The following is a 1,079,465-nucleotide window of genomic DNA, read 5'->3' as shown; positions in this document are numbered from 1 at the left end:
GATGGTAATCAATACGAAATGAAGTCCAAGAGTGGCTTAATAGACCCGAATTACTGGAACGAGAAAAACAATGACACGAGTCTCGGGCCGCTCCCGGTCCAGTTAGGGCTATTTTTTGGTACTTCACACTTTACATTGTACATAGATGAGTTATGATACTGTATATTATCTGGTGGTTTCATGAAATACTATACAGTAACAAATGAATGAACTGAGTGAGGCAGCGGATAATGCATCCCATTTGCGGCCAGTGCACTTACTCTGCATGTAATAGTTCGGTTAGGCTGCGCAGTACAAAAGTACCTCAGCTCCACCCCGAGCGAATGAAGCCCAAGCCCCTCTCCCCCCCAAGTTGACTTTCAGACTTACGGAGATCTCTCCCAGCATCCCGTACCGTTGGCGATCATGACACTGACAGTGCACCTGGAGGGGCCCCTCTCTCATCTCCATCGTCTCCATCCTTTTGTTTCTTCTGATTTGCCCGGGGAAGCCAGGGGTCGTGCGCCCGCCGCAGCTCGCCGCAAAGAGAAGTCGACAGATTCCTTGGCCGCTGCTCAAGTTGCCTGGTGATCCATTCTTCATTACTGTCTCTTTTTTCATTTTTCATTTTATTTATTTTATTTTTAAATATTATTTCCATTTTATCTTTCGAATTTAATTTGGATTATATTTTTAATTGCTTTCATTTGGCTCTATCTGTATTTCGTTTCTCTCTTCTTCTTCTTCTTCTTCTTCTTCTTCTTTTCCCTTCTTCGACTGTCATTCCCACTCCTCCATGGCAAAAAGATGGACTCCTATCCCCCGCCAGCGTCCATCACTCTCTCACCACAATCTCCCAATCCAGCTCCTCCAAATTCAAATGTGAATACCAAGTCTTCCATCTTCCGACCCCGTCGATCCGATGACTGGCACGAATATCGCGAGATTATCGAGCAACTCTATCGCAATGACCAGCTTAAACTTCGTGATGTGAAACGTATCATGGAACGTGATTATAAATTTCAGGCATCGTATGTTGATTGGCTTCATTCTACTTCTATTTGATCTTTGTTTTTCTCTCCTTTCTCAATTCCGGTCGTTATCTCCAAATCAACTTGAGCTTCAAGTTGATTCTGATATTCCCTTCTCTCTCCCCCCCTCCTCTGAATACATAGCAGACCAGAACCGATCTCTGCAGATCTCAAATTAACGATGCCCAGAGAAAAACAATATAAAGATCGCCTTGCCGCTTGGCATGTTCGCAAGAATATAAAGGCCAAAGAAGTTCATCTGATGATTCGAAAACAACAAAAACGTGCCGCCCGCGGTAAACAGACGGCTTTCAGGGTGAATGGTCAAGAAGTCGACAATAAACGAATTGCCCGGTTTCAACGTCGTTATGGCGACACATGGGATGAAGAGAAAGATAAAGATATCCAGCAGATGAGCCCAGAGCCAGGTACGCGAGTCATCAGCTTATCAGCCCATCAACCCACAGCCTATTGAAGCTGCATAACGCATACTGTATAGCGGATTCTAATATCAAACAGCAACACCATCCGACATGTCTTGCTATACTCCAGAACCAGCAGATGAAGGAGCCACGCCTGTCTCACCACCAGAGATTCAATCTCCATCCCGAGAGACTCCGTACCCTCTATCATATGGTATGTTCCGTAATATCGTGAGGCAGTATCTGCCGAAACCCCACTGATTGAAATAGACCCTAACCATATCGACTCTATTCCCGACCTTATAATAGACGACGACTCACCATTCCCAATGAGCATGCATCATAACCCATCCAGAAGAACATATCATCATCCACCAACCGAACCTTTAGTCCATCCAGTCCATCCACAATCTCAACATCAACATCAGCATCACCACCCGCATGTACAACATCCTCATGCACATCATCCGCATCCACATCATCCACAGCCTCATCTTCCACATCCACATGCACATGCACACCTCCCACATCCTCAACACATAATGTCCACGACAGCAGGATCAGTGGGTCCCGTTCAATCATTATCTCCCGGTGTCCCAATTCTAGCTCCAATGTCCGCATCTTCGCATCGAGAATATTTGGCGCAAACGGGTATGGTTCCGTCTTCGACAAATTCAGTTCCTCATAATAATGATTGGGGTGCTCTTGATAATTTTCAGACTCATCTTGAAATGCTGAATACTAAACTTAACGAGTCGATGTCGAAATGGAATAGGGATCAAGATCCTAATGAGCATTTGAATCAACCTCATCCTGAAGGAACGGGGTTGTAAATCAAATCAGTCTCCCCTTACCCTTCCCTTTCTTCTATTTACACTTTTTTTCTCCATTTTTTTTTCTCTCTTCTCCCTGTGCTGTGTAACTGGTTTACCTCTTTCACATTTGATTGTTCTTGTTCATTGAGCCACCGTTCTTCATGTTTCCTCCTCACCCCTCAAGCGTTCAACTCCTCTTGCTTTCACATATTCTTGCTCATCATTTTCATCGATTCCTATTCTTATTCCTGTTCCTGTCCCTTGTTTCCACGTATACATGCATCAGTCAGGGAGAGCGAGCGAGCGAGAGAAAAAAAATCCATAGCAAGGCGTTTCCTTCATGAGGCTGTTTTGTTTTCCGGGATGATTAGATTGGGCCTTTTTTTTATTCGCTTCTTTGTTCATATATTATTACACTCGCGCTCACACTCACACTGATGGCTTCACATAACCACTGCATTTTAAGATGTTTCTGATAGATCAGGACGGGACAGGTCTCTGATGATTCATACTGCCAGATACCCAATGCAACATGATCGGAATTTGAATATTTTTATATTGAGTCCAGGCTTATGGTTTTATCTAGCAATGCTGCTATGACTACAGTTGGCTCTTCCGCTACCGTCCACGTCCACGGTTCACGGTCTACATCCACCCTTGAATTTCAACCCAAGTTGATATTATACCCCCTACCTCCTATCCCCATCCCGGATAAAATGAATCCCACAACCGAAACCACAACGTCGGGTTCAAGTTCAACATATATGATCGAGTCAGAGTCAACACCAGCACTCAACACTCAACAATAATTGAACGAAACCAGAATACCCTCTGAAACCTGACGGATGAAGAAGCAAAGACCACTACTAGTGGTGTTATATCATATACGATCTTCAAGAAATAATGTATTACCGCCATCAAAACGCCACAAAACGCTACACAGAAGAAGCATAGTCATAAATAACATCATGGTCAATGCAATATCATTCCTATCACTCGGAAGAGTATTACAAAGCGGACTCGAATAGTTGGTAACTAGCCGGGATCAGAATTGAGGGATGGCCATCCAGTATGCAATGTCGTAGGGACTCAGATACACTATGTTGTATACGAATAGGATTCGATTTCCGAGGTCCTAGATACGGGGAAACCGGATTTCCATTTCTCCTGTCTCGATAGGAAATGTATCTTACGAGGATCTCTACGGTTGTCGCCGTGCATTTCCAAATAGCTATCTATCATTCTAGATCGGTAGATATTCTAGCTTGCAAGTACCATGATAATCCGATACATTTTTTCATAAGTTTTTCAAAGTTACTGATCATCTATTGCGGACGTGTCCTACGGTCTTAACGGGGACCTCGCGAAAACCTCTCGCTTCCATGAGGTGTCTGGCTTTGACAAGGAGTGAAATTGGTAGTTCTCTTTACATGTACATATTTATCGGAGGGGACTTGTTTAGGTCAATCTAGACGCTAACGAAACTCCTATCACCCCCTGGAATAAAGACTTTCTCGGAGCCGATACCCAGAATCGATTACAAGATTTCGATATGTTCGAATATTTATTGGGTCATACTTGAAATATACCAGGTGATTATAACTGGAGGACCTTGGTTGATAATTTATAGAAAAGTCACCTTGGAGCCACAATGTGTGTATGGCCTAGTTTTATGACGAGTGTTCGATGGGTAGCCAGTATAATCTGGTTCGGAGCCTTGCCAAGGTGATTCTCATCCTCGACTACATTCTGGGAAATTCCAAGCCAGCTACCAACGGGCCTTGATTTCCTGCTGCTCACCACGACCTTGTAGTTGTCTTGGTCCTTGGGCTATACTGTAGCTATTATTCAGCTGTGTCTCAATAAATCTTCCTTTTAAGAGTGTTATGAGTTCGCTATAAAGTCCGTATTGCATTTGAATTTTAAGGTAACAAACAAGGGTCAGTCGATCTTTACAGATTGGAATTATACAAAGTTACGTCATTGCGTGCACTTTGCCAGGAGAAGCCCTTGGCGGCTTGGACGAAGATATTCCAAATAACAGGTGTGAACCGGAATTCTCCGAGCTGTTCAATCTCGCCAAGAACAATCATTTGGTGCTTGCCTGTACAAAAAGTGCGATCTGCAGAGCCATCATATATGGATTGGAGTTCGGAGCTCAAAATACGAGTTCCGAACTCGACCCATGATATTCTGTACATTGGTCCCCTGACATATCTTTACGTTTGTCTTCCGGTCCTCTCTCGACCTCTCGTTTGAAACCAGATGATAATTACGACGTAGTTGTACTTTTCTAGGCTAAATAACCCATCGATGAGAGGAGAACATCTTGATTGTTCTTACTTATTTATCGGTATCCTTGTCAGGGTGCCTGTACATTGACATTCAGAGCCGCGGGTCTTTACGAGTCAACTCAGTTATCATCCTGCCCCTAGACCTGTGTATATCCTTGCTCGATAAAAGAATGCGAAGGGCCTCGCGAAGATTCCCCTTCCCAAAGAATCTTATTTCGATATTTGGACCCTGTCTCCCGTGTTTACTCCATGATAGATAACTAGGCCCCACACCAAGACAATACACCAAGCCACGAGTTAGGGCAAGTAGTGCATGTACATACACTCTGGAAGTCCCGCAAATGGTTTATTTACTAATTATAGGCCAGTTGTAAATATTATGAAAAATTGGCCCCGACGAGCATGGTTATTCCAAGACCTCGTTTGCACTAGGTCTGTTGATATAATGCAGCCAAGCTGGCCGTGGCCCGACAATCACTACCTAGTGACCACAGACATACCTATGTCTGTGATCAGCTCTCCAATTTATATGATGGGGGCCATTTCTATCATGACGATATGTAGTGTAGTGCAATGGCAGGATTCAAGATATAAATACCTTCGACAGACACTTCCACAAACTCCTCATCATCTCAAAGATCATTCAGTCAACCTTTGACTGTTTGAAACAGTCCTATCAAATATCAATTTCCAACACAGCTCTTTTTGAAACAAGTTCAATCTCCCACTTAAGAAAAGCACACACAAATACTGAAAATGCGCTTGCAACTCGCAACAACACTCCTGCTCCCTGTCCTCAGCGCAACCCCAGCCCTCGCCGGGCAGGAGGTGTTAGCAGTCTGGAGCGGCTCAACCTTCAGCACAGTCGGCGATTCAGGCGAGCACGTCTTCGACGCCGGCTTCTCGTTGATTGGAAAAAACGGCGAGGCAATCTACAACGAAGCCAATCCGGATGGGTACAAAGCTTGTATCTTCGCGGGCCAGGAGTTCCAGCTCGAAGGCGGATGTCTCGGTGGGGCATGGTACTCATTCCGGTGCCAGGCAAATCAGATTGGTATACCGCAGCAATGCGAGGTGATGGGGCCTGATGGGAAAAGTGTTGGGACCGGGGACGGTGATGATAGTACGGACTTTTTCGGACTGGGTATTTCGATGACGGGCATTTGTCGAGTGAAGTTTGAGTTGGTGGATGGGATTGACTGTGGTGAGGACTCTGGGGACCTGGTGCCGCATGATACGGCTTGGGGTGGGTTCTAGGCAATGGAAGACCTCCGGTATCTACTCAGTCTTAAGTCATAACATAGGCTGGCTGCCACGACGTGAGGAGCAATACAGCCGACTGGAGGACTTCGAGGAACAGACAGATTATGTACATAACCAGAGAGAGCCGATACAATGAACATTTTCTGGAGTATTTATCCGCTATCTATCGTGCAGTACTGAATGGAATAAAAGGTCTATCATTCTAGGGGAACATTCATAGGCTGCAAGGTGCATGACCATTCTGCTAGTATCCTGAATACAGTATATCCTTTCTATAATGGATCTTGAAATGCAGCACTCCAATATCATAGAGTTTTTTCGTCGTACCAAACAAAAAGCCAGGACCAATGTATAAGACACCAGAATTGATATATTTACAGCCGTTTTATTCTTTTTCGGTCTGCACAAGTACCTCATGCGGAAACTTTCAGGATTCCACAACTTTTAGAACGAAATAACATATCCTGAGTAGGAATTCTCCCTGATCATATTCAAATATTCTCCCGAAGGCTGTAATTGAAACAATGTATACAAAGAAATCATCTGGCCGTGAACTATTCTAGATATTGTAGAAAAATATTGGCTAAATACCGCTTATCCAATATATTATGTCTTAGTCTTATCAGGGGATAAAGAAAGGAGCAATATATTTGTGTCCAGAAAAGAAACACTTTTCAAACTTCTCTGTATTGAATACGCTGTCTAGCCTTGGAACGATATTGGCAGGACCGTTGATTGCTGAAGGAAGACAACATACGTGCTTTACCCAACCAGAGAGATGAAATACGCAGGAATCCGATTGGATACGCAATTATTTACGGGTCATTTTGTGGAGTCCTGCTCACTTGCTATGCCTGGAAGTGCGGCAGGAGATCGATGAGTAAATTTTGATAAATTGAGCCGTGGATTATGTTGTACTAGGCTATTGCCGTCAATCTGATCTGAGTCAACTGGCTGTGTTTAGTCAATATCCTGAAGTTCTTAAAAGTATCCATAACACGGCACCGACGCACTGAATTACCTATTTAGTACGTTCCCCTCAATTGAACACCGATCACAGTAAATAGGATTGGACTATTGGTATCATCTCAGAATAGAAAGCGAAAGAATTCGAGCGGGTCCAAAGAATTTCAAGTATATATACATGGCCATTTTCGCCCGGGAGTAAGTAGAGACCTTTCCATTATCTACAACAATCGATATATCCTCAATTTCAATCAAATCTAACTTATTACCTAATAATAGGTATATTTTCTCCATGGCCCCAATTTCGAATGAAGGCTTCCTATGGACTCCCAACAGGAGTAAAACCGGCCTTGAAACAGACGCTGTTCAAACAAGCTCACCATTCATCCACGACACCTACGATGTGACAATTATAGGAGCCGGATTCGCCGGTCTAATAGCAGCACGAGAATTAAGTCAAAAGACATAATTTGAAAGTGCTACTACTAGAGGCTAGAGATCGCATCGAAGGTCAGACGTGGACAGCGAAAGTTTTAAATGAAGAATTGGAGATGGGTAGGACTTGGGTTCATTGGAATCAGCCTCATTTATATAATGAGTTTCGTCGATATGGGTTACATGTTCATTTGAAAACTTCTGCTGGTACAGTTGCGCCGGTTAAGGCAGATGTTTAAACGTGGAAAGGCATTGACCTGTGAGATATCTATTGAAAGGGCGGGTGATCTTTTGGAGCGTATTGCTCGATTATTCTTTACGGTTGATGGGAAGACTAGTCGTGAGCTTATGTCGTATCCTCACGATCCCTTCAAGGAACCAGCTTTTTGGTTGAAATATGATCATTTATCTGTTGAAGACCGATTGAATAGTCCTGATGGGGTTTCGAGTTGGGAGAAAGATCCGTCCGAATCGAATGTGAATACTTTTTGGTAGTGCTTCTGGAAACGATATTGTCTTCACTGAAGCACTCCGTTGGTATGCATTGGGTGGATATAGCATGGCTGGGGTATTTGAATTAGCTGAAGTATATAAGATTGGAAATGGTGGTATGACTTCCTTTGTGCGCGCAATTTTAACCGATTATACTGGGGATATGCTCTTTGAAACTTCTGTTAAAGAAGTTACTCAGAGTAATTTGGGAGTTGGTGTTGCTACAACATTTGGTCAACTCGTCAAGGCTAAATACGTGATTTCTACTATTCCTTTGTATGATCGTGTTGCACTTCGATTTTCCACTTTATATTGATTTCCAAGCTAATTTTCACCGGGTCCACCAGGAATTGCCTCGCCGATGTGATATTCAATGGACCTGTATCTTCAATTCGACAGTCCCCATTCAAAAAGGGACATATCAACAAGGGAACGAAGATCCATTTCAAGCTTGAAGAAGAGGAGCCAGGATGGTTCGGCACTGCTCATTCTCAAGACTCTGCGTATGTCTTTGCGTTCTCCGATCATAATGGTACTTGGAGATCAGAATCGGATACATGGTGTATTGGATTTCGATACAATGGAACTTGGAACGATAAGGAGAATCACCATCGAATTATCGACCACTTCAGAAAGGATATACACCCTACTGCTGATGTTGAAGCTTACTTGACTCATGATTGGGCAAACGATCCTTACGCGAAAGGGGCATGGGCATGTTGGGGACCTGGATGTGCGTCGAAATTATCTTCAGGAATTACAGAGATCCGAGGGGAGAGTGATATTTGCGAATGCTGATTGGGCTGATGGATGGAGAGGTTTTGTTGATGGGACCATTGAGCAGGGTCAGCAAGCAGCTCAGCGTGTTGTTGCGGCTCTTAAATCTGATGTTGATATATTACGACCGTAGATTTAATTTGATGAGAAAACTTAGGACTTCATTGTGGTGTCATGCTCAATGGCAAGGTCTACCGAGGAACTCGGGTTACTAGAAGATATTGAAGAATGATGAGAATCATATGCACGTGCATTGCACTACTAAATTTAATACATCATGGAAATCGCTAAGCCCAATCCCATACAGGTATCGAAAAAAAGAAGAAAAAGAAAAAAAGGGATGGCGAAAAGTACGATGGCGAGAAGTGAGCAAGCCCCAAAGGAGCGGGAATATCATCGTCCGCTTGTAATCCATCGCATCGAATAAAAGTAGATCGATCTAGTTTTGTTGACTAGAATCGAATCTCACTGAATCAGATGATGGCGTAATTCAAAAAAAAAAATCCGAACACCATAGAAAAAGAGAAAGAGAAAAGGGAAGGGATTGTAAATGTCTGCAGTTTTCATCCCTCGTGCAAATCAATCCAGTCTAATCATCTATGATTCACGAATAGAAAGTACTCTTTTGGAAACTCTCGGGCGAAATATCTCCCATTTTGCCTTTCAGCTCGGGAGGCTGGTCCTTCAAGGCAGAAAGACTCTTAGTTCGATCAGCACCAGTATCTTTTATCGTACTAGCACCGTCGGTAATAGCTTGCTGAGCCGGACGACGCTGAATAGTCTCCAAGTAAGGACCGGGAAGATATCCAACGCCTCCATCACGTGCACGGCAACGCCACCACTCAGAAGCATTTCCCATGGGATCAGACTTGCTGAGAACAGCGACAATATCGCCCTTCTTCACGGCCAAGTCGATACCATTGCTCTCCTGAGTCTCTGGAGAGTAATCGTACAGGACACGGCAGAAGTCGAGCTTAGTGGGGTCCAGCGCGGCGGACTGGGGCTCGCCGTTAGGACCGACGAGCTGTTGTCGGCGGCGAGCCTCTTCTTCTTGTGAGCGGGCAAGGGCTTTAATGAGCTTGCCCATTAGGTAGGGGAGACCGAAGATGGCAATGAGGAAGACGAAGAAGGGTTTCTTTGAAGGTTTGGCTGGGGCGGGGGAACCATCGGGGAGAGTGGCGGGGGAGGAGCGTCCACCCATGAAAGATGCGAAAGCAGCGGGGGTGAGGGCAGTGGCATCGGCTGGAGGTGGTCGACCTGTGAGTTTGGCGATGAGAGTGCGGAACCATCGAATGATGGTGAAAATACCCAGGGCCGAGCCGAGGGTGTTACGCAGGTTGCCGAACTGTTCTGCGACCGATACCATTGCTGAGACAGTTAGTATATTTACTTTTTAACACTCAAACGTATACAGTAAAATGGAGACTCGCTGGAAGGTTTAGACTCGGACTCGCCGAGGCTGGTATTGACTTACCGAAGAATGAACTGTGAGTGGCCATGTACGTGCTCTCCAACATCTGAGCAAAGCCACCAAAGGCCCCGACGATACTTTCAATCATCTGGAAGGTCGCTTGTGTACTTTGACCAAAGGAGTTGGTCAGGCTATTGGGGTCATTGGGATCCTGCCCAGGCATACCCCCATACATCCCTCCCATACCACCCATTCCACCGTACATGCTGCCATACCCGCCATAACCACCGTACATGGAGCCCATGCCTCCCATCGAGCCGAATCGAGAATATGGAGAGGAATAACCGCCCATGGTGCCCATGCCGCCGTACCCGCCGTATGGACTGGAGCCGAAGCGTGAGGCACCGTAAGGGGAGTAGTTAGAGGCAGTATTATTGACGACGGAGTTGAGGGTATTTGGACGAGAGGGGAGATCGGGGGCGGAGGTGGTTGAGGTTGAAGTTGCGGGGTTGGTGGAGGTCATAGTGGTGGTTGAAGCAGCTGGGCTGCTGGTTGATGGGGCTAAAGCGTTTCCTGAAGTTGTTAGTTATCAACAGTCAGAGGCGATCGCGATGAAGAGAGTAATCGGTGACGGTGACGCAGAGGCCACAAGTCATAATCATAGTCAGGATAAAGAGACTCACCAGTTGCAGCACCTGCTCTCTCCCACGGTTTAGGTGGCGACACCGACGCCATGATAGATTAGCAAGATTGCATGGGAGACTAGAGGTGTACAGTATTGTAAAGAGGAGTTGAGAGAAGAAGTGGAGATGGGAAAGAAATGGAGAAACGCTGGAGACGGGGAAGATTCGATCGCATGTGGCCGGCAGTGGAGAAGCCGAGGTCGGCGAGTCCCGCAGTCTGATATTTACGCACATTAGTATATGTACATAGGAGATACATTTGTTATTTTAAAGTATGTACCTGTGGGTTATACATGATATTGTATTTATTCTATTTTAATTAAATTTCATTTCGTATAGTATATATTCTAAGTAGTATACTTGCTGTTTTTGTCTTGATCAGATTCTGTGTGATGACTAATCGGTGGCAACGGTCTGCTTTCCGAGGCCGACGGGAAAGCATCCGAGGTAAATGTATCAAAGATATACAGTAGTGAGTGGTGAGTGTTGAAGTATATGTGTGAGAGAGAAAATTTAAGAGTAGATTCAAATAATCTATCCTCACTGTCTAGTGTACACCAAATAATGCCAAACGCCGAGAGTCGCTATTTACAAATGCAATTCAGGGTATTAAGATATCTCAACATCTCAAAGCTCCCCTTGATGTGGCTGAGGATCAGAAACTTGATGCGGATCTTGAGGTGCCCGTAAAGTCCATTGTCGAGGAGGAACCGGCATACCCAGCCAGAAAGCCCAGAGACGCCTCAATTCAAGAGACCCAAGATGATATCTAGAATATTGTTAGCAGAAGCACCAGCAGAAAACCGAAGGCACGGGTTAAGACATGGGGTATACATACAGGGTTCGCGGGAGATCGATCCAGGCCCGCATCACATATAACGTTGTATCACGCACAATCATCCACTCTGTTTTGATATCGTCGAGGGTAGACGCGTCTGGATCACGAGGTGGTCGAACCCATGGGTATCGATCACCGGGGGCCGGTTCTTCGCGTCCGTAGTAATATTCTACATTCTCCGACTCATAATATAAGACACCACTTCCGTCATGTCTCAGTTTGGCATCTTTAGGATCATTCGAGATATGCTGCATCTTCGCTGCCTTGGGCGTAGAAGGTGCTGCGAAGTGTTGAGGGAATGCGTTATCATTACCCGCTTTCAGAGCTTCTTGGAAACTGCGTGCCGCGGCGAGACTGTGGGAAATACGACCAAGCGTATTGATTAAGGCGACAAGTTCTGTTCGGCGGAGAGGCGGGTTCTCGCCATTCTTTGTCTCGTCGTATTCGAATAGTACTTTCAAAGCAGTTCCGTACCCGTTTACCTGGAGTTTGCCCCAGAGTCGACACTTATCGCAACCAACACAGTCCATCAATCGACTGACGTTACGGAAGCGGTTGCGGAAATCCTCTTTTAATCCGTGGGCGCTGGGATCCTGGAACATCAGGTTCTCGTCGAAAATTTGAGGAGGACGGGAGAGGATCTCGGTGAGCTCGTTGACTCGCTGCTTGGTATCGAGTTGTTGACTTGGATCGCTGGTACAGAAGGTATAGTTTTGCAAGTGCTTGCGAAGCTTGGCGACAGCACGCGAGACTAGCGCGTAATTGAAGTACATGTTGGAGATACGCTCCGGATGCGCATGCAACCGTTCCTTGAAGCATTGCATATTGGGTTGCCATTTGCCGGTTGTTTGGTTGAGGTAATCCCAGCAAAGATGAGTAGAGATGGAAGCGTGCATACCGCTAATAAGACGGTGAAAGACTCGCTTTTCCAAACATTCATTGTCAAGTGGAAGTCCATCCAATCGTTGCGACTCCTTTTGTAGGACATTACGGAAATCCGAAAATGCTTGTAGTCCGCCCATTGGGGCGTTCAGTGATTGCTCGGCCAGCTCCTCGGCCTCGGGTTTCATGAAGCAGTTTTCACGGTAGATCGCGTTCCAAACCTGATGCGCACCTTCGCCGGAGTATCCAGTAAATCGCTCCGGGTTGTCGACCAGACTCACGTAGTCACCTTTACCAGCGGATCCTTCGTCTTCGGGAACGCAAAAGTCACGCTCGTCGCATTCATCGTCGTACTCCACAACACAACTCTCGCCAACACCCTCACCTAATGTTCCCTGGAGTGGACGTTCCTTGGGTCGCTCAGCTTGAACTTTGCGAGGAGGGTGTTTCGCCTTGGGACCTTCTAATTTGCTCAGTTCCTCGGCCCGCCACGTCAGCGGGATGTCTTCTTCGGATTCAATAGTATTGACGGAGCAAGCGATGTTTCCACACATGCTATTCGCATCTGACCAGAAGGGACATTCTTTATTGAAGAGGTTCAGACGATAGTAGGAGAAAAAGTCGGTTTCTTGCGTAATTGATTGAAGTAAGGTGTACACTTCGTCGTTGAGAGAGTTGATAGTACCGTAGGAGACACACGCGTCGGAAACCATTGCTAACGGGTCAATCTGAAAAAGAAGGTTTGAACATCAGTTTGCTGAACAAGTCGAGTATCAAAAGACGGGCGAGAGTGAACTTACCGCGCATTTCTGCGAGTCGAGAGTAGAGTCATGATCGTCGGCGTGGGCGAGACTCGCCAGGGCAAAGACTGCCGCGTAGAGCAGCCTAGCAGCTCCGCGCATCTTACCAGTCCGGCAGCTGTACAGTCGATGAGTCTAGTAAGAGGCGGTGGAATCGAAGGCGTGTAAGGATGACCGTGGTGGAAGTTGCGGCGAGGAGGATCGAATATTGCAGATTGAAGATTGCAAGGTGGCGCAAAAGTTGGAGACACTCCACAGTTTGTAAAAGCAGATCAAGCCACGTCACACAAAGACAGCAATACGCGGAACAAGTCTAATAGAAAATGTCAAATTGCAAATTTGATACGTTTAAAAAGTTCAGGAATTCCAAGTATGAAATAACCCAGTTCAATTAATAAAGAGAAAAAAGTGGCCAGTCTGGCCTCGGTGGCGATCGGCCGATCGCCAAGAAATGATGGGCTGACAAATGTATACTTTGCATTATTCCACATGAAGGTATACAGGAGTTATGAAGGAGTGTTTCATATCTATGCTAGTAATATTAAGTATATATGTAGTTTAGGTACTCACAGGAGAGTCAGAATACAGTCAGCTGTATCGATAAGTGTACATAGTCTGTTGTGGTATCACATTGTGGCGTCGGATTTATTAATGCTTGGTCGGATATAAAAATCAGATAAACAAACTACCAACAACAGCAGCTCTGCCAGAACAACTCTTGTAACTGAGAATTGCTATTACTAGTATTTCACCTGCACATCAATACTAAGTATAGTAATTCATTACTGGCACAACTTGAATTGAACCACTTGAGATACCAACCTCGGAAAAAGTGATCAGATAAACATCGTATGACATGGCAGAAGGCTCTCCAATAAAAAAAACCAAAGTCTAAGCGAGTAGTTTAAGACCTGTCAATCAAGCCCCGGAGATACTCTGCTAATGGCCTGACACAATCAGGGAGAACTCAGACTACAAAAAGAACCCCCCTATTTAGGGCACGGATCGCCTATCAAAAGCAATTACCATGCCAGGCCTAGATATGATACATCTCATGATATCTCATGCTTCAATGTTATCAACACTAAGGCTGTAAAATCCTGTATGCACGGTCATTCAATAACCACGGTGTAACCACAATCAACGTGCTGGCGATCACCCTGATGCAGCCAGCGGAGCTGCAACCCCCACACAATGCAGCGCGGGGAGGATCTCCACAGCAAGGAGGAATAACTGTGTGATATATGCTCGGACGGATTATCTGCTCGAACGGATTATCTGCTAGCTCGAACTAGCAGCAAACCAATAACGCATCTTTGAATACTTATAGGAATATGGTTATTCAAATATATTCAGTGTTGTCATTCGAAGGAAGTGTTGTGGTAAAGCTCATATTGTATCCAACAAATGTAAAGTATAAGCACAAATAACCACTTCAAGTGGATATTTTGAGTAGCAAGTTGCTACTCATCAATACCAAAGGAGCGTATCTGTGGATTGTATAAAGATCAAACCTGTGGACATTCAGATATTCAGGGACACAAAGTTCCATATTCCTTCAACGGCGATGCTTGTTTGTTACAGAGCCTTAGAAGGTCCAGTGACAATTGAATACTACACTACTACTAGTGATTGTACTAACACCAATCCTATAATTAGCGAAAAATGATTCATTTATCCAAGATAGTACTTGTAAAGACATGGAGTACTAGCAGACTACCTTGGAAGAAGAATGTACAAAATCTCGGTTCAGGGCTCCGAGCTCCGATCCCGAAAATACCCCACGTTTCACGCCATCATGGACACTTGGAAGAATCACGTCAGTTCATCTTCCACTTATGCTAAGTGGATTTCTCCTTTTAAGGGAAAACTAGTACCGACATAGGCATAACATGCGATCAATCGCTCTTATAAATTGCCGGCGGAAGAATATCGTGCTATTCATCATATCCACCGTCCTCAATAACCCCGCCCATTTACACTTGTCTCCAAATACCTTTTCAACCACTGGCTACTATATACAACCCAACTATCTAAATCTCATTTGAAAATGCCTTCTCAGACCGACTACCTTCCCACACTAGACCACCTCGTCATCCTGGTATCTAATACTACCCTGGAGAATCTGAACAACCACCTTCAAGATCTGTTTACCATCGCACCGGGAGGCCAACACGCAAATGGACTTACCTGGAACAAACTAGTCCTCTTCCAAGACGGAGTTTATCTAGAATTCATCGCATTCTACGATACGGTTGACCCCGAAGCGAGAAGAAAACATCGCTGGGGAAATCTACCAGAGAACACCATCATCGATTGGGCATTCACGTATCCACCAAACAACGATTTCAATATCATCAGACAACACGTGGCTGAATCAGTAACTGGTATTTCATACGATGAGCCAGCGGCTTGGAGTCGGAAGAGAGATGACGGTGTGATACTTGAATGGACACTTAGCACACCGAATGCATCGGCTGGTGGTGAGATACAGCAGGGTTCTGTACCGTTTTGGTGTCTTGATACGACGCCTCGATCATTGCGTGTTCCATATAAGGAGATGCCTTGGCTGGTTGAACATTCGTCTGGTGTGCGGGGTGTTTCTTCGTTGGCATTGAATGTTGATTCGAGTGAGATCGCCCGTTTGTCGACGGTCTATGGGGCGATAAGCGGAACGTCATCAAATGAGAGGGAATTGAGCTATAAGGTGCCAGAGGGTGTAGGGTTGGGCTCTATATCTCTGGAAGAAGGCTCTGCGAATAAGTCCATTTCCTTGACGTTGAGTGGACCTGCACCGACGCGGATTGAACTGTTGCCTGGACTTGTAGTCAATATTGAGAAGTAATTTATATTCTCTTGACGCTTTGGTGTTTATATCGACTCGATAAGTCCTTAGGGAAATCTTTACCCCTGGAGCTAGCTTGGCCAGAAGATATTCACTATCAGGTCAATATTTTTTAGCTGGTATTTCTATGTTAACTTCACCAAGGATTTGGTCGTAGTTTGGTACAGGATTGTTCTAGAAATTGGAGACTCCTAGGAAATAATTTGTCTGATAGTATTGAAGATATAGCAAGATATAGCAAAGGTACAGTCCACAAATAAAAAGCTATTGGCACGAGCCTATGCTCATACTGGCTGTGGACCGCCAGTCAAAGACCAGATCGAAGCGACTTGGCCTGTCTGGAGGACGATGTAAGCCTCATTCACATCCTCTCCCATGAATCAAGCACTTCTCCTTAGTACAGCATTGTACTATAGCTGCCATACTTTGATCATCCCCATCAGGACCATCAACTTCACCCAATTGATCCCAAACCCCTTCAACCCTCTTTCGTTTCGCAGGATTGACCCCCGAAGACTCACCCCTTCCCCTCTCTGTCACAGAAGACGAATCAGAAGCCCTCCTATTAAAAAAAGCCTGACCTAAAGGCTTGAAATAAAGACTTGCAAGATATTGCAGATAAAAAGGAGAACTACTTTCAAGTTCTTCCTTTTCCGCCTGGAAAATATCTTCTAAATCTTTATCAGACCAAACTTGTCCCCTTCTCTTATTGCAACATAGACATCCAGGTGTACAATGTCCACTTATTCCATTCCGAGGTAAATCCTTCGCTCGTTTCTCACAACATCCACAGCTCCGACCACAACATCCCCCACGATCAGTACAATTTCGAACAAGTGGTCTTCGTAAATACCATTCCGATTCATCTCGAAGATCATCGTATAATTTTCGAAGAGTACATTCTGGCATAGAAGCTTCTTTAAGGTAAAGAGTTGCTTCGGTCATTGAATATCTGACAGAGATGTATTCTTCATTGATGATGTAGGAGACTCCAGCTCTGTATGATTTAGGGTAAGACCCCTGACTTGATAGGTGTAATTTTTGAGCAAATTCCGAATTAGCCCACTCTTTGAATTGGGCGAATGTTCGGAACATGTACTCTGCGAGAATAAGTTCACTTAGAAATTTTGAGGGACAGATGTATTCTTGGCCATTGTGATGATAGCTGAATTGTTGGTTGAATTGTCCGCTTTCAGTCGAGTGCCATTTCATGAAGGAATCGGAGTGTTTGTCTGTCATTTTGCGGATGTCCATTTCAGAGTCCGCCATTCTGGAAGCTTTTTTTTTGTTGGGATATTGTGATTTGTACGAGGATGAGAGATGCGAGTGAGTATGAATTCTCGAGAAAATATCTTGCATCTATTAAGTTTGTGCCCCGCAAACATGGAGGCATCATGATGATATGAAAGAAATACTTTGGTTGCCGCTTAATAACAGTACCTAATATACCACTACCAATTCATTTATTCTCATGATTGGTTTTATTGTTAAACCTATTTTGTTGTATATGGATATATCATCTCAACATGACGGGCCGTTACAGTAGATCGTGCGCTAATGGGTACCTTTCCTCAAAGGGAATAGCAGAGTAGACTAGTTTGCAGTGATTGTATACAAGAGGTGTATATTTTAATTACGGATTATTACATTGTTGATTATACACTTGCAAACTGCTGTCATTGGACAAAAAGATGAAACCATGATAATCAATAGTCTAGATACAAACAAAACCCAACCGCCTATAAACCACTGAGCAAGTCGCGACTCGGGCAAAAGTCAAACCAAATAATCAGATAAAAGAAAAAGATAATCCAAAAAGACTAGACTAAACCAAAGTAATCAGAACGTTTTAATCCCAACTCCATCCGACTCCTGGTATCTCATACAATCATTATCCAGGTCCGCGGAAACCAAAAGAAAAAGAAAAAAAAAGGTGTCATGCCATCATTTGACTCATACTCATGGGTCGATTCATCCATGCACAATCTTACGCCGTACTCCGGCGCATTTTGTTTCGCTTCAAACTAAGTTTTCTCTTTAGACTAGCGAAAGGATTGAGAAGAGGGCGGTTGTAGAATGGATCATTCTTGAAGTCTTCGTCAGTGAATTTCTAAACGATGAATCAATTAGTTTCGTTGTCTTGCATCCTCATAGCTTGTTGATTTACTCTTAACATACCTGACCAGGAAGACGCATAAAGTTGCCATAATCATTCATCATATTGGAACCCTCTTCATAGGAATAAGTCTGACCCTCTCGATCTGTTGTTCCGGGTGGGTAATGCGCAGTACCGTCTAAAGGACGGTGCGAATTCAAACAATCGATAATTTTATCACGTGGTGTAGCGCGAAGAGCTTCCTCGTTTGATTCCCGGACTGCTTCGAGTGGACTGCGCTGGCTGACTCTGTTTCGCTCCGGACAAACTGCGTCGTAGGGACCTTCGTGGTGATAAGAGTAGGCTGTCACATTGTCGAGTTGGTCGATTATATCGGGATTGACGAGCTGCGATGTCCGTGGGTAACGAGGCCGACGACAGGATTGTGAACTGCGCGAGTTGAGGGAACCTGTGCTGGATCGCTTGCGCTCGTTGTCACGGGGGGTGATCACGAGGATCGCAGGTTCGTGGCCGCTCCCACCATGAGTCGGAGAGGGAGATTGGGGTTGAGCGGCGGTTGTAAGTGTAGTTTGGTGGGGTTGGAGAGGGAGAGGTGAAGTGGGCGTAGGGGTTGTTACTGCTGAAGTTGGAGTAACTGGAGCGGCGGGATGAGGTTGTCGGGGAGGGAGTATAGGTATAGTCGTAGGAGCTGGTGGTATAGTTGGAGGGGTGGTGGGGGTGGTGACGCGAGGCCACGATATAGTCGACGGCCATGGGGATACAAGTATATAGTTGTGTTGTCAGGTGAGTAGGGGTGAAGGAGTAGGGGTAGAGTATAAGATGGGAGAAAAGGAAGTAGGGATGGAAAAAGTAGAAGTAGAAAAGAGAAGCAGCTTCTGGTATGACGTGGGATATTCTTACATAGTATTCAGGCACACTTCTACAGTTCATCCTCTTAGTTACTACTATATGTATGTACACTGTATGTATTAAAGGGTCGACCACGACTGACTACTCCATGTACACGCGCGTCAGATCCTCATTAGACCCTCGATAGACCCGAGAGACCCGATCGGCCCCATCTGGCTTGTCTGGGATGATTTGTGGTTTGACTATTCGGAATTGTAGGGTCCACTTGTATACTCCAGGGCTCCATCTGTATACTCCACTACGATCGGCAGGTGATATCATGGGGCAAATACTGATGTCAGTCTCTTTTAGATAGTATAGTTCTTTACATATGACAGTATGAACTACGACTGTATAATTTATAATTTATAATTACTTAACTACAGTATAAGCTTGGTTCTAGATATGTATACTTAACTACAGATGTATACTGCATAACTTGTACCGAGTGAAAATTCTACCGTTGCATCCCGCCCTTCCGACTTCCACTCTTTTCTCTTCCACTATATACCCTGGATCCTAGGTACAGTACAGGATTTCCTCGGATTCAACTGGAAATGAACTACTCATCTCATCCCTCACGCAAACTCTGTTCCTTGACTTTCTCCGTGGAACCCGCATTTAAGCTCACCGACCAGGATCGAGAACCACATATACGAACTAACCCTGGTGACGCAAGGCAGGGGTATCCCTCGTTGGAGATCAGTCTAGACTAATCTTCCTCTTCTTGTGTTCGTTAGTACCAAGGTTCTTTTCACGCAAGGTTACTAGCGAGAAAGACTCTATTCACTACCACGGCGTTGCTTTTTCTCTTCTCCATGATCGCCCTTGCATGCACATGCTCATCCGTCGATCCATTGAACTACTGAATCAAGACAGCGGACTATGAGTGATAGGTGATGAGTGATGACTCTTGACAGCTGACTTGACAGCTAAAATAACTGTACACAGACTCAGATTGTCCGCATTCCAGCTCGCGTCCCGTTCTAAATTCCTGAGACTGTTCGGGTGGCCATCAATCTGTCGATCTCAGCTCGGTCAGATCTCCATCTCCATCACATGGCCTGCTGCATTGGCAATATGTCGTGTCAGGTGAGTCAGATCAGATCAGTCAAGTCATCACCTCAGAATATTGATCGAGAATCGCATTGAAATGTGTTGGATGAATGTTGCACATTTGAAATATATACCTCTATAAGCGTGGGGTATCGATGAAGGACTTACGTATTCCCCGGCTTATCAGAATGTATCCCATCCTCAATTTCACAAACATAGTTCATAGACATCAGAATACTAGTACTACCTGTATTGGATGGTATCCAACTTCTTAATCCAAAATTATTAAAAATGAATATCTCGTATAACCTCATCCTACTACATACCCAAGTAGTACACTATGTACTCCGCTCTCTCCGCCTTCTCCAACTTCTCCAAATCATCCCAAATCACACCCACTTCAGCTTCAACTCACCTCGACTCACCTCACCCTCATGTCCCTGGTGCAATACTCCGACTCCGATTCCAACTCAGAACCATCTCCCCCACGCAAAAAGATTGCCCGCCCAGCACAAGCAGATCTCCCCCCCCACTCCCCGCATCTTTCCACTCTCTCTACGCCTCCTCTACACGCGTCAGTACAAAAGACGATCCCTCCCTCCACGCCGGCCGAAAACGCGCCATTCCACACGTCGAGGGCAATTGGCCCTCGCATCTATATTTAGAATGTATGCTCCAAGTTTCACTGTCCACCCTCATTCAGTTGGGCCGTGGGCGTGGGTTGATGATGTCTTGCTAATCATTATTTACTGCAGGGGTCCCGGGCAAGGAGGAGCTTCGCCTCCTTACAGATCTGATTCAGGCAGCCGACCCTGTCGCTTCGAATTCTATCTCACACGATGAACCCAACACCACCAATACCAACGCCAATGCATACAAAACCGCAAATGCAAATGACCCCGCCTCCATACACAGCCTCCTACACACCGACCTAGGCGCCCAATTACCCCTCCACATCAGTCTTTCCAGACCTGTCATTCTACGCACCGAACAGCGCGCTCCATTCAGCGAGACTTTCGCCGAGGCCGTAAATAGTTCGAACATTCCCTCGTACGTTCAAAAAACTCCGCTCCGCCTCTGCCAAGATCTCTAGTATCAAGGCAGTCACATTCTATTTGGATCGCATGGTAACTGCATGACTAACTTGGCATGACACAGCTTCCACGTCTCCCCACAAACCTTAAAATGGGTCTCCAACTATGAGAAAACGCGCTGGTTCTTAGTCCTACGCGTCTCGAGACCGAAATACAATAACTTAAATCGACTGCTGAATCTATGTAATTCTGTCTTACATCGTTTCGGTCAACCGCCTCTCTATGCGAAATTGGATGAAAATCAGAATGGGATTGAAGACCTTGCATTTACATATGCATTGAACTCGGACTCGGACTCGAACTCAAAGTCGGGGGTGCGGCCCGTGCCTGTGCCTGTGCCTGTGCTCGAGTCCGAGTCATCGCCAGCACCAGTAAACGGTGCCGATAATAATGGGGATTTCTCTTCCTGTTTCCATATATCGATTGCCTGGCGTTTGAAAGCGCCTGATTCCGCGGAAGTGGAACGGGTGCAAAGGGTTGGTTTGGATAAGGTTCGGGCTATTGATATCCCCTTTCATTGTGTCAAAGCGAAGATTGGGAACTATGTCGACACCTTTGAACTTCCGGCGAGGGCATAGGTGGTAAGTTGTTCCAAAGCCCGGGAGTAAACGACTCGCTTTCGAAGTCGATACTGCACTCCCTTGCCTTGTCCCATATTTGCTACTACTGTACGGTGCCCCTAGACTCATTGTCTATTTATAGATTTACCCTAGTACGATGGAATAAAATCGACCGATGGTATGGGGTTCGGTGGCTATAGTTATGTGGAGCGGTAGATTGCGTGACTGGTCTTGTCATCTCTCTATATGATGACTGCGAGGCATGCTATCAGGGTCAACGATTCATTTTCCATACTGTATTTTATAACCCGGGGTCTCATACCGCCATTTGGCGGCTCATTGGCTCCTACTGGCCCACGAGATAACCCTATTTTGCACATATTACAATCTCTGACGGCGTAGTCTTCCGTCTTACCTCTAGCGAAGCAAAGCAAGTGGTTAAAACTTTGTACCTGTTCAAAGCACTGTATTACCTTGCCTAAGAATTGACTATTTATCCATGAATGGGTATGATACCGGGGATTATCCCAAGAGCTGAAGCGGACATAATCCAGCCTGAAGCTCAAACGGGATGACACCCTGAATATCACGCAATGTCTTCAAAGCGTTGTCAACAAAATGCACTGCAACTTCTCTCAGAGCCTTGTCATTGGAAGGAGTTTGATGCTGCCCTTCTTCCTCATTCTCCTCATCTTCCTCGTCGTCCAGACAAGTCAAGAATCCTCTGATGAGAAGTGTAATTTTTTCACCCGCCTCTATGGAGATACTGCGATCACACATGGCGACCAGGGTTTGTTTGATCTGGTCCGCATCCTTCGTATAAATCCCCGAAGGATCCTTTCTCAACCCGAGAGATTCGAACGACGCGATGAAACTTTAGATAGACTTGGTGGCTCAGATACGGTTAATAAGCTCCCCGAAGTTAAAATCTCCATCATACATACTACAAGGCTGTAGGCATCATGGGCCATGGAATATTCCTTCTCGGCCTCAAAATTGACGTTCAGGATGCTGGTAGATCTTCTGCTGAATTGTTGTTTCGCCTTTGAAGAAGGAAACACTTCGTTCTACTTGACAAGCATATTGCCAGCCAGTGAGAACAGGGTGAACAGGGGTAAAAATATCCGCTGCAATATATTGCTCTTCCAATATACAATGGCTGGTGAATAGAAATCCGCGGATACAAGACCAGTCTGCTATTGTTGAAAATCGTTTTTTATTTTATCAGTCGATCCAAAATATACTATAAGATAGTGTTCTGTTGTCGAGTGTGTGGGCCATCGCTGAGAGCTCCGCGGAATATGGATTTTGCTCTGTTCCCATATCCAATGTGACGGAGAAGACCTTCATTCTTACTTTCCGATAGTGACCAGTTTATCCCGTACTGAGCTGCTGAACTCGATTTGCATTGACCCGCCTCAAACAGTCGATGTCTGGGAAATGTGCTCATCCTCAGTTTGCAAGCGTGCTTCCAATGGTCCCAGTGTAGACAGATTGATAGTTTCCAGCCATTCCATGTCGATGTTTTCAGCGCGTCCGCTACGTGTGGTCCAAAAGACATGAAGGTCTTTGGATTAACAGATGTTTCCTCCATGTTGTTCATTTTCATTATATAGAAGTGGAGCTCGAGGATTTGATTACAAAGAATCTATCTACAGCTACATCGCTTGCACCGTATTGTAAGACTGGAGCGAATACGATGCTACAGGATACGAGAACCCGGATACGGAAAGATGGTGATTCAGTGGACCTGCACAGTCACATGGAATGCCCAATAAACAAACCTGTTCATTCACCAGGGACTTTGCAACTTCAGGGGCCATCGAGTGAAATTTTTATAGAAAAATTCGTTAGAAGAATTCGGATGATTCTTCAAGCAGCTCCCGCAGAGACCACCGATGTTCATCACATACAGCTTTAGTAAGATTTTCTGGCACATGAGGTCGCCATCTGCTTTGAAGTACTATAAAATATATGATGAAATTAACTTATAATGCTCAGTGAGGGCTTTCGTCCTTTTTATCCCAGGTAACCCCACGAGACACTTCATCAGTTGGTCTGGCTCCCGCCGAGCCGCTTGTCATGATATTCTCAGGATAGTGATTCTTATCATTCCGTTGTTCCTCTTTGTCCGCATGTGCTATAGTAGATGGTTTCGGAGTTTTTTCTACGAGAAGTATTCGTTAGCGCAGGTCGTAGATAAATGGAGAGTTGTTCCTGACCCTTGACTTTATCTAGGAAAGTGTGACGATGATGATTAGACTGTTCTTCGGACATGATGGAGCTGTATGTTGTTTCTGTAGTCCGTAGGAAACACTCAATCTGGACGGAGTATTCATATTTAATCTCTGACAAGTGTCATATTACATGACCACCAGGGACGGTTGTGGTCTTGTTTTCTTTATGTGGCGATATATGACGTGTATTCAACTTGAGCTAACCCCCCGAGTCTGAGACAATTTTATCTATATATTCTTTTCTCCCACTAGAAACGTAATGTTGCAGTTTTAATCGTTGCAATCTAATCACATCGCAGTCTCTTTTGCCTATCATGTCCTTTTTCAGCCCAGCGTGATATATGAAATACCCCACGAAACCGAAGCGACTTTCACGTTCGCCATATGAAAATGGCACAAGCCTGTATAGAGTTTCTGCCAATAGTGTAGAGGCATTGAAACAAGTTCGAAATGTTAAGGATACTTGTTGCTGTTATCTTGAAGCGGTAAACCCCAGAAAGTACTAACTGTGTACAGTAGTAGACTAGTGTATGACTTCATATTTTGATCAAGCAAAGGTAACTACGTGACTTATGTAGATAATACGTAAGCAAAGTACTATTCGTTGACCAAAACCGAATATCTATAAAGGAGCCTGCGTCACTCTTGTATCTCTTGATATTGTATCATATCTAATTATACGCAGCTTAATATGTCGGGCCAAACATCACAATACAGTCAAAAACACAAGGTGGCGGTGATCGGGTCGGGGAATTGGTAGGCATGCAGCCCTGCAGATACATACACTTGTATACTCATACCTTTACATCGAAATAGGGGGGTCAACGGTCGCGAAAATACTTGCGGAGAATGTTGCAGAGAATTCCAAACTCTTTGACTTCATCGTACCGATGTGGGTTTTCGAGGAAGATGTGGACGTCCCAGATGACCCTGCACTACGAGAGACACTAGGTGATCAACCAGTGAAACTATCGCATGCCATCAATAAAGCTCATCAGAACATTAAATATCTTCCTGGCACACGGCTACCTGATAATTTAATCGCGGATTCGAACCTCCAGGACGTGGTCAAGGGGGCCACCATTCTTGTGTTCAACCTTCCTCACCAATTCCTATCAAAGACTTTAGACCAGATCAAAGGCTGTCACAGACCCTACGCCCGCGGCATTTCCTGTATCAAAGGTGTTGATGTGGCTGACGGAACAGTTACCCTATACTCGGAGATGGTTGTGGAAAAACTTCAAATTTATTGCGGAGCGTTGTCTGGCGCGAATATTGCTCCAGAGGTTGCTGCAGAGCACTTTTGCGAGACCACAATCGGATACGACACTCCTCCCATGGACTACAAAGAGCGCGATGGCTCTGCGCGCGAAAACTTAATCAAAATCGATGAACAGCGTCAGAGCGATAGCAAGCCAACACATGTCACACTTTCACCTTTGCCCAAGGAATATCCTCCTGTGGAGCCGTCTTTACTTCAAAATCTCTTCGAACGACCATACTTCCAAGTCAATGTCGTAAAGGATGTCGCCGGGGTAGCGCTGGGAGGTGCTCTGAAGAACATAGTAGCCTTGGCCGCGGGCTTCGTAGCTGGCAAAGACTGGGGGGAGAATACCAAAGCAGCTATGTTACGCATTGGTATTCTCGAGATGATAGAGTTTGGACGAACCTGGTTCCCAAAATCTGTGGATGAGAGAACATTTACCGAGGAAAGCGCCGGGTTGGCCGATTTGATCTCATCTTGCAACGCGGGTCGGAACTATCGGTTTGCGCTAAAATCGATCAAGGAGAATGTCCCTCTTGAGGAGCTCGAGAAAACAGAAATGGGGGGACAAAAGTTACAAGGCGCTTCAACTGCTAGGGCAGTTCATGAGTTTCTGGCCAAGGAGAATAAGCTCGATAAATATCCTCTGTTCAATGCTGTTTTTGGTGGGTGTATCAACTTGACATCTACAGATGGATGAATGCTAATTTGTAATCGAACAGAGATTCTTGAAAATAATACTTCCGTCGAGAAGCTCCCCGGCTTGATGAATAAATCTCGCAGGTCTAAGAGTGCTAGTAATCTATGAATTCGAGGCGGTAGTAGCAAAAGGATCATATAAGAAACAAATTGAAGATTTTTCGCAATCCATGACCGTAACCGAAAGGTATATTGTCATTTAAAGGAGGTAAAGCGATGTAGTATCAATGCTACCTTTCCAGTTCGAATTGAGCTCAGCTCTCATCCCGAACACTATTCCGCCTCACCCCAGCTGACGGAACCAATCCTATTTTCTTGATTGCCATGTACGGAACGAACCAGCTCGCGGCGAGAAAAGATTCCATGCTTCTTGAATTTAAAGCGTTGTAGCCGAGGCAGTGAAATCTTGAAGATACAGCAGTTCTGGCAGTGTCGGACTGATCGGTCTTCACCTCAAGAGATTCGAGACCTGAAGGGGCACGACCCAGCGTAGATACGTTGCGCTAGATCTTAAGGCTAAACTAGATAGTAAAACATCTTCCAAGCCTAGATTTTTTTTAAAGGAAAAAAAAAAACAGCAAAAGAAACTCCTCGATCGACATTAGGGAAACTACTGGATTTGTTTCGATTCTCGGGGTACTAGTATAGGTTGGAGAATGGCAATTTTTGAACTACCTGTGTCTAGAAACGGCGCCGGGGGAATACGTGGGAGAAACATTCACTTTTTTTTCTTTTTTCATTGTTTGACTCAATTTCAGTTATTTTGCAGTTGTCTTTCCATTAGACAATTGATTTGATTTCTTTCTTGGGAGACGTTGGATCCTGCATCTGCAGCCGACGTCATGCTCCACGCAACGCAAGCATATGTTTGTTGGAAGAAAACATCACAACCTGTCTGGATGATCTCCAATAACGTCATCCACTCCTTTATATGTCACGATATTCACCCTTTTTTGCACTGAGCTAGTTAGCTACTAAAAGTTTTCGCCGGGCTCTCTTTTTACTTCATATTTCACCCCTCATTTACCTCGAGTCTTTCGAATTGATGGCCCTTAGCGCATTTCTGCTCTGCTTATCATGAATCTCATATTGTCTCTTTTCTCAATATGGTATTTCACCATTCAGAAGTTCTTCGCGTGGATATTTGGACCGTCGAGCTCCCCACTGAAATCCTTCAACAAGAACCTACCAAAAAAGAAAATCGCCATTATAGGTGCCGGCCTGACGGGTGTATCCTCAGCGGCGCATTGTATGGGCCATGGATTTGAGGTGCACTTATTCGAGGCACGCGGCAAAGAGAAAGGTCTGGGGGGGGATCTGGAGTGTGAGTGCGAGAAAGCCACCAATCTGTCTGACTACAGTCACTGACAATCTACAGCGCGTCAACTCGACATCCGCATTGCAGATCCACAGTATCATGTATCGCTTTCACCCGACCGTACAATACAAACACGCTTATCCCACTCAACACGAAATTCGCGATCAAATTGTCGATCTGTGGAAACGCTACAACCTGGAGGAGCGCACAGAATTTGGAACACCAGTTACCTCTGTTAAAAAGGCAAAATCATCCGGCAAGTGGGTTATCAATGATCATCCCGAGAAATATGGAAGCTTTGACGGCGTGATTGCAGCCGTTGGTGTATGTGGAGATCCCCAAATGCCCACTTTACCGGACCAAAATCAATTCAAGGGGACCATCTGCCACTCATCGAATCTTGATGGCAAGGACATCAAAGGAAAGAAGGCTCTTATCATCGGAGGTGGCGCAAGCGCTATTGAAGCGCTGGAATTTGCAGTTTCTTCCGGAGCCTCCGAAATTGACGTCCTTTCGAGGTCAGACAAATGGATCATCCCACGCAATATTTTGGTACAATCCTTACTGGCTATGAACATTTGGGGAGAAGAGGTCTCTGTTTCATGGTTACCAGAATGGTTACTACGCAAATTTTTCTATAGAGATCTAGAAGATATTGCTCCCGAAAGTGGTCTATTCACGACAACTCCAATGGCTAATTCAGATCTATTTAATCTTATACGAGAGGGAAAGGCCCGCTGGTTGCGTGGTGATATTCAGAGCGTCAAAGAAAATGGCATACTTTTCAATCACAGATCTGGAAATACCCCTAAGGGAGGACCTGGTCGCGAGAAGCTTGTTGAAGGTGATATAATTATCCTGGCGACCGGTTTCAAACGACCAACACTCTCATTTCTTCCCGAGGACTCGTTTGAAGATAACTACTCTCCTCCAGATTGGTATCTTCAAGTATTTCCACCAAAACACCTAAACATCTGCGCCAACAACAGCACCTATGTTAACGCTATCGGAACAGTCGGCAATATTCATATTGGCATTTATACACGATTTCTGCTCATGTTTCTTACGGACCCGCTCACCCAGCCAACAGAAGGACGTATGAAGACCTGGATTGATTTTACTCGTTGGATGAAGCAGGGAGCGCCGCCTAGAGCGTTCGATTTCTTTACATACACGGAGTTGATATATTGGTTTGTGTTTATCATCTTGGTCAACCCCTTCCGTTGGAAATGGGCACTTTTTATTCTTTTCGGCATCGGACAGATGCTTCCTCTGGAGGTTGTCAAGGAGGAAGCAGCCTTCCGAGAAAAATTGCAGCATCAGCATGATCATTAAAGTAAAGCTTGTCAGGAAAGCTGGAATAGTGAACAGAATCAAACAGTTCTCTCTCGGAACTGCCACATCGATCTAGCTACTACGGATTTTCAAAATGGTTCTAGAGGCTATACAAGGAGATTGCAGCACGTTATAACATTCCCTGCTCAACATTACAAGACCCTGTGAGCGGCTAGCAATTTCATTCGTAGAGACTCGCCCATAATCATAAATTGACGTAGACTGATGAGAATGCTCTTGTTGGATGGATACATTACCAATATCTTAAGACGGCATCAAGGCTATAAATTGTGAGATAGATGGCTTATATCCTACTTCAGGAGCGTGAATAATCCGTCGGACCCTCTTATTCTCTACTAGACCCGTGAATCCTGGATGGGTACCCAATGGGTCCCCATGGGTAGCCCATCGATGGGTTATGGCGCGGACTTGATGTCCATGGGTATCCCATTCTCTATTTTTTCTGGATTAGATTAGTATAGAATAAAAGTCTAACAAATTAGTAATTTTTTAGCAATCTATGTAACTTTTTTAAATATTTATATCTGTGTTGTATATTGATACGATGGTATCACACCACCATTTTAACGTATATTTCTACTAAAACTTTTTCTTTTATGAATCAAGCAAAATCTTCTAATTTCCACTTGAAATTTTGAAAATATTCAGATTTACAAAGTCTTGACAAAAATTCATAATTTACATGAAAATTTATGAAATCATGGGCCCCCATGGGTTGTTAGTAAAACCCATGGACGATTGGCATTGGGCTGATGGCGCTATTTTACTACCCATGGGTACCAGTTTGCACCTGTCTAAATCGATGTAAACTGCGATGGAAATGCGAATATGCCAAATACTAGGGCTTGGGAGTTCCTTGAGAATCTGGCAATCTGTAATACGTGCCAGTCTGAGAAGAAACAAGTGTATTACATACTCGATACTAAGCTTCGAAATTTGATGAATAGAACTAATTGAACAAAGATAATGTCTGGCTGCACGTGATGCAGCTTAGCCGAAAAGGGAATGCAATCAGGACAAAAGTACTACAGTAGGACAGAAACTTGAATTATACGAACAGGCCTCTTTCCTTCATTTATTCATAGATCACGATTCCTGTATACATGCTCAGCGAGATACTACGATATGGCGATGACAAGAAGTCATTTAGCCAATACCTTTAGTTAGTTACAGTACCAGGCACAGACCCTGCTTTCTCCATTCTATATGCAGTCGGATTTATATTAGAAGCGGCATTTCTCTGCAAAGTTCCCCATTGCAAATTCAGGGGTTGTCACGGTTTAGACTATAACACTGCCCATGGCCAATGAAGGGTCTAGTACGAACGAAGACTTTTCTTGATCCAATTGAAGAAGTAGCAACGCGACAAACACCATGACTGCGTCAGCCAAAAATGAGTGATATAAGTGAACATCTTGGTCTGTCATCGGTAACATTGCAGTATTTGTTTGCTATTTAATTCAAACATGGTGGCGCATCTTGATGACGTGTTCTTTGCACAGATATTTCTATAATTTCTGAGATGAGTTTTTCGAAAGACATTCCCCTGCTTTTCGCCGAAGCTGGTAGCGGCGAATGCTCTGGGAGCAGCCCAGCAATAGGATTGACCTATAAAATACAAATATAAGTTTCCTGCGTTTGATATGATAGAGGTAAGACCTTATACCCACTTCTAACACATTCGGGCTTGACCCTGGTTTGTCCGAATCAAACCGAATGTCGACACGCCCACAATCACGGCAGTTGAGTACTTTCCAAGCATCCAACGCTACCTGGCACGTAGCTTTGATTTGAGGCTCATCCATATCATGCGAATCGTTATAAATTAACATTTTGTTACTTCGATTGGATTTGTTAAGTCGGCATGCAAAGTTTGGCATCGGATCGGAGTGATAATCATTATTGGTGCCGTCAATTGAGTTCTCTTGCCATATATGTTCTCTTATGCCTATCACTCTACTCTGCGCGCCGGTACCCATTATGCTGACTGTGAATTCCCGACCCGATAGAAACGATTCGACGAGAATATCTTGATCTGGAAATTGGTGCCTTAACTTTTGAATTGCCGGTTTCAATTCTGCCAATCCGTTCACTTTATTGTCTTTTTCAATCCCTTTCGAAGATCCTTCTGTGGCAAGCTTAACGAATAAGGGGTAAGGTGGCAAGGCCTTCTCAAATTTAGAGGTGTCTGCCACTCCCTCCGACGGGTGAATCACTGCAAAAGATGCATTGGGGATATGATGTCGATCTAAGGTTATCTGGTGCCTTTGAAATTACTATAACGAATTGAAAACATAGATATTTTCGATGGTACCTTAGTGAACGACTTGTTCTGGCATAACGCCATTGTCGCAGCATCGCTGAATGTGAAGGGAATTCGATATGCTTCCAGCAGTGCAGGAACCTGCGACTCCCTTGCTGGTCCAAAAAATCCTTGGGCCATATTGAATACCAGATCCCAATCCTTATATCCTCCTACTGCTAGTAGCTGAACTAGAGATTGGATCCCAGGTACCAGCGTGACAGAATAGCCAAGATGCTGGAGTGCAGTCAAGACAGCCTCTATTTCACCGTCATGTGTAAGGGCTGCGCACTGCTCTTCTGAAAATCCGGAGTCGAGGTATGCCGATCTTTGCTCGGAGATCAAAGCTATGTTGAGAGATGATTTCTGCGCTTCGCCCATGGTTTGACTGAGACTTGTTGACAATATAAACTGAATGGCAGGTTAGATAGTATCTTGATGGATAAAAATGAGTATCAGGACCCAGGGCGATCGTAGAAATAGGAATTTCTGACACGAAATTCAATTATTTCATGTCATCTAAGAAAATTCATTAATAACCTGTCTTAAGATTGTTGGAATATCTGTATAAACGTCATTTTAAATGAAATACCCGCTTCCGTCATTTGCAGTATCTACGCCACAGAAATGGTAAATGATGTCACGAAATTAATGCCAAATAAAATTACCAGTACCTAACGCAGTTCAACCCGCTAATTGTATTATTTATTAAAGTCTAAACTGTTCACTGACTTCAGCTTCTCCTCGGACTAGTACTATGTGACATTAGGTACGCTATTAGATGAAGATTCTTGTTAGTATTGCTTTTTAGACAATATTTGTCTTGCATACATCATCATTCTATTGTTTTCACCCTAGTGGCCCAATATATTCGAGAAAAAAGTATCCAAACCAGCTGTGTCCGCTAAGCTGCCTAACCATGCGACATGCTGATCCGGTCGACATAGGATCAGACACCCCGGGCCTCTCTCATCAATCCCATATCCTGTATAAACTTGATTCTGATTGTCGGTGAATGTTCTCCAGTAGTCCCAACCCAGAGTATCATCAAAAGGACGGAAAAGCTCTGGAAGATCTGGCAATTCGGCTGCCGTTCTGGAACTTGGTTGTATCAGAAGCAATTCCATTATCGGGGGATCACACGAAGAACGCTTTTGTTGAAAATCAGCTAAATGCGGTTGGTTGCTGAAGCTTTCCGAAAACTGATACAAAGCTTTCATTCTCCCTGTTTGGTGTAAACCGCCCGGAAACACAAGCAACCGCCATACTCCATCACTCTTAAGGATCTGCATCATGTGTACAAGGACCCCATCACACTGATAGTATAAAGGGAAAGACGGTAAACGCATACCGAGCTTGAGATTTTTCGCAATCTTTAGAGCACCAGCTATCCCATTGTCCGCAATTAAAATGCTACTGGAATATGTTATGTCGGTACCAGCCATAAAGCCGGCATATTGATCGCGGATTTTATAGATCTCGTCTGGCTTATCCTCCTTTTTCTCGTATGCTTCGACAAGACAGGTATCTAACGTCATAAGTTGCTTGGCAACTGGGCGTCGCTCGGAATTATATGTTTCCAGAATACTCGGGTCAAGACGGCCGATAATGACTTCTCCCAGTTTCCATAGAAGATTGTATGTATCTTGGATAGATACATTCATTCCTTGTCCTCCCATTGGCGAGTGAGTATGTGCAGCATCACCCGCAAGAAAAACGCTTAGAGAAAGTAAGCAGACAGTCTGCATTCTTTGGTGATCTTCCACTTACCGCTCTTGAGGCCTATATTGTCCAGCTAAGCGTCGACCTATCTAATTTCTGCTTAGCATAGTTTCTGTCAATAATCGCACATACTTACTTTATACATGGACCACCAGTCACAGTATCTATATGTCAGATTATAAGGTTTCATCATGTTCTTAGCTATTTCCAATATTGCTTCCGGGGAGTGTTCAGGATATTGTGCCGATGTTTCTTCTAACTCTCGAAGGTGAATGTAGAATCGGACCAGTCTATTCTCTCTCGGTACCGTCATAATACTTCCGTGAGGCTGACATTTAATTGAGCAGGAACGACGAACATCGGCTAAACATAAGGTCAGTTGCAGGGTACCTGCTGTAGGGAGGAAAACCAACGGAAGTCAGTTATTGGAACTATATCTAGAACACCCCAAGTGGAATCTTCTGATACTGTATCGGCCACGACTCCCAGTTCGTTTCTGGCCCAGCTTTGTGCGCCATCGCATGCGACAAGATAGCGTGCATTTATGATTTCTTTCTCTCCAAGACCTATATTGTTAAACAAGTTGCTGAGAATGATTATTTAAGCCCGGAAATCAACATACCAAGCCCTTCGAGAGACCTTACACCCACAATCACCGGGAACCTCTGGTAGTCTTCACCAGCATCAGACAAAAATCTCAATGATTCAGCTATTGTATTCCACTCGACGTGAATTTTTCCCTTGTTTTCCAAGTAGTCAATGAATACTTGCTCCACGGCCCCTTGATTTATCAAAATTTGACTAAATCCTGGGCCTTCCTTGGTGCAGGTTTCATATTTCTTGACTCGGTTAATGTTCCCCGTTCTAGTATTGGTTGTCTAACAAGTCAGTGGCGGATTCACAATCACAGCAGTATTTATATTTACCCAATGGCACGAGTCAGGGTTGCGGACACCTTGCTTCACGATAGAGTCTGCAATTCCAAAGCCTTCTAGTATCTCCAAAGTCCGGGCTTGTAAACCATCAGCGTGTCCTTTTTTAGTCCGACCGTCTTTCTGGTCAAGGATACGAGTTGACATGTTGTATTGAGCTGCCCAACATGCCGCTGTGAGCCCTGCAGGCCCTGCCCCAACAATTAACAAATCAACGTAAGAGTTCGATGAACACATTATGATAGATGTAGCAAATGCCTTTTAACATTTTGATTGAGGAACAAGCCCCAGCTTTGTACCAACGGACTCTTCGCATAAGCTTTACGAGATTATGTCATCATGAACAAATTCGTGAACCTGAGCCTGAACTTCATTTGCATTCAACCTGACTAGGAAAAAGCTTCCGTATGCGTAGAACATTTGCTGTGTAAAATGACTACAATCCTGATTCGATTCGTCATTTCATCACGTATCCCTTCAACTCTGCCGATGCCCCTTTACGCTGACTCATTCCTTCGATTGTCCTCGAGCATCCACTCCCAGGACGTCCAAGAACATAGAAAAAGCATATAAAGGATGGCGTGCATGATGTGTCGTACTATTCTTACACAAGTTGGTTTGCAGAACCGATTTTATTTGGAGTATTATACTTGCATGATAGGAGATGAGATACATGACACAATACAAAACCAATAGTACCATGCTGTAAAGTTGATGGCCATTGAAAATATACGGGAAATCTGAGCCTGTTTCTAGGGTTAGGGTTTTAATCAAACTGCCATCTCAATTTTGGCAGTACCATGTGAATATTAATGCTCATTCTCAATCAACTCATCTAGATATTAGAAGTTGACCCTCATCCTATTTGAGCAATATTATTTCCGGCAGTATGCAAAGACTTTGGATAGACATGGATGATCATCGTCCCGTAACGCGCGAATGACTCCAAATCTAGCCCCTTTCCAATTCTGAGCTTATCGATGACATGATACGCAGTGACGAACCATCATAACTGAGACGGCACGGCCGTTGGCTGTAACAAGAGCACCATTTCGAGAATCTCTTCTAATATAAAGGTGTTTGGCAGCGTCAAAGCACCGATAATAAAAGGCGGATGATCCCGTCTATCACTTCAACCATGCTCAAGGCTTCGTGCGATCACTTGATTGAAAAGCCTGCCTGCCTTATGTCTGGAAGAGATGGTGGTTTTTCTGCGAGACAAATTCGTTCTACGAATAGATCTCCGAATACGAGTAACAATAATCAGAATCCCGAGAAATATTCTGTTTATGATCGAAAAAAAATAATAATTATCAGTATATTCAACTCGTGATTCAGCGCTCACAGAAACAAAGTATTTTCGCTGAATACAGTTATTATAAATTCACAATTCAAATTCCTATGCCTGGGCATCGATGAGGATTTTGCAGTGACCATCACGATGATCAATCAACTCCCGGAAGCCTTTCTCCACTGCATCTTCTAGCTTTATTCTTGCAGTGATCATCTTATCAGTGTTGAGTTGCCCTAGGTGGCCGTTAGCAAAGTCATACACCAAGCTTGGAGTACGAAGTTATGCATCAGCTCACCGTCGCTCAGAGCTTCAATCACACTGAGGAATGACTGCTCGTCGTAAAGCGCAGCTCCCATGTAATTGATCTCGCTGTATGTGATATCATTAACAGCAAGTGACGGTTTCTTCTCCCAAACAGCAATATTCACAATCGTCCCATGAACACGACAAGCTCCAATTATCCCATTCAGAGCAATCTCCACCCCAGCGGAATCGAATATAACGTCTGCACCTCGTTTATGCGTCAGTTTCAATATTTCTGCAGGTATATCGCAGTTTTTTGGATCTAAAATGTGCGTTGCACCGAGCTCCTTGGCAAGCTGTTTTCGATTCTCCATCAGCTCCACGAGAATTATATTCTGCGCTCCTCGCAATTTGAGAACTTGGATCACACCGATCCCGATGGGTCCTCCGCCTAATACAATTGCCGTGTCATTGGGCTTGAACGGAGATAACTTGACTGCATGCCAAGCCACTGCCAGTGGTTCCACGAGTGCACCGGCTTCCATGGACACATCATCAGGCAATGCATAGAAGTGCTCTGAGGGTGCTACAATGAAACGAGACATTCCACCACCGTATCCTTGTAGATCCCAATTATCAGCAATATCCCTTTGGAGGGATTTTCCGTGGGGAAGATATGACTTACCGCTAAGGCCGATAAATCTGATATTCTCGCAGCAATGTCTATTACCACCTTTGCAGGCAGGACATTTCCCGTCATATATCGTTGGCCGAACGACTGCTCGTTGTCCCTTGAAAAGACCCTTAACATTTTCTCCTACTTCGTCTATAATACCGCTGAATTCGTGTCCTAGTGTGGCGGGTGATTCTTTTCCGTTCATGGCATAGGCTTTCTTCGACACTAAAATCGGCCCGGACATGTATTCATGCAAGTCTTTGTCATTTTTTCACACGTAAGCTGTCATTCTGAAGAAAAGATCTAGTCAAACATACCACTTCCACAGATTCCAACGAAAGCCGGTTTCATCTATAAAATATTCGAACAGTAGAGTTAAGACCTTAGAATTTCTTTTTGCTTTTCATTTCATAATTAAGTACCTTGACTTCATCCTTCCCACAGAGTGGTTCTTCCACTTCATCCACGCGGATGTCCCCGCAATTGTGAAAGCGAACAGCAGTCATTTTATCGTTGCTGATGAGAATTGAAATAAATTGATGGTTCTTTATTACTCTGCCTCATGTATAAATGAAAGTCATCATAAAATGACAGATTGATCCGAGCTTTAAGTTAAAAGTGTAGAGAGAATTTCTGATGCAGTGATATGTTATCTATTTGAATCTCTAGAAAGAAAGTCACTGGAGTAGAATTATCTTGGCTTAAGTCATATTTTGTATTAACTAACCACAGCTAACAGAAATGGCCAATAGCACTAACGATATAAACAGGAACACAAATTCATCTTTACGGTTCAAGGTATCTTGTTGAAAACAACTGATGACTTCACTCGGAATATACGCGTGACTCTCGACGACGTCATTTTCTACACTTGGATCTCGGAACAGAGCTCAAAGCACAATTTGGCCACTTGAAAGATATGCTCCGTAAAATCATATATTAATATAGCCGGCATAATTGTTGACAAATTTTCAACAAGTTACTGTGTCTAAGCACGCTAAGAAACAAGTATCGCTCCACTAAATTGTAAATATCTCCACAATACCTTGAAACATTAGACGCGAAGAATATCCAACCAGTAACCATCGACTTCTTGGTACAGATGAATAACGAAAAGTAATATTTTGCATATGCTGAGCTGAAATAATGGGGAAAGAAGATTGCCAACTTTCGATACTAAGGTTTCACCGGAGACATTTTGTATGTCAAACAAAATATGCAGGAGGTTCTTTCAAAAATCCGGAAGATCAATAAAACTATTGAATAGCTTCTCAGGATTTTTCAAAGATATAAATCTATCGAACAGATTCCAATGAGATATAAGGTTTATGTTACGCCAATGATTTGGATAGCAAAGTCCAATAATCGGAAAGAGTTTGATATGTATATCTTGAAATTCAACGCGTGGTGATGGGGTTTGGCATGATAAAATGATCTACAATATTGCTGTATTACCTTACATGTATATAGAAAATTCTAGAGGCAACGAGAGACTTGCGGGGTTTGTGGAATCCTTTTCCGCTGTGATATCAGCCGACTATTCTCGGAAATGGCAGAACATCATATTTTCAACATTCCATGTAGTTTAAACCATATTTATTCAAACAGAGCAGCTAGCTGACCGGTACATTATGAGGAGGCGACTTCTTTTAACTACTGTGAGAAGAACGTCAACAATATGAACAATATGATCTCGTCGAGTCTACATAGGCGGTAGTCTTTCAACGAACCGTGTTTTCCCTGTAGACGCTCTGCCCACCAATTTCACAGGGGTCAATTTGAATATTCGAATTTTGATTTCAGATAATGCATATGATGTTTCATCTACAAAACATGTTTTAGAAATTTGACCAATCATGTCTAGGTTTTGAAACTTGTCTGAAATACGTAAACCAACGCCAACTATCCCATTTGGGGAGACACTTGGCTCAGGTCGGTTACGTCACTTTTCTATCATCGCGGACAAACAAAGCTAATCTATTACCATTAATCTACCAAGGCAATTGGTAATAAGTTAGTTGGAGCATGGCTAGGACAATGCTTGTCGATTTTACTTGATTTTTCTGTAGTTCATATCTGAAAGGGGGATCCTAAGACCGCTACCAGCATGGTTGAGATCCACATGATGGCGTGCAATTCCAATGATCGATGAAACGCAATTTGAAGGGAAGATAAACAACCTTTTGCTGCAACGTTATTCAACAATGAACTATTACAGGCCGTTCAGTTAACTATTATCCCGTATTCCTCAAAAATATAGAGCAGCCTTGAAGCCTTGAAAGGTCGTTAGCATTTATGGTTTCAAGAAATCTTCAGAGTGTATTCTCACAGCGTATTCTAGATAATTCTTCTATTGATTATGTCTTAAAATAATACTGCAATAATTTCGGCGCCAAGTCTACCATAAGTTGAAGTTGATCAGAAAAATATCAAACAATCGTATTAGATGCACTATTCACGTCCAAGTAAAATGAGATTCTCAAATCTATCCTGTCTGGTTTTACAATTTGTTCCAATATGTTTTGATTGGGCTTATCTCCAGCTGGTATGTGGTTCCAAACTTTTACTGCATAGTTTCTATAGAAAATTTATTGAAGATAAAGTGAATTAGAAACTTGTCTGTCGGTGATTGATACAAAACCATCACACTAAATAGTTTTTTGACACATTGATTATCCGGCACCTTGTTCCGCGAGTATCAAAATTCCCCATGCTATGATAAATGATGGTTCAATCAAGTTATCTGGAATACTTATTTGAGATATTGTAATGGTTATTGAAACAATTCATGGAGTATCTCTATATACAAAGACATACATAAGCGACAGGTACGAAGGGGATTTTTGTTTATAGTAATGCGGAACCATCTGTGATTTGACGAAGAATCTTATCGCGGGTAGCAGGGGCTAGATGTATTGAAAAGCCTCATTTGCAAAAGAGAAATCTTTTGCTCGACAATTATACATTATAGATGGAAGTAAACTCCTTATACGAGATGTTACATCCTTGTAAAAATCCATGTCCAAGTTTATAGCATTGTCAACTTGTTCTTAATGTCTATGAAGACAGGAGAAACGACGCATATTTTCAATCCAGAAACTATGTCCTCTCTATTCCTCCGGGCGACTGGGTGCCTGGCCACCTTTTCCGCCAGCTTCTCTAGCTCACCGTCAATCCGTCAAATGCGGTATGGGATTGGTTGGCTCTCGGTGGCCCATCTGTAAGTTGCGGTCCTTGTCGCAGGGTCCGTAACAATATAGTTATACTGAATATGCTTTGAATATGTTTTGAATATGTTATGTATATAATATAGATATGTGTCTGATATAGTAACTTACTGAATATGATTGTTATACCATATTCAGCAGGGAGATGCGCAGAGTGGTTCGATGCAGTTGAAATGTGGAGAAACAGTCTGGGGCAACAGCCCCCCCGCGATGGCCACGCCTCGGCAACTTTATCATTTCGAGGAATTCAAACGAGTCTCCACTACAGACCCCACTTCCAACTCTCTTCCTTGCTGAAATGTCAGTTCTCCCAGTGTCTTGCATGCTTCGAAGTTTCCGGTAAATGGCCGTCATGCCAACATCTCGTGTTGGAGGGCAAAAACGGACTGGTCGAAATGGCCAACGGTCACGCAAAGGCTGGTGAGTCCCTGCTCGATATAACGCAGAAGGCACGACATGGGGCATGGCATTGACAACCTTAAGTCCGGAATGCCGTGCCCGTAGAATCAAATGTGATGAGACCCAGCCGGAATGTGCTCAGTGCGTCAGAGGTGGGCGTGTTTGTCGGATTATCGACGGTCTCTTTCGGTCCCATCAAGTTTTCATCCCGAGGGAGACGGCATCCCGGGCCGAAAGGCCTCCAAAGCGACAGTCTTCAGGGCCCCAGATTCCAGTTCCTCAGACTCATCCGGAGGACACTCTCGAATCATCAGTGTCGGGTATGGCTCTATTCTTGTCCGTGACAAGCTGATGTTGACTATTTTTTTTTGGCGAATTCTAGCCATTACTCCTGGTGATGTCAACCCCGCTGTCGATGGCCCTCGACCATCTAAATCTCCCAGAAATACGGCATTATTGACGTCGCCGGCGATCCCACCAGTAAATTCAAGAGGATCAATTTCCATAGACCGCCTGCTGACGCAGTCCTCACGGTCAGAAAGACCCCATGAGGCAATCGGGACGCCGTCAGTACAGTCCTTGCCATCCACCAAACAAGATCATTCTACAGGTCTGATCATCTCACAAAATTCCTCAACAGTGACTAGTCGGGCTTCCTTACGCGTATCTGCAATTCCATTCAGCATACCAGAGGAAAACAATCAAGATCGTGCTGAGATAGGGTTCTTTCTGCGGCACTTTGCAGATGGTGGTGGACAATGGATGGACATTTGCACTGGCCAAAGATCCTACTTCAGCCAATATATTGTCCAACTCGCGAGTCAGAGCCCACTTCTCCGTTATTCAGCATGTGCTCTAGCCGCAAAGCAGATTGGCCAGATGCAATCTCATTCACAAATGACACATACCACACCTCGATCGAAAATGACAGCCTCCTGTATTCTTCGACCAAATATGGACTTCATATGGTATGGCGCGAAATACTACGAAAAGGCCATCCTATTGATGGCCCACCATATCTCCCACTATTCTCCCACCAATAAAAGTCAAAGTCATCTTTCTCCCGACGAGATCTACCGGTCTCCTGATAGCGAACACAGTCATCTCGACGATCACGAAAACATGTCGTCGGCGTTCCGAGTCCTCTCTGCCTGCATATTATGCTCATACGAGGACTTAAATGCAACAATGCGAGCTTGGACAGGCCACTTGGACGGAATCAATAAACTACTTAGTCCGCATCTCTCTTCTGTTAATTTCTGCTGCATTCCTCAGCCAATGAGGGCTTTGGAGGTGTCGTTCTGGTACTTTACACTGAACGATATGCTTAACAGCTGTGAGTGAAACTCTTGCATTGAATGCGTTCTTTCTAACGTGAAATCGTTAGTCACAATACGCCAGCCATGTCGCGTAGACGTTGACGACATCGCGCTGTGGCAAAAAATGGGCCTCCAACTCGACAGTTCCGGGCGTTTAGCACCGGATCTCATTGAGGAGGCCCATCAGGAGCTTATATTCTTTAAAGCTCTCATCCGTCTCCTCTGCAAACTAGTAACGCATGATTGCGGAAACACTCCCCAATGGGCACATATCAGCATGGAATTTGACCAATGGTACGAAATCCTACCACCGGAATACCTCGCACCCATCTCTCAAACTCTTCCGCCCAACCAAAACGACAGCGAATACCTTCTTCCGGAAACCTGGTTTGGGTCCGAAACTTGTGCTATTGCTATGGCCCTCTATCATATGGCTAGAATTCTTTTACTAGTAAATCAACCACAGGAAAGATTTCTTGCCGCACAATCACAGAAGCGCGATTTGTTAGGGACATACAACACCCTTCAACGGAACATCAGTCGCCACGCAATGGAAATTCTTCCCATTGCATACGGTATGTCCAGTACCATTGTACAAAAATATATGCTACAGCCACTCTACGTCGCTGGCCGATGCTTGTCGAGCTGGAATGAAAGGCAAATTGTTATTGAACGACTCAGACACATTGAAGGCACCCTGGGATTGGCTACTGAATATCGTGTCAAATGCCTTGCAGAAGAATGGAGGGTTCCGTATGAATCACTGGCGCCGCGGCATCAGACGGGTGCCCTTATTGGTAACATATTATAACGATGCAACATGCACTAAATATGCTGCCCAACACTTCACATTCAATATTTGTATCAATTATTGATAGCACCAAACATATTAGGTAGAACCATGAAAGAAGCTTGAGTCAAGACTCTTTAATTTTCTGTCTTTGGGGCATTAATCCAAGCGGGCTGGCTGCTGCAAAACACATGGTCTGTCGATCAATTACAACATTAGATCGAAACAACCACATTGATTTAAAGTACTATATTATAGTATCCTATTTTCAATAATATTATTCGCCAATATTGAATATGCATAACGCAGAAATACCCTCGTGGTTAGGATATGGAGCGTTTCATCAATATTCTGGTTCAAGTACACATGGGGGGGTTTCGATTGGGCGTATACAAACGGCTCTAAACCTCTCACATAACTCTGCATTTGCTTCCCAATTGAAAAATTCAAGATTATTTCATGGATACATTCTATATATTTCACACTGGTTTTGTGTATACGTGTGATTGTATACCTAAGTTCACTAACGACCCTTTTTATCCCAGTTGAGGGCACGCGCTATTCCTGATTAGGATGGCGCTAGAATTTTTATCCCTGAGTCTCGTAGGAAAAAAAGGCAGTTCTCGTCAGAAACCGTGTCACAGACTCTTCTGAGATTGATCATCATGTGGTTTAATGCTACTTTACTGGTCTTGATTACCTTCGCACTTGCAGTGGCGGATACTTCGGTTATATCGCTGTTCCTCATTGATCTCAACGAGACCCCACAATCACTTGTCGGATCCATCATGGCAGAGGTAAGTTTTGATCTAAAGTAGTTACTGATAATCTGCAACCAAATTCTTAAGTCTTACTCTAGGAGAATAATACAACTACCTATAGCATCAACTGCGCCAAGACCGTAGATGCCAGCGATTGTGCATATTTTCCGGGCTTGCTGTACACTGCAGGACCTACAACAGTTGAATATGCGTTGAACCCTCCCTATGACCAGTATGTGATGTTTTAAAGAACTGAAGTTCATGTCGAGTCGCATGCTGATATATTCTTGACCCGACCAGATTTGGTACACCGATCTGCTCTGTGGATGGAACTACTTCTGCCATTTGTACCATTGTGGTGTCGGTGACTGGCGACATCACACCCTACCATGAAACCAGGGCCTTGAACAAAGATATGATTATCTCAACGCGTGTAACTATCACTGCTGGTCCAACTCGGTCCGGAACTGGTGCTTCGGTTAAAACCGTGGAATCCTCTCAAGACCACCAACGCTGGGGACTTTGAATGCCTCAGGCGCACTAGCGAGATCTGTTTCATGGCCACATTTCCTGAAAATGTTTTGGGCGGGAAAGATATAACCAGTTCAAGTTTCACTATCGAAAAGCCATACAGCATAAGCAATGGATTGTTTGAATAAGCTTTTATACTTCTCACCTTTAAATTCTCAGTCATTAGTTGGTATAATTACAGACACAAGTAGATTCGAATCCAGATTGAGAGTATTTTTACAATTTTCGCTGAGTCAGATTCTAGAGCAGATACTGTTGTGGAATCCAGTAATTATTGTAATATCAACAAATTGTTACGCACCCTGCAAGGCGAGGGGCCGCAATCTACAAATAGGTTATTGAGAGCCAATCAATCTACAATTACTACGACCATCCGCAGATCATGTGCAAGTACACCACGAAAAACCATGGCCATTCCATCAGGGCCGGACGATATACTATAACTAGTCAGCTCCAGAGGGAAAACTATAAAAAATCCTGACTGTGAAGGTCTAAGGCCAGGTTTAATTTCAACAAGGCGTTGCCTGCAAACTGTTATTGTCAAACTTGAAAAATGTAAATACAGTGGCCGACGCGATTTGGATACGGTGTGGCTTCGGTGCCACGTTGTTCTGTTCCGACGGCATCTGGGGTAAAAGGTAAACACGACGACAAGGTTACGTGGTACATATGACCCTATATCGGGTTCTGACCCGTTACATGCCAGAACGCACAAAAGATAGAGATTTTTTTAACGAGATTTTATTGGATAGCGATATCGGACAGCAATATCTGGATAATATGGTTAAACTCTGCACAAATACAGAGTATGTAATATACTATCCAGATCTGTATCCATTGAAGAATTGTTGTCCAGTCTGCTCTCTGTCTATATCAGCGTAAATATTTGTACAACAATATCTACGCAGTTATACTAACTATCGCAGAATTGCAATACAAAGACAAATGAAACGTATCCTACATTGTCGACAACAATTTTTGGATGGCCCACTACATCAACAACGCTATAGCAATGGAAAATGTATATACCGACAGATACATTGTAATTTTGCCCAATTTTGCTATCTTTGTGCAGATATTTACTGTGACAAAAAAGAATGGAATAGTCATTGTAAAACACATTCGAAGGAACTGCACGCTCGATGTGGTTGGTCAACAAAGGAAAAGACCCCGATGAAAGAATTCAACAATGGTTGGTCAATTCAACACTTCTCGATCACATCGAGAGCCATTTTGACACATTAAAAACTTCAACTACCTATATTTGTCCACAACCGTACTGCTAGGAAAATGACTCTTTGGGCTTTCGTCGCCATTTTTTCGACATACATCCAATTAGAGAACCACGTTACTATTGTGTCAGACGAAAATGAAAGTGGCAAGAGGAACCGGATCTCGAGGTTTAAACAGAGGCTCCCCGGGATAACTGTTCTTCTGCATATATCCAAGGAAACCCTGCATCAGGAGACAACGATAGTCTAATAAGCTTTGAAGTAAAAAGCGCTTTTGACATGGAAAGACTCATGGAAGAATCTACGTGTTTCGATAATCATCAGGCGAGGTGCAGGGAAAACGCAGGTGACATATGGGCAACAGAGACGCATTACACAGTCGAAAATGCTTTTTACCCGTTAGGTCTAGTTTTACCCGTTAGGTCTAGCCAGCAGTAGGGGCCTCAGTGGCATGCGGCGGAGTAACATGCCATCAAGTCATAAATGTGTATATACAACTAGGCACCCGGTTCAACCTTTTTTCCTCGCATTATGCCGGGATGGTCACACAGCATAACCACAAAAGCAAGGGGAGCTAAATAGACCATGTTTTCGTTCGTTGCCATGAAACATTGCTTGACACTTGTATGTTTATTCACATGTAATTTAGGTGTATGAGATACGCACACATGTTATAGGCCTTACGCCACAGAACAGCTTGTGTAGCTAGCATCCTTCCCTTACATTTGATACGGGCATTAGGTAGAAGTAATTTCAATTTAGTGAGTCATATCCAATCTATCAAGTGTCGTAATCTCTAAGGAGAGATACTTGTTGTCCTAATTGATCCAAGGATATTTGCTCATACCACAGTGGTCCACCTAGGCTTTCCTCTTGCGGATTTTATTAGTCTCATTCAAGAAGGCGGACAGCCACCGATATCTTTTTGCGAAAGAGGTAAAGAAATGCAAGCTTTGAAAGTAAGTATGTCATAGATTTGTTCAAAGGGAATTCCGTTACGATTAATAAATGCTTATTTCTCTTTGACTGCGTAGTAGCTAGTGCGCCTTATGATGATCTAAAAACCCAAGGTGGCAATTAATTTTAATGTCGCATTATTTCCGACGGCTCAACACGGAGCTGGAAAACAGAATTTAGTCCCAAACAAGAACTCTTGGGTACCAAATCTGAATCGCATTCATTCGGAGCAACATCGAGCATGCCTGGATTCAGTGATTGGATGAGTCTTCCGTCATAGACAACTTCTAAAGCCAACACGAATTCCTCACCTTATTCTCCTCCATTGCTCCAGATTTCCGTTTTCCGGCGATTAATGACCAGTGTTACAGTCGAACTTATGTCCATGTTACTGTAAATTAAGTTTGTTGTCAGAACTGTCCGGGACACGTATTCACATTGCAAAGAGTCAATACTACTAATGCCAAAAGTTCTTCAAGGTAAATTTTAGAATCAATGATGCGTCTAGCTCGCCAATAACAGCGCTCTTTACACAGAGAACTATCCCTAATGTCCATGATGCTTTGATCTGACTTGTGCGGTGATATCTTTGGTTGGCTTATATCTTCAATACGTCTCTCCTTATCTGAAGCTTAAAAACTCCGATTACATCATGTGGGAGAGCGAAACATGATTGGTTACGTTTCGGCCTTAACTTTCCAATCTTCAGAGGTACCGAAGATTTAGTTGCGAATGGATTCAACGACTTCTTAGCTGTAACCTGATATATGAAATCTAGCTGTCTATAAATTGCTATTCACTCTCTATGTGTTCCCAAAAACTACATTCACTCTGATCATCTAATACGAAGACCAGGAAAAAAAATATCTCAAAAGGTAGACAAAGCCCCTACAAAAACTACCAGAGAGACTACTAACAGATTTGAATTTAAGACAATGAAGCTTCTCACCCTTCTAGCTGTTCCACTTGCAGCAACTCTCGTGCAAGGCCAAGGCGGCAATCCCCCTCACCTACAAGGCGGCGGCGGCGGTGGCGGCGGCGGCGGCGGCGCTCAACCAACATGCAGTAATTGTTCGACACAAAAAGTCTGTGATAGCTGTGTCACTACCGAAGTACCTCATACGTCTATTATCCCAGCCCAGACCCATTCCTGGACTCAAACCGAAGTCAACTGTCAAGCAGTACCTACAACCTCGACATGTTCTACGCCATTGCCTTAATTCCAAGATATCCAGCTCGCCCTATTTCCTGTACTGTGCCAAAAGTATTTAGGAAGCTCAGGAGTGCTGAGAAAGTGGGTCTCTTGTAACGAGTAGCCTTGGCATGGGTTTTCTCCTGGCAAAAGGTTTTCCCCTTGCTGCAACAAGAATTTGGAGGCTATGGTAATTTTAATACAAAGTCATCTTAATGTAAACACATAATTACCGTTCTAAAGAATTGTGGAGTCTAAGGTTTCGTAGGAATCTCGGTACGGGACGAACCCGCAAGTGGGTACCCGCTACCCGCACCGCAGAAAGAGGGTTCTGTTCAACTGCTTAACTACACGCCCCACAATTTGGGGATTGTGTACAATAGCTAGATACCCGTGAGTATCAAGAGAGTACCCTAATACCCTCTCTTACCCTCGTTTTCGCCAAATTGAATAATTTTGGCCAAAGACTCAGTATATTCGCATTGTTTGACTAAAAGACTTGGTATTTTGACCTTTTTTGCCAAAGGGATAGAGTATACTCCCCTTACACGCGGGCTACCCTAGGGGTACCCGCATGCGGGCTAGGGTATCAAAGTGCTACCCTCACTTGCAAATTGAGGGTTGCGTTTGGTAGGTCTTCTCAAAACCTGCGAGTATACTGCAATCCAGTCTTATTAATACCGTCAAAAACCACTACATGCGTTTTCGGATCTGTACGAAATGCTTGACTAAACAGATTTTGTATTTATCATATATAAATAAATACAGGGTAGAAATACGCAAATAGTGGAAATATATTAGGTAATGCGATATATTTGCCAGTGAAGCTAGTTTCGAGACAAGCTGTCACTAGCTATCGAAGTATACTATACTATGATCCATGTTTATTAGAGATGTGCATCAAATGCATTTGGTTTTCTAAATAACATTAACTATTTCAAGTTTTAGAAATGAAACAGGGGATTAACTGAACGCGACGTATAGTAGCTAGATATGCCTGTTGTCTACACTACTATAGTAACAATCTATCTCGTTCTGTCAGCATGAGGCGGGACCCCGTCTCATGGTCCACCTGTTGTCCAGGCCTAACTGGATCCTGGACTCCAGTAATATTTCTTCATCATTACCCTAGTCTCATCGTCATATAAGATGAGCATGTGATCTTCGTTGCATAACGGGTTCCAACTAATTCTCCTGGGAATCCGTGGATAGCTCAAATTTAATTTAGACAACTGGATGGCATTTCTTCCTTCCGTTTTCATGAACGGGTTGCAGTTGTCTATATGTCTATCGGTCATAGCCGGCCAGGGTGGATTAGAGAGGGTGTAAGAATCACTGGTTGCGCATCCAATTCTAGTGTATCTGCATTATAAATATAGGGCACCACAAGGCATTCTCTACGCACATTTCCTTGGATAGCTCTTTTGGATCCAACTTGGAAGTTTTGTTTCATTTGTGAATTTCCATCGGGTATTACGATGCTTCGATCGGTCATTTGCGCTTTCGGCGTGTTTACCCTTACGCTAGCCACACAGCCACCATTCGGTGTTACACTGGCTGCCCAGGATTGTGGGCTCATACCTGGTAATAGCCAGGCGAGCTACGACGGTATCTGCCCACCTGGAGGCGCATCAGATCCCGTTATCCAGTTGGACGGGGGTGCACAGTTCAAATACAAATGTGATGAATGGGCGACCATAGATAACATGAAAAGCGACTGCGCCTCTACGATCGAAGACTGTGCAAAGAAGTGTGCATCTGAGCCAAACTGCTTATTAAGTTCGTGGTATGCTGAGGACAAACAATGTTACCTCATCGACCATAAACGGATTGATGGTGGCTATGCAGAAGGTAACCACAGCAATTATGTTTTACTGGAAAAAGTGCCAGGCAGCAGTATCCTGGACCCACCTGGACCTCCGATATTAAATACTAAAAATCTCTGTGCGAATGATGATGGAGACGGAACTGAGTTCTTTCTCCGTACTCCCAACAATCAACAGACGAAATGGCGAGTTTATTGCAACCACAGGGCGACTCCGATCGAGTGGAATGAGCTTGGGGTTATGAACGCCACTACTACTCCTTATGACACTCTTCTTGCGCACCGGCACTGGGACGCCGGCTATCGGGCCTTTGTTTGGAAAGATATTGATTTCTCTTATCGGCATGCCACCGTCTATAATCTCCCTGATTCTTTTATCAGCACAACTTTGGATCGATTTTTCCTTCAGCCCAAGAAGGGCTCCCGGGAACACGTTATTGCCCGTATTGATGATACTGCATTGAAGTTCACAAATCCCAGCCGTTGACGCCAGTCTAAGGAGTTACTTCTTCTCTTTTCCTATATTTGGCAGGAAAAATGAGAAAGATTTTTGTATGCAAATGTGGAGAGAAAAAGATATAATCGCTTTTTGAGGATTGTCCTTGGAGGTTGAAGCTCTACTCCTTTTCCCGAGTACATTATATTATCAAATTGTGTCTGTCTCCCCGATGTTCTATCAACGCAGTTCGATCTCCATAATTTGGTTTCATCTGAGGAACTTCGGATTTGTGACTACTGAGAAATCAGGTCTAGCTCCTTTATTCAAACCGCATGCTTTCTGTTCGTAGTCATCGTGTTTGCTTACGTAGGAAATTCGTAGCGATGAGTCTGACATTCAATTACAAATTCAACAGTTGGAACATTCTCAACTAATCCTATATACTGGTATGAAGAATTTGCAGTCCTGTTTGTTTGACACGAAAAGTAGAAAATATTCATAGCTAAGGCTTGGCTTACTTTGAGGCTTTGTGATACTGCCAGTCATTCTGAGAAATGGCTTTAGTATCAATATTAAGAACTGCCATTTATGATTCAATCTTTATTAGAGCCATAACATAGTTTCCTTGAAATACATTTAGGTCTGGATATAACCTACTGCGTATCCTGGCAACATTCAATTCAACTGTTTCTTGAGCATCGCGGAATTGTGCCTGGACTATCTATCTACAATATTGCGCACCTGAAGATATACTTGCTAATGTAACACAAGCCAGAAACATTGCAGTTTACCTCAGTCTGATGAAGCTACAGTCCCCGGTTATAGAGCTGCGTTATTTTCCACTACTCTGATGTAATATGAATGGAAGTTTACGCAAACATACTTCCTTGGTACTTAATTCTTTCGCCCATACTTAGGGGTTCAAGGGATTAACAGATCTAGATTCGCATTTTAGTCGCTGAAGCCCCTTCTACGTTGCATTTGACACTTCTGAATCGTCATACATCCCAAAGGCCATGCCACAAAGTGACAGTACGATATAGCATTGGTATCATTCAAGCTCTGCAAACGGTTAGGTTTAGCTTTGTCGCCGTTCGAGCTTTTGTCATGATCCGAGACTGAAACATCACGTTTGAGCACGGAATGTTGCCGCTCTCAAGCTATATAAGCAGCACCCACGGCCTGGTTTTTTCAGCATACCAATTCTTTATTAAATCACAATATACCATCCAGAAAGAATAAATTTTCTTTACTTCCATTATTTCATCTAAGATGGATGTCAACGCCCCCAAGTTCAGAGGGCCTGCTACAGCAGCAGCAATCTCCGAATGGTTTACCAAGTGTGAGGCTGCCTTCCGTCGTTATGAAAATCTCAAACCAGGGACACTTGTGGATTCTGAAAAGATAGCAATTGCCGGTGGCGTTATCGCCGATGACGAGGAAATGTTGGACGAAACCTGTAAGGGTTTATTGAGTTGGTATAATTGGAACGCGACTGTCCTTGAAAATGATACCTGGGATACTTTCCGGGACGAAGTCAAAGATCAACTCCTGGGAACTACCTGGCGTCTCACAGTCCTGAAGCAGTTCTTCACCTACTGCCAGGATGATATCATAGAGGCATACTTCAAACAGTTCTGGGACCTGCGCAACAGTATGAGACGAAGCAGCCAGCTCCCCAATGTCGATGAACAGGTTTACAACTGCCTCCTATTGTTTCGTACTTCACCTGAGATCTATGAGCCGTTCTTGGAAGATTTGATCAGTGCGGAAAAACTTTTTACCATGAAGGAGCTCGAGCTCCGCCGGATGCTCAAGAAATATGAGACTCCAACTGCCAAAGTTCCACCGTGTGTATATCCAATTATCCTGTTTGGCAATTTGATGCTAACATATTCTGTACAGCTTGCACTACAGCCAACTGACTGCTGCCGATATTCCTTATCTCTTGGGCAAATTGTGGGGTAACAATGGCCCCAATTATGGGTTCCAGGGGGGGCTACGAAACGGGCGGTACAGACCCCCTTGGAAGCTATCCTGATCACCCCCGCGAGCTAGGTCGTTTGACTAGGCTCGATATTTGGGGTGATACCAACCAAGGAATAGTCCAAAGGTTTGGTTTAACCTTTTCCAACTATAGTTCTATACTATATCAGGGATCGGGCAATCACAATTCGCATAAATTCACGTTAGATCTGGATAAAGACGACTATATTCAGAGCGCGACATTCTCCAGGTATATTTACTATGGACGCGTCTCTTATGTCCATGTCAAAACTGCCAAAGGCAAAGAGGTCGAATTTGGTACCAGAAGGGACGAGAACAAAACCTTTACAGCTCCTAGGGGATACTGTATTGTGGGGTTTCAATTTTTGTGGGGAAGGTACCATACGCTCAACAGAGTTAATTGGTACACTAATCGAAAAGTCGGAGCGATTTACGGTCCTATCCTACAGTAAATGCCTGTTCTGCTGCTGCAGGCCATTTACGGGTATACAGAAAAATTTTGAGTTCGAAACAAATTCGCTTGACTAGTTTACTGCCATACTTTTTGATAATAAGAAAATCTTTAACCCTTTCCGCCTTTTTGCTCAAGGGAACCTCAGTGTAGCATGAATCGATCAGTTCCCGTATCTGACATAATTCTGACATTGGTCTGGTAGATAATTTAGAGTCCATCAGCTGCCCATTTTCTTTCTTTCTGGCCCATCAACAAAAAATTCTCCACGATCGATTTTACTCTCGAGGGGCTGGACATTATTACGTCTATGACTTGTATGAGTAATCTGCTCATTAACTAGTGTTGCCATACTGAGGAATATACTTCGTTGGTTCGACATAGCAGGCGTGAATTCCGACGGTCGTTTCAAATTTTTGGCCTATGAATGCGCTTGCAAATGAGCCTTCTGTGGAGCCCATTGTCATAGAATAATTCAATGATCCTGTGAATGAAGTTCTTTGGATGAGAACTTTCGTAGCCGCCGATTTGAGCAGTCTAGTGGCAGCTCAAGGCCTAATTTCTTACTATTGCCTCTCCGGAAACGGCCATTTGATCAAGTATCAAGGGAAGATACGACTGGTACAAGTTATAATATAATCCCCTCAAGTCATGATGCATAGACTGGGATTAATTGCAAAATACTATTGCAAAGACCAATCATTGCGTTACACCCGCTTAAATCTTCATGAATCCCTCAAGCCATATTAAGCTGAGAAATCATCGAAAACTTTCGGGTCTTCTGTGCGCGAAGACAATTCCCTTCTGTACAATCAATCCCCAGATATGTCCAAGACGAGATCTATCGCTGCAGCTGCAGTGGGCGGTATGGTTGGTGCTGGGTTGTCTCAGCTGTATCCAGGACCCAGCAAGGACTCAGCACCGAACACATTCCCTATTCAATCCAAATCTTTGCCATCGCCCAGTCTCATTATACTACCCAGCAAACTCGACAACGGTTCTGCTCAAGGAAAAAATACCTTGGTCTCTAAACTAGTGGAGCCAAGCGGTGTCTTAAAGTACGGCAATCCTGGTCCTGTCAACGATGAACTAAAGGAATCCTCCTTATACGGCGCATATGACCGTCGTACCCGAAATCCCTCTTGGGTAGCAGAGCATATGACCCGTGAATCTGTATCCGCAGTTAGTGGAGAGCGCAGAAATAACTTCAGACAGGACACATCTATTCCTGTCAATTTCCGTGCCAAAGTATCGGACTACAGTAACACAGAGTATGACCGCGGTCACCAGGTTCCAGCCAACCCAGCGAGGTGGTCGCAAGAAGCAGTGGATGGAACCTTCAAGATGTCAAATATGTGTCCACAGATTGGTGTTGGATTCAACCGTCATTATTGGGCGTACTTTGAAGACTTCTGCAAGAATCTTACAAACAGATATCCATCTGTCCGAGTGATAACTGGCCCTTTGTACCTTCCTCACAGGGGAGAAGATGGGAAATGGCGTGTCAGTTATGAAGTTATCGGTCAAGAGAAGAGTACTGGGTCTCCGCCTAATGTTGCGGTGCCTACTCATTTTTATAAGATCATATTTGGAGAAGAAGATAATGATAAAGAGCAAGTTGGGAAAAAGGTGGCTGTTGGGGCATTTGTTTTACCAAATGCGGTGATTAAGAACGATAAAGATCTGACAGATTTTGAGGTCGAGCTTGATGTAATAGAGCGTGCCAGTGGGCTTGAATTTGCACAGGATCTGAAATCGAGCCATCGGAGACGTCTCTGTGAGGAGATCAAATGTGATATTAAGGTCAAGGATTTCAATGATGCCATAGAAGAGGTCACTGATCTAGCAGCTGAAGCTAAGCTTTGAGACATTCCAAGATGAGTTGACCTCTGAATACAGCTATCAAAAATGGCGAAAAGCGGCGTGAAAGCTTGAAAACTCAGCAATATACTTTTGATCTGCGATTTCTACATGGATTATAGTTACATTTGACCATCTCACTACGGCTCGGTTATCCCATTTTTGTCTTTCTCATCTTCAGCAAAGGACACTAAACACAACCAAAAAAATACAACAGCAGGGATTCAGTATGGTAAGTTTAGGTGGCTTGCTGGTTTATCAACTAGAGATTAAAATCTTGTTCCGTACACTAGATTCTGTGGAGAGTGGATATCACCTTACCTTACACTGGTTATTTTCTCTATTCTCTGGCGATGAAAAAAATTGGCAACATCCAAAAAGGCTTTGAGCGATAACTGGAATTTGATCACTCAAAATCCTGTATCTTAGGGAAAGAATGGCTATGCATAAGATCTGCAATTGCTTTACTGTATTCATAAAGATGGAGGCTATGCGCAGATGCCAAGAGACCGATCATTTCAAGGAGAGACTTCGACCCAATGATACTTAAAACAAACTCAGCTGAAAGGGTTCAGTGCAGTGATCGTTCAACAGAGTATGGTTCTCACCCCGGCTCACCCTATTCTCACCCGGGCGGCACCCACCGCACTACTTGCTGTGTTGTAGCCACACGCCGGCAGGTTAGTAGTATGGTGGGTGACCACATGCGAATCCCTGCTGTTGTATGTTTTTGTACTTGTCCTTTTTTTTGCTTCTATGTATTTCTTGATGAACCAGCAAGGGCGAGTGGAATTTCCTTCCAAGTTCGCGCAATTGAAGCAAGATCTGCTGGAGCTGTAGAAGCAACGAACAGCACGCTCCATGTTGTGCCCATATGCAGGCGAGGAGCTGCGGTGGCATCACAAGGAGGTGAATGAATAGAATGACGAGGAATCGTAAGTCATAAAGGTAGTTGTGTTGTCTTAGCGCCTGCAGCATTACGCTACCCCGAAAACCCCACTACATATACAAGTGCATATTCTCGCATGACTTCTTGGAAACATTTAGTGAGTCTTGCCTCTCATGGTTCCGTGAATGCCTTCCAGGTCGCTATACAAACGCCATTCATAGTCCAAGCTTGGATCATTGAATCGAGCCTGTGCATCCAGAGTGGCTATCTGGGCCATGTCCTCAAGCTGCAACTCAAAATCCGCTTCCAAGTTTTCTTCAATTTGCCAATCAACAACACTCTTGGGAATGACTGAACGACCGCTGTTGATACACCACGCAAGTACCACCTGTACGGGACTTTTGCCATATTTCTGACCAATATCCTTCAAAATTGGCTGGTCAATAATCCGCATCATATGTGCAATCTGTTTTGACCATCCAGTCTGTCGATAAAAGTCGTTTTTATTACCCAACGGACTGAACTGAACGACATGAATCCCTTTTGCTCGTAAACATTCGTTAAAATCTTTTTGTTGTAGATAAGGATGAGCTTCCATTTGATGGACAGCCGGGACCTAATAATCAATCAGCTTGTCGTATTATGGTATCTGGTAGTATTACTAACCGTAGAAGTCTCTCTGAGGAGAGTTTCAATTTCGTCCTTGCTAAAATTTGATACTCCAATAGCTTTCGCTTTGCCAGTGCTGGTCAATTTTTCCATTGCTCTCCAAGTTTCCACATATGTCGTTTCACCCAAAATCATTCTGCCATCGGCATCCCGAGGAAACCGATCCGATCCGCGTTTGGAAGTGCACGGATAATGCACCAGCAAAAGATCGACATAAGGGGTATCCAGATCTCGTAAAGAATCATCCAAAGCGCGCTCCACATCATCGGGATGATAATCGTCGCACCATAGTTTCTTACCGAGGAAAATATCTTCGCGGGGAACTCAGCTCTTTTTGATTCCTTTTCCAACTTCCTTTTCAACGTCATAGACCCGAGCTGACAGTCTCTCCCTGAGACTCGGAATCTTGAAATATTCCGAACCTAATTGCGGGATTTTCGCACCGGTGTTTAGTTTGTACGAAGTTGCACGAGTGGTTAGACTGCGTGAAAGGGGTTGTCGAGATGAAATCGACGCGCGAAACATTGGCATTCGGGTTGCTCTGGCTGTAAGAGAAGCCATTATGGAATACTTGCAGGCTTGCTTGCTGATTTTGTGAAGCTCACTAGTATGCGCACGTCTGTTTGCATTTGTGGTTTCTCGCAGTCTATTGTTTTCTCTCTGGCGTTCCAACACTTTCTTGACAAGGCTTTTTATCCAGGTTACCCAATATGAGTCAGAAAGAACGACAAGTCAATGGTGAGATATCCCCAGGTTGTGGCACCCCAGCGCGGTTAATTGTCCCCTCCCCGGCAAAGAAATGTGGAGCTGTGGACTCTGATTATCTTCAAGTGGGACTGTCGACGCGGTGGGCAGGGACACGAGACGGGGTCCGATTGCCAAAAGCCCCCGCGAGACGGAAGGCTCGCCTCTTGATAGGGCCGAATCCGATCTTCTGATCAATCCGTCTGTATATATGGCAGTACAAACTGATAATCTGTTTTCTGTTTGACAAGAATACAGATCCGAATATCATTTCCCATGAATAGAATATATTTCTATACTTGCTGTGGAATACGGTAAATTAGAAATTGTTAAAATACTGTTGAAGACTGGTGCAGATTACACTGTTCTATCCGCTGATAGAAGAATCAGTAAGAGAAAAAGTTGTCAGCGCAGGTGGCTGAATATATAGAATTTACCGAGATCCGCGAGGTCATACTCAGTCTCTTCCAGGATTACTCTTGCTAAATATCTATCAACACAAGCGTCTTCCTCATCTCTACCATGAGGATCTCCTTCTGGTCGCCGGCCTTGCTGGCCATTTCAGCCTCTGCGAAATTGATCAACACCGGTAGATATTCTCCTACCCAAACCAAATACGGGTCGTCTCTCGGTCAGTACTAACAATGCAATAGAAACCAATCCCTACCTCGACGGATACACAGATTTCCTAGCCAAACGATCAAACCTTGTCAAACATTCACGGTCGAAACAGGATTCTAATCTAATTTCAGCCGCAACAACAGCCGATATCGTCAACCTGAATGTACATCTCGCTCGGCTACATCTGTCTAGAGCGCAATGGGACCTCCCGTGCAGTACACCGAATGAAATATATGGATCTGCCGAACAAAAACACAAGCATATTTTTCGAGAACAGAATCCCCAATCTCGGCGGACCGATCGTTCTGTACGAAGAGACAGAAATACCCAAAGATATGAGAGCCGGAGTATTCAAGAAATTCAGTATTCTAAAATCCAGGAATCAGTATAGTACTAGAATCCAATATATTTCGGACTGCACAACTATATTCATTATCAGCCGGAAGGGTTTGTACACTGTACATTTCGTTTGTGGATCCTGGAATGGATGGAAGATAGACAAACACAGGACAAGTTGTTTCACTCTACTGTTATTGATATATTGAAAGATGGCTGGATGATTCCATTGAGCATAAGTATATCAAGCTCTATATTACTTGCCCCGCAGCGGCCTGAAACAATGTGGCTGAGGGCTATACAGACCGGTGGAAGACAGTTCGAAGACGGTTGGGGAGATTATACCCACCTTGAAGAAGCAAGACCAGTGGAGGGAAATCACATACGTGGAACTGGACAATGATGGTTATAGACTTGTCGAAAGAGATTCAGCAGCTGGGAAGAATATATTTCCAAGTATGGCTCGAGGTATAGATCGGATGGACAGGCGAGGGCGACGGGAATACTGCGGGTTGAGGACCACCTTACCCCGTACCACATGGATCAACGGTAGGAGCATGAGGTAACAAGGAGGACTGTGTGTATCTAAACTGCGGCAGGGGCGTGATTTTGGTCTTGAGATGCTAATCAAAACTGGTGACCATTTTGGTTAGGTTATCAGTTAACCGTGGTTTTTGCGATTGCTGCCGCAGTCTAATTCAGAGTATAGAACCAGAGATAGCAATCAAATTGTCCTCTTTACTTATCGTTAAGAAACTTAAATATCTCTATTATAAAGAACAAATACCCAAAACTGTATTGATGGGGTTTAGGTTTTTCTATGGCAGAGCGGATCATGATTGTAAAGCAATAAAGTCGAGTAAACAAATGCTGAAAAACAGATACTCTGCAAGATTAAACTATGGATTTGCTTGACCTCCTAGAAGCGACCGTAGACAAAGCAGTTATCATCGGAGGGCGTGAAACAAAGAAAGAGTCATATTCTAGATCAGCCGGAACATGAAAGATAAACAATTAGGATGCTCATAGAGCAGTTCCGAGAACACTCCAGGAATACTCTGGATTGCTCAGGGAGCAGCTCAGGGCAGCGAGGGGACTAACCCAGCTGGGCTCCGAGAGCTGATCGTTCCCCGAGGCGGCAGTGTTACCGTTACCATTATCAAAGAATAAAAGTCCAGCATAGCACATACTATACTGTATATACTACAGAAGAAAAGCATACTTCCACAGCTATTGCAAGTTACTGAACATTCCACCATCGGCCAACAGTCCTGTCGCATTTACATAGCGACTCATCTCTTCACAAGCTAAAAAAACTGCAGGGCCTGCCATATCTTCTGGATCACCGATTCGACCGAGAGGTATACGCGCCTCAAGAGCGGCTTTTTTGGTGGGATTTTTCATATCATGATCAGCCAACTGAGTAGCAATGGTTCCAGGCATCAGGGCATTGCATCGGATTTTCTCCTTTCCAAGTGAAATAGCCATGGACTGCATCATGGACAAGATTGCGGCTTTTGTGGGGGTGTAATGGGTTTGTAAACCACCGCCGACCAAGGCGCTGACAGAGGAAATACCAATGATAGAACCGCCGTGCCCTTGTTTCACCATCTGGCGAGCGGCAGCCTGGCAAGAATAGAAACAGCCCTTTACATTGACATCCAAACTATGATCAAGAAGAGATGGCTCGATTCTGAATCATTAGGTCAGCGTCACTAACTCTTGATAGTAAAAGAAGATGAAAAGCTTCGATCCTATCCTTTACATTCCACTTACTTGAGAAACTCTGCTTGTTTAAACACACCCGCATTAGCGACAAATATGTCCAATTTGCCCCATTGGGACACGGCTTTTTCAACCAACTTGGAGCCTGTGTGCGGGTTTGTCACGTCGCCGGATAATGCCAGAATATCACCCGCTTGAATACCCTTGCTTTTGATCGCTTTGACCTCTTCAAGAAGACTATGGCGATGATTGTCATCCTGAGGCATACCTAAATGATTCACAGCGACATTGCATCCTTGCGTGATATATGCCAAAACAATCGCGCGACCGATTCCGGTAGTGCCACCAGTGATAGCTGCAGTTTTGCCTTTGAGGAGATTCCAGGCGGGAAGTGCAGCCATTGTAATTCTAGTTATAGCTAAATCAGAAGTGAAACGGTCCAATGATTTAAAGATTGGAGAAAAGCAAGATTCTGTTGTGTTGAGGAGCTTCTAAAAATGGTGGCTCGGGGCTTTCCCAAATTAATTTGGAGCTGGAACGACTTTCCACCCCCTCCTTTAGCCTGTGGTCTTGCAATGATCTTTTGGTTTCGATGGACCCAATGGCAACACGGACAGTGGATCATCTTGTGTCGTCTCGGGACTCAGGCCATGCAAACCCCAATTATTGTCTTCGTCTCGGTTGGTCCCCGACTCGAGACCGGCGAAGTGGGGAAAACGGTTGCAACTATATTAGTTATTTCGAAGAGAAACTTGGAGGTTCCGTTATCTAGATGTTTATAAAAAGGCATTTGCCCTTTTCTTCGTCAATTGGCCTTTTTTCCAATATCCCTCTTGTCAAATTACTGTTCCTGCTTTGTCTTCTTCATACGCAACTCGTTCCGAAATGGCTCCATCTATGATATCCGACCAGCTGGCTACCGACCAGGCACAGAATACACCTCAAACCCAAGTTGGTCTTGGTGGAAAGATCATTGCTAGTATGCAAATTAGGAGATTTTATGTTTGCTTGGAACTATCTGGCTGATATCGAAATTCCTTAGTTACCGGTGCCAACCGCGGCATCGGTCTTGGTATCGCCGAGTGTTGTCTTTCCAATGGCGCTGCCAAGGTGTATTCCATTGATATTGGGGAGACGGGGGAGGACTTCGCTGCTTTATCCAAGCGATACACCGGCAGGCTTTTTGCTGTCACCGCTAACGTAACTGATGAATCCACTATAACCACTGCGATCGATAAAATCATTGAGGAAGCTGGTGCTCTACATGGAATGGTAGTGAACGCTGGACGCACACACCATAAAGCTGCTCTTGATTTCACCAAAGAGGATATCGAGAACTTGTTTAATGTCAACCTCTTCGGAGCTTTCTATACCGCACGCGCCGCCGCTCGTGCATTCATCAAACTCGGAATCAAAGGATCTATTGTCTTTACAGCATCAATGGCGTCATATCGCCCCAACAAAGTACTGTTACTCAATTTCTGAGATGTTTTGGACAATAACTAACTTGAAATTCCAGCGCGTTCCCTCCACCCCATACGGTGCCTCGAAAGCAGGTGTGCGCAATATGACTCACACTCTAGCAATGGAATGGGCACAGTACGGAATTCGTGTGAACAGTGTATCTCCTGGATTAGTCAAGACTGCCATGACATATTGGGTTCCCCAGCAGCCGGATTGGGAACAGCAGCTCAAGTATTACGGTGGTTTCCCTAGATTGGCTGAAGTACAGGAGCTTGGCGGTGCTTATGTGTACCTCCTCAGTGAGGCCGCCAGCTATACTACCTCTATTGACATTCCGGTGAACGGCGTGATTGGCAGTGAGTGATCCGACTTTATGACTTGTGAAATTTATATGCTGACACATTAAGTTTGCTAAGCGACTTGCGATCAAGGAAAGCTGACGGCGCTTGAAATTCTTTTATTGTTTAAATAAGATTACCATGGACGGATCTCTATTGACCAAAATACCGTTGCTACAACGGTAGTTATACCGAAATTTGATTAAATAACGTATTCCATCAAAGCCGGATTTTATACATTTCTTTGCCGTATTCTCTAAAATATGTTATTTGCTAAAATTACAATATTCAATAGCTACTGTAAATCTTATTTTAGCTACAATACAATATAAACTGTGAAATAATATACTGTGAACAACAAAGTATTATACAACGCGCAAAGTACCATACAATGCCTAAAGCACCACACAATGCGTGAAACAATACATGAAACAAAGCCTAGATGCCAGTGTTAGCAGAGATGGAATAAATAGAAAAGGGAGAGGAAGAAAAAGATAGAAGGGGGGGAGAGATAGATGAATATATATATATAAGACAGAAGCTGTTACTATTCTAGTAGAATATTATCCGTGAATCTAAATACCGATAACTACTATAGAATACTGTTAAGATATCATACTATATAAATGCCGTATTATAAACAAAATATCGGTGTGGTACAACAATTATTGGATAGAATATTCTGACTTGCAAACAACTAAATACTATCAAAATCCTAAATAATGTCAAAATACTATGTGAATACTATATAAACACCAAAAAAAGATAACATACCATTCAGATATTGGACATACACCGTAATCCAAACAGTATTCTCACCCAATACTGTTATAGTTACGGTATATTCGAATACTAGAATTCTGACATGGTAGACCTGGTACAATAGATGATTACCTATATTGAGTATTAAGTTGAATGTTCTTACCCGGTCCTTGATCCCTCGCATAATCTACTTAATTTGGACTTATATATAAATCATCATGAACAAGCAATATAGTTCGACACCATAACTTTCCTTTTGGGTTAAATTTGCAATACGCTATAGAATCTTGATAAATTTTGTCACCTATCACGGGTTCGTCTGTATGGAAGGTAGGCGTTTTCCTGGACTTGTCGGTTTGACTCACTTGAAAGGACTTTGAAAAGCCTGAGCATGTATTACTTGGACTAGGAAAGTTCAGGTAATGGACTACATATCCTCTACCTTGCTAAAAACTTATAGTCGATCCCAAATGGCTGAATTGAGAAAGAATGCAAGTAATCTGAGTATGCTTTATGGTACAGAAAGCAAATCCGGAGTAAATTCTTTCCTAATAGCTAGAGACCGTCTCATAATGCTCTGTCTTGGCATCCCATGCTTTCTCAGCATCCAGGAGTACACTCCCGAAGAGTTCCAGGAGATTATGAGCGTCAATGCCAACGGTGCATTCTATACCGTACAGGCCGCTGCAAGAATTAAAAGCAGCAAGGTTTCGGCGATATCGCCTTCACAGCATCTGTCAGCGCGTCACTTGTGAATACGCCCCAACGACAGGCTGCAGTACGTCTCTGTCTTCTCCGTTTCTTCTGTATACAATAGCAGGGAAATCTCTATTCCGTGTTTCACATTTTTTACGGACTTCATTAAGTATAATGCATCGAAAGCTGGGATCTTACAGCTTGCCAGATCGCTTGCAGTGGAATGGGGGAATTTCTGCTGAGTCAACTGTATATCACCGGGCTATACTCAAACAAAAATTATGGAATACGCGTCTAAGGATATGCTCGATAACTGGCTCAATCAAATTCCAGCCCGCCGATTTGCTTCGCCTTATGAGCTTAAAGGGGTAAGGAATTACATAACACCATTTCAAGGCTTCAAGATTGAAATTGTGCTAATATAATTCATACTAGGCTTACCTTTTCTGTGCTTCAGATGCATCCAGTTATATGACGGGATCCAATCTGGTCATTGACGGTGGGTTCGCTCTCTCGTGAAAAATATTTCAATCTAGATGAACTGAGATAACCATTAAGCCTATACATTATTCTTTGTAAAAGCCTCTGGTAGATAAAACAAGCTTGATGAAGCCTCCTTAATTTAGGTAGATACTCGAATTTGAAAGTTTCGACGCTAAGAAAAGAAAAATAAAATGTAAAGCCTCGGGTAACAGATAGTGGATTAACAGATTCGATTTCGTAAACTTCTAGGAGAAAAAGTAGAAAATCTCAAGAGAGAATGAAGAAGATGCCTCAGTGGGCCCTCTGGCACTCTTCAGCAAACTAGGGCATCACCTGGTCAGCTGACTAGCACCCGCGACCATAGCCCATTACAGAAATACAATCTACTTTTATAGAATTTGCATATATTCTTCTACATTTTTCTCTTTGAGAATTATTCAATTCTCCTATAGTATCCCCCGGCTAATTGACTGATGATTTCAATCTTACTTTTCAATTAGAATTTTCCGTGTCAAACATTTGGTCCCTGTATTTATAAGACTACAAATCTTCCATCACACAACACCGATTTGATCAACCAAGCACTTCGATTGGTATACCTCCCGGTAGGAAACGGGATATTCCGTTTCTACTCTTATTGCGAACATTTTGAGATGGTAGAAAAAGTGGAGAAGAAACGGCAGAAACAACAGTAGATTTAGACTAATGTTATAGCACTGCACTCATCATCCAGACCAGGTGTATACAATCTGTATGGCTAAGACTATCCTACGCTAGATAAATTCATAGCCCAAGTAGCAAAGAGCTGGTGTGGCCAGCACAAGGGATGGTCTATTTAGCCGCACTCATTTAAGAGGGTATCCCATTAAGCCCTTTTACCGTCTTTTGCGCTAAATCAAGCTTTGACATATTTATATTGTTTGACACAAGATGTGTCTCATGTCTTGGTGTTTTGCCTTTTATGGCAAATCCTAGCGCCGAATGGGTGTGAGACTATTCTCTTTGCCCGCACGGGTTATTTAAAGCTATCCGTATGCGATTTAGGGTATCAAAGTGCTACAATCACCCGCAAAATTCAGGGTTGCGGATGGGGTTTTCACAAGACTCGCGGGCATGTTGCAGTCTAAGTACTTCAAATCCTGAGACAGTTGTAAAGGTGAAATGTTTTTCAGTCCTACCGTGAGAATAGTTGTTGATCAGAAACTTACTCAAAGACTCTTCGCTTTTTTTTTCTTACGACGCTGCAAATTGTAAAGTTGATTAAACAGAACATTTGGAAAAGAAAACCCTACGGAGAGAAAAAAAAATAATGTACACAGAATTTGTATGTTAGACTTTGGCGTTGATCTGTATCATGCCACTATCCCTTCATGCCTTGCCTGCTGACCCGCAGATCTCCATCCATTTGATGGTCAGATCTGTGACCTTCTGAATACCTTCCTCAATAAGCTGAGTGTGCGGCATTTTTCCCGCGTTTTCCTGTAGATGGTCATAGTAGTCATCTAAAACCAGTCGGTTTACGTTGATTTTGGTAACACCGGCGGCCACGCAGCATTTCATCAGCTCTGGCGAAAATCCGTTTGTGCCGTGAAGAGCCAAATTGATTCTGCCTTTGGCTTGGATACGTATGTTTTCGAATCTGAAAATGCAAAGGTTATTAATGTTATTTCTGAAATACCGCGAATTCGAACTCGCCTTTCGAAATCAAGTTGTGGGCCACGGAGGCCATATTCACCGTGAATATTTCCAAAAGCAGGGGCAAGAACATCCACACCCGTGTCAACAAACTCATCTACTTCTTCAGCGGTCGTCATGCATGCTTCTAATCCCGCAGTGTCCATAACTCCATCTTCTCCTCCTTCGATACGACCAGGCTCGGCCTCAGTAACCGTTTCGCGTTCGTTGCAATATTGTACCAATTCGCGGGTCATTTTCAAATTAATTTCTTTTTCGTAATGCGACATATCGACCATAATACTATCGAATGCAAGATCTGCTGCACGTTTTATGATAGACTCTGACTGCGCATGGTCGAGATGGATACTGATTGGTACATTTGCACGTTTGGCGGCGTCGGCAGCCGCACGTACCAGCAATCCATCGGTGGCCTCAATAGCCCAAGGGAAAAATTGAATAATAAGTGGCGATTGGGCAGTCTCTGCAGCTCGGACAAGACCCAGAATTTGTTCGATGTTGTAGGCGATCGCGGCGATTACGCCGTAACGGCCGATTTCGGCCTCGTGAAGAATACGCTTATGGCAATTGGAGTCTTTCCAGGACATTGTGGCCGTAAAGTAGAAAATCTATTGACAGATCCTAGAACAGTGTGCTCATAGATTGTGTCATGACCGCGTTTATAAGTGTGTCCAGTCAACTTATCTAGAAAAGTGCGGACCTGTGAGCAAGATAGCCTTCGAGTGGGGCGAGATGACCCCGAGACGGGGATATTAACGTCCCACTACTACGTTGCCAAGGCATCAAAACTGGGTTTTTCCAGTCGAAAGCTTCTTGCTGAAGCCCTTTTCAGAACCTCACCTCGGTGACTTCTATTTCTTCGTCCCTGGCCTCGTCTCCAATGGCAGTGAACGTTCCCCAAAACTCCTTGCTCTTGAGCACTTCCAATCGCTGATTAGAATTCATCATGCCCACAATCTCTGGAAATTATTTCCACACCCATGATCAACGCTTCTTAGCAATTGTTGGTCCGTCCCCCGCGGTACAGCTTCTTGCAGAGCATCAGGATTATGCCTTCGCTCACGAGGCTGGAGTCTTCTTTCCCGACACCAACACCCTCTACATCACAAGCAACCGATGTATCAGTCAAGACAACCAGCAGAAGGTTCACGTTACTCGGGTTGACCTGAATCACAATCCAGTGACATACGAAGAGGTTCTGACTGATATCCCCATGGCCAATGGAGGTATTAATTACGGTCAAGATAATGTTCTCTTCTGTGCACAGGGATCTATGACTGAACCAAGCGGATTATACCGGATGTCTACATCTTCATACAAGGCTCAGCTCTTGAAAGGTGACTTTTTCGGTCGACCATTTAATTCTGTCAATGATGTAGTGGTGCACACAGATGGGTCGATCTGGTTCACAGATCCTATTTATGGCTTTGAACAGGGTTACCGGCCACCGCCATCCCTGCCTAGTCAAGTATACCGATGGTGTCCCACTGATGGAAATATACGAGCTATGGCCGATGGCTTTGGGAGACCAAATGGTATCTGTTTCTCTCCAGATGAAAAGACCGTTTACATTACGGATACGGATCGAGTTCATGGTGATGGGAATATCAATAATCAGCGAGTATCTTCAATGTAAGGACCAAGTCCCTATAGCCTGGCACTCTTTTATTTCTACATGGTTAGCTAATCTTGAACCTAAAATAGCTATGCCTTCGATATTACTAAATATCATGGAGAGCCATTACTTACCAATAGGCGCCTCTTTGCTTTTGCAGACCACGGAATTCCCGATGGAATTAAATGTGACCTCGAAGGGAATGTTTATAGTGGCTGTGGGGATGGTATTAATGTATGGTCTCCAGGAGGCGTTCTCTTAGGGAAGATCCTCATTCATGGCGGTGTTGCGAACTTTTGCTTTGGGAGAAACGGCGAAATATTTGCACTGAATGAGCACCGGTTGTGGCGAGTCCAATTAAGAGGCCACGTAAAGGGAGCATTGCTCGGACTTAAGATTTGTTGAATCAAATGAACCAAATATACAAATTAGTGAAATCAAAGCCTTCTACTTTGAAATAGATCCTCCGGGCAATCTCCTGGCAGTTCTCTTTTTGGCTGGCTCACAGTCTTCCCAAAACTGCTGTAGCTCCTCACCCAAAGATCGGACTGGCCATCCAGTCCGCTCGCGGTAGGCTTCCAGGAGTTCTAACACAGCCTCTCGGTCACGTTTCTCCTGAGTAAACATCCCAGCTATCCTTTAATCAGCTCTATGTCTAAGAGAGTAAGGATCTTATTGAGCATCTTACCAATGAACAAAGCTTGCGATGACATTAGGCTGGATGGGTTATCTTTCAATGTCACAGCGATACGACATATGTTCTCCACGCAGCACTTAATTATGCCTTGTCGCGCCAGATAGTTCTCTATGCCTCCCAGACTTGGTTCATTGGCACATAATAGAATATGTGACACATGAAAGAATTGAACCGCCACGGCTGCATTCATGTCAGTCTTTCCCAGCGATTATAATATAGAGTCTGCGTTCATCCATACCAAATTCAGGAGGGCGGATTGAAATGGGTTGAAAATATGAGATGCTTTGGTGTGGAATGAACGGCAAAGGGGAGAACTCAATAGTTAAATGTAGTTCCCAGTCGTCCAGAATTTCGCGAAGACGAGCTACCTCATCAATTCGATGGCTGATGTTTGTTTCAGTCCCACCTTCAGCAATATAGCTAATCACTTTGGAAGTGTTGTATATTGAACGCATAGCAAGTTCGTGTGGTGATAATGCAGAAAGAGGCTTCTGTGGTACCCAGAAAGTGAGGGTTTTGCGTTTCTCGCGGAAAGCCGCCCAGATATCCTGGCAAAGCCACGCCCACCAAACGGCTGAATGAAGCCCTCCAGACTCTCCATGGATAACCTGGGATCGTTGTATCAAAAATACTCCTTCTAAATGTCTCTCCCAGTCATTGGTGGAATTGTCGAGCATTTCGTAAGCGGAAATGATTAATGTAGTTGCAAGCAGCTCCAAGCTTGTTTTGTAATCAGAGTATTGCATGGCCTTTTGAACATAGTGGAGGGTCTGGTAGTAGTATTGGAGTGCCGATTCTTTACTGGATATACTGCAATCCCCAAGGTGAGGGTTCAACGCCAGGTGTCGGCATGCAAGAGCGAGGATTGCATTCATCAGTCCTGCATTGTAAATCTGGAAAATATACATGAGTCTTCTGACAGTTACACTTGGATCCTTTTGGCGCACTGGAAAGATCAACTTACGGCCAAATGTGAGACAAATGTAGAAAATTGAGCTGTGGGATCAAAAAGATCAATCTGTAGAGGTATAAGGTATCGTAAGCCAAAAATGTCCATGTCTCAGGTATGACAGTTTTCATATACCCAGGAGCTCACTCCGGTTACAAAATGCTCAAATAATTTTGACTCGGCCGGCAGAAGCTCGATTGGAAACCGCGACTGCCAAATTTGCTCTTCTCGAGTTGGATCGACTTCCGAAACTTCAAGAGGAGCTGGATCTTGATTTGCGTAAGTGGAAGATGCGCAGTCTAGGACCTGAGTTGCGTGTTGCAGCGAGCTCAGTTGAATCTGTTCATCAGAACCATGGTCAAGCGGATGATTTTGATTCGCCAAAGATATATGAGCAGTTGACAGTTGTGGATTGTCTCTGACAATATCATTCGCTAATAGTCCAAACCATTTTATTGCTGCAAATGATGCATGAGATGGTGAAGAGATATTTTGAAACGTTATCGGGCTGTGGCTCAAAGCGAGTTGACCCCCTGTCAGCTGGTTAAATTGGACAGGTGGAGAGGGATTGGCTTCCGCTTCATCGCTAGGCCAGGCACAGTCAGTCACCTCACGTAGTGATGGGCAACTGTTTCCCGCCACAGATGTGGTTTGTTGGCCTGTTAACTGGGGAACACCTGTACTGATACCCTCGTTCGAAGCGGCAACATTGTCACTGCGTCGACGAAAGTTACCATATTCACAAACATTGCCCTTTTTGGCACACGCGCCGCAAATTGGCTTGACCTCGTCACACTTCAGGTGCCGTTTCCGGCATGTTATGCTATATTCATCACGTTATGTAAAGCACATATACACTACACAGCAGACGCAAGCGACTCACCATCCATTAGTTGTTCGCAGACCGCGACCGCGGGACTTTCGTATGCGTGGTCTCCTGTAGGGCGATTGCGAATGCATCGTGACGGCGGTATCGGACCAAGCCAAACTGGAGTTCCGACTGGAGTTCCGGTGATCAAGAGCTGAGTCCATCCTCGCTTCGGCCTCGTCTCGGGAGCGGGGAAGGGCAATCAAGTCTCGTGATCAGAACGTCTGAATTGGCTCGACGTAATCCTGCGGACTAACTACATCTACAAGTCACTCTGCGCTAGGCAATATTGAGATCCGCCTTTGGCAGTACCTCGGAATAACTCCATGCTATTCACTCACTTGAATGTAATGCACTCCTGCAAGCAGCCCGTCTCGGGGGTCGTGTTTTATGGTTGTGGCGGGGAAGAGCGGGGCCCCGATTTTCGTCTCCCGGGTATCAACATGGAGGAATAAGTAGGGCGTGATGGTCTGCAAAATCTGGGGTAGGAGAATATATATTTGCATTACCTTCCACGCACAATATGTCCAAGTTTAGAAAGCCATATTTTGGCCTTCGGGGCGGGTGGCTTACTTTCTGGATTACGTTGGCCTGTGGTGCTGATATGACCCTCTACGGCTATGACCAGGTATGTTGATTGGCAACTTCTTTAGAAATTCGCAGGATTCAACGATTTTTCCAGGGTGTCTTCAGTGGAGTTGTAATTTCACAGGACTTTCTTCGACTGCATCACCTTGAAGGACCATCTAAAACAACTCTGCTCGGCACAGTCGCCGCCATTTATGATGTTGGCTGCTTTCTCGGATCGATTTTCGCCTACTGGCTGGGTGAGCGTCTAGGCCGCAGAAACGCCGTCTTGCTAGGAACAACCATCATGTCAATTGGTGCACTTCTTCAGACCTCCTCCTACAGCCTGGGCCAAATGCTAGCAGGTCGAATCATCGCGGGAATTGGCAATGGTACGCAAGCACTTTCAAGCTTGAAGACACATGGTTTAACTTCCGTGCATATCCAGGCCTCAATACATCAACCGCACCAATTTGGCAGGTTGAAACATCGAAAGCTGAATTACGAGGGAAATTAGTTATTCTAGAAAATGTATTAGTACTCGTGGGCTTTTCTCTTGCCAATTGGCTCAATTATGGCTTCTCCTTTGCCAATGGTCCCGTTTCGTGGCGATTCCCTTTGGCTTTCCAATTCTTCTTCATAATAATTCTAATTTTCACAGTTCCATGGCTACCCGAATCTCCGAGGTAGGAAGCTATATCCTGGCATTGAAAGTTTACTTACTCCGTGGCAGATGGCTTGTTGCCCATGGTCGCGCAAACCTGGCCGTACAAACCATCGCTGATCTGGAGGACAAAAATCTCAATGATCCTTTTGTCCAGCTCCAAATGAGCGACATTGAATATAGTGTGGAGTACGAGCAAGCAAATAGTGTCAGCTTCAGCGACATTCTGCATGGGCGGGCTCACGAAAAGTCGGGTACAAAGACAGCTCGTCGTCTCATTCTCGGCATGGGTGCTCAGGCAATGCAGCAATTCTCAGGAATCAATGTGACATCCTACTATCTGCCGACGGTATTAACCAAGTCCGTTGGGCTAGACGAGACAATGTCGAGACTACTCACGGCATGTAATAGTGTTCAGTATTTATTTTTCTCCATGATCGGTATCCCTTGTGTCGAGAGATACGGTCGTCGGATGCTTATGATGTTCGGTGCAGCAGGAATGTGTTTCTGCTACATCTTTATTACGTCGCTCATCAAATACAATGAGTTACCCGATTATGCTCATCGACAGGAAGTGGCTTCTGCATCTGTGGCCTTTTTCTTCCTGTACTATGTGTTTTTCGGGATCGGCATGCAAGGTGTGCCATGGTGTATGTTGAATCCCCTACCTTCCCCCTTCTAGAGTATTTCATGCTTATATACATTGCAGTGTACCCCACTGAGATCAATTCTCTCACGATGCGGACAAAAGGCGCTGCTCTGGGAGCCGCTACAAATTGGATTTTCAATTTCATGGTTGTTGAAATCACTCCGATCGGAATTCAGAATCTCGGGTGGCGCTTTTATATCGTTTGGATCGCTCTGAATGCGGCTATCGTGCCCGTGATCTATGTCTTTTATCCGGAGACTACTGGTCGCACCTTAGAAGATATGGATGACTACTATCGTGGCAATCCTCCTCTCTTTGCTTGCCTTGACAAGGAAGGAATCTCCAGCAAGCGTCCCAGGAGATACACAGCTCGAGATGAACACGGCGTTCGGGCCAAAGAAGGAGGCGAGGCTGTAGAACACCTAGAAAATACGTGAGATATCGAGGATTTACCTGGGAGTATTTCCTATTTAAACTGTCATATCGTCAATGTTTACCCTGGGGTGTCCTTCGAAGCATCAGGCATAACTCCGAATCTCGTCCTGTACTTGCTATTACTCGCGTTGATAAATTTTGCAATATTCAAGCCTTCTATTCAAGTCAAATAAGTTTATACGGAATTTGGTCATTTTTGAACCATCTCCACAGGAAAGCAATCAAGATTTTATAAACCCAAATTCGCTTCATAAAATGAATATTCGAAGGCCAACTGTTCAGCATTAATTTCTAACAGCAGGCTTATGCCGGACTTTTTGTTGCGCAAGACCATCTTCTGAGCGTCACCTATATGACCAAGCTAGCAGACCCTGCAGTGTTTTTTGCCGGCTGCTCTAACCATATCCTTTAAGATTAGCGAATATGTCATCAATTTAAGACGATGGTCCATTAGTTACCGGTTACGGGCCGTGTCCACAAATTCCCGTCTCGGGGCCTTCTCCACGATTTCCCCACTGATTCATATCCCTCTGAACTTACCTACTTTGGTCTTTGAATAGGCCGCATGCATGTAGTCATTCCTTTTCCTGAACTGCATATCAGCGGCTTGATCTTTCAAAATAAATTTCGATTTCTGAATATTTGGTCTACTCAAGCATCTCTCATGTTCGCAGGTTACAAGTTTGTAAAATCGTCTTCTAGTCCATCATGGGTAGCACAGGTCTCTTTGATCTCCCCGTTTCAATGTGAGCGCTAGGTTAGTGGTATTTCCTGATAGGCTGCTATTAGAAAGCATTGGGCTAAAATAGGGTACGAGACTATAGAGTATAGCGAGGCTCGAAAGTTCAGCGTGGTTGAGAAGGCCTTTCCAGAAATTCGTGAGCACTAGATCTTGGTGACGAATGAGGATAACGCTTGAAGATATCACATTTAATACTTTGCGCGGATTAAAGTGAAGGCTTTTGGTGTGTGTGGTACAGACCTGCATATCTACGATGGCGAATTTGGAGCTCAGGTGGGTCAAGCCACAATCCTCATTCTTGATATTACTGACAACGAAGCGTACTTCCCTCTTGTCCCTGGCCATGAGACTGTAGGTGAGGTTGCAGCATTCAGCAAAGAAGTTCACGGTTTCAAGGTTGGAGATCGCGTCGTGGCAGACAACTCCGAGCTGTGTAGACACTGCTACTACTGTCGCCGTGGTAAGGAGCTCTTCTGCGAGAATTTCATTGCCCACGGTGACATGGTCGATGGAGGCTTTGCAGGATATGCTAAATACCTTGCATACCGCGTGTTCAAGTTTAACAATCTGTCTGATGTGGACGCGACGCTGTTGGAACCTGCAGCCTGTGCGGCACGTGGACTGGACAGGATCGCCCCCAAGATGTGATCAAGTGTGCTTTTGTTCGGTGCAGGACCAACAGGTCTGATATTGGCACAACTTCTTCGTCAAAATTGCGGCTGTCACACTGTAATTACTGCGCCGGCCGGCTTGAAGATGGAGCTTGCCAAGTCTCTTGACGCGGCTGATGAGTACGTGGAGCTCCCGCGTGAGGCAAAAGCTGCAGCTCCTAGGTTGGGGAAGGTCCGAACGCAGAACCCATATGCATTTGACATTGTTGTGGAAGCAACTGGCAGCGCTAAGATGCTGGAGGATGCCATAAATTTTGTGACAAAGGGTGGCAAGTTGGTCGTATATGGTGTCTACGGCGATGAAGACCATGTTTCGTTATCGCCCAACAAGATTTTCAAAGACGAAATCAGTGTGATAGGCTCCTTCAGTCAGACCTATAAATTTCCGGCTGCTATCGATTGTTTTGGTCAGTATTGATCTACCCTTCTTAAGGCTGATATGCTAATGGAGAATGTTCCAAGCAGACAAACGACAATTTAAGGTTGAGGGAATCGTTAACAAGACATTCAAGCTCGAGGAATGGCAAGCGTGCCTTGATGCTATGAAGAATAAGTCTGTGGTTGAAGCCGCAATTGTGTCCGACTAGAAAACTCAAGGCAAGATGTTGGAATACCAAGGCAGAAGCGAAGACTTCTGCTCCAAATTTATCGATTTTAGAAAAAGTAGAGTTTTCCAGGCACCACACACCGTTTAAGTGCGGTTTGAACAGGTCTACCTGGCTGTCCCAATGTATATAAATGGTTGCACCTCCAACAGACAATGAAAGTGCAGTCAGGGATTAGGCTCTTAGACTAGTCCACCGCGGCAGAGCTTCAAGGCCGGACTGGAGGTTTAACATGCCTTTCGGTACACGTACACAGTCAACATTAAGTCATTTTGGAACTACTGCATATATCTTCATGGGAAAAAGCATTGACCATTCTATCTGGCGAGATTTTCACGCTGCACTTGAGTCTTTACATTAGCATTGTGGGAGTGTAGAGAAAAAGGAGTGGTTTCCAGTGCGTTTCGGCCTGCTACGGAGATTACCTGTCGACCTGGTAATTATGCAATCCACATTTCTCTTGCTATTCGAAACGAATCCATGCAATTATATAATTTGGAGAACGGAGGCTATACTCTCGTAGCTGTAGTAACATATTCACTTGACATATAGCCCTTCTAATGAAATCAAACAGCTGTTGGAGTAAAATTGAATGAGTCGTTCTCTTCGATCAGAAAGCCATGTCGAAGTACGTATCTTTGTCTCCAAACACCTCAAGATAAGCCAAATAATCCGCCAAGATGGAAACAAATACGACATCAAGCTAATCTGGTACAAACTGATTTCTCAAGCAGCTGTTGACTTGATCTTCTCCAAATTCTCCAAATATCGGTAAACATCAACAAAGGATGTCAGCCATCTTTCTTCCCTGTCGTCACATGGCTCAAGAGGACGAGGATAGGTCGGTCTCTTGTAACAAAGAGATGGCATGACATTATGAACAGCGAAATACGCGTCATTGTTGTCCTCAGACGAGGATGTGTTTTTCGTTCGAAACACGTCTCCTTTCTCGTCGGTCAGAGGGGGGGTTGACTGTCTTGATGTTTTGTATTGGAAAGAAAGGCACATCCGTGAAATAAAAAGGCATTCCTTCCATTAGGAAACCAATCTGGTCCTTGACTGATTGTGAGTGCGAGGTCTGGGGACTTTGCTCCTCATCACTCAGCAGGCGGCTTTCTTTGCCGGAGGATAGTCCATGTTTCTCCAGATTGCGAAGCAGTTCTACCAATGCCGAATCATATGGTATCATTGGGAAAAAATCGTAGCTAAAATGCTCGTTTGGTGTAAAAGACCTCCAATTCCGGCTCTTGGTTTTATCGGCTGTCTTTCGCATTCGATTCACAACATGCGCAAGGTTCGCCCGTCGCTTCTGCTCCGGGTCCAAAGTGCGCTTCAGCAAATCAGGATTATTTTCTAACATATTCGCAGCAAAGTAAAGTTGATCAGTGGATCGCTGAATCATTCGCGTCTTTGCATGCTTAACGGCCGAAATACATCGCTCTAGCTCCTCCACCGTTTCGCAAAGGCGAGGGTTAGGCACGCCGTTTGGGTAAACCGAACGATCGACATAGCGATCTAGTGGTGTCGTTAGGAATTGCTCCAATAAAAGTGCCTTGACCGGGCTTTTTATGTCTCTGGCAATGTCACTGGAGGTCCAACGACGTAGACCATCGAATGTTATCGCCTGAGCATTACTCGCGAGAAGCCCTCCGCGAGGTCGATAAATCGATCCATCTTGTTGAGCAAAAAAGTCCAACTGCGCATGCAGACTGATTAAAGACTTGATAAAATTTTTCGTTTGCAAAATTTTCTTCTCATTGTCCCCCAATATTATTTTGTAATGGGGATGTGATTTTATGAGCTCCACCACAGTTGGATCATCGTACCAGAGCAGCTTGAGGACATCGTAGACGAGTAAGTCACCAATAATCTGATGGGCTAGTTCAACAGGCAATTTTGCCAAGCCAATGACTAGGTCGTTGAATTTCGGCATTTTCTAAGTCCTTCCGAGTTGAAGAAAATAAAGATCCAAATTCGCATGATACGTGGCAGAGCCTCCTTGAAATATTCTAACCCTAAAAGCCCAGCCTCGTACCCCGCTGATTTGGGGGCGAATTTCTACTTTGAGTCATACACTAGTTCTGTGGAGCCAGTTATACGGGCAATTGTTTGCTTCTACTCCGTATGAAGATCCACACTCAAGTAGCCCCCAGCCGGGAATTTAAATTGATCGGTCGCCACTATCACAAGTTTGTTTCTTTGCTATCAGCCGTATTGAACGCGTTTCATCTTCTCAAATCTAGGCCAGCCACAAAGATGGATGAGCTTCCTGAGTTTCTTCCGAACGTACAGTTTGGGATCAATCATGCTGCGGCTCTCGCTGAGCAACTTAAACTAGACCAAACCAGATGCAAAGAATGCCGTACACCCAGCAGACTAGTGCTGGTTTTACCCAAGCGAAAAACATCTGCGTCACTACTTGATGCTGTCGCCTGGCACATCACACCACACAAAGATGTGCCTCCGGCTCTACGATGGGCTAGATGCGAAGCAATCATTGAAAGCATTACTGCATATTGGAATGGACTTGGTTCCTACGCGCATGGCCATGTGTCATGGGCAATTCCACAAACCCACGAGCTTGACGCGACCCTCAAAGTACTACGATATCTCGAGTCGAGGTCATGCGTGTCTCATATTACGCAGAGAAGCTCTTTCAACGATGTTGTTAATGCAGTGAAGTCGCACCAAGGCATGAATAGTGTCATGCGCAATGACTTCCACGAAGAGGCCGAGGCACGCCTGAAACAAAGGGCTGGGACGACACCAGCTAAGCCCCGATGCTATATGTGTTGTCGAATGCGCTCCAGCGTTGGTACTCATGATCTGTATCCTTCGCTTTGTATTGATTGTGGAGACTTTAATCTGAGCTCGTCAAACCAATCGCTGCCGGCGAAACTAAGACTTTCCAGGAAACACGCACTTGTCACCGGTGGTCGAATCAACCTGGGATACCACACAGCTCTGAGGTTACTTAGATGTGGTGCCTATGTCATTGTTTCTTCACGATACCCAGCCGATGCAGCAAGTCGATATTCCCAAGAAAATGACTTCAAAACATGGGAGTCAAGGCTCAAAATCATCGGAGCTGATTTTCGGACAGCCAAAGACGCATTTCGGCTCGTTCATATAGTCAAGGAACTTTTGCACTCGTGGGGTAGTGATCTGGGAAGAGGACAATCAGAGCGCACGCTGGATATTTTAATCAACAATGCCGCCCAAACTTTGACAGATCCTCTCAGGGCGGAGGCCAGGGCGATATCTCGCGAGGAGCAGTTGAGAGATGATCCACATACTCAAACATTGATCGCTGGACAGTCTGGGTACGAGTATAGGCCAATGATCCGAGGGGGGATGCATGCGTCCTGGATCCCGAGCATCGAAGATGATACCAAGAACCTAAAAATTGAGAATGAATCCAGAAGAGCAGAGGGAAAAATGATATCAAAGGGATTACACACGGACAACACCGAAGACTCAGGCAAATCTTCCTGGGTCCAATCTCTAAACGAGATTCCCTACGAGGATCTCATCAGCGCACATTCCGTCAACGCATTTGTCCCTCTAATATTATGCCGGGAACTCCTCCCATATATGGGTTCGTCTCCGGAAAATCTATACAGTTACTTGCAAGACCGAGTACAGGGCTACATAGTCAATGTCTCTTCGCGCGAGGGTATTTTCGAAGACGTTTCTGACTCGCGTAGCAAGGCCGGATACCATGTACATACCAATATGTCCAAAGCTGCCATTAACATGATAACGGAGACCGAGGCTGGGGCTGCATGGGAGTCGCGCCGTGTGGCGATGAATACAGTTGACCCGGGATATATGAGCGCGGCGCCGGACTGTCAGCCTCAGGGTGGTTGTCCGATTGGATTTGAAGATGGTGCTGCCCGAGTATTGTGGCCTATTGTCGTTGGAGAATATGGTCGCCCTGTTAAGGGCAAGTTCCTCAAGCATTTCCAAGAGGGTTCGTCAATAATTCGTTGATGGTAAATACATCATCATCATTGCGAATCTAGAGGAGTTTACAACTGGAAAACTTTTTGAAATGCTCTGTCATATAACCTCAAGCAGAATGCAAAGTAGCTACTCAAATAGACAAAAGAAAATCGGGGATACTATATGATGCAGACTTCGATAATGCTAGCTAGAATGAGTGTGGGAGCACATATTAATGATTCAATTAATGGAATTGTGGTGCTATCAGTGAAAACGGTGATACCTGTAACAACACTCGTCTATTGCACCGATTGCGGCTACAGAGAGCCGTACACCCACGCTCAAGTTCAGGAAGAGCAAAAACAAAAACATACAACAGCAGGGATTCGCATGTGGTCACCCACCATACTACTAACCTGCCGGCGTGTGGCTAAAGTACAGTTAGTAGTCAGGTGGGTGCCGCCCGGGTGAGAATAGTGAGCGGCACTTTGGCGTCGCGCGATTCGGGTGATTAGGGTGAGTGCGTTATATTTGGGGTGAGAATGGGGTGAGGACAGATGATCTATAATTGGGCTAAAGCCTCCCTTGAAACGCTAGGTCTCTTGGCATCTGCACACAGCTCTCGCTGAACTGGCCAATTTTGTTATACTTTGTCCTGTTCTCACAACTTCCTTCCTTGGAATTTTCAAGGACTACGTCTTGATATCGGCATATTCATCATTCCATTAATTTACCGACCTCTTTTTTCTTGACAGGCCAAAACCACTCGTTCTGCTAGGAGAGAACTACTCGGTGCTTGATTGACTTGTCGAGTTTACCGCGCGCCCCTGGAAAGACAACTTAGCCGAGTGTTGTTCCATCCAATATGGCTGAGAACACCCAATCTCATCCAGAGTAATCAGTGCCGGCACAGAACACCAGTCCTGAAATACTCCCTCGCTGAAAGCAACTCACTCATGATGCCTATACTATTGGATGGATGTGCGCCCTTCCAAAGGAACAAACCGCAGCCACAGCCATGCTAGACGAAGAGCACGAACCTCTTGAGAAGCCTCGCAATGACCATGATGCATATACCCTTGGCTCAATATATGGCCACAACATCGTCATAGCCTGCCTACCCAATGTGAGACCAGCCAGCCAGAGATCTCGTCTTAAGAAATCTTTAAAAGCAAGGACAGAGTCGCCCTAGTAATAAGAATCGCTGTGCATATCAGATCTGCAATCACTTTACTGTATTCATAAAAATGGAGACTATGTACAGATGTCAAGAGACCGATCGTTTCAAGGGGAAACCTTGGCCCAATGATATTTAAAGCACACTCAGCTGAAAGGGGGTCAGTGCCTTGGTCGCTCAACAGAGTACGATTCTCACCCCATTCTCACCCTGTCTATTGCGCATTCAAGCTAATCACCCGAGTCGCGCGAAGCTAAAGCGGCGCTCACCCTATTCTCACCCGGGCGGCACCCACTGCACTACTTGCTGTTTTCTAGCCACATACCGGCAGGTTAGTAGTATGGTGGGTGACCACATGCGAATCCCTGCTGTTGTATGTTTTTTTTCATATTTTTGCTTTTTATGGGGCATCTGTTGCTGTATGGTGGTGGTGGTGGTGATGGTTGAATTTGTTATTGTTTATGTGCTATTCTCAGAATCTTATCTGAAGGGCAATAGTTCCAGGGAGACTAGTACGCTATTTGCACGCCGAGGAACTAACCATTGAACAGGAATAGCGCAGTAGATCAAGGCCTTCATTACGACACAGGAGGGAACCTTTTTATTGTATAGTATCTTATCTTGTGCCGCAGTTTCCAAGAAGGTATGATTACTCTGAAAGCAAAGATCATATCTCAATATTTTGCTTCCCTTCAGAGCTATTGCCACAAGGAATCCTTTACTGATAGTCGAACCACTAGGCGCCATTGTAGTGCAATCCACTAATCCTCTGGACTATATGTAGATGCTGTATAGTTATAGACACAAGATTTTTGTTTGAGCACTTGCCTTTCCTGACAATAGAACTTCCCATCTCCCGCCTCTGTTCTCCGTTTCTCCCATCTTCAGCTTCATTCCTCTCATTTTTCATCTATCCTCCGGTCTAATTCCTTTCCCCCATCCTTCTTTCTCCCCATCCGACAAAACGGCTTTTCACCTCTTTTTCTACTTCGATTGTCAATAGCATGCGTATATAACTGATGGTTTCTACGTATGCTGGGATCTTGGAAGAGAGGATTCTTCAAGGGACTGCTAATAGATATTAAAATATCATATTTTCAGAAGAGACCATATTCTAATGGATACTAAATAAATGCAGTCAACGAAAGTATACCGTATTCTAAATTTCCCGGCGGGCGCCATGGCATGGTAGTGTAAGCTACAGACTCAAACTGGGTGGCTACCGATATGCAGTAGGCCACCTACTACGTTCTGGCTTGTATCGATGAAGGGTATGGGGGCTCGAATGCTCTAGCGCATTACACGCAAGATTGCCCCTGTCATCGAATGTTTATCAAGTACATAGGTCACACACAAACATGAAACATCCATGTTTTATAGTAGCTCGAACCCAGCAGTCAGCTATGACTACAAATGACCGTAAATTATAAAGAACTTTGTCTAGTACCAGTAACAGATACTGATCCTTTTACCTACTATTAACAAAACACACGCTTTAATATCAAGTTGAAGCGAGTTTGCCTCATTCTTTCCTCGGATACCTTGTTGGTCAATTAGTAGGAGCTAAGTAGATGAGTTACTTAACTAGCATGTAGTATTATAATGTGACGATAATACATATATTGATGTTGCAGCTAAAGTGATAGGTTTAAAAAATAAATTGAACAGCAACCTGGCAGAGCTTCATAAGATTTAGCAAAAAAGGCCTCGAAGCAAAAACACATTCGGTCAAAGGTATACCACACTATGGATATAAAGCAACATGGTAGGCTTCGGAGTCCGATCCCACCCAGGCCGACATCGTTTGCAGCTCCGTAGCTTTGAGCAGAAAAAAAAAACCCATCATGCGGGCACAGATCCTGGTGTGCTTCTCATTTTACGAGGGGACAGTGATCTTCGCGCTTGTCGACCAATGGACTTGAGCCATTCCCGTCCCCTGTGACGCACCTCTCGGTCTTCGCACATCCGCTGTTTTTGGAATGCCTTGACGTTTTCCATAAGCTCTTTGATAGCATCGCAAATCTCAGCCAGCTCATACTTCGGCTTATCAGACTCAATCAATGCCGCCACCAGGTAAGATAATGGTCGGCCAAAAGGCGGGCCTTGTAGTGGGAGACGAGGCAAGTCGAAGGCATCTTCGAGTGTCGTAGCTATCGCTAACCACCTCTTGCTGAATTCAGGTTCGGGGATTTTCTTCTCGATCGCTTTCAACCAAATACCGTTGTGCCACATGATGCACATTTCATTTCCTGGCTTCGAAAGTTTGAATGTCTCGAGAAGGTAGTCTGCAAGAAGTGCCGCCTCCCATCGAAACCGAATAGTAGCCTCCAACATCTCCATATCTTCAAGGTCCAAGCCTTTATAGAAGCGGAACAAACGACTACTCAAGGATATGTGGTCACTTCGGTTCCAATCTCCTGGACAGGTATCGTGGAAGGTCTTTGCCATCTCTTTAAGTCTTCTGTGGGCTATGTGATCCGTCATGGTGTCGAGCATACTCTGGTCACCTTCAGTTCGTACCCCACCCGTTCGGCTGAAACCTGCGGTCTTGAAATGGATATTATGAGGGTCGGTGTTCATATTGTCTCTCAAATCCGCGGGTCCTGTATAAGGGTAAGATTCCAATTTAGCCCACTGTTCTCGAAAATGGGCCAGCGGTACTCCTGTTCTGCCAGTCCAAGAATACTCCCAATCATCATTCTGGGCACTGAAGCTGAAATTCTGGAATTCCGCAAGTCGGGTGACCGAGTTTTGACAAGTATCCAAAACTGATTGACAGAATGCGTTGTATGTGAGAGTTTGATGTTCGGTCGGCGTATCTGGCTGGAGGGTACTTTCGTTACTTGCGTCGCTAAGTTCGTAGGCGTCTAGTAGAGGACTTGTAGCGCTGGATAAAGTTTCGATCATTGTACTCGCAAATATAGACCCACAGGAACGTCCAATACTTGCGGATACGCCCCAGGCAATAGAAATGCCACGTTCGAGATCAGGAAAATGACTGGCAGCTGTCAGTGCAGTGGTGTTTAGGTCTGGAGTAACCGCCCACCCTCCGGAGAAGCAAGCCGTAGTTACCAGGGTAATACGCGCAGCTGGCTCAAGAACCGCCTTCAAGGCAAGTATACTCAGACCCTTCCGTCGCTCACCGTCATCGAGGAGAAGATGATGATTCGGCAGACCGTGACAGAAAACCAGAAGGAGGAGTGGGGCGTTGGTTTTCTTCGCCAACTCCGATGCTCGTTTGGCCTCAGAGATAAACCTTTCGATCATTCCAGATGAGCGGACCACAGTAACATCGGTCAGTTTCTTCTGGCGTAGTAGTTCGTCATCAAGGCAGACTTTGCGTTCCTCGTACGGGTTGCCATGTAAATATGGCCCGTATTTCTCCACGAGTCGGTTGGGATCAGCTGCTGTAAGCCACGTTTGTTCCTTGCCATGGCCTTTCAGAAGGTAATTGAACGCATAGAAATCGGAGATGAACCATCCGTCATCTTTGATGCCTGCACTGGCAACCGTTGGATGGGTTGCCGCGAGAACAATGGTGTCTCTGTATATACACGGCAGTGTTGAGGACGTAAATGTTGACAGTAACCGTGCTGGGGATTTCATGTGGCCTCCCTTAACGAGAGCCTCTTTCTCCACCGGGGCCGCCATAATGTAGGTAGGCTGTGGGCTTTGATGTCTGGGAGGTTGGATTCAACGTAAGTAGGCTGCGGGCTTTGGTATCTGTGAGATTGGAATCAATGAAGGAATGAGTTTTGAATCCCAACCTGGAGAATTGTTGTGTCTACCATGGTATAGTGCTGTAAATCGCGCTAAGCCTAAACGGGCCCATTTTCTACCGCGCTGTACCATGGTTTGGTGTAGACACTTATGATATGTTATGTAGCGCCGCCTTCAGCTATCACTACACCTGCCACTACATAGATGGTCAATGTGGTGCGCAAGCTAAGAAGGTGATATTCGTAAGCTACCGAAGAGAACTAGATACACCTCCTTTGTGGCTATGTGACACACAGACACTGAACCTTCCGTTGTGGTGCCACAATCTGCCCTGGCTTGTTAATACAGCGACCATGGTAAACGATGCAAATGTAAGCGTCAACCGACGAACATTGCCCAACAAGCAAATCATAGCTATCCTAGTCTTTCCTGGCCAGCTCCACTCGAACATGCTCATCTACCGTTCCGGTCACTCCAGTGACCTTCTGACGCTGAGCAGCAGATCGGCTGGCATATCAATGTTTATTGTTTGTAATATACCGGCAACAATTCCATACACGAGACTCTTCCAGTTGTAGCGTTGACTGTCCGTCATGCTTTCCAGTAGTTGTCGTGGATTTCCAGTAGGCGCCGTACCTCAGCAAGATCCTCTTGTCCGTCTACGTTTTGCGGCTTCGGGGCGAAGAAAAAAAAAAGTAGTCTTTCATCAATGAATGTATTATTTTGAAGTAATGGAGTCTTCGGGCGCGCATCCTCCTTGCGTTGTTGTCTTTTGGAAGGTGACGAATCGTCACTGACGATTCGGCGACCTTGGGTGGAAATGACGCATTCTTCAATGTAGATTTGTTAAGTGTCAAACGTAGTAGTCTCTGGGTGAGCGGACTGCTTCTGCACTACTCTCGACAGGGGAGGGTGCAAGTAAGTGACGTTTAGGTATTCTGTAGCTCACTCAGGTTCCGCGAATCTAGATTACTGCTTGGCGCTATAAAATGAATATAAAATTTAAAAATCGATATATATATGTTCCTCCATGCCAGAATTCTATGATTTTGACATACGGTATCCACAACAGTATTTGTGACAAATACCGTTGTGATTTTCGTATATCTGTAGTATTTAGTTATCTGCACCATTTTTTGATGGCCATTATTTATGGCCACTGCGATCATTTCCATTACTACTATCTAGAATATACTGTTGAAATATTGTATTTGGACAGTATTCAGAATTGTGATAGTATTCTGGTAGTATTTTAGCAGTATTTCAATATCGAATTTCGTGCCTTCCTCAAACATATATTTCTGCATATGCCTTCCTCAAAATATATATTTCGCATGCTGTATGCTAACATCTTCCATCTTCCATCCTTCCACCCTTCAATTTTCCACCCTTCAATATATGTTGTTTGGATATTCTACTAATGCCTTGCATTCAATAGTACTAATAGTTTCAAGAATACTAAGTAGATCTATAGTGCTTTGTTGATTTGGTATGCCATCTCTAGCGTGTGTTTTCAATAGTTTTGATACAAAAATCGATATCTATTTTGGTCTTAGTAAAATTCTTCCATATCGGAAAAATTCCGATCGATTTTGTATGGTGCAAAATATTGTAAAATCAGTACCCAAAAATACAGTAGCAAAAATAAGCATTCTACTGAATACCGAATTTGGTATCAAATACCGCATCTATCAGTGTGCCCGACCGATTTGGGCAGAAACGGTATTTAGATAAAATACGGTTGTGGATACGGTATTTTCAGCATAGTAGATCCCGGCATGGTATTCTATTTTAAGATTGTAATAGAAATTTAACAAATAAAAAATTATTATTGAACCAAATTTAGTTCGATTATAAACCCGATTTGATATTTTTCTTTACTGAAACTTTTTTTTGTTCAGGAATTCTGAATAATCTATCAGCAGAATTTATTTCACCTGTACAATAATAGATCACAAAGTTGAAAAAAATTCAGAATAGGCATCAATATATTTACTTTTTATCCAAATAATTTTGATTTATAAAATTTCATTATTTTGTAATCTGAAAAAATTGATACAATATACATTGTTTTCGAAACATTCCGGTATACATAAGATAACCACTAAATATCTAATCAGATTGAACGATACCCCACTGTGGAGTCTCCACAAATGACGATCAGTGGGTCACTAACGAGAATGCAGCCGGGGCGAAGAATATAGTTGAAAGCTTCGCAGCCAATATAAACCTTTAAAGGGAAAGTCTTGTTTTGTTTGCAGCATTCAGTATTGATGCCTATGTCCTATCAGCCACGCTGGGGCTTTCCTCTATATTTGGTATGAGTCATCTCCCATAACAATAATCATATGAGAATATTGGGGGCCAAAGGATTTTTGCTGCATAGCAATCACCCTGGTGGGCTTGAAGTCCCACATTATACCCGTGGACCGCGTGGGTACCCTCTGCCCACACCGCATATAGAGACTTGTGGTCAACAGCTTTGATATCCGCCGCTGAAAAAGCGTACTCTATGAGTCTCTTTCTCGCTACATTACCTATTTTGGACGAAAAATTTAGTATTTTGAACAATTCAACTCAGCCAAGAAGTTTGACAATCTTTCTTTTTTGCCAATTCTTGGTAAGAGGGTACCTGGGGTAACCGCAGGAGGATAAGGGCGCACCAAAGTTTCAACAAAACTCGAACAACGTGCTTTCTGCGAGAGGTTCCTAACCACATAGTGGTATTTGAATTAAAAATCGCCATTTCTCTGTTTCCTTCCGCCGAGCAAATTTGAAGAGCTGTGCTGACTCGTGTGAAAAAGAATAAACGGATGACTACTGAAGCCCCCACGCCGGATCGAACTACGGAATTCAGCATAGTGTCTGTGATCAAGAATCATTGGAAACTACAAGTGCTGAGCACATACCACTACCGTATAAGGGCCTATTTAGCCAGAGCTTTTGGTTTCGCAGAATCCTGGGCGCTAGGTGGCCACATACCATATCTGTTGTATGTTTTTGTATTTTGCCCAGTTTTTTGTCTCCCATGGCTGGGGTTGATTGCGTCTTTGCTTGGTCACAATGCCGAATATTAAGTTGACTGGGTCGGAAAAAATAAGGCGATTTACGTTACTATTTCGAATGTAGTCAATATACAAATCAAACGTAGTTTATGTTCTAATTGGGCTTCATCTCCGAAACTATGATATTAAACATTCATTTGTACAGAATTTCTATGTGTTGGTGTCGCAGATATATCATATGAGCCCCAGCTTTCCCTCCATCTACAGAGACCTTCCTTCTTACATGTCATACATGATACATTTGATCTCTGCATTTCCCTTGGACCACAAACAATCTTTTCCAAGACTCGCAAGTGACTCGACAGAAGATTTCAAAAGATTCAAGACGACAGAGGGGTAGATGTAGGCTTGGGAGTCAGAGCAACGAATGGGGCATGCTAGAGAGGAGACCGAGGGGTTCGAAGAAGAAAATTGGTCTGAAGCGCTCGCTCTAGCATCAACATGGTAGATATATACACGATGCAGCTATCATGCCACTATATGAGAAATCATGTTCACCTCACCATACTACCTGGGTAGGTAGTAACTCGAGGACACTGTGGTGATTCGAAGTATCAGGTAACACATAATTCAATTGGCGTAAATGCAAGCATCGATGGTAATTACGTGCACGCGAGTAGACATTTTATTACCTCTAAGACCGCTCTTTCTGCTTCCAATCGTGCGACTGTATTGATGTTCTGCTCTTCTTTGATGGGATTAATGGTAGATTAGATAGTAGAATGAACCATGGTAACGTCATAGCGTGATATTATTTTCTTCTTATAATTCGGGACAGTGAGTGTAGCGCAGCCTACAAGAGGAAGCGAAAGAGAGAAGAGATGGTCTTCATTCGGTAGAATAGCTACGGACTAAGAAGGCTGTAGATCATCGCCTTGCCGCGTTGATGTAAACTACCGACCTAACCATGATGTCGTATGACATGTGCCCCCGCCCAAAAGACGGCGTCCTCGTCGTCACAACAAATGTAAGGATATGTCACTTTCGCTGACGGATGTCTTCGCGGGCAAGATCGGTCACCTTGCGCCAGTGATTGATGACAGCTTCCCGTTGGCTCAAGACAGATGGTGACAGCAACCCGGTTCCTCTTGCTCCAATGCTCTTGCAATCTCGGCGCACGCGAAAGCTTTCCAATCCATCTTGCTGTCGTCGGTCATGTCCCGCCAGTATTGATCATGAACTTCCAGTAGGCGCGCTGTGCTGTTTCTTTGACCGAAGTTTGCGGCGTGCACAATGTTTCTCATGACATCGTCTGTCGACTAGGGGCTTCCAGCTGATACGATTTTACTACTATTGACAACCATTCCAATACTATAACATACTATAAAATACAGTATTCACGACGGTATTTTGTCTAACTCCCGTTGTATAACCGCGTGTTTATCGGCGTGGTATCTCCCGAAAAGAATTCACAGACTAGACTTCATCGTTCTTTATCCTATTCTTATCCGGAAACTATATTTCTACTTAACCCTAAATGAACTCCTGGATATTACATACGACCATAGGGTGTGGAGAACAGGGCTTCCCGTCCGCTCAGCCGTACTTAAGCCACACGCCGGCAGGTTAGTAGTATGGTGGGTGACCACATGCGAATCCCTGCTGTTGTATGTTTTTCTATTTTGCATTAAATTTTTTTTTTTTTAATTTACGCGCGGGTGAATTCCGTGAGATTATTCTGAGCTGCTGTGACATTCCTCGATGAAGGGCCCGCCTGAGGGAGGTTAAGGAGCCTGTCGCTTGTCATGTGTTGAGCGAGTGTTAGGTATCTTATGAAGAGAAATTAACACGCAGCTATCTTCATCTTATAAGGCTATATAATTGATCTGATCTCGGTGATTTCAGCTTGTTTAGTTGATATTTTGAAATTTACTTGGTAGATTCTTTAATGACACTACCGTTAACAGGTGCAGGAAGAGGAACAGAAATAAGAAGCAAAGGGCACGAGCAGAAACACAAAAGAATCAATCTTCGTACCATTCTTCATTCCACCCCTTCTCCCCTTGGTATTGGTCCCCTACCAGCACATCATCCCTCATGGGAACCGGACATCAGTGGCATTCGAGACTTTCTTGATGTCATGGAATACATCAAAAATATTGGTGAAGTAGGCCACATTCGATCGATCAGCAGCACCGAAGAACAAACTCACCACTTCTCCATTCTCCCGATAGACGAGGGGACCAGAATCCCCCATCTCGCAAATCTGTTTGCCGGCCTTCAATATAATGATGTCAGTCCATGTAGAGACCACCTTGTAACCGAGTCTACTTCCAGGATCTCTCTCATGAAGCAAACTCATTTCCTGTAGTCCAGGTCATCTGCCGCGGGTCTCTCCTGTTGTGCGGCCCGTTTTCAAGAGGATCTCACCAGCTTCGATGACATCTTTCGATTTCGGGAGTTCAAAGATGTTAGAAGGCTGTCCGCATATGAGAAAGGCTTGTTGATCCCGCCGAGAGCTTTGTCTTTGGGAAGCCGATCCTCTTTGATACATACCAGCGCCCAGTCCATCATCCACCTCTTGTGTGTTTGGATGGGGCGATCAGAACACGATTCAAACCACTCCCGCAGAAGACAGATACGAGCACATTGTCTTGTCTATTCAGGAAGAGCTCCAAGATTTTCTTCTGTCTCTCCAAGGTCTAGATAGAGTTCAACCGGTTCTTGTACTGTCTCTCAACACACGGGGGCATGAAGTCACCACTGCCCTGTTTGATGACCTCGGCAAGTTTATGCATTCTCTCAAACTCGGGTGTGCGGAATGAGTTTAATCTAGAATCGAAATGTAGATCGTATGCCGAGGGTTGTTCTACCTTCAGAAGGTCTGCGGCCGAACTATCCTGAGGAGAGACTGGGCTATAAACCCAATTGGAATACCGCTGAGATACCCCAGGGAAACTTTTCAGGGCTTTCCTGTCATTCCCCGGTGAATGAATGCAACGAAAGCAGGTAAGTCCGAATGGTTGCCAGCTAAGCTGGTCCACACTAACACAGGCCAAATATTGCATTCTCGTTCGATGGTATGACAGATGCCGACACAGGCACAACTGTAAATCTGTATGGCGGCTGGCCGTCATCTCTGGAAGCTCGTAGACGAATCTTGAGGTTCGATAGACAGCAGAAGGGGCATAGGCTCCAGTCTTACAAAAGACAGACAATCACAGAAGCTGTGCTGACAGAGCCATAGGCGGTAATTACTGAGTATGTTTCCCGCCGAATCCTAACTGTAAGCCAGGCCTTGTATCATGAAACTCCGGAAATTGGCGGTGCTGATGGTCAATGAGCAAACCACCATATTACCAGCCGGGAGCCAGGCTTTATGGGCGCTCTGGCTTCGACTTTTTTACAGAAATAGAGGATGGGGAGAAGATGGAGATAAATGGTAAATGGGTGAAGGAGCTACCTGCCTGCCTGCCTGCCACACGAGGTGGCGGTGAATGGCTAAGCATATAAAATGAATTCACTACTGTAGCTGATCTGGCCAAACACAAAAGAAAGGAATAATTCACCAACAATATCTCCTCAATGACAGAGAAAACAAACCCCAAAGGAAAAAGAAGCAAAAACGAAAACATACAACAGCAGGGATTCGCATGTGGTCACCCACCATACTACTAACCTGCCGGCGTGTGGCTTAAGTACGGCTGAGCGGACGGGAAGCCCTGTTCTCCACACCCTATGGTCGTATGTACTATCCAGCTGTTGAGTTAGGGTAATATCACAACTCTTGGGAAACATACAGTATAGATTCTCGCCGAGTCCGTCGAAGATGGTCAATTGTACGCTCTCTGCCGTGGCATAGACTACCAGACACAGGACACAGCATATACGCATACATATCCGTGCACGTGAGCGGGACTGTATGCACTGTCCTTTCTGTGTCGTACCCCTGTATTCAAAAGTCACAGAGACCAAGATCATAATGAGATCTATTCGACTTCGACTGGATCTAAATTTCCCGAACTTGCAAGATAAACTTCATGTGGGGACGGTGAATACCGTTCCCACTCCATACCACCAAACCAATCAGGTAATTTCACTTATCTTCCATTGCCGGTATTTGCGGGGGAAATCCGGGGTTATCGTTTGTCATCTAATATGATGTAGATAAACTTGCGTGGTTACTTTCTATTAAAGCGTCTGATGGCACTGCAACGAGAAAGAGAACGTTGCATTCTTCAATCTGATACAGCTCCTTTGAATATAATTAAGAGATATCTTCGTCGAAGTTAGAAAAATGAATCACGCAGACAAAAAGTTCACCTCGGACGAGGCAGATGATAGACTTTCCCTTGCTGAAGGTCAAACGCAATATCGACCTAGCTTCATAGATGACGGAGATGAGCCTATGAAAGATGCAATGGCGGACCCCTCTTGACAAGATCCATTTATGGGCGAGGAGGGATCTCAAGTCCAGTATAAAAGCATGAAATGGTGGTACGTGACCTCCATATAACAATCATGAAACCTCGACTCTGATCATAGATACAGGCACTGCCTGATTTGCAGGTATTGAGTAACCAAAAAGATTGATCGAAAAAAAAAAACTAACTGAAACTTAGTGATGATTGCGCAGTCAATTTCTTTAGGAGTTCTTTCTCTTCCATCATCGATGGCAACTTTAGGAATTGTCCCGTAAGCCTGCATATCCTTCGAAATTTTCAGATGCTCACTATCAGACTCAGTGGCTGTGTTATCATTCTCGGTATTGGTATATTGACAACGTATACGGGCTATGTACTTGGGCAGTTTAAACTGCAATACCCCCATATCCACAACATGTCCGATGCAGCAGGGCTTCTATTTGGAGACATGGGACGTGAAGTCGTTACTGCTGCTCAAATTATCTTCTTCGTTTTCTTGATGGGGGCTCATATATTAACTTTCTCGATCATTATGAATACCCTAACTGGCCATGGTGCTTGCACTATTATATTTTGCCTCGCAGGTGCTATTCTATGTTTTGTGTTGACACTTTCTAGACGCTTGGAAGAAGTATCATATTTAGGGATTATCTGTGAGAGGATCAGGTCTCCCTTATGACTCAAGCTAACACAGAACTCACTAGCATCTCTATCGATATTTATTGCCGTAGTGATAACAATGATAGCTATCGGTATCGAGGTACCTGATCCGAAAGCCTACGCTATCAACCATCCGACATTGGCCTCCGGCTTTTCGGCGTCACTCAATATAGTTGTCTCTTTTTCCGGTCATTTGTCATATTTCAGCTTTCAATCGGAGCTGGCTGAACCAAAAAATTTCACGAAGGCACTGGTCACTCTCCAGCTGACCAGTATACTGCTATATCTTGTACCTGCACTTGTGATATATCGATATGCCGGCGCAAGCGTAAAGAGCCCCGCTCTTCTAAGAACCAGTTCATCTGTAGCAAAGGTCTCTTTTGGCATAGCGGTCGGTACAATTGTCATCGCAGGCGTTATTATTGCACATATCGGGGCAAAGACGATCTATGTCCGGTTGTTCCGCGGAACAAGCAGGATGAACGAAAGATCGTTCATATCTAACGGAACTTGGGTCCTTATTGTCCTGTGCTTATGGACAGTTGCATGGATAATTGCAAATTCTATTCCTGTTTTCAATGATCTCCTGAACTTACTCGCTGCGGCGTTTGCCAGCTGGTTCTCATTTGGATTCGAAGCTTTATTTTGGTTTCATATGAATAAAAAGAGACTAAATTCCCCATGGCAATTTGCGTTAGCGGGACTCAATATACTCTTAATCTTGCTTACTTGTCTGATGGTGAGTCAATTTCATTTTGAACAAATTGCGGGAAAAAAAAAAAACTGAATTTTTTAGTGTGGAATGGGTCTTTGGGCGACGGGGAAGTCGATCGCGGTCAGCGCGAGGAGTGCTCACAAGGCTTTTTCTTGCGCAGACAATAGATAGTGCATACTGGATCTATATGCGTTATGTAAGCAATCCCTTTGATGAGCGTCGAGTGCTACCAGTCATTACATTGACATGTCACTGGGCAGCTGAATACGAAAGAAGCTCGGTAATGATATACTGGCTTGCGAACCTATTCTGTCGTCTTACAGGTGGCTATTATTACGAATGGGGGTATTCAAGATTAAAAACTGGATCATATACATTCTTTATATTCAGACAACGTCTTAAATATTATCCCTCGTATGTAGTGGCTCCTCTAGCTCAAGCCTATCTTCTTGTGAATTCTTTGACGGTTCACAAACTTGATAGAGAAGTAGCCATTTGTTCACAAGGCCCATCTCCGTCCCCACTGTGAGAACGGATTTGGAGCCATCTATTACCGTGCCTTGTCATCACTCAATACAAGCATATGCTCGTGTATATACTTCAATTGAATCTGTTATTCCTATCTCGTGGCCTCCGATCTGAGACGAGCTCAAAACTAGAACCTTACAAGGACCGTAAGATCTAGGTGGCTTCATGGTAGATAGAGACACATCATAGACCTTAAAGGGACCCAAGTTCACCCAAAAAATGAGAGTCGTGGAGAGACCCGGAGAGGGATTCAGGTTGATGAGCCAAGTTCTCATCCATGATAAAACCGGGATATTGCATCAAGCTTAGACAAGCCAGACGGCTCTCTGTGGCCTGTGTGTCATCTTCATGTAGCTGGGCTAAATGTTCTGTCGGTATCCGGCCCTCAGACCCATGAATTGTCGCGAGAACTGCGTTATTTGTGCTCATCTGGCATGAATCCATCAGATCCCACAAAATAGATGATATATATGCTGGCAGGCAACGCTGGTCTAAAATTCCCGGGGTTTGTTTTGCCAGGGTTAGAGGCTGGTCGAGGACAGTAGCCTAGAGTTTTATGTTAGTAGACTTCAAAGCCTTTCGTCCTCCTGTCTTGTAGAGATATCACTTTTTATCAAATTGCGGCCAGCGACTTGCAATATCGCGTAAAAACGTGCGGATTGGTCGAGGTCTGATAGAGCTCTTTCTGCAATATGTGAATCACTTGCCAATGAAAATATTTAGACAGTGATTGCTGGCTTGTCGCATCTGGCAACTAGCAAAAATGGACCAAGGTTTAGGATTTGGTATAAACAGCTTGCATTTCGTGTTGAGGAACTTTGCGGACAGGGCGTAGACAGATATTTTGAACAAAATTTTGGCTTTACTAGCTACTGGAACCGTCGCATCTCCTTTAAGCAGACAAGAATGATTCACAACGAAAAGAGCAAAAACAAAAACATACAACAGCAGGGATTCGCATGTGGTCACCCACCATACTACTGAAACGGGATAGGATGCTCGAGGCAGCACGGTCGGTACGTGCAGGCCGAATGGGGCAGAAGGATGAGGGCAAACAACACCCCCAAACAGGGCTATCTGCTAGCACTCTCTCAAATAGGTTGGAACTCGTGTAATTGATCTCAGTGTGTGTTGTTAAAGATGCTATCTAAATGAACGTATATAAGCTCCCGTCCAGATTAGGCCAGTTTCCTTACATAATCCCTATGCTGGTGGGCAGGCCGATACTCCCCACTACACTACTTAACAAACAAAGGTTTTATAACTAACTCTGTACAGTACGTATTATTGGAACTGTGGTCTACTATATCCGGTTAGCGCCGTAACCTACAGCCCCGGAACTTCTTGCACCATCGCCCTGACAGAGGAGCCGCACTCGCCCTGTCGAACCCTGCCAAACTTCCCGTGCCTCCCTGTGGGATAAACTGATCGCAGAAGTGGTTTATTTCCCCACGAAAACAAGCTGAGCGACTAAAAAGTCAGCACACAACAAGCATAATACTGGTTTGATAGAGATTTCTGCTTAAGTGTGACTCAGCATGCCTAGGAATGCCTGTGCAGAGTGTAGGTGAGCGGTCCGCCCATCCTCATCCCGATTACAACTTGCCCTTTTACTGACCGCATATCGAGGTCACGGAAGATAAAATGCTCCCCTACCGAGTCTGGCCAGCGATGTCAGCAATGTGCCGCTCGGAATTTGGTCTGCTCCTATATGCCTCCGTCTGGGTACCTTCCCTCACATCATGAGAGACCGCCCTCACATTTCCCTATCAATCAGGTGATCTCACCATCACCTCCGATTTTGGAAGATTCAAATTCTGCATTTCGGGCGTCCCAGAATCAGGGATTCGTCTTGCCAACTACTCACACAGGTCTGGATCTAGGTACGGGGAGCCCATCAGAGGTGCTCCGTGAGACTGAGTTTGCGCAGACATTGCTCTTGTTGTATTTCAGCAACTTTGATGATATTCATATCATGTTTGACCAGACTTCCTTTCTGCAGCAATTTGCGCTTGGATGTATCCCGAAGACACAGCTATTTGCTATGATGGCTTTAGGCATCCGGTCCGTATGACTTATCTTCTTGGGCGTCGCTTACGTCGCCTCTACCTCCCCACTGACATTCCTCGAGCTATTCGCATGCCAGTTTTAATCAGCCGTCTTTGCGACCTCACTGGGGCGAGCCCTTGTTTCACGAATCCCGACGCCTACTAAAGGAAGAATTCGATCATCCATCGGTAGCCACTGCTCAGACATATGTTCTGCTTGCAACCTACCATCTCACATTTGGAGGGACAAGGAAGGCATGGATGTATATAGGTAAACATGGCCCACTTGTTCACCTTGTCAGCTATCGTGGAACTGTCCAAACGATTTAACTGTTACTTGCAAGGCTTCGCTCGGAACATAGTCAGCTTGTTCAAACTGGGATCTCGGCATAACGGCGTGAATACCCCCGCAGATGAGATTGTGCGCCGTCTGGTGGTCACCATTGCCCTTATGGAGAATCTTTTCACACCTTCCATAAACATTGAACGCGGCCTCTCGCCGATGGCATTAGAGCTCAGCGGCGAACCAAATAGAGCGATAAACCCAAAGAGCGTTTGTGGTGTCGCGGAACCAGGACAGACACTTTCAATTATGGATGAAATAATGCACCTCTCTGATATACATTATCAAGTTCGGCGAAATTTGCAGACAAAGCCGGCGTTGTCACCCCGACAGGATTTCTCAGGAACCTTGCAAAAGTGGCAGGACAATCTACCCAGCAACCTTAAGCTGGCGCCGGAAAATTTCGAATACCATAAAGAGAAATTTTCCTTGCGACGCTATGCATTCATGCACCTGCTTCAGCTGCATATACAACAGTTACTTGTGTTTGAACAATTACAATGGCCTCCAGTTATACACAGCGCATTTACAAGGAACACGTCAACGGCCAAAGCATGTGACCAAGCGTCTGGCATCGCAAGCATTGTGAACTTGCTTTGGCATACAGCACAGATGGATATTCACAATGCCAGCTTTGGACAAATTGTGACAACTGCCCAGGTTATCCATGTACATCGGCTCCTATCCACCACAGATGCAAACACAATCGCTTCAACGCAATCTGAGATAATTACATTGCAGGACTGCCTAGTGCGGGTCAAAGGCCATTGTCGCCTTTTCAACTGGGTTGTAGGTTGTCTATTTGAAATAAAATCGCTTCACGCGCGTTCTCAACCTCAACTGACATGAGCTGACCACCCTTCTTTAGGCTGGGCAGTTAGAGTGGTTTATGCATATATGTACCCAGCGTGATTTCTGGACAGATGAGGGGGCCTGGCGGTCAGTGATCTATGACCAGTTGATGACTCTTGGTACAAGTTTTGAGCGACTGGATATTGAGACAGGTGGTAAGTGCTTCCCTGAACCAACTACTTTGCATGCTGGCAGAGTGTGACACTTTCGCAATAAGGTCATGTGGGAAGGATGGAAAGACTAGCCAACTTCCAAACATATTCTCAGCAAAGAGCACACCAGGCTCCTCAAATCCTTTTACCTGGCTTTATACCACAGCCTCTGAATTTATGATCCGATGCGAATGGCTACGTATGAGGGATGTTCTGGACGGTCATAGCTTGGCAAACATGTTGTAAAATCAAATCTAATGTTTTTGCAAGGGCCCTCTCACCTAGACGTCCCCGACTGGAAACCGCCATTGCGCTGACTAGAGGCCCTTCCAAACGAGGGGCTTTGGAACAGTGAAATTCACTGATCCCACAATGTCTTGACAAGACATACCTAACTGCACCTTATATTCACCGATGTCCGCTGCCCAGGAGTCCCTTTTAACGTCGAAGTAACTGATGCTGTATTTATCAAATGTTACCTGCACCTCTCGACTTTCGCCGGAAGGAATATACACCTTTTGGAACTCCTTCAATTCTTTGATGGGGCGATTGCACCCATCAGCGCCTGCCCCGGCCGGAAATTGCACATAATATTGCAGAATAGCCGCGCCATCCCGAGATCCGACATTTTTTGCATCGCAAGTGATCTCCACTGTCATGTCCGATAACGAAAAGACTACACGTGTGGCCCGAAGACCTGTGACTTCAAACTGTGTGTACGAGAGACCGAAGCCGAATGGGAAAAGTGGTGCCGGGCTCTCAGGGCGATCGTAATATCGGTACCCCACATCCAGTCTCTCTTCGTAACGAACGACATTATCCTCATCACACGGGAAGTTGTGAATGGTGGGGTTGTCACTGTCCCTGTGCGCCCAGGAGAACGGCAGCCGTCCACTGGGGCAGACTTCACCACTGAGGAGTCGAGCCAATGAATGCCCGCATTCTTGTCCAGGGAACCAGGCTTGTATTAGGGCGGGTACTTGATCAACAATTGTACTGAGGTTGACAGGACCCCCGCTAAAGTTGACAACAATTGTCCGGGCATTGGAAGCCACCAAGGCCTGGATCTGTTCGTACTGCGAACACGTCAGGTCCATTGAGTTGCGATCAAAACCCTCCGACTCAATTTCGCTTGTTGTGCCGACGCACACCACAGCGTAATCGGCTCGTTCCGCTGATTTGCAGGCCTCGTTAATTCGCTGTTGCTCGTCCACGAACTCTTGAAACCGGAGACTCGACCCCTGGAACATCCGGCCGTACAAGGGCTTGCCGTGGAGAATTTCCTGGTCTGCGCTCCACGATTCAAGGACGAGGGTGTAGAGCCTTCCGGCCTCCATGAAAGCAGTGAAGCGTCGTTCCAGTTGCGATTTGAAGAAGTAGAACGATTCTGGAGAAAGGTTCGTCTCCTGTTCTCTCTTGAAAACGCATTTTCCGTCGATGTAACAGTTGGCTGGCCCAGTGGAAATGACAGAAAGCAGATGCTCTCCGCTTGAGGATGGACAGACATCGTAAGTCATCCGAGTGCAGTAAACCTGTTCCAGATACGTGGGCCACTTTTCCTTTATCATATATTCCGGTAGCTTCCTCCTTTCCTCTAAAGCTAGGTTGTCTCCGATAGTGTGTCCGTTGAACCACTCGACCTTCACTGGCTCGGGCATCCTTGCCTTTGAGGTCGTATCATATATGAGAGCGGCATCGGCATGGGGGAGGGCACCATACACAGGAACCCCCCGGGCACACGTCAACTTCATACCCAGCTGCCTTGAGCCCTTCTGCCGGGCTGACGGCATGGATGGCATCCACACGGGCACTTCCTCCACCACCTAAAGCGGCGTGTAGCGCATGATAACCCACCACTGTTACTCTTGATCCCTTTGGTAAAGGCAGCACATCACCGTCGTTCTTCAACACTACCATGCCAGCGGCACTCGCATCACGGATGAACAAATCACGGTCAGTATCGCTTGCACATCGTTCTGGCGCTTCCTCTGGGTTTTCAAATCGGCCTAATGCTCGTGCGAGCTCGAGGACGCGTCTAGCTGAGGCGTTGATGGTCTCGGCGCTGACTTCACCGTTTTCGACAGCCTGCATAAGCTTTTCTCCGCGCCATTTTGTTGGCCCTGGCATCTCCAGATCTACGCCTGCATTCAGGCATTGGGCAGTGGAGTAGACCCCCATCCAGTCTGACACCACCAAGTTTCGGAACCCCCATTCCCCGCGGAGAATGCCGTTTAGAAGCCTATCGCTATCCGCGACATAGGTACCGTTGACGCGGTTATAACTGGTGAATTACCGTAAGCCGGGCGCGTCCATACGTAAGCTCATGGGGTGTGGCCTAAATCACTAACCTTGTCATAAAGCACCAGGGGTTGGAATGCTTCATCACGAGCTGAAAGGGTAGCAGATACAACTCCCGCAGCGTTTGTTCATCCACTTCAGCTGTGAGAATCTTGCGATTATTCTCGGTCTCGTTTGCGACGAAGTGTTTTGGCGTGGCTGCTATACCCTCGGACTGGCAGCCTGTGAACCTCAAAATTAGATCTGGATCCCCTGCAAGACAAGGACATGTTGGTACGGACTAAAGCTCCGCTCACCCAAGAGACGCACCATTGATGAAAGCAGCTCCAAGCACCCCTAGTACAAACGGATCTTCCGAGTATGTTTCATAATTTCGACCACCTACAAAACCCAAACGTCAGCTCTACTGAAACTAGATTATACACATCGACGATCGAGGTACGGGCGAGTACATACCTCGGGGTGAACGGATTACATTCAGTGTCGGGGCTAGCAGAACATTCGCTGCTTTTGTCTTTGCCTCTCGTGCGATTTCTTGTCCCGTGCGGAAAAGGAGTTCCCTATCGAAGCTGGCTCCCATGGAGGTACCGCAAGGAAAACAAGCTGCCTTGATCCCGCTGACATAGCTTTCACCACGTGCTCCATTTGGTCCATCAGTAGCCTAGCATGCCGATGATATGTTAGGCCGTCCGGCTTTTACTTTTGTCATGGGCTTTGATATTTTCTATCTCACCTTGATATGCGGAATGGTGAAGCCATCTCGCTGAATGGCGGGTGTGCGCCACCAGTCTGTTGCGCTTAGAAGGGAGATCTTCTCCTCGCGCGTAAGTTGGCGCAACAGGAGATCAATATCGACATTAGGACGCATGGAGCCCATCATGAAACGAGAAATTGGCCTGGTTATGTGTATTCGTAAATGGGGATGTGTTGGAAAATGAAAAGTGGTTTTCCCTCCCTTCTCTTTCGCTTCCCCTTTTGCTCTGCGGGTAGTAATCAGTTCGAACGAGCGTGGCGAGTCATGCGCGAGGACCAGCTAGGATGGTTGGCTGTTTCATTCCCGTAAGTAGATTCAATTACGATTTTCCTGCATGGAATTGGGGGGGGGGATGCTGATTTGTGCATGGCTTCTTGAGAGAGTGAGTACCGAACCGGAACCCGGACGGCTATGATAGTTGAGTGGTCTCGGCGACCCTTTCCGCGTCCCAAGTCGCGGGCTAGTGGGAACTTTTGCACGCTTGGCCTTCCTAAGGAACTTTCGTCGAGAATATTGTAGTTCTCTTCTCGGAGTATCTGTACGCTGATTGGAACAAAGAGGGTGGAGCTCCGAAGCATCCGGGCGGCATTTGTTCTGATTGGGAGCCCACCCGAAACCCGCCTCTCGTTCAACAGATCCTCGCAGGCTCGGCATCCCAGGAAGAACTGCTTGGAAATGGAAACCCTTAAGATGGGGCGCGGGAATTATCCGGTTCAATGAGATGGAAACTAGACGGCTGGGTTTCGTCGTGTCAAGATGGATACAATGGGCCAGATCCGCGAAGTAGTTGTCCACTCCCCACACTCCACACACTCTCGCAATTTAGGTTTTGTGGGGAACCACCGAATATCCCTCCATGTAGTCCTCCTTCTCTGATACTCAGATTTTGAATTCCTCATGGTCACGTACACTGCCTGTACACAACCTCGCCACTACGGTGCTGGCCTTCCATCACTATAAATATGCTCGCGGGTCCTCTCCTCCTCTCTCTCCTACCACTCGCTCCTCTTGAGTGATTCATCAGATCTCTACTCAACTCTTGTGCCTTTCCACCTTGACCATTCCGAGCAATCAGACCTCTTGCGGAATCTCTCGCGGCATTGATCTTCATTATGGCTCACATTGAGCCAAAGCAAACTGAAGCATGTCTGGTCGAAGACGTCAAGGAGGCCCGAGATGTCCTTGACGTTGATGCCCGGCTGCAAGATCTCGCAAGAAAGTCTCCGCCGTTTTATCGCAAAAGGAATCTCACTACCATGTACCTGTTGATGGTTCCTGGGTGCTTGGTTCCGGCCGTCACACTCGGCTTCGATGGTGCCATGATGAACGGTCTACAGGCTATATCAACTTGGAATACATGTATGAGGCTAACTGCCAACCTTCGATCGGATTCCATTTTCCCCTCTTCCGTCGAAGAGGATTATTGCTGCAGATATTGACTTTCTGCCACTCCAGATTTTCAACATCCGTCTGGTGCACTTCTAGGTGTACTGACTGCCATCCTCTCTCTGGGTGCCATCTGTGGCACCCCATTCATCAGCATGGTCGGTGACCGCTGGGGTCGCCGCATGGGCATTATATTTGGCTCAACCATTATGGCCATCGGTGGGATCATCCAGGGGTCTTCTGTGCACAGTGGGTCATATATAAATGATTTCCGTCCATACTTCGGCTTGTATTGACCGTTCCATCCGGATAGTTGCTATGTTTCTTGTCTCTCGATTTTTGATAGGGTTCGGACTCGTCTTCGCTAACGCATGTGCCCCGATTCTCATCGGTGAACTATCCCATCCTAAGGATCGCCAGGTGACCACCTCGTTGTATCAAACAAGTTGGTACGCCGGAGCCACGCTTGCCGCTTGGACAACCTTCGGAACATTCCAAATCCCTACTCAGTGGGCATGGCGTATTCCATCTCTCCTTCAGGCGGCACCGGCCCTAGTTCAGATAGTTGGCGTCTGGTTCGTTCCCGAGTCGCCGCGTTGGCTCGTCGCTGTGGGCCGAGGCGAAGAGGCCAAGGCAATCCTCACAAAATATCACGCTGAGGGTGAGGAAAACGACGAGTTAGTCGAACTCGAGTACTTTGAGATGAAACGCGTGATTGAGGCAGATCTAGCGGCCAATAAAATGACATGGCGCGCCTTGGTGTCGTCTCCCGGACATCGTCGGCGCTTGCTGTTAGTCGTCATGCTTGGGGTATTCTCTCAGTGGTCAGGGAATGGGCTTGTGTCGTTCGTATTCTCCTTCTGTCTTTTTTTACCCCTGCAATGTCCCACCACGAAACTTACAAGTTGCATCTCTATTGACCAGATACTACCTTGTCCGAGTCCTCAAAACAGTCGGTATTGCCGATTACAAGACTGAGAATACTCTTAACGGCTGCCTTATGATCTGGAGCTGGATCACCTCCGTGACATCCGCGTTTTTGGCTGCACGCATCCGTCGGCGTACACAATTCTTGATCTCCACCAGCGGCATGCTAGCGGTCTTCGCAGCCCAGACTCTCTGTGCCGGCCTCTTTAATACTCAGAACAACAAGGCAGCAGGACTGGCAGTTATCGCAATGCTTTTCCTCTTCTACATTTTCTACAACCTTGGCTTCAATGCGCTGCTATACTCATATCCCGTCGAATTTTTACCATACCCGATTCGCGCGAAGGGGTTCTCCGTGTTGATGTTCGTTGGGAAAGCTTCCAATTTCGTAAATGCGATGGTAAACCCTATCGGACTTGCGGCTATTGGATGGAAGTTCTATTTTGTGTATGTGGCCTGGTTGGTGGTTGAGGTTTCGTCAGTTTTCTTCTTTTTCGTCGAGACTAAAGGCCCAAGCCTTGAGGCAATTGCAAGGCAATTTGATAATCTCTGATTGGCCTGGGTTCTAGTCCATGACGCTGGAAGGAAAGCACCATAGCGGATGGGAGAAGCTGGGGATCTCAATATCAAGTCAGCTTTCTAATGTTCTCTTTGTCCGCCCAGCTATTTGTGCACGTTTAACGTGAATTCACGATCATATATTATCGTTCACTTTTCTCAATATCGTTGCTGAGTCGGTAGCGTTTTGCTGTGGGTATACGCAAGTTGCCCATAATGAGCTTTTCCTTCCAGCCCTTCAAATTGGGGCCTGTCCAATTCCCATAGGCCCGCCTCACATGAGCTGTACCATACCTGGCGGTTTCCGGAGGGCGGAAATTACGCAGCAGAAAAATTCAGATATCTAGAAGCTTGGAAGGAGGAAATCACACAGAATTTGTGGCATGCTGCATCCGACGAATACACCTCCGAAACCATTTCACGGAATGCGACATGGCGTCTTGATTCAACATTTTTCTGATCTCCTTGCAGAGTTTTTTAAGTACTTCTGTTCGGAATCTGTACCAATAAGTGAGCCAGCCATCAACTCGCCGATGGGAACATCTGGATTTGGCAAAACGGCAAAGAGATATGCCCAGCGCTCTCTTCCGTCACGTGTATGGCCGTTTTTGCATTGCCTGTAGCCACATATTGGCTCTCCATATCTTGTAGTTGGGACTGTTGTAAGTGAGGTGCCATCCCCGGGTTCATCAAAGTTGCCATCTCTCACCATAAGCGACCAACAATGTATTTGTCTTGTTGGATGAGATCCGTCAGCTCATTGTTTATGGTGTCCACAACGCTCCGAAACGAGAAGAATTTGGTCACAGTTCCTCATGGGTTTCGTCTCTTTGTTAAGAAATCCTCACATCTGCCATCTTCACCATCAATTTCGTTCTAGCCGCTGGTGACATGATTCGAAACCAAATGCCATTCGTCTCATTACTTAGGCACCTGCGTGGATATACTGTGCCCATAAGTGAGGTCGCTCCAGATTCTGGTACCGTACTTGCGACACTGCAGCATGTAGCGCTGCAGGGACAGCTAGCTCTGTCTCCAGCCTTGATACTACCGTTCGTCAGAAGGTCTTGGTAGAACAGCTTTGCAACCTGAGCGCTGATGGCGTCGCTAGATGGCCACATCGAAGCCACCGTATGGCGAAACCCAGCAACCTGGAAGCTGCTCGCCAGGTGCAGCGACTCGTCGGCCAGGTCAGATATCTTGATCTCTGCTGTCGAGCACGCTGAGAGATAGTTAGCTTCTCAACAAGATACCTGTAGATAGAGGTTTAGGATATGAACTTACAAGTAGTCCTGGCGCAATTCTTCGCGGATACTACAGCACTGCTGTTCATCGAGACCCCAAAAGTAGTCCTGAGACGGAGGCTCTCCCGGAACTTTCTCCCAGACAATCGAGATTTCATATCCACCGGGGACGATTTCGTTATCTCCCTGCGTTCCTCCTCGATAACCTAGGAGTTGGGGAACGACAGGACATGCCAGGTGCTTCAGTATCTTGAATGCCGCCAGCTCCCTATTCGGCTTTTGCGGATTGCCCGGCTAGCTCGAATACTAGAGGGGGCAGATTAGAAGCCACAGACAAGGATTTGACAATAAATTCGCATAAATGCAAGCTTGTTCGGGTCGTCCTTTGGGAGGCAGAGAAACTTTGCGGCGGCGAATCCTGGCTTATGGCCATCGTTGATATCCTGCTGTGTCATGAAAAAGGACAGCTCTTCGAGCTTTTGGTGATAATCCATGTCCGAGATGGCAAATGATGGTCAGGCTTAGCCTCAGTAGTGATCTCAGTGCCTTCAGGGACCCAGAAAGAGGAACTTTGGGCGCTATGCATTTTGTTGTGTCTGAAAGCGTTAGAGAGGAACCTTTTGTGAGAAGGAAGCAGGGTACGACTATCGAGACGATTGAGAGAGATAAGAAACAGAAAAAGTTGAGTCCGAAGAAGGTTCAGAAGCTGCCCGACGCAAGAGTAGACTACGGTACCGTATGGAACTTGATTGACCTGAATGAGACTCTCAGTAAGACTTTTGTTTGGATCACCATAAGTTAAGTGATGAGTTGGTCGAGGTTAAAGCGGTGGGTGTTGCTATGTTGAGGTGCTGCGCGAGTAAACTCATGCATCAAGGCTTACTAGTGTAGTGGGGAGTATCGGCCTGCCCACCAGTATAGGGATTATGTAAGGAAGTTGGCCTAATTTGGAAGGGAGCCTTATATACAATTATTTAGATAGCATCTTTAGCATCACCCAGAGTCAATTACAAGAGTTCCAGCCTATTCGAGAGAGTGCCAGCAGTTAGCCCTAGTTGGGGTGTTGTTTACCCTCATCCTTCTGCCTCATTCGACCTGCACGTACCGACCGTGCTGCCTCGAGCATCCTATCCCGTTTCACTAGGTGGCTGTTTAGGGAAATACGAGTCTTCAACTGATAGCCAGGGCCAAGTTCAGCGCTAGCATGGCCGGTATGTATGAGCCTGCTCTGATTCCAGCCCAGGTGATGCATAGCAAGTCAAGGTTGCGAAAACTGAAATTATCAATGTAAATGAGCGATCAGAAATCAAACACTTTCCCTGGATTCATCAACCAAAGGGGATCTAGTGATAATTTGATGGCCCGCATAACAGAGATGCTCCCCTCGCCCACCTCTTTCTCCAAAAAATCTTTCTTTCCTAGGCCAATACCATGCTCGCCCTAGAAATTGCGTATCAGTAACCACAGTAGCCGACTAGAAGTGTGAAATACTCACTGTGCAAGTGCCCTCCATTTCAATTGCACGATAAACCATTTCGTGAACACAATTTCCCACCTTATCGCGTTCTTTGGCACCATCAAACAGGATAGTCTCATGAAAATTGCCGTCACCAACATGTCCAAGCATACTGCCGAACAACCCCAGTTGCTCAAGGTCTTTCTTCGATATCTCTGTACTCCCTGTTAAATAAAGTATACATTATATTCGATGTCATCCCTGAGACAGACTTACCAACTAGATCTGGAAGTCGAGATATAGGAACAGCCACATCGGTAGACCAGACCTCATGCCCAGATTCTCTCATGCACAACATGCTCCACAGAGCTTCCTTCCGAGCTGCCCAAAGAATTTGTTGCTTTACTTTATCTTTTTCCACTTCAAAATTACCTCCCTTATTTTGGGAAACGATCTCGCGGACGCCATCAATGTTATCTTGGACTCCTACTTTTGTGCCACTGAATTTGAAGAAAAGAGTGGGTAATTTTTTCCACTCCCTACCAGTGGCCCCCATTTTGTTGATGACATCCATCTGAACATCGTCCAAGATCTCCACAGCTCCCACGGGTATACCCTGGCGGATAACTTGGGTAGCTGCATTCGCGGCATCTCGCATTGTCGGGAACGTTGTGACAGCTACTCCAGTCTCCTCGGGTAAGCGAGCTAGTTTCAAAGTAGCCTCAGTGACGAATCCAAGTGTTCCTTCAGAGCCAGTGAAAAGGCCATTCAAATTATATCCGGCTGAGGACTTCCTAAATTTTTGTTAGCCGATCATCTCGTATAAAGGGCTGAGTCAACTTACCGCGGTCTTTGTCGAGTTTTGATGATTTTCCCATCCGCGAGAACGACCGTAAGGTTGATGACCCAGTCTTTCATTGTTCCATACCGTACAGCGTTTGTACCACTTATTTTCAAAGACCATTAGTTCCTAGATATTCTCTATCAAGAGTGGCGATGGCCTTATGCTGAATGGCTTACCTGCAATTGGTGGCAATCATGCCTCCGATTTTCGCCTAAATTTTTGGCAAATTCAGAGAAGAATCCGATTTCCGTGGGCTGCTCAGAATCTTACCGGAGGGCCAGGATCAACTGGGAAAAATAATCCACTGTCTTTGATAGTCTCATTGAGCTCCATCCAGGAGACTGAGGGCTGTACAACGACGTCCATACTGCACAGGTCAGCACTTCTGTTTGACTTCCAATAAGATTGGATAAACTGAACAAACTCTTCAGGGTGAAAAGCAACAATGTTGCCCATATTGAGGAAATCGACACTTATTCCCCCAAATGGCGTAGAGACATTACCTTCCACACTTGACCCACCGGAATATGGAACTAGCCGTGATAATCAGCATATCGGAAGATTCAAAGTAGTATGCTGATACTCACTCATAGGTACATGATATCTATGGCAAATTCTCGCGATTGTAGCAACCTGTTCTGTCGACTTTGGGAAGACAACGGCCACAGGAAGACGCTCGATATTAATAGAAGACCATTCAGAATAGCCGTGAATTCTCAAGTCTTCGTCATCAGTGCTAATACTGTCTTCTCCAAGCTCATGCTGAATTTCTTTAATGGCCTGTTTATAGACGTGTTAATAATTGAAACCATTGATTTAGGCTGATAGACGTACCTGTTTCATTTCTTCCAGTGAAGCATACTGTGGTTGGGCGCAGCTTATCTCAGGACCTGATTTTGCATTGCTATACATCAAAAACCCCGTGGTAGCCGATGCAAATGCAGCGACTGTGAGTGATTTTAGCCATCCGGCTGACTTGGGGTGAGGTTTCGATGCTCCATGCGAGTACAGACGACTTGAAGCACCAGCTAGAATTGATGAAGAACGCTGAAGCCTTTGCCTCTTTGCGACTGCCAGAAATTGCCGTTGAGGCTTGGCTATGGGCGAAAATCGTAGCATATTGATAAACTCTACTTGAGATAGCACCGGCCTCGGATTATACAAATTGAAAATAAACTGATATTGGCCTTATTTATTTTCCTTGGTGGAAGTTGAGGACAGAGAGGCAATACTTCCTCTTAATTCCGAGACAGTTGCGCGATCGGGTATTACCCGAAGTGTTTTCCCTTCTCGTTGCCGACCATCTGCCGTGCTGTGTCGCGAAGACTTGGGCAAAACTCATTTCCCCTAGCTGCTGGTATTAATTTGAGAAGGGAGCCATTCTCGGGAAATACCCGTTCAATACTCAATTCCTTCATTTTAAGGAAAATGAAGCTATATAATGGGACAGGATTCTACAATATGAGGGTTGAAAGATCAATTCTCGGAAAGCGCTTTGTGACTATACATATAGCAAAAATGTAAGCCTAGGACTTCGTGTGAGTGGGTTTCCTTTACTAAATATGCTGCAGGTACACCGCATCTTATGCCTTCTTCGAGGCATTATGGGAGTTGGGAGTCCGGAATTGCTTTGTCAATTTGGGCTCTGATCACCCCAGTATCATGGAAGCAATGGCCAAGGGGTTAAGAGAGAAGCCAGACGCATTTCCTCGGGTTTTTACCTGTCCCAATGAAATGGTGGCCTTGTCAATGGCTGATGGCTACGCGCGAGTCACAAACAAGCCTCAGTGTGTCATCATTCATGTAGATGTTGGCACTTCCGGGCTTGGCGCTGCAATCCACAATGCCTCAATCGGACGGGCGCCTGTATTAATCTTTGCGGGACTATCTCCATTCACCATGGAGGGGGAGCTTAGAGGATCTCGCACTGAGTTCATGTGAGTAGCCATGGCATCTTTGTGCTGAGTGTTATGAAATTGATCAGATATCACTAGTCACTGGCTTCAGGATGTTCCGGACCAGAAGCAAATCGTGGCGCAGTACTGTCGATACGTTGGGGAGATCAAGACCGGGAAAAACATTAAGCAGATGGTTGGCCGCGCTCTACAAATGGCCACGAGCGATCCAAAAGGTCCGGTCTACCTGATGGGAGCCCGCGAGGTCATGGAAGAAGACATTCAGCCTTATGCTATCAACCCTGAGCATTGGAGGCCCTGTGAGCCGGCCGCCCTCCCAGAGTTGCACGTGAAACTCATTGCGGATTCTCTTGTCCAAGCCAAGGAGCCGCTTGTTATTACTGGTTATAGCGGCCGGAATCACGAGTCTGTGGAAGTGTTGACCGGCCTCGCAAATACAGTCCCAGGTCTCCGTGTACTAGATACTGGTGCCTGCGATATGTGCTTTCCAGCAGACCACCCAAGCTGGCTGAGTATGCGATATGGATCAGATCCCAGCATTGAAACTGCTGATCTAATCCTTCTCGTCGACTGTGATGTCCCCTGGATTCCTACTCAGTGCCGACCACAGGAAACAGCCACAGTTATCCATATTGATATTGACCCGCTCAAGAAAATTATGCCGTTATTCTATCTGCCCGCCGCCCGCAGATACACAGCCGATGCTACTACAGCCTTGACACAGATTGTTTCGTTCATTCATTCTTCAGCCGATTTACAAGAAGCCTTGGAATTGCCAGTTCACCAGGAGCGGCTACACTCGCGCCAGGAAAAATACCAGAGATTCATAAAAAGCCTTGATGACAAGTGCATCCTCCCGCCAGATACTACTTCTTTCAATACCTCATTCTTATGCCAGAAGTTGAGGGAGCTTGTACCTAGTGATACCGTATTTGCCGTTGAAGCGGTCACCAACACAACTCTGATTGCTGACCAGCTCCGTGCCACTCTTCCAGGCCAGTGGATCAACTGTGGAGGAGGCGGTCTTGGATGGAGCGGAGGTGGTGCCTTGGGAATCAAATTGGCTGTCGACACGGCGAATCCGGACCAGAAGCCATTGGTTGTTCAAATTGTGGGTGATGGGACATTCATGTTCAGTGTTCCATCAAGCGTGTATTGGATTTCCAACCGATACCAGATCCCGATCCTCACGATCGTACTCAATAACCAAGGTGAGATCTTAGCCGAAATTATACTCACGTCCGCCGGGATTGCGCCATCTAATGTGTGTTCTATTGCAGGGTGGAATGCGCCTCGACGCTCCATGCTACTGGTTCATCCAGATGGACACGGGTCGAAGATTGATAACAGGGAATTGAACATTTCATTCGACCCCAGCCCAGATTATTCTGGCATTGCGAGAGCTGCAAGCGATGGAAATATATATGCAGCCCGGGTGAAAGACAGTGCTGAGTTAGAACGAGTCCTAAAAGAGGCTATTGAGGTGGTCCGCGGGGGGACGTCAGCTGTGATCGATGCGCATGTTGCGTAAAGTGCGTTAACTTCTCACGAAGCTGAAATAACAAGACACTTTCAAAAGGAATGAAGATCGTTTTCAAATGCGGCATTCTTGTCTTATGAATATCTCATAATGTTTGTTAACGTAAGTGTTAAGCGACGACCCTAAACCATCTAGATTTTAAAGATACAAGAATCAAGATTAACGCTGAAATACACTACCGCCTGTGAGTATAAAGGCCCGCTAATGACCAGTCTGACCATGCAATGACTAGCCTGAAGTAGTACATAGATTTAGGAGGGAATTGCTAAAACGACGATACGCGATTGCAAATTCTACGATACGCCCCTTATTCCGGTTTAGCGTAGTAATAGTATTACTATTCTAGAGTAGGGTCAGGTTATAACCCCGACAAATTTCAAAATTATCTTACATAGTAATCACTAGTTGTATTAGTGCTATCTAGAAAGACATCTGGAAAGACATCTGGAAAGAGCTTTTAAAAAGTAGTGATTAAAGCATGTCTTAGTAGTCCGTTTCTCTAGTTTCTAGAGGGCATCCTAATTAGAAGATAGTAATACAGTTACTGCGCTAAACCCTGAAATGGAGGTATCGTGTGATTAGCAGTCGTGTATCGTCGCAATTCCCTATTGGGAAGATTAATCTTTTCTTGATAATGCAGTTGAGTTTAGCTTTTCGAACAAATGAACACTTGACCAATAAAAATCGACATCTGCTTGGCGTCGGGTAATTCCCGATAGTCGCTGGTTGCCACCTGTGGCCGCGCTTACAAGAGAAGGGACTTTCCCGAGCGGATCAGATGCATCGAAAGTGCTCCCGCAATATACTGCATGGCTCAATATTTCGTCCATTTCATGACAATTGAACATGATTCGCACGTCAGACACCAGTGTATGTGAATCCCCTTAGCCCGTCTCGGTTTACCTTGGTCTCCTCAAGCCGACGTACTTCATATTCCCTTTCCTGTGACTATACAGGCGCATTCTCATCCTTCTGCAAAACAGGGATCATCTCCAAAGCGAAGGCGCGTTGCCCTAGCGTGTCAGAATTGCCGAGATCGCAAGATACGATGTGATGGTGCAAGGCCGATATGTGGTACTTGCCAAAAGCGGGGTCTTACAGATCAGCTATGCGAGTATCTAGTGATTACGGACACGGCCAAATATCAGACAGAAAGAGCGTCAGTGCCCTCGAGGTTTTTAACAGACTCAGAATCAATTTCTTAGGCTATTCCAGATACATCGATTCACTACGTGCCCATATCAATGAATTGAGGGGCACTCCTGAGCAACAATCCGATTCGCCTTGTCAGATAGGTGATACACCTCTCAGTCAGGAATCGGGAGTACATCCTGCGAGTAAAACGCTGCCGATGTCTCTTGGTGCTATGGGGACAGCTGTACCAAGTACACCAGACGAGTCAAGCCACGACCAGTACTATGGACGGTCATCTCTCGTGTCCCTGGTTCATCAATGCGCTCAAAATTCACCCGGACACCAGTCCACGCAGTCCCAGAAACAGCCTACTGTACGGAGCAGTCAAACCTCTTCGTCTTATCAGTTCTCCACCAGTGGTTCACCTTCCACAAAGATGGCCACGATGCTTTCGGACGACTTTTCGCTTCCACCCAGGCAACAAGCGGACTGGCTATTAGAGGTCTATTTCACTAATAACCACATCTTCTACCCATGGGTACACAAGGAGAGTTTTATGGCCACATATGAAAGTATGTGGGCTAGCCAGGCTAATGATCCATATAGATCTCTGCCCGACGTAGGCCTCGGCGGTCGTAATTGTCCAGCTCCTGTATTTCATTGCGCTTTAAACGCAATATTTGCCATCGCCTGTGAATTTTCCAATATGGAACCCCATGATAAGCGAAACACCTCGCTAATGTTTTACGAACGGATGAAAAGTTTGATAAACATTGATATTCTCGACAGTGGAAGCCTGGCCCATGTTCAGGCGCTTCTGCTATTGGTGGTATATTTACAATGTACGCCATACCCCAGAAGGTGTTGGAATGTGATTGGAATGGCACATCGAATGGCGGTGGGCCTTGGATTACAGAACCGTCGCCAGTTCAACAGTCTGAGTGCCCTAGAGAAAGAAATGCGTTGGCGAGCATGGTGTGCCTGTGTGCAAATGGATATGTATGGCTCTACCTAGTCCCTTTTCTGCATCGACATTGACTTAATTTTTGTAGAATCATCAGCATGACAATGGGACGCCCACCCATGACACAGAATTTTTCGCGAGTCCCATTACCCTCTCCCGTCGATGATAGGTACCTTTCTGTTGGCAGACAAGGAGCTGCGCAACCTGAGGGAACCGTATCAACCAATCAGTTCTTGCACGAAAATATGAAACTCATTGGAATTCTTTGGAGAATTCTCTTGACAGTCTATCACAGCGAAGACGAAAGTCAAAGAGAAGAGGAATCATCACCGATACCTGAAAACGACTTCAAGGCCATCATGGCGATAGACAAATCACTCGAAGACTTTGAGTCTTCACTACCCCTGTCTTTGCATGGATATCGCCAAATCCCCCCAACTCAGACCGCACCTTCCGTCGTCAATCCAACGTGCTCCGTGCTAGGTAATTTTTCGACAAACCCTGCATATCAAAATATTGACCTTTTCTCTAGATATCTCCATTTGAAATTGCTCCTATACCGCCCCACCTTTAGCACGTATTGCTCAGCCGCTATCTCGAAATCAAATCAACCGCAGTCGGACTCCTGGTCAAATTTGTATCAACAGAATGCGGCTGTGAGATGCGTGAGAGCTGCGTGTGATCTCATTCATTCACTGTCAAAAGCCACGATTGAAGATGCAACAGGTGCCTGGTGGTACGGAGTATTTTGTTCGTACTTTCAAGCCCTTTTGTTTTCTGATGGCTGAAGGCGGAATGCTAACGGATCGTTTAGACTTAATAAGTGCTGGCATTGTGCTTGTGCTTGCTGAGTCCAGCGGTGCAAATTTCAGTGATATAACCTTGGATCAACAAGAAAACTCCTGGAAGGAATGCCTCGAGACACTGGACCGCATGGTTGACGTGCATCCGTCCGGCAGAGATTATTATATTGCTTTATATGATCTCCGAAAAAGCTATACTACGCAACAAGCTCACCGTAAGATATTTATATTCCAATTTCCCTTTTCTCACATATCATCTATATCCTCAATTGGTCGATTTCTGATTATCCGCATAGGGCCTGATCAATATCAGGCAAACCAATTGCCTCCAGACACCCTGGGGAATAATGAAGTCAATCAGATTCTCCCCAGCATGTGGGACACCGACGATGCGGAATGCAATGCATTGGGTCCGTTTTTCAGGAATTGGGACGCGGGCCTCGGCGATATCATGCTTCCTGCTCAGGTTCTGCAAGACCTAGACGAAGGATTGTTATTACCTAGCCTTTTTTAGAGATTATATTGACCGACGATTTTCTCTGCTTTCAATGGTGGTAGAGATGCAAACTTCCTACTCATCGGCTTTTTCCCACGTTAGCAACACTATCTATTGTCATGCGATCTCCTTAGATGAGTCAACCTTATATACAATATTATAGCTATCACCAATGGCAATAACAAAACCACAGAATACCGAACCTCAGAGAAATACTGTGATAGGGGTAGCTTTAGCAGTGCCGATGCCCCCATGAACAGAGCAAGGGGCCAATTCAGGGTCGTCAAGATGATCAGATGGTGAAAGCACTGGTATGAATTTCTCCAATGTTGCATTTTCGCCTCCGGAGAATTGTAAATGATGGGTTGTGGCCGGATGTAGACAGTAGTGACCGTGAGAAGCAGAGACGATGACTCGGGAGACTTGGAGACTTAAAAAAACTCACGGCATTTTTTCAAAATGGAGAGTCTGATCTTTTCGATTAAAAGTACTTGAACAACTCCACATTCCGGGCAAGTGCAAAAATGGGACCAAAATACCGACATCATAACGGGAAGCCTAATCCTGGTTATCCACCAGAATAGTGTGCTGTCTATAGCAGGTGGATACTCTCCAACCTGCCTGGTAAACTTGCTTCCATCCCCCACATTTATAGTCGCGGGTACTTCCCGAGCTATTAACCATCTGTTCCCGAGCCCCCCGAAAATACCTTCCCCGTAGCGCCAATGGGGCTATATCTGCTCTCCCCGCGATTTTGAACGATAATACATGAGTACATGAGCGGGGTCAGTGTGGGGTAGGCATTATTATCGTGGTATCAATTCTGGGGTAAATCAACACGGGGCAGCAGCCAATTGAGTACACCTCATTCATACTCGGCAGTGAGCACCGGCAACTGAAAAGGTGGCTTTAAGTACAGTCGGGAACAGGGAATCGACAAACGCATCGTCACGACTGCTGTCTAGCCAGACGCTAGCTTGGAAGCTGTCCATAAATACGAGAGACATTTGTACAAATTTGAAGAAATCAACCGGCATCCAGAAAGGCTGCTGCTCCTCTTTATTTGATTTTGTGACCTTTGGGTTATACACGGCTTACTTGATATCGGATCCTAGAAAAGATGGATTTGGGCAACAAGCTGGAATTGAAACATATCCATGTCGATGATATTGGGGCAGGGGACTCTTCGGTCATTTACACCGCTGCCGAAGAGCTGAAGGTGGTTCGAAAGTGCGACTTGCGCGTCGTGCCAGTTCTGATGCTTCTCTATCTTCTCGCCTTTCTTGACCGCATTAACATTGGTAATGCACGTTTGCAAGGGCTTGAGCATGATCTGAAGATGAAAGGCGGACAGTATAACTATGCGCTCTTTATTTTTTTCATACCTTATATTCTTTGCGAGGTTCCGTGCAACCTGATCATGACGAAGCTAGCTCCATCCACATGGATTAGTGGAATTATGGTGGCTTGGGGTATGTTTTATTTCCTCGTTATCTTTAACTTGAAAATTTTAATCATATAATCATACTGATCTATAAAGGTTGCGTAACCATTGGCCAGGGCTTTGTCCAAAGCTGGTCTGCCTTAATGGCTTGCCGCTTCTTGCTCGGGTTATTTGAGGGCGGATTCCTGCCAGGTATGTAATTCTCAATCGAGACGAGGCGCTCACTCACAAAATGACAGGCTGCGTTTATCTGATTTCGATGTACTACAAACGCTTCGAGCTCCAGAGGCGCCTGACACTCTTTTTCACTGCTAGTATTCTATCAGGGGCAGTAAGCGGGGTAAGTTGTTCGTCTGCAAGATTTTCAAGCAATCTCATTCTCATACGTGGATTCAGCTACTGGCATATGGAATGTCTTATATGCAGGGCGTTCGTGGGTATTCGTCCTGGCGGTGGATATTTATTCTCGAAGGGATCGCCACCGTAGCCATTGCGCTCGTTGCAAAATTGCTGATTGTGGATTGGCCTGGAAAAGCTCGGTTTTTGAGCGAGCGAGAACGTACGATTCTTCTTGCACGTCTGAGATCCGACAAGCAATCTTTCGGCATGGATCGCCTGGACCAGGCCGCCATACGCAGAATACTCAGCGACAAAAAGATTTACTTAGGGTGTGTGGCTCAAAAGCACATAAAGCATTTTTACTGACATATTGATAGTACGATCATGTATCTGGGTAGTTTGAATACGGGATATGCGACTTCATTTTTCACACCTTCTATCCTTCGAGATATGGGATGGACGTCTTTGATGGCGCAAGTGATGAGTATCCCGATCTATGTTGTGGCGGCAATTTTGACGCTTTGCACAGCCATTCTCAGTGATAGACTGAAGCACCGTTTCAGTTTTGTCCTGTTAGGATGCAGTCTCGCTACGGTAGGCTATGTCATCTTACTTGCACAGCGGTCGGTTCCCGTTGGTGTGAAGTACTTCGCACTTTTCGCTATCACTGGTGGTGGCTACATCGCTCAACCTATTATCATAGGATGGTTGAGTAATAACATGAGCGGGCATTATAAGCAGGCTGTGGCGTCTGCAATCCAAATTGGCTTCGGAAACTGCGGTGGCTTTGTTGCGAGCAACATATTTTTGTCCTCTGAGGCACCGTTTTATCAGACAGGGTATGGCACTAGTTTGAGCTTGATTTGGCTGTGTGTGATAGCATCTGTCATATTCGTTTTGCTTCTGTGGCAAGAAAATAAGCGGAGGGATCAAGGAGCGCGTGACCATCGGATGACGCTCGATCCAGATGAAGTACAAAATCTGGGTGATGATCATCCTGCATTCCGATTCACATACTAGTATACTTGTTTGAGATAATAATCGTTTTTGTCAAGAGCCAAGCAGATTGAGAGGAATCCATGAATATACCCGGTCACAGATCACAATTACCTTTTATCAATACTTTTTGCAGTTCGATAAGTTAACAGGCTTGCCGTCTTCTATCAAGTTCGAACTGCTGAGCTTTGATTAAGAGGAAACAATGACAGATTCCGAGGGCTGCTACATCCGCGGAGCCGTGGATAAATTTCCAACAAAGCATTTGTTGGAGTTACATTGCCCAATGATCCATTGATGATGTGATGTCACCAAGACCTGCATCTCTCATTAATCCTGCGTATGACATTGCCATTAACTAAATTACGCTATTGGCCACCGTCCTCATGCTTGTTCCAATTCCTTCGAGTTTTCGAGGTGGCTTTTATTGAGCACCGTGTTTGAATCAAAGCTAGATGACTTTTGCGAGTAAGCTGGGTCTGAGAAAAACTGTTTGAAAGACCAGCGAGAGTATCAAGAAATCAGGAGCAGCAAGGAGGCAGATTTTTTTCAGCTTCCTCCTTATACTCGAGGTTTTCTTTGTTTGTGTGATAAAGTACAGTACCCTCCTTGTACATTGCAAACAAAGAAATGACCATAGAGACCCACGGTGGCTCCATCTCGCAGTCCTCGACTGGTTCGTTAGCATACCATCTATATTTATCGAGGAGTCCCTAAACTGTTATGGAAATGAGATGAATCTAAGTATCATTCCTCTAAGCTCACACCGGACCTGGAGGTCGCATCCATCTCGGACGCGCCAATAAGGTCTAAGAATTTTCGCTTTGGCTATCCAAGACCTGCACATGACATGATCGGCTTTCAGGTCTGTTGTTGAAAAAGCCCCTTACGAAACATGTGTAATTCTTATGCCCGTATCCCGTTGCAATAGGACGGGCTCCTAGTTCCGCTCACAAGTACTCTGTACAGTCCAACTCACTGCAATTTCTCCCTGGGTCCGTATCATTCTAGTCAAAAGAAAATCACAGATTCAGAATGCAGACTGGCCGAAAGAAGAGCGACTCCTGATGATATTAATGAGAGAAATCAAGATACTTGAATTCACATTCTCAGTTCCGTCCAGCAAATTGTTCACTTCTCGGCGTCGAGATAGCACTACGTCTGCTCGTATACTGCGGCTGTAAACTGGTAAGGCAAAAAGGGTGACATTTTATTTAGTCTCAACTCCAGATGGAAAGGCTCTTCGTACAATTTAGACACGGATTCTGTAATCAGTTCGTGTTGTTCACGCGCAGGCTCTTTCTCTCTGATAATTATTGTAATGCGTAAACTCCTCCATGAGTTCTTCCATGTCAAACATGCTTGTGCCTTCAAAGCTCTGTAGGCCATCACACTCCTCTGGTGTGGAAAATATATGGCTATCTGCAGGAACGTAACTAGCCTGGGAAACCTTGATTTCAAGATCGAGTTCCGGTTCCTCCTGTCACTTTCTTTTTCGTTTGATACAAGTGGAACGAGGCTCTTCAATGGAGTGGGCGTGGAAGAAATGGTGACGAAGTCCCGAGATGTCATAATAGTCCCTTTTCTGGCAGCATGGATTTGGACAGATGTGGATGTGGACAGATGAATGTAGTTGAAGCTTTCAAAATGTCAAAATGATTGTCGATATGATTGAGAAGTGTTGACTTGACCAGCCATTGTTGAAATCTCTTATCCGGTTCTTTCCCTTCATTGTCCAAACAGAATGGACAGAAGCCAGGTGCAATAAGGGTATAACAGAGTGTTAAACTATTATATCGAGGATATAGTTCATTCAGATATATTTGGCAATGGTTCTTCTATTCTTCTTCACCGCAGCAGATATTTGCACAAAGATAGCAGAATTGAACAAAATTATGCTTTATCCGCCGGTGTGTACATTTCTCATTGTTATAGCACTGTTGATACTGTAAACTAATTCAAAGATTGTTTCTGATACTGTAGAATGTATCACGCTTATCTTTGCTCTTTGCATTGCAATACCACAATGATCAATACAACAGTATAGAAATTGATAGCAAAAATTTACTCTGGCATAGATATAGAACAGAATGGACAGCAATTCTTCACTGGATAAAGTTCTGGATAGTATATCATGCGCTCTGTGGATATACAGAATTTGACTATATTATTCAGATATTGTTGTCCGATGGCGCTATCCAATATAGCTTCTTTGAAAAATATTTCTCGAAATCTTGTGTATTCTGAAAAATATTTATTGAATATTTGGAATAGAAATATTTTATTATGCTCGTTGAATTTATTTCCAGATATATAGTTGTTATAGGCAGAATCCCACCAATCTTATATAAAATTCTTTTTCCAATCTTGGAAAATCAAAATTGTATCTAGCTTCCAACCTAGATGCAGTTTAATATATTAGAGGCTGATCCGATATCTGAGATATCAAGAGATAGTTTTTCTGGTTTATTATTTTGATTTTGTCTGTATTCTCAAATATATCGATAGAAACTGCATCCAATTTTATTGAGATATTGGGATCTCCATAGTGAGTTATATTTTGTTCTATATTTCGGTATTTATAATCTGGCTCCAAGTCATAGATAAGAATCTGAATATACAATGATTTTAGTATAGATTGGTATTTGATATAGATATTATAATTCTGATAGTCAAAAATCTGGCTATAAATAACTTCCAAAATCTTGACTGAATAGCATTAGTAAAAGATAGTAGACTTCAAGTAGAAAGCACGTATAATCAATACAATTCACAACATTCGCACAAATTCTATATATATACAGCTGGTCTTTGAAGCACTCGCGCTGAATCAAATTTGTAAAATTATACTGCAGAGAAAAGAATATCATTTGTGGAAAAAGAACCATCCGGAATTACTATTCTAAAAAAAGGAAATTCTCTTTTTCCTTCATTTTATTCAAATACATACAATTCTCTTTCTTTCGGAGATCTTACTGCCAGAATTTCTTCTGCTGTTCTGGATCTCTTGAAAGTACTATCGGCGACAATATATACTATGATCCAGAATACAAAGTTGAATCCGAGGATCGGATGACGGTTGGAACTATGGAAAGAAAAATCCGTCGACAATCTATGCTATCGATTCCCAGTTGGTAATTGGGAAATCTCTCGAAAACTCTACCCACATGTCAAGTTGGCAGTATCACAACCGCGGACATCTCAGGATCCTCAGAAAAAATTGGGCTAGACAGCTATTCAATGGCTCAGGATATGCGATCGCAGTTGGTTATTTGGCAGACGCTATAGAAATGGCCTCGAAATCGAGGAATCTCAAAATAGTAATATCCGATATGGATGATGAGGACGTCCTTCGGAGCACTCACAGACTAGCTCTGACGTATAGAAAACAAGAATGGTGGGACAAAGCCGAGAAGCTTCAGATAGAGGTGATGGAGAAATACAAGGGCAAGCCTAGCGATGAGGACTCCGATATTGACACAAAATACGGCATGCGTTTGCTAAGGAGTATGGACTCTCTGGTATTGAATGATATGATCTCATGGCCAGGGCCGGTTGCTGGAGGCAGAGAAACTCTGCAAAGAAGCCATGGAGATGGGCGAGACCAAGCTCAGCAACGACGATCCTGAAATACCGTCAACCAAGAATAATCTGACAAGTATATACAGAAGCGAGGCCGGATGGAGGAATCTGAGATGCTGCCAATTGAAATACTGGAAATGTACAAGCACAAAGAAAGGAGACCTTCCTCGACTACTTGGCTGGATGTATAATCTGGCTGTAGTGTATTCAGACCAGGAACGGTGGGATGAGGTCGAGAAAATACATCGACATATGTTCGAGACACGCAAGACCAGGCTTGGTCATAATCATCCTGATACACTTCAGAGTATGGGAAAATGTTGAGCAACTAGGGCACATGTTCTAGTCAGACTCTATATATACTCCCAGCACACCCAGTCAACACTCAGCGTCTTTATCTAGCAGACTATCTTCATTATATGAATGAATGTGATCGATTCATGTCCAGTTCCTGTAACTTCTTCGAACAGAAACCGCTCCCTTAATTGTAGCGCTTGAATCTGAAGTTCACCATTCCTTAAAACATACCACTCAACAACTACTCAGCAGGAATACAACATGAATACTACAGTATTTAATGGAAGCAGTCAAAGTAAATGACCTTTTGAAATCTACAACGAAGAAAAGTAGAAAAAGAAAATCATTTGATTGTAAAAGAAAATTTCAAAACAAGAATAAAAGCATCAAGGGTCGTGATCCCGTTTCCCATTTCCCATAATAGCAAAACAAGGCATGGTCAACATTAAATGTAAAAGTGAACTTTTCTTCAATTCAACTTTACATTTAGTCAACCTCCTCCATAGCGGACTCAGCGGTAGTCTCAGCAGCAGGAGTCTCCTCAGCAGCCTTCTCCTCAGAGGTCTCAGCATCCTCATCGATGTTCAGACCCAGAGAGACGAGCTTGTGGATACGCTCAGCGAAGGAGGCAGGCTCCTCGATGGTGAAACCGGAGACAAGCAGGGAGGTCTCGAAGAGAAGCTGGGTGATGGACTTGACGGTGCGGTCGTTCTCGCCGTCAGCCTCGACCTTGTTCTTGAGCTCCTTGATGATGGGGGACTTGGGGGAGATCTCGAAGGTCTTCTTGGAGGACATGTAGGAGGACATGGAGGTGTCACGGAGGGCCTGGGCCTTCATGATACGCTCCATGTTAGCGGACCAACCGAATTGGCCGGTACGGATGGCGCAAGGAGCACCCATCAGCTTGTGGGAGACGACGACCTTCTCGACCTTGTCGCCGAGAACGTTCTTCAGGGCCTTGGCGAGCTCCTCGTACTCCTTCTCCTCCTTCTCGCGCTCGGCCTTCTCCTCCTCGGTCTCCTCGAGCTCGAAGTCCTTGGTGATGTCGACCAGCTTCTTGCCGTCGAACTCCTTCAGCTGAGTGAAGGCGTACTCATCAATGGGGTCAACCAGGTACAGGACCTCAAAGTTCTTCTGCTTGAGGGTGTCCAGGAAGGGAGACTGAGCGACGGCCTTGATGGACTCGCCGGTGATGTAGTACATGTTCTTCTGGTGCTCGGGCATGCGGGTGACGTAGTCGGCGAGGGAGGTGGCCTCGTCGCCGGACTTGGTGGACTGGTAGCGGAGGAGCTTGGCCAGGGTAGGGCGGTTCTGGGCGTCCTCGTGGATACCAAGCTTGATGTTCTTGCTGAAGGCGGAGTAGAACTTGTCGAACTGCTCACGGTCCTCGGCGATCTCAGTGAAGAGCTCAAGGGTCTTCTTGACAATGTTCTTCTTGATGACCTTCATGATCTTGTTCTGCTGAAGGGTCTCACGGGACAGGTTGAGGGGAAGGTCCTCAGAGTCGACAACACCCTTGATGAAGCCGAGCCACTCGGGGATGAGGTCGGTAGCATCGTCAGTGATGAAGACACGGCGGACGTACAGCTTGATGTTGTTCTTGGTCTTCTTGGTCTCGAACAGGTCGAAGGGAGCACGCTTGGGAACGAACAGGATGGCGCGGAACTCTAGCTGACCCTCAACGGAGAAGTGCTTGACACCCAGGTGGTCCTCCCAGTCGTTGGAGAGGGACTTGTAGAAGGAGGCGTACTCCTCGGTGGTGATGTCAGCGGGGTTGCGAGTCCAGATGGGCTTGGTCTTGTTGAGCTCCTCCTCCTCGATCTTGGACTCCTTGACGGTCTTGGTCTTCTTCTCCTTCTTCTCCTCATCCTCATCGACCTCCTCGACCTTGGGCTTCTTCTCCTCGTCCTCCTCCTTGGACTCCTCAGCCTCCTCATCGGGGACCTCCTTCTCGGTCTCCTTCAGGACGTGCAGGTAGATGGGGTAGGAGATGAACTCGGAGTGCTTGCGGACAACCTCCTTGATGCGAGCCTCGTTGAGGTAGTCCATCTGCTCATCCTTCAGGTGGAGGATGATCTTGGAACCGCGACCGAGCTGCTCGCCCTCGGTGTCCTGAGTCAGGGTGAAAGTACCACCAGCGGCGGACTCCCAAACGTACTGCTCATCATCGTTGTGCTTGGAGACGAAGGTAACCTTGTCGGCAACCAGGTAGGCGGAGTAGAAACCAACACCGAACTGACCGATCATGGAGATATCAGCACCAGCGGACAGAGCCTCCATGAACTGCTTGGTACCGGAGCGGGCAATTGTACCCAGGTTGTTGATGAGATCCTACAATTGATTAGCATTAACGCTCCTCGTGAGAAATGATGGTGACTGTGAAAACTTACAGCCTTGGTCATACCGATACCGGTATCACGGATGGTGAGGGTCTTGTTCTCCTTATCGGGGATGATGTCGATGCGGAGATCCTTGTTGGAGTCGAGCTTGGAGGGGTCGGACAGGGACTCATAGCGAATCTTGTCCAGAGCATCGGAGGCGTTGGAGATCAGCTCACGCAGGAAGATCTCCTTGTTGGAGTAGACAGTGTTAATGATCAGCGAGAGCAGCTGAGAGATCTCAGCCTGGAACTCGAAGGTCTCGGGCATGATGGCGGTGAATTCTAAAATACGGTTAGAATAATGTTTTCAATCAATTCGATGATACATCTCAAAACCAAGACCCTCGAGCCTCTCTGTCATTCACTTTTCAACTCTTCTTCGACTCACTTCACTTCGATTCCGACACCGGATTAGAAAAAGTGGAGAAGAGGAGAAGAAGAAAGTGACAGTGAGAGTCGATGATGGTCGAAAGAATGATGGATGAGGGAGTGTTCCACGTACAAGAAAGAAGCTAAAGAAAGAAAACGAGATTGAAATAAAAGAGGAAGAAGAACTGACTGGAGAATATCACCAGAGCAGAATGGAGGGGAGGTGGGGAGATGAAGAAGAAGAAGAGCGGGAAGCTTTTTGTGTTTCCAAAAATTTCTGGTGGGTTTCCACGGCGATCCAGCAACTTCCACCGCTGCTCAGGCAACTTTTTGCCCCCAAACAAGGTTGACTTTCTAGAGGGTTCTTACATACTGAGAAATTGCTTTTTTTGGAATTTCTGCTTGGTTCTTTATTGAATTACCCACTTTTTATTTTCTTTGATTTTAGACTATTTTCTTGGGGGAAGCTTTGAGTCTTCTTTGGCAGAGACTGGGGAGAGCTTGTGGGTGCCTGAGGCATATATATCTAGAATCTTCGAGATACAGTTCGATTGGAGATGCAGACAGCCAGACAGCAGGGATTGAACAGCAGGGGGTTGTCTAGACAATCAAAGAGGACAGAGGACAACATAGAGCTAAGGCTAGGCAGGGGGAGATATTGCACGACATAGTACTAGATGAAAGGCATGGATAGTCGAATAACTACTAACACTACTATCTAGCATGCATCTGTATGAAGACCAACCCTGTAATGACAAAATACAGGGGAAGACAGCAAGTAAAAAAGCAACCATAGAGAGAAGCATAGAAAGATAGAAGGATAAACAGATGTAGAACAATGAAAAGATCCGGGACCGAATGGCACGACACCTCAAAACCCTGGAGCTTGCTATGCTAAATATAATATGCGATATAGGCCTGGTGGAACACACAGGTCATGGCAAAAAAAATAAAAATAAACGAGAAGGTGTCAAAAGGGGGAAAGGAGACAGGGAAAATGTAGAGTCGTGATCATGAGGTTGGACAGCCAACTGTCAGACCAAAGGACAAGCGATGTGGAAGAGCGAGATAAAAGAATCTGAAACAAAAATGGCACAAGACATGATTCACGATAAAAGAGATAGAAACACAATTGCCCAGACTGGGAAGGGAAAGAGAAAAACAACTTTTTCCAACCAACCCGGACCCAACCGCTAATATGCACTGTGACAGAAGAAAAGGACGAGCCGAGTCACATAACATAACACATAGTCATTAAAACCAGAGGCAAAAAACATGGGAAGAATGATAAGAGATCACAAAATGTCGGATTAATACAGAGCCTTGAAAATCATCCCGAGGGGCGAGGTAGGGGAGGAAACGTTAAATTGGTGGAGGGAGGAGAGGATAGGGAAGAGAGGAAAGTCATGGCTTAAGCAGCCTGGGCCTGGCTCCGGCCCTTGTTGGCAGCGACGTTACCACCACGGCCACGGGGAGCAAAGCCTCCACGACCCTCACGCTGGAAACCTCCACGGCCCTGGCTACCAGCACGGTCTCCACGGCCACGACCAGCAGGACCACGGCCAGCACCACCGTTGCTGCCGTAGGCACCGCCACGAGGACGACGCTCCTCAAGGACGATCTGCTCACCGTTAACCTGGTGGGGGTTGGCATTGACGGCAGCAGAGTAGCCTGAGGGTTCAGCAAACTCAACGAAAGCGCAGTTCTAGGAGACAGTGTTAATGAGGGTCCAAAAGAGAGGAGGGAAGGATGAGATGAAAATGCATACCTTTTGGCGGCTGACGTCGAGGTAGCTGACCTTGCCGAAACGAGACAGAGTCTGCTTGAGAGCATTGGCGTCAATCTTATCAGTGACGTTCTTGATATAGCCCAGAGTGGTTTGTTGCTCGCCGGCACGGGACTGGGTCTTCTTGTGGTCGGAACCGGCGGTCTGCCAGCCATCAGCAGGGGCAGACTCTTGAGAACGAGCCTCCGCTGCAGGGGCTGTGGAAGCAGCTGCGGGAGCGGCCTGAGGAGCAGGGGCAGCAGCTTTAGGAGCAGCCGGAGCGGCGGCGGCGGCGACAGTGGGGGCAGCCGGAGCGGCAGCGGCGCCAACCTTGGAGGCAATGGAGGCCCAAGACTTGGGGACGGCTGGGGCAGCGGCAACAGGCTCCTTCTCAACGGGAGCCTGCTTCTCGGCGACAGGAGAGGGCTCAGGAGTCAAAGGCTTCTCCTGCACAACCTCGGGGACAACAGCAGGAACGGGAGCCTCATCCTCCTCGGGAAGGGTGCCGTTGGTCTGAGGGGCAGCCTCAGCGGGCTTCTCGGCCTCGCCATTGGTCTCCTGCTCAAGCTTCTCGTCAACCTTGTTGACCGCAGTCTCGTCATTCACCTGGGCATCCTCGACGGCGGGGGTCGGGGCAGGCTCGGCCACTTTGGGAGCCTCAACAGCCGGGGCAGCCTCAGCCTCCTCAATGATCTCATCCTCCTCTTCCACCAGATAACGGAAGATGTCGTTCAGCACGTAGTAGCCGTTGGGCTGCTGAGCCAGAACAAAGGTCTGGATGAACTTGCGAGAAGGCTCAGACTTGTTGGAGATCTCACCGATGACGGTAACCAGGATATTATCAAAGGAAGCCTGGGAGTCAACGTTGAGAACGCGGACCTTGCAGTCCTGGAAGTCGAGCTGCTTGATCTTATCGTTGATGGCCTATCGTGAATAACATTATTAGCGCTGGACATTGCTGCGCGAGGGAAGTAGCTCGAAGTGGCTCACCTTGGTACCAATGGCGACGGGAACAGACTCGGCCTCGGTGCCAAAGACCAACTGGGATCGGCGAGAGTAGAACAGGTGCAGCTTGTCAGGGTTGCGGCTCATGGTAGTGTAGTACTGCTCAACGAAGAACCAGCCCACCTCATCCTTAGGGATGTCGCTCTTTTGCTCGGTAGTCGGGGTGGCGGTGGTAGGGGTGGAGGACTGGGCCGGCTGGAAGTTGGCCGCAGTGTTCATGGTGGCATGGGCATGGTTGAAGGACTCAGGGTAGGCGTGCTGAGCAGGGAAGTTACCGTTGAGAGGAGCTTGGGTCATGTCGGCCATAGTGATAAGAGGGGTTCTTTTTTCCCGTTTTATGGAAAATGAAGTCGAATGAAAGTAACCGAGGGTACTGGATGAGAATGTCGCCCGAGGAGAGAAGAAAGAAAAAAGACTCTTCAAGAATAGACCTTGAAAATGCCTAAAAGAGTTTGACAGAGAAAGTTTTTTGGAATATTTTTCGCTTGATTCAACTATAGATCTGTCAGTTCATATTATCTCCACACACAGTTCAGCCGGAGTGGCCAGAACTCACAATGCGAAAATTGACCAAGCACCAATGCAAGAATTGAGAGTAGCAAAAGGAACGGAAGAAGAGAAAGCGCTGAGTCGAAGTCGCAAGTATACTCTTTAAGAAGATGCAGAGAGTGTCCACAAAATATAGATGGAAGGTGGAGTGGAATTTACTGGAAAAGACTCTTGTGCGGATGAGATCACAGTCGGTGGGAAGATGGGATAGTGTCGAGGAAGAGGTTGGAAATGCGGAAGATGAATCAGATGGTCGTGTGTGAACCAGGTGGAAGGTCGAAAAGGAAGCAGAAGAGCGAATCGAAGTTGTTGGAGGAGAAGAATTCACTTTGAAGAAAAAGCAGCTTCGTCGACTGCGACTCCGTGCGGGTTTGCGTGGGCTTGGCACGGTTCACCGCCTGGCAGAATTAGACAGCGCAGCAGCACCACAGAAGAGCAGAATGATATCAAAGAAATAGAGATATTATTGGTATCCAATGTTGGTGTGAGGACTCAAAAGGAGGAGAGGATCAATGACAATAAATGGCGAGGTTCGGTCTGCACTTTCATGTATGCATTCATACTATGCAGCTAAGACTAGGCAGAAGACGACGGCTATACGTTCTTATCTCTACAAGTAGCAATAGAGAAGACGGTATCAAAGATTTTCGGTTTCAAATAGTAGATAATTGGCAAAACACAAGAATCATGCAAGACTTTATTCATCAAATGAAAACGCCCTAAGAAAAGAGAGAAAAGAAAATCTGAAAAGAAAAGGGGGGTATGATGAGACATGAACCTGACAGGAATGTAACAAAAAGCGATCGTATCATAGAGACCTCGTAAAAGGCCCCGCTGAGTTGAGCGAAGAGAAAAGATAATCAAAGATTCGAACAGACATAGACAAAGCGAGGCAAGACGTGACAGTAAGTAGACAGTCATCGCAGAGAGCAAAAGCCTGCTCTTAGACTTATAGGTTGCAAGTCGGTCATTGATAGGCTGCTACTCCAGGACCAGATACCCCGGAATTAAGAAGCCGTACCGGCCGTCTTTTCACTAAGAGAAGGCTTGCGCATCACTGCATCTTGACTTGTCATCCGTCGACCAAGGGCGCGCTCAACCTTAGCACCAAGGGCCAGTTTATTCAAGTTATCGGATTTCTCAGCCGTGGGCACAAACCGTTGTGCTTGGAGGGGTTTGTTTTCGAGACGCTCGAGACCATCGCCGAGATGAGTGATGTCGCGGATTCTGGGATCGCCGGAGGGTAGACTTCCATTTGTGCGCTCGGAATTTGCCAGCGAAGGACTGCCACTGATTGTGGAGAAGCGCTTAGAGTTGCGGTTCTAATAGATATAGTGTTAGTACAATCATCGACATCGACATAAATGAATCAAGTGGTTCTGGTTCTAGTTTTGTGATATGCGCGTGGGGAGGGGAGGATCATCGTGACTTGATTTTTTGAAATGCGCGTCAAAGAGGGTGATGATATAGTGAGTCAAAGGGTAGATTTCACGTACCGAGTTGGTCATGATGGGCCGCTCTGAGTCGAGAGAAGGTTGGCGAGCCATTTTCTTTGCTCGATGCTGGGAAGAGAGGTGGTGGGCGAGTATTTAGAAATGGGGTGAGTAGTCGAATGGGGAATTCCTACAGCCGGAGGGGGGGGTGGATTAGCACGGGATCCTCGGTCCAATCAATCCAGTGCAGAAGAGTGGAATCGCATGGTCTGTTTCTCTAGGAGCAATTTGGGTAGACATACACTGAGATCGTATGGTGTTCAAGATTTAAGTTGGTGGTATTGGTGTTGGGGGAAGGATCCTTGGAGGGGTTGATCTTATACGGAGTCAAACCCAGCTGAAAGAAAGAGTGAAAACACACACACAAGACCACGCGAAAGCGGGACTGAGACAGATCGAGCCAATGCAGAGACGGTTGGGTATTTTTGAAGAAAGACGACTCAGGAGGTCGAAACGGAGTGGGTCAAGACGGCGGTGGGGGAAAAGGAGTGCGGATCTTCGTCGGTCAGAGGGAAGCAGAGTAGTGGAGTAGCGAGTATTGTAAATCAGGAATGTAGAATAATGAGTTGAGGTGTCTAATGATGATGTACAGTGTGCATCAGGTAGTAGTTGAGATGATATATGCAATAAAGTCGAGGTATCAAGTGTATTGATGAGTATACTATTGTCTAAGAGTATAAAAATGCACGACAGAAGTGGCTGGTGGGACTTTGCCACGTGCGATCAGCCAAGTGAGGTCATTCTATAATTTATGATATATTGATATATGTGATATAATATTATATTATATACAGTATAATATGTATATATATATATATGTATTATACTACATTTTATTTGGGGTATTGATTTAATTGAGAGAATTGTATATTAAATTATACCGTAGAGTATATCTTGTATAGACAGTTGTACTATGTGAGTATGCAGATTGTAGCAACTGAATTGTGAGCGAGTCGGTCTTGGCACGCCCGCACATTCTTCACTCGCCGCCATTCACAACTCAACCTCGTCCAACCATGCCGAAACCAAAGTCCCTTCTAAAAGACTTCAAACCGAAGAAAAAGGCTGCCAAGCAGGTACGTACAAACAGAAGAAGAGATGATTATTTCATTTATTCATCTTTCTTTCTCTTTTATTCACCATATCTCTGTTTTGTATCATTTTGATGTCCCCCCACGCTGCCGGCCCGGTATCAATATCATACTATACATGTAGCTTCAAACTACCACAAATACCCTATAACTGTCCCTTTTTACTCTCTTCCCTCAATTATATCCGTTGATATCTACTACAATATTGTAGTGCTCATCCACTTCATTTCACCACAACCCAACACAACACAACACACCACACCACATCAAAGACTTATGCTAACATACGCCAGTCAACTCCGGTCACGGCCGATGACTTTCTCGCTGGTATGAATACATGATATCCCGCTGCCACTTTATCGACATATCGAACTCAACTAAGTGATATATCCAGCCGGCGTCGAACTAGAAGAAGCTGGCGAAAAATGGCGAGCTGGAGATGCAGCCAAGTCCATGCGTTTCTTCATGCGCGCTATTACCAATTACGATGATGGATTGCAGAAACATCCTACTGCTTTCGACTTAGCTTACAACAAGTACGTTCTTTCTATCTGACTACATTTCCATTTACAGAAATTTTCTTAATTTTTCTGGGGGGAGTTTTTTTTTTTCTTTGAACGTGATGAGTACAGCGCGCTAACACAATTTCAGAGCACGAGTCCAATATGCAATCACTCAACACCCCAAATTAGCCGCTCAACTACCGGCTCCACAAACAGAAATCCTCCAAGTAGCTCTCCAATCACACCGAGACGCTCTATCACTGGATCAAGATAACGCCGACGTTCTCTTCAACAGTGGACAGGTTCTAACGAGTCTTGCCGAGGCAATCGCAGATACCAAGCATCCGGGTGAAGAGCAGTTGATGCAGGCTAGTACATATCTGCAAGAAGCGATTGAATTATTTCAACGATGTTTGGTATTGCAGGAAATGAAGTACACGGAACTGCAGGAAGAGATGGAGCAGATGGATTTGCCTGAACAGGAAGAACAACCTCAAGCTCCGCAACCGCAGCCACAGCCACAACCCGCAGAACAAATTACTGAGTCCGAGGACGATCCCCCAGGAACACTGGGCTGCAATTGTCGAGCCTGTCACTAAAAATACACTCGTCGATACGGCTGTCGCCCAGTTGGACACCTTGACTGCACTATGCAATCTACTCACCTCTAACCCTGCTGCCGGTGGCGTCGGTTGGGTGCAGGAGTATTCGTCCGAATTAATTCAAACCCGACTCCCCGCCTATGTAGAAGGCTCGGACAGACAGTACGAGGCAGCGCTATCAAGGGCAAAACTCATCTGTGCAATTCACGAGGTCCTCTACCGAGGTGGCCACACAGATGTCCAAACGTACCAGCAGGAAGTTGGCCAGGCGTTCGGGGCAGATCTGGACGTCTCGGCGGATCCAGAGGGACTTTGCCATAAAGCAGATGCACTGACATCCCTGAATGCCGCATTTGCCGAGGTACCCCCACACGAGGACCCTGAGACTCTAGAGCTCTCAATTACCGCACGATGGCAATCACTTTCAGCTGCATTGGACGCACTGACAGCAGCGAGTAAGTTGCCCAATGCCGAAAACTTGCCTAAAATCCATCTCGCGAGAGGAGATGCGGAGATGCAGCGATGGAGACTTGGACGGCAACCATGGAATCATGCAATGGCCAAACAAAACGGTGCCACACTCTTGCGTAATGCACAGACTTATTACCGTGGAGCTGCAGCGCTAGCTCGTCGTGACGGGGCTGTCATTGAAGAGCGCGATGGGTCGTGTAAGGAGGCTATTGCTTCTGCAATGGAAGGTCAAAATACCAAATTGCAGGATCTCAAGATGAAATCTCTTGATCAAGTCATCACCGTCGCGACGGAGATGGTGGAGGATGGAATGGTTGAAGCCACCGAAATGAGCGCTTTAATCTCATAACCCGAGTTCATAGTTAGAATGAAACTTTACAACCTTTCAAAGCGAGATTTCCATGCTAGTATCAAAGACCCGAACGGTTGTTCATTTCTTCGTCCATCTGTATCGCATCTTCACGGGTATGGTTTTCCTGAGTAAATTGTCTCGACGCAGATGCAGCACCCTCCACATCAGAAACAACAGACTCAAGGTGAGAAAGAAGCTTTTCGATCTCTAACCGCTGCGCCTGCACCGTTTTCGCGAGTTCCGCGTTCTGCGCATGCGTTGCTTCAAGCTTGTTGTCCAGTGTTGACTGTACTTCTTTTAGGTAAGGGGTAAGATGTGCTTTGTAAAGCTCGTCGGCGCCAAGGGTATGCGGACTGGATGATGTTAGCTTGTCTCAAAAAGCAGCAGATCTAAACATGGAATTAAACGTACGCTTCGCCCTGTTTACCACTATCACCACTCGCTTCTTTCCTCTCTCTTGCTTCAGAAACAAGTCGATCAAGTTCATTCAAATGCTCAACTGCCTCCCTCTCTTCAACAATTTCCTCAAACTCCGCCTTGGCACTCTCCTCCAGTTTCGCATTTAATTGCCTCCAAACATTCTCTAGACTGGCTGGTACATGTCGCGCCGGTGTCGGGAAGCAGCTTGCGAAGTTCGAGTACGAATTTGCTTTCAGTGTGCGTGCTAGCGCTTGCTCGAATACTTGGTGAAGACGCGATGCGCGGGGACCGAGGGGAGGGGTTGTCGAAGGTTGGTTAGGATGGTTGTTTGGTGGCATGATGGTATACCCTGGCCGTAATTGTCTTTTCTTCGTGATATTGGGCTTGGATACGAATGCAGTCTGCGTTGAATTGTCTTGGAGTGTTGTTGTTGTTTCTTCAGGAATTTGGGCTTTACTGGTACCGCGACGCGATGGTCACGTGAAATATTCAGTGTAGAAAGATTGTATGCACGATTTTTTGGAGGCATTTACTAATTGTCATTTTGGAATTATTAATTGGAATGATTACTTTTAATTATTTAAATTAACCTGCATTTTCCTTTAATTCTGAGCCAAACGATGTGCTCGTGGGACTATCTCCATTTGACTGCAGATTGAGTATATCAGCAATGTCACATAGCGTATTTTTCAATTAGTTCGAATATAAATACAAGATATCATATTAAAGCAGAGATAACAATAACAGAATAACTCTGAGTAAAATATGGTCAAGAAAGACTACTTTGAGAAGCCTTTCGCTGCGCAGATAAGCACTTGAAATCCTTCCAAATAATTTTAAACGCAGGCCATGATATAGAAACATAAATCAAACTATTCCAAAACCCCTGCAACGGAAGAACAAGACTCGAAACAAAATTCAATCCGAAAGAAAACTCAGCTGGCCGAGCAAAAGAGACTACCCTATTCAATGTCGAAGGAACCTAGCACCAATTAGTCAAGAGCCTCTCGTCTAGTTACTAGTTACGTATATCAATCGCAGACTCACCCACGTCACAAGCAATGCAATGAAAAATAACATTGCATATTTCGTGTAGGCCCAGGTAGCAGTATTGTTTTCTCCAGATGTTGTCCGTCGAGAATGTGCCTCCAACCGATCAACGTGCGAGACATGTCCGTTTTGAATAATTCCCGAATCCGGCCGTGAATTAAACAATCGACCCGAAGTATCTGGAGTCATTTCTCCCTGAAAGGTATCCGTTGGATCAGACATACTTCCCCCTTGTATAGTCACCGAGTATGGCGTGAAGCTAGGTGGGGAATGATGACCTTGCTGAGCCATGGAGCTACTTGCAGCATCGCTGAGCGGCAGAGATAAACGTTCCGGCTCCGAGTAGGCGATGTCACTGGTTACCTTAATACCGCTCATTTTGACAAGAGGAGAATTTCCCGAATCAACATGCCCGGAACCAAACGAGTCCATGTTCCCGATATTTCGTAATTGACGTCGTTTCTGATAAATGACTGATCCGGCACGAATATAAATTGCGAAGGTGAGTATGATGACTAGCCAAACAGGTCCATAGAATATAGCTATTCGAAGCCAATCCCATGGTTTTGATATCCAGCACCATAACTGCAGGAAGTATGTAAGATTAGCCACGTGAAAGGATGAAGGGGTGGAAAATTCGGTACACTTACAATAGCAGAACCATATATTCGGCCTAGTGCATCTGATTCAATGAAGAAGTAGGTGAATGCTGGAATGAAAGGTAGACCGTAGCAGAAGAGAAAATACTTCCACTCCAAACGACGTAGTTGTTCTGAATCATATTTGTAGAAGAATGTAAGGTAGACATTACAAGCCATGGCGAATGTCCAAAGAGCATCAGCAGGCATAAACCTAAGTTTACAATCTTGGTCACTATCCAGGTACCCCGAGTAATGAGTACTCTCAACAGAGCTGGCAATGCTCACCATTGAATCAAAAATGCCTGAAACTGACATAATGGACTTCCAACGCCGGCACGTATACCATCTTGTGATATCAAAGTCGCTATATTGGTCATGAGATTCCCCCACGAAGCATAAAACACAAGACGATTAATCGGTTTCCGAAATGATCTCGATCCAATAAATGTAGCCACAATCACAAATGTCCCGACAAGCGAGATAGTAGAGCAAACGCGTTCAGCGACTGAAATGGCGAGTTTCTGCTCTGCTGAGGGTGAGCCCATGGTTGGTTTGGAATTACCCTCAGGCGTCTCTGTGAGCGAGTTGTATGTACCATCAGTCTCGATGTACAGAATATCAATTCAGAGTGACCCTTTGTAGTGAGTGAGTGTAGAGACCGAGCTGAGAATCGTAGTGTGATAAACTTGATGTATCGTGATGCTCGTTTCATGGGTGAGGATATATGACTTTCCTGTGCTGATATCCTCGGAGGCCTGAAGAATCTCCGTCAGACAGCTCTGAGCTATGAGCTCATCATACAGGAGGTACTCGTCGAGTATACGACTCAGTGAAAATCAGTACAATCAGCGCACACAGTAACCACAGACCCATTATATCAATACATCTATTCTGCTTTCTTGAGTTGAGAACGACAGGGTCATATCCCTCGAACAAATAAAGAATAATCATATCCGCGAAACACAAAAGATGAAAATATGAACGATCCTTTGAAAAACACCGTATTAGCCCCCCCGCCCCCTCGATATCTCTCCTTTTTGACGGGGTCTTCTGACCATCTCTTTTATGCGGGGTTCGGTCTTTCTTCTTTTCTTTCTATCCTTGCAATCCCGATTGGCCTTATATGATTTCCTTGGTTCTCCAATCGTGATAGACTGCACCGTTTTCTTTTTCCATGGATCATCCCCGGTAACTTCATCCAGTCCAATATTTACGAAAGTAATTACTGGTGAGGATCGGGCTTGGGGGCGATATTTGCTTCGGGTTTTTAAATTGTAAGTTTAGCTTGGGCTCGGAATGAAAGGCCCGGGATTTTTCATGAAGATGTCGATTCCCGTGTGTGACTCAGTCTGATGCGAATCATTTCTTTGAATCCGTCTTTTTTTTTTTTGCGTCTTTGCATTCTGTTGGGATTCAAATAGTTTCTGTGGTACAGAAAGGACGTTCTGTTTAATCTCCCCGAAAGAAAATGAGGTATTGGGAGATCAAGACTGGTTCGAGTCCTGGGGGGATTTCTGGTACGAAGCTAAGCTATGCGGATTGCTTGTTGGTGGCTTGGGAAGGTTTGGACTACGAGTAGTTTGAAGGTGGCTGGGGGCTCTTTAACAAAGGGCTTTGTGAGATTGATGCTTATGTCGGAGTAGTTAGGCTGGATTTGAAATTTGAGGTTTGGAATATTCGCAGTGGGTTGGGTATAGAATGGAGATGGGAGCTTGGTTACTCTTTTACGTATTGTTTCAATGTACGGGTAGTCGAATAGAATATGGCATGCCAATTGATATTGGGTAGAAGAGTAATCCAAGCGACTTGGAGGGTATGGGAGAAGTTTTCCACTTGGACAACGTTGATACAGAGCGAAGTGCAATTTCCAACAGATACCCTCTGGTGTAAAGCCGTTGGCTCCAAGAGAGAACCAAAACCAAAAGTTATTAGAAACCGACAAAAAAAAAGAAACATGAGACATTGCAAAAAAGGAATGAAGAACAATCAAAGAGATTTCATTATCGGGTATAACGCCGAGTTCACCTTGCGATAGTCTAATCGTCATCTCGTCACGCAGTTATTTTTCCATCCCTCAAGAGATAATCCTAGTACGCAGACTGAGGAGGAATCATACCGCCATAAGCACCGGCCATCTGTTGTTGTTGCTGCTGCTGCAATTGAGCTTGAAGTTGAGGCAAATCGTGGAACCAGGGATGTTGAAGGGCGTCAGCGGCGCTAATACGCATTTCTGGACGAAGTTGGAGCATTCGGTTAAGCAGGTCTAATCCGAGCGGATCAATCTGGGGTAGAATGAGGCCCAGATCTTGCGTCGCGTAAACATGGAACGTCGGCTTATATTCCGGGAGTTGCGAGATCCCGGGCCAAGAGCGTTCCGACGGCGTTCCCATCAATCGGAAGATTTTCAACAATTGGTCTTCGTTGGTGGTTCCGGGGAACAGAGGTCGACCTGTATACATTTCGGCCATGATACAGCCAGCAGACCAGATGTCGATACTGGTATTATAGGTGCGAGAACCGAGGAGAACGTCTGGAGCTCGATACCATAATGTGACGACTTCGTTGGAGAAAGTATTGACGGGGATACCGAATGCTCGGGCAAGACCGAAATCACCCAATTTGAGTTGACCCTTCTTGTTGATGAGGAGATTCTGAGGTTTCAAGTCACGGTGGAGAACCCTATTCTCGTGACAAAATGCGATGCCCTTGAGGAGCTGGTGCATGAAGGATTTGATTGTAGGGGGATCGAGTTGTCCTCGATCTCCGCGAGTGTCCATATATCTCTTCAAGTCCTTGTCCATAAATTCAAAGACTAGCATGAGTTTGTTCTCGGTGTGGATGACATCGTAGAGGGAGACGATGCTTTCGTGTTTCAGCTCTTTCATGAGGGAGATCTCTCGGATGGCGGTTGAGGGCGTTCCTTCTTCGGAATCGAGGTGGATTTCTTTCAGGGCGACCATTTCACCCGTCTGGCGATTGCGCCCTTTGAAGACCTGATATTGTCAGCGAGGAATGAGATGCGCGGCAATGCAGCACGGCAACAAGCCAGCACACCGGCAGGGCCAGCAGGGCCAACAGGGCCAGCGCAGGAGTACGACCAGTGTCGGGCAGTCGAAGGTGATCGTGATCAGGAAGGAAGGAAACATACAGTGGCATAAGTGCCTTCGCCGAGCTATATATGGAAACGATGTCAGTTGCGGGATGGTAGATCGGTGAGTAAAGGGTATGACCTTTTCCAGTTGCTGGAACGAGCTGGGTTGTTGGGCTTTGTCCATGATCGGTTGTGAACGTTTGACCGGAGCTGGAGGATTTGAGAAGAGAAAGGAAGTGGGCGAGACGAGGGATGAAGGGTGGAGGACAGTAGAAACCCTGAGGCGCTCCATGATGAAGGAAAGCCCCGCGAAGTGGAGAATTGCGATGGGCGATTACATACTCTTCACTATGTACAATCTGAATATACTATGTACACTACAGAATAATCAATTATATTCACTATACTTATATTACAATAGTTTTGTGCGATATGCGTATATTGATATTTTTTTTTATATAATATATTGTAACATAATTACTATACTATCACTACCGAGCTATACTATTCAATTGAGATACTACCCCCGCAGAATAGCCTGTGCGGGATGACTGCAGCGTACATCAGAAGAGTTCGACTCGACCGATCCAAACAGAACAGCTTCATTTCTCACGCCACCAACATTAATAATCCCAATGGGCATGCCCCGTTTGTGTGCTCGTTCCACTAAGCGCCAGGCTGAATACGTGGCCAAACTACTACCGAGTACCAGGAGACGCCCTGCATCGTCGATCGCCTCTTCAGCCGCCGTCTTCACAGTAGGATCAATATTCTCCCCAAACATAATCACAGCAGGTTTCAATATCCCAGCATTTGAAGTATCCATCCAGGCACCATCTTGCTCAACTTCCACTCGGGCTTTGGTCCCATCTTTCAAAGTGGGAGGATTCTCAAGACAAATCTCACAGGAAGGATAGCGGAAGGTGGAATAAGGTGCTTCGGCCAGATCGACATCACCATCTGGATTCAACTTCAACCCTTTCCGCCGTTGTTCGTCCGGATTATCCGTATCCAAAGCCCCCCTGTTCAACCATCCGAGCGAGAAACTCCGCCCATGCCGGGTTCAATTTTTCCAGCGATGCTTGGAATTTCTCTCGGGGAAATTGATTGCGGCAACTGGTACAGACGACGGATCGTAGATATCCGTGTAATTCCAAGGTAGATAGATCCGGATGCGCAAGGGAATGGAAAGAATCAACATTCTGCGTCACTACAGAACTAATATACCCTTTCCTTCCGAGATCTCGAATAGCTTCATGAGTTGCATTAGGTCGAGCCTTTACAAGACCGGGCCATCCGACAAAACTTCGAGCCCAATATCGTTTCCGCGATTCATGATGCGATACGAATTCATGGAAGTAAATGGGTCGATAGGATTTATTCCGACGATATGTCCCTTGTTCTCCGCGATAATCAGATAGACCCGATGCGACGGAGATTCCGGCACCGGTCAAGAGGATCGTTTGGGATTGTCCTCCTACATCGATACCTCGAAGGTGCGGAGATGGAGGAGCAGCAAAGAAGTGGTGGACTGCATCAATTGCACCCGAAACTGATCTTGCAGATGGAGGAAATATAATAGCAGGAGGTAATGGACCCGTAAAGGGGATTCGAATCGCAGGCGTCGTCATTGAAGACGCAACATTTCATCGCGAGTTTCTTGGCGGAGGTGACGTTGTTCTGTCTTGGCGATTTACCCGATTATTCCGATTACTCATTTTCAGCATTAGTAGCAGTTATTATTAGAGTATATTATATTATTATTCTATGTGTAATATACTATAAATTAGAGTATGGAGTAGTATAGAGTATAGAATAAAGTATAGTAATTAATGCAATATCATAGGCTGATCTATACTTAACTATACTGTATATACATAGTTAACTACAATGTGGTATACTGACTATGTAAGACCACCCGCTTCACTGATTCCCGATTACATGATTCACACCTTCTCCCCTCCCTCTCCTCCAATTCTCTCCAATTCTCATTCTATTCCATTCCAATTTCAGTTCCAATTCCAGTTTGATATAATTCACCCCTCTAACACTAGTCCCATGGTTTCAAACTAATTCAGCCCCTCCCCTCCGTGCTCGCGTGCCTCGTCCTAAATTTAAGGGCCGTGATGCCGCTGACGCAGCCTTTGCGGTGCAGGCTTCGTCCCTCCCTCCACTCTCTCTTCAAAGCCTCCAGTCTCCGTGGATCTGCACGACGTGTACTCACTTCCTCCGCTCCTTTAAGAATCCCCAATTCATCACATCTCTCTTATGTTCGATCTCCTTCGCGTCTTCCCATAACTTCCCTCCCAATGTCACAATCCAGGGGCCATGCTGGTCACAGCCACTCTCACGGCCATGGTCATGGTCATGGCCATCACCATCATCACCACGATAACGTCTACTTGACTTCCACAAATAAAAATGATGCCGGGGTACGCATTACTCGCATTGGTTTGGTCGCCAATTTGGCCATGGCTATTGGTAAATTTATTGGTGGTTATGTCTTTCATTCCCAAGCTTTGATTGCGGACGCCTATCACGCCCTCACCGATCTCGTCTCTGATTTCTTAACCCTTGGAACGGTCGCCTGGTCTATTAAACCGCCTAGTGAACGATTTCCTAATGGTTATGGAAAGGTTGAGAGTATCGGGGCGTTGGGTGTTAGTGGTCTCCTCCTTTGTGGTGGTGTGTTTATGGGGTTGAATGCAGGACAGGTCCTGCTCGCTCAGTTCTATCCAGATGTCGCGGAAACCGTGGCTCATTCAGGGATCCTCGGTCATGGTCATGGTCACTCACATAGTCATGGTCTCGAGGTCTTGGGTCCTAATATTCATGCGGCCTGGTTGGCGGCCGGATCAATCGTTATTAAGGAGTGGCTATATCATGCTAGTAAGTTTCACCTGAGTCAGCCCTGTGAATACACACACTAACGACGAATCAAATAGCTATGAAAGTTGCCGAAGAACGTAAATCTTCCGTCCTCGCTTCCAACGCGGTTCACCACCGAATCGATTCCCTGACCAGTATCGTCGCGCTCTTCACAATTGGCGGAAGCTATGTCTTTCAAGATGCCACCTGGCTGGATCCGGTTGGCGGACTTTTGATCTCCCTGATGGTGATCAAGGCCGGTTGGGGTAATACCATTACATCGCTCTTGGAATTAGCAGATACAACCGTGGACGAGGATGTCAAGGAGAACGTTCAAAAGGCCGCCGTGAAAGCATTGAATCAACTCGCTGAAGGGGAACAAGTGGTCATTCGTGATGTTCAGGGTATGAAATCTGGACAAAATTACCTGATGGATGTCGAGGTTGCTGTGCCTGGAGCGTGGGCCCTTGATCGATCTCGAATTGTTGAGGAAACTGTTCGCAAGGCGATTGGTGATAAAGTTCGCGGTGTCAAGCGTGTTAAATTCCGCTTTGTTCCTATTGAGAAGCCTGAACTTACTTTCCAAGAGGAATTTATTACTCAAGATACTGAGGCTAGTCCTGAGTCTGAATCCCTTGATGATCATGATCATGACCATGATCATGACCATGAACATGAACATGAACATGAACATACACACGCCACTACCTCTGGCTCCAAGCAGAATGATACTACTGCTACCAGGAGAAGGTAATATAAGGCGAGATGTGATGCACAAAGGTTAGGAGTATGGGTTTATATTGATACCCTGGGCAGAGCAGTGTGTATCTGTATTTGTATAGACGAGCTGATAGAGCAATACATTGACAGTATACAATATCTCGGTTAGACAGCATCCTTTTGCATATGCACATGTATATGTTATGTCTGCCACTTTATAGGCAATCAATGCAGCCTGCATACTTGGTCATTCTTTTATTGTTCCAACATCTATACTGTGACAGATTTGTCCACACTGGCCTTTTTTTAAGTAGACTGAAGGTAGTTATACTAGATTCTCAAGACTCCACACTCTATTCTTGAGTAACACTCTATACATACAGCATTGCAGTATCTAGTACTAGTAACTTAATGTATTCCTATGATATATCTACACTATTTACACTCTTTTAATGTGTTCTTCAATGTTTCCCTGCAAATTTGTAGATATCACGGTGGCTTAGTCAGCACTCTTACAGCAGAATCGGTCAAATGAATCATTTCTACTGCGTTGAAGTGAAAAAGAGAAGTATATTAAGTATCTCCTGACTGTCTGTTAATTTTTTACCTTTTTTTAAAAAAAAAAAAATATTATTCATAACTAGTAATCTACTATAACATTGTGTAGACGATAGAATCAAACTGCTGTAATTCTTCCATCACGCAGCACCTTGCCCTATTGGGACACACTCAAAATTCCCTCGAGTCTGTCAATTCTAATTCTCTTCTCTTTCTACTGTACAATATTCATACACTTCATAAAATTCACCCTCTTCATTTTTCTTTCCATTCCAGTCTATTTGATTAAGATTACTGCGTCATTTGTCCAAACGAGAGCGGAGCCACGGGCAATCCCCGATTTGATGTGTTCCTCCACCGAAAAACAATTTTGAACCCAACACACATCCTTCCCCTCCGTCATCTGCACCTCTCCACGTCCACGCTCTGAAGGGAGTTTGGCTGGTCGAAGATGGAAGATCAGGTATGTTATAACTATTCCTCCTTTCTACTTTCTGACTTCAAGAAAAAAAAATATATTTCCATCCACCTCTATCGATCCCTTTGTCAACCCCCTCCCCCACTGCCCCTCTCCGATCCTCCGACTCGACGCAGAAAAAACGGCGCATTGACACATTGCCCACTTCTAGGTAGCAAATGCAATTGAGATTGCCTGGAATCCCCTCTCCGACCAAGCCCTAAAGTCGCAAGCATTCGATTATCTGAACCAACTCCGCTCCGATCCCTCCGGATGGCAGGTCTGTTTGAGCCTCTTCATCAAATCTCCCCCACAACCTGAGATCGTACGACACACGAGTTTAGAAATTGTCAACAGTGCTGCTCAAGCAGGTGTGATCGATTTAGCCTCCTTGGTCATTGTCAAGGATGGCTTGTTGTCATATCTAAGACAGGTCTACGGTCCTGATGGCACTGCTGCCCCCGATGCACCCTACATTCAGAACAAAATTGCACAGACCATCACTTTCCTCTTTTCTGCTCTCTACGCCAACGGTTGGGAATCCTGCTTCGACGATCTCTTGAGCCTTACCTACAAATCTGCCTCCAGCTCCACTCGCGATAATCCACTCGGAATTGTGTTTTACCTTCGAGTTGTGAATTCGATCCATGAGGAAATCGGTGATGTACTGGTCTCACGGTCTCGAGGGGAGCAGGATAAGGCGAACAGTTTGAAGGACTTGATTCGGGAACGGGACATGCAGAAAATTGCCAGTTCATGGCAGGAGATTCTCTCGGCATGGCAAGATGGCGAGGATGTCGTTGTCGAGATGTGTCTGAAAGCAGTTGGAAGTTGGGTCAGTTGGATCGATATTAGCCTTGTTGTGAACCAGACTATGCTCGATTTATTGTTCCAATTGCTTGGACGAGCGAAGAAGCAGGAATTACGTGATGGGGAACGCCGAGTGCGTGATGCTGCTGTGGACGTCTTTACTGAGATCATTGGCAAGAAAATGAAGCCAACCGACAAGATCGAGATGATTGATTTCTTGAAACTCAATCTGATTGTCACCGAACTTTCAAACAGCCCACCCTTGCACCAGAATCGATCAACCCCCGAATACGATACTGACCTGGCGGAAACCGTGGCGAAACTTGTCAATATCACCGTTCTGGATATCATTCGTGTATTAGAAGCCGATGCTGGCCCGGTCAAGGAGAAAGCAGACAATCTTCTGCAGGAATTCGTGCCCCATATGCTTCGTTACTTTTCCGATGAATACGATGAAGTTTGCTCGACTGTCATTCCCTGCGTCAATGATATGCTCACCTACATCCGCAAGCTCAACAAATCCAATCCATCCTATGAGGCCGGAAATGCCGAACTTCTCCGTGGTTTCTTGACAGCTATTATAGCAAAGACTCGCTACGACGAGACATCAGACTGGGGTAGTGAAGACGACCAAACAGATGAGGCGGAATTTCAAGAACTGCGCAAGAGGCTGGGCGTTTTACAGCAAATCATTGCCACAGCTCACGAAGAGCTCTATATAACTGTGATTGCACAGTCGGTAGAAAACACATTTGCCAGTCTGCGCGCATCCCAAGGCCAGATTGATTGGCGTGACCTAGAACTTGCCCTACATGAGATGTTCTTGTTCGGCGATTTGGCTGTCAAGGGCGGTGGTATCTATCAGAAGAATGCCCCTGCTGGACCCGCTGCTGTCAAGTTGATTGACATGATGCTTCGCATGGTCGAGTGTGAGATTCAATTTTTCACTCACCCGGCCACTCAGCTTCAGTACATGGAAATTTGCGTCCGTTACAGCGTTTTCTTCCAACATCATCAGCACCTCATTCCTGTTGTCCTCGAGAGCTTCCTCAAACTTGTGCATCACCCTAATCGCAAGGTCAAAACACGTTCCTGGTATCTTTTCCAGCGATTAGTCAAGCAGCTGCGAGCGCTCATCGGCAATGTGGCTCAGACTGTCGTTGAAGCCCTGCTCAAACTGTTGGTTATCAAAGCGGAAATTCCTTCGGAAACCGATGATGGCGACGAGATGTCATCTGAAGACCATGAAAGCTCTGCGGACGCAGTCTTCAATAGCCAACTCTACCTCTTCGAAGCTGTTGGTATCATTTGTTCCACTCAGGGCGTACCCGCAGACAAGCAGGTTCTTTATGCACAGGCTGTGTTGCAACCAATCTTCACCGATATGGAACAAACCATTGCAGCAGCTAAGAACAACGATGAGCGCGCACTTCTTCAAATCCATCACGACATTATGGCCTTGGGTACTCTCGCCCGTGGCTTCTCCGATTGGACTCCTGGCACTCACACACCCGCTCATATGCCCGCGCCCGAGGTTTCAGAGGCTTTCTCCCAAGTTGCCGAAGCAACATTGGTTGCTCTTGAGTCACTGAAGAGCTCATTCAATATCCGGACGGCTGCTCGATTCGCATTTTCCCGCTATATCGGTGTCCAAGGATCTCGCATTCTGCCACAACTACCCCGCTGGATCGATGGTCTCATGACTGAAACTTCGTCACGGGATGAGATGGCTCTGTTCTTGCGCCTTTTAGACCAAGTTATCTTTGGCTTTAAGGGTGAAATATATACCATTTTGGATACCCTTCTCTCTCCGTTCCTGCAGCGTGTTTTCTCTGGTATTGCGGATCCAACGACAGGTACCGATGATGAGATTCAGCTTGCGGAACTCAAGCGTGAGTATTTGAACTTTTTGTTGGCGGTTCTCAATAATGATCTGGGTGCTGTCATTATCAGCGAGAGTAAGTATATATTATATCTAATTTTTTATCAAATCAAGAATTAAAGCGCTAACTATCTCAAGGAAATCAAACTCTCTTCGAAACTGTCATCACTACCCTCGAACACTTCGCCAAGGACATCGACGATCCCACAACTGCCAAAATGGCTTTCTCCGTGCTGTGCAAGATGGGTATCTCTTGGGGTGGTCCCGATATCGCCCCAGCTGCCTCCACCAATGGCTCGACCCAGGCTGCACTCCCGGGCTTTGGTGGCTTCATGATTTCCAGATTCTCACCTTTGTGCTGGGCACTTCCTGCGAACCCATCCTTCAATTCGAAGGATGCTCAGGCTAAGCAGGTCCTTGCAGAGGCAGGTAGCTTGCAACGAACTATCTACTCTAAGACCGGTACAGAGTATACGGATTATCTACGAAACAATGAGCTTCCTGGTATGGGTATGGGTGGAGATCTTATTGACGAGTTTTTGACGGCATTGAGTCAGTTGGATGTCCGAGGATTCCGACAATTCTTCCCAGTATGTTTATGTCTCCTATTCAAAATTATTCGTCTTGCATTTTCCAGACTAACATTTTCCAGTCCTTCATCCAACGTCTCAGCGCATAATCACCTACCTCCACCACTTCCTCTTCCCCCTTTCCTTCTTCAACGACCTTTATTCTCCTTCTGGTTTTTAGATTCCCCAATGTCATATTGTTGTTTGATGAGAAAAAAAAAGAACGAGGAGACGTGTATCCTCACTCGGATCTGTGACATGATGTGATTTATTTCCCAGTCCGAAATTCATGACATTTATATTCATCTGAGCCTGACACCCTTTCCCTTCCTGCCATGGCATAAGCAAAAGCACCAGCAAAAGCAAAAGCAAAAGCAAAATACTTTTGGGGAAAGCGATCTCGAAGAATTTCAGCATGCTCCTCAGGATATTCCCTTGAGTACATAGCGATCGACGATTCATTTATATTCCCACTCACCCTGGATGTTCTGCATGGGCGTTCGAGTTATCGTTCATACTATTCAGCGGAAAAGTGCATATTTTTTTGTTCGCTGGATTTTTTTTTCAGGTAGGCTTAGATAGATGAATGAACTGCTTACGATTGCATTTCATTTCGTTAAAGTAGGATCATTGTTTGAGACTGTAGAGTGTAGAATGGTCTATTTCATTTGTAATGTTTTGAGAATAAGATAAATAAAGAGTTCTCACGATCAATTCCGATGCCCTAATTCACATATCAATCCAACCCAAACTGAATACATCTACTCATTTAACTCACACAATCACATACTCATGATAATATACTCAAAATATACCTACCTGCAAGATTAACCTCCATTTAGCGCATGCAACCCACCACTTAAGCACTCGGGATCACCTCGGGACTAATCTCGGGGTATTTGCATATTCTCCACATCGGCTTCACCGATGAAACCGGAAACAGAAATGATATAAAAGGCACATTGCCCCGCCCCCGCCGAGGGGTTACTTTAAACAATCTTCATCTTCATCTTCATCTACAATCCATTCATTCAGACATTAACTTGCTGAATATCATCTGCCCATCATGGTCTACACAATCGTCGTCCGTACGTTTTACCTCTGCTTCTCCACAGTTATACCAATGACAGATAACTAATATAATACACTATTATCTGATACAGACATGCGCGCCAAGCCGGATCAAGAATCAATCTCAAAACTTCACGCCAAACTCCTCGAGGCATCGGCCGTTTACTCAAAGGATAAGGAGACACTCTCCTGGTTCGTCATGCAATCCGTTCATGATCCGCAGGATTTCACTATTGTCGAGAGATATCTTCAGGAATCGTCGCAAGAGTATCATTTGAACAATCCTTACTGGAAGACTTTTGATCCTTATGTTATTCCGCTTTTGGAGAAGGATATGGATTTGCGGAGGTTTGAGGAGTTGGTTGAGAAATAGGTGGATAAATGAGAATTGTGAATATTGTGGATAAATGAGAATTGTGAATGTGAATGTGAAATGTGTCTTCTGTATTGTCATGTTTCTAGGTCTTGGTTTTTTTATGATTATTATGGTGTGGTAGTTGTATATTGTAGTCTTTCAACTAAAGATGATTAGGGTTATCAGAGTATATTCAGTAATAGTATTGATGATAGCTAGAGGCATGTTGAGGATGATATCTCGCGATTCATTTTAATCTAGCCACTTGACTACCTAAAAACTTCTCAGGAAAAATGCAACATAAATGAAACACCTCAACGATAATGTAACGCCACGTAATGGGGAATTTAGCAAAAAATAATGAGAACAGACAAGACAAAAGACAGAAAGGAATACCACCAGAATAAAAGATACCAGCAATCCCAAACCAAAATGGTTTTTGAAGTCGTATATCACAAACAATCGTGCACATAAAGATATTAGTCTCAAAATCATCGAGAATCAGTCACATTCATCAAACCATTCATCTCCTCATAGCACATCAGAGATCAGTCGAATTTGATCACCGCTCAAGACTACCGTACAGATAATCCAAATGCAAATCCGATAGACTTCGAGGTGGAAGTCCCCAAGTTCGAGCAAGCCAAAGTGCCAACCCTCCAACAACTCCAACACTACCAACAATCTGGACAAGGGCCCAGCTCCTTCGTCCAAGATCATCAATCCATCCCACTATACCCAGTGGATCATGGTGACTCATAGAAACTGGATAGTCGGCAGGATATCGAATAGCATGTAACGCGGGATTCTGCTCACCAGGTGGCATTCGAAGTCCGCAAAATCCAGACGTTTTTGAAATTGGAACTAGGGACCCGTCAATCACGCATTCGCTTAATCTCTCTGTTAACCAGATGGCTCGGTCACCACGGGCTAGAGAGGCATATCGATCTCGTTCATTTTGTAGACTTCGTTGTAAATCTGTTGCCCAGTGAGCTAGTCTTATCTGAGCCATGGACTCTTCGTGTCGAGTATAGTCTGAAAGTCGTGCCATTGTATAGCTGGGTGGTGATGGTTCCGCAATGGAGGCGAAGGATGAATTCAATGATTCGCCTGGGATAGCTCGCCAGTATGATCTATCCATCGAACTTCCAGAGAATCCAGAAGAGAGAGGAGCCGTTGGTGGTGGTACAGCAGAGAACTCGCCGCGCCTCGAGACTAGCTTCTTAGCAGCTGAATGACGCATCCAAGCGAGATGTTCCCTGTCGAATAATTTTTGCACCAGGTTTTCTAACTCCGATGTAACTAATGGTTGGACGTAGTCTGGGCTCATTAATGTACTTGCATCCATAACATCCAAGTCTGTGGTCTTCGCTGAGGACACTGTATATGGCGGTTGAGGGTCAAGCCCTTCCAGTCCCTCTGGCGGTGCTCCGAACAAAAAGGGTTTGATACCAGCACTGTGAGCCTCTTGGTGGAATCGAACTTTGGTCATTTCAATTTGCTCCGATGAGAGTGTATCGGCCTTGGCCACAACCGGAATGACATTGCTAAGCTCGCACAATTTTCGAATACACTCGATGTCCTTTGAAAGTGTAGCTGCAGCTAATTAGCCGGAGGAGTTTCACTGGAATAAAGCAAAACGTACCATTTGATACAAGATAAATAATAGCATCCACTTGGGACCCTCCGTTTCCTGCCAGTAAATTCTGCATATCTACACCTTGGCTATTCAAAGCAGTCGTAGCCCGGTGAAATTGCTGACGCATATACTGCAAAATGGCATCCGTCTGTCCAGCTCGACTCAACGAAACAGCCGGCGTGTCAACAAAACAAAGGTTTCGCTCAAGAACAATCTCCCCGATACTTTTTCGACGTCGAAGGACCCGCGAATCTTCAAGATCTGACCACCAAGCCGGATATGGTTTTGTACTAGCGTAGATCTCGTTGACGGCGGTGGTTCCGCGAGTGGGGACTGATCCAGAGTGGGGACGTGATGAACGCCGTCGTTCAAGGGCAGTTGTTTCAGAAGCGAGAGAATCAACGTGTACGATATCTTCGCATGTCTGAACTATAGATTTGATGAGTGAAGTTTTGCCAGATCCTATATGATTTAATGTCAGCGGGGCAAGTTCCTCGCCAAGTTACGTATTCTAAAAGGATCAGCTGACCTGAAGCTCCAGCAACCAGTATTTTGAACCGTCCCATGGCTTTTCCCCGCTCAGTAAATGGCCGTCTGCTAGGCATTTTGATACTTGGCATGATAAGCTGAGGAGCACCGCTAAGTCCCAGGCGCATAGAAGACCCAGGCCTTTCATCCTCGTCTCCCGAGTCAATCGCTTGGCTGTTTAACTCGTCGGCGATAGAAATGTCATCTAGTGGTCGGAGAGAATGGTTTGAAATCGACTTAGGACTACTCGGCAGGGAGGGTGCATCATCGGGGTTGAGCGGAGTTAACGGACGAGAGACCGTATCAGAAACGACAGATGGTATAGGTGCATCACGCACATCTAATGCAGATGGCTTCAGTGGTGACCTGCGATCTGATGTCTGTTCTTTATGTTTATCTTTGAGCCTCGGTGAGGGGCTGGTGGGTTGGCTTTGGTCTTCGAACTCTTTATCGCCAGGAAATAGACGAGGTGAATTTGTGGACATTCCCGATTTGGATAGCGTTTCACTCATGCTCTGTACTCCATACATGCTATCTTTTGTGTCACTGGGTTCATCTAGGGGTTGACTGGTTTCTGAATCGGAGACATCCGAAGTGCGGGATAGGAAGAATGTTGCGGGGGAAGCAGTGTCGCGTGGGTCCAGGGACGAAGGGGGGGTGATCGAAGGAAGACTTTTGGGGGAATAGTGGTATATCTGGGGTGGGACGCATGGTGGAATCATTGATGAGGTGATATCTGGAGAGAGTTGAGTTAAGTGGGAGACATTCTTTATCAAAGCTGTAAATTGCGGGGAGGGGAAGATCATGTCATCCAATTGCGTATGTAAGCTATCACGCGGTGAGCGCGGTATCAACATGCCATTCAAAAGATCATGTTGAACATGAGATTGCTTAAATTGGTGGATACCTCTGCGGTTATCTCATCATTTGGCATATTATGATGTAGCAGCGAGTGGTACAATGTTCAATATCTATATACATTTCACGGTGGGGCGTGCTTTATCACTTCTTATCGCGGGCAAAGTTGTGTATAATAGGATATAGTTACTTATAGTCTATTAGCAACCAATGAATAGCAGTGCCATCAATAATATGATATTATACTATGGATTTGTGTCTATATTAGATCTCTTTTTGCTACAGTCCATCACCGAATCGCTCATCTTCTGCTCGTCTTGTGTTCATCATGCATTTATTCAGTAGTTCTGGGACTAACCCCTGTATACTTCAGAATACTTTCAGCCGTAGGTCTGTATAACATTAAATCTTCCAATTATTCATCAACTGGCAAGATGGCCGAGCGGTCTAAGGCGCACGGTTCAGGTTTACCTGATCCTCAGAGATCTTTAATAGATTTCCGTGTCTCGAAAGGGGCGTGGGTTCGAATCCCACTCTTGTCATTTCTTTTTTTGTGTTTTTACATCTCCCCTCTAGGAGAGTGACTGGGCATGTACTAGGTCAAAATTTCTATTTTTCACATGCGGATTGATCATTATGTCGACTCATTCGTAGAGCTGATTGATGGATGTAGACATGTTAGCTCGGTGTAATTTTGTACTCAAATAACGATGATCACACATATAACATGTATAGAGGCATCTTGTTTGCCCTTTAGGGTTTCCCCGTCTTTGCAGCATAATGACAACTTATGGCAGCCGCGTTCCTATGCAGAAAGATCAATCAACCAACTACTTAAACAGCAGGTCGTCATTTGTCAACTCATCAAGTTGAAACATTCGACACCTCCAACATGTCTGACAATCAACGTCCATCATTGGATCCGCCTACTGCACAGGCTAAGCATGTAACCCTTCTGGTAGGAGAACGCCTATTCATTACAGCCCGTCAAATACTCGAGCGTGAGAGCTGCTTCTGCACCTCCTTGTTCTCTGGACGATGAGATAGCGCCCTACTTCCGGATGGCTCATACTTTGTCGATGCTGATCCCGGTTTATTTGAACACATTCTACGCGACGTGGTATATTTCCAATATTTCATGACGTCCAGGAAGGACATGATCACTTGTTATATCTTGCGCTATTGGAGGGGGCGAGGTACCTTCAGATTATCCGACTTCAGGATTGGCTTGAGAATAGGCGGTATCTCTCTGCATTGACTGTGAGGGTATCGGTGGTAGAGCTCGATCCGGTGGTAGACAATACTTTTACCGGGGAAACGGGCGACTCTGTTTCTGCTGATTGGACTTACTGGGCTGGGCGGGAGACGAGAAGCATATATGTCTGTCCTAGGGGAATACCTGTTCACAGAGAAGAACCTGGTGATTGTGGGTGGAAGCGCAAAAAGGCACGAGCGAGGACAGTGTACAATTGTGACAAAGAATTGGTCGCGAGGGTATTGCAAGTGAGGACAGAGACGGAATTAGATACACGGGTCTGCCTGGTTCATCCACGAGGAACTTAGATGAGCGCCAATATGGGGCTTCTCTTCATTGTCCTTGGGTTTCAGGTTCGAGATGGACGATATGTGATTAAAGCACGGCGCATCATTGGCTGTGGTGGAAAGTGTTGGTGTATACTGTTGGGAAATCTTTTTTGGAAAAACATCCAATGCAGACAAGACAACAGTGTATGAAAGACAACAATCTAACTTGTTGAGGATAATCTTTAGTGCTCTATAAGGGAACTTCCAAGTCAGTGGGAACTTGTGCTGGGGTAAGAATACAGTACTTACTCATATCATGATACGTAGTGCGTCAATTTTAGTCTAGGGTTTTCTCCTCGTTTGAGGATATACTTTCGCGAGGGTCACTGCGGTGCCCCAGTAGACATGACTACCTTGTAATAAGCCTACCAATTTGCCTGTATAGTATGCGTGAAGCAACGCGTACCTCCATTCGCTTGAGAATCTCACCTGGGAATCTTCATATCTATTTCATGTGTCTGCCGTGTCATTCCAAATCATTGGAAATATATTATACTCCCCTGTTCCTCGGGTATGCTTTCAATATCCAGAACCGCACCATCATATCAGCCGGCAACCTCAACTTATCATGACACGCCGGGATATGTTGTTGGTAGGGCTAATTACCGGACACTAGATCTGCCCCTGTAAGCTGCTGTGGTACGAACATGGTTTTCACAGATTTGATAGCTAGGCAAGACAAAGTATATTTGATATAGAGATAATGCGTTGTATGGTACCCAGTATAACTATGGAACCACCCATCCCTTCCGATGGCTATTATATATATCAGAACTAACCAAAGCATAACAAACTAGAAAAAGGTGCTTAACAACACCCTTGAAAAAATAAATAACAAGAAGTCCCCTCTATAATGCTCCACATCGAACCCTTAAAAAGAACCCCATCAAAATAATTCCCACCAGATACAGCACTCAATGTGCATAGAATATCAAACATGTGCTTCGAATCGTCCAACTTCATTGAATGAGATTGAGAATGCAAACTTTCGGACTACATTTCATCCAATTGGCAAGATGGCCGAGTTGGTCCAAGGCGTCAGGTTAAGGTCTACCTTAACATCAATTCCTGATCTCCGCAAGGGGGCGTGGGTTCGAATCCCACTCTTGTCATTTCTTTTTGTTTTTTCCCTTCGTTACAGATCAACTGAGTAGATAGCTGTTCCTTTTATCGAATCAACTGGTTTTTTTTTTTTTTGTTGGGTTTATGTCCCAGGTTCTCCCAGGGCCCTTGAGATTCACACAATTATTTAGTACTAGTAAGTACATCTACGATGACGAGAAACTCATTAACAGATTCAATATACTACAATGCTGACCAACATAAATATGCGGCCCTATGTACAAGTGGAATAATCGACATCAAGGCGAGCCCGATAAAGATAGCGTAACAATATATATAAGAAAGAAAAGCAATCTATAGCTTGGCACGAGGAGCAGACTCCTCCTCCAGAGCCTGGGCGTAGAGTTGGTCCAGAAGTTGACGGTAAGCCTTGGTGGTAGGAGGACGCTTCAATTTGAGACTAGAAAGAGATTAGTAAACACCCAATGGAAAAATATCGGTTTGAGTAGGGGGATGTGGACTTACGTTGGGGTCAGGAGGTTGTTCTCAACGGTAAAAGGTTCAAGTTTCAAAGAGACGTTCTTGACGCGCTCGTATCCGGCTAATTTGTGCTTCTTCGCAACGCGCTCGAGATCACGCAGGACGGCTCGGCGGATTTTGTCGTCGGAGAGAGTGGCCTTGATAGCTTCAAGGTCTGTCGGTTCGATCGTCTTGCCGAGAACCTTGGAGGCGAAAGGAGCGTACATATCCGGTGCAACGCCGAAGATACCAACCAGGAAGGTCTGGACACTGTCGCCATGGACGTAGGCCTGACCGAAGTAGCCAAGCTCCGAAAGGATGACACCCTCCAGTCGCTCGGGGGAGATGTACTCACCCTGAGCAAGCTTCAGCACGTTCTTGCGTCGGTCAATGATGATGAAGCGGCCCATCTCATCGACCTGGCAAACGTCTCCGGTACGGAACCAGCCGTCCTCGGTCATGGCCTTGGAGGTTTCCTCGGGATTCTTGAAGTACTCGGTGAACATGTTGTTACCACGCAGGAGGAGCTCACCGCGAGGGTAGGGCTTGTCCTCCACGGAGTATTCCATGTCTGGGAGAGAGACCAAGCAGGCCTCTACGCAAGGTGCAAGACGACCGCAGTTGCCGGAAGACAGGTCATCATTAGACTGTGCGGTACCGCAGGCATAAGACTCTGTCAAGCCATAGCCCTGGAGAACATCGGTACCAGTTGCGACACGCAGGAAGTTGTGCAGAGTCGGGTCCAGAGGAGCCGAGCCCGAAACCATATATCTAGCTCGCTCCAGACCAAGAGCAGCGGCAACCTTCTTGGCCCAGATACGGTCGTAAAGAGCGTGGTGGATGGAGGCCTTGGAGGGATCTGGGTTCTTAAGGTTGGCAGTCTTAGTAGCAACAATGTGGCGAGACAGAGCGCCCTTGAAGCCTGGTTGCTCAACAGTGGCAGCACGGATAGCAGTACCGAAACGGCTGTACAGACGAGGAACAGACATGAAACCAGTTGGCTTGAGAAGTTTCAGATCGTCGACAAGCTCCATGATGTTACCGTGGAAATAACCAATACGAGCACCGCCCCAGAAAGCTGTGTGTTCAGCCAGACGAGCATAGATATGAGCCAGAGGGAGATACGAGCACATAGTGTCACCACGGGCCTGACCAATTGTGACCAGACCGGCAGAAGTAGCAGCAACAGCGTTGCCATGGGTCAGAACAACACCCTTAGGAGGACCAGTAGTACCGGATGTATAGTTGATAGTAACAATATCAGAGGGCGAAGGAGCGTTGTATCCGCGCTTGGATGCCTCGCCGAGAGCCTCAACCTCGCTGATGGTATAGATAGAAACGTCAAGACCAGCCGCGATGGACTCGAGTAAAGCGCGCTTCGAGTGACCGTCTTGCTCACCGGCATCCAGGGGATCCAGACTGACGATCATTTTCAGGCCAGGCATAGAAGACTTCAACTTAAGGAGAGTTGGGATATGAGGAAGGGAGGTAACGACGCAGCTAAGCTCAGCGTGGTTAATGATGTACTCGGTAGCATCTGGAGCCAAAACGTCGTAGATGGAGACGGAGTAGAGACCTTGCGACATGCAAGCCAAATCTAGAATAACGTTAGACATCTGATCAAAAGAATAAATGATGTGAGGAAAAAGGTACCAGTGATCTGCCACTCCGGACGGTTTTGGCACCAAAGACCAACACCGTACTGGCCGGGACGGTGTACATTGTGCTTCTGGTGAAGCTCAACTAGACCAGCACCAAAGTTCGCGCGTCTCTTTTGCACCTGCTCATAGGTAATCCATTGATATTGATCGAAGCTCTTGGTAGCGGGGTTGTACGAGCGCCAGCCGAGGCAGTGGTTCTTAGGTTGGCGGTTGGCAGTTGACTCGAACATATCGTGGGCAGTCACAACCTAAAGACGAAACTAAGAGTTAGCAAGATGCTCTTCCGAGATATCCGTAAGCCGAGGTATACACATACCTGAGGATCAAGAGTCTTCAGAAGCTCCTTTTGGTAGTTCCATGCTCGGTAAACTCGGCTACGTCCAGACTGTTCAGTGCCTGGAATACCAACGGAGTAAGGAACGCCTTTTGGCGGGGGCTGCTTAAGCTCCTCTGCCTTGGCGAGATGAGCGGGCAACTGTGAGAAAAACATAATGACGGTCTATCTGAATAAGAGGTGGAAATGTCAGTCACAGTAACCACATATATAAGAGTCTGTCTGATCTTGCTGACTACATAAGATCCAACCCCAACCTATAACCTATGAGGGGAAGAGGAGGTGAACAAGATACTCACAGGAAGAGCGAAACGCTTGCCGGCGCGAAAGAGACAACCAGAAGAGAAAAGGAGAGAGAAAGGGAGAGTGTGTGGGGGAGGGAGGGAAGGGGGGGGAAATTAGAGGAAAGTCTGGAGTAAAAAGAAAATCCGGAGAGCGCGACCTTTTTCGGTCAAAACCCCAGCTGTGACGGTCGAAGCGCCAAAGTACCTCGGCTCGTTTTTGAAAAGGGTACTTTGTGATTTGGTGAGAACTCCATAGTTTAGACAAGTACCGAGTGGGTCCGCCACCCCTGGGGATTGATTCTGCACGATGTCATCCGCCACATGCCGATTCACATGGAAGAAATTACGGAGTACTGTACTATGTACTAACTATTACATATGCTGAAGTAGTTAATTCAGCTGGATAAGAACGTGAGAAAGTTTAATACCATAAGAAGTATGCTATTCGTGATTGCTGCAAGAATATATCAACAAATAGAGTATATTTGATATCAGCAAATGATAAATATGTGGTAATAAGTAGTGATGTTTATATGATACAAATAGGGAAACATTGCAACGCCATGCCAGATGCCGAGAAACAAGAATTATCAAAATATACGCTCTAAAAGCACAACTAACCACTGATCCAGTGCCAAACCTTACCATACCACGTGGTAGGCTCGGTGGTCTCCCAAGTCTCGTTGTCAAAGGTAGTTCGGCCAGTGTCAAGGTCGGCCTCAATAGACTTGACGAACTTGGGCCGGAAAATAGCCCAATGACCGAGGTAAAGCACCACGAACAAAATCAGACTGAGATAGTTGATGAAGAAGTCCTTCACCTTGAAGTGGGGAATGAACGCGGTGAAACCCTGCGTGAGGATAATCAGGACGTTAAAGAACAGTCCGTACCACGAGAACCAGGGTTGCCAGATAGCCTTATAAGGCAGAATGTCGCGAGACATGTTGCGCACCTTGAGGGCCCGTTGGAAGGCTAGATGGCAAGCGTTCAATGAGCACCAGGTGATGAAGCCAGCTACACCAGAGATCTGAAGAAGCCAGTTGAAGACATCGGCACCCGCATTCGAAACGTTAAGGAAACCGAGAAGACCGAACATAGCAGTGAAACCAACAGCATAGTAAGGCACACCACCCTTAGAAGTCTTCCTCATAAATCGAGGCGCGAATCCCTCCTGAGCCAAGCCGACAATAATACGACTGCCACTATAAACGTTCGAGTTCGCCGCCGACAGGACGACGGTCAAGAGGACGGCGTTGATGATATCCGGGAGAACACCGACACCGGCAAGACGAGCCGCAATCACGAATGGAGAGGCATTGGCATTCTGAGCAGACGCTCCACTACCGTCACCAGCAACCATGTTAGGATCATTAGAGGGCACAACAATCCCGATGAAGAAGATGGTTAAGACGAAGAAGAAGATAATGCGGTAAAACGTCTTTCGGATAGCGGAGGGAACGGTTTTGCGAGGGTTCTCTGTTTCACCAGCAGCGATACCGACCAATTCAGTACCCTGATAAGAGAAACCAGCCTTGATCAAAACAGACCAAAATCCGACGAATTTGGCAACAGAGTCAGACGCATTAACCTGGTATAAATCGGGGGTTGTGAAAGGACCAGGATGCACCCAGTAGCGGAAACCCAGATAACCCTGATCACCCACACCGGCATTGACACAGATAGCGAAGATCATAAATCCAATCACAGTAATGATCTTGATACTGGAGAACCAAAATTCGATCTCACCATAGAACCCAACAGGCATCAAGTTAAAAACGATAATAACCACCCAAAAGACAGCGATAAATATAGCGATTGGGATATCCGAGTTCCAAAATTGAATAATTAATCCGGTAGCCGTTAGTTCCAGGGCAAATGTCGAAGCCCAGGAGAACCAATAAATCCAACCCATTGAGAAACCCAAACTAGGATGAATCAATCGTGCCGCATATGTTGTGAATGAACCGGGGATAGGAATATAAGTCGCGATCTCTCCGAGAGCTGTCATGACCGAATAGACAATTGTTCCGACAAAGATGAAAGCGATCAGGGCACCGACAGGACCAGCATTAGCGATGGCCGAACCACTACCGATAAAAAGACCAGTTCCAATAGTACCACCTAAACAGCGATGAGTGTAAGCTCAAAAAGAAAAAAAAAAATTCTGCCTCCACGCGCTATGTCACTCGCATGGTATATCAAGCTCACTCACCAATAGCAATCATCTGTAAATGTCTACTCTTCAACTTCCGCTTCAATTCCGGCAACGGATTCGACTCACGGCTAGCGCCGTACTTTTCATAATCGACATCATCATAGGCATTGACATTGACGGGGTATTCCTGTGGCTGGGAGTCCATAATTGGACCCTCGGACACCATCTTCGTCTTATCAGACCAGGGTGCGTTGGTGACCTCGTCCTTAGCCATACCTGACTCTAGCCAAGCCAGTATGAGAGGGAGACAAGTAACAGTAACAGCAACAGCAATGAGAAGGGAAAGAAGAGAAGAAGGCTCTGACTGCGCGGCGCGCACTCCTAAATTGTCTCCACTTCAACCAGCTTGGATCCTATCGCACGGGTGCCTCCGAGGGCTTCGTGTGGAGACACGCGACTGGACAGTATGTACACCACTGTAAGTGTATGTGATATGTATCCACGAATGAATGCAGCGTGGAGAAAGAGAATGTAAAAGTGGAAATTTTATGTAAAAAGAGACATCGAAGAAGAAAGATGGTCGCTTTTAGACGTTTCGGGGAACGCCCCCAGATCTGATCTTATATATACTACATAGTACTATCTTTTGTCCTATGGATGTATCAGAGCAGAGTTTTCCGAGATACCACGTTTGAACCAAGTGGGCCACAGAAAATTCCTTCCGGTGGCGAATTACAGAGCCGCCATCCAGTGGGAGTTGTTCGAGATAAGCATGATCTGTTTGATTGTATGTATGTATGTATAACTGAGTTATCACTAATTTTGTTTTTCTCATCTACTATAAATGTCTTTGGCTGTCTTCGTGAGGGATCGTGCGGGAGGGAATGAACTAAGCGTCGCCCGATGTGACTCTGCATGAGCCACTGCCGATCGCGGTCAACCCCACTGACTCATAGATTTAGAATCTGTGTAATAGTATATATTTGTGAATCTACATCTGTAGTAAAAAATAAAATTAAATATATTATATTCAACTATGTATACTATATACTTGTCTCTAGTTATACTGTATACATAGTATATACTGATTCCACTGAGCAGCTCTAATTAAGATTAGTCATTTGCACCTGCCCGAATCGGCGAGCCGATTCCGGTTCGGGTGGGGCGATAAGCAACCACGTTGGAAATTGTTATGACAAGACTAATGTATAGTATAGTTAAGTATATTATACTATACGGAGAATACAATTATAAAGATTGATGGTATAGTATATAGTATAGTCAGATATAAAGACTGGGTTGAAATCATGCGATATTATATCAAGATAATATAATAGACCAAGTACCACTCACTCAATTTGTATACAACCGCAACAATACTCCTACTTCATATGATCACAAATAATAACTAAAGAAATAACAGAAACAGACATGACCGGGTATCGAACTAATCAAGCAGATCATAGATCAAACCAAATGTTTCAAACATCCTTAAACTCCCAAATGCGCACCATGAGGCGTCTTTTGCGCACTCTCCCCCGTATGCCGATGATGCAAAAGATCAACAATAGCGAAATAACTTGTCACAACAAACAGCACCCTAAACAACAGTAACCAATAATCAACAACTGCACCATCCACCATTGATAACGATGACAAATACTAGTAGGAAGCGGGGAGAGAACTCACCACTCAAATGACCCAAAAACAGTAACAGCCTGTAAAGCCCGACAAGTACTATAATGACACCATCTGGGCGGGGGTAACTCCGCACCTAACGCAATGAACCCCGCAAACCAGAAAATCATAGTAATGACCTCGACGGCAGGGATCACGAAACGGTGGGCGAGTTTTGGGAAGAATATCGGGGCGGCGCCTAAGTAGGGGACTGCGATGAAGGAGGTCCAGCATCCTAGGAATAATAGGTAGTTTACTGTGTCGGAGATGGACCATGAATCGTAGAATGTGCTTATCACTGTGTTATGTTAGTTTAAACTGTATAGTGTACATAGCTGTGTCGTTGAAATTGTGGGGTAGCTGTGCTGTGCTGTGCTGTGTGTAGCTGTGGTTGGACGTACCGTAAGCGGTTAGGGCAAGGACGATTAGGCCGAAGATGATTTGGACGATGCGTATTGCTTGGATCCAGGGAATCATGGTGTAGTATGTGGGTGATGTGTATGCAAGCGGGTAAGATGTATTCAGTGGTGGTATTGTGGTGTTGTTGTGGAGTTTTAGGTGGTGATGCTGGAGAAGAAGCTAAATAATTTGAAGGATCTGTGAATGGAGCTGGTATATAAAGTGGGCTAAGTTGGTCAGCCACCGTCGTCGAAGTCGCGTCATCGGTGACACTTGGCAGTCAGCTGGTTTTGTGATAGCCTAGGGCTGATGGCTGATGGCTTATAGGGCTGATGGGTACAGGAGGGTCTTTGGTATTTGTGGGTATTTATCTAGTTTTGAAGATGTAGAAAGAGTAGTGTAGAGTAGAGTAGACCGGACTATGTAGATTATTGCCAGAGAATGATCTCTAGGTATAGTCTACCTCCTACACTGAGTACAGTCGTTTTCGAAATCAATTTGACCCCGAATTCATTCGACTTGAATCTTGGAAAATAAATACGAGATACGCTAATCTGTTTAGTTTCACCGCTTTGTTAGTTGGGCAGAAAAGTGAGTGGTAATGGCTGTACCAAATTGTCAATATACTGTAATAAAATAGTAATGATACATCGAAACCCGTAGAATTGCCTGGTAGATCTGTTCTCCGTTTTCCCATCAGTCCTAGTCGTGGATTGCCATTTCTCTCTCTCTTTCTTTTCGTATGCAGTGTAGTTTTATGTATCACTGTACATTCGCCAGTTATTATGCAGAAGACTGTGTTTATGCTGTATAAAGCTAATTCTGGTAGGGAAGGATGTTTACTTTTTTTTTTTCTGTGGAACTTATTCTTTGCGAAGTATCTTATTCGTGGGTTCGTTGCCACTCCCGAATCTAATATGGGTTATTCCGTAAACTAATATAAATGTTCCAAGGATCTTGATTATTTTTAGAATGCAGCAGACACAACTGTGCTAATACTACGCCGGCTTCCTCAACTATCTTGGAGTAGTTTCAAGATATATTCTTGTGATAATTGTAAGCAAGGAAGTGCTCAGTTTCCCATCGCTTAATATATCCTTACGAAGTTCTGCTGTCCCAGGCGTCTGTATCTTTAAATAGTTACTACATTGAAAAGTCCAGAGGTGTGAAAACCATGATAGGTTTTCAGTCTTCGGCTACTCCAGTAATAAGAATCTGCTTTCAAAGTACCCCAGTTACAGGGCTAGTAATCGAAAGAATTTCAAGGAAAAGAGCTCATACTTGAAGTTGGATACAGGCTCCCAGTATTCCTGGGGTACGATGCTACTGACTACCCGCTGATTTAGGTTGCTAGGCACAGCTATGATGTTGTACAGTTTTATATCTTGCAATACTCTCTTACTTTAAAAATTGCAGCGATCTGCCACCCTGGTCACATTTGAGACGGAATAGTGATAATTATTCAGATTTTTACAGCAAGCATTAAATATGGTATAGAACAAAACAATTTTCTTTTTCCTTACTTTTTCTAGTTTGTCACTGTCTCACAGGACCTCATGAATAATCTCATTGAGAAGCACGCTTTGTTGGACGCGACTCCTTTCACTCCCCCTGTCGCTCATCTCCTATGTATGGACAAGAACTATACTGATGTATGCTATTTGAGATCCCTCTCAAAAACTCATTTGAAATACATTCGACTAACAATAATCACCAGACATTGGTCTACAATATTGAAGGTCTGGTGCCGAGCTGCGCGAGCCAAATCGCTGATTCAAAGAAGAAGCTCTTGGAGGCTTACAAGTTGGCCACGGATACGTACGAATATTAAATGCAAAAACATCCTTTATCGTCATATTTGGGATACTTTGGCCTGCTTTACCAGTTGTATGAGAAATAATAACATTGAATTGAAGCATCACATTCTGAAATTTATCTCAAACTCCGTTTCATACCAGGACTACTGGTATCAGTAGAAATGGGTCGTGGCTCACTACAAAGCATGAATGATAGACATCGCTGCAGTCTTGGGTAGTAGTTATCCATTATACTACGTGGCTATCGTTTCGCTGCCCTATTGAAGCAGCGTATTGTTCAACTGTTTGATCATCCACGCCGCAAGAAAAAAAAGGGTTGTGTTTAACCGCTTTGATATCCTCGGGTTTGAAAGGATGTCCTATCACCCTTTAGCTTTGAGGCCAACCTGGCCTCAAAAATAGAGCGAGCCTCATAGTGAGGAGAAGGAGCAGTGATATTATTTGCTCATACAAGTGCAGGGTATTTGAGGTAACTAATGTAAATGAGCCTGTAAGTAGTCGTCGTCCACGCGCGTCGTGTCGCGCTCAGTGAAACACATCACTTTTTTGCCCGCCATATTTGACAAGGGCTTGTATCAAAGTGATAGAGTGTTATTTAAAACTAATGCTTAATCTTCGAATACAATTTCCTATATTTTCAACTATAACTTATTTTACCTACTAACTAATTATTGTTAGTCTATAGATCTATTAGTTATGGTGTTTATGACTCCCTACAAATCTGTAGATTCTGTAAAATCTTCTTTTTTTTACACACTGATATCGAACTTGAATTAAAGAAAAGACAATACCTATACTACGATATCGGGCTTATTGAAAAATTGTCCGCAAGTCGTTGCGGATACTGATAATGGTCTTGGCTTGCTACATTCAGTTTGTTCAGCCATTTCAGATGTGCGGAAAGAACCGCTCTCGATCATATCACGGACGAAAGCAAGTTTTTGAAGGTGAGAGTCTTGGAGCTATATAGCTCGCATTAGGAACGGTAAATAGAAAGCGGTTGTACATAAAGTTCCTAAGTATTATGCAGGGACCGGGGGGTGGGGGGGGGGAAGAGGTGATTCTGTGTTCTGCTAATTTCGTGTAAAATACACCACTGAAGGTACTGAATACGTATTGTAAAATACATTGACTATTTGTAGAAGGCGGTCTAAGTCGAGGTGTCCCAAATAGCATTCAATCATAATCCGCATATCCAGGATCCATTTTGCAGAAATCCAGTCGAAAGAGTTCGATGTCCAACTAATTTCGAAAATTACTGTACTGCATACTGACAGAACAATGTAGATGTTCACATTCACATCTTTGCTGCCTATTGAGTCTTGGCGACATGTGAAGTGTGGCGTTAACAGGAATGGTGGATACAATATTATTTTGGACTGGAGTACATATATTTAGTTACTGGTTGCTATTATTAATATTCAGAATGGGGTACATCGTACCTGGTTCGTTTTGGTATAACGGGCGCTTAGATGGTGATTGATAGCCATTTCATTGCATATAGTATATACTGTATGGATCAGGCTACGTTGGGCTGAGGGTATTTGTTCCTGGTGATGCAGGCAGACTAGAGGTAACTAGCACACCGCAAATCAACAAACGGGGTATTTCATTGACCTCGTGTTCCCCCCCCGATGAACAAAAGAAATGTGAAATTAATGGTAGAGTATTTTCTCTATGGAATTATCGTAAATAAGTTGTTATAGCTTCTGCGATTGTATATATAGATCGTCAGAATTGCCAAGTATGGAAGTGGAATAAGATAATTGAAAACACTTTCTATTTCAAATCTTTACAAAGTATATTATGTCTAAAGAAAGACGAACCAGTGTATTGCTAGTACCTGCGCTGCCAATATGTGTACATAATCATAGTAATATAATAACTAATATTTGCATCTGATCGAATATACTCAAAAATCACGCCATCACACCCCCTCTTCCCCGCCTGTTCTTTAAGTAGCCCCCCCCCTCTGTACTCTCTGGCATATAAACTATTTACTCACAATACTCAATTCTATAACAGACTGAACCAATCTCCTCATCTTCCTCACTACATCCTCACTTCCATCAAAAATCCTCACAATGTCTAACCCAAACCTCCACTTCGACACTCTCCAGTTACACGCTGGGTAAGTCACTCTTCAAGCTCCTCAACCATCTGGCTGTATGGGTATACACTTAAACTAACAATAGAACCATATACACCAAAGCCACTCACCAGACCCAACAACAAACTCTCGCGCAGTCCCAATCTACGCAACAACATCCTACACCTTCAACGACTCATCCCACGGAGCTCGCCTCTTCAGTCTAAAAGAATTCGGCAACATCTACTCCCGAATCATGAATCCAACCGTCGATGTCTTCGAAAAACGAATCGCAGCTTTAGAAGGTGGTGTTGCTGCCGTCGCTGCAGCATCAGGTCAAGCCGCGCAATTCATGACGATTTCTGCACTCGCTCATGTCGGTGATAATATCGTTTCGACGAGTAATTTGTATGGGGGAACGTATAATCAATTCAAGGTTTTGTTGCCGCGCTTGGGAATTCAGACTAAGTTTGTTAATGGGGATGATCCCGCTGATATTGAGGAGGCGATTGATGAGAGGACTAAGGCGGTTTATGTGGAGAGTATTGGGAATCCGAGATATAATGTTCCTGATTTGGAGAGGATTGTGGAAGTTGCTCATCGGCATGGTGTTCCTGTTGTTGTATGTTTTCTTCTCCCCCCCCCCCCCCCCACAGGCGATTCCTGATTATCTATGCTGGGTGAAAATGACTGATTTGATTCTAGGTTGATAATACATTTGGAGCAGGAGGTTATTTCATTCGACCCATTGATCATGGCGCAGATATCGTCGTTCACAGCGCTACAAAATGGATAGGAGGTCATGGAACGACTATCGGTGGTGTAATCGTTGATAGTGGAAAGTTCAACTGGGGCGAAAATGCCTCACGATTCCCTCAATTCATTGAACCATCGGAGGGATATCATGGGTTGAAATTCTGGGAAACGTTCGGGTCACTTGCTTTTGCGATTCGAGTTCGTGTCGAGACTTTGAGGGATGTTGGTGCTGCGTTGAATCCATTCGCGGCTCAACAGTTACTTCTTGGATTGGAGACACTTAGTTTGAGATGTGAGCGGCATGCTAGTAATGCGCTTGCTTTGGCGAAGTGGTTGAAGGGTAATGAGTATGTTAGTTGGGTTTCGTATCCTGGGTTGGAGGATCATCCTTCGTATGAATTGGCGAAGAAGTATCTTCCTCGCGGATTTGGAGGGGTTTTATCGGTTGGGATTAAGGGGGGTGCTGAGGCTGGGAGTCAGGTTGTTGATGGATTTAAATTGATCTCGAATTTGGCTAAGTATGTTTATCTCCTTTGTTGGTTTTGTATCTGTGTCCAGTGCTGACTTCATATTAGTGTTGGTGATTCTAAGACATTGGCTATTCATCCATGGTCTACTACTCATGAGCAACTTACGGATCAGGAACGTAAGGATTCAGGTGTGACTGAAGATGCGATTCGTATCTCTGTTGGAACGGAGCATATTGATGATATTATTGCCGACTTTGAGCAGTCTTTCAAGGCTTCTCAGGCTGCTTTGCCGGATCGTACTTGAACTGACTTGAGGGTCAGTTGGGATGATATAGGAAGTAATGGTATTTAGTGCATGATATATTCTTGTAGCTACGCAGTCAGTGAATTAATGAATGAACTGTCGTCATACAAGGTTCTTCCTTACATTCGAAGTGTAATTGTAAACTAGAAACTATACTGTAGAACAGCAGCAAATACCTCAGCATGGCGCAGGAGTGAATAACTATAGTTCATACCCAGAACGATACTCGATATTGAGCAGCAGAATGATTTCTTAGAATTTTATCATCTTACAAGAGCTCGTCCTATAATGGTCGCTTCATTATGTCGCCTACTGGCCGCAATGAGACTATGCAGGTTGTTACACGGGTGCAGTAGAAGAGTGAAAAGAAAGAGAAAAGAGCAAAGAAACAACAACAACAAAAACAAAAACAACAGGGAAAGAAACAAATACAAAAAGAAAATGCCTCCCCCCCTTTTTTCCGAAAAGATGAATCGAGATCCTGCCAACCCGTCAAAACGCCAGTAGGTTTCCTTCAGATTTAGCTGAAGGCTCCAGATGCAACAAGTATGGTAAGAAAACATGGGTGTGAAGGTTGAATGGTCGAGAATAAGAAAGAAAAGAAAAGACCTTATCTTGATTGCCTTGGCTTAGTTGCCTTGGCCTGGTGGAGGCGGTTGAGTGCTGGGCATTCCACCAGATTGAGCTCCACCCATCATAAAACCAGGTGGGAGCATAGGCATGCTGGCGAAGTTGAATCCATACGCAGGGACCGCAGGTGGGACGGCCGGATTATTGACGTTTGGCATTTCTTGCTCACCTTGATAACCGCCAAAGCCATCACGGTCCCTCCGACCACCACCGCCTGCTCCACCGAAGCGATCGGGTTGAGTTCGAGAGGATACTGGACCACGCTTACCGCCAGTGTCGGTGGCAATACGTCGGCTGATTGCTTTCGAGGAGACACCAGCGCCTATTTCAATATCAGGTTCTTCAACAACCATACCGGGCTCGATAGCTCGGCCTCCTGTTCCTCCATATTCGGCATTGAGCATCCACTTTCGATCAGCCTCGGTAAGGCGATCAATAGGAATAATACTGATTCCGGTTTGATAGTCGCTGCAGTCACGAGGACCGTAACCAACACCCCACCGAGTTCGCAATTGCATTTCGCCTTGGCGGTAGGATTCCATACCATCACGAGCACTGATTGCGTCGGGGCGGCTGATCATTTTGATAAAGGCATGGCGTTTATCGATGTTGACGATGCAGGTCTGGACCCGTCCAAACCTGTTGAAAAGATCGCGCAATTGAGACTCGGGAATAGTGACACCACCAACAAAGAGTGTTCGGCTCAGAACCTTGATGTTGTTCTGACCAATGGAGTAGTCCCATTCGACTAGCTTAGGACCAGGGGGTGGAAGGTTGGGATCCTTGCGTTGGGGCGAAGGAGAGCGACGTCTCCGGCCAGGCGGGCTGCGTTGGCGATAATCGTTGCCACGTCGACCACCACGGCCATCACGCATGTCACCCCGACGCCCGGGGGAATCGGCATGGTATTCATCGTAAACGGGGCTGTTGCGACGACGGGGAGGAGAGGTGTCGCGGCGGCGGTCCCAACCAGGAGAGCGAGAACGACGGCGATATCCGGAGGGGGAGCGATTGTAGTCACGCTCTCTGTCGCGATCATCACGGCCTTGAGAGTCGCCATGACCCCAACCACCTGGACCTTGTCCGGGCATAGGAGGGAAACCAGGCATCTGGCCAGGAATAGCGCCACCGCCAGGCATAGTGTTGGTCATGCTGATAATCTGTAGCGCGGTAGCCCATTGATCCTGAGGAATACCCTGTGCAGCCAGCATTTGAAGAAGTTGAAGTTGTTGGGAGAGAGCATTACCATCACCCATAGGAGGTGCGGCAGCAGCTTGCGGAAGCATTGCAGCCAAAGGGTTCTGGGCTGACGAAAGTGGGTTGGGAGTCTGGCTCTGGCTTTGTGGCTGAGGAATACCTGGGTTCTGTCCCATGCCACCGAGAGCTGCGAAAGGGTTCGCCATAGCGCTAGGAGCGCCGTATGGGTTGGGAGCAGACTGCGTGGGGTCTGCAGAAGATACAGGCGGAGGGACTGCAGCAGGAGGAGGGTTCAACGCAGCAAGAGGATTGGCTGGTGCTGGGGCGGCAGGGGCAGCAGGAGCAGCAGTGTTCTGCTTGGCCATGTCAGCCAGTGCCTTTAAGATACTCGAGGTATCCGGGGCGGCGGCGCCGCCGTTAGGAGGTTGAGCTTGAGATTGCATTGATGTAGCTCCGAGAGGGTTGAGACCTGGGGCAGGAGAACCCTCGGGAGTGGTTGATTCCACGGCTATAAGCAAGACAAACATGTCAGGTACGAGTGGTCGAACAGTGAATGTTGAGTGAAGAGATTCAGGGACTTACGCTGCTGAGGAGCATTCAACTTCTCGCGGAATGACGTGAGCATCGGAGCTGGGAATGTATAGCCTCGCTCCCAGATATCAATAAGCTTCTTGATCTTTTCCTATAAATGGAAAACGCACATACGTGAGTCATACGGTTCATGAACAAGAGGGGAAATTAGAAAATAGAAGAGAACGAGCCGCAAATAGTGAGATATAGCCATTCATAAGGCCTATTATCACCATAGCCCAATATGAGGTTCAACTTTGGGGATGGGATGCAGATTTGGATGCATATTTTCATGAATACGGCCGTTACAATTGGCCCCCAAATTGATTGCCCCGCCCGCGGGGAATGAATATAGATGCATGTCTAGCGTACCTTTTGATCTTGAGGAGAGTTGTTTATGATATCACCCATGAGTACAGGTAAGAGTTCGGTGACACGATTGACACCTGCGGCAAAAGTCCCATCAGGTGCCGAGCTTCCAGGAGGTTGACCGGCCTTGCGTGCAGCTTCTACCCATTGCCGGGTTACAGAGTCTACGACATAGAGGACTCCCAACTTATGGGTGCCTGGTGCCTTCTTGAAATGTGTGTAGATCTTTTGGATGAGAACCGATTCATTCTAAATGAAGGGATTAGTAGGCGGAAACGGAGATGACTGTTACAGTGTCTGACAAAGATTCTTACCTGAACATTTGCAGTGCAGAGAGTAGTGATGCTGTGAATTTTGGATCCCGATACACCAGGAGGCTTGAGAGCCAGCATGGATTGGAGATAGTTCTCCAGCTCTGCTACGGCCGAGGACATGATGAGGCGAATGCAGAGATGAACTCTGACGATGCGCACTCTAAGGAGAAGAAGAGGAAGGAGGAGGAGGAAGAGAAGAAGTGCAAGCGAGAAGAAAAAGAAAAGTGAAGAGTGAAATGAAGTTCAAAAGTGGAAAGAGGCAAGGTGAGCAACAAAACTGGAAGGAACGACTCGAAGTGCCCGACTACTTTTCGACCTCAAAAAAGTTGAGATGGGAGAAATTATAGTATAGTCCACTCTCTTCAAGACAGTACACAGTTGTCTCGAATATAGAGTTCTTTGTTTTGTTTTGTTTATAGCGGGCCGTGACTCTTTCACTACAGCACGAGCGTATTCACGGTCGAAACCAGAGAACTGCCGCCTACAGCTGGGAATACAGCCTAGCGTGTATTTGGGGGATAATCCAGGAAGTTGGGCTTGCCTGGGCCGCGAGTACGAGAGAGAGTACGAGAGAGTACAACCTATAGGCGCACAGCCGTGAGATCCAGAAATCAAGACAAGGAGACGGATTTACAGGGTAGAAGAGAATCCGAGATGATGGCGGAAGGGGGGGGGGAGGTGGATGGTTGAAAGGAGGAAGGAGGTGGCAGGGGAGGTCGTTTGGGAAGGCGCGATGGTGAGAACTCTGCGGGCGCTAGCTGCTTTGAGCACAGTCACCTGATTATCTACTGTCATCATGTGAAACAGCATTGCCATGTGCAAACAGTGTAAACAAAGGGAAAAAAAATTAAACTTCACTTCTGGTCTTTCTCCCCCACTGAAACTCAACCCTCGTTCCCCCGGCTACGGGGCACACACTCTCAAGTCTCAGACCAGAGTGGATATCCCGGCAGGATGGGGCCGATTCTGCAGTGTCTGTTCCGTACACTGCACTCCTAGGTAAGTGGTTCCTTGACTCTTCCGCATTGGTTTAGAGTAAGCTGGCAGACCCGTTCTGCCCCTTCCTGCCGCCCGTGAAGCTCCCGATCTCGGTGAACCATTTCAGCAATCTGCCGGTTATTAACGGGGAGATATCTACATACAGTCAACGCATGGCGTCAGCCAGCAAGGGAATGTTTCGTGATCTGTTCACATCAGAAATTTCCATATCTAGTCCGTGGTAGGTAGACATACATACTCCATGGGGTCAGAGTGGTGCCCAGACCGAGGCATTAGGACAAACACTCCTCCGTGCGCGATGCCGAGGGCTATCCACTCGGGCATCCGGATGGACTGCGGATAGCACTACGGGAGATGGCGACTTGCCGACGTCATTGTATACTGGCATGTGTACCGGTAGACAGCAGTACTTAGCTATGTAACTAACTACAGGACAGCATCTTCTATATATTATACAAAAAGTATAGTATGGTGACGCTGGAACAACCCTAATCAGATCAACTTAATCTGGTATATAGATATGGAGTCATGAACAAGCCCCAATATTAGTCCTTCTCCATTCTTCCGAAATCTAGTTCGTATCTCTACGGGACAAGTATACCACTTTGCTACTCCACGAGTGTATTTCTGCTGAGCGGAACTGGTCGGACCACAGCGATCTGCCGGCAGACCGAAAGCCGTACTCGGCGTTACCGTTGGGAGCGTTAATTACGCAGATCAATTGCCTGTCGACCCCCAGTTGGTCAATACTGTATTTACCGGCTGTTACAGCCACCTGAAAAATCCAGGGAGCTCCGGATATTTCTTTTCTTCTTTTTCTTTCCTTTCTCCCCCCCTGTGTCCAAACCTTCTCACCTTCTTTCTTCCCCATCTATAATTCCCTTTTTCTTTTTTTCACATACAGTCGTCATGGCTTCCATTCGCATTGGTACCTCCGCTCTGCGGTCCTCTGTCGCGAAGCCCGTGCAGACCGCCGCCCTGAACGGCGCGCGCTGCTACTCTTCCGCCAAGGCTAAGGTATGTAGAAGTTTCGCGTCAAGTTTTAAAGCTTCAATTGAAGATACTAATTCATCTCGATAGTCCCTCAAGGAGACTTTCGCCGACGGTCTGCCTGCTGAGATTGAGAAGGTTAAGAAGCTCCGCAAGTACGTTTTCCCGCACGCCTCACATCACTCTATTACCCCCATGCAATTTATGAACAGCATCACTGACGCAATTCCAGGGAGTATGGCAACAAGGTCATCGGTGAGGTCACCCTCGACCAGGCCTACGGTGGTGCCCGTGGTATCAAGTCCCTCGTCTGGGAGGTAAGTCAGATTTGTGGTCTCGTATCTGGATGATCATCGCGCTAACAATTTTTTTCTAGGGTTCCGTCCTTGACTCCGAGGAGGGTATCCGTTTCCGTGGCCGCACCGTAAGTTGATTTTTTTGTTACAGAAAAAATCACAGCCTATGAAATTGGCTAACTCATTTTTCTATGATTTAGATCCCCAAGATCCAGAAGCTCCTCCCCAAGGCCCCCGGTGGCCAGGAGCCCCTTCCTGAGGGTCTCTTCTGGCTTCTGCTGACTGGCGAGATCCCCTCCGAGCAGCAGGTCCGCGACCTGTCCGCTGAGTGGGCTGCTCGCTCCGACGTCCCCAAGTTCATTGAGGAGCTCATCGACCGCTGCCCCAGCACCCTCCACCCCATGGCTCAGTTCTCCCTGGCTGTGACCGCTCTCGAGCACGAGTCTGCCTTCGCCAAGGCCTACGCCAAGGGTATCAACAAGAAGGACTACTGGAGCTACACCTTCGAGGACTCCATGGACCTGATCGCCAAGCTGCCCACCATCGCCGCTAAGATCTACCGTAACGTCTTCAAGGACGGCAAGGTCGCTGCCATCCAGAAGGACAAGGATTACTCCTTCAACTTGGCCAACCAGCTTGGCTTCGCCGGCAACAACGACTTCGTTGAGCTGATGCGTCTGTACCTGACCATCCACTCCGACCACGAGGGTGGTAACGTCAGTGCCCACACCACCCACCTGGTCGGTAGTGCTCTGAGCTCCCCCATGCTCTCCCTGTCCGCCGGTCTCCAGGGTCTGGCTGGTCCCCTGCACGGTCTGGCTAACCAGGAGGTTCTGAACTGGCTCACCGAGATGAAGAAGGCCGTCGGCAACGACCTCAGCGACAAGTCGATCACCGACTACCTGTGGTCCACCCTGAACGCTGGCCGTGTCGTCCCCGGTTACGGACACGCTGTTCTCCGCAAGACTGACCCCCGTTACGTCTCCCAGCGCGAGTTCGCTCTGCGCATGCTGCCCGATGACCCCATGTTCAAGCTGGTCAGCCAGGTCTACAAGATCGCCCCCGGTGTTCTGACCGAGCACGGCAAGACCAAGAACCCCTTCCCCAACGTTGATGCTCACTCCGGTGTCCTCCTCCAGTACTACGGTCTGACCGAGGCTAACTACTACACCGTCCTGTTCGGTGTGTCCCGTGCTCTGGGTGTTCTGCCCCAGCTGATCATCGACCGTGCTCTTGGCATGCCCATTGAGCGCCCCAAGTCCTTCAGCACTGAGGCCTACGCCAAGCTGGTCGGTGCTAAGCTTTAAAATGTGCATCCGCACGCCGTATAATTCTTGAAATTTCGGGAGAGGAGGATTTGAGCTAGACTTGTATTATTTCTTCTATCTTTTTTTATGTATCGTTTTCATGTTGTATGATATAGGACTTGACCGGTTCGAGCGGGCCTTGTAACAGCACTTCCTCCAACATGATTCGCAGTATCACTTTCAGTAATTTTAATTGTCTGTGTTCTTTATCCGTAGTCAGAACTGTATAGATATATTATCATATCTATCAGGTATATACATAGTAACTTTGCATGTACTGTACATAGTGTACTATCATACTATCCAATAGTATGCATAGTATGTACTGCATGCAGATATGAATGGTCTGACGGCTACTCAGGTAAAATGGAGCACGTGGATGAATTGTTGGGAGGCTCAACCGCTTCTCACCGACCCACTCAAAAATAAACAACAGTAGTATACATTATGTGTATACTACTGTGTAAGTGTAGAGTAGAGAATAGAGATGGAATATAGAGTATTTATACATGGTATGGCTATATCGGAGTATTCAATAATTGCCGACTCCGGACCTTTCGGCTATTGAATTTACTCGTCGTAGCAACCCTACATAGTACACTGCATGGAATTGGTATGGGAGGTACCCAGTACCCGCCGGCATGAGTGGATCATCGGAGCAGTCCAGGTACCAAATACTCCCCACAGTACTGTAGTACTGTACTAAGTACTCCCCTGCAGTCTACAGCACTTCTTCTCCGCCCCAGCTGACTGTCCCATTTCCCTCCCCTATAAGACACTTTGGTCTTTTTCCTTTTTCCTTTTTCGCTCATTACACTCTCCTCCACTTCCTCCGAGTATTTCTACTCTACTTTCCATTCTTCTCTCCCTCTTTTCTCTTCCCTTTTAAAAAGGCGACGAAGCCCCCCTATATCCCTTGGTCAGGGCCCCTTTCAGCGAAACTCCCCAGTCTAGAGATGTCTACCGCGACGAACCAGGCCGCCGCGCCTCAGCTCGAGAAGAAGCCCGTCAAGTTCAGTAACCTGCTTCTGGGTGCTGGATTGAACATGTTCGAGGTCACCTCGTTGGGACAGGTATGTTACTATCTATCCTGGTGAATTGAAGGGGGTGTACTTGGGATCGATCTTCTGGTCAACGTGCTAACAATTGACAGCCGTTGGAAGTGATCAAGACAACCATGGCCGCCAACCGGGGCGATAGCTTCGCCGGTGCTATGGGTCGGATTTGGGGCCGTGGCGGCATCCTCGGTTGTATGTGATGATTACCCTTTGCTTTCCTTTCCCTTTCTTACTTCCCTTACACCTCCCCCCCCCCCAATTTCCTCCGATGTACGCTCCTACCTAGTGTGGGGGTGGACAATCAACATCCCGAAACCCAATCATCTTTCATGTGAACCCAATCCACTAACCCGAATACCCGACCCGTCTTAGATTACCAAGGACTCATTCCGTGGGCCTGGATTGAGGCATCCACCAAGGGTGCAGTCCTCCTGTTCGTCGCCTCCGAGGCCGAGTACCAGGCCCGCCGCCTGGGTGCCAATGACTTCGTCGGTGGTATCAGTGGTGGTATGGCTGGTGGTGTTGCCCAGGCTTACGCTACCATGGGCTTCTGCACTTGCATGAAGACTGTCGAGATCACAAAGCACAAGATGGCCGCTCAGGGTGTGAAGCCCCCCCGGTACCTTTGAGACTTTCATGGATATCTACCGTAAGGAAGGTATCCGTGGTATTAACCGTGGTGTCAATGCCGTGGCTATTCGTCAGACTACTAACTGGGGCTCCCGCTTCGGTCTGTCGCGTCTGGCTGAGTCTGCTATCCGTAAGACTACTGGTAAGGAGGATGGTCAGAAGCTCTCTGGCTTTGAGAAGATCTTGGCTTCCAGTCTGGGTGGTGGTCTGTCTGCTTGGAACCAGCCTATTGAGGTTATCCGTGTCGAGATGCAGAGCAAGACTGAGGACCCTAACCGTCCCAAGAACTTGACTGTTGGCAAGACCTTCAAGTACATCTATGACAACAATGGTATCCGCGGTCTCTACCGTGGTGTTGCTCCCCGTATTGGTCTGGGTATCTGGCAGACTGTCTGCATGGTTGCTCTTGGTGATATGTACGTTTTCCCCCTTTCCAGTACATTTCCATGTGAAACCTCGGAACTAATCCCTTTTCCTACAGGGCTAAGGAAGCTGTCGAGAAGCTGACTGGCGAAGCTGTCACCGCTAAGCACTAGAGAAGGTTTGAGATACCCTTCTATCATGCAGCGCCTGACGAGCGGAGGAGTAAATGTTCCACATACACATTCTTAATTCATCTGCACTACAAGCAGATCCGATACCCTTTTGAATTACATTCGTTCGTGATACAGGGAATCTCCCCAATGTGTCTGGACCATTCGTCTAAGCTGTTTTTTATTTCCTTGTATGATCTATAAACGTCTTTTTATTTCCATTTCCAATCCAAATAGAATCAAATCAAAGGAAATCAATCTATCAATTCCAATTCGTCCCGGAGTAATGCGTATACTGTAGTACTGTGATTAAATTGGATAGTTCCGATCGGACTGTTCCGTCTCCATCGCATCCCCATAGTTCTATAATGTACGTACTCCGTAATATTCTAGTTTGAAGTGGAAGTGGGCTACTATTCTATTCATCCGATTTCGGACTTTTCATCGGTTATCGGCCATTTAGTTGCGACATCGTCACTATATTCTTGAATTTAATCTTATTTACAATGGGAGTATTTACTAGAAATACAATAGGTAATTTAATAGAATGCAGTCTGACATCACTGATTGGGTATTTAATTTTCGTGGGAGGACCTCGGTTATATCAAGTGTTACTACGGAGGAATGGAGTTGTTTTAATCAGAGTTGTTTTGTATATTTGGTTTTACTTACGACTAGTAGCCTTTGTTTTGTTTTGTTTGAATCGTTTGCCTTAAGAGTATCACATGTGATGTATGGTATAGTTAACTAATTTTTTTTTGTTAGGTAATTGGTTATTGGAGGATATGTGATGGTTTTTATAGAAGTGTAGTTGTTGATGCTTCCATGTGCCCTTTGACTCAATGATATTCTGTCGAGAGGAGCTTAAATAGTTATCAACCTCTTTTGCTTCAATTTGGTATATATGTCTGATGCATTCTATTAGGATGCTGATATACTTGATATCTAGGATCTTTGCTTTCTGGTTCGACATCTTACTAATTGGTGGACTAGACTCGGTAGGCCTAGATACTACATATATTTTTGTAGTTCATCCTATGAGTGCCTTCTAATTAACTACTACTACTACTACTACTACTACTACTAGTAGGACATGCGACATTAGGCATCGGGAATATTTTCAATTTGAATTTGGAGGTGAGTCTTGTCTCTATATACTGTATGGTATTAGTGCGAGACCTCAATGCCCCCTCGTCCACGGACATGAGCACATAATTTGATTGGTATAACTTGAATATCGGTTTCTTGTTCAGGTTCAGTAATCTTGATACTTGCGGAACCACCTGGAAACACTCGATGGCCCTCACTATAAGGATCAAAATTCCGCGCAGTGGATGACGGACAATGGAAGGAGCATACGGGACTACGTTACGCTGCTTGCTAGTCAAATAAGGTACAATTGTATTACAGTCAACTACACCCCTGAAAACAAAGGAGATATTGGCAATGAATCTAGGCACAAGTGGTCACATCAAATCCAACGAGGAAACACGCTTTTCCCTCGATCTAGGGTTGTATGGTATACAAAGGGTTTAAACGGTCAGGCCAAGGTCCTCGGCGTAAGGAAGCTGGAAGACATCACCGACGCTGACGAGAGTGGCCTTACCGGAGAGGAAGGAGGTGGCGGCCTGGGAAGGTTAAAGTTAGTAATAATTACACATAAGAGAGAAGGGAGTGAGTAGAGTAATAGTAAAACTTACCTCCTTAACCTGCTGCTCAGTAACGTTCTCGACGGCCTGGGCGATCTCGGCGATCTGGTAAGGCTTGCTGCCGTGAACCAGACCGGAGCCGGTAGCCTCAAGACCAGTGTCAAGAGTCTGGAGAGACTCCAGAGCACGGAACTTGGCCAGGGCAATGGCCTTCTTGATGTCCTCGCTGGCGACCTCGCCGGCGGCGGCCTTCTTCAGAGCGTCGACGACGTTCTTGCTGGCAGTGCCAACCTGCTCGGCCTTGCCGGAAAGGGTGACAGTGAAGAGGCCAGCGTCGGAGTAGGCGTGGTTCTTGGTGGAGATGTTGAGCTGGGAGAAGTCCTTGGTGGCTTGGGACAGAAGGGAGAAGCCAGGAGTCCACTTGATGGTGGACTCGCCGCCCAGCAGGGCAGCCAGGACGGAAGCCTCGGCCTTGAAGCCAGCGGTACCAAAGGCGCTGGATCCGGGGAAGGCAATCACAACAGCGTTGCCGGCCTTGGAGGGAATGCGCTGCTCACCACCGAAATACTGGGTGGCAACGGTGGGCTGGACCTTGTACTGGCCGGATGAGGTACCGGTGGGGAGATCCTTGAAGAATTGGCCAACCCACTTGGAGACATCGGCAGAGTTGGGGCCAGTAGCGACGAGAGCGACGTTGGACTTGGCGTAGGCATCCTGGGCGAACTGAGCCAGAGCATCACCGGAGACGTACTTCTCATAAGGGGTGCTCTGGGAAGGAGTCTGGGCGGAGCCCAGGCCGCGGTGGAAGGCAACGCCGTGAGCGGCATCGATGGCAATGTTCTCGGGGTTGGAGAAGACGGCCTGCTGCTTGTACTTGAGCAGATCGCTGACAACCTCCTTCAGTTCGTAGTCTGTATATGAAAAACGACGTTTTGTTAGTGGATCCCGTAACCAATATATATGTATCCTCCCTCATCCATTGCCTCGTCCACTCTCTGTCATAAATGTAGATTCACTCACCGGCGAACTTGGTCTGGCTAGCAACCTCAGCCAGCAGCTCTGTGAAGTATGGGAGGTCACCCGAGAGGAACTTGGCGCGGAGGACGACATTTTCGCGCGAGTGTGACGAGGAGATCTCGCCGCCCAGCAGCTCGACCTCACGAGTGATCCGCAGAGCGGAGCGCTTGAGTGTGGACTATCGAGTAACGTAGTTAGTACGATGAATTGAACGATGTTGATCAATGGTTGACCGCGGGGGACCGAGGACGGACCTTGAAGGCAAACTTCTCGAGGGCATCGGAGAAACCAGGGAAGGGCTGGTAACGGGAACCGGCCTTAGCCACCAGGGCCAGGGTGCCAGTAGCACCGCCGACCTCACGGTTGGCGACCTTTACACCGGCAGCCTCGGAGACGTCGTACTGGAAGGTCGGGTTGGCAGCAGAGGCCATGGCCCGACGGCCGCTGGAGAGCGCACGCGGCGCATTTCGGCAGAGGGAGGACCGCGACAGCATTGTGCGCCGGGGTCAGTGGAGGAAGAAGGAAAAAAATATCAGGAACCCACTTGGGTTTGAGAGGGTGGGGAGGCAATTGAGGGGAGGGGATGAGGGAGAGATGAAGTCGACGGGTATCCTGAAGCTTTTCGTTGACCCGGGGCGGTTTGATTACTCGAGCTGTGATTGGCCAGAAAGACGAGTCGGACGGAACCGGAGATACTTTGTCACGGTAGTATACATGTATACAGTGTACTATTGTATATATTAGAATTATATACAATTAGTATAAGATAACTATAATTGGATCCTATATTCCATTTGTATGCTGGTATCATTCAAGTCTACCCTAAAAAGACAGGAAGAATATTGTTAATTGAGGAATCAAGAACGTACTCTATACGATAGTACTAACTAGTCAATGTCTATACTGCATAGTGCATCTGCATGTTGCATATTCTATACTCTGGGCATATTGTAATAATTCATTTATGGATGAATACTATTATTTTTACTACTTCTGATAATCTCAAATATATTTACATTCTCAATTATGCTGATAATTGCATCTCAGGGTATACTGGAATGGCATATCAGATCAGCTGATCTCCCACGTGACTGATAAGGAAAAAAGTGCCCGCCATTGAACAACCGCAGCTTGCGCCTACATTCCACGCCTTATGAATTTGTTGCGGTGATCTTCAACTACTTCTTGCGAGCCTGCGAGAATTGGAGGCTGGCAGGCCTTCATAATCCATCATGATGATGTCTCAGGTTCGGCTGAAATCCACCCGGAATATCTTTTGATCAGCATTGACGCATAGCTATAGCACGCCACGGAGCTCTGCACTCTACTCATTGAGGATAATTTTGGAGAGCTTTTCGGGGTAAGTGGTTACTTAGCCAGACTTGTTTGCGATAGCGCAAATCTGGAAGCACTAGTCGCGACGGCAAAGTCCATGCTAAAATGACCGACAGCGCATTTTCTCAACTTTACAGCGATACGAGCGACTCTCTTTCCCTCGATTGAAATTCTATTCTCGACTTTCTGATCGTCAACTTCGTCATGGTCTTGTTGCTATGATTCAGCACCATCTTGTTTACCACTTTACTTCGATCGACGATGGAAATACATACTACGAAGCGAATCCCCAGGCGGCATACTACCTCGTGCGCTCTGGAAAAATCCTCCAATTGGTAGAAGAGAGATTGGGTGAATATGCTGCCAAAGTCATGCAAACAATCATGTACCTTGGTCATGCGTCAATTCGACATCTTTCAGAACTCCCAGAACTAAAGACTGTCGGAGCGCCTGCTCCACCACCAGTAGTGAATGGAGTTAAACAAGAAGAGGATGAGACGGAGAATGATGGAATGGAATTACAAGAAGACGTTCCTCCTGAAACTAACGTGGACGAAATGCCCGAAGCGAGACCAGCACCTTTCAACTCTACAATGAAGGCTCTTGCGTCTCATGGGTACATCCTTCGAGTCCGAGAAGCTTTTTTCCAGAGTCCCTCGGATAACTATCTGGATGCTAAAAAGGCTGTCTCCGGAAGATCTGATATCAAGCAGATGAAAGGGAAAAAACAGGAAGAAGCGATTGAAGTAATGACGAAAGAACTGATGGACGAACGCTGCGACTTCGATCTCTCAGAAAAGTTCATGTACAATGGACTCCCCAGAGGAGTGAAAAGGAAAATGACGAGCAATGGCAACTCGGCACCAAACAAACATGCTCGAACAGAGACCAATGGAATCAATGGAAATCATGCGGATGATGAGGACGACGAAGAGAATGACTGGTCTGAAGACGAAGATGGATTCGATAATATTCCCATGGAGGTATGCATTTCACATCCTACAATTCCCAAAGAAATCAATCTAACCTCCCGTAGTCTGGACTAGTTGTCCGAGTTAACTACGAAAAGCTCGACGTAGCTCTCCGAATGACCCGCTTCGTCGAGCTAGCAGAACAAGATGCGCCTCCAGCAACCGCCGAAGTCTACGAAACACTCCTCCGCCGCATCGAATACGCCACCCCACGCTGCCGAGACGAACAAGGCAAAGATATCCCCCGCGAAGGAGAAGAAGGCGAAACATTCTCCATCCCAATCGAATCCATGAAAATCGTCCACGACCTCGATCCAGACCTAGATCTAACCGGTGCAATCGGTCCAGTAGACCCCGTCACTACCCCGATCAACCAACGCGGCAAACGACCATTGGAAAATGGCGTCAACGGCGTGAATGGTACACACGATGAAGAAGAAGAAGATCGAAATTCCATCTTCAATCGAATGACAGAAGTCAATCAGCATCTCTCCCTCCTCTCTTCCCCACCTTATAATCTCGTCAGTTCCAATGCCAGAGAGGGAGTCAAATGGTTCGTTCCATTCCGAGCTCTCGCAAAGAAACTTCGGCATTTGGAGCTGGAGAGAATGATCGAGTCTCGATATGGTGACGTTGCACTACGCGTTGTCCGCGTCTTACAAGCCAAGGGCAAATTAGACGAGAAACGTCTTGGAGAAATCAGTCTTCTTCCCATGAAAGATCTTCGTCAGACTCTCGCTGCAATGCAGAAAGGTGGATTCGTTGATCTTCAAGAAGTCCCCAAAGATGCACAGCGACAGCCGTCTAAGACTATATTTCTATGGTATTATGATGCGGACCGGGTTTGTAGTAGTATTTTGGAAGATACGTACAAAGCGATGTCGAGGACTTTACAGCGGATTAAGACGGAGAGGGAAAGATCCAAGGACTTTTTGGAGAAGACTGAGCGGACGGATGTTAAAGGGCATGAGGAGGATTATTTGACGGATGTTGAATTGGAGGAGTTACAGAGATGGAGGGATTTGGAGGCTTTGTTGCTTACTGAGGTGGTGAGGTTGGATGATATGGTTGCTGTGTTTAGAGATTATTGAGATTGAGGATCATTGCATTGTTTATGAGCGACGAATTGATTGTGTTTGCTATGAATTGAGTTGTACTGTAGGTGTCGATGTAGTGTAGTATAGCATAGTAATGGGCTATCAATTACACGGGTGTAATTGTAGCGACTACAATGTGATAGAAGTGTATATCAAGACATTCAAAGGAAAAAAAAATCTATATGTATAGTTCAAGAATTCCAAAAAAAAAATAAGAGAATAGCAGGGCAGAACAGAGCAAGAAAAGATCAAACCACCACACAACACCAACGCTACTAAACCGTCCAACCCAAAGAAAATCATCACGCCTTGGCAAACAAATCATCGTGAGAGATGAGATTAACAAAAACTTGTGATTGCACTGGAAGAAAGGAAATGACCAGCTCAATTCAAAATCGAAGAAAAATTGCAGAATAACCTCCCAGCCCCGAAATAAGTGAGAATCCCATTTTGATATACAGTTGAGGATTACGAAGAACCCTTTGTTTCGTCTGGACTTGTGCCATTAGTTGAAGGCTCTGCTGTCGTAGCAGAAGTAGTAGTAGTAGTAGCAGCAGCAGTAGGTGCAGAAGTATCGGAAGGACCAGCAAGTTTGGCTTCAGCAGCAGCGAGTTTCGTGGTGGTTTGCTCAAGAGTCATTTTCAAAGCTTTGATATAGTCGATTGCCATTTCCACGGCACTGGCTTTGCTGATAGCTTGATTGGCGGGTTTCTCTTTTTCTTTGTCACTGGGTTTGACGCCTGATAAAGCAGCTTCCTTTGCCTGTTTGGCCTGGACAAATTCCGGGGGAATTAATCCTTCGATCTCCTTGAGCGCGCTGTTGATACGATTTCGACGACCTTGCTCGGCTAGTTTGTGGTTTGTGCGCTTCGAACTCAAATTCTCTGCGAGTGTTTCAGGATATGAAACTCCAGATGGTAATGTTCCGTCCAGAATGTGTTGGTAGTTGGACTTGGATGCAAGGTAGATTGCATCTTGGGCCATACCTGAGAAAGGGAACAATTAATTAGTACCCAGTATGATTGAAAGGAAGGTTAATTCACTCACTGTCGCTACCACGCATCATTGGTTGGATGCTGGGACTGATTTTGGGACGGAGTTGGGGACTCGCGTGTGTGGAACTCACACTGGGGCGTTTCCGACTAGAGATCGACGATTTGGATGGATCTGATCGTTTAGGTAAAGGTCCACTGGGCGATGGCATCGCCATTGTTCGAGGACTGATAGCGACAGATCCAGGTGTTCGATCCGTCGCAGCAGATCGAGGCTCTAAAGATGGAGTCAAATTGGCGGAGATTGCCGGGCTTGGCGCACTTGTACGAATACTGGTCTCAATGCGGTTCACCTTCGGACGGGGTTGTATGGCCGGCGCCGCAGCCTCCGGCAGGGAGATATCCTCCATGATTTCGTCATGTGCCTCCAACTGAGCCTCGCCAAATTGCCCTGAATAATCAATGGCATGTTGCGAGCGTTGAATTCGCATCAAGGTTGCTGGCGTGGCGGCAGTTCCAGGAGACTGAGGCTGAGACGGATGCGCAGCGATGACCGGGGATTTTCGGGGTGCTGGTAGTGCTGGAGGGGGCATCAGAGGTTCTGATAGAGGTTCGGGAGAAACTGAATCCTGGCCAGACCCCTCTGTACTGCTCACTTGCAGAGAGCGCACATCATTGTTTTGTGGTTTGTTCAACTCCTGCGTCAAGCTATTGTAGAACTCCTCTGAGTTGGGTGTTGGCTTCCCCTTGCCGCGCTGTGTCTGCGGCCGAATTGATGGGGATTGCTTCACCTTATTCCGGCCAGGGAGTCGTGATGTGGCAGCTGTCGACCCGCGACGGCGATTGGTCTTGCGAATGATACCGGGTGATGGCGGTGCCGAGGCACCAGGAAGGAAGTTGACCTCCGCACTAGTCGGAACAAAGCCCACGTCTGATACCTGGCGAGCATGATATGAATAAGTGTTATTAGAGCTACTGTGGTTTTGTGCTTCCAGAGCAGGTGAAGTGAGAGGAGTGAAGTATTCCCCTGGTATCGTATACTCCGGCAATCGAAATTGGTTCTCCAGTGGAGTCATGGCTGGTGAAACAAGTGGAGTGTACAATGCCTATAAAAAAGTGGGTGATTAGAATGAGAGGAGCCATTTGAAACCAACGATCATATGCTGAGGGTTCATACCTGTTCTTCATTGATACGCGAGTAGCGATCATACATCTCGGAGTGCTCATCTCGGTGAGAGTACCGGGCAGCATTTCCATGTAATTCCATACTGTTTGGGGTCGGTGGGATCATCTGTTGTCCCTGCATAAAAGAATGACTCGTCGACGGTTGTGAAGTATCCTGAGCACAAAATCCCGGGGTCATGCTGGGAGTTGAGTATGGGATCGACCCGGAATGGGCATGTGACTGCGGCTGTGACTGTGCCTGCGAAAAGGAGCCATGAGGGTTGAAGTCCATCCCTAGCCCTTCCATTGATGGGAAAGAGTGCGCTTGCGAGTCCGAGGACATCTCTGGAGCAGTGGTCGTTGCAATAGCGGTGGGAGGGACAAGGGCATGTTGTTGCTGCAGCTGGGACTGCGTCTGTGCTGGCCCGTGCCCCTCGAGATCGGAGAAGTGCATGTTAAACTCCAGGAAATTGGAGAACTCGTCTTCCCCAGGAGCAATGAGAGGATTCTCCTGCAGTTGTTCAGACCACGACATGGTGGGTTGTTGTTCCATCGCTGATAACCTCTTTTTTTGCTTTTTTTCCCCCTCTATCTCTCCCTCTCTCTCTTTTTCTCTCTCGCTCTTAGTCTGCCCTCTCAAAAAAACCAATCGGTGGGGGCGGGGCAAGATGCCTTGGCAGAGAAAGATTGGAGGGTAACAAACCTCGCACGAGGGCAAAGAAGAAAAGGAAAAAGAGAGAGTCACGGCGATGTCAGGGGAGAAGAGGGGGCTGAACCAGAAAAAGCGACGAACTCAACGAGGTGGAGAGACTCTCGGGCGGAGACGGTTGCGATTACCGGCTGCGCTAAATGCGCTTACACTGTGTATATTGTAGTATATTATAGTGTAGCACATTATATGATGAACATATATATTATAATATATAATAATATAGTAGAATAATGAGACAGAATATACTACACTGATATATCTTAATAATGTCTCGAATTTGAATCCCCAGTCACTGTTCTCCGTAAACCCACACAATCCACTGTGGAGGCAAATTCGAGTCTTGCCCTTCTTGGCACTCTCTAAACTGCACCCAATTTGTTAACCCCGTCTAAACCGCGTCTATCAGCTTCATCTCAGCTTCCTCTTTTCCTCCCCTCTCTCCTCTCTCTCTGTCTCCTTCCTCTCGCTGACCACTCCCACCACCACAATGCTACTCCTTATTTTCACACTGCTAGTTAATCTAGCAGCTGCTTCTTTAACAATCAATATCCCCCCCATCAACACACCTCCCGAATCCGAACGTTCTCCCCGCAACAACTCATGCCACCCTCACCACCTCGAACCAGGAACATATCCTATCAGCTTCTCTAACACGCTCCTCAACTCTGGTCTTCCGAAACATTCCATCCGGTCATCCCGAGTCATATCTGTTAGATATTCGCTCAAGTGAATATGTCTTCGCCCCTTATCGCGTGGACGTTGCGGCCGACGGGTCCATCCTTGGAGTTTGGGAGACTTTCCGTGGGAATCCGTGGGATAACCGTGGAGCAGAGAAATATGTGGTTGACGTTGCGAATAAACGCACTGTCAATGTCATTGTTGAGGCGAAGGTGTTGGGTCGAAAGAATTTCTATGAGGAACGTGCTAAATGTGAGTGACTTTACTACTGCTACGCTACTGGGATTCGAATTACAACCGGCGGAAGAGAATAAATATTAATCATTACTTTCACCTTTTAGTCTCCCCTCTCAGCCTTGTCAAGAACCCCATGATCCTACTTGCTATCGTCGCCCTGGTCTTCACTCTCGGCATGCCGAAACTCATGGAAAATAGTACGTACTTTGCCTACTCTGATTTTTCACCCATCTTCTTTCTTCAGGTGCTAATTAAATCAGTGGATCCCGAAATGCGCGCCGAATTCGAGCAGCAACAACGCGCTTCGCCGATCTCGGGTGCTGGTAGTGCGATGGCTGGTGGTGGGTTTGATTTGGCTGGTTGGATGGCCGGTACTGCGCCTAGTCCTATGGCCAATGCGGAGGGTGCTACAGGTGCTACAGGTCGGGAAGCTGGTGGAAATGCACGAAGACGTGCGTAGGTGTAAGCAGTTTATAGCGAGTTTGGTTTACTGCTTGATGTATGTATAGTAGAGTGATTCGATTGGAATTATTTCGCTCATATCCCATAGATTCATAATACATCAATGACTGTGCAACTGAGGGAAAAAAAGAAGACAGCAACGACAGAAATGCAAGTAATATCAAAAGAACCCAGAATTCTTCTGTTCCGATTTCGAAACATGTTTACGCCGAAGGATAAGACCTGATATCCATGAAACACGGCACAGCTCAACTAGAGCGATTAGAAACGAGTAGTGCGAGCAGCTTGAGCTGCATGTGTAGCGTACCCTGAGCAAAACATAGAAGGAAGGAAGAAAAAAAAAATGAGGCAATGCATCTAGAAATCATCGCCGCCACCGAAATCACCACCACCATCATCATACCCATCAGCATATCCCTCATTATAGTCATTGTGATCATCAAGAGCATTCTCAAGCATCATTCCACCTAACAATCCACCACCAACACCTAGTGCAGCCGCACCAGCCGTCCCCATACCTCCTCCCGTTCTCCGCGGTGGTTGTTGATAGTATCCACCCGGTGGTGGTCCTCCATACCCTCCATATCCCGGTTGAGGATATCCATACCCAGGTTGTTGACCATACCCAGGCTGCTGAGGATACCCACCATAGTAACCACCCGGTGGACCCTGTTGCTGCGGGTACCCATATTGTTGTTGCGGTCGAGAACTCGAGCTCGAGCTCTTCCCCATAAGTTTACTGAGGAAGCCACCCTTACTCCGCTTCTGCTCGGGCATGGGACTTGCGCTTTGCGACGGGTTTGGTCCGGCTGCGTAGGGCGGGGTATTGGATTGGGACTGTCCGGGATTACTGTAGTAATCTGATGCGGCGCCGGGAGGACCGGAATTGCCGACTCCTCTGCTATTTGCGCGGGCGTCTTCCTCGGCTTGGAGCTTTGCGGCTAGACGAGCGTCTTCGTCTATGCTTGGGCTTGGGGCTGGGGCTGGGTTTGCGTTTGCGGGGTTGTAGGGGTTATTTGAGGACATTTGTTTTTTATCGTCGGTTGGGAGGGTGGAGGGGTTGGCTGGGCCGGATTGATCGTATGCTGGGAGTTCCGAGGGTGGAGGACCAGGTGGAGGGGCGGTTGGTGGTTGAGGGTGTTCCCATTGTGATTTTCCGGTTGCGAGATTTACGTAGAACCTTTTTATTCTTAGTATTGAGGGTTTTATGCTTGGTTCGAGGGCCAGGATATCTCTTACCAGGCATTGTATCGATCATCAAATTGCGCTTTCCAGCCGTCTGGGACTGTAGGCGGGGGAGGACCCGGGGGCGGGGCAAAGGATGATGACATCGGGGGGATGAGGTAAATGTGCTAAAGAGATGGATTGTCGAAGGAAGCTTGATAAGACCAAACTAGTTATGTAAATTTTGTCTCGGGCGAAGGAAGTGGGAGGGAAGATGAAAGATGGTGAGTGCTTGAAGTGGGAAGAGATGGAAGTCTAAAGTCGGCAGTAGATTGTGGCTTGGCGATGACTCCAGTGTGGCAGTGCGGTTTCCAGAATCTGCCATTTAGTGTATTCAAGTATTAAAAGTAGTAAATGTATTTAAATTATTATAGTTGCCTATTGGATAGTATTATTTTACATTTATTTACCTGCTGTTATTGGCTGCAATACGTAGCCAATGTACTTTTGCCACTGATGTTGTACAATCCATTATGTATGTACGTGCCCTACATAGTTAATTAGTATAAGTTTAACTCAATATACAACGGAGATGTCTCCTTGGGCCAATTCTACAATATCATCCCAGGACTGAGGTTTATTTATCTGAAGTTCTGTAGAAGGACTAAATCTAGAATCTAGCGTACACTGTTCGGACTAAGACTTCCTTGTACAATACTCAAATGTTGATTAGAAGAGTACTAAGGGATCACAGAGCAGCATTATCATGTATCCATGAATAAGAATGAAAGCACGAAGAAAATATTGATAAGTCTGCAAGCAATATGAATATAACACATAAAAAGGAACAAATGAAGTATCGAGAACAATCCCATCACACAAGAACGCTGTACATACGCCTACCGCAACAAACAGTAACACATTCCTCATTTGGGGATATTCGCATCAACATACCCACTATTCGGCCACCAGTAGTCTTCTTCGAATCCAACAGATCTACATGCAGTACTAGTAGATGAAGTTTTTCCTTCTAATACAAGCCCTTCTGTTTCAGAAGTCAAGTCAATAATACCTGACTCAACTGATGTATCCATTGTTAAATCAATGATCTTGAGGTTGGGGTTAGAATCAATGGTTAGGTCAATGGCTTCTCCATCGATCTTGGTGATTATCGGCTTCATTTTCCTTTTAAGGATAGCCCTCGCTCTGTTACTGGGATTCGGATTCTTGAAACTTGATGAAAGCCGTGCCGTGATGGTGTGTGCGTTATCTGGTTTTTTGACCCTTTGGCTGTGACAACCGTCCTGTCGCTTTGGTCTGATGTACTGTGCGCGAGCATGGGCGACCTCGAAATATCTTTCGAGATTCATTTTTGCATCGTTGTCTAGTCCCCGTCGATTTTTCACAGGTGGTCCATAGAACTGTCGTAGCTTGTATTCCTTCAATAGTGGGACATTTCGAAGGTCTTGTCTCTCTCCATCAATAGGTCCTCGAGCCCAGGTTGCGTATGGCCCAGAGTAGTGTGGTCCTTGAACAGGTCCAAATACTGGGTGCATAACTAACTGATTTGAGGCAAGAAGTTCGTTCGCAAAAGACGTGGCCTGGAAGGGTTGGTTCTCATCGGGAATCGGGGCATGGAAGAATTCCATTGCTGCTGGCTCAGGATCAGAACAGGGTCCGGATGAGAGGATGTGAATTCCTCCACCAGATGTACCGAGTAGGAGATGGGATTTATCATCTGAGAAAAGTCCACTGGTGATCGCATCGTCGAACCGTGCAGTGTGCTCTATGAGGACATCCTCGGGGGAGCGTCGAATATCCCACTGGCTTAGAACCCCATCTGAACTACCAGTGAAGAACTCGTCAATTGATGTACCCCAAAGTGCAACACTCACACCATAATCGACACATTCCATAGGGTATTCGTCACTGATTTGGTGAAGAGAAGGATTATGTGATAGCTTGTGAAGCAGTTTGTCTGGATTCCGTTCATCCCAAACATATGTACTTCCATCCGTACAGCTAGCTGTGACATAAGATCCTCTTGGGCAAAATGTCACCTCATTCATGTCAAGGGCCGGGCAAGGAAATCGGCTTGTGACCACTGGGATATCACTCGACATATCGTAGATCTGCACAACAGAGCGAATATCGCGAGGAACAGTCATCCCCAAGCTTGAGCTTGCTGTTGCAAATTGATCCACACAAGGATGCCATTTGATGTCGAATATGTGCTGCGAGTCAGGAATAACTTTCCGGCTGGATATGAATGATTGTTCGATGCTCCAGAGTTGGAGGTGACCACGACGGGAGATCGTAAATGGATCCTCAATTTCCTCTGCCATCCCACCAGCTAAAATATGTCCTGTCTTAGCTGTTTGGCCCCATTGAAGGCATGTTGGAATGAGATTGATGTTTTTCTTGTGAGATGCTCTTTGAATGGACAACTCATTATGAATGGGAATGTCTGAAACATCCCAAAGATGGAATGATCTGGTAGCGGTTGCAAGTAATCCCGGCTCATAATTTGAAAGCTCCATTGCCACCACCTTGGAATCATGCCTCAAGGTCTCGATACAGGTCGCACCTTGCTCGATATGGGGATCCCAGATCTTGACTGTCCGGTCATAGCTCGCAGTGAAGAGCCTCTGCTTGGTCCACTGAGAATCAGAGACAGTAGCGAAACGCCGAGATTGACCGGTTACTGATGTATTTTGATCAGTCCGAGGTAGATAATGACCAGGAAGTTCCGATAAAGTATTATGTACAAGATCGCCGAGGATCAGGTTGTTTCCTCGATTGAAGTCGTCGTCATAAGTGATTGCTCCGGCCGCGAATTTTGTTCCATCGGGTGACCAGGAAAGACTCATGACATCGTCCGAGGCACCTTTCCACCATCTCCATGATTTGAGATTCGAGGGTTTCTTGGAAAAATTCGCATTGGTCGATCCCCCGCCCTGGAGCTCTCGGAGCAATCCTCGAGCAATTCGTTGGTTGAGTAGATTAGAGGTTTTAATACAAGGACTTTTCACAGGCGATAGAGAATTTGACGATCTCAAGGCATATTGTCGACGTAGCTGTGGTGCCTTTACTCTGGTATCGTCATATACCTCGAGTGTTGTATGATCCATATTGGTGGACTACCTGTCACCATCAGATATAGATATCAGCAATCAGTAAAGTAGCAGACCATGTTTCGAGTTTGCTCTTACCTCGACTCTGTTAAGAATGAGTATCAAATGTGAATCTCAATCATGAACACCGGTAGTACATACATACGAATGGCTGTGTCGACGGTGCAGAGTAGAAGAGGCGAAGATTGAACGAGCTTCAATTGACCAGCAGGCTGGCAAGACCAAATAGGAAGGAACGACCATTGACATACCTCGATCGCAGCTTCCTCATTCACCATTGAATATCAGAACGGTATTTTACAAAAATGACGATACACAAATACAGGAATATTCCTAGTAGCTACCGGCACATCAAAAAGATATTCAAAAGTCGGAATTTCAAATTCGTTGGGGAGAGGGAATATGTAAATAAAGAAGAAAAGTATATGTACAATTTGACAAAGTAAACATCATCTAGTGGGGATCATGGCCCTCACGATCCCTATTTCGAGGCGAGCCCTAATTTGTAGTAAGCTATGCTTCCAGAGTAGCACATTTGATCTCATCTTCTTGAATGAGAAAGCAAGTGTTCTGCATGCTTTTGTATAAGTTGGTGGTGGAGTGTCAAGTTCGGTGTCCTGGTATTATATAAAGGCCAAGTCCATAAACGATGATCATCCACGGGATGCATTGTAGAAGGTATCTACTTGCGGATAGCACCTCGCTTGCGCATAGCCACCATCGTGTCATAAAGGACATCCTTGAAGGCGAAGAGGAAGGCAGCGGTAATGGCACTTTGGGTGACCTTAGGGCCGATACCTAGTAAACAGTGTTAGTAGATGAATTAAGAACTTCAGAGATCCACCTTCATATGGCAACATACCCTTGTAAAGTCCCTTCCAACCCTCCTCATTAATAATCCGCTTCAGACTACCGTTCAAGCTCTCCTTAGGACCATCCTTGCTAGCCATATGCATGCGGCTCTTGATCGTGATATAAGGATATGTGATGCTAGTCGCGAGGATTTTACCCAATGCACCGAGGTAAAATGCATCCTTGGGCGTCATTCGTCGACGACGCTCGACGATATTCTTCAACTGTTCAAAGATAGTATATTGGAGAATGGGGTTGATGACTAACACCAACGCCGGAAGGACACCGGCAAATAGAGCCTTAGGACCCTCAGTACGGAGTAACTCCATCAATGTACTGATGGTAGATGCCTTGGGCTTCTTAGGGGCTCCGGGGAGACCCTGTTCCTCGGCATCGGACTTGCGAGCAGTCATGCGCGTGTTAATGACCCAAATCGGGTTGGTGATTAGGACCGTTGCGCTACCTGCGATAGCACCTGCGATCATGGATTCGATGGTTGTGAGTTTCTTCGAGGCACGGCCGGATTGGGTGGCTGCTTTTTCGAACGTTGATCGAGTCCATTCGTACCAGTAGTAATAGACGAAATTGGTGACGCTGATTCCGAAAAGCGCGGATTCAAGTCCGGAGTATAGGCCGGAAATACCCTCTCGCTGAACAATACGACGGACTGCATCGAGAGTGGTGGAGTGTGCGCGTTTCGACTCGACTTGGGCTCGTGTCGATAGAGTGATCAGAGGGTATCTGTCGGGGAAGAGTGGATCTCAGTATTCGTTTTCCCACGGGGAACAACTCATGAACGTGGGGTAGGGAGGCGTACGTTAGAACCATTGACAGAATTCCACCACCGGCACCGGCCAGAGCGTGCGCGATGTTATCGCTTTGCTGGACGGCCGTGGATGGCGCTGGCTTCTGATCACGTTGTTGAGAAGACATGGTAGTTAAGGTATGTCGATGATGGGGATGGAGATGGAATGAGTTGCGAGCGTGAAGAACACGAAACGAGGACACTTGAAAGGTTATGGAAATATCAAGCAAGAATACCAAGGGGTAGTAAAGGAGCGAATAAGTTGAAAGGAGGTAGAAAGTTAGTCTAATCAGGAGAAAAGGGCGCGAGAATGATTCGGCTTGGGGAAGGATGAGGGAAGTTCATGACGTTTTGCCGAGTGGTTGTGCCTCGGCTTCGGTCCACCTCCACAAGTTTGCATTCCGAAATACCGTGAAGGTAGTGGAATTTATCGATAATTATTCCCCTTCCACATGGAAAAGGAACTTTTAGCTAAATTTGGAAGCTCCACTGGGTATCTTTTTGTAGTAGTTGGAATATCATGCTAGGAGAAGGCGGTTGATTGTCGCATATAGGGACTGGGCCCCCCCGAATCGTGCATGTGATCCCTGGGATCAACTCCTATAGTCAAGACCTTGCATATACAACCCGTGGCCTTGTGAGAATAGTATACTATGTAGTCTTTTATAGGGATATAAAGGACTTATATCTATAGATTTATACCTACTGATCCCCAAGGGAAAGTAGATAGTGGGAAGTATAAGAGCAATGGGAAATCCCTAAGAAACAACATTCGTCGCCATTAATTCATTCAGAAGAGATGAATCCAACCTACAAGACAAAAGAAAAACAAAGTAAAATAAGAGAATAAGGAAAATAAAATGAAATAAGGGGGAGGAAAAGAAACGGGAAGAAAGGGGAGACAACACAGAGAATGGAGGATCAAAACAGATGCGGCCAGGGAAGAGAAAACACCGGCGGTAATCACGAAGCAAATCGAAGAACGACAGAACGCAGGGCCGTCTAAAGCACAGGAAGTGAGAAGAAAGGAAGAGCTCTCCGGTGGCACTCCGCGAAACGAATGGCAAGCCTCGCCTAGTCCTCGGTCGTCTGAGCATACCGACTGTCCAACGGTATGACAAGTCTGGCTGCCGATGAGATACCACGCTGCTTGGAAAATCCTCATCCATGATGTAACATTGCGCCCAAATGGAAACACCGCACTGCACAGGGTCATATCGTCTTAGCAGCAGCCGCCTGCGGATCCGGACTGGACGCCCTGGCCTTGGCCAACCTGCACAGTAGGCTTGTTGTTAACGGTGGTTGTGCCCATACGCTCCTTAATCTGTCGTGCCATAGTCAAGAAGGCTTGCTCAACATTGGATGCGTTCTTAGCAGAGGTCTCGAGGAAGGGAATTCCAAGGCTGTCCGCAAACTCCTACAAAGGGGAAAAGAAAAACACATCAGTAAAAGAGGGTTCCCGTGGTCCACTTGGAAAAGAAAGTCGTCGCGAATCACGCAGGACTGTCTTTGATCGAAGTTCAAGCAACATACCTTGGCCACGGTATACTCCACAACCTTCTTGTCCTCCATATCACTCTTGTTTCCGACAAGCAGCTTGTTGACACCCTCGGTGGCGTATCGGTCGATCTCTTGGAGCCACTGCTTCACGTTGTTGAAAGAATCCATGTCGGTGACATCGTACACGACACAGATACCGTGGGCACCACGGTAGTAAGACGATGTGATGGTACGGAAACGTTCCTGGCCAGCGGTATCCCACTAGAATGCGCCTGTTAGCCAACTGATCATCTCTCACTCCGGCGACCTCTCATCTCGAAGTATAAGGGTAGATATATATCGTACAATCTGAAGCTTCACGGTCTTGCCATCGAGTTCGATAGTGCGGATTTTCTGTGATGTCGGGCGTTAGTATTTCATTTGTAGCTTCGCAAAGGAATAGTCGAGAAAGACGGCCCCCGCGGGGCCAAGAATTCAACGTACGAAGTCAACACCAATAGTCGAGATATAGCTCTCAGTGTAGGTATCATCGGCGAAACGAAGCAGCAAGCAAGACTTTCCAACACCGGAGTCACCGATGAGGAGGAGCTTGAAGAGGTAATCGTATCTATTTTTGTTAGGTAAGACTGATCGGCGACATGGGGTTGCAAGCGGGATAAGGCTAGCATGACGGAGGAATACTCTGTGAAAGGGAAAAAAAGATATGCGTGTCAGTTCAGTTGGATTTCAAGAAGAATCAGCCATCCTCAACAACTCTGGCACTGGCGATGCCAGAAGTCTGGATATTTGGGTGGCGGAGCCCGGTATGGGACACGGAGAGGGAGAAGTTCAAAATAGACGAGGGATGGGAACAAGACGACAACATACCACTCGGGGTTCATGATGATTGGGATTTAAAGTATCGGAGGAAAGATCCAAAGCACCAAGATCTCAAGTTTTGAATATAAAAAGGACCGAAAGATGGAGGATGTTAGGGTGGAGGGGACTGAATGATGAACGCCTGAAATGATAGGAGGTGCAGGCGGCCAAGCAGACCGAAAGTGCAGTTTTGTTTCAGCGTCACCGCCTTTGGTCACGTTTGGATATCATTTGTATAGTTATAGCATTCGATCATCTTCTTTTATTCTTTTATATTTATATCTAAATTTCATTTGATTATGATTTAAGATTCTAGATGACTTGAAGATAATGTCATTCTGATGGACGTTTTGGAATGTGACTAATATGAATCATCCTCAACCCAAGCCTCACTTGTGCGTGGCAGCTGATCTCCCATGGGGCACTTCTTATGTTCATGCGTATCCGTGGGCACGCAACCATTCCAGGGCCAGAGACTCATCGCGTTCCTTGTAAGAAGCATTAGTGCGGATGTTATCTGACACAATGACAAGAGCTCGGGCATAAGCTCCAGTGTTCTTATCAGAGAAGAAGTTAGCAATGTCATCACCGATCCGGTGATCAGCAAACTTGGACAAGCCCATCCGAATGAACCGCTCGAAGACAACATTGTTGGATGAAAGACGGCCCTCCACAAAAGCCCAGTTGGTCTTGATGTACTCCCAAAGCAGATGACGCATCTTGGCATTGGCAGCCAGAGAAACAGCACCGTTATGGATATCTTGAATAGCCACCTTGTCGGAGAAGACAAAGTTCAGGTAATCTTCAACCAAAGCGGGGTCCTTGGTACGTCCCATAGCGGAGAGACAGATCTCCTTACCATCAACCGAATCAGTTCGGAGATACTCTTCCTTCACGGCTTCGTATTCTTTACGGCCACCTTCGGAGACGTTGAGGCTGAAGATGGCAGATCGAAGGTTGGTGTGGACGGCAGACTTGTCCTGACCAGTGGCCCAAAGGTCGAAACGGCGTTTAGCTTCAGCGACAGTGCTGGAACGGAAGATATTGATTAGTGAAACAGCCAGTGGACATAGCTTTGATAAGAACTTACCCAGCATGCCCGCTGTTACCAGCCATGGCAATCAGAAGTTTGCGAAGTTGAATAACAAGGTAGTCCTCATTAGGCTTGAACTCCCAGCCGATCTGCTCAGCAGCAGGGCCAGCCAGCTTCTGGGTGAACTGCTTCAAGCTGGCGGCGACAGGCTCGTTCTGAGCAAAAACAGAGCGGAGGTTACCCAAAGAAGTGGAGACCTGAGACCAAACACTATCAAAAAAAAATATCATAAGCTCTTGCGAAGGGAATGGAGGGTTTACGGAAGATCGGTGTCACTCACAGGTAGTTCTTTTCATCCTTGAAGCCCTCCAGCAGAGCCAATAGAGCTGGCGTAGTGCCCTCGCCAGAGACTGCAAGAGCAGCAGCGTCACCGAGCAATCCGATCTTATCCTCAGTACTCAATAATTCAAGGGACTGGCCCAGCTTCTCAAGGCGCGCAGGCGGGTAGTTAGTACGGTAGAATCCAGACAGGTCCTTGTTGATCTTGTAGAATCCGTCACTGCCGACACCGCCAATGTTGTCAGACTTCGCGGTAAGTGCACGAGTGTCCACACTAGCCAGTTTGTCGCCGGACTTGATACCGAGAGGAATCCACCAGGTAGTTTCGTCCTCCTCGGGCTTCGCGTCGCCAGTAGACAGGAATCGGTTCTGGCGAACGCTGATTTGACCAGGTTCTTCGGCAACAGTGACGACGGGGAATCCAATCTTGCGGATCCAAGGGTCCTGAGATAATGCAAATATTAGCCATTTACCTTCTATGGTGGTAAAAGAGCTTGAAGATGTCAATAAACTTACCATGAATGCGTGGACATCCTGTCCTGAAGCCTTGCTCAAAGCGGACCACAGATCATTTGTGGTGGCATTTCCTTCAGTTGAGAAGATACATTGTTAGCTGACGGTAATTGTGTGTCCTTATATTGATCACATACCGTAAGCATGCGACTTGAGATAATCGGCAACACCACGGAGGAATGTCTCCCGACCAAGATGAACACTCAACATGCGGATCACGGAGCTCCCCTTAAGGTAGCTGATGTGGTCAAAGATCTGATCGACCTCGAGGGCATTTCGAACGGGCACTTCGATGGGATGAGAAGCTCGCAGCGAGTCGAGATGGAATGCTTGTTGAACACCTTCAGCCTGTGGTACAATGTCAATTATGATCTTGGAAAAAAGGAATGATACCTCGATTATTGCGTACGACAAACTGGGACCAAATATTCCATTCTAGGTATTTGTTAGACACCTCCCTGTAGTTCATAAGTCAGAGAATTGCTCACCAGGGTAGAAATGATCAACAGCCAGCCAGCCAACCCAGGTGGCAAAGCCTTCATTGAGCCAAAGCTCATTCCACCAGTCCATAGTAACCAAGTTACCGAACCACTGATGAGCGAGTTCTGTAAGACCAATGTTAGATACAATGCAGCTGTCTTAAGACGAGACTTGAGTCAATCCTACCATGTGCAACGACATAGGCAATTCGGTTCTTATAACGATTGTCTGATTTTCCTTCATCGAAGAGAACGGCCGTTGTCCGATATGTCACAAGACCCCAGTTCTCCATGGCACCCATGGCCTGAGAAGAATTTAGTTATGATTGACTTGGGGGTGTGATATAATTGAGCGCTGCTACAACTTACAAACTCATGCACGGCCAGAAGATCGGCCTTGGGCAAGGGGTACTCGATTTCGAAGATCTCGGAGAAGTAGTCGACAGTGCGGTGCGCACACTCCAGAGCAAAACGAGCCTGGTCCTTCAAGCCGCGGGTGGTGTAAACTCGAACTGGGATACTCTTGCCCTGGTACTTGCGTTCGGTCATAGCCTCGACATATTCGAAGTCACCAACTGCCCAGGCGAGGAGCTATATCGATTTGATATCAGCCTTAACATTCAAGGTACCACAAACTTATTGGAACTCACGTAAGTGCTCATCACAGGAGTCTTCTCGAAAGTGACAAACTTCAAATCGGCATTGCTTCCATCCCTCTCTGACTTGATGGGCATGTTGCTAAGAGCAGTCTGACCCTTGGGAATTTCAATTTCGAAATCAAAGGTGGCCTTGAGGTTTGGCTCGTCAAAGCAGGGGAAGGCTCTCCGCGCATCGCATGACTCGAATTGAGTGCTCAGCATATAATGGAAATTGCCTTCTTTGGGCGTACCGGGGCCTGCTTCACCCACGGGGGTATACTTGGAGCGATAGAAACCGGCCATGACATTGTTCATGGTTCCGGTGAAGTTGATGGATAGAACAATCTCCGACGGCGCAAGGTCTTGAGAGAATTTCAGTGACACACGTTCTGAGGTCTTGTCATATGTGATATCGCTTGCTTTTGCCACTAGATTTCCTAAAATTGTCCAATACAAGGTCAGCTATCGGCGTAGATTTAAGAAGTAGACTGCACAATGTGCTTCACTTGAACCATACCATCTTTGCCGAGGACCTCAGCGCTCTGCACAACGATATCCTTGGAGTTCAAAACGATCTCCTTGGTTGACCGGGTCACCTTGGCATCCACTTTCACGATACCCTTGTACTCCCAAGATCCACCAAGCTGGAGGTCGAACAGCGATACATGGTAGTTGATAGGCTTGGCCCTGTGGTAATATTCGCGTTAGCCTGGACCAATAATACTCTTTCTAAGTCCCATATCTGAAGGCTTGGATTCAATCCGCTATCGTGGTTCTAGAAAACGAGCTTCATACTTGCTGAAAGCAAGTTCCTCGCCACATTCTACCATTCACGACCCATGTATTCTTCCGTAAAAAGAGCAAAAAAGCAGAACGGCGCATTCTTCCACACTTACACATCGGGGAGGGTATCTCGATCGGTGGATGCCATCATGCGAGCTTCGGCGGAGCAGTATCGAATTGGAGTAATAGCAAATTGAGGCCTGGACGTAGGAAGTGGGATTCGACGGGGTCGACGAGGGACACTCTGCAGTGAAGAAGAAGCAGAAGCAAAGGAGGATAAAGAAGAAGAAGAAGAGAAGAAAGTGGCAGAAGGACAAGCAGAAGAAGAAGAGGGGGAGGGGCGGAGAACAATTCGGTGACGAACTCCCCAAGCAGCGCGTCTCGACGCCGCAATGGATCTTCTCCCCCACATCGCGGCGTTTAGCAACACCACGGTTACCTTCGGGGATAATTCGTGAATTTGAATTACTCCGATTGAGTTAGTTGGTTGTGAATTTATTAGTTCGTGTTGGGGCTGGTTCTGAGAAAAGAACGAATTTCTGTTTTTCTCCGGAGTTCCGTCGGAGCTTGGACCTTCCGCTAATCTTGGATCTTTCAACTTCTCATCTTTCATTTCCCCCGCGCAAGGCTGGTCCCATTCCGGTATAACTTCTTTTTGAGTATGGCTGACTCTGATGAGGAATATGTGGGAGATGTGACTGAGGACGAGGATGATCTTCAGGTTTCTCGGAATGATCGGACGCGATCTGGGAAGAGGAAGCAACGCGGTGGTGCGGAATGGGAGCTTTCAAGGACATGGGAGACTTTGGTTGAAGGTGCAGATGGTACGATTAGCTCGACGGTGGAAGGCTTGTTAGAAGCGGGTAAAAGGAAGAGGTGAGGCAGTTCATGGTGGCTTCGATATAGAGCTTCAAGCTCGTGGGATCTCACTAATGCGCTTTTTAACGATAGGTTGCTGAAAGACACGACGCCTCTACAACGCGGTATTATACGACATCTAATCTTAATCTTGGACCTTTCATTGTCAATGTCTGAGAAGGATCTTCGTCCAACACGTTACCTTTTATCCCTACGATATGCGCAAGAGTTTGTGCGGGAGTTCTTTGAACAGAATCCTATCTCTCAACTTGGGGTTCTGGGGTTGAGAGATGGGTTGGCCTTTCGAGTTAGTGATATGAGTGGGAATCCTACAGAGCATATTACATCCATTCAAGCTCTAAGGACACAGGATCCGAAGGGTCTTCCGAGTTTACAGAATGGTCTGGAGATGGCCCGGGGTGCTCTTTTGTATGAGTCTTTCCTTCCTTGTCGACATACTGCTGAGAACCCGATCTGACACTGAGTAATATAGTCACACGCCTAGTCACGGCACTCGAGAAGTCCTCGTTATCTTTGGCTCGCTACTTTCATCGGACCCCGGGGACATCCATCAAACCATCAATACCTTGATTGCCGATAAAGTACGAGTTCGAATCGTCGGTCTAGCCGCGCAGGTCGCCATCTGTCGTGAACTTTGCACAAGAACCAATGGGGGAGATGAGACAGCCTACGGTGTCGCTCTCAATGAGCAACATTTCCGGGAATTGATGATGGACGTGACCACGCCTCCAGCCACGTACTCGGAAAAACGAAGTGCAAGTGCCTTGCTCATGATGGGATTCCCATCACGGACGGTAGAAGCCGATCCTTCACTCTGTGCTTGTCACTCAAAGCCTTCACGAGGCGGATATCTCTGTTCTCGTTGTGGTAGTAAAGTCTGCAGCTTACCTGCGGAGTGTCCCTCTTGCGGATTGACTTTGATTCTTTCTACCCATCTTGCCCGCTCGTATCACCATCTCTTCCCTTTAATTAACTGGGTAGAAGTTCCCTGGAGTCGTGCTTCGCAAAGTACTGCCTGCTTTGCTTGTGGTTTGCCATTTCCAGCTGTGCCCCCGGAAGATCAATGGCAAACTACCGAGTCCCACACCAAGGGAATGAGCGTGAGTAGTCGATATGAGTGCACTGCTTGTCTGAATCATTTCTGCATCGATTGCGATCTCTTTGCTCATGAGGTTGTTCATAATTGTCCCGGGTGTCAGAGTAAAAGTGTGCGGGTTTCCGAACCCCATGAATCCGAAGGAATGGATACAACGGCCTAAATGTCAGAAACGAGAGAAGAGGGAAAGTGAAAGGGCAGTACAAGTGCATATTTGGCGTCAAGGATTTATTTTATAATTCGGATATTGGGGGGGAGTTCAACCTGTACTATGTATATACCAAAATTGCATTTCAATCTACTCCGAAGAGTATCAGTTCTTATCGTGGACCTCGGCTCCATCTTATCCTCCTCTTTGCCCCACGTACACTTACAACTCCGCATCGCATCGCATCTCATCTCATTCTTACCTCCCCCCAAACAACCATGGCACAAAACGCGCAAACAGATACATTTGAGCGATTACGCTCATATGATTTCCAAAATGATCCCGAATTCGCTAATGGTCTCGCCATAATCCTGGGTCATCCCGAAACGCCCGCCTCCAACACGGAAATGAATCGGGAAGATGACCTTGTCCTCCAAGCGAAATGCTTTTTCTTCTCACGGTATCTCTCTACGTCCATTTTCTCGTTTCAGGATACAGCTTTGAGTAATTCTTGTCAATACTAATTGTCTTCAGAAAAGAAAATATCACGCCACCCGTCAATTTCACGGCCTATAAATCTTGGTTAAATTCGCCTTCAACCGCACAGGAAGAAACGTCGGCGTCAAATCCTCCTGTCGGTGGTTCGGCTACTTCTTCTGAACCTGCATATCCCTCTTCCTTTGCGCATATCGTCGAGCTCATTACGACTGGGCAACCAATTCCGGGAATACAGGAGATTCCGGATACTGTCTTGGAAGGCCACGATCTTGCTAGTGAAAAGCCTCGGCGACGAAAGCCTTGGGAAAAGGACGATGCGCCTCCGAACGCGGATGAATCTCCAGCTAGTGCTGTTTGAGATTCAATGATTTTTTTTAAGAAATACCCGTTCTTGTGTGGTACTGGGATTAGCATGCGAGGATCAGACTTGGGAAAAGATCAAAAGATGAATAGAGCTGTTATTTATAAAGATGGTGGCCTGATGTAACTGATGTAAGACACCGACCGATATCCATGGCTGGATAAAATATTTATACTAATAGACAACAAGTGTCGAATGATCTGAAATAGGTAGAGGCGACTCCAGCGAGTTCCAATAACTGTAGCACCACTGAAGACAGATAAAGTATAGGAATAACACCTCAACCATCTTAGTCAACCAAAGCTCCGGCAGAACTGATATTGAGTAGTTGTTTCGTATGCAGAGATAGAAGTCACCTTATTTGGCAGATTGTTGTCCCGAAAGGGAGAGAGGGTATTGGTATTTCAGGCGATGCCTATCACTTGAAATACCCTCTCGTAAGACGCTAGAGTGACCAAGTCAGGCGTAGTGAGCACGCCAAATGAATAGATCGGCAGGCAGGATTAGCTATCGAGATTGAATTGGATGAGATAGTCAGGCGAATAACGGAATCACAAATCTTTGATGGGGCATGTCTTTTGCTGGTGATCCTGTAGGAAGTCGGTTTGCAGGAGGTAAAAGCATTCTGGCTGGGAAATAACAAGTAAAGTACGATAGTTTGTGGTTTGATACCATTGCTTTTTTTTTAGAAATTTTCGTTTTCTTGCTTTGCTTTTGCTCTTCGATTCGCTTTTGTACTGTATTTCTGTTCTTAGGCGAAGCGCAAAGGCTGCACAGTCATCATCGATATTTTTGGCGAGTAAATAGGTCACTGGGCAGCTTTGAGGCAGTAGTGTCGTCGGTCTAGCGGTATGGCCCATAGCCTGGACTCCACTGGCCTCCGCGACTATATCGGCTTCCACTGTGGCCCGTAGAAGAAAATCGATCCTCGTTGAATTGATTGAAGCGGCCAATTTGCATGCCTGTTCCAGGACCTGGCCGAGTGGTATGGGATGGGTTACAACATAGCATTGCAACACGAGATCCGAACTTTGATCCGCGAAGGGAAACCATATGTTTGCTGTTAAGGGGAGTCAGTCATTGCTTGGGACTGGCGGCTATAGTAAAAAAAACATACCGAATGTGACCGGCTACCAGTTCTCGTTGATGAGGCGCGGAATTCATTAGTATCCATTGGATCAAGTAGTTCCCGTACTGATCACCGGCAACTTTTTATCAATTAGTTCTGATCATCAAAGAATTGGTCTAACGACTTCAGATGGACAATAGACAAACTCACTATCGATCAATGGCATACGAGGTCGATCGGTCCGGCCCGTACAAACCCGAGTGAGATAATGATCCAGAAATTCTGTTCCTCCGATCTTGAGGCATTTCTCGACAATTTTAGATGCGAACTGATCCATGCTGTATTCCACAGCGCAGTGGAGAACATGCTCGGTAGCCCGGCTCTTATCAGGTGGAGCGCCGTGCTCGCAGATATGTTGGATGCACCAATTTCCGAATTGGCCATGAGCGAGTACATCGATTTCGCCTAATACCTCTTCAATTGCGGGTCGCTGCTGGTTGTCAGCTTCATTTCGGCTCCGTTCGCAGAAGATGGATATGGGCTAGATAGGGGCTCATTACCTTCTCTTCCTCCACGCAATTCTCAAAGATATTTTGCACCACCAAACTGCCTGTTTCGCCCAAAGCAACTTCATGCCACATTCCCCGGAGTGCCTCATTGACCTTAGCCATGATCTGAGGGGGATTGCTGGTCCAGCGGAGCTCAAAGAGCTTCTGCCAAACGTGGCAAGCATAGCGGTGAATTACCGTTTCTGGGATTCTTCGTAGGAGCTCATGCACCATCATTGCTTTATACTCCTCTGGCACGCAGTCAAAGGCCTTTTGAATGACATGACAGCCGAATGGATCCATACTCAGTGTGAGTGTGTTACCTCGGATTGCATTGGCAATAGACACAACCTGGTCAGGAGTGCCATGCTCGAAGCAACGTTGAATGAGAAAGTTCCCGAATCGATTGATCATTAAGGGGTAGGCCTGGCTTACAATAGCCTCAATAATATCGAACTTTTGATCCGCTGTTCCGACTTTAAGCTTCTGCTGTAGGAATATGGACGCTTGTTGGTCATTACTGCAGACAATTTTGTCAACAATATACTTCCAATCACACGACACATTCTTATCGAGGAGGCGCCTGTAATTGAGAGGCTCGAGAGGCGACATATATGTTTGAGTTGAGCTCCCACTGGTCTAAAACGAAATTTGTTAGTTCAATACAGCTTCTGCAGTTCGCAAAACTAGCAAGAAAACACTAACAGATGGAATCGGCCAAGGATTCATCTCAGAGCTGGTAGTGGTAAATTCTGAAGCTGTTGGGGATAATGCAGTTCCTGGTTGGCGTGCGTGATAGGCGAACTGTAATAGACCAACCGATGGAATCACGCTAGATGACCTGGCTGAGGAAGAAATTGGGGATTTAGTGGTCTGTTCTCCTATTGACTCGGATGTGAAGCTGGACCAAGAGTTGGCTGGGGGCGGGAATAGAGCCCCAGCCTGGTTTGTCTGAGCAAAATATCGATTGGGTACGGGGTTTTGAATATGCATTGATGTCTGAGCATACCGAGGCTGCTCTCTTTGGAGGCGTGAGCAAAAACCATGCGGATTGCCTGGGGAGCCCAGCTGTGATGGAATGGTCCCCGGGGTATAAAACGAGAACGCAGTTGAGCCATTCCAGGTCTGGGCAGGAATCTGTCCTGAGTGATTTGCTGCGTGCTGGGCCTCGCCATAAGGCTTTTCGAAAGTTAGCTCACTTCCTGGTGCACTTAATACCGGTGCACCTGATTGGGACCAGATTCCACGAGCACGATTGTAAGCACTATTTGAGAGGGGATCAGAAATTTCGGACTGTGAGTCATCCTGAGGGCTCCAGGTATCTTGGAACTGTCCGAAAGCAGGGTTTGAAGCATTAAAAGCGCTTTGCAGGTGACTAATGGTCTGATCCGTAACATCACGACCACCAAAATCAGCTTCGGATGGAGGGCCGAGAGCTTGATCAAGCGTATGGTTGATGACGCGTGTTTGGGCCAGTTCTTGCTCCTGCGAAGCGATCTTGGAGTTCGCAGCGATAAGCTCCTGTTTGAGTCTTAGAAGCTCCGTTGACCTTTCGTCTGATATGTTGTATGTATCGGTAGCGTCCGTTGGGGCCACAGAGGGAAGCGCCTCGTTCCGCGGGCCGAGATGTGAACTACCAGTAGAGCATTCTGCATCTGTAACTGATCCAGAAAGACCTTGAGGTGCAAGCTTTGCCAGGATCCTTTCTAGTGGAGAGGGCTGGCTAGCCAGAAGTCCGATCTTCACGTGCCCCAACTTCTGCTTCTAGGGCTGTCAGACCTCCCAGTGCTTCATCACAGGAGTTGAAACAAAAACAAACCTTGCTTGAGGGAGTTTCTAGACCCTCTCCACCTGAGACTGGGGTAAACGTCAGCTTCGGTCCCTGGGGTATCTCGGAGGAGACGTGACGACTGGTCGAATGCTGATGACTCTGTGAATTTGGGTCAGAATACGTAATAGAGTAGGCGTATAGTCTCTGTCATGTCACTTACCGAAGACTCGCTTCCAATGGATACGGCTCGCATGCCAACATCAGCGGAGATGAATTTCCCTTCCTTGCCAACGCGGCCAAGGTTGGGTGGAGCGCTGAGAGTAGAGACCATCATGGCCACCGAGCAACTCGGACAAAAACAGCTAGATAGTGAAAGACGATCGAGGATTGCACTAATATATGAAAAAGGTCGTATTTAGAAGCCAGACACTTTGCAGTGTTGTTCAAGCTTGGTGGAAAGAGAAAACGCTAAGGTGGATGAATACCAGGAGAGCAGGTGAGGAGGGCAAAAGAAAACAGACGGAAGAAACTTGGGAGGAGAAACAGTAGAAGCAACTGCGGAGCGCAGAGAGTGAAATTTGACAGAAAGTACTTCTTCAAATAGGGAAGGCATGACTGGTCCTATTAAATATTACAAAGCAGGCTTTTATCTACGCCATTCTTGCAGTAAATAAGTAGACTACGTACCTTGGGAGTGTAGATATAGATCCGGTACCCTACCTGTATAAAAGAGCATCGATTACCAAAACCCAGTGTATTTCTAATAGGGGGGAATAACGAAAAGACAATTGATAGCCAATATTAGAAGAGGGGGAAAATATGTGTAAATCACGATATACTCTAGCTTGAGAAAGGAATGATACGCTCCATGGCGTACAAGGGTTCAACTCTCCCCCGTTTATATCCGACTCAGGTTTACAGGCTGGCCATTCAAGATGTAAGATTATTCGAGCTGTGCTGCTATTCCTGGAATAAAAAAGGTGTCAATGTCAGATTAGAATCTCCTAAATTAACTACATTGTGAAGTATGACCCTTTGATTGAGCGTAGTGGACATATGTTATGGGGGTGGATGTCACATAACGTAATTCACGGGCGAGTCGGCCACACGGGCGAGTCGGCCACCTAACGCGGTCGCGTCCCCATTTAATCTTCTACTACCTTCAACCACTTGCCATGCCACCAATTCGATCTCAAAAGGCTCAAAAATCTGTCGAACAAGAGGGTAGAATCCTATTAGCTGTCAAAGCTATAAAAAATAAGGAAATCTCCTCTATTCGTGAAGCTGCACGCTGCTTTGATGTGCCACGCGCTACTCTCCAGGATCGACTACGCGGTTATCAATTTCGACATGAAGCACGCGCAAATAGTCATAAATTGACCCAATATGAAGAAGAATCGCTTATTGAATGGATATTGTCTATGGATCTACGTGGAAATCCCCCCCGGCCAAGTATGGCTAAAGATATGGCCAATTTGCTACTTGCAAGCCGTGGAACAATCCCTTCTCCGACTGTCGGTATTAACTGGGTCTCAACCTTTATTAAACGTCATAAAGATATGATTGCGAGTCGGTTTAGCCGTCGATATGACTATCAGAGAGCACAATGCGAGGATCCGACCGTGATTCGGGAGTGGTTCGATAGTGTACAACGCGTGATAGTCCAATACGGTATCGCCGATGAAGATATCTTCAATTTTGATGAGACAGGCTTCGCAATGGGTCTCACCGCAACTGCGAAGGTCATCACTCGTGCGGAATATTGTGGAAAGAGATCAATGCTACAACCAGGAAATCGTGAATGGGTGACTGTGATTGAATCAATCTGTGCTCAAGGATGGGCGCTTCCTCCATATATTATCTTTAAAGGCAAAGTCTTTATCGAATCATGGTTTAATGATCTTCCAGATGGCTGGAAAATCGACAAAAGCAAAAATGGATGGACTACTGATGATATTAGTCTTAATTGGCTAAAAAATCATTTTATTCCATATATTTATGGTCGGTCAAAGGGCAAATATAGACTACTTATTCTTGATGGTCATGGCAGTCATTTAACAGCTCAATTCGACCAGATTTGCAAAGAGCATAATATTATATCGATTTGTATGCCTGCGCATTCATCACATTTGCTTCAACCACTTGATGTTGGCTGTTTTGCTTCTCTGAAACGTGCATATGGTGGACTTGTGGAAGATCTTATGCGGAAAGGTATCAGTCATATCGATAAACTTGACTTTCTTGCAGCATATCCAGATGCCCGTATTAGAGCATTTAAAGATATCTCGATACAAAATAGCTTTAAAGCTACAGGATTAATACCTTTTGATCCTATTTCTGTGCTTGCAAAGATCAATATCTATGTCAAAACACCAACACCCCCTCCTACCCGCGGAAGCAATTCTTCAGCCGACTTTATACCTATAACACCACACAACGCAAAACAGCTACGTCGGCAGGCTTCCTCGGTCAAGACACTACTTAAATATCGATCGCAAAGCCCTCCTACACCCACAAAAGCAGCGATTGATCAACTGATTAAGGGCTGTCATATGGCGATGCACAGTGCAGTGCTTTTAGCCGAGGAGAATCGGGCCCTACGTGCTGCAAATGCAAGAAAAAAGCAAAAGCGATCGAGATCGAAACGTCAAATACCCCATGACACAGCCCTAAATGCTATAGAGGCGCGTGCGTTGATACAGGCCAGCCAATATCCCGTTGAAGCTGAAGCTTCAGTCTCCACAGAGATCGCAAACCAGGCCAGCACGCACCGAATTCGGGCGCCACCAAGATGCAGTGGATGTGGAGTGATAGGGCATAAGATAAATAGATGCCCAAAGCAGTAGCTATTAATTTAATTGCGTTTTGTTGGTTATATATATAAATCAAAAATAGTAGGTGTAGTTGGGTGGCCGACTCGCCCGTGTGGCCGACTCGCCCGTGAATTACGTTATATATGTACGTATATGGTCATCCAGCCCAGCTGTATTACCCGAGAAATTCTCCAGTTCCATTTAGCCGTTTTGATAGGAATCGGACTTAGTGGTAACCTTTACGACGTACATAAGAGTAGTTACTTCTGGCAATTACGAAGTGTGGATATGTGATCACCCATGGATTGGCATGTTGTCTGGTAGATCTCAAGTTGCATCTTATGAACTACAAATCACCCGATCGGATTGATCATTTAGACTATAGATGCATGACTGACAGAGTATCAGTATATCCTAATGTTCAACTTCATCACAGCTCAAAAATAGAAATGCCCCTTACTTTGAACCAGGATGTGGATTGTTGTTGATATTGGATATAGATCGATGTCAATTTCTCGGCCACTTCCGTGGATTACATAAGGCAGTGGCGGGAGCAGCGCAAATCACCCATGGACCACACGTCTGGGGCCCAGTCGTCGTGTTTTCCCCCTCCCCCCTTTTTCCTTTACTGCTTTTTTTTCCCGATTTTATGCGGACAGGGATCATTATCGCAATTTACTGTATTTTGTGAATGATTTAATTCCTGATTTCTGTGTTTGATTCGCCCTTGACGCTCATTTGCAGGTGATTCGTCATCGCCGGACTAGTTGCGCTCACTTCGCTGTTCTGGGCCAACGTCACCTCAAGGGAAAGACTTTCCTTCCCCTGCCAACACTCCACGCGCCCTTCACTTTCTCTTTCCACCAGAATTGAATTGATTCTGAGTAAGTCGGAAGATTTCATACAGATATACTTGTGAAGTTGGAGAGCTAACTTTTGTCTAAGAATAGAACCCCCGGATTTTAGGCTTGACGGGGCCACAATGGCTACAACGACCGTGACCGGCCATGGACGCCGGTCATCTATGCGACAACCAGAGTTGCAAATACCCAATAATACTACCTCTGCGGGTCCAATAAGCAGCCCGGTCGACAAATTTCCGCCTTACGAAGAATCTCTTGACAGCGTGGGGGAACTCGGCCGGGCTAACACCAGCGCTTCTGTGAAATATGCGCCGAGTGAGAATTGGGAACCTCGGAAATCATCATTTTACTCACGGGATCATGCCAATGGGGCGCTGAGGAATTCAAAACATCGACCGCGGAAAAGTATCAGCGAAGCCATCTCAACTATCCGAACACGCAACGGCAGCGTGAGTGCCAATGCGCAAGAGCTGGCCGAGGCACTCCGGGCTCCCGTCTCATATCGACTAGTGGTATGTCTCTTTCTATAGTTTACAAGAAGAGGGTCTATTGATTTAGGGTGACACGGCTGATCCATATTCCAGACCTTGTGTGTTATTTGGTACTTTACCTCCGCTCTCACGAACACGTCCTCCAAATCCATCTTGAACGCCCTGCCAATGCCGATCACCTTAACCATAATCCAATTCGCCTTTGTATCAGTCTGGTGTCTACTGCTGGTCTATCTCTCATCATTGTTCCCGCGACTGAAGCAAACCATCCCGGTCCTCAAACATGGTATCCGGTACCCATCGCGCGAAGTCATCTCGACCGCTCTGCCCCTCGCCATTTTCCAACTTGCTGGCCATATCCTGAGTTCAATGGCTACCTCTCAAATCCCCGTTTCTTTGGTTCACACCATCAAAGGACTTTCACCATTGTTCACTGTTCTCGCCTACCGGGTACTCTTCCGAATCCGTTATGCCAGGGCTACCTACTTGTCGTTGATACCTCTTACAGCCGGAGTCATGCTTGCGTGCTCTACCGGTGTATCAACCAATTTCTTTGGCATTCTGTACGCTTTCGGTGCTGCTTTGGTTTTTGTCTCACAAAATATCTTCTCGAAAAAATTGTTCAATGAAGCTGAAAGAGCCGAGAACGATACTCAGAATCCAGCTCGACGAAAGTTAGACAAGCTGAACCTGCTTTGCTATTGCTCAGGGCTGGCGTTTTTCCTGACTTTACCCATCTGGTTTGTCAGTGAGGGGTATCCTTTGGTATCCGACTTTGTGAAGGACGGATCAATCGATCTCTCTGGAAAGAAGGGATCGTTGGACCACGGCGCGCTCATGATTGAGTTTGTTTTCAACGGCGTCTCTCATTTTGCGCAGAACATCTTGGCTTTCGTGCTTTTATCGATGGTATCCCCGGTGTCCTACTCTGTTGCATCACTAGTCAAACGCGTCTTCGTTATCGTTGTAGCGATTGTGTGGTTTGGAAGTTCCACAACCCCGATACAAGCCGTCGGAATCGGTCTTACTTTCGTGGGACTCTATCTGTACGACCGCAACAGCCATGACGACGTGGCAGACCAGCGAGCAAATGCCGATCATTTTCGCGCGCGAGAAGCCATCCTCCCCATGAATGTTCGACACTCGAGCAAACCATGGGATTCCAATGGCTATGCCTTCCCTGCTGGACGCTCTTTCGAGACTTCCGGCAACAACCTCAACAATTCCAAGAAGGAAGATGGTCCCGGACGTGTACGAGCTCGTGGTGCCAGTGTATCCCGAACTTGGCTTCCTGGCACCAAACAAGAATCGACGTGGCAACCCACCGATGCTCCGACCGCGACATAAAATAGAATTTCTCATTTCCTACGATGACCAAGGCGAAGAAAATGATGGTGTATTATATATCTCTATATATCATGGGCGTTGTGTGAACTTTTTATGCTGATGACTTTCCGGGATATGTGTTGAACCACCGTACTGTTTTTGTCATGCCGGCCCCAACATCAACAGGAACTGGGGTATGTAGGATGTATATGATCCCAATCTAAGACTCAAGCGATCAATTGTTACTTGTATTCCTATAGCAACTGTAGAAAAAATAGTGTTCCAAGGTATTTGTTTTATTTTTATTTTGTTCTATCTTTGTTTTTTCTTCGTCCGACGCATCACTTGGCGGGAAGGAAAGCGATATGTAGCTACCGTCGGTAAAGAACATTGTCATAATAGGGATACCTCATGGATAAACCCTTGACAGCTCCAGTTCGGCGCAAAGTCTGTTCTTGGGACAATGCTGCAGAGGAAACAGGGACGGTGAGACGCCTGCATCCTACAATAAATCATGCCCGTGAAATGAGATGATTTCCAGAAAAGGTTTCTAAGGGGCCGCGAGTTTTTGTCTTCGAGACCGGTGAAATAGTTATTCCGGATAGCCGAAGCCATCAACCAATCAGAGACCGTCCATTTGCGAATTTGGGTTAGTCATCCGGGCAATGGTCAGCAATTAGGTAACCCAAGCAGAATCCGACTCTGAACAACAGCTCCTTCTTCCCCGTTCCCCCTCGTCCACCCCATCTCCCCAAACCCCTCCCCCCTCCCCTTCTCATATATCTCTTCGCAATCATGCGGCCGCAGTTGTTCCGTGCGGCCGCCCGGTCTCTCCGGGTCCCCCGGACCCGGACCTTCGCGACGACCGCCCCTCGCGCCGCCGAGGTTGAACTCACCATTGGTACGCATCCCGACATCAATTGATGATTGAAATCAAGATTGGCTGACAATATGATACAGACGGAAAGAAGGTGTCAGTTGAAGGTAAGGGTTCCTCAGATACCGCACATTGGAAAAGTACTCAAACTCCGTCATAGCCGGTTCGGCTCTTATCCAGGCTTGCGAGAAGGCAGGCGCAACAATCCCCAGGTATGAATGCGATCCTATTATCAATTCTCACCAACGATATTCTTTCCAGTACTAACATTCGAATTTAGATACTGCTACCACGAGTACGTTACCGCGAAACCCTTCCCTCCGATGATATAATCCTTTTTTTTTTCACTAACATTATTCCGCGTAAAGGAAGCTGTTGATTGCTGGAAACTGTATGTTGCAGTCTATGGCCCTCGGGCGAGGGAAAGAATAGATGCTAACTGAAACCCTTAGGTCGTATGTGTCTCGTCGAAGTTGAGAAGGCCCCCAAGCCCGTGGCCTCTTGTGCCTGGCCCGTTCAGCCTGGAATGGTTGTTAAGACCGGCTCACCATTGGTACACAAGGCTCGTGAGGGTGTCATGGAATTCCTTCTCGCCAACCACCCCCTCGACTGCCCCATTTGTGATCAGGGTGGAGAGTGTGATCTTCAAGACCAGTCTATGCGTTACGGTGCTGACCGTGGCCGATTCCACGAGACCGGTGGCAAGCGTGCCGTGGAGGACAAGAACATTGGTCCCTTGGTCAAGACTTCCATGAACCGTTGCATTCACTGCACCCGTTGCGTGCGTTTCATGAACGACGTTGCCGGCGCTCCCGAGCTGGGAACCACCGGCCGTGGAAACGACATGCAGATTGGAACTTATCTGGAGCAGAACCTCAACTCTGAAATGTCCGGCAACGTTATCGATCTCTGCCCCGTCGGTGCCCTGACTTCCAAGCCATACGCCTTCCGTGCTCGTCCCTGGGAACTGAAGCACACCGAGTCAATTGATGTTCTCGACGCCCTTGGCTCCAACATCCGCATCGACAGTCGTGGCATGGAGGTGATGCGTATCACTCCCCGTCTGAACGATGACATCAACGAGGAATGGATCAACGACAAGTCTCGATTTGCTTGTGACGGTCTGAAGACTCAGCGTCTCACCACCCCCTCATCCGCCGCGAGGGCAAGTTCGTCCCCGCTACCTGGGAGCAGGCTCTCGTCGAGATCTCCTCTACCCAGCAGAAGCTTCAGCTGCAGCCCAATGAGTTCAAGGCTGTTGCCGGACACCTTGTTGACGCCGAGTCACTTGTTGCCATGAAGGACATGGCTAACAAGCTTGGCTCCGACAACCTTGCCCTTGACCAGCCCGGTGGCAGCGATCCTATTGCTCACGGTATCGACGTTCGCTCCAACTACCTGTTCAACTCCAAGATCTACGGTATTGAGGAGGCTGACGCCATTCTTCTCGTCGCTACCAACCCTCGCCACGAGGCCTCCGTCCTGAACGCCCGCATTCGCAAGCAGTACCTTCGCTCTGACCTGGAGATCGGTCTTGTTGGTGAGGAGTTCGAGAGCACCTTCGACTATGAGAACCTTGGTGCCGATGTCTCCGCCCTCAAGGCTGCTCTGTCTGGTGAGTTTGGCAAGAAGCTTGCTGGTGCTGAGCGCCCCATGATCGTGGTTGGCTCTGCTGCTGCTGAGCACCCCAATGCTAAGGCCATCTTCGAGGCTGTCGGCAGCTTCGTTGAGAAGCACGCTAGCAACTTCAACACTCCCGAGTGGCAAGGCTACAACGTCCTGCAGCGTGCTGCCTCCCGGGCTGGTGCCTACGAGGTTGGCTTCACTGCCCCTAGCCCCGAAGTTGCTCAGACCACCCCTAAGATGATGTGGTTGCTGGGTGCCGATGAGATCTCCCAGAGCGAGATCCCCAAGGATGCGTTCGTCGTCTACCAGGGTCACCACGGTGACCGGGGTGCCCAGCTTGCAGATGTTGTGCTCCCTGGTGCCGCATACACCGAGAAGTCCGGAACCTACATCAACACTGAGGGTCGTGTTCAGGTTACCCGTGCCGCCACCTCTCTGCCCGGTGCCGCTCGTGACGACTGGAAGATTCTTCGTGCCGCCAGCGAGTTCCTTGGCGTTCCTCTTCCCTATGACGATATCGAGGCTCTCCGTGACCGCATGGAGGAGATTAGCCCTGTTATGCGCCGCTACGATGTCGTCGAGCCCACTTCGCTCAGCGCTCTGAGCAAGGTGCAGCTTGCTGACCAGAACAAGGGTGCCTCAACAACCAACTCTCCCTTCAAGAAGGTCATTGAGGACTTCTTCTTTACTGATTCTATCTCGAGAAGGTTAGTATCTCGATTGCTCTGTCACTTCATTACCAAGCTCAATGCTAATATCATTCTTCAGCTCCCCCACTATGGCTCGTTGCTCGGCCGCTAAGGCTTCTGGCAACCCTGAGACCAACTTCATGGCCGCCGGAGAGATGTCTCCCCAGGCGCTCTACGGCTGAATCCCATGATCTATCCAGGCGCAAGCTTGACGATTGATTCTGTGTTTTCTCTCTAATGGTTGCAGGCGTTGTCATTTGTATCATCTTATACTTCCCTTTGATGTACCGTTCTCCTTTTTTTTCCCACTTTTCCATTTTCCCATCTGTTTTCTCTCCATCAACTTGAATACCGTTACATCCGGTTCTTTGGGGGTTGACCTCCTTCGAAAATTCTCCCGTTTCCCCGGTGTTACCAGGGAATAATCGGTCGGGGTTGACTTGTACATAAAAAGATTGAGGCCAACAAAATCTCTATCCGTTACGGAAATCAGCTACTTTTCCTAAATTAGTTGGTGTATTTTGATATCTATGGAAATGGGCTGGCTAGAGGGTAGTATTTTCTGTTGGATTCGTAGTATGCTGTCTAGTGTATCCATAACATAGTATTATGGTTACCAACTAGTGCTTATATTCATAACTACGTGAATACAAGATCAATCCACAACGCAATTTACGAAATTCATTCCTCTCTCTTGAACCTATCGACATCCATATCAAAGCTCATCATCATCCGTCTCTCCCCCAGTTTCCTCACCAGTCGGTTGAGGCGTAGGTTTCGATTTCGCTGCTGCAGGGCCCCGGCGCGTAAATGGTAATTCACGTCTAGGAGGTGGTGCCTCTTCCTTTGGAGAAGGACGCTTGAAATCCGTTCTTTGGACTGGTTCTTCTTCGGATTCGTCGTCTGTTGTTGTGTTACCGTCATGAGGAGGTGTAGATTGATGATCTTCGATTTCTTCGTCCGAATCATTTGATTCTTTGCTGGGTTTTCTGTTGTCAATTTCCATTGGTTCGAAGCCTTCTGAGTCTTCTGTGTCGCTGTTGTAACTACGTTTACTTGGACGTGTTGAGTCGTTGTCTTCGGGTTTTATGAATGAGGCTTGTATTTCTGAGACTGGGTTGATTTTAGTTTTTTTTTTTTGTGCTTCTAAAATGGTTGAAGTGGATAGTCTTACGTTTGGCTGGATCTGCGTTGGAAGATGCTAAGAGACGTTGTTGATTGCGAATCTTCAGTTTCTTTTCGTTCAGGAGTTGGGTGAAGTTTGACATCATTTGGTTCTCTTGTTGGATTTTTGCTTGGAGGAGATCTTCCAGTTGCTGGTTTAGTGTTTGAACTTTATCTTCTGCTTCTTGATATCGATTGGTTAGACTGGTGACCTGTTTTTCTAGGGTTCCGGTTCTTGCGGCTGCTGTGCCTGCCCATTCGAAAAGCTCGATTGTTTCATCGCCTTGTTTCAGGACGATTGCTCCAAGTCTTTGCTGAGGGGATGTTAGACGTGTACGAACTCATGAATAGATATGAGTAGTCTGTTGTTTTGTAACGTACTGTGATGTCTTGTACCCTTTTACGTATGGTAATGATGATCTCTCCGTCCTCTTCCGATTCTTTCACGGTAGCTGTGGCCTCAAGTCCCGATGACAAGGCTGGTTCGTCCCCAGTGATCGATTGACCCAGGATGAAACGGATGATCTGAAACCATTCCTCCTCTGAGCCTTGATAGCTCTTGGATCTTAGATCTTTCAAATTTGCTTGTTTGACTGTCTCATGGTTAAAACACCGAGCTGTATCTGATTGACTCATGAGTGGATAGGCTTACCTGAGGCAGTATAGGCACCCTCGCCCTCTGTTGCCATCAAGGTCAAATCGAGCGAGTCATCAGATTCATCAGATCGATTATTGACTAAATTCACCAATACGAAAGAGTCCTTTTCATCGGATCTATCAAAACGAAGGACCTGGGCAGATATCATGTTGGGCAGTTCCAGTTGGAGGAGGTTGACAGGAGTACAAAAGTTCCCCCCGGCAGACCCGTTTTATGTACCACAGGAAATAAACATCAACTTCTCCTGTTTCTAATTATACCATTTATTTTATTTTATATGTTCTATTTTTTTTTTAATAAATAATATAAACTAAATACAAGATAATGTTCCTCTAATTTATAATGCCATTCCACTTAATTCTTCGTAACCTGGACTACCCCCCCTAACTAATAGTCTACTCCACCGTGGACACTAAGCACGTTCCTCCTTCCCACGAGTCAGTCCAGCCACACCTCGATTACTCTTCTCTTCCTCTCTCTCTCACACTCTCTCCTCTCCCCCTTTCATCATATCCACGCCGAAGGTCAGACTCGTTCTGAAGAGAGTAAGGGAGAGAGATTGTGTATATGTGAGACACTGTGTCTACTTGGGTTCTGCTCTCCCTATTCACCAACATCCACCAGCAGTCCCACCACCCCCATTCACTCAATCTCAGTGTGCTCGCCTATAATTTCGATCTCCTTTCCCTCCTACCCTACCGAAAAAGAAGCCTGAGCTTGCCAATCGACACGGAATGACGCTCTATTCTTCCACCTTTCACCTAGTGTTTTCCTCGCAAACTTCCAGATCTGCGACTTGATCGTCGACTTTAGTGACACGCTAAACTGTTTTATGAATATCGTTTCTCCCGCCTCCCCTCCTCTCTCCAAGCCCGTGCTCCAAACATGGAGTCACTGGGATCCCAGATACGACCTGAGATGGAGGAAACAATTGAATGCTGGGATGATGACGGAGATCTCCAATTCAACGAGGGAATTCAGTTCCGCGCTGCATCAAGCACCGGTTCCATAACCAACTCCTCATTTCGGCCCTCCGGACACCGTGATTCGATCTCCTCCCGTCGGTCTGCGCGCTCGGACCTGGATTCTAATGCTGGCGATGAAGACTGGCAGGTCTTTCTACAAGATAATGACGAATTCTCGAAAGAAGAAGCGCTTGCGTCTGCGAAACACGCTGGTATCCCGATCCCAGCAGATATCCCCAGTTCAGCTCTGATAGGGGGTGCGATCAAACGTTTAAATAATCGAAAACCAAAACGAACATTTGTGGATGATTGGTCTGAAGATGTGGAACTGCCAGATCCTGATACGGTTCTTCAACTGAGAACTCCGCAAGATACCTCCTTCCCGGAAAGTCTACGACAGATAAGCTCGGCAGCCACGAGCCCTATCAAGACCACAGCATCGTCGCCTTGGCATGAAGATATCTCCACCCGTCTACAATCGGCTTTTACGGGCCTGGAGCGATATCAAGATGAGAACGACAGTCCTATCAACCAGATTGTACCAACCATCAAACCCCCAGTTCCTCGATCTCCGCCAAAGAAAGCTATGGGTGGTTCGAACACCACAAGCACCTTCAAGGATCAAGAGGAGGCAGATGATTTCGATTTTGATATTGAACTACCCCCAAACAACCAACCTCTTCAATTGTCGCATCGCAAACAGCATACTGGTGTTTCCAGTCCAACTCTTGAGGAATTCGATTTGGAATGGTCCGAGGGTAGTATTGGTGTACGAGTCGGGGGCACCACGAGAGATGGCCGCTCTGCTCCGAGCTCATCCATATCCATCGCGAGTCCCAGTGTCTCGAGTTGTCTGACGGGAGAGAGCGAGGATGATGGCCTCGATGGCATCCTGTTTCCTGAAGGGCCACTTGACTTTACCGCATCTCTTAAAAGGCGCCAGGAGATGCAGGCTACGGAAGACTTCACTAAGCCAGAGGAGACTCAAAGACTCTCGCAACAATCCGATGCGGATGACTTTTTCAGCGGGATCGAAGTTGATAGCGGCAAGGCATTCTCCTCGGGCAAATTAGCATTGAATCCTAATGTCAAATGCAAGACGGAATGGCCGGCGAGCCCAACACGCCGTCCCTCAACAACTCTGACCTTCACCAATTCAACTGGGTCTGGATCGGGATCAGGATCTTCGCCGCGTACGCGAATCCCACGTCTCTCTGGTCATGACAGAACCCATTCCACTCATCTCGAAACTGTTTCTGAGAGTGGTGCACCTTTGTCCAAGTTCAAGAGATCCCAGTCAAGACTTGGCCACTCAGCACAGTCATCAGTGTCAAGTCTTCCAGCCAATGGTACTCCTTCAACCTCCCCAACGCCAGCCACTTCAAGCAGGAGGCTTATGGCGCAGCGGCCTTCAAGGGAGCCTGCTCCAGCTGCTACCGCGGCCACACCTGGTCGTACTCTCCGAACTAAGAGATCTTTGCCATCAATTCGCGGTCTCAAGAATGCAGAATCAGGACAGCCTTCGCAACGATCACCTTCTCACTCGGATGCGTATATCCGAACATCGTTCGGTAGACCAAAAACACCAGTTGAGCGTGCCACTGCCAATGATGGCAGGCCGTCGAGTCGCAGGCCACAAGCGCCATTTATTCCTGCTGGTGCTTCTGACCGGCAATCTCACCATGCCAGCGTAAAGAGCTACAGACCCTCTCGACGTACAAACTCAGATGGCTCCGGCGATCTACTCAGTCCACAAAGCACCTTTTCTCGGCTATCACGCTCAACTCGCTCAGATGGTCACCGGCTGAGTCTGGGTGAGACTAGTACGGATACCATCTCTCCATCTGGAAAGCGTACACTCACCCGGCCGACAAAACGACGGAATTTTGGAGACGGTACTGAGTTGGAATCCTTTGATGACCTGCCAACTTCTCAAACCACTGAAAGCAAATATACCAAGAATCCCGTCGGCCGCGGTGCACCTCGATCTGTGCGAGCCAAACTCAGCCAGAGCCGCAATACACCCCCTGTCGAATCACCTCGCCAGCTCTCCACACCCCCCCTCAACCTCCAAACCCCTGACCTCGATACCCAGATTTGCCCGTGATACAAATGCATCTCGCAATGCGAGGGAACAACGTATAGCTTCCATGAATACGAGGAGCCGGGATGCAGCCCCGCTATCATCCTTCAACTCTAACTGGAAACCTCAACCCATCACCCGACTATCTCCAAATGCGGCGTCTGTTCGAAGCCGAAAGCATAAATCCGAAACTAAAATTACGACCAAACCTCATCTAATCAAGCCTATGGGATCCGGTGTCCAAGAATCAAAGTGTAAGTCACAAACCCTTGATGACGGTTGCTCAGCGAAACTCATGCCATTTGCATCTAGCCGTGCGAGGTATGCGGTACAACCCAAGCACGTACCGCTGGGAAGGAAATGAAAATCTTGTGCAGGAGTTTGATAATTCTGTAGCGTCAAGATCGCCAAAACCTGCCCCGGCTCTCATTACCAATGTGGGAGCCATGCAAAATGTGCAGACTGTTGGGGGTATGGTTTTTGACCCCCATCGTATGTGCTGGCTTCGAGCCAAGTCCAAGGATCCTGTTCCCGATGACGAAGATGATGTCTTTGCAGGGTTGGATGACTTGGAAGATAAGGTCGTTGGACGTACCTCCATGACCGCGAATGAATTGAACCTCACCACCACCGGCGATGAACCAAGTGCGGGTGAATCCTCCGATGAAGGGCCTATCACCGAAGAGTTCGATGTCGGGCCGGAGTTTATTCGGCGCCAACGGGCCGAAGAAGAGAAATGGAAGCGTAAAGTTGACAGTTGGGTGGGCTCTGACCGTGAGGATCGTGAAACCCACTGGCGATGGGCCATTCGTGACCTAGTAGCAGATGGCACGACCTAGATGGAAGGATTCCGGCCGCCTGGTGATGCACACTGTTCATCCATGCGCGAGTGTGCCTGGCTGTGGTAGAGTTTTGAATATGGATGCAACGAACTTAATGACTGGAGACGAGCGACTCTTCAATGATTTCTCTCACTCTCTCCCCCTACCCCCTTTGCTCTAACCTCCCCATTGGCCTTAATGAAACTGGTCAAACGAATTTACGGTTGGAAACTTTGTAACTATATCAGTGTGTCTGTGTTTAATAATGAGATTTATTTGAATTCTTTTTGAAGAGAAGCATACCATTTTTGTTTTTATGTTGTCGTGTTCCTTTTTAGGGCTTCGTTGGGTCATGGGAGTATCACCTTCTCTTCCCCTTTCTTTTCCTATGCTTCTTTCTCACCTGTCAAGTTTCATAATATCTCCTCTTTTCTCACCGGGTTCATACCTCGTACGGCCTCGATTGACAGGGTCTATCCATGCTGGTAGGAACTCCTCGGGGGAGTATACCGTCTTTTGTCTTCCACCACCCCCAGGCAGATCCGAAACATCTCGGACTCGGGGCATCTAACAGAGACTAGGGCTTTGTTTCCTCGTTGCCTTCTGAGTCCCAATTCTGTTTTATTTTATTTATTTTTCTCTATTTGATTGTCACTAACGCCTCTTCCCACTCGCTTTCCCCATCTTGGTGGTTTGGACGGCTCACGCTGATCGGGAAGTTACAGAGTGACACCGGGTGATAGATTGGATAACACTCGAAAAGATTGAGAGAAAGATGGCCTTTCGAAGCGCCCCCCTTTCGCTTCACGACTGGCTCCGACTGCCAACACTGCGAGGGTCCGCCGCCAAGTGCATCGAACACGGTGTCTCACCTGTTGCGGACGGGCCAAACGCATGCAATCCTGCCATCCCGCATACTGCATTGATTGCCCGTCAACGAGACCCAATCCACTTCGCCCTGGCATTGACGCCACGTCAAGGTCACGTCGACTCTTCTCTTTTTACCCGCCTTCTCTCCCTGACAGCACACGATCTTGCTTGGTGGGACAGCAGGCCTGACAAGGATGTATCGACTCGGTCCTCCGGCCCCATTCTTGCCCCAGAATCTCTTTTCTTTGCTCAGTCTTCGCGCACCCCCCTAGACCCCCGCGCATGCGCGCGCAAGACGAAGAAGACTGACGAAATTCTATGCCTTAGATGGCTGGACCGCTTGCTTCACAACCACCGATCCATGTTCCTTCCAGTACGGCTACGTGCGTGTTTGGACTTTTGCCGGAGAGAGCAAATCTCCAGTCCGTTCTTTTTGTCTTTTTTCTTTTCTTTTCTTTTTTTGATTTCCTTTGCTCTTGTTTGACGGAAGCAAACCTGCAGAAACAAAGTTCTGCAAGGAATATTTCGCCTCTTTCTGTCCGGCACAAATATTGTTCCGGCTCGATTCGGGGAGCATTCGATCATCCCCCCGGTACTCCGTACTAATCGGCGAGACCTTTTGGGAGCCGATCCTTAGGTTATGCACTTCCCCTATAGGTGGCCTCGACTGTTTCAACGTGGCTCTGGCTCTGGGTCTGGCTCTTCATGAGGCAAATTGTGGCGCCGGGCATCGAAGCAGGAATCCGTATCACCATTGCTTGGTGTGTGCTGTCGTATCAGCCTGTCTTCATCTTTCTATTTGCCTCGGCGGGTCGGAAATATTTCGACAGCGAACCCTAGTCTTTTGGTTCGATACTCGTTTCTTTTTTCCCTTGTTACCCTTTTTTGAACCTATGGAGGGCAAAAAAAAATCCAATTTTATTTTTTTTGCTGCTGGTTTGGCATGTTCATCCATGCCGATCCTCTTCCCTGTAATCTTGAATGATACCCTTTTTGGCTGTACCTGACAGAGCTCTGCTCGATTAGCCTGGCTCTATCATTTCTTTTTCCTGTGAAATATTGGCTGTTGGACTTCCAGGGATCCCCTCTGTTGATTCTGCCTCTTCTGTCTTAACATGGTCTCGTGCACTTCTGCACTTCCTTGGGCACCGGTATGTCCTGCAAGATTCGCCTGGGGGGTCCTTTGCAGGTCCTTTTTTAATACAATTGCTACCCCATTGATGCTTTCCATGGCTTTTGTTTAAATCACCTCTTGGTACCTCTCGAGGTTTCAATTTCGCAGATCTAAATCCTCGATTCTCTACTTTTACCCTTTTATCAAAGTTCACAACTATTGTATACCTTGTTTTCTTTTTTTTCTTACTCGGCTTAATACCTCTATATTCTCACTCGCTTTCCTTCTCTTCTTTCTTCCCATTGAAATACACTTCTTCTCCCGAGCCTGAATATCAAAGTTAGTCTCAAAAGCATCAATCCTTCGGACCTTGGACGATGAGCAGCTTTTCAAGACGCAATGATGGTAATGATAGCTATCTCATGAATCAACAAATGACAGTCCCGGGTACTTACAACCATCCCGAGAGTCATGATTTCAATCCTGCTGGATCTGGCTCATACCACTTCTCTCAACCATCGTTCAACCCATATGGGTCCCAGTTTGGAGCTTCTCCATATGGACAACAGCCAGGTCTCGGACAAGGAATGCAGCATTTGCAGTATGCCTCGGATCATACCATTCCTTCCATGTCCACGCCAGATGATATAAGACTTCATCATCCGTCGTCGCAATATATGACCCAACCTCGTTATGTGCAATCTCCTCGATATCTACCGCTTCGAGAAGCTTTCGAAACAGAGATTGAAAATCAGGAATCTCGTAATGAAGGGAGTATGCTATCAGAACCGGTGATACCTGTTCTAGAGGGATTCCCGGATGTTAAGGAATTCGATCAATTGATGCAGAGGTAGGATTTGAGCAGTTGTTTTCTACTTGGTTCTCTTGGTTTTGTTGCTGATAATTGTATGTCTGATAGCTATGTCGATGATCTCTCCGTGAAGAAACAGGACAAAGCCCTAATTCATGCCAAACGAGCACGTAACATTCGCACGGTTTTGAACGATCCAAAGGATACTGCAGTTGAATCCGCACAATTCCGGTATGTCGTGAATTTTTTTATATATATATCTTTTATCATTTGTGGGTGCTCTGCTAATTGAGATAGATTCTGGGTCAAGAAGATGTTCAAACTTCAGACTGTGGGCGTGGGTACAACAGAGGTATGTGCCTCTTTTTCTTTGAAGATATGAAACAATTGTTGACCAAACCAATTCCAGTGCCGTAAAATGATTTGTCACGAAGGCAAACCCGTTGCAATTCGTGAGAAATTATTCAAAATCCTCACCAAAGCTCATCAGCAATGCCAACACGGTGGACGTGATAAAACCTCCGCGCAGGTCCGACGTATCTATTCCTGGTACGTTCAAGATATACACCATAACCTCTAGTAGGGAATCCCCAGCTAACACCATTGTTGTTTTGATATATGATTAGGGTCCCAAAAGAACTGATCTCCCGATTCGTGAAGATTTGTCCAACTTGTCAAGTTCGTCGAGGAGGAGCTCGTCTTACGCCTCCGAATTCCCGTCGAGGTTCACCCCGTATGGAAATGATTTCTCGTTCTCCAAAACTTCCCTCGCCACCTATTTCTCGACGAGAATCCAATTTTGGAAGTCAGGCTGCTATGGATCGAGCACAGCCAGACTATTTCACGCACATGCATGGTCATAGTGGGTGGATGGATAGTCATCAGAATCTACAGGGACGTTCGGCGATAGGAACCGGGGTTCGTTCCTATCATAGTCCTATGGGTGGATTATCGCATTCCATTGCAGGGACTTTGGACCCTTTTGCTACTGATCTTTCGGTTCCTCCGTCGCAGTTAACTTATGCCGGAGGATATGTTTCAAGTCACGGCACTCCAACACAGAGGGATTATTGAATGGCCTGGTTACAACCGGAGGATAACCCCAATCTGATATTGATATCTGGGCTAAACGAATCGGCTACAGCGAAATATTCAAAAAGTGTAATTTGGTCACATATGTACCCAGGGAAGAGAAGAAGATGGTGAAAAGCCATCAAGCAAAAAAAAAAAATGGGAAAAAAGAAAACAAAGTCAAAAGGAACTCCCGATTGGGATTGGAAGGGAGTTAGCTCGAAATACGGGAATGTCATTAGCTGCAAGGATGCAGATACGATGTAGAATCTGAATAACAGCATAATGAAATACAATACATCTTATTATCACATTTCGCTTTTCAAAAAGGTAACTACCTAGGATGAGGTTCGGACTGAGACGAACCGATTTGCCAGTACAAGGAGTAAAGGAGGAATCAAAGAACCTTCCTCATTCAAGTTGAGATTGGAGGATTCGATAATTCGAGTACGCAAAGGGTGAAAGCATCAATTCATAAATTCAGAATCTTGTTCATCAAACACCAGCGTGGGCATATAAAAGTGGCGTGACTGGCATCTTGTCCCCTTTCATCCACCGCTAATAGTAAAGAAGCGGGCCCCGCAGGGAGAGTGAATAAAATCGATTGTAAAACAGATTGTTTTATCAAGACCTTTGACCGAGTGACAATCTGCTCAGGCCTGTTTACACAGGAAGAGAGAATTTCTTCCCTTTCAGCACTCTGTAGTACATTGTTAGCATGGATATATACCACGGGATGAGATTACCATCATCATTCAGGGTCAAAGCAAGCCGAACGTACTTGTTATAGTAGATGTAGAAGAAATCCGAGTAGAGCAAAGTCTGAATGATTCCAGCGAGGATGGGAACGGGCTGGAAGGATCGCTGGAAAGAAGCTTCGGTGAAATACCGGTACATCCAGTTGGGAATATAAAGAGCTCGGTACAGTCCCAATGCGGCGAGGTAGTGTGTAGTAATTGTATCTGCTTCACCGGTTCGTTGTAACATGAAGAGTTGAGGGAGAATGGCTACTGATTCCAGCCAAATCGAGAACGTCCAAAGGATCTAGGTATGTAAGTGCGCGAACTTGGTGATGGGCGATGGAAACGAAGGATAATAGTCTACGGACCTCGGAGAAACGGTAGTCGTGTGGGAAGAGAATGGCCAGGATGGCGCTGATTCCGAGAAGGTATTGGACCTTGAATGTATCGAGGTTTGGGTCATGAGTTGGTTTGTAGTCGTTCAGCATGAGGTAGATGATATAGCCCGAGGATCCGATGAAGAGGAGTTTGAATGTAGTCAGGTAAAGCGAGTCTGTGAAGGTCCAGAAGAGATCTAATCAATTGAGAGTTGTATCCTATTAGCGACAGACTCCAGAAACCCATGGTGGTCTAGATTTCCGGAATTCATCAACTTACCCAGGTAGCGAGTGACGAAAACCAATAGGTATAACACTTGCGACTTAAAAGATAACCCGGAACAGCTCTGCGACAAGTAATTAGTGGTGAGCGGGCGAAGGAGATGGTAGTAAAGCGTACGCTGGTCGACTTCATCTTCTGCAGAAGAATGAAGATCGATGCCAGATGAGAGAAATCGGCTGGCTAAGTCAGTAAATATATCATGAAGAGAAATTAAGAGCGACTCACCTAATAACCTGAAGATATTCATGATGTCTCGAGATCGTACTGGGGTGGGAGAATGGGAGAAGAAGGATGAAGAGGAGAAAGTAGTTGTTGACACGAAAACCAAACCAAACGGAAGGGGGACAGACTGTGCCGATCAGGTACGCGCGCGGCTCCACTTGGAATGCACATTTCATAGTATATGACACATATTATGATATATTGTTATATGTATTATATGTATAAGACTAGATAGACAGTATAGTAGTAAAAGAAAAGTGGATAATCAATGGCATTTCAGTATATAGTACATATGGTATTCCTTAACTCCATATCCTAAGTGGTTCCCCCATCATAACTAAAGAAAGATATTGGTATAATATTAAGATCAACGCCAATCTCCTGATCAAAAAAGTAGAAAAGAAAAATTAGTACAAGACTCCCTCTCCAATACTCTCGTCAGCCATACGCTGAAGATGACCCTCGGCAAGTTCACTCTTCAGCGCGCAGATCGAACTCTCACGATCAAGCCGATCCCAATCGCGAAGACCAGCTCTTCGAGATTTTTGTATCGACGTCATTTGATCCAGTAACTTCTCTTTGTCCGCTTCGAGTTGTGAAAGTCGTTTTTCGGTCGTAGCATCAACTGCACTTGGTAAAGCCCGACCTCCCGGAATGATCGAATTCAGCCCCGCAAGATAGTTGGGAGATTTCGGCGTCATCGGAGATCCAGATACTGAACTACCATGACGAGGTCCTTGATATCGGTATCCGGGGCCTCCCGGCATGGGAGGTGTGAAAGATGCCCTAGGGCCGGATGGAGCGCCATGTGAAGGCATGGGGTGTGGCCCACGACGCGGTCCTGAAGGACCACCCATCCAGGGGCCATCTCGTGATCCGGCACCATGTCGTGGACGAGTTGGTGCCGCTAGAGCAGAAGCATTGTGAGGCCCTCGATTGTGAGGAGGAGGACCCTTCAAGCCCTGGGATGGCCCGAGTGGAGGAGTCTGGGTTAGACCTAGGTTTCTTGGTTGGGTTGGGATATTTCGACTCAGACGAGGGGCCCCGGGCTGCTGCATTTGATCGAATGATTGTTTCTTGGCTAAGCGTTCTGGATCTTCTGGTCCCTTCATGTGATCAGATATGCCTGTTTCTTGTGGGTGATCACGGCGGGGAGATCTTCCTGGGGCAAGTGAAGGTCGATGAAAAGGAGACTGGTGAGCTGGTGAGCGGCTACGGCTTCGACGAGGAGGTACACCTCCACGGTCTCCATGGTGGAAAGGAGATGATCGTCTTGACGTCGTGTTAGATTCACTTGCGAGGGCGTGTGAAGGGGATGTTTGCCTGGAACGAGATGATGGCCGGTCTCTGCCTATATCGGCAGGCGGGTCCCGACGATAAGGCTGAGATGGACTTTGTGAACGAATTGAAGCCGGTTGAGGAGGTCTCGGGGATAATACGCGGCTGTTCCTGTCACCACTAGGGATGGTTGGGGTCATGCGCCGTGCTGTTCGAAAATCTTGACTTCCTGGAGAGATATCGCGGGGGCGACGCGGACTACTCCGGCCTCGTGATGCATCACCAGATTTCCCCTCACTATATGGAGACCGCGATCTCCAGGAAGGACCAGGTGGAGGCGATCTGTTCCTATCATCTCTTCTAGGAGAGAATCTTCGATGCGGAGACCGTCGTCGAACGAATGGGGCTTGGCCATAGCCTCGTGGCTGGAAGGGAGGTGTTCGTGATCGTCGGCGATACTCTATAGGTGAGCGACTTCGGGGTCGTGTAAACCCTCGATTCGGTACCCAGGTATCAGCTCGAGGACGAGATCGATTCCGTGGAGGAGAACGTCTTCGGCCGTCATAGCCTCGAGATGGTGACCGTGCAGGCCGGTCAGAGGGCCGATAGCTTTCACCTCCTCTCCGGTCGTCAAATCTATTGTTGACTATTAGTATGTGGCTGATATCAAGATTCCAGTTCAACAAACCTTCTGCGATCTCGATCCATTCCCAATAGACTAGACTTTGCAAGTTCACAAGGAGACTTTCAGTCGTTGCGGGTGAAAAGGATTCTGCCAGTTGGCGGTGAGTCTCTTCTACATGTGACACCTGTGGTGTTTTTAACGATTTGGAGTTGTATGGCTTCACGATATAAGTGTATAAAAGTATAGAATTCGCACTCCACAAGGTCGTAGTTTGAAGCTGGGTCATAGAATAAAAGTACATGTATGAATATCTAGCGCCCGTGACAATCCAAAGAGATAGAGTAAATAGAAAAAATAGAACTCTTCCAATCAACGCTTGCCTTTCCGCTCTTCTTCCTTGCGTAACCGCTTGCGGCTCTCTTGTGCAATCATATCACTGAGATCCTCTTGGAATCCCCATTGGGGCGGGTTCTGTTGTTGCCTCTGTGTCTCATACAGGTTTTGAAGATTCTCTTTATTTAATCCATCCCCGGATTGGAGAGTATCCAGGTCAACAGATACCTCAACATCTCCGGGCTTCTTTCGCTTGCGTGTTTGGTCATCTACGCCCAGAACGGGTGGTTTGCCGGACGACGAGCTGAGGTCGTACGCTCTATCACCGCCGAAGAATCCTGAGACATTCGTTTGTCGCTCAGGAATGACCTGGTAAGCACTTCTGGGGTGGACAGACTCCTCGGTCTCCGTTCCACGGTGATGTTTCCGAACATCGAATTCTCCAGAGATATTTTCCGTCGTACCAATCTCCGTCGGTACGGCTGAGGCCATGCCACTAGGTGTCTCGAGACCACTAGGGGAATGTGTTCCAGTCTCTTGTGATTCTTCGTCTTCGTCCTCCTCTTCATCCTCGTCTCCTTCCTCTTCACTTTCTTCCTCGGATTCCTCCTCTTCTTGCAATTCTCCCCAAAGATCCTTCTCAACCGGTTCTCCTTGCTGCACGTTCTGCTGAGGTTGTAGAACACCAAAGATATCACCTCCATAAAGTGGTCGGTTATGCTCATCCACAGGCGGCTTTCCGTATCCTCCTGGGTGGTAACCCCACATCGCACCGGGTGGGGGGGGCGCATTGAGACCTGGAATCTTCAAGGCAGGATAAGAAGGCGGGGGCCCATATCGCTGTTGGTTGATGAGCCATGGGGGCGGTGCACCTGGAGGCATATTGAGAGCCTCCTTCAGTTCATCACTCAATTCACCAGGATGAAGATGCTTCAGATTGGTTTCGTATTCCTTGCCTTCGTAGTAGATCTCACCGTAGCGAGTCAGTTCCGGCTTGGTCTGGAAGCGGAAGAACGCCTCATAGAGCTTTTGATAATCAATATCCAATTTTCCCATTTTCGGCTGCACTCTCTCGCGTTGTTTTTGCTTGAGAGAGGACTGTTCTTGTTTGTCTAGTGCGGCATCGCGCATTTCGGCGATTCCAGTTTCTTGAATGAACTTTGGAAGAGCGAAAGGGGCTTTTTCAACACCGCGTTTCGAGGAAAGGTACTCTCGCTTCAGAGACCAGTGGGATGGAACTGGAACCACATTTCGATGCGCTTTAAGATGAATTAAGAGTCGAGGATCTGCCGCCGAAGTGTCTGTCCATTCCACAATCTCTGGTTTATGAACCATGGCCTTCAGTTCAGCCACAGATAACTTATTCAGCTCTTTGCGCTTCTTTTTTGAGATCTTGTGCTCATTTGCTTGTTCTTCATCGGGGATTTCGTCATCGTCATCGAAGTAGATCTCTGGCTTTTCAGCCTCCTTCGTGGGGGCATCATCTCTAGCCTCGTCAAATCTATTGACGACACCCTTGTACATCTCCCATAATGGATCATCGGGCTCGGGCACAGCTACGTCTGGTCCTGCAGATGGCGCATCTTCTGAAATTGATTCGCGCGGCGGAGATGTTGTCTTGGTCTCTTGGGCATTCTCAACAGGCGCGTTGGCAGCCTAGGAAGAAGGATGTGTTAGCATCTAATCAGGCACTGGTACAGGGGCATTCTCACCTCCACCTTCTGCGCCTTCTTCCGCGCTCGCCTGAGCTGATTCTTGCTTGCCTTCATAATCAGCAATTATCCGCCCTGCGGTATTCCGTGGGGAGTTGAAAGCTGCGGGAAAAAAGCTGGGTTGAGATCGAATGGAGTCGCGCGTGGATCAGTTTCCGCCGCAAATGCCATGCTCCTACACTCACCGCCTAGCACTCTTTTTCACAAAGTGCAACAGTTTACATTGAAGGGCTTAATTAATGAATTTATGGAAGGTTCAATGGATTGATAATTCACAGGAACCATAAGGTTCTTCGGTTCTGGTCTATTGTACATGTAATAAGATGGATATGGTATGCTTCAAAGAGGAATGTGCCTATAAAGCACGAACGTAGTAAAATGAACATGAGCGCCGCCTCATCTCTCAATCGCCGCTCATCCTTGTTCGGGGACACAGGGAACAGCAAAGATGTTGGGTAGGGAGGAGTCTATGAGGGATTCGCATCGTTGGAAGATGGATTTCGTTGATGGTAGGGAATAGTTTATCTCTTCTTCTTGGCGGATTTCGATTCTGGGTAATCGTTAAGAGGTAGCTCATCTAAGTTATGATTGAAGGATCAACTCACCTGCGGCAGTTCTCTTCTTCTTAGGTCGACCCTTTCCTCGTAATTTGGCACTGTAAAGCTGAGTCAATCGAAAGTACTTCCTCGCCAGAAATGAATATGACAAACATTTGAATAGCTTCCTCTCTGTCATCTTCGGCCTCATCAAATGTCGTCAAGCCAAGGGGTTTGTATGTGTTCTGCAAGTCTCTAAATGAGACGTCTTTCTTGGGATACCATGCTGCGAGGGCTGGACCACGTAGGCGCTGTCTAAGGATCTTATTTCCGAGTCGCAGTCTTTGCGGATTGAAATTGAGGGAGAAGATACGGCATTGGGCCTGGGACAAGCAAAAGAGTCAGTAAGCAGCTGGCTGCATTGAATGAAGAAAAATATTACCTTAACCAACTCAAGAATTCGAGGTTGTGACATCTTCGCACGGCTTCATGGGCTGCGCGGCAATGAGAGGAGAGAGTCGTCGGTTTGTTCAAACGCGCGTGCTTCCGCATAAGTCATGTGACTCCCTTTTTTCGAGGTGGGCCCGCCATGTACAGACTCAGCCCGAGGCTCTCTTTCTTCTGTCGAGCAACCCTGCAATGAAATGAGTTCCAAAAGAACACTGGATTCCACCAGTGGTAAGCGTCATGGAGATAGAGAAAAGCGTCATAAGGTCTGAATCCCTTTTCTGTCAACGGTGAAAAATTGACCTGCTATCATGCTCTTTCGCCTTATCTCGCTGAACTCAATAACTAAGCATATATCGCAGACAAAGCATTCGACTGGGCCTGTACCAACAGAAACAAACACCAGCAAGAAGGATTTCTCCAAGGATCAGGACTCAAAAATTTGTCTTTCACAGTTAAGACAACATGTTAAGGAAGTCAAAAACAACGTGACTATCCTAGAAGCCGAGCCAGACCTCGCAACTGCAATTTCTATGCTCGATGCGGCATTAAACCGGAGAGAAAAGGCCGTACAGACTCATAGTGTGCAATATACTGCCAATTTATCTTCTGGGTCGGGCAAGACAGAAAAAAGCTCTGGGCCACCATCATTACCACCCATTCTAGATGATCGTCTCGAAAAAGCCGTCTTCACCCACCCTGGTCAGGATAGCAATCCTGCCGTGACTTATGACCGCCTGGAGATCCTCGGAGATGCTTATATCGAATTAATAGCAACCAAGCTGGTTTGGGACAGGTTCCCAAGTCTTCCCTCCGGCAGGATATCCCAAATACGAGAATCCCTAGTCAAGAACGAGACTCTTGCAGCTTATGCTGATGTGTATGGCTTAGCTCACAAGGCAATTGTACCTCCTGGCTATGCTGACCAGGCAAAGCGATGGATCAAAACAAAAGGTGATATTTTCGAGGCCTATGTGGCGGCGGTCATTCTTTCCGATCCCATGAATGGATATAGGAATGCAGAACAATGGCTGATTGCTCTTTGGTTGCCCAAACTTGTCGATCTGGGTCTCCAGAAATCAGATTTACATTCAAAGGAGGAATTAGCCAAGCTGGTCATGGCAAAGGGTATCAAGTTGGAATATGTCGAGGAGAAATCCGCAGTGATGCCAAAAGGTACTGGTAGTCAAACATTCTTCATCGGCGTCTATCTCACTGGCTGGGGATGGGAAAAGAAGCACCTTGGCTCAGGACAGGGACCGAGCAAGAATGCGGCTGGCGACAGGGCTGCGAAAAGTGCCCTTGCAAACACATCTCTGATTTCGCAGATTAGTCAAGCGAAAAAATCATCACTTAGTAGCAAATAGAGGCAGATTAATTTTCAGTTTCAGTATATCGCTCTAATCACAAAATCCATCATTATATCCACGATTCATCTTGAGTACAGACTAGGACATCTCAGCTTGTTAGGTAAAACACAAGATAGACACTCTAACACTTACAATAAAGTATTGCTCTTCATACGATACTATCAGAACAAAAAATGTATATAACCCATAGGAATTCTAAATAAAAGATTTCTGAACGTAAATATGGGAAGTAAAAGCTTTTATAGAGAGCAAAATATTTCCTGCCAACTTCAAGAGATTAGAGATTCAAGGGATCCCCCTTTTATCTACCAGTATAGAGCCTTCGATTTTTATTTGACAATTGAGGGTGTATGTAGATGAGAGTATTTATACTAAAAGTAAATCAAGGTAATCTACATTGACCCCATTTCCACTAGTTACTACCACTACCACTACTACTTGTTTAGGTAGCTAGCGTGGAAGACGCCAATGCATATTCCCGTCGAGCTTTAGAAACTCACCTTTAAAGTACTTCTGTTGTCCAACATTTCTGTCACGGAGCATATGGTTAGACATTGGAAGCTCTGGTTCCCACTTTCACGAAGATTCTACTGAATTTGCGGGGATGAGAGGCAACTATTGGTAATAGAACGATATATCAAACATCTCCTTTTCGTTGCGGATATAAAGAGACCAGACCAAGGCAGTAACAGAGCTCCCATTTACCTGAAGTTGATGGAACAAACCTTGCTTTTCCTGGAGACCGCGAGCAGAGCCAATCCAACAAGCCGACCTTTCTCCATGACGGCAATTTACCAAATGACATGACTTTGTGCAGCCTATGCATGACATAGGTAATGGTATTGTAGATGAAGTGGTGCTTAACGATTGTATCAATCCTTCCCAATCTTCTTTGAGCGTAAGAATAGACCAATCCTATTGGGGGTCGTCTCAACATCAGTGGAAGCTAAAGAAAAACTGTTCTTGCTCTGATAATTGAAAATGTGAGCAGAAATGTCAAAATAGGGCCAATGTACCGACATACGTAAATACTGTATCTAACAAGGGTCGATGAACTTTTGCTGCTGTTCTTGGTTCAATGATCCTATCAAACAATCAGCACGAGATCTTTGAGATAACCATACCACTCAAGGGCAGAAAGTAATACTAATTTCAGAATGGTTGAATCAGTATATACGCCTATCCAACAACCCAACCGGGCATTTGGATACTGGAAGTTGCTGCTGGCCCCATAACTTAAGCCAAATCTCTGTGGGAGAATTGAGTGAAAAATGAAATGCATACACATGGCCTTGGGATGTTCTTATAGGGGGGATTGAGCGCAACCATGAATGCAATAGCAAAAGCAAAGTATATAATTGCTAGTGGCCAGCCAACGTTTTGAAAGTAAAACAGAAGAATAGTCCGTTCTCGATAGTTTAAGCTCTAGTTTCGTACTTTTATTCAAAGCATATAGCTTATGTTCTTAGCTATTCACTGTACTCGAGATAGTTCGTATAGACTCACAACAGAAATGTGACTAATAATCATTACAGTAGCTGTGATACTCATCGATGTCTCAAATGCGTTTCCAAGGACCACGCCGACCAGTATAAGAACTTTAATGACGGAATATAGTAAAACTGCAGTAAACTTCGTAGCATAAAGCCACGAACTTTTTACCTTGCTGGAACGATCTTTGTAACGGGTAGACCCTATTGTTTGGGCTTATAAGATTACCACTCGGACAAAGGAGACCACAATATCGAAGCGAGAGCTTTGATATTCCCAAACTACATATATATAAGGTAAAGGTAACGCACGAGTATCTTGTCACAGAATTTGTCCTGTGGCAATCTTATAAATTATAAATTTGTATCCCAAACAGCAAACAAACAACAAATGCTGGAACTATTGTTAGAATATTCTTCTCAAAAAGAGATAAAATCGTATCCTCCAAAATATATCGATTCGATTATAAATAATTAGAAAAAAAATAATTGCAAGATATATTATCGAAGGGAAAATAAAATTGAAAAAAGAGAAAAAAAAATTGAAATAAATTATTAACTAAAATTTTGAATAATAAATTTGAATTTGAATATAAGAATGTATTGAACAGAAAACCTTTTTTCTATGATCCAAATATCCATAATGATTGAAAGAATTATATCTATATATATTATTTAATCAATCAATTATTATTATATTTTCTTTCTTTCTTTCTTTCTTTCAATCAATCAATCAATTATTCAGTATCTAACTCGCTATCTAATTGTTACTGCTAGACTGAAACATTCTTCCAGTTCTGCTGTTCAAACAAAATACTAGACCTGTTTGTTAGGCCGCTTATGGATGAATTTCTGAGAGAATATATATCCATAAACTGTTGCGATTTGGGCTGGTTATTTATGGGCTAGTCCAGACTGTCCAAATGTGGGTCATTTTTTAATTGGTTTATACCAGTATTTTTGGTCGTTTCAAAATTATATGATTAACTATGGCAATCACCAAAATCTGTAATAGTTACTAAGTTGTCAAGCTAGAGACCCGTGACTAGACAAGGGTATCAGATGGTAGAAACCAGATAGAATGTATTGATACATAGACTGATTCTTGAAGAGCTCAAGAATTCTGAATATGCATATGATCTTATATATATTAGGATTCGGATAGGTCTCTATATACAGATGACTCGAAAGAATTTAGGTTTCGGATCGATATCGAGTGTTTGGGATATTGTATACTTCGACTTCCGTGACAATATATTCTTTTCTTTCTAGAGATGGTCGATTTGACCATTCAACAGGATAGGAATTTAGTCAAACAATTCAAACTCGATAGTACTATATTGACCAAATATTTCTGGATTTCTTTTCCGATTTGGGTAAAACTGCACGGGGATGCAAACAAAGAAACGGATTTTTTTGATATCTTTTCTCTACAAAAATCTTATCCACAATTCTTATTTTCTTCAATTCTATTTTTTTGATAGACTCTTTATCATTTTTTCTCTGATATTTTGATTATATCAATTGCTGTTCCGGTTTCTACCACTGCTGCTGCTCCGATTTCAGCTGTTGCTGTTCCAGCTACTGCTATTGTTCCAGCTACTGCTGTTGTTCCGAATACTGCTGCTGTTTCAACTACTGCTGATCTTGTTAGTAATACTAGAAATACTGCAAGTTGTAAAAAAAAAGAAAACAGATAATATACTAGAAATAGAATCGGAAACGGTAATGAAACAGATAATGGTGGTATAGATTCTAGCAGAAATTCTGGTTCTGAGAATATTGTCAGTACTTTTCTCGATCTCTTTTTTTTGTAATCGAATTCTCTGTTCTTTTTTTGTATTCTGTATAAAATATATTGCTAAAACTGTATTTTGTATTTCTGCGGATACTGTTTTAGTGTAACGGAACTAAGGTACAAAGTAGTATTTGTTGACTAGATAAGAAAATAATGGAAGAAAAGTAGAAGATCAATTAAATCAGTAGTAAAATACAAAAACTGATTCTTGAAAGAATTTCAAACAATCAGAATTATTTGAACGAAATTATTCAGATTTCTTTTTATATGTTTTTTCCGAAAAAAAAAAAAGTATAGAATCAGAATCGTACTACAAAAATTATTAGATCTGTCAAAAGAAATAGTTTATACAGTATCGATATATTGATATTTCAGATTTTTTATCGGAAATTCTGTAACAACTATTTTTTTTCGAAATCTGTTTTTAGATATCTTTATAGAATTCGCAAAAAATTTGTATCAGAATATACAAATATTTTTTATTCCAGACCGCTTTTTTATTCTAATATTAAATAATACAATATAAATTGATTTTGTAATAATAAATTTTATTTTTTTTATCAAAAAAACAGTAGATATAAAAACCGGCAAAAATCGGTAATTCTGTCACAGGATCCCTGACAAAGGATCTGAAGAATGATATAGTGAAGCTAGGCTGCGGCATAACCGCGGGTACCCATGGCCGCCCATGGCCGCCCGCACTTGCGGGCGGCTATGGGCATTAAATCCTGTGACCGCAAGGCTTGCGGGCGGCTATAGGCATGAACTCTATGGCCGATGGGTACCCGCGGGCACCCATTCTGGTATAAATAATATAAATACGCCAAGTCTTATGATATAAAAGAATCTGCATAAATTATACAGTTTTTTTGGTATTTTTGTAGTATAGAAATGTATATAAGAAGCAGCAAAAATACAAGATTAAAGATATTGTTTATTTTTAATAGATATTAATATAATTGATATTCTAGAATACAGCATCACTTTTTTTTATAGAACTCTTTTGATCTGCAAATTTGATCTGGAAAACTCTTAATCTAGCTGATAACCCAGATCTAAACTATTTATATTATATTCTGTCTATCTCAAATCCATCTAGCAATTTTGGCCTCTTCCAAATCCTTTCTGATCGGCCCTGTATATATTTCTCAATATTGTTCTGAGATTCAGTGATACTGATTACTTGCTTGTATTGTACTATAGACTAATTTGCAGAAAAAAATTGTTTAGATAATTTATAATCTGAATTATCAGAGTTATCTGCTTTCTGTTCTTGTTTCTCATTTTTACTAATTGGATCAAGCTCAGCAAGTATAGAAATAGACTTGGCTTTCTGATTAGATAATACAGTCTCTTCAACAGAGAGTTGCTCTTTAATCAAATCAAGCTCAGTATTCTTATATTCAAACTTGGTTAAACAAAGATAAATTATTAGATCTTTGATTGTATTCTCTTTTAATTGTTCTTGACAATAATAGTATATATTGCGAATATAATTGAACAGCTGTTCAATATCAGTGTTATTTGTCGGTATAGACAGAATATTATATATAAGTGTTGCAAGAATAGAATATTCTTATTTATAATCTTTCCAGAATATCCGAGAATTATCTTTTACAAAATCTGTTATTATAATTAATATATAAATAGTATATTAAATAATTATATTTATCTTTTCTAAAATATAGAATAAACTTATTATCTGGACAATCAATCTTAGTCTACAGAGCTGTCTATAAATTATATAGCTCATCAAATTCATCTATTATTGAATAAAAAAGTCTTCCAATATCAGTCGGTTGCTTCTCTCTGTGAAATTGTTGTTGATAGCAATCAAATTTGGACTGCAGAATCTTCCAATAATAATATATTCAATCAATTCTATTTCTATCTTTATTATTATCTCTTCAGTCTGGATTATCAAAATATCGAAGTTTCTTTGATGGACAGAGAATAGTTGCAATAGTATATACTGAACTATAAAATTCACTGTCTATCTCTCTATAGTATTTACTAAGTTTTATATCTGCGGCTTCAAGTGCTGATAGTATTTTCTTTTTCCAAGAGACAGATTTGTATTGTAGTTTCTTCTTTACAAGATCAAGATAATTAAATAGTTTATTATAGATATTGAATATATAATGAATAGTTATATCTCTGGTTTTTGATAATATATTTATAAAATCAAAAAATAGTTTAGTGAGAAAAAAAAAAATACTTAATCTATCGCTATTTCTTTTGACTAAACTTGAATTATATATAGTAATAGACAATATAGTATTGATCAATATAAGATTGAAGCTTTTTTGCCCGATTCAGTATTAAAAAAATAAAGTTTCATTATATATAGATATTCTGGATAGAAACAAATTGTAACTCTATTGTTTGAATATTGAGAAAGATTTTTTGATACTGTGGACTAGCATTAATAAAGACAGCAAAATCTCGGATCTAGTATTGATATAAAAGAATAAAAATTAGTATTTCAGCTGAAAACTAAAATAAATAGTATTTCAGCTGAAGATCAGAATCAAAAGTATTTCGGCCAAAAAATAGAATCAGAGATATTTCGGCTGAAAACCAGAATAGAAGATATTTTATCTATCTTTTGAAGAGTCTCAACAATATCTGGATAGTATTAGATATTTGACTATTATAGATACTATAGAGTATCTTTCTATATAGTCTCTATTTTATTATTGATTGGATTCGCTTTCAATTTTCCAAATAGTTTTCTAAAACTCAATTGTATAATATAAGTAATATATAAAATACAGAATAGTTGATTCTTATCAAGTATTAGCAACTGATCAACTTTCTGGATAGCTATTATTATTATATTGTTGTTTGATATATTATCAGTAGTTATTGAGAGTATTCTATCTATAATATTATATTACTGAAGAATTTGGATCACAGTTTCACCAAATAAATATTATAATACAAACTCTCTAATAGCTCAAATCCAAGAAGAATTTTGCAGTAATTCCAATCTTGATCAAGAAAATATCCAATTATCACTATAAATATCTATAAAAAAGAAGATATCCAGTAATTTAGTATAATTGATAACCGATTTCTTTTTGGAAATCTATTGAATATATTTGACTGCTTTTTCTGTATATCAATATCGAGAAGATATCGGATAATATATACAAAGAATATTTCTAGATTTAATTCACTAAATTATACAGTTTGGAAGAATTTATAGAAGACCGGATAGTCAATAATTCAAAATAGAAGACAAGTAGTAAGACCGGATAGTCAATAATTCAAAATAGAAGACAAGTAGTAGTAATCAAATTCAGTATTTTTTGATGAAGAAAATAGATATTGAAATATATTTGAGACTATTGTAACTAGATAATAGTGATATTAGTAAGATTTAGTAAGAAATTGATTGACTAACTATATTTACTGAATCTTGTATTATTTGATCAATCTCTTTTCTAGTAACTTTCTGTTACTGATATTCTACTTCTTTGAAATAATAAAGAAATATAAAAATATCTAAATATTTAGTATCTAGATATATAAATATTGTTTTACAATATTTATATATAATTTTAGATTACTCTGTTCACTTATATACTATTTGCTCAAAGCTTTGCCAGATATCTGAAATCTTTTTGCTATTCCAATAAATATTGTTTCTCTTCTATTGTTTACTATATTCAGTTGTAAGCTACTATTCAACAAATTGTTTCCGAGAATCTTTTATATCGGAATAAATCTTATATAAAATCCAGATATATTGTGATATAGATCCAATATATATAAGATCTTTTGGAATATAAGCTGGTTGAGACAACAGAAAAAAGAAAATCGAATTTGAATAGATAGTTGTTTGGCTGTTTGGGAATTCTGATATTTTAGAAAAACTATCTGATAGTAAAAGATCAGAATCAATAAGAAAATCAGAGTAAAGAAATATATATAATTGAGATATTATAAACTATTCTAGCATAGAATATTATAAACAGAGTAATAAAAGAAAAGCAGAGACTTACAATTTTTTTTTCCAAATTGTAATCTTTGTGGCTGGAAACAACACAAAATCAATATATTACAAAGTGATAATTAGTATCTAATTGGTCAGATAGATAGTCAAATATAGCTATAGAATAGCTATCCATAGATACCCGCGGATACCCATTCTATAGCTGCATTATAGCTATATCGCCTATATCCTTATAAATATTATCAAGAAATTAGTGTCTTTAAATTTGAATCACTTTAAATAATTATATATAAATATTTATTTATTTATCAGTATTTAGAATATATTGATTTTTCAGTATTTTATACTATTTTTTAAATTTGCAAAATATTAATATTAAGTATTAAGAATATATATTATAGATTGTTATCAGAAATTCTTTACAAAGTCCATTATAAAAAATATATATTTTCAAGATCAGCTTAGCTTACAACTACAAATCTCAAAATTATATATCTTTATAACAGATAAAATTTATAAAAAAATGATAATTTAAATAAATAGAGACTGAAATTTATAATTACAATATAATTTCTTATAATTATCCAATAATTATAGCATAAATACTGAATTGTATTAGTAAAACTGGAATATATATTTTCAAACAACAAAAAATCAACTTATATAGGCTGTATAATTACTATATAGATAGCCAAAAATTGATAATTAAGCGAAATTTATACTAGTGCAGCTACAGTGCGGGTACCCATGGGTACCCATAGATACCCGCAAAAATTGCGGCCATGGAAATAATCTGATACCCATAACCGCGGTTATGCCGCAGCCTAAGTGAAGCTATAGAGTTTATCTCTGTCGGTGAAGCTACGGATATTTATACTTCGAATCCGATTCGACACTGCTTCTTTCTCGAAGAAGATATATAAGAAAAAGATTGAATGACTTTGCTTATATTATCCTGATTGCTTGAAGATTCTTTAAGAACCAGTCTCTTTGTATATTCTACTAAATGATTGAATTGATCTTCTGTTTTTTTTCTTCTATTATTCTCTTATTTAGTCAATAAGTGCTAGATTGTATTTTAGTACTGTTACAATTCTGATTTTTCTTTTTTGACTATTTGAGAAAAATAATAATATTCTCAATCTGTTGCAATTCTATTGCTGATTCTGAGATCTCTATTAAAACTGTATTGATAATCTAGCAGAGATTGTATTTGATTTATATTCAATCTGATTCAATCTCTGAGTCTAAGATTGAATCAGTATCTAAGATTGATACTAGAGAAACTATTTATAATAAAACAATTAGTCTGGATATCTCAATTCAAGAATAAGTAAAATAAATCAATCTTGAATCAATAGTAGAATATTTTAATAAGATTGATAAAAATAAAAATAAAGTATTCAATTTTTTTGAGTAAATTTTTAGAAAATAGAGATATCAAAAAAAAGTATTTTAGAAAATAATTGAAAACAAAAAGTATATTAGATTTTTTGAAAAAGAGTTCAAACAAAAATTGATTTTTTTATTCTATTTTGATATCAATTTGTATCTGAAATTTAATAGAATCAAGAATATTAAAATTATAAATTTTATTACTAAATTTATATAATAGAAATATAAATTCTGGATCAATAGTTTAAATATTATTTTTGAAAATAATTTTAATATTTATCAAATAGATAATATTAAAATCAATAAAATAGTATAATATCTAGATATCTATTGTCAAAATAAATAGATATTATATTATATTCAAAAATAATATAATTTGATTATAAATATATAAAAATATTTTTTAGAATAAATTCAAAATTTTATTTATAATATATAGAATTTTAAGAAAAATATTTATATTAAATATAATAAATTTTGACAAAAATTCAAAAAAAGTCTATAAAATTTTTATAATTAATTCAAAAACTATAAATACTATTTGATATTTATATTTGAGAAAAAATATATTATATAATTTTGATTTAAATTGAATCAATATTTTATTATCAGAATTGAAAACAATATATATTTAGTTTCTATTACAAAAAAATAATAGATTAATACTACTGAAAAATATTAATATTTTATAAATAAAAAGAAATAGTATCTAAAATACAAATATAATAAAAAAAATAATAATTATTATTCTAATTATTTTTGAAACTATAATCAATTAAAATATTTTTTAGATCAATCAAATCAAAAAAATAATAATTTATTCTATTTTTTGAAATAATAAAAAATCAATTATAAAATAGATTCAAATTCTTTTCAAAATAGTTATCTGTTTTCAGATTCTAGAAAAAGATTTTTCAATATTGAATACTATAATTATAGACAGAAAAATTATATATATTCAGAATATTCTAAAATTCAGCAAATCTCAAAAATTCAACAAATAAAAAATAATTTAATTATAAATCAACAAAAAAAAATAAAAAATCAGAATAGATTCTGCAGATTTAGATTTATATTTTCAAATAGAAATAATTGTATAAATTTATATTCCAATCTATATTGGAAATAATATTGAAATATATATAAATCTAAATATATATATAAAGATTGATTTGATTAGTATTGAATTTGCAAAAAAATATTAGTTTCAGAAAATAGAATTTATAGTATCTATTTTCAAAATTGTTGAAAACAAATAAATATCTATTTATAATATTTGAACTATTTCTATTATTTTTAAAGATTTAAAAAATATCAAAAAAATTATAAAATAATTCTATATTGTAATTGATAGAGGTCTAAAATTTGATAAATCTTTAATATTTTTATCTAATATAATTTTAATAAATTATTATATTATATTAATTCTATAGCAAAATTATTAATACTTCAAAAATAAATTATTTAAAATAGAGATATTTATAGTATATCAATTTAATAAAATCTATAGAAAAAAAAATCTATATATATATAATTCTTCAATTCTCAAAAAATAATCTAATATTCTCTGATAAAAATAAATATAATTCAATAATAAATTGAGATCAAATTTTTTTAGAATTTATAGAATATAAAAATATATTCTAAATATAGAATTTATAGATTATATTATCTAGAAAGAAAACAGATTATAAAATTGAGTTTCAAAAAATATTATATCTTTTTATAAATCTATATATTCTTTTTTATAAATAGAATTGAAAATTCTATAAAAATATTTTGATAAGAATCTAAAAAATAGTTAAATCAGATTTTCTATAAATTCTGCTAAAATTTTTATTTTGTTTATTCTTGAAAAAAATAAAGATTTTTGATTATATATCAATTACTGAGAATTGAACAAGATTTCTGTTAAAAACAGATATCTTTTATTTTTTATTTCAGAGATTTTTGATTATCTATTAGATATTATATTCTTTAATAAAATAGATATTTAGAATATATATTACTATATCAGAATCAACAAAAATAAAAAATAGAAAATTATATTGTATATTTATTATAGATATTATAAATATATAATTATATTATTTGATTTTATTAATATTTTAGCAATATTTTAGAACTATATCTATACAATATTTGTAGAATTATGAAATATTATTTATACTGTATATCTAGATAATATATTGATCTTTTCAAGAATCTGCAAAGAATATATAATTTATTTTCGAAAAAATATTCAAAAAACTACAGAAAATTTAATTTTTTGAATTTATTATAGATTGACAAAAGATAGTTATAAATTCACAATAAATTGAGATTATTTTGAGATAGAAACTATTTCAAATCTACTATAATATATAGATATTTCTGGATTTCTATAATTTTTATTGATAATTTATTTAAGATTATTTGTTTATTATTTTATTTTTTATTGAATTTTTGAAAGAGAATAAAAATAGAAAAAAATCAGAATTTGTATAATTGAATAAAAAAAAAATATTTTATATTCTATTTGAGATATTTACAAAAATACTACTGCTGCAATTTTTTGATTCTGCAAAATCTATTTATATAGAGATAAATATCTTTAGATTTAATATAGTAGAAATATTATTTCAATTATATAAAAAAAAATATTTAATTATATTCTGATTAAAAAAATTTATATCTACAGAATATAATTATACTATCTCAGATCAAAAATTATATATTATTATATAGTTCTTTAAATACTGACAATAATATTTTGAAAAAAATAAATATTATATTGAGATTCTTTTTGATTATAATAATTTGAAATTGTTTATACAATAATTCAAAATCAATAAAAAATAGATCAGATAGTATCTATATTTAATTCTATTTAATTTTGTTATTTTATATCAATTAAATAAGATAAATTCTGCTGATAAATTATCTCAAATTTCTAGAATCAAGAAATTCTTTTCTATTAAGAAAATATTGAAATCTTTTTGTAATTAATTCAGATTCAAAACAATAATAATTATTCAAGAATTATTTACAATTAATAAATTATTTAAGAAAAAATATAAAAAAAAATATTTTATATTCAGTAAAAACTGAAATATTAATCTATAGAGAATTATAGAATATAAATATTTGTTTTATTAATAGTTTGTTCAATAATTCAATTTATAAAAATATTGTATATATAGAATATATTTTTTATATAAATTAGATACAAAATATAGATAATAGAAATAATATTATTGATTATATAGATTATTTTTGAACTAATTCTAATAAAAATTAGACTGAAAATAATATTAATACAGAAAATATTTAAATCTTTTGTGAATCAGATATATTTTAGAATATAGAGATTAATAATATATTTATAGATTTTTATAGAATAATTATTATAGAAAATCCAGATCAGAGAAATAATATAATTATGTATAAAGAATTGAATTATATTTAATTTGTATTTTCTAGAATTGTATTGATTATAATAATAGTCAAAAATATTTTATATAAAAAAATTTTAGAAAAATTAGAAAATTTTGTTGTTTGATTATAGTTCAAAAATATTACAATTTGCAAATAAAAAATTATATTATTAAAAAACAAATATTAAAAAAATATTGACATATAAATTCAAAAGAATTACTCTATTATACTAATAAATTATATATTTCTATTGCTGGCAATTTGCGATCTCAATTAATTCAGATTTGTTATAATAATTTTTTAGCAGATTATTTCAGAAAAATTTGTATAATTGAACTATTTCAATAGAAATATTATTGGAAAAGATTTCAGAATAAAATATAAAATTATATTATATTGTATACAATCTATTAAAAAATCAAAACTCTATAGTATTGATTTTATAAATAATTGCAATTATTCTCTGTTTCTCAAAAATTTTTTATAGAATTGATAATAAATTTTATTATAGAACTATCTAAAATAGATTATCAAAAGAAAATAATTAATATTATTTTTATTATTATTAATAGATTTATAAAATATTCTCAATTTATTTCTATATTTATCATAAACAATATTGCTGAATTTATAGAATTATTTTATAATCAAATTGAATTAGAATATAGAAATCTAAAAAGAATTATATTAGATTGAGAATCTGTTTTTATCAATAAATTCTAATCAGAATTATACTATTATTCAAAAATTAAATTTCAATATTCAATTATTTTCTATCTATTTTTATAAACAAATAATATACAAATTGAATTCAATTTTTTTAAAATAGTTCAATTTGTATATAATAATACTACAAATCAAATAATTCAAGAAATTCTATTCCAAATTTTTATAGATATCAATTCAAATTTTTAATTCTGCAAAAATAGTAAAAAAATAAAAAAATTCTTAATAAAACTATAATTGTTATAACTACAAATTATATACAAAAAAATTCAGAAAGTAATATAAGAGATTCAAAAATAATATCAGAAATATTATAACAAAAAATATATTTCAAAGAAATTCCAGAAAAATAAATTGATCAAATTATTTATCAAAAATTTATATTTCAAAAATTAAATAAAAAAGTTTCTATTTCAATAAATTGATCTATTTCAAATCTGAAAATAAATCAGACTATAAATATATTGATTGTAGCTATTAGATAAATATAAAAAATTGTATAATATATTTTTTGTTTCTTTTCTAAATAAATAGAATATAAAACAAAAAATAGATAAACTACTATTATTATTAGATCTAGATAAAAATAAAGAATAGAAAATTAAAGAAATTCAAAATAAAAAACAAATATAGAAAGAATTCTATTTCTATATCAAATAGAAAAAATAATTTTTCAAATACAATATATAAAAATCAGAGATTTATATAGATAATATTTACAATATTATTTATATCTATCAAAAATAAAAAAACAAAAGAAAAATAATTATCTAAATAATTTGATTCTAAAAAAATATAAAAAAATATATCTAGAAAATAATATATTAATTCAATAGATAATTTTGAATATCTATATAATAATAGTATAATAAAATCTTGACAATTTCAACAAAATTATATTTGATTTCTATTCAATTAATATATTTTTTGTCTTTTTTAATACAATAAAAATACTAATAATAATAGTATTATTTTTTTTGAATATTCTAAAAATTATTTTTAATTAGATTTTGACTATTTTGTGATAATATCTATAAACAATTTTCAATAAATAAAATATATATAGTAAAATCTATTTTCTTTATCTTAGAGTAATAGTTCAAATAGAGAATTCTAAAATTCTCTAAAAATATAATTATTATTTTATAAAATTGTTTAATACAATTTTGATAATAAATTAAAAATAATAGAGATTCAAGAATAATTTGAATCTATTTTAATAAATAATTATAATTATATATATCTCTATAAATAATTATAGACAACAATTAGTATATCAAATAATTCTTTATATATTTATTATATTTTGAATAATTACAATTTATACAGCAATTGGAACAAAGAAAAACAATATTTAATTTATTCTTTTTTGAAAGACTTGATCTATAAAATCAAATAAATATTGCAAATCTTGGCAATATTTGTTGACTATCAATCTAGAGAAACTGAAATTAAAGATATTTCAGTATAGAGATTTATTTGAGATAAAAACAAAATCTAAAAAATCTATATAATATAATAAAATTAGCAATATAGAATAAATTGATATAGAAATCTTTTATCAGAATTAAAGAATTCTTTTCAGAATCTGAAGTAAAAAAAAGATCAGATAATATTGTTTGAATAAACTAGAATAAATTGATATTTTTATTTTAAATTGAAAAAACAGAAATAATAGAATCAATATTAATTCAAATATAATTGATAGATATAAAATACAAATTTTGAGAAAATTTATTAATATTAAAAAAATAAATAGAAATTATTGATTCAGATTCTTATTCTAGAGATTCTATATTAGAATAGCTATATCAATAAATTGAAATCTTTAACAAAGAAAAAATATTTCTCCAAATCTGTTTAGAATTGTATCAGATTATAATAAAAAAAACAGAGATAGAATAAAATAAATAATAAATATGTCACAGGATCCCTGACAAAGGATCTGAGGGATGATACAGTGAAGCTATAGAGCTTACCTCTTTCGGTGAAGCTACTGATCTTCATGCTTCATATCCGATTCGATACTGTTTCTTTCTCGAAGAAGGTATATAAGAAAAAGATTGAATGACTTTGCTTGTATTATCCTGATTGTTTGAAGATTCTTCAAGAATCAATCTCTTTGTATATTCTATTAAGTGATTGAATTGATCTTCTATTCTTTTTCTTCTATTATTTTCTTATCTAGTCAACAAGTACTAGTTTGTATTTTAGTACTGTTACAATTCTGATTCTTCTTCTTTAACTATCTGAGAAAGATAATGGTATCCTCAATCTGTCGCAATTCTACTGCTGATTCTGAAGTCTCCATAAAAACTGCGCCGATAACTCGATAGAGATTGCGCTCAATTTGTATCCGATCCGATTCTATCTCTGAGTCTGAGATTGAATCGGTATCTGAGACTGATATAGAAGAAGCTGTTCAGAATGGAACAACTAGTCTGGATATTTTGATTCGAGGATAAATAAGACAAATCAGTCTTGAATCAATAGCGGAAAATTCTAGTGAGATCAATAAAGATAAAGATAAAGTATTTGATTCTCTCAAACAAACTTTTAGAGAATAGAGATATTAGAAGAAGATACTTCAGAAGACAATTGAAAGCAAAAAGTATATTAGATTTCTTGAAAAAGAGTTTAAATAAAATTGGCTTTTTTATTCTGTTTCGGTGTTGATTTGTATCTGAAATTCAATAGAATCAAAAATATCAAGATTATGAATCTTATTATCAAATTTATATAACAAAAATACAAATTCTGGATCAACAGTCTAAATATTATTTTTGAAGATGATTCTAGTATCTATCAAATAAATAATATCAAGATCAATAAAATAGTACAATATTTAGATATCTACTACTGAAATAAATAGATATTATATTGTATTCAAAGACAATATAATTTGATCACAAATATATAGAAATATTTTTTAGAATAAATCCAAAATTTTATCTATAATATACAGAATTTTGAGAGAGATATTTGTATTGAATATAACAAATTTTGATAGAAATTTGAGAAAAATCTATAGAATTTTTATAATTGATTTGAAAATTACAAATATTATCTAATATCTATATCTAAGAAAAAATATATTGTACAATTTTGGTCTAAATTGGATCAATATTTTATTATCAGAATTGAAAACAATATATATTCAGCTTCTATTATAAAAGAATAATAGATCAATATTACTGAAAATACTAGTATTTTATAAACAAAGAAAGATAGTATCTAAAACACAAATATAATAGAAAAAATAATAACAATTATTCTAATTATTTTTGGAACTATAATCAATCAAAATATTTCTCAAATCAATCAAATCAAAAAGACAACAATTTATTCTATTCTTTGAAACAACAAAGAATTAACTATAAAATAGATTTGAATTCTTTTTGCAGTAATTATCTGTTTTCAGATTCTAGAAAGAGATTCTCCAATATTGAATACTATAATTATAGACAGAAGAATTATATATATCCAAAATATTCTAAAGCTCAGCAAATCTCAAAAATCCAATAAATAAAGAATAATTTAATTATAAATTGATAGAGAAAAAACAAAGAATTGAGATAGATTCTATAGATTTAGATTTATATTCTCAAATTACAAATTTATATTCTGATCTATATTGGAAACAATATTGAAATATATATAGATCTAGATATATATATAGAGATTGATTTGGTTAATATTGAATTTGCAAGAAAATATCAGTTTTAGAAAACAGAATTTATAGTATCTATTCTCAAAACTGTTGAAAATAAATAAATATTTATCTATAGTATTTGAACTATTTTTATTATCTTCAAAGATTCAAAAGATATTGAAAAGATTATAAAACAATTCTGTATTACAGTCAATAGAAATCTGAAATTTGACAGATCTTTAGTATTTCTATCTAATATAATTTTAATAGATTACTGTATTATATTAGTTCTATAATAGAATTATTGATGATTCGAGAATAAATTATCCAAAATAGAAATATTCATAGTATATTAGTTTGATAAAAGCTACAGAAAAAAAATCTATATATATATAATTCTTCAGCTTTCTGAGAATAATTCAGTATTTTTTGGTGAAAACAAATATAATTCAGTAACAAATTGAGATCGAATTTCTCCAGAATTTGCAGAGTATAAAAATATATTTCAAATACAGAATTTATAAATTATATTGTCTAGAAAGAAGATAGACCACAAAATTAAATTTCAAAAGAGTATTATATTTTTTTACAGATTTATATATTCTGTTTTATAGACAGAGTTGAAAACTCTATAAAAATATCTTGATAAGAATCTGAAGAATAATCGAATCAGATTCTCTATAAATTCTATTAGAGTTTTTATTTTGTTTGTTTCCAAAAAAGATAGAGATCTTTGATTATATATTAATTACCGAAGATTGAATAAGATTTCTATTAAAAACAGATACTCTTTATTTTTTATCTCAGAGATCTTTGACTATTTATTGAATACTAAATTCTTTAGTAAGATAAATATTCAAAATATATATTATTATATCAGAATTAACAAAGATAAAGAATAGAAAATTATATTTTGTATCTATTATAGATATTATAAATATATAATTATACTATTTGGTCTTATCAATATTCCAGCAATATTTTAGAGCTATATCTATATAGTATTTACAGAATTACTAGATACTATTTGTATTGTATATCTAGATAATATATTGATCTTTTCAAGAATCCGCAAAGAATATACAATTTATCTTTGAAAGATATTCGAAAAACTATAAAAGACTCAATTTTTTGCGAAGTCTGCTAAATATATATTCTACTAATCTAAGATTGAGTTTCTTGGATTTATTATAGATCGACAAAAGATAGCTATAGATCAACAATAAATTGAGATTATTTTGAGATAGAAACTATCTCGAATCTATTATAATATATAGATATTTCTGGACTTCTATAATTTTTATTGGTGATTTATTCAAGATTATTTGTTTATTATTTTATCTTTTACTGAATTTTTGAAAAAAAGTAAGAATAGAAAAAAACCAGAATTTATACAACTAAATAAGAGAGAGATAAAAATATTTTGTATTCTATTCAAGATATTTATAAAAGTATTGCTACTACAATTCTTTGATTCTGTGAGATCTATTTGTATAGAGACAGATATCTCTAGATTTGATATAGCAGAGATATTATTTCAATTGTATAAAAAGATATAGTATTCAGTTATATTCTGGTTGAAAAAGTTTATATCTATAGAATATAATTATACTATCTCAGATCAAGAACTATATATAATTGTATAGTTCTTTAAATATTGATAACAATATTTTGAAGAAAACAAATATTGTATTGAGATTCTCTCTGATTATAACAATCTGAAGTTGTTTATATAGCAGTCCAAGATCAATAGAAGTCAGATCAGATAGTATTTATATTTGATTTTGTTTGATTTTGTTATTTTGTATTGATTAGATAAAATAAATTCTGTTGATAGATTGTCTTGAATTTCTGGAATTGAGAAACTCTTTTCTGTTGAGAAGATATTAAAATCATTTTGTGATTGATTTGGATTTGAAATAATAATAATTATTTAAGAATTGTTTGTAGTTAATAGATTATTTGAAAAAGAATATAGAGAGAATATTTTATATTTAGCAAAAACTAAAATATTGATCTATAGAGAATCGCAGAATATAGATATTTGCTCTATTAGTAATTTGTTTGATGATCTGATCTATAAGAGTATTGTATATATAGAATATATTTTCTATATAAATCAGATACAAAATATAGATAACAAAAATAATATTATTGATTATATAGATTATTCTTGAACTGATTTTGATAGAAATTGGATTGGAAATAATATTGATATAGAGAGTATTCAAATCTTTTGCGAATCAGATATATCTCAGAGTATAGAATTTAATAATATATCTATAGATTCTTATAGAATAATTGCTGTAAAAGATCTAGATCAGAGAAATAATATAATTATTTATAAGAAATTGAATTGTGCTCAATTTACATTTTCTAGAATTGTATTGACTGTGATAATAGTCAAAAATATTTTATATAAAAGAATTTCAGAAAAGCTAGAAGATTTTGTTGTTTGATTATAGTTTGAAGATACTATAATTCACAAACAAAAGATTGTATTATCGAAAAACAAATATAAAGAGAAATATTGGAATATAAATCCAAAAGAATTGCTCTACTATATTGATAGATTATATATTTCTATTGTTGACAATCTACAATTTAGATTGATTCAGATCTATTATAATAATTCTTTAGTAAATTATTTTGAAAGAGTTTATATAATTGAGCTGTTTCAATAGAAATACCATTGAAAAGAATTTCAGAATAAAATATAAAACTATATTGTATTGTATACAATTTGTCAAAAAATCAAAATTCTATAGTACCAGTTTTATAGACAATTGCAATTATTTTCTATTTTTAAAAAATCTTTTGCAGAATTGATAATAGATTTTATTATAAAACTATTTAAAATAGATTACCAAAAGAAAACAATTGACACTATTTTTGTTATTGTTGATAGATTTATAAAGTATTTTTGATTTATTTCTATATCTATTATAATTAATACTACTAAATTTATAAAACTATCATATAATCAAATTGAATTAGAATATAGAAATCCAAATAGAATTATATTAGATTGAGAATCTGTTTTTATCAGTAAATTCTGATCAGAACTATATTATTATTCAAAAATTAAATTCTGATATTCAATTGTTTTCTATCTATAGACAGATAGATAGATTGAACAAATAAATCAAGTTTTGAAAAATTATTTATATTGTTTTATAGATAAACAATATACAAATTGAATTCGATTTTTTAAAACAGCTCAATTTGTATACAACAATATAGTGAATCAAACAATTCAAAAAACTCTATTCTAAGTTTTTATAGATATCAATCTAAATTTCCAATTCTATAAAAATAGCAAAAAAACAGAAATATTCTCAATGAAATTGCAGCTGTTATAACTACAAATTGTATATAAAAAGATTCAGAAAGCAATATAAAAAATCTAAAAATAGTATCAGAAATATTACAACAAAAAATATATTCCAAAAGAATTCTAGAAGAGCAAATTGGTCAAACTATCTATCAAGAATTTGTATTTTAAAGATTAGACAAAAAAGCTTTTACTCCAATAAATTGATCTATTTCAAATCTGAGAATAAATCAGATTGTAAATATATTGTCTATAGCTACTAGACAAATATAAAAGATTGTATAATATATTCTCTATCTCTTTTCTAGATAAATAGAATATAAAATAAGAAATAGATAAATCACTATTGTTATCATATCTAGATAAAAACAAAAAATAGAAGATCAAAGAAATTCGAGATAAAAAACAAATATAGAGAGAACTCTATTTCTATATCAAATAGAAGAAATAGTTTTCTGAATATAATATATAGAAATCAGAGATTTATATAGACAATATCTGCAATACTATTTATATCTATCAGAAACAAAAGAATAAAAGAAAAACAACTATCTAAACAATTCAATTCTGAAAAGAGTACAAAAAAAATATATTTAGAATACAATATATTGGTTCAGCAGATAATTTTGAATATCTATATAATAATAATGCAACAAAATCTTGACAATCTTAATAAAATTATATTTGGCTTCTATTCAATTAGTATATTTTTTGTTTTCTATAGTGCAGCAAAAATATTGATAGTAATAGTACTACTTTTCTCAAATATTTTAGAGATTGTTTCTGATTGGATTTTGATTATTCTGCAGCAATATCTGTAAATAGTTCTTGACAAACAAAATATATATAATAGAATCTATCTTTTTTATTTCAGAATAGTAATCCAAATAGAGAATTCTAAAATTCTTTAAAAATACAATTATTATTTCGCAAAATTATTCAATACAATTTCAATAGTAAATCAGAGATAATAGAGATTTGAGAGCAATCCAAATTTATTTTAATAGATAATCACAATTATATATATTTCTATAGATAATTATAAACAATAACTGATATATTAAACAATTCTTTATATATTTATTGTATTTTGAATAATTTTGACTTATATAGTAATTGAAACAAAAAAAAACAATATTTGGTTTATTCTTTTTTGAGAGACTACTGATTCATAAAGTCAAGCAAATATTGCAAATCTTGGCAATATTTGTTGGCTATCAATCTAGAGAAACCGGAATTGAAGATATTTTGGTATAGAAATTTATTCAAGACAAAAGCAAAGTCTAAGAAATCTATACAATATAACAAAGTTAGCAATATAGAACAGACTAATACAGAAATCTTCTATCGGAACTGAAAGACTCTCTCCAGAATCTAAAATAAAAAAAAGATTAGACAATACTGCTTAAATAAGCTAAAACAAATTGGTATTTTTATTTTGAATTGGAGAAACAGAAATAATAGAATTAATACTAATTCAAATATAATTGATAGATATAAAATATAAATATTGAGAAGATTTATCAGTACCAGAAGAGTGAATAGAAATTGTTAGCCCAGATTTTTGTTCTAGAAACTCTATATCAGAATAGCTATATTGATAGATTGAAATTTTTGATAAAGAAAAAATATTTCTCCAAATCTATTCAAAACTGTATCAGATTATAATAGTAGAAATAGAGATAGAATAAAATAGATAACAGATAAAAAAAGAGAACAAGAATATAAAGAAAAAAATACAAAAAAAGAAACTGAAATATAAACAAAAGATATCGCTATTCTATAAAAAAAATATATATATCTTTCCAAACAGGAAAATACAATTATTTATTTCTATCCGGAATTCTTAGTTATATAATTGTATATATTCTATTTATTTCAATATCTATATAGTTGAGACAATCTCTTTGCAAAAAGAGAATAAATCAAAATCAATTATAAACTGATTCTATTATAATCTATAAAAATTATCTATTAATTTCAATATACTATCAATATATCTGATCTTGCTGGAATCCAATCTATCTATTATTTATTTGAAGAAGCTTTAAATAGCTATTTGCTATAAATTATATTCAGAATTCTTGTACTATAAACAGTATAAGAAATCAACAGAAAGAGAATTAGAATATTGGATAAAAATCTGTTTTTTCTGCAAGATCTCGGCAAAATAGTATTGACTCTCTTCTACTTTATTGATAGTATTAACTATAAATTCAAACTGGATATAATACTACTAAATTATATAGTAAAACAAGAAAGCCAATATATATAAATAATATACTGTCTATTGAATACAAGATATAGTCTAATCGATCTAAATATTATTATGATCAAGAATCCAATCACCAGATAGCTCAGCATAATCTACTGTCTGAATTTGAGCAGTCCAATTTAAGATATCAACAAATATCTTAGTATTTCTTATTATTATAGTAGATATCTAGAATCTATTAGTCTGCGAAACAACTATAAACTGAGATCAAAAATATATTAATTTGTAAATACTGTTTTTATTTTTATTTTGACAGATATAATAGTATTTAGAATTAACTATATTGAAATAATAGTCAATATAAAATATATAGTTGTCAGAACTATTTGTCTTGTATTGAATAATCTCTCTGTTAAAATATTAAAGACAAAATAAATAGTTGTTTTGTGATATAATCAGATTTTGATTATCTATACTACTATTACTATTTGTATTTGAAATATCTCTGTCACTACTATTATAACTACCGCCATCACTGGCACTGCTATTGTTATTATTGCTGTTACCACTATTATCTCTGTCTCTATCTTCACTCTCTATCAAAACAGCAGCTGTTTGTTGTTTACTACAGACAATTTTCTGTTGTTTTGTCTGCTCTCTTTTTTTTTGATACTTCTTCTCAGCAGCAGAGATTCGTCCCAGATTTGTCTTCTATATATATTCACTACAAATATAAGACAGATTGACAGCTGTTATAGAAGTCATTGAAGTGCGATTGGATACTATAGTTGCTGGAGCAGAAATTGTTGCTGATATTGCTGCTGCAGTCTCTGTAGTTAAATAAGTTATAGAAGCCAATTCAGAAACTGCTACTGATATAGCTGTTTATCAATGAGATATTGTCGAAGATATAGATACAGATATAACAATCTCAATATAAACCGAATATACTTTGTTATGAGAACCGAGACTGGATATTTTCCAAATAATATTTTCCGGAAGTATTGGTTTTTTGCTGATTTTTTATATCTATTGTCTTTTTAAAGAAAAGATCTCTTTGAGTTTTTGCTATAAAGTCAATACAGATCTATTCTGTTTATATATAATAAAGAGAGCGAATCTGGAATAAAGAATTCATTTATACTTCTATATTATTTTTTGAAATGTCTATAGATATATCTGGGACCAGACTCTCGAAGAAAGAAGAAATAGTTGTCACAGAATCTCTGACAAAGGATCTGAGAGATAATACAGTGAAACTATAGAGTTTATCTCTTTCGGTAAAACTATTGATCTTTATACTTTGTATCCGATTCGATACCGCTTCTTTCTTGAAGAAGGCATATGAGAAAAAGATTGAATGACTTTGCTTGTGTTATTCTGATTGCTTGAAGATTCTTTAAGAATCAGTCTCTTTGTATATTCTACTAAGTGATTGAATTGATCTTCTGTTCTTCTTCTTCTATTATTCTCTCACCTAGTCAACAAGTGCTAGCTTGTACCTTAGTATTGTTACAAAATAAGAGAAAAAAATAAGAATATAAAAAAAAATATATAAAAAAAAAAGATTAAGATATAAACCAAAAAATATTACTATTCTATAGAGAAAATATATATATCTATCCAAATAGAAAAATATAATTATTTATTTTTATTCAGAATTCTCTATTATATAATTGTATATATTCTATCTATATTAATATCTATATAGTTGAAACAATCTTTTTGCAAAAAAAAAAAATCAGAATCAATTAGAAACTGATTCTATTATAATCTACAAAAATTATTTGTCAGTTTCAATATATTATCAATATATCTAATTTTGCTGGAATTTAGTCTATCTGCTATTAATCTGAAAAATTTTTGAATAGCTGTTTGCTATAAATTATATTCAGAATTCTTGTATTATAAATAATATAAAAAATTAATAAAAAGAGAATTAGAATATTGAATAAAAATCTGTTTTCTCTATAAAATCTTGACAAAATAGTACTGATTTTTTTTTATTTTATTGATAGTATCAACTATAAATCCAAATTAGATATAATATTATTGAATTATATAATAAAATAAAAATATCAATATATATAAATAATATATTGTCTATTAAATACAAAATACAGTTTAATCAATCTGAATATTATTATAGTCAAAAATTCAATTATCAGATAATTCAGTATAATCTGCTATCTGAATTCAAATAGTTCAATCTAAAATATCAATAAATATTTTAGTATTCTCTATTCTTATAATAGATATCTAGAATCTATTAGTCTACAAAATAACTACAAATCAAAATTGAAAATATATTGATTTGCAAATATTGTTTTTATTTTTATTTCGACAAATATAATAGTATTTATAATTAACTATATTGAAATAATAGTTTATACAAAATATATAATTATTAGAACTATTTGTCTTGTATTAAATAATCTCTCTATTAAAATATTAAAGATAAAATTGTCACAGGAACCTGTGTCAAATATACTTGTGCGCTACCTATACCTTATATATATGTAGTTTGGGAATATCGAAGCGAGAGCTTCGATATTGTGGTCTCTTTTGGCCGAGTGGTAATCTATAAACCCAAACAATAGAACCTACCCGTTACAAAAATAAATATTTATCTTGTAATACAATTAGATTTTGATTATCTATACTATTATTGCTACTATAACTACTATTACTATTGATACTACTATTATTATTACTATTATTATTACTATTATTATTACTATTATTATTACTATTATTATTACTATTATTATTACTATTATTATTACTATTATTATTACTATTATTATTTCTGAATATTATATTATATATATTATATAATACTATAGTATAGTATATCGGCTATAGTATTCACTACAACTGCCGATGATGATATCATTAATTGCCACTACGTGGCAATTAGGTCAGATGACCATTCTATTCACTACTATCAAATTAATATAAATAGGGCTATCACCCCTCGGCCTAGATGATCAGAACCATCTTCTCTATTTTATTTCAATCTTAACAATTTGAAAATTTCCTATTTGGGACTACTCCCCTCTGCTATTAAGACTATTAGTCATCCCTACTACTAGTCTTCACAATAGCAAACTGGATAATTGATATATTGATTGATCGATTGATTGATAATAATATAAATCAGATAAATATAAAATTTAATATCTGAATTGAAATTCTTTTTTATAATCCAAATCCCCAGAAAGTATAAGAAATATATACAGATAATAGTTCAATACTATCTGTTGTTTGAATTTGGACAATTCAATCCAGGATATCAATAAGTTAATTTAACATTTAATCAACAATGTTAAATTAACTGATTGATTAAACATTGTTGTAAAATCTGTTAATTTGTAAAGAATTATTGATCAATCAATCAATAGTTTAATTTATAAATACTTTTTTATTTTAGTTCCAGTAAGTATAACAATATTTGAAATATTTTTGTCAAAGTAATAGCCAATATAAAAATGATAATTGTCAGAATTCTTTTTCTATAATTACAAGTATATTGTTGAAATATTGAAATTAAAATCATTCTTTATTTCATAATATAATCAGATTTTGATTATTCATACTACTGTTACTATCTGTATTTAAATTGTTTCTGTTACTGTTATTACTGTTACCATAGATATTATTATTATTATTATTGCTACTACAATTTCTTTCTGTAAATAAATAAATTACAGAAAACAATTTAGAAACTGTTATCAATAAAATGATTGATTCTGCAATATATTGTTGAAAATGTAGATACAAATATAGTAAAACTATTACAAATCAAATATATTTTATTACAAACAAACCTATTTTTTTTTCAAACAACAATTTCTGGATTACCAGTTTTGTGGATTTTTAAATATCCACTTTTTTTTTGAGAAAAAACATTGGAATTTTAGTATAAAATTAATTTATATTCTACTATTCAATAATAAATTCAAAAAACTGTTGAAACAAAAAATATAGTTATATTCTGATACAAAAATTTTGAAAAATTTACAAATATATTTGAAAACAGATTCTGATAAAAAATTGTATATCAAAATTATTTAGTCTAATTTTTCTCATAAACCTAATGATTTAATATTGTAGATTCGGAAAATATCAAAAAACAGTACTGTTTTTAGATAACTATAGAATCTTTATTTAAAAAGATAGAAATTTCATTTTTTTTTTTCGAAATATGTATGTATAATAACTGTGTTGTTGACAATTTTTTTGAAACCCTTTTCTGTTTTGGTTATTATAAAATTTTTGATATAACCGTATTCAGTATTCCTGATATATTTTCCTAAATCTGAATAATTAGTATTATCTGTAGTTTGGAATAATATTATATTTTTTTTGCGGATTGATATAATCAACAATAGTTTTGACTAGACTGCGGCACAATTTTGGATTTGATCTGCGGTCTTGAAATCCCAACCAAATCCAAATCAACAAATTTGCAGTTCACCAAGACTGCCATGCAGTTATTTTACGGTTAACTGTAGCACGGCAAATATGAAAATCTTAGCTATTTTAGTAAATTTTAATGGTTTTGTTGTATAATTTTGGGCTTATCGTTCATAAAATTCCAAAACTTGGTTTATTTGCTCTTTCTGCAAGACTGTGGTTAACTGAAAAACTTCTGCGGTCTTGAACTGCTAACCAAAATCTAACCGCAAAATCGTGAGGTCTTCAAATGCTAACAAAAACCGCCGCGGTTTGGGTTAGTTTTAGGTTAACCACGGTTTTAGAATCCCTGGTTGGCTAATTGTAACAGAAAATTAATTCCGCCACAATATAGTTGATCTTTTTAAGAAAAATCGAAATTTCTAGTCTGAAAATCCAAAAATTGTATTTTTGATATTTTATAATAATAGTTTACAATAGTATTCTATTATAGATAGATTAAATTTCATTTTCATATTGTTTTCATTATAACCAATGCTGTATTATAGACAAATTATTGAACAAACTTTTGACATTCTGTAGAAATCATATCTTTCAGATTATATATAAATAGTATAAGTACTATATATTTAATAAAAATAAACATTTTCATTTGATTGTTTTCTATATTTTTCATCTTTTTTGAATGTTTATTATAAATATGAAATTTTACTATTCGGAAACATTTGCTTTATCCAGAGATTCTGATAAATGAACAAAACTACAAATAAATAATTTCGAGATGATAGATAATTTTGACTATAAATTTTGATTATAAAATTTATTATCTATATTATTACAATTTTCTAATTTTCTTTGATTTTTGGATTTTATTGTTATTGTTCCGAATTCAGCAAAAAAATCCCCTGAGTTTAATTAAATTCACTATCATCCGATTTTAATTTCGATTTTGTAATCGAATTTATTGAAGATAAAAAAATACAAACAGTATTTATTCATTTTTTCCACTATTGAATACACAAGAACATATAAAATTATATTGATTTCTTTGTCATTACAGATAACAATAACAACAACTAAATATATTGAAAACTAGAAATTTGTATTTATATATTTGACCGATTTGTTAAACTATCATTAGAAATATCTATTTATTTACTAGCTTTCTTCCGACGATATTTTAATATTTCAATTCTGAATTTAATTTCATCTTCAATATTGTTGTAATTCGAATATTTTTCATCGATACTATGATAAAATCCAGAATTTTGGAATTATCCGACTGTTGTACAGAACTAGATAGATTCCGATACCGAATATTTGCCAGATTTCAACTACATTTGGTTATATCATAGCAAAAAACCGATGGATTCCAGTTTTGTAGATAGTCTCTTGTTGAAAATCATCTCATTGTATGTGAATTTAACTAACAATAGATCTAAAAACCCAATATATATAGAGATATAGTAAAATAAATGTTGATATAAAACACTATTAAAAATAGCTATAATGTTTAATCTAGATGTTATTACTATATGTCAGTTTTTGCTCTAGATTTTGAATACATCTTTAGAAAATAAAAATACAATTATAGAACTGATTGATATATTTCTTGATATAACTACATAGTATAAAACAATTTTTTTGGAAAATAGTTCAAATAGATAGATCTGCTTATATATTTAGCGAAATATTTGAATTTCAATAAATATCCAATCTTGAATGGAATTTTTTTTTAAAAAACATAGCAAGAATAGAGAACCAATTTTGGTTTCCAAGTTAGCAATATATCAAACAATTGAAATACTAAATCTTGAATTGCAATTAGGTTTTTTTAATAGATACTAAGCAGTATAGTAAAAGGAGCAATTATATTCTATGTTGAAGCAGAGCAAAAGAAGTATATATGGGAATTTCGGAGAGAAAATCACTTTGCGTTTGAAAATTTATATGATATCAACAAGAGTATTGATTCATTCTAGAATATCCATGTCCCGGAAATCAGGAAAATCTAGAAATATTAATTACTTTGTATAGTAAATCGAAATAAATTTGATTCAATTTCCTAGTCAAACTATTCTATCAAGAAACAATATAGAAAAGTATTTGCTATCACTGAATAGAATCGAATTTGGCAGATATACAATAATCTACATATTGAAAATGAAATTGTAAAGTTATACTGTATTTTTTGATTTTCGGACAAAGAAAAAATTCCAAAAAATATCGAGAATGACATTTATCAGATAACGAAATATTTAATTTCCAAACATGATTGTAGTACATTTTGTGACCGAATCAAACCTAAAATATTTTATTCAATCAATTAACTTAGATAAGATCTCCATGTCTGCAAGTGATAACTACTTTTGAATTATAGCAGATAATACAAATTGAAATTATTAACAATGATATATTTCTAATACTAGTATATATAGTATATGGTAAATATACAATAAATATTAATGTATAGATAACTATCTATAAGAAAGTTCTGAAATTTCGGCTATAGTATCTAATCGATCAGATAGCAGCTGGATTGAACTGTTTATTTACAAAAAAATAGATATAGAATATTGATAATTCTTATTGTGAACGAGGGGACCTTTATCTCGAGGTTGGGGGCTAAATGTTGATGCCTCGGGCAACTACAGATTCAAGTTTGCAAGGGATGAGTCTGCAGGTTTATATTTCAAGGCTACTTCTTGCATTGACGAGAAGTTGAAACTATACTATGAGAAACGGTACACTGGCCTCCTAAAGAAGGATGATTACCGATGTGCTATGACGAAAAATTTCCAATTTCGCTTAGTGTAGATCGAGCAGCAATCCACATTACGTATTATGTTGTCTATTATCTTATTTTAGAGAATTTACAGAAGAACCAGGTCTCGAGACTATATAGACTATCTCCGAAACTAGCAAAATCTATATTATAGATTTTCATCAGTGAATTTAGGATTTTGAATGGTTCTGTTGTATTTTCTTTTATAAAAAAAATATCATTCTTCTATTGCGACCATTTACGATATCAATCTGAAATAGAGAATAATCTATTTGATTATAACATATAGAATCGGAACCTAGGGTTTACATGTAACGGGTAGGTTCTATTGTTTGGGTTTATAGATTACCACTCGGCCAAAAGAGACCACAATATCGAAGCTCTCGCTTCGATATTCCCAAACTACATGTATATAAGGTATAGGTAGCGCACGAGTATATTTGACACAGGATATATTCAAACAATTAGAAGGGAAATTTGATCTTTAGATATTTTAATCAATTAAGTGATTCAATTTTGCAGGAACCACTGTTATATGTCTTTGGATAACGATACTGTATATCAATTTCATGTAAACTAGACACAGAAATTGGGCAATAGATTTGGAATTAGATAATGGTAATAATGGACAAAAATCAAGTATATATAATATTGTCGAGGTTTAAAAAAGTAGATATTATATATATTAGAAAAAATAGTATTATAAAACCTACGATGAATCGAAAAATATTGGTTGGTATGATATCGATATAGAATAAAGTTTTGCTCCATTGGAACAGTATTCCTAAAAATTATCGTTTTGAGTATGGATAGAACAATGATAGAAATAAATAAAATGATTTTTTTTGGAAAGCTATAATCGAATGATACTACATATTCAGCAAATATAGAACTAAATTTACAATAGTAATTATCCAAATTGTAGAAATGTATATAGTAGATCGACTTTTAGAATTTCGATACATTGAAATTATAAAGTTATAGTTATGGTTATCAAACAATTGTATAGAACAATGTATAGAACAAAAGTTTTCAGAATCGTTTTATATATAGTATAGATATTATTGAATTTTGTATCTAAGTTTTTGATTGTTGTTCCTTTTCAATTTTATAAAGTACTGATTCTGTAATTGATTCAATTGCTATTAGATCAGTTTGTGATCTGATTCCGGAAAATACAAAAACAAAAACAGCTAATAAAGAAATTTTGATTAGAAATTTGACTGATACTAACAATACAGATAGATATAGAAATTTAAGCAGAAATAATAGATATTAAGAAAAGAAAATTAAAAGACTATTACAAAAATTTATACTGCTACAGATAATATTAATAGTACTGTTTACTAATACAGATATACAATAATGTAATTTCTGACTATCCTGGCCACCAAAAACCATTAGAAAAATTCAAAATCAAGTATTTCAAGCAATAATCATAAATTCAGCTAAATATAACAATTTTTTTATATATTGATTCTGTGGCCAATCTCTCCACTATAGCTGGATAGAGATCTGGTGTCACAGGAAATTCTGTGACAAGTATACTCGTGCGTTACCTATACCTTGTATATACGTAGTTTGGGAATATCGAAGCTCTCGCTTCGATATTGTGGTCTCTTTTGGCCGAGTGGTAATCTATACACCCAAACAATAGAAGCTACCCGTTACATCTGGTAGCTGTTTCAGCAGTCTGGTTAGACTGTTTGGTGATATAGATAGTAGTAAGATATTAAAATTTGAAAAAAGGTTTTCTGTATCAGCTGGTATTAGATCAATAGCTGTAAAACTATTCTGAAAAAGTATTTGATTGTAAAGCTTTTAGCAGTATATTAGATAGTTTTTCAAAAAATTGAATTTGTCAGTATAATTATATTCTCTATATACAAAACTGTTTTTAAAACAATTACATTTATTCTAGTACTGTAAAACAGTCAATACTTGAACCAATAAGTTTTGTATATCTATATATATAAAAAAATATTGGTTTTTGTGTAATGTTGATCAAATTGAGATAGAACATAATTCTTATATCTATCAAAATCAATAATCGAAAAAAACTGTAAATATACAAATTTGTTGATAGAATAAATAATTTTGTACTTAGCGAAAAATGATTTTGTGTACAGAGAATATAATTATTTTGATAAATTGTTCAACTAATCTGCAATACGAATTTTATTTTGAAATTATATATATATTTAATAAAGAACTATCTGGAATAATTATTTCAATAAAAGTAATCTATTTACAAGTTTCTCACTGTAATATTGATTTTTATCTATATTATTCAGTCTTTATAACTATTTTCTGTATAGATAGAACATCTATTCCAAATCCCAGTTTTATCAAAATTTTAGATATTTTCGGGCTGAATACTATCTTTAGCAATAATATGTTGTATATCAAAAAACCAATTTTGTAACAATTCCAGAATATACTGATGAGTATATTGTCTAAAAAAATATGATCAAATTTTTTATACTGATTAATAAAAACTGATAACCAATTTTTGCCAAATCTAGATAGAGAACAAGTACTATATACAGTTAATAGAATATTAACTATTTCAGGTACAGTAGCTGGTCAATAAACTGCTCTATACAATGTATAGAGATAATCCAATCGACAAATAAATTTTTTTCCAGTTAAATTATTTTATAACCAGTTATATCTTTCTGCAATAGAGAATACACTATGTAAATGTATATATATATATATATGTTTGTAGAATACTGCATTGAGCTTTGTGTACTTCTGCTGCTGCGCAAATGAATTTGATACTGCCATTTGTAGTATTATCGAGAACTAGCAAAATCTTTCTCTCTCGATTGGCCGATTTCTGTAGGGATTTAGAGCAAATTGGTGGTATGGTAGTTGATTGAAATTGGTAGTCTGATAGATTGATATGTTTCTTGATGGGGTGGCCAGAGTGGCCGGGGGCTATGGTATACAGAATATATTAAAGTTTTGTAATAGAAACAAGAAAATAGGAAATCCGTGATAATCCAGCCCAACTTCATCAATTATATGGAAATTATAATCGACAAAAAGTTGACTAAGAAACGCTATATCGACTATTTTCGCAAGAAAAAGATTCAGCTGGTTAGTATATTATTTTTTATTGAAAATACGATATAGAAAAATACTGTATTCTATCTCTGGCTGATATAGACAGCTTTATTATTTTTGCAACTAGGCACTAACTGTTTGATATAATATTTTATGGATATAGTATACTGGAATAGTATTGATAATCAGTACAAGAATATTTTCTGTTCTATACAAAACCGGATTTTTTACCGTATTGCAGATATTTTCTGTACTATTTTCCGCACTGTTTTCGAAATTTTACTGTCTGTTCAATCAGCCAGTATTATTATATATTAATATATTGAAAAATAGAAAATAAAAATAAATCAGTCAATACTGACATCTATATATATGACCGGAAATCCTGTAGTTTTATCAATATTGTTTTTTAATTGCAATAATTTGAAATATATAGTAGATTATAATTTTAATATCCGAATCTCAAATAAATTGAATTTAATGCAATATTTCTCTGATAAGTTTTTTTTTGATGATATATATTGTTCCAAATAATCAGTAAATTAACTGCATTCTACAGATAGATAGAACCAGAAAACTGATATACATAGATTTCGAATGGAAAATATATTTAATTCAGGCATTAGATTTTTCAGCAGTGGTGTTGAAGAAATTGAATAATAGTATAACTAACTAATAGTATCAATTTCTTCTAGAATATAAAGATTAAAGAAATCTAGAAAATCTGGAGATCTAGGAAATGACAATCAATTTATATAGTAAATACAAAATTTTAATCCAGTTTTTTCTCAACCAGTCTGTCTCTATTTGAAAACTGTACAAAATAGTTTGACTACTAATAAATAAAATCAAATACTGTAATAATAGCTCTAAGGAGAACCCACACGACTTCGGGTATTGGTCGTCTGTATACAAACACAACTTTTGAAGCCAATGCAGCTTTTTGACCTTTTTACTACTATTATACAGTAGCCACCAAAGAAACAAATTTAAAACTATCGAATTGTGGATCCAGATTGCTTCCAAAGCCACCAATATTGCTGCATTGATATATAAATATAATATAATACACCAGTATATTGATTGCAGATACAATTACAAGATTGTATATCACGAAGTACAGTCAACAATATACAAATATAGTTAAATAATCTACAGGAAATAGTAATTGTATACTGGTTTAATAGATTTTATTTTGTAGTTTTTTAACAGTTTGTATATTTAAGGAAAATGCCAATATAATTTGTTGCAAATCCAAATCCAAAACTGTTTCAGTAGAAAAATATATATACAACTTGAACAAAGCCTATTTCAAATTCCAGGTTTATTGGATTAAAGAGAAATTTGCTGAAAAGTCTGTACTATTTTCATCACTATTTGCAGCTTTGAATTGTTCAGATTTTTCTATTCTAAATCTATAATTGAAAATAATAAAAAGTTATTGACCAGAATTGAATATATTGCTGCAGATAGCTGAATAGCAGAACTATTCTTGTTTGTAAAAACTATACTATAATTCAAACACTGATATAAAATAGACAATTTTCTGGTGAAACAGTACTTGTATTATCTGATTCTGGATAATTAAATAATATTATAGTTATCAAAAAATTAATTTATTTCAAAAAAAATTCCTAATCTAAATAATCAATTTCATAAAAAGAAAAATTATTTTTTGATAATTATAGATTCTATTTAATATATAAGATTTTTGATTTATATAATACTATAAATATAATGAATGGTATTTATTTTTCCATTATATATTATGTATTTGAGCCAATTTTTAGAAATCTTTTTCAAACATTGATAATAGTATTTTGAACAACAAACTATATATTTGTACAATAAAATAGTAATACTGAAAATATATTGTTTTCCAGAAAAATTTCGGATATTTACTGTCAAATATCTATTTCAAAAATAATTTACAAAATAATTGTTTTTAAAATATTTAATCTGTTGTTACAAACTATTTTCAAATGTAATTTAGGTCAACATTGTATAACAATATTCTGATATTTAAAATATAGGATAGAAATAAACAATCAGATACAGTGTGGTATCTGTTATAGTAATCTACCAGTTGAAATTGCAGTTATACAGAAAATTCAATTTAAAATAGCAAGATATATTCAGATCGAAAAAATATTATTTGATTTTTTATACAATTGAATTGCATCATACACATAGATAAATTCCGAATAGCAGGATTCTAATATCTAAACTATACATTTTCATAACAATTGTCCAAAGAATCTTCAATTATACAGAAATTATTTTGCTAGACTAGCAAATATTGTATGCAATGTCACATATAATTTCTATTTCTATAGTATATATTATTCTTTTGTTAATAGTTCCAAGAAGAATCTATACTGCTTCAGATATTGGTTCTCTATATATGAACACACCTTTGAAACCGATACAACTTTTTGATTTGTATACCAATTATATATACAAAGAAACTACTTTTCCAGCAATTTAGAGATCAAAATAGATATATATATATTACTGGTTTAGATATAGTAAGAATATTATTGTTATCTGATGGCTGTGGAATCTTAAAATCAGCTGTATTTGAAGCTGTCTGTACAATTTGTTGTTCTCCAGTGTTATTTTCTGTTTTCTGGCAACCAAGAATGTTATATATAGTTTTTTGTATATATAATTATACTATATTTTAGTATTAAATTAAATGTGGAGTTTACTATTTAATTATCTATATTGTTTATATTTTTTAATAATAAGATCTTGAAATTAGCATTTAGTTATAATAAATAATATATATTGAAATTGTTTATATTGATCTATTTACCAATATTGTAGTAGGTGTACATAGTAATATAGAACTAATATTTTCTGAAATAGTAAATTTATTGTTTGACTACAGTTCTATAGTATATATACTATTTCCAAATTTGTCTTTCTAAAACAGTGATAAATTTGGTCTGTATATATTATAGATATAAAATTATATAAATCTATTTGTAAAATAATCAAAATTTTGATTGAGATATTCAAAAGATTGGATAAAACTAAATTAAGCTATCTTCAAATAAAGAAACAGATATAAAATATTTTTTTTGTACTATAAAACACTCTACAAAGAAAATATATCTAAGACTATATAAAATTATTTTCAAATAAAACAGAATATAATCATAGACTTGATTTCTTTATAAATATAAAGTTTTTGAAAAATTCAGATTTCTATTGATTTTTTCATCAAAAAATATAATTGCTTTATATAATTTATCTGCAGTATTCGTCAAAAATATAGATAGAATATTTATCTAATATTGATATATAGAACGATATTGTAGACTATATTTTCTCAATGAATTTGATAAATTTAGGTTTGGAATAATTATCATTATATATTTTTTGACTAGACTAATTATATTCTTTTATTGCCCGATATCTCTCCGAATATTGATACTCCCAATTTGAATACACAATCCAATTTCAATACAACAATTTTTGTCTTTTTTTATTTCTATCCAGTCACTCTATTGTAAAGAAAAGTAAACCAATATAATTTGGATAGTAAATTTTTATTATAAATTTTTTGTTTCCAGAATTCTATATTTGTTGTATTGTTGTTTGATTCTTTTCGATTGTCTGTCCCTCTTCTTTATTTGTATATTGTCAATTTTCTTTTTGAGAACTGTTCTGTTTTGATATATTAAAAAACCTGTACAAAAATTACAATAAAATAGTTATTTTTTGTTGTTTACAAGATCTGCAGTAAGTAATTGAAAAAGTAGTGTTTATTCATATAAAAAAAATGCTATAAGTTTAATACCTATTAAAAGTAAATTTGTAATGAAATTGATTAAAGGTTATTTTAATTCATACCATTTAGAATTAGAATCACTTTTAAGAAAAGAAAGATTACGTCGTTAGATTTAGAAAAATATCAACTAGATTAATTTTTCTATATAACAAAAATTAGATATATCAATACTAGTTTTAAATTGATATTCTATTATAGATTTTTTAATATATATTGAAAATTACTCGGTTCCAATTCAATTTGAATTATAAGAATCTATACTGCAACCTCAATCTATCAATATATAATAGATGGTTGAATCTGGTTATATTCTGTTTCTAAAGTCAGATTGATAAAAACAACAATAATATTGACAATATATAAAATAAATATTCTTGATCTATTAAATAGATTCTAATTTTATAATTTCAAATCATTCTGTTATTGGTCGCAGTACAATATAAGCAAAAATAAAAATCTATATATAAATATACAACCAATATACAAATATATCAAATTTTTATACCAATTTTGCAAAGTCGAAACTTATTCTTTAATTCAGCAGAATTGAGATCTCACTAATTTGATATATTATATTTATATATAATTCAGATACTGCGGTAGATTGTATAACTAGATAGTAGAAGAAAATTTGTATTGAAGTTGGGTTGTGTATTGAAAATTGGGAATACCAACACTCGGAATAATATAAGGTGACAATAAGATATTACAATATATCTTATGTACAACGGATCTAAACTGAAATTTTTGTTAGTAAATTTGGAATTAGATAATAGCAATGATAGAAAAAACTTGTTGATAGTAAAAAAAAAATATAATAGCTACTTTAAGAGATCTATACAGTAATGTATTGTAGAATATAGATAGAGATATTACTACTAGAAATCTCCATACAGAAATCTGTTTTCGATTTGATTTTATTATTCTAGTCTATCTAGAAAAATATATTTGCTCTTGCATCAAAATTTGATTTAATTCAGAAACTTCAAAAACAAAAACAGAGAAAGAATAAGTGAGTCAGAATTTGTTTGTTACTAACAGTATAGATATATCTGTTAGTAGATATAATATAATAATAATATTGTGATAGAGCTAGAATCAGATATTAGTACTGTTTCTTAGATAATCGAATAGCTATTCAACTATATATATATATACAACAGAATCTTTTACCCAAATAGTGTTATAGATTTGTTAGATATATTGATTGTCTATATTCTAAAAATATGAAATATAGTATTTGTTGATTTCTGGCTATTTTGATCAAGTTAGTAACAAATATATTTACGAGATAGTTGAACAAATAGTTATCAGTATAGATATTTTTCTTGTTCAAAATTCAATTAATTGTCTGTTATATATTACTTCAAATTGGTAATCTACAAATGGAAACAATATTGACTGATAGTTTCCAGTATCTCTATTGATATATACTATATATAAACTTGACAAAATAGATTTTTATATTCAATATTTATTTACGATATATCGATAGTAGCGTATGAATATATAAATATTTAGTCCTGTAAAAAATCGGTTTGGTGTTTGATCTATCTGTTTTTGTATTAACAGAAAAATATTTCAATATCGATATCAATCTGGATAAAATTCTATTTGCTATATATATAACAAAGATATACAATTAACAATAGATGTTTCTATACTCTTTATATATTTTGGATTCGATTCAGAATCGATATTTCTATATTTAATAGATTATATATTTCGATTTTGCTATAAAGATATTTCAATTTATATTAGATCTATATTTGTTTTATCAAAATGAGATCGTTTCTACTATATATATATTTTCTATGAAAAGAATATTAGCGATAATATTTACTTATTACGAAAACTAAAAATTTTTAATTGATAGTAGATTTTTAAAATATTTTATATAATTATTTTTTTATATATCAGAAAAATTATATAATCTAGTTAGTAACTTTTATTTACAAAATCTTTGTTTTCTTTTGGTATTATTTATTAGTAGTATCAATTTATCTATATATAAAATTTAATCAATTTTTGTTCAAAAATTCATATAATTTTGTTTTTTAATAATGGGAATACTAAATCCGGTTTCGATTGATAGATATTTCTATTCTAGATTAGAAATTCTTTTTATATTTTCTGATTTATAATAGAAATATAAATCTTCTACAATAATTAGACTAGTCAATAAATCTTTGAAATATATTTTTCACTATATATAAAAATAATCCGAATTGACTGTATTTATTTAGAATAAAAATATCTACTTTCAGAAAAATATATTTGATAAGATAGTAACCAAGAAATACAAAAATATTGTATTATACTATATGCTATCGAATATATATATATATACAAAAATAGTATAATATTAATACAAATATATATTTATAAACAAATTGTTTTTGTAATAAAATCAGTTTGTATAAACAATTTGATTTTAAAATACTAATTCCGGATAGAATTCAGAATATTGAAACTATTGAAAAATTATAGAAAATGGAATAGAAGTATAGAATCTCTATACTATCTATTATTATTGTATATATAGTAAATAAAAATTTTATATAGTTCAATATTGAGATTGAATTATTTTTCTATAAATACAAAAACAGCAATATATAAAATATATTAATAGCAATATATTATAAATAAATCTATATTATATCCAAATAGTCATGAATTGATCCAATTCGAAGAGAATTCGCTTGCTGAATAAATAATCTCTATAGATATATATAGAGCATTCTCTAGATTAGCAATTGTAGAAGAAATAGCTAATATCTTTTTTGCTATATACAGTAGCTATTCTTTGTCTATTGTTGGAAAGAATTGGTTATCAATTTTCATTAACTGTTGTTCTGAATTTTGTATATATTTTTTTGCGAAGATATAATTATCAAAAGGGTTTAAACAAAGATCTGAAATTGATTCAGCAGTGATTTGCAAATATATAAAATATAATTGACAAAAATAATATACAATCAGAGAATATCTATAATTTTGATAAAACAGAATTTACAATAAATTTATTGCAAATCAGAGAATTGTTATATATATTGAATACTATAGTCAGAGACTTTTTTTCTAGTCAGAAAATTGTTAATAGATTACTGTAATTGAAGCAATCTATATAGATAGCTATTTATTACTATCATATATTATTTTTAAAGATAGAATTGTCCAGATTGATTGATTTGATAAATTATCAAAAGATTGGCAATTTGAAGTTTCAAATAATAACTAGACTATTGATAAAATTGATCTATATTGACTAAAAAAGTATTTTATTCTATATATAAATATATATATAAAATCAGTTTCGGTTATTAATTTTTAATAGCTATAATAGCTTTGATATTTTAATTTGATCAAATCTATATCGAAAACAATATTATATTATTTTATATATCAGTATATTTATTCTATCTATTATAACTACTAGATATTGGCTATTTTGCAGTATTTATATATATATATATATATAGCTATTTTGTGAATAATTTTATCTGTATAGAATATAATTATATCAATAAATTTAATTTTTTAGACAACTATCAATATATATAGCTAGAAATTTTCCAATCAATCAATTCTACTATTAAAAATAATTTCACAGCAAATAATCTAGTATTATTAGATTCTAAGAGAATAATTAACAAGCTCAATATCTTGTTATAAACTCTATTACTATTTGGCAGCCGGCCAAACAGTAGATCTAGCAAATTTATACTATAAATACCAAAAGTTACTATTCAGCTATTTAAACAAACTTCTATACTAAAAAAGCTACTAAAACAACAATCAAATAGTTCTGCAAATCTATCAAAAGAAATATTAGACTACATAATCAGAGAATATATTCTAATACTATATAGCAGTATTTTACTAGCAATAAAGAATACCGATTATTACAGTCAATAAAAAGAAATACCAGAAATACAATTGGTCTACTAGATAGATATTCTGCGAAAAGAATTTAACTGTTGAAGAAGGTCTACAGTTTTCTCAACAGCTGAAATCGCTAGATAAAACTATTTAAGTAGATTTGTATATATAGAATAAACTGTCCAATCAGACAGCTGGATCGACTTTAAAAACTCTGTTTAGATATAGTAGATATAGAGAGATTGGCCATAAAATCAATATATATAAAAAATGTTATATTTAGCTAAATTTATGGATATTGATTGAAACAATTGATTATAAAGTAATCTAATAGCTATAGATTAACCACTCGGCCGAGAATTATATTACAGGAATCTGATTAGTAAATTCTATAAGCAGAATATATATAAATATTTTGGAAATATATAATCCAGTATTTTTTGTATATTTCAATTTAATATAAATCTATAGTCAAGAAATACTAAAAATCTTATATTTATAATATTAATTATGAATTCAGCTATCTTGTCACTATATTTATTGTCAAATATATATAAGACACAAAAATCCAATAGATACAGAGTTCAATATTCTTAATATATAGAGTTGATCTATCTATTGATATGTTTGTCAGTGATCTATAATATTCTTTGCGCGAAAAATCTATATAATATAGTATATATCTAGATAATTATCTAATTATCAATAGAAATTGTAAATCAGTATTAGTATTCTATTTTTGCTATTCCAAAATAGTATTGTATATATAGAGATAGATAAATAACTATATTTATTTAAGAGTCAAATCAATATTATATATTTTAGAGATATATAGAAAATAATTTGTAATTGTGTTCCAATATTTTGCATTAATTTTTATATTGTGAATATAGTAAAGTAATATCTATTTTGAGTTTGAATTTGCTATTATTGATATAGATCATAACTGTATTTGTACTATTACAATAATTTCAAATAGATTGACTGTACTCTATCACTATCTAGCTTTTATCCGAAATAGTATAAATAATATAAAAAATTCAATCACAAAAAATTAATATATTCCGAATATATATATTATTTGAAAGTCATTTCTGTAAAAGATATCAATATCTAGATATTGAGATAGAGAATTATTCTTTAAAAATATAGAATCTTTTGCTAAATATATAGATCTTATTGATATTTGATTCGATTTGATATATCTTTACAACAGACTTTTTTAGTAAATTATCTATTATAATATTGATATATTTACTAGATAATAATATTTATTTTTGGAATAGTCTAGATAGTAATTGGAGGAATATTTATAGTTAAATACAATATTTAAATACTATATAAAATAGAGCAAAAGCTTTTGCCAAAATATATATTTTGCTCTATTTATTTATATTTACTATATAAAATTTACTCTTTGTAAATATCTATTGCTATTTTTTTGGTTTGTCTTTGATTTGTAATTTAATTTTACTGTTGTTGAAAAGCAAAAATATATTGAAAAAATATTATCTAATATTATTATATATTGATTACAATTTCTATATTATAAAATTTCTGTATTACTTTTTTATACGACTAAGATTATTAAATAACTAAATAATAGAAATTATAATATTGACAGAATATTTTTAATAGAAATCTTTGTTTATTATATAGTATTAAAGATATTGATATAGAATATCAAATAAATACAAAATTTTTTGCAAAACTGTTTCTCAATTTCTAAATTGCTAAAAAATATTCTGATGGATTTATTGCTGAAATATAGAATGAATAGCCGGGGATTACCAATATAGAATATTTACTAATTATATAGCCGATTATATATTGTTTATCTATTTAAGTAATTGCTATCTAAATACGAAATTAAAGAAAGAAATCTATAGATTGGATAATTAGATATAGAATCTAGCAGATTTTATACTGTACTATATATAAAATATTCTTGCGAAATGTTATTCTATACAATTCTACAATTTAGTTATTGTCATTGCAGATATAATTGTATATTCGCTAAGTATATAGTAAATTTTTTTAGAGCTGTAAACCAATTTGTTGTATTATATTTATTTTTCCAACTGTTCACTCTATATAAAAAACTAATATACTCTAAAATAAGTTTTTATATATCCAAGCTTTATGCTATACTAATATAATAGATTGATCGGCTTTGTCCGATTAATAATGATTATTACATTTTTGGTTTCATGGACAGAAAGAATACTATCAATATTGCTAGTCTTTCAGATCTAAATAATAGTATATATATTTCTAATGATGTTTTTTCTCGATATTTACTATATTTATTATAATCTTTTTTAGTTTACTATTTATATAATAATATTCCAATCCAATCTATTAGTATTGCTACAATATTGATATATCTACTAGTAGATATAGATATTGTTAGTATTAGTGAAATCTCGAAATAAGATATTTCTATTCTTTGTTTTGGTTTTCAAATTCTCTGGAACCAGAACAGAAATATATTAAATAGTAAACTTCAATTGTAAAGTTTTTTTGTATTTGAATAGTCGAAAATAATATTTATATTGATATTGCACAACAGATTACTATTTCAATTACTAGAATGATTTTCTATTTTTCATTAGAAGCAAAATTTTGTCTCTCTTACTATTGCAATTGAAATATCTATAATCACGGTTTCTTTCTAACAAAGGATCGAGTAAATCGATAGAGAAATTCTACAAATCAAATATTTGTTCTATCTGGGATATATTATACAATATCTGAATTCCGATTCTATATATTAATATAAGATTCTCATTATATATTCTATAGATCAATTCCACAGATATTTACGATTAAAATCTAAAATTTTAATTATCCATGAATTCTGGATTATTACTGAACCAAATCTATCAATATATATTTTTCTATATTTGAATCCAAGTTCTATTTCTATATGAAATCTATTTTTACGCGGGGGGGTTTTTTATACCAAAACAACAGTATCCCGTATATATCCGTTTGCTAGCGAATAGTTTGGTTCGACTATTTTTTCTATTAAATACTATAATTGATATCTCATTATTTTCGCATAAATCTATTTATCAATCTACTATTTTTTATATTTGTGATATATATAGACCAAACTGACTATTGTTTTCAAAAATATAATTTTCGACATAATATTTTACGGAATTATTATTAGAACAGGGTTTCTATTTTTTTGAAGAATACTGATTGTAAATACTATATTTATTTAATATATATATATACTATTTACTGCAATATTGAAATAATTTTGTTTATTTCCATTATTGGTTTATTGTAGATATACATTTTTGGATTTATATTTATTCTCTAGAAAATATATAATTTGGAAATACACCAAATTGAATACCATCAAAAAAAATTCTATAAATTTAGTATAATCATTTTTGGCTTATTTTCTGTAGAAAGGAACTATTTGTATTGTTTTAGATAATATCTAAATAGTAGGAGAATGAAATTTATTAATTTGTAACTACTATTGTAGTACAAATATAATGATAGTACAATAGTACATTGATAAAGAAAAGTTTTATTACAGATATATATAGAAAAAATTATCAGATTAGCTGGTATACAAATAATAGATCTTTAAAGTAATAGAATTTGCTGTAAGAAATATACTGAATTATATAACTATTTTTTGGTATATATAAAATGATATATTTCTAAATCGTTTTTGATTCTGCTGTCAAACCAGAAATTATTAGTTCTGACAATTTTTTATAAACAATAATAATAATTATTATTATCGATTAGAAAATAGTATTTTTATTTATATTCGCTGAAGACAATATATAAACCGATTTCTATTTCGATTGCAAAAAAATCGAAAACAAAATGGTTAATGGAAATATTTAAAATAGAAATCTGACGAAATTTATAATATAGATGATGAATTTACTATTATTGACGATTAAAAGTACTGGATTAGCAAATAATAAACTGAAATATTATCAAAATTACTAAACCAAAAAATTACCAAAAAAAGATAATTATTCGAAATAGATATACTGTTATCCAGATATGAACAATCGGGATTGTTGATATAAAAAGATTCATATTATTGTAATTACTATAGATCGGAAAATTCGGTTTATTTAGTGTCTTGATAAAGAATGAAATCATGATCTAAAGAAAAGACCTCTATAGAATTATTTGGTTTTTTATACAGATAAAACAATTGTAAAACTAAAGGAAATATAAAATTTTATCTAGAATTACGTTTGAAATATATTATTTATTTAGTAAATGTAGAATTGTATTTCTAGCAACAATGATTAATGCTATTAAACTATATATAGTAGATACAATTTTTGATTTTTCGATAAATTCGAATGATATAATTATAAATTTTTGTAAATAGAATGTCATGAGAGATAATACAAATTATCGTAATATTTATAGTTGTAAAAAAGGTCTATACTGAAAATTATAATTATATATATAGTATGAATATTGTCCAATTTTATAACAAATTTTGTGATTTATAATTTTTCGAAAACTGTATCTAAAAAAGAATCAGTATTCAGATAGACAACAATATTGAATTTATAGATTATTTCTTTTTTATTGTTTTTAAATAATATTGTTAGATTCTTACCTAGAAAAATTTTTTGATTTCATAAAAGTTATACCGATCAATTTCGAAATTCAATATTGATATTAGAAATATAATATTATTTACTAGTAAATTCAATATTGTCAGTATCATTAATATTACTAATGTTATCAATATTATTGTTAGTTATAATAATATTGTCTATAATTATAATTATAATAGATATATTATAAGATATGATGTTATTCCTGGAAAGAAGATTTAAATAGAAATTTCAATATGGCCGAAAAGATAGAAGATTGCAATAGAAGAATTAATCTATTTAAGGATTTTATGTTTAGTATCGAAATATTGAAAAAATCCTTTCACAATACTATCTATAAAACAAATAATAATAGTAAAATATTTATAATATTGGTATTTATTAATCTACTAATATTCAATATGCTACAGAGTTACTATTACTAAATTATTATCCGTTGAAAATTATTTAATCAATCAAAAACTAACGAAAACTGATTTATTGATGTAGATATATAATTATTGTATTGTATTTAAGAATACTATAGTAAAGAAAATATAAAAGACAATGAACCACGAAAACAATAGTGGAAAGAAATACTGTATAGCATTTTCCTTTCTTTGATTTATCTTAATATAATAATTTTTTGACTAAAAAAATCAGAAGTTGGAATTCTTGAAATTCTGTTAGCAATCAATTTTTTCCTTTCTATCTTTGATATCAATATTGTTACAGTATCGAACAAATCAGAAATATAGCTGATCAATAGAATACTGTAGTTAGTCGATTGTTCTGGTCGAATAGAAATAGTAAAATATACGTTTTTCGATACAATTATAATGTTGAAATTATTGATATTATATCCAAAAACAGGGAAAACGTTTCTTGATATACGTTTCTTATATTTTTGAAATAATATAGTAATACTATATATGGGACAAAAATTAAAAACTTTTAATCAACTTACATCAATATCATAAATTTAATAGTAGATTTGACAAATTATGTAAAAATAAAATAAATGTATGTTCTTGACTGAGAAATTGGGAATATTCTTATTAAATAAATTTTTTCGATGATATCGTATTGCAAACTATTAATCTAGAGAATATAATATATCTGGTTCTGACTATTTTAGATATAGCTACTACTACTAAATAATATTCTATTTTAAAGATTAAATTAAATATTTCATTTCGAATTCTAATCTATACAATTTTTGTTTATAATATATATATAATTCTTCCCGGAAAACAAATTCTTTACTATATTAGAATAAAAAATTAGAAGATACAAAACATTAGATATACTGAATATTATTTATCTATATATAATAGTAATTCGTTCGGATACAAAATTAAAAAAAAAACTCTATAAATTATCAAATTAGTTATAGACTTAATTATATACTGATAAGGTCTTTTTTTTTCTATTTTTCTTTTTTTTGTATGAAATTGGAGTCTCTCTCTTCCAATTAGAGATAGCAATAATAATATAAAAATTCTTCAATTCTACAAACCATTTTATATTGAAAATAAGGAAAAAAAATTGATTCATTCGAATTCAATAAACTGGGATTCTAATTATGTAATCGAAAAATCAAAATTATTATACTACAAACCTTGCCACTATTTTTACAGTTTGCTGTATTTTCTATTTTTCTATCGCAATATTTCTATATATAGTATAATAGGTTATTGAATCTATATTAGTAAATCTATTTTTATTATTTTTAATATATCAAAGGAATTAATTTAATACTAATTGATTATTTCAAATAGTTTATTCAATAGTAACAAATTAATATCAATATTATAAAAGAATTTATATTATTAATTGTTCAACAAATAGAACAATATTGAACTGTAGATTATTTTACTCGAAAAATATTGAATACCTTATTTTAGCTATATATAAAACTACTAGTATAAAATTTTTATACAAATTTCTATTTATGTATATTCGAATTGAGTATATATTTGAATTGCGAATTCTATATTGGCAACAATTTTTTTTCTTTCTTCGAAATTAATAATTTGTTTTACTATTCGTAATATAATTCCCGCCCGAGCTGCACACCCGGTCAAACTGCGCATCCAATTTGACTACGAAATTTCAATATCGATTATCTCAACCAAAATATCTTAATTCAGCTAAATATAGTGATTTTTATATGAATTGATTCTGTGGCCAATCTTCCTATATACATTGTATATCGGCGGAGTTCTTGTAGTCAGCTGATTCGGCTGAATAGACAATTTGTTCTTTGTATGCGATTCTACTATAGATATTTCTGCTGGTAAATTCAGCTGTACAATTAGCTATAGACCCTCTTCGACGGTCAAACTCTCTTCACAGAATATATATCTAGTTGACTGATTGTGTTTCTTGACTATTTTCTAATTTACTGTGCGTAGATTTGTATTTTATAGTATTGTATAGTGAGATATAGTGGTCTTTGATAATCTGATCTAATATAAGTTTTAATAGATTTGGAGAGCTAATTGACTACTATTTTAGTAGATTTTTAAATATTGAAGTTTATTTTTATAGCTGAATAACCTAGATATTTTTGGTATAAATTGTCTAGATCTGCTGTTTGATCAACTATTTGATAATATAGATATTTATAGAGAGATATTGAATTTTGAGAATATTTATTTCTATATTGAATAATACTAGATTATTATCTGCAAAATTATTTTGAACAGTATTTGTCAATAGAATATTAGCTATCTCTTGTACTATAGCCGGTCTAGATACTATTCTATATAAATCTATAGAGAGAATCTATTCAGTAAACAAATTCTCTTCTAATTGGATCAAATTATAGCTATTTGGATATACATCGATATACATCGATATATAATTGTATATTGTATATGCGGTTGTATAGAATTGATTCAGATACACTAAATTATCTGGCTCCCGCAAAAATAGATTTGAATTGACTCCTTTGAATATTCTGTAGGGCTAATAAGATCTTGTTCTCTTGCTCGGCTGATTTAGACCGAAATTCAGAGCAGATTAGTGGTATAGCAGATGGTTGAAAAAGATAGGTGGATAGAAAGATGCAATTTTGGATTGGGTGCGCGGCTCGACCGGATGCGCAGTTCGGGCGGGAATTATGTTATTATTGAAAGATTTATTCAGCAAACTTTATTCTTTTTGATAGTACTTATATTTTTGAATAATAGATCTGTATATCAAATATCTGTACAGTTTCTGGAAACAAAAAAAAAATTCAGAATCGGAATCAGAACCAATAATTAAATATCGGTCTATATTTTTTGATCCAAAAAAATAAATATTTCTCAATATAAGTAATAGTATCTCCAATTGAATAATTTGACTGTTCAGAATTGGATTGTTAAGCAATTTGATTGCCAATAATTTTTTGGATTTCTGAAATATTACCAATTTCTATTACTATTGAATATTAGTCAAAAAACTATAATAGGAATTTGAAATTTTTTTCTATTAATAAATAAATTGTATATAAAAATATTTTACTATTGCAACTTTGGTATTTTGTTAAAAGGAAACAGACTTTTTTGAAAGATATATAAAAATTCATAAAAATCTGAAAATATCCAATTATAACAATAATTGACTATACAAATTTCAGCAATATTTCAATATTGAAAATTATCCATAATCTGAAAAAATTGGAAATATTATACAAAATAATAAGTAGATATATATTATCTAACAAATTTCTGCAATTTATTTTCTGAAAAGAAATATTTAACTATAAATTTTGTATAGCATTGGTATCTGATAAAAAAACTAAAATTTTATTTTGTATCTGTACTAGACCTCGCCAAAACCCAAGGGCATGCCCAAACCCGCTGCCCGAGCCCTAGGGCAAGGGCATAGATTTGTGCCCTTGCCCGAGTGGGTCTCGGGCATGGGCAGGGTACGGTATACTGTGCCCAAGGGCAAGGGTATGAATTTATACCCTTGCCCGAGTGGGTCACGGGCATGGGCAGGGTACGGTATACTGTGCCCAAGGGCAAGGGTATGAATTTATACCCTTGCCCGAGTGGGTCACGGGCATGGGCAGGGTACGGTATACTGTGCCCAAGGGCAAGGGTATGAATTTATACCCTTGCCCGAGTGGGTCACGGGCATGGGCAGGGTACGGTATACTGTGCCCAAGGGCAAGGATATGAATTTATACCCTTGCCCGAGTGGGTCACGGGCATGGGCAGGGTACGGCAAGCTATGCCCTAGAGCATAGGCACAAATCTATACCCTTATCCTTTTTTGCCCGAATAGATTCAGGTACAAATGCTCCAGTGGTGTCTGAGAATGTCTGAAAATGGAAATTTTATAAAATTTATTAATTTTACAATATTTTTGAGTATTTTATTGGTAATTGCAAAACAAAGTGCTTCGAGCAGAATATAATTAGAAAAGAACAAATAGTATTCAATATTAATAGAGTTTATATAAATAAACAAATAATTGATATATCAGATGATCTGGTATAGATAGCATAATATAGATAGCTAATTTGATTATCAACAATTTCATTCTTTCTCAGCTGCAATTTTAATAATTATCCAGAGTTAACAAAATTATATATCAAATATTCTATAGCAAAAACAACTATTTATTTTTATCTTCTATCTTTTATTATCTCTATTTCAATCTCAAAAAGCAATATTATCTAAAGACTATAAAGTCTATATTCAACTTGATAAAAGAATGATTAAAAACTATAGAACTCTCGCTCTATTTTCTTCTGCTTCTCAAATTTTTGTATATACTGAGTATACACTTTGTTCTACTATACAGTAATAAAATTATCTACAGCTTATTTATCTCGGTCGAATAAAATATCAAGTTTCTTTGTTATACAGCGAATATACCATTGCTCTATATCCACAAAACAAACCGAAATATAGTTGTCCAAATAGAGTTTTGAGACTGTAAAAAATACCGATAAATCTTTACTATATTTTGCAGAGATCAAACCAGAGAATATTTTTGGTATAGAAGACAAATCTTGATAGACTTTGTTTAAATCCTTAAATATATCTTCTTCAGAAATATCGAGTATATTTCTATTATTCTGCAAAACAGCAAACCAAGATAAAATATTGATTCTTTGTTTGATCGCAGAACCAGTCAATCTATATAGCAGTAGCGGTGAAGATAAATATATATCAAATGCAGCATAAATCTGTTTAGTCTAATCTGTATTGAACTTATAGATATAACTATTATTCCACTACTCTAATCGAATAGCATAAATAAAATCTGAACTGCGATTTGGAATACTGTTTCATCACTTTTGCAATTTGTTTGGATTATATATTTCCAAAAGAAGTTCAATACAATTGTCAGTATTCTTATTCTTTAGTGCAACTAATCCTTGTAGCAAATTGCTATCTCGACCGGTATCTATATAGTTAGTTATATTAATATCAATATGACAAAAAAAGATTTGCTTGCTAATCTTGATATTCTTGATATAGTAGAAATATAAAATTAGACACTATATATAATCAGATCAAAAAAAAATATAGAATATATAATAGTCTAGATCTTGCCAAATCAGCTGCTGCATTAAAGAATATTATATATTCCTTTGCCAACCAATATAGAAATGATTATCGATCTTGTAATAGTGATATTTGTAGAGAGCAAACTCTTGTTCAATCTTATCAATCAGATTATTTGAATATTGACTATTCCAATTCTCAGTCAACCAGACAAACAAATCAGGGACAACAATATTATTATTCTGCTGTATTTTGGTATACAAATTGATAGTTGATATATAAGACTGTATATACTCTCTATAATAAATATATCTGAACAATAATTTTACAGAAAGCTATTGACTATATTTCTCGAAATTGGCAATCAAAGATAGTACTTGCTTTGTCTAATAAACAAAGATTGATTGATCAAGATAGACTACATTGACAAAGAATAAAACAGTAGATATATTGTTTAGATATAGAGATTTTTCAGCCGAAAATTATCTGGTATATTCTTTGTGATATATATTCCAGTTATTCAGATATTGATAAATATCAATCAGACAATCAGTCAATTGCTAATATAATTTTTTGATTGTATATATATCCAGTATTGCGAACAGTCTCTGTATATAATTGAAACAAATAGTGGTTGGTGAAATACTATCAGATAAATAAAAGAGTTTCCGGTCTAGCTGATGCAAAACAATCTGCTGATCTTGATAGATAAAATAACTGATAGATATTGCAAACTTATTCATTTTCGATATAGGAAGATAGTATCTGCAGATACTAACTGAGATATCAAATACTGAATAAGAGAAGATATCAGATATAGAATCAGAGATCTATAAAGAATTGTGACTACTGGTCTTGGTATTCTCTATCTCAGTATCTGCTTGATTGATATTCTCTATTTCTATATCAGTTGTTTTACTGATAGTACTTTCAATAGTATAAAATCTGGTAGATATAATCACAAATACTGCAGTCAAAGCAGATAGATCAAGATTATAATCCAGATTCTGTACGCAACAAAAACTATTATTGTTAATCTATAATTTAACTGCAATCAGATTATTATACTGCAGAGGATTAAGATTTTGCCGAATAGATATATATAATAGATCAATCTGGATCATTTTTTTGTTATATCAATAACCTCGATCTATACAAAGAAAATACTGTACAATTTTATTATTAACTGCTAATATAATTATATTATAAGATAATTTAGTTGCCACTAGTTTCTGCACTTTCTGGACCAAAATTTTGGTTGTAATACAGTTGTAAAAGAAATATTAGGTATTTTCTTGGCCCTATACAGAAACTATTTTCTTCTGGTATTTGTTGATAGCAGCGAGATTCTGTATTTTGCAATCTTGGATTTTAATAGCACAAAAGAACCGCTCTCAGAAATCCTCAGATAATTCACTGTTCTGCTATAGCTGATTGATGCAAATAAATTTGTAAAGTTGATAAATAGTAGATTCAATATATTGATAATGATTGATCAATTGTTTATGGCAATCAATAGTCAAACTATAAATTTTGACTTTGTTTTGAATACTGATAGAGCTCAAGATATCAATTATCTGATCTGTATTTATAATATACTAATTTTCGATTACAAGACTGGCAGAGAATTCTGATATAATAGAATACTCTATAGTAAAAAATAATAAATACTGATATAGCTAAATATCTATTGATTCAATTATAGTAAATACTGATCTGCAAATATAAATTAGTATAGACAAAACAATCAGATTTTGCTGTTGAGAGTCTGAAGCCCGGAATTGAATCCAAATACAAAAAAACTCACAAAGAAATTTACAAAGATAGAACAAAAAAGCAGTCGAAGAATAGCTCTGCTGATACAGTCAAAGAACAGCCAAACAAAACAAAATCAAACAGTTGTATCCAATATTAGTATAAAATTCAAATTTAAAACAGAAGAAGAGATCGGATATAGATTTGCTATATAGATTATACCGTGAGCTATATACGGCGGCGAGTTATACACTGCATACTGCAAATTATACACTGCCAGATAAGACAGGAACAAGATAGAGAATAGAAAATCAGACAAACTGGCTGGATTGACAATTGAATTGACAGAAAGAAGAAAAGATATTTAAAGAAGAAGAAATTGAAAGAGTGAAAGATTTGTATATATACTCACAATATAGTCTGTTCAGGAAGACACCCCAGATAGGAAGATATCCCAGACAGCAAACAATTGAGAAACAACCGAGAAACAACCAAACAGAGAAGATACAAGAGGGAGCAGCTATTATTGTATCTGAAATATATAGCTGATACAGCTATAGCAGTATACCAATCTTAATTCAACAGCAAAGTATTCAGCTATAGACATTTTTCGGCCGAAAAATCAGTCCTATCTTTGCAGAACTCTTATTATAGCGGCTCAAAGCCAACTGACTGAATCAGCAGTTTGATATATTATTTTGACTGTTTGAAAAATAATTGCAGCAGTATATATTATCGCTGCTGGTGTCACTATCAATATTATCAATTCTGTTATTTGCTACTCGATCTTTATCAGTATTGTTGTTCTAATATAGTCTTTTTGATGCACAATTAGATAACTAAGACAGCAGTTGAATATTATAATAATCGGTATCCAAACTCTGTAAATATAAATCCGAAATATCTATCAGCTGATTGTCATTATTCTATTCATCATCACTAATATAGTTGATATTTTCTCTATCCAGCTCAAGAATATTTGCTTTATCAACCAAATCAGTAATACTATCTGCATTATCAAAATCTTTAGTGAATACAAGCTTTTGTCTATCAATATTCAATCTAATAGCACAAAAATAAAATATCTGTTCACAAATAGTAAAAGAATTCAGTGATCCCCAGCAATAATAACAAATATTGTGACAAAAATTGAATAATTGTTTTATTCCTATTTCGTTTGCAGAAATAGACAGTATACCTTGTACAACAGCTGACAAAATTGGATATTGTATTTGATAATCTTTCCAGAATTGCTGCGGGCAAGTATATATCTCCAATATCACTGAATAGTCACAGAATCAATACTAGCCCGATCAAAATAAAAATTAAAATATATATAAGAATATATATCAATGCTGCAATAGAGATCTAATTTGTTTTGCTCTAATTGTACTAGTAACAATATATTATAATCCTTGGATCTGGATATTAATAATATTACCAGATTAAATAACAGCAGCTGTTGAATCTTAGCCAAAGTTTGATTATACTGCAGATTCTGATATATATATATTTGCTGACACAAACTAGATATATATTCTAGATAATATAAATAATCTTGCCAGTCTGAATACTCTTTGAAATAGTATAGTTTGTTCTGAGACACCAGAATTGTGCTATATATATAAAGATATTCCAAATCAGATTCAGCAGTTATTTAATAATATTAGCTAAATTTGTTGCTGATATAATTTAATATATTCAATATTTTATTATACTATAGAACTCTTTTGTACTATATTCGCTTGATAAATATCTCAATATACTCAAACAATTCATTGTAAAGACAGAAAATATAGTAGATAGTAATATCTTTCAATATTGAAATAGCTTTAATATATCTATAGAATAGCTGAAATATAGTAAGCAAATAGTCTATCTAATACTATTTATTAGAGCTTAGTTTTATTGTATTCAGATTTTTCTGATCACAATATTTGTCAAAATATTTCTGCAATTGTTTGATGCAATACAATATCAAATAGATTGAATTCCACCGGATATATATATCTCAGACAGATATAAATAATCGCAGACAAGAATCTGAGAGACTGCTGTTTGTGCACTATAATTTTAGAAAAGACTCTTTATATAAACTGTTACTATTGACAAAAATAGCAAAACTATATATTTAATAGAAAAGAAAATATTAGCAATACAAATATTATTGGAAAAGATTTTTCGGCTGAAAAATATCTGACAAATAATCGCCAACAGAGCAAAATCATTGAAAACTAGATATTTTTCGGCCAAAAAACAGCTGTTTATCTTTTTCAATATAGTAGAGATTTTGATCTTTGAGCCAGTATAATTATCAATTGATGAGATAGAATCTTCTATTTGACTGTTCTTTGGCTCGGCTTTTATTTGAGCAAATATAGTATTCAAACTGAACTGAATTATATAAGCTAGACAAAATAACTGTATAAGATCAATACTATAGTTCTTTTTTATAGCTTTGATCAAAATATTGTTGTTGCTGATATTATCAAATATTACTATCACAATCCGATCTTGTATATTGTATTTTCTTAGTATCTTGTCCATCAAGATTTCTGCAAGATAGACACCGATATACTGTTTCTGCAAAAATTCAAATCCCAAAAGAATCTCTTGATACTCCCAATTAGTATTGATAAAATAAACAACAACAGCCAAAAAAGTCTAATTGAATAGCGATGTCCAGTAATCAAAACTGAGCAAGAATTTGGTATTTGGCAGCAATTTATTTAAAATCTGCTCTTGCTGATTTTTTACCAATTTTTTGAGATAGCTGCGAACTGTTTTCTCTGAAATATAATTGATAGAATAGAAAATATTTTGTGCTAGATCAATCAAATCTCTCTATATTGATTGCTCAACAATAGTGAACAGAAAAATCAAATTTGAAATAGTAGTCACTAATTGTTTTGTCCATTGATTCTTAGAATAGAAATTGAGTTGTCAGTATACAGTATACTGATAATGACTATTATTAGTAATATAATAAAAGATTTTGTGTTTGATCTTATCTGATTATTAGTTTACTTTTTAACAAAAAATGACAGTAGTACTTTTTTGGACAGACAATATATATAGTACTTCTGTTGTATATTTGATTTCTGCGACCGATAGAACAAATATACTAATATACTATTATATTTATAGCATTTGATTTTAGATTTGTCAGTCTGGAAATAAGCCACTTGGCTGAATATATTCTATATATCTGATTTTCTCTTTTTGCCATTCCATCTGATTTTTTGATTTTCTGGCTTTTTGATATATACAGTTTGCAATCACCAGTGCTCGAAATCCCTTTTGCTTTTATCTCAATATACTATTCAGTTTCCTTCTTGATTGTTCTCTAGCGATTTCAGTATCGCTGGATATCTGGATATAGATAGATTGACCGATAATATTGACAGCATTGATATTCTAGATATAGTTGTAGATATAGAGATAGATATAGAGATTGCTGCTACTATTGCTGTTGCTAATAATTCATTATATTCATTATAATCAGTTTATAAGAAGGGCAAAATATCCAAAAAGAAAGATATAACAAAATAAAGAATTTCGGGATAGAGAATCGACAATTGTTGGATATTCTGGATTTGAGAATCCGAGAAGAATAAAAATTCCAGACATTATATATTGGTTGAATATACAACAATTAACAAATAAAAGAGATAGATATTATATAGTAATATCTACTTTTGCTTAAAATTTTGTGTGAAAATAGAGATTGAATATAGCTATTGTATATATATATTTTGTATTATAAATTATATAAATATAATATATTTATACAAATTTGTGGTAATACAATTGCTATTATTTATTTAATTTATATTTTTAAAAATTTGTTCAGGATTTAGATAATTTGGGAATTGGTTGACTGAAAATGGTAATAATATTCTATATATACAATATATAGTTTCTATTTTGCTACCGGCACTATTAAATAAAATTCAATTTACAATAGAACAATATCCAAATTATCAAAAGTGGCAATACTATTCAGCTATCTAAATACAAGAGATTCAATTATAATTTTGAAATTATAATTAAATTATTATTAATAGATCAAATTGCCAATCAATCAACAATTACATTGTTGATACAGAAGAAAATTACGCTCTAAAATTTGCATTAAATTATGCTAAACCGGGCATTTTGCGGGTATAGCGCTAGGGCATGGGCAGAGCACGGCATGCCGTGCCCAAGGGCAAGGGCATGAATTTATACCCATGCCCGAGTGGGTCTCGGGCATGGGCAGGGCACGGCACGCCATGCCCTAGGGCAAGGGCATAGAAATTTGCCCTAGGGTTGGGCATCGGCGAGGTCTAATCTGTACAAACTCTAATAGTAATTGAATTTGTTGCTTTGAAAAATTGATAATATTTTAGAAAGAAATATATTTCAACTCTACCAATTTTCAATTTCTAAAATTGATCTCAAAATCAAATTCTAAAATCTGGATAGCTGAAATATTTATAGAACAATAATTTTTTGCAGTTTGGTCAGTAAATAATTAATCGAAAAAAATTCCATTGAAAAAAATTTTTCTGTATATAAAATATATACGAAATTGATGGATATTTACTATCTTCTGAATAGAAATTATTAAAGTGATTGTAAATTAGTATATTATAGTAGTTGAATCTCAATTTCAACATCTATTATTGATTTATCGAATTTATTGATATATAAAATTTCCGAGAAAAATTGTTGATAATCGAATTGATACTATATTTGAACAATATATTGTACAATTTTTAGTATATTGATGGTTTGAAAAAAAAATCAATCTTAATTTATATCCAAAAAATTTGAAAATAGATATACTTTTTTAATCCAAAGTTCTCAGAAAATTTATGTATTAATAAATTCGATAAATCAATGATTGATATTAAAATTGAGATTCAATTGAAATAATAGTCACAGAATACAGACAAAAGATCTAAGATATCGATATATCGGAACTGTATAGTCCATTTCGTTTTACAGATCAAATGATCTTCATTATACAATTCTGATTCTACACCGCTTTTCTTCGAAGAGGGTATATAAAGAGAAGAACTTCACTCAAATGATTCTGATTGCTTGAAGTTTTTTCAAGAATCAGTCTCTGTGTATTCTACTAAATAATTGAATTTATGTTCTATTCTTTTCTTCTCTATTATTCTCTTGTCTAGTCAACAAGTATTAGTTTGTATTTTAGTACCATTACAAATATACTATTTTAAAATCACTTTGATAATTTCTATTCCGAAAACAATAAATATTGATCAATTCCCAATTCTAACCAAAAAATATATACAAATACCGATAATATTTTCTATTCTAAAAGAAATTCTCTATTTTCTGTGTTTCCAACAATATTACCAATACTACTTTTTTTCAATTTATTATTCAATATATCAAAAAAAATCAATTGGGCCAGAAAATTAGTAGAAATCGAAATTATTCTTATTTTCTAGATTGATTGGAAAACTATTTAGTACTATATAGTATTTTTATCCGTAAAATAATATCAAAGAATATTTTAGACTATTACAGATTCTGCGACAAAAGACTGCAATTTATACATAGATTATCGAGAATCAATCAATCTATAGATATTTGGACATATATACAGCTAGACAGAACAAAAAAAGTAAAAACAGTTTTCTGCTAATTATTATATTCTATATTGTATTTGACAATATAAAAATTTGTACAAATATCTATATAAATATTTATTCTACTAGTCTCAATACTGTACCGAAAATAAAAAGTAATAGTATAAGTTTATATAATCAATATTGATAGATAGATACTCTGATAGATAAATTCAGTTAAATATTGTCTATTATACTATCTATTATCGATATTAGAACAGAAAAACTAAATATATATAAATAGTTCTGTATATAGATTTAGTTTTTTGCAATCAATTACAATATTGTACTTTGAATATATTTTTATTTTTATATAGTATTATTATAGTTATATTCTACAAATAAATAAAAATTTCAGATTGATCTATTTAGTATATATCAACTGATATATCTACAGAATTTTGTTTTACAGATCTGAATCTGTATAAAATTTAGTATAGTAATAGTACAATTGCAAAACAGTAAAATTGAAATATATATTAGATTTACAACAATTAGTATATAGTAATCAATTTATATTGTATAATATATTGATTGTTAACGTAATCCACGGCCGAGCTGGCCACACGGTCGAGCTGGCCACCCCAAAACACCATACTAAATGTGATTTTTCAGGTCGCTGTATATTAACAACAAGAGGTTGATTTTATTCGATTTTCAATCAGACAATATATTCAGCGTCAGAAATAGCACAGCTCAAGTACGAAATACAGTGGATGATTATTTACCAGCATTACCTAAAAATACGCTCTAACCAAGCTATGCAGATATATATCTTCATCTTGTCACTTATTTATGTACTTATAGACCTTATAAATATATTTAATATAATAAATTGAACTCAAGGATGCCCTGGGATCATATACTAAGGATCCAGTGTTGACATATGAAGTTGTAAAAATTCACATTTAGTACGGTGTTTTGGGGTGGCCAGCTCGACCGTGTGGCCAGCTCGGCCGTGGATTACGTTATATTGTTTCTATTGTAAAATAAAATATTATAATAAATATAAATAATAGCAAAAACAAAATACCAGAATCTCTGTATTTCCAAAAATATGATTTTATCAGTCTGATCCAGAATCAGATAATAAAAACAAAAAGATCAAAAATTTAACAAAATAGATGAATATTTTTATCAGTTTGTTTTCAGTATTCGAACAGTAATACAGCAGCAATACAATAGCAAAATCGAGAATTTTAAAAATTCGGTCGATCAAATATTCTTGTCTACAGTATTATATATATCCAAAATAATAAATTTTGACAGAATTTGTTCCAAATTGCAAAAGTTTCTAGTATTATCTAATGCTGATTGATTATCGAAACAAATAAATTTATCTTTTATTAGTCTATTTCCGAAGACAAATATAGAATTGGTTCGAGCTATATATCCAGAAAGATTACTAAAAAACAATTTATAATAATCAGCTATAGTATAGAATATTTTAAGTCCATATAATAATTCTAAAATTATTTCAAGAAAAAATTTGGTAATATCGATACTAAAAACAGTTGAATAAAAATTACAATCTGTCTGACAAACCGATTCAGTTTCAGTATATATTACAGAATTTATACAATAAATGATTATATTTATAAAAAAAATTATATATTGATTCTATATTATAACCATAATTTTAGACTATATATCAAGAATAAGTTTATTTATACCAACTGATGAGAATTAATAAATAAATTTTTAATATAATAGTCTGTATTGATAATCGACTATATAATCAATGAATAAATAAATAGATAGATAAATAGAATAATACAAAGAAGAAACCAAAATAATAGATATCTATTCTATTACTGTTTCCAATTACAACAATCAAAATTCAATAGAAACAGCAATTTGTACAGTCTATAATCAATAGAATTCAATACAGCAAAACTTTCTAAAGAAGTAAAAACAATACAAGGAAAATGAGTATATTTTAAATGCAATAAATTAAAATATACAATACAAAATAATTCTGGCAAATAAAATAATTTCAATAATTGTATACAATTCAGAACAGAAAAATATACAATATTATCGATATATCAAAAATACAATAATTGTATATTATACAGAATAGACAGAAAAAAAGTAGATATTCCAAAAAATAAAATATGGTAAAAAAAACACTCAATAGTTGACAATAGATATCTATCTATAATAAACAATAAATATAGTTAATCAATAATTTCAGATTGATAGTTTCAATAAAATTACAAAATAAATACAATTAATTTTGACAAGTGAAATCTGATATAGAAAATATATTTTTCAGAATATTTGAATAATATTGTTGTAGTATTGAACAAAATATATACAAATTCCAAATATAACAAAAAATTGAATTAATTTGTTAAAATATTCAATAAATTTTATTTCAAAATACAAAATTGAATTCCAGTAATTCTAAATGATATAAAATAACAACAATTTTGTCACAGGAAAATCCTGTGACAGAAATATTTGTGCGTTACCTATACCTTATATATATGTAGTTTGGGAATATCGAAGCGAGAGCTTCGATATTGTGGTCTCTTTTGGCCGAGTAGTAATCTATAAACCCAAACAATAGAACCTACCCGTTACAAATTTTAATTAATTCTCGATTTGAAAAACATGATCAATAAAAAACAATATTTATAAATTAATTTCAATATAATAGAAAATCAAAAATAAATTCAATATTGGTAGAAGTTTACTGATTCTGCAGAATCAAAAAGCAGATTTAGAAATAGAAGTATTGTAATTTAGAAATCTGAAATAGTTTTTTAGAAATTTTATAGAAAGATACTGAACAAATTATTCAAAAATTTAGATCTATAATAAATCTATAAAACAGAAAATATAGTTTCTGAAAAAAATTGTAAATCTTTTTTGGTAAATCAGTATAATAGGTACTAAGATACAAGCTAGCACTTGTTGACTAGATAAGAGAATAATGAAAGAAGAAGAATAGAAGATCAATTCAATCACTTAGTAGAATATACAAAGAGACTGATTCTTGAAGAATCTTTAAGCAATCAGAATAACACAAGCAAAATCATTCAATCTTTTTTTTATATATCTTTTTCGAGAAAGAAGCAGTGTCGAATCGGATACAAAGCATAAAGATCAGTAATTTCACTGAAAGAGGTAAACTCTATAGTTTCACTGTATTATTTTTTAGATTCTTTGTCAGAAATTCTATAACAACTATTCTCTTTTTTTTTCGCAAATCTGATTCCAGATATATCTATAGATTCTTCAAAGAATGATATAGAAATATAAATAAATTCTTTGTTCCAGATATATTCTCTCTATTATATATAGATAAAATAGATCTGTATTGATTTTGTAGCAAAAGTTTTAAAAGATTTTTTCTTCAAAGAGACAATGAATATAAAAAACTAGCAAAAAATTAGTGTTTCTGGAAAATATTGTTTGAAAAATATTTAATCTCAGTTCTTGTAATAAAATATATTCAGTTTGTATTGAGATTGTTATATCTGTATCTGTATCTCCAACAATATTTTGCCGGTAGATAGCTGTATCAGCAGCAGTTTCTGAATCGGTTTTTGTAATTTATTCAATTATAGAAATTGCAGTAGTAATATTGGTAATAGTTTCTATTTTAGTAATCACAGTATCTGATTGTATTTTAATAGTTTCTATAATAGTTGTCAATCTGTTTTGTATTTGTAGCAGATATATACAGAAAATAAATCTAAAACAATTCTCTGCTGCTGAAAAGAAATATCAAAAGAAAAAGAAATAGACAAAACAATAGAAAATTGTGTATAATAAACAATAAGTGACTACTGTTTTGACAGTAAATAAAGATAGAGATAGAGATAGTAATAATAATAGTAATAATAATAATAGTAGTATTAGTAGTAGTAATAGTTATAATAGCAGTAATAGAGATATTTTGAATACAATTAGTAATAGTAGTATAGATAATCAAAATCTAATTATATTATAAGACAAATATTTATTTTATTTTTGATATTTTAATAGAAAGATTATTTAATATAAACAAATAATTCTGATAACTATATATTTTGTATTGACTATTATTTTAATATAATTAATTCTAAATATTGTCAGATCTATCAGAATAAAAATAAAAATAATATTTGTAAATCAATATATTTTCAATTTTAGTTTATAGTTGTTTTGCAGACTAATAGATTCTAGATATCTATTATAATAATAGAGAATACTAAAATATTTGTTGATATCTTAGATTGAATTGTTTGAATTCAGATAATAGATTATATTGAGCTATCTAATAATTGAATTCTTGATTATAATAATATTTAGATTGATTGAATTGTATTTTGTATTTAATAAATAGTATACTATTTGTATATATTGATTTTCTTGTTTTATTATATAATTTGATAGTATTATATTCAATTTGAATTTATAATTAATATTGTCAATAAAATAAAAAGAATCAGTACTATTTTGTCAAGATCTTATAAAGAAAATAAATTTTTATCCAATATTCTAATTCTATTTCTGTTAATTTTTTATATTATTTATAGTATAAGAATTCTGAATACAATTTATAGTAAACAGTTATTCAAAATTCTTTTAGATTAATAGTGGATAGACTGAATTTCAGTAAAATCAGATATATTGATAGTATATTGAAGCTGGTAGATAATTTTTGTGGATTATAGTAGAATTAGTTTCTAATTGATTCTGATTTATTTTCTTTTTGCAAAGAGATTGTTTTGACTATATAAATATTAATATAGATAAAATATATACAATTATATAACAAAATTCTGAATAAAGATAAATAGATATATTTTTTCTATAGAATAACAATATCTTTTTTGTTTATATTTTAATCTTTTTTTTTTATATTCTCTTTTTTGTATTTTTATTTTTTTCTTTTATCTATTATCTATTTTATTCTATCTCTGCTTTTTTTGTTATAATTTAATATAGTTCTAAATAGATTTGAAGAAATATCTTTTCTTTGTCAAAAACTTCAATCTATTGATATAACTATTCTGATATAGAATCTTCAGAACAAGAATCTGGATCAACAATTTCTGTTTACTTTTCTGATATTGATAAATCCTTTTGAGATTTATATTTTATATTTATTAATTATATTCAAATTAGTATTGATTCTATTATTTCTATTTTTTTAGTTCAAAATAAAAATATCAATTTGTTTTAGTTTATTTAAGCAATATTATCTAGTTTTTTTTTCTATTTTGAATTCTGAAAAGAATTTCTCAATTCTGAAAAAAGATTTCTATATCAATTTATTCTATATTATTAATTTTATTGTATTATATAGATTTCTGAATATTATATTATATATATTATATAATACTATAGTATACTATATCGGCTATAGTATTCACTGCAACTACCGATAGTGATATCATTAATTGCCACTATGTGGCAATTTAGGTCAAATGACCATTCTATTCACTATCATCAAATTAACATAAATAGGGCCATCACCCCCAGCCTAGATGATTAGAACCATCTTCTCTATTTTATTTCAATCTTGACAATTTGAAAATTTCCTATTTGGGACTACTCCCCTCTGCTACTAAGACTATTAGTCATCCCTACTACTAGTCTTCACAGGTTATGAGCCCGGATTGCTACTGCTAATCTACTATTTCCTATTTAGGCAATTGTGAAGTTATATCTACAATATATATCACGATATATATAGTGTGATATAGTTTTCCAGTTGAGGAACAATCACAGTTTCTCCGATATATCTCCGCTATTTATCCGATATTCTACCGGAAGGTTGAACTTTATTTTAAAAGTTTAATCTTATCTAAAAGTTAATCTTATCTAAGGTTAAACTTATCTGAAAGTTAATCTTATCTAAGGTTAAACTTACCTGAAAGTTAATCTTATCTAAGATCAAAACTTGATACTGTCAATAACTATTATTATATATATATATAATAATATATCAGCCTAATATTATATATATCTATATATATAATATTATATCACCTTTTATATATATATATATCTCTATCGATATATATATTAATATGGCAACCCTACCTAAAATAGAGGTTACCAAATTGAGTGGCACTGACAACTATACCACTTGGGCTATTAGGGCATATGCTCTATTAGTTAAAGATGATCTAGGTTTTGATAATGTGCCAGCAAATGGTGAACTACCAGCTGATTTCAATTTGAATACAATACCGATAGCTAAAAACAAAAAGGCATTAGCTATCATAAAATTGTTATGTGAGGATAGTCCTTTATTGTATATAAAGGATGAAACAAATGCAATTAGAGCTTGGCAAACCCTAAGAGATATCTATAATCCAAAGGGTTTTACAACTGAATACCTCACATTGAAACAATTCTTTAATATTTCATTGGCCGATTACGACAGTATGGAGGCCTATCTGAATGAAATCAAGTTGCTAATCAATGATTTAATATCCAAAAATATTATACTACCTAATCAGGTTATAATAGCATGGGTATTGAACAGTTTGGATGACAATTATACTGCTTTCATTCAACATATCACACAATCATTACGTGATAATCCTGCTGCCTATACGTTTGATTCATTAGTTAAATGTTTGATTGATGAATCACGTGGCAAAGAAGTTGATACTATTAACAGTATTAACAAAAAGAATAACAACAAAAACCCTAGACCTAAAACCCTAAACCCTAAATCTTTTAGGGCTAATGGTAAATCTAGGTCAAATAGCAGAATATGGAAAAAGCAACCCTATAAAGGTAAATTTTGCCAGAACTGCCATATGACTAATCATATGACAGATCAATGCTTTTATCTATATCCTGACAAACGTCCTTCCTGGTGGAATGACAGAACAAACAATACAAACAAAACAAAATATCCAAAATCCGAGTACAGTCTCGAAAATCAGAAAAGGAACCAGGCTATCATTAATACTATATTAAATGATAGCAGTCCTACTAATAATACTGGCCAAATAGGCCAATCAGGCCAATCAGACCAATCAGGCCAATCAGGCCAATCAGGCCAAACAGATCAAACTGAGCCAGTTATACAAAATGAAAACGAATTTGATATGGATATTGACAATATGCTGCTTGATATTGATGCTGAAGTAAGCACAATCTCAAATACTAATAACAAACAAATTGATATTAATAATAACCAAATATCAGATAATTTAATCTACCAAAATGGTGATTCTATTTATAAAATTGGTCCAATCTGTCAATTTGTTATTGATACGGCTGCTACTGTATCTGTTATTAGTGATATTAACTATTTTTATGCTAAAAAACCAACAAAACAAACTGTTCGTTGGGGCAAAATGCTAAATAAACAAATCAATATAAAAGGATCAATTGCTATATTAACAAACCAAAACTTTATATATATAATACATAATGTATTATACATGCCTGAATTAGGTATGAATATATTAAGCACTACTAAATTGAATAGTATTGCTATTTTTAAAGCCAACAGTGTATCTCTATTCAGAGACACTCGTTGCACAATAAGGGGTTATAAAACAAATTTATATTATACCAATACTAAAATATTATATCCTATATCTAATAACCCTAACAATGCTATTAATACTATACCAAATAAATTATTGTTATTAGATAATAATAATAATAATAATAATATCGGTAATAATACTGATATTAAGGATTGGCATAATAAATTAGGCCATCTAGGCCCTAAGCCATTATCCTATATTATAAAATATATATATAATAAAGATATACCATATAATATACTATATAATATATTATATGATTGTGATACTTGTTTAAAAGCCAAAGCCAAACGGTATATCAACAAACAATCAAATAACAATTTGATATATAAAATAGGTGAAAGAATACACTCTGATATTGGTGGCCCAATAAATCCACTTACCTATAATCATTACAAATACTATATAACATTTGTTGATAAAACATCAAGATATTTATTTGTCAGTTTACTAAAAAGCAAAAATGATGCTTTATTAGCATTCAAAAAGATTGCCATATTAATAAAAAATCAAACTGGTGTTAATATCAAAGAATTATTTACTGACAATGGCACTGAATATATCAATAAAATGTTAAATGAATTTACTACCAAAAGGGGTATTATTCATTCAACAAGCCCTGCTTATACCAAAGAGCCAAATGGCCTAATTGAACGAATAAATCTTACTTTAATGAATAAAGTCAGGGCAATGCTGATAAATAGCAAATTACCTAGCTATTTATGGGGTGAGGCCTTACTGGCTGCTACATATATATGTAATATAACACCCCATTCAGCATTAAAATTCAAAACACCGTTTGAATTATACTATAATATAAAACCCAGTATCAATATATATAATAATATCAAAACCTGGGGTTCACTTGCTTATTACACTATTAATCAACAGATTAATAAATTGAATAATAAACAAGAATCAGCTATATTAGTGGGTTATACTCACTTTGGTCACTATAAATTATATATACCAAATAAAAGAATAACAATAATAGTAAGAGATACTACTATTATTAATAACAAATTTTATGCTGATTCAATATCAAATAACAATAACAATAATAATAATAATAATAAATCAATAAATTTAGATCTAGATATTAAATCTAGAAAATCTAAATTAATAAATCAACAACCCTATATTAAAACTAGGGCACAGGTTGATGCTAAAATTGCAAGTGATCCAAATCATCAAATTGAAATTCATATACCAAAAGATACCAATAATATTAACACTATTTATACTACTACTGATAATAGTAGTGATAATAATAATAATAACAATAATAATGATAATAGTATAAAACAATATATATATACTATATCTGATACTATTATTATTGATGACATTTGCCGGCCAATGGCTAAAAGCCCATTACCATTCATTCTAACAATAGCCAACCTTCAAGAGCCTAGCAATCTAAAAGATGCTATGAAGAGCCCTGATTGGCCATATTGGGAGAAGGCTTGTTTAGAAGAAAATACAGCCTTAGTCAATCAACATACCTGGGATATTGTTGACATACCATTCAATATTAAACCGATATCAGGCCGTTGGGTATTCAAGATGAAACCCATTATAAAGAGAATTAATAATAATAACAAAAGCTATATTACAAATAAAAATAACACTATTCGCTATAAAGCGAGATGGGTTATTCAGGGTTTCAATCAGAAATTAGGTATCGATTTCTTAGAGACCTTTTCATCAACATGCCGAACAGAAACCTGGCATATGCTATTATTAATAGCCGTTAACAAAGGGCTATATATATGGCAATATGATGTTAAAAATGCGTTTTGCCATGCTAATATTGACACTGAAATTTATACAATACTACCAATTGGCCTATACAATAACAAACAATATAACAATAAATGTGCTAAACTAAATAAAGCACTATATGGCCTAAAACAATCCCCTCGTTTATGGAATAAATATCTAAAAAATATATTAAATGCTTTACAATTTAAAGTATTTATATATGATGAAGGGATTTATATTAATTCACAAGATGGCTGTATTATAATATGCCATGTGGATGATATTTTAATATTACACAAAGATTTGGTTTATATCAAAGAATTGGCCAATCAAATATCTAATACTATTCAATTAGATGAAATTGGCCAAATTACTACCTTTCTAGGTAATGATATTAATATAAACTATAAAACCAAACAACTAACAATATCACAAATCAATTATACCAATAAAATACTAAATAAATTTATTGATAATATTAGTGATATTGATAATAACAATAATAACAATAATAACAATAATAACAATAATAACAATAATAATATTGTTATTAATAACAAATTATATAAACCAACCAATCTACCTGGCAAGCCTGGTGTTAAATACTATAAAAATATAACACAGGCCAGTAATATTGATATTAAAAACTACCAAAAACAAATTGGTTCGCTACTATATTTGGCATTAAAAACTAGACCTGATATAACATTTGCTGTTATAAATTGTGCCCGTTTTATGTCAAATCCTGATTCACATCATTTTGATGCTTTAGCCAATATTTGGTGTTATCTCTTACACCATAGCAATTATGGCATTATCTATAATTGTAGTGGTAATAATTTATATATCAAGGGCTATTGTGATGCTGATTGGGGCAATGATCTTAATAATAGAAGATCTACTACTGGCTATCTATTCAGTTTATCAAATGATCTAGGAATAACAAATCCTATATCATGGAATAGCCAATTACAAACAACAGTTGCCCTCTCAACATGTGAATCAGAATATATGGCATTGAAAGAAGCTACCAAAGAAGCTATCTATTTGAACAATATGCTAAATTATTTTAATAATATACTAAAATTAGACTATACTACTAATAGTATACCTATTATATTAGTGGATAATGAAAGTGCCAAAAAACTGGCTGAAAATCCTGAATTCCACAAACGCTCTAAGCATATTGATATTATATATCATTATACCAGAGATGCTATACAAAACAATATGATTAAAATTGTACCAATACCAACAAAAGATAATATTGCCGATATTATAACAAAAAACACTACTAAAAATGTGTTTAATTTGTTATGCCCTAAAATAATATGGCAAATATAATATTCACTATAATCTTTATATTATATTATATTTTACTATATCTATAGTATTATATTATACTATAATAAACAAATAATATAAAATAAAGATTAAGGGGGGGCTCTGAATATTATATTATATATATTATATAATACTATAGTATACTATATCGGCTATAGTATTCACTGCAACTACCGATAGTGATATCATTAATTGCCACTATGTGGCAATTTAGGTCAAATGACCATTCTATTCACTATCATCAAATTAACATAAATAGGGCCATCACCCCCGCCTAGATGATTAGAACCATCTTCTCTATTTTATTTCAATCTTAACAATTTGAAAATTTCCTATTTGGGACTACTCCCCTCTGCTATTAAGACTATTAGTCATCCCTACTACTAGTCTTCACAAGATTTCTCAAATTTTATTTTTATTTTGAATAAGTCTCTGTATTGAAATATTTTTAATTCCGGTTTATCTAGATTGATGGTCAACAAATATTGTCAAAATTTATAATATTCATTTGATTTTATAGATTAATAGTCTCTCAAAAAAGAATAAATCAAATATTGTTTTTTTTTGTCTCAATTGCTGTATAAATTATAGCTATTCAAAATATAATAAATATATAAAAAATTGTTTAATATATTGATTGTTATTTATAATTATTTATAAAAATATATATAATTGCAATTGTCTATTAAAATAGATTTAGATTGTTTTTGAATTTTTTTTATTTCTGATTTATTATTGAAGTTGTATTGAATAGTTTTATAAAATAATAATTATATTTTTGAAAAATCTTAGAATTCTCTATTTAAATTACTGCTCTGAAATAAAGAAAATAGATTTTATTATATATATTTTGTATATCAAGAATTGCTTATAGATATTGTTATAGAATAGTTAAAATCTAATTAAAAATAATTTCTGAAATATTTAAGAAAAATAATACTATTACTATTAATATTTTTGCTATATTATAAAAGACAAAAAATATATTAATTGAATAGAAATCAAATATAATTTTATTGAGACTATCAAAATTTTATTGTATTATTATTATATAGATATTCAAAATTATCTACTAAATTGATATATTGTTTTCTAAATATATTTTTTTTTTGTATTTTTTTTCGGAATTGAATTATTTAAATAATTATTTTTCTTTTGTTTTTTTGTTTTCAATAGATACAAATAGTATTGCAGATATTATTTATATAAATCTCTGATTTCTATATATTATATTCAGAAAATTATTTTTTCTATTTGATATAGAAATATAGTTCTTTTTGTATTTGTTTTTTATCTTGAATCTTTTCAATTTTCAATTTTTTGTTTTTATCTAGATCTGATAACAATAATAATTTGTCTATTTTTTATTTTATATTTTATTTATCTAGAAAAAAGATAGAGAATATATTATATAATTTTTTATATTTGTTTGATAGCTATAAATAATATATTTATAGTCTGATTTGTTTTTAGATTTGAAATAGATTAATTTATTGAAATAGAAATTTTTTTATCTGATCTTTAAAATACAAATTTTTAATAGATAATTTGATCAATTTATTTTTTTGGAATTTTTTTGAAATATATTTTTTGCTATAATATTTTTAATATTGCTTTTGAATTTTTTAAATTATTTTCTGGATTTTTTTATATATAATTTGTAATTATAATAACTATAATTCTATCAAAAATATTTCTTTTTTTCTACTATTTTTATAGGATTGAAAATTCAGATTGATATCTATAAAAATTGTGAAGACTAGTAGTAGGGATGACTAATAGTCTTAGTAGCAGAGGGGAGTAGTCCCAAATAGGAAATTTTCAAATTGTCAAGATTAAAATAAAATAGAGAAGATGATTCCATTCATTTAGGCCGGGGGGTGATAGCCCTTTTTATGTTAATTTGATGATGGTGAATAGAATGGTCATTTGACCTGAATTGCCACTATGTGGCAATTAATGATATCATCATCGGTAGTTGTAGTGAATACTATAGCCGATATACTATACTATAGTATTATATAATATAATATAATATAATATTCAGAGCCCCCCTTAATCTTTATTTTATATTATTTGTTTATTATAGTATAATATAATACTATAGATATAGTAAAATATAATATAATATAAAGATTATAGTGAATATTATATTTGCCATATTATTTTAGGGCATAACAAATTAAACACATTTTTAGTAGTGTTTTTTGTTATAATATCGGCAATATTATCTTTTGTTGGTATTGGTACAATTTTAATCATATTGTTTTGTATGGCATCTCTGGTATAATGATATATAATATCAATATGCTTAGATCGTTTGTGGAATTCAGGATTTTCAGCCAGTTTTTTGGCACTTTCATTATCCACTAATATAATAGGTATACTATTAGTAGTATAGTCTAATTTTAGTATATTATTAAAATAATTTAGCATATTGTTCAAATAGATAGCTTCTTTGGTAGCTTCTTTCAATGCCATATATTCTGATTCACATGTTGAGAGGGCAACTGTTGTTTGTAATTGGCTATTCCATGATATAGGATTTGTTATTCCTAGATCATTTGATAAACTGAATAGATAGCCAATAGTAGATCTTCTATTATTAAGATAATTGCCCCAATCAGCATCACAATAGCCCTTGATATATAAATTATCACCACTACAATTATAGATAATGCCATAATTGCGGTGGTGTAAGAGATAACACCAAATATTGGCTAAAGCATCAAAATGATGTGAATCAGGATTTGACATAAAACGGGCACAATTTATAACAGCAAATGTTATATCAGGCCTAGTTTTTAATGCCAAATATAGTAACGAACCAATTTGTTTTTGGTAGTTTTTAATATCAATATTACTGGCCTGTGTTATATTTTTATAGTATTTAACACCAGGTTTGCCAGGTAGATTGGTTGGTTTATATAATTTGTTATTAATAACAATATTATTATTGTTATTATTGTTATTATTGTTATTATCAATATCACTAATATTATCAATAAATTTATTTAGTATTTTATTGGTATAATTGATTTGTGATATTGTTAGTTGTTTGGTTTTATAGTTTATATTAATATCATTACCTAGAAAGATAGTAATTTGGCCAATTTCATCTAATTGAATAGTATTAGATATTTGATTGGCCAATTCTTTGATATAAACCAAATCTTTGTGTAATATTAAAATATCATCCACATGGCATATTATAATGCAGCCATCTTGTGGATTAATATAAATCCCTTCATCATATATAAATACTTTAAATTGTAAAGCATTTAATATATTTTTTAGATATTTATTTGTCACAGGAACCTGTGTCAAATATACTTGTGCGCTACCTATACCTTATATATATGTAGTTTGGGAATATCGAAGCGAGAGCTTCGATATTGTGGTCTCTTTTGGCCGAGTGGTAATCTATAAACCCAAACAATAGAACCTACCCGTTACATTATTCCATAAACGAGGGGATTGTTTTAGGCCATATAGTGCTTTATTTAGTTTAGCACATTTATTGTTATATTGTTTGTTATTGTATAGGCCAATTGGTAGTATTGTATAAATTTCAGTGTCAATATTAGCATGGCAAAACGCATTTTTAACATCATATTGCCATATATATAGCCCTTTGTTAACGGCTATTAATAATAGCATATGTCAGGTTTCTGTTCGGCATGTTGATGAAAAGGTCTCTAAGAAATCGATACCTAATTTCTGATTGAAACCCTGAATAACCCATCTCGCTTTATAGCGAATAGTGTTATTTTTATTTGTAATATAGCTTTTGTTATTATTATTATTATTATTATTATTAGTAGTAGTATTTTTATTGTTATTATTATTCATTCTTTTTATAATGGGTTTCATCTTGAATACCCAACGGCCTGATATCGGTTTAATATTGGGTGGTATGTCAACAATATCCCAGGTATATTGATTGACTAAGGCTGTAATTTCTTCTGAACAAGCCTTTTCCCAATATGGCCAATCAGGGCTCTTCATAGCATCTTTTAGATTGCTAGGCTCTTGAAGGTTGGCTATTGTTAGAATGAATGGTAATGGGCTTTTAGCCATTGGCCGGCAAATGTCATCAATAATAATAGTATCAGATATAGTATATATATATTGTTTTATACTATTATCATTATTATTGTTATTATTATTATCACTACTATTATCAGTAGTAGTATAAATAGTGTTAATATTATTGGTATCTTTTGGTATATGAATTTCAATTTGATGATTTGGATCACTTGCAATTTTAGCATCAATCTGTGCCCTAGTTTTAATATAGGGTTGTTGATTTATTAATTTAGATTTTCTAGATTTAATATCTAGATCTAAATTTATTGATTTATTATTATTATTATTGTTATTGTTATTTAATATTGAATCAGCATAAAATTTGTTATTAATAATAGTAGTATCTCTTACTATTATTGTTATTCTTTTATTTGGTATATATAATTTATAGTGGCCGAAGTGAATATAATCCACTAATATAGCTGATTCTTGTTTATTATTCAATTTATTAATCTGTTGATTAATAGTATAATAAGCAAGTGAGCCCCAGGTTTTAATATTATTATATATATTGATACTGGATTTTATATTATAGTATAATTCAAACAGTGTTTTGAATTTTAATGCTGAATAGGGTGTTATATTATATATATATGTAGCAGCCAGTAAGGCCTCACCCCATAAATAGCTAGGTAATTTGCTATTTATCAGCATTGTCCTGACTTTATTCATTAAAGTAAGATTTATTCGTTCAAATAGGCCATTTGGCTCTTTGGTATAAGCAGGGCTTGTTGAATGAATAATACCCCTTTTGGTAGTAAATTCATTTAACATTTTATTGATATATTCAGTGCCATTGTCAGTAAATAATTCTTTGATATTAACATCAGTTTGATTTTTTATTAATATATCAATCTTTTTGAATGCTAATAAAGCATCATTTTTGCTTTTTAGTAAACTGACAAATAAATATCTTGATGTTTTATCAACAAACGTTATATAATATTTATAATGATTATAGGTGAATAGATTTATTGGGCCACCAATATCAGAGTGTATTCTTTCACCTATTTTATATATCAAATTGTTATTTGATTGTTTGTTGATATACCGTTTGGCTTTGGCTTTTAAACAAGCATCACAATCATATAATATATTATATAGTATATTATATGGTATATCTTTATTATATATATATTTTATAATATAGGATAATGGCTTAGGGCCTAGATGGCCTAATTTATTATGCCAATCCTTAATATCAGTATTATTACCGATATTGTTATTATTATTATTATTATTATTATTATTATTATTATTATTATTATTATTATTATTATTATTATTATTATTATTATTATTATTATTATTATTATTATTATTATTATTATTATTATTATTATTATTATTATTATTATTATTATTATCTAATAACAATAATTTGTTTGGTATAGTATTAATAGCATTGTTAGGGTTATTAGATATAGGATACAATATTTTAGTATTAGTATAATATAAATTTGTTTTATAACCTCTTATTGTGCAACGAGTGTCTCTGAATAGAGATACACTGTTGGCTTTAAAAATAGCAATACTATTCAATTTAGTAGTGCTTAATATATTCATACCTAATTCAGGCATGTATAATACATTATGTATTATATATATAAAGTTTTGGTTTGTTAATATAGCAATTGATCCTTTTATATTGATTTGTTTATTTAGCATTTTGCCCCAACGAACAGTTTGTTTTGTTGGTTTTTTAGCATAAAAATAGTTAATATCACTAATAACAGACACAGTAGCAGCCGTATCAATAACAAATTGACAGATTGGACCAATTTTATAAATAGAATCACCATTTTGGTAGATTAAATTATCTGATATTTTGTTATTATTAATATCAATTTGTTTGTTATTAGTATTTGAGATTGTGCCTACTTCAGCATCAATATCAAGCAACATATTGTCAATATCCATATCAAATTCGTTTTCATTTTGAATAACTGGCTCAGTTTGATCTGATTGGCCTGATTGGCCTGGTTGGCCTGATTGGCCTATTTGGCCAGTATTATTAGTAGGACTGCTATCATTTAATATAGTATTAATGATAGCCTGGTTCCTTTTCTGATTTTCGAGACTGTACTCGGATTTTGGATATTTTGTTTTGTTTGTATTGTTTGTTCTGTTATTCCACCAGGAAGGATGTTTGTCAGGATATAGATAAAAGCATTGATCTGTCATATGATTAGTCATATGGCAATTCTGGCAAAATTTACCTTTATAGGGCTGCTTTTCCATATTCTGCTATTTGACCTGAATTTACCATTAGCCCTAAAAGATTTAGGGTTTAGGGTTTTAGGTCTAGGGTTTTTGTTGTTATTCTTTTTGTTAATACTGTTAATAGTATCAACTTCTTTGCCACGTGATTCATCAATCAAATATTTAACTAATGAATCAAAAGTATAGGCAGCAGGATTATTACGTAATGATTGTGTAATATATTGAATGAAAGCAGTATAATTGTTATCCAAACTGTTCAATACCTATGCTATTATAATCTGATTAGGTAGTATAATATTTTTGGATATTAAATCATTGATTAGCAATTTGATTTCATTCAGATAGGCCTCCATATTGTCGTAATCGGCCAATAAAATATTAAAGAATTGTTTCAATATGAGATATTCAGTTGTAAAGCCCTTTGGATTATAGATATCTCTTAGGGTTTGCCAAGACCTAATTGCATTTGTTTCATCCTTTATATACAATAAAGGACTATCCTCATATAGCAGTTTGATGATAGCTAATGTCTTTTTGTTTTTAGCTATCGGTATAGTATTCAAATTGAAATCAGCTGGTAGTTCACCGTTTGCTGGCACATTATCAAAACCTAGATCACCTTTAACTAATAGAGCATATGCCCTAATAGCCCAAGTGGTATAGTTGTCAGTGCCACTCAATTTGGTAACCTCTATTTTAGGTAGGGTTGCCATATTAATATATATATCGATAGATATATATATATATATAAAAAGGTGATATAATATTATATATATAGATATATATATATAATATTAGGCTGATATATTATTATATATATATATAATAATAGTTATTGACAGTATCAAGTTTTGATCTTAAATAAGATTAACTTTCAGATAAGTTTAACCTTAGATAAGATTAACTTTTAGATAAGATTAAACTTTAAAATAAAGTTCAACCTTCCGGTAGAATATCGGATAAATAGCGGAGATATATCGGAGAAACTGTAATTGTTCCTCAACTGGAAAACTATATCACACTATATATATCGTGATATATATTGTAGATATAACTTCACGATTGCCTAAATAGGAAATAGTAGATTAGCAGTAGCAATCCGGGCTCATAACCTGTGAAGACTAGTAGTAGGGATGACTAATAGTCTTAATAGCAGAGGGGAGTAGTCCCAAATAGGAAATTTTCAAATTGTTAAGATTGAAATAAAATAGAGAAGATGGTTCTAATCATCTAGGCCGAGGGGTGATGGCCCTATTTATATTAATTTGATGATAGTGAATAGAATGGTCATTTGACCTGAATTGCCACATAGTGGCAAGTAATGATATCATCATCGGTAGTTGTAGTGAATACTATAGCCGATATACTATACTATAGTATTATATAATATATATAATATAATATTCAGATTTTCTATATCAATAGCAATAACTGCAGAAGATTTTATCAAATTTTTTTTTGATTAAATCAAATTTGAGTACAAAAATCCAAAAAAAATTGTTTTAGATTAAGATTCTATTTTTACAAATAGATTCTAATTATAATTCTACTATTATTCAAAAATTAAATTATAATTCTCTATAATATTCTATCTTCAAATCAATAATCAAATCAAAAGATTCAATCAGATTTTGAAGAATTATCTCAGAAATTTTATTGATAAAGAATAATCGAATTGAATTTGATTTCTCAAAATAATTCAGTTTGTATATAATAATACTATTAATATATCAATCAATAAAACCTTTTTTTGTATACTATTTGAATACAATCTCAATTTCCAAATCCGAATTTCAGAGAAAATATTCAAAAAAAAGATCTTCAATATTGAAGAATAAATATTTTATTTGCAGAATATCTGCAAAAAAACTGCAAAAATTTTTTGAATTGTATAGAAAATTCAGCAGAGATTATATAACAAAAATTATAAATTGAAGAATTTCGAAATTGAATTTTTGATATCTCTCTCAACAAAAAATATCTATTTCAAAACAAAAAAGAAAAAACTGTTTTTTTGACAAATTAAATTCTTCTATATTTTTGCAAAGATTGATATATAGATATATTGTATTGTATTACTAGAAAGATATTCAAGATTATATAATATTTTTTCAATTTTTTTTTTTGAATTATAGAATAGTCAATATAAAAACAATTTATAGATATCAATATCAGAATTTGAGAACAAAGAAAAATAAAAAATAAAAAAGATTTGAGATAAAAGAATCTTTAACAAAATACTATATTACTATATTAAATAGATTGAATAGTTCTCAAAATACAACTAATAGAAATCTGCAGAATATCTCATAAATATAAAAGAGATAATATCTTTATTCAAAAGAAAATAAATCTGAAAAATTATTTTATAATAACAATAGAAATTACTAAAATTTCTTTGAAATATATCTGAATCAACAAAGAAAAGAAAAAGAAATCTATATTATCCGATTTCCAAGCAAAAATATTTGACTATAGAAAAAATAAATAGAATAAAACAAAGAAAACTACTATAGAAATAAATACTAATCTACAAATATCTCAATATTGATAGCTATAGCTATTATAGCAGAAATTAAATCAATTCTATCCAAAACCGAATTATATTGATATTCTGCAGCAATCTCCAAAAAAAAAATCTGAATAGTACTCTGCCAGAGATTATAGTCAGTATTACTGATCTGAAATTATAGAAAATTGTTAGAATAGCTAGAAAAATAAACAGAAAACAAACTGATCTCAATATTCAATTTTTTTGATATTTAATAACAAATACAATATAGCTAATCATAATATCAGAAATATTCTTAATATTGAAATATAGATTATATACAAAAAAATAAATCAAAACTATTTTATAAAATAATATCAGAAAATAAAAAGATCCGAATATAGCTATATTTTTACTTTTTATATTCTATACAGAAACAATATTTTCAGAAACTATAGTAGCAGTACTGCCAATTTTAATTTTATAGATTCAAAAAAAAATTAACTGAAACTGATAAAAATCACTATAGATTCTATATAACAATTATAATTAATCAATATCAAATCGATTCCGAATCAGAAAATATTATATCTGAAAACAAATTTTATTGTCTTTTTTGCAGAGAGAACAAATAATTGAATTTATACAATCTCAATTATATTTAATAACTGGAATAGTATTTATAGAAATACAATATACAGTTTCGGCAATATATTTTATACAGAATACAAAAAAAGAACAAAAGATTTGATTACAAAAAAAACAGAGACTGAGAACAATATTGACAATATTTCTAAAATCAGAACTTCCGCTCGGTCCTATATTATTATTATCTGTTCTATTATTGTTTCTGACTCCATCTCTAATACAATCTTAGTCTCTTGCACAAATTGCAATATCTCTAGTACTATTAGAGAGACTGACAATAACTGAAACTAGAATAGCTAAAACAGAGACAGCTGAAACAGAAACAGCTGAAACTGGAATAGCTGAGACTGAAACAGCAAAAATAACAGAAATTGGAATAGCAATCAATATAACTCGATCTCAGAGAAAAACAATAAGAGAACTAGCAGAATAAATAAAATTGAAGAAAGTAAAGATTAGATATAGAGATTTTGTAGAAAGAAAATATCAAAGAAAGTCTGTTTTTTTGTTTGGATCTTTATGCAAACTTCACCGAATCAGAAAAAAACTCCAGAAATCTTTGACCAAGATAATATCATCAAATTTGATATATTTGACAAAATTCTTGTTTGTTTGAATAATCGAATCGACCATCTCTAGAAAGAAAAGAATAAATTGTCAAGAGATTCAAAATATATAATATCTCAAGCATTCGATATCGGACCGCAATCTAAACCCTTTTGAATCACCTATATATAGAGATCTACCCGAATCCTAATATATATAAGATCATATATATATTCAGGATTTTTGAGCTCTCCAAGAATCAGTCTGTGTATCAATCCATTCTATCTGGTTTCTATTGTCCGATATCTTTGCCTAGTCACAGGTCTCTAGTCTGGCAACTTAGTAACCATTACAATATCTATTATTGAGACAAATAAATATTGTATTATATCTAAAAATAATACAATTTAATTATAAATATATAGAAATATTTTTTAGAATAAATTCAAAATTTTATTTATAATATATAGAATTTTGAGAGAAATATTTATATTAAATACAACAAATTTTAATAGAAATTTGAAAAGAATCTATAGAATTTTTATAATCAATTCGAAAATTATAAATACTATTTGATATCTATATCTGAGAAAGAATATATTATATAATTTTGATCTGAATTATAGATCAATATTACTAAGAAATATTGATATTTTATAAATAAAAAGAGACAGTATCTAAAATATAAATATAATAGAAAAATAATAATTATTATTCTAATTGTTTTCAGAATTATAATCAACTAAAATATTTCTCAAATCAATCAAATCAAAAAAACAATAATTTATTTTATTTTTTGAAATAATAAAAAATTGATTATAAAATAAATTTAAATTTCTTTTAAAATAATTATCTATTTTTAGATTCTAAAATTTTTTTTTTCAATATCAAATATTATAATTATAGACAGAAAGATTATATATATTCAAAATATTCTAAAATTCAGTAAATCTCAAAAATCCAACAAATAAAGAATAATTCAATTATAAATTGATAAAAAAAATAAAGACTTGAAATAAATTCTATAAATTTAGATTTATATTCTCAAATAGAAATAGTTGTATAAATTTATATGTCAATTTGTATTGAAAATAATATTGAGATATATATAGATCTAAATATATATATAGAGATCAATTCGATTAATATTGAATTTGCAAAAAAATATCAATTTCAGAAAACAGAATTTACAATATCTATTTTCAAAATTGTTGAAAATAAATAAATATCTATTTATAGTATTTGAACTATTTCTATTATTCTTAGAGATTCAAAAAATATCAAAAAAATTATAAAACAATTTTATATTATAGTTAATAGAGATTCAAAATTTGATAGATTTTCAATATTTTTATCTAATATAATTTTAATAAATATTATTCTTATTGAAATAGATTCTATTATATTGAATATAATTACTAAAATATTTTTATATTATTTATATTTATATTATAATCTATTAAAAATAATAGTAAATAATTAGACAATAGTTTATAAATAAATTCTGGAAAATAATCTGTAAGAAACTATAGATTTAGAGACAATTGTCAATTGTTTTTTATTTATAGATTAATAGATCAATAGAATATATAAATTAGAAAATTGAATAAATATTATATATATTTATATACTATATACAGAATAATTGAATAGATCTGTTGCCAATAGAAATAATTGCAATCAATAATTATAATATCAGATTGATAGAGATAAATCTATTTTCCTTTATATATAGCTATAATATAAATTCTATAGTAACAATTGAAGAAAATATATCAATAATAATAAATTCTGATTTTGCAGATAAAACTGATAAATCAGATTCGAGATACAATAAAATAGATACAAATTGTTATAATATTTGTATAGAATAAATAATAGAACAGTATCAATAGAATATACTAAACAATATCTATCTATAAGAAAAACAATCTAGTATAGTTAAATCTGAAGAATATTTATTCAATGAGATTATATAAGAAACTGAATTGACTATATATACAATATAAAATATTAGAGATTCTATTATTCTATATAGTAAAACTTAATATATCAGAAAATATATATCTAGTTGTCACAGAATCCCTGACAAAGGATCTTGTAACGGGTAGGTTCTATTGTTTGGGTTTATAGATTACCACTCGGCCAAAAGAGACCACAATATCGAAGCTCTCGCTTCGATATTCCCAAACTACATATATATAAGGTATAGGTAGCGCACAAGTATATTTGACACAGGTTCCTGTGACAGATCTGAAGAATAATACGGTGAAGCTATAGAGCTTATCTCTTTCGGTGAAACTACTGATCTTCATGCTTCATACCCGATTCGACACCGCTTCTTTCTCGAAGAAGACATGTGAGGAAAAGGTTGAATGACTTTGCTTGTATTATCCTGATTGCTTGAAGAGTCTTCAAGAATCAGTCTCTTTGTATATCTTACTAAGTGATTGAATTGATCTCCTGTTCTTCTTCTTCCATTATCCCCTCACCTAGTCAACAAGTGCTAGCTTGTATCTTAGTACCGTTACACTAGTATTCTATATCGATTTTGTTAGACCAGCTGTTTCAGATTTATTTTCTATACAGATTATTGATAATTCGAGATTCTCTTCGATTGAGATTGATAGCAAATTAGAGTAGCAAATAGATAAGATATTGAAAATATATACAAAATACAAAAAATATTGAATATTAGTGAAGTAGATAAATTATACAGAGTATATATAGAAATCTCTAGAGAATATAGATAAATATAATACTTTGAATGCATTTGAGATCAAATATAATAATATTTCGGTCACAAATCAGATTCTACCGAGAAGATTAGCGAAGTATATTCTATATTGAATAGATTGTTTATATCTATATAGAAGAAAGAGAATACTGTAACAGATCAGAATCTGATATAGAATTATATATATTATATAATCTTGTTGTTGTGTTTATCTTTTATTCTATATACTGTCGGAATAGAACAATATAGCACCGAAGTTATACTGTATTCAAATTGTGTCGGCTATATATCTATATTTCTTCAAGTTTGACAAAAACAGTTCGCAGGCAATGTCTTGTTGAAATTAAATCTGGCTTTAGCCCTTCACAATAACTTTATTATAAATTGATAGAACAAAATGATAAGAAACCAAAAAATTGAAATAGATTCAAACGACTCAGATTTATTTTTTTAGTAGAAATAATTATACCAATTTATATTCTGATTTGTATTGAAACCAATATCAAAATATATATAAATTTGAATATATTTAGAGAAATTGATTTGTTTAATATTGAACATGCCCAAAAATTATAATTTCAGAGAACAGAATTTATGATATTTATTTATGATTTTCATTACATACATTGATTTCAAAAATTCGAAAAAATGTTAGAAGAAATGTCAAACAATTCTGTTTTGCAGTTGGATGAAAACTTGAAATTGTAACAGTACCCTGGTGGTGGTATCTTACAATATGCTTGTGTGTTATCTATCTTCATTATATATGTAGTTTGGGAATATCGAAACAAGAATATCGATATTGTGGTCTTTTGGCCGAATGGTAATCTTATAAACTCAACAGTAGAATCTACCTGTTACTGAAATTTAATAGATTCTCGGTATCTTTATTTAATACGATCTTGGTAATTTATTATGTTATATTAATTTTTTAATAAAATTATTGATAATTTGAAAATAAGTTATATAAAATTTAAACATTTATAATAAACCAATGTAATGAAACTTGTTGAAAAACTTTTTGTATATATATAATTTTTCAACTATCTGAGAATAAGTCAATATTTTCTGATAAAATAAATATCATTCATTATTCTGAATATTATACTATACTATAGTAAATATCAGCTAGACCTGTGCAGTACCCATAGACCGCCCAGCTGGGCCGGCCCATAGACAGGATATAGACAGACTCTTCAGAAAAATCAGCCCAGCCATGGACCGCCCAGATATCCAGCGCCGGCCCAGTTGTGGGGCAAATTTAGAATCTTGGCTAAAATACATAATTTCATAAAAACTTGGCAGTAATACAGTTGTATTGATACTGATATAGTTTAATCTATATTTAAATAGAATATAGTAAATAGTTTTTTTAATAATTTATTAATAATTTGTTATAGTTAAATATATATTTTTGAAACAGAGAAAAATTACCGCATATAATAATGCAAAAATTGGACCCACCCCTGGGTCTGCTGGGCATACCCGCGGGTACCCCCGCCCATTGATGGGCGGCCCATGATGGGTAGGCCTTTCAAAAATCCGCCTATGGGCCGTCCAGTGCACAGGTCTAATATCAGCTATGGTGATTAGCACAATTACCGATAGTAATATCACTAATCGTCATATAGGATCTAATAGAATTGACTATGTGGCAATTCTTTGATTTCGAATCATTTTCAGAATACATCAAATGACGATTCTATTCACTGTCAGTAAATTAACATAAATAGAGCCATCACCTCCCGGCCTAGATGAAGTGAACCATCGTCCTTATTTTATTTCAATCTGAACAACTACTATTTTCCTATTTGGGACTACTCCCCTCTGCTACTAAGACTATCAGTCAATTCTACTACTAGTCTTCACAAATAGTTTGATCTTTACTTCTATTACAGAATTATCTGAGCGAAAATACTCAGTTCTCTTTTTAGATACTCTTTTCAAAAAAAAGCGGCATAGAATCGGGGTTGAATTATAAAGATCATTAGATTCATCAGAAAGAATAAACTATACAGTTTCAATATACGATTCTTCAGATCTTTTGTCGGGATTCTTGTAACAGTTTGATAGTGAACAGAGTCAACTATCTGAATTTTGTATATTGGCATTTTTTTGGGTTGCGGCTGGAGAGTTGAAAGAATTGCGATTTCTTTTGGCTGATACAAGAGGTGAGGAGAATTCTGTTTGGCTTGAAACTTTTATCGCGAAGATGGTGCCAGCCAGGACTTGAATACTGATACTTTGGACGAGATGTCAATTCCTATTCCTTGTTACTCGCGATGGAATTCTACGGTCTAAATTTCGTGTTCGTGAGTGTAGTTATGAAAGCTGAGAATCTCTTTTCACACTAAAATATGCGGTGTGGACAATGCAGAAATATATATTTGAGTGGATTTGTCTAAAAGTTGAAACTCCTTCACCAAGCTCGTACTTGTAATTCCTTGGTCTCATTTTCTTATTATACAAAGAAGATGATAAACATCAATTCTATCCGAAAATCAAATTGCCAAATATGTGGGGTAAATACAATATGAGGCTAAAAAACTCCAGATGCGCTGCCAAAAATAGATCTGTTTTCTATACGAGAGCCACACGGACAATCGGCAGGGTCTAACCAAATCCGAAATTGCTTGGCAGGAGCATGAAAGATCGACAAGCCACTGCAATCTCGAAAAATGTAACAAACAAGATATAATTGCTATTTTTTTTGGTACAACATGAAGAAAAATATTATTTGTTCACTTGGATCTCGTATTATGAGTTGCATTTACAATCGGTGGGGCTGTCAACCTATTTAGAGATGTAATCACGAGAGCCAAGGCCTCTAACTATAGAGGAGTCTTGATACCACCATCCATTCAGCTTCCAGTAAAACCTAAACTTCATTCTTTTACAAAAGTATCGGATTTGGCAATATATACCAGCATAGATGTCTCTGATCGTTTGCAGAAATTTCCTGGTCAGATGAACATGCAGGCTCACGGCTTGTTATCGCTCGACAAACGAAAGAATTTGATAGGAAAATTACTAGGCATGCCCATGCACTAAAACACCACTAGATCGAACCTCGGAGAGCTAGTTTTCCTTTGTTGGAATATACTCATATGTTACGGTGCCATTATCTACAGAGACGTACGGCACCAAGACGGGAGCTTTACAAACTCGCAGTTGAGCCCCTCATCCTCAATGCGGCATAATACACGGTCGATCAACATTTATTGATGCAGAATATTTTCTATGAATAGCTTCATATACAGTCATCGCTTGTCAGAAAAGGGTTCCACAAATTTGTTCTTTGCGGTCATCGTATACATCCTTGGCAGCCCCATCAACAACATTTCCTACTGCCGATCGTTCCTAATAAACTACTGCCCCCTTCAGCTGAAAGAATACGAGAGTGGGCAGACGAAGAAACTATATTCATTCGAAGCTTCACAAGAAAAATGACGCATGACAATTGAACCAGGCGACATATAAATACCTTTATATTTGTTGCCCTTTGTGTGCATCATCAATTTCTATCCCACTCAAATTCTCAAACCATCACACACTCCCAAACATCAATAACAAACTTTCTTTTCCATCCAATATCCAAAAGATCCACCAGAATGAAATTCAGCGCCACCATCATCGCCGCCCTCGTTACCGTACTGCCCATGGCCAACGCCTGGATCTTCTCCACTACTGCTGGACAATGGGATAGCGAAAACAACCGTCGCTGCACCAAAGCCTCCTCCAGCGCGGGCGAAATGATCGACTGGGAGAATGAGTGGGGTTCTGACTGTACCCTGCGTGTGTACAGTGACAGCAAGTGCCGCACTCAGATTGGTATTGCATCGAATGACTGGAATGACCACGAACTTAGCGCTGCAATGGGTAGCTTTAAGGTTTCGAGCTGCTAGTAGCACTTTATGTCTGTTGGAGGATCATTAAGGGAGGAATATGATTTGGATATTGTTTTACAGGATTTCTTGGTACTTTAATTGATCCTGTGCTTTGGTTTTATCGTGTATTTATAGGCAAGCGTGGCGGTAAAGAAGAGATGAACTCTTTAATATTACTACTGCCTTGTGTACATAAAGCCCCCAGCAAGTGAAGAACAATATGAGGTTGTCCCTTTTCAGACAAACCATAAATGAGCAAAAATCCAATCGATTCTTGATTAATATTAAAAAAAAACTTGATATTCAAGAACATTGCATGTCTTGAAATTCTGATAAAATTATTCAACGATTTACAATTAAGCCCTATAACGGAAGACCAGTCAAATTTTAATAGCTTCTGAATCTTTGCCTTTGTTTGCTACAGGATCCCCTAGAATTATGTTCATATATTCACTATAAAATATATGAGACAGTGTGATGTTGCGGGTCATGAACACCTAATGCACAAGCAGACCAGATTCATCCAATGTGCTCTAAAAACGAATACCAAAGTCAATATTAATGTACAATTGTGTGCAAAAAGCAAATATATATAAAAATGGACTTTTACTCGGCTTCTTGCATTTCCGATTCTATATGTTCAGTGAAAGGATTAATTCAGTGGATTAAATTGATTATGATCCGTATGGATTGGACAATGGATCGAGGTCTCTGATCCAATTTGGGCCTTTCAGACATCTACTAGTATACCATGTTATGCTTGAAACAAGGTATGTACGTAATAGATGGTATATCATCATTTTCTGGTATTTGTCAGCGGTTCTTTTGTAGTATGTGTCTATTCCATGGTGTAGTTAGTCACTCTGCTGGAGGGACTCCCAACAGTTATATAGACTGGATCAAGGTATCAATCAGTATATGATCGAGTCAAATATTTTGCATAGGTGAAAAAATAGATTAGGGTTTGTGTAGAGGTAACCAGGTCTGTAGCTTCATACATCCTCTTGTCTTCTGTTGCATCATTTCTTGCCGAGAGTCCATACAGTTCAATCATACGATAAGCTTAGGGTATCTTGATATGCAAGAACGGAATTCTCACCAGAGCCGGATCCCAATAAAAAATATTGAATGCTCTATTAGCAACCCCATGGCTGTGCCCAAGCCTCTCTCCACATGTGTTTCTTATGGCTAAGTCTTTCTCTACTGGAGAATAATACTACTTCTGTGAATCTTTTACATTTTCGCAGTGCCTATTGAAAATTGTACCAGAGAAATTGCGCTTTTACTGTGATGGCTAGCGCTAATCTTTAGGAGAATGATATTCTGGTCATAGTGGATGTGACACTGACATCATGATTGTCAAATCGAGATTACTCTCCGAATAATCGATATAATATCTGACTTGGGCACCAGCAGATTGGATCACTAATCTCCTTACTCTGTGTTGAGTCTTATGCTGAGATTAGAAAATGGGCTTTGTTCCTGCAAACACCGTCCATATCCGAAGAAGACTAATGGTGGTACACAGAATATAGTAGCGATGGCTGCAGTTATAATGATTGCGATATTTGAGCCAAGACCTGAATATATTTGAGTTGTGAACAAAGGTATACAACCGGAAGCGGTTCCACGCAAGAATGTCACGGCTGCTAAAACCGAAGATGCATAGATGGTGTATGCTTCGGTAATGTAGCCACTATGCGTGTATGGATTCAGAACTTGTAAAAACTGCCAGGAGAAGACCAACCATGGACACAATCCCATGGATATGGACCATTGGTGGTACAGACCAAGCAAAAATCCAGAGTCCAATAGCAGAGCTGGGGCAGCGAAAGCGAAAGTGAATATCTGATCTTCTGGGGAAGACTTTAATCTGTTTGCTTCAAAATATCGGAGTCTGCGTTGATTTCGTAAACGAAGACAAAAGCTCGTCAGAACATGCGGTATTAACACAATAAATGGCAAAGAAATAGCTTGTTTTGCTCCAGCCAAATTGCGAATAAAACAATATTAAACAACTCAATGGATATGAATAGTATATTTTTAGCAGTTGCGCTCAATAGTAAAAGAACTGTGGACGAGACTTTGAGAAACCGTACTGGCATACAAACGCTTTTTTGCGAACAAAAATGAATCCATGGAGCTCTTTTGTCGAAGAATTCCAATTCATGATGGCGATACTCCGTCCACTGTTAGGACTCAACCCAGAGCCTACATGGAATGGTGGTAACGTTCAGGCTTAGTTGGGCTTGACCCGTGGCGATGTAGCTGAGGTAGAATTTGAATGCCAACCATGGACTATCATTATTTAAGGAGAATCTGGTCTTTTACATAATTCCTGCGGAAATACCCGAACACTGCCCAATGGTTCGATGAGCGGATAAATGTTCGGCGTCACTATATATCGTCAGCTAGATAAACTAACCGCGTCATGACGATCTACCTTTTCCGGGCAGAAAATATGACTCTGAAGGGCGAATATTCCGCTCGTTTATGATATCGAGAGTAGATGGGTCTGTTTAGATTAGGGACGCATAGAACAGTGTCAAGTGGGAATTGGGATGAAAAGGGCTGGGGATGTTCGTGGGCTCAATTACATTGACGAATACACAGGACATACTTTCATTAGGTTGATAACCCGTATTTGCTAAAGCACAGTAGCGAAGCCTGCTACATGGCCTCCTAGAACCCTACCTATGTACATATACATATTGTGGTTTACTTCGTGTGCGAATGTGTGAAATCAGTTACTCTGGCTCCTCGCAATTCAAAAGCGATATGCAGTATCTCTGTACGTACATGGAAACAAAATAGTTGAACGAGTTCAGAAAACTGCCCTTATTTTATGGCGCAGCCGCGCTGGTCAACTCTCTCCCGCGCTGAATAAAATTTGTTCCTATACCGTCGATAACAGTTGTCAAAAGCCTCGAGGTAGCACGCATTTGAGTCTACTAGACTGACTGATAGTAAAAGTAGCGATTTTCAGGGTTCTTTGCAATGTCTGTTGCAATTGTACTTCTTGTCGCCCTATTTGCGACGTTTCTCATCGAGCTATATCCGGAGCATATCCCTCTGTCTGCATGCAGCGATGCCAGTATCGCTGCTGTGTGTCAGCCATGTCGACTCCGCGAGAATGGAGACTAGATGCGTGGCTTCGATCCAGATCTAACATTTCAGAAATTGAACTGGTGTGTCATAGAAGATCCTGACAGCGCTACAGATAATATTCGATATCCCAGTTGTTTCATTTTTCTTATCTTTTTTTTAATGCATGAAAATAGGAATATTTGAAACTTAATATCAATGAAAAAGCATGAATTAATTTTAAAAAATTTTGCATGATCTTGCGTCCTTTAGCAGGTGAAAAAATGACAGACATTAGAAATCTGCAATCTGCCTATGTTTCGCTATTTTAACAGGCCTAATCATCGCAAACTACATATGCCCGGTCCAGATTAACAACTTTACCACCTTTCAGCTGAGCCCAAGTCTTTCTGGCATCAAGTTCAACGTATAACTTATCATCGCCAAAAATCTTGCATTCTGTATCTTGTTGGAAGGCAACAAGCTGCGCGCTCGTCGCTTGGACGACACCATTCTTCGCGACTGCAGTTTTTCCCCAGAGCGATTTGATGGAATATTTTCTACCGTCCTCAGGAACGGCAACATTGGCATTGGCTCCAGATTGGTCGTTGGCCAATTGGATGGTCGCGGTGGATAGCTTGCCGTTGCTGGAATCAGCAAGCGTCGCAGTGGAAAGGCAGGCGAGAATGAGAGCAGTGGTTCCAGTGAGCTTCATGCTGTAGGTGGGATTGAGACTTGGCCCCTTTGATGATTCTGAGCAGAAACCGAGTATGAATACAGTTCAGATATTTTGATGAATAAAAGTTTGACTACTGATTCTCCAGGGTTTTTATAACACTCATCCCCAACACAAAGGCAGATATGGAGCTAAACAAAAGCGGTCTTTTTTGAAACTCAACTTTTCGTATTCCAGCTCTAATTTCTTTTGATACTTGGGAGAGCTGTGGCAAAAGCATGGATCTAGGTCCTTGGCTGTGCTGTCTTCGGCAATTGACCGTTAGCCATGAGGTTCGAGATCGCGATACGAGTTTACAGCAGGGTGTATCTAGATTCCTGATTCATATCATGCGTTGTGGTCGTTTATATCATTGGTGTACCCTTGCCGCGGCGATCCGAAGCGAAGCAAGCCTTGCTTTATGGCGAAAATACTGATCCCGTCCTTACCACTTGACCTTATGATATAGACATTATGACCAAACTATATACGATCTAAGAAGAGGATCCCATCCCCACGATCACCAGGTAATCTTTCTTCAAAGACGTCATCTTTGATATTCTAATAGCGGTCTCTTTTACTTCCCTAAGAATCTCCCCGGAATCAATACGGCTAAAGTGACATGATGATGATGATAATGATGATACAGTCGATAGCGAAAATTGCTTCTTTTCTCCCAAGCCTCACTCCCAAGGCTTTAGCGCAGATCATCTATTGATTGGAGTTTATTAAATTGAGGGCTAGTGTGGGGGGGTTGGTGATCTTTTTAGCAACACTCAAGATAATCTAATGAAATGTATATTAACAGGCCCCACATTGATTTTTCAAATTAAGTGGGACCCTCCGTAAGGACGGTCCGGCGGCCTAGTAAAAGCCCTATCTGTCCTATGGGCGGGCACCTTTGCGCTCACTGCAGAGCGGTCTGGCTTTTGAACTATGGGCAGTTCTTGGGTCCACCATTCTGACTGCAATCGTTTTTGCCAGGCGGGCTGTAACAGGTAGATCCTACTGTTTGGGTTTATAAGATTACCACTCGGCCAAAAGGGACCACAATATCGAAGCGAGAGCTTCGAAATTCCCAAACTACATATATAAGGAAGATAGGGAACGCACGAGCATGTTTGTTAGGGCACCACCACCAGGATACCGTTACATATAGCTTCAGAACCAAAAATAATATTTATACAAAAGATCGCAGAATAGAAATTGGTCTGAATATCTTTTGTCTAAATACTTTCCACAAACCCAGATATGTGTAAATCCGTTACATCAGCTCTAATACCAGTTAGATATACTGTCTAGGATAATGTTCTTTCTGCTGGCCAAAATAAGGGATGACTAATTTTGGCAAAGTCGCGGCTGAGAGTGAGTCTGCCAGCAAAACCCAGATTGGAACTTTGTTATATAGCTCGATGCATATGAAATACAGAAAAGATAAACCTGTTGTGTTTGCGGACTGAAACACAAACTGCATATGAATAAATTCATATCTTCTTGTAAATTTTATTTCTAACAATGTTGATCCGGAGGTTCACTGCATGTGTCGCTATATCGGGGACACTCTGAAAAGGCACTATGTTTTTACAGATAAAAGGAACATCACTCTACACTGCGCTGCTGTGTTCCTTCTACCTGATCCCACCGCTCTGGCCAGGACGAGAAGGCCACCAAATAACGAGTTTCACCCATGGAAAAACACTGACAGCTCTGAGACAAAATCTCTTGCCAGCCTGTTAACCAAATTTCGGTCTCCTTGAGAGATTTTTTCATCGCCGCTCACATTGATGTTCATTTCTCCATCCGAGGCGACCGATACATTGAAATAGAGCTGCTCGTTGGGCATGAGGGATGTGTCAAGACCGTCAACAGTGGAATTGTTGGACGATGGTAGAGTGTTGGTGAAATAATCAGGACCGAGAGGCTCATCAAGTTTATGACGCTGTAATTTCTGCGGTTTTTCGATTCCGTTCAGGTGTACCTCCTCATCTCCCCCTGAGTAAATGATATTGATGGTGGAATTTGACTTGGGTGCCAGAGCATCCAATTTATCAGTCTGTGCGAATCTTGTGAGCTGGGCCGAATGACCTTGCACAGCTTTGAGCAAATATTGCTTTGATGAGGTATCTATGTCCACAGTCAAGGGCGTCACAGTCATAGTTGGAATGCTCATGCCCGTAAGGTAGATGCTGCTCTCTCCGCCTGGCGACTCTAATGAGCGAGAAGAATGATTGAAACCGAATGTTGATGACCGCGGCCCTTCAACTGGCCAAGGGCGCGAGGATAGGCGATGATTATTGCAGCTGAAGCATATGATTTGTTGTTTATAGCATTCGAGAGAGTATTCAAAACAAGGTGGGAAAGACAATCTGCGTAGGTAATCTTGAAGTGCGGTCGCATGAGATTGTTGCTGCTGTTCACACTCTCATCTCCAGGCTGAAGAACTGGTATATTGTGCCTCGGTCAGATAATGCTTCCAGTAAGCTCTTTCAGCTTCCGGCTGCCTGATGCTGATGATCTCACGAATGCAGTGTTGCAAAGATGGGTATGCATGCAACCTCTTTTATGGATATACCAAGTTATGGACTACTAGAAGTCGGACTATACGTAACAGGGAGCCACGCATTTCTGATTAGGACGGTTCAGATTACACCCGAGACTATGCGCAATATAGCGGGATTTAGTAAAAACAAAACTTCGATGCTAATTGCGTAGAAACGGTGGGTGCTTCATTACATAAAATTGATCGACATGTAGGATAATACGAGTTTCAGCCTCGTTTGGGGTGCATTGAAGATCAAAGGCTACAGCCTCGTTCGCCCAGTCATCCATTATTACTTGTAAAGATATAAAATAACGACAACAGTTGAGATAGCTAATTTTCGGTGGTTTACTTATGAATCCTGATAGATATCTGAATACACTATTAAAGAGGAAATATCCATTACCAGTTTTGGATTAGCCTTCTTAATGGGGAAGATCAAATCAATGATTGTCGAGTCATGAAAATGACGAGTGGAGGTCTACACAGCCTTCCATATGCATAATTCAACGTAATATCCTTGAAAAGTCTAGGGACGGGGCATTCAAGGCGTACAATGATCGACAATTATGCGGGTCAATAGGTGCAAATCCCCAATGATATCCAATATCATATCCGATCGAAAGTACGACCAAGAAGTGAGAGCCTTGTTCAACAGCTATAGCCTTCTTGGCTCCTTGAAGCCTTGTAACTGTTATGAACTGTGCCTCAAAACGAGACAAGGCTGTAGGAAGAGCTGAAAAACACTGACTCGATGAAGTATGCCTTGATCACAACCTATTCCCAGACTCGAAGATATAAAGCCTTCATCAGAGTCGTGCTTCTAGTCACTAATCACACAACCTTCTCTCTCAATCAAATCTTTCCAACAATACAGCCAACCTCACCCAGTGAGTACTTCAAAAGAGTGATCCAAATACCTCATCAAATCTAACAAAGACTTAGACCCATCAAAATGAAGATGAACCTCAGCATCCTTGCCCTCGCTGCTTTCGCCAGCCACGTCTTCTCAGCAGCCACCGGCCAAAATACAGGAGCCAACTCAAACAACGTCTTAGCCCGCGACTCCCAAGCCTGCTATGACCGTGCCCCCTACGGATGCTCCGAAAAGGGCTGGTGCTGGCAGAAATGCGCCAATGGAGGAGAATGGTGCTGGTTAGCTCACGATGGAGGAAATGGCGACTGGAAGTCCTGCTCCAGCGAAAGTGAATGTAGCCCCGACAATATTGGAGACTCTGCTTGTGCCCAGGGTGGTTGCGATGCCTGTGGTTGCAGTTGCTAAGCAGATCATCTATCATATTAGATCTTCTCTGTTCATAAGAGTATATTTTCCGTGTGCTCGAACGGTTTGAAACTTCATTCCTGTATATAGGAAATGCCATTCGTTTACTCATTTTGATCATTCGGTACTTTTATGTAGAGTATGAGGTCTGCTGTTGCTAGGTTTTCTGCGAGGATGATTTCGCAGGCAATCAAGGTCAAAATTTCCCAACCAAGCTAAATCCCACCCTGCAAAGTAAGACGAGCTGCTCTTGGAATTCCTCCATTCATGTATCGGATTTCATCATTCATCGTCGAAGGCAAATTGACCACGAACAACCCGATGGCTAGGAAAAGGGCCCGCATTTTTCATGGGCCTGCCATTGTAGGTAGCATCTTTGTGCTTTTGCATGACCTTGCTCTCAAAATCGCCCTGCGTTGTCCCCAATCGACCAAGTTGGACCCGTAAGGTCATGACGGCGGAACATTTCCACGGCATCGCTTAATGTCCACTTCGTCCAGTCCTCATCAGCGTGACGTCCATACCATTCCGTTGCAAAGTTCCAAATCTGCTCAATTGGCCGAACATCTCCTTTAGGGATACCCCGAGTAGAACACCACTCGTCCACCTCGGCTTCATTGCGGAACAATAACATGACTGAACAGGTATAAATGACATTATCCCAGGCATTACGCATCGGAATTGGAAAGTGTATAACGTAGTCTTTGTCTAACAACTCCCCGTTCTCAACGTTGATAGATACTTCGTCACCGATAGCACCAAGTCTTGTATTAAGAGTTGCGTTGCCGCCAGCCAGCTGCATCACTCCCAGCGAACACCAAGCACAATTTCCCCACCATTTGTGCTCGCCTGAGGAAACGATACAGGTCGTGGGTGCTGCTGAGAATGGGTGAGCAACCCAGACCTCGTCAGAATGCGGATGAAGTACAACGCCATGGTAGTCTGCTAAATCCCGTAGACCCTTCCTTGCTGTTGATTCACTGCATTTAAAATGGGTGGCAATCTCGCTGATAGTTGGAGGTCGTTGGTTCGTAAGAAATGAGGAGATGATGGCGTGGTGCAGAGTTGAATTGTCCATGATAGCTAGCTATAGAAATTGATATATTCCAATGCTCACTATGAAGTTTCTTTCCTAATGTAAGGATATAGTGCTCTGTGTACGGGGGCCAAGAAACGCACCGGGAAGTTTATCTTTATATAGTATTATTTTCTGGTAAAGAATGGATTGCCGATGACGCGGCACGGTTGGGTGGGGCTATCAATCGAAGGGCGTGAATGACAAGCTTAGCGCGAAGAGGAAATCGGTAAATAATTTCTGATAGTTTATCAACTGTCCTCTGGGGCCAAAGAATTAAATGCATTTTCTATACTGCCAACACATCAATTATATATGTTCGTCTTACAAAAATGTGTTCTAGAATATCACCAAGCTATGTCTTTAGTTCCTCCCAGTACCATCCGCAATATAAAATCTGTTCATAATCAAGTCGACGCAATCAATAGAAGCTTAATGAACTTCTACCCAGACATATTTTCCTATCCAGCTGATTCAGGGGATATGCCTGTGAAATATGTCAAAATTGAACGCACATAGGTAACATACAGTGCTGTAACATTAGTTTGAACCACCCTCTTTTCTGCCACTCTTTTCAAGACCTTAAAGCCTGCGAATTTAATTAGAAACGCAAGGCAGTATATCTTTCAAAGCGAGAAATAACCCAAAGTGGTTAGCATGGGTTTTCATACTTGTTACTACCCTGTAATTCCTGAGCATTGAGATAATGTACCTTAGTTTCATACACGTTAAAGGACTGGTTCATACTTCACTATTCATTTTAAATCCAGTTCAAATGAGAAAGAAGGATAATATCACCATCTCCCAGGCATTGTGCTCTTAAAAGTCATACTAATCCTGTGCCCATCTATGGATGCATCCGTGCATGAGCCTGATAAGCATAAATAAAACCGAATAAAAATCTATGATTCAAGTAACAAAACCGATGATTCTACTAGATGAATTTGCCATTATCACCATTGCCTGATCCATCTTTCAATTCAATCCGTGAAGGAATCCAAAGCCTCACTCTTTCGAAACAGTATATACATCGACCTTATGGTATTCAAGAATGTAATCCAGAACACGACGAACTCAATACCTATTAAGCACAGTTTGATGATACGTGGTGTTTATTGAATCAAAACACCCAAAAAAAACCAAGAAAGCTATCCTCATTTTCAACAAAATACCTACAGTGACGAAAAAAGCGGTGAAACACCTGATTATGTTCCACAAATTGAGAGATGTGATCTCTACCGCTGTGAGCAATCGAAGACGCATCTAGAGCAGATCCTTCGCTTTGAGTATTAGATGGGATGGGAAAACGACAATACGGATGCCTCCTCAGAAGAGACACACTATTTCCAAACCATCCTTGGCATAATGCGTCTCGGCCCAGCTGAGGTACGACCTTAATTGAGTAGGATCAGACACCTGGATGGACACTGAACGACAAGCTGTGGCCCATTTTTCAACGATCTGCCAATGAATTAAAAGAGTTCATTCCTTCTAGCCAATATCCAGGACATGGCAAAGCCTGGGGGAAACAGCTTTATACGATTGAGGGTCGGGTCTATCACACTGGAGAAATAACCTGCAAACATACATCGGTTCTACAGTCGCTGGAAACGCTCAGAACTTCAGTGTTGGGGACACGGACGTGATTTCTTTTTGCTGGATTGCTACTATTCCCATGCGACGACGCGAGGTTTCTATTTCATAGTCGCACGGTTGAAATTCTCACGGCAAATTATGGCAAGATTTGAGGGGCCCTTTCACCACCACGCAATAATAAAATGAGGCAAAGTTTCGTCCTATGTATCCCGTTGTTATTTATGTTGATTAGCAAAGATCTTCAAGGTGTCTTTGTTCAATCGTGCCTACTATGCATTGTTTGGGAATTCATTGGTTTTTCAATGTAGTATCATATACTAAGTGCATATGTACCGGATAATATCTGGCATTTTTGGCTTTCCCTTTCTAGATAGGCTGAAAGATGCCATACCATTTGTCATACACACTTGATGATAAACCGAGGAAATTGTAGACTAAATGCTGGTAATAACTTGAAAGAAATAGTAAGCTTTCGCAAAGGCCATTTTGGGCTCAAAGGCCAATTATCAGGGAAATGTCTCTAAGAAGAAAGCTTTGATAGACTTTTATGCAAGAAATCCCAAAAATGGGCTTGGGAAAATGAAAGGAAAACAGCGATCTTAATCGAGGAAGTTTAACTACAAGTTTTCAGCGACGATATAGGTATTATCCCTAGTTCCAAATTTGACATACTGATAATGATTAGTAGAAACTCTTATCAACACTATCAAGCGAGTATAAAGCTATATAGTCGGTAGAGAAAGAACCGGACAGTGGGAGGAAGAATCATAGTTTACCTTACATATGAAATTTGATGGAGATGAAAGATGCGGATGGATGGATGATGATGATGATGGATGAGGCTACCTAGATTATTTTACTTAAATGGGTGCTCTGGATGACCCAGCTCTAACACTCAGCAAAAGTACCATGTACAACAGAACCCGACGGGAGAATACCTCTAAAAGAGCTAAGATTCTCCGAGTGATCTACCACTGCGATCATACGAATATAGAGTGTTTGAAGAGTCATATAAAAGTAGTCACCTCTTCTTCCCTCACAGCTCTCATATCACCTTCTTCCTCATAATATCATTTCATCTATTTCATGAGTACTAGTTATCCTACTGACGTAGCATACGTGCTTAGATAGGGAAAGTATGTTTTTTGTTTGTTCAAGGGAGATAAAATAGGTCTGAAGGGCATGTAAAGCCGATGGGGCACGCCGTCTCAAATCGCATGCCGAGGCGTAATCACCATCCTCAAACACCTCTTTGTCATGAAGGCTTTATACATTGGTATTTTTGACTTTTAGATCAAGTTATGTTTTCTGACTCTGGTTCTGCAATAACCGAGCTCCGGTCCGGGTTTGTTATCATCAGAACTCTTTATGGCCAGATAAGTCCCGATATGCTATCATGACTCCTTTCTCGATGATGAAACTCCTGTCGTCCAAACTCTTCCAGAAGCTCTATTGAAGCTGGGGATTTTGTTCCCGCGGTCTGATCGTTCTTTCTCCGAGAAGCGATGAACGTCCTGGTAGCACAGAAACATAAGCCCCCGAAGAAGAATCCAAATACCGCCGATACAAGACATGCCACCATAAAAAGTTCTGTGTTGAGCGGACCGAGAACTGGTATACCCGTCAGCCAATTTGGTTGTGTGATATACTAAGACCAATATACCTAGCCATCTCTTGTGGATTATTGGCTCCCCTGAAAGGCTTTCCTGAATGAAAATCATTGCTCCCAACTTGTAAATATCTTTATTAAATGGTCGCCGTTGACTGAGCTCAGATGGGCCTGGGAGGAAAGTTTGAGAGTTGAAACATCAAGAATAAGGCTCCCCTCCCAGCAGACTTGAAATCCAGGTGACAAACCTAGTTTGGCAGAATACCCAATCCTTCCCCCGGCAATTGCGGTTCTTCCTCCTAGCTATGTGTTGGGTCTGCAAGCCAGGTCCTTGGAAGATCCAACTATACCATGGACGATGTTTGAACAACACAGAAGGCGCGTTATGTTGGCTCAGAGGCTATGCCTGTCAATCGGGGTGGTTGTGTCTTATCGATCAACTGCTCGGATTGGGATGGAACCACTGGGGATACGCCGTCTGTGGAAATTAAATGCTAGTCATTTGGAATAAACGGCATTTCTGCCGTGTGTTTCTTGTTTGTTGCATATCATAGCCGTAGGGTATAAATTGACAGCTCTTCCATTGGAAACACTACCATAATACTATAGTATATCCCAGGAATTCTCGTGCGACACACTCCAGCTTCCCAAAAACTCTCATACCCCCATGATATTCGAAAATGTTCCGATTTCCTACACTCGCCGGGCCTGTGATGTTCGCTGTTTCTGCATTGTGTATGCACCTGCTCTCTTATCTCATTCTGATACTCTTCAACGTAGCTGACGCAACCTGGTGGAAGGCCTGTCGGTGGTTTCCTCACAAAATGGCTCTGAGCTCGATCTGAAGACAAAGACAAAAGTGGAGTGGTTGTCCTCTCAGTGAGTAGTCCCCTGTTGGCACATTGAATTCTCATCTCACCTATCCTAACGTGTGCAGCTCCGACCCCTCCACCTTCAACCTCTACCTCCTCAACAAGGATAAAATTCCCAGCGTCAATCTGAAAATTGCATCTAATCTGACCACATCTGATGATGTGTACACATTCGATAGCATTGACGTTCTTCCGGGGTAAGTTGGCTTTCCTTTACTTTCGCGTGCACCGTCAACCAGTCAACCGTATTCTATAAGCAGCCGAGGAGCTATATCTCACAATAAACTATTCCAGATCTGGTTACATCTTCAACTTCAAAGACGTCTCATCCAACAGCATACTGGCTCAGTCCAGAGAATTCAGTGTTGTCGTCCATGGAGAGAATACCACGACTTCATCGGCCACCTCTACAGCTACAGCTACAGCTGCGGTGACAAGCACTGGTAATGGGACGGGCTCAAGCACTGACGCGCAGTCTGGGGCTGCAGCCCGCACTTTTGGGCTGCCCATGGCTTTGGGTGCGATGAGTATTGTTGTTGGGATGGCGTGTGAGCTACAAGGAGTTATTTGATTGGTGTTGGGGGTACGGTTCTCGCATCAGGTGGTCGGCGATATCGTATTGTATGAGGTTAAATTATATGCCGCTTGGTCTGGTGCGTACATTCTCTAGATTTTACTGCATAAAACAGCAGAAGAAAGCAGTCCTTCAAGAGTTAAGAGTGAGGAGAGACGCCCCAAAAACCTCCGAATAAATCGATGCTAAGTTAATCGTACTGGGAACCCATAGCATCTCCCACTAGTGCGCAGACCTTATGGGCTCCTAGACTGCGGCACGGTGTTGGATTTGGTCTTGAAATGCTAACCCAAAATCTAACCGCAAAATTGTGCGGTCTTGAAATGAAGACCCAAAACCGCTGCGGTTTTTGCGGTTGCTGCCGCAGTCTACATGGAATGGTCATTGGGTGGTTCCGAATAATCACTGAGCAGCCCCGACTGGTCACTGAGCAATCAGTGAGCATCAGCCAGAAGCTCACATAACTGACTGATTTGATCACTACGTCTGAGCCAGAGCACCCTCGTAAAAGCGGCGGCAGCCAAGATAGGGATATCAACATCTGTATCTTATACAAGATGTATATAAGCTTGTATGGATAGATACTTGAATGAAATTGATAAATTTCAAACATTGAATGGACTTGGGTTAGGCTTTCTTGATCAATATAGATTCGGGTCTTCGTATAGCATACAGTGACTAGTCAGGAACGAAGCTTAGCAGGCTCCATTCCCATGCATGAATGTTTTTATGCTTAATTTGATGACATATTTGATAGGCTTCTAACTACTGTATACCAATTACTGCACGATTAATTCAAGCAAGTTCAAGTGAAAATGTTCTATTCTTTATAGACGTCTTTTGAAATGTATTAGAAGAGACTAGACAACGCTAGTATTAAGTGTGAATCTGAAGCGGGACCGAATCGAAGAGTAATGGCATAAGTACTGCCGGAGGTCGTCATTAGATCATTGAGCCTTCTTAGCACCGGCCTTGTTTTCTCTGCGGCGCTTCAGAGCATCGGGGGTGTACTCAGTGTCGAGGAGGTAGTCCCACCAGCGGAAGCTGCTGGAGTAGTTTCCGATGAACTTCTCATGGTGAAGATCGTGGTGGTCGGCACCGGCCCAGAAAGGCAGGAAGTGGTGAAGACTCCAAGGGAATTCGTAACCGCTGTGGGCATCAATGGCCTGGAACAGACGCAGGACAATCCAAATGTACATAGTGAGGATGTGAAGGTCTCCGGTGAAAGCACACCAGAGGATGGGGCAACCGACGGTACCAAAGCCCAGGAGCATCACTTCAATAGGAGACGCGTATTCGGCAGCCAGACCGAAAGGAGCGGAGTATTGGTGATGAATCTTATGGATAGCCTTGTAGAGGGGGCCCCAGTGAAGAGCACGATGCAAGAAGTAGTGCCAAGTATCCTCCATGACGAAGAAAATTGCAATCTGGTAGGCCATAGTCCAGAGGGAGGGGAAGGGGATAGAAGTCTGCAGACCACAGAATTGAGCCATTGGGTGGAACAGCCTATCAAAGAGTTAGCAATGATGGTTCCAAATTCGAGTGAAAGGGGTTGATTCAGCGCAAGACTTACCAAATTTGAGGAAGTTCAACGGTAAAGTGACTCAGGAGGACGAACTTGGCGCAGTCCCACTGTTCGCGTAGAGAAGGGATTTTGTTCTAGAAATATTGTTAGCTAGTGATCGAAATAGTTTCTTGTATTTTGTTCTTTCTGATATCACTTACGTGTTGGATTTTGTAGTTGTTGAAGAAACCCAAGGTATCAATGAAGATCCAGGGAAGGGAGCGACCAAAGTAGACGAGCTCGTGCATGGCAAAGGACATGATACCAGTAGCTAGGACATCATTCTGCATCCAGGCGTACCAGGCAGCCCACATTTTCTCGGGGATGTTGAAATCGGCATTGTATTTGGAGATTTCCTCATACGTGCCCCAGTAGGTGGTGGCGGGCAACACGGTTGAATTCCTGGAGAGTCAGTGATTGATGAAAAGAAAAAGAGGGGGGAAAGATGAAAGACAGAAAAGAAAAGAAGAAGAATGAGAAGGGGTTAGAACTCACATTGTGTTTCCCAAGTAGAGAGTCAAGTAGGTTGAATGAACGAGTTGAAGAAAAGGAAGAAAAAAGAAGGAAAAGCGGTTGCAATTATTTCCCCAAGCGATTCCAAAAGTGGCGAGACCGCGGAGCCCCTGACTCCCTGTAGTCTGCTTACGTACTGCTACATAGTACTGTAGTAGTACGGTCCGCCCATAATGAACTGAAATCTGCTGACTCACCCGAATAAGACCACTCCCAGCCGATCGACTTCCGAGCCCCACCCAGTCGGATAATGTGCTTTTCTAGGCTTTTCATTGGTTAAGATGAGCTCAGCCCACTGCGGGTTGTCTGCAGGTCTGCATGTGGCATGTTTGTTGAGTATCCGAGATCTACTGAAGTATGTAAGCCATAGTACAGTATAATGTAGGGAGTATATTTATATTTGTACATACTATAGGGGTATACTATATTGTACGATATCGTATGATCTTATCTTATTTTATTTTTCTGTTTATTATATGTAAAATATATGGGACAGATCAGTGTGTATATGTTTAATGAAGTGCAGCCTATTGTACTAGTATGTATATTCCGTCCTATCAGTATACATCCTACACGGTGCATTGCAGACTGCAAAATAAAAACTGGTTTCCTGCATTATGTAAGGTCATGTGATGACACAGCCCTCATGGATCGTCGTTTGTTCAGTTTGCTTGGTTTGTTCGGTTTACACTTCATGACCTCATTTCTCCATCTCCATTGAAGCTCCCACTTGCGAGACGCAGATTCGAGAAGATGCGCCATGTCGATAATACAGGAGTAAGCAGAGTCTTCACTCACCAATTCTCAATCATTGAATCCAGCTAATTATTTACAAGGAACGCCTGCTCGGTAAACGTGCAACTGGACCGTCTCCAACAAAAGATCCCTCCCGCCGATAATTCCAACCTCACGCTAGCCCGCGTGCCAACAGACGATGTCCCAGACAGACATCTTCGTCACCTGCGACAGGTGATCCATTCAATCTCAGTCACTTCAAAGACCCAGCCTTTACTCCCGGCAACTCGACTGGCAGACCTACTGTCAGACCCGGCCGTTGCAAACACCCTCTCCATCGCCTCGGGGCCCGCCGATACCGAGCACCATGTCCCGGATCATCTGTGGCTGATTGCTGGAAAGGCAGCTGTACAAACCTCCGGACTACTCATGCATACCCTATTAGACCAGACAATTCGCATTCACGATGAGATCGATTACTGGAATGAAGTCTTAGGGTCTGTCTGGCAAAGTGGGATATATGCTGCACAAACGTCTCCAGTACGATTATGGCATTGGACAAAGGATATCTATTCCACCACACATGCCCAGCAGTTCTCTACCGATTCTCTATCACGATCAATTGCAGCCAGGTGGGCTCGATTTTACCAAATTGCTCGACACAGTGTATCGGAGTATCCGACCTGGTTAAATATATCGGATCCAATCCGATCGTGTCGAGGAGAAGCCCGACAAAAACGAGACAAATTACTGGCCATGAAGGATATTCATACCAGTAGTCTAGGTCTCATTATGGAAGGCTGGCACTCCTTCAATACAGATACATTCACCGCGACCGAATCTGATATTCCCGGGGATCAGTGGCAAGACGTTGTGCATCGGACGGTTGCTTTAACCGAAGCTATCTTGAATCATGGTAACTCCTACATCGCTGCTCCAGAATTCGAAAAACGGGTGTTTTCTGCGATTGAGATCTCGACCACAAATCTGCAGGCACAGCATAACTCTATGTCCGCAGCACAGAATCCTCTTCAATTGATCCAGCGTCTCGTCCACATACTTCGTACTCAGCTCCCGAAGCACACTGCCGTAATTTCAACAAACATCGATCAGAACGGCCGTCCCAGTGGGATTATCCGATACTGGCTTCCGCTATCGATAATCCTCCTGTCCAGTAGTGCCTCTCTTCGCTTCCTGCTCCGTCGCCAAGACGAGATTCTCCAATGGATCATGAATATTGGCGCTACGGTGATTGATTTTGCCCAGAACTGGGTGGTTGCTCCCATTCACAAACTTATCGGGACGATCAGACATGACGAGAAAAGCGAGATTGCCATCATGAGCAAGAATAGTTTAGTCGCTGATCGGGCTAGTCTAGAGCGAATGGTGATTGATTTTGTCCGTGATCGCCCCGATACATCTCAAGGTCCGATGGCAACAGAGGATGCTACGGCAATTACAAATGCCGTGAAGGAAGGTGATTTGACTCCGGTCCTCAAAGCTTATGAGCGAGACCTGCGATCTCCGCTTAAGGGCACTGTTCGAGGAGATTTAGTTCGTGCTCTTTTGATTCAGATTCAGAAGACAAAGGTGGACGTTGAAGTGGCTATCAGTGGTATTAATGCTCTCTTGAAGAGTCAGGAGCTTGTCTTTGGGTAAGTTATATACCTCCATCTGATACTTCCTCAACAACGTACTGACATATTCCAGCTTCGTTGGACTCACGCCAGGAATCCTGGTTTCCTATGCCAGTATTCGATGGCTCTTTGGAGTCTTTGGAAGCCGCAGGGGCTTACAAAGAGGTAAACGGCAGGGAGACCTCAAACGTAGTCTACGGTATGTTCTTATCTTCTTATGGTGTGGTGTAAGCTTCACTGGGAAGCAAATCGGAAGCTGACTGCCATCTAGGAATTCCACACGGATTCTTATGTCTGCTTCAATCTCAAATGGGGTCATTTCTTTCAAAGATTCAGGTCGACTTATCTGTGAAGCCGAGGGTCTTCTCCAGAAAGTCCGGCCGATGCTGGGGGCTCGACAATATCGTGAATTCCGCGAGGATATTCAGGATCTCCTCGATGTTCAAAGCGGAGTTACCAAGCAGCTTCGGGTGGTTGAAATGATGCGATGGAACTATTGTACTTAACTCTTCTATCGAATACACATACATATATCAATATAAATATATCCTTCTATCATACTGGTGTATAAATGTAGTCATCCGCCACGAGGCAGCTTACGTAACTATCGTCATCACTCCCACCCAAAGTCACAACGTCCCATCTCCCCTCTGATTCTCCTCCTTCTGATCGTCTACTGGCTTATTCTAGTAGACTCTTTTCTGATTCTTACGCTCGACCGCAAATCAAGTGATCCGAATCCTCCATATCACCTGACGTGTGTTCGTGGGCTGGACGATCTGCGCTCTTGGCCCGAACACTCCTGATACAGAAGAGTCTCCAAAGCCACCGAACCTCTTCCACCCTACCACACCCCTCTCAACGATCCCACGACCCGCCACTGTCGATCACGAATACGTTGAACGTAATCTCGAGATCATACAACACATTCCGCTTCATCCTTTCGATTCCCAGTGGGAATTAGCCAACACTCTATCCGTCCCCTATCTCGGTCCCGTTCTCCCTTCACCTCCCTAAATACGATAAACCCAACAAAGAAATCATGGCGGGCACAAGGAATTACGATTTTCTAGTAAGCTTGCCAAAGCATTCCAGTGGAGTACTCGAAGTGGCCCTGTTGCTAATATGGGATTTTTCTGCATTTACTTTAGATCAAATTGCTGCTGATCGGCGACTCTGGCGTCGGAAAGTCATGCTGTCTTCTGCGATTCAGCGAGGATTCGTTCACCCCTTCTTTCATTACCACCATCGGAATCGACTTCAAGATCCGCACGATCGAGTTGGACGGCAAGAGAGTGAAACTACAGATCTGGGATACAGCAGGCCAGGAGCGTTTCCGCACTATCACAACAGCGTACTACCGTGGTGCAATGGGTATTCTCCTTGTCTATGATGTGACCGATGAACGATCTTTCCAAAGTAAGTGTCAGCTTGACTGGGGAATGTAGAGGTGATAGGATTAATGGATCAGGATGTCTCTACACTCCTCACAACAAGTGCTTCCCTCTACAACCAGGAATACCAGACTAACTCTCGCTCGCTCAAATAGACATCCGAACCTGGTTCTCCAATGTCGAACAACACGCCAGCGAAGGAGTTCACAAGATTCTCATCGGAAACAAGTGTGACTGGGAAGAGAAGAGGGCGGTTTCGACCGAACAAGGCCAACAGCTCGCCGATGAGCTCGGTATCCCATTCCTCGAGGTCTCCGCAAAGAACAACATCAACATCGAAAAGGCATTCTATAGCCTTGCCTCCGATATCAAGAAAGGCATGGATACTTCCAAGACTGAGCAGGGCGGTACTTCGGGCGTCAGTATAGACCAACAAGGCTCGGGTATGAATGGTAGCAACGGAGGAAAGTGTTGCTAGAGACTGTACCACTATTCTCTTCCTTTGCCTTTTTTTTCTTCTATTTCCCAAGATCGTATCTTTCCCGAATTTCCCTTTCCCGCGTGTGTCGAGTTATTTTTTCTCTTCTTCTCTTTATCCCTCTCTCCCTCTTTCTCTTTCTCTCTGACTCCCACTCACATCTCTCTCGTCCCGATTGGTCGCTTCCCATGCAGAACATATCCTTTTTCTTTACTGCAATTTCATGTGCTCAGATCTGAATGTCCGGTTTCCATGGAGAGTTGGCGCCCCATTATACTCGAGTATCATACATATCTGTCCATAGCCTGTGGCGGCATGTCTCCAATCTCCCAGATAATTTGGACTAGCCGTTAAAGTGAATATTCATATGGTTCCAATTTCTATTTAATAATCATAGTATTCAATATTCTATCTATTCTAAATATATTTGTATTATATAACTATTCTATTCTACTTAGTTAAGCCCCTCCTGCGGTGACCCGCTTTTATTTTCAGTCGATAAGATCTTCTTTCTTTCCACCCCCACTCTTTCTCTTCTTTCTGTTCTCTTTTCTCTTTTTCTATACTTCCCCACCCATTACAAGCAGATCTGAGTGATTTATGAGAAAGGGTTTGTTAGACTCTTCTATAATTGCTGCAGTCAATTCTCATTTAGAGGGAACAACTCCACTCGTTCAACTACCGCGAGTCCACGCGCAGCTCGAATTACGGTTATGGATTCTTGAACACACACAATTTCACGAATTCCCAGGATAGCAAGTACCGATATTGCGAGTCACATCCATTCATTCTTGAAGAGCATCATTATCTCGCATTTGTCCTCGCCTACCTTATCACATCATGGCTGAACTTCGCAGCTTCACAGCTCGACCCTTGTCGAAACAACCGAACCCCAAAAGTGACCACCGAGATGCCTTTCGCATATACCTATCCTCCTCCTCAATGGCTAGTCTGCGTCTTCGAGCCGGTGATCCATGCAGTCTAACACTTTCAGAAGGATCTCCGAAGACGGCTATTGCCTGGACTGCCGTGGAAAATATTCAGAATACCGTCTTTCAAACTTCGAGAACACTCCAAGATCTATACGGTATCAAAATAGGAGAAAAGATCGCTATAACAAAGTTGGACAATGGTCTGGACGAGCTTGCTTCTGTCAGTTTGGTGGATAGTTCAGACGCCGAGAGGATTGAAAAATATGGTCCGGTCCCAGTAGAGGAACGACATTTCTGGGCATGGGTTTTGGAATCCAATTTAACGAAATGCGAAGTCTTGGCCAACGGGTTGACCTTCGAACTAGATCTCAAGGGTCAGCGTCGTTCGTTCAGTGTCGTTGGACTCCAACCGCAAAATGGAGGAAGTTCGAAGAATACCATTTTCCGATTCGTACCCAAGACCACGAAAATTTCCATTGGCGCCGAGATAGACGAGCCGGAGGATACAACTTCTGAAATTTCTGTTCAACCCGGTGGATTGGGAGGACTGTCAAGACAAATCCAAGATATCAACGAGAGTTTGACGGACTTTAATATGGACCAACGGAAACTGGTTATGCCAGCATTCTACGAGAATAACCGGGGAATTCTCATCTTTGGACCGAAAGGAACCGGCAAGACCACCCTGTTACAACAGATTGAAAAGGCTGGCTGGCGCCAAGTATTCAAGATCGGTACCTCATCTTTAGGTAGGAGTGTGAGTGAAGGCGAGTCGAAACTTCGGGGCATATTTCAAGAAGCAGTCCGTGCCAAACCGAGTGTGATCATAATCGATCAACTGGAATTCGTCGCGCCAAAGCGAACCTCCTTCGAATCACAATCCATGGCATCTGTACTTTGTGAGAATTTAGATTCAATCCGGAGTGCATCTGTCCTCGTGGTTGCAGCAACTCGACATCCGAATTCAGTGGACGATTCCCTTCGAACGCCCCATCGACTAGGAACAGAAATTGAACTTCAAGTTCCAACCGCACAAGACCGTGCTGAGATTCTCCGTGCTATCCGGGGCCCGGCATCGTCTGGACTGAGCGATGCTTTTATTGATTTACTCGCTGAAAAGACTCACGGATATGTTGGTGCGGATTTATTCGCTCTCTTACAATTGATCTGTCGCAAGGCGCGTCAAAGACAAAGCCTCGAACAAGGTCTATCACTCCGAGCGCTCGAAATATCCCCATCGCCTCAAGAAGAAGAAGAGCCTGGCGTTCAGCTAGACATCCAAATGACAGATGTATTGTCCTCGCTCCAGGAGATTCGTCCAACTGCTATGCGTGAGGTATTCCTAGAAACACCAAAGGTGCGATGGACAGATATTGGCGGACAGAAAGAAATCAAAGAGCGACTCCAGAATGCCGTTGAGCGGCCTCTCAAGGTAAGAGAAGAAAGATAAACCCAATATATTGACCCCGTGCAAAGTGCCTCTTCTAATAATAAACTCTAGCACGCTCAACGAATGCAAAGATTGAACGTGAAGAGCAAAAAGGGTGTTCTTCTCTACGGACCTCCAGGTTGTTCAAAGACTCTCACCGTCAAAGCCCTAGCCACAGAAGCAGGACTAAATTTCCTCGCTGTGAAAGGAGCTGAGATCCTCAGCATGTACGTCGGCGAGTCCGAGCGATCTCTCCGAGAAATCTTCCGCAAGGCCCGGGCAGCCCGGCCTAGTATCATTTTCTTCGATGAAATCGACGCTATCGCTGGTCGACGAAGCAGTAGTTCTCAAGGAGGTGTGAATGTACTCACAACTCTACTCAACGAAATGGACGGTATCGAGGAATTACGAGGTGTACTCGTTGTCGCAGCCACGAACAAACCAGACGTTCTAGACCCAGCTCTCATGCGTCCAGGACGTTTAGACAAACTTGTTTATATTGGTCCCCCAGATCTTGAAGCCCGGAGGGAAATTTTAAAGATCTGGGCTAAGAAATCTGTTCTGAATCCAGATGTGAATTTGGATGAATTGGCTGAGAGGATGGAAGGGTATTCTGGAGCTGAGGTTGTTAGTATTTGTGAAACCGCTGGTGATGCTGCACTTGATGAAGAAGATAGGACGCAGCAAGAACAGGATGTTAAATTGGAACATTTTGAACTTGCTTTAAGTCAAGTAAAACGACAAATCACCGATGAAGTTATTCAGGAATATGAAGACTGGGCGGAGGCTCAATCTTGATTAGCATCCATTCAGCTAGTCTAATGGAAATACATCATGAATTATCACTACTTATAGTCATTCACAATCTTCAAACAATAGGAATATCACAATTACAGACTTTGTCATATATAAATTCGAGGCAGAACTAGGGCATTTCCGAATCGGGTGATATTTATGCCTGAGGCCTCAACTACCTTGACTTCGTCCTTCTTCGCTCGTCGCTCTTCGCTCCATCAACAGCTCCCATTCGCGTCTTTTCTTCGCGCAAAGCCCTGATCAATTGCAATTTACCCTCAAATCTACAGTTACAATCTAATCGCCAGGATTCAAGCTATCACTATCTTAAAGAACACCTTGATCTTCCAATCGCATCCTCCATCCATATTCATTTCAAGCTCGTGAAGCTTCTCCAAGCCCGTCGCATAAAATGCCTCCTCGCTCTCCTCGTGGTTACTCCTCCAGTCGCTCTCCTCCCACACGATCACGATCACGATCTCGATCTCCGCGCCGCTCTAGATCTCGCGACGACTCGCGCCCAAGGAGTATCAGTCGATCGCGATCACCTTCACGCGGTCGAACTCGATCTCGCAGTCGCAGTCGAGATAGCAGACGTCGTAGCTATAGTCGCTCACCCAGTCGAACACCGAGTCCATCGCGAAGTGCCAAAGTGAGTCCAGTTTTGCCGGCATGCATTATGAACAACTTACCGCGCGAATGAGTAGCTAACTGATGCGATTAATTAGATTGTGGTGGAAAAATTGACGAAGAATGTTACGGAAAATCACCTACGCGAGATATTTGGTAGCTTTGGAGATATCGAGTATCTCGATCTACCAGTGAATCGAGCTTGTATGACAACCGAATCTTAATCCCTGGTGAAACCGACGCTAATTCAAAACTCTTCTCTAGTCATGACGAATCGAGGCACAGCATACATCCTATACTACGATCCCGCAGACGCAGAGGCAGCTATCGCACACATGCACGAAGCCCAATTAGACGGTGCCATTCTGAACGTTTCAATCGTTCTTCCACGACGAACATTCTCCCGATCACCACCACCCCCGAGTCGAGGAAATGGAGGACGATCTGGGTTCCGAAGAGGGTCATATGCGAAGTCGCCTCCACGTCGAGGTCGTGGACGCGGTGGTGATCGTCATGATGTTTATCGGCCGTCATTGTCTAGGTCTCGATCTCGGTCTCGATCTCCCGTGCGAGCTCGATCATACTCACGATCTCGCTCACCTCCAAGGCGAGGAAGTGCCCGACCAAAGAGTCCACGAGGACAACGTCGTCGACGTAGTCCCAGTTACAGTAGTTATGACTCGCCGAGTCCAGACAGGAGTCGGAGTCATAATCGACATTAAAAGTTATGTTGTGGTGGAAGAATGGGATGGGAATATGTCTTTTACAAAGTGTCAACCAAGATATCATCCTTTTTCGTGCATCGGCAAGCGTGATTTGGCGGAATATCGGTCAGATTGAGGCATTATGGTATTGCCTATCCCTCCATACAAGAGGGAATATTCTTATGGGCTCACCGGCACGACACTACGCTGCCATCTTCGAGCTGGGAAGGATGAAACAAAACTAGAAAGTAACATAATGGCATTTCACATCTAGAAGAACGCACACCATCCGATATACATCTTCGCCAGATTTGCCTTATCAGTGGCCTGAATAATAAGCTCATCTACCTGACCATCGACGGAAAGTGGAATAGGCTGTTTCGACATAAAGCCCCGGAGTTTATTCCGTACATCTTCTAAAACACCCGCTGGTGTATCGGGCACATTGACATGCGTTCGTCGCTGATTCATGATTAGCGGCATTGTCTTTGAAGTATAGGACGGTCTCAAGGAATGACTTACTCGTTTTCCGATAAAGTCAGTCGTAGGATCATGCAAGAAAGTTTCCAGAATAGTCATTAATGCATCTTCATTCTGCCGTAAAAGGCGCAATGTGATTTCACAGGTTCGTCGGAAAGGTCCTAATTTCATCGAATATTAGCTAAAGATCAACATCCGGAGAACAAGAAGTAAAATCCCACCATTATATCCATAGGCACCGAATGCATCAATCATATTCTGCGTTAAACGAAATGGAACGACCTCCGGTTTGGCGAGAGTTTGGCCCTTTTTTGGTCAGATTATGCCATTATATTTCGATGGATATGAAGACGAACCTTGTCAAAGAGACAATTGAAATCAACGTGTAATATACCACCTGTTCCCTCTTCAAAGGACAAGTTCTCTCCATGTCGATCACCAAGTCTGGGGAATTCTGCAATTAGCCTTGTACATATCAATCGAGGTAAAGGGGTGGACATACCCTAGAACGTATCCAACCATCGACATCACCGCCGTAGACCGTGTATATCGCAGTCTTGCAGCGAACCAGGCTTCTGTCTCGGGAAACATTTCAATGAACCATTCATGAAGGACGGGTGGGATTCTGTCAGATCGGTCAGCAAGTTTCATATAATGACAATTAGAGAGAGACTGACTTTGCCAGGATCTTCGTGGTGAAAAGAGGTAATTTAGCCATCGACCGATCTGCGCATATCTCATCAAGATAGTGTTTGATCTCAGTATACTAACACACATGAAAATTAATATCAGCAATACTTCCTTATAATCGATCAACATCTTCCAAGGATTTTAGGATAACTCACGTTTGGCGCCGCACCCCGTTCACGAAGTAACTTGGTAACGATATCTCTCAAAGTTCGCAAATTATCAACCCACTCAATCAGACCACATTCCTCATTCAGCGGAGTAACAGCATATGTTTTGATATCTTGATTCATATTAGCCAGACAAATCAACCCGCCTTATACTAAAGGAAGCATTCACTCACACATCCGGCGTTTACTTGACTCGACATCCCGTTTCAAGAATCGATTGATCATGTTATTGAACTCCATCAAACGCTGATCCTTACGCAGGTCGTCTTTGGGTTTACACAGTGCATTGTAAATTTTCCCGTCTGAGCCCCGAATACTGATTTTCCGCGGTTGTTGTGCTGAATGTAAGATCGTTGCTTCGTCAAGGACAGCTGGAGAAGAGAACGATTAATCGAAAGTATGACATTAGAAAGGACTGACTTATAAACATACCATCTATTGTCGTTGGATCTCTGGGGAACGGTCTGAATCCCTTCAAATATTCCGAATCGTGACTGGTAGGTAGACTTGGAATTAACATAGCCTGAAATGGCACCACAAGTCGACATGGTGCCACTTTGTGATTGAATCCTAGATTGCGAGCAAGATTGACTTTGGGAACTCTTTCTTCAACACGAGCCAGGCAGAGCTGAAGAAGTTCCTCGGAGAACTTTTGACCTTGATTGATCATTCGGTGAATATCTGGAGGAGATTCTGCTTTGTGTTTGTTCGTGTATTCCTGAGTCAATTAGCTTTTTTCTTCTTCTGATATTGGGCCCTCTCACTGAACGTAGACTCACAGTTATCCGTTTCAGACACGTATATCCTCTCGATGCTCGCTCCTTATTTGATGACTTGACTACTGCAAGGACAGTCCACAGACCTTGTTGCGGGAAGCAATGGACAGCCTTGACAACGATACGGGTCAACAGGTCATGGACGGTGCTGTTGGGATGGCAAATTCGAGCCACAACTTGTGGGAGGATAGTGAATAGCTGGTAATGTCAATCAATATAGCTCATTATTCCAGGGTCGGTTTCTCTTATACGTACCAAAGCGGGCTGCAAGCGAGAGGAGATGTACTTTTTCAGTTGGGCATGCATTTCATCCAGACTCTTCTGGCGCTGAGCTTTGGTGTGTCTTTGGAATTCTCTATAAGTTCGAAAATTGATTAGCTAGGCCCTTTTGCTAGTTCTATCCAACTTACTCATTGTCTCCCCTCTTCGGATCGATTGGTTGATCAACGATAGAGGCATGTTCCAGCCAGAGTGTCAAAAGTTTCGGTAATGTCTGGAAGACATATTTACTACCGTATGTCAATGAGCGAAGGTAATTGTCAATCACGAGTTTAGTGGCCTCTCCACTCAGACTAGTTCCGATGTTAGTAAATGGACGTATAGCTTCAGGGGGTCACTCACTAAATCTGAGCCTCCTTGCCCATGGGCTTTGCCTTCTCAGAATCAAGAATTTTGTTGTAATGCTTTCCTAAGTAGTAGTGCGCTTTCTCCCATCGTGGGTACAACTTAATCGCTTCACGATATCGCTGTACAATGGCCTGGGAATGCGTCTGCCCTGCCCTGTCCGTCCATTTTGCAAGCAAAAGGTGCGCCTAGACTATTTAGCACGATGTAATGACGGAATATGTGCGCGGTACTTACTCGAGCTGTGATTAGCACGTCTTGTTGTTTCCCGCCATTGGAGAGTGATGATGCTGTTTGTGAGTTGATCGAAGACGTCACTTTGGGCTTAGGATTGTTAGCTTCATTAGCGGATATGGCTCCCTCCAAGGTTTGAATGGCTTTTCGGTGATGACCATCTTTCCAAAGGAGTCTCGCATGTTCAATGGTAGCTGATCTATCCTGTAACCTCGCTGCATGAAGCATTGAATGGTAAGCTTGGCTCGTGAAATTGCCTTTTCTCGAAAGATGAGCACTTGTAAGCCATGCAGCCGCGATGTCCGAGTTTGGGAAAGTTCCTCTGAAAAAAAAATGTTAGCTGGGACATATATCTTGAGCCGGGTGTCAACCATACGCTAGTTCCATCGTGGCTCGCCTAAGGCCAAGGAGATATTGCTTGTCTGCAAGATAACCTCCAAGTACATCCAGTCGCCGATCCAGGGCCTTGAGGAGTTCTTGATACGACCCTGGACTCTTGGCCTCTGCATTTGCTATGGATTCCACATCTGCGAGGGCATGTAATCGTAGCATATCATCATGGCAAGATTGTAGTGAGGTCACGGAGTTGGCAGTCAATGATTTTGCAACTTGGAGCCTCAGACCATTGATAATGTCTGTGAATGACCCGGTTTCAGGCTCTGTCTGGCGCAATTTCCGCAAAGCCGTACCAATTCCTACATTGAAATCGCCAGCTCCGGATTCCTGACACAGCTCAAGATAGCCTTGCAACTTATCCCATCGACTAGTGATCCACGATGCTTCGACTGCAAATGGTAAGAAACGGGTTGCTGCGGGCTTGTCTTCTTTCAACACCTCAAAGCGAGTGAGAACCGCATCTGAACAATGTTAGTAGAGGTTCCACCATTATACACGGGGTTTTGGGATATATCTACCTTGCTGTCCAGATTCCTTCAGGCAGGTGAGAAGATTCCACTGAGCTTCAACATTGTTTGAATCTTTCTCAAGCTGTAACTCATACCAGCTCTGTGCTGTTGCCCACCTTCCCGCTTTTCGATGCTCCAGAACTTGTTGATCAATATCAAGTACTGAGAGATGACTAGAGATGCCCTCAATACCATCCGGTTCATCAATTTGACTATAAATATCTTGAAGTCGCTGATACAATGACTCTGGGTTAGGCTGCTCATCCAGCTCAGCATGCGAGTTGCATTTTCTGATATACTGCTCCCAGTGGAACAGGGCCCTTGAGTAGGATTTGCACTCAACAGCACGCTTGGAGATTATCTCTGGTGGTATGGAAGCAAGCAACGACTCGACGGATTTGATCTGTGCAGAGAACTTGGCATGCAGCGGGTCTCGGCCGGATTCCCTATGAGATCGGCTCGATTGATAGGATTGATGGTTTAGACCATTCATGTGTTTCTTTTTACCCTGGAGCCATCTGGACAGGTAATCTAAGACCTCAAAAACACTCTATAAACCGGAATATTAGTACTTGCGTGAATCAATAAGGGAATATGCAGAAGAAAACTTACCTGACTGCAACTGAGGATCGTTTCTCGGAGATTACTGTTTGTGTCAGGGAGGGGATGTGAAAGAACCTTGTTGAGTTCAATTTGAAGGTCTAGCTGTTCCTGTTCTGTACCCCCAACGACTCGATTCAGGATAGCAAAGGGAAGTAGGAACGAGGAAATGGAAATGTCTTGACCCTTGACCACACGACTGCAAACAGCGAATACGATCTTTGCATTATCGCCACTCGCAGTTTCAAGAAGGTCTTGCACCAGTGTACGGAGCCACTCGCTATGTGTCATGTTGGGAGAAAACAAAGGATACTTGACTTTGGAGTTGGTGGTGACAACAGTGACCGTATATGTTGAGGTCAAAAATGGCGTCAAAGTATTACGCACACTCTCGGGTAGCTCCATCCATCGTTGTAACTTCTCATCACCCTGGATATCCCTTGTACGTTGTGATTGAGTAACTGCCACATTGAGCTGACAGAATTTGAGAAGTCCCTGCATGGCATAAGCTAGGAAGCCTTGAGCACGAGTATTCGATGCAGACAAAAATGCATCGACTAGCACATGCTGAAGGAAGAAGAGTACGAAGTCCATCGTTTCCTCCATGCGGTCAAAATTAGACAGCACCACGATATCTTTCTTCTCTTTAATGGTCTCAACGCGATTAGGGTCAAGGCAGCCAACAAGGCCTAAACAATGGGACGAAAGCAGAGTGATAGGATCTGAGGTGCTATTGAACTTCACGCAGCAATCGAGCAATGCCCTTGTCAGCTGAGCAAGTATAGGGTCGGGCTGTTCACTTAGAACCGAGACATGAAGGAACTCTTCATTCTCAGAGAGGAAAGGAGATAATTCTCTCAGGGCTTGCTCAACAACAGTGGCATTTTCACTCTGGCAGCGACGCACAAGTGCCAAAAATTGACTTCGGACATCCATCTGAGACCTCAATTCATTGATCCTTTCCTCCAAGGGATGCAACTCGGGGATGGCAGCCAATGAAGGCATCGTATTGAAAGTATCCCGGACAAGATTGGAATGGTTGGTCAGTATATGATCAATGAGTAGGTAGGCATTCTGCCGACTCTCGGCTGTCAACATTGCCCAATACCTGATCACAATAGCCAGTGTTTGGTCAATGAGCGGTTCAATATCCTCCTCACTAAGAGAGATTATGAGTGTCTTCCAGGCAGAAAACGCATGGTCGCAGAGATCCTCGATATCCAATGCGGACCGAAGACAGGCACTGACTTGAGGCAAAGCATTACTCACATGGCCTTGAGCAATGTTGATCATCTCCTCAATGGCCTTCAGGTTTCGCCTTTTTTCTGCCAATGTTTGTCTTACTTGGAAATCATTGATCGCATTCGCAAATTGAGTTATTATACCGAGGACATGCTCTTCAATGAAATGAATCAGAAGATCCGCCTTCTTAGACGAGGCTCCGTTGGTTGATTTCCGTGGAATGAACGTAGCAAGACGGTACAGAGCTTGGTGGAACTAGATCATGTTAGCATGTCACTCGCCTGGTAGTTCGAACTTGTCGAGAATGTTAAGAGAAACAGTAAAGACCTACTTTCTCCTTGTTCTGGTCTCCGGAGTTGCCAAGATTCTTGAGAAGATCACAGGCAATCAGGATTGGCTCGATCCGAACCAGCTCAGCTAATGTACGACCTCTGAATGCGGAATCTATCTCTGCCAAAAGTGACATGATCATGGCCTCTGGGTCATCGGACTGTTGAGCAAGGAGGAACGCCAAGATAGCAGCGAGGTTGTTTTTCTCAGAGCAGACATCGAACGGGGTTTCGCCTTCATTCCGACTGGCTCCAATTCTGGAGATAATATCTCGCCTCCTTGTCAACACCAGGTACGGAAGAATATGAACCTCTGTCAGCCGAAGAAAGCTATCAACTTTCATTCCCAGTAGCTCACACAACTGCTCGGCCATGTACGGACGGGATTGAAGATTCTTCACAACTGCCACCGAGAGCGTTCTCCAGTACGGTCGGAAGAGACCTGCAGGCGTCAATGAAAATTGCTGTGCAAGTTTATAAAGCTGTTTGGAGGCGTTAATATATTTGTACTCATATAAGATATCATGAAAGACAGATGCAATGAAATGCACTGTTCAGAACGCACCTCATTGTAGGCCACTGCACAAATATAAGGATTTGGGTGTCCTAGATACTCCAAGAGGCGTAAAAGAATGATGTTCTTCTCTTCGTCATCCGATACCCTAGTAAATAAATGCATAAGCACAAGCCAATGTCGGGTCCTTTCCGAAATGTTTACCTTGCGAGTCGGCACAATGTCAAAATACACGCCTCTTGTAAAGGTATATCATCCTTTTCAGAAAGATTCTTCAGCCACTCCAAAACAATGACAAAATTCGCACGGCGGATATCTTGCTGGAGATCCGGGCGTACGAACGCGGCCACTGAATTCCTATATGATCATTAGCAAAGTTGAAGGGTCGTGTGCGTCGATTTCAATTTACCCAGTCGCGATCCGGAGCTCTCGAATAGAGCTTCGAAGAGAATGAAGACAGAACTCGCCAGATGTTGATGTTGAAAGTTGCACCTGATCCAGTTGTGTTGAGTGCATCAAGATCCTTCTCAAAGCAATCATAGCGGCAATTCGAGGGCCAGGTGTACGACTTAATCGAGGAAGAATGAAGTCGAAAATAGCCCAAATGTCGGCAAATTCGGGGTTTTGTTTATCGCCTTCCGCTGCTTGTTTCTGTTCGCCATCACACACTTGACAAAACAGTATCTCTCGTGACATAACCTCAGAGCCCTTGTAAACAAGACTGCCGGTTGAAAAACAAGCTAGTTTTCCCACGGTGTCTAGAATTTCAGTCTTCTGTGGCTCGGAGAGTCTCTGGTACGATTCCCTGGAAGGGTCAGCAATGCCATGTCAGACATATTAATGAGACAATTTGGAACTCACTCGATGGCTTTCCTAACCTTTCCCACGGTCCAATCTTCCTCATGGTTCAGAATCGATGACAATTTTGTAGTGACGGATTGGAGCAGCACGTTAGAGATAGACTCAGAAGCCAAACGAGGTCTTTTTGGGGCTCGAATATTATCAGGAAGATCTTCTTCCTGGTCCAATAGCACAGGCCGTTCACTGGTCCCCGTTTGATCGATATCTATGGCGTCATCTGAGGGATTGCGCTGAATGGTAGGAGTCTGTTCTGCCTTCTTCAGCTTCAGATGGAGTGTTCGGATTGAGTTCTGGGAATGTTAGTCTATGCGAAGGTATTGAAATTTTCGAGAAGTTCTTACCACAAGACATGTCTCGATTGGCTTGTCATTTTGCTCGCCATGCTCAATTTCTACAAGGATCGGGAGGAGTAAATCTCGCGATTGCTCTTCAAATAATTTTGAGTGATCGACGGAGCAGGACACCTCATCAAGGTATTTGCTAATCTTTCCCTGCAAACTTGAAAGTCCGTGGGTGATACTAGGTTCCACAAGGTCACTGAGACACTGTAGCCAAGCTGAAGTTAAGCTCACGTCTGATAATATAGCTGATGATGTGGACTTCGAAACACTGAAGCCATAGACATGCGCCAAAAACTGAATCAGCACATTCTCCTCGCCAGGATCCAATCTCGACCCACGTTCATGCAGCCATCTGACGATGATCTTGCGGACCCGATTGAAGCCGTTCAATACCCCCGAAAGATTTTGACGCAGGTCAAGGCTTTGGCGCTTGTCAGGTACCTGAAGGGTTGCCTTTGGGCTAAATGAGTCCAGCAAATATGAAGCCAAAGCTATTGTTCGAGAGAAAGACCCAAGCTGTACAGATTTCTTCACCAATTGATGAGGCAAGGCAAGATCGTCCAAATCTACCAAAAATGACGCCATAGATCCAGGCAACGATAATTTCATAGAGAATGAACCATGCCAGCTATTTTTCAGAGATGATTCGAGCGAAAAAAGAATATCTATAGTCGGTTAGTGTGGGCCATTCGGATAGTTCCAGAAAGTATACACGGACCTGAGGTGCAAGCTCGGAGGAACGTTAGAACACTATAACTCGAAGGTGATGGCCGGACTTGCTTATATTGAATGGAAACAATTTCAACAAGCACCTGCTGTATCCGATATAAGACCGATTCAGATTGCCAGATACTAGCCAATCTGATCAGTCGAAGAATCAGCCAAGCAAACAAAGGTGCATGGGTATCCTCGCCCAAAATCAGAGGATCCGATACATCCCATAAGACTTGTGGTGCTTTTTCAACACTTGCTTGAATGATATCCAGACAATCCAGAATCTGTCCTTCGACATCCTCCTCTGGACTGGTACTATTTGGAGTTACCTCGAGTCCTGCCTTGAGAACGATACATATCAGTTTGTTGATATCTGTGATAGCTTCATCAGCACGGAGCTGACTTTGTCTATCCCCAAGTAGCTCCTGACGAAGCTGTGAGAATGTTTCTCGGGATAGTCGCTGCGCATCATTCCCTGTTGATGTCAGACGAGGGGCGAAGTGTGCCGCCAGAAGGGATGAGGCCGGCTCCGCGGGTCTTTGTCCATTAGGCAGAGTACCCTGAGCATAATCTGTATCCACTGCCATAAGGAACAAACATAGCCACGGATGATACCATGTAATCGATAATGCAGATGAAGGGGCAGAAGATGAAAAGCAGAGAGACGCGGACGCGGAGAGATATGCGATAGACACCTGAGGCATAAATTATTTCCACATGTTCGAATTTTGCAAATTTCGAGGAACAAAAGTGGTCTGCTGTTGTGCAGGGTGTTTGTTCTGATCAATTGATATGCTCTCAGCGGACTATTAATGTTCTTATCTTGTAAAATTGTGTTATTTGTAAATTTGTGGGTGTTGTCAATATTTACATAGTGGAGTTGCAAGTATAAAAATCGAATACTCGACCAGAAAAAGAAATAAATAAGCAGAGAAGTAATCGGAACATTAATTAATATTTAAAATTAAATAATCATAATCATAATATTCAATTCAACTCTCAATAACTGACCATTTGCTCCTTTTCCTACAAAATGCAGTCCAAACCAATCCACGGCGGCCCTTTTGGTTTTTTTTTTTTTGAACGGGAAACTTTCGCCGCTTCGATTTCTTCACTCACTTCCATCGCCGCATCGACAACCTCTCCAACAAGAAGAGCACTTTCATTTCTCCCACTTTCAGTATTTTCAAAATAAACCCTCATCTATCTTCCATCCCTCAGACAGCTTAAGCATTCCATCCCTGAACATATTTCGGAGAATTATGGCGGAGATTATCAACCCCGCAGACATGCTCGAAGACGAGAGACATTCCTATTTCATGAAACAAGCACTCGCAATGGTAAAATCTATCCAGAATAACCTCCTTTCTTGAAGTGTACCAAGCTAACGATACCCAGGGCGAAAGTGCTCTCTTGTGCGGAGAGACCCCAGTGGGCTGTGTCCTGGTCTACCAAGATAAGATCGTGGGATCGGGCATGAATGATACAAATCGTTCCATGAACGTACGTGATACGCCTTGTGTTGTTCGGAAAATGTATACAAAGACTAAATGGCAATACAGGGTACACGTCATGCAGAGTTCCTCGCAATCGCAGAATTCCTCCAGGTCTACCCGAAGTCTGTGCTCCAGCAGACGGACCTCTACGTCACGGTCGAGCCGTGCATTATGTGTGCTTCGGCCCTAAGACAGTACAGGATCAGAAAGGTCTACTTTGGTTGCGCTAATGATCGATTCGGGGGTACTGGAGGTGTACTCACCATTCATTCTGAGTGAGTAATACCTTTCTTTGACCTCCACCGAAGAGGAATATCCCACGGCTAACTCAACCATAGTCCCTCTATTGATCGGGGTTACCCCATACAAGGTGGAATATTTCGAGAAGATGCTATTATGCTTCTTCGTCGATTTTACATTCAAGAGAATGAGAAGGGTAAGCAAGCCGAATCATGACTAGAAAAGAACTACAAGACTGACAGAATCCAGCTCCAAACCCTCGACCAAAGAAGAATCGTGAGCTGAACACAACTTTCGAAAATGGAGATGGTTTTGTGCCTACAGCCTGAACATTCAGTTCAAAATATGCATCTCATGGGATGGCGTTTGATAATCACCCACAGCGGTTCATTAGCGATGGGGTGCCCTTGATGAAATCAAGTTTTATGGCGTTCTAGCGAGTTGTTTAGACAGGGATGGGAATTTGTATTCTTTAATTTCAAGAGCGCCTCAGAAAAAACACAAAAAAGGATATGTGTACAGAAATCGTGCAACTTCACGGGACAAGATATTTTGACGGGTTTTGACTCAATCAAGCCTTAGCCACTCGCTCAGCCTCCAACTCCCGCTCTGCTTGTTGGTAGTACTTGGCGGTATCCACACCATGCTATAAGAAAGACGTTAGAACGGTTAAAACCGAGGAACATGCTAATTGAATGCAACTCACCTGGTCGTGGTTGGCGAAGTTGGCCCAGGGGACAACGTGGATGAACAGCGAGGAGTAACGGGAGTTACGCGCAGCAACACCCTGCAGGTAAGAGGACATCTGAGAGACGCCGTAAAGAGGCTCACCCTTCTTGACCTTGTCGACCATCTCGCGCATGTCCATCTCAACTTCCCTCTTGTTCTCGGTGAATCCGTAGAAACGGTCTGTAAACAAACGTAAGTCTCCAATGCGAGTGATGAGGCGGGGAGAGAGAAGTCGAAAAGAAAAAAACGTACTGGCAGATCGCTGATACAGAACGTGAAGACCACCGACGATGCCAATTGTGGCTGCGAGACGCATAATGGGAGAGAAACCATTACGGCCGATACCCGAGGGGCTTAGTTTCTCCATGGCCCAGAACGCAAGAGGGGAGGTTGCGGCCATTCCACCAGCCAGGGCGTAGTCGGAGTTCCGAGCATATCCGAACACACGACGAATGTGTCTAACAAATTGGTGAGTATTCGATCCACAGCATGACATTCAAAGGCAGAGGGAGGGTCTTTTCATACGGGTCGGTGTCAATGACCTATCGAGAATGTTAGCTTAGTGCGCCAATGGCATGTAAAGTCAGGATCAAATCATACAGGATAGTCGGACGAAGCGACCTTGGGCGGCACAACGGCCACGGCCGTCTTAGGATCGGAAGCCATCTTCAAGATTGCGCGGAGGTGGGATTGCGGGTGCAATTGCAGAGTCAAGTTCGGAACATGGGAAGTTGGATGTTACGTAATCAGCGAGGAGGAGGAATCTAGCCTAATAAGGAATAGCGTGGATCGTGGATTACCCGCGCTGTGATTGGCTGATTGAGACGCGCCTTCCACGCGTGGAGAAGCGCGGACTTTCGACAGCAACTTGCACTTACACTTCCACTTGCATTTGAACTGCCATTCTCATTCTCATTGTCGTTGTTCTTGTCAACAGAGATCATGACTGTGTCACCAGAGCGAGCCGGATCACCGACGAATTTAGACGAACTATTCGATTATGATGTCGGTTTGGAGGATATCTTTGGAAACAACAATTCCAATGCCGATCAGACAAAGTCCAAACCACAGACCGGAGACCCGACATCATTAGGTCTGGATGAAGAGGTGAAAGTCACAAAGAAGCGTCAACCAGTAGCGAAGCTAGATGAGAACCGGTAGGGATATCACATCACTACAAAATCAGAGATTCTCACTGACCGAATCATATCAGTCTTTTATCACAAGCCGGAATTCCAAAACTACGAAAAGCAGCAAAACAGAAACTCCGATTTAAAGGGAAAGGGCATGAGGTACGATCATAAGAAAAGACTAGCAGGGGCTACCTGCAAATTGAGCTGGACTGAACTAATCCATGAGTTACTGAGCAGTTCTCCGACGCAGCCCGTCTTCTAAACTTCTACCAACTCTGGCTCGACGACTTATTTCCCCGCGCCAAATTTGCCGACGGCTTATCCATGATCGAGAAATTAGGCCACACAAAACGAATTCAAACAATGAGACGAGAATGGATTGAAGAAGAGAAGCCGAAACTATATACCGAGCCCGAAGCCGAAGCCACAATTGACTCAATCGAACTTCCCACGAGACTTTCTTCGAATCAGAATGGACCAACTAATGGACAGACGGAAGGACAAGCAGATTCAGCAGATGACCCGGAACAACTCTTCATGCCAGACCCAGAAGGAAGTGCCCAACAACCAGTCACTGCTAGCCATCCCGAGCCCGACGATGATGATCTAGAGGATCTTCTTCGGGAACAAGAAGAGGAAATGACAGGGTTTCAACAACACACATCTGAGGCTCATAAGAATAATCTGGGACCCAGGGACGACTTTGATGCTGAATACGAAGCTATGAATGAAATGGGGCTGTAATGCTAATGCCAACATATACCTAGATTAATCAACACTACTTACAATGTGCGAATAAAGTACTACTTTACCTCTACAGAACATTCCAAAAAAAAACACAGTAAAGCATTATAAAATAAATGAGGCAGGAACTTCATTATTATAGTTGACATGTCGAGCTGGATTGTAAGAATGGAGCTAATATCACATTGTGCGCAGATTTGAAGATATTCGAAACAGGGGGATGAGAAAAGTGCAGAAGAATCTCCACTGCCTTAGACATGACAGAGGCGAAAGGGCGGAGAGACAAGAAAAGAAATCGAGACATTGGTCATTTTTTACTCCGTAGCCGGACAAGTGAAAACGGAGAATTGGCCACCAGCACCAGCCCAGTTCAATTGCTTTCCACGAACAGCGGTGTTATCGATGATAGTGGCAACTTCAATGTCGTCCTGAGTGCCCTGGCCAGTTTGGTAGGTGGCCGAGAAACCCCAGGACCAAGCTTTTCCATCAGCATCAATGACCAGGGAATGGTCTGAAGCGGCGGCAATATCCTTGGCGTTGATGCCAGGAATCTGAGTTGGCTGGATCAAGATACGGGGACGACCACGCTCATCCTTGATGACAGAGTCATCAGCAAGAGTGTCAACCTTCAGTCCGCTCTGGAAGCCATCCAGACGGCCCCAGACCAAACACTTGCCATCAGCGGTGCGACCCATAGAATGGTGAGAGCCACCGCAAAGCTGAACGATATCTTTATTCGTAAGCGATTCGACGATGGTAGGGTGGACAATTGCAGCTTCATCATCACCTGCACCCTCTCGGATAGCAGTTGCGCCGAAGCTGTTTAGACCCCATGAATACACGCTACCGGTAGCAGCAATGGCGAAGGAGTGGTAGGAACCGCAACCGATGGAGACAACCTTCTTACGGATGCCGAATTCCCGAGGCTGAAGTCCATGCAACTTGTTGCGCTCCACGATTCTTCGGCCAAGCTGGTTCTGCTGACCAGATCCCCATGAGAAAACCTTGCCCTTTTCGTTCAGCGCAAGAACATGGTTGGCACCACAGGCCAGGTATGTGATCTTCTTCAGGGAGGGAATGAGGATTGGGGTCATTTGAACGCGGTGGGTTTCGTCGAAGCCAAGGATACCATCGTTGCTCTGTAAGAAAATGAATAGCAGTTAGCAATCTCTTCAACCATCAATTATGGACGGAATATCTCGGAATCACTTACTCGGAAGGTTCCCCAACCGTAAACAAGACCATCATCAGTCAAGGCAAAGCTTGCACTATCCGCAGCAGCAACTTGGACAAAAACTGTATCCTTGGGGAAGGAAGCCTCGGGGATTGCTGTAGGAGTGGATTCACGAGGATTCAAGCCACTATCTTCATCATCCGAGTCCGAGTCACTGCCAGCATCCATATCCTTGTATCCACCATCCCACTCAGTAGATCTACCCAGAGCACCTTGATCATTGACACCCCAAGTATAAATCTGATTGTCGTGAGTCAATGCCACGCAGTGCATACCACCAACAGCAACCTGCACCACGCCAACCTTGTCCGCAGCAAGAAGTTGATTGAGACGCGGTCGCTTCACATCAATCACATTCTTAGCTGTTCCCAGACCAAGCTCACCAGAGCTTCCTTCACCACAAACAAAAACATTCAAACGTGTTGTAGGGGCCTTGTTAATGACGGTCTTAGGCGCTTTAGGCTTCGGCTCACGAGGCTGAGTCGTACGAGGCTTCTTAATTTCACGAGGTTTCTTCTCTTCTTGAACCTTCTCCTCAACTTCATCAGCCTTGCGCTTCCTAGACGCGCCAGTAGTGCCGGTAGTACTAGTCTTGGTCGTCTTACGCGACTTATCAACAGTCTCCTTTTTGGTAGTCACCTTAGCAGGCTTTGTCGCGGTTTCAGTCTCCATCTTCTTAGGACGTCCCCGGCCAGGAGTAGCCTTGGTGGTAGCTTTAGATGTAGCTGTAGCTGTAGCTGTAGCTTTGGCGGCAGTAGACTTAGGCTTAGGCGCGGAAGTGGATGACTTCGCGGTCTTGGGCGCAGTGGCCTTAGTAGAGGAAGAAGCCTTAGCGGCAGGAGTGGACTTTTTCGGAGGCATTGCGCTAAGGAATGCTATAAAAGCAGAAAAGGGGGTGGGAGGATGAGGTTGATTGGAATGAGTGGAAACAAAGACGCGACAAAGCGGAAGAAAAAAAAAGGCGGAAAAAAGTAAATAACAGCGACATTCCCGCCTTACCTAAGGTACTTTATTCACTATAGATCAGGAGCAAATTAATTCACAATTGATATTTAATTGTTCATGTTTAATAAATGAGTGAATTAGTATGCATGTCATTGATTCTTATTATATTACTGTATATCTCTATTCATGTTCCCAGTCATTCAGTTCGGCTCGTGCGGCCGGATTTTACCGCACATGATGACGTTCTGCCCTAACGGCGTCCATTTTACATCACGCGGATTCAAGGCAGCATTGGGATTTCCTTCTTGGTCTAATTTGGAGTGTGGACTGACACTCACACCACCACGACCAAGATACGTGGGAGCCACAGTCACAATAATCGAGTCGATGAAGTTGGTATATTCGGGATTGAGAAGTTCACTAAGAACAGTTCCTCCACCTTCAATCATGACACTTTTGATTCCTTCAGAGGCCAGAGCTCGAAGAACGCCCTCCCAGTTTAATCGCCAATGTTGATTATACTCCACAATCCGGAGGAAATCTCCACCGTAGCCCTTGAGCATCATGAGAGTTTGTGGATTGATTTGGGCTCCGGGTGACACCACCACCCAGGGAGCTTTGCCTTTGCCTTCGACTGCTGTTCGTAGCATTCGACAATCCGGATGAACCGGCCATCGTCCTGTGGGGTCCATAACTACAGGTCGTGGCTGCCACATCCTTCCTAGTCCACCAAATCCTCCAGCTCCCTCTAGGCGACAATTGAGACCCGGGTTATCAGCAAGTACAGTACCCACGCCGATTAAGATAGCATCGTGGCGAGAACGAAGGTAATGTGTCATCAATTTGGCTTCAGGTCCAGAGAGAACGGTCTGCATGCCCGCTCGAAGAGAGATCTTCGAATCCATAGATGAGGCGTAGGATAATGTGACATGAGGAAGCTTGCGACGATCCGTATGGTTCGGGAGATAAGGCTGTAAGAAATCCAGCGAGAATTGAGGGAAAGCAAGAATATCAGGAGGTAAAGCATGGGCCGGACTCAAAGAGAACGGTTGTGTCGAGGTCATTCCGTTATTGCGCTCAGCACTTTGAGCCTTAACGATTCCATGACCCTTTTGATACTCATAACCTTCATGAGGAATGAGCTTAACCTCAGGATTTTGAATCCGCCATTTAGCAGAAACATTCCTTACATCTGTAACCGTCATAAATCGACCCCCTGCTTCCTGAAGTTTCTCCGGATCTTCTTGAAATTTAGTAAATATAGACGAAGGAAGATACCCCTTCACAGATTCTTTCCGCGCATATTCCATCAACCCCGAATTACGCTTCACTCGATCGATAAAATCAAGGTCATGAGAATGAACGCTACAGCTTCCAGGGGTTCGAGCGATAGTCACAGTTGAGTATGCGCCTTCGAAGCGAACAACCTTGATCTGAAAATTGCAAATACCCCCCCTCCCGCACACGTTTCTTTCGCGGACGTTTCCCTTCTGGTAGAGGGCGAGTCTCGGACGTACGATGTGTCGGACGTCGTAACCGACACATATAGTAATCTGTCGTGCAGTGACCCTCTTTACTGGCATTTGATCTTTGTTTCACCCATACATTGTCGATGAATGGCCAATAGGTTTCGAACTCCTCAAGACTGATCTCAATTGGATCCGTACATTCGAATAGTACCCGACGAATCCTTGAGAGATTTGGAGGATTATTAATTAAGCCACAACCTGAATGGCTTTCTGGTCTTGTAAATTCTGTCTCTTCTGGGTTTCCCGCTGTGTCGCTGGCCTCGGCTTGTTTGGCTTGTTTCTCCAGCGCGCCGGACAGGTTCATTGGTGTTGCGGGTTGTTCTGGGTGAATATCCTCTCCCATCGCTTCATGTGCAACAGGAGGTGGGATTTCGGGCTCTGGAACTGATCCTCCATCTTGAATTTGCGTTGTAGTGATCCCATCTGTGGAGGTCGTCTCATTGCCCAATTCTATTGACCATGTGCTTGGATCTGTCGCGGGGTGCTCCATTTTGCACTACAAGCTGGAGTGTACATCAAGTCGTGACACTCTGGTATAAAATTACCGGTTGGTGAGGCCGGTAATCATCGGGGTGGTGAATATAAAAAATTCCATGCGTTACAGAAAGCTTAAGAGCGCAACGGCGAAATGGAGAGATTACCCAGAGGCTTGGCACGCGCAGTGGGACCACACTCTTCTACCGGGTACGCCGAGGCAGACTCGACACATTCAACGGAATCAAATACAGTGATCTAGTACAATGGTGTAAGGGAAACTATTGGGATTTTAAAAAAATACTTATGATTCAAAATTTTTACGGTACGGGAGGGATTTGCGGTTGGCTCCTACTGTAAAGAAAATTTCCCTCTCCTACAAGGTAGCCCGCATAACAACCTCATGATCTTGATCCTCATGATCTGAACTTCGACGATTGCCACCAGTGATAGGCATAGGGATACTAAAACGGGGGTAATTGAAGTGGGAAAGTACCTTATCTCTAAGCGGTTTCTTGTCTCCCGCGGGTCGGCTATATTGGTGCTATTGACTCAAGTAGCCAGCCGTTTTATAGATCGGAATAGGCACAATATACACCCATGCCTATTTTTACGTGTGGAGAAATGGGTGCAAAGGGAATGAGAGACTTTTTCAAATGCTACGTGGTACTTGGTACTCGACGCCTTACGATGAAACTCACAGCAGGATGTTGATGCTTCATAGGATAGTATATAGATCAGGTAGAATAGCAATTGCACAATCGAAATATATATTACGAGATTCGCAGAAGTAGCACAGTTAATGGATGAATTCAGCGATACTGTCTAATTTGAATATAATACTGTCACCAGTATATATATTTCATGCTATTTAATAATGAAGATTTTATTCGAAAGATAGTCTAAAGTACTTTGTAGCAATCCCGCGAAGTACCTAATACTCTATCATGTCCTAGAATGGACGGGGTTGACCTTCTTCACTCATAAGCAGTCATATATTCAAAGCGGAAAACATTATTCATCAATCAGCACCAAGTGGTCGAGCAGTAACTCGACTAACTCATCTTCCTTGGTCTAGTGGTCATGATTTCCGCTTGTCATTAACACTGATAAGCGCGGGAGACCGGGGTTCGATTCCCCGAGGGAGAGTTCTTTTTTGCGTATTGTTTTTGCACTCCTTTACTATATATCTTTATCACCTTGTTTTTATAATCTTATATTTATACCTTTCGTTATATAACTCTGGAACGCTTTCCGAACTATATAAATCCCTTGAAACAATGTACCCTTTTATTGAAAATGCCAGCCTCGTATCAGCCTTGCTGTATTCAGATAGCCTCTCCACCAGAACCAGATAGTCCTGATAGCCTTGCTAATATCAACGAACGAGAAGCGCCTCATCAATGGCAATCTCATATCTCTCACTAAGATAAGAGAAAAAGAACAAAAGGCGGAACCACTCCGCAGATGATCGGTACCCATTCGTCGAGTCCAAAAATATACAAACTATACACTTAATGCCCCAATCGAATTAAGAGTATCACAACTGCTCCACCATAGATGCGCGGGGTTGTCCGCTCTACATGCCTATCACGAGTCATACATCCATTCCGATTCCGCATCAAAAGGTTCCACGATAAACCCCTCACGCGGGGGGGTTTATGTCCAGCCGATACAAAAGCATAATTCCTTTTTCCAAATTCTTCCACCCTAATATCTTCTTTCGACCCACTCCCAATTTCAAACCATCAAGAATCACACTACAACTACCAGATATACTACTACTTCCGAATTTCCACGGAAAGATGACAATTGAAGATTGGCAAGTCAAAGCGCAGAAAGGCAAGGACCTTTTGCATAATTCGGTACCGAAACAATGGCTTGTCCCTACCGAACAACTGCCGTCGGTTACACAGAAGAATGTGACCGACTTTCCGAGGCAGAGTGGTCTCTTAACTGAGCGTGAGATTATAATCACGGAATCATCAGCTACAGAGCTAGTCAAGGGAATGGGGAAGGGTGGATTAACTGCCGAGGAGGTTGTTGTGGCATTTCTTAAGCGCTCTGTATTGGGACATCAACTGGTAAGAACGAAATGAACTGCTTTAAGGAATGATATACTAAGTTGATTAAGTTGAACTTCGCGACTGAGTTTCTAGCCGAGGAGGCTATTGCTCGAGCTAAAGAGCTTGATGAATATTATAAAAAGACGGGAAAACTGATCGGGCCGCTGGTGAGTTGTAAAATGTGATTTTGATAATGTATCAGGCTGTTGATAAGCATGATACAGCATGGCGTGCCAATCAGTGTAAAGGAACATGTCGGGTTCAAAAACAAGACCTGTCACACTGGCTATGTCGCCTGGTTAGTTCTGTCCGCCTATTCCAAGGAAACAAAACACCACTGAACGATAATGCTGTAACAGGGTTGACAGAGTTGTCAATGAAGATGCGCATCTTCTCCAATTGCTACATAAAGCCGGTGCAGTCTTCCATGTTCGAACTAATCAGCCACAAGCTCTGATGGTATGTCTCCAACTGTTCATCACAAATTAATATCCATATTAATGCAATCACCAGCACCTGTGCTCCGAGAACAATATCACAGGAAAAACACATAACCCTTACAACCGTACCTTAACACCCGGCGGCTCTTCCGGCGGCGAAGGCGCTGCACTAGGTTTCCGCTGCTCTCCACTTGGAATCGGAACTGATATCGGTGGTTCTATCCGTGGACCAGCCGCATTCTGTGGCGGATATGGCTTCAAGCCTACTTCTATGCGGAACCCTATGGTGGGAATCCACGTCGCTGCCCTTGGTCAGGAGTCCATCCATGGCGTTGTGGGTCCAATGGGCCCTGCTTCAATTGAGGATTTGGAATTATTCCAAAAGGCTGTACTTGAACAAGAGCCATGGGAGAATGAAACTTCTCTCGTTCCTCTGCCCTGGAAGACTATTACTCCGAATCGTGATATCACAGTTGCTATCATGTGGGATGATGGGTATGTTATCCAGCTCAACACCCGATAAGCGATTGCTAATAATGGCAGTGTTGTTCGTCCACATCCTCCTGTTACCCGTGGACTCCAACTGGCGAAAGAAAAGCTCGTGGCAGCCGGTATCAAAGTTATTGACTGGGAACCATATAAACATGAAAAAGCATGGGGTATAATTGTAAGACTCCATCTTAAATAAGAAACAGAGCATATACTGACAGACTCAAAGTCCACCCTCTATTATCCCGATGCCGCCGGTCTTCAACGCCAAATGCTTCGTAAATCAGGAGAGCCAGCCCTGCCACTAAGTGAATGGGCATTTTCATATGGACCTCCAAATCCACTAACCCACCACGAAACCTGGGATCTACAATTCAAGCGTGACGTCTACCGCGACGAGTATAACGCACTCCTCAAAAGCCGAGGAGTTGACTTCATAATTTCCCCCAATTACCCCGGCGTTGCCGCCGTGATGGGTGAGTCTCATTACTGGAATTATACTGCAATCTGGAATTTACTGGATTTCCCGGCCGTGACGTTCCCATCTGGTTTGAAGGTTGATTTGAACTTGGATGCTGTGACGGAGGAATATAAGAGCTATGTTCCTCGAAATGCTGCTGATGAGAAGGAATGGAGGAGATATGAGGGCCCTGAGAGATATGAAAATGCACCTATTGCGTTACAAGTTGCTGGTCGGCACTTTAAGGACGAGGAGACACTGGCAGCGTCGAAGATCTTGGAAGAGATCATTCGGGATGGGAAGAAGGGACCCGCTATTTGAATAGTATGACTTTGAATAATGAGAGGGTGGGCTCTGTTAAGTGCCGACGAATTTTTCAAGTTAGTTACAAAGCGGACTTTATAGCAGTTGCCTTCACTGTGTAAGCAATCATCAAGTATGTCTTTTTGCTACTAATATTATCCGCCAATGTTTGGACTGCGGGATAACTTCTCTATATAAACTACATGGTATATGTTGTATAGTTTCCAAATCTCCAGTCTTATAAATTATGACAGTATTTTTCAGAAAGGGACTAGGAATTACCAGATCCTAGGGTAACTAAGACCGACATTAGAGTGTACACCTTCCAATCTAAGCACCTTCCAGGTGTATCTATATAGACGTCCCTTCCCAACAACAACAATAAACAAAGTGCCCCATCTGCTCTCTCCCACCTCTTTTTCTTTTCATTCCACATCTTAATCTGGCCTTATGCGTAGGGACCCACTAGACCTACCCAGAGACAGACAAAAAGCTACAGGTTTGCATCTCCAGAATTCCTTTTTGTGACCGTATTAAATGGAAGGACACTAACAAAGATCTAGCGGAGTGACCTATGTTCAAAGTGTATTAGATGGAGGACTTATTTATCCCGATGGTTTAACTATGTGATTGTTGAAATGAAAGTACCGGCCGTCAATGAACATACATGGAAGGGCTTTTGAAATGCAACAAGGCTTGGAAATCTTGAATGCACTTTGATTTCAACCAATCTCGGTGATACCGTGAGGGTTAGACTTGGCTGTTAGTTAGCATTTTTGTCATACAGCATACCTCGAATGCTTGAAGCACATACGTTTCATACCGAGTTTATTGAACCAAGTTACTCAGGCTAAACCTGCATGTGACGTTCGACATATCCAAGAACATACATATGGAGTTTTTGGCTTTGTGGTAGCGATTTTGATCATCCTGAGTAGTCGCGATTGGAAGAAGAAGAGAGACGACAGAGAATTACAATATAGAAGATACATTGTGAAAGGGATGCTTACATTTCGAAAGTTGTTTATACTGTTACTTTGTTTACGGTACTTAATAGACGTAATCGATACAGTATCCATACTGTAACATGAATATAAGTGTTGAATCATTGTTTTTACTACTAGAACCATTATCTTATTTTTTTTGGATAATTATTTCTACAAATTGAGGTTGAACATCTCGGTATGGATCTTCTATACTTATCCTGGTATATTCATATAAATGGATTATATCCCCGATCATTGGTACCTACTTGGATAGCTACTCTGCATTTGAACTGACATTCCATAAGATTACAATAATCTTATCCAGTGTAGACGACACATAATATCAACAATCTGATTAGATATGCTCATCTAGAATTGGAAGTATAATGATTCAAGCAAAAGAAAAGGTGATTCTTTTAATAAAAATCGTCGATTGCGCCGATCTGGTCTTTGCTACGCTGCATCGCTGCGGCGACACTACTATATTGCCAGGATGTGTTCTAGACACTGCAGAGATGCATCATAGCAAACACCAGACATTCTCCTGAGTCTACTGAGCATGAATCATGATACATTTTGGTATCGTGACTGCCATTGCTTTTATTGAACTAGAAATCTGTATCTTACGTCGTGTATGAACGAAACACGTGGGAACCTCATAAGAAATGAAAGTGAAAGAGTTTAGACCATGTCCAGCGCTATCCTAAAATTATCTCAAGAGATATTATCTCGGATTGTTCAAAGAGATCAAAAATTCCGCGAGGATACTGCGAAGTTCGTTGTGTTTTTTTTTCAAGGGGGTCAGGAACTCTGGCTGGGAGAGCATGGGCCACTAGATCAGTTAGATCTGGGTGTGAATCGACCATGGGCCTCATGATTCTTGTAGAACTTTCACTGAAGGCGGCATCAGATTGAAAGCTCTCTTGAAAGTATGTAATCATGCATCCGTCCAACTAGGTAATTGCCCGAGATACAATGTTGTTAGCCATGGAGTTGTCTGTTAACCGGGCTCTGATATGAATCCCCTGCAGGATCTCGGACTCGGACAAGGTTTGCTGGAGTGATATTTGCGAACTCATGGACGAATTATGGCGACTATGTTCTCGATAGCCTGTTGATTGCCTTGGTGTAATACATCCGTCCGATGGGGCCCGCCAGAAAGTACAACGGGATTCTTCCCCACCCCAATGATAATTCGCGCACGCTGTAAGACTGCCAAACATTACACATGCCAAAGGGACCATTAGCTTGCTTGCAATTTTGACAAGAGTGTGATGGTTTTTGACCCTGATTCACTGAAATCAATGCGAGATTGTCTCTAATTATCTACCCATTTACTAGGCGCCACTTTGCAAAAGCTAGTTCAATAGAAGTACACAACTAAGGTAGGTACTCTTCCTTCTACCGTTCTTTGTGCCACGTCTTTGAGAGAGGAATTGTAAACAGAAAATTATATATCTATTGGAACAGGCTGCTCAATCAAAACAATCATCAAATAATACTCTTGTATATCTCTGTGGTTCCAATGTAATTCGAACACGATATAGAAATGATTTGTCTCAAAGCTCCAAGACTAAGAATTTCAAAAAGCTCTTAAAAATCTACAAATTGTTCATGGATTCTAGTTCATAACCTGCACGACTTTTGACCTAACTTCATTCAACGCCTTCTCCAAACATCTCCTCTCCATACACCTGATTCAATTCATATCAACGACACAACGAATGCAACCACCCTCTTTCATAAGACCAAATGATTCATTGAGACGGCTAAGAGGTAACCGGTGCGTGATGAATTCATCGACCTTTAGCTCCCCATTGAGATAGTCGTCAACTAGACCAGGTAGTTGTGTACGACCCTTCACGCCCCCAAATGCACAGCCACGCCAAGTTCGACCGGTAACGAGTTGGAAAGCTATAATCCTTTCAGCAAGTATTCAATGCAGGAAGTGTGCGAATAAGAAACTTACGTCTTGTCTTAATCTCCTGACCCGCAGCCGCAACGCCAATAACAATACTCTCACCCCATCCCTTATGACAAGCCTCAAGGGCAGTTCGCATCACAGTGACATTACCGGTACAGTCGAATGTATAATCACACCCACCATCTGTAATATCAACCAAATGCTCTTGAAGAAGCTTGTTGCGAGGTACCTTAGTCGGATTGATAAACTCCGTAGCCCCGAATTTGCGTGCCCAGAATTCCTTCGAATCATTCAGATCAATAGCAATGATCCTTTTAGCCTTCTGCTTAACCGCTCCTTGTATGATAGACAATCCAACACATCCTGTACCGAAAACAGCGATTGTCGAACCCTCTTCTATCTTGGCCGTCACAACAGCTGCGCCGTATCCCGTTGTGATTCCACAACCAAGCAGGCAAGATCGGTCTGTATCAATTCGATCTGTGACGGCGACAACGGAGATATCTGCGAGAACGGTATACTGCGAGAACGTCGAACAGCCCATGAAGTGTAGAATATCCTTTCCACGAGCTCGGAAACGCGAAGTTCCATCAGGCATCACGCCTTTACCTTGAGTGTCGCGAATCTTGCCGCAGAGGTTTGTTTTCCCAGATCGACAGAACTTGCACTCGCCACATTCAGGAGTGCTTTTTTAGTTAGCACATGATAAGTAGAAGAAGCACCTATGTGGTATCTTCATGTTGACTCACTATAGAGCGATAACATAATCTCCAGGCTTGACATTAGTTACTCCCAGACCAACAGATTCCACGATACCAGCACCCTCGTGACCGAGAATAGATGGGAATGCGCCTTCTGGGTCAGCGCCGGAGAGGGTATATTGGTCTAATATCATAAGTATACTGCGTTTTTGTATAGGCGGTCGAATAGCATACCTGTGTGGCACACTCCAGTATGGAGGACTTTCATACGCACCTCATGTGCTTTAGGGGGCGCTACTTCGACATCTTCTAAGGATAGAGGTTCCTTCGCATTCCACGCAATCGCAGCCTTTATTTATCGAAATTAGTACGATTGTTCTCTGACTTTCTAATGTGTCCTTGATCAAGATCCTCGATGAACCGCTATCGATTCTCCTTGTCTGACTCTCGACCTCGCTTACCTTGCATGTAATTGTCTGAATGAATCACATTAGCTTCTATGTCCTCACCGGAAATCAACAAAAGCAAGAAACTTGTATACCTTTCCGACCGTACTCGCCATATTAACAATTTTGGATACTCGAATCAGGACTATAGACAGGATACAATGCACCTAATCCAGGTCGACTTGAACGTATAGCCTCAACTCGATGAATATGTAAAAGAATAAAAAGTTGCGTGTGCTTTTTCCCCGTCTAATCTAAGATGACAGCTCCCTGTCATTAGTGAGGAGTCTTCCCCCGCATGAGGGGGAAATCTGGACGATATCGGCCAATCTTCCCGAGATTTGGTGGATTTTCATGCGGAGAGATTGAGGAGAAGCTCAAGTTGGCCGTGGACAATTCAATTGTTGCTTATCTTTTCCGAGTTTTCCCGTTATCATTCGAGTATTCTTTAAATTCTTTAAATGCGGGTGGTTTGTTTTACTATATCTGGTTATGGGATGACGATTATAGATCGTGAGTCACCTCATCGAGATGTGCGGTGGAGATATTCTCCATGTTGATCGAAACTTTGGAATGAATGAATATTGATTCTTAGTCTATTCAATGCCAATTTACTGGTTGAACATCGGTCTTGATTGCTGATCGCTAGGGTTTTATAGATCACTCTTTAATCTTTCAAATTCTCGGTCACGGCCGGTGTATAGCCGTTCAAGAGTTCCCAAACTCCAGATTTTATATTGAATGCACAATTGCTGATCACCCTCAACCCACTGACAGAGATTACAATGCATCATGGGAATTTCCCAACTGAATCCTGCTTCACCACTTTCACATCCTGCAGAATACCGCCCTTCAAATCCAGTCTGCCGCTAATTCTTTTTGCGGAGGCGAAGGATCGTATAACTCACCCCGAACCTCATGATTCCTTTCCAGTTCACTCGTTTCGCGACCGACCCATTCAATTCAGTATGGTAACGGTCTAGGAACCATTGGATGTTCTTCTCGTTGCTTAATATAAGACCTTGATCGATGACGTTGGTAGAAAAGCCATATCAATCCGAGAACTAAAAGAAGTCCACAAGCACCACCGGCCACACCATCCGCAGTTGCACATTTATTTGGATCTGGCTTCGGTGCTTAGGGAGGGTCAGTTCCATGACAGAAATGAAGGAGACGAAAAAGGGAACATACTCGGAGACGTCTGCAAATTCGCTATACATAAACTCGCATTCCTTCGCACAAGACTCTCCTCACATCCATAAGAGGTATATGCCCAATTATTCTTATCGCTAATCCAAAAACCAGCCTGGTCTTTCTTACAACAGAAGTATTGAGCATGAGACCATGAATTTCACGTTGAATTGGCGCAGTCATACGGGACTGGTCCCGTATCCGTGATATGCGCATTACTTTGCTCTTTATCACCGTAGTTCACGGGTGACAGTATCCCTGGACAACATATCACACACGATACCAAGTTGTATTCGCCATCTCTGATTCGAATCATTCGCTAATCCAACAAGTTGGGTGTCCGGTTTGAATGTTCCCGGACATGGAATCGGAGGAGGGAGTGGTGGGTAGGTAGGTGGTTACGACGTGGAGTGATTCCATCAAAATATCCACGCTACGGAGTAAAAGGTAAATATCAACCTTGAGGCTGTCGGGTAGGAGCTTGAGAATATCAAAATTAAAGCGGGACTCTCGGTGCGAACCTTGTCAATGCCTTGTTAAAGTGGTTCCGAGATTGTAGATCTTTATCTGTAAAGATTAGGGATGAGGGCGTTGACCATGCGCAATTTTGATACGTTGTTGTTCCTTTCTTGCCATTTAAAGTATTTGTTGTCTTATAACGAGAAGGAAAGATTATTTTGAACAGATTAGGGACTTGTGTAGAGGGATTATGGCCTATGTCGTACTCACTATCGATCGTGGATTGACTCGGGCCTCGCACTAAAATAATTTTACGAAGAGCCTCGTTGATTAAGATTGAACACTGATATAGAAGTTTTGTGGATACTGGCAATACTTAGTTAGCGCATCATATCAAAGCTGTATTTTATAAAGATATTTGGCTTGGTGCAGAGCTGAGAATTGTCTACAGATTTATGCAGGTCGAGGTTTATGGGGGATTCTAAAGTGGAGTAAAACAAAGGTGTAAGATCTAATCCTCATTCTTCATCTAAGTTTTAATGTATAGCAAAGACATGACTTGTTAAATGGGTATATGCATGAAAAGAAACCACGAACTATCTCAATCGCATCTCTGGAATTGGGAAGTGAGAAGAAGGGCCACGTAAACCAAGAATCAAGGGCCGTCTTGCGGCCCTACGAATCGATCAATCTAGATCGTTCCTAATATCAAACAGTTTAACCGTACGGTTTCCACTTTATCATCTATGACGTCTCTCAGATTCGAACGATGTGAATCCATCGATTCCAAATCCATCTTTCCCACCTGTGCGAAAGTACTCAGCCACCACGCCAACAGCATAACAAGATGCTCCAAAAGCGGAACCAGTGAGAATCACTCTGCGAATCGTATTCCAGAGCCTGGAATTCTCCTTTATTCCGGGCGCTGATCCATGTGACTGGCCCGCGCGAGAGGAACCAGAGCTATAAGACTCTTTTGAAGCGAGCTGCTTCGATCCGACGAGTTAGGAATTTCAGAATAACAAGCTTCACTGCCTACTCACCTTAGAGGTGGAAGGACCAGAGGAGAGCTCTGATGAATCGTAAGAGTCATGGCGAATGTATTTCGCAATATCGGCGTGAATGGCCTCCTGTCGCGCAGCGACTTCGGGGGATATAATAGGAGTGATTTTGGCCGTGGAAGACCTTTTAAAGACAATGATGTCGCCTCCACCAGTGGCGATTTCATAACCATCTTGCTGCATTTGTTCGAAGTAGGGGACAAATTTGGCAGGGTTATGGAGACGTGAGAGAACCTTGTGTGGTGCAACGGGTTCGTTGGCGCCGAAGAAAGAGTCTGCTTCAGAGCTGGCTACCTTTGAAGCGGCTGCATCGTATGCGAGGATTCGAAATGGCGCAGAACTGGCATTCTTGGAGCTCGTTTTGATGAAATCGCCTACACGGTCTTCGACGCCATCATATTGGATATCTGAAGCGTAACGAGCCCGAATATCACTTGCTTGTAACGGGCTCACGTCTTCGGTCTCCCTATAGAGACCGGCAGCGGCAGCTTCAGAAACTAGCTTGGCATCCAATTCGTTACCTGGGGTGCAGTCCATGGTCAGAGGAGCCTGCGTGGCTTTGGTGGTATCGGCGAGTTTTGATGGCTTTTCCGCTGTTTTGGCGGAAGCGGAGTCGACTGCGAATAGCGCTTCTAGCTCGCTGCCAGGGGAACAATCAATACTCTCGGGTCGATTGATACCTGCGACCGAGGACTCCGGGGCTCGAGAGGGACGAGTTTCAGTATCGGGAACAATCTTTGCCTCCACCTCGCTGCTAGGAGCACATTCGATTTGTGATGTTGCAACAGAAGACTCATAGAGATCGGTAAGGTTGAGCTGAGTCGCAAATTTGGCCTCTAATTCTTCGCCAGGAGGACAATCAACGGAAATACTAGTGTATGTTCCGCTCGACTGAGGGTTGAAAGCATTCAAAGGGCGACTTCGGTTTTCGCGAGCGGCAGAGCTAGAGGCGAATAGGGCCTCAAGCTCACTGCCTGGCGCACATTCCATATTGCCGCTGGTTTCCAGGTCAGAGTTGGGAATAAAGTGTTTAGCACTTTTCTTGACTTTGAAAGTTTCTACCTGTGGCTGTTTTGTCTCCACAGACTCCGACACAAAAAGAGCCTCCAACTCACTGCCTGGGCTGCAGGAAATGTTGATGTTGGGTTTACGGGCGGATTCTACCCCATGTTCAACGCCAGTAATTGTGGGGTTCTCCAATGCTGCTGAGTCGGACTTGTAGAGAGCCTCCATCTCGGCACCAGGCGGGCAGTCAACAGATTGGGAGTCGACCATAGCAGAAGTCTTATTGTGCTCAGGAACAGTTGGGTTCGAGACTAGTTTCGCCTCAACTTCGCTACCCGGCGGGCAATCAACAGAGGCCTTGATACCCTCGATATGTGATTCCACGGGAGGCTTCGGTACCATGCGACCACTGATGGGATCGTATTGCAGGCTATCTGGGTTGCCGAGGGAGCTGGATGACGGGGAATGTGCGAAGTTGAAGTCTTGGAGATGGGCTTTGGCTGGTTCCGAGTGAGCGGGTTCCTCCTCAACAAAAGACCACAAGAAGCTCGGCCAGCGAGCATTGTTTTGCTCCATATAGGAGGCACCCAGTCTACGACCGAAAAGCATATTGCAATGTTCTTCCTCCATGGGCTTTTTCGTGGAGGATATCTGCCTCGCCATCTGCTCATGTTCAGCATCCCAGAAACTATTGTCTCGCCCAGACGAGAGTTCGGAAAAGCTGGAACGTGAGCGATGCCAGTATCCAATGCCCCAACCAGCAACGCGATGGGTCGTTGCAGGCCAATCCTCACGGGCGTCTGTTTTGCGGCGACAATTTGCTTGGGGGTGACGGTGGTATCTGTCAATACGACGAGAGATGCGCTCGCTTTTGTCTTTGTTTCCAGCGTGGTAGCTACGGGCACAGCCCAATATGCTCCGACTGTGTGATGTGTTTGAAGTCACTAGTTGCGAGAGGGCAGGACGTGTAACGCCAACCCCGGCGGCGCGGGGTATTTTGATGGAAGAACTCATGATGAACAGTATAGGCTTAGATGGAAGGAGGTGAAGAATAGCGTGCTAGGGATTCTGACTCGACTGGTTGTATCAACAAGCGAATTATTCGAGATACAGGATAGTTCACGTGGGGATTGAAGAGCACTAAAGCAGTCGATCATATCCACTCGAAATCACGAACGGTAATCACGTTGCGGGGAAGTGGGCACCAGGTCCACTTAGACGCAGCACTATCCAATATGCTGTCAAAGGTATGCTGTTCTGTAGTTTGCAAGTGCAAACCCAAACCAAATGCTCTATTTAAAAGAAAAGCAAAAAGGAGGCAGAGGATGGCCTTCAAGTAACTCCTGGTTGAATGCCTTCAGGAGGAGAGTCTTCCGGCTGGAGTGGAGACTCGACTAGGGCATATGCGGGGTCGGCCAATCACAGTGCGATCCCCGCAACCCTGTGCTGCGTATGTAAGCAGAACACAGACTGTTCTGATAGTCTGACGTCACGGTGTGCCATGTGATAGTGGGCTGTGATTGGCCAGTCGAGGGTTATCAGTCCCCTTTGGGACTAGCCTGGAACGCTCGTCGGGATTCCATCGTCATCGCCCAATACTTCGAAGCTGCACCCGGCGGGTCTTCCCTCCTTAGGCTGCCTCCTTTGGATGATTATCCTTGATCGATGATGTCGATTGATGCCGGCCGGTCACCCATTCCGCACACTTCCAGAAATGGGTTGGAGGCCTAGCCTACCCTGGCCTACTGTATGTACAGCGTCACTAGGAATGACGATGTAATTGGCCCAGAATCGAAGACCCTCTATCCCTTCTTCTCGACAGAGTACACCTCGGTCTTCCGCCATTTCTAGTTCCTCGGTAGCCACACCAACACTCCATTTAAAGCGATGGGCTGTTTCTTGAGCCGTGACCGCTCGACCGAAAATCGACCAGTCCCATGGGACTGACTCCTCGGGTGGGAATTGACGCAATTCTTCCATCCAGTCCTGCAATTGCCGTACGGTCTTATCATCGCTCCAGTCATATCGTTGAACCACTAAGAGTCCACTTTTAAAACGACGTAGGCGGACTGGCAACTTCAGCTTCTCCCAAAGTTCTGCCGCTCGCTGGAAATCCGATGGACTGACGAGCTCGACGCCGTTCCGGGATCGATTAAACACCGCCCAGAGATCAATCAAGCTCATAATGCCGCCTTCTCGCTGTAAAATGCCTTGACGGTCATCTGTAAGATACTCTGCCAGATTGCGTGACAATTCCGAGAGATAAAGGTTCTCGGAACCCGAACTCAACATGTCCTTCGTTGTCACCATTCCTAGGGCTGCCGCAGATTCAGATAGTACCGCATTTGTTTCGGCAGAGCCTTCATATGTAGAAGCCATTCCTGACTCTCGAGCCAGAGTCTCTGCCAGGGCAACAATCTGCTTCGCAGAAGCCATTAAAGCCTCCAGATCTTCAAATGCGTTCCCGATCACCAATTGATTGTTCATACGAGCCTCTAGCCCTCGTTGCTCGAGACCCGCGATACCAACTGCGGATACACGAGGTGCTGCAGGTTGAGGACTCTCGAGAGCGGCCGTAGCAGGGAGAATACTAGGTGACGCAGTAGCTTGTGCCGGTGCAGGTACTGGAGGAGCATTCTGAAGTAGCCATTTCCTTTGCACGAGAGCATCCTTGAGTCTCTCATGGAAGGTCTTTTCACCACCATCCCGGAATGATAATTTGATGCTCTCGCTCACTTCTGTGTTCGTGCTGCGTGTCTGCTGAAAGAATGGAGCCGGTGAACCTGCACGGTTCCCATCTCTTTCCATTTGCGAGGCTGTGCCCTTTGGTATTAATGGTGCGCCACATATCTCGCACTCGATCAATGATGGGTGATTGACAAAGGTGCACCGAGGACAACACACTGATCCACGACTGTTTGAATCATTCCTCTCACTGCCTGCTGTAGTACTTTCTTCTGCTCCTAATTGAACGGCGCTAGATGTAGCAGGTTCACGACTTGCTGCAGCACTAATTGCGGCTTTTAATACCGTTGTAAATGGTGGCTTTATCCCACATGCTAGGCATGGCGGTAGGTTGGTTGCAGCTGTTGCTGTAGCTGCATCAAAATTGGAGGGAACTGGATTGGAGAATGTACAAATTGGACAAATCCAGGTGGCATTTATCGGCTGTGGTGACGGCGATGGCGATATACCAGTTTGTGGAAGTGGGGAACGAGCTGCGGGGTGAAGAGTGGATTGCTGAGGGATAGCAGGGCTTGATGTTGCACTTCGAGACTTGTCCGTCTTGCTATTTTGAGGCTTAGGATGAATGATAATTTTAGGCGATGACTTCAAGAAACGTGCCTATTACACAAGAAATTGTGTTAGTCGAATATGTCACTTCCCCGCATGCAATCAGTCAAAAGCTTCGAACCTGATACTCTGCTCGATCAATTTCTTTTAAATCAATCCCAACACAATATTTGCGTGGCTCTTCGGTTGCCACATAGCAGACACGGTGAGAGGTTAAATAAGCGTGACCATTTTGGTAATTAGGGATCTTATATTTGCTGTTTTTATATCAGTACATATAGCTCAACGCGAATGTAGTTTCACTCACCCTTCATATAACCCCACTGCATCTTGAACAAAGAGAAGAGTCTCGTCGGGTAACAACAAAGGCCGTAATGCCGTTGTCAGGTCCAGAGACTTGAAAAACATCTAGGAAAATCACACGGCGCATCACCAGCCCCAAGTCCAAGTCTAGCTCCCACCTTGAAGCAGACGGAGAAGTTCCCGCGATAACACGAGATAGGCGTCGGGTTTCGGAGAAGCAGAATATCCGAAGAAAGTAAGCGAACTTCGTATGGCAGGCGCGATCGACCGCCAACACGCAGTTTCCCACAGACTCGGAAGTGCAGTCGATGACCTCCTCTTCTTCCTCGTCTTCTTCTTCTCTTCTCTCCCCTCATCAACCATCGTAGTCACTCTTATCTCCGCCACAAATTTTGTTCCTTTTTTCTTTTTTCTTCCCCGCTGTGATCTTTTCCTTTTACCTCCCTTCTGCCTGTCATCTATCTCCCTTCCCTTTAGACATCCGGCAATGAACTCGAGCGTCCCACCGTGGCGTGCGACTGCTTCAGCACCCTCTTCGAACCCTGTTCCTTTTCCAACTGGTAAGTCCTGTTCCACGGTTGAGAGTGATACCGAAGGAGTCTTTGAACTGCTGTCTTTGTTCCGTTCTAATGCTAACCATACAAACCCTCTCATAGCCACTCCTGCCTATATCCCAGTACAAGCACGCCGTAGTCTGGCCCATCATAACAAAGCATCTCATTCAGCCGCAGCCGGATACGCTCCTCAACCTACTATGCCAGCTGCGGAACCAGATTCGCGACCCCGAGTGGAGTTCCCACCGGCGGTCCGCAGCTACGTACAACGATGTTTTGCCCCCGAGAACCAGGTTGCCAGTGTGGGAACCCAAGAGATGCAAGAAAAACTCCGCTTCGTCATCACTGATGCCGCTGAGAACCATAAATTGGATATGATCGACTGGGAGCGACTAGCCCTACCACAAGTCATGATCCAGAATGAACGCAACAAGATCTTGGCCAACCCAAGTGTCTCGCACTGGGGCATGTCCAGTCAACCGTCCTCCCCGGGAGACGCTTCACGCAAGCGAAAATCCACCGACATCCATCAAATGGAGAACAACTCCCCACCATGGAGAAAAGCTAACAATCGCAATCGTTTTGAAGACAGAGTCACTCACCCCTCCACAGAAAAGCGCGCCCGTATGACCACAGATGACTCGAGTAAGTCAAAAGCTAATCTGGAGATGAGGAGGAGACGTTTCGAAGGTGCCGGTGCCAGCTACAGAAATTCGGGTACCTCCTCGCCAGTCGATTCTCCGGCACGCAGTGAACCCGACCAAGGACCCGTCATTGGACGATGCCAGAAATTGGAGAAGAACTATTTCCGCTTGACCTCTGCCCCGAACCCGGATACCGTCCGTCCATTGCCAGTTCTCCGGAAGACCTTGGATCTCCTGAAGAAGAAATGGAAACAAGAGAGCAACTACACCTACATCTGTGATCAGTTCAAGTCCCTCCGCCAGGATCTCACAGTTCAGCACATCCGAACCGAGTTCACGGTAACCGTGTACGAGATCCACGCGCGTATCGCCTTGGAGAAAGGGGATCTCGGTGAGTATAATCAGTGCCAGACTCAACTCCGGGTTCTGTATGCGCAATCGCTAGGTGGGAATCCGACAGAGTTCAAGGCGTATCGTATCCTCTATTTCATTTACACCCGCAACTGGACTGCTATGAACGATGCTCTAGCCGATGTGACTGCAGCAGATAAGAAAACGGAAGCTGTCAAGCATGCCCTCGACGTGCGCTCCGCGTTGGCGTTGGGAAACTATCACCGTTTCTTCCTGCTGTACCTCGAGACGCCCAACATGGGTGCCTATTTGATGGACATGTTTGTCGGTCGCGAGCGCTTGTCCGCTCTGGCTGCTATTTGCAAAGCGTGAGTCAATCTAAGTCACTAGATATCCTGGTCAAGTACTAATTAAGCCATAGGTACAAGCCAGACGTGAACATCCGTTTCATCACCGAGGAGCTTGGCTTTGAGTCGGATGAGCAGACGGCCCGTTTCATCTTAGATCACTCCCCAGCGGAGCTGCTCGAGGAAAAGAACGGGTCTGTTAGACTCTTGACCGGAAAGGCTGGGCTCGTTTTCGAACAGGCTAAGGCGGAAGCCAACCGAGTCGTCGACATCAAAGGGCAAATCTAACCTAGGCCCGTTACCCTCAACCCACCTCTTCCGTCCAGGAACGGAGCAGATATACAATTAATCACCCCCTAGGCTGGTCCCTGGCACCCGGCTTCTCCATAATCATCATCATCATGCGTCACCTCTCATGACACCAGTCATCTTTTCGATATCGACGGCCCTTTCACCCCATTTTCACCCCTAGCGACAGGCGTTTGGTACCAAAAATCGTCCCACATTTCATCCCGGAGTTATGTTGCGTGGCATTTGGTTTATATCTTTTCTTTTCTCCCATCTATCCCCCGGTCTTTTTTGTCTTGTTTCAAGCATTGTGCAGCATAGTTCAGACCAGAGGTAAAAGGCTTGATCCTCGTATGGAGCTTTTGCGCTGTGTCGGCTGTATTAATGAGCGGGTGTCGCAGGCGCACCCAAGTAGATATTGATCCATTTGAAGTATATCCAAGCAAATGCATTCATTAAAATCACTCGTTGTTGCTGATAGTAGTAATATGATAGCCGATGGTAACAGAACATTGATATCAGACAATTTCTTTTTAATACCCTCCCATCTCAAATGACACATTGCAGCAAGGATATATCCACAAATTTTCGTCTTCAGAGGCAATAGATTCAATCAAGAACTGAATATTTTTCCTAGCAGGGGATTCAAGTTCAAGCTAATTGCTTGGATCTTCTGAATATTAAGACTTAGAGCCCCAATTGGAATCGGGCCTAACAGATATTATCTTGATCTACTTTGTTCTACATAGTACATATGTATACAGCGTAGATATATCCAACCACCTCTATTAGACCTCGGAAGTTTTCGGCCTCATACCAAAAAGATATTCCAATTTTACATTCACTCAAAGAGTACACGTACGTACGTATACCCCAGAGACATATATGAAACAAAAGTACGAATCCTCCCGAGTCCCTATTTTAAGACACAATCCCGATTCTAGACCAGATAAGACTACCTCCGTGATCATCTCCACAAGCAGTGGATCAACTCCATTCCAGTTGCTGCCCGATCTCCGAGGCATATTGCCACCCAACTGTGCAGATGGGTAGATGTACAGTACAAGTAGAATTATGATTTCAGGGAAGATGAATATAATCTCCACTATACAAATTGGAGATCCTTCGTCTACTTACAGTAATTGCTCGCTACCGCAGGGACATAGCTTTTAGCCACTATAAATCCACGGAACATAAACCCCGCCACGGTGGGTCATTGCGCGTGGCAGCCGTGGGTTGGAATGCGCAAGACGAGATATAACTGGTTCAGGTTGACCGTTGTCGCCTTCCAGAAATTCGCTTCAGCTGAATTTCCTTGGTTCTGGCCGCTTTGCCCTCGAGGTAAGCCCGCGGCCACTTCATGTACCTGTCTGGCTCACCCCTTTGAGGATCCATGGTATGATGAGGGGGGGAGGGGAGAAGGGAAATTAGATGTATCGGTTTGGAGTGGAGTTTATAGATCATTTGTATACTGTAAGTACATACGGGTTTGAGTGGTATGTTATTGGGAGTACTTTGGGAGTGCATGAAAGTGGTTGATTGTGCATGTTGTTTATAACCGACTGAGTGGAACTGACATCATGGGATCGGCGGGCTGAAAAGGTTCAGCTTGAATTTGGGCAATGGTCCCATGTGGTTGAATGATACCAAAGTAAGGGTTCCATGGATGATTTGTATACTTTGAATTCATTAGAGAAATACGGACTGTACCATTGTACGGATTGGAGATGAGTACAGTACGTAGTTTATGGTAGAGTAGAAGTACATAGTAGTTACTATGTACGATGATTGAGGACCCGCTATATAGTCCGAATAGATCCGTCATATCGGGCACGAACGAGGTGATCTATATGAGTACTAATCAAAGAACTCAAGTCATAAAGTACTTGTATATTCAGGTATGTTTTCATATCAATAGTATGCTTAATCTTCCTTTATAGTTGGGATATACTGTATTCTACCGCAGATCATCCTACCCAGGTTATCCCCCCTTAGTTCCACGGTTGACTCAAGAGAGACACGCGGTTCCGTTCTTTGTTTTCAGCACTTTGTGGGATCTGCATAATGAAATGTCAAGAACCTACCTATGTATATAGTGTGTTACTGGTTGATACTACACATACTCCAGTTAAACTGTAGTCAGAGATACGGTCATACACCATGTAAGTAGTCGATTATACTGAATACCCCACAAAGAGAAAGAGAAAGAATATCATTCTCTTCAAGATCTCTCATATTAATACTAAATATACTCTCTTATTATACAATATCTATACAATACTAACTAATCCCCGAGAGATATACATAGATCTCTTTTGCTGATTTTGGAAGGAGTGGACCAGTTGGAACGGCAATCCCCCCATTCGCACCTTCCCTGGACTCTCAGCCCTTCGCATCTTCAACTTCTTTCGCCTTCGCGACTTTTTCTCTTCTTTTTTCTTCTCTCGTTCACATCTCCCCGTCGCGATGAAGGTTTGTCGCATCCCTGCACTCTTATCATCCCTTCTTTCTACATCCCTTTGTTCATCCGTACTGACCTTTCTGAAAATTGAAAAAGGCTATCCGACGGTCCTTGAAAGGGGAGAAAGAGCCCAAGCACCACCACCCTCACCACATCTCTATCACCCCTAAATCAGCCCTGGCCATTCTACCTCCGAAAAAGGTGAGACTCAAAAAGCACAACGAGAGACTCTCTTGTCCACGCCTTCTATTTCGCGATATATCCCATCCTCTCGTGTTTCTCTTACTCCATATTCCCCTTCCCCGGTCCCCCTCCACTGTCTTCCACTCGGCTCTCGGTGGCTGGTGCGGTCCCCGCTGAATATTCTGCCCCTCCTCCCACCAAAAACCACCACCTCCGATCGCGCTGACCGCAAATCTCCCCTCCAGGTGATCAAAGCTCTCTACGACTATTCACCCGAACCAAACTCGCAGGAATTGGCTTTCAGCAAGGGTGATTTCTTCCACGTGATCAGCAGGGAGGACGATTCCGACTGGTACGAGGCTTGCAATCCTCTCATCCCTGACGCTCGTGGTCTCGTTCCTGTTTCATTCTTCGAAGTCATTGGCAAGAACGAAAGAGACAGTGGGGACTCCGCCGATATACACAAAAAGGACCATCACGACTCTGGTTTCTCCGACCGGACTCCCGTTCCCGACTCTTCACCCACCAAATTTGCACCCTTCAGGATGTCTGCCCTCGGCAAGGGCCAAGGTGCCATGGTATATGGCATCGTCCAATATGACTTTCAGGCGGAACGCCCCGATGAACTAGATGCTCGCGCCGGCGAGGCGATCATCGTCATTGCTCAATCCAACCCGGAGTGGTTTGTTGCCAAACCCATCGGCCGTTTGGGTGGCCCTGGTCTGATTCCTGTTTCGTTCATCGAACTACGCGACATGCAGTCTGGCCAGGCCGTCACCGATCCCCTCGAAGCTGTGCGACGCGCTGGTGTGCCCAAGGTTGAAGAGTGGAAGAAGATGACCGCCGAATATAAGAACAGCAGCATTACCCTCGGCAAAATCGAAAGTGGCCCTGGCGGCGGCAGTGGCGGCAATGGTGGTGTTGTGGCCGTCACGACTGGTATGGATAAGATGTCGATGAGCCAGTCCAGTCATATGAGCCAGAATGGTGATCCCTACGTGAGTTCATCTTTCGTCCGATTTCTAGTATAATCAGGATGGTCATAATTGTGAATCTTCTTCAGAAGGTCATGGTGCTAATCTATATGCATGTTTTATAGGGATATCACCAGCGCAACGCAAGCAAAGGAACTCTTGCATCGCAAGGTCACATGTCCCAAACTCCCCAGCAAGCCTACCAGCCACCTCTCCTTGCTCCAATTGCAGCCTCAATTCCCCGATACTGCTTTGATAATGATAAATACTGGTATATCATCGAGGCCAAGATGGAAGACGGTCGATGCTGGGAATTATCACGCTACTATCACGACTTTTACGATTTCCAGATCGCCCTTTTGACTCAATTTGAAGACGAAGCTGGCAACAGAGGACGCCCACGAACTCTCCCTTTCATGCCAGGACCCGTCACCCACGTCACTGACGCGATCTCAAATGGCCGTCGTCAGAATCTTGACGAGTATATCAAGAAACTCCTTTCTATGGCCCCTCACATCGCCCGCTGCCAGCTCGTTCGCCAGCTTTTCGCCCCGCGTCAAGGCGATTTCGAGATTGATCCTAGTGCCTTTGGCGAGGAAGCTCGCTACTCTGGCGAATCCCAGCAATCTTCCTCTGGTGTTGACCCCTCACAAAGCATCTCGCGCCAATCATCTCAGGCTCCAATGAACTCTTCGCAAGATCGTGTCTCGCAACAGCGTGCACCGGGTGGTCCATCTTTGTCCAACGGTGGTCCCCCAGCCATGAATCGCCAGCCCAGCTCAATCACGCAAGCATCCGGAACATCAAATTCAAGCGCGATGAAGGTCAAGGTCTTCTTCCAAGATGATCTGATTGCCATTCGCATCCCTTCAGGCGTGACCCTGCAGCATCTGAAGGATAAGCTCTCAGATCGTCTGAAGATTCAGGAGGATATCATTGTGCAATATCGGGATGAGAGTTCCGGAACTTACGTCGACCTAATGTCGGATGCAGACCTGGAGAACGCCATGCAACGAAACACAAAACTGACGCTCTTCGTCAGCATTGCATAAGAGGAACGGCTTCCTTGATATTTTGGTTCTCAGGATGCTCGTTTTCATCGGACTTTTCCGGTCTTATGCGGTGGTGTGTCTTCCACTTGTCTCATCTATACTTTTCCGTCTCCTCTGTTCTTTTTCACAATAGGCATGGGTGCATTGGCGTCTCGGCATTATTATTTTATTTCTTTATTTATCTTACCTCCCAAGTACATGGCTACCATGAGCTATGTTGGCCTTTCCAGCGCTTGCACTCGGGTTTTTCAAGGGAATGACTGATTGAGGTGTTACGAATATGATGTGAGATGTATGGCGTGGCCTTTTTCTGATCTTCCTCTTTTGCGTTAACGCTCTGCAATGTGCCTCCGTCTTGAATGTTTTATCCCAGCCAGTCGAATCTTTTCACCTTGAACTGTCCGTTTGTCTTATTTTCTTGTCTTCCGCCTATACTGGGCCTCTTCTCTATTTGTTCGATCTATATCTCCCGTCTGATGTTTTGGGTCTCATACCCCTGGTCTGCCCTTGATTTGTACATATGCTGCGCTCTGCATATACAGAGAAGACATCTGCTAGGTTAGCTGCACAATACTTTATAATATTCGAAAGATATTCTGTTGAATAGTCGTGTAATTCGGGGGGAATTCGCTTTGCCACCACCCACAGGGTCACATGACTCGGTATTCGGGCCGCACTTTTTACTCCGATGGTTCTTTTCCTTATAGGATGTTGACTTGAGAGACTTGGGAAATTTTTACTGCGACCTTCATTACTCCCTTTTGCAGTCAAATCTGCTATCCTTTCATTTCAGGGCGATCACTAGCAGTTTTAGAGGTGACCGACCACGGCGTACACTCGGCACATCCCCGGCACTCCGGAAGAAAACAGTTCCTGTCAATTTAGAGGACCTCGGCTACCACCACGCCTCAAACACCGCACGGCACGGCACGGCACCGCATTTTGTACAGTGTAGCGCAAAGAGCGCTGCTCCAGATAAATCATTCTGTATAGTTACGCTATGAGTAGGCCCTCAGCTAAGCTCTGCGCAAATTGCTCTCCGGCATTGCGGCCGCGGGGCCAAACAGTGCGGTCTGCCACTCCGCTGCGCGTGAGATCCCGTTCGTTAGTGACTACAACTACGACTGCCTCCCCAATGCTCTATGCTCGTCAACATATCCCTTATAAGGCTTCTGCTACGGCTCTGACGAGAGGGGTTCCTGGATACGGATTAGCCCGACTGCAGTGCTGTGCGCGTGGCCTGGCTAGTGTTAGTGAGGGGACTGGAACTGCGGAGGTGAAGACAGGGCCAGGACCCGTGGATGGACCGTTGAGAGAGTATGATGTTCGAGTTGAGCAGGGGAGGTTGCGGGATGATCCGTATCAGCGAGGTGAGTCTTCCATGTCTTGGGTTATTGAAATTACAAGAACAGGACTCGAATCGAATAATACGCTAACGTACCTTCGTTCCGGACTATAGGCATAATTCAAAACCTCCAAGATCTCTTCGAAGCAGTTAAATCCTACAACCCACCCACCGTTGTTCATCCAACCCCAGAATCACTGGACCCGCGATCAAAACAATCCTTCTTGGACTCGCTATTTGCTTCGAAGGATTATCACCCGACAGCAGAAGTACCGGAACTGCAACCAAAGCAGTCCTTCTTTGGCTCGTTATTTGGAGGTGGCGCTTCGAAGACAGCACAGACTTCAGCCGTGCCGGAGAATCTGCCAAAGGGCTTGTATATGTATGGAGATGTGGGCTGCGGAAAGACGATGCTTATGGATTTGTTCTTTGATACGTTGCCTGAGAATATCAAGAACAAAACGCGGATTCATTTCCACAATTTCATGCAGGATGTACATAAGCGCATGCATGTTGTGAAGATGAAGTATGGTAATGATTTCGATGCTTTACCTATGGTTGCTGCCGATATTGCAGAGAAGGCCAGTGTACTGTGTTTCGATGAGTTTCAGTGTACAGATGTGGCAGATGCAATGATTCTACGAAGGTATTTCACTATCCATTCCTCTTCTGCAGCCAAATACTGATCAATCTGTATAGACTTCTTGAAGTCCTCATGTCTCACGGAGTCGTCTTAGTCACAACCTCCAACCGTCACCCAGACGACCTCTACAAAAACGGCATCCAGCGCGAATCCTTCATCCCCTGTATCAATCTCTTGAAATCAGACCTTCACGTCATAAACCTCAACTCCCCCACGGATTATCGAAAGATCCCCCGTCCCCCAGCAGCAGTCTATCACAACCCTCTTGGCGCAAGCGCAGAACAGCACGCGCAACGCTGGTTCGACGTACTCGGCGATCCAATCAACGACCCACCACACCCAGCCTCACAAATAGTCTGGGGTCGAACAATCAATGTTCCCCGCGCAAGCGGCAAAGCCGCCCAATTCACCTTCAACCAATTAATCGGCACAGCAACCGGTGCAGCCGATTACCTGGAATTAGTTCGACACTACGACGCATTCATCGTGACAGATGTACCGGGTATGAATCTGAATCAACGCGATTTAGCCCGTCGCTTCATCACCTTCATTGATGCGGTATATGAAAGTCGAGCTAAATTAGTTCTCACCACCGAAGTCCCATTAGCGAATCTCTTCCTTTCTGCAGAAGATGTAAAGGCTGCAGCTAAACCCGGAGCCGATCACTCCGATCTTTCGGATGCGATGCGAAACCTAATGGATGATTTGGGAATGTCTGTTCAAGCTTTGAAGAATACTTCTATTTTCAGTGGTGATGAGGAGCGATTTGCTTTTGCGAGAGCTTTATCGAGACTATCGGAGATGGGGAGTAAAGAGTGGGTTGAGAGGGGATTGGACGTTGAAGGGAAGTCGATTGAACAGAGTAAAGAGGAGGAATCTGCTTGGAAGAAGACTAGGAGTCATTGGAGCGAGGACAATATGTGATTATTGCCCTCCGGTGTTTACCTTGTTTCCTATTCTTATTCCGTTTGGTCCTTTCTACACTTTATACCTATAGAATGCATAGGTAGTTATATTGTCCCGATAGACTGCGTTGTATCTATATCCGATCCTGAATAGCATCCAATACCCAATTACTTCAAACAAAAAGCTTCGTTGTATATTTAAGTATCCTTCTTAATATTTTATACAACATGCCATCTCATAAGGCTGCAGGCTGGTCAATATATGATGACGTCACAAGTATAGATCGAACAACCATCGCGTTCGAGAACAACACGGTGGATAATTGGAATTTGTGATATTACAAAAGAGATGGTATAGTATCTACGGAGTACAATTATAAAAGAATTGATTTATCATCAGTCTAGATTATTATATAACAACGTGGTCCAGAAAGTGTGAACGTCATCTGTGGATTCCATAGTCGATCAGCCGGTTTCTCAAGCCAGTTTGTTAGGTGGGTACAGATTGATCATGGGGATTTCCGTTCTCCAGATTCGTTGATCGGGTTCTTCAGTCTGCTCTGAGCTCACTTGAATTACCGAGTAGTACTGTAGTGCAGTAATTGGCCGATGCATACATAGACAGCACTGAACATTAGCATGTGAGCGGGTATGCCGTACTGTACACTTCGGCAGCAAACGTCAGGGAACGACATCCACGAATGAAAGACTTTGTATTCACAAGCAGGTTTCAAGTTTTTTTTGCGGTGACTGTCGGGATATGGGGGTAGCTTCGTTCAAGTTTAAGCTTGTCTCTTTTTGAAATTCCCCGATATAATTGGTACGTTTGGCCCCCTATGACCGCAAAACTGGGTCATTGCTTGCTCATTTGAATCCAGTTTTTCCGAATGGAACTGGCCATAGTATGGATTTGTCAGTTGTTCATGGTAATTCTGCTTACTGTGAACTCTCTGTGGGGTCTGATCGAGTCATATTGTTTGCTTAAGTGGTGTCGTTATGTAGAATGGGTTACATCATTACTATGCTGTTTTCAGATAAGAGTACTGGTATATAGGTCCTGCTTTTCGACAATCCACTTTCTTTTGAGATACTCTTTGAATAATTTCTTCTTCCCGGTCAGATTGCAAAAATACTGTAAACTACTAACCCAAATCTTTTTTATTATCTATTCACAATGGCAACTACAGCAGCCGCAGAGGCAAAGGCCAATGCCTTGTCCGCGGATGGCAAGTTCGCAGACATGAAGAAAGATACTGTTGAGGTGAACGGGAAGAGCCATATGACAACCGACTATGGAATCAAAATTTCAGACCCCGATCACTGGCTGCGTGCTGCGAATGAGAAGGAAACCGGGCCATCATTGCTAGAGGACCAAATCGCCCGCGAAAAGGTACGTTTCTGAATTACCAGCCATTGACCATGGCATTTCAGAAGAGCCTAGAGATTCTAACAATTTCTAGATTATGCGTTTCGATCACGAGCGTATCCCCGAACGAGTCGTACATGCCCGTGGAACCGGAGCATTCGGAACATTCAAATTATTCGAGAGTGCCGAGGACGTCACGAAGGCAGGAGTACTGACAGATACATCTCGCGAGACTCCTGTCTTCCTGCGTTTTTCGACTGTGCAGGGAAGTAAGGGTAGTGCTGATACCGTGCGTGATGTACGTGGTTTCGCTGTGAAGATGTATACGGCCGAGGGTAATTGGGATATTGTCGGCAATAATATTCCTGTTTTCTTCATTCAGGATGCGGTCAAGTTTCCGGATGTTGTTCATTCTGTTAAACCTGAGCCGCATAATGAAGTACCCCAGGGTCAGAGTGCGCATAACAATTTCTGGGATTTTGTATATATGCATTCTGAAGCTACACACATGAACTACTGGGTAAGTTATAGTTTCCCTGCCTTTATAAGGCTGTATACGGTCGAAGTCACGCTTCAAAAGAATATTAAACTAACGCTATTATCAACATAGCAAATGTCCGATCGAGCCATTCCACGCTCATACCGCATGATGCAGGGTTTCGGTGTTAATACCTACTCTCTTATCAACAAGGAAGGAAAACGCCACTTCGTCAAATTCCATTTCACGCCTGAACTAGGTGTTCACTCGCTTGTTTGGGATGAAGCCCTCAAGATTTGTGGTCAGGACCCTGATTTCCACCGCAAGGATTTGATGTCTGCCATCGATGCTGGCCAATTCCCTCGCTGGAAGTTTGGCCTCCAACTTATTCCCGAGGAGAAACTTGACGATTTTGAATTCGATCCGTTGGATGCGACCAAGGTCTGGCCCGAAGAGCTTGTTCCAATTCGTTACATCGGTCAGCTCGAGCTGAACCGTAACGTGGATGAATTCTTCCCACAGACCGAGCAAGCTGCCTTCTGTACCAGCCATATCGTTCCCGGAATCGATTTTTCGAACGATCCTCTTCTTCAGGGCCGTAACTTCTCATACTTCGATACGCAAATCTCGCGTCTTGGCCCTAACTGGGAGGAATTGCCCGTGAACCGCCCTGTCTGTCCGTATATGAATCTGGTCAACAGGGATGGGGCTATGAAGCATCGTATCTCAAAGGGTACCGTCAATTATTGGCCCAATCGCTATGAGGCGAATCCTCCAGCAAAGCCCGAACAAGGTGGATTCACCTCCTACCCCGAGAAGGTCCAGGGTATCAAGCAACGAGCATTGTCTGCGAAGTTTAAGGAACACTTTAACCAGGCGCAAGTGTTCTACAACTCCCTTTCCGACATTGAGAAGATGCATTTGACAAAGGCTTTCTCCTTTGAACTGGACCACTGCGATGATCCAGTCGTTTACAAGCGCATGAGCGAACGGATTGCAGCAATCAGTCTGGATCTTGCAAAGGCAGTCGCTACAAATGTCGGCGGCGAAACGCCTACCAAACAACTCAAACCAAACAAGGGCACTAAAGCTAAGGGATTGAGTCAATTGGAGTATATGCCCGAGAAACCTACCATCGCAACTCGCCGAATTGCCCTCCTCATCGCAGACGGCTTCGACTATAACTCGTACCTAGCCATGAAAACCAACCTCGAAGCACAGAACGCATTCGTCTTCACAATTGGTTCTCAGCGCCAGGGCGTCGTCGCAGATCAGGGACAGAAGGTTGTACCTGATAACTTCTTCAATGGAATGCGGTCTACGCTCTTTGATGCGACTTTTGTTCCGGGTGGAAGTCATATCGAAAAGTTGTCGAAGAATGGTGTTGCCAAGTTCTGGATTACCGAGTCCTTTGCTCATCTCAAGGCCATTGCGGGTGTCAATGAAGCGGTTCCGTTTATCGCGCGTCAGATTGGTCTGGATGATGTACAGAGTGCGAAGAGTGGTCAGTCTTTGACTGATTCTTATGGAGTTGTTACTGGGTATGGAGATGCTTCGCATTTGAAGGTTTCCAGTGTTGGACCCGAATCGAAGGGATTGGCGGAGCGCTTCATCTGGCATGTCTCGCGACATCGGAACTGGAGCCGTGAGTTGGATGGATTGGCTGATCAGGTTGCTGCTTGATTCAGTTATACTTGATCCTAAGTTAGGCTTTCGTGGATATTGTATGATGGAAGTTAAAGTGTTGTGAGACGCGTATAATTTGTCAAAAGGGTGGATGGCGTTTCTTAATGATAATTTAACTATACGACTCTATGAATTAACAATTTCTTGACTGATATATGTGATCACACATTGCAAGGATCTTTTCATAAGATTTATCCTTGAATTAGGGCTGGAATCTTGCATTCTACTGTGAACCTTGGTCGTTAAACTGGGTCTGTGGGTACCCGCGTTGTGGTAGTCAACATTCTTGAACGAGGATATTCACATACGTGGTCAAAGCTGAATTTCCTTTGAGACGAGGGACTGAAGGGAGGATATCATGTTTCCCGATTTGATTCCGTGTGTATGTTGCTTCTTTACAGTTGGACCGCATTGTCGGGGCTTAATGTTTACTAAATGCGAGTTATGTAGCCTTTGTAGTTGGAGATTATTATTCATTTATCACTATTTCAGAGAGACCATTTCAGAGACGATCATGACAAACTAAGTTTGTACCAGATAGTGCCCCTTCGTTCATTGAATCAATCTTTGAAGACCATCTGCATATTTCAGTCATACCATGAATACTTCCTGAAGGCCGGTCGAAGTTACACGCGAATCACATTCAAATGTCCAACCTCTTGAATATTGATTTATGAACTAATTTGAGGCAGACATGAAACAATTTTTATCCTAGGATTTACTTTCGGGGAATTTCATTCCAATCCATGATCCTTCACTACGCACAATCTGTCCTGATTCCACCAGCTCTTGTCAAAATAGCCTCACTAGACCCAAACCCTAGTTCGAAGCCTTTATTATCCGGTGGATTCACAATTATCCTTCTGAAGGCGTCAGCGGTGCAAAGGACCGTCTCAGCCTTGGAGAGTGACTACGTTGAAGATGGCATTCCGGATATCGCGCTCGACGCGTTTAATCGCGGTGATTGCTATATCAACTTGTTTCTTTTTAGGAGAGATCTCATGTTCGTACTGTACTGACTTTGACCTGTCAAGTACTCGCTAACGAGTGATAGTGGGTTTTTATACGCATTCACTAGCGCTCATCGCAGATGCATTTCATTATGTACGTTACCCAACGGAATGAAAATGTCCGCACTCATCGGATTAACTTTGCTGATTTTTGTCGCAGTTGAGTGACTTATTGAGTTTTGTGGTGGCTTTAGTTGCATTAAAGGTATGTCTAACATGCATTTCATTTTCTTCCTTTCTTCGAATTGAATTTTGACGCAAATAGGTCTCCGAGAACAATGACTCCCCTAAAGAACTCTCATTTGGCTGGCAACGTGCACAATTACTTGGCGCATTTTTTAATGGAGTTCTTCTTCTGGGATTGGGAATAAGTATCTTTCTGCAATCCATAGAGAGGTTTATTGCATTGCATCGTAAGTCTACTATAGCAAGACATGTCGGTCCGAAAAATGCTAATCAGGGTCTAGATGTTGAAAACCCCAAATTGGTTTTCATTGTTGGGTGTGTTGGGCTGGGATTGAATATAATTAGTGCACTATTTCTTCACGGTATGTTCATCCGTGCGGAGGAAGAGAGTCGTGGGATTAATGAGATATAGAGCATGGGCATGATCACGGTCCACCGCCATCTCTTGAAGAAGGAGTATCACCAATCAGTGAAGATGGCAGTGAATCAATCTCAAAGGTAATCTCCATGATTTAAAATTTCCCAGGACATCATTTTGACGAGTCTAGCATCACGACCACAAGCATTCGCATTCGCATTCGCAGTTGGAAAAATCCCATGGTGCAGTCTCAGGCCATTGCCATGATCATGGTCACGGCCACAGTCACAGCCATGGACACGGTCACGGACATGATCATGGGGATTTGGGAATGATGGGTGTTTTACTACATGTCCTGTGTGATGCAGCGAATAACCTTGGTGTGATTGCTTCAGCATTGGTGATCTGGCTGGCTAAATATGATGGACGTTACTACGCCGACCCCGGAGTCAGTGTAGGAATTGCCCTGATGATCATGATTTCGTCGATTCCATTAAGTATGTTTGGATGTTTCTTCGCAATTCTTTGATGATGCTAATGTGATGAAGTCCGTCGAAGCGGTCATATTTTATTAGAAAGTGTCCCTCTCGGTCTTGACCCGAGCGATGTACAACATGATTTAGAAAAGGTAAGGCCCTTACCATCAATTTTGGAACTGGAATGTATTCCTAATTTCTTCATAAGATCCCGGGCGTCCACTCTGTTCACGAACTGCATATCTGGAGTCTGAATCAACAAAAAACTCTCGCATCAGTGCATGTTGTCGTCTCTGATCCGTCTGTGAGCGGGTTTTTGAAGACAGCCAGAACAATTAATGAATGCTTCCATGCTTATGGGATACACTCTGCAACCCTCCAGCCAGAAGTGCTAGCAGAAGCGGATGCTGTGTCACCAGTGGATAGCGAGAAGAGCCTGCGTTGTCAAGTTGTCTGTGGAACTTTATGCGAAGCCCTAAAATGCTGTGGATGATCATTTAGCATAAAATTTGAACCCTAACATCAACCAACACCAAGTGGTCGAGCGGTAACTCGACTAACTCATCTTCCTTGGTCTAGTGGTCATGATTTCCGCTTGTCATTAACACCGATAAGCGCGGGAGACCGGGGTTCGATTCCCCGAGGGAGAGTTCTTTTTGTATTCTTTTTGGTGGAAGTACTTTTTTATCGCGATGTCGAAATGATCTACGGCATATATTATTAGCTGAAAATATAATAGATTAGAATTTCTAGTTGCCTGGCTTCTGAATATAATACTTTGTAAAGGGGTCCCGCCACCTACCTATTCAGGTTCTCTCGAAACTTGCCAAGACAGAGCAGAAAGGAAATACGTAAAGAAAAAACACTAATCTATTGCTATGGCTGTCTTGGTATTTGTGGTGGGGATTGAATTTCTGAGACATCAGGAATATCTCAATGGACTCTTTGACATTCAATCAGAGCAAGTCAAAGGAGCCGCAGAGTGCCACACTCCACTCAACTTGCATCGACAGATGATTCCATTGGTAGCTGGCAAATATCGTCATTACCACGAAGTACGAAATTCAGTATCGTAGCCAGTGCAGGACTGAAAGGGCAAAAGAGTTCGATTTGATACACTAATTTACAACCAGTTGCACCTCGAGATCTCAGTCGAAATTAGTACTTTATATCTAATATTAAACCAGTCAAATCTAATTCAAACCAACGCGCAAATGTGAACCAGATGTTAGTCCAACCCCCTATACCGGTAAATTGATTTTCAGATGGTAATGTTGAGATTCAATAGTATTATCACCTGTTGTAGCCATTATGGCGCATCAGTATTACTAAGTAAGAATATGCCTGGTATTAGGCTTATACAATGCCTCATGGGTGCATCTAGGTGGATAAAGAGATCGGCATCCATCGATGCATCCTTTTTGTTACGTATATATGCCAGAATTTCGTACGAAGAAATTTCTTTAGATCAAATGCCATTTAAATCTCCCGGGCTAGGCTTTGAAAAAGGTTGTAATATAAACGTGCAAGCCATGTTACTTATGAGAGCTCAGTCAATTGCATGTTCCGGGAATCCTACTATTGTTTCTATACTTCAAAATAATCAACTCCAGTGCTTCTCATCCTTGATCAATTGTACAATGGAGCGCAGCTACGAGGCACTAGAGAGAGTTGTTCTTATAGAAATCCATCTTCGTCTTTGATCTAACGATTATATGCAGAACGCCCTGAGGCTACTTGAGTCACGTAGGCGAAAACCCGGCCCATGGCTCCCGCGAGGCCCTCCACGTCTCATGATTCCGCGACATCTAGTGGTAGCTCAGAAGCCAGAGGTATATCTAGCTTGGTTGGGATGAAGGAATGGCTGCAGGTTCTGGGACACTCCGTATGAATACTTCCTACTCTAATTGCCCGGCAGCTCCAGCTCTAACAAAGTCTAGGAAGACGATATTGACAACCTGAATATAATCCACGTTACCGGGAACAAAAGGAAAGGGTGGTACTTGCGCTTTCACTAGGTCCTTTCTTTATACGCATGGCTTGAAAACACGATACCCCAAACGAATCGGGCTATACACCTCCCCGGATCTGCAATGTATCCGAGAGAGGATACAGATTAACAATGAACTCATCACGGAAGAACTCTTTACACGATACTTTTTTGCGACCTGGGAGGCTCTTGCGTCGCCAGACTCGGAAAAGTCCGCAGCAGTCTCAAGGCAACCCCGGTATCTGCAGTTTCTGGCCTTGTTAGTCTTCCATACCTTCATTAAAGAAAATGTCGATGCAGCCATATTCGAGGTACACCATGGTAGAAAATATGATTCCACGAACGTGATACGGAAGCCTGTTGTCACTGGAGTTAATTCTCTGGGGTTGGACCATGTTGCACAGCTAGGTCCCACGATCGATAATATTGCTTGGCATAAGTCGGGGGTTTTAAGCCTGGAGCGCCAGCATTTTCTGCCATTCAGGACGCAGAACCTAGTGAAGTCCTGAGACAACGTGTAATTGAGCGGAATACTGATTTAATTTTCGTTTCGTGCTCTGAAACTCTCCCAGTTAATAAAAAGATGCTAGGTGCTCCAGTACAACGATTGAATTGTTCTTTAGTCCTTCAGCTGGCTAAAAAATTCTTGCAACTCAAGGATCCAAACTATGTACTGGATGAAAATGTCATATCTAAAGACGTCGACGGTTTCTTATGGATTGGGGGATTGAGGTGATAGATAGTGGAAATTCACAATGGTTCTTGGACGGTGCTCATAACACTTTAAGTATTGGACAAGCATTAGAGTGGTTCTCAGTCAATGCAATCGTTGTGGACGTACCAAAGTATGCTTATGACCTCTCTGGTTTTATCTCAACTTAATAATTTGCGTGCAATCCGGATATCGTGTTCTTATTCTAAGCCATTTGTCTGAACAGCGTGATGGAACTGAACTTGTAAAATATTTAGCTTTTGCATTTTCTAAATACGGCGCTAAACCTGACCATGTTATTTTCACGACTTATCACGAGAGGGAGAATGGGGCAACTAGGATCGGTGAGATGTTGCAGGCGGATATTGTTGTTGGGGCATGATGCTAACTGGACAACTTTTAGACAAAACGGTCAAGGTTCCAGAAACCCCTTTTCCCGATCTTTGCGCAACCTGTTCTTCGATTTGGAAAGAAGCCCACACTCACACTACGGTCTTAACCCAGCCAACTATCCAGGATGCCATCAAGCTTGCAGAGAAGCTAAGCATGCATGAGGGTGGCATGCAAGCTTTTGTTACCGGGGGCTTGCATTTGGTTGGGGGAGCGCTTAATTTGTCACGGCCCTAGTTCTGCTATCCGATTAGCTTTGATTTTGGTACAACTGTCAATTTTGTTTTGACTATCCCATTGCTCATTATAGTCGCAATAAGGAAGGATCTTGGGCTTGGTTATTGTATGTTTTGTTACTCGGTAAACTATAAGGCTAAAACACTTCTGAAAACAATTGAATTGCAAGTATTATATCGGATATGGCTCCAATAGCTATGATTATTATTGTTAAATATTCCGTACGGAAATATGCCCTTGGATGAGGTACCAGATAGGGCGTTCCTCTCAATCATCTGTAGGTACCGTTCTCTTACCATATAATTGACATTGTAGTACAACCATATTCAGGAATATAACACTATTTCTCTGAGATAAGCATTGTCAAAACCAACTAAAAATTCTTGACTCTGCCAATTTCAAAGGTGATCGACTGCTATCTTAGGGTGCTAAAAACATTAAATTCAAATATGTGGTTTTATCCGGCCATTAGATTTGTTTATACATGGTCATAGCCCCATATCGTGGAACGCGGCTCAAGGACGATAAGGTTATCGGCCCGCAAACGCGATCCGCTCTCGGCCCGAGACCAACCCCGCATCGAGGCTCTCTATAACAAGGCTTTTAACAAAGATGCAATGAAATTCACACACACGAAAAGCCAAAACCAACCAAAGAGAAATGCAAATCATCTACAGCTCGCCCAGTCTTGCAACCTGTATCCAAGTTGCAACCCGGACAAATGAAGTCACACCTTAATTAACAATTCCCACCACTTCCGCCAACGAATCCACCACGAAATCCGGCCCCGCCGCCAAACACGTCGCCGGGTCCCCATACCCAAACCGGCACCAACAAACCTTACTCCCGATGTTGCGCGCAAACTGTACATCCGCCAGAGTATCACCCACCACCAGCACAGACGCCGGATCCACGGCGCTTAGCCCGTACTTCTCGCGCAGCACGGGCAGCAGGACATCTACGAAGCTAGCCGGGTCTGGCTTACGCTTCGCACCGGGCGTCTTGTCACCAATAATCAGATCATCTGGCACGGCGTCGGTGAGACCGTTACGCTCGAGAGCGGTCTTAACGGCTGCGACACCTTTGTTGCTCACGATGGCGATGGGGATCTGGCGGGATGTGAGGTCAGCGAGGAGGGTTTGGGCACCTGGGAAGGCTTTGACAAGAGCTTGGCCGTGGGTGGCATAGAGGGTGCGGTATTGATCGATCCACTGCGTTTCTACAGCAGGGGTGAAGGCAGCAGAGTCGGGGTGGAGGGCTTTGAACGTATCGGCTAAGCCGGCGCCGCTGGCAATGAGGCGGTGGATAGAGTCTTGTGAAGGAGCTTGAGCGGGGAGAAGGGCATCAAATGTCAATTTGATAGTTTGTGAGATGGATTCGTGGGTATCAAAGAGAGTGCCATCGAAGTCGAAAATAACGAGGGTGGTCATGGTGATTATGGTAATCGCAATGCGGAATTAGAGCACAATTGAAGAGATGGGAAGACAATTGACTCAAGAATTCGAAAAGAAGAAGATCAGAGGTGGTTTCAACGAACCCCGCACGTGATAGAATTAACCCTTAAAAAGACCGAAAGATAAGAAGACAAAGAGAAAAATGGAAAAAATAGAAATAAATTGAAACTGGAGAAAAAAAAAGACAAGGATTTGCTTAGCACGAAAGAGGGTTACATGAAACGAGGTAGTTAGTGTGACCTTGCAGACTTCCCAGTAATAAAAGTGACTAAACACTTTGACCTTATCCTATCAGTCTCTCTCCATGCATAGACTAATTTAGTCTGACTGTAAGGCCCTCAATCTAGACCCGCAATCAGCAATTAATTTCGGAGATCTTGTGGAGTTAATTAATTCGGGAAAATATAGTTAGTTTTGAACTATATGGTAAACCTACGGTAAACACCTAGTCCATCCCAGCCGATGTATGCACTCAGCCTGGCCCAATATCTTGATACCTACAATAAGCCCTATAAATATGCACGCTATCCAAGAACTCGAAAGTTATTAAGCCCCAGGTATTCAACAAAACCTCTTGTCACAGACACCCAATGAATTACACAACCACAATGACACTCATCACCACTTCCAAGGGCCCTGCCCCCATAATCGAATTACCCTCAACCCCAGCGCTGACAGCCCTAATGAAAGACCTCTGCGCCCCCTCCGCAACCCCAAAGTCAATGCAAGACACTGTTCACGCTCTCACCCATCAAATCCTCACAGCAGCGCACACCCATGATCCGACCCTAGCCCACACCCCCACAACCCTAATCCCCATTCTCCGCGGCGCTCTCCCGATGCTTGTAGCGGCACAGCCCGCCCTCCCTCTCTCCTCCAGCATCCTCACCCGCTGCAGCAAGACTAAAGGCACCGCCGACGTGGCCGTCGAATGGCTTGGTCGACGCCCGTTCCCAGCGGCGCAGGACGATGGCCGGCTCGTCGTGCTGGACACGGTTGTTGCAACGGGTGATACCATCGTGCAGTTGTGCGCGGAGTTATGGGCGCTCAGCGGTGGTACTGCTTCTATAGTAGTGTTCTGCTGCTATGCGGCACCAGCGGCGCTGGAGCGGGTTGCGGCGTGTCCGGGTGTGGAGTACGTGGTTGTGGGAAGACGAGCGGAACGGTGCGATGAGCGGGGATACCTGGTTCCGTATACACATGGTGATATTGGGGATAAGATTTATGGGGAGAAACTTACTGTAGAGAGACCGGTTGTGGCGGCGGGGGAGGATGTGTCGCGTGTGATGAAGGGGATTGCGGATTTGCTGGCTGAGAATGGTGGGGCGTGGCGATTGGATAGCGAGGGTTCGGCGATTCAGCGAGACTTTCATTTTACGGGGTTTAATCAGGCTTGGGTTAGTTGGTTTTTTTTTTCTTGCCCTCCATATATGGGTTATGCTGACCGGTTTGATTCAAGGCGTTCATGAATAAAGTGGCGCAGGCTGCGAAGGAACATCGGCATCATCCTGAGTGGACAAATGTGAGTGCAAGTCCAACCATATCAACCGAGGATCATTTATGTGGTCTGGCTTGGTGGTGTGTTTCAAGCTACCTTAGTATAGGGCTAATGGCGCGCGATAGATCTATAACAACGTTTCTGTCCGGTGGACCACTCACGACCCCAAAGGATTGACAAATTTAGATGTGGACATGGCCCGACTATGTGATAGCTATGTATAGATAGATCTTTTTTACAACGAACGCATTTTAAACCTTTTGAGCAAGTGAGGGACCCGCGAGAACGATCCTCCCAGCCACGAAGAAAAGCACCCCGGCAGTCATCATGGCCCCAGCGAAGACCTGTAATCCCCAATAAGTGCCGTTTTGGCTGTTCAATATGGCGCCCGCGATGGGGCTACCCGTTAGCGAAGCGATACTGATACAGGTAAATAAGACACCCTGTCGAACCCCGATCTTGGTTACATCTGGCGAAATCTGGCTCAGCAGCGCCGGGACCATGCCCACAAACGCACCCGAGGCAAAGCCATACAGCATGCTGAAGACCACGTATATTGCTACACTGCCGGGCGAGAGGAGTGTTCCTGGGAGCCACAGAGCCAGAATCACGACCGCGGACAGGGTGCACATGGCGATCATAACATTGAAGCGTCCCAATTTGTCACCGAAATAGCCTGGTAGAATTCGACCCGGGAGACTTTGAGCCCAGGGCAAAAAGAAAAAGAATTAGCCAAGCCACTCGTACATATAGCACATCTGGATGTGAACAGTACAAAGAAGGGATCAATCAGTACTGGCTGTCACTCACCTGGCGGCATTTAGTATAGTCAAGAGATACCCAGCGAGGTCACGGTCAACTCCATCTTGCTGTGCTTCAAGCACGATATAATTGATTGGCACGAACATGGCAAAGAATCCGCAACAAGACGCCAGCATGAGCAAGACGAACGGAATCTCGGAGAATGGACTCGTGTAATCACTAAACTTGACGGGCCGCGGTACCGGCGCAATTCTCGAGCGAACCGTCAAATTAGCAACGATCAAGAGGGCGAGAATAATGAAGGCGGCGATGCGCAATGTCCATCCAAAGCCAATCGTAGGCAAGAGTCGCGATAACATCGTTGGAAACACGACGCCACCCAGCGAAGAGCCGCTGGATACGATACCAAAGGCCAAGGCACGGCGTTTGTCGAACCATGTGGCGACACATGAAAGCGCCGGAGAGAATACCAAGCTCGCTCCTAGTGGACTGCAGATCCCCTGGGCAAGGAGTAACTGATAGTACTCCTTGGAAATCGAGGTCATCATTAGCCCGAAGACATGCAGGAAGGTCCCGATGGGCAGCAGCCACTTGGGTCCATAATTATCGAATACCTGAGAATCATGATCATTAGTGATTTTGTGCCCCTTGATTGGGGGCTGAAACTCAGGACTGAACTCACTCTCCCAATGACCAATCCAGCTGCAAAGAGCACAAATGGATCCAATGATAGAATCCACGCGATGCTCGAGGACGAGTATGAGGCTAACTGGTGGGTTTGGTAGTACTCTTGAAAGATACCGATGGCTGGTTATAAGGGCTGTATTAGGTTTTCAGCGAGCCCGGTGAAAATATAGGCATTAATCCGGCACAAAGGGAGGGAGCTCACCGTTCACCCAGCCAAAGCCGCAGAAAAGACAGCACCAAGCCCCCAACACGACCGTCCAGGCGCGGGGTCCATGATCTACCTGTTCATCTGAATCCGCTGCCTGGTCGGAGACAGCAATCGTGTCTTTTGACTCGGTGGCCGCCATGGTGAGGTCGAAATTCCAATTGAAATTTGCTAAGAGAATGAGTCAAGCGGGAAAGAAGCTCGTAAAAAAAAGAGATAAGCTGCCAAGAGAACGCTAAATAGTCCAGGATCAGCAGAGGCTATCCTAGGCAACAATTCTGGTTATCTTAATTATCGTTTTCATTATCTTTTTGAGATTATCGTGATCTCCTAATTTCCAATTTCTAGTTAAGTACGAAAGTGGAACAGGTTTAGGGCAAAGTAGAGCGGCGCTCCCGTTAGCGTTAGACCAGTGCTTCAACTTCCCCACAAAGATCATTCATACCAATCATGTTCAGAAGATCCCCCTCCTTTGTAGCAAATCCCTACGGCCCAGGGAGGCTGATGTTACATCCCGCAGCTACAGTACAGTAAGGAATTGACCCACCAATCACAAGTGCAGCTCGTATAGAATGGAGCAAAAAGCTGCAGAATGGGGGCGATATGCAGTAGAGCTGACTTGCATTAATCTACATAGATTTGGTATCTAAGTACGTCCGCAGACAGAGACTTAGCTGCAGAGAACAAGGTAGTATACATTGATCTTCGTTCTCGGAAAGATCGCGTATGAAGGAGTACGCATTTTTTGTTCTTAATCCGTAACATCAACAGCATTGGTCTGTTATTGAGAGTATTGGGTGTATTGAATCCAAACAAATTGCATCCAACTGCCACATTATCTAGTAGAATGAACAAAACTCACACACAATTCTTCGGAAGAATCGAGCTGATTCATTTGTACTGTAATAATTGGATAGATTTTTTCCTATTTCTCAAACTTTCATGCATGCTACACAACAACCCTGCACGCAAGAGGGGGGCCGAGAAGCAGATTTGCCACTACAAAATGGGATAAGCCCAGACATCGAGGTATCATGCGATGGGAATATCATGCAGTAAGAAATATCATCGGGTAAGCCGCGCAAATCTGGCGTGAGATTGTAAGCGGGGGAATTGACAAGGATGAAGCAATAAAATGAAGCCCTAAAGTAGTGGAATATCGCTGACAGGCCCAAGATCAAAATCCATATTATATGCAATTGCGAACGGATATTGTCGAGCATCCATCACCGATTGAGCAAAAAGGGGGGGTTTACTTAATTTTGCCGAATTTCCTTAATTGTGCATAATGTACGCTCTCACGCGAGTCTTGCAGAATCTTCTGGGTCGATACCTTAAAGACCCGCTGTCGGAGTTTACATATCACGATGAGCTGGAAACCACTTATACATCACCCAAGGCGACATTACACCCTTTTGAAAACCTCCCTCCTTCTTACGATCCTTCGACTGAGTGGCTAGACGGCCAAATTCCTCCATATCCACATTTCCACGAAGCGGCAAGAATTCGGCTCCATGTCCAAGCTGTGAAGAGCGCCCTTCTCAAGTATATCTTAGAAGGGTGCAGGATTCTCTTGGAGAAACAAGACGATCACTCGCTACTTGCCTCGATATATCAAAATGAACGGCTGTGGGTGGCAGCGATATCTGTTCAAAAATATGGAGTCTTGTATTTCGCTGCTCGTTGGGAATGCCGAGAGGAGTTTCTGTCGATCGTGGAGTCCAACCCCCAGTTATTCAACAGAATCGACAGCTTTCTTTCTCGCGATAGTAACTCCAACAGAGCAATCAACTATGGGGTCCATCGGCTTGTTAATAGTTCGGACTTGAAGGTGGATTACCAAACAAGGCTCATTCCCCCAACTGCTATATCAGCAATTGGCATCAACCATATCGCGGTTCGAGCAAAAGATTATGATGGAGAAAGCATCCGACTGCTGGATCAACCTACTGCACAGTGGGATCTTCACGACTTTGCCCACCTTTCTGCAGCATCTGTGGCCCCGGAGTTTTACGGGTGTAAGTACTTCACAGATCTCATAGAGCTCCCATCCAAGCTCACAGCCTTGATCCGGAGCCCTAAAATGCACACCACGGAGCCCAACCCTATATACTCAGACGGGGTCGTCTTCAGCGAGCTTCTCACCGTTTTATTCACGGCGGAGATTGAAATGGTACAAAACGGGGAGAGGAAGCATACCTACGAATCCCTCACCAATACTTTGGCCGAGCATGTCGCGGACTATCTCCTGGCGCAGCGTGCACTTCAGCACTTGACAACGGGTCAAATGTTGAAGGCAACCAAACCCATATCACCCGTCGAGCTAGCGACACTGGTGCAAAATAAGGCATATGAGCTGACGGCCAGTGAGATAGAACAGCGGGTATTCACGCGAGGCGGTCCTGTTGGCGATTCGAGGGATGAGCTAGATGCACTGTCTCCCTTCGAACGAATTAAACTTCTTGCAAGTTGTCGGCGATGGCTGTATTTTGAGATTCGAAATACCATCAAACATCGTGCCCATCGATTGGCTTATCAGAAAGTGGCCGAGCGTATGCTTCGAGATGGAGAGCTTGCGCGCAGCGATCGTGCCCTCTTGACTCGTATTCTGGATAATATTCGTTACCATGGATGGGAAAATGGCAGCGTGGTGAATCTTTGGCAAATGATCAAGGATCCTTCAATTTAAAGTAACCGTCGCTGGGAGTTTTCAGCTATTAAAAGAGAAGCTTTATCCGGATAGTCGGCTGTCTTGCAACAATACACGCATGTTTCATTCCCCTCTTGTTTTATTTTCGTGGATAATCTGCTTTATTGTACATTTTGAATTATTATTAAAATTTAACAATTATAAAGATATTTGATAAGAGCAAGAACAAAAAATATACAAGGACTATTGTATGGTGGTGGCCACCTAGCGCCCACGTCTCTATTCTAGACAGCCCACTGCTCTAGCAAAATGCCATTTTAACCCTTTATCTAAAAGAACGAATTCCGATATTCAAAAACAGACCTGAGCATTAATCAGCTCGATAAACAGTAGTGCCAATATAACAGCAATGCTGCCAAACTTTTGATGACCATGCAAATTAGCCGAGACCTAAGATTTGCCCCCAGGAGATGCGAGATGATTATTACGAGGCCGGAGCCTGATATATTCGGCTTATTCCGAGAAAATCCGCCCTATCTCGAGGGTACGGTAACGCATAGTGTCGATGCCAAGGACAAGCGGTAATTATTTGAAGTTATACCGTATCGGCCGTTCAGTCAAAAATCTTTATGACGATGTATCTGCTCAACGGTAAGACTGGAACTAGGGGATGAAAAATGAATGTATTCATTGCCTAGAATTTGATTGTGTCTTCGGTCTTTCACTCGAATAGCCTTCTTGGGTCAGCCTTAAGACGTCAACGTCACCCTGGATCACGTTGTGATACACAGTCAGGAAGACTAATTGCAGCATGGAGGTTGGATGAGAAGTTCTGGGGGCGTCTAGGAATTCCGAGGAACACCGAGAGCCTTTCGAATTTTCCATATCATTTCTTCAAGCGTGCCTTGGTCACATTGCCAGTAAACCCTTCTGTCATCAGTCCCTATAAAACATGTCTCCGTGATGATCCAGTACAAATGCTCCGCAAAACTCATCTCTAACAAAGCTCGATAATGAGAGTTTAGTTATGGCCCTAGAGTACTGGAAAGCAATACTTTTTGCTTCGTGAGAAGGCAGATCACCGCTGGCTTGATAAATTGCCTGCACGAAGGAAGCCTTTCGGCTATCTTCCCGATGGTTTCCGGTGGCAGATCCGGTTGAGCCTCAGTACTTCGAGTGCCCGCCACTGAGATTCGCTCAGACCTGCACTAATAGATCCGACAACCATTTCGAGGATCTCTGGTGTTAGTCTGGACTGATCCCTTAAAATTTCCATGATACACCCATCCCAGTTAAAGTCGCTCCAGAAATGTTGTACTATTCTGTGAAGAACAACTGTCGGTAGCTTAGGCTGGCAACGGAATGACTGAAGTTTGCTTCCCGTTGGACAACCCAGTCTTCATCATCCAACAGTTTGCATATATCTTTGACGAAATTTGGTGAAGAATTTGTCTGATTGGGAGAAAGTCCAAGTACAATCTGGCTGGCGTCCTCATCCTCATCCCCATCCTCATCCTTATTTTGGTCGCTACTGTAGCCATTATCACAGTCCTTTAACAGTAAGGCCATCTCTTGAGCAATTCCCATTGGCAGGGCCGACAGACTTCGAAGTATTTGAATGGCTTCGTCCCTAAAGTCATAGTCTGTACGGGCTACTACCAATACAACTATTCGACGACACAATTCTTGTGTGAGATCTGAATCGTCTTCAAGCACTTCAATGGTGCTTTGTAGAACTGCAAACTCTGCATGCCTTAACCATTCAGTTATTTGATGAAGTATCTCTGGTAGCAGGGGTGTGTGGTGTTTGAGGGCTTCGGTGACACCGTAATAAAATCTCTTCGGGCCGTTCTCCAGTATTCGAGCTATCTCATCAAAAATCTCCGGTTTCAGGGGCGACCGATCTCTGAAAATCTCGATAGCAGCCTCCAATAACTCATCATCATCACCACTTTCCAGCTTTTCCGCTACCTTTCGAAGAATTCCTGGAGTTAAGGTCGACTGGCGTGATAGTAGTTCAACAGCTGCCACTTTGATGCCCGGCAGGTCTGCATGAGTTTCTGCCATCCAATGAGTACATTCTGTGGTAGTGTATCCTTTCAAAGCCCTTGCGCGATCTTCAGGGGAAAGTTCAGAATTATTTGGCCGCGGTTGCAAGATCAAATGTCTCGGGCTTTAGGTCGTCCCATCCGAGGAAAGCCGGATCCGGATTGTGATTGAAGAGTGGCGAGACATGACGGCTCTGAAAATCAATGATACCCGTGATTTTCTCGGGGTGATTTGGATCTACAAAGATGTTGACGTATCTCAGATCCGCGTCTCTTAAGTCTTGGCATTGGATTGACATCCAATGCCAACTTGTTAATAAACGAGAACTAACATTATACAATTGAAATATTCTATCAAAAGTAGATTAACAACAGGATAAGATATAGAATCTCGGGAATTGGCTTCGATTTGGTTCTAACAGATGGGTTGGTCTACAGTCACAGTTGAAGCTGTTAAGGGCAAACCTTTATTCATATTTCTACATCTCGAAAAGTTCAATTTGGTTGTATCGTGACTGTGCTCTTGACTGAATGAGTATAATGGGGAGCAAGTGTCGATGGAGATTCCATAAAGAACGATTTACTTGGAACATAATGTATAAAAAGTAGGATAAATCGTTGGATAGTTAAACATTTCGAATTTGATAAAAAGTATTATGAACAACAAATATTATTATTTAATCTTTTGATCAATCTATTTCAACTATCTTGATAATCTTTTATTGATTATTCATTCCCGTTGTTCCAATCCCTCAAGTACGAAAAAATGAATCGGGCGGATTTAGGGCAAAGTAAAGCGGCGCTGTTTCTATTTCCCCACAAATACTAATCAGACCAATCATATTGGAAGGATCTGAGATACTTCAGACTCATTTCAGACTGAGCTTGCCCGCTTCATCCACATTCCGGCACTTACAATAGCTCTCAAAATCACGATCAGATATCCATTACAAGCACCCTAGGCGCAATTACTGGATAGTGTTGGCCGTCATGGAACATTCTGAAAATAGAGCCTCTCAATCATGTGGCGCTTGCAAGAAACAAAAACGAAAGTGCGACAAACTGCTACCCGAGTGCGGCCGCTGTCTCCGCACCAGCCGCACCTGCGATTACGATGATACACCAAAGCCACCACCTACTGCGGCAGATCTCGAAAACCTTCAGGAGAGATTGATGGACCTAGAAAATCGACTAAAGGGTGTTTCTGAAGCGGGTTCTTCCTCTGATACAGTCTGTACTTCGAGCCCAGGTACTCTTGCCACCGAATCCAGTATCCCTAGTCGAGAACCCAATAGCTTTCCGTCAGCATTGTTCTTGGATATTGATTGTTACAAATGGTCTCATATGCAACTCCCAAGACCAGACGCCATCATACCCATGGTGGGCAGGACTTTATCGTTACTTTTCTCCAAATATTCCTACTGATCAAGATCCAGGATATACTCAATATTCTCAATCAGGGAAATAGTATCTTGGAAACATCTAGGCTATACTTTGATACAATCCATCAGTGGATTCCAATAATCTCGAAAAAGCGACTAGAACTTGGCATCTCGCTGGAGGATGGGAGACCAGAAGTTGCGCTACTTTTCCTCGCAATGAAGCTGAATTCCTACCCTCCACCGGCCGGCGACAAGTTCGATCCAATATATTCGGCTGCTAAGAATTTCATGGTAACTTTGGAAGCCAGTGGAGCGGTCTCACTTATTTATTTGCAGGCTATGACTTTAATGGCTGTGTACGAATACAGTCACTCCATATACCCTGCGGCCTGGATGACCGTGGGATCATGTGCTCGACTTGCAGAACTTCTTGGCATCTCACCTGGTAAAGATTCGATGAACATTATGAGTCCTATTGTAAGTATGAAAGCTTTCAAGAACTTAATAGAAGAGAAGTTCACAGACTATCTACGATAGACGACATGGACGGAGTTGGAGGAGAAAAGACGGTTGTGGTGGGCCATTTATGTCTTGGACCGCATTATTTCCCTAGGCAGCCGGAGAAGGTTCTGTCTACCCGAACCTGTAGATACAGATTTCCTCCCAGCGGATGATGATGCATGGGTAAATATACATCTCTCTACCATATATGCCACGCTCGGGCTAATTTTCTCTTCCAGAACTCAGGTGATGTAGCCGGTGTAGTACATTACCCAATTACAACACCCTTTTCCATCCCAGTCTCGCCATTCTCTCGCCTATGCCAGTCGGCCCTGCTCATTAGTCGTGCGGCTGTATGTCGCAGAGATTCGCAAACAGAGCTTACGCACCGCATTGCCGCTGTTCTTAGCCTTACTGAGGATCTCAACAACTTTAACTCCATTCTCGCTGAAGAAATGGCGCCTTCGTCACTCAACGGATATCTCCGGCTACTCGTCCCGCGATGCCTTACGTGGTCGACCCTTTTTCAGCTACTCGATAATTATTGCTGTCCGGAGAAAATCAGCGATGAGCCAGGATATACTTTATCCGCTGACATTAAAGGACAAGTCGAGCTTGCCGCCCAAGTCCAGGCTACGCTAGTAGTGCGAAGTATCAGCGACCAAGCGCACGAAATAACCGCAAACCTCATGAATATTATATCTCACATGCCGTCTCACGATCAACTAGGGATCTTAAGCCCGTTCCTTTTGGATGCGCTTTACTGCGCCATGGTCACGTTCCAATGGATCTTTCGCGAAAGTGGTGATGAGCAAGCTAAAGCCCGATTAACTGATATAGAAGTTGGTATGGGAAGATTAAGTGAGCGGTGGAAATTGGCCGGGGAATACGTTGCTCTCGGTGAAATCTACCGTAAGGTAGGAAACACATAAGGCCAATTTTAAGACCAACGTTCCTTTTATGGTCTTGGAATGGATTCCAACAGAGGACTATTTTCTACATAAGATAGTAAGTAGAAAGCCATTCATCTACCATAAAAATTTGTCTAGAATTATATAATTCCGTTAACTCCGCGTATTGCTCTATGCCGTTGACAAACGTACAATTTGCAGAGCCAAAGTCAATAATATTTGTCTGATTATATGCGGCCGCCAAAGCCACCACTTCTTTTGAATTATCATCCTCACAACTGCTTGGTTATTCTAGATAACTTTGATCTTGTCCGCTTTTGTCCTTGCCACTCTGACCTGATTGGGCCTGATGTCATTGATATCAAATTCGGAATGTGGGTCAGCGGGAATTGCGGCCGCATTCACAGTAGATCCTGGATGTGTCTCTAGTAAGATTTAGCAATCCAAAGTGATGATGCCTGTCGAAAAGCTATATAAGTTCCTTTCCTCACTGGCCTTGACCTGATTATTGTATCTCGCTTTACATGCATCAACCGACATAATGAGTATGAACTTTGGAATGAGATGCAGCACGATCCTGCCTCACAAAGCAACGTTAACTGAGAAGAACTTGCCGGACCAGAGTGGAAAGGTGAGCATACGCATCAATATTCTTTTCTTGATCAGTTGATTTACCTTCAGAGTAGGTATTTCTTGTAACAGGCGCATCGGGAGGTCTCGGCAAACTTCTCACAGAGATCCTGTATCGGTATAACGGCAAGGTTTACCTTGCTGCCCGCTCCGAATCTAGAACAAAGGACGCTATCGAGGAGATAAAGGCGGCTCATCCATCCTCAAAGGGTGAACTAGTCTTTCTCAATCTGCAGCTGGATGATTTGACCACCATCAAAAAGACAGCTGATGAATTCTTGGCAAAGGAGGATCACTTGGATGTGCTTTGGAACAATGCAGGCGTCATGGTGCCCCCCCGAAGGTTCTCGAACAAAACAGGGCTATGAGCTTCAGTACGGTGTGAACAACATTGCCCACTTCTTACTTGTCCACTTTCTTCGCCCGGCACTCGAGACTGCAGCAAAGAAAGCACCCAAGGATTCGGTCCGTGTTATTTGGGTTTCCTCAAGTGCTGCCGATGCTGCACCAAATCCTGCTGTTGATCTGACCAATATGGATTACCACCGAGAGGAGGGTGCTTGGATGAAATACTCGCGGAGCAAGGCAGCTAATGTAATCCATGCGGCGGAGTTTGCAAGAAGAACAAAGGATACTGGCATCATTAGTCTGGTGAGTGAAGTATTCATAATACGCAGGCTAGTTTCCTTGTTTCTAACCACGGAGTATTAGGCTCTGAATCCCGGAAATTTTGTAACAAATCTTCAGCAAAATATGTCCAAGTTGGAACTCACGATGTTTGTATGTTTTCAACATGGAGTCGTACTTGCTTGGCCATTCCACTAAATCATAATCATAGAAACTCATCGCGTCGGAACCGATAAATGGTGCTTATACCGAGCTGTTTGCAGGCCTGAGTGACCAAATTACGGAGGAGAACAACGGAGGATGGGGTGAGAAAACCGTACCCGGTCTGGTAATTTCTTGAAGTGATTTCACCTGCTAACTTGCTTTTATTAGTCTCCCCTTTCGGTAAACTTGAGAAAGTCCGTAAAGACTTGGTGGAGCCGGCCCTCGGTGAGAAGTTTTGGAACTGGACTTTGGAACAGGTGAAACCCTATCTGTAGGAATATCGAATATCTATATCTTCAGTATCAGGGAATGTCAGATAGCGCAGCTCTTTATTTTGTTTGAAAACGCGCGGAATTGATATACCGCAGTACGACAATCTAATAAACGATTTTCATCAATTCTCAATGTCCTATTTACAATTTGTCACTTCTATCAGCTGTTTTAATAATTGAGAAGACCATTTGTACTGTTGAGTTCCGATGAGTGCATATTATTGATCGTATTGCTCCGTTAAACAATCTATCATATATATTGCCATTTCTGCAAGAATGTAGCGAATCTTTATAGGGTAATTACATAGTTTTATGCGCCGTTAGTACATCTGAGATCATTATATTGAATATACCGCATATTCGAGCCAGTCAGATGCAATTATCTAAATTTTATTATATATTTTGAGTATAACAAACCAGATCGGGGAGAAACAAGTACACTGAAATTCGATACTACTACGTATTATTAGTTTTTTATATAATATTAAGTTTAAGGACTCGAGGAAAAGTATCTGTATGGAATGGGTTTGGAGAAGAGACGGACTGTATATCTCTGCATTATCAATAGATACTGTATAGGTATGCAGTCCTTTATATTTCGATTAGGTATTGACGGTGCCCATGGTTTGAAGGGTAACTCCGGCAGATTACTGTTCACTCTCCACGATCTTTATTATAGCAATCTCGTATCTAAAAAAATGAAAATTCAGGTATTAAAATATATCAAGATTCCTTTGTATATGTAAATTTCTATACAAGAAGGGCATATTGAATCACGTAAGTGTGCACATTGGTTCCGTTAGGATGCAAATTCCAGAGGGAGTACAAGATGCCAAACAACAAGTGATGAACTTGTGTGTATAGTTACCATGGGCATTCTCGGTTGTTATTACGCGATGGGAAAGGAACTGTGAGCTTGGAATGCATCAACCACGATAAAGAACTGAATTTTACGATTTACCTAGCTGGCGGAGATAATATCCGATTTCGGTTTGCTATATGTAATGGACAGTTTTAAAATGACCGAATATGTCATGATACCTCGCTGTGCGATATTTCTTCGGCGGACCTTGAGCGGTGGTTTGCATATACCTGCCTAATTCTCAGGGCATGAACATATCGTGGCAGACTTAAGTGTTCATGTTAAGGATTAACTCAAATGCGTAAGTAGTATAGATGACTCCAGAATTCAACCACAAGTTTCAATCTCTGACTTGTTCTAGAATATTTCATCAATGTCGAAATCTGTTCAGTAGTTACTTGTATTGAGGTTCCAAGGTTCGCGCATGTTTCCGCACGTTATCCGCAGTTCTCGATGGGTCTGTCCCTTGCTTGGGTGGGCTCAGTTTCAGGTCTGGCATATCTGCGCGTTCTTATGGACTCGTTCTAGACTTGATTTTTCTGTGCAATCCATTGTCTGGAATTCTGAAGGCGGAGGGCTTGTTCTTTGCAAGGAATTTCAAGACACCTTCGATGCAAGATTGTGTCACATGACCGTTCGCAATATCAGACTCCTCAGGCCAGAGCAGCCCTATGATCATTTGGAGAGAACAAATTTGTTTCCTCGTATATTATATAGAGTATATTTTTCCAGCGTAGTGATGCTGCTTTGTATTTGCAACCTTGCAGATGAGCCGGAAAGAATGGGAGTCACAATCTGTTAGATGTTGGAACATCACTGTGACTATACGACGACCCAACGGCACAATATATATTGTCGAACTTCACCACACTGGTCATTACTAGCAGTCAGTCGACTCATTGTCAAAATCAGCCATCAAATGTGCGTTCTGCATTTAATGACGTCTGAAGAGCGAAGAACTCTTCAATGGCCAGGCCTTTGTGGAGAAGATTGCGAAGCAACCTCCACCTCCATGTCTGAGCAACAAGTCCAGACTCTACGACTGTGGAACCAGACCACGTGACCTATTACCTGTCAGATTACATAACGCGCATTGACCGCGTGTGAGAAAGAGGAACAGGACTAGCGCGGATTGAATCCTTGGTTAGAGGGACGGTCATATTTACACATTGCCAAACATGTTTGTGTGCAATACACCACCTTGGAAGGACCCTGAATGTATATACATATGATGTATCTTTAGGAAATACAAATCCCAGTGTGAGATAGAGTTGAGATTATTTTTGAACTACAACAAAGAAGAGGACAATGAGAATGAGACAAAGATACATACAGTACAGAGTATGTACAACGTATCCGTTACTATAATTAACAACAAAGATCTTTCAAGGTCTCTTTGTTCGATCGCGTCTACCATACCCTGCCTGCTTCGTACATGATTCACTATGAAGCGGGAGAATATCCAATTCTGGCAAGCAGCGATACTTTGACGGCGAAGAAGTCTGAAACAAACAAGCGAATATCCGCGAGAAGAGCCGAGCCAACAAGGATGCTCAGACTCTCCACAACACTCCGAAACATGTCAAGAATGCCGAATGACGAGATGAGGGGAAGCGAGATATCCTTCATTCCGACCTGTCGTGCACGTGGAAGTCATGACATACCTGTGTATTGTCGATCGTTAATATATTTCTACTGTACTGTACGGAGTACATCCTATGAAGTATATACTTGACGAATAATTGTCGGTACTTAGTATACATTTAGGTTGCTCCGATTCTATAGTATCACGGAGATGTAGAACAAAGTTCAGACATATACTAAGTACTATATTTACTCATCGATCCATCTAACTAACTACTCCTTATACGCTGAACTGTACTATCGAATTGGCTACGGACCATTGACCAAAACCGTATTCTATGATGAAACTATACACACTATCGACACCATTCTCGTGCAGAAACCCACCCTACATCTCTCCCACTCATACTGGTACTACGGAGTACAACGCAACCGTACCGCCACGCCCGCTGCAGGACCAAAGTCTAACCAACACTGCCATGTCGGGACCACGCTGATTTGGCATCTTTGTTGATCGCTTGCCCAAAATGGCCAGGCGAGCGCGACTAAAACGACGCCACGCCGCAACGGGAAGAAGTGGACTCTGTAAATCCCGCGTATCGACAGTGGTAATGCCACTATTGCCACGGCCAACCCGACTCCCTGAGCCAGCTTGATTATGATGGACACTCCGTTTACTGTGTTTGGTATCGATCGTGATCGGATCGTGATGAGGTATAGCGTGCTGAATTTTGAGTCAATGATTACACTCAATAATTCTATCTACTCTATGTTTTCTTTTGATGAGCTGAGGAATGACTTCCACAGTTCTATATTAATAACTACTAAAGCATGCAATATGTACTTCGTATCTACGGAGGAATGCTTGCTCGAGCTATACCCCTATAATGTATGCACTGGGCATGTTGTACAGACTAGGAGACTAGTGTCCGTTATCGTTAACGACTACCAGCGTGGAATTATGCCCGATCTTGGCTGTGCTTGGCAGGCTGAACTGTAGGTACACCCGAACGCAGGTACCATTAATATAGATATCAGTAGTACTGTAAACATTGAAATGTTTTGAGTAAAATAATGGTATAGGATACATCTATGAACTATTCATTTCCTATTTAAGATCAATACATACTACATATGTACTGCAGTTAATATTTGTGTGTACTGTATACTGTTCTGTGCACATAGTGTTACTTTTTGTGTGGCTAAATAAAATACACCCCTGAGCTAATTTACGGTAAGATTACCGTGTTGTCCCACTTGCACGTCCGCCCCCATGTCCATTTCCCTCTCGCCCCCCCCTAAGGCTCCCTCCTCATTCACCTTATTCATTCCTTTCATTCTATGCTCTTCGTCGTCGACGACTCGCGCCTTTGACCTGGGACTCAGCCAATTCAGTTCTCCCCTTGCATATCCCACGGTCGCGCCTTTCTCGATTTCTTTCAGCGCTTCTTCTAACCGCCTTCCACTCGCTCCTTACAGCTTCGTGCCCACACTCGCTTCTCTGCTGCGTTTTTTGACCTGGGTTTCACTCACGATCCCACCCCTTCCATTCGTTTGTCCGTCTAGATCGTCGTCTTTGACTCGCTCGTGTTTCACTCGCATTCGGTTGCCCTCGAGACGTCCGATTTCCTGAAAGTTGAAGGTGTTGCGAGACTGTGTCCCAGCATCATCACCTGTTACGTTCAGTCCATTCAACCTGAGCACGTTCAACTCAATCCCAATTTGGATACCGTGAATCGATCGAATCTCGTTCAGATCATCTACGCTACACGCATAATTCTGAGGTGTTGACAGACGAGATCTACCGCTCGTACTGTACCCTCTGTTTTCCCCCACCCGGACGCTCTTATCATTTGAATTGTCTGTACAGATTCTCCGATCATTATGCGCCCCGGAACTCTTTCTCTCCTCGCGGCTTATGCCCTGGGAGGTCTTGAGCTAGTCACTGCTCAGCAAGCCGATGCGAACGTCGTCGATCAACCCGAGGCCATCAACGTGGAACGCCCCCGTTTCTACTTCCCCCGTGAGGTGAAGCGTCATGTCACTAGAGGAACCCACAAGGCCGCCGATGAATTGGAGCAGGATAGTAACGACGGAGGAATCCTTGAGCAAGTCAACAAATTTGTCTCTAACCTCGGCTCGGACACCAACTCGGCTTCAAGTGTGACTCCAACTCCAACTCAGACTCAGGCTCAGTCCCAGTCTGGCAAGGAAATTGTTGTTGTGATCACTGAGAACCCTGATGGAACTCGTGTCACCAGCACTATCACCCGTGACGCTGCTGGCCCGGCTACCACTACTGCGTCTACCGTGACCACCAAGGAGACTTCTGCCACTGCTGATAACACTAGCAAGCAGGCGACTGATAACACCGATAGCTCCGCTGCCAACTCCAACTCTAAGGCCGATTCGACCACCCAGAGCAGCAAGAGCGAATCTGTTACTCCTAGCAAATCTTCTGCGGCTGCAGCAGCTGCAGAGACTACTTCCAGCTCCAGCTCCAGCTCCAGCTCCGGCAACCTCCTTGGCGATACGGTTGGTGGTCTCAGCTCTGCTGTGGGAGGTGTTGCCGGCGGTGTCAACTCCGTCGTTGATGGCCTGACTGGTTCCTCTCAAACCTCCTCCAGCTCTGGCGCTGCTAGCACTAACGCCGGCACCAGCGCTGCCACCAATGGAACCTCTTCAAGCATCAAGAGCGCGGATGGCAAGTCAAGCGGAGCCAAGAGCACCGATTCTGCTACCACCACCGGCTCTGAGAACTGGATCCAAAGCTGGATCAATGGCCTCGGAGGCGATTCTAGCACCAGCGCCGGCTCCTCTACCCGCTCTGGTGATATCACTCCCACCACTGTTCCCGTCAGCGTTCCCGCTTCCGCTACTGCTTCTCCCACTGCTTCTCCAAGCAGCACTGAATCTGGAAACCTCATTGACTCCATTGTGAGCCCTGTGGGCTCTGCGCTTGGATCTGTTGGGACTGGAGTTTCTAGCCTTTTCAACGGCACCGCCAACGCAACCGCCACGGATTCTACTACTGGAATTGGCAGCGTGCCGACCCCAACTGGTCTCATTCCTCACCCTCCATCTGTTGGTCCTAGCGGCAGTGTCATCCCCACTGGCACTCCCGTCCCCTCTGGCAATGGTGGCTCTGGCACTGGTACTGGCACTGGCATTGGCGGCGGTAGCGGCACCGGCAGCCCTTCTAACTCCATTGGCCCTGTTCCCACTCCTCACCAGCCCGGCTCTGGCTCTGGTTCTGAGTCTGGCAAGCCTACTGGCTCCGTCTCCGGCGTCCCCACTCCCACTGGCACATCTCACGAGACTACCGTTGCTACTTCCACAGCCACTCCTAAGCCTGCAACTGAGAGCTCTACTCCTACCGAGACTGTTCAGCCTGTGCCCAAGCCCACCGAGACCCCGACTGAGTCTTCTTCCAACACCAGCGACTGGATGCCCTCAACTGTTCTTGTTGTTCCTACTGTCACTCCCTCTGAGACCAACACCCACACTGGTACCAACACTCAGCAGACTAGTGGCCCTACTTCGCTCCCTGGTTCTATCACCCCGTCCAATGGCGCTTCTGAGGCTCCTGCCGACAGCGTTCTGCTCCAGCTCGGTTTCGACAGCCATCTTCCCTGGTCTTTCGTTGCCACCACTCCTCTTTCATCTTCCCAGATCTTCGACTTTGTTCCCCAGGCTGTGAAGAATGCTATCCCTGGCAGCGAAAACATGGCCATGTTCGCCCTGGAGCCGTACTACTCCTGGAAGAGCACCGGCTACAACGCCACTCTCGCCATCTTCTACTACCCCCGCGAGAAGGTTGAGACTCTGAAGAGCCTCAAGCTCAACCCCAACTCCGCCCTGTACGAGCAACAGAACGAGGCTGTCAAGACCATCATGGGTATGGTCGACCCGTCCATCCCTATTGAGTTCAACGGCAACTTCCCCACTGGGGATGAGGATTCTTCCTCTGGCTACAACGGCAGCAACAACAACGGCGACAACGGTAGCAACGGTGGCGGTGACAACAACGGTGACGCCGGCTCTTCCAGCAGCTCCAAGGCCAAGGCCAGCTCTGTTGGCATTGGAGTTGGTGTCTGCGCCGGTGCCGCTGCCTATGGTGCCGGTATGTTCTGGGTTGCCCGCCGTTACCGCAAGAGAAAGCAACTGCACCAGCGATCCAGCTCTACTGCCGAGCAGATGAGCCAGGGATCCGGCGGTGGCTCTCTGTTTGCTGCCGGTGGCCGCATGTCTGGTAGCCAGCGCACTGGCCGTTCCCAGATGATCAGTGCCCCCGTTATGGCCGAGAACTCTCTGGGCTGGAACTAAACGCACTGATTCAGAATACAAGACGGATAGACTGGCTTACACCGACCTCCTTCAACCGCACTTGGGTAAGAGAGAAAACTTCACCAACACATCAAGGCGGACAAAACGAAGTGAGACTGCACAAAACTTCATTTCATTGTTCATCATCTCTTCCCAGGATATATGTCATATATCACGTATCTTCTTTCCTGTGAAATTTTTGACCGGCCAATTTTTTTTTTTTTCAACCAACACTTCGACTTCTTCATGATACTCCGAGCTACTCTCTGAACTTGACTAGCTGCGTGTGTCTTTCCATTTTTTTATCTTTCTTTCTATTACTTTTCTTTTCTGGAATATTCCCCCTTGTGTTTAAACCTCCCTTCTTCATTTCCAAATGGCCCTGTGAACAATTGTGACAAACTGAATGAGAACGAAACGTTAATTCCTGCCACTCTTCTGCCACTTGGAAATTCTATTATTTACCTGGTCCCATATGTTCCTTTTGCATATCTCTAATGATCTGGGTGGCCAGGATCGATTATGAGCCGATGCTAGTATCCCAGCCCTTTCCTTTACTTGTCTTGTCTATTTTTGTACAGAAGTTATGGTGGAGTAGTGAATGAAGTAGATTCAGTTGATGTTTTTACCTATCCCGAAGTATGACTCTACAATGTAGTAGTAGTAGTAGTAGTAGTAGTAGTAGTAGTAGTAGTAGTAGTAGTAGTCAGTGGGAGTAACATGTTAGTAGTTCTGAATTAAAGAGTTAATCTACACTAGTTTTAGAGTTTAGTACAGTTCAAATACTAAATACTCGTATAAAATGAACTTGAAGGGATATCAATGCTATATAGAACAAATATACATAAGAGAAGAGTCTACATCAATCCCATGACAATCACTCATCCTTCTCCTTCCCCCCCAAACCAAGACAAAATTCCACCATCAACCCCCTTCCTCTCTTCCCTAGCAATCTGCCTCTGATTCTTATATTCTTCCCAAGAAAGCTGCGCAACACCTAAACTTTCCCCCTCAGAAACACTCCTGGCATGAGCAGGCAAAGGTCTAACAGCATCCTCACCCCCATAAACCCGTAACGCAGTTCCAAAAGCCCAATCAACCGCCTCTTCAACCGGATGATCAAACAAATAAGGCAAAAATGGAACAACCGATAGACCAAGCTAAACATCGTAAGTGAATCGCCCTAAACAAAAACAACAGCTGGAAAAATAGAAATAAAACTTACCCCGATAGGAACCCAAGTCCTTACAAACGGAACCTTAACCCCCCCTCACCATTTTCCCAGAATACTTAACAACAGAATGAATCGTAAAAGCCGGAAGTCCCATACTAGCAATACTTTGGAAAACCGCTCTTTTAGCCATAACCATCCTGTAATCTTCCGCCAAAGAAACACCCCCATCATTCGACCATGGCCGTAATTCACTTCCCGAGGCTAAAGCCGAGGTCGAAGTTGACGAATCCAACGGCGACGACAAATTCCCCATTGCCATACCACGAATCTCCTGCGAAACACTAACAGCATCCTTATACTCCTCACCCGGCGCAACTAACGCGCGACGATTACGCAGATAAGCTTTATATCCTTCATGACTTACATCGCCGAGTAGGTAAGCCCAGGAGATGGCGTATGCGGAGCGAACGAGGATTGGATGGGCGATTGGTCGGAAGGATTCGCCTATGTCTGAAGTATATGCTACGTAGCGATGGGCTGAGAGGAGGATTGTTCGAATTCGGTTTGCGTATGCGGCGTAGCGGTATGGGGTGTCTGTTGAGTCGACGGAGCTGGTGATATTAGTGTTAATGGTAGTCATTATGTATTATTGGGAAGGCGGGGTGTGTGTGTATGGATGTGAGGGAATTGGTGATGTGTAATTGGGGGTAGTTTGGTGGTTGAGACGTCATTGCGGAGTGTGGAGACGCGGGATGCGGTCTTGTTTTGGAGTCGAGGGGGAAGAGGAGGGGAGGGAAGAGTTTGTGGACATGGTTGCTGGTTGGGTAGGAGATGATATTAATGACATACTAAGGAGAGTAGAGGTCATCGTAAAAGTCCTCGTCGTGGTCGACGAGATGTTGGAGTTTCTTGGGGAGAGTTTGCCGCGGAATTGGAGTCTTGTCTATTTCTTCGGGGGGGATCATTTTGTTTGCGATTCCAGGCCATTGCGGGTGTGAATGGGAAACCAATTCAAATTGAGGTATTGACCGAGGTATGATCGGAATGGCTGTTGGTAATGAGGAGGGAAAGGAGTGGAGGAGGGGAAGTGTAAAAGAGGGAGAAGGTGAAGCAAGGGAGGGAAAGAGAAGAGAAGAGTAAGAGGGGATGGAGAGGCTGTGTATTAATATACCGTACTAATTAATACACGTTAACATTAATAGTACTAATACTAATTAAATAAAATATTCTCTATATTATTTAAAGAGAAATCGGCAGCAAAACCGGCAACGGCATGACATAGCCGGGCTATACTTGGTAGTTCGTCGGGCCCATGGATGCGCTTGCCGAGGGATTGGATGTAAACACTGGATCCGGGAAGTATATGTTTAGTATACTTCATCTGATGTAAATATATCAAAAATATTAACGACCTTATTTGAACAATAAAAAATTATGACTCTCATCTATTCATCTTACTATATTATTCATCTTATTCATCCATTGTCCGTTGTTGTGCTGTGCTGTGCATGTCACATGACTCGGGCCTTCCCGGAATGATCGTGATGCTGTAGTGTCATGTGACTGATCATGTGATATCATTCTCCTCTGCTGACTCATTAACGCTAACCCCATTGGGCCCGGTCCGACTTCGTCTCTGGCCGAGCCTGAGGATTCCGCTTCCACATCGCCTTTGATCTCCAGCTCATCTTCTCCCCCTCACCGCACTCTTTCAAGATGGTCGTCTACTACCAGATCGCCGGCAAGAAGGTCGGCTCCCACGTCGTAAGTGTCCGACCCGGATCGTCTAGCCCGCGCCTCCCCGCCTCATCCCTTTTTTGCCTGACACGGCCACGACCTGGAAACAATTGCACCTCACTAACTTAACTTTCTTTGCTCGCGCTTAGCTCTCCATGGCCGTTCTCGGCTCTATCTTCGCCGGTTCCTGGGCTGCTATGGGCGGTGGTGAGAAGCCCAAGACCGCCGCTGGTCCTCCCATCAACGCTTCTTCCAAGGAGGAGGGTGACTTTATCCAGTATGTTTTGTGAGCGAGGGCAGGTTTAGCAAGAATATATTCCATGGGGATATATTGAAGCTGGACGCCCAATCCTTTCACTCGGATTTTTTTTTTTTAAAAAAAAAAAATCGAGTCCAATTCTGTATCTATGCTAATCTACCTTTTCAGACAATTCCTGAAGGAAGTTGACGGCGACAAGAAGCCCGAGAAGCACTAAACTCCTCATTACACGGAGTATATGATGGACCCGGCCAGACACGAACCAGCGTGACACCACTCGAGATCGTTTCATCGCTTTGTTGCTTGAGTTATATCAGTTTGGATATGTCTCGACTAAGCAATGTTTAGTCCGGTGAGACCGGACTAGCTGGCATCTTTGCGGCGGGTGCATTTTGTGGATTGTACATAAGAGACGTGTACGTTGCATCAGAAGAATAATTGTTCCTTCTACTTTGATTCAGTTCTATCTTTTAGACAGCTGCATAGATAGCTGCACTGTTGAGCGGCGTAGCTATCAAGCTTGATAGCCGAGCTAGCCAGTGATCAGTAGACTAGCCTTGTACAAAACCTAGCTTGTAAATGAACTAGCTTTTAATATAAAGCTCAAACAAATAAACGCCGAATCAGCAATATAACCCTACCTCCCATCAAATCGCTTCCCATCAAATTCGCAGAACTCCGCAACCGTCGGGAATGCAAACATCCGCCTCACCTCATCCCATCCCATCAAACCTCACCACACCTCACCAAACCACTCCTTCACTCCTCCACAATTCACCATGAAACCCCTCCCATTCCCCTACGCCCTAAATATAGGAACAGACATCGTCCATCTCCCCCGCATAACCCGTCTCCTCACCCAAAGACCAAATTACCTCTCCCGCTTCACAACCCGCATCCTCAGCGACACCGAGCAACGCGATTTCCACCGCCGTTTCAACGGTACTCTACCTCCCACCACCTCTCCCTCACAACGAGACTTACAATCGCCCAATAAATCCACATCGACACACTCACAACCCATAACTCCAGAAATAACGCGCTGGCTCGCAGGGCGATTCGCGGCCAAGGAAGCCGCGCGTAAAGCCGCGCCTTCGGGCGCCGCTTCTTTAGGATGGAAAGATGTTATTGTGCGTATGGAGGGTGAGGATAATAGGGATATGATTGGGTCTGCGGGTGGACATACAGCGGTTGATGGGACGAGTCGGAGGCCGGAGGTTGTTTATGTTGAGGGGGAGGGGGGGAGGGTTGCGAAGTTATCTATTTCGCATGATGGGGAGTATGTGGTTGCTACTGTTCTTGCTGCGGGGTGAGAACTATGCAATTGGGTTTGATGGAGTGGATTAGATGAAGGTTTTCCTTTGCGCTGAGTATAATTCGCAGGGTATTTTTGGGACATGAACAGAGGTGCTAGGGATGGCTTTGGACTTGGTTTTTGGAAATTGAATGTTGGTGCTGGAATTGCTAAGCTGGGACGGATTTCTCGGTGCGAGACATAATTTGTATTAGATATCCTGGTAGGATTGTGTGTATATTAGCTTCAGGTCTGTTTGTTTGAGATTAGCGCTTGAACTGCTGTATAAATGCGGCGATGTACTAACTATTTTTTGATACCGAGGCAATCTGGTGTGGCCAGACTCATGATACACCAGCTAGGGTAGACTGGTGTTGTATCTTCTTACCTGTTAGCTCAACTTTTATGAATTTAATAACAATAGAGTATTTTATATTCTTTATACTCAAGCATTGTTATGAAGTGCGAATTGCTGCGCTATCCGGCTTTTGCGGGTCTTTCACCCCGATGAATGCGGGACAATCTTATCGCAAATCTCCAATCGCTTTTCTCTTATTCTTCCGCACTTTTATATTTCGCCGCACAGCACGATCTCACCGTCGACAAGTCTCACACTGACTCAATTCAAAGCGCAAATTTACCTAGACTAGTGTACTATTAATTGAAGTACCCCGCAGAAACAAGATATAAAAGTACGCATATACCCCGCCGATATCCATCTCACCTTTCACCTTCGCTGACCAGAACACATCAGATGCCCTTCTCTCACCACAGCCACTCGGGCCAATTCTGCCCAGGCCATGCAAAAGACTCCCTCGAGGAAGTCATCCAAACAGCCATCAGCAAGAAGATGAAAGTCTTCTGTCTGACAGAGCACATGCCGCGCCACAAAGAAGACTTCTACCCAGAAGAGGTAAAGAACACATCCCAATAATCCGACGCCTCCCCAATAAACTAACCACTATCCAGATCGAATCAGGCCAAACAGAAGAATGGCACTCCAAAAACGAAGAAGCCTACTGGCTTGAAGCAACCCGTCTCCGAAAAAAATACGCTTCCCAAATCTCTATAATAATCGGCTTCGAATGTGACTGGATAAGACCAGAATCCAAAACCCTAATCAATACCTCCCTATCCCGCTTCCCATTCGAATTCTTCATTGGATCCCTCCACCACACCCTAACAATCCCAATTGACTATGACAGACCCATGTACGAAGAAGCGCGTACCCGCGCCGGCGGTACAGATGAACTACTCTTCGAAGCATATTTCGACGAACAATTAGATATGCTTCAGCAATTGCGGCCGTTGGTCGTTGGCCATTTTGATCTTATTCGGTTGAAGAGTGATGATGTTGAGCGCAGTTTTAAGAGTTGGGATGGGGTTTGGAGGAAGGTCTTGCGGAACTTGGATTTTGTTGCTTCGTACGGGGGTATGCTTGAGATTAATGGGGCTGCTTTGAGGAAAGGGATGAGTGAACCTTATCCCAAAGCTGAGATTTGCAAGGTATGTTTTTTTTCTTTTGAGACTGACAACTGCCTTTTTTTTTATATGATGTGGGAGAAACAAGCTATGATACTGACTGGGTTGAAACAAAAATAGGAATTTCTTGCGCGCGGGGGCCGCTTTTGCTTGTCTGATGATAGTCATGGTGTTGAGCAGATTAGTTTGAATTTCCATCGTGTCTTGGAATTCCTTGATTCGACGGGAATTTCGACAGTGCATTATCTACGACTGGCTGAGACGGAGGAGGGTGCTTTTGCGCCTGATGCTCGATTTCCTCGTACTGAAATCGCCTCTATTTCTGTTGAAGAGGTGAAAGAGCTAGAATTCTGGAAAGTGGCATAAATTTACCTCGCTGTTAGTTGATCATTGTTATCTGATATTATCACAAGTACGTCTATAAAAGAACAGAGTAATATTGTTCTAAATAGTCCGCATATCATCAATTCTATATCGAGATCAATCCATGACATCCTCAATATGTCATTACGACTATTCTAAAAGTATACATAAAAAAAAGCGAGTAGCTCGAGTATATTCTCGACTTCTACTTTAAAAATGAAACCAATTTTGCATGTCTGACCCACAATAACCAAAAACACAAAAAGATTGACCGACGCAGGGGTCGAACCTGCAATCTCTTGATTCGTAGTCAAGCGCCTTGCCATTGGGCCAGCCGGCCTTGTATGAATGGAACGACCCCAACTTATGCTATATAATGTAAAGCTCGAGGTGAATAAAAATGCATCTACAAATGTCCATACGCGCGTCTCATTTTGCGGAGTAAATCTTTGCATATCTTCATATCTCAATGCAACGTCCGGGGGTAATAAGATATGGATGGACCCAGAATCCAATATAGTTCAAATAATCAAGTGATTGTGCATTGGGTCTAGGTTATGCCGTACAGCGTTCAAGCTTTATATCGGAGCTGATACTTGGATAATTTTCAGACATTCTTTAAATGAAGTATGGGATTAAGGCTACCTTCTTATATTGATGTATATAGCTCTGGGGACATGAGTGGTTACTTTAAAAGATTATGTGGGCTTAGTAGTACTAAATTCATTAACACTTCCCCTCTACTAATACTATAAGTGGAAGTATATACTGGTAGCCAGTAACTATATCCCAGTTACAAGTTACTTCTAACTAGTAGTTACATCGTATGTATGTATACTAAATAACTAGTAGCCGCTTTCAACAATAATACCCGGAATATCCCTAATTTATAAGTCTAATTCTATGACCTCCAATCAAAGATCTCTTCCTCCACTGGAATAATCCCGACAATTTACCTTTTCAAGTCAATGAGGCAGTGAAATTACGTCGCAACCCCACTCGCCTCGGGATGTTGTGGGCTCCACTGACTGCCCCTCGTTTTTTCTCTCCAACTCCAACATCTTCCCTTTCCATCTCCACCTGTCCCTCTTTAAACTACAACCACTAAAAGTACCACATCATTCAAAATGGGTGTTGACAAGAAGGTCCTGACCCCCGGCAACGGTGTTGACTTCCCCAAGAAGGGTGACAACATCGCTATGCACTACACCGGCTGCCTGTACGATGCCTCAAAGGCTGACAACCACTTCATGGGCTTCAAGTAAGTTCCAGATTTTACACCCGAGAGCTTCAGGAATCAACTGTGGAGCTTAAAACGCTAATGAACTCGTCATCAACAGGTTCGACAGCTCCCACAACCCCGGCCGTGGTAGCCCCCTCGCTAGCCCCATTGGTGTCGGCCGTCTGATCAAGGGTATGTTGTGTGGTGGATAGTATACGAGAGCTAGATGCGCCACATTGGACACCCGGGAAATATTGCGCATGATAGCTGGAACCGAGCAATACTAACAAATTGCTGTATAGGTTGGGACGAGGGTGTTCCCCAGATGAGCCTCGGCGAGAAGGCCATCCTCACCATCAGCCCGTGAGTTGCCAGACATCTTGATAATTGGACTTTGAAGAAAATACTAATTACCTTCACCATAGTGACTACGGCTACGGTGCCAAGTATGTGATATCCCTACCTCTCCTACAAAATACACCAACCCGAGCAACATATCTTCTCCCATCCAGTGACCGAAGATACCCGGTGAAACATAGAGTGAGAAGCAAGCTAACACATTTATCTATTTTAGTGGCTTCCCTGGCCTGATCCCCCCCCAACTCTACCCTGGTCTTGTAAGTATTGAAAACATCCGCGACCGAAATCTATCAAACTAATGATCCATAGCGAGGTTGAGCTCATGAAGATCAACAACAAGTCTGTCTAAATTATTGAATCGTCACCTGTCCTTTATGAAGTATCTTTCTTCCTTCCGGAGACTACCGTCTCTCCTGGATAAAGGGCTTATCTACTCGAAGAGATAAATGATATTCCAAATTTGAATAGCGGCACACGCTGCTTCAATGTCAACCATTATTTCATGACAAGGTAGATCAGTAAATGCGCTGTTAACCGTAGGGATAATATATATTTGGGGTAATTAATTCGGATGTTCAAGCTTTCAAATTCCAGTAAGTACTTTTTTTTCCCCTTTCCGCACCGCCCTAGTGTAGCCTCAATCTTTACCATTTTCGGTAACACCTTCAACCTCCACTAATCTGCACAAGAGGGCCATATATCTCCGACATACGGACAGTTCCCTTATCATGCCCAGTCGTATTGTGAAATGATCGATGTCTCATCGTGCATGAAAGAAAAGGAGATTCTTTCTTGCAATGATGCGGGTCTCTTAAGACAGCACTAGTACATGAGTAAGACCCAGGCCCTTTTTCGAACCCGAGCTTTCATGCATACACTACTGTAGTATGTACAAGCATTAGGGAATAAGCTTGATTTAGCTCATTGACGGTGGGGTGACGACAGTCTGGATTTCTTGATTTTCTCCATACATGATTGCTTCAGAGCAACTACATTTGTCGGATCGATCGATCGATCGATCGATCTATAGAATCAATTCTGCAAGGGATGAACACACCCTTTTTCCCCATCAAATCCCGCAAATCAGGACCCGCAGAGAATCATCTCATCCATGAGATGAAGAAACAAGTTCGTCTGCGGAGAATTTTGTTGCGCTTTATTTCTGTACAATTTATGATGTCACTGCTGTCAATGGAGTTGTCATCATACATTAGTATTCGGGTATATAAGAAGACTATCCATGAAACTGTTTAGAACAATCAATTGAATATATTCAGAATAACTGTCATCTGAATAATTGGTATTGCAATAATCTACACTACTATCGCGACATACAATTGAAACCTCCAACCGTCAATATGCCCCCCAAAGAGAAATACTCCGACCCCAAACTTCGCGATGAGGTCAAGGAGGAAATCCACCAAAGTGACAAGGGCGGAAAACCCGGACAATGGTCAGCTCGCAAGGTATCACATTATCCATCTCTTCCAACTACAAATATAGCAAATATTAACAATCACAGGCCCAACTCATGGCATCCGAGTACAAGAAACGTGGTGGTGGATATAATCAAAGTAAAGAGGAAGGACAGGACGAAAGTCAGAAACATCTAGATGATTGGACAAAGGAGGAGTGGCAGACTAAGGAGGGGAGTGGAAATGCGAAGAAGAGCGATGGGTCGAGACAGAGATACCTTCCCAAGAAGGCATGGGAGAAATTGAGTGAAGATGAGAAGGAAAAGACTGATCAGAAGAAGGTTAGTGAGTCGAAGAAGGGAAAGCAATTTGTTGGAAATACTGGAGGGGCGAAGAAGGCGGGTAGAAAGGCGAGGAAGAGTGTTGAGGAGGGAGGGGAGGAGGATGGAGAAGACAATGAGGAAGAAGACCAGGAAGAGAAGGGAGAAGAGGAAGGAGAGGAAGGAGAGGAAGAGGGAGAAGAAGAGTTCAAAAAGGCTTCAGATACCGAAAAAGGAAGTGGAAAAGGAAAGCAGAAGGCTGGAACCAAACGAAGCGCTCAACAGGCGAATGGATCCAACAAGAAACGCCAAGTCAAGAAAGCAGGTAGCAAGAACACAGAAGACCGGGAAGCAGAGGAGGAGGATGACGATGATGATGATGATGATGAGAAGAACTATTCGGATGAAGAGCTCGAGGAAGATGAAGAGGGCGACGAGGAAGAAGAACAGAAGTAATATTGTATTCAGCGAAATAATCAGGACTAATTACAATGAGAGTATTGAATCTAAAAAGATTGAATACTATATCTTATCAAAAATTATACAAGGAATGGCCATAGTTGATGTCTGTGATATTGGCTTCAGTAAATTGTTCATCCTTGGGTCTTCTAATATCTTTTGATATGAATTTATTTGATCAAAGTTTTCAAACATGAGCAGATTGATATTCCTAAAAATTCTCGTCTGATGAGCGGGCTTATTTACTCAAAAATCCCTTTGTTCCATTTTGATTCGAGTTGAATGCCAAAGGATATTGAAATGTACCTTTTTGAATACAGAAATTGGCCACAATAATCTTTGTTTGAACATTGAAAGACATCGACAATGGATGCATGCCTGGGTCTAGGGTATAAGTCCAAGCTCAAGTCCCCTCTTTGGGCATTCAGAAGCATTTTCTCTGGAGCCAGATCTATAGTCCATACTAGAAACGCAAGAACTGCTCCTTCACGAGCTATGGCTACCTTTTTCACTGGTGGTTTTGAAATAGAGCGTGAAGAAATGGTCAACAATCTTCTATCAGACTGTCGCAAGATCGAAGCATTGAAAAATCTCAACCTCACTGATAGATATCATATTCAAAATCTTCTCACCGAATCACTGACCAGCTATACGAAGAAGCTTCAAAAATGGAAATTGAAAGTAGAAGGTGAATGGCCCTTGAAAGAAGCGCCTCGTTGCTTCGAAATCAAATGCGATCGTCTCGTGAAAGAAATGCAAGTACTCATCCAGAAGCTCAACCCAGTTCAGTATCACTCGAAGAGACTTCGGAAGAGCTTCTCCCAGTCCAATTGTAATTCTCAATCCCAGTCCCAGTGCCAGTCTTGGTCTGATCGTCAATTATCTGAGGCTATGGACATTTTCTGTATACAGGTTGGAATGCTGACGCTTCATGACATCGAATTTAGTCCCTCCATTGAAAGTATGGGCAAAAAGGCGGATTCAAAGCAGTTCCTTTTTCAAGGTAGATCAGCTAGTAAGGATGATTCTCAGGGTTCTTCCAGCGTAGATACTATCTGGTCTCGGTTCAACTCACCGGTAGCTGATTGCAAGTGCCATTCATGTCTTAGATTAGGTCGTTTTCTATAGGCATTTAGACTCTATCATTGTATGCATTGTGCTTTATATCAGCTATAAAACATCAAGAATTGCTTTAGATACCGATGGCCGAGTAAGAATTCAAGTGATTCAAAACACCCAGAGTGTAGTTCAATGTATTGATGAAAATTTCTGCACTTTCTAAGTGCAGATGACCTTCCATCTTAGGATGAGTGTTTAAGACCAGAACGTGGGAAATAGGAGATATAAACCGTAGAAAATTGGTCATATTAAAACCCATAGAAAAACTGTATGTTCAAGTTAGCCACAATATTCTCACCTGTTTCAACGCTTACTAGAGCCCATTCAGTGACCCAGTGTTGCAACGGTAATGCAGCTACCTCGGGCGTAAACTAGCATATGACTGGGGGAACCCGTATTCAATTGGATTGAATTTAGCCCCATATATCCACTAGCATTTCAGGTTAGCTCAGGCCTCCCTCAAGGGCTTGTGCCTATGTTTCAAAGCTGAACATGGTTTTCTTCCTTTTCTTTTCCCTCGCCTTACCTCAAACACGTTTGCCGCTATTCTCAAAGATTTTGCTGAAAAAACAATAACCATGGAGACCCTTGAGTTCAAAGGTAAACTTACCAAAATACATCCCTCCTCTTAAATATAGCTGACACTCCACAAATGGGCTCAGATTTTCTCTCTATTAACAAGATAGTGTTTGAATGGGCGGATAGTATAGACAAAAAAGTGGGATCCCTAGCATCATTATAGTTACAGATACCCACCTCCGCAGCTAGCTCAGAAAGCTGATTAGTGTCAGGACTGGGAAAGACTTCGCAAAATCCTAGCAGCAAACCTCCTGGTATCGAACTACACCGCTCATTCGCGCAGATCACACATATCAACTAATGATGTTTCCAGGTGGACTACAGCATCATAGGCCAAGAATGCATTCCCGAAATGAGCTCTGAAGATTTCATTGCCATGATGAGCTCTCCTGAACTATTAGGAAATCCACTCATCCTCACTCAACATTTGATTGGTGCGGCCAGCTACGAATGTATATCCGAGGATGAGATATCTGCCACCTACCAAATTCGTGCTGCGCATCAGAGCTATACGGACTCGAGTCTAGAGGTTGTCGCTCATCGTGGTCACGGTCATGGGAATGTCAAGCATTGGTATAAAAGGGTTGATGGTGTTTGGAAACTTGCTGGTGTACGGCCAGAGATGTACTGGGTTGAGCACGAGCTTTCTAAGATCTTTACAAGACCTGGAAATAAAGTATAATTGAATATCGAAATCTATTTCCATCGGTGGAGCATATAGATAGCCATCGCGGCTTGAGATAAGCTGCATATTGGTCATGGGATCTTGATTGAGATTTAATTCGACATTGCGACTTGATAGTAGCTTCAATCTCTCTCTATTGTAGTCACGAGAGAACCAATGCAAACTCCCTGAAATCTCGATTGTAGATATGCACATCTATTAGGCTTTGATAGATGCAAAGGCAGATCAAGTCCCTAGTTACGGCTGCAAGACCAGATTGCCCCCAACACACCTATTACACACAAACAAATGTGTAGGATCCACCCGTCGCTTGATCTCAGCCAATTTCTCATATTTGTTCCCCCAAAAGACTCTCTGCCAATCAGGCTCATACCTGAAGATCGCATGTGAGCTTCAATTCGCTGCTTGGATAGCAAGATGTACTTACGGGTTAGCTTCATTGATATACGTTCCTCCCTGTTGACCAACAATCTCCGTAAAACCTTTGCTTATCTGCACCGCATGTAGTCGTTTCTCATGCTTCTCCAATTCCGTCGCATTATCAGCCCAATCAATAGATATACTCATTAGCGCATGACTTTGCTTCCAGATCCCATTGACCGCAGTGTTATCACGTTCATCGTTATTTACTTTGCCAACTGAGCTAATGTAAGAATCTCAATGAAATATAGACATGGTTTTATCACTCACTGAAATTGAAGCCTCCACCACCATTGCGGACTAGGAACTCTGCCAGGTCCTCGGATTTTTGATTAATCACATCCGTTGTTAAAAGTCGTGAAGTATCCTGGATATTGGTACCGATATTGGGATCTCGAAGGAATTTGTCTAGATATCCATTCCACGTTGATGGATATGCTCCCACAGCTCCGTGGACACCAGGAATTTGAGTGAGGTTGAAGAATCCAGCAAAAGTCTGATTGAAAGATTTCACGGAGCTGTTGGGTTTGAGAAAAATGGCTTGGAAACCCTGACTCAGATCACCATAGCCCGTATATCCAGCATCAGTGACGTTGGGGAACAATTTAATGGATTCTGAAAGTAAATGCGTCAGACTGGAATTATCTGATGCATTGAGCTGTACAAATCCCATGATTAGATTTTTCGGGACAGGATGTGTCTTGTAAGTGACCGATGTCACAATCTGAGAACATGCCCTCGTTAATATGAAGTTTAAGTGTTATATTATGCAGAGTGCTCTGTACTTACCCCCCCAGGCGCTTCCACCACCTCCACGAACAGCCCAGAAATAACCCGGATCTGAATGTTGGTTTATAACATGGTATTTGCCATCTGCGGATACTATGCTCATTTCCAAAAGATCTAACCTTTAATTAGTGCCTTTCCTATAAGATAATGAAGTTCAAAACTTACTGTCAACGGCAAGTCCGTAGTCATGCGCAAATGGTGAATGACCTCCACCAAGGAGATACCCTCCTGCTGCACCTACTGTACGTGCTGATCCTCCTACGACAAGCGCATTCTGCTTCGCTGCTGCGCGGTACACATCTGCTCCATATAATCAGCCAAAAATCCCATCTAAAAATCCGAAGACAGTACGCTTCCACGCACCAAACCATTGCTCTCCAGCTTGTAGTGTCACGGCTGGAACGCCATTCGCATCTTCCGGTGCTCCCATAGGGATGAAAGAATCGTGCCATTCGATGCCCTTTAGATTATGAGTCCAGATTGAAAATGCACCCTTGCCACTTGAACGTCCGAGGCTACGCAGATAATCTGGTCAGATCAAAGCCGGCTTGAAACCCGATATAATGTGCAGTTCTTACTGATCATGTCCCGTGTTTTTAGTCACCAAGTATAAGTCTTTCTCACTGGCAAACCTCACCGAGGCCTGAATATCCGCTATACTTTGTGCACGAACAGAATAATGTGGCACTTCACGTGCGAGTCAGCAAATTACTCTCGTTTGGATTCTTTCAAACCAACTTCCTTATAATAACGTACCAATCCCTTGATCGCAGGGTGCATCAATGGACGTATCAATAAAGCACTTTCCTGTTTCCCCCATTTCCCATAGTGTTGCCGCATAAGCTCCTGTCTGATTAGTTCTCCAGAAACTGTCTAACCAACTGTCTTTTGCAGTCGCACACTTGTCGGAATCATATCTTTCCGCATGGCATACTGCCGCGGACGGTACCGAGCGAATCAATCTTCCACCGATCGTGGCATTGAAACTATTCCAAGTTTCGGTATCCGGCCAGCATTCATCGCCGTAAGCATATCGGCGACGTGGTTGATGCTGTGAGCCCAGTGTCGAAGAAATGAGGCCGAAGGCCGTTAGGGTCGCTTGAATTAGCATCGATGGCAGAGATGTATACAATGTTTGAAAAAAAGCTTTCTTTGTAGGGAGAGTATGCAATAATTTTCTAGAGCGCTAGTAGTTTTGATATACATGATATTGGTTAACTCTTTTATAACTACCTCCGTTACTGAACCAATTCAGGATCAATACGAGAGCTTCCTAATTCGGAATATCTACACACTACCGAATACGACAAGGTCTTGGCATCCGCCACTGGGCAATGAACGTGTAGATCTATGGATTTGCTATTCCGCAGAAGCCTAATCCTTAATAAGACGAGATATCATGATGAGCTTGTCTATCTATTTTCATTGGCCGACTGACTTGTGACAAAAGTAACCTGCTTCCTAAGAACTAACAATCTATCCGCGTTTCCTAAATATAAAAAACATTGGTGTTCAAAGAGCACTCTCCATTGTTTTATTTTTGACATTACAATAGCAAATTTTCATTGTTGATTGTACCTGAAAAGAGAACTTATAATTAGGCATAGTTTCCGATATTTTCAAAGAAATACAGTCCGGATTGAAATTCTATAAGACCTGGCTGCTTCTCGAGTTCAGGATTCAATATCAATAGTTATCGCAGGCATCATCGACAACACACTACCATTGGTAGGCCGTAGCTACTAGATTAGGAGCCAGGTTATAACATCCATCAAAACATCGCTATCCAGGCACTTTGCCACATACAAGGTCGACAAAAATATCTTCAGCACTACATACAGACTGATCATGCCCCGAAGATACTACCAAGAGCCTTCTGAGGCCCTCGGCTTCAGAGACTCTCGATATGAAATCACAGAGCGATTCATCGAAGCGGCCAAGAAGGTAAAGGACAAGCCCGTGACTTACAAATGGGTCTCTAGATTTCTCACGGATCGCGCAGATGATCTGGAAGTTCTAAGAGAAATGGCAAGAAACCGCAGACCACCACATTGTTTTTATGGTCGTTGTGACCGTATTCTAGTGGAAATGAGAGCTCACATATTAGTCTACAAAAAGGGAAGAAGTATGATGCTGTATGCCCATTATCTAATGGAGATGTATGCGATGATCATTGGCAGTTTAACGTTAAGTAAGAATGGTGGTGATGAAGAAGCTGACAATGCAGACTCTGAGGTCATTGATATGACTGATGAAATATGGGAGAAGTGTGAAAAACTGAATGACAGAACTATTGATCCCAGTCGAGCTGATTTGGATGGATTCTGGATTCGTTTGAATTGGCCTGTTGATGGATGTGATTGCGCACAGTGTGAGAAGCTTAAGTATCACATGTATGGCAGCCGATAGTGGCCAATGACAAGTCAATTGTTTATATATACAGTTCACTTTCTAAGATCTATATGGAGCTTTAGGGGCATAGAACATGGATATTTTAGAGAGCAACACAATAGATTACTGCCTTTTGCGGAATACCAGCTTCATAATTTCGTAGCCTTTGAAATAGACAGTAGTAAGCCAACTACCGGAAAAATTGGCCCTTGAGCTAGATATTCTACCTGACAATGCTATTTATAATAGCCATTCCAGATGCTCGATAATTGTCAGATTCAACATAACTCACATTTCGTGGGAGACGAAACACAAAGTTTGTAGCCTTTGCAGAATATCGAGGCCATTGGGGAATTTCCTCAACTGTGATATATCAGCACATATCATTCAATTGTTAAGGCCGCAAATTATCAATCGTACCTCCATGTCCGTTCGGGTTTAGATCTGTAACAAATGAAGTCCACATTCTGGCTGCCATCTGCCCAAGCTGTAAACGAGCAGGATCGGTTCCTAATGGGGTGATACTTTGTTCTGGATTGGCAAATACGAATGGGATCTAAGTTTACTATCAGTATTCATAGATAGACACAGAAAATTACAACTATAGTAAAGGATAGACCATACCTCTGCAAAATGCTGTACTCCAATCGTCGTAGATGTATTAAATGCTGGAACATCCCATCGGTAAGAATAAACATTCTCTACGGACTTAGACATGAGAGTTGCCAGCATCCGACGTGGTGCAACCATCGTGATATCCCCAGCCATAGATGAATATCGCTTATATTGAAGGCCTAGATTTGGCCAAGTGACATTGCCCCATCCGTAGGGACAACCAAGAGCCGGGATATCTGGATAATGTGTGAGGACTTTGGTTGCTTGGTCACGGGTGAGTACCCATCGCTTGGATGCTAGTATCATTCCAATTAGCATTAATCATTCGACTGATATATGGTCACAGGGGATAACCAACATATAAGCTGCTCGATACATTCCTCGGCAGTATCCACGCCAGTCGTGCCGAAACTTGTGCCTTCGTCGGTATTCGTGCCTAGAAGAATAGGCACTTTGACAATCTGGTTCTTTTTATAGCTTATTTGAGGATATTGAGAAATGAAATCTCCATCAACCGTAGCAAACCACTCAAGTCCCTCGTAAGCCGCATCATATATTTCCTCATACGGGAGATCACGAAGACACTGGAGTGTGTTGGAAGTATTCGTACACCTATTTTCAAACTGAGCTTATCATCTCACCAGTGTGATATCATATTGACTTACCCAGCTCTATCGACAATGCGTTTATACATTGGCTGATGCCACTCAGTGCCATTGTATGGTGGACCTACTGCATTCCCAGACTCCATGATTGCTGCAAATATAATCAGCAACGCTCAATTTCAGAATCTCCTTTCATACCAGCTCTGAAAAGTCCCTCATTATCACCATTATTAGTAACCAAATGAGCTCCGACACTATAAGCACCACTATATTACAATGCGTTAGCTAATTCTCTAATCATAGTGTTAGTATGTGTAGATGAAGCTCACGCAGATTCTCCCCAGATGGTTATTTTCTCAGGGTCTCCACCAAATGCTTTGATATTCTGCTTCACCCAGCGCATAGCAATTCTTTGATCACGTAGAGCCAAGTTTGTATTTCCTTCCGCCTATCAAGATCTCAGCGTCTAGTTCAAGCAGGTTCAGTATCTTGTTAGACGATACATACTCGTACTTCCTCAGAATCGAGGAATCCAAAAGCCGCCAGTCGGTAATTGATAGAAACACCTAGTACAGGTTTCCCATGTAATGCCCCCTGTTGAACAATGTAGCTCATATTATACCTAGACCGTCAATATGTCAGCGTCAGCTCCAATACTTTCAGTTTCATGAGAATAGTCTTAAAAATACCGAGGATCTGCAGTTGCACCTTGCTGCCATCCCCCACCAAATATCCACAGCATAACAGGTAAAAGCTCCTTTCCACCTTTTTGATGATCAATTCTTGGCCGAATGATGTTGAGATTCAGACAATCCTCATTCAACTTGATAAGCCCCATTTTCACCTCGTTTGTGGTATCAGATCCGTAACCAGGACAATCATTTCCATATTCCGTAGCATTATAGAACGTGTATCCTAATTCGTGGATTAATCCAGCTGCTGATAAATCCAAAGGACCTGAATTGCTGGCATTAGTCGCATATTGGGTTTTCAACTTCGAAGGCGTGAAGCGAATAGGTTTGTCGGCGTATTTAATACCGAGAAAGACATCTTGATTGAATTCAGGAAGTGTACGACCAACGAAGATGGTTTTTGAATCCCCATCTTTCGATGGCAGTGTTGCGGTCGGTAAATGAGATGTTGTCTCTGTTCCTCTATTCGACAGAGCGTTTGAAAGAAGCCCTGAGGCTAAAAGTAGCCCAAGGGTTAATTTAACCATATCTGTGACTTATTTTGCCTTTGATAATATTTGAAAAAAGAAAATTCAAGTCATAGATGGATTGATTTAAAAAGAGAACATCTTGGGGTACAGAGGTCAGTCTTTAGTACATTGTGGATGCATGAAGTAAATCCACAAAGGTTTCGAGCTAAGATTATTCCATGATTACCCCGGAGTTTTCCCATATTAATTTCCACCTATTGACGTTCTCTGACAACGTCCAAAATCCCATTCGACTTTTAAGAAGATTCAAATTTGCGGGGAAGCATTTCCTGCTTGAAAGATTTCCCGTGCAGATATGAAGCCTTTTTTTTTTTAGCGAAATCCGTACTTTAGGATTATCACATTGTAAGTGAAAACACTCAACCACCCAAAAATTCCATACTCCTAAGACTAAACAGACTCAGTAACAGCCACATGCCATTCTCATTACCACTACCACGGTTTATAAAGCTATGCATGTACGCTGAAATGACATTATTGAAGAATCGAAGTCTTTTATTTTCGATGGAGGACTGTTAATATTGTATGGATTTGAAGTATTCAACCACGACCCAAATAAGCCAGTCAATACACTTTCATTGATATCTTAAAACAAAGAAATCAAATGACATTCTGATGCGACGAAAAAAATCTGAATATCTCGCCCATCTTGTCAATCATTGACTTATCCAAAAGGTCGCCTTAGGCGCAGCAAGAAACAAAAAAAAAACATTCGTGGGGAATGGGAAAGAAAAAAAGAAAGAGAAAGAAAAAGAAAAGAACACCATGCCGCTCATGATAGAAGAAAAGAAAGGAAAAGAGAAGAACAAGATCTGAACACGAGGGAAAAGGGAAACAAACACAGAGAAAATGGAAGGATTTAATAAATTCGCTGGAAGGAATCGAATTCATGCAACTCACAAAGGACTCTATTATGTACGCTGTGCAGATTTGCCGAGCTCAATGAATCAATCAATCACATTAATCGTCCTTTACACGATCAGCATACCCAGTCGATCCTGAACCTAGACCCGTCGTACGAGACCTGCTCGTCGCGGATGCTGATGAGGCGGTTGGACGGAATGATGAAGAGGAAGATGTGCTTGGGTCAGGACGTCGAGTGCCCAGGAGACTAGGGGATCTTCGACCATCCGAGGTATCGTCCATTTCAATCAAGTCACCTGCTCCCCAAGCCCCTGCACTACGACCTCGATCAACTATGTGCTGATTTGGGGAGCCCTGTTGTAACTCATTGATGCCAGCTTTTGTTCGAGCCGCGACTTTTCGAACCCAGCCTTCGAGGGCACCGCCGATATTTTCGAGGCCGGATGTATTAGATGTGACGGTTGACTCGGAGCCAAATGAAGTTCTGCGCTGATTCTGTGGAGGAGCTGGAGGTGCGAGATAAGGCATATGCTGGGAAAAGAATTTGCTGAGACCATCCATGGCCGGCCCGGGGGCGGTTGAACTGCGATCAAGAGAGCCAACTCCAGTTCCAGAGCCGGTTAGATGGATGCTGCTGCGCTGACGACGATGTGAGCGGGTAGGATTTGCACCACCAGGTCGAGATTGATCTTTGGTATTTCGAATTCGAGGAAGAACACCCTGTGACGAGCCAAGTTGCGGTGACCCAGCTGGCGATGGAGTACGGGTTAAATCTCGCGAGAAATCCGAGAATGGCTCGGAATCGCTATATAAAAGAGATTTCCGACGAGTGCGTGGGAAGAAACCAAGTGATCTTCGAGAGACACGGCCAATTTCAATTAGTGCTGGAAATCCATCTATTTGTACCCAGGACTCATGTTTCCAGATCTGATTTCGGTCTGTATCGGAAGAATCAGGAGGATTGCTATCTGTCGCTTTTGTTGCTTGACTTGCAGCTGCGGTGCTGGGAGCGATAGAGCCATCGGACGGATATTCGTTATCATTAGTGAGTAGGTCGACATTTGTTGTAGTTCGGATCGGTCTGCCCTTGACGCTACAAGCATCAACTGGAAGAAGAACCGTCTTTCTGCTTTGAATATTATCGTTGGGCCAGAAGCCATTTGCTTTCCGAAAGATAGCAGCTTGGCAGCCATACTTAATCGTAACACCCGTGATGCTGTCCGTTGCCGCAACCGGGTGAATATAAGCTAATGCTTCCTCCTCCTGGTCGGGATCAATTGGCTGTTGATCAAAATAATCACCAGAATCTCGTCTTTTGTGACGAGAGCTGCTACTCATCACCGGATCACAATCTGCAAGTAAAAGCGCTTCCCGTTTCTTTGCTTGCACTAGTGCTTGCCGCTCCTCCTTAGTCCCAGTTCCAATTTCTGGGGTAGATGGTGCAGAGGGACCCCACGCTGTTTTGGGGACACTTCGTATATATACGTCTGACCGTGATGGTTTCCTCCGAGTATGTGTCTTTGTCGAATTATTCGCTGAGTTTCGTCCAATGTCACTTCCTAATACCGACGACGCCAAGTTCTGTAGCGATGACCACGGTGAGTCCAGAAAATCCGTTGTCCCCCGTGATGAACCGGCCTTTGACGATCCATTCCAACCCAGTGATGTTGCTTCGTTCCGATTCCGGAGGCTAGGCTCGGTGCCGCGGGATGGGTGTTTCATTGGTAGCGGCGATGCTCCGCGGGATGACAGCGGCGAAGGGGTGGCACCACGAGATCGCATTGTCCCGGCATCCGAGGCCGACAGAGTAGTCGATAGACCCGCTGTGGAAGGCTGTATGCTGCTATCGGTGTAAGAAGAAGCCTTTGTAACGGTGGTGTCATCTTCATCATCCATAAAGGAGACCAAGCGTCGAGGGCGCGACCGGACCGCAGAGGTGGAAATGGCAGCTGCACCAGCTGGGTTGGAAGAGCTCAAGGAAGCATTGACGAAGCTATTTTGGGAAGTCATTCCCAACAGCAAAGTCCGTTAATTGGGTTATTCAAGGACACAGAGTCAAGAGTTCCCTGGGGAAGAAATGGGTGTTGCCAAGGCACTGATTGCCATCAGGAGTCTCCTAGATGTCCATTCGTTATCCACCAGCGTTTCGCATTCAAGGTCTGCCCGCTGAAAGTGAAAGAACCAGGTGCGGCGATCTAATAACAAGTCTTGAGGTTCCTATAAGATGAGACTGAAACCCGCGAGGTATTGGCCGGTGGTTGGTGGGGGTCGTATCGATGATGCGAGTAATGATAGGGAAGAGAACGCTGAATAGAAGGCACTTGCTTGATGATAAGAAACCCACAGACACCCTGCCTGTAAGCACAAGAGCCAACAATCGACAATGGGGTGTGGGAAGCTAATCAGGGATCTCAAATCATAGAGAAAGCCACAAGTACAAGTGGAAAAGCAGGGGAAAACGCGCGGTTCGGGAGGCGCTGATCGGCAGGTGACTTCGCCGCTCGGGCAAAGTAGCGGGTACATGACTTTGTGCGGAATTTGCCACCTTTCACGAAGTACTAAATACTTTGAGCTGCATGGCTGGGAGTCAGTATACACTAAAGTTGCGAATCGGGGAATTTATATCTATACAATGCATGAGGAAGGTATGGTTTACTTCAAGAGTTCTAAGGAGTGTCTTTATACTGTAGATATTGGGTTACTTGCTAGTCTTTATCTCCTCTGACAAGTATATTATATCAGTTCGCCGAACACCCAAGAAGCTATCCATAGCTAGCTTCTAGGGATGAATCCCGGAAGAAGGGCAAAGTGAAGATTGTATTGAAGCCCGAGTCCAATCATTATACACAAAACAAACACATCGGGTGAATTCTATAGACAACCCGGCCCAGCCAGGGCTACAAGTTCTGCAGCCAAAATAAAATAGAAAAGAAGTAATGCAACAATCACAACGAAGACAATCTCAGACCTGAAGATAGTAGATGAACAACGCCCGTTCCTCCGTAAGATCATCGTATGATGAAGAAAGAGAGAAAGAAAGGGAATAAGAAAAGTTTAAGAAATAGAAGATAAAGAAAGGAAATAACCAATGTGAAAGACAATAGCCCATCTAGATTAGAATAGTGTCATATACTACCCATTACTCTGGAGGCTCGGCCATCGCAGCATAATGGGCATCGACTTCAGAAAGGCCTTCAGCCTCAGACTCAGTCTGCCACGCCTCTTCCTCGTTGTCTGCGTTGGCTTTGGAATGGCTTCCTGACTTCTTAGGGCGCCGACCATAAGGGAAGTCATCCATGCTCAAACCTCGAACATCATTAGGGTCCAAGGTGGTCAATGGTAAGCCAGCCTTTTCCATTTTCTCGATTTGCTCGTTGAGAGGACCGATGGCCGCACTACGGCACTGTTCTTTGATATCACTACCGGACAATCCGGCCATTTTCTTAACAAGCCAATCCACATCGATATCCTCACGGTCAACCTTGGTATCTTTAAGAACCAAGCTGAGGATACGCAGTCGTTGAATATCAGAAGGTAGGCCAACAGGGAACTTCTTAGGCATACGTCGGAGGATAGCTTCATCGATATCATGGATTCGGTTAGTGGCGCCCAAGACCACAATGCGTTGAGGTTCACCTCTCGAGTTAGCAGAGGTCAACCCATCCCAATGTGTCATGAATTCCGCCTTGACCATTCCACTCGCCTCATGCTCGCCACTCCGTCGAGTGCCAAGAATCGCATCAATCTCATCGATAAAGACAATCGAGGGCTGCAATTTGCGCGCAAGAGAGAAAACGGCGTTGACAAGCTTATTTGAGTCACCATACCATTTTTCAGTCAGCGTGGAAATCCGAAGATTGATGAAACAGGCACCGCTCTCGTGAGCCAGTGCCTTGGCGAGCATAGTCTTTCCACAACCAGGTGGGCCATATAGCAGGACACCAGAAGGGGCGGTCAGGAGGGACGAGGTGGAGGCGTAAAGATGAGGCATAGTCAATGGATATATAACGGACTGCTTCAATTCTTTGATAATATGGTCGAGACCACCAATGTCCTCGAATGATACCGCAATATCCTCCGGTGCGACAACGTCCATTGCAACGGCTTGTTCGTATTGATTGAGGGTAAGCTCAGCTCTTTTCGGTTTGTTCCGTTTTCCATCTCCCTTTCTTGTCCCTTCATCATCCGATTCATCTCCGGCGTCTAATCTTCGTAGGATGGCTGCGGACTTCTTCTTCTGATCCTCTTTCTTCTGACTCTCAGGGTCGAAGTCAAGGCGTGATAGAAGGTATCTGATCAGGAAATAGGCAGAGGCAGACTATTCATACAATTAGCCAATCATCCAATTTGTAGATATCGCAAATTCAATACTCACAGTTCCGGCAACCATGAACATCTCTTGCAAGAACTGCTGCCATCGTCGGCCCGTTGAAGCCATGACGACAGCGGTGTGAGTGAGTGGGGGGGAAGAGAGTGTGATAGATTAGAGAGAAATGAGTGAAGTATCAAGACACGAAATATCGAATCACAGAGATTAAAGTAACAATCACACTATCAATCAAAATGGCCAACACAAGATGAGGACTGGAAGTGCCCAAGTTGATGTCCGATCGGTTCGGCTGGGGCGATCGGAATGTCACATGTTCCCGCCATGTTGACGCGCGGGCGCGTCTTTCACTTTACGAACTTCTCTCCGAACTACCCCATAAAATTGCAGGATGCCCAAACGAAAAGCCCCAGCCAAACTTTCTGGCTTTGTTGAATCGGATGATGATGACTTGATGCAGTTGACCAGAAGTGATAGTGTACCTCAGGATCAGGATCACGGACAGGAAGCGCACGACGAACATCCGTCCAAAAAGCGACGAGGCCGACCTCGGACTTCGAATGAGAGTACGACCGAAACTAAACCTCCAGCTCGGTCGACGAGACAGAATTCGGTGCAACCGGGAGGAGAAGAGGCACCGAAGAAGACGAGTCGACGCGGAAGGCCTCGAGGGAGTAGTCAGACTTCGGACAATGCAGCAGGACCCGCGCGCGCCTCCGCATCAAAAGAGCTAGTCGGATCTCAGGAAGCACAAGATAATGAGAATGAGAAGTCCGTGACTGCTGCGGGTGTGAAGGCGCCGCGAATAACGAGATCAGGCAAACCTGCCGCGACTCGTGGTCGAGGTCGAGGCCGCACAGCTAGTGTCGCGAGGCCATCGGTGACAGATGGTGATTTCGAATATACGCCGACGCGCGCACATCACACACAAAAGGACGCAGGAATCCCCGACACACAAATGCAGGACGCTCTCGTGACAGACGCTCAAGTGGAAGAGTCTATCCTCCCCGATCCTCAACCCAATGCGCGCCATGCACAGTCGTCTATTATAAGAAATTCAAAGACGCGGGTGTCCTCAATGCGAACTAGTCAGGATCCTTCTCCGCCTAAGCGCAAGTCTATAACGGCTGAGCAGGGCGGTGATCCGGAGCTGAGACGTCGCATTGGGGATCTTACGAGGAAGAATGATATGCTGGAATCTAAATATCGTGATCTTCGCGAAATTGGTGTCGAAGAGGCGAAAACCAATATGGAGAAGCTGCGGAAGCAGTGCGAGGGTATCACCATAGGTATGTTCGAAGTCTTTTCTTTTCATGTCTACTCTTATCTTGATGTCTTAGAGCTGGCTCATCTAACTTATTTTAGCCTCCGACAAATTGGTATCATCTCTTAAATCCGAATTGGCCGCTCAAAAGACACTGGGTCAGCAAAGTCGCACCCTTCAAAAGCAACTGAAAGATCGAGATGCCGAGGTAGCCCAGCTCAAGATCCAAGCAGAGGAAGCTGAATCGCAGTTGTCATCCGCACAATCGGAGATAAAGGCATTACAGACCAAGCTTGCAGCTGCACGCAACACGGCCGCCGGTCTGGAGTCTGCCGTCAAAGCCCCTGGAAGCGCCATTAAGGGAGGTGCTGCTAATCGAGCAGCTGCTGCGGTAACCGCGGAGGTGGCTCAATCGGCCCAAATTGCCCAGCTCAAGGAAGATTTGTATAGTGACTTGACGGGCTTAATAATTCGCGATGTCAAATCTCGCGATGAGGATCACTTATATGACTGTATTCAGACTGGAGTTAACGGAAGTAAGTGCTTTTTTTTTTCTCAATCTCCAAAAGACCGACAAATTACTAAACTATATCGCAGCCCTTCATTTCAAATTGGTTATTCCCAAAACAACTACTGGTCCATATGAGAAAGCTATTTACCAGTATATACCGCTACTAGACGCAAATCGGGATCGTGACTTAGTGGATATCTTGCCCGACTTTTTGATGGACCATATTACTTTTGAGAGACAGGCCGTGACAAAGTTCTATACGCGTGTGATTGATGCTTTGACCAAGCGGCGGGCTAGTTCTTCATAGTATCTACTATATAATTTGGATAATAGCATCGTCAAGCGTATACCTGATTGTGTCGTATCCTTTTCTTTCAAATAGATTATATGATTTACTGTACGTCGTAGGCCCTAAGGTGAAAGGTGAAGGGACCATGCGACTATTCTTTGACCAAGTGACTTTGGTATCTGGCCAGACCCTTTGATTGAGTCTCAAAGACTCAGCGTATTCACAACTTAGCAAAAGGTGTCCCACGGTGCCAAGACTCCGACTGGCTAGTGCAGTTGATTATGATTATTACTGTCCAAGCCCTCATGTTGGATATTTCGTCCAAACTAACAACTACATGCCCAATCACCACTCAAGTAAACAGGACAGGAAATTGAATCTTTCTTTTCTTTCTCATTCCCGTAGAAATCGAGTGATTATTTCTACTGATGAAGATTGCATTTCATTGAAGGAAATAGATCCTTACCTCATTGGATACAAACGACTCTTGACCGATTCCAAGAAACGTCTTTGATGAAAGTCTTAAAGAAGCCACTTTTCAAAGACGGTCTTTGTGGCTGACTATGGGACTAGTCATCAAACCCATTAGGAGTCATCTCGACTCGAGACTTACCATCAAAGCAGTTAGCGCAGGTGATTGCGCGTGGACACGGACTCGGAGACATTACAAAGAACTTGAAGGTCTGCTACATTCTCAAGTCAACATGAGAGACAATACCCTCGAAATGATAACCAGCGTCTGCTATCATAGCCGGGCAGGGTCCTTGTCATCCATGAAAGCATTTCCTTTTCATTATGGATTATGTTTCTCGGTCCTTCTGCGAGGACAGGTCCTCCTCAAAGAAACGACTAACCTGTCTCCTCCCATTCGACTCATCTATAAAATCCTTGGTACATGCCCTCCATTCTAGGGGCCATTACCGATTCATCTCATTTAAAGCAATACCAAGATCAATCCGCAATCATGGCCGAGAAGGGTATTCTTGATTACGACGCAAGTAAGGATATACCCAGTCCTAATCCATTCCAATCTATCGTAGTATATCAACTCTGACAATAATCAGGTCTTATGCATCTCACCTTAATCTATGATCCAACACAAGATGATGCAAAGGTCGAACCATCGCACGACGTGATTTTCCTTCACGGCCTAACAGGAGATAGCGAAAGTACCTGGACAGTGCCGAACAGGACAAAGTCCTGGTTGGAGACTCTTCTAGCGCCACAATTCCCGCACATGAACATCTGGACGTGCGATTGGGACTGGACAAAGCATAATACAATTACAGATCTAGCAGGAGCTTTCCTCAAGAGACTGGGTAATAGCACTAAGCGTCGTCCAGTATTCATTATTGCCCATGATATCGGCTGTCTCATCGTAGCACAAGCTGTTCTGCTCCTCCAAGAGGCTCCAGACGACTGCTTCTATGTCGGGACAATTGCCCGCAACCTCTGTGGTATGATATTGATGGATGCCCCATTTGGCGGAGGAGTTTCAACTGTATTACGCTCACGGCAACAAATGGAGCCAGAAGATCTGGGAATTTCTAAGCCCCATGCCCTAGGTATTGACGACGGACCATACCCAGACAAAAGTTACATGGATTTGTGGAATATGGGACATCCTGAAGTCAGACACTTATCGCTAGAGTTCCTGAATCACGTTCTGGAATTACAGCGGTGGGATAAGGTCGATGGTATTTCTGTTGTTTGCTCTACTCGAGCGGAGGATCATCGTGAGAGGATCCTTGCTTGGCCTTTTGAACCTACTGAATTAAGTTGGCGGTATATCAGTTCTTACTCTTCTCATTCGGGTATGACGAAGTTTGTTGATGGAACGGAACGTTCGTATAAGTTTATTGTGGCCGATATTCGATATCAGATTTACAATAAGCAGTTTATGGGGGAGTTTCACTGGTTCTTTAACCGGGAACATTTGCGGAAGGACAATAAGACTCCGGAACCGTTTAAGAATACGACTCCGGGGTCTCTGTCGTAGAGTCATTCCATGCTATTCTCGTTAGGCAGCTTGGTATACTGGAAGTCGGTTGGGTTTTAGAGCAAAGTGCACCGATGTATAACTTGGCGACTGACTTTCGCGCGATTGGGGATTGGGGTTGGATCTCTTATTGGGATTTTGTCCAGTCTAAATCCCATTCGATATCGTATGTCGCTCATTCTTTAATGTCAGATAGCACTGGGAGTTCTTGACTAGATAAGTCGTCTAGAATGTTAGTATTGGTGGGATCGTGAATTCTACTTGAGCATTCGTTTCTGTTATGTTCTATAATAAAATATTATCACTGGCCACCTAAACTCGGAAGTTTAAATCAAAACATATCTATCTTACCAGGTACCTACTAGGAAAGTTACTCTGATATCTGTCGAATATTAATACAATCACCAGGTTGGGGTAGGCCATTTCTTGGAGCCTCTTGTAGAGCAATGATTAGTTTACTTAGTCAATCCTTGGGAGGCTAAGCCATGATTTTGAACTCCTAGTATAGGTATCCAATCTTTACCAGTACAGAGGAAATTTTATAGAGCTTTGAAATATGGAAACATTGAGTTGAATCCATTCCAGCCTCTTTTGCATAGCTTGGTGCAAACTAATGATACACTGTTCAGTGAATAAGCGTATGTTAATACACAAGATCTTCAGCATATTCCTCATACTCCTCTATAAAATCCTCCACGCTGAACCTACCATTGAGTTGCCTGTCTGATATAATAATATTACCAGCATCAACATATCCCTTCTTGAAGATCTCCAACAATGCCGGGTTAGTCGAGGCATGCGGGATAAAAAGCTGATTATCACCCGTTACCATAGCTCCCTTGAAAGCTTGATAAATGTCATCACGTTCCTGAGTCAAATCAACCGCCTCGCATTGACCAAAGTCCAAAAGATAAAGACCGACGGCCCGATGCTGTATTTCTGCAGTGGAAATTTTGGATTGTTCTAGTGTAGATGTGCCAAGCACAAACTCTACATCATCACCGTTTGTACCGGCGCCCCAGTGTAAGGTTGCATATGCTTTACCCATCTCCTGAGCAAGTGTAAAAGTCTCGATGCCAAGCTCTTCCATGAAGCCGAGGTTGAGGGGAAAATTTCTGAGTGGAACTGGGATGTTAGGATTGATCGAACCGTTAGCCATGCCTAGATAGGCCCGTGCGAGGCAGTGTTTGTTGCTAGGATTATTGAAAAGGAATTCGGTATCAGTGATACTGAAGTCCTTCCCTCGTTCGCGGCCACAGAAATAAGTGATGAGTGCTTTTCGCACGACCTTTGGCAGTGGGAGTATTCGTTCCATTGTGACAACGTCCCCGCGCGTGCGGTAAGTCTGGGGTATATTTGTAAAGACTTCATTCCAGAACGCATCCGAATGACTTTGCCCAGGTAATCTAGAGAGAAAGTGATGAGGTTGAGGGACGTGGACTAAATTGGAAGTTGCGCTTTTATAGCGCTCAAATGCAGTCGATATATCACAATGGGTTTTATACTCACGCCAGAGATTTGAAGATCGAAATTCATTGCCTGGGCTCTCTTTTTTGAAAACGTAGGGCTTTCCAACTATCTCGAAAACAGAACCTTGTAGGCCAGTGCCAATTTCATTGATTTCTTGTAAATATGGTCGACAGAGCCCGCTTTGGAGAAAGCGGTGGCTGAAAGAGGACGTTGTCGAAATGACGGATTTCAAGCTTAATGAGCGCTTTAGAATAGTCGACTCTGTCACCGATTCAAGCTGTGTTGCATTCAACAAAGTATGGTCACGACTTAGTGCATTGGATGACGCTCCAGAGTCAGCTAATTCTTCATCGCTAGTTTCCAGTTGTGAAGCCATTGTTGAAGTATCTTCAGAGACTACGACTTTAAAAGTCGTAGTCTTCCATGCCAAAGGGCAAATAAATATCTAGTGAACCTTCAGCTTGGAAGCTGAATAGACACTGTAAAGAGCTGATAGCAAAGTACTTGTACAGTGTCGGTACTGAATACTTGCATTATGTACTACTAGCGTAGCTACCGGGATAGGTACTAGTTAGTGCATTGAGGACGATGGTAGTTAGTTCTGCAAGAGTGTAGTATGTATGCACAGCGTTAGTACTCGTCATCAATCTCACATTCTCACCGCTTCTCAAACAGGTAATGTACAATCAAAGTGAATTTAGCATGTAGGACTACTGCTACAATGAATATAATTGATTGTTATATTCAAAAAATACTATATAACAATACTATATAATATTCAAGAATGATTTACCAAAAAGAAAGCAGGGCACTGCGGTACTGAGACTTCCGCCACACTTATCTGTATCTCTGTACATAGTACCCTAGAATAACTAACTAGTGGTAGCCTCTACCTCTAGATAATCACTGCATGCCATTTCTTGACTATATAATCAAGTATTCATTACTCAACAGAAATAATAGAATATAAATTCAGAGCCCAATCATGAGTTAAAAAGACCTATATTCATAGCTGATTGATAGAGAATCATTACTAAACTGTCTCGTAAACAGTAGTTTTGCCGTGTCCAATTGAAGCCCCGTGATTGGCTCTCACCGCCCCCCCCAAGGTAGTCTGTCCGCGCGGACAATCCAAAAGCAAAAGGGAAGAAGCCACCGAAATGTCGACCTCCTTTTAATCCATTCCCCTCATTTTTTCTTCTCAGGGGCCCCAATTCCTTTCTTTCTTTCATCTAACTCCCATCCAAGCTGGACCCCTCTGCGAGAAGTGGTTAGATCATGGCGCGTGTCGGCCGCGTTGGCTTCCTCGCCCTTGCGGTGATCTTTCACTTGATCTATACATATTCCATTTTCGATATTTACTTTGTGAGCCCAATTGTAACGGGCATGCGCTCATTTGGTGTCGAACGTCCCCTCGGAACAGAAGCCCCATCACAACGTCTCGTCCTTTTTGTCGCGGATGGTCTCCGCGCCGACAAGGCCTTCCAGGCCTTCCCCGATCCTTCTCCCGAAACTCCCTCCGAACAATCCGACGAGTTGATCCGTCTGTCACCTTTCATACGTTCCAAGGTCCTGGAAGATGGCACTTTTGGCGTTTCACATACCCGGGTCCCCACCGAGTCTCGACCTGGTCATGTTGCGCTTATTGCGGGCTTGTATGAAGACGTCTCGGCCGTGACAACGGGGTGGCAATTGAATCCAGTGAATTTTGACAGTGTTTTTAATCGCAGTCGCCATACATGGAGCTGGGGAAGTCCTGATATTTTGCCCATGTTTAAAGAGGGGGCGGAACCGGGCCGAGTCGATGCGGAATCATACGGGGAAGAGCTGGAGGACTTCAATTCTGCCGATGCGACACACCTGGATACATGGGTCTTTGACAAGATTCACGAGCTATTTGAGTCGGCAAAGACCGATCCGGAGCTGGATCGTAAGCTGCGACAGGATAAATTGGTCTTCTTTCTTCATCTGCTCGGATTGGATACTACCGGCCATGGCTACCGTCCATACTCAAAGGAATACCTGCACAACATTAAGGTGGTGGACCGTGGTGTCCAGGCGGTGACCAAGTTGGTGGAAGATTTCTATGGTGATGACAAGACTTCTTTCGTCTTCACCGCGGATCATGGAATGAGTGACTTGGGTAGTCATGGTGACGGCCACCCGGACAATACAAGAACACCTCTTGTTGCTTGGGGTTCTGGTGTCGCGGGCCCTGTTACCAGCAAGTCTGGAATAGCGCCCGGCCATGAAGATGGATTCTCATCGGACTGGGGATTTGACCACGTTCAGAGACACGACGTTGCGCAGGCCGATGTTGCTGCTCTCATGGCGTACCTGGTTGGCGTCGATTACCCCGTCAACTCAGTTGGCCAATTACCGCTGGAGTATCTCGATGCTACTCCCAAGGAAAAAGCTTTAGCTGCTCTCGCCAACACCCAGGGTGTTTTGGAAATGTATCGTGTCAAGGAGGAGCAAAAGAGAACAGCGGTGCTCAGATATGTGCCATTTGAGCCGCTTTCTGGTGATGGAGAGACGTCCATTGAAGGACGCATTGCCAATCTGGAGGCGCTCATTTCAGCTGGGGCTTACGAAGATTCAATTGTTATGTCTCATGAACTGTTGGCTGTCGGTCTTGAAGGACTTCGTTATTTGCAGACTTATGATTGGCTGTTTTTGCGAACAATCGTTTCTCTCGGATACCTAGGCTGGATCGCCTATGCTTTGACTACGGTCATTGATCTTCATGTCCTACATGGAACATCCGATTCGCATCGAACTACAGCCAGTATTTCCTTCTTCTCATCTATCCTGGTTGCGCTATTTTCTGTGCTACTCTACCAAGGATCATCGTGGCGGTACTACTTCTACGGCTTTTTCCCTATCTTTTTCTGGGAAGAAGTTTTCGCCCGTCGTAAGGCTTTGACTGCCGGACGTGAGATCATTCTCGGACACATTCATTCCTTCTCAGGATATATGAGCTTTGGATTGCAGGTGGTTGTATTTCTAGGTGTATTGGAGGCCTTGGTAAGTCTAGCCTCCTACTTAACTTATAGACCTTCATCAAATGGGTTGATGTTAATGCACCAATATTTCTAGGTTCAATCCTATTTCCATCGAGAAATCTTCACAGTCGGCTTCGCCCTGGCTGCTTTCTGGCCTCTTGCTTACGGCTTCGAATTCGTCCGCAGTCATGTTTTATTGAATAGTACCTGGGCACTCGGATGTCTCTTAATGAGTATCTTTACTCTGCTACCAGTTAACAAAGTAGAGGACATTTCAACCGTCACTTACGGCGGTCTTCTCATGTTCCTGACCGGTGTCCTATACCTTTTGTTCGAGGATAGCATCCTTGGGCGAGACAGTTCCCAATCTCGGATCAGTAACGTTGGATCACGTATCATCATGGGGTGCCAGGTCGGCATGGTCCTTCTTTCAGTGATAGTGACTCGTTCAAGTATCATTTCCCTTCAGGCTCGTGAAGGTCTACCATTTGGAAACCAGGTGGTTGGATTCGTAATTATGGCTGCTTCTGTCACTTTACCGTTCGTTCACCGATTATACCCGGACAGTCACTACCTCCACCGACTGATGATCATCTTCCTCACCTTCTCTCCGACATTCATCATCCTTGCAATCTCCTGGGAAGGTCTCTTCTACCTAGTCTTCTGCATGACCCTTGTGGCATGGGTTCGCCTTGAACATGCTATTTACGTGCACACAGCCGGAGCCAACGCACTCAAAGCCAAACAAAACCCTCGCAATGGTTCTGCGGTGCTCTCAAAGCCTGGCCCAACTGGTTCGACAACCGTGGATGGCCTCACATACCACTATCGCACCCTCACCCTCTCCGACACTCGCGTCGCCCTATTCTTCTTCTTCCTCCTCCAATCTGCCTTCTTCAGCACCGGCAACGTCGCCTCAATCTCAACATTCGCCCTCGACAGTGTCCGCCGCCTTGTCCCCGTCTTCGATCCATTCAGCCAAGCCGCGCTCCTAATTTTCCAAATCTTAATCCCCTTCGCCATCATAAGCGCTAACCTGGGAATTTTGAACCGACGACTCGAAGTCGCCCCCAGCGCCCTATTCATGGTCGTTATGTCCATCTCTGACGTGATGACTCTTAACTTCTTCTACATGGTTCGCGACGAGGGCTCTTGGCTCGACATTGGCATGACAATCAGCCATTTCTTCATCGCCAGTCTACTTTGCACTTTTGTAGCGGGTCTCGAGTTCCTGAGCGAACTCTTCGTAAGCGGCGTTGATTTCGGCCCCACTGCCAATGCGCTGGGGTCTGCCGTGGCGCAAGCCGTTAGCGAAGCGGCCGAATGTGGTCATGAACCTGCGCGTGAGCAAAAGTCAGCGCCAGTGCCAGCGCCGGAGCCCGAACCTGTTAAGACTGGCAAAAAAAGCCGGGGACGAGCTAAGGGGAAAAAGGGGCAATGAGGGGATGTGGGGATTTGCCATTCATCATGTACTATGTACTTTATCACGGTCTTGGACCATGCAATGCAATGTTAATATAGATTTCATAGATCTAGTGGAATGAACCTTGAACTCTCAAGTTTACAACCTACTTAATACTTGATAGTACGATATTTCTCGAGTGATTACATAGTAGTGTATGTACTCCGGTAGTGGCCACTAATAATTCATTTACTACTAAATTACTCCGCACATACTCCATATAAGACCACTGTAGGGCAGGATGATCACGAGATAAACCTGAAACAAACCCAATCCTCATTCCCACAGAATACTACATGATGGGCCACAATTACATCTAGCCAAGGGATCATCCACCATGAGATCCAGCAAACAACCCATCGGAAACTAAACGTACCCCGATCCCGTTCAATCCGATGACCCGGTACATACTAGACTAAGTACACCGGAGGTCGATCCAGACCAACAGCCTCATCCTTCGTACCTGGATTGAATCCGCTAGTGTATGCTAGCGTGGGATGTCATGTCATCATGTCATCTGTTGCCCCCGCCTATACTAGCACTACTGTACAACCTACTGTAGTGTATGTATGGACTCCATAGTTCTGACTTCAACGGAGTGACTGAAATACCGAGACTCTCATTGGACAAGATTAATTAGTGGGGCGAAAAGGGGACCTCGGCATCACAAGCCTAGACTTGGCATTGACAAAAATGATCTGAGTTGATTTCCCCCGGTTCTTTACGAATCTACCACTTCATACGGTAGTGGCGGAACTTGGGGGAATTTATGGGGGGGGGGCGAATAGAGTGGATTTAATTGATTTTGTTGTGACTGGGTTGGATTGTGGCCGTTATCCCCCGCATCCCCGCAATTGAAGTGGGTTGTATACATACAGTATACTATGTAGAGTAGGGGTAAGATAACTATTGCATTGCAAGTACTTAGTAAGTGTACGAAGTTGAAGATTGAAGAGTAGGATAGAGAGATATGCATATGGGCTGCTTTACTTATTAGTTTAGTATATATTATGGACACTGCTAATAGTTGTGTTAATGTCTACTACACTAGTGTAGTAGAAGATCCAGGTGACACGGTATATGTCCGGTGTGCATAAGCCAAGATATTCCAAGGTTCTCATACCTTGCAAGGTTACTAGTATTGGGTCTTATACTAACTACAGTAGTGTAATATTTAGTATATGGAGTACTACTAACCATCATATACCATCTAGAGAATCATCTATAATTGACTGTGGATTGCAGTAGATACTCCATGAATACAGTCGTACAATTCTAATATTTATATTCTAGTATATGTCCTGATATAAGACTCACTCTACAATACTTCAACTGCTAAGTTAGCAGTACTAACCAAGTGAAACCAGCTCTTCTTCATAATTAATATGGAATAACCAACAACCCGGCACCTTTCTTCCGCATTGGGCGAGTGGTATTTCCACGCATCTGCTCTCCTCGTCAACTTGGGGTCTCTGTCATCCTAGGCTGCATATATAAAGTCACACCTTTTATACTAGCAACCATTACATCTACACTGTAGATATCGATGTTGATATATTTTCGAACACTGCAAATACTAAGTATGCTACGGAGCCTCTTCGGGGATTCCTAGTTTTGGATTGGCCTCCACCTCCCCTCTGTCGATCACTTGAGCGGGTCAAATCCCGTGCGAGGAGAGTACGGAGTAACATGATGTGTCTCCATGGTAGGATTATTACTGTAGAATAGAGGACCCTGGATGCTGATACTCTGGTACAGACAGTACATACTGTAGTGTATACATTATCTGGTAGCTCAGGATCCGGTTTTCGGAAATGGTGTTCTTCATACTACTCTTGTGTAGTCTATCTGTATACCTCCATTCATTTTAGCACAACTCATGAAAAAATACTAATAGAATTGACAATTAAATATCATCAAGAGAATAAAATTCTGCTACACTATCTACTCTATTATATTCCATATTGTATGCTGTACTGTACGTACTACTGGAACCATAATTGAGTGCTGACTCCACCCACCCACCGCCATATTGCCACACTCCACCCCGGACTCTACTCTCTTCTGCTTCTGCTTTACCCTTTCTGCTTCATTCTGCTTCCTCCTCATCTCCTCTCTCTTCTCTCCTCTTCCTCATCCTCTTCCATCCTTCCGGTACTTTTTCTTCGGATCGCGTGGCGTCCCCGGTTTGCGACCTGCGATTTGCGCCTGAACCCTCCCCCCCCCCTCCCTCCCCTTCTCCCAAGGCCCGCTCACACCCACACTCCTGCTACATTATATTACTTTGTCTATATCCGTCGCAACTCTTCTTCCCCGTCGATTCCTCACCCTCGTACTTCATGGGGGACGCGGCCATGAGTACTACGATTGATCCTAACGATTCCAACGCCGCCACCCACCCTAGTCCGGCCCCCAGCGCCGCCGGTTCAACAGGAACCTCCGGAATCACAGTGCGCGCTGGACCTCATGGTCAGCCTGTCAGTTTCAGAAGGTGAGCTTCATACCGGTGGTAAAATTGTTGTATGGTGGGGAAATTTTTGCGGGGAATATAGGAAGATAGCAATTTTACGCTTATTCGAAAAAATAAGTTGTTGGATGAGTGCTGTACTTGTGTGTGCGCGCTGGTGGTCTCTTCATATGGGAGAGGGGAAAGGAGGGCAAAGGGCGTTTCGCAGGATTTTCATCCTCCAGCCCAACCCCCCCTGGTCTCCCCTGGCAAAAATCAAAAAGGGGGAAAAATACAAATTCATTTTGGATGGCTTGCTGATTTGTTTTATCTATAGACAACGTGCATCACGCGCGTGCGAGGTACGTCCCTTTTCTCTACTTTGAGGGGCGACGCGGTGGTGGTGAGAGCCGAGGCTCTCCGAATTGCTGCTTGTGCCTCGGTCCCTTCTTATCGCGATGCATCAACTACACCCCCCACCACGTTTTCCCCTTAGGATATTATGATGGCTAATTTTGTGATGATTGGAACTTTTGCAGACTTGTCATTCTCGAAAAGTGAGTTCTTTTTTTTTTTTTGCTCCAACTTTCTTTTGCATACTCGGAAATATCTTTTCATCCGATCATCTGCTAATAATCTCTCCCCATCTAGGTTCGATGTGATGCTGCGAGCTTAGGTGTTCCCTGCACAAATTGTGTCGCCTTCTCTATCGAATGCAAAATTCCCAGTCCCAAGCGAAAGAAGAATTCCTCCAAGCCCAAAGACGACGGTCGCTACGCTGACAGCCCCCCCTCGAACGGCTTCCTCGCTCGTCGACGCCGCGGTCGCTCAATTTCGACCTGACCACAACGAAGAACCTGCCGGCACAGGTTCCTCCGAGGATCCTCGTGTACAATCGAGCTCCGACGAAAAGGATGATGCTTTCGGTTATCGGAAAAGTCATATGGCTGTCGATGGCATGCCGGCCACTTCCCTGACTGATGCCGAGGCGGCCCAACAGGCCACGGAAGACAATGCATATGCTCAGTTTATGAAACCCAAATTTGCTCGGGCTCCGATCAAAGAGGCTGGTCGTGTGGCATATCTAGGCGAATCATCCAACCTGTCGCTTCTTGTCCAAGATCGCCATGGAACCACAGACGTTGTACACTATCCGCTCCCACCGAATATCAGAGGATCGCGCGCCCGCTTGACGGACCTGGATAATCTGGAAATCGATATTCTGCATCAACGTGGTGCATTCCTACTACCGCCCAAGCCGTTGTGTGATGAACTGGTTGACGCCTATTTCAAGTGGGTTGCCCCAGTGGTCCCCATCATCAATCGCAGTCGTTTCATGCGTCACTATCGTGATCCTAAGAACCCGCCATCGCTGCTACTGCTGCAAGCCATCCTGCTGGCTGGATCTCGTGTTTGCACCAACCCACAGCTTATGGACGCCAATGGCTCGACGACACCGGCTGCAATGACTTTTTATAAACGGGCTAAAGCTTTATACGACGCCAACTACGAAGATGACCGTGTCACTATTGTACAAGCATTAGTGCTGCTAGGCTGGTATTGGGAGGGTCCTGAAGGTAGGTGCTTACCTTGTGCTATATAAAGTAGACCAGACCTCTTATTCTAACGTTTCTCTACAGATGTCACTAAGAACGTATTCTACTGGACCCGCGTGGCCATGGTTGTTGCACAGGGCTCTGGTATGCACCGTAGCGTTGAATCCTCACAACTCAGCAAACCCGACAAGAGACTCTGGAAGCGAATCTGGTGGACATTGTTTACTCGGGATCGCTCTGTGGCGGTCGCACTCGGTCGACCGATTGGTATCAACACGGACGATTCGGATGTCCCAATGGTGACTGAGGACGATTTCATCGAGGACGAGCTCGATACTCCGGCCGAATACCCTCCTGATCCAGTTCATGTGCAGTTTTTCCTGCAATATGTGAAGCTGTGCGAGATCATGGGACTTGTTTTGTCTCAACAATACTCCGTCGCGTCCAAATCCCGCCGTATGAATGCGATGGATCTCACCCACTCAGATATGGCTCTGGCCGATTGGCTACAGAATTGCCCCAAGGAAGTCTGTTGGCAACGGTCTCGACACCACTTCTGGGCGGCGCTCCTTCACTCCAATTACTACACCACTCTCTGTCTTCTCCACCGAGCTCATATGCCCCCGGCATCATCGGCACCGAACAGTTATCGGGTTGAAGAAATGGCGTACCCGTCGCGGACAATCGCTTTCCAGGCCGCTGGCATGATGACATCGATTGTGGAGAATCTGCAGGCTCACAACGAGCTTCGCTTTACCCCCGCGTTCATTGTATACAGTTTGTTCTCTGCCCTGATCATGCACGTATACCAGATGCGGTCATCTGTCCCATCTATCGTGGCCACTTGCCAGGAGAGAATTCACGTGTGTATGTCAGCTCTGAAGGATGTCTCGAAGGTTTGGCTTGTGGCCAAGATGGTTCATACCCTATTCGACTCGATTCTGGGTAACAAGGTTCTCGAAGAGCGACTACAGAAGGCTGCCGGCCGGAGACATCAGCGTCGACCGCACGAAAATCCAGGTCCTGCAAAGAAACCCGACCCCCCGAAGCGTAAATTCGATGACATGGATCTTCCATTAGCCAACGGTGGACCGACACCTCCTGTCTCTTATGAACGATCTCGCCCGCAGACTCCCGCAGTGACACCTTCTCGGGAATTGCATCAACCACCTCTGGGTCACCAATCTCCCAACGCCCATCGTGGACCCCAAGATCCAATTTCCGGACCATCCAACTCTCGCAGTAACACTCGCCCAACCACACCCTTCAACGCTCAATTCTCTCTACCTGCCACACCTCCTGATTTCTTCCTCGTGACTCGTACATCACCGAACCTCTCTCCCTCACTCTGGGAGAACTTCCAACCAGACCAACTGTTCCCAGACGGCACAGCGATATTCCCAGAATTAACATCGCCTCCTCCTGCAACAGTCGATCCAGCGCTTCAAATCCCCTCAAATCTGCAACCTCCGAACATGAACCAACGGCCCATGATGGGTCCACAACCACAGCAGATGCCCGGTGGTCGCAGTATGTCTGTTTCACAAGGAAGTCCCCAAATGATGTCCGGTGTTCCCGGCGCCATGGGAATGCAAGCATCTCAAGGACCGCAGGTCTTCGGCATGGAAGGTCAAACATGGCCAATGCAAGGTCTAGATGGGACACTTAGCGGGGCAGCGCTGGACGCTGCCAGTCAAGATGATAACTGGAGTAGTAGCTCGCGTAGTGGACCTACAGCTCCGACGACCTTGAATGTGGAAGATTGGTACGTCCCCTCCTCAGCCCCGCTCCCCTTATTGCCTTATTGTGTTTGATAGTATACTAATATTTGCAGGTTTCAATTCTTTGGGATTAATGGTGGCTTTGGCGATTTGGCTGCCTAAATCCATGTCTGTCTATGTTTTCTTTTATTTAATTTAATGCTGCGGTGTACAGTTGGCGATTGCAGGTTCAAAATGGTGGCGTTTTGCTGGGAGGGACTATTTAGTGGTATCATATAAATGATTCATTTTCTGCATTATTATCTTCTCTCTTAATTAATCCATAGTCTCACTAACTCATATCTCATCTCTACTATATACACAAATGTCTCTATCTGTATGAATCTTCAATTTGCATAACTAGTTATAAGACGATGCGTTACATAATCATTGTAATGACAGTACTCACCGCCCCCAAATCCAGCCTAGTCGATGACGGAATCGCAAAGCCCGGCGATTCGCCAATCAGCGGAACGGCGGAGTCATTCGAAGGTTGTCCGGGGGTGATTTGGTCTACTTCACATATTTTTGTTTCGACTCATTTTCTCCCTTTCCACATATCTGCTTTTCTCCAAGTTGAACATTCCTGTTTACTTGTTTTGGACTTTTATTATCCTCCCTTTACTTTCTCTCATCTTATACCCGTGCAATTGTTCTTATTCTACCCCGCCTTACAGCGATGTCGGCGTCAGGATCCGGAGCGCCCAACGCGCCATCTGGTTCCTCCAAGAAGGCTTTCCCTTCCGTGGACCTTCAAGGCAATGACCTGCCTCCTTCACCGGCTCCTTCAAGTCCTCATGGAGGTCGACGGTACAACATTGCCACTGAGTTGGTCTTCACTGAGGGAAATGACCAGTATAATGCGAGCAGTGTGCCGATCTACCAAGTAAGGAAGGAAATGTGCAACCCTGCACTCCAATTCATCTGCATCGTCCCCATAATGCTCAAGATACTAATCTCATCTGTTGCTATAGAGCGCCACTTTCAAACAGACCTCCGGCGGCGGAGGTGGAGAGTATGACTATACACGGTCCGGTAACCCGACCCGTACCCACCTCGAGCGACACCTAGCAAAGATCATGTCAGCGCAGCGTGCCTTAGTAGTTTCATCTGGAATGGCTGCCCTGGATGTAATTACCCGATTGCTACGACCTGGTGATGAAGTTGTGGCTGGGGACGATATATACGGCGGTACCAATCGTCTACTGAAGTACCTCTCAGACAATGGTGGAATCAAAGTACACCACGTCGACACAACAACACCAGAGAAAGTCATCGAAGTCCTCAATGACAAAACGGCAATGGTTCTTCTCGAAACTCCCACAAACCCACTCATTAAAATCGTTGATATCGGTACCATTGCTTCCGCCGCCCACGATGCAAACCCCAATTGTCTTGTTTCCGTCGATAACACCATGATGTCGCCCCTTCTCCTCAATCCCCTCGAATTAGGCGCTGACATAGTCTACGAGTCTGGTACAAAGTATTTGTCCGGTCACCACGATCTAATGGCCGGTGTCATTGCGGTCAATGACCTCGCTCTCGGCGAAAGACTGTATTTCCCCATCAACGCCTCTGGTTGTGGTCTCTCACCTTTTGACTCATGGCTTTTACTCCGTGGTGTCAAGACATTGAAGGTCCGTATGGATCAACAGCAAAGCAATGCCCAGCGTATCGCCGAGTTCCTCGAAGGTCACGGATTCAAGGTCCGATACCCGGGGCTGCGATCTCATCCCCAGTACGAATTACATAACTCTATGGCCCGCGGTGCCGGCGCCGTACTATCCTTTGAAACGGGCGATGTGAATGTCAGCGAACGAATTGTCGAGAGTGCCAAGATCTGGGCTATTAGTGTCAGTTTTGGCTGTGTAAATAGTTTGATTAGTATGCCTTGTCGGATGAGTCATGCTAGCATTGATGCGAAGACGAGAGCGGAGCGGGCACTTCCGGAAGATTTGATTCGGTTGTGTGTTGGTATTGAGGATGTGGATGATTTGATTGATGATTTGCAACGTGCTGTGAGTTCTTCTTTCTGAGTGGTTGATGGAAAAGGCCTCTGCTAATCTTTTTATAGCTTGTTCAATCGGGCGCAGTAAATGTGACATTGGATGGATTCCAGGCTCAGGGAAGTTCGTAAATGATTTATCAGTTTTTATGGCGTTAAGGAATACCAGATACATTCTCTTTCTTTTTCTCCCTCTCTCTATTCATCTATTCTTTTATTTGTATACCTCTTCTGAGTAGTTATCTTGAAGTAGTGTTTATCCGGCCGGCATCGGAGCCCGGGCCTTTCTCGTCCGAAAAGCCGAAAGTTGGGGGGATTGCCGTTGGTTGGTAATATCTCTCCCTCATTCGATCTCACTTCTTTCTATTTACCTTTCCTTTCTTTTTCAGTTCGAGAGGACATCCAATTTATGACCCTGATGTCCCTGTGAATAAATATCATACATAATTTCCCCCGAGTATGACTGGCGATGCTGTACAGAATACATTGAGCATGGCAACCGTCGAACAAGTATCAGGCGCGACACCCCCGTCCGCGACAGCTACAGCGAAATGGCCTAGAAAGGACTCACCAACGCCGTCCAAGTCACAATGGAATACAAAGGACCTGTGGAAACGTCTAGGGGTCGATGTCGCGAGTGCCGCAACCGCTGGCGCGTTAACATGTCCACTTATCACCATCATTGACCGGTAAGCAAGAAGCTGCGAATCTTCAAGACCATTGAACCCCCTATATGCAATGCTGGAACACTTCAATGCTTCAATATGTCAATGCTGCGTACCCAGTTCCCATCAATGTCATAAATGCAAATACTCACTATGTTTCCAACCTAGAGCAATCATAGAAAAAGCATCAAAAGGCTTCCCAATCCAATCCACCATATCAACCTGTCTTAAATCAATGCTCGCAAAACCATCCTCATTCTTCCTAAGCACACCATTCATCCTAATCTACACCCTCTACACCTCAACATATCTCACCGCAAACACAATCGATACAATAACATCCACATACCGAAATCAATCCTACGATACCGTCACCCCAGGCCCGGCTAAGTTTATTTCCACAACAACTGTCAACATGGCTATATGTGTATACAAAGATGCGCGATTTGCAAAGATTTTCGGCGCACCGCAACAATCTCAATCACAATCACAAATACAGGCGCAACATTCCCATTTACAAGCGAAATATCCATATCCTAAACAACACCCGTCTCTAAGACCCCCAGCTACAGCAACAGCCGCAGCATCCGCGGGCCCCAAAATCCCATTAACGAGCTATACCCTATTCTGTCTCCGAGACAGTGTAACGATCTTCGCCTCATTTAACGTCCCTCCGCTAATCGCGCCCATGATCCCAGATTTCATGGCCAGTACACCCGGGACTAAAGCGGCGGTAGCGCAATTCGCGTGTCCGGCGCTTATGCAATTTTTCAGTACACCAATGCATTTGCTTGGATTGGATCTTTATAATCGACAGCCTGTTGGGGGGGTTAAGTGCTGGGGAACGAATTGCTAGGATAAGGAGGGATTATGTTCCTTCTTGTTTTGCTAGGATGGGGAAGATTGTTCCTGCTTATGGTGTTGGTGGTGTTGTTAATGTTAGGATGAGGGCTGTTCTTATGGGGAGATTGGGGGAGAATGCTTGATTGTGTTGTGTTGTGCCTTGTTGTACGTTGGTGTTTTGGTATGACCTGATGATTTTTTTTTATATATATCTCCACTCTACTAGACTTTCGGTTGTTTTCTTTTTGATTTGGATGGGATGGTTTGGTGTTGGCCTCTTTTGATTAGATATATGCATTTCCATGGCCTGGCGTTTAGGATTGGGGTGGTTTTTTTTTGTGGTATACTTGGTTCTGGGGCTAGATTGTGATATATGAGGATCTGGTATATTTACTGGATTTACTAAGTTGTTAATAATATTATCTACTATGATTGATTCGAACTTTTTTTTTGTTTAATACACGATTATTGAATAAATAGCTATACTCTGTCATCAAGTTATTGTCCACTTCTCTAGACTGCCGAATGACCATGTAGATACTCATATCAAAGCACAGCATCATCCATCATGAACATAACTAAACAATGGAATCTCCGGCCACCCACTCACCGGCATTTTCGGCGCATAATCAGATAATTCAGGCATGATCTCCGCATGTCTCTCCTCAGAGCCTAACGGTAAACCCTCCGCCATACCCCCTCGACAATCATCCACAGAAACATTCCCTATTCCAACAAATATCTCCTCATTATGCAAAGCATCAAAAATAACCTTCTGACTGGCAGCATCCCACAATAACGAATCATGACTAACAACATGTGGAAATCTCCTCTCACCAATGGCCATCCCAGCACAAACCTTGAAAACATCAACATTACTCACAGGCACCTCCTCCCCATCCCTCAACCTCCAACTATCCCTAAACCCAGCCCACTCCCACCCTTCCCCATAAAATCCAGGTTGTATCATAAGATCCGTACTTGATCCAATAGAAGTAGTAGGAACCTGTGCCCTCCCACCACCAAATTTCACCAACGCAAAATGAAACTTAGACCAAGGAACCTGCTGAACAATAGCCGGTGTATACATATTCAAATAAACAAGCGGAACCATAGACCAAGATCCATGGAAATCTGCCCCAATAGCAATGAATCGTTTCACTTTTTCCCGGGTCTGCGGATAAAACGTCAAAGTCCATTGCGTCGTTAACGCACCAGCTGACCAAGAGATAATCGAGATCCGACCACTACCAGCAGGGGAATCCGTGGAAAGATGATTGATTGCATAACTGAGATATTCCGCACTGATTTGGATATCGTTCATGAGTCTATTCGGGATTCGAATGTAACATGGTTGAAAGTTTGAGTTTATGAGTGGTTGTAGTAAAGTGTGATCCCAATTTGTTTCTGGACTGGAGAGTATCATAGCATAATAGAGATAAGTTAGTTTAAAAGTGATGATGGAGTTTGGGGGGGATTTCGCTGCATTCTCTCACGTTATACCAGTCCCATGAACTAAAAGGACTGTCTCCTTTGCATTGGGGACATTAACCGGGCAGTAAACTGCATTTTCCAGATCTTCTTGCTCAACTGTGTAGATCGGGTCGAGAGACGTGGATAATCTCGCGGTATTGAGTATTGCCGTATAATTTCTTTCAGAGATAGCCCACCAAATCGCGACTAGGAGGGTGAGGAGTGTAGTTGAGACTCTGAATAAACCCATTTTATCATGAAAACTAGCGAATATACCTAGACTATGGTTGTTTTTCAGGAAGTTTATTCTAGGTGGGTATTTCTAGACCTTGAATCCGGCAACTCAGTAAAAGAAAACGTTGGGAGGTGGAGGGTTTCAGCCCCCACGACTAGTAAGCTTCAAAGGATGAGATCTTACGTGTCGGAGTATATTCGGACCGATGGATAATCAATTCGGAGTTTGATGATGTATATGCCAGATCGATATTATTCAGTTGTCAGTACGAGATTGTATGCCGATTGAATCAAAGATTATCGATTGGATCACTTCATTACTTTGCTTGTATACTGCGAAAATTCAACGGGAATCACCGGAGATTGCTGATACAAAATCAAAAATATTCTACTGGATAATAATATATCTTACTTTACTCATGAGAGCGTCTAGCCTAAAGAAATTCAGTATGAGTGGCCGGCTCTTATATTCGGATGATCTACCAAGTGTGAATTATATCCCTAATATCAGGTATAACAACCCCGTGGTCCTTCTTGGCGAGCTTATGGACTTAATACTATTAAATCTATGTATACCTCGTGCAAATTCCAATTTGAGGGCAAGATAAGACTTATCCTCAAACTTCGTAGTGCGATAATTACAATTAATTATATGATGTACAAAGAATACCATGACACCTCATGAGCAATATCAAGCCAGTAGACATCAGCCCAATAGGCATTGATCTCGCAGACAAATCACCACCTAAATCAAGACTTAGTTTCAATTCCAAGCTAGAGAGAAGATCAAACTCACGCAAAAGGCTCCGAATGTAAATAAATCTCCTCCACATCCCCATCCAACGATCTAGCCTGCGCCAAAGCAGTCGCATTCCTCGTATCATGCAACATACTCGCAGGTCCACAAACCAAAACACCAATGCGTTTCCTTTGACCCTCATGGGCAGTCTGTAATCGACTCACACCAGCAGTCCGGGCAATAAGACCAGGAATATCAGGCCTCGCGTCACGATGAACATTCAAACTAAACATTCCAGTCGTGGTACTCTCCACCGGCATTTTCTTCCTCTCATCAGACATAGACCCACGACCCGAATCAACAGTTGCCATTGACTGAGACGTCAACGGAGGAGACGTAATATGCACCGAAACAGAAGTTTCATACCCGTACACCGAGTCTGCGAGAAGTTCCGTAGAATGCGTGAGACGAGATTCAATTTCCTCCACATACCAATCTGCCATTGCGGTATCACGAGTTGCAAAAATCACTTGGAGACTGCGATGACCCTGTGGAAATGATTTTTCATGTTTTGTTAAACTTGTTAGACGGAGGGCTTCGTCTACCATTGCAAGCGAGAACCCCCCACCTGATCCTCCGGCAATCACAAGAATTGTATCAAAGCGAGCGAGGTGATGAGCACTGACACCACCGTAAGGACCCTCGATGAAAATTTTCTTTTTACAGCCGGGTCGTTGGCGGGCAAGAGCGGCTAGACGGGCTGTTACGCCTTGTCGTGGTTTAATGTAAAAGATTAATTCCGAGTCTCGGCCATTTGGGTCTGTGTCTTTGCAGACGGAGGAGATGGTGAATGGGTGAGCTGTTAAAAGGTGGAGATCGGACGTGATGAAGCGGACGAAGACGTGTTGACCGGGTGTCCATTTGACGTTTGTAGGAACGGCGACGCGGACGAGGCCGCTTGGGAGAAGTTCGAGAGTGGCTGTGTGTAGACCATGCATAAGATAGGTTCGGATATGAGCTGTGATGAGGGAGAGAAGGTATAGGGTGCCTGAAGCAATGAAGTAGTCCCTGTTGCGTATTAGTTGATGTTTGGAAAATGACTGGCGGTTGATCTTACCATGAAGATAGACGAAAATCGCAATGAAGGAAGAAGAAGACGACAAAAATTAGAGCAGCAAATAGGTGGGTGGCCTTGAAGAACTCATAAAAGCGGTTGCTGGGGAAATTAGCTAGGGTATCATTAGGTCGCCGAGATCAATCATACCGAATCGAAGGTAAAGACATAACCGTCAAATAAGTTTGCGAGAGAAGTGCTGGGATACCAGTCCAGTAGACGATATTTGTTTTCCATTCTTTAACCATGTCACCTTTCTGGATGTGAAATATGATAAAAGGGAACGTATGGATTAGTGCCAAAACGAACATGGCATAACTAGTCCAGTGATGAAAGACTTGTAGCTTCTCAGGTGGAATGCCAGTGATAGCTGAGATCATATTTGCTTTAACACTCAGTGCCCTTAATGAAGTTAGCAATCTGTCACGCCAAAAGTGTATCTAGAGAGCTTACAGTATGAATGGCAGCAGTGCGAGAGCCATCCAACCAGCCCTCGTGGCGATTGGAGGACTACTTCCGTAGTTTGCATCTTTAGGCCAATAATAAGGTTGCGGGCCGAGTGTCATTGCTGCGGATAGTCGATCAGCATTTTATCAATCAGCGTTGGGGGGCAACATCGCGTTGCTCGGTAAGCGTCCCACATACCAAGGAAGAAAACAGCACCAGCCAGACCCAAGAGGATAACACCTAATGATGGGGACCAGTATCTCAACGCGGGCAATCGATATCCCCTATAAGCCAAGTATCGGGAGGCAGATGTTGTCGTCCGCCAGATTCGAGTCCGTTTCAACCACTCGGGAGCAAATCGCACCAAAATATTCGATATAGTGAAGACACCGATGACAGCGCAGAGAAAGTAAACCGTATTAAGAGCGTAGACATGGTCTGCTTCGTACCTGTGATCAAGATAGTATATTAGAATATGTAAATGTGAATACATAAGATTGAGGTCAGCCTCATAAATCATACCAATAGCGCCAACGATAGTTTCGATAAGCGCATTGTGCCGCAGACAATTTGCACTTGTCTTCACGAGACGAATGAAGCATCACAGGCTGATCTAGCCAGGGCACCGGCGGCACTTTGCTCTGCATATTCATGTTCATGTTCATATCCATCTTCATCTCCATGGATCAAATCCAGAGCCACTCGTATACAGGCACACACACACACACACACACACACCCACACAGTCGAGAGTCAACATCAAGTCAAACACAATGAATGATGGAGCGAATTCTCTTGTTATGGAGGCTTAGACCTGATCGGAGAAAACGGAGCTGATCGGCAAATCAAAGTCTGTAGTTACACATCATGACTGGTTTCAATTCTGCCTTGATGTTGATTATTTGCTCGCAAGTCGATAATGAAAGGTTGCATGACCGAAAACGGGCATTTGCTTAACTCTGGGGGTGGATTTCCCTGAGAGCGAACCAAGGGAGAGGACAATTCTCTACCTGGGTTTAATTCATTCCGGACGATCTACCGCATTCTTGGGGGTAATGCCCCTTTCTTACTAGCATACATAATTTGTACAGTATGCACCTTAGGAAACATAACCTAAGGAAAGGAATGGTTCTATTTTGCTTCCATTCTGCTGCTCACATTAGAGCAGATTATCTTGGGTTTAAATGAAAATCTACCGTTTTAGTACCCGTTCGTTCCACACGATTCAAGCATGTGGAGAGCGTTCGACCCCCTGCATGTCTGCAGATGTCAAGTCCAGACGAGAGGATACTACAGATTACTGACACACTCTTGTCAACCACCATTCGGATTACTCGGATAATTCAATATACAATACTTTAAGCATCACTCATGGGTTAATTCGAGACTTCTCTTTCTTCACTGACGTATCTATGTAACGTTCGCCCCTCCCCCAGAAAATACCAAGTGGATCCGCGAATCTTGGTCCAAACTTCTAGGGTTTCATGAACCACAACGAAAAAGACATCATAACTGTATAAAATGAAATCGATGATCTAATGGACAAGAGAGTATCATAGTATCCGTGTGCTGTATATACAAAATCTTCAATTCAAGCAAGGTTTCCCCCCCAAACAAAAAAAAAAAGGAAAATCCTAGAATTTCCGCATCAGGATTAGCGGCTCACATGGCCCGTCCAAACCCTACATTCTCTCCATCTTCTCTTGTATTCTCTTTTCCATTCCAGTTAATCAAGGGGCACAGCCGATACCGAAACCGTAGTGGCAACAGGTACCTTGACCTTTTCATCCGAAGGGACCTCTTCACTGCCGATCCCATATACCTTCAAAGCCCGATAACCCCCACGTACACTATCCGCATCAAGACCTCGGGCCCGCAGGACACTAGTAGCCACGCGTGCTGTATCCCCATCATAGCACAGGACCAGAACGTGACATGAACCAAGATCCGATAGAATTCTAGACTGGAAGATCTGCTCTAATTCCACCCACTGCGCCTCCAGGATCGACGGATCTGAAAACGGGGACAGTGAGTGCGGTCCGATACTGTCCAGCGACAGGTTAATCGACCCAGGTAAATGCCACGCCCGGAAATCCTCTGATTTGCGTAAATCTATGACTCGATGCTGCGGCTTCAGTGTAATTTCTCTGAGTGGTGTTTCTGACAGCGAGCGTGGCGAGCCATATACCTCAGGTAAGACGTCTAAGGCATCACGTTCCCAGGCTTCGTCATAGCGGTGGAGATCGACCTTTGTCAGGCGCTGCGGGGAAGAAATAAAAAGCAGCATATTAGTAAATGGGGGACATTTTGTGGCGTTGACGCGTCATGCGGTACTGCAATTGAAAAACGTACCTCGTTGCGGATGGGAGGGAACTGCTCAGTCCCAAGTTTCTGGAAGTATTCGTTGATGTACTGGTATGGGAGATCGCAACAAAGGAAGACACAGTGGGTCAAACCATCTGGACCCGCCAGATCGGATAAAGTACCAGCTGCCTTGCGCTTTGATACCATCTGGAACAAACCTTGTAAATTGAATCCGGATGATGGGCCACATACCAGTCCTTCACGACAAAGCTGTAAAGAAAGGGTGTACGAATCGGAAGACCCGACCTCTTGAATCTCATCTACTGCTTCTTTCCATGGAAACTCGACAGGGCGCATCAGGGCGAAGGAACGAGGACCAGGGACGCGGTCTCCAGGGGCGGTACAAACGCCTAGTCGCATCACCGATGGCTTGACGCTTTTGAAGTATGTGCCGAGACCTGTCATCGTACCTGAAGTTCCCATACCTGCACAGAGGACATTGATCTCGGGCAATTGTTTGTAGATCTGAGGGCCCGTCCAACGGATATGAGATTGCCAATTCTTGTCATTTTCGTATTGGTTCGGATTGACGATGTCGTCGGCTTCTTCGGCCATTCGACGAGCATTCTGGATACCTCCTCGGCTATCAATGGGCTCGGGCTGTGAAGGACCGCCAAACAGGGTAATGTTGAGTCCGAAGAATTGCATCAGCTTCAACTTGGCGTCACTTGTCTTGTTACTTAAGAATGCCCGTGTATCATGTACACCATGCATGACTCGTGCAATCATGGACATGGAGATGACGGTTGACCCAGAACTATACTCAATAATGGTATTGGTCTTGGGCTGCACGCTGGATTCGAGCATGTTCAACGCTGTCGATAAGTTAATATAAGCCCTCACCGGTGTCTCTAATTCAAGAAAATCCATTCATACCTGGCATGCTTTTTACATTATTGGCAGGATGCATGGTCATCATTTTTGCATATATCCGGACGCCATCGTGATAATATGGGTTTAGATGCTCTGGTAACTCTACCAAAGGTAGCGGAGGTTGACAATCCGGATTGAAGTAGTTCTTCAATGAATCCGTGCCGAAGTAGACATTCTTTTCGTTGATGTTGGCCATCCTTTGAGGCTGATCAGGCAGAGCAGTAGTAGTGGTAGTAGTAGTAGTAGAAGAAGTATAAAATCCTTTACTTCCGCCAACACCCATATATACTGATGGTACTGGTAGAAGGACCAAGAATAAAGCCTTATACTAGTACTCGAGATGGTAGGACAGGAAAATGAAGGTAGAAAGAAAACAACCCGGGAACCAGCGTCTCAAATATACTTCTTCACCATCATCCAGCCGCTGAAGAGGGTCCCCTCTTCCTTTTGCGTCGGCTTGGCACCCGAAAGGCAAAGAAAAGACTCAAACGCCGCTCATCTTCCGATCCACCATGAGAAGTTGCCCCGTCTCTGGCATTCCGGTTGCTACCAGTGCCACAGCCAGAAGAGGGGTGAGACAAGGCAGACCCATCCAGTTCCAAGAACGCTGCAAGCGCCTAAATAATAATATAGTAATGCTATGTAATAATAATTATACTGATTGGGAAGGCGAGCAGTGGATCAGCGAACTTGACACTCTGTACTGGGTACCTTAGGAAGATTACCTCGGGAAATATTGTAGTCTCGACAGATCTCTCGTAGCCCAATAGTGCAAAGTAAGCTTTGAATGACGTGCAGAAAGAGTATGGTTTGCCCATGAAAGGCCGAATCGGGAAATTTGAAAACGGAGGAAGATCGACGGGGGGACTCGCGTTACGTCCCCGCCGTCGTATTTGCGGAGACCCATTGTTCTAGAAGGCAACGAGATGCCATTCGAGAATAACACCACCGACACATAGCACTAGTATACAATACAACTTGTAGTAGTATAGATCAGCAGGAGTAGTAGATACAAGATAACAAGGTCCCCTTCTATAAAGCAGCCAAGACAATGCCGAGAAAATATAAACTGAAGGTCCTCGATTATCCTTTCACATCTTACTACCTAGTTCTACTATCACATTCAATAATACTATCCTGTGAAATTGTCAAGTACTTTTTAAGTACCTTGAGAGTGTTTGAGCAAGTTTGTAAACTTTTTGCCGATCTGCGTCAAGGCGTCAAGTCGATCTATGCCATTCTGGGCGAAATGAGCAGAAATGAGCCTGGGAAGAAAAAATACGGTCTGATTCGAGCAGATGAATTTATGTACAAAGTAGTACTAATTATTTGAATATATTCGGTAAATCGGATAGATCCATCTTGAAGAAATCACTCGCTTCAAATTTCCTTGTCAAATTTTGCAATTTCTCGCAGATTGGCGTTATTTTTTTTTTCTTACGAGATTGAAAAAAGGGCAATTGAATACCGAATGCAGCTTGAGCATCACTCCATTTTACATCCCTAGAAGGACGGCAGGACGAGCATACTCAGCTTTCTTTCACGATTGCCATCCTATCTCAGTTGCCCACGATATGCCTGGAGTGTTAGAAAAACCATCAGGCCATTCTAGCCCCGATAGCTCGCATGCTGATTTGGCGAATCAAAATGGAGCTCAGATAGTTTTCAATGAGCAAACAAATTATGTGCCCAAACGCACCATTATCACGGTAAGTTCACATCGCCAAACGGGACTTATCTAAATCACATCACAAAATAAAGGTGATTTTGGACCAAGCTAATCGTATCAGATCTTTTTGGCCTGTTCGACTGTCGACCTTTTAGCGTTGATGGACCAGACGACTCTGGCGTCCAGTCTGTCTATTATCGGCAATGCCCTGGGAGCAAGTGACCAAACATCTTGGATTTCTGGTGGTTATTTTGTGTGAGTAATGATTCTTAATATCTTTCATATGACACGGATTCACATCTCTATCACAACAATTCATCTTCATTCATCTATATACTATATTGAAAACTAACTTGCTACCCTCGCAGGACATCAACATGTTTCCAACTTATATACGGCAAACTATCCGACATCTGGTCACGCAAGATCGTCCTATTCGTCGGTTTAGGTATCTTCTTCATTGGATCCCTAGCAGCATCCCTCGCCCAAAACGTCACCCAACTCATCGTCTTCCGAGCACTCACCGGTGTCGGTGGTGGAGGTCTAATGACCGTCGCCCAGATGATAGTTAGCGATGTCGTTCCTTTACGCGAAAGAGGCAAATATCAAGGAATTCTCGGTGCAGTAGTAGCCATTGCCAACGGTATCGGACCCGTGATTGGTGGTGCGCTAGCATCAATATCACACGATTCCTGGCGATGGATCTTTCGACTGAATTTACCCTTGACTGCACTGACAACTATTTTCGTGCTATTTTTCATGCCATTGCGCAAGGTTGAAGGGGATTGGAAACTCAAGTTGAAAGCTATTGACTTCTTCGGTGCACTTTTGGCTTTGGGTGGAACAGCCGTTCTACTTCTCGGTCTGAATTGGGGTGGTGGTGAGTACCAATGGAACTCGGCTCATGTCATTGCGACTTTGGTTGTTGGGTTTGCTATCTCTGTTGCCTTTGTCTTGTGGCAGTGGAAGGGGGCTCGGATTCCATTGGTACCCATGCATATATTCCGAGGCAGGATCGTAAATGGTGCCTGTTTGACGATGTTCGTTAATGGTTGGAACTTTCTGGTACAAGTTTACTATATTCCTACCTTCTATCAGCTTGTCTTTGAGTATTCTACAGTCAAAGCTGGAGCAATGCTCTTACCAATTACCCTGATGCAGAGTAAGTTATCGATTTGTCTTCTCGGCGTGTTTTAACACTGACCATAATTACACAGCTGTCAGCAGTACTCTTTCTGGCCTCGTGGTACACTGGGTTGGTCGTTATCGAGAGTGCATTCTCTTTGGCTGGGTTATTTGGGCCGTGGGCCTGGGTCTTTTCTCAACATTAGATCAATCATCTGGTATTGGCAAGCAAATTGGCTATGGAATTTTGACTGGCGTTGGTGTCGGAAATACTTTACAGCCGTATGTTATCTTTGTTCGCTTATTGATAGTGGGCTATTCACTAATCGGCATTCTAGATCTCTCATTGCAGTCCAAGCCGGCGTTGAGAGACGCGACATGGCCGTTGTCACTTCGTTCCGCAAGTAAGTATTTACTACAGTCATTAATATATCTTTGACTAACGAATCTAGTTTTGTTCGAAACCTCGGCGGTACACTCGGGCTAGCGATTGCCGGTACAATAATGTAAGTACAGCCCAACGCCATCCTATACACACCCTTTCATTCTAACAAAAGCAGTAACAATATCCTTGGTTCATCAATCTCGGCCCTGGATCTAGGTGATTCCGAATCACGCTCTCTCCTAGCAAGTCCTCAAAACTATCTATCGAAGCAAACTCCCGAGACAGCGCAGCATATCCGAAGTGTCATGATCCCAGCATATCAAAAAGGTTTCCGTATAATTTTTATCATTGGGGCCGGACTATCGGCATTAGCATTTTGCTTGGCATGGTGGCTGATGCCTCAGGTCGGGTTGAAGCGAGCTGATGATGAGACACTAAAAGAAGAGGCCAAGAAACGGATTAATGGAGAGCGGGATGAGGAAAAGCGTGGCTAAGGGTTCAAGGGATCTCAAGATGGATCCGAGGGAAAGTACGGGATGTTCCAAAAAATCGAATTTCAATTCTTTTATAAATTATTGAATAGATATATCATTAGATACTTTTATTTTGTTCAAAATGCATGGCGTCTTCTCATGTTCTAGTTCCGAATCAATATCATTTGCACCCCTTTCAAGATCATCATCTCAGTCTATCCCAGACAGACTATTTTCTGTAATAACATTGAAAATATTCCTCGATGCAAACCCGTCGAAATTTTCCACTGGAAACTGCAGATCTTCACATAAGGTACTCAAAGATCGTCAGACCCTGCATATATGTCAGATTCTCTCAAAGGGCCAAGACCTTGGGTACCCTGAGGAAGATCGAAAGTCTGTTGTCGTCGGCTAATTCCGAAACTACTACACATTTCATTGATTATTAGATATTCATTTCACGTGAATTGACAAGAGCAATGAGTAATACGGGTGCAGTTCGATTCACTTCTATATTTACCCAGTCTGTCTCACTCCCTTGGATGTCTCATAAGCTATACAGAATTTGTCAATGCAGAAACGGCTGTGATATCGAACCGTTGCTCCTCAGAGATTAATATCCAGGGTCCTCCTTGCAAAGGTGCTTAGGACTCTTAAATCCATCCATATTAGTCGCCTTGATAAACTCCTTCGTCTTCTCCAAATCACCACCACAAATAGGACCACACCAACAAGGCCGACTATCATGACCATAAGGCTGAAGAATATACTCACCAAGATCATAATTCTGACCAATAGTAGAGCTCACATCACAAACCGGAACAGTAAAGATACCCTCCCAAGCCGCACCCTTCGAACCAGGATTCGCCCACGCATTAGAAATCGCATCCTGCGCGCGTGAAGCAAGAGTATCGGAACTATAGTCGTACCCAGCAACATTATACGCATCAAGCGAGGAGTTGATTATATCCTCAATGCTAACGCCGCTGTACTCATTCTGGCCCAACGAGTCAGAACCAGGAGGAGGGTTAACCCATCCCCACTGGTGTGAGGTAGTTGAGATCACATCATTCTCTTGCCAGTAGTATAAGTACCATGCTTTACCATCACGACAAACAACAGCTTCCTGGGGCCCAGAACCAATTCCATCATTATCACCACAAGAGCCACCACCCATGATGAAAACCTTTTGTTGGCGGTATAACTGATTGATAGAAGTTCCGATGAGCATGTTGGTCATTGAATCTGTGACTGCATTCTTATCCACGCCTTGATACTCGAGAAAAGCGCCACCGGAAAGGTAACTGCGGATATCGGCATTATTATATTCTGAACCACCCATCAGCTGGTTATTAGCTGTTGTGAATGACTTCAGAGAATCAACAACGACAGTTCCGAGAATTCCACCCAGATCAGCAGATTTCTGGAAAGTATCATCCTGGCTTGAAATAGTCAGCATATAACTCAATCAATGTGAAGTTTTGATAACATTAGAAAACGTGAAAGTTTCCCTAACGTGGTAGAAAAGGAAGTGATCCCAAAAAAAAACATACTGTTGTCCAAGAACATTACTAGCAGCACCATTTGCACCACTCATGAGAGCCGACCCAGCACCAGCAACAGCACCAGTAATCGGACCAGCAAGACCAGCAAACGAAGCACCGATTCCAACTATAGTAGTAAGACCCGTAAGAACCTCTTTCAACGCAGTAACACTCTTATCATCTTTATCCGTATAGAACGTCGTAGCCCAAGAATCCTTCGAAAGAGCCGCACCAAGAGCAGCAGTCGTAAAGGACTCCGAAACACCCTTGAAATAAGTATGTAGACGATTAATCGACTCAAGAACATAATAAGTAGATCTAATATCAGAGCCACGATCATTTAAAACTCGATTATCGCAAAGATTCAAATCACAGTCTGAATTCGATCCGTCATCTCGACAACTCCAATCCGGATTTCCCATGGCCCATTGTCCAAATGCACCTGCGAATCCTGCGGAATTATCCTTTATCAGATCGGTATGGTTATTCCACCAGTTATCGAGCCAGGTGCCGGTTTTGTAAGAGTCCCAGTCTTCGGTATGTTGGCCGTAGTATTTGGAGACTTGACCACAGCGCTTGTATATACCACGCGGGGAGAGAGGGTTGGTGATTTCGAGATGGGAATTTGCCGGGACCGCCTGCGCTGCAGGCAGGAGTACTAGAGCTGTGATAACGAAAGTGGGAAGCATATTGAAGTGGAAGTTGCTTGCTCTAAATAGAAAAAGAGTGAATAGGAGGGTAAAAATAACTTTGAAAGAGACCCGTTGGAGCGATAACTCCTGAATTGAGTGATCACAAGAGGATCATTCTCGATATCGGGGGGGGATATCCTGCTATTTATCCTCAAATCATGGAATCTCATTTAACCCCCCTGGGAGAAATTGATAGTGACATTGACAATTGACTCGAAAGGAATATGCCCATCAGCAATCTAGCACCGGGTTAACAAGGTGAAAACAGCACATTGACACGTTGAAATGGGTTAAATTGTACTCCACTACATGTTTCACCCCCATAAATAACAGGTTCTAACGACTCGGCAGTCGTCAAGCAGAGCAGATCTGATGCTGAAATGGTGATGATCGACAGGACAAGTTCTTGCTAGTAAGCGCCACTCTTACTGAATCCAGGTACAGCTACAGCGTGATACTTCGCGCAAGCTCATTTCGTAAATGTAAGATTTATTATACTGGGGGCTATGAGTAGTACATTTTCCTCAAGAGGGTTGAAGGATTGGCGGGGCCGAAGTCTATCAAAATGGGGGCTGAAGAATTTCCTATTTGGGAAACTGGTCTATACACTTTTCTGTTGTTTCAAGCGGACTTTAGTTTCCTGCATTTATCCAGAAGGTGAAGAGTAGTATACTAATCATATTAATGATGTCTTCGGTGTTGGTTATACTACGCGTCTCAGTAAGATGATATTCCTCCCTGGCTGTGTTCTTACGATCAACTGTCAAGACCTGTCCTACTAAATGACCAGTGTCTACCATTCAGAGACTATCTAAACCATCCAATTTCCAATTTCGAAAAATAGATTAATTAAAGAAAGTAGGCTAGGCCGAACACAAATCACAAATAGTCATCAGTCATCAATCGTCCGCAAATATCCAACACCAATATTCCAGAGAAAAAGGAAGGGAGAGAATCATAGAGAACACGCTCTTCTATGCATCACATCATATCACATCCACCGTCACACACAAATTCACACATCCTCAATAACAACAACCTGTTCAACAATCCAATCCACCAAAAATTGACACTCTAATTTCCACCTTCCATCAACCCACACATCCCCCAACCAATAACTCCACGGTTTTTTCGGTCCCAAATCCCAAATCTGACTCGATGATCCCCGAATCGTACTCCCATTGCCTTCCGCACCCGCAGATAAATCCTGATTAACATTGCGAAGACTCATAGCAGAAACAGCAGAGGTGGAAACACCGTTATTGTCTTCAGTAGATCCAGATCCAGATTTCCCCTGACGAAGTAACCAGTCACGTTCGGCTTTTTCTCCCGCACGTCGAGCAACGGCTTCTTCATCCTCAGCTTGGTATAGATCACATTTAGTACACTCCGTACATCGAGAACCAGGATTAATACGAAAATGTTCGCAAAAATGCTTGTACCCTTCCGGTTCCTCGAATTCGTCTTCGTCGAAGTTTCCGGCTGCGAAGTCATCGGCGTCGTGCTCTGCGGGCCCGTCGACCGCGCCTGCGCGGGGCCGTCCTTGTTGGGCGGCAGAATGAACGGGAGGACCGAGGGCTTTGCGACATAGGTAGCACATTGAATACCCACATACGCAGGTGAGTTTGTTGCAGCCGGATGATTTCACAAAAGAAAGGCTGCATCGCGGACACGTCCTTTTTACGGCGGCAGTGCGTGCAGCTTCGACTGTGGCGCGGAGGTCGAGTAAAAGTGGTTCGTGACAGACATGAGGATCTTGCCACGACTTTTGGCAGACCATGCAGCTAGTTCGCTGGCAGGATGGATTGGCACAAGTAAATCTTTTAGGTCGAATCTTAAGGCAGAGGTGGCGGATAGCGTTGTTGAAAATAGACTTAGCGGAGGGCGGGTCCAAGAGAAGAAGAATTAGTAGGAAAGGAATGAGTAGAGGAATAATATCAAGAATGAAAAGGGTCATTAGAATGCTCGAAATCACTCCCCCATCACGGCGAAAGCGCCATCCGATTCCGCGTGCAGAAGGGTGATACACCGGATCTGCTTCGGCGTATGAACAGAAAGGGCATCGAATCAGCTTCAACTGCGATTTCAGCAGTGTCTCTGAAGCTACTCGATCTTCAAACTTGCGGTACGTCTCTGCGCCAGCTGTATCCAGTAGCACAGCTTGGCGCACGATTTGCGGGTGTAGACATCCATCACAGGCACCAACAGATAATGGAGCAATGCATTTCAAGGTTGAATGACGCAAGTCAACTGATTTGCCCCATCCTTGTCCAAAAAGCGCTTCAGATATCGTTCGCTGGATGCAGTGATAGCAAATTATATGGGCGTTGATTGAACATGTCGCGACCTGTTCGAAGGTCACATCCGCGAAGCAGCATTCACATTCGTATAACGCGTCAGCCGCCTGTGCTTCCTTTTCATTCAAATTAGAAGCGAGTCTGAAATCGCTCGATTCCTGTTCTTCCCGTCTCTGTAGAAGTACAGGTGCCACAAATAACTCATGTAACTCCTCATCGAGCTCAACACTTCCAGTCTCCTTCAGCCGAGGCACCGATTCTCCATCCGGACACCGCTGCCACGATAGAAGCGGATGCTCATCTTTATCTTTCTTGCGTTTGAATGATGGAAAAATGTTATTGAAAGTTGCTCTCCAAGTTCGCCGAGCGAGATCCCGTAGCGTTGGGCGTGCCCGCATATAACTAAAATTGACCTCGGCAAGCACTGCATCAATGGTACTTTTATTAAGACCACTGAATTCCCTCGCCAGCGCAGCCCGCACAGCAAATCTATATTCTTCGGATCGAAAACGTTCTTCGGGAGGGACGAGTGTCTCCGTTACAGCGCCGTGATGTGCAAGTGTAGCCCGGTCATGTTTATAACCTTCCCCATCTTCTCGATCCCCTTGATCTTGTGCCTGTCCTTCTGGAATATTCCAGCGGCCTGCAACCCATTCTTTCTTGTGACGAAGTAGTTGCTCTACGCAGACCTGTAACCTGCTCTGACCATCAAACCGGACCAGCAGCTCGCGAAAGACCTCGATCCTTACATCGGGAAATACCCGCGCAAGATGTTCAAGGGCATCATTCAATTCCTCCTGCTCTTTTTTCTGCTCCTCCACTTCCTCGGAAGATATCTGGACCGAGCGAGATCGTGACGTGCTTCCGAACGGGTTATTCCTCAAGGCTTCGAGAGTGATGGAGTGATAGCTTGGCGAAGAGCCGGAGGAGGCGGAGGCACGGGGTAGAGGAGATTTCCAGATACTGCGGCTAGATGACGAAGAACTAGAAGAACCGGCTGTCGAGACACGTCGTCGATTTTGAGGCTGAGGTTGAGTCGTGGACGTGTTAGGATTGGCGTTTTCGGCGGGGCGCGGGGGGGTCGGTGGATCTGGAAGATCTGGAGAAGCTGGGTACGGACAGCGATAGCACCATGGTGTTTGAAAAGGAGATGGTGCCTGCTACATGGTCGGGGAAGTGAGATTGGGGAAAGATGGATTTGTACTTGGGGGAGTTGGAAGAATGCAGAATGAAGGGCGAGTTTGGCATCAAAGTGGGTTACATAAGACGGTGTTGCCTTACGGTCTTGCAGTGCATATAAATATAAAAGTAGGAGTATAGGTATCACAAATGATCAATTTAGTATATTTATTTATCAAAACTAGATGCTTGAATGGATAAAGACATGAAATGTGAATTATTCAGTACTACTCTACAATATGCATAATACTATATTCAGTCATGTCGTAGAGCATCCCTTGCGCGGAGTATGCATCGGCCATGCATTAATCAAGATAACATCTCTTCGACTTAAATCAGGTTTACAAGGAACATCTGATTATTTCACCATAATTATTGACAAGTAGAAGGTTTCTAAATCAATGATAATCAATCTCATTGGTGGGAATAAATAAGAAACAATCAAACTAAGTTTATATACACAAAACGGAAGAAGCAAGCATTCCAACTGGTCTCATCCAGCTCACATGCTAATATCAAAACGCTTCATATCAAAAAGATCTTTGGATAATTTTACAGCTTGGCCTTGGCACCCTCAAGGAGTTCGGCACCAGCACCGGTGATAGCAGGCTTACCAGTCTCAACAACAGTAGCCTGGAAAAGCACGGTGTTACCCTCCTTCCACATCTCAGTCTTGAGAGTCTGGCCAGGGAGCACGACACCGGCGAATCGGACCTTCAGGTTCTTGTAGGCACCATACTTGGCGAAGACCTGCTTGGCCGCAACACCGAGCGAGCACAGACCGTGCAGAATGGGGATCTTGAATCCGCCAACCTTGCTGAACTCCGGATCGATGTGGAGAGGGTTACGGTCGCCGTTCAGACGGTACAAAGCGGCCTGGTCCTCGGAAGTCTTCTCCTCGACGACGGCGTCGGGAGCGCGCTGGGGAGCCTTGTAGGCTGCAACGGCACCCTTGGGACGGGCGGCGGTGGGCTTGGGAGAGCCACCGAAACCACCGCTACCGCGGATGAAGACGGTGGACTCGTTGTAGAACAGATCCTCGCCGGTCTTAGCATCCTTGGTGGTGTAGCCAGCCACGACCAGGGCGGCGTTGCCCTTATCGACGACATCGATGAGCTTGGGGTAGGTCAGGGTGTTGGCGGTGGTGGGGATGGGGAACTTGCGGACTTCCATGTACTGCTCACCGTGAAGCAGCATCATAGGAGAGAAGTTCTTCACGATGTCATCCATGTTCCATGGGGTCTGAGTATTGAACCAAGGAATCACACCGTACGAAGGCAGAGCTTGGAAGTACTCGTTGTTCTCGTACACCAGAGGCAGATCAGTGCGCTTGGCACCAAGACTCAGGTTGTACAGGATAACATCACGGTCAGTGTAGTCGAAGGAGGTACCCTCGGTGGTAAGAGACTTGGCCTTTTCGATGTTGGCAAGGATCTCATTCTCGCCGCTGCCACCGGCACGGTTGGACATGTTCGCCATGATCTTCTCGGCACCAGCGGAGCCATCCTCCGGGTGGTCAGCACGGCCATCATCGAAGTTAGTGATCTGAGGCCACTTGGCAAGCACCTCCTCGGGGGTGAGCTTGACGTCCACGGGGAAACCGTGGCCGCCAGAGCGTTGCCAGCGAGTACGGCCGAACCAACCACTGCCGCACTCAAAGAGACCCTTAGTAGAGGGCTCAGGGGCAGCGTCGGAGCTCAGCAGAACAACCAGAGGAGCAACGTAGTCGGGCTTGAATGCCTGGACCATCTCCTCGGGCATGATAGTACGGGTCATGTTGGTGCCAGCGTTAGGGGCGATCGTGTTGACCTTGATGTTATACTTGGCACCCTCCATAGCGAGAGTGCGCGAGAAACCGAGGATACCCAGCTTAGCAGCGGCGTAGTTGGCCTGGCCGAAGTTACCATAGATACCGCTGGTACTAGCAGTGTTGACAACACGGCCATACTTCTGCTTAAGGAAGTAAGGCCAGGCGGCCTTGGTCACCTTGTAGGTACCACGCAGGTGAACGTTGATAACGGAGTTCCACAGGTTGTCATCCATGTTGGTGAAAGCCTTGTCGCGCAGGATACCGGCGTTGTTAACCAGAATATCGATGCGGCCAAAAGCATCAATGGCAGACTTGACTACGGCATCACCGTCCTCGCAGTTGGCCTTGTTACCAACAGCCTTACCACCGGCCTTCTTGATCTCCTCGACAACGGGGTCGGGGTTAACCAGATCGTTCACAACAACGGAAGCACCATACTTAGCAAACAGCAAGCAGTACGCGCGACCCAGACCAGCACCACCACCAGTAACGAGAGCAACACGGCCCTTGAAGTCGGGCTCCTGAGCCTTAGGAGCAGAGGGCATCTTCAGGCCATCCTCCAGATATGCCATAAAGTCGGCGGGGCCAGTGGGATACTCAGGCTTGGAGAAGTCGTTGACATCGTCCCACTTCGCGGCCAAAGCGCCGGGGGTGAGCGAGTCATCAGTCTTAAGTAGAGCACCCTTGGAACGCTCCCAGCGGAGCTTAGCGACGTGGCCACCACCAACCTCGTAGATACCACCAGTCTCGGTGGTGTTGGAGGAGTGAACCAGACGAGCGACCAGAGGAACAACCCAGTCAGGCTTAAGGTTCTCCAGAACATCGGGGGGCATGACAGTAGCAGTCATGCGGCTAGCAGCGATGGGAGCGATAACGTTGGCAATAATGTTATACTTGGCGCCCTCCTTGGCCAGCGTCTCAGTGAAACCGACCTGACCCAACTTGGCGGCGGAGTAGTTGGCCTGACCGAAGCTACCGAAGAGACCGGCAGCCGAGGCAGTGTTAATAACGCGACCAAACTTTTGCTTGCGGAAGTGAGGCCATGCGGCGCGGGCGCACTATTCAAAAGAAACAAGTTAGCTTTTTTTGTTTTCCTTTTTTTCTATGTGGGATAGCAGACCGTGGTGTAAACATACCTTGTATGCGCCGTAGGTGTGGACGCGGTTGATGAGATCCCAGTCCTCATCCTTCATATTCTTGAAACTGATGTCACGGAGAATACCGGCATTGTTAAGCAGAATATCAATACGACCGAAGTTCTTGACAGCAGTCTCAATGATACCCTCGCCATTCTCTACACTGTCGTAGTTGGCAACTGCCTTACCGCCAGCGGCACGGATCTCCTCAACGACGACATCGGCAGCCTAGAAATGAGCAATTAGTCGGATGTCACGGTTATAGGTAAATACAGACTAAACAAAGCCTGAAGTTATCACGCACCTTTGATGACTTGCCATCACCCTTGTGAGAGCCACCGAGGTCGTTGACCACGACATTAGCACCCCTTGAGGCGAAGAAGAGGGCATATGCCTTCCCCAAACCACCTCCGGCACCAGTGACAACGACCGTCTGATTATCAAAACGTAATTCGGACATGATTCTCTATAATGACAAGTCCGACTTCAAACAGATGTCCAGGAAAAGTCGAGCTTGAAAAAGAGAGAGAGAGAGAGAGAAGAAGAAGATGGGGAAGAGGGGAGTTTAAGGACGAGCTCGGTAGAAGCGCCAGCTCGAATGAGCCTCGGCTCTTTTTTGCTGTAAAAAATGGGGGAGGAAACGTTACGGTACGCGGCCACTTCACATGCCGATATGCCGGGAGGTATAACCAGTGATGATTATCACTGTAACTTGGTAATCGAATGGTAATTAGAAGTATTTATGCTGATTATATGCTTCTTGATGTTAGAATACATTGTGAAATGTCCATTTACTCTCTAAAACACTACATTTCGAGCTATTCAGACTCTTTTTTGACTGTTTCATGCCGTACCGAGTCCCGCTGACTCAGACATGTGACAGTCAACGTCATCGCCATGTGCTCCTGCGAAGTATACAAAATGATCTTTAAATATTTATGATATTGTTCATTCATTTATATTATATAGAGAACAACTAAAACTACTCTCATCGCTATTTTTCGTGGTTCAATGTTCCAGTCACATACTGTAAATTCACCCCCCATACTAGACTAGACTACCCCGCCCCCAGATTCTCCGTTCGGTCAACTTGCCGGGCAACGTAGCCGATAGGACATCCACCAGAGTCAACCACCTAAACATTACGGAGTACTAGTATCCCAACCTACACAATGCCGGAGATAATAGATGACAAGTCTCAACACTGTATTCCCTTCCTGCTGGAACGACTACAGGCCCACGCACAACGACATCGGAATGAAGGCGCCGAAACCCCACCATTCTTCCTAGGTCTCAATGGTGTACAAGGGGCCGGCAAGACAGTCCTGGTACGATTGAAAGACTACCTCCCACAGACCTCGGGACGGCTAGTCGGTCCCTTTAAACTACCCGGGCACACTTCTTCTCGGTGGACGTAGCCTTATGCACCGTTACAACAACAATGCAGACGGGACGCAAATACATAACAGCAAACTAACATATCCACATCTAGGTGTCAACCTTACAAAACACCCTTCGCGCCGAACCCTACTCGCTCTTCGTCGTAACGTGGTCGCTGGACGATATCTATCTAACTCACGCAGATCAATTAGCACTTGCTCAGAAATACCCAGATAACCCTCTCCTTCAACACCGAGGCCAACCATCAACTCACGACCTCGTGCTAGGTGAAAAGGTCTTTGCCTCTCTTGCTGCGGAGAAACCAACCGCCATCCCGCAGTATGACAAATCCGCTTTTGCAGGACAAGGTGATCGGGTCCCCGAGTCACAATGGGAAGTCGTGAATTCGGAAGGACAACAGAAAATCAAAGTTGTTATTTTTGAGGGGTGGTGTGTTGGATTTCGTCCGCGAGATGACAATACACTACGCGCGTTGTGGGAGGATGCTGTGAGACGAAAGGAGAGTGGTGATTATTCTGGACGATTGGGTTATGTTAAGTTTGAAGATATTCAGACTGTGAATGACTCGTTGAAGGGATATAATGCTCTGACTGAGTGAGTGATTCGTTGGGTTACTGATTAGATGGATTGCTTGAGCTGACTTTTGCAGTAAACTTGACGCATTGATTCATATGTATGTTCCTTGTCTTTCCTATTGAAGGTTATTGGAGGACATCGTACTAATTGCCATACTCCCAGTGATGCCCAAAATCTTCGCTTCGTCTATGAATGGCGTCAGGAACAGGAACGTACTCTACGCGCCGCAAAGGGTACTGGAATGACTGAAGAGCAGGTTACCAACTTTGTGGATGGCTGTTCGTATCTTCTTTGCAAGAATTTTCATTTCATATTCGACGGGCTGACTTTGGCTATAGATTATCCCTCGTACGAGGTATTTACCGACACGCTTCGCGAGGGCGTTTTTAAGCCTGCGCAGGGTTCAGCTGAGTCTGAGTCTGAATGGAAGAATCGACAACTTCGGCTTGTTGTGGATCGGAATAGAAGAGTCCAGGAGGTCATCAAGGTATGATCTACATGGTGGAAGCCATATATGTTATAGACTGTAGGTGGTAAATTGATTTTTGGAGATTGGGCCTTGAGCGTCAATCAACAGTAGTAGTTATCAGCGGAATAAATTCTGTTGCTTAGTACACAGTACTAGAATATATTAAGTTGAGTCAATGCGCAGAGTCATATGCCATCTCCTAATTGAGCTTATTCCAGTTATGGCTCTGAGACTGCTAGTACGCTTTAGTTCATCGGATTTGCAACTCTTAAGAAATGATGCAGGCCAACAACTAGTTTATGTCGTCGGAGTGGCTCTGCTTGATTTCCACGGGTCGCAGCAATTCCAATTTTCTCTGGCTGGGTGGAGTAAGGTTGTTTGGAGTCTCGCTCATCCGATCCGCAAATGCATATATGTATTGAAGGCAAGCGACTCCAGGGGTGCATCTGATCTTGCTTGGTTGAATAGCGACAATTCGACTGGCTGTATAAGCCAATGCTTCAATATTGTACCTTATATCGTGCCTCAGTGTCGGTCAAGGCGGTCGCTCTGTGAACAATCTCTTCATCCACTGTCATCCAGTAGATTCTGCGGCGACCAGTACTCCTTCTCTGGCCCTTGAGCATCCACCCAAACAAGACCATCAGCCACAAGATCATCAATCACAGTCTGAGCACGAGCTTTCTCCCATGTAAGATTAAGCCTCAACATCGAAACACTGACAAATCCGAGAATCTGGATAGCTTCAAGAACTGTGGCTTGGTCTGTATTCAATTCCTTCGGAATAGATCGAATATATTGTTTGGATCCGACACGGACAATGGAGAACCCAGATGCTAAAGGCTCAAGAGATCGGACAGCACGGAGAATATCATCCCTAAGAAAGAATAGCGTCAGCAATGAACAACACCCCATGTGAGAACAAGGTACATGTCGATCATACTCTGAAACTTCCAGTCCACTTCCAATCGCTTTCCCCTTACCAACCCGCCTCTGACACTCTTTAACACCAATCAATCCTCCATTTTCAGCCCGAGTCTCTCGACAAAGCTCCACCACTCGCACCGCAACCTCGAAATAAAAGTCATTCATATCCCCGCCCATAATCTGGGTCCAGAAACTCCCCCCCTTCGAGACCGCGGCGGCCATTCTTTCCTTTAACATTACTGGCAGCTAGAGGGTCCACACCTATCGTGTTACACATGCGCGCGAACTCAGCGCGGAATGTCGGGTTTGACTTGATTGTAGAGCTATGTTCTAGAGCGAATGTATGGAGTAGCGATTGGAAGACCGAGAGTTGGGTTTGGAGAGAGGCTAGATGTGTGGATCGAAGATTGGCGCCATGGGTCGCATAGGATTGAGTTGCTTGTGTTCTATTCGCAAAGGCGCCGAGACCGACTCCGCGACGAGACATGTTGAAGTTGTTGAAGAAAGTAGCAACGAGAAGTACACTCCCACGGAGTGTCCATCTCTGGGGAACTCGTGCTTGCCCTGCGGGGATGAGGTCATCTGATAGTAAAAATGCCCTAATCACACGTGACGCTAGCGATAAGGGCATAATCCATTTATGGTTAGCGCCTGTGAGTTTCCACGCTAAACCGCATTAGGCTAGGCTACCCACAAGCGAATTCTCACTTTTCTTCACCTGCGAAGTGAGAACATTTTCTTTCGACAACCTCGCCGACAGCCAACTCGCGACGACCTTCACAATGGCCCCCGTCACCACGTATGATATCCTTCCCTACTGACTGATGCAATCCATCGAGATTGTGAGGTTTCAGGTATAGTCGTCCTTTTCTCGCTGGAGATGCTACGGTCGTTGTTTCGACAATGACTGCTGGGCACCAGCTCGATCCTTCCTGCGTCCTCTTCCTGCTCGATCAATCCTTGAATATGCCTGTGCGTCTACAAGATACGACTTTCAGGAGAGGACTGCGGAGTCTTGAGGTTGAAAGCTATGATGGCCTTCTCTTCCAAAATCATTGTTGTTCAGCGATCGCAATTCTATACACACTTGATGCGGTAACAGCAGTCATTGTGCATGGAGCGAATAGCGTCAACACATATTTCCTGAACATTTTGTTTGGGGTGTTGTCGGATGAAGGCGGACATGGAAAAGAAATTGTGGGGTGGTTGAAATTTTCTGCGAAAGTTGTAGCTGGAATATGCACAATTAGTAGTGGAATCTCAGCCACATTCAACCCATCAATGCCATAGCCCTCACCGATTAAAGACATTTCGTCGAGTTATGTTTTATCCTTTTGCCTTCAGTTCGAGAATGTGGCGCTATATGCTGCAGTTCTTACACTCGGCGAATTGTCTCAAGTCATCTGTACTTGTGCGGACAGACTATACTAACCTCCCACAGCTCCGTCCCCACCCAGGACCATGTCCTCGTCCCTGAGACTCTCCTGAAGAAGCGCAAGAGCCAGGAGGCTGCCCGCGCTGAGCGTCGTGCTGAGGCCGAGCAGAAGAAGAAGGTCGGTCTTTCTCCCTGCATATTCCCTTGCCGTTCTTGCACCTTTCCAAACTTCCAACTATCTGATGACAACACCAACCACGCGACTAGACCACTGGTCAATGCTGTCGCTTCGTTAACCATCTTTCGGGGCTGATCCTGTTGATGACACTATACATGTTTTATCACAAATGCTTATCTCTGGAACCACTTTACTGACTCGGTATCCTACAGGCCAACAAGGAGAAGCGTGGCGTTATCTTCAAGCGCGCTGAGTCCTACGTCAAGGAGTACCGCGATGCGGAGCGTGAGAAGATCCGCCTGGCCCGCGCTGCCCGCCAGGAGGGTAACTTCTACGTTGAGGATGAGCCCAAGCTGGTCTTCGTTGTCCGTATCAAGGGGTATGTCTTATCATTACATCTCTTGTCTCTATTTGTGCATCACTAACACGCCCATAGTATCAACAAGATCGCTCCCAAGCCCCGCAAGATCCTCCAGCTGCTCCGTCTGCTGCAGATCAACAGCGGTACCTTCATCCGCCTGACCAAGGCTACCCAGGAGATGCTGACCATTGTCAACCCCTACATTGCCTACGGTTACCCCAACCTGAAGTCCGTCCGTGAGCTTCTGTACAAGCGCGGTTACGGTAAGGTTGATAAGCAGCGTGTTCCCCTCACCGACAACCAGATCATCGAGGAGCACCTCGGCAAGTACGGCATTGTCTGTATGGAGGATCTGATCCACGAGATCTACACCGTTGGCCCCAACTTCAAGCAGGCCAACAACTTCCTGTGGCCCTTCAAGCTGTCCAACCCCAACGGTGGTTTCCGTGCTCGCAAGTTCAAGCACTACATCGAGGGTGGTGACACTGGTAACCGTGAGGAGAACATCAACGGTCTCATCCGCCAGATGAACTAGATTATCTCTCTTCGGTAATCGGGGGATATGTGATGTCGAGATGAGTATTTCTAGTTTGAATAGATCTTGTCTCGTCGTTGCTTTTCAAAACAAAAATTCTTTTTTTCATGATATTATGGGTTGTTTAAGCACACCGGCTGTGCTTTGGTCAATTAGCGATACGGTCTGGTTTGGATAATTTAATGCTTCAGACAACCCGAATTCATTCCTTGTAGATATTGTACAGTGTAGACGTAATCATTTTCAAGTTCCCTTAGAGAAATCTCAAAATTGTCCACATCCATACATCCCATGGGTTATGGATCCCATCGTACATTTGAGTCTTGAAAATTCTTCAGATGAAGTTGATCTGGTCTTAGTCCATTACCCCGTCCATCCACCCGCAATCTCTTCTACTTTACGTCTTTGATATAAACCTTCACAGACACATCATTGAAGTTCCCTTCCAGCTTGAGTCACTCAATCTTGGCAGGGCTGCCAGTGATATTATTACCTTGGCTTGTCCCAAGTTTACCACCAATATTACAGTTTCAAAAATGGGACCCCGCGGATGTCAATATCGAAGCGGAAGAATCGAATTCAATCGACGTCTCGTAAGCATAGGATGTCCTTTATTTCGATCAAAGGTTATATTAGGTCTCTAGATAGCATAATGTTATATTCATCCATGAACAAATATGGATCTTTGTTACCTTAGCACGATTAGATATACCAGATTTAAACTGAGCTAAAGATATACATTTGGCTTCAGAATCTTCACCCGTGGCGATGGATATATATCTGGTGGGCACAAAGTGGGCATCAAAAGAAATAATAGGATTTTCTTCCGAATGATTCCTAGAATTGCGATCTCGAATTTTAGAGAGATCGAACCAGCACAATGTGTCATACATGAAGGAGTATCAATCGGGATTGATACTCCTGACGATTCGATTTTATTGAAAAGCGGTAGTTGTGCGATTGGCTTGTCTTGGAATGGCAGTGGTATTGTATTCAACGACTGGAAGAACCAAGACACAATGACACTGTAAATCTCATACAGGATATTGATACTATCAATATCGGGTATTGATATGGGTAGATTTAGGGCAGACACACTCCCAGGTGGGAGTGTGTCCGGCCGGGTATTAGGTAGGTATTGAGTAGTAACTACACACTATGCAGCAAACTAGACACGTTAAGAATTACAATGAAAACTTTCAACCATTTATTCATTTCATTTTGAATCATGACCAGACAATACACTGTCCAGAAAACGGCAGACCAAAAAAAGCGAACCATAAAAAACAAAGAATCAGGGACAGTCTAAGACGAGACGAATCCAGGCGATGATGGGGGAGGAGGAAAAAGAACATGTCATTATATCAGACACATAAAAAAAAAGGAAAACCATTGATAAAAAAAAATGATGAAACCGTAAACCGATAAACAGAGAGAAAGGTTCACCTTTTAATTTAAGCCTTGATAGCACCACCCAATGCACCACCACCGAATTGTTGTCCACCAGGTCTTCTACCCTGTTGACCACCTGGCAAACGAGGTCCAGCACCACCACGACCACCACGACCACCACCACGACCACCACGGGCACCGGGACCTTGTTCACGTTGGAAAGCATTTGCCATACCCTGAGTACGTTGTTCAAGAGTCTTCTCATTAGATTCAAGGAGACCCATAGATTTATCAGCAAGAGTAACAATCTGGCTCTGAAGACGCGAGAGTTCAACACCCTTTCGGAAAACAATAGCATCATTAACCTGATCTAATGCAGCACCGAGTTCCTCGTGAGAAATCATGCGGCTAATAATAGCAGTGATTTTCTTAGAGGAGAGTTCGAACATATCGGCCAAAGAGGTAATAGACAGACTGTCGTAAAAGGGGGCGTAAGTGAAAAGGTAAGTGCGTAAGCCCTCCTCTTGTGTTTGAGCAGAGAGCATCTCCTTGATTTTCTCGGGGTTGGGCATCAGATCCCAGATTTTGATGGATGCAAGCATTGAAGCAGCCTTCTTCCAGTCACCGGCGGCAAGGAACTTAGCGGACATGATCACGCCGTCACGGGTGTTCTCTGGAGGACCGGTGAAGACTTGACGCTCGTTGTAGTCGAGCATACGGCGGAAAGTCTTGGAAATCATGCGGCGGCGGATCTCGGGGGCGGAAGAGGTCTGAGCCATGAGGGGAACCTCGAGGAACATGCTGGAGGTGAGGTAAATGCATTCCAGAAGCTCCAGGTTAATGTGCATGTGGAAGGGCAACTGGCGTTGACGCTCCAGACGCTCTTGTTCCGGTGAAACAGTGGAGTAACGCTGCATGATGATACCCTGGGCAAGCAATTCCTTTTGACGACCGCTACCGCAGATATCACCGAGGGTGTTCTGGGCCTCGTAGATGAGACCGGCGCGGAAAGCGCACAGGCCAATTTGAACGAGGGTACGGTTGAAGAGGATCTGGGTGCTGACGTCGAAGTTGGAGATGTTCTCGGACAGATGGGACATCAGCATCAGGTCACGAGAGCGGTAGTATTGGTCGTGCAGGGCAAGGAAGTAGATTTGGCAAAGCATGGAGCGGGCACGGATAATGCCGTCGCTGTACTGGAACAAGTAGTTGCAAAGGGTTTGGATGAGGGTGTTGACGTCGCCAGCCTGGGCGCGGGGAGTGACGGCAGAGTTGAGCTTCTCGGGGAGAGACTTCCAAGCAGCATCCTCGAGGATGGAAACGACCTGGGAAGGCTTGAAGTAGACGTGTTCCAAGCGACGAATGATCACACGGTTGACGCTATCTTGTCGCGTGTCGTTCTTCTCACCGGCGTTGAGAGCCTCAGTGTACAGTTGAGTGCGGACAATGTTGTTATACAACTGTTGCTCATCACTCAGACGCTCGATGTACTCAGCAGTGTGGGGGTCGATCTGCTGCAGGGAGCGGGTAAGCTCGTCATCCAGACGCTCAATGTAGGAGACAATGCTGCCAGGAACGTGGAAAATCTCGCCCTCAGCAACCTGGGGTTGCTTCTCATCATCCTCCCACTCATCAGCACCCTCAGTAACAACGAAGTTGGGGTGCTTCTCCAGAACAGACAGAAGAACGCCAAACTCGTTGTCAGCCGCCTTCCATTGCTCGGGGCTCATGTAGTTGGAGGAGGCGGAGGTCAGATCGAAACGGGTGGAGATGAGGGTCAAGTAGACACGGATACGCTGGTAAGGGGTTGTAGCAACCTCCAGAAGCTTCTCCATAGTGCGGATCTGCTCCATACGGTCGGTGTTCTTCTTTCCGCGGGACTCGACAATAGTGCGCAGGTGCTTCAGGATACTCTCGGGGGTATACTGCAGGGTCTTTCCACCACGGCCAACAGTGGCAAAGCCATCATCGTCAGCACCAGCGGTAGCGGCCACAGCGGCGAAGTGCTCGATCTTCTGGGAGGCAGTGGGTTTGGGCTTGGGAGCAGGGGCGGGGGCCTTCTCGGCCTCAGCATCGTCGTTCATGTAGGTATCCTTAGCAGCACGGTACTTCTCGATCTGGGCGGCGTAGTCCTTGTTGTTCTTCTTGATACGCTGCTTGACGGCATTGAATCCCTTCTGGTTACTGGCGTTCATCTTCTTATTGGCGGACTTTTGCTTGGTGACGGTCTCATTGACGAAGTCCTCGAGGTCGGCGACGGCCTTAACATAGACCTTGGGGGTAGGACCGGACTGAGCGACCTTGACGATCTGGCGGTTCAGGCTGTCGAACTCTGTGATGTGTATTTTGGTCAGCGTTTCCCTTTCCCTGGTATATCCCATAATTCATCATTTCCAGATTCCCCCTTCTCTTGTGATAAAAAAAAAAAAACTCACCAGTAGAGATAACGGCCCAGTCGTTGATTTTTTGCGCATTTTCGATCAATCGGATAGTGTTTTCGAGACCCTCCAGACGCTTATCCTTAGCACTCTTGACCAGAGTAACTTTCTCCTCCTCCTCACTATCCTCACTGTCGGAAACATCCCTCAAGAAAGCGTTGGCACCACCCTTGGCACCATCGCCATCCTCAGAATCATCGGAATCACTACCGGACTCATCCTCCTCCTCGCTGGTCTCCTCCTCGGACTCCTCCTCGGAGTGCTCGTAGACATTCTCCTCCTCATCGGAGGAGCTGGACTCGCTGTCGCTACCACCACGGTAGAAGAATCGCGACGACATCGTGAATTGTTGGGGTTGCACGAGAACAAAGGCAGATCCTTCTCAAAGTTGGCTGGAGGTCGGCGGGTTGCGAGCCACACACGAAAATTAAGCGAGGGGCTGACTAAACCAAATTGGGTTAGATCGAGTCAACATCTTAAGTATACATTTACAGTATACATTTACATTCTACGATTATTATAGAAAAAAAAGGATACAAATAGAAAAAATTATCAGAATAAGTGATCAAGTGATGGACTGTTTGAAGAAAGAGCAATGTATATATGCACCTCAGAGGTATGTAAGTAACAAAATTCCAGTTTACGAACACAGACAAGTCACGGAATGAGATCGTTCTTCATACACCAGGCTATGCCGAAAGAGAAAAGAAAAAAAAAAAATAAGTAGAACGTGAACATGATCGTCGTCGAGCAAAGACTTGTCACATCATCACAGAAAAAGAAAAGAAAAAAAAAGGGAGAAAAACCAAGTGAACCATTTTGCAAGACGAGAGTACCTTAAACCATTCACACCCACAATACATAAACACAGCAGAAGACAACAGTAACATGATGCACTTGAAAAAAAACTGACCATACATTAGCAGGTCGAATGCGAATAAGAACCCTCATAAAAACAACATGACTGGCTTGATCAGCCGTGTCGTTTGGTGGTTCTTTTTATTTTCCATCTTCCCACCCATCCTCCTCATGGATTCCCCCAACCTGAAGGAAACGGGTTGAATTAGACCCGCAAGAGCATCTGCCAGCCCGACCATCGGGTACGGTGTAACTCATACCAAGTACGAGAGAGCGAAGCGATGTACATCGGCTGGCGGAGCGGGAGACTAGGGACGAGAGGACAGACGAATCGAGCAAGCATGTTCCAAGAATCAAGAGACAAAAGACAATATAAGAATCATTGGAACAGCCATCTCGAAGAGAGGACATACACACGCACCAGGCGTAAGTGAAAAGAGGCTCCCTCGATTGAGTCGAAGTAAGTCAATCGGGTAAAAGTGAGTTTCCGAGACATCACATAAGGCCTTCTCTCCGCTCATATTAGATTGCCTAAGATGTCTATCACATATTGGAATCGTTCTAGTGCCATTGATTCTGACCGACATATCCCTCGCTCAAGACACCATCTTCAAGGGTACGGATGAAATCGCGATTTCGCTGATTACCACCGCCTGCACGGCTGCCACGACGTCGTTGGTTGGCATTGTTGGGATCAACGTATCCATCTGGTGGAGGTGGATAGTATGCAGGACTCGGTTGTAGACGGATTGGGGCGTTGGGGTCCAAGTGACTAGCCACTCGCTGGATCGTAGGTGGAATTCCTCCACCTTGGGGATCCATCGTCGATGCACGTTGGCGACCGGCGCGGGTGGTAGCCTGTGCTTGAAGAGTCTGAGATGGCGCGTAGTGACCCTGAGGAACCTGATTGGGAACCATATTCATTTGATAGCCATACCCCGGGGGCTGGGTGGGATAAGGCGGGGGAGGTGCACCTTGCTGGTACATTCCGTTATACATGGCCGGGCTCTGTTGGTGCGACGGCGGATTGTGGTATTGGTTCATCTGCATGTTATACGCTGATTGGGCATGCGCTGCTTGGGCTGCCCTCTGTTTGCTAGCAGCCTCAGCCTGCTGCTGCTGCTGAACACCAGGGGCAACGGTCTTGTTGAGGGATGAGTATTTCAGATTCATGGGTGGCACAAAGGGACCGGTGAACTTCTGCTGGGTAATGAACGGGTGGAGTTTGGCTTGTTGAGGCGACCATCGCTCGAGAGGGTTGATGGCCAAAAGACCTCGCACAAAGTCAATAAATGCAATACGGTTATTGAGCTCTGTGTTCAAGTTAGCGATACGATGCTAAAGTGCTGTGCCATGGTTTTGTCTTACCTCGTTCAACCTCCGCCGGCTTCATATTCTTGCGCGGCATAGGGTAGCTCCGGATGATGTCCTCTAGGGTGGAAGCACTGAAGTACTTCTTGCTAGGCTGTTCCTTCGTATTGTGTTCTCGCGAGTATTGCTCCAGACTCTTGAGGCGGTAGGTTTTGCGTCCGTACTCGTCATGGGTCTTTTCGAAGAACTCTCCAGATTGCTTGCCCATTTCGAGCATCCAGGTCTGAGGAAGTCCCAGCATTTCAACGATCCGGGTGACCTGGTTATATTCGGATGAACCGGGGAATAGAGGCAGACCAAGGAAGAGCTCGACAACGATACATCCAAGCGACCACATATCGATTGCGGACGAGTATCTAGAGATATTAGCCAACGATCGACAGAGAATATACCAAGTCGAACTCACGGTAAACCGAGCAGCACCTCAGGTGAGCGATAGAATCGTGACTGGATATAGGTATAAACCGTTTGACGCTCATCACAAGCCGAGCCAAAGTCAATAACTTTGATGATGGGACTCTCGAGACTAGATCGGATTTGAACAAAGGTTAGCAAAGCTGAGACTCGCACAAACAGAAACGGAGATTGACTAACTTCTTCAGAAGGATATTTTCTGGTTTCAGATCGCAATGGATCAGATGAGCTTTATTTAAAAGACTCAACGCATTCAACAGCTGTTGGGCAAAGACGCGAACCAGGGTCGTGCTCAACCCGCGGAACTGATTCTGCTTGATGAGTTCGTAAAGGTTGACACTGAGCAACTCGAATGCCAAGCACAGATGTTGCCGGTGAATGAAAGTATCTTTGAGACGCAGAAGGTGATGGTCGTCGTTTTTGTCAAACCTCGTGTTGAGCTAGAGCAGAGAAAGATCATTAGGCCGGAATAGCCAGAGTGGGAAGGGGAGAAAAGGCCTACCAAGTCTAGTACGGAGACTTCCATCATACTCTGGTTGAAATAGGCTGTCTTGTTCTTGATGACTTTGACAGCGACAACTTCCTGAGTCTTCAGATTTTGACATTTCACCACTTGTCCAAAAGTTCCCTGACCTAGAACGTCCAGAATGAGGTAGCGGTTCCTGCGTATAACGGATTAGCTCCAAGAATAGCGTGACGAGAGTCATCCGAACGACATACTTGTGGCCGGCCTCTTCGCTGCCCAAAATATCATTGACATAGAGGATATAGTCACTATCCTCATTGTCATATCCATCGTTCTTCACTCCTTTGCTGGGTTTGGTCAACACGCGTCGAGGATTCCTTGAAGACTCGTAGTTGAAGTTCGGGTTACAGATACGGTATGTTGCGGGGAGGTGGGACGTCAAAGCTTGGAGGGGCTAGAGGAGGTGGGAAAGAGATTAGCAATGTGCAGCAATCTCCACTGATGGTGATCTTACGCTGATGAAGCCACCTTCCGGGTTGGCGCGACGATACGCGGGTTGCGTGTGTACTCGCGGCTGTAGTTCCTGTACCGACTTGATCTTCTGGAATTTAGGAACTGGACCGCGACCGGGAACCTGCGATGGCAATGAGCCAGATCGAGGTGATCGAGAGCCATGGGCAGCAAATCCGGGACTCATGTGGGAGGAGGCCGATGGTGGGTAGTATTGATCCAGGCTGGCATCGGTTGCCTGAAGCGGGGGAAGTCTGGGGGGCCGATTGGCTGTAGATTGGAAGAAATGAGATTAGTTTAGTGAGGCAGAGACACAGGCAGAGGTATGCAGGAGGAGACTCACATGGCGGCGACTGGTAACCTTGAGGCGGCGAGGCATAATCCGGGGCCGCTCGAGTCGGCGATCGTCGCGACTGTGGATGTCCGGTGGGCGAGAAAGCATAAGAGGGCTGGGATTTCCCGGGACTGGTAGGATATGAAGACATGCCAGTTGGAGAGGAGAGGGCATTCATAGGGGAGTATCTGCGAGCAGCGGAAGACTCCGATTCAGCCTGACCGAGGAATTGAGACGAGGGGCGGCTATGGTGGTTCGGTCGCGACGGATACTTGGCCCGATTGTATGGATCCGCATCCTCCATGGTAGTATCGGTGTCGGGGAGATAATCCCGAGTACGTGGCGTGGCAGTGGGGGATGAAGCCATCGAGACAGGCTTCGAATTGGGACCAGTCGAGGGGGCCTTGGAAGTGGTGGGAGTTTGAAAAGTCTCGTAGGTATATCCGACGGGCGGCTGTGATTGTGGTGGCTGGCCGTACTTTGAGCCTAACTGCGGTGGATGAGACGCCAACCCAGTGTTAAATTGCGCGGGGCGACCCATCAAGGGATCCTGGTATGGTTGCCACCCTGGATCCATCGTGAAATTTCACGATGAATGTTGAGATGGAGGGGGGAAAAGAGAAGGAGAGTATCCTAATCACGATAGTAGTTTGCAGTGTGCAGTGTGCGGCTTGCAGTGTGGCTGGGGGGGGGGGAGAATCACAGCGCAGGTCGTTGTCGTCACTCTGGGCGGTCCACCGTGTGCCGCGATCGGTGGTGGAGTGTGCACTTCAAACAGGAGGAGGAAGAGTACGAAGGGACACGGTATAAGGGCACTTCAAGAAGTGGGATGAGATGAAGCTGCGGGGAACCGACAGTCTTCCAGTGTGACCGTGAGAGACGCAGGGGAGTCAGCCAAACACTCGACTGACGTCGAGGTTTGGGCAAAAGGAGAGGAAGGGCTAATTGGACGGTATAGTGTGCATCATCTGGGGAGTTCAGTGATCCCTTGAATGTTAGAGTGATTATGGCAAAAGAACACTTTTGCAATGACCAAGAATCTATGGTAGATCGGTCGAGGAGGAGGGAGTGTGTAGAGTTGAAGTTGTCGAGACAGTCAGTGAGTCGAGTCAAGGGAGGGGGAAAGTGTGGGAAGTGGAGAGCGCCGATCAGCTGTAGTCTGTACAGTACAGAGTATGTACACTTAGGTTGACTCGTATTATGGAAGATATTTAGGATTGTATGATAATATAGAATAATATAGAGTAGCGGAAATAATTATATTAAATAAAGTATATAAATATAATAATTGAATCTATAAGAATGAACTGACTATCATGACTACTAGTTATAGAGATCTAGTGATACCCGAATGTCTACGCCTAACACTCTGGCATATACTAACTAGCATACCTCACTATGCTTATCCTAATATTCTACTGGCTATGATACTATCAGAGTGTATATCAAATTTGTATATTATCCTATTCCACTCCCTTGCATACGCTACGCTAGCAAACTGTCCATGGCATCATACACAAGATGTGGAAGACAACAATTCGCTGATACAGTCCACTATACTATGCATGTAGCGTAGAGTTGGGATCACAACTAACTCTATAGCATACACGATACTACGAAGTACATTCACCATATACCTCGTAGGAGATCAATTGTATGCCTCCAGCATACTTAACGAGACAGTAGTAACCAATACTTTTCTCATGAGAGTATACTAGAATGCGCTAGTCATGGATAGCCAACAGTAGATTCTTACAGTCCAAATTACTACACAAGGAGATAATAGTCAAACTGCACTTGTTGTACATGGGGGGGGGGGGGGCTATGTGGCACGAAATACTCATATATCATGCGCAAAGTCGCTTTCTCGGTTTCACTCAACTCAAATCTAGGACTCTCTATGAGTCGTTCTAACATGGATGGCCTTGGTCATTTTCTCTCACCCGAATGGATACACACCCTATTCAGATGACTATATACATTTGCTGCCACCATTCTCGGCCGTGATTCAGTTCGTCCAGACTTGCCCACCTGCATAAGCTTTATCCTTTTAAATTTCCCTCAGAAGCTCCAATTATAAATGGCTTTTTCTTGCGTAACTCACATATAACTCAAGTTGCTGCATAGTACGATGATGCGCCACCTATAATGAAGACTACCTGTACGGAATTGACGTAAATACGCCTGAGGCCGAGGCACCGATATAAAATTGACTTGCCTCAAATTTGTAAAATTCTTGACCTTTCGGGGCAGACGACTCTACTATGGTCGAGATATATTTTCAATTGCGACTATGCGACTAGTCCTTGGAAAAGAGACTAAGGTCACGAAGAAACCAGGAAATTTAACCTCGAAATATATACACAGGCTGAAGATAGGAGCAGTTAAGAGATGATCTGTGCTAGACAGCCGAGCAAATAAGCATAGTGGAAAATGGCTGTTTGACACTTCCTCCAGAAACCCACAACGTTGATGGGAGACTTCACTTCAAAATAATTGAAAGGCAAGGAGGCTTTAATTTCGGTTTGTGCCCGAAGAACCTTTTTCAATCCACAGTATTAGATACCTAGTACCAATACTGAGTCATAAATGAACTTATGCAAGTGGGCAAGTCTGGACGAAGTGAACCAGCATCACAGCCGACAATGGTTGCAGCAAATGTATATAGCCATCGAGGACCAGCATCTCCTGGATGGCTATGAGCGAATTACGTACTTGACGTTGATTTCGGACTTCTTGTATAGCTGATTTTCCATTCAAGTTGCCACTAAAACAGCGGTACAAGAGGTACTTATGGGGTGGGAAGCCGCGGAGGTCGGCTTTGTCTGTCTGCGCTGCTGAGTAGTTTTAGGTCGGGGGTGGGTGTTGTAGGTTAATTTGGATAAATCAACGATAGCTTTCGTTTGAATCAGCTAGTAAGATTTTTTTATGGTTGGATGGTGGGATTGTACCCGTAATTCCATCAAATCAGTGAGTCGGAAATATGTATGGACTGCTAACGGGTATGATCAATGATAAAAGAAATGGCATAGCGAGAATCTGTTGAAATGATCCAGGTTCTGCCTATGAATGGTCTCTTCCTGTACTTCTGTACTGGAAATTGTGGCTATTCTGGCGACTAGTCAGCCAGGCGATGAGACTATATTTCCAAGTTATATCTGCGTGACCACGGCAAGCTCATTTGCCTTTCGTGAGGTTACATTGTTATTTGAATATATTTTTATTGCTAAAGAATATTCCTACGGCTACACCACAGATAAGGAACTTTTCGGACTGATATATTTGGCGCGTATCAACTCACACATCTACGAAACTTGCTCTACAGACCCGAGCCCATGTCAAAATTAGAACAGCGACGGCACAACTGTGAGGTAGGAGACTGAAGATATATATTAGAATTGCAAAAAATCAGCTTACAGTGACCAGTTTGCACTGCGTAACAACGGCCTGTAATATTCTCAGTATTTTGGCCTGATACAAATAGATTTTGCGTTCCCTCGCAGTTACAGTCCTTGTCTTCATCGCCATGTTTTTTCAGGGTCGTTCTCGTCATCAAACTTCCGCTCAATGTGGACTCTCGCGCTTCTACTTGCAATTATGAATCAGCAATCAGCCCAAGGGTCTGAGTATAAATTTTTTGCGGATAAAATACTTACCTATTTGGCAGAGAAATAAGAGACTGGTCTCAACATTCGAAATGGCCTTAGTGATATAACACCGAAGGTTACTATAATGAAAGAAGTGAAAAACCTGAAACTCTCACAAGCCACCGAAAGGTCAAATCTTATACCTATTTTCCTCCAAGACCCAGTTGCTACAGAATAAAGATTTATATTATCTCAAATCCCACAAACACAAGGCAGTAATCTCTGTCACGTTGTTATGATATCCCATATATTGCATAAGGGAGAATTTGCAAACAGTGATGACAGTGATTACTGGCTTGTGTTGGTGGGATTTGAAATAATAGAAATTTTTCTTTTGTAGGAATCGGGCCTAAAGAGGAGACAAAACACAGGAACAGCTCTTTCATTGACTGTAGTTTATATCAGAAAGAGATTTGGAAAGAAGGAGACTTTATATTCGGAAGTGGACCGGTTTATAAACTCTCTATGCCAGTGATCGAGATGCGTAGCTATATAGTCGATAAGCAGGATATAGAAAAGGTATCTGCGCATTTGGAGAAAAAGTGTTGAAAGGGAAACTGATAAAAAATTATCATAATCAAGAATGCTGGTTGCAAGGAGATATACCAACATTCAGGCATTTATATCTGAACCAAACTAACACTGGAAGCCCATATCTTCGGCTATATAGCAGTTTCAGTGTCCGGTTGTTTGCTTCCGCCAATAGATGTCCAAATATATTTCACAAACACTTTATTTAGTCCCAATACCCCAAGCCACACAGAAATTCTTGTGGCCGGGTAAATATATCCGCCACTAAAAACCTAGTATGGCTCGAGAATATGGAAAACACCCAGGACCGAAAACTAAAACGTAAACATTCTGCCCTAGATACATCTTCCCCAGAGATCTGTTGAGGTTAATAATTTAACTTTGTCCCTTTTCATCTGGGCTTACGGCCCTAATCTATGGGCAATGGTTCAGTGAGCCTCAGTGCGGTCTGGAATCTTAACTATGGGCAGAATTTGGACCCACCACCCTCACTGCAACCATCCTCCCTGGCTGGGCAAAAATTTTCGCCAATTTGAGATTCATCCTTGAATTTGCCTTTATTTAAAATTTAAGGCAAACAGTCAACAGTTGAGGATTAAACAAATTCTAATTACCCTGTCTTGGTGACTTCACGTTGTTGGCGTGCAATCTAATACGTAGATCCATTTTTTTTGTACAGACCCACACTCTGAACATCCCCCCAAGATTTTGGGCGCTTCTACTAGAAGAGGGGGTTTATCGCGCATTAAGAGAGTAGGGTGGAAAGGGGGGGGGGGTGTCGGGTTTTTTGACCGATTTGACAATATCCATCCTCAAATCCCTAATCTATGGGCAGCGGTTCAGTGAGACTCAGTGAAGGGCGGTCTGGAATCTTCAACATGGGCAGAATTTGGATCCCCCTCACTGAAAGCATCTTTGCCAGGCTGACTGAAGGCAATTTTTGTTGTATGATCTGGCTAAAATTTTGATCAGTTTGGAAATTTCGTTTGGATTTTTTTAATTCAAACCTTAGAACTGTTACGCGGTGCAAAATGGTCGCTGTAAGCTGACTCTTGGGGTCTCGACATATACCTCAAATCCACTGTCTCGCAATCATACCGTTGCTGTACTCAATCTGACACAGGCTCGGGTCTGTAGAACAAATCTTGTAGGTGTGCCAGTTGATGCGCGCCAAGTAGATCAGTACAAGAAAAACCTCTCTACTTGTAGTGTAGAAACTGTAACTATTTCTACAAATAATTAGTCTGTCAGATAATTTGGAGGTAAAAACTATCTGACATAGGTATACTAGAATGTGGTCTGTTATAGAGAATATATTGTTGTAGAATAATGCAGTTCACAGAACTAATATCTTTCTGTATTGATCCTATCGGTAAATTTTTTTATAGTCTTTCTATTGGGTTAGATTAATTATTCTATATTAGATAGCTTAGATGGAATTACGATGGCTTTGTGTGATATTGTATATATAATTTGGGATTAATTGTAATGACTGTAAATCGATTGGCTCTCAATAGTCTATTTGTATTCTGCGGTTTTTTGTATTGCAGAGTCTGTAGTACTAACTAGGGCATATCTATATATTAACCCAGTTAGGGTTGAAGATATGGATATCTTCAACCCTAACTGGGCTAATATATTCCATGGGTGGAATAGCCAGTGCAGGTAGTTACTGCAGTGTAATCTATGATTCCTATTTTGTGCTAAGAGAGACCCAAGGTTCGTTAACTGAGATACTCGAGGTATTCGAGATCGTCATGAAGCTGAAAAGATATTGAATCACAGTAGAGAGGCCCTGGATGACTAACATTGAAGGCATACAGTATGCAGTAAGACATCAAATTATGACTGACAAGCTGCCCAAGCCATTCTGGTATTGCTATATACATATTTGTACTGCTCATAGGGCTCGAAGCCTGTCAATCCTTGGACAATACAGTACTCAAAATTCTGAATGTCCGACCAGCCTAGAAACGAGTATGATATTTGATAACTACACTCCATGTTGATCAAGTTAATTATTTGCGATCATCTTCTCTATTAATTTCCTTAGGTCTTTGTTCCAAGGTAACAAATAGGCATCATACCACTAGCTACATAGATTATTCATCGATTCCACTCTGTACTCTAATAAGTTCCAAAGATTTGAGCGGAGATTTCTCAGCAGCCCTGCTAAAGTGGATAATCTCCCATCCAAATCGTGGAACGGTTCAGGGGTTCACGCCAAGATACTCGACTTTCCATGGAAAATACATTTTATCAAAGCAAGAAATTATTCTACGTCCAGTCATTATTCCACAGATTAGCAGTGCTATCCATCTTTTCTTATGTTTAGTACCGTGTATACTGTATACTGCCATCGGGAGCTTCCATCACGATCGCCTTAACACTGATCCAAGGAACAAAGGCAGCCTCAACATATTCATAGCTGATCTTTATTATCATGCACTGTATCAAAGTCACAATATCTCCCGGGTGACCACTGACCACCAACAACCCCTGCGTTGTCTCAGATTTCAGCTCGGTTCCATGTCGACGACGATCTTCATGATCCACAATGATGATTGGTGCTGGTGCTGACTCAAGTGAGAATCTGCTTGTTCGTATCCACTCAAGCTCATTTGATTCCTTGCCCTGTGGATCACCACAAGCAATTACAGTACTGTAATCCCATGGACAGACATCAGTGATGCATGTTTGTTTGGTCAACTTCAGTCTATCATAAAGGAACAAAGACTGAGTGTCGTCTAGAGATTCGATATCAGAATGAACCAGTTTAAGATTAAGATTGACAATGTCACCAACTATACTCCATACAATACAAACAGATCACAATCCGCACCAACCAAAGTCCAAACCATCCATCCACAATCATCGACCCAGGGAATTATCGCAGATCGACGTGGGGGTTCAATTAATTCGTTTCGAAAGTGGCGCATCCAAGACACTCGATTCTTCCAGCATAAATAGCACGTCATGACCCCGTCACTTCATCCTCAATAACTTGCATAAATAGTCACAGTATTGCTATTCCACACACGAGCTCTCGAAAGAGCTCTCAACACTCATCTTCCAATTCTCACCCTCAAATCCAATCCCGACTTACACAACCACACCTCCCAAAATGAAGTTCGTCACCAGTCTCGCCCTCTTAGCCACCGCCACCACCGTCGTCGCCAGTCCTGTCCAGAAAATCTTCAACCTAGTCTCTTCCGGTGCATCTGATGAGAGTAAACATGGTTTATACCTATCGACCAAGCACGAAGATCCACTGAATAGTAAAGCAGTCTTCCGCGCACAGTCCGATGCAGCGGATTTCTACTTCGTGAATGGGACTGTTCGATGGGACGCACCGAACGGCGCGCCATACGCAATTGCTCTGATTCCCGGATCCAATCTCCAGGGTGACGTGGGTATTAACGTTAGTCCGACGACTGGTAGTGAGGGATTTAGCTTGACGAGTGAGAAGGAGTTGACGACTGATAATGATGATTTTGGAGGTTGGTTAGGTGAGTATATCCACTTTGTTTTTTTTTCCTGGGGGGAGGGGGTTGAGATCAAGTACTAACAGTTTTATCCTTAATAGTTTGTCCTGGGGATGGAGGTCCTCAGGGTTTGTTCTATGAGAATAGTAGTGTTGGAGATGATGTTCCTGAAGGATGTGAGGTTATTCAGCTAGATGCTGTTTATAAGACCTCTTCCTAAGGGATTGTTATGAGAACGGGGATTTTTCATTTTGGGTTGGATCTTGTCGGGATTGGATTCTTTCTCCCTTGTACTTTTTTTTTTCTTGGGTTTAAGTGTTGGATAGATGAGCGTTTAATATATGATTTGGTTTGATCCATTTAAATTTGCTGGTTTGATCTATTAAGAGGTATACACTGCTGGTAGTATACGGGATAGGATGATTTCAAGTGTACTAGTTAGTGTACTGAGATAGCACTCATTTAGCCTTATCAGAGCAGCTCCTATGTTTCCTGGACAGAAGATCATATGGCGAACTTACCACTAGAAGTACCCGAGGGAGGAGCATCTAAAAATCCTCAAAAATCTACAAAGGGGGTATTCATATGCGAGGAAGGAAAATCGATATGTGAACGGATCTTTGAGGTTATTGAAAGGACAATTTGAAATCACAGCACTGCTTGTTCGAGTATACACAGACATCTGAGAGTAAAAATCAAAAATGCACATCCCAATATAGACTTAACTAGTATGACAGAACCCAGAACCCTTCCAAAGAAACAAAAATTCCAAAATGACTGCTCAAAATATCTCACATCAAGCCTGCCTCATTCAAATTCTGAGCCAGACGCTGCTCAGGTGGTGCATCATTTTTCTCATGAATGACCTTTGGCTTAAAGTAGTAAATGTAAAGAATTTCCATGAGTAGGCCCAGGACCGTAGTAAAACTGTTCCAGTATAAGTTCATAGCTCCAGATCTCCCGAAGAGAATCACATACAATGCAATAAAACTAAATGCCTCTGCGGTATATTTTCGACTGCAGACTGTTTCTCCGTTCCAACGAATAACGCGGCAACTGATCCGGTTGAAGTCCAGGGCTAAAAAGATGAATGAAGTGAGCCATCTACTAGAGTCAGCAATGATACCAAATGAAGCTTACAATGAGGTAATATTAGCACTATGTGTTGGACTCACAGATATGAAAGCACTCCATCTGTCATGATCAAGATCAACGCGTGCCATTTATGGCGTCTTGTTAGACAACTCGTAAGTGTTGAACAAGCCACAACGACTAAAGTCAAGACAGACTGCACTCAAGTTAGAACATAGATTGAACCCAAAGAGACATACTGATGGAAAACATACAATGACCAGCGTGAAGATAACAGTCACCGTCTTCGTATCACGCGTAGCCCAGGCCGTGATTCCAAGAACGATTATCGAACTGATCAGCTGCAGGACGCGAGCGATCCAACCTACCAATCCGAGCGGATGGTGGTGAAAGTTTACAATTTCTGCCATAGTGAATATTTCTGTATCTGATTGAGATTGAAGTTGATTGTGAAGAGTGACTACGATTTGAAGACGTTGATGTCGTTCGAGCGCTTGGCCCTGAGTCTATGACCTCATCATAATTGGATGACCGTACCATGTCAGAGTTGAGTAGTAAGGATGGATGAGCCAAGAATTTATCTTTGGTTCATTCTTCAGAGCCCAGGCGAATGAAATATATCATTGGTCTAGCTGGTCTGGTCTGGTGGGTGTTCGGTGCATAGAATAGAGAGAACGAAAGCTGAAGATCGGGGTAAACTCAATCTTTTACCGAGTTTGCATTTGCAGGATTAATTTGTAGATATTACTCACAACCAACTTAACTTTTTTCAATATCATTGAATTTATCGAAATAGCTTCCATAAAGGATTCTTAGCAATGCCGCTGTTTCAAGTTGCTGCTTTGCATTCTATGCTTCTGTATACAGCCACCCTCATGTTCCACCGGTATACACTTCAAAAAGTTTGAACATATCTGTAAGTGACCCCATCACAGTTTATTTATATAGTCTCAATGAAATAATACTTCACTTTGAAATAAACAGAATGATTCCCCACTCTAAATCATTCAATCTCGTCGTTAGCTTCGTTTGAAGCCATCCACTATTCCCAATCGGGTTGGACTCTGGTCTGGCCATCTCATCGCCAAGAAGTTTACCCCTTGAACATCCAGCTCTAAAAAATTCATCGGCTCTACCCAAGTAACGAATACAGTCGCATTCTCTTGCACAGCTTGATATCATGGGCCTTAAGACTTTCCTCACACTGGCAACTCTAGGCCTTGTGGCGGCCGAGCAGTCTGTCGTATCTTTATTCTTCATTGGCGGCGGCGAAGAGGAACAACCCTCTCTGGTGGGCTCTGTCGTGTCAGCGGTTCGTATATACGCAATTCATCCGATTACGCATTGATTTCAAAGACTAAGAACTGCAGGAATCCGATACCACTACCTATAGCATCAACTGTGCCAAGACCGTCGACACCAACGACTGTCCATACCTTCCGGGCCTATTGTACACTGCAGGACCCACAACAGTCGAATATGCTCTGAAGACGCCTTATGACCGGTATGTCCTCATCCTCATTATTCACCCCCAGCAAGAATACATGACACGGGTATACTAATTTCAACCAGGTACGGCACAGTTGTCTGCTCTGTTGGCGGTACCACATCTGCCGAATGTACAGATAAAGGACGACTGAGTGGTTCGAGTACTCTACCCGCCCAAACAACCAAATTGGGCTCGATTTATATCACCTCGCATAGCGTGACTATTACTGCCGGTGCTACTGCGACTGCGACTGGAGCTTCGGCGACGAAGACAGATGACTCTGCTAGTTCCGGTGCTACCAATTCTGACAGCACTGCGTCGCAGACTTCGAGCGGTGCAAGCTCTACTAGTTCCGGTGGAATTCCTCGTATTACTGCAAACCCGGGTATTGCGTTGGGTGGAGCGGCTGCGGCTTTTATGATGGCTGCTTTGTGAAGTCATACTGGTGTTACGGACATGACCGTATGAATGACCAGGCTGCTATTTAATCTCGAGAGGATGATGTTGGATATGTAGACTATTCTATCGTCATAGTCTGATTAATACTAGTACATAGATACGCGGGTGTATAATCATCCCAGCACTAGCTGCATAGAACATATGTATTTAAGTAAATGAATCTTGAGACCTCGAGTCTGCTCTAGTGTGAGATCTTACGATACATTAAATTATTATTACGCTGTGATCGTATCTTACGTGGATAAAAGAATGAACTGCCACTTTATCCTGCCCTGTGGCCTTACGTCTGGCTTCATGGGAGCTCGTTAAATTTACGCCTTTATGAGTTTCCAATGGAGACTGCTATCTGGAGAAAGGATCAGATACAATGAAATTGCCCTGATTTTACCCTAGAGCTATGAGATTTTCACACAGCTCGATATAAGCAGGTCTCAAAGTGAACATTTTTCGAGGTACAGAGGGCTGTATTCCTCCTAGCCTGCCCTATACTAGCGGCTACTAGGTCGAGTGGCTTCGTCTTCCGGCAGCAGGGACAGAAATTTAATGATAGCTTTTGATGCTTTTCCTTACAATCCAGAGATGCCAGACATGTGTGGATCTCAGGACCCAGTTGAAAAATCCTTTGAGGGAGTGGAAAGGTCTTTGTTGGTCTATGCAATTTGAGTTGACGGTATTCAATAGCACAACTCAAGAAACGTCTCCTTCCCTTTCTCGCTCTGCTTCAACAAGTCGGCAAGGGAATGACTTATAGTACGAGGGCCGTAGATATTTACAGTTTGATTGCAAGAGATGAAAAAGAAGAAAAAGTAGATTGTATTGGATGATCATCGGTAGGGTAAACGAATCAAAGTAAAAAAGTTAACTAGAAGAAGACGGAGGGTTGGCCGTATCAACCAATTATTGATAGTTGGTGCAGATAGTTGAACCATCTGCACCAACTCCATTTCACTGTCTTAGACATGTATAATATATTATTCTAACTAGTTAAACGCTGAACGCCATCAAAATCCCGACATTGGAGTCCGAATTTTCGAGCCATGCTGGTGCAGCAAATGGAATACCATTGTGGCCGATCAATGTACCATATTTTTGTTTTAGTTTATGTTTGCCGCGAAATCGTTGATCTGGACGACTGAGATCTGGTATTAGTGCCGGTCAACGCGCTCGTCAGAGCTTGTTGAAATTGTTTGTTATTTTGAACAAATGCAGCTCGGAATTCGTCATATTGGATGGAACCGGGCCGTTCCGATTCGGTATTCAGAGTATATAGTAAATTCTTTGTGATTGAGGCCCATTGGTGCGATCGAAAAGTCGCCAAATCAAATCGACGATCGATTTGTGATTCTTGTATCGTGACTGACGACTTGACAAGGTCTGTCAAAACGGTTTACCTCATCCACTTCGAAGACTCCCCATTTCCCGGGATCTTCATCGTTGGCGGAGGAAAGAAAGTCAATATGCAGGTGTGTCTTCGGAATAGTTGTGTTGGAAATGATTGAGTGTACGATGCACTTAAGATTCAAGAGAACCGAGCTTTAGGAACGCACGAGTCATGTTCATGTTTGGATAAATGTGCGTGTATTGGTAAACAAAGATGATTCGACTGATTTTCAGGCTAAGCAAGGTGTACTCCAGGACATTGTTGACGAATAACAGGGAGAAGAAAAAGATTGACTTTGTCGATTCAAATATAGAATTTGTAATGGCAAGTTGATGTTCGAGTTCGATGATCGGCACCGCGATTAATTGCGAGATTTCCCATTCTTTACTCCCAGGATCAAGATCAGATGTTTCGAATGTGGGCACTTCGAAAAAAAAAAGTTGCATTCCTCAGCCACCAAGATAGTAAATGCGGTCAAATAGTACCAAAAATATCATGTATTTTCTGATGGCGAGACATGATTTTGTTCTCTGCTGCGATATGACAGACTTAAAGAGACGTGGAGGAAGTGTTTATGCAACACCCAAACTGAAAGCACGCGACCAGGACAGGAACAGTTCAACACAATGGTGACCTAGGTCGGGTATACTTGTTGTATAGCCTGATGAAGTGCAGATAAAAAAGAGGATGAGGTCTTCAGGAAGGAAAAATTGTATTCTTATTGGAAAAAAAATCTGATATCTAAGGAAGGTGCAAACAATTCATTGTACAGAAAATGAAGGATCGACCCTGTTCTACTTTCAATGCTGAGGAAGGTGCAAGAATTGGGGAAGGAGCCATGGACTATCCTGTACTTTAAGCCAATTCCTCTGTGCGTGTATGTGTATTATCACACTGCATACAATTAAGTAGCTCTGAAATATCGTGCGAGAGTGTTCTCGTCAAGACGTTACTGTTATGTGGTCCATGGACATCATTCAACTAAGATTTCCAAGATATTCAGTCAATTCAAGTTGCTATCAAAGGAATCCCAATCTGAGTACCGTGCCAAAAGATCCATCGTTTTTACATCTACTTAAGTTTCCCGACTAGAGCTGCTGTTGCCTGAGTTGCTGTAACCCATGGCGCTTGAAGTCGCAACATTCGGAGACCGTGACTCATTAGGGGTATTCTGTTCCTGGATCACCTGAATCTCTTGAATCTTGAGCTCCATATCCCGAATCTTCTCAATCAAGTCTTCGTCATTATTCTGAGCCTTGTACCAGTTTGGATCTGCGAACGCACGGAACTCTTCATCGGGGGTTGGTTTACAATTGGTGAGGCCGTTGTATTGCTCTTCAAGCGCCTTTAGCTCTCGTAGTCTCATCAGCCGCAGACATAGACGACGACATTCCCAGTCTATGTGTTCACGTGCAGCAAGTCTATCTCTGTAGATGTACTTGACACATTCAATCGCATTCGGAAACGAGGCTTCTCTGTAAGTATCGATCGGATAGATCATGTACTCATCATCTGGATAAATACCTTGATGATGGATCTGAGGCAGTGAACAATTCATCATAGTTGCTGCACTTGGTACGCGCTCATAAGTATTGGGAATGTTACGCATGAGTCTGTCAAATCTTCCCGTAATAGTCTCCAGTACACTGTCAACGTCCTCGGAGATAATCTTTCGTTTCTTACTCTGTCTAATAGGCTCATGACAGGATAGGTTTAAGTTGACGGGTCCCGAGATAGAGATTGTTGGATTCGGATTTTCAGGTAGCTTTACTGTCTTTGGTTGGTCATTCGACTCGGATACGCCATGAGGTGCGCCTCGTTGAGGAAAAGGTTCGACAGGAGGGGTTTCACAGGATTCAGGATATCCAAGGCTACTTGGTGTGGCTGGAAACTGCCATTGTGAGGTATCAGACATTTTGATAGGAAGAAGGTGTTTCTTTTCAGGTTCTGGGCCGTCTATTAAAGGAAGCTTGCAATCCCTAGAAAAGTAGCCCGTTCAAAAACAGTAGATGGATAACGATGAGAAGAGCGTAGGGAGTTTAACGAGGATGAAAAGAAAAGAGGTGTCGTAAAAGAATCTTTGTATTTATAGCGTAAATTGGCAAATGCAAACAAATTGTTCTTCAAGGTTGGAACAAGATGATGGAGGCAATCTTTCAAAGAGGAATCAGGACATTCCTCGTGGTAAGTTCCGTGGAATTTACATTATTTGCACCTCATCAAACGAGCCTCATGCGACTCTATGTCGCCTAGGGACCTAATCCCTAATTACTTGGGGCCATTCCGATGTGTTCATACAATCAAGAAGTGAACCCCACGGTGGGCTTCATCCCGTATTAGCCCAGGGCATATAATCCTTTCTATGAGTAAGCCTTGGTGGATTCTACACTATTTTGTTCTATATCACTGCTTTTATCTATTTACAACATTGCGACCCAAGAATACATTTTCTATGGAATCTGTATCGCCACATGATCGGCGTCCTCTAGCCCTATTCGTCAGGATATAAGGGCCCCGAAATCCGACGGCGATGCCGAAGTACGTCGGAACACGACACAAGCAGACAATATCCGACATAAATTGGACCAAGCTCGCGCCCAAATCCATCCCAAATAATCGATCTCACACAATAATCTCTCTCATCCTTTGCTTTTTCCCAAATCCAACCGACATCATGTCTCAAGTCTGGCTTATCACAGGAACCTCTTCTGGCCTAGGCCAAGAACTTGTCAAAGCAGTACTTAATCGAGGAGACAAAGTCATCGCCACTGCTCGTAATGCCGACCAAATCTCTTCTCTGAAAGAACTCGGAGCTGCAACATTACAACTGGACGTTACTGCGACACAGGAACAGTTGAATCTCAAGGCTGAGGAAGCGGTCGCGATCTATGGCAGGATTGATGTTCTTGTCAATAATGCTGGTTATGTACAATTTGGAACAATTGAAGAGACTAGGTATGAGGAGAATCCGGACACTTCCACTCTGATATGAAATCAAACTTTTTAATGAATACTTTTTCTAGTCATGCTCAATGGTACGACCAGTTCAATACGAATGTTTTCGGAACCTTGAACACAACCCGATCGTTTCTACCGCACATGCGATGCAGAAAGTCTGGCATCATTGTTTTCATTGGATCAATGGTTGCATGGGATGCTGCACCAACTGTTGGTGCATATAGTGCTTCCAAGGCTGCAATTCATTGTATGTGACCGAGGATGAATAAAGATTCAGCAGCAAGAGCCGAAGAACTAATGATTCTCTCAGATGCGGTTGAATCTCTCTCCGCAGAGGTCGCACCCTTGGGATTAAGGACACTCCTGATCGAACCAGGTACCTTCATGACGGACTTCCTATCGCAGCGCAATACCAAGTCAGTGGAAAACCGCATTGAAGATTATCAAGAACTCTCGGAAACCATGGAAAGTGCATTTGCGGAATTGAATGGAAAGCAGCTTGGTGATCCAAAGAAAGGTGTCAATGTGATTATTGATGTTATCAAAGGAGCGAATGAAGCAAAGGGGAAGAAATGGCCAAACTCATTGCCTCTTGGATCGGATGCTGTTGACGCTATTCGGAAAAAATGTGAGAGCACTCTGCGAGAAATTGATGAGTGGGAGAGCTTGTCGAAATCGACGAATTTGTGAATGGTCTCTTTTGATTGGAATCGTTGAATGGTGTCAGTCTAAGAAGTTTATTAATGAACCAATACGGGTGTTCGTTCGTTATAATACCTATTATAGGGTATACTTCCACCATGCTAGTGTACGAAGATCAAATAAACAATAAAATTTTCTTGACGGGGGAAATCATTGGAGCTTTCTATCCTTCCCGAAATAGACTATAGTGGTACTAAAGAGAATTTAGTTTTCAATGAAGTTACTAGTCAAGCTAGATATCGGGATGGTGATGTCGTTAAAAGTTGGTTTGTTGGAATGGTCCGTTCTGGTCTGTGGTCACTGAAATCAGATTGCTATATCGACTGCTAGCATTTTATCTGAGCAGAATCTTATGGGCGACTCCCAGTCAAGAGTTGCTATCACTATATAGTAGGAGCGAGAGAATATAAATTCATATTTTTATTCAATTAAATCTAGTAGTCCATTATACCACATGCTATGATAGCTAACATGGGATATAGTGTCTTATGTTATATGATTCAACAGTATAACAATATTGTATTGTTCGCTCGATGGCTTGCGATCTTTGCAGTTGGATATTGATTAGAGTATATTTGTGATGTTGTAGCCTTCACAAGAATTGGGAGTATATATATCTCCAGCTCTGCCATATACTTGACTAGTATTGTGAAACATGTTTATTCATCTTAAAGCAAGCATTCCCATTGATAATGCAAGATGGTCTGGTGCTTCCGTTGCATTTCCACCATCGGATCCACCATCTTCAAGTAGTAAGATCGAATGTTTATTCGGGTAACCCCCAATCCAGTTGATGCCTTTTTGACCTGCCCCCAATGCACTCAAAAGACGATCAAGTAGCATTAGAGCCATATCTATTCCTCGCAAGGAAAATTTCGTGAGTAGATGAACCACTTCACGTGGGATAGGACCAACGAGATCTGGTCTATCTTCAATTTTGCCTTGGGAGAGCAAAATGAACATTCTATTATGTAGACTCTCGAGTCTACCTCTCTGCACTGATAATGCCCTTGTTAAGACTTTTCTCTGGGCGATATCGTCATAGTTTCTCGTGAGCGTTTCCCGTACTTGCGCCACCAATCCAGGACAGACGGTAATTTCATGAAACGCGCATTCCACTAAATCACCAAGCTGACTGCCCTTCCCAGCTTTGCCTTCGGCTTTCATTGCTTCGATAATTACAGATCTCCATGCAGGTTCTGCTAGAAAGCAAGGCTCACCTCGAATCAATGCGTCGGCGAGAAGAAATGCACGAAAGGATATCAGCAACGTTCTTCCAAACCCGTCACGATGTGCTTCCGGTCCTCGATGTTGGAAAAGAGCTGCAATTCCACTTGAATGTGTAAGCCAAGATTGGTGGAACGACCCGTCCATCATTTCATATATTGCCAGCAATACCGCGGTTCCCAATGTGTGGTCCGATTTGACAGTTTTTGGATTTTGTATTAATCGTGCCAAGAAATGTAAGCACCGAGTATACATCATCCGACCAGTGTCGATCTTTTTCCGGTCCCTGGTTTTTTGTCCTATGCTCAGGGTACATAATGTCCATGAAGCCCATACAAGGGCATCAGTCGAGGTGTCACCTTGTTTGCGTACAAAGTCCATAAAATTCTCGTCGACTCGCGTACTCCATGAATAGTATAGACCGGGGAAAGTAGCATCGACAAATTGTCCGAACATATCTTTTTGTTGAATACATAAAGCCTTTTGAACAAGATTTGGCGCCGTATATCCATCCATATATGATACCAATGCCTTTTTACCACTCTCGACCCTTTTTTGCCTGGTTTTTACCCCAAGCTGAAGTTGGGATGTCTCCTGCCAGGCTTTCCCAGATGCTGACATATGGTAGTATTTAGGTGATTTCTCATAGCCTGGACATTGCAAGCCGCGCATCTCGCAGCGTTTGCACACAGGCCGTTGCTCATCGCACTATTCTTATTTTAACTCATGAAGCTTGAATATTGCCCACGGCCTCTTACCTTGATACGTCGCTTGAGACATAGCTGGCAGCCTTTACTCCGAGGCACACCCACCATGACCGACAAGGTTGGAAAGGATGATAAGTTCAAAGAAAGGCTTTGCACGCTCAGATCGTGTCCCGTCTCCGTGCCAAGAAACCCCTCCCCGCAATAACATTGTGATGACAGGGGTTATGATAGTATGGGCCGGTATATTTAGGTAACATGGAGATGGGGTTTATTGGACGTGGATACAATGACGAACGCCTTTGCATTTATCAATCATTTCACAGGCTATGTACATTCAATGGTTAGGTCAGCATAATAAGCCACTAGGATATGCTTCGGATATGAATAGGAAAATTTGGTCAATTTAATTTCGGGACCTGACTTCACCTACTCAGAATTGAAAAGAAACCAAAACGAAGGATATTAGGGAAATACATGGGAGAAGATCTGTTGGAGGAGATACGTGGGGAATGTATGAGGCAACCCAGTTGGGAATCTGGGGTACATCAGCCACTGGGAGTGTGTATATTCTACAACCACACAAACCAACAAATACTATGGCAATAACCTCGTTGATTAGATAAAATTATCTTCCCTGGATCCGAGTAAGTTTAATAGGTAAATCCGAAAATGTCGATCCCTAGAAGTTCTTCAAATTGGTATAAGCTGTCTTCGACGTCATGACTCTCGGCACTGGTGCAGTATCAGTTCTGCACCTCAGGAACCCTAAAAGTCTCATCATGACCAAGTGGAAAATTTCAGGGCAGTGCTGAGTCAACTTTAATAATCCCAAGTAAGGTTTTCGAAAGCATCTAGCAAAGATAGGCGCTGAACTTGTGTCTCCTGGTTGATAAATCATTGCAATCCACTCAGTGGGCGGAAAAGACAGATAGCTTCCAAGCACTATCATCTTCGAGTCACTGCTCTTTGCACGCCCTTCGATGCCTTCAAGATGGAAGAGCGCGATATTAATCGCATCTACACTCAATTTGATAAATGCAATTGCGAAAGATTCAGGCCCAGAGAACGTGACTTTGGAAGTAGCAACAGATGGAGGAAATAAGTCAAGCCCGTTACTATACGGGATAATGTTTGAGGTCAGTATCTTCTCTACTTATGACGACTTGAAATAGACACTGACGCATTATCATAGGAAATGGACAATTCCGGTAATCTTTCCAATTCCTTGGACATTCTGGTATAGAATTTATTAACAGGTCTTTAGGCGACGGGGGCATACACGGTCAATTGCTTCAAAACAACGGGTTCCAAGGCTCTAGTCTGGGAATGACTTCATACGCTCCTGTAGGAGATGTCAAGATTACTCGCGATACTTCAGAGCCTGTCAGTGAAGCTATTAAATCTTCGCTGCGTGTGGATGTGCCCGATAAGACCACTGAATACGTTGGATTTGCAAACACGGGGTACAAAGGTATTCCGGTGACAAACAGTACCTATAGAAGCTCATTCTGGATGAAGGGTGATTACTCTGGAATAGTGCACCTACAGCTTGTTGGTTCGCGAAATGGGATCATCTATGCCAGTCACAACTTGACTGTCAATAGCACCAGCTCTCAATTTGTCCAGTATAAAACATCATTCAACTCCACTCAATCACATGATGGAGACAATGAGTGGCACCTCACTTTTAATGGGTCAAAGGTTGCTGGCGACTCATTAAACTTCGGATACATAGAGTTGTTCCCTCCAACATATCATGACAGAGAAAATGGTCTTCGTGATGATCTCGCGACGGTCCTGGACAAAGCAAATCTAACATTTCTCCGATTCCCCGGAGGAAATAACATCGAAGGTCTTCAGATCGACAGCCGATGGAAATGGAACACCACAATTGGTCCTCCTGTCAATCGACCAGGTAGGGAGAGTGACTGGTTTTATCCAAATACAGACGCTCTCGGATTGGACGAGTATCTCTGGTGGTGCGAAGACATGAACATGACCCCTATCCTGGCTGTATGGTCTGGAAAGTCATACGGTGGTATTGTTTCAGGCTCAGACCTCAAACCATATGTTGAGGACATCATGAACGAGCTAGAATATCTCTTGGGAGACTCCGACACAAAATATGGAAAAATGCGGATCGAAAATGGTCGCAAGAAGCCCTGGAATATTGAGTACCTGGAGATCGGAAACGAAGATGACTTGACTGGTGGATGTGATACATACCCAGATCGCTTTGACCAGATCTACAAGGCCATACACAAGCAATATCCACACATTACGCTAATTGCATCGAATGGTGACAAGTCCTGTCTCCCGTCACCTGTACCCAAAGACGTCATTTTGGACCTACATCTTTATCGCAAACCCGATGATTTTGTCGATTTATTTGATCAATTTGATAATCAGCCCCGAGATCAACCCGTCATGGTCGGAGAGTATGGTTGTCGTAACACCACCCACGAGAGAGGGATATATTGGTCTTTCATGCAAGGAACCTGCAGTGAAGCAGTATATATGATCGGCATGGAGAGAAACAGCGACATCGTAAAAATGGCAGCTTATGCCCCAATGTTGGAGCATTTCGGCTATGTTGCCTGGTCTGTAAGTCTTCCAATTTTGCATTTCCTTCACAAAGCTTGTAGCTTGTGTACTGCATAAATTAGGGTAACTGATATCAACGCCTTATCCAGCCAACCATGTATGGGTTCAACTCAAGCCCAGAGTCAATCACTCCATCAACTTCATACTTCATGCAGCAAATGTTCGCATCTAATAAAGGAGACACTGTTCTTCCAGTCAAATCGTCGACTGAATTTGGGCCATTATATTGGGTTGCTACGAAGACTGATTCACAGTACTATGTGAAGTTGGCCAATTACGGGAAAGATGAGCAGAATGTGATTATCAAAATCCCGAAAACAAAGTCAGGGAAATTGAAAATGCTGGCCGGCTCTCAATATGAGGGAAACCTACCGTATTCTGTGAATATAGAAACGAAGTATACTGACGTTGAGCAAGTTGAAGGTAATTACAGCATCAAAATGCCACCTTGGGCTATTGCCGTCGTGGAAGTTGTATGAAGAATATCATATTGCCTATTAATACAAAGAACGAACTGGTATTGATTTTTATTTTTCGAGTGCCGAATCTGTAAGCATCTTCCGTTAAATAGAACAAGGGCAAAGTTAAGATAACTGTGGGCTAAATCTGAAATGATAGAGACATTATTTGATGTCTAGTATCTAACAGGAGAAAGTGCATTATGTCATGCCGAAGAACTAGGCTCGGAGGACAAAAGAAATGACTCTAATAGAAAAATGGCATTGTAGTCAGTGATTTCTGGCCCTTTGAGGGCTCGTTCAACGGTCTAGTCATCCACGAACAGGTTTAAGTAGTATATACTAGATGATTATTCAATTAAACCCAATGTGAGACAAGAATTGAGTAGAAAGCGCCTTTCATCCAATCTCCATTGCTAGAAGTAAGTGACTACATGAATAGAATTGCAGAATATTGTCTTCCCATCACAATGTCAGACCCCAAAGCTATTAGAATATCATCGCACAGAGTGGCATTTCTCTATTTAGATTACCATTTTTGATCTTCGATCCTTGGCTTAAAGTTCCTGAAATGGTGTGCATCATCGTGCGGTCTAGAGTCGGTGTTACTTTAGCCTCGTTCGATGCCGAGGTTATCCACATAAATATGCGGCTGGCTAACAGATTTTATGCGGACTCTTGGCAATTAATCTCAAGATAATATTTCAGTTTAGATTTTAAAGAAGGGGAAACTCTTACTTCGTGCTAGAAACTTAAGCAACTTAATGGCCTTGAAGGAGGAGATGGTGATGACAAAAGTGCGTGTGCCGCTCAGAAACCTGGATATTTTGTATAATGATGTTGATGAAAAATCAAAGGCAAAAATCAGCCTCTTAGTTACCGGGAAGTAAAAGTCTTGATAGCTCTTCAGCAGGAAGATCCGGCTGATAATAAATCGGAGGGGCGACATCCAGAGCGTGGTATCTATGTGAGAGCCAGGTCTCTCTGTTACGATGGGGGGGACATTCACAATCCAACAGCTACCGATCTCCGATTGAAAGACGGGTATAATCGGCGCATTGGCTACTATCATGGCTGTTTGTGATTGCGCACGACATGGGGGCTCGTATGACCTTCAGCTTGCTCGTGGCAGGATATTAGATTCTGATTGATCGTGCGGTTGGACTGTACTCCGTGAAAATCGTGCAACAGATAGATGACTGCTTTTAATTTTATTTTCTTCTCTGAATTAGTTTGCGGCGGAATATCTGGCCCAGGCTGTCTGTAATTAAAAAAGGAGGCCCTGCAATGTAGCACAGAGTTGTCCATTCACGATCAGCTTAGCAAACATTTCATGTGGATAGATATAGAATCCCGACCAGGTTCCACATCTACTGGTATGGATATGTTGAGGGTCAATTCAGAGATATATGGGTATGCAGCCATAGAATACTGTTCTTCGGGTAGGTCATGGTTATGTCCAATGCTAATTAAGCCAGCTAAGTAACATTTCTTTCATCAGTAGCGGCTCGCAAAGCAGCTTCAACCATAGCACCCTCTCTAGTTATAAACAGGCTATGATCTGCATCATATTCCTCAACTTTAACCTTGATCCCATCCTCCCATACCTTTGCAAGCATCAAATCTTGAAGGGGCTTGAGAAGGGCATAGTCCTTGGTTGTGCTGACATAGGTTGTAGGGATGGTTTTCCAAGCACTGCCTGTAGTTTTTTCATGCAGTATGGCGAATGGAAATCGGACTAAGGTTTTAATTGCTCTATCAACAGCAGCCTGCTCCGCGTTACCACTGAAGAACGCAAGAGCTTCATCCTTCATAGCCATTGTTCCATCGGCAGCTATATCGACATACTGGTCCCACAGATTATCATATCCCGTTTCTTGAACTATTTCCCAGATTGTCGTTCCCGGTCTCAAAATATAAGCGCACATATAGAGTAGATGTATGACGCCTCCATGTTGTCCAGTTGTCTTCCTCTCAGCCAACGATAAGCCTTCGACGGCCCCAGTACCTGGTGCACCGCCGTAAGAGTGCATGATCATCAAAACACGTTCACCTGCATCCACGGCAGACTGAATAACTTTTCGAATGCAAGAAGTGTCATCGGAAAGAAAGGCGGTTGGGGGTGAGGATCCGTTACATGATGGAAGATGGGGACAATGTACTTTGAACCCCTTTGCACGTAAGGCATCAGCATAGCCCTGGTAGTTTGCTGGTATGTGCCAGGCACCATGAACCAAGATGACAGTCGGCAAAGAAGCCATCCTGATAGTAAAAAAAAATTAGAGTCGGGTAAATTGAAGGGATCAGATACTGGTCCGCTCAATTTAATATTCATCACTTGGCGCCAGCCTTGCCCCTTACCGACATCCACCATGATGCAGCCTTGTATCTCATATCACCATGCATGAAAGAAAGGTGACTATCGTGCATGAAAGAAAAATGAGTATCAGCCTACCCAAGTGTGAGAGGTCATTCTATGACAGTTTCATTTCAGAAATCACAATATGGCCGAGTTGACTCGGCTTTCGGGTGCCATATTGACTCGGGCCTGGCCATTTAATCTCTTGGCTTTTGAATTAAAAATATGGTAAATTACTGAGAATCAGATGACAGAAGATCCCATATGCAACTGGATCTGCCAAGACACTTGAAATGCCCAGAAAGCTTCAATCAATCCACCAATTGCTCCACGAGGAAATTGCGTGATGAAAGCAACCGTCGACTTCGAGCCTGTGTTGTAATCGAAATTATATGGCGAGACTAAGGAGACATTAAAGGTTATTAATTATGGTAACAATTTCATTAAGTTTGAAGATGGCCTGTCTTGGGATGTACAAACCAGTGCGCTCCCGGCCGAGCAGTAGGTTTCCTTTAAATTTTCCACGTCAAATATAATCCAATGTAGATTTAACCTCATTTCTTTTTGTCGAAACTTGAATCATAAGGTTATAAATTTGTATCTTTTAGAGCATAACGCAATACCGGTCCAGGCCACCGAGCTGATGGACTCTGCATTTATTCGGCATTTGATGTAACAACTCCCAATGCCACCTTGTGCAGTGATCCGACAGGAGGCTTGGCTACAGCTATAGCTAGAAACAACACACCGCTTGGTTTTTCAAGATAAATTGCAATATTATAGATTGGCTTTCCATCAATAAGCAATAGAATTGTGACACAAATCTACTTTCAGGGCAGCTAAATAGCTATGTCTCGAACTACCCCACAATGATAATTCGAACTGGTAGACCGTCATACTGATACCATGCATCAAAGACCGGGTTCCCCTGCAGATAGTAACATAATCATCTACACGTAGCCATGATCTGTTGTCACGCGCAATGTAACTGTAGAACAAACGGTAGCCCGCTGAGTGTAGCTAAGACACCTGGAATGATAACTGTCCAGGTGTCTCACCCAAATGGTGGACGAAGCTTCATTGTTTCGGTGCGTTGACTGGCCATCTTTTTAATGAGAGGGCAAAAAAACGAAATATTTTGACCGATTTCATTAATTTTATTTCGTTATTGCAGTGCAGTAGGGTTACAATGGAAAAAACACGTGGATGCAATTGACGTCCTCGACGCCACGATAGTTACATAGAGACTCATTTAAATCAGAGATACTTTGGCTGGAGAGGCAATACCTTCTTGCAATGGTTATACAGACCTCAAGTTATCTGGGTTTGTTTCAAGCCACCGGCCCAAATATGAGCCAATAATCTCATGACATCCCAAGTGCTTGGATATAAATACCCTTCTCGAGTGCCTGACAGGATACGTCGTTCGAAGTCAACGTTCAAAAGACCCAGGTAATCGCTAGTTCCTTTGCCAGATACCTTCAGCACTTGTAAATTAACAAAATGCCTGCTCTACACTCTCGCTTTTTTATTTACACCCTCCTGGGACTCGCGTCCCTGGGTATGGCTGCCCCTTTGGAGCATGTCCCTTCGGACAAGGTCTCGGGGCACGACAAGCTTCAAATGACTCCCCTTTGTAAGTCAAAGTAATTCATACACTAAGAAGTGTGTAATACTAATTTGAACTACAAAGGCGACCTCTATTACGAGGTCCAATCTGGTGACACCTGCTGGGACATCATTGCTCGGAGTGAGAATACTTTCACCATGAGACAGCTACTGTGCTGGAACCCCGATATCAACCCCATCTGCACGAACCTGATCCCCGGCCGGAACATCTGTGTGGGAGTCACTTTTCCAGGCCCCTCCTGCTAAGCCTCACAAGCAAGGACCACCGGGTGAACGATATCAAAAGCAAACGGGAGCAAACGCGTCGGCAGATCGCTTGAAATTTCGGTTGTGATACTATTAATGTTTGATGTCGGATGTTTTCTCGGCCTGACGAAGCCAATCCGTTCATTGCAGTGATTCCAAAATATTTTCTAACTAATCTATTCGAGATGGGTCTCAGTCCCTCTCCAAGACTTTTCCAAGAAATCCTTCATCGTAATAGGCTTCACTTCAGGGAATAACTCATTCAGTCGATTTTCCTCGGGTAATTCAAAGACACCGTTCACAACGAGACGGCTCACTAGGGAAGTGAGTTCAGTCAATTCCTCCTCTGAATATCCTAGGTCACTCGGCATCGGCGGGTTGGTAACATTGCCCTTTTCAATCTGTTCAATGCTATCATAGGTGACGTCGAATTTTTCACCTTAAGATAGTCAATAGGGACATGGATCAGTACAGTCCGAGAATTCTGAGTAGTCATCAGTCTAAGGGGCGCTCACCAAGAATCTCCTCAGCCATTCCTAGAATCTGGTTATAGGTGACTTGATCACCCACAACGATGCTGAACTCAGGCCACTCATCAAGATCTAATGCCTTGATGATATATTGAGCCATATCGTATGTGTACGTCATACATATCACATCATTTCCGTCCCCAGGGATGGCTGCTTTGCGGCTAGAAATATCAACCCCGAAGCTGTATGGTTGAAGATTGGTTTTCACATGCGGCATCCCCCAGTAATCCATAAAGAATCCCGGGATCACACGGGTATAAATGAGCGAGCTAGCTTTCAGAAGTTCTACTGCGTTGAGCCAGAATTTGATGCTGGGATCAACTGCAAGTAAGCTGTAGGACAAGGGTAGTTAGTAACTGCTCAGTTTACTCATGTCATATAGTGAAATACACCTACTCTTCTGTTTGGATAAATGAGAATTCACTTGGAATGAATCTCGCCGTACTTTTTGACTTGTCTGCAGCTTCTATCAGATTCAGTTGTGATCTGCTCGTCTCTTCGGAGATAAGGCCAATTGCAGAGATGACGGTATGGACATTGTGCTGCTCAAGTTGCTTTGTCATTGCAGATACATCGTCGTAATCAACCTGCAGATACAATGTACTAGATGCATCATTCTGTTTCGGGGCCTAGCAAATCCTCAGTATACTTGATATCAGTGTTGGGATAATCGAAGAAGCCCTTACTCCACGTGACAGCACAACAACACGGAATTTGTTTTGCTTCTCCAGCATCTCAACAAAGGTCTTCCCCACTCCCCCAGTGCCACCTGCTACCGCAATGGTTGTCATGATCGATAATGTCCTCGATGTATGGTGGTGATTTGGTTGTAAGGTGCTCGGTTGATCGGTGAAGGATGGCCCGGGTCAATCGGGTTTCTCGCCTCCCTTACTTCCCAACGGCTGATACCCCACTATTAAGAGGCGGGACGGAGGAGCAAAAATTAATCATGATATCTATTTATCAGACCGGATACAAGGTAAAATTGGGACCCCTACCAACAACTAACTGGTGAGGATTGTATTACATCCAGAAATCTGTACCTACAGGTATCATAATGCAATATTCCCGCGGGTCAAAAGTGACAGACCTCTATTATACTCAAGTCTAGGCCTCTATATATCTCAAATAACTCCCAACTGACGGGCATTGAAACCAAGAGCAGAGAGCATAGATGTTACTCCAGTAAATATAATTAGCACACCAAACTCGGTTCCATAACCAAAGGCTGGAGATTTTGTTTCCGCCCAATTTGTGAGAAGGCTCTCGCTGATAGGACCGCAAGTTACGGCCCCGATACCCCGTCCTGCCGCCATAAGACCAATCATTAAACCCATAGTAATTGTTCTATCTGTCTTTCTCATTTCCTGGCCAATCCCCGTCCAAGTGACACTCGAGCCTCCGGTAGATATGCCATAAATAAATGCAAATATGCTCAAAGGGGCCAAGGACATAGAGAGTCCCCAGACAAGAAGAAAAACGGACAGGAGAGTAACAAGTGCGACGGCACCGAGGATATTGGCAACATGCCAAAGATCAACAAAGTATCCCATCATGAGGAACCCTAGCATCATCCCGATGTTGAGGCATACTGTTGGTGCCGTCGTCTCCATGTTTGATGCACCTGTGACAACACGAGCATATGTCGACAAGTAAAGCGATGGAATTGAGTATCCAAGACCCTGGAGGATATTACCTAGTTGGAATATAATGAAAAGACGGAAAAGAGGAATCGAAAGTTCATAGGGCTCTGTACATCTTCGTAGTGGCTGTTTCGTTGAGTACGGGGTTTCACAAATCGGAGAACGGGGGCAACTAATATCACGGTAATGATCGCCCAGGCTCGCATAACAGTTGGAAAAGAGAAGTTCGATAGACTGACCCTCATACTCAATGGGAAAATGATGCCTGTGACTCCGCTACCTGCCTATAATTTATGTTTAGTGAACAGGATCCTCTCGGAATACACATAAAGGGGGAAATTACCCAACAGACTCCCTAAGCAAGACCCCTTTCTGTGGACGAACCATTGGTCGATGAAGAGTAGAATAGTATAATAGAGCAAGCAAACCCTTACTTGCTCTATTATTCTATTTGTTTACGCCTTGAGAAATGATCAGGTGCGATATGTTGGAAGCAAAATGCCCTCAAATTGGACAACCCATCAGTTGAGAGTGAGTACAACAAAGACAGATACGATCGCTATATACTCCTTGATATCATAGTGCAAGGGCAGGTCCTTTCTGTATTTAATAATCAGAAAGGCGAACTTCGCCTTCGGGCGAGGGTAGACCCTGTCTCGATTATGTCTTCAATAAATGGCGATGGACTGTCATTATGATGATCGTGCGCCAATATCCTTTTGACTATATTCTATCTCTGATCCATCTTCCTAATATTTTATTATGCGAAGATCACATAATTGAATCTTGATTCTGATACTATACGCTCCTTTTTATACTAGATTTATTAAGTGGTCCCTCGGGCTTTCGGGCTTCAGTGGAAATCGACCTCTCCACTGACAGCCGACAACACCGGCAGAGTTAAAATCAAAACCAGTGTTGTTCTTTATTACATTTTTTTGTGGGAGAAGCATGAATTTTGAACATGAGAATTCTGGTCGTTCTGATATGGATTCTTAGCCACGCTATTACTATCCTAAATCTATTAAGAATTGCCTCATTCATTCCTAATCTTTACAAATCTAGAATGCAAGATATTGATGGTCGCCGACCCGGGCTTATCGTATGACTAAGGCTCCGGACCGAAAAAGGGTATATAAAACCACTCCCGTCCAACATCCAACCAGACATCCACAATAACCAATCTCATCTACAAGACTCACAAAACCTTTAATCCTCACCATGTGTATGAAAGCGCAGTGTTCCACCTGCAGTAAGTAGTGCCTTGAACCTCCACACTTGGAGAATTTATCCGTTGACCAGCTTAGGCAAAACCACCTGGTGGGGCTGTGGAAGCCACATTCCCTCGGTAATGGACTCGGTTCCTGAAGCTGAGCGGTGCTCTTGTGAACCTCAGGTTGAGCGCGAGGGAAAGAAATACCCACCCAAGGCTGCGAAGGCTGCGTGACTGCAAGGTTGTGTGATATGTTGAAGTTCTCCATGGGGTCGGGGTGATGTGGTTCATTGTTGAAATGGCGTGTGGATTCGGCGTTGTGGGGATGAGAAGTTTATACGATTGGTTATTGGGCATGAATAAAGTATGAAGATGTATAATCAAATGAGAGATATTTTCTGTATAGCTTCATCTGTCTTCTATCATTTACACTCTATCTAATCGGGTAGTCACTATGCGGTGCCACATTGGGTATTGGCAGGATCAAAATCCCACTATGTCAACATCAGACATGCTCCACTCCAACACTATCGATTTCTTTCTCATCACCTGGCTGGTCTGAGACGAGGTACCCGTGAGCTTTGATCTCGGCTGCCATAATACGAGCCTGCTTAACTGGATCACCGCCCCGAGAAAAGATCAAGTCCACATCCTCAAGACGAAGGTTCCCAGTTTCGGGATAGAAAAAGTAAACCACAGGAATGAAGACGAAATTAGTGATCATGAAGATCAGATAGGCCCTCCACTGGATGCGATTAATGATGACCGGTGTGATCATCACGACAGTGAAATTCCACAACCAATTCGAGCTGACACCAATAGCAGTTCCCTTGGTTCGAGCTTCGAGGGGTAGAATTTCTGGAACATAAACCCATGGAACTGAGTTGATTGACATGCCGTGGATGAGCATAAAGAGGAAGAAAAAGGAGACAGAGGCAGAGGCGTATGAGGTGCCATTTGGTTTGTCAACCTGTGAAAGTAAGGCGGCAACCATCATCATGCAGACTCCCAGCCCAAAAGAGCCGATCATCATTGTTCGGCGACGACCCATACGATCGAGCATAAATGCTGGAAGAAGGGAGCCAAGCATGAACATTATTTGAATGCATCCACCAAGAATCTGAGACAGTTGACTATCAAGTCCAACATTCTGTTTGAGAACAGCTGTTATAAATGGTCAATAATCATTCATTCAGAAGCCGAGGAATAGGTGAGAAAGGTCACCGCAGAACTTACTTGGTACGTAATATACCACCAGGTTAATTCCACCAACTTGGTTCATGAGCTGCATACCCCAGGCAAGTAGAACACGCTGACCAGTCTTAACTTCATCGTTGCGGAAAATCGACCAGAAAGACTTTTTGCTGGCATTTGTCTCGAGCTCAATAGCAGAAACGATAGCTTGACGTTCTTTCACAATGTACTCCTCATGCTCTTGCTTATCGTAGACAGCACAAAGGACTTCTATAGCTTCCTTCTCTTGGCAGTGATTCATGAGCCAACGAGGGGACTCAGGCAGGCCAAAGACAAGCACGATGACGAAAATTGCAAAGACAATCTGCATGGCAATGGGAAGCCGCCAGGCTATAGGGCCACCGACAAAGGACATGCCGAAGTCGAACCAGTATGCCACGACGATTCCGACGGCAGTGAAAAGTACTTCGGAAGATATAAGGCGACCGCGTGTCTTCCCTTCACACATCTCTGCTTGATACCTAAAACCAAGAATCAGCATAGCCATTATTACAAAGGTCAAAGTAGGCTAGGAATCAACTTACATGGGTACGGTCGAGGTTTTCAGGCCAGTACCAGCTCCCGTGACCAATCGGCCAATGATGAGGTGAGGAACTGTAAACGCAGTGGTTTGCAAAATGGCACCAACAATAACAACACCCATCGCCAACCAGATCGTTTTCCGGCGGCCGAGGAACTCGCCAATGAAGAAGTTGACTACACAGTGAAGTTAGCCAAAATTCAAAGCCTTGTATACCATGTCAGCATACTCAAACATCCAAGTAAACAACCCAGGTTATAGCAGCTGACAATGATTCCCTCCTCAGAGTCATTGGGGTAACCAAACTGCTTCCTCCAATCTTCATTTCCAACAATACCACTGAAGACCCCTTGATCATAGCCGAATCTATTTAAGTAACCACTCAATATACCACGCTCAGTTCTTCCCAACTCTGGAAGGGACAGAGAGCAGTAAAAGGAGTGGAGGAAAGTCAGCATGATATCCCACGCCAGAGTTCATGATCATACATACAGAATGAAGGCCACCAAACAGCAAGCCGTCACAGCCGCCTGAAGGGAACGACCCCTTCCATACCAAGAACGCATAATGCAAAAATGCCTTCAAGAATTGAATGTATCCTTTGCGAAAATCCAACTAGACTGCTTAAGCGGGATCCGCTCGCTTATAAGCGATCGCGCCGGGGAGGAGATAGAATGATCTTGACCCGAGTGTCCTGAGCCATCATGCATCATATCCGACGGTGAGGAAGTGGCGTAGACCAATAAATGCCATCGACATAAGATCCACGGTGGACCCTGCCATGCACAATCTGGAATCTGGGGTACGGAGTACTGTACGCGTAGTTTGACTGAGGGATGGGCGTGGAGGAGGCGACAGGTGGGTCACCCCATGGGACGGTCTTGCTTAATCGGGTATTCTACGCGCCGTTGCCGAGCTCGGCTCCTCCCGACGAGAGGGTTACAACTTCCTTATTGGAGTGAGAGATTAGGGTCAAACCTTTTCCGAGCGGCTAACTTGCTGAAACTATGGAAGTCACGACGGATTAGGAAGTTGGAACCACTTCTCATTGTTCACGGAATCATCCTCGTAAACATGGATCAATAGTTTACTATATATGGGTGTACTTGGAATTGAAATGCTGAAAATGAGCTAAGTAATTTCTTGTCTATATGCTTCCTTCTCTAACCTTTGTTTCTTTGTCGCAGAGAAATCTAACTCCACACCTCCTTGGTCAATTTGTCGAGAATATTGCGAATCCTGCAGCCATCAAAGCTTGGAAGATAATTGTAAAATGTCAGATATCCATCACGCGGCTCCGCATAGGCTGGGTGTTAATTTGGTGATTCGGCTCGATGATTTCAGTTATCCGCGAGTTCTCAGCTTCAATTACTGGTTCTTCGTGGAGCAGAGATGTCTGGGGCTGGACTGGAGTCGCTCAGTATTACCGCATTTGCCAACTAATAAGAGAAAAACCATCAGATACATCTAGCTTTGATGAAAGAAAGGGGTCAGATTCCTTTGACCTCTCTTTGAAGCTGTAGCTCAGCCTGGCGAGAAGCCTCTTCATCCATGTCATCTCGTCTTTCAATCTGCTTTCTAATTTCACGCAGTTTGAGTTTTCGCTGTTCGGGGCCGAGTTGAAGAGCCTTAGAAATTGCATCATGGAACATGGGGTGGATCTATAGGAAAAAGTTAACTACCACGATGAAAAATTTAGTTCGCATCACTAAGACTTACCTGATTACACTTCTTTTTTTGCTTGTGGCAGAACTGGCAAGCTGTACGACGAGGGCCTGGGAGCTGGGGTATGCAGTCGTCTCCATCAATTCTTCCCATTCTGTCAAGGCATTTTTTGCATGGGGTTCGAGGATTCCCAGCAACTTCAAACTCGTTCTTAATTGCAGGTATTGAGTTCTTATCGGCTGTTGCAGTTATCTTGGCACCTCGACTTCTCTGGGCATCCGAAGCGTGTGAAATCCGCGTAGGAGCACTTCTGGGTCTTGCGAGGAGTTCTATCACTGTTGGTCTGTGCCATTTTTGAATTAGAAGAATCACTGGGTCACTGTTGAGAGAAGATGATGCTATGTAGTAGAATTCAAATATGATGATACTAACGTCCATTTTATAGTTCGAGATAGTCCAGCGCAGGTTGTAAATTTTAGGGCTCGATCTGATGGGTGAGACTTGACCACAAAGAGGTGCTAATGATCAAGAACATTGTCCCAGTAGACCTTTACTCTCGCCCATCTATTCTCAGTTTGGATCATAATGACTTGTCGGTAGAGAGAAGTTCTAGTGAAGAGATCAATGCAAAGGCTAAATTGTTTGATGCTGTCAAAGCAAACAGCCCCAGCCTTGAGCCCTCTGGGAGGATCCTGGTGCCGATGAATGTACTGAAATTGTGCGTGCTTACACTCTTTCGATTTGGTATCGTTTTTTAATCAAATTAAAGGCAGTGTACCTCGATCTACAACTTATGAGTGATGTACATTCATATGTCTGCATAAGTCTCGTTGACAAGCGCAAAGATATTGAATAACATAAAGCATACAAAAACTGCATGAACTCTCTTGAATTATCTTCCCTTCAAGTAGACTCTTTAAAGGGTGAGACAATCTGATCCCCCTTAAGTTTCCGGCCTCGAGAGGGATTCCATATAGAGTATCTTCAGATTGATTTAATCCAGACTATTTTCAAAAGCAATGGAAGAAGGGCCATTCTAACCCGTACTTGAAAGAGACATGTCTCTGTATAGATGATTTTCCAAAGAATCAATAGTAAAGGGTCAAAGTTCGTGCTTTATTCTACTTTGAGTCCGCCAAGGCGCTAATATGAAGCGAGGTATGGCACGGCTAGGACATCTTGGAAGATAGAGACACTACTACTCACTACTAGTATAAATCATCAAAAGTGGAATATACAAACATTTCCATAGGCTGAGCCTATTCAATAGATTTTGGTAAGTACAATGCAAGCCGCAGTGAAGTTGGATCAAGGGCAACTTGCTGTGGCTGAGACAGATTACTTATCAGAAGTCATCCATAGCGTAAGCATTAATAAAGAGACACTACCTTAGTGATGGTTCTTCGGTCTATGACAATATCTTCTCAATTATTTGACATCTTCACCATGAAATCAAGGAGAACCCGTTGCATGATCCTGAGCCTCACGTCCAGTAGCAAACTGTCAAGGCAAAGAAAGGGTGGTTGAGATAAGTGAAGAGCATACAGACGAGCTGATTTTTTGCTCGTCTATCCAATACTACACAAGGTAAACTGCATGGGAAATTTCGTTAAAATTCTATTCGAACATTCCAAGATTCTATCACCATTGGTTCCAACAAAGCCGGATGGACATGGAAAGGTCTGGATCTAGATCGGTATGAGCTGATTTCGAAGTGCCAACCATATTACTAGAATCGAGCACCTAGGTATTGTTTCCAAGTGCCCTTTAGCAAGTCGAATTTTTCACATGCATCAGGATTGATCTTGATAAGTAATGGTTATCTAAGTGTGACAGCTACTCAATCCTAAGACACTCCCCGTTAGAGGATCAGTAGTGATAGAATTCAAATAATTATTTGCTCACCATTGAGCATCTATATAAAACAATTTTGGCTCTATACTTCCCTGGAGTATCCATACGTACGAGCAATATGTACTATTACACAATAACAAGATTAAGGAAAAAAAAATCAATCGGTCACTACTAGGTCGGAACTGACAAATACAATCGAACATTAATTTTCTTTCTCTTGTTCCTAATCATATTGTTCTACCATTCTACATGTAAATGTAAATATCTGACATGATCTGCTGGTGGCACACCCTAAAAATAGGAATGTCTCACTGGTGACCGACCCAAAAGGGTTTAGCTCGGCAATACATCTCAAACGACTTCAACACTTCGCCTTTTCCTCTTCTCCTCTCGTCCTTCTCGTTCTTCTGGCCCTCGTTACTTTTGCTTTTACAATCCAAGTCGCTCGTTTGACTGATTTCTGCACTGTCGTGATTGTATTTACTGCGTGCTATTCTCAGAATCTCGCCACCTCCCCCAGCTTGAACCCCCCCCAGTTCGGACGAACCCACATTCCTGTGATCTGCAGACCTAAGAGTCCAGACTGGTCAACAAACCGGGTGTCATTTTTCCTACATTCCACCGAATTCTACTTCCTTTCCCCTCACGAAGTTTTCGGTTCGCCCGTGTGAGGAAATATACGCCCCTGAATACCTTGAGCAGTCTCTAAAGTGCTCTGTCAACTTTATCGGCGGCTCCACTCGATCTGTTCGTGCAAGGGGGCATTTGTTTTAATACGCCTATCTTTCGACTAGGGGATCTGAATTCTCCTCATCTTTGATCCCGTCAACACCCACGACAGCGACAACGATCGACATCGAAATCGACATCGACAACAACTCCGGCAGCCCTCGCCATGCGATTCTTTGTGTTCACCCTTTTGTGTACCTTCCTGTTGCTGGGCACTCTATCCTCGGCATGGTCGTGGGAAAATACCGAGGCGATCGCTAGAGATGCTCTCGAAAAGCGCGCAGGTATGGTGTCTGTTGTCTTATTTCGTTTTTGGTTACACCGCTGACATTCATATCGTAGATAAGACTACTGAATCCGCTGAATCCACTGCCACCGAGACCGCTCCCTCCACCACTGCCACTGAGACTGCCTCCAATACAAAGACGTCGAAGGATGAGAAAACAACCGACACGGACAGCAAGACCGCCGATAAGACCGACACTAAAAGTGACAGCAAGACTGATAGCAAATCCGACAAGTCAAAGGACCACAAGACTACTTCGACCTCCATCTCGATTGACCCTGCCGCCGGTGCCGGTGGCATTTCAATGGTCACCCCAGCTGTAACAACCACAACCTACTTCAGAATTGGCCAGAATGCAACTTTCGTCTGGAATTACACCTCGCTTTCGGTGACTCCCTCGCATGTCAATGTGGTCGCTTCATGCAGTTTGAACAGTGCGACCTATACCCTCACCCACAACATGACTGTAAAGGAAACCGGGAAGGTCGTTTGGGACACCAACGCTTCACAAACCGTCCCGCTTCTCTCTGCTACCTACACGCTTTTTGTCTATGATTCAGAGAAGGAGCTTGGCGACACGGCTGAGGCTGGTCATCTCGGCTCAAACATCGGATACAACTTTGGAATGTACACACCTCAGCCTTACACTTCTTTAGGTGGTGAGTCTTGCATACCCAAATTTCCCATACTTCATGATCGCTTTTGCTAATTCATAACAGAATTCAAATGTGCTACCTGCAGTGGAGCTTTATCCGATGTTCAACGCCAGGGACTTAAATTTGCCATCGGTATGGCTGCCATCACAGTCCTCTCCTTCACCTGGTTCGTCGGCGGCTTAGGCATATTCGCTACTTAACGAGCTTTTCATTCCCTTCACTAAGGAGTGAAACGAATTGATATTCTCATGGATATATTTGACACAAACGGAGTTCTTGATTTGTTTGGAAGCGAATAGGATTACGATAATAGCAAGAAAACGGCGTTATTTTTTTTTCTTTTGGCATTTCGGACATAGGGTTTCATCATTCAATTCTTCTTTCGCGCATTATTCTTTTAATCCATCTTGATTTCAAGCATTGTTTCTATACTTCCTGTCTCTAGCCGACTTAAAAAAATATTCTTTGAGATCTTGTACTTTCGGGCGGCTTTCATGCGTGCTTTAATTCATTGCGATTTCACAGACAAACTTCTTCTTTGGTCGTCCGTCTTGTCTCGGAAACTGACCTGATCTCTTTGAGGCTCATGTCTAAAGGCAATATGCAGCCCTGGAATATCTGGAAGACAGAACCCCCCAAGATTAAGATGTCTACTATTAGGAACGTCCAATTCTACATGAGGAGTCCAAAGCGTAATTTTTTCGAATTGCTTCAAAATGACCTTCAAGTTGCGGATTGCTCTGCGCTCCAAGTTTGACATGCAAACGGCTTCTTGTACTTGACAAGCCCTATCACAACAAGATGTCCAAAGCAAACTTAGAAGGCATCATCCCAAGGGAAACAAATAAAGCAATGCAGCAAATATGCAATCAAATGTAAAATTCGCAAATAAGCAAAGCAATCAAGCAGAAAAACAAGACGAGATTAAAATCAACCAGTATAAATTCCAAAGATCATTGACAAAGCTAGCATCTCATCTCCAGCACTTTTGCGTAGTATGCAACTCAACGCGAGAATTCGCCAAAAAAAAAAATCCCACCTAAACAAAACACCAACCATCCCCAACAAACTATTCACTTTCTCAAAATGCCATCAGAGCCAGTATTAGGCTGGATATGGCCCAAAGATCCTAAACCGGGGAACCCATCACGCTGGCCGAAACGCTGGCGATTTTTCGACGTCCTCCGAAACAAAGGACCTGATATATACGTTGGAATAGTACGACCCGCAAAGAACACAGCCGGCAAAGTGTCGTTGAAAACGAACTGGGCTCGATGGGAAGAGGAAGAATTGGATAAATATGATACGCCGTTTCCCTGGGCCCGACGTGGAGCTGAGAGGTATGATTTTCGAAGACGAAAGTACTCTGTTCCGGACTATGGGACTTGGAGTCGGGTGGAGTATTGTGATGGGAGGAAGATTGAGAGGGGGAGGTGGATTTCCAAAGGGGAGGAGAAACATGTTATACCGCGACGATTTTGGGATAAGAATGGGGAGTTGTATCCTGCCGGTGACTGGCATGATGCTTTTTATGGCGAGCATGATGATTATAAGAAGTCTTGGAGGTGTGGAGGAGATTGTGGGAAGTAAAATTAGGTTTGATTTTGGCTATGATGCTATGCAGAAGCCTTGTAGTTTCTGGAAGAGTGTGTCATTTCTGTCAGGTTCAAGCGCAAGATTGGTGGAGGGCGTCGAATTCAAATGTTCGAGTCTCATTTACGGATGGAATTGATTTGGATCGGCGAATTGTGGGGAGTTGAGCGGCGTTGTCGGTGAGCTTGTTGCACTTTATACATGGTGTTTGCTTGATGTCTGCGTAAGAAGATATCATATCCTAGAATAGTGTTAGTATGTTGATAATAACATTCCAAGCGAGCGTAAGACACATACCAATACAAACGAAAGATCCCATTTTCTTGTCCTCGAATTCAAACAATCTTGAATAGCTTGCTCAAGTTTCGAAGGAGATCGGGACGCGGGTGTTTGACTAACGACTTGCCATTCAGAGACACCCGATACGTCTGGCTCTTGAACCCCTTTAACGGAGAAAATCAACCCTGCCTTTGCAAGTACCACCGATAGAGAAAATGGCTCCTGACCCTGCACAGCGCGTATTCCGGGTATATTCTGCTGAGTGAACTTCTCAAGGACAGCTTGCCATTCTCCAACCGAAGACTCCGCCTTGGAACGCTCGATCTTTTCTTGCTCTTGCTCTGTCTCTTCTTCTTTTGTCTTATCAGCCTTGAGAAGCTCCTTGAGAAGCACATCGTAGTCCTTCTCCCAAATCCCCGTTGGCTGGATAAGGTCGCCATTGGACTCCCTGATCCGGGATTCTACGTGGTCCCATACGGGTTTCATTTCCGTGCCTTGCCAGAGAGTCTGGAAGTCTTTGATTCCAGATAATCGAGCGCGTGCTGCCTGTTCCAAATCATGGCGCAACTGCGAGGGTGATTCTGCAGCAGGTTTTTCTGGAACCAGGGGTTCCAGAAGTCCTGCAGGTAAGAATTGGCGCAGCTCATGGACCTAAAATTTGTTAGTCCTTGTTACTAACTCGTTTTCAAAAGAGATAAAATGAGACGTGGAAAAATCTCAGACGAAAGGCTGCAAATTGAATTTGACACTCACTTTTCGCTCTAATCCTTGAAGTTTTGCTAGGGATGATACAAGTTGAAGCTCAGACTCCCAGTTGATATTCTGTACCTCGCCATTTCCAGAGTTGAGCATTTGAACGTCTTTATTCGATTCCTCTACCTGCTTCACATCCCCACTGGCTGCGGTACCAGGATTTACTGGCGTAGAAACCGAGGCAGGTGGAAGAGAGGACATGCTATATCGCTAAAATGCGAGGATCTTAAATGGAAGCTGCTAGGAAGCAAACCTGGGTAACAGACTCAATGCTTCCCGTATATATCTGTATCTATATTCCAGCTTGATAGCTATCAAGCCGGCTAGAAATGGAGGCCTGATAGACTGTCAGTAGGGTCAAAGTGAACAAAGGGCGAATCTCGGGTGTACCAATTTACGGTCTGGCACGGTGTTCTCTGCCGGTGGTGATTCTCACCGGTTTGAAAGGAGTTTATGTTTTCTTTATATCGTGGTAGTAACCTCAAATATCAAAAAAGGATAAATGAGGATAAATGAGGCCAGCTCTCTGTATTCAATGGGCGGGTGATGGTTGAAGAATCACGGTGGACCGAAGAACGGGAGATAAAACCAGCCACTGTGGCGCTGATGTGGCTGGTATTGTTAAGCACACATCAGATAATGTCATCAGCACGTATGTACTTCTTTTGAATGCCATTCAATAAGATGTCACCAAACGCTCTGATAGAATACATAAGACGTAAGACCAGCGGAATTCTAGATACTAACTGTGCTATTTAAAAGGCGACGCAGTAAATTCATTGTGCAAAGAGGGTAGCAGGAGGCAAACAATATTGAATAAGAGCATGTCATCTATAGAGCCCGCCGTTAACAAAGTGTCTAAGCTTTAGAAGAGAGATCAAGATGAAGATGATATGAGAAAATACTATTCATAAGTTCTCAGGTTGTCATATTTTACTAGTATGTCGAATCAACAGAGTCCTGTTGGGAATCAGGTGGTCTTTACCAAAAGCAGAATACCCTCTAGAATTTGTCAAGTATTTGGTCTTTTCTAGCATAGAATTCATTCAGAAAATGTAATTCGAATTGGCGTATAGTCTAACTAGACGTATGCTGTTTTCGCAACCCACAAATCTGGTTAAAGAAAGAAATAAGCATGCGAATTGAGACTGACATACTAATTGGATTGTTACACCACCGACCATTCAATCTACAAGCAGAAGAGCACCGATTACCGCAAGTCTAAGAATGATAATAACGGAAGTAGGCGGTAGAGCTGCACTATGGATGGCTTGGCGCAATCCTGTAATATTCATCTACTGTAAAGGAAGACTGGCAGAGGTCTGATCTGCGCATTCGATTGGCGCTAAGAGTGGGGATGCACGAGTCAGTGCTGATGTTGTGAATCACCATCTCTTGTTAGCTTCACTTGTGGATTGATTCGCTTTATTCAAATTCAACCACTTGGGTACTTTTTTTTCTCTTTTTTTTTTTCTTTCCGCACAGGAGTACTCACTGCTCTGACGTCCTGAATCTATAACTACGTAGTACTCTTCGATATATGCACTGCTTCCGACGAGCATTAAACAGGATCGATAATCTTCAACGTGGGGGCTAGAGTGCGGGGTGTAAATTAACACTCATCTTTCATGAAGGCCATAAACAACTGACTACTACAAGTTCATCATGTCAAAATTGAACCTGTCATTCTCGGAACGCATCGGAATGGGCATCGGGTTCATACTAGGTTGTCAGTATTACCAACTCCGATTCAATTTGCCCACAAGTATAAAAGTTGAGTTCCACTGACTTTGGTTAGTTACTTGGGTTGCTATCTCCGTATTAGCTGTACCTTTTCAGCGTTCAAAGGGCCCGGTCTCTCTAAAGCGCCATCTAAAGCTGATATTCTTTCGCGTCTTTCCCTGCTACTTTTCCCCTCAGGCTTTGGTGTAAGTCTATCATCCTCAAAACGGGCTAAATGCCGCGATTGAGGAGTTACCATCTGACTGGTGGACTTTAGTACACTTTCTCCGAGTACAGATGAAAGTTATCGAAAAGTCCTCAAAGAAGAATGCTTGGAGCCGGAGTCTATCACCCTCGACGACGGTACACACGTTCATTTGCTTGGTGATGACAGTGCAGAAAAGGTGCTATTGTTCTTCCATGGTAAATTATACATCCCTTCATCGTGCTCCCATCAACTATCTCTGACCTTTTGATAGGAGGTGGTTATGTAACGCCAGCAGTTGACGCCCATTTCAAGCTGCTTGTGGAAACTATCCATCAGGTAGAAGAACATGGTGGTAGACTCAAGATTTTCTTTTTACAGTATGGTAAGTACCAGCTTATACTAGCTTTACAAACTTCTACGTCTACTAATCAGCCTACAGACCTTGCAGTAGTCTCCCCCTACCCACGACAACTCCAGCAGGCTAGCGCTCTACTCAAATACACACTCACCACACTGGGGAAGCAGCCAGAACAGGTCAGGATGCAGAAAGCCAGCAATATTTCTCGGTATACCCTACTGACAACCTCTAGATTCTCTTAGCCGGCGACTCAGCCGGTGGCCACTTAGCACTAGCTCTACTATCCCACATTCTACATCCCCATCCAACAGTGCACCCGATCAAACTTGATGGTCGATTCTCTTCTGTTGCCCTTCTCTCACCATGGGTCACTTTTGACACTGGAAAGACAAGGTCTATGAGGCTGAATCGTTATAAGGATGCACTCGCGATTCCGACGCTTAATGCATGGTCTTCCACTTTTATCGGAAACGCACCCTTTGATCCCTATCTACAGCCACTTAAGGCTCCAGAAAATTGGTTCCAAGGACTACCCGTTCAGAGAGTGCTAGTATTGGCAGGCGGCGACGAAATTTTTGTGGATGATATTCGAGAATTTGGTGAAAGTTTACGGCATACATTCCCTCCGACAATCGTTGAGATCGTCAAAGATGAAGCCCATGATCATTTAATCTTGGCCTTTTTGATGGGGGAGCAGTCCTCTAAACAGCAGACAATTTTTCAGGATTGGATCCTCCAATCAGTGGATCAATAGGCCTTGGTTTGTGATGGGAATGATAACTTGAATCGTGGCAGCGGGACTAGACGCGAAATAGCAAAGCTACAGCTGGCATTTCGAGATAACTGTCAGTATAACTTGTAGTGCATTATCTGTTTGTCCTTATCTAGGGCTGGCTTATAGTAGTACTATCTCTCAAACTGCAAAGTTGTCAGAATATACTCCATTCACGAGGAAGGTTACAAGGTGTCAAAAATTCTAGCTATATTGGAATATAGCTAGAATCCTTTCTATGAAGAGCAACCAAAAAACAGCGGCACCTCCTTAGAAGATTAAGTTCCACAAGTAGTAAACTACCAATTATCACCAGCGGGACATCAATTCACTTTGCATTACTATGTACGTTGTGTATTATGCATTTCTGTTATCAGTTGAACTTCCCAAAAAGGCAAAACAATCCCGAGAATCGGAGTCTCCCCGCAACTCACCTTGAACGCCTCCGCAATGTCAAATCTTCAATAACTATTCACCTTTCACAACCATGCGTCGAGTCAAGAAATCCCGTAACGGATGTGCCCGTTGCAAGAGTAAGCGGGTGTGTATCTTCAATATTCGCAGAAACCTCTAGTCTATTTCTTTCCTTTCTTTTTTTTTCTCTGGAAAACCGAAAGCTAACACAAAACCCAGGTCAAATGCGGAGAAGAAAAACCTCACTGCAATCGATGCACTCGTATAGGAGTCCGATGTCCCGGTTACATCCAGTCTCTACGATGGGTAACAAAATATGAAGAATCAAGTCCCGGTGCAACATCAGATGGTAAAGGCGCAAGCGCAAGTCCAGCACCTCAAAGCTCGCCGAAACAACCCTCGCACGCGACAGAACATGTATTCTCCGTTGACGACACAAATTCCGGGAACCCACAGCATGATCTTGATTCTTCAGAATTTCCTCTCGACAATCATCCTGAACTTTGCGACAATCTCTGGGATCTACCCGGTAGTGGATCGTTGCCTGAACTTACCGATCTATGCCCATCGCCCAGGGCAATCCCATCTTCATCGACATTTTCGCAGTCCCAAGAGGCAATCCCAGACTTTCACACTTCGAATGACACCACGGTAGACCTATCGCATTTTCTCTCTTTGATTGGGCAAAGTCACACCGAAGAAGAAGGGGGAGGAGGCAGTATATACCGCGGTTTCTCCCCATCAACCATCGTACGAAGCTACCCACCCATCTCTCAACAACCACCCTCTCGCGACTTTATGTCCATATCTCGACCTCTAAATAATCCATCATGGACTCTCATCGAATACTATTTCAAAGAGGTCGCCGCCCTATTCTCAAGTTACGACAGTCAAATGAATCCATTCCGAACAACCGTTTCTCGACTCTGGGGATCATCTCTAGCAATGTGTCGAACAATGCAAAGTATGGCCGCAGCAACACTCGTAAATGATTTCCCTCAATACGGACCCATGGGTCGGAAAATGCGAGATGAGGCCGTTGAAATCATTACCCGTGAAGCTGTCATGGATGATAAGGCTTTATTGGCTTTGCTTATGCTAGGTCAAACTGCAAGTTGGCATGATCCGAAGGATTTGGGAATTTCGTTTTTCAATTTACTTCGGAAACAAATCACGACAATCGGATCATCGAGTACGACAACTACAAGTCCAGACTTTGGTTTTACAAAAACCAGCACAAACACAAATACCACTCCTCAAACCAGTCCGAGCAATAACTATCGATTCTTCGAAGAAGCTCTCATATACTGGGAAATGCTCCTATCATTCGTCGCAGACAATGAAATACTCCCCTCCCAAACACAAACCACATCAACCACCGAATCCCTCCTCTTACAACGAGTTCCACACCCTTGGACCGGTATAGCTCGAGATACACAATTTACCGTTCACGAAGTAGGACGGTTAGTCCGACGAGAACGTAAACGAATCCGAGCACGAAAATTCACCTCTCAAGACGAAATTCATCGCGCTCAAATCGCTATCGAAAAAGCTAGACAATTAGAAGAACGCTTACTTGCCCTTGCTCATCCCTCTGAAGCCGAAATCGTTTCTCCTGGTGATGACGAGACTCCCGTTTGGCATTTACTTACTATGGCGGAGGTTTATCGTTGTACGGGGTTAATGCAGTTATATCGAGTTTTTCCGGATCTTCTTCGAAGTCGGTTACCGAATCCTAATTCTTCTTCTGGAGATCCTTTCTTCCCGATTGATCTTGATAGTATGAATATGGGTGCTGGGGGTGGATTCTGCGATACACATACGTCAACAGGGACAGAGACAGGAATACATGGACATGGACATGGACATGGACAGACGCAAAATCCATCCCCTTCAACAACGAATACATTCATCGAAGACGAATCAGACTCATTATATAATAACTGGTTAACCGAATTCGCCATAACGACATTATCACGATTAAAAACAATCCCTCTCGAATCCCGAACAAGATGTCTACAACCATTCCTCCTCGTCGCATCAAGTAGTGAACTCCGTCTTCCAACGCCCCAATCGTCAAACTCACATCGTTCACATCGTGAGAATGGAAATTTTCAGGATCACGACCCCGAAGATGGAGAGGGAGATGAACCGCCCCCAATATCAATGGAGGCGATTGAAGTTTCCCGTACAAGGAGATTTATTCTCGGTCGTTTAACGTCTTTCTTACATGTTCTTCCTCCGAAACCGATTAATGTTTGTTTGAGGTTGGTTCGGGAGGTTTGGAAGAGGATGGATGCGGGAGATTTAGATACTTATTGGATTGATGTTATGATTGAAAAAGGGTGGGAGACTACCATGGGGTGATTGATGGTTGTTCTTATGGACCTCGAATAGTGGTGGTTCTTGTTCTCGGGGATATCCTACAGTTATGGGATACTTGTATGAGTGCTAGTCTGTTACTTGTAAAGTTAGCGAATTGATTTTATTTAATGGAAATTCAGTGCTTTGAAAAAGGCACGCGGTTGTTTCAATAGAGCCCTTCAGGTTCACGTTGAAGATTCTTGTGTCCTATCGCTACTTAGCGATGGGATAAGGGTAAACTGTCTTATGGTACTTCCAGTATGCAATACATTGTAGCACAGCCTCAACGGAGGTAGATACTACTAATACTCATAGACTTGCAATAAGAATCAGATGGGATATAATAATCTCATACTAAGAAATATTAATATAATAGCCCAACCCGGACCAGCGCCAGTCATGCACATGCCAACCCAAAAGATATTCTTTCCATCATTCCAAAGAATGACACCAATCAATCATGAAAAGAAAAGCCAATAATTTTAAACCAAAAAAAAAGCGAGAAACAAAACAAGATAATAAAGGCATAAGTGGTAAAAATGCCGGGCCACGGCTAAAGTAAAGGTGTAAAAGTAACACCCTAGTCCGACTCAATAAAAGGTGTATAATGCAAGAGGGGGATGTATACAAAGAAAGAGACAGAATGAAAGTTAGCCTCCAACATATCAAGAATGATTTTGATGCTGTAGGGTCAGATAGCCGCAATTGGCTTTTTCCAGTTCAGTTCATTGCAGTGCAGTCCAGTCCAGTCCAGTCCAAGGTCGTCAAACCATGCCATTCATACATTCCAATTGAAGGAATGGCTGAAGCCGAGTCTGCAGCTTGAATTGAACCAGGATATCAAGAATCATTGTGTAGCGCGTTTCCAAAACTTCCAACCCTCCCTCTTCTCCGAGGTCCCAGTTCCAACGCCAACAAGTCTCTCAATACCCTCCGGTCCCTCAGCATTCTCAAATTTCTGCTGATCAATCTCCTCGCCGCCCTCCTCATCAGATCCATTTCGTAACACAGCCGGATAAAGAACTCCAACACCATCTCCACCAAGTGTAGATTCGTATTTGGCAAATCCTTCTTCCGCTAATTTGGCCTCCAAATCACGCACGACTTCAGGCTTCGCGTCAGGACGAAGTAGAGTAATCGCACACCCACCACCACCGGCACCCGTCAACTTAGTCCAGCCAATATCAGCATAATCGACCAATTCACGGATCCTCTCCAACCGTGGATGCGATACGCCTAGCGAAACGAGAAATCCATGATTAATGCGGATCAATGTACCAAAGTGTTCGAGGGTATGATCTGAGGCGCCGTCGAAATCGGGAGAATTGATGAGGGATTGAGCGGAGGTGGTGACTTGGTCAATTGCGTCGAGAATAGACTCCGTGACTAAGGGATGACGTTTCTTTAATTCGCCGACCTTGGCAACTTCCGTTGAAGTAGAGCGTGATTGGCGCGTATCGACGAGGAGGAGGGGTAATTCGGGGAAATCAGGCAAGGAGATCACCTCGGGAGGTTGAGAGTAATCAGCTCGTTTAAAAATCACGGCCTTGCCGCCCGCGGCAACCGTGTTATCGACACCGCTAGGGTTGCCGTGAATACAAAGCTCACCGACAAAAGCCCAGCGGTTGATGCGTTCAATTTGAGTCTCTGCTTCCTCGGGGGGGTTGATCAGGGTGAGGACCAGCGAGTGTACGAATTTGTAAGAGGAGTGCAGAACTCAGACAGACGCAGACACTGGCAGAACTGCCTAGACCTGCGCCGGTGGGGATGTTGGAGCGGAGTGTATAAATTGCGCCGGGACTTTGCTTGGAGCCGAGGGAGAGGAAGAGGTAAAGGAAAGCAGAAGCGGAACGGACGTGATTCTTGCGCTGTTCGTCGGGGACGCCCTTGGAGACGCCTTCGAGGTGGGGTTCAATTGCGGCGACGAGTTCGGGGTCCAGGCTTGTCACGAGATCGTAGTAGAACTTCTTCTTGGAGGGTTGTTGAAAGACATCCCAGGGGAGGGAGTCAATATCCCAGGTATGCGCGAGGCCCAGGTCTCGGAAGTTCAAAGTGATTGTCCGCTGGGATTTCGAGAGGGTCGTGACGAGGAGATAGGAGCGGAGGGAAATTGCGGCGGCCAGGGCAGCCTTACCGTGTACCACGGCGTGTTCGCCAAAGACAATGACTTTCCCAGGAGCTGAAACCATAAAGGCTGGAGCCATGGGAGAGGAAGCTTTACGAGACATGCCTGGTCGGCGTGGTTGAGTCCCATTGGCGGTAGTTGAACTAGAAGACGAGGCGCTGTCGGAGTCGGGATGATCGACCCCATTGCTGGCACTGGCACCATTCAAGACGGACATGGTTGGATTTGTTGAATGAATTGGAAGGTCGAAATGAGCCACTGGACGACGAATAGTAGAGTCTGAACCTCGTAGGCTGCCGTTTACTCGACGAGGGCCGGCAGTAGTCGACATAGACATAGTTTCACCAGAAAGAAAGAAAGAAAGAAAGAGAAAATTCAGGGGGAGATCGAGGGTGATACAAGATATATAGAGGACTCGCCAGGGAAAGGGAGTCAACGCCACGCAATTATGGCATGCATAGAAAAAGAGGGATTGTTGCAGAAAAGAAATGGAATGCAGTCAAGATTGAATTGCAATGAAAGGCGAGTGGTCAACCAACGAGATAGACGTGGTTACTGCTTTACTCCACGAAAGAGTGAGACTATTCTGATGACTACGGGGTACTGTAGGGCACGCTGACAACCAATCACAGTCAGGGGAATTGTCATTGGTCAGCTATTACAGTGTAGCATACATACTAATAACTAAATACCGTATTTTTATTATAAATATTAATAGCAGAAAATATTAAGGAATTGTAATCAGAACCATCTGATTTGGTACCACAGTTGAGTATTATGTTATATTTATATTACTATGAGTGATACACAATTTACTAGTTATATTATACACTACTATACTGTATAGTTATCAATATCTTGAGTCCTACCGAGTATACATGAAATTATTAGAGTATCCTACTCTAGTATACATACAAGTATGGATACTATATATACATAGTACAAGAGGCCGTCATGCAGTGTCCAATTAAGTCATGTCCACCAAGCTTCGTGACCCCGCTGATCTCCATCCTGCAGTAGTCAATATTTACTACAGTATACACCGCAATAATACCTACTATTAGGTAATAGTTATAGACACAGAATAATTTCTATAACAGGTGTTCCAAGTCATGTATATTCCGAAATGTTCTATGTCCATTCTACCAATACTACTAGTACTACTAGTACTATCTCACTAAAGATTCATCGTCACCGTCATACTGTTACTATGTACCAATAGACACGGCGGCAATCCATGCCACAGTACTTCCAGATCACTCAAATAAGACGCACTATCTTCTTCCCCCTTGGAAGTCCCATCCACCGGCGACGGGAGCGTCGTGAAGATAACAGCAGTCTCACTACTCTGCTGCACCATCAACTCATTCAAAATAAGATGCTGAGCTCGACTCGGTAGATCATTGAACGATAACGGAATCGATGCTGCTCCCGGGTATCCGGACGCGGTATGACTCGAGCTTGGTGAAGGCGCAGACGGTCGACGAGCATAGATTGAGTCCAATTTACTATGAAATCGGGGTGGCGATGCGTTCGGCGCAAACATGATACTCGGTCCAGCTCCTTCGTCGGTATTGACCTTGGCTTCAGGGATAGGCGATGAGCTGAAACGGTTACTAGATGCACTTCGGCTAATCGATGGACGCGGTGCAGGTTTGCTCTTTGGTGAGGCGTTTTCACCACTTTCGATAATGGTCGGAATTGGTTGACTGGATGAATCCTTGCGGGTTGTGGATTCAGACCTGACCGATGCTCGCCCTGCAGGACTGACATCAGGAGAGCGGTCATCACTCTCGCTCCGTTTCGTGGGTTCGAGACGGCCAGGGTTCTCGCTCTCATTTCGGCTGCTCGCCAGATCCTCGTGGGAAATGCTTTCCTCGCCCACATCGATCTCAGGATCACTCGTATAGGGATCGGTATCACTTTCATCACTGGTCTCGCTAGACGAGTTATCCCCATCGTATTCGACAAATGCATCTAACAAGCGGTGTGTTTGCATGCCGAGAGTGACTCCTCCCAATGCTCGAAAACTGGAGACTGATCGTCGACGCTTGGAAATTAATTTTCGTAAACCGGTGACCCGCTGCTGCAGAGGCCGATTACCACTCTCCTGGCTGGACGAAGTTTGCCAGGTCGACGGCCGTTCCAATCGTGGGAAATCCACGGCGTCGGCAGATTCCTGCTCCTGCTCCTCCATGTTTTGATAGCGGCTGCGAGCTTTTACAACTCCCTGCCACCAGTCCTCATTCTTGAGAACATTGTGCACGTTCTCTTGTGCATCATCCATTTCCGGTGACGTATCCCCGTTCACAATGATACGATAGGATTTGAGGGCACCATCAGCAAGCCAGAAGACAAGTACCTCGGCTTGAATCCGCAATTTGTCGAGTAGAGCTTCCACGCGACCTCGCTCATCCTCAACATCAGTTTCGTATTCAACAAAGACAGCAACTCGTAGTTGATAGGTTTTCTTCCACGACGGTACTGTGTTCAATATACAGCCGAGTTGAAGGATCAGCGTATATGTGTCAAAGTTAGTAGTGAGCACATTCTGCTTGCTCTCATGATCTGCGCCAAGCTCTGCAGACATCTGGATCGGCCATAAGTCAATGTATTTCTTTGTGTGTCGGCCATGGAGATCAGGCAGTTCGAGATCTTCAAAGCCTTTGGCAACAGCAACGTTAATGCGAAGCTTAAAGAGAAGATCCTCCAAAATTGTAACGTAGCTTTTACAGCTCATACCCTTGCTAGGCGGTTCAGGATCATCCGGTCCATCAAATCTCGACCCTAGGATGGAGGATCGCCGTCTGGTTTTCGTGGACTCTCGTCGACTGCTGCTTAGAGACAGATTCTCGACCAGCGCTTGGTTTTCTCTATACTGATCAATTACAACAATGTTCGGTCGCATCCCTCCCAATCCGGAGTTGAGGACAATATTTCGCATCCCCCATTCGGCGGCCGGAGATATGGCAATGTTGACGAAAGCTTTGATCTTCGAGTATTCCACAAGCTTCGTCCATGCTGTTTGCTGGCGACGAGCTTCTGGCACAGCCGCTGAAAAATCATCGGTTACCAGAACGTGACCAAGCACAAATAAGGCACCTTTCTTCAGCGAGTTACAGAAGGATACCATTTTGTATTGCCGATCGAGGTCGCTCACGAATAGCAAAATTTGCGGTCTCCAGAACTTCACGTGTTCTTGTCTCAAACGGAGCAAGTATTTCCGGACCTGGTGGTAAATCAAGCTTTGACTGACATCGCCCCAGGGCTTTGGCGGCGAAGTGTAATGGATCAAGAGGAAGAGAATGACGAGAATTCCCACACAGCCTCCTGCGTAAAGACCATCCACAAAGAACATGCTGACTCCACTGACAACTGTTCCGATGGCAGCAGTTTGCCAGTTAAAGTAATGGAACGAAGGTCGGAAATTTGGAGCTGATCCAATCTTCAACAGGAAGCAAGCTAGGTTCATTACCAGAAAAGTCATCAAGTACGCCATGGTCACAAATGAGGCAATTCGATTAATATCGAATAGCATCGTGATCTGGGCAAAAACGAATGTAATGATGATGGCATAGACGGGATCGTCACTTTTCTTGGTGCCTTGTCCGAACATTGTGAGTCCAGGAAGTAGACTGTCTCGTGCAATTGCTTGGAGGAGCTTGGCAGACCCAATCACTCCCATGAGTGCTGAGAAGAAACTGGTCGCAAATTCTCCTATCAGAATGAGGCTGTCAGAGCCATTCACCTGAAGAGGTTAATATTTCATCATGTAAATCCACAGACATGTAAGCACTTACTACTTGGATTACGTTCGCGTTGTTGTAGAATGACTGCCTAGTAATGGAAGACGCCATCGCAAGGATGACCAGTGTGTATGTGACAAATGTCAAAGCAAGGCCGGCCAGCGTGCCTTTAGGGATTGCTTTACTTGGATGTTTCAAATCGCCCGACATGCTCGCGCCACTGTCAAATGGTTAGTCACAGACTGCAAAGCAATTCACAAAAGATCGAACTTACGCGAAGATGCCACCCGTGGCAGGGAACAGAATGCCAAACAGGTCTTGAAAGTTTTCTCTTCCCTTCAATTGGCTACCCGAGGCACCCTTAGTAAGGTGAGGCATCAAGTTCCCCATGAGAGTCTTTAAGCTCAGTCCCGTAAATTCCACCCGCTCCTTGGGCGAGTAGAATGGATCCACGAAGCAAGCAGAGATCGGGATACTAAATGTGGCCACTAGCAAAAGAACTAGAAGACCATTACTGGCTCTCGCGAATATCGAGCTCCCTGCCAGACAGATTGCCGTGCAGAATATCAAGATCACACTTCCCCAAAGATACTCCCACCAGAATCCTTCTTTGAGGAAATTGCCCAATGTGCCCCGGTTGGCACCAAAGTTCTCGGTAAAGCAATCGACCAGACCGACAGCATTCATTCCGGTGTTAAACACGTATCCAAGATAGAACACGACACCAATCGATCCACCGAATTCGGGGCCGAGTGATCGGGATATCAAATAATAAGCACCTCCACCTCGAACAGTTCCATTAGATGCGATTGCAGAGAGAGACATCGTAGTCACAAGATTGATCATATATGAGACCACCAGTAGCCCTAGAAAGCCGTTAGCAGCAGCTCGGTATACCCCAGTATCAGCTCCGACGATCCCTACCCAGTATACCCAGTAATCCAGCTTGACCAAGAATGAAACCGAACCGAAGGAACATAAGAATGCTAAGCACGTTCAACGTGGTAGGCACGAATACACCGGAAAAGGTTCCGAGTTTCTTAGAGTCTTCTGTCGGTCGAGGTCGATGTCCTGCCTTGTCCTTCTTATCCAGACTAGAGTCCCTGAGAGGCCCAGCAGTCACTTCCACGTGGTCATCATGGTTGCCCTCAGTTCCTGTCACATTGTGCCACCATCTAGACAATCCACCGAAGAAGTTCTGTGGTAACGAATGTCGCCGACCATCTCTCGACTCCATCAAACCCAGCCTATTATTCCGAGTCCAAACATTAGATGGCCAATGCAGAAGCCCCCCCACGGTCCTCTGTTGTATCTCCATGTTCATTCGGATCGAGGCGAGAGACATCTTCTTCAGCAGTGCGGGTTGAGAAGTTCGGACGTCGACGAGACATCACGATATTACCCGTCAACAACGATCAAGGCGCTGAGCATGAAGATTGATACCGTTCTGCTCGTCTCCGCCTGAATAGACTGCTGAAGAAGGAACAGAAAAAAAAAGAAAAGACTTAGTCCCACGCAAGGGAGTCTTACAGTGCCACCTGCGTCATGGCGCGTCTAATAGGCAAAAAGAGAGATGTTCGTTAGATGCAGCTATAGTGACGCCCATGGCTTGTGGCAGTCAATTATCGCCAGTTTGCTACACCGCCCCTGGCACCGCCTTGGGCACATACTATGTTCTCTATGCGTACGGAGTACTAACGTACATTTTGCACCTTGCCCAAACCAAAGACGAATCTCCATGCAGATTTTGGAGGTAAGACCATATATATAATGCACGATGCATCAAATAGTTTAAGATGATAACAGTGAATAATCGAGTGGTACCGAAATAAGGTGTTGACCATAGTATCGCCGAGGATGTTGATCTTAAGGCCGTCTTGGCACGATGCAATACTCCCCACACTAGATAATTATATATTCCGTCAACCCTCAAATGACCGAATTAGAGATCAACTTAATCTTCTCGCGGACTTCCTGGCTTATCTGTAAAACTGGAAAGATTGAGTATCTGCAGGACTCTGAGAGAGAAAAAAAAATAGATGTTTGCGGTCTCGCCAATACACTATTGTGTATCAATATTCATTCATACCTATGAATATTTCCTACGGTTCTTGACCAGGAGGATTAACCACCTGGTTAATCCCTTTTTCGTGGGCACGAAAAAGGGAAATACACTATTCTGTTTAGCATTAAACAGCATTTATTTGTATGTGGTGCTCTATTATTAGTCAACCCAAAATATCTTATTCCAGTTGGTAGAATATGTAGTTCATTTGAGCAAAGTATGTAGATCACATATACCACGTGACCCACATCACTCCAAAGGCGGAAGAGTGGGAGAGTGTCAGCTGTCATTCTGCCTTCAGACGGTTTGAGCTCAACTTAACTTAACGACCTTCTCCTTCTCTGCTCTCTTCTGCGCGCTGTCAAGTGCGCTTCGGATGCATTCTCGCCCTGTTAACGCCGTAGACTAACCTGATGCAATTCAAACGAGAGTCAACTTGACCCTCCCCCTTCCCCTTACACCATGGACAACGGAGAGAGTTCTTCAGTGAACCCGTCCCGGTCGCTGCCAATTTCAACTGCGTCCATTCGATCGACATCGCCAGCCCCCGAGGCAAACAGACAGGCTTCGATCGCCCGCCTCGCCTCGCCAGTCCCTTCGCCGTCTCTGGGAACATCGCTGTCGTCTCGACAAGGACTCCCGGCTGGTCGCCCCGTTTCCATAACCAACAACAACACCACATTCACGAAGGATCAGGGTTTTCGAAATGTCGATGATCCGTCTTCGCTCCCGGGCCCTGGTCAATCTATGATTGCTTCACAACTGCAGGATAGTTTGGGTCGGTCGCCGCCGACTTTCGGAACCCCCTCCCGGGTCGCTGCATCACCAGCGCTGCAAGCAGCACAAGATAGTCGCCCCCAGACGTCCCAGTATGGCTCTTTCGATACCAAGAACGGAAATGATTCGAATGGAGGCCAACCATATGAAGATCCCGAGGTGGTGAGGAGACACCTGGTCATGCCTCAACAGGCCTCCGAGCATCGGGAGGCTCCGTCGGAGCTGGGCACTAGCATTGGTGATGATGAGTTCTCCAGCCTGCAACTGCAGGGTGGTGATATCACCCGGCAAGTGTACAAATGGGCAGAGGATGCCGAGGCCGAGGCCGCGGGTCGATTTGCCCGCAGCAAGAGCTTCAGCGTTAGTCGTCCTACCCCTGAGATAGAGACGGAAGATATCCACACTATTAGAGTCCCTGGTGGATTCCGTCGGGATTTCCTGCGTCGAACGGCAGGAAGTCCGCACAGAGGAAGTGTACAAGGGTCGAATTCAGGAGCTGCCCCCGCACCTCCTCAACTTCCCACCACGAGTTTTATCGAGTTTCTGTCTCTGTACGGTCATTTCGCCGGTGAAGAGCTGGAGGAAGATGATGAGGTTCTTGGTCCAGACGAGTACTTTTCGTCTGATACTTGGGATGAACCAGAGGGTCGAGAATCCGGTGAGGATGCTGCCCTGCTTCAAGGGGACGGAGCAGGCCGTCGCAAACGCAAGCACAAGCAGCGTGCTCCTGCGGGGAATACTACAACAACTGGTGCAGTGATGTTGCTTCTGAAGTCGTTTGTCGGCACAGGAATCCTGTTCTTGCCTCGTGCATTCCTAAATGGTGGTATGCTGTTCAGTAGTATGGTGCTGCTGGGTGTTTCATGTCTGAGTTACTATGCCTTTATCTTGCTGGTAAATACTCGTATGAAGATCGAAGGATCTTTTGGTGACATTGGTGGAATTCTGTACGGAAAACATATGCGACGCATCATCCTGGGCTCAATCGTTCTGAGCCAGCTGGGATTCGTTTCTGCCTATATCGTCTTTGTGTCGCAGAACCTGCAGGCTTTCGCACTTGCAGTGAGCAAGTGCAAATCCTTCATTGATATCAAGTTCCTGGTGCTGTTGCAGCTTGTCATCTTTTTGCCTCTTTCACTGGTTCGAGATATCAGCAAACTCGGATTCACCGCGCTAATTGCAGATGCCTTCATCTTGCTGGGTCTGCTCTACATCTATTACTATGATGCCAACACGCTGATTGGAAACGGGGGCATCTCAGACATTATTGATTTCAATCCAAACACATGGTCAATGTTCATTGGAACTGCAATCTTCACATACGAAGGCATTGGTCTCATCATCCCTATCCAGGAATCAATGCAACAGCCTCGACGATTCCCCGGTGTACTAGCCGGCGTTATGGTCGTCATCACGCTGATCTTCTTGTCTGCTGGTGCTCTGAGCTATGCTGCCTACGGATCCGCCACGAAGACGGTGATCCTTCTCAATTTGCCCCAAGATGACAAATTTGTCAATGTTGTTCAACTCCTCTACTCGCTGGCGATCCTGCTGAGCACACCACTGCAACTCTTCCCTGCTATTCGAATTCTGGAGAACGAGCTGTTTACCCGTAGTGGCAAGTACAATCCTTATATTAAATGGAAGAAAAACGCCTTCCGTTTCTTCTTGGTGATTGTCTGTGCCATCGTTGCTTGGGCCGGCGCCGATAACCTGGACAAGTTTGTTTCGCTGGTCGGAAGCTTTGCTTGTGTTCCTCTAATTTACGTATACCCGGTATGCCAGTTCATCTCCTTTTCACTTAACCGGAGTATCCTTGCTAACTGAAGTTCCTCTTCCAGCCTCTACTCCATTTGCGAGCCTGTGCCAGATCCAAGCGCCAAGCAATTGCCGATGTGACTCTCACCGTCTTTGGTGTGATTTGCTGCGTTTATACCACAGCCCTAACTCTGAAGAACTGGGGTGTTGACCAAGTGCAAAGTCCCGGGTACTGCGACTCGGTATAAATTGGTCTAATATCTGTCTCATTCTTGTTTCAACACTAGAGTTTCGCATAGCATTCATTTCTACTTGTTTTACGTATGGCCGGAGAACAACTATGCAGACTTGGTGTTTATTGGGTACTTGGATTTTCTTTGACAAATTGCCAGTTTCTTGGGCGGGATTTGAATTCGGTGTTTCTATTTGTATACATATTTCCATTACATACTCGTCTACCTATTACCATGAGGTGAATGACTTAAAAATTTCAAGCTGGTCTACAGCATTAGGTGCGAGGCATGTTTTATCTGAATAATGATTCAAGCACAATATAGAGCCTATGTACAATGGCCGAGACAGTATAAACCATCTCCATACCGAACCCCCATCCCGATTCGCTCCATCTCCCAACACTACAGTCACTATAGTATCTATGAAGACACTTCTATACCACAACTTTTTCGAACAAAGCAAGTTACAAACCTCAATAGTAGAGAAATGCAATGCCATGGAAACGAAACAAGAAGCCAATTAAAGAAAAAAGAAACATTACAAATGTTTCATTTCCCTTTTACGCACCGGCCTCAGTAGCCTTGGCGCCTTCAGCGGCCTTTGCAGCGAGAGCGGATTCCCGGCCACCCCAGCTAAATCACAATATACACGTTAGCGGATGTTCAATTAAAATCTTTCTGTGCGGGATCGACGACATCAGGGACTAGGGGGGGGGTAAGGGTATAGTTTATCGCGGCGGATTGAGGATTACGCACTTCCAGTAGTTCAAGTAACGGTAAGCCTGGACGGACTGGGCACCGAAGTTGGTCATGTGGCAGGCGAAGAGGAGGTAGTTCTTAGGGGTGATAGCGAGGGAGTAGCGCATGAAGGTAGCGGCATAGACGAGCAGGCAGCCGGTCATTGTACCGGAGATACTGCGGAGAAAGTGTCAGCGGGCCAGAACAGGGTGGATAGAAGATGAACGATAGTCGAAGGGAGATCTGATGTCAATGAAGGTTACGGTCCATTTCAAACTTACATCTCAGGGTCCTTCTGGGTATCCATCACAGCAGCGAAAGGAATACCGAAGTTGGAGACCGGGCCCCAGAAGTCTGCGAAGGGAAGGATTGTTAGTGATATTCCAAAGAGCGATTGGTCATTGAGTTAGTAGGATAAGACGATCATAATTCCCAATAGCTCCGAACTATTCTGGTCACATTGGAATAGTCTCGTGGGCTATTTCAAAAGTGACCAGGGCCAGCGCGGTGGTTATCTCGTTCTCATCTCTGAGATATCAAGGCTGGCCGATCTCGGGACCGGAAAGCGCGGCGGGAAACTTGGGGGTAAAGGCCGGGTACACGTACGGGTTGAGCAGACATAGTCGGCAACCTTGTTGGAGCGGATCTTGGCGTTGATTGCCTTAATAGCAGCAGCCATGACGGAAGTTGCTGGGAGGGGAGATGTTCGAGGACGTGGGAAGGTTGAGGTTGGGGTGCTGCGGGTGCGGAATTGCTTGACTCGCCGGCGTTGACCGCTGGTCACGTGTTGAGCTTAGTATGTATGTTATGTATGTATCCCCGGGGTTGACTCTTTGTACTGTTGTATATTTCGTTATTCTAGTAATCGTATCCATGGGCTGTGCTAGTAAATTCTATGCAATGAATGTGAATAGTTGATGGCCCTGTTGCCGAGCTTTACTCGTGGTGCTTGCGCTCACTTTATGTTCAATCTGACTGGCCGGCTGCAGCAATATACAACTTGGACTTCAGGGTTTTAGTTCTATGACTCCGAGCACCTCAACCAAATTGATTCGTTGTCTATTGTGTTAATAAACATCGAAAGTCCCCGGGTAGTTCCGTACAAAGTATGTTCCAGACTAATGTAATAGTACTGGATACCTGTCCAGTACTATTAAATCTAGGTTTATAAGCTAGTAATAAGCCTACGTAGGTAGTAGTTAGCTTATCTACAATATGTCCCACGGGCAAGAGTTCTGGCAATCCATACAAATCACTCGTGTTGACCACCTGGGAACTTCCATCAACTCGCGCTGAAATGAATATGTATTGCAATTTTGCGACAAAGGGGCCATAGGAGCTAGCTAGCATTATTGTAGTACTGAATGCGAATCTCAAAAGGACTTCTCGGCTTTTTGTAATCCTTGACACGACCTCCATCCCCATGCGCCGCAACGCCTGCCCCGTAAATGTGGGCCAATCGAGATTGTATGAGGATTGCCATTCTGGCCGTGAGATTATCGGGTTCCGCATACTTTGAACCCATCTCGTTTCCTCCCAGTTGAAAACAGACCGCTCGTTATCTGAAGCGTGGAAATCCCTTCCAAAACACAACTAATCAATCACCGACCACCAAAACCGGGAGGAGGGTATCCCCGTCCCTGGCCCGGAGGCTGGAAGCCTGGAGGAGGTTGGAAAGCACCAGCTAAAGATATACAATGTTAGCGAACCTGGCACAGTAGGTCTTCGTCCCAGTAGTGAGAATACTTACGAGGAGCTCCTTGAGGAGCGAATCCAGGAGGAGGAGCGAATCCAGCTGTAGAGTTTCAAGGTTAGCTTGCGCCAATGGCTGCGGAGTATTGATATATCACTTACGAGGTCCACCAGGGGGTCCTCCACGGCCAGCGAAGCCAGGAGGGGGAGCACCAGGGAAGCCACCAGGAGGGAAACCTCCAAATCCACCGGGAGGCGCGGGGCCACCTACACCAGCAGCGGGACCACCGAGACCAACGGGCAGGCCCCGACCAGCGGGCTTGCTAATACCAGGGCCTGCGGCGAGGGTTGCGGCGGCACCAGCAGCACCGGCACCGACATTACCGAGACGCGCAGAGGGGTCGGCGGGGGGAGGACCATCAACGGAGCAAGAGACGACTTGAGCGCCGCGAACGATAGTCAGACCGAGAGTTCGCTTTTCCTCCGCCTCGACGAGCGGGGTGTTCGAGGGGCCGGTGGCCTTTCCTTTCCGCTTGATACGGCGGAATTCTTCTGTATCGGCGAGAACAAGGTTCATGTGCTATAAAATGGGCCAATATGTTAGTTTAGTAAGTGACGATGGTAGAAAAGCGACGGACCTTATCAAAGGCCAGCATCTGACCGGTCATCTGGCGACCATCGTTGAGGGTGACTCTCATGCGGTAGTTGATCTGGAACATTCGTTAGGTTCAAATTCAGTTATCGCAATGTAGACAATGTCAACTCACGAGGTTTTGCTGGAAAATTTAGGTTAGCGACTTCCATTGAGCACAAGAATTAGATGCACAGAGGGGACTGGGACTCACCATCTTTCCTTGCTTGTTGGCAGCCATGGTAGGCAAGAATAGCGCGCACGAATGCGACTTGGTAGATCCCAAAAAAATCAAAAGACAGCAACAAGTGCTCTCTCAACAGTCAAGGATCAAACAGACGCGGATCCGTTGGCAAGCTCTAGCTTTCGCAGTCGGGGCTTCAAGTTCTGGATATCGGATGACTCAGCCAAAATCAGGTGATAATGGCCTGAGGCACCTCATCATCAGAGTTTCAGTAGCTGACATAATCAGCCCTCGCTTCCGACTCCCGTGACTTGCTTCCCGTGACCGCCCACACAAACGCTTTTGTGACTTTTTGCAGATTCTCCATCTTGTCGACAACCACCTCCACGCCACAACACTCAGTCGCCATGGTATGCTACACCACCCCTTTCAACGCTTGCGAATATTATCAATCGCCTAACAAATATGCAGTCGGACGGAAAGGACAAGAGCGCCAACCCCATGCGCGAGCTGCGCATCCAGAAGCTCGTGCTGAACATCTCCGTCGGTGAGTCTGGTGACAGACTTACTCGTGCCGCGAAGGTGCTTGAGCAGCTGTCTGGTCAGACTCCCGTCTACTCCAAGGCCCGCTACACCGTCCGTACCTTCGGTATCCGTCGTAACGAGAAGATCGCCGTCCACGTTACCGTCCGTGGCCCCAAGGCTGAGGAGATCCTCGAGCGTGGCCTCAAGGTCAAGGAGTACGAGCTCCGCAAGCGCAACTTCTCCGAGACCGGTAACTTCGGTTTCGGTATCTCCGAGCACATCGATCTGGGTATCAAGTACGACCCCGGAATCGGTATCTACGGCATGGACTTCTACTGCTGCATGTGAGTATATCAGTGGGGGAAGATAGATTTTATTATTCCTCGGCCACACCCACACACAATTTCAAACAGGACACTGACAATCTACAGGACCCGCCCCGGTGAGCGTGTCGCTAAGCGTCGTCGTGCGAAGGCCCCCATTGGTGTCAACCACAAGATCACCACCAACGAGACCATCAAGTGGTTCAAGAACCGCTTCGACGGCATTGTCCGGTAAATGCTTTTAACGAGTGTTGAGGAAATGGGATGGAGATCCGGTTGAAACTGTGATTTACGATGCATCGAAGGGAGCCAAAAATTCTTCTCCGAAACAAAAAATCGGCCCAGGACGGAAGACCCCGTCGAACTTCGGCCGGGCTCCCGGACCCTGCGTCGGCAATGGTGTTCTTGAAACCCTTTCTCTTATTTTTTTTATCTACCACGGCAACCAGGATAGGCGTGTTAGAGACATGAATCTACTACCTTACAAAAACCACACATTTCCCCTTTTCACAATGAAGGCTGCACAAGAGGTGTTGTTTTTCCGCATAACCATTGCTTGAAAAGGATGGCGACATGGATTCTATCTGTGCTTGTCACTACTCGCTTGATTGGTCTTGTACCATCAAAGAGTCGGTCTCTCCAATTGTCTTGTGATGTACTTGGCTTTTGATCCGGGAGTACCATTTGGCCCATCTCTCTGTCTTTTTCTGTCTGAACCTGGTGCCGCTCTTCCTTGCGTAGCAGTAGGTCGTAGTTTGTCCTGACGTAGATGTATGCTTGTAGTCGCGCGCATGACATACCCAATCTCTCCCCCGATGTCCCAACTTTCTCGAGCGATACTTCTCAGAGAGGTCCGCACCGCCAGCTAGTGATCCTTGTCGATCATGATTGTGGGGTTAAGTGTGCTTAGTGCACATTCTCTTCCTATTGTGGGATGCTCGTCTGTTCCACTCGCTGCACACACAACTTTTACTAAGCCATCATCGTCGAGAGTTAAGAGGTACCTATTGGAATCCCTATGAGGCCGGGTCTTGATTGATTATTGTTAAGTCTCTATAATACCTCGAATCGGGTGCTGAGTAAGGTTCCATACATGAATGTCCATGTCTCATTCCATTGAATTTTGATCTACAAAATTCTCTAATCTCATCAGAGCTACAGCCTCGAAGAAAGCCTCGCTCACTCTCATATCGATAAAATATTACCATAATCACAGTCTCTCAAAGACCGTCAATCATAACTTCCCATCAGCCATCTCAATTTGTTCGTCATTCATCTTATGATCTTTCTCAGCCTTCTCCAGATCCGCAACCTTCGCAGAAGCCACCTCATCCACCCCAGCCATCGCAGTCTCAAAGCGACGACCACGCTTCTCAGGTCCAAAGGCAGTAGTCACTGCAATACCTGTCGCAATGATAGCAGTAGCAACTCCCATCACAGGGCCGTAGGCCGATACTCGGTGACCAGATCCTGATGTGATCCAAGTCTTCTCCGCAACAGCATTCACAATTTGGGCAGATGGAGAGCTAATCATGTTTCCGACCTGATATGTGAGACCAGGGAAAGTTGATCGGAATTCTGGGGGAGAGAGCTCATTCAGATGGATTGGGATGACACCCCATGCACCTTGGACGAAGAACTGCATGAAGAATCCGGATGCACTTAGTGATCGCTCTCCTTCAGGCATAATCCATGCAGGGATGAGAACGCCAGAAATCAAGGCAGAGGCGATAATTGCACGGCGACGACCAACGAATTGCGAGAGGTAGCCGATAATTGTTCCGCCAACACAGGCTCCTGTCTTCATAATGATGGATGCCCTTGACGCACCCGCATTGTCCATTTCCTTCTCTGTGAGCATGAAGGTTGTGTATGAATCCTGGGAGGTATGCGAATAATAATTGAACTAATTGGAGATCTGTCATTAGCTCGTGTGCTATCAATCAACTTTCATTTGTTCGACTTACCCAGCTCATCAAGATCACGCAGTAGACACATAGTTTCCACTGTCTGCCCAGCATGCTCCGGGTTTCCTTGGAGAATTCTGCTGCTGTCATCGTTCGTTTACCGGCCTTTTTGGCTTCAAGGAACTGTTTTGATTCGGGAAATAGGATTCGAATGAGACCAACACCGATGGAGAGGCCGGCTATAGAAGATGAATGCATTAGCAGTTGCGTTTCTCATTGACTATGTGACAGACTTACCCGCAGCCCAAAAGACGGTCTTCCAGCTCTCAACATCACCGCCGACACTGAGGTTTGCACATGCTGCAAGGACATATCCAAAGGAATATCCCTGTTGAAGGATTCCTGACATAAGGCCTCGAGCGTTCACACTGTCGAGAATGATCAGCTTGATAGTTCTTTCCTCTTGGATCTAGGATACTCACGGGCAATGCTCCAACGCCATGGCAATAGCGTTTCCATACACACCACCCATGAAAAGACCGAAAAGACTCCGTACAGCAAGGAATTGCTGGAAAGTGTAACTATAGATAGTTGCAACTTGCAATACTCCAAGAATGATCATGTTCAGAACCATCGGCCATTTGCGTCCATACTTATCTCCAGCAAGACCAAAAAACGCTGCCCCCACACTTCTCAAAAGAAGAGTGAGTGTGATAGCAGTTGAAATCTCCGTCTTGGATCGACCGTAGTAGTCAGACAACTTCTTCTGCTGGATAGATAAAGCGTGAAAATCAAAGGCATCGGCAGTCCATGCTGAAAATCCCATGAGAAAGAAAAGCCAGTCCCGGGCCGATAGCTGCATCATCAAACTGATTGGATTGCGAATCGGCTCGGGTGCTTGCCACTCTGTACGGGTCTCACCATACTCGTTGGTGATTTCCACACGCTGCTTCCATATAAACAGATCTTTGAACGCCTGTCGAGCAGTAGGGATGATTCCCTTTGCAACAGGCTCTGCCTCCTCGTTAGAAGCCATTTTCAAAATAACCAGAGTCTTTCTAAGTCCCTGTCAAAATCTCAATGAGCTCGTATGTCCCGAATCTCCCCCCCGAGTAACCCTTGTTCTCCCTTTTATACCCATTTCATGCGGCCCCCAGCTGCACCCCGGTCTTCCCATCCCCGCATTCACCAGAGCTGCTTCCGCATATTCTTCGTGATTAGAGTAATTGAACGTTCGACCCCGGACTCGTCCCGTGTCCCCCACGCGGGGATATGCCTCTCGGCTGACCAGCCAAGATACCGCCAAGGGTCTCGGCCATCCGTGCTCGCTCCAATGGCCGATACTATACGATGTTTATCCCGCATTCCAAGCATGGAGGTCCTAGCTTGGTGAGTGCATGGTTTGACTCCGAGATCCTTTCGGCCTTGGCTGACAGTTTAAGCACAATCCGTTGGGCGGCACCGGGATCTCGGTGTTGGATAGCCAATTGAGCAAGTGCCGACTTGCGGAGGCACTAGGGAAATATCGTAGATTTCACGCAAGAGGCTCCTTCTAAAGTTTAGTTGTTGGGCTTTTTTGCGCGAGGGGTATGGATTTTAGTTGAGAAGTTAGCAGTTAAGGGGTGCGCCACAATTCTTGGGTATCATCTTGTTTGCGCCAACGCATCTCTTTGTTTAGGTTTTTCCGTTCATGCGGTTGGTGGCGAAATGAGCAGTGCTTGTCAAGCACAAGACTGTTGTTGTAGTAATCTAGCTTTCATTCACCAGTAATTCAAGCCGAAATCGGCTGGTGGCTTCTTTTGGAAGTCAAGCGATACGCTAGTGCTTAAGTTTCGAAGAGATTCCATGTTCAGGTGTGGTGTGGCGTGTTATTTCTCAGCCTTAGGTATTTTATCACTCATGTGCGATACTTTGTAGCTCACTCGGGTTTTCCTAATGTCCTGTTTCTCTTCGAGATTGTGATTTCATAGATAGTCAAGACTGCTTGATAGTAGGATGCACGTGGAAGAGTTCTTGCCCTACCCCGCAAAACTGGGGTACATATGGTTCTAGACGATCCCTCTCCACTATAAACCTGTGAGTTTAGCGTAGAGTGACAGGCCTTTAATTGATGCATTTCCTATGGGATCCATGGATGTGATCAAAAATTCAATCAAAAAAAAAAAAACAGAGCGGAAAGCGTGGGATTTTAACGGTAAGTCTGTACTTGAATGTCAGAATGGTAAGGTTGGACGGATGCACGGAGATATATTACCAGACCAAAAATAAACATAGACCAACACAGGTTGACCCTGAAAACCACGATCTCCAACAGATCATAATGCGAATACAATATGAAGCCTGAAAGGGAGTCAAATGAACATGCTAGACTAAACCCTACGCTACTAGTATTCCAGAGCAGGCAGTACTGTAGTCGGAGCCGAAAGCCGAAAGAATTTACGGTCCGACCATAATAAGACCTCCCGACCCCGGAGATCCCGAGTTGCCGACTTGTCAACTTTCAATTGAGAGGACAAACATGACAGTGAGTAGATGCCTTTTGAATTCACATTAATTGTGATATTGTTTGTACACTAAACTAAATGCTTCACGGATTAGATATCTGTTCGTCCGTCAGTATTCACTGCAATAATTGTATAGTACAGAGTCCACTAGTGTACTAGGGACTTTGATTGTATACACTACTAATCAAGTGCCAGTGCTTTCAACTATATCCATATCAATAGATAACTCCACATACATTCACTTAGATCAAGCACGACCTAGAATATTTTTCACTCTGATAATATAATAACCAAATATGATTTCCACACTTACTGATTCACCCACTATCCACTTACAGGGTCCGGAATGACGCAGTGTCCACCGCCAAGCAGCTCTGCCCCTGGGTCACGTGTTTCCCCCATAAGCGACACCTCAGCAACGACAACAGCGGACCTCCTGAGGTCACTTCCGCCTCTTCAGATTCCCCCATTTCCCACCCCTCCTTTTATTCCTCGCTCTCATCTTCTTTTCTTTTCTCGACTTTTTCTCTTCACTCCTTCTCTCTTCCATTGATCGGTTTTCCTTGCGTGGCGTTCAGTTGGGCGGATCAGGTCGTGCTGCGGCCTTAAGTAAATATGGCACCGCTACCCATCAAGTTCACAGAACTGGTCAATGTACGCCACTTTCCTCAGTTCCTTGCTGTAGCTCTTCTGATATGATCAAACTAACCCATCCTCTCAATATAGTTGACCAATGTTGGCATTGCGGTATGTATCGGGTTACTGGATTCTGAGTTGCCTTTCGCGATGAGCTCCCATTAGGAAGCGGAATCGCCGGTCGCGACTGTCAGACTCTTGGATTGCATCGACAGACTACTAACTTTTTTTGTGACTTCCAGCCAGCATCCATTGGCTTCACCTCATGCGTAAGTTGATAAGTTGACACCCCCGCGGAAAACACGTGGAAGGCACAACTAACCACACCTGGCCCACCTGCAGACTTTAGAATCCGATCACTATGTTTGCGTTCGCCAAAAGCTCGACGAGGACGAAAAGCCCCAGGTTATCATCGTTGACCTTAAGAATAACAATGAGGTTATGCGTCGACCCATCAACGCTGACAGTGCGATCATGCACTGGAACAAGAACATTATTGCCCTACGTGCCCAGGGCCGCACAATCCAGATCTTCGACTTGGGGGCAAAGTCGAAGCTCAAGTCCTCAGTTATGAATGAAGATATTGTTTACTGGAAGTGGTTCAGCGAGAGCTCACTGGGTCTGGTGACTGACACCGCAGTCTACCACTGGGACGTCTACGATGCCGCCCAGCAGAACCCTGTCAAGATGTTCGACCGTCTTCCCAATCTCTCCGTACGTATAAGACATGTTTTTGGATTCGTACCAAATTCTTGGATTGGCTTGCTAACTCTAGCCTGCGTTGCAAATAGGGTTGCCAAATTATCAACTATCGAGTCAACTCCGAAGAGAAGTGGATGGTTGTTGTTGGTATCAGCCAACAGCAAGGTCGCGTTGTGGGCTCAATGCAGCTGTACTCTAAGGCCCGCGGTATTTCGCAATTCATCGAGGGACACGCTGCTGCTTTCGCCGACATCAACGTCGAGGGCTCTGCACTGCCCCATCACCTCTTCACATTCGCTGTGCGCACTCAAACTGGCGCCAAGCTGCAGATTGCCGAGATCGACCACCAAGAACCCAACCCGCGTTTCCAGAAGAAGGCCGTTGAGGTCTACTTCCCTCAAGAGGCCGTCAATGACTTCCCCGTGGCGATGCAGGTCTCATCCAAGTACGATGTTGTCTACCTCGTCACGAAATACGGCTTCATTCACCTGTACGATCTCGAGACCGGTACTTGCATTTTCATGAACCGCATTTCCAGCGAGACTATCTTTACCACTGCCTCTGACAACGATGGCCAGGGCCTGGTCGGTGTCAACCGTAAGGGTCAAGTCCTGTCGGTCAGCGTCGATGAGAGCACCATTATTGAATACCTCATGAACAACCCCGCCATGTCTTCTCTCGCTGTGAAGCTTGCTTCTCGGGCGGGTCTTCCCGGTGCTGATCACCTGTATCAGCAACAGTTTGATCAGCTCATTGGCACCGGCCAATTCTCCGAGGCTGCCAAGGTCGCTGCCAACTCCCCTCGTGGATTCCTTCGTACCCCCGAGACTATCAACCGCTTCAAGAACGCGCCTCAAGAGGGTAACATGTCTGTTATTCTTCAATATTTCGGCATGCTCTTGGATAAGGGTTCGCTCAACCGCTACGAGAGTGTGGAGCTTGTTCGCCCTGTTTTGCAGCAGAACCGCAAGCATTTGCTCGAGAAGTGGATGCGCGAGAACAAGCTGGAGGCTTCAGAGGAGCTTGGAGATATCATCCGCCCTTACGATATGGCCCTTGCTCTAAACGTCTACCTCCAAGCCAACATCCCCAACAAGGTTGTAGCAGGTCTTGCTGAGACCGGCCAATTTGACCGGATTCTTTCCTACTCCAAGGAGGCCAACTACTCGCCCGACTACACCCAGCTCCTTCAACACATCGTCCGCGTCAACCCCGAGAAGGGTGCTGAGTTCGCTACTCAGCTCGCCAACGAGGAGAGCGGTGCTCTTGTTGACTTGGACCGTGTCGTGGATGTGTTCCTTTCCCAGAACATGATCCAACAGGCTACTTCTTTCCTGCTTGATGCCCTGAAGGACAACAAGCCTGAGCATGGTCATCTGCAGACTCGCCTGCTGGAGATGAATTTGGTCAATGCTCCCCAAGTCGCTGATGCCATTCTGGGCAATGAGATCTTCACTCACTTCGATCACGCTCGCATCTCTCAACTTTGCGAGAATGCTGGCCTTATCCAACGCGCCCTGGAGAACTCTGAGGACCCCGCTGTGATCAAGCGCAACATTGTCCGCACTGACAAGCTGACCCCCGAGTGGTTGATCAACTACTTTGGCCGCCTGTCCGTGGAGCAGACCCTTGAGTGCATGGACACTATGCTCGAGGTCAACATCCGCCAAAACCTCCAGGCCGTGGTTCAAATTGCCACTAAGTTCTCCGACCTGATTGGCCCCAACCGCCTGATCGATCTGCTTGAAAAGTACCGCACTGCCGAGGGTCTTTACTACTACCTGGGAAGCATTGTCAACTTGAGCGAGGATGGCGAGGTCCACTTCAAATACATCGAAGCTGCCTGCGCCATGAACCAGTTCACCGAGGTCGAGCGCATTTGCCGTGAGAGCAACTATTACAACCCAGAGAAGGTCAAGAACTTCCTCAAGGAGGCCCGCCTGACCGAGCAGCTTCCTCTCATCATTGTCTGCGATCGTTTCAACTTCATCCACGACCTTGTCCTCTACCTTTACCAGAACCAACAGTTCAAATCTATTGAGGTGTATGTCCAACGTGTGAACCCCTCCCGTGCCCCCGCCGTTGTTGGTGGCCTGTTGGACGTCGACTGTGAAGAGAGCATTATCAAGAACCTTCTTTCCACCGTTGACCCCTCTGTCATCCCTATCGATGAGCTCGTTTCCGAGGTCGAGAGCCGTAACCGTCTCAAGCTGCTTCTTCCCTTCCTCGAGGCTACCCTTGCCACTGGAAACCAGCAGCAGGCTGTCTACAACGCCCTTGCGAAGATCTACATTGATAGCAACAATGACCCCGAGAAGTTCCTCAAGGAGAACGACATGTACGATACATTGACTGTCGGAAAGTACTGTGAAAAGCGTGATCCCAACCTGGCCTACATTGCCTACCGCAAGGGCCAGAACGACCTGGAGCTTATCAGCATCACCAATGAGAATTCCATGTACCGTGCTCAAGCTCGTTACCTCGTCGAGCGTGCCGACGCCGAGGTCTGGAACTTTGTCCTGAGCGAGAACAATGTCCACCGCCGTTCGCTTGTTGATCAGGTCGTCGCTACTGCTGTTCCCGAGTCCACTGAGCCCGACAAGGTTTCCGTTGCTGTCAAGTGCTTCCTTGATGCTGATCTCCCCGGCGAGCTGATCGAACTGCTTGAGAAGATCATTCTGGAGCCCTCGCCATTCAGCGACAACGCCAGTCTGCAGAACCTTCTGATGCTGACTGCTGCCAAGGCCGACAAGGGTCGTCTGATGGACTACATCCACCAGCTCAATGAGTTCTCGGCTGATGAGATCGCTGAGATGTGTATCAGCGTTGGCTTGTACGAAGAGGCCTTCGAGATCTACAAAAAGGTCAACAACTTCTTGGCTGCTGCTAACGTTTTGGTCGAGAACATTGTCAGCATTGACCGTGCACAAGAATTTGCTGAGCGTGTTGAGCTGCCTGATGTCTGGAGTAAGGTTGCTAAGGCTCAACTGGATGGTCTTCGTGTATCTGATTCTATCGAATCTTACATTCGTGCCGGTGATCCCTCTAACTACAACGAGGTCATTGAGACCGCCACTCACGCCGGCAAGGATGAGGATCTTGTCAAGTTCCTCCGCATGGCCCGTAAGACCCTGCGTGAGCCTGCCATTGATACTGCTCTTGCCTTCTGCTTCGCTCGTCTGGACCAGCTTGCCGAGCTTGAGGACTTCCTGCGAACTACCAATGTTGCCGATATCGAAACTTCCGGTGACAAGGCCTACGAGGAGGGCTACCACCAGGCCGCCAAGATCTTCTTCACCAGCATCTCCAACTGGGCCAAGCTTGCTACCACCCTGGTGCACCTTGAGGAGTACCAGGCTGCTGTTGAATGTGCTCGTAAGGCCAACAGCGTCAAGGTCTGGAAGCAGGTCAACGAGGCCTGTGTTGACAAGAAGGAGTTCCGTCTGGCTCAGATTTGCGGTCTGAACCTGATTGTTCACGCCGAGGAGCTTCAGGCACTTGTGCGCCAGTATGAGCGCAACGGTTACTTCGATGAGCTGATCTCCGTCCTCGAGGCTGGTCTCGGTCTGGAGCGGTCTCACATGGGTATGTTCACTGAGCTGGGCATTGCTCTGTCTAAGTACCACCCCGACCGTGTTATGGAGCACCTGAAGTTGTTCTACACTCGTCTCAACACCCCCAAGATGATCCGAGCTTGCGAGGAGGCAAACCTCTGGCCCGAGCTGGTCTTCCTGTACTGCCACTACGACGAGTTTGATAACGCCGCTCTGGCTATGATGGAGCGTGCGGCCGATGCTTGGGAGCATCACTCGTTCAAGGACATCATTGTCAAGGTTGCCAATCTGGAGATTTACTACCGTGCCTTGACCTTCTATCTGCAGGAGCAGCCTCTTCTCATCACCGACCTTCTGCAGGCCCTCACTCCCCGTATCGACGTCAACCGAGTTGTCCGTATCTTCCAGAGCTCCGACAACATTCCTCTGATCAAGCCCTTCCTGCTCAACGTCCAGTCCCAGAACAAACGCGCGGTCAATGACGCCATCAACGAGCTGCTGATCGAGGAGGAGGACTACAAGACTCTTCGCGACTCTGTCGACAACTACGATAACTTCGATGCTGTGGACCTGGCCGTTCGTCTGGAGAAGCACGATCTGATTTTCTTCCGTCAAATCGCCGCCAGCATCTACCGCAACAACAAGCGTTGGGAGAAGTCTATCGCCTTGTCCAAGCAAGATAGGCTATACAAGGATGCTATTGAGACCGCTGCCATCTCTGCCAAGCCCGAGATCGTGGAGGAGCTCCTTCGCTACGTAAGTCTTCTTCTTTTACTGTTATCGTCAAGGTTCAACACCAAGCTAACCGATCACTCTAGTTCGTCGATATTGGAAGCCGCGAGTGCTACGTGGGTATGCTGTATGCCTGCTACGACCTCATCCGCCCAGACGTGATCATGGAAATTTCATGGCGCAAGGGTTTGCACGACTTCACAATGCCCTTCATGATCAACTTCCTTTGCGAACAAACTCGTGCGATCGAGACCTTGAAGAAGGACAATGAGGAGCGCAAAGCGCGCGAGAAGGCCCAGAACCCAGTGGAACAGGACAACGGTCCTATCCTGGGCGGTTCTCGACTTATGCTGACCCAGGGCCCCGGCGGTCCGGCTCCCGCCAGCCCGATGCCCTACGGTCAATCCAACGGAATCACCCCGCAAGCCACGGGATACCGCGCGTTCTAGATGAAGGCTCAGCTTTTTTTTTTTTATTGCTGAGTACCTCGTCTAATTTTTTTCTTTCCTAATTTCTTGATCATGTGTAACATAAAGCGAAGTGATGACCTCTTTGGTGCGAGCAAAAGACATGAATGGGGATGGGATGGGATTGGCAGACAGTATGTGATGCCGAGTGGTATGGCATTACTCAGTAGGATGGTAGGGATTCCCTGGATGGTCTGATAATTTTTTTTTGCCGACATTTTTTTTATCTATTTTATCATTTTTATTTATTCAATTGTATTTGATACGCTGCGTTGCCAAGTACCGTGCCAAGTAAGACCTGAGTCAGTATGTAACTCTGTACTTTGTACTCTGTATTAGATCAGTCCAAGGGCTTGGACTGATCGTAGTAGTTTTAACTGCAGGTGTACGGAGTAGTATGTATGGTATGCTGGGCAGTGGACAGGACTAATAGTGCATTTGCCAAGACTGCAGATTATACCTACTCCATAGTCTACGGGAGTGGGTGGTTGTTACTGGGCATTTTTGAAGGTGACCGCGCCAAGTGCGCCAAGGCACATCATTTACAGCTATCTTGATCTGCTAATAGCCCGTGGAGCAAGGAGTCCACTTTAGTGGCGGATGAATGGATTCTGCAGATATGCAGATCACTGATACAAGTGCCACTGTACTCCAGTAATAGTACATGTGGACTGTACATACTGTAGTATCTGTAGCTAGATAGCAGGAATGAGGAGTTTGTTCTGGGCGAGGGTAATCGCTGGTGTTTCATTGGTGAGATCATCACTGTTAGTCTAGTATTGCCGGTAGTTGCCAATACTGAGCATTTATAGTGCGTAGGTAGTGGTCAATGGTTTTTATTTAGGTACATACAGGACTCCATAGATATACCTTGGTGCCAATCAGTTAGTTGGTGTACTGTAGTTGATTGATGAGAGTAGGATCGCCCGGCGGGAATATTGAAATTACCCGACGGAGGGGATTTGCCTTTCCGGGGACTTCTTATCTTCCACATACAGTATGTTATTCGAATAGATAATTACATTTCGGTATACGACTATACAATCTTAGTATTGGCGATATTGAGTAGTTCGTGCCGAGTGTTTTCCGAAGGATCAATTCAGTTTGCTTTCCGGGGAATGGTTTACCCCGTGGAGAAGTGGGTGGGCGGAGGAGCGTAGGAATACATACTACTGTACGGAGTAGAGATTGTTGAAGGTGAGATGTGGGATGTGGGGATTATTATATACTATGTATTATACAGTGATAGTGATATGTAGATAGTTATCGACAAGTAGGTGAATTGACTATGTCGAGTGGAGTTAGACAGAATGGAGTGAATTCACATGGGATGACGTTGATAAGAATTGATATAAAATGAGGAGAGTGTGTCAAATTCATCCCGGATAGCCTCCCGGTGAACCTCAAAGGGAGGTGGGAGGTGGGAGGGCACATGACGAGAAAAAGCCAAGCCTACGCACTTGGAAATTGGAAATAGTGGATTCCTTGAGGCTGGTCGAAAATTCTCTGAATTGTACCATTACTTGGCCAAGCCGTACCTGTCAAACTATCCAGGCGATCACGAGGAACTCGGAAATCTAGAAGCAAGAAGCAAGAAGCGAGAAGCAAGGTATGTAGCCAAGGTCCTCGTCGGGGGATACACCGAGTGACCGAAGATTCCCATGTACGGTACTATGTATGTATTGTCTGGATATAGCCGATCAATGGAGTACGGAGTACATGGCAACTAACTCAAGGAGTACCCTAGGGTAGTGTTACTAGATAGTATTTGTCTGGACCGAGTACATAAAGTGTCCTCGGAGGAGATCCTTTCCTCTAGGGATGATCACGCATGACCGGGAGCGGGACCGTAGTTCTCGACGGGGCAAGAAGATCCAGAAGAAGATGGAAGGGGGAGAAGGTGGAAGGGGTAGGCGAGGTTAGGAAGAAAAGGTATGAGTAACTAAAATTCATAGGTATTGTACGGAGTAGAGGGAGAGTACTCCGCAAGAGAAAGAGAGAACACGGAGAGACTTTCCCCGAGGTGAAGACGTTTCAAGAGGTAAATCGTGGGAATTCACTAGATATGATTGGTGGTAGTGGAACGAGAGTTCTCCGAGTCTGGCCCGGAATGCCCCATGGGATTGACAGTTTCCCGTTGATATCCGCGCATTCTAGTTGAGTGTGTAGTGTAATGTAGTGTAGAGTATGGATGGATGTGTGTAGAGTAGAGTATGGATGTGAGTATGAGGCCCGAGCCGAGGTAGAGAATTGCCAGCCTGGGTACCTAATCCACCCGATTACAGGAGAGAATCGGCGAGGATCTATGAGATCATCGGGTACTCTGCATTGGACAGCAAAATAAATGGGGAAAGATAAATAGAGTCATAGAATTAGAAAAAAGAAATACAATACACGAAGACATTCTCCGTAAATTGGACAATTATAAAACGGAGGCTTGACCGAAGATCACCTCTTGGAAGACATCGGTGTGCCGGTGAACTGTGGAGGTAAGTCAAATTATTGGAACAGCAGAGTCCAAGTAACTGGGAGAGAGTGGGAGGGAGAGTGACTGTTCATCTTACCTCATCCCCGGACTCGCAGATCACTTCAGCCCGTGACTTTATCTCCCCTCATTCCCTCGCCCTTCTTTATTTTATTTGATTTCAGTTCCTCCCTTTTATTCTCCCTCCTCCTCTCTTCTATTCTCTTCTCCTCAATTACTCCCCTCTACTCGACACTACACTACCCCCTCCTCTACTTCCACCCGCTGACTGCTTCAGTGCCAGTCCAGTTGCTTGCCGAAATCGGCCTGGATTTGATCCGGAGCTTATACCCAGCTTCAGTGAGTCACCCATTACACTTGGATCAATCCATTGCATTTCCATTGCCATTGCTCTCATAATCTCATTGCGATCGATGAGAGAATGGGGGGAAATGGTTGGCATGGAGTATCCAGACTTATTACCATACCCATTGGCATACCCAGCTAACAGCATAGTTGTAAATTACCCCTCTCTACCCTCTACTGGACCCCCCTACCCCTCCACCACCCTTCACACAAAATGGCCTCCAACGAAGATGCCATCGAGATCGTCGAGGATCACCTGGAGCACCACCAGGACTCCGTTCACCGACGTCTCCGGGCCAATTCCACCATCATGCACTTTCAGAAGATCTTGGTCGCCAACCGTGGTGAAATCCCCATCCGTATCTTCCGTACAGCCCACGAGTTGTCTCTACAGACAGTAGCCGTCTTCTCCCACGAAGATCGTCTGGGTATGCACCGTCAAAAGGCCGATGAGGCTTACATGATCGGTAAGCGCGGTCAATATACTCCCGTCGGCGCTTATCTCGCCGGTGATGAGATCATCAAGATCGCCCAGGAGCACGGTGTCCACCTGATCCACCCCGGTTACGGTTTCCTCTCAGAGAATGCCGTCTTTGCTCGTAACGTCGAGAAGGCCGGCATCGTCTTCGTTGGTCCTACCCCGGATACCATTGAAGCCCTCGGTGACAAGGTTTCCGCCCGTCGACTCGCCATCAAGTGCCAGGTTCCCGTTGTCCCTGGTACCGAGGGCCCTGTCGAGCGCTACGAGGAGGTCAAGTCCTTCACTGATACCTATGGTTTCCCCATCATTATCAAGGCTGCCTTCGGTGGTGGTGGTCGTGGTATGCGTGTCGTTCGCGACCAGGCTTCCCTGCGTGACTCCTTCGAGCGTGCTACCTCCGAGGCCCGATCTGCCTTTGGTAACGGCACCGTCTTCGTCGAGCGTTTCCTAGACAAGCCCAAGCACATTGAGGTCCAACTCCTGGGTGACAACCAGGGTAATGTCGTTCACCTGTTCGAGCGTGACTGCTCCGTCCAGCGTCGTCACCAGAAAGTCGTCGAGATTGCGCCCGCCAAGGATCTCCCTGTCGATGTTCGTGACAAGATCCTGGCTGATGCCGTCAAGCTGGCCAAGTCCGTCAAGTACCGCAACGCTGGTACCGCCGAGTTCCTGGTCGATCAGCAGAACCGCTACTACTTCATTGAGATCAACCCTCGTATTCAGGTCGAGCACACCATCACTGAGGAGATCACTGGTATCGATATTGTTGCGGCTCAGATCCAGATCGCCGCTGGTGCCACTCTTGAGCAGCTGGGTCTGACCCAGGACCGCATCTCTACTCGCGGTTTTGCTATTCAATGCCGTATCACCACTGAGGACCCCTCCAAGGGATTCTCCCCTGACACCGGTAAGATCGAGGTCTACCGTTCCGCTGGTGGTAACGGTGTTCGTCTGGATGGTGGTAACGGTTTCGCCGGTGCCATCATTACCCCTCACTACGACTCCATGCTGGTCAAGTGTACTTGCCGTGGTTCGACTTATGAGATTGTCCGCCGTAAGATGCTGCGTGCTCTGGTTGAGTTCCGTATCCGTGGTGTCAAGACCAACATTCCTTTCCTTGCTTCTCTGCTGAGCCACAACACCTTCATCGACGGAACCTGCTGGACCACTTTCATTGATGATACCCCTGAGCTGTTCGCCCTGGTTGGCTCTCAGAACCGTGCCCAGAAGCTACTCGCTTACCTGGGTGACGTTGCTGTCAACGGCAGCAGCATCAAGGGCCAAATTGGTGAGCCCAAGTTCAAGGGCGAGATCATCAAGCCCATCCTCAAGGACGCTGCTGGCAAGCCCATCGACGTCTCTGTTCCCTGCCAACAGGGCTGGAAGCAGATCCTGGACTCCCAGGGCCCTGCGGCCTTCGCCAAGGCTGTGCGTGCTAACAAGGGCTGCTTGATCATGGACACCACCTGGCGTGATGCCCACCAGTCTCTGCTCGCCACTCGTGTGCGTACCATTGACATGCTCAACATCGCCCATGAGACCAGCCACGCTCTGCACAACGCCTACTCCCTGGAGTGCTGGGGTGGTGCCACTTTCGACGTTGCCATGCGTTTCCTCTACGAGGACCCCTGGGACCGTCTGCGCAAGCTCCGCAAGGCTGTTCCCAACATCCCCTTCCAGATGCTGCTGCGTGGTGCCAACGGTGTCGCCTACTCCTCTCTTCCCGATAACGCCATCTACCACTTCTGTAAGCAGGCCAAGAAGTACGGTGTTGATATCTTCCGTGTCTTCGACGCTCTCAACGATGTTGACCAGCTCGAGGTCGGTATCAAGGCTGTTCAGGAGGCTGGTGGTGTCGTTGAGGCCACCATCTGCTACAGTGGTGACATGCTGAACCCCACTAAGAAGTACAACCTGGAGTACTACCTTGCTCTTGCCGAGCGTATTGTCAAGATGGGCACTCACGTCCTTGGTATCAAGGATATGGCTGGTGTCTTGAAGCCCCAGGCTGCTCGTCTGCTCATTGGTGCCCTCCGTGAGCGTTACCCTGACCTCCCTATCCACGTCCACACCCACGACTCCGCCGGTACTGGTGTCGCTTCCATGATTGCTTGCGCCCAAGCTGGTGCCGACGCCGTTGATGCTGCCACCGACAGTCTCTCCGGTATGACCTCTCAGCCCAGCATTGGTGCCATCCTGGCGTCTCTGGCTGGCACTGAGCAGGACCCCAACCTGGACCTTGCTCAGGTCCGCGCTCTGGACACCTACTGGGCTCAGCTCCGTCTGCTCTACTCTCCCTTCGAGGCTGGTCTGACTGGCCCCGACCCCGAGGTCTACGAGCACGAGATCCCCGGTGGTCAACTGACCAACTTGATCTTCCAGGCCAGTCAACTGGGTCTGGGTCAACAGTGGGCCGAGACCAAGAAGGCCTACGAGGCTGCTAATGACCTGCTCGGCGATATCGTCAAGGTCACTCCTACCTCCAAGGTTGTCGGTGACCTGGCTCAATTCATGGTCTCCAACAAGCTCAGCTCCGAGGACGTCGTTGCCCGGGCTGCCGAGCTGGACTTCCCCGGTTCCGTCCTGGAGTTCCTGGAAGGACTGATGGGTCAACCCTTCGGTGGATTCCCCGAACCCCTCCGCTCCAACGCCCTTCGTAACCGCCGCAAGCTGGATAAGCGTCCTGGTCTCTACCTGGAACCTCTGGACCTTGCCAAGATCAAGAGCGAGATCCGCGAGAAATTCGGTGCTGCCACCGAGTGCGACGTCGCCAGTTACGCCATGTACCCCAAGGTGTTCGAGGACTACCGCAAATTCGTGTCTAAGTTCGGTGATCTTTCCGTACTGCCTACCCGCTTCTTCCTGGCTCGTCCTGAGATCGGCGAGGAATTCCACGTCGAGTTGGAGAAGGGTAAGGTTCTTATTCTGAAGCTTCTTGCTATCGGTCCTCTTTCCGAACAGACTGGTCAGCGTGAGGTCTTCTATGAGGTGAATGGTGAAGTCCGCCAGGTTAGCGTTGACGACCAGAAGGCTTCCGTCGATAACATTGCTCGTCCTAAGGCCGATGCTGCTGATAGCAGCCAAGTCGGTGCTCCTATGAGCGGTGTTGTTGTTGAGATCCGTGTTCACGACGGCCACGATGTTAAGAAGGGTGATCCTATTGCGGTGCTGAGCGCCATGAAGATGGTGAGTCCATCCCCCCCCTTATCCCCTTCTATCTCTCCTATTCTGATTTTGAATGAATGTATGCTAATTTTTCTAGGAAATGGTCATCTCCGCCCCTCACAGTGGAAAGGTCTCCGGCCTCCAAGTTAAGGAGGGAGACTCCGTCGATAGCCAAGACCTGGTTTGCAAGATCAGCAAGGCGTAAACGATCATAAAAAGGAATTTTTTCTTTCTTTCTTGAAATTTGGATTTGCGTGTTGTGTATAAGACGTGTCTAAAGGACTCCTCTATTTTTCGCACGATTATGATATTATGGCTTTTTTTGCCTGACTTGCTTTTGGTTGAGTCGGCTGGGCTTTTTTTTTTTTTAGTTTTTAGCTCCTGTTTTGGGGTTTGGTTTGGATTTGGTTCTAGCTTAGCTTACGATTTATTGATTTGAATGAATTATACAGTACGAAGTACTCGGTATTAAAACCAATTCTCCAATAATAATTGCATGATGCGGTAGTTTGAAGTATCTGGATGAATGAACGCTGCTTGGTTCCAGTGTGCACAAGACTACGATATAGTGGTACTGTCTTTGATAGACCGCGTAGAATATGTGATATTAACTACAGTACCTACTGTAGTACTAAAGGAGTACTATAGTCTACTCAAATTCCAACCTAAGTTCACCAATCCATATGAATACCCAGCATAGGTATGCTGTCCGCGGTCTATCAAAAGTAGTACCACTATCTCGTCGTCTTACTGCTTGTAGTTAGGTCAATCAGTCTAAGCTATAATCTAATTCCTGCACTAAGCACTAATATGCAGGCAATATAAGAAGCAGAAGTTGCTCTAATACTAGCTATTTCTGTGACAAGTAGCCCTACAACCATAATAAACTAGACAAGGATCAATAACATATAAAATACAGATAAATTACAAATCATCCAATACTAATACCATTAAACAAATAACACACAAAGTAAATCAAATTCGTATATAAAAGAAACCCTTAGAAATAACCCTGAACAATTTCTCATCCCCCAAAAACTAAACTCAACCCCCTTCCAAACCAAACCAGTAATCAAATACAAATTTGAATCCAATTGTTCAAAAATCAATTACCCTTCGTATACCCATCCCAAAGTTTCGAGAAAACTCCCCCCTTAGCAGCCTGTTCATTCCAACTAGCCCTTCTCCCCGCCATATCGGATCCACCAGAATCTCTCTTCTGCGACTGGAGATTGGAAAAGAGGCCTGCACCAGACGCACTTGAGCGACGACGTTCACTGACTGTTGGTGGACTGTTTGAAGTATTTGTTTCTGCGCCTGCGTTGCTGGAAGAGGCTGAGCCAGAGGAGTCCTTGATGTAGTCAGTTAGTACCAAAGTGGTGTTATACATAGTACACTAGTGTAGAGTGTTAGGACAGTGGGGGAATGTACCCGTCTGTTATTTAAATTTTTCATCATCTCTGGCGTCAACGCCCACGGAGCACGACCGGCTGGACCCTTTGCACCACCTGCGACCCAAGCATTGAGGTGTTCGTGGCGGTCTCCGGAGGTACCGTGCCAGTGGCGACGGGTGTCGTCTGTCATTTTGATATTGAGGATCTTTTTCTGGGGGGTGTTAGTGATGAGAAGATGGGAAGATGAGAAGATTAGAGGAGGGAAGAAGTGAAAAGATGATGGAATGGGATTGGATTGGATTGGATGATGATGGTGGATGATTACATAGGTGAGTCGACGACGTCATGGCCGGGGGATTAATTATTTGATGGAATGGAATAAATGGAATGAATGGGATACATACCGGTGATATACAACAGTAGAGTTGATAGTCTTATGTCCTTTGAGAATGAAAGAGGGTATATGTAGTTATTGTAATGATGGAAGGGGGAGAGTGAAAGAGGAGAAGAGAAGAGGGGATTCTTTATACGGCGAGGTCTCGTGGTTGGATTTGATGGATTGGACTTTTGTATGGTTGGTTACTTCAGCTTCAACTTCTTATTGGTAGTAGTTAGTAATCTAGTTTTGATGAAACTGCATGAATTAATTAATTAGATACAGTTAGTTCTCCCAGCTTACTCCATTTTACTCCAGTAATTCCCCAGTAATTCGTTATTGCAATAATATTCACTTCATTATTGGCCGTCAATCGTGAAGATCGCCTGACGTAAAGAAGAATGCGGGGAAAGCTATGGCTGATATGTACAGGTACTTAGAACGGCCATTCTATTTATACGGTACTGGAAGTATCGGTACATGATATGGATCCTCCACTCCACTCCACTCCACTGCCTCATTTTACAACTTCGAAGTCGGCGACAATTGCAACTTCTCTCGCGTTAAATCAGCTGCTCTCACAGCCTTCCACACACGAACACCTTCATCCCAAAGTCGATCCTTAGTGATTTCCACCGTACCATCTGCCTTCATCGTACGTACTCCAAACCCACTAGTCTCCCACCCAAACCCATCGTCTCGAGTATTCTGCACAAAGCGCGCCAATGGCCCAATAAACGCTTCGTGGGTGACTTTTTTCTCCGATTCCGTGAGACTATCCCCATTACCCCAGAACCAAAGCGGATAATCCGATGAATGCGTAACACCCCATTCAGCAGGCATTTTAGCATCCATACACGAGGCCCGGAACTCGATTCGATATCGGTAGAGTAGATGTTCAGCACTGACGCCGGCTTTGTTGGAGGTAAGGGCATGAATGAGACCCCGCTGCATCTGATAAACCTGCATATCCGCATAGATCTGACCCCAGGCGTCTTTCGTCCAATCTTTGCATCCGGGAGGAAGTTGACCTGTCGGGTAATGTAATGGAAGGACTGTATCAACGATGTGTTCGGGGTAATCGGCGATCAACCGGGTCCGGAGTGCAGAAAGTGTATTACCCTTGGGAGGGAACCAAGTAGCATAAAGGTGTGACTCGTCACGACATTCACCCAACAGAAGACGGATATTTCGAGAAACCAGCTTAGCCGCAAATTCCCCGCTATCCAACGACGAGAAAAGAGAAGGAATTACAAAGCCGCCATCAGTTGTTGGACGGAACTGGTGAACTTCAATAGTCTTCGCTGCGTCTAGGAGGGTCTTCGGGGGCAACGAACGCAAACGGGCGAGTTTTTCAGGCCCGCTGAGAGTTTGCGGAATGGAGAGCGCTGCTAAGAGTTGATTGAATTGGACTTGAGTTTCTACCGGGCTTTTAGGCTGGACAGCAGGTGAATTGGAGAACATAATCGCCTGGCGAACAATGATCTGATCATCCGGTTGACGGAGATCATAAGCAAGTTGATGAAAGACCGAATTTGCTCCTGCAGAGTATCCAGAGATAGTAATTTTATCAGGGTTTCCACCGAAGAGATGAATATATTCCTTCGTCCATTCGAGTGCAAGTCGTTGATCCCAAAAGCCGTGATTACCGACCGTTTCACCGACCGCTGCTGCATCTTGTGCTAGTTCAGAGGAGTATAAGAAACCGAAGAGATTGACGCGATAGGCTGGCATCACGACAACAGCTTTGAAATCTGTTTCTCCTAGAAGAGCCCCGGCATTGAAGCCATTTGGCGAGCCGAATTGAAGCCAACCACCATCTAAACCAGTTCAAGTCCGAATGTTTAGCAATGCATAGAGGTGACAGTGATATCAACGCGGTAGATGAGGGAATGACCTACGGATGAATACAAAAACAGGCCATCCGCCTTTCGGCGGTTGACCTGTTGGAACCCAGACATTCGTTTGGAAACAATCCTCGTCCCAGACATCTGGATTCTCTGGCGCTAAGTCGAGGAATCCTGGTTGTGGACATACACCGGCACCTTTATCACATTGACCCGGTGCTTGTGGAGTTCCGTAACTGAATGAAGGAGGAAGTGGACGAGCTCGTCGCCATCGCTGAACTGGAGGAAGTGCATAACGGATACCTCCGAAGTAGTGACATAAATCCCGCGATTGCGCACTGATAGTAAGACCCTGAATGGAGCCGTGGGCACCGAGGGATTTCTGAATTGGACGAGTATTTGTTTCCATGCTGTAGCTACACTACAGAACAATTGTCAATTCCTGTTGAAGTGTTGTAAGAAAGAAAGACCTGCGAAAGGAGTGCAGCCAAGTCTTTTTGTTGGAGTACTGTATTGGAGTTGGAGTCGGGGGTGGTTGGTGTCCAGGTTCCACTTTATGGCGTTATCTCCTTTGGCATCATGGGTGTGACACTTCTTATCAATGTTGTGTCGGACATCATTCCGCTGTACCGTTTCTCGGTGAATTTCCTCGGGTGATGATGTTGTAGCCGAGATAAAAGAGACCCGGGCGCATTGGAAAGAGAAGACCAGACAATCTCATTGGCGATGGAGACGAGCAGATCGGCAATTGGGGAGATTCCAGTTGGAGGAAATCAGGTGACCTCGGTTTGCGGGGATTCGGAGCTACTTTTGAAGCCGAACAGGACCGATAATTATACATAATATCATACATTGTAGATCTATCATCTATGTCGATAACTGCGAACTTCTAACCAAATGTCTCTCCACCATTCTCTAAGTAATCAATCTCCTCTCTTGTCGACTCCCGTCCAATTGCCTGATTTCGATGGGGATACCGACCGAAGCGCTCAATGATGACCTTATGCCTCTTCTCAAAGTCTAGCCCATTAACCAAGTACGCCTGAAGGGCATCCCTCTGAGCCGATAGAAAATCAAAGCAAACCTTCTCATCTGCATTTAGGGTATTCACGTCGCGCGCAAGAAGATCCTCCATATCTCTCGCCGTGTCCTCGTGCAGTTTAACAGCCTGCTCATGAATAGCAAGAGTCTCCGAATGCATTAAAGGAAGATGGAACCAGAATCGATATGCCAGACGATATCGGATCTGAGATGATTGACTCGGCACATTGTTTTGGATAGCGCGTAGTGTGATTTCTTGCGCGAGTGGGTCAAATCGTGTAAAGACTAGTTTGGAGTCATTGCCGCGGTAGCAATTTCTTGGTACTTGGTCCAGTAGAATTATCAGACTGACCCATGCTAGGGGATTGTTTTGATCGACTGAGTTGAGAATATCGGATGCTGATGCACCAGAGGCGAGGATTGCTTCCAGGGCTGGTTGGAATTGTGTACTAGGAAGGTGGATATTTAGCTTATGGATTCTGGTTGTGGTGGAATATACGAGGGAAAGAAAAGGGTGGGAAAAAAAAAGTTATACTCACACGCAGGCTTTGTCAAATTCGACATCTTTCTTGAACCACTTCATCATTTCCGATTGACCGGGCAGAATCAAGGAATTCACATCGCTACAATGAGCGAACCAGAAGTCACGAACTTCTTGTAGGAGTGCAGGCGTGAGTTTCTGCTTCAATTCCGGGATTTTGTTCTCCATAAAAGGCGACGTTGAATGGAATTGGCGCAGACTGAATCTTAATAGAGGTGCGTATTGCCGGTTCTGTCTAAATGCCGCAGTTCCAGAACGTACGCAAGATAGTGATATCTGCTGTAGCGCTGCGGGTCTGCGCGGGAGGCTTTGTGAGCAGACTTTTCTTACGGGAAACTGTAGGCTCGTTAGTATTTCCCGATATGTGACTGATAATTGGTTATGGAGGAGTCATTTACCCTGCTGGAACGTATTAGAGGGGTCATTGTTGATTGAAGTAACTTTTGAAGTTGTCGACGCGCTTCTCCTCGTGGAATTCCACGTGATGCCAAGCCACGATGGAGACGCACATAGTGCTCGGATTATGTCTGGAGAAGATTATATTTGATGATAGTGAATACATCTTGGAGATTGCGCAATTGTTTTAAGCTTGGATGGATAGGTTCAGGCTTATGATGTGGTTTAACTCTAATTCAGGAGCGTACTACACTATCTAGTGTAGCATATATACAGTAGTATTCTATACATGCAAAGGTATACAATAGTTCTGTTAGTACTACTGTATATTTTAATAAAATACCTAATACCTATAGGTATAGGTATAACCAGAATCATGAAACCGTGATGGTTTCTTTCGCTTTGTTTGAAACTGTACTATGCAATAATATTCATAGTTCTTGTCGACTCCCGAGTCTTAAATGCAGCCGACGAATAAATAGCAACGCCATTACCCACTAGAGACTCCATGCAATCGCTTATACTCTTCTTCCACAATACCTGGAAGCTCCTCCTCCAAAGATATACCAACAGGTTGCCAGCCAAGCGAGCGAGCCCGACTTGCCCGACACCGCATATTATATGCCCAACTGGTAGCCTCAAAACCAGCCAGCTCCTGAGCAGAATCCATTTCGAGGGCAATTACCTTAGGTTCAGAGTCCAGGAATTTCTTGTCAACGGCAATTCTACCAATTGAGTGAGCCACGTCACCCCAACAATGCTCGCCTTCTTCAACGAGGTAGTACGCTTCGGAGCCCCAGATTGAATTGTCTTCGGGTTTCTCTTGTATGGCGATTTCAAAGAGGAGCATGAATAGAGATGTGACGCTTTGAACATGGATGTTGGACCCGATTGCTTGTCCTTTACCGATGACTGGGATTCGCGCATGTTCGAGAATGAATTTTGACATCTCGTATACTTGTCTGCTTCGTTGGTAACAGGGTCCTTTTCCTTTGCCTTGAAGGAATTAGCCAGTCTTTCCTCTGTTGTAGATTCATAAAATTTAACATACCATACACAGTAGTCGGAGCAATGACCGCGGTCTTTAAAATAGCTGGAGAAGTACTGCCAGCTTCGAAGACTGTATTGTCAACTTGCTTATGGAAGGCATGATCCGGGAAAGAAAGAATCTTCTTAATATCTTTTAGATCATCGTATATGATCTCACTTCTCTCTCCATATATTTTGTTCTCTGTGTCATGGAAGGATAAAAGTCCAGCCCCACTCGTGTGCAACCAATATACTGGTCTATCTGGGGTATGTCCTTGGATGGCTCCTTTGGCAATTGCCTGGGCTGCAGATAGATGGTCTGCCGCATCGGCAGTATCTAGAAACAGACTCAGTCAGTCTATACCACACAATGTAATTCGATCGTCGTATGTGACACAATTCATAGGACGGGCTCCTTACGGATGATGATATCTGCTGCGGCACTTTCTTTCGTGAGAAGCTCGCTATCATCGAGATCACTTTGTATCACAGTAACTTGGGGATATGCTTCTTTGATTTTATGCCCGCTTTTCTCGCTTCGTACGAGCAATCGATAGTTGTGCGCGGGGTATTTGGAGATGAGTTCGGCCAAGATATCCCCGCCAATATAGCCACTGGCACCAGTGCTGTGTATCGTCAGCAATTCTGATTCATAGAAAACAGGAGCCTTGAGTCCCCTACATAAATACAGTTTTCATGTTGATTGCTCTTATGAAATTGTCAAGATAAAGCGAGTTGGACGTGGTCAACAGCTAGTTAAACTACTTCAATCTAATTTGTCAGCATACAATGACGTCAGGGGATATATAAAGCAAGCATCAATTTGTTGTTTTGTATTTATTTACTTATCGTTTGGTATTTCTTGGAGATAAATCGATGAAGTGGGGGGTAAAATCGATTTGAATTCATAGCGTAGTAATGTTTCTGTACATCGTGATGGGATGACGGTCAGGAGCATAACGTTATGCCCTCAGCCGACGGCTTACTACCACTAAGATCGAAATGGGTTAAATCAAGGGAATCAAATGAACTAGTTACTATTTAACGGAACTAACTGTTATCCTTTAGGAGAAAGAGGCTTCGTGTATCTGACACTTACACAAGAAAAAGTAAACCAACGCGTTATGTACACTACTGACCCAGGCCCTAACGTTATGCAACTTTACTATAACAAGCGGATTCCCATACTAGATAACAAGTGCCCAAACGCAAATACAATTGAGGAAGAACAGAAACACCGACAAGTTTCAACTTTGTTTTCATCATGTCGAACAATAACTACTCGATCCACTCTATCATCGCGGCGTACGGACTCGGTATTGCTCCCCATGGCTACTATCTCATCAAGATGATGGCCAACGCAAATGGCCAATCAAGCAATATCCTGTAGGTCACGAAATTGCTCCAACTTGCAAACATGACTAACAGTCTCATCTTACCAGACCGCGTGAAAACCTAACCAATCTAAAAGGAAAAATCAGCAGCCAGGTTTGGGACAAACTTGCTAGAGCTAGAGGAGCCCATCTCAATGCCCTGGAAGGTATTCCGATGTTTGCCGCTGCAATGGTAAGCTATACATATCGCCCATTCAATATTTACCTAAAAGTCTAGGTAGACTTATACTTAAAAGGGTTGTCTGCTAATTTATATCAGCTGGCTGGAAATCTAGCAAAGCTGCCGTCCAAAGATCTCAACTATATGGCAATTGACTACCTTGCTGCTCGGGTACTATATACGGCTGTGTATATGGGAGTCAAATCGGAACTGGGAAGTTATTTACGGACTGGGATCTGGGCTTGGAGTATTTCCATTCCGATCTGGGTTCTTGTGCGTGCGGGAAATGCTATCAATGAAGGTGATCTTTGATAGACTCGGATGTGCTTTTAGAAGTACTAGTCTACTGCCTTGGTGATACTTGCACTGGTATCACCTGAAGCAAGTAGCATGTCCACGAAATAGTATAGGACAAGGACTTGTCTAATTAATTTCTGTTATTGTGTCCTATAGAAACTACGGCTTAGTTCTTTAATGTTAATATTTCCTTCCCTCGTCTCCTCCGAGAACGATTACTGTCCTCAACAACACCCGTATCAAATGCCCACCACCATCTTTCAAAGACGAGTTGGCCTATCTCCCACGTCCCTGGCTCGAATGGATTTTGCCCCGCAATCGTGACGCCTTCTCCGCTGTCATCTTCCATATCATAAACAAAACGTACTAAGCCCATCGGATCCTGTGCATTTCCCGGTCGCATGTGGACAGGAAGGTGAAAGACTTGTATCAACTTGTCGCGAGTACTAGGCCAAGGCAACAGGTCTAGGAGTGGATGGTGGGGGATCAAACGCTGACTTCGTGTTGGCTTTAGATGGGAGGGGAGCTCAGAAAGATCTATATAGAAATGAGAGCTCGCAGGGGACTGCTCTGTTGTTGAGAGACCTGATTCCAAGGATGGGGGCGAGACAGACGTGCTGGACGTATTCGGTGATGATCCTTGGTAGAATGGGCTTACTGCTGTGATATCCCATATGATATCGGAAACTTGAAGTTGTTGTGCAACTCTCATGGCGGCATTGAGAAGGGTGAGTGATGGGACTTGGAGAGTCTTGTCATCTGGAAATGTGAAAAACGTAGTATCATAAGCTTGAAGCTCTTCGGAGATGTCACAGCCATCATGTGAGAGTTGCTTGTTGAGTTCGGTCGAATCCTGTATTGGGTTTGTTCCGGTATCGAATAAAGATGCGTCTAAATAAGGCCAGATAGAGTCGTTTTCAGGTAGCTTAAGAAATTCCCACGTATCAGAATCGTCCTGATCAGCTTGACATTGTGGCAAGTCTGTGTTTGAGAAAATAGATGGGTCAAATATTGACTGATTGAAGAGATCATTTTGGTTTTCAGTCCGGTGAGGTGCCGTGGATAGATTTGATAAGAATTCTGTGTTTGGAAGCTTATCCTGAAGTTCGAAGGTTGTCGTGGCTGGCGTGGAGTTCATTCTATCACCTCCAATTTCTGGCCCTTGAAGTGGCGATGTGATGGCAGAGTCCTTTGCTCGAGATTCAAGTGCTTGTATGCGCTCTTTCTTCCTTTTCCCTATTGAATTGGTAAGGTTTATCCTTGAGTAGGCAGGGATAGGGAGAGCACTGTGCGTACGATATCTCCTTTGCGCCATGACATTGAGCACGCGCTTGCGCTCTGCAGCATCCTCGTCCAACGTGGGCGGCCTCAAAGCCTGTGTGGCAGGTTTCCTGGCCATGAAATAAAATTAGAGAAGTTGATTGGGACGAAATATTCGAAAGGGTTAAATTGAATAGCTGGTAATCCTCGTTAGTAAGAGTAGTTTGAAATGGTTGAATGACAGGAGGCTCGATGACTTGTTGGTGCTTGGCGCTCGTATTCAAATTCGTGACGTGGTTAACTCAACTCAGTATAATTTGTACTCGGACATTAAGACTATGCAAACTTCAAGCACCAAGGTGGTGACTGTTTAGTATTCTCCATCACGGACAAAGGTAGGGACAAGACTTTGAAAGGTGAAGATGTTAGAATATTTGACTCTTGAGAAGTCCAAGTCATCCAATCGACGAGGGGTTTATATAAAAGTACAATTTATAGCATTGAACCCTCCCCCCTCCTTTTTTTCTCTCTAAAACAGGAACTTATCCAAAATTAATCGCAACGAGAGTATGGAAATGAAACCTGTTGCCGAATTTGAATCATAATTCACCAAATAGAATATGCAAATGGAGAGTATACACTACTTAGCGCATTCATCATGCTTGATGAGTTTCCGAGCTAAAAGTACATTTCTACTATGGTTACTCAATGTTTACAAGCTAGAGCTGCAGATATTAGTATACTGGACGCACGTAGAATATCCCAGTAAACTTTGCTTTGATTCTAGAGTGGATGGGATGGTACTTGGAGAAGAAATCAACTGGATATTTGATACTCCAAAGATATTCCTACAACCAGACCAAATGCCAAACAGGCACTACCCATATAATAATTTATGCAGAGTAAGAAGACTATGTATGAGTAGCTCTCACTTGAGTTAAGACATTCAAACAAACAAACAAGAAACAAAAAAAGAACAATATTACTGACAATCCTCGAGACGAAAGAAGTCGAATGTCTCCAAATGCAAATTGATTCTTTGTCCGCCTTGGCGCCCCACCACCTCACAACCTTCTCGCCCGATGAAATACTTCCACACCTCATCCCATCAATTGTGAATAGCCCCAGACATCATCTATTGCAGCAGTACCTCAACAACAGGATTCTCATCAATCCATATTCTCACACGTGGAATACCGTGGTAATCCAGCACCAGTCCGAGAAAGCACAAATTCCCGAACTATGGAAGGGAAATATGCAAATGACCCAGCATGGGCCTCAATAACTCCCATCCAACTAGACGATGGCTCGGAAAACACTATGCCATTGGCAACTATTGCTTATCCATCCGAGTACCTCGAAGCTACCTCTTACCTTCGTGCCGTGATGGCCGCGAATGAGATGTCCGAACGGGCATTGAAATTAACCGAGCATGTTATTTCCATGAATCCCGCGCATTATACCGTTTGGTAAGTACGCACCCACACACACACATACCCACCAGCCTCATCTCTCTCGATGAGGAGTGAGCGGGATGGTATTCGTGTTACATTCCGGGAAAAGAGGAAAGCTTATACCGGATAGGATCTACCGTGCCAAGATCCTTTTTGCATTGAATAAGGACCTTTTGGATGAATTGGCGTGGTTGAATGGAGTTTCGCTGAAATATCTCAAGAATTATCAAATCTGGTACGTAAAGCAGTTTCATAAATCTGGTCCTGAATCAGGGGATCTTCGATCTTCGATCCTCATTCCCTCGTGTAGTTTGGAAATGAGAGCGGGTAGGGGAGAACAGGTTAAGCTTACATTTTACATCAGGCATCATCGTCAAGTCCTATTAGAATCACAGACTCATTTCCCCAACATCCCAGAAAAAGAACTAGATTTCCTAATGGAGATGTTCGCTCAAGATTCCAAGAATTATCACGTTTGGACATACCGTCACTGGTTAGTCCGCCGCTTCAATTTATGGGATTTACCCCGAGAAATTGAGGACGTGGAGTCTCTGATCAAAGCCGATGTTCGTAACAATTCAGCCTGGAATCATCGATACATGCTTCGTTTTGGCCCACGTTCTGAGAGGGCTGGGATGGAGAATTCGGGCTTTGATGGGGTATCGCCTCATCAGAAGGGAGTGTGTGCTGTTGTGGACGAGGACCTTGTTGATGCCGAGTTGCAGTATGCTAAGGAGCAGATTCTGCGGGCGCCGGAGAATCGATCACCTTGGTGGTATGCTCGGGGTGTCTTGCGTGCTGCTGGGAGGGGGGTTCAGGATTGGGAAGAATTTGCGAGGAAGTTTGTTGTTGAGGGTGAGGTTAGAAGTAGCCATGCTGTTGAATTGTTGGCGGATGTGTATGCATTGAAGGAGGGGAGCGCAGAGAAGGCGGTTGAGATGTTGACTTTGTTGAAGGAGAGGTATGATCCTATTCGGAAGAATTATTGGGATTATCGGATTCAGCAGGTTGTTGTTTAGTGTAATAGGTGATTCACGGAGAATATTTTTTATGATGTTTGAATCTGGGTTGAAGTATTTCAAGAATTCATTAAGATCTTTTTTTCTAAGCGATGTGTTGGCTGGTATGCAAGAAACACTGAAGTAACAGGCAAAAAAAAAGAGAAAAAGAATCAATCAATATGATGGGCCATCGGCATGAGAGTAGTAGACGGCGAAGGAGAAGACATGAGAAAAAGGGTGGTATATCAAAACAAAACAGAAAGCAAGTCTTTATGTATAAAATCATCATCATAAATCAGACCCATCCTTGAGCCAACATATCACGGTATTCAGCCGCCATGCCAATAGTAACATTACTTCCACCACAGACAACGATGACAACACGACTTTGTTCATTCAAGTCAGGAACAAGTTGCTTCAACTTGGACCTCAGCTCAGGAGTCTTCGAGGTAACTCCATTCGAGCCAACCTCAGGCTCCGCTTCAGGGTCAGTCTCATTATCCGTAGATGAGTATCGGTCATCCCCGTAACCCTCATCACGTTGCTCCCCGACCGGACCCCTCTTGCGCTTCTTGGAGCTTTGACCTCCGGCAACGGGGCTCGCCGAAGGAGTAGAAGCGTCAGCAGCAGCGGTGGCAGCATCGCCGATAGCCGCCTCGACACAGACACCGCAAGCAAGTTCAACGAGGAGACGCTCATCATCTGCGAGGCGGAGAACACCTCGGGCGGCCTCAGCGTCAGTGAGAACACTGCTGTGAACCTTGATACCGGGCGGCGGAGCGACAGCGTATTGGAAGGTGGTTTCTGACACTCGGATGGCACCAAGAGAGGTAGCTTGGGAGGTGATCTTCGGAAGAGAGACAAGGGAGTTCTTTGCAATGGCGGCGGCAAGCGAGTCGGTGCCGGCCGTCTCGATGGCCATGAGGTGGATGGGCTTGGGTTTGGAAGATACTGCGTGGGTGGTACCTTCTGAAGTAGAGACATCCATGTAGCAGTGGCCGGTGGCGGATTGGCCATTTGCCTTTTCCTTTTGAGATCGTCGCTTCTCAAGACCCATGACCAGTCCATTGAGAAGACCGCCACCACCGACACTGCAAAGGATTGCGTCTAGGGGAAGTGCCCGCCCGCGGTAAACTTCCTCTTCATCGGCATTGGCAGCGATTGGGAGTTGCTTCTCTAGTTCGTCGATGATAGTGCTGTTTCCCTCCCAGATAGGCTCATTGTCGAAAGGATGGAGGGCAATGTTGGAAACTTCCTTATCTTCCTCTGAGCGTTGCTTCATGATAACCTCCTTCATATATGAGCCCGCCTCGAAGAAGTTGTCACCGTGACGAATGACATCCGCAGCACCGGCGGCTTGTAGTTTCTCAACCATCAAGGGCTTGGTGGATAAGGGAACCACGACGGTGCAGGGGTAACCCAGGCTGCGGGCAGCACAAACCGCTGCAAGGCCAGCATTGCCTCCGGATGAAGCGTAGAAATGAACACGGCGGTTGAAGTATTCGGGTTTGCGAAGATGGGATAGAATCTGATTACCCATCGCACGAGACTTGAACGAACCACTTGGCTGGACATTCTCCAGCTTCAAGAAGATTCGACATCCCGCCGCCCGTGAAAGGCTGGCGGACTCGACGAGAGGAGTTTCAATCCATGGTGTTTTGAAGGTTGGCTTGTAGTCCTCGGCAGTAGGCATGATGCTTCCCATTTTGTTGAAGCTGAGGGAAAAGCAATCAAGAGAATGAGTTGAAGATCTCGATCTGTAGGAGGGGCAGAAGGCACACAATAAAAGCGACGATGTGTGTATCCGATATCAAAGACAAGAATCCTAAAGATAGGAGTATGTTTTTGATAACAGGTGTTACACGACCGGGATAGAAGTATGGAAGAGTGCTGCGAGAGATCAGAATGAGAAGACCAGAAAATAGAAGAAAAATAAAAGAACAAGGATGACAAAAGAAGGAGACAGGAAATTAATCAACAATCAACGAATATGATGCCAGTTAGTATACAAGTAATTAATGCAACATGTTTCCATCTCCAAGCCCTAAACTGGGGCAGTTTTCCGTCGGGAAACCTTGTTGTTTGGTTTCCCGTCCCGACTCGCCCGGGGGGAAAATTGATAACACGCCTTATCCACCGCCATCCACCTCCAATTCATCTCGCTCATCCCACGGTTCTGGCCCATTCTTTCCCGTCGATAACCTTGCGGGCGATGCCAATCACGGACCCATCGGTGATGACATTCCAAAGCTTCCGGTCAAACCTGACGACTCGCAGAGTGGAGGGACTTCCCGGGAAATCTTCTCAATGGAGAGGTTGCGCCTAGGCGGAGACGTCGCAAATCGCAAGTATAACGGGACCAGGTGGGTCCTGATTGGCCTGAAGGACAATTCTTCTTATCAAATCGAATGTTCCTCCCACGCAATTTTTAGTCTTCCGTGAGGAGGGGGAGGAAAAGATAGCCCTTCTGGACATCTTGACCATAATCAGGGTCTGACCCATACACGGTTGCTGTAAAGGACCGCTTAGACGGATCGGTCGTGTCTACGCGAAGCATCTCGAGCAGTTCTTGTGCTTTTCCTGGCATGAACGGCTGGAGGAGAATAGCGGTGATACGAAGTGATTCCGCCACGTTGTAGAGGGTCCATTGAGGGTCGGGCATTTTCCACGGTTCCGCCGCGTGGAAGTATTTGTTAGTCTGATCGGAGGCGAGAAAAAAAGAGAAAAATGTTACTACATGCTTTCTCCACCAGTCTGTATCGAATGCGGGGGTGCCAATTTGGAGATTGGGTACATACCTTCTCGATTATACTCATAATTTCTTGGAGCGCGGCACGGGGATTGAGCCCGGTCATCTGTTCGGCAACCCTTGGAGGCGTTTTCACTAGCATGATCTGGTGTTCCACATCGGCTGGTGATGGAGCTGGGAGCTTATTCGACGTAGCGTCTTGGATATACGAGCCTAATTTCCCCCGAGCACACCCAATAGTACGACTGGCAAGGTTACCAATACCCCCTTGCAGCCATTTCTTGTAATCTCGCGTGATAAAGGAATTGTCATAATCGGCATCGCCAGAAAGACTACCCTGATAGGCCAAGAAGAATCGCATGCCGTCGACTCCGAACCGGTCAATGGCGAAAAACGGGTTCACCACGTTGCCCGTAGATTTCGACATCTTCTCGCGATTCATAGTCCAATGCCCGTGCACGAGGACGTTCCGGGGCAAGGGAAGGTCCAGAGCCATCAAGAAAGCAGGCCAATAGACGCAGTGGAACCTAAAGCTGATCAGCTGCATGTCAGGATCTGTTGGGCCATGGCGCACTCTTACCGAACAATGTCCTTCCCGACAACGTGAACATCTGCAGGCCACATAGATTTCTGTTCTTGCCCTGGTGGGAAAGGATATCCTGCACGAGTCAGATAATTGACGAGTGCATCCAACCATACATAGATAGTTTGTGTGTCATCGCCGGGAACCGGGATACCCCAGGTCAGGCGTTCCGCCGGTCGAGAAATTGACAGGTCTTGCAGCCCCTCAGAAACCGACTGAATCACGGCGTTTGTGTACGTGGAAGGTGTGATAAAGGCATCCGATCTCTTGTACAATTCAAGGAGGCGATCCTTGAAAGCCGAAAGACGGAAATGATAATTAACCTCTGACGACCATTCAACTTCTTTTCCAGTTTCAATTGACACCATGCGCTTTCGGCCTGTTGACGGGTCAAGCGAGTTTTGTACTTGGCTCTGTGGGTAGAATGTCTCATCGCTGACTGAATACCATCCTTCATGCTTGGAGGTGTAGATATATCCCCGGTGTTTCAGCATTTCCTACAACGCGTCAGATTGGTTTACTGCGGCCGAGTTGCATCTCACGTACCCAAAAATATTGAACAGCTTCACGATGTGCCGAGTCTGTTGTTCGGATAAAATGATCATGGCTCAAATTCGCGGCTTTTGCCAATGTCTTTGATATGATTAGCATGCGATCACAATCGTTTCAAATGAGACGTATAGAACATACCTCAAAAGTTCGGCAATTCATATCGCAAAACGCCTGAGTGTCCATCCCAGCTTCGAGGGCCGCTTGTTGAATCTAAACCATATCAGCCACCGGAGGGCTCTCAGATTAACGTATTCGTGGTATCATATCACCTTCATCCCATGCTCATCCGTACCAGTCAATAATTGAGCATCTGTATTGCCGAGGAGGACCTGCCATCGTTTGATGATATCGGCTATGACCATGGTATATAAGTGGCCAACATGCGGTGCTAGTCAAACAAAAACATTAGATACATGCCATTGAAATCATCCTGGACGTAGGGCTGGAAATGGCATACCGGCATTAACGTAGAAAATCGGCGTAGTCACATAGTACGGCTTCTTGGGAGTGCTTGGTGCTGTCGCAAGCCCGCGCCGCAGTGGTAGGGCTCTTGAAATTCCAGTTCTGCAAGAGGAACATGTCCACGGCCTGACACTGAAAAGCTGTGTGGCCCTCGAAAAGGACCGCAGAGAGGGTCTGGTAGCCATGATTGTTGCGGAGGAAAGAATCACATCGGAGGGTGTCGCATGTTATTCCGCATCGCCGGTGGTCCAAGCTCTCTCCCGTTCCGCAATCTTTTTTTCTCTCTCAACTTCGAACGGATTTCTGTCTTTTCTCCCCATCTTCGCAAAAGCTACTATCTACCTCTCTGTCCTCTCTTTACCTTCTCATCTTGAGTTACACTAAGTCACGAGCTTATTTTTTGCGGCGATTACACCAACGCACCCCTCGATTACCATACCTGCCCTCGCGATGGCTACCATTACCGATGACCAATTAACCAAGGTGTCCACTGAGGGTACGTCTAAATGAATCATGAGCCCGAGCCGAGACATTTACTAATTTGTTATGCCCTTATAGCCGCCACCGATTTCGTCCAAGCTTTCTACGTGGCGCTGCAGTCAAACCGCCAAGCGATCGACTCCTACTATTGCGCAGCTCCTACAACGATCCTATTTAATGGAAACCAAGTCGCAGACGGAGCTGCGGTGCAAGAAATTTTCACGAACCAAATGCCAAATGCAAAATATGAGGTTCAATCATTCGACTGCCAAATCATCAACCGCGCATATCCCTCTACCACGCCGAACGGTCCAAAGCCTCCCTCCGAGATGGGTATCAAAGATATGTCCCTTTTGGTCCTTGTGAGCGGCCATGTCCGATATGGCGACGGCTCCGATCTTCCTCAGCGAGGCTTTAGCGAGACCTTTGTCCTGATTCCGAACCCGACGCCGGAGAAGGGCAAACGTCGCAAGGAGTGGCTGATCCAAAGTCAAAACTTCCGACTCGTCGTCTGATCTTGCACTCAGATATTTGTACAATATTCTTGAAAACTACGATAAGACGAATTAATATGGCCATGATCAAAATCAAGCCCGGGTATTACAGCTCAAGGGCGACAACTGCATTTTAAAAGCGACAATTTCCCAGTTTGGCAAAGATCGGAATGATTATGTGTGTATTCAATCTCAGTGTGCTTTAAAACATGACATTGGTGAATTTATGAACAAAGCGGCTGGAATGTCTTGCACTATTACTGCGATGCTGGCTTGGCAGTACGTGGAATACGAAAATTTGCCTTGACTCTCTCCAGCAACTCCTCCCGCGTCGCGTTATCATTCGGCAAAAGTCCCCTCTGTGATGAATGTGTTAGACAAAAGTTTCTCCTCGGATGGAAGTTGGCCATGGAAAGAAAAAGTTTAGAAACATACCACTCGCAGCCATCTTTTCATTTCATCGATTGTCCATTCGTCAGGATCTATGACTGTCAACTACATCCTCGATATAATGGATTTCTCACTCACTGCCTTTGGGGTCATCTTGGGCTGGAAAGACGTCAGTGCCCCAGATAGACCATGCCGCCACTGCGGTTACCATGCCGGCAAACCCTGCGGAATGAGTTAGATGAGAACGTTCCCTTGAGAGTCTGGAAAAAGAGGAGTATCGGAAATGTGCAGTACCAAGGAATAGATTCTGGAATGAATAATTAGTACTTGCTAGATACAACATGTATATATCGTCATAACATACCTTTGAGTTCAGAGCTCGATCCAGCTGAGTAGGCATGATGATGTATTCGCTGTATCAGTGGACTTGAAGACCTTGTGTACTGTTTCAAAAGAATCAAAATATCAAAAAAAAAATTATTAGAAGATCTAAGAGATCAAGTAAAGATCAGGCCAGTTGGTCAAGATGGAATGAATCATGGAAGCCTGGCAGTACAATTTAGGTTGACCAGTTGGCGCTCTCACCGCCAAGGTAATGTCCCAAAATGGCAACTGCGATAGACGCATAGAATGATGAAGTATCTCCTATTTACGAGGAAGGCACGATGGAGGCAACGTAGATCCGATTGAACCTTCGACTTCGGAAAACACCAGGTAAATTTTATAATTTTCTACCTTTTCTCTTGTATAACTTCTCGCTCCCTACAATTCCTATACTTATCTACCACCATTCATTCTTGCATATATTTCACTACTGATAACTAGTATACTCCGACAACATGGCTGACATGATCAAAGCCATCCTCTTTCTTTCCGCAGTCACCTTCATTATTGCAATTGGAAGTGCTGTGGTTCAAGGGTACGAATTATTTACCGTGATATCCCGATAGATCACTGCCCAGCTGACAGATACGAAGGGTTGCTTTCTATAAGCGGTACCGCATTCACCTGCAGATCTCAAGCAAAAGACCCTCGATCGACCATCGAGATTTGATGAGCGTGGCTCCAGGTACTATACCCTTGATCTCCAGTCCAGTAAATTTAGCGCATTCGCGTCAGGATACAGCACTGGGGAGTCAACGATGGCCGGAATATCCTGACCGACGGAGACCATCGTACATGGCGCGCTCAATGCCTCCCGGGAGCGTAAACTTGAACATGAATCCGGCTGCGAACCCGACCTTGAATCCGAGCCAATTCTGCCCGTCCGATCATAGTTAAGCCACTTCCTCTTCCGCTGCCGCTGCATCTCGCATTTTCATAACTTTTGGTACCACTGTACATACATCCTTATCCAGGAGTTGACAATCATGGAAATCACCCCTTTGAGCACGCCACACTTGATACCATCAGCCACCATTTCAGCCACATCACGTGACAGGGCTAAACGGGCAAACCCTAAACCCAATGCGATCCACACAATTTCCCGCTGGCGTCAGCGATTCGAGCCTCTCCATCGCATCATCACCTGCATCAACCGTCACCATGCCTTCCGAAGTTTCCGATATCAAGCAGTTCATTGAGATCTGCCGCCGCAAGGACGCCTCCTGTACGTTTTACCTTCCAATTTGTCCCGAGCCAGTCCCGTGGGGAAAGCTTGGTTGATCACCCGGAGCTCATCCGCTGACTACGAATCGTTGGATATTAGCTGCCCGCATCAAGCGCAACCGCAAGTCCCAGCAGGTCAAGTTCAAGGTTCGCTGCCACCGCAACCTGTACACCCTTGTCCTCAAGGAGTCCGACAAGGCCGACAAGCTCAAGCAGTCCCTGCCTCCTGGTACGTCATCCCCACGCATTCTTTCCCCGCGATCTCGAACATGGAAACAAATACCACTTCTCCTTGGCCTGTCAATGGGACTGTTCCAACGTGGAAAAGGAGTTTGGTAACTACATCCTTGGCAAATGAACCTTCTGGCTAACCTATCTCTCTCAAACAGCTCTGAAGGTCGTCGACGTCACCAAGGGTGACAAGAAGAAGTCCCTGTAAATACATTAAAATGGAATGAACAGAGGCCCGGAGTGCAACGCGACTGGTTGTCAATTTTCGCATGACCAACTGTTAGAGGGACACCTGACTGGACTTGATGTCTCTGCGAGCCGACACGGGGATGGACGGATCTTGCCGCCGGATATTTCTTAACTGTGGTTGTTTCGGTTTCCCGCGTCTCATTCGATAGGGTTATTTTTCGATCTTTTGAGACGACTCGCTTCGGATGCACTCGAGGAATGCTTTGTCGGAGCTTTCTAGTCTTTCTACACAATCAAACAAAAAAAAAACAGTTGAAACATCCTTAGCTGGATTTTTTCCTGGCCTTTTGCGTATGCACCGAGGCAGTTTTTATCCATCAATTATTTTCCTTGCAATTCTGTGCTACAGTTGTAGACCTTGGACACTGTAGTTTGTAATTTGGTTCGGAGTTGGCCTTGACTGATTCGATCCTCTGTCCATATCGTTCGAAACGGAGACTAGTACTCATCGATAAACGGCTTTCTTTATGTCCCTTGTTTCTTTTAGTTTACAATGCATTGTGAAACTAGGTCCTCGACAAAGATCTCATTCACAATACTACCATTAGATCAAATCTTTGTTAAGAATCTCAAGGGCACAATCACAATGCATTAGGTCGAACCATGGTCTTTCGACAAAGACTTCATTCACAATACTACAACTAGATCAAATCTTTGTTCAGAGTATCAAGGGGACATTGCCATTCTTCTTATTCAGCCAAGGAGTGTAGAGAAAGAGAATTGTTTAGAGATGAGACAAGGACACTCCACAGAGATTGATTTCACTTATAAGTGGTCTCGATATCCATCGAAGATATGCTGTTCAACAACATCAATTTTGCATACCAGAGAACCTGCATATTCGGAATCTTTCAAGAAACTTTCTAGCTGCATCTTTAGACATTACATTAACTTACAACATGGATCATCAAATGGACCTTGATAGCCCCGAGATCATGTCCATCCACGAGTATAACCTCCAGTATGATGAATCTGCTAAAATGGACATTGATCAGATTGATATCGATTTGATGGACACTAGTTCAGATAACACTTATTCAGGAGGCATCTATCAGTCGGGCGTCTATTCTTTCAATAACTGCTCCGCGGAAACATTGCCGGACTATATTTCCAGTCCCACAACTTCAAACAGCCGTCGAGGATGGCTTTACGACTGGAGCAGCCCGAGCAGCTCTTCGGCCTGGCTACCTGGAAACTTAGCCAAACTCCCCCTCGAATTAATCTTCAATATATTGGATGAAATACTAATCGGCCAGAGCCCCAGACTAACTCACACAAGTCTCCATGGCCTACTAGGTCTCCGTCAAGCAAGTAAACAAACAAAAGCAATAGTGGACGCCTACCTGGAGCGAAACTTCACCAAAGACTATCTTCAGGGACAACTGCACAACTGGGAAAACCCCAACTGCGCAAAATGGTATCAAAGTTCTGCGCACGCCTTCTTGAAGGCAATGGAGCCCGGTTTACCCGACCTTTACCTCGGAAATAACCCAGAAAGCGACACCATCACTGAAACAATTGTCGATGACTGCCCTGACTGCTTCGAATCACTTTGCAAAGCAATTCCAGGTCTTTCGAAGGCAAGTTCAGGAACTAATGAGAATGGATGGACATTCCTTGCCATCGCTATTCGATCCAGTTCGTATAAGATGCTTGAACGGTTACTCAATATGCATCGCCCTTGTTTCAGTGACCCGCCGAGCTCTGTACTAATTTCCCCGGCGAATTGTACTTTTGACGCACCCTCTGGACTTGGAATGTTAGCTTACCAAACCGACCCTGACTTTGCAGATAAGGCACTGAGCCTTCTTGGTCCCTCATTACTAAATCGCAGCGTGTTCGGACTAGCCCAATCTCTCTTCGATGCTTCGGAGAAAGCGCAGCTTTCTACATACATTAGTGTTTATACTGCAGAGTGGCTAACTCGCTTAGGTATTCAACTTTGGACCCCAAAGACTGGAGCTCGTTCTGCCTGGCACGCCGGTGTGCTCAATGGGCCGGAATTTCTTGAATTCTTGTATAATCATGATCCCGACGGAATATGGTCTCCTGCTAATTCTATTTCACAGCCCATTCATCATGCGATTTGGAGTGGACGCTTAGATTCTTTTAGATGGATCTTGAATAAAACAAAGGAGCTCGATTTAAAGGGCTTTCGATGGATGATTGAAAAAGTCGCCACCTTCGCTGCTGATGATACGTCTCCCCTGAGCGAAGTCATGCTTAACGACCTTCTGCCTGAGTCTGAACCCCGTGAACTAAACTATTATCTGGCGGGGATGCTTTTCAAGCACATTGTGGCAGGGTTGACTCGGGTTGTTGATTATGATACGGATCATGAAGGACATAGAGGTTCTAGGTATGAACATGAGCAAAGAGCCATTAGAAAGTGCCAGGCCGTGGCTGGAGTATTTTTTGATACTGGGTATCCGGTTGGGAATTTCAATACGCGCTTGGCTAATTCGTTTCATGCAGAGGCTGTTACTTTGGCCCAGCAGTGGGGATTTGAGGACTTGGAGCGTACTCTTTATTTTTACCATGGTCTTTGAAGTGCCTATGCCAAGGTGGAATTTGATTTGCAGATAGAATAGAAATACATCATTCATTTATTGTTCTTTATGAATTCACTTGGTAGAAAGCTATTACTCAGACTTGTATTGGATAATGGTTTTATTTCTTTGAATCTACTATTAGGGACTGTATTAAGCTACCTTTGTGTAATCGTTGCCAATTTCATACAATACATAAAGATCTATCTCAGTTTCTTTTATCTGAGAAAATTATGTATCGTAGTAGAGTATTTCCAAGTCCAAATTGCACACTGGCAACCGTATACTAATAACGTTGCCCTTTTGTCAGGGGCAAGCACAAATCGGACAGCAGCAGATAATTAGCATAGCTTACAAGAAACAAACTGTCTTCGGCAGTTGTCCAATCGACAGAATCAAGGTCTCCAGCTTAGACATATTCAAATCAGCGGTCTAGAAAGTGAAAAAGTGGACACTGAAACAAAAATGATAACCCGGTTTTCTATGCTTAAATGTATCCAAATCAGGGTTTCGCCGAAAATCCACCACGACGTTGATCATTGCTCTTCAGGCCACGGCGATGGAGATCTTTACTGCACCTCCATACTGCTTGGCATGTCGCATCCTCTTCTTGGCATTATCCTTTTATCCAACGTCCGTCAATTACTACCAACCTCCAAAGCCGCCGAGCCGTTTTACCGAATACTTCGTCTTAAAAATTTGCCCAATCATACAACTTTAGCCATTCGCCTCCGTTCTCAATTCGGTTGCTCATGTCGTTTTATACTCAAGGATGCCGTGGGTCCTTTGTACGGTACAGTAGTGTCAGGGACTGATCTCCAGGATATTGGCTGATGTGGATCACGGCCCACATTTTGACAGGAAGTATGAAACGCATCGCTATTTCACAAAGACTACCGCACTTCTCCGGATAATCTTCTTGAGACTATCCCAGTATCAGAACGGAGTCTGATACAAGACATTTTGTAGATGTCCGCGGCCCGCGAGTACAATAGTACTTAGATAATGTAGTAGGAAATGGTATATAAAGTCGTTGCTGTCAAGCACATTGTCTTTAGACGATCAATCCGCTCATCCTATCTCTCTATCCATCGCAAGAATCCAAGTTCAGACAATGGCTTTCTCAAAGATCGCTGCTCTTTCTACACTTCTGGCTTCGGCCACTATGGTTGCTGGTCACGGTTATGTTTCGAGCATCGTTGCAAATGGCAAGAAGTAAGTTGTTCTTTTTTTTTTTTTTTTTTTTTTGGCCAGGCCTGGCAATTTCGTGCATTGCACTTGTGAAATGTGCATACTAACTTAACTTCCTTAGTCACACTGGTTACCTTGTCAATGAATACGCCTACCAGGACAGCCCACCCAAGAGCATCGGATGGTCCACCACCGCCACTGATCTGGGCTTTGAGGATGGAACCCAACTTTCTGACCCGGATATCATCTGTCATCGAGACGGCAAGAACGCAGCCCTCTCCGCAGATGTCAAGGCTGGATCCGACATTGACATTCAGTGGACTGAGTGGCCCGACTCTCACCACGGCCCCGTCATCACATACCTTGCCTCCTGCAATGGTGATTGTAGCTCCGTTGACAAGACCAAGTTGGAATTCTTCAAGATCGACGCCGTTGGTCTTATTGATGGTAGTGAGGCCCCTGGTACCTGGGCAACAGACAAGTTGATTAAGGCCGGAAACCGCTGGACGGTGACTATTCCCGACTCGATTGCTGCTGGCGAGTATGTCATGCGTCATGAGATTATTGCGCTTCACTCGGCTGGTACCAAGGACCAGGCCCAGTTCTATCCTCAGTGCTTGAACTTGAAGGTCACTGGTGGTGGCAGTGATAAGCCTGACGGAACTCTGGGTGAGAAGTTGTATACTGATACCGACAAGGGTATTCTGGTGGATATTTACAGCTCACTGTCCAACTATGTCATGCCCGGACCTGAATTGTACAGTTCTTAAATGCTGGATTTGGAGGTTGTCTAGTTTAGCTCGAGATGCATTGTTTCAGAGTACTTTGATACGAGTAGTCAAGAAACAATGCAAAGAGATGTACAATGTATCAATTAAAAATCCTCTCTATGACATCCTTTCTAACCCTATTCATTTCTTGTATAACTAACCTTCCCATAATCTTCAAGACAAGCATCCCGAAGATCCCGAACAATACGCTCAACACTTAAATCATTTCTGCGCAACTCGAATTCCCCAAAGAAATTCGGATCAGTAGAAACCTTCACGAACCCCAATCCCTCAAATAAAGCCAAACTGCGCAAATTGCTCTGTCCAATCTTAACGCTCAAACACTCAAACTTCAACACAGCCTTAGTATCCTTCAATTTTAGCCCCATCAGCTGATCAATACCACGAGACGCGAATTCTTCCAACACCTCATTGCAATGCTCAATGATATACTTCATGAAAAGGATAAGAGCAGCTTTTCCGAATCCCTGACCCTGATTTCTTTTTTCCGCTATCATCAACTCGATTTCGCCGACAAATTGAGGTGGCGAGCTCCCGTCCTCACCGTCATCAATACGAATGAAAAGGTTGATGTCTCCAATCATGTTCCCGGATGAATCACTTTCCTTTGTGAGAGTCTGAGCAGGACCCTCGTTTGTCTCTGATGAGGTGAGTTGGCAGATGATGAATGTTAATTTGTCCGGATCTTGACGCCAACTTTGTTGCATGGCATATTCTTCTTCCATGCTGAGTGGTTCAGACGCGGTTGCTTGTTGAATTTCCTGGCTCAGGCGTTATTAATCAGGTACTATCATTTGGATTCTATGTTTGAGTTGTTTTGTTGTTTTTTACCTCATCTTGCATCCATTCATGATACCGTGGTACGTGCCATGATGAGTATGGGACCAATAAGACTTTAGAAGACAAAAGCGCTGAATTGTAACAATGATGTTAGATCTTCGACTAAATTTCGACCGGTCTTGCTTGTTGAATTGGCTATATTGTCTGTAAACCAGAGTGAGGAGGGGTGTTCGTACCAGTCTCGGCGTTGAGATACATGACGCAGGGTGTTCTCCGAAGAATTCCGACTAATCACTGGAAGACAATGCTATATCAATGGCCTCAATGCTTGCTTCTGTACTTTTGCTTTCCAACTTCAAAGATTGAAGGAAGTCTAGAAGACCTGAAGATGGCAAGTTGAGGTTCCGCCGATTCTTCAGTGGGGCTTGGCAAATGCCCGTGGTTGGCCACGACGAAGTATGTCTTCAAATTGATCAGCTTCAGCTTCAGTTGTAGTTTGTACATATCAATCCTATCCAGAGGCATTTCATGAAATGCGCTTATTTGATCTCATTATTCTGTAGTAGTTGCTATCTTGATACTTCTATTTTTTCTCCTCTTGTCCGGCAAAAGTGCCAAAGCGAACCACCTCAACTCCCAAGGTCTCCGTATCAACCAGAATTAATTCTCCAGTCTTTTGGAAACGAGGAATCGATAGCAGACGTACTCGAGTGGGTGAATCATTCCCGTTATCAGCCATCTCAGTATCACCTCCGTCCAGACGGAGGGGAACAACATCCTCAATCATGTCCGTCTTGAAACTGGGTTGATTTCCCGCGAAGAAAATGTGCGGACATGACTCTAGGACGAATGGATCGGTCTCTTGGAAGGGATATGACCCTAGAAAATATTAATAAGAGTTTCTCTGCTGCGTAGATTAAATTCAAGAGGAAATAGAACATACAAATAGTATCTGGGGCTGTGGGAACACCACATCGCCAACGGAGCATAGCCTCTAAGACCTGCATTCGGCCTTCAGAATCATCAGAGCTAGAGTTACCATCTTCCCCAGCAAAATTCAAGTATCGTAGGACATCGTCGACATTCTGGCCACTGCATCCCCAAAGACGCCATCCTTCTACGTCACCTTCCCATGGGTTGGTGACGCTGTCAAACCAGCCTGGTTCCTGCTTTTCATCTCCAGTCGCGGGAGCTGCACAATAAGCCCTAGATTGCGGGAACATGGCCCGATGGATTCCTTGCTGAGGAAGAGAGAAATTTGCCGGGTCTTGTTCGCCAGGCATGAGCGTGACAGGAATACTAGGGAGAATCTCCGCGAGGAAATTATCCAATTGTGTGATTGGCAAAGCGTTATAGGCAGATGCATCGTATCCATACTTCTTTGGTGCAGCCTTCTGTTTCTCGTTCTTCGAGCCTGTTGCTGCGGCATCTGCGGTCACGCTGGCGCCGAGTGAATTTCCAGCAATGATAAGTCGTGTGATTTTCGAAGCATTGGCGCTGCTGTCTTCTTCACTGCCTGAGAAACCCGTATATCCCAAAAGATAGTCCGCCAATAACTCCAACGAAAGCGTATCACTCGATGTACCGGTAATACCCAGTCCACTAACAAAGGCAATCTTTCCCCGTCCTTCGGCCGAGCCCTTTTCTTGCAGGCCTGCCGGGACACCGCCATCTCTTTCCCACCGTTGTGGCTGCAAAGGCAGATCTGGGACTTTGAGATCGATCACTTCAAAGTCTCCATTCGCGTTTTCTGTCCCGAGAACTGCGATGATGGCACCGGTAACAAGGTCTGTCGAAGAGAGAAAGGATCCCGTGAGACGAAGTCGACCGGACTCATCTTCCAGCATGATCTGAGTCGAGGACGGGTCTGAGGGGTCATTGTAGGTAGGGCGTGGGGCGGGTGCGTAGGTGAAGTTCTGGATACAGCTTATGTTAGATGGATCATTCGATTCGAGGGGAGGAAAACGTACCTCTTTTGTCAAATCCTCCAGAATGTTTGGTTTCAATGGCATGTCCATATATACTGTGCCGGCCATCCAGCACAGCTCGCCCTGTCGTACGTCCAGGACTCGATCCACACGACGCGCATGCTCTCCAGCAATCTATTCAAGGAAATTGATTTTGTTAAAGCCAGTCAATCCTCGGGGTAATAAGAAGTATCTTACGGTGAGGCCATCCCAGGCTGCTCCCGCAACTTGTTCCACGGCGGGCTTCAGCCTCGCCAAGCGTAAGAAGTACATGTCGCCATATTGTTGTTGATAGTGCCTGTCGCCCCCAACAGGTAATTTGAAGGTTTGAAGGGGATTGTAGTAAGAGGGAACACGGTAAACGGGTTCGGGTTCTTCGTTGCTGTCCGAACAAATCGCGATGAGTGATCAGCTACAGCTCAACTAGGGAAGATGACGACAAACACATCTTTCAATGACAAAAGACACGATTTATTACATACCTGAGAGGCCGTAAGAAGCCATAATCTTCAGTTGGAGTCATTTTGAGGGAGATGTTCGGCGCGAAGCCTCGAGGCGCGAGAAGCTTTTGGAAGGCGGGCGGTTTGGCGGAAGACGCGAGGCGCGTCTAATTACATTCCCACTTTGGGTGGATTCATTTTAAGTACATTGATTACTTGACTAGTATTTAGCAGCTTATTATCAGGGAATATTTATAGATTATAATTCATTGTTTATGAGTTTATCAATTGAATCAATTAAGCAAATAGCAAATAAAACTGTGTATATGAATGCAATGCAACTACTCACGTAGCTAGGAGAATCAGCCTGATTCACTAGGAGTGCGCACTATATGAGGGATAGCGGAGTAGCAACACTTCTCTGTCTTTTAATATCACCATCCATAGTGATGCGTTGCCAACATAAGTCCGCGAAAAAAGTGATATATTATATGTCTCTGACTATTTGGAAATCTAATAATCAGATCTAGACTGCAGCACACCCGCAGGTCTTGCGGAGCCCCCTCACCGCAACCTCTCAATTTGCGGCCGAGAAGAGCATTTTGAATATCCAATCCTATCATGAAGCCTCAACACAGATTCTACTCCGAGGGCCAATGCTACTTTGGCCCGAGTGAAAATCCATTGACAGATACTCATTGCAACGTTTGGTATTGGGATCAGCGAAAGATGATAAAGGTCAAAGGCACAGCTAAACTCTTTCAGCCCGAGGAGGATATAGAGATCCCCATTTTGGCGCAATTTGTGGATTATCTGTCACCGAAAGTCTGCGCTGTCACAGCCGACGATGATGGATCCCTGACAGGGTTTCAACTGATCCGGAAGAAGGTGATACTCCCTTCGTTGCATATCTTCCCATCTATATGATCCCAACGCTCACAGGTTGCCATACAATCAAGTATTCTGAACTCCGGGAACTCGATCGACTCGCACCAGGAGTTGATCTCGCATGGTACCGAGACGAATCAGGAAATGCTCACAGGATTGCATTCAAATTCAATATTTTGGACAAGCCCCTGAGACTACGCATGGCCTGGGATGCACTCAATCTTCTAAAAAGCCTACCATCGCACCCCAATATAGTACCGTTTGATCGTGTTGTGGTCGAAGATATGGAATCTCGGGTGATTGGATTAACAACAAAATACATCCCAGGCGGAACTCTCGACAAAACAAATATACCTTTACGATTTGAGTGGTTGCAACAACTTGTTTAGTTAGTTGACTCTCTGAATTTGGAATTGGGGATTATGCATCAGGATATCGCACCCCGCAATCTACTTATTGATCCTGACACAAAAAAGATTCTCCTTTTCAATTTTGATTGGGCTGCACATGGAAAAGACCGTGTACTGGAAGGTCGAGATAATGTGACTGGTGTTATATTCACACTCTACGAACTTATCACAAATGATTCACAGTTCACGATAATCCCTTGCTGGGAGCGAACCCTGGACATAGTGCAAATATCTGGGAATGGCCGTGCAATACGGAGCTGGACTCCGAAGTCTCAGAGTTTCGCAATTTTTTAAATGACTGGGTCGCCTCACGAAGATCAGGCGGGGATTTGGAACGTTATCTAAATGCACCAAAGCGACTTACATGGCCGGATCTGCCAACTGCTCCCGACTACAACGTATCTTTCGAGCTGGGCACAGATCCGGATGGGGAGCCAGTCTGGATGCATGGTCCAAGACCGAGACGGATTGCAATGGGGAAGGGACAGTATTGCTTTCGATGGGAGAGGAAGCCGCTTTAGTCAATATCGAACAAGGCCAAAAATTGCCTGCAATGACTATTAGTTGATGCATAAGTGAGAATATCCGAATTATATGGATATAATGACCCAGAATTCTGATTAGATCTCGTCAGCTGAAGATTTATCAAAGATTGTCTAACCGGAATTTATTGTCCATTTCGTGAAACACACTTTCCGCCACAAAATATTCAACTTCAAACTACAAATATTCATAGGGCCTTTTAATTGAAACAAAAAACCCCTAGATGACAGTGTGCCTAGCGTAAGGGTCAATGGTGCATAGGTAGTTAACTATGAAGAATATTAAGTACATAATACGCACCCCCATTCTGACTGATATATCAACAAGTGGATAAATGTCAGTAAAATCGAACTCATGAAATCCAAGAGTCATCTAGATATTGATACTGGATACCAATACTGGAAAGAAGTAATCACAAGAGTGTGCATCTTCAGTCTACTACCACTCGGCTGTATAAAATATGCGCGTGTTCATAAGTCCAAAGCCTCGGTCCGCTGAAACTCTGCTTTCAAGTTCCCCGCATTCTTCTCTCCGCATATAACTTCACACCAACTTCAACGGCATAGACCCTAATACCGATATTGATCACCTTACTAGCGCTGAGATAACTACTATCTCAGAACCAGATCTACCACGAAGAAAACCTCCTCCCATCAACCCGAATCACCAATTCCAAAATAAAAGAGACCCAACCTCCACCCCTCACAATGTCCATTCAAACGCCCCTCAACACGCTCCTCAAAATCCAGCACCCAATCCTGCTGGCCGGCATGGCACGCGCATCCAGCGCGCCCCTCGCCGCCGCAGTCTCGAATGCCGGTGGTCTCGGCACAGTTGGTGGACTCGGCTACACACCACAACAACTAGCAGAAATGCTCACAGAACTAAAATCCCTCCTAAAAGACCCCTCACTACCATTCGGTGTGGACCTTGCGCTTCCGCAAGTTGGAGGCTCAGCACGTGCTACAAACCATGACTATACGCACGGTCAACTGGACGAGTTAATTGACGTGACTATCTCGCACGGGGCGAAATTATTTGTTTCCGCCGTTGGCGTGCCGCCTGAGCGGGTCATTAAGAGATTACATGATGCTGGGATTTTGGTTATGAATATGGTTGGTGCGCCTAAGCATGCTGAGAAGGCTTTTAAACTTGGTGTCGATATTGTTTGTGCACAGGGTGGTGAGGGTGGTGGCCATACTGGTGATGTACCTTTCTCCGTCCTCGTGCCTGCTGTTGTGGATGTTGCACGTAAGTACCGGAGTCCGTTGACCGGACAGCCAGCTTTGGTGGTTGCGGCGGGTGGTGTGAATGATGGACGGAGTCTTGCGGCGTCGTTGGCGTTGGGGGCTGCTGGTGTTTGGGTTGGAACGCGGTTTGTTGCGTCTGAGGAGAGTGGTGCTAGTCGATTGCATAAAGAAGCTGTTGTTGGAGCTCAGTATGGCGAAACTAAGCGGACTCTTGTTGTTTCTGGTCGACCGCTGCGTATGTTGCCGAATGAGTATGTTAAGGAGTGGGAGAGTCGACCAGCTGATATTGCTGCGTTGACTGGAAAGGGTGTTGTGCCTATGATGCATGATTTGGAGAATGATAAGGATATTGATATGCCTTTCTTGATGGGTGATGTGTCTGCCATTGTGAAAGAGATCAAGCCAGCCGGGCAGATCGTTCGGGAGATGGTTCAGGAGGCTGTGGAGGTGATGAAGAGGAATAACTCATACATTGTTGGAAGCAGCCAAGGGAGTAAGTTATAGATTTAAGATCTGCTATTGAGCGAAACTGGAGGAGAATAGCGGTACAAGGGGAGTTTCTTCGTTGTTAATATCACATGTACTTGTACAGAACCAGATGAACTTCAATGAACTCATAATAACGATTGAATGCCGCAAGAAACACCTTGGCCGTCGAGAAAGGGGACGGAAGCTCGATAACAGTTTATGCATAAAGAGCCCAGACTAATGTGCATGGTTCTTCCAAGCAATAACCACATTGGCCTTGCGGTCCACATCCAACCATCACAGCATGAGTATCTTACATTTCAGATCTCATCGGAGGTTCAATTCCCCATAATGAAAGCAGAGCCAGTAAAACTGGCAAAAAATTTCTCAAAACTTGCAGCAAAGAAAGACAAAGCCCTGTTGTGTGATGAAATGAGAGCATTTTCAATTCTTGCTCTCTCTATGAAACTGTAGGCATACAGAGAGATCAATAACCATTCAGTACCGCAGGATTCTTCGATGCCCGAGCCTCCAGCAGATTTGGTGGCGGAGGTGGTCCAAAAACAGGCCGTTGCGAAGATGGGTCGGTACGGGGAATATCACGATCAGGCTCGTCAAGGTCGCCCTCTTCACTCAATTCCTCCTCGTCCTCATAATCATCATCGTATTCACTCTCAGTGCCTTCGTCATCGTGGTCCAGATGTTCATCGCCCTCCGGCAGTGCTTCACCGCGTCCCTGAGCCTGCATCCGGCGGCATAGAGTCTCTAAATGTTGACATTTCCGGCGCCATTTATCCATTTCCTCTTGATTCCGAGTGCGTTCCTCCGCCATTTCAAGAATATTCCGATTCGTTTGCTCGTGCTTACGATTCAGGGTATGATTCTCCTTCTCTAAACGTTTTGTCTTCTTGGACATTTCTTCCATTTCTTTGCGGAAAGTCAGGAAGAGCTCGTTACTGTTGTTCAATGTATCCTCCACCTACTTAAATGGTTAATAAAAAGACATTCCCACCATTTGCACTGAATCTCGAATGACAAAGTGCAAAAACACATACCTGCTTGAACTTCTCCACGTAGATGTTAAGCTGGCTCCGCAGTTCTGCCTCGGTATGTGAGAAAGTGGAGACTTGGGCACTTAATGCTCGACCGCGAGCAGTCTCATTATCAGCTGTCCGTCGTTGCTCCTCGTATTTCGTGGTCAAACTTTGAATCTCGGAATCCTTGCTACGAAGCAAGCCCTTGTAGTGTAGCTCCCGAGTGTCGAATTGTTCGCTGATTGTCTTCAACTTCACACGAAGACTGCATTTTCGTTAGTGTATGTGAAAAGTTTACAATTTAGACGGGGCTGCATACGCTTCATCAAGTTCCACATCCACTTTTTCGTTGCGAGGGTTCCCTTTCGCGGCCATGACATCTTGAATGTCATACAGGAGAGAGTCGAGACGTTCATTGACAATCAAACGAGCCTTCTTTTCGGTATCTTCAAGTTTTTTGTTTTCATCCTACCCAGGGATCCATGATTAGTCTGCAACTCGGGCAATGATGGCGGAGACACATTGGCGCACCTTGACTTTTTTATTTTCTTTGGTTAATTCACGACACAGCTTCTCAAGCTTATCCTTCATCGTAACGGTCTTATTCAACTCTGATTTCCCCTTCTCTTGGTCCTTTTGTAACTGATCGGCACGCTTTTTGCTTTTGGCATAGTCACGGTCCAGTTTCTTCATATCCGAAAGTAATTCAATGTACTTTTTATGTACGGTTTCCAAGCGAGTCATCGGCGATTCGATGTTATTAAGCAGTTGATTGAGGTCCCGGGTGGCTTTCTTCACTTCGCGCTCTGTAGATTGAATTCAAATATTAGTCTATGTCCATATCCCCACGTCCACAATATTGCGACGAATCTTCCGGACATTCTTCGACACAATGGTTTGCTGCATTCGGGGGCAATCACGCACCAACTTCCTGCTCCTGATCCTTCTCACCCGCAGCATCCTGCTCCAACTGCGAGATCTTTGCGGCCAGTAGTTTGGACGTCTCATTCGGATCGGCAACTTTCTTCGCCTTATTCTTTTTCGCCATAGTGGTAGACGACATCGTACAGGGAGGACAGGTAACGCCTGAGAGCTCTCTAAAATACAGACGGAGGCTTGTCGCAGTTGTATCAAGAGTCACAGGTCAAAAAATTGTGTGAGAACGGGATGTACGTAGGAGGTTAACGGAATGGTCAATCGTGGTAGCGGATACGATAGATCAACAAGAGAACCCAGAGGCAAGACTAGATCGATCAGAAGATCACCTCTGGGGTCGTTCGGAGAGTAAAAGGTGGTACTCAAGCGCTTTCCTGGAGAAGCGGCCTTTCTGGTTTCCTTCGGAGACTCGCAGAAACTCGACGAGGGGGCCCTTAGTCATCCGCCCAGCCGCAACGGCACCAGCCACAGCGTAAGACAAGAAAGATCGGAGTTTCCCTAGAGGCTGGGGGAAATGATTTGGGCGGTTAAGAAGAAGGAGAGTATTGAATGAGCGTCGAAGGGTATCGAATATGTCATCAAGGCTCTAGCTGTCCGCAAGTTACCCCCTCCGACGTGTTCTATACGCCGTCACGAGGGCTTAAGCGTCTAGCGTGAATGACATAAGCCGGGGAGTTCGGGCCGATCTCGTTCATCTTGCTTTTGTCTTCCATCGTTCTTCTTCATTTTTTCTATTTTCACGACGCGGAAAGGGGAAGCCTGACTTTCGTTCAATCGTTATTTTCGTTGTTTTATTTGGATTATTGGATTGGGCAACAGCTTCGTGATAATCATGCTGCGCTCATACATGGGTCTGGGTAGGGCCCGCGTTCCAGCTCCAGCTTTGCGCCAATCAGTCTCCAGTCGTTTTTTGAAGTCGAATTCTGCGATCCCTCAAATACACAGAGCGACTCGATCCGCATCAACTGTGACAGATATCGATAATTTCCCAAAGATTGGCGAGAAGCTTCACGGGTTTACGCTTCAGGAGAAGAAGCATGTTCCTGAGTTGCACTTGACCGCAGTGCGGTTGACTCATGATAAGACCAACGCAGATTATATGCATGTGGCCAGAGATGATAAGAACAATGTGTTTGGAATCGGGTTCAAGACGAATCCCCCCCGATGCGACGGGTGTTCCTCATATTCTGGAACATACTACTCTCTGTGGTAGTGAGAAGTAAGCTTTCCTGCCTACGAAGAGATCTACCGTATTGGTAACGCTAACATAACGACCTTTCAACTATTAGGTTCCCTATTCGCGATCCATTCTTTAAGATGCTCCCTCGTTCTCTATCAAACTTCATGAATGCCTTCACTGCTTCCGATCACACCACATATCCGTTTGCCACCACAAATCAGCAAGATTTTCAGAACCTTTTGTCTGTGTATCTTGATGCGACATTACACCCGCTTCTTAAGGAGGAAGACTTTCGTCAAGAGGGATGGCGACTTGGTCCCGAGGACCCTCGTGCTCTTTTGGCGACCCCTGGTGAACCGGAGAAGAAGGCGCAGTTAGATGACATCGTCTTCAAGGGTGTCGTGTACAATGAGATGAAGGGTCAAATCTCGGATGCCAACTACCTGTACTATATCAAGTTCAAGGAGAACATCATTCCAGCTCTCAACAACTCCGGCGGTGACCCGGAATACATCACTGATCTCACACACAAACAGCTGTCCGACTTTTCGAAGCGCAACTACCATCCCAGCAACTCTAAAATCTTTACATACGGTGACATGCCTTTAGAGACTCATTTAGAACAGGTTGGAGCCGTTCTTGATGGATTTACCAAGGGTCACATGGATACCGATGTCAAGAAGCCTGTGGATCTGAGTAAGGGCCCAGTCAACGTCACGGTTCCCGGCCCTATTGATACCTTCTCTAGCGATGACAAGCAGCACAAAACCTCCACTTCATGGTACATGGGTGATACAACCGATATTGTCGAGACTTTTTCCGTCGGAATTATCTCGTCTCTTTTCCTTGATGGCTATGGCTCTCCCATGTACCGGGCACTCATCGAAAGTGGCTTGGGATCATCCTTCACCCCCAATACCGGCTTGGACAACTCGGGTAGGACTCCTGTCTTTTCTGTTGGTGTCACTGGTGTGAGCGAGGCGGAAGCGCCTCAGGTTAAGCAAGCTGTTCAAAATGCATTCCGCGAATCGGTCTCCACTGGTTTTAGTGAAGAAAAGGTGCGAGGCTTCTTGCACCAACTGGAGCTTTCCTTGCGACACAAGACTGCCAATTTCGGAATCGGTGTCATGGAGAAGACTATTTCAGCCTGGCTCAATGGCTCCAATCCTATGAAGGAGCTGGCATGGAATGATGTCATCGAGGAGTTCAAGAAGCGCTATGAGAAGCCCGGCTATCTTGAGTCTCTTGTCGAGAAATACCTCCTCAATGATCAGTGCATGACCTTCACAATGGTCGGAACACCTACTTTCAACAAAGACTTGGATGACAAGGAGGCTGTCCGTCGCCAGACTAAACTCTCGCAACTCATTGAGCAGTATGGTTCAGTTGAAAATGCCGTTGCCAAGCTGAGTGAAGAGGAATTGCAACTCCTTAAGGTACAAGAAGATGCACACAACGCTGACCTCAGCTGTCTCCCCACATTGCGCGTAAAGGACATTTCGCGCGAGAAGGAGCGTAAGCCTGTGCGGGAGTCCAAGGTTGACGATACCGAAGTCGTGTGGCGTGAGGCTCCAACTAACGGCCTGACATACTTCCAAGCCGTTAACGCCTTTGACGATCTTCCTGCTGATCTCCGTCTTTTGATGCCTCTTTTCAATGACTGTGTTATGCGCCTAGGTACCGCTAGCCGATCCATGGAGCAATGGGAGGATTTAATCAAGCTAAAGACTGGAGGAATCTCCACCTCTTCATTCCTTGTGAATTCCCCAACTCACCTGGATCAGTTCAAGGAGGGTCTCCAGTTCAACGGTTTCGCTTTAGACCAGAATATCCCCGAGATGCTGGAAATGCTCTCGGCTCTGGTCATGGAAACTGACTTCACCAGCCCAGCTGCTCCCGCCATGATCCAGGAGCTTCTGCGTCTGACCACCAATGGAGCTCTGGATTCTGTTGCGGGTACCGGTCACCGATTCGCCGTCAATGCTGCTGCTGCCAGTCTCTCTCGCAGCTTCTGGGTTCAGGAGCAGCAATCCGGCCTTGAGCAATTGCAAGCTACTGCCAACCTTCTTCGGGACGCTGAATTTTCACCAGAGCGCTTGCAGGAGTTGATTGAGAAACTCCGTCTTATCCAAGCATTCGCCATCTCCAAGTCCTCTAATTTGCGCGTTCGCATGGTCTGTGAGCCCGAGAGTGCTGCTCGGAATGAGTCTGTTCTGCAAAAGTGGCTGTCTGGCCTTCCCAAGACCTTCTCCCCAAGCCGCACCTCGTCTGATTCAACTTTCAAGTCCGTTGGCAAGGCCCTCTACGATCTCCCCTATAAGGTCTACTACTCCGGCCAAGCTACACAGACTGTGCCTTTCGTCGACTCTTCCAGTGCACCCCTCACAGTGCTGTCTCAGCTCCTGACTCACAACTACTTGCACCCCGAAATTCGAGAGAAGGGTGGCGCATATGGTGCAGGTGCTAGCAATGGACCTGTCAAGGGCATTTTCACCTTCATGAGCTACCGCGATCCTAATCCCATGAACTCTCTTAAGGTCTTTGAGAACAGTGGAATCTTCGCCAGAGATCGTGCCTGGTCTGAGCGCGAAATCGAGGAGGCTAAGCTTGGTATCTTCCAAGGTCTTGATGCTCCTGTCAGCGTCGACGAAGAAGGCGCTCGTTACTTCCTGAGCGGTGTCACCCACGAAATGGACCAGAAGTGGAGAGAACAGGTCCTGGATGTCACTGCTAAGGATATCAACGAGGTGGCTGACCGATTCCTGGTCAATGGTTCACGAAAGGCAACCTGCGTTCTTGGTGAGAAGAAGGACTGGGCCAACTCTGAATGGGAAGTCCGCAAGCTGTCCATGGGCCAGCAAGAAGATGCGGCTCCCGTGGCCTAAGTCAATTATCACCTCGTCAGCCAAGGGAAATCAAGGCCATTTCCCCATGTAATTTTATGTCCCACATTTTCGACATGTCCTAATACCTCTGCATTCCTCCTTGTATATAACATGTATACTACCTCTTCCATCTTCTTCTGCATTTCCCTTTCTCTACTACCCATCCCACATCGCGCTCAAAGATCTATACGTGTCCTTGACACCAGAGCTTCCTCATATCTTCAACTAGCCACCTCCTTTGGTTGCAGATATGGCATCCTACTCCCTTTCAGGGGGATGCAGCGCAAGAACAGCAGAATGCGAGTCCTCGAGGCACGCTTCCATCTCCGTTTCTCGGAACCGCCCTGGACTTTTCAGCCTACGCAGGACGGACTAAAAATGTGAGAACATGCGTAATTACTCTCAACTTTAAACATTATTAATGACAATTCATCCAATCTCATCCCCATCCCATCTCTATCCCCATACTCTCTACTCCATACTTAAGCAAAATATGTGGATCTCCCCGGAAAATCGGCCCGTGCACAACCCCAACCCCGAATCACGTGGCCTTTAATCACGACCGACTCAACTTTCAGACTTCCTCCTGAAGTTCAGTGGAATGTGACCCTTTGATCTCCGATCGCGATGGACAAGCAGGCCAAGATGGTCTTGGGGCCCAAGCCCACAAAGGCATGCGGTAAGCTTATCCCTTTCCCCCGATCCCTTACTTGCGCAACTTTCCCGGGCGATTTCTTCCCCGTGCGGGCCGAGAGATGCTAATTGTGGGCCAAGTCAATTGCAGGCGATTGAAGGTATGCACCTGAGGACACGCGCATGGAAAATGAAAGACGTGTATACGATTCTGTGGATGATTAGTGATTGACCACCCACAGATGAAATGTGAGGTTTCAGGGCCCCCACCATGTCGAAGGTGTAAACATACACAAACACCATGTGTATTTAAGCCTCGTGCGAATGTATGCTCTCTGGAATGGCCCTGTGAATGGCAAACGAAACCCTCAATGCCAAAGGTTGGATATGTTGCAGTAAAGCTAATATCTATCAATTTTCGCAAGGCATCGGCGATCCATGAATTTATTGATGAGGCTCAGAATGAACTGCTCGTGCCGCGATCGGCGATGCATGATCAGCAGACTATCCTCGACCGCTTGGACCGGATTGAAGCTGCGCTCGGTATTAACCAAGATGTTTCTGAGGAAGGCTCTGTGTCCCAGGATATGAGTATTGATGAAGAGGTTGATTCTGTGCCGTTGCAGGGTGTTTGGAATGCTGTTGCTCATTTGAGAGCCATTACACGACCGGCACCGGACGAAAAGATTTGGTCTCGTCCAACAGTTAAGAAGCTGTGGAGCTCGTAAGTGCTTCTTTCATACTTCTTCATGTGAAAACTATCATTGTCGACAAACATCTCATAATGACTCGGAGTTCAGGTTCCTAAATAATCTGCCCCTTCTTCATTTTCTAAGTGATCGGGAAGCATTTGTGGCTCCGACACCTTTACTACTTGCATCTGTTTTGTATATTTCTGCTCTACATCACCGATCATCTGAGCTGGCCTCATTCGATTCGGGTTACTTTGCGGCTACCTGCAGCGCTATCAATGAGCTGTTGACTCCAAATCTTAGACCCGGTCTTTCTATCAGACGGGACAGCCAGACTACTGATGATTCTGATTCCTTACCACCGAAACGAAAAGCATTCAATGATATACTCGGCCTGATTATGGCGAGCTTGAGCTCGGAGGCCTATATTGATGCTACAGGGTCATGGATAGCGATGGCCTACCGTCTTTGGTTAGACCACTGCCCTGCTCAAATAGATTCAACTACCCCCGAGTGGCAGGGTTTATTTTCAGGCCTCCAGGTAAGGTCACCATCACTAAGTTAATTCATCTTTGCTCATCATTTAGGTCATCGACATAGAACACGCATCCATGCACATGTCTTACCCGATGTTACCTCGCCAACCTCCAACACCAGGCATCCAGCGTGTTGACAACCATCAAGGCAATGCATATCAAGGTCTCTCTGACATGATGCATTATGGTCTCAGCCACTTTGTAGGAAGGGGGCTGCCCACAATCTGGTCTTCAATAAATTCTGATGTCCCAGACAGCCCTTCCATTCAGACTTCATTCACCAAACAAGATTCTGAAGTCATCCGTTTGTGGGCGCGGAAAATTGACGACTGGCTCGTTCGATATAATGGGTCATCTCGTAAGTTATCTTTCCGTGGCTTTTATTACGACCAAGCTATGTCTAACTACGACCTTTTCCAGAACCATCCCCATCGGATCGACAGGGTATTGTAATACTTTTGCAATATCATTTGCACAAATTATACGTGCTATCTATTTACCACCCTGCTAGGGGTTTCGATCTAAGTTCGGCAAATATTACTCCAGTTGAAAGACATGAACTGCTGGTATCAGCGAGGGCAGTTTTGAGACTGCGACAAGATGATGCTAGTATTTGGTCCAACTGGGATCTGATAGTAAGCTTGCAAATTCAAATTACTATCGACTCATTTACTAATCACATTAGATGATTACATGGGCTGCGATTCTTTTGCTTCGAGGCGTAGAAGATGGCATGACGCATCAAGATGGTAAGAAAATATCATCTTTTTCCATAGAACGACGAGCTTTGCTAATTATCGCAGATCTTCATTTAATTCAAGCACATCTGCGAAGTCTAGAAAGATCCCACCAGTCCTCAGAAAGCGTTCACACTGTTCTCTCACAACGCCTTGAATCCAGCATGCAAGCCATGCACACACCCCCTGATACGACCTCTGATCTCGCTTTTCCTATTCCTAACGCCGACGACTCCTGGGCTATCTTCGATCAGGAAATCATGACTATCGCAAACCCCCCCTTGGCTTTTCCAGGATCCATCCTTCACTTCACACCCGAAGTCTGGAGGCCAGATTCAACCAGTACAGCCAGGCTTAGGTCCAGTCCCGTACGACTCCGGTCTGCTACCGAATCAAGCTCAGCAGTTCGCTGCCAGTGCACAGTGGGGTGCTTCGGAGGGTATCCAAGGTGCACTGCCTTCAACACTTAGTCGCGTATTTGGTAATGAATACCCTACGCCAAACAGTGGTCTCATGTAAATCGTGGAGGCCAGTGTATACATAAATGATTCCCATGAATATATGATATATAAACAATGATTGAGACTTGAAATACGAAATAGAATTATCTTTCTCTAGATCACCACTTGTCTAACACCTTTTGCGCGGAAAAAAAAAATTCGAATTGCTCTATAATCTCCTCACCACAAACCGAAGCTTGAAGGATTGAACATCTGCATGCCACTTATCAAACCCTTTATCGAGGCCCTGCCACTCTTCCTTCCAAGCATCAACAAGCCACTTCGTTCCAGTTTCCCTCCCAACCTGTACCCAAAGACTTTTCCAAGAATCAATATCGTGACGGTAGTTCTTTGGCGGATCCTGCTTATCGTAAGGATCTTTAGGGTTATTCTGTCCAGCCTGTCGTCCAATTAACAGAGACCCAGCCTGGGGACGAAGCAACGTAATAACCCGCTTCACAGCCTCGACTTGTTTATCCCAAGAGAAAAGGTGGAAGAATGAAGCCGCATTCACAATGTCAACCTTTCCAGCTAACTTCTGAACAAGCTCGGAGTTCTCATCGAAAATATCCGCGACAATGAATTCAGCTTTCATCGTTTCACTATCCGCAAATAAATCATAACCCAGATCGAAAAAATCACGGCGTAGATCAGAGGCGTAGATTTGTTTCTGTGGGACTCCGTCGTATATCTATTTACTCAATATGTGTCAGTCTTTCGGAGGATCTATGCTCTAATCATATTCTTCTTGCTCTCAAGGAAGGGCCTCAGAGAGGTATTGTGTTCTAACACTGACCAATTGACGAATCTCCTGCCCAATAGCACAGCCCACGTCAAGAAAATTCTGGCCCGATTTTAGACGTTGAAGGACCTCTGGATAGGCGGGGGATTGAGGGATGCTCAAGTCAAGAAAGCGGAATGAACCAATACAAGGATAAGGGAACTAAGAATACAGAATCAGCGAGGTAACAGGGCAGGAGAAACCAAGGGACAACGTGAAGGCTTTTAAAGCCCTTGATATAGTGGCTTTTAACATGATATCTTCAACAGACTACTTACAATCGAATATGCCCGTTCTCTCTGGATGAGGTCAGTGCCATATCAAACCATTCTGGCAACTCTTTCAGCTACTCACCACATCCATAACATGTTGCAAGACCTGCCCAGGTGGAATTTTGCTGTAACTCTCCAGAATAGTTTTTGCTGGCTCTGGGACGTCATTGATCTTTGGCTCATACCAGGGTAACTCCTTTGGATCTGCGCCATTTGCGAGCATTTTCTGGAGATCCGTTTCTGCTTTGGCCATGATGATGTTGATATTGAGCTCAGATACCCTGTCTCGACCTTTCTGGTTCCGAATATGATGCCAGGATATAAAGAATGAAACCAATGCGACTGACAAACCCTCAAATGACCCCCAGACGCTGTGAATTCACTAGATGTAAACTGCCTCGAGCCGAGAAAGGCACGAAGACGATGACGACGCCCCGCAGCGGGGTGTGGATCCCTCGGAGATAAGTTCTTCGTTAGCCCATCGATGTGTACCAGCCTTGAATTACGATCATGAAGAGTTGATGGGAAACGAGAATAGAACTTGATTCGGGGTATAATAAGAGCTATATGGGTGTTTGAATGAGGTATAACATTCATATAATCCCGGCCTCTGCTAATTCACAATGCAATTGCGCTCGCCGTTGGAGCGAATGCTGTCGATAGTTCACAAAATCATTATCGACGGGGTATCAGGTACATAAAAACAAGAAAAAAAAATCCATCATATCGTACAGCCGGCGTGTTAAGAAAAAAGCAGGTGGTATCAAATGCAGCGGGCCCAAATACTAGTACTTCGGCGGAGCTGCATAGTGAGAAATCTGTCCGTTCGTTGAATCTGGGAATTTCAGAATGATTCAGAGCGAGTCGAGGTACCCGGATTATCTGAAGGTCCTGCAGTGGCTGGAGCGTCTTTTCCAAGTGGTGGGAAAGGCTCAGATTGATCTTCTGGTGATCGAAGGGCTGATGAATCACTTGACTTTCTAGTACTATTATTATTGGGGGCTTTGGGTTCATTAGCTAAATAAAATGCTTGGTTCAGGGCAGCGTTAGATGGTTGCTCTGTTTGCTGAGAAGGCTGGATATTCTAAAGGTCAAGTCAGCGTTTGAAGGCTTATATCCTGCAACAGCTTGGCAACTCATACCGGATCAGTACCATCCCGGTCAAGGCCCCGTTTGTGAGCCAGCTCTTGAGCGGCTAAACGGTTTCTTTCAATCGCAGATTCTTCCTCTAGTCTCATCCGCTCCTCTTCCATTTTTATATCCGCTATAGATAACGCGTCGACACTTTCAATAAAGCCAGTATCCGTGCTCATTGGAGATTTGTTCGAGGATCGCTTTTTCTTCTTATTCTTTTTAGACTTCTTCGAAGAAGCTTCAGCAAGGCTTGAAGTCCTTGATGCCGACCTCATAACTTCGGGTTTTGTTCCAGACTGATCGTCTGACTCCAGGCCAGTGCCGCGACGACCAAAGGTAAGCGCGAATTCATCGTCTAGCGGAACCGCATCTTCCTCTTCGTCACTTGGGAATAAGTCTCCACGAGAACTTAATGAAGTCGAGGTTTCTTTCGAGGATTGCGTAGAGCTGCGATTTCGAGTGTTTTCAGCGTAGGATACTTCGCCTCCTTCATCCTCAGTAGCTTCCATTAGTGGCTCATCCTCATGGGAATGTCGTTTAAAGCTACCAGGATGCTCCTGTAAATCTGCAGCCGAAGGCCGGTACTTGACCCCCTTCGCACCGAATCTCCAAGGGAATCGCTCAAGGAACCCAATCAATGAGGAACTGGGAATGACAGTCGGGTCACTGCGATTATCCGGAATATGCACTGTGCTCCTCCGTCTTGTGTGACGTGTACCGTAACTCATACGTCTCGGGCGGCGCGGCTGCTCCGTATTCCCCCTGGCTAGACCACTCCCAGCTAAGAGACGATCTAGCTCGCCAGTGCCCCAACCAAGTAACGTGTCGTCGGCTTCTTCGTTGTCCCAATCATCATAAAAATCGAAGTTGGCTTCAGCACGCCCACGTCGTCGCCGTCGGAGATGATCTTCTCTACCTGGTAGACACGGATCCGTACAAGTCTGGATACAATTACCGATCGTTGCGAGACAGGGGGAAAGGTAATTCTGCGAAAAGGTGTACAGTCCTTCTTGGGCGGTTTCATTGGCGGTCTCGAGGTTGTGGGAGAGTTGATTGATCCGCTGGCGAAAGCGCGGATCCCGCGGTCGCATCATCTTGAGACAGGTCTATGATGAGCAAGAGGTCGAGGTCTGATATAGCGGCATTCACTTCATCGGCACGTTACTTCGTTTGGGGGACGATGGAACGACAAGCGCAGACGACGATGTCATTGGATTAGTCATCTGGCACGTGAAGCTGGGGTAGCTTGGATTTCCGAAATAGGAAAGTCTATAGTTACGAACCCATTTACACCTCCGTGAGTATGCAAGAGCTTTTTATTTAAAATGTCCAGGGAGCTGCTTCATAAACTACTATTCAATTCGACGAGTATTTTCACTTTATCCCAATCTCAACAGCCGTAAGATATTCAGCCCGTTCTTCTCATGGGTCCAGTAAATGTAAACTAGACAGCTACTTTTTCAAAGGTCAGAAGACATTTCTGATCCTTCGGTCTAGAGGCAATAATCTGGTCATCAATAGACATATCACTGCACATTTCTGGTGCAATCCCTGTCTGAAATCGGCCATATATTTCGCGAATGAGCGTCTTCATTTCAACAAGCGCCAGGCTGTGACTGATCAGTAACCATCACACAAAGTGGATATCCAAAGAACACGAGTACTCACTTCTTTCCAATGCATCCCCGGCCTCCAGCGGCAAATGCAAAGAATAATCTGTTTCTCTCCGCTTCTCCCTCCTTCTCCAGCCATCGTTCCGGAAGGAAGTCAGCCGGTTGAGAGAAAACAGACGTATCCATCAAGTGCATTGAATAAGCTTGACAGCTGACAATTGAGTTTCCTGGCAGTTGGTATCCACTGATAGTTCGCCCCTCCTTGGGTACATAACGAGGAAGACTCATTGGAATTGGTGGGAAAAGCCGAAGCCCTTCTTTAATCACGGCGTCCATGTATGGTAGATCGTCGAGCTTAGCATTTGGGTGATCATTAATCTCCTGGTGCAGACGACTCTGGATGGATAATGACCGAGGGAGAGAAAGCTCGTGCATGAGAAAACACAGTGCGTCGCCGGTTGTGTCAATTCCAGCCGCTAGATGGTCCATACACTCTGCGGCCATTTGGATTTCTTCGATGTCATTGGATTTACTCCGTAGCTTGTGGAGAAGGGCCGACTCCTCTGTTTTTGAGCTAGTCACTCGGTTCAAAACAAATGAATGAGATAGAGACATCATTGGCTTAGGAGTAAGACAAGACCGGATCGATGCGAGCACTGGCCAATGATGCTGAACTAGTCTGCCTTTGAATACGTGATTAGTTTGGTGAAAATAAAACTTGAAAATGATGTCCTACTTTGCAGCCTATTATCATACGATAGATCCTCCATCAGCTTATAGTCATCCTTGCCATCAAGTGACCTTGTCCCGGATGGATTGAACAGAGCGTGCGATGCACAGTCAAGTGCATAGCAATGGAGAACCGTCTGGCTGTATATGAGCAAGGTTCGCTTGAAGGATTGTCTGATCTTCAGCAATACTCACATAAGTGTCCAAATAGGTGCCCGCAGAAGCGCTACATTTCTCAACAACCTTGGCCGCATTTTGCTGAATACCTTGGAGGATGGTAGATGTCAATATGTTAGTCATAGCATATCTTTCCGCAAATATTTTTCTTCGCTGAGAATGCTGTTGTGAATGTTAGCATTGAAAATGTAGCAATTCTGGACACATAGTATTTCATACCTCGTTTCTGTTCAGGAGGGCGAACATGGGACTGGAACATAGTATGTTTGTTAGCTCCACAAGCATCAGTCACAAAAGAGATTTTGAAGATTTCCGAACCCACCGGCGACCATATTGCTTGAAAAGATCATAGAATTCCGTCTTGTCGTAGCCACTTCCCCCACTCTGGTAAATTTCCTTCATTCCCTCCAGGTTGGCAAATGCCACTTCGTTGGGAGCCAAACGCACAACGGGCCCATAACGTTCATGCAAACTATGAATCCAGACCCGACGCTTGCCCTGAAATTCATAGTACTTCAATACGAAGCTGGTGATATTTGTATACCATGGTCCAGGGACCTTGGTCTTGACGGCTTCTAGAGTTGTTGAAAACAGATATACAAGCCATGCGGCTACCAGTAACCATATTGTATACATTTTGGCTTAGTTGTTACCCAGAGGACCCAGTCAAGTACGACGAGGTGGTTTGAATCTTGTACGTCAAGTTAGAAAGTTCTTAGAAGAAAACGACCGTCTTATAACAATGAGATAAAGACGCATGAAACTCGGTAGAATGGCGGGTCAAGACCCATCTATCCATGTTAAACCCTGTATGGCAAGTAATAGAGATGAAGATACATCGATCCAACTGATAGATGAATCATGAATGACTGGTGGGCACTCCGAAGTACGAAGATCAGACGAATCCCACAGAAGGCAACCCTAATTGCGGGTGACTCCGCACGAGTCCGATAACGCTAGACCGAATCTGGGAAGTCGAGGAGATGCACATCTGCCGAGCTACCGATGGAATATCTCAGATATTCACGAGGCAAAAGGCTAGTAATCTGTGTCTAGCCTGCTTTGGTAGGCTACGGCGATATCTCTGGGAAACTAGGTGCATCTCTTGTACCCCTCTATCTTAGATCGTTTCTCCAAATTTCTACGATCCTGCAGTATCGTCAATAACTCATTACGCGGGGTACGTGGGGAATTGGCTGCGGGCTTCGTTTTCTACTTCGAAAATGAATACTCCAGTTAAACGTTCATATCATGGATGTGCTCGGTGTAAGCGTCGCCGTCAAAAATGCGATGAGCAAAAGCCGAGCTGCGGGCGTTGTTACAATGCCAATGAAACATGCGAATATAAGATTACATTAAAATGGAATGGCCGGGTTCCAAGAAAGGCAAAGCCATCTTGCCAAGAAGAAAGAGGCATTTGTGTATTGGGATTGCAGAACAGCAATGGCACTAATACATCTTCTGAGAACTCGAATTGTATGCCTTGGAAGTGTTTCGCTCTCAATCTGCCTACTTCCATACCACCATTCAACTTAGAGCGACCCACACCAACATTGAACGCGACAAGTAGACTTCTTCTTCATCATTTCATCACCGAGACTTCGAAGATATCAAGTTCTGCCTATATCCGAGACCAAATATGCCAAACTATTCTACCAATGACTCACCAATCCGACTCGCTACTCTACGCTACAATGGCATTTGCAGCGCTGCATCGCTATACTTTATTGAACGAGCTTCCGGCTCAGTTTATGCCTGAAGACCTTGTCGCGAACTTGGTTGCTCTCAGTATGCGCTGTCTGCGTCGTGATCTTGAAACGCCTGGATATCCTGTTCAACCTCTTCTTCATACCATCCGAACTCTATGCCACTGCGAAATCTTCTCTGGTCGTGCAAACTCTTCTTGGAGAGTCCATGTGAATGGAGCCGGAGCAATGTTTGCTGAAATTGCCTCACGGAGACATCTCGATGAATCGGAGTATAGTTTCTGGCTCTGGTCTCGCTGGTTCTGGTCTATACAGGCCTTGTCGGCTACCACAGACGCTGGAAAGCTGTCGGGGTTAGCATCTTCAGAATCTTTCATGGGGGATGGAGACCAGAGGTACTTCTTCGACACTTATACTGGGTACTCCTCGGACCTCAATATCGTCCTCATGGAAATCGGTCTCTTAATGCATAGAGATGATGTTGAGACACGATCTCAAGAACGCCTCGATATTGCCGAAGAAAAAGCACAATGTCTCGAGATATCGATCAAACACATGATTCATCGTGATACAGAATTCGGGCTTGTGCTTCCTGGCCACATCTTGCTGGACCCCGACATGACTCTCCAATTTCAAGCTAGTAACAAGGCATATCAATACTCCAGTCTCATACACCTTTATAGAAGAGTCCGAGGTCTTCCATCAAATAGTCCGGAAGTTCAGGGCTGTGTGAGAGCAATTTTGGATGCTGTATCTGCGATCACCCCTGTCACGACTCTTTCACCTTGGATCCTTCTAACCACACCTATTTTCACTGCAGGGTAAGTACCCCTCCAATGATAAATTCGAGGCACTCAAGATGATTCTAACCGAGATAACCTCTTCTAGCTGCGAGGCAATTGGCCAGGATAGGAAAATTGTAAAAGAGCTTCTACAAGAGCTGTATTTTACCCTTCATATTCGAAACATCATCAGGGCACTGGAAATTCTTGAAAGAAGGTGGGATGATTCTGATAACTTCGTCTATTTACCTGGAAATACGACGAATGGTTTTATGAATACCCCAGATAGTCCAGACTGGCTAGACTTTATACCATACTGAAATGCACATGAAACAAACCTCAAACTCCCAAAATGCCAGCCGAGATTACGAACGGTATTATCATTAAATTTCGATATTGCCCCTTTTCTTTGCTATCTCATTGCCAAGCTGGAGGCCCGGCTTGGCATCGGGATAGCTTTGCCGTAGCTTTATCACGATAATCATGATGCAATGCAATTCCTAAAGTCAACCCAAAAACATTCTCAGATAATTTGGGAGCTCTTTATTCAAATTCCTACTGCACTATAATAGCACTATGTTTTGCCTTCAAGCATCAACACCAACATATCGGTTTAGTGGACCTGAGCAATGCAAGTCAGTCCTTAACCAATGTTTGGGCATCCAGTCCAGGCTAGTGAACGACTATGTCATTTTTCTGGATGTAGACGGTGGCTCCTTCTATGAGGATTTCCTGAGCTGCGAAGAAAATAACATTCTGAAATTATGGAAAGAATACGATCAATACCATTCAGTCATTCTTTTCAGGATGGAATCCCGCATCCACGCCGCAGCTTCGATGGCACTACACTCCTTTATTGATATATGGGCTCTTAATATGAGCAGTATTCTTATTCCTACATCTACTGCCATTGTTAGAACTGCGACACGGGCTAAAAGACCGGACTGCGCGTGGCAGCCGGCAGATCTGCCAAAGGGTAGGAACGGTACATGGCCATCCATAGTGGTGGAGGTCTGTTGGACAGAAACTCGAAACAAGTTGCAAAAGTAAGCCTTTCTTTTCGGGGTAGTAGCAGATTGAGCTTAAGCTGAAACGCTTAGTGATATGCTTTTCTGGCTGCACGAATCCAAAGGGGACGTCAAAGTCGCTATCAGCCTCACTATAGATTCAGACTCGCTGATCATCATCGAGAGATGGGCGTTGAGAAGACAGGGCAAAGAGCGAATTCCTACTCCGCATTCCATTGCGCGAATGGAAATTTGTCCAAGGCCAGAGCATCCACCCAGAATTATTGGATGTATCAAGATCCCTTTCAGAGATGTTTTCCTTCGAGATAAACGCGAAGGGGAGAAACTACTCGTGTTCGAAGGAAAAGGACTTGAGGCCATGGCAAATCGCATCTGGGCTGCGAAAAAGCTCTCCGAGAACACGAGCTGATGAATGGTGATTGGCAATTAATTGAGTTTCTGATCATAATCTTCCCTGTGTGGCATGGTCAGTCAGATTGGAATGATTGATGTATTATTAGTGTATTTCTGACGATCCTTACTACCCTTGCTATCCTTACTATTAGCATGTAGTCACTGTAGGCAATTCGGCCGTCTAGGAAGGTGGTGTAGAATTGCTTCATTTCCTTGAATTTGGACTTCGCAGGGCGACATGAGCCAGTGTTGAAGGACTTTGTACCTTCGAGAATGGTGCATCAAAATCGGGGAGTTGTATGATGGATTGATGATATGTGTCTGTGAGAGTAGAGACCCATGAGGCTCTGAAGATACCATTGATGGCTAGTAAGTATGTGACATCGGTGAATGACTGGGCTTTAAATGCTTTTAAACAGGTTGCTTCGTGAGAATGAATTTGACATAGCGGGGATATATCGATTCCTAAGCCAACGCGTTGATCATTACTACATTAGTGAATGTTCATTCGGGCTCAGACTTGAAGTTTTGCAATCGCAATCTATAGATTCGATCTACATATTTTTGCTTGTCGGTGGGCTTTGGTAAATGCGAGCCTCGTGCTTGTTGATCTTATTGCAAATGAGAGTCTTGTGTCTCTCGATCCACGGAAATGTGCACATAAAAGTTTACAAACATAAACTCGTCTATGCGTAATTCGGTGCATATTCTTCTGAGGTGATCGTTTCAAGGTGTGTCCCGACACAGTCGGGTATGCACATTAGTAACTATTCCAAATCAGTTTTGTATGCAGGAGAAAGGGTCAAGTAAATACTAGGTCACGCAGCCAGAAACCCATATATGACCTATTTATTTTTTGTTTTTCTTTCATCACCATTAGCACATTTAGATCACTTTTATCAAATGGATACAAACCATTTACGAAAAAGTAAACACTGCAAGATTATTATACTTCGCGAACACGTGACCAAATAATATTTGCGGGATGGCCGCTTCTCAACGCGCGGAAAGCGGACTCTCCGTCCACTGAGAAAGTTCCCAATATACATTAACGCGTGAACAAAATGGTCTTTTACGTTCGGTACCTGAAGCCTCCCACCTGGGAGAAAAAGAAGAAAGGCAAAGGCTTCCAATACTTCATTTATGCCCTGATCACAATCACCAATGATTTGGGCAACGAGTTTCTCGCAGAGGATGCAACACTATGCCATTCATGGGTGAAGCATCCAGAACTTCAAATGAAGGCCCAGCAATTAGACGAATGGAAAGCCGGTTCTCGTCAATTGCCCATTTTTCTCGGTCCATTCACAGCCAATATGGTCGGCACTGGCGAAGCCTGTATCAAGGTCCAAGTTTTGGATATTAGGGAAGACCGACTCAAGGTCGATAAGGCTCCGATGGTGGTTGCTGCATTCAGTGCACCATTTGATAAGGATAATGGGGCGCCGAAACTCGTCGAGCGGCAATTTTATGTTGGCGATGAACCAAATACTCGGTTCAAGATTTGGGAAGAAACAGGGAACAGCATTGCGCGACATCTCTGGTAAGTTTACTTGTTGATTTGGACCGGGGGTCTGATATATACTACTTTGGTATTATGCTCTATCTTTGCCATGTTTAGATGGTAATTATCAAATAGGGATGCGGCACTGGCCTCCATCATGTTCCTCAATGATGTGGCCAAAGGTGCTGACGTTGGCATGCCTGCTCTCAATCAACTTCTGACCACCCCCCGCAGCTCACCTCTCAAGGTTGTCGAGCTGGGATCTGGGTGTGGAATGGTGGGTATTGGCCTGACTACAATGATTGAGAATTGCGAAGTTCTCTTGACCGATATGCTTGAAGCAGAGGAGATTATTCTACGCAACATAGCACAATCCAATCCCAAGACCAACTCAGTTGCCAAATTCCAGACCCTCGACTGGAACGAACCGGCCGTAGAACTGTGTGACAAACCCGTTGACCTGATCCTGGTATCTGACTGCACTTATAACTCGGATAGCCAGCCAGCCCTTGTTTCCTGTATGGAGCGATTGGTTCGGGGTTCCCCGGACGCGTTGATTCTAGTGGCGCTCAAGCGTCGACACGACAGCGAGGCCGTCTTTTTCGAGCTGATGCAGAAGGCCGAGTTCGATTCCCAGCAGGCCAAGGTGAAATTGCCTTCTCACAATGACGAAACGGATGAGATCGAAATGTACTGTTATCGGAAACGAGCTGATTAGTGTGAATTGAACGAATATGATGGTAATTTATGGCTGAGCAATGGGCCATTCAGGCAAGAAAGGAAAGAAGGGAACTGTCGTGTGTGTCAAGTTGGTCCGTGCTGACAGAAAGAATCCACCATGCGTCATCGCGGGGGGGGCTTTTTTTTTTTTGCTTGTGCGGATCCTGCAGGCACAAAACCACTTTTTCTCGCCTTTGATGCCGTTTTTGGCTGCACTGCTCAATTGCGGGTTTTTTCGTGAACAAACTTTGAATGAAACAAGAAAATTTCAGTACGATACCAATATCAAGAATTTGACACTTTGATCCTTTGACACGGTGGGGACTTCATGCGCCACCGACACCTGCGAGACCACCAAAAGAGCACACATATATATGTACATACAATTTATTCCTCTAACTTGGCCACACCGCATATTTCGAGGCAATCAACCCTGCAGAATCATATGTACATAAGTATTATCTATTATTATCTACCTGTAGAGACTCGATATGATTCATCTACGTACAATTGCCGCATACTGTGCATTGCATATTGCATTCGGAACTCCCAAGTCTATGTACTCCAGGCTGCAGGGGGGCAGATACCACCAAGATATTGAATAGTCACCATAAATACTGTAAACGCCTAGACTCGAGAAATCGCGCATATTCGCTGTGTACTTTGGCAACCTGGACGGGATGTACATTTTGGTATTAGTTATTTACAGTAGTTAGTTGTTACTAGTTCATACTTGCTCTGTGTAACTAGTAACCTATGTAACTACATGCTGTACTTCTACCCTAAACTGCTTACTTCCAAGGTTTTGCTCACCGCCCGACAGTCTCGCCCGCCTGGATTTTCTCCAAGTGAACCTCTCCTTCTCCTCTCTTCTTTCTTTCCCCCCTCACCATCCTCCATTGGGTTTTTTCTCCCCAGGTGAGTTATTTCTGTTTTACCTTGCTAGCTCAACTCGTGGTCTCATCCTTGTTGTGTGCGACCGTGCGTGGTTTTTTTTTCTACCCAATCGCGTTGTGCCCTAAAACTAAGCCCTGCCCCCCCTCTAAATTTAAAACTCTGAGCCCAATTCTTCCTCCTCTCATCCGTCCATTTTTTTCTCTCATATAGGATCTTTCTCCTATCTTGACCACTTTGCTAACTGTGCACTCGGTGACGGTTAGATCTCTCAATCTTTTTCCAAAAAAAAATTGGACTCTGCCTTTGGTTTTTTCCCCAAAGGCACCGTCATCACGGCTCCCGTAGCCTCACTTTTGCTCCTCAGCCAAATTGTCTCCACTCGACGTCTCCGCGACACTCTTAACAACATTCCACCTCCTGCTTGCCTTTCCTGAGTTCTCGTCCGGTGCGCCTTTTTTCGCCCCATTGACGCCCTCTCAGGTTATTCCCTCAGTTTCAGAGCTGCCGCATAGGACTTCTCTGAAGGTTCTTCCTCTTAAGGAGGAAGGGTCTAGGAGGCTTGGTCCAGTCAACTACGGTTGTGACACTTTTCGTCCTCCCTAAAACACGCAGTTGCGTCACTCGTTGACCCAACCAAATCAATCTTTATTTTACCAACTTTTTTTTTCATATTATCACCGTGCTGAGTCGCAGCTGTACGGTGATGGCACCAACTGCGTGTGTTTCCCCTGCTGAAGTATGCACTATCAAAAACGACATTAGTCGTGATCACTCCGCCGTGCTCAATCATGGCGGGGACGATCTGTTGCAATCTCGGTTGACTGCCAAGGACCTTGTCCTGCAAATTCTGAAGAAGCGCGCGGCTGAGGTGGATGTGGACAACTGCAGCCCCGGAGAGGAGGATGCATTCTATGTGGCCGATATGGGGGAGGTCTACCGCCAGCACATGCGCTGGAAGATGAACCTGGGCCGTGTCAAGCCTTTTTACGGTAGGTCACCTCTCAGCTACCCCATAAGTCCATGCATCTGCGATTGCCGGAACGAAGTTTACTAACTGATGTCTTCAGCTGTCAAGTGTAACCCGGACCCGGAGGTTCTTCGCCTCATGGCACAGCTGGGCAACGGATTCGACTGCGCCTCCAAGTCGGAGATTGATCTCGCTCTCCAGACAGGCATCGACCCCAGCCGCATCATCTATGCCCAACCCTGCAAGACCAAATCTTACCTGCGCTACGCCAAGGAAGTTGGCGTCAAGCAGATGACTTTTGACAATGCCGACGAGCTTTACAAGATCAAAGCTACTTTCCCCGAGGCCGAGCTCTACCTCCGTATTCTGACGGATGACTCGACCAGCCTGTGTCGCCTGAGCATGAAGTTCGGTGCATCCATGGATGTCGCTCAGCAGCTGCTCGAACTGGCCCACCAACTTGAGCTGAAGGTTGTTGGCGTGAGCTTCCACGTGGGATCTGGAGCTGAGGATCCCAGTGCTTTCCTCAAGGCTGTCGAAGATGCACGCCTGGTATTTGACCAAGCCTCCGCGATCGGCCATGAAATGCACACTCTGGATGTCGGCGGTGGCTTCAGCGGTGATACTTTCGAGAAATTCTCGGGTATCCTGAGTGATGCCTTGGAGACCTACTTCCCGCCCAACATTCGCATCATCGCGGAGCCCGGTCGCTACTACGTCGCGAACGCCTTCACTTTGGCAGCGAATGTCATTGCCCGTCGGGATGTTCCTGACCCTGCGGATCCTTCACGAGACGCATACATGCTTTACCTTAACGACGGTGTATACGGCAATTTCTCGAACATCATCTTCGACCACCAGCATCCAGTCGCTCAGGTTCTGCTGTCTGCTGACAACGCCTCTCCGAGTTCTGCGACTTCGGAGACAATCGGCTATTCCATCTGGGGCCCTACTTGCGACGGCATCGATGTGATTACCGAGCGTATCGAACTTCCCGGTCTGCTGAATACAGGCGATTGGCTATACTTCGAGGAAATGGGCGCCTACACTAAGTGCAGTGCCACTCGCTTCAATGGATTCTCCGACAACCACGAGGTGATCTACATCTCGAGCGAGCCTGGTGCCTCGGCGCTTCTCGACTATTAGTCAAGCTTACAAAAAATTTCCGTTATATGTATCTTTTCGCATTTATTGCGGTCGTCATTCATTGTGCATGTTTTGTGTAACTTGCTTTCAATCTTGTGGTATAGATACGTCTACTACCACCGTTCATTGGTCTGTCGACTATCCTAATAGTTATCTGGCCTCAGCGTTATCAATGGCTCTCCTTAATAGACGCCTCTGGAGATGTCATAGAATAGATTCTATGCTGTCCTAATTTACTTTTCAGCGCTGCCCATCTCAGTCATCCAAGTAGATCACTATGTAAACTTTTACTTCCTTCGCAGTATGCACACACTCATCTTAAGTCGTTGAAAAATTTTATCAGAAATTTCATGAGCCTGCTCTCCCAACCTTTCAATGTCCATGTCCAGTTTGTTTTGACTCTACCATCTTTCACAAGGAGATTAATCGAACTATCCAGTTCAACAGTCATGAAGTTCTAGCGTTTCTAGTGGTATCATTCATTCATACCTGAAGTCTTATACACATATCTATCATCTATCAGACCAAAAAAATCTATGTCCCCGCCTCCGTCATGAAAATGCACATGAGAGCTAGCCTTGCTCTCCAGCTCAAACCAGTCGTTCCACGGCGATGCTAGCCTCTGCATTATCAGCAGCTTTGACCAACCCTCCAGCCTCAAGCTTCTTCTTCCACTTCGTCGACTCATAGCGAGCCAAAATGAAAGTCAACCGAGCGATAATAGTCCCATCGGCGGATTCCGCCACAATAGTTGACGGTGTTGCGGTCCATCTTCCAAAGGCCCAGTTCAGAATGTAATACCGACAAGCATCATCTCCAACCTTTCTATCCTGTAGATCATCCGAGGTCTCAGCTGGAGGTGTTTTTCCCGAAGATCGAACGATGCCCTTGATACGATAAACCTCTTCCCTCGGCGCAGCAGCAAGTAAATTCTCCAACGCCTCAACATCAACCACCTGTTCAGTCGAACCCTTCAACACAACCGATAAAACCTCAACCTCAGACTGATGATCATGTTTATGTTCATGTTCATGTCCATCTTTATGGCCATTTTGAACAGATTCCTCCGCCCCCTGTTTAGCAAATAGCGCCCCATCAATACCAAGCAAAACATCCTTATCAACAACACCCTTCACAGATTTCACCCAAGGAGTCTCAATCTCCAAATCACCCACCCGATCCAAACAAACATCAAATCTCTCCTCCGGCACTCCCTCCCATTTATTAAAAACAATTAAATCCGTATACTTCGCCTGGATCTTCGCCGTATAAGAGGTATCCTCATATCCCTCCCAATTCTCAACATCAATAACACTAATCACCCCATCAAGAATAAATTCCCCTCCTTCCTCCCTCGAAAGCCGATTCACCTCCATAGCCAATGTAGCAGGAAACGCACTCCCGCTCGTCTCGATAACGATTCGATCGGGGTTTTGCTCGGTTCGAAGTTGATTTAGCGCATCGCTGAGTTGTCCGACGAGATTGCAGCAAATACAACCATTTAAAAGTTCACGGACGCCGGAAATGGATTTTGTGGAGGCGAGTTGCGAGTCGACGGCGACGTCGCCGAATTCGTTTTTGAGGAGGGCTAGGCGGTAGGTTTTTGGGAGTTGCGGGATGAGGTTTAATAGGAGGGTTGTTTTGCCGGAGCCTAGGAAGCCGGTTACTATTGTCACTGGGATTGGTGACATTGTGAGGGTTTCAGGTGGAAGGGGTTGTTGGTGTTGAAGTTTGGCGGGGAAGTTTCAAGTTGGATGGGAAAGATTCAAGTCTGCGCGGGGCGGTGGGGCTGATTGTATAAAGTGCAGGGGAAATATTTTCAGAATCTACATGCAGTACTATCATTACTTCAATATGAAAGAAATGATTCAATTAGATTCATTCAGTCTCAAAATTCGATAAACAATAAGGTCCATAATGATATATGTGAATATGGTCTACCAAATTCCAAGATCAGGCCATTTTCTGTACTCTGCATCACATCATCTATACCGAAAATTGGAATGATCGAGTCCATAGGGATTATCAATATAGATAATGGTCCCTAGTCACTGGTTTAACTTTCTGAAGTGCTATCAGTATAGTATATAAATCCTCCCATTAGGTATTTCGACTGGAAGAACAGAATGAAAGTCATGGGTTCTATAGTTATTCTAGCCAGCAGATCTGATCTCTAGGAATCTCAACTTTGAATCTATCAACCACTTCAACAGGGATTCCACTAAGCCGAACCGCCTATCTATCTCAAAAATAAGTCTGTTTCTTCTTTCTTGCATTGTTCTCACAATACATACATTTGTTGCACAATAGCAGATCTTTTTGACTATCAAATTTGCCCGATGGGTCCAACGACGTCATCGCCAGGGACATTGGCCTTGCAATTTGGTCTTCTCCACGTCTTTCCTGGCCCAACACGCGCCATGATCTCACTAGAGATGGCTGTATCCTTTCTGCCTTATCCATGAATTTCTGATTGGATCAGCAATCATACTCGACACGCAACTTGATCCACCTTCTGGGCCGATGTCATCCCCCAACCCTGCGTATCGTATCGCTTCCCCGGTACTAAACTTCTCTCAGCCCTACCTCTCAGCCCTACGTACATTCTTCCCCTGGGCTGGTTTTCGTTCTTTAATAGCGTTTCCAATCAGCTTTCTTTGTATAAGTGCGACAACCATCGCTGCAACATGAGCTCTTCGAACGACTCAGTATCAACAAAGTCTCCCTCCGAACAAAGAAACCATGACGCCATATCATCCGGAAACAATCCGTCTGAGGGCGTTCTCGCAACAGTTAAAGAACAAATCCAGTTCGCAACTGGAGGCCGCTCCATATCGGAATTCGGCAGTGAAGTCTCGTCCGTAGTTGGTGAAACGGTACAAGACACGAAGGAGACAGTTGCTCCTCTCGCGGAGAATGCAATTCACACTGTCCAAACACGAGTGCGATCATTGACTGGGAATGCAAATTCTGAAGATAATAGTGATTCAAAACAAGGTACGATAGTAATTTCTTGATCTTCTTGGTATCTTCCTGTCGCTAAATGCTGCCCTCTAGCCACCGACCCGGCCGTGGATGAAACCGAGCATAAGAAAATCGATCAATTGGACAACGAACACATCTGTGACTTCTTGCGAGAGAAGCATATGAGCACCAAACTACCTCCTTCTGTGAGAGAATAAAATCACCAGGAAGGTGGGTAAATTATGATCTCACTATTTCTTGATGATACATGATGTCACGCGAGACATCTTGACTTCTTATAGATCCCTCCAGGACTGGTTCCTGTATGATAATTCTACTTCTGGAGATTTTTATAAATTGGATATTCGGCACTTCGCATATAGATTACCAGGCACCTATGACAGATATGAATGAAATTGACCAAAAAATTACAATACATCCTGAAACCGGCAGCTTAAAGAAGAGCTCTGAATCCCGAATCGCGGCTCCGATCCAATCCCAAAAAGTCAGCAACAACACCGAGATGATCAATACCCCAGAATCCCTCCGTCTTGCCCTCGGAATTGGTACACTGGAACCACGGAAGACCAAACGCGCCCTCCTTGAAAGACTTATCCGTATTGGAAGTTAAGAGAGCTTTCACCTCTGACTGAGACATCTAGAACCAGAAAAGAGAAAATGAGTCACCACATAATAGAAAAACCAGAGGCGAGAAGATCAACTTACCGCAGACAGAGTTTCCTGCACTGCTTGCTTGCCCAGAACAGACTCAAGTACAGGAGCAAATCCCTCAACATCTCCGATGCGGGTATTCTCATCAACCCAAAAGGAACGATAGAGTGCTTCAATAGCGGCTGGGAGTTTGGCAGGATATTTTTGCGAAATAGCACATAATGCCCGCTGAATGGAAAGTGTTTTGGGCGGGAATCCTTCAGGGAATCTCTCGGTCATGGGGACTGAGAAGTACTTTGCCCATCGCATTCGCTCAAGACCCATCCATTTATCCTTGTCTGGAAGTCATTAGTACTATGTCGATTTTCGTACTATAAGTAGTAACTATGACCATTCGGAGAAAGGGGGTAAATAGAGACTACTGTATGAGCCGCTCGACATGACATACTCTTGATATTTATCGGAGGAGTATTATTACAAGCATGCATTAATCCACCCAGGAAAATCGGTACGTATTTCACCTCGCATTTTGCAAATGTGGGTGAATTCTACTGGGGTATTCTCGTTAGAACGCCATACTTGAAGACAGTGTAGCTGGAAAGGGATAGTAGGGATCACTTACTTTTAACACGTGGAATGCAATATATGCGAAAGGACTCACGATGTCGACATACAGGGTAACTTGGGGAACTGCCATAGTTGATTGCGCCAGAGAAGGAATATAATTCGCAATCCTAGCTTCTCCGAGATTGGATTGTGCAAAGAGCTTGAAGCTTGTCGATTTGATGCGGGGATTGAAGATTACTCAGCATTTTATCAAGTGAAGCCGAGGTTCATCGGAGGAACAACCAACTTGATTTAATTGAGTGAGTGGAAGCTTCAAGTGTTGTCGGATATTCAAGTTATTCTGTCACAAGAAATTAGATGGAAAGGGAGTTGGTAGGAGCAGAATGTGGACTACGGAACAAATAGATAGTTTATTTAGGCTGTTCAAGATCTACGACTGCACTAATTATGATATTTTACGCTTGGCATCACCGAACTTATGTCAAAGGGACTAGCTTTCGTTTTTAATAGCTTGAGCCAAAACTAAATAAAATCATATTGAGCTTATTCGGTTTAATTGTCCTCTGCATTGCGTTTCGCATTAATGCATTTTTGGCTGCAACATTCGTTACCTGCCTCGCAGGATTTACCAACTGTATCCACGCTATTCATTAGTCAAACTATTCCCCGATGTGCTCGAAAAAAAAAAGGCTGATTCCACGACTATACATACCAGCTAGACATGAGTCCATTGAATTATGAAGGTTAGATTTGGTCCTCCTGAGATTTATGGATGCGGCATTTGCGAGGAGCACAAGGGCACTGATGAAAACTAGGGCAAAAACCTTCATGTTGAGACAAGGCAAAAAGGACTAAAAGCCTCAAACTTGAATAAGATAGTTTTAGACGATGTCTGCCATAGTATTAATTAAATTGGCGTACCGTTTCTGTGAAATATGGTTCTTTGTTATTTGTGGATGCCACGATCTACATTCTCTCCCTGTGATGATAGCATTCTTCCAGAAGTGAGACAGAGGTCAACGATATCCATGAAATTATCAAATGAAAACTATCATGATATAATTATTGTCGCGGATGATTTTTGAGAGAGGTAATAGGCTAGTCATTGCATGACAGATTCTGAGGTTGACTATGCCCGGGCGATAGATCGATCTACGGGCACGGCCAGCTAGTTAAAAGAATTTCTGTACTACCTGAAATCCTTTAAGCGAACTAGGAAAAAAGATATAATTCTTGGACGCTTTCTTCGAAGGACCAGCAATTATACTAGTGTAGCACGATTCAACTTGACACTTGTAGCACACAGTATTAACTAACCCGTCATTATAGCATACTAGTAGATAGGCACCATACAGAAGTACCTCCAAGTAACAATATCTATGTTTTTCCTATGGATATTGTCGGCTTTCTTCGAGTATTGTAGGGCTACCAGCACTGTCATCGTATGATACTTGTAGTATTATGATTGCTACTATTATTATTCCTATTCTTCAAGTACGAAACAAGATAATTGAACGAAGGTTTCAAATTCTATTCACTACATTTCGCAATTCGCTATGCTATTCTTATAATCAAAAGTATTCACTTATTTACCAAAGACCTTGAATCGGCCCTCAATAGGAGCGAACTGCTTTTTCGCCTGGCTCAGAAGTAGGAGTACCGAAAACAAGCTGGGCATCCAACTTCCATGAAGCAGGAAGACCCCAAGTCTTAGCAATCTCCTCGTCAATCAGAGGACTGTAATGCTGAAGATTGGCTCCAAAGCCCTCAGACTCCAGTGCGAGCCAGACTATAATTCAGAAGAAACTGGTTAATTAAGGAACTTGAAAAGTTAATGTTCATAAATGAAAAGCTGTTGCTGCTTACCGAAGTACTGGGACATCGCATTGGATTCAAGCGCGAAAGGGTCAAACTTGTCGGCATAGATAGCGAACTTCTCCTTGATAGGAGCCAGAGACTCGTAGTCAACAAAGAAGAGGACCTGCCTTGAGTCAGTGATCCGAATAACCCGCTTTTCTTTCCAAAGTATGATCTTACAGTTCCATAAGCTGCACGGAATGACTCTAGCTTAGGCTTGGTGGAGGTTTCAAATGACTCCTTTGGGACATGGCCAGCAGCGACCAGGCCTTCGATAGCCTTGATAGCAATATCCCACACCTTCTGATGCTCTTCCTTCAACAGCAGAACGACTCGGGAAGTCTGGGTGTTGAAAGAGCTGGGGACATGAAGAACGGAGTCCTGTACAATACGCTCGATGGCGTCGTCGGAGATAGGACTTTCGCCCTTGAGACCATAGTAAGTACGGCGGTTCTTAACCAACTCCAGAAGCGTGGAGGTAGCAGCGTTCTTGAATTCGACAGCAGTGGAGCCCATTGTGAGAGTGTTGTAAGAAACGAAGATCTTGTAATTTCAAGGTCAATGGCAAAAAAAATTAATACAAAGACCCCTTGGCGACAATGCAATGATTTATATTAAATTTCAAAGTGTCTTTCTAAAGCCTTCTTCCATTCTAATTTGCATACGATTTATGCGGTGACAATGGGATACTCTCCACAATGAAACACCAATGATAGCTGCGGTGCCTTCGCAATAGTCCCCGCTTGATTTAAATTCAACGACGGTTATCCAATAACATCCGAGCATCCATAACGGATTTTCGGTAATTATAAGAGCCGACAGTTTGTAAGCGGTAATTCATTAGCACGTTTTTTCCCTGAGAGATTATGAATCACTAAAGAATGGCTCTTGTAAGCCTGACCAAGCGAATTGTGCCTCCGATGCATAATTAGAAACGAACGCGGAATTAATTGCTCACTGGATATATGGCAGACATCTTAATTAATTTTTTCTTTGTTCCATCGCATATGGCATACTTTTGTCAACACGGTGTACTTCAAGTTGGGAATTATGGGGATTTTGCTTGGGAGCTAAAAAATTTTGCAGTGGGAGAACTACATTCTTCTGCGATCCCACAATTCGCATGGCCTTTAACTAAAGAAATGGATGTTCTTCGTCTCTTGCTTCAAATTCGAATCAGCTAGACATGGTCAGGTCAAGGTATCGACTTTCGCTTTATTTGCTCTATTTCAATGATATTCCATCATCTATAGCCCCTGCGACATCATCTTCACGTTTACGGGTGAAATTTCAAACTTCATCTATGCCTAGTTCAGATCACAGCTTCGAGTATCTTATTCAAGGCAGCGAAATATTTCCATCTTTTTGCCAGGCTGCTTACAGAGCTGCCTCTTAAGATTTGGCGTCTATGTCTACCATGCTGCGGGTGGGAGGCTGATCGCCCGGCCCCCCCTAATCAGTACAACAGTTCGATGAAGGACACTCAAACGCCTGCAACTGGACAAGAGAAAACATATAAACCTCCTCATCTTGGAGTTGTGATACAATAGTATACCTCGACAGAACTTTTCCGTAGTTGATAATATTTCAGCTACCCGAATGCACATTATATTACAATTTGAAATACATGACCCAATCCACCGAAAAAAGAACACTGGTATCAGACTCCATCCCAACTGCGCCTGTCAAAAACATGAAGAAAAATCAAAAGCCAAAAGTTTTCACCTGCAATACTTCCCCTTACAATGGAGAAGTCTGTAAAGTATTGAAAACACCATTGAACCAAGCATCGAAATCAATTTCTTGATTCCACGCCATCGCCATTTCATCCGCATCAAAGCCCGCAGACCCCGACCCTTCAGGCGTACTTCCGAGTAACTTCGTGATAGACATATCATCAGCATCAGCATGGGGATTCAATTTGCTCAGAGTTGCAAAATTAGCCAAAATTCGATTAAAATCAATCGGCATCCCCGGTACGGGTTCTAAAGAACCTAGACTGGATCCTTCGGAAATAAAGATGGCGTCGACTAGAGCAACCCCCCTCTGAGCGAGAACATCGGAGTGTCTTGAGGCGAGACGATCACGCGCAGTTAGAACGGCGTCTCTATACAGCTCTTTCTTTGCATTGTCGATTTCTTCCACGATAGAATAGAATTCGAAACATAGGATGACAGCTGCTGTTATTGCAAAGGCGCTATGTGTCCAAATGGATAGATCGTCCTCTTCGACAATCGTCTCGTGTTCACGTAATATTGTCATGGCTGCGGCAACACAGGTCCGTCTTGTATGGGTGTATCTGGCATCATTGAATGAATGGAATAGAAATGGTCGATGGACCATGATAATTTTCTCGGCTGCTGTAATGGCGAGACTTCGTCGAGCGATACGCAGCCAAGGTATTTGGGCCTCTTTGGACTTATCTGATCGTAGTAAGAAGGGCGGGATATTTTGAACTATCGTTCGCATCTTTTGATCGACTTGAAGTATTCGCTCGTATTGTTCTCGAGGGGATTTTCTTTTGTTCATTGGACCAAGTCCATCGCACAAATCAGGCATTAGTGCGGCGAGGTTGACCAGAACACGGACATATGTACTGATTGTTGGGGTACTAGCAGGCATTTCAACCAGATTGTAATCATCCGCATTCAAAGGCCTATTTGTCGAGTAATGCATTGGAGAGATACTGTACGTGTCTGTGAAGGGGATGGCGAAATGATCCTGAATAATCATTTGACACCAGATTCTCCTACCGACCTCCCGCTCAATCCGTTCTTCCCATTGATCTCTATTCGGCGCTGGGATTTGCGGGTGGTCCTTGATTTTGTGAAGCCCTAGACACTCGGCGATACGTACTGCCGCATTGAATAAAGTTGCGTTGAGCTGACTCAAGCCAAGATTATGTGCAACCTCGGTTGATATCACAACAGCTTGAACAGAATAGATCGAAAGATTGTTGAGGAAATGCGAGCTGTACATAGTCTGCACCATGGCGGAGAATAGCTGCTGGGTTGTTTGCATAGCATCAAGATTCACGTCGACCTGCGATCGTAATTTATGGCTATTTTGAATCGAGTTGATCGTACAACTCAGGACTGCGAAGTAAAGAGCAATCCATAGTGGGTGATCGCATCTCCCACTTGCCCAGAAGACCTCACACTGCTGAAGAAATGTCGGACCATGGAAACAATTGTGATGCCAAGCGATATGGTAGACATGGAATTTGACGAGTTTCTGGGCGTCGGTGATCCTCGGAAAATCCACCATCGACTCCAACGCCGAACCGAAGATTTGAAAGGATGCACTGTTTGTAGACAAGGTCTCTGGGTTATCCCTAGCATACTGGCAGCCACAACGCCGATGTGGATAGCAGCCAGCTGAATTTCGACCCCAGGCGAGATGCTCAATCGCCGTGAGAAGTGGTGGGTCCGTATTATCCGACGGAGCCTCTGCAAATCGATGCCTCATTTGTTTGCCATCGGCGGATTCTAACAATTGTAAAGACGAGTCGGCTGGCGGAACTATCTCCGTAGACTCTGTCTGTCCAATTTGATTGTTTGGTAGTGCCGTATCACCAGTTTGCAGGCTCGTGATCCTGTTCCTCACTCTCAGCGTGATTTCCGGCAGTTTCTCCGTCGAGAACGAATCCAAATCACACAGGACCGTTTCCAAGAATTGAATTTCTGACGCATGTTGTACAACATCTCTTCGTAAGCGAACGGTTTCCACCGAACAATTCAGATTCAAACGTCGACATCGTGAACAAGGTATCTGTTTGTCGCACTTTCGCTTCCGCCTTGTGCACTCTGCTTATCTGTCAATTTATTGGGTCCCACTACAGTACAAAACATATGCAAATCACACAAACAGACCTTGGCACGCCAACGGCCGGCGTTGGGATAGCCTTGGGCCTGATGAAGACTCGCCTGCCCGAGGCATTTGGAGTGAAGTCGCGAAGTTGCGAGTTGATTAAGCAAGGGAGAAAGCGGAGGAGATGTGAAAACTCGCCCGCGGAACAATAGAAAGGTCCGATGACCAAGCCATTGCGCATGATTGGTTTAATTGTTTGGCTGTGTAGTGGATGCTCATTGGAGAGAGATATATTGATAGATGACTGGCCATTATTGACTATACTCTAAGTGTGTTAGGTATTTTACTTTTTGAGAAACTAGTTAAAAAGGCCATTTGTCTCCTCTAATGTACGACCGGCTGTCTCCGGGAGTAAAAACCACGTCCATAACAAACCAAAAAATGTAAGAACAGAGAAGAACCAAAATGTTCCTTCAGGCTTTAGAGAGCCCTGTAATAGCATGGATGGAACAGCCTATTAAGGTTAGTATTGGTGGTGATAATAACAAGTTCGCAACACATACCTTGGACAGCCCATAGCGATTGGCATAGTGGAAACACATCAAGAGACTCGATCCAGTCGCACGCACCTGTAATGGGAATATTTCGGCGTTCAGGAGATATTGAATTGAATTCCAGCCCATTGCCCATCCAACGCCTACAAAGTAGATGAAAACAATCGCGCCAAGGCTTGCTCGCTTCGCTGAAGGGGATTGGTCGTTATCCAAGGATGTCTCGACAGTAAGAGTAATCGCGATATATAGCATTGATATCTGTTGCACAACGATCCCCGAGATCAGAGACCGTTTACGACCGATGTGGTCAATAAGAAGCATCGCGCAAAGAAGCGAAGCCACGAGTTTAACGGCGCCAAATATTGCGGTTGTGAATAGTTTCTCCGATTGACCTGTTATTCCGAACAGGGCAAATAGCTCGGGCGCATATGCTTTAATTACAGGTTAGCACTATCAAGTCATTTGTGAGTAAATGTTGGACAGAGGGTTATATACTAGTCAAAGAATTGGCGCCGGACCACTGGCTGAGGATCTGCGCGGAGATGAGGTATAGCAATCTTTTAATGTTGGAGCGAGAAAGAAATAGAGTCTTCAAAGAATTAACCCATACTCTATACAAGGAGTTCCCTTCCTCATTGTCAAGTTGCGCCTGGATCCCATCCATTTCCGTTGATATCTCATGATGCTCGTCCGGAAGACCCCAGATCTTTGCTAAAGCCCTCCGTGCCTGATCCTGTTTCCCAACTCGACATAAATGTCGCGGGCTTTCTTCACAGAAAAAGGAAAGCAGAATCAAAAATCCGGCCATGATTATCTGCACGGACTGAGGGATAATCCATTGTCGAGAAGACCTATTCGAGATATGCAGCGCCGCCCCCCCATGCAGCAAAATACTAGTCATTGATATTCATCAGCCTCAATTTGATCAGGTCACCCGATACAAGAAGAACGTCAATCCACTTACTCCAACCATGATTCCAACATATTCGGACATCCCGAAGAAGGAAACCAACATACCTCTCGCACTACGTGGTGCAATTTCTGCAAGATACGTCGGTGCAACAACTCCAGCTTGTCCAATACCAAGCCCCATTACAAATCGACCGGCATATACCTGGCCGATACTTCCAGTAGAAGTTATGACAATAATAACACCGGTAAGCCACAGGACACAAAGTTGACGCAAGGACCAGAGCATCCCCACACGTCCGCAAAGAAGGAAGGCAATAAGTGCACCGGGAATGCTACCAATATGAACCATTGAAGTAATATTCGAAAGACGATTTGCCTGTTGGGACGCATCGAGAGAGCTTGCTTGAAGACCGAATTCATTGATGAAGGAACTTTGAGCGACGGTGGTGGAAATGACGCCCTCGTCAAGGCCTATGACTTTCTTAGCACGCGCGTTTTAGTGTAGATGCGTGTAGCAGGTACTCTACCTCTTGACACCCCTGATAATCCAAAGCAAAGAGCAGCACATGTTAGCCTGAAAGTAAAGTTTTTGAATATAGTGTGAAAGGGGGACAGTATCTTCATCGCATATGTTGACAGTGAAGGAAACAAGAAAGAGTTTTACCCGGAGAACTACGATCCATGTGTCTTCCAGAGTGTGCTATTAACTGCGACTGGAGACAGCTTTCGTAATAATCCACGCAGACTATCCATCCTCACCAATTCAGACTCGAAAGGGGGTAGACCTGTCTAATTAAGTTGGTCCTATTGGTAAAAAGAAGGGAGCATCCCCACTCAGCCCTATAGGGCTGAAATAAACAAGCATTCAGACGACCAATCCTTGTCTTTGCCTGGCTAATTAGAACGCCATAAAAATGGGGAATCGATCTCGTTGCGCCGTTCATTACTTGAAGTCATAATTGTGTTGCCTGTTCGTACGTGCCGATTCTACAGTACAAAAGGATTGGATCCACACTTCTACCGGTTTTCTTCTTCCTTAATGCGCCAGATTTATTCAAGTTCGTAGTGTTCAACAGACGCAGACACAAATGCTTTAATCTCCCAAAATTGTAGTTAATTATGTGGTTTAATGGGCATACTTATGCTGCTTTATTCCAATGGTTCTAGTGGCATACTATCCAATGTTCAGAAAGTTGCCGGCTCCTTATTGTCTGGCTTTTGCAAGACACAATGGCATTTTCAACAAGGAGATCAATATGACGAGCACGCTGTTGGAATATATGCAAGATCAGGATTGTATAAGTTTCAGAAAAAGAAAATGTGGAGATTAAAAGGCATTGAACGGCATTGTAGCTGCCCGAGTAGATGAGTACAGTTGGGCAAAGTCGCATGTCTCGTCATCCCAAGGCTACACAAGAGCAATGATCAATTCAACACACATTGTCCAGATATTTCTAGTGGATCGTTATTCGGAAAATATAAAATGAATCAGACCTCACTTTCGAATTTTCAGGTGAGCTCTGAATCAACACCTGCAGTCTCCATTGACTCATCCCATGTCGCTGGGCGGGTCACGGCCAACACACCGCCAGCCCTAAGTATCACCACACATCAGGCATGAATAATATTTGAGCAGGTCATTATCAATGGGGCTTGTTTTCTTATCTTATTCGTAGCCATCTGCCTCTCTTTCCCGCTCAAAAAATGTATCAGTGATCACTAATCGAGCTCTGTTTCCTGACACAGTGCTGCAGGGTTATCAAAATCAGAATCGCACTAATATTCATGCTGATCCCCCAGCGGAGCTCGCGAAAGTCACGAATCGATGCGCAGAGAGAATCATTGGAACAATAGTATTTGGGTTAGTAGACTGCGTTGCCCTCGATGTGATATTTGAGGGAGTAATTAAGTAAAGAGAGGTGTGCCCATGTTCGGAGTAGTAAAGGACATTTGACATCCGATGATATAATGTACACCAACTAGGGCCCAAGTGAGAAAAATGACGACACCTGTAGACTTACGCTAAATTTAGGACATCCAGATAAACTACTCGAAAGACCTCCAAAGAGTCTTTGGGCCAGCAAGTACGGACGCAGGGTCCAATCAAATGGATTGGAGCAACCTCGTCGGCACTCCCTCAATGCCTACCCCATGAAGCTTGGACACCATCTTGAAGATCACGAATGACTCAAACTCAGTGTTGTCTCCTGTCACTGCCCAATTTTGACAACTGGAAGAGAAACTCCACTCCGTAATACCCCGTAGGTTGCGGTGAAAACTCCGCCTTAACCAACCCCATACACACATCCAGGGAAGGGGGGAAAGTAACAATAGGGGGAGGATCGGGGAAACGCGGGGCGTCTCACGACATCATTCCTCTAGGGGAAATCCCACGCGTCCAGAAAAAGAGAGGACGGAGGAGAAGTGTACAAGCACACACCGATCTTCTAGAAGGTCTCGCGTTCCTGAAAATTAAGGGCGATCATCCCGGCTCGGGGAACCAATCAGAACCACGGATGCATCACCGGCTGCCGGGCCGGTCGACATGCTGATTGGGTGAAAACTCCGACGAGGGGAGTCCGATCTATAGAGAAGCGATAGATTTGTTCTCCAGCAGCACAACCACCACAATTGGAAACATTTGTTGGGCGATAAGCTTGGTGGGCTGTTTATTCTTACTTGATTTCCGCATTGACTCCAACCCTATATCTTCTCATCTGTGTGGTCTTGTTCCTTTTCTCTCCTTTTCCCAACTCTCATTACAGTATACCCATTTTCTTTCCTTCTTCACCGGAAGTTGGCTTGGTCGATCCACAGTAAGTTGTCTCATGAGATAATAATTATTGCACTGCCCCGCGTTACATTGGTTTTATCTAATCGATGTTGCCTCCAGATTCTCGTCAACATTTGACCTGGTTGATTCGAGGCCATTGTCAATTTCCTATATTCTCCATTACGTCCAATCTCTTTGCATACAACCACTGCGGCACCGTTTCCTCTGTCAGACGGCCCGTTCGATTGATCGTGGCTGGGCTGTTCTGAATTATTTATACCTACATCGATACTATTACGCACATTATGTCCCAAGAACTTCAGGATAAACACATGTCGCTGGCTATTCAGCGTAGCCGCAGCCGGCTCAGTGAGCTCATGGTTGCAGATACCCTCGTTGCTGCAGGTTCAGCAACCTTGATTACCCCCGCGGTGATGATCTTTGATAGGTGCGTATTTTCGGCAATGTCTGCATACTTGAGCTCCTGCTAATGGTCTTCAGACTCGTCGTCGAAAAGTCCTTCTACAATCAGCCTCTCTTTCCCGCATTTCGCAGACATCTCTGGTTCTCCCTCACCCAGCCAGCCACATTCTTAACCTCACGTCCAAGTTTACTTGTCTGGGGTCTCTATACTGCAACTTTTGCAACTGCCAATATTTCCGAGACTCTCTTCAGCACAGTCTATCCTAAAATTGACCATGCCATTGCCGGCATGACTACTTTCGCATCTACCTTCGTGGTAAACTCCTCCGTGGGCATCTGGAAAGATGTCAAATTCGCACAATTATTCGGTCATCCTCGTCCAGCATCTTCAACACCACCAACAACACAACCTCAACCAGACGCTAAGCCCCCTCCACCCCCAAAGACCGTTCGTTCTATCGGCCGCACCAGAATACCCTTGGCCACATATTCAGCCTTCCTCCTCCGAGATGGACTCACTATCTTCGGATCCTTCAGTCTTCCCGCCATGGTCTCGGCTACTATCCCGGACTCCATTGCTTCTCAAGAATATCTTAAAATTCTCATCGCCCAACTCGCTATCCCGGCCTCCATTCAACTTATCAGTACCCCGATCCATCTCTTCGGTCTAGATGTATACAATCGACCACAAGTGATGCCCACAAAAGACCGTGTTGCACGTATTAGTCGTGACTGGATCGGCGCCTCTCTTCTTCGCATGTGTCGCATTATCCCCGCGTTTGGGATTGGAGGTTTTGTGAATACTGAAGGTCGACTTTATCTACATGACCAGTTGGATGAGCGTCGCACTCCTTCATAAAACACTTTCCACAACAACCAAAAGGAAAAAAAGTATAAATAAATAGAACATCATAGATCAATATACCCTCATTCGAATTCCTTTTTTCTTCGTCTTCTCATTCTCTAACCTCTTTCACCCCACCATCGCGTCATCTTTTCATTCGAATTTCGCGTTGTGTGCTTATCGTCTATCAAAAACCCCACCTAAACCGGCCCGGTTCTTTGCGCTTGGCCTCGGCGTGGATCCCCCGGCTTCACCGGGCCTGTTCTGTTTCTGCCAAGTCGGAACTTCATGTTCGCTTTTCATCGTGAAATGTTTTGGTTTGCTAGTTTAACAGGATTTTAATGTGGGGTTGGGCCACGATCAATCCCACCGACTTTTTGCTTGCTACCCGGCAGTGGTTTCCGAACACGTTCCGGCGTCATACAGTACTTCTATTACACTGTTCTTTTGGGTCTGAATAACTTGGCTTAGATAGTCCTCATTGACAATTTTTCCGAGTATCGTTGGCACTAAGACCTGTATTGTTTCATATACACAGTACCTACCGCCATGGTGGGATTGTATTCACTTGTACTTTATTACGGCTGATACCTTTTCACCCCGCCTGGCGATATGATCCCCCGGTACACGCAGAGCTGAACTACCATTCTAAGTGGCCACACCGGACTGGCACCGAACTTAGTCTCTTCAAAACTTGAGTTTATATCTGATATGATCCACAGTGGAGAGCTGTGCTGATTGCAACCGGAGAACTATTCTGAGAATATCCTTCAATATAAGAATCTTCGGCACCGTCAAAATTCTGTCTAATAAAGACGGATGATCACAAAGTGTTACTCCAGTTATATTGGAAATTCTACATAAATATCTGATCAAGAAATCTAATCTTTATCTCCATGAGACTTCCGTGGAAAATTCATGACTCAGGCCCGCCAGAGTAAATGATGTCCATGAATCTTTGAGGGTTATCTCTTCTCTACATCATTTTTACAAGTGTTATGTACTGCTTTCAAACACGTCGTTAGATTCAATTGAATATTGATATCAACGAATGTCCATATTGCCTTTAAAGCATTGCGAGAACCGAAATTAAATTAATTGTATAGTACTACTATACTTGCTAGTAGCAAGTACATATTCAAAGTACATTAAGGACGTTATTTCTGTCGGATATTCGTATCGGGCTAAGCTTCAAACAAGCCCACTATGCCAAGGTTGCTACAGCCTTAATATGTACATCGGTAGTGCAAGGCAATGCAGCTCGATTTCCAACTCGACTAGCTTTCATGAACTGTCTTTGAACGTGGGACTCGGCGGGCACGAGAAGCCGAATTCCTTTGCCTGTCTATATCCCTTGAACTTGAAGCTTGCTCGCTCTTTGGGTCCGATTCAGGTCTTTTGTGATTCGTCGAGGCCGGGTTAGGCTCATCAGAACGTCGATTTTCGATGGATGAAGAACGATTAACGCGAGGCCGTAGATCGAAGTTCAGATTCTTAACAACTGTCCAAGCCCTGCGCACATTGTCCCATTCTTCTTCGGGGTAGAGATGATATGCTAGATTCAATATGTTTTCATGAGATCCATGAGGGCTTGAAGGGCCACTGATTCCGGCATTTCGCTGTTCAGGCACAACTGTCTTGTGTACATCCTCCGGGTCAATCTTTTGAACGTTCAATGGGGCTAGGGGGGATCCGTTTCGCGCATAATTGCCAACGACTTATGGCTTCGTTCCCTGTCATTTGTTCCGGGGCAAAGAATCGATCTTCAACGGATCTCTTTAGCTGTGTATCGGATGCTCGTGCTGTAAGTCCGTCCCAGATCCTAAGCTTGTCGTCTTTTGCGTTGTTGTGAGATAAGTAGAAGTCGATTATGTCGAGGGTAGGATATAGTTGATTGGTATAGTCCACATAGTCGAGGCCTTCTTCTGAAGGGAATATTTGACTGATAATACCAGGAATTGGAACGAACCCTGACTTGCCGGAACCAGCTAGTATAGCTACATTGGCGTCTTTGACGGGTAGGTTCATGCATATATCCAAAACTTCACTTGACTTTCCCTCCCTCTTCGGCTTCAGCTCCACGATTGCTTTACAGAACTTAGCAATCCGTTGCGCGCTCTCTGCACCAGAGTACCGAGGTCGGAATGGATGTAAAATATCCAGAAAAGAAGTAATAGATGGACGCTCAGGAAGATTCTCCATTTCCAAAATCTCTCGAGCCACGCCAAAGTATATGGCAAAGTTGAGTCCATGAATTAGTCGGAATGCCCAAAGTCTGGCGTTCTTCACGATCGACAAGATGTCAGGTTCCCCATTAGATGGTATCCATTGTGCACATCTTGACCCATTGCTCAAGGCAATAAGCATCTTGGTCGGTAGAAAGTGACGTCTCGAACTGTGCTGGACAGCCTCTTCAATGAGTTTCGTCACTTCGCGATGTTTGCGTTTACCAGTGACCTTCAAAAGAGTGAAAAGCTGCTCCAAATACCTCCATTCTCCGTCCTCAAGCTCAATTCCACGCGTCTGGCAGTCTTTCTCGATCCACGTCGCGAGTTCATAGTGGCTACTCGCCTCAAGTTCTGCGTTTCTGGCACGCTCGTTCATTCGATTAGACGTGCTGGCTTCAAGTTGTCTCAATGCAGCCTCGCCCGTCAAGACAATACCATTTATCAAGTCCAAAATACGTTGTTCATCCTCGGATACCCTTTCACCTTGAGAATCAAGCGGCTTATAGATCATGTCGTGCTCGATCTCAGACCAGACATGCATAACAAGTGTCCCGACCTGAATCTCAATCACGACATCCTGCCAGGGGTTACTTTTTCCAGGCGGGATGTACTCATCTCTCAACTTGACAATAAAATGAGTTGCCTTATAACCGGTGAAGGTGCGCATCGAGCGTGCAAGGACCTCAGATCCAGCCGTAGTATCTTCAGAAACCCCAGGGCTCTGCAGAAGGGCTAATCTTTCTCTTAAGCCCTGCGTATTAACCGGAGCTTTATCTCCCTTCTCGACTCGCCTGATGACGGTGAAGTTATTGTTGATTATCTCGGCAACTTTCTCAAGGTCTCCAGGGAAATAAAGCGATATTCTTATTCCGCCAAAATCATGCAATGCCTCAATCATATCTTCTGGCTTTTGAAAGGGCTCCATATCCTCGTGATATGTATTCAGGCCAGTTTCGAGACAATAGCTTTCCCATGTTCTACCCTTTGCTTCGACAGCCTTACGCAGGCTTTGATGTATGAGCCGTTCATCATACCTTCGGCGCAGACTTCCTTTGGCTGATTTCCATGACTTGACTCGCGATGCGATCGGAGTATGGCGAATATTTGAGGCGGCTAAAGCGTCTGTACAAATTTTCTCCACCTCCTTTATGTAAAGGGTGATAGTATCTGCTCTGGAATGGAAAAGACTGTAAAGCTTTTCCAAGTGGCCATTAAACTCCAGATTGGGTTCCATATTAAATGAACATTCTATTGAGACTGAAAATGTCGTACTTAGAAATTAGTAGGCTGTCGTTATTAGAAACATCGGCGGGATTTTGACCCTAATAAATCGTCTCGGGCGTTCTAATGAGGGGAACACTTTCTTTTTCAGCCGCAAAAAAATGCTATTGTAGTAAGCAAACGAGTTCCAAGCGGTCAATGCACTAGGTTTTGATATTCCCCAGTGGTTCGCAATCATGAATGTGCCAGCTAATGCATACATGACGTGTAGTCACATTCAGTAACAATTGCCGTGCCGAAAAGTTCACCCGGGTAAATGCATGGATATTACTCTACTATAAATGTAAGATAGTAAACCTTACTTAAACATTTCTAATAACTCAAGTTGGTGCCCAACCATCTGTTCCTCTTTCTCTTCTTCTTGTGTATCATCATGGCAATATCCTACGGTGAATACGTGTCTCGAATGACGTTGCGGAAGCCCAGTCTCGCGGCTCTTTCATCCTTTCTAAATAACCAACCCGGAACAATATGTAACAGTTGCATCCGATATGCCGAAGTCGAAAAAAATGGCCAGATAGGACCGTCTTTGAAAGGAACAACGAGGGAGTTTGTGAGTCGGGCTGGGTCTACGCCTGCCAAGAGTATCTTGATGGTGATTGAAAATATTCATTCGGAAGATATAGAAATCCTCGGCTCCTCCTTCGGAATAGATCCTTTCTTCTTCGCTGGACATATTGCATCTTCATACCGCGGTATCGAGAATTCTCCTCCACCACCTCTCCTAGCCCTCCCACCATCTCAGATAGCTTCCCGAGAGTACTTTAATATTCATTATCAGAAAGTGCTTGACTTGGGGGCTGAGTCTGATTTAGGTCATGTTCCATATCATCTCACTTTGCGAGCAAATATTCCGAGGAATATTCGACGACTTCCGGCATTATCTGATAGATCGATTGGTCTTTTGAGAGGATGTATCTCGGTAGTAAAACATTGTCTACCAAATGGTCTTTGGCTCTGTAAGATAATCACTAGTAACCCCATATCTTACATTCCACGAGCTGATAAATTTTTTAGGCTTGATTCTGGTGGACCCAGATACCGATATCATGGTGCAATCCAAACATGATTTCTATAGCTGTCACGGAATCTCTCAAATCCCACGTAAAATCGCACCCGAAAGCATCAGTGACCTACCCAACTATGCTAAATTTCAAATCAAGGAAAAACCAGGTCAATTCCCTCAACACCTGAAACCATGCGATGAGATTATGAGCTTCTTTGATGTGTCACCTCCCGGGTGGAAAGAAGGGGGCTTCAGCATCCTGTCTTTTGCATATCATCCAATAAGAATTATCAACCAGGAATGGATGCTTTATGAGCTGTTAATGAGTCGGTACATCAAATACTATGAGTACACATTACCGAGCGTATCATCACGTCTGGAACATTTCGAGAAATACGACGTAGTGGATCTTCATAGGTGGCGACGTCGAAGCCAGCAGACGATACTTAAATTACAAATGACGCGAAGATTCGTCGAATACTGGCATACGAAGGAGTATAACTCAAACACCATGATAAACGACCCAGCCGATCTATCATCCAAACCGAATTCCGAAGATACATCTCTCTGGAAACTTCTATTGATGGATATAACCCATCTAGAAGAGCAGATTGGCCAACACGCTGAATCACTCGAGGCATTAAATCCTATCATGACTTCTCTTGTGCAACTCATTGATTCGCATAAATCCATTTCACAATCAGAAGATATTAAGCGTCTTACCTACATTGCTATCGCCTTCATACCTCTTTCGTATATTACTGGGATCTTCAGTATGAGCGGCCAGTACAGTCCAGGCGGCGAGAGCTTTTGGGTATATTGGGTAACTGCATTACCTGTCGCTGTGTTGATTGTGGGATTTTTGGCCTTGGAAAGCAGGATACCTGTGCTCTTCAAGCTTCTTGAGCAAACGAGGAAAAGGTGGAGGTTGTTTAGGGCTTAGAATAACACTGTCAATGTCAATATTTTTATTACAGTAACATCTATATCAGTTCTGCTGTACCATAAAAAAAACTTGGAAAACAATTGGGAACCAACAGTGTTTATTCGCTGTGAATCTCTTCTAGTGTAAAATAAAAAGAATATTTGTTGCTCTGATTGTCTCTTTCGGAGGATATAGTGTTCCTGGTCTGATATTCAAGAGTGATAATATTCTTGCAGAACTTGGCCGGACAATCGAAAAACCAGGACTAAATTTTGCAACAATCTGATAAACCTTCTCACTGTCAAATGGAACTCATTGAAAAACAGTTACTGAGCCGGACTTGGTTCAAGATTGAGAACGTCTCGGATCCAATAAAGAAGAGATATTCATTATCTGACAATGCAAAAAGCCTACCCTAGAAAATTATGGTAGTTTTTAAACAGTGGCCAGATCAGATCTGCCGATATTGGCATAAAATTACATTCCAACTTATCTGTCACGTATTTCCTCGCGATCCGACCTAGGAACCTAGATAATACCTCCATTTATATATCCAAATTCCATTTTCGCTATTCGAACCTCAATATTTTGAGCCCAGCTTTCAAACACATGGTGAAATACTTGTCCCGTGTCTTGACCATATCATGAAGTTCTTCAACGGAACCAATTGCCATCAAACATGAATCTTATGCTTGACGAAAGTCTGATCGCGAAGACAAGACTAGAAAAACATTTGGAGTCTGAAAATGCAATGAAAAATGCCTTGCAAGTTAATTAGGTGAAAGATTCGGATTTGGTTGTACATACAATTGCTATTTTGTCTTCAGTTTTCAGTCTCCTCCAATATTTAGCCCCGCCGTGTGTAGCTCCTGTCCACGTGGAACAAAAGTTCCCTTTGGGCTGCCTCTTCAGAAAGAACTGGCATCTATCATCTTCTTTGTATTTCAGCTTTACCGTTTTCAAGTTGTACTTTAACTTGCTTTAGCGCAGGCAGCAACCGACTCAGCCTCAGCCTCAGCCTCATGACTGAAATGACTCAGCCCCAAGGCTAATCCTTATAAGCTCACATATTCAACTTGCAAACAACTTTCTAGGTTTTGGATTAGAGTGATAAATAAAATTCAACAATCACAAGAGATTCCTCCGGCTCCGCTTCATTCAGGCATATTTCAGCATTTTTTCGGGTGCCAACAGTTACGCCCTTAACTCGGATCTATCCAAGGATATCAGGATCAGTTTTTGGTATACCCAGAAATCTCTCACCTTCTTTCACTTCCGCTGCGCGCACGAGAAATGGCATCCATCAATATACGAGAGGGTTTCCTCCGAGGGCCCCCTCAAGACGCAAAAGTCCACCGAATTGACTTCTCCAAAACATCACCGCCAATCCTCAAATTCAAAGATAACTTCGCCGCCGTAATCGACAATTTCATGACTGAAGATGAGTGTAAAGAGCTCCTCCATCTGGCAGAGCAATCCACCACTCCGCAGAATAGCGACACAGGTCCAGCCTGGGAACGCGCGATGATAAATGCAGGTGGCGGGAGACAAGTCATGTCTATCGACTCACGAAAAAGCGGACGTATCATCTTAGATTCAGATGAAATTGCAGAACGCCTTAGAGACCGCTTACTTCCATTTTTGCGCGAGTTCGGTATCGATCGTGTAGAGAATCAACCATTAGTTACTGGACTTGGACCCTCCCGACGAGGAGATGTATATCTTCAACCACGATTGAATGAACGTTTGCGATTTCTCCGGTACGAAGGGGGTGATTATTTTCGGCCTCATTGGGACGGATGTTATGTTACTCCTGATCAGTCAGAAAAATCATTGTTTACGGTCCAGCTGTATTTGAGTGGTGACGGTGAACAAAATATGGAAGAGTTACAACCTTACCTGGAACTTGCTGAGAAGGAGAGCCAGTTGATGTTAGGATACAATCCAGATGAAGAGAAATTAAGAGAAATCATTGCACAGAAAGAACAGGCGTCTCGTCAGGCGGCAAATGGTGGACCGGAGACGCTCCTGGGTGGTGCGACTTCTTTCATGGATGGATATAATGCAAAACATCCTGTACGCGTCTTCCCTAAGACAGGGTCTATCTTAATTTTCCAACAGCGGAATTTGATGCACGGTGGTGATGATGTCTTTCGGGGAGTGAAGTATACAGTTCGGTCTGATGTGATGTACTCAATGTTGAAGAAATAGCTTTATAATTTGATTGGATTTAATATAAAATCTTGAAATTTGTATTGAAGCCGTTCTTCAGCTTCGTTACTTCCATAGGAGGAGTAACAGTATTATTCATATTCTTGACGGCGATTAGACTATCCTGGCTAACTACAGTGTAGTATACTAGCTAGTTGAGGACTCTTTTCAGGGATTTTACGCTTGGGAATATGTTGAATGGCAGTACCATCAACTTTCCTCGATCAAATCTGTTCCACTACATTCTATTCAAACAGTCATGATTATTTTATCTCGATCATGCTCTATAATACCTTGACATCAGAAATTCATTGAATAATCCTCCTTCGGCCCTAAAGTCACAAAGCCCGACGGCTTATAAACTCTCGCCGCTTTACGTCATGCCGCATTCGTCGAGGCGCGAGGGCCGAACACGAACTTCGACATAAATTCATTGAACATCGCCTTCTATCCATATTCATTATATCCATATCAATTCAAATCCTCGTGATCCAGGCCGCACTACAACAGTATCATTCATCTCCCTTTCCAGAACAATGCCTTCTACCAACAATATCGCCTTCACAGCGCCAATAAACCCACCCGGCACAACCCCACTCTCCAAATCCCAAATCTGGGCCGGTCTCCTTCTGAAAATTCGCTCTGCTGAGACCTTTGTCGCTGCAGCAATTCAATCCACCGACGTCTTAAATGAGTCAACGGATGCACAGGGGAACCCTGTCACCGTTCGCGAAGTACTATTCCGCGAATCTCAAAAGAAGGTGAAGGAGGTAGTGACCGCATTTGAACCCTGTCGTGTGGAGTTCGAACAACCCGACGGAAGCCGCGTGAGCAATGTCATCAGTGAGGGTGCCGATGGAGATCTCTATATGACCTATATCTTTGAGTGGAGGCATCCTGATGTCTCAAAGGAAGAGTTGGCCGCACTCAATGAGAAGGAGAGACGCATGAGCCAGATGGCAGTTGAAGGGACAATTAAGGTCATGAGGCAGCTGGCCGAGGAAAAGAAAATCTGAGATATTGTAACGAGCTCAAAATAATTCATAATTTTTTTTAAAATTTTTGGATCTTCAGTCGAGCGGGGGATAGTTATCTCCGCCGTATATTTGGTAAAGGTCGTTTCGGCATAATGTCTCTTCAAGGTTTTCGCCTTCATATTCCGAGGTCTCGTCATGCTGTCGATTATCAGATTCGTAGTAGGAGTCTGAACTCGTTTTCGAAGTCCAATTGATTCCCATAATCTCCAGCAATCCTGGATATATGGCTCATCTACCTCCCCTTCTCCCGGACGACGGGAGAAAAATCACCAGCCCCTTGACACGGATCAGCCGAATTAGAAAAGCCCAATCTAGTCGTTGTAAACAGTAGACATCTAGTTCCAGCTATGTTAACCCTTCGCACTGGCGAAGCAAATGCCAGCAACTTCTTATATCCTCCCACCCCCACGGATCATACATTTCATCTTCACATCTGCTTCTCCATTGTCTATCCACATAGTATGTGGATTTGCCATTTACTGCAAAGGGGCGACTTGGAAATATCAGGCTGAGGCTCACAGTATCTGGGTGTGTAACAGCAGGCACAACTGCCAGCCTTGGATACCGCAGGGCCTGGTCGACAAACGTGAATTCTTTCCTCGTATTTGCAAGTTCTTTTGTGTTTCATGTCGAATTTACATGGTTGGATGAGGAGACAACGATGAACTACGTTTCTCAATTCAGGTGGTAGAGTGAAGAATCTAGGAATATCAATCTAGAGACTTGTATGGCAATAGAGCTTTGCACAGACCTTATGATGAATTCGGACTCCTCGGCTGGTGGTGTTCAATCTTCTGCTTCATAGGGCCCATTTTGGACAAGCTGGACCTTAAGCCTCGCTTTTTGCACTCTGCGAAGCTTTGGGCGAGAGGTGTTTCCAGGAAACAGACGATTACTGGGTAGAATCGATGGAGTAGGATGGGCACTCAAAGCCATAAAACAAAGATGTCTCCAAGTCAATTGCCTAAAAAGGCGGCCTCTTAATTTGTTCAACTACAGGAAAATCTCTTGTTTAAATAACTTGCTATTTTGATTTCTGCCAATGCAGCACAGCCTTCTAATAAACACCAATGATGGAAAGATCGACCGCAAGGCTGCCCCAGAGTGTGGCAAAGTTATACATACATGAATCTAGACAATACAATCCGCTTAGAGGGTATATACCCAGACATTAAATTGAAATATCCCGGATTTTGACCTTGCTGTATCTACTCAAGTCCCGGTGCAGTGATCTTACCCTCCGATACCTGCACCGCAGTTCCAGTCAGAACAACCTCTTCAATCGCCTTGTCCTGGTTGAGAGAAACCTGAACACCGATATCACTGCGACGACCCATCTCCACACCTTGCACAACATGGTACTTATATTCCTGTCCTGCTTGACCCTCAGTCAGCGTTAGATACGCTGCCAATCCACTAGCTGAGCTACCAGTAGCTGGATCCTCAAATTGACCCAGCATCATGCGAGTGCGAATGACCTTCTGCTTGGTAACGCTGTCCTCTACATCCCGAACAAAGAAGTACACACAGATAAGCCCATTCTTCCACCCTTCATCAAGATGCTGGCTATCCTGCACGGGAACCAATTCTCCACCCGTGGCCGTAGTCACTGTGGCCAGTGCTTCTAACGAAGGTAACTCGATAAAAGTCTGACTCATACCATTCACAATGGAGAAGAGCGGGAACGAAGCATCAGACCCGAAGAATGGAGCCACGCTGGGATGGAAGTACAAAAGGTCCTTAATGCTAAGTCTAGAGGCATGAATGCGCGTATTATGCGCAATTCGCGCGGAAACAGCCTTTGTCGCTGCATCAGTGATGGAGATCGGAATCTCGCCTGACTTTGTCACTAGAGATGTGACTTTGCTGGTACCTGCCGCGACTTCCGGGGCGAGACATAGGAACCATGATGCTGCGCCAATGGTTGGGTGGCCGGCGAACGGAATCTCGCACTCAATTGTGAAGATGTCGATTGTTCGCTTGTTGGCGTCGCGGGTTGGGTGAACGAAGATAGTCTCGGAGAGATTGAATTCTTTCGTGATGATGTGCTTTTGCTCTTGAGTCAATGCTGCAGATTCATCTTCTGGCAGGAAGACGACCGCAAGTGGATTGCCGCCATACGCCTTGAGAGTGAAGACGTCGAGGGTGACGAAGTTGAGTTGAGTCATGGTTTGGATTTTATCTTGGTTTGACTTCGAAATTGAAGCTCGTGGGGATATGCGAGGTTCTTATAAAACAATCAAATGAATGTCCCACCTTGACTCATTTCCGTCGGTGGGTCAGCAACTACCGAGCCGCTTGTCATCGGCAACCTTCTCGATCTACCAGAATTATATGGTCTATCTCATTTATAAGCCAACTAGTTATCTGGCAGGTAAAAAAAAAAAGGGTCTTCAAGTGTTTGTACAAAATTTCAGAAATCACTTTACTCGCTATATACTTACACTGTTCCTAGCTCTGTGAGATCTCGGCTTGACTACTGTCCTCTGAGCCTTAGAAAAAAAAAATGTAGACAAGAGTACTAATGGTTTGATATTTTGTTCGTAGGTAAAGTAAACCGCCAGTCTTGTGCCCACAAGACTGGTGGATAGATTTCTTCAAAGGTCAACATAAGATAAACTTATAATTCATCAACTTGAATGAAGTCTGAGCAAATCCTCATTTACGGGATTTTAAACTCCTGTGGATGACCACGCTCAGCACCCCATCTCTTCATCCCTTCAATAAGCGCCCTACTAAAACCCGCATGATATCTCATTCCATTTTCCGGCCACGCAGGTCTCCCAGCTCTCCAAATACTCCAATCCTCAGCCATCGCCCCTTCTGGTGCCCGCAAGATCCCCATCGCAACATCGACAATATGCGGTCTTTCATCGCAATGATAGAACACCGTTGCACCACAGGTTCCACAAAATACACGATTAACATCCTCGGTCGATTTATACCTCTTCGCAGTTCCAATTGAAAGATCTTTCGGTGGACGAGGTGTAATATGATCAAGTGGAACAAACATCCAAGCAATAACGTTTGTCCCACTAACCAAGCGACAATCATCGCATACATCCATACCAGCCAACCATTTACGTTTATCCAAATCAAGGAGCCACCCTTTACTTGCAGGACTTGCGATGAATTCCTTGCTTGGTCGGGAAATTGTAAATGATACACCACCACAATGACACTCCGCACGAAGTTCGCGTTCGGTAGATTGTCGCTCGATAGGGAGACTGACATCCGGAAGGATAGATCCATCTAGATTATCCGTTACAAGTGGGCGGTTATCGATTTCCGAGAAAACCGCTGCTAGCCCTCCATCTGGAGAGGAGTCGGGTAGCATGTGCGCATTATAAAGCCAGATATCATTATCTTCTCGGTTTGCGTCGAAAATAGCGGTAGATATGGTCCAAACACCATTAAATCCTCCGATGTGGCAGCCACAGGTACTGCAAAAGTAGACAGTCGAGTTGGACCTTGGCTGAAGATAGCCGGTCAGTTTTTGCAGGCTAGATGATTCAATGAACTCCGGTTCAACTCCTGAAGGTAATGGAGCATGGAAGCTGCATGGGGCGCCGTGAGTGTAGCGACAGACGCTACAGTGGCACATGTGTACTTTCAAAGGGAGGCAGGTCACTGGGATGGTGAGATTGAATTGGACATTACGGCAGTGGCATGACGCCACTAATATCTTTGTTTCAGCCATTTGCTATTTGCTTAAACTCAACAAGTAGCAGTTGAAGTTGAACTTCTCTCAGATTTGTAAGATGAGGGGGTATGACACTTTATAGTGCTTTGGTAGAGGGGCACGGGCCAGATCTGTCCTCGTATTCGGGGTTCGTCCAATCCAATGGAACGCAGTGGTTTCTGATATGCAACTGAGCCAGTATGGCCAGAGATACCTTGGATCATAGTTTGTATACTGGGAGAGGTTTAGGAGGGTTTTTACTAGTCGAAAGGTATTGATTCCTATCATACGCTAAATGTCTTCTATATCTGCCTTCTTCTCTTGGCCTCCTTGGCTAAAATCATAAGCATTCCCAAATGCTCTGTTCAGGTATTGCTGAGTGATGTTTTCCTTCGACTCCCATTCAACTAGGATCTCTAGATGTTCCTGCTGTTCCAGGGTTGTCTTCAGGTCCTCACAGAATTGTAACTTCATCGGATTCCGATACCATGGCGCAAAATGGACTAAAGTTGCTTGTTAGATGATAGAAATAATGAAACATCCTTTACAATTCTTAACATACTCATTGCTAGCATCACACGCACACTGTCGGTCTTGTTTCCAATGCCGGCATGCCAAAGCCGCAGATCCCTGAGAACGACCGATCCCTTTGGAACAACGGGTTGGCAAGGAGATCGGACAGCGCGCCGTTTCTCTAACTCGTCTGTCTTGATTCTACCACTTGCACGTTCACCATGAAGCCCTTCTTGCATATGAAGACCCGTATCCTGGTGTGTCCCAAGCCACACTTCGGTGGACCCATTTTCCGGAGTCATCGTGATCAGTGGAACGTTGATTACTAGGGCAAAAGGATGGTCTGGATGATGAAAATCGGCATCGGAGTGTACAGGCTGTGATTCAGGTGGAAATTCCGGAGTAGGAGGCATTGCGGTGTTCCCGGAGCAGAATGTCCATTTTGGTTTTGGCCCCAAGGCAGTAGATGTAATTTGGGTTGCGATTGAATCTTTCCTCGTTAGTTTTCACTAATATAACCCGAGTGCTATTCAAATCGTGGACATGGGACATACTCATGAATATCTGAGGCTCGAAGTACTCCTGCAAAGGTGGAGCATCTTGTTGGATATTGTTGGGGTTATAGTTGAAGGGGCTGTTTTCTTTGCGCGCAAAAAGGGTGTGTGCATCTTGGATCATCTTTTCGTTCAACCGGTCCAGCATATCATGAGGCACCACGTCGTTGACAACAACTAATCCATCGTGGTATAAACTCCTGATCGCAATTTCGAGGTTTTCTGGGCTAAGCTGGCTATTTTGTACCTCGGCCTTGGACGGCTTGATAGCATTGGGGTAACTCGACAGGGTGCTAAGAGATCGGACTGTTCGAGGGAGAGGTAGAGCCTTACGAGTCGTGATTAGACGCGAGATAGACAACATTATTTCGGCTTCAGTTGTGTATATAAAATGCGAATTGATGAATATCTTCTCATGCAGAGAGAGATTGTACTTCATTTTATACTTCGTCAGCAAACTGGGCTGTCCCGATTAGGCAATGAATTTCCCCCCGCACCTTCCGCTTTTTCTCGTTTTTCGCCTTTCGCCTTTCAAAGGCAAGTACGATCCACCCCACCGCTCCTTCCAATTCAGGAACATGCCACGCCGGTTCGATTCACACCGTGAGTCTCGCAGTCTTCCTTTGCATCATTGGATATTATATCGCTCTCTGGAATTGGACTAACAATTTGAATGTAAGGCTGGTGAGTGCCTGGAAGAATGCCAGGGAAGAGAGAACGCATTTAACATTAACTAACTATACGAATGAAGTAACGAATGTCGGCGACGTCGGGTACGATGTAAGTAAAAGAGCCATTTTAGACAACTTCAAACTCGTCACTAACTCTGTAAAAGGCGATGGAGTACATCCAGAATGTACATCCTGTCTGCGAAGCAATCGATCATGTCAATGGCCCACAGATTCATCAGACGCGGCCTCGAATCAGACCAATCGAGCCAACAACGACGCAGCCTCACAGCTCCGTCCCATCCCGGAGTTGATATCGACGAGTGATCCAGAATTGGCTCTTCGAGACCCTCGAGTTTTCTATTTATTCAGACATTATAAAGACAATTTAGCTTCTTGGTACGACCTCAACGATCACCACCGACACTTCACAGACATAGTGCCAGTCAAGGCGCGTTATAGCCCCTTGCTCCTGAGTGCAATCTTAGCTTTCTCCGCTATAAGTCTGCTATCTTCTTCAATCTCGGGGCCTTGGGCCGATCAGGCCAATTTTTATCTCCTTGAGAGTGTCGAGATATTATTAGAAGTCACTCGCAACATTGAAGCTGCAGTATCAGACGGTGAGGTTTTAGCGGCGATATGCCTCTTGCGCTCTTACGAGATTATCTCTGGTAAGTTAATGTTATTTCTACTTGCTGGGATTGTTATCTAATGAGCTTTTTTGAATCCAGAAAACCTCGGTTCTCAAAGTCATCTACGAGGGTATTATTCCATACTAGCCAGCACTTCAATCAACCTAGATTCACTATCTAGTCTGGCTCGAGCTTCTTTCTGGAATTTCCTTCGTGAAAATATAACAGTGGCCTTAATTGAGCGTCAAAAACTCATGGTCGAGCTTCCTGACGAGCTGGTCCCCAAGGATCTTGATTCTGATGACGATTACGCTAATGCTATCACAATCCTACTTGGGCAAGTTATCAACCAGTGCTTCGGCGAAGATACAAGCTCGGTAGATCGACTGCTCTACCTTGAAAATAGACTCGAAGTATGGAAAGCAAGCATTCCCCATTCATTCACACCTATCGTGAATCACGACTCCGTTGGGCATTACCAGAGACCTTTCCCGTTCATGGGTACGTTGCATGGCTGGCACGGTATGTGGATCGCTTTAATGCATTTGGGTTCAATTTTACTAATTAATATCTATATAGCTGCGTCTATTCAATATTATCAGACGGCGATGATCATATTAGCCCTCGCGAGGCCAAAATTCCAGACAAACAAAACGACAGATAACATGAGGTATGTCACTGAATTGACTCGCAATCTTGAGAATCGTAGCTCCGAGATATGTGCTTTGGCGCTTTCGAGTGAATCACAAGCCGTCTGGGTCAATTCTTTCGGTCCGATTGCCTTCTGTAAGTCATACACCTGTGCACACATTTACAGCCATGCGCCAGTGCTAAATTCGAGATACAGGTGGTTCTTGGCTTCGAGACGTACGCAAATTGAGAGTCACCATCCGTGGCGTTGAGCATTGGGGGTCTCGGACAGGCTGGCCAACTTCCAAAATAATTAAGTGCCTGCGAGAAACTTCCGCGGATGATGGTAGTCATTAACTAGAACCTCGTTGAAATCTTATAGATTAGTCGAGATCCACAAGTGGAAATAGATTGTGAAATGTTAAGTAACATAAACGTTAAAACTACTCCGAGAGGTATCCTCATTCTTCATTTCCCGCCGTTGTCAAACACCAAACGCCTCATAAGGTCATCAAAAATCATCCATAATGTTACTCCGAGTCACTCTCAATCACAAATCCCCCACGCATGCGCCGAGACGATACAACAGGGGCATCTTCTTCGTCTTCATCCGCCTTGGCTGTAAAGGCGTCGGCTTTCGCTTTCCGGTCTCGACTGAAAACCAAATCATCATCAAAATCGAGATCATCTTCTGCTGATGTGAGAGAGGTATCCGCCTCTTCTCGAGCACCGTGACTAGTCGAAACATCCTGCTGTGAACGAGACGACTCAGCCTCCAAGTCTGCCATGAGGATATCGTCGTCGTCACTGGGGATACCACTGCCTGCAGAATCAGATCCACGACGCTGCCGTTTAGGCTCAGCAGTCGCAGCAGATTTCCCGGTATCACTCTTGCGCTTGCGCGCACTCGCTTTCTTGTCCTTGCTGGCCTTCTCTAGTCTTCCAGTTAAGAGGGCCTTCTTGACGTTCTCTGCTTGTTTCTTTCGTCGTTCTTCTTCAAGGCGGAAGAACTCTTCGTCCCCACCTGCATCGCTCTCCTCATCACTAGCATGAATGAATAGATCACTCTTGATCTTTGCCTGGCGAGCCAGAGCGTTGGAAAGACGTGCTTCACGACGCGCCTCGAGAGTTTCGTCATCAAGGGGCTCGTTCTCGGAGTTGTTCTTCTTCTTGCTCTTCTTCCGCTTCTTTTTCAGCTCGTCTAAGGCATTGGATTTGGATCGTGGGTTTGGGGGGAATAGGACTCCATCCGGCACCACGTCTTCTCCTTCCGATTCGGATCCGAAGTTGACATCAAGAGTCCCGTTTTGAAGACTTTCTCGAGCAGAACCGGTATTCTTTCGACGAAGTTGGTCTCGAGGGTCCTCTGTGCTTCCTTCTGGGATCGGCCTCAATATGGACTTGTTCAACGTCGACACTGCCTCTCGGAGCTCAGTCGATGTCATGGTTGCAGGAACAACCCAGGATGCACCTGGTACATCTTCAACACCGAGACGTTGTAGCCCGAGCTCGTTCAAGAGAAGGCGGAGCTTCGCGTTTGAAAACATTGCGTTTGCACAAAGTTCATCACGTGGCTTGATAGCTATAAAGAGGTCAGCTTTTATTTCTTTTTCTTATTCATTTAGGTTGATAGTAGACATACGGATTAGAGGGTTAGATGAACCGCCAGCTTCAGGATCCTCTGCTCGACGAATTTCATCTTGGGTTTCCCATGCTTCCCTTTCAGAAGCCGCCGAGTCCAGGACATCAACAACCCATTTCACAAGGTCTGTTCTCCCATCGAGAACAAGTGCACCGACCACAATTCCCAACTTAGCATCGGCTGTTGTCGCGTTTTTCGAGATGATTTCCAATTGAGCCGGCGCTCGCTTCGATGTGGATATTGTTTGCTTTTCTTGACCATATTCAAGGTAGAATAAAGTGTTATTCATTTTGCTGAAAAGTAGTTCCGTGACTAAAGCAGGCCGCTGATCAATCTTCTTGACTAGGCGTCGGATGATTTGTCGAACCAACTCCTCCCATTCTTTGAAGACTGACTTGCTGCTGCTGTCCATCGCGCCGGGCCCCTTGATCATCCGGTGAAAGAGGTTGATTATATCCAAACGGAATAGTAGAACAGTCATTTCTTGTTTGAACGCGATACGATAGAAGTATCGATGGGCACGTTTCAACTGCTCGGGGTTCAGCTCTTTGTAAAACTCGGTAAAGGCAACGAAAGTGTCCACGCAGCTTTGGTTGCAGAACTTTGCTGAGAATCGTTTGAAATCAAAGGCTCGTTCCTTCGTGACCTGAACAGCATCCTCCATCTCTTCGTCCTCTGAGTTCTGCTCTTCATCGCCGGCCACCTCTTGTCCATCGAGTTGCTCTGCCTTCTTCTTGCGCTTAGCTTTACGCTTAGATCGAATTTGCATATCGGCATTTTCCTTCGAGTATCGTTCGAGCATTCGCAGAAAAACATGAGCAAGCTCCGTGGCAGCGTCCAAGTAGCCAAACCCTTGGTCTTTGTATCCACGAACAATTGCCAGGATTCTATCGTGCGTCGTCTCTTCGTAGAATATGCGATTCTGGATATTCTCGGCGATTTCTTGGTCTTCTTCGATCGGCGATAGAGCCATTTCTTGAACAGTCAACAGAATCTGGGTGAAGCATCGCATTTGAGCATTTAGATCGTCCCATTCCTTATTGTCGAAGCTATTCTGCATAGCCCGGTTCAAAGTGATAAATGTCTCTTGGTTCAGAACTCCAGCAACCAACCCATAGCTGTCTGGTTCGGTCTCTTTCGCGGATTTGCCCTGTTCGGTGTGTTTCTTCATTTGAGATACTCGCCGTGCCCGTTCGGCTTCGAGGAACCAGCCTACGGTATAGAAGAATTGACGGGAGTTTATTTCTAGGACCCGCTCAGCCTCCCGCTCGATGGCTTTCCGAACATGAGTGAAAAGAGGATTGAAGCCAGAGTCCAGGAACTCCTCGACGAATGTCCTCAAGTTCTTTGAAGCCGACGCAGAAAGATGGGTCGGCATATTGAAATTGTTATTTTGCACAATATCTTCCTTCTTCCGGCGGGGTCGAGGCTTGTTCCACTTCTTGCTTTGGTCCATCTTGTGGAGAGTGGTTTGATCATCTCGCAAGACATCTTGCCCTGAGACAGTAGAAACCTTTGCATCGTCTCGTTTCACCCAAATCATTGTTCCGAATCGTCCGTGGCGGGTGGGTGCATTCTTAGCATATTCTCTTCGAACAAGAGATTCTTTCTGTAGTAGATCACCAAGCTCATCTGTTCGCTTGGCCTTTCGTTGGTCTTCTTCCATGAATAACTTGTCGACATTCACACCTTTAACGAGATGGAATAGAATCTCCAGTAGTACCACATCCTGCATGTTGAAGTCATCGCCAACATTAGAGCACATGGTCAAGATGAGGGCGAAAGCATCCTGTGCCTGGAACGCATCGATTGTAGCTGATCTAGAAACCTCCTCCTCTTCGCCTTCCGCCGCAAGTCGTGCATTCGTCGAGATTATTGCAATGTTCCGAATCAAGTATAACATCAGTTTCAAGATACCTTCGTCGCGGCTTTCACGCTCGGATCGTGGGATCGCCATGCTCGGTAGAGCAATTCGAATAACGGCGCGCAGAAGGTTCGTTCCGCCATATTTGAGAATACCACGTTTGTATTGGGCTTGTGCCTGTTGGAGGTACGGGGTATGTCGGTGGTGGTTCACAGTCATCTGGCTATGGTACTCCAAGGGCCATGTCAATGGCACAAGTAGTTCCACTATGCTTGTATTAGTTCGTCCTTGTGATAGATCCTCCCATATTGGATTGAACTCACAACATGCCAAAGCAACTCGAGTCATATGCTTGCTTTTTTGTCCATTTTCCCACCAGATCGAGAGAATTGGAAGTAGATCGCCGTTCACCAGATTCGCCTCTCCTAAGCACCGAGCGACGTCCATTCGGTTATTCTTTTCGTCGTACAATTTCAACCATCTCTTGATATCACGCAAACATGCGAGGGCATCATCACCCAGCACATATCTATCTGCATCCTCGCCATTGAACCCTCCGAGCTAAGGAATGAAAGTATTAGTATTAGTCGATATCCAATTCCTCTATTTCCAGTGAATGATTGGGACTTGGCACTCACAGCGGTAACCAGGCTGTAAACATAGCCACGCACATCCGGGTCTATAACCTGAACATCATGACCCAGAGCAACCGGCTCCTGTTCCATGGTGGAATGGGATGACTTGACTTTTTTTGATATCGCAGCGCAAGTCAAATGTAACTCGAACGGGCAAGCGCGTCGACGCGTTCCGCGTTTCGGCTGCCTCGGCGATTCGGAGAAATGATATTACCGGTCAGCCGAAGATAACCGATGACGTCGGGAAGTAACATGTGAATATCTATACAAGCTCCCTCTTCACTCCTCGTTTTTGGCTTCTCATCAACTTCCGGATCATTTGCAGTCATGTTTCTTCGTGCTCTTCGTTCAGCTGGTCATAACGGCCCCAAGGCGGCTCGCGGTTTCAGCTCTACTTCCGTGGCCAATGCTGCCGAGGTCAAGTCTCTTGGCGTGATCGGTGCCGGTCAAATGGTTTGTCGTATGTTCCCGTACGAGAAGGATAGTGATATCTAACAAGATTTAGGGTCTGGGAATTGCTCTTGTTGCGGCTCAAAAGGCACAGGTGCCTGTGACTCTAATTGATAATTCGCAAGCATCGTTGGATAAGGGACTTAAGTTCGCCGGTACATTAAACCCCCCCCCCCAAACCCGCAACTCGCAATGAGGATATTCGTCGTTGCAAGATTATTGCTTAGAGAAGTCAAGCACCTAGCCAGACACTAACAATGTGACAGATAAGCTGCTTGAGAAGGATGTCTCCAAGCAACGTCTTACCCGGGAGGCCGCCGATGCGGCACGCGGCCTTCTTACCCCGAGCACCAAGATGGACGACCTCTCGTCGGTGGACTTTGTGATCGAGGCTGTTCCTGAAATTGTCGACCTTAAGCAGACGATCTTCAGCAACCTGGCCCAGATTGCTCCTAAGCATGCTATCCTGGCCACCAACACATCATCCATCTCCATCACCAAGATTGCGGCCGCAACTACGACAGACCCGACGGATTTGCAAGCCCCGGCACGGGTGATTTCGACCCACTTCATGAACCCCGTTCCTGTCCAGAAGGGTGTGGAGATTATTCGAGGTCTGCAGACTTCCCAAGAGACCATGGACACGGCAATTGCTTTTGTCCAGCGTATGGGCAAGGTTGCCTCCGTCTCCGCCGACTCACCCGGTTTCCTCGCGAACCGCATTCTGATGCCGTACATCAATGAAGCAGTCATCTGCCTTGAAACCGGCGTTGGTGGACGTGAGGATATTGACAACATCATGAAGACCGGTACCAATGTGCCCATGGGTCCCTTAACCCTTGCCGATTTCATTGGTCTGGACACCTGCCTCGCCATTATGAATGTCCTGCACCAGGAAACCGGTGATAGCAAGTACAGACCATCCGGTCTTCTGCGCCGCATGGTCGATGCTGGCTGGCTCGGAAAGAAGTCTGGCAAGGGCTTCTACGATTACTGATAGCCATATATTCCATGTCATTGAGCTTGGTTCATGAGCAAAATCGGTTTCCATTGCACTATACCTCCTGTATCCTATCATTTTAGATACTCACTAGCCTTGATAAATATGAAATCGCCGTAAATGATGCCGCAACGAAGTTCCCCTTCCCCTGCGAGATCTCTCAGATTCACCTATTCATTGCCATCGCCATGGACATTGCCTCTCGTGCTTCAACTGTCGTCCCCCTTCCTGCCTCTAGAGCACTCTCCATCTCAGCATGATCCATAGCAACAAGAAAGAGAGCAAGATTCTCTTCCTCGTCTGCGAAAACAGGGTCGTCGGCATCAACTTCATCGCCTTGTCTGCAGCGGCAGCCAGGAAACGGTCGACCGCAGATATAACTATAAATCAAGCATGAATACATAGAGACAGACAGTAGCTCTCAAGTTGTGTAGTGAACTTACCAAAAGTCCGCTCCGCAAATGCATCTCACATGGTGACATCCACCGTTCTTTTCGACCATCGCATGACACTCATAGCATCGTTGCCAATGATGACGTCTTGCCATCTCCAAGATTCCCGGTAACCCGGGATCTCGTGTACACCCCGTAGTCGTGTGAGCAATGTCCCGACATTGAGGGCAAATCTTGGTACGGCAACGAGGGCATGTCTGATACTTCAAATCAGGCCTCAAATGCTTTGTATGGATCCAACGTCTGCAATTTGCCTGAGGACAATACCACCGCTCAGCTGGTGGCACTTCCTCCTCGTCGGCTCGCGAGGCATAGAGACGCTTTCCACGGGCCGACATTGTTGATAGTACTTGCTGGGTTGGAATCGCTTGACCACAGCATCGGGCCGGGAATAGTGATTTATTTTGCAGCGAGAGTAGTGCCATCTTTCGAAGACAACGATGGCAGTATTGGTGCTTGCAGGGGGTTAGAACCAGTCTTATAGGTCGAACGTCTTCGTAGCAGCTGGCACATCGCCTAGTTTAAGCTATTGTCAGTATTCTGATCCATGCTATATCCCATCTATCTATACATGGGCGCACTTACTCCTTCCCCTTTGAAAAGAATCTCCCGTATATCGCTTTCAATCTATCCCTAATTCCACATCTGCTGCTATCTGGCGGGTCCATGTCTGGCCTGGAAGCCATTCTCATAAGCCAGTCGAGCTCGTCATCAGAGAATTCAGGTTTGCCGATGATCACTGCGTCTGTTGGACCTGGGGCACTCCAGACACAGTATGAAGCACGGCGTTCAAGTTGATGGGGGATGTAGTCTGCCTCTTCTTCAATTGGTAGCTGAAGATCTTCAATGGCTTGAGAGATTCTGTTTCGAGGCCATCGAACCGTAGAGGGCTGTGTCGCCGATGATTCTGTCATTTTCATGTCAATGGGAGATTATGAATACTGAAAGAAAGTCGACTTGGAGAACATGAAATATCAGGCCAGCGGCACTCGCCGGGATGCACATACCACTACTACTCATACATGTTTATCGCAAACACGGCCGTTGGGATTGTAAAAGGAACATCACCCACAATGCGAGAAACTAGCCCTATTAAATATGTTTCTCCCGCCATCATTTGGTCCATGGTAACCCTGTCAGCTTGTAGTATTGAGGGGTCTCTCACATAGTAGATCAACTGTAAGCTAGCTGCAGTAGCGGGTTAGGGTTAGGATTAAACCAAGGTTGCGTAAGCAAACGGCCACCTTCACAAACTAAGATGGAATTTTACAATGAGAACGACTCAATATTGCATCACCTCACTAATACCAAAGAATTACTTTGTCCAAGTCAATATAAGATGTACTACCTAGTAGAGCCCTGGAAAATTGGTCATGGTGAACCTCTGGGAATGCACCATTGAATGCAGGTTTGTTGAACTAATTATTATTATTAAAAACAAAGGGTATCTTTCATGCATTGAATACTGCCTCCATGTAAACAATATTCCCAACTCCGATAAATATCCATATCTTATAAATTTTGATGCCAGCAGCCTTCAAATAGTGCCAGCAAATCGTCGACCAGCCCACCCAGATCCATACTCTTGATAGTCTTGGCGGGAAATCGCAACCTTGCTCAGCTCTTCCCTATTATTAGCAAGGCGAGAGCCTCCCAGCCATGTAGAGCGGATGGGACTAGCCGCTAGTTAGTAAATGACTAGATTCACACCCGAAGAGATTGAGGCTACTTACTCTTCAGCACGACGAACTCTCACAACACATTCAGCAGATGCTATCTGACGCAATTCAGTCTCCCTGTGAAAGAGTTAGCTATCTTGAAGCATCCAAACTGGGGGAATTGCACCATACAGGCGCTCCATAAACCCTGGAATGCTAGCATTGCCGCCTACAACAAGAACGTTTGCCAAGAAAGCAGCATGTAATCCAGGAGGAAGAACAGATAGGCTTTGCAGAATCATTTCAGAAACTCCCGCTTGCTTCATGCCAATATCACTCGGACGAAACAAAAGCTCTGGCACAGTAAAGCGTTCGTTCCCCAGGATCAACACATCCTCCGAAAGAATTTCAGCACTCAGGCCAGATAAAGCCCCTTTTTTCTTTTTTGCATGCATCAAGGGATCGTGTGGTCGCATGAAACCCTTCTTGTTCGCATTGGGGTCAGGAAGAACAAAGTCCACGACGACACTATCGTCCGAGGCAACCTGGCGCTTGAGGTTCGCTTTCCACGTCTTCTCCATATCTGTTGTGAAATCATTGGATACAAAGCACGCCGACTCTTTCACCTCATTCATAATGTATGTCTCATCTACCATGTTGTATTGTCTCATCGACACTATTTCCTTGAGATAATTTGTCAGGTGTTTACCCCCGATATCAAGACGGCGAATCGCGCGTTGAATAGGTAGACCCCGGTACACCGGGGTCACTGTAGTGTGGGAATATCCCGAATCGACAACAAGAAGACAATCCGCAGGCAAAATATCCGTATCAGGACTCCGAAGCGGGTCGCCAAATAAAGAATGGACTTCGTTCCAAGCATTAAGAGTCGGACCTACAAAGCATCATCTCATCAGTACCTTCATTTGTATGACTTCACCCCCAGGCACAGCTCTCGAGCTTACCCAAGCACCTCACATAACCTCCAAATCCCCATTCTTCCATAACCATTTCGTCTGTATTCCGTTGCAAGACAGGCATGGCATTCGGCGCCTCGGTGAGTATCAATGTTGTCTCCTCGGGTGCGGGAATCCGAAGACTCTTATTTCGCGCTGTTGCCTTCTCTTCGAAGAAAGACTGTTCCCAGATTTCCCGTTCCGCTTCCCAATTCACCAGATATCCCTTCTCAACAGGTCGTCGAAACATAGCCTCATTCCAATCACTAACACCAGTAGATATATGTGGACCAACCACAATCCTATTATCACGTGTCTTGACGAGGCAATTTGGGATCGTTGTGCACGCAGACAGAGCTTCTTCGGCTGTACCACCGGAGGCATAGCCCGCTTTCATTGTATAAGCACCATTGTCGATGATGAATGTTTTCTCGGGAATGCGTCCAGAGGGAACTTCTGGTAGATCATTAGCAGCTTTTGCCGCAGCACGGGCTTTAGTCGTTCCCATTATCTTCAGGGAATTAAGGTTAGAAAAAGAAAAGCCACGGCGAGTCGAGAAGCTCCTGCCTCAACGCGGCGCATTCTACACCGCCTTGTTTCTGCTAGTTCTATTTAGCGTGTCTGAGAAAGGCGGTGTCTTTTTTGAATGACACTCCAATGGAAGTGCAATTATATAGATAGAATTGTTGTTTTGTATTATATATCCTTATTGGAATATATTTCTCACAGTCTATTCAATGAAGTATCAAAGCGCCAAGTAAATCCTTCGTGAAAAGCCCACGTTATAGCCCCAAGGATCCCGCCCCGCAGAGCCCTAACAGCCCCGCGATCAAAAAAAAAGTCTCCCATACAAACCCATCCTCCTCAACTCCCCTCCAACACAACCTCACCTCAACCAAAGCCATAACCAGCGGCCTCGCCCGCGGCAAACAACCACGAAATGGCGACTCAACTGACAACCCTCCTCGCCACAACCTTAACCCTTCTAAACCAATTCCAAGAAACCCTCACACCAACCTCAGCCTCCGCAACCCAATCTCAAGCCAAAGCCAACACCACCACCGAAACCGAAAAGGCAAATCAAGATGCAAAGCCCCTCGCTCTACTCTCAGCCTCATCTTCCGCTCTAAAGGCCCAAGTAACCAAACTCTCCCTACTATCAATAACAACGCCCTTCACGCCCTCAGCAATAACCACTGTCCTCCGAGCCGTAAATGAGTCCGTCCTACCCTCGCTCATTACGGCTTCATTACTCGTTACACCAGCCGAGTACACGAAGGCATTCCATCTTGAAATTCTCACGCTTTCGCGCACGGTGTTGGCGGAATTCGCTGCTGTTGTGGGCATCGTCAAGGATATTGCGGAGAAAGACCTGTCTGAGAAGGATAAGAAGGATATGAGTAAAGCGGAGAAGGATGTTGTTACCGTTGCGGCGGGACGGGTGTGGGATGCTTGTGATGTTGTTACGAATACCGCTGGGAAGGGGGTTGTCGGATTTGTTATGCATCGGGTTGAGCAGTGGAGGGATCTTATTCGGGATGCTGTTGAGGAAATTGAGGAGTGGGATCCGGAGGAGGGCGATGATTTCTTTGATGATTTGATGGGGGGGTGAGAAGGGGGATGATGATGATGATGATGACGATGAGGATGAGGATGAGGATGAGGAGGATAATGCGGCGTTGCTGGAGAGGAAGAAATCTACATTGCGATTTCTCAAGCCCATTTCGCAGATCTACCCGGCTGTCATTAACAACCGTTTGAAAAATGCTGGTGAAATACCTCTATCTGTGAAGGGTGGTGTTGCAAAGCTTGAAGCTTTGATGTTGAAGCTTGGGAGGGTACCAGATCTGGTTGATGAAGCTGCGGGGGCTCTTTATGAGGATGATGCGGAGAGGTCTGTTGAATTTTTGAAAGATATTCGCCGCAATGCTACTGAAACTGTAACCTCGTTGGAGCTTCCTTGGGATGAGAAGAAGGAGGCCAATGGTGTGCAGGCTGCTGGAGATAAGTTTACTGTTTGGTCAAGGACGTGGCTCAAGGTGATGGAGGAAGTGGGCAAGTCAATTGAGACTGCATGAAAGGAATGCAGATTCTCTGGCATGCTGGATTTTACATGCATGATACCCAGTTGATGTGAATAAGAGTTCAAAAACAAATTCAATGCACAATAAAATGATATTTGTCTATTTACAGGTTAGAAGAAATTGATATAACTATTATACAAAAGCCCGCCAGTATTGCCAAGGTCGTCTTCTCGCTCATCGCCGATGCTAATATTTACTTTAAAACTCATCAGCATTGAGATCATCTTCCCATTCTGGAATATCTTGGGCGGGGATATGCTCCTTCAAGAACTGCAGCACAGCATCAGTTCCCTTCGCCACGACCTGCCACCGAGGTACTCTGAACCGATTGCCTGCGACCTCGAACCGCCTCAAAGCCGAGCCGGTACCCCAATTGCGGGGGGAACGTTCAGCGGCCAAAAGACCGATCTTCGGTGGTAAGTAGTCAATGTCATTGTTGCCGACTTCCAGTACCTGCAGACCCTGGACAGCCTCGAAATCAAGGCTGCCAATCCGATTGTCAGAAACGAGGAAAGACTTGAGCTCCGGGTATATCTCGCGAATACGCGGTAATGCGCCGGTCAATCGATTGTTAGACACGTCAAGAACATTGAGCGATGGGGCCTTAAGGTTCTCAAGGAGTGTTTCGATGGACGTTAAACCAGTAGCACTGATATTAAGTGATTGCAGTTTGGGGAGCTCTAAGGGGGAGGACAGAAGCTCAGCACTATCCAACGGATTGTGAGATAGGTCAAGTTCAGTGAGATTCTGCGCAAGCATCTGCAGTGCTGATGTTGGAAAGCGAGATATTTCATTGTGTTGCAAGTCAAGGCGGCGAATGTCTTCCTTATTGATCCACTCCAGTTTCTCAGCTGATAATTCAGTCATTTCCGAATATGATCTGTCTAGAACACCGCCAGGCCTGATTGTCCAGCCACTCTCCATGGCAGGTGTTTCAGGTGCAAGAGTAAATTGCGTCGCCACGGACCCCTCGTCATCTGTATCGAGTGGATCAGGTTCACACCGACTGCGCATATCTTGAATGATTTCATCTGAAGTCATGCTTAGTAGCTTGCGTTCGCGAAGTGGATTGTTGGCGATTCGGAAGGATGTCAAGCCTTCCATAAACCCAATCTTCTCGTCTAGGCGAGTAATATTATTTCCAGTGAGATCAATATTCTTGACCGACTTCAATCCTACCAGTCCTTCGGGAAGCTCTGTAATACTATTATCCTCCGCCGAAAGAACTATTAGAGATTGCCAGGAAGACATAGAAGGTAGGTGCTTGATGCGATTTATCCCAATGTAGAGACTCTGGAGTCCTGGTAAAACCAATTTGTCATTCGCAGCAAATACCTCAATTGTATTGCTGGCCACATTCAAAGTTTGTAGATGTTCAAGACGATCCACTGATTCCGGAATGAGAGTGCCTTGCAATGCATTTTTAGGGGCGTTGATAGTCCGCAAAGGTAGTATGCTTAGTGCGGTGAATGGCAGAGATTCCAATTTATTCTCACCGACATCGAGAATTTTGAGGTCTGTGAGCTCAGCAAGCTCCTCTGGTAGGCATGTGAGAGAATTTCGACTGAGATCAAGTACCTCCAGTTGTCGCAGACGCTTGACGTCTGCCGTCAGTGGGCCAGTCAGCTTGTTATTTGCTAATTTCAAATCGACCAAGCTCGGGATTTCCAGCACAACTCGAAATTTTTCCATATCAAGAGAGTTATTGGAGAGATTAAGGAATCGCAGTTGCCGTAATTGTCTGATACCCATTGGGAGAGTCTGCAATACATTGCCATGGAGGTCTAAGGTTTCTAACCCGCCAAATTGAGGCCCTCGTTCATCCTTGTCCAGGTCAACGTTTTCTGGGTTCACGTCAGGGAAGGTATCCTCTGATATCACAGTCAATTCGTTGTCTGCTGCAATGAATTTGACGAGGTCCACATTTTCGAACCAATTGGTTGCGTCTGGATCAAATTCGTACATATTGATCACCTCCCTAGGGATCTCAATCAATGAAAGAGCGGCAATATTGAGTGTTCCCGACATACGGGCACCCTCCACTCGTTTGCGTAGCACGGCTGTATTAGAGCCCTTTGGCAGTTGATCGAAAGGATCCTCATCGATAGAGTTCCATGAATCCACTGGCTGGACTTGTGGCGTGGGCTTTTCTTCATTCTTGTCACTCTTTGCTGCTGCTTTGCGAGCTGCTTTGGCTTTTGCAATACTCTCACGCAGAGCGCTTGATGACTTGGAAGCCTTTCTGGACTCACTTTCCATTTGTTGCTCGGGAGTCAAGTCATCGGGAATGTTAGATGCCGCAGACACATATCTTGAGGCAGTGGATGGAGATCGCACCGCTGATGGTGATTCCGACTGCGGCTTTCTAGTTTTTCGGATGTTCAATGGGCGTTCGGGCGGTCCCATGTCAGTTTTGACAGACGTCGTGGTTGCCTTTCCTGACGAGGGTTTTGTAAGTGACGGCTTGGTCATTGGTTTGCTATTAAGCTTATCCAGAGATGCCTTTTTGAGAGGTGTCGTTGCTGCCTCCGTGCTACCGCTGCCCGATACAGTGCTATGCCTTGTCGACGGCATTTTTATTTTTGAGGGGCTTTCCATGGCATCTGGAATCTTATTTGCTGGCAAGCTTGTAGGTGACGCGACTGACAGACGGTTGCGGGACGGGAGGCGAAGCTTTGATACGGGTTGCGACAGAAATTCATTTCCATTCGTTTGACCGGAAGATGAGCGTGATGGTGAACGGGAGTAGCTCGATACATTCGATGGCGTCCTGGAGGGAGATCGTATAGGGCTTGCTCCATTGAAGAAACTTGACTGCCGTTTCACGGACGCGGGTGATGGTGGAATGTTTGATATTGTTTCTATAGTTCGGTCTGATAGCGAGGGGCGAGTCTGTCGTACTCGACCGCGAGCCTCGTGTCCATCTTCATCCCCCACTGAGCTCACGTCTTCGGGTGTGTCGGTTTCGTCCGAGCCGTGGATGGGTTCCGTGGATGCAAGGGGTATTTCTTCCCGGGGCTTTGCTGGTGATAAATATCGTGAGGAAGGCTTTTTTAGCAGCGACTCGTATGAGGGACGTCTTAAGCGACTATGGTCAAGGCCAGAATCCGCTTGAAGACGATCTCGCGAAGGTGAGGGGCGGATTGACTTTGATGCGGTTGAGGTTGGTAAGGGCAGTCTCGATACTGGTCGCGGGATTCCACTTGGGGGGGCGAGCAGCAGTTCTCGATTGACCCTCCATGCTAGATGTCCCTTTGGTCTGGAAGGTTGGAGTGAAATCCCCCAAGGCGTGAGTAGGCACACGTCAAGGAGACCCCAGCGAGTCCGTGCAGACTCAAGAATGTGAAAGGCGGGGGGAACACAAAATAAGTTCGGATGAAAATAGAGGTAGGTCCACCTTCATGACAGCTCAAAAGAAATCTCACTTCTGGTGGGATGCTAAATCGGGGCAAGGGAGGAGAGATGGTCGAAGCTCAATTATTGGAGATCGATGGAGATCGGCTTGTTTACTTACTTTTATGCCACGATAGCTGCCTCAGGCAGAAATCTATTCACAGTTGATGACATAGAACAATACGATAGTAAGACACTTACAATGGAATCGAGTTACATTTGGAGGGTATTTACATCAATGTTCTTGCAGTATGGGTAGGCATTTGACAAGCTTGAGTGAAAAACAGTACTATCAGTATCAGTAGCGTCCTAGATAGTATATGCCGGTGCCGTAGGGATCCTGCATCAAAGATGAATTGCCGAGATTGGTGCGGGCAAGTACGTCTGCGTTCTTTCAATTTCGGAATAACTAAACCCTTTTTTAAATGAATAAAATCAAACCTTGCTGCTGGGGGAATGTACTGTATTAGTATTGATGTTGATTGAAGCTATTCCAATGTTGAGCGGGTGGTTGTATAGATAGTGATTGAATGGTGTACCTGCCCAGGTGGAGGTATATTTTCCAGGTACCCGCCGGCGTCTATTTTCAAAATTGAACCTGGAAATCCACCAACCACCCGAAATCGTATGGCATTTCAAACCAAATTCATTACTGATGAGGAGGGCTACAATAGGTAGTAGAAAAATGAGTTGCATTTGCAGATTTTTCCGGGAGGCTGTCAGGTAGCATTCCGGGAATGTTCCATTCCATAGATCGATGGCATTCCTGGAATGCCACAAAAACATACCACATGTATGTGATAATTTTCTCTATGTACTACTAACAATGGTGAAGAGTAATTATGAACTCAGTCCACGATGATGATGTTTATCTGTTGTTTATCTGCAATATCAGTATGAGATCATCTATTCTCATGTACAATACAATATCCCCAACATGGTTGCCAGACCAACCCCGTCGTTCGCAGCCTGTTTACATCCAAAAAAGACCACCCGATCGTCCACCTTTCCCGCTTTAGGCAAAGTGGATCTATTGGTACATCCTGATTGGCTGATCCTGTCACATGGTTGGCTGACCCCAGCCGCATTTCGCACTGCGCACTGCCGTTCCCAGCCCCCTCCTCCACCACGATATCAAATAATCCCCCTCTCTTATTCTCTTATTGTTCTTGTTTCTCCCTCCCCCTTCATATCCCTCCCCAAATCAAAAATCACCCTTCGCATTATTCTCTACGTCCGATTGCGCACTCAATACGTACCCTATTCTTCTTCCCTATCTTTTACTAGTCCGGTATGCGCCCGACCGCCTTTCAATGGCCCATGCTCTCTTCTCTATCGATAGCGATAAACTAACCCAGATCTGCCCCCCCCCCAGTGCGAGGATTATACATCCCCCCCAAATCCCCACGGTTGGCCCCTTGAGTCCGTTATTACTCTTGTATAATCGATATCACCGGCCATGTCTCAATCTCCCCTCGCCGCACCCGCCGAAATTCTTGCCCCGGCAACCCCAGAGAAACGGGCCCGTCTTTCACCATCACCCGATCTGAGTGCTCCGATCATCAAGGACCGATCTTCCCAGTCAGACAAGAAGTTTATTTCGCCGCCACCTCTCTCATCCTCCGATATGACACCACCACCCTCCACTCAGATTCCCGGCGCACCTCTCCGCCGGTCTCATTCTCGCTCCATCAGTCCTTCTCTTATCACTCCAGTTGACTTGGATAAGTCACTGTGCGACGCCTACGGCGCATCAGAGAATCTCCCATCCGCTGATGATATCGAGAATGCGAACGAGGCCCAGCTACGTACCATCGCCAAAGATTTACTGGCGGTAGCTCAAGAGGCCCGCATGTCCGCATTGCACTTCAAGTTACAGAATAGTCTTGTCTCTTTCGCCAGCAATGAAGCTGTCAAGCGCGCTGAGGTTGAGCACCAGCTTGCCAAGCGCGAGGTCGAAATTCTTCAAAGCGATGAGTATCGCAGTCGCTCTCGCCCTACAGAACCTCTCACCCCCAGACCGTCCCAGTCTGTATCAAAAGATGACTATCTTGCTGCGATCCAGCGATCCCAAGATCTTGAAAGCGTCAACAACCTCCTGGATCGTCGACTGCGCAATGCCAAGCGAGCTATCGATGATGCCACCACGAGATCAGTGGAGCTGACTGAGCAAAATGAGATGTTGAAGCGCCGAATTGAAGACAATCGCCGACACTTTTCTCAGATCTATAACTATGGATGTCTTTCTCCCGGCATGCAGAACGAGATGCAAACAATCTGCCGTGGCGAAGCAACTGATGGCCTGGCAGCTCTTCTCTTTGCAGACAAATTTACCAACCGCCTGCACGAGCCTCACACTTCCTTCGCCACATCTTCCGTGCCTGTCACTCCGCAACAACCACGTTCTGCTCATCAGGCCAGCCATTACACGACTCCCGGGGGAGGCTCGCGAGACCAGCAATACGACAGCGACAGCACCGTCTCTCTCTCAGCTGCAGAGTCTGAAGACGAAAACATGGCCACCCGTCAATCCAATATGCGTTCTACTGCTCCGAAAACCAGTACTCTTCTGCAAACGAAGCTGTTCGGTCAAGTAAAGAAACCTGGCGTGGAGCGAGGCCAATCCAACAAACGCAAGGCTGGTTCCAGTCAGCCTGGATCAGCGAAGAGATCTAGGGCGAATGGCGGAGTGGGTCTGGGAATTGAAACCTAAGACCATCTCCACTCCCTGCACGAGCCCAACGCTTGTGCCATTCAACCGGATACGATTCATGACTTAGCTTTGCATTCCATGTGTGCTGATAGCTTACACTTCTTACGACTTCCTTCCCCAGATGGGAACTCTTATGATTCATGAATGTTTAACGGCATCTGACCTTGTTTGAAATAGCGATTGCAATATGGTTTCTTGTTCTTTTTCTTATGCTCGGGTATCGGTATCAGTTCATGGCTACATTTTACCTTGAACAGGCGTTTAAAAATGGGATTTCTCTGGCTTTTTGACTTGTTTTGTTTCTGGCTCTTTTCGGATGTTTAAATTTGGGGGCTGTACCCTGACTATTGACTTGAGGTACAGCCGAGGAGCCCTCTAGAGATCTCTGAAGGGCATGGATATGGACATGGGCCATGAAATGGAGTATTGCTCAACTGCATCTTGCATGGTGTACACTAGAATAGAATGCAAAATTTCCATTACCATTCGCTCCAAGTAAAGAAAATAATGTATACCAGTAATTGTGTCTCGTATCTACTAGTTATGTATAGTACTATGTAGTTAAGTGTTGTATGTAACTACTGCGTACATTATGACTGTATTATGCTACTCGCACTAACCCAATATGGTTGTATGACTAATCAATGGCAGTTGTCCCGATCGGGACTAGTTAGGGCTCGCTAAGCGAAGCGGTGAGTGGCTGCCGGCGGCCACACGAAAAATGCACCCTTCAGTTTCTGCCGCTTGAAGGGAGATTTGTCCAGCAACCCTCCGACGACCACCACCCGGCTCGATCCCCATCCGTCACCATGGTGCGTTTCCCTCGAATCCTGAATTGCGAAGATGAATTGGCCGACAAAATATGCTCGTTGGAGGAATTGTCGTGGCTGTGATGCGTGTGTGTTGGGAACATTGAAGACTGATGGACTCTTTTCTCGTGGATATAGGCGATCAAGCACAACAACCAGATCCAGAAGAACCGTGAGTAAAATCACTGCGATACCTATCCGATGCGCTTTGCGTTGCTTGCGAATGAATGCAACTACGTGGAATTGCGACGGGTTTTGTTGAATTCATGGAAGTTCAATATGCTAATGTTTTCTCATTATAGACTTCCGCAAGGATTGGCAGAAGCGTGTTCGTGTGCACTTCGACCAGGTACGACATTATCAACCCTTTCATTTCGAATACCCTGGAACCAAGCAAAAAAAAAATCTTTCTATTCCGCCCACCGAACTGATTCGACATGTCTCGACTGGGTCCTGGAAGAGGAAATTTTCTTGGATGGGAACAACAATTATATCGAACTCGACTCAACTAACATTTTCAATTTAGCCCGGTCGTAAGCACCGCAGACGTGAGAACCGTCTCGCCAAGGCCGCCGCCGTTGCTCCCCGTCCGGTCGACAAGCTGCGTCCCGTTGTGCGATGCCCCACCGTCAAGTACAACCGCCGTGTCCGTGCCGGCCGTGGTTTCACCCTGGCTGAGCTGAAGGTAAATCGACAATCACCAGACCCCATATCTCCGACAATGAACACACACTTACGCTTTTATCTTTTTGTGATATAGGAGGCTGGCATTCCCAAGAAGCTCGCCCCCACCGTCGGTATCTCCGTTGACCACCGCCGTGTCAACTACTCCAAGGAGTCCCTGGTCGCCAACGTTGCCCGCCTCAAGGACTACAAGGCTCGCCTGATCCTCTTCCCCGCAAGAGCGGTCAGTTCAAGAAGCTCGACTCCTCCCCCGAGGACGTCAAGGCCGTCAAGGCTTCCCTGGCCAACGGTACCCGTGACGGTGTCGCCACCTACGTTGGTGCTACTTTCCCCATCACCAACCCCACTCCCGAGGAGGCCATCACTGAGGTCAAGCGTGACTCCCTCCCCAAGGGTGAGGAGGCTGCTTACCGCAAGCTCCGTGACTCTCGTGCTGAGGCCCGCCACCGCGGCAAGCGTGAGGCTCGCGCCAAGGCTAAGGCCGAGGAGGAGGCCAACGCCAAGAAATAAATGTGTTAATTTTTCTGCTCGTGCTGATGATGATGATCGGGTCGGTTTTTCGGATCGAGGATGAAGAGTGTATTGTGGCATGGCGTGGTGTCTATCTTCCTCCCCCTCGTCCTCCTTTTTTGATTCAAATCTGAAAAAATACCACTTCCTCCAAAATATTCCTTTTTCCTCTCTCCCTCTCCCTCTCCCCTTGATCCCTGAAACCTCCCTTCTCCTTTTTTGTCTCTTAAAAGAAAAGAAACTCGGAAGATCCTTCGAAATGCAAAACCGCCCCAATTCTTTCTTCAATCGTTCCGTCTGGTGTGCTGGTGTTGTTCTACGGTTCCCTGGTTGCCAATACCCTACACTAGCGTAGTGTAGAGTACCGAGTACGAACATAAAAGTTTGCGGTTTTGTATATGGACTTCCTAGAGGGCGTTAAATGGGACTTGGATTCCTTGTGGATTTTGGATTTGGTTCAAGCTGGGATTGGTCCTAGTATGCCGGTTACATTATACCACTGAAGTAATCTCCAACGAAGATATTTCCAAGATCCAATCTTCAACAGTCAGCATAGCGTACACTTGTAGTCCTTTGTAATTCTTCTTGGGCAGATATACTGCACCTTCCAGGAGTGTTGTACTCAAATATCAACATTGGTTACTTAGTATATACTGTACAGGAGTTTACAGGGCAGTTCTTTGACAAGGAGCACTCTTTTATACACGATACATTATGGCTGGGGATCTCGCCCTGGTATAAACAAACTATACAAGTACGTCCTCCATACTAATTGTATAGCATTGATGGTTCGGGCTGGCAGAACAGTCTCTTTTTGATAGCCACAGATTTCTAAAGACCTCATTTAAATTAATTCTTCTGGTGAAATTACTCTTCCTACTATGACTCGAAGATGTCAGAAGTCTATTGTAGAAATCCTTTGCTAGCTGTGCTCTTAACTTCTACTGCTGCCTTCACTACTACTACCTTCTCGTTCACTTCATTCACTACCACACCCTTTTCCACTTCTACCGCCTTCTTCTATTTCTCTTCTTTTCCTTCCATCGTCATCCTCGTCTTCAAGCTTATCTTCACTTTTATTCATCTCCATCTTCATCACCACCCAGTGCGTTGCTTTCTCTTGCACACCATGTCTTCCTCTCTACCACCAAGCTAAACCGTATACAACTAATCTAGCGTATTGATTCTGGCTTTCAATATGGGGTGGAATGAGGCATTTTCACATCACAAAAACTAGTAGCTTTGTATTGATACTAAGTTTCTCTGTTATATCTCAATAACTTACTGGAGAAGAGGTAGATGACCTGGGAGTCGCGCTAGTCCGTATCGGGACACATATTCTGCACCTCAATTCCAATACTTTATGAAAATAATGTATACCAAAACATAATTATTTACACACTTAATTCAAATACTGCCCAGTATTTGAATTCAGAATCTCTCAAAGCCATATCTTTGTGATACAAATTTTGTGGGCACAAATTTGTATAAGATCCTATCATACAAACTCTTTAAGACGATAGAACGGTGTTTACACCTTGATGACCTTTGATATCATCTGAATGATAGTATCTTTCAATATTTTTGAAGACTGGGCATCTAATAGCCCGGATCAGTTAGTGAAAATTAATCTGGTAATCTGATTCAGAAGTGGGTGTGCACACAATGTGTATCTAGAGCTATCTACATGGTAGATGTATATATGTGGACCATCCGGGTGCATAACCCACAAGTTGTGGGTTGTGAATGAATAACCTTATTCAGTGGCTTATTGGAACTTTCCAATAATCATACAAATGTGCAGCGAATATACTAGGTAGTATATTCTCTACAAGTGTTGTATGTTAGGTAACTTAATCAATATAAGGAATACCAAAGCAACCTGCAAGTTTGCTATGAAGCAACCTTGCTTCATACCAAGGTTGGTATGAATTTGGAAGTTCCCACGGTAAATATTTGAATATAAAGGAGTTTCAGCCTCTAAGGGGAAAAATACATTCACAGAGTCTCAAATCCTATATGGTATCTCACAGCCCAAACTGAATTACACCTTCCTGCGCCAACGCTTTATCGAAACAAAAACAACACAAATCAATCATCTCTCAAAAACACACCCAGAGTGCCACTAACAGCTCGCAAAATCACATCTGATCGCATTGTTCCAGCCAAACCTCGCGTGGTGCCAGCACCATGCTCAGACAATAACCCGTGAAACAACTTCTTCGCCTCCTGATCAATCTTTCTACTCGCCTCTTTACTAACATTCGAGACCGAGACACTGAGTTCCGGTCTAAGCTGTGGTTCACCCGTCCAATCGTCCATCACTAGTACATTCGATAAAAGGACCCGGTACTTCCTACTAGATCCCGAATGAATGACCATTGTGTTGCGTTCCAGATGAGGTACTAATCGTCGTAACTCCGAAATAGTGATAACTCCATCTTGCGAAGAGCGAGGATCTTCTTTTCCACGAGCTGAGATAGGGGCTCGACCGTGCTTTTTCTCAATCTCTGCCCAAAGCTGCGCACGCGCGAGAGATGCTTCCCAATACCGATTTATACCCCAGCATAGTGTTGCCACGTCTAGATTTAGGAGAGGATTCTCGAGCCGATTGTCGATCCATCGGCGGAGAGTTTCGGGTACTTTTCGCTTTTTGCTCTCGTTACCCGTTGGGACGGATACAGAGTTAATAGTCTGTGTTTCGGGGTTTGTTTCATATACAACGGATACATTGTATAAAGCGCGTGGGAAGGGGGATGGTGCCGTAAATTTGAGTGTATGTATTTCCAAGAAAGAGTCCGGTTCAGATGCACGACTTGTATGCGTACTGAGTGCGAGTGGAGCAAAGACCGTAAGGTATGACTGTGACTGCGCAGAAGCTTTCAAGGCGAATGGATTTGTTGGTAGAGGCGAAGCTTGTCGATGGGGTCGGCGGATATTGATGGAGAAGGGAAGGAGAGTCGAAAGAAGTGATGAGATGGGTGTTGGAGCTTTCTTGGGTATAGGTTGATTGATGTATGAGGATTCTTCTGCGAGCATGGTCAAAAATCGGTCGAGCTCCCTGCTATCCTGGGCTATGTTGACCCCGGACTCAAGATCATCGGTCCATTTTGTTAAATCTGCAACATCATTTTTAAGTCGTAGTAAATCGGCCGCAAGTCTCTTGCGAGACTTTCGTTTTTCCAATACTGCGATTGATATTCCATCTTCAAGGTCGCCTGCGTCAGGCAGATCCTCCTCTGGAACCGGGTCATGAAACCTTGCTGATTTCAAAGGGCTTCCATGAAGAGCTTCCGTAGCTCGTCGTTTCATTCTCTTTTCAAGCCTCATGCTAGGACTACTGCTCAACAGTCCCCTGGGTCGCTCAGGTGCCTTTTCAAGCCCGAGTTGTGTCGGAGTAGGTGGAAGTTCTGGCTCAAGAGGGTCTTCATCGAATGCGCCATCTAAACCGGTTTCAATATTTGTCGGATCATCTTCTACCCTTGTCGCACTGCCTAGTTCTTGCGCAAGCTGCCCTTCTGGAGTATCTGCCTCTGCAGGAGGGGCAGGCGTTGGGGATCCGAGATCGAAGTTTACCGCAGACATCCTCTTAGTTGACATCCTGCGAGGCGGTTTCGAGAATGCTTGAATACCACTTGCGCGTCGACTGGGCGATGAGAAGATTGGGACATCGTTAGACACTCGCGGTTGCTTCAATGGACTAGAGGGATTCAACGAGGGGCGCATGGCCTTCCGACGAAACCCCCCTCGCATTTGCATCTGCTTCAGCACCATCTTCTGCTCTTTGCGCCTGTCTTGTAGGCGATCTGCTAAGTGCGCGTTCGAGGACATCAGGATGCGATTTGGCGAGACTGGACTTAGTGGGCGATTGGAAGGATGGTCGTCTGGGATTGTGCCTATCTTCGAGTGCCTCATAAGACTGAGACGCAGTGATCGCAACACTGGATCGATCACCAGTCCTGCGGCGTTTTGGCGGCGAATCCATGGTTGTCAAGAGGTCAACAACATTGAAGTCCCGCTCGCCGCCCGCGCGAATCTCGTTGCGCCGTAAACAACGGTGTTTGCATTGTTTGCACCTATGACCTAATCGACGACTCTCTCCCCTCCGATCTTGCTTCTTCGCACACAACATGGAGTGTCTTTCGGCGGGCAGGAACTCGCTTCGGAGGACGAAAGTCCGTTCTCTACATATCTGCCAGTCTTCGAGACCATTATCCCCCGCGACCCGTCCATATGCCTTAGCTCAGACCCCTCGGCGCATGGCTCATGGCCAATCTGCCGCTAAAGACAATATAAGTGAAGGGTCGTCAGGAACTACGAAATCAGAACAGACATACCCTCTTTCAGGATACTATTCCTTGATACTCAACTCGCCTTCACCATATCATGGTCGGGCTCTCGTTGAGCGCTCAACCGAGGTCCAACCCGAGTCCCAGCCCGAGGACAAACCGGCCCCGAAAACGATCGCGGAAGCGCAAACACCACAAGAGAAAATGGCAATCGTTTTCGGTACTCGCTTGGCAGGTCCGGGTCGCCAATCTCGTTATAATCCTGGAGAAGCACCTCCAATATCACAATGGAAGACCATCAACGGTGTTCCGATTCCGCCACGTCCCGAGGAACCAGACAATTGTTGCATGAGTGGTTGCGTCAATTGTGTTTGGGATGGATTTCGTGATGAGATGGAAGAATGGGCTGCGAGGATTGAAACAGCAAAGGCAAAGGGTGGCCCGGAAAAAGGCACAGGAGACATGCGTGCAGCGCCTCGGTCTGAGGTTAACTCAGCTAGTATGAGCATGGACGATGATGGCGGCGGTAGTGAGGCCAATTGGCCGGCGCCGAGCCAAGACGATGACTTGTTTTCTAACATCCCTGTTGGTATTCGAGAGTTTATGAAGACGGAGAAGAAATTGAAGGTGAAGCATGAGAAGGAGGCAAGGGTGTAACAGGCTGTGCTGATAGGTGACCCTGTCATTTTGAATGACTGGGCTTCCTTTCATACCCCATGCTTGTGCACATTGGATTGGTTAGGAGGAGGATATATTGATATTATGCCATAGATGGTATATAGATAGACTGTACATAGTAGAAACTGTCATGACATGATACTCTTCATTCCACTGGTATATGGTAGTGTACCATCGATCTTGATCCAATACATTAGATGCTGATAGCACAATTCTGGTAAATATTTACCAAATACGGTATTTGTGAATCCACATATACTACCTAGGATACTACATATATTACTAGTATATGTAACAGCTTGAGTAGGTCCTTCACAAGAAGCAGTAGAATACTAGTATACCACTGTAGTAGTGCTCTGTCTATCGTCCACTTTTAAGTTTCCGCTTGTGCTCCTCCGTGTAGGTCCTATTCCGAGCAATAATTCCTTCGCATATGCTGCCGATGTTGCTGCAGCATACGGCTGCCATGATTTGCTCCGGTGGGAATCCGCATAGTCACATATGCCACAGATGGCCAGACAGGGAAGTATGTTCATGACGCCAACGGCTTGCATTTCGAAACACAAGGCACGACCAAATTGCGAGCTGATCCGATCTCGCTCAGCGCCAGATTGCATTATCCAGCAGCCCGATAGGGCGCTGCCGTAGTGAACCAAAGGGGCGTTATTTGCCCTTTCTTTCCTTTCCACCAGCTTCATAGCATTGCATGATACGCAGCTGTCTCCTCTGGCTTGATCATGCTGATAATTGGCCTCAAAAAGAACATCCTGTCCAGCTTGATCGCGGCGGAAGATTGAATATCTACTAAGCTTCGACAGGTGTGGCGTCAAGCTACCTCCACCTTGGCTTTGTTTATATCGAAGCTCCTTGACCGCATTTAGCAGAATGGGGGGTGGATTGTAGAGAGATCCAGTTTGTTCGAATCCACTTGGGGTGCACTTCCCAAAGTCATATTGTATAATTGCACTATGTCCGTTCACTGGTTCACTGACAACAATATCCCCAAGACGGATATCCGCTGACTTACTTGGTATTCCACCTCCAGTTCCAACCAGCAGCACAAAGCCGATGATTGGGAACGTGATCATCATCTGGATGGTAACTGCTGTGGTATAATTGGGTCCAATCTGGTTTGGAGGTAGACATACAAGGACGACGTTGTGTCCACCTACACGTCCTAGTGTGTATATATTCGGATCATCCTTATCTCGGTACTCTTGCTTGAAGTCGAGCATTTCCTGCGCTGCAGCCAGCTCGACCGGAAGAGTACAGATCCATCCAATTGTGTAATCATTGCAGTTGGTGTGACTCGTCATATTGCATGCGGAGGTGGATTTTGACGGTTGAATTGATGAAATCAGAATTGATTGTAAAAAGTGTGCCACTTCGGCTGCAAGCAACTTGGACCCAGCTATCAAGTTCAAGTGAAGTAGACAATTCAAGAAGTATTGAGGTCCGAGGAAGACCAATATACTAATAGGAGAGGCTAAGCGCTTCATACCAGCTGGCGCCAAAAGCGAGCTGATGACTGGCTACTGGCATTAAGGCCCTATTTTCTCAAACACCGTGAAACACATTGCAACTCAGCATTCAGAATTTGGTTCACATACTATGTATATTTAGTAAGATGATGAGTGTTGAAGTAGATAAGGTGTGTTCCTGGAAACTGCTTGAGGTGATTGGACGATGCCAAGACCCACGCGGATCGGCCGATTTTCCCAGTCGAGACTTTCTTTCTCGATTCAGCCAGACCTCAACGCTGCACGCGATATAGTGTTGACATTACATGCGTTGCCTTACATTTCGAGGCCTCTAATTAGCAGATGAATCCTTAAGCGCCAATTCCCCAAGCTCGGCCGCGCACGTCAATTCCCAGGCCGAGCAGTGGCTCCTCGTGCAAGATGACACTGAGTGCAAACGCTCGCCTGTACATTCGGAATATCAAACGATTGCCAGCTCTGCACAGAACCGAATTCTCCCTTCGATCCTTACGATATGAGTGCAGCCTTACGCCGTCATTGCTCCGCCCTCGAGCTTCACACGCGACCCGCAGCATATCAACAACAGTGACGATTCGAGATAATAATGTCGAGCATGGAAGGATCACGGTGTCGAAGGAATGTATACGCTCCTTTTCGGATTCCCATTTGGGAGGACAAGATTCCCAATTTGCTGCCGACGCGGAATCCAAAAGCGATGCAACTTCAGTTGAGGATTCTACAAAGTCAAGTGAAACCTCTACACAGACAGTACGACCTGTCGTCTTGCCAGAGCAAGCAATACCACTGCGGGATATACCCATTGACTACCAGCATGAGGAATCTTGGCAGATTAGCCACGACATGAAGTTGTTTCCTGTTTTCCTTTTAATTGTCAGCAGAAGACTTTCAGAGCTTGACCTGAAATCTAAATGGCTAGAAGGAAAGAATCGATTGGAAACTTCGGCTTCTTTCCCAATCAGCGAGACAGAATCTGTGACTGGTTTTGCCATTGACGGAGTATGTAAGCATATGCTCAGCTCAAGTGCTTTTTGAAATCTTCTAACTTTTCTGTTGGAAAAAAGGACAATGCACAAAACTCAGCAATCATATCGCTTTATCGCAAAATCCAAGAGGAAACAAATTTCCAAATCTTTAAAAATGATCCTCGAGTGAAAGATGATTTGAGGGCCTCGGTTCCTTTTCTAAATGCCTCACTTGAAGATCCGGTCCGCTATTGCTATCTAGAGTACATGCGTTTCATGAAGATGTCTGAAATGGGCCATTTTCAGCTCATTCCGACATGGTCATCCGAACCAGGCAAATCTATTTGCTCAGTAGCGCTCTCCATGCCGGGTCAACCAACAATAGAGGAAACGGGTAGAGCCGATGCATGGGTATGTTATAATGCATCGCCCACTAAGACAAATCCCTATCTAACTTATTTTTGAATAGCTTTTTGGCAGACGAACTTCGGAAGTGGCTGCACATACGCTTTTGATCACGAAGTTAAAAGAGACACCTCAGTGGGAGAGTTGGCGCCTGGCGATGTTGGAACAGCAGGATAATGTGGGCAAGTCTACCAGTAACAGAGCAGAAGTGCCAAACGAAGAGACTATGTCACAGGATAGTCACAATATGCATAATGAGCAAAATGCAATGGCCAATACGATGCCAGATATTGAACACCAAGCTGAACATCCACCCATTACCCCCCCAAAGGGATCCTGCGAACGGGGCAACGATCGAATTTACCGCGGATGACGAGCTCCTTGACATGATGAAATTCTACCGAGACGACCTGTTGCAAGCATCGAAGAATATGAAGGCCATGAAGGAACAGATGGGACTAGAAGATGAAGTATACACCTCCCAAATGAAATTCTCCGGGGTACCACTCAACCGCGGTGACCAGCGATCAAAAGAGCTCAAGGAAGCCCTGGAGACGCTGAGAAGCTTACAAAGCCCGGAGATGCTCGATATTCGATCAAAGGTGGCCAGTCTGCCGATCACGAACTATAAGCAACAGGTCCTAGACCTCGTTCATAACAATCCATTCAGCATTATCGTCGCTGAAACCGGGTCTGGAAAATCGACTCAGGTTCCACAGATGATTCTGGACGATGCAATCGGTAGAGGGTTGGGGGGAGAATGCAATATCCTTTGTACTCAGCCTCGACGACTAGCCGCTCATCGTCTAGCAGAACGGGTTTCCCAGGAAAGGAATGAAAGTGTCGGAAAGACGGTGGGGTATATGGTTCGACACAATCGTGAGATATCGACAAATGACACACACATTACGTTCTGCACCACAGGAATTCTCTTGAACATTCTACAGGGCTCACTGTCAAATCTTGAATCGTTCTCTCATATCATTATTGACGAGGTTCATGTACGAGACATTGGGATTGATTTCGTTTTGCTCTTGTTGAAACGTTATATTCAAAATCGCGTCGGACAAGGATTGAAAACCCCGCATATCATTGTGATGAGTGCAACGATGGATACCGAGATCTTCGCTTCGTATCTTTATCTTACGGGTCCGGACGGAAAACAGATTCCTGCTCCCCATATCACCGTGCCAGGTCGCCAATTCCATGTGAACTTTCATTATCTTGATGATGTCCTCGAAAGCATCGAGTCTTCCCCACACGTCGATACATTGAAGGGGCTAATCGAAGATGTGGAATCTAATAAATTCTTGAACAAGCACTACGCCGTCTTTGGAGATTCAACCGCGAACGAACTGGAAAACACCGACTCTACCGATATTCAAGTACCTTCCAACCGTCGGAACGCCTTGCCCGTGGAAGATCCCCGCATTCCAGCTGGCTTATATGCAGCCACAATCTTCAACATCTTATCTTCAACAGAAACAGGGTCCATTGTCTGTTTCCTCCCAGGTTTGCGTTCCATCATGGCAGTCCATGGCTACCTCATGACACATGGGACTCGGATGGGTCTTGACATGTTCGACGAAGATCGGTTCAGAGTGGGAATACTACACTCGCAATTACCAGAAGAGCAAGAAAAATTAGACGCTATTTGGTCAAAAGGCTGCCGAAGAATCATCCTGTCAACCGACATTGCCGAGGCATCTGTCACACTTCCCGATGTAAGGTACGTGGTTGATTCAGGAAAGGTCAATACATTGCTTGTCGACCAGAAAAAATATTCTCGCCGACTGGCCGATTGTTGGGCAACCAGGACCAATACAAAGCAACGAGCCGGACGTGTTGGTCGGGTACAGGATGGAGAATATTACTTCATGGGAACCAAACGTCGATTCGATACTTTGCAAATGACCCAGACTCCAGCAATTCTTCAAGGTGATTTACAAGATACATGCCTTCGCGCAAAAGTCTTTGCTGGTAAAGAAGAATCGATATCGACATTTCTCCAAAGCACACTCGAACCCCCGAATCAAGACGACGTGGTCGCCAACGTGGATGCCCTGAAAAGACTCCAAGCGCTAGACAAAAACGAGAATATCACATCTCTAGGTGCGATGTTCTCGCGACTTCCTCTATCGCCGCAATTTGGAAAACTGCTCATCTTGGGCGTCATCTTCCGTTGTCTAGACCCCTTGATTACCCTCGCTTGTATGGGATCTAAATCATTTTTCCTTCGTACCACGGACCCCGCGACAAAGAAATTAGTCCGAGCCTCCATTGTTGAATTCGCCGAAGGTTCTGCGAGCGATCATCTCGCCATGTTGAACGCATACAAAGCTGTTCGACAAGTCCATCTCGAAGAAGGCTTTTTTGCCGCTCGCAGATACGCCCTAGATCGCTACATTTGGTTCCGCGAATATGAAATCACCCGTCGTGATATCCAACATGTTTTTGAGCAGATGAAACATGCCGATATTATCCCCATCAATATCCCGTCCCGCCGCGGAGCAGTCGGTGGAAAAGATTTCAACGTCAACTCTGATCATACACCACTGATCAAAGCACTATTATTGCACTGTCTTTTCCCACGCCTTGCCGGGTCAAAGTCTATTTCCAGACTCTTTGTGACGAATTTCGACGCTCGGGCTATGATGCATCCGAGCAGTGTGGTAAACCAGGGACGAGAGTTCAGTCGATCTTTGGTGATTTACAGCGAGAAAGTAGAAACGACCTCCCCCATCCCGTTCCTCATGGAAAATACCCTGGTCTCGCCATTAATGGCGAGTCTATTCGGAGGCAGACTCATCTGGGACAAGAAAGAGCTACTCATGGACTCGTGGTTGGGCCTTACCATCAATGTTGACAGAGCCTTATCCGAGCCAGACGAAGTTGCTCGAAACTTGATTGAGATGCAAAAGGCCCTCAACCTGGTACGTATCCACACTTAACCTACTTGATTTTGCTCTCACTTTGCACTAACTTCGATTTCTCTAGGCTTTGAATACTGCTTTACAATCCCTTGCTGCTGGATCCAGATTTTCATCGAAGTCCGCCACGCGACGGAAGTTCGTCAAAATACAGACTGAACTGCATGAGACGTTGTCGGATGCTGTCAAAGGATTACTTGATCGTGATCGGGATCCCTCGAATGACCGGTCTCTCCAACTTACCGAGCAGAAGATGTGGGAGAAGCCTTGGGAGATGAATCCCCCTGAAGAAGAGGTAGATGAGTCTGAAGATGGTGCCGACTCGGCAGATTCCATTGTTGCATGATCCTATGCTCAGTCTTCCAGGGCGAATCTACTATGTGCTTATGCAATCAAAAATGTACATACATGTATATACCTGTACTATTAGTGTTATTTCATTCCTGAATATAAATGTCTTTGTGATATTATACAAAGATTTTAAGCACCGTCAACAACCTTAATCTGTTCTACTCACTCAAGATACATCCACATCCAATCAACTACACCAGTCTTGCATATTACTTGAGTATGCAGAGGTCATTCCGACGTGAAATGCCCTACCACTAAGTACAATCAATCCCCGTCAATTCAATTCGATTCCATTCAAAGCTGTATTGATCTGACTGATACAGCCTAACTCAGAATGCATTGACTAGGAGTGGTGTCGACTGGGAACTAGAATCTTAGTCCACCATGCTTTATCTATACGGATATATAAAGAGAATATCCCAACAAAAAAAAACCAGAAAAATATTAAAAAACTGTCATCTTACATCAGTTCCGATCAGATTGGAACTGCTATTCGATGAGGATTGAACGGCCCGAACCGCGATTTGAACGCGGGACCTCCTCTATAAGGTCCTCTCTGAGAGAGGAGGGACTAACCCGAAAGAGGAATCATACCTTTCGGCTGAATTAGCAACTTGCTTGATTGTTGAATTTTTTTAAACTAAAAAACTCACCACTAGACCATCCGGGCGTGTGTGACGTATGTATTTCCTCAATATTGAACATATCAAACTTTACTGAATGGTACTGTTCCGCCTTGAAATGTAGAACTGTACAATATAATGTCTTGGAACCAAGATATGTACACAGTTTGGCAGGCCATCTTTATTAATCATGGTCAAACAAAGATAAATGCTGCCAAATAAAAGGAGTCACATCTCATTGAGACGTGAGGAAAACAATCTTCTCCATCATGTAGCTCCTTTGCTTTCCTGTTGTGTCTTTGTGGCGATGAGGAATGTAATTTTTCGTTCCTACAAAAATCCACCAAAAAGTTACTGTAGATAATCTCCGTCACCGCCTTCATCTTATCGCCCCACAAAAAAAAGGTATCTCTCGCCATCACCAGCGACCACCAAGACATTTCATAATTCCAAAAAGACAGCAAAAGGGTGTCAAAGGGACTATCAAAATGGCCCTATCAAAATCAGAATCAGATATAATACTCAATCGAGCAAATGTCGCTTTATCACGCAGTCAACGTTTAGTTTCTTCATGGTTACCCGCTGAAACAGAGACCACTCCCGAAAAAACAGAGGAGGAATTGCAGCGGGAAGAAGATGAGATATTTATTGCTGTTCCCGAGACGTGAGTTCTTACCCTCTGTAAAGCAGTCTGTAACCTGGTACTGGTACTCGTACTGGCACTTTGTACCTGTTACCGGCATAGAGGTGGCAGGTGGGAAGCTGGAATGGATTGGAACGGAATGGGAAGACTAAAGTATAGCATACAGACTCGGAATCGGCGCACCACTTCCCGAAAAAGCAGCGGATGGAAGTTGGAATCGAACGGAACTTGGCACGAATGATTTATTACGGAAACAACTTCTTGGTCGGAACTATGATCGAATTATGAAAGAGAAGGCTGCTGCGCAGAAACCCGCGCCGGTTCAACGGGAGACAGGGCAAGGGCAAAGCTCGATCTCGGGACAAGCGCAGGGAACATCTTCGTCGGCGGTGACTGAGGAAGAGGATGATGAGGAAGAAGGGAGGGCTGCTATGGTTGGGAAAAAGAGGAAGAAGGATTTGAAGGAGAATTTTGGGGAAAACGGGTCTGGGTCTGGTTCGGGGTCTGGGGTGGATGGGGTTACTGGTGGGAAGGGGAAGGGGAGGAAGAAGGCGGCGAGTTATTTGGATGAGATTTTGGCTCAGAGGGCTAGTAAGAAGAAGAAGAGGTGATTTATCATTGATGGATGCTTTGATGTATTATATTAGCGGACTGGATGGGATAGACGGGTGGATGCTGCGGGCAGTATCCTATGTTACTATAGAATTATGTTGGTCTTGTCGATGGCTGCACTGGAATATACAGATAATATAGAGTATTCGAGCATCAAAAGACTTCTTAACATACTACCTATAGTAAAGATAGTATGTTTAGATAGTAGTGCTACTAATATGCAAGGTTAGCAGTATTAGCAGTGCACTCAACTACATCCTACTATACTATTGTATACAGAACTTTACTCAGTAGATATCTGACTGCCAGCCACATGAATTAGACAATATAGAATACATTCCATTCCACTTTATGATGCCACGATGTTTTCCATCCCGACCCCCGGGGGTATATAAAATTTGGTATATTTGAAAAGAAAGGTTGATGACCCAGTAACTTTTTGTTTTGCGTCACGCGTCGATCTCGCCCACGCCTTTCTGGAATCTCCATGGAAAAAGAAAAGAAGAAGGAAGGGGAAAGGTGAAACAAGAGGGGATGTGAAAAAAAAAACATCTACAAATGCAAAAAGAAACAGGCCATGGCCATACACTGGCAGTCCCTGGATTCTCTCAAGGTTGGAATCTAGGGATGTCTTGGCTGCTTCATGTGTAACGATTGCGTCCAAGAATGGGCGTCATTTTTGCCTGGTATCTGTCGATTTTTCTGGGGCTTTGAGTTTTGGCTTTGCTTTGCTTAGCTTTGGCGTTGCATCGATTGGGCCAATTCGAGTCCAATTATGGGTTGATGGTGATCGAATCGAGTTGCTCGACATGTGGATAATTTTTTTTTTTGAAGATGGGTAAAACCATTTGTCATATCGAGACTTATTCCAATCGCTTGCGCTTTCGATCTTCTTGCTGATCTTCGTCGGGTCGTTCAGCGGTATCAGCCGGATTAAGAAGGGAGTGGACATTGCTGGCCATGCTGGATCGACGTGTTGCAGGAAGGGATGATTCTTGGCGGGGAAATCTAGAGCCTCCAAGGGACCAGCCATTGTCAGTGCTGAGCATCGATGGAGAAGGCTCGGCATTGGCAGGTGGCGTGGCATGACGGGATTCTTGGAGACGTCGAGGAGCATTCATGTCATATTGCGCAAGTGAATCTCGGATCTGTTGGTCACTTGAAGCTGGTGGGCGGTGCGGAGACGGAGGCCATGGTCCATTGCCGGTGCTACCAGGAGGGAAAGGTGAGGTGCCTGTTGGAGGCCAATCATGCTGTCGGATATCGGCAAAGGTATGGCGACGGGCCATGTTTGGCCCTGTGGAGGGAGTTGAGATTGATAGAGGGTGAGGGGTTGAAGGCTGTACGGCCACTGTTGGAGGCTGAGGGCGATTGTAATTGAGAGAAGCATTGGCACCTCCGATTGAACCAAAACGGCGGGGTGACACGGCGAGATGTGGCGGTACAGGAGGTCGAATCATCGATGGACGTCGGCTATCGTCTTGAGGTAGTTGACGGGGGAAAGAGGTGGACCGGTCTCGTGGCCTATATTGCCAAAGAAGGGTTGGCGGGGTGGGAGAAGAGGCTCCTGAGAGACTGCATCAATCTGCTTCTCGACCTCTCGTTGCATGTTCAAAACTATAGAATTTGTTAGTGATAGTTCTGCAGCGAATAATGATAACAGATCCAACATACTATCACGATATAGAGGGCTCTCCCGGTCAGGTACAACGGCTGACAAGAAGCGCGAAATTGAATGTGTCCACTGCTCTAATGGTTAGATGGAGGATTCTCGTGAGATCAAGGTGATATATTGCCGGCGCATACTTGGTAGCATTTCGAAAGACCGTCGGTCATAGTTTGACATCTCGAGGCAAGGGCCGCATTGCCTTCTTCAGCTCGAATTAAACGATTGTGCATATCAAAAAGGGTGTGTTCAAGGTTGATCAATCGAGCTTCAGCAGCATCCGGGACTGGCTCAGCTGGGGTGCCTGGTTGTGAAGCAGCGGCTTTATGGCTTGGGAACGAGTCGCGGTGGATCAACGCATGGCGCGATGCGCGACGCTTAATTTCTCGCAAACCAACCAGATCACCTCGTTTGAAATTGCCATTTCCATGTTTAAACTCCCACAGCGCAGAGTCGGGCGATCCAGTATGGAAGACATCGCTCACTGATTGTTGAGATTAGCGTTTGATTCAAGCTCAGCCGAGGATTGCGATTGCAACACACCTTTGTGAAACCCGTACATGTTTAGCTGCCGCACAAAGGAGGAAATATTGGTATGCTTAAAGTATTGTCTATGCGGGGGTTAGCAACCCTGCATCTCATTCGAAGGAGGCGATAAAGGAAAGTATTCAAACTGACGCAAGAACCTTGGAGAATTCAGAGGTTGGCGACATGACGAAGCTATCATTCGTACTTGACCAGGATATTAAGTGTTGGATCCCGGAGTCCTCCAGCATGCTAGTGATCCACCGTTAGTGGCTATATTTCGCTCCCCACCGTTTGTCGCATGGACTGAAACCAGAGATACATACTTGTAGAGTTTATGGATGAAGGCTGTTTGCACGACCTTGGGCTGTTGAGCTGCGGCGGCCGCTCCAACAGCTGCGTTAGGAGGATTACTTGGAGTGCCCGCGTCGGAACCGTTGGTATTCGGAGGGCCGGTTCGGTCGGCATCGGGACTGCTATGAACAGGCCCTGCGACAGTCGCAGGCGATGAAGGAGTCATCTCCATCGCAGTATGGTGTTGAGAGGAGGGTAGAACTGGAAGGTTTCGCGTCTTACCGGGGGGAGCATCTGCAGGCCCGGCGAACGTCGTCCGAGAGGAGGGAGGATCGGCGAGGCTGCTCATCGCGCGCAAGCAAAAGCCAGGGAGAGTTCGGAGCTTGCGATCGCCAATGCGAAGCTCGTGGGAAGCCCTTCTTATCGGACAGAGATGAGGTTCTGGACGCGATCGGTTTTTTGAAGAAGATTATTGTAGTGGATTGGATTGGGATTGAGGGTGGATTGGAGGGGGTGGAGAAGGGCCGGCGCTCGTGGGCCGAGAAGAACGTGGGAAAAGAAAAAGAAAGAAAATAACCAAAAAATGATAGGCCAATATAATGAATAAAGGAAAAAGAGAAAATGGAAAGAAAGAAGAGAGTCGCGGGAATCAGCGCAGTAATTTTAACGACGCATCGACAACAGATCGATCATTGCGTTGAAATTGCAGGGATGAAGGAGAAAAGAGAAGAGGTGGAAAGCTGCGGGGAAGAAGGGGTCGGTAATACGATGATCTGCAATTCAGTCCGAGGATGTGGTTATCCGATATATCTTCATATAAGAAGAAAAGTCGTGAGATACCGTGTGAGAGAAGAGTGGAATTAAGATGAGTGAAGAAGGAGAGATGAGCAGAGAAGAAAAGGAAGAAGCGTGGACGGTGGAGAAGAAGAGAAAAGGGGGACTCTCCACAATATGCTGATATACATAGTACAACTAATAGTCTCTAACGATTGAGTATTCATTCAAGTAGATCATTATTCATATTCTTATATATTCTTATACATAGTATACTATATTACAGTAGATGTAATATACCAAGAGTATTAATTATATGCTAGGACTGTATGACTGTAAATGAATAGCTGGACTACTACTGTATTCGGCTCTACACTCACCATACTCATGTATGAGTAAAACATCATCTACATCTACTAAATACTAAATTCTAAATTCTAAAGACTAAAGACTAGTCAATGTAGAATACTCGAGATTGCAATCTATCAATACACCTCATAGTAATCTGGGACTATATTCTCAGTTAGTATTGAATGTTCAACTATTGTATTTGCATAGTATTCAATCCGCTGATATCAGATTCAACTTGAAGTTATTCCCGCTAGATATGACAATGGTAGTAAGATCACTATGGCTGTAGATATTTGCATATTTCGGAACCAGTCCATATCCCCCGCAGGCCTGCAATATTTACCTTCCACAGGCCTGCGCTCTGTACCCATCTTCACACCTATCATTCCTCCATCCACTCCCTCCGTCGAGTCTCATGAGGCCATTCGATTGCGTCAGGATCCCAGATACCCCGGCCATTGAAGCTCTGAATGGCCAGGCAATCTCGATCAACAAGGATTATAAAATCCTCATCGCCATAAATGCCATTGCACTTCAAATCTATTCTGCCTGTCCGGCTGAAGTAGCTGCGAATCGAGCCAGGAGCTGAGTTGGAACGTTCAAAAATGATTGGATGAGAGATATCGCAGATAGAAACGTCTGGGCATTGACATTGCGATGCATAGATAATTCCAGGACTCGGAGATATGGGTCTGGGGCTTGAAAACTCGAGTATATCAGATTCTCTGAGGTGATGATACACAACATCTTGACCATTCTCAAGAGATATCAAGTTCAGATAAAAGAGGTCACGCCGAGATGAAGGGGCAAACATGTCAAAATTTGAGCAAGTCACTATTTCGGGATTAAAGCTGCATTGTCCCGGATATAAAGTGTAGAGAGGACACGAGTTATGAGAATGACCTGGACCGTCCTTATTGATCGCCCAACCAGCTGGAGGGAATGTTTCAATCTGCTTTGAAGTGGATTGAAATACTCCATTTTCCAGTGCAAAGTGCTCGATATGCATTTCCCTGCTCTCTATGCGCTGGTCTAGACTCTCCGCGATATTCGGGCTTGACGGGCTTGGAGGAATCTGCGGATTGTAGACAACGGTAAATCCATCGTCATTCTTATCGAGAGCTAGGACTTTTAGGTTACTTGCATCTTCCCAATGTATGGTGTGTGCCGTGCGTGATTCGAAGCTCCAGTGAATAAGGTGTTTTCCGCATAGCAACATCACCTTAGTTCCGTAAACAAAGAAACGACCCTCGCATAATGCGTTGGGCAATTGGAAACATGCATACTCGTGCAAATGAATATGCCAAACATGACAAGTCCTAGGGTGCATTTAAGAGTCAGCAAAAACCTGATTCTCGAGGATAGCCATATTAGACTGGATCTGATGCCATACTGTCGACTAATCGCCACTGCAAGAACATTAGACACCCTTGTCTCCTTGAATTCTTGCCGTTCCTCTGTCGTAAACTTGACAAGTTGTCCAGTCCACAAGTTCAGCATGTTCAAGACCCGGGAACTCCAATCTATCCAAGCGAAGTGACCCTCCGAATAGTCTGCCGATGTTGCCCACAGATTCTCTACCTGGAGAAGAGGAGAGAGTAAAACCCGAGTCAAAAATATGCCGTTCTGAATACGTAACCTTTTTTTGAGGAAATTGGCTGGATCTAATGCATATCTTTCTTGCAGCCATCTAGTCGGCGCATGGATAGGTGCACACTGCACCACGTCAGAGGATAGGACAGTTTTCCAGCGCCGCGACACAATTTGTAGTCTGAGAACGTCTTCCAGATCGAGATATCCAAAGACAAGAGCGACAACTTCAATGGGCAGATTACCCACAATATCGAACTTTATTTTCTTATTAACGAGAGCCAGGATTTCAGGAAGGTCGTGCAAGGCGATCTTGTTCAAAATCTTGTTGACTCTGACTAGTTAGAGCCGACCATAGTTCGCCACCAATATCTAGCAGCAGGACTGAACTTACAAGCTTTCACGCATTTCATGAAAATCAAATGCAGAGGGCTCCATATACTTGTCATAGTCGGATTTTGTGGAATTATCCATGATGAATGATTTGTTGAAAGACACAAGATACTGTAAGAGAGCAGAAAAAATGGATGAATGATGAAAAGGAGGCATTTGAGGTGAAACGAATATAAGAAGAACAAGAGGGGGAGAAGAGGGGGAGAAGATGGAGAGAAGAAGGAAAGGAGAGGGAAAGGAGGAAGAAGAGCACTGAATAGCCCGGTTGAGTTAAGGAAGGAGCGACTGTCGACTACCAGATTGAGATGCCTTTCGCCTATTCTGTCAATTGTGTATAATACAAGAGACCAATATGTAATATATATATATCACAGCTCTGGTCATCTACTAGATGTAGAGTTGTGAGGGTATAAAAATGACCATGATCTTTTGTGGTTCTTTTGATGCCGAAGAGAGGAAGTAGGAGTGGATGTTCGCAGTGTCTGACTGGTTTGGTGCGGGTAAATGGAGGCCTGAGGCAGTAATGGCCACCACAGCTCTAAAACAAAGGCTTATTCTTTAATATAAGAACTAGAATAAGTAGATCCATCTACATCCTTGCATAGCGCTGTTGACATATTCCGAAAAATAAAAGGTCAAATTTGGCTCGTGATGCTGTGTAATTCTACGACTGTCGACAGACCTGTCACCCGATGTAATAACATACTGTGCTATTACCTTCGAGCTTGCAAATTACGAGGTCAAAAAGATATAGACTTCAATGAATACATTATTGAAAGAGTCCCTTTCCAACCTACTAAATAGTAGGTAGGTAGGTACTAATTACCGTACTACACCAGAGCTCATGCAGAGACAGACAGACATCCCTCTATTAGGAAATGATATTCATCAAACACTCAAGAATACAGTGACAAAAGAAAGATTAAATGACACAGGAACAGGCACGACAATATCCCAATCACAGTTCTAGAATCTTGCTGTGACGTGAGAGATTGTCGAACCCAATGCATGCCCCTTCACGGGAAGAGAAAGGAGCTTAGATGCCCAGAGTGAACTCGACACCAACATCGATCTCACGGGCCATCTTGACGACCTTGGAGAACTGGACCGACTTCTCGGCAGCGCTCTGGAGGTCCTCAATGGAGAAGATCTTCAGGCCAGACTCGTTGATCTGTGAGGGATTGTTAGCTATGATCGCACTTCCTTGATATGATTAAATTAAAGGGGGCTACGTACCAGCTTGTGAGCCTGCTCCATGTTGGTACCCTGAAGACGGGCAATGATGGGAGTGCGCAAACCCATCTCCTGCACGACGTTGATCAGACCCTGGGCAATGGCGTCGCAGCGGACGATACCACCGAAGATGTTGACAAAGACAGCAGAGACCTTAGGGTCACTGGTGATCAGCTCGAAAGCGCTCTTGATGGCGGCAGGGGTAGCACCACCACCGACGTCAAGGAAGTTAGCGGGGTTACCGCCGTTCAGCTTGATGATATCCATGGTGGCCATGGCGAGACCAGCACCATTAACCAGGCAGCCAATGTCACCGTCCAGCTTGATGAAGTTCAGGCCGTGCTCAGCGGCCTTGACCTCATCGGCATCCTCCTGGGTGGTATCGCGCCAAGAGAAGACCTCCTTCTGACGGAACTCGGCGTTCTCGTCGAAGCCGAGCTTGGCGTCCATGGCAAGAACCTGGTGATCGGAGGTTTCGGACAGAGGGTTGATCTCGATCTGGGTGGCATCACGCTCCATGAAGACCTTGTACAGGTTCTGGATGGTGGTCTTGGCGTCCTCGATGCACTGCTCAGAGAAGCCGAGGTCTGTCGCGATGCTACGGGCGATCTCGTCGGTAACACCCTTGTGGATGTCAATGGGGGTAGTGATGATGGCATCGGGGTTCTCCTTGGCGACGGTCTCGATATCCATACCACCCTGGGAGGAGGCAACAACCACGGGAGCCTGGGTAGCACGGTCCATGAGGATGGCAAGGTAGAATTCCCGACGGGCGAACTTGCGCTCACAGATCAGGACGGAGTTGCAAGGGCGACCGCCGGCACCGGTCTGCTTGGTAACGAGCTTGTGGCCGATCATCTGTTCGGCGAACATCTTGGCCTCGGTAGGACTAAAAGTTGTCAATTAGATATCACGACTCGCAATGAAGATATTTTAGGTATCATCACTACTCACGAGTAGATGACACGAACACCACCCTTCAGACCGTTGTCGAAAGAACCCTTACCACGGCCTCCGGCAAGAACCTGGGCCTTGATAACCATGTCGTCGTTACCTGGGAAGAAAGAAGTGTTTAGTACCGAGTGCGAGGAAGGGGGGAACACACAAAGGTGGGATATACCGATGGAACGAGCGACAGCCTCAGCCTCCTCGGCGGAGCGAGCAACCTCTCCCTTGGGAACACCAATGCCATACTATATTGATTATCAGCGATCCGACTTGGGTGTTGGTCCAACTTGAGAGAAGAAAAAAAGACTCTGCAAGATGCGCGACGACCAAATTCAACGCGATCTCCAACGTACCTGCTTCAGAAGACGCGCAGACAGGTATTCGTGAATAGACAGGTTTCGCTTCTGCTGCTGAGCCAGACGAGAGGACGACTCCTAGATCCGATAGAAGCCGAGTTAGTGGACATGAAGCAGAAGACGGGCCGATTGGATACGGGGAGTAACTCACAGTGGCGGCTCTGAAAGCCGCGGCAATAGGACGACCGCGGGCAAGCTTGAACATATTGAAGAATGAGAGGAGAGGGGAGAGGGTGGGGGGGATATCAAAAAATGAGGGCAGTTGTATCCAGGGAGCCCTTGGGGGGAGTTGAGGGAGTCGGGATCGGGAGAACAGCTTTCTTTTTCTCGGGATGGCATTGCGTCGCGGTAAAACCGGGTGTTGCAGCCAACCAGCGCCCGTTCCTGGCTGACTAACCACTGCCTCGGGCGCAGACGCGAATATCACGGAACTGCCGTCGGTATTCATTTATAACAGATTCAAGGAGTGCAGTGTAGGACAGCAATGCGATGAAGTGTACAGGTTATGTATGCGTGAGCTGAATTTGAATTGCTTACGGATATTGATACACACTATGGTCAACAGCATCATCACTAAGCCTTGATCTTCCACAGGTTAAACATCCTCGTCATAATCCGTCCAAACAGTCCATTCCACGCCCAGCCACCTGACAAGAACCAAATGAGCCAGCTGCGATGACCCTCCCAGATCCAGGTTTTCCGACCCTGTGCCCACGGCCATAGCCAGCGCCAGGGGGCTGACCCATACAGCACTTGCGCAACAACACTACGTGCGTAGGCCTCATGAGGCATGGCATTATACTGGCTATGAGACACACGTCGAGTGTACTCATCTTCAATCGAGGTATAGAGAGATCCTGGTGCGAGGGTGCGCTGGGTTCGGGCGATGCGTGATTGTACACCGCCAGTTACGATGGTAGTGACATTGACACTGCAAGTAATCAGTTTGCGCGTTACTCCAACAGCCAGGGTGAAAGCAGACGCAAGAAATCCCTCTGCCCATCTCAAAAAGAGGATAAGAGGATGCGGTTGCGTTGACTTACCCGAATGGAGCCAGTTCGACCCGGAGCGTATCACTGAACGAGTGTAATGCTGCCTTGGATGCATTGTAGACGGATCCGAAAACATATGGAATAATCTAGATCGGTCAGTTAGACATTGTAATCTAATGCATAACTTGAGGTATTCAACCAAAGACATACGCCAGCCACAGATCCAATTTGGACGATAGTACCCTTGGCCTTGATCAGGAGTGGTAGAAAAGTCTGACACATGGTGATGACAGCAAAAAGATTGGTCTCGAATGTCTTGCGAGCTTCAGGAATCTCAACCTCCATAGCTGGCACAGTGTAATCTATAAGATTTGTCAGTAACTGCTAATGCGCAGCTTGAAAAAGTGACGCTCGTCTTTAACATACTCCGGCCACTGGCAATGTATATTAGTTGAACAATTTCATGGTAAATGAACGAAAGACTCAAGTGGGAGCCGCAATGGAACATACGCATTATTCACGAGGTAATCCAAGCCCTTGTCACCTAACCTCGCCTCGACATCGTGGAAACACTCCTTGACGCTTTCTTCGTCATCAACAACCAAACTCAAAGTCTCGATACCGAGCTCGGCCAGGTCGGCAATTGTCGTTGCCTCTCGGGCTGTCGCCAGCACACGTAGTCCATTTCTATGGAATTCGCGTGCCAGGGAATTTCCTATTCCACCGGGCGAGCATCTAGATGGTATTAAGTTGAAATTAGCGACGGCTCCCGGTGGTATCTCCTGGTGTTTCGGTATAGCTATCTCACCCGGTGATCAGCACGGATTTGCGGGTATCCGTGACTCCTGGCATATTCGTGTCAAGCTATGAATTGCACGACTCTAGATAATTAATCTCGAGGGATGGAATACTCTGGGAGATATTGGTTGAAGATTGCGACGAGTCGTAGCTTTCATGCAGCTTGTCGCAGAGCTGGAGATGCCGAGGCTCGTCATAAGAGCTGCTCAGCCCGTGAAACCCTAAGCCCTATTTTCTTGCTTGTTTAGGACATCGTTCCATTCCCATTTGAAGACGACGACGTATTTCGGAGAGAGACAAGCTTTAAGCCGAATTCATGTTGTATTGACGTTGGTTTGACTTTCTTATGCCAACAACAAGAGTCCAGTCAGAATCGGGGGTCTTCAGTTACTGGCGGGTCCAGCCTTACGCCTTACGCTCAGGTCCAGCACGGCCAACAGGATGTAAAATCTCCACAAGTACTGAATATGGGCAATTGTAACAAGGATGTAAGATGACGGCAATTATAGTTTAATTGAGTGACATAATTCTAGACCATGGGAATGAAGTCAATACCTACTCCGTTTTTGATTCAATATGTACAATCGGAGTATCTTGCCCAATTCCCCTTGGCCCCCGCGATGTGCCGATACCCGACAGCAAACCAGCTTGCAGCAGATGGAGTCTGCCGTAAGAGAAAAGATTGGATGGCAAGGAACAGCCCAATAAAGACAACATCAAATAGGCTTCTCCGATGTGGGGATTTTGTCCAACAACCTTCCCGGGACTCGAATTCAAGATGTTCTTTTTACTCTTTCGCTCCCTCCCATCACCTTTCCCACTCTTTTACAAGCTGTCGATGGTAACAACATCATTCAAATATAACGAAAACACCACAAATATCCACGATCTAGGTCTACGCAACCTCAGACATCGTACATTTCTGCCAGAAAACCTGCCTTGAATGCGTGTTTCACCTCCAAATTAACTGGACTTGTCTCCGCAAAGCCAAGCCGGGCGGCGCCCGCAATCTACTACAAAACAGGTCTATACCCTAACCTATCTATGTCATTGAACTAGGTCTGCATATATGATGCAACCCCATGATTTACAATTATCATACGTTTATTAACTGGGCGCATTCATATTCCATGATCTACATTCACGAGAATACCGCACGAACCACATCTTTCATGATTTACATTCACAAGAATACCGCGCGAACCACATATTCCAGGGACAAGCCGAGTGCTGGCATTACGGTATCCCGTTGATCCTAATCTCCTCACGATGTCTTCTTTCCACCTGGATATCCCCCGACACATGAGGAGCCCTGGAGAGGATGGTTATCGAACACCTACAATAGAAGACGCAGAGCGAACTCTTTCTATCCTTGGTGTGATGGATAGCTCGGCGAGTCAAGCCCGTGAAGTCCACTCAACGGCCTTGGATGCGGTTCTTCAAAGAGTTTCATCGCGCGCGACGGATCGAGCGGCTGGTAAAGAAAAAGATAGTGGAATTTCTGGATGCAAGGATCGTGATTATGATCCTAATGGGACTGCCGCAGATTATTTTGCTAGCAAGTTGAGCTGGAAAAAGCGAATTCGCCATGTTACCTGGGCTTATTTCACGATTACTATGGCGACGGGTGGGTTGGCGAATGTCTTATATCAGGGTATGCTAGGACTGTTATTCAAGAGAGCCCAGTGGCGAATGGTCTATCAGAGGAAGAATCAGCTAACATGGCGTTTATTAGTTCCCTTTAAGTTCAATGGACTAGAAACAATTGGCATCGTCGTTTTCTTGATCAATATCGCTTTATACCTTTTCATTTGGGGCCTATTGATTGCAAGATTTTATCATTACCCATATACATTCAAAGCATCATTTCTTCATCCAACAGAGTCGCTTTTCATCCCGGCCTCAATCGTTTCATTCGGAACAATCCTGATCAACATTTCGCAATTCGGACCGGAAAATGCAGGGCCATGGCTACTCACGGCTGTCGATGTATTGTTCTGGTTAGACGCTGCTCTTGCAGTCGTTTTATCGGCTGGTATATACCTTCTTCTGTAAGATATGACCTTTCGACTTCAGGAGCACACTGGCAGTGTCATACTTACATTTACAAAGGTGGTCAACTCAAACTTTCACAATTGCCCAGATGACACCCATCTGGATCTTCCCTGCATATCCCTTACTTATCATCGGACCACACGCCGGCATTCTAAGCGCTAAATTGGACCCCGAGCGCGCGTTGCGTGTCATTATTGGTGGCACTACTATTCAAGGAGTCGGCTTCTTGGTCTCAATGATGGTATACTCGGCTTTCATATACCGGCTCATGACGCAGAAGCTACCGAGAGAAAACCTCCGACCAGGTATGTTTGTCTCTGTCGGACCGAGTGGATTTACCGTTGCTGGTATTGTGAACATGGCCTCTGAGGCTAAGCGTGCGTTTCCTGCGGATTTCATGGGGGATGGGCCGTTGGCTGCTAATGTTTTGCGGGTCGTTGTTGATTTCGCTTCTCTGTGGCTGTGGGGGTAAGTCAATATGGTCTATTCTCTAAGTCACCAAGGAGTGGTATTAATTTGGAAAAACGACGTGTACTGATCCTGAAACAGATTGGCTGTTTTCTTCTTCATCATTGCCAGTGCAGCTCATTGGTCTGCTATTGGTCCAGGCAGAATGGTTTTCTCCATGACCTGGTTCTCGTTCGTTTTCCCTAACACTGCCTTGATCACTGCTACATTTGCCATCGGACAAGCATTTTCCTGCAAAGCAATAAACATCATTGGGTGTGTAGCAATACTTCCGCTACTTCTAATGTACTTCTTTGTCTGTTACATGATGATTCGGGCCATCGTTACGCATCAGATTCTCTGGCCGCAAAAGGGTGAGGATCGAGATGAGGGTGGATTTGAAATTTACAGCATTAAACCTGAGTCGGAGAATTCAAGGGAAAATGTAACGGTTTAAGCATGGTTGTTTGATTCGTTTTCTGAAGATATACCCATTGCCAGTTTTGTCCTATAAAATCGAATTGAACGACTATTCAATCATGTCACACGCCTATCTAGCATTGTAAATTAACATACAGAGGGGATTGTTCCACGACCAAAGTGCAGTAAATCTTCTGATTAGTATTAAGTCCAAGATTTAATGTCATTTATGTGATCATTTACCTTCGATCAGCAAATATAAATATTTGCACTGGAGCACATCATCGCGTCCCACGATTATGCCAGTCACAAACACCCCCACTCAACGCAAGTTCCCAGGCCGCGAGCCCCAAACTTAAGTTAGTTGATCTCATTTAACCTTGGTATGCTCCATATAGGAAATCCATAGTCTGATCACGTCGATCAATTTGAGTATCGCATGGATCGATCTTTAGCCATCTGCCCTTATAATGATGTGATACAGTGGTCTTTAAAATGCAGTTATGTCCCTAGCAATGGACTATGCATCCAACTGTATCAAGTTCAGCTCAACAGATAATTCCCGACTCCGAAGAATAACTCGAAATATCATCTTGGATACTCCGCGTCTGTATGATGGCCTCGACGATATCTCACGATACCTCGAACGTAAACGAGAAACCTACCGACGCAATCGACATTGAGAGACAAAGTGATTCAATCTTACCACACGTCCAGACTCAAGCACCAAAGTCTTTAGGCGCAGGTGTAAGTTCATTCATTAGTACCTAGAATGGAAATGTTAATTTGCTGATTTATTCACAGTCTGCCCTCGCCTTGGGCGCATTCGGTACAACTCTGACAACCCTCTCGTTAAGTCTCATGGAATGGCGAGGTGTCACGACAGACAATGTTTTCGTCGGTAATTTTTTCTTCATAGCGGCGTTCGGTCTTGTCGTTACTGCCCAGTGGGAATTGTCTATAGGCAATGGATTTGCCTATACTGTTTTCAGCGCTTTTGGTGAGTTGACTATAGTTCGCCATCCAAGACACTTCTATCGGAGTCAAAAGCTGATGATTACTACTATCCTCTATTCAGGCCTCTTTTACGCAGGATATGGTGCACTTCTGACGCCCGCTTTTGGGGTTGTCGAGTCTTACGGTGGTCAAACGGCGGAGTATAATAATGCAGTGGGATTCTTCATGATACTATGGACAGTCTTCGTGTTCACATTTCTTGTTGCCTCGCTTCCGAGCAATATTGCTTATATCCTCGTGTTCCTTTTTGTTGATCTGGGCTTTCTTACTGTTGCGGCGAGCTACTTTGCCGCCGCAGATGGTCACCAGGCATCGTCGATTGCGTTGAAAAAATCTGGTGGTGTTTTCTGTTTTTTGGCGGGTCTTGTTGGATGGTACATTGTTTTCCATTTGCTGTTGCAGGATTCTCTCCTTGATATTCCCTTGGGAGATACGTCGCGATTCTTTGGAAAAAAGAAGAACAAAGCTCAGTGATTATTACACTTCTGAGACAGTGTAGGTTCTCAGTGAGCTCCTTCAATTGTGGTATCTACCTAGTGTAACGGGATAGGATGCTCGAGGCAGCATGGTCGGTACGTGCAGGCCGAATGGGGCAGAAGGATGAGGGTAAACAACACCCCGACTAGGGCTATCTGCTAGCACTCTCTCGAATAGACTGTAACTCGTGTAATTGACTCTGTGTGTGTTGCTAAAGATGCTATCTAAAATGAATGTATAACTATAAGCTCCCTTCCAAATTAGGCCAATTTCCCTATTCTGGTGAGCAGGCCGATATTCCCTCACTACACTAGATATTTTCCAGGTAGATTTTACATATTATTAGGGACTACGCTATTCTAGGGTTTTGAAGATTGGGTTGGAAATATTACCTCGGGGCTACTACGGAGTAATAATACAGTTGCGTGATATGTTTAATATGAATGTAATATGCCTCCAACCACTGGCTGTACTAATTGTAGTTTCTTTATACTTCTCTCGCCCGAGAGATCTCAACTATGTATACTCTGTGCTACGAAGTCAAACTACCGATGTGGGGCCCAGTTGATCTGCGATAACGACATCCCCAACTGCGTTGACGAAAACCACCTGAACCATTCAATGATTGACTCTCATTTTTGGGAGCGGACTCACGAGTTTTGTGGAAGGATCGCATCATCTTATACGAGCAGCATGTCATTGCGAATTATACTCTCGCAATGGCTACATATAGGAGGACTATCCCAGATACCAATATTGTTTCAATAGAATTGAGACTATATTCATTCGAAACAACTAAGCTCTTGATATTACCATATACATTTCGAGATAAATAAATACCAGCATGGCTCAGGAAGTCCCTGCTACAGACCCCGCTGTCTATTCCCAATATGAGACTAAATGGTCAACACTTCCAGACTCAGAGAGTGGCTGGGTAGACCGTGCTCGTGAAGTCGCAGAAGTTCTGGCCCAAGATGCTGCTCAAAGAGACCAAGAAAACAAATCACCGCGTGCGGAGATTGCACTCTTAAAGCATTCGGGCCTATTGAAACTCTTGGGACCGAAGAAGTATGGCGGTGGTGAGCAGCCTTGGAGTGTTGGGTATAAGGCCATTCGAGAAGTTGCCAAGGCAGATGGGTAAGACTGACCAAAAAAGTGATGTAAATACAATACAGAGACTCAGTGAGCTAATCTATGATTGAAATCAAGTTCTATTGGCATGCTTCTAGGATATCACCTTCTATGGTCCACGACAGCAAATGTCGTCGGAACAGCAGAACAAATCGAGCGCACCCACGAGTTAATCATCTCGAATAACTACTTCGTCGGTGGTGCAGTGAATCCGCGTGATAGTGATCTCAAGATTACCTCCGATGGTGATCATATCGTCTTCAACGGAGCCAAGTTCTTCAACACTGGCGGTGTGGTCTCAGATCTCACTGTGCTGGAGGGTGTTCTCGAGGGCACTGATGGGCATATCTTTGCTTTAGTCGAGACAAGACAGCCAGGAATCCAGTTTGCGCATAATTGGCATAATATTGGCTTGCGTCTGACTGAGTCCGGTGGTGTGAAGATCGATAATGTTCGCGTGCCTTGGAAAGATGCACTTGGCTGGGACGAAACTTCAAAGAAACCACGCGAGGATGTATTGTTGATTCAGTTCCCAACACTGCTTCTTCCAACGTAAGCCAAGCTCATCGATTTTGACCTCCATTTGAAACCGAACTGGCTAATAATTTATGTTCTTCTTTCTATTCATTAGTATCCAACTCGTCTTCAGCAACTTCTACCTCGGAATCGCCCTTGGATCTCTCGAATTTGCCTCGAAGTATACTACTGCTACTACTCGTCCCTGGCCCTTTGGAGGAGACAACAAGGATTCTGCAACGGAAGAATTCTACATCCTCGAACGATACGGGAACTTTTTCGCGCATCTTCGGGCTACGGAAGCCCTAGCTGATCGGGCTGCCGACCAACTTACGGACGTGTACACCAAGTATTCGGGAAACCGGGCAGCCCTAACGGCCGAGGAACGCGGCGAAGTGGCCGAGTGGGTGGCCAGCGTCAAGGTTGTAACTACCGATGTCGGGCTCCGAGTTACATCCGGCGTATTTGAGGTGACGGGGGCTCGGGCGACCTCGTTGAAGGTCGGACTGGATCGGTTCTGGAGGGATATCCGTACACACACGTTGCATGATCCAGTGGCTTATAAGAATCGTGAATTGGGTCGGTTTGTACTTCATCGTGAATACCCCGCGCCAACGTGGTATACTTGACGAAGTTGGAGGAATAGGTGCTATTCCCGATGAATGCGATGAAGTATCACAGACAATTATATGAACATATTGCCATATTGAAATGATAGAGAAAGATTTTAAATAAATCCCCACGGGTTCCTTGATGAGTCCGGGGAGTGTCAAAAGTAAAAAGTGGATTGTGACTGATAAGCCACCCCGCCTGATAGCCCGCCGATCCGAATTTTTTCTTTTGTGGGAGTTTCCTTTTCTTCTTTCAACCACCTTTACCCTTTTTTCTCGATAGGATCCCTGCTTGGTTTCTTTTTCTTCCGTCATAATGCCGCAAAAGTTCTATGTCACCTATAACCAGGTATGTACGACCTTGTGATTGTCCTCGTGCATCAACCTATGCGCCTCAAAACTGCGTGCAGTCTGCATTACTATCATGCTTGAAATATATAGATTGGAGGAAAAATACAAACCTATTCAAATACTAACGACAAATTCCAGGTGCACCAGTTGTGCCAAAAGTCGGCTGATGCCATCCTCAAGGATTTCCATCCTCACCTTATGATCGCCATTGGCGGTGGTGGTTACGTTCCTGCTCGTATCCTCCGGTGAGTTCGCATACATCTGACTTTATTTCTGTTTGCGCACGAAAACCAGAGCACAAAACTGACACTTTTTTTTCTCGTCTCTTACAGCTCTTTCCTTAAGCGCCCCGGTGACCCCAACATTCCCATCCAGGCCATCGGTCTCTCCCTGTACGAGGACCTCGGCCGTGGTGATGCCGAGGAAGTCCCCGGTACCAAGGTTACCCGTACTCAGTGGTTGGACATGAGCTCCCTCGAGATGGCCAACCTGATCGGCAAGAACATTCTGATTGTCGATGAGGTTGATGACACCCGTACCACTTTGGAATACGCTGTCCGTGAGCTGGAGAAGGATGTCGAGCTGGCGCAGAAGCAGCTTGGTCGTGAGGGCGAGAAGACTAACTTCTTCGTCTTCGTCCTGCACAACAAGAACAAGCCTAAGAAGGGTGTTCTGCCCGCCGATATGATGGAGGGTGGTCGTTATCACGCTTCCGTCACCACGGATGATGTTTGGATTTGCTATCCTTGGGAGGCCAAGTACGTATTCTTTTTTGGAGTTATCGAGGATACGAACTTATTCAATACTAATACATTATAGGGATATTGAGGAGCATGACGCTCTCGCCAAGGAGAACCCTATCATCTAAAAGCCTTCTCTACCTTGTATAGTCGACCTGCATTTCATTCTGCGGCGCCTTGATCTTATTGGTCAATTTTCTTGGGGAAGTCCTTGTCTTGGACCTCCCAACCCTTTCTCTCGGTACTGATAGATGGTCCGGGCTTATTTAAATTTACGATATCCTTTACGAAGTTAGAAAAGTTACTTGCTATTATTACTGGGCCCTGCAATAGATCATCTTTCTACTATGGCCATATGTCTGGCCATATAGTCTTGGAAGTATTCCAACTCGCCACAAATTAATTGTCAAAGGGTATCAAGTAGACGTATATTGATGGCACAAATCGCAATTAAAGAGTATCCTGATTTGAGGGCTTCGCTGCCGACTAGGCAAGTTAACCTTCTGTTACACAGAGGTCTATATTATATCCGCGTTTGCTGGCCAGTGTTTGCTTGCGCATTTAGTCGACATCAACCTTGCCCTGACGCAGCTCAACCTTGGCCTGTTCAATCTCCTTCTGCAGCTCGGCGTGTGCCTCGGGGACGTCGTTGAAAGTGAAGATCGCGACACCTAGGCGGCCGAGGAGGTAGCAGCCGAAAGCAATGACCGCGTAAAATGGAAGCTAGTGAGGAATGACCATATCGTTAGCTCTCTGTGTCGATATATGCAGGGTGCGAATCTGCGATAATCGCAAACATACCACGGGGATGACTTCAGACTGGAAAGTCTCGTTTAGGGGGACGAGACCAAGATAAAGAGCGAGGTAGATCTGGAGTATGTTAGAAATGTCGCTTTCACAATGTCTTTCTTTTGTTCTCGTTGCGATGAGTTGAGCTATGATGACATACAGAGGAGACAAGGAGGAGGACGGAGACGGTTTGCTGAGCGCGTGTCATGGCGGCGGAGGTCGGTCGAAAACACTAAAAATGACAGAAGAAATAAAGAAGAGAAAGAAAGGAAATAGATCACAGATCCAAATCCCAATTTAGATTCAATTGACCACGGTGATATAAAGGAGAGTCGGATGTGGAGGAGTTAGTGGAGAGGCCAAGTTGGAAGAAGGCGGAGCTGCGGGCGGAAGCAATCAGCGTAGTAAATAACTAAGCTACTTGAGGTATACAAGATGAATAGTTACAGCGTATTTAAGTATTATCTATTACTAAAGAGGATGATGATTATATGATTTACGATAACAGCTAATTCTGTATCGTATAAACCACATGCATATCTAGAATCATTTCAATATACTACAATATTGTTATTGTTATTGACTGATGCCTGACTGCCTAGGCAACTCTTCAACTAAACATCGGACTGACTTCGCTTCCTTCGCATTCGAGTGGACCCTGGCTGATCCTCCCCCTCAACAGTCTATCCCAGTCGGGAACCGAGCCTCCACCACTTCCAGGCACACGGTCGGTAGCCTGGCTACACAAGCAATTCATTATGGCTTCCACAGATATATCTATCGCTGTGACAGCGGGCAAAGATGGTGGAGAATCAGCAGTACCATCATATGCACCTGCAGCTCTTGAACTACCATCCATTGAACAGACTCTTGCAGATTTGCCAGAATCGTCCGATTCTCTGCCTTCACGAAGCTCGGATACTCTCGCACAAGAAGAGCAAGAAAAGATGTTTCGTGCTTTAAAGCACATCCTAGACAATTTCCACGGCTCAGACGAATCATCCCAAAGCTTCGATCTGAAAGAGCTCCATTCATCCCTGGAACAGGCAGATGAGGATGCTCGCCGTGGTCAGCGAGATGTCAGCCCTTTGCAAAAAGTAATTATTATTCTGCACAATCTGTGGGCTGCCAATTCGGGGCTTCTAAGTCAGGCGGCTGAGGCTTTGGCTAATGGCAGTCGTGATCGTGAGTTTCCCCGGATTTTATGGCAACAATGCCCAGGTAAAGAACCATCCCACTGACCATATCCAGCATCATGGCGAATTCCAATTGGGCAGTCTGGAGTCTTAAAGTTCTTTCTGGATGTCATTTCCTCTAAAGAACAAGTCGAGACTAGTTTATTGCTCCATTCTTTGCGTCTGATTGGCAACTCTTGTGCTGATACAGGTATGCTTCTCGGCCAAATCTTTTACTGAGTGGTCTTGAGCCGTAAATAACGCTCCATTAGATGAGAATAGAGAAGTAGTAGTCAAGGATAACTATACACTTGCTATAATTCGTCATTTCCTCAACCCAGATCTCATTCAGGTGGCTATACCCGTGATTTACAACATTTGCATGGACTATGGTGAGCACATACCTCCTTTGTCAATTCAAAGTGTTCAATTCACTGACAAGACCAGAGCCTGCGCATTCTCAGATGGCCGAGAATAGAGCCGCGTATATTATCTTGAGCTTGTTAAAAGATGGGACCATTTCAGACAATGAAGCTTTGCTTAGCTTTTCATATGACCTGGTTGAGCTCGCCTCAGAACAAGGTATGTTTTCTCTTTATTTTTGGCGTGACTTTGGTCTAACCTCAAAACGAAACAGCCACCGGGATAGAAAGGTCTCCCGATGGCATCATATTGCTCATGATGGAGCTTGCCCTCAGCGAAGACATTATTCTCGAGCACTACTCATCTTTGATCACTTCTTTATCCGCCTATTTAGATAAGGAGCGATTCCAAAATGCATGCATAGTCAACAAATTGGTGGAAAAGACCCTGTCCGTCCTAAAACGGTCATTCTCTATTGAGAAGGGTCTTTCTGCGAAAGAAGATGTGCAGAACCTGGGCGAATTACGCCTGAAACTCAATGTGGCTCTGGCCGAGGTCTCCGCTTCACCGTTATTTGCGGAGCACTATCCCCTTGATTCGGAACTCTCAAAGACTCTCAAGTCTTGGGTCGTGTCAGGTGAAGATCAGCTGCAGATCTGTGCATGTGTTATGCTGGGCAATTTGGCCCGTTCTGACGAAATTTGTCAAACCATGGTCAATGACCTCAAAATTCACGAAGAATTGATCTCCGTGTTAAACAGCACCGCACGTGGTGCTGTCCTTCACTCCGTACTTGGTTTCCTGAAGAACCTCGCCATTGCGGGTGAGAATCGTCTAAGCCTGGCACAAGCGGGTATTATCCCTGCGGTTTCACGCCTGTGGGTTTTTGACTCTGTTCCCCAGGTTCAGTTTTCGGCTGCGACTATTGCCCGCCAAGTCATTATCTCGTCTATGGACAACATATCCCGCCTACTGACGCGTCTCTCTCAAGACCCTGATTCCCCAGCTCACCAGCGAACATACCTCTCCTTGTTGCTGTCACTTTTTGAAAAGACGGACTCATCACCGATAAAAACTGAGATTGGGCGCACTATTGCCTCTATTTGCCGCACTACATGCCCCAAGGTGCGAGATGGGGATACCGAGGCAGCTTCATTGCTGGAAATGCTTTTCAAACTGCATGAAGGTGTCGCTCACCCCATCGGGGCTATGATTACCCAGACCCAATGGCCCGTCGTTCGAAGCGAGGGATGGTTTGCATTAGCACTCATGGCTACCACCGAGACAGGCTGTACAGCCGTAGTCGAGTGTCTCAACAATGACGATGTGATGGATGTGCTTAAGAAGACCATGGCCTGTGAGCCTTCAAAATCGGATGACGGCGTCGAGACGGCCCAGCCGCAATTACAAAAAGATCATGATAATGCTCTTGTTTTGGTACAAGCACTTTTGAAGAGCGAGGTGAGTGATTTCTTTCTCCTATTCGAAGAAAAGAACTTTTCAATCATCTGGGATAATCACTAAGAAATATACAGGCTGATCTGCTTCCCATCGGATACCGGGAAACATTGGGAGATCTTGTGAAGAATCACGCCGGACACAGCTTAACAAGCGACCAAGGAATGCCATGATCATGTAGAAGTATATGAAGTAAATATAATGACGATGAAGATGTGATCAGCATCTCGTGGCCAACTAACATCCTATCACCCTCCTTGATGCTACAATCACCAATTGGATATACTTCAGTCCTGAATGGCTGATCTATGCTCACGTAATCCCGCTTATGTCATCATAAATTTCTCCCGATCTTTTATCGCGCGCAGGCAAATCTACTCTTGTTACATCGACAACTCGACTTTTACACTTCAAAATGGGTTGGTTTTGGGCAGACTCGCAGCCAAAGGCCCCTGTGGCCCCGCATCCCACTACCCCCGGGGCTGCTATTCCTGTATGACTATCCAAGGGTACCCAAATATCTAAATTTCCTCCAACTGACACTTATCAAACAGCCCGGTTGCCCGATGCACGACTCAAATTCAACACCCTCAGTGCCCGCCGCTACTCCCGATAAGACAGAATTGCCTAGCAGCTGTCCAATGAAATCGACCGACTCTCCATTCTACGTCGCGCCGAAATCATCAAACCCGGAACCTCCGCAACCAACCGCGCCGCAGAAATCCTCCACCTTATCCAAGCTCAACCCGCTAAACTACATGTTCGCCTCGATTTCGCAAGAGCGCGCACCTAATCAAACCGTTGACCTTGGCGTTGATCGTGAAGTGTCATCTATTCCTCGTGGTGATTCAGAGGGAAATTGGGAGTATCCTTCTCCGCAGCAGATGTATAACGCGATGCTGCGCAAGGGTCATACTGATACACCGCAAGATGCGGTTGAATCTATGGTTGCTGTACACAATTTCTTGAATGAGGGTGCTTGGAATGAGATTGTGGGGTGGGAACGAACTTTTGCTAAGGGTCTTGGACCCGGATGGGAAAAGTGTCGTCGTGGCGAGGAGAATCTTGGATTCGAACTTATGAAGGAGGAACTCATGGGTCGAGTGGATGAGGCTACTGAGCCCCGTCTCATTCGTTTCCAAGGTCGACCTAAGGAGTTGAGTCCTAAGGCTCAGATTTTCCAGGCTCTGGGCTGGGTGTACCCGTCTAAGTTTGAGTGAGTAGATCAACACCATTTGCTTCTCTTGAATAACGCATTTTCTAACGGGATCTTTTTCTTTTCTTTTCACAGGACAAACCCTCCTTTTGATCGTCATGACTGGTTCGTGCAGCGTCAGACACCGAATGGTTCGAAGGAGGTTCGTTACGTGATCGATTACTACTCCGGTCCCCCCGAACCTACCGGTGAACCTGTTTTCTACCTTGATATCCGTCCTGCGCTGGACTCGCCCACTGCTGCCGTGGAACGGTTGATGAGATGGGGAGGTGATGTTTGGTGGAGAGCCAGCGGAGGTGTTGTCAGAGATCCTGGTCATGGTCATGGCCACCCTTGAAACACTCAAGCATGAGTTTTAAGTGATACTTCCCCCCCTCCACACTGTACATCTATAGACATGGCCTGGGCGTTTTGTGGTTATGATTGTTGGTTTTATTTTCTTTCCTACACCCTGTGTTATCATATACTTTCTTGTTTGTATTGCATTGCTATAATGTGCCCCGGATGATAATATTACCAATGCTTTCTCGTATGAACTTGGTGGAATCGTAGTTTTTCTTGATTGATTGAAAATCTAGTTGAACGCATACTAGCGCTATTGTTAGTGGGAGGGGTTGAGTACTAAACGTTCATTTATATTACACCGAGGGCCATTTGTACAACGCTGTTAGTAAAGCAAGCACATAGTATGTAAAAAAAAAATACTCTATGTAAACCTTGGCAACGTTTCGTGTCATTTGAATTATCGTATGAGGCAATGATTATAGTACAGAATTGCAGAAGAATCTTGAGAGAAATCTATGTTTAAATGTTTGGCGAGAGCTGATCATATTTGACACAATGCTCCACACTCTCTATGCTGGCCTGCAGCAGCCCACGAGCTTCTAGACCGACCCAAACCCGAAGCATCGAGGTATCACCAGAGCGTACAGTGGACAAGAACGTGGATCCAGAGCCCAACTGTCGAAGAATAGGGAGAGAACTGCGGATGTTGTTAGAACCTGGATTGGAAATGATACTCCTTCGATCGAAACATGACTTACCTCTTGAAAAGATCTAAATCAGGATTAAGGCTTCGTCCAATACCTTCGAGAAGGAGACAGGAGATGACAACATTGACAAAATCTCCTTCAAAGCGTACATGATGACTACGCACCATGGTTAATACCTCACTGAGGACGTCTCCGATCTTGATATTTCCCAGTGCAAAGGTTCGAGACTTAATGCTGAGCACGAGGTGTTGCATTTTCAATGCAAATATCTCTGGATCAATGACTTGTTCTGGTGTACGGCATCTTTCAACCATCAACTGGCCTGCACGGTAACCGTCAAACTCGGCAATTGCGCGGAAAAGATCCAGGAAATTCCGTCGATTTGCATCATTTAACTGAGTAACCAGGCCCGTGTCGATGAAAATGAGTTGCGGCCGATAACCTTCATTATTGAGTTGGGCTAGAGCAGATTCCCAAGTCTCGCTATTCCCAATATGCGGACGTAATCGAGCTAGAACGGCTTCTGTCACGTCAACTTCGGCTCGAGTGGGAGCGTCGAGTGCCCGTGATTCCTTGCGGAGGGATAAATCAAGCTCGCTAGGCTGATAAAAGCGGACCATGATATTTCCAGGGTGGAGGTCTGCATGAACGAAATTGTCTATCAAGAGCATGTGCAAGAAAGCATCGAGGCCTTCGTTTGCAATTTCATGTTGGTAAACACCACCTCCGGTTTCGAGGAAAGTAGCTAATGGAATCCCCTGAGCGAATTCTTCAACCAAGACTTCACGAGTCGTGTAATCCATGTACGGGTATGGGAACCAGGCTGTTGTGCGAGTCTTGAATTTCTCGCGGAACATGACCAGGTTCGAGGCTTCGATGCGAAGATCTAATTGGAGTTTCATCATTTCGCCGAACTGTTGGACCTCGTCAGGAAATGAGAGCCAGTTCATGGTAGGGACCATGTTGATTAAAGATGCAAAAAAGCCCATTATCCTCAAGTCTCGATGGATCATCTTTTCGACTCGTGGATGTAGTACCTTGATGGCGACATATGAGGAAGGCACCCGCTGAGGTGAGCTCTTTACGAGCACATTGATGTTCTTCTGAACCTTCTCTCCAAGTGTGCTTGGACCATTTCCTAGTTCCTGGTTACTGGAGGCTAAGCTTGGTTTGAGTCTTGCTTTGTACACCTGGGCTATAGCACCGACTCCAAGGGGCTCCTCTTGGAATTCTTCAAAGATATCCTCGAATGGTAAACCATTGAATGCCTTGCGGATAGTTGTCTTTGTAGCGTGCAGAGAATGAGCCGGTGCATTTGAGTGTAGTGAGGACATGACGGTACACATCTCAGGGGGGAAGATATCGGTACGTGAAGCGGCCCATTGACCCAACTGTGATGAAAAATTAAGACGAACTCTTCAACTTTACCGGTGAAAAGAAACATACCTTGATAAAGGCTGGCCCGGCACGCTCCATAGCTTTGACCAGGAAACGATACCACCATAATGTCCCGGTCCGCGCATCATTCCGATTCGCAACCTTTCGTCCCATCCATATGGCCGGTACAGCCACAACAACTGGTACAAAAATAACTGCTAGGTGAAGAAACCGAAAGCCCGTCGCGATGGGGTCATAGATATACCGGTACCACATGACCCAGACAGTTTGACAGATCTTCGATAGACCCCGCGCATCAGCTGGGACAGATTTTCTAATTTCCTCACGCGATGCCTCAAGCATTTGCATCTCCCCAGTCATTTCTCCATCATCCGAGTCCTCCGCTAATTTGAGAAATGCGCTGGGCGCGAGAGCAGCCATGACCACTCCGCCGATAATCGGACCCCGTTTCGGGGTATGTTGGAAGGATTGTCGCCATGATGTGGAGAAGTATTGTCGCGGGACTCGCGGTAGTCCGCGTTTGAGACAGAATCGGCGGATGAGGACCGTCCTCATGGTCTTCAAGATTGTTTCATGGAGGAGGAAGTGGACAAGGCGAGTCCAAATGAAGAAGCGCGATAACCCGATAAGCGGCACGTGCTACGACGTCATTGTAAACAAGTTGGCCGAGGTTGATACAAAACTTGGAAATGCAATGAAAGGGTGAATGAGATGGTAAATATAAGTAAAATGAATAGAATATATATAGAAAATGAATACTCAAATAGGTAGTGATCCCATTTACTCCGCAATCTACGAGTTTGTGGGCTAGACTATGAGTAGCAACCAAATGTCCGAACTATACACTGTGAACTACTATACTACCAAAACCATCTGGGCAGTCAATTGCCAGGCATAAAATTCTATATGCAGTAAAAACATGGAACTTAAAACATTAACCATAGAATAGAATGAAATACTCCATTCACAAGCACAGATTGAATTTCCTCTTATCCGAATCCAGTAATCTCTAGAATATCTCCACATTCCAGGGCACATTCCTCGATCATCCTTTGTCCGTTTCCCTCCTACACTTAGCCACTCCCGGCTCAATCAAGCAAGATCATCCAAAGCCAATCCAAACTCGAAATTAAACCTAGAGATAATCTTCCAACAAATCTGGCACTATGACTAAACCACCGTTTTCAGAACAAAGAGCTCATTGACCAATGCAACAAGATACAACCCCCAACCCTTCAATAAATGAGATCAATATGCCCCCACCACGTACGTTGGAATTTTCCTTCCTCAATTTCTCAAAGCTTACCTGAGAGTACGAGCTCGACTTTGTGCCCGTGATCAGATAATTCACCATGGGTCAACCTTCGGAATTGCACGATATCGAGTCCAGACTGGATAGAAGACGATCTTCTTCCTGGCGCGATTGGGTATATGTGCTTTCTTGGAGTATCTTGGGATACTTGGCCCTCATCACGACTGTTGTAGGGTACTTTGATCCATCGCTTTTACCTGTGGATCCGACGGGGCTGCTATTCACTAAGAATGCTTCGCCATTCTATGCTTTTTCGCGGGGTTCGGGTCATTTTCCTAAGCCGAGTGGATTGAAGATAGTTGCTCTGGTCCCCTTTAATAACCACGAGCACACATCTATTTTGGATTGCTATCTCCAGGTGAGTAAACAGGATATCCCCTACTACTAGTAGTAGTCATCTATCGCCATTAGTTATTTATACCAAATGGGGCATATACTAAACAATCTTTATTTAGAAAAATCTACTCCATAACCACGGATTCCTCGACCAAGTCGTATTTATCCCCCAAACAAACGACCGTACCAGCCTGAAATGGCTGGACTCCCTCGTCGAGGAAACATCCGAGTATGCCATTTCACCAGCTGGGAGGGACATGGAATGGAAATTCCACCAAGAGGATGTCCTCTATATTCGCATCGACGGGGACGTCGTTTTTCTGGAAGATCATACCATTCCTACCATGGTAAAGACAAAACTCGATAACCCAGACACCCTGATGGTCTCTGCAAACGTCGTCAATGAAGGAGCTCTTGCTTCGCTACACAGTCACCCGGGCGTTGCTCTCCCCTACCTTCCCGAACTACAGCACACCGAACAACCATCTCGATCAAAGTCGCAGCTAGAGCATGACTGGCGAGCATCGAGTCTACCATCCTGGGAAGGTCCAGATGATTTTAAGGTCCAAAAAGGCTTTAAATCCCCCTTCGAAGGTCATAGATGGCTATTACCTCACGAATCGAGAACGGATCGAGATCCCATTGCTGGATCAGTGTATACAGAGACTGGACCGAGCATGCAAGACTGGACAGTTGGTGCGCAGCAGCATTATTCTTTCCTGCACCATCTTGAACTGGATCAGTTGAGGAGGTATAAATTTCCGTTGTGGGTTAATCCTACTGAGCCTATTACGATGAACTTTGGCTGTTTCTGGGGAAAGGATGTTCAAGCTCTTCGCGAGATATTCGGACACAAGTCTAGTGAGATGATCTATGATGAGTGGGTCAAAGATGGCGAATCTCGTCCAAATGTTACCATCGATGGGAAAGGTCTTGTGTCACACTATTCGTCGCGCCAGGGAGTGGAGGGTTTGGACTCGACTGATCTTTTGGATCGATATCGGGCGTATGCACAGGAGAGGGTTTGTCGCCAGAAGACCGAGACGCGGCTTGAGCGCGATTGAGTGAATGTGGAACAGAGTGCATATATTCAAGTTGATTGTTAGATCACAAGCCTGCACATATTATATAGAAATTAATCTAATAGAGAATTGGCATGTCATTCCGTTCACCAGGAAGATACTGGGTTTACACCGCAACGCCAAAGGATGGTAGATTGAACGCGCAAGTTCGTACATTTATTATACCAAGATCTTAGTCATTTTGTTTCACATTCTTGCTTTCATGTACTGCATGCACGGACTAGTGGTCCAGGAAGTTGGGTCAAAACTATATTTAGACCATTATAGCTATCTTAAATCTGGCTTCGATACTGAGGTTTACCATATCAGCAGTGCCACACGGTCAAAATTTAGGGGCTACGAAAGTTCGATGAAAATTAGCTCCTGGGCCTTTGATGGACATAGATTCACCAATCGCACGGTATGTTGAGCAATTGCTCGGCAACTCTCATGTTCCCGGACAGGTAATAATCAACGAGTACATAGGACATTCCCGTACACATCAGATGATATCGATGATCTCGGAGAATTGGATATACGGAGAAAACTGTATACGTTATAGTGGTAAGGTGTAGAGTGGTCAAGCCGATTTCAATAGAATCTGTACTGTAATAGTGTACATAATAGGTACTATTGGAAGATGGCAAGATCGAAATCCCTGCTTCCCATGCTCGGTACACACTCTGAGACTTGCTTCTATGATTAGATAGTTCGTACTAGAGTCAATATCGATGATTAAGTTCTACAGGTGTTTGAATAGGTTGAAACATCTCATCATACTAATGAGCTTACTACTTCAATGCAACTGGAAGCTTACACTCCGTCCCTTGATATCACATATTCCAAAGCAGCCTCCTCCCAAACAGATTTCCACTCTTCATTATGGGACACGGGAACATAAAAGTAATCCGCCAGGACCTTCGAAACTTGCTCCCAACTATGCCACTCACAAATCATTGCAACATGGGCTAGTCGTTTCACAAACCATGGCCGCTCAGCTTGGCCAACTGACCCCCCTAGCCCCAACGAACAACGCCCAAGCAAAGAGACCAAAGTTCTCTTTCGATATTTGTTGAAGTCTTGACATCTTAAAATTGCTGACAGCCTTCATAAGATGCTTCGTTAGGGCTCGACCGAGACCAGATGAAGAGGGCGAGACAATGAGGAAATTGTTTAGGAAGCAGATTGCCGCTACCCGTGTGACTGTTTCGATGGGGTGTGTATATTTTTCCTGTATCTTGGGATCTGAATCCTTAACGCTATCGGTGAATACATAGCTAAGGAGCTGATGTTCGGATTCGCAATTGAGTATTCGAAAGAAATGGTGGTCTGAAGGTTCGATTGTTGATGGTAAGGTGTTGGCAATGCCGTAGAAGATGACATCTCGAATGACATTCAAGATTCTAATCAATGGCGGACTAAGAAGATCGTTGGCGGAAAATCCTGAGCCTAGTTGGTGTAAAGAGGAAGAAGGGGGTGGTCTGATTCGTCGTTGTATCTCCTTGGGGATTGGCTTTGCGTCCCAAGTCAGTGGAAAAACAGGCTTGACAAGCAAACCGGAAGCAGCTTTCACATCGGCGCTGTATCTTAATTAGCACACTGTTTTCAGCTATTCATAGATAGGATACCACGTTATATACATACGTTATGATGGCTGTCAACATTGAAGCGGAGCGAATACTTTCGTCTGTAATTCCACCACGCAGTTCTACCATACGTTTAAGACCGGTCAAATGGATTCGGGCTTCATCGAATAACCCGGCAATCAACTACCCAAGAACACAAGATTGAAGAATTAGTCTCTGAAGTAAAATCTGCAGACCCCATGGATATAGAGCAGAATCTTACCGAGCCAGTTAAAAGATTCACGATCGTATCAAATGCCTCGTCACTCAATGCCTGTTTAGGATCACGAACTTTGACATTCATTTCTCGAATGCATTTTGCCTTCATGATACAATAGTCAAGGTCTCTGCCGTTTGCTCCATTGCCTTTTCGATGTGGGTCATATTCGACATCTAAATGATGAACGGCTAGTGCTGCTCTATGCGCAGCACACATACTCATGAGACCAAAGAAACTCCCCGGATCCGAGAAGGAGGATCGGACCAGCAGGTCGACTTCGTTGGTACCTTGGTCCTTCAGCTCATTCGGAAAAGTCACGGGGACAAAGACGGATTTCCCTAAATTTTACATATCTTTCGTTAATTTGTGTTTACCAGACAGTCTCGGTGGTAGAAAACTTACAGTAGTATACCAAATGAGCAACCATATTAGGTAGCTCATTAGCTCCTGGTAGTGAGCAGAAAGGATCGAAGAACCACGATGTAGGCAAGGTTTGTGGATTTGGATTCAAATGACTTGATGATGGGGAAGTTGCAGTGCACCTGATGGGACGACCTCGGTAATATTTCCTAACAAACCCTCCCTGCAGCTCTGCTTCGAGGATAGAAGATGGGTCACCGGATTCGGATGACACCCTAAGCACCAATTGCTTGCTATATTTAGAGTGTTCAAGCACATTATCTTGATCTTTAGTTTCTTCTGGTTGACCTCGATTTTCACGTCGCGAAGTTCGCTTCATTCCAGCGAGTCTCTCCCGTCGACGGACATCACGCATAACATGAGACCGAATCGCCTTGCGAGCATTCACATCTTTAATCCGTTTTGAGGCTAGATCATCAGCATGATCTATGAAGGTAAAAGATGGTCGATCTAACAGCGTTGTATTTGTTTGTTGGGTGGCATCTAATGGCGAGGTTCAGTATAGTTCAGCCTCAAGTATCTAGTGAGACGCGGGGAATTGGAGATGTGCAATAAAGTGGAATCCAAGGAACAAATGAGAATTGAAAGAAACATGCGCCTCTGACCCCACCTCGAGCAAAGGGACCAAAACGATCGTCAACATTGGGAACTATATTAAATACATATACAGGAGGGTCAAGGCTAGAAAGGTAAACGCCCACCGCGCACGGCCATTAACGAGGCCAAAGATATTTTGATACAGCACGAACCTGCAGAAGAAGAGTGAGCGAACGAAAAAGGCCGTAACTGGTCCATTGTGGGCCCGAAGGCCAGGCTGACGAAGAATATCAAATGGAAAATACGCTCGCGAGGGGAGAAGGAAGGGCGAATTTAGAAGAGGAAAAGGAGTCGCGGGGATTTGCGGGGGAACGAGCACAAGCCTCATTCAACGGCGCCTCGCTGATCCGGTGATGCCCCGGTGTAACGCCTTACGCGGATTTATACATGAAAAGCATGGGATAGCAGAAATTGGACTGAAATAGAGTTATCAAATCTCATTGGAGAATAAAAAAAAATAAAGAAGTATATATGTCCCTTCATTATGCCCAGCGCCCCGGAGATGCCGCAAATCGCTAAACACAAGAGAAGAAAAAACAAAACAAAAACAGCCAAAGAGAGAATCCGGGAGAAGAACATAAGAAAGAGGGAGAGAAAGAGATAGCAAAAAAGAAAGCAGGTGATCAGAACTACCCCTGCATGTCACTGACAAGTCGTGACAATAACGCATACCCAAAGACCACCGCCAAACCGATCCAAACCCGATTCCGTTTCATCCAACTTTCTCCGACTTCCCGTGCCACATGGCCACCTTCCATGACTGCTCCGAAACTCGGGGCACTTCCATTGGGACGTCGTCGTAGGGCACTAGTCTCGGGAGAGCACTTCACCGGGGCATTAGGGTCGGGCAGAATTTGACCAGTGGCAGTATCGATTCGATGCTCTTTCATCCATGTCCAATTCGCCTCATCTAATTCGGGCCATTCTGTGCGGAACTTTAAACCCCCGTCACCTGCCTTGACGTTGTTGATTCCCTTGGTCGTTCGGGCTACACCCGGCGTGGCGTTAACATGCGTGCCTCCGCCAGTCGAGTTCCACCACCGCGATCGAGCAGCGAGTACTTGTCGTTCTCCTGTTGTTGCACTCACACTTCCAGTAGTCATCTCTTCACTAGTCATGAATGAAAGGAGCCCGATCAAAATTGTAGAGACCTCCCATGCGGGGTTGAAGGACTTGGGGTGGAAGTCGGAGATACTGAGACACAAGCGTGTAGAGGGTTGGAATCGACCACTAGGTGTGTGCATGCGAATGGCGGGAGGAGCGAAAGGATACTCTGGTGGGAAAACTAAAGTGCCCCAATATTGTCCATTCTCGTAAGGAGTAGCGGGAGGACCGGTCAGGGTGTAATGCCATCTAATCAAAGTGTCAGTTAGAATTACCAGTAAGTCCAAAAAGAAGAAACATACTCTAAGATATTGGTTTCCGATGGATGTGCCACAATAAATGGCGGGGGATTCTTCTGAATATTTTGATACTCGCGAGTGAGCTGTATATACACCGTTAGCACGACATGATCTATCATCATCATTATCAATTGGTCTTGGCCACTCACCCGTTTATAAGCCGCTTTAGTCGCCATCGTTGTCTGAGGCAGTTGTGACCGGAGAAAAACAAATGAAATGAAATCAAGTGAGGGTGAGACCTTAAAAGAGATGAGAAACAGACAGACCACAAAGAACCCTCGTCGCAATAAAAGAGTGTGTTGTTTCAAAGCGGCGCAGCGCAGCAATCCACTATCGCCCGAGGTCACGTGCACGGCAACTCACGCGACTCGAAACTCACGAGCGGAACGGAGTTGGGTCAATTGCAGTCGTCACCATGTCCTCTTCATTGTCGGCCGAAGATGATGATGTATGTCTTGTTCTTGTGAAGAGAATGCATTATTTGCATTACATTTGATTTCGTGTCTGGTCCCTGAACACTAATTGTCGGTAGATCTTCGAGCGCTTGCAGCAGCGCAAAGACCCGCAGGTCCTGGAGGAGCAGCAACAGGCCGTGAATGAGCGAACACAGGCCATTCTGCAAAAGGCCCAAGCACGTCTGGGTGAATTGGTATGTCTCATTGTATTTTTATTGTGTTTCATTTCCTCCGCGAGAGTTGCTTCACTATACTGAAGCTTGCGGAGCTTTTCCCGAACCCCGGCTAACCCGTTGAACTCCGATATAGCTTGACCAAAATTCGACTCTCCCATGCACTATCTCCTCGGTGCAGGTCTTCGGTGCCCCTAACACCCGCCGAAGCTTCCTCGAGAAAGTTGTCAACCCCCTCTTGAGTGAAAACAAGAACCGGCCATACACTCTTTCTGAGGCACTGCGGGAAGTATCGGCTACGGCAGACAAGCTTGGAAGATTTGGTGAGTGGTTCTACAAGGAATTGCACTGTGGGTTGACGATGAGTCTAACTCGACCCAGAACTCTTCCACCAGCCCATCTCTGTTCACCTGGACGAGTCGAACAACAATGGTGATCTGCGCAATCTCGATGTTCTACTGGCCGTCCGTGAGAAGTCCCGCGTGCTGCTGAAGACCGGTACTGATCTCGGAAATGCCGAGGGCTCCGCATATGGAAATCTTTTGTGGCGCAATCTGTTTGGTGGTGCGGAAACTCTCAACTTGAACGCCTCGCTTGGAACCCGTACGCGATCCGCCTACCAGGCTGCATTCGAGACACCACTTTTCTGTGACCCTGATTTCCGCCTTGAAATCGGTGGAATTGCTAGCGCTACGCAGAAGTCCTGGGCTAGTCATGAAGAGGTTCTCAAGGGAGGATGGAGCAAGCTTCGGTGGCTGTCTCGCTCTGGACACCGTCATGAGCTAGGCTATAACGGTTACTGGAGACAGATTACCGGCCTTGGCGAAAGTGCTTCTCCTACTGTTCGTGCTGACGCTGGTGACAGCGTGAAGAGCAGTATTTTCCACAGCTGGGTCAATGACCAGCGGGACAACCCAATGATGCCTTCCCGCGGATACTATGCCAAGATCTTCAATGAAGTCGCTGGCTGGGGCCCGTTGAAGGGCGATGTGTCTTTCTGGAAGTCGGAGATCGAGACTCAGAGTGCGATTCCCATTCCCATCCCCTTTATTAAGGGTGACAGCGGCGTGAGCCTCACTACTGGATTCCGCGCCGGCCTTCTGTGCCCGCTTGGACTCGACTCGAGCTCTCGTCCCCAGCTTTCTCGAATTAATGACCGCTTCCTCCTGGGCGGACCTACCGACGTCCGTGGCTTCCGCCTGTGCGGTCTGGGTCCTCGCGAAGGAGTCGATTCTCTAGGTGGAGATGCCTACGCTGCTGGCAGTGCGAACCTGTTATTCCCTCTCCCTCGTGTCGGCGTGGAGAAACCCCTCCGCTTGCAACTGTTCCTGAATGGTGGTCGATTGCTGCCACTGCGAACTTCGCAGAAGACCATTCCCAGCAGCAGCAGCGAGGTGCAGGACGCAGTCATCTCAACTGTTACTGACTTGCAAAGCGGCCTTCCCAGCATCGCCGCTGGCTTCGGTATTGTATACGCCCATCCAGTCGCCCGATTCGAACTCAACTTCTCTCTTCCTCTCGTTCAGCGAAAGGGCGAGGAAGGTCGCAAGGGCCTTCAGCTGGGAATTGGTATCAATTTCCTTTAGACATGCCTGATTAGAGCCTAGCGAGATCAACTGTACTTTCACCCACCTCTCAATAATAAATTCAAGATTTAGCGCATATCTAGTTCTATCTTGAGTTTCTGCGACTTCAACTCAATCCTGAATATTTTGCGGTACCCTTTCTACAAGTATTACTGGAAATTAGAGCTATCTGCTATTTTTATATCTAGTTTATGGAATGTATAAATAAACGAACAATCTCATACCATTCGCACACCGTTCAAATCGTTCGAGTAAACAACATTTCTCCAGCATTTCCGCAGTTCGTTCTATAGTTACGGTGGACCCCATGACTAATCACCTTGAACCACCTGTCCACCTTCAGCTTCAACTTCAACAATTCCAACCACAACACGAACCTCCTCAATCCCCACAGGCAAAACAAATCCAAAACCCCCACCTCACAAATACTCACGTACTCAACACAAATCTCATCTCAACTCTCACATCGCCAAGTAAAACCCCACTCCAAAGCTCGCCAGAAATGGCCCAATACTACCAACCCCAGGGCTACACCCCCCCAATCCGCCCAAAACCTCCAATTCTTCCCTTCAACCTACTCCTCCGTCTCAGGCCACACAACCCCCTCACAAGCATCCTACGGCGCCCCAGCAGGTGCAGCCGCAGGCTTCGGCGCCCCGCCTAATCCCTCCGCCCAGGCGTACCCGGGCTATGGCGGATTTGGGTCTCCGGCTGGAGTTAGTGGACGGATGGGGGAACAAGGTGGATTGAGGACGGGATGGTTAGCTGCGTTTGGGACGGAGGGGTATGATGGGGAACCACCTCTTTTGGAAGAATTGGGGGTGAATTTCGAACATATTCGGACTAAGGTGAGTTATTGTTTTCCCCCCTCAGGCAACCGTCAACATCAACTTGAATATACCTAACAATAATGAAAGACCCTCACCGTTCTAAATCCCTTTGCTTCAATCGATAATCACTTAATGGATGACTCCGATCTCTACGGTGCCCTCCTTTATATCGTTCTCTACGGTACTTTCCTGCTCCTTTCCGGAAAAGTATTCTACGGATATATCTATGGTGTAGCTGTCTTCGGCACCGTTGCATTACATCTAATTCTCAGTCTAATGTCACCTGCCCTCGACACACCCGATCCAAATTACAATCCTCATCATAAACCCTCCATGTCCGGTGGAGCCGTGGGTCACTTCTCTGCGACCCTGACATTCCCCCGATCCGCTAGTGTATTGGGATACTGTTTCTTGCCACTTGTCTTGACGGCTTTGATTGGGATTTTGATTCCGATGGATACGCTTTTCGGGTATTTGCTTACGACTGCGGCGGTGGGGTGGTGTACTTATTCTTCCTCGGGGATGTTTTGTGCTGTTGCGAGGATGAGTGGGATGAGGGGTCTTGTTGCTTATCCTTTGGCGTTGTTTTATGTTGTTTTTGGGATTATGGGGATTTTTTCGTCTAGGGGGACGGGGTCTTTGGCTGCTAAGACTGGAGCTGCTTAGAGGGGTTTTCCATTCTAGTTGGTTTCATTGTGATACTGGGTGATCAGCGTCTGTCAGGTTATGCTGGTTATATTGTACAAGCATGAACTGGATAAGCTGTGCATGCTGGGCTTATTATGTTACTTCGGATCTTTGCATTAATATTATGAGTTGGACGATTCATCCTATTGAATATCATTATGCATTAACATTTTATAGTTCATGTTGCTTACATAGCATGTAAAAATGAAAACTCCTGTAAACCTTCACTCCAGAAACACAATAGTGGTTCTAGTTCCACTTCGAGTAACAAATCAGCTCTATTCTAAAATGTTTCCGCCCTCTATTGCACAGTTTCACCTTGGGCAGGTGCCCATCTAGCAAGCCATTCTCGTGTCTTTTCAAGATCACCTCCACCTGCTTCAGCGCCTGCTATACACCATGCCAAATCATATACTTTCTCACCACCCGCAACACTCTCCGCATGAACCATTTCTGCTAGATTACGACGATGTTGACCGGTTTCATCTGTGCAGAAATAAAACGGCGCGGTATTAGTTGCATCGGGTTGAACATTCAGCGCTTCAACAAGCGGTTTGGTAACTTTCATAATCTCGGCCACACTCATTGCTGCGGATGCAGATTCAGAATCTCGCTTTTGCTTCCCGTTTTTGCAATACTCGTTCTGACACCAGGGTTTCCCACATCCACTCATCATTTGAGAGAGATATCGACGTTCGATGCGTCGACGGAGTGCTTTTCCTTCTGGATCATGTGTATCGACGTATAGAGGACCGAAACAGATATTGCAAAGACCTAGCGATTTATTCCCTGTATTCGTCAAGGTGCGGCCGCAATTTTGATTCAGACATGTTCGTGGCGCGGGTCGAGATACACGTTGTAAATCATGGTGGCGGAGGTGGGTGTTCATATCTCGAAGTCGGATTATCTTGCCACATAAATGGCATTCAGTGGTACGGCCTCCGTCTACTAGTTCGTGCGGGGTGAGACCGGATACTAAGACTTCTGGGTCTAGTAGGTCTGGGTCTGAATCGCCTTTTTGCGGTACGAGTAGGTGACAGAATTGGCATAGTATTAGTTTGTCGGGACATTCGTTTGTGCGGTGTAAGGCCAGTGTTGGGAGACCTTCGAAGTTGGCATTGCAGTCTGGACATTCGTGGGTTGTGTGAAATATAGAGTCATGGTTGGATTTGCTGGAGTCGTCTGTGCCGTGGGATGAATCGTGTGGACAGTGCCAGTGATTCTGCCATTCTGGCGATCGTTTCTGAAAAACGTTCTGGCATTTTGGACAGAAGATATTATTGCGCAGACAAAAGTTCTCATGAAGAACTAGTGTTCGCTGTGGGACCCATTGTTGACAATTCTGACACCGTACATCATCAGCTTCATGTATCTCCTCCTCTGCAATTCCCTCTCCATCAACCGCTTCACCAGCCATGATTCGTAGGTCGTATTTCACGGGGACTTGTCTAGATGCCTCCGAATCAGAGTCTCCATTCCCCGCATAAACAGAGATATAAAGAGCCTCCGCCCCTTCAAGAACGACATTCGTCGGCCGAATCTCAAACGACTTAGACGTCTCCGTCGAGAAATCTCCCAGAACATGCATATCCCTTCGAGGCCGACCTCGTTGACGAGCACTTAACGGACTAACAAACAATTCCAAACTCTCATCTTCCGAAGAAAGTTCAATCCGAAACGTGTCCTTCCTCTCCCACTCTCGCAATTCATAATCCACATATTCTCCCTTCAGAACCTGAGCCCGCACACTTTCTCCAACTGTAAGGGCTCCACCAACAGAACTCCCTGCACTAGTCCCAGGTGCCCGTGCCGCTCGCTCCAATCGCTTCTGTAACGTCTCCCGCGCCTGTTCCTCCGATAATGCCACAATATCAACCTCGAGATCCGTGTCAACAATGCAGATCCCCTCGCCTTCCGGGTACACTTTATCCAGCAGGAAGCGGAAGGACTCAGTGCGTGAACTGGGAACCGTTAGAATTTCACCAACGGTTAATGTAGTAAAATTATCTCGTAAATGGCGTTCTAGTAATGCTTTCCAGTCTTCTGGATCATATCCCGCCTCTAAAGGACGAAGACGCACGTATGTTCCTTTTGGTAATTGTTTCGCGTGAACCGTTACCCTAGGTCCCGTCGCCGGTGTTTGTGCTTGACTTTCTACCCCATCGATTTCCATATCGGAATGTCCATCTTGTGGAGCGGCATTTTCGGAGGTATCGAAGTCTTCTTCGGATATTTCGAGAGATTCGCGGAGGAGACTGCTTAGTGCTACTTCGTTCTCTGGTGCGGAGAACTCGCGGATCCCCGCATGGACGAATCGGCCATTTTGAGGGTTGACGATGCGGAATGTTAGAGGGTGAGGAAGTTGTTGTTGTCGTTCTTCAATTTGTTGACGTGCTCTTGATTCTGCGGCGAAGGTATGTGGATTGAAAGGGTCGAAGGAGCTTGTGTGAACGCGTGTATTTGCGTTGGAGGAAACGGGTTGGAGCGGGGCGGCGGCGAGAAGCTGTTCGAGTGCGGATTGTGGAAGGGTGATTTTGTCGCCGGGTAATTTGGGAGCTTGTTTGGGTGGTGTTATGATTAACTGGCTAGACCAGGTTATTGTATCATTGTTTTCTGTCATGATTGTTGGATTTAAGAGGTAGGGGGAGGTACGTAAAGTTGATTGTTGGAGGTGAATTTAAAGATGGGTGGAAGTTCTAGAAGACTCCCCGCCGATTATCAATTTTCTACGCGTCAAGCCCATGCAAGTACACTAAGTACAGTATAAACATAGAAAGAACCAACATAATTCAACTAATGAGAGGGGAATCTATTCTTGAAACCGAATTAATTACATGTCAATAAATCAGAACCCAAATGAGAATTTTAGGGAATTTCAAATAACCCGCTTCGCTTAGAAATCAGTCCAGTACATTCAACTGTTCAATGGAAGCTGCGCATTCGGTGGCGAGCACTTGTGTTACACCAGTCACACTATTTTTTAATTTCATTAGAATAGGTCACTCAAGGGGTATCGAGATTCTGAGGGCTTCTGTCTTACCATTGTAGCTGAGCAGCCCTCGTTGTGTTCAATACAATAGTCACCCGAACAGCTTTGGCAAGTTCGTTGGCAGTCCCGTTTACAGGATGCACACTTAGAGAGGTCAGTTACACAGCCAAGAGAGGAATATGAAGGCAAAAATGATGCTTACAGTTGGTCCACACTCCCAGCAATCTTTACTCACACCTCGTTGCAATCGCTGTGACACAGGACAATCAGTATCAGTGCAGTACCAAGTCGTGATACAAATACATACCACATGCGAGCCCTGTGGACGTACCGCAGTTTGATGCGGAGATAGATTTGCCCTGACGTGCTGAGGATTCTGTAAACAATTCTCGCAAAACCATTTGTTGCATCGGTGACACCACCGGTCTGTGAGACAATCTGTACAGCGTGCAATCAATACCGGATGCTTTCCGGGGATTAATTCAGGTCGCTTGGCAGCTACAACAGTCGACTTGTGTATTGGTGTTGGTCCCAGAAGCGGGAATTGAACGTCTGCACTCTGGCCCCAGATTGCTGGTCCTTCGGGGGAACTATGGCATCCATCGCAGCCCCGGGGGCCCAGGGCGACAGTCGCCACTGCGGGTCCGAGCATGGGGGCGTCTGGGGGTGGATTTGACTCGTCTTCCGCCGCATACATATTGACATCATGTCGTGGTCCTCGGCAAAGGACAGTATCAAATGCTATGATGCCCTCGCATTTCTGGATTGTTTGTGCCCAGCCGTCTTCCAGGCTGTGCTTGAAGAGCTTGCCGGTTGAACTGTACCATTCGTTTTGATGCGGTTTGCGGGTCACTGTGACTGTCGTCGATTCCTCTTCTTCGTTATCGGATGAAGTGGCCGAGGAAGTCTGGCTTGGACTGCGAGAGTTGCCCAGACGGTCACTCCACCAATCTCTATACCGCCGTCGTCGAACCACGGGTCGTGGGGTCGAGCGCATGGGTGAGAAATGATAGATTGCTTTGACGCGAGGGGTTCCCTCGGGACGGCTTGGACGAACGGCGTATTGTATAGTTTGCATCAATTTACGCTCGTTTAGATGCTTGCATTCGCGGATGGAGAGTATGTTGATGTTGAATCGATCATTTAGTATAATTTCAGCGACCAGATCTGCTGGTACAGAGAGACCATCCAAAACCAGAGTGCGCACGTCTTGAAGTATAGAGCTTCTCTCCAGACTAACGAAGATCCGCTGTAAGGGCATCGAGTAAAATTCATCCTCGGTTTGGGTATCATTTTCTTGAGGCGTTGCATCTTTGAGTTGTGCGCCTTTGCAACAGGTTAGATCTAGATGTCGGAATAAGTATGGCGTTTGGGTGATCATATGATGAAGATGTCGTGAAGATGCTCCCAAGGCCATCATCGAGGGCACGGAGAGATATGGCGCCATCTGATCGAGGATCAAACTATTCGATAACATATCCTCGAGTGGTGCCCGTCGAGGAGGTGTCTGGTATGTCTGAGCACTGGCAATGGGTGTTGGGGTAATTTCCAGAGGGCTCAACTCGCGCACCATTGGCTCAAATCCCAATTCCTTGGGCGTGAGTCGTCGGGAGCCATAGAAATCGGGTGCTCGACCGATGAGATTCTGACGATAAGCCTCCATAGCACCGACGGCGATTTCATCAGTGAGGCCAAAGAGCGGTGGATGGGGTTGAATCTCTTGAAGAGCCGCACGGGCTTTAATGAGCTCGGACTCGAGCAGATGAATTGTTGATTGTAGGAGGGCAGGCATGGCGTCGGGACTTGGATCAATGGCAGAGATCAAAGAAAGCCACAGATCTGTGGACATAATATTCTTCTTTATACTTTGGGGGTGTACAGTCTGGGGTAGGAGTTGGGTAGGAGAGAGAAGAAAGACAGGCTGGATGAATGGAAAGAAAAGAAGAAACAAAGAAGCTCCGGTGGGTCAATTGAGGGTACTTTGATACATTGATATATGTATTATATCTTATACGGAGTAGAGTGATGGCATACCATAAATACTAAAGAATACCTTGGATGTCTTGTCTTTTCGCAAGGGGTGATGTACCTGAAGGTACATCGTATACTCTCTACACTATAGTGTACATCTGTATTTAATGTATTGTACTGTAACGCCCCACTGATCCGCCGGTCACGCGGGACTGAACTGCTCCACTTTGTTCTTCTCCGAAGTGGCGAGATGCACGCTATCGTGGCCCAATAGTACAATAGACAGGGGCTATCAAGACGGTAGATCTAAAATTCTTTTGATCTTCCGGAACTGTTGAGGGTATGCCAATGTTGCCAAGTAAATAGCTGACGCTGGGGAGATCCGCCAAGCGGACTGGTATGTTGATCATATCAGGGATGATTATGTAGATTAGGCTGTACAATCATACAGATAGAGTAGAGTGCATACTGTCGTTATACAGTAGTCCGTACTAGATGTACCAAGTAGTAACTAACTAACTATACACGGAATAACTACTCCAGGATACCCCGGCAGTAGACTAGCCACGCTTGGGTGTCGGTGAGTGATCACCCCACGAATCGGTTTAATACCCCATACAACACGGAGTACTATGTACATAATGTACGTGCTACTAGTTAGTTATCCAGTATTACGATTAGTGAGTAGATTGAATTATGTCAAAGATATGGTCATATCTAGAGCCTGACTCCAGACTCCAATTGTACTCCGTACTGGTTGATTGTTGCCAAAGTACTACTCCGTATATGATCCTAGGGTACTCTCTACTGATACTAGTACATGCATACTCTCTCCTCCACTACTTCCACAGCTTCGACACGGCCACCTCCTTGTCATCATGCTTATTCAAGATCTTGGCCGTCGCGAGGTCAAAGTCTTCCTGTGTAACATGCACCCGACGCTCACGGAGCGCGTACATACCGGCCTCTGTGCAAACGCCCTTCAATTCGGCTCCAGAACACCCGTTCATCTTCTCCGCAATCTTGGTCAAATTGATACCACGGGTCAGGTTCATCGATCGAGAGTGGATTCGTAGAATATCGGCACGAGCTTCGACACTATAAGCCATTATAGTTAGAATTTGCTCTGTAAAGTTGTAATCATAAAAATGGTAAGAAAAAGGTCACTCACGAAGGAGGGGGAAATTCGATCTTGCGGTCAATACGCCCTGGTCGCAGCAGTGCAGGATCCAAGATATCTAGTCGATTGGTCGCCATAATAATCTTGATGTTCTTGGTCGGCTCGAATCCGTCCAGTTGGTTGAGCAACTCCAACATTGTCCGTTGCACTTCCGAATCTCCACCACCCGCCGAATCTATCCGGCTAGAACCAATGCTGTCGATTTCATCCATGAAGATGATACTTGGAGCATGTTCACGGGCCATGACAAACAACTCACGCACCATTCGACTACCTTCACCAATATATTTCTGCACCAGTTCCGAGCCGCTAACTCGAATGAATCGACAATCGGTGTGGTGGGCGACTGCTCGAGCGAGCAAGGTCTTACCAGTACCGGGGGGACCGTACAGAAGGACACCCTTTGGCTGTGCGATACCCAGAGACTCAAACAGCTCGGGATGCTTGAGACCGAGCTCGATCACCTCCTTGATTTCCTTGATCTGTTGGTCTAAACCACCAATCATATCATATGTACTGTCAGGCACCTTCTCTACCATCATCAGTGAGACCAGCGGGTCGACGGAGGATGGCAGCATTTTCTCGAGCTTGTAAGAATCGGATAGAAGGGCGACTCGCTTGCCCACGGTGAGTTTGCCAATGTCCACGCCGTCGGCGATATCCACCACTATGAAAAGCGCGTCAGAATGAAAGAGACCAATAATAATGATGACATTGAGCGGATTAAAATCCTACATACCGTATTTGCCTTCCGGATGCACCTTCACCAAGACCTTCTTGGTGCTCATCACCTTGACGACTTCGCCAACGTATGAGCCAGGTTGTTGGAGCAAACCAAGCTCTTCCCGCAGCAGACGCACTCGGGAGTTATAGTCATTGCGTTGAGCTTCTAATCGCCGAAGAACTGCCTGGCCTTGGATGATCTCGAGCTTCATGCCCTCAATCTTGTTGCGGTAGTAGTTGTCCAACGCCATGGCGAATGGATGGGATGGAGACGGGACAATTCACAGCGATGATGGGATCCAGAAGACTCGCGCGTCCAGGTCCTCCTGTCGTATTCCGATACTGGGGGGTTTGAGGTAAAAAGGGGACGGCGAGAGGATGGATGATGGAACGACGATGACGCTGTTGATGGTAGCAGCTGTGGACCAGCTCGAAGCTGCAAGCACATGACTATGTGGCCTCAGTGATAAGGCTAGTAATTATGTGCAAACAGTGCAAAGTGGATCATCCTTAGTAATTATAATATTATGTCAGCAATTCTATCGATCTTCTTCGATTCTTCCAGCCAAATCAACATCAACTCTTTCATTTCAGGGTTGATGCAATAGAATGGGTGATTATAACACTTTATTGTGACATTCATGATATACAGTAGTCCATCTCACCCATACTGTAGGATTGTACTTCTCTCAAGCTGATATTTCGAGGCAGCAATATTGCAAACCAATCATCAATTTGTCTTATTCAACAAGCGCAATAAACGCCAAGTTTCTTCGTAACTCAGACTGATTCACTTCACAGCAGCTGTAGGACAGCCAAGTATATATTCATAAATGCCACATAATTTTCCAATCCATACTCCATACTCTAGCACTCCGTACTGTAGTTTATAATTATACAGTCAACCATGGATCCATCGCATATTCCATGACTCTATTTGACCCACCGTCAGGCATCCGCCAAGCGTGATTGGCAACCGTTGAAAGGTCATCTGGGAAGCTCTCCACGCGAACCCTGCGCAGCTCCCTTCTTCCACTTCCGCTTCTCATCTGAGAAGTCCTCGAGGTCGATTTTCTGCTTCGGTATAATCTGGTGTACCCCGCAATGTAATCGGGCTGTCTTCCTTTCTTTTCTCACTTTTACTAAGCTCGATCTACGCGGGTGTGAGTATATTATCTCCTGTTGCCTGTTGACAGCCTTGTGGCCGATCCATCCGCCTCAGAAATGGCGGACAAGAGAAACATCACCAACCCGGACAACTCATCGTCTCGTCCCTCGGGTCCTTCGGCTGGTGATAATTCATCGACTTCATCAATACCACCTGTAAGGACAACGGGTTCGACCCGCAGAACATATGGTGAGATTATCCGTTTGAACAACCCTGTGTAACCTCACAAAGAAAAAAAAATCCCAAAAAAAGAAAGAAAAGAAAAAATGTCCGTTAACGCTAGGGCTAATAATTTCTGGAACACAGGAACCCTAGATGCATATCCCGTCGAGTCAACTTCTGAAACACGCCTCGACGAGCACGACGACCGATCCAGTCGTCCATTCCCGCCTACCTCAACAGCTCCCGATAAGCCCAGAAAACCCTCCGTTACTCGACGCATGTCGTCCAAACGTCAAGTTCCCCATAAGGGTCAGGAATTTTCCACCGATGACGATGTCAACGAGGTCGAAGAGGATATTGCTTCCCACCAAGCCTCGACCACCCAACCTTCTCCTCGAATCCGTCCCTTGCGTGCGCAAAGCTCCACCCTGAGACGTCGACCAAGTGCCCGACCAAGTCCATTGGCGCGAGGTGAATCGGAGAATATCGGTGTAGATGATTTTGGTTTACCGAATCCGGGACTTGATGCTTCGATAGAAAATTCCGTCGTTGCGGGAGTCTGATGACGAGGACGACGGTGATGGGAGTGTTGGAGAATCGCCCGATTCTGACGAGGTGGATGATGATGACGAAGAAGACGATGATGCGAGTGACGCTGAGAGTTTTACCCTCAAGGACCGTCAGCAAGCTATCAATGAAACCCATCCGTTCGGAATTAGGATATGGAAACCTGCTCTGTACAAGAAGAGCCGTTCGGTGGAGAAGACAGCGGAAGGCGATATCCATTCATCCCCTGGAGGGCGCGTCAGTCCTATACTGTTCATGACCAATATTCTTTGGTCTCTTGTTTTTGGCTGGTGGCTTGCGCTGGTGGCTCTACTGGCTGCACTTGCTTGTTTCTTTTTCTCCTACTCTTCCAGTGCCGTGGCATATGGGAGAGTCTTTTCCGGATTATCGCGATATCTGCTCTACCCATTCGGTTCCTTTGTTCTGCTTGAAAGCGATGAACATTATGCGGAGGAAGATGAGGGTGAAGGACGCAGTATCAGCGAGTATGAGCAATGGCAAAATGGTGATCTGGAACATGGACGACTCTTCTTCGGACCTCATCGGGACCGTTCTCTCATTGGTCGTCGCCGAAATAGTGTTGATTCGGCCAGTGAACATGACAGTCTGCTTGGTCGAACACAGCGTGGTGAACGCCAACATTCGGGCCTGTATCCTCACTCCAAGCGCCGTCTCTTTGGTCGTGGGGAGTGGAATACGGGCAGAGTTGTATTCTTCATTTTCTTCTACTTCCTGGTTGGGCCATTGTTGGTCATGGTCTCGCTCGTCTGCTGGCTGCTTGTCTTTTGGATCCCAATGGGTCGAGTAACGACTATTCTTGCTAGCCACCTCCGCCGTCATCCTCTCGCATTATCATTTCACTCTGACACATCGTATGCGAGACTTAGCTCAGGCTCCTCATCACCATCTATTCTTCTGTGCACATATCGAGCAGCGGGAACCAGATACTGGAAGTACACTATCGATGGAACGAACATTTTCTTCATCAACCTGCTGAGCGTTGTCGTCTTTGTGATCGCCGATTACTATGTTCTGGGAGAATTCCTCGGCATTCAATCCTGGCTAACGCACCCAGGATTGATCTTCACTCTGGCTCTCTTCTCTGTCATCCCTCTGGCATATTTCATCGGACAAGCCGTTGCTTCGATTTCGGCTCAATCATCAATGGGTCTAGGTGCTGCAATCAATGCGTTCTTCTCGACTGTCGTGGAGGTTTATCTCTACTGCGTGGCTCTTTCTGAAGGAAAAGCCCAACTGGTCGAGGGAAGTATCATTGGTAGTATCTTTGCTGGTGTATTGTTCTTGCCCGGCCTTTCCATGTGTTTCGGAGCTATCAAGCGCAAAACCCAACGGTTTAATGTCAAATCTGCCGGTGTGACTTCGACGATGCTCTTGTTCGCTGTCATTGCTGCCTTCGGCCCTACACTTTTCTACCAAGTTTACGGCAGTGTAAGTATTTCCTGTGCTTTTTCGTTGATGGATACCTTGCTAATTTGCAAATCTCTATATAGCATGAACTGAATTGCCACGCGTGTGCTGGAACACTGTCTACACTGAATCGAGACTGTCGCCAATGCTATTTCTCCCAAACCTCGGCCGTCCAGGACTCTTTCTTCCAAAAGGCCGTTCAGCCTTATGCATGGTTTGCTGCTCTCTTACTCTTTTTATCATATATCATTGGTCTTTGGTTCACTCTTCGAACCCATGCTGCTTTGATCTGGGCCACCGAGATGGAAGAGAAAAAGGCCGCTCAGGCCGCTCAAACAGTGCAGGCCGCCCAAGCAGCTGCCACCGATGCTTTCCCATATGAACCGAGGCATCTGCTCTTCTCTGGTGGTATCGCTGAGGCTTCTGGCGCGGGCCCTGGCAACAAGGACTCTATTCGGGAATCCCAGCTGTACAAGCGCATTGTAGGCCAATCACTTAAGCACTATGGTCTAGACGATGGCAATACTTCGGCCCAGGGTGAACAAACAGCCGGCGGTGGCTCAACATCCGTCGATGCCAAGGGTAATACACCTCATTTGGTTCCCCCTCGAACAGCCGACAATGACCGCTGTCCTGTACCAAAGGCGATAAGAGGTCTTACTGGTGAAGATAACGAACGCTTAGTTCGTCAGGTCACCGAGGTAGCGGCAACAGCTGCTGCAGTGGCAGCTCGAGACGCTGCTCGCAGTCGGAAGCCACCCGGTCATCATTCTACTGGACGTCAAGCTGGCAGGGCTATGGCAGAGCAGACTAAGCCTGCTGCCGATGAGCCCGATGCTTCTGGTTTGATTGTTGATCCTAATGCGCATGCAGCTGGAGGAGGCCACGATGCCCCGAACTGGAGCAAGGCGAAAAGTTCCATCATTCTGTTGGGAGCCACGGTTCTTTACGCCATTATCGCCGAGATTCTAGTTAACACTGTCGATGTGGTATTGGAGAACGTGGAAATTGATGAAAAGTTCCTTGGCATCACTCTTTTTGCTCTGGTGCCCAACACGACTGAATTCCTGGTATTGTCTTCTTCTACCCTCAACTTTGCCCTTGACCTTTACTGACCCCCTACTTCTAGAACGCCATCTCGTTCGCGATGAATGGTAATATTGCCTTATCTATGGAAATCGGTTCCGCGTACGCACTGCAGGTTTGCATGTTACAAGTGCCCGCTCTGGTCCTCTTCAGCGCTGTGTTTACCAGCTCCCTTGAAACAATCGATATCGAAAAGTATTCATTCAAGTGAGTCTCCGTCCATGACTCGATTTTGACCCTCTTCGCTAACGTGTTTACCAGCCTCATTTTCCCCCAATGGGATATGATCACCGTGATTTTATGCGTTTTCCTCCTCTCCTACGTCTACGGCGAAGGGAAGAGTAATTATTTTAAGGGCTCCATTCTCGTCCTGACCTACCTCGTCATCATCGTCGGATTCTACATGTCCGGCTGGAGTAACCTAGAGAATATGGGTGTTGACCGTTTCGATACCCTTGCTTTGGGATCCAGTCAGTCCCAGAAATTCTATACCGTCGGTCGCACGCATGCTGGCGTGGCTTATTAGGTTCGATTGGACATAGCTTGATTTGTTTTCCGTATCATAATGTTCTATTGCATAGCGGTTTTCAGATTTGCATAATGACTTTTCTTTGTTCCTCTTTGTTATGACTGCTTTTTGTCTGGTTCCTGGTGCTCTTGTTGATATCAAGGGCATTACATAGAATGCTACCTGAGTACTGGCTGAATATGAGAAAGTCTACTATTGAAGTTGGTAATAATTTCATATATCAGCTTTTGCAATGTCACTCCATGAGCCATCATCACAGTAGACCAAAGGAAACACATGCATCCATGAATGTCAATCTAGCTTTCAATGCTTCCAGAGACGGTCCCATTAACTACTACCAGTGATACTAGTAACAGCTATAGACTATTGACCCCAATCCCCAATAGCATCGTCAATCAATCGTCGATATTCCCGCTGTCGATTGCACTGCTCCAAAAACACCTCATACTTCGCCCGTAAGAGAGCTTTCTCCTTCTCATCCTCCGTAGGAACAACCTTTCTGCCAGGTTTACTCATTCGATCCATAATATCCCACAAATCCTCTGTTCTACCCTCCGAATCCGCACTAGCTGCCTTCGCGCCTAGCATAGCCGCACCGTGACAAACCGCCGCGTGGATATACTGCGGTATAACGACCGGCATTTCACACGCAGACGCAATGAGTCCAACAAGAATATCATTTTGACACTGTGATCCAGACATGAAGATCGACGTCAGGGTGTGACCAGCTTCATTCATCGTTTGCACAATCTGTCTCGTTTGAAGGGCGATGAATTCCAGTGTTGCGTAATAATATATCGCCAATCCATCAACTGATTTATCGCTCGTCAATCCAGATACAGAACCACTCATCTTGGGATCTGCGATAGGCGAACGATTCCCCCATAAATCACCGTAGAAGAAGAAATGTCGTCCTAACCAGGATATGCTTGGTGCAGACTGATCTGATGCCATCTCCTTCAGGTGTTCGTTCAAATACTCGTATATATTCGTATTATACGAGTCCGCAATCGAAAGAGCCTGGTTAAAAGCCGGATGTGTCTCGATAACATGTTTCAATAACTCCCCTGTAGCAGACTGACCCCCCCTCCGCCATCCAATACCCCGGTATAATCGTATCACGATATGGGCCCCAAACACCATCCACGAAAAGAGCCTGCGAAGACATCGCCAAATGACAAGTCGACGTCCCTGCAACAGCAGCAAGACGAGATAACGCCTGCGTCTTATCACTTTCCAGAGCCTTGCTATTCAATTGTTCGGTTTCCAGAGTCACTTTTGCTCCTACCGTGCCTATCCATCCGGCATATGCGTCGATAACTCCACTTCCAATAGCAATACCAGCAGGTAATCCTAATTCTGCGGCGGCTTTTTCGCAAAGGTAACCAGATAATTCTCCGGCACTCAAGTAATTTCCATTCTGCGGGAATATTGTCAGCTATTTCAGATTCTTGTTTTAATTTATTTCCAGGGGCCGACTACCCCGTCAACGCCGCCCATGCGTTTGAAATTATCGTCTTTCAATTCGCCTAGGCCTATTTCATTTAAGAAGTCCTCCTGCCACCCTTTTACGCTTCCGTCAACGCCAACGGGAACGTATCCTTGTTTGCAAACTGCGCTGCAAAAACTTCGCTTGTTGTTACCTGTTGCGAGGTGGGTGAGTGCATCTGCTAAATCGTAGAAAGCGCATTTATCGAAAAGGTCTGGTGGCATGTGGTTCTTCAACCAGAGGACTTTGGGAACCTCCATTTCAACGGACATCGTCCCACCTACATAGCGGAGAAGATTGTGATTTGTAGCGTTAATTTTTGCGGCTTCTTCGACTGGACGGTGATCTAGCCAGAGAATGATGTTGCGGTCAGAATCAAAATTAGGTCCTGTTACGGAAATTGGCTCGTCTGTTTCGTTGTTGAAGACGGCGAGAGAACATGTTGCGTCGAAGCCTATACCCCGGACTGTTTCTGGGTTGATGTTTTGTTCATTGATGGCTCTTTGAACTACCGTGCAGATACATCGCCAGATATCTGTGGTGGATTGTTCCTTGGTATTGTCAGTTGGGACTGTTTATAGTCTGGAGTGTCTTGGGATGAGATGAAAGGGGTGATACGTAGAATCCGTGTTCGGGTTGCCAGAGTCCGATATTCTCGGAGGCTAAACCGACAATGTCGCCTTTGGCGTCGATGATACATGCTCGGGCACTACCAGTTCCCACATCAATTCCGATGAAATGATCTAATTGAATTTGGAGCTCCTCTCGAGGATCACTCGATGCCTGGCGAGAGGCCTGACGAGAGGGACGACGGTGGGGTAAAGAAGTCATTTCGTCGCTAACCCTTTTCGCTGGAGTATAGTAGAAACGACGAGGGGTCTTTTACTGGATGTCAGGGGTTTTCTTCTGATTTGGGAATATTCAGATGCATCTAGGGTATTTGTGAGCAGAAGATGGCAAATGGCAAAAATGGCAGCAATCGTTGAGTTTGCAGTGGCTTGTGGGGAAGAGGACAAACACGCTTACCCGGTCGAAATGGCAATGGTTCAGTCTGACTCTTCCCAGTGTAAATTGTATTTTCTAGTCTCTTTCACCTTTCATCTAATATCACATATCAACCTCATTAATCCCTTATAATCCCATTTAAATCCCATTTGAATCCCAATCGATACAATTGATACTGTATACATCCATTTTATACTCCAAAAGCACGTGGACCCGCACGGACCCGCGCATCTTCCAACTTCGCCGAGCTTCAACTTGCATTCTTCCAACATCAACCATGCATCTCCAAGCCATTGTCGGAGCAATCTCGCTCCTAATCGTCTCCGTCTTATCCGATTCCCTCCCCATCTCCTCAGACATCTTTTACTGGCCCGTTGGTGCGCCGCAACCCTCCGTCCTCGCCCGCGTCGCCTACGATCCAGCAACACTCACCTCCAACGTCATCTCCTATAACACGCCTAAAACAGGCTCCGATTCTACCGATAACTTGATTCGCATCGGATTTTACACTTCAACGCCGAGTAATTCTAAACAATGGGTCGGTAGTCTTGTCTCTCTGTCTGCGTTGACCGATAAGAATCAACCTACACTGCGCCTACATCTTGGACCCGCGAATGAGGTATACCATGTTGACCTAGCTGCGTCCGATAAGGGTCATTCGGGAGTGGAATTGGTGCTCAGTCAGCCTGGCGCGCAACCTCATTTGAACCGGCCTGTTGTTGTCAGACCAGATGGTGGTGAAGCAGATGTTGTTGAGGAGAAGACCTTTTTCCAAAAGTGAGTATCCCTGGATAAATGATGATGGCCTCAGGCGGGGGCTATTGTGACACATGCTAATGATATACACTTCTGCTAGGTATTGGTGGGTTCTTTTGATTATTGGGTTCTTGAGCTTGGGTGGCAGTGGCGAGGGGCAGTGATAAAAGCAGATTGTCTCAATTATATTTCACGATCTATACCTTATCAGGTCTATCCGGTATGGTCTGCACTTTGTACGAGTAGAACTGAATTTCTCTACCCACGGGCTTGCTGGCGTGGTATCTTATCGTCGTCGGCTATCCCCAGCGAGACTAGATTGTCTGTAATCCATCTAATGCTGAAGCTCTTGGATCTAATCTTGTGAATTCGTGTGATATATTCATCTAATGTACATCTCGAATAAGAATAACAGAGGAAGAACCGCTATGTGATTGATATAAACGCTTCCACCCCTAAGCCAGGAAGACTGCCAAATGGGCCAGAGAATTTGCTCCACAAGACAATAGGAAACGGAAAGCAAGCGCATCAAGCCACGCCGCAGTTTTTGTTACTTCAACTGCAATTATAGTTCCGGGTTAAGCTGGTCTGTCCCTATCAATCGGAATCGATAAAATTGTCTTCGAGGTCTGCAAGTTCCTCAACGACTTCGCCTCCCTTTCCATCCGGCTTCAGATTCAGAATCATCATCCCTCGATCCGTGATAGCCCAGAGTTCGTTTTCGCCCCTTTTCCTTGGGAACTCAAGCTGAAAAACAACAGCATCCAGCTCGATCACAATTGGTGGTAACATGATTACCCCATCAGGTGTGCGCCATGATTCAGGGTATGCACGTCTTTCATCCCCGAAGATGATATCATTTGGTCGCAAAGCCCAGACTGTCACAGTCTTCCAACTTGCCGCAGCAATGCGAGTGCCACGATGGGAAGCAGTGATCAGGGATCCGTGTGAAGTATTCAATTCCCGATAGCCATCAAGTCGTGCCATGATCTCCCACTGATCAAATCGCCTACCCCGATCAAGATCCACCTCATGGTTACAGTTCAAATATGTACAGTGGGCTTCTGACCTCAACAAACATGCCACTGTCCAGTGCTCCACGCGATGAGTAGCAATGCCAACAGCGAGATACTGCCAATGACATCGTATGTCCGGGGTTATACTCCCAAGTTTGTGGGTGCTGTAAAATGGAATATCGATCGAGAATTGCAGGGACAAGGTGTCTGAAAATCTAACCTGGCATGCGTTCGCGCTGAATTTTGGTGGTGAAGTGATCGTGTCGGGGATTCTTTGAAATGCACTGTAGAGAGTATTTCCCCTGTTGTAATGGAGCATTTGTTGACCCTTATCATTGAACGCAAGTTTCGTTGTCGGTCTTATCGGCCTTTCCCCAGAGTTTTCACTGAGAACGTAAGATTTATAAACCCCATCTAATAGCCCGTCAGAAAGTCAACCAAATGCGTCTAAGATTGGTGCAAACAAACAACATAATCCGAGTCTTTCATCTTTGTCCACAATCCAATCTCCGTTCCCATCTCCTCCAATACGGGTATTGTACAGTACCACGTGGTGATCGTCAGCGCGCTGGCGATGCTGCCAGGAGATCGCAAAGCCATGTTTATCATTCGGGAGCATATCAACTTCCATATCGTCATCAATCTCACGTGAACTTGCAAAAGCAATAGGCTCATAATCCTTCTCCTCGGGGAAACTGTAAATGATAGGCCAGGCGGATGGGTAGTACGGACGGAATTCGAGGAAAATATCACCACCAGAGGAAGATTGCATAGCATGTCGAACGAAAGGGTGGCTAGTGTCGGTCTCTGGGTCGTCAAACGGTCTAAATCGATGCAACATGTATATGCCATCTGCGATATCCTCGGGAGTCACATGTGCTCCATGGCCGGTGAATAATATTTCAACCGTACCAAACTTATTTGCTGGTGATGACACTTGATCACTGATCCCTGGGCCATTGGCAAGATCATAGACATTTTGATCACCTTTGAAGACCAGCTTTGATGAGCCATGTGCAGAGTTGCACTCAAGTATGGATGCCCGAGCGTCAAGCACCTTATCCTCGAAAGTGATGAGCTTTCGCTGGCAGTGGAATTCTGCCCCGAAAAGATTCCGGTACGCTCGTTGGAGCAGCCTCCCAAACAGAGCCTTGGTAGATAGATCTGATCCAAGATCAGGAATCGGTTTAGGTTCGTCTTCGTTTTGGACTTCGTCTTCATCCACAACTTCGTCCTCATCCTCATCTCCACCTCCGTCACTATCTTCATCTTGTTCAGATTCATCTAGATCGTCGAGTCCATCTAGATCTTCATCTTCAATATCGTATTCGTATTCGTATGGTTCTGGAGATTCAGATTTTCCAAGCTCATACTTATTCTCAAGCGCATCACTGGTGATACCCCCAGGAACTTGACTGAGTTGATATTGAATAAGTTGACGATTGCTCAAAGCAGCAGCCAACAAAGCGCGACAGCTAAAAGTAAGCTGCAAGAAAGTAGTTGTGTCGCATTCACGCAGAATGAGCTGGACTAGCTCAGTCGGAAGTGAGAGAAGCATTTTGGGCATACCTTATTTAACCTGACACTCTGTCTGTGCTAGCTAGGTCAGTACGCCTGGGAAGAGATGTAAGAGGGAAGAATTGATAGAAGGGCAGATGGGAGATGTCGGTGGAGGTTCATGTTTATACAAAAGTCGGAGCGGGAGTGCACGTTCCGCGTGTTGCCTGCAGGCAGCCGCGGGTGGGTCTGTCTGAGCCTACATACACTTAAAGCATGAAGTATAAAAAGTATTGATGCTTGAAGATATATAACTAAATGATATTTTTAGTATCTGCACTGTGGTAGAGTTGGTGAGATATTCATTTTTTATCAATACAGGTAGTAATTTATATACTTATAAAATATTATTACGAGACCTTGTTCTTTGGACATATAAACCACAAGGTTGTGCTTCGTATATCCAACCAACAATGGGAGTCCGGCGATAATACTTATGCCTATTAGGTGGTGGATAATTCTTCTTTATTTATCGTAGGGTTGTGGAACACCTTTTGGTAAATACTGACAGAACTTTTACTAATAGTGCACATCAAGAGCAGCTAGGAACGGATGTCCAGCGTGAAATTCGGAAGCCATCATGACCTAGAAACTATCCGTTGTAAGATCCTGGCTGTAATATAGCTATATGATCGGCCGCCCACCGGCATCCACCGGCACCCCCCAAATTTTCATTATATCAAGTTATATACTGTGGAAAGTATCCAAGTGCCGGAGAATTTTAACTTATCTAGGAAAATTCACATTACTCCTCGCCTAAAGCTCTACTCTAGCTTACACAGATATACGCTACTACTTGATCACTGATATATGGGAAGAAGATGGCATCTACTTTTGAAGTTCTTGCAATGATTCATCGATTAATAATTACTTCTTCAATGTCAGAAGACAGCGTGTATTTGCATTGAAGTACAAGAATTTATCAGCATGATGCAGAAGTGGGTCAAAAATATTTCCCAGGATACTTAAGTACCACAATATCCACCTTCAAGTTGGTTTCCTTTGTATATCTAGGATCGGTATACACGCTGTACTATACCCTGACTACCACCCCAAAAATTCATTTGAGTTCGAGTATTGCCTCATCTTCGAGCCCGCCACTTCCAAGCACGTGGAGAAAATCCAGCTATATCATCATGAAGGAAGCAATTGTCAAGAAAGATATTTCAGTCGACATCGTCGATTCTCCCATCCCAAAGCCGGGACCTGACCATGTGCTAATCAAGGTTATCATCGCTGGTAGGTACTGCTCCAACATAACTACTATAAACCTCCTGCCACAAGGGAATTCATCTCGTTATGAACAGTTTCCATGTATTACAATGGCAATTGCTTGATCAACAGCTAACATAAAACATCAAAAGGTTCCAACCCAAAAGACTGGAAACTGCCCTACCTACGCACTCCCAATACGAACTCCGGCGACGATATCGCCGGCACCGTGGAAGCCGTAGGAGAAAACGCCGTCGGGTTCAAGAAAGGAGACCGAGTAGCCGCATTCCACGAGATGATGACTCCACACGGTGCCTTCGCCGAATACGCCATTGCACCCTACTACACAACCTTCCATATCCCCAACTCCACATCCTTCGAAGAGGCCGCCACAATTCCTCTAGCAGCGTATACATCGGTCTGCGCACTGTTCCAAGAACTTGAGATTCCGGAGCCCTGGTCACCAATCGCCAAGGCTGCGGGTAAGAATGGTACTAAGCGTCCTCTCATCGTTTACGGAGCTAGTACCGCCACTGGAGCCTATGCTATTAAACTTGCAGCGGCGGCTAATGTTCATCCTATCATTGCGATTGGTAGTAAGCGAAGTGAATTCGTCAACCCTTTTCTCGACGCGAGTAAAGGAGATACCCTTGTCGATTATACCGCTTATTCCCGCGACGAAGAACTGATCAAAGCCATTCAGGAAGCTGTCAAGAAGGGAGGTGCCCCTGACGGCCGCTGCTGGAAGGCTTTTGATAGCGTTTCTGAAGATGATACGATTCGACTCGTTACTAAGGTCATTGCCGGCCCGCCGGACGCTGCTGGTCGGAAGCCAAAGGTGACTAACATCCTTCTCAAAACTGAGGTTGAGGATTCCGACCCGAGTGTTGATATTGTATTCTCCATGGTCGGTCAAGTTCACTACGATGATGAAAATGACAAGCTTGTTGGTGTCGTATGGGGTGCGGCATTTGCTAGGGGCTTGCGTGAGGGTTGGTTAACTGGCCATCCCTACATTATGGGCTCAAATGGTCTTCAGGGATTATCTGAGGGCCTTACAGGTCTTAGGGATGGAAAGGTTCGTGCGCAGAAGTTCTTAACTCGTCTGAGTGAGACACCTGGTGTAAACAACTGAGTCGATTAAGTAGTTCAATGATGCCTGCCGGCCTGAAGCGCATACTCCTGGTAGGACACTGATTTTGAATTAACCAAAACGTGGAATGCGTTGAATTTATACACAAGTTGACCAGTAATTTGGGTAGCGTTAATTGAAAGAGGTATTCTTAGTAGCCGTGGAGTCGTAGATGGGCCACTGGGAGCTGCAAGATTCCAAGGTTAGATTCAAGTCCATGTTGATACTGATTTTAGAACGAGACATGAGCTGGTAGAGAAACGATGGCCATGACGTGAGAAAAGCCACATCATCCTACAGTATACCTATAACTAGTTAGTTGGGGTCTTTGAATCCGGATAGCAATGGTCTATATTCATTGATTCATTCATTCGTGTTCCAAAATCGTTTTCGTGTCCGTGTTCCGATTCGCTTTTGTAACTGTTGTAGACAAGAAATTCTTTGTTTTCATGCATGCAGCCATCATCCAGGCACCCCGAACACCCAGAAATGCAAGATACAGCAAACAAGAATAACATTTATACAATGAAAACTCCAGAACGAAACAGCGAAAATAAAAAAAATAAAATATTCCAGGCCAAATTAAAGGTATCCGCTCGTTACCATTGGTTACCTTTCATCGCCATCATGAGCTGTTATCATTCTGCCCGACAAGCCACTCAATCACACTCTCATAGCAAAGTACAAATTGGCTGAGATTTTGGACCATACTAGGTCGCTGGGTACGGAAATCTTCCACTGTTTTCGAGATCAAGTCCATATTGGAATCACGGACTCGTAATGGATCCTTGTCTGGGTTTGAATTGGAGGATCGCTGTCGTTTAAGGATGTCGATCACACTATCAACAGTGCAGAATGTACCGGTACGTCCGCACCCGGCACTGCAGTGAACCAGTATTGGCCGCTGGCCACTTGGTTCGGCTTCTTGACTTCCAAATGGGGAAATACTGGTAGAACGAGCCACCTTGTTACATTGTTCGATAAGAGTGAGGAGATGGGTTGGTTGCGAAATTGTTCCGAAGTCAGGCCAGTATGGGTATTGGATCTGGGTAATGTCACGCATGGGTTGGAAGGGGTAATTCGTGTGATGGAGACTGAAGTGACGGACGATGATGATTGGGTTCTCATTTGATCCACCTGGGCTCTTGGATTGTTGGTTCGTATCATTCGCAGATTTCGAAGACATGTCAGTTGAAGTTCCACTGGACTCGACGTTGATGTGTTTTTCTGAGTACGCCCTGACCGTAAAAGGTCCATAATCGCCGGTTTTCCAGTATGGATGACTTTTCACTTGTCCCCGTTCAAATTCGGCTGTCAAGGAAACAAGTAATCTGACGTCCTGCTCCCAAACAACACGCCAGAAGTCCTATTGTCATCACAAAAATTAGCGAGTGTGGTCCAAAGAGAAAAGTGCCAAAGGTAAAACTCACGTTGAATGTGTCTGGAACCGGTGCCTGGGTAGCAATATAACGCCGGTTGCTAAGCTCAGCTTTAATGTGATTTGCATTGACATAATCGCAATCCCCCAGCGATACCCCCTCAAGCCGCACCCGTGAGTGGTCAAAGGGATAGATATCATTATAGCGATTTTTCGTTCCTTTCTCAATACCTGCTACGCGGTACTTCTTTGACGCTCCGCCAGCAGCGGCAGGGGTGCCGTTGTAAGAGAGAGCTTGCTTCATACGCTCCAACTCCTTCTTCTCCAGATCCAAAAACTTCTCTGAAACGATAGAGCCTTGATCTTTCGCATCGGAAGCTTTTTGAAGCCACGGGGGAAGTCTTTGCTGTTGTGAATCAGACATGTTTTCTGGAAGCTTCAAAGACATCTGCCCGACGCCTCCCATGAGATCCATGTTTTGACGAATATTTCCGAAGAAAGGGTTGGCGGCTGAATCAGCCTCAGGAAGGGCACAACCTCCAACTACCGGCGCGACAGATCCAAGGTTGATACTCATTGACGGTCGCTTCTTGGGAGATGGGCCTGCCGTCTCCAGCTGTGGCCGGTTTATCAAGCGCGGAAATGAGTTCGCAAACCCCTTAAAGCCATTCTGTAGGATCAAGCCCTCCCCTTTCCACCCTTCACTCTCAAACTTGCTGATCACGTTCAAAAGAGGGACAGCATCCTTGGCCTCGGTTGTTTCCATATCGTAGACAATGATAGTGCTACAATCTTTCCACCGAGTAAAAGTTTTTTTATCGTTGTCGTTAGTGAATGTGCCCTCCAATTTCTTAGTATCGAAAGAGCGTCGTTTAAGAAGTGTCGTTGGGATGCACAGGTTTAACGAGCCCTTGATGTTGGACTGAGCATAATGAGTGTATGCACGAACATCTAGCAAGAGTAAATTTTGCGCATCAGATTGAAGGATTTCGGCACAGCGACCAGCCGAAACCCAGCGTGATGGAGCAAATGACGAAGCGTCTATGAAGGTGATTAGCCAATATATCCTTTTAATCATTGATGAGCTCACTGCTGTGATAAATTTCTAACCTTGTGAGATAGATCCTGTTCGTCGTGCACCTGCCAACCCTTGTCCACCGAGTGGGCCTTGCATCCGAGGGCCCGTGTCAGGGCGATGAAAGTAAGAAATTGGCGATTTGATGTCACTTGTACCCAAACTAGAGGATTGACCATTAGAAGGACGCCTTTGAGTAACCGACTCACGGCGCCCTTTGTCAGTATCGGACTCTGTTCTTAAGAGATTGATCAGTCCCTCCGAGACAGACTCTTGGGTGTATAGATGCAATCTTGGGCTAGGGAGCGAGGACTGTGTGCTAGTTCCCGCTGCCCAGTTCTTCTGTGCATGTGGACCAGGATTTGAAGTTGGCGGGTTGCTGGAGTTATCGACGTTGAGACCGAAATAGTTGGGACTAGAATGCTCCGGTATGGAGGCCGTCGCTGGATAGCCATGATGAGATGGAGACATCATGGGATGTAAGGCTGTAGGAGCCCTATTATCCTGAGAATATCCCTGTGTATTACCCTGTGTCCATGGATAAGAAGGTGACCGCCCAGGACCCGTCATGGTCACTGGTGTGATACTCCCAGCCGCGTCTCAGATGGACGAAGGGAAATGATATCTCAAACTGTGACGTAAGTGGTCAAGACACCATGAAAATGAGATGGAGGCCAATTGTGGTATAAAACCAACACGAATAGAAGACGGAAAAAAAAATAACTGCGAAGTTGAGCGCAAAAGAATAGAGAATATGGGATGAGAACAAGAAGGATCTGATCTTCACACAATTCACGTCTAATGCGAACTGACGTAAGGCGCAGAGAGAAGAGGACAGAAGAAAAGGGAGGGGGAGAAAAGGCGACAAGGGCCCAGCCAGGACCAGCAGGAAGAACCGACCAATGGATCAGGAGGGTGGAGGCTGATATCAGAGTTGACTCGGTGTCATTCCATGATTATTAAGGGAGGATGAGAGAGTTCGGGGGAAGTTCTCCTTGGGTGGCTTGAGGGGAGATTCCAGAAAAAAAAAGTTATGACGTTATTGTGGGGATCACGGGTTCGGTTGTACTTGTATACTCTAGAATATATTACTAGAGTAGGAGAATAGTAGAGTAGGATATAGAATAGAATGGATTAATTGGAAAAATAAGTATAATATATTAGACTAATAATACTATTGATAGTTATTCTAATAGTCAAAGAGTACATATATTCATGATGGAGATGTTGACTGTAGGGGATGATACAGTAGGGCATGATTATCATCACGAGGTCCACCCAGCATATCGCCACGCATGCGGGAATGGTTTACACAAGTACTCGGTACACTGGGAATAATATGTAGATGGACTATGTATGTATGTATGTATGCAGTCATGATATTCACGCGTATTATACACTAATTTACACTGCGAGCATTCGTGCAGGTTGAATACTAGCAGAAATCAAGTGCATCCGGTGCTCTTGTGAACGAGTAGGCCCATTTCAGTACCCACCCAGTCCCCCAGACATGCGATGCTCCGTCGTTGAATGTACGTCAAGATGACATGATATCCAAGAGACATCCAATATATCCAGTCAAGGGTATACATACAGTAGATACTGGACTGTTGCATAGGAGGTAGGAAGATTCCACTTATCCATGCTGATCTCGTAAACAGGTGTTTGGGGAGCATTCCACTGATGCCAAGCACTGGATATGACGGTGACCGCAATGCAAAGGCCATGCACCACTAGTCTATGCAAAACGTAGGGATTCTCTTCGGTCGAATATCCTACCGAGTCATGTCCTGCATGGGCAGCACATAAAGTCATATACCTCCCCCTGGAGCCCGCCACAGATCGATTTCTTTTCTCATCTTTCACCTTCGAACAATAATAACGACTTGGTCAGAATATGTTATACCCAACAATTATCTCAAAGCTTTCCATCAGGTTCGCCTTTGAATCGTTGCACTCGCTTCTGCTCCCAATCGTCGAGGTCCTTCGCCATTAATCTCTGTAAATCGAAATCAGCATCTTGCGCAGCACCAAGTAAATCCAACCCTAGGACACATATGGGATCAGCCTACATAGTATTCCTCGCGCTCATCACCGAGGATTCTGCGACGAGGGTTTCGCTTAATTCCTTCTTCCCCGTCTGGTCCCTTCAGTCCAAGGTCAAACGCCTCGTCTTGGCCCAATTGTTGAACCTTTCGGTCATATCGTTCGTAGCGAAGTGCGGCAGCTGGTGTCAAAGCAAAGGATCCAGCAACAATTACGCCTATAAATGGGAGTCCGAAGAGGAGGAAAGGGTGCCGAGCGAGGTGTGCGCGGTAGAAGGCTCCGAGCCGTTCTCCGAATGTAGAAGACGCTGTTGTCGCTCGGCGAAAAGTCTTGGACTGGAAAGCAGGCATTGTAACTAGGATATGCTAATCGCTGGAGTAAGTAGTAAGTCGACTTAAAGAGGAACCAAAAAACCAAAAAAGGAAAGAATAGAAGAATGTAAAGAAATCGTATCAGGCAACTCGCGGGAGCAATGCGCGACTACGGAGAATCGATAATCCGAACACCGGCTAAATTGTTTGGGCGCCGAATGGAAGCTCTTCTTCAGCTTGAGGTTGACATACAGTTGCAACCGCCCCAATTGTGGTTGTTCACCTAAGGGCAAAGCTTACGTTGAGTGCAATTATAGTCTTGGTTGATCGTTCACGGTACTCTACTTCGCATACTCAACCGCCTTTCGTCACGGGCGCATCTCTGGATTTTCCATCTTTCTATCTTCCCGCAAAGCTCACGACAAAGTCGCGACAAGCCCGACTGAAGCTGGGACAGCGCAAACTGTCGAAACACTGCATTCAATCCTTATCCGGATAATCGTGTATACCCAGTCATCATGGCCTTCAACACGGGCTCTCTCTTTGGTGGCCTGGGGAGCTCGACAACCCCCCAATCAACCAGTCTTTTCGGATCGAACACCGGCACAAGCGCATTTGGGAATGCGACCACCTCTGCTGGAGCGACCCAGGGTACTCAGACTTCTTCATTGTTTGGCCAGACCCAACCTCAGCAGCAACAACAGCCCGCTCAATCCTCTATACTAGGACAGCCCCAACAACAACAACAACAACAACAACAGCAGCCGGCGAACACTGCCCTGGCCCAAGGGGGGGGCTTCGACTCAAGGAACGCAACCTGCTTTCTTTAACAGCCTCCTGGAACGCGGTAAAAAACGCCCACTGTCTACCGCAGCACAGAATGGCAATTTTGAAGATATCCCCAGTCTGCAACTTGGCCTGGATGATATTCGAAGGAAGGCACGAGAATTAGGTACAGCAGGGAAACATGATGCTCAGCCTACTTCAAGTAAAGCGTAAGTTCACTTAATTGCTCATCTTGCATTCAAAAAGAATGCGTTGGCTGATGTTCAAATTCTGCTCTTCAACAGTCACTATCTATTGGCTTCTTCTGGAATATCTCCCGGACGCGCTTTGCGGGATCTGAGATCTTTGGACCCGCAAGCATCTGTTTCTGCAAACCGAGAACCGGACGCCTTTGACCCTGACAACCAACGCTTCCTACGAAACATCCAGCAGCGCGGTCGCCAGGCCATGATCGCAGAGAGTCTCTCTCGCGCCCAGAAAGACTTTGATTCGTTCTTGGAGGAGAAAGTAGATATGGACTGGGAGGACCAACGCCGGAGAATCTTCGATCACTTTGGACTGTCTCAGAAGGATGGTGCTAATGTTGCTCACCTGAACTCCACCACACAAGGTGCGTTTGGCCGATCAGGAAGATCTAAGCAAGCACCCGTCAATGGCGCCGCTGCTACTCGCAGAAGTGTCTTTGGACGTTCTGGTCTTGATAGGTCAGTGATTGGTACTCCGGGTGCAGGCCTGGCAAGCCGACAACTTTTTGAGGATCCTGCAGAGCGAAACGAGAGCCTTACTGCATCTTCATCGAACATGCGATTCTCGCGTGAGAAGATGAGCCATTATGCCGAGAAGGTTCAACATCTGAACAGTGTTCGACTGGAGCGCCAGTCTTTCCCAATTCTTCATCAATTCTCAGAGGTGGAGTTGCAAACTAGCAGCGATGTGAGTTCAGCCAGGAAGTATTCTTATGACAACAGCTAATTCAGTATTTAGATTCCCCGTCAAGTTTTCGACGCTTATCAAGCTTTGATCAACATTGTTGGCGAGAGACCGAACATTGCCGGCTCCGAAGACCCTCGGGCTGTGAAAGAGCGGCAGTTTGCCGACTCTTATTTGGAAGAGTCAACAAAATCTCGTTCTGCTATTCAGCTGAAGCAACGAATCTTAACAGGATCGAGAACCTTCCTTGAGCAGATGTTCTATACCCAAGTCGAGAATGAGATCGCTAAGAACCCGCGCGAGGCTCAGGTTGGTGGAATCCCCAGTGTCATCAACAAGATTCGTGCATACATTCGCCTTCGTGAGGCCAGGAAAGACTTGGCTCCAGATGGAACAGAATTGCAGATGATCGGGCCTGACTACTGCTGGATCCTCATCTTCTACCTTCTTCGATCCGGACATATTGAAGACGCAGTGCGGTACGCGACAGGTGACCAGGGGTTCAAGTCGATGGATCACAAATTCGTGACTTATATTGCCACCTGGGCGAAGGAGAGACGACTTCCACGAGACCTCCAACAAAAGATCAACGGTGAATACCAGCAACGTCTACGAAATGCCCCCCGAGGGAACTGTTGATCCTTTCCGAATGGCCTGCTATAAGATCATTGGCCGATGTGATCTGGCTGGGCGGCGTCTAGATGGCGTCAATCAGAGCGTCGATGATTGGATGTGGCTTCAATTCAGTCTCGCGAGAGAGGACGATCGCGCTGAGGAGGCGGCCGGTGATATTTTTGGCCTGGAGGATATCCAGACCGACATTACCGAAATCGGCCAAAAAGTATTCACCAAGGGCCAAGATGGCCCCGGTGGTTACGGAACGTTCTTCCTCCTGCAAATTCTCGGAGGCATGTTCGAGCAGGCTGTGGCTTATCTGGGAACCTATAACTCTGTTGCGGCTGTCCATTTTGCTATCGCATTGGCATACTACGGTCTGCTGCGCGTGTCCGACTTCTATGTTTCTGGAGATGAAATTCGTAAGGAGCCCATCAATCCTACATTGGTATATATCTTGCTAATCCTGTCTTCACTTTATACAGTTTCATTCACAGTTAAACAGTTCCCGCAAATAAACTTCGGATACCTCATCACGCAATATACCCGAGAATTCCGCACTGGAGATGTTGAGGCGGCAATTGATTACTTTACCTTGATTTGTCTCAACGCAGATCTCCCTGGGCAATTAGGCAAGTCTCAAGAATCTGTGTGCCACGAGGCACTGCGCGAGTTCATTCTCGAGACCAGAGATTTCGCCAAACTGCTCGGCGACATCCGTGCGGATGGCTATAGAATCAAGGGCGTAATTGAGCAACGTCTTACTCTGATCGGTATCCAAACCCCGCAGGACTTCTTGAAGAACATCACTGTGCAGGCTGCGGCGGTGGCCGATGACAAGGGCCTGGTTACGGATTCTGTCCTTCTCTACCACTTAGCAGAGAACTATGACCGAGTAATCGACATCATCAACCGAGCCATTTCTGATGCCATTGCTGTTGAACTCGGCGGTACCATTTCTAAGCTTCAGCCTCTTCGACCAAGGGCTGAGCAGGGACAACAAGAGCCTGGCAGCAGCCTCAGCCTGACCACTGTCGATGATCCCGTCGCCCTTGGCAAAAACATGATCAGCCTGTACGATTCGCAGCCTATGTATTATGAGAATATTCGTCCTGTCAACCGAGACGCTTGTGGTCTTCTGATTCGGATGATGGAGGCAAAGATTGAGGTTGAAGCTGGCAGATGGCCCGAAGCTCTCGACGTAAGTGCAGTCAACATAATATTTGCTATTTTTTCTTTACTAACCTAGACAATTCTTAGGCTATCGACCGTCTCGGCGTTCTTCCACTGCGAGCTAATGGCTCCATGTCTCACATTCGAAGTGCTGCCCAGGCCTTCTCATCTTTCCCAGAAATCATCTCTCGCAACATTGGCCCTGTCATTATGTGGAGTATCGCATGCATTGGTTACGAACGCCATAAGCAGACCTCCGGACCTTATGACACTGCCACACACCAGGGCTTTGCGGAGCAGCTTCTGGGCATGGCTAAGGACTTGATGGTTTTCTCCGGTATGGTTAAGTACAAATTGCCTCCCAAGGTCTATGAAGCATTGGCTCGTGCCGGTGCAGACATTGGTGCATACTAAAGGATTTTATCTGTGGGCATCGCATCTTTCAATGAGGTAGCTGTATTCTTTTAATAGAAATGAGATCATATGCATCTTGTTCAATTGCTTCTCATACTTTCATATTAATAGTAGATTATCAGAGTAGGAGATGGCCTGGGCTCATTGATTTCCTCTTTGAGCCACAGAACCAAAATATCTTCGAACGGCGATTGGACGCGGCAATCTCTGCACCGCCTTCGCACGGTCCTCGCATCTAAACAAAAAATTACAGAAAGACATAAAAAGACATAAAAAGACGAAGTATATCCAACAGGACCTTGATATAGCAAGAAACGTCATGGGAGACAAGACACCAAACAACTTCGTGATGGTAAAGACCACACTACCACTTTCTCCACTACCATCAAACGATGCACGGGTGTCATTGACAACAGATCGTTTGCTTATCCGACCCCTTGCAGCTAGCGATCTGGAAGCAATGTATATCCTACGTACTCAAGAAGAAGTCATGAGATGGACCTCAAGCGGTCAGATCGACATGAAAATTGAAGAGACAAGAGATAAGTTGAATAACTTTCTACCGCCAAATGATACCAAGACATTCAATTGCGCCATTTGTCTCAAAGATACGGGTGAATTTATTGGGATGGGTGGGTGTCATCTTTTTCCTGCTTCGCACGGCTGGCCGGAGGTTGGGTATATGCTTCGCAGAGAATATTGGGGTCAGGGTCTAGCATCAGAGTTTCTGAATGCTTGGTTGAAGGCGTGGGAGGAATTGTCGAGGTCAGATCGAGAGATTAGGATTCAGGGGGATATGGCTACTGGTAATGGTGAAGATGTTGTACGGGAACATCTTATTGCTATTACGGAGGAGGCGAATTCTGGAAGTCAAAGGGTTTTGATGAAGGCTGGGTTTGAGAAGTTCAGGGAGTTTGATGAGGGTGATGTTAATGATCCTACGGAGGTTGTCAAGCTTATAGCTTTTCGGTATTTTCCAGGAGGGAAGACTCATTGAAGTTCAGGTTGATTCCTGATGATACTATCATTCTGAATAATAAGTCCTTAAACAATATCATGGATGCCATGTAGAATCTTCGAAGATTGGTATCCACAAACCCCCTGGCTGCAGCAGAGCCGTTGTGCTTGAAAAGGCATCGACATGCTTAATCTTTCTCTGTGGAAGTTCCATTTCCTGCCAACTTATCACAAAGATGAACGGAAACAGATCGCCACTTGGGTGTGTCGACGTAAGTGGTCTTCACAAGGAGCTCCGTAACAGTGATAGCCTTCTCGAAAATATCAATCTTCTTATGACCAATGCTCGTTCCATTCGAGACGCGAGTAAAAGGTACCGCCAAAGTTCCATTTGCATTCTGGCTGTCAACTATTTTCGCTTGTACTTGATATGACCGGATAACCTGCCCATTAGTTTGATCCTCCATCAAAACGATACGGTCAATAGCAGTTGGATAGTCAAATTTGATCGAGTAATCTCCATGATCATTCGTAGAATGTGCCGCATCTGGGGCAATTGGATTCCCGTAGCATGAACTGATGAAATCGCCCAATTGCTTGTAGCGGGCTGCGTAAGTGGCTGGAATAAGTCCACTTCGATCAGGTGTCAGATCAAGTTCAAGAAGACAGTTTCGGCCAACTGTTTTATGGTAAACGTCGATCATCTCTTCGATGGAGCGCAATGGTTGATTGATGCCGAAGAACCACCGGTCTTCGGTTTGGAGGGTTGTATCGCATTCGGCCGGGCAGAAGTAAGCGCTTTGGGGGTCGCCTCCATCATTTGTTACGCCTCTGAGCAATTAGCGAGCTTCATTTGGCAAGCTGAGTCTATGCTTTTCTTTAGAATCTTACGTGGACCAATTTTCTTCGGGTGCTCGACCTTCTTCTGTGCCGATCCATCTTACTAAACGTATGTTAGCAAGATGAGTATACACTTTTGGATGATCTGATGAAACCACGAACTGGAATTCGCAGATAAACAGTTACCGTCAGTATCACATCCGTTGAAAATGACGGCCTGGGGTTGATTCTCTTCCAACAAAGCTTCGATTTTGTCCTGTTGTGAACTGCTATATCCTCCATCAAACCAGATCTACAGCAAAAGACTTAGCAAGTGAGCGACTCAGAAAGAAGCCAGGAATTGATGGAAAGCACTCACCTCAGTTAAGCTTCCATAATTCTTCCATAACTCCCCCAATTGGTCCAGAACAACCTGGTCATAGGTGCTATTGGTAACGTTGACTTGACCAGGTGCCCAAGACCCAGCCCGAACCTCTGAGTTCTGCACATTCAAAAAGTTATTCACAACGACGCTATAATAAAATCCATGGCCAATATCATATTTCTGTGCCGACTCAACAAAACTCTGCACAACATCCTTTCCGTGAACCGGAGACTGCGCGATAGTGTAGTTATAAGGTACGGTCTCGTTATCTCGAGTCTGGAAAGTCACTTTGCTCGGCCATGTAGTGAACCCACAATTATGCTTCGCAACTAGTGTGGCGTATTTGGCACCAAGGGCAGTTGTCGTATCCATCCATGCGTCAGTGTTGATCAAAGTAGGATCAAATAGATCTACATCCGGTACCAAGTTAGGCACATCATTGCAGCCGTCGATGCTCAAATATGTGGCGATTTCAAAATGGATTAGAACACCGATCTCCTTATCTTGAAAATCGAGTTGCTCCTTTGTTGGAAGAGCGATCTTTGACCCGTCGATTGGTGAAATGCGGTACTTAGGCTTGTAGGCTCCTGCAACAGCACTCGTCGCGGCACATAGACCGACGATGGCATTGAGAATAAGCTTCATATTGAGAAATCTTATACTTGCTTTCTCCCAAACTATGAGGCCTTGCTTGAAAGGTGTGAGACTCTAAGTCTTTGTTTGGCGGTTATCAGATCTGGAACCTCTATACTTTGCGCTAGGCCTTGATTTTATAGACCAGTTAGCGATGTAACATAGCTAAACACATTCCTACGGTAGTATGTCGCTTGGAGAACTAAGCGGGGAAGGGATTGAAGATCGACATTGAGAGTAACTCTGTTTCTTATCGACGCAGTAGTAACATGTTTCTATCGAAAGCATCCCTGAAGATGGAATTACCCGCCAATCGGGAAATGGCGTCGACAAAGTTACAGCAAGTTAAGATCAACATGACCATCTGCCACACTACTACGTAGTAAAAGATTGAACATTTTCTATTATTTCGTGGGGACTGGGTCACTGCGTTAATGAGGAGATGATAGGAATTATCTTGCGGGGGAATACTCCGGAATTTTCTGGCAATGTCGTATACCATGCGATTCGGACTCAAGAAAATAAGGTCACCACCTTTGCAAAGAGGAACCCTGTATACCCGTAGCTAACTACTGCAACTGAATGGTAATATTACATCTTCTTTTACCCCCACAGCCCTGTGACGACCTCATATAAACTCGGATAAGCTCCCCCGCTCCTCGGCTACGCAAAGCCCACTCTTTATGCCGGACAAGGAGAAGCATCATTCTATCCTCAACATCTTCCAAGATAGGCAATCCAATAATACAATATAGCACATCATGGTTTTTGAGTCGAATGCAAGAACATACCCTCTCCGTCAACCACCACAACACAACCCACCACCACGACTCCATCTCGTATTTCCCGAGGCTCAAAAACACGTTTTCACAGCCTACATCGGAATCCAACTACACCAAAAGACGACTCCCAATAATGCCCTCCTCCAATTTTCAGATGCAAGACGCCTAATTCAATCATTCCTCACAAGATCGAAGCCCCTTTCAACCGAGCAGTTCATCGTATTAAACGATACACCAAACCATACCCAGAAGCAAGCAGAATACTCCGTCTCGAATTTCACCACTAACCAAAAATACACCTCTTTGATCTGGGTCTGTTACTGGGATAGTAAAGAAGCCTACAAACAGGCTCTCACGCAACTAAATCTATGCTCAATCTACCATTCTCTACCCGCACCCGTACGTCCTGCCACAGGACTCTGGGTAGAAACCTTCGTCTCGGAAATAGCCCGATTGGAAACAGTCTACTCGGAAACAGACTATATGCCCGGTCTAGCGCGTTTACCAGGGACATCTACAACGAAGCATGTACATACGGGATATTGGGGAGCAGCACGAGATCGAATCCCGGGGTCTGGAGAAGATCTATTCACCGGTAAAGTCAGTTTCACCAATGACGATAACGAAAGAAGCGAGGATCCAGAAGAAGAAGAAGAAGACAATCAAGATGAAGTCCCAAAAAAACCTCTATCATCTCTAGGATTTTCCATGAAGGGTACAAATCCATCCGACATGATCCACATTCGCTCCGGACAATTCTGGACAAATTGCTCCAAAGAAGAATCAACCGCATACATAGAGAACATTGAACCAAAACTCAGAAATGGACTGTCATATCTATGGAATAATCCTCAAGAGAGCGGATCTTTCGGTGTCCGATATCTACGAAATACTCTCCTAGACCTTAATTCTCAACACGAGCACGAAGAAACAGAGACCGCAACAGAAACTAGTAACTCAATGTCTAACTTTTTGAACTCTTGTCCGAAGGAATCGTGCGTAACGGCATTTTTCAAAAATATGACTGATCTAGAACGATGGGCTTCGGAACATCCTTCTCATCTAGCTATTCACGCCGGGGCAATCAGTCACGCTCGACGTTTCGGAGACACCCGAAAGTTTCGAACATGGCATGAGGTTTCGGTGATACGAGGTGGTGAAGCGGGATTTGAGTATGTGAATTGTATAGACGGGACTGGAGTTGAATGTGGGATGATTTCTGTTGAAAGAACATCTTTATAGCACGGGTCCCGGAGGTCGCTCAAAGCACTAGTAATCACCAGACTCGACAACTTTATAGAGTGAACTTCAGAGTATCCATGAAATCATTCAATTTAAATCGCATAAATATATCCATAACGTGAAGACGTCGCTTGTCATGCAAAAGCACAGCAAACACAAGCCAACCAAATATCGTAACAATATTTCCATCGAAGATCATAAATATTAACTCCCCCAACAAAGAAAAGTCGAAAAACAAAAAACTCCCATAAAAACCCATACCAAAAACTTTACATCCGACAAGGTCTACTTGCGCCAGAACATCATTTTACCAAAAGATCGACTAACAGTCCACCTCGCCTCAGCAATACGATCCTTAAAGCTCGGTCCACCACTATACCGAATGGGATTCGGACGAGAAGATCCAGACTCCGATGAACCACCGGTAGAACTACCACCGAAAGAGCTAGGAGCGAAATTCGAGATATTACCAGCCTGGAATTTCGTCTTTCCTTCCACGATCTTGTGGATGAGATTCAAAATAGCGTAGGCAGTTGAGCCGATAGCACGGATAGCAGCGAGAACAGCAACAGACCAAAGGATGATAGCAAGGTAAATGTTCGTACCACCGGAGTCTACACCGTAGACTTCGGAAACGGACATGGCGAGAATGACGTTGGCGACCATCCAGATGGAGACCATGTATGTACGTACTGCTCGGTAGTAATCTTCTTGCATCTGTGATTCGGACATCGGGGGCTCGGGAACTTCGAGGCGATCACGAAGATTTCGCAGAGCAGCGTCGTACCCGCTGTCGATATCGAGTTGTTCTGATGGCATTTCCATGACGACAGTGCTGCCGTTGATAACCTTTGCTGTTCCCAGGTCGGTGTTGATCACGTTGTCTCCCTTCGTACCCCATGTCACGTCGTGCGTGTTACAAAAGGCGTAAACTTGTAATGTGCAGATGTAACTGGGCATGAGAAGGAAATATTGGATCGAGGAGGTGAACATGTGCCAAGGGTCAAGGTAAAGGAATGAAGTGTAGAAGTACAAGCCAACTGTCGAAAGCATGGACAAGACAATATTCATCATCAATGTACCGGATACTTGGATTTCCTTCCCACCGACGCCGGCACGAGACATCAATTCCAGAACCACGAGATAGAGCGTACAGAAGATTGTGTAGAACATAATCACACTATACACAATGATACCCGTGAGGTACATGTTTTTGGCACTAAACGATATCATCAGTTTGGGTTCAAGCAGTGTAGGTGGATAGAAGACAATTTACCCTTGTGGTCGATTACCGAGAGAAATAATAAATTGTAGGCACATAACCAAAACACAGGCATAGCGCAGTACAATGAAGATATACTTGCCCATATTATGGCCAAATGGGTCGAGCTTCTCATCAGTCAAAGATCCAGCGATAAAGTAGAAAGCGAGGTAGAAATTAGCCTACACGGTGTTAGCTTGGATCCTCCCTGGATGGAATAGAGTCAACTCACCAATCCGAAGTAAGTGAACAGTAAATTCAGAGTCTGATAAACAAACTCAATATGTAACAAGATCTTTCGAGCCAGAGTGTGGTCCGTCTTCCAGATCTGTTTAGCATTGATGGTCGAGTACACAGCCGCGAAGAAAGCACCGTTAAGCCAACGACGACGTTGAGAAATAAATTCAGGAACCGAGTCAGGCACATCAGTCTCACCAACAGCACTCTTAACAAACTTCAGAACCCATCTCTCTTCACGTTTAGCCACCAACTCCCAGCAAAGAATACGATCCTCAGCCAGGTACATGTTAGCCGTGAAAACATCAGCATCTTGACCGTGCAAGGTCTCACCCTTGAAATACTGATTCAACGGGCCGTGACCATCGGCGTCATTTTGCAATGCAAAGAAGCGATACGCACTCAATGCACCAGGTAACACAGTAATATATCCGAACACAGATTCCAAAGGTTTGTCAAGAATATTGGACATCTTGTATTCGAAATTCTGACTGGCAACGAGAGGATTCAGCAGACCAAGCATACCCTTGCCTTTACCAGCCTTGATTTCTCCAGCAGCACCAGCAACGTTGGAATCCTGATCAAAGGCTTTCCAAAGGTGGTACAAAGCGTTAGGCTCCGGTTTCGTACCCACATCGAGCAAGACGCAGATATTCGGCTGCAGAGCACGACCAAAGGCATTGAAGAACCAACGGTGCGAGTTCAGCTTCTTTTGATTGTGCTCCTTCAAACAGAAAATGACCTGGCAAGGAACGATTCCCTTCTCAGCACCCTTAAATTTGAGATCGGAATCCAGTGACACTTGCGTGGTATACTCGTAAACGTGAGCAGTGACAGGCTTTTGGTTGACAATGTTCTTAGCGATTCCCTCTTGATAAACACCCAGAGCAGCCAGGGCATTGAGTGTGCGCGGGTGCACTTTTTTACGACCATCTGACACGATACAAACGACAATCTTCTTCCATCCATCCTTTCCCCAGGTACGAGACTTGGTACGGGAACAGAAGTGGCTGATATTGCGCATAATGCCGTGCATGGTGCGGGTGAAACCGATCTCATCCTCGTTGTACATCGTAACGCAAATAAACAGCTCTGTCTCGCGTGTAGTGCTACCAATCTGCTGACGAAGCTTGTAGCCACGACTGGTGAAATCGTCGGGGTCAGAGGTAACGGCCGTATATCGCATATGTGTGAATTCACGATCGTCGCGACGAGGTAGGAAACTGTGCAGAATGGTTGGGATCTTGCACTCCAGAATAAGTTCACCGTTGATAAGTTGAACCTCTTTCTTAACCATCTGTGTATCACGAACACCTCTACGGCCTTGCTTCTCGGGTGCTGGTCCGTAGTGAAGGTTAGGATCGATACTCTCCACATCTTCCTCGTCGTCTGCCTCCAAATCAATCTTGGACATAGCATCCTTCTCGTCGCCCAGAACAGTAGACTCGCTCATGAATGATCGCACGCTGCCGCGAGAATTGTGATGGATGGTCCGGCCACCACCACCGAAGGGGTCATCGTCATGACCGGCGTCACCAATATCAATGCTACTGTCCACTGCAGAAGCAGTTGGTTTCGAGAACAAAGGCGCAGGGGGTAGTGGTCGTCTCGGACTACCGCCATATCTGGAGCTGGGAGTCCCGGGTCGAGGGCTACCATTGATGTCGGCGCGTTCGTATCCAACACTGGACACCGAGGGAGGACGAACGTGTCCCGGGCTCCATGGTCGCGTTGGGGAGCCTGTTCGAGGAGGAATCGACGGATAAACTGAAGTGTCTGCCAGGCTACCTGCCGGAGGGGGCATCGTAGGCGCTGTTCCTAAACTGGATGGCGGACGTGACGGTGAAGTCGCTGTAGGCACTTGATAGAAACGGCTATCATACTCCGAGGGTGCTCCGGCCCTATTCCGCGGTCGAATGTTAGTTCTTGGTCTTGTCGAGCTCATTTTGATGGAAATGTGACCCAAGAAAGGCCAATATGAGATGACGCGAGACACAGGTGATAAACAATGCCTATGACAGTGTTTATGACAAGACAGCACTGAGCCAGCTATCAAGGATGGGACTCATTCACCCAATAATAGCGCTCATTCTTTGATATCCCACTAAGCACTGGTCTGTGCCATACACTTCAGCCAAGGGAGGGGGATGCAAAGATACACGAGTGGATATGGACTTGTTGTAACAGCAACAACTGGAATGTGTCGGGGAATAAAGTTGCAATGGATTGCTCCGAATGGCAGGCCATTGAGAAGGAAAAAACAACAAAATATAAGAAGAACAGGAAAATGCAATGAGACATACGGAATAGTTTCAGGATATTCTGACTGCAGTTGTGAATACTGAGACGGCGAAGCGGATCTGTAACTTCTACTCATATCACTTTCGACATTGCTGCTTGTTGGCAGCAGACGCATTGAAGGACCATTGTGTCTTGGTGTAGTAGTGGGTGAATCATCGTGAGACAGGAATGAAGTCGCTTCATGGTCATACGCGGGTGGCTCGTCGCCGTAATTGGATGGCGGGTGACGGTTCATGACGTGAACTGTGGAATGAGGATGATCCTCAAGTCCTCATAGTAGATGAGAATAGCTTGATACAGACTGGTTGGTTGTCATTGCGTTAGTAAACATCTTGGTTGGAATGTGGATGTTGAGGAATGCTTACCAGTCGGATGATGAGGTATCCAAGATAGTGTATTCAATACAACTCTCCCACAGATATTGAACTGGTTTGCCCGATTTAAAGAGACAGGGAGACGTTCGGAAGAGTGAGAACACGAGAGCCCAGTAAATACAAGTTGGAGTGCGAGCGAAAGCAAATAAGAAGAACAGTCCAGCCCGACAGCCGCAATCAACAAATGTGGAGAGCTGTGGTTGTCCCGGCAACGCGGGGAAGTTTGGCTGCACGCACGGGACTGAGTCAACCCTGAAGAGATGCAGTCTTGTGTCAATCTAGTATTACATTATATATCCCTTTTTACCATTTGGACTATGACTTGCGATATAGTATCCTCCAATCCTTGCATTTCATCTTCATATAGCAGTAGAACGCTTACTCGGACTACAGCGTGATGGTTCGGATCGAGCGGTTCATCAGATCCACCGTGTGGGTCAATCGCGATGCATAAACAGGTTATAAATTATAGGACCATCATAAAAAAGAGAAAATAAGTACTCAAATATCAGACCAACGCCCAGTGGTATTATGAATAAGTGAGAGGGGACGATATGAATCCATCACGAAACAAATTATCAAACTGCAAACCTCCCAAACGAACATTCCAACCACCTTTTCAACTGCAATCTGTACTGAAGCTCCGTCCCGGGTACAAGATAGGCAACTACATTATTTCCACTCTTTGAAGTAGAATGCTGGGTATACGCTGTACTCGTAGCTGTACATGCGTGTCATTGAGTTTAACTCGTATTCTCTGAATGGTGTCAGTGTCGCCATTATGCTTCTTCATTAAGCAGAGGCTGTCTCTCGCGATCGGAAGCCTCGGGATGGGCAATGCGACGGAAGAGACTGTCACGTCCGTAGTACTTGGTACTAGAGATGTAAAGCGAAGTCACCAAGAAAAGACCGAAGATGACGAACGCAAATATCCACTGCAGAGCGATGATCTTAACGGCAAATTGACGCAGTGCAAGGGCTATATATCCATCAGCTCCGCTCATCTCTATATATCCTGGTAGTAGTCATGGGCACTGGCAGTGGCTGAACTTACACAAAGTGAGGAAACTAAAGCAGTAACCCAAGATATAATCCTGTCGTCCAACAACATGGAACAGACCTACGGCAGCAAGTACGCAAATAAAGATATTGGCAACGATTCGACCGGGTAAGTTATGACTGTGTGTGGCGACAGCTCCGTTCCAGAACAACGCAGTTACAGTCCAAGCGAGTGGACCTGCGACAGCAGAGAAGTGTACGAAAGCGGGCAGTCCATGGTGGCGCCAGTAAGCGGCGAGTTGGTTGAAGAGATGGGCGATAATAATGATCTCGGCGCCCCAGAAATGGTTGCGGGTCCAGAGGAGAATCCAGGCGAAGACAAAGAGGTTATTCAGGATAAAGTGGGTTGCGACGTTGGCGGCAGATGCGACGATCGCTGCATCTTTGGAGAAAAGGTGCCAGACGTAGCTCAGTTGAGAGAGCAGAAGTAGGATCCTATATTACAGAATTAGTTTAGCTCTATGCCTTGTTCAAGGACATTCAAGATTGAAATGATTCTGAGCTAGAGGGTATATATCGGGGGCAGTAGTTATCGCGACTCGTGATATGCAGCATATTGTTATATGCAAGGTAGGGTGGCATCTAGGTACTAGAGGATCACATACCAGTAGATACCAGTAACAGTCGTATTCTGACTGAAAGGAGTCTTCTGCTTATCGGCCTGTTTCCAAATCTTCTTACTCTTCTTCACATCATCCGGTGAATGAATCGAATAATAAATGCCAACAATGACAACCAACGCCCAAGTCAGCGGCACAAGAATGCGATACAAGTTCAGCGCATGAGCATTATGCGCCTCGCGCCGTGCAAACGGATTATAAATTGCCATTTTAGCGGCAAGTAGCAATCAGTAGAGTATCCAAATATAGAGTCCTGGATATATCAAATAGAAACTGGCGGAAAGATCAAGAATATAAAACAAGAAATGAATTAACTCGAAACTGGGGGGAGGGGGACAGGCCATGGTTAACATTAAAATCCAGCGACCCCCCTCCCCTCAACGCATGGTCTGATGACCATCTCAATCCACCACTCAGCATGCACGTACAAGACGGACACAGCCTGCAATGAGGTCAGATCCTTGACATCACATCATTAAGTTTTTTTTTCGTTTCTGGCTTCGAACCTGGTGGGGAGCTTACCCAAGGTAGAGTGGGGGGGAAGTGAGTGCCGTCATTCTAGTTTCAAGACGAGACAAGTTTCTTGATTTTGGGTGGGACCCGCTGTCATTTGGATGGGAGCTCATCTTTGTTACAATCATCTACTCTACAGTAGTGTACATACATAATACATAGTACATAGCACTGGATGCTGAATGCTTGATGAACGAAGGGATTCCATGGCTCTGCACGACAATCAGGACCCGCTGGGAAATGGCACCTTGATGGCGCCACTTGTCGATCTGTGCACGGCCCGGGGAGAATTCTACAGTACAGTTTACAGTATCTCTGCCTGTTCTTTGTTCTAATTTATGTATACAATTATATGCTACCCAATTTGGATGAAGTAGAAGTCTAGTAGAAGCAATATATGTACCCAAATTGGAGTTGTAGCAGTATCACACTTGACTTCCGAGATACCCGAAAAGATTGGATGTACAACTCGAAGAACCCCGGACTATTTAACTCTGGAAATTTGCGGGGCAAAGGGGGTCACTGCTGGAGAGAATCCGTTGATCCAAACTGTAGGTATACTGCATCAAGCTAGGGATGACTTATATAGAAACTCACTTTGGACACTGGCAAAATATGGACTACATATTTTATGGATATAATACGTAGTTACTACCAAGTTGGTACTTATCTCTCGACATGGACGTCAGAGATACAGAGAAAATGATTTCTCTGCATAGTCCTGACCTGATCTATTCTGCGATGATATTATTCACAAGTTTGACCTCTTTGCAATAAACGTAAATCTATAATGATATTGTAAACTGCAGTACAGCCTTGCTAAAGTATACTATCATGACTTCAAATTCAACCCTCCCTTCCCATCGGGGTATCAGAAAAAGAGTAGATATATGACATAAAACAAACCACGATTCCACCGCTCAACCCCCCCCTCACACTTTTAACAGCCTCAACAATCTTTCCATGAACACTAGCCGGCGCAACAACCATACCATAACATCCCTCCAGCGTTCTCCCCCGCCCACAATCAACAGCCTGTCCTTGCAAATCCGTCACCAAACATCCCAGTTCCTGCGCAAGTAACATACCACCCGAATGATCCCAGATCTTCGATCGATACTTCTCGCTCTTAGGTACCTTCACAAACGCGTTACACGCACCCATGGCAATAGCGACATAGCGCATCTGTGCAGACCACAGATCCACGGTGTGGGGCCAACGTGCGCCCAAATGCGAAGCAACAGCAGCGTGGATATCCAATCGTCCCGAGGAAGCAGGTGTGGATCCTGTATCGACGAAGCGCAAGTCCGATCCGGAGGTTATCTGCTCGACGCGGGGGATCTTGCGGGAGGGAAGTAGTGCGCCTTTACCGAGAGGTTGGATGCGAGCACCGTGGCCTGCTACTACGGTGAGTAGATTGCCATGACCGTGTTTATCGACATTGTCTTCGTGAACTTCCTTTGAGTCTGGCAGGTTGGGACAGCCAAGGATACCGAGGACTTGGACTCCGTCTTGAATCAAAGACAAACAGACTGCATATTGCTGCCCAGTCATGAAAGTAGCGGTACCATCGACAGGATCAAGAGTCCAGACTCGACCCGTTCCCGGTGTAGTGTGAGGTTTAGCACCCAGATCAATTAGAGATAGCATTTCGTCTCGTGTGGCTGGAGTGTGAAGGTGTAATTCGCTCTCTGGATCTTCCAAATGCGTGCTTGTTGCTAGTTCCCAGGTTCGTTCGAAGAGGGGTTCATTTTCGCGGAGGGCGGTACTATCTTCTTCGCCGATTATCGAGTCATTTGGGAAAGCATTGTGGATTGCGGCGATGATGGAGGCTTGTGCGGCGAAGTCGGCGATTGTAACAGGGGTATCGTCACTCTTGTCAAAATGACCTTTGTCAACTTGCGATAGGAGTTTCTTCGTGAGGACAGCGGCACGTTGTACGGCGAGACTGCCTACTTGCAGCTCTTTGGTGTATGGGTGTGTCGTCATAACTGCAGAATCGAGGTGGAATGGGAATTGAAGACGTGTTGAGAGGATTTGAAGTGGGTGAAGAGGTTTGGGTGAAAAGAGAGGAACCTAAGGAGTGAATGGAGGGGCAATTGCAGTTTGACAAGCAAAAAATCAGAAAATGCAAAAAGAACTCCAAAGGACGATCTCACCGGGCTCGATCACGTGTGGGTCCGTTTGCGTCATAAGAAATCAAGCCGAAAGACGGTGTAGAAGGAGTAAATGGGGAGAATTGAGACAATTCAGAGATTTAATGAAACGAATGGAAAAGATTAGTTGAAATCCAATCAAACATTAATAGTGAGTTATGTCAAACTAGAGGCCAATTTCACAAAAAATCGTCATATCAATTGAGTTGGGTGTATCAACGCAAGCCTTGACTTGTCTCGTGCTAGGCAAAATTATTTAAAAAAAAAAAAAAAAGAATGCGCATAGGTATATATCTCTCGAAACGCCCGAAAAGGAAAAAAAAAGAAAACAAAAGTAAACGCAGACCATAGTCGTCTATTCATGATCCCCAGAGTTTGATGTGTCTAGAAAGACGCAAACGCCAGTTCATATGCAAAGGCCAAGCTCATCTTCGCATGCTGCAACATGTGGTCAAAACTCAGATACTTGATTTTATCTTCGGTCGTATGGATCTTCTTATCCGAGTTCTCGAATTGAGACTCGATGACGAAGGCAGAGGGGTAGCCGAAACGGCTGGCAGAGGCATGGTCGGAGCAGGCATAGCCGCACTTGGTCTCGACGTAGGGTACATCGCAGTACTTCAGATAGTATTAGCAATGAACGAAGTAGGTAGTTGGGAGTAGTATATATGGAAGGGCCGAAACTTACGGTGGTAATGACATCCTTGATAAAGTTGGTCAATCCTTGATCAACATAGTCGACAATGACACCGACCGACTCCGGAAGTCCGGCATCGAGGGTTCCCTGCACGTAGCCAGTCATATCTTGCTGCAGCATAGCCTTAACCTCTCTTTGATCCTTCTTATACTGAGAATAAACAGCCTGGGAGCCAAGAAGACCACCCTCTTCAGCGGAGTACCAGTGGAATTCGATGGTGTTTTCGGCCTTGCCCTGGGAAATAGTCTCAGACCGCAGCAGGGCCCGCAGAGCTTCAAGAATGGTGACTGTGCCACTGCCATCATCATCCGCACCTGGAGCAGCAAGAATGGAAGGAAGGAAGAGGTTGATGCTATCCTGGTGGGCGCCCAGTACAACGGTGTTGTTGGATTGGCCGGGAATGCGAGCAATGATGCTGAATTGACCCCATGCGTGGTCGAATCGCTCAACAGTTGCGCCATACTCGCTAGCTCCGGAATCGTGGACTACCTCGGAGACTTGACCATACAGCCACTCGGCGGATTCGATACCAGTCTCTGATTTGTAATACCGGGTATGGAAGGATGTGAAGTGCTCCAGGTTTTCTCTCATGTTGGATTTGGACAGCTTAGAGGTCAACGGAGTAATTTCGCTCTCGTGATTCATTTCCTCGGGATAATGGACGATACGCTTTGTGTGAAGGGTACCATATTCGCCAGCCTTGTATTCGTCGGTGACATCGATGAAGTTGACGCCGTCCTAGGTATTGTCAATAAGGTCATCCAGGGAAGGCAAACAGAAGAGCAAAACATACCAATTTCAAGGCCCACTTCTCTTCTTCAGTTACCCAGCGAGTTTGATACGGACTCAGCTCGATCAGCCAGCGGGTAGTCTGACTGTTCTGAACGATTGAAGGAATTGTCTGAGCAAGGACTTCTTGCTGAGGAATAACAGCCGCCAGAGCAGCCGAGGCAGTTGCGCTTAGCGCAAGCAGGAACTTCATACTGGCGAATGGATCCAAGGAAGGTAATAGTAGATAAAGATAAAAAGTTCGATTCAGGCGACAGGTCAGGTTTTGTAGGTTGCCAGGTACAGCCGCAGGGATTGGGGCCAGGCAGATCAAGGCGGATCACGCGCCCTTGGCAAAACTGCCAAGCCTCTTTTGGACCCCGCGCTAAATGGATATTAATAGGTAGCCTTGTTTTGTTGAGAATTCATGATGTATAAGATTATTCATTCTGAAGTAATTGAATCCAGAAAACTCAAAATTCTTCAACTACATCAATTTTCTACTTTTTTTTTTGGTCATTTCGATATTGCATGTCTGTTGACTCAAGGCATCTCATCGCGACTCATGCGGGGGCGGAGATCCGAGGTTAACTCCACTCGGCTGTTCGGAAGCCCGTGACTCACAGCCCTGCGGAACCAGTGGCAGTGGTACTGTACACAGCCGTGTAGGCTAGTGCTGACAATCGACTATCTCTGACTAGCACAAATTATGTATATATATTATCGATGGGAAAGGGAATAGGAGAATGCTGGAGGAATTGGAAGTATAGCCTGATTGATTATGTGATCAATCGATTAATGCATGGAGTAGATGCCCATTGTTCCTTCCTAAACCCAAAACCTGAATCTGCACCCGCACCTTCCCCTTCCGTATTCCCCTCGTATTCACCCAAACAGGAAACTAGGGTTAGGGCTGATGAGTCACTTCCAATCACGAAACGCGCCAAGACCCGTGCCGACGTGACTGGCGTTCTTTATCTCTTATCTCCTTGCGATCATCTTTGCCCTCGACTTCCCTTCTCTTCATCCTATATTATCTGCTCTATACTATCTTTATTGCTATTCTTAATCCTACTCATATTACTACTGCAAAACCATACTGTTACATTGACTATTCTTACTCGCTTCAAACCAGATCATTCTTATCCGTCTTCCAGAATGGCCATTCATCCACGACTCCGCCCGCAGGGTTCCCAGGGCAGTCTCTCCCCTCAGCAGACCCTCGCTATCTCCGCATGGACTGAACAGGCCGCCTCCTCCCTGCAGGATTTGTCCCTCTCGGATGCAACTCCAAATTCCTCCTCCCAGTCGCCAACTCCTGCTCGTTCCACTTTGCGCGGGTCGACCGTGTCGCTGTCCATCCCGCTGGACGATCAACCTCCAACCCCATCGCCACGAGTGAAGGTGGTCTCGCAAGCCGAAGAAACTCGCCCACCCACAGTCAGCTTTCGTCGTCGTGAGCCTTTGCGCCGCGATAGTTTGAAGCGCCGTGAAGCCCTGCTCAAGGGGAAGGATGGGAGTCGTCGACGACAGCGTTGGGAGAACGGTATGCGCTATACCCAAAACTATTGATCGAGGAACGAAAAAAAGCAAAAATGGCCATGAATCAAACGCTGACTGTGCTTGCAAGATCGTCTGTTGCACAACCCATGGGCTGAACCGCCTTCTTCCAAGGATTGGGAAGTCCGCCCGACTTACACTCGTCATGATCCTATGCCGTACTACCTTGCCCCGCTGTGGGATGTGCACTATGCCCAAATGGCAGATAGTCAACCGAAGAAGAATGGCCCTGGTGAGGAGAAGCACCGCGTCCCGAAAGACCTACGCTTGAAACTCAAACACGCTCGCGCGGCGCGGGGTATGCTTCAAGATCTAGAAGATGAGATTCGACTTTTCATCAACAAGTGGAATGAAAGACAAACTCTGCTTCGAGATGACGGACTACAGGACGCGCCGAGCGACTCGGAAGATGAGATTGTCTTTGTTGGCCGAAATGGACAGATGCATGATTCACCCGAACGCCAGGAGGCTCTACAGCGATTGCGGAAAGAGATGAGTACTCATGATGAGCGAGATGGAGAGAAAATGGTGCTCGAGAGCCTCGTAGATGACCGTTCTGCCGGTTTTGGGTAAGTTGTTAATCCTCACTGAGATATATCCCACGCGCGGCTATTCGCTTGAATCAAACTAATATAAACCGAAAATAGTCGCTGGCTCGTGCACTCTATTGCCTCGTACTATGGTTTACATACCTGGTCCGTGACGGTTGGAGAACCTGCTCGCCGAGAAGCGTATGTTGGCTTCCGACCACCAGTTCCTGGCTCTCGAGCTGGACTAGTTAATCACCCGACTTGCCGCGCCGAGGATGAGATTCAGCTGGGCGACGAGCTTCCCCGTCCTCTCTACGCGCAGGTTTAATTGGGCATACCGATACAGACTGAACATAGTGCCATGGGTATGAGCGATCGTTGTAGACCCCTAGACTGGATATACGCTATAACGGGGAGAGTCAAGATGTCTTGTTTGTTTCTTTTTGGGTTTCGGCTGTACAGCGAAGGAAGGCTTGGGTTATCCGTTTATATCTTACAGACCACTTCTGGATACCATCTCGGCTCGGTGGACTTTGAAGGGCATACAGTATATTATTATAGAAGATCTACTTCTGCCATTCCTTTCCTCATGCCACAACGGACCTGGTCGTATCCAGCCATCGGATATGGTCAAACATTCCGGGTAACCTCATCATGAGCAATAGTTGAATCCCTTGAGTACATACAACATGCGGTGACTGCATATCGTAGATCGTTCGATCGACTGGATGATTTCCTAATTCTTCAATTCCCCACAAGACCACGTTCCAGTCCGTGCATCATGTAGTCAATCACGAGTGAATATCTTGGATGGGGAGTGTTTCGGCCATTCGAACCACTTTTTTCCCTGCTTTCAAGAATCTAGTGAGGTTATAATGGAGTGTCATTACCAATGGCATTCAATTAGACACTACTCTGTCATGATCACGTGATAATCCCATGGCTGCCTGTACATACAGTTCGTGGGTATCAAATGGGACAAAACAGGGCCGCAAAATGAGGAATTAGATCAGGCCCTCAGGTTCAAAGTTTGTTCGACTTTACGGTATTCTCATGACGCAGGATAAACTTAGACTAGATCATTGAATTTCGTAGAAGATGTGTTGTCAGGGTTCGGTCTCCACTTGCAATTCCGCGTCATGGCGAACTTGAAGGGAACCGCGTGGACGGACCAGGTACAACTTGAAGGGAATTAACTACAGTAGTATATCACGACGAAATATGAGCATCTCATTCATCTCGTGACTATATTCATATACATCGACTGTGGGTGCATTAGCTGATATAATACCTATTATTATTATATTTTAGTGTTTAATGATAATACTAGATCTAATTACAAGAGTTAATATATTAACCAAAGGAAAGATTGGATCCGGATCGGTCCGCCCCCACCGTCTCCATCATGACGTTCAACATCTCCATCGCACTTCAGGGTTATCTCGATTTCCAAACGAGCATCAGAATCAGCAGCCGCCATAGCCAGAGTATTAGCTAGCTTTAGTTTCAAATAAAAGGATATATATATATATGTGCGATCAGACTCTCCACCATAATCCATCATGCACATTTCACTGGCACGCGATTCCACCCGTGACGAACGACCAAAACTCCGAGCGCACAGTCCTCGCATCCAGACCCTTCGCTGCAGCCCTTTGATCCGAGACACTAACCTTACTGGTCGAATAGAGGATCGGCTGCAGAACAAGTCTCCCCTTTTCTGACTATCGGCGTTGCACGGTGGGAGGGTGGGTTGGGGACTTGTGACGAATGAATGTTCGACACGGGGATTGTGCTGGACAGTTCATCCACTAGTAGTTAGCTTTGAAGCTGGGTATGCTTTTGAAATTCGTGTTTGGGGAACTGTGTGTCTCTCATTGAGAGCTAGGCTGTGCTTCTACTATGTCTGTGTCGATCTAAACAAGACTGCACAGTGGGCTTGGATGGGATGAGGCGCAAGATATTGCCAAAGACAAAACGAGCCTGTCTATGGCATTTGGTCTATTGATTTCATGAGGTTCGCGGCCTGATCCTTTGTTGTACGAGACGGCTGTGCGTGAACTTTATGAATTGACCGTGAAAGGGTTAGAAAATGATTGAAAATGAGGGAGACTAAATGCTAACGGGAGGTGGTCAGGATTCAAACGATAGTTTGCTACGCCTCACTATTTGATAGTCTTGGTACCTGTCATTATACTAGAAATAGATGTTTCTGATGTTCGCATCAACTTCCTCTATTCTGCGTTTGCAGCGAGCTACTTTTTATTTGACTACGTCGATGACGATGGTGTACTTCTCTCCATCCCATCCCATCCCATCCTATTTCCAGTTTGCTGCATATTTATTGCTACATTCTCGACTGCTTTTAATTCTAATTACAACTTCAACAAGTATCTCGGCGCCTGTGCGAGCCCGATTTCTCGCCCTTTTTTTATTATTTTTACTCTGCATCTCTTTTTTCTTCCCTCTCTCCTCTCCCCCTCTTTTCTATCATACTAGTACATACTTGTGGAATTTTGCTTGATTTCTTGATTTCTTTTTTTCTTCTTTTCTTTTTTTTTGGGGCCCTTTCTTTTTCTTCTTTAGTATTTGGGCTTTGGGCACTGCCCCTCCTTCGTTGTCTCTCTCCACTTTTTCTTTCTCTCATTCTTCGGTGTTGCCCAACGACCTGGCCTAACCACCCCTCCTTGGGGGCAAAACGAACGCCTAAGAACCACCAAACGAACACCCTCTTCGCTTGTGAACAAACTTATTCCCCATTCTATCTGACATTACCTACGCCAGCTTACCATCTCCCCACTCCCCCTTTATTGTATCTCTTTGGTACTTCTATGTCAACGCGGGAAATCTTCGATCCCTGGCGCCCCGTCATATGATTCTATCCCCATCCTTGCCTAATCTCTCCGATATACTACACTAAGTGTACTCGAACATCGCGTGGTAAGAGAAGTCATTTTACTTTGACTATCAGAGGTAGCGGTGAAAAAAAAAAAAACAACACAACACAAAATATCAAAGTGACAAGGCAAAATCGAACTGGAGATTCCTTTCAAATTAATCCCTTGACGGCTCGTTGTTCCGCTACGCTCCTTCATGCCGGATGATTTAGGGCTTGTTTCACTGCGTCATGGGAATTTGACTTACTACCACCCCAGATTCGTCCTTTAATTACTATTTGATCCGAACTGTGGGGTGATCTTGAATTTCGATCGACATCCTTTTGAAACACGATTAGTCGTCTAGTATTCGGTTTTTTTTTTGAAACTATTTCACATTGAAATCTTACTCACCTAATTTCCCACCAAACATCGACTTCATACTCTCACTCTCACTTGTCAACACCATATCGTACAGAAGAAAAGTACAAGACGACAGAACCATAGCCCAGATTCCATTCTATCTGTCTTCCATCTTTCATCAGTGGTGATCATTCTCAACATGGGTTCCTACAAAGCAGGCCAAACACCGGGGAATGGCGGCAGTTGCAGCTCCACCGATACCGATGCCTCATATAGGACGAAAAGCACTGCACCAACAGTAGTTAGCGACAGAGCAGCAGGAAAACGAACAGTCTGGCCGTCTTTCGATGATGGGTTAGAAATCCAAGTCATCGAGCCAAAACACCATGACGAAGATCAGAACGTTGATCCACGAACTTCAGTATCCACATATGCCTCAACAACAAGATCCGAAGCAGAACTCCAAGAAGAAGAAACAAAAGAAGAACAAGTTTCACCATATGAAGTCGACGATCGTCAAGAGAAATTTCCAACAGATGCTCTAGCCTCAACACCCTCCTCATTCGCTCGACTCTTCCCTTCATCAAGGAGACTACTCATCCGTCACGACGACGCAACAATAGACGGAAACATGAACCTACGCGTCGACACAGTTGTCCCTTGTCGCGCAGGATATCAGCAAGATGTAATTCTCTTCCATCTCCGCATGTACGATCTCTTCTCCCGCAAATTCTCCTTCCGCCGATACTGCCGCGACTCCGGACGAGAAGTCTGTCACTCTGCCCGAAAAGAAGTCCCCTCCCACCACGGCGATCGTCCTCGTCGTCGCTCACTAAGTAGCGTTCTCGCAAGTCTCCGACCCGGTTCCAGCGCCGGAGCACATAACCTCCATTCCCCGCATGACCTGAAACGTCACGATTCAGGGGACGAGGCTGGATCCGGTGATGGACTAGACTCACTCGATCTAGATAATCATGAGCAAAGTACCGAAAATAGCATTGGACCGGGGAAAGTAAGGACTGGACCATCTTTGACCGAGACTATATTATTGGAATTTTCGAATTACGCGCACGTCGAGCTTCGAAGGCGTGGTGGGCCGGGTGCGGCTAAGAGATATGAATATGAGTACTGGTCAACGAAGTATCAATGGCGTCGGGAATTTCGCAAAGAAGGTGACCTTCGTGAGGTCTCTTATTATCTTATTGATACTAGGACCTCGAAGACGATTGCTCATATGGTTCCGGAAATTATGACGCCGTTGGAGGCAGTTGAGGAGGAGAGTAAAGGGGGTTGGGTACCACCCTGTTCATTATGGATAAGTGATTCATCAGTGTATGATCCGATGCCCGATGTTGCCGAGTAAGTGTTTTCTCCATCCCCTTCTAGCATTTTTGTTCTCTTGTTCATCATCCCTTTTCTTTTCAATTTCCATTTTGCGTTAGATTGATGCGTTGGATGATTTGTTTCCCTGGCATGATCCTTGGTATAATGATTTGCTGTCATTGAAGCTATTTCCCCTTTGCTTTTTTCTTTCTTTTTTTTCCCCTCGCGATTTGACTATCTTACGTGTTTTGCTCTTCTTCTTTTCCTGCATACGCGAGCAAGACTAACGGTGATTAGCGTGATTGTCGCGACAGGACTAGTGGCTCTCGTGGATGATTGCATCCGGCGTCGTTGGCACTCCGAGCGTCGCGCTCCCTGGTCTCTCCCCGCACGTTCCTTGACAAAAGGGCTTGAGTTTATGGGACCTCGTCGCCTGATCGGCGAGGTGCTTCAACGGAGGGGTTCCGCTTAGTCCTCAGGGTTGAAAACAGGAACACCCTGGTCCCTTGGAAATACTAGCGTGTGATATGAGGCGAACTTCTGAAGATGATCAGATGGACTTTCAGGGGATCATCATGAGACCCATGAGCTGGCATTGAGCTTTCCCTGCATCTTACATTTCCATTTTAATCTTTTACCCCTGTCCTGGGTGCATGGATTGTGACGATTTTCATGATTAATGACCTGGCAATGGACCATACAAGACAAATTCCATTTTTTTTTCCTTCGTTTTCTTTTTCATGCTCTTTGCTGGCCAGTTACTTCTTTTCAAGCCCATGCGTTATATCTGGAAGCTCTTCACTCCAGTGGCATGCGTTCATGTTAGGTGAACGTACATTGGAGATCTACCCGACGTTGTTCGGGATGGACGATTGGATAAGAAGGGTTCATGGATTTGTGGATGATTTGGCGTTTGTGTTTGCCATCTTCAAAATTGGACATGATACGGGGTATATTCCACAGCATTCTCAGGACTGCTTTTTTTCTTGCCTTCTTTCGACCTGCTCTGTTGTCGATTTTGGTTTTTTCTCAGCTTCTTCTAACTTCTTGCAACTACTTGCGTGTATGTACATGGTATCCTCATTCTGTGTTGCTCGATTGGCGATGCATATACCTCATTATTCGCTGGTCTGACCCCCGCCGATTAATTGTATGGCCTCCAAATTCCTTTGTTTCATTCAACAGGGTATCATGCATTGTCTATTCTGTTGTCATTTGCATATCTCCATATATACACACCGACCCAATTTGAGGATCATACCTGCAGTACTAGTGCTATATGCACTGGCTTTTCCTCGTACTATCGACTTATCGGAGTGCAAGTACTGACTCCCGATATTATTCCTTAGCATAGGCACCGGTATGACCATGATGCTAGACATGGAGCCCCACTGCTAGTTGCGATGTCAGAGTGAACTAAGTGCCACTGTATAGCACATACTCACATGCCAGTCATGACGGGGAAGCAAATCGATTGGCTACGAATGAATCTTCTACTTCATCGAAATTGATTAAAATTTTATTTTTATCGCGCCCAAGAACCATTTAACCCCTGCCTTGCTGCCTTAAACTTGTGCGGGGCCCAAGGCGCTTACGGGTGAGGCCCAGACCTTCCTAGTCCAGCCCCGGCCCCGGCTTCGGTAGAGCATCGGTATGGAGTTGAGCATAGACATTTCTGTGGCTATAGCTTTGTCTGTCTCTTGTATCTGTTGTAGCCGCATGCATTGATGAGAACCATGGATCCATGGAACGAAGAAAGGACGCGAGATGAATGCATGAATACCCAATATCCAAAGCGGCGAATCACACAGATTTTGTTGAATGGAAATCCATTGATTTTCTCCTGCTATACACCCTGTTTCTGGAGTGGTTGGTATATAGGACAAGGATCTACGAGGCGGGTAGCTTGAGTTTGAGGCGAAGATACTGACAGGGGCTGAGGCTGGAGTTCCTCGCCGAGGTAGATAGTTCTTGAGCTATGCGGGCAATTTCTTGTGCATGGTCAAAGCCATTGTCAATTCTTTTCACGGTTCGAACTCATTGACACTTACATCCTTGTAGTGGTTCCTGCACTGCGGCCCAGTTTGATCACTTATTTTACTGGGACTAGGATTAGCTACAAACTACATGCTACGTACCACTAGTCGCAGGGAATAATGATGAATTGATTGAGTATACACTAACTTCAAGACTCAGCTATCATAAACTAGCTACTTCCAGTTGACAAGGGGAATTCAAAAAGTCACCTAGACAAGTATGATCTCATTTATCTGGAATTGATGAGCTGGCAACTGGCCTCGTCTCTAGCTTTTCTTTCTATACTCTTCTTTGTCCCTAGCAGCCCAACCCGAAAACAATTGAACTCGTTGGCAATACTTCGATGATACTACCCTTCCTCATCGCATCTAAGTACTTTTGGGCATCTGCCACTCGTCATGTCTAGTCCAGCAGGGTGGGAGCTATGACGCCCTCCCCCACCAAGTCTCGCTCCACTTTTGGGCAATTTGGGCCACCATCAATTCATCACTTACAGCTTACAGAAGACGTTCTTTGTCCGCCACGCATGCAATCCATACCTCAAGGTTTTTTCTGGAAGGGAGCCCACTGATTTGGTTCGAGCCTATGTGCACTAAATTTTGATATGCCTGGTGGATGAGGCAGGGGTAGGGCGCTCCTCGATCATCAACGTGGAGCTTGATGAGTTGTTCATTTATCCATGCAATCTACAGTTGTATTGGTCGAGTCGTTGATTAATTTATCATCTGCATTAAACCAATTCAATCGAAAGGGATAATAATGTATTCTATACATTATTTTATTTAGTACTGATAATTTAAAGTAACCTCCTCGAAACTCTCCCCGAAGAGCTAAATCTATGATTATGATAATAACCATAATCTTTTAAGAAAATCGGAATCCAATCATAAAAAGGGGGGAAAAAAGGGAGACAGAAATACTAAACAAGTCTAGTATAGTTATATGTCCCCTTACTGGAAAACCAGGAAGAAGTTGTGCCTGTCACATCTGAAATGATTACTAGTGGTACCCTCCAACCGCCCTTTACTAGCAACTTTAGCCCTTACGGCTTTAACCCCGTCTAGCGTTTCTTCAAAGGTTTCTCTGGTCGGCGTGCGCCGGGCCGTTCCAGCTTGCAGCCTCACAAAATGATCCGCAGGTCTCCCGCACCTATCCTTGACTGGCGGATCAGGCATGAAGGGAGGGGAAATTTGGCTGACGCTGGGCCTGTCCACTCGCCTGCATAAGTCCCATCCATTTTTGGTCATCCATTGGGTTCAGACAGACGTTAGGCTCCATTCTTTCTGCCCGCCAGAAGAAAATGATACAGAAGAAAAAAAAATTTCATCATGCCCCCCCCCCTCTTTTCCCGAGAACGGTCGTTTTGTTTCTTGATCGTTTCGGGATTTTACAGTCATTTTTCTTTTTCTTTTTAGTATTAGTTTATTTATTTTGTATTTTTTTTTTTAGTTTCTCGGGTCCTTGAAGATATGGTCCACTGTATATAGGACTCCCCGCTCCCCATGTCAATCACCGTTCGTTACATTAAGAAGGGTCACGCAAGATTTCTCAATTGATTCATTTCTGGTGATTTATTTTTCTCTCTCTATATCTATTTGGCTTGCCAGAAGCTTTTTTCTGGGTTTAAAAAAAAATCCTTCCTGTGATCCTCGAAGTTTCTTCCTCTCCCACACAACCAACGCTGCCAGATCCCCCACTATCGACAACAATTTTATCTTGACAACTTTGAACTTTCTTGCAATTGAACGTCAACAGTCCCTCAAAATCAGGAAAGCTTCTTATCTATCTCCAACAATAATGTCACTGCCCAATAGCCCTCAAGGGAGTGCTGCCGCAGGCCGGCTCAGTTGGCAAGACCAACTTACAGGTAAGCAAAACCATTGACATACAATTATTCAACTAGGCTTTCTGCAACTTTCTTCACAAGCATCCCAAGACCTTTGACTAACTTTTTCAAGAGCATTGCAGACGTAACAAGCTGCCAAACCCAGTTTTCAACATTGTCTCCGATCGACGAGGTACCTAACCCGAATTCCATCTTCTTCCTTTCACACTCTCTACCCTTCGCCATTCTTTCTCCCCCTACCCTCAGAAATACCCCGTTTTCATTCACTGTGCTTTTCTTCCGGCCCACGCTCCTTCCCTTGCTCATAGCACGCTGTGTGTCTCGGCATTGCAGTTGTGGAGCTGCAGAAAGAACCGCTGTGTACACCGACTTTTAGTTCCGAGCTTGACAGCGGGATACTGATTGCCCTTGCGTCGGAAATGTAGGAGGTCGTACCGCTTGGTCGAGCACCGTCACGGTCCAAGGCCAGAATTATGCCGCTCGATACTGGTATGATGGTCAATACATCAACAACGCCAAAGAGGATGCCGCCGAAGTCGCCTTGAAGTTCCCCAACCAGCAACCGCGTACTGTGACCGTCCCCGGCCAGCTTTGGTTGCAGCAGTCCACTGCTTACGGTCGTGGGGCTGGTGGGAATTGATTTTTCTATTCCTTATATGGTTTGAATATTTTCTTTTGTGTGGGTGGCCATCTTCTTTCTTTTCCCGTCTTTTAAATCCCCTCCTTGCCTGCGAAGTACGCAAATTGGACGCGGGAAAGGAAAGAAAAATCTTCAAGAGGAAGAATCTTCTCCTCTTTTTTTTTCTCTTTTCTCTGCTTTTCTTTCTGTATATGCCTCCTCTCTATGGGCTCACTGCAAAACAATTTGCATGCCCTTGCCGTTGCTCTGATTTGTTCTTTCTGCGCGTGCAGGGAAAAAAAATATCCATCCACGAACCGCTCCACATACGTTCCGCATCGCATCTTGATCCATTCGCCTTTCTCGAGAACTTCGGAAAGCACACGTTGTTTCCCGGCCGGTGAAATCCTGACAGCGCATACTTGAATACACGACGCAGGGATGCCTTAACCGTGTTGCCACATGGGATGAAGTGGCTCGGAACAAAGTCTAGGGAAAAGGATTGATTCTCCAAAGAATCCACTCTTGAAGAGCGGCAACTAGTCAATGCTGCCTTCAAAAATCCGTCACTACTTTGTACATGAGGATTTCTCTTTCGTGTGACCTTCGAGCAGCCGTTGTGGTACCCACTATGTCAATGGCCCCAGGAACGGCATCTTCCTAAATCTCCGGGTCGCGTGAGCGGCGATATGAGCATCCAACTCTCCCTTTTCGATGAGACCTGCAAAGACATACTGGACACAGACTCGCATTACGAGGCTTCAATATCGAACTCTGGGCCGCGTGCATTTCTTCGTCTCTGTTTTCTCAAAACATCAATTTCGCGGTGAAGATGAGTGGGGCTCTGCTCTTCCGTCAACTTGTTGCATGTCACCATTTACGCGCAATGTACAATCTTCCGGAACAACTATTACTGCACTTCTGTGTACATGGCTTGGTACATGATGCAACGATACGAATCTAGCCAGGGACATATTTGACGCCTCGTGACATGAGTGGTACCTTCCAATGATGTGCATGCCGAGGACGTTTAGATTGCGCATCTGAGAAAACTCTTTATCTGGGATTTGGTGTTATGATTGCCTCTTGCCTTAGTACTGGAGCCTATGAGCGTTACTGTGTTACCTGGAACGGGCCGGCAGTCCAAACTCAAAGGTCCCACAGGACAAGGGCAATTTCGATATCAAGCAGCGGTGAATGTGTGCGAGGGGATACAGGGATTCCACTCCTCTTCCCATACTGGGCAAAGGAGACATTTCTTTTGTTCTTGTGTTATTTTGTCATGTTATTTTTTGGTTTTTTTTTCCGCTTGGGTTTAGGAATGTTTGATATGGGAGTTTCTTAATGATTAGTTTTGTACTGATCCTGGGAGTCGATGCTGGACTGAAACAGGTCATGACTTTTCTTGCTTTCTTTTGTTTGATGAAATATGTGCTTGGGGTTGAATTGGAGGATCTATTTTCAGATTGGTTTAAGCTCTATTTTCTCATAAGACTTATCGACAGAATATCCATAAAAACAGAATCTATATTTTCCTGTCCTTTATTCCCGCAACCAGAGTCAATGATGTACAATACGAAGGGCTGGTATTTATCACCTTTTATCAGATTCAGTAAATTTGGATAACTATAGTAGCAGAATATGAGAGACCTTGGTAGTAATAGCATGTAAAAATTTGGTGGACTTAAGGCTGCCTATGTAAATGAAAACATCTACAACAAAGGAAAGAGAAGCTCAACTGACACAAAGAGCCCATCTCTCTACTTACAGCTTGATCAACCAACTTGATCTACCAGTCCATCACAAGGTAGAAGAGGAAACTTGGAAGTGCTGTGATAAAATCTACTGAAGGCAAACGAGGAAGAAGTATCCACTAGATAATTCTTTGAATAGTATCCCACTAATGCGATGCCGTCGAACCAAAGTAGAGTCAGGATCGCAAGAGCAGAAACACTACAGAAATGATTGTCACATTCATAAATGGCATTAATGGATGTACCTGTTGCAATAAAACTAGTGTCTCAAGATGAATCAATGAAACATGCCATGAGGTCGACAAAAGTGGTCCTTTCTACATTCAGTTATGATCCGCGTATACTGGTTACACAGCATTCAAATAATTGCACAAAAGTCCCCATAACCAAATCCTCAATCATTACTAACACGCTTGACTTGAGATGGTTTGATCTATTTATCTGAGGGTTAAAATCAACGACTTATGTACCTACATAATGAATACCGGAAAAATATCCTGCAGCATAGTCTGCTCTGCTATATTGATCAGTTTGCCGCCATCTCCTAGAGACGCAAGTACTAGTTGCGTCTCTTCCCGCTAGTTACAACTTCAATTGACACACTGAAACTAGTCAGAAAGTCCCATATACTCTCAAGTCTCCTTCGATTTAATGGATACTATCCACAGACGGGCATCTGCTCCTTATAATCTACCTAATATGCGAACTTCTTCCCATTTCCATCGCCATTATATCGTTTATTCCTCCATGCATAATACAATCGTAAAAGAATGCACCCTGCAGTCACAAATAAGAGCAGAGCAGCATTTGTCCAGTGGCCCGTCGGATAGCCTTTCTTGGCCTCGTTACTTTTATAGATCCAAACTCCAACAATCTGGCCCGGAGCGCCAAACGACACATTAAGCGCAATCGCTAGTCCTGCACCGGCTGTAGAGCGGAGGTTCGAGGAAAGCCAGCCCAGAAGTGGAGGAATACAGGCAAAGGCACCACTAGCTGCGACAATGAGACAACCATACCGATGCTATTTACTTGTGTTAATTCTCCTGAATCTACAAACTGAAGAGAGACTCGGCTTTCTTACCAGATAGGCGTCGGCAGGTAGAACTGCAGATGCTAGAAATCCCATGGCACCAATGAAGGAGAAAATGGCGGAATGAAGACCACGACTAGACCAGTTAGCCATACGGCTCGAAAAGCATATTTTTGTTGTCGTATTAAAAGGATAAATGACTTCTTATCATCATACCTGTTAAAGTGGTCCGCGGACCAAGAGACGGCAACTGTCACAACATAGGCCACTGCATATGGAGGCACCGTCATCAATTGTGCTCGAAGGTTCGAGTATCCCAGACCAGAAGTAATCGCAGGGGTAAATAGCGACAGGCTTGAAAAGGGTGTAGATATGCCAAAGTAGACCTTACCTAGTAGTCAGCAACTTTTGTTTACAGGGGAAATTTTGAATAACAAGCATACCGCATAATGAGCATATAACCGCCAGTCAACAAGTACTTCTCTGGCTTCCTCCCACGACATCGCCTTTGCTGAGCCATGTGAGCCCTCGGTTTCCAAACGCTTTGCCGCAAGCTCTTTTTCCTCAACTGAAAGCCAATGCGCTGACTCTGGATAGTCCGGTAGGAGAAACCAGACCAGGACCGCCGAGGCACACGAAGGCGCACCCTCAATTATGAAAAGCCATCTCCAAGCAGATAAGCCATGTGCACCATTCATATGCCCGACTCCAAATGCAATGGCACCACCGAAAGCACCTGCCAGGGTCGCCGATGCTAGGATCAAAGCCACTCGAATCGAACGCTCCGAGTTACGGTACCAGAATGTTAGATAGTATACAAACCCTGGAAAGAGACCTGCCTCCATAACACCTAATAGGAAGCGTAGACCTGTCACCTGGGCATAATTGTGAGCCCCTCCGAGACCCATGGTGGTTGCGCCCCAGGAGAGCATTAAAAAGGCGATCCATCTCTAGAAAAGAGTTAGCTAATTGCCCTTATTCTAAGAGCATTAAAATGAGACTTACGCTGGGTCTCAACTTTTTCAAGAAGTAGTTAGAAGGTACTTCGAAGAGAGCATAGGCAATAAGAAAGACCATAAGTGCAATTCTATTCCAGTTAGCTTTTCATTGCTTTCAAAAGAACAATGTGACTACTCACGTATACTGAAAGGAGGTCATATTCGTCTCAGAAAGCAGATCGTTATTTGTCTCTTCGTTAAGAATCTTGGCATTTCCTATATTTCGTCAGTCACAAAGCTTGACTGCGCGGTTTCCCGTGGAACACAACGAACATACCAATATTGGATCGATCTAGATAGCACAAGAGGTATATAGCAGCACAAAGTGGAACAATTCGTAGATCTTGCTTCCAGACTAAGGCTTTCTCCTGGGCATCTTTCTCCAGCCCAGGCAGATCGGCATCGTGTCCTGAATACTTTTCCTCGGCGCCACACTTAGCCGCTGTGAAGTTGGATCTAAATCAAGGGATACTTACGTCTGTGACATTTTCGATATCATTCACCTTTTTCTCCTCCATGATAGCGTAAGGCGATACTCGGTATAGAATCACACACAGTTGTAATGAGATGCAAGTTAGACTCTTTGACACCCCGCCCCTTTTTTGGCTTGCTTTTTTTTTTCTCGCTCTCGCTCGGCATTGAACGAATGCCCCGGGGTTGTCCCCGCATCCCCGGACCTGCACTGACCAAGTCGGGCATTCTCCGATTCGACTCCACTGAGGGTTCACCGACTTTGGGGTGGCTCCAAGATAAAACTACACAGTGCGCAATTAGTATTAGGATTATTGATATCTTTTGTTATCGCAGGTTTTATGATATTTTCATATATAGTAGTTGCAATGTTATACAGTGCTAGAAATGAACTCTGTCCAGCTTTCGCTACATAGTATTGTCTGCCGGGATCATCTGTTCATCTTGATGTTCGGAATATATGTAATACACTACTACTCTAATGCAAATCTATTAGCTTCAAGGTAATTATTTGAATTATTGACTGATGATACCATCGCTTAAACCAATCATAAGTTATGATTGGAATCGACAACTCGAAGTTGCGACAGTACGAATAAACATGCAACGTGAAAAAATTCCAAAAACCATTAATCTGAGACTACTCTCGGTGTTTCAATCTGTTTTGCTCTTCGCAAATCTTCCAGTAAATCGTCGAATGTCCTTGCCCCAGAAGTATATTGGCACCCCCAAGAGACCAAGGATACCTGTCAACCCGCCGAAAAATCCCAAAGGCACCATCGTAACCATTGTTAGCCACAAATGCAGATGTACCATAGCTAGTTCCAAAAGAAATGAAACCCCGGAAAGCACATATAATCACCAAAAGTGGCCCCGTTCGTGCCGGATAACTGTCTAGTAAATAAGTGATGGCCACGATATTGGCTCCAACAAAGCAAAAATAGTATGCTGCAACGGCATATACATATACAAACCAGTGATATTTATCTGGATGAGCTGCTCCTTGTCCATAGATTGCGGCCGTAAAAACGCCCACGATTATCGGAAATATGAGAGGAACAAGACGCGTTTCGGGCTCGTGCATACCACCATTACGTCGCGCACGCCATCGAATCAGAGCATCAGAGCCTGTCCCCAGCATTGGGAGTGCAGCAAGAGCAACGACTATCTGTCCACAATTGACATAGCTAGTACTTGAGTCAGGCCAGAGGTATGGTGCTCCGGTTAGGATTGTGCCGTATGTTGTCGCAATCGCAATGTTAACGCCAATGGTAAGTCCATTCAGACACAATGCCCATAACACATTTGGAAAAAAAAGCAGTTCCACCGTTTGCTTGATGAGTGGTGAGTAAAATTTTTGTGAAAGAAAAGCAGCACGAGAACTTCATTCAATTACCTTCAGAACCTCGATAGCCTTATGCCACTCAGGCTTTCCAATCCACAGACGCATATCCGATTTCCAGGTCCGAGGCGCAAAGTTAACATAATCAAGAGGAGGTTTCTCTTTGCATAATGTGACTTTGGGTTTCACCGGAGCATCTTTATCGACATCAATCACCTCCGTTGAAGTATCACTCGGTACATTCTCCTGGTATGCAGACAAGTCACGATCGTATTTTGTTTCCGGAAGCAAAACCAACGCCACAAGGAATTGAAGACCAGCGAGGCCAGCAGCAAGAAGATACCAGCCCTGCGGAGTAATGGCAGCTGCAATTGGACTAGCAAAAAGGCACCAAACGGTGGTCAATAATACCTGAATGGCTTGCTGAACCATCAGACAATTCCCTCTTTCATGGAGGAAGAAGATTTCCTGTCCAAAAGTGTTAGTTTACCAGAATCGCGAGATGAATAAAGAAGAAAATTTTACCTGCGTGATCATCGGAACTAATGCTTCACTTTGCCCTGCGCTGAGTCCAAGTATCATGCGAGCTGCTAGATGCCATTCGTATGTCTTGGACACAGCAGAAAGAACAGCTCCCAGTATAACAACTAAAGTGAACAGGAGGAGAGTAATCCGGCGACCGACTGCAATGGCAAGTGGCATCCCAATGAGATTTCCGATTCCCCTAAAAACCCAATCTGCACTTAGTATAATGATTCGAGTTCTTTTGGGGAAGGGAGAGGAGCATCTAACATGAACAGAGTTGGATAAGTCATCAACTGGGAAATATCGGCGTAGCCTTTCCCGGCTGCCGTGTATTCCGGGATGTAGAAGGTTAAGAGCCCCCCCGAAACCTGACACAAGTGCGATTCCTAAGGTTGAGACTGCTTGGGGGTCAACATTTGAACTATCCGTTGGCTTCAATAAGAGCGATTGACGTACAGGTAGAAATGACCACCAAAACGACAGTCTTCTGCCATAGGGCCATGTTGAGCGGATCTGCCAAATAACCTCAGTACCTTTGTCCTTTACTTGCGTTTATTTTCATGATATACCTTGTGGGTCCGCTGTTGGAGTTGGAATATAGATAATTGAATCCTCCGTCAACTTGACAGTCCCCATCACCTTTGCAGCTTCAGCAAGCTCTTCTATTTGCGATTTCGACAAGTCATCGTCAACCATTTCGACATGTTGGCCAGTGCCCTTTTCCATGTCTTTCATGTTTGCAAATCAGAAAGGCCACTCCAAACCTGAAGCTATGTTGAGGCTCCAAGTCACCTTGCAATATACCTTGACTTGAACACTTGTGAATGAGAGTAGATGTACCAGTGAATTGCAAAGACCTCCCAACTTTAGAACGACTGTGCCCGTTTAATATCAAAATTCCCATCGCTGCCATCTTCACGGGTAAACGGGGGCATTGGACTTCGGGACCACGTTTGATGTGACAACCCCCACACCCTCAAGTAGTTCAGCCACAACTTGATAGTCCCAAGATAATCGGCAATTATGTCTTCTCAACCCGGCAGGCATCGACCAATAATGCCTTTCGGTTTAGAAAGCTAGTTTAAAGATGATTTAGTGACAGTGGCCCACATTGATACCCCGCTTCCCCGGACTCAACCCCAGGTTGGATTCGCAATTAATGTGGACCATGATGGTTTCGACGTAGCTAAAATGGAGCCGAGCGGGGGGGGGGGTTGTCAATTTGCTCTGTCCCGGTCTGTTCACAAGATTGGATTCAGGTGGACATAGGTAGCAGGCACAAGCATCTCAAATCGTGTAACAGTAAGACTGATCTTGCATGAAAATAATAAATGTAGTAACAGATGAAAGCAATCAAAAACAAAAGCAAAACGAAGCTCGATTTTTTCTGCAAGGAATGAAGTCATTTCTAAGGGATGATAATCCTAAACACCACCTGGTGCGCTAGTAGTCAGCAGTGCTTTCTACACGCAAGAGTGTAGAGATTCCACTGGGTGTGAAGCAAAGAACTTTTCGAATAGACGTAGAGCCGTGGAAAGTGTTGTATTCTGGATATTCTATCACTGCACAAAAGTATAAAATGAAAGACATCTTCATTCTCATTCTGGTCTCCATAATCTAGAGCTAACATTGTATCAAACTAAGACTAGTAAGGCTTGATACCGGCTAAACGCAAAAGTGTGTCTGTAATAACCGGCTTCTCAAATGGCTCGCTGCGGTCCTTTGGACAAACCTCTCCATTTCGCATAGGCTTCTCTTTTGTTGGACGCACATTGCTTAATAGAAGGGTTAGAAAACAATTCACTCTTGACTCTTGGGTTTTAAGACTTACCAGTGAGGCCAGTGAGTAGTACCAGTATAAGTTTCAAAACACTGTTTCTTCAATTCCAAGGTCTCGGGCGTCGCAAACCGCCGAGGAGTCATACAGATGTATTGCACATGACGAATCTGATCTCCTTCAGGTAGGCGGGCATAGTGCATAGTGCGTGAGTCCCAGAGGACGAAGTCTCCAGGCTCCATGTTAATCTTAACCAATTCGCAACCTCGATCCTGGAACCACTTCACGTCCTTCTCGCTGAACAAGAAAAGATCCATGAATTTGATCTCGGGAGGTGGTGCATCCTCGTGATCAAAGGATTCGCGCTTGTATGCGAAGAATTCGTCGAACACTTTAGCAGAACCTTTCATGAGCATAAGGCCGCCGTCGTTGGGACCATTTGGCGCGTAGTTCAACAGGCCCTGCACAGCTTGCATTCTAGAAACAGTTAGTGTTGATCAGACCTTTTTGTGGTACTAATTCAGCCTTACCCTTTACGCTCTGGGTTCTGATCACAATGTGGCCATGGGCTCCAGCGAACGTCCTTGCGTCGTGGCATAGAGATGTTCATCCCATCAAACGAGCAGATCAACTCATTGGTCTCCCAGAGCTTCTCGAAGATCTCGATCACTGAAGGCTCAGTGCGAGCTTCCCATGACATTTTCTCATGAGTCGAACCATAAGCGAAGTACATTCTGATCGAAATTAGCTCGAGACTTCATTATATCGACAGTGTTGTATGATCTATACTTACCCGCCCTTAAAGCTAATAGGCAAATGATCCACGGTCCAGGTGCTCTCGTCATTTTCGTCGAAACCAAGCTCGAAGTTCTTGAGCCACTGAATCTGTTTCGCACGATAATAATCGGCACGTTCTGGGCTGATCACATTCTTGATCACCACACAACCATTCTTGTGAAACTCATCACGCCAGTCACCATAGTGCCGAGGAGTGAATGTGACCAGGTCTGGACAGCTGAAGTCTGGAGCCTGTGTTTGACTTTCAGCTTCTGTGGGTTTTACCTCAGTTGAAGACATCGTGATTTAGATTGGCGAAGGTGTAATATGTTATCGAGATTTTGTGACCAGTAAATAGGGTATCCAGATGATACTTTGGTCGTTTCCCTAGGAATATTTTGATTTATTTTCTGGGGCAATAAATATCACTTAACCAGCTGAGTTCCAGTAAATTCCTTTCTCTAACCTAACCGAATCATTGTGAGTCTCAGGGTTGCCCTGAATCCCCCCCCACCCCCGTTCGGCTTTGTTATAAAGTGGGCAGAGGGGTTGAAGTTGTGAACACTCTCCACGACCCCGAATGATCTCCGTTTCCCCACTTCCCCGGATCCTTGTAACCCAAACAAATCAATACAATCTTATGAAGAATGTGGGGTCCACTTCACGCCCATCGGCAAGCGGGGGTAATGTAGCTCAGTGGACGAAGCGGGGAGCGAATATGTGGAGGTGATGCGATACTAGAGGGGCCAAGATATTGAGGAATAGATTCGAAGGTATAACAATGTCTAAGTCCAAGGCCATTGTTATAGTCATCAATCATATTTCTTCTCCTTTCATTGACATCGTCACAAATCTCGCATCATGCCTCCTCCAGTTCAATCGGCGTACAAGCGCATTGCAAAGCCTGTCACTGGCGAGAACGGATATCAACCATGCCAAAGCGGAAAATCCGAAGTTCTCCCAAAGGGATGGAATGGATTCAATGCGAAAGCCTTGGAGAGCGAAATTCAAGTTGACCATGACGTCGAAATAGTGGTTCGTGATGGCGCCCGTCTTTACGCAGATGTTTACCGACCCGCGAACACGAACGAGAAAGTCCCCGCCGTCCTGAGCTGGTCCTTCTACGGGAAGAAATACAGTGCACTTGATATGCTTCCAATGTGCACTTGGAACTGCTGCGTTACGTCTTCTGATCTGAGTGGATTAGAAAAGTTCGAAGGATTGGACCCGCAAAACTGGTGTCCTCGAGGATATGCCATTGTCAGTGTTGATACTCGAGGATCTGGACATAGTGATGGACAGATTTGCGTTATGGGATCTCAAGATGCGGAAGATGGCTATGATGTCGTCGAGGCAATTGCCAAGATGGAGTGGTGTAATGGGAATATTGGTATGGCGGGTAATTCTGCCCTCGCGATTTCTCAGTGGTTCATCGCTGCTCAGCAACCACCTTCTTTGAAAGCCATTGCGCCGTGGGAAGGGTCTGGTGATATCTACCGAGAACAGTTCTGTCGAGGTGGTTGGTTCTCCATGAGTAACTTCGATCTTATAGCCAATGCTATTGTGAGAGGAAATGAGAATTCCGGACTTGAGGATTTTGAAGAGATGTATCGTCGATCCAACGTCTCCAACGCATTCTGGGAGGATAAACGGGCCGACATCTCTCGAGTTCAATGTCCGGTTTATATTCGAGGTTCAGATGTGAGCTCAATTCATACTATGGGCTCAATCCGTGGTTGGTTAGAGGTTCCTCACTCGCAAAAGTGGATCCAATGGGGAAGTAAACAGGAATGGTACGAGCTATACAGCGTTCCACAGTCCAATGAAGAGTTGGCCTTATTCTTTGACCGATATCTCAGAGGCAAGGAGAACGGTTGGGAAAAGACCCCGAAGGTCCGATGGTCTGCGCTGCAGTTTGGCGACCGAGAGGCAATTGACGATATTGTCCTCGAAGACTTCCCAGCTCCTTCCACCGAATATCGAGAATTCTTTTTGGGTGAAAATAAGCAACTATCAGTGAGAGCTCTTTCAAAGCCTATGAATGTATCCTATGATTCCGAGGATCGCGATAGCGCCGCTGAATTCGTCTACAAATTTGAAAAGCCCGCTCGCCTCATTGGTCTACCTAAAGCTGTGCTCTATATGTCCTGTGAGGATCGCGATGACTTTACAGTATTCGTCATTCTACGAAAGAAAGACAAGAATGGAAAAGAATTGATGCACCTCAATTTCCCGTTTCATGCGACACCTGTGAAATCCGTTGATGACATTCCAGAGTCAGAACAATCGAGTCTCAATCTCCATTTGGGATCAGTCGGTATCCTACGTGCTTCCCACCGGGCAATCGACCATTCCAAGAGCATCCATCCCCAGTTTCCCTTCCACCCTCACAAACGCCAGGAGAAGATCACACCGGGTACGATCGTAAAGCTGGAAATTGGTATTTGGGCCATGGGAGTGGACTTCGACGAAGGAGAATCTATCAGCGTGAAGGTAAGCTCCAATTTTCTCACTTTTGTTGTTATCCTCATGGCGTGGTTGCTAAGTTTGTTTGATAGATTGGTGGTCAATATCCTAGCATCGCTGAGTACAAGACATTCTCTCGCCCGAGACCCGAACATGAGTTGAATCGTGGGAAGCATACCATTCACTGCAGCGAAGAACACCCCAGTTCCATAATCTTACCTTTTATTTAGAGACTTAGAGATCGACAATCTTGAATGTAATCCTCATAATTGTGCTAGCATCGATAACCTGTCAATATTTTCCATTATTAGGTATTTTTTTTGCACTGATATTTGATATGAACCAGTAATCGACTATGCCTCCTAGTAGCTTGGTAAGCGCATAGATGTAGGAGACCTTGCAAGGAAATCTCCTCCTCGCAAATATGTCACTATTATTTATTGGAGAAAAGGGGATTGATCTCATGAGGGCGGCAATAACTCTAAAAGCCAACTAAGTATCTATTCCTCTATCGGCTTTGCAGTCTCCAAATCATAAGCAAGAGCGTCGAGATGATCATTGTAAACGGCGTTAATTAGGGTTATTCTTCACCGCCTTCACCATGGATTCACGTGACAGCGTGTCGCGTCGACGCGCATCGACCCGTCTTTGCGGAGATCGTTTTGAAAGTGCTTCCCCAACTACGAGTCATAACCCGAATAGCTGGCGAAGAAAGAAGCGTAGAGTTTTAGAACTTATCTCACGCAAGGATCGAAATCATGACTCAAGAACAAGCCCCTCCGCCAACACCGGCTCCAAACCCACCACATGATCCTTCTCACGAGGAGCACCAATACCTGAATTTGATTCGCACAATTCTCGCTCAAGGTGAATTCCGCCCTGACCGAACCGGAACCGGCACGAAAGCAATCGCCTTTCCCAACCAACTACGTTTCTCTCTGTCAAAGCCCAATCCTGAGGGAGGCGCTCCAATTCCCATTCTGCCCCTCTTAACAACAAAGCGAGTGTTCCTGCGCGCCGTCGTCGCTGAGCTTCTTTGGTTCATCTCCGGCTGCACCTCATCCCTGCCCCTCTCAGAAGCAGGCATCAAAATCTGGGATGGAAATGGAAGCCGAGAGTTTCTCGATAAGGTTGGACTGGGACATCGCGAGGAGGGTGATTTGGGCCCCGTCTATGGATTCCAGTGGCGGCATTTCGGTGCGCAGTATGTCGATGCCAAAACAGATTATACTGGACAGGGTGTGGATCAACTGAAGGATGTCGTGAATAAGATCATGAACTCACCATTTGATCGCCGTATCATCATGTCTGCTTGGAACCCCGCGGATTTGCGCAAGATGGCCCTCCCGCCTTGCCACATGTTTGCCCAGTTCTACGTTTCCTTCCCTCCAACTATGAAGATTGATCCAGAGACCGGTCGTCCTACTGAGAAGGGTACCCTGTCATGCCTTTTATACCAGCGGTCCTGTGACATGGGTCTCGGTGTCCCCTTCAACATCGCATCTTATGCTCTTCTCACTCACATTCTCGCCCATGCTGCGGATCTTAACCCTGGCCAGCTCGTTCACACTATGGGCGATGCTCACATCTACCTGGATCACATCGATGCCCTTAATGAGCAGTTGACTCGTGAACCTACAGAGTTCCCGGAGCTACGCATCAAGCGTGATGACCGGGGTAGCGCAGTCGTTGACGGGTGGAAGGAAGATGAGTTTGAAGTTATTGGATACAAGCCGCACAAAATCATTAAGATGAAGATGAGTGCTTAGTTGTCTGGATGAGTTGATATTGATTCATTTGATGATATCCTACGTTATAATGTTCTAGAATATACCAGCCATTAAATTATTACTCTTGTCCCTGTGTGATACTGATTTGATGGGTATTATATACTTATACGGAATCACAAGGTATCATGAACATAGAAAGTGGTCCTTGGTGGACAAATGCTCCCAAAAAATCCTCAAAAACCATGCAAATCTAAATGCAGATGCAGATGCAACTTCCAGCGCGTCATGACTTCTCAAGTACGACTCCAGCACCGCGAAGCAAAACAATTGTATCGCCCGATTTGATCTTTCCTCCCCCGATAGTATCCGAGAATTCTAAAAAGTCACCAGACTCCACATGGAAAATGCGCAGTCGTGCTTCCTCCCCCCCAGCTCGATTATTCAGATTCTCCACGGCTAGTCTTCGCGCCGCATCATCCAGCACCCGGCCAACTTTCCACCGCGAATCGAAGAAGAAATCCCCAGCCGGTGGCTCCGCAGCTTGTGTATCCGCCGTCCCAACCACATGCAGGTATATCCGTCTATCAGCCGGAACGTTGTTCTCCCCTTTAGCTGAACGCTTCATGGTATTGACGCTCGCGATCCGTGCAGCTGGGCTATTAGGCTTCACCTTTGGCTTGGGTATTAAGTTGGCGGTAGCAGTTTGTTGTTGTTTGCCCCACCCACGAACTTTCGCGAACATTGACTTTATCGTTTCATTTGGCGATGCGCTGCTGCCTTGCCGTGCGCCCAGCGGGGTAAGCTTGGCGCAATCATGTTCTTCGCGAAGACGATGTTTGAGGCAATATTGGTGGTTGCAGTTAGGACAACGAACGCCGGGGTCTTTCAGTGTATTGATAAGCGTTTTGCAAGTTACGTGGTAGCATTGGTCTGAGTTGTAAATGTTTGGTTTCTGCGACGCGGTTCGGTTCTCTTGTTGGATGTTGCCATTGCGACGGCGTGCCCATTCACCGGCATTGGGACATTTGTGGGCGGTTTCACTGCGGTGATCGAGGCAGTATGTGCTTCGGCAGGATTCACAGCGGAATGGGAGGAAATCAAGTTGGCCACAGTATTCGAATTGACAGTGGCGTCCGATTGATTCGAGGTCTGAGTCGGCCATCTGCGTAAAGGACTCGGATTTGCTGTTGGCTGTTGACATGTTGAAAGAGGGTGTGGTTGACATCAATAGAAAGGAAATACCATGCAGATGTCGATTTATCATGCAAATGCGACAGAAACCAAGGAGGATAGGGAGTCAAGAAGTAGCAAAAATAGGAAAGTATGTTGTAGAAGGCGCTGGCATCGAATGACTAATGCGGAGAAGCTTCCAGTGGCTTAGCTCATCGCGGAGATCGGAGTTACGCCACCCGATCTATTCTAAGCCACATTGATGTATACTTCAAATTAGGGCCCGGGGAATGAAACAATGGATCTCATGCGAGACTGTTTCGGTAGCTTCCAAATGGTTAATTCTATAGTCGATGCCAGTAACGTGACTTTCCGAGCCAGCGCCATTATCCGACCCGAAAGAAAGTGCGTAGAGTCATTCAAAGCAATAAAGAAGCTAGCGAGCTTGAAGCTATTTCTCTAGGTCACAAAGAAAAGAATGCCAAGAACTGAAGATGGAAGATCGTTGGAGGCTTGGTTGAGGTGTTAACATATTAATCTTTCTTCCGGTTTTCAAGGAGCTTTCAAATGGAATAAACGATTCTATCATTACCTTCTGAGCTTAAAATGGGTGATTCCTCTCCCATCCCCCGAGAACATTAGATCAGTAGGTTTTTTAAACGCCTCGAAGGTATAACTCTCTACTTCCTTAAGCCTGGATTCTTTGCAGCTTAAGAAGGACCATTTGTTGGCAATGTCATATAGGCCGAAGAAAATTCCGGGGCCGTCTAAGCTCGACCCCAACACACTCGAAGACAACTCGCAAGCAGAGCGGAATACGATCTATAACCTTGTTGCAAAGTAGGTAATCGGCAGACAGCTATAGGGTTAATCCTATTTTAATCCTCATAATACTAATTATGCCCTAGCATGTACCTAAAATCCGAATTCAGCGACTTGATAATCGTCTGCAAAGGTCGGGAATTTGCAGCTCACAAGTTTGTTGTTTGCCAACGATCAGAGCACTTGAATGGGCTTTGCGAGAGCCATCAGGTATTTGGATTCTTGAAACTGATGCTACTCGTCTCCATAGCTAATACCGTGTCTCTCCAGAACCCATCAAAACCACTCGTCATCAACCGTGAACCAATATTGATAGAAAAGACATTGGAGTTTCTTTATCAAGCAGATTACACAGTTCTAAATGCTACTCCCACAAAGAATTTCAAGAACTTGAAGGCCCCCCCAATCAACTGTTGCCTCCAGTATTCGAACATTTAGGAAAGCCCAATTAGCTAAATTGCGCGCAGCGGAAGAAAGTAATTCATTTTCTACGGAGATACAGAACGAAGAAGACTATCAGGATACGAGGATTCAATGGTCTGAGCGGCTGGGGATGAATTGGTGGAGATTTCACCAGAGCGGCAAACAGATGGGGTAGATGATGAGGGTGAAAAGAACATCCTCGGTGACGACGACCCGTTCCTCAAGGAATGCCATCCATGTTACTTCCACGCCCGAATGTACGGTGAAGGAGACTGCCTTCGAATTCAAGACCTGAAAGCCAAAGCAAAATCCCACTTCAAGAAAACATTCATGGATAACCCAGACGCTACGTCTTTCTCGAAGACGATAGAAGAAATCTATTCTAACCGCGCTGTATACGCCGAACTCAGGACGTTGGCGATTCACCTCATTGTGCAGAATCTGAAGACACTTTGGTTAGGGTCAAATCCTGTGCTCGATCGTGACCTTATAAAATCCGTTCCTGAATTCACGTCTGACCTGCTCCTCGCCGTGTTGGACTTGGGTGCGTTCAAGAATATCTTCGGACAACTTGCTGATCAGAAGCCTGCCGATGTCGCTAAGAAGAGCTTGAAGACGGAGATTCCGAAGAGGGCTTAGTTGGGTACTCCCGAGGACATGATACAAGAATAGTACAAATGAGCCAGCGGGCTTGCTTCATATAGTATCATGTCTGCTGGCGTGGAGCAACAAACTCATAGATGGCAGGTAATGGCGAGGGGGCTATGCTTCATAGCGGTAAGCGGTATTGATGGAATCCTGAAGGTAAATTTGGAATTGATATAAATTTAGACATGGCATAGTATGTACATTATATAGAAAAATTCGCTTTATCTTATCGATCACCTCGTAGTCAGTTCATAATTTTCCCCGCCGGGCCAGAACAATTTTAGCGCTCTCGAATTGGCTAGGTCCTGCATGCACCACCCGGGATAGTAGCCCTGGTATCTCTCCGTCCCTTCTATCTTGACAGGGGAGATTGCCAGGAGATTTAGAGAGTTCCAATTTCGTTGGGATATCCATCGGTATAAGCCACTGTTCTCCTGCAGCCGCCAACGCTTGGCTCGTTTATAGACGAGAAAGCTTCATGTGACGGTTGACATCCTTGTAGAGAAGGTAGCGGAACTTGCCAGGGCCACCAGCATAGCAAGCCTGGGGACAGAAGGCACGCAGCCACATGAAATCACCAGCCTCAACCTCAACCCAATCCTGGTTCAGGCGATAAACAGCCTTGCCCTCAAGGACATAGAGACCGTGCTCCATAACGTGGGTCTCAGCAAAAGGAATAACACCACCGGGCTCAAAAGTGACAATGGTGACATGCATATCGTGGCGGAGATCATTGGGGTCAACGAATCGAGTAGTCGCCCAAGCACCATTAGTATCAGGCATCGGGGTGGGCGCAATATCCTTCTCATTCAGGAACAGTGGCTCGGGAGCATCCAATCCCTCAACAGCCTCATATGCCTTGCGAATCCAGTGGAAGCGTGCGGTAGAAGAACCATTGTTGCGAAGCTTCCAACCGCAAGCTGGTGGAAGGAAAGCGTATCCACCCTCGGTAAGCTTGTGTTCGGCCCCAGCCACGGTAACACTGACCTCACCCTCCACAACGAACAGAACGCCCTCGGCGGTAGCATCCAACTCGGCCTTGTCACTTCCACCGCCAGGTGCCACCTCCATAATATATTGAGAGAAAGTCTCGGCGAATCCGGAGAGCGGGCGAGCGATGACCCACAGGCGGGTCTTATCCCAGAATGGCAGGAAAGATGTCACAATATCGCGGAATGTACCCTTGGGAATGACTGTGTATGCCTCAGTGAACATTGCGCGGTCAGTCAAAAGCTGCGACTGAGAGGGGAGACCGCCGGTTGGCGCATAGTATGCGCCAACGGCCTTGTTGCCGTTGCCGTTGTTGGCCATTGTGAAGATTTCGGGGCCAAAGGGGCTTGTCGGGTGAGTTCGAAGGGTGTATACGAAACGTGCAAGGAAAAGAAAAAGAAAAAGAAAAGACACGAGAAGAGATAAATCGTTGCTTTTAAGTCGGCCGGGGTTGGCCGCTGTAAATTGGAACCGGCTTAGACCGAAAGTCGGGCCTCTCCGTGCGGGGAGCCTCCGGGAAAACTGGCCAATGATTGGTGGAGTTGCTCCGAGGCCGCACGGCGGGGAAATGCTTATCGTCCGCTTGATTGGATCATGTAATCCTATCGAGTGATTGGATGCTCAAGAGGTATAAAATGCATCAAACTATATCTTATAAGACCAGTACTCTACTGTCCTGTGGGGTTGTTGCTATTCAGTCTCATGAGTATCAGATACCCCACGCGATACCAGCACAATGATTCAGTCAAATAAAATGAAATCGAATAAATTGATAAACAAAATATCCCACCCATACCGTACCCCATTTAGATAACATAACCATTCCATAGTAAGGGGTATATCACAATGCCAGAAACAAACTCCCAAAAAAAAATCCACCCCTCAATCTCAAACCCACATGACACCGAACAGAATAAGAATAACCGGAGAAAAAGAGAAAGTAGATATTACAGACATTACAGGTATTTCAATAAGCGGGATAGACATCAACTGTCTCAATCACTGAGAGTAGAATCGTCGACTTTGAGAAAATGGTTGCAAGGGTGGTGGTCCGAGGGGACTATCCTCATCACTGAAGATATGTTGATTTGGATCGTGTCGAGGGTGTGTTTTGTGAAGTGGGACTTGTGGCACTGATTGTACTTTTTGATATTCCCCTGCGAAAGGGAATAGGACTGTTTGATGTGAAACTTGGTAAACCCTGCTTGGTCTGTGCAGCGGTCATTGCCGGTGAGAAAGTTTGTGAAGCCGATCTCACATTGCCAGTTCCTGGAACCATACCCAATTCGGGTGTATGTGGGGATGGCATTCCGGCCGTGATATAATTCGATTGCTTTTGCTCTTGTGCTGTGGATAATGAGGGTGTCATAGTCTCTGTTGGTTTTGAAGCCGGACAAATAGGCTCTGTAGTGCTTGCTTTCGTCTCAAGTTGTTTTTGCATTGCTTCCCAAGATGACACGGCTGTTGCTACATCTGATGGCCCTGCGGTAACGACTGCTGCCGCGCTAGTCGTGATGTTCTCCGGCATCCCTAGCCCAATTGGGGCGGTTGGGATAGGAGGCGGCGACGTACTCAGTGTAGTCTCTGTGCGAGAGCTTCTGCCACGAGCAGTTTTGGTACTGCTGCTTTTTCGGACTGAGCGAGGTGATTTCGGTGTTCGACTTCCTCGGGGTGGCTTGCGGTCTTCTGTGGCTTTCTTTTCTCTTGCAGCTTGTTCCTCTGCCGAAGGCATGACTAGCTTTATCTTTCGAAGACCGGAAGCTAGGTTTTCCACATCATCGGACGGTGAGACTGGGTCCGAGGGCTTGGATGGCAAAAACGCATTTGGTACCTTGGGCACAGGCGGTGCCTTGCGGGGACTTGTGGATCGTTTCGGGGTTCCTGAACGTGAGTTTGGTTTTCGAAGACCTGTGACAGTCCCTGTTGCAGACTTTAATGACGCGGACGATGACCTTAAAGACACGGTTGACGCTGCCCTGCTAGGGGTTCGACTTGCAGAGCTTGTCAGATCATCCATGCCAATAGGCGCCACACCGCTGACACTCTTCCTGCGGCTTGCGTCCACAGACGGAGATTCCCCTGAAGGACTTGGCAGGTCATTGCCATCGATCGTTTGCCGTCTATTCTTCCGCATCGCTTGTTGACGTGGAGTAGCAGGGCGAGGCGAATAAAGACTCGGAGATTTGTTCTTTCGAACGCGCAGCTGTCTTCCCTCATCTACTGGTGCTGGAGGTGGCGGTGGAATAATAGCTGGATTGACACCCCCATCCAACGCAATTTGGCGATCACGTCGCTGTCGGGATGCCTCGGCGTTAAGATCTTCGGCTCGATAGCTGGTGGTTTGACGGTCCTGAGGAATGAGGATTTTGGAGAGTTCATGAGCCGCCGTCGCCCAGCCCACTTCTGGCAGCGGAGGTAATTGCGGCTCAATGGCCGTCGTTGATCCAAAGGATTTCCGTGGGGTGGGAACCTTCTTCGCCGATGATGATCGAGTATCTTTCCAGTACCCCTTCTCACGCTCATCCTTGACAGGCGGCGAGACCAACGCCTCAAGCTCGCTGAGATTGTTTGGAGACCACCAGTCCGCATCGTAATCATCTTGGAAAGAAAGTTGGTCCAAAGCCGCCAAGACATTCTCACTAGCTGTCTCAGACTTGACTTGCTTATTCATAGTCTCCAAACCATTTGTCGCACTTCCCAGTCCAGAGATATGACTTAATACGCCACTGGACAATGCACGGTCACTATATCCCCCTTCGAGAACACTGATCACACGCCCGTCGACACCGAGCCCTTCCTCCTCGGACATGCGGACAACATCTGCAGTGAAGCGGGCGTAGAATTCAGTAGGAACATTGACTTTATGCCTTTGCATGCCTGTGCCCTCCCACTCACTCGCATCAAATCCAGCAGAAATGAAGATAGCTGCCTTTGGACGCGGACCCTGTGGGTTATTCAGAAGGCGTTTCGTGTGATCCCTGAGAAAAGTTCGCGCCTTTTGAATCAGAATGGTGTATTTTGTTTCATACAATTTCCAGAACTCATCTTCAGTCACCCAGGTCTGGAGGTGCACATTCCAGATGGACTGATTATGCGATCCATCAATACAGACACTTGCATTGCGCACTTTCTCAGGTTCACCAGCTTCACAGGGGTAGGAATTGATATCATGCAAGCTGTAATACCCGATTGACGTCTTCTTATATGCCGGCGCATTTTTCGAAGCCGTCGCTGCTTTGTAGTTATGGTCGAAGGCAATTTCTTGCGAACCGTCTCCGTGGTGGAGATCAAAATCAAGGATAGCGGCATGAGTTAATCCGTGATGTGTAGCCGCGTACGAGATACCGACATGGACATTATTGATCCAGCAAAAACCAGATGGGAAATCGGACGAACAATGGTGACCGGGTGGTCGAATACAGACGAAAGCCCGAGATGTCGGGCCTGGTCCCAGAACCGTGTCAATACCATCACATACTCCACCCAGCGCACCTTCAAAAGCATTCAATGATTCGGAACAGAGATACAGATCCCCTTCGTGAAGAGCAGGACCACTAGCAGCACCGCTCTCTCCACCTGGAGGAGCAGGTCGAACAAGTTCTTTTCCCGTTAAAGCGAGGCGCGACTCTGCAACATCACACATACTATTCAAATCAGACATCCATTGCGTACCATGGACATTCGTCACAGCAGGATTCGAAAGTTCAAGTTTCCTCCCCGTCTTGCGGATTTGAAATGGCGGAGGTAGCAAGTGTAAATCTAGATCAGGATGCGGCGCATATTGACTCCCAGCATGCCGACGACCAAGTCGAACATAAGCCGCAGCAATACCAACCACGCAAGCTCGCATACGCTCAGGTCTCTCCACGATAGCAGCAAGAAGGTTTCTATTTGTGCGCGGGCGCGAAAATCGATGACCATAGCACGCATCGTGAACTAGAACGACCGTTTTGGACTGGAGATCCACCACTTGATGGAGATCGACCTCTTTCTGGAAATGCTCCATCGCAATCGAAGCTGCTGTGGGGCCCTGAGCCAGACGCGGTGGCAACATTGCGGGCATCGCGGCGGTAGTCGGGGACCCCGCTAGAGTGGCGAGAGGACCGACGCGATGTATCGCGTGGTGAAGACTGACCTGTGGGGGTTGAGACTGATCGTAAAGAGGCAGCTGATGCGCGTTTCTGCAATACTGGCGTAGATTTGCGGCGTTCTTCGCGTAGAGAGCCGGAACTGGGGATGCGCCGAGGGGTGGATTGGGTTGGGACTGGAGAGCGCGATGTGGGATCGCGGGGAGAAAGATGAGCTGGAGATGCGGGGAGAGGAGTCGCAGTGGCATTTGCGAGTGATAAACGATTCAAAGAGTCTGTTAGATCATTGTGAGAGTTGTCGATAGGAGCCAGGTCGCGCGGGCGATGTGGACGATCAATAGATCGTGATGGAGACTCCCGATCATCCTGCACGTTGAAGGGTTCCATTATGCAAGATCATAGAGAAGAATCATTAGATACGGTTAGAAGCAGCACCCAATCAATGTAATCCAGCAATAAAGCAGATTGTAGCAGTGCCGTGTCATACAACAGATTGTTTAAGGGGAAAGAAGAAAAAGGAGGGGAGAAAGTTGGACGTTCATCAAATTGGGGCAAGGGGCCAGTCGATCATTCCACAGCAGAAGACGACAAGCATTCTTGTATATGGAGAAATCAGCCGTGTTTCACTTGAACATGTCTTTGTTGAATTTATAATAATTGATTTGATTTGGTTTGATTTGATCTGATTTATTGAGTCTTCTTCTATTGAGAATTGCTCTAGATTCTAGAGTGATAGACGTGAGGCATCAACGTTAAACCATAAAACTCCGTAACAGAAAACATTTTGCAGAAGACCTATCCCAATGCCAGAAACACCGAAGCTGGGAAACATTCACTGAAGTGAGGAGGGAAAAAAGGAGAAAAAAAATTGACAGGAGAAAGAAGGAAATGACACAAGAATGGAACGTGAAATAGCACCACAAATGGAAAAGAAGCAGAAAGGAGAAGGAAGACAATGATCAACATTTATCACCATCATCTAGTTTGATCGCAGGCCCCGCCATTGATACCATTGAAACCAACGACGACCCAATGATGCCTTCTCATCTAAAGAGCCAGAGGAAGAGGAGGATGTCTGTGATTGCTGTGATCGACGTCGCCATTTATCCTCTTGCTTGCGGCTCTTCTTTTCAGTTTTAAATCCACGCGAGGCATGCGAATTGCAGAAGCAATGCATGTGGACTGTTTCGACACTGATGCCAGGGCAACTATTGCGACGCTGGCCGCCACAGACACTTTGACCAGCATCTTCTTCACAGTGGCACCAGGCGTAGAGTGTGTAATATTGTCGACACATGATGTGAGATGTGAATTGTTCAATTGGAAGTTATTTGGAGTGGTGGCTTGTCTTTCGTTTGGGTTGGATTCCTTTTACAATATTTCGCAGAGATCGTCCAGCGGTGATGTCAGTGGAAGGTGGAGAGAGCTGGTGCGTCGATCAATCGCGGTATGACGAGGTATAGATTGAATACAGCAGATTTGAACACGCAAGCTGGAATAGCGGTGTCTGAACCTCCCAAAATGAAACGTCCTTTGGTCTTCTTTTTAACTTGAATTTTCTCCTTTTTTTAAATTCTGCTCAAATTGCGCGAACTTCCGGTTGCTTCGGAGCTTTAGTGCCGACAAGGAAGTATGCGGATAGACCGGAAGTGGGTCGGCGGGGGAAGAAGAGAAAATAGTCGTAAAAGGTAAAGGGGTTTAAGGGGAAAGGAGAAGGAAGAATAGGAGATGAGGAGGTAAAGTAGAAAAGGAAGAAAGAGAAAAAAGAGAATCTCTCCAGGTGGAGACTAGTAACGAAAGTAGGGCGTTAACAGGTTTGCGCCGTTTTGATTCTAGATCGATTGGTGCTTGACTGGGGAGAAAAAAAGGAACCCGCGGGGGGTCTGACGTCAAAGAAACTGCAAAAACGGCCGAGCTCGACGCGCAATTGTCTACTTAATGGCCGGTTGGGCTGATAAATGTACTCTCTGTCGATTGCTCACCAGTGGGGGGAACTTGGCTAGTTAACCCTGATCCGTCCGGCGGTTACATCTTCCATCATGACCCAGGTGGTATTCTTCTGCGTTCTTGGTGGTCTGTTGAGGGACTGGCAAGCTTGGTACTGGAGTCACAGGGTCCTGGACGACCAGTCACTAGTTGTCTTGGTCTCACCATTTCAACAGCAATGGTGGCTGGGCAACTCGGCAGCTGGGCATAGACGAAAATAGGATAGACCAGAAATAGTAGTCTGAAAGGAATATCGTCGAACAATGGCTGAAGTCCGTCAATGCAGTGTGAGAGCTAGCGGCTAGAGTAAGGTTAAAAATAGGCCGAATCGGAAATCTGATTCTGCATCCTAGCCCGAAACTCAAGGGCGGCAATTCACTGAGATTCAACGGTCAAAAGGTGAAGCAAAGCGAAGTGACAAATCGCAATCCACCCGACTTGAGGAATGCTGCTCCAGATCTGACCTTGTTCGGGTTGACGCTTCATCCTCATTGGACGGAGTATTCTGTCTGAGTTGCCGCCAGGACCCGGTGACACTCCGGCTGAGAGTATCAGTTGGCGCCGAAGGTTGGCCGAGATGGGCAGAGCATTCCCAACGTCGCATGGCCGAGCAGATCCAGAGACTCGGACCGGCGATCATGGATGCAAACGGCGATGGATCATCGATCATCGATCAACAGGCCGCTTGAAGGTTGGGGCGCAAGGGATGTCATCTCCGCCTTGATGCCTGGGTGCCTTTGTGCCTGACTGTTTGAGTTCGAGTGGCAGGTCATGTGATACGGGAATCTCCGCGGAATGTAATTCATGCCTGAGGCAGATTTTATCTTATCGCCGCGGAATCTGAACTTCTTCAAGTAGACCTTTTGTGTTTTTCTGTTTTGCTACCGCATCAGATGGAGAGGATTGCACAATAGCACAGAGTTTTCCTCATAGAATTTCTCTCTCATTAACCCAACACCAAACCCCAAATGACAGAACCAAATATGACCGCCACCCCCGCGCGAGCTTCGGCACTCCTCGCAAATCTGACAGCAGTCACAGCCCGCATCAGCACAGCAGCATCAACAGCCAACACAACCAAACCAATTCGACTAATCGCCGTCTCAAAATTAAAGCCCGCCTCTGACGTCTTAGCCTTACACACAGCCCCGGCATCCCACACTCACTTCGGTGAAAACTACCTCCAAGAACTCCTCGAAAAATCCCGTCTTCTGCCCCGCACAATTAAATGGCACTTCATTGGTGGACTACAGTCAAATAAATGCGTGACTCTCGCCCGGGATGTTCGCGGGCTTTGGGCAGTCGAAAGCGTTGATTCAGAAAAAAAAGCAACACTTTTAGATCGAGGCTGGGGCGAACGAGATCAGGAAGAAATCACCGCGTCAAGAGAAAGAGCTATCTCGGAATCCGAAACCTCGCACGATAGAGACCTGACGAATTCCGAGGGATCAGATCCTCGTCTCCGCATCTATGTTCAAGTTAATACTTCCGGTGAATCGAACAAATCCGGTATCACCCCGGAGGCAGCCCCCGCATTGGCGCGCCATATCCGGGAGAAATGTCCCCGACTTAAATTACAAGGTGTGATGACTATCGGGGCGATTGCGCGGTCTCAGGCTACGACGGCGGAGACTGAGAATGAGGATTTCTTGACGTTGAGAGAGGCGAGGGATCGTATTGTGACCGAGCTTGGGTTAGTTGGTGATGAGGCGAAATTGGAACTTAGTATGGGTATGAGTTCTGATTTTGAGGGGGCAATTGCTCTCGGTAGTGATCAGGTTAGAGTTGGGACGACGATTTTCGGTGATCGGCCGCCGAAGAATGAGGCGAAGGTTATCTAGATTGTCGGAGAAAATGTACACAAACCTTATATTCCTTGGAAGGAATATTATTAGTGGGGACCCATGTGTAATATAAATGGGCAGGTTTTATGAGGTTACTCGTTTATACTGTCTCCGGGCTATACATATGTAGCCGTGGAAAAGTGGTCTAAATGTACACAATCGAGAGATCCGTGAATCCTCGCTGATATTGGCTAGAAGCTGAGAATATACATGCATGTTCCTCGCCTTCACATTACTCGTACGAAGCTTCACGCACTGTCCCCTGCGAAAGTTTCTGTTCCATCTGCTTAACAAGTGCCTGCGGAACACCTTCTTGTGTGGCGCGGACTGTAACACGATACATCTAGAAAGTTCATTAGCACGAACCAACAATAAAGTTGAATGAAAGAATAAGTGACATACCGATTTCTCGTAATTAGGCTCTAAACGCATCAGACAACCAGTCTTTCCAGCCTCAAATTGAAAAACGGCACAACCGACAATGTTTTTAGGGTTGGGATCGACGCCGTCAAGGATCTTCCAACCAAATCCTTCCACGGTGCGTCTTGTGAATCCTTCTGTGGCAGTCTTATGTTTGGCTGTAACTCCAAACGTCTTCTGTCCCTCGAGCGGACCACCGCCAATCTGGCGCCAGCGCTTGAAGAAGTCTTCGGCTGACAACGACGATGGCTCCATGTATCTGTGCATGAGAACAGGGAGTTGCAAAGTGTATGCCTGCAGAGCACCGGCCAAATACGAGATTCGGATGGTTGGAGCGTCGCTGAATGGGCCGTGGACAGCACAAAACAGTGTTTGTTGGGTCTGACCGGCTGCGTTGACTGTCGAGTCAGGAAGATTCTTAGTATCAATCTTCAGATTTGGCGTAGCTGGGTTGTCGATGGTTGTCGTTAAAGAGGTAATTGGGTAAGTGGACTTGTTAGATATGTATAACTTGACGACACCCATGTGGCCACGGTATTCTGAACGCAGGCCAACTTGGATTTGAGCATCTTCGAAGAGCACACCTTCGGACGTGTAGTAGAGACGGTTGAACCCAATGTCCCAGTCTGGTGTCAAGTGCGCCGCGCTGGCGAGGTTTGGCGCAGGCAGTGAAGGCCCAGTGAAATCCAGACCGGCCAAGTCACCGGAAGCACTCGTAGCACTTGTTGGGGTCCCGTTAGATCCCGTTCGATTACCATTAACAATCGTTGTGAAGGAGCGCTTGAGGCCGGTGGTTTGGGCCAGGAGAACTTCTTGCTTATCAGAATTGGCATCCTTGCCACCAACAACCCATGTTTTTCTTTCGGTTGTGCCAGCTGTCTTCTGGTGCAGACGGGACAAAAGGATGGAGGTTCGCTCTGAGAACGGTGGCATCTCATCACACACCGTTCGAATTAGATCGTCTGATGGTAGTGTTGCCAATGATAGATATTCAAATGCTCGTTGCTGCAACTCGGAATCAGGAGAGTGGCTGTATAGCCGGAATATCTGAAGAAGCTGAGGCTTGATCTCGGGGAACAAGTTGACAAACTTGACGAAAGATGACAAAATCATAGCTCTAGCATTATCAGACCCGGTAAACATTTTTGCCTGTAATGCCAGGAATTGCTCAATGGGACTGGAGCCGGGGTTGTCCGCAATCAAATGCCCGAACTCGCCGAGAACATAGCAGCCAATTTTCACTAAACTCTCATGACAATCATTCTTCATATATCCAAGGAGAGTATGTGCCGCATAGGCCTGCAGCTCTTCATTATTGGTCACAATTTGAATGACTCGCTGCCACACTTCATCATTGACATGGTCACCAGCTAAAGAGAGGAGTTTCAGAGTCATGTCAATATACCACTGGGCATCGGTGGCGTATTTCTCGGTAAGAATAGCAACCTTCAATACCATTTCCTCGCGAATGGCATAATCTGCTGTCTGCAGATAGCGCAGAAGCTCGTTCACAATCGGCCCCGCGTTTGTGGTGTCACACATACTGTAGAGAAGGTCCAATCCCTTACGCCGAACACTAATATCCCTGTCTCTGAGGGATCCAAGAATAATATTCTGATGCTTTTTGATCGGGTCAAGAGTTTCGGTTCGAGCGGCAAAGTGCGTCAATGCATCAAGGCCAAGATAACGCACGTTGGTCTCGCGGGATTGAATGTATTTACCCAGGCGCGAAGAGATCTGCAGCATCAAGTTATGCTCTGAATCGAGGTGGATGAGGAGGTTAATGGCTTCGAAGAGGATAGCGTTTTGTGCGTTGTTCTGCTGGACATTCTTGGGTGTTTCCATAGCAGATGCCATCATCTGAGCAAGGGATTCGCGAATTATTTGACGAACATGGCTGTCCTCAGATGGCGGATAGTACTGTAACAACCGAAGCAACTTGACTTGTATCCACGGGCATGGCACACGGTAATAAAGGTAGTCTGGAGCGATTTCATTGTCCACGACAATCTTCTTCAGTCGCTGAGCAGCTTTCACATAGCTGCCCTTGTATTCATCAGGCATATCCTGAGCCAGTGCCATGACCAGCGACGTCACCGACAAAGTGACACCCATATCAGGGTCATCCATAATGGAGATGATTCGCTCAGCCCATTCTCGACGAACGATACCCGGATATTTGCGGTACAGACGAAGGAGCGTAAGAGCCGCCTTCTTCTTAACAAAGGACTTCGAGGTACTGTATCAAGTTAGATCGGCAGCTTCCCACGTGTTATAGGGGTATACTCACGGTGAGATCAGCAATCTATGGACTTCGGTGGCCAGCGCTTCTCCGAGCTCTCTACCACCCACATTGGCTACTGCGTGAAGCGCCAAACAATTATTCAACTCATTATGATCAAGGAGATCCTTCCGAATACTGTTCACAACCAGGTGTAGCAACTCGTGTTCTTCGTGTAAGAACAGGGTTACGGCCAAATAACCAATCTGCTTCTCGGAGTATTTATTCGACGAGATAAGATTGACCGCCTCGAGATGACCGAAGTCGACATCGTAGCCCTGAATATAAACATAGAGCAGTTTGCAAACGTATTTCTTTTTCTGATAGCCGTTGAGACTGCCGCCCTTGAACTTCTGTCGAATGTTGGCCAACTCCTTATTCACGCGCTTCTCCTCTAGTTCTCGAGCTCGCGCGTTTCGCAGGTCAGCGATGAACTGAACGAGACCCCGCATCGACGACATGATGGCGGGTTCGGTGTCGTCGCGGACTCGGGTTTCGCTTTAATCTCACGCGCAAGGGAGGCGGATGGTCAACGGGGGTTTGTCGGGGGAGTGGGGTTCAAGGCACAGGCTCGCATGCCACGCGGAGATCACCTCAGGGGTTCGCAATCGGATTGACCACCTCACACAACCATGTCCCTGATATACTGAGGCGATGGTGGTGCATTGGCCGACCAGAGACGACGGAAGAAATCGAATGCGCGATATTTCTCGGCTTGAAGAGGTTGGAGACAGGGGGAGCTTACGGTCGCAGGAACTGGTGGCAGTCAGCACGGACAAATTAAGCAAATCAATGCACGCGCATCGCTAGAGAGACGAAGATGTCAGAAGGATTAAGCATACCGAGGGAGGTTCGAAAGAAACCCAAGCTGCGAATGCCGTCGCGGTATAAACAGGAAATTTCAAGAACAACACGCTGCTTGGCCGTCCCTTCCGCTGTCGATCCTGCGCCACAGCGGAACGGCATTAGGTGGCGCAGGATCAACGTTGATGCGATGTGGCGGTGCTGCAGGCGATCATACTGTAGACAGGACTATACTGAGGCTTTGAATTAAGTCGAGGAACTTGATAGTTTACAGTTAATCATTCCAATGATAGTAAAAGTACTTTTAGTGATGTGGACAGAATATAAGAATAGCAATTTGAATGATATCTCATGTCTCGTTATCAATTACCACAATTTCAACTTGTGAAAATGCGGGCTGAATAAAAATAAGTGTACAAATGTACGTCAAATACACAAGTGACCTCAATCCTCTGAAACGCCGCCCATGAACAATGATAGCCAGTTATGTTCAAGTGGGAAATGCAACACCGTCAAAGAAACACCGATTGATGCAGTAATTTAAGAACGAGTGGTGAAGTCAACCTCCAGGGCAGATTCAATGCCCTCGGCCTTCTCGCAAGTGCAGGAAGCTATGGAAATTGTTAGCATTTTGTCATATATATGGATCTGCGAGTTGTGATTCACTTACCAGAGGGACGGCTGCCACAGGCGCAGGCTTCACCAGTAATGGGCTGGTTTTCGGTGACAGCGCGCTCACAAGTGCATTGGCCAGCGGGGCGAGAGCCTAGCAGAATCATATTAGCATCAATCGGTTGTAGATATTCAGATAATTGAACATACGGCAGGAACAGCGAGGACCAGAAGTGGCGTTCTCAGTGGCAGACTTGTTGCAGGAGCAGTGGAGAGCATTCTCCTTGCCGCAGGAGCACTTGGCCTGGGCAGCACAGACGCAGCCAGCGCCGGCGTTGGTCTTGCAGCAGGTGGTGTTGGGGTGGACCATTTTAGCGGTTTTTGGTGGTGGTTTAGAGGTGATGATGAGTGGAGATGTGGATCAAATAAGCTCGATAGCTCACGTTTGTCCGGCGGGATACAAGTTAAAAGATTTGTGTTGTAGAATTCGTTCACAAGAGACTTGTTTGAATACGAGATGAAGATGGAATGAAAAAGCAAACTATCTCGAGGAGGCCAATTGGTTTTATACTCTGAGGTGTTTGCCCGAGTGCGTCACCGTAAATGCCTTGATTGTCAATAAGCGGACTCTAATTGGTCAGTTGCCACAACAATAAAAGCGGGTCATCTGACCAACACTGGGTTGTCTGCCAAATCCATCGATTTTCACTGGCTGAGCTTGTTCGATTCAAGTCAAGCAAGGCAATGCTGACCTTTGCTGACTTTTGGTCATCTTGTGATTCGATGGATAGCATGGCATGATCCCCATGAGGCTCCGCGAAGCAACCTTGATTCCACTTGTATGCATGTTTGTACGCTAGAAGGTTCAGGAACAGTCAACTTCAGGTACGAGGACATTATTACTAGAGCGAATGATTAACTTTCATGTCTATGGACTGCATTCCTAGGAACATTGGCGTTCACAATGGTTACTGGTAAATACTAACACCAGTTTAACTCGATGGCTAATACTGTGCTCTTCCGAGGGTTGCGGATATGTATACGAAGGGTGCGAGAGCAGAGCCGACACGTTGGCTGGTTTATTGCGCCATGATCGACCAAATGCCGGCAACAGAGGCTGGTATGATACTCTTAGGCTGAGTCTAAGAGCAAATGAGATCTTGAAGTTCGTCAGATAATGCCGGATCGTCGATATAACACATCAACCATTGATGTAGCTTATTGATTAGGCACGCCTTTTACTACCCGCGTGAACTACCAGGCTCTGTCGATTTGCAGTGTTACTTTCCAAGTCAGCGAGTCAAGTAGTCGCTGCAGGATGGGCAAAGATTCCAACACATCTAGGACATCTAGTGGTACCCTCTACGGCATTCCTTTTCTTTTGATTAGGGCCTTTTTCACCACAGATAGTGATTTCTCATGCAATTTCTTCGAGTACTGATTGCGTTGTTTGAATTATGCTAATCCAACAACTTGCTACAATAAGACAAGCGGACTGAGACATTCACAAGTCACTCAAAGTACAAACATCGCCAGCTATGACAAGGCCCATGCGGATTTCAGCTTCCACACAGCAATATCGCCTGACTGGATCTCTGAATCTTTACCGCCAATTAATAACTGCGCGTCCTCCACCCGAGGAAGCTTCGCAATTTCAAGCCCATAGTTGAACGCCCATAGCAATGACCCCCTCCGAGAAAATCGCAACGTCGGTCCAAGATCATTCTTACTATCGACTTTGCGCCCCACAAGATCTGTTAAGCCCGCGTCATTGGCAATGTCGCCAAAGTACGAAACCAGAAGCTCTACCGGAGCATTGAAGCCCAGATAGTGGAACCCATTCTTGGAGCAGGCAGCCGGCTTGCCAGGTCGATGTGTTGAAGTATATTTGATCGTCGCATTGCTTGTCTTGTTCTGTCTCTCGCAATATACCCATTCCTCCCAGCCCGAAATATTATATGCTTTCCCGCCATAGACAACGCCGCTTCCTGCGTAATCTGGCGGAGTCTCGACGCGGGTGACTCTCATTGGGAGACGGTTGCGGACTGAGCCTTCTGAGGGGTTGAGGCCTGGAGTGTAGCTGAACGCAGATGTTCTTGAACCTGTGTTTGGCCCGAAAACAACCTGGCCAGTGTATTTGGCTAGTGCTTCGTTGAATGCATCGGTTATTATTGGTAGACTTGGTACAACAACAAGCTTGTACCCATCAAGCGATTGATCCGGCCCAATGACATCTACCGAGAGGCCGAGACGACGTAGAGATGAATGGTAGTTGTAAACAAGATCCAAGTACGTGAGTGCCGGGTCCTCATAGCTCGTGTCTTGTGGTGTCCACGTTCCGCTGTACGGCTCAATGCCCCAAACGCGAGAAGAAATGTAGTCGAACACAAGGGCCACATCTGCTTTTTGGTCCTTGTCCTTATCTGCGCGTAGTATATCTTCGAGCTTTGGAAGATCCTCGTCTACCACGGCCTGCATCTCGAGGAATCCTTCGTCGATGGAATTGTCTGAGGTGAATAAACCAGACAGGGTCTGCTCCTGACCGAATGGGACCTGACGCCAGCGGAAATAAGACACCAGATCGCCCATATTGGCGAAAACCTCATGTGTCCATAGTCGAACCATTCCTGACAATGGAGACACGCGATAGACATTCCAGTTGAGTACACCGGTCTCCATCTCCATGACTCCGAATGGCCCAGCTGTCTTGTTGTACGCGGAGCCTGATACACCACGGTAGAGAGCGTGGTGGAAGGATTGCCAGTCTGGAAGTCCAGTACGCAAGTAACTGACTTGATCGGCATCAGACAGGCTTGGAATTTGGCTCGGACCAGCAAGAGCGTACTGATCAAACGTGGAAATGTCGATTCCAACCTCGCGGGTGAATTTATAATGGTCGAAGTCAATAAAGGCCATCATGAAATTGTGTGTGATGAATTTTGTGGGCGAATATTTTCTCAAAATCTCCGTCTGCTCTCGCGCAAAATCGATAAGCATGTCCGAGCTAAATACATACCAATCGAGTAGGTGGATAGGCTGTGGGGTGTAGACCTCCAAGAATGGTGGTTGAATCACGTCAAAGCTAACATATTGATTTGACCAAAACACTCGGCCCTGGGCAGAATTCAAGTTTTCAATTGTTCCATACTTTTCTTTCAGCCATTGGCGGAATCTTTTGATTGCATTGTGATCGTAGCTTTGTGTTGTATCATGGCATCCGAGTTCGTTGTCCAGCTGCCAACCCGCTACTACAGAGTGGTTGCCATAGCGTTCTGCCAGCTTGCGAGTGATTTTTTGACTCAAATGACGATAATCGTATGAGGATGTGCTGTATCCACGACGAGACCCAAAGATCAAAGTGGAATTGGTTTTGTCCACGAAGTTGATATCGTACTTTTCGCTCACCCAATTGGGTGGGGTCGCAGTAGGTGTTCCAATTATCGCTTTCAGGCTATATCGACCAAACAACTCCAGAGTTTTGTCGAGTAAAGTGAAGTTGTACTGTCCTTCCACTGGCTCTAGGAGAGACCAATCAAATTCATTCACTCGCACGTAAGATATGTTAGCGTCTCGCATCCGAGCCATGTCGGCCTCCCACATGTGTTCCGGCCATTGCGACGGGTAGTAGTCGACAGCGAAGTGTGTTCCTGAAGGCCATCGATCTAAGGATGGCACAAAAGATTGATTCTGCTCTGAGGCCCCGCGACGGTAAGGTGTAACGCTGGCAGAACTAGCAGTCCAAAGGCTGATATAGACCACTAATCGGCGAAAAAACATTTTCGCTAGCTGGAACGAATGTGAGCTCCTGTCTGATCACCAAAATATGCGCAGTCTCAGTATTTAAATCAAGTTGCGCCAGCCTCCCTCACCCAAATGCCGGCATTCCACCGATGTCCTATTTTTTTGCCGTTTGAGTCCTGGCCTTCTCAAAGCTGGGGTATTGTGCGGGGTTTTCTTTGCTCGACTGACGACACTCCTGAGTTTATTTATTTACCCGTGTGATATTCATCCACATATTTCCTCTATTCACTCGGATAATATGCGTCCCGGTTAATAATTTGGATGCCGAAGTTTCCCCGGCACTGATCTTAATCAATATTTGGTAGAGTAACCCCGCAATTTCATCGGGAGCTCCCCAAACGCAGCTACGGCATGACCTGATAGATGACCCCGATTGTGGTAGGTAGGTTCTCGAGCCAGCAAATATTTTCTATAATGATGATAATTTTGCTGATTGTTTCGTTTTACTTGTCTCGTTCTTGATCCAGCTAGATGCGGGGAAAAATCGAGGTCTATAACAGTATGAGCTTACAGTGTACGCTTCTATTAGCTGGCGTGGTAGGTAGAAATATTCAATCAAGATAAAGCCATTAAATTTGTCGAAGCCCCGAGCAACTAATACTTCTGGTGAAGCGATCAAGAGAGTTCAGTAACACGTGAACTTCCAAGCGCCAGCATTTCCCTTCCAATATAAACAATGCTTCCTGAACCTCGGCCAGAAAGGTAGCAAAAGTCGTCGTCAATATCATGATTCTACGCGATAGAAAACCCGATCAATTTGCAGTACTGGATCTAATTAGCGATTAACTTCATTCTGTCGAAGGGTTTGACTCACATCAAGCCGTACTGAAAGTGCCTGGACTCCCTTCTCCGTGGTAAGACGCACTAATCTTGGCGCATCGCGGTGCGTATTGTACTGATTACATATGCCAGTAATCCACTGGCATCTCCTAGAACCATCTTTGTTACCCACCCAACTGCTAGAACCCACTTTGAAGTCTGCTTGTATTGCGTAGATTCCGTTATCCCCGACAATAAGATTAAACCCCATGAGTTGCTTCCCAAAGATGTTTATCAACATATATTGATCGGGGATACAGTACCCCAAAACCAAGCTTGGCTTGCCACCATCTCTTTTCAATAGACCGAACCCAGTAATATAGGTGTGGTATGCCTCACGCAGAACATACACCGCTAGGCTAACGACTGATTCGTTCAAGGGGACAGATTGTATAGATGCATGGTGTGCCATATTGCACCTTTCGCATTTTCGTTTATTATTTCCTTCAAGTTGATTATGGAGTCTGTCACATCTAGCTTTCAAGTGGACACCTTGCCAAGGCATGTCATGATCCAAACTTCCATGAGATTTTATCTCCTCATCACTAGGTTTTGTCATTGCATACCTGTCTGCCAGCCATCGATTGTTATGCCATCGCCGGCGGAGCTCGAACAGACGGTCGTGCCACTCACTTAGGCGGACAGAACATCTATATATCAATCTCCAGTCTGTTTCCTTGGAGCTTTGAAACCTTCGATACCTTCTGGCTTTTTTAATATCATTTTCAAGTTCAGGTGCCCTTAAAAGAAAGTTCAGGTAGCCGCGTTCTCCATGGGGGAAAAACCTTGTTCTCCAGAATTGTCGATCTTCAAATACTTCCGCCATTGATCGAGATACTCGTCTTAAGTTGAAAAACTCTGCAGTGGACAGATAGCTCGCAACGAGAGTTCTCATCTCTAAAGGGAGCAATCGGAAGGAGTCAGTCCCAGAGAGACGATACTCCTGTCCCGCTTTCATTTGTATCCGCGGGAGCTCGGGACATTTCTTCGGAAAAAGACCTCGAATGTTAGGCCGTTTTAGAGGATGAGTAAGTCGTACCTCTTCCTCCATGCGTACTACGTCATCTTGGATGGTGTTAGCTCGGGATCGTTATCTGCTTACTTGAACGGAAACCAGCTCACAGTGAAAACTCCTGCCCGAAGGAGCAATGTCTTTACAGATTTCAAAAAGCTTGTCCAGATCAGGGTCCTCTCCCAATTGTCGACTCAACACAATCCAGCAACTCTCGTGGAATATATGAGCGTTGCTGGGTTTCAAGCATGTCATTTCGTACCAAGGGCCAAATTCTTTTCGAAGTGCTGCCCATTTAGAAGATCCGAGATGGCTACATATGCGTGGCGCGTTGCTCCATTCAACGTTGGCAAGCAAGACACCGGTCAATCTAGCCCCGTCTGACGTGCGATATACTGTGGTGTATCAGTACGTGTTATCAACCAAGTTCAAACTGAGGAGATAAACCTACGTGCTCGATAATATTTGAGCCATTCCTCTTCGGACGTTTTGCCAATGCTATATCCACAAGAGAGACAGGTGCAAACTGGTTGTTTACAAAATTTTGGACAATAAGAGCCACCAAGACCTGCCTCAGTACCCATAGTGCCAGGAATATCTTTTGATAGATCAAGAAAGTAAGTATCTATCTTCGAATTCTGCGAGTAGAGGAAGGAGAAAGTGCTAATGCGAAGTGCTCTTGTAACGGTCATGATGACATCGACTTGTAGCCTTACCACAGTGCTGTCCAGCCATATATTGCTCGCTAATTTAGTGTGCAATTAACCTTTTTCAAACTATACCAAGGTTTGACCTCTGGATAGAAGCAACTACTGTGATCACCTTCGCTGACTCTTATGAATAAGGCCTTTTTTGGGAGTCCGAGATATTGGCCTCTGCATCCAATCTTTTTTCAGTAAATTCAATTTATCAGCTACTGTACTCTCTGTCCATATCGTCAGAACCTAGGTTCTATTCTTCTCATCATTTTTCACCTAATGGAAGCTCCATTCATTATTTACATTGATCAAAACCCTAGAAAGCAACTGACGACTACTAATAATACTCCGCTATGAAGTCTCTCTTGTCACGTCGATTATATTTACAATGAAGTACTGACTCATTCAGAATTTGTATAGAAGACCTAGGGAAAGAAACACAATCACAATAACAACCATACACAGAAAATTATCGAAAGCCTTGCGATACTCCCTCAAAAAGACCCATGGAATATGCTGCCCCCGAAAGAAAGACAGATTTTGTTGACTACAATTAAAAGACTCGATTGATTAGAGGAGCGCTGAGGTCCATGCATTTTTAAAAGGCCATCTAGGCAATCTTTCGCGAGCTGTATATAGACTGCTGGAGTGGCCTAAAAGCCAAAAGAAATACTATTTTCTCAAACAGCGTGACTGATCTTTGAGTCTCTTAGCGTCATAAAGCAGATACCAAAGGGGGCTTTGAATAGACCGTTGTTGTATCAATTATGACTTTTCGACTCACCCTAAACCCGAAGTTTCTTCCACATACAGTCTATAGCCTGCTAAAGGTCATTATTTATCAGATTATGATATATCATAGATTTACTTTGAGTCGTCGAATCCTCACTATCTAAATGATATAATATCGCTTGGGCCAGCTAGGGTAGAGACACTTGAATCCAATATGTCCTATCTGAATGACATGTATACTGAGAGAGAGAGAGAGAGGCATGCGTCGCGTCTAAATGCCGCCAGACTTTTGATCAAAAACAAGCCCTTCACGTTGACAACGGAGGAGACGGGAGTAGATGTGATTTTGGCTGAGCCTATTAATTTGGGTTTCACGATTTTCGGCATGGATGCAATTGGGTTGAATGATAAGATATGGGATTAGGGAAGGCATATTGAGGTCGAAGAGATGTACGAGATTGTTGATGCCAGAGATGGTTCAACAAACCAGAAGTAAACAATGATTGAATAACTAGTCATTCAAAACATGTTTTCCTTGATATACAGTATTTTTCAGCGAAAAGTGAAGGGAAATTGTGAATGGACCAAGCTGCTTCTTCAGGGAATCTATCAAAGTCATGGGCTCAATCCCAATCTTCTAGTTAAACGACATAGACGACCTTATAGGCGGATATCGTTCCATCTCTATACTCCTGGAAGCCATCAGGCACAGCACATAGTCCCTCAAGCAGCCTTGGATGGCTAGGCTTGAGTATGCCCTTTTCCAGCCACGAAGGCATCTTCTCAAATAACTCTGCTGATAGCTCATGATCTTCTCTAGAAGCCTATATAGAATCGAGTTAGTCTGCTTATGAACCTGTGGCAGAGGTACTATGTACTCAGTATGCTTACCGGCCACTTGAAATCTCCGTATGCATGGTCCTTCAAGAAGGCAGTCCACACCAGGACATCAGTGACATTTGTTCCTGGAACCACCTTCTCGGTATTCGTCTTTCCTGGCCTCACAGTACACAAGTTTCCAGCGCCTTCCTCAAGGGCAAGTGAAGCGATAGGTGATGATGATTCATTACCTATCGTATCAAAGATGTACTTAAGGGTTGGTGTCGCCGCTTTGATTTTGTCAACGACACTTTCATCTTTGTAATCGAAAACATGACGTGCTCCGTATGATCGAACGAGATCCGCATGCTTCGGGCTGCAAGTAGTGACAACCTTTAACCCGTACATAGACGCCAATTGGATTGCGTACAGCCCGACGCTAGCTGTATATGTGGTTAGCCAGAAGCTAGCATTTCGACGGGGATCCGATTGCTCACAGCTACCACCCCAAATCAAAACACTGCTGCCGGTTGACGGCTCACGAGGAATTGCTAGGGTGTTTTCGGAATATAAAGCTAACCATGCTGTGGCCGCAGCCAAGGGAACGGTGCTCGCATCCTCACGCGAAATGGTACCTGAGACGGGAAAGGAAATCCTTTCGTCGGCAATAGTGTATTGGCTATATGCGCCTAAACCTTTAATCTCGCCTGTTCGCTTATTAACTTATGTATCTGCTGACTTACAGACTTTCCTTGGTTATTATTAAAACTTACCACCCCAGATTAAGCCGGCCACAATGTCGCCCTTGGTATATCGCTTGACTGAGCTACCAAGTTTCACGACCTCTCCTACAAAATCACAGCCAAGCACGGCACCATCACCAAATGCATTCTTGTCAAACGATTGCACTTTACTTAATTAGTATAGTTTCCCTGATACATTTTTACCACATCATAGGCCATGAGAGTTGAATACAACAGTGCTTAGGACCGAGGATACTTACCATCAGTTGGATTCTGGGCGACATGGGATATTTTGATAAGAACTTGATGCTCTGCTGGAGACGGAATAGGAATCTCCTCGTTGGACAGGCGTACAGATGACTCGTCAGAGCCCCGGACGACAACTGCCATCATCCTGATAGCGGCAGCCATTACGAATTGTTTTCCCTGTTAGAATTTCAAGCTTTAAAACTTATTGAACGGGCATTTAATAGTATTGTACCCTTCCAGGTTTAAATAGTTCTGTCGGTATGCGACATGACGTGGGATCGGGATTAATAATGAATACTTGCAGCAGATAAAGCAACTCGTACCGCAGCAAAGCAAAAGGCAAGTCTAAGCGCTTCTCCTCTGCTTCATCGTCCAATCCTGGCATTGCTCCAATTTCGATCCACTTCTTCGTCATTCAAACAATAAGGATACTGCTCACTTCCACAATACATTTCCTGCACTGGCTATTCTGTGGCTTCCGTTATTCATATTGGTTGATCAAGGCCGCCAGCACCATAATTGTGGAACATGATGATCCTACTTTTGCAGCTAGCAATAATTTTTGATGCTGGAGTAATAAATTTTGTGGCTAACATTCAACCATCGGAGAGCATGTGCCGTGGTGAGAGAGAGTGTCTCTCCTGTGACCTGCTTCGAATACTAACCGCGCTCTTTGTGATAGTCTTGAAGGGAGACGCTCCTGGCAGGAAGGAACATGAAAACCGTATAGACTATCGTCACGAAGTAAAGGGCCCTATCACGCGAAGCCCCAAAGTGATCTGAGCTCTGCCGCCCGGTCAGATGTTTTCCATCCTGTTTCCCGCTCAATCTTGGCTAGATGCTTCAATAGAATGATTTTTTCAGAGGAGAAGTTATCCCGGTCAAGAATCTCTGGGTCGGCGTGTTCAATGGCGCGAGAAACAGGAGCTCCATGTCCGCGATCAATTGAATAAGGTGAAGTATTTCCAAACAATGTTCCGGCAATAAAAAGGGGTTGAAGCTGATTGACCCAATTGGCACTGGGAGATGTTAACTTGCCTACCATTCAAGGACAAAGCATAGCGAATAAGTGTTGATTAACTCACTGAGACTGATTTGAAATGGATATCCCTATCAATTCTCGTGCGTGCCAAAAAGCGTCACCCTAAAGATCAGGGAACTTAGAAAGGTGTTAAAGCCAGAAACAATAAGGCTCAACATACAATGTTCCCCTCAGCTGACATACTTTCGAAACTCGGATCCTGCATGACAAGGTGATGTTGAAGGAGTAGCATGCAGCCAGCATGATAAAATGTATGGCCGCAGTCTATAAGGTCAGACGTGACAGACCACTGATGGAAGAGAGGCTTACTGGGAGAATATCTTGTATAAACCACCTCTGGAAAGATTTTTGAGGGCTCAGTGTGTCTGAGTAGCGGTCGTACCTCTCTTGGTCGAAGGAGGTACCATGTTTGCATGTCCTTCCAGAGGCTGCGAACAGAATCTTCGAATGAAGTATTTGTCGTCCCGCCTTCAGCCTCTCGAGCCCCAGAAAGAAGGTTCACAATTTCTGCGAATATCAAAATTGCGAGATTGCAGTAGTCATCCAAATCTCCATTTGCTGAAACCGAACTGATGGACACATTGTCAACCCAAGAATCAGTTGGAATTAACGTGGCTTTTCCACTGTTGAATGCGGCCCATACGTCTAAAATTACGCAGTTAGCCGTGGAGCTGATGGTGAAGTAAGTGTGAGATTTCACTTGCCAATCCGAGCGAATGCCCAAAAGCTCGCCTTTATAATGCCGTCACTGGACCCATTCCATCGCTTATTATGAAGAAAAGCTGCACAGCCTCTTAAGTGTCGCCTCCATTCCTCGACTGGCGATGCCATCATTTCGTAAACGCATAGGAGCGTACAGGCAGCCAAGATGGACTCATCTGCGAGCGAATGATTCTGGCAGAGGAGAAGCTGAATGGTGAATTGATATAATTCCAGAGTCATGGGCCTATGCTGCCCTTGAAGATAGTCTAGCTGGCGTGAGGCGAGCGACAACGCCGCTGCCACAAACGGTGGCGATTCCATCATCTTGTGTATACTTTTGACTGTAAAATGCATTTCGGAATCTGTAGTCTCGCACCATGTACCTGTGCCTCGCACGTAAGCCGAGAGGAGTCGTATTTTCTCCCTCCCGGTAACGGGAAGTTGTGGCGCTTGCTGTGGAGTAATATCATTCGAGGGTGCCTGGTCGATCAGGGATGGATATAGATGAGCTTGTCTCGCTGAATCCGCGATTTCAGAGATTGTACTCACACGTGGCTCGGTTGAAGAGGAGAGTTGATGGTCTCTTTCCCCGATACCTACTGAAAAGTCGGAAGCCTGCAGGTGAGTGAAGATATCGGCAATGCTCAACTCTGCAGCATCCAGCGGTAATGACGATCGCGGTAGTTCACTGGAACGAGGATGTGAATGCTCTTCTTCTGTAAAGTCGAGCTCGTCAGGTGGATCTCTGATTCCCAGATATTCGTCAACAACGTCTTTCGTCTCGTCTATGAAATGACGATGCCAAGTCCAGCTCGGTCTTCGCCTTCGACGTTGCTCAATTTCCCTCAATACAGCAGCTTGATGATCTGAGAGACTAATATTACGTGATGAATGGAACGAGGCCTTGAGTCCCCAAAGACAGGTCAGTCCACGTACTTCACAGCCGCGACATCGTGGACGTCTCCCATCACCTAGAATAGCCTCATCAGTTTCAAGTTCATGTTCAAGAAAAATAATAAAGTAATAAATAGGGTGACCCACATTTTCGACGACGGCCACGACATTGTAGACTAAAATGCGATGTCAATGCCTCGATCATGAACGATGCACGCAAAACCCTCACCATCCTGTTCTAGTCCTTTTTCGGACCGAACTATGCCCCACGTCTGCAGAATTACCATCATTGTGAGAACCCTCCATGCTTCAATGTTATTAGCGGAGTGTCAATCGGACGTGTTAGACGAGGCGAGGGCAAATGGAAGACTTGAGGAACAATGGAAGTTCCCGCAGGGAAAGTGCAAGCGCTCCCACGATTAATAAGCATCACATTCGACTTCACAGCCGCCAAAGCATATTTGGTTCATCTACGAGCTTCATATTAATTTGATTTGGGTCCTGTACAAGATTGATGAATCATGTGCAGTAACGCACCGAGTTACCGGAATTTCAAAGATCGCTTCTTTCTGCGCTCTACTGGAGCGCTCGAGTGGAGAATACAGTAGTACTGTATCTGTCACGCAAAATTCGCTGATGATCTCCTTTGGCACCGTAGGCTAGTATGTAAACCTGCTCGATCTTGAATAACTCTAGGTTGAGTTATATAGCATAAGGCTTTCTTGAAACTTTCTTGAAACAATATATTATCATATCGACATCGACTAGCAATAGTTACAATCGAGTTCTATAGAATCTAAGACAAGCTGGAGCTTGTCTTTTATCCTGCGCTCCATACAAGCACGATGCCAGTGAATATTGCCATCCACATTGGTATGTCCCGGCAGCCGTCGCGGACTTATGAACGAGTCCACGAATCAAGAACGGCCTTGGATGAAAAGAATTTGCGGACATCTTTCACGAAAGTATTTGGGCACTCCCAAGAGGAGAAATGACCACCTTTCTCATACTCACGCCAAAATTCAATGTTGGCGGCCTGACTCGCCCAATCGCGCGGACACTGTCGGAAACATTAGCAAAATTCGAACCATACGATAACAAGTTTCTGTTCCGTCTTACATGAAGCTGCTCTTTCGCATACATGCTAACACCGGTAGGAGCAGAGACATATGATTCAAAGGTCTTCTCAGCTTCATGCTTATCGCGGCCAAACGCCTCTCTATAGAATCGTAATGCCGGTGTTGCACCCTGGATCCAGTGCATCATGACCAATGTGATCATGTCATCATCACTGAATGCCTCATGAACATCAGCCCAGTCGTGGATCTTCTCCACGAACCAAGCGAGCAGACCAACCGGCGAATCGCCTAGAGCGAACCCTAGGGTTTGAGGTCTTGTCTTCTGTTGCTCTAGATATCCACTTTGATCATGCTCGAAGTTTCTTCGTACCTGTAAGGCTTTATGTTCAAAGGCCGAGTATGTAAATGCCGAAAAACACCAGCGTAGATATGCGAAGGGCGCTGAGAGCAATGTTGGTGGTGGTACCGGGAACATGTTCAGATGCTGAGCTCTAACAATCTCCGGATACTGAAGTGCTAAAGAGCGAGTAATGAATGATCCGAAATCTCCTCCTTGTGTGACGAATTTCGGGTATCCTAAAAACCTCCGTCATCAGGATCTTATATGCGCGAGCGACTACATTAGGTCCGACGCCGGACTTTGTAGGAGCCGGGGAGAAGCCGAAGCCAGGGATCGAAGGGGCGACGACATGGAAGGCCGGGTCTGCTGCGTTCTTCGGTTTGCTCAATGGCTCAACGATTCGGAGTGCCTCAACAAATGAGCCTGGCCAGCCGTGTGAGAATAAAAGTGGAAGTGCTTCGTCACAGGAAGCCTGTGTATGAGTGTAATGCAGTACCAACGATCCATATCCAGGGACATCAACCTTCACAAAGAAGTGATGAAAGGCATCATTGAGTAATTTCTAGTAAACAAAGTCTTAGCGATCAAGTAAATCTCGTATGTCTAAAAGAGCTGATTCTTACCTCTTGTTCATCCCAGTCGTACTTGTTCTGCCAGTGCTCCGCAAGGTCTTTCACACGGGAGACTTTAGCACCTTGAGCCCAATTGTCTTCTCCAGAGTCCGATTGCTCCTCGGGATACCGTGCCAGTGCCAATTTCTGCTTGGTGATTTCCAGCAATTTTCGGTCAACGTGTAATTTGTAAGGCACTGGGACGTTGAATTTCAACTGGTCCAGTGGAATGGGCGACTTGAGTACCATGCTGAAGAGGAAAGGCAAAGACCAGATAATTGTGTTTATGAAAAAAGCTGAGGTACCTATGCGTCGGTTCTTTGGGAGAAGAAAAAGATTTAGTTATTGCAGTTTCGACATGGTTCATCGGCCCTTTTGAATTCGCCAGCCATCGATGTGCGGCTTATTGTACAAGCGGATCTTGCACTTTATCATCATTCTTGCCTTAGATATGCCCCTTCGCTTGCGTTTGCAGTTACCTCGGATCTAAAGGAAACTTTGCAGTGAATAGTGGTGCTTGCGTTACTACTCTTTCACCGTGGGTCCAAGGATGGACTCAACTTGGAAGGCGCCACAGCGCAAGCAGTGCAAGTGCAAGCGCCGCATCTGATTCCGCAGTGTGGGGTTTCTCCACATTTAAGCCCTAAAAGGTATACGGCTAAGTCTATGCCAACAGTAGACTTCGAACCATGTTCCTGAATTATTTGTGATGGTACCCCAATTTTATTTGGTCGCTGGCTTCTGTGTGAAAAGAAATTGAAATGAAATTGAGAATCCATGGAAGGTTTAGCCGCGCTCTCTCATGCTAAGTTCTACTTCATGACTGCGGAGAATTATATAAGTCTTAAATACATCGTTCTTCCTGGTCCCGAACGAAGTATGATATCTTTAGCAAGTCAAAAAATCTTTTCTCTCATCATACAATTTCAGAATTTTACTTGAGATACTCGAGAAGGCTATTATGGATCGATCAAAAGAGGTAATCATAATCGGAGGAGGCATTTCTGGTCTCGGAATGGCCGTCCAGTTGAAACGTCGTCTCAGGCACGACAACTTCACCATCTATGAGAAGTCAGACAATATTGGCGGAACATGGTGGCACAATCGTTACCCTGGTTGTGCATGCGATATCCCAAGTCATTTTTACTCGTACAGCTTTGCATTGAAGCACGATTGGACCACTATGTACCCTGGTAGAGATGAGCTCCACGCTTGTGAGGGAACCAACCTTCTTTAAAAATCAACCACATTGCTAACCCCTGGTTAGACTTCTTTTCCGTCGCCGAGAAATTCAAGATCCTGTCGCACTGTCGTTTCAATACGATGTGTATTGACATGACATGGGACAATTGCCGATCTCTGTGGGTTGTGACTTTCCAGGACACTAATTCTGGCGAGACCTTCAAGCGTGAAGCTCCTGTTGTTGTTAGTGCAATTGGGACCCTTGATCGCCCAGCAATTCCCTCAATTCAAGGTGCCGATTCTTTCCTAGGTGACACATTCCACAGCGCCGAGTGGGATGGGAACTTCAAGCCTAATGGGAAAAAAATCACCGTCATCGGCAATGGTGCGTCAGCAACGCAGTTTGTTCCTGAACTTGTGAAATCAGTTGGCCCGGCAGGAAAGGTTACTCAACATGCCCGGAGCTCCCATTGGTGGACAAAACGAGTAAGTCAGGCGTGATTTCCTGTATACTTACGATATTCTAATCCGTACAAAATAGGGAAATCCCTCGTACTCGGAAGCCTTCAAGCTCATGTTGAAATATGTTCCAATGGCCGCACGCTTTTACCGCGTTATTTTGGCCTATCAGCTTGAAAGTACTTTTTTATCATTTTATATGGACAAGAATGGCGCGGCTATGCGGCAAAATATTCGTGAGGCTACCTATTCATACATCGAGGAGGAGGCACCAGTTGAATACAGAGAAATCCTCAGGCCAGACTACGAGCCCGGTTGCAAACGTCGAGTCAACACTTCCACCTATCTAAAGTGCCTTCACTCTCCCCAGATGTCGCTTACAAAGGATGCCATTGTCAAGATTGGCCCAGACTATGTTGAGATCAAAGGTGGAGAAAAGATCCCAGCAGATGCAATCATCTATGCCACCGGATTCCAAACACAGAAATGGTTGTTTCCCATGAATATCAGAGGCATCGGTGGCAGAGACCTTCACGATGTGTGGGATTCATTGGGAGGAGCCGAGGCCTACAAGGGGACTGTCGTGTCTGACTTCCCTAACTTTTTCATCCTATATGGTCCCAACGCCGCGACTGGACAACACTCTGTTATTTTTCATTCCGAGTGTCAGATCAACTATTCTTGCCGATTGCTGCGTCCCGTTCTGAAAGGTAGCACTAATTCAATCATGGTCAAGCCCGAAGCCCAGAAACGTGACCTCGCCTGGGTCCATGAAAAATTGCAGCATTTGGTCTTCAACAGCGGCTGCACAAGCTGGTGGATGGATCCAATTACCAAAAAAAATACATTCATCTACCCTGATCCAATGTACAAATACTGGCTGCGCACTATATTCCCCAAGTGGTCGGACTTCACTTTGAGGAACAGCAAGCGGTCATCGAAGAGAAATTTGGTTATGGGCTGCCTGACTATTGTTGGGATCGTCGGCTATTTCTCTACATATAACCAAAATGGAGCCAAACTCGCCAGAAATACTTGGTCTCTGGCTTCGGAGGGAGTCTCTAAGATTTTGACTACTCTTTTTTGAGGGTGCTCGGTCAAGAGGCAAATGACGATGAGCACAGCAAGTGAATCTTGTGTGTAAATTCTGAATTGGAGTTCAAAGTACTACTTTTTGTAAATTTTATGACGGTCTAAGCTTTTAACTATGCTTTATTTCATTTATGCTTATAGTTGAAAAAATTTTAAAAATTCGCATGATACTTGGAGGAGGGGGGGGGGGTTGACTGATCCTATTCTCGTGTTCTTTGAGCTTCGTATTCTAATCTCCAGGCTAGTCAAAAGTCTATGACCATTCCATTGCATTATTCCACTCTTCAAATCAAGATTTCATTCCCCTCTCATAGCTCTACTCATAGCAAAGATGGAGATGGAAGGTCCCGCCTTCATTCCTGTAGTCGAAATCATCGGCAGTAGGTGCTTTGTTTCAGGGCCTATTCCATGGTAAGCTTGTCTTATTTGATGATTGGGATAACTCTCTACCTTGATAGATTGAAATTGCATGTCTGTGTACAAATGTTAGCTGAGTCTTCGCAGCAAATAATTTCTGATCCTCTCACAATTTGGCCAACGCCCCAGCCTGCCTCGGCAGTACAAAGCCAGGGAAATATAAACGAAGAGTTGATCCCTTGAGGGCAAAGTCCCGTTCTGGGTCCGAATATGCATGCATACGGGGGATAATAATGATCGATGGTTATACTATTGGGATTCGCCTGGCAGCACATATAAAATTCGGACCCAAGAAGTGAACCTTTCACTGAGTCTTTGATGCCGGTGCTGGGCTCTGAGACTTCTTGAGGGGGGTACAACGTTGGCTGAGGTTTCTGCTTGGCTTTTGTAGGACCTCTTTCAGGCCCCGTACTCGACGAATTATCACTTGGTGTGATTATTTCCACTGGCAGAGAGCTGGAATGCAGAGAATCGCTTTGCTGTAGTTGCGTGGTCATAGTGAGAACTGTGACCGCACTAGAAATTACAAAAAAAGGAGTATAAATCATGGCGCCCTAGATTAAATGGGATGACTTTCAGATAATCTTTCCAAAGATATGGTTATTGATGTATGCATGGGATATCGTGCTAAGTTAGAAGCAGATGCTTTCCATAACTTTCAAATTATAAATTCCGAATCTATCAGACGCCTGATCAAGCATGATATTGCGGAACGTAGCATTCGAATGTCATGCGGATGTGGAGGTGTCATGAAGCTGCAGTGCAATCATGATAATTGAGTAGGGTTACATTCTTCGAAGAAACATACGATCTTTCTCACTCTTCATCTCGTGATGGATGATGCGATTGACGGGGTAGTGATAGCAATCATTCATCGGCTGTCAATTTACACTATAGAGCCCTGGCACTGGCAAAAGGCAACGTAATATGAATCCATTCTATTCTGTCACTAGGTTCGATACTAATAATCTCCACTCGCTTCTGATCCATCAAGAATAAACGGATCCAGCTGAAGCTACTTCCGTGAGTATAATTGAAAAGATGCCATAATTACGATATAGATTCTATACGTAAGACCATCACTTTATATTTTCAAACAATTGACATTTCCGCGCATCGCTACATAATGACACACATTTGATGCAGAATCACAGTTTTATATGAGAGTGTAATATGGAAGATTGACTATGGATTGCTTTCGAACTCCTTCGAATACTATTGCTGGAGCAATAGTATATGCTTGTACATCTTGAGAACTGGGCATTATTCTTTGTAAAAAACTGTGCCGAAAACCCTCAGACAATCCGTGGATATTGTCCAAACAAGTTGGTGCTCATTTCGGATATACCAATTGCCTGCAATAGACCTCAGTTCCAAATTGAACGAAAATCAGGCTTTTCATAGCATATCAATAACAATTGCCATTAATGGCCAGGGATGTTCACCTCCAATAGCAACCGAATCTTCGGGGAAGACACCTGGGTACCTATCTATAAAATGGTAGATGCTTGGGACAAAGCAATTCTAGTACATACTGGTTTCTAATAGTTAATATGGTATCCCACAATATGGGACTACTTGTAAAACAAAAGCATTGATAATATCCGTTGCTCGTTTGGCATTTTGAGGTGTGGTCGAGTTAAGACCCTTTGTGAGACGTTACACAGGGCAATGATTGACCATAATTGACCATACTCTATACTTGGGAAGTAGGGCTACACTGTCGAGTCTCATGACAATATCCAGGGGGTATGATCATGCAGTTTTCACGGTAAGATGAAAGATATTCATCGTGATGGGCTGCCACACCTCGGCGACAATTGCAGGGAATGAGATATCCCAGGACATTATCCTGGGACCGTCGGCATTAAACGAATGGTAATAGAATCATGTGTCATTTGATAACGAGCCTATGAGAGCTTCGAATCAATGCATGAGCTATAATCCTGTTGGGATCCAGATAGTCCCCATTATGAACATGATGGCATATCGAGGTTGCTAACTGAGTCAAGGTAGCTTTTGCTTTCTATCATATTGGACGATACCTATGCATTAGTAAGAGAAATCTGTTGAAGTGTAATCCATGTGCACGAACTGAGAGTTCGTGGTTTACTTCGCGAGTTGGAATACTAGATGCTTCCCACGAGACAGCAGAGTGATCATGCAGCAAGAAGCATGCAACCTGGTAGATAGAGATATGGCGTGATGTGTTTCATGGCTGATCCAAAACTCTCATCTTATTGCATTCATTCTATTCATGAAAATCTTCTGAATGTCGTGGAAAGAGTAATATGTGCCAGAAATTGGAACTATATAAGTCATGTCTATCCCGTCGTTGCTTAATGATCTCGCCCAAATCACCCATATCTAAAACTCTCTTCATAAACATGTCTCTTCCCATCATCAGCCAGGTTATTCCAAGCTCAGGACCTATTGCAGGAGGTACCTCAGTTACGATAGTTGGCACAAACTTTTCCAATCCTACATCTGTCACTTTTGGCGGCACAAATGGAACAATTACAGCAAGCACTTCTACCACTATCTCCGTGATCAGTCCTGCACATGTAGCTGGTTCCGCCCAAGTTGTCGTTACTACAGGTGCTGGCTCTAGCACACAGCCGGCAACCTTTACCTATGTAACTGCCACTCTTCCGAGCATTACTACTCTTACCCCGGCTACTGGTTCGGTTTCTGGCGTGAATGTTGTCTATATTGATGGATCGGGTCTCTCTTTTACGTCAAATGTCAGCTTTGGGTCTACCAATGCGAGTAGCTTCGCCGTTCTTTCTGACACCAAAATCGCTGCAGTCGCTCCAGCTGGTCCAGCGGGGGCTAGCACTGTGAGTGTCACTAATTCTGTCGGGACTAGCGGAACTTTACCCTATACATATACGACTCTGAATCCTCCAACAACTACTTCTGTCACCCCTAGCACCGGTCCAGCAGCAGGAGGAAATTCCGTGAGCATCACTGGCTCTGGGTTCACTTATGCCACCTCTGTGGCCTTTGGCAGTAATAATGCCTCGTTCACCGTCTTGTCTGATACCAGTATCAACGCGGTTGTGCCTGCAGGCCCCCCCAGCTGGTGGAAATGTCTCCGTACTAGTTACTGGCCCCGGCGGTGCTAGCCCTAGCGGTCCCAACTACACTTATGCAGCACCCCTCTTACCTTCTATCACTGGATTGACCCCATCTTCCGGTCCACTGGCTGGTGGGGGAACCATCACTCTGCAGGGAGTCAACCTCACTGGCACAACAGTCATTCTATTTGGAGCGATTCCAGCTCTTTTCTTCACTGTCCTGTCACCAACTACGATCAATGTGACCGTCCCACCAGGAGTTACTGCCGGCCCTGTGCCAGTCACAGTTACAACCCCTACTGGGACCAGTCCAGGCTTCCCATATACGTATTTGGCTCCACCTCTGCCTACATCAATATTCCCTACTGCCGGTGTAATCGCTGGAGGGACATCTGTAGCCATCACTGGCACTGGTCTGACAGGAACTACCAGTGTTCTGTTTGGATCGACCCCGTCTCAAGGCGCAATTACAGTGACCGGTGATACTCTCGTGACGGTCTCTGCCCCAGCTCACCCTGTTGGCACAGTTCCAGTCACCATCACGACTCCCGGTGGAAGCAATAGCTCGCTTTCGTACACATTCCAGTCACCGGCCGTCATCACTTCTATTAGCCCAGCTTTAGGTCCGCTAGCTGGCGGTACAGTCGTCACCATTAATGGAGCTGGACTATTTACCACCAATGCGGTGCTCTTTGGAAGCGTACCAGCACCATCTGTTACTGTCATTTCTGACAGCCTGGTCACTGCGGTTGCTCCCGCAGAAGCTGCTGGTGCAATTTCTGTGAAGGTCTCCACGGCAGCCAGCGTCAGTAATGGCGCTTTATATCAATATATTCCGCCTCCAACTCTCACTAGCATCGCACCGACGAATGGATCTATAATCGGAGGTGGAAATGCGACCCTCACAGGAACAGGATTCCTCACTGCGACTAACGTGTTCTTCGGCCTATTACCAACAACATTCACTATTCTCAATGATAATACTATTACCGCCAATATTCCTGTCATCGGGCTTCCTGGTCCCGTTTCTGTGACCGTACAGAATCCAGGAGGTACTAGCGGAGCCCAGACATATACTTTCCATCTTTAATTGATGGAAAATCGCCTGAAGCGGGTGTCCACACCACAGAAGAGAACTCTACCTCGCTGATCTTGTTCCTTCTTGCCTTGTTTTTCTTATTGATTGATTTTCTGTTTTCCCAGGGCCATGAACGCTCTGTTTCCTAACCCTAGCAACTTTGACACTCTTTGATATTGTCTCTTTGTCCTTATGAGGTCTTCTGATGTTCTTCTTGTCAGCAAGGTAGTAATCAGTGAAGACTCGTATGTAGTCTTATGTCAAATTTGCTGTATGGACTACTTATCTGTCTTGCCTTCAGCTCGTGCAGTTTGTATCTAAAGCTGGTTCCCGACAAAGACAAATGTTATACTTATTTTATACTCGAGTGACATTGATTCCATTCTGAGCATTATTTATTTCCGTCAAGGCCAATACTTTTAATCCAGCCACAAGTCTGCAATGTTGTGTTATTGTCAAGTATCTCTGTAGTGGAAAGTTTGGCAGATGTAAAGTATTCGGATCTTCAGGTTCATATTTGAGACACGAATACAGCTAATATTCTATTATGATGTCCGATGCAGCAGTCCGGCCATCAAAGACGGCAACTTGCTTCTAATTGGAAACTCTCGCAGAATAAGATGCTGGAAGCACGTCAGTTTGCATAGGACCAAAGCTAAATCCTGTAAATCAATACTCGGGGCGATGAAAGTTGCACGAGAAGTGGAGAATCTTATTGTGAACCAATTTACGCTAACTGGCTGATGTGTTAGACCCGTCTCATGTTTTCTTTTTTCCCCCCTCCCTTTTTTGAGATTCTTTGCTGTTTGCAGTGGTAAAATTCTCTATACAAATAGCTTCATCTCCCAGTATACTTCTCTGTCAACAAAGCTCCACTGAGTACTGTAGGGCTGGAGATAACTTAAGAAAGCCAAGCTTTTTAGTTATTTGGCATTGCTCTGTTTTATACTCCACCCTCATCATTGGCCAGGAAGGTAAGAAGCTAGTCGACCTGTGCTCCACGCGTGGAATTATAGCCCCTTGCTGTTATCGGGTTAAAAAGCGAAAATTTTCAAATCGAAGACTTCAGTTCAGACAGGGGCCAAGATAGGGCCCAGCACCCAGCTGGTATCAGGAATAGTATGTCTATACGCTATCATGTTTATTGCCAATCGCAATATAGTCGCTAATACGAGACAATGGATAGGCTTGGGGTATAGTACGGCTGTCTTGGCGCGCAGATTCATAGCCCAACAGCTCAAACTCGGAAGATAAGCAACTACTCGATCAACAGTCTTTCTATTTATACCTATAGATAGGCATCGTGTTGCCAACACAGTGGAAATCATTCACTGTCGAGCAGAAGCGGGGCCCATGGTGCTGTGATAGGTTCGTCATACTTTTCGCGAGTCCAACACTAAAGGCATTTTGCTTGAAGAGCCAACACCAAACTACCTCAGTTCATTCCCCAGATATATGAACGAGTGCAGATGATTTACAATCATGGCGAGCGTCATGGATTCGATTAAAAAGCACATCCATTCGGTTTCCACGGAGTTAAGCACAAGGCAGCCAAGGCCCGACGATGAAGACTCATCTCCACTTCCTGAATATGCCACAAAGTCCGGCACTTGTATGGAAAATGCAACTGAAAAGAAGACCAAGGAAGAGCCGGGTGTCGCCAGTATTGAAGCTACAACTACACTTTGGGGCAAAAAGGGGAAGTGGCTTGTGATTGCAGGGTGAGTTCCACTTTGCCTTAATTCGAGAATAAAGCAGAACTAACTAACAAGTCTCAAGTCTCGCCATGATCATGATACTCTAGTAAGTAAACATCCTTTAACTCGGTACGGAATGATCTTTGCTAACCACCAGAATCTAGTGAACTTGACAATTCTACAGTGTCAATCTACAACAACTACTCAACATCTTCATTTCATCAACTGTCAAAGATAGCAGCACTCAACACGGCTGGCTCTGTGCTTTTCGCAGTGGTGAAACCACCAATTGCAAAAATTTCCAATGTCATAGGCCGTGGACAGACATACATGATGACCATGTGTCTATACATCCTGTCCTATATTCTTATGGCTTCGGCCATGTCCCTCAACACTTATGCCGCTGGGTACATCTTCTACGTTATGGGTCAGTCAGGTACGAACATCATGAACGACATTGTCATCTCAGACATAAGCAATGCCCGGTGGCGTGGATTTGCAATCGGTGTATCTTTCACACCATTTCTCGTGACACCCTGGATATCGGGATTCATCGCCGATAGCGTGGTAAAGGGCATCGGATGGCGCTGGGGCATCGGCATGTTTGCCATTTTGATGCCCTTTGGAGCTAGCTTCATCATCACTACGCTCCTATACTACCAATTGCGAGCCAAGAGAATGGGTCTCGTTCAGCGGCATAAGATGTCCTTCTACGAATTTTGCTCTCAGATCGATCTAGGTGGCTTGATTCTCTTCAGTGGTGGTTTTGCGCTGGTTTTGGTTCCTTTAACTCTCGCTGCGACGACCACTAGTAGATGGGAGACGCCATATATCGACGCTCTCATCGCCATAGGAGTCGCTTTATTAGTAGCATTTCCATTCTATGAGCGCCTCATGGCACGTTACCCATTCATGCCGCCTTCATGTTTCAGAAATGTTACAATCAGTCTATGTCTATTCCTCATCTCAACAGACTCGATCGGCTTCTCATGTACGCACGCATATCTATACACATGGGCGACAGTAGCTCGGAATTTCTCAGCACGCGATGCCACATTCTACAACGCAACCAATGGAATTGTTTCTTGTCTGATGGGAATCACAGCCGGGCTTCTCATGATGTGGACGAGGCGATATAAATGGCTAATCGTTATCGGTGCTATTCTACGGTTGATTGGATACGGTGTCATGATTCGTCTTCGGGGAGCACCTAATTCCATATTCGAGCTGTTCTTCGTACAAGCGATTCAAGGGCTAGGTTCTGGCATCATGCAAACAAATTTACTTGTACCGGCCCAAATATCTGTGTCTCATGCACAAATGCCTCAGATCACAGCGCTTGTTATCTGTTTCTCATTCCTGGGCTCGAGTATAGGTGCTTGCATTGCCGGTGGTATTTACACCAATACGATCGGATCGGCTTTGAAGAAGCACCTTGGCCAAGAGGCGACGCCGGCTTTGATACAAACCCTATCCAATTCGATCGTGGGTGTTGCCCCGGCTTGGGGATCACCGCAGCGAATCGCCGTCAATCTTGCTGTAGGTTTGGCATCTGTGTATTTTCTTTTGTTTTCGAGAGGCTATCTTCACTATTATATTAGAGGTGACTAACGTCGTGATCTTAGTTTTCTGATGTCTTAAGATTCATGACATACACTGCACTGGCATCATCTGCCCCAGCAATTGTCCTGGTTTGGTTTATGCCGAATCACAAACTACCGTTAGTCCCTTTGCATTCATTGATTAACGCTCATATAGTACTATCTAACACTGTACAGAGATCGCAATAGTTTAGTCGAGAATTCGGAAGATGTGTGATCTCAATAGCTTCACGTGTCATGAACCCGGTTCGAGGGAATCACTATCGCTGGAAATCAAAATCTTGATTCTCTGTTCTATTTAACCAAGTCGATGCTTCACTTGAGCTTATTAATCTCCTCCACAATATTCTGCGGGTCTTTCCAAGCTAGAGTGACATATCTTTAGATTGTTAGTACAAGATGATCATAGATGATTAAGGAATCCTTGGTCAGTAACTTACTTGGTGTGGCTGCCCCTTGCGACAACTTCACCCTTTGGGTTGGTGAATTTGATATTTGTGTAAGCGAGGGTTTTTCCAACTGTAAATCGTAAGCGACATTTAGGATAGTAAGACCGTGTCATGCATACACTTGTCACAGGACACCTCCTAGATTCAGATCAGCCAGTGTTTTCATAAAGAGCACTATTTAAGCTCGACTTACTGCCAGAATTTTGTCACCAACTTTACCGCCGGAGTTCAGGTATGTGACTATCGCGAGAAACTGAAATTAGACTTGGCTTCCAGGCGATGCCGGAAGTGAGTATGAGCATCAACTTACCATTCAAGTCAGTAGACACGCCAGTCGCGTAGAGTCCACGAGAAGCAACGGCGAGAGAGCCTCCGAGGTCCACTTATATTTGGATTAGCTACTTGCTTCGAAAGGTATTACAGTATGGAGTACGTACCCATGCTTGCAATGGTACCTCCATGGAGGATGTTTAGCCGGTTCTTAGAGCGCTGTTAGATAACCAGGGATGCTCAAAGGAGGATCATTCAATGGCAAGGACAAGCAAATGGCTTTCAGGTCCAATCCACTGGCATCGGAAGTCAATGGGTAATCTTTATCTCACCGTGTGCTCCTTTTGAATCTGTAGTTCAAAGTTGACAGTACCGGGCCGAGCAGCAGTAACTTGGAGCTATAGGTCATTAGCATTCTTCGATCAAACATTCTATCTGGTTATATTCAGCTGAAATAAACTAACTCACGTTGTTTAAAAGCCTTATGATTCCCTCCTGTATGAGCTCTATCAATTGCAATGCTGAGAATTGCTACTTACCGAGGCTCTAGACCCGAAGTAGCCCGAAAGGACTCCCAAACCTAAAGGATCAAGTCAGTAAATTGGAAGAAAAACCAATTCAGGGAGTATATTCAACACATACAGATCGCACAAACCGAAGAGCAGTCATTCTGGTATCATGCAAATGCAAAGAATGAAGAGTTAACAGGAGGAAGTTGATCCATCGGCAATTCCTCCGGTTGGCGTCTCCCGGGAAGTGCGTCATGTGGCCGCTTCGCCCGCCGTACAAATTGATCCTCGAATGACTTCACTTCGACTTTCTTTCATCAACCGGCGGTCTTTCGGGTCCAACATGGCGGCATCCACGTCCCGTCCTCTCGAGTACCTGGAGGGCCTGCCTGGAACCACTTTCTTCAAGTTATACCAGCAGCCCTCCACAGCTCTCGCGATCTTTCGTCGCATGTTGCCTGATCTAGGTATCTTGAAAGCTATCCGAATCTCTTTAGTGAGCTATTCCACTGATTGCGGATTTTTAGCAAAATGTTTTGTCATGGCACTGCTGTACCTGAAGGAACCTCTACCAACAGCTGATCTCGAGCTTTGGGTGAAATCGGAAAGCAAGAAGTGAGATCACATTACTGCAAACGCTCAGGTTATGGGCATAGCTAACCATGTGACAACAAAGACAACGAGATAACGCCATATCGATCCTAGGAAGACTACATATCCTTTCGACGACCCGTACTGGAGACAGTGTTCGAGCATATATGGTCACCAATCCGTTCGCCGCTTCCCTGCGTCAAGCTCTCATGGGCTCAGACTCACAATCCTTTGGTGTCTTTTCGCATGTACCGGGCGAGAGCCAAGTGACGGTTGCCGATCTCGACGATTACGCACGGCAACAATGGGAAGGGGTGTTGGGATATATGGTTGGAACAAGTGCCTTTGGTGGTCAACGCGATTTGAATTTGAGCAAAGGCGTGAAGCAATTACTCCAAGCGGGCCATTTAGTTGAGATCCGCGACCGTCGCGTCGATATCACAAAGGATGGTTTTGGATTCGTATTGCAAGATGTCAATACTCAGGTCTGGCACATCCTCATTCTTTATGTGGAGAGCGCCGAGGCGATCGGTATGGACAGCGTCGAAGTGCTCTCGTTTCTCTTCCTGCTTAGTAGTCTGGAACTCGGACAATCCTACGAAAAGAAGCACCTGACGTCCAACCAACTACGCACCCTTGCCGACCTTGCGGACTTCGGAATCGTTTACCAAGAAACGCCAGAGGCTACTCGCTTCTACCCAACGCGCCTAGCAACTACCCTCACTTCCGACTCAAGCGCGTTGAACAACCCAGTCACTGGGTCTATCACCGGACCAGCAGGACAGACTGGTGGCTCGGGCTCGGGCTTCATCATTGTGGAAACTAACTACCGTCTCTACGCGTATACCTCGTCCCCTTTGCAAATTTCTCTTATATCACTCTTCACCAATCTGAAGTACCGGTTCCCAAATCTTGTCACGGGAAAAATCACCAGACAATCGGTACGCAGAGCTATCGAGATCGGAATCACAGCCGAACAGATCATCTCGTACTTGCTCTCGCATGCCCATCCCCAGCTACGCAAACACAATGCCAGTCACTCTACATCGAATACTGCAGGAGTCCAACCTTCACCTCTTCCGCCAACCGTCACCGATCAAATTCGATTATGGCAGTTGGAGAGGGACCGTCTTAGGGCTACAGCTGGCTTTCTTTTCAAGGACTTCACTAGCTTGGCTGAGTACCAAGCTCCATGTCAGTATGCGGCAGAGATTGGTGTGCTGGTATGGAAATCAGACAAGAAACGCATGTTCTTTGTCACTCGGCACGAGCAAGTTGCTGCTTTCCTGAGAAGTAAAAATAGCCAATAGCGATCTGGGACGAAATCAGTCGTCGTCATCCAGACACGGCGATCTTATCAACATTTTAGATGGAAGGTAAGTGGACAGGCAAAACAACATTTGTTAGGTATGGCGTTCCGGGGTATGTGGAGGATATATTCACGAAATTATGATATTCTTGAATGAGTGTACACAGCACTCAGGTCTGTACAATATTACAATGCATCCTTTTGTAGCGTGCATCTCGTATTCTAGAACCCCGGCCATGATTGTGTACTTCGCTCAGCTCTCTTAACCTCTCGACGAAAAGTTGACCATTGATCACTTTCCTTCTTTCGATAAGTCATGAATGTGATCCCCTTGATAGTATCAGGCAATAAGACCTTGACATCATAAATTCGTGACTCCGCCGGTATATTCGGCTCAGGTAAGACATTTTTCTCAAGCTCGAAATCAGCTTCATGAAGTTGATCCTCCTTGGTCTGGTTCAGATACTCATCGACATCAAAAGAAGAACCCTCTTCTATACGAAGAACTTCCTCAAGAACATCCGCCAATAAAGGACCATTCCACACTCCCTCCCGATGCGGTGCTGCCCGCAACAACCGAATTGCCAAGCGACGAATCTTCAATATTCGACACTTCAACCCGACATAATACATCGGTGGAATGAATCCCGACTCAATGGTAAATGAATAACCCTCACGTGTGGAGTTGCAACTGGTTTCCATCACGTGCCGCGCCTCTTTCATAGGAGCACTAATTGTAGACCAGTATCGCCACATATCGTAAAATGTCTTCATGACCGAGATGAAATCATTCGTATGCGTATCAAAAACCATCTCCCCTTCACTTGGTAGACAAGCTGAAGCCATTATCATCGCCATTTCATAATGTAGCCGGAGAAGCATGAGTCCAACCTTTTCTTTACGAGACTCTGAATTCAGCAGGGACAGTGAAGAATTATAGGCCTTCTTCCAAAGAGACAAATCCGCTAAGATTTTTCTTTGTGTTGAGAATGCTTCTGGCTTATCTGTGATGGTATCGTATGCAGGATAAGTTAGATTCTCAACAAATCTATTCAGACAATGGATTCGATTCAGCAAATCATCCAATGTCTGCCTTGCCTCGATATGAGAAGAAAACGTATAAGGTAAAGCATGAACCTGCGGGTCTCGAGCAACCACGCAAAGATTCGACGGGACATGACCAAATATAGCTGATTGAGTCGTCACTCGAGCGTAAGAATCAATCAAAGCATCATGCACAAAGTCTTCCGCTGGACTCAATATCCCCGGCGCCATATATGTACGTGTCCGTGGAGCCGATATATCTGCTAATAGCTTGATACCATAGCGTAAATGTGCACTACCCATTTGATAGTGGCCGCGGAGATACTCCAATGTAACAAAGAGCATGCAAGTGATTAAAGCGACGCGTAGGGCATTTTTCGACGAGCCAGATCCACTTGTCGTGTCACGTAAATGATGAATTGCCTTATTATATTGCTGCAGAGTAAAACGCTCTGCATCAATGCCGTATCGAGCTGGGGTCCAAGATCCGCGACTGATATCGAAGCGGTGAGCTGCTGATAGAGCGACAACGGCATGTCGAACGGCGGGTTCCTGTGCGCTGGCTTGGAAGACGAGAAGTTCCCAGAATCGCGAAGCAAATATGCCTGCAAATTTGGTCGTTGTCTTTCTCATGAACCAATCGAAACAGGATTGTTCTTCATAAGTTAAACTACCGGCCGGTATAGGCGTGCCATAGATAGACCATTCTTTGGTGCTCTGTGGTGGACCAAATGGACTGCCGCCACCACCCCAGATACCGTAGCCATCGCAGGTACGGCCGGTAGATATGCAGCGGCGACAAGCTGGTCTGCTCTCGTCACATTTGACTCGACGGATCCTAAATGGATTCTTAGATATCTGGGTGGGGTACAAAACGGAAACACAGAGACTCACTTGCAAGTCCTACAACCTGTCTTGACCTTTTTTCTGCCTTTGAGCTCTGTGACGTGTTTTTCCAAATTGCGCATTTCGGAAATTTTGAGAATCCCGATCGATGTCCAGGGAATGAAGAATGATCATGCATGAGGTAGAGATATACGCGAGTGGGCTAGATCTTTGTACTTATTGAACGTTGGATCGAATTGGGCTGCTCGGAAACTGTGGCTTTTCACTGGTTAATAGGCGCTTCATGTGGGTCTGGCCGACATCCTGCTGTTTGATTGGCTGCGCTTTTAAGCTTAAGTCCGTCCAGCATCATCGAGTGCGAACATTTCGGAGTTAGCAAGGTGCATAACTGGATGATTTGATGAACGTTATGGATCAAGGAGTATTCTGTGATTTGATATTGCATATACTGATGATCTATCGGATTCCATGGTGGAGAATTTGGAGTGTCGAGTCTCCCTGGGAAGATATATATAAAGGGAGCCTTGTTCGCACTTGATTGATACTTATCATCCCAGCTCTTAGACAGCTTGGACGGCATCACTACGAAAATCGATCCTATAACTTGAACCATCATCATGTCTCTTCCTCTTCGAGCCCTTGGTCGCAATGGACCTCAGGTCAGTGCTGTTGGCCTAGGTCTTATGGGTATTGGCGGTATATACGGTGCTGCTAGTACTACCGAGGAGGGCGTTGCTTTCCTGAACCACGCCCATGCAACCGGCCAACGCTTCTGGGACACAGCGGACTTGTATCACACCAGCGAGGACATTGTAGGCGAATGGATCAAACGATCAGGCAAGCGGGATGATATTTTCCTCGCTACCAAGTTTGCTATTCAGCGCTCACCCGAAGGGCATCTACTCAATGTTCGCTCGGACCCCGAGTATGTCAAGTCTGCTTGTGAGAAGTCACTGAAAAGACTTAGTGTCGATACGATTGATCTCTACTATTGTCATCGGGTTGATACGGTAACTCCCATTGAAAAAACTATCGAAGCAATGGTAGAGCTGAAGAAGTATGTACCTACATTATCTGCCCTCTTTAACGTGATCCTACTAGGATTATTCACACCATAGACCTTGCCTCATGGATATATATACTGAGCTCAAGCTGACCTTATGATATGCAGTCAAGGGAAAATCCGATATATCGGTCTTTCTGAAGTCTCAGCCGCTACGCTCCGTCGGGCCCACGCAGTCCACCCGATCAGCGCTCTGCAGGTGGAATACAGCCCCTTCGCGCTGGATATCGAGTCTCCCAACTCGGATGTCTTAGATACCTGCCGCGAGCTAGGGATTGCTATTGTGGCTTACAGCCCTATCGGTCGTGGTATTCTAACTGGACAAATTAAATCGATGTCCGATTTGGCCGAGGATGATTTCCGTCGATACCTCCCGAAGTACTCTGAAGAGCACTTCCCTAAGATCCAGGAGTTGGTGGAGGGTTTGAAGGATGTTGCCAAGGCCCACAATTGTTCCTCGACTCAAGTCTCCATCGCATGGTTGCTTGCACAGGGGTCTGATATCATTCCCATCCCGGGGACCAGGACTACGGCTCGTATGGACGAGAATAACGCGTCGGCGCAGATTCAACTGTCCAGCGAGGAGGTGCAGAAAATCCGAGAATTGATCAAGAGAACTGAGGTTCCTGGCTCTCGTTATCCCGAAATGTAAGTTGCTCCCTTTTTTTTTTTCAAGCCTTCTTGACTAAATCGGTTGAAACAGGATGATGCAAAATATCTTCGCAGACACTCCAGCGCTGTGAAGAAAAGCCCGAAATTTGTATGAGTATTATCTACGCAAGAAAATTAATTAATCCATAGCTTTACATCCCCAATGAATCAAAATTCAATAGCTCCTACTTTTGGCCCCTCGGCCATTCCCCATCGGTGTTGAGGTCACATTACATAGTACTCCGTATACATAATTGCTTGCGCCCTGCCCCCCCTTTTAAAAGCGCCAAGTGTTCAAGGGGGGGGCCAAATATGCAAAAAGACGTAAAAATCGCCCGCTGTGGAACAAAGACCTTCATCCATTCTCGCGATTCTTCTTCTTTCCGTCCGCAACTGTGGGGGTAATATTTGTCCCTTCATTACCGTTTTCCCCCTTCTTGAAGTTCCTTTCCAACCTCGATCGATCGTGCTTAGTTTTCCGATTTTAGGCATTTTCGGATCTCATATTCGAGATAAGCTTAATTTACAACCACTTGGTCCAAGCCCCAAGTCCTTTCCGAAATCCGAAAAAACGAGCAGGGGGGAAGAGAGACTAAATTAAATAAAAAAAGGGTAAAAAAACACCAAAAAAGAGGAGTGGCTTGGGTGGGTCATGAAGTTGCTTGACCAGCCAAAGAAGAGCAAGTTGAACCCCGCGAAAAGTCAAATCTGATGTTTTTTTCCCTGCACGACATTTTGACATTTTGACATCTTCAAATATTCCATTCAATCTCCTTCATCCTGCACTTCTATAGAAAAGCTACAACTTAGCTTTCTATAGCTCTCCACGTGCGATATGTCCTCGTCTAGCGAGGCTAGTCCAGGAAACTGGATCACTGGCAGCTATACGGGCGACAGTAACGGTGTGCGCATCACCATCGCCACTTTCGTCGGAGTCGCCTGGTATAACGTGCTAGAGCTGATCGTGCTCATTTTCTTAACCTTCAAACGTTACCAGGGCCCATACTTTTGGAGTATGTTGATCTCTTCGGTCGGAATTTTACCATATTCAGTCGGCTATTTGATCAAGTTCTTCGACTTGACCTCGGCCACTTGGTTACCTGTCACTTTACTCACGGTTGGCTGGTGGGCGATGGTCACGGGTCAGTCATTTGTATTATATTCTCGATTGCATTTGGTACAGGAAAACCAGCGTATTTTGCGTGCGGTCAAAGGCATGATTATCATGAACATCTTCTTTTTGCACGTCCCAACTACAGTCCTCACCTACGCCGCGAATTTTTCTCAATCCGAATCCTCGGTCGCCGGATACGATATCATGGAGAAATTACAGTTGACCGGTTTCTGCGTGCAAGAAGTCATTATTTCCAGCTTGTACATGTGGGAGACAAATCGCATGTTACAGTTGAATCGCGATCGAGGCAGTCGCAAGACTATTCTGCAGTTGCTTGCTGTCAACGTCGCTTGTATCTTGATGGATATCGCATTGATGATCATCGAGTTTATGAATTTCTACATTTATCAGACCACTCTCAAGGCAACCTTGTACAGTATCAAGTTGAAGCTGGAAATTGCCGTGCTGGGTAAATTGGTCAAAATCGCGCATCAACATGTTTGGCAATCATCTCTTACTGGTGGTGGCGGTGGCCAGTACCCTTCATTTGTCGATCCAACCCGTATTGCAGATGATTTGAATCATCCTGAATCTCTTCCGACCAGCCAGGGCTCCAAGGGTCGCGTGACCGGCCTAGAGGCAATCGACTACCATGACGATATTCGGTAAACAGCAACAACCACTTTTATGCCAATACAAATTTCTTCCCACGGTGAAATATTCTCTCCGTTTCAATATTGAACCAAGCCTTCGACACATTTTGTCGTCCCATTTGCCCAGGCCACGGCTTACGAGCCCTATTCGGTTCACCCTCATCATTGGGAGAAGATACTCCATCCGACTTCTCAAATAATCTCGCCAGATCTTTCGCAGGTACTTCGATATCAGGTACTCCATAGGAGGTAACATACCTCGCGACTCATAGCAAGGTCGATCCTTGGTTCGCGGGCCCACGAGGAATCGGGTTCCTGAATCGGGTCGGGCCATTACACCCAGTGGCGAATATGTGCCACATTTGCATAGCGATAATGATGTTATGAATGATGCTCTTGATACCTTGAACATAACGACGATGTTCTACCAATATAGACTAATACAATACCATTTTTCGATAGCCGTGCGCTCAAAGATCGGGTTGAAACATACCCTCAAGCCTAGTATGCTTCCCGCTTTGTATAACTCTTATCATCGGTATCTCTCTGGACTCACTTATATTTCGTGATAGTCCCTACCGAATGATTAAAGCCTACCAAACCCGCCCCAATATAATTCAGTGCTTTTAGATCAATGAAAGTTGAATTAAGCTCCCAGCACACTAATATATGAGGTGCATCGGAGAAAACAGCCTGAAAGTGGTAGCTAACATGAGCCTGACGACTCGTTATTGGCAATTAGTGGAACTGTAATATATGAAAATAGACATAATTCATATAATCTGATAAATATGAAAAAAAAGATCCCCAACCTAGGTCCGCCCCAAGGCCCCTCACCACCGAGGTCCCCAAGGTCGCGGATGCTAATCTTATACGTCGAGCACATCAAGACCTTCGCCGACGTGCTAACCACGGTCTCCCCTCTAATAAGGCTGGTGTTGCCCGAGGAGTTTACCTAATGTAGTTTTCGACGGAGTCAGCACAAGGCAGAGAACGGGTGACAGTATACCCAGCAGCGGACAAAATGTGCAATTTGTCGCGTGCCAAAGCCAACAAGGTCGATGAGGTAGAGGCGATACACACACACTGACCAGTGGCTCTACCGCTGGATTACTTGAGGGAGGCTGGTTAAGTTCTCTTCCTGTTAGATGGGCTATATAGGACGTTTATTGAAAGGAGACACGAATGTATAGATGGGTTTGGGGGCTTATACGGTGGGAAAACTTTGGAAAATGGGTGTTTTGAAAGTTCTGATTTTGAATATTAAGACCTTGATCGCTCAATTTTTATTTTGAAGTCGTGGTGCATGATATAATATCAATTTATGGATAAATTGCTATTTTGAACTCATGCGATGTTGAAGGACAGTCGCCTAATCTCGAAGGACATCGTCAAATCTGGCGAGAATCGGACAGCAAAGTCGGGAGTTTGATTGCCGCTGGCTTCAATTAATTTGCATCTTTTCTTTTCTTTGCAATAAAGCAAGGCATCGAATCTAAGTGGGTTTAACTATGGTTTGTACTATGATTATGGCATTTGAAAGACCAAATCAATATCATTGACGTAGGATTCATCCTCCGCCCAGAATTCCAGAATAAATCTATCAAATAAACGTACGTTCCTTTCATACAATATCTTCTTCGACCTGTTCATCCCCATCCAGGAGTCCATCCTCCGCGGCAGGGGCCTCATCATCAATAACCATTGCCCCGTCACCCATCGCCTTCGCCTTCGCTTGTGTCATCTCGAACACGTACTGGCCCAGATGTTCAACGCTTTCCATCGGGGTGCCCTCAATCTCGGCGTCCAGCGCTCGCGTGGTGGGGAACATCTCGCCGGGGGTAAGCATGAGCTTATCCGGACGCTGCAGGAGGCGGTCGAATGCCGGCTGGAGTTCGTAGCAAGTTTCAAAAACCTCGCGCCGTCCTAGGATGTACAGGCCTAATCTGGCACGGGACAATGCCACGGTAAGACGGCGGACGTCCCGCAAGTATCCAACAGTGCGTGTGCGAGTCAAGGAAAGAATCACGTCTGTATATGCAATTAGTCGGAGTGGTCTCGAAAAGATGTAATGTCTAGACTCTAGGAGTCTGACACAATGGCTATAAACTTACAATCATTTTGTTCTCCTTGATATCTGTCCACGGTAGTCACGATCTTCGGCATCCCGAACATAGGGTTTTTCGCGCAACGGTGGTTCAACACGTCTCGAATCAATGCAGTTTGTCCGGCATATGTAGCGAGAATAGAGATCTTCGAAGCCGGGTATCCCAGCAGACGCATATACTGATACAAAGCAACGGCATACTCCGCCTCGCCAAGGTTTTGAATGAAGTGGGGTGTTGGTTCCCGCTCTCCATTGCCCTGGTAGTCGGGGACATTGATGAACTGGTAGTCGAATTTGAAACCCGGATTCGCGAGCTTGAATTCCTCTGCCTCAACGGCTGGAAGGTCTCCAAGCTCAGCATAGCGCCAGCGGAAAAGCTCGGCAATGCTGGGTCGGGCACGACCCTGCTTGTCCAGAGTTATCAAGGGCACACCGAGGCGCGCTAAGCGCAAGAAGAGACTCTGCTCGAAGTGTGCATATTGGCGGAACGCCATGTTCTGGATGACGGGGGAATTTTGCAAGTGGTCTCCGCACAGAACAACCCGCTTCAAGGGGGGGTTCGCCATGCTCGTTCTTCATATTTTGCAGTGCAGAAGGGATGAAGCTTTCAATTTCTGTGATCTGTGCTGCTTCTTCCATCACCACATTATCATAGTGGAATCCTAGATCGGCAATTTCTTGGCGACGCATGGCTGCGTGTGTTGAAGTCATGGCAATGACTCGGGCCTCTTTGATGAGAAGGTAGTTAGCCTTATCACGAGGCTGACGTAGGATCTCGAAAGGTCGGATATCCTCCAGCTCAGAGAATATCCGATCAATATGCCGTTGACATCCAGACGCGACGTCCAGGATCGTATCCTTGGAAGCACCAGAATCGAACAAAGGCTGGGGGGCATTTGAGAAGTAATCGTGGAAGGGGAAAGCAGTGACGATGTCTTCGATTGAGGCTTCCGACTTTGCTTGATCCCAGAATTTAGCCCATGCCGGCTGGACGTAGACTGTATTGAAGTATCCTGCAGTCTCACAAGAGTTGCCATGTGCGCCTTCGGCCCGAAGGGATGAAGCGAGTCGCATGACTTCGGACAGATAGTAGTTCCGATTATCAAGGAAAGACTCAACCCGACCGAACTTGCTGTAGTTAGAGTCGGTATCTAGTTCTTCCTCGCCGTGACCCAATCGCAAAAGATGACGTTCATCAATGTCAAGGTTGGTGATCTTCTGGAATAGTTGGTTGAGTGCTTGATTGCTATGTGCGATTAGAAGCGTCCGCTCGCTGGGGAAATTATGATATAGGTTGTTGATAATTTGAGTGGCCACGTCGGTTTTGCCAGTACCAGGGGGCCCGACAATGACGGTGAGCCCTGGCTGTGTACCAGACGTGATGGCCTCCACCTGGGCTGGTGTGAATCGTACTGTATTGAGCTTTGGCGCATCTACAGGGTAGGGTCCCGGGTTAGGGGGGTTTGTAGGTTGAGACTCGCACGGTACTGGAAACCTGAACTGGTTCGGCTTGCTCCTTCCGGCGTTTCTTCGCAGGGGCTTCAGTCGGCGCGGCATCGTTTTGAACCGTCTCAAGGACGTAAGGTGGCCCAAAGCTAGACGTCTCGGTCCCCGAAGGCTCGATGGTCTTGCCAGGGTAGCTTTCGACGAGATGAGCCCAGTCCAGGAAGGTATCCCGGAAGTCAACTGAGGCGAGTCGGTTGGAGAGCTGCGAGTATTGAGCGCCAGAAGGGTCACCGTATCCGAGGAAGACGTCCTGGAGCCAAGATGGAAGCGCAACATCGGAGACAATGAGTTTTTGCATTGTTTCAAGAATAGACTTGAAGTTGTTCTCCCGACCCTTTCTCCGCGCAACAACATTGACCAAAGAATATACGTCTGGCTTACCCTGTGTCTGACGGTTCTTATCCGCTTTAAATACAGATGGCTCAAGGTTCACAAGAAGTCGACGGACCCGGGGACGTGAGTGGTATCCATTTGACTGCCCGGAAGCTGGTTGACGCAGAGCGCGACCTTGTTCATCAAGAACCTGCACGATTTCTGCTGTTCGCAGATAAGTCATACGAGGACCGTCGGCGTTTTGATCAGCACCTGCAAATCGTGTAGCCGAAGATGGCTGCACAGCCAGAAGATAAATAACATCGTCAGGGCGAAGACTCTCCCATTCTTTACGGATGTGATCTGCCAGTCTGCCGACCTCAATAGCAATCTCAGCACGAACGAACGCGGGATTAGGAGATCCGACCTTCGCAGGAGCAACCTCAATAATAGCAGGCTTAGAGATAGGGATGGCCATCCGCGAGAATCCCTCGAAATTCAAGCTTCCATCACGATTTGCACGCGGTTGCATACGCTTGACGACTGATTCCATATCCTTGCGAACCTGGAAGAAAGCCTCGGAACGGTAGAGCAAGAATGAGCGCCAAAGGAAATCGCCGATGCTCAGATATTGCAAGTTCAGCTTTGGGATAGCAAGAGGCCTTGATCCATCGTAGGACTCGTTCCTCAGCAGGGCTGGATCGTAGAGATCGGCATCAGTGGGCACAATGCTCAGCTTTGAGGCGGCCTCTTGGAAAGAGGGCTTCCGCTCGTAGAAAGAGGTAAGCATCTCCTTGTACAATGTTTGATTGGGAATGATGTTGCAGGATTTTGGATACATAGTTCGGAATCCCAAAAGAGAGCATAGTTCTTGAAGTTCGGATTCATCTAATGAGGAGAGTTGCCCCTCTAGCTCTGACCGCTGTTCAATCGATCCGAGGTTCGATAACGCAAGGATCATCAACTTGTCTTTGAAATGCTTCATTGAGGTTCTTTGTAGCCGAGCCAGCTGCTGACAGTGACGGTCGTAGACGGCCTGCGGAGCAAGAGCTTCACCAGAATAATCGTCAATAGCGAAGTTGACGAAATGGTCGAGCAGGTTGTAGAAATCACGGAAGAGGGCATTCTCGGGATTAAGATACTGCTGCGATAGACGGAGAACGGGCAAAATATTAAGATCTTTGAGCAATGTGTTCACGTAGCGCCGAGTTGGGAGCTGGCTCAAGAGATCGACTAGCAGTTCCATGAAACGCTCACAGTAAAGTAGATTCTCAGACTGTTCCTTCTCTGAGCCATTCAGTCTCTTCATGAAATCCAACAGCATGGTATATAGCCAAGATCGTTCAAATCGCATCTTCGCTTTGGTTGGCTCATCTCCTGCATCATAACGCTTTCCAGATGCTCTCCAGGCTTTCTTCAGAGCTGGAGATTGCGCAATACATTTCTCTCGGGTTTCATCACTGGCCAGGTTGTGCCAAATCGAAATGGAGACGAGCGGGGCGCATTCTTTCCGGATCAAGACGTTCTCGAGAGATTGAAACGCGCCGATGATGAATGAGATAATCGAAAGGCGTGACTGAATTGGTAAGGAAGGAGCAATGCTCATTGATAGGATTCGATGGAATAGACTTGAAAAATCGTCGGCGCGGTCCGAGAAAATGTCTGTATCAACCATTAGCCTATGATTTAATATTCAATCACTCCACGCGCTGTCGCATTCACTCACCCCATATCGGAAGGTGTTCGCGGTATTTCACGCTTACAATTAACGCGATCAAGAGGACGTGATGATTCGAAGCATCTTCAGTATACGTCGGCCAAAGGAACCTGCAATCAAGTTAGCCCTGCGGGGACTTGAACTTCTCCGACATCAAGCGCGGGGGCACCCATACTTCTCCAGAACATTCAGATTCTCCAGAGTAAGCAGTGACCGATTTGTGAATCCATCTTCCTCTAGCGGATCCCACAATTGCTGCTTGATCACCTCTGGCTTCACCTTGCGAACTTTGACGTCTAACCAGTGTGCCTTGGCCAGCTTCGACCAGGGACTATCCTCCCTGAAGTCCACTACCGTCGGCCTCGATTCGAGACTCTGCGCCATCTCCGCTCTCGATTGTCCCTTATTTTTGATAAACGAGGGCTGTTTCGAGGGCGTGAGGAGGGAACTCTGCAAGTGTTGAAGTTGCGGCCGCGAAGCTCGGGGAGCTTTTTCAGCAAGTCTTGGCATTCGCTCTCCGCCGAGCCGCAACGGCAACTCCCTTTCTGTTTCTTGCTTCTTACCACTTTCCTTTTGCACCGCAGCTCCTTAACAACAATTACACTGCCTGGTTCACTTCTTTTTGGGACTGGGATTATGGCGCTCCCGGAAATTGACGCGGTGTCTGTTTATAAGGGGCTGGTCGACCACCTTTTAGAACGCGCGGTTCAAGTTAAGCCTGATGGCCAGATTGAGCCTCCATTGACTGAGGCACTCCTGGGCAAGACAATTTGGAAATCTCCAGAGACAGATAAGGAGGAGGCGATTCAGCGACTGAATCAGCAGACGCGGCTAGCTGCTGTAGAGATTGCGTTTAGAGATACGTTCTATCGCATCTTGGTATGGAAGCGTTCTTTCTTTGGCGAGAGGCGACATTGTTAGGATAACTAGCTAACCAATGGGTTTTTCTATTAGGCTTCTACGTCCATCGACGATCCTGCTTTCATCAACATCTGGAATCTCCTCGACATCGTCTCCATCTTTTCTGATAACGGTCCGTACTTTGGTTCCTTCACGAGATTACATGCGACACCCTAACATTACCAATAGAACAATGTGAACCTGGCTTGATCTTTTGGCTCATTGAAGAACTGCTCGACAGTCAAACTATCGATGGCTGTCGCACAGTCTTTGATTATCTCGAGTCCCGTCGAGAAAGAAACATCAAGGTTTGTTCGCTCGCCTTATGGACTTGCGCTTGCTATGCGTCTGGAATATGCTAATGTGCCATAAAGAAACATTTCAAACAGAAAAGTTTGGTTATTTTGAGATCCTGCAATGAGTTACTACGTCGATTGTCACGCGCAGAAGATACAGTGTTCTGTGGACGAGTGTTTATCTTCCTGTTCCAGAGTTTCCCGCTTGGCGATAAAAGTTCAGTCAATCTGAGAGGCGAGTTCCATACGGAGAATGTCACCACATACGATGAAATCACGAAGTCCGCCATCGAAAATGAGGATGAGGATATTACGATGACCGAAGGTAACGAGATCTCTACAACGGATGGCCAGACAGAGGCGGCTACGCCAGCCGAGAATCCCGAGACAGGAGCTTCATCAGACGGCCCTTCAACGATTCCCAAACTCGTCGTTTCCGAGGGCAAAGACAAGAAGTCAAACCAGCCTGTTGATTTGAATGCACTCTACCCCATGTTTTGGAGCTTGCAGGGCTATTTCTCCTCCCCAACTAAAACATTTGAGCCCGAAAGATTCGAGAAATTCAAAACTGGACTGGAAGCTACACTGTCAGCTTTCAAGAGCATAAATACCGACCTTGAGAACCAAAAATCACAAAGATCCTCAGAGGAGGCTCGGAAATCGACGAAGCGCAAACGCACTGGAGATGAAGCCGAAGTCGGCACTAGTTTCAACCCTAAATACCTTACAAGCCGTGACCTTTTCGACCTGGAAATCAGTGACATGGCGTTTAGGCGGCACATATTGGTCCAAGCTCTTATCCTGCTTGATTTTCTATTGTCCCTCACGCCCCAGGCCAAATCTCGACAAGTCGACCTGACTAACAAATCCGTCTTGTACGGGTTTGTGTTGAGCGACAATGACGCAAAGTGGGCTGTCAGCATGAGAAAGAATATCGAAAATTACCTTCGTCAGGGCAATGGTGGCAATTTCTACTATCGTATGGTCGACACTGTTTTATCACGAGACAAGAACTGGGCACGATGGAAGGCTGAGGGCTGTCCGCCAATCGAAAAGCCAGCCGTCACGATCCCAGAATACTTGTCTGCTCGTGACCATGCAACTAAAGCATACGCTGATAAGCGGATGCGTCCATCGCCAATGGGATCGTTGGATCTGAAGTTTCTCTCCGACGCTGAAGCACTCGCCAATATTGAGCGACTAAAGGAATCAGATCGTTATTCAGTGCCCCCTGCCGACACATTCATGATGAGCATGTTGGACGATGACATGGACATCGACATGGCACAATCTCAAGACGACAAAGATGCTGCTTTGAGGTCCAAGTCCAGTAAAACTTGGCGTATCCTTCGGTTGTCTGCAAAGACAAAGCTTGCAGCCTTTGATCGAATTGACGATGGCAAGAACTTGAACGCTCTTTTTGAAAGCGCCCCAGCGCCTACCGAAACCCCACAAGCAACAGAAGCAGCAGAGTCTCCCGGGCTCGCCAAAGAGACCTTGCAAGGAGGTGGCGACGGAAGTCAAGATACACCAGATACATCAGGCCCACCAGATATCTCTGGCGAGAATAAAACCGAGATGAATCAAGAGCCCCAAGAGTCGGCCAATCCCCCGGGCGAAAGCATGGGTATTGACGCCGGGGTCGCCGCGTCTACTGCGGCTTCCGGAGATGTTCCCAAAGAAGAGCCGGCGACGTGATGGCAAACCGGCATTGGTGCATGCCAGACTTTCTGCAGGTTGCTTTTGCCCCTTTTCGATAGTGCGGAGCAATACCCGCAATGGGTATCGTTTCGCGAACAGGATGCATCGCATCTGCCAAGTTTCAATGGTCAAGGGCTGGTGCGGAGTTGTCCAATGCAAATAGTACCGTGATATGTACTTGCTGCCTGATTAACCTCCACGTTGCGATGTATCGACTTCAACACCAAGGAATGGGTCTTTGTCCCTCTTTGGTGCACATTGTAAAGTATCTACAGGGTCATTCATTTGCCCTTGTCCGACCTGCATGAATTCCTACCTCTGGGGCTATAGATTCACTATACTCCATCCAGCAAGCGGTACCTGCTGAAAGTTGCCAGCAAACAGGATGGACAATCGGCGTTTGCAGAGACTTCACTCAACAGGCTGCAAGAATTTTCTTTGCCGATCAGCAGTGCATATCAGACCATATCCAGCCAAACGGTTGCATTTTTGAGGTCTCAGTTGATGTCTTTGAGTTTGGGGCTTAGCGAGGCAGTGAAATCGGTGGATTCAACGGCGATCAACAACAAACTAGTAGCACCGGATAAAAAATTTTTTTTTTTTCATTCCAACCTCGAACCGAATCGGGCCAGGTAGACTAGTGCCGAGAATTGTACTGTACAGTTATCAACGGGAATACCAAACTAGCAACATAGTCAGGTACTGACGTGGGGATCGTGATCTTCTTACTGGCTGATCGCCAACTCTATTGAAGACGTAAAAAAAAGCCGTTCCTGCATGATATCCAAGTAGTTTGCCAACAATATTCCCCCTACACCACATTAAGCTCGCCCCATATCTTTTCTCAAAAATACACCCCTTTACAAAATTCACTTGACTCCTCTTTGTAGTAATAGCCTCGGAACTACGAATCCTTTGCCCCTGACTACAGAGCTAAAAGCAAGACTAAATACCCGGTTAGACGGTCGAAGCGTCGCAGCCACGTTTCAGTTTCACACATCTAAACCTGACTAAGAGGGCAATGGACGGATTCGGTGTTAGAGAAATTTCCTATTACACGAGATACGAAACGAGATTAGGGAGCGAGTGGACTCTTGAAACATATATTTTGGCCCCTGAGCCTCCTGCAATACACCTTTTCTGTCCAAATTTGTGCATGGAGTTAAGCATACAGGTTTTATGTAGTAAAGTTGACGAGGCGAGTACTTAGGGCTAGCAAGATGACTCATGCAAGCAATTCACCACGCATTCAATGTATTATCTGCACAGTACGGAGCACCTAAATGTGTAGTATTGTTTGCAGTAATAGACACTCGGTGCTCGGTGCGAGTGGAGGTTCCGATCAGGTCCTAAGTTCGCATAAATCTTCTCGAAAGAAAGCAAGCGTCCGACGCACTGTTCACAATGAGGTGCCCTCCCACGGAGTCCACAGACAACGGCCCACTCGGTGATGTCGGAGTCTTTCTGTCTCCACCAGGTGGATCCCATTTGGACGCTATCGTCTGAGATCAGGAAGACATTGTCCGTGCTTTACAAAGTTCCTCTGATCTAGTAATGCACTGGCCAATTTCAAGCTAACGATGTTTTCGTTTGCCAAGGTTAACCTTGGAACTATAGCCTGCATGTGCATGTGTCCGCGTACATACATAGTGCATAGTACACGCAGTATGTACACAGACTATGGATTGAGGGATGGTCAAAAGTGAGATTTCAATAGCTTCGGAGCAATGCTTGTTTAAATGCTAGCATTTGTCTAGTTCGTATCTTTCCGTTTTGCTTCGCGACGTTTTCCAATTTTGGGAGGTCTTGTCTTCTATCCGATCCATGGAAATGCTGAGGCCTGACCTGTCAACCCAACTTTCAAGACTAAGGCCCGTCTCGAAACAGTCGCGTGGTTGAATTATCCCTAAGGGACAAGCTAAGCTCCAATTTATGTGACCCCTGGTGTATCCGCGGTACGGGAATTCTCCGGTTGATAGTATCAGGACCATGCAAAATGGCGTGCATATGTATACTCCATACCGCTTCCCGATAGTTACTGCATCCATACATCGATGTAGACCTGGTCTTGGGGAGGGTATTAGAATCATCTGCCCCTTTTGATCTCTAGGGCACATCTCATCGGCCCATTTTGCCGCCAAGCGGAGCCTCTTACATGTACTAAACCGATTGTATACAATAGCGAGTGGCCTAGGAGTACAGTACATAGCAATGGACTACGATCGGCTTGCGTCATCCTCCGGTGGTTTCGCCTCGGCGCGATGACGACGTGCATGCACACGATGCAAAATGAAGGGGAATGGTCCTCTCTTGGCGGCAAAGAAACCGAGATTAAAGTTGTGCTGCGATCGATGCTGCGATCGAATTCCCCGCAGTTGTTCTGGAACAGTAAATGACTCTCGTAGTGGGCTCGGGGCCGATGGTGGCTGTCTGACAGCGGTGTCCTAACGCTCTGACCATGGAATAAGGCCGTCGAGACTGATAGTCTTGATCATTTTTTAACCCTTTCCAATCTCCCGTAATCCGGTTTTGATTGTGGTCGTTAGTTATTCAAGTTGGGGGTGGATTTGATATTGTAACCTCCCCGCCACAGGGACCGCGTCATGATGGCCTGAAGGGGAAAATGAGACAGAACGCTCGCAAGGTGTATTCTTGCGATCGACGACGTTTCGGCCGTAGCTACAACTCGCTACTCATTGTGATTCGGGATAGGGGCCAACGGTTCCGAGTTTTCTCCTCCGAAACCCGTGCGAGGCGAGACGAGTGGAGACCGTTTAGCGGATTCTCGCGTGGGCTCGAATTGATCGTGTGGAGCAGCGTCTGTACTCCGTATTGTACATGTACATTTTTACGAAAAGGAAGATGTTGGCCCCCCTCCCCACCGGCTATTGAACCGGGCAAACTTTGTTACTGTAAATTGTAGTGAAAAGCAAAGCTCTCTCATACTTTCGGGCCGGAAGTGGCACTGCTGTGACCTCACTTTATTGAGAGAGAGGAAAGATTTGCAAAGCATGAACTACAAGGAGATGACGACGATAGTGGCGCTGGTGATGGTGATGTTTGAGAATATTTGTTGGTTCTCACTGGCAATGTTTTAGGGCAAGGAGGGTCACGCACCGTGGCTTATCTCGGCATATCCGGGTCACAGGTATATGTGCTTATAGTTACAGTACATTGTACAGTACATGTTGAAGTAGACATTGTGTCCAAGGCTGTAGAATAATCTGGAAGGCTAAAAGGCCCACTGCAGATTCTTCATCATTGATTTCAGATCGCGATCGATCTGAAATTCCAGGAGGACTTCATTTCAGCTGTGACTTGAAGTGTTTCACGCTTTGTATGTGGAGATTCAAGGAGTGCTTTTGTCGGTGGAGACTAGAGCTTTCTGAGCCACGGTTGGCCCCGAGAGATGCTAGTGCCATTTTAGGGACGGAGTATGTGCAGTCGATGTACAGATTACAGTACTCTACACTGGAATCTTTACTCATTCGTTCCTCCATACTCCGTTCATCGCATATAGTTGGTTAGAGGCGTATGTAGTTCAGGGGTAGACAAACTGCGGCTCAACGGAAAAATAACCGTGTTAATTATCCCGTCAATCCAGTATTGTTTTGTTTCAGGGCTCGCCGCTAAGGCCAATGGGCTTTTTGATATTATCTTAGGCATACAATTTCCATGGATGATCGCCGGGCCTCCCATTTGGACCATCAAATGAATGCCTCGTTTTGTAAAAAGGTAGAAGGGTAAAAAAAAAAAAAAAAGAAAAGAAAACCCCTTGGATACTAGCTTCTTTTTGGAATTCTCATTTATTTAATCATTATTGATTATGTATTTATCAGTTTAGTCTGTACTTCCTCCTGGACCACCCCGCCGGGACCATCCACACTCCCCTCCACCTCCATTCAGTCTCTTCAATCTCCGGCGGGCAGCCCTTTGACTGGCTCATCCATGGTTTACCGCCCATGAAGTGCTCAAGCTGACATTCCACATGGCTGGTCGGTGGAAAAAAAAAGCAAAAATGCAAGTGAAAATGATGACCAGGGTGCTCGTCCTCGATCCTGTCTACATAGTCAAGTCCAATTGGCTAGTGGCTCATGCAGCAATATCAGACTTTGGCCACACTGTCGAGCCATATCCACTAATATCCACGTCGGAAAATTTTCTATCGCTCATAGCGCTAGTTGCCCGTTACTGTGGGCGTGACATGCGAGCGGGCGAACGCTCATGTCTGTCTCGGTAGAAAAGCATTGTAAAGCATGTACAGCCATAGCCCATGGAGTCCGCCTCGTGGGCTCATAGTGGGACCCCGGGATCCATCAACCCTTTCTCCTAAAGTGTAGAATACGGAGTATTTTGTTTATAATCTATCAGGCCAACAGCAAATGTTCATTTGAGCTTGTCTGGGTCCAGGACTCAGTCCTGAATCTCAAGTTTCCACCGGAGAAGAGGGGCCTTTTTCTCTTTTTCAGCTCGGACAGAACCGCCATTTGCCACAGGACCCAGTACTGGCCGTGGTCATAAGTCGTGACTGGGGACAGGGAGAGAGAGGATCCATGTGCTCGGTGCACGTTTAATAGTGCCGGAGGGTGATTCCAAGGCTGGACCCCGTACTTTGGTTATGGATTGTTGATGTATTATCTCCGAAACGTAAAGTAATCCAGCCTTATAGACAGGTACACCCTGAGTTTGAACAAAATAACTAGTAAGACAAAGTGTAAGAAGTACGTGTACACGGAATAAACTAGTTAACTGTATCAGAATGATCCTTTGCAAGATCGGGTTTAGGACTGATACTCCCGTTTCCTGGCCGTTTTGGAACCCGGGGTTACATCTCTGGGACTAATCCACAAAGAGGATCCTTCGCCTCCATAGATCGCTGATCGCTGCCAAGTAGACGTGCGTGTAGGTATTTGCTGACCAGCCTGACCTTCCAAGGTTGTGTGCACACTCCCTTTTCTGGCCCACCCATCTTGTTCTTTTCAAGTAGTATCTTTTTTAGAATATTGCTTGTCAATCTTCTTTTTGGGCGTCTCCAACTTTGACGCCATCTTTCTATCTTTCACTCGGTTCAATCAATATCTCTCTCGATCTAACGGTCATTTCCAAACTAGCTTTGGCCGTTATTGACCGTTTCCAAGATCGTCATCTCACAAACCCACCTGTATATCTTCTTCCTTACTGGTGTCATCATATTGGACTTTTCCCAGTGGACTCATCCGGCAGCCATCTCTATTTTCCTTGTGGACCCTGGCGGCACTGCGGGCGTCCATTTACTATCATAAGACGACCGCTATTTCCACTGCCTTCGCTTGGCCCGCTCCCCTCTTCTTCTTTCTTTCGGCACTAGATATTTGGCTCTGGTGACCAATTGCTCATCTTTTGACCTTGGCTGCCAGTCCTTGCAAGCCAAGTGCTTAGTGGTCTACGCCCTTTTTCTTGTGCTCAGTCCACTACCTCTCAACGTAAGGATCTTCATAGAAGGAAGCCAAAGTGGTGAACTGTGATCCAGCAGGACTTGGAGCACAAAGTGGCCTGTTGTCCCGCCTTTCTTGACGTCGTTTGCACATTCAACCTTGCACCTTGCATCTATCGGCTCTTACGGAAGCCCACACTTCATCTCGAGGATCCCCCCTCTTTTGACCAGATCTGATATACATCCGAGGCCACGCCTTAACTGATCCGGCACCCTTCATTCCGTTAAATTGCAGAACCCTGTGTCTGTTGCGCAAGCGCCCCGACATTTCGATTAGACCCACCTTCGTCTCATCTCGGGGAAACAGGACATTAGTTTCATTTTGTCCCTTTTTACCTTTTCTCCTCTATTTTGCTAGGGGTGTTGTTTGCTTTTGATTTGAAATTTCGTCAGGTTCCATATCTTCGTGGACATTGACGTTGATATTGATCTGAATCTTGTCTTTTTGATCCCACCAAGAAAGAGGGCTTAGTCGGACTCTGAACATGTCAATCGGCGGCCCTTGTCTCTGGGTGCCATCTTTATCTTCACCAGTTCCGTCTCCCTTGTCCGCTGTTACGTCCCATTTTTCTGCGGTAGGTCGTCACGGAGAGCGGGCTTCACTTCCAAGGACGTCCGCATCACAATCGACAGTTCCAAGGGAACTAGCATTGAGTATTCCTTCAACCGGGCGGTCTATTGAGATGCAACAGGCTGGTGCAAAGGCCGAGAATGCCCCCACCACCTCAGCGCCTGTGATCACGGCTGGCTCGGCATCTTATGGGGGAGAAATCCCATCGCGAAGCATATTCAGCCAGCCGGCCGGAACCGGAAGAGATAATACACTTCCTCGAGTGCAAATGGACGTTCCCGAGAAGCGTCATGGTGATTTTTCAATGTCGTCTTCTCAAACTGGGTCAAGCTATTTGGGGGATGCATCAGATGCATCCCAAATGGGTCTTGACTCAAGGGACGACCAGGACAACGAGTCCACCGTCAGTCCCACTGATGAGAGAGGCGATGACGGTGAAGAGAGCAAGTCACCATCATTAGAAAAGAAAAAGATGAAGCGATTTCGGTAAGATGATCCAGGCGACGTCACGGAGAAGGTCCCAGTCTTGCAGGAACACAGTACTTACTTTGACCAGGTTGACACACAACCAAACACGCTTTCTTATGAGCGAGTTTACTCGCCAAGCACATCCAGATGCGGCCCATCGAGAGCGTTTATCTAGGGAAATCCCTGGCTTGACACCTCGCCAAGTTCAAGTTTGGTTTCAAAATAGGTAATTTTCCACTCCCCAAAGTGAGCTCGGATTGTTCCTAACCATGTATCACACCTCAGACGAGCGAAACTCAAACGACTCACAACAAATGATCGTGAGAGAATGTTGAAATCGCGAGCGCTGCCAGATGACTTCGACACGACGAAGGTTTTACGTACACCCTTCGAGAGCAGGTCGACCGGTCAAACGCCAGTAGCATCTCCGCACGATTATGGCGTTCCAAATCCTGATTTCGCAGCATTACGATCACTGCGAACGGATTGCTTTCAACGCCCGAATGAGGATGAATACCTTGTCTCGCCTCTCAGCTCAGCATCTACCGCGGGAACTTACATGTCTTCTGCTGGGCAAGGGCGAACAGATGGCCTACCCCAGCCATCAATGATGTTTGGACGTCCAGTGGCATCTTCATCGATGTCAGATCTTCACAGGACGATTAGAAGTGACTATTCGATCACCCGGTCTAATAGTGTCTCGGATGCGACTTCTCAGCCACCATCATTTCACCCGGGAATGCATCTCCAAAGCAGGTATCCTCCGGCCCCAGGTCAACAAGGGCTTCCTTATGGACGACAACCGATGGAATATGGTGTCTCCCGAAATCCTGGTGCAATGATGCCAGGTTACGAGCAGTCTCAATCCTTTGAAGGATCAGTTTCGCCCACAGAATCACAAGGGAACCAAATGCATTATGAAATGGGTAATCTCGGTTTGTTTCAACCTCACAAAAAACCCAAAAAATTGAATAAAACATTTCTAACTAGAGTATTATTAGGTACCCAACCGCCGAACTATCAGTCTCACCTTGCAATGTCTACACCGAAGGATTATACTGGTCTTGGAATGAATTCACAAATGCCACAAGGAAGACCAATGCCTTCTTTGCAGTCACTTCCTGTCTCTGCATCACAAGGCTATCGACCCTATTCATACGCTAGTCCCGCTACATCCATGGGAACTACACCTTATACACAATCCAATTCTTCGACCTTGAGCCTCCCTACCTCATTTGCTTCAACCGAGTCCGGTGCAACTGCTCAAGATCCCATGCAGCAAAGTCAACAAAATCTCGACACATTCCGAAATAAATTCAACAATCAACCCTTTAACTACTCGAGTTATATCCAGCAATAATGGCATGAATATGAAGTGATATACTACGCGGGCAGGACCAAAGCTATACTCTCGACGTTACGCCCATTAAATTTGGTCTCGATTTCCTGCAAACTCATCTTGGCATCAGCGACTTTCTACTCTCTTCGTTTGCCTTACTCCGCCACCAGGCCATTTGATCTACATCAGCGTGTTCTAATCTTAATTTTTCACCAGCCTTGTCTTTGATACTTTTCCTGTTCTCCCTTTTATCTTTGTTTTCGCCTGCGCTTTTTTCCCCCTTAACATTTTGAAATCTGTTTCTGTGTGCATTTCTTGGATTCGGTAAAATTGTCATTCATGGGTTCGGTTGTTCAGTGTGTCGTTATATTGTGCTCTGTCGTCTTAATTTTTGGGACATTTACATTGGCCTCATTCACCAAGAGAGAGTATTTTTAATGTTAATTACTACTCTCATTCTCTGTATACACTACTATAAATGGTTGATTTTATCAGTCCCGAGTGCCGTGAAACATTTGTACATGAGCCTAGATTTCTTTTACTAGTTGACAATTGAAACGCAACAAGACTCCAATGCTTCACGATCTGTTGTTTGTCATGAGAGCATATCGTCTTTAGCGTTCATGGAGAATTAAAATTCAAAGTTCGATTTTGACTCCAAGGCTTATTAACAAGATACATTACCATCGTATTATGTACTACTGTAGTAAGTAACTACGTTTGTCTTTCAAGTATCCAGCCCTGGATCCATCCAGGGCTGGATACTATGGTAACAATATACATGATCCCTGTGTATAATTTAGAACTCGAAGTCGAAGTTGCAGTTTAATTTTGAGTATTTTTACTCCTAATAATACCTAAAATAAGCCATAATGTCCGAAATACTAAATAACAAAAATATCTTATTCTGATCTCCAGCGTTTCAAATCCTTTTCATTATTCCCGATACTACATTATAGCAACAGATTTGAAGTCATGCCTCAACAGATTCACATGACACTAGAGCCAAGCATCGCGAGTGCTCTACTGGTAACATTTAATCTGAAGTAGGGCACCAATCATAGTTCCCATTCACATTATTTCCCCACCAGGACGGAAATGGATGTGATTTCCCACCAGCTCCGAAGACCGCGAATGAGAGGATAAATAGGACGGTCAGACTGGCACCATCGAATGCACCGGTGACTAAATACGAATAGTCCTTGAAAACTCGTGGCTTGTAGTTGCGAAGATAGTATTGAACATAGAAACCGGCAATTGTCCATGTTAGAAGAACACAGGTCTGACTTTGGTTATAAGGGATATAACCAGCGAACTGAATGAACTGTGGTATATTCACTTCCGACACGTCGAAGTTGCCGATTTTAGGGATAACCTTGTGATTATTAGCTTGATATTTTGGATGTATTATCGAATATTACATACCTGATAGAAAACACGGTGGACGATGACCGCTCCAGCGCCGAGTGCAACGCCAATGGGAACCATCTCGTATTGTTTACCGATTTTGTAAAGATACGGGGATAGGGCCCACGACGCGGCGTTCGTGTTGAAAGCCTGACTGGTTGCACCACTCCAGGAAGAGTCTCCGTTGCCATCAACGAGAAGGTCTCTGTTACTTGTGACAATAGTAATCATGACTGCGTAGTTGATGAATCCCCCCAAGAATGGTCCCATACATCTGAGTGAGAAACATGATTCGTGGAGGAATCTTGACTGTAAACTTCGTTAGTACCAGCCTTCTCGAATTGCATATTTTTAGACCATTAATTCACGATATTGAATGCCACTTACGATACTCGCCCATTTTCAGATCGTTCGAAAGATTCACAGCATTCGAGATTACGTTATGCGACCAAGCCGCGAAATACATGTTTCCTATCGGACGACCAGGAAGCATAAGACCTGCTAGCATTTTCGAGATGTTGTTCGTTGCAATACCATTCCCGTAGCGAGAATAGAGAATAGTGCTCTAAAAAAATAAAACATCAGCATAACTAATCTTTAGAATACTCGGCCTGAGCGCGACTTACGAATGGCGCGATAATGATTCCCACGATCAAGGAGACCACGTAAGCCCAGGCTGGTAGAGTGATATTCTCTTTGAGAACAACAATCAAGCCGAGAACAAAACTACCCACAAGAACGGTAATATACCACCACCAGGGCGTCTCCTTGTAATGCTTGGCCATGTGTTCGTGGTGTCGATCATCGAATCGTCCTTCTCTGGCACTTTTGTAGGCTCGAATGATATCCTTGCCCCAGAATAAGACGCAGTGGACGATCAAGGCTCCGATCTATCTTCATTAGTCTTTGACTTTGAAATAAATATAAGCTGGGTCATACATACCGCAGCATTTGCCATGAGCATCGCAAAGGCGAAGGATCCCGTCAGCTTTGGCAAGCCATGTTCGAACAAAGCTGCCTCGTCAAGCACACCCCCAGGAAATACGCTTTCGACAGGATATGTTGTACCGTTAGCGTTGAGGAGTCTTGTCGACATGAAAGGAAGAGATCTGGAATTCCATCCGTTGCCGTAGTAGATTCCGATCATTGCGATGAAGCAAGCTCCAAACCCTATTGTCTGGTGGAGCTGCAGCTTCAGTGGAAGGGATGTTTGGAATGAAGTGAGCTATAGAGTCAGCGTCCATGGGAAGTCCCATAGAATAAAATACAAGGAATTGATCTTACATATTGCCAGTCAAATGAAAGAGAGAACAGACCCAGACCTTCGTTGTTGGTCGCTCCGCCAAAGATGTTAGTCAACGTTTCGGCCTTGGGACCTGTAGCTTTCTGTGCAGCCAGACACTGTAATGACAAGTTAATAGATAATCGAAAAGTAATTTACTTGCTTGAAAGCAGGGCGGGTACATTCACCTACCGGGATAGAGACGGAGTTTAGCCATGGGAAAATATAAGCCGGAATTATTTCATATAGAGACATTCCCGTGAAAGCATACCAGAAGTACCTGAGAGGCTTCGAGTTCTTCACCTGTTGCCAATGAAGCCCTTGTAGGGTTTTGACGGTGGGCAGAGTACTCCAATACACAGCTTCTGTGTGCCAGACAGCAATAGGGCGCATAATACCACAAAGGCCATAACCGAAAAGTCCGATTGATATGGTACTCAGGATGATCGTGGCTGCACTAAGAGGGAGATTATAAAATAGGTTCTGTGCTGCGAATACCTGAGATACGGAGGAGACATTTGACGCTGAATTCGCAGTGATGGCAGTAATCGAGTGTTCTTTTAGAGACCATGGGCCGGGATTGACGAACTTGAGTAGAAGAATCCACCAAGGTAGTTTTCCTTGACCGTTCTTCGTTCTCCATTTCGACTCGAATTTATCGCCTCGGGGCAGTAATTGAGCCCATGCATTGCCCACGAAGTAGGAGATGAGAACGATAAAAGTTCCTTGGATGGTGACTAGGGTAGGTTTGAACTGGAGGCTCAAGTTAGCCTGTAGTCCCCGAATGAGCTTTATTAGTTCACTCACTTGGTAAATCTGGTTCATGACGGCTTGGAAACACGCGAGTCCAGTGGCCAAGATGATGCTTCGGAATGTCAAAACATTATCGAAATCATCACGTAAAGGTACCAGGTGAGTTGCAGCATCGGCACCAGTGATGATCACCACATCTGCGCTATCACGATCACTTTCAATGCTGGGAACTTGGTCGGATTTAGCATTTTGTTCTCCAGACAGCACATTCACAGCTGCCGTCTTCTCATCTGGGGTCTCTATTCCAGAGATAGACAGATTGGAGCTCTTCTCAGATGAGACGGCGATATGAGAAGCCATGATTGTAGTAGTCAATCTCTAGATACCCCTAGCAAGACCGGTTGAAATGATGGTGCATTCCGATTGCTAGAACAGGCATGCCTCTTATAGCGATTAAACTGCGAAAAATAGACACCGTGAATAAATGTCAGGCAAGTTACTGATATCATTCAAGGTGGAAATTAGCCATCGCGCTTAAAAGAAATGGTCTTTGTGATTTTCTTTTTCTAGGAACTAACTCGCCTCGGGCTTCTCTGGAGAAGTCAACACTCTTCCTAATGTGACCCAAAAGGGTGTAACCATTCCTTTTCTGGATTTAGGGATGCTACCTCGAAATCTGGGGTCAGCTATTCGTCATTCGCGTTGCAGATGGTTCGTGCTGTGGTATTTAGTGACTTGATGGTTTATCTTGAACCAATGGCTTCGCATCATGATATGTACATGGATGTACTTCAACTGAAGGACGGATAACACAACATTGAACGTATTGTCTATTCACACTTCGATTCACTCCCATAATTTCGCAAATCTCTTCAAGTGGTTGTCTATTTGGATAACTAGGTGACTATTATAAAGTTGCCTGACGCCATCCGCGCTGCCATCTCGCGTTATCCGGTCAATTTCTGACGCGATCGAGTGGCTTTGACATCCGACGATTTCCAGAATTTCCCTGTTGTCATATTTGCCTGAAATCAACGATCCAATCAGAAATTTTTTTTTTTTTGTTTAGGGCTGGTTCCTATAATGGAAAGTCATCGGAGAAAGAGAGGAACTCCGACGGGCCTGACATGGACGGGTTGAGACAGGAAGGAGTCGGACTTTTTTTTTATAAACGCCGGCTAGAGGGTTCGGAATATTGTTGGTTTTTTGTATTACCATTCCCCTAATGAGGGTGAAGGTGTACAAATCTTTCTGGAGCTAAATGAGGGAGATGCACTTGCATTGGATCTGAGGAACCTTTCGATGTGGAAAAGTTTGCACACCAAACATTCCTCACACATTCAAATTCAGCTTCTCGACTGCCAACAGTAGATCTCCAACTTGGCCCATGCCTGCTTGATCGAACGTAGCGAATGCATCACCACGTCCATGATAGAGGCCTTCGGTCAGTTTTTCAGGAAGATCATTGAGGTCCTTGATTGACATGTAAGATAGCTCGAGAGAGATACGCGCCCAACCAGCAAACTCATCAGCATACTGCATAAAGCCACACTTCTTGTAAGAATCATCCACATCCTGTGATGGTCCAGGATCTGGGAGTCTGCACGAATTTGATTGCCAGGCAATCTCCCATCGGTCAAATGCATTCCTTAGTGGATTTTCATAGGACGGCACCATAGATAAAGAAGATTTCTGATGAAATACCAGACCGTGGTTTGCTAAGGATAGAGGTTAGCGAGATTCAAATGCTCCTCTGATCGCCTTAACAGCGGAGAATAGCTCACCGGTTGCAATCGTAAACAAATTCAATTTGCTGGCCCCATTCAAAAAGTCTGTCGCTTGGTTTGAACCATCAGCGCACAATCGACGAACGGTGTCCACCAGTGAAATGGGCCTGGAAGAGAGTCCTGGATTTGAGCGAACTGCAAGCAAAAATTTAGTATGAGAAGATGCTTGAAACCAGGATTCCGAGCATGTGAGATCAATTTGCATTTCCTGTAGCATCATTCGTGGTACTGAGTTGTGAAAAATCACAAAGCCGGAGTCGAGTAAGAAAACATAATTGAATGTTCTGTTAAGACAAGTCAAGAGTCGCGATCAGTCTTTTTGATCCTTTATTAAAGTAAATATATATGACGGGGTTAACCACGAACCGGATGATTTCCTCTGTTCGAATCCATTCTCGCCATTTGCATTCGTCAAAGTCCGAGTCAATCAATTGATTATTGTGCGTAGCTCTGGATAGCCCCATAGCTCTCGTTGCCTTCATGAATTAGGACTGTACAGGAAAAGTAGATATAATGAAGATGCTTGCGTACCGAGACAAACCTCGTAAATTGATCACGCTGAATGCGAACTTTTGATTCATCTTTGCCCTCCCATTTCTGCATGATGCAGATCAGATATGTTGCTTGTAATATGTTAATCTTGGCCGTGGTATGCTCATCGTCTTTTTGATTTGTAGGTTTTTCTGTTCTTGTAGTTGGTGTTGATAAAAAGATAGGTTGAGAGAAAACAATGGTTTCTGCAATATCAAGCAGCGAGATCGCTATCCGGTGATCTGCCTCGGACGATGATGTACAGGCTCCCATGAGAACCATATTTGCCAGTAGTAGAGGCGAACAACTTTCAGGTTTGAAAGTTGGTCTGTGTAGGATTGGGCAATGAGGATACCAGCGATCCCAGAAAATATCGAGTGAGTATAGAACATGTTCTGGCGAAAAGAAATTCTTCACACTAGCCATATTTATAGAGTCCTCTGTAATATGCCCACAGAAAGGAGCAAACATTTCCCAAATGTGTCCACATTGAATGCTCAAAGCATCAATCGCACGGTCTGTCCTTGAGGGGCTGTTCAAACGAGATAGCGGCCCTTTTCCACCATCTGGCCACAATAAAATCTCTTCCAAAAGATAATCCCAGGGGTTCGACGCTCCGTGATTCGCTTGAAGGGTGTCATCTGCGGAATCTGACGAGGCTGCTTCTGCTATATCCATCATGAATGATCGATTGCAGTTGTACCCTTGATTGATACCAGCAGCGTGGGTAAATTTCAAAAGGAAATCAAATTGTCGTCGACTAGAAAATCCAATTTGATGTTTCAATTGGCAATTCCCGAGGGCTACCTTTTGCTGGTGATTCGGAATTCGAGAGACATCCTCACTATCCAATACATCGGTTTCGATGGTGGGAGCATGCAATGCCCTCCGTTTCGTCCGAGTGTATGTACATTCGGACTCTCGGAGAGCACATTCGGCACATGGTCTGCCTTGGTTACAGGCGCGTTTGCGGTCCGAACAGCGATCACATGCCTGCTTTCTCTTGCCCGATAGATTGCGCTGAGGCATTAGATCACCAGATGTCAACCGAGCTGTGCAGGATTTCCAGTGGCGGCGAAGGGTATCACTGTGGGACTCACGTCAGTCAAATCCCTGCCAAATGTGGATAGGGGTCAACTCGTGTAGACTTGCCTGCGTTTGAATTCAGAGTCACAGAATCCACAGTTATACGGCTTATTGTCGACGTCTGTCAACAAATCAGTCCGTGTTAAGTGAGTTCCGATGGCTACTAGTTGAGATTTATAGTGACCCCTACGCCGTTGTGTGCGGATACAGGTAACATACGTATAGATGCATGTCTCTTGAGATGTTGAGACTTTCCGAAAGCTTGAGAACAAACAGGACAGCGGAATGGCACGGATTCTAACTCCTGTCCAGTCGTCGTACTCAGCCCCTCCATCATTTGTGATGGAGCAGTATCAAGCTTATATCCAGATCATTGGGGAGCAGAGAGAACTTAGCGGGGAAGTTCGAGATAACATTGGGTTATTCTCTACAGTACATAGTCGATCATTGCGGGGATTACTCATCCCCCGCGAAAAGTATTACAGTATGGCACCGAATTATATACAAGTGTAACCTTTGCAAATGGCCGGCCTCTATTCTTTCACCGATACTCTGCATTGAAACAATCCCTCCATCTCCCCGATCCCAGAGCTGCGCACTCGGATTTGACCAGTGCTAGATATCGATACAGGCTCGAATTCGAACTGACTGACTAAAGTGGTGAGAGTCTTCAGGATATTTGTCATAGCCAGATTTCGCCCAATGCACATACGGTGCCCAATACTGAATGGAATGAGGAAATGACTCCGGCTGGCTTCATCTTTGCCAAGCCACCTGTCAGGTCGAAAGACTGCATGATCTTCACCCCAGATCTCTGGGTTATGATGGAGGGCGTAATTTGAGATACATACATTGGTCTGTTATGTATAGCTGTCAGTATTGATAGGCGAGAACCTCTCGCTGAGATGATATGCAGTTTCGACTTACACCGTATGGGACTTCAAATTCTCCAATTATCGCTCCACCGAGAGTTCCGACACGCCGCCATAGGGGCATAGTAAATACTGGGTTGATCCGAAAGTTCTCCTTGACGCATGCCATAGTGTAGGGTAAAGAAACTTCCAGTCGCTTGATGGAATATGCAATATCCTTGTCTTTCAACGGATCCAGATTACTGGAGATCTCAGCTACAACCTTGGCACAAATTTCAGGGTTGTGGAAGATATGCCATAGAAGAAGTGTCAGTGTACCGGCTGTGGAATGAGATCCTGCAACGCTGATTCTAGTTAGTATACGATTTCTTTCAGTTATAGGAAGTACTCACAGCATAGCGAAGGCCTCTGAGTTGATCTCTTGCTCAGTTAAACTTGCGCCGGTTTCAACATCTTTGGCAGTGACGAGACTCTGTAGCAGATCTCGACGGTTCGAGGCACAGTTAATCTTATTTCTGACACATTCAGAACACTTTTTTTTGAGATTAGTCCTACTCTTCACAAGTCTTCGCATCCATGGAATGGGTGACCAGCGGACGAGTTTTTTGGACAATGCCTGAAGGGGCATTTCACCAATCACACATGACAACAGGAGGTGGTCATTGATCGCATGTATTTCTTCCGCGTCTCCCTTTGTCTGTGCATTAAATGGTCGGCTGAATGCAACCTCACCCAGTATGTCGAGCACAAAACATGAAATGGTAGACTTAAGATCAAACACCTCCCCCGTGCTTGCAAAGGCTCGTATTTTGTCTAGTAGAATTTGAATTTGGCCATTAATAAGTGGCTCAAAGTTCTCAATCGATGCCTGGGAAAATCCATGTGCTAGCTGTCTTCGACGCATGGAATGAACCTATCACCTATAAGCAAGTCGATATTTAACACGAGCGTCTGCGGAAACACGCACATCTTCGTCAGTGCCTCCAAATAGATTCGGATTGAATGCGGTGAAAGCGTCGTAGAACTCTGTCTTCCCCATCTTTCTTCCACCTCTGTATATTGTGGAAATGGCTTCGCCGTCCCAAAAATGAAGATGATTAGGACCAATTCTGACCACCGGACCATATTGTTGGTGCAACTCGACCAGTTTTTCATGGAGCACGAGCTTATAAACGTAATATGCCTTCCAAATATTCGTCAAAGAAGCCACTGCTGGACCGGGGTATTGCGCAAGCGGATGGAGGAATCTCATGTAAAAACCATATCCTATAACCAAGACACAGACCACTACATAAGCTACCCCGACGGGTCCTAACAGGTCTTCAATCGCGAGAGCGGAGGTTACAAGCATATCTGTTCTGGAAACCGTATTGATGAAAGATCAAAAAGGAATGAAAAGTGTTGTTCCAGAGGGAATTGCACCTACTAAATATTATATGTCTCTACTATACTCGACACCCGTCGACGGTAGCACGGCTTTCACCCACAGGTTCTAACCTTAAAACAAAATTCGGGTCTCTAGCATAATGCGGCATTGACCCACCCGGCATGCCAGGCCCGCGGGATACCCCACACCCAAAATACACCAGTGGAGTATACAGTAGCGAAAAATAGATACAGTAACATTGATATGTTTGAAATGGAGCGGCGCGCCACATTCGAGGATGAACTCGAGTTAATGCATTTCTCGTTTCATGAACTTTTATGCATCAATTAGAGAACTCAATCTCGTAATAGGCGAATCTTGCCAAAGGTGTAATCAGCCCTTCCCGTCGGCATTTCCATACATCGGGTCGATCTCTGCCGCGGGATTTACCCACACGCTTGACTCGGCGCACAGATCATTTTTACTAAAAGGCATAGTAAGTCTTGCTCGTCCTTCGAGAAAACGCAAACCTTGATCATTTAAGATACTGAGATTTGTTCCTCGTGTCTGTTTTATCATGACCGCAATCATGAGGCTATCTGAACTTACCACTCATACCTTCAAGGTTGCCGACGGATTGGCTCTCACAATTGACGTCTCAAAGCCGCGAAATGCCGCCATAAACGAAATTGTTGTAATCCATTTCCATGGCGGATTCCTGGTTTGACCTCCAAATAATTTCCCCCTATGGCTTTTTCATGGCAGAGTCACTGACAATCTTGAATTTCAACCTTAGGTCATCGGAGAGAAGACGACTTTTCCGCCTTATTGGTTGATCAATGCATGCCATGCCCGTGGGTGGACATATGCAACGGCATCATATCGTTTGATGCCCGAAGCATCTGGTCTCGAAGTTCTTTCTGATGCCGTCGATGCAGTTAAGTGGGTTTACCAGCATATAAGTGACCGCATCATCATCGCTGGATCCAGTGCAGGCGGGTATCTTGCATTGGCCACCGCAGCACACCCTGAATCTCCAAATCCCATTGCGGTCCTCTCCGTATATGGAATGCTCGATCCCACATGCAAGAGATACATAGAGGCGGGTACACCTCTTCGAACACCGATTCCGAATCTACCGGCAACGTTAATTGAAGTTGACGTCGCCGCGAGAAATGGAAAAGTGATTGACGGCTACACTTTTCCGGCAAACCCCTCAGTCGATCAACGCTTCAAATGGATTGGTGCTTTGCATGAAGATGCTAGGTATCCTGATCAACTTACACGAATTCCAGCTCTAGCCAGCCAAATTGCCACCCAGGGAATCAACGCGATTCCTGAACAACATCGAGTCCTATTTCCAGTCTCTTTTGAGTTGAAGTCGGATTTCCCTCCGACAGTTCTGTTGCATGGGACTGATGATGTGCTGGTTGAATATGAACAGAGTACTGCGGTGGCTGGAAAAATGAAATCTCTTGGAATTGATGTCCATTTGGAACTTGTTGAGGGTCAAGGGCACGGGTTTGATACAAATGACATCGATATTGAGGCCAAAGATAGAGAATATGATGACAATGTCGTGAAAGACAGTCTTCGGCGTGTCACTGCGTTTCTGGACAGAGCTGTTGCCAATATGGTTCTTTGAACCTGTTCGCAATGGATTACTTAGGAGATTTTACATTCACACTTATTCACGCTATACCTGTCGAGCCCCAAATAGGATGCCGCCAATGGAGGCTTTGTATGAAAAGTGTAGAGCTATATGACACTAGTAAACAGTGAGATTACTAGCATCTTAGGAATTCCGATATACTACCTGGTTAAGCTTTAATAAATGGATATTATCATGGAAGATCGTTGCCAATTCAATCTGGAACCGTATTTGGACCTTCGTCGCCCACCACCTTCTCTTAGCATTCTCCTGGATCACGGTGTACATCATTTGCTGTAGTAAGAATTGAAATACTGGTGATTGTACATATACTCTGATCAATATACAGATACATGTACCGTCTTGATGCATTCAGCATGCGAATATAGGAAAGTTCGGAGAATATCAGGTTTCAAAAGCCCGCATGACAGCCATGCCTGCAATTGAAAATTGTGCAACATTATTGTGTCCTATAACCGAATTAGTTCGGTGATTCATGGCCTCTTGGGGATACTGTATTGACATACCACCATATAGTACACGCTCCCATCTCACCCTCTTGAGCACCTCTTTGCCCTTCTCCCCAGTGATTTTGTTCTCCCAGACTTTAACTTCTCTGCTCCTACCATCTTCGATTTCCTCGTGGACCAGAGCTCCCGGGGCATCTTTGACTTCCTCGCCGGTAGCAGCAATCCACACACGCCGGCCTTCATACCACGGGATTTCGAAATCGTTCAGAGCGTGCACAATAGTGAGGTCAAGGTCCTTGCTGGTATATTGGAAGCTGGATGCATCAGGATTGACAGATTGGATACCGGTGAGACGCGCAACTCTTGCTGCCGTATCCCAGTAGTCCACGGTATGGCCGATGATCCATTTCTTGAAACGAGGGTAGCCGATCAAAGGAGATAAGAGGGGAGGGGTGAGTCCCTTGATACTGTATGACTGAATAAGGCTGGGAAGGTTACTGAATGACGCCAGCAATAAGACACCAGCGAAAGGCTCGGCGTTTTTGATTGCAGGCTGAGTAGCTGTTTCGTCCGGAGATCCAAAGGCAAACCTTTCGGCCACGGCTGCTGTGACTGCTGTGCCGAGGCTCTGACCAGCAATGACAATTTGAGAGGGACGGATATTATAGGGACCGGCTGTTAGGAAGTTCAGAAGCGTTACACCATCGGTAATAACTCCTTCTTCAGTCGGACTCCCTGTAGAGATTCCAAATCCACGGTAGTCAAGTGCAAAGACATGAACGGGGTTCGATGGAGTGGAGAGTGCCAACATTGAGCTATATATTTGAGGCCGCGAAGCAGACCCCAGATGGGCTGCATTCCCATGGACTGCCAAGTTGATCAATGTCAGCGTATTTGAACAATTCAAGTGATTGGTAGCTGAAAACATACAGAAGACCACGACTCGGGCATTCGGGTCATTAGCCAGGAGTTTAAAGGCAGAAGTCTGCGTATAGTCCGCAGCAGGGCCAGATGGCGGGTCCTTAGAAAGCTCTTCTTCATGTTCATAGCAAAGATGCAGAGGCATCAAATGCCAACCATATAGAGTCTCATTGTCAGGGGTCCCCAGATTAAAAGGCTGGACCTGAGTATCTGCGAAAGAGTCAATAAATTCTCCGACCTCTGCCATTCAGATAACGTACTCAAAAACCCGAAGCTCTCAACTTGATTGACATCTTGCCATAGAGTTGGATTAATCTTGTTGGCGTACAAAAAGCTGTAAAGATGTAAGTTCGTGAACAATCTGGTTGAATAATGTTACATCAATACAATCGTTGGACTTGGGGAAATGTCAATGAGCAAACGAAAAGCACATATATCAGACCACTAGCCGCCAGGGACCAATAGGCCTTCTTAAATATTGGTTTCAATTCTACCATCTCGGTTCTGTGATTCCTGGAACGATTTCCCCTTCCGAGTCGGGGATTGTTACAAGTGGAAGTTGAAGTCGACCGCGGAGGACTCAGCGATAAGCCCCAACTTTATCGCGTCACGCTTTTTCCCCCTTCAACCTCCCCTCCGCAACTTGCGCGATTTCATCTCTTCCCAACATCCCATCCAGCCATTTGTTTCTTTTCTTTCTTTTTGTCAACCGGGTTCTTTTTGGATGGGTTTGTTCCAATGGCTGAGAAGCGCAAGCTCCCCCCCGCGCGCAGGGCGAGAGCCCGCGGCCAAGCGACGAGTCTCCGAGGCTGTGACAGCAACACCCCAGTCGCAGAAAAAGAAGAAGAAGGAAAAGGCACCTACACCTCGCGCTCCAACTCCACCTCCTGAGCCTGTTGAAGCGCCCTTGCCGTCCAAATTGAAAGATGGAGATGGCATACCGGTGACGCGCGTGCATCAATCCGCGACTTTGTCAGAGAACGAGTATCAGTCCATCGCAGAAAGGTTCGAAACCAGGATACAATCCCAATTTAATGTATAATCCTAACATGAGGTGACCTCTTGTAGTGCCGTCCTACTCGCCTCCTTGGAACGCTCGAAGAAGAAATGGCTCAGTGAAGGGATCTTAGTCCGCTACTACACGAAACCGAAGAAGACGAAACGCGAACAAATCGAGAAGAACAACCCCCCCAAAGGAATCTATGACGAGGATTGGACCTTGTGATATCACTATTGGGCCCCATTTATTCGATGCTATGATATATACTGTGAAGGATCCTAATGCGCCGCCACAAATTCAATATGCCCCTCCGCAACGGCCAATGGTGCATTATGGTCACCCAAACTCATTCCAACAATACCAACCATATCCGAATCAGCAGAAACGCCCTCCGCATCCATCGACTCCAACTGGTCGGCCTGCGCAGGGATATCCGGGGAGTCACCCGCCGAACCAGCAACGTGGCCCACAGGTACCTCCGAATCAACAGGGACAACGACCTGCACCAGTGCAAAATGGTCAACCGGGACAGCCCGCGAAGCCTAGTCCAGACCCCGTCATTCAGATGCTTGCCACCCGGGCAGCTGCGGACCCAGAGCTGAAGGCTTTGATGCGAGTGGTTGCTTCTAGCCAAGCTTCGCAAGAACAGCTTCGTGCGTTCCAAGCTCACATCGACGAGCTTAATGCGATCATCAAGGCAAGAGAGCAACAGGAACAAAAACAACAAAATGCCACTGGTATACCGGGACGACCGCAACCCGCAACTCCCGCATCGCAAAGCAAGCCTACTCCTACTCCTGCACCAGCACAAAGCCCCAATCCCAATTCCCAGCAGAAGCCGGTCCCAGAATCCAACAAAGCGCCCCAGGCACAACCACAAAATCTACCGTCGGTTACCCCGACGCAGACTCCATCCAAAGAGCCTCATCAACAGGCATCCCCGGCACCAAATGTATCAACACCAACGACGACCACGGCCCTCAAGCCTGCAGAGGCGCCGCAAGCCGGCTCTCAAACTGAGAAGTCCGCCCAGGAACAAACTCAACCGGCCAATAATGAGATACAGAGCTCAAACGCAACGCCTGTAGTAAAACAAGAGCCGGGTGCAGCAGGGTCAAGCAACTCCCAGGCCAACACTGCAAACTCAACACAATCACAACCTGCGGCATCCACACCCTCTTCGACTCAAACTCCACTTCCCAGCTCTACTCCAATTGGAATGCCTCAGCAACAACAAACTCCTTCAGCTCGCCCTCCTCAACCTCTTACAAACTATCAGCAACCGTCACGACCAGGGCCACCTTACCCACCCTACCAGCAGCCATCCTATGGCCCAGGAGGTACACAGGCCCCTCTTCAATCACGGCCACCTCAATATGGCTCTCCGACGCCCTACTATCGTCCACATGGTCCGCCTCCGCCGCCCGCGCGTGTAGGATATAAATCTGTCGTCTTTGAGTTCACATCGCCTCTGACTCCCTACGGTAGCAGTACATCAGGTCATGCGGGATCAGGGGATCGGTATTTATTACCGGAACATACAATACTAGAGTGGATTCCTAATGAATGCGCCATTCTGGCTTCTTTCTTGATTGTTAGAAAGGTCGATCCCAACGCCCCTTTCCCCATTGAAACCACCCCAGACAATGCCACAGCTCGTGGGAAAAACAAGGGGGGGCTCCAAGTCCAAGAAGAAGAAGGTTGAAAAGGACAAAGAGGCACCTCCTAACACGCCAGCCCAAGGCCAACCCGCCGCTACAGACACGCCTCCAAAGCAAGGACCATCTGAAAAGTCAGATCCAAAAGCCAACGATGTCTCAACGGACACTCCTGCCACGCCTGCTACCCCGAACGAGTCCGCTGCAAAGGAAGTCAATCTGAAAGAATATTGGCAGCCTGTGACCTTCCGTATTCACGCTCAGAGCCCTAAAATCCTGGAACCTTTGACTCGCGTCGTCAAACCAGCAGATGAGGTTCGAAAATACATGAACGAAATCATGGACCGGGCTGAGCGAGCTCCAGATGGATTTCCTGCCTTGCGTTTGCCGCGCGAGGAGGCGCTTGAAGGGTTTGAATCAGAAGGCACTCCTGCCTTGGGGGCGAATAGCACTGCTCGCAATCGATCTTCGCGCGCAACTCCTGCTAAGCCCGTGGAGGAAGAGTCTGAAGTCGAGACTACTGCCCCTGTGGAAGAGGAGGAAGAACTTTTGGAGATATATGGTGCACCCAGTGGTCTGCCACCTCTACGCGTTTGAGTTGGGGAAAGTATGAGTTGGTTGTCGCTTGGTCAGGCCAATTGTATTATTATCTAATGTAAAATTCTATATGATGAAAATCAGCATCGACCTTCTTGAATGCTACTGTGCTACTACTATCGACTACGGCATGTCCAATGCGTATAACGAGACGTCTTCGAAAAGACTAGTTGTAACATGAAATTCAAAAAATTGTCACCAATAACAATCCAAAAAGGTAGCAATTTGCCAGAAAGCTGCAGTGTAGACGTTTTCCAAAACTCATCCCTAATGATCATACTGTCCATGGTCAGAAATGATTCCCGCCGTCTCCAATAACCACCTAGCACTCTCCTTCGCCGAATCCCCACCCGTCCCAGCTTTAATATTAATATTCCTCCTACGCTCCGCCTCTCTAGCCTCGAATTCCCACTTTGCACGCTGCATCTGGACAGCACTAGCACCGCCTTCATCCGAACCCTGTTCTGGACCAGGAACAACACCCCATATCTCCAAAGAGTAGATATCTATCTTGACTTTTGTAGAAGAGTCATTAGGTAATGTATTGCAGGGTGGTAAGAAAACACCCTCGTGGCCGACAGGTTCGGTGGAGAATTCTGCACTCTCGAGATTCACGTCTATGGTGAGACTTCCTGCACCGTGAGGTTTGGGATTGACGTGTGTTGTGCGTGAGGATGGGGGGGATTTGACAGCCGATTGCTAGACCTGATATTGTAGAGAACCAAGCTTGTGGGGTGTTGGATTGTTTTTCTATGGATGGGGAGGGGTTTCCTGGGAGGAGTTTGTGTTGTGGGGATATTTGGAAGAGACATGGGAGTGTTGTTGGAGATTGTGATGAGGGGTGGGATGAGGGTGATTTCCAAGGTTGGGGGAGATATGCACCCAGTGTTATGAGTTCTTGGTCTGAATTTGAGTCTGGGGTCTCTGGCATTCCTTGGAGTAGGAGGAGAGATGGTGATTGCCAGGTCATGACGTTGTGAGAGAAGGATGTTAGTGAAGAGCCATGTGCGGCTGTTGAGAATACGGGATGCAGACGGATTCCGGAGCGGAAGAGATTGATAGACGATGATGCTGTTGGTAAGAAGAACGATAGATGGGATATAAGAGTTGAGTTGAGAATGGAGGACTCGAAACTTCCTGGTAGGATGATTGATGTTGGTGGAGGGATCTCTTCGGGTTTCTCAAGGGTCTCTTGCTCGAGGGTTGTATCCAAGTGTCGTTTTTGCGAAAGATTCAAGTTTCTGCTAAAAAGCATATGTTCGAATAATGGTGTGAGGGGGTCGAAAAGATACGGCAAAGAAGAAGATATCGTGCTAGCAAATGCTTTGTATGAAATGCCGCCATCAATATCCTGAGGAGAAAATGCCGAAATGATCCAATCTGCCTCCTTTCGAATCTCCTCTATTTTCTCGTTGCTGAGATCAGAGGTATAAGTCCTAACAGACTCAAGAGACTTCAAAGGCGCAATGACAAGTAACAACATAAGAAGTCGACGGAATGTATCAAGCGAGATACTAGTCTCATAGACAGTCCGATCCACTCGATGATCATGTTTAAATACCTCAATCGCATCCAATGATTCCAGCGCAGCAAGTGCAAGATCATCATCTTCGTCTTCTTCGTAGTCGTCGTTTGCGGGCTCATCAATTGAAAAGCCAGGCGCATGGGAGTTGGCATGTTGAGTACCAACCCCGTCATCTTCCGCCGACACTTCACCTTTTCCAGCATCAGATTCCACAATCTCTTTTCTACCAACATCCGCCAAACTTCCAAAGAGCAATTTAATCCGATCTTTCCGTCCTCGTCGCAGGGCTTTCCCATAGCGCTCCGTCAACAGAACTACCACCTTTACAATGGCCTCAAAGGTCAATACACTTGGTGCCATCGTATTTTGAAATGGAAATGCTCCCAAATACGAAACCATGCGAAAGATGACCGGGCCTGCATCTAAGGGGTTCTCATGAGCGGCCGCAAAGCTCCCATCTGGGATGCCGAGAAAATCGGAGAGTGTCTTCTCATTCCAATAGCGAAGACCTCCCTGCTCTGCAGCTCGGGAGTAAAAGTTATCCTTGAAGTGAGTGAGTTCTAGTGGAGTGAAGCATTTTGTTGCAAATCGCTCCGCTAGAGCGTAGCTTAGTTCCTCTATACAGAAGTTAGATAGATGGCCCTTGATATACACCAATCAATAAGAAAAAGAGCAGGGGGGGTGGATTAATGCTGGCGTTGAACGTGTATATACGTGTCCAATAACTACTATTGGACTGGTATACTTATGGATAGCTTCATGTCATGCTTTGTACTCACCTGGAGACGCTCCACTATACTCGCTCGACTGGCCCGCACCCATTGTTGCAAGTATCAATGAGGGGATGTTTTGACAGTTTCGTTTCGTCCAATAGCTTCGAATGTAACTTTATCAAAATATCAGATACCACGTTCAAGATTCAAAGTAGATCGGAGACATAAAACAACCAAAGAAGGCTACTTCAACAAGTCACAAAGACAAAGTGGAGAGTCGACGACGTTTCAGAAGACGTCAGCCTATCCACGCCTGATTACTAAGGTGTCTACCATATCTGCGGGATGGACACTTCGTGGATTTCTATGGAACGCATCAAGGGGATTAATGGAATACATATACTTGGTTCTTGTTTGATATGTTCTTTTTTTTTGTTCTTATTTATTTACTTGATCCTTTCCACTTCCACAAGATGACTCTTCCGGGGTATCAGCGCCCACCGCGAAATGAGAATGTACTACAATACTTCACTGCAGACCTACAACATAACGACACCAACTCCACCCATTTGGTTCTCATCAGGAAGATTCTTCTCGTTGATCCCGCCAGCAATGGGGGCACAACGGTAGTTGTACAAGTAGAAGTGGAGCTGGCCATCACCAGCACCGAACTTGAGTTGCTCGAGGAAGAGAGGGTTATCTTGCAGGGTAAGAGCATTGAAGACATCAAATTTGGCCTAAAACAAGAAAGGTTAGAAGACTGATTTGGAAAACATTTTATGTAATATATGACGGTGTAGCTTACCTGCTTGGCACAGATAAGGGCATCATTCATCAAGACAAGCAGTCGTTCCTTCAGAGCCTTCTTGTCGCCAGTGAAAGCAGTTTCAGTGGCGTAATAGTACAGGTACGCAGCACGAACAGCCTCGTGTTTAGGGTGATCGATGACCGTCGATTCAAGATTATAGAAAGAAACAAAATCGGTGATCTTGTGAGTTTGCGGGTCCTCCACAACATAAGACCACACAACTTGCTCCTTGCCAGGCTGCTCCTTGTAAACTAACCAGTGCTCAATCTCTTCGCGATCGAAAGCCTGGTTCATGTCATAGCGGAGCAAGTAGCGCTCCAGCAAGTCAAAGACAGCGTCGATATCCTTAACTTCCATAGGTCGCAGGCCGGGTGTAGAAGTTTGCGCAGGGAGTTGGTTCTTCGCGACTTGTCGGGCCTTGGTCGAGCCATGAGGGAGAGGAGAGAATCCAACTTCATACAGCTTCAACCAGTCCAGGGAACGATGGTAGTAACGGCATGAGCTGACTGGTGTAGGCAAGATGACACCACCGGTGTAAATAGCTTGGAAAATGCCATTGAGGTAGCAACGACGAGTGATTTCCTTAATCAGAACAGGGGCCAAGCGTTTGGAGCGCAACTTCTTGTGGATACACAGGAAGTTGATTTCGGTCACCTTGATGCGCTCACCGCGGACACGAATATGCGTGGGAACACCACAGATCGAAGCGACCAGCTTGCGAGATTTAGAAGCACGGACACCAACGTGCCATTCTTTCTTCCATCCGGGGGACATGAGGGCCCTATGTCAAGTTGCGAAATTGTACTAGTTAGCCAGAGTCCAGCGAGAGGTGCAGAGGGTTAACACACCAGTGCAGAAAGGACTGCGAATAGGCGAAACGGAACATGGCGTTATCATCTTCCACATAATGGTTGTTAAGTAATTCGTACAACTCCTGTAGCTCGGTAGGATTGGTCAAGTCCAGAGTACACCACTCGAATCCTTCGATAAGCGCATCGGGGGTCTTGGAGACTTCATCGGGGTTGATCATTTTGATAGGACCCTGTGTAATGGGCTTCTTTTGAGCATTATCTCCAAAGCTAGGCACGGGTTGTGTCTGCCAGAACTTATACGAAGCCATATCCTTCTGGTTCTTTCCGCCCACTGAGAGTCCGGTCAACAATTGACTGATATCCATTTTGGTCAGGGCTTCTGCAGCCTTTGCGGGATCCATCGATGCGAGCTCAGCCTTCAGCGCGGGGTTCATTTCGAGGGCCGACTCGACGGCCTTGCGGGGGACCTTTTTCGATCCATCGGAGGAGCCTGCGTCATTTGGTATCAGTTGACTGCGGGGGAGATGGACGAGGTGATGGTAGAGGAGTAGAAGTGGAGAGACTTACCCTCATCAGGGCGCTGAGGGCCCTTTCCCTTGTCATTGCTCTTGTTATGGGAGTCCGACATTACCAAAGGTAGTTGATCGCGGAAAAGTGGTGGATGAGTGGGAAGGAAGAGGGAGGATTTCGTGTGAGCCCCACGTATCAACGCGGATCGGCGGGGAATTCTGCTGACCTCCGAGGTTGACAATAGCGCATTACCGGGAGTTTACAGCAGTGATGAATGATGAGATAGTATTGTGAGAAGTACAAAGTAGTCTATGGCTTCTAAGTCATTCACAATATTTCCAGCAATTTGAGAGCTCCTAGATATAGTTACGAAGGACGGTTAGAGTGCCTGACACGGCTGCTCTACACTGGTACAGAAGGATGGTCATCAGTACAGAATATTATGATACTACTCGTTATTGGTAGTTAGATCATTGAGGAATGGCAATAATAGAATCTCGAATTGTTGAAATCCACCAAACACCTCTATGGTTACCGCCTCCATATATGAATTGAATCAAATGGCAAGTGTTGATACATGAACCGAATGGGTATGAAGCTCCAGGCCCGTTAAATCCTCCGTTGTATATCATCGACTCATTATGCCTTCTCAACATATGGTTTGGTCTCAATCACGTCGAGAAAGCCTCCGACCAGATGCAAGCTACCAGTGACAAAGGTCATGACTGGTGCCTCGTCGTTTTGAAGGACCTTACGTTCTTCGGCGGCTACGTTGCGCGCGAAGTCAACAGCCTCTTCGATCGTTCCAAAAACTTGTGTTTGGGCATGGGGGGTCGATAGAGTTCCAGGCCTCTGCGAGAGACTTTTGCACACTTAGGCGTTCAATGTCATCGGCATTGGTGTTCATACTGACCAAGTCGGGTCGGTAGCCGGCTTGTTTATAGGTAATGTTGGTACAGAATAGAGTGTGTGTGAAGGGGACTTCGGCGCCCAGAGCAGCGGCCAGTGTCTCATGAAGCGCGCGTGCTAGGGCGGTGCTGTCGCGGGTTTGCTGATTGAAGATCAAGATTCGGGGCTTCTTTGTCGCAACGTCGGTGGAAGACGAGTCTTCTTGGATTCGAGAAGCAAACCACTGACCAGCCAGTCGAATGCTTTCTAGTGTATGTCCACCGTCAATGTACCATGCCACATTCTTCTCGAATCGAGTCTCGCAGCGGCCACCCAGGCGCGTCTTTTCGAGGCCAGTGATGAACTTCGCTGGTAAGGGCTCTGACATGACATTTTCAGATATGTCAGCAGCTCCAGTCTTCCTTAATACCTCTGCTGCGGTTGCCACTGCTAGAGAGGCATTCGTATACTGGAAGTTACCGGCTAATCCAAGTTTGACTTGGCTCGTACCCGAACGTAAGTCACGGTGCTCCGCGACTATATCCAGCTGGGTGGACTTTTCCTCAGCGCGTTTGAGCAGCACATCTTCCGCGCTTGGTAGTTGAGGAGCAGTAAATCCCTTTACGCCAGACTTGATGATACCACCCTTATGCCACGCAATCTGTTCAATAGTAGTTCCCAGCATCGCAGTATGATCGATTCCGAGACTTGTAATGGCGGTAGCCATTGGCTTCTCGATAACATTAGTGCAATCATATTGTCCTCCGATTCCACATTCAATAACCGAGGCATCAACACCTTCACTCAAGTACGTATGGAATGCCATCAAAGTAAGGTAGCGAAAATATTGGGGCTTTGTCCCCGGTGAGGTAGGATCCTGTCCTGCTACCCTGGCAGATTCCTCTAGACGATCCCATACCTCAAAGAAATATCGAGCAAATTGCTCTTCGGAGAGCGGGGTATTGTTGATCTGGATACGCTCACGGGCAAATCGGAGATGCGGGGAAGTATAAAGTCCAATTTTGTGAAGACCGGGCGACTTCTGCTCGGAGTCGGGCTTGGTATACTGGGAGAGGATAGTGGAAATGAAGGCAGATGTTGAACCCTTGCCCTTGGTTCCGGCGACGTGGACAGCATTCAATTGATTGAGGTCCGAAGGCTGAGTGGTGGGGAGGGGTTCAACGTCAGTCGACGATTCCGAACTAACGGCTCACAACCCTAAGAGTTGAAATAACGAACCTTGTACCCAATGCGCCGTAACCATTCAACCGTCTCTGGCAACGAGCGTTCGTTCATCTCTTGTCGAGATGTAGACCTCCGAAGTTCCTCAACAATCGCATAATTCGTCTGCAGGGAATTGAGCGCCGCAATGGCAGACTAAACCAAATCAGAGGTCAGACAATACCAATCAAAAGTTCAGGTAAGCCGAATATCTCATCCTCGATACTTTGCTGGCGAAGCTAGTTCAGAAGTCGAATACCTACCTCATATGAACGAGTCATGACGGACGAGTGAGTCGAGACTCGCCGCCGCGAATTGGACCAGCGAAGAGATGTCCAGATCCTTCTCATGGACAATGAGACGCCCGTGCCTGCAATTTCAACTGAGCAGGCGGGGATAACAACAAAAACCCCGGCAGCTCGACGATGGAAGGTTATCTTTGGTTCGTGCCGAGTAGCTCCCCTCGGGAAACCGTTCGGTCTGCGGGAATATCACGTGCTCTTATCAGCGTGGGGAAACTCTTAGAGGCTTGGCACAAACTATGGATGTTGGAGATAGTCATAAAAGAAATACAATAGAGGGAATATGGTGGTAGCATAGCAATAATATCCAGAAACAACGTTTATTGAAAGAGTAAATACGCCACCCCCGGCGTGGTCTACCACGAGAAGTAAAAATGTATCATGCAGCGATAGGTAGCACGGTAATGCCAAGAAGGAAACAAAAGGAAAGTGGCTCGAGTAAGCGTGTGGGAAAACAGTGGTAGTTATAACATACAGCCATGAAGTGTAGGTGTGTAAAGTAGGAGGAATGAAAAGAAAAGATGAAGAAAAGAAGGGGGGTGAAGCGCGACAAGAAGTGAAATTTATTCGACCCTGGTCTTTCCCTCCTCAAGGAATACCAGACGTGCATTGCTAACACCTCGCTGGTGTCTCTTAGATGGAAGCCATTGGCCGATAATAGGGTCATTGCGAGCTTTAATCATCGCATCTTGGTATCCCTCGGCGCCGGCGACAGGCGTGTTCAGCTTGGGCCAGTTCACATAAAGCATACCATGTTCGTACATGAAGCGGAAGGAATAGGCAGTGACGATGAACCAGAACACCATGAAGATACGGAGAGGCCAGGCCGATGAATCAGGCGATTTTGTCGTGAACAGAGCAAGTAATGATAGGAACAAACTCGCCGCGAAGACGTAAGGAACAGCTTGGATCACAAGCGGCCGTCGGTCCAAGAACATCTGAATGCTAGATGGCAGCGTATCGTATGGAAGGTAGGTGCCCAAGAAGACATCAAAACCGTCTTGTCGGGGACCGTCCATAAAGTTGTTTCGGACATATCGGGTGATTGAATTGTTCAAGTCCTGGAGAGCACCGGCGCGTGTGCGTTTGCCCGTACGAGTGAAGTCAGTCTTCAGGGCGCCAGTGCCAGAATAGGATTTGGACACGACGTCTGCATTGTCTGCCCAGATGTTACGGAATAGATCCTCGAATTCGCGATCATCATTTGCCGTTTCACCGTGGCGAAGAACACCAGCGTCAACAAGCTGGTGAGTGACAGCCCACCGGCCCAGCATGCTTTGAACCACGTTAGTCCGATCAAGACAATCCATACAGTTAGTTCGAACGACACTGGATTGAGCCGAGCGGATATCTAACTGGCCACCAGGCGATCCCGGATGCTCGACACCGCGGAAGTAACCGCCTTGAGTCAACCCATCCTGCAGCCGGCCCATCAACAGTTCAGCTCGGTGCCACTTCAGACCCTTGGTCTCATTGTGAAAGTCAAAGTACACATAGTGCAAACGGTCCATCTCTTTTCGCTTCGACCCTGGTTCCAAAACGTGCATCTTTTCGGATGTCCTTTCATCAGCTTCGGTAATTTCGTTGGAAGAGGAAATCAGGAGTCGGACCAGCTGTTCATAGGCATTTTTGACGCGTTCCTCCCGCCCCTTCTGGTTGACCAAATTGACCATATAGTTTTCTCCGTAAAGGCGAATTTGCTCGTCAAAGTGCTTGCGGGCGGCTTCAACGGCAGTATCGACACCACGCACTTGAAGCTTCGGGGTATAGCGGAGGTTGTTCACCTCGGCCCAGAACACAGGTACACTGCCACGAGTTTGAACAAATGAGTAAACCTGGAGATCCTTGGTCTTCTCACTGGCCATCGATTGGCCACCAGCAAAGCCAGAGAGACCTCCTGTGGTATCATTCAAAATAACGACCTGCTCGGTTTCGTTATAGTTGGAGACATTGCCTTGCTCGTCGATTCCACGAGAAAAGTATCTCGTTCCGCCGCGGTGTCTAGATCGTCGAGTGATGAGAGCAAATGTGAAAGAGGTCGACTTGACACGGGCAGGTGTTATGCGCATCATCCCAAACATTACCGGGAGGATGTATGGGTCTGCCCCGGGTTGAGGCCCATAGCGAATTCCACTGGTTTCTTGTTTTCCCAAACTAAAGTCGATCAGATCGGACTGGATGAAACGATTCCAGAAAAAGCGGTCATCGGCACGCTTCCACATGGGAATATTGGCAGGTCCTTGTGATTGTCGCTGGAAGCTGTTGGTAAGGTCGAGGGAGTAGGAAAAGTACATAGGGCCGGTACGAAGCAATTCTTTGACCAGCGCAAGATAGGTGTCTTCATCTCGATCGTGGAGCGGGCGTTCACGCATTGGAAGGAATTCGGTGGCAGCAACCTTGTACACCATGTGACCGCGCAATCGGCCCATGGGCTGTGCTTTGGTGATCACAACGATGTATTTGTCTATTATCGTCAGCAAGTTTCCTGTACAGGATAGAAGGACGCCTTATTTCGTCGCATAATGTCGCAACGTACCTAGCTTCAGCTTCAGAATACCCAATATTCCAGCAATACTTGAAATGCGCTTTGCGCCCGAAAGAGGGCCATCATTCAAACGCAGGTCACCCGTCGGCCGGTCCACCACGAGAGTCGGAGCCTGGGGGGATGAGGGTGAAGTGAAGGCATAGTGGGAAGGCGAGGCATGCAAATTGATATCCCTAAAAGGGATTAATTGGGGAGCCATAATGGGCAACCCACTGTTAAATTGAAAGAAATGAAGTTAAAGGAGGGAGAGTGGGGAGGGGATGGAGAGAAAGGAAGCGCAACCATGGCATAATTCAGGAACACATGATCGACCGCGGCCGTACACACGGCAGGAGGGCGTGCAGTCGGTACCTGAGGGTACTTGTAAACCAATGGCGAACGCCGAGATATAGAAGTACCAGTAAGTACTATCTGCATGTTCTACGAGAGACAGAATAGTGCTAGTATAGAGTAAAAGGGGATTGTTTTGACTATAAAAACTACAGCACACGCATTTCTAGATAATCAATTATACCCTGCTTCTGAGAAAATTCAATATCTATCTATCATTATAACTACTCTCCATCTCATTGCTGGTAAACATGATTAAATCAATGCATGGTTACTGCCTGCGGTAGGCGGTGATACCAGCGGGGGCTTCCACTGCGTCAGGCGCCGCCTGACCTTCTGAACTCCCTCCATCTCCAACCTCAGGTCCGCTCTTCCGAAGAATCTCTCTTTCGATCAATCTCGGCTGCTACGACGTCCTATTTATTTACCTCGAAATTCCTTTCGCATTCCCCTTACTCCCAGTCGCCTCCCCGATCCGGCCATGGCCTCCCGACAACCAGCAGGAGCCCGCCCCGGGGCGAAATTCGCTCAGTTCAAGCTCGTCTTGCTCGGTAGGTGATTTCTCGAGAAGGATGTTTCGGAGTTCTGTGGATGACAAAAGCTAATCGGTCTACGTCTTTGCAGGAGAATCCGCCGTGGGAAAGGTTCGAGATCCAGCTTGCTTTATCCTTTATCAAGAACTAACCTAACCGCTTTCTAGAGTTCCTTGGTGTTGAGATTCGTTAAGGTGAGTGCTCATTGATTCTATACGGGAATGCGCTTATGCATCGAGGTCCATGCGAGAAAATTATGTACCAGGCGATCTGACCGTTGTTGGTTTTCAGGATCAATTTGACGACTACCGCGAGTCCACGATCGGCGCCGCCTTCCTGACACAGACCATCTCCCTCGATGAGAGCACTACAGTCAAATTCGAAATCTGGGATACTGCAGGTCAGGAGAGATATAAGTCGTTGGCTCCGATGTACTATCGGAATGCCAACTGTGCCGTCGTTGTCTATGACATCACTCAGGCTGTATGTTCGGCCTCCGCGCATCTATTCCCCTTGATGCAACTAACTAACATATTTGAACACTCATAGTCGTCGCTGGATAAAGCCAAGTCTTGGGTGAAGGAGCTTCAACGACAAGCAAATGAGAACATTGTAATTGCTCTGGCAGGCAACAAGCTTGATCTTGTTACTGAAAGCCCCGATAAGCGAGCAATTCCCACCGCCGATGCTGAGGCCTACGCCCGTGAGGCCGGTCTTCTTTTCTTTGAAACCTCCGCGAAGTCTTCAACAAATGTACGAGAGTTGTTCACAGCTATCGCCAAGAAGCTGCCTCTCGACCAGGCTGGCCCCCGGAATTTGAGGACTGCCCCACGACCCGGTGTCGACCTCCGACCTGAGGCCCCGGGCACTCAGGGTGCCGGCGCCTGCAATTGCTAAATAAATCATCTCGCGTTCACTGAATATCTCCACCGGCGGTCAATACTTCCATCCCTCCACTCGATCGTCCGGCTCGAAGATGGCTAGCGTGACTGTAAAGTCGCGATGGTCATTACCACACCCCTTTCTTTTTTTTTTAACTACCACACTTTGACACAAGAGTACGCTACTGGGTCGTCTCGGTTTTCTTTTCGTTTGTTGGTTCTTTGCTTTCTCTTCTGACGGTTACGCCGAGCTTGTCGTCAATCCGAGAATCCGAAATAACTCGACCAACGCATCTGGAACTTGGCTTTAGACATGCTGTAGCAGGATTTACCTGCCTTCTTCTCTGCTTTCCTTGTACCTCTTTTCTTTTTTCCTACCCGGCGTCAGCATCTGCTTTCCACCTGATTCTGTTGGACTATATTGTCCACGTATTACCCTCTGTCCTCTTTTGCCAGACTTATTTCCAGTATGCTATGCTCAGATAATACATTTTTTTCAGACTGTATCTATATGAAGTTCAAGTTCTATTGTAGGACTCTCATTTTATGAAATGATCAAGTTAATATTGTGCTTATGCAGGTCCATGCCAATGTCAGTCTGCACATAGTTCAAACACTGAAAAGTATCTAAAAGTACTAGGTAGTACTTTTCAATGTTTTCGAACAGGTGTTTGAATCCCAAACTATACATTATATTTCTCTCCAAAGTGCCCACTTTGTGGCATTTGAATGGACCTATGGATGACATCACCAAATTAAAAACTACGCTTCCGAATATCTTCAAAGAAATAAAAACCAGATTTCCCAAAAATATAAACTGCTTCAGTTCAAGCCCATCAATTTACCAATTTCAATACTAGACATGTCTTCTAAGGCTTCCTCTAGTAAAGAATTGGCGGACTGCGCGGGATTGCTGGACCGAACTGAGCTGACCGCCTGCAGGATCATCGGGGCGGATCGCGACCGAACCTCCAACTTCCCCGTTTCTCTACACATCTTGCCAAACACTTCCCTCCGGCGATTGTGCGGCTCGTCATGCTGCGCTCATCAATTGCTCCGGGCCGGCAGCTTCTGTCGGGCCCTGCTCGCCAACGGATTCCCTCGCAATGGCTATCCAAGGCCGGTGCGAGCACCCGATTCTCGGGTCAGGTACGAAGAGTCGGCCATGGCTACACGTAGTTGCTCTATATCACAAGTGTCCCTAGCTAATATCATTTTCCTTCCTAGCGATTCTTCGCCGACTCGAAACCTCCCACTACTGGTGGCCCAACCCCTGCTACCCCTTCTTCTGAATCCGCCATTCCTTCCGAGTCCATCCCCAAGCCCACCGACCAAGGTACCGCCAGCCTCTTCGTCATAGAATTCGTTCCGGACATAGGCTAATCTAATCTTTCATCTTAGAACCCAGGGCTGTCCCTGCTTCACCTGAGGCTGCGCCTCCCAAGCGCGGTCGATTCGGTCGATTCCTGCTTTACCTGATCTTGACCTCCGGTATCGCTTATGGTGGTAGCATCTTCTTGGCCCTCAAGTCCGACAACTTCCACGACTTTTTCACAGAGTACGTGCCTTACGGTGAAGAGTGCGTTCTTTACTTTGAGGAGCGTGACTTTTACCGACGATTCCCCAATGCTTCCCGACACTCCAACCGCATCCAAGGTGTTCCCCGCGACGAGGGCAAGTCGGTCACAATTCCCGGCAAGAGCGGTCTGTCTTGGAATGTTACTAAGGAGGAGTCTGGAAGTGACGTCTCCAAGAGCGGCCCTCACATGAGTTCCCAGGCTCATGATGCCCATATCAAGTCTGAGTCGGCCAAGCCCGAGGAGAAGACCGCCGCTGTTGTCAAGGCTAAGGAAGATAAGGCCTCCAAGGGCCCCAAGAAGGAGGAGCAGAAGCCCGTCTCTCTTGATGAGCCCCGACAGCCCGCTGTTGCCTCCAGCACCATCGAGTTGCTGCAGACTAAGGATGGTGACGACGGTGTCGTGCAAGAGCTAGTCAAGACCTTTAACGACATTGTCACCGTGATCAGCGCCGACGAGAACGCGAACAAGTACTCAGCTCCCGTCGCCAAGGCTAAGGAGGAGCTTCTCAAGATCGGCGAGAAGATCAGCTCTATCCGCAGTGAGGCTGCCAAGGCTGCCCAAGAGGAGATCAACAAGGCTCACAGCACTTTCGATGAGTCCGCCCGGGAGCTGATCCGCCGTTTCGAGCAGATGCGTGAGTCTGAGGTTGCTCAGTTCCGCGAGGAGTTCGAGGCCGAGCGTGAGAAGTTGGCAGGTGCCTACCAGGAGAAGATCAAAACTGAGTTGCAGCGCGCACAAGATCTTGCCGAGCAGCGTCTGAAGAACGAGCTCGTCGAGCAGGCTATTGAGCTGAACCGTAAATACGTCCACGAGGTCCAAGGTCTGGTTGAGCGTGAACGTGAGGGCCGTCTCAGCAAGCTGAACGAGTTGGCCGAAAGCATCACCGAACTGGAGAACCTGACCACTGGTTGGAGCAACGTTATTGATACTAACCTGAAGACCCAGCAGCTTCAGGTTGCCGTAGATGCCGTCCGCTCCACTCTTGAACGTGCCGAGAAGCCCCGCCCCTTCGTTCGCGAGCTGGTTGCCGTCAAGGAGCTGGCTGCCGAGGACCCTGTTGTCGAAGCTGCCATTGCCTCTATCAACCCCACCGCTTACCAGCGTGGTATCCCATCCACTACCATGATCATTGAGCGTTTCCGCCGTGTTGCGAGCGAGGTCCGCAAGGCCAGCCTTCTGCCTGAGGACGCTGGTATTGCCAGCCACGCTGCTAGCATGGTCCTGAGCAAGGTCATGTTCAAGAAGGAGGGCCTTCCCGAGGGTGACGATGTTGAGAGCATTCTCATCCGCACCGAGCACCTTCTTGAGGAGGGTAACGTTGATGCTGCTGCCCGTGAGATGAACGGTCTCCAGGGCTGGGCTAAGATTCTGAGCAAGGATTGGTTGGGTGATGTGCGACGAGTTCTTGAGGTCAAGCAGGCTCTCGAGGTAAGTTGATAGAAATGTCATCCTTGTATGGAACCGTGTTATACTCGCAAATGCTAACTTATATTCTAGGTCATTGAGACCCAGGCCCGGCTCCAGTGCTTGCGTGTGGAGTAAGCGCATATTTTGAGCGATGCTGATTTCAATTTGTCCTGTATATCCTCGTCGCGTCTACAGGAATGTACCTTTAGTTGTATTTTCTGCTTTAGACCCAAATGCTAGAATCTTTCCTTTGTTCAATGGGCGATTATTGGAGATATCAAACGGAATTATCCCTCCATTCGGTAGTTCGCACCTGACAGGCTCCACAGTGGTGAGATGTTTGGGGTCTAAAAACCAAAATTGATACTACTTTGTACTACTTGATAGCGTAGCTTGATACGAATACAATAAACAAAACAAACCATCAGTTAATATTCTTTCATCCAACTTTCATCCTGCAAGGAATTAAACTATCTGCACGATCCGAGGCTAGTTAAATTGTATGAGTGCTTAATAAGCCCCGCTGCCTGACGCGCAACTCCGACGATCACTTCGATTGACGTCGTTGAACTAATCTGCCAGACCCTTGAAATCGATACTTCTCTTCCCGGCTATCGTTCTTATATTGAATTAGTTTGTCTATACCCATGCTTGTATGACATTGACTGGCGATGCCTGTTGCCTTCTCCACAGGCCTGGCAATCTAGTTGTCTCGCCCTTTCCTCGACCTTGACTGCGCACCCAGCGCATGACTCGATGTCTTCGATGAATGATCCTCCACGCGAGACACCCCAAGGAAATCGTTCGCCAGCAAATTACTCAGATGGTGGGTTATCACGGCGAGGGGGTGTCGCAATGAGTGATGGCCGACGGAGTGGGGAGTTGGAGGGGAGTACTTTGGGGAGCAGCTCTCGCGACGGTGATCGGAGAACCCCCGGTCAACGAAGGACTCAAAGTTCTGGTGGATTTATGTTGGATTCATTACCTCGGTCAAAGAGCTTGAGAATCCCTTCGCATCGATCGCGGCCATCGGAACCTCCGACGGAGAAACGAAGCGTCCCCGAACCCGATGTCGTGGTAGCTAAGAAGCGATCGCGCTTCCCTTGGAGTCGTCATAAGAATACGGCTTCGGAGTCAAAGGCTGGACCTGCAGGAGACTCAGATTCGGGAAATAGGCAGCAAACCTCGACGTCTATCCGCGATGACGAACGATCCAGAACCTCGTCGCAGGCCGGATCGAGTCAGAATTATAGTGCCGAGCAGGCGTCGGGATTCGACAGAGATTCTTTACAAATCGTCAATCTCGCTCTGAATCTGAATGAGTCTAGGCGACGAAATGCGTCGGGGTTACTCTTGGCATCGAGCGGACGGAGACCACTATCTATAGCTCAACCAGCCCCCGGCCCTATGGACCCGCATATGTCACTCCCAAGAGGACATGCATCTCAACGGGATGTCTCCTATAAAGACTATACAAGACCATTTGCCGACGACCAGCGCCCAGATTCGAAGCCTGGCCAGTCTCCCGTCATTCATCTACTGCCCGCTTCTGTTAGGGAAGACCATCGGGCTTACGATTTCTCCGATAGTACACTTGCCCGAGCTGAAAGAGCTCGTCGCCATTTTGAATTGTTTCACCAATATTTACGATTGCTACCGTCTCTGCCTCCATTGCGAACTCCCCCAGCTGCAAAAGAGAGCGAGTCACCGAGTGACACTGTATCTGGTAATAGAGAATATAATCCTCTTCAAATGATCCGTAACAGACGGGTCCGATATCGCGAAAAGTGCCCAATCGACGCTGAAGCAGAGGGCTGGCATAATGTTGAAAAGGTCCATGACTGGATCAGTGCTATCGAGGACACATATAGCCACAAGACACTGGGTACTACACAATCCGTCAAGCTTCCTTCTTTCCAGCATGGCCAAAGGTCTTCCTTCCAGCGCGAGCCTGAAAATTGGGATGTGACTACCTCCCCTTCTGCCAGCCTGAGACGCGTTAGCCGCACGAACAGCATTAAAGCTCCTCGATTACGCATGGATTGGAGGGTAAGCCCCGAGGAACTCCTAGCCGATGCAGCCTGGGCGGAAGATGTCGAAAACAAGACCAAGATATTGGATAAGGATGGCAACCGACTCTATCCAGATCAGGCCGAATTAGAAGTAGTGGATCCAAGCGCAGAGAAGCAGCGACTCTCTGTAGAATCCAGAAACACTCGAGAAGAAGCACCGTCATCTCGCCAAACATCATTATCAGGTTCTCGCCCCGCGCAAGCACAAGAGTTTAAAAGTGTTGGACGAGGGCGCCACAGAAATCGATTCCACAGCCATTCTGAAAGTGCACGAAGTCGAAGCGGTTCTAGCTCGCGCAAGCATTCACGATGGGATAAGGTGCATTTACGTGCAGGTAGTCCTTCGAGTGACTCTAGCCCAGAGAGACGCAAGTCCTCAGAGCGCAAGCATCGTATCTGGGATTATCCACGTAAGAGCACCGAGTTAGATCCAGGCCACGGCAATTCTTCAAACTCTCGAGCATCTCGCGGCAAATCACCAGCAGGCGCTTTGGACAGCGACAAGAACAAATCGCAGTTGTCTGACCCAATTTCGATCAATACGAAGCTACGTAGATCATACAGGAAAGCATCATTCTCTTCTGCTGGTAGTATTGATGATCGAATCAACCCCAGAATGTCACTGGAAGGAATGGATAGCACTGCTCCCAATTCTCCAGCAAATGCCACTTATTTTCCCAGCATTGCTGTCAATCTGTCTCCACCCTCCAGTCGCTCTCCGTCACCAGCCAAAAAAGGGCTTCGACACAAGATCGTGTCTCGCCACGAGCGGAGTAAGAGCAAACAGGGAGAACGCGAACCTCGAGAACATGGAGACGAGAGTCTTGATCCAACAAGTTCATCGCATCATGTGTTGATGCCACCATCGAAATACGCTGAACACGCTGAAAGCTCATCGAGGTTGGAGCCTAGTCCTCTTCCAGATGTTGTGTCTTCTTCTTACTTTGACGAACATGGCACGACTGATGGCCAAAGGTCTGATAGTTTCCCACGAGGAAGAAAAGGACAACATCTCCCCGAATCTAAGCTACGTGGAATCTTCAAAGGACCTGGCCGGATAGCTGAGATTGTTGGCAACGAAGTATCCAAAGTTGGAGACATGGTGTTCAAAAAGGACTTGGGTGTGGATTCTCGCAAGTCGTCGTCTGCGTCCACTTTTGCTTCGGACTCGAGCGATTTCGATGACGAGGATGGTAAGAAACCAGAGAAACGATCTGGACCGAAAGGCATTCTAAGGCGCTTACCGACCATGGGCGACGAACCCGGCCGCTTTTCTCGTCGTGATTCTGATAAATGTACGCCGAACAAGAGTCTCATGGGCTCATTGCCCAGCTTTACATCGCCCTTACGACAGGACGAGCACAATGGATCAACCGACGCTATTGATTATGGCTCTAGTTCACGCGACCGCGCCTCTTTGTTGAGACAAGACGAACAAGACACGCCAAAGAGGCCTGGTCTTACTAGAAGCAGAACATTGGACTTCAGCCCGACATCAGGGCTGAACCGCAATCGTGGGAAGCGACATGCCATCAGGGACATGTCTGTTCCATATAGTCTTACACGACCTCCTGTCACCGGCCTCGCACAAGCACGAGCATCACCAGGCCCGACCCAAAGCGGACGCCCCGGCCTTTCAGGTGCTTCTCGTGCCTGGAGTATATCGGAACGTAGCCTCCACAGGCTCAATGACTCTGGAGTGCCTGGCAAGACAGAAGTGGAGCGTACCAAGGCGCTCCTCTTATCATCCGGCATCAAAGCACGAGAAATCGTCCGACGAGCCCACAGTGTCCGCGAACCACCACCACACTGGCTTCAAGCTGCATTTGGACCAGGTAACTCAGTTCCTCGTGTCACTCGTCTCGGTGAATTCGACTCTGCCGCCCAAAGCCTCCTTCGCCGCTTCGAAAATACCCAGTATTCTTTCCAGCAATCCATGCACCACTTTACAACATCCACCTCAACCCCTCTCCGCACACAATTGAAAGATTTAGAGGACCTAGTCAACCAGTCCCTAACGCCCCGCGTCCGAGCAACTGCCGACGATGCAGAGGAGCTCTGTGTTCAGTTGAACACTACCAGCACACTCGCCGTCAAATCTCTCACCGACGCCCTCGACAAGGGTCTTCGAAAGCGCCGACGCCGATTCCGCTGGCTGCGCCGGACTGGCTTTGTCGTTCTAGAATGGACGCTAGTCGGTGTGCTGTGGTGGGTCTGGCTTATCGTCATGGCATTCAAGTTATTGCGTGGAGTCTTTCGCGGATTCGTTTCTGGTGCTCGATGGATTCTCTGGCTATAATTCTTCTTACAGTGGTTCTACCCATGCCCTTTGGGTGCATAGGTTCAGCTCACGGTTTCTTTCTTCTATTGTCTTTATTATACTTTCTTTGAGCTTCGCTCTTCTCTCATAGCGTGCGCATATACCCTGTTTCAGCCTTGCCAGAGGCTGTATTCTCTTTCGAGGACATTTATGTATTTTCATTGGCATTTTGGTATTATAGAATGTATGTATAATGATAGTTTTAATTTTTTCTAATCAATTTTGTTCGAGATCCTACTGGCACTTACCATCAGAATACCTCTGCTTGAATAGAAATGAAGATGATGAACTAGAAGATGCAGAATAATGGGCATTATTATAACCTTCAGTACCTACTCATATCTAGAGCCTCAAAAATATTGTAAAGTACCTACTTTACAAGGAGTAGGTACTCCTTGAAAATTGGAATGTTGAAACCTGAATGGCAAGTAAGGGTCTTTGTTATATTCCAGAACTGAATGGACAATGTCATATGCTCTTTCATTTGGGAAATTCTAAATTTGGATTCAAAGATATCTCAAAGGCCTTAGATTCTTTCAACTTTAAGTGCCTTCTTTGTGTCATAGCCGTGGGATAGTGATGCCCGTTATGATCAAGGCTATATAGTACCACCAATCAATCACCCGTGAACCGCATCTTCTAGTTCATCATCTTCATTCCTTTTCAAGCAGAAGATCAAGAAACGAGGCCGCGGATAAAGTCGTACTAATCGGAAACTCAAGCCCAGTATCCAAGCATACACCGTGAAACTTGTAGGTAACATGAGCGTGGTAAGTTCCCCAGATTGTTATCTTTCTTGATTTGAAGCTGACATATTCCAAAAGCACGTTGAACAGTCTACTCAGCATGGCTCCCCAGAGAAGAAAAAGGCCGAAGAGCCCATTGTATGGACTTACAACAAGGTCCTTCTACTAATGCAAATCATTCGCGCCTGGATAGAAAGGGATGTGCCAGCCAGCCAGATGGGGATCTTCTTTGTCGAGGTCCTATACCAGACAGACAAGCATATGAACAGCCGCGTCACGAAATTAGTCGACACTAACGAGACTTACGAGAAAATTGCAAAGACTGTAGTTGAGTTTTTTCAGATTCGCGATGAATGGCTTCAGCCCCTTTGGACAGAGCTCAATCCCGGCGATCCTGATCTTCGACCTGGGATCGAATACAGTCCTGAACCCATGACTGAAAATTCAGTGACCTCTGATCTGGTGCATGAATATGAAGGAAGTCTTCTTTTTGCGCCGAAGCCTGTCCGATGCGTTCACTGGCCGCTTTTCCCCAGCAAAGAGGAACTGCAAACCACGCTTAACCGGAAAAATAGCGAGGAGGATAGTGAAGAGGATGACCTAAATCAAGTCGATGATCATACAGACGGCGATATTCCATGCTATGGAGCTGTCAAAAAGAATACAACCACCCTATCGCACACAGGACCACTTCCTGTAAGTATGACTGCTGAAATAATTCGACCAACCGAAGATCCTCTCGTCTGAGACTAACATTGAAAAACCAGATATTAGCAGATTTCATCAGATCTGGAAGCTACACGATTAGTCCTTACTTGACGCAGCAACCAAATCGCCCGCATACTTCGCTGCTCAAATCCAGGTTTCTGGGAAATATTATTGGTGCTCGCGCATCGAGCGCTATAGGGGGCGAGTATTTGAAAAAGATGAGGCAAAGTCGTGAGCGTCCACCCTTATCACTCGGCGTAGCAGCGTGATAGGTGGGCTTAGAAATTTGAGGTAATGTAGTCAATAGTAAGCATTAAATTTCAAGATTGTACCTACAATCTTATACCTGGATGTATTATGGATTTGCGGTTAGCGTGGGACCTTTAATGTTATCAAAATAACAGATAGATATTTAAAAACAAGTATTGATAAAATAACTTCTGTGAACTTACTCAACAAATAAGGTTGTTTGAAAAAAAAATAAACATGAAGCTTTCATACCCTAATGATTAACATCTCCCAACATATATAGTGCTCTATAACTGAGACATCAATACATTAGAGTTAGGGCTGCCGTTTCCCAAAAAGGAATTCACCAGAGTTTGCCCTACTTGCTTCCTTTCCTTCTGACTCAGAATGCTTTCTCCATGAGTAGAAAAAGAGAAAAGGAATGCTATATATGTCGCAAAGAGCTCGTACTGTCGGATTTCAAATCTCAACCTACAGAACGGAATTTCCGAATGGGATGAACATAATTTAAACTGCATACTCTCAACTAAGGCAAAAGAAAAAGAAAAAGGCCAGGCCCAGGAGTCGAACCCGGATTACATAGACAGCACTCGAAGTCTGCTAGGGCACTACCAACTTGTACTAACCCGGCTGATTTTGACTAGGATTTCCCAGAAGTAAATCATCATCGATAATATGCTAGTGATTTAGTGTGAAGTATGTCTAGTTTTAAGTCTTTTCACAGCTGGAATACTATCGAATACTATCTGAATAGTCCATAGAGTGTGTTTGAATCACAGTATTCAAATTGAATTCCATTTAATGCACGTGAGCCATCTTACAGCAAAATCTGAGTTGATGAATACCTTGCCATATTTCTGTTGCACATGAGAGGCTTCAGCTAGAGTAAGTTTCTACATACCTGCATAGGCCATCTAGATTAGAGCTTCGAATCAAGCTCATGTTTCCAGCCCGGCATATCAGCAAGATCCTTCGCTGGAGCAGCACGCCGAGACTTAAGAGCGTCACCCCCAGGCCTCCATCTCCACGAGTCCGCTAGTTCTTGTGAGAGCGTACCCTCAATCAGTTCAACGACGTGTTTGCCGATATTTGGAAGAATCTTGAATGAATGTCTAGTGTATTTGGCATTAGTGCATAGATCATTACTAATACCAATAGCCAGTTTTTGCTTCAACTCACCCACTATCCCCAGTAGCTAGAATAAAATTCTTCCATTGGGGGTGCTCGCAAATCAACAAGTTAGCGTCGGCAGTATCTGTACACCAGCACATTGATCGATTAAAAAGCTCCTTGTTTTTGAATTGCGGTAAGAATCTCGCAATGGCTTTTCGGATTGTTACTTCTGACGCGTCTGGATAAGTGTCTGTTGGATGCTTGGCATGGGATCGTGGAACAGAGATGAGCTTGGGAGAGGAAGCACCGTAAGGTTGGTGTTGTTTGAAACGTGAGAAGCCTGGGAATTCGTCACAGACTTTGATTACTCCGTGTCTGTCATCGAAGTATCAGCATCGTCAAGTCCCCTGAGACTTATAGTAATCGGGCACTTACTCGTTGGGCTCGAAAAAGAACCCGTATTCACCGTCATAGACTACCGGCATGTCTTTATATCGAGCCGCTTCTTCTGGGGTCAGTTTGATATGAGCAAACACCCAAGCCTAAGAATGTCAGATGCAAAGTCAGGAACAAACTCCAAAAGGGGAAGAGTGTGTCCAATTTTATCAAGCATAGCTCCTATGTGTACTTACTTTTGAGACACATTGGTCGTCGAGATCCACCAAAGTTGAGCTCCAAGCACCAGCTGCCAGAACCACCTTATCTGCATGGTACTGGGTCCCGTCCACCGTCTCAACACCGATGCAAGTGACATTGTCGGTGGCAAAGAGAGGCTTCTTGAAAGTGCCAGCACTGAGACTCCGCGTCAGTCAAAGACCCGAGCTTTGTTGCCTTGAGGTCCTTCTACATACCGACCAAAGCCAAAGTTAACACCTTGATCTTTCAGATATTGTCCAACGGCATTTATGGCCTTAGCTGCAGCAAGCCAGCCTCCATCGCCGCAGAGCAAGCCTTTCCACCCCTAGTATTGGATACCTCGTCAATATCCTTCTCACGAATAGCTAGACCGGTATGGCGACTTACCTTGACCTGGTCTTTCGTGAATTGTGGCAACTTTTGCAATAGCTCATCTTCACTATCGAGGAAAAAGTTCGTCTTTTCAAGTCCGACATTCGCGTCAATAAGAGACTGGAACTTTGTTCGAAGATTTGCTATCCCATCCTTTGAAGATGAGCAATCAATCTAGAAGTATATCAGCGGACGTGTTCTTTCGGTTCGACACGGAGAAAGGAAAGTTTGATGGCTCACCATCCCAACGTTATGGAAATATGACCTGAACAAGGGATCATTCTTCCACATGTCAAGAGCCTCCAGGCTAAGCTGAAGATCTACCTTGTTGCGCAATCGAATGCTCATAATCTTATTGAGATCATATCCTGCAGACTGCGCCGACGGAATTGGATAAACATCAAGCACAGTGATATTTGACGGGGTATACCCAGATCGAATCAGATGCAGCGCGGTCGAAGAGCCCATCGTGCCGCCGCCTCCGACAACGACGACCTTCGTGCTTGTTCTTGATTGAGACATGGTATATTGAGCGATGACAATAGAAGCACTTTTATTCTCGATAACCTTGCAAGAATAAAGCTCGCAAGACTAAACCGAGGAGATGATGAGTTCGTCCCTATCTTGGAGGACGAGAACAACAGAAACGATCAAAGCGACCGAAAATTCCCCATTTAGCGAATCATGCCATGTCATGTGAAATGTCGAGATGATGTTGGACCTGCAGTATTTCGTCCAGCTTCACAAAGACTCCCGAGACTAGTTTGCGCCAATCCACCAACGATAACAAGCGCCAGGTTCATCATTAGGGCATGGGACCAGGGTCGATTCTGGTGAGTCACCCGACCAATGGCGGATCGCGCCAACACGCGAGGATATCACAGAATGTGGAGTAAAGACACACTAGCGTCTTCCTCCTTTCGCGTGGACCTTCATATCGAATTCGAGTTTGAGAACCCCATGGCACCGTAATCGGGGAATTGTGAGGGGAACGTGGGGAATTTACCGGCGATCCACTCGGGGTGATTCCGGATAAAAGTCATCGTGAGACTGTACTCATGATATAGTAGTATCTCCCCATGATAACAGTGCATTAAGACATTACTGGTCATTTATCTTGAGATAAACTAAATACTATCGTAGCATTTCTACTGATAAACGCTTAGAAACAAGGAATTGATCATTGACTAGGTAGCCAGAAAGGGCGATTGTGCTTCATATGAATCATTACTGCTGATAAATGCATTGCATGAGACTCAATTTGTTTCTATCAAGTAAAATAAGATATGCACTACCGCCTGGACCTTCACATCTCCGCCAAGGAGTCAAATACCGGGATGAAATCCGGAGAGAACGTGGGGAATGCATTCAGCCGAGACTCGGTTGAGACAAACTCTCCAATCTTAAGTTTAGCGCGAAGAAGATAAGCGAAGATAGCTTTTTTTTTGCGGAGTAAGAAGTGTATAAATAAACGGACATGGTATGCATTGCACCCCTAGTAGTGGCATCGACAAGAGTCTCACTTTCAAACGAGTTTTCCATCATATACTTAGAAATACTGTTTCTGAAGACACTTCGCCATGACGGACGTTAAAACCTCTGCTTCCCCTGGCCATGAAGATGAATCCCCCCGAGACACAGACGGAAATAACCAACCTCCCCCACGGGGTTGATATTGAGCAATATAGAGCCGATGTACCGCTATGGAAGCGAATCTGGCAGCATAGTTTAACGCAGATGGTGCTGCTCAGCATCCAGGCATTCTGTGGTCCAGCTATGTCAGATGCAATTACGGGTAAGTCAACATTTCCAAGGTCGGAGAAGAAACAATTCGTTTCTCCTACCACCGAAATAGCATAGAAAATTAAATGACTCGATTAGGGCTGGGTGGTGGTGGTCTCGCAACTCCGCAAGTGTCCAATATCTCCACGGCAATTAGATACGCCATGCTGGCTGTCGGTATGTACAACTGGAACCCCCAAACGAAATAAACACGTCGTCTGACAGAAGGATTCTTTTTCTAGTTTGCTTCTTGGGTGGTCCCATTGTCAACAAGATTGGCGTCAAATGGGCTCTCGTTATCGGCTCGATGTCTTTCCCCATCCAGGGCTCTGCTTACTACTGTAACAGCAAATTTGGGAATCAATGGGTAGGTTGACCTTTTTGATATTCTAAAATATCTAACAGCATTACCAGTCCTCAAGTGGTTCTGACACAACATGCCTTTTAGTATCTTATTCTCAGTGGTGCTATCAGTGGAATCGGAACAGCATGCTGGTACGTTGCCGAGGCTGGAGCTATCATGACCCTTGCCCCATCTGGTGCTCGTGGAAAGTATTTGGCGTTGTGGATTGTATCGCGGAACTTAGGACAATTGGTTGGAGGCGCAATCAAGTAAGTCATTGCACTTCTGTCGAAATTAGAGACATCTCAACAGGCGTACTGATCAAGACATCCTGATAGCCTTGCGAAGAATAACGAAAAAGGTGCTGACGGAGGAATTTCCCCCGATACTTATGTTGCCTTTGTCATTATTGAGTGTCTCGCGTGAGTAATCTCGGATCTCAGAACCAATTCTTGCTCTGACCTTAGATATCAGTCTACCATTTGCACTCTTGATCATTCCTTTTGAGCGCGTTGTCCGATCTGATGGAACTAAGATTGTCACTGCTGAGACTCTATCCACGAAACAAGAGTTGAGACGAATTGCGAAGACAGTTACATCAAGACTTATCATGCTTTCCTCATTGTGGGCCTTATGGTCATTCTTCTATAGGTATGAGTTGCAACCAACTAAATCAAAGAAACAGCTAACGAGCATCATAGCGGTTCCTGGTCCACGTATCTAGGAGTCTACTTCTCCGTCCGCGCTCGTGCCCTCTCCTCTTTAATTTCACCCTTTTTCTGCATGTAAGCAAGAGATCTACGGAATATATTGAAAAGTGAGCAAATATTCACATTCGTCTTTTAGCATCGGCTGTTTCGCCCTCGGTTTCATCCTGGACATGAAACAACTAAGCCAACGACGTCGTGCCCAAGTCGGAATGTACACAGTCGTCCTTCTAAACGTGGGCGTTTACATCTGGTCAATTATCATGCAAGTCAAATTTGACCGTCACAATCCCGGTCACATTGACTGGGACGATAAGTTATACGCAAAGTCATTTTTGCCCTATTTCTTCGTGCAAACGACCGGGCCATTATCACAATCATATATGTATTGGCTGCTTTCTTCTTTTGCAACTGATGCTCAAGGTGAGCTTTACCCGGATTCTCTCGGGATTTCTTTCGATATTAACGATGTTCTTTTCAGAAAATGTGCGCAATGGAGCTGCTTTTAGATGTATCGAAGCTGTGGGCCAAGCAATTGCCTATGGCATGAATACTCAAACGACAAGTGACCCTATCATTGGATTGTATGTTTTATCATTATTCCCATTCCATCTCTCGTTTGCATCAACTGACAGTGGATACTCTAGCGGTGTGACGTTTGGTCTACTTGGTGCTGCTCTTATCCCTATGATAATGCTTGTGAATACGACGCCGGACAAAATCCCTGCGGATGTTGTCGCCGAAGAGCAAATTGCCGCCTCGGAGAAGCTTCAAGTTGAAGGTGCTTGATCGAATGCATTGGCAATTAATGTGTACTAGTATGCTAGTAAAGTACTCTAGGACTGGTATCAAATGCACCTCTAAATCGCCTATCGATATAGACGTGTTGAATAATATCGAAGTCATGAACACAAGATAGTAAACTTCTCAGAATCGAAAAATGCAGTGTATTGTTAGACAGGAGAGTAGAAAGTAAATTTATCTTTAATCTTAAAATACATATCCCAAATGACGCAAGATGATATAGTGCAAAATACACCTGTTTTGATTTACAGCGCCAGAAATAAAAGCAAAAGCGATTTCCACGTAACACCGGACGTGGCGCTGCTGTGTCCGATCTATTTTTTCGGATGCATCTAGACATGGACACCGTCGAAAGCCGGCAGGGGGTTGATCGGGGGAGGAAATGGTACAAGGAGAATATTGAGAGCTGGCCGGTGGGAGATATCGACGATGTTGGAGACTGATTGATTATACTTCTTATTTCTTGTTGCGCGCAGCCTGGTCCTTCAGATACTTGGCAATAAGTTCTTTCCTGTGAGGTGGGAGATTTGGTTAGTACGGGGATACAGTCTGGAATTTGAGCGGAGGAGGGGACATACTGGACCTGTGGGGGAGCCTTCTCGTAGTGACTGAACTCCATGGTATATTCACCCTTACCCTGGGTGGCGGCACGGAGGTTGGAGCTGAAACCGAACATGCCGTTCAGGGAGCAGTCGGCATAAATGGTAAACTCGTCGACGCCAGTCTCAGTATCGTTGATAGTGGCACCGCGCTTGTTCAGCAGAGCGATAACATCACCCTGGAACTCAGAGGGAGCGGTGACAACAGTCTTCATCAGAGGCTCAAGGACAGCCGGGTTACTCTCGGCAAAAGCCTTGCGGAAGGCTTGCTGGGTAGCGTTCTTGAAAGCCATTTCGGACGAATCAGTCATGTGGGTAGCACCGTCGTTAACAACCATGCGGGTACCCAAGACCTTGTGGCCGATCAAAGGACCCTTCTCGCAAGACAAATTGAAACCCTTCTCGCAAGCGTACAGGAACTTCTCGGAGATGGAACCTCCGACAATTTGCTCCTCGAACTTGTTCTCCTCGAGGGAGCCGGTGGGCTCCATCCAGCCCATGACACGGGCATAGTCACCAGCACCACCAGTCTGCTTCTTCAGCAAGTGATCGAAGTCGACGCGGTGACCGATAGTCTCACGGTAGGCAACCTGAGGCTGGCCAGTCTCGCAGTCGACACGGTACTCACGGCGCATACGCTCGACGTAGATGTCCAAGTGCAGCTCACCCATTCCGGAAATGATGGTCTGCTCACTCTCGCTGTCGTAGGTCACACGGAAGGTAGGATCCTCACGCTGGAAACGGGCCATGGCCTTGGAGAAGTTGGCGGCGTCCTTGCTTTGCTTGGGCTTGATGGACAGGGATATGACAGGCTCAGGAACGAACATGGACGACATGCTGTAACCCAGCTGACCATCAGTGAAAGTGTCACCGGAAGCACAATCGACACCGAACACTGCGCAAATTTCACCAGCGCCAATTTCGTTGACCTCCTCCATCTCGTTGGAGTGCATGCGCACGATACGAGGAACCTTGACCTTCTTGTTGTTGCGAGCGTTGAAGACGTTGGCACCCTTGCGAAGAGTACCCTGGTACACGCGGATGTAGGTCAGCTGGCCAAAGTTGCTCTCTTCAAGCTTGAAAGCCAGACCGACGAAGGGAAGTGCGTTGTAAGGAACAAGCTTAACAGATGCTTCGTTACGCTTCTGGTCGAGAGCAAGGTTCTCAACCTCGGAGGGGTTCGGAAGGTAGTCAACAACACCATCCAGCATGGGCTGAACAGACTTGTTGGCGAGCGCCGAGCCCATGAAGACAGGAGTGAACTTGAGGCTGATGGTGGCCCGGCGGATAGCAGCCTTGAGCTGATCAGGAGTAGGTTCCTTCTCGTCAAGGAAGAGCTCAGCAATCTCATCATCGACATCAGCCAGGGTCTCGATGAGCATGGCTTTGCGCTCGGCGACAGTATCCATCAGTTTCTCAGGGATCTCCTTCTCCACGAGTTCCTCACCACTTTCACCGACGTTGTAGATAGCCTTCATCGTGATCAGATCGACGACACCCTCGAACTCATCCTCGGCACCGATGGGGACCTGGACGGCGGCGGCGGGCATCTTAAGCTTAGTGTTGATCTGGTCGACAGCCTTGAAAGGGTTGGCACCCATGCGATCCATCTTGTTGACGAAGGAAATACGGGGGACGTTGTAACGGCGCATTTGACGATCGACGGTAATGGTCTGAGACTGAACACCGGACACGGCACAGAGAATTAAGACGGCACCATCCAGAACGCGCAGCGCTCTCTCAACTTCGATGGTGAAATCAATGTGACCGGGGGTATCAATCAAGTTGACGTGGTACTTCTGGTCAACGCCCTCCTTGTCCTTCTTGACCCAGTCACAGAAGGTGGCGGCAGACTGAATGGTAATACCCTTTTCACGCTCCAGATCCATAGAATCCATCTTGGCACCGACACTGTCACGGCCACGGACTTCGTGGATGGCCTTGATACGGCCAGTATAGAAAAGGACTCGCTCGGTACAGGTGGTCTTACCACTGTCGATATGGGCCTGTAAGAAATGCCTTCGTTAGACTTTGCAGATGATAATGCTGGATTCACTGGGGTAGTAGATACCGCAATACCAATGTTGCGAACTTTATCCAGGCGAGCAGCCTCAACGGGATCGAGGTTGTCGATGATGGCAGCTTGCGACAGGGTCTCCGGGTTAGCCGCAGCGGCCTCAAGACTATAGACAACAAAAGTTAGATCTGGAGCGTCCTGAAAAGAGAAGCGCATATATATATCTTACACCGCAGACGCTGTGGAAGAAGCATTGCGTCGCTGCTCCCATTGCTTCAGAATCGACTGATAAGCCGGAGCGCCGGAGGGCCGCAAAGCAGCCGTGGAGGCGCATCGCGATCGCAGAAGAGTCTGAGAGGGAAGACGGGAGGTTCTGGTCAGACCAGACACCGCACGGTACTGTAACCGTGCAAGAGAAGGAGACCTCATGGCGACAATCGACTCACACCGGAATTGATCGAGTCGAAATGGAGTGAAGTCGCGCTTGTTTTTGCGGGAAAAAAAAAGTTCGGGGAAGCCAGGAACACGTCACGTGCACGCCAGCCTGTCAGGACGGGCGAATTACAACAAGAACAAGCCGGAGTATAAAAGGGATTTGAATGCAATTGATATATTGATGTGCATGGATATTGTAGCAATGGACTCAATTGAGTTGATTCAAAGGGTCAAAGGTATGCAGAGAGAGGCAAGATCTAGATTGGATTGGATATAAAGACCAATGCATGGCCCAAGCTAATGTACAAGTAGAAAACCCAAGCGCCAGTAATTTCCCATAATCTTCGGGCTAGAAACACGTATGCAAAGAATCTAGAAGTTGCCATCGGATCACGGAGGGAGCAAAATGTTACACGTCAAAGAGAGCGGACTATGGAACCCGCTTATTTGCCTTGTCGTTGCTTGTGCTTGGGGTTTTTGGAGCTAAAGTAGAAAAAGAAGAGACATTAGCAATCTGACTTTCGGAAAATTTGCGCTATATTGTTCATATTATGGAGGAATGGCTATCCATGACATACCAGATAATGTAAACACGGTTCTTGCGACGGACAGGCTAGGATCATGTATTAGTATTCTCAACTTAGTATGCTCGATATAGAGCAATGCCCTTCCTGAGAAGATTACACCCAGCCGACTGCTGTCTGTGACATACCTTGCAACCATCACAGAGTCGCTTCACTGAAGATCTGGTCTTCATTCCACGGACCTGCTCGAGCTGCCTCGAGGCAGCCACGCTCGCCACAACAGCATTTCCATCCTGGTTCGAGCTACCGCGCAACCTTGTCAGGCTGTTTTGAACCATGTGCGAGAAAGGACGAAGGGAGAGAGCCCCGGGAAGAGATCGACGAGTGACGGAGGGGAAGAGCTGGCGGAGTGCGCCGGGGGGCTCCGAGAACGGAGCGTAGGGAGAACATAACGGCGAAAGATGCGGATGAATCGAGAACGGATAGTTTAAAAGGTCTCCTCTGCCTCACGACTTTCCGATGTAGAGGCGTAAAGGCACTCGAATGGATTTGGCGATTGATGATGCTCCGCGGGTTCTCAGAAGATTGTTGCTCGGGTTTTCTGTTTTGCCGGGCCGGACAATATAAGTGGGGCCATACAGTAAATATACAGAAGAACGGATGAAGGAGATATTGAATACTGAAAGAAATCAGTAAGGAAAAGGATATCAATGTATGTCATGTCAATGTATTAGCATCATGAAGCTATGATACAGTCGAACCGAATTCTGATTCCCAGTCTATATCGGGACCTAACGCCAAACTGGGGAGAAGCACTTCAAAATGGGGTTTGCACTTTTAAACCGCTAAAACAAAATAAATCACGAATCATCAACCATTGACTCTCACTGTCCGAAATCCACAGTAAGAAGAAAAAAAAATCTTAAAAATTCATGTCCCGTCTAAGACCGCAGGAAGGTCTGGTAAGTGGGCGAGTCGGTATGCTCGCTGAATGGGTAGCCCAAGTCACGAAGGAAGGACTCCAAGTCCTCCTTCTCTGCAGTGGGACACTGGATGCCAGCAAGAACCTTGCCAACATCACCACCATAGTTGCGGTAGTGGAAGAGAGAGATGTTCTGGTTGGGGCGAAGGGTAGTCAAGAATTTGGCCAGGGCTCCAGGGCGCTCGGGAAACTCGAACATAAAGAGTCGCTCATCGGCGACATCGGAGCGACCGCCAACTAAGAATCTAACGTGGCGCTTGACAAGCTCGTCATCACTCAAGTCATGGACACTCATGCCGGCCTTCTCGAGCTCTTCCATGATCTTAGCTAGGTCGTCACGACCGGTTTGAGCAGATAAAGAGATGCCCATGAGTACGTCTGCAGAATCATCACGAGCATACCGGTAGCTGAATGCAGTTACAGCATGGGGGAGGATAACCTCGACAAGCTTGGCAAATGCACCGGGAGTCTCGGGGATCTTAACGCTGAGGAGAGCCTCCTTTCGCTCGCCGAGCGCAGCACGCTCAGCAACGAAGCGCAGACGATCGAAGTCCATATTAGCGCCGGAGGTAATAGCAACAAGCTCCCGGCTGGGATCAGGGCTGGGGTTCTTGGCAATGTATTTCTTAAGGCCGGCCAGCGAGAGAGCACCAGCAGGCTCGACGACGGAGCGCGTGTCCTCGAAGACATCCTTGATAGCAGCGCAGACTTCGTCGGTAGAAACCTGGATAACCTCGTCGATAACCTCCCGGCAAACACGGTAGTTCTCTTCTCCCACGGACTTGACAGCAGCGCCATCAACGAAGAGACCAACCTCCTTCAAGAAAACGCGGGTACCTTCGTCAAGGGACTGAGCCATGGCATTAGCATCGTAGGCCTCGACACCAATAACCTTGACCTGAGGCGCAATGCGCTTCAGGTAGACGCCGATACCGCCAATCAGACCGCCACCGCCGACACCACAGAAGACGGCCTCCAGCTTATCGAGGTTGGCTTGGCGCAGCAACTCCATACCGATGGTACCTTGACCAGCAATGACATAGGGATCGTCGAATGGCGGGATACTGGTGAGACCGTGCTGCTTCTCCAACCGGTGAGCCTCGTCCTTGGCGGCATCGAAATCATTTCCATGGAGAACAACGCTACCACCCAGACGGGCGACGTTGAGGTGCTTGATAGCCGGGGTTCCGGCAGGCATGACAATAGTTGCAGGGATTCTTAACTTGCGAGCGGAGAAGGCAACACCCTGGGCATGGTTACCAGCAGAGCAGGCAATGACACCCTTCCACCGCTGCTCATTGTTGAGATGAGCCATCTTATTATAAGCACCACGGAGCTTGAAGCTGAAGACAGGAAGAAGATCTTCCCGCTTGAGAAGCACCCGGCTTTCGAAACGGTTGCTCAGGTTCACAGCATGGTGTAGTGGGGTCTCATCAATCACATCGTACACACGGGAAGTCAAGATCAAACGAAGATACTGTAGTCACCAAGCAATTAGCCAACAATTTCACATACAATATTTAGATCAACGACGGTGGGATTCTCCTCACGTCTGGATATCCATTGGGCAACAAAAAGGCCTCTGGGATGCCCCAGTTAGGAGGCAATCCGGGGACACGATCTGCCCGCTCGGAGGGGGGTGTTTGGGCGGCGGTATACTCGGTCAAGGCGAGACCACTCCGCTTAGGGGTGGTGGGTGTAGTGACACCATTAGTAGATGGCTCGTCAGACATGGTCAGGATATTGATATTCCACGAAACCTTTCCAGGGCAACGAAGAACAAATCAATTGCAGGAAAGACAGGGAAATTCGAGTTGTGACTCTTTTTTTTTTGGCGGGACGAGATCGGAGCACTTAGTCATCAATGCCCGCCCTATGAATTGACGTGATAATGGATTGTGTGGAGATTTCATTATTTGTCTGGGGGAGGGCTGGGCTTTTAATTGAAAGTGCATTCCTTTCTAAGAGCTCTCTGGGCATCAAAGCATCATTTGGTCATGTCGTGTAACCCAGAATGATGTTTGATGCCCAGGATGTATACAGTCTGTCGATGGCGGTCAAGCCAGCATTGCTTAGCATGACCAGCGCATATAACAAGATCGGAGAAGCAATGGTTGAAATTTTGACTTGAATAGCATGTGTACTCTATTAGATAGCCTCAAGAAGGACGTCAGATAGTATCTAATGCAATTACCATGACCTATCTATTTCCATTAACCCTCTGTTCTACAAATCCTCAACTGTGCCCGTCCTTTTTCGGCCGCGCTTGACAGAAAAACTCCCCGCGACGTCATCTCCGCCTGATCAACTCTCGCGTGTCCCCCGCAACCTCAAGAATATCCAGCTCCAATCGCGTCTAGATTGGTTGTTGGTATCCGGAGTGCACCGACCCACTCTGTTTCGTCCTGAATTGGTCTTTGGTCTCATCGTACCACCACAATCTCGTCTCCGACAGCTCAATCACCAGCCATCATGAGCGGCGAGTCTGTCCCTTCGTCTTTTGACGACCACCCGTACGTCTATAAGCATTCAGCAGTCCACTAGATTGCTAGTCCGCGTGCCCGCGTGCCTAAATCAGGGCGGTGGGATACCATTGTAAAGAGGACTTCGCTAACAGCTTTTTCCCTGTCCAGACAATTCCGTGAGGAATCCGGCGTCCAGAAATTCACCAGACGTCTCAAGGAAGAACCTCTCATCCCTCTAGGTCCGTCACCCATTCTATTAACACCTACGAATACCTATCATGCCCTCCCACCCGCCTTGCCACACCAAATTAAAGTACTAACTCATCCAAGGATGCGCCGCAACATGCTACGCCCTCTACCGCGCCTATCGATCCATGAAAGCCGGCGACTCAGTTGAAATGAACCGGATGTTCCGCGCCCGTATCTACGCACAGGCATTCACCCTAGTCGCACTCGTCGCAGGAGGAATGTACTACAAGACAGAACGCAAGCAACGGCGCGAATTCGAGCAGGCGGTCGAAGAGCGCAAGTCGCAAGAGAAACGGGATGCGTGGTTGCGAGAACTGGAGATTCGTGACAAGGAGGATCGTGAGTGGCGAGAGCGTCATGCGGCTATTGAGGCGGCGGCCAAAGAAGGGAAGAAGATTGATCAACCTGATGCGGCTCGTGCGGCGATTGAACCTGCGGATCAGAAGTCTGTTGGGGTTTTGGATGCTGTTAGGGTCTTGTTGGACAGCCGGAAGTGATTCGTAATATTCCGAGTACTACTACAGGACTGTATGTATGTATGTACTAGAGTCTGAGGTGCAGGGATTTGAATCCTTTGCACGTGTAAATTATGGTTGTTGGTCTTTCAAGTTATTGTTTTGCTGTATATAGAATGCACATCACCATCTCCGCACTGCAATCTTCATTAGCGGAATGTAGTCTTGTTTTGTCTGAAGTCATTGCTGGTCACGACGATCAGGTTAGACTGACACTACTAGTAACTAATACCAAAACTTGTCATTAAGCGATCGGATTAAGACTATGAAGTCACTCGTCACATCTCGGGACATCTGATGTACACATACATACTATCATAATATGTTGTTGTTGTAGCACGCCACAAACGGAAGATACAACACACACGATCTAGAATGTGAATATAACCCATCGGTCAATTTCTAACAAATCAAGAGAATAGTTCCCCTGGCCTGACTGAACAAGCATCGTTCCAAAAGTCTCTCGGCGGATCCGATGATCGCCATGATATTTCCTAATTGGGCAATCCTCGGGTTTGCATGTGAGATCGACGGGGAGCGACATCGACTCTCGACTGAGTTTGCCCTACTGCTTTTTCTCTCCAATTTTGAGTTACTGCAAAGTTAAACAAAAGGCGGGGATACAGAAGAAAACAGAATAAAACGTAAGGCTCTCAAGAAGAAAAGAATTCATTATCCTAAGAGAATATTAAGATGTAGAAATTACTACATAGTATGTACATCCCCGGGATCATTCCGGATGGAATTGATTATCTCGGCGTGCCGAGGTGGTTCTCTCAGCCCTTGAACTCCATCATGATTTCCCCTAAAAATCTAGTCCAATGGATCCCTACTTTTCATTCAACCCCATCTGGTAGTTCATGGTCCACTGCACCGGGTTCTTCCCGTACTTCTTCCTGCAGGGTCAGCCCAAACTCCGAGGCACTTCTAGCATTCCGTCTTCTTATGACGTCTCGCCACAGGGTTTACGAGGCCTCGGCTGCGGAGCTATTGATTTTTTTCTGATTTTTGAATTTTTCTTCTTTTGTTTAGTTCATTTCTTGAATCCAGATTTTGCGGGTCCTGTTGCTATTAGGTATATAACTCTGTTGACGCCCGTTGCTCACGGGGTGGATCTTGACTTCTCATCCCCGTACACTATCATCCCAGCCCAACTTTAGACCTTCCTGGACCTGACCTGATCCAAGTCAAGCATTGACACGAGTGTTACACTTTCGATCTATATTTCAAATCAAACCTGAAACGCATTTTCATCATACACCATGCTTTCCTGGGTCTACCCCCTCCGAATTGTCCAGGCAATTTTTGCCCTGGCAACTATCGGACTAAGCGCATATGGTTCGTTCAATCCTTTTATACCTCTACGACACCTCGAGTCAGGCGATTCAGAATCTCCTAACTAACATTCAACCAGTCATCGGTACACTTTACGACTCTTGGTCTTTCTCAAATGTCATCTATTTCATGCTTTTCAACGGCTGCTGGACCACCGTCGTCGCAGTGCCCTACCTCGGTCTCGCTCCTCTCTGGCTCCCTCGTATCTCACATGAATATGTGATTCCTTTCGTTGAGATCGTGACCATGTGCCTCTGGCTGAGTGGTTGGATTGCCCTGGCCGCATTGATTCCTAAGCCCAGTGCCTGCACATACCCTAGCTGCCACGGACTGCAGGCGTTGATTGTTGTTGCAGCAGTTGAGTGGTGAGTTAAATATAATTAATCAAAATAATACTCCATAGATGCGTATAACTAATTTTGAATGTATCATTTAGGGCACTCTTCGTCTTCACCAATTTCTTCGCTATCGTCGACCTCAAGAATTCCCGCCAAAACAGCAAGAATCACCAGAACGGTCAGCAGCAGGAACAGGCTCAACCTCCTGTTTCGGAAGTCACCAGTGCTTCTGAGGAAGTTTAAGCAGCTCTCGATCTGCGGATTCAAAATGCTGTACTTTCGCGCTGTAACGACTACTCCTAACCTAATACTGGGACTGAGCTGGTTCTGTTAATACTCGGTGTACTTCGCCTCAATTCACGAAGATATGATGAGTGTATAACTGTGTGTTGAATCGTTGCTACTTGTTTTGTTGCTACTTGTTTTTCTGGCGTGGCTTTTACGAGGTTTGGCTTGCGTGATGATATCGACGTATTATACCTATAATAGGTAATTTCATAATCAATATTCCTAATGAAGACTAGTATCTCAAAAGTTGACACAGAAGAAGACAAGGCAAAGAAGAAAATAAAATGCATAGAAGACAATATAAAAGTAACCATGATCGAAATTCAATTGAGCAGATGGGATATCACAGGCAATGGGCAAGTACACGCTGGAGTGAAATGTGAAAAGCAGAAAATAAAAAGAAAAGTGTAATAACACTCCCAAGATTTCGCCTGTGAAACGCTACATGTTGAAATGCCGAAATTCCAAACGAGTGGCAGCATGGCTGGATAGCTGGGTAGCTGAATCTTCTAGACGATATTCAATCCCGGTATGTCGGGTACGAATTTCGATGCCAGATTTGTAGAACAACTGCCTTTCTCATGGTATCGCAGTACCTCTGCATACATGACCGTCTTCCACATATCTGCCGGTAAATCTGCTTCCAGGAATGCCCAATCGCATTTCTCTGTTGCAACTGGTTCGTCGTCTGGGTCATGGTATGGTTCGAGGAATTGCGATTGAAGACACTCTTCTGCGGTGATGCGTTCTTCTGGATCAAGTTGGAGCATTTTGTCCAATAAGGTCGTTGCTAGTATGTCATATTAGAAAGCTGTATTGACACTGCTTAGATGTGAATGAGCCCACCCTTGATACTTGCGTTTGGCATGATCTTTGATAAAGACTGACGGGGTTTATCCGGTAAGGATTTGATGAAAGCCATGGTCTAAAGCAGGGAGGTTAGATATCATCGTTTCTCAAGGTCCAGTCTCGTCTTTTTTGCGTCTTCCCAAGAGCCACTACTTACATTTTCACTCGTAATGTGTGCAATCACGTTTTCAGGTGGACTTCCAAGAATTTGCATAATCACCATAAACTGATTGATATGATTCTTTCCTGGGAACAGCGGCTTGCCGATAATCATCTCAGCAAAGATACAACCCGCACTCCATATATCGACCTTTTCATTGTATCTCCTCCATGTAAGCATAATCTCTGGAGCGCGGTAGTACCTCGTCGACACGTAGCCTGTCATTTGAGCTTCCTGTACACGCGCGAGGCCAAAGTCGCATATTTTCAGGTCGCAATTTTCATTTATTAGGATGTTGCTTGGCTTGAGATCACGATGAATGACACCTGCTGAATGCACATATTTGAGACCTCGCTATGTTAGAGAGGGTTAGTATTGGTGTTTTCGTGCTGGCGAGTGACGTTATGGAAGGACTATATTTTCGTACCATCAATTGATACAAGAAGTATTGAGAGAATTGCTCGTCAACTTTCTTTGTTTTTAATAATGAGCTCAAATCTGTTGCCATGAGATCTGTCACGAGGTATCTATCGTATAAGTTAGCTTTGTATCGGTTTCAACACATGCATATGCACCACTTACATGTCTTCGGATGGCGAAATGAAGATATCATTTAAGTGAATGACCTGCAAGCAATCAAAGTTAGATTGCAATGTTCGATGAGGGAATGATGACAAACATTCTCATGCTGCAATTGCTTCAACAGCTTGACTTCGCGAAACATGTGTTTCGCAATATTGTCCGACTTGAAAGGCTCGCTGAGCTTCTTCACGGCCAGCTTTGTGTTAGAAATCTGATCGCGAGCAGAACTAAACAAAAAATCTCACAGTCAGCCATGATACCGATTCTCCATCCTGATCTGCCATGGTATACTGGCTTATAGGAATTCCTAGTCATACCAGACTAATCCTGAGACACCCATTCCTATTGGGACTAAGTCGGTATATCTGAAATTCGATTAGTAAATAGCTACATTTCCAAGAGTCTATAATATCAAGTATTCTATTCTATCATCTGCATACCTCTCTGTTGTCTCAAATGGTGCGCCCATAATAACCTTCTGGGAGAACTGGGCCATTTCCCGGCCGGGGGTTGTCGTTTGGCCTAGAGGATCTGACATGATCGTCGCATAAACAAGAAATACGCTTGTCAAGACATTCGCTATAAAATGCAGCACTTCGCAAAGTTCACTATGCAGATAGTGAGAACAGGAATACGGGGTTGATCCCAGTAACTAGTAGGAAATAGAACGAGTGGCGACTCTCGGAAAACAGATAAATATTATATAAAATAAAAAGTATTGTGCTCTCCACATGCACACCAAGTGGCAATATAATACAATGTAGATGATTCAGTTGGGAGGGTGTTCTTAGGCGGGGGGCACCAAATGCCTGATGAGGATCATTTACATCAGCGGCTGGAGAACCAAGTCATAAGAAACTTGAACGAGTGTGAACGAAGGACATCGAAAAAGAACGGGCAACACATTCAAGTAGTGACATGTCGTTCGCCGTGCTCATTTCTGCAGGCCCACACGATCTCCAGGCTTCCAGGCCGTTGAATGGACGGTCATTTTTTCCGGGCGAATGAACGTGTGGGCTTCTTCCTCTCTTTTGTCAGGCGCCCCGCGTGTCTCGATTGTGGTGTCCTTGCTTGATTTTTTCCTGATGATGTGAGTGGTGGAATGTGTACCACTCTCGTCATTCTCATGGATGATAGCCCTGATTTGCGGCGGCTTTCCCACTGTAGCAGCATTTAGGATGCGGCCCAAGCTCCTGTGATGAGGATGCATCATTCTGGAAGGACTGTCGTAGGGCTACTTGTATTACATGTGTAGAGTAGGTTGGACAATATTTTTAATATATTGAATTATCGAGTCCAGCTCGACTTTCATGCGATTTTGGTAGTTAGCTGAAGGGTATTATATAACATCAAGAAGAATTTGTCATGGAATCCGCCCAAATCCCAACACCGAACTTGTGAATAAGCCAAAATAAATACATAGTCAAAGAATTACACCCATTAGGTATTTTCCATATCGATGAGTCGATCAAATGAGAATTCACCCATCCCATCGAAACTCGCGTCATAAAGAGCTGGATCAGTAAAGAGTTGACTTTCCGAAGCCTCCGAATCCGCATTCGACCCTTTCCTACTATTCCCCACCGCAGATCCATCCGACCAGCTTGGAGAAGAAAGTGTTGGGGAGGGTATCTGGAGCTGGTCTGGGCTTGCACCGACAAGATTCTCGCTCATACTGGCTAATTGTCGATTGATATGGTGATCATTGCAGCTTGCGTGTGCAAAAACGGTATTCTTCAGCGTCCAGATTTCTTCACGGAGGGTATTTAATTCGGCCATAAGAGAGTCATGTCGAGCTGTTTCGTTATGAAGGGAATTTTGGATTGCTTGGTGTTCTCTCTTTTTCTTGAGTCTGCATTTGTTTGCGGCGATTCGGTTTCGCTCGAGGTGCTTTGCTCGTTCGGGGCTGATGCGGTCGACCTGGTCGCGTGGCATTGTTGCTGATATTCAAGAGTTGTATATTATTGTAGAGTATGCAATGACCGAGTAGATAAAGTTACTTGATAGGACAATTGGTCGTGGTACGATGGTGATCACACAGTATGAACTTCCAAGTTGTACTGTGAATAGCTTCGTGGGGGGAAAAGAATGGGTTATAACCCGCAAGGACGTGGACGTTCTTAAAACTTGGGAGAAATTCGAAGATGGTATGGTTTTGTCTTGGACACGAGCAGCAGAGAACAATTGGATTGAATTCGTTTCTTCCTAAAAGCAATGATTGGAATTAAGATCAAGCTAGGGTATATATCCCCCGGATCTCCCGCTAAACAAGGAAAATAAAGCTAGTTTGCTCAACTACGTCACCATATCAAGATCCAGACTTGCCAGGGTCGTTCATTCGATAGAAAGTAAGTATACTACTGTACTGCATCCAGCCAAGAAGTAAGCGACGCAGGCCGAGGGCTCGCCACCTGCACCCCTGGGCGGGAAAAGCACCCGTTAACCGCAGCTGAAGCAAGAAAGATCCGGGGCAGAAAACGCTCGAAGGACAAAGCAGAGAGTTGATGGGTCTGGATGGACGGGCCATCATGCCGGATCCTGTTCGATGACCCGTTTTCAACGAGGATCCATGATGCTCATTTAGTTGGAATTGCGGGGCCGGGAACATGCGATAGTGACCCGGAGTGGTTTCAACACCCTGGCAATTCAGAAGAACATACCCCAGTCGTGACGCGCAATAGTATTTCCTGGCAGACCAAGTCTTGTGCTATGTATGTATATACGCTTGTACTTGGTTGTGTACAGTATACAACAATGATCGATCGGGAAGAGATGCGAGTGGCAATCAAGGGTGAATTGGTGAGCAATACCGATGATGTCATCACAACCTGACAGCCAATTTTCTACTCTACGCAACACTAGATACGCTACAACTAATGTACTTGTACTGTATGGTTAACGTGCTTATGTCTGGAATTCCAATCAACCCCACTCATACGATAAGCACGAACTATTGGCCCTTGCCATGTTTATTATGATTACGTGGGACTACTGTACACTGATGTGCTCGTGCAGAAATATCACCATGCTTGTCTCAACTTGGATCTGTCGAGGTCTAGACACAAATATGTAAAGTGCAATTGAATGACGATTAGACAAGGTCAAATTGACTAATCAATCGTATGATAGATCATATGATTGATGGGTTTCTACAGTACTTTGCTAGACACCCATGGGTGGTTACTACTTAATAATCTTCATCAAGAATATCAAATAGATTGTACAATGCTAATACTATACATAGCTTGAAATGCAAGACCTAGAACACGATAGTATACAGTCTCAAAGCAGAAACCTCAACTTAAACACTCGAGCTAAACAAAGACACTAAGCAGATGCCTCTAATGAGGATCTATCACCCAGCAACCTGCTCATCGATATACCTCCTCATAGTATCGAACTCAGCCTTGCCCGTCTAGAATATATTAGCATAACATATTTAATAAATGGAGGAAAAATTACATACCGACATCAGATACCGGATATGTCCCTAACAACCATATAATTAGCTCTATGCAACGACAAATGGAGAAATAGATATCTCACCAAATCCGTGACTTGCCGATGCCTTTCGAACTCCTGCCGCGCATAATTTCGTAATTCCTCGCGCGTAGAAGAAGGAGGAACTTCTTCATAGAGGCCAAAGCCATTAGTCAAATCAACAATACTGACACTTCTTCAGTAACCCAGATGACTGTCATATCAAGCAGGGCTAAAACATCACGAGGCAAGAAAGAGAAACTCACTATTTAACGCGCGAACAATCTCCCTCCAAAACGTCAAGACGCGCTGCCGTTGAATAAACTACCAAACCACAATCAATACTCACTTTCACATTAAACATGAAAACATTTCTCTTTCAACTGCATTCATCCATTTCCCCGGGCCAGGGCTGCCCTTTTCTAGCTTGTACTTACATGTTCGAGGCTGACGGCGGGTTTCCTCAATTTTGATGGGGAACCCTTTGAAATCGCGGCAAAAAATCTAAGTGTTGGCCGCATGGAGGCGGATCATCTCTCTTTTTCTGATTTCTCTTGGGGATTTGGTTAATTGCGTGGATGTTATTCGATATTATTCGCGACGAGAGGCGAGGAAGGCGGTCGAGTTTGATGTGTATTGGTATTACTGTATTTTCACGTGATCTATGTACAATATTTCTATCATCTGGGAAATACGGTGTAAATTGAAGGCTGTCTGATTGACGAAATGCTCATAATGTATATGATTTGAAAGATTATTTATTCTCAATTGATATTTGATATCTGGTACACGAATCCAAACAATGATTTCATATATCTATATTTTGAGGAGTCTTATGCCTGCAGAGGCTCCCCCATACCACCAAAAGTAACGCTCTTGATAACCATGAACTCATCAATACCATACTTGCTGCCCTCACGGCCAAAGCCACTCTGCTTAACACCACCGAATCTAGAAGAGAGTTAGCAAAGAAACATATTGCGGGGCAAAAAGGATACATACGGAGACGCAACATCACTGATCAAGCCAGTGTTGACACCGACCATGCCAACCTCCAGGGTCTCGGCAACGCGGAAGATACGGCGAACATTACCGCTGAAGAAGTAACCAGCCAGACCAACCTCGGCCTTGTTAGCAAGATCGACAACCTCCTTCTCAGTCTCGAAGGGGAAGAGACCAGCAACAGGACCAAATGTCTCCTCGGAAGCGAGAAGCATCTCCTTGCTCATGCCAGAAAGGACAGTGGGCTCGTAGAAGTTGGGACCCAGGGCAGAAGCCTTCTGACCACCGATAAGAACCTTCGCACCCTTGGAAGTAGCGTCTTGAACGTGCTCATGCACCTTTTCGGCGGCACGCTCGTGGATGACAGGGCCATGGGTGATACCCTCCTCGAAGCCGGCTCCGAGTTTGAAGTCCTTAACCTTGGCAGCGAAGCGCTTAGAGAACTCCTCGTAAACGCCCTTCTGCACGTAGATTCGGTTAGCACAGACACAGGTCTGGCCAGAGCTACGGAACTTGGAAGCGATGGCGCCGTTAACGGCGGCATCGAGGTCCTCGACATCATCGAATACAATGAAAGGTGCGTTACCACCGAGCTCCCATGAGACCTTCTTGATAGTCGACGAAGCCTGCTTCATCAAGAGACGGCCGACATTAGTCGAACCCGTGAAAGAAACCTTGCGAACCTCAGGGTGAGTGGTGATAAGCTCGCCAACGGCAGGAGTATTCTTCGATGCAGTCACAATGTTAACTACACCTTTGGGGATACCGGCACGGTGAGCCAGTTCGGCGAGAGCGTTGGCGGTAAATGGAGTCTCGGCGGGGGACTTTGCGACAACAGTGCAGCCCGCGGCGAGTGCAGGGCCGATCTTACGGGTGATCATAGCAGCTGGGAAGTTCCATGGGGTAATGAGACCGCACACACCGACTGGCTGCTTCAGGGTCATGACTCGGTTTCCAGGGACGGTGGCCGGAATAACATCTCCATATGCGCGGGGAGCTTCCTCACTGAACCACTCGAAGAAGCTGGCGGCGTAGTTCACCTCGCCCTTGGCGTCAGCGAATGGCTTGCCGTTCTCCCAAGTGATTAACTTGGCCAGATCCTCCGCATTATCCATCATCAGCTGGTACCAGCGGCGCAGCATGCGGGCACGCTCACGGGCGAGAGTTGTGCGGAATGAGGGGAAGGCCTCGGAGGCGGCTTGGATGGCTTTTTCGACGTCTGTAGTATTGAGCTCGGGGCATGTTCCGATCAGTTTGCCAGTGGCAGGGTCTATCATGCAGAAGTGCATTAGTCGATGATATGATTGTCGATATGATAATGTATGTGCTATAGTTACCGTGAACCTCGAAGGTCTCGCCTGATTGAGCACCAACCCACTCGCCATTGATGTATGACTTCTCAATGAAGAGCGACTTGTCTTTCAGCTTTAGGAATGAGGTTAATAACAAGACCACTTTCACAAAAGTTGGAGAGTCACAAGTATATCCACTTACATCAGGCTTGCTGTGTCCCATAGTGTAGAGTCTCTTTGCGGCAGGAGGAGGAGGAATGGAAAAATGATAGCGAAGACGAGGTCGCAGAAGTTGACGAGAAACAGGACGGATGAGACGATCCATTTCGGATCAGAGGGAACTCTCCGAGGAACAACCGAGGCGAAACGTTCAAGCGGACGAGCGGGGAAGGACAGGGAAAAGCGAGCAGGACTGGGCAAAAAAAAGCGCGCGGTGGTTTGCGGGGAGAAGACGGACTTTAAAAAGGGCGATCAATTGAGTGTAAACCGGGGGATGCACCAAACGATGATTGCTCTGCAAGGCCGAGAAGCACCGACGGCGATCGGAATTGGTTGAAGTGGAGGAGAAAGTGGAAGTTGAAGGGGAAGCTTGCGCTGGAAAGGGAAGCTCCATGCTATGCGGGGCTGATGTCATTCTGCTGGATTTGATGGATGAGAGCTGACATTGGGGCAATTCATACACTAACAGTATTGACTAGATAATTTTGTGTTCTTTATAGACATTATAATATCTAATTAAAGGGATTATTCACTGATTTGAAGTCTTTCTTTTGAATTCATAAATGATTCGAGTGTATATCGCGTTAGTCACAGATCCAGTTGCTCCGCAAATTTGTATCATAAATACATAAATTACATAGACCGGGATTTATATCCAATCACAAAGCGGAAGGTGAAGAGCTCGGGGAAATGAACCACTCATGTAGCTTTACGAAGTATACAATCAGAGATAGCGTAATTACAATACTAGACATACAACAGACCGGTATCTTTGGAGTCAACACTTGATCATAGAAGGAATGATAGAACGATATATTTTCAAAACAATATCATGTACTAGGAGGAGATTATCCAAGTACCAACCTACAGTATGCTCTAGTAACTCTCTAGCTAATCACCTGATCTATTCTCACAAAGCATCAATCTATCATGTCCTTCAGAATGCCTCAATCCGACCTTCACTCTCTCAGCCTGCTTCTCCATCACACCACCCATCTTATACTCTTCCTTCTCAACCCACTCCAATCCGTGATAGAATGGAGCTAAAGCGGACGACTTCCACAGCGGTAATTGACTCCTCTGACTCACATACATCGTCACCAATGAAAATACCGTCCCAACAACAACCAGTAAGGCCGGAAGACTGATCCACGGCCATTGCACATCCACAAATACTTCTGACGTATGCACCGTGCCATTGATCCTGTCGGAAGAGTATGTCAGGCTCAGCTTATTCAAGGAGGCTGCAATATTGGCCATCGTTTCTTCGAATCCGGTACTTTCAATTCGATCCAGAGCTGGATTATAATTTTCTGTGTCATAGAACTCATCTGCATCTCTCGGCTCTTTATGCCATACATGGTATTGCAGAAGCCATGCTCCTCCTCCCCCTTGAGGAAAGTATTTGGAGCCTTTCCCTGCGAGTAGTCGCATTTTTGGATCACAAAATCCAAAGTTGCTTTCATTCGAGTTCGTGTTGATATTATTCGAGGACCCGGGCTCCCAGCATAATGAATAGCCTTCGTTGTCATCGACGAGGTGTGTTTCATTCACGTATAGCCTGCCGAAATCAGTGGCGAGTGTTTCGATCGATGGATTCCCATTCTGCACTGTCACATTGTACTCTCGTAGACAAAGTGAAAGACTACACCCAATCACTCGCTTGACGTACATGCGATTCGAAATCGGTGCAGAATAAGAGGCATTGCCACTGGTATTCAACTCAAGTTCTGCCCGCGCATTTGTCCAAAGAGGATTCTTGACGCCGGACAGCGTGCTGTTTAAAAGCTGGCCCATGAGACCATAGTCATAGTATCCAAGTATCCGATTAAAAGGTTGCCAGACAATTTTATCAGGGAAATACAAGACTGGCATGCCCATCTCATAACTCTCACTATCGTGAAATGTGACGGTGAAATTATGACCAGACATATCGTCCTGAAATGCATTGACAAGGTCGATATTACATGTTTCGTTGAATCCTCCATTAAACCCCTCCTGGATGGTGGGTAAATGGCAATCGAGTACCACAAGAGAAGTGATATCGGCGCATTGATTGCAGAAGCCAACAGACGAGTACGGGTCCCATGTACAATTCCCCGACGGGCAAAGGAGAGGAGGCGTGAAGTCCTGGTCTGACCAAAATCCCTGAGAAAGTGCCTTATCCATGGTCGAGTTTCCGGGCATGAATTCGCGCAATTGTGGCGCAATAGCCATTTCGTTCGAGTTCGGTGCAAGCCAGACAGGGTATTTGAGGACTTGTTGTATGAAGGGATCAAATGCTAGAAGAAACACGAGAACCAGTGCCCCGAGAGAGACGAAAGATTGCGCACGATGGTGGAAAATGATCATTAATGAGCCTAGTGGTCCTCTGCTCGCCGCATCAAATGTCTGCATATCGAGTAAACTTCGACCATTCACCCCTCGCGCAGTATTACTGGTAGCAGTACTAGAAGTACTAGTCTGGAACCAGAGCCATTTCAACTGACTGATAGATTCTCCGATGACCAAGACCAAGGATGATTTGCATGCTGTTGCTAGGACTGAAATGAATGTGTTCAGAGTCAAATCGTATAACAGTGTCTCTGGTCGTACTTTATGATCGTATATAGCGAGTATCACGCATATAGCGATGAAACAAGCAATAGCGAATGCCAAAGCTATACCTTCAAATAGCCATGTATCAAGCCAAATTGACCTGCGAGCGGATTTATTGATTCGAGAATATTCTTTGTGATTGGTCTCCTTGGACAATATTCTGGATTGCGATTGTGTCTTTGATTCAGCTAGTATGCTTGACTTTGATTGAGACTTTGGAATACCAGGCCCAGGCTCCACGAAATCACCATGGGTTTCGTTCAGAGGAAGCATTTCCATCGTTATTGACAAACGACGAGTTCTCTCTTAATAGGATAGTCTGGTGTATTGGCCGTGCCGGCTGAAGGGGCTTTCAGCGAATGATGGATAGAGTAAGAATACGGCAGATCAAAGCTGCGACATTTCGTTAGAATTATCAAAGGTAAGAACTTTATGAACACCCGCGTAGACTAGTAATACCGAGATCAAGTCTACCAGTGGACGCCCAAAGAGACAAGAAGATCCAAGAGGAACCCTTTGAATACGGGGTGATTCAGCCCCCCACGACAAACACAGCCTGCAGCAACGCAAGTTTACAGAGCAGGAAATGATAGGCATTGACTCCACATAGAGTTACCCTGGGTTAACGTATAGTACGCTTATATTTGCCAGATAGCTGAAGGTTGAAGCTCAATACTCTTCTCACGACTAGGTAGATGTAGTCAATATACAATAGCCATTGTAAAATACCTAGTGTATGAATTAGGGTATACATTAATCGATTTCAATAACCTCAGGTCTCTTATTTGAATCATTCCGACGCTCAGCCCCTCCTTCAATTTCACGCTCACGTCCATGAGCCTTCCTCATGTGCAGGGTTAGATTCCAAGTCCGAGAAAAGCCTTGCGTATGTCGTGGACAACTGGTGATCGGGCAAAGGATATCCGCTTTGCGATGCTCACCCTTGCCCATGGGTCGAGACATCGGTTGAACATGATCTAGATCAGAATCATGGACAGGATCTTCCTTCCTCAATCGTTGTTTTTTCCGTCGGGGAAGAGGACGAGGCATATTTTCGCCTTCGGTATCACTTTCAATATACGCTAACCGCCATTTTCCAGAACCTAGGTCCTCGATTTTGCGCATTTTGCCTTCGTGAAGGCGTCGAAATTCCATATCTTGACCAAATAGATCCGCGCATCGTTTTGAGGCGCGCATTACTGCGTCCGAGGGAAGGCCCGTCATCGCAGCGATGCCCATCACTTCACTCCAGTCACGTTGTTCGCCTCGTTGGAAGATGTATGGATCTGATTTTTGCTTTCTGCCACGAGACTGTGAAGGGTCTTGTTTGAATGTATCCCCATCTGAGGTATATAGCTTGCGGCCGCGAGATCCGGAACGAGAATTGGTTGGCGATGTTTCGCCTTCGGTGTCGGATTGAGGTTCATCGCCTGTGCCTCGGGCTCGGCTTCTGCCCTGCATAGCGTGATGTAGACCCATCAGCACTCGATCGATTTGCGTAATAACATTTCGAGATAACGGCCGTAGTTGTCGTCTGGATTTGTCGTCATCAGCTTGGAAGACAGGATGAAACGGCTCGTCGTCAGCACCACCAAATCCCGAATCATCTTGTTTCAGATCTTCATCTTCCGTATCCATTTTTGGATCGAGTTCTTCCTGCGACCTAGGTCTGGGATCGTCGTTGTCCCATCCTCGAGCCAAGAAGTTTTCTTTGGCGCTCTTCAACATGCTTGCCATGATAGATTCTTCGAGATCGGCACTAGGGCGAGGATCGGGTTCCATTCGATAAGTGTCTGGGTCACCCAATTCTCGATGAACATATTCATCGGAGCGAGGGACAGTTTCTGCAAGCATAGGCCACCCAGCCCAGACTTTCTTAACAGCCGCTGGATCCTCACTCTCGTCATCAGGACCCAATTGCTCATCCGCTTTCTGATTTCGAAGCACGAAAGAATCATAGAGATGAGCCGCTAGATCCATGGACCGACTGGCCAAAATCCCCTCATATGCACCCCTTTCACCGGCAATCAGCTTTTTATATGTACTAGAAGCTCCATCCCAGCGATTAGGACGCGTGACTCCAGGCGGTAGGTCCAAACCGCGATCAAGGACGTAGGTAGTTGGCTGCAGCGGTGAACTCCTCCTGGGTGAATCCGAGACGGTGCGAGATTGAGATTTACGAGACCAATCCGGTTCAGACTCTAGTCCCAGCCCATCGTCGCCGTCAAGACTTCCCTGAAAGCTCTCGCCTTCGGAATTATAATCGTCCTCCAGGGGCCGTTCTCGGAGCAGAGCGTCAAATTCATCATACTCCGGCCCCTCATTCATGGGCTCCAATTTTGGACCAACATGGTTGCTGCTCGGACCTCCGAAGATAGACCTTCGAAGTGGTTCTGGCTGGGATGATGGAAGTGGAGCTGCATCACTGCTAGGACCGCCAAATATTGAACGGTATGGCTGTGCTGATTGTGGGGGCAAAAATTGAGACGATGATGGAGGGTGAATATCATCTGCTGGATTTGAGGACATGCCTCAGTGTTTCGTTGAGATTGTGAATATAGTGATATTGTTGAACTGGACCGCTCATCTCAGGGAAAAAGCGGTATTTTGGTCTGTAAAGCTGCCCCGAGACAATTCTGATGAGTTCAGCATCCCGTTATAAGTTGAAACAATTAAATTCGCGTCCGTCTGAACATATCCCGCCCAAGTGTCGTCAAGCAGACGGTTGTCGTCTTCCATCAAAAATTCCGCCGGGTGGATATTCAGATTTCACGTGACCTATCATACTATGGACAATATTATTGCAAGAACTCAAACAATTCTTGGGGTTACTGGATTGAGACTATTATCTTCTAGAGATTGAAGGTGGTTCTGTAGGAATAACATGCGACCGTTACATATTCAAACTTTGTAGTATAGCATTAAATTGAATTGACAGATTTTTAGGTCATGCATATACAGGGGACTATCCAGCCGCAAACGCCAGTATCAAAGAAACACTCCTAATTTTGACAAACTTCGTCTAACTTATTTCTTCTCGGCGCCTTTCTCGATCTTGCGGCGCTTCGAACGAAGCTTGGCGGCCTCATCGGACTGCTTCTTGTTCGAATGCATCATCTTCTCGAGCAGCTTACGCTTCTTGCGGCTCATCATCATCTTTTGTCGTTCAAGCTCTTCCTCCTCCTGGCGCTTCTTAGCAGCCATCTTCTTGGCCTTGGAGGACTTCTTCTTGGCTGCCTCATCACCGCCTCCGCTGGCAGAGAAGGGCAGACCCGCGGCTTCGGCTTCCAGCTCACGCTGGTGCTGATTGCGAGCAGCCTCGTCGTCATCTTCAGACTCGGAGGCGGGATCTTCCTCGATTCCGGCGAAGGACTCGTCAACCTCTTCTTCGTCTTCGTCACTGCCGCTCTCATCGTCATCAGTGCCAGCAACATCCATGCCACCGTCAACAGACTCTTCCTCGGACTCCTCGGCGGACCTTTCCTCGGGGGCGGCCTCATCCTCCATCTCTTCATCGCTGTCCTCGGCCTCTTCGGCGATCTCAGCCTCGCCCTCCTCTTCCTGCTCAGCCAGGGAAGCCCGGGGGTCATAACCACCACGAGAAGGCTTGACCCAAGGACTCAAGTGAGGGGGTAGAGTGGCGCCAGGACCGTACAAATCGGCACGGATGAGCTTGCCCTCATTGACGCAGTCCCAGACCCACTGGGGCTGGACGTAGGTACGTCCGGGAATGCGAGTGCCAGGCTTGACCTTTTGAACGGAGTTGTCGGCGGCAGGAACGGCAGGCAAAGACTCGGCGGGAAGTTGGGGACGATCAACGATCTGATGGGTAATTCGGGGGTCGGTCTCATCGTGTGTGAAAGCTCCGTCACCCAGGACAGCGTCCCAGCCAATGCGCTTGCAGCCGAAAGAACGGAGAATAAACTCGATGGGAGCCTTGGGGGCCTCACGGGAGATGTAGAAGACGAAAGGAGAGAAGAGAGCTCCAGCTTCGTTGCCGCTCATGTCGGGCTGGGGAAGAGTATCGGCTTCGGGGGCGGCAGGCTCGAAGCGATCAATGGCATCGGTCGACTCCTCGTTTGTGTCGACCATCTTCTCATCATTGTTCTGGTCCAATCCAGCGGACTTGATCACCTTGTCAACCTTGGCTTGCACCTCTTTGGAGACTTCCTTGTTAGAACCGTTGGTCTGAGTCTTGCTGGGCTCAATAGCCTTGGGCTTCTCGCCAACACCACGGCCCTCGAGGGTGAAAGCAGCAAGCTCCGCACCGTTCTCATCACTGCGGGTATCGAACCTCGGGGGGTATCTAATGCCAATGGTGGAGTACAGGCGGAAGTTGACGAAGCCCAGCAGGGTGGTGTAAAAATCGACGAAGGTGGCCATGATACGGTAGTCGACATCGCCGTTAACACGCTGAACGAATCGGTAGGGAACCAGCCACATAATGTCCTGGCCTTGAATAGTAGCCTGATAGTAGATACCCTTGATTGAAAGGAAGGATTTGCGCAGCGAGTTGGTGACAATCAAGTAGTGCTGGAACTCGTGACACAAACGCTGGCAGAGGGCAATAGTCTTGGGAGGAACGTGCTTGTCGGAGGGAAGAGTAGCGAAGAGGAACAGCAGAGAGAGAGCATCATCAAGGTCACGCAGAGCATCGATGAAGGTGGGATAGCGCTCCTTGATAACATGGTCGAGGGTGAGCTTGGGGGCGTGGTTCTTCTCGAGGCGCGCAGCGTCGCTGACTTCACCACGACCCAAAGAGCGAGCGATCTTCTTCGCAAGAGCCTTCTGTTCACGGAACTTGTTCAGCAGAGGCTCGTGAAGCAGATACTGGATATCCTTGGTGTAGTAGAAGGTTGTGTTGGGGGTAGAAGTCTTAGAGGCCTTCTTCTTGTTGCGAGGCTCACGCGGATAAATTCCTTTTCAATCACAGACCCAATTAGTTTCACAGTCGCATTCCCATCCCATAAAGCAGTTCCAACTTACCCTTGAAGATACATAGGCGACGGAAGTCAGGCAGAGAAATCTGCAACTTTCGCACGGCCTGAGTACGAGTGATATAGTTTTTGGCCTGGCCGGAAGTACCTTATAATTTTTAGTTAGCGGAGAAGAATCCTCAATCAAAAACGATATTCAAAACGTACCCTTCTTCTTGATCTTCGCCATGATGTCTGTTTTTTTTCCTGGTCAAAAGGTGAAGTTCCGGACCAAACAGAAACAGAATGCGATAAGAAGAGGAAAAATTCTCGATAACTTTTTTTTTTCCGCCCGAGACTCAGTTCGGAAGGCGGTCAGACTTCCACCCCCCGTTTGGACCGCGGAGAGGGCGGGCTCCTCCAAAGACAACAACATCTTCTTGTTCAGCACAAGACAGCTCCAACAACGCCATGGCAGTCGATAGACGCATGGTCGGTGTGTTTGGCGCCGCCTTTGTGCTGCGACTGCTCCTCATTTGTGTATTTCCATCTTTGCCAGATCTACTAACTGGTCGAGTGGAGGTATCGACCCCAGTCAATAGCTTCAAGCGATGTGAGTCGAGAACTAAACGAAGCACAATTGTATGTTTTTGCGTGGCTAATTTAGGGGTCTCATAGTGCAAGAAGGATTGTATCTCTATATTCGCAATGTATCACCTTATGATGGTGGGGTCTTTCACCAGGTACGTTGATACTTGAGGGGTGCGATGCAATACCTCCTCGATGAACTAACAATTGTAATGCAGGCACCTCTTCTCCTCCCTCTGTTCTCTCTCCTGCCCGACATCCACAACAATCCAATTCCGACTGCGATATTTTATTTTCTGGTGGACTTAATGAATGCTTATGCCTTGGTGACCATCTCGGAGTCGGGGCAATCCATTCAAAGTCGATTCCACTCTGCCGTTCGGAAACATGTGCGGTGGGACGGGGTGTCTGTCGCGGCTTGGTACGCTCCTTGGGCCTAAGAATCGGCTTTGGAATCTTTTACTAATCAAGAAATAGGTTTCTCTTCAATCCCTTTACAATTGCCACCTGTTTAGCGCGTTCGACGAGCGTATTCACGACCTCCGGAATTCTATTCGCTGTATCCAATGCCGTTGGTGGAAATAGTATCAATGCGATGCTCGCCCTTGGTCTTGCTTCCTACCTCTCGCTTTATCCTGCGCTCTTATTTATTCCGCTTGTTCTCCTGTGCTACGATCGAGTACATCAAACTTCCAAGCAACCACCAACGGCCGCTTTCTACATCTTGCAACACGCGGGGATATTGCTAGCAAGTGTTGCAGGGCTACTTGCATTGTCCTACCTCATCACTGGGAACTTCTGGGAGTTCATGTCAGCAACATATGGATTCCACTTGTTGGTCCCTGACTTGACCCCCAATGTCGGTTTGTGGTGGTACTTCTTCATTGAGATGTTCGACTCGTTCCGCGAGTTCTTCCTCGGTGTATTCTGGCTTCATTTGGCCAGCTATGTTGGAGGTCTCACTACACGGTTAAGACGACAGCCGTTATTTGTCATTGCATCGTTACTCGGTGTCTTTGCCATCTTTAAGCCTTACCCCAGTATTTCTGACGCATCTCTATACTTTGCCATGCTACCTTTATATCGCCATCTTTTCCCTTGTGAGTCTATCATTGCAAATGCAAATCTAATATCCTGTCGTACTAAGTTTGCCCAGTGATGCGATACACATTTTTCGCCATCTCTGCCATCCTCTACTCGAGTCTCCTCGGCCCAGCCTTCTACCACCTCTGGATCTACGCTGGATCAGGCAATGCCAATTTCTTCTATGCCATCACCCTTGTCTGGAGTCTTGGTCTTTCCATTTTACTGGCAGACAGCATCTTCTCTGCTCTACGTGATGAATGGGAGCAAGATCACCCAGACAAACAAGGCGCCGAAATCAAACAAGTGTAATGTATAACTGAACAACTGCATGATAGCGCAACATTCTATTATTATCCTTTCATATCATCAAGACGAAGGTCAATATCACTTCAACACCTTTGACAAAATCTCATAATCATACTCCTTAACCGTCCCATTTCGCAACGTCCTCGCTGGCGGCGAATTCTCATCAACCTCATACCCACCTTTCTTATAAAACTCCCTCGCACCCTTATTCGACTTGAAAACAGTCAACATAGCCTTTTCCAATCCAATCAATTTCCCAATCCCCTCCATTTGACCCATCAATAGAACCCCTAGTCCCTTACCCCTCGCCATGGATGATAAATGAATCTCATAGCAATAAATAACCTCCTTCCCATCTTCATACGTAACCATAAACGACAAGAACCCGAGAATCCGTCCATCCTCAGAGGGAAATGCTTCACCTCGCACATTTTCACCCTTGGCCGTTGATTCCAAGGTTGATCCACTTGGCTCTGTATCGGTCCCTGACTCTGACTCTAACCCTGGGCCTGAACTCGGCCCGTCGGATATGCGGCCGGTTTCTCGCGTGCCCCGCACAAGTAGGTACTTCATATCGGGCAATTTCATTTCTTTGCGCTTTTTCAAACGTGACCATCCGATTCCAGACGCGGCGTATGCGGAGCCGGAGGTCTCTTCTATCAGATCGAGACATGCTTCCAAATCTGATGGTGGGATGGTTGCCGCGGAGTAGACGGCCAGCGGGGGTATTTGAACCTCCGTATTTGTCGTTTTTGTAGTTGTATCTGTCTCATTGTTGCTTTCTGTGCTTACAGATAGTGGTTTCACGTATAGTGAAATGAATTCGTTGATGGGAAGTGCATTGGTGCGTTCGACGAGTGGGAGGTCTGGTGTATCTGTTAGACGCGTTTAGGATTCTATAGATGGGATTGACTAGGCTGATGGATGTGGGATATCTCGATGGTTCATCCTGGAATCTACCATATGATACTAGGAGGTAAAGTGTTCGGGATTGTGTTTTATGTGGACTATACTTGACTCACTTTTGCTGGACTGCACGCGTCGTGTTGGAGTGTCGGATCGACGTGCTTTGTTTTTGGTAACGCGGCCTTCTTTTGTAGCTGGCATTTGTAATCTTCAATGTGGCAATGGCCAATTTATGCGATATTCATCCTAGTCTAGGAGATATTGGTTTGCAACTAAATTCAGGGGCGCTTCTTGATCAATAAATAGTAGCTGTGTGTAGGATGTGATGCGGCGGGGTTGTTTGATGTTCAAGTGCGGACGTCGGAAAGGTCCAAGTTGAACGCAACAGGAATTTCATTCTCAACTGATTCAATCAAAATTGTGTGCCAATTATATTTCATTGACTAAATGCTTTGTCATATCGTACTTGCGTCATCTGCTATTTAATTTCTAGCTTTTTTTCCCGTTTTCTTTCTTTTTTCCCGTGTTGTTGACTCGGCAGTGAGGTGGCCACTGGGGAACTTCGTATACTATTAGCTCTGCTACTTCATCACAGTAATCTGGTCATCATCTAATATATGGCGTGTGATACTGCTATACTACCACCTGCAGTGCACGTACTAATAGAATTTGAGTTGAAGCATTATGTACACAGTATAATTGCCATCTGATGTTATCATTCGCATCCTAGATAGAGTAAAACCGGCAGTACCTCAACAATCACACTTCAACAGATCCTACTAAACACTCAACTCAGCTAAGAGGTTTCCCTCAACTTAGCAGCATGTTCTTCAGCACGCCTCTCAGCCTCCGTAGCGCCCAATTCCCCAAAGACATCAATTCCCCAACGGAAAGGGTAATTGTACCGCTCGTTCTTATCAAGTTTGTTCAAAGCCTCGAACTCAGCATCAGGAATAACAAAGTCTAGCAAGGACCACCCATTAGCATACCACCCCCTTCTAACTCAAAGCCAGATATAAACGGGTGGAACTTGGAAACTCACCCTGGAAGTTGCTCTCAATCCGAGATGCAGTGACACTCTTAGGCAAAACAGAGGAACCACGCTGGACAGCCCAAGAAATTAATAGAATGGCAGGATCCTTGTTCAACTTCTTAGCGACTTCTACGACCGTCGGATCATCGACAACACTGTGGTTCTGAATTAGCTCAGGTACTCAAGAGGGATGGGTGGATCACTTTACCGAGGGAGGTTGTAGATGTTGTTTCCTAACGGGCTGTATGCAACAGGGAGAATATTCTGTCATGAGTAAGCAATCTAGTAAATAGAGCTATAAAAAAAAAGCCCCGTTTTGAAAGAGGCATCTGAATCCACTCACGTTGTCCTTCAGGTATTTGAAAAGCTCCGGCTGAAGAAGGTATGGATGAGCCTCGATCTGGTTCACAGCCGGTGGAATCTTCGCAGTCTTCAATAGATTCTTTGTTGCCTGGATCGTAAAATTACTAATTCCAATACTCCGGATTTTCTTCTCCTGAACAAATTTCTCCAGAACAGCCCAGGTATCAGAGACCGGGACATCGGCTATTTGGAAGCGCTTCGTGACTGGGTCCGTCGGGGTGAGGGTTTCATTAGTGTGGGCGAAAGCGACGGGCCAGTGGATCTATTCGATGGTTAATTTTATGTTTTTTCACCTCGCATTGGTTGAATTAGAGAGGATTGCGCGTACGAGGTACAAATCCAGATAATCAGTCTGAAGATCTGCGAGGGTTTTGTTGAGAGCTTCCTCGACGTGGTCTGGATGGTGATGGGTATTCCACAGTTTACTGGTGATCTAGCTCAGTAATAAAGTATTAGTTAGATTATCGATAGAAGTCTTTGAGGCTTTCCACTACTCACGAAGATCTGTTCACGAGGTACGCCGGATTTCTTCCAGCCGTTTCCAACCTCGTTCTCGTTTTGATAACATGCTGCCGCATCTATATGACGGTATCCCTTACGAAGAGCAGTTTCAACGGCATTTTCGACTTCATGGGGCTTGGAGAGCTATAAATTTGTTGTAGTTAGCTTAGTCTAATTACATTTTCTGGTAGTTATTCGAATCAAATACCCAAGTACCCAGACCAACAGCCGGGATTTCATAGCCAGAATTCAACTTGAAAGTGCGGCCCAAAGACATAATGATTAAGAGAAATAATTGAATTGAGATATTCAGTATCAAAGAAAAGCTCCTTGAGTATTATCCTGATACTATGAAATACTTTCACTTGAATATCCGAGGGGTCCTGGCGCGTATTTATGTCTGCCCCTCGATTTTTACCCCTCCTCATCCACGCGGATCGGAAATCCAATACTTTCTCGCGCCGATACGCGATCCGTCGATATCGTGCTTATTCCGGGCCGCTCTACCATAAAGCTCGTAATAATTATCTTGTGGGTTAACATGATATGAGTGATATTAGCTCTGTATTGCACAATGCCGGCCCCTCTGTGGAGACGTCGGTAGTAGCAGTATTTCACTGTTTATTGGAGCAATATGGATTATGGCGAGGTTATCTAGACGAAGTGCAGATGATAGATACTAATGAGTTGGATTTGGCTTATGGCCTCATTATGAAGGCTATGATATAGTTAGTCTAAGCCTCTGCCTCAACTTAAGACTAACTCAAGGTGTCGCTCAAATGACAGCGCTATCCTACAAACACTTGAACGACAACCTCATTGCTCCACCCACTATCCAGCTTCATAGCCTTCCAAGCCGCAAGGACATCAATTGCAAGCACATTCGCATTTTCTCCACCTATCTTCCAGACCGTCTTGGGTGGAATGGCGCGTCCAAGGATCATCACCATGAAGTCTCGACCAATATCCAGATCCACAAGGTTAGAAAAATAAACGCCAAGCGTCCCCAGTGCTTTCAAATGTATATCAAATCGCAGGCGACCATTTTCCACGAGGAAGATGTCTGAGCTTACCACTGCAGCTGCGCCTGTCATTTTACCTAGCAAGCCCAGAACCGCGACATTTGTAAGGGTGCCCACGGAGGTAGTACTGTGGTTCTTGGTACTGCCCTTCAGAGAGAACGAGTAGGTTGGGTAAGCGGTGAGAATCTCCCACCCTTTATCCTGTAAGATGACAGAGACAAGGGAGTTATCGTCAAAGCAGTAAGTCCGCTCAATGACCTTGCCACTGGTATGGGCGCGTACGATATACTGGCCATCGGTGTCATTGTGAATACCCGGGAAATCTAGCAATGAAACAATGCAGGTTGCCTCCGTGGATTTCAGATTAAACAGGCCTATTATTCCACTGCCGGTTTTTGCCCAGCCTGTATAACTGCCGATTCGTAGAATTTGCCCCTCATTATAGTCATTGTAGACGTCGATTGTGCGACCTACGACACTAGGTCGTAGAATCACAGTATTATCTTGTACAGTCGGTGCTGTCATTTGATTGAGGAGATCGATGTCATGCTTCTCAGGCTCATCGGTGATATATACCGGTCCTCCGGAGATACAACGTGCAGCTGCATGATAGGAGGCGTAGGGGTGCTGAGTTTGGAACATATCCCAATCCGGAAGAACATTCAAATACCGTGTCAATAATGAGTTGTGTGCATTGCAAAATATATGCCATGGATGTGAGGACGGGACTTCGGGGAAGAAATCGTCGGAGTTTCGAAGTGGAATGGTTGGCTTGTTGTTTGGTAATTGTGAATGGAACATTATTTGGGGAACGAGAGACATGCAAGATATCGATCGGGCATTGAATTGTTTGAGAGCTGCAATTGACCATGCATCTTGGTATGCGACAGTAAATCTCTTGCGGTCATCTGGGTTTTCTAGAAGATCAAGGAAGAACTGGGCATCTGCCTTGACAGAATCAACGCCGACAGAATTAAGGTAGCTGTAAAATTCCTCGTATAAACGTTGAATGTCATCAGGATCGATAGCGAGGATCTTCCCTTCGGAATTATTTTTTGCAATTGGGCCGTTTGGACTGGGATCTTTGATGTTCACCTCCTTCGTCTTGAATTTTCGAGCAAGTTCACCGTCGGGGCTGATTCCACCCCAGTAGCCAAACAAAGCATGCCATACCGCGACGTGCTGAATATTAGGGTATTTATGGCGGATATCATCTATCGTTCGTTTGAGGCCACGAGGAAACGCTTTTGAGTTGGCTTCAAATCGCTGCCATCGTCTTTTGAACTGAGATTCGCCCTCGTTGTCAACACTCTGCCAGTTGTCGTCGATGATGATATTAGATATGCTGATACCATGCGACTTCAGAGATTCCAATGCACGAAAGATTTTATGTTCAGTCAATTCTTGTCCCAGTCCATTGTAAGTGCAGTATGTCAGCCCATCAAACCATTCCGCCAGCCATTGTATCTTAGGGTCTTTTTCCACAAATACAATATCGTCTCCTAGCGGAGAAACTGGAGATGGCTCCTCCCAATCGCTCATAGACGATTCTGAAAATGGTTTTACCACTTTCCGCGATTCATATATGAGGGCACTCATGGCGACCTCGAAATCCTCTGCAAGAGCAGCCAGTACTTGAAATTGGGCGGATTCCGTGTTGTCGTTCCGGGCTTTGATCACAACCTCACCCTCATGGCCGGACTGGAATATGGTCAAAACATCGTTCACGCCTGAAACGGCGAGAAGTACAAGATTCAAGCCATCCTTACGCAGAAAGGAGATCAAAATTGCATCTTCCGTTAAATGGAACTGCTCTTTACCATGGCGCGGACCTAGCCATGGACTCCAAACGCGTACTAACGAGAAATTTTTCGCCGTGAATGAAGGAGTCCCGAGGACAAGCGATGTAATTCCCGAAGTTTCATTCGAAGCAGCAACTGCTTCTCCGGATACTGACCATAGCAGAGAACCAGGGGCCTCACTAGCGCGTGACTCGACTTGGACATCTTGGGAGAGATTGTCGATATACTTTGCGAGCTCGTCCTTTCCCACTCGAAAGGGATAACAAGAGGATAACACCTTTCCAATATAGGACGAACAAGGACCGAAAACAATTTCTCCATCTTTAACCGAATGATGTTGATTTATCCATTGCCACTCAGTATCCGGGCTAGTTCGAAAGCGCACAGTGAATTGCGCATGGCCGCCATCAGATGGAAGTTCAACTTGATTTGTGAAGATATGGCGATAATATGTATATTCCTCGTCCTTATTATTCAGCAGCGGCGCATGATGTGCATTCGTTTTGTGCAGGGGAAGTGCTTCCCATTCTGAGGTCGAGATATTATGCCAAATCTGTACCTCCCAGGGTTGATCTGGTAATGATATGCTTGATTCAATGACAACCGTGAAAGGTATCTATTTCAGTATTTAGTATAAGCCCAGTGAGTCTATGGTCTAAGAAAACATACCGAATTGTCATCCTTATCAGATCGTAATTTCCTCTTGGTCTTTGGGAAACAGTATACCTGTCCCAAGGGTGGGTAGCAGGTCACACGAGCGAACAGACTCATCTGAGCCGGGGATACAAAAGTCGCAGTCCGATCTATTTCTTTCTTGTGTTCATTAGGTCCAAGTATGGGGAAAGTCGAGGTATTTCTGTCAAACTGCAGCTGCATTATCGGACAAGAGGGGTAAGTCCCCCAAGAACTCGGGTGCAGGGATTAGCTGTAGCTAGCCGAATAAGCGTTGGGGGTTGGGAAGTCGTCTAAAAAAGATTCCGATGGTGTTCAAGTTGGGGAGGACAAATGAGAAATGAGAAAGAGAAAGGTGGAAGTTGAGGAAGACAAGCAGCTGCTGATCTCGTGATGTTCCACCCCGCCTCGTGCAGCCACTTCAACTTCTACTTTTCATCCTTAACTATATAAATGACTGATAAGAATTGCTTTATTTCTTATATTGTTTGTACTCTGCTTCCTATCCTTGTTCCTTGATTATTTGAATTACATTTTTAGTTGATTTTGATGGTCAACTTGCCAAAGTGCTTCTGTACTCTGCTTCCTATCCTTGTTCCTTGATTATTTGAATTACATTTTTAGTTGATTTTGATAGTCAACTTGCCAAAGTGCTTCTGGGCCCACTATTTGATGGTTAGCATTTCTCTGCGTCGACTTCTTCCAGGAAATATTTCAAGAGCCACGTACCATGTACTCATATGCATCACGAGTCTCAGCAAGAGTGAAGACCTTCTCATCCACCACGGGGTGAATGTTGTTGGCTTCAATAGCCCGAATCATATCGCGCATCAGCTCCTTACTGCCAACATAGACACCACGAACAGTGCAGATGTTGCTCAGAGTATCCAGGATGCTAGGCTGCTGGCTTGGGTCGACACCACCCAAGAAGCCAATAATGCTAATGACTCCCTCGAACTTGATAGCCTTGAAGCTCTGCTTCAAAGTACCAGATCCACCAACTTCAATGATGTGGTCCACACCCGCAGCCTCGGGAGTTAACTTGCGAGCAGTCTCGCCCCAGTTCGGGTCAGTCTTATAGTTGATGATATGGTCGGCGCCCAGCTGCTTAAGCGTCGCGGCCTTTTGGTCGGAAGATGTCGTGGCGATCACAGTCGCGCCCGCGGCCTTTGCAAACTATGTCCCGGGGTTCTGATCAGCCAGTGTTCCAATTGTCCGCAGAAGAAATTGAAGATCATTTACCTGTAAAGCGAAGATGCTCACACCGCCAGTTCCTTGCACCAAAACAACTTGGCCAGGCTTCAATGGCTTCAGGCCGTACAACGCGTTCCAGCTTGTGAGAGCGGCGCAAGTCAGAGTGCTGTTTTCAACGGGCGAGAGATTCTTTGCGGCCTTGACCAGACCCTTCTCGCCGAAAACGCCATATTCGCGAAGAGTGCCATCGAGAGCACCACCCAGTCCAGTATGTGAGGCAGGAATGTCGACTGCACCATATTGGTGACCTTGGTTAAAGAGCGTTGCGACTTGGTCACCCTTCTTGAACTCGGTGACCTTGGAACCGACTTCGACGACTTCACCGGCACCATCGGAGGCCGGAATTACGGGGAATGCGCACGGGAAAGGATATTTGCCCTAGAAGAAGTTCTCAATTCAAAGTGCCCTTTGCTTGTTTAGGCTTTTCAAAGTCATATCAATCATACCTTTGGGATAATCAGGTCACGGTAGTTCAGCGAGGCAGCGTGGAGCTTCACGAGAACCTCGCTCTCACCGACAGTTGGGACAGGTGCGTCTTTGAAAACAAGGCCGTCGAAATCATTGTCCTTGTCCTCGACAACCCACTGCTTCATAGTTGATGGAGCCATTATTCTGACAAGTCAAATCTAGGAATTCTGAGAGATGAGGAAAGAATATCAAGGTGAATTAAGAAGTGTAATGCGGAAGTGGTGGAAAGATGGAGGGGCATCAACTATATAACGCCGGATTGACGTAAAACGATCCCCACCCTTGTGACGGGACGATTATTAAACTCAAGTCGGGCGAAGATGGACCCGTTTTCGGAAACATTTGAATTTGCTGATCAATCGGCGTCTTTCGAGTTCAATTCGAAGGTCTGGACCCATACCAAAAGGTGATTCTTGTCTGCGGTGATTTACATGGTGACGTCAGATAATAAAGTGTGAAGACTATCTCGGAATTTGATTACAGCAACTATTGATATGCCGAAGTATACTATGTACTAATTACTAGTATGATCATATCAGAAATGATGTTAGTAGAAAGATAATTGTATTGTTGTAGCTGAGATCTTTCGGTCTTTGATTGTTGATTTCTCGGATCTACGGAGTATCGGGGTTTGATGAAGAACCTTAATGTGAGCATAGAATATACTACTCTTTTAGTTAAAGAGAACTGCAAGTTGCACTTCCCTCTTAACTAGAGATTCGAAATAGTGGAATGTCACTTTGAAAAAAATGACATGCGCAAGATAGTATTATACCAACGTGCCTGAAGCTAGATTGACAAGACCATCAAAATAATAGAAGGGGTGAAGTGAAGCTCCTCAGAATTAAAACTCGGTGGTTTAGTTACTTTGGTTAGTGACTTGAGTTTTTAAGTGAGTAGAGTGCCACCATGGATATTTTTTTCAGGGTAAAGTAGTGAATATGATAGAAAAAGAAAACAATTTCAAATATTTTACATACTCTGAATATATCGAATATCTTGATACTTCTGAATGTGTCGAATATTTGAATCTTCGAAGAATTTCATTGCTCTTGCTGATACCGGATTAACCATATCCCGGCTCATCGCAACAATCCCCGAGCTTCACATCAATTCCCGCCGTTGAGAAAAGCTACTCAGAACAGATTCCCAACTTATTCCACTCAATCGGTCTCATGCGACCTCAGTCGGCGCCTCTTGCACGCGCGACATGTCGCAGTGCCCGTGCTCCCCGCACGATACTATGCGGAGCACGTAACTTCGGCGCAGCATCACAAACAAACCCACTCGGAAACGAAACACACCGTCCGGCGCTATTCTTTCGGCAGTCGGAGTGCTCGCCCCAACAGAAGAGGTTCATTACGCAGCAATGGTTGAAGCGCGTGCAAGATGGGAAAGATGAATGGGCTCGTCATGCGAAGGAGATTAAGGATGGCAAGAGGAAGAGCTTTGCTGCGCATTTGGAGGAACGTGGTCTGATTCACGATGTTGTTGGGTATGTTTTGAGATTCGAGATTGATCGTACCCTGTGTCATTTATGACTTGGAGAAAATTCGTGCTAATTTCGATGTCTTCGCTTTAGCGAACGCGAGTTGCTCCACCAAGTATTCACCGAGAAGAGAGCTGGTATCTACGTTGGCATCGATCCTACAGCACCCTCCATGCACGTCGGACATATGTTACCTTTCATGGTCTTGGCTTGGGGATATGTTTGGGGTCTACCCGTTACCTTTTTGGTGAGTATTGCGGCGTAACTGAGGTTGATTCATGAGAGGTGGACTAATGTATGATAACAGCTGGGCGGTGCCACATCTCGAGTCGGTGACCCAACAGGCCGATTAAAGGGTCGCGAACAAGTGCACTCCTCAATTCGCAAGGCAAATATGGCCAGTATGCATATGCAATTGAAGAAGTTGGGTACGAGCATTGAGCACTATGGCAGGAGACATGGATATCAGAAACAAGCTATTTGGAGACGAGCGTTGGTCAACAATAATACATGGTGGAACGCAATGCCTTTCATCGAAGTTCTCCGCGATCTGGGCGCTTTTGTCAGACTTGGACCTATGCTTGGTCGTGACACGTGAGTTTATATTGGATCATCTGGTTGCTTCGTTCAGTACTAACTTTCCTTTCGATGTTCAGAGTTAAGAATCGCATGAGCCAAGGCGATGGAATGTCCTTTGCTGAGTTCTCCTACCCTCTTCTTCAGGGGTGGGACTGGTGGAAGCTGTTCCAGAATGGTACCCAAGTCCAAGTGGGTGGATCTGATCAATACGGAAATATCCTTTTCGGCATGGAGGCTGTCAAGTCAGTCAGCCGCAACACTGCCAATGAGCAAGTCCGCAATCCCTTAGACTCGGAGCTTGATCGTCCCATTGGCTTCACAACGCCGCTCTTGACAGCCCCATCTGGCGAGAAGTTTGGAAAGTCCGCTGGAAACGCTATCTGGCTTGACAAGGATATGACCTCCACATTCGAGCTTTACCAGGTAGGACCCCTTTCTTCAATCTCAAGCTCAATCCCATTATCTCCGTTGCAAGCTAACATGTCTAGTTCTTTGTTCGCACCCCTGATGACTCTGTGGAACGTTACTTGAAACTATTCACTTTCATCCCTCTGCCTGAGATTGCTTCCATCATGGCGGAGCAAAACGCAGACCCTTCTAAGCGCATTGCTCAACACAAGCTAGCCTACGAGTTCGTGGAGTTGGTCCATGGCAAAGAGGAGGCCGATGCTGTCGCTCTGCAGCACCGCCAGCTCTTCCGGCCTCGAGCTTCAACTGGTGAACCCTCACCGATGCCTCGTACACCAGGTCAAACTGGCAACCCGCAGTCTCCTCTGGCCGGCATGACAACTCCTCAATCCGGAAATCGATATGCTTCTCAGACCAACTTTGCCAACATGCCTAATGTCAAAGTGACTCTTCCCCGTTCCCTTGTCTACAACCAGACATTCAACAAAGTGCTTTGGTCTGCTGGTCTCGTCTCCTCTAAGGGTGAAGGTCATCGCGTCATCGTGAACAACGGTGCTTACGTGGGAAGTCGTCCTGGAGACAGTGGCCCAATGTCAGACGACCTTACCTTCACTCCTATTCGAGTTTGGACTGCGGATAAAACTCAGGAGTTTGTTTTGGACAATGATCTCCTGATGTTGAAGTTGGGCAAATGGAAATTCAAGATGGTCCAGATTATCAGCGACGAGGATTTCCGGGCTCAAGGTCTGACCGCACCAGGCTGGGAAGAGGCTTCGGCTGAGCCGGCTGAACCAAGCGAGTCAAGTGAGGACAAGGCTTCTTCTAACTGAAGCACGGAATTTCGTTGATTCCATCGCATCTCCCCTTTTTTTTCACCTGTATTATGATATTGTAAAATAAAGCATTTGTATAATAAAGCGTCGTGTGGATCGTTCACCAACACTTCAAATGGCTCTTGTTCAAGCTCACCCAGTAGCAGAACAAACAGTGGCTTAGCCTGAGATAACTAACTACACTACAGTAGCACTGTAGTAACCATGGATCACTAGAACCTTGAACTATCAATCCTTGGATTATTTCGATCGCTCCCCCCTTCTATATTTAATACTGCTAGAAAGAGTAGAGAACAAAAATAACTCAATGATCTAATAACAAAATAATTTGAAAAGAACAAAGGACGAAATTCAAGACCCCCCCACTAAAAGCAGATCAACGGCGTACTCCGTACCAGGCACCGAACTTTCAGCCCTACACGGATAATCGGAGTCAACTCAAGATCCTATTCCTTAAAAATATGGAGAAAAACAAGAATTCAAGCAATCGCAATCCCAGCCAGCCCCGCAAAACGCGAGATTAAACCCACGTAAGAGAAACACTCTCGACGAATCCGCAGGGCGCATCTTGTCTTTGCCCTACAATCGGCCAGGGACCACCAAGCTTTTTGTCTCCACGTATGACGTGTCTTGGCGTCGACTGGCCAGGCAGCCGAGATTGTATTTCTCTACGTTCAATATTCAGTATGTACAGTGCAGTTCCACTAATTATGTAGAGAATCTGACTAGTTATTTGGAGCATGTGGCCCCTATTTATTGACGGGGGTAAAGTGAGCCGGTCTTTCTTCTCTCTTACTACAATTACCATCACTTGAAAGAGGAAGAAAAAACAAAATAACAACTTAGAACTACCCAAACTCATCATGTTCGACGCTATCAAGAACTGGTTCTCCCCGGCTAAAGAATCGGCCCCTGAATCTCAATGGGATTCTCGCACTGTTCAAGTTCAGCAGCCCAATAGCCCCGTTACCATGAATGACTCCGTCAACCAGCAGCCTGTACGTTACCCTCAACAATCGACATACAACCCCATTCTTTCTACAGATTAATACTAATATCCAACAGCAAGGTCCCGAAGGCATGAATGTCCACATGCGTGGTGGCGGTGAAGGTGAAGATGTCTGCTGTGGAGTGTAAGTTCCACTCAATTTTGAGTCCCGAACGAGGCCGGATATACTGTATCCAAACGAATTGTGAACTGATTGCATGTGTATTTAGCTGTGCTGGTCTCTGCTGCTTCGAGTGCTGCGAGTGCTGCTGCTAAAGATCTGAGTTACTATATTTCATGGTTAATATCTCCTCGGATTGTTCTTTATAATTATTTGTATGAGGCTTTGTTGGACTCAGGAGCGAGTAAGCACTGGAGCAATGGATATGATTTGAGGACTTTGTATCGGTTTTGTTTCATGGTATACCCTTAGATACATAACGATGTTCTGATGTCGAATGTTTGTATTCAATGTAGTATAATCCTCTGTCAAGGTACTCTGTCAAGGTAATATTTGAAGAGAAGTAAACTCAAGATTTAGTAACAGATAGTCAGTGGCGATTTAGCAATGCTCGAATGTATGTGGAAACCTAGAATTATAAAAAGGATCCAGGATTGTTGCAGATTTGATTCTAGCATAGCATCACTCAAAGGGCGTTTATAGTCAAAATAAAGCTAGAGTCTTGATTGATGTAGCCATGTCGCTGACAGTTTTTCAACGTCTTCATATCTATACAGTTATACTACAAGTGCAGCTCTAGTCGTTTACTGCTAGCCACTTTTGAATTGGAAGATGAAATGACTAAAAAGAAAGGTTTTTCTATCTCGGTATGGTTGGTTCAAGTTGAGTTCCATTCTCATGGTCATCATTAAGGTGGGATTTCCTACAATGCAGCAGGATAAATTGAATCACATATGGGGAATGCAAATATTAATAGTACTCTCTTCGAACAGGTAGGCGAATAAATATTTGAGGGCTTGTGATTAACTCAGAGTGCGAAGACATACAAATAAACTCCCTCACCTCGTACCTGAACCATCTAATTCCACCGGATCTCTCAGCGGTGCCTGGTCAGACCCATTTTTCTCAACAGTAGATTTGGCCCCAACTTCATGCAAGTTGCTATCCGCATTGAGCTCATGCGGCTTACCCTTACTGGTTCCGACCCCAGAGAGTTCCTGTATATTGAACAAGCGGTTCGTAGGAGACTTCGTATTATCTTGTCCATGTTTTCGTCGTCGAAGTATCAGAAACCCCAGAGCCAAAATAATCAACAGACCTCCAACTCCAACTCCAACTCCAATCCCCGCCTTCGCACCTGTCGAGAGCCCTGAGGGACTTTTTCCTTTCGATGGCGACGCTGTTTGTGTCGCATCCCCCGAGGTTGTGGATGTAGCTGGGACAGGTCTAGGATCCGTGGCGCGCCAGCGAAGTTCAATTCCGTAGGCATTCCAGCTTTGTCCGGGAGTTTGTAATCTGGTTGTAGTTTCCGTTGAGAGGCCATTCTCATTGGTGTTTAATGCTGTGTACGTCACGGTGGAATTAATACCGTAGTCGCAAATCTCGAAACTATGCCATGGTCTATCAACTGTTGCAGAGCCACGCGGCGTAAAAGTCCAGCTACTCTTTCTAAAATAATGTATAATATTAATATCTCTCCTTTAATAGGTGGTATAAAATACGTACTCATATATTGGACAACAGGTCGCTGTAGTCTCGTCCCCTCTAACCTCATACCCATTTGATTTCCACCCGCTAGGACATGCGTTTCCAGGTGAGAAATACGAGTCGGAAGACCAGCCCGATGGGAGACATCGCCGTGGATCGGCAGGACCCAAATGGCCCCAGTGGGAAGTTCTTTTCCTAAACTGAGATTGGAGTACCCAAAGATCAGTCAGACATTCACTCGGTGGACTAAATACTGTTGTCAACGGTAGAGGCTGCTCTGTGGATGTTGTGGAGGTTAATGTGGCTGACATGATTCAACGAGTGACTGGCCGATAGACCCAATGTTTACGGGCATTCAGGGGATGATAAAAGGTAAATCAGGTACATCTAGGGGAGACATTGGCCTACGTAGGTGGTGCATTTTAAGGACGACCACCTGAGCAGATGGGTGGCCTCGCTGAGTCAACATTGGGGGAAATTGGCTGGGCAACTCTCTGGGTTGTTCACGGCTAGGTTACCTTTTCAAATATACTAGGAACATACCAGTCTGTTACCTGTATTTGAATATCTTGGCTCGTTGAGGGCTGAAACCACTTGGTTCTTCTGTGAATGCCAAGGAATCGTATCTCGGGGCCAGTATTTGAGAGTATAAGTATTTCAAAGAGATAAGATGGTGTAGAGAATAGAGACTACTTAGAAAACAGTAATTAACAGATCTAACTAAGGCTAGATAGCTTCAAAGTAGTGGGTGAAACGGTGATATCGCTGTTCATAGTTGATATGAAGTTGATAGGGATTGTAGCCCGAGCAAAGCTAGTCGTCTATAGGATGGACGGTCATGGCATCTTAATTGTACTATCTTAAACTGATCTTTTTCTTGACAGACTAAGTATCTTCTCCTATGACTTTTTGTAAAATACCCCGCGTGCACCCACGCCAAGGTGATCGGCGAACGGAATGCAGATTGTAGCTTGCCCAGTGTCGACGTGGCGTGTGCCATGCATTGAGTCTGCCGCCCACAGATGTAGACAAGTGCCGCGGGCTATTAGGGCTATGAAACTTTGTGCAGTGGAATGGTTTCCAAGAGGGTCCTTGGTCAGAAGTAGACAGGCTTGATTGAAAGTTGGATTGTATCTGCTGAAAAACAGATATACCTTTATGTATCGAGGAGTCATTTGTTGAATACTGGTGGTACTACACTTAAATTTACTACTAGCCCTAGTGTCCACTGGACTCTAGGGATAGTAGTAGGATTTTATGTTAGGCGCGCCGTCTAGCGATCTCTCGGATCTCGTACATTTCTATTATTCCATACCAAAGTCTCTATGGATTTAAACGTAGAATCACATTAAGCTTCGTTGGATTTGACGTGATCAATACATACCTATGCGTTGATACTCAAATAGATCGGGATAAAAAGATCTGGAGACCTTTCTGGGTATCAAGCCTCACACAACTATCTATAATATACTATCTAGTAGATGTTGTATCTATAGCGTGTGCATATGCTTCAGTGTATACTTCAACCCCGCCACTTTGATCTACTCGATCCAAGTTACCGCCAGACCAGCTCTGGCTGCACAAAATCGCATTTATCCTCAGATCCAAAACATATCAGATTCAATCAATTTTGTTGCTTCGATAGACCAACCGCCGTACATTGTTCTAGCTAAATACTGTAAATGTGATGCATCAAGCAAGGAAGACGCTGACTAACCCGCGCGGGCACTTTACGCGTCGACGCGATTCGCGCGGATCGTTTTGGATCAACTCCAAAGGAAACCTCCTCTTGTTCATCCTTCTCTCATTCACGTCCATTCGCTCCATTCCTTTTATATCAGTATGCATTGAATTTATAGCGATCGAATTATCATCCGCTAAATTCCCTAATCCGCTCCAATTGACCATGGCCAAAGGAGACGCTTCCTCGCCAACCGGCACACCCCCCCTCCGTACTAAAACGAACAACATCCAGTGCCCAGAATATGAAGAGCCAAAAATCTATCTTGGGATTCTTCCAAAAGTCATCTCCTGCAACCCCATCTGGTACTAAACCCCGCGAACCTGCCTCGTCCCCTGCTCAAAGGGCATCGGAACAGCGTAATTCTAGTGCCACGAAACCTAAAGAAAAGAGAAGTTTCTCGAGTTTTGCGCAAGACTTGACTCCTGTGCCAAGTAGCGATTTGCCTATACCCGAAGACGATGAGGAAAATGCCGATACTGCAAAGGTGTGTTGGTTTGCCATTTGCCGACTGCCCTCTTTTCCTCCTCGCCCATAGTTAACACTTGCTCTTTTTTTAGACCGAAGACAACGCCGGCCAGGACACAACAATGACCCCTTCGCGCCGAGTAGGTCCACATCACTAATTATATTCTGCTAGTATACTGACAATACCGGTATAGTCGAAAAAGAAACAAGTTAGCTATAAGGAATCGGACTCGGAAGGCGAAGACGACGATGATGTGATCTTCCGTCCCAGCCGGAAGAACGGAGCTGGAGGTCGTGCGGCCAAGCGACGCAAGACCTCTCCTGAAAGCGAGGACGAATTCGAAGTTGCCGCGGATGACGGTGGATACTCAGACGACGGTAAAGATCCTGTTCTAAGCATGGCCATCTTAGTTTCTCGCTAACCCAGTTTAGATATGGACGACTTTGTCGTTGCCGATGACTCCGATGAAGAAGTTGCACCAAAGAAGCGGAAGAGATCGGCTCCTCAGACTGTGCGCAAGAGCTCGAATCACTCTTCCTCGCTTCCACCTCCCCCGCCGGCTGACGAGGACCTCGATCTGGATATCCCCGAAAGTTCAGGTGGGACTGCTTTGAAGTGGGCATTTGACCCTGAGAGTACAGAGCCCCGGAAAGAGCGTGAAAGGGTCTCCAGAACTCCAACAAGTACAAAAAAGGAGAAGGCCCATGTCAAGGATCCTGAGGAGCGGTATCCTTGGTTGGCAAATGTTATGGATATCGACAAGAACCCTCCAGGACATCCCGATTTCGATCCTCGAACAATCTACATCCCTCCTTTAGCCTGGTCCCGCTTCTCGCCATTCGAGAAGCAATACTGGGAAATCAAGCAGAAGTTCTGGGACACCGTTGTATTCTTCAAGAAGGGCAAGTTCTACGAGCTTTACGAGAATGACGCCACCATCGGCCATCAATTGTTTGACCTCAAGCTTACGGACAGAGTAAATATGCGTATGGTTGGTGTTCCTGAGATGAGTTTGGCTCATTGGGCCAACCAATTTGTGGCCAAGGGCTACAAGATTGCCCGCGTGGATCAGTCTGAATCTGCACTGGGTAAAGAAATGCGTGAGCGTGATGGAAAGAAGCCTGGAAAGGAAGATAAGATCATTAAACGTGAACTTGCGTGCGTGCTCACTGCCGGTACACTTGTTGAAGGATCGATGCTTCAGGACGATATGTCAACATACTGTGTTGCCATCAAGGAAGCCATTGTTGATGACCTCCCTGCTTTCGGTATTTCCTTTGTCGATACCGCTACCGGCCAATTCTTCATCTCCGAGTTTGTGGATGATGTCGACTTGACCAAGTTTGAGACCTTTGTGGCACAGACGCGGCCCCAAGAATTGCTGCTCGAGAAGGGCTGTGTTTCACATAAGATGTTGCGTATTTTAAAGAACAACACGGGTCCTACTACTCTGTGGAACTATCTCAAGCCCGGAAAAGAGTTTTGGGAGGCGGACATCACGCTCAGGGACCTTGATGCTGCCGAGTATTTTGTTTCTGACGATAACGACAATATCACAGCCTGGCCAGAGACTTTACGCCAAGCACGAGAGAAAGAACTTTTGATGTCTGCGTTTGGTGCGTTGACCCAGTATCTGCGCCTCCTGAAGATTGACAAAGATCTTATCACCATTGGCAATTTTACCTGGTATGATCCGATCAAGAAGGCATCTAGCCTGGTGTTGGACGGCCAAACTTTGATCAACATGGAAATCTTCGCCAACTCATTTGACGGTGGTGTAGATGGCACTCTATTCCAACTGCTCAACAAGTGTATCACACCATTCGGAAAGCGCCTGTTCAAGCAATGGGTCTGCCATCCTTTGATGGACTCGAAGAGAATCAATGCGCGATTGGATGCCGTCGATGCCCTGAATGCCGACCCAAGTGTCCGAGACCAATTCTCTTCACAATTGACGAAGATGCCGGATCTGGAGCGTTTGATTTCGCGTGTCCATGCCGGAAACTGCAAGGCTCAAGATTTCGTCCGCGTTCTCGAGGGGTTCGAGCAGATTGATTACACTGTCGGGCTGCTTAAAGACAGTGGATCTGGTGATGGGATCATAGGGCAATTAATCTCTGCTATGCCTGACATGACTGAGCTGCTTGCCTACTGGAAAACTGCATTTGACCGTTCCAAGGCAAAGGAGAGTGGTATCTTGGTCCCTGAGACTGGGGTTGAGAGCGATTTCGATAACTCACAAGAAACGATTGAGCAGCTTCACAAAGACCTCGATAACATACTTAAGAAAGCACGTCGGGACCTAGGTTCCACAGCCATCTGTTACCGCGACAATGGCAAGGAGATCTATCAGCTTGAGGTGCCAGTCAAAGTGAAGAATATCCCAAAGAACTGGGATCAAATGTCTGCCACCAAGCAAGTAAAACGCTACTACTTTCCCGAGCTTCGGAGTGCCATTCGCAAACTGCAAGAAGCCCAAGAAACCCACAGTCAGATTGTCAAAGAAGTCGCCGGCCGTTTCCACGCTCGATTTGACGAAAACTATGGCATCTGGCTCGCCGCTGTCCGTGTTGTCTCTCAGTTAGATTGCTTGATCAGTCTGGCTAAAGCTTCTGCATCTCTTGGTCAGCCAAGCTGCCGGCCCGTCTTTGTCGATGATGAGCGAAGCGTTCTCGAATTTGAGGAACTCCGACACCCATGCCTTCTTTCCTCTGTCGAAGACTTCATCCCGAATGACGTTCAACTTGGTGGCAAAGGCGCCAATATCGACTTACTGACTGGTGCCAATGCTGCCGGAAAATCGACTCTCCTCCGAATGGTATGGATTATATCCCCACCTTCATCAATCTAATTGTGAGACTATAACTAATACTCTTATAGACATGTGTCGCCGTCATCATGGCTCAAATCGGCTGCTATCTTCCCTGTCAATCTGCCCGGTTAACTCCGGTCGACCGGATCATGTCTCGCCTAGGAGCCAACGACAATATCTTCGCTGCGCAATCCACATTCTTCGTCGAGCTCTCCGAGACGAAAAAGATTCTCTCCGAAGCCACACCACGATCCCTCGTGATTCTCGATGAACTTGGTCGTGGCACCAGTTCCTACGACGGTGTTGCAGTCGCACAGGCCGTTTTGCATCACATTGCTACTCACATTGGAGCCATGGGCTTCTTCGCGACCCACTACCACTCACTCGCAACCGAGTTTGAAGGCCATCCCGAAATCACACCCAAGCGTATGGCCATTCATGTCGATGACGTTGAGCGCCGCGTGACTTTCCTCTACAAGCTTGAAGATGGCGTTGCAGAGGGTAGTTTCGGTATGCACTGTGCGTCCATGTGTGGTATTCCGAACAAGGTGATTGAGCGAGCTGAAGAGGCTGCCAAACAATGGGAACATACCAGTCGACTCAAGGAGAGTCTCGAACGCCGCAAGGGTGGTGGGTATGTTGGTCTTGGCTGGTGGAGTGATGTTGCGTGGGCTTTGCGTGATTCTTCTGGTGAAACTGAGGGTGATATTACCGATCGTGGACTGGAGGTTCTCCGTAAGGCTATTGAAGCTTTGTAAACAGTTCTAATTCATCTGATGCTGTATTTCTCTGCTGTATCTTGTTTTACTATGATTTGTCACATTGTGGTTTTTTTTGTCAGATATCTCGGTCAAAAGGCGTTATGAGTTGTTACTATCTTATAATGGGAAGCATCATAGCTGAGCCATCTATCCAATTCCGTTCATTCTTGTATTTCGTACTACTTTTGACAATTTGCCGCTCTATTCGTACAGTAAGTGTACATCTCAATTGGATTGCATCTGCAATTTTTAGTTTGAGCGGCGTTGTCTTTGGGATGTACAACCTTGGATTCGGCATCGACATGGGTAATTAATAGATTAAATAGATAACTCACCGACTTGCAAATCACCTTAGAGAATTCCTCTGCTGCTATAGATTGTTTTCCAGGAAGTTGGTTTGTATGCATTGAGAGCTATAGTACAGATTAAAGTAGATGCAAGGTATCATACAGTCATACAAAAAACAGCCACCACCTTTATTTCAAATTTGATCGTAATCAAGACTACCGTCTCTGCGTCTGTCCCTGGATCCGCTTATAAATAGCCGGCCACAGTTCAGGATAAAAAGCCGTGGTCTGTCTGCCAGGCTGACTCTGCTCCGCCGTAAAGAATTGAGCCGGCGGCTTTGTTCTGTACCAAGGTAACGAGACAGGCTTTGTATTCCGGAAAGTTACGGGTCGAATAGGGTGCTTGTCTGCAACAAGGTCACCCAACCGAACCGTGGTTTGGCGAGGGATTGTATTCCACCGCATTGTGTTCATGTATAGTGTTGCTGTAGGTGGGAGGTCTTTGGCGTAGTGCACGGCCATTTCTCGAGATTTGCGCGCAAATGCGGGGAGAGCGAGATGGACGAAATTGACATATGATGAGGCGACGTATGCGAATGAGACCATGGGAATTGCACCTCCTATGATTACTATTTGTTTTGCCCATGGTATTAGCTACCTGAGGCTAGACAAGGGTGGTTGTCGTGGACAAGCGCAACTTACCAAGCGGAGTCATCCATTGTTGACTTTCGTCGGCCCAGCATGCTGGCGCTACAATGAAACATGCAGCGCCAAAGAGGAAAATCGTAGTGACTCGGAGCATACCGAGGTACATGGCTCGACCGGTCCCTCCATAATAAACCAAGATACGCTCCGGTGGTCCTGTAACCCCAACAATCAGCACATAGACTCTTTCCCCTCGCAGCGTAGAATATGCTTTGTCACACCTTTTCGAATTGTCGTCTTGAGGGATTCCGCGGAGGAAGTTATTGTCGTAGGTGGTTCGGGGGTAGTAATTTTTGGGCCGGTGACTTTAGGCGCATTGCGCTGTGATGGACGCGGGGCTTGAGTCTTGAAGCGCAGCCAAATTCGACTGCGCAGATCGCGCTGAGACGATCTCGGCAGCGCTCGTAATGTGGGATGTAGTAGAATACGCATCGAGTGCAAGCCAAGTGTTGAATATAATAATCAGTTGAAAATCAATCAAATTGACGTCGGAGGTTGTTGGCAATTCCCGTGTTTATCGCCGACCGCCCTCCGTTCCGCTTTGTTGCTTCCCTCCTTTCTTTCGGCCTTGCTTCTTTAAATGGTTGATTCCCCCTGTTAATTTCTCTTTGAATATCCTCTTTTCGAGTCCACAGCCGGCCTGGGTCTCTAATTTCTATCATACTGGCGAAGTCATGAACAGCTGACCAGTTATCACGACGCCATGTCTCCGGCTTATCATGGCCTTCTCGGTCACTCTATTCTGATACTCGGCTTGTTTCTCTTTCTATTACCCGGATACGCCTATGAAAAACTCTCTGATGAATCCTTGAAATCGCTACCGCGTGCGAGTGAGGATTTCGATATCCATACCGGCTCCCTTCTCTCACCAATCCTTCGAACTCGCGTCCCCGGAACAGAAGGACATGAAGCTGTCCTTGAACACTTTGCCAATTTCTTTCGAACAACATTGCCGAAGTGGAATATAGAGCTACAAAATTCGACTTCTACAACCCCAGTCTCCAAGGGGAAGGAAGTCCCATTCGTCAACTTTATTGCTTCGCGCGATCCTCCAGGCGCTCCGGCTGGCGATGTTGGACGTTTGACTTTGGTTGCGCATTACGATAGCAAATTGACGCCAACAGGTTTCATTGGGGCCATCGATAGTGCTGCACCATGTGCGATTCTCATGCACGCTATGCGCACCATTGACAAAGCCTTGGACGAAAAATGGGCGGCAATGTATCCGCATGGTGTAGACGCATCTCTCGAAGAAGTCCATGGGATTCAGGTCATTTTCCTGGACGGCGAAGAGGCTTTTGACCATTGGACAGATACAGATTCGTTATACGGGGCACGCTCCCTGGCGTCGAATTGGAGCTCGGAATTTTATCCAGCTATGTCGGCTTATAGGACACCACTCTCATCTATTGAGCTCTTTGTTCTGCTCGACCTTCTTGGTTCAAAGACCCCGCATATCCAATCATATTACCAAACTACTCATTGGGCGTACCAAGATCTCGCTGCGGCTGAAAAGCGATTGCGGTCTCTCGGTCAATTGAAATCCACTTCGAAAGAATCTTGGTTTCCCGATTCAAAAAAGGATTCGCACGACGTTATCCCCTTGGGTGGAATTTCAGACGATCATCTCCCATTCTTAGCACGCGGTGTTGAAATCCTTCATGTCATTGACTTTGCTCCGTTTAAGGGATTTCCGCCTGTTTGGCATACGCTTGATGACGACGCTGAGCATCTCGATATGGCCACAGTAGAAGACTGGGGTCTGGTGGTTAGTGCTTTTGCAGCCGAATGGATGGAATTAGAGGGCTACTTGAAATTTGATGAGCATACGCAGTCACGACGGGATGAAGAGCTCGAGATGGAGGCCAGTTATCTCAATAAGAAGAGCGAGTTGTAAGCCTATCCCATATTTTTTTCTGCCCCGTTGCTATCTTTGCGAAGACTATATATACCCGTTTCATGTTATATACCCATCAGAGCCTTTAGCGCTGCACTTCAATCTGCATAGTGATCATGCTGATTTCGCATTACAATTAGAAATTAAGGATTTATGAACTCAAAACTGGAATGAGGATCATTCTGTGATCTCCAACTATTATTAGCCTCGACGAGTCCTCAGTGCGGCTCAACTGACGACCATAACAACAAAAGGGAATGGCCTGTGATGGTTCGATCTATTGTATTTTGTCCTAGTAGGTTGAGGCATTGGTCTCCCCATGTAGATCAGACATCTACGTTTAAGAATAATCAATTACGGAACACGCCGTACCATCAGAACGCGAAAAATTGCCTGCTTTATAGTAAAGTCTACCTATAATATTCTGAGTAGCTGCTCCACGAATTTCCAGAGCCTGTCCAAGTACTGGAAGGACCTGTCTTTGATGCCACTTGTACTTCCTGAATCCCGACTTGAGTAATTGTCAGACTCGAGGCGCGGAAGCAACTTTTTATTCTTACAGCATCTATCGGGGTGGTCCGACTTCCTGCTGAACAGTAAATCACGATTTGGCGACTTGCTTCTAATCCCGAGCCATCCATGTCCAAAAACTTGAATATTGCCGAATCCTTCAATTTTCTCGCTTTCCAAAGCTTAAAGGCGATCCAAATAAGCTTCCCCCTTTTCATTATAGGCACTACCTTTGATATATCTGATACCAGAATCCCCCCCATCACCATATAAATACCCATCAAGTATCCATCGATGTCGATGTGGAGATTTGTAGATCCTAGATGTGGGTGACATTCCACCGGGATGATTTCCCGATTCGGACTTTAGGGGGAAAGGGCTCTATAGGTATAGAGCCCTTTTACACTGCGATTCTTGAAGACGGCACAAGTGCTTGGACGACTTTGTATAGCTCTGACATAAATATAGGTTTTTGAGTGAAGAGTTTTGTGTCAAGCGTATACAGTCATCTTACTTTACTTTTGTTCCAATTACATATTCTGCTTCATTCCCCTGACATGGACGTTGAGATGGATGGATCACAATCATAAGCTGGTTGGAACTGGGCAGGTTGTTTACCCTAGTTCAACTAAATACTAGGTAGTAACAAGTTGTCCCGTCGGAACAGCGGCAACTTTTTCGCAAGAAGCATCATTGCACTCGAATATAGCAGGTACTAATCTTCCACCAGGTACCTGAGCCTCCTGGCTCCATGCATGTCCTCAAAAGGAAAACCTTCCGATCCGTGGCAATGGAAGAAAGATGGGTATAAAATGGTCAAGAGGCACCACAGTGGATCAAAACGATCCATTTATCAAGAGACTGAAACTTTCCCGGAATCTTTCATTTTAAAAGGGAGCCAGAAATCCTCGAATAATATCCAACGTAATTCAATTGAACAAGATACTTTGATACAATGACTTCCCCCACAAATACCATCACGGTCACGCTGAAGCAGCTGGCCAAAATGATCGATCATTCTCTGTTACATCCAACAATGACCGATGCCGATATCCTCGCCGGTCTCAAAATCGCTCGAGACAACAATGTGGCCACTGCATGCGTCAAGCCTTACTTGATTCCACTCGCCAAAAAGGAACTTTCATGCTCTGACGTTCTGGTATGTCCAGTGATCGGATTCCCTCACGGCAACAGCACCACCGAAATCAAGGTGCAAGAAGCTGTTGCCGCAGCCCAAGCTGGCGGTCAAGAGATCGATATGGTGGTCAATATTGGAAAGGTTCTTGGTGGTGATTGGGAATATGTTAAGCGCGAGATCGACGAAATCAACAAGGCTGTTATTGGTAACGGAGCTATCTTGAAGGTGATCTTTGAAAATGATTACCTTAAGCCGGAACATATTGTTAAATTATGTGAAATCTGCACGGAAGTCGGCACTGCCTTTGTGAAGACTTCTACAGGTTATGGATTTGTCAAACAGGCTGATGGTTCTTACAACTACCTTGGTGCTACCATTAGCGATTTGAAATTGATGAGGAAGCACTCGGGCTCAAATGTCCAAATCAAAGCTGCAGGCGGCGTGAGGACCCTGGATGACCTACTGCATGTTATGAGCTTAGGTGTGACACGTATCGGAGCTACTGCTACGATTCCCATTCTTGAGGCTGCGAAGGAACGCGGCATCACCGATGAGCCAACAGTCGTGACGTTCAACCCCATGCAGGAGAAGGCTGGCGGCTACTAGAAGCTAGTAGTAATAGGAAAGGAATGCTAGCTGGACAGTCCGTGTTTCATTATTTTGGCGATGTTTCACAAATGAAGTATTTAAGTTTTAACTTTGAAGGCGTTCTATCTTTTAATGTATGAAGCTCTGCCAAATACCTTATCTAGTCTTTCCAATCTATGGATGCCCCTTCCTATCCAAGATTACCAACCAAATATCCACTCATCGTTGCCAGTCCCCAAGTGGGCTGGATAACGGCTCTCAAAAGAGCCGGGCCAGGGCACACTCCCCTTAGTCCCCAGGCTACTCCAAACGCAACAGCACCGGCCAGGAACCGCCAGTCAATATCACCCACGGTGGCAGTAGGAAGACGCCACTTCTCAGCCAGCGTAGGCTTGGGGGTAGTCTTATCCTTTTCCGCCGACTGTCCAGGTCTCATTGACAGATATGTCACCAGGGACGGTCCAATACCAAAAAGAATGACCAAAGCCAAGGATGGATCAAAGCGAGACGGATCGGTGGGAAGAGCAAAGAACCGCAAAACTTTAGCCGAGTCCGCCATTCCGGAGATCAACAAGCCGAGTCCAAACTCCAGTCCCGCGATATATGAGAAGGTTGTTCTGGAATGCTTTGATCGGGAGAGGAACTTTGGTACGAAGAAGAAATTCGTGATGGTGGATAAGAGGACCGCGCTAGACATGAAGACTAAGTCTGGCGTAGAAGGAGTAATCACTGTATAGCACGGTGTGGATGGGGGACAAGGAGGTATGTTTGATCCCCCTCCAACCATATTAGCCGTGAGTAAGGCAGTGGTGAAGAAGGTAGCTGTTGCTATTAATGATCGTGGAGATAATCGAGATAGACCGCAGAGCATATGTCCTGATGTACACCCTCGGCCATTCTATAGACCGGAATAATTAGCATTATGCCATACTTCTCAAGTCTAGCCATCATTTGATATAAAACAAGCTTCATTTTCAGCAAAACAAAGAAGGGGGAGGAAGATGCCGTTCTAGGCTTTTTACTCACCTTTGTGCCCCATCCCAAAAGCAACCCTACACCAAAGGTCGTTGCGGCTGTAGTCCAGGAATTCGGCGCAATCGGGTACTCCGGCAATAAATTTGGTGCAAGTAAATAAACTGGCAGAATACTTGATACCAAGCCCGCAATGATTGGGATGTTATCCCTAGATGGGTTGAAAACCGCGCCGGATATCAAGGAGGAGATACCAAAGACAGCACCATTATGCATGAGCAGTCCAGAAGATCCCTGATAAAGAAGCCAGGCACCAAGAGAGGTATGAATAGGAGTGAACATAACGAAGTTGATAGTCGTACACTGTACACTGTTGTAGATTCGAAGGGACAGGGATAGTATTTTCGGGTTTGTGAGGCTATTAAACTTTATTTGATGTCATTGGTCGGTTCGGGGAATTAATATCAAATGGCGTAATTCAGAGAAGATGAGCAACTTGTTCCAAGAAAAAGTTCCTTCTGGAGAAGCCCAATATAACAGTGTAAAGAGGTAGTGAACCGTGGAGTGTAAGGAGGAAAGCTCCTGGAAAAGCAGCGCAGATATGCCCTTCATTCGGGGATGCCCTGGTCCCCGACTAACCGACTGGAGGTCCCCGGGTGGAGCAAAAGAGCAGAAGTGACCGCGACTGGCTGTGATCGGTCTTTAATTTGAAATCAAATAGTGTATATCACTGGTAGTAGTCAGTAATGCACATAAGTTGTCAGCTGTTGTTGCTAAAGTATACTTTACTAGCCCTTCCCGATTAGGGCTTGTACAACCAAGAAGAGGTGATGGTTAGTATAACGCTCAGAGATACATCATAGATAGATTGAGCTGATCCCAAATGTATAATTTCATGTAATAATTATTCCCTTCGATCAATGTTAACTAACCACGGTAGGTGACTGCTTACCAACTGGCAAGATTCCGCATTCTTCGCCCTGGCTGGTCTCAGTCGCGCCTTCCTCGCGAGAAAATAAACTCGTACCTGCCTGATCTAGATTGACCCCAGATTCCGTTCCTTCCTTTTTTCAACAACACTCCGTTGTCTTCTTCCTCTTCTCCTTGTCTTCATCTACTTTCCTCTTCTATTCTTTCTACTCTGTCTTCCTCTCTCCATGCTAGATCACTCGTCACTGATACCTCAACATGGGCAATTCACAGAGCGTCACTGGTCATGACTGCTTCCTCGCAGCCGTAAACAACGATGCTAGCAGGGTAGCATTTCGCGGCAGCTTGCATCCGGTTCCACTGTATAATACGGATATTCCCGTGGTGCCAGCAGCAATCACATATCCAGAAACCACTGAGGAAGTCGCTGCAATTGTGAGTTGTGCCGCAGACCACAAATATAAAGTCCAGGCACGTAGTGGCGGCCACAGTTACGCCAACTATGGTACGCTATCATATGCTTTCCGCTCTAATTGTAGATGTCAGCATTTCTGATATCTATGTCCAGGACTTGGAGGGGCTGATGGTGCTATTGTTGTCGACTTGATGCACTTCCAGCATTTCTCATTCAATCCCGATTCCAACATCGCGACTATCGGTGCTGGAACCCTGCTGGGAGACTTGACTACCCGCCTTTACCAATATGGAGGACGCGCTGTTGCTCATGGTACGTGCCCGCAGGTTGGTGTTGGGGGCCATATGACCATCGGCGGTCTTGGTCCCAAATCTAGAGAATGGGGCATGGCCCTGGATCATGTTGAAGAAGCAACGGTAGTACTCGCGAACTCAAGCATTGTGCAGGTCTCAGAAGATGAGTATCCAGATATATTTTTCGCAATCAAGGGGGCCGCAGCAAGCTTTGGCATAGTGACTGAATTTCAACTTCACACCCATCCCGCACCCACTAAGGCTTATCAATATTCGTTCACCTGGAGTATGGGGGATAGCCGAGCCAAAGCACAAGTCTTCAAGGATTGGCAGAGGTTAATCTCCAATGAAAACCTGACTCGGAAATTTGCTTCGGATTTAGTTATCACAGAAGCGGGAATTATAGTGGCAGGCACTTTCTTTGGATCCCAGGAGGAATTCGAGGCCTTCAGACTGGAAAGTCACTTTCCGCCGAGCAGTTCGTCTGTAATCATCACACTTGATAACTGGCTCGGCATGGTTGGGAGTCAGGTGGAAGAGCTCATTCAGCTAGTTGGCGGCGGGATTCCGATGTCATTCTACGCAAAATCTCTTCCTTTTACCCAGAAGACAATTATCCCCGACCATGCCGTTGATGCTCTATTTGAATATATTGATAAGGCTGACAAGGGGACTCTCACCTGGTTTATCATCTTCGATTTAGAAGCCGGTGCCACCAACGATGTACCCATGAATGCGACTGCATATGCTCATCGAGATGCATTCATGTGGATGCAGACCTACGCCATCAACCCCCTGGGCTCGGTGTCGCGCGAGACGAAGAATTTTCTTCAGGGAATCAACGACATCATTGTCCTTTCAGAAGGCCCTAGTGCTCGCTTTGGGGCATATCCGGGCTACGTCGATCCATATATGGAGAATGCTCAGCTGGCCTATTGGGGTAGTAACCTTCCCCGTCTCGAGAAGATCAAGGCGGATGTCGACCCAAGGGATATTTTCCATAATCCACAGAGTGTACGGGTTAAGTCCGAGCGGTGATCGTTTTCGTTGAAGGCATGACCATGGTTTATTGCGACGATCGATCCCTCCGAGGGATATGCTTTATTACGACTTTACGATTCTCCGATACCCTTATTTTTCTTCATTTTGATGACATACTCGGCCTCGTAGCTTTTCGAGGATAGTTGAGAAATAAAAGTTTTTCCATAATGGACACCCCGAATGGGTTTTGCATGACTTCGTCCATCTCTGCAATCATATATCACACTGTTACTAGGACTTACTACCCAAACCGTATGGCAGTGCTTAGTACTCAACCTTGGTTGAACCTTGTCTGTTACATGTACATCGGTGAGAGCTCTGGGTTTACAGTATGCAGAGGGCTTCTGGCACTGCGACCAGTCAGTAATCCTGCGAATAGCATGAGGTGGAAGAGGGTCTTTCAAAATGGCAAAAACTTGGTAATAAAGAAACGAAGAGAAGACGAACAAGAATTGTGAAGATATGTATCATCCCTCAAAACTTGATATTCTACATAGTAGAGTACATGCTTCGCCCTATCGGGACGTACAGCTACATAGTGACGCTAGTCAAGATGCACGGCTTGCCGACCATGGACCACCTTTGGACAACAGAGTTCCAAAATCAAGAACAACGTGCATACCGATATCTCCATTCATTGGCCCAGGGGACTGCCAGGGTTCCAGGCAGAACCGAATTGAAGCAGGTAACGCCACAGTCAGCAGGGGTTCGAGCATCTACTGTGGTTGAACTGATTACGGTACTGGCTGAAGGAACCGAATGACGGTGGTTTGCAGCAAGTTCGGAACTTGCAAGCTGCTGAAACACGCCATGGCCTTGAGAATACCATTCCCCTAACATTCTTGGCTGGAAGGTATACGCGATGAGATCGGAGACCCGTCCTACTGTATGGATCGTACCAAGTGGGAGCAGTATCACAAGCCATGCAATTGACCAATTCGATGCAAAGCTCCGTCCCTAAACTCCCCACCTGTTACTATTGTGATCTTCACTGACAGCTCTGGATTACGTAGCTTATCCCGATGTCCCCAGGTTAATAGATTAATTTACAAGACATACAACGATCGGCAGTCGTGTACTGTGCCACAGATGATCCAGATACAGCTGTCGATCTGCGCTTAGCCGGTTTCCGGGCAGTTTCTAGATGACGCAAAGAGGTCGAGATTGACATGAATCCACTGTTTATTTCCCAATTCAGGGGGTGATAAACATTTTCCTTTTCTCTTTTACACATTATCGATCACGGGTTTCTATTCTTATTCCATGCAAGTGTACTGAACTAACCGTGTACAGTCGTATAAGGCTGATGGGGGAGATCCACGACAGTGGCGTTAGGGTTATGACGTTATCAACGTCATGCTGCCCGGTTTCACTCCATCAACACCAAACAAACTCGACTTTGTTCAATCCAGATGATATTTGCATTTCTTGTGGATTTCACAATTGCGGGGGACTTTGCACGTCATGTCTTTGTGGGCGCGTTTGTACAAATGGCGTCATGAGTCGAACAGTTCCTATATAATCCTCCTTCCATGTGGTACAATTTCAGTTTCTCATCATCAATCAACTCTCAAATCTTCTACAACCAAGCAAGCCTTTTCTACTCTTTTTTCTTAAAAATCATCCAATTTTGCATCTAGTATCATCTATCATCAATCATCATGTCGAACATCATCCACAAGGTCAAGGACGCTGTCACTCACCACGGTGACAAGGACAACAAGCACACTAGCTCCACTGGCACCGACGCCAACACCTACGATTCCAGCCGCTCCTCAAATCACGGCCCTCACGATAGCAATGTTGCCAACACTGCCGACCCTCGCATTGACAGCGACCGCTCCCAACTAGGCAGCCAGTCCTACAACACCACTGGCACTCGCGGTAGCACCGGTGCTGCTGGCTCAACTGGCGCATATGGAACTACTGGCACTGGCAACACTGCCTCTGACGCTTATGACCTAAGCGGTTCTACCAACCACGGCACTCATGACAGCAATATCGCCAACAAGGCTGATCCTCGCTTCGATAGTGACCGTGATGGTCGTGCTACTCACGGCAGCACTGGCACTGGCCTTGGTGGATCTACTGGCACCTACGGCAGCACTGGCTCAACTGGCTACGCCCCTACCGGCACTACCTCTCACACTTCCCAGTCCCTGGGCACTGGTGCTGGAGCCACTGGCGCATACGGCAGCACTGGCTCAACCGGCTATGCCCCCACTGGAACTACCTCTCACACTACCCAGCCCTTGAGCACCGGTGCTGGATCTACTGGTGCTTACGGTACTACCGGATCTACTGGTACCACTGCCTCTGACGCTTATGACATGAGCGGTTCTACCAACCACGGCCCTCACGACAGCAACGTCGCCAACAAGGCCGACCCTCGCTTCGACAGCGATCGTGATGGCCGCGCCAGTCACGGCACTACTGGCCTCGGTGGATCTACTGGTGGCTACGATACCACTCACTCCCGCACCTCTGGCCCTGCCAGCTCCACTGCCGGTCCCCACAGCAGCAACGTTGCTAACGAGGCCGACCCTCGTGTCGATAGCGACCAGAGCAAGAAGAAGGAGCACCTCGCTGGCGAGTACTCCGGTATTGACCGATTCGACAAGGATGTCCACAAGGGTAGCATTGCTGGCGGTAACCAGGTCATCGGCCTGCACGGTAGCAAGGGCCCTACAACTACCAAGAACTTCGATCAGTCTCAGCACGAGAGTGCTGCCGGTGCTGGTAGCAGCTACAACACCGGTCATCAGTCTACTGCTGGTCCCCACAACAGCGATATGATGAACAAGATGGATCCTCGTGTTGACTCTGACCTTGATGGATCCAAGACTGTCGGCGGCGACAAGACTTACGCCCAGCCCCAGACTCAGCGTTATTAATAAGTTTGTTGTATGATAGCTAGCGATTTTTTTTTCTTATGATGCTTAACGAGTAAACGATCAATTGATATATTACTTTATTTCATCACTTCTCTTTTCTTTATTCTCCAGTATTCTAAATTAGAAAATCAGAGAGCTTTCTAGAGTCTGAGCGACAAAATAGTAATAATAGATCCAAACAGAAATTGAAAAGACAAGGATAACCAGGGATTCAATGATCGCCATGCGTCATACAACAATCATTTCCATGGCCCACCAAATCATAGCCTCTCCATTGGACTGGAGACAGTTTTTGCCACGAGACAAAAAGGAATACCAGTACAATAACCCCCCCGCATAGAACTATGTGGCCAGCCAAACTTCAACTCTTCAACTATTCAAACACTTCAAAAATGTCATTTCAAAACAGCGCATGCGACGTCCACCTCAGCACCCAGCCAGGCGCAACATCTTTAATTGCAATTTGCAACAATGACGAGGGAACCGGTCTAGAAACAGAACTACTTTTGGATGATTATCTAGGAAATGAAGATGGTAAGTTATTAGCCATTTTGGGAGGTGACACCTGTCAGCGTGTGTGTGCATTTTGAGTCCCTGGTGTCTCACTAGCTGTCAGGTCATATAACCTGGGGAGGCAAGAATTTCAGCAAAAATGCGAGGAATATTTTTATTTCTTCAGATGGACCGAAACATATTCCTACTCTTCATTGTGATCTTGCTGGTCCTGATGGGAAATATGTTTCGCGTGAAATTGATCTTGCGGATCACATTGCTAATATTGATGGAGAGTTGGTGGTTCTTCCTTATTAATTGTGAAGTGGCGATGGCAAAGGCGAGCGTGTACAGTACTACTGTACCTATCTGTATTCTGTGACTATACGGTGTTTTGAAGGCAATTTACAATGCAAAAAGTTGCGGAATTTTTTATATGAAGACATTGTGAAAGATGGATTGGACTAGACTTTGACCAGTATCCAATCTATTCGTTCAAAATGCACTGTAAATTTAATACATGTCCTTGATTGACGATGCAAACATTGTATTTTGGTTAGAAAATGGTAGTTTGGCACATGATCTCTTAAGGAATGGTGATGTCATGTCATACTGTTATACTATAAGTATTGGTTGTCAAATTCAACACGAGAACTTATAAGCTGTCGTAAAGAACCCCGCGAGGTTTTCAGTATATCAACTGCCTCCCAAACAAACTAACTACGCGCTGATTCAAGATGAGCTGCATGTATGTCCTCAGAAAACGTCCGATCGGGATTCTCCTCAATAGCAAACCAGCGTCTTCTATACTGAGAACAGTACGACCAATACAAACATCTACAGAACCGAGCTATGAACAATGGATTCTCGATAGACAGCTCCTCAGACCAGACAGAATGGAAACATGTCAATCAGGTACAGATGACGAAGTGGGTCATCACAAATCACCCTACGATGGATCCAAAACAGCCGTTGATAAAGAGGTCTTGGCGCTGAGAGAAGAATATAAATCTGAAGGCGATGCCCATGACCCTTTACTTGTTAGCCCGGCGAATCTGGATGTCAGTCTTATTTTAAATCCAATGATCGAGCGAGCTGTTCATGGATCGACGACGTTGAGAAGTTGTAAAGGGTGGAGTGCGAAGCATAAGATTGTTCTTCTTCGGACGGAACCTTATGAGAAGAGAAAGTATGAGGAGGTTTTTTATCGTGAGATTCTGAAGGTTTGATAATCCTCCTGGGTTTTCGTGAATGATGCTGATGGCGTTTATAGAAGATGTGATTTGCAAGAGATTTTACCAAAGCTCTTGCATGCCAGTAGTACCGGCATACTATTTCGGCGTCGAATGTCGATCTTAATGTGCCAAGACTGAGGTTATGGGGATCTAAGATAGTATTATGAACACCAACTTGAATAAAAATAGTATCTAACGCTGTTCAGATCTAATTGGCTACCTAGTATTACTAGTAATCGGAGGTAATATAAGTTATTAATCTAAGTACGAGCCTGGAGCATTCTTTGTCATTTATATGTTGCTTTTTCTTTGTATATTCGCACATCACCCGGCCTTGTTTTGAATGTCCCTTCCACTATATGCTGTACTGGGGTTGTAGTGCTTACTGTATGGCTCAAACAGTGGGCTTTATGTTCGACAAAATGCAGATTGACCAATAGGGCAAGGCAATCGATTCTGTCATGTAATATCGTGATCGATAGTGCTAATTGGGTGCTTTGCTATCCGAGGTGCGTAAAATTTCGGGATGAGAATAGTCTGCAGCACATGGTTTCACGACATGCAAACCGAGCGTTGGTCAAGAAACCGTTTAAGCCATTTCTGGAATAGATAGCCAAGTCCCAAATGTAGCCAGTTTGCTTTCAGGATTCAAGATCACTATTACAGAGTACAGAGGTATTCTCTACATACATACATAGAATAGTTAACTAGTACATACTGTAGTACGTAGGGCATTCGACTAACTAATGTAAAAGCTTTGCCTTGAACCCTTGAGATCCACTTTCATCCCGTCAACTCTCCACTTGAACTCCCCTTAGCCATCATTTCATACACTCAGACCCGTTCGGAGCTCGGGATATCTCAGGAAGGAATAACGCGAGATGTCCACCTCCATATGCAATCGGGTCCACTGCAGGCACAGGGCGCATTGACGCGTTCCCGAACTTCCCAGAGAGGAGCCCGCCATAAGCCGGCGAGGATCAAATTGAGGAAAAATGCCAATTAATTATTGGTTACTTTATGAGTCATGGTTGACCATCATTTCTAATGGTCCGGTCTTCCGATGGGGAGGTGGGGGGGGGCTTCACCGTTTCGTGATAGTTCAAGCTCCTTTAACTCCTTCTAGTCCCCGAACTCTCAGACCGCCGCGTCTCCACGTCTCGGATTCAAAAGAGTCATTCTGAGTATCTGCCAGTGACTTGTGGCGTATCAGAAGGTTGGAATCTTGATTCTGGCCTTTTCATGACCACCACTGTATAGATCTCTTCTGGTCGATCTATTCCCCAACATGGTTTATGCAGTCCATACGAAATCTTACGGCTTGCTCGGATACTCTTGAGTGTTATGCACAGTACTCCATAGGAGTCTGAGGAATCTGACAAACTCGACAAACCGTTGACTCACCGATATCTTGCGCCAAAATAGAAAAAAAGAAAAAGAAAAGAAAAGAAAAGATGAGATTTCCCCGCTCGGCACGCCTGGATGTGACATTGCTACTTCAAATTTAGTGTACTTCGTAGTGCGATGAGACCCGCTCTGACCGAACTACGACTCATTTGTACAGCTTCGAGATAAGCCCGGAGTGTGTGTGTGTGTGTGTGTCTTATGGATTGAAGCTCCACCCTTTTCCTTTCCCTTCTCGAATCATTTGTTTTACTTCTTTTTTCTTGCTTCTGATCTCTTCCCCTCCCGCGACACGTCTGGGGTCCTCTTTGGGGTCGTACATGAGGCATGTCCGCAAATACTCAACTTATACCCTTGATAACCGGGTCGGTCGCCTTATTCCTGACGGGCCTGGATAGTATCCCTGCTGTTCAGAGTATCACCGATCGGATCTGGCGCAAATTACCCCCGGTAGATGAGCATACTCGAGCCAAAACGACTTATCGTGATGAAGATGGGGAGGCCTCTGAGGAATCTTTGCGTGCTTTCTCCGATAAGTGGCAAAGAGTTGGGATTGCGATTTTTTCGATTATCGGATTCTTAACAACACTAGCCCTGGCTGTGTTTACAACCTTTGGAGTTACTGATTTTACTATACTAAACTGGTTACAAGTCGGAATTTGGGTGAGTTGAAAGACCATTGTGAAATGTGGAATACGCATTCAGTGGAAAGCATATTGGGCATTTCGGGCGTCTTTAAGCTAACATACAGGTAGATTCTACTTTCAATTCAAGCTGTGTCTTTTTTCACAGAACCACGACCAGTCGAACGTTTCAATCTAGGCAAATATGCCTTCGGTGGCAGTCTGATCGCGCTGACTGTCACTGGAATCGAGATACATCTAGTATCGTCTTCGCACGGCGCCTTGTTCCTGCAGAAAATCTGGATCGGTCTTACTATCGCCCAAGCCACCAGTGGTTTTCTCCTTGGACTGTTCAGTATTCTACTACCGCGAAAACCAGATCTCTATCTTAATGGAAGAATTGTTGATCGAGAGTTGTCCGTCTCAGCCTTGGGTCGATTCACTTTCTCATGGGCTAACAGTATCCTTAACTATGCTGTTAAGAACAAATCGCTGGAACTTACTGATTTGCCCAGACTCAGGGCAGAGAAACGAACCGATAGACTGCGAGATCATTTCGAAAAGTCAAGAGGAAATCGCAAGATCTGGAAAGCTCTCGTTGTCGCTCACTGGAAATCTCTTCTACTTCAACTCGTCCTCACACTCATACTCTGCGTTCTTAGCTTTGGACCACAGACTGCTCTTTTCAATATTCTGAAGTCACTCGAGACTCGCGACCTTGAATCTTGGCATCCAGTACAAGCTTTGGCTTGGGTTTTAGCGCTTGGTGGTTTGATGTTGCTGCAATCTAGTATTGAAGCCTGGGTTTTCTGGGCCGTTTGCTCTAGGCTTTTCGTTCCTATTTATGCGGAGCTTTCAGCTACAGTCTTTGCCAAGTCGATGCGCAGAAAAGATTCAAAACACGCCAAAAAGCCAAAGAAAGCTAATGACCCCCATGAGTCTGCAAAAGCTCTGCTAGCAGAGCAGGGGGAGGAAGATGAAGATGATGAAGCAGCGCTTAAGAAAAGCCGACAAAGTATTATCAATCTTGCGGCTGTTGACGCGCGGCGTATATCAGATTTCACGTCCTTCTCCTATCTCATCCCTCTTTCGATCTTCAAAGTCATTATCGGCTGTACGTTCCTTGTTCAGATCTTAGGTTGGAAACCAGCCTTTGCCGGAATGGCTGTTTCGGTCCTCATCACTCCCTTGAATGTCTATGCCGCCAAAAAATACACCGGCGCGCAAGATAAATTGATGAAACTCCGAGATTCAAAGATGGCTATCATAACTGAGGTTCTTCAGGGCATCCGACAAATCAAATTCTCTGCTCTTGAAGAGCAATGGCAGAACAAGATTGGACAAGCACGAAACTCCGAGCTTAGCGCTCTATGGACTGCATTCCTCTTCGATGTTGTGCTTATGGCTATTTGGATTATAGGTCCTCTGGGATTGTCGGCAGTCTCATTAACAGTCTACGCCTTGATGAATGGTGGACTCTCTGCTTCTGTTGCCTTCACAGCCATGTCCGTCTTTGGATCCCTCGAATTATCTCTCGCTATTTTACCTGAGCTTATTTCGGACGGCTTGGAGGCCAAGATCAGTGCCGATCGTATCGGTGTTTATATGGCTTTGGAAGAAAAGATCGTCAACACCGTTCCTGCAGATGTAATCTCGTTTGAGAATGCCTCTGTGGCGTGGCCTGCTGATCATACTCAACCGAATGAAGAAGATGAGGAAGAAGATAGATTCACTCTGCAGGACCTGCACCTCAGCTTTCCACCCAAAGGTCTGAGTGTCATCTCTGGTCGGACAGGTTCTGGGAAAAGTCTGTTGCTTTCGTCCATCCTAGGCGAATGTGATGTCCTGCAGGGAACCATCAAAGTACCTGTTCCACCTCCAATCAAGTCTCGTTTCGATCATCATGCGAATTCTGAAAATTGGATCATCGATTCTGCTATTGCCTATGTTGCTCAAATCCCATGGATTGAAAACGCAACCATTAAAAGCAACATCCTCTTCGGATTACCTTACAACGAAGCACGCTATCGCGAGACTCTTACAGCTTGTGCTCTGACAAAGGATCTCGAAATGCTTCCGGATGGTGATTTAACCGATATTGGAGCCAATGGTGTTAATCTTAGTGGTGGCCAACGATGGCGAGTTTCATTCGCCCGCGCGCTATACTCGAGAGCCGGGCTCCTAGTCATGGATGATATTTTCAGTGCCCTCGATGCACACACAGGTCGATATGTTTTTCAAAACGCACTCACTGGCCTCCTAGGTGAAGGCCGGACCCGAATTTTAGTCACGCACCACGTCGCACTTTGTCTTCCTCGAACTGATTATTCGGTGCTTCTTGAGAATGGATGCGTGAAGTATGCCGGTACCATCGAGGAACTGCGCAAATCTAATCACTTGGAAGATATTCTTCGAGAAGAGCAGGCTGCAGCGGAGCAAGATCATGATGCGGCCACAGAGGAAACAGATGATTTACTTGACCCTGAAGAGACTGGCCTTCAGAAGGTCATATCAAACACCCCACGACAAACACAGCCGGATCAGTATCTGAACAACGGCACAGCAAAGAAAGCCGACCCGAAGAAGTTTATCGAGGATGAGAAGCGAGAGGTTGGCTCAATTAATCTTTCGGTCTATCGAAAGTACATTGCTTTGGCTTTCAACCCTTTCACGTTTGTCATTACTATTTCTATCTTCCTTGGATATGCTACGCTCATGATCGGACGAGTAAGAACTGCTCTATCTGTCCATTTTGTAACTTTGAACAAAACTGACGTTGTGCGTAACTAGGGCTGGTGGATCAATGTATGGGCAGGAGATTCGTCGAGAACTCAAGCTCATGCAGAACAAATCCATACTCTTCTGCAACAATCATTCGCACGACCCACTCCCGTACACGATGACAACAACCTCAAGTTGTATCTGGGTGTTTACATCGCTATCTCGCTTGTTGCGACTACACTCGGCACATTACGATACTTCTTCATTTTCTCCGCCAGTATTCGCGCATCAAGGAACTTCTTCAATGGCCTGACATTCGCAGTTCTCCGAGCTCCATTAAGATGGTTAGACACGGTGCCACTTGGTCGAATTCTGAACCGATTCACGTCCGACTTCCACTTAATCGATTCGCGTATAGGATATGACGTGGCATTCTTCATTGGGTCTATGTTGGAAGTTGGCGGCGTCATGGTTGCTGGAATACTCGTTTCTCCATTGGTCATTGTCCTCGCTGCTATTCTCTTGATCTTCTGCCTCAAACTCGCTTTCACGTATCTTGCCGGTGCTCGGGAGATCAAGCGTCTAGAAAGTACAGCTAAGAGTCCTGTTTTCGAACAATTCGGATCAAGTTTGGCTGGTCTTATCACTATTCGAGCCTTCAGCAAGACTGACACTTTCATTGATATAATATACGACAAGATCAACGACCATGCTCAGGCCTGGTGGGTCATGTGGCTGTTCAACCGTTGGCTTGGAATTCGAATGAACTTGATTGCTGCCGTCTTTTCAACCCTTACTGCAGCGCTTGTGGTCTTTCTCCCAGGCATTTCAGCACCATTAGCAGGATTCGCTCTCAGCTTTGCTCTACAATGCAACTCGGCCATTGCATTTGCGCTGCGACACTATGCTAACATCGAGCTGAACATGAATGCCGCAGAGCGTGTTATTGAATACTCTAACATCGAGCTTGAGAGCCAGGGTGGCGTCGATGCGCCTGCTGCTTGGCCCACGGAAGGACGACTTGAAGTCAGCGATCTAGTAGTTGGTTACGCCCCTGATCTTCCTCCTATCCTCAAGGGTCTCAGCTTCACTGTTGAGAAGAACCAACGAGTGGGTGTAGTTGGCCGAACGGGCGCAGGCAAATCGTCTCTAACCTTGGCTCTATTCCGATTCCTGGAAGCCCGAAAAGGTCAAATTCTCATTGATGGATTGGATGTCTCCAAGATCAAACTACATGATCTTCGCAGTCGGCTCGCCATCATCCCACAGGATCCCGTTCTGTTCTCTGGTACTGTACGAAGCAACTTAGATCCTTTCGACGAGTATGGTGATAGTGAGCTGTACGATGCTCTCGCTCGCGTACATCTAATTGCTTCATCTGATGATGATGCCACACTAACATCTCAAGTCGCTTCACCACGACAACCCGGTGGAACCGGGTCCACGACACCAGATACTGCCACCGTACAACAAGCCAACACGAACGTCTTCACTTCTCTTTCGGCGCCAATTTCCGAGGGAGGTCTCAATCTATCTCAGGGTCAGCGACAGCTACTTTGTCTTGCGCGTGCGATTGTTGCTCGACCCAAGCTTATGGTTCTGGACGAGGCTACGTCGGCCGTGGATATGGAGACTGACGCCTTGATTCAACAGTCGATTCGGGCTGAATTCGGCCGCAATGCTACTACATTGCTTGTCATTGCTCATCGACTCAGTACAATTGCAGATTTTGATCGCATCCTCGTAATGGATGCTGGCAAGGCGGTTGAGTTTGGACCACCAAGCGAGCTGATGCAGATTGAGAATGGAGTTTTTAAGAATCTGGTGGATAACAGCGGAGAGAAAGCTGTGCTTGAGAAGATGATGTTTGAGTAAAAAGTTCTGTTTATTATTTGATTGATTATGTGCATAGACTTCCAGATTGTGAGCACAAATAAATATATTCTAACAATCGAAGACTAGCTACCAAGCTATCTAATGCTAGACTACCTGCGTGTATGTTGACAATATGCCTCGTACAATGCAGATCAAGTGAAAGCCTTCGAGAAAGGATACATGTCACCGAGGTATTACCGTCAACAAGCTACCATCTGGTCTGCTGAAGACAGTAATGCGTTACCCTCTCCAAGACCCATTCCTCGATGCCATGCTTTCCACCCAGAGCCACTATTCGTGGATATCGACACCAGCCAAGTTTGTATAATGGGTCAGAGATGTATGTAGCGTCCGATGATTTAACAAGGTTGGTGTGCCGAACGCCTTTATCACCCTCCCTCACCCTCGAGTCGAGAAGCCCTCAAGCCCTCCGAAGAGGGAGAGCCGCCCGTCTCAGAGAGGAGAGATCGATCATATAGAACACACTAAATTTTCATCATCTGAGAGAGTTATAAAGTCAGTATAAGCATAAACGAGAGCCAATGGAAAGGCGTTAGACTCACGAGTATAAAACTTGGAAGGATGAAGAAAAGAAGAAAAAAAAAAAGAAGCCGCCGCGTTTTATGCGGGCCGCGCTAGTCCCCATTTGGAAGGGCATATCTTCCGCGCATCGAACGATCTCCAATTGTCTTTCGCAACTCCGCTATCAAAGTCTCCAGAGAATGTTGCTAAGTGCGAGTGTGCGGGTTCGCTCAAGCTTAAGACCTACGAATACTTTCCGCAGCTCAGTAAGGGTGTCATGCCTGCCCTCGAGTTCGGTGCTGCGGCGCTTTAATCGCTCGACTGGTCTGCGTGAGCAGTCCAGTGTTTCTGAGCTGCCTGGTTTTTTACAGACGTATAAGAAGGGCGGTATGGTGAACATCTAGAAGGATATAAATGATCCAACTGCTAATGATGTCTTGATTTAGTGGAATTTCCTGCGGCCACTCACAACTTCGAATCCTTCCTCGCCCAAGCCGAACCCAATACTCAAGTCGTTCTCCATGGGTACCTAGGACAAAGAGCAGACCTCTCGAAAAAGCTTTCATTCGTTCGCCTGACTGATCCTACGATGAAGCACAGTCTACAGGTGGTTGCATTTGCCAAGAATGGCGAGGCCTTCGAACAACTCAAGGATGTTAATATGCACAGTCCTGTCGCCGTACGAGGTACCGCGCAAAGAAAGAAACAAAAGGCCTCTGAGACTGGCGAACAAGCCCCCGAGGATATGTGGGAGATTGCTCTGGAGGAAATCCACCCGTTGAATGACTTCCCAAAGGAAATTATCATGACACCCGAGACCGTTTTTGCGCCAGAACAGCGATATCTCCAACTCCGTTCCGAGGCAGAGCTAAGAAAGGCGTTGGAATTCCGTGCTGAAGCTCGCAATATCTGTAAGCAGGAGCTGGATGAAGGCAGTGAACGTTTTGTGGAAATTGAGACACCCATGTTGTTCAAGTCAACGCCCGAGGGTGCTCGTGAATTTTTGGTTCCGACTCGTCGTCCCGGTCTGGCATACGCATTACCACAAAGTCCCCAGCAATATAAACAGATTCTTATGGCCAGTGGTATTCCGCGGTACTATCAATTCGCGCGGTGCTTCCGTGACGAGGATCTTCGGGCGGACAGACAACCAGAGTTTACACAACTTGATATGGAGATGTCGTTCGCGACCGGAAACGATGTAATGCGCACCATTGAAGGGGTCATACGTCGCCTCTGGTCCAAATTGATGAAAGATCCCGCCCCGGAAGGTCCGTTCAGGAAGGTATCTTACCAAGAGGTCATGGCCAAGTATGGCTCCGACAAGCCAGACACACGCTACGGCATGGAAATCATGCGAGTTGATCATCTTCTACCAGTCGACCTTGTTGACAAGATCTCAGATCTCAGTGATCCAATCGTCGAGGCTTTTAAGGTTGAGGGCAATGACAACGATCCGCAGGAGACTTATAGATTTATTTCCCAATTCCTGGATTCCCCAGAGGGAGCCCCCTTCAATAATAACCCCGACGGTGCACCGGGTGTTTTCGTCTATAATGGAAAGCAACCTCTCTGCGGTCTCCAACCCTTCGGTTTCGAAGCCGCAGAACAAGTTGAAGAAGTCCTGGATCCGGACCATGGTGACTTGATTATTCTGCAAGCGCGTCCACGAGCCCCATTTTCTGGCGGCTCCACGCCAATTGGTGACTTGCGACGAGCTTTACATGCTCATTCGGTATCTACTGGTTTCAAGCCTGCTCCCGTTGGCTTTGACTTCATGTGGGTTGTTGATTTCCCACTTTTCTCCCCTTCTTCCGACACAGAGCCTGGCCAAGGTGGTGCGGCAGGCATCTCCTCTACTCACCACCCCTTTACTGCGCCAAAATCAGCAGCGGATGTAGACCTGCTTCTTACAGACCCAACTCAAGCCATCGCTGATCACTACGATCTTGTCGTTAACGGCGTCGAGCTTGGTGGTGGAAGTCGTCGTATCCATGACGCTGCTGTTCAAGAGTTCATTCTCCGTGATATTTTGAAGATGTCAGCTGAGAGATTGGCTGATTTTTCGCATTTGCTTGATGCGTTGCGGGCTGGGTGTCCACCGCATGCTGGTCTAGCACTGGGATTTGATCGTCTTGTCGCTGTCATGCTTGGAAAAGAGTCTGTACGAGATGTGATTGCTTTCCCGAAGACTGGAAAGGGTGGTGATGATGCTATGGTGCGGGCGCCTAGCCCTATCACTGAGCAAGCTTTGGAGACTTATCACTTGCGATTGAGAGAGTAGTGTGAGTATTATAGATGAGTTGTATGTTGATCTACTGTTGACATGAGCATTTGTACTATAGTTGTGTTGTATTATATCTAGATCAAGATACCCGGTCAATCTCCAATCCATTGCATATTGATTCACCTTGGATATTTTCTTACCATAATGATAGCTCTAAGCAATCGATACTGATTATTCTGGTTAAATCCATGTATTCTGGACACCCCGAGGTCTTTCTGTCTCAATAAACCCATCTAAATGAAGGATTGTTGGCAATCTTCATCTGCCAACCGCATGGCCTCCTACCGCCCTCGTAATTTCGCGTAAACTTCAACCTCAACTTTACAATTGCCCTTCCAGTGAACCTGACAACCTGCACTATGATTTGATGCATGTTCCACCGTTCTGTTAGGGGTTAACATGAGGGCAATTTCCATCTATATTGCATCGATGCACGATCATTGACAACGTTTTCGTGTGCACAGCCATGCCAGTCCGACGAACCCGCGCGGCAGCTGCATGCCTATTCTGTCGCCAGAAGAAGGTAAGTCAGAACAATATCCTGCATGAAATGGTTGATGCTAGACACTAACTCGGTTTGGATAGTTAAAATGTGATGCACAACGGCCAACTTGTGGGAACTGCGCGTCAAAGGGTATCGATTGTCAATTTGGTGCCACTCGACATAAGCCCAGGTAATATCATATCACCCTGCCTATTCATTGCAAAATGTGAATGTATTACTCTAATATGCCTTTCATAGACCAACCAATCATCGAATTGCACAATTAGAGTTGGAAAATGCAAGACTTCGACAGAGCCAATTTGCTGATAGCGAGGATTCGTTCCTGTCCCAGCCAGCAAGCTCTCTCAGCCCGATTACTCCCGGTCAAACTCGGGAGGCCACCTCGACACCACAAGACGACGGGTCTTTACGAAGTAACTCACATCCAGAGGTACCCGACAGTGGCCATCACAGTCGAAAGGCTGTTTCTCTGTACCACGGCCCCACTAGCACAGCATATGATGATACGACACGCTCTGCCGATGGTGTCGGTAATGTCGACTTGCCAAATGACCCAGCCAGTGAAGACTGGGCAAGGAATCTTTTGTTTGTGCAGACTGCGAGACAGAGTTAGTGCAAGGTCAAGCGAGCCTCTCAAAATCAATTATTAACTCTGGTATATAGGACAACTAGAGCCTCTCAATCTAGCAAACGGCAAGCTTGACTTCGATGGTGTAGACCCAGATATCGGCATGCATTTGCTCTCAATATACTGGAGTCGCCAGCTTTATACAGCACAAATCATATATCGACCGGTATTCATGCGCGACATGGCTTGCGCGGGGCCTTACTTTTCGAAGCTGTTGCTGAACGCTATATTTTTCACCGTCTCCAAGCACTGCTCTCGTGTTGAGATTCGCTTCAACCCAGAAGATATAACCACGGCTGGGTGGAGTTTTCGACAGCGATTCACAGAGCTTTTACGAGAAAATTTCGACAAAAGCAAGGTTACGACCATTCAGGCTTTGCTTATCATGTCAAACTCCCTCTTTTCCCGCTGCGATGAACGAAGCCTGTCATGGCTATACGCAGGGAATGCTTTCAATATGATTATTGACCTAGGTTTGCATGTTGCTTGTTCAAGGGAGAGTATGTCTGCAGAGGAACTTGAGATCCGAAAAAGAGTCTTATGGGGCGCATACTGTGAGGCGATATTTCCTTACGAATTCAAATCCTCATCTTGGCTAACACCCGTAACAGCTATCGACAAAATCCAGTGCCTTTTTCAAGGAAGACCACCTCTTCTCCGTCATAATAACATCAAGGCATCGTTGAAATTCCTCGATGAATACGATGAGCTGGATCCTTTCCAGGCTATCACCTATAAACAATTGCACCTGACACCTGCCATCCCCTCAATGAATGTGTCCCTGCTCACAAAGCTTTGTGAATTATCTGTCATCATTGATCGAATTTTATGCGAGCTTTATTCTGAATCAGCGCAGATGATCCGTAGCCAGAGCGAAAGTATCTCCGATAATATCAATGCCGAATTAAGCAAATGGCGTCAAAACCTCCCACCAAAGCTGGACTATCTTTGCCATCCAGCTCAGGCCGTTCTTCTACCACAGGCTTTTTGCCTTCTGTAAGTGTTCCTGATGTCTTCTTAACAGCCGCGACACTCATAATAATATCAGGGCTCTTTTCAACGTCTCGATCATTCTTTCCAAGCGTCCACTGTTCACAGGAAATGATGAACGCCCTAATAATCCTGCAGCTGCCTTCGAATCAATAAATACATGTACCGCAGCCGCAAACCAAATCGTTCAAATACTCAGCGATTACTCCCAGCACTTCTCAATCAGCTCGGCACCTTATATGCTATCATATGCGACCTACATCAGTGCTACGATCCATGCCCGTATCGTTGCACAAAAAGGAAGGACATCAAGCTCTTTCCAATCTCTTAAGCTATGTCGCAACGTCTTGAAAGAGCACCAACCTCTTTACGGCGCAGCGGGAAAGGCGAAGGACAGCCTTCAAAGACTCTGTGATCATCTCGGTATCGATGCATCTGAAGAAAATCAGCAAACTCTAGCACCTACAGAGGCGGGTCCTCGAGATCCCATCGTTACAAATGGGCCTGCTCAGAGTGTACAGACTACAAACATAGCGGATCAACCCATTGACCTCAATTCTCAGATTCATTGGGAGTTGTCAGACCTTGACCTTGAAGCAATTGCGCAAGGGTTCCGATTTGATGGGGAATTAGACTATCTTATGCATCCCGTGGGAATGTAATTGCCTAGAGAAAATCATGAACGAATTCCATATATGGCCATTTGACATTTCTTTCAAGGATACAGATATTGTGACTTTTTCCGCAGCGGGAAAAAAATTCGGCGTCAATCATCCTCTACTATGTTTTCTCACAGTACCATTTCCGTAACTTTGTCCTTTATTCAGGCTCTCCATTGATGGGGAACGCGGCACGGCACCCAACCTCCACCCTCAAACCGCTATTCATATCATGACAGACCGCTTGATTCTCTCGAATCATATAATCGCCATTGGCATAAGCAATTCGGAAGTAAGCCGCACTCTTAGCTGCGGCAAAGTTGACCGATTTGACGGTAATAACGTAAGGCAATTTCTCAATATCATCGATTACGTACGGAATACCACAGTCGTTGCCTTCCGGAGCATACACTCCCTGTGGAACACAGTTGTTGTCGTAGACAATGAAGTTCTTTGTACCGGCCTTGCCGGCCCACATGTTGTCTGAATCGAATGTAGGGACAACGACTTCGCTGGTGCGCAGCGCAAATGTCCAAGTATCGTCACCTGTGGGCTGACAGAGAGCATCTCTATCGTCCTGTTGGGTTTCAGGTTCATCCATCTGATTGTGGAGAGTACAGGCAGCGTGGATGAGACTGGGACAAGCAAGGAAAAGAGCTGCTCTGAGGAGTCTCAGGTTCATATTGAGGAGAGATGCTGATAGCTTTCTTTGTCTTGAGATGTACTCGAGTAGGAGAAAAGTCTTGTGGACGGTGGTGTCTGGGAACAAGATTCGTCGATGACCGTCTTATATAGTCATTTTTGAGTCCATGGAAGAAAAGCAAATACATGAATTGGGGCCAATTTATTCTTGGGTTACAGCCAAGATTGAATATCAGGATCCTTCGAAAGTCACTAGACATCAACATGAGAATTCTCTGGCACTTGATTTGCGAATAACCTCATATGCTGACGTCTCTGCCTTAGTCCCAACTACAATATTTCATTTGGGGGCGGTGCTTGGCCTGAAGTTTGCTTGTAGTCTTTGCAAAAACTGCCTCGATTGAACTTAGTCGTTATTTGCTTAGGATCTCTACGATTACTGGTGTACACTTGCCCAAACTCTTTGGAGATAATTCAGCGAGGAATATCTCAGTATGTACTTGTCCGTCAAGTCTGTAATATACACACAAGTGCCTTCATCAGCTGCTATAGAATTGGCCTGTGCTTAGACACGGCTCCTAGAATGGACTCTCAAGGAGCATCATATGTAATGGTAACCTGTGAGCCCTGAAAGTAGTCTCTGTTTACTTTTCTTTCAAGGCATTTGTCCATCTATTCCCAATCAGTATTTTGGAGCGTGGATAAACCCGTCATCTCAGAGGGTTCGAGCACCCAGAAAGGCTGTCCCTGCTAATGACGTATCAAAAACTAGACACAGTTCAGGAGCCACGCCAAGCCCAGGATCCTTCAGCGCCTTCGAAGCAATCTCGTGGGGTATTTCGTCACAAGAATTTTTGGCCCCTGAGAGGCGTCCTTGGCTCCATTCGTCTTTAGTCTTGGCTGTCAAAGCTCTGGGCTGATGATTATATGGTTTCAGCCCTAATTTGGGTTTCCGTTGTCTAGTACACGGCATCAGAATTCAGCTTTGCAGGCCATGCAGTGCGATGATGATGATGATGATGATCTTTGGAGAATAGCCCGGGCGACGTGAAAATGAAGTTGAACCGCAGAGCTTTTGTTTGCCCGGGCTAGAACGGCTTACTATTACAAAGTCTGGAGCCATCAACAGATTTCCAAGGGTTGTTCAATAATGTCTCATATTTTTTTTTGTGCTTGGTATTCAGCTTTCATAATATTTCTGCCAAGGATGGTCTTGGTGAAAACCTAGCAACTCCCTCATCTTACGATTTGAAACTGGAGCTTCGCGCGCACTCATCTCTCGAGTGATGGGAGAATTTGGTGAGACCTTTGCAACAAATTCCGCAGTGGAAGAGGTGTAATTGGTGATCTCATCATTCACGGCATTGAATATTTGAAACCCGAGACCATCCTTAAGGACCGCCAAATCACACATTTTCCCTAAATCTCGCGCATCGGTATATGACCAGGCATGAGGAGCCCATTTCTCTGGTTGCTTGACGTAACTCTCGAACATTGGCTCTTTGTACTCTTCCGGTGCAACAATTCGACCAATTCGCAGCACATAGATATCTCTTTGAAAGCGTCGAGCGAAACCCCGCGCAACACGTTCCGAGCACACCTTTGCAATAGCGTACGTATCCATCGGATTGGCATCAACTTCTTCGTCAACAGGGAAAGATGGATAGTCGACATCCCCTTCGGCGTAACTGACTCCATAAACAGTGATTGAACTAGCGATGATAATTTTTTGAATATTCAGTTTGCATGCCGCTTCGATGATATTGTAGGTCGACATGGTATTGCTTCGAAAGGTTTCATTGTCGGGAGCGATCATATTTCGTGAATAGCCAGCCATATGAATGACTGCATCTGGCACCAAATTTAAAGGCTCTCTGAAAGGCTCCGAGAGGTGGAAATGAGAGCTCAGTGCACAGTATACTTGGCCGCTGTCTGCCAAATCGACTATCAAAGTGTGAACGCGATCTGAGAATTCGGTTGGGAGTTGGACCAGGTCGAGATTCAGCACATCGTGTCCTTGTTGAAGGAGATATCGAATTATATGCTGACCGGCTTTGCCGGAGCCGCCAGTAACGACAATCCGCTTTCCCATGTTAAAGCTGGGGGTTAAATGGTTTCAGAAGGATGCAAGAGAGATAGTGACGGAGCACCTCTCCTTCAATATTTCAAAACGAGTTCCAAGACTAACAAATAAGAGCCTCTGGCGGGAGTTTCAGACTTGAATGTTGTCGAGTCGGCGTGCTTATCGGCTTCTATTATGTGTGGGGGTGGGGCCCCAGTTTTCGGGAAGAGACTTTCCGGAACTCGGCCCGGGTTACATCATTGGCAGTGAAGAACAGTCCATTGTGGACCAGTATCGGTTAAGCGAATGGTAATCTATGAATGTAGACTCTGATGAGCTCTTTCAGCATTGTAATGCGTGAAGGTATGGATGGATTTAGCGTAATATAGAGTGCTTCATTGGTAGTAGTCAACCACTTTATATAAATGGCAGAGGACGAGCCTTCACAAGGTTGTCACTTTCTAGTTTACTTTCCATAATCCCAAATTAGATAGTGTTTATATGATCTAGTAAATCGTATTTATGAAACAAGGGTACTCTGTTCAAATTTTGGCTCGTCATGATGGTATCGAGTACCATGAATGGTATTTATTATATAGAAGTAGTACTTCAAGACAGCTGCAAAATCCAGAAGAACGAAGTATGGTCCATACCACTCCAATCAATGATTATGTCTCGGCGCAAGCTCTTTCTGTGCTAGACGCTGAAATTGGACAGCATTCTTCAACACCATTCCATTGGACAATTGCTCTGTCTCGCGACGGAAAATATCTTGCCAGGGAGTACCACTAGGGACAATCGGATATCCATTGGTCAGTTGTTGTCGACGTTGCTTCAACTCCTCATCAGTGATAAGGATGTCAACTCGTCGCTTGCGTAAATCAATGCGAAGTCTATCGCCATTCTTCAGGAGAGCCAAATTTCCTCCTGCTGCTGCTTCAGGACTGGCATTCAAAATAGACGGAGAGGCAGATGTTCCAGATTGTCTTCCATCTCCGATACAGAACAGTCCATCAAGGCCCTGTTTGATTAGCTTGCTTGGAGGGTGCATATTAACAACCTCTGCTGCACCTGGATAACCCAGGGGACCAACGCCACGCATGACGAGTATAGTTTGGTCGGTTATCTCTGGTAAGTGTTCAAGTTCCTCTTCGTATTGTTCTGGACCGTCGAATACCACCACAGGCCCCTCGAAAGCCTCGGGATCATCTGGGTTCGATAGATATCTCTGTCGGAAAGCGGGCGAGATGACGCATGTTTTCATAATAGCGGAGTCAAATAAGCTTCCTTTGAGGTTGATAAAACCAGCATCTTTCATCAATGGGTCATCGTAAGGGCGGATAATGCGTCGATCCCAAGAGTGCTTTCCACGAACATTCTCTCCCATCGTTTTTCCGTTGCAAGTGAGAGCATTCACATTTAGTTTCCCCTTATCAAGCAATTCCGCCATGATAGATGGAAGACCGCCAGCACGGAAATATTCTTCTCCGAGATACTCCCCTGATGGTTGCATGTTGAGAAGAAGAGGTATCTTTGATCCTATTATATCCCAGTCATCCATGGACAACTCAATTCCTGCATGTTGTGCAATAGCACTGAGGTGAATCGGCGCATTTGTGCTACCGCCAATTGCAGCGTTTGCAACGATGGCATTTTCAAAAGCCTCTCTGGTCAAGATGTCGCTTGGCTTACGGTCAGCCTCGACCATTTCGACAATTTGTTTGCCGGTTTCATAAGCACATTGGGCCCTGTGTCTATAGGCGGCTGGAATCGCAGCAGATCCTGGAAGAGCCATGCCAAGCGCTTCGGCTAAAGCATTCATAGTAGAAGCGGTTCCCATTGTGTTGCAGTGGCCAACAGAGGGTGTGCTGATATTTTGTCAATAAGCTGTCTTATCCCAGACAAAGCGGCGAGGTAATTCAATACTGTTCACTGCTTACCTTCGGGAAATATAATCCATAAATTCATGCTCGTCAATATCACCAGCCGCATACATCTCTCGTCCTTTCCACAAGACAGCTCCCGAGCCCACTAAAGTGGATTTATCGTATCCATTTAGCATAGGGCCTACATTCATACAGATTGCCGGTATATTCTGATAGTTCACTTTAGCATACTGAGTCGATATAATGCAGTGTAGGTACCTACCACAGTTGCCGCCGCCATCAGACAAGCGGGAGTCGTTTTATCACATCCGGTCAAAAGCACCACACCATCAAGGAAATAGCTAGTCAAGACCTCAACCATACTCAAATAGGCAAGATTTCGATCAAGAGTCGCAGTAGGTCGTCTTGATGTCTCTTGAATTGGGTGAGTTGGAAACTCAAAAGCGATACCCCCAGCCGTCCGAATTCCCTCTCGCACTCGTTTCGACAACTCAAGGTGGTGCCGATTACACGGTGCAATATCAGATCCCGTTTGCGCAATTCCAATCATTGGTTTGCCCGACATCAGTTCTTCGCGCGTAATGCCAAAATTGAAGTACCGCTCCATGTAGATTGCCGTCATCCCGGGATTACTGCGACAGTCGAACCATGCAGAAGACCGCAGGGTTCGACCTGGCTGTCGGATAATTTTTGAGGCACCATTTTGCTTTTCGAGAGATAGTCTCGTTTCAAGCTCTTGGTTGCGCCGTTTCAGGGCGTTCAATTCATTAATGCAATCTTCAATTTGGACTGGCTGGGTGGTGCTGGCGTCGTTGCTGCATGAGCATCCTTCGCAGGATTTACCTGTTGAACAACCCATCTTGAAATCTTATGCAAGGTGCTTTTGTCTTCGTTGAGAAGACGGTGTGATGGGTCCACTCAATTGATTTCCCCAAGAAAACTCTCGCTTTTTGTATCTGGTCGATATTCAATCAGCTAATTTGGATTGATCATGCGTCAGGACTGCTCGGAATCGAATATTCCTATTGGTGAATTGGTGGCTTGAAGGGTTGAACCGAATGGTCATTGGGAGAAATTGACCAATCATATCTGCATTTTTTTCGTCTTCTCCATCTTCTCCATCCGATTTCTTCGACGTGGGGTTGGCTTTCGGGAAGTCATACTCCGAGGCCGAGGCCGGCTAAAGAAAATCCCCACCCGGTCGTACAACTGGATGCCGATTAGATATCATTCAATTGAGCAAACATGAGATACGACTGGCACAAGACCAATATGGTAGAAAAAGAAAATAGCTTGAAGTAATCTTGACTCTTCAAATATCAATCCGGTCAGACTTCAAGTTTGTATAAACCATTCCAGTGACGTAACAGCCCTAAAGTCCGGTCTGAGGCCGATGATATCATCCTCTGGCATGCTACAAAGGATGAGATGTTGAATGTTATAATAGCAATGAACAGACTCTTTACATCTATTCCATAAATCTCAAATCACTACAGAAAAACTGCTTTTCTTTATGAAAATGGTTCGTGTCTTTATTACTGGTTCAACCGACGGCATCGGCCAAGCCGCGGCCAAACTTCTCATCGACCAAGGCCATGAAGTCTTCCTCCACGCGCGTAACGCAGACCGAGCTGCATCCGCCCAAAAGGCTTTACCAGCGGCCAAAGGAGTTCTAGTCGGTGATCTCAAATCTATTAAAGAAACCAAAAAGCTCGCACAAGACGCCAATGCCGCTGGACCTTTCGATGCCATCGTACACAATGCAGGTATTGGTTACGGGTCAACATCCTCGAGGGAAGTGACATCAGATGGTATATCTGCTGTTTTCGCGGTCAATACGTTAGCGCCCTACATCCTCACATGTCTCATGGATAAACCGACCTCTCGACTCCTCTTCATGAGCTCTGATAGTCATTGGGGGGGGAGACGGATCACTTCGTGGTGCGGAACAGTCACATTCATATGGGAACAGCAAGCTTCATGATGTTATGCTTGCTAAGGCCTTTGCCAGGAGGTGGGATGATATTCAAGTTATTAGCATGCATCCCGGCTGGGTGAGAACCAAGATGGGAGGTATGGCTGCCCCGGGGAGCGTGAGCTCATCCGCGAAAGCCCTGGCTGGATGGGCTAGTGGGGAGAATTCTTTGTCCAAGGTGAAGAGCGGTGCTTTCGTGACTACCGGAGGAGAGACTTCGCCTCACTCGGACTCTGAGGTCGTTGATAAACAGGAGGAGCTCATGAGTCTTTGCAAACGAATTTCTGGATCCTCTGTGCCGGGGGAATAATGCTTTTGAAAAGCGATCCCGGGGCATTCGGAATTGAATGTACCACCATGGTGACTGGACTTTTTACATTAGATCTGTAATGGAGAAATACTCCCCACGAAGTATTGGGTGCTGAATTGTTAATGCCCAGTCATAAGTTGTATCTACGCAATCGAGACTGTCATACGTAGTGAGAGAGGCGAAAACGATGTACCCCAGGTTTTATCTTGTTTTATATCCCAGACGTTCAGACAAGACATTTAAGTGAATTCAGATTATCAGTAATCGAAAGAACTCAGTTTGATTGATTGCAAAATAAATTTCGTACTGAACACATAACACATCATAGCGATGAGGTCTTGGTCTGCTTCCCAGATTGTGGCATATAAGGAACACTTGCCGCCACATCGTCGCGATGATCCTTTTCATGCTTTTCCTCTCCTTCGTCGTTCTGACCCATGTCCACATCGTAAATACCCGCTGGCTTCCCAGCTTGAGGCATGAAGCGACTACTAGCAGCTACATCTTCACGAGGACTGCGATTGGATATCGTATTGCCTCTCTGCTCTGGTTCACTTTGGTCATGTCCGGAATGAGACTCCGACTTCGTTTGCGTATCTAGAAGAGTAAGTTAATAGGTCGCCTTCGGAGGTTCATCTGGGAATTTGAGAAGCATACCTTTGTTCTGAGTGCTGTGGTGATCCACCTTTTCAGCGAGTTTGAACTCGTCTTTACCTCTCTCGATCGAATAGTTAGGCATGGTGTAGTGTTCAAGGAACTTGGGATAGTGAGTGAGATAGTTCAGGACTTGATATTGCGGGAACCCTGGTTCAAATATGGAGTGTCATATACTCTATCGACCCCGGTCTAGATGACAACTCGGTGACGTTACCAGTACGCCTGGTACCAGAACTAGTTCGTACATAGGAACGAGTTAGTTTCCAAGTACTTGATATTTCAACCGATCTCTAGAGGCTCGAGAACTTCAATCTCCAATAGAAAGCTACTGATTTCATTTCTTTCGAATTTCTCTGACTAAATAGACTGAAAAAAAAAAACCCATGCTTCGCGCCTGACCCTCCCTATAAACTCCATAACACTGTTTACATCAATTCCAAATGATACTTTAATTCATTTCTTATCAAGGCCTTTCGTCGAGCCAGAATTACTTTGTTTCTCCTTTGTCTCACTCTTTCCACCCTTCGACCCTGATTGATTCGAACTCTGACTGTCCGATGGTTTCTTCTGGTATTGCGAAGGTCCGGGGTGCTCTAGTTCGCGACTTCGTTGACTCACGCCTTGAGCTTGTGGATCTTCTGCATGAGGATCACCCTTGTCATCTCCGTATCCTTGTGTAGAGTACTTTCGGAGACTTGAAATCGACTGAATGTGAGGAATATTCTGTGCGTGATGTGTTTGTAATAGTGAGCGATATGGTTGGCATTTGACAGCCGCTCGGTAAATTCCGCGATGATTGAACATGATGGGTTTGTGGTGGGTTTTCAATTGATGAAATTCTCCAAAGAAGGATGGTAAATTATTCTCTTTTCTATTGAATGATAGTATTTTTTTTTATTAGGAATGTAATGACGTCTCGTACACTTAAGTGGGGAGTTAATTCTTGTTTGAAGCGGCGAATTCACCTGACCTCATAATGCTGTAACCCTACTTGAGCGGCGGTTTTATGCAATTCGGACGTTCAGGAATACTTTGAGCTTTCAATAATTTGATATATTCTCACAAAACCAACAAGACATATTTTCATCAATCCCCGGGTCGAATTCGTTGATTCCATCTCATCCGAACCCGCTAGGTCTTGCTCAATCCTTTCGACAATATGACTCGGCCCGTCAAGATATCAACTTTGCGTCAGTTAGCACCAACCACATTACGATCTAGAGTTATACCATCCTCCTCTCCGATAGCTTCTATTCCTCGACGATGCTACTCAGTCGAAGCTAAAGCAAAGGAAGTACAGCCAGGTGGCCAACGGCAGTAAGTGCTCCCGATTATGACCAAAAATAAACGGACAGGAGCTTACTTTTAACTGTAATCAGGTTACTCATTGGCTCCTGTCTGGCTATGGCGGGATTGGGTGCATTCTGGCTATCGCGTGGAAAAGGAGATGTTAATGAAAATGCTCGTGGTGCGAATCAAGAGTATGAGAAAAGTGCCGAAGGAAACAAATAAATGTCTTCCAAGGTTCTCTTAAGTTTATCTTGGGAATTCTTTTCTTGCCTTACCTTGACCTCACTATACCCCTTTGCATTCTTTCGAATCCTCTCGTTCAAGCATATATGATTTACATCGGGCTACATGGTGCAGAGGCAGTATCTCACGGCCAATTGGATGAGACCTGGCACCTGGATCCATCCAGAAGCAAGGGAAAACCCATGTTCATGCTAGTAGGCAGAGCCTATCATGCATCGAAGTAATCGGAATATGTAAACTAATATCTTTATTGTCACTTCCATGCATTTCATCTATCAGAATGAATAACCGAGTTGAAAAGAGATCCGTTGAGGTGATTTATAGATCGGTCCAGATGGACATGTTATACAAGAAAAATAGGATCCCCCCAAACGCCAGCCCGAGCCGCTGTATAAGACAGACCAGAAAGAAAATTGAGAAATAATGCATAAGGAGAGTGTATACACAAAGTCGCAAGTTATCCGAAACAACATTCAAGTTGTAGACAAAGTGCCAGTCCGACTTGACGTTGAGTGGGTTTGTTTCTCAGCCTCTAAAACGGACTCTTCTTCCTCATCGTAATACACAAATTCATCCTCTTCCTCTTCTGGTTGGCCGAAGATATTCCGCCAGACACCATCCCATAATCCCTTCTTGGTTACAAGACCACCAACAAGGAGAATAGGGAGTTGCCAGATACTCGCCCAGAACAGGCCTCGAGCGGTTCCCTGTGCACCCTGGTGCTTCCAGAAACCATAGGCTTCACGAACAAGCCAACCGTTGGCAACGGTACTTCCAACGAGGAAGCCGTGGCCGACAACGCCGACCCACCACAGTCCAATGGAAATGGGGAACATAAGGATGGAATAGCGGAGGGCAACGCGAGCATTTTGTGCAGGGTTGACCCAGCAGAGCATACGATAGCCCGCAGCCTTGTATTCGTCGCGAATCAAATGGGAGAGAGCATTGAAATGAGGGAATTGCCACGCGAAAAGGATAGCACCGAGAAGCCAGCCACCGATACTTTCTTCACTGAATAGCATATCGCGCCATGTGTCGTGTCCGGTAGTCGCAGTCTGTCCTTGCGCGGCCACCCAGCCCATCAGAGGTGGAATTAGACCAACCACTGCACCAACCCAAGTGTTAACCACATGTATCCGCTTGAGTGGTGTATAGACGAAGGCATAGAGGAAGATATTCGCTGCAGAAAGACCTGCGACTGTCGGGTTTGTCCCAACGTATAACAGACCGAGACCGGTCGCTGCGGTAGCAACGGCGAAGAGCAAAGCTCCACGACGCGATACCAGCCCACGAACCAGAGGGCGATTGCGCGTCCGTGACATCAATGCATCGTACTTCGGCTCAAACATCATGTTCAGTGTGTTTGCACTACAACATGAAAGGAATGTACCCGTTGTCAGGTATATGAATGTCAAGGTTGAGGTTGAGAGCGTCGGAAGTGGAGTCATGGCAGGGTCGAGGGTGAGGAGAGAGGAAATCGGGTACATTCCATATGCAGATGTTGTGGTGAGTAGAATCAAGAATGAAAGTCGAGGTTTTGTCAGAGCGAAATAGGCTGCTAGCTTGCGCTTCAACGAGGTGGTGGGTTGCGAGGAGGAGAAGTTGGATAATTGCGCGGACGCATCGAGTGGTATGACCGGCTCTGCTTGGTCATTTTGTCGGCCAGCTTCCTCCTTTAATCTTTTCCTCCGTCGGTGTGGTAGTTCCTCGGATACTTGATGTGTCGCAATGGACTCGGATCTCGATGTTTTTGTTGACTCGGCCGGAGTTGCGGAGGTTTGCGGAGGTTTGTTGGTGGATTGAGAGGTATAAGGATGCGCGGGCTGATCAGAACTTAGTGAAGCAAATGATGATATAAAACCACCTTTGAGCCCCGTATTATCATAAAGTCGATTCCCGGAGAAATATGTCTTTTGTAGGAGTAAAGACGCCTGGTTCTCCGCGATGCCGGTCCGCCGATTTGATGATGACCAGAACCGCCTCAGACTCGGCGATTGAGTTCGAGATGTTCCCAAACATTTAGAACATAGAAACGCCTCTTGAGGCCCAGGCCTCAAGATAGCGGATCTAAGAGGAATCATGGCGCACACGGCGGTGGAGGGGGGAGAGTAGTGAGGAGTGGAGGAGGAAGAGAAGCAAAAGAAGAAAACCGCAGGAAGTTTCCCCGGTGTGCACGGACCAACTTGGAATGTCAACACGTCTTTGCCTCAACTTCTACTTCAACTTTTCTTTCTCTCCACTTCCACTTTCACCCCGGGTTTAATACATATTCACCATGGACGTCTTGCAAAATACAGTACTGAACCCTCTTCAGCCCTATCTTCGTCCCATCGTCGATGTCATCCCCGAACCTGTTCACGATGCAGTCATCTCTCTAATTGGCTCGCCCTGCCATAGCGCGTTGCTCCTCGACCTCGACCTCACCAAGGACCCAGCCTGTACATCGCTCGCTATTTCCAAGGCTCTTGGAATTGCCATTGTCGGAGCTAGCGCGGTAGTGAAGGTCCCTCAAATCCTGAAACTGATTAGTTCGCGCTCGTCCGCCGGTGTCTCTTTCGTCTCATATGCCCTTGAAACCGCCAGTCTCCTGATCACCCTCTCCTACGGTGTGCGCAACCAATTCCCCTTCAGCACATATGGCGAGTCGGCTCTTATTGCTATTCAAGATGTTGCTGTTGGTGTTCTCGTCCTCACTTTCGCTGGTCGATCTGCTGCGGCGGCCACTTTTGTTGCTGTGATTGCTACTGCTGTTTATGCCTTGCTCTTTGATCAGAATCTTGTGGATGCGCAGACTATGGCTTATTTACAAGCCGGTGCTGGAGCGTTGAGCATTGCCAGCAAAGCCCCGCAAATTTATACTATTTGGAGTGAAGGTGGAACTGGCCAGTTGAGCGCTTTTGCGGTGAGTTTGCGCATGTTTCCCGCGTCACTGCATGATCTGCATACGCGCGTATCAGTGTGTCGGTGCAAAACTAATTTATTGGTTGCTCTTTAGGTCTTCAACTATCTTGCGGGTTCTCTCTCTCGCATCTTCACCACCCTTCAAGAAGTTGACGACAAGCTGATCCTCTATGGATTCATCGCCGGTTTCACTCTGAACGTGGTTCTCGCATTCCAGATGCTATACTACTGGAACAGCCCTGTGCCACAGAAGAAGACCACTCGTGGGAAAACCGCAGAGAAAGCTCCTGTGGCTCAAAGCTCGGGTGTTTCTCCCAAGCCTGGCTCCAAGACCCCGACTACGCGACGACGGGGTTAGGATATTGGAAGTTGAATTAGACTGCATCTTCTTTTTAAACCTCTTTAATATGCTTAATGATGCTTTCACTTCTGGCTCTTGCAGCATAACCTGCTACATTACCTTCAGCTATATGTTCTTAGTAGATGCTATGCGTTGTGTACCCAATAGCTCCCAACCTCAAGCCATCCGACCTGTAGTCATAAATCGCAAAATATCACCCAATGGCACAACAGGCTGCACAGGATGAGCATGATGCGGCGCAATATCATATTCAACCCCATTACCCCCAGACTTCCGATGAACACCCACAATCTCCATCTCTTCCTCTCCCTCGTCTTCATCCCCTTCTTCATCTTCCTCATCACCCTCATCATCTTCCAATTGCCTCCTCAACCCCGTAACAACATTCTGAATACCCATCTCCCGCTCCTCAAGCGTAAAATTTCCGCCCCAATTCCTCCGTCTCGCCTCTTCGTTCGCTTCTATAGGTGCCCACTCCCATAACTCCGCGAGCTCGGCCTCGGATAGCTGTTTCTGTCCTGCCTGAATTGCCAGGCTTGGGTTCGCGGTGGCGAGGGAGTCTGGTGGATGCTCGGTCCCTGCTACGCGACCGCGTTCTACCCAGTCTTCGACTCGGGGGTCGAGCTTTGTTCGGAGTAGTTGCTCTAGGGTGTTTGATTGAGTGCGGCCGGGGTATTCGGGTCCTGGGTAGGCTACTAATGTAGAGAGGAGTTCGCGATGGTCGGAGAGTTGTTCGGAGACGCTGATGAGGTTGTTTGATATGATGCTTGCTTGTGATTGGAGAGAAGACCTGTATTTTCCTTTATTGTTAGATTATCTTTTACGGAGGGGCGAGGTTGGAGAGATTGGAGGGATTCGCACCAGGGTGGGAGTGGATCGCTTTGGTTCAAGCTTGCGATTAAAGATCCCAGAGACCGAGTCAGTTGGGCTAGCCGCTGCCTTGATTGTTCAAGGACTTTTATTTGGTCAGAGGTGAGGGTTGCCATTGTGGATGTGGTGTTCAGTTGACAAGTTGGAGTGGAAGAAGATTGAAGAGGGTTTGCGGAACGAAGAAGCTTCGGTGGAGCCTTTCAACCTTCAAAAATGCATGGAGGGGATCAGTGGAACTATGAACCGGTAATATATTATTAGTTAGTCGATAGTCATATGTTTGTGTACAGTCTATGCTTCTAGCATTATCGAGATCAGAATCATATAAGATCTGGATTCTCAGAAACTGAACAGCGAAGTCCGCTGTTCAACTTCTCTTGCACACAGCCAGTGTATTGTTGTATACCCCGATTTCAGAAATTGATCTATAAAATGTCCAGTTATAGGCCATAACATCTTCCACTAGATTATTAGATGTCATATTGACCTGAGAGAAGCATTAAGCTAGATTAAGCATAGTCATTATCCAAAAATATATATTTCTTCGCTAACTCACGCCAATATCCTCGCAATTGGACCCCCTCATGGCCCTTGGCGGTGCTTGCTGAAACGTAACCCAGTCTATTCCACCAATACGAACTGGCGCTTGGGCATGTCAGGCTTCTTGACCTGTCACCATAACGCCCTTTCGGCCGTGTTTGGGCTCTATTTATGTTTGATGCTGCGCCGATGTGGCTATTTTGGGAATCGGAGGGTGCTTTGCAGCAGTTTCTGTATCATGGAGTAGGGGTGCAGACTAGAATAAATAGGGCTGTTGCTATTTATCTAACGATAGACTGAATTTAATCTTAAGTTTAACCAAGCAGGGCCATCACTGCTAGCAGTACTACTGTTAGGTATACCAATAGTGTCGTTCTACTAGCATCCAGGTAGGTGCCCACCTGGGCAGCTTTTGTGATGTAAATGGTACCTCGAATACTGATCATATTACTGTAGTCGTCCTAGTCGACTGATCTTCATTCAAACCTGAAGTCGTTCTCAATCTATGCATAAGATTACATTTCACTTTCGAACTACAGCTCGACTTAAGCTGCAAATTAGAAGCGTGATGGATCCGGGATGTATCAGAAACAGACAAACCAAACGTCATGTGAACTTGAACACGACACATCTCACATTATTAAGCTAATTTGGGCATATCAAGCCTGGTACTTGTACTCGGCAATAGAACAATGAGGTATATTCACGAAATCTTCAGTCCACAATGAATGAATGACTGACTTTACAACAGCCAAACGCTCATCTACAAAGGCCGCTTCTGATCCGGATTATATTCATGCAGCCCACCTTGCATCGAATAAGGCTGAGGAATAGGCGGTGATTGCAAAGGGATATCCTCACGAATCTCCTGCTGAGCACCACCCTTAGAATAACTCGAATAACTCGCATGATCCGCATATTGCTGCGTCGCTTGATCCGTATACTGCGGGTATTGTTGTGGGAATGGACTTCTTGCAGGTTGGTCGGAATAATCATATCCATATCCAACCTCATGTCCACGGCCATCTGTATCCACGAAGCCCAGTCCATGTCCGCCTCCGCCTCCTCCAAAGCCCGCGGCGTACATTTCTTCCGCGGCCCAGGAGCGTTGACCCTGTCCTGGTGTATTGCCAGTAGGATCGTTCCAGCGATTCCACATATGGCTTTGGTGTCGACCGCGACGGGTGCGCTTGCGTCGCCAGCGGATGAAAAAGAAACAACATGTCGCTAGACCGATGAGAATTATGATAAATCCGATTATCGGTATAGCTATTACAACTCCTAGGTTCACGCCTGATCCACTGGCACCGGGTGTACTGAGTGACATGCTTGAGGGGAGGAGGACGGAAGTGAAAATTCGTGATGGGGCGATGTTGAAGGGGCTTCCTGCGACTGTTTCGAAATGGCAGTTATAACGGATGGATTCAAGATCTGAGAGTTTGCGTTAGTATTTACTTCTGCTTGATTATTTTAGAGCAGACCGCTGTTAACATACAGTTCGCTAGATAGACCTGCTTTTGATTTTGAGTGGCGGTCAAATTATAGCAGAATTCGCACGAGTTTACGACATTATCGGCAAATGTTGATGTTCCACACCAGGAATTGAAATTCGAGGAACTAGGGTTTGTGATATCTGCTTCGACGGCAGGGCGAACTGGATCGCAAGATACAGGGCATGGAGACGAGATATTGGAGAATGAAGCGGGATATCCGAAGACGCATGAAGACACGGTGTAGCGTAGATTATCTATAAAATTTGCTCATCGATTAGCTCTTCCTCTCGATCATCGTCAAAAATATCACCCCAGGTGGTACGAGGAAGTCAATCAACATACAGAGGCCCCAGTTTACATCGGTATCTCCACTGGTGCGATCTAGATAACTACTCTCCAGCAGACAAGTCACGCATTTTTCGAAATCTTGGCCCTTTTTCTCGTCGTACTCGGAATCAAGACAGGCAATTTCGCTTGATGTCGTGTTTGACGTTTTACCGCAGACATCAGCGCATGGTGAACCAGGTGCTGTTCTAAGCCCACGAACTGCGGGGAAGACACTGCTCAGAAAGATGATCGCGAGGGACATTGCAATAGATCCCGAGGATCGTGACTTCGGTGATCGACGCATATCGAAGAGGCTGAAAGGGACGAGCCCAACAGCTTAAACACCCTGCTGCGACCACCAGGAGAGACGAAGACGATTGGATGGCGTTGAAGCCGAAGTTGGGCGATCACACTCTCATAGAAGGGGCAAGCAGTGAGTTGGGTTTATATTTTGAGCTTTAGGAAGGACGGGAGAATGGGAAGGGAAAGCTTTTCTTCCCTTTTTTCCTTCTTTTCAGTCAAGTTGTCTCGACAGACCGGTGGGATGATAGAGTGGAGATCCAATGCCCGGCTTCTGTTCACGAATGGAAAGACACAAATCTGCGGAGAGGGAAATCCTTCCTCCTGCAGCGTGAACAAGCTTAGGTATCGCTTGAACGAAGCCGACGTCTACCGAATCAGCGTCGGTCTCCGCATGCTGCTATGTCGGCGCTTAGAAAAGCTCCCTCACTGGCTGTAATTTATCTAGCGGGGTTCGTAGAATGAACAAGGCAGAGCTAGCCATCGTCTTAGTGGATTACAGTAGAACGTGACGAGTGTGATGGGGTTGGCGATGTGATTGGCGCTAGGTGATTGTGACTGTGACTCGGACTGCAGGATACTGCTGCACGGACGGGTGTTCGCTGTGGCCCCACTGCGAGTTGTTGGTGGCTGGGCAATATGGAGAAATCGGATGGGATGAGAGCTTTCATGACGCATAGTCACTTTCTAGGCCAAATACTGTAGGGGAAACGAAGCAATGATGCGAAGGTACGATTAGAAATCGCTGGAGGCTGATGCAGTAGGACGGTGGGGACAAGTATACAAAGGTACAAACTATGGAGGAACTGATTCAGATACCCTGGCTATTCCCTCGAAATGTTTGTCATTGCATTGAATTATTTCCCTAATGCTTCACTTGGCATTTCCTGTCATTATAAGAGATTGAGAATAGGATATTTTGTAGATATGTGAGTCTTAGCTCATTTGTTAAACTTGAAAGCCTGAGAGCAGATGAGTGTCTGGTAAGTGTCGGAGGGGCCCGGCGCTAGTTACACGACCAATCATTACATGAGAGAATGCAAGAAATGCAAATCAGATTGATTAATTGGAATTAGTGGTGATTAAGTCCTTCTTGAAGGGTTAAGAATGCCTCTCGTTGAGGCTGTCCGTGCGAAGGTGGACAAGGTCACCCATAAACGAAGTGAGAAAAGATCAAACAAAACAAAAGCAAAACTACCTCCCACACAAATAAAATGAAATAAAGAGTCTCTAGAAAACATCGCCAGAACAAAAAGTTCAAGAGATAATGAAATTTGTGCAGGAAAGGAAATGCGGCTCGTTAGCCGTATAGTTCATCGTAAGAGGGTACCATACCCTGTCCTATTCCATTCGTCGGTGCAGGTTCAGCCCGATATCTAGGACGGGGTGCAACTCGTTTATCAACATGCGCATGTACTGCATAACGCGGCGTATCAGGGGGTAAAGAGGGCGCAGATACTGAAGACGCAGCTGTATAACTCGTTCTTCGCGAACTCGCCGGGCCAGTCATTGAAGATTGTTCCGTTATCGAACTTTGAGTGCTGATGCGGCGCATACGAGAGGTGACAGACAGCGGTGGAGATTTGGCGGCGTAGTCCGGATAGGAATTGTAATCGTCGCTGGGGGTATAATTGCGATGTGTTATTATTCTTCCAGGATCACCTAGAGTATCTCGCTCTTCGTCATCCTCATCGCAGGATTCGTCGTCGTTATCGGTAACAACGACATCGTCGCTGTTGAAATCTCGATCATGCCGAGTTCCTGCAATTCCTAAACCTTGGTTTTGTGGTTGTCTATGACCTTTTTCGCGGCGACGAATGCTCTCATCGAAATAGCCCTTAGGAATGACGGCATCGGCATGACCCAGATCAGATGGGGTATATTGAGGTGCAGGACTATTAGATTCTCGGTTTCTATTCGAGTCCAATGAAATGTATCGTGGTGCTTCATCAGAACGTGGGCTCTGGGACAAGCCCGGTGAGGCATTGATGAAGAACTCCGATGGCTGACTCCGCTGGTTCCATGATCCTTGAGTGGGATAGCTGATAGAAGGATCGCCCCAACGCGAATCCAGCTCAGAGGAAAGCCTTCGCTTTCGCTTGAACTTTTTCATTAGGCTCGCCATCGTATTGAGAAGGTTCCTCATCGGATGGGCTCAAAAGGAGCCCTGGAAGAGCCCGATGAAGGAGTTGGTGTCCTCTACCACCAGATGTGGAATGGGAAACGAATGAAAGATACAAAGAAAAAAAAAGAAGTTTCTTTCGCGAATCACAGGGAGGAGGACTGGCCACTCCCCAACGCGGTGCTCATCTCAAGGTCGATCAAACTCCCTCCACAGGGATCGCGAAATTTGGGTGTTTAGAAGAAATATCCCGGGGTTAGAGGCTCAAGGCAGGACAGCGAAAGAATTAATCAAAATGACAAGCTAGATGCCCACATGTGTTGAAGTTATATCAAGCAAAGGGATGTGTGAAGAAAGACTAGCCAGCCGCCGCATGTCTATAGTCACTATGAGAAAGCGGGAAAGATCTTCTGAAGATACTTCGCAGGGACAGCGTTGGTGTTGGTAAATTCAAGTCATCCAGCGAACAAAAAAGCACCCAAGGCCCGAGAGAATGGTTCAACCCCTCTGGCGGTGGTCCCAGGACCGCCACTTGGGACGGAGGGAAAAGGGAGGAATGCGTGTTCCTTTCTTTTCCGGCACAGTCAACAGCGCTTCTACGATCATCCAACGGGCATACCGCAAGCGCGAGAACAAAACAGGACAAATGAGCCTGACGGATCACAAGTGGGATGGAATTGGGGGGCTATTCTGTGGCTGCAGATGTTGGATGTGTGCTGTACACAGTTTGCAGGAGACTAAGAGGGGTCCGGTCAAGACGAGTGGACGATGCGGGATAAAATCCTTGTCCCCGGTTCGTCTACCCATGGTATAGACGTCAGTCTCTTCTCGGCGGCGCAGCATGCAAGACGATGTGAACATAATGGCAGAGTTAGGCCGGAGTTTCTCATAGTATTGATGCACGGCGCCCACCGTCGTCTTGGCATGGCGCTTGTCCTAGGATCTGCATCTGTGTACGACGCCCCGACAAGCCTCCTCTTGAAGATGAGCCAATCTTTTTCTTTGTATAGGGGCCATGACGATCAGGCTTCGGCCGGATGTACAGAGGTAGTATCAAAAAGAGATTGATAGGATGACTGAACCCCTGTACAGATGACCGGGGATGGCATGGCATGGCATGTGCAACGAGAATCTCATAAGTGACAAGGCAGATCTCAGCTATCGGAACACTTGCCAATCATTGTCACTTACGACGAGCCTCCCAAGAAAAGTTACCTAGAAAAGAGGAAGAAAGAAAGAAAAAAAAAAAGGGCCCGCTCGTTGACAGGGATCAAAAGAGGGGGTGGAGGAAGAGGGGAGGATCCGCCATGGACGTCGACGAAAAAGTGTCCATGTTTCACTATGGCGCAGTCCGATCCCTGCAACGCAGTGGGTTTCTGAACAGATGGGTGGAGATCATTATGAGTGAAAAGAGTCTCCTGTCAGTTCACTTCTTTGTCTACGTACAGTACGAAGTCAGTCAAAAGAGAAATGTATCTCCAATAGCTACCACGCACGGTTCCACCTCCACCCAGGGGCGAAAGGGAGAATCTTGGTTCGGAATTCAACAAGGTTAGATCGACCCGTTAGTCCTCGTGGCAGGTCTTCCGGAGCTTATCTTTTAGGCGCCGGAGCCCCGAGGGTTGCAGCGAGAAGGGGAGGGAGGTTAGATTCACACATCGTACAGTACGTACATACGGAGTATGGTCACGGGGAATCGAGGGAAGTGGGATGGCCCAAGTGACAGAATGGATGCACGATCGACAGCGGCACAGGTAGTGGAGGCGTCTGTTTGGGAAGAGTCTCGATCTTTGTTTTGCGGGGATCGACAGTGGAAGCAGACGAGGTTCTACGTGATTTGTTGTTGGTGAAGCTCTCGTGGAGTCGAGGTTTCATCTTAGATTGCTCGGCTGATGCACGGAGCAGCTCGGACAAACAAGCGCCAGACTACTCCGCTACGAAGGATTTTAATTCAAATATTAAATCATAAAAAGGATTTTCCTTGTCAGAATGTCTTTGTCCAACACGGAAGATTTTTGATATCACTTTTGATTCCCTTTTTTGAGTTTCGTGAATAAATCTTATTGAAATCCATACTGATCCCATATTTAGGGATTATCAACGCCCAACACCATCGTGCTCATAACAGTCGTTAGAGAGAGAGAGAGAGAGAGAGAGAGAAGAAAAAGGAAAGCAAACTAGTACTCCCTGACATTTCCCATGTTCAAGTTCTTGGCTACTCTCCTTCGTATCATCATCCAATCATTTATAAAGATTATCCAAAATTCGTGATCAATCGCGACAGTACAGGTTTGGGTCGACGTTGGCCTCGCGTGTTCTCCTGCAAAGGCATGGGTTCTGAGGCACTTCGTTCTCTACCTTCTGCTGGACGAGACCGTGATTCAGACGCACGAGCTTGATCTGGCATAGCGGACTGTCGACATGCAGTCGAAGTGGAGTATGTAGCCTGACGATCGGCCGTTCGCTGAATCGATGAACGGCCATCGTTGTAATGGACATTACTTAGACGGGAAGGCTGGCCCCTAGACGACGTGTACGATGTGTAGGGATCGACATTGGGGTGGGAGATAGGTCGGATGGGTTGATACTTTGACGGATCATAGGTTGGCAGCGAAGGTTGGTCCATCGATGCCCGCGGCAAATATTGTGACTGTCGGTAGTCCGGAGCAAAAGATGAGAGCGGCCGGGGATGGGCAGATCGAGGTTGATGATCATAATAGTTATTCCTCCGGCTATATGCAGGGGGGGACTTGAACCTCTGCGGTACGTTCCGCTTGTTGGTTCTTTCTTTTGGCTCGCTCCTTTTTGGAGAAAAGGTACAGTAACCCCGTCACTAGTTTGGGGATGGAGAGTGTTAGCGTGCATTATCACCTCTCCAAATGGCGAAGCGACATTCGGGTACCTACTGGCAAGGATGGATGTGTTGGTAGTTGGCACCCAATAGAAAGCACGAGACAATTAAATTTGAGAGGGGTCAATTGGATCAATTCAAAGTTGCTCGTGTGATAGTCCCAATCTAGAGACGACTAGGTATCATGCGAAGTCGAATTGAGAAACGAATAGTGTACACTAGTGTACTAGGGTTAATCCACACTCAACAAGTACCAGCCTGTGTTTCCTAATCGTGGGCCAGCCCTGGAGAGTGTAAATCAGAAGATGAAAAGAAAAGACTCGTAAGTCTCTGCTTCAAAATTATGTGGTCATCATGGGATTGATACTAGTAATATAGGATGATGTCCTCTCATACGAGGTCGCCCGAGCGCGAAGCTTTGCTGCCACAAGGGACCCGGTTTCAGGTAAGATTTGTTTCTAAATCCAATTCAAGCAAGAGAAAAAATTAAAGATAGTAATTGACGGACTATAGATAGCATCAAAAGGCCCATAATTAGCCAACATTAGGCCCGATTAGCCACCTATTTTTTTGGTTTTCTTTCCCACGCAGTCTGACCCCCTCCATCGTTGTGCATCCGCCGTACAGCTGCATGAAGCATCTCGTGCATCCCAGCCAACCACAATCAACCAACACTTAAGAGCACTTTTAACTGGTCAGATGCAACCGCCTCGAGAATGAGGCGAATCATATCCGGCGCTCCAAACCAACACCAACTGTCAGTATTCCGGGATACACTCCGTACTCCGTGCTTCCCGGTGGGGTTCAGAGTACATACTGATGCCGTGTGTCCCACGATGATTTGAGCGAAATGCAGGTATACAGAAAATATCAAACGCAGCACGCAACCGACCTGTACCATGACAAAAGTTCGACACCCATATGCCCCCACCAGAAAGGGTTCGAACAGCGGTAACTTTGCCTACATTGTACACGGTTGCATACTAACTTGTACCTCGTTGGAGCCAACTACTCCGCGTATGCGCGGTAAACCGCCAACCCCTTATCGGTGCTAAAGTCCAGCGCAACGCCCTGACCAACGAAGAAAACATATCCCTCTTTCAACTCCATTGTCTGATTTCCAGGAATCATCATAGACCCGCAACCCTTCGTAACGATCATCAAACTAGGGCCGAGAATAGCCTTGTGCGTCTCCTTCTCGCCTGCTCCGAGACATGTGCACAATACCGCAAATTCACTGATGGGTGGTGCATAGACGTCTGTTTTCCCATGCATTCCCTTGTCGCTTTTTCGTCGGGGTAAAAGTGCGCCCTGTGCGTCATGCGGGATGAATGAAAGGGCCCGCCCGAATATCTCGACGCAATCGCGTTCTGGAGCTGGACAGAATCCTGCGTTAATGACATTGTCTGAGCGAGCCATACATTCCACAATATCTCCTTCAAGATAGGCATGGATACTATCTGCGGGGACGAAGACGGAGTCACCAGGCCCAAGGATGAGGTAGTTCATCAGTAGAGCGGCGACAACATTGCCATTATCACATTCGCCGTATTGCTTGTTAAGTCGATCAAGAAGACCGGGGATATATGGGTCTGGGCCGAAATGGGACTCGGGAATTGCTTGGAGCTCTTTGATGGTTGATGCGACCGTACTTGGAGGAGCTTTTAATAGTCCTATACAAACCCGTCGTAGTGTTTCATCGTTGAAATCTCCGGTCGAAGGGACGAACTTCTCCAGAGGATTTAGCTTGAATAAGGTTTGTATGTCCTTCAGTGGCTTCCATCCAGCAAAGAGCTCGAACTTGGACAACGCAATGGCAATCTCAGGTTTATGATTTGTATCGCCGAACTTTTTAGGATCCTCTGCATGTAGTTTTGCGGCAAGAGTCAGGTCAGGGTGGATTTGCAGTGGTAGGGCCTTGCTGAAAGATAGAATCTGGTCTATTAGTTTTGAAGTTTTTTCAAGGGTGGTGAGTATCAAGTGTGTTTCTCACTTTGGGTAGAAATGGAACCTCAGGTCCGTATCGATCCAGCACTGATTTGCCCACCAGCTGGGGGTTTTTCTTCAAGTAGTCACCAAGTTGTTCATCGGTCGATAGAAGATAGTTTGGGTTAGATGGATATGTTCCCATCCACATCTGAATCTGAAGTTAGCATTCATTGTGCCCGTTAAATAGCAATAGCAGGGAATGACCTCGGAATATGTTTGGGATTCATCGATTTTTCCAGCTCCCGGTGTTTGAGACCATAGCTGAGCGACTACTGATTCTTTTCCCTTCTTCCCCCAACTATCGTTCTGGTATTGACCTGTTAGAAAAGTTGACTGACATGCAGCTGGTGAAACACGCGCACCTTCACACCACATCGGAGCTGAACCACGGCATCCGCCATGAAGAATTGATTGCAATTAAGAGCTCAATTGCTATAGATTGAGCCCTCTGAGTAATACTTCCAAGTATCACTTTTGAATAAAATTAGGTGCCTAGTCAAAATAGAGCATGTCTCCGAAGTATGTTCCGCTGGAACTTTTTTGCACTGCATATGTGTGCTCTATCGTCATGGTGACCAATTTGCCGTATATAAACTAGGTAGTTCTGTAGCTAAGATCATACTATGATATGGACTTTGTGTCCGCCAATGGACTGCTTGGATACTATCCAATAGTAGATGGATCACATTGTGGTATTCTAACATAACGTTGATCAGATTGACGTCAGCGACGGAAATGATGGAGCTTACAGAGAAATATATATATATATATATATATATATATGCCTTTTAGCAAAGAGCACCAGCGATTTGTATACCTCGTTTTATCATTTCATCATCGCAAGCCATGGCAAGCTACTAGTACACCTGTACTAGTAGCTGCGTATGGGCATACGCAGTTTATATATCGAAGAATGGTACATGGATTGAATTCCAAGGTCATTCGCGTGCATTGCGAAAAGAAAAGTAAACTCATAAAATCCCGGAAACTCACAAGCAAGTGGGCGCCTCGATCAATTGCTCGAGAGCTTTGGAGCTGTGGTCATTTTCAAGGCAGATTTAACGGGTGTAGGGAAGGTAACAGTGGCTTTTAAAAATTAATTAATGGCTTTCCTTCTAGTCGGACGGAACAAAAAGAACAAAAAGAGGTAGTAGGGACAAAAAGGGAGAGGAAAAAAAAGAAAGTGAAGAGGTCCATCCCGGGTTCGAACCGGGGACTTCAGAAGGTTAATTTCAAAACCTGACGTCCTAACCACTAGACTAATGGACCAATTAGATGACGCACTGATCCAGAGAAGGTTTGATGACCATCAGATAGGTGAGAGTGTTAACAAAGAAAAAAAGAAAGGAAGGTCCTGCCCGGGTTCGAACCGGGGATTTCAGAAGGTTGATTTCAAAACCTGACGTCCTAACCACTAGACTACAGGACCACTGTTGAGGGAATGCCTTCCATATTGTTCCTATGTACCCCATATCTAAAGGTAGCAACAAAAGACTAGACCACCTCGTCACTACAGTTCTGAAATGATTAAATGTGCATTGACAATTCTTATCTAAGCATTATTTACCATTGAATTTGTGGAAGCTCTGAATTCACAGTCTAGAAAGTTCCCAGCGTTCATGCATCTTTGCTTACCTCGGAACTGCAATGTGTCGTGGCTCATGCGCGTTTTGTTTACCACTATCAGGTGTTTTAGAAAGAAGATGTATAAACCGAAATTTCAGTATTTCAATTGCCCATTAAACGCCTGTTAATGCTGACATTCTTTACGCCGCGCCATGATAATAACCAAAAGAATCAATAAACCCATAAACAATATTTGAAACGAAATCACCGGTGTGGTGAGCCATTTCCTCTTCACTCATGTGTTGAAAACATCCATCGTTCATTCATAAAGATCTTCGGGATCAGGAACCATAGCCATAGTCATCGGCTTCAAGGATGATGACCTTTTTCGATCCGCCGCCACAAATGGTGAAGTTCTTCTCCGAGGAGGTAATCCAAAACTAAGCCTGGAACCGGATCCATCGGAGCTGCCTCCAACACTGGATCTCAAACTGCATCGGTCATCCTCGATATAAGGAGATTCCCTGCCTAGACCAGATCGACGACCATTGTCCTTTCCGTCGGATCTATCTGAGAAGGAATCGCGTCGCTCGTGAGAGCCATGGAATGACTGTGCTGATTGGCTTCGAGGGGATGGAATATCCTCGAGATATCTGCCGTTGGTGGGAATATACCGAAACCTAGTGGAAGTTTGTACAGAATTCTCGGTGACCTCAGCTGGATAGTCTCTGCGAACTTGTTTGTATGCGAAGTCCGGTCGCTTCTGCTCATCTCGAAGTTGTTTTGGACGAGATGCTAGACGGACCGAAAGTCGACCGGGTCGCAGTGCCCCCAGTGAGAGTGAATTGCGACGAGAGACAGAAGACTTCTCAGGAGAGGTGGCTTCTTCTTGATCTTCTCTGAGTTCCCCCTCTCCTAAAGGAGTTTTGTTCTGGTCTGTCGGAGAGATGTCTGGAATGAAGCCTGGCCCATATTGCTGTCGTCCCTTTGCAGGACGGTGAGGATTGTCGTATTGATTCCATGAGCCATCAGTGGGAACCGTGATAGAAACATCGCCCCATCGAGCATGAAGAGGCTGAGGGCTTTCCGGCTTCCTGAAAATAGAGAGCGGCTTCGTGACAGCACTGCTCATTTTGATCGTGAATGTGCTGATGGACCTATGATACGCAACTGCCCTGCTTTGGGGCCTGCAGATAACATTCGTTCAATGAGGTTCCGATAGAAAGTATAACTGAGAGACAGAAAGATGGGATCTCTCCGGGTATTTCTCTGTCTCAGCACTTATGAACCCCCAGGGTTAAAGCCGCCGACGTCAAGAGATCAACAAGGGCTCCTCTGATCAGGATCCAGACCTTACGTTTTCGACTGCACTGGGAACTGCATGTGCGGGAAAGACCGAACCAACAGGAACAGTGATACCAAATTGGATTGAATACAACAGGGTCTTGATGAGCAAGGATGTCCAAGATGGTGGATGGGTGGCGAGCCAATAAGTGTGTAGAGGTAGCTTGAGTTGAGCTGAAAAGACACAAAGCAAACTTGAACAGGCAAAGAAGCAATATACAAGAAACACAACAAAAACGATAGCAATCAAAGAATAAGCATCTGACCTTCTCTGAAACAGAACAAGAGAAGAGAAGTAAAACTGTCTTGATGAGAAATGTCAGAGCTTCGGAAGGCGCCCTGATATAAAGCTTGTCCACCAACACATCCAGTACATATTCTCGCCGCGCAGCCGATGAAGCAAAGGTCCGAATGTACGTAGTGGTGCATCGCAGCTGGCATACTCAACTATCAACCAATAAAGTAGATGCATTGCCGCCGGGACGGACGCAGCTGAGCGGGGCGATCGGCGGGTTGACAAGATGACCTGTTCCTTAATTAGCAGCAATTTGGGTGAAGTTGAGGCCGAGAATAGAAACTTAGTTGACCTTTTGCACGACGTTGCATTTCTCTAATATGCAGGCTAATTAATGATATTTTTAGCAGATTATGTACTTTGCTTTCTGACGGCCGATCGGGCGGAGCCACCCTTTGCTTTGTTTACTCGGGAGCTTCTACATACACACTCTTGGACAGTCAATTTATGTATCAAGGTTGGTAAGAACTACAGAGCGTCACATTTTTTTTTACTTACAATTTAACGCAGAGGGTTATCTGGATGATTCTGTCCAACAAATCTTGGCAGTCCAAGGCGGGGCTATTATCCCACATCTTAGCAGGAATTAGTACAGTAGTAGAAGGTGGAGATGGAGGGGATTGAGAAAGGAGGGGGCAGTTAGAATGACAAGATTTTGCCTCGATTTATTCAGTTTTTTCCCCAAAATCCATGATTTGATTTTAGCCAAGATATTGTTGTCCCAGCCAGGGTTGATACTGACCACGCCAGCATGCCCCCAGTAATCATCGTCGGCGGTGGTCCTGTAGGTCTAGTCTCCTCAATTCTTCTTTCACTCCAGGAAATTCCCCATGTGCTTTTTGAGCGCCACCCAGGAACGTCAATACATCCAAAAGCATGTGGGTTGAACCAGAGAACAATGGAAATATTCCGTCACATCGGCGTGGAAGATGAAGTCCTGCGCCAAAGCGCACCCCCGGAGACTGTTAGTCACACGGCGTGGTACACGAGTCTAGGGTCTCACGGACAGCAGATTTACTGTCGTAATGCATGGGGAGGGGGCGAGTATAGAGCTCGATATGAGGAGGCTAGTCCTTGCTCATACAGAATTCTCCCCCAGATTCGTCTCGAGCCGATTCTACTCAATCGGGCAAGAGAACTTAACCCAAATGGTTTGAAACATTCCACTGAAGTTCTCACCGTTGCTGAACATTCAGAAAAAGTGATTGTCACTGTTCGAAACGAAGATGGTACACATGAAGACTGGGAAGCAGAATACGTTCTCGGATCTGATGGCGGCCGCATGATGGCCGATCAACTCGGAATCGCGTGGGAAGGTGAAAAAGACATATTCGACATGGTATCGGCCCATTTCCATGCCCCTCTTTCGAAAATTCACCCAAATCCCAATGCTTTTATCAGCTGGTTTATCAATCCTTCCCTCGGAGGTAGTATCAAGTCCGGTTACCTGTATCCTCTCGGACCTTTCCCGTCGAATCCCAGTACCGAGGAATGGTATTTTGGCTGTGCAATGCTACCAGATGACCCTCAAAGATTCGATACAGATGCTATGATCAGTCGCATCCGAAAAACGCTTGATTTACCTGACCTCCAAATTGACCTCCGTAGCGTGAGTCATTGGTATGTCGGGAGCATTGTCACTGAGAAATTTCGCAGTAAAGGTGGAAGAGCGTTTTTGGTCGGTGATGCAGCTCATCGAATACCACCTTGGGGCGCCTTGGGCATGAATACTGGAGTGCAGGATGCTTTCAATCTGATTTGGAAGCTTGCTTTTACTCTGCGAGGGACTTTTCAAGATAATAGCTCAATTCTTGACTCTTATGAAGAAGAGAGACGTCCAATCGCTAAGCGTGTTGCTTATTCAAGTCTCTTCAACCTGCGAAGTCATGGAGATGCAATGGATCGAGCGATTGGTGTATCGCCAGAGCAGTCGAGTGCGCAGAATCAACTAGCTATGGACGCATTTTTCAATAAATCACATCCCGAGTATGCTCAGAAACACCGTGATGTGAAACGAGCCCAGAAAACTCTAGATGGTGAATTTTGTGCGTTGGGAACTGAAATGGGATGGTTTTATCCTTCCATTGATATCAAGAAGGAAGGGGATGAAAATAATCATGATGGTCAGATTGGACCGGATGGTGAATTTGACATCATTCATTACCATCCTTCTACCATCCCGGGACACCATCTGCCTCATTTTTGGCTGCGGCGGAATAATGTCACTATCTCTAGTCGAGATTTACTCCAGTCGCAGCATTTCTTGCTTTTGGCGGATTCCCCTGTAGAGTGGGAGTGTCTTAAGGATTTTCGTGTACCTTACCAACTCGAACTGATCGATGGAAAGGGCGGCTGGGAAGATGTGGATGGTGCCTGGAAGAAGTTGAAATCTACGGATGAGGATTGTGCTATCCTCGTGAGGCCAGATGGTATCATAACATACAGGGATGACCCTCTGCTGCATGATCCGATGCCGGAACTAGAGAGTATCCTAGCATGACGCTTACTCGAAACAGTGATTACAGCCAGGAGGCAGTATAAATTTTGCCATACCTCGATAGCAGGGCAAAAAAAAAAAATACGTCGATTGGAAACCTATATCAAAATCACTGTTTCCAGAAGGGTTTCTTGCTTCTACAACCAGTGATTCACGTATGTACTGAAATGAGAGACCCATTGGGCAGCAGCTGCCACAAAATTTCCAAGTTCAAAAGCGATAGAACAGCGCGGGAGGTCTACCTATTTGGAGTGGGGTTTAATTACCATAACTCCGTGGCAGCAGGCGTCAAGTCTACGGGTGATTCTGACCCTGGGATTCACTAGGCACCCGGTACGTCTAGGTCACTAGTAGCCATCCTCGCCTCTCGCCATCCGGCTTTCCAGCATATTCAACTATCTATCTCTCTGATATTTCACCGAGGTTTTTCGACACGCACAGCTATTCACGATAGTTTTCGGACTACCGCAGTTCTGCAGCTTCCCTGCTTCGCAGCGTCATTCCTCACTTCCAAAGTATACTTTCTGACGCTTCAGAGATGTTTCAGTTCTATGGTAATCTGTGGCTTGATGATCCTACTGAATCGCCCCGCACGGAGTCTAGCGACACTCAAAGCACATTGGCCAAGTTTTGGCCAATGATCCAACAGTTCGGAAAGAAACATCGAGGTGAGTAAAGCGTTGACAATATAAACCTGTTGACTCGAGCCTTACGGACTCAAGGTTTAGGAAGCACACCTGTTTGGGATATGGATAAGGAATTTGAAAGATTTCGGAGATGCGAAGACGACTGGTGGGCTGCTAGGGGGGTGAGGCGCGACTCTGCATTTCTGGTTCGACCAAGTGGCTCGTTGACTTCTGCTGTAGCATGTCACCTGTTTAACCCTACCTTCAATTGCTATGATCCCCGCCGAGATACTACAGATGATGGGTCGAATCCTTCAATTTTACAAATCAACAGGGCTGGCTTTTCTTCCAAAAATTGCTTAATTTTTGATCATTTTGCTCGGCGAGATGACAGCGAAACAGTCGATAATGTCAACCCAGCCGATCTTTGTCAGATCCATGAGATGTTTCTCACTGGTTTGCGCAATCATATGCAGGCGGTAGTTGAGATCTGCTGGGGCTCTAAAGTGAGGGCGCGAATGGAGCGGCTCTTGAAACATCGGCTTGTGATTCTACCCCTTTGGGGTGAATATGATGGCGTCCAGTTAGGCCTAGAACTCAGCGAGGACCAGAAACACCTATCGCGCTTTATTATGTTTGTCCACCATCCACAGTTTTTTTTCAGGGTCAAAAACCAGGATAAGTCGATCCAACCATTTCGAGATTCCGTCGGAGCGAGGCAAGATATCTCATTGAAAGTAGCAGCCCTTTTAGGTGGACTCCTGATTCCACCGAAATTCTACCAAGAGAGTCCGCTGCTCTTTCAAAGTCTTTCCTTGACGAAATGTGCCAAGTCTCAAAGAGACTCCCAAAAATTTCAAGCCCTGATAGAACTGGAAACTACATTTCAGGGACACCACTACTTTGATCTGAACTCGTCGATACTTCGCTTCACGAAGGAAGAAGAAGAGGCAATTTCAAAAGTTATGATTCAGTCAGGCGTTCTAAAAGCTCTTGATCAAGATAGTTCTTCCCCTGGGGATGTATCTGGGAATAGAACTGAGGTTGAAGATCGGGCCCAAGTATCATCACTCAAATCGTCATTGTCACACTGGTCGGTTGCTAAACAATATATTCAGCGTAAAATACGTTCTAAATCAGTACATGGGTTCTAGATGGAGATGCGAGAGTACATGACTTCCGTCTACAAGGAATTCGCATTTGATATTCAACTTACCAATTGCTGTTATGAAGAGTTCCTTCGGAATACTGTGACAGCTCTCCAAGCGTCTCGTCTGGTCAATCTTTACTCCCGGGAGGAGCTTCCGCCAGTACTAGCTACATTTCTCTCGAAGCAACCTGGTCTCAAGACGCAGGGACGGCTAATCCATACGCGCGAGCAGTTAGAAGTTGCTTATTACCTCCTCCAGGGTAAGAGCAATCCCAAAAATCTTGGTATTGTTCAACTGGTCTTCGCTGTCTCGGTCCTTTATGGAATAAAGTTTTCTCGCCCACGAAAGTCAAGTGTTGACGATTTGCTTGTCCTCGGGGTAGGACCCAACAGTGTGGTGCCTCGGAAATGCTCTGGCTGTAAGCGAGAGGTCTTGGACGATGTATTCGCGTATTACTCCCGTTACAATCCCGAAATTTACGTCCTATGGACGATTTATTCCTCCTGCGGGCACCCTGGCCGTGGGAATAGTCGAGTCGACCTTGTGCCTCTCGATAATGGACTTAAGTATATGCGCGCGATTCGGTCTGATCTCATCAAAAGAGCCGAACCAAGCAGCCTGGCGGAAAGGGCCCCTTGGCATAAATTTTTCACATTCGATCACATACGGAACTTGGTGATCTTCCCAGAGAAATTGAAATACAATGTCCAAGGGTGAATTGTGACGGAAGGAAAATCGATGAAAACCCACACTGGACCTATCACATCCCAGCAAAGTTTTTGATATGTTCGCATCGATGAACCTCATGTGGATTTCCAGGCAGCTGGAAACCTACCGATAAAAACATACCGACTTTCCATTCGGCGTCTTGCACTCATATGTGGAAACTTTTTAAAGATGCTGGGTGTGAGCTTTCAGAATATCCCCATATTCCTTCGATTTATTTCGGAAAGCAGAAGGAGAAGGGCAGGAATGATCTAGCTCTTCGCATCAAGAGGCTTCAGGCGGCCAAAAAAGAGTTTGACAAGCGACTGGGGAGCGGCAAAGCTTGAATGATGCTAGATCTCATTTGTACAGGATGAGTTAAAAAGGACGCAAACGACTCGGGGATGGTAAGAAATTGCCCATAATGCTGAGCCCCACGGAGTACTGATGCTTGTTATACCATACCATAAAATAGCAATTAAATTGTTCAAGTTCCCCCAAATCTTACGCTCCTAATTAGAAATATCTTTCTCTATCTATAAAAAGAGATTAGGTCGTTCTTAATCTAGTATCACGGGTGGCTAGATCACCACAATCTGAATGTTCCTTCGATTCCAGCACTTTGAAATGATCCGAGTCCTAGTATCCCATACTTTGTGTTCAACTTCATTCTGCGAAGGGACCTCTAAAATGACATGGAATAGTCTTCATCTATCTATCTAATTGTATAAATTCGTGATCAAACATTGGGAAGACCGCCTTAGTGTTTCTGGCAAAATGGCCGCATGGGGCATCACCAATTTCCAATAACCAACTGGCCAATTCTGGAACTTTGATAAGATTGTTTGGTAGTCAGAATACATGCGGCTTTTGTCTTTTGCCCTTCGCAAGCGGGCTGCAAGAATAGCAGCCGAACTTCTTGTATTATGCATATATATATAAAACAGATCGAGGTGAAGACGACGGTAAATAAAAAAAAGGGCGTCTAACACCCTAACCTTACAAGGAGATAACCCCGATCTAACACGACCCATACTTTGAGCCAACCTCGACACGATATCTTGGAAGATATGACCTGGATTGCGAAATACTTGCATTAGCATAAGGTTTAGGTCCGAAACCGTGATCTATAAAGCACGTCCCATCCCCAAGAGCCCAATTTTGAGAAATGTTCCAAAACAGAATGACGTTTCCATCGGTCCGCTGTGGATTGTTCGATATCGTTCTATTTTTTGAATCTCACAAATGACGTTATTTGATTGCTTCAATCAAGGACAACTTCCAGCCAGTCCATTTAATTCCATGAGGTTATCTGTTAGAGCGTTTGCGATCGTTGTACTTCTTTCTGGTTCAGAAGCCGATTGGCCCAACTTGCATAGTTTACTAACGTTCCTTTCTGAAGAATGGAAGTCTACTTTAAATTTCTCGAAAGTATGCGAAACCACAAAGATATCGGAATCAAACGAATGTATTGTCTTAGCAAAAGATAAGTCAGCAAAAACAATGAGGCCTGCGTATACTGGCGGCTGTCATTGAGCATTTCAAAACGTCCAATCCATCTATACCCGTGGCCCATATGTCGTACATGAAAAATAAATGACAAAAAAATAAAAAAAAAAACATATCAATCTAATTCGATGAAATCACTATCAAATCAAACTTCGAACACCGTACATCGGTAACGTCTAGGTATATCACAAAAACACGTTAAGCTGCAGTTCCCGCGTTCATTTCACAATCCTAGCTCGACGTGCACAGTCTTCAAAGACTGTTAGCTGTTTAAGCGCGGGCAGGAGGGAAAGGGAAACCGGGGAAACCGGTGGGAGCTCCAGAGGGCGTTCCAGAGGGAGTTCCAGAGGGAGTTCCAGTAGGGATGGGGCCCGAAGGGGTAGGGAAGCCGGTGGGCTCTTCGAACTGACGCTTCTTGAAGGGAAGACTGGTGGGGATACCGGTGGGGATGGAGAAGCTAGGGAAGCTGGAGGGGAATCCAGTAGGGAAACCGAACTGACGAGCCTCCAAGCTGCCGGAAGGAGGAGGGCCAGAAGGAGTCGGGAAGCTAGTCGGGAAGCCGGAGGAAGGAGGTCCCGAGGGAGTCGGGAAGCTAGTCGGGAAGCCGGAGGGCACGCCGAAGGGGGGCACGCCGAACTGGCGCTTCTCAAAGGGAAGGCCGGTGGGGAGTCCAGAGGAAATAGAGGAGCTGGGGAATCCAGAAGGAGTTGGGAAGCCCGAGGGAGTAGGCAGCTCAGATGGAATAGGCAGGATGGAGCCAGAGGCCTGAGGAGGAGGGGGAGGACCCTGAGGCAGGGCGAGGGCACAGCCCATCAAACCCATAGCGGCGACACCGGTGTACTTCATTGTGGTTGTGGTGTTTGTTGTTGACTTGTATATAAAGATTGAGATATAAAAGAGCGGAAGCGTATTTGTTATCACACTTGCTATCGAGATATAAGCTGAAGTATGATGAAAAGCAGGAAAACGATGAACACTTTATTCTATGATGGACGGCGCGGCGGAACTATGGTATCCTTTATAAAGCTACGCATCTCCGGGGCAATCACTCAATGCGAGCCGCGGGTCCATTTAGGCAGCTGGGTCCTCAACCTGATGGAGACTCCGTGATCGGGCAATGAGCGCAATAACTTACCTCCATGGAGGCTGGGCCGCCCAGATGTGTATGGAGAGATGGAGGGCTGTATGTCGATCGTTGGAACAGGAGTGACCCATAAGGGGAAAGTCCTTAACATGCTTGGCCAGTGATAAGCTACAGCGGCTAAAAGGATAGCGGACCCATGCACCTGAGGGTCCTGTCAGGTACCAGGGACCGACAGGGACTCGGCAACCCAGCCTGGTCCATTTTCTTGCACATCCTGTACCAACCTCTAATTACTCCATAGATGGCTTGGGAACCATTGAACGGGGCTCGAGCCGCACCAGTGAGAACAGAGCAAGTATCGACATTCGCTTAGACTGCTTGAATGGGCAGTCCATTCGTATACGGAACACGGAGTAGACTGGCGATCATGTTCCATGTATATCCAAATGCCGGGGTGGTCTGACCGCATCAGGGTAGAATCTCGCAGATATTCAAGAAACCTGCCAGAAATGGATCCTTTTCCAAGTATCTAAGATGGACAGGTCCGGCCGAGAGTAGGAAATGCGCCGGCGAGCTTAATCTCGATCTAGTAAGCAATTCTGATTTGCCTCATTGATTTGTACAAGTCTAGAACCAAAAATGTCGGTAATTCCGAGCTGATAATTTGGAAACTTCAAAAAGCGAAAGGTAAAGATGATCCATCTGGATATCAAGATCCCTGCAGCCATGACCAGGATGATCAGAACTCTATTTCTTCCTCTTACGCAGTACACTGGCCGCTGGAGGCGCCTGGAATCCTTCCATCACGAATTCCACACTCGCCACACTAGCTGATACCGTCCATGTATCAAGGCAGGAAAATTGTGGGGATTGCCAGCAGACAAAGTGGACTTGAAAGTTGCGCGCGGCAGGCGAATCCCGCTGATTGATAATGTTGTAGCCAATAGTTCCTTGGTGATCGGCAGATGGACCACTTCGGTTGTATTTTGCGCTTCATTTCAGGGCTGGAAATGAACTCTGACTTAATTGAATCTTGGTAAATCGGCTTCTTTGTTCATACTGGGAAAGAACTTGGTGTATGGGGGAATCCAGCTTGTCCATCCCCACGGCAACGGGGTACGCCGAAAGCATGATGAAAAACGCTGCAAAATTCAATCACAACTTCAAAACTCATCCTTCGAAGATCCGTCAAGGATTTGACAGCTATGAAACATGTGGCAAGGGCTTAAGGGGGGTTGTATCGTTTCATCATTCATTGCGATCGAGTTCCAGGCCCTCTTTTTTCATGTCTTGACCCGTACGGTAGTTCAAAGGGTACAGCAGATGAGTCTGGATTATGGATGTCGCGAATTTGTATCAAACTTTCGCCTGATTCCACCGCGCGTCGTCAGCCTGGCAACTAAACGGGCAAAATTCGCGGCGGGCCCTAACAATCCAGACTCCACCAGGCAGGTCTTTAGTGGCATATGTGGAGCCATGACTTAAGGATCGCCATCTCCTGAGTTGCGCTGAAGAAGTTCTGTGAAATCCTTCGCTGAAATATATGCAGGATCAAATGACTGAGTCGAGGCAGCTTCATGTGAATCAAGTAGATTAACTAATAAGATGAATTGGGGGTTGAACGTGTCTGTATTTTTGTATATCATTTTGGGGTCCAAGTATGAAGTCAAATTGGACTGTCTCGTGCAGCAATTCAGAAACCCCATCGCCGCCGATGATTCCCCTTCGTGGTTTGCCGACCTCCACATGTGAATTCTCGTTGGCTGCTCACAATATAACCCCGTCTGGAAAAACGTCTAGTCGCGTGTGGTACTGTCACTGTTGTCAGGCCGCTCTTCGCCGTGTCTTACTTCTTGGCTACGGAGTAGCAGTAGATCACGGATTTGGAGTATGGTCAAGAAATCATACCAGACTGCGAACCAGACATAATTACTATAATACGTACTATCTAGTACTATGTTTCTGAGCCCCTACATCCTATTTACTAGTATAGTCTTTCTGAAGCATATGAGTAGTACTTCTATGGATAGGCAGCGTCTGGAATGGAAAATCAAGGAGCCCTCATGGTACGTCTATTAGCTGTTAATCGCGTTAGTCTTCAGGAGTTCATGTAATTCAGTCATTTACTTGAAGGGGAAGTATTCAAGACGGAATCGGTAATAATCCCGAAGACAATACATGAATGTCGATGATGGCATTTCTATGACACCCGGAATTGTAGAAGTTCAATTTCAAGTAATACTGTACACTACTTAGTACCAACTAATGGTAACTCCTGACGGACACGAAAGGTTTAGTCATTAGAGCTTGAAGAGCGCGAAAGGCGGAATTCATCCATGAATTCCTCCTGTTGTTAAGTAGAAGTTGCTGTCGATCTGTATTTGAACTTGCTTCATGCTATAGTACGCCCGTACTATTATGTAGTTATGTAGAATCAGAATAAAAAGCAGAACAGAGCGTAAAATATTTTCCCTTCAAACCAAGTATTTACAATCCATACGCCACGGCATGTCTCCGATATAAATATTTCATGAGACCGCCACGTCTCACTCATAGATGATGGCTAGAGCCAATGGGGGGGTCTATCTTCCTTAAAGCAAAACAAAAGGAAAGCAGCCCTAAATGGGACAACAGTACTCCGTAGCTTTAGACTTGTCTAGATAGAGAAAAGAGTCCCGAAAGGTAAAGGGGGGTACAAAAGAAGGTGCAGGCGCTAGTATTTGGCGTTCTAGTCGCGTTCAACGTGTTTTCTGGACACGACGCGGGATGGTCATGTTTAGAATGAACTCTGTATTGCATCCTTCGGACTGGCGTCTGTTCAAGATATGCATGTCAGATTATGGATTGACATGCGGGATGGATGGGTGTTAATCTATGGACTTTTGCCCATTCCTCTTTGTATCATTGCCACGGCTTACGCGTGAGAGAGTCAGGGGAGCCATGGTGAATACTCGGTGTCATGCTAAGCAGGTGGCGCGATGACGGAGACAAAGCCATGGAAATCTCACGAGGTGATGGTGCAAAGACTTGTTTTGGAGAACCTCGTCGGCCTGGTCCGGATCTTTGCGACCTGCCCGAAGAAAATGATGATCGCCGGGATCGAACTGGACTTCGTGGGCCGTCATCGCCGTAGTAAGATGTATCGTAGGAAGCTCTGTGTTTAGGCGGCAGGGGGCCGACTGCGAAGGGCAATCCTCGTCGCTCGTCATCTGTCGGCTCCTCCACTCCTTCCTCGTCGCTAGCAGATCCAGTCGCGAAGAATCCTTTGCTTAAGGAGGTTGTTGATCGACGCTGGTGGGCTCTTGGTCGCGTTCGCACGGACATTGGATCATTCGACGCCGTATTTGATACGTTGAAAGGTGGGCTTTCAAGTGACACTGTGCTTTGTGCCTTTCTTAGTTCTTGTGACGGATCGCTATGAGATAGTCGTCGCGATAGCCTTCTTTCTAACTCATGACCGTGTGAGCCGCGTCTCCTGCTGCGAAATTGTCCTCTTCCCGCACTTCCGTTCTCTAGAGAGAGCTCGGTAGAGTGGCGGGTTGATTCCTGCAATCTCAAATTGACTTGCCCTGGGCTGAAAGCCACACGGGCCCGCATCTGCTGGATGGCTCTATCTAATGCAAGCTCGATGGCGCATGCATTGCGGATACGACTTAGCCGGGGCCATGTTGCCCTTTCTCCGCTCAAGCAGGCCTGCTCCATGAATTCAGTCGTCGGATTTTCTAAAATTCGAGGAAAGTTGGATGAGATGAGCTCGGGATAGATGTTGATGTCACCACTGTATTTCTGATTCATGATCGAGGCGAACTTGGTCATTGAGTTTGGAAATACCCCTAGCTCGGAGAGAACAGTCATCCGATGAAGCATCTCGTCCTTGGCGAGGTGTGTCATAGTATTCAACCATCGAGGAACAAAAGATGAAGCTTGCTCGGCTACGCTGACTGGGCCGTCCTCCTTCGGTAGGAATGGTACCACGTGAGGATTGACCTGTGAGACGATGAAGTGGTTGACGTTAAACATCTCGGACAGACGTGTCATTGGGAGGTCGCCGTCAACGGAGCCATCGATATACTGCTTATGAAGATCATTCCAAGGAACTGCTTCACCGGTCAATGGATCTTTTGCCATCAGTGTGAAAGGCCTGAACACAAGTGGTACGGAGCAAGAGACAGCACTGCATTTCGATAATTAGCATTGGATTTCAAGATCATTTCCCAATAGCAGGGACTGGTCAGAGGCAACTTACACGGCAGACCAAATTAACACATTGGGCGCTGAGATATAGTTCAACAACCTCGGAAGCTCATATATATCAGCGCTGGAAACACAGATATTCAAAATCCGTCTTGTCCGATTATACGCCTCTTGGAAAGTAATATCACCAAGCCAGTTCCGCATGGTATTGGCTAGGTGTGAAATATCCAGGAAAGAGCCAAATTTCAAAAACCTTGCCGTCTTCTGGAAGATATTTTCCTCTTGACCATGCTCGTTGAAAACAGCAAAATTCCCATGCGCATACGTGTCCAGCAAGCCCGGCAGTTCATCGTCCTTGCGTGTACAAAAGACAGCACATACAATACTCCCCGCCGAGGCACCCGATATAATACGAGGAATAAGCCCAGTCTCATACAGTGCTTTCAGAACACCAATATGGTTCATACCAAAGGTGGCACCTCCAGAGAAGAGAAGCGCACTTCGACCAAACGCCTGTCGTGCCGCTAGGAGCTGGTCCAGAATGTACTTTAGCTCTAGCCCGTCGCACCGATCATGAACCGAGAGATCTACCAAAGTCGTAATCGTATCTAAGGCGGCGGTGATATACCGATCGATTAGGTCTTTCGTCCCGATATGCGAGTGTCTGTATAGAGAAGCATTGCTCATTTTGCCGAGATCACGACTGAGCGCGGTCCGAACGAGGAACAGCATACGACTCACGTCGCAACTGATACGCGCCTCTTCCATCTGTCGTAATCTCTCATGCACCAACCGCGGATTATACTCCGAACATTCCACGGTGTATTTCCAGGCCTTGTTATTCTCTAACACGTCGAGTTCGCTGGCGCATTCGCTCCATTCTTCGTATGTGACCGCCTAAGACGCGTTAGCTTCTGACCACGATATTCATTGCTAGGGTACGTGTGCGCATGCAGATTCTTACATTTTTCATCCTCAAATAAAGAAGTTGTTTGCGGGTTTCCTGTTCCTCGCGCTGTTTCCGCTGTTCCACGGAGAGGCCATCGCGATACGTATTGAAGGTCTCACCTGCCCAATTCCACGAGTCTTGGACTAACGATGAGACTGCTGGAATGGAGATGGCCTTTCGCAATGAACGACGCGGTGCAGTCGCGGTGCTGTGGTCGTCTTGTTGATGGCATTGCGAATGGACTATTGTGGAGTCGCCCAACACCGTCATAGCAGGCCTGTGCATCGAGGGAGCAAGCCATCCAGCCGGGGTGTGTGGCCCACTTGCAGGATCTTGATTTACGATCCACTTGAATGGAGTTCACAAGAGTTGAGAAAACAGAGTACTCGAGACTTTAAACTAATTGTACTCAAATTCGTAGACAGTTGTAGATTCTTGAATGTTTGAGAAAGAAAGAAAGAAAGAAAGAAGAAGGGAAAGTCGGTCAGGCCGTCACGAGGACCCAATTTAGCGCATTTCCCCGGCCCGACGGGATTTAGTGAGATTCGAGTAATCCGGGGTAATTGATTATACTATGTATATAAATGTAAATGTAAATATTTATGGGTACGAAGTGTGATATTATAAGCAGTAGAATAGATGTCTACGATATAATGCATAATTATGACTCGATGTTATCACCCTGCAGAGTCCACTCTTCTTCCACGATCATCTGGACAAGCCAACCCTGTCGAGATCGATCTTCACATGCGGCTGCATGTGAGAATGTGTGGAATTGTCATCGCACATTTTCTTGCACGCTGAAATGACTTCACCAGGTACAAATTTATAATATTATACATATATCCGGGTACGTTGGTCGCACAGGGGTCGTAAAGGTTAATAAACTGCAAGACTTTCCCGTAGGGCAAACGTGGCACAAAATATAGACACCATTCCCATATGAATATGTGATATCCAGGTCTACCTCACCGGAGCTGTATTAAATCCGATGAAGCCATTCCCTTAAATGATTCCTCACTCGAGTCTCCACTCCATCCTCACGCCAAAAATGCCCCGCGCCGCCAATCTCACAGCCTTGAAATCGACTCTGCGGCACGCGGCCCAGCTCGGCTGACCACCGTTGTAATTTTGGGGCTGAGGTGAAGATATCCTGGTCACCATAGAGTGCAAGGGTACTGTGCGTGCTCAGCTGGTGGTCCGGTCGGACCTGAATTCTCTTCCCGGTCCCCACGTTGAGGGAGAGGGTGGAGAAGCAGGTCAGAAAGTGACTCACGGGTGGGAGCAGAGGTGACACAAGGAGATAAGCGATGGAGACAGATGGCGAAGCGCGGGGTTGAAAGTCGGAATCGGAGTCGTCAGCTGCCGTTTCTTGTACGAATTGATCTGGATTCGCCGGTCCAAGATGCCGTGTCGATGCCGTGGCGATCTTTCTTGCGACGTTGCCGATTTCACCGATTGATTTTGTAGATGGTGATTTCGTCCTGGAGCGAAATATATCTTGTAGGACTTCAACATCTGGTGCGTGCGAGGCAATCAATGACCCAAATGAATATCCTCCGAGGATGAGCCGGATCCCGTCGTTACTGTCGCCATCCGGAGTCTCGCTCTCGTGAAGCTGATTTTTGGCAAAAGCATGTCTTAACCTTTGCAGATATTGCAGCATAAATCCGTAGAATGCGACATAATCTTCTAATTCGGATTTTGCGGTCCAGCTGGTCTGTCCCTCCGAAGCCCCCGCGCCACTGTGATCGACATTAGCGGTCATCCATGAGGTCAGATATAGGAAAAGTGCTGCTGCACCGGAAATTGAAGGTCCCCACTAAATAACCTGTCTGCAGAAGCTCGCCACCGATAAAGCTCACGACAGGGTCATCGTAGCAGCCGCCGAGTCGGGCGTAGGGATGAGCAACGATAGCACCTCGGGGATTCCATAATGTTGCGGTTTGTATATTTTGGAGCTCAGTTGGTAGATAGACTCGACATTCCAGATGAAGACCATCGTTTAAAGACGGAAGGGAAAAAGAAAAGTTGGGAGGAGGTAGATCCATCATAAAAACTTGACGTAGTAATTCTCAGAGGATTATTTTCAAATCCGTTCGTGTTGATATACCATTGTTGAAGTGTTGAAGAAGTGAAGGTGGTTGTTGCTGGGGGGAGGCGGGCAGATCCACCAAAGCAGCCAGAAATGAAATAACACAGTATTTACATGGAGAAGCATTGTAATCATTAATATCCTCATGAATGGACTTGACTGGTAGATACTATCTAAGTATTATCCATAATATTTTGAGGTGATTCAAAATCGAACCACCTGGCAGTGGACATCTCATTACTAGATCTATATAGTATTGAACACCGTCAGCCATCAAGACCCTGGCATCAACCAGGCTGGATCAGGCTCATCATCTTCATATCGCGATGCGGTATCCGTATTATGGACATCGCCGTCTTTGAGTAGATCAGCCGGTGGCTCCAAGTCATCATTCTCGTAATCCGACGCCTCCCCTTGCGTATCTACAGCCTTACAGGGGCGTTCTGTACTTGGAGAAGGCGAAGAATCGTTCTGCTGCACAGGGACAGACAGACCAAATGCGGGGAGAAGTAATTCACGCGCTGATCGAAGAGCCTCCAACTCGGCTGATAGGCAACAAACAAGTAATTTCCAGTCTTTTCTTTCCGCGAGTTCCAGGTGAGCCTCCAGCGCTTGAGTGACCGTATCCAAATCATGTGCCACTCCGGCAGCAAGCTCCCCTTTTGACTTCATCGCGTGTTCATCACCGTTGGGATGGGTGGCTTGTGTGTCCAGTTGCATGTACCGTCGCATACTAGCTCTGAGGGATTTCTCAAACCCAGATATGTCAGCGATGGCTTGTTTCCAAACTCCACCTCCCTCTTCTAAAGCCACAATCTCCGCGTCTACCTCCCCCTGTCTCCCTCGAAGGCTTTCTTGCTCTGATTTCCAAAGTTCCTGGGCCATTTCGAGGGTCCGACGTTTGGGGTTCAGAGTGTAGAACGTGGTTTGGTCCTTATTGCGTTGCGAGAGCGGTGGCACGGGAGGATCACGGAGATAAGCCTGGATATCTTTCTGAAGGAGGGAAAGAGATTGGTTGTAAGAAGATAGTTTAGCCTCGACTGAATTCTCGATGTGTGAAATTTGACCAACGATACATCTATGGCGAGCTTTCATTTCATATAACCTGGTTTCCAGTTGATGAATGTCAGTCTCAAGGGTTTGAGCTTCTTCTTGAAGGTGTTTAGCTCGTTGGCTGTCTTGGCTATTATGAATATTGGATATGGATTCCTCTAGGCCACTTCTTCTTGAAGTGAATCCCTGGATTTCGTTTAAAGCATGGTCTCTCTCATCCGTCTGCGAGGATAAGATTTCCCGTTCTTCTTCCCGTAGCTTCAAAAGGTCATAGATGGATTTGAAAATACCTTGCCGAGCAGCTTTAAGTCCGATTTTCTTAGGCTGAGGTTGTCTAGCTGGTATAGTAGAGGGTGATCGAGATCGACCAGCTCTAGAGGAGGAGGTTGGGGTGAAACTCCCATCTGAAGTATCCTCTGGATGTTCTTGTTGTTGAGCTAGACCAGACAATAGACCTTCACTCTGTGCATCTACCAAAGCTTGCAGATTTCGCTGAATATGTTTAGTCTGACGGTCGACGTAAAGAAGGGGGTTGTTGTGGTATATCGAAGCTGTTGCTGGCACCGGCGGTAACCGTTTATCTCGGAAGGGCATCAAAGTGGACATCTTAGAGAGAATTAAAGGTGAGTGATGATCGTCAAATAAATAGAAAATCGACCCAAATGCAGGCGAAAGACTTCAGTGGCCGCCCTTGCTTTGTTCCTGAAAGTTAACCTGTCACTTGTTTACTCGCAAAGATGCATCGTCGACTCTTTTTAAACTCGCCGGCTGCAGCTGACCTCACTTCACGTGACCACCGCTCCCTGACGTTGACTCGCGCCTGCGAAGCTTCTGTCTGCTTCCAGCTACCCCATTCCTCCTCCTCCCCCCCCCCAGTCCATCTCCCATCTCATCTTATCTTAATTTGTCTCTGTATTATTTCTGATCTTCCAGCTTCTCCGGGGTTTCTCTGCATCTATTATCCCCACAATCCATCACCAACTTGCGCTGTTGCTCGGGGCTCTCTCATTCCCCAAGCTCCTTCCCGTCGACGTTGCTTCGTCACCAAACAACATCAACGAAACATCATCTCCAATCTCGCTCGACAGCGTTTCATAAACATCGTTGACGTATTTCGTCTATCACAATAAAGATGGTCGGACTAGTTTCGGCCGCCGGTCTGGTCGGCTTCCTTTCGGAGCCCGATCCAGAGCTTAAGGTCTTCGCCTTGAAGTCATTAGATTCTCAGATCGATCTGCTGTGGACAGAGGTTGTGAATGCTGTTCCTGAGATGTGAGTTATACTCCTCATTGCCCTGTTTACAGTACTGGTATCTTTTGTCGATGCCAGCGCGTCCTTACCGACCACTGTTCCACGCCTATTCCACGCCTGCTACATTGGGCACGACTGACCCAGTCCTATCTAGTGAGGCACTTTACGAAGATGAATCATTCCCCGAAAGGGGCTTGGCAGCCTTGGTTGCGTCCAAGGTATATTATCATCTACAGGAATATAATGAGAGTATGGTCCTTGCCCTTGGCGCCGGAAAACTGTTTCAGCTTGACAACGGCGGCGAGTACGAGGAGACAATTATCGGTCAGTTGAAGTATTTCCCGTCAAACCATGGCGTTTGGTGATTGCAATCGACTAATCTTGTGGACTGAACAGCGAAATGCGTCGATACTTTCATTGCTCTCTCAGCCGCTCAGCGACCGACTGCTGGTGACCAAGCTGCCAATCTGAACAACCAATTTCCCGCGTCCGGCGATGGCGCCACCAGCACATCCGCAAGCCTGACCTCCCCTATTACACCATTCTCCAAATCCGCTTTGCCTTCCAAGTCTCTTCTCTCACGCCAAGAGGTTCCTGGGATCGATGCGGCACACCCCGGTGGCGATGACACCAGCGTTCAGCACGAGGAAACACCCCTGGTTCTGAAGCGTGGTGTCCAGGGTCAACTACAAACTGTCATTGAGCGATTGTTCGAGGAGTGCTTCCGCCAAAAGCGCTACCGCCAGGTTATTGGTATCGCTATTGAGGCCAAGAGCTTGGATGTCCTTCGCATGGCTATTCTACGCGCCAGTCATGACGAGAAGAAGCAGCAAGGCGAATCTCGCAGGAGTGAGGAGTTGATGGAATATGTTCTGGATATCTGCATGGGAATTGTCCAGGAGCGGGCTTTCCGCAATGAGGTTCGTGTACACCAATGATGCTCATTTGGCTCACTTTTGCTGACAAGTAGTTTTGTTCCTAGATCCTGAAACTTATCCTTGAGCTGCTCAACGAAATCCCCAACCCTGACTACTTCTCGATCGCCAAATGCGTTGTCTACCTTAACGAACACTCGATGGCATCCGTCATCCTTCGCCAACTTGTTGAGAAGGGCGACGCACGATCTCTGGCTGTCGCCTATCAAATTTCCTTCGACCTTTACGATAACAGCACTCAGGAGTTTCTCACCAAAGTCCGCCAAGAAATTTCTGAGCTCGTTCCCGAAGACGAGACTGAGAATAAGACCGAGGATGGAGAGCCTAAGGAGTCCGACGCCCTGCTCGAGGACCAAGATAGTTCTTCTCGGCCTTCGGGTGGCAAGGGTGACGCCTCCGACGATGCAGTGACCGCATTTAAGAGTATCCTCGCTATCTTGGATGGTAAGAAGAGCATTCAACTCAACCTGGAATTCCTCTACCGAAACAATAAGGCCGACATTTCGATTTTGAATAAAATCCGAGACAGCTTGGAAGCTCGCAATTCCATTTTCCATACTGCCGTTACTCTCTCGAACGCCTTCATGCACGCTGGAACCACCCATGACAAGTTCTTCCGCGACAACCTGGAGTGGCTCGGCAAGGCTGTGAACTGGTCTAAATTTACTGCCACCGCTGCTCTGGGTGTCATCCACCGTGGTAACTTGAGCCAGGGCCAGAAGCTTCTCCAGCCTTACCTCCCCCGAGAGCATATCGCTGGGGTTGGCGGAGGATCCGGATCCGTTTACAGCCAAGGTGGCTCTTTGTACGCCTTCGGTCTGATTTACGCCAACCACGGTGGAATGGCTGTCGATCTCATCCGGGATCACTTCAAGAAGGCCACTGAGGAAGTTGTCCAGCACGGTGGTGCTTTGGGTCTGGGTGTTGCCGGTATGGCTACTGGTGACGAGGGTATCTATGAGGACCTTCGCAATGTCCTCTACACCGACTCTGCCTTGAACGGTGAGGCTGTTGGTCTTGCCATGGGTCTTGTCATGCTGGGAACTGGTAACATGAAGGCGCTGGAGGACATGATTCAGTATGCCCACGACACACAACACGAGAAGATCGTGCGCGGTCTGGCTATGGGTATGGCTTTGATTATGTACGGCCGTCAGGAGGCTGCCGATGAGCTGATCAACGGTCTTCTCGGTGACCCCGACCCAACTCTCCGTTACGGTGGTATCATGGCCATTGCTTTGGCCTATTGTGGCAGTGGCAGCAACAAGGCTGTCCGCAAGTTGCTTCACGTTGCCGTTAGTGATGTCAACGATGATGTTCGCCGCGTTGCCGTGCTCAGCTTGGGTTTCATTTTGTTCCGCAAGCACCAGAGTGTTCCTCGTATGGTCGAGTTGCTGTCGGAATCTTACAACCCTCACGTCCGATATGGTGCTGCCATGGCCCTTGGTATCTCCTGCGCTGGAACTGGTCTAGATGAGGCCATCGATCTCCTAGAGCCTATGCTGAAGGACTCTACTGACTTCGTTCGCCAAGGTGCTCTTATCGCCTTGGCCATGGTCCTTGCCCAGCAAAACGAGGCGATGAACCCCCGAGTCACCAGCTTGCGCAAGGCTATGATGAAGATGATCGGTGACCGCCACGAAGATGCCATGGCCAAGTTCGGTTGCGCTGTCGCTCTGGGTATCATCGATGCTGGTGGTCGTAACTGCACCATCAGCTTGCAGACCCAGACTGGCAACCTTAACATGCCTGGAATCGTTGGTGCTGCCGTCTTCGTCCAATACTGGTACTGGTTCCCTCTCACTCACTTCCTCTCACTCAGTTTCGCGCCTACATCTGTGATTGGTGTAGACCAGAAGCTGGAGGTTCCGGAATTCAAGTTCCACAGCAACACACGCCCTAGCCTGTTCGACTACCCGCCCGAGCAACAAGTGAAGACAGAGGAGACACCAGAGAAGGTCAAGACCGCGGTGCTTTCCACAACAGCCCAGGCCAAGCGTCGGGCTCAAAGACGGGAGAAGCAAGCGCGACGAGAGAGCATGGACATCGACCAAACGCCCACCACTCCCAAGGTCTCCGAGCAATCACCAGAGAAGATGGAAACTGATGAAGCCCCGAAGGCCGAGGGAGATGAAGGCAAGGAGGGAGAGAAGGCTGCTGGTGAGGGTCAGAAGAAGAAGGCGGAGCGAGAGAAGGTGGGCTATGAGCTGGACAACATGTCCCGAGTACTACCTGCTCAGCTCAAGTACCTGACCTTCCCCGATCCACGGTACGAGCCAGTCAAGCGGGTAAGTTATCACCATCATTCAATAGATGTTCATTGTAAGAACTTTTTCACTAACTCATATTCACAGCCCACTGGTGGTGTCGTGGTTGTTCTCGACAAGCAACCCGATGAACCCCGTGAAGTCGTCGAGCTCAAGGCCAGCAAGGAAACTCGACAACCAGCTCACCCCACAGAGACCCTCCAAGACCGCTTACAGGCCGCCATCGGAACTGCAGCTTTGCAAACTCCTCAACGAGCAGATGCGCGTGCCGCTTTGTCTGGTCTCGGTGGTGCTTCTGCTGCTGCCGGTGTCCTGACCGCCGTGGATGAGGATGATGAAGGTGTCGAGGATGCGCCACTTCCAGATGAGTTTGCGTACGAGTCGGAGGAGGAAGAGTAGAGGTGTTCTTCACGATCAGCCTTTTGACGCTGGATGTATTACTAGACCACCCTCGGGTTCTCGGTCCTGATCTATTCTATTGGGAGCCGCTTTGTGATATGAAGCATTTTTCTGCATTGATATACTGAATCCTTCGTAGTTTGTAATTTCCATATCACTTGCGAATGGCAAGGTCTAAATGTTAATCATCGACAGTCTCACTCGAAGTAGATGATGAACTCCGTAGAAATCGGACAATTTGATCAAATCCCTCCGGCTCTTTAATCCAATGCCCATCCCCTTCTGCCCCCGCAAACTCATACCACTCGACCCGATTAACAAAATTTCTCATCATCTGACACGCTTCCGTTCCCAACCGTCTAGAAACCCACACATCATCCGTCCCATGGCCCAGAAACACCGGCGTCGTCAACACCCCCTTTTTCAGCACTGGTAGCCAACTGGACTTCCAATGCTTCAACCCCGGTACACTCATCTTCTCATGAAATATCTCGCACAGTGCAAAACCCCCATCATCCAATCCCAATGATCCCTGCTCTAATTCCTCAGCAAAAGGCAACCATCCGCATAAACCCAGTACACCACCAAGTCTCCTGCTAATCCTCCCCGTAGCCGCAGCCCCGAAAAGCGTCCACAATGCAATACCCATCCCCTGACTTATTCCCCCCAATAAGATATTCTCAAATCGACCATCTAATAATTCTGCCTCTTGCTCAAGTAAATCAAGAGTATAATATACCGACTCTCGAAGTCCTTCAACTTGTGACTCCGAACCCTGAGTCGTGTCGTCGAGGGAATACGCGTCGAACCAGGCACATTGTTCTTCTCGGAAAGTTGTGCTCCATCGATCGCGTGAGGTTGGGAATACCCATTTATAAGAGGGGAATGTCTCTGCGAGGGTTTTTTTTGTAGATGATGTTGATGAGAAGAGGTCTGAGGCGAATTCGGGGCCGTTGCTGCCTCGGCCGTGGAGGAAGATTATTGTGTGGGTGTGTTGGGTCTTTGGGGAGTGGATATGTGGTCGTGGGAATGTCATTTTATCGTTCTGCTTTAGAAGTTAGAGAATATATGATCTGAACACTAGTTTGTGAGGTTTTGTGATTGACGACTTGAAATGGAGAAAAGAAGCTGGGCTGAATGAGTTTAATGTTGATCTGTGGGGGCGGGAGCCTATTTTGAGCCTCATCTACTAGACACCGGTCTAGTCATATGGTTTACTTGCAGACTTTGTGCAATCTGAATATATGAGAAAGTAAGATATATGGCCTTATAATTGTTTCCGGAGTCTGCATTTATGAAAGAGAGTGCTATAAATACAGCTCGAAACTCGCCACAAATTCACTGAATGCATGAAGATGGAGCCAAAAGCCAATAAAATATACAAAAACAAAGCAGATAACCCTAATTAGAAATTCTCCCCATCTCCGATGCGCAATCCAAAGCTATCTTCTTACTAATTCCTTGAAGCTGCCCTGCAATTTCTTCAAAGCGACTTCTCCAGAACTGCCATCTCTCAACACAAAGCTTATTTGGTCCGGTATAAAGTGAGCTAGCACTTTGTTCTTGACTTCCTTCCTGTCTCCCCGCTGAATCAATGCTCTGATACAGTGCAGCTCCACTGTGCAGTATCCACTCGGAAATAATAGGAAGTGCTTGCTCTAGAGCTGCAGTATCTGTCACGGGCTGCTCAAGTATAGCGCGAAATAAGTAGAGGGCTTGAGGGGATGCGTTGAAGAAACCAGCTTGCCAGCATCGAGCCACGAATGATGTTACATTCCGCCATTTCTGAGTCTCGTCGGGTGGTACAGGCTTTGATGTATTCAGCGGGGCTAAAGGTAGATAGTCAGCATTTTCAAGTAATTTTAACAACAAAAGATAAAACGATGGCTTGCCATGGATGGTTCGTACGTTGATAGTAATCATGTATACATGTGTCAAAGATAGGAAGATCCTTCCAAAGTTGTAGCTCGGCCTAATTTTTGAGAAATGTATGTATTAATAATTGTTCTTCATGATCTGTGTTTCCTCCACACCCTTCTCCTCCACGTTCAAGCTGAAAATTGACGAGAATGGGCCATAAAGATACATACACCTTCAAGCTCTACTTTGCGACCAGCTAAGATCTTCAAACCCTTGATCACATCGACGAGCTTATTTTGAGCTGAATGATCATGTGGAATCTGTTCAACAATCACTATGAAAGCTATCCAGATCTCCCACAATGGCCCATAACAGCCATCAGGATCCAGCTCCACATCTTCCTTCTCCTCTTTCGGAATCTGCTTCTCCTCCTCAAAGGCCTTTCCATGATACGAATCGATATTGCCCGCAATATCCTCAGACGAAACCGTAGATTCATCCTGTAGCCAATCTCTCAAAATCAAGAAAACATCACTATGATCATGGTCACTAGTTCGAAACTGCAACGCCATCGTCACAGCCACACAAAGTAAAGAGCGAATTAAAGAAAGAATAGAGCACCGAAAGATCAAATTGATAGAACAAAAAAAGAAAGTTAATCGTGAACGAAACAAACATTCCAGATGAAGAGTTCAGGCACTTCAAGTATACAGCTATGGAGCCTCTCTTTAGCGCCGTGATTGTCAAGAGGCGCCGGCGCGGCTCCCCCCACCTTCAAATGAACGGTACCCCCAATCAAGAACAGTTCATTTTAGACCGTACCAAAGTATTTGAAACAGTACGGCGCGAAGGGAAGGGGGGTCTATTTATGTCGCTTCAGGGTTTAGATGCATTGTCGGGATCGGGCGGCCAAACGAACATGTTCCTGAGATTTTCTAAGCGCTGGCCTTGGGAATATCGTACATGTAGGAATGTCTTAGTGGGGTAGCCCAATCGTGTGATAGTTTAAGCGCTTTTCTTGAACTCAGGCGTGTGGCAAGATTCGATTGATCGGTTTTGCATTTTCGAATTTAGGGTACTTTTTGTAATGTAGTAGATTGGTTGATGTGGAGGAGAAGTAGATGACCCCGCCAGTGGTATGAATGGCCATTTTGTTTCAGGTTTTATTGCACTGTTAGTCTACACAATTTCCATTTGGCTTAAGTTATTGAGCTCATAGGATGTTGATGCTACCTCATATCTATCTTCCAATCTGCTGAAGTATACCTGTACTTATTGTATAATAAGTTGGTCGTTCGTAAGCCCATTCACCCATCCGAGCTCTTCCCAGTCGCTCAACTTTAACCCCTTGGAAGAAAATGCAGGGGGAAAAGGCAAAAGAAGATCAAGTAGGATCAAATAATTCGAAATCAATTTGAGCTGCAATGGTTTTGAATCGTTGAAGTTTTATGGCAGTTGATGAGATGCATACATAGGTGGTATATTAAAGTTTCCGTATAAAGGTTTTTCTCAAAGCCCCATAAGCTTAACTTTATTCCAACACTTGTGATATCTATATACTAATACTATTACTGTTACTAATACAGTAGACCAGCAGTACATTGTACAAATGTATACTAGGTGCTCTGCTGTCGTCGACTCTCTGAATGACTTTTGAATGGTCTGATTTGGCTAGCTATGATCTGCTCTCGGGCTTGATGGGATGCTATCTGCCCATAGCTGGAAGCTCTCAAGGATAAGATTGCCTGTGTCATCAACTTTCCAATGGAACTTCAAGTACAAATCAGGACATGGCACAGGAGCTGATGCTGATGGCACCCATACTTCAATGCTAGTCAATAGTCTCCTTGTTGGTTTGTCGCAACACCCAGATCGTATCAGAAAGAAAGCACACAGCATTAATACTAACTAGTTATTACTGATTGGCTACTCGAGTAGCAGTATAGATGTCCTGTCAGCCTTATCCCAATCGGGAACGTAGATAGTATTCCTACAAAACACCACAGCTTGTTTGACTTGGGCCACCAAATAGCTGCTCCTGAGCTACCAATCACTTGCTACAACTTGTAATAAATTAGGACCCATAGATTCAATGACCAACTATACATAATCAATGCTACACTATGGAGTACAGACTTCATCTTCACATGCAGTGGATGCCTTACATAAGCCACGTTCAGCAGGCCTCGGCATTTTCGACGATGACGCAGCAACAACCAATCATCGACTGCACAAACGGAGATGACCGATGGATCGACCTCAGCGACCGAGGAAATGCAGATGGAAAAGCAGCTGAAGATCCAAAATTCACGCCGAAACTGGCACGAGCTGTTTCTCCGAGGCCAAAAAGAGACTCGGGGGTTTCTGTTTTGGGGACTTGAATCCCCGGTATATAGCATCCTGTGGCTCCATTACCCCAGAGTTCGCTTCTTTTTCTTTTCTTCTCTTCTAAACCTTTCCCCACGGATTGTCTCTCCACTGTTTATTTCAAGTTTCTTCCTTTTTTTTTTCCCCTCTCTTCTCTTTCATCCTATCCTTTTATCTCATCCTTCTTAGAATCGCTCACACACGCTCACCATGGCGAAGACATTCAGCAAGGACGACGTCGCGTCGCATAGCAAGGGCGATAACCTATGGATTATCATTGACGAGGATGTCTATGATGTCTCCAAATTCCAAGACGAGCACCCTGGTAAGGCCTCCAAGATACACGCCAAAGATGTGGCTGCAGGCGGAATGTTCCGTGCGCTGGTCATGAGCGAGTTGAATCACATGCTGACTTGAAGATATCTCCAGGTGGAAAGAAGAGTACGTCATCACAGACACAATACTTTGAAAGAGTCCTAAAATTAACAGTCGCATAGTTCTCCAGAGAGTCGCCGGAAAAGATGCTTCTAAGCAGTTCTGGAAATATCACAATGAGGGTATTCTGAAGAAGTACAAGGGTCAATTGCAGATTGGCTCGTTGAACACGAAGAAGGCTGCCGAACCTGCCCCCAAGCCTGCGCCTGCGCCAACTCCCGCGCCAACTCCCAAGCAGTCTGACTCCTCCAATTCCTCCGTACCTCCACCTGCCAGGGCCGAGCCACAAGATCCTTATGGAGATCTGGTCCCCTTTGCTGATCCCTCGTGGTACCAAGGTGTAAGTAGTGTCGTGCGCAGAATGAAATTGTGATCCGGCAACACCCCCCCAGACTAACCTCTTGTTTGTGTTTCAATAGTACTCCTCTCCCTACTTCAACGAAACCCATGCCGCTCTCCGTGACGAAGTTCGCCAGTGGGTCGAGTCTGAGATCGAGCCCTATGTCCACGAGTGGGACGAGGGCAAGGAAGTCCCCGGCCACATCTATAAGCAGATGGGTGAGCGCGGCTATCTGGCCGGTCTGCTCGGTGGCGAATTCCCTTCCAAGCACACTCCCTACCGCATCAAGTCGGTCCCCCCCAGAGCGCTATGATTTATTCCACGAGATGCTTCTGACCGACGAACTGTCCCGCGCTGGCAGTGGTGGTTTGGTCTGGAACCTGGTTGGTGGCTATGGTATCGGTTGCCCACCTCTTGTTAAGTTCGGTAAGAAGGAACTTGTGGATCGAATTCTGCCTGGTATTTTGGCTGGTGACAAGCGTATTTGCTTGGCTATCACTGAGCCTGATGGTGGTAGTGATGTCGCCAGCCTTGGCTGCGAGGCTAAGCTCTCCGAGGATGGCAAGCACTATATCGTCAATGGTGAGAAGAAGTGGATCACCAACGGTATTTGGGCCGATTACTTCACTACCGCTGTTCGCACTGGCAAGCCTGGTATGAACGGTCTCAGTGTCTTGCTGATTGAGCGTGAGGCTGGTGGTGTTAGCACCCGCCGCATGGACTGCCAAGGCGTCTTGAGCAGTGGTACCACTTATGTGACCTTTGAGGATGTCAAGGTCCCAGTTGAGAACCTGATTGGCAAGGAGAACCAGGGCTTCAAGGGTACGTGAATTGCGCATAACCTATATTATCCTTCTCCTTATTTCCATATACTAACCTACCACAGTCATCATGACCAACTTCAACCATGAGCGTATCGGAATTGTCATCCAATGCGTTCGATTCTCCCGCGTTTGCTACGAGGAGGCCATGAAGTACGCTCACAAGCGCAAGACCTTTGGCAAGCGTCTCATCGATCACGCCGTCATTCGCATGAAGCTCGCCCACATGGCCCGCCAGATCGAGGCCACCTACAACTGGCTCGAAAACATCATCTTCCAATGCCAGTCCATGGAAGAAACCGAAGCCATGCTGAAACTAGGTGGTGCTATTGCCGGCCTCAAGGCCCAATCCACCCAAACCTTCGAATTTTGCGCCCGGGAAGCCAGTCAGATCTTCGGTGGTCTGAGTTATAGTCGTGGTGGTCAGGGTGGTAAGATCGAACGGTTGTACCGTGATGTTCGTGCCTATGCTATTCCCGGTGGAAGTGAGGAGATCATGCTTGATTTGAGTATGCGACAGAGTCTGCGTGTGCATCAAATGTTTGGTATGAAGTTGTAGACGGATGGGATGTTGCATTTTGCATCTAGAATTTCTTTATATGTTGGTTTCATATTTCCCCCATTTCTTGGAAAATGGGCCATGTGTTTTTTTGTTCGCCCTACTTGGCTTTGGGTGATTTTCTTTTGCTAGATATCCCGTCCGGTGCGACGCATTTTCTTATGAGATTCTGTATGAATACATTACTTTTGTATATCTTTTCTTTGCAGCGCAGTTTGAATATTTTAACATATAAACAAGTGGTTAAAACCTGCGCAGTTTGTCACATCTGCTCACGGACATGTATGGCATGCAGATGTTATACTTATGCTGCCAAGAGCTTGGTAGTTAGTATATCAATTGGGATATTTCGTACTTCATGCAACACTGGCAAGGTATTTTATTTGAGAAAAGGGGTAGAATTGACGTGTACCATGAACAGAACATATTTACATGAAGAGTCTTCATGTAAATATGTTTGTAGTAGATTTAGGATAGAACTGCCCTAAGTTGACGCAATGAATTACCAATGATAGGAGCAACAATACCACAGAAAACCTTTCCTGTAGTATTTGAAAATGAATGTCTATTAAATAATTTCCTCTAGTCTTCAATTATATAAGTATAAAATACCCAGTCAACCACTGATATTCACAATCGATCTCCTTATTTACTCTACATTGTACTATATATGCTGTGGTAGTGTATACTTTGACTACTCCCGGGCACAAACACCAACCGCGCAGTCTCCCTCAAGTTTCGCCGCGAATCGCCAACTCCGACCTCCCTCGATCACCTCCGATTCCCCCCCCCCATCACCTGATACAGTGTCTCAGGGTATAAGAACAGCTCAATCCCCTGTGTCCTGTCATTTCAATATTTCATTCTCTTCCACCCTTTCTCCATCACCCGTCGGAGTGGGATCCTTTTCTACCGCAGGCGGTCGCTCGGTGACAGCCCGCAAAGGCCCGCAGCTTTGCTTCTGCGAATACCTTGCCATTTGCGCCTTTCTCTCATATCAACTGGTCGCGCTCACTGAGTTGTGACGGATTTATCCAGCGCCACTTCATTTGACGGTGTAGAGATCATTCGTATACCGGCTCTCTGTCTCGTCTTTGAACGCGCTGAAAGGTTCAAAGGTGAGTTTGATTGATGATTGCCTCTTCGCATCTACATGCCGTTTTCTCTGAAACTGATAGCTCTATCTCGTGAACTAGACACTTGAGTAATCAGACTCAGAGCTTTGAATACTCTTCAACCCCGCAAAGTTTCCCAGTGATTCCCTTTATCCAGTTTCTCCGAGATGTCGAACTTTTTGAATCACGATTTCGGTTCAGAGGACGAGGACGATGATTTCAATCCCGCCCCCGTGGATGAATCTGATGCTGAGGACTCTAAGGTCAGTGTTGGTCCAGGAACAGAGCTGTGCGGGCAGGGAGCTGATACAAGATGAATTAGCCTACCAAGGTCGATAATGACCAACCGTCCTCCTACAGAAACGGCAACCTAAAGCGCGAAGGTGACGCTGATGAGGTGGACCAAAAAGATGTTGCTGACGACGATGCCGAGGACGACGACGATGGAGCCAACGATGAGGAGGACGATGAAGAGGATGACGAAGAAGAAGAGGAAGAGGAGGAAGATGAAGTGGTACGCATCCTCTGTCCTTCAATACCTTTTTGGATTATACTGACATGTGTCTGTCTTCTTAGGCTCGTCCCAAGAAACGCAGAAGGGGTGGCGTCCACAATTTCATTGAAGTGGAAGCCGGTGTCGACGAGGAAGAAGACGAAGCCGAAGATGAGGAGGATGAGTTAGGCGAATTCGGCATCGAGATGCACCCTGATGACCTTGATGCCCTACCAGCGGGCGCTGAAACTGACGACCGACGCCATCGACAACTCGATCGACAACGTGAAATCGACGCAACTATGGACGCCGAGAAGCAAGCACAGATGCTGAAGGAGCGCTACGGACGAAACCGTGCCGCGGCGACGGATGCGCTTGTCGTTCCGAAGCGTCTGCTTCTTCCTAGTGTTGAGGATCCTAGTATCTGGGGTGCTCGTTGCAAGCCTGGCAAAGAGAAGGAGGTTGTTTTCTCGATCCAGAAACGCATCGAAGAACGTCCGGCGAACTCCCGCAATCCCCTTCGCATCATTTCGGCTTTCGAACGTGGGAACGTCATGCAGGGTTGGTTCTACTGCGAGGCTCGCCGTCAAGCCGATGTCGTCGAAGGGTTGGAGGGTATCAACTTCTACTATCCATCTCAGAAGATGACCTTGGTACCGGTTAAAGAGATGCCTGATCTCCTGCGCGTGCAGAAGTCGGAGGAGCTCATGCCTGGTGGCTGGGTGCGTATTAAGCGTGGTAGATACCAGGGTGACTTGGCTCAGATTGAGGAAGTCGAGACCAATGGTCTTAACGTGACTGTTCGTCTTGTTCCTCGATTGGACTATGGCATGAACGACGATGCCAATGCAATGGCTGGTCCTGATGCTAAGCGCAAGCGTGGAGCTGCCGGCTCCGTTCGTCCTCCCCAGCGACTCTTTAGCGAAGCGGAAGCAAAGAAGAAACACGCCAAGTACCTGTCCTCTACTTCTGGATTACGGGGCAAGTCATGGAATTATCTCAACGAGAACTACGAGGATGGCTTTCTCATTAAGGATATGCGGGTGCAGCACTTGATGACCAAGAACGTCAACCCACGTTTGGAAGAAGTAACGATGTTCGCTCGCGGTGATGATGATGGCACTGCCAACTTGGATTTGGCTTCGCTGGCAGAGACATTGAAGAATCAGACTGCCGAAGATGCTTACCAGCCTGGCGATCCTATTGAAGTGTACCGGGGTGAGCAACAAGGCCTGATCGGTCGTACGGTATCCACCCGTGGCGACATTGTCTCATTGGAAGTCACCGAAGGAGATCTGGCTGGCCAGACTATCGATGCTCCTATGCGAACTCTACGCAAGCGATTCCGTGAGGGTGATCATGTCAAGGTTATTGGAGGTAGTCGCTATCAGAACGAACTGGGTATGGTCGTCCAGGTCAAGGATGATACTGTCACTCTATTGAGCGATATGAGTATGCAGGAAATCACAGTCTTTAGTAAGGATCTGCGACTGTCTGCTGAGATGGGCGCCGATGGCCAACTTGGAATTTACGATGTCCATGACCTTGTTCAACTTGAGTGAGTATCTAGAAGAGCTTTCGAATTGTGATATCAATGCTAACTTGAAATCAGTGCTGCCACCGTCGCATGCGTCATCAAGGTTGATCGCGAGTCCTTGCGTGTTATGGACCAAAATGGTTCTACTCGCAATGTGCTTCCCACACAAGTAGCTAACAAGATCACACCACGCCGAGACGCTGTCGCGACCGACCGAAATGGTGCTGAGATTCGATTGGGCGACACAGTCCGTGAGCTATATGGAGAACAGAGGAGTGGTGTCATCCGTCATATTTACCGCTCATTCCTCTTCCTGCACAACAAAGCACAGGCTGAGAACGCCGGCATGTCTGTGATGCGAACGACCAATGTTGTCACCGTATCAGCACGGGGTGGTCGTCCAACTGGACCTGACCTGACCAAACTGAATCCTGCTCTCGCGATGCAAGCCCCTGGTGGCCGTGGTGCTGCTAATATGCCACCACCTCCACGTGGTCGTGATCGCTTGTTAGGCAAGACAGTCACTATTCGCAAGGGTCGTTATAAGGGCTTAGTCGGTATTGTCCGTGATGCTGATGACAATACTGCCCAAGTTGAGCTTTATACATCTAACAAGCCCGTCCATTTACCACGGGAAATCCTTACCCCGAAAGAGTTAGTACTCCCCCTTCATCTCCATGACCAGACGCTAATTTCTCTAGTCCTATCACGAAACAATCATTGGACGTTGGCCGCGGCCGAGGAGGACCTCGTGTTCCATCGTCTGCTGCACCTCCTGGCAGTGGTTGGCAAGGTGGTCGTACCCCAATGGCTGCCGCCGATTCATCAAGAACCCCAGCCTGGGGCGGTGCCGCATCTTCACGAAGTAAGTCCCTAATCCTATTTCATCTTTGTCAGAGATTCCTAACAATTTCTCAGCTCCTGCTTGGGGCGGCATGAGTGGATCTCGTACACCCGCATGGAAGAATGACGGATCAAGAACCTCCAACCCTTGGGAAGCCGGAAACCGTACAGCGTACGGCGGTATCGGAAACCGGACACCAGCTTGGAACTCTGGCTCTCGCACCCCCTACGATTCCGGCTCCGGCTATGATGCTTTTGCCTCTGGTTCCCGCACCCCTGCCTGGGGTAACGCTAATGCCGGTAATCGTACCCCGGCCTGGGGTGGTCTGTCTAACAGTCGCGACCAGCGTGACTTTGATGATGCCCCTACCCCCGGTGGATACTCTGCCCCAACACCCGGAGCCTACGGCGCAGCACCCACACCAGGTGCTTCCGCACCTACACCTGGAGGTTGGGCCGACAGTGCCCCGACACCAGGTGCATATAATGCACCCACCCCCGGCGGCATGCCGAAACGGGGAGGTTATGATGCTCCTACACCCGCGGCGTATGATGCTCCTACGCCGGCGATGGGTGGTGCAGCTGCTACACCTGGTGCAGGGTATGGGGACGATGATGGTGGTCCGCGCTACGACGACGCAACGCCAAGTCCGTGATTATCTCGCACTCTTCATACCTTTCCGACGCACTGAAAAGCTAGCAAATCCTACTTGGTTTTAGATTGGATGGGATGGATGGTTTTATACTTGTACTCTACTTGATCATTGAATGTAATTTCTTCGGAAGCAGTAAATTCTATAGGAATGTGCTATTCACATTAATCATTTCCACACCTGCGATTTGTAAAGAAAGTTCATCACTCAGTGCCATGACAAGTATGCTTTCCAGCCCTGGGGCTTATTGCAGCCCCAATACCGTAACGCTAAGTTCAAAATGGATAAAGTTGTAAATGTATGACTTGATTTTGTCTTGGAGTCAGAGATATGCTGATATATTGATCGATCTAAGTGTAAGCCTTCTAAGATTTGCCTCTAATGAAGTCTTCCCCGTCTACGTCTGCAATAAAATTCTGCTTCTTTGCTGCTAAATGGCTAGCACATTCAGTTTCCTGCAACTTAGTAGCCGTTCTTGAAAATGATGCTTTATGCACTAGTGGCACACGAGAAACTGCCACTTGCGCTGCTGTCGTGTATAGCTTTTCCAGAAGCATATACTCCAAGTCCACACTAATATCATTAGCCTTTGTTCATTGCTCAAAATTGATATTTTTCACCATTTCAGAAGAGATCAAACTCACAACTATCAATGCTATGCAAATAATCCCGAAATTAATACCGGTAAGAACGATTTTGCGTGTTGATGATAGCCAGACTCCTTGGTTCATGTGTAGCCAGAGGATAGCCGGGATGCCGAAACTGAACCAACTCGCGAATAGAGCACTCTATTATATGATTAGTTTCGTGAGATTAAATGGAGAGGAGGATTGTAGCAAACCATTAGACTAAGTAGATCATTGAAGACTGGGATGGCAGATGCAATAATCCACCCAATAACCCAGAAAGCTAGACCCATACCAACCCATGAACCGACGGCAACGAAATCCTTCTTATGCATGCGTTCTGTTCCTGCGAAAATGCGAATATAAACTGTTTTGAGAGCGACATGGCCATAAATGACGCCGGCAATGACAATCTGATCAGAGTCAGAAATGGGATTGTTTCACATGTAGGGTTTCTTTTTCATACCGTTGGTAGAGCCAATCCATATGCAACCTTTGAAGCGATTGGACTAGTCGAACCCAATGCTGGCGATGCAACGCCATCTCCAGCATAGCGGTAGATCACAAGGGAGATCACCACGTATAATGAAATATTGATCGATTGGAGTAGAGCCAAGGCTTTGGGGAACTGTCTTGGATCTTCGAGTTCGGCCATCATGTTGAAGAAAGTGTTATGACTGGCTATTCAAGAGGTTAAAAATGAGTTTCGATACACATTTTGATTCACCGTTGTAGTTTACCATATGCGAAGACAATATTACAAACCGAAATAAAAGCATTTGCTAGAGTAGCAGTCTTTGTTACGCTAAAAGTGACTGCTGAATTCTGAATTCCAAGTGCAATCATAGTTGCCAGGACCGCGACCAATATACTGATAAAGGCTGCAATAAGTGTCAGTTACCTTTCGATTACCAATTTGTATACTTAAAGTTCTTCACTTACATGCAAGGGAGAGCCATGTCATTTTCTCCATGGTTCTCGGCAGTGAAAGGACAAATGAAAGTATTGTACCAATGATCCCAAAGACCAAAGAACAAGTGCCGTATTCCGTAATGGTATTCATAGCTACCGTGAACGTCAAGATGTGACTTGCCATGACAAATATAAGATAAAGCATATGACCCGCGAAGAAAAGTTCTCTTCCAAATGAACCCATCAGAACCTCGCCGGCATCAGCGATACTTGAGACATGAGGATGTCTCCATTTGAACTGTCCCATAATAAATCCAGTATAGGAAGCTACAAACCCCAGTCCTATCAAGAGAATAATACCAGGAGCAACCCCTAGACCGGCAATTGCTGCTGGAAGCGATAGTATACCCAATGAAATTGTTTCCGCTACCATAAGTAGACCACATTGCCTAGAAGAGATGATAATTAGGTTGGGCCATGATGATCAAAGGAGAAGCAAGTAGATTCATATACCACCACTTGAGAACTTTGTATTTGACTTCAGCAAACTCTTCATCACCAAAAGCATCTTGTCGACCAGGCTCTTCCTTCTTATCGTCTAAATCAATCATCGGATAGGAAGCATGTTCGGCATGTTCCTCAGTAATACCGTGAGATTCCATTGAGGGTAAATCAATAGCGCGAGATTTCATGATGAGTGTCAAATCGCCACGGAAGGGGGTTTAATCTGCAATTATTGTTGAGAATTGAGAGATAAATTCCATTTTTGTTGGTTTATCTATCGGTAGGGTTGCCGGCATCCGCCGTGTTTGGATTCGGCGTCGAGGCCGAGTCCTTCCCCGTTCTTGTTTAGCTGATCTCCACACTGGTGCTAGGCGAGATTTTCGGCGTCCGGGTACAATTATGCATGTTCGATGATAATTATGAAGATGAGATTTAGGTTACCTTCAATTGTCTCGATCATTGACCATGACGGGGAGCTTTTACATGCGCGGGGGTGTGTTACCTAGGGAGTCATTCATGGATGACTGACATTGATTGCATGATTCTTGGATATTTTGTGGGGATTTACCACCATCACTTCTACTTAAGGTCGTTCTTTGTGCGGAGGTTGTGGAGAGTGCGGAGACATGACGTTCGTGGGGGATTGTAGACCGGGAGCTCCCCCGGTGATAAACCATATCAAATTGAGGTTCTTTAGAGTATCAAGTAGATAAAAAAAGTGTTGGATAATGATTAAATGATAAGATATATATATCTCCCTGAAATTGAATTATTAATGCATTTTTGTCTGGCATTGAAGAAGTAAACGTCCTGTAACCGCACTCGGCAGACAACAGACTAGATCGTTCAAGTTACCATGAGCTGCCAAGGAGATCACCAAGGCTCATGAAGAATGCTAAAAATTTCCGTAAGTCTTATCCTGTCGTAAAATTTTGGAAGGATGCAGGCCCATTAGTTGAAGTCGATTCCACTGAATAGTAGATTCTCGCTAGGACATATACTCATGTACTGTCGTGTAATACTTTTAAAGTATTTCGGCACAACAATGCCATTGAAAAAGACTCGGACTAGAGCATGTAGGAACGGGTAGACTCGCCGATCTTGCATCTAAGCCCTGATAAGCTAGTCAATTTAAGAAACCTGGCTATGAATCCTCAGGCATTCATTGCACTCTTGATGAGGTTCTCCATATCTGGACTACTCCAGTCTGTGAATTGCGAAAAAAAAAATAACCAAAGTATTGCAAGTTTGTTAAAGAAGATCCACTTGAACAAGCTGAAGACGAATGTATCGCCCTAGGAGGTCTGTGATAACCTGAATACATTTTGCTTTTACGTGGCATTGCTTAGCACCTTGTTAGGGCTGGGAAGATTTACGAATACTTTCATCCATACTATGGATGAAACTTACTAGTAGTACTAGCAAAAAGGCTATTTTTATCAGCAACATACATACAATAAACCCTCAATGCCCGCTTTTATCTTGAAAGACTAAAATGGAAATAAACCAATTCCCTAGTAGAACTGACAGATAAAGCCGAGAATATCTGTGAAGGGGCTACAGACAAGTGTGCCCGGTTATATTCCAGACAATTCCAAACTTTTCAAGAAATTTGGAAAGCCTTAGATGCTAATATGCTGACCAACAGTTGGATGCTTCCGTATATCTGAACGAAAACTGCAGTACCTGTCTGTGAATATCAGGCGATTGTAACACCAGGAGTATGAACAGAGAGCTTGAAGCAAGGGTTTCTGTGAAGCTCCAAAACCGTGAAAAATACAATAACTACTGGTGAGTGTTAATCCATCTAAAGCCATCTAACGTAGCTCTGTATTTGAAATACAGAGCAAACCTATCGTTGGCAGCCGATGGATTTGCAGCGATAAAGAAGGATGGATGTCTTTGTCTACTATGAAGCCAAAATTCTGGATTGCGAGTATCTCCGTTTAGGTTGACGTTTGGGACATCTTCAATGTCATCTGCATTCTCGGAAAAGTGCGATGATATATTGAAGAAGTGCATTCCCCATACAAACTCGGATAAATAACGCTGATTACTCGGGTATGCAGTTCCGAGTGGAAAATTGAAGTTATCCGAGTCGGTGACTCCGCAGACAGAAGAATGACAACAAATCACAAACCAAATCTGTCAAAATTTGATGAAGATCAGGCCCTGAATTGCTTCTGAATGCAGTTTCGAAAGTTTACCCGTCTATTGCCGTCTATTGAAAAGCATCACTCGTCTGTCCCGGGGCGGATACTTTTCCGAGCTTCGAGCGCAAGACAAAATCCGCGTGGAAACACGGAAAAGCCTCGCATGGGCGTGGAGATGAAAAGCGTGGGGTAATGAAAATAATGCGGGGTGGAATATAAAGGGAAAATGAACGCCATATCTGGTCCATGCCAAATTACGCGACATCATGGCGACTTTGACACAAACAGCCACTACGGTGGAAGTGCAGACATCGCCGAGCAAAGCGGATATCGCGACTCGTCTGCTAAATGGGACACTCCACGCTGCTTATCCTCCGATAGAACACTTTTTGACAATCGATGGCTTACTGAAATCTCATGCGGCTCAGCCAGATGAGGCGCGAAAGCCACTGATATGCTACCCTATTCAAGGGGCCGATGACTTTGAAGAGCACACGGCTGGGGATCTCGATCGATATACAGATGTTGCTGTACAATATTATATGAAGCAAGGACTTGGGCCGGCGGTAAGCGTGAAGAAAGGATTTCAATATAGCTTCGTCTGATGTCAATTTAGGACCCAACTCTTGAAGCAGCTCCGGTTATTGCGATGCTTGCCGGATCAAGTTTCGAAGTCGTGCTCACGTTTTTCGCCCTCAATCGCCTTGGTTATGCAGTTCTTTTTCTTTCTACACGTCTCACAGCTCCGGCATATGCAAGACTGCTGGATATGGCAAATTGCAATCAAATGATCCACCTGGAGCAGTACGAGCCGGTTGTGAGGGATATTTTTGCGGAACGATCTGGTTGTACCGGCTATCGTATGCTATTGCGAAACGATTGGTTCAATCGGCCTGCAGTTACGCCTATCGAACGACTAGGAGTCGACCAGGAGAAAGAAGGAAAGAAAATCGCATGGATTCTACATTCCTCCGGCAGCACAGGATTCCCGAAACCTATCTTTTTGACCAACCTCCAAACCATCGCCAATTGGCGAAAGAGCTTTGCCCTTCGACTGTTTACCATCAGTCCACTATTTCATTCTCACGCGTTAATGGAACTCGGTCGAGCATTCTACACTCGTGCCCCGGCTTATCTTGGCAACCACTCTCTTCCAGTGACTTATCGGAATCTCTACGATGCCTTGCAAGTAGCGAAGCCTCAACAGATTAGCGCTGTTCCCTATGTGATCAAGCTTTTGGCAGAAAAGCCAGAAGGTATTCAGGCACTTGCGAAGGCTCAGCTGGTGCTCTATGGTGGGTCAAGCTGCCCTGATGATCTTGGAGACAGGCTCGTTTCTCAGGGCGTCAACCTGGTGGGAAACTATGGTGCAACTGAGACTGGCCAGATCATGACTTCGTTCCGCCCTCCTCATGATAATGACTGGCAGTATATGCGGTTGCACAGACCAGTAGCTGACCATACACTGATGGACGAGATATCGCCTGGAGTATATGAATGCGTTGCTCTGGATGGCCTTCCAAGTAAAGGCCCCTCCAACTCGAAGCCACCATTTTCGTCAAAGAATCCAGAAAACAGTTTTCGCACATCGGATCTATTCACTCGTCATCCTGACCCCAAAAAGACCAATTACTATAAGTACTTGAGTCGTCTTGATGACAGAATTACTCTTGTAAACGGCGAGAAGGTCCTCCCAATTCCAATCGAAGGCCGTATTCGTGAAGAAGAGCTCGTTGGAGAGTGTGTTGTTTTCGGATATCAACGAACCGTTCCTGGAGCACTAATCTTCCGTGCCCCCGAAAAAGCAGCTCACTTGAACAATGAACAATTTTTGGAAATCATCTGGCCAGCAGTTGAAGCGGCAAATGCTCGAGCCGAGACATTCTCGCGCATTCCGAAAGAACTAGTCGTGGTGAAGGATGCTGATGTCGTGTATCCTAAGACTGACAAGGGAACCTCTATTCGTGCTCAGGTTTACCAGGTTTTTGAGGATGATATTAAGAATGCCTATGATCAATTTGAAGACGCTAATCAGAAGAAGGGAGACCTTGCTCTCGACATACCCGAACTAGAGAATTGGCTCCTCGCCAGATTCCGAGAGGATCTGGGGATAGATTTGGCCAACTCAGAGACTGACATCTTCGGGGCTGGCGTGGACAGCCTGCAGACAACTCAAGTTTGGAGGTATATTGTCCGTGATTTGGACCTTGGTCGTCAGGCAGATAATCTCAGCCAGAACATTGTGTTTGAGAAAGGCACAGTTAAAGAACTTGCAAAGCATCTGTTCCATTTGCGTACTGGAGAAAAGTTTGAACAGGAGGATGAAGTGCAAGTCATGAAAGAGCTTATCGAAGATTATTCGAGTTTCACCCAACATTATCCTACCATCACACGCGAGCCTGAGTCAGATGTCGTGGTCGTGACGGGCGCCACAGGTAACTTGGGCGCATTTATTGTCGCCGAGCTTGTGAAGCGATCGACTGTTTCTAAGGTCTGGGCTCTTGTTCGTGCTTCGGGACAAGCTTCCGCTGGTGCTCGGCTCTGGAAAGCTCTAGCAGACCGCAATATCTCTCTCACAGACGAGGAGGCAGCTAAGATCTATGCTGTCCCTAGTGATCTCTCCCATCCAAACCTCGGCTTGGAGGGATATGTTTTGGACCATCTCCTATCCACAACAACCTCAGTCATACACAGTGCGTGGGCTGTCAACTTCAACCTGGGTGTTCGATCTTTCGAGCAACAACACATTCGAGGAACATATAACTTGATCAACTTTTGCCTTAGATCTAAGCTACCTTCTCCAGCACGTTTCTTCTTCTGTTCCAGTGTGAGTGCTGCCAGCGCCACTCCTATGCCAGCATCGATACCAGAGGCTGTCGTTGAGACGCTTGAGCATGCTCAGCATATAGGTTACGGACGTTCCAAGCTTGTGACAGAGCACGTCACTCGAAATGCAATGCGCAAGACAGGCATATATTCACGAGTCCTTCGAGTTGGCCAATTAGGTGGTGATACCGTCAGTGCACAATGGAACGAGACTGAGGCCATTGCCCTTATGTTCCGTAGCACCCTAACTACAGGTGCATTGCCAGAGCTTGATGAAAGACCAACCTGGCTTCCTGTTGATCAATGTGCTAAGGCTATCTCGGATCTGGCTTTGGACCAGGAAAGTGTCGAATCATCGGATGCCGATTTGGTCTATCACTTAGTCAACCCGCACTCATTCAGCTGGAAGAATGATCTGCTTCCTGCCCTGAAGAAAGGATCCGCATTGCCGGAATTTGAGATCGTTTCGCCTCAGGAGTGGCTGAAGAGATTGGCCAACAGCGATCCCAACCCGGAGACCAATCCCAGCATCAAGCTCATGGATTTCTGGCGAGGAAAGTATGGGAATCATGTACCTTCAAGTACAGAGAGCGGACAGGAAGAAGCGCCGATAGGATTATTCTTCGAGACAGTCCGCACGGTACGTGACTGTCCCTCTCTGGGCGAGGTTAAGGATCCCGTTGCCGAGGGTTTGATACAGAGGTATATTGAAGTATGGATGAAGAGCTGGAAACAAGCATAGATTGTACATCCGCGACTACTATTAGTACTCATAATCTTTCCAATTACTCAAGTTGAATTCGTCCCGAGGGAGTCTAGGTCTCTATCCGATGCATGTAATAGCTTATTATCTGACACCTAAAGATTCACAATAAGAGAAATCCATTCCTGAATACGAGTAGTAGTATTGCGGCTCCTCTAAACCTAGTTGGGAAGTAATACTAGTTGATATTACTTATCCTTGAATGGTACGGTCAATGACATCTGCAATTTGCAGACATTTCTCATCCTGGAAGCGGGGCGTAATGATTTGAATAGCACACGGAGCACCGTCGACTTCTTCGGGAATATCTGCGCGGCAATTAGTGACAGAGAAGAGACAAATCATTCATAGGTGGACTCGTACAATCAGGTTGCATATTTTCTCCAGTGCTCATCTTTGTTGGATCCAGTTCTTGAGAAGCCTTGCCAAACGGAATAACACACGCAGGGTACTGAGATTCAAGTTAGCCAGACGTAGCAGAATTATGAGAGCAGTTCATACATCAAGAAGATTCCATATCAAAGTATAAGGTGGCCACGCATACGTATCGTGTGCAACAGCCGTATTCTGAGCCCCAGGAGCAATGACAGCGTCTAACTTTTGTTGAACCCAAGTTCGATGCCAGGCATCTCGGAAGCTAATCTTGGCTTCATGGAGTTTCTGAATTTTATCAAAGGCATCTAGCTCCTGATCCACTGGCAATGGCCCAGTGAACATGGGAGATGCACCATTTGCGACCGATTTGACGGGTGGCTCGCCACTAGCTGCAAGCATGTCAACATGAGGCCCGTAAGTAAAATATTGAAACCCAAGACGAGCAGCATAGGACACGGAGAGCTCTTCGTTTGTGTCATTATTGATTGAGACAACCTTGTGACCAGCTCGACTTAACTTTTTAATCGCATCCTGCAAGGCCCGTTTGATAGGGGGATGGAGGGGATAATGCTTGTCTTCGGAAAGTACGCCAATTGTGAGACTGCCGTTGCTCTCGGGATTGACATCTTGGGGGACATTCCATGGGACAGCTGATGCCGAAGGATCATACCTCCATGCGTGGCCATCGCCTATGACATGTTGCATGAATAGCTGTAAGTCTGAGATACTCTGTCCTAGGGGTCCAGCTGACGGGACAAGCATTGGAAGTCCATCCATCACGCCAGGCGGAGGGGGGTCACCGAATGGAACGCGGGCAGTGGTTGGTTTGAATCCATAAACACCGCAGCATAGTGCTGGTATGCGAATTGATCCTGCAATATCAGTCCCAACACCCAGGATGGATCCACGAAATGCGACCAGGGCTCCCTCGCCGCCGCTTGATCCACCTGCAGTTAAAGATGTATTGTGGGGATTGAGAGTACGGCCAAAGACATTATTTTCGGAGTCTCCAGTCTGAGATTATCAGTATTACGAGTATTCTTTTTGGATGCACGAATATTGGCAGGAGAGTTCAAGCCGGCTTACCATTAATGTCTGGGGTATATTAGTCTTCACGTATAAGACTGCACCTAGCGACAGGAGCAATTCAACCAAGTATGCATTTCTCTTCGCTGGCTCGTGCTTGAGAAGCTCAACATATCCAATAGTAGACTGCAAGCCTTTAATATCAAAGCTATCTTTAATACTAATGGGCAGCCCATGAAGTGGACCCATGGGTTTACCCTCGCGTTTCAGATATTCATCGAGACTTTGAGCCCTCTCGAGAGCTTGCGGGAAGCAAGTCTCTGTAAGGCAAGATGTCTTCAGGTAGAATTAGTATCGAAATAGATCAAATTTTGTCATGGAGTATAGCATACCACTTGTTGCGCGATTGCTGCTCTTTTGCAGAAGGCAGTCGTAACCACCAGCGAGCTAGTTTCACCTGATGCCAACTTCGCTAAGAGTTGGGCCGCCGTATAGTTCTCCGTGAGATCTAATTCCAGTTCGGACAACAGCCCACTTCGACGTGGAAGGTCGTATTCAATTAAGCGCGAGGGCACGTTCTTCAGATCTTCATTGAGTAACCATTCAGCTGGGATCTTCTCCCGACAATCCTTTTGTTTGCGAGCAACAAGCTCCTCCCAGCTCGAACCAGATACAACGACTTTAGATTCCATGACGAAAAGAGTATGCGACCTGGAAAAATTTCAAGTCTGCACCTTGGTTCCTCTACTTCTTATATGAAGCTCTGCTCTTTTGGAATGATCGAAAGAAATGAGGTCTGCCCCGCTAAAAGTGTTACGTGTAAGAAATGCGGACCTTGTATTGGTGCGTCGACCTACTTGAAAGGGATAAGTGCATGAGGGGCGATGATCTATCGTTACACTACAGTATCTTCGACATTCTTTGCCGATTATTGCTCCCGATACCTCGGAGTCAGCAGAAGACTCTGTGATATTGGTATTCACTATATCTTTGCTATCACATCTTCCGGCTTTATACCGGGGAAATTGGTAAGATGATAGGCATCGATCCAGATCTTTTCACCAACGCAAGTCATCACTCCCAAGCAGATCAACCCATTGAGCCAGTTATATGGTCCCGGCCCAGCCTCGAGACGGAGATGAGAGAAGAACTCTACGTCATCTTGTGAGACCGTTCCTGGCGGTGCCATCGTCGGGTCAGTGGCAACTTGTTTCGCATAGTCTGTCCCTGGACCAGGACGATAGAGTCCATGGGCGCGAATGTAGAGGTAATGATTATCTTGAGTTCGGACCGTGTAACGTGCATCCAGCTTCATTGACTTGAAAAGAAATTAGTCCATGTAGATTCATATTGTGTAGTATGGCTTTCATACATGTGTTCCCTTGATAACAGTAGCCCAGTCTGCACCACCCAAAGGCAAGATATCGCCTTGAATTCCAGGTCCTTTTATGCTGCCTCGTACTATATTGGCAATGCTTCGAATAATACCAGAATCATGAGGAGCACCAATATTGATCTCCTCACTGGCGATGTCGCACTCTAGGCGATATAGAAAGGTCAGAGAAGGGAGGCGCATTTGCGGGCCATCCTGGAAAAGGGCATTTCCAGGCGAAGAACACGGAGACATTTCCAAGATATCGAAGAAAGGCGTACTAGTATAATTTTCGGGAAGATAGTATCATCTGAGCTGATTTAAATAATTGCCCTTCTAGATTTAGATTCATCTTCATCCATTCCATGGATTGTTGTTCATATCTCTCCCGCGTTACACATCCAGCCCTAAACTTGAACCAGAAGGTCGACCCACGGTCTTATCAATCTTACAAAAGAGTATAACAACGTTGTAAAAGTTGAAAAATAAATTAAAGAATGATATGACATTAGTATCTTTGAACTTTAGAAGAATTAGGGAAGTCCAACAGGCGACGTTTGATTTGCTGGGAAAATATTGGACGGTTACCTCTATATTTTCATAGATCTTATTTGAACTTGCTTTTTTTTATATTCATTCACTCTATTTTCCCTTTCCAACTATCAACTTGCTACAATCTCAACAGTAGATTGATTCTGCTATTCATTTTCCATTTGGTATCTCCCAACTACAACATCATGCTTTTCGCTCAGATGCTCCTGGCTGATCCAGCGATCCCCACCTTAGAGCGACAACAAGCTTTAAATCGCATATTTGCCGACCCCGGTATTCCTCAAAGCAAGACCACTTCATCGTTTTGGCTCAAAGAACCGCATTCAAAATTCACGACTCGGTCATCAGAACCTCTGCCTACCGAAGCAGATGTCGTGATCATCGGATCCGGCATTACTGGCGCATCGATCGCACGCACTTTACTCCAGAATGGGGTCAAGTCAAACGCTGAGAAGCCACAAACCCCTTCAATTGCCATGGTCGAAGCTCGAGATATTTGTAGCGGAGCAACCGGTCGCAATGGCGGACATATTCTCGAGACTGCAGATGATTTTGCCGAGCTCTATGATGTGTTTGGGGAAGAAATCGCGAAGAAGACCCTCCGATTCCGTCTTGCGCATCTCAAAGAAATGCTGCAGGTCTGCGAAGAGCTCGGTATTAGCGAAGAAGTCCAAGCTCGCAAAGTACAATTTTTGAGTGCTCACTTTGGAGCGGAGGCATGGAAGGATGCATTGGAACGACTCCATCGGTTTCAGGCGGCTATGCCTGAGGAATCGGCAGAATGGATCGCGTACGATAAGAAGTCTATACCAGAAGACTTCAAACTATCCAGAGCTGATGGGGTTATCGCTGGACCTGCAGGTGCACTTTGGCCGTACAAGTTCGTGACAAGTCTTCTGGCCCATTTACTTTCTACATACCCCGGTCAATTCTTCGTCAAAGACCATACCGCTGTCACCTCTATTCGTGAAAACCCGTCATCGGTATACAAGTATCAAGTCGAGACAGACAGAGGGAGTATTTCGGCGCGACATGTCATTCACTGCACGAATGCCCATGTCACACATCTAGTGCCTGGCCTTCGAGGACGTATTTTCCCTCTTCGCGGACAAATGTCCGCTCAAACCCCTGGAAATCAGTTCCCTTGTCAAGCCACTAAGCATTCATGGATGTTTAGCTATGACCGTGGCTTCGACTATCTGACGCAACTACCAAGTGGACAAATGATGTTCGGTGGAGGTTTCGCCCGGAGCGAGGGCGGCGGTCTCGCTGATTTGGGAATTGCGACTGACGATGAAATGAGCCTTTATTGTGACATTCATCTATCAGGTGCCCTTCCGGCTATTTTCGGACGCCAAAACTGGGGTGAGGTCAAAGGCAACCCAGTTCAAGCAATGTGGACTGGTAATATGGCGTTCAGTGCGGATGGTTTCCCCTGGGTGGGCGAGCTGCCTAGCTCAGCGACGAAAAGACCTGGGGCTGGTAATACAAACACAGGATCTGAATGGGTCTCGGCGGCATTTAGTGGCGAAGGAATGGTACAGGCATGGCTTTGTGGAAGAGCATTGGCGACAATGTTGCTCAAAAAGGATAACAATCTCTCTCCAAGTGCCGATGAGGATATTTCCTGGCTGCCTGAGCAGATGTTAGTCACCGAGGAACGCATATCAAAATCAGTCCTCGACCGCACTGTTCCATCGCCACATAAAGCTACCCTATGAGATGGCAACAAAGGACGAGATGGACGGAACCGCGTTGCATCGTTAGTTTTTGCAGTCTAGAATTTTCTCCTTGCTATCGATCTGTAATCCCAAGATCCCAGGTACTGTGGCTGGTGGTATCCTCCACATGCTTGACTTTCAATTAGATGAACAATTTCGAGGTAAAGGAGATATGTTTCTTTTGAAATAGTAGTATCGGATAGTGAAGCAATGCAAAGGTCCATTTCAAGGTTCTCCAGATATCGCTCGCCATGTAATAATGGCACTTTCATCTCTGTAACTAAACAATCAAATCAGATAGTATTGCACTAAGATACGATACTTTGTACGAAGAATTATGAGAACATCAAAAGTATTGGGCAATTTGAGGAATAAGCAGCTTTCTTATGTTGCTTTTCAATGGACACCGAATCCGCCCTGTTGCTCGACCAGACGATGGTATCTCGTTGCTAGTCCACGGCGAGCTGCCTTTCCCCAGAATACCATAGGTATTGCCAAGCTTGATATTCCCAAGCTGATAAACCCACAAGCGATGAACATATTCTGCAGTCCATTTCTTTCCATCCACGGTGTTATCGCAAATGGAATACCGATACTGATGGCATTTCGAAGAAAGGCGATTCCTGTGAAGGCATCACCAGTGATCTAGATACTGTGTCAGCTTCAGACTTTCAAAATTATAGTGTCCAAGGCAAGGTTAGTACATTGTGGTAGCTGTCTATTACCAGAGTCAATGATGCATCTCCGATGCTTCCAAGACCAAACCCGAAGAGCGCACCTCCGACACTAGGGTATATCCAGTGCATCCCCTATTAGATATGATAATTAGTAGAGTTCAAGCAACTGATTTAGTGCAGCACGACTTGCCCTTTCAACAGTGGCGCCAAACATAATGAGACCTCCAGCCATGGCAAGAGCTGGAATATGAAGAATGTACAAGCGCATTTCCGGCTCGTAGAATCCTTTGTTTCTCCGAGAGAAATGAAGAATTGACCAATCACCTAGAAATCCACCGTATACCGCTCCTATCAGGTTTCCAATGAACGGTCCCAAGCTCATGAATCCGATCTGCTGAGGGGTGAAGCCATACGGTGGAAGTGGAAACACCAATGATAGGACATTTGAAAGAATAGTGAGCCAGGCAACACCAGCAGCATATTGAAGACCTGCATACATCATGGCAGGAAAAGTGAAAAGAACTTGGAACGGACGATAGTAATAAGGCCAGATTGGCTCTGCCGTTGGAGTGACAAGAGCCAATCGTTTTGACCATTTGCTGCGAGGAATGTTTGGGTCTATATGATGGTTGCGGGTGCTGGGATCATCAGGCATAGAGCATTTGCTGACAGACGGATATGTGGCTTTTGTGATTGAGCCATCTGGTATTTTGACCGGAACATTATCATCTCGAGCTGAGCCTGGACGAGAGCTACCCGCAAGAACAGGAATGTATTTTGTCTCCTCGTAAACGAAAAGGAATAGCAACAGGAATATCGAATTAAAGATCCCCATCGTATAATAAGACCAACGCCATCCTTGATTGGTGGCTTGGGTCCCCGCGGCCATTGGCGTGAGAAAGCTCTGAAGTCAAGATTTGTATTAAAATCCTTGCAACGTGAATACATATCGCTTGGCAGAAAGCATTGACTTACTCCGATCATGACCATCGTCATATAAAGTCCGTTCATACTCCCCCGATGGTGTACGAAAAACAAATCCGCAATCTAAACACCATAAGTCAATGCTCAAATATTAGGATGTGAGAGTTAACTTGCGGTGATCTCTGCGATAGCTTCGTTCACTGCTCCTCCAAGACCCTGTAATAGGTTGCAGATATAGAGTTCTGTCAGGCTATTCAACCTAGAAGTCCAAAATGCAGTAGCAACAAGAAGTGATGTGGACGCAATGTATACGGGCCGTCTGCCAAATTTTTTTGCCAATGGAATGAACAGTACACAGCCCATAGCAAGACCGACATTGTTGACAGACATTGACTGGTTTAATTTCTGGTAAGAAACTTCAAGGTCGATGATCATTTGCTGCCAGAATAGAGGTTGAATTGAAAGACTTCATGTCCATGCAGACGGTTAGTAAAAGGGAAGTTAATGCGAATGATTGGGTTCTTACTCACGCCGTGAACACAATGATTGTCATTCCTAGAACCACGGTCCAATTCACTGCCTTACGAAATGTACTCCAATTCTTTTTCGTCAGGTCAAAAGCAGATACTTTTTCACAGGCTGAATACTCACCAAGGGCTCATTGGGATCACAAGTCGGCACGGGGTCCAGCATAATAGCCCGCTGTCCATTTGACTCAGAGGAATCTTCTGTTCATGAAGTTAGTCAAAGTAATACTTACCGATCTGGGATCTGTGGAATGGTTCCTACCCCGGATCAAGAGAAAGGTTCCTGGTGGCAGGGAGGCATCAGTCTCGGAGACCGAAGTACTGGTATTCAGAGGATGTTCAGACATTTGGAAGTTGAAGACGTTAATCCTGAAGCTATGCGTTTCTGGTCAGCATTCTTGAATCAAGATCTCACATGGTGGAATGTGGATTTATTTAATCCCATTCACTCGCTGTACTGGATATTCCTGGCATCGCGTCCACATGATAAGGCATTACGATACTTCCGAGCTACGACAGCGATCTCTAATCGATACAAAGTAGACTTTCGCTCGCTAAGACAAGCTAAGAACTAAGAATATGGGGATGGCAGTTGATATCGGGTGTCAGTGCGGAGGAAGAGACGACTAGTTCTTCTGTGGCGGTGATTAAATCCACTTTTGAGGACGGTTGGGTCGGCCTTCCTAAATTGGCAAGGAACGATACGATAGTCATATACATCGAATACCGTTAAGTCGTCCAGACCGAGGTTCGCTGTGGATATTTCTAAACTATGTCTCATGAGTTATACTAGTACAGTATAGGCTCTTGCTCAGTGCCTACGCGAAGGGTCTTTGGTCAACATTCCAAGGTTTCTATGTTGGGCAGTTGGACGCAGAGTCTAAAGCCTTACGATAACAAATACAAAGTTCATTTGGCGGTCAATGAGTGTAGCTCTGCATCACTCTAAATAATTCATCTAGCCCAAGATATCCTCTACCCTAACCGAACGATGACAACCGACATTCATCGTTGATCTTCGAGGATATGCTGACGCCAAACAATAGAAGTATGCTCTCTCGGGTGCAAAATGGTTAGTAGACCTTCCTACCATTAATCTTGCTTTGAAATATTTACTTTCATACTGAAGCTACCCATCATACCGAGCAGAAGCCTTTATCCCGTCTATAGCTAGAACGATAAACGCAGCATTCTCTTCTGATCCGTTAATTCAATGGCTTCGACCAAACGCGCTACCATGGTCCCGACAAAGCTCTGAAGCTCTCAAATGGCAATATCGTCGTGTTCAGACCATTATGGCTCATGGAATAGTACTACAATCTTCAAGTATTGCTCAAATGGCGAAAGAAAATCCTTATAAAGGGGATGGAGGGAAAATGCTTCCAGCTTCAGATTATACACACAGCAAGGGAGCTCAAGTAACATCTCGTGAGCATCAGTTGAATGTCCCAGAAGAAGATGCTGGCGCTGTCGTGTTCCTTTTTCCTCCTAAAAAGGATATGGATTGGTCTCCGTCTCGGATATTCATGAAATGCAAAGTCTGGCTGTTGGATCTTCTCAAACCTGTGGATGACGAAGGCAAAGCGAAGGTATGAAACCTACTCCCACAAATTCGTCATAGGTCGCTTCTAATCTGCTACAATGTAGAGGGTTTCAACGCTCATGGTAACGCATGAGAAACTTCTCCATTCCCTACAGCAAAAGTATGAGCAAAGATTGTGGTATTTGGAAGTCATCGCTGTCCATCCCAGTTTGCAATCACGCGGGATTGGGCGAAAGGTCATGCAATGCATACTGGAACATGCCAAGGGGGAGCCTATTTATCTGGAGTGTACACAGGAGGAGAATCTCGGATTTTACAAGAAACTCGGATTCTCCGTCATTGAAGAGATAGTGTTGTCAGATGATGACTGTAATGATGAAGATGCCACGGTAAAGTATTGGGCGATGATACGGACTGGCGACTTCGTTCAATGAGATCCGGGAACATTTAAATAATTTGGAACCCAGAATCAAGATCAATTCCTCATCAAACGCGTCATAATAGTCCCATCTCCATCTCCCTTTCTCTAGCAAGATCATCCACATTTAAATCGGGATCTGCTCGCGTCCACATTTCCTCCAGTAGATCCAGAAGAATCTCATCCTGTCGAGAGCCTAAAAAACAATTTCGGATAGTCTTCTGCCACTGCCTATTTTCACACATCACCTCTACCTCCAGTCCAGCGACGAATAGAGGGTAGAGAATGGCATTCTTGATGAACCTGTCTTCTTCAGGCCGCTCGGTGCATGCTAATCTCAAAGCATCAAGATTAGCCAAAATACGCGCCACTAAAGCCGTTGCATCGACAGAACAGACAGCTTGAGGATTCAGAGCTAATGATTCACACGCAACGACATTTTTCCGCAACATCCACATATGTCGACGAAGTGACAAGATTCCAGCTAATCGATGTCCCTCCCACAGATAACATTGCATAAAGCTACCCGTCTCGCCTGACCAGGACCAAAAGCTTTGCTCGGTAGTATCTATCCCAATTCCTGCGAAAAGATCAAGTAGTGATCTCGGCAGTCCACTTACCGGCTCAACGCCTTTCCTAGGTATAGAAGGCTGGCAGTACCGACGCCAGATGCCGATGGAAGAACCTTGTCGGCTCATCGTGGAAGAATTTATCTGCCGACCAACAGAGAAACACGGTAGATCCATTACTCCCATGACCTCGAGCAAATGGTGGCGGAAGAGGGAAGTGGTTGCATCGGGTGGTGTATCGGAAAGACCGTGACTTTGCAAGATATTGTGCATGCCCTCCAAATGAATTGTCCATGGCATCCCATGCATTAGCTGTAATCAATGTTATTAGCAAAAACAAGCTTCCGGACATCTGGAATCGGAAATTGGTATGTTTTTGGTCACGCACACCAATGCTACACAAAAGCAGCCCAGCCGTCAACGTTCCATCCGAGAGAGTTGTGCTACATGCTAGTTCGGACCTGAATTTCCGGAGCGAGGTATCGAAATATTCGAGAAAAAGTGGACTTCGGGTGCTTGAGAGTGATAATTGGAAAGCTAGGCAGATGGTGTATAATGCATTAGATTCCTCACAAAGCTGAGGTAATCGATGCTGTAACATGCTATCTCGTGCAGTCGTTGAATGAAGCACATTGATCCCGTCTGTGATAACTTGTCTGTTTTTCAGTCGATCATATCTCACGTTGACTTTCATGGGAAGATCTCAAACTCACATTCATTGAAGATGGCTTCCTCTTCCTTCTGCTTTTCACACTTGGAAGAAAGTCGCTCCCCAGGCCCTGGGACCATCAAATCAAACTCCACTAGTATCCATGTTGTCAGTCACAGGGCGGTATATCTGAAAACAAGGATGGACAAACCCCGAACCTGACCCTGAAACTTTGCACCCTTCCCATCACGTTTCAAATCTCTCGCTCGACCTTTCAGCCTCGGCGGCACACTCTCCTCCAGTGGCTTATCTGCACCCATATATCTGCCGCGCGAGGCAATTCCACTGCCCCATCGCAGCCGTACCTCATAACCCTCACAGTTGACTCCACGACGCTCACAACTCTGACAGGTTGGTCGAGCGTTATCGCAACGCCGTCGACGGCGCTTGCAAGTCCAACACCCTTGGTATGAACGGGTCGACATTCCGAATTTGGGGCCAGTCTGCTTGTTATTTGTTCAAATTTCTAGGTATGCACTGTTCAGTCATGGTCGTAATAAACAAGCCTAGAGGCGACTGGGGCTGCATTTAATGCCGCGCAGTAAAATGCGGGGGAGGTGGAGTTGGTGGATCTCTCGTTGATAGCGCGTCGGGTTGCCCGATTTGGATGATAACGAGGATATACTCCAAATATATCCAGTTGCAACCTTGCAACTATCTGAAGATCTACTCAGATGAGTCTACCCCAGGATTGAGTATATAATACTTAGTTGGTGAAGCTGAGCGAATTGCTGACAAGTGTACCACATTTTTGATAGTGCTTCATTCTTCATCCATGTCTTTCCAAACTCCCATCTCAAAGTGCAAGACTACTATCCCCGGCTTGGGTACCCTGGAAGGTCTACAATATGCCAATAGCGTACAACAATTTTGTGGGATACCTTATGCAAATCTCGCGAAAAGATGGACTCGATCTATTCTGAAGACATCCTGGGAGAACGATTATCATGATGGTTCTAGATTGGGGTACGTATCAATCTTGTCTCCTAGCCCAAACATCTCATCAGAGCCAAATCTAATTGATTGACAGAAGCAACTGTCCAAACCCAACCACTCCCAATGATGACTCCGATGATCTTGTCCCAGTACCCCCATCACCACATTTCAATTCTCCAACAGTCGACGAGCTCTCCGCCCTAGTAATGAATATCGTTATCCCCCGTCCTTTCAACCCTAAGGCCAATCCTCTACCAGTCTTCGTCTATATCCACGGTGGCTCTCTTCTTTATGGCGGCGCCAACCTCCCAATCTTCGACTCAGTCAATCTCGTCTCTCATAGTTTATTAATCGGTCTACCCATAATATGTGTCACCTTCAATTACCGCGTGGGACTGGGCGGATTCCTCGCCGGGTCAGCCATTGCTTCCGAACTCGCCCGAGACGGGCTGAAAGGAAGTGGCAATTTCGGACTCACAGATCAACAAACTGCCTTCGAATGGGTAAATAAATATATTCCCTTCATAGGTGGTGATTCTGAAAATATCACCGCGGTGGGTGAATCAGCGGGAGCAATCTCAATAAGTAACCAGCTTCTCGCGGAAAATCCACCGATTTTCCATCGGGCGATTTGTATGTCTGGATTATCTGTGTCGATTCCTCCATGGACGATCAAACAACATGATTCTTTATTCCATGCTGTTTGTGCACATTTCAGGATTGATTCGTCTGACCCTGGTGTTTTGGACAAACTTCGTGATATCCCACAGCAGGTTCTTGCGGATGCAACCCCGTTTATTCAGAGCGTCCCCTCCGGAACGGGAAATCCTTGTATAGATGGTTGGTTTTATGATGAGGATGTTGATCATGAGGATGTTCGTGTGCCGCCGCATTGGGTAAAGGGTTTTATGGTTGGAGATACATATCATGAGGGAATCATTTTCCATCTCAATCTTGTTGATGGAGACGTGGATTTCCAGCATGTGCGTGAGGTTCTTCAGTCTCGGATTGAGGATGAGGAGTATACGGATTTGATTTTGCAAACGTATAATATCACTCCTGGTATTTTGTCCTCTGAGTTCTTTCCTCGTGTGGAGTATATGTGTGGTGATGCTATTTTCAAAGTACCGAATTACCTCCTATCACAGAATTGTGCGAAGGCCTCGCATCTCAAGGGGAGGAGTTATTTCTATCACTTTGATCAGAGATCTCGCATTCAGAATGTGTTTGAGGGGACGGCATATCATGCCCATGAACTGCTGTACCTTTATGGTAATTTGGATAACGAGATGAATGACGCCGAACGTGAGATGGGAAGGGAGTTTAGATCAGCTTGGATACGATTTACCAATGGGCTTGTACCATGGCAGACTCATGATGAACAAAAATGGATGGTCTGGGGACCTGAGAGTAAGTTCAAGTTGAAAAGTGAGGATGGAGACGAAGATATACGTGGCTATGATAGGATGAGAAAGATTCTGAGTCTTGGAGATGGGACAATCTGGAAGAAATGGATTGCTGGGGTTGATGCCCTCGTCAATCGACGGTGGAAGCTATTCCAAAATCTTGACTAGAGATTGATACATTGTGTAGCTAGTCAATAGTATCCTAGCGAGGAATTAGCACCTTGTCTACTTTTACTCATCTACAGCGTGGCCAGGAGAAGGAGAACATGAAGCTGGAACGAGATAGTGGTAAAGATAGATAATTGGCCATTGAGTGGACAATCTACCATGTCGATATTCCAGAAAATTTCCCCATCCAGCGCCAAACAAGACTACGCCTTATCCAAAGCCAAAAGTCTTTTTCACGATAAGAAAAGGAAAAACTCTTCCCGATCCTGTCTATCATCGCATATCTTTTAACCCATGAAGAAACTAATGCCAGCAAACGTATCTGCAGGACGAGAAAGAAAAAAAGAAAGAAGAAAGGAAGAAAACCAGGACTGAAATAATGTAGAGGAAGCGTGAATGCTTCAAATAGGATGTCAGAATACATGTTACAGAAGTAAATCAGAGAGAAGGAGAAAGATTCGTATCAAGACTTGACTCGTGCCAGCACGCGAATATTATCCACGAACCCCTTCACCAGTTCTTCATACTGGTTTTTCGGGTCTCCAGCCGCAGCAAGCTGGCCCTGTCGTTTGAGTTCAGCGCCAGAAATTTCGATTTCGAGCTCGTGGTCGAATTCATTTTTCATTGCGGACTAGTTGTAGGTCAGAAGGTCGGTTCAACATTGTGACACAAGCGTGAAGGAGGGTAGTAGGAAGCTAAGTGAAAGGGAATAGGGGGAGGGGAAGAACATACATCAGCTCTGGCCACTTGAGTCAAGTCAACTTGGTAGGCGAGATGACGATAACTCATGCGATCTTTGTTGCGCTCGCCACGGCCACCTTTGCTAGCATCGACCACTGGCAAATTCCGAATATCGCCTCCGTACTCCATTTCCAAATTTACACTGACTCGCCAGTCGAAGGGTGTGCGAGGACTATACACATCCATATCGGCAACGCGGCACTTGATAATCTTTGCAAGAACTTCGCCGGTATTTTGATCGGTTGTCACACGGACTTTGGGTTTATGTCGAGGGTTCAAGTTGGAACGAATGACTGGAGGTAGTTCTTCAGGTGAGACCTCATAGAATGTATCACGCTCCTTCTTATGCGCATACGAGAGCTGGACTCGAGGTGGAGTCATTGAGGCCTTGACAGTTTCATTGAGGAAATTATTGTAGGCACGATGTTGTTCCTAGAGGATAATGGTCAGCTCGAATACATCCAAATGGTCCGAAATAGGGATTCCAACACTTACCACAGTCATGTTACTCTCGAATGAAGTCCGGAATGCAGCAGACTCTCTGTTAATAATAGCTTCCGTTTTTATTGGCAAATGAAGCCTATCTCGACGATCTTGGTCGATGATGCGGCCCAATTTCGCTTCCACTTCAATAATCGCACCAGCGCCTACAGCTGCTGCACCAGCTGGTCCCGTACCAACATCATTTCTCGCGACTACATGTCGGAACAGGAAATCACAAAGTTCGTGTGTAATCTCTTCGTGGGGGATAAAACCTGTGATCGAAGGCTCCCAAATACCAAGGGCACCTTCCTGGGCGGGACTTTGGGCAACAGGCTGTGCTGGGGGAGGCGGAGGACCATTTGAGATCGACGGGGCTGCTCCTGGTGTCCTAGCCTGGCGGGAAGAGCTAGCAGAGGGTGGCGGAGGACCCGCTGTGGAAGAGCTTCGACGAGCCGCCCATGCTTCCTGGAGCGATGCTCTGGCGTGTTTCGGGACTACGGGCTGAGGATTCGGGATCACTGGGCATTTGCCCTTTGTGCGAGCAGATCTTTGTGCAAAAATAGGAGGCTCATTGTACCGACGTCTCTTTGCTTTAGGTGGCTGACTGCTCACGCGAGCAGTAGGAGTATGGTCGACCTCCATCTTCAAAGGATGTGAACCTCCCTTTTGTCCTGACGGGGAAGAATTGAGCTGTGAATGGGTTGTCGCGATTGGCGACACGCGTGCATCTGAGCCTGGTGCAGATCCGAATGGTGTTGTAGGACTCTCGTTCCACTTCCTATCTTCTGAAGAGCGTGGCAGAATCCCGCCCGCGGCGTCCGACGCCGCTGCAGCGCTATTTTGTCTCGAGGCAGTTTGAGGGGGAGTATGCTCGGAGGGTTCTTGCTTCACGGTTGAATGAGATGGAGGGAGGGACTCGGATGGCCGAGGACCGGGTGAAAATTGACGCTGCGCTGAAGGGGAATGCGTTTGGGACAGGTCACGGATATGAGTATCCTGAACCGGTCGTGGGCTAGAGAGAGGATTATGAGAGGAGTCGTGACCGGAAGATGGTGGGCGCGCCGAAGAAGGTGATTGACGCGAAGCTAGATTTGGTGGAGGCCCGAGAGGAGTGCCTGGGACTGATCGATGGGCAGAAGGGGAAAATTGATGCGGTGGAGGAGGTTGGGAAGCGGAGGAGGGGCTTTCTTTGTTAGGAAAAGTCTCGGCCGGGGCACGCGGATTCACCATGACTGAATGAAGAGATTGAGAACGTTGTTGAGCAAAATAGGATTGTTGCTCAGGAGCCTGTGGACCAGCGCTCATCGGCTGCTGGGGAGTGTACGGCGAGGCCAGGGGACCCGCGGCGTGTTGAGGGTGAGAATTGTACGCCGACGCGCCATACGGATCACGCGCGCCTGGTCCATATGGAGTCGAGACAAGCGAAGGACTCTGACTTCGCTGGGATGGGATCGTAGTATTTAGTGGCGGAGGCCCAGTATTAAAATGCTGGTAGGGAGAACTTGAATGGACAGGACCACTGTAGGATGCGGCTCGATCTGGAGAGGCGTGCGATGGATGATGTTGTGAAGGTTGCGGGGGACGATTGGGGTACTCTATAAAAGCATTCGAAGCGCGCTGCTGATGAGCAGAAGAAGATTCAGTTGGCGGGCTTGACGATTGACTCGCAGGTGGACGGTTTGAGGCACCACCATCGGTGTTCATAATCGTGCGCAAATCCATCGCGCCAGCTTTTTTTTTCTCACTCGCGGGGGACCACCACGGCCACCAGCGCGAGGCAAAGGTTATCGTAGAGTACTCGCGACCGACAATCGCGACATGCAGACGCAGAAGGCGGCGCGGTGGTGGAAGGGGGAGGAGGATAATTCGATACGTGGACAAAGGAGAAGTTCTCGGATTCGCAAGGAGCTTTCGGGAGGATCTTCCCGCATTGGGGAAGCTCTAGAGATGTCAGCAAATGCTGAATACAAATGACATTACAAGGAAATTTGATCAAGTAATTAAAGGATGGAAGATCAACGGACATTTTAGTGATTATCTCGCATTTTCATTCATCGTCTATAGTACTGCATATCTCCAACGGTCGGTGATTCACTCGATCTGCGACACATAGCTATATATCACGTGATGATGACTCAGCGGTCAGTCACTGCAGTAGACATCATCCAAGTTATTCTATCAATTGATATATAAATAAACTATTACAGAAATTGGTGTTGGGAGTTCCTGGATGTTAGGGGTATCTATTAGTCTATGTGGATTCGAGTGTCTTCTAGTATTGTGTTCGAGGTGATTCATTTTGACTACTTCAATCCAACGTTGGAGGCTGAATAGTATACTTCGACTTTCAGCTCGTAGTTAACTATTACAATGCACATATAGTTAAAACTTCTAATACAAACTAACTACTAGGTAGTTATATACTCACGGATATTGTAGCACGAGTATGTCATATAGCTGTTCATGATAATTTAAATAGGGGCGTAAGAGTTTAAGTCTTCATACACTTACCGTACGGTCGTGTAACATAAGTTTGGAACGACAATCAGGCCCCTCATTTCTACTAGGCCAGTGGTTGAATAAGATCTAGAGTTGCGGAAAATGGAGTTTGCGGGGGGATAGCAAAGTTGAGGGAAGCTGATATGCCTGATCATTGGCAGAAGTACTATACTCCGACGTCTTGGTGACGGCTTCAGTATATCAGTGCTAAAAAGGGGATATGGGGACACCGTGGAGTGGTAGAAATAAACCGGAAAGACCTTACAGACACTCATTTTATATTCCCAAATCTCAATACGGAGTAGTTTTTGGCCAGTTCTTTATGCCCGCCCCACGGAGGGGTGGAGTGGAATGATCCCGCGATGCCAAGACCGGAGATTGATCATAGCGTGAAGGGAGAGACACCTCTGCTAGAACAGTTCTTGGAGAGGGTGTCGAATATTCACAGCTATTCTATTCCAACATCCATGTTCCCTCTTCATCATTACCTGATCTTATAAAGCTTCGTCGCCTTCGCCTACAGGACGAATGTGCACGTCTCCTAGATAGTTCCACCGATAACTACATGAGTAGTCTTTGCAAAATTCCCAATTTACCAGGTGCAAGGAGTTTGCTCCCTACGCCATCTGCTAGCTTGCCAACTCTTGAGAAGCCAATACGAAAGCTTGAAAATTGACAAGAGAAGTGTAAATCTTGGGGAACGGCAGTATTTCCGATGTATGGTTCATTCATTCATTCACTCGTACCGAAATCAAAAATAGATGATTCGGACATTCGATACTTACTGCCCAACCAATGTAAACACATAAATAAACAGATATTCGGATAGGACGCGGATCAGATGAAAGGGTAGCAAGTAAACGGGGATCCGTATATCAGTATGATGCATCCGCAGGCGCAACAAGAAATTTAATGGAGATCAGACCAGGAAAAAAAAAGACAAAAACATAACCATCTAATGCAGTCGGATATGACGAATTGCAGAGCCTTCAATGACAATAAGGCATCAAGACAACAAAAAGATAGCCTCCAGGCCGGACTTTTTTTTTATTTTCACCGGCCTTTCTGAAGCTGCTACTTCCCCCAATTTTACAGCGAGACTCCCCAGATACCGCGCCCACCGCAAACTCCAAGCCATTCTCGCGGATTGCCGGAGGGATTTGTCCCGCTCTGTGGTGACCAGCTTATGTTAGAGACTTCATAATCACATTGCCAAGCAGCAGCAGGTCCACGCTCGGAGGGAGTCGCCGGCGTCCCAGAGGTTTGAGGAGGTTGAGCGAGAGGTGCGGCATTCTGTTGGTTGATCAAGTCCCAGATTAAGACGAGACTATCGTCACCACCAGATGCCAGTATACCGCGTCGGCTGGGTGACCATTCAACGCAATTGAGGGCAGCAGAGTGGCCTTTCAGTTCGAGAAGAGCTTGGCCTGGCTGCCGGACATCCAGCACGCGGACAACGTTAGACTCGGATGAAAATGTCGCCAGAAGATGAGCATCATGAGGAGAAGCTTGAAGGTGAGTAAGAATGTGATCTCGAAACAAACAACAAATAATAGCCATATGACATACCTGCAATTCTGAGGAGAGGAGGAGGGGATAGCCCAGATGACGAAGGGCCAGACGGACTTGAGTTGCCAGGACTCATCACAGCTAGAAGGAATCAGCATATAGGACTTTGACAGCGCGGTATTCAGATACTCACGTCTTTCGGTCTTATCTGTAGGCTCGTATATGATGGTACTGTGCTCAAGACTTCGCAAATCAAACATACGCACACTACCATCGGCACCGCAGCTGACAAAGACATCGACGCTGTTTGCACAGAACCGAACATCATATACCTCTTTGTCGTGAGCAATCAGCTGGGTCTTGGCTGTTAGTGTCGGAATATCCCAGATAGTACAAGTTGTATCAATACTCGATGTGATGATCAAGCTGGGGGAGATTGTGTTCCAATCTAGTGAGGTTATAGGGGCTGTATGTTCAGGGGACTTTGAATTGGACAGAAGTGCCAGTGGCGAGAGCTTAGAAGGGGGTGCATCTCGTTGACTGGTAGGCCGCGTGATGGAGTTGGAGCTCTGCAAGGGTTGAGCACTGGGCAAGGACCATAAGCGTAGGTGGTCACCCGAAGTCGCCAGGAGATCGGTGGATTGCTTTTGTGAGGATGGAGGCTCCCATAGAATACGTGTGACAGGGTAAGAGTGAGTGGCCTCGGCGGTCTTAACATAGTCAAGCTTAATCTCCCCGGCTTGCGCATCTGGTGTGTCGGGATCTGGTTGTGTCCAATGTGTGTCGATGATTTGGATCTTGAAGACAAGTCAGCATTTAGCAAGGGAGAATCGTCAAAAAGGAAGTCGAACATAGTTATGGTTGTCTTCTAAATAACTCCCCAGAGCTAATTTGCCCCCAAAGGAGCTAGAGCTACCTGTCATAGGCCATTTACACCAATCGACCGCATATATAGGCCATGGTGCCACGTAGTTACTATTTGTCGGTACCTGGTTGTCCCCGTTGTAAGAGAGCGAGCCGGGACTCATGAGAGAATCTCCCAAAAGGGGCTCTCCTGGTGGTCGAATATCTGCTAGTCCCAACGGTGAATACTTGGAGCCCTGCGGGGTTTGAGGAGCGTATCCACCAGGCGAAGAAGGGTATTTTGACCCATCCATACCGCCGTGCTGCTTATAAACAGACTGATCGAAGCCAGCAGGACTGGATCGTGAGTGCCCATGAGAGTTGATCATGCTTGCTCGATGACTGGCTTGTTGTGACGACGATTGGTGCGGTAGGGTAGGAATGACCGACGGGGCAGTGTTGGCTGAGATTGCCGGAGGACGATGCTGATTTCCAGGAGTGAGAGAACCAGGAAGGATGCTGTTGGAGTTTCCTCCGCTTCCCCCGTACTGATGCTGCTGTTGATGTGGCTGCGAGGAATGGACATTAATCGAGGGCACTTGGGCGGCGGCGGCGCCTGCGTCAGGCGTAGTGGGGTACTCCTGCGACAGGGGCTGGCGCGATAAATTCGGATTTATCAATCCAGTCGATGGGATGTGTAACTCTTCAGGAGTACGTCCGAATATGGCAGATCGCCGATTCGATTCAAAGGGGGCTGGGTTCGACATGATTGCGGAGGTGCCTTTCAAGGCAAGCTGATGGGGCTCCGTTAGAGCTCCACACCCCCGATAGAAGACGAGGAGATGGGTGAGAAGCTCCGAATTGAGAAGTAACAGAGCCTTCAAGAAGAAAATACAAGGGAACAGGCGAGGATCATCCCAACTGGTTTTTTTGGATTGCTGCGAAACTGCGCGAAACTGTGAAACTGTGAACTGCGCGAAAGTCAAGACGAACGGCTGAGTCATCCACTTCCCTTTTCGATCTCCCCCACGTTTAACTGCTTCTTGTTTTCTCTTCTTCATTTCCTTTTCCTTCTTTTCTTTTCTCATCTTCATTTCACTTCTTTCTGCTATTATTCTTTCTTGTTGCAAGATTCCCCCATTCCGTAACATAGACATTGTGTATATTCCTGCAGCATGTATCCCGATTCCACCTCGGCGCTACTGCTGCTCCCCCCCACCTCCAGCCTTCTCAGTTGATCGTGTGAAAGGTGCATTCGAGCCAGCCATCTCAGATGCCTTGAAAAGACTCGCAGATGCGATCAAAGGATCTACCAAAATTGCTACCCTAGACATTGTCCTGGCCATTCCTGATCTGCAATCCACATCTTGCAGACCCATTGGGAAGGTCTTTGCTCAACTGCAACAATATCTAACTAGCATCTATACGCTTGTGGGTACTGTTGCGGCAGCTCGAGACGTCGAGCTTGACTCACCTGGTGGAATCGATGCACGTGTTCTATTGCTCGATCCTTCAACTACAACTGAATCGATTTCTTACCAAACCAATGTTGGTGACTTGGGCTTCGGTCCAATCTTCGGTTTACACTCATTGGCTACCTCGGCCCGACAATGGGATCATATTTGGTATCCCAATATCGAATCTGGCAAAACATTGGCCACTTCCTTTGTGCAAAACACCAAGGAGCATACCGGAATTCATACTGAATCTCGTTTGCAAGCAATATCGAGCAGTCAAAGCTGGATCGTCCCCGAACCACTTCTAGTTCCTGACCCCACGGCCACAGCCGCGGTTCCCCACTATTCGGTGATTGTGGGAGGAACTTTCGATCATCTTCATCTGGGTCACAAGCTTCTACTCACGGCCCTTGCCCTAAGTCTGGAACCACCAACCCCTGCAGATAAGAATGATCAAAGGCTCTTATCCGCCGGAATCACCGGCGACGCTCTTCTGGTAAACAAGAAATACGCAGAATATCTCGAGAGCTGGGAAGACCGTTTCCAAAACACTGCTGCTTTTCTCCGAGCTATTATGAAGCTTTCTGGGCGTACTACACCACGTCTTGATCGAACCACTGCCCCAGGTCCTAATGGGAATTTTGTAGTGATGACGGTGCAACCCAATCTCTCATTCAAATTCACGGAGATCTGGGATCCCTTTGGTCCAACCATCACTGAAGAAAACCTCACGGCGCTTGTAGTGTCCAAGGAGACAGCATCCGGAGGAGCGGCCGTCAATACAGAGCGGGCCAAAAAGGGCTGGAAGAGTCTGGATATTTTCGAGGTGGATGTACTTCAGGCGGGCGAGGCCACGGACCTCACTGGGAACAACTTTGACGGAAAGATCAGCAGCACAGACATCAGACGCAGAAGGATGAATCTGGCTAAGGTCTGAGATAGACCCCCGGAAGTTGAAATGGTTGCCCAGCAATACACGAGAGGAAGAGGGGGAAGAGAAGAAGGGGGGTAGCGGTGGTGGTGGATATACATACATCTTTGCTCTTCGCTGATTCTATAGGTACATAAGTCATCCAGTCAGCCGTGAGGATGACGACTCCAGTACCACTCGCAAGGTGGAAGGGGGATTATGTAGATATGATACATACTTGTACAGTACAGTACTGTAGTCGGGCCTCATGCTCCATTTCCATCCAATCCCGTCTGTCTCCACCACCAAACGCGAGGCTCGTCACTCTGCAGATGTGACAAAAAGGAAGCGGGGCCTGCGTCTTCCCCCTCCCTCCCAATCGCAACTTTCTTCTATCACCACTCAATCACTTTGCTTCGACCTCTCTCGATGCAGGTTCGCGCTCTTCCATGCTGGCTGGCCGCAGCCTCGAACAATCATGTGATTGCTCTGAGGATATTCTCGCCAATGAGGCCGACCAAATCACAATGCTTTGCTTTATTCACGATCTTGGCCTGCAGGCTAGGGCCGAGGTGATCATCCCGGTCGCGCGCTATCACTAGGGCTAGAAGCTGCATGGTGAGACAAGTCATTCTGGGGTTCGACAAGTCGACTGGCCTTCAAGAGCTTGTTCATTTTATAGCGCCCAGCTTCCCCTCCTGGACCCCTGTGTCGTGCGCCCGTCCGCAACCAACCCCTCTCCCTTTTGGTAAATTGCTCTCCGTTGCGCGCTGGTCTGTAAAAGACCCGGAGAGCTGCTCTTTCTCGCCATCGTTTTTTCTTCTTCCATGTTGCTGTCAAATCGTCTAAGCAGCCGGATTGACGGCTGCGCGCGCCGATCATGGCCCTGCCACGTCATATTCATGATCTCGCTGATGAGCTACTCAGCGAGGTACTCTTCTTTTTACTGGAGTCTCGACCTGAAATTGGACCTCGGGGCCTTGCCCTAACCAGCGGTGGCTATGCGAATGGAATCGTAAATCACAGTACCGATCAACAAACCATTCGCCATGGAGAAGCTTCGGATCTTGACCGCTTTCGACTCGTCTGCAAGCGATTTATGCGGATCGGTACACCTCGCAAATTTGCGCATTTCAATTTGCGGTTTTCGGAGGATGGCTTTCGGCGGCTGGATGAGCTGCTTGAGATGCAGCTAGCCTGCTACGTCAAGTCGATGACCTACCTTGTGCGGCCTTTTTATCAGGGCAATGGTAAATAAAAAGGCTTCTCCGGCTTCCATCTTTGAGAAATAAATGCGTAAGCTGACGCAATTTGAACAGGCTGGGCGCCGATACTTCGCAATCTTGGTACGGAACATCCAGCGCTCGCACAACTACATCGTGATCGCCTACGAGGACAATTGATTCTGGTCAGCAAAGGCATTGACTTGTCACAACTTCATAGAGCAATTGCCTCGTTCTATGCGCTCCAAGAAGTGAAACTTTTGCGTCTGCAAGATGAAGCAGATGAGCGCCTCCTCGATTTCATACGTGACCACTCTCTCATGAACGTCAATGGTAATCGTGAGAACGTTACTCGTTTTGACTGGGAATCTGCATGTTCTCGCGCCGTCACCAATCTTGGAATTTCCCTGCTAGACTCGAAATGTAGCTCCATTCGCTTCAAAGGCCCACAAATCAGCCCTGAAGCAACTCTCCAACTTCTGCAAGCCCCATCCTCCACGTTCGCTGCAATGGGTCCGCGTCTCACGAGCCTTGAAATTACATTTCATTCCCACGCAGATATATCATCAACAATGTCGGACTTGTCAGATGTTTTCCGCAAATTCTTCATTGAGGCCAAGAGTCTCGCTTCGATCCATATCGGATTCCCTTCGAAATTCCCCTTATCTGTGCCACTAGACTCAGTATTCCACGCAGCTCGATGGAAAGACCTTCGCTCCTTGAGTATCGCAAGTTGGCGCTTAAACGCAGAAGATCTGATTTCCTTACTCCGACGTCACCGTCATAAACTTCAAGACCTCCACCTTACATCAATATACTTACGACCAGGAGGTAAATGGACTTCTGTGCTGCAGGTACTCGATACCGAAATGGACCATCTAGATCGTCTTTATCTGAGAGAAATAGACTATGCAGCCTATTTTGATGCAGCATTCACATCTGCCGGTGTTGAGATCTACGATCCTATCCCGATTGCCCTTCCATCCCCATCCTCCTCCACCGTCTCCGTCGCAGCAGGCCCGTCTCCCCCATCTTCCCCTGATCTGTTTTCAAACATGCTAGTGCAAACACATTACAACCAAAACTCCTTTTACCATGGTCTATTCGAAAAGGTCAGAGGATTATCAGTGGACGAGCTGGGTGATGACGGGATCCATGTGAGACGAGACCAGGAACAACTTTGGGAGGCCTGGGTTCTAGCATCAAGATGGGAACGAAAGCGTGGGCGTGGAAATCGAGATCAAAATGGATATATGTATGGGCATCGGAATGGATATCGGAATTGAGACGGGTTGCATTAAATATTAAGCATCTTGTGCATGAATCGCATAGGCAACTTTTGAGTGTTACGTATATGAGTTTCTACAGCTGGTGGTAATATGCAATTGAAGCCTAGAACTTATCCTCAAGCCTCTCATATATTTACGGGACTACTGCTGGCAGCCTTGCCTCCCGCAATATCAGTGGTGCCGTAGCCCCACTAGAATCCAGAATAGGCTGGCGTAAGAGATTATTCACACCCTTATAGAGACCTTCAATAAAGACGAATTCATCCCATGACACTTCAATTTCATCTTAACTTCTTTACTAGCCTTCTTCTTGTCTTTCCCTATCCGGTCTTAACGATAGCAATCATCACGCGAAGGTGGTATCTCAAATCGATATACACAAAGCAGCAAACAAATCGACGCTCTCATGCTTCGGTGCAGGATATAAAACCAACAAATGTAAATCTCATATCAAACCGTCAAATCATCATTGATAACAACTCGACCAATCACCACCAGCACGTGCAAAACTAAGCGCTTTTATAAAGTCCCGTCGACGACAACGACCCATCGAGTCAACTTCACACCCGTGCAGTGGAACGACACGGTCATTGATAAGAACGCGGACAAAGGGCTCAGATTCATGATGGCAATCCATCATTTCGATATATGCGCGCGCAGCGAGCGGCACAGTCCAGGCTGCAGAGTATCCACCAGAACTAGCAGCAGACTGAACATGTGATTGAGAAAGCGGATCGGTACCATTATACAGACCCAATGCAAAGAAAATCGGGATCATCCCGTTGTCATGAGTAAAGTCTGCGTAAATTGACTTGTTCAGAGGGAACGAGGGCGCACCGGGTGCGTCCAGAGTACGGTTTGTTGATGTTGAGTCGTGAACTGGGGTATGTGTCATTCTGGCGATGAGCTCATTGACGAAGCCTACGCCCTGTGTGGGACCAAGAGGGTTTCCAGCGCCGTATCCGTAGTATTTGCTTAGTGATTGAAGGTAATTGTATTTGCTCCATTCGGAGTCCGTGAAGAGACTGCAAAATGGAGACAGAGTGCTGCCGTCCTGGTTGGAGGAGATTGTGTCGAAGGGGCACATGTCCATTAAGTAGATGACTTCTTTGTCGGTGAATGTCACACCGGGAAGCTGCTTTTCTAGACGCTCAGCAATAGATGGTGCAATGAGGGCTTTGTAATTGTCTTCGACTGTGTCACCTAGCTCGCTAGACTCGAAGGCTGGGCAGGTATTGTGATTGAGGGTGTTGTTAGATCCTGGCTCCTCAGAGATCACGACATTGATCTTAGGGCTTGTTTGATCTGAAACCGCATGATCATCGTTTTTCTTCATATGAGTCAACCCCTGCAGGAACTTCTTGCCCGATTCAATGACGCGGGATTGCCCCGATGCTCGGACAAAAGGTACGTGGTCTCGAGCTAGATCAGCATATCGTTCGTAGAACTTGATACCCGAATTAACCATTTGAAGTTCTCCAAAAGGAGTCAAGTCATCACTGCCCATGGTATAATTATAAGACTCAAGGAAGGCAGCTTTACCATGGAATGCACTGGCATTAGCCTGAATGCTTTCGACCAAGGCAGCATACTCTTCGCTCTTCGAAGCTGTTGGATACCGTGCTCCATGCCGAGAAAGAACCTGGACAAAGGTGATTCGGCATTGATCCGGGATAGCTGCAGAGGTGCTGTTCTCTTCAATGGAGAAAAATGGAGAATACTGGCCCCAGAGATGTGAGACATTGGAAAAGCATTGGTATCCGTCAACGACGCTATCGCAATGACGTGCGCGAGGGTAATGAGGTTTCTTTTCGACCCTGGAAGTGATGTTCGCCCCAATATCAGAAAGTGAATAAGCTACCACGGATTTAGACCCGGGACATTCATACCCAACAGTCAAGTATACCACTACAAGACCTCCGCCTGCTAGTAGAGCAAGGATCGAAGAGACCAGCCAGTTGGCGGAGAGGAAAGGTTTCTTGGATACACGAGCATCTGCCGAGCTGCCGAGGAGACATTGCTCCTCTGGTAAATGGTTATGGGCTTTCTTGTACCCCGCCATCTCAAATACTCATTCTCGCAGGGACATGGAGTGATGATGTAGTTAGTAGATGCGACGGTAAGGAACACGACGGCATCAACAAAGGATGTAGCGAGGTTTTATAGAAAGGAGAGAAAAGGAACACATCGGAAAGAAAAAAAAACCCCAAAAGAGAAGGCTAAAAAGATCCAAATTCCTCGAGGGAAGCTGCGGCGGGCGCGCCTTCCTCGTCGAGGGTTGACGACCCGTGAGGCCAGTCTGCGCTGTGATTGGCTGAAAAGAAGAGGAAGCGGATTTAGGGCACGTGGCATACCTCAGAAGGCAGGAGCGAACCCTGCGTGCCTGCCCAGTTCTAAACGATTCAAGATGTTTCATCTGAATAAAACAATTAATATTGCATTATACTGTAGAGCGGTGTTAGTATATACACTATGTAGATTGATATCTATCAAAAATATATTCATGGAATAATTCAGATGTGGTTGCTTATCACTCCCCAAAGTATCAGAACTAGACAACTCTCAGATTAGTTTACACTTTCGAGTCCAAACGACAGCCAGCGCAGCACCGAGTAACACTTCCAAGTACTATATACTCGTACAAACCCCTCAAAGGAAGATCCCAGTAGTGAGGTCTCCAGTAACCCGAATCAGTCACTCTTATGCAGCCAAGACTTCACCACAAAGCAATAGAAGTATACATATTATGACACTAGACATCATAAGAACGCCAGTGGGTATTTAAAGTATTATCCGCGATGACCGCTGGCTGACCCATATTTTTTATGCAAAGACTAGCATCGATAGCGTGTCTGAAATTGACGCGAGGTCGTTTAGTTTGATTGAAGGACCGTCACTGACTTTAGTCACGGCGATCGGCGACCGTTGGACGATCCTCGGGTAGCCGGGGAATTACTAAGCTCTAGTGTTGTCAAAGCATGCTATGCTAGTTACACGGTTAGCCACTAATCAGTGCAAATTATGTTGTAGTAAGACATGATGATTTGATTTGGTTACTTTTAGTATTTTCATCGGAGAGTAAGTCATCTAACTTGACAAGGACAAGGGGTGGAAGGGAACGTCATGGTTGTACCTTATATCCTATCTAAGGATTCCATGTGTATATTACTTCTACATATTACACCTGTAATAAAGATGGGCATCTTTAGAACATCCGGACAGTCATCATCAAGTTACAAAAACATCCACTCTAACTATCCATTGCATCCATGGCAGAAGGGAGCATTTGTCCAATATGACACAATTAGCACCTGATTATGAAGAAATTCATCTTGTCCGAAAGCGCACCATGTATACTGGCCAAGTCTACCTCCAGAAGCAAGCACGCAACACAAAAGCACAGCAAAAGGCGGATTTCTGATCATTCGACAGGGCATATATTGTGCCACAAGGGAGATGAGACGTGACTGAGAGAGGTGATAATCGGTGATTGAAACAGGTAGCGGTGAGAGTAGATAGAAGGAAGAGGGAAAAGGACTGGCAAATGAAAGTATCGTAAACTTATGTCCACCTGGTCGTTACTTCTTTCTCTAAGTGGTATCCTACGTGCTTCTCATATGAGGAACGTAAATTTATTCATTCTTGATTGAATACCAAGTTAGCTATTTCCTCAGATACTGCAGAACGGACCCTTCTAGGGTATATGCTTCTCCTCATAGCCTCTTCCTCAATATCAAAGTCGCTTCCGGTGGTACAGATGTTGTGTTGATAGGATTTATCACACTGAAACTTCCTTTCTTCATCTTGATGTTCAGCTTGAAGAAAGAAAGATAAATCATGAAATCTCATGAATCGCCAGTTATCGGCCAGGACAAGCCCATATTCCCATTTCAAGTGTAAGGAATCCTGGTGCCGCCTGAACAGCCGCTATACCTTTTTTCTCCTATTGAAACGAATTAAACACTTTGCCATCATCCACATAATTATCAGGATGTTGATATGCTCGTGCAATTTGGACCATACATAAGGCATTCTTCGGGAGTATATAAGGTCCGATCTGTACGGGTTTCGTCGTTTGGCGAACAGGCCCCCAAGAATCACCTTTTGTGCAGAAAACATCTCTTATGAAAGAATCTAATAAAGTCATTTGACTGAGCGTCTTCACACTTATTGATCCTTCCTCCGGAACGACGAACAACCATTGCTCTCTAATGGCCGGTAAATATGCTTGCTTCTCGGCTAGCCGGATTAAAATCCAGAATCCGGCCACGACAGTTTGATGAATAGAGTCGAATATTATTCCCCCGCATGGAATTGCAGACCAAGCAAAGCCACAAAGAGCCCAAATGCCACTCTTCTCATGGCAATGTTTTGCGAGCAGAACGTCGAATAATGGCACATATGACCCAAGACTCGCAGAGAGTCCATTCTCAAGATGTTGGTCTCTTGTTTTCCACGGCCCAGGAACAACACTGTAGAAGGAAACGGGATTATGGTAGATATCACGGCGAACATTCCATTCCAAAATACCCACAATGAAGGAAACCAGGTCCACTCATCTGTATTTTAGTGCATTCCAGTCATGCGTGCCATGGCCACGGCTACAACAGCGAAGTGATTTGCTGTTTTTGAAGAAGAATGCTCTGGCCCAAGGACAAAGACAACCATGGCATGAGAAACCGCCTATTGGACACGAGAAAAGATGTCGCTGAATTCAACAGCTGTCTTGTCACTTGCTGGATTCGGCAGTTCGTTCGACAGATTGTCGAATTATGAATACAACACAAGAAAGAGCCGCTCAATTATCGCATTCATACGCGGCTGTACATTCCCCTCAATGTGACTATCGATATCGTGTACAAAGTGACCATCGTCAAACAGGACACTGAAGCCAAAGTGAAGAAATCCAAAAGCTGCCTTTTCGAGGTATAGTTCTTGGTATCTGTCAAGACTTCATGGGCGAATCGATGATCGATAACGTATTCATTATGACCATGTCTAGGGACCATGATCACAGGACCATATCCATCTAATGTTGACTATATGCGTCATTGACACTTTCGTATTGTCGAACATGACGGGGGATATGGATAACAGGCGGCGAGGGACCTTGAAGAAGAGTCATTATAATGGAAAATAGTTCACTAGTGCTTCGAACCTCTGTATTGAATGAAAGTAGTCACTTCTAAAATGAAATATCGTTCAGCTCTTCCATCTTTAAAAGCAGATGGCGATTATCGACTTACGCTTCGTGCATGACTGCTGTCCAAATACAATGATACCTCGACTTAATTTGTTTGGTTACTTATCATGCCTTGCTTCGAGTTTCTTTGTTCCATGCTCTTGGAATAATATATCCAAAATTTCAGTCTACTTTCTTTTGGCCCATTCCCTTTGTTTCATGCGTTCATGTATGCATGCGGTCGAATATGGTAATAGTGATATGCATAGTACCGAGTGCACGTCATCTAGATCTTAGTCATTGATATCGTACTCCGCCAAGATCGCGAAATTAGCCAACCATAGATCTAAAATAAGCGCTTAGCTCAATATTTCGACTCTACAATAGGGTGATTGTGAGGTTGGTTCCAGGTAGTAACATTTAGGCTGGAAGTGTATCTACTGTTCATCCCAGGCTAGCATATCACCTTCACTTAGCTCTCTGTTAGTGGACGAGATGTGCATTTCACTACTGTAGAATGAAATCAGAGTCACTCGTGAAGTCGTAGTGTATGAGGTATACATCTCTGGGGCAAGGTCCAGGGCATATGGTAGTCTTTAGATTGAATCTACTTAAGTTTGATAATGAAATGCACGATGGAATGATACCATCTCTTAGTAGTTATACCCTTAAACAAAATTCCCAGAGACTCTATCTTTGCAGTCGAAGTGCAACTCGGGATTTGACTTCAAATTCATTGCATGCTCAGTTTATTATAATATGTACACGCCCTCTGCGCCTTTCTTTTTAAAGGCTGAATTACCCAGAAAATCCTTGTCTTCGCATTCGTATACAAGGCGAATTGGAACAGTTGCGCCCCTTCCACCGGTAATACTGCCGAGCCAATGCTAGTATATCACACCGGTGATCTGTTGTAGCTTACCCATCGTCCAGATTGGCCTGAGAGCTTCCTGCTGGGTCGAAGCCGGCTAATGGCCACATATTTGCGCTACGTGATGCATTCGACATTAAGTGTGGAAAAGGTATTCGGTTATCATTCCGTCCCTCGGTGTGGTGCTTTCTTAATCAAGACTTTATAGGTCAAGGCTAATATTCTTTCGGATGTCCCATGTTTAGGCTATTGATATCAGAGCAAAAATGAATGGGCCGACAGATTAACCAGCATGGGGACTTCCCTTTATCCTCGATTTAATTTGTAGCAAGCACTTTTGATCCGCGAAGCGGTGTTGTAACTCCTTTCATTGCCCGATGAGTTCCATGCGAAGATGTTGGCAATGGGCATAATAAAACCTTAAAATATTTGCGCTGTTGCTGATAGATAGTGACGCTTGGGAAACCATTTTTCTAAGAGAACGTACATGCGTACTATATCTCACTTCATTGATTCTCCAAAAGCTAGGTGCTCGTTGATAGCATGGAATATACCAACGATTCCCAGACGATTTTCACACATTCCTTTACGTAGAGGTTTATGAGAGACTCAGAATAGCCCGATCCAGTTGATTTTAGTAATTTATTCAAGTAAAAATTATCGACTAGCTACTATTATGAAGACTAGTTAATCTTATGAAGACTAGCTAATCTTATGAAGACTGGCTACTCTCATGAAAAGATACCAGGAATTTCAAGAGATGTCTCTATCTTGGAGTAATATAGAACCTGAATGAGTATGTTTAGATTGGCGCACTACTAGATTATCAACATTTGCTAATGTGAATTCACTTCTTCTATCTAAGATGTCACCGCTGTCGAGCTGATCCATGAAAATGTGGACTTTTGAAAATAATTACTTCCTCGGGGAGCATCTCCACGTCTACCGTGTGGGCTTGATAACATTTATTTCAAACTCGAAATCTATTTTCTTAACTCAGATAACCATAGCTCATCATCTCACCTGGTGTGTGTACATATTTCCAGGTTTTCTTAGTTCGCGAAATACCTGGGATATCAATGACGATATGGACTTGGACATGACGAGTCGCTTCTTCTCCATCTTTCCATTGCCGTTCGGCGTCCTTCCACGATCGACACATCTTATTCAATGCTGTAAACATCGCCGTCTCGATTGTGAAAGTCGTAGCAGCCAGGGAGCCTGCTCAAAGGAATCAGAATAAGTGGACAGGAACAGTAGACGTACTGGTCAGGCTGTGACTTTGGCAGCGAGAGCAGATCGGCCGCTGATATCCATATGAAAGCTCAACTTGACAACATCGATCATAAGTTGCAGATTCCAATACTGCTTTTCCGGGTGCTTAGTTTGATGGAGGTGCCAGGAACTAGAACGCTTCTGGTCTCTAGAGTTTCTGAAATTGTTCATTGTTCGGAAAATTCAGTGTCAATTGTTGCAGCCCTAGTAGAGCAAGTTATATATTGAATCACATAATAGCCGATTATATACTATGATAAATCTAATGAAAGGGGATCTTTTGAAGGGAACAATTCTTTTGTCCTTACATTTTGTGGAGAAAACCGAGCCACCTGTTCCAAGAGAATCCAGATTGATTTGCATTTTGTTTGCGATGACACCTGCTCATTCCACATTCCAGGGAATGAGCAGGTGTCAAGTTGTACAGAGGACTGCAGTCCTCTGAACATTATAGGACTACAATTTTAGAAAGATTCTAATTTTCCAAATTCCACGGAAATTCCACGGAAAGCCGCAGGCAGCGGATTTCGATCTGTCAATCCCATCACTCGCAAGATGGTGAAAAAGTACGATCCTGTCGATGGTCAAGGATGAATCGGGCAAAGGGTACACAAGTCTCATTTCGACCGTTACGTTCATTTCGAAGCCACGCCAAAAATTTTCCAGCCCTGTCAGACCCTAGCATGGACTCCACGATTTATTGCATTCACAATCCAGTAGATGGCCGATATGCAAACAACCAAAAGACCCACCATAACAGGTACAAAATACGCGCCATCGGACAAGACAACCGACAAGCTACGAGACTACTGCAGCGCTAGACAGATCGAGCCTACCCAGTCATTGAACACCAAGATTCAATTTGTGCATTTCTTGCGCGGAATATCTACCAGCCTCCACCACTTTTCCGTTGAGCAAGGGGGGTTAGACAGAAGTACGATGCACATAGTACAGAGCTTCTACGGAGAATCCTCTCCGTAACCCGTCCCACAATGCTTGAACCCCACCAACATACATGTATCCATCCCAATGGATCACGGCGGGTCCGGTTGTGGTCCAGGGACTCCGCCCTGGTGCAGTTCATATAGAGTTGATAGCTTACAGGTAGAATAATGTACTATTGTATGTAGACTATCCGCGGATCTTGAACCCGGTAATAAAAGTGGACTAATGCATGTCTTGCTTTAACGGTGACGTCGTGATACACATAGGAGCTGTCATGGTAGATCATGAATATCACCTACGGAAATGCTGAATTCCTTCTAGATCCATCGCGTAACCCACTTAAATCGATTAGGCGTGGGTACAATTAGAGGTAGGACGTTATAGTTTGCGGGGACAGACTCGGTACCTTGTAGGTAAACAGTTTTGTCAATTTTATTTTTAGCAAAGGGTCCCCCCTTGCAACCATGCAAATAATACGATAGTACTTTGGTCAATGGACATATCGACCAGCGGAAGCAAATGACTGATACAGTCGGCGAGGCCAGGCCGCTTCAAGAGCGATGCAGCAAAGGTGCGAAACGATGGCTGACGGGATGATCGGAAAATAGTTTTCGAATTTGTAGATATCAATTCTATAGAACCCAGTTGAAGCCACAAATGCACCAAATCGAGAAGGTAACATCCATCAGTAAATCAAGAATCGATGATAGGTCTAATTATATACGAAAATAACTATTTCAATGTGTTCAATGTGTTCAATGTCGCCAATGGAGGTATCACCGCAAAACCAGAGACCAGGGAAACTATATAATCAAGCAAAACGGGTGAAGTAGACAACGCGTGTAAAGTGAATTTAGGCACCAGAGTTAAGGGACGAACACCAGTATGTGCAGCAAATCCAGCTTGATAGACGAATACAGCAGATGTATTTGAGTCCGATCTCAAGGAAAGATGGGGAAATAACAACAAGGTAGAAAGACGAAGAGCTCCAACATCACCAATGGCAAAAAAGGACAATGCAAAATACCAATACAACCCAGGTGCTTTTGGAAATGGCACCGCTGGTCCAATCATGCTCCGCCAGTTCAAGGCCACCAGTGGCCGAAAGTTTTTTTTTTGTGTGCATATGGACATTAAAGCATGTAGGAAATTAACAAAAGAGATCAAATAGAAAGTAGAGGAAGAAAAATGGATCTATGAACCGTGTATACCATGTTCATGCGTTCAGCCTCATGTTGAGCAGCGTCATGGACGAGACCAAGACTGGAATGGAGGCAGAGGGGTACCAGACACACTTGGTGGACCCGAGGGCACGATTTTTCTTCCTGCAGGAGGAGCAGGGGAATAGGAAGCTGGGCTGCCCGGCCAATTGGCTTGCGGCCGACCTGTATCAAGGATCCTCGGCTGCTGCGTGGGCTGTACAGTGGGGGCAGAGCGAGATAGATCTGTTGACCAGGATCCGGTGTCAACAGGGAGGTTTGGAGAAGAGGGACGTGGAGGAAGGGAGCTGAGAGGCACTGAGCGAGTGAGATTCTCACGGAAGAAATTCCGTTCAGAGCGATAGTGATCTCGCTGTTGGGTCAACAAACGAATATCCTCTTGCTGGCGAGAGATGGTGTCTTTTTGTCGCTGAATTTCATCCTGCTGTGCAGTCAAACGTTGCTCTAGTTGCATCTCGTTGCGCTTGCGATTTCGAAACCTTCGTGAGGCGTCACTGTTGGCCTTGCGCTTTTCTGCTTGATAGGTAGAGCCGGATTTCAAATCTAGCACGCAGGGTATCAATGATGAAGATAGATTTGTGTTCTGGGCTGATGGCTCTTCTTTCACGCGGGGACCTGCCGTTGTGGGAGGCATATATGGCGACGGTGCCGACGCCGAATAAGGTGTTACACTTGGTGGCATGGAGGCGTTTGCCGTGGCGGGTGAAACTCCAAAGTGACCATAGCTAGAATGCGGCGTAACAGGACTCGTTTCTTGAGAGTTACTCAATAGACTAGGACCAGCACTAGTCCTTCGTGAATGGGCGGTTGATGCCAATGAAGTAGGTTGAGTAATTTGGAGTGCATTTATCGGGCGAAGTGCCGTATCAGGTGGGAGAGGAGAAGTAGATGGGAGTGGAAGAGCATTCAAAGGCGATTCATGTGCTACCAAAGGTGAATGCGAAACACTCGACTGCCCAGATGTCCTACCGCTGCCGCTCACAAATCGTGCAGATGGTGAACTAGGGTTCATGAATGGCCGCGAGTGAGATCTTGGTGAAAGCGGTTGGAATCCTTGCAGAGTCCGTGGAGCCGGCGAAGAGCCTTGCCGCGGTCGAGGAGAAGTAGGTCCTGGTAAATTCAATGGCTCACGATTACCCTTGATATCAGCTACCTGCGCTGGAGGGTTGAGGATGGAGTGGACGCCAATGGATCGAGATGAGTCGAGTGGTGGTTCCACAGGCCCGTATGGATGCCAGGATTGCGGACGAGCTCGCAATGGTGGACGACGAGAGGAGTGCCGACTGCCAGGTCCATGGTCTTCGGTTCCACCATGAATATCTGGGGCATCGTCGGACAATGGGCCTGCGCGGACAGAATCCTGCGACATAGAAGGGTATCGGTTGCGATCCTGGAAATTAGGGCATGACCGATCCCCCCTCTCTCCAAAGCACTAGATGTCTCACGAGTGTGAGAGAGGAAGGAAGTTGAAAAATGAGAGCCTTCTGGATAATTCGACAGCGCCGGCGAATGTAGCGACCTTGGGTAAGGCGCAGTTAACACGCTGATGCCCAGAGTAGCCACGATGAAGGTTGAAAAGTAATACGAAGATGCACGTAACCCAAGAGGGAGATTGCACAAGAGCCTTTCAACCCAATTGACAACGCACAACTGGATCAGTATAGAGATTCGAAGTTCAAAGTCTTTTTAGGTTCAAAAGAGATGGAGAGTCAGGGCAAAGGGAAATAAGATTTCCCACCGGGTCCTAGTTGAGGATCAGATCAACCATGTGTATGCAAGACGGAAGCAAATCCGAGGCCCCATCTATCCAAGGGGTCAAAGCTAAAGAAAAAGGAAGGGGGAAAAGTAGAAAATGAGAAAAGAAATGGAGTTTTTGTAGAGCCGTTGAGATCCAGCGGTGTGCGAAGGGAAGAGAGAGGGGGCATGATCCATCACCTTCCGGGGGGGGCGGGCTAAGACAAAGTTGTCTGTCCGACCCAGCGTGTCGGATAGCGTTGGGCAGGATCTCCTAGGTCGATACCAGCTCTCGAGTGCCTCGTGGGATCGCGAATCGATGGATCGTCCTGTGTGATGCCAGTCGTTTCCACTTCCACCAGTGCCAATTTCTAGCGTATGCTCTGCATTAGCTGATGGATAGATAGCTATTCTTTACAGACTTGAGTCTATGCATATTTCAAGTAATTCTACACATGCTAGTTCCCCTTTCTTTTACCATCGTCGGGAGACACGAGTCGAATCATCGGCCGAAGCAACCAACTGGGCGCTGAAAGTGCGCGCGGGTGCCGTCTCCATGGACATGGACAAGGGACGAGTGGAGAAGATGACGCTTCGGGGCGGGGGATGAGGATGGTCCATGGTTATCATGACAGGATTAGATCCATGACGCATGGGAACGACTCATTTCTTTCCAGGGGTCCTGTCATTTTTCCGAGAGTTTGGCTCTTGGTGGAGTCTAACCGAAACTAGAGGTATGTGTATATCCATCGACCAAGGGAAAAAAACAAATCAAAAGGCAAAAGAATACCTTCGAGGAAAAACAAAATTGCAAAAAGAAAAAGAAAAACAACAACAAAAACAAAAAGATCGACTCCACCTATGTAATGGGTACAACGAAACCAAACCTAAAAGGAGACACGTTCGTTGTACATACTCACCTCGCAAGAAGCACCGACGACGCTTCCTAGCCCCGGCTTGCATTTCCGGTACATACATGTACAGAGGGAGGTACATACATAGTAGTATGCAATGTCAAGCATAACAACTCTCCTGAATGAGGTACAGATCAGTACATACTCCTTGAAATTCAAACTTTAAGAAATCCGACTTTATGCACGCATTATGGTCCCTACGTAGGATGTAAATCGTTTTCGGCAGTGCAAGAGACGAGCACCGTTAAACCGTTGGAGAAAAGAGAAACATACGAGAAAATTCAATAGCTTTTCCACTTCAGGTAGCGGGGGCGTCAACATGGGCTGGCGTAGTTCCTTACCGGACCTGACCCGCCACAGAAAAGTGGATAATATTTGTGGGTTTGGCACAGCGTGGGCCCAGTCTGCGACGATGGCTAGACTATGGCGCCCAGGATGCTCGTTTCCACGGCATTGGGACGAGGCAACTACTAACGAGGTGAAGCTACTAGCTAATTACAGTATCAAACCTCGAGCTAAGACGGAGAGAACATTTACATATTATGTAGTTACCCAGGTTAGCAGCTTCGGGCTGAATTCGGGCCCGTTGAATCGGATGTATACGCTGATCATGAACAAAAGATGCGCAGCTATACGTCACTCTGAAGATTCTATGGACCCCGGAAGAAATTCAGAGGATATTTTGGAGACAATGACCAATCTTGACCACACCAAGCTCGTGTTACGGTGATCTACGATGCACTGGAACAATTACGCTGTGCAGCAATATTCGAACGGCAGTCTCATTTAAATTTGATTTTGATTTTGATTTCTATGATTATTATTCATTCGCCGTCCATTTCGTTTCTATCAAAGGAAAGTTCCTACCGCAACCGTCATGCCCTAAAAAGAAGAAAAGAAAATAAAAGCCGAAATTAGGAATTAAAATTCCAAAATAACAAAAGCAATAACAAAAGCACCTCTACTCTGTATTTCGTACCTATATTGGACCAAAAAGAAATTGACAGCTCAGCACGACGATCTCCAGCCGGAGGTGAGGAAGACAAATCCATACGGCGTATTGAGCACTGCTACTGTATCTCCCCTGAAGCCTCACCAGTGATCGCGTGCATGAACGGGACAACAGCAACCATTACACACAGTGGAGAGACTGCAATATAGGCAGCTTGTCTAGTAAATTGGGGGGACCATCGATCTCGTCCTCCGCTTTAATTTCAATTTACCTAGCCCCGCCGAACGGTATTAGCGCGGATGGCTTCCGCGTGATGAGGATTTCTTGATGAAGATCGAGCTAGCGTTTAGTAGCTGCAGCGCGAAGTGGGTTCCGCAATCCTTCGAGAGAAATAAATGGAGCATTGTTATAGCATGGGCGGAGCTGAAGCCAGACTCGATTTTAGTCTTAAGTCTTGCGTGCAGGGAGGGGGCTGAGCCCGGTCACTTGGTTCCTGGTTACTGGCCCAACGCCGATCGGCCACTTTTCTTCGCTAGTTCCTCCAGAGATTGCTATGGGGTTGTATGGATGAACTAGCTTATCGAAAAAAGAGGGGTGATTGTTTAACAGAATTGAGGATCAAGCCCTAGCTAAGTAGCTATGCCGTGATCCGTACTCCGTGTAATATGTACGTACATCAGGGACTTTGTACTATGTAGATCGCCTTGCAGCTGTCAGGTTTCTATTATAGATCGTACGTTTGGGCACAGAGTCCACATATTTCCACAGTCTCTACTCATGTGCACAATCCCCTGTGTACACCGATTTTCGTGACATGGCACACCACATGCATCTGTCTGCTGCCGCCTTTACGCTCTACAACGAATCATTTTGCTCGATCGGCGAGCAATTGCGGTCTGATAGAATTGAGCCTTCTGACTGGTCAGTCTAACTGATATTTTCTTGCCTTGTCTGACTTTGGACCCGGTCCTATAAGCCCTAGCCTCCGCGTCTCGCAGGTATCCCGGGGACTAACCTTGAAAGGCGCTGGTGGCGTACACTCTCAAACCAGCATTCCCACCGTGTCGGGTTCTGATGCCAGGCAAAACACCCCCGGATGCGTGTCATGCTCAGGGCAAAGCGTAATCTCAGGGGGGGCAAAACCTTAAGAGGTCAGTGTCCCAGGTATCTGGTACACGGGTTTCGCGTTCCAAGGTTCGAGTTATTGAGTACCGGTACATACTAGCACGATATACTATGTACTCCTTAGACATTTCTCGTGTTTGACGTCCTTTCTTCACGTCTGTCATGATAATGCCGAAGTTCTCGTGATTGGCTCTCTGCCCATTTATGAATTTCAAGACTTGGTCCTTTGTTGACCAGGAGTCTCGGCGCTATGACGTGACATAGAAAAAACAATCTGTGGTGAAGTCAGGAAGAGCATAGTCTTACTCGGCGGATTGCATTTTTTGTTTGCTTTTTTTTTGCCCTACTGAAGCATTCTACTTCGAACCTTCCTGGCGGTGCTATCCGACTGCAATATCTTGCGTCCGCTCCAACCGCGAAACAAAAGGAACGAAGCCATCTTCGATCCTCATGGCCTAGACCCGGATTCATTTTCCCTGTTGCTTGTGATATGATATTACTTTGCTATGTACTTCGTACATGCGAGTCATGCCCTCGTACGTGAACTCTATGCTCCCTGACTCTGTTGAGTTCTGTAGAATTTAGCATGAGGCAAATGGGGGCCAAGAGGACAATGCCCTTCATCCTCACCGCAGTCTTGAACGCCCAGCACACCGAAACAATGTCCCAACCCCGGGGAACGATCACATTTCCCCGTCCCTGCATTTGCTGCAGGAGAGACCCGCCGTGGCAGTGCAAATATTGTCATCACACGCGTGCGATCGGGCCGATTGAGAACTCGACTGGAGGGCTAAGAGATCAGTACTACCCCATATGTACGGAGTAACTAGACACACATACGTACGTACATAGTACATAGTACACGCCTGGGCAGAGCTGCCAAAGTACGACTATCCATGTTCTTCATACCCTTCACTTCTATGTACATCTTTGTCTCCATGTCAGAATACAGTATCATCCCCCTGGTTTGACGTATAACCTTCTCCCCTGTCTTCCTGCGGCGTAGAGGTCTGAGCCACTGTGACAGCGAGCCGGTCCGTCATTTTTGTCGCCCGTTTGACGATCGTGACCCACCGTAGCTCAAGTGCTTACAGTACTTCTTAGAGCTCCTCTGTGCAACTCAGGAAATGCTGCCCTGTAATTGAGCAAGTACGGAGTACAGAAAGCGGTTTCACCACTGCAGAAGACCCAAATGGGCATTACACGGTCGATCAGTTTGGCTACAGCATTGATCATTTAATGTTGTACTCTTCCTCTATCATAAATATTGCGTACTGTAAATTCGCTCTCGCTCTCGGTTCCTCCATTCGGACCCAAGCAGTCAATCTAACTAGTTCGCAAACCGAAACTCATTCTTTGCCTTGCCTTGAACCCCAACTTCAACCTTAAAAAGTCGACCCCCGTATCGAACCGACCTCGGGAATTGTTCATCGTCGTGATCATCCTTGGCCGAGGTAATGTATAGCTCTGTGCCTACAAACGCTGGGCAAGTTGGATTGCGCGTTGGCAGGTCAATCTGGCCGATGACTTTACCCTCTGGCGAGACACGGAGTACCTTACCACCACCATAAATGGCCGTCCAGATACAACCCTCGACATCCATGGCAAACCCATCCGGCTCAAGTGGTTCTTCGAGATCGAAGTGCACACGTCGGTTACTGATGGCACCGGTCACGGCGTCAAAGTCAAAGGCAAAGATCTGACCCGTCGGCGAGTCGGTCAAGTACATCGTGTCATTAGCATGGTTCCACCCAATCCCATTGGGGATCGTCACTGGTGCCAGCATGCGATGCAGACTCAGATCCGGATCCAGTCTGAACAGCACGCCCTCGGCTGTGGGTTCTTTGACCTTAGGGTCATTCATGGCACCGGCCCAGAATCGTCCATGGCTATCGACCGCCCCGTCATTGAAACGCATTCTTGTTGGGCAGCATCAGCATGAGATCTACAGTATCCTCACTGGTGCAATGATCTACTCACAGCTCCGCTTTCCCCGGTCCATCATTTTCACCCCAAGCCTCGCGGATGTAAGTCAGTTTTCCGGTGGATCGGTCCAGCCGAGCAAATCCATATTTGGCCCCAACTATCAGCTGGTCCTGGTATTCCTTTTCAATATCCGCAATGTTGGCCGTCACGCTAGTTCGATGGGTTTTCGTCAGATATCACATTCATCTCGACCAGCGAAGCAGCCAGCACGATGCAGATGGAGTACACAGTGGGCGGAAATTCTGTATGTACATACCCAATGGCTGCGTCCGTATTCACAACCGACAGGGACTCGGGCCCCTTGGCCAGATCGAGTCGGTATAATTTGTGGTCCCAGATATCAACAAAGCGGAACTCGTTGTTCGCTGTATCGTGGTAGGGACCCTCGAGCAGCGTTCCCGCTATGTCAATATAGGGCTAGAAAGTAAAGCGAGTTAGTTTCATTTTACGCAAAATGTGATTGGCCGTCCTGTTGGGTTTCTTTTTTCTTTCTGTCTTTTCTTTTACCGCAATATTGCCTCTCGCAAGCTTGAGTGTTCCTGTGGATCAATGTCGTGCCACCATCTTGACCGACAAGGACACGAAACCCCATCTAGTGCAAAAGGAATAGAACTGGGAAAGAAATCCAAAAAAAAAAAAAAACCAAAAGACCTATCAACAATCACCTGCAATACGAATATGGAATCGAATAGTCTGACCTCCTGCACTGCCCATCTCTGAATTTCAGACATGCCGATCTCCTCCACTGAATGTAATCGAATGGGATCACAGAAAAGAACCGAAGTAAAATAAAATAAAATAAAAAATTGGGGGCTCAAAATCCGCTGCAACAAGGCTTTGGCCAATTCAAACGAATAAGAAAGCGGCAAAGAGGTTGAACTAAAAAAATTAAACCCCGTGATTTTTTTTTTCGAAAATGGGGAAATGATAATAAAGTGGGACACCGCTCTTTCTGGAGAGAGAAGGGAGGGTCAGTCCACAGTCGCACAGGCAAGGATCAGGGGAGAACCCCTGTTCGTGGATTTGGATTTTGGAGTGGAGCGTCTAACCTCGAGAGTACCTAGAGTATGTATGAAAGGGATGGCAGCGACGATCACGGGGAGTGTCCGAATTATGAGCCAGTGGATGAGGTTGTAGGTTATTCTTTTCGGGAGATGTTGAAGGAAAAGGGGAAGTTCGACAGCTTCAAATTGCCAAGCCCCGCCCCCACAAGTCCCGACAAGTGGAGTCGAACTGCTAACAACTTCCGGTGGACGTGATGGTGAGAAAGAAGGTGGACGAACCGGTAGAACAAGTGACGAGGAGGCAGATATCCACGTCCCACATCTGACTTCCGTGCCATCTATGGAGTATATCTACACATCTTACTAGTAAGCCCTAGTAGGCATAACACTTCACCGCAGGATATACTATGTAGTCTACCAGCTCATACTGAGTGGGCACGAAGTGCGGTGAGTGACAGTTCCACGCACTATTGATTGACCTGCAGCTCCCCATTATTATAGCATCCATTAAGCTCGCACTAGAAGAGTTCCGTCGTTTATACATTAGCAGTAGTGTGCGAGTCTGTAACGCCTTATGACCGATACTACACGAGTAGACTACTCCGTAGAAACAACATGAAGGACCTTGAAATGAACTTGAACGACAGAAGCCAGGACGGAACAATCGGAAACGAATGTGATATGTGATAGAACTAACCACTTCCAACAGCCCTTCATCTACCCCATAGTTACATTGTCGACGGCCACACATGTACGGGGAAGCACAATCACTATAATCACCATAATCACCTTCCAAAACCGCCTAAGCGCCCACATGACCAACTCTGCATGCATCTGCACGAGATGGCCTGGGACAGACACGGCCGGTGGCTAACAAACCGCGTCAGGACAACTCCTGCCCGACCCCAGAATTAGGCATGTGCAGCCCAATCACCAAATAAGCCGTGAAACAATATCCCCGACAAGCAAATCATGACTAGGAAAACCCCTCAAGATGACGCCAACTACTGCACCTCTTTTGCCCAGCACATACCTGCGGTCCCCAGCCGGCTAGTCATCTTAAAACCCCGGTCCTGCAGAGAACCAAAACCCCACATGATAATCCCTGAAAAGAAACCTCGAAAGAGAAATGAAAACACATAGACACTTTCACAGCAAAGTCCCTCTTTCATATGGACTCGTGTACTATGTATGATTCAATATCTCGAAATTAAGAGCTGGGAGTGGGTGACACAAGTCATGATATGCTCCCGGCCCGGCCCTGGAGGACAAAGTAGGAATAGTATCACGTACAATGAACGAATTAAAGGAACCAATTCAATTTCTAACCAGGCAACAGTCACACCAATTACCTGTGCTTTCAATTCTCTGTCCTCGCTCTCTCACTCTAGCATCAATTCTTACTATGTCGTCCTGACCTTCAATTTAGCCCCCCGAATCTCGCCACCAACCGGGGGCCACGCCACGCCAGGTCAGAACCGGGGCCGATCAGCACCCATCAACATCCAAATACACCAGTATCTCAGCAAAGTGACCCTGTAATAGTGTAAGCCAATCCTAGCCTCACCGAATCTTTGCCAATCACGTCAGCAGAGATCGCTCCAGCCAGGTTATTTTTCGCCAGGAGCATCAGCATCAGCGTCAGCGGCAGCACCACACCATACCATACCAACACTAGGAGCACGAACAGGATTGGCTGTGCGCTATGAGGATTTCCTTCGCATGCCTCGAGATGAAATAAGACGAAGTCAAATCACACTCTAATACTCCATACACAGACTGTTGCCAGTAAACCGGGGCGTCCAAGCGCAAGCTAACTACTAGCCTTCACCCTTGAACTTGAAACGATTATTCGCCATGGCGCTCGCAGTATATGCACATCATCACCCGCGTTGTTCTCGCTCGGGGGGTTTTGCCAGGTAGACTTGCATGCAACTCACTTCCCGATTCTCGAATCGTATACTATACTAAGTAGTACGCCAGCCTCGTTTCGGTGAGGGGACAAAGTACAATGCAGTGTACCTATATGCCTAGAAAAGTATGCTGCTAGCTATACGATCTCACAAAGTGCGTCACAGCCTTGATGTAAGTAATTCGTTCAACGTATGTATCCATGGCATTTCTGCTCTGGACCCTAAATGATGATCAGTTTCCTTGGTCCTTGATCATCATTCATCTAAGGCTAGTCTACATAGTATGATTCGTTCCTGATATTCTAGTCCAGTCTCATCACGTTCGCTCTGAACATGTGAGTCCCAGGTATGTGCAATACGTGCCTGTAGATGCACATGTCGACTTGTTCGTCATCAATGGGCAGATAATGCGGCACTCTTACACTCAATTGGTTGCCCTTTATTGAACCAAGTAATGCAACGACGTCTAATCTCCGAGCACAGTCCATACAGAGTAAACCAAATACATGTGCATGATGTACACCGTATTCCTGTAGGTACATACCAAATAGTCCCTAGTATTTGGTCTTGGTGAGCTGTACCAATACCCAGGAGCACGGGACGTAGTTTATGTATATATGCCAGGCTACCAAATGCGCATCCTGCAACGTCCGCAATGCAATGCAATACTCACGTCCGGCTAGATTTACCTCATAGCAGTAACTTTCGCATTTCATCCATTTCCTTACCAAATGCCTTTCCTAGCGAGCTGCCGCGGCGGTACTAAGGAAATACATCTGATCCTGCAGGATTGGGCATCAAAACTGGGTCCGGACCGGACCCGATTCCTTGAGTTATTTTCTCTTTCGCGCAATCTCAGGATAATGTCTTTTGTAAATTATGATTGGATAATATGTGAGATTGCGATGTTTTGCGAAAAGATGCTGATGTGTATCGTGTCGAATACAGATGGCGATCTTTTGTGATTGGGAATTGGGTTCATTAGGTCGAGAGAGATTTTATGCTGTCCTAGGCCGATGAATTGGTAGTTGGTAGATGATGCGTTGTCTCTTTTTTTGATTTTCCTTGGATTTTTTTTTATATGATTTCTTGCTGGCTTTTCCTCCGCTCGTCTGTTTTGTCGTGGCCGATGCGGCATTACACCGTAGATGCATCCCATTCAATGTACGACATGATACCGATTGAGTATGTAGATCATTGTACGTTATGTGAACGGTCATTTTCCATGATGAATTGCTACATGTGTGCTTCATTGCCTGTCGGATTTCGCAAATATCTTGATTCGATCTTGGGAGACTTGTATGTTCGTGTCTATATTCAATCGATCTATTGAATGTAGCTCTGGTCACACCGAGTGATAATCGTTCCTTTTCCTAGTTATCAAATCTGAGATGTTGCTTGTCTCAAGATCTATCGTGGCCGTTAAGTGTCGATATTTCACAATGTCGGGATAAGTCGATGATGAAACGAAGATGCCTGAAAGCCTGCGAGTAAAGCAGCCAATTCGACCTGTCGAAAATCGCAAAAGCCATGCACGGAGTGGAGCAAATTATGTGCTCAAAACTTTTGTTTGCTAAACACTTGCTTGGCTTTTGTCCTTGTGCAAAGTAGAATGCAGTCAGTGCCACTGAAAAGTAACACTGAGTACTTACGGCGTCGACGGCGAGAATATTGATTGAGAGTGAGATTCATTCCTCATAAACATAAAAGTGTCATCTAGATACAAGAAAGAAGCCGCTAACCACTATTCCCAAAGGCAGTAAAACAAAAACTTATACTTACAGACGCAGACCCATGTTGACATGGACAGCCTTGGTCTGTGAGTACGCCTCGAGGCCTGCCTCGCCGAGCTCCCGACCAATGCCACTCTGCTTAACACCGCCGAAGGGCACGCGGAAATCGCTATCATTGCTGCTGTTGATCCAGACCATACCAGCTTCAATCTCCGAGGCGACACGGTGGGCGCGCTCGATATCCTTGGTGAAGACTGCGGCGCCGAGACCGTAGGTGGTGTCATTGGCACGGGTGACGGCCTCTTCTTCACCGGTGAAGCTGGAAATCACAACGAAGGGACCAAAAACCTCTTCACGGTAGATACGCATGTTGTCCTTCACACCGGTGAAAATAGTCGGGGCGATGAAGAAGCCCTTACCATCACCGACATTCTTATATGGCTCACCACCGGAGACGAGGGTTGCACCCTCAGACTTACCGGCTTCGATGTATGAAAGGACACGGTCGTACTGCGCCTTGGTGATCTGGGGTCCTTGGAAGGTGTCATCGTGGAAGGGGTCGCCGACCTTGCTAGTCGATGCAACAACCTCCTTGAAAAGAGCGACAAACTTGTCATAGACAGAGTCGTGAACCAGAATACGGGAAGTCGAGGTGCAGACCTGGCCCTGGTTGTACATAATACCGACATGCGCCCACTTAGCAGCCTGCTCGAGATCTGCGTCCTCGAAAACGACCAATGGGGACTTGCCACCAGTCTCGAGAGTGATATTCTTCAGAGTTCCAGCAGCCATCTTCATGATCTCACGACCGGTAATGGTCGAGCCAGTGAAGGCGACCTTATCAACGTCGGCGTGCTGGACGAGTGCAGCACCGGCGACACGACCGTGGCCGTTCAGAATGTTAATAACACCAGGAGGAAATCCAGCCTCCTTGATCAAGTTACCCAGGTAGAGGATGCTGAGGGGGGGTCTGTTCGGCAGCCTTCATAACGATAGTGTTACCGCATGCCAGAGCGGGACCAAGCTTCCAGGCGGCCATGGCCAGAGGGAAGTTCCAAGGAATGATTTGACCAACAACGCCAATGGGCTGACGCAGAGTATAGGCGAACTTCTGAGGGCCAGTACCGATGGTTTGACCGAAGAACTTATCGGCCCAGCCGGCGTAGTACCGCAGGGTGGATGTGACCTCGCCGATATCGTCGTTCAGAGAGACCGAGTAAGGCTTGCCTGCACACCATCAGAACCTGCTGTGCAACAATACACTGACCACATATACTGTCTCCAGGTCCATCACCGACAACAATCACTTACCATTATCCCAGGTCTCAATTGTGGCCAAAGTCTCCTTGTTCTGCTCGATCAAGTCGGCTAGCTTCAGCATGAGGGCACCACGGTCAGTACCGGGAAGCTGCTTCCAGGAAGGGTCCTTGAGAGCTTTACGCGCGGCCTTGACAGCAGTATCGACATCCTCTTCACCGGCAGCATAGACGGAGGTAATTTCCGCTTCGTTACTGGATGACAGTCAGCTATCCTGTCTTTCAGCTATCCCCGGGTACCAAGACGCATGAATCCCAGACCAAAAACGAGTCAAACGTACGAAGGGTTGATTGAAGCGATCTTCTCCCCAGACTTGGAAGCCACGAATTCATTGTTGATGAAGAGACCGATAGGCTGGGCATAGGAGCGTCCATTCGGAGCAGTCAATTGCACGGAGAGATTCGACATGATGGAGGAATAAAAGCGGCGTGGACGAGATACTGAAGTCGAGAACAAGAACCGCAAGGGCTGAAAGGTATAAGAACAAGACAACATTCGCAATGAGCGGGGTTTGGGGGGGGGGGAGAAGTTCTTAAGAGAACAGCTCCAACCAGCGAGAATTGGGAAGTTTGGGTTAGTCCCCGCTTTTGGAGATAATGATACCAGAGTGGACACTCGGGTAGAATTACTCTTCACGGGCAACCAAAGACAAGGTATGATGCGGGATCCATTTGGTGTCGCTGTGTGGATTCTGGTTGGTCATGTTGACCGGGGAGGGTCCCAATTATTTATGAGGGGAAGTTTGAGGAGAGAAAAAGAAGAGATGAGAAGAATGATTCAAGTTGAAGGGATTATTTGGGAGGTTTGCCTGAAGCAAGTCCAAATTATTCGCGGTCACATGTTTGTCCCCCCTTTAGGATTAGCCTCATATCGCGAATGAAGCAATCCATGTACAAAATATATGAGTAGATGATGATGGTAACATTGATATATTTATAACCATGATTATGATGCATGCAAGCAGGTACTATCATACACTAAAAAACAGGAGAAACAAAAGTACTTCGATATCCCCTCAACGCCCGAAGATCTCGAAAAACAAATACTAACTTGAAACCATATCACAGCTCATTTCATATAGTAGGATGTCCTTGATTGACCATCCTACCTCCCCATCTGATGTTCCTGTTGGGGCTTTACTTCACAGGTCTATACTCTCATTGTCCTGTGGTACATCCTCCTCGGGGACTTCACCCGCGAGCTCGTGGATATAGCGCCATTGCGCTGGCGTAACTGAAGACACACTGAGTCGGGACTGCTTCAGAGTCTGGAGGTTCTCCAGAGGCTTGCCGGTCCCGGCATTGGCCTTGAGGTCATGCAATGTGACTTGCTTGTCGAATTTGCGGCGGAATTCGACGTGGACTGCCACCCACTTGGGATCGTCGCGGGAGGATTTCGCATCATAGTAGGGGTGCTTCGGGTTAAAGGCGGACTCTGGTAAAAGATGCGAGTTAGCATGGGAGCTCCTTATCTAGCAGGTCATAGGCGTTGGAGTCCGCACCATCCGGTGAGTGCTCCTGCACGATTTCCATGACACCAACAATGCCAGGGATTTTGCAATTCGAATGGTAGAAAAAGGCAAGGTCTCCCTTCTTCATCTCACGCATCAAGTTACGCGCTATATATATATATATGAATAATTAGCACAAGATGCATTCCCTGTATCATCCGCGGTTTTCCTTACCAACGGGGTTTCGAACGCCTGTCAAATATTAGCGTATGTTCAGACGAATATAGTAGATTGAGGAACTCACCATCCCAGGGCTCAGGCGAACTGACGGCCGCTAAATCGTCAATGGAAAATTTGACGTCGACGCCATTCTCCATGCGCGATTCTGGCTCCGCCTTCATCAGCCAGTATGAACGCCCCGAATCATCTCTGGGCACATCGGGAATGGGTTCTTCGGCAGGCTCCTCCGTGGACTCATGGGCTGGATTCTCCTTCGATCCTGGTTTTGCATCAGAGGGGCTGGACTTCTCGCCATTGGCAGGGAGGCTCTTGCGGGGACGTCCACGACCATCCTTGGCCTTGGGTTTAATAGGAGTGGTCTTCTTGGTGCCTATGGTATATTTCGTCAATTTAAATGACAGTGCAGCATCATCGAATTCGCGACACACCTGGCGCCTTGGGAGGCCTACCACGACCCTTCTTAGGTCGAGCTGCAGCTGAAGCTGCAGCTGCCTCCGCAGCCTTTGCCTCCGCCTCAGTCAAGACCTTCCTGGGACGACCACGGCCGCGTTTGGGCCCATCACTCGTTTGCTTTGGCGTCATGTCCTCCGGATTCTTGCGTGGACGACCACGTCCTCTCTTCTCGCCAGATTTGGGGGTGTTATTCTACAATTGTGAACGATTAGTTGAACGAAGCTCGTATGTGGACCCCGGGGTGAATGGATCAAACCGTGCTCTGATGATCATCTCCATCAGCCTTTTTGAAATTGCAAGCTTACCTCAGGAGTACCCTGACTGACACCAGCAGACAGGGAGGCACGAGCACGCTTAACAGGTGTCGCAAGCTCTTCACTGGATGATTTGGTGGCCTCGGCCTTGCGTTTGAAGGGCATTTTGCTATTTAGGAGGTGATCTGCGCTATATCAATTGAAAATATCGGGCGTGAAGGAAAGAACCTTCCGGATGAAAATAGAAATTGATCCTCTGAGAATAGAAATGCCCGCAAAACCTATTCACCCTCGAACCTCCGAAAGATCAATCTGAAATGGAGTGGAATGTTGATTTTGTTTGGCCGCGAAGCTGCGACGCGCCGTGGATCCACGTCCACGTGACCAGCAGATCAGCAAGTGGAACTTCGGCGGATACTTAGCTATAAAAAGATAATAAGATAAAAGTGATCATTATTCAGTTACTCGAGAAGTGATAAAAATCAAGAATTGATACATACAGGTATCACTTTAGTATTGTTGCTATATACTGCAAATGATTTTCCATGTCAGTATGGACAATTGCACTTTTAGTCTTCTTCCGCGTTCTCATCCGAATATCTGATCTCATATATTCTTATTTCGGAATGCTTGTATCATGATTCAGACTCTAACAATCAAATTTCGAATTTGTTTGAAAGTACTAATCGTAGAACCAAGAGATCGAGCAATTTAGGTAAATATTCCAACATGGAAGATCAATTTAATCTAGCGCAAATAAATTTATACATCGTTGTAGAGTACTTATATATTCATCTACTCTAATAGAGTCAGAAGGATGATGGTCTAATCCGATGATCGGATTAGGCCAATGATTGGGACAATAGTATTTCTTGGAAAGAGGGCAAGAACTTCTGGTCAAAACTTGAAGATCTAGCAACACTCTTCTGTAGTGACTATGGTGTGAGACTTTGATATATCATCATTTCCCCAAAAGAGACCAAACCGCTTCCCTTCGGATTGTGTCTTTCTCTCTGTATCAGCATTGGAGTTGGGGGTACTTGAACCCTGACGAGGTTTGCGAGGCTTGAGTATTGACTTCGGAGATTGAACACCAGATTTGGATTCTACCTCCGTATTGAGATCTTTGGACGGCTGTCTCTTTCGTGGCCCCGAAATATGTTGCCCTCGACGTCTTTGCCCTCGATCTGAGCTCGAGTGCGACTTGGGCCGTCCTGTTCTGGGGGTGGAGTCCGACTTTCGTTTAGAGGTATCTGATACTCTTGTCTGAAAGGAGGATTCCGATCCTTTGCTATATGAGCGATTCTTCTTATGATCCACAGTGAGAAGATTATCATCTTGTTTGGAAGTAGATGTCTCTAAATTTTGGGCAGAATTGGATATTTCCTTTGCAGGTGTCTCGCAGGGCGTTACTCCGATGCCCTGCGACTCTGACGGTGCTGCTAGATTGAGCCGCGGAAGCCATGGAGTGCTTTCTGGGTCCTCCGAGTCAGATTGTAAACTCTTTTCGGATTCTGGAGACATCCCGTCAAGTGCTTTTTCAATAATTGTCACGGTAAAGGTGGTCAGCTTTTCGCGTGCCAGATCAAGAGCAGATATTCTGCTTTCAAACCCTTTCTTTTTCACATTCGCCTGGTTTTTGACAAGCAGCCTCACTACGTCTTCATGTTCGCCTTCGATTGCCTGAAGTAGCGCAGTTTCTCTTAGTTTACCCTTTGCTTCAATTCTGGCCCCATGTTGAAGAAGCAACTCGACCACAGCACGGTTTCCATTTTTTGCCGCAATGATCAGAGGCGTAAGTCCTTGGCTATCTCGCGCTTCGATTCGAGCTCCCTTCTCAAGCAATATTTTTGCGATCCCCTCGAATGGAACCTTGGCAGCTAACAAGAGAGGAGTTTGGCTTAGCGAGGTCCTCGATTCAATATTGGCACCAGCTTCAAGAAGTAAATGTATCACGCTTTCGTGGCCATTCAGTACTGCCAGACAAAGTGGTGTGCAGCCCAAGGAATTGCGAGATTCAATATCAGCCCCTTTGTCCAACAGCAACTTGACCACGTCTTCATGTCCATTTCTCGCAGCTAGGGATAGCGCGGTTTGATCATAACCACGTCTCATTGTAAAGCCATGCCGAGAAGATTTGTACCACGTCGGTTCATAGTTGGCACGTGCCTCTATATCAGTTCCAGCGTCGAGAAGCAGCTCGACAGCACATTTAAACCCTTTCTCTGCGGCTATTGATAAAGTCGTCTGTCCATCTTCCGCAGAATGATTCCTGAGCAAACATTCACGACGAAGCATTTTCAAGTCCGTATCTTTCCCGTCTTCCACGGCTATCAATGTAAATCTGGCAGCACGAGGTCCAATTTTGTCGAATCCGAGTCCCCAGGCGAGGAGTAATCTCGCCGCATCCATATGCTTGCACCAGATTGCAAAGTCCAAGAGACTGGAACCCAGCCATTCCGCATCAATATTTCCTCCGTGCAAGAGGAGTAGCTTGAGAACATTTACGTCTTCAAATCGAATCGCATGGAAAAGAGCATTGTATCCACTATATGAACTAGCATTGACGTCTACTCCGTTTTGGAGAAGTAGTCTGACGAGGCTTTTATGTCCATACTCTATGGCCGAGAATAATGGCGTGACAGTGAAATGGTCGTTCGAAGAAAGATCGTAGCCCTCATTCAGAAGTAATCGGACTAAATCCTCCATTCCAAAAGTAATAGCTGCATCCAGAGGGCTTTGATAATACCCGTGATAGTCTTTATCATAGCAAGCCCCCTTTTCAACAAGAAACTTAGCGATGCTTTCATTCCTGGCCACTTCAATGGCATATGACAAGGGCGTGTGGTTGAGTCGATTTCTAGCATTGATTTTAGCTCCCTTGTCAATAAGGAGTCTGGCAATTTGCTCATGTCCCATCTTTATGGCAACGAGCAAAGCAGTCGATTCATCCCAGTCAGCCAGCTCGATGTCGGCCCCGTGCTCGAGAAGGAGCTGTACAACTTGAATCCCCTCTGCTGCGGCCCAAAGCAGCGGAGTTCGTTTACAAAAGTTGTCCGTCGAGTTAACATCGATAGAGCCCTTGAGAATAACTGCAAGTGACTTGTGAAGTCCGAAAAGAGCCGCAACGTGCAATGCATTCATTCCAGTCGTTGTGGCACTGTAATAGCTGCTTTTAACATTCATGATTGCCTGACTAAAAGCCTGAAGCCGAATCTTATCCTGAAGAAGGTCTAAGACAACTTGGTCTCCGTCCATCATTGCATCTTTCGCATGCGACCCCCAATATCTTCCCGAGTATAGGTACAAAGGAAACTTTGCGAATCGCTCCTCAAGGGCTTTTCTGGTTGAACACTCACCACAGTCAAAGTACTCAAGCGAGACATAAGTTATACAAGCCTTCGCGATATATGCGTGCGACCCTGGAAACATAGTCTCCCAGTTCCGCTCGAAGAACTCCTGAGTTGTGTAGTGCACCAGTCGAACAACGTCACTTTTCTTGTCAATGACAACCAAGCCAGCACAAACTGAAATTGAAAGTCCAATATCAGCCTGATTATCTTTATCTAGTGTTCGGCTTCCAATCTCCACGGCAGCAGCATGCTGAAGTAGACTGGTTGTCAAGGGTTGCTTGGCACGAATGATCCAGCAAAGTACCCTCTTGGCGAGGTCAATATGCTTCAGAGGCTGACTTTCGATTCGTCGCATGGCGACTACGTAAGCATGATCAAGCGTCTTATCCTTTCTCTCCTCGCCATTCTTGGACATTTTGGAAATCCGTTCCAAATCGGCTAGTATGGATTTGATTCCTTTGAGAGTGGTTTCTGATGCTAGGGCATCAATGTAAAGCTGTGCGAGAAGAAACCTTTGAAGACTGTAGTTAACGACCGATTCAACCGCAATGGCACTGCAATATTAGTTTAGTTGACTTACATTCCGTCGGTAGCTTGTGCAATCTTGGTCTTGATTTCTTCTCTCAAATGCTGATTTGCTGATACCCAAGGGTAGAATTTCGCCAATTTATGGTCCAGAAACTTTCGCACATCTCCCTCATCAGCATGAATAGATCGCTGTAGGCTCCCTCTAAAGTATGATTCAATGTTCGCGTCATATCGCGACGTCGCGAAGAGACTTATCAACATGTCGGGTTTCTCAGTGAGTGCAACGAGATCGCTTAGAAAGGTATCACGTCCTCCCAGAGCCTGGAATTCATCAAGAGCATCAATGATGATGATAACCCTGGAATAAGAACAGCTGACTAACGAGAATGTCTCAAGAATATCCTCATGCGAAGGATAACTCTGTTTTGAATCATGGATCTCGAAGAGTCCTTTCACCGGCGCGGCGTGCTTGCCCTTGATTAATTGTCGCAACAGGCTCGCCATGAGAGCCGTTGGATTTTGGATTTCTTGCTGCCGATAATTGCAGAAGATGTAGGCTAGTCCGACTTCTTCAGAATCAAGCTGATAAAAGTGGTCTTGCAGGCTCGATATCACGATCGATGTGATCGTTGTCTTACCCGCCCCAGGTATGCCCGGACAAAAGATGATGGGATGTTCCTCTGGTTGTTTCAGCCAATTTTGGAACTCTTTAGACTCCAACAGCCATGTACCTGTATCTTTTTGTCGGTTATTGACGAGATCATTTTGGTGATCGGTATAATTTATAGGCGTGAGCCACTCAGCAATGGATCGAATATCTCGATCTTCTTGACTCTCGCGTAGTTCCTTGACACCCAGAGAGACATTTTGGGTTTGTTCCAGAATCGTATTCACTATGCATTCATCAGTCTATATATATGCCATCCATGTTCCAGAGTATCACTGACCAGTTGTCTGAATTTCAGAAAGTTTCTTCTCTGCTTCTACCTGGTAAGGGGTGATACGCGTTAAAAGATCTTTCGCGTACGCCGCAGCAATGAGAGCCGCATATCCCTGCCATTCTTTGTTTCCATGGGAGTCGCAGTAATTGGAAATGCCTCTGATAACCAGACAGGGGAAGTTATTCATCAAACCAGCGGCTTCCATTTCAAAACACAAAACGTCCAGCTCTTTGGCAAGTTTATCTCGCATAAGAGCGTCTTTCATCAATTGGCTTCCCGAGGCGATGAGGCCGTAGTGAATTGCTGGATTGTCATCTTCCTCATCACGTTCCTTGCGCTGAATCAAGTATGACGGATCATCACCGATGTGCTCACTGCGATATAGCTTATCGCTGCTTGGATCCGGTCGCTTATATCTTGATCGTAACCTCCGGTTCCTAGCAAGTACATTGTTGACCGCATCTTCTAACCGATGACCTTTGCGCTCGTATTGGGCTTGAATTCCAGTTACTGCAGTACGAAGGGCAGTGGGTGGCTGGTCTAGAAAACTTGTTCGCTGGAAGCTCTTCCCCTGGATGGTCATGCCGAAGTCATATTGAAGTACTCCACCCAATCCGTTAGAAGGAGTACTGACCACCACGTCTCCGAGACGAATGTCGTGTCGAGTTGGAACGCCGCCGCCGATACCAACCATCAATCCGATACGAATGTTCGGGAAGGCGTGCCGCATCTCTTCTGCGACCCGCGCTGCGGAGACATTGCCATATTCACCCATGGGAAGAGTCGCGATCACGACATTGTGTTTTCCCATCTTGCCTAAGGAATAGTCATTTCTCACGGGAGGTGGTAGATATGCCGGTCCATCATGCTCCTCGTCCAAAAACTCCTGAGCAGCGACATATTCCGCGGGGATAGCACATATCCAACCCACGGTGTACAAATTGGGGTCGGACATTGCTGGAGGGAACCGCAAACAAGGGCCTGTCTGCGAGGAAGCCTTGCGCCGCTACCTGAAGATTTACAGATGAGTGAAAGATGGTCCTCTTCAGCTCTGCCCCGCCCCCAAATTTCACGTCCATGTTGCGCCCAATAGACGTTCTCGAGCGCTTGTTTGCGCTTAGCCTCATTTAGAAGCCCTTTTGGGCCCCATTTCAATTCTACAAGAGCAGCTATAAATCTTCCCAAGAATAAGAGAGCTGGTGTATTTGAAAACTATTATGGAACGAACTGGGATTGGATAGATTTGGATTAAGTGTAAACAAGCTTCCAAGCTTAGGTCCACTTTTCGGACCCATCCATCTGAAGTCGATGCCTTCTTCAAGTTGTCAATTCGATAAGAACGAGTCGGCCGAGAAGTTGGTCCACTTCCAGGTTGCAGTTTTTGTCTATCGAATATACTGATGCTGGGGGTTTGTCAAATGCTATATTGCTCCATACTAACGGTCAAGGGTTCAGGAATACTCGTACATACCGAGGCCAGGAATTACAACGCTAGCTTTATGAACTATATGAACCCTAGGCTTCATGATTTGAGTATAACTACCAATAATTACCTTGAATAGCTCCAATACAACCGATTATTGGTGATATTTAAAGTACTTGTACTAGTATTTTTTCCGCTCAAGATATCTACTATCTTTAAAAAAAAAATACAAGTACCGGTCTGACCTACTGCATAACGAAGACAATCAAGTGGCAAGAGTGTAGTTACAACCTTATCTTTCCGGAGACCAAACATGTGGAGATTGAGCTTGTTGATGACATCCCTCATTGGCTCTCCGTACTGGATCCGTGAATCACTGGAATGAACTGACATCACGGCTTGTGAAAATCCGGGATAGTGTGATGATATTTTCTCGGACGAGAGTGTAATTGCATCTCTTCTCCATAATCTCATTAATCGTATAAATATCAACAATTTTCTGTTCAAAAAACTGGAACTTCAAATCAACATGTCGGATCCTAATAACCCTAACATCAAGACGCGGACCACTCCGCAATGGTCACTCTACCGGCGTGAAGCCTTCTGGAATACCAATAACGGCGAATATCCTCTCTTTAACACAGGTATTTGATATCAAAATCCGACACAGCCAAAACCTATGCTGACCTTTAATGTACAATCTGAATAGACCCTGCTGAAGTTGAAAAGCTAGCCAAAGAAAAGCTATCGCTGGCGGGATGGTGAGTTCTATGATTCATTGATAGCCATGAAATTCCGTAAAATATACAAGCGACACATTTCTCACATGAATCAACTGCAGGTATTATTCCTCATGTAATGCAGGAGTTTCGTGGACGCATTTGGCCAATCGCCAGGCGTTTTACCGTCATCGTATCATTCCACGGACGCTGGTAGACACCAACACCAGAGACACTGCAACCGAGATTTTCGGCCATAAAGTGTCTGCCCCCATTGGATTCGCTCCTATTGGAATCAATCGTATCTACCATCCGACCGGAGAGCTTTCGGTCGCAAAGGTTGCCGAAGAGCTGAACCTACCTTACTGTCTTTCCTCCGCTGGCAGCTACAGTATCGAAGATGTGGGTAAAGCTAACGGCAATGGCCCACGATTCTTCCAACTCTACCAGAGTCATGATGACGAGCAATGTATCTCCATGCTTCAGCGTGCTTGGGACTCTGGATTCGATGCTTGCATGTTGACCACCGATACTTGGTCACTCGGGTGGCGACACAATGACGTTTTCACCGGCAACTATGCATTTTACCACGATCATGGGGCTGGTGATATTGCATTGCAAGATCCAGTATTCCTAAAGAGACTGAAAGAAGCTGGCATCGATCCCAAAACGAACCCGAAGGAGGCCGGTGCTAAATGGATTGATGAAAATATTTGGCATGGTCGGGCTCATACTTGGGAGAAAGTTCAGTGGACTATGCAGCAATGGAAGCGGATTAGTGGTGGTAGGCCATTCTGTATTAAAGGTATTCAAAGCGTGGAGGCCGCTCAAAAATGTGTGGAGATGTAAGTTGGTTTCAATTTCAATATGGATGATGTCTTTGTTTGCGTTGCTAACGAGGTTATAGTGGAATTGACGGGATTGTCGTAACAAACCATGCCGGTCGACAAGTGGATGGTGCTATCGCTAGCCTTGATGCACTTGAGAAAATAGTCGATGCAGTTGGTGACAATATATATGTGAGTATATTGATGCGTAGCTTATAACGTGTTTTCCAGAGTGTATTAATTTATGGCAGATTATGTTCGACTCCGGTGTACGCAGTGCCGCTGACGCCTTCAAGGCTCTTGCATTGGGAGCCAAGTACGTCTTTATCGGTCGACTGTGGATATGGGGCCTGAGTATAGCCGGTGAACATGGTGAGTATCATCAACAAACGAAATACGTGACCAGAATGTATACTAATACTCGTCTTTTAAGGCGTTCGACATGTTCTCAAGAGCTTGTTGGCAGAATTCGATATTCTAATGGAAGAAGCTGGATTCCAGTCAATTGAGCAAATTAATCGCTCTGCCATAGATAGTTTGCCAAATGTGGCTCATTTGCCATCCGTCTAATATCTGTGAAAACTGGAATCTTGGCTTGAGTTTAAGGCCCTGGGTTGCAATTAAAACTGTTGATAGCTGTGTTTTGTAACAGTTTTCTAGTAGATAAAGGAAATCTTTGGACTGGCTGTCGGTGGAGCAGTGATACAAACGGCGGAATAGAGAGAATTGAAGGAGCTTCACTCCACTTTGAATCCAGAAGTCAACTCTATTGGAATTATATGCTATTGTATCTTACAAAACATGTGTTTCTTCACAGAGTTCTGGTGTGAAAAACCTAGACACAAAGCAAATAACGTTTATGAGTATTAATAGATAGCTCCTTTTTGATACCCGTGCGAACTTTGCTATCTTCCAGTCTGACTTCAGCATTCAGCCAAGTAGGATACTACTCTACCGGTACTAATCAAACACAACACAGACAGTCCGGACAGCCATCTCCAAGCTACAAAATCTCTAAACGTTGGTACAAGTGGTCAGTTCCTGACCATTTTCGTCATTCTGATTCCCGCGGCGACGTGGGCGAGGAATTTTACAAATTCCGACAAATTTCCAGTCCCAGCGACTGGAAGTACTCACAAATGACCAAGTGAGAGAGATCCCTCTGCCAAAAAAATTTTCTGCGATGCCAATCGATCGAGGCGAGAAGAAATCCCCACTATCCAATAGCGCAACCATCCAAACATCGCACCGCATATGCAGAGCCGGGCCCATCCCGTGTCAAGAAAAAAAAGAAACAACTTACCAGAACAGGGAGAAGAAAGAGGGAGAAGAGGAGGAAGATGGAAGGAATGGTGGCACCAGTGCTGCCAATAGCCATTGTTGATGTGGTGGGATAGATTGATTAAAAAGAGAGAAGGCAATCGATTGTTTGATGTATATAATTGTTAATTCAAACAGTTGGTGCGCAAGTAGGGAAGAAAAAGGGTAGTTGAAGCTATCGTGCGTTTTTGTCTACCTGGTCGTTACTTCTTTCCCCACTAGGGAACGTAGTATATGTCATTCTATGTCCTTCTCATATTTGAGACACCCGTCCACAACCGAGTTCCTTCTTTATTATGCACCAAATTGGCGATCTTATAAACTGAGTTCCTGTTCCCTCCTCTAGCCAATTTGCAACTCTTTGTCGCTTTGCCGTAGCATTGCCAAATTGTACTACGATTTGATATTATTACCCATATACTTGTAGAAACAAACGAAAATTCAACCTTTCGATATCCATATAGCAACTTAAGACAATTGTGGACCAACATAAGGAAATTTTTAATTTAGTCTCAGGGTGTGCGTATTGATCATAGAACACATCACTCTTCATTGGGCATATTAGGCATACCTCCCAACACCATGTTCAAGGCCATAGAATCCCTCAAGTAAATATTCTCTCCCTTTCTTTCGAATGCTTCTTGTATGGAATGTACCAGCTCCAACTGTCTAAACCGACAAAAGGTTTTCCTTTGTGATATTTACCTTCGGTTAAATAGAACAAATTGCGAACCTGCAATTGCTTGAGCGGCTCAAGACATTGATTTTCGTAGCAGAGACGAGGATTGTTGGTCATCATAGACTGAGGAAGCTGCTCTGGACGAGGAGCTGAAGACCAACTGACGTGGATTCTCCATAATGGGTCTTTGTGATCAAGGCCTGGGCCGAGATTAACCCATCTTGTCATGATTAGGGCAATCTTAGATTCGGGTTCAACTTGTTGGATTTCAATCAGGCAGACTGTGTTACATCTGGGACAGGTATAGTCAATTTGTGATTCCTTTCCATTTTTCAATGCATCCAAATCAGAAACTTTGCTTGAAAGCGTGGCGTGGAAACAGATTTTGTAAATACGCATTGGATTCAATTTTGGAACAACCTTTGAATCTTCCCATGTATCGAAGAGTATTATATCCTGCATCCTGATATAGAGACCGAGAGGTTCGGGACATATCTGTGCTTCTATCGAGAATAAAGTAGGAATTTATGGACTAACCGCCGGTGGATACCAGGGAATAGCCCGTAATGGATGACGGTAGAAACGAATTTCTGTATATGATAAAGATTCAGGATTTATACCAGCCATCGGACCGAGTTGATATCTTCTCATCACAAGTTTAAGCTGGTGATGGGAAATCCGGTTTCTTGTATGGTTAAAGTGAATATGGGTTCCTAAACTCATTGTTGTACCTCCGCCAACTTCCTCCCACCAGTCATAACTCTTTTTGACACATGGAAGTTTAGAGGTTCTCTTGTGTACTACTCCGCTTAGTCCAAAGCTTTCAGATCTGTTATACTTATGGAGTCTTTGACAAATATAACAGGCGAAATACTCTGGCAGATCTCTCTCTAGTCGAGCTAGAATCGAGAGTTTTTCGGTCCTGGCAAGTGCAGGAGAAAAAGGTCGGTAGTATGCTGGAGATAGCTTATAGAGCCTTCGATTGCAAAGAGACAGGCATTTGATATCAACAGGTGGAAGCAAATCAAAAAATATTGAATAGCAGCTTCGATGGGAGGCCCGGTAGCGTGGTCATACGGTAGATTTTGGGGCGGATTATCTGGAAGCTGGCCTCATGGTGGGGTTTGAAACAAGATCGTAAAAACTCCATAGCTATCGTGTACAGGCTCGGAGTTGAAACCCGCAAAATCGACAAGTCAAAGACAGAATGAAGAGGTAACAGGTAACTTGCAAAGTTCAAAAAAAGTCATTATCAACGTAATAAGGCAATGGGAGGCCGACCCAGAGTAAGATGAAGTGTCGTCTACTTCATCCATGGTTTAGGCTACGCTTATGGCCAATGATACAATCATTTGTCCCGAATAATCGCATCATAATTACAACTGTGTATAGTATAGTGACTTGCACGAAATTGCTATTACATTACCTAGGCAACGATATCTTTGGTTTTTTGAATATTATTACACATCGTGATAGTGTCAGCATCTGAGTAAATATACTACCAATAGTAGCAAGGAGTGAAACGGGATAGGATACCAGAGCCAGCACGGTCAGTATGCCAGTACTCAATTCTAGTAAGACCAGAATTGAGGTGGGTAAAAGGCGGTCTTCAGCATGATCGCTCATATGGGCGGGCCAGTACAAGGGCGAGAAAGGGCTAGATATGCTAGGGTACTTTGGCTTTGTTAACGTCTGAATCTACTTCCTCCTCATCATGGCACATCCTCAATTCGAGGCCTTTATTTTCCAAGGCTTTGTCGTGAAAATCTTGCACAAAACGTACAAACCCTCAGTCAAATCTCGCAATTGAGCCAATTCATGTCAAAGTCTATTGCCCG

At 44.9% G+C, this 1,079,465-nt stretch overlaps 408 protein-coding genes across 408 annotated transcripts; 194 read left to right on the top strand and 214 right to left on the bottom strand.

The window, feature by feature from the left end:
- Positions 1 to 786: 786 nt before the first annotated feature.
- On the top strand, positions 787 to 1,693 carry N7469_009076 (Clr5 domain-containing protein; the record flags this gene model as incomplete). Its single annotated transcript, XM_056647994.1, has 3 exons — positions 787 to 1,010; positions 1,200 to 1,438; positions 1,530 to 1,693. 3 exons carry the CDS (start codon positions 787 to 789, stop codon positions 1,691 to 1,693), a joined length of 627 nt encoding a protein of 208 aa, XP_056497759.1.
- A 39-nt stretch (positions 1,694 to 1,732) lies between these two features.
- Positions 1,733 to 2,014, bottom strand: N7469_009075 (uncharacterized protein; the record flags this gene model as incomplete). The annotated part of the gene is made up of 1 exon (XM_056647993.1): positions 1,733 to 2,014. One exon carries the CDS (start codon positions 2,012 to 2,014, stop codon positions 1,733 to 1,735), a length of 282 nt encoding a protein of 93 aa, XP_056497758.1.
- A 3,283-nt stretch (positions 2,015 to 5,297) lies between these two features.
- On the top strand, positions 5,298 to 5,798 carry N7469_009074 (uncharacterized protein; the record flags this gene model as incomplete). Its single annotated transcript, XM_056647992.1, has 1 exon — positions 5,298 to 5,798. One exon carries the CDS (start codon positions 5,298 to 5,300, stop codon positions 5,796 to 5,798), a length of 501 nt encoding a protein of 166 aa, XP_056497757.1.
- Positions 5,799 to 6,948: 1,150 nt separating this feature from the next.
- N7469_009073 (NAD(P)/FAD-dependent oxidoreductase) lies at positions 6,949 to 8,607 on the top strand (the record flags this gene model as incomplete). Its single annotated transcript, XM_056647991.1, has 8 exons — positions 6,949 to 6,968; positions 7,050 to 7,225; positions 7,248 to 7,390; positions 7,419 to 7,669; positions 7,701 to 7,973; positions 8,045 to 8,354; positions 8,404 to 8,434; positions 8,477 to 8,607. The coding sequence occupies 8 exons, from the start codon at positions 6,949 to 6,951 to the stop codon at positions 8,605 to 8,607; spliced, it is 1,335 nt and encodes a 444-aa protein (XP_056497756.1).
- A 471-nt stretch (positions 8,608 to 9,078) lies between these two features.
- Positions 9,079 to 10,620, bottom strand: pex13 (peroxin PEX13; the record flags this gene model as incomplete). Its single annotated transcript, XM_056647990.1, has 3 exons — positions 9,079 to 9,842; positions 9,949 to 10,458; positions 10,569 to 10,620. 3 exons carry the CDS (start codon positions 10,618 to 10,620, stop codon positions 9,079 to 9,081), a joined length of 1,326 nt encoding a protein of 441 aa, XP_056497755.1.
- A 575-nt stretch (positions 10,621 to 11,195) lies between these two features.
- On the bottom strand, positions 11,196 to 13,190 carry N7469_009071 (ER oxidoreductin; the record flags this gene model as incomplete). Its single annotated transcript, XM_056647989.1, has 3 exons — positions 11,196 to 11,337; positions 11,407 to 13,016; positions 13,089 to 13,190. 3 exons carry the CDS (start codon positions 13,188 to 13,190, stop codon positions 11,196 to 11,198), a joined length of 1,854 nt encoding a protein of 617 aa, XP_056497754.1.
- Positions 13,191 to 15,138: 1,948 nt separating this feature from the next.
- On the top strand, positions 15,139 to 15,933 carry N7469_009070 (uncharacterized protein; the record flags this gene model as incomplete). Its single annotated transcript, XM_056647988.1, has 1 exon — positions 15,139 to 15,933. The coding sequence occupies one exon, from the start codon at positions 15,139 to 15,141 to the stop codon at positions 15,931 to 15,933; it is 795 nt and encodes a 264-aa protein (XP_056497753.1).
- Positions 15,934 to 17,920: 1,987 nt separating this feature from the next.
- On the bottom strand, positions 17,921 to 18,802 carry N7469_009069 (uncharacterized protein; the record flags this gene model as incomplete). The annotated part of the gene is made up of 3 exons (XM_056647987.1): positions 17,921 to 18,043; positions 18,112 to 18,502; positions 18,570 to 18,802. 3 exons carry the CDS (start codon positions 18,800 to 18,802, stop codon positions 17,921 to 17,923), a joined length of 747 nt encoding a protein of 248 aa, XP_056497752.1.
- A 1,531-nt stretch (positions 18,803 to 20,333) lies between these two features.
- N7469_009068 (HVSL domain-containing protein) lies at positions 20,334 to 21,665 on the top strand (the record flags this gene model as incomplete). Its single annotated transcript, XM_056647986.1, has 3 exons — positions 20,334 to 20,661; positions 20,749 to 21,043; positions 21,152 to 21,665. 3 exons carry the CDS (start codon positions 20,334 to 20,336, stop codon positions 21,663 to 21,665), a joined length of 1,137 nt encoding a protein of 378 aa, XP_056497751.1.
- A 504-nt stretch (positions 21,666 to 22,169) lies between these two features.
- Positions 22,170 to 22,427, bottom strand: N7469_009067 (uncharacterized protein; the record flags this gene model as incomplete). Its single annotated transcript, XM_056647985.1, has 1 exon — positions 22,170 to 22,427. The coding sequence occupies one exon, from the start codon at positions 22,425 to 22,427 to the stop codon at positions 22,170 to 22,172; it is 258 nt and encodes an 85-aa protein (XP_056497750.1).
- Positions 22,428 to 23,644: 1,217 nt separating this feature from the next.
- On the bottom strand, positions 23,645 to 23,924 carry N7469_009066 (uncharacterized protein; the record flags this gene model as incomplete). Its single annotated transcript, XM_056647984.1, has 2 exons — positions 23,645 to 23,787; positions 23,870 to 23,924. 2 exons carry the CDS (start codon positions 23,922 to 23,924, stop codon positions 23,645 to 23,647), a joined length of 198 nt encoding a protein of 65 aa, XP_056497749.1.
- An 850-nt stretch (positions 23,925 to 24,774) lies between these two features.
- Positions 24,775 to 25,956, top strand: N7469_009065 (glycerol-3-phosphate dehydrogenase family protein; the record flags this gene model as incomplete). Its single annotated transcript, XM_056647983.1, has 2 exons — positions 24,775 to 25,813; positions 25,871 to 25,956. The coding sequence occupies 2 exons, from the start codon at positions 24,775 to 24,777 to the stop codon at positions 25,954 to 25,956; spliced, it is 1,125 nt and encodes a 374-aa protein (XP_056497748.1).
- A 968-nt stretch (positions 25,957 to 26,924) lies between these two features.
- Positions 26,925 to 28,500, top strand: N7469_009064 (uncharacterized protein; the record flags this gene model as incomplete). The annotated part of the gene is made up of 2 exons (XM_056647982.1): positions 26,925 to 27,116; positions 27,226 to 28,500. The coding sequence occupies 2 exons, from the start codon at positions 26,925 to 26,927 to the stop codon at positions 28,498 to 28,500; spliced, it is 1,467 nt and encodes a 488-aa protein (XP_056497747.1).
- Positions 28,501 to 30,029: 1,529 nt separating this feature from the next.
- On the bottom strand, positions 30,030 to 31,204 carry N7469_009063 (D-alanine--D-alanine ligase family protein; the record flags this gene model as incomplete). The annotated part of the gene is made up of 2 exons (XM_056647981.1): positions 30,030 to 30,779; positions 30,836 to 31,204. The coding sequence occupies 2 exons, from the start codon at positions 31,202 to 31,204 to the stop codon at positions 30,030 to 30,032; spliced, it is 1,119 nt and encodes a 372-aa protein (XP_056497746.1).
- A 473-nt stretch (positions 31,205 to 31,677) lies between these two features.
- Positions 31,678 to 33,714, bottom strand: N7469_009062 (uncharacterized protein; the record flags this gene model as incomplete). Its single annotated transcript, XM_056647980.1, has 6 exons — positions 31,678 to 32,572; positions 32,594 to 32,634; positions 32,682 to 32,908; positions 32,959 to 33,111; positions 33,168 to 33,423; positions 33,472 to 33,714. 6 exons carry the CDS (start codon positions 33,712 to 33,714, stop codon positions 31,678 to 31,680), a joined length of 1,815 nt encoding a protein of 604 aa, XP_056497745.1.
- A 1,162-nt stretch (positions 33,715 to 34,876) lies between these two features.
- On the bottom strand, positions 34,877 to 35,895 carry N7469_009061 (alcohol dehydrogenase; the record flags this gene model as incomplete). The annotated part of the gene is made up of 2 exons (XM_056647979.1): positions 34,877 to 35,004; positions 35,067 to 35,895. The coding sequence occupies 2 exons, from the start codon at positions 35,893 to 35,895 to the stop codon at positions 34,877 to 34,879; spliced, it is 957 nt and encodes a 318-aa protein (XP_056497744.1).
- A 3,417-nt stretch (positions 35,896 to 39,312) lies between these two features.
- Positions 39,313 to 41,446, top strand: N7469_009060 (uncharacterized protein; the record flags this gene model as incomplete). Its single annotated transcript, XM_056647978.1, has 3 exons — positions 39,313 to 39,337; positions 39,459 to 40,652; positions 40,704 to 41,446. 3 exons carry the CDS (start codon positions 39,313 to 39,315, stop codon positions 41,444 to 41,446), a joined length of 1,962 nt encoding a protein of 653 aa, XP_056497743.1.
- A 644-nt stretch (positions 41,447 to 42,090) lies between these two features.
- Positions 42,091 to 42,712, top strand: N7469_009059 (uncharacterized protein; the record flags this gene model as incomplete). Its single annotated transcript, XM_056647977.1, has 3 exons — positions 42,091 to 42,222; positions 42,285 to 42,418; positions 42,487 to 42,712. The coding sequence occupies 3 exons, from the start codon at positions 42,091 to 42,093 to the stop codon at positions 42,710 to 42,712; spliced, it is 492 nt and encodes a 163-aa protein (XP_056497742.1).
- Positions 42,713 to 45,841: 3,129 nt separating this feature from the next.
- N7469_009058 (uncharacterized protein) lies at positions 45,842 to 46,126 on the top strand (the record flags this gene model as incomplete). The annotated part of the gene is made up of 1 exon (XM_056647976.1): positions 45,842 to 46,126. The coding sequence occupies one exon, from the start codon at positions 45,842 to 45,844 to the stop codon at positions 46,124 to 46,126; it is 285 nt and encodes a 94-aa protein (XP_056497741.1).
- A 1,450-nt stretch (positions 46,127 to 47,576) lies between these two features.
- On the top strand, positions 47,577 to 48,410 carry N7469_009057 (PAN domain-containing protein; the record flags this gene model as incomplete). Its single annotated transcript, XM_056647975.1, has 1 exon — positions 47,577 to 48,410. One exon carries the CDS (start codon positions 47,577 to 47,579, stop codon positions 48,408 to 48,410), a length of 834 nt encoding a protein of 277 aa, XP_056497740.1.
- Positions 48,411 to 49,634: 1,224 nt separating this feature from the next.
- Positions 49,635 to 50,403, top strand: N7469_009056 (uncharacterized protein; the record flags this gene model as incomplete). Its single annotated transcript, XM_056647974.1, has 2 exons — positions 49,635 to 50,212; positions 50,268 to 50,403. 2 exons carry the CDS (start codon positions 49,635 to 49,637, stop codon positions 50,401 to 50,403), a joined length of 714 nt encoding a protein of 237 aa, XP_056497739.1.
- Positions 50,404 to 51,645: 1,242 nt separating this feature from the next.
- Positions 51,646 to 52,686, top strand: N7469_009055 (DNA/RNA non-specific endonuclease; the record flags this gene model as incomplete). The annotated part of the gene is made up of 1 exon (XM_056647973.1): positions 51,646 to 52,686. The coding sequence occupies one exon, from the start codon at positions 51,646 to 51,648 to the stop codon at positions 52,684 to 52,686; it is 1,041 nt and encodes a 346-aa protein (XP_056497738.1).
- A 1,037-nt stretch (positions 52,687 to 53,723) lies between these two features.
- Positions 53,724 to 54,799, bottom strand: N7469_009054 (aldo/keto reductase; the record flags this gene model as incomplete). The annotated part of the gene is made up of 3 exons (XM_056647972.1): positions 53,724 to 54,185; positions 54,236 to 54,532; positions 54,590 to 54,799. The coding sequence occupies 3 exons, from the start codon at positions 54,797 to 54,799 to the stop codon at positions 53,724 to 53,726; spliced, it is 969 nt and encodes a 322-aa protein (XP_056497737.1).
- A 2,370-nt stretch (positions 54,800 to 57,169) lies between these two features.
- N7469_009053 (SDR family NAD(P)-dependent oxidoreductase) lies at positions 57,170 to 58,065 on the bottom strand (the record flags this gene model as incomplete). The annotated part of the gene is made up of 2 exons (XM_056647971.1): positions 57,170 to 57,632; positions 57,716 to 58,065. The coding sequence occupies 2 exons, from the start codon at positions 58,063 to 58,065 to the stop codon at positions 57,170 to 57,172; spliced, it is 813 nt and encodes a 270-aa protein (XP_056497736.1).
- A 484-nt stretch (positions 58,066 to 58,549) lies between these two features.
- Positions 58,550 to 59,492, top strand: N7469_009052 (uncharacterized protein; the record flags this gene model as incomplete). The annotated part of the gene is made up of 3 exons (XM_056647970.1): positions 58,550 to 58,643; positions 58,707 to 59,128; positions 59,184 to 59,492. 3 exons carry the CDS (start codon positions 58,550 to 58,552, stop codon positions 59,490 to 59,492), a joined length of 825 nt encoding a protein of 274 aa, XP_056497735.1.
- A 1,713-nt stretch (positions 59,493 to 61,205) lies between these two features.
- N7469_009051 (Short-chain dehydrogenase/reductase SDR) lies at positions 61,206 to 61,443 on the top strand (the record flags this gene model as incomplete). The annotated part of the gene is made up of 2 exons (XM_056647969.1): positions 61,206 to 61,292; positions 61,360 to 61,443. The coding sequence occupies 2 exons, from the start codon at positions 61,206 to 61,208 to the stop codon at positions 61,441 to 61,443; spliced, it is 171 nt and encodes a 56-aa protein (XP_056497734.1).
- A 1,332-nt stretch (positions 61,444 to 62,775) lies between these two features.
- Positions 62,776 to 63,689, bottom strand: N7469_009050 (class II fructose-bisphosphate aldolase; the record flags this gene model as incomplete). Its single annotated transcript, XM_056647968.1, has 2 exons — positions 62,776 to 63,046; positions 63,103 to 63,689. The coding sequence occupies 2 exons, from the start codon at positions 63,687 to 63,689 to the stop codon at positions 62,776 to 62,778; spliced, it is 858 nt and encodes a 285-aa protein (XP_056497733.1).
- A 359-nt stretch (positions 63,690 to 64,048) lies between these two features.
- Positions 64,049 to 65,122, top strand: N7469_009049 (SMP-30/gluconolactonase/LRE family protein; the record flags this gene model as incomplete). Its single annotated transcript, XM_056647967.1, has 2 exons — positions 64,049 to 64,734; positions 64,807 to 65,122. The coding sequence occupies 2 exons, from the start codon at positions 64,049 to 64,051 to the stop codon at positions 65,120 to 65,122; spliced, it is 1,002 nt and encodes a 333-aa protein (XP_056497732.1).
- Positions 65,123 to 65,164: 42 nt separating this feature from the next.
- Positions 65,165 to 67,395, bottom strand: N7469_009048 (Zn(II)2Cys6 transcription factor; the record flags this gene model as incomplete). The annotated part of the gene is made up of 6 exons (XM_056647966.1): positions 65,165 to 65,349; positions 65,406 to 65,594; positions 65,653 to 66,307; positions 66,379 to 66,432; positions 66,499 to 67,186; positions 67,247 to 67,395. 6 exons carry the CDS (start codon positions 67,393 to 67,395, stop codon positions 65,165 to 65,167), a joined length of 1,920 nt encoding a protein of 639 aa, XP_056497731.1.
- A 359-nt stretch (positions 67,396 to 67,754) lies between these two features.
- N7469_009047 (sugar porter family MFS transporter) lies at positions 67,755 to 69,548 on the top strand (the record flags this gene model as incomplete). The annotated part of the gene is made up of 5 exons (XM_056647965.1): positions 67,755 to 67,859; positions 67,914 to 68,190; positions 68,247 to 68,403; positions 68,460 to 69,112; positions 69,172 to 69,548. The coding sequence occupies 5 exons, from the start codon at positions 67,755 to 67,757 to the stop codon at positions 69,546 to 69,548; spliced, it is 1,569 nt and encodes a 522-aa protein (XP_056497730.1).
- Positions 69,549 to 70,254: 706 nt separating this feature from the next.
- N7469_009046 (alcohol dehydrogenase) lies at positions 70,255 to 71,546 on the top strand (the record flags this gene model as incomplete). Its single annotated transcript, XM_056647964.1, has 5 exons — positions 70,255 to 70,292; positions 70,378 to 70,424; positions 70,500 to 70,904; positions 70,962 to 71,366; positions 71,425 to 71,546. 5 exons carry the CDS (start codon positions 70,255 to 70,257, stop codon positions 71,544 to 71,546), a joined length of 1,017 nt encoding a protein of 338 aa, XP_056497729.1.
- A 744-nt stretch (positions 71,547 to 72,290) lies between these two features.
- On the bottom strand, positions 72,291 to 73,497 carry N7469_009045 (uncharacterized protein; the record flags this gene model as incomplete). The annotated part of the gene is made up of 2 exons (XM_056647963.1): positions 72,291 to 72,536; positions 72,571 to 73,497. The coding sequence occupies 2 exons, from the start codon at positions 73,495 to 73,497 to the stop codon at positions 72,291 to 72,293; spliced, it is 1,173 nt and encodes a 390-aa protein (XP_056497728.1).
- A 323-nt stretch (positions 73,498 to 73,820) lies between these two features.
- On the top strand, positions 73,821 to 75,557 carry N7469_009044 (uncharacterized protein; the record flags this gene model as incomplete). The annotated part of the gene is made up of 1 exon (XM_056647962.1): positions 73,821 to 75,557. The coding sequence occupies one exon, from the start codon at positions 73,821 to 73,823 to the stop codon at positions 75,555 to 75,557; it is 1,737 nt and encodes a 578-aa protein (XP_056497727.1).
- A 2,971-nt stretch (positions 75,558 to 78,528) lies between these two features.
- On the bottom strand, positions 78,529 to 80,337 carry N7469_009043 (uncharacterized protein; the record flags this gene model as incomplete). The annotated part of the gene is made up of 1 exon (XM_056647961.1): positions 78,529 to 80,337. The coding sequence occupies one exon, from the start codon at positions 80,335 to 80,337 to the stop codon at positions 78,529 to 78,531; it is 1,809 nt and encodes a 602-aa protein (XP_056497726.1).
- A 5,169-nt stretch (positions 80,338 to 85,506) lies between these two features.
- N7469_009042 (uncharacterized protein) lies at positions 85,507 to 85,773 on the bottom strand (the record flags this gene model as incomplete). Its single annotated transcript, XM_056647960.1, has 1 exon — positions 85,507 to 85,773. One exon carries the CDS (start codon positions 85,771 to 85,773, stop codon positions 85,507 to 85,509), a length of 267 nt encoding a protein of 88 aa, XP_056497725.1.
- Positions 85,774 to 88,035: 2,262 nt separating this feature from the next.
- On the top strand, positions 88,036 to 89,381 carry N7469_009041 (uncharacterized protein; the record flags this gene model as incomplete). Its single annotated transcript, XM_056647959.1, has 4 exons — positions 88,036 to 88,106; positions 88,151 to 88,466; positions 88,530 to 89,234; positions 89,292 to 89,381. The coding sequence occupies 4 exons, from the start codon at positions 88,036 to 88,038 to the stop codon at positions 89,379 to 89,381; spliced, it is 1,182 nt and encodes a 393-aa protein (XP_056497724.1).
- A 2,682-nt stretch (positions 89,382 to 92,063) lies between these two features.
- Positions 92,064 to 93,183, top strand: N7469_009040 (uncharacterized protein; the record flags this gene model as incomplete). The annotated part of the gene is made up of 2 exons (XM_056647958.1): positions 92,064 to 92,918; positions 92,998 to 93,183. The coding sequence occupies 2 exons, from the start codon at positions 92,064 to 92,066 to the stop codon at positions 93,181 to 93,183; spliced, it is 1,041 nt and encodes a 346-aa protein (XP_056497723.1).
- Positions 93,184 to 93,328: 145 nt separating this feature from the next.
- Positions 93,329 to 96,308, bottom strand: N7469_009039 (beta-glucosidase; the record flags this gene model as incomplete). The annotated part of the gene is made up of 7 exons (XM_056647957.1): positions 93,329 to 93,474; positions 93,525 to 94,797; positions 94,874 to 95,414; positions 95,482 to 95,653; positions 95,741 to 95,812; positions 95,888 to 96,092; positions 96,165 to 96,308. 7 exons carry the CDS (start codon positions 96,306 to 96,308, stop codon positions 93,329 to 93,331), a joined length of 2,553 nt encoding a protein of 850 aa, XP_056497722.1.
- Positions 96,309 to 97,297: 989 nt separating this feature from the next.
- On the top strand, positions 97,298 to 99,051 carry N7469_009038 (sugar porter family MFS transporter; the record flags this gene model as incomplete). The annotated part of the gene is made up of 4 exons (XM_056647956.1): positions 97,298 to 97,544; positions 97,641 to 97,820; positions 97,885 to 98,416; positions 98,496 to 99,051. 4 exons carry the CDS (start codon positions 97,298 to 97,300, stop codon positions 99,049 to 99,051), a joined length of 1,515 nt encoding a protein of 504 aa, XP_056497721.1.
- A 1,196-nt stretch (positions 99,052 to 100,247) lies between these two features.
- Positions 100,248 to 100,794, bottom strand: N7469_009037 (uncharacterized protein; the record flags this gene model as incomplete). Its single annotated transcript, XM_056647955.1, has 3 exons — positions 100,248 to 100,278; positions 100,341 to 100,594; positions 100,636 to 100,794. The coding sequence occupies 3 exons, from the start codon at positions 100,792 to 100,794 to the stop codon at positions 100,248 to 100,250; spliced, it is 444 nt and encodes a 147-aa protein (XP_056497720.1).
- An 805-nt stretch (positions 100,795 to 101,599) lies between these two features.
- N7469_009036 (uncharacterized protein) lies at positions 101,600 to 103,443 on the bottom strand (the record flags this gene model as incomplete). The annotated part of the gene is made up of 9 exons (XM_056647954.1): positions 101,600 to 101,740; positions 101,796 to 101,980; positions 102,033 to 102,550; positions 102,601 to 102,702; positions 102,777 to 102,811; positions 102,871 to 102,967; positions 103,025 to 103,133; positions 103,188 to 103,380; positions 103,435 to 103,443. The coding sequence occupies 9 exons, from the start codon at positions 103,441 to 103,443 to the stop codon at positions 101,600 to 101,602; spliced, it is 1,389 nt and encodes a 462-aa protein (XP_056497719.1).
- A 585-nt stretch (positions 103,444 to 104,028) lies between these two features.
- On the top strand, positions 104,029 to 106,047 carry N7469_009035 (uncharacterized protein; the record flags this gene model as incomplete). Its single annotated transcript, XM_056647953.1, has 3 exons — positions 104,029 to 104,120; positions 104,172 to 104,537; positions 104,595 to 106,047. 3 exons carry the CDS (start codon positions 104,029 to 104,031, stop codon positions 106,045 to 106,047), a joined length of 1,911 nt encoding a protein of 636 aa, XP_056497718.1.
- Positions 106,048 to 107,407: 1,360 nt separating this feature from the next.
- On the top strand, positions 107,408 to 108,205 carry N7469_009034 (fungal specific transcription factor domain-containing protein; the record flags this gene model as incomplete). Its single annotated transcript, XM_056647952.1, has 1 exon — positions 107,408 to 108,205. The coding sequence occupies one exon, from the start codon at positions 107,408 to 107,410 to the stop codon at positions 108,203 to 108,205; it is 798 nt and encodes a 265-aa protein (XP_056497717.1).
- A 47-nt stretch (positions 108,206 to 108,252) lies between these two features.
- Positions 108,253 to 108,700, top strand: N7469_009033 (fungal specific transcription factor domain-containing protein; the record flags this gene model as incomplete). The annotated part of the gene is made up of 2 exons (XM_056647951.1): positions 108,253 to 108,637; positions 108,687 to 108,700. The coding sequence occupies 2 exons, from the start codon at positions 108,253 to 108,255 to the stop codon at positions 108,698 to 108,700; spliced, it is 399 nt and encodes a 132-aa protein (XP_056497716.1).
- A 171-nt stretch (positions 108,701 to 108,871) lies between these two features.
- N7469_009032 (uncharacterized protein) lies at positions 108,872 to 109,471 on the top strand (the record flags this gene model as incomplete). The annotated part of the gene is made up of 2 exons (XM_056647950.1): positions 108,872 to 109,172; positions 109,254 to 109,471. 2 exons carry the CDS (start codon positions 108,872 to 108,874, stop codon positions 109,469 to 109,471), a joined length of 519 nt encoding a protein of 172 aa, XP_056497715.1.
- Positions 109,472 to 110,573: 1,102 nt separating this feature from the next.
- N7469_009031 (uncharacterized protein) lies at positions 110,574 to 112,256 on the top strand (the record flags this gene model as incomplete). Its single annotated transcript, XM_056647949.1, has 5 exons — positions 110,574 to 110,925; positions 110,994 to 111,089; positions 111,137 to 111,237; positions 111,294 to 111,565; positions 111,614 to 112,256. 5 exons carry the CDS (start codon positions 110,574 to 110,576, stop codon positions 112,254 to 112,256), a joined length of 1,464 nt encoding a protein of 487 aa, XP_056497714.1.
- A 2,386-nt stretch (positions 112,257 to 114,642) lies between these two features.
- N7469_009030 (uncharacterized protein) lies at positions 114,643 to 115,316 on the bottom strand (the record flags this gene model as incomplete). The annotated part of the gene is made up of 3 exons (XM_056647948.1): positions 114,643 to 114,936; positions 115,007 to 115,081; positions 115,209 to 115,316. Coding segments are annotated over 3 exons (477 nt in total), but the record flags the coding sequence as incomplete, so codon positions are not given.
- Positions 115,317 to 115,564: 248 nt separating this feature from the next.
- Positions 115,565 to 116,138, top strand: N7469_009029 (tetratricopeptide repeat protein; the record flags this gene model as incomplete). Its single annotated transcript, XM_056647947.1, has 2 exons — positions 115,565 to 115,753; positions 115,782 to 116,138. The coding sequence occupies 2 exons, from the start codon at positions 115,565 to 115,567 to the stop codon at positions 116,136 to 116,138; spliced, it is 546 nt and encodes a 181-aa protein (XP_056497712.1).
- Positions 116,139 to 116,597: 459 nt separating this feature from the next.
- On the bottom strand, positions 116,598 to 118,781 carry hsp90 (chaperone Hsp90; the record flags this gene model as incomplete). The annotated part of the gene is made up of 2 exons (XM_056647946.1): positions 118,502 to 118,781; positions 116,598 to 118,442 (listed from the first exon to the last, which is right to left on the bottom strand). Exons 1-2 carry the CDS (start codon positions 118,757 to 118,759, stop codon positions 116,598 to 116,600), a joined length of 2,103 nt encoding a protein of 700 aa, XP_056497711.1. The 5' UTR covers positions 118,760 to 118,781.
- A 1,490-nt stretch (positions 118,782 to 120,271) lies between these two features.
- N7469_009027 (NTF2 and RRM domain protein) lies at positions 120,272 to 121,936 on the bottom strand (the record flags this gene model as incomplete). The annotated part of the gene is made up of 3 exons (XM_056647945.1): positions 120,272 to 120,565; positions 120,629 to 121,549; positions 121,616 to 121,936. 3 exons carry the CDS (start codon positions 121,934 to 121,936, stop codon positions 120,272 to 120,274), a joined length of 1,536 nt encoding a protein of 511 aa, XP_056497710.1.
- A 1,250-nt stretch (positions 121,937 to 123,186) lies between these two features.
- Positions 123,187 to 123,726, bottom strand: N7469_009026 (uncharacterized protein; the record flags this gene model as incomplete). The annotated part of the gene is made up of 2 exons (XM_056647944.1): positions 123,187 to 123,501; positions 123,676 to 123,726. 2 exons carry the CDS (start codon positions 123,724 to 123,726, stop codon positions 123,187 to 123,189), a joined length of 366 nt encoding a protein of 121 aa, XP_056497709.1.
- Positions 123,727 to 124,688: 962 nt separating this feature from the next.
- Positions 124,689 to 126,688, top strand: N7469_009025 (uncharacterized protein; the record flags this gene model as incomplete). Its single annotated transcript, XM_056647943.1, has 5 exons — positions 124,689 to 124,748; positions 125,057 to 125,090; positions 125,158 to 125,299; positions 125,415 to 125,699; positions 125,749 to 126,688. The coding sequence occupies 5 exons, from the start codon at positions 124,689 to 124,691 to the stop codon at positions 126,686 to 126,688; spliced, it is 1,461 nt and encodes a 486-aa protein (XP_056497708.1).
- A 61-nt stretch (positions 126,689 to 126,749) lies between these two features.
- Positions 126,750 to 127,449, bottom strand: N7469_009024 (PMF1/NNF1 family protein; the record flags this gene model as incomplete). The annotated part of the gene is made up of 2 exons (XM_056647942.1): positions 126,750 to 127,044; positions 127,103 to 127,449. 2 exons carry the CDS (start codon positions 127,447 to 127,449, stop codon positions 126,750 to 126,752), a joined length of 642 nt encoding a protein of 213 aa, XP_056497707.1.
- Positions 127,450 to 127,880: 431 nt separating this feature from the next.
- Positions 127,881 to 129,347, bottom strand: N7469_009023 (putative cAMP receptor-like protein; the record flags this gene model as incomplete). The annotated part of the gene is made up of 4 exons (XM_056647941.1): positions 127,881 to 128,093; positions 128,159 to 128,746; positions 128,812 to 129,013; positions 129,088 to 129,347. 4 exons carry the CDS (start codon positions 129,345 to 129,347, stop codon positions 127,881 to 127,883), a joined length of 1,263 nt encoding a protein of 420 aa, XP_056497706.1.
- A 1,542-nt stretch (positions 129,348 to 130,889) lies between these two features.
- Positions 130,890 to 133,524, bottom strand: N7469_009022 (cyclin-dependent serine/threonine-protein kinase phoA; the record flags this gene model as incomplete). Its single annotated transcript, XM_056647940.1, has 4 exons — positions 130,890 to 131,795; positions 131,857 to 132,171; positions 132,456 to 132,915; positions 133,121 to 133,524. The coding sequence occupies 4 exons, from the start codon at positions 133,522 to 133,524 to the stop codon at positions 130,890 to 130,892; spliced, it is 2,085 nt and encodes a 694-aa protein (XP_056497705.1).
- A 678-nt stretch (positions 133,525 to 134,202) lies between these two features.
- N7469_009021 (cation diffusion facilitator family transporter) lies at positions 134,203 to 135,515 on the top strand (the record flags this gene model as incomplete). Its single annotated transcript, XM_056647939.1, has 2 exons — positions 134,203 to 134,782; positions 134,839 to 135,515. 2 exons carry the CDS (start codon positions 134,203 to 134,205, stop codon positions 135,513 to 135,515), a joined length of 1,257 nt encoding a protein of 418 aa, XP_056497704.1.
- A 930-nt stretch (positions 135,516 to 136,445) lies between these two features.
- Positions 136,446 to 139,867, top strand: N7469_009020 (Ran GTPase-binding protein LOS1; the record flags this gene model as incomplete). Its single annotated transcript, XM_056647938.1, has 4 exons — positions 136,446 to 136,502; positions 136,669 to 139,264; positions 139,327 to 139,778; positions 139,841 to 139,867. Exons 1-4 carry the CDS (start codon positions 136,491 to 136,493, stop codon positions 139,865 to 139,867), a joined length of 3,087 nt encoding a protein of 1,028 aa, XP_056497703.1. The 5' UTR covers positions 136,446 to 136,490.
- A 956-nt stretch (positions 139,868 to 140,823) lies between these two features.
- On the top strand, positions 140,824 to 141,201 carry N7469_009019 (putative quinol monooxygenase; the record flags this gene model as incomplete). Its single annotated transcript, XM_056647937.1, has 2 exons — positions 140,824 to 140,845; positions 140,921 to 141,201. The coding sequence occupies 2 exons, from the start codon at positions 140,824 to 140,826 to the stop codon at positions 141,199 to 141,201; spliced, it is 303 nt and encodes a 100-aa protein (XP_056497702.1).
- Positions 141,202 to 141,745: 544 nt separating this feature from the next.
- On the bottom strand, positions 141,746 to 144,072 carry N7469_009018 (uncharacterized protein; the record flags this gene model as incomplete). Its single annotated transcript, XM_056647936.1, has 3 exons — positions 141,746 to 142,779; positions 142,829 to 143,284; positions 143,352 to 144,072. 3 exons carry the CDS (start codon positions 144,070 to 144,072, stop codon positions 141,746 to 141,748), a joined length of 2,211 nt encoding a protein of 736 aa, XP_056497701.1.
- A 1,028-nt stretch (positions 144,073 to 145,100) lies between these two features.
- On the top strand, positions 145,101 to 145,350 carry N7469_009017 (uncharacterized protein; the record flags this gene model as incomplete). The annotated part of the gene is made up of 2 exons (XM_056647935.1): positions 145,101 to 145,166; positions 145,192 to 145,350. 2 exons carry the CDS (start codon positions 145,101 to 145,103, stop codon positions 145,348 to 145,350), a joined length of 225 nt encoding a protein of 74 aa, XP_056497700.1.
- A 1,858-nt stretch (positions 145,351 to 147,208) lies between these two features.
- On the bottom strand, positions 147,209 to 149,524 carry N7469_009016 (putative AMP-binding enzyme; the record flags this gene model as incomplete). Its single annotated transcript, XM_056647934.1, has 4 exons — positions 147,209 to 147,314; positions 147,380 to 148,970; positions 149,027 to 149,282; positions 149,351 to 149,524. 4 exons carry the CDS (start codon positions 149,522 to 149,524, stop codon positions 147,209 to 147,211), a joined length of 2,127 nt encoding a protein of 708 aa, XP_056497699.1.
- Positions 149,525 to 150,268: 744 nt separating this feature from the next.
- N7469_009015 (putative arginine transporter) lies at positions 150,269 to 152,081 on the bottom strand (the record flags this gene model as incomplete). The annotated part of the gene is made up of 2 exons (XM_056647933.1): positions 150,269 to 151,773; positions 151,865 to 152,081. The coding sequence occupies 2 exons, from the start codon at positions 152,079 to 152,081 to the stop codon at positions 150,269 to 150,271; spliced, it is 1,722 nt and encodes a 573-aa protein (XP_056497698.1).
- Positions 152,082 to 153,298: 1,217 nt separating this feature from the next.
- N7469_009014 (MARVEL domain-containing protein) lies at positions 153,299 to 153,961 on the bottom strand (the record flags this gene model as incomplete). The annotated part of the gene is made up of 3 exons (XM_056647932.1): positions 153,299 to 153,407; positions 153,497 to 153,782; positions 153,886 to 153,961. 3 exons carry the CDS (start codon positions 153,959 to 153,961, stop codon positions 153,299 to 153,301), a joined length of 471 nt encoding a protein of 156 aa, XP_056497697.1.
- Positions 153,962 to 155,439: 1,478 nt separating this feature from the next.
- N7469_009013 (uncharacterized protein) lies at positions 155,440 to 155,714 on the top strand (the record flags this gene model as incomplete). Its single annotated transcript, XM_056647931.1, has 2 exons — positions 155,440 to 155,535; positions 155,601 to 155,714. The coding sequence occupies 2 exons, from the start codon at positions 155,440 to 155,442 to the stop codon at positions 155,712 to 155,714; spliced, it is 210 nt and encodes a 69-aa protein (XP_056497696.1).
- A 2,070-nt stretch (positions 155,715 to 157,784) lies between these two features.
- N7469_009012 (O-acetylhomoserine aminocarboxypropyltransferase/cysteine synthase family protein) lies at positions 157,785 to 159,319 on the top strand (the record flags this gene model as incomplete). Its single annotated transcript, XM_056647930.1, has 4 exons — positions 157,785 to 157,831; positions 157,913 to 158,411; positions 158,495 to 159,063; positions 159,121 to 159,319. 4 exons carry the CDS (start codon positions 157,785 to 157,787, stop codon positions 159,317 to 159,319), a joined length of 1,314 nt encoding a protein of 437 aa, XP_056497695.1.
- A 629-nt stretch (positions 159,320 to 159,948) lies between these two features.
- N7469_009011 (Nrd1 complex RNA-binding subunit) lies at positions 159,949 to 162,519 on the bottom strand (the record flags this gene model as incomplete). The annotated part of the gene is made up of 4 exons (XM_056647929.1): positions 159,949 to 161,654; positions 161,729 to 161,828; positions 162,089 to 162,334; positions 162,400 to 162,519. 4 exons carry the CDS (start codon positions 162,517 to 162,519, stop codon positions 159,949 to 159,951), a joined length of 2,172 nt encoding a protein of 723 aa, XP_056497694.1.
- Positions 162,520 to 164,307: 1,788 nt separating this feature from the next.
- cit1 (citrate (Si)-synthase CIT1) lies at positions 164,308 to 165,991 on the top strand (the record flags this gene model as incomplete). Its single annotated transcript, XM_056647928.1, has 5 exons — positions 164,308 to 164,415; positions 164,479 to 164,543; positions 164,621 to 164,705; positions 164,765 to 164,812; positions 164,885 to 165,991. 5 exons carry the CDS (start codon positions 164,308 to 164,310, stop codon positions 165,989 to 165,991), a joined length of 1,413 nt encoding a protein of 470 aa, XP_056497693.1.
- A 956-nt stretch (positions 165,992 to 166,947) lies between these two features.
- Positions 166,948 to 167,678, top strand: N7469_009009 (uncharacterized protein; the record flags this gene model as incomplete). The annotated part of the gene is made up of 3 exons (XM_056647927.1): positions 166,948 to 167,064; positions 167,145 to 167,241; positions 167,422 to 167,678. 3 exons carry the CDS (start codon positions 166,948 to 166,950, stop codon positions 167,676 to 167,678), a joined length of 471 nt encoding a protein of 156 aa, XP_056497692.1.
- Positions 167,679 to 167,685: 7 nt separating this feature from the next.
- N7469_009008 (putative mitochondrial DNA replication protein (Yhm2)) lies at positions 167,686 to 168,215 on the top strand (the record flags this gene model as incomplete). The annotated part of the gene is made up of 2 exons (XM_056647926.1): positions 167,686 to 168,095; positions 168,161 to 168,215. 2 exons carry the CDS (start codon positions 167,686 to 167,688, stop codon positions 168,213 to 168,215), a joined length of 465 nt encoding a protein of 154 aa, XP_056497691.1.
- A 1,529-nt stretch (positions 168,216 to 169,744) lies between these two features.
- N7469_009007 (ubiquinol--cytochrome-c reductase subunit 2) lies at positions 169,745 to 171,372 on the bottom strand (the record flags this gene model as incomplete). Its single annotated transcript, XM_056647925.1, has 4 exons — positions 169,745 to 169,840; positions 169,913 to 170,772; positions 170,882 to 171,056; positions 171,133 to 171,372. 4 exons carry the CDS (start codon positions 171,370 to 171,372, stop codon positions 169,745 to 169,747), a joined length of 1,371 nt encoding a protein of 456 aa, XP_056497690.1.
- A 738-nt stretch (positions 171,373 to 172,110) lies between these two features.
- N7469_009006 (uncharacterized protein) lies at positions 172,111 to 174,275 on the top strand (the record flags this gene model as incomplete). The annotated part of the gene is made up of 4 exons (XM_056647924.1): positions 172,111 to 172,125; positions 172,182 to 172,238; positions 172,330 to 173,196; positions 173,250 to 174,275. The coding sequence occupies 4 exons, from the start codon at positions 172,111 to 172,113 to the stop codon at positions 174,273 to 174,275; spliced, it is 1,965 nt and encodes a 654-aa protein (XP_056497689.1).
- A 474-nt stretch (positions 174,276 to 174,749) lies between these two features.
- Positions 174,750 to 176,990, bottom strand: N7469_009005 (phosphate-sensing transcription factor PHO4; the record flags this gene model as incomplete). The annotated part of the gene is made up of 3 exons (XM_056647923.1): positions 174,750 to 175,267; positions 175,329 to 176,379; positions 176,451 to 176,990. The coding sequence occupies 3 exons, from the start codon at positions 176,988 to 176,990 to the stop codon at positions 174,750 to 174,752; spliced, it is 2,109 nt and encodes a 702-aa protein (XP_056497688.1).
- Positions 176,991 to 177,636: 646 nt separating this feature from the next.
- On the top strand, positions 177,637 to 178,524 carry N7469_009004 (uncharacterized protein; the record flags this gene model as incomplete). Its single annotated transcript, XM_056647922.1, has 3 exons — positions 177,637 to 177,730; positions 177,792 to 178,079; positions 178,169 to 178,524. The coding sequence occupies 3 exons, from the start codon at positions 177,637 to 177,639 to the stop codon at positions 178,522 to 178,524; spliced, it is 738 nt and encodes a 245-aa protein (XP_056497687.1).
- Positions 178,525 to 178,883: 359 nt separating this feature from the next.
- Positions 178,884 to 179,857, bottom strand: N7469_009003 (WW domain-containing protein; the record flags this gene model as incomplete). The annotated part of the gene is made up of 2 exons (XM_056647921.1): positions 178,884 to 179,706; positions 179,766 to 179,857. The coding sequence occupies 2 exons, from the start codon at positions 179,855 to 179,857 to the stop codon at positions 178,884 to 178,886; spliced, it is 915 nt and encodes a 304-aa protein (XP_056497686.1).
- A 759-nt stretch (positions 179,858 to 180,616) lies between these two features.
- N7469_009002 (WD repeat protein) lies at positions 180,617 to 183,102 on the bottom strand (the record flags this gene model as incomplete). Its single annotated transcript, XM_056647920.1, has 4 exons — positions 180,617 to 182,830; positions 182,903 to 182,909; positions 182,966 to 183,018; positions 183,076 to 183,102. The coding sequence occupies 4 exons, from the start codon at positions 183,100 to 183,102 to the stop codon at positions 180,617 to 180,619; spliced, it is 2,301 nt and encodes a 766-aa protein (XP_056497685.1).
- Positions 183,103 to 183,506: 404 nt separating this feature from the next.
- Positions 183,507 to 184,609, bottom strand: pmp47 (putative peroxisomal membrane protein Pmp47; the record flags this gene model as incomplete). The annotated part of the gene is made up of 3 exons (XM_056647919.1): positions 183,507 to 183,622; positions 183,687 to 184,417; positions 184,494 to 184,609. The coding sequence occupies 3 exons, from the start codon at positions 184,607 to 184,609 to the stop codon at positions 183,507 to 183,509; spliced, it is 963 nt and encodes a 320-aa protein (XP_056497684.1).
- Positions 184,610 to 185,703: 1,094 nt separating this feature from the next.
- Positions 185,704 to 186,862, bottom strand: N7469_009000 (Rab family GTPase YPT1; the record flags this gene model as incomplete). The annotated part of the gene is made up of 5 exons (XM_056647918.1): positions 185,704 to 185,898; positions 186,015 to 186,242; positions 186,327 to 186,374; positions 186,465 to 186,588; positions 186,852 to 186,862. 5 exons carry the CDS (start codon positions 186,860 to 186,862, stop codon positions 185,704 to 185,706), a joined length of 606 nt encoding a protein of 201 aa, XP_056497683.1.
- A 411-nt stretch (positions 186,863 to 187,273) lies between these two features.
- On the bottom strand, positions 187,274 to 191,036 carry N7469_008999 (M1 family metallopeptidase; the record flags this gene model as incomplete). Its single annotated transcript, XM_056647917.1, has 12 exons — positions 187,274 to 187,868; positions 187,930 to 188,142; positions 188,213 to 188,655; positions 188,728 to 188,798; positions 188,862 to 189,072; positions 189,134 to 189,159; positions 189,213 to 189,329; positions 189,391 to 189,508; positions 189,573 to 189,794; positions 189,854 to 190,278; positions 190,359 to 190,528; positions 190,738 to 191,036. 12 exons carry the CDS (start codon positions 191,034 to 191,036, stop codon positions 187,274 to 187,276), a joined length of 2,910 nt encoding a protein of 969 aa, XP_056497682.1.
- Positions 191,037 to 191,285: 249 nt separating this feature from the next.
- On the top strand, positions 191,286 to 192,762 carry N7469_008998 (TFIIH/NER complex subunit SSL1; the record flags this gene model as incomplete). Its single annotated transcript, XM_056647916.1, has 3 exons — positions 191,286 to 191,500; positions 191,576 to 191,911; positions 191,976 to 192,762. 3 exons carry the CDS (start codon positions 191,286 to 191,288, stop codon positions 192,760 to 192,762), a joined length of 1,338 nt encoding a protein of 445 aa, XP_056497681.1.
- A 263-nt stretch (positions 192,763 to 193,025) lies between these two features.
- N7469_008997 (DUF5572 domain-containing protein) lies at positions 193,026 to 193,603 on the top strand (the record flags this gene model as incomplete). The annotated part of the gene is made up of 2 exons (XM_056647915.1): positions 193,026 to 193,207; positions 193,282 to 193,603. The coding sequence occupies 2 exons, from the start codon at positions 193,026 to 193,028 to the stop codon at positions 193,601 to 193,603; spliced, it is 504 nt and encodes a 167-aa protein (XP_056497680.1).
- Positions 193,604 to 194,449: 846 nt separating this feature from the next.
- N7469_008996 (Pumilio-family RNA binding repeat-containing protein) lies at positions 194,450 to 197,325 on the bottom strand (the record flags this gene model as incomplete). Its single annotated transcript, XM_056647914.1, has 7 exons — positions 194,450 to 194,666; positions 194,724 to 194,814; positions 194,886 to 195,165; positions 195,236 to 195,862; positions 195,929 to 196,987; positions 197,043 to 197,153; positions 197,215 to 197,325. 7 exons carry the CDS (start codon positions 197,323 to 197,325, stop codon positions 194,450 to 194,452), a joined length of 2,496 nt encoding a protein of 831 aa, XP_056497679.1.
- An 844-nt stretch (positions 197,326 to 198,169) lies between these two features.
- On the top strand, positions 198,170 to 199,840 carry N7469_008995 (uncharacterized protein; the record flags this gene model as incomplete). Its single annotated transcript, XM_056647913.1, has 1 exon — positions 198,170 to 199,840. The coding sequence occupies one exon, from the start codon at positions 198,170 to 198,172 to the stop codon at positions 199,838 to 199,840; it is 1,671 nt and encodes a 556-aa protein (XP_056497678.1).
- A 949-nt stretch (positions 199,841 to 200,789) lies between these two features.
- Positions 200,790 to 202,508, top strand: N7469_008994 (putative ER to Golgi transport protein (Sly41); the record flags this gene model as incomplete). The annotated part of the gene is made up of 2 exons (XM_056647912.1): positions 200,790 to 201,182; positions 201,255 to 202,508. 2 exons carry the CDS (start codon positions 200,790 to 200,792, stop codon positions 202,506 to 202,508), a joined length of 1,647 nt encoding a protein of 548 aa, XP_056497677.1.
- Positions 202,509 to 203,282: 774 nt separating this feature from the next.
- N7469_008993 (putative NADH-ubiquinone oxidoreductase, subunit G) lies at positions 203,283 to 205,861 on the top strand (the record flags this gene model as incomplete). The annotated part of the gene is made up of 8 exons (XM_056647911.1): positions 203,283 to 203,388; positions 203,448 to 203,471; positions 203,525 to 203,576; positions 203,645 to 203,659; positions 203,733 to 203,755; positions 203,817 to 204,425; positions 204,494 to 205,697; positions 205,759 to 205,861. The coding sequence occupies 8 exons, from the start codon at positions 203,283 to 203,285 to the stop codon at positions 205,859 to 205,861; spliced, it is 2,136 nt and encodes a 711-aa protein (XP_056497676.1).
- A 533-nt stretch (positions 205,862 to 206,394) lies between these two features.
- On the bottom strand, positions 206,395 to 207,649 carry N7469_008992 (uncharacterized protein; the record flags this gene model as incomplete). Its single annotated transcript, XM_056647910.1, has 4 exons — positions 206,395 to 206,792; positions 206,854 to 207,157; positions 207,225 to 207,436; positions 207,496 to 207,649. 4 exons carry the CDS (start codon positions 207,647 to 207,649, stop codon positions 206,395 to 206,397), a joined length of 1,068 nt encoding a protein of 355 aa, XP_056497675.1.
- A 737-nt stretch (positions 207,650 to 208,386) lies between these two features.
- On the top strand, positions 208,387 to 210,573 carry N7469_008991 (uncharacterized protein; the record flags this gene model as incomplete). Its single annotated transcript, XM_056647909.1, has 1 exon — positions 208,387 to 210,573. One exon carries the CDS (start codon positions 208,387 to 208,389, stop codon positions 210,571 to 210,573), a length of 2,187 nt encoding a protein of 728 aa, XP_056497674.1.
- A 43-nt stretch (positions 210,574 to 210,616) lies between these two features.
- N7469_008990 (uncharacterized protein) lies at positions 210,617 to 211,388 on the top strand (the record flags this gene model as incomplete). The annotated part of the gene is made up of 2 exons (XM_056647908.1): positions 210,617 to 210,803; positions 210,862 to 211,388. The coding sequence occupies 2 exons, from the start codon at positions 210,617 to 210,619 to the stop codon at positions 211,386 to 211,388; spliced, it is 714 nt and encodes a 237-aa protein (XP_056497673.1).
- A 2,343-nt stretch (positions 211,389 to 213,731) lies between these two features.
- N7469_008989 (integrase zinc binding domain-containing protein) lies at positions 213,732 to 215,239 on the top strand (the record flags this gene model as incomplete). Its single annotated transcript, XM_056647907.1, has 5 exons — positions 213,732 to 214,204; positions 214,274 to 214,396; positions 214,463 to 214,517; positions 214,575 to 214,714; positions 214,792 to 215,239. 5 exons carry the CDS (start codon positions 213,732 to 213,734, stop codon positions 215,237 to 215,239), a joined length of 1,239 nt encoding a protein of 412 aa, XP_056497672.1.
- A 964-nt stretch (positions 215,240 to 216,203) lies between these two features.
- Positions 216,204 to 216,883, bottom strand: N7469_008988 (ER lumen protein-retaining receptor; the record flags this gene model as incomplete). Its single annotated transcript, XM_056647906.1, has 2 exons — positions 216,204 to 216,550; positions 216,634 to 216,883. The coding sequence occupies 2 exons, from the start codon at positions 216,881 to 216,883 to the stop codon at positions 216,204 to 216,206; spliced, it is 597 nt and encodes a 198-aa protein (XP_056497671.1).
- A 382-nt stretch (positions 216,884 to 217,265) lies between these two features.
- Positions 217,266 to 218,844, bottom strand: N7469_008987 (uncharacterized protein; the record flags this gene model as incomplete). The annotated part of the gene is made up of 2 exons (XM_056647905.1): positions 217,266 to 218,772; positions 218,825 to 218,844. The coding sequence occupies 2 exons, from the start codon at positions 218,842 to 218,844 to the stop codon at positions 217,266 to 217,268; spliced, it is 1,527 nt and encodes a 508-aa protein (XP_056497670.1).
- A 286-nt stretch (positions 218,845 to 219,130) lies between these two features.
- On the bottom strand, positions 219,131 to 220,863 carry N7469_008986 (U2 snRNP complex subunit CUS1; the record flags this gene model as incomplete). The annotated part of the gene is made up of 2 exons (XM_056647904.1): positions 219,131 to 220,750; positions 220,807 to 220,863. 2 exons carry the CDS (start codon positions 220,861 to 220,863, stop codon positions 219,131 to 219,133), a joined length of 1,677 nt encoding a protein of 558 aa, XP_056497669.1.
- A 451-nt stretch (positions 220,864 to 221,314) lies between these two features.
- On the bottom strand, positions 221,315 to 221,817 carry N7469_008985 (mitochondrial 37S ribosomal protein mS33; the record flags this gene model as incomplete). The annotated part of the gene is made up of 4 exons (XM_056647903.1): positions 221,315 to 221,356; positions 221,412 to 221,461; positions 221,517 to 221,725; positions 221,785 to 221,817. The coding sequence occupies 4 exons, from the start codon at positions 221,815 to 221,817 to the stop codon at positions 221,328 to 221,330; spliced, it is 321 nt and encodes a 106-aa protein (XP_056497668.1). The 3' UTR covers positions 221,315 to 221,327.
- A 283-nt stretch (positions 221,818 to 222,100) lies between these two features.
- N7469_008984 (ribonuclease III) lies at positions 222,101 to 223,156 on the top strand (the record flags this gene model as incomplete). Its single annotated transcript, XM_056647902.1, has 1 exon — positions 222,101 to 223,156. The coding sequence occupies one exon, from the start codon at positions 222,101 to 222,103 to the stop codon at positions 223,154 to 223,156; it is 1,056 nt and encodes a 351-aa protein (XP_056497667.1).
- A 4,495-nt stretch (positions 223,157 to 227,651) lies between these two features.
- Positions 227,652 to 228,209, bottom strand: N7469_008983 (uncharacterized protein; the record flags this gene model as incomplete). The annotated part of the gene is made up of 2 exons (XM_056647901.1): positions 227,652 to 228,022; positions 228,143 to 228,209. The coding sequence occupies 2 exons, from the start codon at positions 228,207 to 228,209 to the stop codon at positions 227,652 to 227,654; spliced, it is 438 nt and encodes a 145-aa protein (XP_056497666.1).
- A 3-nt stretch (positions 228,210 to 228,212) lies between these two features.
- Positions 228,213 to 229,465, bottom strand: N7469_008982 (uncharacterized protein; the record flags this gene model as incomplete). Its single annotated transcript, XM_056647900.1, has 3 exons — positions 228,213 to 228,419; positions 228,815 to 228,898; positions 229,373 to 229,465. Coding segments are annotated over 3 exons (384 nt in total), but the record flags the coding sequence as incomplete, so codon positions are not given.
- A 78,123-nt stretch (positions 229,466 to 307,588) lies between these two features.
- On the top strand, positions 307,589 to 307,882 carry N7469_008981 (uncharacterized protein; the record flags this gene model as incomplete). The annotated part of the gene is made up of 1 exon (XM_056647899.1): positions 307,589 to 307,882. The coding sequence occupies one exon, from the start codon at positions 307,589 to 307,591 to the stop codon at positions 307,880 to 307,882; it is 294 nt and encodes a 97-aa protein (XP_056497664.1).
- A 3,403-nt stretch (positions 307,883 to 311,285) lies between these two features.
- N7469_008980 (uncharacterized protein) lies at positions 311,286 to 311,663 on the bottom strand (the record flags this gene model as incomplete). The annotated part of the gene is made up of 1 exon (XM_056647898.1): positions 311,286 to 311,663. One exon carries the CDS (start codon positions 311,661 to 311,663, stop codon positions 311,286 to 311,288), a length of 378 nt encoding a protein of 125 aa, XP_056497663.1.
- A 1,681-nt stretch (positions 311,664 to 313,344) lies between these two features.
- Positions 313,345 to 313,833, bottom strand: N7469_008979 (nonribosomal siderophore peptide synthase SidC; the record flags this gene model as incomplete). Its single annotated transcript, XM_056647897.1, has 1 exon — positions 313,345 to 313,833. One exon carries the CDS (start codon positions 313,831 to 313,833, stop codon positions 313,345 to 313,347), a length of 489 nt encoding a protein of 162 aa, XP_056497662.1.
- Positions 313,834 to 315,157: 1,324 nt separating this feature from the next.
- N7469_008978 (uncharacterized protein) lies at positions 315,158 to 315,484 on the top strand (the record flags this gene model as incomplete). Its single annotated transcript, XM_056647896.1, has 1 exon — positions 315,158 to 315,484. One exon carries the CDS (start codon positions 315,158 to 315,160, stop codon positions 315,482 to 315,484), a length of 327 nt encoding a protein of 108 aa, XP_056497661.1.
- A 400-nt stretch (positions 315,485 to 315,884) lies between these two features.
- Positions 315,885 to 316,562, bottom strand: N7469_008977 (alkylmercury lyase family protein; the record flags this gene model as incomplete). Its single annotated transcript, XM_056647895.1, has 1 exon — positions 315,885 to 316,562. One exon carries the CDS (start codon positions 316,560 to 316,562, stop codon positions 315,885 to 315,887), a length of 678 nt encoding a protein of 225 aa, XP_056497660.1.
- A 3,882-nt stretch (positions 316,563 to 320,444) lies between these two features.
- N7469_008976 (GPI anchored serine-threonine rich family protein) lies at positions 320,445 to 321,207 on the top strand (the record flags this gene model as incomplete). The annotated part of the gene is made up of 4 exons (XM_056647894.1): positions 320,445 to 320,499; positions 320,565 to 320,643; positions 320,702 to 320,833; positions 320,931 to 321,207. 4 exons carry the CDS (start codon positions 320,445 to 320,447, stop codon positions 321,205 to 321,207), a joined length of 543 nt encoding a protein of 180 aa, XP_056497659.1.
- Positions 321,208 to 322,157: 950 nt separating this feature from the next.
- Positions 322,158 to 323,459, bottom strand: N7469_008975 (sterol desaturase family protein; the record flags this gene model as incomplete). Its single annotated transcript, XM_056647893.1, has 4 exons — positions 322,158 to 322,716; positions 322,784 to 322,869; positions 322,936 to 323,176; positions 323,449 to 323,459. The coding sequence occupies 4 exons, from the start codon at positions 323,457 to 323,459 to the stop codon at positions 322,158 to 322,160; spliced, it is 897 nt and encodes a 298-aa protein (XP_056497658.1).
- A 588-nt stretch (positions 323,460 to 324,047) lies between these two features.
- N7469_008974 (NCA2 family protein) lies at positions 324,048 to 326,165 on the top strand (the record flags this gene model as incomplete). Its single annotated transcript, XM_056647892.1, has 4 exons — positions 324,048 to 324,064; positions 324,124 to 325,677; positions 325,733 to 325,858; positions 325,931 to 326,165. 4 exons carry the CDS (start codon positions 324,048 to 324,050, stop codon positions 326,163 to 326,165), a joined length of 1,932 nt encoding a protein of 643 aa, XP_056497657.1.
- A 536-nt stretch (positions 326,166 to 326,701) lies between these two features.
- Positions 326,702 to 327,531, top strand: srgA (Rab family GTPase srgA; the record flags this gene model as incomplete). The annotated part of the gene is made up of 3 exons (XM_056647891.1): positions 326,702 to 326,731; positions 326,811 to 327,078; positions 327,209 to 327,531. 3 exons carry the CDS (start codon positions 326,702 to 326,704, stop codon positions 327,529 to 327,531), a joined length of 621 nt encoding a protein of 206 aa, XP_056497656.1.
- Positions 327,532 to 328,371: 840 nt separating this feature from the next.
- On the top strand, positions 328,372 to 330,690 carry N7469_008972 (putative AAA family ATPase; the record flags this gene model as incomplete). Its single annotated transcript, XM_056647890.1, has 2 exons — positions 328,372 to 329,895; positions 329,965 to 330,690. The coding sequence occupies 2 exons, from the start codon at positions 328,372 to 328,374 to the stop codon at positions 330,688 to 330,690; spliced, it is 2,250 nt and encodes a 749-aa protein (XP_056497655.1).
- A 409-nt stretch (positions 330,691 to 331,099) lies between these two features.
- Positions 331,100 to 332,039, top strand: N7469_008971 (RNA-binding protein with serine-rich domain 1; the record flags this gene model as incomplete). The annotated part of the gene is made up of 3 exons (XM_056647889.1): positions 331,100 to 331,339; positions 331,416 to 331,521; positions 331,582 to 332,039. 3 exons carry the CDS (start codon positions 331,100 to 331,102, stop codon positions 332,037 to 332,039), a joined length of 804 nt encoding a protein of 267 aa, XP_056497654.1.
- Positions 332,040 to 332,291: 252 nt separating this feature from the next.
- Positions 332,292 to 341,085, bottom strand: atrA (protein kinase MEC1; the record flags this gene model as incomplete). Its single annotated transcript, XM_056647888.1, has 24 exons — positions 332,292 to 332,483; positions 332,544 to 332,662; positions 332,723 to 332,807; positions 332,858 to 332,945; positions 333,004 to 333,126; positions 333,179 to 333,267; positions 333,347 to 333,471; positions 333,532 to 333,729; positions 333,791 to 334,076; positions 334,138 to 334,332; positions 334,390 to 334,489; positions 334,545 to 334,706; positions 334,756 to 334,946; positions 334,996 to 335,314; positions 335,369 to 335,849; positions 335,907 to 336,447; positions 336,510 to 337,994; positions 338,071 to 338,550; positions 338,634 to 338,730; positions 338,787 to 338,939; positions 338,992 to 339,387; positions 339,444 to 339,733; positions 339,785 to 340,449; positions 340,503 to 341,085. 24 exons carry the CDS (start codon positions 341,083 to 341,085, stop codon positions 332,292 to 332,294), a joined length of 7,443 nt encoding a protein of 2,480 aa, XP_056497653.1.
- A 675-nt stretch (positions 341,086 to 341,760) lies between these two features.
- Positions 341,761 to 342,563, top strand: N7469_008969 (nucleoside deaminase; the record flags this gene model as incomplete). Its single annotated transcript, XM_056647887.1, has 5 exons — positions 341,761 to 341,838; positions 341,897 to 342,001; positions 342,061 to 342,269; positions 342,333 to 342,430; positions 342,484 to 342,563. The coding sequence occupies 5 exons, from the start codon at positions 341,761 to 341,763 to the stop codon at positions 342,561 to 342,563; spliced, it is 570 nt and encodes a 189-aa protein (XP_056497652.1).
- Positions 342,564 to 342,805: 242 nt separating this feature from the next.
- Positions 342,806 to 343,683, bottom strand: N7469_008968 (putative NADH-ubiquinone oxidoreductase 21 kDa subunit; the record flags this gene model as incomplete). Its single annotated transcript, XM_056647886.1, has 5 exons — positions 343,564 to 343,683; positions 343,489 to 343,505; positions 343,216 to 343,421; positions 342,941 to 343,143; positions 342,806 to 342,880 (listed from the first exon to the last, which is right to left on the bottom strand). Exons 1-5 carry the CDS (start codon positions 343,627 to 343,629, stop codon positions 342,806 to 342,808), a joined length of 567 nt encoding a protein of 188 aa, XP_056497651.1. The 5' UTR covers positions 343,630 to 343,683.
- A 222-nt stretch (positions 343,684 to 343,905) lies between these two features.
- Positions 343,906 to 344,840, top strand: N7469_008967 (Chromosome segregation in meiosis protein 3; the record flags this gene model as incomplete). The annotated part of the gene is made up of 3 exons (XM_056647885.1): positions 343,906 to 344,120; positions 344,177 to 344,255; positions 344,334 to 344,840. The coding sequence occupies 3 exons, from the start codon at positions 343,906 to 343,908 to the stop codon at positions 344,838 to 344,840; spliced, it is 801 nt and encodes a 266-aa protein (XP_056497650.1).
- Positions 344,841 to 345,154: 314 nt separating this feature from the next.
- Positions 345,155 to 346,935, bottom strand: N7469_008966 (RCC1 domain-containing protein; the record flags this gene model as incomplete). The annotated part of the gene is made up of 2 exons (XM_056647884.1): positions 345,155 to 345,979; positions 346,054 to 346,935. 2 exons carry the CDS (start codon positions 346,933 to 346,935, stop codon positions 345,155 to 345,157), a joined length of 1,707 nt encoding a protein of 568 aa, XP_056497649.1.
- A 284-nt stretch (positions 346,936 to 347,219) lies between these two features.
- On the bottom strand, positions 347,220 to 349,038 carry N7469_008965 (RibD family protein; the record flags this gene model as incomplete). Its single annotated transcript, XM_056647883.1, has 2 exons — positions 347,220 to 348,452; positions 348,484 to 349,038. The coding sequence occupies 2 exons, from the start codon at positions 349,036 to 349,038 to the stop codon at positions 347,220 to 347,222; spliced, it is 1,788 nt and encodes a 595-aa protein (XP_056497648.1).
- A 1,789-nt stretch (positions 349,039 to 350,827) lies between these two features.
- N7469_008964 (uncharacterized protein) lies at positions 350,828 to 352,798 on the top strand (the record flags this gene model as incomplete). The annotated part of the gene is made up of 7 exons (XM_056647882.1): positions 350,828 to 351,106; positions 351,157 to 351,255; positions 351,313 to 351,386; positions 351,448 to 351,547; positions 351,602 to 352,023; positions 352,072 to 352,195; positions 352,247 to 352,798. 7 exons carry the CDS (start codon positions 350,828 to 350,830, stop codon positions 352,796 to 352,798), a joined length of 1,650 nt encoding a protein of 549 aa, XP_056497647.1.
- Positions 352,799 to 355,465: 2,667 nt separating this feature from the next.
- Positions 355,466 to 356,953, bottom strand: N7469_008963 (S-(hydroxymethyl)glutathione dehydrogenase/class III alcohol dehydrogenase; the record flags this gene model as incomplete). The annotated part of the gene is made up of 6 exons (XM_056647881.1): positions 355,466 to 355,680; positions 355,736 to 356,376; positions 356,440 to 356,575; positions 356,626 to 356,740; positions 356,853 to 356,867; positions 356,933 to 356,953. 6 exons carry the CDS (start codon positions 356,951 to 356,953, stop codon positions 355,466 to 355,468), a joined length of 1,143 nt encoding a protein of 380 aa, XP_056497646.1.
- A 2,274-nt stretch (positions 356,954 to 359,227) lies between these two features.
- Positions 359,228 to 361,567, bottom strand: N7469_008962 (uncharacterized protein; the record flags this gene model as incomplete). The annotated part of the gene is made up of 2 exons (XM_056647880.1): positions 359,228 to 359,473; positions 359,531 to 361,567. 2 exons carry the CDS (start codon positions 361,565 to 361,567, stop codon positions 359,228 to 359,230), a joined length of 2,283 nt encoding a protein of 760 aa, XP_056497645.1.
- A 675-nt stretch (positions 361,568 to 362,242) lies between these two features.
- N7469_008961 (ESCRT-II subunit protein VPS36) lies at positions 362,243 to 364,255 on the bottom strand (the record flags this gene model as incomplete). The annotated part of the gene is made up of 3 exons (XM_056647879.1): positions 362,243 to 363,898; positions 363,969 to 364,104; positions 364,155 to 364,255. The coding sequence occupies 3 exons, from the start codon at positions 364,253 to 364,255 to the stop codon at positions 362,243 to 362,245; spliced, it is 1,893 nt and encodes a 630-aa protein (XP_056497644.1).
- Positions 364,256 to 364,637: 382 nt separating this feature from the next.
- Positions 364,638 to 366,334, top strand: N7469_008960 (uncharacterized protein; the record flags this gene model as incomplete). The annotated part of the gene is made up of 3 exons (XM_056647878.1): positions 364,638 to 364,710; positions 364,807 to 366,067; positions 366,121 to 366,334. 3 exons carry the CDS (start codon positions 364,638 to 364,640, stop codon positions 366,332 to 366,334), a joined length of 1,548 nt encoding a protein of 515 aa, XP_056497643.1.
- Positions 366,335 to 368,800: 2,466 nt separating this feature from the next.
- On the top strand, positions 368,801 to 371,004 carry N7469_008959 (phosphatidylinositol-3-phosphate-binding protein BEM1; the record flags this gene model as incomplete). Its single annotated transcript, XM_056647877.1, has 4 exons — positions 368,801 to 368,806; positions 368,892 to 368,996; positions 369,224 to 369,976; positions 370,078 to 371,004. The coding sequence occupies 4 exons, from the start codon at positions 368,801 to 368,803 to the stop codon at positions 371,002 to 371,004; spliced, it is 1,791 nt and encodes a 596-aa protein (XP_056497642.1).
- A 1,000-nt stretch (positions 371,005 to 372,004) lies between these two features.
- On the top strand, positions 372,005 to 373,916 carry N7469_008958 (AFG1/ZapE family ATPase; the record flags this gene model as incomplete). Its single annotated transcript, XM_056647876.1, has 3 exons — positions 372,005 to 372,374; positions 372,464 to 372,995; positions 373,049 to 373,916. The coding sequence occupies 3 exons, from the start codon at positions 372,005 to 372,007 to the stop codon at positions 373,914 to 373,916; spliced, it is 1,770 nt and encodes a 589-aa protein (XP_056497641.1).
- Positions 373,917 to 375,071: 1,155 nt separating this feature from the next.
- On the top strand, positions 375,072 to 377,424 carry N7469_008957 (uncharacterized protein; the record flags this gene model as incomplete). Its single annotated transcript, XM_056647875.1, has 3 exons — positions 375,072 to 375,287; positions 375,358 to 375,783; positions 375,874 to 377,424. The coding sequence occupies 3 exons, from the start codon at positions 375,072 to 375,074 to the stop codon at positions 377,422 to 377,424; spliced, it is 2,193 nt and encodes a 730-aa protein (XP_056497640.1).
- A 749-nt stretch (positions 377,425 to 378,173) lies between these two features.
- Positions 378,174 to 379,950, top strand: N7469_008956 (putative di-, tri-valent inorganic cation transporter; the record flags this gene model as incomplete). The annotated part of the gene is made up of 9 exons (XM_056647874.1): positions 378,174 to 378,387; positions 378,482 to 378,531; positions 378,598 to 378,642; positions 378,703 to 378,850; positions 378,905 to 378,985; positions 379,036 to 379,121; positions 379,172 to 379,478; positions 379,530 to 379,609; positions 379,666 to 379,950. 9 exons carry the CDS (start codon positions 378,174 to 378,176, stop codon positions 379,948 to 379,950), a joined length of 1,296 nt encoding a protein of 431 aa, XP_056497639.1.
- Positions 379,951 to 383,520: 3,570 nt separating this feature from the next.
- N7469_008955 (HAD family hydrolase) lies at positions 383,521 to 384,216 on the bottom strand (the record flags this gene model as incomplete). Its single annotated transcript, XM_056647873.1, has 1 exon — positions 383,521 to 384,216. The coding sequence occupies one exon, from the start codon at positions 384,214 to 384,216 to the stop codon at positions 383,521 to 383,523; it is 696 nt and encodes a 231-aa protein (XP_056497638.1).
- Positions 384,217 to 384,848: 632 nt separating this feature from the next.
- Positions 384,849 to 385,962, top strand: N7469_008954 (Transcriptional coactivator/pterin dehydratase; the record flags this gene model as incomplete). The annotated part of the gene is made up of 3 exons (XM_056647872.1): positions 384,849 to 385,637; positions 385,700 to 385,762; positions 385,864 to 385,962. 3 exons carry the CDS (start codon positions 384,849 to 384,851, stop codon positions 385,960 to 385,962), a joined length of 951 nt encoding a protein of 316 aa, XP_056497637.1.
- Positions 385,963 to 385,989: 27 nt separating this feature from the next.
- Positions 385,990 to 387,534, bottom strand: N7469_008953 (putative MFS monocarboxylate transporter (Mct); the record flags this gene model as incomplete). The annotated part of the gene is made up of 4 exons (XM_056647871.1): positions 385,990 to 386,437; positions 386,549 to 387,114; positions 387,183 to 387,307; positions 387,390 to 387,534. 4 exons carry the CDS (start codon positions 387,532 to 387,534, stop codon positions 385,990 to 385,992), a joined length of 1,284 nt encoding a protein of 427 aa, XP_056497636.1.
- Positions 387,535 to 388,680: 1,146 nt separating this feature from the next.
- N7469_008952 (uncharacterized protein) lies at positions 388,681 to 390,081 on the top strand (the record flags this gene model as incomplete). Its single annotated transcript, XM_056647870.1, has 1 exon — positions 388,681 to 390,081. The coding sequence occupies one exon, from the start codon at positions 388,681 to 388,683 to the stop codon at positions 390,079 to 390,081; it is 1,401 nt and encodes a 466-aa protein (XP_056497635.1).
- A 1,278-nt stretch (positions 390,082 to 391,359) lies between these two features.
- Positions 391,360 to 392,109, bottom strand: N7469_008951 (uncharacterized protein; the record flags this gene model as incomplete). The annotated part of the gene is made up of 1 exon (XM_056647869.1): positions 391,360 to 392,109. One exon carries the CDS (start codon positions 392,107 to 392,109, stop codon positions 391,360 to 391,362), a length of 750 nt encoding a protein of 249 aa, XP_056497634.1.
- A 1,315-nt stretch (positions 392,110 to 393,424) lies between these two features.
- Positions 393,425 to 396,620, top strand: N7469_008950 (fungal specific transcription factor regulatory middle domain-containing protein; the record flags this gene model as incomplete). Its single annotated transcript, XM_056647868.1, has 10 exons — positions 393,425 to 393,949; positions 394,010 to 394,156; positions 394,213 to 394,885; positions 395,180 to 395,258; positions 395,455 to 395,515; positions 395,571 to 395,843; positions 395,890 to 396,165; positions 396,226 to 396,294; positions 396,353 to 396,446; positions 396,514 to 396,620. The coding sequence occupies 10 exons, from the start codon at positions 393,425 to 393,427 to the stop codon at positions 396,618 to 396,620; spliced, it is 2,304 nt and encodes a 767-aa protein (XP_056497633.1).
- A 3,916-nt stretch (positions 396,621 to 400,536) lies between these two features.
- On the bottom strand, positions 400,537 to 400,916 carry N7469_008949 (uncharacterized protein; the record flags this gene model as incomplete). Its single annotated transcript, XM_056647867.1, has 2 exons — positions 400,537 to 400,842; positions 400,878 to 400,916. The coding sequence occupies 2 exons, from the start codon at positions 400,914 to 400,916 to the stop codon at positions 400,537 to 400,539; spliced, it is 345 nt and encodes a 114-aa protein (XP_056497632.1).
- Positions 400,917 to 400,947: 31 nt separating this feature from the next.
- Positions 400,948 to 403,389, top strand: N7469_008948 (putative mucin family signaling protein Msb2; the record flags this gene model as incomplete). The annotated part of the gene is made up of 1 exon (XM_056647866.1): positions 400,948 to 403,389. One exon carries the CDS (start codon positions 400,948 to 400,950, stop codon positions 403,387 to 403,389), a length of 2,442 nt encoding a protein of 813 aa, XP_056497631.1.
- An 881-nt stretch (positions 403,390 to 404,270) lies between these two features.
- On the bottom strand, positions 404,271 to 405,528 carry N7469_008947 (uncharacterized protein; the record flags this gene model as incomplete). The annotated part of the gene is made up of 3 exons (XM_056647865.1): positions 404,271 to 404,549; positions 404,664 to 405,174; positions 405,413 to 405,528. 3 exons carry the CDS (start codon positions 405,526 to 405,528, stop codon positions 404,271 to 404,273), a joined length of 906 nt encoding a protein of 301 aa, XP_056497630.1.
- A 751-nt stretch (positions 405,529 to 406,279) lies between these two features.
- Positions 406,280 to 406,776, top strand: N7469_008946 (ATP19 family protein; the record flags this gene model as incomplete). The annotated part of the gene is made up of 3 exons (XM_056647864.1): positions 406,280 to 406,327; positions 406,450 to 406,577; positions 406,728 to 406,776. The coding sequence occupies 3 exons, from the start codon at positions 406,280 to 406,282 to the stop codon at positions 406,774 to 406,776; spliced, it is 225 nt and encodes a 74-aa protein (XP_056497629.1).
- Positions 406,777 to 407,338: 562 nt separating this feature from the next.
- On the top strand, positions 407,339 to 407,872 carry N7469_008945 (uncharacterized protein; the record flags this gene model as incomplete). The annotated part of the gene is made up of 1 exon (XM_056647863.1): positions 407,339 to 407,872. One exon carries the CDS (start codon positions 407,339 to 407,341, stop codon positions 407,870 to 407,872), a length of 534 nt encoding a protein of 177 aa, XP_056497628.1.
- A 735-nt stretch (positions 407,873 to 408,607) lies between these two features.
- On the top strand, positions 408,608 to 409,701 carry N7469_008944 (histidinol-phosphatase; the record flags this gene model as incomplete). Its single annotated transcript, XM_056647862.1, has 3 exons — positions 408,608 to 408,766; positions 408,823 to 409,359; positions 409,456 to 409,701. 3 exons carry the CDS (start codon positions 408,608 to 408,610, stop codon positions 409,699 to 409,701), a joined length of 942 nt encoding a protein of 313 aa, XP_056497627.1.
- Positions 409,702 to 410,825: 1,124 nt separating this feature from the next.
- Positions 410,826 to 411,629, top strand: N7469_008943 (FKBP-type peptidyl-prolyl cis-trans isomerase; the record flags this gene model as incomplete). Its single annotated transcript, XM_056647861.1, has 6 exons — positions 410,826 to 410,959; positions 411,039 to 411,112; positions 411,223 to 411,283; positions 411,346 to 411,366; positions 411,495 to 411,537; positions 411,594 to 411,629. The coding sequence occupies 6 exons, from the start codon at positions 410,826 to 410,828 to the stop codon at positions 411,627 to 411,629; spliced, it is 369 nt and encodes a 122-aa protein (XP_056497626.1).
- A 1,009-nt stretch (positions 411,630 to 412,638) lies between these two features.
- Positions 412,639 to 413,471, top strand: N7469_008942 (uncharacterized protein; the record flags this gene model as incomplete). The annotated part of the gene is made up of 2 exons (XM_056647860.1): positions 412,639 to 412,746; positions 412,803 to 413,471. 2 exons carry the CDS (start codon positions 412,639 to 412,641, stop codon positions 413,469 to 413,471), a joined length of 777 nt encoding a protein of 258 aa, XP_056497625.1.
- A 2,053-nt stretch (positions 413,472 to 415,524) lies between these two features.
- Positions 415,525 to 415,854, top strand: N7469_008941 (uncharacterized protein; the record flags this gene model as incomplete). The annotated part of the gene is made up of 1 exon (XM_056647859.1): positions 415,525 to 415,854. One exon carries the CDS (start codon positions 415,525 to 415,527, stop codon positions 415,852 to 415,854), a length of 330 nt encoding a protein of 109 aa, XP_056497624.1.
- A 426-nt stretch (positions 415,855 to 416,280) lies between these two features.
- Positions 416,281 to 418,177, bottom strand: N7469_008940 (FAD/FMN-containing protein; the record flags this gene model as incomplete). Its single annotated transcript, XM_056647858.1, has 7 exons — positions 416,281 to 416,495; positions 416,548 to 416,892; positions 417,067 to 417,180; positions 417,232 to 417,366; positions 417,430 to 417,581; positions 417,645 to 417,753; positions 417,823 to 418,177. The coding sequence occupies 7 exons, from the start codon at positions 418,175 to 418,177 to the stop codon at positions 416,281 to 416,283; spliced, it is 1,425 nt and encodes a 474-aa protein (XP_056497623.1).
- A 737-nt stretch (positions 418,178 to 418,914) lies between these two features.
- Positions 418,915 to 419,475, top strand: N7469_008939 (uncharacterized protein; the record flags this gene model as incomplete). The annotated part of the gene is made up of 1 exon (XM_056647857.1): positions 418,915 to 419,475. The coding sequence occupies one exon, from the start codon at positions 418,915 to 418,917 to the stop codon at positions 419,473 to 419,475; it is 561 nt and encodes a 186-aa protein (XP_056497622.1).
- A 205-nt stretch (positions 419,476 to 419,680) lies between these two features.
- N7469_008938 (putative triacylglycerol lipase (LipA)) lies at positions 419,681 to 421,896 on the bottom strand (the record flags this gene model as incomplete). The annotated part of the gene is made up of 9 exons (XM_056647856.1): positions 419,681 to 419,820; positions 419,878 to 420,013; positions 420,082 to 420,368; positions 420,431 to 420,684; positions 420,738 to 420,828; positions 420,876 to 420,943; positions 421,007 to 421,125; positions 421,185 to 421,299; positions 421,367 to 421,896. 9 exons carry the CDS (start codon positions 421,894 to 421,896, stop codon positions 419,681 to 419,683), a joined length of 1,740 nt encoding a protein of 579 aa, XP_056497621.1.
- A 963-nt stretch (positions 421,897 to 422,859) lies between these two features.
- N7469_008937 (putative LysM domain protein) lies at positions 422,860 to 424,773 on the bottom strand (the record flags this gene model as incomplete). Its single annotated transcript, XM_056647855.1, has 1 exon — positions 422,860 to 424,773. The coding sequence occupies one exon, from the start codon at positions 424,771 to 424,773 to the stop codon at positions 422,860 to 422,862; it is 1,914 nt and encodes a 637-aa protein (XP_056497620.1).
- A 1,129-nt stretch (positions 424,774 to 425,902) lies between these two features.
- Positions 425,903 to 427,201, bottom strand: N7469_008936 (protein-degrading AAA family ATPase MSP1; the record flags this gene model as incomplete). Its single annotated transcript, XM_056647854.1, has 2 exons — positions 425,903 to 427,081; positions 427,139 to 427,201. The coding sequence occupies 2 exons, from the start codon at positions 427,199 to 427,201 to the stop codon at positions 425,903 to 425,905; spliced, it is 1,242 nt and encodes a 413-aa protein (XP_056497619.1).
- Positions 427,202 to 427,481: 280 nt separating this feature from the next.
- N7469_008935 (putative chromosome segregation protein (Pcs1)) lies at positions 427,482 to 429,172 on the top strand (the record flags this gene model as incomplete). Its single annotated transcript, XM_056647853.1, has 3 exons — positions 427,482 to 428,379; positions 428,456 to 428,890; positions 428,952 to 429,172. The coding sequence occupies 3 exons, from the start codon at positions 427,482 to 427,484 to the stop codon at positions 429,170 to 429,172; spliced, it is 1,554 nt and encodes a 517-aa protein (XP_056497618.1).
- Positions 429,173 to 430,118: 946 nt separating this feature from the next.
- Positions 430,119 to 431,153, top strand: N7469_008934 (uncharacterized protein; the record flags this gene model as incomplete). Its single annotated transcript, XM_056647852.1, has 2 exons — positions 430,119 to 430,152; positions 430,219 to 431,153. The coding sequence occupies 2 exons, from the start codon at positions 430,119 to 430,121 to the stop codon at positions 431,151 to 431,153; spliced, it is 969 nt and encodes a 322-aa protein (XP_056497617.1).
- Positions 431,154 to 431,796: 643 nt separating this feature from the next.
- N7469_008933 (uncharacterized protein) lies at positions 431,797 to 432,999 on the bottom strand (the record flags this gene model as incomplete). Its single annotated transcript, XM_056647851.1, has 1 exon — positions 431,797 to 432,999. The coding sequence occupies one exon, from the start codon at positions 432,997 to 432,999 to the stop codon at positions 431,797 to 431,799; it is 1,203 nt and encodes a 400-aa protein (XP_056497616.1).
- A 902-nt stretch (positions 433,000 to 433,901) lies between these two features.
- N7469_008932 (mannose-ethanolamine phosphotransferase MCD4) lies at positions 433,902 to 437,069 on the top strand (the record flags this gene model as incomplete). The annotated part of the gene is made up of 2 exons (XM_056647850.1): positions 433,902 to 435,650; positions 435,723 to 437,069. 2 exons carry the CDS (start codon positions 433,902 to 433,904, stop codon positions 437,067 to 437,069), a joined length of 3,096 nt encoding a protein of 1,031 aa, XP_056497615.1.
- Positions 437,070 to 439,444: 2,375 nt separating this feature from the next.
- Positions 439,445 to 442,975, top strand: farA (CeGAL family transcription factor; the record flags this gene model as incomplete). The annotated part of the gene is made up of 7 exons (XM_056647849.1): positions 439,445 to 439,581; positions 439,874 to 439,898; positions 440,076 to 440,093; positions 440,188 to 440,347; positions 440,406 to 441,113; positions 441,177 to 442,857; positions 442,927 to 442,975. The coding sequence occupies 7 exons, from the start codon at positions 439,445 to 439,447 to the stop codon at positions 442,973 to 442,975; spliced, it is 2,778 nt and encodes a 925-aa protein (XP_056497614.1).
- A 556-nt stretch (positions 442,976 to 443,531) lies between these two features.
- N7469_008930 (cystathionine beta-lyase STR3) lies at positions 443,532 to 444,888 on the top strand (the record flags this gene model as incomplete). The annotated part of the gene is made up of 2 exons (XM_056647848.1): positions 443,532 to 443,738; positions 443,827 to 444,888. 2 exons carry the CDS (start codon positions 443,532 to 443,534, stop codon positions 444,886 to 444,888), a joined length of 1,269 nt encoding a protein of 422 aa, XP_056497613.1.
- Positions 444,889 to 445,349: 461 nt separating this feature from the next.
- N7469_008929 (uncharacterized protein) lies at positions 445,350 to 446,378 on the top strand (the record flags this gene model as incomplete). Its single annotated transcript, XM_056647847.1, has 2 exons — positions 445,350 to 445,546; positions 445,790 to 446,378. The coding sequence occupies 2 exons, from the start codon at positions 445,350 to 445,352 to the stop codon at positions 446,376 to 446,378; spliced, it is 786 nt and encodes a 261-aa protein (XP_056497612.1).
- Positions 446,379 to 446,924: 546 nt separating this feature from the next.
- N7469_008928 (putative lipase) lies at positions 446,925 to 448,088 on the bottom strand (the record flags this gene model as incomplete). The annotated part of the gene is made up of 2 exons (XM_056647846.1): positions 446,925 to 447,693; positions 447,862 to 448,088. 2 exons carry the CDS (start codon positions 448,086 to 448,088, stop codon positions 446,925 to 446,927), a joined length of 996 nt encoding a protein of 331 aa, XP_056497611.1.
- Positions 448,089 to 448,864: 776 nt separating this feature from the next.
- Positions 448,865 to 451,043, bottom strand: N7469_008927 (ferric reductase family protein; the record flags this gene model as incomplete). The annotated part of the gene is made up of 6 exons (XM_056647845.1): positions 448,865 to 449,879; positions 449,929 to 450,027; positions 450,076 to 450,327; positions 450,379 to 450,493; positions 450,571 to 450,821; positions 450,895 to 451,043. 6 exons carry the CDS (start codon positions 451,041 to 451,043, stop codon positions 448,865 to 448,867), a joined length of 1,881 nt encoding a protein of 626 aa, XP_056497610.1.
- A 1,055-nt stretch (positions 451,044 to 452,098) lies between these two features.
- N7469_008926 (putative cysteine synthase B) lies at positions 452,099 to 453,805 on the bottom strand (the record flags this gene model as incomplete). Its single annotated transcript, XM_056647844.1, has 3 exons — positions 452,099 to 452,632; positions 452,725 to 453,551; positions 453,613 to 453,805. The coding sequence occupies 3 exons, from the start codon at positions 453,803 to 453,805 to the stop codon at positions 452,099 to 452,101; spliced, it is 1,554 nt and encodes a 517-aa protein (XP_056497609.1).
- Positions 453,806 to 455,183: 1,378 nt separating this feature from the next.
- Positions 455,184 to 457,282, top strand: N7469_008925 (MDR family MFS transporter; the record flags this gene model as incomplete). The annotated part of the gene is made up of 7 exons (XM_056647843.1): positions 455,184 to 455,318; positions 455,400 to 455,533; positions 455,647 to 456,440; positions 456,496 to 456,685; positions 456,742 to 456,807; positions 456,856 to 456,909; positions 456,964 to 457,282. The coding sequence occupies 7 exons, from the start codon at positions 455,184 to 455,186 to the stop codon at positions 457,280 to 457,282; spliced, it is 1,692 nt and encodes a 563-aa protein (XP_056497608.1).
- Positions 457,283 to 457,874: 592 nt separating this feature from the next.
- Positions 457,875 to 459,494, bottom strand: N7469_008924 (uncharacterized protein; the record flags this gene model as incomplete). The annotated part of the gene is made up of 2 exons (XM_056647842.1): positions 457,875 to 458,703; positions 458,815 to 459,494. The coding sequence occupies 2 exons, from the start codon at positions 459,492 to 459,494 to the stop codon at positions 457,875 to 457,877; spliced, it is 1,509 nt and encodes a 502-aa protein (XP_056497607.1).
- Positions 459,495 to 460,512: 1,018 nt separating this feature from the next.
- On the bottom strand, positions 460,513 to 462,928 carry N7469_008923 (E3 ubiquitin-protein ligase; the record flags this gene model as incomplete). The annotated part of the gene is made up of 2 exons (XM_056647841.1): positions 460,513 to 462,819; positions 462,911 to 462,928. 2 exons carry the CDS (start codon positions 462,926 to 462,928, stop codon positions 460,513 to 460,515), a joined length of 2,325 nt encoding a protein of 774 aa, XP_056497606.1.
- Positions 462,929 to 463,525: 597 nt separating this feature from the next.
- On the bottom strand, positions 463,526 to 466,379 carry mfp (putative peroxisomal multifunctional beta-oxidation protein (MFP); the record flags this gene model as incomplete). Its single annotated transcript, XM_056647840.1, has 3 exons — positions 463,526 to 465,841; positions 465,920 to 466,147; positions 466,224 to 466,379. 3 exons carry the CDS (start codon positions 466,377 to 466,379, stop codon positions 463,526 to 463,528), a joined length of 2,700 nt encoding a protein of 899 aa, XP_056497605.1.
- Positions 466,380 to 467,091: 712 nt separating this feature from the next.
- On the top strand, positions 467,092 to 468,644 carry N7469_008921 (TDA10 family protein; the record flags this gene model as incomplete). The annotated part of the gene is made up of 6 exons (XM_056647839.1): positions 467,092 to 467,247; positions 467,412 to 467,914; positions 467,970 to 467,993; positions 468,059 to 468,174; positions 468,235 to 468,383; positions 468,615 to 468,644. 6 exons carry the CDS (start codon positions 467,092 to 467,094, stop codon positions 468,642 to 468,644), a joined length of 978 nt encoding a protein of 325 aa, XP_056497604.1.
- A 285-nt stretch (positions 468,645 to 468,929) lies between these two features.
- N7469_008920 (ESCRT-II subunit protein SNF8) lies at positions 468,930 to 469,779 on the bottom strand (the record flags this gene model as incomplete). Its single annotated transcript, XM_056647838.1, has 3 exons — positions 468,930 to 469,242; positions 469,309 to 469,531; positions 469,554 to 469,779. The coding sequence occupies 3 exons, from the start codon at positions 469,777 to 469,779 to the stop codon at positions 468,930 to 468,932; spliced, it is 762 nt and encodes a 253-aa protein (XP_056497603.1).
- Positions 469,780 to 470,074: 295 nt separating this feature from the next.
- N7469_008919 (60S ribosomal protein uL30) lies at positions 470,075 to 471,741 on the top strand (the record flags this gene model as incomplete). Its single annotated transcript, XM_056647837.1, has 4 exons — positions 470,075 to 470,091; positions 470,734 to 470,845; positions 471,058 to 471,224; positions 471,282 to 471,741. 4 exons carry the CDS (start codon positions 470,075 to 470,077, stop codon positions 471,739 to 471,741), a joined length of 756 nt encoding a protein of 251 aa, XP_056497602.1.
- A 1,454-nt stretch (positions 471,742 to 473,195) lies between these two features.
- On the bottom strand, positions 473,196 to 475,911 carry nip1 (translation initiation factor eIF3 core subunit c; the record flags this gene model as incomplete). Its single annotated transcript, XM_056647836.1, has 2 exons — positions 473,196 to 475,465; positions 475,569 to 475,911. The coding sequence occupies 2 exons, from the start codon at positions 475,909 to 475,911 to the stop codon at positions 473,196 to 473,198; spliced, it is 2,613 nt and encodes an 870-aa protein (XP_056497601.1).
- Positions 475,912 to 476,990: 1,079 nt separating this feature from the next.
- Positions 476,991 to 480,101, bottom strand: N7469_008917 (putative protein kinase Yak1; the record flags this gene model as incomplete). The annotated part of the gene is made up of 8 exons (XM_056647835.1): positions 476,991 to 477,742; positions 477,798 to 478,156; positions 478,207 to 478,326; positions 478,395 to 478,654; positions 478,717 to 478,876; positions 478,935 to 479,134; positions 479,195 to 479,460; positions 479,534 to 480,101. 8 exons carry the CDS (start codon positions 480,099 to 480,101, stop codon positions 476,991 to 476,993), a joined length of 2,685 nt encoding a protein of 894 aa, XP_056497600.1.
- A 6,725-nt stretch (positions 480,102 to 486,826) lies between these two features.
- Positions 486,827 to 487,407, top strand: N7469_008916 (uncharacterized protein; the record flags this gene model as incomplete). Its single annotated transcript, XM_056647834.1, has 2 exons — positions 486,827 to 487,211; positions 487,289 to 487,407. 2 exons carry the CDS (start codon positions 486,827 to 486,829, stop codon positions 487,405 to 487,407), a joined length of 504 nt encoding a protein of 167 aa, XP_056497599.1.
- A 571-nt stretch (positions 487,408 to 487,978) lies between these two features.
- On the bottom strand, positions 487,979 to 488,689 carry N7469_008915 (MARVEL domain-containing protein; the record flags this gene model as incomplete). The annotated part of the gene is made up of 3 exons (XM_056647833.1): positions 487,979 to 488,294; positions 488,363 to 488,475; positions 488,534 to 488,689. The coding sequence occupies 3 exons, from the start codon at positions 488,687 to 488,689 to the stop codon at positions 487,979 to 487,981; spliced, it is 585 nt and encodes a 194-aa protein (XP_056497598.1).
- Positions 488,690 to 489,459: 770 nt separating this feature from the next.
- N7469_008914 (uncharacterized protein) lies at positions 489,460 to 490,203 on the top strand (the record flags this gene model as incomplete). The annotated part of the gene is made up of 3 exons (XM_056647832.1): positions 489,460 to 489,591; positions 489,650 to 489,783; positions 489,852 to 490,203. 3 exons carry the CDS (start codon positions 489,460 to 489,462, stop codon positions 490,201 to 490,203), a joined length of 618 nt encoding a protein of 205 aa, XP_056497597.1.
- Positions 490,204 to 492,683: 2,480 nt separating this feature from the next.
- N7469_008913 (uncharacterized protein) lies at positions 492,684 to 493,523 on the bottom strand (the record flags this gene model as incomplete). The annotated part of the gene is made up of 1 exon (XM_056647831.1): positions 492,684 to 493,523. The coding sequence occupies one exon, from the start codon at positions 493,521 to 493,523 to the stop codon at positions 492,684 to 492,686; it is 840 nt and encodes a 279-aa protein (XP_056497596.1).
- A 759-nt stretch (positions 493,524 to 494,282) lies between these two features.
- Positions 494,283 to 495,256, top strand: N7469_008912 (SDR family oxidoreductase; the record flags this gene model as incomplete). The annotated part of the gene is made up of 3 exons (XM_056647830.1): positions 494,283 to 494,563; positions 494,632 to 494,813; positions 494,877 to 495,256. 3 exons carry the CDS (start codon positions 494,283 to 494,285, stop codon positions 495,254 to 495,256), a joined length of 843 nt encoding a protein of 280 aa, XP_056497595.1.
- A 675-nt stretch (positions 495,257 to 495,931) lies between these two features.
- N7469_008911 (Zn(II)2Cys6 transcription factor domain-containing protein) lies at positions 495,932 to 497,310 on the bottom strand (the record flags this gene model as incomplete). Its single annotated transcript, XM_056647829.1, has 2 exons — positions 495,932 to 497,203; positions 497,254 to 497,310. The coding sequence occupies 2 exons, from the start codon at positions 497,308 to 497,310 to the stop codon at positions 495,932 to 495,934; spliced, it is 1,329 nt and encodes a 442-aa protein (XP_056497594.1).
- An 872-nt stretch (positions 497,311 to 498,182) lies between these two features.
- On the top strand, positions 498,183 to 500,285 carry N7469_008910 (alpha-L-arabinofuranosidase A; the record flags this gene model as incomplete). The annotated part of the gene is made up of 4 exons (XM_056647828.1): positions 498,183 to 498,338; positions 498,395 to 498,410; positions 498,467 to 499,806; positions 499,896 to 500,285. The coding sequence occupies 4 exons, from the start codon at positions 498,183 to 498,185 to the stop codon at positions 500,283 to 500,285; spliced, it is 1,902 nt and encodes a 633-aa protein (XP_056497593.1).
- Positions 500,286 to 501,742: 1,457 nt separating this feature from the next.
- Positions 501,743 to 502,525, bottom strand: N7469_008909 (alpha/beta hydrolase; the record flags this gene model as incomplete). Its single annotated transcript, XM_056647827.1, has 1 exon — positions 501,743 to 502,525. The coding sequence occupies one exon, from the start codon at positions 502,523 to 502,525 to the stop codon at positions 501,743 to 501,745; it is 783 nt and encodes a 260-aa protein (XP_056497592.1).
- Positions 502,526 to 504,126: 1,601 nt separating this feature from the next.
- Positions 504,127 to 504,498, top strand: N7469_008908 (LysM peptidoglycan-binding domain-containing protein; the record flags this gene model as incomplete). Its single annotated transcript, XM_056647826.1, has 2 exons — positions 504,127 to 504,259; positions 504,317 to 504,498. 2 exons carry the CDS (start codon positions 504,127 to 504,129, stop codon positions 504,496 to 504,498), a joined length of 315 nt encoding a protein of 104 aa, XP_056497591.1.
- A 176-nt stretch (positions 504,499 to 504,674) lies between these two features.
- On the bottom strand, positions 504,675 to 505,819 carry N7469_008907 (uncharacterized protein; the record flags this gene model as incomplete). Its single annotated transcript, XM_056647825.1, has 4 exons — positions 504,675 to 504,937; positions 505,014 to 505,360; positions 505,425 to 505,657; positions 505,715 to 505,819. 4 exons carry the CDS (start codon positions 505,817 to 505,819, stop codon positions 504,675 to 504,677), a joined length of 948 nt encoding a protein of 315 aa, XP_056497590.1.
- A 333-nt stretch (positions 505,820 to 506,152) lies between these two features.
- On the bottom strand, positions 506,153 to 506,641 carry N7469_008906 (uncharacterized protein; the record flags this gene model as incomplete). Its single annotated transcript, XM_056647824.1, has 1 exon — positions 506,153 to 506,641. One exon carries the CDS (start codon positions 506,639 to 506,641, stop codon positions 506,153 to 506,155), a length of 489 nt encoding a protein of 162 aa, XP_056497589.1.
- A 1,748-nt stretch (positions 506,642 to 508,389) lies between these two features.
- N7469_008905 (putative MFS sugar transporter) lies at positions 508,390 to 510,116 on the bottom strand (the record flags this gene model as incomplete). The annotated part of the gene is made up of 4 exons (XM_056647823.1): positions 508,390 to 509,048; positions 509,121 to 509,599; positions 509,663 to 509,834; positions 509,888 to 510,116. 4 exons carry the CDS (start codon positions 510,114 to 510,116, stop codon positions 508,390 to 508,392), a joined length of 1,539 nt encoding a protein of 512 aa, XP_056497588.1.
- Positions 510,117 to 511,148: 1,032 nt separating this feature from the next.
- N7469_008904 (uncharacterized protein) lies at positions 511,149 to 511,476 on the bottom strand (the record flags this gene model as incomplete). Its single annotated transcript, XM_056647822.1, has 2 exons — positions 511,149 to 511,319; positions 511,378 to 511,476. The coding sequence occupies 2 exons, from the start codon at positions 511,474 to 511,476 to the stop codon at positions 511,149 to 511,151; spliced, it is 270 nt and encodes an 89-aa protein (XP_056497587.1).
- A 2,596-nt stretch (positions 511,477 to 514,072) lies between these two features.
- N7469_008903 (uncharacterized protein) lies at positions 514,073 to 515,048 on the top strand (the record flags this gene model as incomplete). Its single annotated transcript, XM_056647821.1, has 3 exons — positions 514,073 to 514,190; positions 514,249 to 514,851; positions 514,912 to 515,048. 3 exons carry the CDS (start codon positions 514,073 to 514,075, stop codon positions 515,046 to 515,048), a joined length of 858 nt encoding a protein of 285 aa, XP_056497586.1.
- Positions 515,049 to 515,934: 886 nt separating this feature from the next.
- N7469_008902 (uncharacterized protein) lies at positions 515,935 to 516,438 on the top strand (the record flags this gene model as incomplete). Its single annotated transcript, XM_056647820.1, has 1 exon — positions 515,935 to 516,438. The coding sequence occupies one exon, from the start codon at positions 515,935 to 515,937 to the stop codon at positions 516,436 to 516,438; it is 504 nt and encodes a 167-aa protein (XP_056497585.1).
- Positions 516,439 to 516,514: 76 nt separating this feature from the next.
- On the bottom strand, positions 516,515 to 517,674 carry N7469_008901 (RNA polymerase II mediator complex subunit MED27 domain-containing protein; the record flags this gene model as incomplete). Its single annotated transcript, XM_056647819.1, has 3 exons — positions 516,515 to 516,682; positions 516,739 to 517,371; positions 517,474 to 517,674. 3 exons carry the CDS (start codon positions 517,672 to 517,674, stop codon positions 516,515 to 516,517), a joined length of 1,002 nt encoding a protein of 333 aa, XP_056497584.1.
- A 1,464-nt stretch (positions 517,675 to 519,138) lies between these two features.
- On the top strand, positions 519,139 to 520,515 carry N7469_008900 (alpha/beta-hydrolase; the record flags this gene model as incomplete). Its single annotated transcript, XM_056647818.1, has 6 exons — positions 519,139 to 519,202; positions 519,272 to 519,401; positions 519,473 to 519,618; positions 519,675 to 519,785; positions 519,843 to 519,937; positions 519,994 to 520,515. 6 exons carry the CDS (start codon positions 519,139 to 519,141, stop codon positions 520,513 to 520,515), a joined length of 1,068 nt encoding a protein of 355 aa, XP_056497583.1.
- A 505-nt stretch (positions 520,516 to 521,020) lies between these two features.
- Positions 521,021 to 523,314, top strand: N7469_008899 (Zn(II)2Cys6 transcription factor; the record flags this gene model as incomplete). The annotated part of the gene is made up of 2 exons (XM_056647817.1): positions 521,021 to 521,074; positions 521,167 to 523,314. 2 exons carry the CDS (start codon positions 521,021 to 521,023, stop codon positions 523,312 to 523,314), a joined length of 2,202 nt encoding a protein of 733 aa, XP_056497582.1.
- An 844-nt stretch (positions 523,315 to 524,158) lies between these two features.
- On the bottom strand, positions 524,159 to 525,653 carry erg12 (mevalonate kinase; the record flags this gene model as incomplete). Its single annotated transcript, XM_056647816.1, has 2 exons — positions 524,159 to 524,965; positions 525,039 to 525,653. The coding sequence occupies 2 exons, from the start codon at positions 525,651 to 525,653 to the stop codon at positions 524,159 to 524,161; spliced, it is 1,422 nt and encodes a 473-aa protein (XP_056497581.1).
- A 960-nt stretch (positions 525,654 to 526,613) lies between these two features.
- N7469_008897 (putative cation chloride cotransporter) lies at positions 526,614 to 530,527 on the bottom strand (the record flags this gene model as incomplete). Its single annotated transcript, XM_056647815.1, has 4 exons — positions 526,614 to 529,184; positions 529,237 to 529,402; positions 529,457 to 530,048; positions 530,107 to 530,527. The coding sequence occupies 4 exons, from the start codon at positions 530,525 to 530,527 to the stop codon at positions 526,614 to 526,616; spliced, it is 3,750 nt and encodes a 1,249-aa protein (XP_056497580.1).
- Positions 530,528 to 531,709: 1,182 nt separating this feature from the next.
- On the top strand, positions 531,710 to 534,030 carry N7469_008896 (putative amino acid transporter; the record flags this gene model as incomplete). Its single annotated transcript, XM_056647814.1, has 2 exons — positions 531,710 to 533,800; positions 533,866 to 534,030. 2 exons carry the CDS (start codon positions 531,710 to 531,712, stop codon positions 534,028 to 534,030), a joined length of 2,256 nt encoding a protein of 751 aa, XP_056497579.1.
- A 545-nt stretch (positions 534,031 to 534,575) lies between these two features.
- Positions 534,576 to 535,432, bottom strand: N7469_008895 (pyruvate transporter MPC1; the record flags this gene model as incomplete). The annotated part of the gene is made up of 4 exons (XM_056647813.1): positions 534,576 to 534,648; positions 534,772 to 534,930; positions 535,035 to 535,107; positions 535,360 to 535,432. 4 exons carry the CDS (start codon positions 535,430 to 535,432, stop codon positions 534,576 to 534,578), a joined length of 378 nt encoding a protein of 125 aa, XP_056497578.1.
- A 922-nt stretch (positions 535,433 to 536,354) lies between these two features.
- N7469_008894 (small nuclear ribonucleoprotein-associated protein) lies at positions 536,355 to 537,317 on the bottom strand (the record flags this gene model as incomplete). The annotated part of the gene is made up of 6 exons (XM_056647812.1): positions 536,355 to 536,437; positions 536,504 to 536,548; positions 536,608 to 537,025; positions 537,084 to 537,155; positions 537,213 to 537,221; positions 537,291 to 537,317. The coding sequence occupies 6 exons, from the start codon at positions 537,315 to 537,317 to the stop codon at positions 536,355 to 536,357; spliced, it is 654 nt and encodes a 217-aa protein (XP_056497577.1).
- Positions 537,318 to 537,667: 350 nt separating this feature from the next.
- N7469_008893 (60S ribosomal protein uL5) lies at positions 537,668 to 538,343 on the top strand (the record flags this gene model as incomplete). The annotated part of the gene is made up of 3 exons (XM_056647811.1): positions 537,668 to 537,670; positions 537,732 to 538,129; positions 538,217 to 538,343. The coding sequence occupies 3 exons, from the start codon at positions 537,668 to 537,670 to the stop codon at positions 538,341 to 538,343; spliced, it is 528 nt and encodes a 175-aa protein (XP_056497576.1).
- Positions 538,344 to 539,342: 999 nt separating this feature from the next.
- Positions 539,343 to 541,051, bottom strand: N7469_008892 (carboxylic acid transport protein; the record flags this gene model as incomplete). Its single annotated transcript, XM_056647810.1, has 4 exons — positions 539,343 to 540,014; positions 540,076 to 540,254; positions 540,313 to 540,443; positions 540,498 to 541,051. The coding sequence occupies 4 exons, from the start codon at positions 541,049 to 541,051 to the stop codon at positions 539,343 to 539,345; spliced, it is 1,536 nt and encodes a 511-aa protein (XP_056497575.1).
- Positions 541,052 to 543,134: 2,083 nt separating this feature from the next.
- On the top strand, positions 543,135 to 548,592 carry N7469_008891 (uncharacterized protein; the record flags this gene model as incomplete). The annotated part of the gene is made up of 6 exons (XM_056647809.1): positions 543,135 to 543,173; positions 543,246 to 543,266; positions 543,398 to 543,424; positions 543,498 to 543,869; positions 543,947 to 548,167; positions 548,230 to 548,592. 6 exons carry the CDS (start codon positions 543,135 to 543,137, stop codon positions 548,590 to 548,592), a joined length of 5,043 nt encoding a protein of 1,680 aa, XP_056497574.1.
- Positions 548,593 to 551,654: 3,062 nt separating this feature from the next.
- On the top strand, positions 551,655 to 555,291 carry N7469_008890 (pyruvate carboxylase; the record flags this gene model as incomplete). Its single annotated transcript, XM_056647808.1, has 2 exons — positions 551,655 to 555,107; positions 555,184 to 555,291. The coding sequence occupies 2 exons, from the start codon at positions 551,655 to 551,657 to the stop codon at positions 555,289 to 555,291; spliced, it is 3,561 nt and encodes a 1,186-aa protein (XP_056497573.1).
- Positions 555,292 to 556,191: 900 nt separating this feature from the next.
- Positions 556,192 to 556,670, bottom strand: N7469_008889 (uncharacterized protein; the record flags this gene model as incomplete). Its single annotated transcript, XM_056647807.1, has 2 exons — positions 556,192 to 556,437; positions 556,518 to 556,670. 2 exons carry the CDS (start codon positions 556,668 to 556,670, stop codon positions 556,192 to 556,194), a joined length of 399 nt encoding a protein of 132 aa, XP_056497572.1.
- A 708-nt stretch (positions 556,671 to 557,378) lies between these two features.
- N7469_008888 (putative carboxylesterase) lies at positions 557,379 to 559,112 on the bottom strand (the record flags this gene model as incomplete). Its single annotated transcript, XM_056647806.1, has 2 exons — positions 557,379 to 558,676; positions 558,758 to 559,112. 2 exons carry the CDS (start codon positions 559,110 to 559,112, stop codon positions 557,379 to 557,381), a joined length of 1,653 nt encoding a protein of 550 aa, XP_056497571.1.
- Positions 559,113 to 559,592: 480 nt separating this feature from the next.
- Positions 559,593 to 560,453, bottom strand: N7469_008887 (DUF924 family protein; the record flags this gene model as incomplete). The annotated part of the gene is made up of 2 exons (XM_056647805.1): positions 559,593 to 560,193; positions 560,284 to 560,453. The coding sequence occupies 2 exons, from the start codon at positions 560,451 to 560,453 to the stop codon at positions 559,593 to 559,595; spliced, it is 771 nt and encodes a 256-aa protein (XP_056497570.1).
- A 718-nt stretch (positions 560,454 to 561,171) lies between these two features.
- N7469_008886 (nucleoside-diphosphate-sugar epimerase) lies at positions 561,172 to 562,408 on the bottom strand (the record flags this gene model as incomplete). The annotated part of the gene is made up of 4 exons (XM_056647804.1): positions 561,172 to 561,677; positions 561,733 to 562,047; positions 562,131 to 562,336; positions 562,392 to 562,408. The coding sequence occupies 4 exons, from the start codon at positions 562,406 to 562,408 to the stop codon at positions 561,172 to 561,174; spliced, it is 1,044 nt and encodes a 347-aa protein (XP_056497569.1).
- Positions 562,409 to 562,974: 566 nt separating this feature from the next.
- N7469_008885 (MAPEG family protein) lies at positions 562,975 to 563,576 on the top strand (the record flags this gene model as incomplete). Its single annotated transcript, XM_056647803.1, has 3 exons — positions 562,975 to 563,096; positions 563,153 to 563,276; positions 563,364 to 563,576. 3 exons carry the CDS (start codon positions 562,975 to 562,977, stop codon positions 563,574 to 563,576), a joined length of 459 nt encoding a protein of 152 aa, XP_056497568.1.
- Positions 563,577 to 563,727: 151 nt separating this feature from the next.
- Positions 563,728 to 564,960, bottom strand: N7469_008884 (uncharacterized protein; the record flags this gene model as incomplete). Its single annotated transcript, XM_056647802.1, has 1 exon — positions 563,728 to 564,960. One exon carries the CDS (start codon positions 564,958 to 564,960, stop codon positions 563,728 to 563,730), a length of 1,233 nt encoding a protein of 410 aa, XP_056497567.1.
- A 1,103-nt stretch (positions 564,961 to 566,063) lies between these two features.
- Positions 566,064 to 567,294, top strand: ramB (bifunctional protein farnesyltransferase/protein geranylgeranyltransferase; the record flags this gene model as incomplete). The annotated part of the gene is made up of 3 exons (XM_056647801.1): positions 566,064 to 566,290; positions 566,406 to 566,510; positions 566,640 to 567,294. The coding sequence occupies 3 exons, from the start codon at positions 566,064 to 566,066 to the stop codon at positions 567,292 to 567,294; spliced, it is 987 nt and encodes a 328-aa protein (XP_056497566.1).
- A 277-nt stretch (positions 567,295 to 567,571) lies between these two features.
- On the bottom strand, positions 567,572 to 568,981 carry N7469_008882 (putative L-serine dehydratase; the record flags this gene model as incomplete). The annotated part of the gene is made up of 1 exon (XM_056647800.1): positions 567,572 to 568,981. The coding sequence occupies one exon, from the start codon at positions 568,979 to 568,981 to the stop codon at positions 567,572 to 567,574; it is 1,410 nt and encodes a 469-aa protein (XP_056497565.1).
- Positions 568,982 to 569,704: 723 nt separating this feature from the next.
- Positions 569,705 to 571,807, bottom strand: N7469_008881 (methionine--tRNA ligase MSM1; the record flags this gene model as incomplete). Its single annotated transcript, XM_056647799.1, has 7 exons — positions 569,705 to 569,974; positions 570,075 to 570,552; positions 570,606 to 571,105; positions 571,155 to 571,241; positions 571,299 to 571,370; positions 571,430 to 571,548; positions 571,618 to 571,807. 7 exons carry the CDS (start codon positions 571,805 to 571,807, stop codon positions 569,705 to 569,707), a joined length of 1,716 nt encoding a protein of 571 aa, XP_056497564.1.
- A 265-nt stretch (positions 571,808 to 572,072) lies between these two features.
- Positions 572,073 to 572,617, top strand: N7469_008880 (putative nuclear transport factor 2 domain protein; the record flags this gene model as incomplete). Its single annotated transcript, XM_056647798.1, has 2 exons — positions 572,073 to 572,118; positions 572,181 to 572,617. The coding sequence occupies 2 exons, from the start codon at positions 572,073 to 572,075 to the stop codon at positions 572,615 to 572,617; spliced, it is 483 nt and encodes a 160-aa protein (XP_056497563.1).
- Positions 572,618 to 572,853: 236 nt separating this feature from the next.
- N7469_008879 (Ish1 domain-containing protein) lies at positions 572,854 to 573,386 on the bottom strand (the record flags this gene model as incomplete). The annotated part of the gene is made up of 3 exons (XM_056647797.1): positions 572,854 to 572,955; positions 573,032 to 573,078; positions 573,125 to 573,386. 3 exons carry the CDS (start codon positions 573,384 to 573,386, stop codon positions 572,854 to 572,856), a joined length of 411 nt encoding a protein of 136 aa, XP_056497562.1.
- Positions 573,387 to 574,442: 1,056 nt separating this feature from the next.
- Positions 574,443 to 575,082, top strand: N7469_008878 (60S ribosomal eL38 domain-containing protein). The gene is made up of 3 exons (XM_056647796.1): positions 574,443 to 574,595; positions 574,695 to 574,823; positions 574,984 to 575,082. Exons 1-3 carry the CDS (start codon positions 574,454 to 574,456, stop codon positions 575,031 to 575,033), a joined length of 321 nt encoding a protein of 106 aa, XP_056497561.1. The 5' UTR covers positions 574,443 to 574,453; the 3' UTR covers positions 575,034 to 575,082.
- A 903-nt stretch (positions 575,083 to 575,985) lies between these two features.
- N7469_008877 (uncharacterized protein) lies at positions 575,986 to 577,623 on the top strand (the record flags this gene model as incomplete). Its single annotated transcript, XM_056647795.1, has 1 exon — positions 575,986 to 577,623. The coding sequence occupies one exon, from the start codon at positions 575,986 to 575,988 to the stop codon at positions 577,621 to 577,623; it is 1,638 nt and encodes a 545-aa protein (XP_056497560.1).
- A 1,114-nt stretch (positions 577,624 to 578,737) lies between these two features.
- On the top strand, positions 578,738 to 579,584 carry N7469_008876 (lytic polysaccharide monooxygenase auxiliary activity family 9 protein; the record flags this gene model as incomplete). Its single annotated transcript, XM_056647794.1, has 2 exons — positions 578,738 to 578,838; positions 578,936 to 579,584. The coding sequence occupies 2 exons, from the start codon at positions 578,738 to 578,740 to the stop codon at positions 579,582 to 579,584; spliced, it is 750 nt and encodes a 249-aa protein (XP_056497559.1).
- A 137-nt stretch (positions 579,585 to 579,721) lies between these two features.
- On the bottom strand, positions 579,722 to 580,643 carry N7469_008875 (uncharacterized protein; the record flags this gene model as incomplete). Its single annotated transcript, XM_056647793.1, has 3 exons — positions 579,722 to 580,366; positions 580,437 to 580,516; positions 580,622 to 580,643. 3 exons carry the CDS (start codon positions 580,641 to 580,643, stop codon positions 579,722 to 579,724), a joined length of 747 nt encoding a protein of 248 aa, XP_056497558.1.
- A 325-nt stretch (positions 580,644 to 580,968) lies between these two features.
- Positions 580,969 to 582,875, bottom strand: N7469_008874 (DNA-directed DNA polymerase delta subunit POL31; the record flags this gene model as incomplete). Its single annotated transcript, XM_056647792.1, has 5 exons — positions 580,969 to 581,264; positions 581,329 to 582,301; positions 582,356 to 582,487; positions 582,551 to 582,734; positions 582,835 to 582,875. The coding sequence occupies 5 exons, from the start codon at positions 582,873 to 582,875 to the stop codon at positions 580,969 to 580,971; spliced, it is 1,626 nt and encodes a 541-aa protein (XP_056497557.1).
- A 538-nt stretch (positions 582,876 to 583,413) lies between these two features.
- On the top strand, positions 583,414 to 584,069 carry N7469_008873 (uncharacterized protein; the record flags this gene model as incomplete). Its single annotated transcript, XM_056647791.1, has 2 exons — positions 583,414 to 583,680; positions 583,752 to 584,069. 2 exons carry the CDS (start codon positions 583,414 to 583,416, stop codon positions 584,067 to 584,069), a joined length of 585 nt encoding a protein of 194 aa, XP_056497556.1.
- A 385-nt stretch (positions 584,070 to 584,454) lies between these two features.
- Positions 584,455 to 584,658, top strand: N7469_008872 (uncharacterized protein; the record flags this gene model as incomplete). The annotated part of the gene is made up of 1 exon (XM_056647790.1): positions 584,455 to 584,658. The coding sequence occupies one exon, from the start codon at positions 584,455 to 584,457 to the stop codon at positions 584,656 to 584,658; it is 204 nt and encodes a 67-aa protein (XP_056497555.1).
- A 682-nt stretch (positions 584,659 to 585,340) lies between these two features.
- N7469_008871 (NAD(P)H-dependent flavin oxidoreductase) lies at positions 585,341 to 586,387 on the top strand (the record flags this gene model as incomplete). Its single annotated transcript, XM_056647789.1, has 1 exon — positions 585,341 to 586,387. One exon carries the CDS (start codon positions 585,341 to 585,343, stop codon positions 586,385 to 586,387), a length of 1,047 nt encoding a protein of 348 aa, XP_056497554.1.
- Positions 586,388 to 586,838: 451 nt separating this feature from the next.
- Positions 586,839 to 588,448, bottom strand: N7469_008870 (taxilin; the record flags this gene model as incomplete). Its single annotated transcript, XM_056647788.1, has 5 exons — positions 586,839 to 587,330; positions 587,407 to 587,650; positions 587,705 to 587,853; positions 587,917 to 588,191; positions 588,310 to 588,448. The coding sequence occupies 5 exons, from the start codon at positions 588,446 to 588,448 to the stop codon at positions 586,839 to 586,841; spliced, it is 1,299 nt and encodes a 432-aa protein (XP_056497553.1).
- A 705-nt stretch (positions 588,449 to 589,153) lies between these two features.
- Positions 589,154 to 592,386, top strand: cym1 (pitrilysin family metalloprotease cym1; the record flags this gene model as incomplete). Its single annotated transcript, XM_056647787.1, has 2 exons — positions 589,154 to 589,494; positions 589,611 to 592,386. 2 exons carry the CDS (start codon positions 589,154 to 589,156, stop codon positions 592,384 to 592,386), a joined length of 3,117 nt encoding a protein of 1,038 aa, XP_056497552.1.
- A 627-nt stretch (positions 592,387 to 593,013) lies between these two features.
- On the top strand, positions 593,014 to 595,503 carry N7469_008868 (fungal specific transcription factor domain-containing protein; the record flags this gene model as incomplete). Its single annotated transcript, XM_056647786.1, has 8 exons — positions 593,014 to 593,065; positions 593,245 to 593,743; positions 593,820 to 594,252; positions 594,299 to 594,605; positions 594,668 to 594,882; positions 594,933 to 594,996; positions 595,051 to 595,121; positions 595,306 to 595,503. The coding sequence occupies 8 exons, from the start codon at positions 593,014 to 593,016 to the stop codon at positions 595,501 to 595,503; spliced, it is 1,839 nt and encodes a 612-aa protein (XP_056497551.1).
- A 150-nt stretch (positions 595,504 to 595,653) lies between these two features.
- Positions 595,654 to 596,790, bottom strand: N7469_008867 (class I SAM-dependent methyltransferase; the record flags this gene model as incomplete). The annotated part of the gene is made up of 3 exons (XM_056647785.1): positions 595,654 to 596,175; positions 596,281 to 596,427; positions 596,620 to 596,790. 3 exons carry the CDS (start codon positions 596,788 to 596,790, stop codon positions 595,654 to 595,656), a joined length of 840 nt encoding a protein of 279 aa, XP_056497550.1.
- A 591-nt stretch (positions 596,791 to 597,381) lies between these two features.
- On the bottom strand, positions 597,382 to 598,765 carry N7469_008866 (uncharacterized protein; the record flags this gene model as incomplete). The annotated part of the gene is made up of 2 exons (XM_056647784.1): positions 597,382 to 597,621; positions 597,680 to 598,765. The coding sequence occupies 2 exons, from the start codon at positions 598,763 to 598,765 to the stop codon at positions 597,382 to 597,384; spliced, it is 1,326 nt and encodes a 441-aa protein (XP_056497549.1).
- Positions 598,766 to 599,115: 350 nt separating this feature from the next.
- Positions 599,116 to 600,826, bottom strand: N7469_008865 (cytochrome P450; the record flags this gene model as incomplete). Its single annotated transcript, XM_056647783.1, has 6 exons — positions 599,116 to 599,281; positions 599,340 to 599,967; positions 600,021 to 600,150; positions 600,209 to 600,352; positions 600,410 to 600,440; positions 600,483 to 600,826. 6 exons carry the CDS (start codon positions 600,824 to 600,826, stop codon positions 599,116 to 599,118), a joined length of 1,443 nt encoding a protein of 480 aa, XP_056497548.1.
- A 1,022-nt stretch (positions 600,827 to 601,848) lies between these two features.
- N7469_008864 (uncharacterized protein) lies at positions 601,849 to 602,721 on the top strand (the record flags this gene model as incomplete). The annotated part of the gene is made up of 1 exon (XM_056647782.1): positions 601,849 to 602,721. The coding sequence occupies one exon, from the start codon at positions 601,849 to 601,851 to the stop codon at positions 602,719 to 602,721; it is 873 nt and encodes a 290-aa protein (XP_056497547.1).
- A 2,442-nt stretch (positions 602,722 to 605,163) lies between these two features.
- On the top strand, positions 605,164 to 606,321 carry N7469_008863 (uncharacterized protein; the record flags this gene model as incomplete). Its single annotated transcript, XM_056647781.1, has 2 exons — positions 605,164 to 605,642; positions 605,739 to 606,321. 2 exons carry the CDS (start codon positions 605,164 to 605,166, stop codon positions 606,319 to 606,321), a joined length of 1,062 nt encoding a protein of 353 aa, XP_056497546.1.
- A 1,602-nt stretch (positions 606,322 to 607,923) lies between these two features.
- N7469_008862 (type III PLP-dependent enzyme) lies at positions 607,924 to 609,333 on the top strand (the record flags this gene model as incomplete). The annotated part of the gene is made up of 2 exons (XM_056647780.1): positions 607,924 to 608,209; positions 608,288 to 609,333. The coding sequence occupies 2 exons, from the start codon at positions 607,924 to 607,926 to the stop codon at positions 609,331 to 609,333; spliced, it is 1,332 nt and encodes a 443-aa protein (XP_056497545.1).
- Positions 609,334 to 609,923: 590 nt separating this feature from the next.
- N7469_008861 (CobW-like GTP-binding protein) lies at positions 609,924 to 611,024 on the bottom strand (the record flags this gene model as incomplete). Its single annotated transcript, XM_056647779.1, has 1 exon — positions 609,924 to 611,024. The coding sequence occupies one exon, from the start codon at positions 611,022 to 611,024 to the stop codon at positions 609,924 to 609,926; it is 1,101 nt and encodes a 366-aa protein (XP_056497544.1).
- A 996-nt stretch (positions 611,025 to 612,020) lies between these two features.
- N7469_008860 (uncharacterized protein) lies at positions 612,021 to 612,515 on the top strand (the record flags this gene model as incomplete). Its single annotated transcript, XM_056647778.1, has 2 exons — positions 612,021 to 612,330; positions 612,391 to 612,515. 2 exons carry the CDS (start codon positions 612,021 to 612,023, stop codon positions 612,513 to 612,515), a joined length of 435 nt encoding a protein of 144 aa, XP_056497543.1.
- A 236-nt stretch (positions 612,516 to 612,751) lies between these two features.
- N7469_008859 (putative 2-hydroxychromene-2-carboxylate isomerase) lies at positions 612,752 to 613,666 on the bottom strand (the record flags this gene model as incomplete). The annotated part of the gene is made up of 4 exons (XM_056647777.1): positions 612,752 to 612,955; positions 613,024 to 613,307; positions 613,418 to 613,517; positions 613,592 to 613,666. 4 exons carry the CDS (start codon positions 613,664 to 613,666, stop codon positions 612,752 to 612,754), a joined length of 663 nt encoding a protein of 220 aa, XP_056497542.1.
- A 1,483-nt stretch (positions 613,667 to 615,149) lies between these two features.
- On the bottom strand, positions 615,150 to 615,909 carry N7469_008858 (nitroreductase family protein; the record flags this gene model as incomplete). Its single annotated transcript, XM_056647776.1, has 3 exons — positions 615,150 to 615,325; positions 615,403 to 615,517; positions 615,574 to 615,909. 3 exons carry the CDS (start codon positions 615,907 to 615,909, stop codon positions 615,150 to 615,152), a joined length of 627 nt encoding a protein of 208 aa, XP_056497541.1.
- Positions 615,910 to 617,133: 1,224 nt separating this feature from the next.
- On the bottom strand, positions 617,134 to 621,018 carry N7469_008857 (MFS transporter; the record flags this gene model as incomplete). The annotated part of the gene is made up of 7 exons (XM_056647775.1): positions 617,134 to 619,076; positions 619,123 to 619,199; positions 619,266 to 619,521; positions 619,639 to 619,717; positions 619,767 to 620,188; positions 620,253 to 620,490; positions 620,722 to 621,018. 7 exons carry the CDS (start codon positions 621,016 to 621,018, stop codon positions 617,134 to 617,136), a joined length of 3,312 nt encoding a protein of 1,103 aa, XP_056497540.1.
- Positions 621,019 to 623,747: 2,729 nt separating this feature from the next.
- N7469_008856 (uncharacterized protein) lies at positions 623,748 to 624,724 on the top strand (the record flags this gene model as incomplete). The annotated part of the gene is made up of 2 exons (XM_056647774.1): positions 623,748 to 623,890; positions 623,944 to 624,724. 2 exons carry the CDS (start codon positions 623,748 to 623,750, stop codon positions 624,722 to 624,724), a joined length of 924 nt encoding a protein of 307 aa, XP_056497539.1.
- Positions 624,725 to 626,365: 1,641 nt separating this feature from the next.
- Positions 626,366 to 628,171, bottom strand: N7469_008855 (uncharacterized protein; the record flags this gene model as incomplete). The annotated part of the gene is made up of 1 exon (XM_056647773.1): positions 626,366 to 628,171. One exon carries the CDS (start codon positions 628,169 to 628,171, stop codon positions 626,366 to 626,368), a length of 1,806 nt encoding a protein of 601 aa, XP_056497538.1.
- Positions 628,172 to 631,442: 3,271 nt separating this feature from the next.
- Positions 631,443 to 632,360, top strand: N7469_008854 (uncharacterized protein; the record flags this gene model as incomplete). Its single annotated transcript, XM_056647772.1, has 1 exon — positions 631,443 to 632,360. The coding sequence occupies one exon, from the start codon at positions 631,443 to 631,445 to the stop codon at positions 632,358 to 632,360; it is 918 nt and encodes a 305-aa protein (XP_056497537.1).
- A 536-nt stretch (positions 632,361 to 632,896) lies between these two features.
- Positions 632,897 to 633,376, top strand: N7469_008853 (SRPBCC family protein; the record flags this gene model as incomplete). Its single annotated transcript, XM_056647771.1, has 1 exon — positions 632,897 to 633,376. The coding sequence occupies one exon, from the start codon at positions 632,897 to 632,899 to the stop codon at positions 633,374 to 633,376; it is 480 nt and encodes a 159-aa protein (XP_056497536.1).
- Positions 633,377 to 634,605: 1,229 nt separating this feature from the next.
- Positions 634,606 to 635,565, bottom strand: N7469_008852 (PhzF family phenazine biosynthesis protein; the record flags this gene model as incomplete). The annotated part of the gene is made up of 1 exon (XM_056647770.1): positions 634,606 to 635,565. The coding sequence occupies one exon, from the start codon at positions 635,563 to 635,565 to the stop codon at positions 634,606 to 634,608; it is 960 nt and encodes a 319-aa protein (XP_056497535.1).
- A 494-nt stretch (positions 635,566 to 636,059) lies between these two features.
- N7469_008851 (uncharacterized protein) lies at positions 636,060 to 637,001 on the bottom strand (the record flags this gene model as incomplete). The annotated part of the gene is made up of 1 exon (XM_056647769.1): positions 636,060 to 637,001. One exon carries the CDS (start codon positions 636,999 to 637,001, stop codon positions 636,060 to 636,062), a length of 942 nt encoding a protein of 313 aa, XP_056497534.1.
- Positions 637,002 to 637,370: 369 nt separating this feature from the next.
- N7469_008850 (phytanoyl-CoA dioxygenase family protein) lies at positions 637,371 to 638,510 on the bottom strand (the record flags this gene model as incomplete). The annotated part of the gene is made up of 3 exons (XM_056647768.1): positions 637,371 to 637,582; positions 637,642 to 638,082; positions 638,147 to 638,510. The coding sequence occupies 3 exons, from the start codon at positions 638,508 to 638,510 to the stop codon at positions 637,371 to 637,373; spliced, it is 1,017 nt and encodes a 338-aa protein (XP_056497533.1).
- A 393-nt stretch (positions 638,511 to 638,903) lies between these two features.
- On the top strand, positions 638,904 to 640,433 carry N7469_008849 (uncharacterized protein; the record flags this gene model as incomplete). Its single annotated transcript, XM_056647767.1, has 5 exons — positions 638,904 to 638,919; positions 638,982 to 639,485; positions 639,546 to 639,968; positions 640,026 to 640,232; positions 640,294 to 640,433. 5 exons carry the CDS (start codon positions 638,904 to 638,906, stop codon positions 640,431 to 640,433), a joined length of 1,290 nt encoding a protein of 429 aa, XP_056497532.1.
- Positions 640,434 to 640,606: 173 nt separating this feature from the next.
- Positions 640,607 to 644,307, bottom strand: tof1 (putative DNA repair protein (Tof1); the record flags this gene model as incomplete). The annotated part of the gene is made up of 4 exons (XM_056647766.1): positions 640,607 to 641,658; positions 641,719 to 643,848; positions 643,906 to 644,143; positions 644,221 to 644,307. 4 exons carry the CDS (start codon positions 644,305 to 644,307, stop codon positions 640,607 to 640,609), a joined length of 3,507 nt encoding a protein of 1,168 aa, XP_056497531.1.
- Positions 644,308 to 644,544: 237 nt separating this feature from the next.
- Positions 644,545 to 645,664, top strand: N7469_008847 (3-hydroxyacyl-CoA dehydrogenase family protein; the record flags this gene model as incomplete). Its single annotated transcript, XM_056647765.1, has 3 exons — positions 644,545 to 644,670; positions 644,723 to 644,822; positions 644,934 to 645,664. The coding sequence occupies 3 exons, from the start codon at positions 644,545 to 644,547 to the stop codon at positions 645,662 to 645,664; spliced, it is 957 nt and encodes a 318-aa protein (XP_056497530.1).
- A 169-nt stretch (positions 645,665 to 645,833) lies between these two features.
- Positions 645,834 to 646,457, bottom strand: N7469_008846 (BRcat and Rcat domain-containing protein; the record flags this gene model as incomplete). Its single annotated transcript, XM_056647764.1, has 2 exons — positions 645,834 to 646,047; positions 646,111 to 646,457. The coding sequence occupies 2 exons, from the start codon at positions 646,455 to 646,457 to the stop codon at positions 645,834 to 645,836; spliced, it is 561 nt and encodes a 186-aa protein (XP_056497529.1).
- Positions 646,458 to 646,597: 140 nt separating this feature from the next.
- N7469_008845 (uncharacterized protein) lies at positions 646,598 to 647,033 on the bottom strand (the record flags this gene model as incomplete). Its single annotated transcript, XM_056647763.1, has 2 exons — positions 646,598 to 646,635; positions 646,763 to 647,033. The coding sequence occupies 2 exons, from the start codon at positions 647,031 to 647,033 to the stop codon at positions 646,598 to 646,600; spliced, it is 309 nt and encodes a 102-aa protein (XP_056497528.1).
- Positions 647,034 to 647,656: 623 nt separating this feature from the next.
- Positions 647,657 to 649,241, bottom strand: arp6 (actin family protein; the record flags this gene model as incomplete). The annotated part of the gene is made up of 4 exons (XM_056647762.1): positions 647,657 to 647,795; positions 647,853 to 647,915; positions 647,970 to 648,672; positions 648,743 to 649,241. 4 exons carry the CDS (start codon positions 649,239 to 649,241, stop codon positions 647,657 to 647,659), a joined length of 1,404 nt encoding a protein of 467 aa, XP_056497527.1.
- A 432-nt stretch (positions 649,242 to 649,673) lies between these two features.
- On the top strand, positions 649,674 to 650,811 carry N7469_008843 (uncharacterized protein; the record flags this gene model as incomplete). The annotated part of the gene is made up of 2 exons (XM_056647761.1): positions 649,674 to 650,341; positions 650,424 to 650,811. 2 exons carry the CDS (start codon positions 649,674 to 649,676, stop codon positions 650,809 to 650,811), a joined length of 1,056 nt encoding a protein of 351 aa, XP_056497526.1.
- A 204-nt stretch (positions 650,812 to 651,015) lies between these two features.
- N7469_008842 (uncharacterized protein) lies at positions 651,016 to 654,220 on the bottom strand (the record flags this gene model as incomplete). Its single annotated transcript, XM_056647760.1, has 2 exons — positions 651,016 to 653,964; positions 654,215 to 654,220. 2 exons carry the CDS (start codon positions 654,218 to 654,220, stop codon positions 651,016 to 651,018), a joined length of 2,955 nt encoding a protein of 984 aa, XP_056497525.1.
- Positions 654,221 to 655,669: 1,449 nt separating this feature from the next.
- Positions 655,670 to 656,923, top strand: N7469_008841 (uncharacterized protein; the record flags this gene model as incomplete). Its single annotated transcript, XM_056647759.1, has 1 exon — positions 655,670 to 656,923. The coding sequence occupies one exon, from the start codon at positions 655,670 to 655,672 to the stop codon at positions 656,921 to 656,923; it is 1,254 nt and encodes a 417-aa protein (XP_056497524.1).
- A 625-nt stretch (positions 656,924 to 657,548) lies between these two features.
- N7469_008840 (60S ribosomal protein eL13) lies at positions 657,549 to 658,926 on the top strand (the record flags this gene model as incomplete). The annotated part of the gene is made up of 7 exons (XM_056647758.1): positions 657,549 to 657,554; positions 657,598 to 657,735; positions 657,871 to 657,904; positions 658,035 to 658,081; positions 658,259 to 658,417; positions 658,493 to 658,639; positions 658,681 to 658,926. The coding sequence occupies 7 exons, from the start codon at positions 657,549 to 657,551 to the stop codon at positions 658,924 to 658,926; spliced, it is 777 nt and encodes a 258-aa protein (XP_056497523.1).
- Positions 658,927 to 661,017: 2,091 nt separating this feature from the next.
- On the bottom strand, positions 661,018 to 662,911 carry N7469_008839 (uncharacterized protein; the record flags this gene model as incomplete). Its single annotated transcript, XM_056647757.1, has 2 exons — positions 661,018 to 662,626; positions 662,664 to 662,911. 2 exons carry the CDS (start codon positions 662,909 to 662,911, stop codon positions 661,018 to 661,020), a joined length of 1,857 nt encoding a protein of 618 aa, XP_056497522.1.
- A 145-nt stretch (positions 662,912 to 663,056) lies between these two features.
- N7469_008838 (oxidoreductase-like domain-containing protein) lies at positions 663,057 to 663,872 on the top strand (the record flags this gene model as incomplete). Its single annotated transcript, XM_056647756.1, has 1 exon — positions 663,057 to 663,872. One exon carries the CDS (start codon positions 663,057 to 663,059, stop codon positions 663,870 to 663,872), a length of 816 nt encoding a protein of 271 aa, XP_056497521.1.
- Positions 663,873 to 664,225: 353 nt separating this feature from the next.
- Positions 664,226 to 665,209, bottom strand: N7469_008837 (5'-methylthioadenosine/S-adenosylhomocysteine nucleosidase family protein; the record flags this gene model as incomplete). Its single annotated transcript, XM_056647755.1, has 1 exon — positions 664,226 to 665,209. One exon carries the CDS (start codon positions 665,207 to 665,209, stop codon positions 664,226 to 664,228), a length of 984 nt encoding a protein of 327 aa, XP_056497520.1.
- A 585-nt stretch (positions 665,210 to 665,794) lies between these two features.
- Positions 665,795 to 667,135, top strand: N7469_008836 (uncharacterized protein; the record flags this gene model as incomplete). Its single annotated transcript, XM_056647754.1, has 3 exons — positions 665,795 to 666,391; positions 666,457 to 666,768; positions 666,827 to 667,135. 3 exons carry the CDS (start codon positions 665,795 to 665,797, stop codon positions 667,133 to 667,135), a joined length of 1,218 nt encoding a protein of 405 aa, XP_056497519.1.
- Positions 667,026 to 670,038, top strand: N7469_008835 (uncharacterized protein; the record flags this gene model as incomplete). Its single annotated transcript, XM_056647753.1, has 3 exons — positions 667,026 to 668,491; positions 668,579 to 669,695; positions 669,760 to 670,038. 3 exons carry the CDS (start codon positions 667,026 to 667,028, stop codon positions 670,036 to 670,038), a joined length of 2,862 nt encoding a protein of 953 aa, XP_056497518.1.
- Positions 670,039 to 671,154: 1,116 nt separating this feature from the next.
- On the top strand, positions 671,155 to 671,920 carry N7469_008834 (DUF3245 domain-containing protein; the record flags this gene model as incomplete). Its single annotated transcript, XM_056647752.1, has 2 exons — positions 671,155 to 671,330; positions 671,476 to 671,920. 2 exons carry the CDS (start codon positions 671,155 to 671,157, stop codon positions 671,918 to 671,920), a joined length of 621 nt encoding a protein of 206 aa, XP_056497517.1.
- An 864-nt stretch (positions 671,921 to 672,784) lies between these two features.
- N7469_008833 (heat shock factor family protein) lies at positions 672,785 to 674,755 on the bottom strand (the record flags this gene model as incomplete). Its single annotated transcript, XM_056647751.1, has 7 exons — positions 672,785 to 673,401; positions 673,434 to 673,538; positions 673,596 to 673,665; positions 673,728 to 674,071; positions 674,131 to 674,198; positions 674,266 to 674,364; positions 674,439 to 674,755. The coding sequence occupies 7 exons, from the start codon at positions 674,753 to 674,755 to the stop codon at positions 672,785 to 672,787; spliced, it is 1,620 nt and encodes a 539-aa protein (XP_056497516.1).
- A 1,158-nt stretch (positions 674,756 to 675,913) lies between these two features.
- On the bottom strand, positions 675,914 to 677,595 carry N7469_008832 (F-box domain protein; the record flags this gene model as incomplete). The annotated part of the gene is made up of 3 exons (XM_056647750.1): positions 675,914 to 676,850; positions 676,925 to 677,455; positions 677,516 to 677,595. 3 exons carry the CDS (start codon positions 677,593 to 677,595, stop codon positions 675,914 to 675,916), a joined length of 1,548 nt encoding a protein of 515 aa, XP_056497515.1.
- A 955-nt stretch (positions 677,596 to 678,550) lies between these two features.
- N7469_008831 (succinate--CoA ligase (GDP-forming) subunit beta) lies at positions 678,551 to 680,256 on the bottom strand (the record flags this gene model as incomplete). Its single annotated transcript, XM_056647749.1, has 6 exons — positions 678,551 to 678,685; positions 678,751 to 679,636; positions 679,702 to 679,801; positions 679,868 to 679,940; positions 680,049 to 680,129; positions 680,203 to 680,256. The coding sequence occupies 6 exons, from the start codon at positions 680,254 to 680,256 to the stop codon at positions 678,551 to 678,553; spliced, it is 1,329 nt and encodes a 442-aa protein (XP_056497514.1).
- Positions 680,257 to 680,624: 368 nt separating this feature from the next.
- Positions 680,625 to 681,895, bottom strand: N7469_008830 (SDR family oxidoreductase; the record flags this gene model as incomplete). Its single annotated transcript, XM_056647748.1, has 6 exons — positions 680,625 to 680,982; positions 681,095 to 681,189; positions 681,254 to 681,405; positions 681,470 to 681,477; positions 681,554 to 681,778; positions 681,852 to 681,895. 6 exons carry the CDS (start codon positions 681,893 to 681,895, stop codon positions 680,625 to 680,627), a joined length of 882 nt encoding a protein of 293 aa, XP_056497513.1.
- A 1,215-nt stretch (positions 681,896 to 683,110) lies between these two features.
- Positions 683,111 to 684,800, top strand: N7469_008829 (tellurite-resistance/dicarboxylate transporter family protein; the record flags this gene model as incomplete). The annotated part of the gene is made up of 4 exons (XM_056647747.1): positions 683,111 to 683,495; positions 683,577 to 683,892; positions 683,954 to 684,364; positions 684,446 to 684,800. 4 exons carry the CDS (start codon positions 683,111 to 683,113, stop codon positions 684,798 to 684,800), a joined length of 1,467 nt encoding a protein of 488 aa, XP_056497512.1.
- Positions 684,801 to 685,378: 578 nt separating this feature from the next.
- On the top strand, positions 685,379 to 686,254 carry N7469_008828 (uncharacterized protein; the record flags this gene model as incomplete). Its single annotated transcript, XM_056647746.1, has 3 exons — positions 685,379 to 685,510; positions 685,568 to 685,763; positions 685,842 to 686,254. The coding sequence occupies 3 exons, from the start codon at positions 685,379 to 685,381 to the stop codon at positions 686,252 to 686,254; spliced, it is 741 nt and encodes a 246-aa protein (XP_056497511.1).
- Positions 686,255 to 687,101: 847 nt separating this feature from the next.
- N7469_008827 (thermophilic desulfurizing enzyme family protein) lies at positions 687,102 to 688,533 on the top strand (the record flags this gene model as incomplete). Its single annotated transcript, XM_056647745.1, has 3 exons — positions 687,102 to 687,394; positions 687,467 to 687,940; positions 688,020 to 688,533. The coding sequence occupies 3 exons, from the start codon at positions 687,102 to 687,104 to the stop codon at positions 688,531 to 688,533; spliced, it is 1,281 nt and encodes a 426-aa protein (XP_056497510.1).
- Positions 688,534 to 688,831: 298 nt separating this feature from the next.
- N7469_008826 (xanthine phosphoribosyltransferase) lies at positions 688,832 to 689,734 on the top strand (the record flags this gene model as incomplete). The annotated part of the gene is made up of 4 exons (XM_056647744.1): positions 688,832 to 688,864; positions 689,005 to 689,111; positions 689,199 to 689,624; positions 689,686 to 689,734. The coding sequence occupies 4 exons, from the start codon at positions 688,832 to 688,834 to the stop codon at positions 689,732 to 689,734; spliced, it is 615 nt and encodes a 204-aa protein (XP_056497509.1).
- Positions 689,735 to 690,167: 433 nt separating this feature from the next.
- On the bottom strand, positions 690,168 to 690,603 carry N7469_008825 (dolichol-phosphate mannosyltransferase subunit 3; the record flags this gene model as incomplete). Its single annotated transcript, XM_056647743.1, has 3 exons — positions 690,168 to 690,329; positions 690,408 to 690,476; positions 690,556 to 690,603. 3 exons carry the CDS (start codon positions 690,601 to 690,603, stop codon positions 690,168 to 690,170), a joined length of 279 nt encoding a protein of 92 aa, XP_056497508.1.
- A 550-nt stretch (positions 690,604 to 691,153) lies between these two features.
- N7469_008824 (uncharacterized protein) lies at positions 691,154 to 693,564 on the top strand (the record flags this gene model as incomplete). Its single annotated transcript, XM_056647742.1, has 6 exons — positions 691,154 to 691,580; positions 691,647 to 691,781; positions 691,843 to 691,962; positions 692,018 to 692,152; positions 692,208 to 693,394; positions 693,469 to 693,564. 6 exons carry the CDS (start codon positions 691,154 to 691,156, stop codon positions 693,562 to 693,564), a joined length of 2,100 nt encoding a protein of 699 aa, XP_056497507.1.
- A 242-nt stretch (positions 693,565 to 693,806) lies between these two features.
- On the top strand, positions 693,807 to 694,944 carry N7469_008823 (holocytochrome c synthase CYC3; the record flags this gene model as incomplete). The annotated part of the gene is made up of 3 exons (XM_056647741.1): positions 693,807 to 693,884; positions 693,946 to 694,607; positions 694,683 to 694,944. The coding sequence occupies 3 exons, from the start codon at positions 693,807 to 693,809 to the stop codon at positions 694,942 to 694,944; spliced, it is 1,002 nt and encodes a 333-aa protein (XP_056497506.1).
- Positions 694,945 to 695,411: 467 nt separating this feature from the next.
- On the bottom strand, positions 695,412 to 697,552 carry N7469_008822 (ABC1 kinase family protein; the record flags this gene model as incomplete). The annotated part of the gene is made up of 3 exons (XM_056647740.1): positions 695,412 to 695,589; positions 695,651 to 696,990; positions 697,046 to 697,552. 3 exons carry the CDS (start codon positions 697,550 to 697,552, stop codon positions 695,412 to 695,414), a joined length of 2,025 nt encoding a protein of 674 aa, XP_056497505.1.
- A 797-nt stretch (positions 697,553 to 698,349) lies between these two features.
- On the top strand, positions 698,350 to 699,709 carry N7469_008821 (uncharacterized protein; the record flags this gene model as incomplete). Its single annotated transcript, XM_056647739.1, has 2 exons — positions 698,350 to 698,667; positions 698,765 to 699,709. The coding sequence occupies 2 exons, from the start codon at positions 698,350 to 698,352 to the stop codon at positions 699,707 to 699,709; spliced, it is 1,263 nt and encodes a 420-aa protein (XP_056497504.1).
- Positions 699,710 to 700,519: 810 nt separating this feature from the next.
- On the bottom strand, positions 700,520 to 702,685 carry N7469_008820 (uncharacterized protein; the record flags this gene model as incomplete). Its single annotated transcript, XM_056647738.1, has 6 exons — positions 700,520 to 700,713; positions 700,757 to 701,286; positions 701,351 to 701,475; positions 701,555 to 701,889; positions 701,954 to 702,454; positions 702,673 to 702,685. The coding sequence occupies 6 exons, from the start codon at positions 702,683 to 702,685 to the stop codon at positions 700,520 to 700,522; spliced, it is 1,698 nt and encodes a 565-aa protein (XP_056497503.1).
- Positions 702,686 to 703,197: 512 nt separating this feature from the next.
- Positions 703,198 to 704,147, bottom strand: N7469_008819 (ubiquitin-conjugating enzyme E2; the record flags this gene model as incomplete). Its single annotated transcript, XM_056647737.1, has 3 exons — positions 703,198 to 703,921; positions 703,975 to 704,054; positions 704,121 to 704,147. 3 exons carry the CDS (start codon positions 704,145 to 704,147, stop codon positions 703,198 to 703,200), a joined length of 831 nt encoding a protein of 276 aa, XP_056497502.1.
- Positions 704,148 to 704,386: 239 nt separating this feature from the next.
- sam50 (SAM complex subunit SAM50) lies at positions 704,387 to 706,185 on the top strand (the record flags this gene model as incomplete). The annotated part of the gene is made up of 4 exons (XM_056647736.1): positions 704,387 to 704,419; positions 704,504 to 704,620; positions 704,736 to 704,922; positions 704,981 to 706,185. 4 exons carry the CDS (start codon positions 704,387 to 704,389, stop codon positions 706,183 to 706,185), a joined length of 1,542 nt encoding a protein of 513 aa, XP_056497501.1.
- A 307-nt stretch (positions 706,186 to 706,492) lies between these two features.
- Positions 706,493 to 707,681, top strand: N7469_008817 (transporter YIP1; the record flags this gene model as incomplete). Its single annotated transcript, XM_056647735.1, has 3 exons — positions 706,493 to 706,658; positions 706,777 to 707,033; positions 707,103 to 707,681. 3 exons carry the CDS (start codon positions 706,493 to 706,495, stop codon positions 707,679 to 707,681), a joined length of 1,002 nt encoding a protein of 333 aa, XP_056497500.1.
- Positions 707,682 to 708,003: 322 nt separating this feature from the next.
- Positions 708,004 to 710,322, bottom strand: N7469_008816 (putative ubiquitin fusion degradation protein (Ufd1); the record flags this gene model as incomplete). The annotated part of the gene is made up of 1 exon (XM_056647734.1): positions 708,004 to 710,322. The coding sequence occupies one exon, from the start codon at positions 710,320 to 710,322 to the stop codon at positions 708,004 to 708,006; it is 2,319 nt and encodes a 772-aa protein (XP_056497499.1).
- A 280-nt stretch (positions 710,323 to 710,602) lies between these two features.
- Positions 710,603 to 712,483, bottom strand: N7469_008815 (uncharacterized protein; the record flags this gene model as incomplete). The annotated part of the gene is made up of 4 exons (XM_056647733.1): positions 710,603 to 710,675; positions 710,743 to 710,835; positions 710,894 to 710,916; positions 710,999 to 712,483. 4 exons carry the CDS (start codon positions 712,481 to 712,483, stop codon positions 710,603 to 710,605), a joined length of 1,674 nt encoding a protein of 557 aa, XP_056497498.1.
- Positions 712,484 to 713,501: 1,018 nt separating this feature from the next.
- On the bottom strand, positions 713,502 to 714,857 carry N7469_008814 (proteasome regulatory particle base subunit RPT6; the record flags this gene model as incomplete). Its single annotated transcript, XM_056647732.1, has 3 exons — positions 714,582 to 714,857; positions 713,834 to 714,509; positions 713,502 to 713,760 (listed from the first exon to the last, which is right to left on the bottom strand). The coding sequence occupies exons 1-3, from the start codon at positions 714,814 to 714,816 to the stop codon at positions 713,502 to 713,504; spliced, it is 1,170 nt and encodes a 389-aa protein (XP_056497497.1). The 5' UTR covers positions 714,817 to 714,857.
- Positions 714,858 to 715,789: 932 nt separating this feature from the next.
- On the top strand, positions 715,790 to 719,502 carry N7469_008813 (calcium/hydrogen antiporter; the record flags this gene model as incomplete). The annotated part of the gene is given in 6 exon segments (XM_056647731.1): positions 715,790 to 715,922; positions 716,040 to 716,440; positions 716,454 to 717,911; positions 717,974 to 718,960; positions 719,020 to 719,183; positions 719,238 to 719,502. The coding sequence occupies 6 exon segments, from the start codon at positions 715,790 to 715,792 to the stop codon at positions 719,500 to 719,502; spliced, it is 3,408 nt and encodes a 1,135-aa protein (XP_056497496.1).
- Positions 719,503 to 719,868: 366 nt separating this feature from the next.
- N7469_008812 (FGGY-family carbohydrate kinase) lies at positions 719,869 to 721,825 on the bottom strand (the record flags this gene model as incomplete). The annotated part of the gene is made up of 4 exons (XM_056647730.1): positions 719,869 to 720,525; positions 720,584 to 720,925; positions 720,988 to 721,545; positions 721,613 to 721,825. 4 exons carry the CDS (start codon positions 721,823 to 721,825, stop codon positions 719,869 to 719,871), a joined length of 1,770 nt encoding a protein of 589 aa, XP_056497495.1.
- A 451-nt stretch (positions 721,826 to 722,276) lies between these two features.
- Positions 722,277 to 722,919, top strand: N7469_008811 (uncharacterized protein; the record flags this gene model as incomplete). Its single annotated transcript, XM_056647729.1, has 2 exons — positions 722,277 to 722,776; positions 722,856 to 722,919. The coding sequence occupies 2 exons, from the start codon at positions 722,277 to 722,279 to the stop codon at positions 722,917 to 722,919; spliced, it is 564 nt and encodes a 187-aa protein (XP_056497494.1).
- Positions 722,920 to 723,352: 433 nt separating this feature from the next.
- On the bottom strand, positions 723,353 to 725,329 carry N7469_008810 (F-box domain protein; the record flags this gene model as incomplete). Its single annotated transcript, XM_056647728.1, has 2 exons — positions 723,353 to 724,185; positions 724,240 to 725,329. 2 exons carry the CDS (start codon positions 725,327 to 725,329, stop codon positions 723,353 to 723,355), a joined length of 1,923 nt encoding a protein of 640 aa, XP_056497493.1.
- Positions 725,330 to 726,464: 1,135 nt separating this feature from the next.
- Positions 726,465 to 727,675, top strand: N7469_008809 (zinc-binding alcohol dehydrogenase family protein; the record flags this gene model as incomplete). Its single annotated transcript, XM_056647727.1, has 2 exons — positions 726,465 to 726,567; positions 726,693 to 727,675. 2 exons carry the CDS (start codon positions 726,465 to 726,467, stop codon positions 727,673 to 727,675), a joined length of 1,086 nt encoding a protein of 361 aa, XP_056497492.1.
- Positions 727,676 to 728,297: 622 nt separating this feature from the next.
- ptpA (uncharacterized protein) lies at positions 728,298 to 730,695 on the bottom strand (the record flags this gene model as incomplete). The annotated part of the gene is made up of 3 exons (XM_056647726.1): positions 728,298 to 729,038; positions 729,103 to 730,091; positions 730,161 to 730,695. The coding sequence occupies 3 exons, from the start codon at positions 730,693 to 730,695 to the stop codon at positions 728,298 to 728,300; spliced, it is 2,265 nt and encodes a 754-aa protein (XP_056497491.1).
- Positions 730,696 to 732,043: 1,348 nt separating this feature from the next.
- On the bottom strand, positions 732,044 to 732,521 carry N7469_008807 (cytochrome c oxidase assembly protein COX16; the record flags this gene model as incomplete). The annotated part of the gene is made up of 2 exons (XM_056647725.1): positions 732,044 to 732,124; positions 732,198 to 732,521. The coding sequence occupies 2 exons, from the start codon at positions 732,519 to 732,521 to the stop codon at positions 732,044 to 732,046; spliced, it is 405 nt and encodes a 134-aa protein (XP_056497490.1).
- Positions 732,522 to 733,000: 479 nt separating this feature from the next.
- On the top strand, positions 733,001 to 736,400 carry nic96 (linker nucleoporin NIC96; the record flags this gene model as incomplete). Its single annotated transcript, XM_056647724.1, has 7 exons — positions 733,001 to 733,245; positions 733,316 to 733,477; positions 733,553 to 734,201; positions 734,253 to 734,677; positions 734,751 to 735,235; positions 735,299 to 736,014; positions 736,074 to 736,400. 7 exons carry the CDS (start codon positions 733,001 to 733,003, stop codon positions 736,398 to 736,400), a joined length of 3,009 nt encoding a protein of 1,002 aa, XP_056497489.1.
- A 319-nt stretch (positions 736,401 to 736,719) lies between these two features.
- N7469_008805 (GNAT family N-acetyltransferase) lies at positions 736,720 to 737,397 on the top strand (the record flags this gene model as incomplete). Its single annotated transcript, XM_056647723.1, has 1 exon — positions 736,720 to 737,397. One exon carries the CDS (start codon positions 736,720 to 736,722, stop codon positions 737,395 to 737,397), a length of 678 nt encoding a protein of 225 aa, XP_056497488.1.
- Positions 737,398 to 737,545: 148 nt separating this feature from the next.
- Positions 737,546 to 739,206, bottom strand: N7469_008804 (Glycoside hydrolase family 29; the record flags this gene model as incomplete). Its single annotated transcript, XM_056647722.1, has 4 exons — positions 737,546 to 738,188; positions 738,249 to 738,300; positions 738,384 to 738,489; positions 738,556 to 739,206. 4 exons carry the CDS (start codon positions 739,204 to 739,206, stop codon positions 737,546 to 737,548), a joined length of 1,452 nt encoding a protein of 483 aa, XP_056497487.1.
- Positions 739,207 to 739,955: 749 nt separating this feature from the next.
- N7469_008803 (phenylacetaldoxime dehydratase family protein) lies at positions 739,956 to 741,218 on the top strand (the record flags this gene model as incomplete). The annotated part of the gene is made up of 1 exon (XM_056647721.1): positions 739,956 to 741,218. One exon carries the CDS (start codon positions 739,956 to 739,958, stop codon positions 741,216 to 741,218), a length of 1,263 nt encoding a protein of 420 aa, XP_056497486.1.
- Positions 741,219 to 741,503: 285 nt separating this feature from the next.
- chsB (chitin synthase class II) lies at positions 741,504 to 744,661 on the bottom strand (the record flags this gene model as incomplete). Its single annotated transcript, XM_056647720.1, has 3 exons — positions 741,504 to 742,437; positions 742,495 to 742,661; positions 742,712 to 744,661. 3 exons carry the CDS (start codon positions 744,659 to 744,661, stop codon positions 741,504 to 741,506), a joined length of 3,051 nt encoding a protein of 1,016 aa, XP_056497485.1.
- A 1,509-nt stretch (positions 744,662 to 746,170) lies between these two features.
- N7469_008801 (DUF1774 domain-containing protein) lies at positions 746,171 to 747,279 on the bottom strand (the record flags this gene model as incomplete). Its single annotated transcript, XM_056647719.1, has 3 exons — positions 746,171 to 746,370; positions 746,446 to 746,885; positions 747,056 to 747,279. 3 exons carry the CDS (start codon positions 747,277 to 747,279, stop codon positions 746,171 to 746,173), a joined length of 864 nt encoding a protein of 287 aa, XP_056497484.1.
- Positions 747,280 to 748,429: 1,150 nt separating this feature from the next.
- On the bottom strand, positions 748,430 to 749,572 carry N7469_008800 (3'(2')-5'-bisphosphate nucleotidase; the record flags this gene model as incomplete). Its single annotated transcript, XM_056647718.1, has 1 exon — positions 748,430 to 749,572. One exon carries the CDS (start codon positions 749,570 to 749,572, stop codon positions 748,430 to 748,432), a length of 1,143 nt encoding a protein of 380 aa, XP_056497483.1.
- A 551-nt stretch (positions 749,573 to 750,123) lies between these two features.
- On the bottom strand, positions 750,124 to 751,418 carry lap1 (putative aminopeptidase; the record flags this gene model as incomplete). Its single annotated transcript, XM_056647717.1, has 3 exons — positions 750,124 to 750,357; positions 750,428 to 751,174; positions 751,230 to 751,418. The coding sequence occupies 3 exons, from the start codon at positions 751,416 to 751,418 to the stop codon at positions 750,124 to 750,126; spliced, it is 1,170 nt and encodes a 389-aa protein (XP_056497482.1).
- A 944-nt stretch (positions 751,419 to 752,362) lies between these two features.
- Positions 752,363 to 753,622, top strand: N7469_008798 (uncharacterized protein; the record flags this gene model as incomplete). The annotated part of the gene is made up of 3 exons (XM_056647716.1): positions 752,363 to 752,750; positions 752,835 to 753,333; positions 753,412 to 753,622. The coding sequence occupies 3 exons, from the start codon at positions 752,363 to 752,365 to the stop codon at positions 753,620 to 753,622; spliced, it is 1,098 nt and encodes a 365-aa protein (XP_056497481.1).
- A 3,110-nt stretch (positions 753,623 to 756,732) lies between these two features.
- N7469_008797 (uncharacterized protein) lies at positions 756,733 to 758,328 on the top strand (the record flags this gene model as incomplete). Its single annotated transcript, XM_056647715.1, has 2 exons — positions 756,733 to 757,892; positions 758,154 to 758,328. 2 exons carry the CDS (start codon positions 756,733 to 756,735, stop codon positions 758,326 to 758,328), a joined length of 1,335 nt encoding a protein of 444 aa, XP_056497480.1.
- A 3,362-nt stretch (positions 758,329 to 761,690) lies between these two features.
- N7469_008796 (uncharacterized protein) lies at positions 761,691 to 762,379 on the top strand (the record flags this gene model as incomplete). The annotated part of the gene is made up of 3 exons (XM_056647714.1): positions 761,691 to 761,760; positions 761,852 to 761,911; positions 762,165 to 762,379. 3 exons carry the CDS (start codon positions 761,691 to 761,693, stop codon positions 762,377 to 762,379), a joined length of 345 nt encoding a protein of 114 aa, XP_056497479.1.
- Positions 762,380 to 764,806: 2,427 nt separating this feature from the next.
- N7469_008795 (uncharacterized protein) lies at positions 764,807 to 766,658 on the bottom strand (the record flags this gene model as incomplete). Its single annotated transcript, XM_056647713.1, has 8 exons — positions 764,807 to 765,133; positions 765,194 to 765,278; positions 765,359 to 765,528; positions 765,586 to 766,092; positions 766,148 to 766,229; positions 766,281 to 766,356; positions 766,418 to 766,562; positions 766,617 to 766,658. 8 exons carry the CDS (start codon positions 766,656 to 766,658, stop codon positions 764,807 to 764,809), a joined length of 1,434 nt encoding a protein of 477 aa, XP_056497478.1.
- A 593-nt stretch (positions 766,659 to 767,251) lies between these two features.
- N7469_008794 (uncharacterized protein) lies at positions 767,252 to 769,213 on the bottom strand (the record flags this gene model as incomplete). Its single annotated transcript, XM_056647712.1, has 5 exons — positions 767,252 to 767,944; positions 768,008 to 768,421; positions 768,479 to 768,876; positions 768,935 to 768,991; positions 769,048 to 769,213. 5 exons carry the CDS (start codon positions 769,211 to 769,213, stop codon positions 767,252 to 767,254), a joined length of 1,728 nt encoding a protein of 575 aa, XP_056497477.1.
- Positions 769,214 to 770,123: 910 nt separating this feature from the next.
- N7469_008793 (uncharacterized protein) lies at positions 770,124 to 771,332 on the bottom strand (the record flags this gene model as incomplete). Its single annotated transcript, XM_056647711.1, has 4 exons — positions 770,124 to 770,253; positions 770,310 to 770,732; positions 770,786 to 770,989; positions 771,049 to 771,332. The coding sequence occupies 4 exons, from the start codon at positions 771,330 to 771,332 to the stop codon at positions 770,124 to 770,126; spliced, it is 1,041 nt and encodes a 346-aa protein (XP_056497476.1).
- Positions 771,333 to 771,893: 561 nt separating this feature from the next.
- Positions 771,894 to 773,728, top strand: N7469_008792 (CocE/NonD family hydrolase; the record flags this gene model as incomplete). The annotated part of the gene is made up of 2 exons (XM_056647710.1): positions 771,894 to 773,525; positions 773,591 to 773,728. The coding sequence occupies 2 exons, from the start codon at positions 771,894 to 771,896 to the stop codon at positions 773,726 to 773,728; spliced, it is 1,770 nt and encodes a 589-aa protein (XP_056497475.1).
- Positions 773,729 to 774,256: 528 nt separating this feature from the next.
- N7469_008791 (thymidylate synthase) lies at positions 774,257 to 775,267 on the top strand (the record flags this gene model as incomplete). Its single annotated transcript, XM_056647709.1, has 1 exon — positions 774,257 to 775,267. The coding sequence occupies one exon, from the start codon at positions 774,257 to 774,259 to the stop codon at positions 775,265 to 775,267; it is 1,011 nt and encodes a 336-aa protein (XP_056497474.1).
- Positions 775,268 to 775,511: 244 nt separating this feature from the next.
- On the bottom strand, positions 775,512 to 776,429 carry N7469_008790 (AN1-type zinc finger protein; the record flags this gene model as incomplete). The annotated part of the gene is made up of 1 exon (XM_056647708.1): positions 775,512 to 776,429. The coding sequence occupies one exon, from the start codon at positions 776,427 to 776,429 to the stop codon at positions 775,512 to 775,514; it is 918 nt and encodes a 305-aa protein (XP_056497473.1).
- A 702-nt stretch (positions 776,430 to 777,131) lies between these two features.
- Positions 777,132 to 778,282, top strand: N7469_008789 (uncharacterized protein; the record flags this gene model as incomplete). The annotated part of the gene is made up of 3 exons (XM_056647707.1): positions 777,132 to 777,238; positions 777,307 to 777,430; positions 777,788 to 778,282. 3 exons carry the CDS (start codon positions 777,132 to 777,134, stop codon positions 778,280 to 778,282), a joined length of 726 nt encoding a protein of 241 aa, XP_056497472.1.
- A 468-nt stretch (positions 778,283 to 778,750) lies between these two features.
- On the bottom strand, positions 778,751 to 779,602 carry N7469_008788 (uncharacterized protein; the record flags this gene model as incomplete). Its single annotated transcript, XM_056647706.1, has 1 exon — positions 778,751 to 779,602. One exon carries the CDS (start codon positions 779,600 to 779,602, stop codon positions 778,751 to 778,753), a length of 852 nt encoding a protein of 283 aa, XP_056497471.1.
- A 748-nt stretch (positions 779,603 to 780,350) lies between these two features.
- Positions 780,351 to 783,756, bottom strand: N7469_008787 (histone deacetylase hosB; the record flags this gene model as incomplete). The annotated part of the gene is made up of 2 exons (XM_056647705.1): positions 780,351 to 783,367; positions 783,417 to 783,756. 2 exons carry the CDS (start codon positions 783,754 to 783,756, stop codon positions 780,351 to 780,353), a joined length of 3,357 nt encoding a protein of 1,118 aa, XP_056497470.1.
- Positions 783,757 to 784,348: 592 nt separating this feature from the next.
- N7469_008786 (uncharacterized protein) lies at positions 784,349 to 784,666 on the bottom strand (the record flags this gene model as incomplete). The annotated part of the gene is made up of 1 exon (XM_056647704.1): positions 784,349 to 784,666. One exon carries the CDS (start codon positions 784,664 to 784,666, stop codon positions 784,349 to 784,351), a length of 318 nt encoding a protein of 105 aa, XP_056497469.1.
- Positions 784,667 to 785,618: 952 nt separating this feature from the next.
- Positions 785,619 to 786,044, top strand: N7469_008785 (uncharacterized protein; the record flags this gene model as incomplete). The annotated part of the gene is made up of 2 exons (XM_056647703.1): positions 785,619 to 785,642; positions 785,709 to 786,044. The coding sequence occupies 2 exons, from the start codon at positions 785,619 to 785,621 to the stop codon at positions 786,042 to 786,044; spliced, it is 360 nt and encodes a 119-aa protein (XP_056497468.1).
- Positions 786,045 to 786,338: 294 nt separating this feature from the next.
- Positions 786,339 to 787,196, top strand: N7469_008784 (YggS family pyridoxal phosphate enzyme; the record flags this gene model as incomplete). The annotated part of the gene is made up of 1 exon (XM_056647702.1): positions 786,339 to 787,196. One exon carries the CDS (start codon positions 786,339 to 786,341, stop codon positions 787,194 to 787,196), a length of 858 nt encoding a protein of 285 aa, XP_056497467.1.
- A 235-nt stretch (positions 787,197 to 787,431) lies between these two features.
- On the bottom strand, positions 787,432 to 790,361 carry N7469_008783 (AP-2 complex subunit alpha; the record flags this gene model as incomplete). Its single annotated transcript, XM_056647701.1, has 3 exons — positions 787,432 to 787,542; positions 787,602 to 789,858; positions 789,910 to 790,361. 3 exons carry the CDS (start codon positions 790,359 to 790,361, stop codon positions 787,432 to 787,434), a joined length of 2,820 nt encoding a protein of 939 aa, XP_056497466.1.
- Positions 790,362 to 790,522: 161 nt separating this feature from the next.
- Positions 790,523 to 790,866, bottom strand: N7469_008782 (uncharacterized protein; the record flags this gene model as incomplete). The annotated part of the gene is made up of 2 exons (XM_056647700.1): positions 790,523 to 790,614; positions 790,743 to 790,866. The coding sequence occupies 2 exons, from the start codon at positions 790,864 to 790,866 to the stop codon at positions 790,523 to 790,525; spliced, it is 216 nt and encodes a 71-aa protein (XP_056497465.1).
- Positions 790,867 to 791,244: 378 nt separating this feature from the next.
- N7469_008781 (putative copper resistance protein Crd2) lies at positions 791,245 to 791,686 on the bottom strand (the record flags this gene model as incomplete). Its single annotated transcript, XM_056647699.1, has 3 exons — positions 791,245 to 791,315; positions 791,375 to 791,470; positions 791,527 to 791,686. 3 exons carry the CDS (start codon positions 791,684 to 791,686, stop codon positions 791,245 to 791,247), a joined length of 327 nt encoding a protein of 108 aa, XP_056497464.1.
- Positions 791,687 to 792,852: 1,166 nt separating this feature from the next.
- N7469_008780 (beta-galactosidase) lies at positions 792,853 to 795,093 on the bottom strand (the record flags this gene model as incomplete). Its single annotated transcript, XM_056647698.1, has 1 exon — positions 792,853 to 795,093. One exon carries the CDS (start codon positions 795,091 to 795,093, stop codon positions 792,853 to 792,855), a length of 2,241 nt encoding a protein of 746 aa, XP_056497463.1.
- Positions 795,094 to 799,019: 3,926 nt separating this feature from the next.
- N7469_008779 (zinc-binding alcohol dehydrogenase family protein) lies at positions 799,020 to 800,351 on the bottom strand (the record flags this gene model as incomplete). Its single annotated transcript, XM_056647697.1, has 4 exons — positions 799,020 to 799,202; positions 799,270 to 799,904; positions 799,971 to 800,105; positions 800,201 to 800,351. 4 exons carry the CDS (start codon positions 800,349 to 800,351, stop codon positions 799,020 to 799,022), a joined length of 1,104 nt encoding a protein of 367 aa, XP_056497462.1.
- A 595-nt stretch (positions 800,352 to 800,946) lies between these two features.
- Positions 800,947 to 801,436, bottom strand: N7469_008778 (uncharacterized protein; the record flags this gene model as incomplete). Its single annotated transcript, XM_056647696.1, has 2 exons — positions 800,947 to 801,227; positions 801,415 to 801,436. The coding sequence occupies 2 exons, from the start codon at positions 801,434 to 801,436 to the stop codon at positions 800,947 to 800,949; spliced, it is 303 nt and encodes a 100-aa protein (XP_056497461.1).
- Positions 801,437 to 801,927: 491 nt separating this feature from the next.
- Positions 801,928 to 803,117, bottom strand: N7469_008777 (uncharacterized protein; the record flags this gene model as incomplete). Its single annotated transcript, XM_056647695.1, has 2 exons — positions 801,928 to 803,003; positions 803,057 to 803,117. The coding sequence occupies 2 exons, from the start codon at positions 803,115 to 803,117 to the stop codon at positions 801,928 to 801,930; spliced, it is 1,137 nt and encodes a 378-aa protein (XP_056497460.1).
- Positions 803,118 to 803,725: 608 nt separating this feature from the next.
- On the bottom strand, positions 803,726 to 805,106 carry N7469_008776 (epoxide hydrolase family protein; the record flags this gene model as incomplete). Its single annotated transcript, XM_056647694.1, has 4 exons — positions 803,726 to 803,887; positions 803,947 to 804,414; positions 804,491 to 804,808; positions 804,870 to 805,106. The coding sequence occupies 4 exons, from the start codon at positions 805,104 to 805,106 to the stop codon at positions 803,726 to 803,728; spliced, it is 1,185 nt and encodes a 394-aa protein (XP_056497459.1).
- Positions 805,107 to 805,818: 712 nt separating this feature from the next.
- N7469_008775 (flavin-containing monooxygenase) lies at positions 805,819 to 807,585 on the top strand (the record flags this gene model as incomplete). The annotated part of the gene is made up of 3 exons (XM_056647693.1): positions 805,819 to 806,071; positions 806,125 to 806,525; positions 806,581 to 807,585. The coding sequence occupies 3 exons, from the start codon at positions 805,819 to 805,821 to the stop codon at positions 807,583 to 807,585; spliced, it is 1,659 nt and encodes a 552-aa protein (XP_056497458.1).
- Positions 807,586 to 810,394: 2,809 nt separating this feature from the next.
- N7469_008774 (IPT/TIG domain-containing protein) lies at positions 810,395 to 812,177 on the top strand (the record flags this gene model as incomplete). Its single annotated transcript, XM_056647692.1, has 2 exons — positions 810,395 to 811,006; positions 811,080 to 812,177. 2 exons carry the CDS (start codon positions 810,395 to 810,397, stop codon positions 812,175 to 812,177), a joined length of 1,710 nt encoding a protein of 569 aa, XP_056497457.1.
- Positions 812,178 to 813,647: 1,470 nt separating this feature from the next.
- On the top strand, positions 813,648 to 815,680 carry N7469_008773 (siderochrome-iron transporter; the record flags this gene model as incomplete). Its single annotated transcript, XM_056647691.1, has 5 exons — positions 813,648 to 813,886; positions 813,945 to 813,968; positions 814,027 to 815,401; positions 815,488 to 815,582; positions 815,641 to 815,680. 5 exons carry the CDS (start codon positions 813,648 to 813,650, stop codon positions 815,678 to 815,680), a joined length of 1,773 nt encoding a protein of 590 aa, XP_056497456.1.
- A 410-nt stretch (positions 815,681 to 816,090) lies between these two features.
- Positions 816,091 to 816,851, bottom strand: N7469_008772 (PaaI family thioesterase; the record flags this gene model as incomplete). Its single annotated transcript, XM_056647690.1, has 7 exons — positions 816,091 to 816,152; positions 816,223 to 816,294; positions 816,350 to 816,392; positions 816,515 to 816,580; positions 816,651 to 816,663; positions 816,722 to 816,762; positions 816,825 to 816,851. The coding sequence occupies 7 exons, from the start codon at positions 816,849 to 816,851 to the stop codon at positions 816,091 to 816,093; spliced, it is 324 nt and encodes a 107-aa protein (XP_056497455.1).
- A 183-nt stretch (positions 816,852 to 817,034) lies between these two features.
- Positions 817,035 to 818,592, top strand: N7469_008771 (TFIIH/NER complex subunit TFB2; the record flags this gene model as incomplete). Its single annotated transcript, XM_056647689.1, has 2 exons — positions 817,035 to 817,306; positions 817,368 to 818,592. The coding sequence occupies 2 exons, from the start codon at positions 817,035 to 817,037 to the stop codon at positions 818,590 to 818,592; spliced, it is 1,497 nt and encodes a 498-aa protein (XP_056497454.1).
- Positions 818,593 to 818,813: 221 nt separating this feature from the next.
- N7469_008770 (Zn(II)2Cys6 transcription factor domain-containing protein) lies at positions 818,814 to 820,603 on the bottom strand (the record flags this gene model as incomplete). Its single annotated transcript, XM_056647688.1, has 2 exons — positions 818,814 to 820,473; positions 820,530 to 820,603. The coding sequence occupies 2 exons, from the start codon at positions 820,601 to 820,603 to the stop codon at positions 818,814 to 818,816; spliced, it is 1,734 nt and encodes a 577-aa protein (XP_056497453.1).
- Positions 820,604 to 821,098: 495 nt separating this feature from the next.
- N7469_008769 (aldo/keto reductase) lies at positions 821,099 to 822,287 on the top strand (the record flags this gene model as incomplete). Its single annotated transcript, XM_056647687.1, has 3 exons — positions 821,099 to 821,538; positions 821,653 to 822,192; positions 822,248 to 822,287. 3 exons carry the CDS (start codon positions 821,099 to 821,101, stop codon positions 822,285 to 822,287), a joined length of 1,020 nt encoding a protein of 339 aa, XP_056497452.1.
- Positions 822,288 to 823,030: 743 nt separating this feature from the next.
- On the top strand, positions 823,031 to 823,978 carry N7469_008768 (uncharacterized protein; the record flags this gene model as incomplete). Its single annotated transcript, XM_056647686.1, has 1 exon — positions 823,031 to 823,978. One exon carries the CDS (start codon positions 823,031 to 823,033, stop codon positions 823,976 to 823,978), a length of 948 nt encoding a protein of 315 aa, XP_056497451.1.
- Positions 823,979 to 825,586: 1,608 nt separating this feature from the next.
- N7469_008767 (uncharacterized protein) lies at positions 825,587 to 829,988 on the bottom strand (the record flags this gene model as incomplete). The annotated part of the gene is made up of 6 exons (XM_056647685.1): positions 825,587 to 825,993; positions 826,077 to 826,530; positions 826,604 to 827,502; positions 827,558 to 829,549; positions 829,614 to 829,714; positions 829,780 to 829,988. The coding sequence occupies 6 exons, from the start codon at positions 829,986 to 829,988 to the stop codon at positions 825,587 to 825,589; spliced, it is 4,062 nt and encodes a 1,353-aa protein (XP_056497450.1).
- Positions 829,989 to 830,240: 252 nt separating this feature from the next.
- N7469_008766 (THO complex subunit THO1/HPR1) lies at positions 830,241 to 832,498 on the top strand (the record flags this gene model as incomplete). Its single annotated transcript, XM_056647684.1, has 4 exons — positions 830,241 to 830,483; positions 830,559 to 830,637; positions 830,694 to 830,812; positions 830,879 to 832,498. 4 exons carry the CDS (start codon positions 830,241 to 830,243, stop codon positions 832,496 to 832,498), a joined length of 2,061 nt encoding a protein of 686 aa, XP_056497449.1.
- Positions 832,499 to 838,459: 5,961 nt separating this feature from the next.
- N7469_008765 (homeobox domain-containing protein) lies at positions 838,460 to 840,373 on the top strand (the record flags this gene model as incomplete). The annotated part of the gene is made up of 4 exons (XM_056647683.1): positions 838,460 to 839,031; positions 839,102 to 839,239; positions 839,299 to 839,948; positions 840,015 to 840,373. 4 exons carry the CDS (start codon positions 838,460 to 838,462, stop codon positions 840,371 to 840,373), a joined length of 1,719 nt encoding a protein of 572 aa, XP_056497448.1.
- Positions 840,374 to 841,388: 1,015 nt separating this feature from the next.
- Positions 841,389 to 844,154, bottom strand: N7469_008764 (OPT family oligopeptide transporter; the record flags this gene model as incomplete). Its single annotated transcript, XM_056647682.1, has 9 exons — positions 841,389 to 841,727; positions 841,778 to 841,964; positions 842,032 to 842,068; positions 842,147 to 842,324; positions 842,386 to 842,649; positions 842,703 to 842,984; positions 843,044 to 843,160; positions 843,234 to 843,794; positions 843,849 to 844,154. 9 exons carry the CDS (start codon positions 844,152 to 844,154, stop codon positions 841,389 to 841,391), a joined length of 2,271 nt encoding a protein of 756 aa, XP_056497447.1.
- Positions 844,155 to 845,126: 972 nt separating this feature from the next.
- Positions 845,127 to 845,471, bottom strand: N7469_008763 (uncharacterized protein; the record flags this gene model as incomplete). Its single annotated transcript, XM_056647681.1, has 1 exon — positions 845,127 to 845,471. One exon carries the CDS (start codon positions 845,469 to 845,471, stop codon positions 845,127 to 845,129), a length of 345 nt encoding a protein of 114 aa, XP_056497446.1.
- A 545-nt stretch (positions 845,472 to 846,016) lies between these two features.
- N7469_008762 (Zn(II)2Cys6 transcription factor) lies at positions 846,017 to 847,532 on the bottom strand (the record flags this gene model as incomplete). Its single annotated transcript, XM_056647680.1, has 3 exons — positions 846,017 to 847,199; positions 847,304 to 847,361; positions 847,418 to 847,532. 3 exons carry the CDS (start codon positions 847,530 to 847,532, stop codon positions 846,017 to 846,019), a joined length of 1,356 nt encoding a protein of 451 aa, XP_056497445.1.
- Positions 847,533 to 847,731: 199 nt separating this feature from the next.
- On the bottom strand, positions 847,732 to 849,109 carry N7469_008761 (Cytochrome P450 E-class group I; the record flags this gene model as incomplete). Its single annotated transcript, XM_056647679.1, has 4 exons — positions 847,732 to 848,055; positions 848,126 to 848,414; positions 848,463 to 848,983; positions 849,038 to 849,109. The coding sequence occupies 4 exons, from the start codon at positions 849,107 to 849,109 to the stop codon at positions 847,732 to 847,734; spliced, it is 1,206 nt and encodes a 401-aa protein (XP_056497444.1).
- A 916-nt stretch (positions 849,110 to 850,025) lies between these two features.
- On the top strand, positions 850,026 to 851,081 carry N7469_008760 (alpha/beta hydrolase; the record flags this gene model as incomplete). The annotated part of the gene is made up of 2 exons (XM_056647678.1): positions 850,026 to 850,157; positions 850,233 to 851,081. The coding sequence occupies 2 exons, from the start codon at positions 850,026 to 850,028 to the stop codon at positions 851,079 to 851,081; spliced, it is 981 nt and encodes a 326-aa protein (XP_056497443.1).
- Positions 851,082 to 851,492: 411 nt separating this feature from the next.
- On the bottom strand, positions 851,493 to 853,074 carry N7469_008759 (alpha/beta hydrolase; the record flags this gene model as incomplete). The annotated part of the gene is made up of 5 exons (XM_056647677.1): positions 851,493 to 851,557; positions 851,615 to 852,424; positions 852,488 to 852,688; positions 852,739 to 852,812; positions 852,866 to 853,074. Coding segments are annotated over 5 exons (1,359 nt in total), but the record flags the coding sequence as incomplete, so codon positions are not given.
- Positions 853,075 to 853,202: 128 nt separating this feature from the next.
- N7469_008758 (uncharacterized protein) lies at positions 853,203 to 853,703 on the top strand (the record flags this gene model as incomplete). Its single annotated transcript, XM_056647676.1, has 2 exons — positions 853,203 to 853,483; positions 853,547 to 853,703. 2 exons carry the CDS (start codon positions 853,203 to 853,205, stop codon positions 853,701 to 853,703), a joined length of 438 nt encoding a protein of 145 aa, XP_056497441.1.
- A 31-nt stretch (positions 853,704 to 853,734) lies between these two features.
- On the top strand, positions 853,735 to 855,733 carry N7469_008757 (uncharacterized protein; the record flags this gene model as incomplete). Its single annotated transcript, XM_056647675.1, has 2 exons — positions 853,735 to 854,999; positions 855,082 to 855,733. 2 exons carry the CDS (start codon positions 853,735 to 853,737, stop codon positions 855,731 to 855,733), a joined length of 1,917 nt encoding a protein of 638 aa, XP_056497440.1.
- Positions 855,734 to 856,000: 267 nt separating this feature from the next.
- N7469_008756 (TLD domain-containing protein) lies at positions 856,001 to 858,080 on the bottom strand (the record flags this gene model as incomplete). Its single annotated transcript, XM_056647674.1, has 3 exons — positions 856,001 to 856,365; positions 856,439 to 857,875; positions 858,038 to 858,080. The coding sequence occupies 3 exons, from the start codon at positions 858,078 to 858,080 to the stop codon at positions 856,001 to 856,003; spliced, it is 1,845 nt and encodes a 614-aa protein (XP_056497439.1).
- Positions 858,081 to 858,510: 430 nt separating this feature from the next.
- On the bottom strand, positions 858,511 to 860,219 carry N7469_008755 (glycylpeptide N-tetradecanoyltransferase swoF; the record flags this gene model as incomplete). The annotated part of the gene is made up of 4 exons (XM_056647673.1): positions 858,511 to 858,708; positions 858,777 to 859,560; positions 859,628 to 860,081; positions 860,159 to 860,219. The coding sequence occupies 4 exons, from the start codon at positions 860,217 to 860,219 to the stop codon at positions 858,511 to 858,513; spliced, it is 1,497 nt and encodes a 498-aa protein (XP_056497438.1).
- Positions 860,220 to 860,740: 521 nt separating this feature from the next.
- On the bottom strand, positions 860,741 to 862,491 carry N7469_008754 (tetrahydrofolate synthase; the record flags this gene model as incomplete). The annotated part of the gene is made up of 4 exons (XM_056647672.1): positions 860,741 to 860,953; positions 861,015 to 862,148; positions 862,229 to 862,366; positions 862,474 to 862,491. 4 exons carry the CDS (start codon positions 862,489 to 862,491, stop codon positions 860,741 to 860,743), a joined length of 1,503 nt encoding a protein of 500 aa, XP_056497437.1.
- Positions 862,492 to 863,075: 584 nt separating this feature from the next.
- N7469_008753 (putative phosphoinositide phosphatase (Sac1)) lies at positions 863,076 to 865,256 on the bottom strand (the record flags this gene model as incomplete). Its single annotated transcript, XM_056647671.1, has 2 exons — positions 863,076 to 864,976; positions 865,049 to 865,256. 2 exons carry the CDS (start codon positions 865,254 to 865,256, stop codon positions 863,076 to 863,078), a joined length of 2,109 nt encoding a protein of 702 aa, XP_056497436.1.
- Positions 865,257 to 865,868: 612 nt separating this feature from the next.
- N7469_008752 (Rab family GTPase) lies at positions 865,869 to 866,817 on the top strand (the record flags this gene model as incomplete). Its single annotated transcript, XM_056647670.1, has 5 exons — positions 865,869 to 865,938; positions 866,012 to 866,031; positions 866,088 to 866,114; positions 866,212 to 866,403; positions 866,470 to 866,817. 5 exons carry the CDS (start codon positions 865,869 to 865,871, stop codon positions 866,815 to 866,817), a joined length of 657 nt encoding a protein of 218 aa, XP_056497435.1.
- Positions 866,818 to 867,836: 1,019 nt separating this feature from the next.
- On the top strand, positions 867,837 to 869,923 carry N7469_008751 (MICOS complex subunit MIC60; the record flags this gene model as incomplete). The annotated part of the gene is made up of 4 exons (XM_056647669.1): positions 867,837 to 867,950; positions 868,029 to 868,137; positions 868,203 to 869,809; positions 869,879 to 869,923. 4 exons carry the CDS (start codon positions 867,837 to 867,839, stop codon positions 869,921 to 869,923), a joined length of 1,875 nt encoding a protein of 624 aa, XP_056497434.1.
- A 621-nt stretch (positions 869,924 to 870,544) lies between these two features.
- On the top strand, positions 870,545 to 874,159 carry N7469_008750 (uncharacterized protein; the record flags this gene model as incomplete). Its single annotated transcript, XM_056647668.1, has 1 exon — positions 870,545 to 874,159. The coding sequence occupies one exon, from the start codon at positions 870,545 to 870,547 to the stop codon at positions 874,157 to 874,159; it is 3,615 nt and encodes a 1,204-aa protein (XP_056497433.1).
- Positions 874,160 to 874,941: 782 nt separating this feature from the next.
- On the top strand, positions 874,942 to 875,673 carry N7469_008749 (Lipopolysaccharide-modifying protein; the record flags this gene model as incomplete). Its single annotated transcript, XM_056647667.1, has 2 exons — positions 874,942 to 874,950; positions 875,005 to 875,673. 2 exons carry the CDS (start codon positions 874,942 to 874,944, stop codon positions 875,671 to 875,673), a joined length of 678 nt encoding a protein of 225 aa, XP_056497432.1.
- A 1,129-nt stretch (positions 875,674 to 876,802) lies between these two features.
- N7469_008748 (NAD(P)/FAD-dependent oxidoreductase) lies at positions 876,803 to 878,526 on the bottom strand (the record flags this gene model as incomplete). The annotated part of the gene is made up of 7 exons (XM_056647666.1): positions 876,803 to 876,995; positions 877,063 to 877,371; positions 877,432 to 877,538; positions 877,629 to 877,788; positions 877,848 to 877,957; positions 878,020 to 878,178; positions 878,245 to 878,526. 7 exons carry the CDS (start codon positions 878,524 to 878,526, stop codon positions 876,803 to 876,805), a joined length of 1,320 nt encoding a protein of 439 aa, XP_056497431.1.
- Positions 878,527 to 879,618: 1,092 nt separating this feature from the next.
- N7469_008747 (major facilitator superfamily domain-containing protein) lies at positions 879,619 to 881,625 on the top strand (the record flags this gene model as incomplete). The annotated part of the gene is made up of 10 exons (XM_056647665.1): positions 879,619 to 879,799; positions 879,886 to 879,963; positions 880,029 to 880,153; positions 880,235 to 880,398; positions 880,468 to 880,551; positions 880,604 to 880,780; positions 880,831 to 880,914; positions 880,976 to 881,259; positions 881,318 to 881,420; positions 881,484 to 881,625. 10 exons carry the CDS (start codon positions 879,619 to 879,621, stop codon positions 881,623 to 881,625), a joined length of 1,422 nt encoding a protein of 473 aa, XP_056497430.1.
- Positions 881,626 to 882,096: 471 nt separating this feature from the next.
- Positions 882,097 to 884,685, bottom strand: N7469_008746 (elongation factor G; the record flags this gene model as incomplete). The annotated part of the gene is made up of 4 exons (XM_056647664.1): positions 882,097 to 882,151; positions 882,219 to 884,245; positions 884,311 to 884,422; positions 884,486 to 884,685. The coding sequence occupies 4 exons, from the start codon at positions 884,683 to 884,685 to the stop codon at positions 882,097 to 882,099; spliced, it is 2,394 nt and encodes a 797-aa protein (XP_056497429.1).
- Positions 884,686 to 885,134: 449 nt separating this feature from the next.
- N7469_008745 (50S ribosomal protein L36) lies at positions 885,135 to 885,553 on the bottom strand (the record flags this gene model as incomplete). The annotated part of the gene is made up of 3 exons (XM_056647663.1): positions 885,135 to 885,174; positions 885,270 to 885,304; positions 885,404 to 885,553. The coding sequence occupies 3 exons, from the start codon at positions 885,551 to 885,553 to the stop codon at positions 885,135 to 885,137; spliced, it is 225 nt and encodes a 74-aa protein (XP_056497428.1).
- Positions 885,554 to 886,156: 603 nt separating this feature from the next.
- N7469_008744 (threonine dehydratase, biosynthetic) lies at positions 886,157 to 887,930 on the bottom strand (the record flags this gene model as incomplete). The annotated part of the gene is made up of 2 exons (XM_056647662.1): positions 886,157 to 887,674; positions 887,748 to 887,930. The coding sequence occupies 2 exons, from the start codon at positions 887,928 to 887,930 to the stop codon at positions 886,157 to 886,159; spliced, it is 1,701 nt and encodes a 566-aa protein (XP_056497427.1).
- Positions 887,931 to 888,669: 739 nt separating this feature from the next.
- Positions 888,670 to 889,408, top strand: rcf1 (respiratory supercomplex assembly factor RCF1; the record flags this gene model as incomplete). The annotated part of the gene is made up of 3 exons (XM_056647661.1): positions 888,670 to 888,710; positions 888,831 to 888,901; positions 888,993 to 889,408. 3 exons carry the CDS (start codon positions 888,670 to 888,672, stop codon positions 889,406 to 889,408), a joined length of 528 nt encoding a protein of 175 aa, XP_056497426.1.
- Positions 889,409 to 890,688: 1,280 nt separating this feature from the next.
- Positions 890,689 to 891,342, top strand: N7469_008742 (MARVEL domain-containing protein; the record flags this gene model as incomplete). The annotated part of the gene is made up of 3 exons (XM_056647660.1): positions 890,689 to 890,764; positions 890,841 to 891,126; positions 891,198 to 891,342. 3 exons carry the CDS (start codon positions 890,689 to 890,691, stop codon positions 891,340 to 891,342), a joined length of 507 nt encoding a protein of 168 aa, XP_056497425.1.
- A 554-nt stretch (positions 891,343 to 891,896) lies between these two features.
- Positions 891,897 to 893,516, bottom strand: N7469_008741 (uncharacterized protein; the record flags this gene model as incomplete). The annotated part of the gene is made up of 8 exons (XM_056647659.1): positions 891,897 to 892,177; positions 892,234 to 892,312; positions 892,394 to 892,750; positions 892,824 to 892,923; positions 892,979 to 893,022; positions 893,076 to 893,205; positions 893,296 to 893,343; positions 893,419 to 893,516. The coding sequence occupies 8 exons, from the start codon at positions 893,514 to 893,516 to the stop codon at positions 891,897 to 891,899; spliced, it is 1,137 nt and encodes a 378-aa protein (XP_056497424.1).
- Positions 893,517 to 894,418: 902 nt separating this feature from the next.
- On the bottom strand, positions 894,419 to 894,913 carry N7469_008740 (bZIP transcription factor; the record flags this gene model as incomplete). Its single annotated transcript, XM_056647658.1, has 1 exon — positions 894,419 to 894,913. The coding sequence occupies one exon, from the start codon at positions 894,911 to 894,913 to the stop codon at positions 894,419 to 894,421; it is 495 nt and encodes a 164-aa protein (XP_056497423.1).
- Positions 894,914 to 897,291: 2,378 nt separating this feature from the next.
- N7469_008739 (NAD-dependent succinate-semialdehyde dehydrogenase) lies at positions 897,292 to 899,077 on the bottom strand (the record flags this gene model as incomplete). The annotated part of the gene is made up of 4 exons (XM_056647657.1): positions 897,292 to 897,409; positions 897,461 to 898,730; positions 898,798 to 898,885; positions 898,955 to 899,077. The coding sequence occupies 4 exons, from the start codon at positions 899,075 to 899,077 to the stop codon at positions 897,292 to 897,294; spliced, it is 1,599 nt and encodes a 532-aa protein (XP_056497422.1).
- A 785-nt stretch (positions 899,078 to 899,862) lies between these two features.
- On the bottom strand, positions 899,863 to 901,848 carry N7469_008738 (DUF3176 domain-containing protein; the record flags this gene model as incomplete). The annotated part of the gene is made up of 1 exon (XM_056647656.1): positions 899,863 to 901,848. The coding sequence occupies one exon, from the start codon at positions 901,846 to 901,848 to the stop codon at positions 899,863 to 899,865; it is 1,986 nt and encodes a 661-aa protein (XP_056497421.1).
- Positions 901,849 to 902,322: 474 nt separating this feature from the next.
- Positions 902,323 to 904,098, bottom strand: N7469_008737 (uncharacterized protein; the record flags this gene model as incomplete). Its single annotated transcript, XM_056647655.1, has 1 exon — positions 902,323 to 904,098. The coding sequence occupies one exon, from the start codon at positions 904,096 to 904,098 to the stop codon at positions 902,323 to 902,325; it is 1,776 nt and encodes a 591-aa protein (XP_056497420.1).
- Positions 904,099 to 904,596: 498 nt separating this feature from the next.
- Positions 904,597 to 906,735, bottom strand: nop7 (mRNA-binding ribosome synthesis protein NOP7; the record flags this gene model as incomplete). Its single annotated transcript, XM_056647654.1, has 3 exons — positions 904,597 to 906,488; positions 906,556 to 906,654; positions 906,714 to 906,735. The coding sequence occupies 3 exons, from the start codon at positions 906,733 to 906,735 to the stop codon at positions 904,597 to 904,599; spliced, it is 2,013 nt and encodes a 670-aa protein (XP_056497419.1).
- A 221-nt stretch (positions 906,736 to 906,956) lies between these two features.
- On the top strand, positions 906,957 to 908,468 carry N7469_008735 (GPI-anchored transamidase subunit GAB1; the record flags this gene model as incomplete). Its single annotated transcript, XM_056647653.1, has 5 exons — positions 906,957 to 907,098; positions 907,164 to 907,228; positions 907,292 to 907,494; positions 907,551 to 908,173; positions 908,230 to 908,468. The coding sequence occupies 5 exons, from the start codon at positions 906,957 to 906,959 to the stop codon at positions 908,466 to 908,468; spliced, it is 1,272 nt and encodes a 423-aa protein (XP_056497418.1).
- Positions 908,469 to 908,543: 75 nt separating this feature from the next.
- On the bottom strand, positions 908,544 to 909,572 carry N7469_008734 (N-terminal L-serine N(alpha)-acetyltransferase NAT4; the record flags this gene model as incomplete). The annotated part of the gene is made up of 2 exons (XM_056647652.1): positions 908,544 to 909,331; positions 909,488 to 909,572. 2 exons carry the CDS (start codon positions 909,570 to 909,572, stop codon positions 908,544 to 908,546), a joined length of 873 nt encoding a protein of 290 aa, XP_056497417.1.
- A 595-nt stretch (positions 909,573 to 910,167) lies between these two features.
- On the bottom strand, positions 910,168 to 911,545 carry N7469_008733 (uncharacterized protein; the record flags this gene model as incomplete). The annotated part of the gene is made up of 7 exons (XM_056647651.1): positions 910,168 to 910,334; positions 910,375 to 910,559; positions 910,613 to 910,668; positions 910,748 to 911,029; positions 911,096 to 911,200; positions 911,266 to 911,412; positions 911,477 to 911,545. The coding sequence occupies 7 exons, from the start codon at positions 911,543 to 911,545 to the stop codon at positions 910,168 to 910,170; spliced, it is 1,011 nt and encodes a 336-aa protein (XP_056497416.1).
- Positions 911,546 to 912,056: 511 nt separating this feature from the next.
- On the bottom strand, positions 912,057 to 914,968 carry N7469_008732 (putative raffinose synthase protein Sip1; the record flags this gene model as incomplete). The annotated part of the gene is made up of 2 exons (XM_056647650.1): positions 912,057 to 914,708; positions 914,762 to 914,968. The coding sequence occupies 2 exons, from the start codon at positions 914,966 to 914,968 to the stop codon at positions 912,057 to 912,059; spliced, it is 2,859 nt and encodes a 952-aa protein (XP_056497415.1).
- A 416-nt stretch (positions 914,969 to 915,384) lies between these two features.
- N7469_008731 (zinc-dependent alcohol dehydrogenase family protein) lies at positions 915,385 to 916,626 on the bottom strand (the record flags this gene model as incomplete). Its single annotated transcript, XM_056647649.1, has 4 exons — positions 915,385 to 915,429; positions 915,494 to 915,940; positions 916,007 to 916,396; positions 916,465 to 916,626. 4 exons carry the CDS (start codon positions 916,624 to 916,626, stop codon positions 915,385 to 915,387), a joined length of 1,044 nt encoding a protein of 347 aa, XP_056497414.1.
- A 1,035-nt stretch (positions 916,627 to 917,661) lies between these two features.
- N7469_008730 (tyrosine--tRNA ligase MSY1) lies at positions 917,662 to 919,792 on the top strand (the record flags this gene model as incomplete). Its single annotated transcript, XM_056647648.1, has 5 exons — positions 917,662 to 917,981; positions 918,069 to 918,222; positions 918,283 to 918,569; positions 918,632 to 918,977; positions 919,043 to 919,792. 5 exons carry the CDS (start codon positions 917,662 to 917,664, stop codon positions 919,790 to 919,792), a joined length of 1,857 nt encoding a protein of 618 aa, XP_056497413.1.
- Positions 919,793 to 920,658: 866 nt separating this feature from the next.
- On the top strand, positions 920,659 to 921,059 carry N7469_008729 (uncharacterized protein; the record flags this gene model as incomplete). The annotated part of the gene is made up of 3 exons (XM_056647647.1): positions 920,659 to 920,793; positions 920,861 to 920,928; positions 921,014 to 921,059. 3 exons carry the CDS (start codon positions 920,659 to 920,661, stop codon positions 921,057 to 921,059), a joined length of 249 nt encoding a protein of 82 aa, XP_056497412.1.
- Positions 921,060 to 921,803: 744 nt separating this feature from the next.
- On the bottom strand, positions 921,804 to 922,763 carry N7469_008728 (uncharacterized protein; the record flags this gene model as incomplete). The annotated part of the gene is made up of 2 exons (XM_056647646.1): positions 921,804 to 922,413; positions 922,471 to 922,763. The coding sequence occupies 2 exons, from the start codon at positions 922,761 to 922,763 to the stop codon at positions 921,804 to 921,806; spliced, it is 903 nt and encodes a 300-aa protein (XP_056497411.1).
- Positions 922,764 to 924,437: 1,674 nt separating this feature from the next.
- On the top strand, positions 924,438 to 928,232 carry N7469_008727 (mismatch repair ATPase MSH6; the record flags this gene model as incomplete). Its single annotated transcript, XM_056647645.1, has 5 exons — positions 924,438 to 924,680; positions 924,754 to 924,801; positions 924,856 to 925,039; positions 925,094 to 927,480; positions 927,543 to 928,232. The coding sequence occupies 5 exons, from the start codon at positions 924,438 to 924,440 to the stop codon at positions 928,230 to 928,232; spliced, it is 3,552 nt and encodes a 1,183-aa protein (XP_056497410.1).
- A 506-nt stretch (positions 928,233 to 928,738) lies between these two features.
- Positions 928,739 to 929,659, bottom strand: N7469_008726 (uncharacterized protein; the record flags this gene model as incomplete). Its single annotated transcript, XM_056647644.1, has 3 exons — positions 928,739 to 929,151; positions 929,225 to 929,383; positions 929,449 to 929,659. 3 exons carry the CDS (start codon positions 929,657 to 929,659, stop codon positions 928,739 to 928,741), a joined length of 783 nt encoding a protein of 260 aa, XP_056497409.1.
- Positions 929,660 to 929,930: 271 nt separating this feature from the next.
- N7469_008725 (glutaminyl-peptide cyclotransferase family protein) lies at positions 929,931 to 931,124 on the top strand (the record flags this gene model as incomplete). Its single annotated transcript, XM_056647643.1, has 1 exon — positions 929,931 to 931,124. One exon carries the CDS (start codon positions 929,931 to 929,933, stop codon positions 931,122 to 931,124), a length of 1,194 nt encoding a protein of 397 aa, XP_056497408.1.
- Positions 931,125 to 932,640: 1,516 nt separating this feature from the next.
- On the top strand, positions 932,641 to 933,378 carry N7469_008724 (2-deoxyribose-5-phosphate aldolase; the record flags this gene model as incomplete). The annotated part of the gene is made up of 1 exon (XM_056647642.1): positions 932,641 to 933,378. The coding sequence occupies one exon, from the start codon at positions 932,641 to 932,643 to the stop codon at positions 933,376 to 933,378; it is 738 nt and encodes a 245-aa protein (XP_056497407.1).
- Positions 933,379 to 933,550: 172 nt separating this feature from the next.
- N7469_008723 (YeeE/YedE family protein) lies at positions 933,551 to 934,674 on the bottom strand (the record flags this gene model as incomplete). The annotated part of the gene is made up of 2 exons (XM_056647641.1): positions 933,551 to 934,258; positions 934,387 to 934,674. 2 exons carry the CDS (start codon positions 934,672 to 934,674, stop codon positions 933,551 to 933,553), a joined length of 996 nt encoding a protein of 331 aa, XP_056497406.1.
- Positions 934,675 to 935,520: 846 nt separating this feature from the next.
- Positions 935,521 to 937,008, top strand: N7469_008722 (FAD-binding oxidoreductase; the record flags this gene model as incomplete). The annotated part of the gene is made up of 2 exons (XM_056647640.1): positions 935,521 to 935,767; positions 935,831 to 937,008. 2 exons carry the CDS (start codon positions 935,521 to 935,523, stop codon positions 937,006 to 937,008), a joined length of 1,425 nt encoding a protein of 474 aa, XP_056497405.1.
- A 556-nt stretch (positions 937,009 to 937,564) lies between these two features.
- N7469_008721 (uncharacterized protein) lies at positions 937,565 to 937,774 on the top strand (the record flags this gene model as incomplete). Its single annotated transcript, XM_056647639.1, has 1 exon — positions 937,565 to 937,774. One exon carries the CDS (start codon positions 937,565 to 937,567, stop codon positions 937,772 to 937,774), a length of 210 nt encoding a protein of 69 aa, XP_056497404.1.
- An 898-nt stretch (positions 937,775 to 938,672) lies between these two features.
- On the top strand, positions 938,673 to 939,905 carry N7469_008720 (uncharacterized protein; the record flags this gene model as incomplete). The annotated part of the gene is made up of 1 exon (XM_056647638.1): positions 938,673 to 939,905. One exon carries the CDS (start codon positions 938,673 to 938,675, stop codon positions 939,903 to 939,905), a length of 1,233 nt encoding a protein of 410 aa, XP_056497403.1.
- A 392-nt stretch (positions 939,906 to 940,297) lies between these two features.
- N7469_008719 (CVNH domain-containing protein) lies at positions 940,298 to 940,715 on the top strand (the record flags this gene model as incomplete). Its single annotated transcript, XM_056647637.1, has 2 exons — positions 940,298 to 940,439; positions 940,585 to 940,715. 2 exons carry the CDS (start codon positions 940,298 to 940,300, stop codon positions 940,713 to 940,715), a joined length of 273 nt encoding a protein of 90 aa, XP_056497402.1.
- A 578-nt stretch (positions 940,716 to 941,293) lies between these two features.
- N7469_008718 (uncharacterized protein) lies at positions 941,294 to 941,626 on the top strand (the record flags this gene model as incomplete). Its single annotated transcript, XM_056647636.1, has 1 exon — positions 941,294 to 941,626. The coding sequence occupies one exon, from the start codon at positions 941,294 to 941,296 to the stop codon at positions 941,624 to 941,626; it is 333 nt and encodes a 110-aa protein (XP_056497401.1).
- A 1,737-nt stretch (positions 941,627 to 943,363) lies between these two features.
- Positions 943,364 to 948,255, top strand: N7469_008717 (putative ABC bile acid transporter; the record flags this gene model as incomplete). Its single annotated transcript, XM_056647635.1, has 3 exons — positions 943,364 to 943,699; positions 943,792 to 946,386; positions 946,450 to 948,255. 3 exons carry the CDS (start codon positions 943,364 to 943,366, stop codon positions 948,253 to 948,255), a joined length of 4,737 nt encoding a protein of 1,578 aa, XP_056497400.1.
- Positions 948,256 to 948,977: 722 nt separating this feature from the next.
- On the top strand, positions 948,978 to 951,061 carry N7469_008716 (aspartate--tRNA ligase MSD1; the record flags this gene model as incomplete). Its single annotated transcript, XM_056647634.1, has 2 exons — positions 948,978 to 949,164; positions 949,224 to 951,061. 2 exons carry the CDS (start codon positions 948,978 to 948,980, stop codon positions 951,059 to 951,061), a joined length of 2,025 nt encoding a protein of 674 aa, XP_056497399.1.
- Positions 951,062 to 951,530: 469 nt separating this feature from the next.
- N7469_008715 (uncharacterized protein) lies at positions 951,531 to 953,849 on the top strand (the record flags this gene model as incomplete). The annotated part of the gene is made up of 6 exons (XM_056647633.1): positions 951,531 to 951,587; positions 951,650 to 951,738; positions 951,807 to 952,177; positions 952,233 to 952,751; positions 952,809 to 953,193; positions 953,246 to 953,849. The coding sequence occupies 6 exons, from the start codon at positions 951,531 to 951,533 to the stop codon at positions 953,847 to 953,849; spliced, it is 2,025 nt and encodes a 674-aa protein (XP_056497398.1).
- Positions 953,850 to 954,006: 157 nt separating this feature from the next.
- N7469_008714 (uncharacterized protein) lies at positions 954,007 to 954,447 on the bottom strand (the record flags this gene model as incomplete). Its single annotated transcript, XM_056647632.1, has 1 exon — positions 954,007 to 954,447. One exon carries the CDS (start codon positions 954,445 to 954,447, stop codon positions 954,007 to 954,009), a length of 441 nt encoding a protein of 146 aa, XP_056497397.1.
- Positions 954,448 to 955,668: 1,221 nt separating this feature from the next.
- N7469_008713 (NAD-dependent epimerase/dehydratase family protein) lies at positions 955,669 to 956,580 on the bottom strand (the record flags this gene model as incomplete). The annotated part of the gene is made up of 1 exon (XM_056647631.1): positions 955,669 to 956,580. The coding sequence occupies one exon, from the start codon at positions 956,578 to 956,580 to the stop codon at positions 955,669 to 955,671; it is 912 nt and encodes a 303-aa protein (XP_056497396.1).
- Positions 956,581 to 957,211: 631 nt separating this feature from the next.
- On the bottom strand, positions 957,212 to 959,295 carry N7469_008712 (IlvD/Edd family dehydratase; the record flags this gene model as incomplete). The annotated part of the gene is made up of 3 exons (XM_056647630.1): positions 957,212 to 958,418; positions 958,491 to 958,645; positions 958,699 to 959,295. 3 exons carry the CDS (start codon positions 959,293 to 959,295, stop codon positions 957,212 to 957,214), a joined length of 1,959 nt encoding a protein of 652 aa, XP_056497395.1.
- A 660-nt stretch (positions 959,296 to 959,955) lies between these two features.
- On the top strand, positions 959,956 to 960,721 carry N7469_008711 (uncharacterized protein; the record flags this gene model as incomplete). Its single annotated transcript, XM_056647629.1, has 2 exons — positions 959,956 to 960,377; positions 960,448 to 960,721. 2 exons carry the CDS (start codon positions 959,956 to 959,958, stop codon positions 960,719 to 960,721), a joined length of 696 nt encoding a protein of 231 aa, XP_056497394.1.
- A 322-nt stretch (positions 960,722 to 961,043) lies between these two features.
- N7469_008710 (uncharacterized protein) lies at positions 961,044 to 961,460 on the bottom strand (the record flags this gene model as incomplete). The annotated part of the gene is made up of 2 exons (XM_056647628.1): positions 961,044 to 961,318; positions 961,379 to 961,460. The coding sequence occupies 2 exons, from the start codon at positions 961,458 to 961,460 to the stop codon at positions 961,044 to 961,046; spliced, it is 357 nt and encodes a 118-aa protein (XP_056497393.1).
- Positions 961,461 to 961,831: 371 nt separating this feature from the next.
- N7469_008709 (uncharacterized protein) lies at positions 961,832 to 962,182 on the bottom strand (the record flags this gene model as incomplete). Its single annotated transcript, XM_056647627.1, has 1 exon — positions 961,832 to 962,182. The coding sequence occupies one exon, from the start codon at positions 962,180 to 962,182 to the stop codon at positions 961,832 to 961,834; it is 351 nt and encodes a 116-aa protein (XP_056497392.1).
- Positions 962,183 to 962,537: 355 nt separating this feature from the next.
- N7469_008708 (uncharacterized protein) lies at positions 962,538 to 962,890 on the top strand (the record flags this gene model as incomplete). The annotated part of the gene is made up of 2 exons (XM_056647626.1): positions 962,538 to 962,695; positions 962,758 to 962,890. The coding sequence occupies 2 exons, from the start codon at positions 962,538 to 962,540 to the stop codon at positions 962,888 to 962,890; spliced, it is 291 nt and encodes a 96-aa protein (XP_056497391.1).
- A 494-nt stretch (positions 962,891 to 963,384) lies between these two features.
- cox10 (protoheme IX farnesyltransferase) lies at positions 963,385 to 964,992 on the bottom strand (the record flags this gene model as incomplete). Its single annotated transcript, XM_056647625.1, has 1 exon — positions 963,385 to 964,992. The coding sequence occupies one exon, from the start codon at positions 964,990 to 964,992 to the stop codon at positions 963,385 to 963,387; it is 1,608 nt and encodes a 535-aa protein (XP_056497390.1).
- A 194-nt stretch (positions 964,993 to 965,186) lies between these two features.
- Positions 965,187 to 966,170, top strand: N7469_008706 (putative monosaccharide-P-dolichol utilization protein; the record flags this gene model as incomplete). Its single annotated transcript, XM_056647624.1, has 2 exons — positions 965,187 to 965,813; positions 965,907 to 966,170. The coding sequence occupies 2 exons, from the start codon at positions 965,187 to 965,189 to the stop codon at positions 966,168 to 966,170; spliced, it is 891 nt and encodes a 296-aa protein (XP_056497389.1).
- Positions 966,171 to 966,329: 159 nt separating this feature from the next.
- On the bottom strand, positions 966,330 to 967,159 carry med8 (RNA polymerase II mediator complex subunit MED8; the record flags this gene model as incomplete). Its single annotated transcript, XM_056647623.1, has 2 exons — positions 966,330 to 966,963; positions 967,035 to 967,159. 2 exons carry the CDS (start codon positions 967,157 to 967,159, stop codon positions 966,330 to 966,332), a joined length of 759 nt encoding a protein of 252 aa, XP_056497388.1.
- Positions 967,160 to 968,346: 1,187 nt separating this feature from the next.
- N7469_008704 (uncharacterized protein) lies at positions 968,347 to 969,707 on the bottom strand (the record flags this gene model as incomplete). The annotated part of the gene is made up of 3 exons (XM_056647622.1): positions 968,347 to 969,014; positions 969,079 to 969,330; positions 969,419 to 969,707. 3 exons carry the CDS (start codon positions 969,705 to 969,707, stop codon positions 968,347 to 968,349), a joined length of 1,209 nt encoding a protein of 402 aa, XP_056497387.1.
- Positions 969,708 to 971,003: 1,296 nt separating this feature from the next.
- N7469_008703 (uncharacterized protein) lies at positions 971,004 to 971,849 on the bottom strand (the record flags this gene model as incomplete). Its single annotated transcript, XM_056647621.1, has 1 exon — positions 971,004 to 971,849. One exon carries the CDS (start codon positions 971,847 to 971,849, stop codon positions 971,004 to 971,006), a length of 846 nt encoding a protein of 281 aa, XP_056497386.1.
- Positions 971,850 to 974,079: 2,230 nt separating this feature from the next.
- Positions 974,080 to 974,451, bottom strand: N7469_008702 (uncharacterized protein; the record flags this gene model as incomplete). The annotated part of the gene is made up of 1 exon (XM_056647620.1): positions 974,080 to 974,451. The coding sequence occupies one exon, from the start codon at positions 974,449 to 974,451 to the stop codon at positions 974,080 to 974,082; it is 372 nt and encodes a 123-aa protein (XP_056497385.1).
- A 1,233-nt stretch (positions 974,452 to 975,684) lies between these two features.
- Positions 975,685 to 977,066, bottom strand: N7469_008701 (uncharacterized protein; the record flags this gene model as incomplete). Its single annotated transcript, XM_056647619.1, has 4 exons — positions 975,685 to 976,611; positions 976,670 to 976,813; positions 976,870 to 976,971; positions 977,028 to 977,066. 4 exons carry the CDS (start codon positions 977,064 to 977,066, stop codon positions 975,685 to 975,687), a joined length of 1,212 nt encoding a protein of 403 aa, XP_056497384.1.
- Positions 977,067 to 978,550: 1,484 nt separating this feature from the next.
- On the bottom strand, positions 978,551 to 979,363 carry N7469_008700 (uncharacterized protein; the record flags this gene model as incomplete). Its single annotated transcript, XM_056647618.1, has 1 exon — positions 978,551 to 979,363. The coding sequence occupies one exon, from the start codon at positions 979,361 to 979,363 to the stop codon at positions 978,551 to 978,553; it is 813 nt and encodes a 270-aa protein (XP_056497383.1).
- Positions 979,364 to 980,621: 1,258 nt separating this feature from the next.
- Positions 980,622 to 982,370, top strand: N7469_008699 (uncharacterized protein; the record flags this gene model as incomplete). Its single annotated transcript, XM_056647617.1, has 1 exon — positions 980,622 to 982,370. The coding sequence occupies one exon, from the start codon at positions 980,622 to 980,624 to the stop codon at positions 982,368 to 982,370; it is 1,749 nt and encodes a 582-aa protein (XP_056497382.1).
- A 1,777-nt stretch (positions 982,371 to 984,147) lies between these two features.
- Positions 984,148 to 984,861, top strand: N7469_008698 (uncharacterized protein; the record flags this gene model as incomplete). Its single annotated transcript, XM_056647616.1, has 1 exon — positions 984,148 to 984,861. One exon carries the CDS (start codon positions 984,148 to 984,150, stop codon positions 984,859 to 984,861), a length of 714 nt encoding a protein of 237 aa, XP_056497381.1.
- A 1,767-nt stretch (positions 984,862 to 986,628) lies between these two features.
- Positions 986,629 to 987,204, bottom strand: N7469_008697 (uncharacterized protein; the record flags this gene model as incomplete). The annotated part of the gene is made up of 1 exon (XM_056647615.1): positions 986,629 to 987,204. The coding sequence occupies one exon, from the start codon at positions 987,202 to 987,204 to the stop codon at positions 986,629 to 986,631; it is 576 nt and encodes a 191-aa protein (XP_056497380.1).
- Positions 987,205 to 990,343: 3,139 nt separating this feature from the next.
- Positions 990,344 to 992,870, bottom strand: N7469_008696 (putative Patatin family phospholipase; the record flags this gene model as incomplete). Its single annotated transcript, XM_056647614.1, has 3 exons — positions 990,344 to 991,616; positions 991,689 to 992,533; positions 992,601 to 992,870. The coding sequence occupies 3 exons, from the start codon at positions 992,868 to 992,870 to the stop codon at positions 990,344 to 990,346; spliced, it is 2,388 nt and encodes a 795-aa protein (XP_056497379.1).
- A 697-nt stretch (positions 992,871 to 993,567) lies between these two features.
- N7469_008695 (uncharacterized protein) lies at positions 993,568 to 994,636 on the bottom strand (the record flags this gene model as incomplete). The annotated part of the gene is made up of 2 exons (XM_056647613.1): positions 993,568 to 994,330; positions 994,389 to 994,636. The coding sequence occupies 2 exons, from the start codon at positions 994,634 to 994,636 to the stop codon at positions 993,568 to 993,570; spliced, it is 1,011 nt and encodes a 336-aa protein (XP_056497378.1).
- Positions 994,637 to 994,953: 317 nt separating this feature from the next.
- N7469_008694 (uncharacterized protein) lies at positions 994,954 to 996,339 on the bottom strand (the record flags this gene model as incomplete). Its single annotated transcript, XM_056647612.1, has 1 exon — positions 994,954 to 996,339. The coding sequence occupies one exon, from the start codon at positions 996,337 to 996,339 to the stop codon at positions 994,954 to 994,956; it is 1,386 nt and encodes a 461-aa protein (XP_056497377.1).
- A 526-nt stretch (positions 996,340 to 996,865) lies between these two features.
- On the top strand, positions 996,866 to 1,000,585 carry N7469_008693 (proteasome regulatory particle base subunit RPN2; the record flags this gene model as incomplete). Its single annotated transcript, XM_056647611.1, has 5 exons — positions 996,866 to 997,005; positions 997,139 to 997,308; positions 997,381 to 997,904; positions 997,967 to 1,000,207; positions 1,000,274 to 1,000,585. The coding sequence occupies 5 exons, from the start codon at positions 996,866 to 996,868 to the stop codon at positions 1,000,583 to 1,000,585; spliced, it is 3,387 nt and encodes a 1,128-aa protein (XP_056497376.1).
- Positions 1,000,586 to 1,000,766: 181 nt separating this feature from the next.
- Positions 1,000,767 to 1,001,621, bottom strand: N7469_008692 (uncharacterized protein; the record flags this gene model as incomplete). The annotated part of the gene is made up of 1 exon (XM_056647610.1): positions 1,000,767 to 1,001,621. One exon carries the CDS (start codon positions 1,001,619 to 1,001,621, stop codon positions 1,000,767 to 1,000,769), a length of 855 nt encoding a protein of 284 aa, XP_056497375.1.
- A 365-nt stretch (positions 1,001,622 to 1,001,986) lies between these two features.
- On the bottom strand, positions 1,001,987 to 1,003,017 carry N7469_008691 (DUF3632 domain-containing protein; the record flags this gene model as incomplete). Its single annotated transcript, XM_056647609.1, has 3 exons — positions 1,001,987 to 1,002,414; positions 1,002,494 to 1,002,557; positions 1,002,676 to 1,003,017. The coding sequence occupies 3 exons, from the start codon at positions 1,003,015 to 1,003,017 to the stop codon at positions 1,001,987 to 1,001,989; spliced, it is 834 nt and encodes a 277-aa protein (XP_056497374.1).
- A 2,005-nt stretch (positions 1,003,018 to 1,005,022) lies between these two features.
- N7469_008690 (putative acyl-CoA dehydrogenase) lies at positions 1,005,023 to 1,006,967 on the top strand (the record flags this gene model as incomplete). The annotated part of the gene is made up of 6 exons (XM_056647608.1): positions 1,005,023 to 1,005,188; positions 1,005,242 to 1,005,253; positions 1,005,310 to 1,005,587; positions 1,005,667 to 1,005,826; positions 1,005,891 to 1,006,409; positions 1,006,474 to 1,006,967. 6 exons carry the CDS (start codon positions 1,005,023 to 1,005,025, stop codon positions 1,006,965 to 1,006,967), a joined length of 1,629 nt encoding a protein of 542 aa, XP_056497373.1.
- A 1,282-nt stretch (positions 1,006,968 to 1,008,249) lies between these two features.
- Positions 1,008,250 to 1,011,611, top strand: spt5 (transcription elongation factor spt5; the record flags this gene model as incomplete). The annotated part of the gene is made up of 6 exons (XM_056647607.1): positions 1,008,250 to 1,008,345; positions 1,008,405 to 1,008,596; positions 1,008,659 to 1,010,133; positions 1,010,188 to 1,010,766; positions 1,010,814 to 1,010,977; positions 1,011,031 to 1,011,611. 6 exons carry the CDS (start codon positions 1,008,250 to 1,008,252, stop codon positions 1,011,609 to 1,011,611), a joined length of 3,087 nt encoding a protein of 1,028 aa, XP_056497372.1.
- Positions 1,011,612 to 1,012,097: 486 nt separating this feature from the next.
- N7469_008688 (amino acid transporter) lies at positions 1,012,098 to 1,013,838 on the bottom strand (the record flags this gene model as incomplete). Its single annotated transcript, XM_056647606.1, has 7 exons — positions 1,012,098 to 1,012,181; positions 1,012,253 to 1,012,396; positions 1,012,450 to 1,012,647; positions 1,012,701 to 1,012,915; positions 1,012,975 to 1,013,115; positions 1,013,177 to 1,013,595; positions 1,013,660 to 1,013,838. 7 exons carry the CDS (start codon positions 1,013,836 to 1,013,838, stop codon positions 1,012,098 to 1,012,100), a joined length of 1,380 nt encoding a protein of 459 aa, XP_056497371.1.
- A 2,231-nt stretch (positions 1,013,839 to 1,016,069) lies between these two features.
- Positions 1,016,070 to 1,019,371, top strand: N7469_008687 (uncharacterized protein; the record flags this gene model as incomplete). The annotated part of the gene is made up of 2 exons (XM_056647605.1): positions 1,016,070 to 1,016,369; positions 1,016,420 to 1,019,371. 2 exons carry the CDS (start codon positions 1,016,070 to 1,016,072, stop codon positions 1,019,369 to 1,019,371), a joined length of 3,252 nt encoding a protein of 1,083 aa, XP_056497370.1.
- A 213-nt stretch (positions 1,019,372 to 1,019,584) lies between these two features.
- Positions 1,019,585 to 1,021,485, bottom strand: gmdB (general amidase GmdB; the record flags this gene model as incomplete). The annotated part of the gene is made up of 5 exons (XM_056647604.1): positions 1,019,585 to 1,019,700; positions 1,019,756 to 1,019,843; positions 1,019,894 to 1,020,781; positions 1,020,854 to 1,021,129; positions 1,021,186 to 1,021,485. The coding sequence occupies 5 exons, from the start codon at positions 1,021,483 to 1,021,485 to the stop codon at positions 1,019,585 to 1,019,587; spliced, it is 1,668 nt and encodes a 555-aa protein (XP_056497369.1).
- Positions 1,021,486 to 1,021,775: 290 nt separating this feature from the next.
- Positions 1,021,776 to 1,022,420, bottom strand: N7469_008685 (DUF3237 domain-containing protein; the record flags this gene model as incomplete). Its single annotated transcript, XM_056647603.1, has 2 exons — positions 1,021,776 to 1,022,111; positions 1,022,166 to 1,022,420. 2 exons carry the CDS (start codon positions 1,022,418 to 1,022,420, stop codon positions 1,021,776 to 1,021,778), a joined length of 591 nt encoding a protein of 196 aa, XP_056497368.1.
- A 482-nt stretch (positions 1,022,421 to 1,022,902) lies between these two features.
- Positions 1,022,903 to 1,024,438, top strand: N7469_008684 (NAD(P)/FAD-dependent oxidoreductase; the record flags this gene model as incomplete). Its single annotated transcript, XM_056647602.1, has 1 exon — positions 1,022,903 to 1,024,438. The coding sequence occupies one exon, from the start codon at positions 1,022,903 to 1,022,905 to the stop codon at positions 1,024,436 to 1,024,438; it is 1,536 nt and encodes a 511-aa protein (XP_056497367.1).
- A 396-nt stretch (positions 1,024,439 to 1,024,834) lies between these two features.
- Positions 1,024,835 to 1,026,913, bottom strand: N7469_008683 (putative MFS transporter; the record flags this gene model as incomplete). Its single annotated transcript, XM_056647601.1, has 8 exons — positions 1,024,835 to 1,025,083; positions 1,025,164 to 1,025,247; positions 1,025,306 to 1,026,019; positions 1,026,091 to 1,026,162; positions 1,026,214 to 1,026,505; positions 1,026,570 to 1,026,640; positions 1,026,691 to 1,026,767; positions 1,026,829 to 1,026,913. 8 exons carry the CDS (start codon positions 1,026,911 to 1,026,913, stop codon positions 1,024,835 to 1,024,837), a joined length of 1,644 nt encoding a protein of 547 aa, XP_056497366.1.
- Positions 1,026,914 to 1,027,903: 990 nt separating this feature from the next.
- N7469_008682 (GNAT family N-acetyltransferase) lies at positions 1,027,904 to 1,028,543 on the top strand (the record flags this gene model as incomplete). Its single annotated transcript, XM_056647600.1, has 2 exons — positions 1,027,904 to 1,028,155; positions 1,028,214 to 1,028,543. The coding sequence occupies 2 exons, from the start codon at positions 1,027,904 to 1,027,906 to the stop codon at positions 1,028,541 to 1,028,543; spliced, it is 582 nt and encodes a 193-aa protein (XP_056497365.1).
- Positions 1,028,544 to 1,028,604: 61 nt separating this feature from the next.
- Positions 1,028,605 to 1,030,230, bottom strand: N7469_008681 (Zn(II)2Cys6 transcription factor; the record flags this gene model as incomplete). The annotated part of the gene is given in 4 exon segments (XM_056647599.1): positions 1,028,605 to 1,029,408; positions 1,029,485 to 1,029,798; positions 1,029,810 to 1,029,899; positions 1,029,957 to 1,030,230. 4 exon segments carry the CDS (start codon positions 1,030,228 to 1,030,230, stop codon positions 1,028,605 to 1,028,607), a joined length of 1,482 nt encoding a protein of 493 aa, XP_056497364.1.
- A 350-nt stretch (positions 1,030,231 to 1,030,580) lies between these two features.
- Positions 1,030,581 to 1,032,315, top strand: N7469_008680 (uncharacterized protein; the record flags this gene model as incomplete). The annotated part of the gene is made up of 2 exons (XM_056647598.1): positions 1,030,581 to 1,030,771; positions 1,030,836 to 1,032,315. 2 exons carry the CDS (start codon positions 1,030,581 to 1,030,583, stop codon positions 1,032,313 to 1,032,315), a joined length of 1,671 nt encoding a protein of 556 aa, XP_056497363.1.
- Positions 1,032,316 to 1,032,778: 463 nt separating this feature from the next.
- On the bottom strand, positions 1,032,779 to 1,035,261 carry triA (uncharacterized protein; the record flags this gene model as incomplete). The annotated part of the gene is made up of 3 exons (XM_056647597.1): positions 1,032,779 to 1,032,946; positions 1,033,048 to 1,033,488; positions 1,033,552 to 1,035,261. The coding sequence occupies 3 exons, from the start codon at positions 1,035,259 to 1,035,261 to the stop codon at positions 1,032,779 to 1,032,781; spliced, it is 2,319 nt and encodes a 772-aa protein (XP_056497362.1).
- A 1,866-nt stretch (positions 1,035,262 to 1,037,127) lies between these two features.
- On the bottom strand, positions 1,037,128 to 1,039,157 carry N7469_008678 (uncharacterized protein; the record flags this gene model as incomplete). The annotated part of the gene is made up of 4 exons (XM_056647596.1): positions 1,037,128 to 1,037,546; positions 1,037,608 to 1,037,688; positions 1,037,741 to 1,038,344; positions 1,038,399 to 1,039,157. The coding sequence occupies 4 exons, from the start codon at positions 1,039,155 to 1,039,157 to the stop codon at positions 1,037,128 to 1,037,130; spliced, it is 1,863 nt and encodes a 620-aa protein (XP_056497361.1).
- Positions 1,039,158 to 1,039,232: 75 nt separating this feature from the next.
- N7469_008677 (putative pantetheine-phosphate adenylyltransferase) lies at positions 1,039,233 to 1,040,784 on the top strand (the record flags this gene model as incomplete). Its single annotated transcript, XM_056647595.1, has 2 exons — positions 1,039,233 to 1,039,236; positions 1,039,616 to 1,040,784. 2 exons carry the CDS (start codon positions 1,039,233 to 1,039,235, stop codon positions 1,040,782 to 1,040,784), a joined length of 1,173 nt encoding a protein of 390 aa, XP_056497360.1.
- An 853-nt stretch (positions 1,040,785 to 1,041,637) lies between these two features.
- On the top strand, positions 1,041,638 to 1,043,266 carry N7469_008676 (F-box domain protein; the record flags this gene model as incomplete). The annotated part of the gene is made up of 2 exons (XM_056647594.1): positions 1,041,638 to 1,042,007; positions 1,042,077 to 1,043,266. 2 exons carry the CDS (start codon positions 1,041,638 to 1,041,640, stop codon positions 1,043,264 to 1,043,266), a joined length of 1,560 nt encoding a protein of 519 aa, XP_056497359.1.
- Positions 1,043,267 to 1,043,735: 469 nt separating this feature from the next.
- Positions 1,043,736 to 1,045,331, bottom strand: N7469_008675 (histidine phosphatase family protein; the record flags this gene model as incomplete). The annotated part of the gene is made up of 1 exon (XM_056647593.1): positions 1,043,736 to 1,045,331. The coding sequence occupies one exon, from the start codon at positions 1,045,329 to 1,045,331 to the stop codon at positions 1,043,736 to 1,043,738; it is 1,596 nt and encodes a 531-aa protein (XP_056497358.1).
- Positions 1,045,332 to 1,052,787: 7,456 nt separating this feature from the next.
- N7469_008674 (uncharacterized protein) lies at positions 1,052,788 to 1,054,131 on the bottom strand (the record flags this gene model as incomplete). The annotated part of the gene is made up of 1 exon (XM_056647592.1): positions 1,052,788 to 1,054,131. One exon carries the CDS (start codon positions 1,054,129 to 1,054,131, stop codon positions 1,052,788 to 1,052,790), a length of 1,344 nt encoding a protein of 447 aa, XP_056497357.1.
- A 4,686-nt stretch (positions 1,054,132 to 1,058,817) lies between these two features.
- N7469_008673 (SMP-30/gluconolactonase/LRE family protein) lies at positions 1,058,818 to 1,060,237 on the bottom strand (the record flags this gene model as incomplete). The annotated part of the gene is made up of 4 exons (XM_056647591.1): positions 1,058,818 to 1,059,406; positions 1,059,468 to 1,059,623; positions 1,059,730 to 1,059,890; positions 1,060,172 to 1,060,237. Coding segments are annotated over 4 exons (972 nt in total), but the record flags the coding sequence as incomplete, so codon positions are not given.
- Positions 1,060,238 to 1,064,168: 3,931 nt separating this feature from the next.
- On the bottom strand, positions 1,064,169 to 1,065,848 carry N7469_008672 (uncharacterized protein; the record flags this gene model as incomplete). The annotated part of the gene is made up of 4 exons (XM_056647590.1): positions 1,064,169 to 1,065,053; positions 1,065,115 to 1,065,350; positions 1,065,435 to 1,065,634; positions 1,065,721 to 1,065,848. The coding sequence occupies 4 exons, from the start codon at positions 1,065,846 to 1,065,848 to the stop codon at positions 1,064,169 to 1,064,171; spliced, it is 1,449 nt and encodes a 482-aa protein (XP_056497355.1).
- Positions 1,065,849 to 1,066,581: 733 nt separating this feature from the next.
- Positions 1,066,582 to 1,068,002, bottom strand: N7469_008671 (EVE domain-containing protein; the record flags this gene model as incomplete). Its single annotated transcript, XM_056647589.1, has 6 exons — positions 1,066,582 to 1,066,874; positions 1,066,942 to 1,067,058; positions 1,067,125 to 1,067,142; positions 1,067,195 to 1,067,500; positions 1,067,559 to 1,067,775; positions 1,067,889 to 1,068,002. The coding sequence occupies 6 exons, from the start codon at positions 1,068,000 to 1,068,002 to the stop codon at positions 1,066,582 to 1,066,584; spliced, it is 1,065 nt and encodes a 354-aa protein (XP_056497354.1).
- A 747-nt stretch (positions 1,068,003 to 1,068,749) lies between these two features.
- On the bottom strand, positions 1,068,750 to 1,073,614 carry N7469_008670 (uncharacterized protein; the record flags this gene model as incomplete). Its single annotated transcript, XM_056647588.1, has 3 exons — positions 1,068,750 to 1,071,702; positions 1,071,771 to 1,072,611; positions 1,072,666 to 1,073,614. 3 exons carry the CDS (start codon positions 1,073,612 to 1,073,614, stop codon positions 1,068,750 to 1,068,752), a joined length of 4,743 nt encoding a protein of 1,580 aa, XP_056497353.1.
- Positions 1,073,615 to 1,074,611: 997 nt separating this feature from the next.
- On the top strand, positions 1,074,612 to 1,076,198 carry N7469_008669 (uncharacterized protein; the record flags this gene model as incomplete). Its single annotated transcript, XM_056647587.1, has 6 exons — positions 1,074,612 to 1,074,726; positions 1,074,792 to 1,074,843; positions 1,074,924 to 1,075,646; positions 1,075,709 to 1,075,820; positions 1,075,880 to 1,076,000; positions 1,076,062 to 1,076,198. 6 exons carry the CDS (start codon positions 1,074,612 to 1,074,614, stop codon positions 1,076,196 to 1,076,198), a joined length of 1,260 nt encoding a protein of 419 aa, XP_056497352.1.
- Positions 1,076,199 to 1,079,465: the final 3,267 nt, after the last annotated feature.

This window comes from Penicillium citrinum, assembly GCF_028827155.1.
Source record: "Penicillium citrinum strain IBT 23319 chromosome Unknown utg000008l:1.0-2707905.0:1.0-2709502.0, whole genome shotgun sequence".
NCBI classification, from domain to species: Eukaryota; Fungi; Ascomycota; class Eurotiomycetes; order Eurotiales; family Aspergillaceae; genus Penicillium; species Penicillium citrinum.
Note: the sequence above shows the minus strand (reverse complement) of the source record. Positions and strands in the feature narration are given on the sequence as shown.

Coding starts and splice junctions, on each gene's coding strand:
- N7469_008878 (XM_056647796.1), top strand. CDS start 574,454: ATGCGATCCACACAATTTCCCGCTGGCGTCAGCGATTCGAGCCTCTCC. Junction 574,596..574,694: donor CCGCCGCAAGGACGCCTCCT/GTACGTTTTACC, acceptor GTTGGATATTAG/CTGCCCGCATCAAGCGCAAC. Junction 574,824..574,983: donor CAAGCAGTCCCTGCCTCCTG/GTACGTCATCCC, acceptor TCTCTCAAACAG/CTCTGAAGGTCGTCGACGTC.